Consider the following 1,153,433-nt stretch of genomic DNA (forward strand, 5'->3'; position numbering starts at 1 on the left):
CATACATACAATGGAATATTACTCAGCCATCAAAAAGAATGAAATCTTGCCATTTGCAACGATGTGGATGGAACTAGAGGGTATTATGCTGAGCGAAATAAGTCAGTCAGAGAAAGACAATTATCATATGATTGCACTCATGTGGAATTTAAGAAACAAAACAGAGGATCATAGGGGAAGGGTGGGAAAAATAAAACAAGATGAAATCAGAGAGGGAGACAAACCATAAGAGACTCTTAACTCTAGGAAACACACTGAGGGTTGCTGGAGGGGAGGGGGGTGGGGGGAGGGGGTAACTGGGGGATGGGGTAACTGGGGGATGGGCATGAGGGAGGGCCCGTGATGCAATGAGCACTGGGTGTGATATACAACGGATGAATCACTAAATTCTACCTCTGAAACTAATAATACAGTATTTGTTAATTAATTTAAATAAAAGAAAAAAGACTTTTGGGAAATGGGGGGGTGCAACCTTCCTGTAAAGACACTTCAAAGAAATTACTGTTACTGAGACCTCGAATGAGAAACCTGAAGCCCAACTGATTACTAAAAACATAGAACAGGGAAGTAGGAGTTGACACATTTTGTTTTGTGTGGGAAGAAGGGGAGGCACCATGTATCGGGGCGCTGGGCCCCCTCCGTGAGCAGTCCTGCTCCTCCAAGCTGTACCCCTCTCTCAGGCCACTGTCCCTGCAGGTCCAGAATTGTGGGGGTGCCATCTTCCCATGGATTGGTTCTAGAATTCTCCAACGGCAGAAAGCCACAGGCTCCCTCTGGCCTCCCTCATCCCTTCGGTCTGGAATCTTCTGCGGCACCCTGTGTTTGTCCCACAAACCTGCTCATCCTTTATAGTCACTACACCATGCTCAGCTCCCTCTCAGATCCCAGTTACCACCTCCCTTAGCGCTCTTAATATCACCAACTCAGCATAACTTAGTTATTTGTCCAAAAGCCCTGCTTGTTGATTAAAATCAGCCAGGGAGATTTTTTTTTTTAAACAGAGATTCCCTGGGACCCCTCCCCCTAGCCCAGACGCTGTGATTCTGTTGGTCTAGAGTGGGGTCCCAGCATCAGTGTCTTTTAAAAGCTCCCAGATATGGCAGGTTTGAGACCTGCTAGTCCAAATGCCTGTCTGCCTGGGACGCCTGGGTGGCTCAGTCACTTAAGCATCCAACTCTTGATTTCAGCTCAGGTCATGATCTCGGTGTTGTGAGATCGAGCCCCGCACTGGGCTCCACGCTCAGTGGGGAGTCTGCTTCTCCCCTTCTCCCTCTGCCCCCACCCTGCTTGCCCATACTCCCTAAAATAAATAAATAAATCTTTTAAAAGTAAAAAATAAAAAATGTCTGTCCTCCTGCTTCCTTGGAACTTTGGAGAATGACCTCTATTATCGAGCCCTCTGTACTCCCCAGGGCATAGCATGGTCCCTTATTCATAACAGGTGCTCAATAAATGGTGGAAGAATTAAGTGTAGCTGCACTGCTCTGTGGCAGGGTAAAGGGAGGGCACAAAGTGCGAGCACACTCACAGAAGAAAACCTGTATGGGCAGAGCAGTCAATGCCCGAGGGGATGCTGTGGAGGGCAGAGTCCTGGGTTTGAATGTGACTGAGGTCAGCTCAGCCCGCCAAGCTCTGCCAGTCCACGTCCCCTGGAATGTGGTTCTGACACACTGTCTCCCACGCCTGGGAGGAGCGGGTGGGGCAGAGCATCGTGTTTCACTAGGTCAGTACACAGGTATCCAAAAATGGAATCAGTTACATTTCAGTATCTTCCTTAATCCAAGCTGTGTGAATAGTGTGAGCGCTGAGATCGCAAAGAATCATCAGGATTGAAGCTTCTGGACACTGTTGGTGTGAGCTCTGTGGTGAAAACCTTCAGCAAGCCCTGCGACTCCTGCATGTGCGGGTGTGGTTGGAGGGGGTCCCACGCTTGCCCAGCCTGAGACCACAGCTCCTGAGTCCTGGTCCTTGAGATGTTGTCTCCTCTGTCACTCTGAGCCTTTTTCTTCTTAGAGTTTCTTCCTTTAGATGTTCAGACGCAGGTCAGGAGGGAGTCCCGGAGCACTCTGGCCCGTGTGTCCAGGTCCTTCCCTCCCCGGTGAGGCAGCTGCTCAGGGCGCAGGTGCGGAGGCCCCCCTTCACCCCCGCTGTGAGCCGCCACGCAAGGGCCTTGCTCATCCCATAGTGCGCCTGCTCACCACACTTTTGTTTGTCTGATCCCCATTTTCTCCTAGTTATTTTTCAGTGAGAAAATACATAAAAAGAAAATATGCTACAAATTATTTTCTCTTTCCTTATTTATTTTCTACACTCCCTCCCCCTTGTTTTTTTTCTAAAGAGATCAATTATTTTAATTCCACTTTGATTTCAGGAAAAAAAAAGCTGAGTTCTGTGGTGCTTAAAATTACCAGTAAAGTCATGAAAGCAATGTGTTGTTCTCATTTAGTTGAACAGAAGGTTTGAAATACTGCTCCTTCCCAATAATCTAAATAAAATAAGAGTGTTTGAAATAGGAGTTGGACAATAATTAGGAATGGAGCATCATTCAAAGCCATTTGCACCTTCCTCCAGCAAGGCACTTTTGATGTCACGTGACTGCACTCTACTGCGCGTTCTATTTGTGGGCACATTTTAGAAAACGAGGAAAGTGTTTTCTCTCACCCCGTCTGTACACAGGAAGATTAAAGTATCATCTACCTATCATCATCTGTAAGAATATTTTAACAGTTTTAACTGCAGGTGATCTAATTTTAATCAGAACCAAAATATATATACATAAAGTTTAATAGTTTTGATGACATTATGCTAAGTAAAAGAAGCCTGACACGAAAGGACAAATAGGGTAGGATTCCAGTTACACGAGGTGCCTGGAGGATGCTTGTAAAGGCAGAAAGAGGAAGAGCTGTTCCCGGGCGGGGGGTGGGGGGAAGGAAGCACGGAGATGATGCGGGAGCAAAGGGGCTTGGGCTCTGGCCCCCAGACGTTCCTTCCCCAGCCCTCCACTCCCTGGCTTCCTCGCTCACCCAACAGCAATGACAGGACGGGGCTGGCGCTTTGGAAAGTAAAAGAGACACACGTGTGACCCGTGGTGGGTTCCCCAGCCTTGGGGCTCCATCAAGTGCTCAGGTCAGCGTCAGGGAGCAGAGAGGATGTTGCTAAAGGTCATATTTGTGTAATTTGCCCAGTACTAGAGTCTCTCAGCAAGTGTTCACCTTCTTTCCTCCCTGCTTGGTCCCCTCCAAGGGATGCGTGGTCTCACTCCCCTGCTTGCGGCATCCCATGGAGGAGACTCTAACGTGCCCAGCCATTCCCTCTGACGTCCACGGACTGCCCTGCTGCAGTGTGAACTGGGAGCCCTGCCCTGCCTCACAGTCCTGATACCTGCTCGTTCCCACCACTACTGCCCCAGGCCACTCCATCCGTGACCTCTCCACTGTCCCCCGACCTGGTGGGGCCTCCTTGTGTCCACCTGGGGGGGTCCTTGCTGTGTCCCTGTGTGGGAGAAGCCCAGGCATGTGCATCTCCGAGAGGCTGACTCCCTGGGGAAGAGCCCTCAACAAACCAGCACATCCTAAACAGGTCCAAGAACCCTCCAGTGTTCACGGCTCTTTGGGGAGAGTCCCCAGACCTCCAGCAACAGCTCTCACGCAGACTCTGCCTTAGACCAGAGTCCCTGTGAGGAAAGTACTTGGGCAGTCAGAAACAACCTTCAATTCAGAACAGAAGAGGAAGGGCAAAGAGTGGTTGGTTTTCTTCCGTGTAACCTGACAGAGGTGCATCAAAAGTTTATTTTCTGTGTTACAGTAAAACTTCGTTTACATGAAAAATGTATTTTAATTTTAATCAATGATGTGCATTTGCATGGCTTTAAAATCAAGTAGAACTACCTGCCCCACGACAATGACCAGACGCCCCACAACAACGACCAGACGCCCCACGACAATGACCGGACACCTCACGACAATGACCGGATGCCTCACGACAATGACCGGACGCCCCATGACAATGACCGGACGCCCCACGACAATGAACGGACGCCCCACAACAATGACCAGACGCCCCACGACAATGACCGGACACCTCACGACAATGACCGGACACCTCACGACAATGACCGGATGCCTCACGACAGTGACCGGACGCCCCACGACAATGACCGGACTCCCCACGACAATGACCAGATGCCCCACGACAATGACCGGATGCCCCACGACAATGACCGGACGCCCCACGACAATGACCAGACACCTCATGACAATGACCAGACACCTCAGCTTCAAATCCTTTCCTGATGAGGGAATCACCTATGACCCTTGGCTTTTTCCTCCTTTGTTGCGTCCACATTTCTAAATAATGTGCTTATAACGTATTATTTCTAATTTTGGACAGCATCGACTGACTTCTTCCTAGAGAAGACCAAGTATTTACCTCTTTTCTACTGCTATGAACACCTCCCTCCTCCACTGCCTATCCCCATGTGTGATGACATCCCCATCAGATCAATATTCTGTGTATTGACACTATCACATTCTTATGCATGAGCACACATCACTGCATGCCTCCCTGGCCCCGCTGGACATGGGGCTCCATCCTGCCATCCATGAGATCACAACCTGAGCTGAAGCCAAGAGTTGGATGCTCAACCGCCTGTGCCACCTAGTTGCTTGACATTTTTAAGACAAGTCTTTCCTACCTATGACTGTATATTCAGCCAAATCATCCATCAGGTATTACATCAGAGAAAAAATTGGTTTTAAACATTCACTTTCCATGCACCATTCCCAGGAATTTACTGGAGAATATATTCCGCCCTAACCCTAACCCATCAAGAAAGGAGGTACGGGATCCAGACAATAAGGGATCATGAGCGTGGTAGATGGCATTCCCCAGGCGGGTGGAGTGAGGCCTGAGAACCTGAGGACATGCTTGCAGTGGGCCTGCAGCCACCATCCCATCCCGGTCAGCACAGGACACCACACGGTGGCAGGAGGGCGTCCCAGCCAAGTGCAGACATGTTTGCTCACACCGAGAGTTTTGCCGCTTTGTCAGAGCTGGTTGTGATGCGTGGTGAGTCTGTAGAGATGGAGATGATGCAGGATAGGGGGCAGCGGTCACCCTCGGGGAGGATAGGGGCAGCAGTCACCCTCGGGGAGGACGGGAGCAGCGGTCACCCTCGGGGAGGACGGGAACAGCAGTCACCCTCGGGGAGGACGGGAACAGTGGTCACCCTCGGGGAGGATGGGTGATGCAAGAAAAAACGGGTCATCACAAAGCAGCGCACAGCAGGGCCATGCACCAGCCCCCTGACTGGTAAGATTAGAAACTTAATTAAGACGTCATCCAGCAGGCTCCTGGGTGGTTCAGTCGTTAAGTGTCTGCCTTCGGCTCAGGTCATGATCCCAGGGTCCTGGGATCAAGCCCTGCATTGGGCTCCCTCCTCAGCGGAAAGCCTGCTTCTCCCTCTCCCACTCCCCCTGCTTGTGTTCCTTCTCTTGCTGTGTCTCTCTCTGTCAAATAAATAAATAAAATCTTAAAAAAATAATAAAAAAAGATGTCATCGAGTGCAGTCACAAATTCCACACACTCAGTTTGAAATATTGACAATAGTAACCTATCACTTGCATTCATTTCCACCTTGGAAGCTCTTTATAAACGACTTTCCCAGCTGCGGGAGGGGAACGTTTGCTTGGTGAGGAAGGTCACGTTGTGGAAAATGTCATCTGTGATCGTGGTAAAAACATGACTTTATCTGGCAGTTGGCGCGTGCATCTCCATGGGCACGTCACCCCACGCCCTGTCTTTCACCATCTCAGCAGCAGATTTGGGACCTGCTCTGGGTCTGCAGGGATGCTGAGCACGCTGCTCTCTCACCTGTCTGGGCTCTGATTTTCCATTGTTCAGAATTCCATGTAAAGTAAGAATGGAAAAAGAAAAAAAAAAAGTAACTCCTTGTTGTTTCTATCTTGAGGATTTGGAAACTCTGCAAGGACAGACAAAAGCCAGATGCAGCTGTGGGGACCATGGGTCTGTACTGAAGACAGCTCAGACCCTCTTGATGCCTCTCAGACACCAGCAACCGCAAGTCCTGCGTTCACCCGCGTGTTTTCTCCCCCTGCCCTGCCTCCCCCTGCCTTTCTCCCACCCTCTCTTCCCAGTGCTCCTCATCCCCCCGCAGCGCCTCTGCCCGGGCGTACCAGTGAGCTGGGGAGGACTGCACACACCTCACTCAGCTCAGCAGATGAGCATCTGGGCAGAGAGGGGGCTTCCCTGTGTCCATCGTGATGTCTGCTGCAGAAGGATCAATACCACCAAGACTGGCTAATGGCACATAAAGGGAATGCTAATAGCACTGTGGCTTTCTGGTCCAACTGAGTCTTAAGTGGCTGCCTCGGGTCTATTTTTGAACCTTATTATCTGTTATAATTATGGAGTAACTTTACTTTTGTGAATTTTACTATAAAGAATTTGATCCTATTACCCAACTTATGGTTGCTATATTAACAATTAAATATTAATTCGATCTCATTGCTTTCTATTGACTGAAACCTAACTTCTGCCTCTAATTTCCACTGGCTCTCACCACAATGTGACTGACCCCACATACAGAGTCGTTTTCTTCCTGTTACTGACATTCACCCCCTGGGGCCCTCCTCTTCCTCCTGGGGGCTGCGCAAGCCCCTCCCCCTTTCAGGGCCACGCTGGAATGCCCTCTGCTTAGGCATCTGCTCCTTTCTCTGGGATGGCCCGTGTCAGAGTCCCAGGACACCTGCTAGACTCCCACCCCGATGGATGCACTCTATAATCCTGTAGGCATGCTGGGATCTCTCTCCCTGATTATGTTATATCATACTGCAATGGCAAAGGAATTTTGCAGCTGTAATTAGGGTCCCTAAGCAGTTGAGTTGAAGTTAGTCAAAAGGAGACTTTCCTGGGTGGGACTGGACAGATTCGAAGCCGCAGGGATGCCCCTGTTGGCCTTGAAGGGGCAGACTGCCATGTTGTGGGGAGGTCACATGGCAGGGGATGGCAGGTGGCTCCCATGCCTGACAACAGTCCCCAGCGGGCAGGTGCAACAAACAGGGAGCTCAGTCCCTCAACCACGAGGAACCGAATCCAGCAGCGCCCACAAGCATGGAAGGCAGCCCTGGGCCTCAGCGGAGAGCCCGGCCCCAATGGCGCCCTGACTGTAGGCTCCTGAGCCCTGAGCAGAGGACTCACTAATTGGACTCAGAGCTCCGACCCACAGATAGCCTGGGCTAAGTTTGTGCGGTTTTGGCATCTGAGTTGGTGTTAACGTGTCTCGCCGCCCCGGACGGAGCCTGACGCGGGTGCGTGTCTTCTCCCATAGCTTCCCGGCCGCGGCATCACGGTGACATGGGCATGAGCCACCCTGTCACTTGGCTTCTGTGAGTTCCTTCAGCAGAGCTGTGCCGGCTGGCAGCACCCGGACAGGAGTCAGCTGCGCGCGTGTGAGCCAGAAGACAGGGCTGTGAGAACAGACTGGTCTCCTGGCGTCTTCCAGGCCCGCTGCCCTCTGCCCCGCTCTGCCTCCCCCACCCGGGGAGGCGCAGCCCAGAGGCCTCCCTACAGAGCCCACTGTAGGCCATGTGGCCAGCCCGACACCTGCTTCCTCCCGGGCCCCGTCTCCCCTTGGGGCATCCCGTTGTGTGTGGTCTTGGACAGAGGACAGTTCCCAGCACCTGTCTGGTACAAGGGCACTCCCTACCTCATTTCCCCTGGCTTTTGGTATGGGGGGACCACTTACAGCGCACTGAGCACAATGGGATCTCTGACCACAGGAGATTGGGGGACAGCCTTTCCTTTCTCTGCTCCCCAGGGCAGCCTGTGGGGGGTATTGGACATCTTTGTGACTTTTCTCTTTGAACAAGCAACCCAAAGGAAAGGGAGTGTTTGCAGATGGGATTGCACTTAACCCAGGCCTGCCTGTGGTGGCTCGCCCCCGTCCCCGCTTCCAGTCCCTGCGGCCCTTTCCTGAGCTCATTTTCTTCGCCTGGCCTTGCAGCCTCCTCCAGGTCTGTGAGCTCTGTATCCTTCCAATGGCTTTCCTTTACCCCACAAGATAGCAGGATTCCTACCAAGAGCCCTGGGGCAGGTGCCCTCCCCAGTCTTGCCAGCCGGCACAGAGCACTGCTCCATGACGCAGCGACGGCGTTCAGTGTGCTGGATTCAAATCCGGGTCAGCAGCATGCTAACTCCAAGGCCGTGGAAGGTTGCAGGAGCTCCCTGCCTGGGCCTTGTCTGTGAAACGGGGGATAACGACAGTCCTTACTTCACGGGTCACACATGCGGGGCTCTTGAAACAATGCCACCATGTCTTTGCCCTCATTTCATCCTATTTTGTGGACAATATTACTTTATGTATTCTTCCTATTTCCCAAACTAGATTGTAGGGTCCCTTGGGTAAGAAACTGTTCTTATTTCTATCCCCCAAAGCACCAAGCGTGGAAGGAGTTCATGGTGCAGCCCGGTGTCAGGGACCCCATGACCACAGTTGCTTCTGCCCCTGGATCACAAGGTCTCATGGGGGCAGGGGTGTCTCTAGACGATGCCGCCAACATGGTAGGTGCTCTGTGCACACTACCTTTTATTTCAGAGAGAGGCTCTGGATTCCGATGATTCCAACCTGTGTGTTTACCACGTTCCAGCAGGGAGCTGACAGAAGCGGAGGTACCCCACCCCTCTTCCTGCCTCCCAGCCTCTGCAAAATAGTTTCTGCTCCTCCTCATGACACACGGAGCCTTGGACCCGGTCTTACAGCTTTCCTTCTTGATCTTGAACAAGTAGGACTGCCAATCTATTAAGAATACATTTAGGGGCAACATTTACCAATTAATATAGCTGGAGAGAAATTCAAAATATTTAACAACCAGATAGCTATCAGCACGGACAGAGCTGGAACAGCAGCATCAGATGGGCCAGAGTGTACTAACAGTATCTGCTCTGCATACAGAATGTGCGGCCAGAACAGAAGAAGGAAATTAAAGGATTGTAAAGTAATAAATGAATAAAATGGCTAAATAGGTACACTGGAAAACAAGATTGGCTGACATAGCCAAAAATGGTTTGGGATGGGATGGGATGCAGTGGGATGGGTTGGATTGGGATGGAATGGGTTGGGTTGGGAAGGAATGGGATGGGTTGGATTGGGATGGAATGGGTTGGGTTGGGATGGAATGGAATGGGATGGAATGAAATGGGATGGGTTGTATTGTGATGGAAAGGTTTGGGTTGGGTTGGGATAGAATGGGATGGGTTGGATTGGGATGGAATGGGTTGGGTTGGGATGGAATGAGATGGGATAGAATGAAATGGGATGGGATGGGTTGGGTTGGGTTGGGTTGGGTTGGGTTGGGCTGGGATGGAATGAGATGGGATGGGTTGGGTTGGATTGGGTTGGGATAGAATGGGATGGGATGAGAGAGAAGAGGAGAGGAGAGTGTTATCCACACCTGACATGAAATTCAGATTGCAGAAGGGGGTTAAAATGTTGGTGTCTTTTCCTGTCATACAACTTATTTGGGATACAAACAAACAGTAATGCATTATTAACAAGCCAGCAGACCACATAAAGCACAGATGGCTAGAATGTTAAGAGCTACATGCATTAATCATGAAGTATTTTTAATCTCTTGGTACTCACATAATGACAGGACCAGTTTTTTATTTTTCTGATAAATTTACTGATATACTATAAATGAAGTAAACTTGAGTGAAGAGTTCTGAGACAGAACTCTTAAATTCAGATCAATTTAATAAAATAAATACAACAAATGAAGATGTTTTTATTTTAAGGCTCTATTAAATGCCCCAACAAGCTTCTTTTTATAAGGGACCAATTCAATAAATAAATAAATAAATACAAAAATTATACAATGATATAAAAAGGAACTAATGATAGTTCTAGTTGAATGGAATTCCACTTTGATAAAGACATAAAAAGATCAGAAAAATAAAGCCTATAGAGTATTCCGAATAAAGATGGATCATAAAGCAAAGAAATAAGTTTACATGTCTAGATTTGATGTACTTTATAAAGATACTGAGAAGCTATTGCAAAAATGTAAGATTCCAAGTTTTTATATTATAGAGTCTAAAATAACGATTGACTAGGCATTGGTAACCAGCGGCATTGATGATCTCATCCATCCGTTCATCCGTTCTCACACTTACTGGTTCGACAACCGTGTATGCAGCATCTCAGGGCCCGGGGGCTGGCCCCAGGGGAAGACACAGGCAGGCCTGGTGCTCATCAAGTATGTGGTCCCTTGGGGAGAGAGCAGCCATCACCTAATCCTAAAGGCAAATACGCAGCAAAAGCCTGTGTTAAAGTCTCTGAAGGAAAGTGCAGTGTCTCGTGGGTCCGCTAGGCCTGGAAGGGCCCAGGAAGTCGTCCCTGAGCACAGTGATGTGCTAGCCAAGTCCTAAAGAGTCAACTCTGTTAATTACAGGTTAATTAGATAAGGAGAGGATGGATCTGTGAATCACTCCTAAGATAGAGTGACTTGGGAAAACGTGGAAGTAACACAGATCTTTACAAACGCATTTGTTGTATGAACTACTAAGCTTTCTTTTTTTTTTTTTTTTAAAGATTTTATTTATTTATTCATGAGAGACAGAGAGAGAGAGAGACAGAGGCAGAGGGAGAAGCAGGCTCCCCGCGGAGCAGGGAGCCTGATGCGGGACTCGATCCCAGGACCCTGGGATCACAACCTGAGCCGAAGGCAGACACTTAACCGACTGAGCCACCCAGGCATCCCCTAAGCTTTCTTTTAATAAAACAAAATCAGTAAGTACATCCACAAGATTCCTGGTGACAGACTTGGAGTGCACGGGAAGTAGTGGGTTTTGACTTGTGTAAAGTTATCCAACAGCCTGAGCCCCTAATGATGAGACTCTCAGTTGGGGCTACCTCAAGAAGAACAGGAAAGGTATCCTTTTCCCCTCTGATTTACAAATATCTGAGATTTCTAGGAATATTTATCACTGCTTTAAAAAATCTTTCAATGTTAATGACACTTAAGACTTTTAAAAATCTTTATTATACAAATTTTAAAACATATATAGAATTAGGGAAAAAAACATACCCATTAGCCATCTTCAATAATTATCAACACATGGTCAATCCTGCGTTCCTGTCAACATCTCCCGCATCACCAGCTAGGTCATTCCTCAGAAATTCCAAAGAGAGATAATTTTGTTTCTTCCTTTCCAGTAGGGATACCTTTTATTTCTTTTTTTTTTTTGTGAGCCAACTGCTATAGCTCAAGGATGTGCTACGATGTTGGGTAGAAGTGGCAAGAGTGGGCATCTTTGTCTGGTTCTGATCTCAGAGGGAGAGGAGTCAGACTTTTACCAGCAGGAATGATGTTAGCTGTGGGTTTTCAGAGATGCCCTTGTCAAGTTGAGGGGGTTCCCTTCTATTCCTGGCTTAAGTGTTTTTTTTTTTTCTTTTCTTCCTTCCTTCCTTTTTTTTTTTGGTAGGCTGGGCATGGAGCCCAGTGCAGGGCCCAAATTCAAGAACCTGAGATTAAGACCTGAGCTGAAATCAAGAGTTGAATGCTTAACCGACTGAGCCATCCAGGTGCCCCTTTCTCTTTTTTTTATTTAATCATGAAAGGGTGTTAGATTTTGTCAAATGCCTTTTCTGTGTCGATTGAGATGACCACATGGTTTTTGTCTATTATCCTATTAAAGTGATGTATGAGAGTGATTTCTGAATGCTGAGCCAGTCCTGCATTCTTGGGATATACCCCACTTGGTCATGGTCTATGATCCTTCTTCTATGTTGCTGGATTTGTTTTGTGAGTATTTTGTTGAGGATTCTTGCATTTATCTTCACGAAAGATTGATGTGCTTCCTCTTTGTAGTTCTCATGGGGTCACAGTCTTAGCTGGTTTGGGTCTCAGAGTAATATTGGCTTCATGGAAGGAGTTAGGATGTGTCTCTCGTGCGCTCTCTCTTAGGAAGAGTCTGAAGGATCAGCATTGATTCTTCTTTAAATGTTTTGTTGAACTCACCAGTGAAGCCATGTGAACCTGGGCTTTTCTTTGTAGAAAACGTTTGAATGACTAATTAAATCTCTTTAACCATTATAAGTCTATTCAGATTTTCTATTCCTTCATTTTCAATAGTTTCTGTTTTTCTAGGAATCTGTTCATCTAAGTTATCCAATTTGTTGGCAGAAGGGTCTATCTTCTATTGATTCTGTTGTTTTCACAAAGTGAAAGAAACGCAGGCTTCATGTTTTCTGAGACCGGCGTCTTGGCCTCATCTCCCTTCTCTTGCCAAACGTCTCTTTCCTTTGTCTCGTGTCTCTGTCCTGTTTAATTCACCACAGCATCCGCGCAGAGCTTTGCTCAGGTAGGGCCCCGCTCAGGGCTCGTGGGGCTCAGACCTGGCCTCCAGATTTAGTGACAACTGGAATACGGGGACCCCATCTTGCTTTGGGCTTCTGCCATCTGTCCCGTGGGCCTTTCCATTTGGACCACAGCCACTTTAGGCCTGTTTTTAAGGCCACCAGGTGTCCCGCTTCCTCCCCTCTATTGTTTTTACACAATGATACCAAGTGGGTTTTCTACTTGTTGGGGGTTTATCTCACTTGCTCCCATTTCGAGGGGTGGGGAAAGACCTTGTCACTTGGTTTTCTTAGATGTCCGTGGGTTCAGGGGGTGGGGGGGCAAATTGCTTAACTTTTTTGAGCCACAGCTTCCTTCTAATAAAATGGGGTAATACATACAAAGAAGGTGGCCGTGAGAAATGTCTACATATGCAGGATGTCCTTCATAAGTATTCCTTTACCAGCTTCCCCTTTAATGTGGAGACAGTGCGGCTTAAACATTGCATTGGGATGATCTCCTCTGGGCTTGTATGCCCACTTCAGAGGCCAAAGAGTAACCTCCAGCAAAATTATGGTCAAGGTTGCGGGTGTAACCTTCTCTACTTAATTTAAGTAAAGTTTGTGCTAAAGTATTTTTGAATAAACTGAAAAGATGTATTGGTACAAATTAGTTTAACATTTTAAAGCAGTAATAAAATTAGAAAAATACAAGACCCTAAACATATATCTCACCAGCTGCCCACTGACGTGTGGTTTTCTGGTATAATCCGAGACAACATTAAGCACATCCACTGGCTTAGTCTTAGGGTACAAAAAGTAGAGATCAAATTTTAAATTGAAGGTATAAATATTTAACTCTGACAAATTATCCATTAGCTTTTTAATAATAGAAGTAAATCAATTAAATTTGTATTATGTAAGCAAGTGATTATTTCTCTGCAGCGCATTTTGTTAGTATTGACTACCTGAGCAGCTGTGATGCATTGTTCTAATAGTTTCTTAAGGAACCGAAAATCACATTTTAATCTTCATTATGATGTATTGATCAAACCTAATTTTCAGTGTCCTATAACCCTAAGCTTCAAAAAGGCATATGTATGGTGATATTACAGTTTCAAAGGTGCTCCCGTGTTGGGGGAGGAAATCATATAAAATAGCTAAGCCAATACACTAATAGCTGAACTGATATTAGCTAAACTCATACACAAAACAATGGCCGACCCTAATTGGAATAAAGGAAGAAAAATAGACATTTTTTCCTGGGTCACATTTCTTAAAACAACAAGAAAACATTTGTGTTCTCAATGTAACAGTATCTGGCTCTGTTCTCTGAAGGTAAGTCAAGCTCCTATGTAGCATATTCTATTTTAAAAAAAAATCACTGGATGCATTAAACAGAAACCAAAAGAGGATCTTATATAGCTTATGTAAGTGGTTCTCAACTGGGCTGAGTCTCTCTTCAGGAGACATTTGGCAACACCTGGAGGCATTTCTGACCCCCGTGACTGGGGAGGGGTGCTACTGGCATGCAGTGGGATGCCCTGAAATACCCCACAATGCACAGGACAGCCCCCACAACAAGACATTATCTGGTCCAAAAAGTCACTCGTGTTGAGGATGAGACACCCTGGCTCATGGTGATCTCCCAGGTACGAGTGGCCTCAGGGACCTGATTGAGATGTGGGATGATCTCCTCTGGGCTTGTATGCCCACTTCAGAGGCCAAAGAGTAACCTCCAGCAAAATTATGGTCAAGGTTGCGGGTGTAACGTCACCAAGATTCACGGATACTGGTGACAATTATCACTGCTGTCTGTCCCCCTGACTTAATGGACAGTGTCACTTCTGAACTGACTTTTATTTCATTATTTTAAGATTTTATTTATTGGGGCGCCTGGGTGGCTCAGTCGTTAAGCGTCTGCCTTCGGCTCAGGTCATGGTCCCAGGGTCCTGGGATCGAGCCCCGCGTCGGGCTCCCTGCTCGGCGGGAAGCCTGCTTCTCCCTCTCCCACTCCCCCTGCTTGTGTTCCCTCTCTCGCTGTCTCTCTCTCTCTGTCAAATAAATAAATAAAATCTTTAAAAAAAAAGATTTTATTTATTTATTAGAGAGCGAGTGAGTGGGGGAGGGGCAGAGGAAGAGAGATTCTCAAGCCGACTCGGAGCCGAGCACGGAGTCCAACGCAGGCTTCGACCCCACAACCCCAGGATCTTGACCTGAGCCAAAACCGAGAGCCAGATGCTTAACTGACTGAGCCGCCCAGGTGCCCCTTGTTTTCCCTTTTATAGTTCTTTGAGTGGGAATTTGGGCACTACCTAGATTTCCAAAACGTTGTGTGGGGGGTGGAGCACATCACACGTGAGTCTCATTTCAGGGCAGGTGATGGCGCTGGACTCGGCTGCTGCTCTGGAATGAGGAGAGCGGCTGCCCAAGTACAGTGCCCGCTCCTGAGCTCTGTGCTGCCCCAGCCTGGGGGTCCGGGTGGTGTGGGGGCTGCGGAGGGGTTCTGGGATGGCGGGGGCGGGGTGCAGGACGGCAGGGATAAAGGAGGAGAGAGATGACAAGCACTCTTCAACATGGCCTCCTTCGCTGTCACGTGTAGTTACTTTCAGACAAAATGTCAGTTAAGTACAACTCCTATCATGTTTTCACTTGTTTCCAAGTGTGAAATACATCGTCTCCAACTAGGGCATCGGGTCCCAGGTGGGGTCCGGATCCTTCTGTCCCGGGCCGGCATGTATCCCCGTGAACACATAAGATGTAACAGGAAGCTCCATACACCTCCATCCCTCCCTCTCTTTTTCTTTCTTTCTTTCCAATATGGCAATAAGTTATCAAATTTCCACTTTATTTCCACCAACTCCAAGTAATTCCTGTCAAGCTACTTGAAGGAAAACCATTAATCCAGGGGAGAAGAACGCCTGAAAACTTATTCCTTTTAACTTTATTCTTTCAGACCAAAGTTTCAGAGAAAAAACCTAAAAAGCGAAGCACACTGGCGTTTGCAAATGTAACTTGCGATGTTCCTTGCCAGGGCCCTAGATTATTTAACATGGGGAACGAAACCCTCACACGGAAGCCTGGGAGCTCCCATCACGCAGGCATTGGTGAGTCAGTAGTGAAGCTTCGTCGGTGTTTGAGCCCCGCTAATGCACATTCCAAGAAGCACTTACCGCTATTAATACCCAAACAGCAGCGAGGTTTGGGGCTGGCCCCTCCAGGCTAGTGGGAGGCAGACAGGTGGGGCTGGAAGTTCCCAGTGCCCCCTTGGAGGGACGGTCCTAGAGTGCGCAGGGAGGAGGAGCTGTGGTTGGTGACACTGAGTCAAGTCACCTGGAGTCAGCCCAGGGCCCCCAGGGCTGTGACTGGAGGATCCAGGGTCACAGGGGTTGGAATCCTGGGACTTCCCTGGTTTCGCATGAACTCCATTCCCTGGGAGACCCCTCAGTGTGAGACCAGTGGGGACGTCAGTTGACCTTTGCTGCTAAGTTCCTAGCAAGCAGACTCCCCTCCAAACCTAAGGCCTGTCCCCCTTCCTCTCCGCCACTGTGTCTCCGGCTCAACGTCACGTCTTTGGTGCTAGTGAGGACCCGGGGTCTCAGTGCCAGGACAGGATTTCGGAGCTGTGGTGGGGTGTCAGGGGACAGGACTGTGAGATCGGGAGGGGAGGGGCAGGCCGAGCCGGAGCACAGTCCTGTCACTGAGCAAACACCCAGGGCGCCTTCCTGCTGCGTCTTCTGCAAGGAGGGCAGCTCGCTGCAAGGCCCGGAGGGTTTGTGCAAGGTTCGATGGAACAGTACCTGGAAGCACTTCTCTTAGCGCCTGGCACGTACAGGTCCTCGATGCACGCCGTCCAGAATCATCACGACTCCCTTCTCAGGGGAGCCCCGGGAAGGTCTGTGTCCCGCGCACCTGCCCGCCTAGCGGACACGCGTCGTGTTCCCACCCCTGACCTAAAACGCTTGCGTTTCAATTGCCGGCAGATGGGGCACCTGGATGGCTCAGTCGTTAAGCATCTGACTCTTGACCTCAACTGAGGCCTCCATCTCAGGGTCCTGAGGTCAAGCCCCACGTTGGGCTCCATGTTGGGTGTGGAGCCTACTTAAAAAAAAGGCAAAAAAAGGCTCAGAATTGCTGACGGGGAGGGAGTAATTCCCTGCACTCCCCGATCTGTGAGGACTGGCATTTCTCAGATGTGTAAGGAAGCCCCACTTCCTCCTAATAGCGCAGGACTGCCTGCCCTCCTGTCGGGACGGGAGGTGAGAGTGGGGGGTGAAGGCCATGGCGAAAGTAGGGCCAGAGCCCTCTCCGGGAAGGCTTTCCCTTGGTAGGAACCCCACGACCTCAGGGAAGAGTGGGGGCGGGCGGGAGACCTACGTCCTGTCCCGCGCCTGGTGTGGGTCCCAGGGTCCCAGCACACCCTTCCTGCGACGGGTCTTTCCTCAAGGGCTGACATAAAGCCGGTGTTGGCAGAAGCAGAAAATGTAACTCTGCCTAATTTCAGCCCCAACAGAGAAAGAGTGCCGCTGTTCTCCTGATGAATCAACGAGGACTTCGATTTGCGGACGCAGTGTTGTCCCAAATGCAGCGCCCGGTGCGGGAACAAAGCTATGTCCCTAGACATTGATTCCTGCGTCTTTTGAGAATAATTTACTAGAACCAGTGTAGAATACCTGTGTGATTTCAGGAAAATGTTTAAAATAAATCGGTCTACTGTCCTCTGGGAGTTGACACAATGCGAGAATACTACCCTGTGTTTTCATGGTCAGACCTTGAGAGCAAGAAGCACGCCTCAGGCTTACACGGCGCTTAGCAAGCTCTTTCATGTGCTTGATCTCACACTGCCCTGCAAGCCTGGGCTGGGGACGGTCTCCCTTCGCACGGGGGACAAGTGGGGCTCGGGCGGCTGGGCGCCCACAGCTGCTGGTGGGCCTGGCAGAATCTGGCCTCCGTCGTGCGCGAGGAGCCTGCAGGACTGCCTGCTGTAGCCACAGAGAGGCCAGTCAGATGGCGGCGGCGTGAGGGAGTCTGACGGTTTTGCATCCTCTCCAGGTTGCTAAATTGACTTAGATAAAACCACCTGCACTCTTGAGTTTTCTCACGTCGGCATGAGAATATTGATATCTTTCAGAGGCTTCTTGTGAGGATGGTCCGAGGAGGAAGATTAGAAACCATTTATCTGGCATGTGTGAAGGGCATTAACAATGGTGTCTGAGAGCAGAGTAGTGTTTCCTGCGCCGAGAAAGGTAACACGTCTCTGTAAACAATTCTAGTCCGTAACGTACTGAGATCACGTCAAGTCTGAGCTGCAGTGATCACAAACAATCCTGCTTTGAAAATGAAAACGTGGCAAGTATGGACTCAGGCATTTCCCACTCTGCTACCCAGAACCTCCTGTTTTAACAAACGGACATCCGAGCTTTTCGTTTTTCTCCCCGAAACACAAGATGAAAAACGATTTGGTTGCATTTGGTCATTGTTCACAAAACGCCTGGTTCTGTCTGGCTGTATTCTTCTTTATATTAATGAAAAGATCCTTTTTAAACTTGGAAAACTTGGAAGTAACAGTCTTCTATAGTGTGCGTTCTCAGCTGGCTTGTTGGGGGCACGACCCCAGACACGTCCCATGGCAGACGGGCGTGGGAGAGCCCCCGGGGGTCCATCCTTCGGGCTCAGGAGAGGCAGCTTATCTCTAGGCCTTTTGGGGCTCTTTGTTTCCTTCCTCTTATGACAACACATGAATCTCCCTGAGATTGTGGAAGCCGTCAAAGAGGAAGAAGGTAGGAGGCAACAAGAGCAACCTATCCTGTTGGGTAAAAGGGAAGATGCCCCAACAGAGAACATGCAGAGGCTGAGCTGAGCCTCCCACCCTCAGGGCCCAGCATCGAAGGGAGAGCAGAGGGAAGGCCGTGCTGGCCGGCTGGTCGTAACCCTGGCGGCTTCTCCAAGGGTCCTCCCTGTACCGGTCCCTCAATCTGTCGTCCTCCCGCTCCAAGGGCAGCCTTAGACCTGAGAGGACCTGGCAGATTCGGGGACACGGGCGAGGGGTCCCGAGGGGCTCTCGTCCCTCTGAGAGGCTCTACTGCAGAGTAACCTTCAGATCCACTCCCAGAGCGCCGGCAGGGGGCATCCTGTGGCCGGCTGCCCCGGGACACAGCGTGGTCCCTCCACGTGCGTTCTCCGAGTGTCTGCCATGTGCAGGTGCTGTGGTCAGCGGCTCCGGAGGACAAAACAGACTCTGCCCTCGTGGGGCTCACTCAGAATCTCTTGGACTGGACTCGGGCCAAGCAGAGACCTTGGAAATAAAACTCGTGGGAGCTCCTTCAGAAAGCCTATGTGGGGAGGACCATCGTGAGTCCGGATCTGGCTGGCCCTCGGTGTCCCTGGCAGTCGGCTGGAGCGCACTCCAGCCAGAAGGGTTGTCAAGAGATGGCTGGCCCATCCCTGCCTTCCACAGGGGCGCCCGGACCGGCTCCTGGCAGGGATGGGAGAGCATGCAGGCCTCTCCTTCGCCGAATCCCACTCCCCCTTCTTGTGTGTCTGGGAGAAGGGAGACCGGGGGAAGAGAGAAGGGGAAGGGGGTTGTGCCTCGTGCATCTGGAGAAGCAAAGAGAACAGCGGTTTTGGGACTGAATGAGGGGAACGACGGTGGGGAAATTAGAGGCTACAGAAGGTGGGGGTTCCTTTCTCTTGAATGGGAGACCCTCAGAGAGATGAGTATGGATGCTCTTCGCTTTGAAGGACTTGAGCAGATTTGGAATCCTGTCATGTCTGAAGGAAGCTGTGAAGTCCCTGTTCTCCTCTCTGGGCTTCAGTTACCATCCAAAAATGAAAATAATATAGAAGGGTATAACGTGAGCATTGATAGCGTCTCCCTGCAGAGCTTTCTCCCCCAAAGCCCCGCTCCCCTGATGCGTGTGGGTGCCTGGGTGAGCGTGCACACGTATGTGTGGGTTCCCTCTGTCTCCACGCTGTTCTATAACTTGCTTTTTCACTTAATAAGGCATCTTACCCGATGTTCTATCCACATGTGTAGCTCTACATCATATGTTTCCGAACAGCTGGGTGAAACTTTATTCCACGGCTGTAATGTATTCATCTGTCCAATCTGCTGGTGAGAGATGTTCTTATTACAGAGCATTCATGTTTTATTACAGAAAACTCCAGAGTGAACCTTTGCTCGTGTCTACACCATTCGTCTGAGGGTAACGTCTTAGATGGAATCAAGAGTATGCGTTTGATTCCTACCGCCTGATTGCTCCCCAGAAGACTGCAGTCACATGAGCACCCCGGTCTCCAACCACCCGTCCCAGCTGCCGGAGGTGTGACTTACCATGTAGTCTCCCTCCAACTCCTCCTCCTCCTCCCGCCCAGGCAACAGCCTGTCCCCTGCACAGCCGGGCCCCACGTCCTCTCCGGGACTCCACCGACCCGCTCAGTCCCAGGTTAACTGTGCTGAAGTGCTTGCTCACGGTGTCTTGTAAGTAGCCCATGTAGCAGAAAAAGCAAGTCCAACTGCACCTTTTCACAACCCACATCTCTTGGACAAAGACTCCTGGGGCTGAGATTGAGCAGAGGGTATTTCCCACAAAAGACGTTGCTTTGCTCCGAACCTCGAAGCAGAGCCCCAGGGGGACATTCTTGTCCGGCCATGTCCAGACAGTTCTAGAAAATCATGAAACACTTTTTTTGGGGGGGGGTCAATAATTATTATGTACTACTAAAAGAATAATGTTAACTCCAGCCCTTAAAATATGTTTTAAGTTACAATGAGGTTTAATAAAGCAATGTAGAGTCAAAGATAAGAAATCGCATTGTGACACTTACATCCTCTCTTCCAAGTGTTATGCCCCCGACCATACAAGGCGCGTGTAACCAGGAGACCTGTCCGTACCGTGTCTCTCAGCGCTTAGAAGCTGGCCATGGGTTTAGTTTTCTTTCTTTACTTTCCCCTTTTCATGGTATTTCTTTTTTTCTTTTTTTAATTTAAAATCAATTAATTAACATATAGTATATTATTAATTTCAGAGGTCGAGTTCAGTGATTCATCAGTTGCATGTAACACCCAGTGCTCATTCCATCACCGGCCCTCCTTCATGCCCATCCCCCAGTTACCCCATCCCCCCACCCCCCTCCCCTCCAGCAACCCTCAGTCTGTTTCCTAGAGTTAAGAGTCTCTTATGGTTTGTCTCCCTGTCTGATTTCATCTTATTTCATTTTTCCTTCCCTTTTCCTATGTTCATCTGTTTAGTTTCTTAAATTCCACATATGAATGCAATCATATGGTATTTGTCTTTCTCTGACTGATTTATTTTGCTTAGCATAATACCCTCTAGCTCCATCCATGTTGTTGCAAATGGCAAGATTTCTGTCTTTCTGAGGGCTGAATAGTATTCCATTATATATGTGTATATATACATATATATATATATACACACACACACCACATCTTCTTTATCCATTCATCTGTCGAAGGACATCTGGGCTCTTTCCATAGTTTGGCTCTTGTGGACATTGCTGCTATACACATCGGGGTGCATGTACCCCTTCGGATCACTATGTTTGTAACCTTTGGATAAATACCTACTAGTGCAATTGCTGGGTCGTGGGGTAGCTCTATTTTTAACTCAGGCATGGTATTCATAAACAATGAATAACCATCTTCCGAGTGATTTAACAAAAGCTAGAAGCAAGATGATTCTGTGGAACTTTATTTTCTGCACTTTACATTGTGAAATTACGGGTGCCTTTTTTCCTTCCCCAAATATAAACTTTTGTATTCTGTATCTTCTATAGGCAACATTTTTATTGAAGTGAAATTCATACACTGTAATATGCACTCATTTAAAGTATACAATTCAATATATTCCCAGAGTGTGCAACCACCAGCACAAAGTTTAGAACATTTTTGTCACCCCCAAATGAAGCCCCCTACCCACTAGCCATCACCCCCTCCCAGCCTAGGCAGCCACTAATCTACTTTCTGTCTCTGTGGACTTGCCGATTCTGACCATTTCATGTAAGTGGAGTCACGGACTATGTGGTCTTTTGTGACTGGCTTCTTCCAAGTAGCACAACGTGTGCAAAGATTCATTCTTTTGTAGCCTGTAACCCTCCTTCACTCCTTTCTAGGGCTGACTGATGATCCCTTGCACAAATGGACTACATGCTATTTGCCCATTCGTCAGTGGATGGACATTTGGGTTGCTTCCACCTTTTTGGCTACTACGAGTAATGTGTTTATGAACATTAATGCACAGGTGTTCGGCTCTCTTGGGCATAGACTTGGAGTGGGGTTGTGGGGTCCCCTGGCAGCTCCATGCTGAGCTTCCCGAGGAGCTGCCAGGCTCGTACCACAGCTGCTCCGCGGTACATCCCCACCAGCCAACTGTGAAGGCTCCAGTTTCCCCACATCCTCGCCAACGTTTGTCATCTCTTTGCTCTGTTACATCCTTCCTGGTGGGTGTGAAGTGTTATCTCACTGTGTTTCGATTTCAATTTCACTGATGATGGCCGATGTCAGTCATCTGGGCGTGTGCTTATCGGCCATTTGCGTGTTTCCTTTGAAGAAATGTCTATTCAGATCCATTTCCTTTTACAGAATGGATTGCCTTTTTGTTGTTGAATTGTGAGGGCTCTTTATATATTCCAGATACAATTTTCTCATCAGATATATGATTGCAAATATGTTCTCCCATCTGTGGGCTGTCTTTCTGCTTTCTTGGTGGTATCATTGGCAATACAAAGTTTTCGATGTTCATGAAGTCCAATTTATTTGCTTTTTCATTGGTCGCTTACACTTTTGGTGTCAAATTTGAGAAACCATTGCCTAATTTTAAATTTTAGGTCATGAAAGATCAAAGGGCAGAGATGATATCTGTCTTGTTCACTATTCCCAAACCTGGCAGTGCCGAGCACATCACAGGTTCTCAAGAAATATTTGTTGAGTGAGTACAGTGTCGAAGAAACCTCATGGCCCAGGCTTGTCTCTGGACGAACCGCCTCACCCTGACAGCCTATCCCCTCACTGCTCAGCATTCGAGGTTTGAAGACGTCCCTCCTGGGTGCCCCCCCCATTTATGCCATTGAGCTTCTTGCAAAAATGACATTTTGGTAGCGACCAGCATCCTTTCATGAGGCAAGTAGTAAGTTAAGGCATTAAAGACTGCAGAGCCGTGACCCAGGGGCTGTAACACGTGTGAGCCTGAGCCTGAGCTGACCCCACGTACAATATGTTAGCCTGAACAATGTGAAATTGCCTCTATTTGACCCATTTTACCTATAAAAATGGCAGTGGAGTATGGTTAAACATAATTTGAATTAGGTTCAACATAAGAGAATGAAAATGAATTTAATTAAACATTTTATTTGAAACTCCCCTTCTCTTCCTCCTCCCGTTGTTCCTTGTTATTTTCTCCTTTTCTTGCTTCCCCTCCAGCCAACAGGGCGCATCCTGGGCCCCAGCTCCCAGCAGGCACCGAGGAAAGACGCAGGGTCCCTGCACCGGCTCGGTTCTCCTTTCCCCCGGCAGGCAGAGCGGGCGACTACAGCAGGCAAGCGCTGGGGCCTCCATCTTTGGTTCTAGCCCTCACCCCCTCCCTCCCAAGTGACCAGGGATGGAAGATCTCATGAAAGCAGCCAGACCCGCCTGTGGCCTGACTCCCGGGCCGTCCCACGGCACACAAGCTGGGGCTGAGTGCTCGTGTTTCCCAGTTAAGGCCTGGTTCTTTGCAGCCTGGAGACAGGCTTGCTCATGGGCTCCAAATCCCCTTTTGTTCTAAGACAATAGCAGATCTCTAATGTCTAAAGCAGTTCTGCCAGATTTTTAAAAGTCCCCTGATATTTCTTACAGGAGGATTCTACCAGACGGCTCAAGAGAGCGTGTGGGCCCTGAGCACCTGGCGTCAGGCAGGGACCAAGGATCAGGGGACATGTCGTACACGGCGAACCAGTGTCCCCGAGGGAAGTTCTACATCAGTGCGATGTTTTCACATACACTAATCGACTGGGAAGAGGAATTTCTCTTGGTCAGTTGTTTTTTTTTTTTTAAGTGCTTGTAATATTTTGCTGTTATTGGAGATCTCGAGTACTGGACTGATTTGGAGTTTTTCCTTTCCTTTTATTTGACTAAATTTACCCTCTCATCTTCTAAGTCAGACTTGATACGCATCGCGGATGGTACGTGATGCATTATTCATACAGAGCTGGTTGAAGTAAGAAAATGAAAGTTAGACACTTTCTTGAGAAATTCCCCTTATAGTACAAAATCTGTGATCTAAGTGCTGATGAGGTACATTTATGAGTAAGACGTGACTATCAAGGAGGGCATTTGCAACAGTTCTCATGTCCGTGTCTGCCCCTCTGACTCTCCTTTCGTGACAGCCGTGCCCTTGTGCACCTGATGGGATCCAAGGTCTCGGCTGGGGGCAGTTTCACTGAGGAAGGGCTGCTGACAAGGAGACAGAGGCTGATGTCGTGACATCAGAGGTCGTGTGAGGTTTGGAATGGCAAGATGCCAATCGTCGTTCTAAAGGCTCTCAGGGCTGCTTGACAGGTGTAACGATGAGGATTTGGCCAAAGTACCGTGTGGCGGTCACCCTGAGCCCTGGAGAGTCATGAGAACTTCATGCTGTGGACGTCTCGGGGCCTCGGCAGACCGAGCACAGGGTCGCGGTGAGACTGAGCTTGTGATCCAGCCCCGACTCCAGACCTCTTGTGCACATCACCCCACTGCGCTGGGTTTCCACTTCTCCTGCACAAAATGGGAAAACTAACACACCACTCCTCCTTCAAGGGTGACTCATTCCTTCCGAGTGGTCACCCTGAGGTGCTTTACACGCTGACCGAAGGTAACTCAGGGACTTCTTGTTTTGTCTTTGAGTTCTACCTTGAATTGTTCTTTGAATGTCAAAGCTCTTAGAGAGACCCCTTCTGACTTACCGGCCAAGCTCTGATGGCCGGAGAAGCTCTGTCAGCACGGCGGGCAGCATCACAGGCCTGGCCTTCCCCACTGCCAAGCTCTCAACCAGCCAGTCCTTGCAAATTTCACCCTGAACAAACAAAAAAACAACCACAAAAGCGGGAGCTCCACTGTCTGGCCTGTGACTTAGGTAGAAGGAAAAGGGGAAAAGGCATTCACTGCAAGCGGAGACCAGACTGCTGGCCATGAACTTTCGGAGGATCACCTATGGTGAACAAAGAGTTAGAGCCTTAGTTTGAAAATCAAGGCTCTGCTCTCCACTGAATGGGGGGCAGTGCCTGGCCACCTGCTCAGCTGCCTCTTTTAAGCACCTGCCACGTCCCAGGAGTCAGGCTCTTTCCAGGCGACTTCAGCCAGATGACGGACAGCACGAACTATTCAGCTAATGCGAGTCCTCAGGAGGGCCCCATGGCGCTGTTTGGGGAGATGTGGCCTTTGCATGTCTCTCCGTGTGAGGTGGTGTCTCTCCCATGTCGGACCCTGGCTGCTCCAGATCCAGTTAGAACTAGAGGTTATCAGTCCCACTCTTCTGCTTATAAATGGGGACACTGAGCCTCGGCAGTCCAGTAAGTTTGACCTGACCACATTACGGAGAAAATCTTTTCTGAGTGATCGTGTTCTACCTTGGACATTTTTGTTTGCTTGCTCATTCTTTGTCCCTTGAAATATTCCCCATGATCTCACAATGGGCTGGGGTCTGGGGGCTGAGTTCACTGAAGGATTGTGAAGCACAGTGGATGGCCACAAGGAGTCGGTGGGACTTTGAGTGGCTGAGCAGGGTAGAGAAGATGAGCACAGAGGTCAGTTATTCACCACAAAGGAGAGAGAGCGAGGCACTTGAGGTGGGACTTTGTCAGGGATGAGCAAAGGGAGAGCAGAACTTGGGAGGAGAACACACGTCCAAGAGAAATTATGTCAAATTCCTGCTTCGTGATGAGAAGTGTGAATTCTCACCCCATTGGCCCTGTACGAATGTTTCTCACTGATGAGGCTGACAGCTGGTCTGTTCGTGGGGAGGGATGGTGCAAAGGGTGGGTGTGGCCTGGGGGGGGTCAGGACGACTGGCCCAGGTCGCCAGCTGGATGCAGCCCACCCACGTTTCTCATTTTCCCCTGAGGCACGTGAGGTGGGGGTAATGGCCACCGGGCCTTCTCACTGCCACAGGCAGGGGGCCACGGTGGTGAAGACCTCCCCTCCAGAGGGAAGTGTACATCCCAGAACGTTCCAGAAGCCGAGGCTTGTTGCTCCGAGAGCCCACCTGGCCCCGGTCCACACGAGCCTCTCACGGTGTCGCCAGAATGCAGGAATTCAGAGGTCCTGTGGCCACACAAATACCGTTCTGCTCTTCGACCAGGCGAATCTCTGACGGTGATCCCAAGTCCAGCGCTCGTGTCCTTCTGTTATCCTTCAGGGGCAAACGATGGCGCTGCCACCACAAAAGACCGAAAGAGTCCCCGATGTTTCCGAGGAGCGCTGACCCACAGCGCAGAGCGCCGGGCACGCCCCTCACCACCCCCTCGCCGTGTAAGCGCGAGTCCCTTCACCGTTCCCAGCGCTGGATTAGTCTAATCTCCTGCGAGAAGGTGGGAGCCCCCCAGCCCCCGCACCTTTGTCCAGCGTGCCGAATCCCCGTGAGAGCTGCAGCTGGGAGCCCGCCCGCCCCTCCTGAGGCGGGAGCGGGCTTAGCCTGCTGTGTTTGCCGGGACACCGACAAAGGAAGCGGGAAAGGACGGTCCCTCTCCGCCCGGTGACGGAATGAGGAAGTCCACCATCTCTTAGCAAATGTAATGGAGACAAAGCAAAACACAAAAACACCCAGGGAGTAATCCAGAGCTCTTCCTGTGGGCAAATCCTTTACATAAGACTATTTTTACCAACGGAGCGGGTGAACTGGTAATTTGATCAGGCCCGTGGGAATCAGGTAAGAAAACCCCGAGAAACACCCCGCCTCCGCCGGCCAGAAGCTCAGGGCCAACGAGCGGCTCTCTTGTTGGGTTTGGATTCAAATTCTCAGTGTGATGTTCTGGTTGGATGTCTCCGAAGAGGTAGAAACACAGAAATGAGGCCAGTATTTCTGGTTTTAGCACCTGTGGGGGCCACGTGGACACGCTTTCTCGTCGTAGGAATGCCTCGGAGCTGAGCTCACTGCCCTCGGGTGACGGTCGGAACACCGAGCCGCCGAAGCAAAAGGCCGCAGAGATCAGCCCAGGCTCCCTCGTGTCCTAGGTACTCGTGTGGTGTTCCGAGGATGCTGGAGAGAGCTGAGACTCTAGAACGATCCCGGGACCGTCATCCTGCTGAGAGAAGACCCACTCTGGTCCCTCTCCACCCCAAGAAGACGTGTGCTGAAGGGCTCTCGCCTTGGGGGGCATGAAGGACAGACGAAGGCAGCCGGTCTCTTCATTTTCCTCGCACACCAGATGAAGACGCGTGAGCCCTTTCTCAAGTGCTTGTGGCGCTCAGGGAGAAACAGAATGACATTCAAGCCCGAGGGGAGTGGATGAATTATTAAACAGCCTAACACAATCAATACAATATTGCTGGTGTGTTTCCTTGTAGATATTTCTGGAGCTTGCTTCAATATTTAATTCAACCCAGACCTGGAGGTCATTAGCAAATGTACATTCCAGGTTCCCACAAGCTACCGCTTGCGTCCTACAGCCACACCGCGGAAGGACAGCCGTTCTGGGTGGGACTGTGGGTCTGGTAGCTGACAGTGTAGACGTCTCTCCTTCAAAGAAAGGTTAAAAGACACTTTTCACATGCTCTTTTCTTTTCTGCCTTTTTATTTAAAAAGGATGTAGGGTTATTTCGTTTGCAAATTTTTCTTAAGTTAACAATTTGCCAAAGAGGAAGGTGTGATGAGGTCGTTGTTGAAGGCGGTAAGAAGTGGATAAATTCGTATCAAAGAGCCATGCCGTGAGCCTCCTGGAATGGGCGTACACACGGGGAGGCCCACGCGGGGAAAGCGCCACGTTCCGTGGTACCGGGTGCCTGCAGCGCATGTGACTTTCCTCAGCTGCTTCACGGGAGCGCGTTTTCTACTTGGCCTCAAGAAACAAAATACAGAAAGTCCCACACATTTAGCTTTCCTCCTTTTAAAAGTTATTGAATTATTTTGCTGAGTTATTGAATGGACTTGCCTGCTCCCCAGGCCAAGCCTCCGCCCGGCGAGAGCCCGGGAGGCTTGTCTGAACGTGACTGACTAGGAAATAAGTTACAAGTTCACATTTTGACACGGTTGCTCGGGAGGGGCCATCATTGTCTTCCTGGGCTTCAGGACCAGCCTCCCGAAGGCCCGTCCGCGGGTGCTTCTCCTGCAGGGGAGGGGGGATGCCAGCCCCAGGAAGGCCCTCCTCCCGCATCCCCTCTCCCTGTGCCCAGGGTCTGCGCACTCGCCCTGGAGACGGTTCCTGAGGCTGCAGACCAAGGAGCACAGAAGGGAGCGCTCGCTCAGTCTGGAGGCCAGAAGGCAAAAGTCAAGGGGTCCCTGCGATCTCTGCCTCTGTTCTCACCTGGCTTCACCCCCACCTGTCTGTGTCCAAATTTGCCTCTTCCTCGAGGGACGCCGGTCACACTGGGTTAGGACCCACCCCAGCCCGGCATGGCCTCCTCTTAACTGGATTGTGTCTGCAAAGACCCTATTTCCAAATAAAGTCCCATTCACAGCTTCCGTCAGACATGACTTTTGGGGGACAACACCCAACCCCATGCAGTCCCATAGTCCCTCCAGTCTGATGTCAGAGATCAGAGAGGGGATCCCCAAGGCGGGATGGCTGGTCAGGGCCGTGGACACAGCTTAGGGAGGAAAAGGACCCTGTTCTCAGGGGTGTGGCCCTGGAGCCTGTGGTTTGGGGGACAATGACAAGGTGGCAGGAGCCCCCAAAAGAAACATTATTTGCTTTACTTCTGCCTTGGATGGTGCAGCTGTCTTACAACCCCCGGTTCTGAACGCTGCCCACGCTGCCGACTGCACCAGCGGAGGCTGGGGGCATGTTCCTGTCCCGGGCCGGGGCGTGGAGCCCGCCGCCACCCTCCCGCAGTGCCGTGGCCGAGGCCGCCGCCAGGCTGCCGGTCCAAGCCCACGCGGGCGCTCGGCGAGAGCCTCCCTGGGCAGCCCCGCGGAGGAGTACTCCTGACTCATTCAAATGGGATCACTTATTTATTTCCAAATGAAGAACACGCTTGTATTTTAGCTTCGTGCAAGACTGTGTTAGTGAGATGTAAATTCCAAATTTCGATAAAGTGACATTCAAACAGTGTACTGACTTGCTCGTGAAGGCAGGAAGGTCTGTTTCTAGTTCTGAGACAGGATACACCAAGGAGGCATTAGGGTACTTTTGACAAAATCCAATAAAATTTCAAGGTAAATAAATTACTTGCAGGAGGGATGGAGACCCTGCTGAGAAGGTCGCCCGGGCACAGCCTCCTGATTTCAGTTCACATGAATCGTTCCTTTTCTGGTTGTTTTGAGGGTTTAGAGGCAGAAAAGAACGGGGAAGCAGGTTGCCATATTGTAAAGGAAGCTACAAAACAACAGAGAAAAAATACCTTTACATAAGAGAAATGTTATAGGAATATTCTTTTCTACTTGAAAATAAAATGGGCTGGGGCACGTGGGGGTCTCAGTCGGCTCAGGTCATGATGCTGGGGTCCTGGGATCGAGCCCCACGTTGGGGGGGGGTCCCTGCTCAGCAGGGAGCCTGCTTCTCCCTCTCCCTCTGCCGCTCCCCCTGCTTGTGCTCTCTCTCTCTGACAAATAGATAAATACAATCTTCCAAAAAAGAAAGAAAAGAAAATGGGCATTGAATCTAGTGAGGTTCCTGCTTCCCCTCCAGCTGGGACCGGCCCCTGGTTCGCAGACACCGTGTGGTGGCGAGAGGCTTCGGAGTTGCAACAAAACCAACTTTTAGTGGGATCCTTGAGGTCACACTTGCTGCCACAAGAGGAAAATATGCCCTAAAGAAAACTGCAGGGTTGACCGGGTCCCCAGCACCTGGCATAGGCTGATTCCTCAATAGACCCTGCCTCCATCCACCTGCCGTTTGCCATGCTCGGCTCTTACCCGACTTTCCCCATGAAGAGGAAGGAGAAACATCTTCAATTATTAGAAAATAAAAATGAAAACACACTCATATCCAGCCCTTGGGATTAAAGCAAACAGATTCTTCTGGGTTCACAGGAAATGTAGGAGATGGAGACGAAGCATCGTGGGAACGTGGGGGAGTTTCTACGGGAAGACTGGCCCATCTCCGCAAAAAACCAGTGCTGTGTAAATGAAGGAGGGGAAGGTTTGGGGGGTTGTTCAGACTTAAAGAGGCAAGAGAGATAAGAAAAAAAATATAGCGCACAAATCTTGAGGGTCCTAGAACTGTAAGCATTCGGACCACACGTCACAGGGTATTAAGGAAGTCTGTGCGACCGGTGTCCCCTGGGTGGGGAACTGCCTCCCTTTTCAGAGACACACACTGAGGTTGTTTGGGGTGAGCCCATCAAGCCTGTATGAACAGATCAGGGAAAAAGAGATTATGCACATAGTTATGTCTAGTAATGCGTTCTTTTTTCCCAACTTCCTCTAAGTTTGAAACTATTCATGATGGAAAAAAAAGTGACCAAGCATGGTCTCAGCAGATGACTTGGTCAGGAGGTGAAGGCCCACGCCTCTGCCTGCAGGCCCAGAGTGGTCAGTGTGGGGCCGCCTGGGGCCGAGGGCGACCCCAGGGTGGCCAGAGCAGCGGTGATCCCAGCCCCTAACCGCGACAATGCTCAGGCATGTTGGGCCAGTCTCCTGTGTAGGTTTTCTCCTTAATCTTGCATCCCGTTTGTGAATGGCATCTGTGCGACTCTGGTCCTTCTGGGGAAGCGTTGGTCTAGAGACTGTTGCTTCGGAACAGGGGTCTGAGTCCTGCAGCACCTCGATTTTCCGGTAATGATGGCTAACACTCAATCGGCACTTCCGCACGCTAAGGCCCTAAGTGCTTTGTGTCCATTAACTTCCCCACAAGGTTATTCCGCTTGGTCCACATACAGCCCATCTTACAGGTGAGGGACCGGCAAGGAGACATCGACTCAGCCAAGATCTCGCAACTAAAATGCCGCAGAAACGGGCAGAAGCCGGAGCGCAGTGATGTCCCCGGTTTACTCTGAAATATGTAAATAACACGACGGACTGATGAACAGACGGTCAGACAGATGGACAGATGTGTATAGAGTGTGAATTGCATAGAATCTAGGTGGTGGGTATATGGGTGTTCACAGAACAATTCATTCAGATTTTCTGAGTGTAAAATTTTTAGTAAGATGTTGAGGGAAAATATTTTAAAATAGCAGAACTGAGGTTCAAAGCAAGGCAGCCTTGCTCTGGAGTCTAGGTTCTTGGCCACCACGTGGCCCTGCCTCCTAAGCAGGAGGAGTCAGACCCCAGAAGCTTAAAGGATTTGAGCAGATTGTTCCTGCAAACATGCCATAAGACTCAATGGAACCGAAGAATCATCTGGTCAACCCGTCCTTGGTAAGGTGAGCCTCAGGGAGAGGGTGACTTGCTTGAGGTCTGGGAAGGGTTAGGACCCGCCCCGGCTCGGCGTGGCTCCGTCTGCCCCCCACGGCATGTTGTCATGTCTCCCCGTCGGAGCGGCCGGGCAGCCTGGTGCGTGATCCTGTCCCTGGTCTGCATGTGTTGGCCTCCTTATGGACAGTGGGCGTCTACGTACTGTGCTGTCTTTCCCTCCGATGCCCCCTGGGCAGCCTTGCTTCTCCGAACGCTGTCCTTCCCCGTTGGACCTGCGTTTGCTCCTCTCGGAAGTACAGCTTATTGAGCTGCACAGGAAATTTTTACCCTTGAGTTTAAACACTCTTCTGGTTTCACTTCTATTTTTAATACCTTGGATTCACAGAGCAATTTCCTTCGATGAGCTCAGGCACTTCGCAGACATTACCTAATGAATCTTCCCAGACTGGTGGGTGATGGTATTGTTAACCAGAGGCCAGCCCTCGACGAGCTTCGGTGACCTGTCAGTGATGGCTGGGCGGACGCAGAGGAGAGAGCGAGCTGGTCGTCACACCTGAGATAGGACCACGGCGTCGGACCCCCGCCCCAGGGCCCGGGGAACGAGCCCTGCATTTGCATGAGGGAATGCTGTTGACACACGAGGGGCAGGGCTGTAGCAGTCCTCCACCCGGAGGGCCGTGGGATGGTCCGCTGCAATCTCCTCGCTTTGCTGGCGGGGAGACTAGAAAAGATGAGGGACTTGCCCGAGGTCACTGAGCTTATTACTGCCAAGTCCGCCAGCAACTTTCTGGGCAGCAGGGGTCTTCAAGATTAATCTTGTGTTTCCTTGTAAGGAATATTAAGCCACACACCTGACTCTTTGCTCTGGGACCAGGATCGCACAAGGCTTTCTCGGCCCAGAGCAGTTCTGCCCCTCAGGGAAATTAGCTTGAGAGACTTACCCCAGGCCTGGAGACCTAGAGGGGCCGCACCGCACATCCCCTTCGTGGGTGTGCGGGGACAGGCAGCATGCGCTCGGGGAAGCGTGTCTTTGGCCTCTGCGGTGTGACTTGTTGCTCCCATAGGCGTCTCTTATTAAGAAATCCTGCCACGTGGCTTTGGTTCTCGATCCCTTTAAACCAGTGCTCCCATAACAGTTCCTCATTTCATCTTCCAGGTGTCACCTCAGTAAAGAAGATGTTTGTTTCATCAAGTTTTATTCCATTATTTATTTATTCATCCATCTGTCCATTAATTTATTAACTTAATTATTTTATTATCTAACTATTTCTCTAAGCACACTCAGAGGTACAGACTGGATTAACCACGATCCTCGGCACCGTCATCACTGGCCAGTGGACGGTAGTGAGCTCCTAGTTAGGATTTCTGATAATGTAGAAAGCATCTATAACCCACCACCCCAAACAAAAGCTAGGACTCTGACAGTATGGTCCGTCCTCACCCCATGCCTCCCCTTGTCCTCCCCATCCCAGGGGACGGCCACCCTGAATCTCCAGTTCAGTGGACCCTGAGCTTAGGGAACATGAATCTTTTATAGCAGGCAGGAAGCTTGCCTAGCCTGGCTCCAGAGGATCCACCTTCTCTGTCTCTATCCTGACATTCTGGGGAGGATGGTCAGGGACAGCGGGCCAGACATGCAGAGTCTCCCGATCCACAGTGCAGGCCAGCTAGGCTTCAGGCTTAAGGAGCAGAACAGAGGACTTTGGGTTCCTGAACCCGGCAGTGGGGTGTGGAGGCTGCTGAAGCAGGTGGGCTGTGCTTGGTTTTCGCCCATCGGCGAAACGTGACCACGGCCATGCATCCGATGGGACAGATGCCACTTGCCGACGTGCCCATAACATCAAATAGCAATTAATTGATCTGACTGCATTTTCAGGCTTGGTGCTGAAAAGGCCATCAACAGAGAAGGCCAGACGAAGGGGAACGCAGCCCTCGGGAGCAGAGTGCGGGGTTTGCCCCGAGCTCAGACACTGCACTTTCAGGGCCCCTTTCCCCCCAAAATCTCCCTCCCATTAACAGGGCACAAAATCTTCCACCATTAACAGGGTGGCTGAAGAGCCGGATACACCAGGAACACTCCCACGAAGGGTGTAAGCACAGTGGGTCTCCACCCTGGCCTCGGGGGCATCACGAGGGTGCCAGAAGCCCCGGGCCCGGCTTAGCCACACCAGCACAGCAGTCTCTGGGGTGGGACCAAGCACGGCGTCCTGGGCAAGCTGTCAAAGTTGAGGACCATTGCCCGAGGGCACCCCGGAGTCGGGGTTCCCTGAACCGGTACCTGATTGAATTGCACAGAGGCTTCCAAACTGCGGGGTGCTCTTCAGCCTGGCCTCACCACCCTGACCTGGGTGGCAGTGGGAGGGCGGACTCGAAGACCCTGCGGTGAGTCCTGCAAGTTGGTTTTGGAAGCTCCCGGGCGAGAGCTACAGCCTCAGGGAGAAGAAATGGAGACTCGGACTCTTGTTTGCCACCTGCTCTGAGGGTTGGCCTCAGGATCATGCTGGGTCATCGCACAGCGAAGGTCAGGGGGCAGACGAGCGGATCAGCCGGTCTGCCCGCTCTTCCGGGTCTCTCCCGAGACTGAGCCAGGGACTGAGCTTGAGGGGTGGACTCTCTTTGCCATAACTGAGCTCCTACGGAATCCAGCGGGTTCCTACAGGGAGATGTTCTCCACGGCCGAGCGCCTGCAGCCAAGGCGGGCCCGAGCTGGGCGCTGTGCACTTAGGAAGCCGCTTTTAGCCACACCTCCGGAGACTCCTGTTTGGGGCCCCAGAGGCTCCTCCATGCGGGGTTTCTCTGAGCCAAGGTCCGGGGCGGGGGGGTGGGGGGGGTGAGAGTGGGTCTCTGCGGTGCCTCTCCCCTCCCCTCTCAGGCCCAGCTCTCCCTCAGCATCTCCCCCGTTGCTAGGTGACAGGGCCTGGCTGCACACGCAAGTGCTTACCGATTTGGCTGCTCTCCTTCCGGCCCCTTTCCCGTACTTCAAGCATCTTCCTAAAAGCTGAAGCTCCCACTGGACTAACTGTGGATTGAGAGCAGTGTCCCCAGGCTGAGTTCTGGGAAAGAGCCGCGTCCCAGCTCCAGCCGGCTGCAAACCTGCTCCAAGTGCAGCCTCACCTGGGGAGACGAAAGGCAGTTCTGGGGCTCAGGGAGAATGAGGTCCCCAGGGATGGAGGTCCTGCCTGGACACCTGTCGCCAACAGCTCTGAACCACCTGCCTTGGCCTCCCGGTGCCCCAGGGGAGCACGCTGGGGACAGTGAGCAGAATCTGATAGAGCTCAGCATTCGGGGCAATGACAGTCTAGCCTCTGCCACGAGCTTGCCCTAGGCCACACAGTTACAAGTGGGGCGCTTGAATGACTCCGGGGGCCTGACCACCACCTCCTGAGGGACAGACAGTGGCAGGCTGGGGTGGTCAGGGCTGTGGGGGCTCACACCCCGGCTCTGCGTCCAGTTCTCTCACCTGTAACCTCACCGTTAGAAATAGTTCATGCTCTGCAGGGTTTTCGGAAGCACTAACGCTTTGGGGCACGGGGAGCTAGCTGTTCGTGTCCCCATTCTCCAGTGAGGAAGCCCTGCTCAGCGCACAGCCAGGCAGGCTGCCGTCCACCCACTGCGAAGCGCTGAGCGGGGAGGGGAGGACCTGATCGCACCTCTCCACCGGCCTCCGCCCTGCCACTCCACCTGAGCGCGCACCTCGGCGGGGTCCCCGTTCTGTGCCATTCTGGCTGGGGCGGCGGCGGCTTCATGCTGCATCACAAGCTTAGAACGAAGCGGGAAACGCAGCTCTTCTAGCTCTGGGTTGGCAACTTAGTTGACTCACGTAACTAATGACGACAGCACGGGCTGGACCAGAGGCCAGCAGGGTCACGGCCCCTGGGACGACGGTGCAGCTGTCGGTGAGTGGATGGAACTTAAGGCTGGATTTGGGAAAACGCAAGGTCCAGTCTTTGAGAGATGTGGATTTCCCATCAGAAAGCAGAGGGCAGAGGACAGTGTGGAGCCCGCCCTGCGTGGCTGCTCAGGACCGGCTCGGTCAATCCTCAGGTTAAACATGGCATTTCTTAAACATTTTTTTATTTTAAAAAGTCACTCATGTTCTGTTATCATAATCCAGAATGCTTTCAGGCTTTCAATCTTTCCTTTGAGGATTTCTGAATTCTGAAATAACCGGATTTAGCCCAGAGTTCAGATAGCTTGGAATTACTTAAATATCACCTAAAAACTGGTTTTGGATGCACATGCCCCGCAGTCTGGTCGGGTCGGTTCGGAGAAGGCCAGGAGCAGGGCTCTGGATCCCCTGTGCCTTTGTCAGCGGCCACAGGACACGGGGTGCACAGGCTGGGGCCCGGGCCCTGGACCTTGAGGTCTGACATCGCATGCTTCCTCTGCCCCTGGGGATTGGGTTCTGGTGGTCCTTGATGTGAGAAACAAAGGCAGAAGAAAAATTATTAAATTTCCTTCCTACCCACAGCCCATTGACAAGTCCCTGAAACAGGCAGAGGGACATTCCTCTAGGGACTCAGCTGCTTCGATGTTGACACTTTGCTAAGGGCCAAAGGCAAACTTAGCCCAACCCCCAGGACCCTGTAAGTCTACTTTAACATATAAAAATCCCTTTGGAAACTTCCTTTATCTCTAAACCCCTAAGACACCCACTCCCCGCCAAGCATATGGCCCACTGATATACATTTGAAGGGTCTCATGACTGAGGGTTTACTAAACAGTAATAAATGACGTTTCCCAACAATAGCTACCCCCTCATGGTCCTGGAAACCTTGCTTCCAAAATTCCTTAGAGACTGATGCTCTACCTAACCCCTTCCCAACTTGAAAGTATATAATGGGCCATTCCTCATGACCCCGGTGCAACTCTTTCTGCCCACAGGTCCTGTCCCCGTGCTTCAATAAAATCACCTTTTTGCACCAAAGACATCTCAAGAATTCTTTCTTGGCCGTCGACTTCAAACCCTAACGTTCTTTCCTACGTCATATGGCACCCAATGTGGGCTTTGAGTCCAGAGTCTCAACCGGACTCTGAGCCACGGTGCAAACTTGGTGAGTACTTTCTCTTCTCTTCCTTTACTCTCATTCCAGGGGCTTCAAGGAGTGTGGTGTTATTGGAACACTTTCATGTTGATTGCTCAAGCTGCAATCTTCTAGCCTGTGGCTACTCTACGGGGAGGAGAAAGTCTGCTTTTTGGCTGGAAGTTAGTACCCTGGCTGGGACGGTAATAAGACCCAGAAACTTGATGCCTTCTCTTTACTTCCGTCCTTATACGAAGTTGTCTGTCTTGGGCATGGGACAGCCACCTAAGTCACCAGGATGGCTGCCAATCTTAAGACTCCTGTGTGAGATTTCTTCCTTTTTTTTTTTTAAGATTTTATTTTTTTACGTGACAGAGAGAGACACAGCGAGAAAGGGAACACAAGCAGGGGGAGTGGGAGAGGGAGAAGCAGGCTTCCCGCGGAGCAGGGAGCCTGACGTGGGGCTCGATCCCAGGACCCTGGGATCATGACCTGAGCTGAAGGCAGACGCTCAACGACTGAGCCACCCAGGTGCCCCAGATTTCCTCCTCATTGATCTAATGTGATCCCTTCCACATCCCTGGTCTAGCCGCTTCTGGCCGCGGGAGCTCCACTAGGAGCCGGCCGAAACCAGCACCCGATGGAGTTAAAACCTAACCGGGGACTGTTTCCTAGGGAAGTTGGCTGTAAGGACCACATACGTTGGAATGTCGCTTAGACCATAATGGATTTCAGTCTTTTAATCAATGTCCTCTACTAACTACTTAAACTATAAAATTAGGTAATTTCCCCTCGTAAAACTTTTCTAGTGTTCTCCATTGGTTAAAAATGGCGGGTTCTTCAAGGCAAGGTAAAATAAGGCGTGACCTTCACGGCACGACCTTCAAGGCACCGTATTTCGGTCCATACACCACGCACCCATCTGCAGCCTAGGATGCAATGGGGAAGCGGGGGATCCCTCCTACAGGGGCCTTTATCGGCGGCAGTGGTCATAGCAATTCTGTTCGGGGGACATCTCGGGTCACTTTGACACCAGGAACCTCTGACGTATCCTGCACGTGGGACAGTCAGGGGGGATTTTCTTACATCAGCCCTGACGTCTTCCCAGGACAGAAGAAGTAGGTGGCTGGAGGCCGTTCAGGGCCCGAGATGAGCCCCTTAGGCCTGTAGGCATTTGCCCAGGGGCTTATGGAGGCATAAGACCCTGTTGAAATCTAGGAAAGAGCTCGGAGACCCAACACTGAGGGCTGAGGAAGCCAGAGAGCAGCCGGCCCCGCCTGAGCGCACCACCCCCGAGGCTCTGGGACCCTTGCTGCCCTTGCACGGCAGGTGCCTCCGGGAGGCGTGAAGGTAAACGCAGAAGGGCTGGCGGGCGGAAACCGGGGACGAGAAAACCCAGTGCAGGGGGTGGGCCTAGAACAGATCACGTACTAGAGGGAAAATAGGATGAGGGACGTTCTGGGGTCTGCGGTAAACGTGGAGTACAGGCGGCGATTAGACAAACATACTGTGTCAGGGTCAAATTGACTGGAAGCGGTAGCCGAGCTGTGGTTACGTCAGGGAATATCCTTAGTCTAAAAAAACACATGGAAATATTGAGAGATATATGAAATCCTTTGAGGCTGTGACGTGTGCAATTTGGTCTGAAGTTGGGGAGGAAGGTAGATATTTACTTAGGGAGGATTACACGCAGGAGGAGAGAGAAGACAGACGCCGAAGCAAAGGGGCCACATGTTGACAATGGACCGTGGATGGTCTCTGCTCTGTCCTCCCAAGCTTTCCAAGTGAAAGGCTTCGAATCTCTGGCCTGAGCTGGAAGGTGTCTCCCAGACACGGCCTCCCCGGGCATCAGATCTCCTGGGCGAGAGAGCGTGTGGTTCTTCCCACACCAGCCTCGTCTGCACCTCGGAGGGCACGCGGGCAGATGCACGGGTGGAGACTAGGGCCTTGCTCGCTCAGTCGCGTGACAGCGCAGTCTTTTTTTAGGGGGTCTTTCATAATTTATGGAATCAGATAAGCACTTGTTGGAACAGATGCTTCCTACAATACAGTCGGAGCAAAAGGCCACAGCCCCAGCAGACAGCGTTCTCGGGACAAGGACAACGAACAGGCCGCCAATGTGGCTGGGCATGCTGGGGTCTCAGGGCAGGGCAGAGTGGACACCTGACATCAGACGTGTCCCCCAGAGGCTGTTGTTTCCCGCCATCGTGGGTTCTCGGCCCCCACCTTCCCACCCCAGGGTCTGCAGGGCGCATCGCCCCGTTTCTCAGCACACACCCGTGCAAACCCCATGGCTGGGCCAGCAAATGGATCACTTGCACCCCGAGGCGCAGTTCAGATGATGTGGGCGCTTGGACAAAACACTGGAGCCGAGCAGCTGGGTTCCCAGAACAGCACCCACCCCTGTCATCCCACGATGGAACTTTTCTGCCTGTAGGATGCTCTGCAGAAGGAGGAGCGGGACGCCAAGCCACACGGTGAACCTTGAGCCCAGCGTGCTCCCCCCGCCCCCGGGCCTCAGACCCACCGTCCCCCAGCGGCCTGGGAGCAGCGGCTCTGCCCGCACCAGCTCCCTCTCGCCAGCGCCGGCCGGCGACCGACGTGAACAGCCTCCAGCAGGAATCTCTGCCTTAGCTGCAGAGCCCTGGGAAGTATTCTGGAACACCGTCTACACTTTCTGTGAGCAATTCTCAGCCCGACTGAAGGAAACGTAGATCCCTGCATCACATGCAGACATCGCTCGATGAGTAGCCAACACCTGGTTCCTGGGGGCGGATCTGAGGCTCCTGTTGTTTTCCTGTTTGTTTGCTTCTGGTCTGTTATTCTCTGCCTGGCTCTGCTGCATCGCATCCCGCATCCCGGTTGGTCTTTCTGCCGCCAAAGGCAACTTCCTGAAACCCGGTACTTTGTGAACAAAACAAGTGCTTCCTCCCCTTTAGCCTCAAATGTTTTCTAATTATCTTTCTTCTCCCCCAACACAAGAAAGCAGTACAGGGCATTAAGTTACCACCTTATAATTTTCCTTGCAGCGTCCATGCCCGCCTCGAAGACAGCCTCGGTCTCCAGGCGGGCACCCCTCGTGTCTTTGCAGCTCTGGGCACGGGGGATGATCACCGGGTTTGAATTCCTCATGGTAAATGTTCCATAAGACACTAGGAAATATTTCTTCAAAGGCAGGTTAATGGTAAAGATCCTTCAAACTTGAATTTTTAAATTATGCCCAGAAATCCATAATATGAAAGCAGTTTTTTTTGAGTAAGTTGGTTATGAAAAACTAGTTCAATGGGAAATTTAATGTCAACTTTTATTGCTGTGGGAGCCATGGTGACGTTTCCCTGTAATAGCCTCTTTCATGAGATTATGTCACTCGCACAAATCCACGCTAGCTTGACCACGGAACTGCTGCCTCCAGGAGAGAGGGGGCCGGCTCCATGCAGGAGGCCTAGTGAGAGAAGGGAGAAGGGCGAAGGGAGCGCGGGAGGGGCGTGAGGACAGGGCGCCCCGGGGAGGGAGCAGGCACTAGCCGCCCAGCCTCCTCCTTCCTGGAGCTGGGTCCTCTGAAAACACGAATGTATAAATAAATACGGGCAAAGAGTAGATTGAATGCCATTCTTCCTTTTTTATTGTCTTTGATCTTTTCTTGTTATTTGTTGAAAAAGTTCCTTTGACCTCATAAAAGGTGACACACTTAGATCAAGAAAGAAGAAAGTCCTATCACTGCATTGAGGATTCTGAAAATATGTCATCTGTACAACTTATTTTAGAAATAAGCCCCCCGCCCCATTGGTAGTAACTAGAGATGTCAGTTCTTCACGGAACTCATGGAGCTTAAATTCCTGAATGAAAGGACTTTTCTCCACTAAGCATGTGTCCCTTCATCCCGTGTTTATCAGGTGTGGACCTGCCCCAGACCCCGTTCGAGGCACAGGCCTGCCCTTCCCTGAATGAGGAACAAGGGGTGGTGAGCCACAGAATCATCCGTTTCATGACGCCAGGAGGGTGGTTCCAAGCAAGGCCGTCGTGAATGAACACCATCGATCCTTTGGGGGCGGCAGGAAACAGATAAAAATTTGATTTTCCCAAGGTCGATCCCTGGGAGCAGACTCAGTGTAAGCCCGGACTGGGTTGTTTTACTTTCCGGTCCTGCACTTTGCATTTCCAGCTATCACTTCACAGGGGGATCATGGAAAGACGTGTGTGGGTAGCAGATGGTGCCGCCCTTTGGTGGGTCCCTCGCGGGGTCCTGACGGCAGCACGGCAGTCTGTCGTCACATGTCGGACTCCGTCGGCCCTTCCCCACCGGCCTCGGCCGTTGGTGCTTGCTGAGTCATTAAGGCTCAGTGGAATGTGCTCAACTTCGAATATTCAGGAACTATGATGCCAACCTGCACCGGTTGTGCCCAGAGCCCTCCAGCCCGGGGCGGGCGGGGCTGGACGTCCCCGGCTGTTTCCAGGATGTGCTGCTGAGCCTGCACTGTTCCTTTATCGACACAGGTCTGCGCGGTGATCGTCCCCTAGAACAAGAGAGCCCCTCGCTCCACGGTGCTAACTGTACGTGGAGAATTCTCTAGCATTTTGTTTTCCAGATAAGACCGGAAGCGTGTCCCTTCCCTCCTGCCAAGCTACTAGAGTGCCAATGTCGGGCAGGATGTGTAAACTCAAAACCTGTGGGCCAGGCCTAGCTCACTCCCGAAACCAACGGCACAACCGCGGCCTGAGCTGGGAGCTCACCTGGCCTCTGGGGCCAGTCCTGAAGCAGAGACTTCTTCCTAGCCTGAGTCTTCGTCTGTCCCGCATCGGGGTCAGAACAAATCAGCGCAGGCTCTCCTCTGAACTTCCCAGGGAGAGGGGCCTCTTTGGCAGGGGTCCTCCTGGGAAGAAGGCTTCCTTGAGGGGAGCCTGAGGGCCAACTGCCCCCCCACTCCTGCCCCCGCTCCCCGTCCCTCCCCGGCGGTGTGGCCCTGGTGGAGACCTGGTCGTGCCTCGGTTCATCCGGGACCTGACACTCCGTCACCTGCCACCTGCTCTGGCCTCATTCCTCCCTCCACAACCAGGCTCCCCGCCCTTGTGTCCAGGAAGGCCGCGTGCTGTCCTGGCTCCCGGCCTGCCCTCAGCATGTCGCTGACCGTAGGAGCGGGCCCAGCGCGGTGCGTGCGTGGCTCCCTGGGGAGTGAGCGTGGGGCAGGACGTGCGAGGGTTCTCCCCGCTTCAGGCCTACAGACACGGGAGCAGCCCGCCGGCCCCGCAGAGCGCCCGCTTGGGCTGCAGTCGTCCCGGTGAGGCCGGGGGGTGGGGGGGGGGAGACAAGCGGCTTCAGACAGACCGTGCTCTTGCCGCCACAGATGAGGACGCGGCGTAGGCCTCTGTAGGTCTGTCTGTGTGACCGGCGCTTGCCTCGAGCCTGGAAGTCCAGCCATCGCGACACCTTCCTGCTTTCTTCGTTGCCATTGTGGTTCTGATTCCCTAGGTTTCCTGAAAATCCTGAAGATCCCAGCTGCATGTCCTGAAGCTCAGGTGGGCAGGGGAGTTGCCCAGCCCCGGGCACGGATGTCGGAGGAAGGGCAGGGTCCGCAGCAGGTACGCCAGGAACAGGATGAGGGTGATGCCAGGTCCATCCAGGTGTCTTCTTTCCTGTGCAGCTGATTTTCCTGCAAGCTGCACGCCCCCACCTCCACCCAGACTGGAACTGCAGCCTGGCCCCCAGCGCTCCCCGCTCTGGGCGCATCCTCGCGGCCTCTCTGCCCCGAGACATCCTCCTCTCACCCTCCCCGCCCACCCGTGCAGGCTTTCCCTGTGCTTGCTACTCTTCCCCAGCTGCCTCTTCTACCTTTTTGGAGAGGTTGATCTAATTTCGGGCTGTTCCCAGAGTGGCCTGATCCATTTCTGACTGAGCCGTGGTTCTGTCCTTCCCAAAGGTCACTGCTGGGACCTGTTGATACCAAGTTGCATTTAATAGTCTCATAAATCATCTGGACGAAGGAGCCCACGGTGACACCTACCTGAGCGATTCCAGGAGGAGGCAGGCGGGGGAGGTGTGACCGTCCCACTTGGGTTCTCACCCTGCCGGCGGAGTGGGTCGTGCTCTAGAGGCAGATGGGCGCGGGGTCAAACTTCAACCAGCCCCTTGTCGCCCCGAGCTCTGACTCCTTCATACGCCAGTGGGGACCCGAGTAGCCGCCTCACAGTTGATAAGGAAATTAGGGATATCTGTGTAAAGCATCCAGCCAGGTCTGTGGAGCGCAGCAGGCCTGCCAAGAAATGACAAGCGTGTCGTGTTGCTTCTTGTCGCACACGGATGGAGGAGCAAGAGGAGAACCCACAGGCTGGGTGCTCGTTACACCGTTATCGGCAGACGGCTACAACGTTCTCTCAACCTTGTTGTTGTTGTTTTAAGCAGCTCCACGCCCCGCGTGGAGCCCAACGTGGGGCTTGAACTCATGAGCCTGAGATCAAGACCCGAGCTGAGATCCAGAGCCAGATGCCTAATTGACGGAGCCCCCCAGGCACGCCTTCAATGTTTTTATCTCTGTGGAACCTTTCGTGATTTTAGATCTCCGTTTCCTAAGAAGACTGTGTGCTCTCGGAATAATACGAGCCACTCACAAGCACTGACGTCAAACTCCGTGTGCCCTGCTGAGCGGCCTCCCTGCCAGCCTGGTCAGCTGGGAGCTTTACCGTCCCGGTTTTGAGGATGAGGTGAGTGCGGCAGATCCCCCCGTGTGTGCCTGCTCTGTCCTTTCTACCTTTTCCCTCATCATCGACTCCTCAGTGAGGCATCAGTCTTTGGAGAAACCACGCTGGGGACACTCATCAGCCCAGCTCGGGACACCCTGAGTGCACGTGGTGTACCAGTCATCCTGCACTCTGTGGCTGGACGTCGTCTTGCCTCCCCGAGGGCAGACACTGTGGTTCCCTTCCCTTTGGGTTCCTGGTCCCAGCACAGCATCCGGCCATATCACAGGTACCAAATGCATGTTTGAACGAATGGATGGATGAACTGGAGGTCTAGCGGCGGAAGTGGAAAGGGAAGGGTGGGTTTGGAAGGGGCTCAGAAGGAGAAAGAGGTAAATCCGGTGATAAGAAGTGGGTGAGGAGGGGTCACAGTGGAGCCAGGATTTCCACACTAAGTGATGGGAAGGAGAAGGTGCAAAGGCAGGAAGGCAGGTGTGGAGATGATGAAGCTTATTTGCAGATGGGGGGACTTTGAGGTTAAGCAAAGCATTCAAGTGAAGTATTCTGGCCCAGGCAGATGAAATCGAAACTCAATGTACTGCTGCGGTCAACAAAAATGTCAACAAAATATTGCATCATCACGAAGGATGTTGGAAACAGAGCAGAAAATATCTTCCTACCAATTTCTGTACCTGGAAATCTATATATTCCTTTGGTTGCCAAACCTGAGAAATAAATAATAAGGCTAGGAAAAGCCCAGGAGGCAACTAATATTTTCAAGCATACAGAGAGATTTTTACAAAAAGCCTGATGGAGGAAAAAGTGTTACTTATCAGTTTGAAAATAAAAGAAAAGAGGTATCTTAGGAAAATGTAATGTGATTAGTAGACTAAGCAAATTCTCGTTAACCTAATTCAGGACAGGAAGAGCGCAGAGCATGCCTGGAGGCTGATCGGCATGAAGGGTTCCATAACACGTGCACACTTGTACGCACACTGGAACGCACGGGATGCCACGGCCTGGAGTCCTTCCACACCTGTCGCAAAATCAAGTGCGCGCAAGCTCCCTGGGACGCCAGCACCACTGTCCAGGGTCACCCGCGTGTGGACGGAATCTGGGCCAAATAGGTTGTGCCAGTCACCCCAACCAGCGGCAGGCAGGACTTTTGAAGCAAAATAAGTGTCACTTAATACATTCAGCAATAAAAAATGTGCAAGATTGTTCGTCCCCAAAGGTAGAGCAGCACCAAAACTTCAAACGTTTACATTTAATGTAAAATACAGTACAAATACAGACATTAAACATGTAATACAAGATACAAAATAAATGTAAACTATTTCATATTAATTTTTCTCAAACCTGACAATATATGGACCTCACTGGAAAGAAAAGAACACCGTGACTCCTTGGTTCCCACAAAGCCTCTGTGAAAAACGCTATGGCTTGAGTATGTAAAGGTATAAAATCATGTATGAGCCCCTTTCATGTACAGCAGATTAAATAAGACAAAACCATAGAATCAATAAAATCTGAATTAACATTTCCTCATAACAGAGGAGCTGTTTTGGTTTATCTAAAATACTGATAAATCTGCATGTTTTGTGCTTTGCTGGCCCAACTAAGTCTTCTGATTGTGAGCATAATACACCATCATTTGAGTCATCATGATGATATTTCTCTTTTCCCTAACAAGTCCATTTAACCACTGATACATTATTTAGATGAGCCTAATCTTTTTTTTTTTTTTAAGATTTTATTTATTTATTTGACAGAGAGAGACACAGCGAGAGAGGGAACACAAGCAGGGTGAGTGGGAGAGGGAGAGAAGCAGGCCTCCCGTGGAGTGGGGAGCCCGATGTGGGGCTCGATCCCAGGACCCTGGGATCATGACCTGAGCCGAAGGCAGATGCTTAACGACTGAGCCACCCAGGCGCCCCATAGATGAGCCTAATCTTTTAATAATGTACCATCAAAGCACAATGCTGCAAAATAAAGAAAACTGCTTTTGGGGGGCCTGGGGGGCTCAGTTGGCGGAGCGTCTGCCTTTGGCGTGGGTCATGATCTCAGGGTCCTGGGATCGAGTCCCGCAATGGGTTCCCTGTTCTACCGGGAGTCTGCTTCTCCCTCTCCCTCTGCCCCTCCCCCTGCTTGTGTTCTCTCGCGCTCTCTCTGTCAAATAAATAAATAAAATATTTTTTAAAATAAAATAAAAATAACTGCTTTTATGAATGTCAGTAAAGAAAAAAAATCCACACAAGATGTCTACTTGCAAAATCAATGTTACAAACTCTAAGATGCAGTGTCTTAAACTCTCGCTGTTCCTGTCTATTTGTGACATAACCTGAGCCAATTCTCCATCAAATTCCTGTGACGTTGCGTCTCCTGTCACACACCTTTTGGCCTTTATCGGATTTTCTCTGATTTCCGTGTCTGGTTTTATCTCTATCTGTTCGTGATCCCTCAACATTTAGGGAGGTATTCTGTCCCACGGCCGTGACTTCATGGCGTCCGATCAAAGTCTGCAGTTGTTAACCTAACGTGACAAAGTCTCACTCTAGGAAAGGGTCTTTTAATCATGAAAACAACTTCTGACTTTCTAACTTGATAAAGGTTTCAGCATGAACACGAAGAGAACGGGGTCCTCTTGGCTTTGAGTTTAGGATGTGTCAAGCTCCGGTGGGAAGCCATGCTTGGTGCGTGTGAGCAGGTGCCACCCCCTCGGGGACGCGCCCTGCCACCTGATTGATCAGAAGCACGGTCGCGAGTGCAGGGGGGCAGTGTGAAGGCAGAACTCCCACCTTTGAGATGGTCCTCAGTGCGCTGAATGTTTCCAGAGTCACATGGAAAAGATCATCACATAATAGAACTTGGGCCACGGAAAATAGAACGCAGTCTCTCATGGATCTGAGCTATCTATCTAGAACATTCGTGTTCAGAAAGGATTTAGAGGGGCGCCTGGCTGGCTTGGTCAGTGGAGCATGCGACTCTTGATCTCAGGGTTGTGCGTTCAAGCCCCATGTGGGGTGTAAAGATGACTTAAAAATAAAATCTAAAAAAAAAAAGAGGATTTCGAGAACTTTATTAGGAATGGACCCATAGTTCAAGAAAGATCAGTACTTTCTAAGTAGGAAGGCATTGATTACCACCATGGACGCCGAGCCAGTCTTCCCCAGGTTGGAACGTCCCCAGCTGCCTGATTGTGGGCACTCAGCGTCTCTGTCTTAGCTTCCTCAGCTTCAGGGTAAGGATAATGACCATCCTCACCTTACAGGTCGTCGTGAGAATTAAGTACGGTAGTATCTGTAAAGCATCTGGAGCTGTGCTCGGCACATGAGACGCTCCTAGCTGCTGTGACTGCCCACGCGTCCCCTAGCACGAGGATCTTCATTCTTGTCTTTGTAGCCGTAAAGAACACAGAATCATGGATGCAAAGATATTCCTTACAGTGACTCTCATAAAAATACGGACATGACAGAGAACCATCTTCATTTTAGCCTTGTTATATAATTCCATGAATCTCAGCTATGTTATAAAGCAACCAGTCCAATAACCAAAAACCCCGAAGGTTTAGGAAAATCGGAGGCTGGCAGTGCAGACAAGCCCAGGAGGACAATTCCCAGCCTGAAGTGACCACATCAGGGGGTGCTAAGCAGCATCCAAAGGAATCTTTGGAAGGGATAGCAGTAGAAACCATTATCATTTGTCACAACCTCGTGACATCAAATTCAAGAGCTGAGGACAGTCATGCCAGAAAGATAAATTGCGCAGACTTCAAAGGACCCCAGGCCTGGCTCTGAGCCCCTTGTCGACTCATGACCGTGCTGCCTGGGAGACCACAGACCGAGATGGACCGGCCGTGGGCTTGTCCAGGGACATGCCATTTGGCCTCCTGTCGCTGAGGCCAGTTCTAGCCTCGGGGCCAGCTCTGGGTGTGTCTCCCAGGAGGGGGCACCAGGAAATGCCCGCAGCTCTGAGGGAGTCCTCCCGTGTGCTCAGCGCCTACGTCACTCAGTGATTCCTGGCTAACTGTTCGGTTCTTGGGTTCACGCCTCTGCAGGGGCACGATGGGCAGAGAGTCTGCAACAGGAACAGTGTGTCAAGGCTTGTGTTGGGGATGAACCAGCTGAGTCACGTTTACCAGGGGACTCCCCGATATCTAGCATTGTCCTGCCCTGAGCTGGTCCTTTTGCACTTGTGGTGAGAGAGGGCCTCTCCGTGGCAGGTGTGCAGGGTGGAAGGTGAGGCTGTGGGATGATTGTGTCTAGAGAAGGCAGCTAGAGGGTCCTGAGGGACGTCCGGGGGCTGCAGCCTCACCGAGCAGGTGCGGTGTCTCAGGGATGGAAGCACTCAGCTCCGTGCACCTGCCAACAGAGACAGATGACGGGGTCGGAATCGTCAGGCTGCTGGTCTCGTGCAGCCATCCCGCACAGAGGGCACCTTGACTTAGCGAAGCATAAGGGGAATAAACGCATGGGTTCAGGTGATGGTGGGGAGACGTTTCCTCCAAGACAGGCTTGCTGGATCCAGGTGTCACGAAGGAGCAATTCCAGTAAGAATTGAAAGCCAAGAAAGACGCAGGGTCACCTTCCCCGAAGGACTTCCAAGGCAGGGTTACTTTGTCCTGCCTGGGTCGGGGACGTATTTCCTCTTCCCTTCCTCTGAAGGGAAGAAAATGGGTCAGGGTGATTGTCAAGATCCTTCCTTGCCCTGTGATTCTGTAGTTCCTCCACCACTTGGACTCAGGAAGTTTCGACTCAGAGTGCATTTTGGAAAATTGAGAAGTCCGGGTGGGCTCTGCCAGGTCTTGGATGCGATCGGTTTTTGCATGTGGTTGCAGGTTATTCAGATGACCGAAGACGCACTGGATTTGGTCTCCTATCAAACCCCAGCTTTGGAGCACACTGAGCCCAGCAGAGGACTTCAGGTCATCCAAGAAGGGATTGAAGATACATGCAGCACGTTCGCACACTCGAGGACAAGTCAGGTGGGGTCCCTGGAGAACTTGGGGACACAGTTCTGGGCACGGAGGGAGCACAGACAGAAGACTCATCCATCATAGCCAGCGCTTCTTGAACAAAGTCAACTAGAAAGATAGCGTCATCAGGCTAGACGTAAGAACCTTCAAGGGCAAGACGAGTCCTGTAAAACCACGAAGATCAGAATAGAGTGGACAGACTGTTGACCCAGGATCTCTGAATCAGGGGGACCTTCCTTTCATTTGGAAGAGGCACATTTACTACTTTTTGAAAGAGGCATTCGCTTTCACAGTAAGTAGATTCATGAAACTCCCTATCCTATAATTAGCAAGAGGGGGATTGAAAAGGCTTGAATCAGTGAATTGGTGGCCAAGACACAAAATGCGGTGAAGACAGAGGAGATTTTTAACCATCTGATGTCAGCAGTGAGGCCCAGCGCACCGCCCGCCAGGTGCCCTCAAACCGTCCTCGTGGGAAGGGGCTGTGGGCTGGCGGCCGTCAGGCGCCCGTGACCGGGGAGCTGCCGCAGAGCCGGCCTCCACCAGCAAGGCACTGTGTGTATTTACGGCCCTTGGAGTCCTCGTCTGTTTGAAGCAGCAACCATTTTCCAGTTATTGGTGTTAAGCCAAACAAACAAATATCACTCGTCACTGAGGTTATCTCACAAGGCCAAATTAGGGGTAAAGGTTCCTTTTCTCAGCCCCGTAAAGTGCCCCAGTATGCTTCCTCCTTGGCCCTTCCTCTGAATATTTATGACTCACAAATGGTCTCTCCCCTAAGTGCCTTTTGGATCATATTTAATCAGTACTCATTTACTTTTCATAGCGAACACTTATTGAATGGCAATATATCGAGATCGGGTTATAGGTATTAATAAAACGTGGCCTCTGCCCTCCAGGACTCACAGTCCAAGGATAAATCACGGGAGCCGTGGGCGGGGGTGGGGCGCTGTGTGCGGAGGATGCTCTGCGCCCCTGCGACCCCATTCACAGGCTGACAGAAGAGGGAGACACTGAAGGAGACGAAAACGACAATCAACCCGTTTCACAGAACGGGGGAGATGTTGCTCCTGACACAAGCCAAGAGTGTTTGTCCAGTGCGGGGACAGCTCGGGTCGGCCGAGGAGCGAACACGGGCTTCCGGGGGGGCAGCTGGGAGCCCGCACCGGCCTGGACAGCGCCAGCAGGACGGCTGTCTGGAGGTGGGAGCAGGGTGGGGGCCGCGGAGCCTCGCACACACCCAGACCTCCGCTACGAAGCCTGTGGGTGGCTCGTGCCCTGGAGTGCGTGCCACGGCTCGATGGCCCGGCATCCTCCTGCGCACAGACATTCGGCGTGCACGGTGCCACGTGCTCTTCACGGCCTTACGAGGTAGACAGGGCAGCTTTCTATCCCCGGTTTCCATGGGGGCGGTCCGCCATAAATCAAGAGTGCCAAATAAAAACAAGAAGCTCGCTGGCTATCATTTTAGCTGCATTTTGCATTTGTTTGCCCGGTTTAATATCAATGACCTACCCGAACATGGAAGGACGCCATGGGAAGGTACTTGAGATTCACTTCACGGCCATCACGGGGAGAGGAGTGGGCCTCCGAGGGACCTGAGAGGCACACCTTGGGCCAGGGCCCTGGTGGGAGGTGGGAGGGCTCCAGGGCTCCAGGGGTGACATCTAGGGCCCCTGGACAGCAGGTGGATGAAGACGAGAAGCGTGCAGGTTCCTCTTTAGTGACATCAGTCAGAGGTCAGAGAGTAGAACGGTAACCAAGAGTCAGGTGAGTGCAGGGCCCCATGAAGGAGAGAAGCAGCTGTTCCCCCGAGCCTGAGGTTGGGCTGGGGATGGGGGCACAGAGCATCTCATTGCTCTCCCCAGGGCTGAGGCTCCAATGCAGATTAACGTCAGCTGGGGAGGTTGTGAAATCACCCAGCCTGGGCCCAAACTGTGGAGATCCTGATGGTACTTGAGAGAACTCTTCAAGCCGGGATTTCAAAGCCGGGATTAAGACGCTGGCTGGCACGTTCTCAGCACTGCGGTGAGGATGACTTAAGTACGGGTACTAGGCACACCATCAACTGTGCTTTCCGGCCCGTCGCTTTCACCTCCTTCTATAGCATGTTTTTAAAGATTTTATTTACTTATTTGAGAGAGAGAGCGAGCACAAGCACGGGGAGTGGGAGAGGGAGAAGCAGGCTCCCCATTGAGCAGAGAGCCGGACATGGGGCTCGATCCCAGCACCCTAGGATCATGACCTGAGCCGAAGGCAGACACTCAACCAGCTGAGCCACCGAGGTGCCCCCCGCCTCCCTCTACAGTATTTAAACATATGATGCTGGCTTCTCTTTTCCACCATCTCCCGTATATTCTACAAGAAACATGTCCTCGATTTCAGTGTTGTGACCTATGAGATCATTGCAGAAGAAAAGCATTTTTTTAACCGTCATTTTATTTATTTTGCCAAAATTGCACTTTTGAGTCTATTGTTGGCAGGGAGTGCAGCGTCGTTTTTAAGCATTATCGCATTGTCGACATTGGCATTACGGAAACCTGATATAAAACACTTTCTATCCTGCTTTGATATTGATTTACTATCGGAAGACCATTTTCTGTTCATCTCAACCAGATGGTAAGAGGAACGTGAGGTGGATAGGATGCACATTTCCTGACAAGGTATTTCTCATCTAACCTAAAGTAAAAGACAACGTTTTCTTTTTGCTTGAAATATTTTGTTGTATTTTTTATATATAGAAAAGAGCATGTAACTGTGTTAAGAGATGATAGGATTCTAAAGGATAAAAATAAATCTGAAGGACACATTTTGCCTATTTAATTTATGCATATCCTTTATTTTTTCCAGTTTTATAATTGATAAATAACATTGTGTAAGTTTAAGGTGTACAGTGTGATGATCTGATATACATTGTGAAATGCTTACCACATTAAGGTTAGTTAACACATTCACCACCTCACGTAGTTCCTATACTTTTGTGGATGTATGGCAGAAACACGTAAGATCTCCTGCTTAGCAAAGTTCAAGTACTCGATACAGTATTGTTAACTGTGATCACCTTGTTGTGCATTAGATCTCCAGAACTTACTCATCTTGTAACTGAAAGTTTTTATCCTTTCACCATCTCCCGATTTCCCTGACACCCCCAGCCTCTGATAACCACTAATCTACTCGTTTCTACAAGTTCGACTTTTTTAGATTGCACAAATAAGTGAGATCATGCAATATGCAATATTTATCCTTCTCTGTCTGACTTACTTCACTTAGCATGATGACCTCCATGTTCATTCATGTTGTTGCAAATGACAGGACTTCTTTCTTTCTCGTGGCTGAATAATATTCCATTGTGTATGTGTGTGTGTGTGTATACACACCACATCATTGTGTGTTCATCCATTGGTGAGGACTGAGGCTGTTTCCATTGTGGCCACCGTGAAATGTTGCAATGAACATGGGGTGCGGATATCTCCTTGAGAGAGTGATTTCATTTCCATCGGATATATTCCCAGAAGTGGGATTGCTGGATCATATTGTAGTTTTATTTTGAATTTTTTGAGGAAGCTCCACGCTGTTTTCCACAGTGGCTGCACCAGCTTGCATTCCCACCAACAGTGCACGAGGAATCCCCTTTCTCCACATCCTCGCCAACACCTGTTACCTCTTGTCTTTTTTATAATAGTCATTCAATAGGTGTGAAGTGATATCTCCTTATGGTTTCGATTTGCACTTCCCTGATGATGAGTGATGCTGAGCACCTTCTCATGTACCTGTTGGCCATCTGGATGTCGTCTGTGAAAAAAATGTCTATTCGAGTCCTTTGCCTATTTTTAAATCAGATGATGATGATGATTCCTCGCTATTGAGTTGTACCAGTTCTTTGTATATTTTGAATATTAATTGGTCATACTGGGCTCACAAAATCTTCCCTTCTCTGCTGTTTCTAGAGATAATTTTGTTATTTCCTTTAAATGTTTGGTGAAAATTTTCAGTGAAACCATCTGGGTCTGGATATTTCTTTTTTGAAACTTTAATAGCAAGTGGATTTTTTTAAAAAAGGTTATGTGCCTATTCAAGTTATCTATTTCATTTTGGCTGAATTTTGGTAGTTTGTGGTTTTCAAGGAATTGGGCCTTTTCTTCCAAGTTTTTATATGTAAGAATGGAAGCTGTTCACAGCATTCCTTGGTTATCCCTTAATGACTATAGAATCTGTAGCTATAGTTTTCACCGGTTTCATACCTGATATTGGTGATTGCAGCCTTTCCAGAAGTTTATCAATTTTGTTGATTTTTTTGAAGAACTAACCAGCTTTGCGTTTCACTGATTTTCCCTATGTTTCTTCTGCTTTCAGCTGCATTGATTTCTGTCTATATCATGATTATTTTCTCCATTTTTCTAGCTTTGGATTATTTTGGCCCTATTTGTCTATTTTTTTGAGTTGGGAACTTACAGTGTTGATTTGAAACTTATCTTCTGTTCTGAGGCGGGCACTTGGAGCTCTCCCGTTCCCCACCAGTACTTTTCTATCCGCTCCCACAAGTTTCGATATGCTGCATGTTCATTTTCATACAACTTCTCATATTTTCAAAATTTCTCTTGCACGGCCTCTTTGGCTCATGGGTTATTTACAAGTGTGTTGTCTGGCTTCCACAGGTTGGAGATTATGCAGTGGACTTTCTGTTGTTACTGATTTCCAGTTTGATTCCACTGTGGTAGAGAACATGTTCTGTGATTTCAATCCTGTTGAGCTTGTGACCTGGATTATTGCTTGTGTATCGTGGTGATTGGAAAGCATGTATATTCTACTGTTGCTGAGTGCAGTGGTCTAAAAATATTAGCTCGGTTCTGTTGGTTGATGGTACTGTTTAGTTCCTGCACATCCTTCCTGATTTTCCCTCTACTGGCTCTGTCCACTTCGCTGAGGAGGGTGTTGGAGTCTCCGACTTCAGTTTTGGATTTGGCTACCTATATCTATTTTTAGCTCTGTCAGTTTTTGCTTCATATATCTTGAAACTCTGTTTTTTGGTGTCTGCATATTTAGGATTATATATATTCTTGGTTGATGAATCCTTTGATTCATTATGTAATGTCTCTTCCTACCCTTAGTGATTTCTTTGTTCTGCAGTCTACTCTATCTGATATTAATAGAGCCTCTCCTGCTTTTTTAAAATTAATGTTTTCATGGAATATCATTTTCCATTCTATTCTTTCCATCTACCTCTATAATTACATTTGACTTGAGCTTCTTACCGACGGTGTGTGATTGAACTGTGTTTTTATTTACTCTGATAATCTCTGTATTTAATTTAATTTTAATACTCGGTATTTAGGTCACTTACATTTAAGGTCATTATTGATCGTTAGGGCTTTGGTTTGCCATTTTATTATTTGTGTCTGCTCCTTCTGCTTCTTGTTCCTTTCTTTCTCTTTTCTTATGTTGGGTCACTTGAATATTCTGTAGAAAATAAATTTAATTTATTTTTAACATTTTTTTGGTGTATCACTTTGTATGGTTTTCTTAGTGTTTGCTCTACTATTACAGTATATATATACATACATACGGGCACAGTGTGTGTGCGTGTGTGTGTGTGTGCGTGTGTGTGTGTGTGTGCGTGTGCGTGTGTGTGTACGTGTGTGTGCGTGTGTGTGCGTGTGTGTGCGTGTGTGTGCGTGTGGATACAGTGCATGTGTACTTGGATACATGTATAAATTATCTCAGGCTACTGCCATTATTCTTATTACTTCAAGTCAAGGGCTGGAATCTTGCTTCCATTTAGATTCTTTTACCTTCTCCATTAAAAAATATGATTGTTTTAAGTCTTTCTTTTACATGTGTTGAATACCACATCGGATGATGTTATAATTTTTGCCTTAGCCATCAAATATCATTTAAGACATTTATGAAGTAAAGGATAGTTTATTATATTTACCCCTATTATTACTATTACTCTTACTGTCCTGCTTTTCATACTGAAATTCCCAGTCTTCTTTTATCATTTTCTTTTCATTTGCAGAGTTTCCTTCAGCCATTCCTTAAGCTGGCCCTGCTGCTGATAACTTCCTTTAGTTTTTCTTTGTCTGAGAATGTTTTCATTTCCCTTTCATTCTTGAAAGATAGTTTTGCTGGGTGTGAGGTGTTAAATAACAAATATTCAACCGAGTTAACTTGGAGATCTAATTGGCTTTATTAAACGTTTCATGAATGGAGCAGCATCCCATCTGGCAAGTAGAGGGGAGCTCTGGGAATTCGTACAAATGGAAGGTTTTTATAGAAGGAGGATAGGGCAAGAAAGTTACTAGCAGAAGAAAAGGATTATTCCAGGCAAGGTCTTTTTCTAGGGGGAAAGGCAAGGGGCCCTATTGTGCAGATTACTTCGTCTTCCTTGGAGGGCGATGGAGAGGCCAGGTGGCAGACTCATTGGCACCCACCAGAAAATTCTTGACTAAGACTACATTCTGGGGGGGTAGGGGGTTGCAACTGCAAATCACATTAGATATTAAGCCCTGGTTTGGGGACTTGGCCTAAGTGGTGCCATTTTCAGCCTGTGGTTTCCTCTTTAACAATTGTTGTGGTTGACAGTTTGTTCTCTCTCGGCTCTTCCTTTCTCTGGGCCTCCGTGGTTTCAGACAAGACATCGATTGTCACTCACATTGGTTCTTTTTAATAGGTTATGCGTCATTTCTCCTTTGTCTTTAAGAGGTTTTATTTTTATGTGGCTTGGTGTGGATTTTTTTTTTTTAAGTTTATCCTGATTGGTGTTCACTTAGCTTCTTGAATCTGTAGGTTGATGTCTTTGGCCAAATTTGGGTAGTTTTCAGCTATAAGTGCTTTTTTTAATCCCACGTTCTTTATTCTTCCCTTATGGGACTCTGACAATAGGAATGTCAGATCTTTGTTATTGTCCCACAGACCTTGAGGTTCTGTTTGTTTTCTTCAGTCTATTTTCCCTCTGTTGTTCAGATTGGGTAAAAGTTATTGATCAGTCCTCAAGTTCACTGATACTGTTCCACTTTTGAGCTCATTCAGCCTATGTTCATTTCTGTTATTGTATTTTTCAATCCTATAATTTCTACTTGGTCCTTTTTTTGATATAACTTCTTTTTCTTTTTTGAGATTTTTTATTTTTCTCATTTGTTTAAACCATTTATAATTGTTTCTTGAAGCATTTTTATTGTGGTTGCTTTGAAAACCTTGCCAGACAATTTTACTATCTGATTTATTTTGGTGTTTATGTGAGTTTTTTAGCTAAGATGCACCGGGAAGCTACTCAAATCAGAGGCTGAAAGCTCTCAACAGAAGGAAGGAGCGGGAGGGACAGGAGCAGGGAGGGAATGTGGTTTGTTTTGCAGATTGGACGGCTCCAGCCAAGGAATTGCCTGGCTCCCTGTCTTACCTGATAACCCTCTACGTGAGCCAGTCTGAGCAGGATTGGAACTGAGGACCTGCACAGAAGCCCCCCAAGACATCCTGAAGCTGCCTTTAGCTCACTATAATACCAAGATCTCCTCCTGCGGGTGGAGTTTTCCACCATTTTTTGAACAATGTATGCACCATCCTGTAGACAAGCTCCCTGCCCCCACCCCCTAATACACTAAATAGAAGCCTCCCGAACTAACCCCACCGGGAGACAGTGCTTTAAGAGCCAACTCCCTGTCTCCTTCCTTGTAACAAGTAACAAAAAGTTCTTTGCTCTCGACACTTCCTTGGGTTGTATTCAATTTGATGCACTCCAAGAATTCGATTACAAGTTCATCCTCTCTCTCTTTTCTTAAATCACGTTGTGTTTTTCCTGCTTCTTGTTATGATAGATGATTTGCACTTGTATCATGTGCATTTTGGATAATTTGTTAGAAGATTCTTGATCCCATTCAAGCCTCCTATTTATTGGGTGGTCACTCTGGTTCTGTTCAGTATGCGGGACCTGGCCCCCTTTTGTGAGCCGTAATTCCAATGACAATTTAGTTTTGGGGGCTCTTTCAATGCAATTAAGGTCTGCTTCACATTCAGCAAGGTTCAAAATTTTAATAAGCATGAATTCACTTTTTAATTAGAAAAACGAAAACTCAGTATGGATGTGTATTTCATATCCCATGTGTGAGGACGGAGGGCACCAAGATCCAAGTGAACTCCAGAGTCAAAGCAATGACTAATGTAGCAGTGGTCTGTCCTGTGGCCAGGAAGGGAGGGCACAAGTGAGCGGGTCAGTCTGACCTAATGCCAGGTAGCGCCAATTAGCTGGTGTACAACCTCTGGGTTGTACCCACTGGGTAAGGATGTGCCCGTCTCAGACATGCTCTTCAGCATCTGAGAGGCGTTTGCTCAGCGGCCGGAGCTGGATTCAAAGTTAGGGCTTCAGCCTACGAAGCTGGAATGTCCCTCTCAGGAAAGAAGATACATAGCAACACAATCCTAACTAATTAATTAATGTTGCACATGTAAAACATGGTTATAGAAGGTTTATATATGCAATCTTAGCAGCAACTCACGTTCCAAGTGGACAGTGATGCTCTAGAGGGTGGTTTGTGCATCACGTAGACGAAACTATCTCTGCTTGCTGAGTCATGAATCTCTGCAGACCAGGCCTTTGCTCAGGGATTACTACTATTGAAATAATTTTATATATTTTGACCTTTTGCTACTTTTCAATTTATCTTTGATTAAATTTTAATACATGAAATAATACAATTTTCACACACATGTAATGCTGAATTAGGCTTCATTTTAAAATAGATTTAGCATAATGAAATGAGTCTCTCTGCTGGTCTTTTAGTGTAATCCTGAAAAAATGCAAACACTGAAATCTACTAATAGACTTCCCATAGCCTCTTTCATGGCTGTGATTTTCAAAAGCTCACCAGGTATTTTTAAACATTAGCTTGGTTGAAACCTTTCCAAATCTTGCAAGGGAAAGATGTTTCTTCTACATTAAGGGCTAGAAAGCTGACGGCGGCAGAACTAGCATGCCCGGAGCCACGTGGCCAGTGGTGGGCTTGAGGCCAGGCTTTCCGAAGAATGTTACGGGACCCTTTGCTGCCTCCTGCTTTCTCTTACCCTTGGTGGAGTGGGACAGTCTTGCAAGCATTCTGCAAACAAGACAGACTCTTCCAACAGTACCTTTTCTCAGGAAGGCGAAGACTGTGGGCCAGTATAGAAGAGACTTATCTGTGGAATTATGAGAATTCTATTAATGATGTAATGCTTACTAGATTTATTCTGTAAAACCGGTTGATTCAACTAAACCTGCAGTTCCCCTCTCAGGTAGCAATTCAGCCGTCTGGCCTGCAGAGGGCAGCACGAGGCCGGCTCAAGGAGGATGCTCCGCGCGGTGACCAGCATCCCCAGGCCTTGCTCCCTGGTCACCCGAAGCCCATCTTGGGCCCTGAGGGGCATGGGTGTCCTGGCGCCAGGAAGTCGTGCAGCGCCTAGTGGCAGGAGGCAGTCTGGTCCTCTGTGTGTTTACAGAATGGAGGTGAGAAGATTCTGAACCGAATACACATTTTCTCAACTACTTTTTCCACCTGGAAATCCTGTCCGTAATTGGGAGTGTGTTTTTTCTGCATCAGATGTATTGAACGCTATCTTCAAAAATATTTCTGACTGTATGTCCTGCAACAAGAATCCCAAATCATTTCCTGAGAGCCACACACACACAGAAAAACATACAGAAATAGCAGCTTTGTGACATTGTAAAAGTCAATTGGTAAAGATTTTTTTAAATATACAATTTTATATAATTGTATATTACAATCTTACATTGAGATTTTTAATATACAATTTTATATTGAGTTCTTAATCTCCTAATTTTTTAATAGTGTTAAAGTAAGAAGTATGAATGTATTGCATAGACCATTACTACTCAAATAAGGATTTTAAATTCAAATTCCAAGTTGTACCTTAAATTTCTGTTACAAAGGTATAATTAGGTAGTGAGCTGGTGAGCTGTAAGAGAAAGACCATCAGCTTGGAAGACACATGAATTCTAGCCTCTGTTTGGCCATTTCCTGCTTTGTGAGCTCGGGCAAAGCACACAACTTCTCTGAGCCTCGGTCTCCTTATTTCTAAAACAGGGACCATAGTTCCTGCGTCAGGGAGGTCTGCCGAGGAAACTCGTCTCACTTATAACTCTCCATTATGAGTATAAATATAATGCAAGGCAGATGCACGGTGTTATTTATAAGAGTTTAGTTTGTGTAGCGTTTTATCCAGGGTATTTATCTTCTCCATCCATGGTCTGACCAGGAAGCCACAATTTAGAGCATTTACGTGCCTTTGCAACAATCACACAGACGGTCAATGGCAAAGCCAAGACCTACAGCTCTTCTCTGGCTCCAAACCCCGTTCCCTTTCTACCTCACGGTACTACCCAAATTTGTGACGGGTCATATGGAGACATAGAGACTACAGTCATCCCCAAATCACACTAACTTTTAATAAGATTGGCTGAATGAGAAATTCAGCTTCAAGGAAACGTTTTTGGTAAAGACTTAGGGCAATTGTTCAATCCAAATTCATGGCTTTACAAATGGGCTCTGCCAGTGGTTTGGATCCAAAGCTATTTTAAAATGGCTTTAATGTTTCTTATATGTAATAAAGAAAAATTTGCAAACAAACTGGATGTCCAGGAATATGAAGAGGGAAATTAATAACATAAATTATGATATATCCATCAGGACAGGATATTATGCAGCCATTAGTAGTCTGTATCCTGTTTGATGACATAGAAAGACATGAAGTAGAATACTGAGTGAAGTGGGAAGCCACAGAAGAGTGTGTGTAGGATAATTCCAGGTGCGTGTTCACACGTGCACATGGAGGAGGAGACTGGGTGTAGACACTGAACCACGTGTGGTGACTACACCTATGGGTGGGATTATGTCCCATCGTTATGTGTTGGTGGTTTTTTCTGGTTTCTCAATTTTTCAATGTACATTCTTATCTTGGAAACAGAAAAAAATTAATTATTTTTTATTATTTAAGTATAGTTGATATACAATGTAATGCTAGTTTCAGGGGCACAGCAGTCTTACACATTACGCAACGCTCACCACAGTAAGTGTAGTCACTGTGTTACCATACAACGTTGTTACATATTATTGATTACATTCCCTATGCTGTACTTTTCATCTCCATGACTCACTAGTTTTATATCTGGAAGTTTGTACCCATTAATCCCTTCCACCTGTGTACCCATTCCCCCTTTGCAACAGTCAGTTTGTTCTCTGTACTTATGAGTCTGTTTCTGGTTTTTGTTGGTTCATTTGTTTTGTTTTTGAGATTCCACATATAAGTAAAATCATGATATTTGCCTTTCTCTGGCTTATTTCACTTAGTATAATACTCTCTAGGTCCATCCATGTTGTCACAAATGACAAGATCTCATTCTTTTTTATGGCCAAGTAATATTCCATTATATATATATGCACATACCATATCTTCTTTATCCACTCATCAATCGATGGACACTTGTGCTGCTTCCATATCTTGGCTATTATAAATAATGCTACAATAAACATAGGGGTGCATGTATCTTTTCAAATTAGTCGTTTCATTTTCTTTGGGTAAATGCCCAGTAGTGGAATTACTGGGTCATATGATAATTATATTTTTAATTTTTTGAGGAACCTCCATACTGTTTTCCACGGTGGCTGCAGCAGCTTGCCTTCCCACCAACAGTGCACAATGTTCCTCTTTTTCCCACATCCTCACCAACACCTGTTGTTTCTTTTCTTGATTCTAACCATTCTGACAATTGTGAGGTGATATCTCATTGTGGTTTGTTTTTTTTTTAAAGATTTTATTGATTTGAGAGAGAGAGAGAGCTAGAGAGAGCATGAATGGTGGGAAGGGGCAGAGGGAGAGGGAGAAGCAGACTCCCCGCTCAGCAGGGAGCCCGATTCGGGGCTCCATCCCAGGACCCTGGGATCATGACCTGAGCTGAAGGCAGACGCCCAACCGACTGAGCCACCCAGGTGCCCCCTCACTGTGGTTTTAATTTGCATTTCCCTGATGATCAGTGATGTTGAGCATCTTTTCATATGTCTGTTGGCCATCCAGATGTTCTCTTTGGAGAAATGTCTATTTAGGTCTTCTGCCCATTTTCCATCAGATTATTTGTGGTTTTTGTTCATCTGTTTTTTGATATTGAGTTGTATAGTATCAGTTCTTTATATATTTTGGATACTAACACTTTTTTTAAAAAAAGATTTTATTTGTTTATTTGACAGAGAGAGAGAGAGAGCGTACAAGCAGGGGGAGGGGCAGAGGCAGAGGGAGAAGCAGGCTCCCCACTGAGCAGGGAGCCCGATTCGGGGCTCGATCCCAGGACCCTGGGATCATGACCTGAGCCAAAGGCAGTCGCTTAATCAACTGAGCCACCCAGGTGCCCTTGGATACTAACTCTTTACTGGATAAGTCATTTGCAAATATCTTCTCCCATTCAGTAGGTTGTCTTTTCATTTTGTTGATCGTTTCCTTCAGTGGGCAAAACCTTCTTATTTTGGTGTAGTCCCAATAGTTTATTTTTGCCTTTAATTTAATTAGTTAGCTAATTAATTAAATGAATTTAAGATTAATTTTTAGAGAATTGTGTGTCTATAACATTGCCAATAAAATCAAAACAATTTTGTAGATGAATATATGGAGACAGTTTTTCAGACTAAAAGATGCCAAAGGAAAACCTTAGAAATGTACAAAGACTGTGTGAGCTGAAAACAAGAGGCCTCAGAGCCCAGGGACTCTGGGTGGTGGGAGAGGTGGGGGAGGTGGGGGAGAACCTAAGGAAACCCCGCAAGAATTGAGGCAAAGCATTGGAATTTGACTGGGTTTTCTTCACACAGGAAGGTGGGGAATCCTATTAGTTCATCACTAAAATGCTTTTGGGAATTCTGGAAATAGAGCTTAAGCAGTGGGCTTTTTACTGGGAAGTCTGCTGTAGGTCAGAGAAGGTGCACAGTTGCTCAGCTGACATCACAGAGTTGGGATGTCATCCTGGAGCAGAGTGAGCCAAACAAAATTCCCCGCACGAAGCTGAAGCGGACCAAACAGACTCCTCCCCTCCTTTCCTGCCCTTCCTGTGACCTTTGACCCCACCCTGTATACCAAAGATGAAGTGTGTTAAATTTGTGGATGTTTTTAGCTTTTAAGATTGTTATGTTGACTTCTTAATAGTTTCTGAATTTAAAAACGAAGCAAAACAAACCTACCAAATAGAGAGAATTAGTTATTAAGTAAAACTGTCAGGAGAGAACCAAGACCCAGTTTTAGACGGAGCAAACTGAAACAACCCACTTCCAATACAAAGGGTAACACGGGAGTGCTTGGTGCTTGGGTTTCCCAAACCGGCGACGCGGCAGGATAACGACGAGCCGGGTCAGATTTCACTTGACGTGATCATCGGGTTCTTTCCACGAGAGTCAGAAATTAATAAAATACTGCAGTTCTGGTTTTCGGGTTAGAAAGAGGCTGGGGAGTTAACTGACTTGCCCCTGTCAGCAGCAGACGGGCCACCGCTGTCCGTGGCTCCGTGGCTCCGTGGCTCCGGGCGGTCGTCGCTTTGAAACTGTGCGGGGTGGCTGTGCGGTGACCCCGGCTGGGGGTCCCCACGCGGTTATCTTACATTTACCTACGGGCCAGGCACCGTGACAGGGTCGCTCGTGTAAATTAAAGTGTCGGTGTGTAAAACACAGGAAGGGCGTTTTCTCGGTTTGGCTTCTGTGTCTTGTGTTGTGTGGACTTGCCTTTTCCAGACCAGCTGTGCCTTTAAGGTCACGGCCAAGCTCCCGCTCTGTGCAAGGGCCGGGGGGCCGCGGGTGTGCCCGCCGGCCAGCGCTGCATTGAGCTGTTTTGTGAGGCCCAGCAAATCGGAGAACGTGACCGAGAACAAATGCTCTTCTCCCCTCTGCAGAGATGAACTGAGTTCTGCTGCCGCCAAGGGAATTTATAATAGATATTTATAGAAATAAATGAGCCGTCCAGTGATTCATGTGCTTCAAATCAATCACTGAGCACAAAGCTCCCTGATTCGAAATGCCTGGGAGGCCTCAGGCGGCCGCGGCGGCTCCTTGAAGAGTCTGCAGCTGAAGGTTTTGTGGCCGAGAGAGGCTCATCGCTGCATTATTAACTCGGGCGAAGCGTTTGTTCAAGCAATAGGGGAATAAGCACTCTAATCATCCGGAAAACTAATTAACTTCTTTTTTTCAAAAGCCTTATCAGATTTCTCCTGTGCAGCTTTCCTTGAATTCCTCAGGACTGAAGGGCTGGAGACATTGCCGAGTGGTTATCGAAATAGAGTAAGCAGTCAAAAATGCCTTTGAAGCCGGGCCGCCTTTGTAGGGCTGAAAAGCAGCAGTCCCGGGGCCTTCAATGTGGACTTGAACCCTGGGTCTCCCCTAGCTGTGAACTTGGGCAAGTTATTTGTTACCTTCACGTTGCAGCTTCCCTTCCGCCTCCGTGAAGCCGAGCCCAGGACTGGCTTGTGGGTTGTGGAGGTGAGCGACCGACAGGCCCGGGCTCGCAGAGCTGTACCCGGGCCACCCGAGCGCCCGCGCGGGAGCGAGGATGCACGCACGAGGTGGCTGGGGCGGCCCAACGGAAGCCTGTGACCCCACAACTTCAAGGACGCTGCATTCCCTGTGGACTGGCCCCATGCGGCCTGGGGGTCACAAGTTTGGACAGAGCCTGTCTGGGTCCTAGAAGCTCAGCGCACTCACTGGGCACGTGGAACCCTGCCATGGAGATCAAACCATGTTCTGGGGCGAGCCTGGCTGAGCAAGAGCTTTAGCAAAGGCTAGAAGCCCAGAAAGGAGAAGACACACCCTCCTTGTTTGCCTGCGGACCAGTCAGGCGGGCCAGACCCACTGTCACCTTCAGCCTGAAAGGTGCTGTCCTGTCCTTAATCTCTGAGGTAGGTTTAATCTTCCAAATAGATCAGCCCGGCCCCAGCTGACCTGGGGCCCCGACATTCCAGATGTTACTCATCAGCTGGGAGACGCAGCCTTCTCCCCATCCTTTTCCTCTCGATCGCTCCCCATGAAGCTCATTTTAGAATTGCTCAGTCTTCCACCAAGGTAATTCACCTATCCCCACCACACCCCCGGATGACAGAATTGCAACGTTCAACCAATTTATGAGTAAAAAAGTCCATGGAAAGAGCACCATTACATGGGGAATTGTGAGGAGCAGCAAGAGAATTCTGTGCTCAGATGTTTCATCCGCATTATGAAAAGCCATTTATATTCCCTTTCTTATAGCATTTTAAAATTAATTTAGAGTACGTTTAGAATCAAAGGAGCAACGTTCCAGTTGAACACCATCCTTAGAAATTTAATATGCTTCAAAAACTGTAAATATAGACCCAAGTAACAGGATAAAAGAACACAGGCAAAAACAATTCTAGGAAGGAGGGGAGTAGGGGCTCCTGCTAACGTGGAGAGAGGCAGACACAGTCTTCAATCCTAGTGATATTTACAGCAAAGCCTGTCAAATGTCAACCTTTGAAAATCAATTCCAATCTTTAAAAAGTGTAAGAAGAAACACTATGTGCACATAAAACAAGATAACAAAAGGACAGTGTCTCAAAAGACTTCTTGACTTCTAAAGTAATTTATCCATCTACTTAAAATGGTTAAATGACATTTTCCTGAAATATATGAGTTTTCAAAGCCTAATTGGAGTTTCTTTCTGTTGATCTGATGTCAGAGCAATAAATCATTTTGATCTCAAAAAAGAAATGTGAATATCAGTTTATAAATTAATTGTAATTTGAAAGATCGTCCATGAGTTTCAGTCAATCAGGCATGAGAAGATCTGAGTAGCTGGGTTGGGTGCCGATAACCACATTAATCATAAGGCTTCCAATTTAGACAGCTTGAATGCATTTTTCCTACAATGTCAAATGTGACATGAAAGATAGAATAGAAAAGGACTTCATAGCTAGCCTATATCAGGGCGAAGGGAGACAGACCTGCCCTCCTCTTGCGGGGAGCGGCCTGCTCACAGGGGGCCAAGGGACCGCAGGGAGACAGGCGGAAGCTGTGGGCCGCGGCATCCCATACAGCCCTGCCTTGGACCAGGGCCCATTTTACAGAAAAGATGAGACCGTGGTGCATGACAATGGAATGTATGGTCTCATCACAATCTCCCATCACCCAGGGCCCTGGACCAGTGTGAACTGTGGACTTCAGTTAATAACAGTGTGTCCATACTGTTCATGAATTGTCACAAATACACCACACTGATGCAAGAAGTTAATAGGAGACACTGTGTGCCAGGGATGGGTGCCTATGTGGGCCTTCCTGTACTCCCTACTCAATATTTTTATAAATCTGAAATGGTAGTACAAAACATGAAGTGTGCTTGTTAATTTTTAAAAACTCACAACGATGAGGGCATGTCAAAGGGAGACAGGAGCCAAGGGAAAGCGCTGTGACCGGTCAAGGCTGGAGTGATGTGAGCAAGTAGGGTAGTGTGGGACTGGAACCCAAAGCGTAAAATCCATACCCATGAGCACATGCTGACTGAGTTAAACTGTTAAATAAGTAGGGGAGAACACACAAATCTTGCGTGGAGAACAATTTCATATAGTTCACGTAGATGCATCATGCTGAGGGACGTGGAGCGTAGCTCCCCACACCGTAAGTGTGGGCAGCACAGCGTGGACAGGAAGAGAAAAAGAGGGACTTTGCACCAGAGAAACTGGACCAACACGACTCAGGCTCGCAATCAAGGTCAACACCAACAGTGAGGAGTCAAGTGGACAGAACACATGCACGCAGCTTTGAGACTCAGTAACTCGAATTGTACCTGACATCTGCGGACCCAGGGCACCTACATTCAATGTACTTTGTGAGATATTTTGGCTTAAATATACTACCATCTTAGTATGTTTTCTCTTGTCTCTCCTGTTCTATGTTCATATTTATTTCTTTTTGTGGATGAAAATTTTTTATTCTATATTCTATTCTTTTTCAGTTTGGTAATTGTCAATATATTCTTTATTTAGTGGTTACTAGGTCCTTTATTAAGTCTGATTTATTGAAGTCTGATCTAAATTAGTACTCTTGCCTCTGCAGGACATTTTGAAGACAGGAGAACACTTTAAAGATTTATTTATTAATTTATTTGAGAGAGAGAGAGAGAGGAGGGAGAACAAGTTGGGGAGGGGCAGAGGGAGAGGGAGAAGCAGGCTCCCCACTGAGCAGGGAGCCTGATGCGGGGCTCGATCCCAGGACCCCAAGATCATGACCTGAGCTGAAGGCAGACGCTTAACCCACTGAGCCACCCAGGTGGCCCTGGAGAATGCTTTAATTACGTCTACTGCCTGGTTTATTTGGAAGGTCATTTTTTATTTTTGTTTCTCCGTTGCATCCTTTCATTCCTTCATTTGGATTATTTGAATCCTGTGGAATTCCATTTTAATTTATTTGCTAATGAGAATATCTGTTCTAATTGCTTCAGGCAATCAAGGATTTCAAGGCCATTCTCTGCATACAGAGGGGAGGTTTTATGCTCTGCTTTAGAAGGTCCAACTGACTTGCAGTTTCACGTTTACCCTAATGTCTCTGTCCCAAATCTCAGGGCCCTCTTTTTCTCAATTAATGACCCGCCCTTAATAGAAGACTCTTGGCGGGACTGCGTGTCCAACTTACAGGATAATTTACAACTTGAACAATTAAGTTTGAAGTCTAGTCCTCAGTTCTGACTACTTTTGCAAGTCCAAGAACAAGAGATTCCTTCAGTAGAGCGTGTGACTCTTGATCTCGGGGTTGTGAGTTTGAGCTCTATGTTGGGTGTGGAGATTACTTAAAGATAAATAAAAAAATCTTAAAAAAAAAAAAGAGGGGCGCCTGGGTGGCTCAGTTGATTAGACATCCAACTGTTGGTTTCTGCTCGGGTCATGATCTCAGGGTTGTGAGATCAAGCCCCACTTTGGGCTCTGTGTTCAGAGCAGAGTCTGCTTGAGACTCTCTCCTTCTCCCTCATGCACTCTCCCTCTCTCTTAATAAATAAAATCTTAAAAAAGAAAAGAATAAGAGCTTCCTCTTAGGGCTGCTGTTGGGGCTCCCTGGCTCTCTGACTGCACGTTAAGCTATACTCAGGCGTTCCAGACACGCTCCGGTCCAGGCCGCCCACGCTGCCGTCTTGGTATCACCATGCTGCCAAGTCAGCTGACTGCAGCAGCTCCTTAACTTCCCCGAGTCTTGCTTTCAGCCAGCGCTCTGTCAGGAGCAGCTACATGTACGATATAAACCCATTTTGGTGCTTCAACGCGAATGGATTTCACCTTCAAAAAGATCCCAGCAGGGGCGCCCGGGTGGCTCAGTCAGCTGGGTGTCTGACTCTTGATTTTGGCTCAGGTCGTGATCTTGGGGTCGTGAGATCAAGCCCCGTTGTCTGTGCTCAGCGTGGAGTCTGCTTGAGATTCTCTCTCTCCCTTTCCATCTGCCCCTTCCCCTGCACTCTTTCTCTCTCTCAAATAAATGAAGAAATAAATCTTAAAAAAAATCCCAACATATCTGAGCTCAGACATGTGAGCAACCTAATCCTGGAATCCCAATGGAGGATCTCTTCCCTGGGATCATTCCTAGTAGCAAGAACTATATAGTGAGGACGAGTCTGCAAAACAGAAACCACTCCAGCAATTTCAGCACAGGGGACCCAATACAGGGACTTAGTTATATGGGGTTGGAGGAGGAGGTGAGGCATTCAGAGTAGCAGGTGCAGAAAGTGGCTACTTTTCATAGGGCTAAAGAGACAGTAAGAAGAGCAGATGTTACTGTATCCCCTGTTCTGGAATCTTCCAGCGGGAGTGAGCTCTGTGAGGAGTTGGAACATAAAGGAGGAGTAGGCTGGTAGCTGGTGTTGTTACAGAGGATATTCAGCTGCTGGCGTGGACAAGGCGAGGGCAGAGGCTCTAGGGTGAGACCTTTGGTCGTCTCCTTCTGACCTCCAGTTCCCTAGCAGGGACTCCTTTGGCTGAACCCACCAGGAGGCCAGCTGTCCCGGGAGCTGGCGTGTCCACAGTGTTCTCTAGGATGTAGGGCAGATCCGGGAAGGGCAGGCAGAGGCTCTGAGAACACACAGGGGAGCCTCGGCCTGTCGGGTGTGCAACCACCCTCGAACCCTCCAGGCAAGCAGCCCCAGTTGGTTAGGGAGCTCCCCTCCAGTCTTGTCCTTAGGGACCCCATGGCCTTTTAGTGCTATTCAGTTTTTAAAAAGTTCTGTCCAGGTCAATTCAAAGCTTTCATGTCAGATCCAGTCTGAAGCTCGTGGCTTTTCCCCACCGCTGTGCAGCCAGGCCTCACCAGCCTGAGGCGCCTGATGACGGGAGAAGGTGACGTTTGTCCTTCTCTCTTCCTTCACCTCCCACTGCTCATTCTAACTCCCTGAATTGAAGTCCGGACAGGAGGATCAGGACAGAGGTTACACATCTTTGGTTAACTCTGCACATGGCCACTCTTTCTGTCAGTGGTCCTCACTGTCAGCCCCGAATGGCCATCGATGCCCTCTCTGTGTGGGCATCCCAGGCCAGTCCTCTGGGGGACACACACATGACTTTCCCTGAGGGCTCCACGCAGGGGGTCTGGCCTCTGTAGTTTCCTGGCAGGACAGGTCCTGATGTCCCTGAAATTGCCTCAGGACCTCCAGAACCCCTTCCCCCATTCTCCGTGGTCAACTGCCCAGCTGTGGATGGACCTTCAGGATGGGGGTGCTTGGCTATGTCCTGTTAATCCTGAAGTGGCATCTGCCTCCCATTTTCTGTGGCTTTCTTTAAAATGTAGGGTCCTCAGTTTGGTATCCCAGTTGTCAATTCTTGGGACATCCTGTTATGTGCCCACTGATTGTGTTTCCATTTTCAAATTGGAAAAACAAAGGCACATTCCTGTAAATTTCAGTGACGGGGATGATTGTCAGGACCCCCAGCACATGTCTGCTCTGCTGGGCCGGGAGTTCTCTAGTGTCCTTCCCTCTCTGTGCCTGGCATGGTCTGGGTGTTTGTGGCATCACTGTCAGGACTGTGACTGGGCTCTGATACCTCCGAACCCAGCAGGGGCAGCAGGACCCCGGGGAGGGCGGACAGCTAGCACCTCACGCCGCCCTACGACCCTGCACTTCTGCTCGGGGTGTGGGGCGCTGGCCTTCCAGCGGCCTCACTCACACTCTAGTTTGGCCCTTGCCTTGTGACTCTTCTGGTTTTCCTATTCCTAGAATTCCAACGGTAGCAGATGGTGTTAAATGTGTGGCCAGGCAAATCGGGTTCCTTCAGGGCCTTGGCCCTCCTTTGGTGGACTCGGCTTAAGGTGTCACCTGCAGGTGGTCAGGTTTGTAAGGCCTGCTGTTCTCCTCCGGCCCGGGAGGGGAGGGGCTCGATTCTTCTCTTCTGCTCAGCTCACTAGCTTGTTGGAAGTTGCCCATGTTTCTTGGGGTAGTTCAGGCCATCTGGGGATATAAACTCTTTTAATCTTAATTCGAAATTCTCAGGAAACAAACAGGTTGGTCCAGAGTGGAGTACGTGTTGCCCTTGGGCTGACTGTTGAGAGCTCCTGGCGGCCAGCATCCCGCATCTCTGACCAGGGGATTTGTGGGTTGGGTCCCTGCTCAGAGTGCCCGTGGCTCCTCCCTGCACCTGCTGTGAGCTTCCGTAAGTGGGTTCAAAATGCCTTGGGTGCCTGCCTGCCGATTTACCTTGCTCTCCTCAGGGCTTCCCCTGCCCTCCCGGTCCTCGTCCGCCTGACGGGGTCTTCTGCCGACCAGTTTCCTGGGACTGGGGGAGAAGGGTCTGGGCTTAGGTGGTGGATAGCCACAGAACGCTCTAATGAAAATCAGGAGAGTCTAGCAGGTGTCCGTGTCAGCCACGGGTTGAAATCATACAACCTCGTGCTCCTTTACACAGACTTCTTTCACCAAAAGTGTAACCAATAACGTTAAAAAAAAAAGTGGACTATAAAGGTGCTATTGGCACCAACCAAATCAGGGGCCGTCCTGGCCTCAGGGACACGGGGGGACCTGGTCCGTGCTGACCCTCTGGCGGGGACGTGGGTGGGGGGGGACCTGGTCCGTGCTGACCCTCTGGCGGGGACGAGTGTGTGGGGGGGACCTGGTCCGTGCTGACCCTCTGGCGGGGACGAGTGTGTGGGGGGGACCTGGTCCGTGCTGACCCTCTGGCGGGGACGTGGGTGGGGGGGGACCTGGTCCGTGCTGACCCTCTGGCGGGGACGTGGGTGGGGGGGGACCTGGTCCGTGCTGACCCTCTGGCGGGGACGAGTGTGTGGGGGGGACCTGGTCCGTGCTGACCCTCTGGCGGGGACGTGGGGGGGGGTCTGGTCCGTGCTGACCCTCTGGCGGGGACGTGGGGGGGGGTCTGGTCCGTGCTGACCCTCTGGCGGGGATGTGGGTGGGGGGGACCTGGTCCGTGCTGACCCTCTGACGGGGACGTAGGGGCGGTCTGGTCCGTGCTGACCCTCTGGCGGGGACGAGTGTGTGGGGGGGACCTGGTCCGTGCTGACCCTCTGGCGGGGATGTGGGTGGGGGGGACCTGGTCCGTGCTGACCCTCTGGCGGGGACGTGGGGGGGGTCTGGTCCGTGCTGACCCTCTGGCGGGGACGAGTGTGTGTGGGGGTCTGAGCACCGGGAGCACCGAGAGCCGCTCGAGCAGTGAGCGGCTGGGGCGCCGCTGCCGGAACCCTGCAAGCCTGGCGGCCGACGGAGCCGACGGAGCGGGGAACGCTCAGGCCGGCGCACCAGTGGCCCCAGGCGCCGGAAGAAGCGGAGCACTGTGGGAAGGGCGCGCGGTTTCGGCGGGTTCCGTTAAAATGGCGGCCTCGTCGCCGGCGTTGCCCGCGGGGCCGTAGCCTGTCTGGGCCGTCGGGAACCTGCGGGGCGTGGGGCGGGCGGGCGAGGGCAGGGGCTCTGCAGGACCCCCGGGGCCGTCCCGGGCGAGGATGGCGACCCCGGACCAGAAGTCGCCGAACGTCCTGCTGCAGAACCTGTGCTGCCGGATCCTGGGCAGGAGCGAAGGTAGCGGGGCTGGGCCGGCGGCTCGGGGCACGTCCAGGAGGCCACCAGTCCGCGTGAGGCCCGGAGGCCCCCGGGGGGCCGCGGGGGTCGCGGCCCCGGGGCAGGGCGGCCCCACGCTGCGCCCGCCCGCTGCGGAGTGCTGCAGCCCCCGGGGCGGAGGCCGGGCCCTGGCGGGGCTGAGTCACCGCTGCCGCGCGCCGCGGTCTGGGGGGTGAAGCCGGGGGCAGGCGGCTCGCGAGCGCGTCCACCTGCTCGAGAGTCACCGGGCAGACGGGGCCGGGTCACACGGCTGTGACCAAGCTGAGGGTGACGCGGCGAAGGGGGTAGCCGGGTGGCGGCGGGCCGCATCATTTCCCTGCCCCTTGGGAAGGTCTAGCGGCTTTGAGTGGGGTGCGAGGGGGAGCGTACGACTGTTCCCGGCCCCGGCGTTCTGAGGCCTGAGGCTTGCCCTTTACGTAAAGCTGCTCCTGGAGGGTTCGCCCTGCGCATACTGTTTCCCAGACCCAGCCCTGGACGGTGTGTAAAGACGTTACGGTCGCGGTGCTTCAAAAAATGGCAGTTTGGCCTCTCTTGGTATTTGTTTTGGCGGGAGAGGTGAGTTGGGGATGCACCGTGGAGGAGTTTTCTGGGTAATTGAAGAAACTGGGTTACTGTTCCTTCTGCACCATAATGTGGCAAAGAAATCGTGCAGTTTTTGCTGGAAGACTCTAAACAAAATTACTTTTAAAATATTGAGGCTAAATTTGGATCTTTCATGATTCATGGCAGGTACATAATTTATTTGATGTTCTATGGTAAGGGTAAAGGCATAAAGATGGATTTTTTCTGGCATATTAAGTGACACCAACTTCACACAGTTCTTGCGACATTTTATAAAGTTTAACTGTCACTTTATTCATCCAGCAAATCTTTGGGCTCGCCACCCCTAGGCATTAAGCTGGGCGCTGGTGATGCCCACGTACACAGGTGGTTCCTCGGGGAAATGTGCCTTCTGGCGGAGGAGACAGGACAAGATAGGTGAATGTATGTTAGTGGTAAAAGCGTCATGAACATAGAGTGGGGTAGCGGCGGGGGGAGAGGTGAGGGACGGCCTCTGAGGAGGTGTTTGACCCGAGCTGGGTGGAGTGAGGGGCCCTGGGAGCCTCTGGGAAGGGTTCTGGGGAGAGGGACGAAGAGAGCGAAGCTGGCTAGTTATGACTCACTCGAACATCAGTGTTTTCATTATACCGGCGGGTCCTCAGTTTTCCTCTGGGGACAAACCACACAATCGTCTGTTCCCGTTGTCACAGATGGACTTTGAAGGCCATTTATTGTGAGGTAGCATGATGTTTCTCAATTAAAAAAATGTTTTTTAAAAAAATTGAGGCTCCTTTTGATTGACTGTTTCATCCCTTCCAGGAGATTAAAGCACATTTGGTTAATTCTTTTTTAATGTCATGTCACAACTGGCCTTATACTTTTGTAATATTGCTTTTTCAGTGCTGTGGTATTGAGGAATAATTGACACTTGTTACTTTTTTTTTTTTTTTTTAATGTAAGCTCTCCGCTGATGTGGGGCTTGAACTCATGACCCTGAGATTGAGAGCTGCATGCTCTATGACTGAGCCAGCCAGGCTCCCCGATACTTGTTACTTTTGTTTTTTGAGAGAGAGAGAGAGAGAGAGTGAGTGAGCGAGCTAGGGGGAGCAGGGGAAGGGGTGAGAGAGAGGAAGAGAATCTTAAGCAGGCTCCCTGCTCCTGATGCGGGGCTCCATCCCAGGACCCTGGGACCATGACCTGAGCCGAAGGCAGACACTTAACGACTGAGCCACCCAGGTGCCCTGAATACTCTTTTTTTAATTCTTGGACTGAGCCAGTCATTAAAGAGCTACAGCCTGGAACTCCTCACCTGGGTGTCAACGGAATGACTTTAGCTTTTATGATTTGGATTTTAGGACCCATTGGCATTGGCGTCCTTTGAGAAACAGAGTACGCAGTAGCGCTGTGCATCTCCTCGTGTCCTTTCACGTGGCGGGCTCCTCCCTGTCAGAGGGCAGCTTCCTCAGAGAGGCCTTCCCTAAGCAGCCCATTTCACGAGGTCCTCCCTGTCATTTGCCGTCGTGGCGTCCTGCTCGTTTTCTGAGCAGCTCTGACCACAGACTAATCACCTTGTGCGTTACTGGCCTCATTTTTCGGATTCTCACTAAGACTGACTTGTTAACCACTATGCTCTGTTCTGCTCTTAGGGCCCATGGTGTTTAGCACAGAGTAGGTGCTTAGGAATTATTCTTCCAATTACTGATTGAGCTTAGCTGTACTCTAGAAAGGGAATAGGATTTGGGGAGTATTACACTAGAAATTTGTAGTCAACATTGTTTGATATTTCGCATTTTAATCTTCGATGGTTAGGCTCACTAAACAGAGAAAAATTGCCACTGTGAATTTAATAGTCCGTATTCTATGCAACTACCCCTGCAACTTAGGTATATTTTATTTAAAAATAGCAGATGGATTTTCAAATATTTGATATCAGCAAGAAAGATAGCAAACTTGGTTGGCAAGGAGATGGGGAAATGGAAGGCGGCCGATGAGGCTGAGGTGAGCTGCTGCACGGGACCACAGGTGCCTTGTGCAGAGACCGGGGCGGGTGGGGGGTGGGGGGAGAGGGAGAGCGTGCTTCTGGTGTGGAGGAGGTTTGAGTGTTAGAAAAGTCAAAACTTGATGAAACTTTTGGAGCAGAGATAGTAGTCTGATGTACTTGAATAGGTTGTTAGTAAACTAGTTTTTGTAGAACTCAGGATCATGGGAATCTAAAAGTATTTTTTAAGTAGAATCATTTTACAGGTACCCCTTTGTAAGCAAGTAGTTTCCACTGCCACATTTTTTTTTTCTTTAAGCAGGCTGATGCCCAGTGTGGAGACCAATGTGGGGCTCTAACTCACAACCCAGAGATCAAGAGTTGGACGCATAGCCAACTGAGCCACCCAGGCACCCCAATGCCACTTTTAATATGTATTTATAAAATTAATATTTACCCCTTAGAAAACTTTAAAAGTATGAAAAAATATGAGGAAGAAAATTAAAACTACTCGCTAATGTTAGGATTCCACAGAAACACTGATTATTTCTTTTTGCTTTTGGTTTCTTTTGCTTTTTCCCCCCATTGTATTCACCAAGTCCTGAACACATTCTGTGCTATTTGCTTGCCCTGCATGCGTGTGTGTTTGGGTGTGCTTGAGATAGGAAGGCCGTGTGAGGAGGTGACATTTAATGGAGAACCAAGTGACGTAGTGGAAGGAGTCCTGGGAAGATGTGGGAGAAGACGGTCAAGGTCTGAGCTGGAAGCGGGTGTCGTGTGCTCAAGGATTGGCAAGACCGCAAAGCATGGCCAGTGCGTAGCCCGAGCAGCTGGGAGGTGAGAGGCAGGAGGTGCCTTAGTGAAGTGGCAAGGGACCGGGTCGGGTAGGCTGTCCTGGTGAGTTTGGATTTTATTCTCTGTGTGTTCGGAGGGTTCAAGCAGAGCGATGATATTATTTATGTTTTAAAAAGATCACTCTGACTTGGATAATTTCAGGGGGCAAAAGTGGGAACTGGGTGACCGAGCTAGTGAGGAGACTCCTTGCAGGTGGATGGCAGCTGTGGAGTAAATACCTACAAGTGGTATTGCTAGGCAGCACGGAAAGCGTGTGCTTCGCTTTTAAAGAAACTCTCACTGGCCAGTGTGTGGGAAGAGCTCCCCGCCTGGGCGGGGCCATCTGTTTTTATGGCAGCAGTTCAATAGAGGAATAATGGCGTCTCGTTGTGGTTTTAAATGGTGTTTCCCTGATGAGGAATTTCATTGAGCATCTTGTCATGTGTTTCTTTGCTGTTCATCGTTGGTGAATTGTCTGTTGAAAACTTTTGGATTTTTTTGGGGGGGGGATTTTTTGGATTTTCCCCCCTTTACTGCGTTTTGAGAGTTTTCTCTATTTATCTGGATTCAAGTCCTTTGTTGTGTTTTGCAGATGTTTTCTCAGTATTTTCATTCTCTTAACAGTGTCCTTTGCAGAGCAGAAGTTTAATCTTGGATGGACTCCAGTGTGTCACATTTTTTAATGGTTCAGGATTTTGGTATTTTACGTAAAAACTCTTTGTCTAACTCCAAGTCACAAAGACTTGACTTCTTTGTGAAGACGACTTCTTCTGTTGTTTTTTTTCCCCCCAAGAGCGTTGTAGGCTTATGTTTTATGCTTACTGTGACATATTTGAGTTAATTTTTATATATGTTATACGATGTGGGCTGAGATTCTTTTTTGAATTTACCAAAGAAACTATTTTCCCCCCACGTTTAAGTTGCTTTATTCTTTAAAGTTTTTAAAACAGAGCTTTAAAGATTTTATTTACTTATTTATTTGAGAGAGAGAGAGACAGCATGAGAGGGGGGAGGGTCAGAGGGAGAAGCAGGCTCCCTGCCGAGCCAGGAGCCCGATGTGGGACTCGATCCCAAGACTCCAGGATCATGACCTGAGCCGAAGGCAGTTGCTTAACCAACTGAGCCACCCAGGTGCCCCTAAAACAGAGCTTTAAAAACATAATTTTTAAAAAAGATTTTATATATTTACTTAAGAGTGAGCTGTGGGGGGTGGCAGCGCAGAGGGAGAAGGAGAGAGAGAATCTCAAGCAGACTCTGTGCTGAACGTGAACGCGACTCGGGGCTTGATCTCACGACCCTGAGTTCATGACCTGAGCCGAAGTTAAGAGTCAGCTGCTTAACCGACTGAGCCACCCAGGCACCCCTGAAAATATTGATACCATGGCCCCATTCCAGATCAATAAATCATGATTGGTGAAAGATGGGGTTTAGAATCAGTATGCTTTATTTTAGAATGAGTACAGATTTACAGGAAAATTGCGACTATCATACAGAGTCCCCTTATATTCCACACCTTTCCCTTTATTAGCGTCTTACATTAGTATGGTATGATTCTTCCAGCGAGTGAATCTAAGGATGCATTTGCTACATACTTTCCTCAGATTTTCTCACTTGTTACCTGATGTCCCTTTACTCCTGTACGGTTCTTTCAAGGGTACCATATTACCTTTAGCTGTCATGTCTCCTTGGGCTCCTGTTGGCTCTGATAGTTTCTCAGACTTTAAAAAATTATTATTTTTTTGATGACCTTGACAGTTTTTAGGATTAAAAGTTATTTTATAGAATGTCTCAGTAGGGATTTAGCTGGTGTTTTTTTTCCTCGTGATTAGACTGTGGTTCTCTCTGTTTGGGAGGAAGGCCCCAGAGGCAGAGTGCCCTTCTCATCACCTAGTATCCAGGGTGTATCCTGTTAAGTCACTCATCACAGTGGTCACTGTGGTCTTGACCTTGATCACCTGGCTGAGGTGTGTTTGTCAGATGTCTCCTCTGCCTGGTGCTCTTCCCCATTTCCACGCTCTCCTCTTGAATGGGAAGACACCGAGCAGCCCACACTTATAGGCTGGGTGTTACGGCATACCAGCTCCTTGAAGAGGGGCTATCTACAGAAGTTATTTAGCCTTCATTTTCAAAAATTTCTATGGGGTCAGCGGCAATATCACCTCTTTGATTCCTAAATTTGTGTCTGTCTTTTCTTGGTCACAAATTTATGTTTCTCAATTCCATGGGTTTTTTTGTTTTGTTTTTTTAAGAACCAGCTTTTGGTTTCATTGATTTTGTTTTTTGTATTTTTGTTTTAAGTTTCATTGATTTTTTGCTTTTGTCTTTATTTCCTAATGGTCTGAGTTTAGTTTGCTTTTCTTTTTCTAGATTTTATTCTGTAAGCTGATATTATTGACTTGAGACCCATCTTCCTTTTTTTTTTTTTTTTTTTTAAATTTATTTATTTGACAGAGAGAGACACAGCGAGAGAGGGAACACAAGCAGGGGGAGCAGGAGAGGGAGAAGCAGGCTTCCCGCGGAGCAGGGAGCCCGATGCGGGGCTCGATCCCAGGACCCCGGGATCATGACCTGAGCCAAAGGCAGACGCTTAATGACTGAGCCACCCAGGCACCCCTGTTCAAGATATTTTCTGATTTTCTTTGAGTCTTTCTCTGGCCATTGTGTTATATAGTATTATGTTGATTGCCTTCCAGATGGTTGAGGATTTTTCAGATACCATTTTATTACTGATTTCAGGTTTAATTCTGTTATTGGTAGAGAGCATGCTTCGAATAATTTTAGTTATTTTGTATTTGATAAAGTTTGTTTTGTGACCCCCAGTGTAGTCTGTCCTGGTGAGTGTTCCATGTGTATTTGAAAAAAATGTGCATTCTTTAGTTGGTGAGCAGATGTTCTGTAAGCATCACTTAGGCTTGGCTAGGCTTGGCTTGTTGTTGGGGTGCTCAGGTCTGCATCCTTGCTCATTTTCTCTTCGCTTATTTTTCCGATGACCGGGAAAGGCACTTCTGCCCATGGTGCCTGTGGGACTGTCTGGGGATTTCGTCTTGTTAATGGTTTTTGCCTGGTGTAGGTTGGGGTGCACCCTGCGGGGTGATTGTGCTTCAGTGGGAAGGTAGGGGGTGTTGCTAGTGTTACCGTGTAGGGATATTGAGTCCCAGTGTCTGGGAAGGAGGGCTGGAATCCGTAAGTTCAGTCTGCTGCTTTTACTTCGTGTCCTTTGCTGTCCTAGTGTCCCAGCCAGACCCTCTATGATTTGCCTGGGTGAGGTCCTCCGTGGTTGTCTGGGTTGAATGGGAAGGGGTGGAGGACCCAGGAGTCTGTTTTCCAGCCAGACTTCCCACCAGTCCTCTTCTACCCCAGTTCATTCACGTCTTCTGAGCTGCGGAGTTCCCTCTTCTCCGGAGCCTCCTTGGGCTTCTGCAGAGGGAACTGAGTTTCTTGTTGGCATTTGTGTTGTGTGCCCCTTCCCCCCTCCCAAGCGGACATTGAACTTCAAGTCTCACTGTCCTGAACCAGTTCCCACCAATCCATTTGCCTTCCAGCTTCTCACACTGGTTGACTTCTCTTTGGTGTGGTTTCTGCCTTGTTTTTTTTGCCCTTGTGGGTTTCTGCTTTTGTAAAAACAAACACAAAATTCTTTATTCTCAGTTTAGTGGGGTTGTTGAAGGGAGTGGAGGCAGACATCTGTGTTTAAGCCGTCCTCTCGATCCGAGGTGCAAACACGGTCTGTTAAGTTAGTTGGCTCACTTTGATTCTCAATACCCTCTTTGGTTTTCCATTTTTGTGGACGCCAGTCAGCCTTGGAGCTTCTTGGGAGTTCTCTGGAACGGGTCTACTTCTCACGGACTGTGTTCGGGCTGTGACTTTCCCTGCTCCTTTTTTTATGATTATGAGCCTATCTCATTGTCTGTCTCCTAGGATTCTTCACACTGCAGGCCTGTTGCTGTCTCCCTTTCTTGTTTTATGGAACTGTATTTTATTCATTCATTTGCTTTGGTTTCTTAATAGCTCCTCTGTCCCCTTAGTTGAAACCTTAGGAAGGTGGGAGGTAGGTAGATGTGCCCAGCCCCCTGTCTCCCCTGGAACACGAGGTGATCAGAACTTACCGTGACTGGCAGTAATTTGCATCCTTGTGTTCACCTGCAGCTGATGTAGCCCAGCAGTTCCAGTACGCTGTGCGGGTTATTGGCAGCAACTTCGCCCCAACTGTTGAAAGAGATGAATTCCTCGTAGCTGAAAAAATCAAGAAAGAACGTACGTATTTTTCTTTGATGTTATGGTGTGTAGGATTCTTGAACTTGTGTGCGTGCATATATACACACACGTATGTACACGTGTGGTCCCAGGTACACAGTGTAATTACAGGTGCTGCTACGTGTATATAAAAACATATTAAAAATATGGACAACTTAACTGTGTCTTTTATTAGAATATAGTGCAAGAGGCTTGTTTTATTTTATTTTTTATTTTTTTCAAAGATTTATTTATTTATTTGAGGTAGAGAGCATGAGGGGAGGGCCAGAGGGAGAGGGAGAGAAGCAGACTCCCTGCAGAGCACGGAGCCTGACCTGGGGCTCGATCCCACGACCCTGAAATCATGACCTGAGCAGAAATCAAGAGTCGGACGCCTCACCGACAGAGCCACCCGGGCGCCCCAAGGCTTGTTTTAAATACCGTGTAACAGCATAATGTGAGAGTGAGGGACGTGAAGGGCCTAGGTGAGCTCCTGTGCGCCTTGTGGTTTGCAGTATTTATTATGCACGTTTTTTTTTAAATTTTTTATTGTTATGTTAATCCCCATACATTACATCATTAGTTTTAGATATAGTGTTTATTATGCACGTTTTGACCAGATAGTGTAGACCATTCTCTTGGCAGTAAGCAGCTCAGTATTCTATTGATTGTCAACATCCAGACTTCTAGTACTTTAGCACTTGTGAACATTGTCATTCTCAGCTGATACAGAAAGCTCTTCCCTTCATTAGCCTGGGGTTACCGATGTGTTTGTTCTCTGATGGTGTGAGGTGGGGCTCTGTCACCTCCCTGTACTCGGGACTGTTGGAGGGAGGGAGGCTTTGCACAGAAGGATCCATGTAGGAAAGTTCGTCTCGTGCCAGTCGGAGGGTGGTTTTTCTCCGGAGGCCTGCTCCTCACAGCTCTCCGGGCTGTCCTCGTCCCGCTTCGGCTGCCAGCAGAGCAAGCCTTGCCATGAGGGTCCGCGCGCTCTCCCTGCTAAGGCCTGGCTGTTAACTGCCCAGACAAGATGGGCTTCGGCCTGGCCTGTTGACTGTGTCGGCCAACCCGTGATGACGCCTTCCAGGACTTCCCTTCTTCGCGGCATAGCCTCCAGCCCCGCGCTGGTGCGTCCTTCACTGCGTCTGGCCAGCGGTCTGTGCGCGCCCTGCGGCGAGCCGTGCAGCCCGGCTGGAGGGGAGGCGGCCCAGCTGGCCTGGCGGTGGCGCTCGACTGCCTCACCTGGCGCGGCTCACCTGGGCTCCGTCGGGCCTGTGAGCGGTCAGCCCTGAATGACCCGTCCGTTGGTGTTCCTGAGCGTGGTGTGTTATTTATGGGAAGGCCACGGATGGAGTATTTATCCTGCTATTAACCTCTGACATCTTATTTTTATTTACATTTCTTGTCTATAAAACTGAACGTAATTACGAACACGACTCTTCTTGAACCCTGATGACTGTCACATCTTAGATTATTTTTGTATTTCAGACTTCAGAGTATCTTACATTTTGGATTATTAGTGACAAGTCCAGCTGTGAGGTACTATATTAACAGACCATTCCCTTTGCAAATTTACATCTCGAGGCCGCCTGGTGAGCGTATTACACATACGTGTAGTAGTTAAAAATAGTTTGTCACGGGCATTAAGGAGGACACGTGATGCGATGAGCACTGGGTGTTGTACGCAACCGATGAATATTGAACAGTACGTCCGAGACTAATGTACTACTTGCTGGCTAATTGAATTTAAATAAAGAAAACAGTTTGTCTAAACTCAGAGTCACAGGACTGGCAGTGACCTTGTTGGAGTGGTTATTGCAAGGAAGTCTTGTTAAGAAGAAAGCTTTAGCCATGCGTAGTTGATGTGGGTGTATCTTCTGCGTTTTTAAGGAGGCTCGCTGTGTATTGACACAGCGCGCTCTTCTACCTCTTCCCACCAGGTGTCCATCGCTTCCGTTGGGTGCCCCTCGCTGTCAGCACCCCCTCGTAGTCCCCGGCTCTGCGGTGGCTCAGCTGCTGTCTGTGGAGTGTTACTGATGGTCCTCTCATGTAACGGTCTCCACTGACTTACCGTATTTCATTAATTCTTAGATGCAAGTTTTACATTTTAATATTTTTGATATTTGATTACAGGCTTTGGTAGATTAGTTGTTGAATAACACAAATAATTTTCCATTTTATATGGCTGACTTAAAATATAAAATGCTAGTATGTTTTATACTGAAACAAATTACAAAACTCATCATGTGTGACAAAATTTAACACCTAATGATTTCTTAATTTTTCACATTAGTGAGTGGGGTACAAAGATTTGTTTTGCAATCTGATAGATAAAACATCACTTTTTGGTGAATATTCTGTTTATTTTTATTTCTTTATTTACTGTTTTATTGTCCCATGATTATTTTGCATGTATGAATTAGTGTCGGTCTCATTCTATAGAAAGAACATCTCTTGCTTAACTTGATGATTGTATTTATTTGGAGTATTTTTATATGTTTTAAAAGGAAGTAAGTTATATTAGATTTTAATTGCATTAGTTTGGTTGAATGCATTTTGTAACAATACATTTTTAAAGACTGCTTTACCTTTCTGCATAGGATGACTTGATAGTGCAGATGTGATTGGGATGATGAAACTTCTGGTATGTGGTTCATAAGATCAGAACATGATACCAAGACCCGTTCCTAGCTGATGTATATGGAAAAGTATTGGCCATCAAGCCAGTTACTGTCTTTCTGCAAACCAGTTGGAGCATTTAGAGCTAAGTGAACTTGGCTGATGACATTTTAAGAAAGCAGTCCTGCTGCTGTCAGCTAGATGGTGAAGGTGGTGCCTCTTCTTCCGGGGCAGGGGTGGCTGGGTTCCTGTGAGAGGCACGCGTGCACAGCTGGTGCGTGGGGTCTCCTCCCTCAGGGCCCGGGCCCAGTGTGTAGCCTCATCCCTCATGGAACAGATCAGAGCATGGGCTCCTCGCGTGTTACTGTGGCTTTTGGGAAACTAGTGAGTTATGGAGCAGGCGTCTGAAGACGTTTACTAGTATTTGCTATCCATGTTCACAGAAATGCTTACGTGTGGTTCCAAGTCAGGCTGTCATGAACGATAAAGGTTTTGGTTATTGCCCTTTGAATTTACCATTCCCACGGTATTTTTACTTTACATCTCTCTTTCCAGGCAGTCATTAATGAGTTAAACTGGTTGTAGAGGGCCTCACTGGACTGCTTATTCATATTTGTAGATAGAATCTAAAAGGTCCCATCATTTCTATTGCTTTGGCTAACTTTCTCATAAACTTTGATTCCAGCCTCATATTGTCCATATTTTACAAATGTCAGAGAGATTAAAGGCATTGGCCAAATTCGTAGAGCTGAAGTGTCATTTGTTGGTGAGTTATTTCCATTCTTAAGCTCAGGATTCTTTTCAGACGTCGGTTATCTGTTACCGTGGGTGAAACAGGATCATAAAAGGGATTTCGGTGTACGTGGTTAACACGCCCCTTTCCTCTTCTGACTTTTCAGTCGTACGGCAAAGACGAGAAGCGGACGCCGCCTTGTTTTCGGAACTGCACAGAAAGCTGCGCTCACAGGTACCACGTGTCCCACAGGGCGTGGGACGTCACACCCCTCTGGGGACTTGTGCTGTTACATCTCACTGTTCTGCCTTGGGTAATGGGTCTTAATTGTAGATTGTGTTTGCTTTCTAAGAGCTTGTCAATATTAAAAGTCAGTTTTAGCTGGATTTAATGCCACCTTGCTTATAAAGACGACGGAAGCCACATGGGGAAAGTCATCGGAATTACGGGCAGCTGAGTTTATGGTACAGAAGGCTTCCTGTCCTCACGGGGAGGAAGCACGCTGGTGGGCGTCCTGACTGCACGGAGCAGCGAGAGCTTGTCTTCGAGATACGCGTTAGTGTTCTGGTATCAGGCCCTGATCGGTGCTGTTAAAGTGAATAAATGAAAAAAGATTTTGATTTGGAACATTTTGTGATTGGATGTTGATAACTTGCACACAAGTGGTTTGTGTTTTTTTTTAAACTCTTTTTTTTTTTTTAATAGAAGACTCTGCCCTCCTGTACCCGAATAAACTAACTGAGTCATAGGGTGAGAGTTTTGTGATTCTGACAGGACAGGAGCATAGTTCATCTAGCTGTCTCCCCCTGTCATAGAGAAGAGAGATCCACAGAAGTTTCATGCTTTGTTCATCAAGTACACTGGTTTTTACTGAGTTGTGCCTAAAGCTGTTAGTAATTAAACTCTTTAAGTCTTTCTCTTTATTTCTAATTTAAAATGGTTGTTTTCCAGAATTTTGTTTGGAACACTGAATGCTTATTCCTAAACAGTGTTTTAGACAGCCAGCTTCCTAGCGCTGACCCCCAAAACCAGCTTGGCTCATTGCGTGGCTGAAGCAGGATGAACAATATTAGGACACAATAGCATAACACTAGTAATTAAACTAATTAGAAAAACATGTGCAGAGTAACAGCCATCTTTTTAAAAATTTTTTTTTAAAGATTTTATTTATTTGAGAGAGAATGAGAGAGAGCGAGAGAGAGAGCATGAGAGGGGGGAGGGTTAGAGGGAGAAGCAGACTCCCCGCTGGGTGGGGAGCCCGATGCGGGACTCGATCTCAGGACCCCAGGATCATGACCTGAGCCAAAGGCAGTCGCCCAGCCCACTGAGCCACCCAGGCGCCCCCAGCCATCCCATCTTTTTGCTAAAACACGTGGTTCCTGGTTTTGATGTTTTATCTTCTCACTGAGGGCCCTTCTCGGCTGTGCATCCTGTGAGGCATGGGCAGGACTTGGGAGGTGGAGGGAGTGATGTTGGGGAAGGGGACCTGGAATTCCTGGGCGGCGGTCTGGACTGTGGCTGACAGAGCTGGAGAGAGGAGGATGGTGGGGGGAGGCCAGCAGGGGCATTGTGGTGCGGGCCAGGAGAAAGGGGCAGGTGGTGAGGGGTGGCGCCGGGGTGTGGAGGGTCACAGGGGCCGGTGGGTGGCTGGCCTGCGCAGGAGGCGACCGTGGTCGGGAGGGTTTGAATACTGGAGGAGGCTCTGTGTCGCCGGCACGGGTTAGTAACTGCTTTACGAAGCTGCTTGTTCTGATGGTCCTCCCGCTCTGGTGCCCGGTACGCAGGGCTCTTGAGATTTCAGAATCTAAGATAACAGGGTCTGAAGTGGTTTAGAAGCATCTAAAACACCTGTATGCTGGAGTTGTTTACCCTGGTTGCCCAGCAGACCTCCCCCCACCCTTCTGTGCCCGGCTCTGGGCTGTGGGGGGCCGCCCCTGCTTGGCTTCACCTGAGCTGACAGGGTGCACGGGCAGCGAGGCCGAGCTGCTCCACCCCTTCTGCCAGGCAGCGGCTTGGCGCTGGCTCCACGGTGCCCCTGGGCTGTGCGGACGGCCCCCAGCCCCCCATGCCCTGCTGTCTGGCTCTGGGGAGCCATGTCCTCCCCAGGCCCTCAGGCTCCTTGCTGGTCACCGACCTCTGCAAGGTCCCCACATCGCACGCTCTTTGGGCTGTTCTTCTGTTAACAGAAATGGTGCCTCCTCCTTCACAGATGCCATTTGCTGGGGTTTTGGTGCACAGTTTTATTTGCTTTAACAATTTCCTCTGCTCTCCACCCTGTATGTTGTCATTATTTTTTCAAGCCAGAGCTGTGGGTCTAACCCGGGACTCCCGCTGCGCTGGTAACACTTGCGCTGTCTTCCCGAAGCCCGCGGGCATCCGTACCCGCTCTCCCCCGGGGCCCGGTGGCTCGGTGCCCTCGGACCTGGAAGGAGCACTTCTGTATTTTCTTGTCTCAGACCCCGGTGCTCTTTCCTCTGTGTTTTCCTCTTTGGTGAGTGATGACATCGTCTGTTGCCCAGAGTTAGAAACCTGGGTGTCACATTGAGGCCGCCTCTCTCCCCACGTCCGCTGTGTCCCCAAGTCTTGTTAAATGTTCCTCTCGGGCCTGCCTCTCATCTGTCCCCTTTGGAGTCAGGCAGACCTTGGCTCTGTGATGTAGGTAGGTGATTAAGGTTTTCACCTTTGCTTCTGTCATTTGCGGAGCAAAGAGAATAAAGCCTGTGTCCCCGCGTGGTTGTGCCGATGGCCGGAGGTGACGTGTGGAGGACGTCCCCCGCAGGCCTCCTGTAAGTGGCAGTGCTGTTAGCTGATTGCCCCCGACCCTTCCAGGAGATGGGGTCTGGTGAGGAGTGGCCCTTTGGAGGCGGGCGGGTAGGCCCCAAGGGTCCCTGAGCCCTGGGAGCCCGGGGCCTGCCCGCAGGGGGCTGTGGAGGTTGGGTGCATGCTGGGTCACCGAGTGCCCACCTGCCCTAGGCTGTGTCCTCCCAAATGCAGTTTCCTGTGCATCTCATTTTGTCTCTAGTGCAGCCCAGCCTCCGGGGACTGTTAGCAGGTAGAGTCAGGCCTTCAGAGGCTTCCTGCTGTCCCATTTCTCGGTCCCACACAGGAGACCCCTTTGTCTGATGGTTCATTCCACTTTCAGCGTCCATGTTCCTGCCTGGCTTTAGCCGGGTTTATCTGTCTTCAGTTACCCGAGAAGGCCATGCCTGCTCCCTCTGCATGTGCATCACCCATTCTTCTAGGAGACCCTGTCCTCTCTGGGGGTCCTTTCATAAGGGATGGGCCACTTCCGTGACCCCCCGAGCCCCCATGTCTGAGATGTCAAGTATCCACCAAAGTGTATCTACTCATCTGTCTCTTTGCCACCAGAGTGAGGACTCTGTCAGGGCTGGCGAGTTTATTATTTCTGGAAAATCACGTGTAAATCAGTTTTTTAAGTTAGACCATAAGTTAAATACCTGAGATGAGCTTTTTCTTTAAAAAAAACTTTCAAGGCATATTTTATATAATGAAGAACCTTGTGTAAGGTAAATAACCTTCCCATAGTTTTCTAAATAAAGGTATTTATGTATTCTAGCTTGTGCATCCAAAAGGTAAGGCCATATGAATAGAGTAGAAATGCTTTGTAAATTTGGGAAAAAGTGTATTGAGGGTGGGCTGCTGTTAATGGTTGTGAATCAGGCTGGAGTGATAGACAAATGGAAGTTAATGAAATCCATATGACAACCTTACGTAGAAACCAGGGGGGTTTACTAGTTCTGGCAACTCTTATTTCAGAACTTTGAGTTTAGGTATTTGTGATGCTGAGACTTACGTTGTGTGCTTTAGAATTCCTTTTTTTTTTTCTTTCTATAATGCTCTTTTATGGCCTAAATGGCACTTTGATAAAGGGGGGGAAGAGCATTCACCTGTTTTATGATGGCATTTTTCTTATAATCACTAAGGAGGGCACGTACTGCATGGAGTACGAAAACAATGAATCGTGGATCACTACATCAAAAACTAATGATGTATTGTATGGTGACTAATAACATAATAAAATAAAATTAAAAAAAATTAATCACTGTGTTTAGGAAGTTGGTTATTCTAAGAATTATTTTAAGCGGGAATTGCTGTTATTCCGGAATTTGAAATAGGGTAATTCAAAAACATGTTCTCATTAGGGACTTTGGAGTTAGTTTTCAGGGGGTAATGATCTACTGAGATGTTATTTCCAGACTTCTAATGGGTAGCACTGTTTGCAATACCTGGAAAATGAGCACACTTAGAATTGTTACCATGTGAATTTTAAAAATTGCGTTTCTATTTTGGAAATAAGGATAATTTAGGAGAAAGGTAGATAAAACTGGAGAGTAGTGCAAACTTGTTCTTTTAATGTTTTCTTTTTAAACAGGGAGTTTTGAAAAATAAATGGTCAATTCTCTACCTCTTGCTAAGCCTTAGTGAAGATCCACGCAAGCAGCCGAACAAGGTGAGAGGCTCTGTTTGAGCAGCTTAGTGCCTTTTTCTTTTAAAGATTTATTTATTTATTTTAGAGAGAGCCTGCACTGGGAATGGGGTAGGGGGAGAGGCAGAAGGAGAGGGAGAATCCCAAGAGACTCCCCACTGAGCAGGGAACCCGACATGGGGCTCCATCCCATTGACCATGCGATCATGACCTGAGCTGAAACCAAGAGTTGGATGCTTAACCGACTGAGCCCACGCACGTGTTCAGTGCCTTTTTAAAGCACACTTAGTGTCTTGTTGGATCAACTATACTAAATTTTGATAGGAATTGGCTTCTGTACTTAAAATAATAAGAGAAAAAAATAACTTGTCTGGTGTTCTTGGTAGTCATGGAAGGTCAAGAGATTTTCTTTTCTTTATTTTTTTAAGATTTTATTTATTTATTTGTCAGAGAGAGAGAGAGAGAGAACACACAAGCAGAGGGAGAGGGAGAAGCAGACTCCTCACTGGGCAAGGAGGAGGCCAGTGGGGGACTCGATCCCAGGACCCCGGGGTCATGACCTGAGCTGAAGGCAGACGCTTAACGACTGAGCCACCCAGGCACCCCTCTTTCTTTCTTTAGACAGGGCACTCACTGCTTTTCCTTAAGATGTTTTCCAGAGTGACATTATTACCTCAGATATAACAGCGTCCCATGGAATAGAGCATAAAAACAGTTTTCACAAGTTACTAATAGGAGCACAGCTGCATAATTCTGTATGAGTTAGAGGACCTTTCAGGTTTTCTCGTGTCTTCAGATCTCATTACGAACATTAATTACTGTCATACCAGTGCGAACTTTGTTGTCCCGCAGGCTCAGTCTCTGGCCCATGTGGTGTTGGGAAGAGCTTTCTGGCTGCTGTGAGCCCAGAGTTTCTCGTGTGAGGAGGTGCTCTACACAGAGACTTGCGCGCCTCCAGGGGGCAGGAGTGGGGTGCAGGAGGCCTGTTTATGTTGAAAGTCTCCGTCTGAGTAATGAGCCCTCTTGGATCTTAGAATAATGCCATACCTGCAAAAATACTGGAGTAATTATTTGGGATTTAGTTTGCTTGGATTCTAAAGAATGTGTTTAGTTGTCAGACCATGTGGCAGTTTTGGAGTTTAGAACACTTTCTGAAACTTTATCAGTTCTGCCATATTTCGTAAGTATAACGATTAAATTATTGAGTATAAAATCAATTATAGAAAGAACTAAAATCTGAATATTCATTATCTTTATTGATTTGGGAAGTGTTCTGTAATTTTATATCTCTGTATTCTTTTTTTTTTTAAGATTTTATTATTTTAGAGAGAGTGAGTGCACAGCAGGGGGAGGGAGAGTGACAAGCAGACTCCGCACTGAGTGTGGAGCCCGATGTAGGGCTTAATCTTAGAACCTGAACTGAAACCAAGAGCTGGACGCCTACCCGACCGAGCCGCCCAGGCGCCCCTGTATCTCTGTATTCTTAATGGACTCCATTTTCAGGTTTCTAGCTACGCTGCGTTACTTGCTCACGCGCTACCAAGAGACGCGCACTCGACTCCCTACTACTGCGCCAGGCCCCAGACTCTCTCGCTGAGCTACCAGGACCGCAGCTCCCAGTCGGCCTCGGGCGCTGCCAGCGTGGGGAGCAGTGGTGTCAGCAGCCTAAGTGTGTACGCCGTCAATGGCCTGGCCCCGACGCCACAGTCTCTCCTTCCAGGGTAGGTCCGGCTTGCACACACACGTCGCTTAACCGGTAGCAAGAGCAGAATCCCCAGGCTTCTGATGAGGCATCTGTGCGCTCACTGAAACTCTTCAGAGCCCTGTGTGCACCAGGAATGTTCTAGGCCCTGCGTCCGATACGCTTTCTCTTAGGATTTTATTCTTTCCAAGAACTCGTGTCTCACGTGGGAACTCTTCCTCTTCCAGTCATGGTTGACTATAATGATTTTTGGTCTACTCGTACCCTATTAATGCAAGTACATATGAGTAAAGGCCCTGGTTCAGAAATGTGACAGGATGGGCCTTCCATTTTGAGGTAACTGATTGACATTTCCCTTGCTGTATTCCCGTATTTATCTCTCAGTGAATATTGTCCCCTTCACTGATGTGTGCTATTCTCTTTATTGAATTATTTAAAAAACAAGTAAACTAAAATAAAGCTGTCTTGTCCTCAAGTGCTGATGAGACCTTCTTCAGACTGATAATTATGGTGCCGTGTAGTGCTCGTGAATGAAGCGGAGGCGCTCCAGGAACGCACGGTCAGCGTGCTGGCAGATCGCATCATGTTTGCAGGAGATGCAGTCTGCGGTTGGGAATGAAGCAGCTGCTCATACAGTAGTGGACTCGGAACTTTGCTTTTCTTGTCTTTTTACATATTTCTGTGCGTAATCATGTTAAAGCTGACTGTCATAAAATGGATATTTTTCCAGAAGACCAGTGACTAGAGATTCATGGTCACGTGTGTTCCACACGAGCATAGCATCATGGGAAGTTCTCATGTGACGTAAATACAGTTGCATCACGTCAGTAGAACCTCCAATGTATGCATCATACACGGGTTATAGATGCAGTCTGGTGTTCTAGAAAGATAGCAGAAGAGGTTCTAGAGAATTAATCTCTGACTTGTATTCTGGCTAAAAGAGTCAACAGACTTTATCATTTTTGCCTTAGAATTTGAAGTAATTGTTCTGATATAAAAAAAAACTGTATAGAGAACTTTGAACTGAAGTGGTCCTTTAGAATTTTTCTCTTAAATTTAGAACTGCATTGAAAGTCATAGTTTAATAAGTACTATTGATGACTTTTTTTTCCCCATTGAAGATAGGAGAGAGAAAGGGCTGTTCTCCAGTTTCTGTTTCCCTTCTCACTTTATCGGTGGGTGACAGATGGGTCCCGCCAGTGTGGTGCCGGAGTAAATCAGTCTGCCCTGTGGAGGCTCGTTTGTGGGGCACAGTCCTGGGAAGCGATATTTTTGTTGGAATTGTCAAAACATATATCCTCAGAAATCAGCTGTCGGGTTCTTAGAATTTCAAAGAGCAGCTTTTTTTTTTAGATCTTATTTATTTGTTTGACAGAGAGAGAACACAAGCAGGGGGAGGGGAACGCAGAGGGAGAGGGAGAAGCAGACTCCCCACTGAGCAGGGAGCCCAACATGGGGCTCAATCCCAGCACTCTGGGATCATGACCTGAGCCAGAGGCAGATGCTTCACCGACTGACCCACCCAGGCACCTCTCAAAGAGCAGCTTTGACATATTCTCCAAATCATCAAAAGCTGTCTTGACCTTTGTGCTTTTGCCTTCGACTTTACATTTTTTTGTACATTTGTACATTTTTGAAATTAATTGCAAATTATATTTCTTTTCCTACCGAGCACTGCAAATGCTGGGAGACAAGTGAGCACGCAGAAGAGGGAACAGCACACCAGATTTTTAATTTCTGTGGTCAGCAAATGCTGAGCGGGTGAAAGGTGTTAAGTTTGAAGTTAAAATTAGTTGTGAATTTCAAAGTGGTTTTAGATGAGTAACGTATGTTATGTGTATGTAAAGAAAAGTCAAATAGGTTTTGATTTTTATGCTAAGAAATATGTGGGAGGTGCCAGTAAGAGCCCAAATGCCAGCTTAAAGGTCCCAAAGAGCCCTTGGACTGATCAGTTGATGGATTTGGGTAGGGCGACGTCACTCACCTAGCTCAGATCTCTAACATTACATAATCCAATATAGTAATATGAGCAGAGTTTCCAGCAGTGGTTTGTCTTTCAAGTGAGTAGCCTGGGTGTTTGGAGATATGAAATGCTCTTTCCTTCTTTCAGACAGCCTCATCACGCTCCGGGAGTGGGAGACTGTCTTCGGCAGCAATTGGGGTCACGTCTTGCATGGACTTTAACTGCAAACCAGCCTTCTTCACAAACCACTACCTCAAAAGGTCTCCCAAACACTGTTTCTCGCAACATGACAAGACCAAGGAGGGAAGGGGATGCAGGTGGTGAGTAAAGATAGACTTTAATGTAGCTTTTCTTTGCATATTTAGAATTTATGCTTCCCTTATCTTAAAATACTGATGAGGAGTCCTTGCTTATAATTGTTGAGTGGTGGTGGTTCTCCTGATGAGAGGTTCGGAATCCTCAGTGTGGGCTGACATGCCTCGGGAAGTCTGGCAGTGCCTGGGACATTGGAGAAATGCATTGAAGGTTCCTTTGATGGCTAAGTGGACACGTGGAGAGTTTTAAAGCTCCACTAGATCCCAAAAGGAAGCTTGAGTTTCTTTCAAGAGAGCCCTATGAATAGCAGTGTTTGGAACATAAGCATCTGAGAATAGAGGAGTGGGCTTTATTGTTGGCCCCTCGTCTGCAGGTTCTGAAATCCCTGTGGCTGCTGTCTGCTGACGTGGATGGCGAGGGCCGGGGTGTCTCGTGTGCACCCGGGGACACGGCCCAGAGCGCGGAGCCGGCCTGTGCAGCTGCACTTCCCGCTTTCGTCTGTCCCGTAACATGGGACAGCTTGGGGGCGCTTTGGCTGGGGGGCTGGCATCCAGACAGTAAGGGTGCCCTTCTCCGCTCCTCTCTGTGTGACTCCTGATCTCTAGGCAGTGCCTTCAAGCCTGTGTGATACACAAAGCTAACAGATAAAGAGACGTCACAGTGTGCTTATCAGTCCAAGAGAGCAGGACAGGACGTGCAAAGCTAGAAAGAAGAGCAGGGTGAACAGGAAACGTGCTGCAGTGGTAAATTTAAACCAGTCATGTCCGTAGTCACATGAAATGTATGTGGATTAGACACTTTATTTAAAAGACATTTAAAAAATTCTACTTAAACAATTATGTACTGCTCAAAAGAGATGAATTCTAAATATAGAGACCCAAGTAGGTTGGAAGTAAATGGGTGGAGAAATACATCTTGTAGACACTGACTGCAGGAAGGCGGGGGCCGTGTCTCTGTCGACGGAGACCGTGGTGCGAGTGTTGCCAGGGCCAGAGGGACGTTCCGAACAACGAAGGGGTCAGTTCTTCGGGAAGAGATGATACTCCTGAGTGTATATTCACCTGCTGACAGAGCTTCAGTCGGACAAAGGAAAACTAACAGCCCTACAGGGAACGCAGACAGACCCACAGTTACAGATGGATATTCCCACTTCTCTCTTAGTAATTGATGGGAAAAAGTAGACAGACCGGTCCATAATGACAGGTAGGTAACATTTGAACAGTTCTGCCAGCAGTTTGATGTAATTGCTTTTATGGAATATTCTCTCCACGACTGAAATACAAAGCTGTCCTCACCTCTGACTCACTACCCTGGTTCTGGGAGGGCCGACCTTGCCTGTATACTCATGCATTTTTCCTCCCACTGATAACTTGAATTTCTGAGCGCTGCCTCCTTATCATTGGGTGACACCTAAATTCTGACTTAGTTTGTTCCAAGGTTTATGGAAATCATAACTTTTCCACTCTCTCCACTCCTCTTCATGTGGTTGAGAACGGACCTACACCTGTCTGCGTGCCGTGTAACAACCCAGTTTTCCAAATGCTGTCTTACGACATAATTACCCATCCCTTCTGATTGATTTGTGCTGTTCTTTTTTGTGTGTGTTGCTCCTTGATGGTATATTAAGCCCCCACATACTGCTTTGTTTGTTCATTTATTTATTTTTTAAGATTTTATTTTTAAGTAATCTCCACATCCAATGTGGGGCTCGAACTCACGACCCCGAGATCAAGAGACGCATGCTCCACCAGCCATGCGCTCCACTGCCTTTTTTTTTTTAAGACTTTTTGTATGAGAAATTACATGCTCTCCATATCCTTTTCAGAAAATTCTTGTTTCTTAGAACTTCATACTTTTTCCATCTTAGGCTCATTTTTTTTAGTTTTAAAATTTTGTCATGGTTGCAGATACGTAATGTAAAACTAGCTGTGTCCTAAAATTTATTCCATCTTAAAATGTGTTGTTTGGTAATTGCTCTCTTGTAAAAACCGTCTTTCAGGTGCTGGGGAAGTGACCGAAGCAGCCCTTCTCAGAGACATTCTGTACGTCTTCCAGGGCATAGACGGCAAGAACATCAAGATGAGCAGCACGGAGAACTGTTACAAAGTGGAGGCCAAGGTGCAGTGACTAGCCCCGCCAGACCTGCTCGAGCAGGAGAGACCGACGTCAGCCAGGCCGGCTGGGAGCAGTGACAGGGTGGGACTGGGGCAGCGGGGCCCGGATCTCCAAACCTGGCTGTGCCGGTCAGGTGCGCGGTCAGGGCCCGGTGTCTCTTTCCTGTGTGCTCCTGGCTCGCAGGCTCATGTTTGGGCCCTTCTCCGTCCGCGTCTGCCTCCTGCGTTCTGTGCCGTGGTGTTGAGAGGTGCCCGAGGGGCAGGTACAGCGTGGCATCTTTGCTGTTGACACACAGTTCCAGATAGGGTGCCTCTGCTATCCTGCGTTCACCTTCCAGAACCTCCTTTCCCACAGCCCCTTCTTGTTGCTGTTGCGGCCTTCTGCAACTCCCAGCTGTCGGAAGAGGTGGCTGAGGACATAGGCCCCCTGCCGCGCTGGGGGTGCAACCAGTCACGCCTCAGGGTGCTGCCTCCCGAGCCTCACACACGGAGGGCTTTTATTTCCCTTCCAGCACCTGGTGCCTTTGTTTCCCAGAACCTCGTTTTGTCTTTATTAATAGTGTATTAGTCACTTTTAGGTTCCGTGTTGGAACCTAAGAATTATACTGAAAGTACAAATGATTGACAAAAATAATAATTGAAATTCTAGTGTTAATTCTTAACTCTTAATATATTTATTTTTTAGGCAAACCTAAGTAAATCTTTGAGGGATACGACACTCAGACTTGCAGAGTTGGGATGGTTACATAATAAAATCAGAAAATACACTGACCAGAGGAGTCTAGACCGTTCATTTGGACTTGTGGGTCAGGTACGTTCGTTGTTACCAGGACATTTAGGACACCATTCGTTTTGGGGAGTGCTTAGTCTACTTAAAGTCTTATTATGAAAGTAATTCTTAAATAGAGGGTTCTTTTTAAATAAAGAAATTTTGATAATAGAACATTGTAGCCATCGTGTCCACTTAGGAAAATAGAGACCACAGTGTGTATCGACAGAGATGACCAAATACTGCACATTGTTCATGGTAGCTGTTGGTGGAGTGTGAACACAGAAGAGTACATAAATGCGTTAAAATAAACCTACAGATGACAGCTTGTGTATCGCTTTAAAATATGCAGAAAAGTGTGGAGGCTGATGTTTAAAGAAAACAGGTTTTATCCTTCGTGGGTTCTTCCCATTGAGTATGCCTGGGTTTACATCCTAGAGTTCATTCTAGAAAGTTCTTATCTCAGGACTATGTGAAGGTCTTTGTTACAGCTTGTGATTTGACACCTTTGCAGTATTTAAGATCACAGAGGTACGGTGAAGTTTTTAATAATGTGAGTGTGGAAAATGAACGGTCAAAACAGCAACAGTGAAAAATTGGGAGGAACTTGCGTGGAGTTGCTAGTTCTTAAATTTTGCTAATTAAAAGCATTAGCGAAACTTAGATTTTAACTCTGAAGATTTAGAAGGAATGTAATCTTAAAAAGACTATTGTCTAAAGTAAATACACTTTTAGCTGTAATCTGTTTTGTTTTTTTCCTTCATTTCTTTTCTGCAAAGCTCGCGCTAAGGCATGACCCCTGCCTGATGTTGTGGACTGTAGGTGTGGGGACGGAGCCCGCGGAGGGCCGTTGACGGGATTTAAACCCTGCAGAGCACCCGAAGTGGTGACGCGCTGAGCGCTCCACGTGGGCCGATGTGCGAGGCCGTGTCCGCTGGGAGGCCAGTGTTGCGCTTCCTAATACCTCCTTTTTCCTGCAGAGTTTTTGTGCTGCCTTGCATCAGGAGCTGAAGGAGTACTACCGGTTGCTCTCTGTTTTACATTCCCAGGTAAACTTTGTATTTTAATTTCTTTGTGATTTGCAGTGTTACAAAATTGCAACTACATAGAATTTTTAAGTTTCTTCATAATTACTTTTAAAAGATAAAAATTTGTTTGCTAATAGTGTTTGTAAGGTCTGGATATCCGTGAAGTTTCGGTGTATTCCAGAGGCAAGTACTGCTCACAGCTGGGGTCCTGTCGCCCATGTAAACATATCACTAGTAGCTTGAAGGAGCGGCTTTTCTTTCAGAGGGGGCATTTGCTTCACGTGCACATTACGTGGATTAAGAAACAATGGACCTATTTGGTGACTTGTACTTACACATTACATCTTTATTGTTTCTCAGCTACAGTTAGAGGATGATCAGGGTGTGAATTTGGGCCTTGAGAGTAGCTTGACACTCCGGCGCCTGCTGGTTTGGACGTACGACCCCAAGATAAGACTGAAGACTCTTGCAGCCCTGGTGGACCACTGCCAAGGTTGTTCTGCGTCTCGTGGACCTGTTGTATTTCAGAGAGATTTTAGGGAATGTCATCTGTGTTTATTTTTGCGCCTGCTCTCGTGTGTCCTTTCGAATGACGGCCATAAGTATGCCAGTTACATCCAAGCTAATAGGTAACTTACAGGGGAAATAACCAGTTGCTAACACGGCCCCATCTTTGTATTTGTGGAAGCTTAGTATTTCATTGAAATGAAGAAAGGAAAGGGTCTAGTTTTTCAGGATTTTGTGGTCCTCAGTGCTGTAACTATTCATCTCTATGCCTCTTTTGTTTGTCTCTGACCTAGCAGCCTTTCCTGGGGGTTTCCTCCTCCCAAGATTATGGCCCATGTCTAGGCTCACCAGCTGTGAGTTCCATGCTCTCAAGTGTGCATGTCTGGCTGAGGCCCCTCCTGGGCTCTTGGTCTGCATTTCTACTTGTCTTCTGAACATTTTTTCTCACTGTGCTACCTTGGCCAAGAACCTCTTTGTCTTTTCTCTTTGTCTGTAATGCTTGGCCACTGATAGCCTCCACTTCTTAGGATTGTGAGGGCTGAGTAAGACGTGTGAGATGCCCGTGGTCAGCCCCTAGGTCACGGCCCCGTGTCTGCTGCCATCCTCCAGCTGGGTGATCCCAGGGCCAGAACTCTAGCATGTCTGGATCCGACATCACCATGCCCTCCGTGCCCTGCCTCCCCCACCTCCTGGCACCTCCCCTCAAAAAGAGAAAGCAGTGGAACACCGTGAATAAGCGTGTCTGTTTTTTCAGATGCTGAGCACCCCCATGTGGGTTCCTACCAGACTGCTCCTCTGTCTTCCCCTTTCACGGTTCACTTAACCCCTCCAGTCCTGGGCCTCCTGCTCCTTCGGCTGCTGACCTCTCTGCCCCTCCCTCGGGCACTTTGGAAGCATCTCATTCACATCAGATCACATCAGTCCTTCCCTCAAATCTTTCAGCAGTCTAATAACTTCCCGAATTCTTAACACCAGCTTTTCTTGTGCTTGTGTTTCTGGACCTGCTTTTTGCCACTTCCAGGCCTTGCTGCTGAGCTGTGCCCCCAGGACACAGGGCCCCATTGGGGTAGAGCCGGCTGCCTCACTGTAAGCCTCGGCCAGACTGGAGGGTGCAGCAGTTCCGCACATTGAGATAGCATATCACACCCGCAGGGAACAGGAGGGAGACAGAAAGCAGTAAAGTGCGAGTATTCTTCTGTAGAACTTTTATGGATATTTATTTGTGTCTTGGAGTGCAGTATCAAGTGTGAATCTTTTTTTTTTAAATTTTTTTAAGATTTTATTTATTTATTTGACAGAGAGAGACACAGAGCGAGAGGGAACACAAGCAGGGGGAGTGGGAGAGGGAGAAGCAGGCTCCTGGCCGAGCAGAGAGCCCGATGTGGGACTCGATCCCAGGACCCTGGGATCATGACCTGAGCCGAAGGCAGTCGCTTAACGACTGAGCCACCCAGGTGCCCCTCAAGTGTGAATCTTAATGTGTGTCTCAGTCAGAAAAGGTGAAAGTTCATTTTGTAGGTTGAAGAGCGAGTCAGGGTTTTGCTCTTGAATAGCTCGGGAGTGGCCATGAGGAGGGAGGTGAGTGCCCCGCTCTGACTCGTGCAGCCTGGGCCAGACCCTCGCTCTCCGGGCCCCTAGACATGCTAAGCACTGCTCCGATGTCCAGAGTGATAGTAACGAAACCGACGCACTCTCTCGGTTACTTGGCCATGCTGGTGAGTGTGGTGTTAACTGTGTCCGGGGAGTGTAACTTGGGTGTTTTCCGTGTGTCCCTCAGGAAGGAAAGGGGGTGAGCTGGCGTCCGCTGTGCACGCGTACACGAAGACGGGAGACCCGTACGTGAGGTCGCTGGTGCAGCACATTCTCAGCTTGGTGTCCCATCCTGTGCTGAGCTTCCTTTACCGCTGGATCTACGACGGGGAGCTCGAGGACACTTACCATGAAGTAAGGAATGCCCTTCCAGCCTCACACTTGGCTTCAGGAGGCGTGGGCGCCCGTGCTCTCTTGATCTTGTCTCCGTGACAGCTGTTTTGCCTTCACCGGGAAGGCCGGCACGCTGCCTTGAACGCCGTGCATGGTTTGTGCAGACCTTTGAAAGCCAGTTCCCTCTGAGCAGCAGAGCTGTGTGTGCTCAGTGGAAAATTATTACCCCAGTTTTAACGGTGGGAAACTCGGGAGGTTCCATCCCCTGCCCGGGACTAGGACTAGGTCTCCGTGTGCCTCCCCTCATTCTCGTGGGGAGCGTCACGTGCTCTGTGGCTCTGCGAGATCAGCACAGGAGCTAGACTTGGACTCCTGTGGCACCAGTGGTTTTAGTGGAGTCTCTGTGTGTGCTGTGGGCCCATAGACAGTTCTGCTGGAGGGCAGCGTGTGTGCTCCTGAAGACCCTGCGCTCTGCAGTCACACGGTAAAATCCCCAGGTGCTCTGACACGGAGTAGGGGAGGGGCAGCACACCCACAGCCCTTGTCAGTGACACTCAGAACAGGACAGGAGCCTCACAGAAGGTGTGGTGCCGTCGACACACGTTCAGAGGTTACGCCATCCTTGCGTTCTGAGTGAGTACGGCCTTTACCTCGAAGAAGCGCATGTGGGCCTGTGGCCGTGGGGGGGAGGCTCACCTGCAGCGCAGCGGGGGGCTGCGGCCGCGGGGGCGCAGGACGGATGGATGCGGCTAGCGGGGTGTGGGGTGTCTGCGATCTGTGCATCCCTGTGCTGGGTTCCTGGTCCCCCTGGTTTCTCGTGGATGAACTTGATGGAAGCAGTCATGAAGTGCGCGTTGTGCTCCCGTAGTTTCCTGATAGAGCAGTCGTGCTGGAACCAGTGCTTTTAAAACAAGCACGGCCGCAGAGCCAACCATGGGGGTTGGTTTTGAGGGGTGCTCTCGAAGCACTCCGTGGCATCTCCAGGTGCAGGTGTGGGTCGCTCATCGCGTCTGTGGCTCCTTCCGTGGCGGTGTTATCATTGTCCTTTAGTGCTGCACACACTAACGTGGACGTCCCACTTGCCATGTAGCAGCTCTTCTGGTGGACGTTTGGGTCTTGGTAGTTGTAAACCTTTTGAACGTCCTTGAAAAGAACATCCTTTCTCGTGCGTCCCTGTCTATACTGACCAGTTTCTCTGAGGTCAGCACTGGGAGGTGAGATTGCTCGCTGTTGGGGAAGGCATCCTTTAAATTTTGGTTCTGCCCTTTCCGCTCTGGGGTGGCCCTGCTGGTCCCCCCGCAGTCGGCGCTGTGCGGCTCCCGCTGCCCCAGCCTGGTCAGCACTCACTGCTCCGTCCTCGGAAGGGTCTTTACTGCACTGTGTGATGGGCAGCATCTCCTGTGATGTGTTTTACTGGTTACCAGTGAGATTGGCCAGCTTTTTGTGTTTATTGGTTATTTTTATTCTACTAATTGCCATGCCTGTCCTTTGCCCATTTTCCCAATGGATTTGTCTGTCTTTCTAGACTTGAATCATGGGATGGTTTTATACATTTGGATATCTTGTGTCTGTGATTGCATTTTTAAAATTATTTTTCTTTTAACTGTTTATTTTCACATTATTTCAGACTTAGAGAAAAGTTGTGAGAGTTGTACAGAGAGTCACAGATTCGACTGCTGACCCTCCCCCAACGTTCCTTTTGCCACATCTACCATATATACCACATTCCAGCGTGCAGCACCTAATGGGAAATAGATGCAGTCCCAGATTCTTACTGAAGTTGGACTTTATCTCATTCCCAGATAAAACAGAGTCAAGATTTTCCTGGAATGACATTTAGAAATAAAAGATTTATATAGGAAAAAAAGTTAAGATTATAAAAAGATGCAAATTGCCCCTTTTTATTAATAAAAAATGTGTATCCCACCTCCTTCCCCACCCAATAATTAATATGTAAATTATATGAATTTGGGTGATACTAACTTTGAATAGCTGCCAGTTGACTTGAACCTGATTTTCTTCAGAGGTTGGGGTAGGAATTATTGTCTGGACCCTACTGGCATATATATTGCTACCAATTAAAAGAGCCACAGATTGGCTCATTATCTTTTTTAAATTTAGTACCTAATTTCTAACTTGTAATACTTTTGTCTTTTTTTCTTGAGAATAATTTAGTTTGCATTTTCTAGCAGTGAGGTTTTTCAAGTAGTCCTTAATTATACCACTAATTCATTGTATGCATTTGTGTTTTTAAAATAGTCCTTAAAAGTACCACCAGTTCTTTATTGATGGTCTGCCTTCTGTGTGATTTGGGCTTGTTTATTTATTTTGTTGATACTAATTGTGGGACCGGAGAATTGATGGCAAATGTAGATGGATAGAATCAGGCACAGACTTCCAAATTGATTTTCCTCTAGACTGTTTTCTTTACTATTTTTGAACATGGATTCACTGGGGTAAGACAAAAACAAACTTTACGACTGGGATAGCTTTCATTTGGGATACTCATTTTGAAGAACTCTTGTTGCATAGAATACGTGTAAAACAAACTGTAGGTTTTATTTATTTAAAGAAAAAAATACTAAATAAGCATTCCTGTCTGTTGAATACAATATTAGGATTAGTAAAACTGTCACTTCAACTGATCTCAGATCTTGCCTCATTGGTAAAGTTTTTCTTAAATGTTTTTCTTTTTGTATAACTTCACATTTCTAGAAAAGTCAGAACGACTGTACAAAACACTCCTCAGACTACCTGAATACTAACATTGTACTATAGTAGATTTATCTTTTTTTTTTTTAAAGGTTTTATATTTACTGGTATTCTTACTTGGGGTCTGAGTTTAGAGAAGGGCTTAGGATCTTCAGGATTGGTAAATTTTTTATTTGCTAGTTACTTTGCTCAGCTAGTCGTTTATGCCCCAGAAGAGCTTGTTGGCTTCACTAGTTGTGCTGGTAGGATTTCTCGAAAATGCATTGTGGGGTAGAGCTAAAGGGAATCCTTCTTGATGTAAAGTATATTACATTCTTTGCTTTGGGCCTTCCATGGTTAGTACTGTGATGCCAGGGGGCTCATACCAGTGAGCAGTGGGTCTTGTTATAACTCAGCTGCTTTATCTCTGTTGGGTACAGCTTAGGGGCTCAGGTTCTGGAGTCTGATGACTCAGCTTCAGTTTCTCATGGCTCTGTATCCTGGCAAGTACTTCGGTCTCTCTCAGCCTGCCCTTCCACATCTTTGTGTGCCATAGTGGTGCCAATCTCATGGGGTTGTGCCGATGTGTCGGGGTTGAGTCAGGCACATAGTAAGCATGCTTACGTTATTTGCTCTTAATTAATTAAAGAAGAGCACTAGATAAAATTTGAATACCCACTGGCCCTAAGATATCTGTGGCCCTTCTCTTATTTGTGGTGATCTTCGACTTCTCTGTTTTCTGTTGAACCATGCATTTATAAATGTTCAAGTCTTTGATTAATTTTGGGAAGATTCTCTTTGATTTACTCTAAATAATATATTTACCATAAGAATTTGGTTGTTTAGATAATTGTGTGTTTGATCCTTAGATGACTAAAATTTGGGTATTTTTGTCTCCAGTTCCTACGTTGGTTAATTTCCCCTTAGCTGTGTAATGAGTTATAACTTAGTTGTGAAATCAGATTTCTTCAAGTGTATGGTTAACTGTGAGTAGCTATATGTGAGCCTTATAACCGCTCTTTTAAAAGTAGTTTATTAGGGGTGCCTGGGTGGCTCACATGGTTAAGTGTCTGACTTCAGCTCAGGTCATGATCCCAGGGTCCTGGGATCGAGCCCCACATTGGGCTCCTGGCTCGGCGAGGAGCCTGCTTCTCCCTCTCCCTCTGCCTCTCCCCCTCCTCGTGCTGTCTCTCTCTCTCTCTATCTCTGTGTCTCAAATGAATAAATAAAATCTTAAAAAAAAAAAAAAGTAGTTTATTAAATACCTGTATAAGGAAATGCTCCGTCCGGTAACCAAAGAAAGCACAAAATGTAGATAAACAGAAATTGTAAAAAACGACCCAGGGAAGAAATTCTGGAGCTGAAAAGTACAGTAACTGAAATGAAAAAAAAAAAAAAAAATTGCTGGTATCTCCACAGCAGATTTGAGCAGGAAGAAGAAAATAAGTGCCTTGTGGGTAAGTTAACAGGTTATCTGGTTTGAGGAACTTGAAGTAGGAAACTCAGCGAGGCCCACAAGAGTCCACTCTGTAATCAAGCCGTGGAAACACAGAGAACCTTAGAAGCATCATGTCAGGAGATCTCCTCATGGAGAAGGTCCTTGATTAGGTCAACAGCTGATCTCTCCTCAGAAGCCATGGAAGCCACTAGGCGGTAGGATGACACATTAAAAATGCTGAAAGGAAAAACTGTCATTCAGGAATTCCGTATCCTGTAAACTCCACCTCCCAAAGTGGAGAAAAGAAGTCATTTCCAGATAATAAAACTTGAGAGCTCCTAGAAACACAAATCATCAACACCAGGTCCTGGAGAAATAGGGAATCTGAATAGACCTATAACAAGTAAGAAAATTGAGTCTGTAATCTCAAAAACTTTCCAGTAAAGAGAAGCCCAGGACTAGATGGTTTCACTGGTGAATTCTACCAAATATATAAAAAGTTAGCATTAATTCTTCTCAAAGTCTTCTAGAAATTTGAGGAAAGAATACTTCTTAACTCATTTTGTGAGGCTAGTATTACTCTGATCCCAACACCAGAGAAAGACAACCCAAGAAAACTACAGACCAATATCCCTATGGGTGTAGTTGCAGAAGTCCTCACAAAGTACTAAAATGGACTAGAAGGTAAAAGGATGGTACACCATAACCAAGTGAGACTTCTCCCAGGAATGCAAGAGTAGCCCAACATAATTAAAATCACTGTAACATAACATATGCTAATAAAGGAAAGGAAAAACACACAACCCAGTTGATGCAGAAAAAGCATTTGATGAAATTCAACACTCAAACTAGGAGTAGAAAGGAACTTCTCATCTAATCACGGGCATCTGTAAAACACTAATGGTAACATTGTAATGGTGAAAGGATCCCCAGGATCAGGGACAAGACGGGTTCCACTTCCCGCACTTCTACTCAGCGTCGCACTGGAGGCTCTAGTCAGGGCAGTTAGGCAAGGGAACGTTTAAAAAATAAAGATACTCAGATTGGAAAGGAAGTAAAATAATTTCTGTCATGGATGACGAAATTTTATGTATAGAAGACTAAAGTGTTCATAATATATCGTAATAAACATGTTTGCCAGATTAGCTGGGTACAAGATCCACACACACAAATCACTTTGTTATATACTTGAAATAAGCAATCCAAAAATAAAATTAAGAAAATAATTCTATGTATGATAGTGTCAAAACTAATCTATACCTAGGGAGAAATTAAAGCAAGGAGGTGGAAGCATTGCACACTGAAAATCCTAACACTGTTGAGAGAAATGAAAGCAGACCTAAGGAAATGGAATGGCGCCACATGTTCGTGGATTGGGAGATGTGATGCTGAGATGATGGCCGCACTTCCCGAAATGATTTCTGATCGAATGTAATCTCTGTCAAAATTCCAGTGGCCTTTTTTGCAGAAATGGGAAGGCTGGTCCTCAAGGTCCTATGGAAGTCCATGGTGCCTGGAAAGCCACGCACTCTTGAAAAAAGAACAAAGTTGGAGGACTCACATGTCCTGATTTCACAACGTATCACGAGGCACAGCAACCTGAAGTGTGGTACTGGCATGAGTGTAGACTGGTAGATCGAGAGAGTAGATTGAGAGTCCAGAAATAAATGCATTCATTTTTGTTCACTTGATTTTTAACAAGTGCCCTGAGACCACTCAGTGAAGAAAGAATAGTCCTTTCAACAGGTGGTGTGGGATAGCCGGATATCCACACACAAAAGAATGAGTTTGGACCTCAGTTGCATCCCATATATAAAAAGTAACTCAAAATAGATCTCACACCTAAAGCTGTAATACTTCTAGAAATTAACATAGGTGTAAATCTTTGTGTCTCTGGATTAGGCAGTGGTTTCTTAGATACGTCACCAAAAGCTTAAGCAACAAAAGAAAAAGATAAATTGGATTTCATCAGAATTAAAAACTTACGTACATCGAAGGACATTATTGAGAAAGTAAAAAAAATAACCCACAGAATGGGAGAAAGTATTTGCAAATCATATATGTGGTAAGGGCCTAGCTGCCAGAATATATAAAGAACTATCACGACTTGAGCAAAAAGATAAACACAATTGAGAAACAGGCCAAGTCCGAAGTAGAGATTTTCCCAAAGAAGATCTACAAATGGCCTTTAATAAGCACAGGAAAAGATTCAAAACATTAGTCCTCAGGGAAATGTGAACCGAAACCGCAGTTGGATGCCGGCATATCACACTCCTTGGGGTGGTATTAGAAGGAAGAACAAGCCAGAACATAACGAGTGTTGGTGAAGACTCGGAGAAATTGGAACCTAATGCAGTGCTGGTGGGAACGGAGTAGTGTGGCCGGTGGGGAACAGAGTTGGCGGTTCCTCGGGAAGTTACACGCAGACCCGGCCGTTCCAAGTGTGTCCCCAAGAGAGGCCAGCACACACATTCATTTACAACTTGTGCAGGAGCATCACAGAAGCGTTATCCATTGTCATGATAGTCCAAAGTGGAAGTTGCGCCAGTGTCCGTCAGCTAATGGGTGGTCAAGCAAAATGCAGTCTGTCCATGTCATAGGATACTCAGCCTTAAAAAGGAATGAAATTGTGATGCATGCTAGGACATGGGTGAATCTTGAAACCATTAGGCTGAGTAAAATAAGCCAGACACAGAAGGTCGTGTATTGTATGCTTTCATTTACATGAAATGTGCAGAGTAAGCAAATTCATAGAGACAGAGATTAGTGTTGTCCGGAGTTAGGTGGGGAAGAGAGGGATAGGGGAGATCATTGCCTGATGGGCTTCTCTGCAGGTGGTGAAGATGTTCTAGAATTCGATAGCGATGGTGGTTATATAACCTTGTTGCGGAAAATACTAAAAACCTCTGAATTCACACTTTAAAGTGGTGACTGTAGTATGTGAAGGGGAGCCAGCGGCATCTGGCTTCTAAGACTTAACTCTCCTCCTTTGCTGAGTTGCTTCTGCCTTGTTGCTGGTTTTGGGGATGTCCTTGATACCTACCATGTATTCAGCAGGCCTGAGTAGAGCCCGGTCGTTCTCAATCTCGGTCCCTTTGGCTGCCCTTGGGAACCTCGTAGGGAGGTCTGACGTGGACTGTGACGTGGGCATGAGGAGGTTTGGGAGGCACAGCGAAGCCTGGGCTTCTCGGCAGCACCAGCCGGACTCAAGCAGGACATATGCAGAGTGTGCCGTCAGGGTTGGGGTGAGGAGACGGAGATGAATCCAGAGTGCCTCCGTGGTCCACACCTGCTGTCTTTATAGAATAGCGTCTTGGGAGTTTCTCTGTGGGGGGGGGGGGGAAGTTAATCATCAATGAAGAATAGGAAACACTGCGTACAAGAGAAATTACAAGGTACAGAACTCTGTTTAACTTTATGTAGTGTTTCCAGATTTAGCCTTAAATTAGCGATACAGTAATAGATGTATGTTTCTATTAACGCGTTCAGTAAGAAGGATTAGTGACTTTGAGATCTGTGCACCAATTTTCCAGAGGGGATGTGAGAACGTCTGATTTCTTCTGGTGACAAAGTCACGGGGACTGTAGTCTGTTCTTTGCATTTATAATGGAGGGAAGAGCTAGATTTCAGACAGAAGTTAGTGCCAGTCCAAGTGTGATTCCCTTCCCTTCCACATTTATAGACCTGCCTTCCTGCATTCTGTGCTCCTGGACCCCAGCTCCAGAACCCCCAGTTAGAACAAGACCCCCAAGGAAACTTGGGGACCGGGACTGCTGCCGTGGGTGGGAGCTGGTTTCCTGCAGAGTCAGCACAGGCGTGAGCATGTACAGCACACTCTCCTGCCTCGGGACGGGTGGCGGGCCAGTCAGGTGTGGGACCCGGAACTTTCTCTGCCCTTGCCTGTCCCTGCTGGAGCTCTTGGACCTTCCTTCTCTGACCCAGCGGCCCACTCCTCAGTGACTTTCTTGCACGAGGCTCCTACTGAGAGCAGGAGATCTCAGTCTCTTTGCTGCTGGCTCTTGAGAGCTCGTGTTACGCACAGTCTAGTTCTGTCCTTCCAGGAAGCTCCTTCCCGTGCCAGGATCTACCGCGTCCCCTGGAAAGGCTTCTCTCTCTCCTGCTGCCGGGCAGGGGTCAGTGTCCCGCCTCAGCTGCTCTCGCTTTGGCTGTTCTGCAGCCCGAGAAGGAGTTTCTTTTTTTTACCGGAAATGCCAGGTGGCCTCCGAGCTTCGCTGTTTCTGGTATGGAATCATTAAAAACTGCCTCTGGGTCCACCAGTTGGGATTTTACTGTGAATTGTTACAAAACTACAGGACCCTTTAGCCTGACCAGCAGGACCTGGTACCCGGCTTGCATTTGCTTACCCTCTGTTACGAAATGCAAAGGCGGGTAAAAATGCAGCACTCTAAGAGTTTATAGATACTGTAAATGATTAGAAAGCACTTTCAACATTTGGGAAGAAGTTTCTAATTATTTTTGGCTGTTGCAGAGTAGTACAAATGAAAACATTTGGTTTTCGTTTTGTAACTAGTGCTACCTAGAGAAACTATCTGTTCGGCCTTTAGTGGCTCACGTGGGTTTTCTCCCGAGTGATTGAGGTGAGCAAATTATGCCAGTTTAAGGTAAGAACAAGATAGTTCAGTGTTTTCTTTCTTTCTTTTCCTTTCTTTTCCTTTTTTTTTTTTTTAAGAATTTATTTATTTGAGAGAGAGAGAGCCAGAGAGAGAGCACGAGTGGGAGACGGGGAGAGGGAGAAGCAGACTCCCCGCTGAGCAGGGAGCCCGACGCGGGGCTCGATCCCAGGACCCTGAGACCATGACCTGAGCCGAAGGCAGATGCTTAACGACTGAGCCACCCAGGCGCCCCAAGATAGTTCAGTGTTAATTTATTTTTATTTTTTGCCTTTTGGATAATTCTTGTCAACGGGTGAGGGGCTTCAACTAGGAGCAAGAAAAGAAGGGCAAAGGTAAAAGTAAGGTCTTTTGCTTTCAGAATTCAAAAATTTTCAAATTTGCTTCAGATGTTTACTTAGATGCTCTAAAACTGAAAATCTACATCCTTGGATTGGAAAGTCAGTGAGTGAACCAGAGAGAATGCAGTGACTGCTTTTCGGGGTGTCTGTGGATGCATTCGGTGCTCTTGTTACTCTGTTTCTTTTATACTTTTGCTAAGAATTATTGAATTTAAAAGTTTACCATATAAAATATCTGGCACTTCTGTGCTCCACCCCTGATGCGCTGTGATGCACCCACTTACCTCGCACACTACCTTTCCCCAGCTCGGGTCCTCCCCCGTTGGGGCCCAGAGCCTCTCTCCCTGTGTCAGGGTGGCGGGGGTGGGGGCTCCTGGGAGTTGCCTGCCTGTTGACAGTTGGAGTTGGGGTCTGTGTGTAACAATGGATCTGTTTCTTAGAAACTATGCTGCTTGCTAAGAAAATTACCCTCTTCATTTCTGGTTTTAGTAGGGAGGCCTTGGCATTTGTCCAACAGTTAATGAGAATTCATGGTACAATTATGTTATATTTTTTTTTCAGTTCTTTCTGTGTTTGACACATGGTGAAAATTAAAGAACCTTGAGTGGAAAATGCATCAATGAAATAAAAGCAATTATGTTCTGGCCTTGGTTTTTTTTCCTCTATAACTATATATTTTTCAGAGGATTAATTAAATGCTAGGATGTACCTATTCCTTTCAGTGTTTGCTGGGAGATTGATTGCACGCTACTTTGCCCTCAGATGAAGTGATGCTTTCATAATTTCTAAAGATAACTGAATTGTCTGAGTTTTTTATCTTTTAAAATAAATTGTCTTATTGCTCTTACTGATAAAAACCCGGCTACAGTCCAACTCTCAGGGTAAATTAGTGTGTTGTTTGTAGAAACTAGCTCTTCTCTTTTAAGTGAATAACTGATAAATACAGTTTATATGCAGTTCATCTAATCTGTTGAACGGTAGGCCACAGAGCAATTGGGTGACCTTTTAGATTACTCATGGTGGGCTTATAATGTTTTAAAAAATTTCTGTCAGGAATAATTGACGTGTATCTTCAGGTGATGATAGCTTAATTATAGTGGTACCGATTATCCCTCAAAGCTGTCACTAGTTATGTATTTAAAATTAGAAAGGGGGAATATAAATTTAAAAAAATCTTAAAATATAAAGATCAATAAATACCTTGGTAATTTCAATTTGTATCTAAAGATAAGAAATTTGAGTTGAAAATAAATATAGTGATCTCATCCTCTTGGTCATAAAAATATTGGCCTTTATTCAAGTATCTACTTAATAAGGAGATTGGCTGTGTATAATTGATACCACCTAGCTAGGCCTGACTTAACAGGGATCAAATATAAGACCTTAACATCATTAAAAATCTTGTTTCTTTAAATATTTATCCTTGGGAGTAGATTTCCCTGAACAGAAAAAAAAAAATCTTTTTTGTTTGATTGCCTTGGAAAAGTGATGTTACTGAGAAGTTTGTTTTTGTTTTTGTTTTTGTTTTTTTTTTACTGGCACCCTATGTTCACTCATTGGTATGAATTACTCAGTTCTTTTGGACAATATTTTTTCTGATTTAAAAATATTTACTAATTAAAAATTTTTGAGCATATTAACAGAGAAAGTTTATTAGTAATCCCATCATGAACAGATAACCTGTTAATATTTTTTGTATATTTCTCTATGTGTATCAGATACGTGCATGCATGATATTTTGTAACCCTTTTTACTTTAATTTGAAGTAAATAATGAAAAAAACCTTTACAACCTTCATTGAGTATATTTCTGAAGCATACTATTTTGCATTCCTGCTTAACCAAATAACGTGTTTTTTTTTAATAATGAAAACTTCACGCCATTAAATTTTATTATTCTGTACCAAGACTTCATAAAGCATGATCTCTGAAACTCCTGAATATCAGCACATAAAAGTGTATTTTGTGGAAATATGCACTGTTTTTTTCCTGGGAAGAAGATCTGTGTTTTTTTTCACCTGGTTCTCAGAACGGTTTGTGTTAGTTAAGAATGAACTTTAGTTTTAATGACTACATGATACTATTTTATAATTTGTTATATATTCACTTGTCTTTAGACAAGTAGTAGTATATTGGAAGTGTAATGTACTCTGGCCAAAAATATCTTACTCTAGTAATGCAAGGATGCTATTTTATCATAATTTTTTCATCTGTATTCACAAAGGAAACTGGCCTATACTTTCCATTTTGGGTATTATTTTTTTTTTAAAGATTTATTTATGAGAGAGAGAGAAGGGGCCGAGGGAGAAGGAGAGAATCCTCAAGCAGACTCCGTGCTGAGCCTACAGCCCGACACGGGGCTCGATCTCAGGACCCCAAGATCATGACCTGAGCTGAAATTGAGTCAGCCACTTAACCAGGTGCCCATTTTGGGTATTATTTTTATCAGGTTTTGCTAGTGTTATATGAGACCCATAAAATAAACTGAAGCATTCTGTATATTTTTCTGTGGTCCAGAATACTTCAACATAAGAATGTTGTTTTTTTTTAAGTTAAGTAGGCTCTGTGCCTTAGTGATAACATTTTACATTTCTGGTTTCAAGTTCTCTCTTCTTGGGTTAATTTTGGTTATTTATGTTTTGCTAGGAAATCATTAATTTTATATTGCTATATAATTACTGAAAATATTTTTAAAGTTCTTTAAATACATTTCGTCTCTGTGGACACACTTCCCTTAGTGAGGGTTGTGTGTTGTTCACCTGGTTATTTGGAACTTGTGTCAGAATCACCAAAGAGGCACTTCAGATACGTTACGACTTAACTGGATTTTACAGTCCCGCTAGGGAGCCAAGTCGCCGTGCGTAACATGGCCCATGCTGAGTCTCAAAGCCTCCAGCTCCTAACTTAAGACACTACCAAGTACTGAGATTGTGGTCCAAGTGCCATTTAAAAGGAACTGGGGCTCCTTGGAGGAGGGGCTGAGTCTAGGTCTGGGGGAGAAAGGGAGATGAGCCTAGAGCATCTAGAAGCAAAGAAGACAACTCGGCTCAGGTCTAAAGGACTTCGCAGCCAGCTTGAAGGGGCTCTCGTCATCCCAGAATGGGAACCCTGGAGTGCCAATAAGGATAACAAGTGTATGGGTTGGAACACAGATGCACTTAACTCCAGGTTCATGATGATGAAACACAAAGCCCACTGGTCACCATTGGAGGCTGGGAAATAAAGATGCTATCAAGTACCTCCTCAGCCTCTCTTGATCTAGTCAACTTTCCTCCCTTTTGATCTATTGATATAATTAATGACAGTGAGAGTTTCTGATGAGGTATCCTAGTTCAGAGGAAAAGATGGTGCACCAACTGACTGGCAAAATCTGGATGAGCAAGGATGAGAACATGGAATGTCCTGCTTGTGGGAGTGTCAGTGGCATGGCTATTTGGAAAGGAAGTCTGGCATGTCTGTAAGAATTAAGACTTGCTTTGACTGAGCAGCTCTATTTGAAATCGAGTTTATAGAGATGAAAGCATGATTCTATTAGGACATCTGACTGAAAAATGAGAGTGGCCTCGTGGGAGCAGGTGAGCTGGAATCTAGCAATGTAGCTGTCTCTTAACACCCGTGCCATTTCTGTTGTCAGAGGTCAGGCTGGTCAGTGGGGTAGTGGGGTCAGCGAAGGTGAAGAGCACAGTGGACAGCGGAGAAGCTTCTGAGCAGGGGTGGTTCTCGGGAAGGGCACTCCCTGCAGCGCTCTTGGCAGAGGGGTGCTGCCCACCTGTGTGTCCAGGTCTCTCTGGAGCCCTCAGTCCAGGGGCGGAGTATGTTAGCTTTGGGCCGTCTGAGTTCCAGACTTGGGGGCTCTGCAAGAGAGAGCCTGTGGAGGGCTGCACACGGGCGGGGGGGCAGCTCCCCTCTAGAGGCCTGCACGTTTTTACTGAGGGAGGAGAACTCCACCCTCTCACCCAGACCCTCGAAGTTACACAGCAGAGGGTTACGACTGATGCTCATCGTGAAGACTACATCTTCGGGAATTCTTCCTTTAAAAAGTCTGGGACACATGTGATTCCATTTAGAGAGTGATGTATCCAAAATGCTTTTGAAGGCAAGTTTTGCTGTATAAAGGGCGAGTCTCCTGTATCTCGAGAGCTTTGCTCCCAGGAGGACTCCTTTGGTGTTGCCGTTAGCAGATAGTTTGCCGCGAGGGTCACTGTCTGATGTGGCTGTGTCTCTGCTCTCAGTTTTTTGTAGCCTCCGACCCAGCAGTGAAGACAGACCGTCTGTGGCAGGACAAATATACCTTGCGAAAATCCATGATCCCCTCCTTCATCACAATGGACCAATCCAGAAAGGCAAGGCCGGGAGACAGACTCGGGGCTTTGTAGCTGCCTGCATCGTGTGACAGAACCAGTCTTCTTAAACACAGTGTTACTGCATTTTAGGATTAGGAGTGTATATGAATTGAATACATTGACCTATTAATATGTGTTTGTTAATAATGTCTTTTCAGTTCCTAGAATTCACTTGATACTATGCCAGACATTCTTGTTCTTTAGTTTTTAATTAATAGTTTGTTGCGTATGAATATTTGTAGTAGTTGGATGATTGATCACTTTTATATAAAGGTAACTCTAGGCTATTTTCCTTTTCAGGTCCTTTTGATAGGAAAATCAATAAATTTCTTGCACCAGGTTTGTCACGACCAGACGCCCACTACAAAGATGATAGCAGTGACCAAGTCTGCAGACTCGCCCCAGGACGGTACGAGCGTGATGGGGGGGGGGCTGCCTGTAAACGTACTGCTTGGAGCCTTCTTCGTCCGGGAGGATTGACTGATTTTCTGAATTGTTATCCAAAATACCTTAATACGTAGTGTGATGTGTATGAAATATTACTATGCAAATTTTCAATTCCTTTTTTTTATGTGGAGTTAACAAGTATTGGAAGAGTAGCTGTTTTATACTTAGTAATTCCTCTTAGTAATTTATACTGCTATTTTTTTTAAATGCTATAGTGATGGTTGTTTGCCGAGCTAAGAAAGGACAGATGTTGCTGATGGTGGCCGCAGCTACCCCAGAGGCTTATTCAGGGATCAGCAGGGATTGACAAGTGTATTCGGAGTGCTGTGTTACATTGCCACCTGCTCTAAACGTTGTCTGGTTCCCTCCTTTGCTGCTGTCCTCTTCCGTTTCCCCTATCGGCTGCCCCCCCCCCCACCCCAGTAATTCCACAGCGGTTTGTGCGTGGCCGACTTAACGTGTACAGCTTTCTGGTCTTGGCTGTGTTTGCTGCTCACGTGCTCATTCTTGACTCTGTGTGTGGGACAGCGTGGTAGGTGTAGGCAGGACGGTAGGAATGATTGTTCATGGTGGTGGCTGTGCCTTTCATGGAGAGAAACATGTACAGTGAAATGAAAGCATGAATTATCAGCAGTAAAAGGAAGTGCCAGGTGAGACGGACAGATAAAGCTGTCAGTGTATGGTACTGTAGGGTTGGTTGTAGGCGCTGGGTGTACGCTAGACCCAGACCTTATTCACCTGGCATCACTAGACCTTTGTCCCCTGGGACTGTCCTCTCCTCCCCTCAGCCCTGCAGCCACCAGCTCACTCTCCTGCTCTGAGTTGGATGGCTTTGGATTCCACACAGAAGTGATACCAGCCGGTATTTCCCTTAGCATAATGTTCCCCAGGTCTGTCCGTGTTGCCACAGCGGAATTGCCTTCTTTATAAAGGCTAAGTCATATTCCATTTTGTGCGTATCCCACATTTTCTTTAACCATACGTCTCTCGATGGATGCTTGGGCTGCTTCCGTATCTTGTGTATTATAAGTAATGCTGCAGTGAACATAGGGTGCACGTATCTTTTCAAATTAGTGTTTTCATTTTCTTTGCGTAAATACCCTGTAGTGGAATTACTGGATCATATGGTAGTTTTATTTTTAATTTTTTGAGGGCACTCCAAAGTGTTTTCCACAGTGACTGCACCGGTTTGCATTCTCTCCAGCTGTGCCCAAGGGCTCCCCTTTTCTCTGCATCCTCGCCAACACCTGTTGTTCTTGTGTTTTTGATTCTGGCCATTCTGACAGGTGTGAGGTGCTGCCTCTCTGTGGTTTGCTTTGCATCTCCCTGATGGTGAGTGGTGTTGGGCATCTGCTCATGTACCTTTTGGCCCAATTTGATTTTTAGTGTCTGAGAGGACTCACTGGAGGAGGTCTCCAGAGTGTACTGGAAAGGCTATACTGAAAATCCAGATGGAGGTCAGGGCCAGCTGTAGGGCTTTGGGAAGTGCCTGTGTCACCATGCTGGTTAAGGACAGGGCTCCGTGGCATTGAGGATGCTCCCGCTGTTGGGATCAGAGGCCTCTCCTCCCTGCCCTGTGTGCTTTTAACACACACAATTCAGCCATACCCGTTTTAGGAAGTATAGACCCCAGTTTAGTTCTTAGAGTAAGAGAGAGAGTGGTCCAAGAACAGATTTTTGGGAAGTACCTATGTTTAAGAGGTAGAACAAGGAAGAAGAGCCAGGAGAATTGTATTGACAGATTTTGACCTTTTCCTCGTGCCTAGAGAAGACAGCCAGCTCAGGGCATGGAGCTTGGTGCCCATGCTCACGTGCGGGGGGTGCGGGGGATCGTGGCTGCTGCTGAGGCACATGACTGTCCTCTCGGTTGCAGTGACCACCCTGTGCCCGCGGTCCCCCACGCTGCTGCGGTCTGCAGGACGAGGGTTTCTTTGCTGTTAGGCTAGTAGTAACGGTTGGGAAGCTGAAAGACAGCAAACCTGGAAAGACTGCTAGGAACACAAAAGCAGGGGGAAAAGGTCGATTTTCTATTTCTTATATGTGAAAAATTTTGAATATTTGAAAGCGTGACTAAAGAATAGAGAGTCCAGTTTTACAAACAAGAGCGTGGGAGAGGCCTAACCCATTAGGGAACAAGGAGTGTTGTGGGTATGGTGTCTCATCGGCCACACTGGGCTCGAGCTGGTTAGGGTTCAGCCTTTCCTCTGGAATGTAAATCCTCCGTCACTCACGCTGTGGTTCAGGAAAAATGTTTCTGGGGGGTAATATTTACATTTTTAAAACTACGTAGTTCAACAGAAGTATGCTCCCCACTCTGCACGGCCTCTTAAAATGTGGTCACGGTACCACTCACGTGTCCACGCGTCATGTCCTCACGTTACTGCGTCATCGGACTCCACCTTGGTGGAGAGCAGCGTGCACTTCCTCACTCCGCACACCCACAGTAACCTGTGGTCTCACTCCTCACACCCGCGGTAACCTGTGGTCTCACTCCGCACACCTGTGGTCTCCGCACACCCACAATAACCCGTGGTCTCACTCCACACACCCGCGGTAACGCGTGGTCTCACTCTTAACAGCCGGGCTCGCAGTTGACAAAGCTCATTCTTACACGTGCCGTCCTGTGTCTTCTCCAGTCCGCTTCCCACAGTGTCTCGTGGGCTCAGTGTGACGCACCCTGCACTGCTCACCAGCATGTTGGAGTGTGGTTTTGGGTTCGTCATATTGCAGAGGGTGACCTGACCTTGAGATCAGCAAGTGCCAGACTGCTGTTGGGGCCCCCCTCCCAGGTCGCGGCTGGCCACATGGCTGCACGTCTGCGTTCCGGGGCTGGGGGCTCACTCACCTTCCCGAGCACGCACCTGGCCAGTTGGGTCTGCCACCGAGGCCACTGGGGGGTTTTGGCAATGGCTTTTGTACATGGGAGCCTTTCGTTTTATCCTTATGAAAATACAAATTACGTACGTCTGTGTATTTCTCCTTTTGTTCTTCATAGCTGCAGATGTGTTCACAGACTTGGAGAATGCATTTCGGGGGAAAATCGACGCGGCTTACTTTGAGACCAGTAAGCACCTGCTGGACGTGCTGAACAAGAAGTACAGCTTGCTGGACCACATGCAGGCCGTGAGGCGGTACCTGCTGCTCGGCCAGGGCGACTTCATCCGGCATCTGATGGACTTGCTCAAGTAAGGGCGCCTTCGGGGCCCACGGGCACACGGTCTTAAAGGAAGACTTGCTGAATTCCTGTAGGATGAAATCTGAGGAGATGAAGTTGTCCCTTTGTTTGTGCTCGTTCTGTGCCTCGTTCCCAGAGGAGCCTGTGTGCCTGGGGAATGCCGTGGCACCGACGGTCCGGGGTCCGAGGGGCGTGCAGGGGGATCACACTTAGCTCCAAAAAACCTATTGTTTCAGACTGAACTGTCCCCCATAGTTTTAGTTTAAATTGTTTCTTGGGAAAAAAACTCCCATAAAACAAATATTATCACTCTTTTTGTTTTGTTCTGGGACATTTTTCATGGCATCTTCTCTTCTAGAATTAGCTGTGTGTCTTTCTCCTTCCCTCCCCTCTGTCCCAGAGCCTGTCCTGCTCCGTCTAGACAGACAGACAGACCCTCGGGATGCGGCCCGGGCCCCCAGCTGCCGCTGGCAAGCGAGCGCACCGAGTGTGGGTGGTTTTCACTCAGGCGTGGATGAATGCAGATCGGAGTTGTTCGATATGCCCTTTAGAACACTTAAAAGAGTGCGTTGCCTTCCAGTCTTGGCTGTGCAGTCATGCGGTGGTTTTAGTGGCCCGGCGCTCAGAACTCCTGAGGGAGCTGGTTGGGGCGGATCGCTGGACCCACCCGCGGAGTGGCTCTGTCCCTCTGGGAGGAGCCAGGGATGTGCGTTTCTCCTGAGGCCCCCACTTCAGACATGGGCCCCTGCGTCCCTCTTCTACCCAGAAGTCCCATCTTCAGTGTGAAAAGTAGCTAGTTTGGGGCGCACACAGCGATGACTGACCTACACGCTCGTGCTCATGGGTAACTGTGCGGTCGGCTTGAGCAGGGGTTGGTGATCTGCTTCGCTTCTGCACCCCGAGTAGAGAAGGGGCCTCTGGTGGGCTCAGTCCTGATCGCAAGGTCAGTGTCTGCTGGCAGTGTGGGTGGGGATGAGTGTGTGAAGGGGAGGTGCCATCAGCCTAAATGGGGGTTCACGTGAGCGTGTGGAATGAGTGGTGCTGGGTGCAGGTGGAGGGTGGCCAGGCGGTTCTTTCAGTTCAAGGCAAAATGCAGAGGTCCGTGGTCACATTATGGATCTGATCACTTAGCTGACCTAACATAGTTGCCTTATGCTAGGTTTTTCTGTTTAGAGCATCTCATAAGGCATGTTTCAGGTCTGTGGTTCTAAGAGGGGGGAATGCCACTGATCTCTAGCCTCAGATGTGTGAGTGACGGTGCTGCCGTCCTTCATTTCTCTCTGCCTGTGTTTTACTGCCGTGAGGGCTTGTAGCTGCAGAGCTCCAGTGCACACCTGGGGATGATTGGCAGGGGTTTCCCGTCTTAGTGACAAATAGTTGAATACGTCACTGTGTAAATGTGAGGTGTACGGCGTGATGGCTTGATTTCCATCTGTTGTGTGGTGGAGACCACGGTCGGCTCAGCTGACATCCCTTCTTCTCATATAGACACACAAAATGAAAAGAAAAACAGGAAACAAGGTTTTCTCCTTGTGATGAGAACTCCTAGGATTTGCTCCCTTACGAGCTGCCCTGTGTGTCACACGGGTTGTTGGCCACGTGGTACACCGTCCCTTACAGCGGCAAGTGCATACCGGCTGACCGCCCCCTCCCCCAACACGCACACACGGCCGTGCTCTTCACTTGGCCGGCTCTCAGCCATAGGAACGTTAGCTTCTTATTGAGAAACCCCGACATTAGCAACCCTCAAGAAGTGTTTGCTGATGATGCAGTCATTTTTAGCTGTTAGAATCATGACATCCGTGTATCTGGCTGTTCTGATGTAATGAGGACCTCTCTTCCCATCGGACCTGTGCAGGAGATCACAGTAGTTCATGTCACTGTAGGCCAGACTTAAGTTGAAAACTTTATTTTTAACATGTGTGGCATATGTAAGTATTTTCAAGTTAAGTGGAATCAAAATTAATTTTTTTGAGATTTAAAGAACTGTTTTACTTGCCAAAATACTTGGTGAAATCCTATTGTCAGTTAATTTCATAGAACTTTTTTTTAAAAGATTTTATTTATTTATTAGAGAGGGAGTATGAGCAGGGGGAGGGGCAGATGGAGACGCAGACTCCCTGCTGATCAGAGAGCCCGATGCGGGGCTCGATCCCAGGACCCTGGGATCATGACCTGAGCCAAAGGCAGACGCCTCCCCAACTGAGCCACCCAGGCGTCCCTAATTTTGTGAAACTTTTATTCCCATATTGTAGTGGTTTCTTTTGTCTTTTTAGTTTTTATAATTTGAACCCTTTTTATGATTTTGAGTTTTACAAAGCTCATTAAGGATTCAAGTAACATTTTCTTTAATTTTTAAAAAATCTGTTAAGGCCAGAACTTGTCCGTCCAGCTACGACTTTGTACCAACACAACCTGACTGGGATCCTCGAAACCGCTGTCAGAGCCACCAACGCCCAGTTTGACAGCCCCGAGATCCTCAAGAGACTGGACGTGCGGCTACTGGAGGTATCGTGGCCCTGCTCCCGCGTGGCAGTGAGCTTGCTCGAGGGCACGTCGTCTAGCTGGTGGGAGGGGGGTTGTTGCCTGCATGGCCCGATCGTCGATGAGCGCGCTGGGCGGGACGCTGGGCACAGAACCCGAGTACTCGCCACAGCGCCTGGCAGCGCACTGTGGAGTAAATCTTACTCCTGTTACTGGTAATGTTGTAGGAGCCGCAGGGATGATATATAATAATAATGCTTATCAAAATAATAACATTTGTTGAAAATTGATGTATTTCAGTTTGCTAGAAGATGGATTTTCTTTAGGGAATGAGCATCAGAAACACTGTACACTGTTTGCTTAGCTATGATGAAGGACCATTGGCAGGGTCCGTTGGGTTTTAAAATGTTGAGTTTTAAAGGATTTGGGACATAGAAGACTGAGTTTCTGTTGTAAAAATATAGTGACTAATTTTAAACGGATTTTTTGGTACTCATTCCAAGTCTGCAGAGCGCCTCCTCGGTGGCTGTGGTTCCAATGCCGAAGGTACGGGAGTTGACAAAAAGATGCAGTTCTCATGTAGCTGACACTCAGAACTACTGAGCCTTTCTCTGGGGACTGGACAGGTCCTTTGGCAGTAAGCGGGGAACTGGCCAGAAAGCCTGCAGTGCTTGTGTTTGTCCCCAGGTCTCTCCAGGTGACACCGGGTGGGACGTGTTCAGCCTGGACTACCACGTCGATGGGCCAATCGCAACGGTAAGGCCATGCTGGGTGATGGGACGCTGGCTGCAGCTCCTCACGTTGCTAGCCGTTGTGTTGTTTTAGGACTGGCCATCTTCTCCAGGAGCTTCTAGAGAAAGCCATCACTTGACATCTAGGATAGACCCACCGAATGAATACTGAAGCCAGAATCGTGTGTGTATTTTAGATGATCATTAATGAGTGCTGAAATGATCCATAATTTTAAGAATTCTTAAAAATACCCTTTGTTCCATCATAGGTTTCAGCAAGTACTTAATAAATGAATTGCTGATTGTGCTCTGTTGTTCTTAGACCATAGCAAGTAATTTGGGGTAGTTTGAAAGGAACCACAAAGTGTATTTCAGGAGAGTCACATTTTTGCTACTTCGATCAAATGTGATATTTAGCGTTCATTTAAGCTATCGGGGAATAGCTGTACTGTTGTATGGAGTGCGTTTGCTGCGCTTAACGAACGTGCTGCTTCTTCCCAGCTGTCCCCACTCGGGGGGGAGACTGACCATCGGCGTGTGTCTGCACTTAGCCTGCCCCTTCCCTCGGCGCTCACGCTTTTATTCAGACAGGAGTGAAGCCTCCTTCACCAGGAAGCTTCTTTGGACTTACTCCAGTCGTTCTATATCCGAAATATTGAAGGAGGACGTGCATTTCTTTTAATTACTGGGGAAAATACTCCGTTAAGGAGTGATATAATTCCTCCGGGATGAGTACCACCCCCGCCCGGGTGCTTTCATGGAGCCGCCCTCCCGCTGCGCCCCCTGCAGGGTAATGGCAGCTCCTGGTGCACCTGTTTTTACACGCACGTCCTCACTGTTTAAACCTGACCAGGTCAAAGCCACCGTAGTGTAAATGCATAACTGCTCTCAAATTTAGTTTTTTGTCATATCCAAATTAGTTTTTTCTCCTTTGATTTCTATCCTAAGTGGTTTTAAGTTCTTATTCCTTAAAATACTCTGTTCTCAGGCGCCTGGCTGGCTCAGTCGGTTAAGCGTCCAACTCTTGATTTCGGCTCAGGTCATGATCTCAGGGTCCTGAGTTCAAGCCCTGTGCTGGGCTCCATGCTAGGCATGGAGCTTACTTTAAAAAAAAAAAAAAATTCTGTACATGATTATTTAAATCAGGAACCTTCACATTATTTACTCTGTTACTATTGAGTACACTGATACTATTTTTTCGTAGTGTAAAATATACCATAGTAAAGGCAGTCGTATCTTGTTATTTTGAGGTGTAAGTGCCTTGAGTATTAGGTAAGTCGAGCACGGTCCGTACACGTAGTTACTGAGTTATCTCACGGCACTGCGGACCTTACTGGGCGTGCACGGTAATGCGTGGCACAGCTTGTGTGTGAACATTGGGTTACACAGTGTGTTTTTCAAATTTTAGATTTTTGAAAGCTCTAGTCAAAACAGTCAAGAACTTTATATCACAGATTTAAAGAACAGATTTAGGATTGATCCCTAGCTGTGGCTAGCAAGCGTTGACTTCCATGCCAGCCCCAGCAGGTGGAGGGCACCCCTGGGGGGGCCCCTCTGGGAGGGGGAGCAGGGCCTTGGAACGCATCAGCAGGACGTGCTGGGGACATTGTGCGGGACGCGATGTCCTGCACATCTGGCCTTTGCTGTTCAGTCCTAGGGTTAGCCTGTGTCCCGGCTTGTTATATTTTCAGCTACATGGAATATTTTATTGAAAGATCTACTTTGAGAGTCAAGTTTTGGAAGAAAATGGATTTTCTGCCTTTTCCCCGGTTTAATTTACTGTATTATCTCTATTCTCTTTATGTTCTCATTAATTGAGATTGTCATTTTTGTAGAGAATTTAATTATAATGAGAACATATATTAGTCACATAATTTTATCTTCTATAACGTAGTATAATTTTAGTTTCTTACTAATTCTGTGAAGAAGGACGTGGAGAGATTATCTCTAATCTTCTCACTTGGGTACTGGGTAGGATAAAATCCATGGGTTTCTGTCCTTGATCTCCAGGGTATTAGATGAGGTGTCAGAAGCTTATTTGATATTTTTCTGAACTTTATTCCACACAGGCAGTGAACTGAAAGACCAAATATGTGGCAAAACTAAACGTGAAGGGTGTTTTCCCCTGTATAAATGCAGTGGGGTAGGAGTGTTTTCTCTGAAACAGTTACTGTTTTTAAAGAATTGGATTAAACTGGATGTTTGTAAATTTGGGTCACATTAAATGTGCTCTGGAAGCCTGGCACTGAAGGATCCCTTGAGGTAGCATTTGTGTAGCAGATTTCTTTAACTCACTTGTAAGTGGTTTCATCGTATCACCTTTATTTCTGTGATTGCATAAACAATAGTGTGGGCAGCACAGCGAAATAGATAATCCCCGAAACATTCATAGTTGACTCCAGAGCCCATTCAAAGCAGTTCCTAACCACTCCCATTTAGACGTGCCGTCGTGAATTAGTGATTGGCACCTGCCAAATACTGGCACAGGAAGGCCTGCAGGAGAAGAGACAGGTGGTCCTTCTAACACGTGAGCAGTGCTGAGAGTATACAGAAGAAGAAGACAGGGTACGGCAGGCTACTGCGAAGTGCTCAAATTGCAAGGGTCCAGTGATAAATGTCCTGTCTGCAGAAGGGGCCGGGGAGAGGCGTGTGGCCTTTGTCCTTGAGGGCCAGGCGGGGTCTGGGCCGGAGGAGAGTGTGGGCTAGCTAGGGCATAAGGGGTGCAAGGGGGTGATGTGAGGGAAGGCCCCAGGGTGAGGGGCCATGCTCGTGGAGGCCCAGAGCTGCTGGGCGGGCTGTTTCCAGTTGTTTGTGCTGCAAGGGGAGCGCTGGGCACACAGGAGACGCATCCCTTGCTCAGGGCATCTAGGAAAGGGCAAACGTGTGCCCACATCTGTTCTGCACACACACAGAAGTGTCAGAAACATGTTTGCATGGGACAGACGGACACTAGAAGATTCTCTGTGGTTCACCTGACATGCGTATTTAACTGGCCCCCATAGGAGGGAGGTGGGCGTGGAAGGAAGGCCTCGTCCCACCCCTGCCCACAGGGCTCATCCTCCCAGGACGGGACACTGCTGGCCATTTGCAGTGAAATGGCTTCAAGAGCAAAACATACATATGTGAAAACAACCCGGAGACCTCTTTACAGGCTGGAGATCCTTCCAGGCCCGCCGTCCATGAGATTCACCGCCCTCACATCTCCCTTGAGGGGGGGGTGGTAGAAAAAACTGCTGCATAGCTGGAGCTGGAGTTGAGTCCACATGGTCGACTAAAGTTTAGGCTAGGTTTAAAAGTCCCAGTACACCGCCTGCTAGTGTGTAACCTTAGGCCTCTGTTTCTCAGTCTATGAAATTGGTATAAAAAATCCACCTTTTATTACTGTGAGTTTGCTTGACATGCTGCTTAACACATCATTAATCACTGTAGTTGAATATAATGATACTTTCCTAAAATGTATTAGTTCCTTAATACCACTTAGAATTTATTAGAGTTGATTGTGTGTTCCTAGGCTTTTTTTTGCTTAAAAAAAAATGAGGAGAGGTCGAGACCTGTCCTGGTAAGATCCTTCCATCACAGAGCACTCCCATCCTGTCTCGTGCTGTTCTTCTCAGGTGTTTACTCGAGAGTGCATGAGCCACTACCTGAGGGTATTTAACTTCCTCTGGAGGGCCAAGCGGATGGAGTACATCCTCACCGACATTCGGAAGGGACACATGTGCAATGCGAAGCTCCTGAGGAATATGCCAGGTAAGCTCACCCCCGGCTGCTCACGGGCCTGCGTCGCAGCCTCACCTGTGCTTGCTAGCAGCCTAGCCCATAGGGACACGTGTTAAGGTCACCAACCTGAGAAGTGATGCATTTTTGTGCTTTTGGATTTGGTTTTTGTGAAAAGACTCATTTGTAATATTGCTAATCTTGATTTCTGTGCAAATCCGGAAGAAAATTGAGTCAAGTTAGATTATTTTAGATCATGAGGTTTCTTTCAGAGTTATATTCGTTTGCACTCTAGTGTTCCCATATGGATTTTATTTTTTTAATTAATTTTTAAGGAAAGAAAGCTGTTTAATAAATCACTGGTTCATTTAAAATTCACTTAGTGTTTTGATTAAAGTCTGTTTGGGAATTGCTTTAATGTTTGTTTTGGTTTGTAAACCAGGACATGGAAACATTTTGTAATATTATTTTACAATTACAAGCTGTAATAAAAATTCTCATGTCAGATAGCCAGGTTTATTTTAATGTTTTAAATATTGAATAATTTCAATTATGAATAATTTTGAAATCTTCATATTGAAATTCATTTGTTCAAGACCTTTGAGAAAGTATTTCAACAATGTGTCTTTCAAGAGAAACAGCACTGATAGATTCTTAATACTTTGATGAAAGTGATTATTGAAAAAGGAGCCATTGAGGGGCACCTGGGTGGCTCAGATGGTTAAGCATCTGCCTTTGGCTCGGGTCATGATGCCAGGATCCTGGGATCGAGCCCCATGTTGGGCTCCCTGCTCGGTGGGGAGTCGGCTTCTCCCTTTCCCTCTGCCTCTCCCCTGCTTGTGGTCTCTCTCTCTCTCTCTAATGAATAAATAAAAAATCTTTTAAAAAAAAAAAAAAGGAGCCATTGTTTGAAGACAGGCAGGCGTGATCTTTCCACGTTTATTAGGTCAAGGCTGATCCTTAAGCAGCTCCCAGAGTTCCAGAATAATGACAACCCAGAGGCGGGGGTCGGTGTGTTGACAGACAGGATGGGCAGTTTGTATTGGGCATCCCGTGCTTTCTGTATTCACAGCTATTCTTTTCCTGGGGATCAGGATGCCCTAATTCTCCTGGCCTCGCTTCCTCTGGACTCACTTTGTAGAAAATTAATAATAAGGACCCTCTGACATAGCTGAAAAGTGAGAGCAAACATTTTCTTTTAACTACCATGATGGACATGGACGGGAAGTACTGCCTTTGAGTATCTCTAGTACATGTGGGCCGCCTGGTAGAGGGGCTGCTTTGTGAAGGAAGGCGGGAGGCATCCGTCCCTCAGAGGGCCTCACGGTCTGCTGGCTCTGCACCTGTCCCCCTTCCCCATGGTGTGTCTCAGGGCGACTCGTGCCGTCTGCTGGGTGCGCGCTGCCGAGCTGTCCTGATCGCTGGCCTTGTGCCCTTCCTGGGGGGCGTCCAGCGCCACGGCCTGAGCGGTGCTGCGCCCCCCTTCCTGCCCGATTCGGACCGGCTCCGGGTGGTGCAGATACTCCGTCACCGTGTGTCAGGGATGGTCTGGGGGGTCTGGGCTCGGTAGCAGGTCCAGCTGTTAGCTGGTTGTGACACATTTCTGATTGCAGTATCCCCTCACCGGGTCTGCATGAACTTGCTCTTCTCTTGCACCGCGTGGGCAGCAAGCTCTGTTTTCCCCTCGAAGGTCACAGACATCTGGTCAGTCTCCTGTGTGTGGAAGAAGTAGGCTCTATCCTGCGTGACGTTGATCACGCAAACATAACTAGGTGCCGGCACAGAGAGCTCTGTGTTAGCTTCTTCCACTGACCCTTTCCTTGTCGCTGAAACTTCTAAAATATTTGTGATAGCAGAATATTGCCTCATGCATATATATTTGTACCATGCTGTCCTTTCTCTTTGGTTGCATATGTATTCTTTTTTCCCCATGAATATGACTAATGCCATAAGCTTTTTGGAAGTACATATCTATTTGCGTCTGAATATTTCTTTAGATGGGTTAGGGATGGAGCAGCTGGGCTGACAGGTATGGATTCTAGTTTTACTTTATGTTTGCAAATGCTGTTGCTGATGTTTCAGCTCTGGGTGCCGATGACTTTGGGAATGAGGAGCCGGTTCAGGGCGCGGCCGCACGAACGCAGCCCTCTGCCTGGAGGCGGGCTCTGTTGCTCTTGGTCAGCGAAAGTCGGGTGCTGCCTTCAAACAGATGGTCCATTTGTTTTAATTTTTAATGCTTTTTAAATGTTTAGTATAAACACTTTCTTTTGTCATTTGTGTTTCTCTTTTCTGAAGGAAACTTTTTTTGCTCATGTTTCTGTTGGGGTGTAATGTTTTTATTTTCAGTTATAAGGAATATTTAAAGTTGTTAGTGTTCAGGCAACTTAATGAGCAGAAATCAACCAGCTACTTCGTTAGCTCTTGTTAATACAGCAAATTTAGAAACATCCTGCCAACCATAAATCTGAGGCAAAAACACGAAGATTATATAAAGTGCTCCTGTGAATCACCTTCGGAGTTTTTCACTCATGCACAGTGTGGATAGCTGGCTTGGTCCATGCGTACAGTGTTGTTAATTATTACCCCAAATATCATTGCAATAGTATCTATTGAAATAATTTTTTTTTGGAATAAATAGTTACACTTGAATATTATTTGCTTAGTACAGGAGTTTTTGATAGTGGTCTACCAGGATGTTGATGCCTGTTTTTAAATATTTGTCTTTCAGCCAGACAAAAAAACAATTGTTCTTACAAAAATCGTTTTAAGATTTGGGTTCTAGTGGTATGGAGTTTTTTTTTTGTTGTTGTTGTTGTTGGATTCAATTAATGTAAAAAGTATTAGAATTAGTGGCAACTAAATCTGTATTTCATATGACAGCTAACAAAATGAAATAAATACAGTTAAATGAGCTTGTATTCTTTCTCAACCTTTGTGTACTGGAGGGGAGAGAGGGAATGGAGGCCCCTCTCCCCAGAAGAGTGGTATTAAAATCTCCTTTTTGGTCCTTATTAGGGAATAAAAGTGAGTGTGGTGGAGGTGGGAGAGGCGGTCAGGCCCTTGTAGGAGACCCACCGCCACAGGGCCGCTGCCGCAGTTTGCCCGTGTGACTGGCAGCTGTTTTTCTTTCTTATAATCATAATGTTTATCTTACGAAAGACAGTGTTCTAGACTGCAGAAACAATAACTTAAAAAATGAGTAGACGTTTTTCTCTTTAAAGTTATCTCTTTGTGTATATCACCTTTGTGTGTATGGATGAGTCGGCGCTGCTCGGTAGTTAGACCTTCACAAGGAGTTCCCAGTGCCGGACTGTTTAGCCGTGTGGTGAGCGGGCAGCGCAGACGCCGAGCGGCGCTGCCCGGGTGAGTCTGCAGTCCTCCAGCACTGCGCTGTGGCCACGAGCCCGCTGCCTTGTCTTCTGCCTCAGTTCCCTCATCTGGGGGCGGGGCGGCGACCACAGCCCTTACTTCCTGGGGTCATGGGGCGCCCCGGTCTGTGTAGTGCACTTACCCGTGCGGCCTGGGGCTGGGGGGGCACCTTTGCAGGCACCACTCCTAGCTGCCGGGCCATACGTCGGGCAGCGGATGGCGTTTGCAGGAGGACCTTCGTGGTGGTTAGAGATTCCACAGACAGGAGGTTTGAAACAGTCTGATTCTCACAACTTTGAACCCTTGGCCTTGAGAAATAAATCAGATGGGTGATTTGATCAAGTCGCTTTTAAGTATAGTAGCCTCAGCTATAAATACAGGTTGAAGGAGGTGATTTGCAGTTGGGAAGAAACTGTTTTAGGGTTTTTTGTTTTTTTTTTAAGAAACTTCTTACAATTTCTAACAGTCCTGCATGCTGTTGAAGGTGCATCTCCAGATGAGCAGGTGCTTCCCGCTGGAGATGGCTGCGACGCGCAGTCGGGTCCTCGCAGGGCCTGCCGTCTGTTTCCGTCAGGCTGGACGTTCTCCCAGCGCCCTGGAGAGGGCAGCACAGAGTTACAGACGGGCCTCACGCTTGGCTCCTGAACAGGCTGACGGAGGAGCGGTCGTTCTTGATTTTGTGTGTGAAACTGTCTGCTGTGAAGGTAGCCCGGCAGGAGACGTTTTGTGTTTATGTATTTATTGGACCCCAGTGCAGGTGTTGCTTTGCTTCTGGGATTCTTTCTTTGTAGGTCAACCATAAAAACACAAGCACTTCCATGTTAAGTATGTTGTGATGTATTTTCATGGTGCTGGGTAAAGAGATTCAAGGGGTGTTTCGGGTGTAAGTTAGATTTTTTAGGAATTAAAGGACCAGATTATCCCTTATGAATTCAGTCTGCTTATGAATTGGGTTCCTAGTCATTTGTTCGAGCGTGACCAGGCAGTGAGAAGTTCTGAGTCCAGCGTCTAGCATGTGAATTCTCGTGTGGGGAAGAGTTGCAGCATTATAGGGATTTTAGACTTCCATCGTATGGGTCATCAGGTTCCCTTTCTTTTTTTTTTTAAATTTTTTATTGTTATGTTAATCACCATACATTACATCATCAGTTTTTGATGTAGTGTTCCATGATTCATTGTTTGTGCATAACACCCAGTGCTCCATGCAGAACGTGCCCTCTTTAATACCCATCACCAGGCTAACCCATCCTCCCACCCCCCTCCCCTCTAGAACCTTCAGTTTGTTTTTCAGAGTCCATAGTCTCTCATGGTTTGTCTCCCCAGTCAGGTTCCTTTTCAGTGGGCAGTGGTCACAGGTCCCTTTACTCAGAGGCTTCATTTCGGAAGGATGTCATTGAAGATGCTGTTCTTTATACTCATTTATATAAGAAAAGATGATTTTTCTAGAAGGAAAATAAAGTATTTGGGAGTACTTTAGGCTATTAAAGGGAAGAACACTTATTTTAACACTATTGCTAATTTGCCTTGGTCAGGGAAGGCTTTTGAAAAGGATGTGAATTTAAATCGTCAAGACATAGAGGAGTACACACCGTCCGCTTTAACCTTGAGGACTGAAACCACTCATCCAGTGAGGAGTTGTTGAGGGCCTACTTCGTGCTGCCTGTTCTTGGTATCCGGTGACAGGCATGACAAACAGGGTCCCGGTGGGGCCTATTAGGGCAGGACGGACATTTAAACAAGAACTTAGAATGCACGGCGATGAGTTGTTTGATGTGGACGAGACCAGGTGCTCTAGGAACATAGAAGGGAGACACCTGGCCGACGTGGGTGGCGTACTGGGCTCCACAGTGGTGCCCAAGGCTGCACCTGGACGTGGGTGTGTCTGTGAAGGGAAGAGTGTGGGGGTGGGGAGGATGGGCCAAGGGCCAGGCCTTCAGGGCCTCACAGGCTGGGTCTCGGGTCAGTCTGAATTCAGTGGCAGGGGGAGCCATGGCAGGGCTTGTACCAGGGAGTGGGGCATGCTCGGACTTGTTTGGTTCTGAAAGTCACTCTGGCATCACTGAAGAAAATGGGTCTCAGAGGCAAGACTGGAGGTCGGCAGAGGCGTCGGTTGTGATCCTGTGGGAGGGTGGCCGTGGTGGACATAGCATCCTGGGGTTGGGGAGAGTGCATGGACTTGAGGGAGCTCTGGGGGCCGGGGCTGGGTGATTGGGCTCTGTTTTGAGCTGGGGATGGGGCGGGGGCATTCACCAGGCCCGGAGCGCTGGGGGAGGAGCACTTTGGGGGTAATGCTTCCGTTTCAGATACATTAATTTGAGATGTTTTTAAGAATATTATGGGACGCATCTGTTGGGTTGGTCGGAAGCCCAAGGCAGATCAGACCTAGAGATTAAAGGTGTAGACGCAGTTCGTGTAGATGATCCTGGACGCCATGGAATCGATGAGATTGCCTCAAAATGGGGTGAAAAGAGAAAAGGTCTTGCAGCAAAGAGCAGCAGAACAGGCCCTCCTAATGGAGACAAGGAGAAACAACCAGAAAGGTGGGCAGTGGACCCGGAGAGGGTGGTCTCTCTGAAGCCACGGGAGGAACGCTCCAGTATGGCAACGGTCAGGAAACCAGCTAAGGTAGAGACTGGGGACTGACCCCAGCCGCCCCTCGTCTTCGGCAACAGGCCAGGGCACATGTAACAGTCCGGGGGAGAGGACGAGAGCACGAGCAGAACGGGGGCCCAGAGCGGCCTGGAAGCTGCACAGCGGAGGAGAGCTTCCTGCCGAGGCCACGGCTCTTGGGGAGGGCGGAGGGGAGCTGGTGGATGGAGGACCCCAGGTAGTGGTGGCTGGAAGCCGCTGTCTTGGAGTCAGACAGAGAAAGGAGAGGGCTTCTGGGCAGCATGGAGGACCAGCTAAGGCCAAATGCCGGGAATTTTAGGTTGGTACCAACATGAGTCCAGGATGGTTTCTGTAGATGCTTCTGTTTTGTGTTCATTGAGCTGCATTTTCATCTCCATATCTGGGTGACATGAGAGATTCTGGTAGATTAATAATGGGCAGTGGAGAGATTGTGCTCTGAAATAAATCCAAGATAATAAAGTGGAGTCGGTGACTTAGTCACTGTGTTATCAAACTGTGTGAGTACCGGGCAGAAGTTCCTGGTTTATGAAGGAGCTCAAAGATGAAATGTGAAAAATGTTAGCAAACTCGTATAATGTACAAGTAAAAACACATTGTCCAGGTAGTGCTGGATTGTCTGTCAATGGGACCTCAGTGGAAACACCCGAGAAGACCGCTGGACAGAGAGACCAGAGCAGGAACAGCGCGCATTTTCGTGGGATTGAGCTTTTCCCCTTGTGTACAGAACACTGACTAGGAGCTAGATGCTGAGACGAGCCACACAGATTTCTGTGCTTGTGTGACACACGGGGCCCCGGAGACAGCACCGAGAGGAGCCTGCTTTACCATCCTCACGCGCGTCCGTCAGGCTATGCCATGAGGTCTACAGTTTTGTCAGCGATGTTCGACTCTCTCTGGTAGAAAAATGGGAGGATGGAGAAGTGTCAACTGCGTAGATGCCTCACAAGGCGGAAAATAAACAGCTGATGGCATTCGCCGTGAGTCCGAGCAAAGCAGCACATCTTAGGAAGCAGTCCGCGTGCACTGGAGGGGAGACTCGGAGGCACGGGCTATTGCAGCGAGACCTGGTGTCCTCATGGGTGTGGTTTGTAAAGGGGCAGGATGGATGGCGCCCACCTGCGCGCGTGCTGGAGGCTTTAAATACACGCAGTCTCTCCAGGTAAGACCGCCTGGCCTTCGGGGGAAGGGTAGCACGGTCCCTGTCATTCCAGCTCTGGGCTGAAGCCCAAAATGGAGTTGTAAATGGCAGTCCTGACACCGTGATGTGGATGACTCCCACTTAGAACAGCATTTTATGACTCTCTTTTATGCCGAAAGTAATTTAGGTAAATAGGCTTTGGGTATCAGGTGAGACACGTCAGCCCCCTTTGGTAGTTTTAGTAGGAAAAGTACATTCTTCATTTTGGGCTTACAGATGACAAGGCAGCCCCTAACCTGTTCTTCCCGGGAGTATTTACGCCATCCAGGGATACCGGGTTCCTGACGGTGGGGAAGGCGCCAGGGGGTTTGGAGCGCGTGCTCATCCCCTGGGGTGGACTGCTGCTTCGCGGGCCGGTGGTGCGTGCTGAGCCAGTCCAGCAAAGTCCCCACGGGGCACTTCATCCGTTTTTAAAGTCTATATCCCACTGTTCTGTCACATGTTTCTGTTTCACTTCTTTATTACTCTTAGGAAAGGACAAGAATGATTTCTCAAAGAACTGCACGCAGCAGCGATTATTTACCTAAGGAGCTAATTAAAGGCATTTGGGGTGGCAACAAAAATACGTCCGGTCTGACCCACATTGAAATGTGCTTGTAAGCATTTCTGTGGTGACCCCATCTGCTTGAGCCCTCCTCTACCGTGTTGTCCCCTCACACTCTGGTAGGGTCTTTGAACGAAAAATTAAAAGTATGAGCAGAGAATGCCTGCTCTGTGTGACTTCCAAGCCTTTTGGTGGTTTTATAATCTTGCAAAGAACAGGAGCAGAGTTGGGGCCCAGGCCCATCGCCCTCCTGGTTCCTGTTTCTCTTGGGTGACAAGATCCCTTTCGGGCCCTCAAGGAAATGTCACTTTTGTCTCCAGATCTCTGGAAGTCGTGAAGTCTTGCCCAGCATCAGGCAGACGTGTTGTAAAGAAGCCACAGAACTGAGCGAATATTCATACTTGTACGATGAAATGTGTCTATTTAAGTTTCAGATGCAGTTGTTTTATTTAATGCCGTTCCTTATCAGGTCCTTACATTATATAAAGTAAAATAATGCTACGTGATGAGACAGCTAAACCCTTGTGTAGCTCGAATGGCGTGGAACTTGATAATGGAAGGACTGTTTCCTATTTTAAGGGGTTGACAGTGAAAGCTGGTGGTGGTTTTTGAGAGAGGTTGCAGACATCCGGCAGGGGGGCGTGTGGCCGTGTACGTGTGTCCCTGTGTCCCCGCGGCGTCTCACACCAGCTCCTCGGCTCTCTTGCAGAGTTCTCTGGGGTGCTGCACCACTGTCACATTCTGGCCTCGGAGATGGTCCATTTCATTCACCAGATGCAGTATTACATCACGTTTGAGGTACATTCAGAGCATCCTTTGACGTTAGTTTAAATAAGTCCTGTCTGAGGCTTTTGTGTGGGGTATTTTGTCAAAGATGCAGGAAGACACGCCTTGTACCTGAGTGTCGCGTTGTTGTTTCCTAGGTGCTTGAATGTTCTTGGGATGAACTTTGGAACAAGGTGCAGCAGGCCCAAGACTTGGACCACATCATTGCGGCACACGAGGTCTTCCTGGACACCATCATCTCCCGCTGTCTGCTGGACACCGACTCCAGAGTAAGACCCCTGTGCCATTAGACACAGGAACAATGATAGTCTTCTCCTCTTGGGCTCCTGCCACACGGGGCGTCTTAGAAATCGCCTGATGCCCACGTTACTAGTAACTAGGACCGTTTTACTAATAATTTGAAGTGCTGGGTGGACCATTTCTGAGTGGAATTAGAACAAGAACATGCTCTGAAATGGTTATGAAGGTGGTAAAGTATGTATTCGCACCCATCCACTTCCTCGGTGTAATAGTGGTGGTGTCTCGTGGGGCTCAGAAGACAGAGGTGAACCACCGCGCTGGTTTCGTGTTGTGCCCTGAGTAAACCAGGCAAGTGGTGCGAGGACACAGCAAATGGCCACCCGTCTGTGAGTTCAGGAGGACGGCGTGAGGACGTGCAGAGCGCTCCAGGCTGTCCCTTTGTGCTATTATCTAGGGACAATGGTCTTTTATGTGTTTGCCTTGGTTAAGTGAGTGTCTGGCTGCATGTGTTAGAAAATAAGCGGTTTGGGGCGCCTGGGTGGCTCAGTCGTTAAGCGTCTGCCTTCGGCTCAGGTCATGATCCCAGGGTGCTGGGATCGAGCCCCACATCGGGCTCCCTGCTCAGCGGGAAGCCTGTTTCTCCCTCTCTCACTCCCCCTGCTTGTGTTCCCTCTCTCGCTGTCTCTCTCTCTCTGTCAAGTAAATAAATAAAATCTTAAAAAAAAAAAAAATAGGCGGTTTGTCTAGAAAAACTGTAAGCGTTCCGCAGCCCCAGCTTGTCGCTAGTGTTGCTCCCATGTAGACACCTGTTCTGAACGTTGCTGTTCTGTGTGGCCAAGCCTCGTGGAGTTCTGGTTTTATTCACACATCTGGAGAAGCAAGGAACACGTTGTTTTCAATTGAAACAAAGATATTGTGATGTAAGAGTCTTTAAAATTTCATGTGCATTTTTGACATTAAATGTGACTTCAAGTAAGTTTCTCGCTCACAAAGGGCTGCTTCTGCTTCTACCTGCACCCTCCTCAAGGGAAACGCGCTGCTTCACGGAGGGCGTTCGTTTAGCATATCTGGGTTTCCCAGTCGTGGCTGGGAAACACCTGTCTTGGTATGCCAAATTTTATTACTAAAACTGTTGCTCATATGTGCAAAAAATTGCTCAAAGATGCTTCTATATAGAAAGCTTTTATAAATATATGGAAACAATGGCAGAAAAGTAATTTTTAAAACACTTTGGATATAATTAATAATTTAAGAAATGCGCACCTGCGGCCTTTTGGCCTTGGCCATGGTGAGTGAGCTTCGTGCGCGTCGGCTGAGCCCATAGCTGCGGTCTCTGTGAGCCGTCCGTCTGTCGGCACACGGGTCCCCCGGGAGCAGTAGACGAGCCTCCTGCGCTGTCGGAGACGCTCACGTAGTAACAAGTGGGACGCTGTTCCCTGGGGCTCTGCGGGCACCGCGCTGTCTCGTGTTAAGAGGGTGTGACGCCCGTCTCGTGTAGGTCTGCGAGAGGTGAATGGTGTAATTCACGGAAACCGTTTATCACGGTGCCTGACGCGTAAATGTTCGCTAGCTCCGTTTTTAAATGGTTCAGAGCCACGGTGTGCGTCTTACAGAGATTGAGCGTGGTTGGAGTCTGCTTTGCAGGAGACGGGAACTTGTTAGGATTAGGCCCACAGTGACGTCGGTCTCCATGTGGGGTGTAAGGAGCCGTCAGGGGCTGGCAGCGTTGGGGTTCAGCCACGTCCACGAGTGACAGTTCTGTACAAAACAGTCACACCTTTGCCTCTAGAAGGTTTCCACTGATAGGAACGGAATCCAAGGAGAAACATTTTTGCCTGTAGGACCGTTTTCTCGTGGTCATAGAATGCTTACGTGCGGGTTGCCTGAGTCACTCCTTTGGTGGATTCACAGTGGAGCTAAAGGCTTGGTAATCGTTTTTGAAGTAGCCCCTTTGTTGATGGTTTTACTTTTGTTTTATTTTTTTTGTTAAAGAATTTTTTATTTTTTATTAGGGAACACAAGCAGGGGGAGCGGCAGGCAGAGGGAGAAGCAGACTCCCCGCTGAGCAGGGAGCCCGACGTGGGGCTTGATCCCAGGACCCCGGGATCACGACCCGAGCCGAAGGCAGACACCCAACCGTCTGAGCCACCCAGGCGCCCTGGTTTTACTTTTAATTTGGTGGTTTAAAAGAATCCCTAGAGGCTTTACTTTTTAAGGAACCCAGTATATAGAACAGATTCGGACCGTCTGTTCTTGACAGAAGTGAAGTGCGTTTCGGTATCTCCCTTAGTAAGGAGACAAGGCTGTTGGCTGGGCACATAGTTTTGAAGGGGGCTTGTGGCCGGGCGGCGGCAGCGCACACACGTGTGTGGTCCTTGTCTGGGCGCTGCTGCTGCCCGGCTGCACACCGGGGCCGCCCCGGACGCACGTTCCCGCTTCTCCTGCCCGAGCCGACTGCTGCCGCGGCCCTTCCCGCCTTAGCTTGAAGCCAAAGCAGTCACCTCGTAGATGAATTAACTGCTCCAGAAATAGCAGTTCTCATTTGATTACAATAAAGAAACAGATTGGAAGAAATGAGTCTTTTTTAAAAACAAATTAGACTATCTCCATCTTTTGTTTTGCTTTTTTCTTATCAAGTAAGACCCTCCGAAAGAACAAGCAGCCTTGCAGTGAGCCCGGTGTTTGCCGTGAGTCCTGGGCCGCCTGACCCAGCTGCAGCGGCCGCGAGTTAGTGAGATTGGTGCCTGTGTGTTGCCGACCCTTCGAAGGGACATGTTCAGGCAGGGTGGAGCGCGCCCCCCACACAGGGGTGTGGGGATGGCGTTGCGTGTGTCCTCACTAGCCCTGGCGTCTTCCACCCTCAGTGAGCCGGGGTGCCCGTTCTCGCCAGCTCGGCTTCCTTGCCGCCTCCTGTCCGTGAGCTTGGAGCCCCGCCCGTTTCTTTCTCTCTCTCATGCTTCTCAGTAAAGTCCTGTCATCTTTCTCCCATAACCTCTTGCCAGTCTTTTCTAGGTTATTACTACCATAAATGTGGTGGTTGGCTGGTTTGGAGGAATGCTATTCATTTCATTACTTTGATTTTTTTATCCATTTTTTTTTTTTTCGTCCCAAGGGTTTCTAGATCTGCTTAGATCCTGTTTTTACAAGGAAAATCGGTTTTGTTCCTTTCTTTCCAGAGGGTCTGTTTTCTGCTTTGCCTTGCCTTGGGGTGTTAGCTGGGTCCACCAGGGGCATGGGTAGGACTCCTTATCTCATCCCCGACGTTAAAGGGATGTTTTATTCTTTCACCATTCACTTTGATGTTTGCCAAGAGATCTCATAGAATCTTTTATCAAATTAAGGAGGGTCCTTGTGGTCCTAGTTTGTTTAGGTGCCTCATAGAAGTCATGAGTGGCTGTTAAGTTTTAAGACATGACTTTTTTCCTGTCATTTCGAAATTATCTTTTCTTCTCAAATTGTTAATGGGTTTTTTTTAAATCGAAGCTGGCAGAGGAAAGAGTTGACCCTGCTCTTCAGTCGTGTGCCCTCAGCCGTCCACGGAAGACCGTGCGTGTTGGCTGTGTCCTATCCCCACCCCCGCCGGCGGCACAGTTGTCTTTGTGTTTGCTGTGCCCCCTTGTGTGTATATCTGGCATTTTGCATGGATGTGTTTTTGATTTACATAAAAGATTTTTGCTACAGATCCCTTTCTCTTGCCCTCTCTCCACACCGCAGCACTAGGGAAGGGCAGTGTGTTTGCAGGGTTAAACCATCCTTGCATTCCTGCTTAATGCTGTTTTTTTAAACACTGTGCTGAATTTGTTTTTTTATTATATTAAGAATCTTCTTTCTCATATCCTCCATGTCTGGTCTTGGTGTGTGTGGCACCAAAAAGTGAATCAAATGGACCTGCTTTCCCGGTCCTTTCTGATGCTTGCTGACGGCTCCGTGATGTGGGGCCGCACTGCGGCTCGTGAGGCCGCTGTGAGGGGAGTTCAGTACACAGCAGTGGAGGCAAAGAGCACTTTGAGAATATGAACTGATACCTTGTTTTATGGTCTTTTTTTGTCTCCTGTCCTCAGGCACTTTTAAATCAACTCAGAGCCGTGTTTGATCAAATCATTGAGCTTCAGAACACTCAAGACGCGATATACAGAGCCGCCCTGGAAGAGCTACAGAGACGGCTACAGTTCGAAGAGAAGAAGAAACAGCATGAAGTTGAGGTATGGCTTTTCTGCCAGTGGGCTTATCAGTTCTAATAATGAGCTTATTGCCACCATCGTCACAAATACAAGTAATTTTCCTGCTGAAATGTTCTTGGAGACGGTGCTCACACCTGCATTTGGAATCCTAAGGAGGCGCTGACCTTTCCTCTTGGAGTGGTCACCCTTGCTGTCATCCTGTTGTGAGCATAAGGACAGCGTGCACTGGAATCCCGTGAGTAAGCCCGTGGGCGCTGGTGGCTCTGCAGACTGGTCCCAGCTCTGCATCACCTGGTCACCTCCAGCTGGTGGACACACATGGACACGGGGGAACCAGAGCTCTGAGCTTGGGGCTACTCTCAGTGACCTTCCTAAACCCATGACCTTGGGTAGTGAAGATGTATTGAACAAGTTTGGCAGTTTATGGGATTTCTTGTATTTGACATCATGTCTGTAATTTTTAGTTTTCCAAGGTGTTTATTCTTGGGATGCTGACAAATTATTTAAAGGATTTATTTATTTATTTATTTATTTGGTGGGGGGGCGGGTATGAATCCCAAGCAGACTCCCTGCCAAGCGCGGAGCCCGATGTGGGGCTTGATCCCACCATCCTAAGATCATGACTTGAGCTGAAATCAAGAGTCAGACGCTTAACCCACTGCGCCACCCAGCAAATTTTTTAGATAACACAGTTTGATTAGTTTTATTTTTACATGTTACCTTAAAACTTGTGTTAGGATCCTGTTCCGTTTGGAAAACTCACAACTGCTTAGAGCACATGCTGTCTCCTCAGGGTTTTTTGGAAACAGGAGGAGGGCTTGCTCCATTTGTATCGCTGAGAGTGTGTGTGTGTGTGTGTGTGTGTGTGTGTGTGCGGCACGCCCAGGTGCCAGGCCGGCCGAAGACTCCCCCTGACCGTGCTCACTGGCGTTGTGGGTGGTTTGACTTCTCTAAGGTGTCCCCTCGCTGTACAGTGGGAGCGGTACTAAGTAAGACCCCATAGAGGGGCTCGCTGACGTGTGTAGGGCTTAGCTGTTATTTGGCATTTGGCAAGCGTACAGTAAAAGCTAGTCACTGCTGTGAGTTTTAAAGCTGCCCATAGCCCGAGAATCCGCCCTTCTGGAGAATCACTAAACTACATAAAATCTGTAAGAATCAGCCCTCCAGATTTTCACACTCTTCTAATAGCAGGGCGGCCAGTTGTGGGACTCACTGGCTCTCTCCGACTGTAAACCGTCAGCGCCGGAGTGAGACAGGTCTACTTAATGAGTCCTGATCATTCAGTGTGTTTCATTCCGATGCGCTCAGGGATCCCTTTGGGCAGCTGAAAGCTGGAACTGTATCTGAGAAATTACTTAAATTCTGTGGGCAAAATAATTGGAAAGCAATCACTGAGACCTGGGGTCCATTGCAGTTTTAAAGAGACCATTCGAGAGGACTCATCCCCGAGCTCCAGAGCCCTGCGTGCGCTGTGATGAGCCGGCGCCTTCTTCAGCCCCTGAGTGGACCCAGTCTTCCTGACAGACGCGCTCCGTCCCCCCATGGTTCTCTGCCTCCTTTCTTCTTTCCCTTAGGTTTATAACGATATTTCCAATTCAAGTTTAGGATTAAAGGGACTTTGTTTTCTTTATCTTCTACATTGGAAATCCTGGTGTCTAGTATTAGCAGACTGTTCCTTGCTCTCTGACAGCCCCTCCCCCCCCAGCGCACACAGATGTGCACACCGCGGTCTCCACACGTGTGCCCCAGCAGGGCAGCGACCGTAGTTACCGAGCGGGATGCACACTAGTTGTGCACATCAGAATCCGGGTTGTAATGCACTTGGCATAATCACTCCCTTGAGGTGACGCCCCCAGCTCAGTATGCAAATTAATTGGTTTTGTTTTTTGCTTTTAACTTATAAAACAAAATTGAATTTACTCTTGTAAAATAGTTACCTGGTTCTAAAGTGAAATCTGTGGAACAAAGCATTTAGACAAGCCTGGCCTTTGTTGCCTCCTGCTCTGTGCTGGTCTGCGTCATGAAGCCCGAAGACCGTGTCACTGAGTTGGGATGTATCAGGGGGTAGGACATTACAAACAAGCTTTGGTTCATCCCACAAGTACAAAGTTCGTGTATCGTTCTGATGAAAATGTTGTAATTCACCACATTTACAAACTAAAGGAGAAAATTACATGATCATCTCAATAGATGGATAAGATCATTTGATACTAAGGAATATCTGATAGAAGGTTTGCTTGAAAGGCCTGAGTCAAAACTGCATGCTTAACGGTGCAGTCCTGGGACTGAGACCCAGGGCAGTGAGCACTTCATTCAGTGTGGCGGTGGTGGTCCACCCGCCTTAGAAACCAAGACAAACAAATACAAGTGCAAACACGCAAGCGAGCTGTCTTTTTCTGGGGAGGGTGGGAAGGGGGGGGCACAAGTCATGGTTGTGGACGTAGAAAATCCAAAATAATCTTAGGTAAGTTAACTAGAATTAATAAGTGAATTTATCAAAGTAGTAGGAAATAAGGTCCATATGCAGAAATCACTTCTATTTCTATCAGCCACAAACAATTTGAAATTTTAAAATGCCTTTAAAAGAGCATTAAATGTAATAAAATCTGTGTAAGGCCCTTGTACAGAAAACTATGAAACAGGGCTTGGCAACCGACGGCCTGCAGGCCTGGCCTCCCCTGTGTCTCTGTGGATGGGGCTCCGTTGGAGCAGCCGTGCCAGTGATTTCCATATTGTCTGTGCTGCTCGTGTGCTCTGTGGGAGAGCAGGGTGACGGCGTAGATCAGGTGGCTCACAGACCCCGGAGGACGAGCTCTCTGGCCCCTAACCGCTGCAGCACAGAGATCGCAGAGGGCCCCTCGAAAAGTGGAGGCGTAGACTATATTCATGGATTGGGGAACTGATAGATTCAGTGCAATCCCAGTTTTAATCCCCAACAGTTTTGGGGTTTTTTGTGGGTTTAATTTGGGGGGGGGGATAGAAAATGATAAACTAATTCTAAAATTTATGTGGAAATACACAGGGCGTAGCTTGCAGTGAAAAGAATTTTGAACAAGAATAAATTAGACAATATACATTTTTAGTTGAGTATACATATACCCTCAAGATCTACAAAATTACAGCAGTGAAAAGAATGGTGTTGGCTCAAACAAGGGCAGTCGGGGAGCAGAGTAACGTCCAGAAACAGCCCTTCACTTTCTGGGATCATTTGTTCTCGACTGAGAACAGTGGGGAGTGGAGCGTCGATAAATGGTGTTAGGCGGCTGTATCTCGACCCTGCCTCGAACACACGCAGCCACCACGGGGTGGGCTGTGAATCTGAATGTGAAAGGTAAAATGCTAAAGCTTCCAGAAGGTGACAGAACAGCTGTAAAAGAAATACAGGTTTTAGGATTGTGTCACAACGAGACAACTCTGTTGATAAAAAGGCAAGAACCCAATGCGAATTCCCGTGTAGGCTGGCTGAAAAGGCGTGTAGTCAGACTCACCACTCCTTAAAAACCATCTTTTAAAAACAAAGTTGATATATCTCCGGTACAAAAAGATCCACCGTGTGTGGGAGAAATAATAGCAAGAAGCATTCCCACCAAAGTCAAGGGTCAATGGGCTCCAGTACTTTGAACCATCTGGTTCGGCTTTTACGTAGAAGGTCTGTGTTAGAAATGTGTCCGCAATGATGGGAAGATACAGGCGTTGTTTTTAGTAACGGAAGCCTGGTTAGCTCGTGACAAACGATCGGCAGTGTTACACGCTATGCAGCGTAGTGCCGTAGTCGTTAAAAACGAGGAGGGGGTTCTCTGTGTGCTCATGTGTGCTGACGGAGGGCATTTCTGAGGTATCTTACTAATTGGAGAAAGTAAGCGAGAGCAGCGTTCCGCATCAGCAGAGTATCATCAGAGTGTTTAGCAGCACGAAGGGCATGAAAAGCATACCTCTCCCTGCCCTCCCCTCCAGCCCAGTCCCATCCTGGCAGCTTCTTGTGCCCAGATTTAATTTGATCTGGTCCTTCCGATTCTTCAGGGCCGGTGGGGAGTGACAGCGGCAGAGGAGGAGGACGAGAACAAGAGGATTCAAGAATTTCGAGAATCTATACCGAAAATGTGCTCGCAGCTGCGGATTTTGACACACTTCTACCAGGTGTGTGTTGGGGTGACACCGCGGTGACCGCACCACGCTGCTGGTTTTCTGCAGTTGACTGTTCCTGTCAGTGTGATTTAAAAAGGAGTCCTTTCAGCCCGCCCACCACCCACAGTGGGGCTCTGTGACCTTCCCCTGGACCCTGGGCTGACGGGGGCTGCTCTCCTGGGATGGTTGTGGTGGTGTCAGCCGGGGGTGGGAGCCCTGCGGGGGCCGGGCGGAGCTGTGCAGCCTCAGTCCTGCGGGGGCCCGAGGTGAGGCAGGAGGGTGCGAAGGTGTGCGGGGAGCTGCTGTGGGGGACGCGGAGCACGCGAGGCGGCGGGTGCTTAACTTGGGACCCACAGACCTGGGAGGCTGTGAGAAGAGCAGATACACAGAGTCCGTGTGCTCTGATTTTTATTTCTGTGTTGTGGGTTTGGTTTCTGATTTCGTCTGTTTCTCAGTGTGATTTTAGTGATGGAAATATAGGTGAAAGAATTTTATGAAGAATTTTTACGTTCAGTTGCTGGTTAACTGATTAGAAAGACAAATAAGCATTGACGTTGAAACCTTGAAAAATTACGTTTCTGTGTGCTTTTGTCTCCGTGTGGTTCAAAATTTAAAATGAAACTACCTCCCTGTTCCATAGGTATCTGGTTTCCTTCCCGGGGTCCTCATACTTTCGACGGCTGTCTTCAGCATAACGTGGACGTGGGAGGACTTTGTCCCTTTCGCAGGTGGTCTTCCTCTGACATGAGCTACCCAGCACGTTTGTTAAAAATGCTTCCTAAATGGTGGCAAAGATGGAATTATGTTCAGTGCAAAGATATCCTCACCGGACAGGTGTTTTGATAATGAGATAGCTGCTAGACCCCGTGTTGTAAACCCTGTATGGGTACATTTCTTAAAAATGAGTAGTAACGGTTAGTTTCATTCTCTTGGTGAAGTTAGTAGTGTACCGGCAGCGGAGTAAAAAAGTGTGTGCTCGTGCTCACTTCTGAACGAGACAGGGATGGTTACACATTTTCCTGAGAGACTTAATACATTTGTTTTAAAGATTTTATTTATTTATTTGAGAGAGAGACAGGGAGAGATCACGAGCAGGGGAGTGGCAGAGGGAGAAGCAGGCTTCCCGCAGAGCAGGGAGCCGGACGTGGGACTCGATCCCAGGACCCCGGGATGATGACCTGAGCCGGAGGCGGACGCTCAACCGACTGAGCCACCCAGGCACCCTGAGACTTAGTACATTTTTGAAAAGTAATCTTAATCTGTATAATCCCAGTTTTTCTCAGGTTACAGTCTTAATCTTCTTTCTAAATCATGGCCACTGGGATTTCTTTTTCTTAACAGAAAAAGTCCTTTTCTGTTCTTTTTGAATTATTGGTGCCCGGAGCAGCGGGGGGTTGGCGGCTGCCGTCCCGTACTGCTCACGAGCGGTCTCGCCCGGAGCTGCAGCCTGAGGACAGAAGTGTTGCCCCCAGTTCTGTGTAGTGAGCGCGCACATCGCCACCTGACAAGAAACCACTGCTGTGCGCTTCGCAGTAGAATTCCTTAGCGACTGTCTCGTAAGCCCTTGGGCTCCCAGGACAGAGGGGTGTCCACAGCACCCCAGTGTGTGCTCGGTCACCTGTCAGTTCCCTTGGGTAACATACCTGAGTCTCTGGGAGCTCGGAGAGGGACCGAGATGCTTTTAGGCTTTGGAAGGACTGATGGGATGTGGTGTTCCCGTGGCGACTTCTCTGCAGATGGGACCTTTTCCAGGTCTGCAGGTGTGGAGACGAACATCACCTACTTTGGGCAGCCACACACCTGCTGGCTGTGACTCAGGAACCCGGCAGGAATGGGGTGTGTGCTCAGAAGTGACTCAGCCCTGCAGAGAAGCAGCCAGTGTTTGTTGTATGAAAGTTGGAATAGACTGCTGTCATGTCCCCTCGTCTCCACAAAGCCCCCTGAGAAGGAGGTGACGTGGCCGCACTCTGCCTGGTCTTCAGCAAGGCGACTCAGCCCACATCCGCAAGGACCCGGGGGCCCTGCGGTCATGGTTTAGAGGCGTGTGGTTTCTCACGTGCTCCTTGGTGTTCCTGGGACGGCTCAGTGGTTCAGTACTCCTAACTCAAGTGAGAGACGGAACGTGTAACACTGGGTTTTATATTTAAAAGAAAAAGAATTGGTTTTTTTTTTTTTTTTAACATTAGAAGCTTCGCTGTTTTGCTTATTCTTATAGAACTTAGGGCAAAAAGGAAGTTCTTTTAAGTAAACTGTATTGATTGTGCATTCGTGTTTGTGGACACGGGTAGCTCTTCCTAACGCGGCTGCCCCTGGCTCGCCGACCTCGGGTCCTGGAGCAGCTGTCCTCCCTTTGGGACGCGCCGTGGTGGCCGTTCATGGAGCCCGTTGATCCTGAAGGAGAAACCGCCCAGATGAGGCTGCAGTGGCGAGGCCGTGGTGCGTTTTGTGGAAGGCTCCCTTCTGAAGCGGATGTTCCTTTTTCTTGTTTTTAGGGCATCGTGCAGCAGTTTTTGGTGCTGCTGACGACCAGCTCTGATGACAGTCTTCGGTTTCTTAGCTTCCGCTTGGACTTTAACGAGCATTATGAAGCCAGAGAGCCAAGGCTCCGCGTGTCTCTGGGCTCTCGAGGGCGGCGCGGCTCCCACACGTGAACCTTCCCCGTCCTCACGGGGAGCTGCGCACGCTGGGAACTGCATCACGAGACGAACATTCACCACGAGACGAACATTCACATTTAAGTCCTCAAGGCCACTGGCATGCTGCGGACGTCCACCGTTCCTGCCCACAAGTCCTTCAGTGTTTTCGATGGCATGGCGTCTGGTAGAATCAAAGTCATGTTTTTATACATTGGAGGTGAATATATTTGTAATATCACTAAGTTAAACAGGCTGGTTTGCACTATTCAAATTTATTTTTTAAAGTCTTCATATTTAAGAGATACCACACTTTGTTGAGGCTTCTTAAGCTCTCCATGATATAATTTATATTTGTCACTTTTTAAGAACTCACAGTTGCTTTTAGAGAAAATTAGAGCGAATGGATGTTCATTAGTTAAGATGGTAATGTCATTGCTATTTTTTTAACATCCTCCTTAGAGGCAGTTTTTGTTAGATAATCAAATTAAATTGAAACAGAATGTCCCTACTAAGAAAATATAATATAGAGCATTTTATTTTGGTTTGTAGTGTGTAAAATATTAACCTCTGTAAGAATGTTTATCCTTCTTTCAAAGTTTATCTTCTTTCAAAGTTTACATTTTTATATTTAATTTACTCTTTCAGATAACTTCTAAACTAGTGTAGAACTAGTTTAATGGGGGGGGGGGGACATGAACAGAACACCCACAAGCCTCGATTTCTCCATCTGTCGGCTGAAGTGATATGTAAATACGATGACTAGAAAGTTAATGAACTATTTTATTTTCAAATTCTGATAAGCATTGGAAAGAAACTGACTTGAATAATGAAGATTTCCTTTCTCCTTGCCTATTTTTTCATTGTAAATATTTATATACTACTGACCAGATGTGGGGGGAACTGTTTTTTGTAAAAATGTCATATCAAGTCACATAAATCTGCCTTTATGATGTTGCATAAGTGAAACTTAGAGAATTAAAAGCAGTTATCTTTCAGACGTATCGGTTCTTCCTTGAATGAATACTCTGTGAAGAGACCGAGTTCACCCGCCAGGGTCACGGGCCGGGCTGGCAGTCTGACGTGAGGCGCGTCGGGGCATGAACTGTGCCGTCCGTGAAACCTGGGAAATGGACCGTGTGTGGCCTTAGGGCGGAGCCGGGGGTGGGGGCGGGGTACCCTTCATTCAGCTGTCTGCTGTTCCCGTCCGAGTCCCTGTCCCACCAGAGGGGCGATTAGAAGTCCTGGCTCTGCAGAGATGGATTTGTGGTGAAGGCCAGAACTTTTTAGGATACCAGTTTAGTTTTAGTTTAAAAATTTGTAAAATTGGAAATTGGATGCAGGTTTCTCTACTGGGACGTTTCCCAGAAGTGACAGTGTGTTGCGTACAGGTCCCCCCGCCCAATCCCCAAGTGGGCACACCTGGGCAGACTTTTGCCAGCCCAGACCAAGTAGAGCAAAGCGGCAATCACCATCAACTCCTGCGGGGGCTTGTTTGCGCGCTCCCAGACCCCGAAGTGACCTGTCTTGGGCTTTTTTTAGGACACAGCTTGCCGGCAGGCCCAGCTCAGCCCTGGAGGCTGGGCTCTGAGGGGCGAGCACAGCCCCGGAGGGCGCTGAGCTCGGCCACCCGCTGCAGACTCTACGCTGAGCTCCTCAGAAAGCGCAAATCCGCTCCGAACAGCTGCTGATGGAGCTCTTCTGTAAAGCAGAGTGGCGTAATGTGGACTTCGGAAAAGCAGGGGTTGCCTCTATCTCCCAGAGAAATTTCCCAAAGATTTTTGACCTTGGAGCCTGTTTTTATTATCTTTAAAGCATTTCTCCTTTAGTCCTCAGTAGAGACCACTCTGGAAAATGCTAATCCAGATTTGGGGGCTAAAACTCCATTTGAGCTTAAGAGCCATCACATAATTAGGCACGGTTTGTGGGTTATGGAGCTCTCTCTGAGAGGGGCCTCCCAGTGGGGCCAGGAGGTCCTGGCGGGTCTCAGGACGGAGTTGTGGGTCTGGCAGACGGAGATGGGGCCACAGAAGGGCCCGGGCAGCCCAGAGGGTGGTGTGTCCATCCAAGAGGCCTTGCAAGAGCTCGTTTCAGACCCCACTGGAGACGCCACGTAAACGGGCAGGCCTGTCACAGCAGGGTCCCACTTGGTGGTTGAGGTGGGAGGGCCAGTTGCAGGGGCGAATCATCTCTGGAGACAGATGTTCTGGTGTGGCCCTGGGTAATGATAATCGTGCTAACCTTTCAGGTTGTCGTGAAGATCAGAGATCACTGTATGCACCTGGTTAGGCTCTTAGCAGGTTCTTTATAAACAGAGCTGTCATGTTTCTGGTGGACTGGGCAGCTCCCGCAAGCCCAGCTCACCTTTCATGCCATTGAGGATGCCTCTTACTGCCCAGGAAGGTCCGGGACTGTGGCTGCAGGCACAGATCACCCCTGGTCAGGACTTACCTCCCTCGAGTCCTGTCGGGTTGGCAGGCTTGACTGAAGAGGGGAAGGGGGTCACCTGTCCCTCCTGTGTCGTATGCGTATGTCACCAGCGGAACTCACGGCGTTGTGATTCTCCCAGCCCTATGGAGAATGTGTCCTGGCTTGATAGGACAGAACGTACAGCCAACATGAACCTCCCACTTCCTAGGAAGAAAGCACTTTTATCCAATAACCACGGTCATGCTCAAGGTGGGTCCCAGGGCACAAAGTCTATGTGAAGTGTTGAGTGTTACCAGGGGAGGTCGCGTGGACCATGGGGCGGGCAGGTGGGCTAGTGGCCCATGGTCAGTGTGGCTCCTCCTGCCTGGGATCGCTGGTGTGAACGCTGTGGCCACAAGCAGTGAGGACAAGCCTCCTACCTCAGTATTCCAGAAGGCCGAGCGTAGCTGGCGGGGCCTCGGTGGGCAAGAGGATGCACCGCCCTGCTCGGGTGCCATTTGCATGTGTGGAAATAATCAGGTGAGTGCAGCTCCCATGTGAAAGGCAGAGCCGCTCAGGTCTGTGTCGGTGACTTGGGCGGAGTCGCTCGGGTCTGTGGGACCGTGATGCGGTGGGAAGATCACTGTCCGGAAGGAGTGATGGTCCTTCCCATGACCCTGCTCGGTTTCAACCATGTCCGATCGCTGGACAGTCTTTGGTGGGTAGGTTATAAACAACCGTTTCCTTTTCTACTCTGCTAATGAGACTACTCAGATTTCTGAGTTCCAAGCTCATTTTTGTTTCTAGAAAATCGTGTTTTCATTCAGTGCTTTTAAGTTTGTTGGCATTAATTTTTATATAGATGCCTTTATATTTCATTCCTGATATTGTTTTTGTTTTCCGTTTTCTTCCTGTTCACCTTTACCAGTGTGATTATAGTTTATGCCTTTCAAGAATTATCTTCTGATACTCTCATTTTACTATGTATAGAGGCCATTTTTTGCTTTATAAATTACTGTTCTGTATTTAATACCTTCATTTTTCTCTTTTGGTTTATTTTTTTCCCAAATTGAATGCTTATGGAGTTTCTTTTTCTCGTTGTGTTTCTGACTGAATCATTCTCTGCATCAACTTGAGTTACATCACAGGCCTTCATGGGGAGCTTTTCCTATGTCCTTAATTCCTAACTAATCCGTGATTCTCTTATTTTCTTCTGACTATGAATATAGTTACAGTTCAAAATGTCTAGGAAGTTTGCTTTTTTTCTCCTCTCAATTTTTTTTTTCTGAAAAAGAATAATAGAAAAATGCACAGAAATTTGTCAAACCATATATCAAAAAATATAACGTTACCCATATGAAAGAGTGGGACAAAAGAACAGAAAGAAACCTCAACAGACTGAGCAAAGTACCCAAGAGCCGGTGTTCGTGGGTCTTTAGAGTCTTTGACGGTTCACTTTAGAGGTCCGTGAACTGATGACTCAGCAGATGCTTCGGGGTAAATGGCTTTGGGCAAACCGTTTGGAAAAAAATTTAAGAGCTTTACCTCCCACCACACAAGAAAACACATTTACTTCTGGATGGCCATTCACATTGTTTCTAGTATTTGAGTGTATAAAGAGAGCCGCTGCGAACAGGTGTGTAAGAGTCTATGATAAATGCCTTCATTTCTCCGGTGACCAGGAGAGGGGATGGCTAGACTGTCTACGGTAGGCTTACCACTGACTAGTCTTCAGAGACTGGCTGGCGTGGTTAGCGCGGGTCACTCTCTCGTCCGCGCTTCCCCGAGTGCCCTCTCACTGCTGGAAGTCCTCACGGGGGCGCGGTGGCATCATTTCCCTGATGTCCGAGGACATTGAGCGTGTTTTCATAGGCTTATCTACCATGAAATCGTTTCTGCTAAAATATTTGCCCATGTTTTTTGGGTTGTTTTCTTACAGTTTTGAGAATTCTTTATATATCTGGATATAAGTCTTTTATCATATAGGTGATTTGTAAATGTTTTGTCCCAGTTTAAGTCTTTTTAAAAAATTGGAGCATCCATCAGGCTCTATGCTCGTCAGCACAGAGATTTTTATTTCAGCCCGTGGTGTGGACAGAGTCTCCCACAGGTGCAGTTTGCAGGAAAAAGACTCCAGACAAATGAGTATGCGTAGAGAATCATAGCAAGGCTGATAACTCCTTTTTTGTTGTCATTTTAACCACAAAATGAAACTTGTCAGAAGTGGTATCTATGTATTAGTGTGCAATTAGCCAAGAGTCATCGCCATGATTATAGTAGTTTTCAACTGTTGTCAACTTTAAATCATAGCTATTTGTTTAGAGCTGCCTGTCCGTCACAGGGGGCTGTTGAGCACTTGAAATGTGCCCACTCTGAATTGAGATGCGCTCTAAGTGTAAAACACACTGCAAAGTCCAAATATTTAGTATGAAAAAAGGAATGTAAAATAGCTCAATATTTTTTCATACCGTTACATGTTGAAGTGATATTTTGTATGTTTGCTTAAGTAAAATATATTAAAATTAATTTTGCCTGTTTTTGATTTATTTTTTTTTACTTTTTTAATATTTCTACTAGAAAATTACAAATTACCTGTATTCTAGGATTCTGTTCAGGACACCACATGACATTGGGTTGTTATGTCTCCCTAGGCTCCTTCTGGCTGTGACAGCTTCTCAGGCTTTTTTCTATGATCTGGACAGTTTTGAGGAGTACTGGTCAGATATTTTATAGAATGCCCCTCGGTTGGGTTTTGTCTGATGTTTTTCTCATAATTAGATTGGGATTATAAGCTTTGGGGAGGAAGACCACAGAAGTAAAGTGCCCTTCTCATCACTTGGAATCCAGGGTGCACACTGCCAATGTGGCTTATCACCATGGATGCTGACCCTGATCGCCTGGCTGAGATAGTTTTTCATCCTGTGCTCTTTAGGAGGAGGTCACTGTGTGCAGCCCACATTTAGGGGAAAGGAGTTATGCTCCACCTCCTTGAGGGGGAACATCTACATAAATTATGTGAAATTCTTCTGCATGGGAGATTTGTCTCTTCTCATATTTCTGGCTAGAGATTAATCAGTTTTATTTATCTTCCCAAATGAGCAGCTTTTGTTGTCATTGATTTTCTCTATTGTTTCCTGTTTTATATTTTATTGATTTCTACTCTGATCTTTATTATTTCTTTTCTTCTGCTTACTCTGAAATTCTCTCTCTTTTTTTTTCTTGAGATGGAAGGTAATTGATTTAAGATCTTTCTGTTGCATTTTACAAATTTTAGTATGTTCTTTCATTATTTTCTTTTCAAAATACTTTCCGGTTTCCCTTTTGGTTAATTCTTTGACCTAGGGGTTATTTAGAAGTTTGTCATTTGGTTTCCAAATTTTTATGGAATTTGCAGATACCTTTCTCTTACTGATTTATAGTGTAATCCCACTGTGGTCAGAGAACATACTTTATATGAGGTGAATCAATTTAAATTTATTGAGATTTGTTTTATGACTCTAGGTAGGGTGTATCTTGGTAAATGTTCTGGGTACACATTAAAAAAGTGTTTATTCTACTGTTTTATGGTGTTCTATGAAGTCCTTTAGGATAAGGTTTAAGTCTTCTGCATTCTCACTAATTTTTATCTACTTTTCCTATGGATTGTTGAGAAAGGGTGTAATCTTTCCACTATAATTACGAATTTTTCTCTTTCTCCTCGCATTTCTCTCAGTTTTTGCTTTATGTATTTTGAAGCTCTGTTGTTAGGTTCATAAGTATTTAGGATTGTTATATTTCCTAGATGAATAGACCTCCTTTATCATTGTAAGGTGATCCTCGCAATCTCTAGTAATATTCTTTGCCTTGAAATATACTTTGTCAACATTAGTCACTCCAGCTTTTCTTTTCTTATTTGAGAGAGAGTGCGTGAGCACAAGGGGTGGAGGGAGGCAGAAGGAGAGAGAAGCAGACTCCTTGATGACCAGGGAGCCTGACGCAAGGCTCAATCCCAGGACCCCAGGATCATGACCTGAGCCAAAAGCAGACACTTAACCAACTGAGCCATCCAGGCACTCCCAGCTTTCTTTTCATTTGTGTTAACATGGTATATCTTTTCCATTCCTTTATATTTAACATGTTTGTGGCTTTATATTTAAAGTGGATATCTTGCAGACAGCATATAGTTGGGTCACACTTGAGTTTGTTGTTTTTAATTCCCTCAAACAGTCTCTGTTTTTTAATTGGAATTTCTAGACTATTTACCTTTAATGTGGTTATTCATGTGGTTGGGTTTAAGTCTACCATTTTGCTATTTGTTTTTCCTCACTGCTGAGACAAGACCCTGCTTTGTACTCAGTAGTTTTAAAGTTAGGTACTTCATTCACCAATTAATTACTAAGCATTTATGATGTACCATTATCTGTTTGCACTTTCAGAGTTTTAGAGAGGGAGGGCTTCCATTTCTGGCTAAGATGGAATCATAGAGACCAGACGTATTCTGCCTGATACAAACCACACCAACCAAACACAACCAAAGAAATCAGACACCATGTCCCAGTGGAGACAATATATAGCTGGCAGTGGAGAACCATGATACCTCGGAGATTTGGCAAACAGCTTAGGTGAGCCCTACAGGTAGTCTGCAGTCTGCCGTGCAGGAAGAGGGAACCTAGGCAGAGCATGGAAATTTCTCTAACTTCAGTGCAGGTGGTTGTCCTGGGAAGCCAGAGCAGCTAAAGTTTACAGGATAGAGCGTCAGAGATGTTAACTCTGGATTTATGAGTCTGGGACTCAGTGGAGAGGTCAGGGCTAGAGATAAACATTTGGGGATCATCAACATACAAGGGGCATTTGAAAGCATGGGACTTAGTGAGATTACCAGGAAGAAGGTACAGAGAAGAAGATCCATGGCTCAGTCCAAAGTACTCCCAACATTTAGAGGCTGAGCAGGAGCCTGGCAGTGTCATGGAGGCCAAGAGAACGGTGTTGTAGGAAATCAACGGTCAACTCTTTTGAATGCTGCTGAAAGGCAGACTTGGATTCTGATAAAAGAATTGATAATTGCATTTGGCAAGAAGATGATTTTGACAAGAGCTGTTTCATTGGAGTGCTGCTTTATCAGGTTTTTGTTTTTTGTTTTGAGAGAAGCAGCTTTTAGTGATACAGGTTTTTTTCTATAATTAATTTCTACATATCAAGTTTATTTTTATTTTTTATTTTTCAAAAGATTTTATTTATTTGATAGAAAGAGCACAAGCAGGGGAGCGGCAGAGGGAGAAGGAGAAGCAGACTCCCCATGGAGCAGGGAGCCCGACGTGGGGCTCGATCCCAGGACCCCGGGATCATGATCTGAGCCGAAGGCAGACGCTTAATGACTGAGCCACCCAGGCGCCCCTCTACATACCAAGTTTAAAGATTAATTATAAAGCCAGAAGCCATGTTCCTACCTCCTCCTTTAAAATAATGAGCTTTTCTAGTAACGTGGGAGCCTCCTTTAACTCTTCCTATTTCCTGCCTCCTCTGTGTAGATAAGTCATCCTGACTCGTGTCTGTCACCCCCTTTTCATTGTAATTTTGCCACCTGTGTTTGCATTGCCAACAATGACAGATTGTTGGTGGAATCTGTAATTCAGCATTTTATTCTTATTTTTTTTTAAGATTTATTTATTTGAGAGAGAAAGAGAGTAAGCAGGAGGAGCGGTAGGCAGAGGGAGAGGGAGAAGCAGACTCCCTGTTGAGCAGGGAGCACGATGCGGGGCTCGATCCCAGGACCCTGAGATCATGACCTGAGCTAAAGGCAGACGCTGCACTGGCTGAGCCCCCCAGGCGCCCCACGTGATTCAGCATTTTGTATGTGAGGTCACATTGATACCCGTAACGTCAGTCTCATGTTGAGAACTGACACCTCTAGCTGTAACTGACATTCAGGTATTGCTCTGTATTATTCCAGGTTTTGGACACACCACAATTTATTCAGCCATTTTATTGTTCGTGAGCGTTTGGATTGTCTGCAATTTTTAGCTTTTACAAACGTGGCTGGACCTCAACGCCAGTCTGGATGCCGTGTGCTGGCATCTCATGCTTTAACTCCAGTTCCTTCCATTAATGAGGTTGGGTGTATTTCCATGTGTTTACTCGCTGTTGAGATTTCCCATGTGTGAATTGCTTGTTTCTATCTTTTGTACTTTTTGGAGAGTTTCTTACCATTCTGTTATTGATTTATGGGGGTCTCATATATTTTATACATTAGTCTTCTGTCCTAGATACTTCACACATCTTTTCTCAGCTTCTCGTGTGCTCTCTTGGTGTTGTCTTTTTTATTTTAAATTTCAGTATAGACCCATCTGTCAGTCTTTGTTTTATAAAAATGTTATATTAGCAAATGCTGCATTTTGTTTAAGAAATATTTTCCTAACCCTGGAATCAGGGAAGATAAACACGTAATAGTTGCGTCTTTCACATTTTGTTTTTAATTTTCCTGGAGTGAATTTTTACAGATGTTGTGAGGTGGGAGTCTGATTCATTTATTTTCCACAAATGTATTCAGTTTCAGGGCACCAATAATGAGACGTCGGATCTAAGATATTACTCTGTCATAAGCCAAAAATCTATATATTCATGGTTTTGTTCCATTGGTCAAATTGTCTCTCCTTGCGTCAACACAAGACGTTCTTAATTTCTACAGTTTTATAATAGACATTGATATCTCAAGGAAAATGCTTCAAACTTTTATTCTTCAAAAATCTCCTGGCTGTTTCTTACCTTTTTCCTTTCATATAAATTTCAGAGTCCAGTCCCCCAAAAAGAATAAGGTTTTGATTAGGGTTGTACTGTCTATAAATCAGTTTGGAAAAGGTTGACATATTTATAATATTGATTATTTCAATCCATGAACATAATATATCTCTCCATGTTTACTTTTGTCTTTCTTAATGCCTTTCAACATTCTATAAACTTTTCTGTGATGAATTAGCACAACTTTTGTTAGATTTATTCTTAGGGGACTCATTGTAAAAATGCAATTGTATTTTCTTTTTCTTTCTTTTTTTTAAATTTAAGATAGAATTTTTACCTGTTACTGATACACAGAAATGCATTTAAGTTTTGTATGTTTTGTATCCAGAAGTCTCGCTAAGTTATCGTAGCAATTGTCCACTAATTGTAATAGCTTACCTGTAGCTTCACTGGATTTTCTATGTACTTGTGCTGGTTTCCCCGAGAAGCAGACAGCAAGGTGGAATTAGTTATGTGAGAGCTTTATTGGGAGAAATGCCGGAGAGGGACAATGGTGGGAGGGATTTGGTGGAGCCTGGTAAGGCTGGCTGGGCATGATTCAGGTCAGATCCTCATGGAAAAGGGCTGAGGGGAGGAAGGACTGAGGGGAGGAAGGAAGATTAGGCGGAAGGGTCAGATTGCAGTGCAGTTCTGGGGCAGTTTGATGAAGCATCAGGGAGTTCTTGAGCCAGTTACTCATCATGGGCTCCTGTGTCCAAGGATGAGTCCGTGGTTCCCTGCAAGTCTGCTTGCGGGGAATATGGCTTCCCTGTGAAGGCCGTGATGGATTTCAGAGCGTGTCATCTGGGGCTTCAGATCAATGACATTCCCAGAGATGAAGATCTGAGATGCTCACAGCCCACAGATATGTTTGCTCAGACCTCTTTGGGGGGCAGCTCAAAGGGAGGTGGTGAGTGGGGTGAGCCCACCCCTGTCACCAGGTGCAAGCCAGTGACTGGCCTTCCATTTTGAATTCTTGTCAGGCGTCACTCTGACTGATGCTGGTTTCCTGCCGTGTGGCCCAAAGCTTCGTTCCTGGGTGAGGGCTCTGAATCTCTGCAGCCCGACCCTCGTAGGCCAGAATTGCTGCCTTCCAAGGGGATGGCCGGAGAAGACCCCTTGGCGGCTGCTTTGACTCGCGGGCCTTGAATGACCGCGTTCTGGGATGTGCTTGTGGTTCAGGCATGTCTTCGCAAGCTGTGCCGAAGGGCAAATAAGATGCTTTTCTAGACGTGTTTCCAGCCTGTCGTCTGCCCACTTTCCGGAAACACCTCAAGCTCTTCACGAGCTCGCGCCCTGCGCCCTGCAGTCGCTCGGGGTGCGGGAAGCCCTAGGTGAAGGCTGGCGAGCCTGCTCCGGGAGCGCTCCACGCCGGCAGCGGCTGAGGCTGGGCTCTCCGCTCGGAGCCTTCCCCCCTGTCCGGGAAGCAAGGGCTCTCACCCGGCTGGGGGGTCTAAGAACCGGTCGGATCCGCGGCCGGACGATGGTGCGTCTGCGCGCACCTCAGCATCACCCGGCAGGAGTGGCCGCCGCCCCGGGCCCGTCCCGTCCGCGGCGCTGGCGTGCAGGGTCTTCTCACCCTGGCACCATTTGGCTGCGGCGGCCTCCCGGCGGGAAGGAAGGGTTCCAGCACCTGTCGGCGCGGACTTGCCCTGGACGGAGCCCCGAGGGTGTTCCCAGGCCTCATAGTCGGGCTGAGGCCTAGAGCCCGTGAGCCCCACCCCGGCCTGTGGGGGCCGTCCACGGGGCTGTGACCTGCATGGGGGCCCGGCGGGGACACTGGGGGGCCAGGTCCGCTAGGGCCCCTCCCCTGCTCCCGCCGCACCCTGGCCGTCTGGGAGGGAGCCGCCGGGCGCCGCGGGGCTCCGGGTGGGAGGCAGGAGGTGAAAATGACACACAGATCTCCGAGCTCCGAAAATATACCTCCGCTTTCCAGAAGATTGAGTCAAATGGTATGGAAATTTGGCTAAGTGATTATGGATATTGTTCTGTGGACGTGTTGCCAGGTGTCTCTTCAAGAAGAGAAATAAATTTGTATTTCTCTGCCTTTATTCTGGGTTTAAGGTTTTAATAAAAATGCAGCGAGGGAATTCTGCATAGCAGCTTGTCTGGAGCTGAGATCCATGCTGCTGACAAGAGCCCCAGACTGTCTTGTCTCACACAGGCTCGTGGTGACCACCGACAGCCTTGGCCCACCACCCCAAGGGACACCCAGAGCACAGCAGCCCCCCATCCACCCCAGGGAGTGTGGGCCCAGCCCCTTCCTTCAGGGCACGCCTGCTGCCTGCCCTCCTGGTTCCAAGCCTGGGGCTGTCACTGGAGGGGTCTGAGTTCCCTGCCCACCGGGACTTTGCTGGGGACGCGGAGGCGGGGGTGGCCTGTCTCAGCCTCCCCTCCCGCCTGGCAGCTGTCCTACTGTCTGGAAAGCTAGCTTCCCGCCCCTCCTTGCTGCAGAGTCCAGTCCCTTCCCTTAGATGCACAGGTTGGGAAGGGTGGAGCTGGGAGAAGGGTCCCAGCCTCCTGAGGCCGGGGCTGCAGGCCTGGGGTAGGGCCCCACGCACCAGACCCCTGAGCCCAGGAGCCCCGAGCCGTCTCCTCTCAAACCCAGAGAAGCTGCACGCAAGACTTCAGGGCGGATTCCAGAAGGGGCGGGTGATGTGCTCCAGCCACGGGGACCCTGGTGACCTAGGCTGCCACAGGCGACATCTGAGAGTGCCCTGATAGAGGGCTGAGGGCGCCCCCGTCTCCCAGCCTGGTGGTCCCCAGAGTGGCTGGCGCGCCCCGCGGGTCCAGGAGACGGTCCACGGAGGGCGGGGAGGGCGTGCAGCGAAGAAGACAAGATGCAAACCCTTCAGTGTGAACACTTCAGCCGCAGAAGGACGCCGGTGTCAGGGTGCGGCCCCACCTGGTGGCGCAGGAGGGTGCCGGGGACGGAGACGTGGGCCGGCACTCGCGGGAGGGTGGGGATCTGTCCCTTCCTCTCTGCTGTGGCTGTTTGCGGGACTGACTCCGCATGCAGGACTCACTCCTTGTGCGGAACTGACTCCGGCTGAGGAACTGACTCCGCACGGGGGACTCACTCCGCGTGCGGGACTCACTCCGTGTGGGATTGACTCCGCGTGCGGGACGGACTCCGGGTGCGGGACTCGCTCCACGTGCGGGACTCGCTGCGCATCCCGCTTCCAGCCGTGTCCTTTGTCTCTCTCCCACTTGGCTTCCTGGTTCTCTGGTTTCTTCAGCGTCCTTGCTCGTGACTTCCTCAGATGTCGTCGTGCCTCAGACTCCCCTGGGCTGCAGTCACCCGCGTGCTGGCCGAGAATGCTGCCCGCAGGTGGCGGGCCCTCCACCCTGGTCCTGCCCCATCTTCCTTCTGCTTCGGCCCGGGCCGTTCGTGGGACTGCTCGCTGTGTAGACGGCCCGCGGGCAGACGCGTCCTCCCTGACGCCGTGGGTCCCGTTCCTCGCGTTTCCACCTGCTGTCTTCGCGGATGTCCGCCTCCTCGTTTTCCAGGTCCTCGAACACATTTGTCATAGTTAAAGTTTCTCTCTGAAACTCCAGTGTCTGAGTCATTTCCAGGTTTGCTTCTATCAGCTACTTCTTTTTAATCTTTTTTTTTTTTTACATGATCTCCGCACCCAACGTGGGGCTCAAACTCATGACCCCGCGATCAAGAGGCATGCGCTCCAGCGACTGAGCCAGCGCCGCCCCTATCAACGATTTCTTGTTGTGGGGCACATTTTCTTGGTTTTTTTTTATGTGCCCTGTATTTAATTGACGCCAGAAGTCCATTTGTGTATAAGAATGGCAGAGACTAAGCAGGGTGTCTGTGTGAAGCCGTGGGTGTGCCCTTGAACCAGACTGGGGTCCTTGCCCCACGTCCTCGGGCATCAAACCAGCACCGTGGACCTTATATATATTCCACTGGTGGTCACCCTGCAACAAAGCTGGGGACAGAGCAGCAGACTTGGGAGCAAGTGATACGCCGCACACAGGCGTCTTCTGAGTGTCCAGGGAGCAGGGGGTCGAGTCATCCTGCTCTGTAGTTGAGCTGGGTGGGGGCTTCATGGTCACTGGAGGTCGACTCTGGCCCCAGGGGCTTCAGATGATCAGGCTGGTCAGGGTGTGCTCTCTCTCTCTCGGGTCAAAGTGGCCACGGGTTCATCTCCGTCCTGCTGCCTTGTCCTCAGGTGTCATCCCGCACCCGTCCCTGGGGAGCCCCAGCCCTGCCCCTGGTGAGCGTCTCCCCTTCCCTCAGGGCAGGTGTGCCATGCCTTTGGCTTGCTCTGCAACCGGCCCCCGAGAGCTGGATCCCACTGGGCTCCGCTGCACCCTCAGTCTCAGCAGCCCTGGTTCCCGTGTGTCTGTGGGGGCCTCTCAGCCTTTGCCATTCCCCGTTTCCCCCCACAAAGGATCCGGGGGGCTGGGTCCAGAACTCATTCCACCTGGGTGTGTCCCTGCCTTCTGGGCCCCCAGCGGCCTCATCCGCCCTTGCTCCGTGGAGGCTGCTCTCATTCCTGGGGTGGGAGCCCCATTTGCTGGCCGCCTGCTGCGTCCTGCGTGGAAGCCGTCAGTGTTACTTCGCACAGAGATGGGAAGTGATCCTGAAAGTCCTGTGGCCTGGAGTTGGCCGGTTATCTCGGGGCCAAGCAGTGCGGAGAGGCTGCCACTCACAGTCGGTACATGGACGTTGGCAGCGGTTTGTGGGTCGTGTCTGAGGGGGATACCCCAAAGTCCTGTGCTCCTGAGCAGGTATTTTCGGCAGTATTAAAACACTCAGCCCCTGCGAGGGAGAACCTCGCTAATGATGTTTTGACAATGATTCAGGAAGCAGCTACTTTTCAGAGATGTGTCTGTGGGGAACACACTTGGGAAGGTGTTGAGGATGTTATGTTGTTTGGGGGGTTTGTTGCGAAGAATGATGAGTTTCACTTTTTTTTTAAGTTTAACTTAACACTTTAAACACTCAGAAACATTGTTCTTAAACTTGTTTTAAAATATCCCAAAGGGTTTTCGTAGATTGGACTTATTCATAAGAATCATTAAAATTCAACACCTTCTAATTAACCGGGAGCAGCACCTGACTGTGATCATGGAGTATAGAAATTTGTTGCCTAAATTTTAACAAAATCAGGCCGCATTGGTCCATGGGCTTGAATAATGTGCAATACAGTTTAGAAGTCCAGCCAGTGATGCGCTTTCCAGCTTGACCTGTGTGTCTTGTGAGGAGTCTTTCCTCGGTCGTGATGGAAAAACCAAGAGTCAGAATTAGCTGAACTTAAACATCATCTCAAGCGGTTGGTGCCACGAAGCCTTAAACCCAGTGTTCCGTAAATAAAGAGCCTATGCAAGCAGGGTACTCACTCAAATCATGATTTATACCATATTTTAGTAAAGCAAAAGTTGATACATTTAAAATTGTTTTAGAATAGTTTATTTCATCCTTATGCCATCCTTCTAAAATGTCTTCTTTTGTTCTATAACATGCATAATATGGTAACACTTATTTATACTTTGTAACTAAATGCACATGCTCATTGGGATTCATGCCTGAATTTTAAAATCCCAGTTGTCATTTTAAGAAGTTCAGAGATCACTATTTTAGGTCAGCTCTTAACTGCACTATTGGGAGAACCAGCCGGCATCCCTGGAGGGCTGTGGAATCAGGTGGCTGGGCCTGCTGGCCGGAGTCCGGGGCCGGAAGCGTTCCGAGGCAGACGTGTGGACGGAGGGGCGGTCAGTCATCCTCAGGCCCAGCTGCCCCCCTGCCCTGCGAGGGCAGAGGAGGAGGCGTCCGACTGAGCGAGGTCTCTGCGCCCCTCGCGCTCCCACAGCCTCTGCAGGACAGGTGCTCCCTGCGGCAGACCCGAGCGCGGGCCGGGCGGCCGGGCCGAGAAGTGCCTCCCTTTCTTTTCCTCAGTGTACAGGAAGGGATGCATAGATCCTGCTCTGGGCCTCTGTTGACGTTTGTGTATTTTGTACGTTCCTGGGACTGAAGACCCGGAGGAAGGGCCGTCGGATGGTGCGGGCTGGGGCCCGGGTGGGCAGTTGCCCGTGGCCGGTGTCGGGTCCGCGTGACGAGCAGAGGGCACAGCGGAGTGGCGCTGGCTGGCTCCTCGGGGCTCTTGGAGGGGTGCCCAGACCTGCGGCTGTCGTTAGCACAGTGTGGGTAACGTCAGACTGACACTCTATCTCCAGGAGGGCAGTTTTTGTGTGTTTTAGTATTTACAGGATTAAAACATGAGGTCACGGGATAAGGCAGCTGTAGACCTCCGGTAAGTGCCCCGTGGCTGGCCGCTTGGCTGAGTGTCACGCGGGGAGCTCCCCACTCTGCTGTCCGTCAACGAATGGGGGGCAGCTCCGTCTTCATGTGCTGTGTCGCACAAATAGCCGATTTTAAATTCTCACCCCAGGAGCTAATACATATTTTTTTCATAATAATCTGCAACTGTTTTTATTAACTTCCTCTGAAGAGGGAAGAGAAACCTTGCCTCGTGTCCGGGAGAAGATACAGCCCCGGGCCTTGCCCAAGCTGATGCATTATCAATGGTGCTCTTAGCTTGCCTGCTTTATCTGCATGTCCTTGTTTAATATTTCATGCCCCGGTGGTGGCCTTTTGTGCCAGGATCCATGCGTCTCTGAAATATCCATTCATCATGTCTCATTGTTGATGTTGTTACTCAGCAGTTTATAGACGCGGGTTAACTGGCCGCCCATGTCCAGGGAAGGAGGTCAGCCCGACGAGGGGCTGCTGCCTGGCCACCCCCTTGGGGGCCCGTGCCCCGGGCTTAACCTCGAGTGAGCCCGGCATGCTTGTCCCCTGCCGTGGACTGGATTCTCCGGGAAGCACGCTGCACAGGAGGGCACGCATGCCTTGAGGGGCCAGGCCGGGGCGCAGGGAGGCACAAGTTGGCAGGGGAGCGGCCTCCTGAAGCCTGTCCGGGCCTGCTCGTTGGCGAGTCCTGTGGCCAGGCCCAGAGCCACCAGCTTGCTGATCAGTGCGTTGTTCCAACAGCAGAGGCCGCTCTGCATGCACCGAGAGCCAGTGGCTGTTCCTGGCGGGTCTCAGCGGTGCTCTTGTGGGGCCGCGGCCCCTGGACACCACGGGGAGCACCTGTCTTCCTGAGGGACGGGGACAGAGGGGCAGTGGAAGGGGCCAGCGTATCTCCCTGCATCCCCGCTTGCTGCATCATTCTGCTGGTTTTGGCTGTTTCCCTGGGGATGTGAGCCCAATGCTCATTCCTGAGAGGCTGAGGCCCCGTAAAGCACGCCCTTCCATGGCCACGTTGCTGCCCCGTCTGTTCTGGCCGCCCCGGGGGCACCCGCTGCAGGCCATCTGGGTCCACGCACTCCTGGCCCGCGCCTGCCAGTTGTTGGCCTCCTGCTGCCGCACAGGCCGGTTCCCCTGGTGGACGGCAGTGTCCCCTCTCGTGTGCTCCTCCCTGGAGCCGGGAGGTCAGAGGAGGCAGCCCGCGCTTGCAGCGGGACCGCACGGGCGTCCCCTGGGGATCTGTGTGTCCTGCACGGTGGGGACTGCGCCAGTGGAATGCTGGGCCCTGAAGATCACTGCATCCTCTGCCACCTTATCTGGAAAAAAGGTCTGCAGGTGTAATTAAGGTTCCTGAGAGGAGATCATTCCGGATTATCTGGGTGGGTGTCCTCCTGAGACCCACACGGGCGGAGACGGGAGGAGGTGTCGCCAGGAACCGAGGACCCACATCAGCTGCCGGAAGCTGGAGAAGGTGGGGGAGGATCCTCCCCCGGAGCCTGTGGGGGCAGCGTGGCCCTGCGGCCCCTGGATTTCAAACTCCTGGTCTCCAGGACCGTGAGAGAGTGCGATTCTGTTGTAAACCAGTCGGTTTGTGCTTTGTTGTGGCCGCCCGAGGACACTGACGCAGGGACATACGACTCTTCAAAGGATGGAGCGGATGCCGAGGACTCGGCTCTGCCGGGTACCTTCTCTTTGCCCCCACAGACCCGCCGCCCTCCCTGCTCGCCGGCCCCCGGCCCCTGAGCCGCTGCCCTTCACGGACCACGTGAAGCCTCGCATGTGTCCGGTTTGGCCGGGGGGTCCCAGGTCCTGGAGGCGGCGGGTGGGCGGGTGGGCGGGGGAGGCGGGCCAGCAGGTTGGTGGCACCGTGTTCTCCCCCCGCGGTGCTCACCTGCTTGGGGGGCTCGCAGCTGCTCCCCCCTGCGGTAGGGGCTCCGTGCTCCCGCCAGCGCTCCTGCCCGCCGCTGCACCGGGGCCCACCCCAGGTTCACGGCCGTGGGGCGTCTGTCCCGGGTTGGGGAGCAGGAGAGTTCACAACTGAGGTCGTAGCCCGGGGTCCGAGTGGCCGGCGCGGCCTGCCAGGGCCTGCCCCGTGTCCCCGCCTCGCCCTGGCCCCTCAGCTGCCTTCGAGGGGCAGTTTGGGATCAGCAGGTGCTTGAGGGCGGCTCAGGGCGGTGGCCGTCCGCCCTCTGAGCTGCGCGTCTCCTCCCTTGTCCCCGCGTCAGGATGCCCACCGTCCTGCTGCTCCGCCAGGGGCCCCGCGGCTCCTTCCCGTGGCTTCTTCCTGTGGCCGGTCTTCGTGACATCCTTATGGGGGCAGGTCCTGTCCAGCCTGCTGGGCCGAGGCTTCGCCTGCCTTCTCTCGGGGGCTTCTCTGCCGTTTCCGGGAGTTGGAAGCCACAGAAGCCCTGGGGCTCTGTTGGAATAATTGGGCATCACAGGGTCGCCCTGTCAGCCCAACCTTCTGGGCTTTTCTGTCACAGGCCACGGGCGGCCATGCCCACCCCGCCGTCGTCAGATGTCGCGCTGCGTGGTCTGCCGGCCACCTCGGTCCCCTGCATGCCGTCGCCCGGCCCGCGCAGCCCGGCTCCGACCCCGGTGCACGAGGCTCCCGCCCCCGGGACTGCCCTTCCCGCGCGCCGAGTCCGAGACCCCAAGCAGCACAGCTGGGTAGCGGGTCCCAGTTAGTAAGTGAACAAGCCGTTGTTTTTAGTATTGTCTTTAGGTCTGATTTCTCGTGCCTCCCTTCATTAGAGGTTTTCATTGTAATCTCTCCCGCTCCACAAAGACCGCGGAATCTGCCCTGTTGATGTTGTAATTGAGCCCCTGCAAACACAGTGCTGGAGCCTCGGGAAGTGTTTACTCTCAGCTGAACACACAGCACATGTTTGGTTGAATAAGATCCAACTGAAAGGCATAAATCAAGGGTTTAAAAATAGACCCGAGGATTGCGGAGCTTAGTCAATATACTAGTCAAGTGTCGAGGGACAAGAAAGACTGATGTTGTTGGTAAAACTCAATTTGTCCGTTTAAAGCGTTTCCCAGTGTTTACAGCTCGGGGCTCACGGAAGCCCACGCGGGTCCTCAGGCAGGACGCCCGGGCGTCTGAAGACACGGACGCGCGAAGGAGACGGGACTGGGAAACGGTCCTCTTTGTTCAGAAGCCAGGCTCTGCTGCCATCGGTCCTTCTCACGTCCCTGAAGGGACAGGGCCGTGCTGGTCTCCGTGGTGTGGCCCCCAGCAGAGCCCGAGCATCCGGGGCGGCGCCCCGTCCAGGAGGCCGGGGGAGCGGAGCAGAGCCATCGCTGCCCCGAGCACCGTGATTTGCCTTCGCCCGAGCCTGGGGGACGCCGAATGCGCCCGAGGGAGGGCTCAGTGGGTGCCTGTCCCCAAGGACTAGCTCAGAACCACTCCCCAGGCACCTGCAGTCAACAAACCAACAAGTGTCTGTTCTGATCATTCACGGATTTTTATTTTACGAATGAAAAAATTTAAACTAAGGTTTGCAGACACTGAAGAACTTACCCAAAGGTCACAGAAATACCCAAATTCAAATCCTGGCTCCTGTACTGGGCTTGCGGGGGGAGCAAGGATGACTAAGACCCAGGCCCCTGGGAGGGACGTCAGTCCCACCGAAGGTGCGGGGAGCAGGGGTGGTACTTGTAATAAGAAGGAGCCCGTGGGCACAGCCTGGTGACACAGAGTGGAACGGGGTCGCTGGGATGGCTGGGCCAGACCACGTGGGCGGGGGGGTGGGGCGCGGGAGGGCAGCCGTCGGGGCATGCTCCAGGAGGAGGGGCTGCGGTCCTGTCTGAAAGAAGGACCCACCCCGAGCTCAGTGGCACACGGTTCGTGGGCCAGAGGCCTCCATCGGTGAGTGAGTGGTGCGGGGGGGGGTGACACCACTTTCCATATCCTCCCAGGGAGGAGCCAGGGAATGAGTAGGGGAGGCACGGCCCTGCCCCCCCCGTCCAGCTGTGGCTCAGAGGCGTCCTAGGGAAGGTCTTCTCTCCAGCGGCCTGGGGGGTCCGTCCCCCGTGTCTGCGGGACTCTTTGGACCAGCAAATCAAGGTTGACACTTTCAAGTGAAGACACTTGAAAACAGCGCTGTGTCCTGTGTGGTCTCAGTCCAGACTAAACATCACGAACCCTTCACCTGCTTGAAGACATGACCTTGAGTCCTTGTGCCCTCTTATCACCCTAAAGCATTCCCGGGTCCTCTCAACTCCCAACAACCACCCTGGAGGCAGCCCCCAGGTGTGGTCTGGCAGGTGCCCCTGGAGGTGGTGATCGCCGGGTACAGACAGGACTCTTTTCTTTAGGTCAGAACCGGGGGCTGGATTAGGTGGATGGCGGCCCCACCCACTGCTGACAGCTGAGCGCCCTGCTGACAGACTGCCCAGGCTTGCAATCCTGCATGAAGACACTTCCCCCAACCCGTGGGACACCCCCATGCCCCCCAGCACCCCGTGGGATACCCCATGCCCCCAGCACCCCATGGGACACCCCATGCCCCCCAGCACCCCATGGGACACCCCATGCCCCCCAGCACCCCCACCGTGGGACACCCCCATGCTCCCCAGCACCCCGTGGGATACCCCATGCCCCCAGCACCCCCACCGTGGGACACCCCATGCCCCCCAGCACCCCGTGGGACACGCCATGCCCCCCAGCACCCCGTGGGACACCCCCATGCCCCCCAGCACCCCGTGGGACACCCCCATGCCCCCCAACACCCCATGGGACACGCCATGCCCCCCAGCACCCCATGGGACACCCCATGCCCCCCAGCACCCCGTGGGACACGCCATGCCCCCCAGCACCCCGTGGGACACCCCATGCCCCCCAGCACTCCCACCGTGGGACACCCCCATGCCCCCCAACACCCCCACCGTGGGACACGCCATGCTCCCAGGAGCCGCGTGAGAAGCCCAAGCTCCCCGGGACCCCTTGCAGGACACCCACACATCTCTATTAAATTTTATTATGCAGAACTCAGCCTATCATTCCAGGTTGCTATTTTGTTGATGAAATGGTTGCTTTCCTCAAAAGTAAACATAATCATAGCACCTGGGTGTCAGCAAAGAACTCAGAACAGGTCAGCCCCAGTTAAATGCACTTCTGGCTTGTTGCTGGTTCTTGCTGGCGTGCGGTATGTAAGTAGAGGGCTGGAGAATGTTTTGGCTGGAGCTTGAAGGGAAGCTGGGATGCGGACAAGCAGGGTAGCGTCGCGTGACCAGGTGAGGCCCGAAGCCACGCTCCCGGCTCAGGCGCGCCGACCAGCAGAGCCCGAGGGGACGTGTCACCTCTCAAGTGACCAGTCCCCTTACATCACACACCTCTTGGGGGACTGGAACTCAGTTCAATTTGGCCCCAACAAAAAGTCCCACAGGATGGCGGGTGGCTGGGTGCCGGCGACAGTGGGCGAGAGGCAGTGGGCAGGCCAGGCCGCACCAAGTGCCAGCCCCCAACTCAACCCAGCCGCTCGCGAGAGGACCCGTGTGCTGTCTCCAGGACGGGCCCCCAATTCCAGAGAGAGCAGCTGGTCTCTCAGGTGCTGGTGGCATGCAGCCCTGGGCCCCGCCTGTCCCCGCGGGTGGGGCGGGGAGACCTTCGGGAAGGGGAAGGGAGCAGGGACGGTGGCGCCAACAAAGCGGGGCCTCTGCCTCAGGGCCTCGGAGCCCCTCTGGGGAGGAGCAATCTGGCCGGAGCCGGGGCTTCTGTCTGTGGCCGTGGAGCCCAGTAGGAATGCTGAAGAAGCAACCTCCCACGAAAACACGGAGACTGGCAGGTAGCAGCTGCGGGAGGGGTCAGTCCCCCAGGTCCCCACGGGCTTTGTTGTCAGCATCCGGCTCTGTGATGTCCTCTGAGACACGAGGGAGGGAGACGCGGGGCAGGTAGCACGCTCAGCAGCTGCTCAGACGCGGGCATCCCCGCATTGCCACCCGAGGCCGTCCTGGGGTGCTCTGGCCCCGCACGGGGCTTCTGAGGCCCTTCCCAGCTGACAGCCTTTTTGGTGACGAGGATGATGATGCAGAAAGTCCCCAGAGTTTTGATGCTCTGCATTACAACTGCATCCGGTCCAGAATCATGAATGGCCGAAATTCCCGTCTGCTGAGCCTCTTCTCTGTGCTCCAGTCACAGGCTAAATGCTTTTAACAATCCCAGCCATCCTGCTGTTGGCCCATTTTGCAGATGAGGAGCTCAAGGCCTAGCAGGCTAACCGCCCTCCCTGCAGTCACGTGGACCCTAAGGGCGGGGCAGGGTCTCACAGCTGGTCTGACTCCCAAACCCCACAGTCTCCTAAGACCTTCTCCCCGTTAGCTCTGCCCGGGGCCCTGCCGTTCGGCCTCTGCTACGAGCTTTGGGTCCAGGGCTGTGCTGTCTGGGCCCGCACCCGCCCACAGGCCGTGTCCTCCTCGCGGGCTCCCGGGGAGGGTGTCGCAGTGGTCTGACCCGCTCGCTGGAGGGGCTGGTGCTGGGGCTGAGGACATGCATCCTCTGCAGCGGAGGACGCCTGTCCAGGACAAGCCCCGGCCACTAGTGTCCTCCACACGGCCAGGTCCTAAGCTGGGGCGACTCCTGATGACGGGAGCCTGACAGTGGCAGGGCGGGGTGGTTGTCGTTCTCCGACCAGCCACAGGGAGGCAGTGCAGGACAGAGATTGAGCCCCTGGCGCTGCCCCCGGGCCCTGAGGCGCAGCCCGGCCCCTGCGTTCAGGGTGCTGGCGGCAGTGCAGACGCCGGCCGATTTCATGGGTTAATGGCCGGGCCAGGGGGCGGACGTCTGGTCCAACACCAGTCGGGATGTGGCGGTGAAGACAGCTCCTTATGTGAGAATAACAAGTGACTCAGAAGGATCTGAGGAAAGCAGGTGGCGCTGCGTGGTGCGGGCGGGCCATTCCCTGGAACCCTTCAGGACAACACCGAGTGTCCTAAATGAGAGGGATCCTGCCTCCAGATGGCCTCTGGGGTGGCACGCTCGTCCCCTTCCCAGGCCTCCAGCCCGCGGCCCTGCACACCCGACATGCCTGGATTGGGTGAGACCATCTCCTAAAATAATCTCTAACACACACATCCTACTGATTCTGTTCTTCCGGGGAACCCCGACCCCCACAGGTAATGAAGTGTGGTAGTGTGTGTCCCTCGCAGGGTGACGGGGAGATTGGAGTGGGTGACGGTGATGGTGGGATGGCGGTTGGGGGGACAGCGGGAGGGGTGATAGTAAGGGTGTGTGTGGCGGCAGGGGGTGGGGGCATGATGGTGGGGGGGGTGTGTGTGTGACCGTGGGGGGTGTGACCGCGGCGCCTGTGTGTGACCGTGGGTGGGGCACGACGGTGGAGATGGTGTGTGTCCCTATAGGTCTGTTGGGTGGGCTGTGCTCATGCAAATAGAAACCCTTTGGACGATGCCTGGCACGTGGTTAGCCCTTGATGATGGGGAGGGGGTGTCAATTACCGCTAATTACGGCTATTTCCTCCAACTGGTTGTTTCCATTTCTCATCGTGGCCTCAGCTGATCCTTAGAACCTGTGAGTGGAGTGCCCTCGACCCCTGTTTTGAGTAGGAAACACCTGGGGTGAGGGCAGGACGGGGCATCGCCAAGGACCCGGGCGGCCCGGGGCGGGTGGGGGCAGTCCGGCCGCGGGGCCCCGGGTGCTGCCCACCCTGCTGTCACGAGCGCGGGGCGGGCGGACGTCCCTGCGGGGCCTCTGCCGGGGGCCTCGGAGCTGCCTCCGTAACGCACAGCGGTTCAGACGCACGCAAAGTGCATTCTGAGTTGAGAAACATCATGTGCCATCTTTGCTGGGAAACATTTTCTAACAAATATTTTTCAAGTCTATTTGGCCACTTTAAAAGTAACATCTTCTTTAAAAAGTGTTTTTTGGGCTTGCCACTTCCAGCCTCTTAAAGACTCAAATGGAACTTCTCACTCTTTCCGTAAAATCGTGCAGCAGCTGCATCTGTCACGAGGGGCGAACCGCCCCTGGGCCTTAGGGAGACATTATGGGTACAGGGGAGCAGGGACAGTGGCCCGGGGACCCAGGGACACGGTAAGTGACGCCTCGGAGCCTCCCTCGGGGCGGCCGTTAAATTAACGTAACTTAAACGTAAAATTTAGTTCTTCGGTCACACGGGGCCGCGTTTCCAGGGCTCAGGGCCTGAGCGGCTGGGGTTCCTGTGCCAGGCAGCACCGCGGAGCACGCTTCCCCCCGAGGGTCTTCTCGTGGCTGGTGCGGCTCCAAGCAGGGCCTCTCTGCCCGTGGGCCAGACCTGACCCTTCTGTGAAGCTCTGCTGGGCGCGGCCGCACCCACTCACGAACCGTCTCTGGTGGAGCTGAGCCGCGGGAGGGGCCGAATGACCCGCCAAGCCTAAAGTACCTTCTCTGCTATTTTCCAGGGGATGTTTGCTGAACTTGCTCCAGGGCTCGCTTCCGGGGAAGCTGGGCGTGTCTGCGAGCGCACGGTGTGCGGGCCCACGGGCTCCGGAGCCCTGGCCTCGCGGGGGGACAACCGAGTGGACAGGTCTGAGACGTGCCATCGCAGGGACATGGTGGGGGTTCTGTGCAAGCAGCTCGGGCTCAAGTCCCCGAGTGCGCCGGGAGGGGGTGTGGGGACAGGGGGCCTCACGCGTGCACACACGTGTGCGTGTGCGTGCGCTCCCTGTGGGGTGAGTGTGCGCCGGTGAGCAGGGGCTTCCTGGGGCTGCTTCCTTTTCCAAGGCGGACCGAGAGCTAGGCCCACAGCAGAGCAGAAACGACCTTTTCCACAAGGGAAAGGCCACCAGTTATTTTCCTGATGGCCGTGCTGTGGGAATAGTGGGCCTCCCGGCTTTATTCCCGATCACACCCGGAGGCAGATTCATCTCTGCAGGGCTGTTTCTAGAAAATGCTCCAGAGGAGGGGAGGCTCACGCTTGGAATCAAAGCGATGATGCTGCCCACCGCTGAGAGCCAAGTCCTCGGGAGCTGACGCGAGTGCCATCCCGTCGGGCTCGGGGCCGGCACGGGCTGTGAAGCGTTTGCTCCGTCACTTGCAGGCGGGGCTCTGTCCGCTGGGGAGCGGAGCTGCCAGGCCGGGGAGGCAAAGGGGACCGTGGCACCCCATCACGTCTCCCTGTGCGAAAGCCAGGGCGCGGGGCACACGGGGGACATCCGTGCACGATGACAGCACCTTTTAAAAAAGTGGGTCGGACTGCAGAGCAGGTGCGCGTGTGAACAAATAAAGGTGTGCTGCTGGGTATTGGGTTAAGATGCTGGGAGACCCCGCATCTGAGCGGTGCCTGGGCTCTGCGAGTGACTGCCACAGCTACGTCCTCCCTAAGGTTTCCCTCTGCTTATCCCGAGTTTTAAGTCTCTCACCAAGGCCACTGCAGGGCGAGAGGACACCGCGGGTTCCTGGCCTCTGACATGTGATTCTCGGAAGACGCAGGATTGAAATGTGTCCGTCTAAGCACAGCATAGGCCTGTGCGGCTGACTTTGGGACAGAGGCCCCTTCCCCCAAGCCAGAGTGAGGAGCGGGACAGATCGCGGACACAAGATCCAGCACATGACTGTCAGCATTTGGTCTTGGTTTATGTTTTAGAGGTGTGACAGCCCGAGGCACCTCCTGGGGTGGCACAGCAGGCCGGGGCCCACGCGCTTTTGCTCTGGCAGGTTCCCCAGGATGTGGATGCTGCTCTCCAGGAACCTCCTTTTGAGGAACAGTCTGAGACACAGTGTTAACCAGCTACCTCCTGGCACCTGCATGGAAGATGGGGTTTTGCTGCACTTAGGGGCTGGAGAGGGGAAATATCGGAGCAACCCCCAAAGGAACTATGTTTGCCGAGAGTGTCCCAGGAGCATCAGGAAGAGCACAGGGGGCTCCATGTCATCTGCAGCCATCCCAGCCCTTCTGCAGGGAGTCACACCTCAATGTCTGGCTGTTCACAGGCCCAGCACTGCGTGGATCTGGACACTACCAACCACAAACCAACATAGTGAGAGCAGTGATCAGCCATACCCCAAACTCTGTGTGGTTTAAAGTGTTAGTTCGTTGCCGACAGAGGGACTGAGGGTCCTCTGAGCATCGCACCATCCAGTCAATGCTGAGGGCACCTGCCCCAGAGGCAGAACACCAAGACGAGACGCAAGAACTGAAGGAGCAGGCTCAGGACCAGGGTGAGATTGGTGTCCACACCACCTCGGCAAGGTGCTTTGCAGAAAGAAACTGCTCGATACATTCATGGTGAAGGACTGTGTGCATGAAAGGATTGCTGGCTGAGAGCTCAACCAGGGAGGAGGGATTGCAACTTAGCACTAGAATCACAAATAATTGTACCTGTCCATGATCTGGAGTTTCTCTTCCAGGCTTATGGGTTAGGTTACCTATTCGTAAACTACACATTGTTCATTCTGTAGTTTGGGTTTCTCAATCAAATAGTTTTGTCCTTATTTAGAATCCATGCCCATACTATTCAAAATAGATACCTAAATAAGGGTAAAATTCCTTGAGACTGCATTTTGATCAGATGTACCTGGGGAACCATTTATATTTGTACCAGAAGAGGAGACAAAACTCCTCACCTGCTTCCTCAGAGTTCCTTCCATACTTCTGAGGGGCTACTGCTAGTTAACAACAAATTTCCTGCATGTCGAATTAAATAGATTCTTTACTATCTTTTTCATTTTATTTTGTTCCTCTCTTTTAATTTTCTTCACATCTTTCGGTTGGCACGTAGTAGCAAAGGCAGGAGTCTGCCTTTCCTTCTTTCTTTGGGACACGTACTGAGCAGACACTGAACCACATCCAGCTGGGAGTCTGATAATTATACAACCTTAAGGCCCCGGAGGCATGATGCCAAGTCTGGGGGGGGGCAGTTCTTAGATAGACTGGTCTATGATGAATGGGGGACAGTGAATTATTCAAGGGAACATCCCCGCCCCCTTCCAACTCTGGGAAGTAACTCAAAGTGCTTCTTCATGATAGCCAGTATCACAATTTTCAGATCAGAAAGACCACAAGTTACAAGAGGGAGTACTATTTTGTGCTGTTTTTCTAAATATAAAAATAAACAAGTCTTATAAATCTTTACCCATAATACTTTTTCTTTCATTTTCTCTCTTTACTGCCCAGGACAGTCAATGTTTCTCAGAGGTCCACTTCTGGAAGAGGTAAGCTTGTTGGTAGTGGACCTATTATCCCACTGAAAACAACTGGAAAGCCTGTTTAAAATACAAGTGTGTACATTGGAAACATACTAAGAACTTGAGGGGTCAAGATTCCAGAGAGAAGGACAATTCACTGATGTGAACTTTGTATTCTAAGCCCATCTTCCCTGGGGCTCCTGGGTGGCTCAGTCAGTTAAGCATCTGCCTTCGGCTCAGGTCATGATCTCAGGGTCCTGGGATCGAGCCCTGCTTTGGGCTCCCTGCTCAGTGGGGAGTCTGCTTCTCCCTCTGCCCCTCACCCCATTTGTGCTCGCTCTCTCTCTCAAATAAAAAATAAATAAAATCTTTAAAAAAAGTTACAAGCCCATCTTCCCCATGAGGCATTTGCTAATTCTTACACAATCACAGAGAGGCTGAGAAGCAGATCAGAAATCAAGCTCTAAGAGGCTTTCTGGAATTCCCCAGGGCTACAAATACAAAATGTGAGTTCAAGGCTTCTGAAGCAGCCAGGACTTGGGTCAGAGAGAAGGGATGTGAAGTGTAGTGAGTCTACACATCTGATCTGTTTGCACCTCAAAGCATTCTTTAACTCCTCAGCTGTGCATGCAGACATGAGGTGAGCAGAAAGTGGTAGCCAAGAGGCTGAGCGGCTAAGGAGAGATTTTAAAAGCAGTCTTATTGTATAAAACTAAAAATAAAATTCAAGGCCCTGTAAATTCTCTGACTTAAATCAGAACTCCTGTAGAAATAAAGAATAAGAGAAACTGGAAATAGACCAGATCTCACAAAGACTGATCCCTGATGTTAGAACAACTGAAGATGATCATCTCTTATTCTAACTAGTTGCCAGAACTGAAGGCTCTTCAGAGTCCTTGCAGTATTTCACAACACAATGTCCAGCATTCAGTCAGAAAACACCAATCATACCAAGAGTCCAGGCAACAGAAATAGACTCCCAGATAACAACTTCAGTATTGGAGTTATTGAATACAGATAAAAAATAACTGTGACTAATATAATTCAATAAGATAGACAAGATGGCAAACTTCACAGAGAAGTGGAATCCAGGAAATAGAATCAAATGGAAATTCTGGGATTAAAAACACAGTGATTGAAATTTTGTACAAAGTAGATGATTAGCCACGGCTGAAGAGAGTAAATTATCTAGAAGTAGGTCAGTAGAAAATATCTGGATAAAAGCCAAAGAAAACAAAGAATGGAAAATAAAAAGAATTATAGGAAACATATGGAACACAGTAAAAAGATTTAATATGTAAATTGGGGAAGGAGGAAGAGAGAAATCGTTCAGAATCATTATTGGAAAAAATAGACTAGAATTTTGCAAAACTTACAAAAGAAACCAAGCCATAGATTCAAATATCACTATAAACCCCAGGCATAGCAAATGCAATGGAATTCACCCAGGCATGTCGTTGTAAATCTGCTGAGATTCATAGACAGAAATTCTTTAAAATGCCAGAGGAGAAAAGGAGCAGCAAGAACACGGATGGAGGCAGGAGACTTCTCAGTGGAAACTATGGAAGGCAGAAGACAATGGAAACACTGAAAGACAATAGCTGTGAACCCAGAATTCTATATTTAGTAAAAATATTCCTCAAAAATGAAAATAAGGATATTTTCAGACAAATAAAGGCCTGATAATATACCCAGTAGACTCACACTAAAATGCTAAAAGGAATTCTCTAGTCATAGGAATATCCTGTTAGCTGGAAGCATTAAAAATGCACACCAGAATAGAGTACGAGGAAGGGTAAGTATATAACTGTATAAAACTGTAACCACAATGTCGGTGGCATTTAAAACATCTGTAGGATTAAAATTCATGATGAAAATAATACAAAAGATGATTAGTAAATGGGGTTAAATGTTCTCCTGTCCTTGCATTTCCCAGGAAGTAGTAAAAGTGCTAACTTATTTTCAATTATAATAAGTCTAGGATGCATATTGCAATTTCTAACAAAGCTGTCGAAGTAATATTTTAAAAAATGTATAATTAACAATCCAATAAAGGGAAAAATGGAATGAAAAAAATACTTCATTAACTCAAATAAGGTAATGAAGGAGAAAATTCAGGCATGTGAGTCAAATAGAAAACAAATAGTAAGATAGTAGATATAAACCCAGATGTATCACTAGTTACATTTAATGTACATGGATTAAATAATTAAAAGGCAAAAAGATAGATTGAATTTTAAGAAATACACCCTTCTATATAGTGCCTAAAGGGATATACATGAAATGTAATGCACAAAAAAGTTGGAAGTTACAGGATGGAAGATGACACGCCATGCAAGCATTAACCAAAAGAAAGTTAGTATAGTCATGTTTACTAATATCAAACAGAGTAGATTGTAGGTAAGAAGAAATGCACAGATAAAGAGAAAATGTCACACAATAAAGGCTTCAATCCAACAGAAAGATAGAATAATTTAGTCTTTATGAACTTAATAATATAGCTTTGAAATATATAAAGCAAAATTGACAGAACTATAAAAGAGTGAGTCCCTCACAATCAGAGTGGGGGACTTTAATGCATCACCTGTAGAAATTGACTGACCCAGCAGACAAAGATTAATCAGTAAGGAGAAAATTTAAACCATACAATGACTTTGTAGAACATGGCACCCAACACCTGCAGAATATACATTCCTCCCAAGGTTGAAATGGAAGAGTCACCAAAAATGGCCATGTTTGGCCATAAAGCAGCCCTTAACAAATTTCCAAAATTGAAATCATAGAATAAATCAGTATTTTTAAACTTTTTCCAACCCATAACACGTACCAGGGGATCACTGTGCCCAGAGTGGCTGTGCCCATGCTCACCTACCTATGCTTCTTACCTTTGAAGGCTCCCATCTTCTCCGTGGACTCTGGACCCAGAGGGAGGCTCATTTCCAGCTCAGAGGCCTGTCCTTAACCAATTCACTTGATTTTTGCTAGTAATACTGGTATTTATGTTTTTGTTCATAAATTTAGTTCTCAGCTGTATTTTAAGCTCCTGAAAGGGCACTGTCCTCCCTTGTGGCATGCAGAGGTGGGCCTGGACACTGTGGGGCCCTCAGGAACATTGGGAGCCAGCGTCCGATGCAGCTGGCTTTGAGGCCATCACTGACCGGAAACATTCTGATGGGCTCAAACTGTTAAATCATTTCAGCTTTTGAAAATCACTGTAATCAGGGATCCCATGAGAATGAGGGAGAGGAGTGGTGGGGGGGTCTGGTCAATGATGTTTTTACATTTTGTTTTGTCAAAGCTCCCCTGGGGACAAACACTGTGAGGTCCTGCTTGGGACCAAGGATGCCATCAGCACACCTGGCGGGGAGATCCCTCCAGGGACTGGCTCCACCAGGGGCCATGTGACAGTGAGTGATGAGAAAGCCCCCCAACACCTCTGAGTGGAGACACGTGGAGGGGATGCCTCCCTCCCAAGCCCTGTGCTGAGGGAGAACTGGCATTTCGTGGGTCAAATCACAAAGAACTCTAAGAATGTTTTATGAGATTCAAGCACAAAACAGAAAAATTAAAAGTATATGAACAAAACAAACCAAAAAAAAAAAAAAACAAAACACTTAGACATCCGTTTACTGTTGAGGGGGGCAGAAAGGTGGTTGGTGCTGAAGAGGGAAAAGCTCAGGAATCAGGGGTACCTGCGTCCTGCTCTGCAACCGACCGGGCGACTAGGGAGTCGGGTGTCCTCTCTCTACCTCCGGCTCCTCAGCTGGGATCTCACAGGATTGTGAAAGCCTCAGCCCTCTGAGCCCAATCCCCACGCCTCCATGCTATAGCTGACTTGATGACATCAAAGAGAAGAGAGGACTTTTGTTTCTCTTGAGAAGAGCATGCAGCCAGCAATCACAAATAAAATGACTTAGTTTAAATCAGTTTCCATCTGTGTTCTAGAACAAATACCAATCCATCGCCACAACTGTACCTCAGGAGAGAAGTTCTCTCCCCAGGCCTGTTCTCAGACATGATCCGTGAACTCCACACACCTGCCTTTCTGGGGAAAAGGCCATCTCATCGTGTCTTAAGTCGCTCCTCCCAGCCTCACCTCACGAGTTAAGCAGAGGTATAACCGGTCCACAGTCAGAAGGGGTTTCGATAAGAAAGCTTGCTGCAAGATCTGCTCTGGTGGGTCCCCGGAGAACTGCTCTGGGTCACCTTCCACACCCCAGAGACCCAGCCTGTGTGTCCATGTCCGGTACGCATTGTGATGCAAGGACATCGCGTGTGTGTTTCGTGCACATGCGTGTGCACTCTGCAAGGTGCCCCCACGGGAGGGAGGCGTGCAGGGCTGACTCTGGTTCATCATGACAGAATTCTCAAAAGCTGAGTTGAGCTTCCTCAAACCCTGTCCTGTTCGAAAAGATGAACCTCAAAAGGCTCTTCTTTCTCAGACTTGGTAATTTTTGTTTCTTTAGAAAAAAAAAAAAAAAGACAAAGACAAAAAGAAACCCACATACCCTCTAGCTTAACATTTAAATAGCTGAGCTCTACCTGGAATTGCACGAATAAAACACGCTTCCTTGTGCAGCATGGTTAACAACATGTGTACATATATGCTCTTTATTCCTGAGGGGCTGTGGGGTCTCACGAAGTCTGGATTTCCTATAGAGGGGGGCTCCTTTGGAGCAGATGGCCATGCTGACTGCCCTCTGCACCTCTTCAGAGCCTCCCCGTCCTCTTCCACTTACTGGAGAGAGTTCCCTGCTTGGAGAGAGAAGATTTCCTTGAGAAATTCGATGCACTCTGCTTGTTCCCATGAGCCTGCCTTTCGGACCCTCCCGGGGAGTCCTGCAGCTGCAGGAACTAGAGAAGCGTGAAGCCAGCCTCCAGCGTCCCCGGTCTGTGGGCTGCAGTCTCAGGGGCTGTGGGGGCTGGACAGAGCCGCGGGAGGAGAAGGTCCTGGGCGGGGGGGTGGGGGGGGTGAGGTGCGGGTGGGGATGAGCTTGCACGATGGACATCACCCTGCAGATGCGCAGAGGATGGTAGGGGACAAGATGGAAGCCAGAGAGATCAGGGCTGACGGGGCAGTGTTCCTTGCCGGAGGGAGAAGGGGAAGGTGTGGGCTCAGGTGAGGTTGGCAGTGAGCCAGGTTGGGGAGAGAACTGGCAGGATCTTGGGGAGCATGAGGCCGTGACCCACACAGAGGGAGTCACAGAGAGAGGAGGACAGGGTGGGGGGCCAGACGGCACCCTTTAATGCCTCCCTCCCACTGCTTTCTGCCCACAAACCCAGTGGGGGCTCCTCTGAGCTCTGCTGGCTGGGCTGGGGGGGGCCTCCTCCCCTCGGGGGCAGCCCGCTGTGGACCCACTCCTGTGACATCAGGCCCCCGGAGGGCAAGGACCTTGGTCCTTCCTGTCCACCCACGGCTGGGGCCCCAGCCCTGGACCTCGAGGAGTGTCCGCTGCTCATCCCCCAGACATCCAGGCACAGGGCCAGCCTGCAGGGGCTTCATCAGGTGGAAAGGCCCTGCCTTAGACATTTGAGTCATTGGAGACTTTATTGTTCTCACGACAGAACTCTCCAGTCCCAGGGAACCGGGAGTTTGGCGAAGTCTCTCATGAAATCTGTCTAAAGCAGCAGAAGTTGGCTGGATGTCAGTACCAGTCGGTGAATTTGCCGTGAATGGAGCAACCACTAACCTCCCTTTCTACCTCCGATTACACTGGGGGGAGTCCTGCTGGGGGGAGGTGCAGAGCGGGGAGGGGGGGCTGGGATTTCAAGGCCCCAGGGCTGGCTCCGGCCCCGCAGCATCCAAGTGGCTCCTGGCTGTGCTTGGTGACAACTCTCACAACCGGGAGGTCTCTAGTGATGTGTCTGGGACTCCATCCTGGCTGGCATTTACACAAAGGGCAAGATGGCAGGCTGGCCGCATTGAGCATGATCGGGGCTTGGAGGAACAGGCGACAAAAGAGGAGAGACCCAGACGGGTCCCAACAGGCTGGAGCAGAGAGATGACCTAACAGTCCCCTGGAATGTGGGCTCGGTGAGGGGGGGCTGTCTGTGTCTGCAGTGTGAACTCCCGAGAACTCTGAATGGTGCCCGGCCCATGGGAGGTGCTCAGTAAACACTAGGTGAAGGTGGACGAAGCTGGCCAGGTTTAAATGTTTGGTCCTGCACTTGGATCTACAAGGAGCCAACGCATGTGGCTTAGCGGTCACATTTACAAATCCTTGCAAGTCTTCATGAACACTAGCTTGAAATTAGGGTGTGATGCATCCCCAAAACCAGCCGGTCTTAGGGTGCATCATGGGTGTGGGGTAGGTAGAAGGCTGGAGGTGTTGATTTGAACCACCTATGTGACTACAGAGTCTACGTGGGAGTGGCTGGGAAGACAGGAGAGGACTGGCCTGGAGAAGAGGTTCAGAGGTGTTCTGGAAAGTTCCAGGGAGAAGCATGGGTCCTGAACAGAAGCCACTAGGGGGAAATTTGTGGACCAACTTCAGCAACTAGGAAGTTGTCTGAAAGGGAAGGGGGTCGGGGGATGGAGGTCAGGGATGCCCACTGGTGTGGGGCTCAGCCCCAGGTGAGAGGCTACCCGCAGTGAGGTTTGGGGACTTTCCTGGGCCTGGCCACAGGGTGTATGATGGCAGCCCCACACGCCCAGGACGTGGCCCATGACTCCTCGGATTTGGACTTGGGGGGCCAGGAGTCCTGCACTGACAACACAGGACACCCGTCGGGGGCTCCCTGCCGGTCTGCCCAGGGACTGAGTCACCTGCCCCTCCAGAGAGCGGTTCCCTGGAGCAGATGGTTTACGTCTCTTCACAGCGGGGGACGACCCAGCATAAGGAGCCACTTATCTATTATTCCAGTTTACCTGAAGTTTTTCCAATGTTTTGAAGGATTTTGTCCAGAATTGATAGTTTTTTATATTGCTCATTTTGTGAGTTCTTCTTTTCTGTGGAAAAAATAAGTACAATGATCAAGATTTGGTCAATCATGAAGGCATGACCCCAAACATCTTTCCTTTTCAACTTCAGAGGCCTTCAGGGGCCCAGAACCAAGAGTGTATGGTTTATGCTCAGGCACTCGGTGGAGACTTGCTTTCGTCATACTTTCTCCATTTTCTCCTTACCCTCTGAGGATGTGTTTGCCTGGTTCCCCCTGTGGGTGATGCTCCTGGTCACTTGGATGCTGTCCTTGCATCTGGACACATATTTTGTAAGACATTTCACTCCTCAAAAGCGTGAACTCCTACCCTTGCCCTGTCCAGGCCTTTTTAACAATATTGTGTGGGACTGGTCTTGCCACTGGGGAGAGGGGCAGATTGTGGGTTCATGGGGTGGGTCCAGGGTGGACCGGCAGCACAGAGTCGGGGTGGGAGAGGGCCCATGCAGAGCAGCACCCAGCCTGTGAGGCTCCCTTCCTCGGGATGCAGCCTTAACTGTGGCCCACAGGGTCTTCTTACCCTTCTCCTTCCCAACCTTCCCTACTTTCAAAGTGTATCAAGGAGACCCACCCCCCTGAAGTTCTCCCAAAACTCCATTTGAACACAGTCAGGAACTCTTAAGAAAAACTTTAACTTTAGCACATTTATATTTGTCCAACATATGAATCCGAAGTTGTTGCTGGCTGGTCTGCATCTCCCATTGCTCTGCGGGTGTTTAGAAAAGAACAACCCCTTATTTACCTATAAGCATCTAGCAGGTGCTCCGTAGGTATTTTTTGAGTGAGTGAGTGAATCTTTTGTTGAAGCTAATGCCAATAGGAAATTAATGATTATGGCATAAAATTACATGTGTCCCATGGGACACTTAGATGGCAATAGAACCTGAAGTTCAGGCACACTCTGGATGTCGGGAGTGGTGCTTTGGGTCATGAAGACTTTTCAGACATTCTGGAAATCACACAGGCCATTGGTTATTCTGGCAACAAGAGAGGGAAGCTCTCTGCAGAGCCTTCAAGCTGCTTTAGGCTTTTAAAATATTACTCCCCCAAGTTATTTTAAGGCAACAAATTCATATTTGTAAAAAGTATTATAAGCTCATGGTAGAATTTTAAAATTTGAAAAAAAAGGTCTGTGGAAAGTAAGGCCATTTCCAATACTTGACCCCTCATTTCCAGCTTTCTCCTGGAGGCCATGATTGCCATCTGTTTCTGTGTCTTCCAGTGATAATCTATACCGCAAAGATTGTTGCCAACATCACCCTCTCACTGAACGTTTCAAGCCACATTTACATTTTTTTTAGAGGAAATAGCTCAGGAAATTTTGGCAGACAATTCAGGCTGACTGACTTATGGAAACATAATTCATCAATAAGTATAAAAATTTTGCATCTTAATTTTGCTTATTTATGGAGTATAATCTATAGCCTTTAGGATTCCACATATCATGGTAACATTTACATGGTCCTATGTAGGTGTGGTTCCATTTGAACATCAATGCACCTGATGAGGCTTGTGGGAAATGTTTACTTTCCATTTATAGATGAGATCCCAGTTAGGCAAAGCAGCTTTGCCTGAGGTCACCAAGATGGTGTGAGGTCCGGCTGGGAAAGAATCCTTTCAGGCCGTCCTGAAGCTTCTGTCAGAGTTGAAATGCAGGGCTTTTCATAGCTATAGGATTCCCACATGGGTTCCCATGTGGAACCACATGGGTGAAAGTCCACTATCTGAACTTCCATGCATGGAAAAGATGGAGTAGTGAGGACCAGGTTTATCCTCCCAATTTAATTTAAAAACTAGGAAAAACGATATGAAACAATGATTGCCCATACATCAGACAACGGCAGCAAGGGACATGATCCCTGAGAAGGGCAATTGACAAGGGGTTCCTCATGACTGCTCCCATTCCTGCCTGGAGAGTTTTGTCAGCATAACAAGTGAGGACATAGGCAGAGCCCTGTGGTCTCACCAGGAGGAGATGGAAGTGGGAGAGGCCAAAACAGCTAGAGAGGTCAGAGAACTGGGAGACCTGCAGAGGGTTGTCCTGAGTCTCCAGCTGAGTACAGGTCAGTGAGAAGCCGTAGGAAGGATGACAGAACAATTTCCAGAGCTCACACAGGCCAGAAACAGACGGCGTCCCCACTGGTACACATAAAAAGCCTCATTAGACACAAGGCATTGGGGAGGGTACAGAGTTTTATTGCCTCAGTATTGGAGAATAGTCGCCTGAGAATAAGTACTGCTTGGTCTTAACTAACAAAGCTTAAATGAGAACCTCAAAAGGATCAACTCTTTCAAAGTTATTTAACTGGGTTCAAGATCAAAGCTTTTGTATTTTTTAAAATACAACAATATGCAACACTCAACAAAGTGAAATTTATAATATCTGGCATCCAAACAAAAATGAGCAGGCATGAAAATAAGCAATAAAGTATGATCTATAAAAAAACAACCTATAACGAGAAGAATTAATCAATCAAAAGTGACCCAGAAATGACATAGATAATAGAATTAGAAGGCAGGGCTATTAAAGTTTATCATAGCACCATATCCCATAGTTCAAGAAGCATAAATTCTCAGATTACATAAAAAAGCAAGACTTACTTGTACACTGCCTACAAAATCCTACTTTAAATATAAAGCACAAATAGGTTGAAAATAAAGTGATGGAAAAGATCACCCAGGCAAATGCTAATCAAAAGAAAGCTAGAGTGGCTATTGAAATTTTAGATGAACTGTCTTTAGGAGCAAAGAATATCACTAGGAATAAAGAGGGTCATTTCTTAATATTAAAGCAGTAATTCATCAAGAAGATATAACAATTCCATTTTTTTATGCATGCAGATGAAATGCAATGAAAGAGCTTCAAAGTACATGAAATGAACAGTGGTAAAACCAAAAGATATGGTGAGCAAATCCACAGTTATCATCTGAGGTTTCAATTCTGCTTTCTTAATAGTTGAGTCAACAAGGAGACAGAAATTCAATAAAGATATAGAATGCTTGAACATGGTGGTTCACCTACTTGATCTAATTGACATTTATAAAACACTCCACAAATCAACAACATATACACATTCTTTTCAAGTGCACATGGAATACTTGCTAAAGTACGATATATTCGGGGCCATATGGCAAGTTTTTAAAAATACGTTAAAAACATCCAAGTCATATAATGTGTGTTTTCTGACCAAAATGGAATTGAATCATAAATCAATAACATAGTGGTATTGGAAAAGTCTCCAAATATTAGAAAATGAAATAGCACATATCTAAATGGCCTATGGATCAAAGCACAAATTTAAAAGTAGAGTTATAAAGCATTTTGAACTGAATGAAAATAAAAACATAGCATATTGAAATTTGTAGGATGAGATTAAAGTACAGCTAAGAGGAACCGAACGTTCATAATAAAAAAGAGGAAAAGTCTCAAATCTATGACCTAAGTATTCCTGTTAACAAGTCATTTAAAAAAGGAGAGGAAAAAAACCCTCAAAATAAACAGAGGGAAGAAAATAATAAAATTAAGAGAGGAAATGACTATGATGGAAAATAGAAAAATAATACAGAAAAATGAAACCAAAAGCCTGGTTCTCTGTGCAGTTCAATAAAATTGATAAACTACTAATTAGACCACTAGGGATTTTAAAAAGGGCACAAATTACTGGTATCAAGAATGAGAGAGTTGACATCACTATAGTTCCTGCAAACATTAAAAAGTGTAATAAGAAACTATTATGAACAACTTTTACTCTTTAGATGAAATGAGCAAATTCCTCTAAAGACACGAACTACCAAAGCTCACTAAGGAAGATATAGAGACACTAAATAGCCCTTTATCTACAGAAGAAATAAAATTTGTACTTAAAATCTTTCCACAAAGAAAATATAAGCCCTAATGTCTTCATTGGTAAATTCTATCAGACATTTTATGTAGAGGTAATATCCATTTCATACAGACACATCTAGAAAATTGAAGAAAAGGGGACACTTCCCAACTCCTTCTGTGAAGCCATTACCTTGAAACCAAAACTAGACAAGAGCATCAGAGAAGAAAAAAAACTATAGGCCAACATCACTCATGAATATAGATGCAAAAATTCTTAACTAAATTTTTGCAAATTGAATCCAAAATATATAAAAAGGAAACTGTATCATGGGTTTATCTTGAAAATACAGGTCTGGTTCAACACTCAAAAATCAAGACATGTAATTCACCATATGAACAGAATAAAGAAAAACCAACTGATCATTTCAAAAGATCAGGGGTTGGCAAGCTATGGCTTATAGGCCAAATATGGATCAGCACTGGTTTCAGTAAATAAAGTTTTATTAGAATAGCCATACCCATTCTTTTATGTATTGTCTTTGGTTACTTCTGTGCTACAATGGCAGAGGTAAGCAGTTGCAACAGGGAACCATATTGCCCTTAAGGACTAAAATATTTATTATCTGACTTTACAAAAAAGTTCTCTATGCCCACAATGGATACACCTAAGTTTGAAAGAATGTCCGTTCTTACCATTTGTATTTAACCTTCAACATTGTACTGGAGCTAGTGGAGTAAGGCAAGAAAAAATGAATAGAAGGTGTAAGTATTGGAAAGGAAAAAAAATATCTATTCACAGATGATATGCTTCACTATGTAGTAAATCCCCAAGAATCTACAGGAAAGCTTCCAGAACGGAAGAGTGAGTGGAGCAAGGTGGTAGGGTGCAGAGTCTTGTACAAAACAATCACATTTATATACACTAGAAATGAACAATTGGAAGTCAAAATTTAAAAAAAGCAGGATCATTTATGATAATGCCAAGACTATGAAATATTTGTGTATAAATCTAATAAAATATATACAAGGTCTTCATGCTGAACCCTACAAAACACTGGTGAGAGAAATTGAAAGGGACCTAAATAAATGGCGTCATTCATATTTATTTGAGAGACGGAGAGCGAGCACTAATGGGAGGAGGGACAGAAGGAGAGGGACAAGCAGACTCCCTGCTGAGTGGGGAGCCTGCCACGGAACTCAATCCTAGGACTGCGAGATCATGACCTGAGCTGAAGTCAGACACTTAACGGACTGAGCTACCCAGGCGCCCCTGAATGGCGTCATTCATGAGTTGAATACTGAATACTGAACACTGTTAAGAAGTCAGTGCCACCAAACCGATCTATAGATTTGTAGCAATCCCAACCGAAGTCCCAACAAAATTTTCTGCAGGAATTAACAAGCTGTTTTTAAAAGACAAAGAGACCAGAATAACCTAATTGATTTTGAAAATCAGAACAAAGTGGGAGGATTCACACTACTTGATTTCAAATTTTGGTATCAACATAAAGTGACCAAGACAATGTGCTATCTGAAGAAGAATAGATCCTAGGTCAATGGAACGAAATAGATCCCAGAAATAGGCCCACATGTATAAGATCAACTGATTGTCAATACATGTGCAAAGGCAATTCAACAGGGAAAGATGAGTTTTTTTTTCAACAAATGGTGTTGGGACAACTGGACTTCAATTATGCAAGAAATCAAACCAAAACAAAATAATCCTGACCATACACCGTATATACAAATTAACTCAAAATGGATTATAGCCCTAAATGTAAAATCTACAACTTCAGAATTTCTAGAAAAGAACATAGAAAATGTTTGTGACTTTGAATTAGGCAAAGATTTCTTATATTTGATACCAAAAATGAAAATTGATCCACTGAGTTTGACTAATATTAAGAACTCCTGATCTTTGAAAGACACTGCTATGAAATGAGCCACAGACTGGCGGACGATCTTTCCAGTCACACATCTCACAATATATAAATACCTCTCAAAACTCAACAGTAAGAAAACACTCATGAAAATGGGCAAAATATGTGAAAAGACACTTGACCAAAAAAGATATTTGGATGGCAAATAAACACATGAAAATATGCTCAACAGTATTAGTCATTGGGGAAATGCAGATTAACACGACAGTAAGTGTTGAGGAGGACCCAGGGCAGCTCTCACTCTGCCAACAGTTCCTTACAAAGTAAAACACAGCGGCCACGCCTTTAGCTGCTTACCTAAATGAAAGGAACACTTCATTCACCCAAAACCTTGTATGCAAATGTTCCCAGGGGCTTTATTTGTAATTCCCAAACCTGGAAACAAGCCAGATGTCATTCGGCTGGTGCATGATGTGTAAGCCAGCGGCGGCCACCAGGGAACACTGCTCAGCCATGGAAAGAAAGGGACAGCGATGGGCAAATGTGCATGAGTCTCAAATGTGTTGTGCGAGTTGAGGAAACCAGACTCAAAAGTCTACACGGCATACGTGGTATATGACGTTCTGGAACAGGGAAAATGATAGAAACAGGACACAAGTGAGTATTTGCTAGGGCTGGAGGTGGTGGAAGGAGCGGAGTACAGAGAGCATGGAATTTTTGGGTGATGCACCTCTTCTGTGTCATGTTTGTGGCGAAGGTTATGTGAGTTTGTAATGAGGATGAATTTCACTATGGCGCACTGTATCCTACCAAAACACAGGATGTCTAGTAAGAATGCCTGACACGTCTTACAAATCAGGATCTGCCCCACGTTCCTACCTTTGTCATCTAATTTACTCGTCCCAGCAACCCCACTGCTTTAGGCACTCTGACCCTCGCTTACAGATGATGAACTGTAGGTTCAGAGAGGGGAGGTCACTTAACTTAGCCAAGAAGAGGGGGAGCCAGGGTCTGACGGGCTCCTACCCTCTGCCTGCACTGTGTCTCACGTTCCCATGCCTCACAGAAACTTGTCCATTCGCACCCCCCTTTAGCCCAGAAAGACGTCAGGAGGGTTAGCTAGATTCCCATCGGAAGATGACAAATACCAGTAAGAACCGGGGTTAAGATCAAGCCGAAAATGATCATGCATCAGGGAAAGGTCCTATTATATGATCAGTGGCATCCTGCCACTTAGTAGCCCAGGAGAACTATTCCAGCCCAGGCAGGAGAGCCAGTGAGTTTCCGAGAGGTGCCCTGCTGTGTGGCCAGAATTTCACATTAGAGATTCATTCCTTGGAGCCTACTTTAAACCCTCTTCGCCTCACAATCCCGAGGCGTGGCTCAGGAGGACGGTGCTGTGTTCACTATAGGTTTATGTCTTTGGGGAAGGCAATGGTGGACCTCGGTCTACCCCTGAACAACGGGTCCAAAACACTTGGGGTGGCTCGGCGTGTGGAACAAAGGTGCAAGAGACCCACCGTCTGTGAGCCTGTCCGTGTGTCCATTTGGGGCGGAGGCTGGAGCTCAGGGAAGCCCGTCCGGGGGGAGACGCCCACCTGCGGCAACAGGAGCAGGATGCGTGTCTGCTCCCGGCGGAGCCTGGGTGTCGGGGGCCGAGCACAGAGAGGAGGGAAGCCCGAGGGGCGCCCCAGCTGCGCTGAGCCGCGGGCGCCCCTGACAAGGTAGCAGGGACCGGCGTTGGACCATCTGTGACCTGCACCGTCATTTCTAATGGCTCAGCCTAATCTGTTAGTCCTCAGGGAGGTGTTATAAACTACTCGTTCCTTCCAATTTGGAAGCCCCCACGTCCCCCAAACCACTGCTGGCCAGAGACAAAGATGATGACTGTTTTCCAAGGTGACCATTTGTCTACAAATAATATGGGTTGACTTCTAATGTAGTTTAGACGAAATCACTGCAAACTCTGGGGGTTTTGGACAACGGACAAGCAAAACTCCACTTTGTACTTAAGTCAGGGCTGAAGGGAAGAGAACATCAGGAAGACTGACTGCCCAAGAACTCTTGAGGGGAGATGATTTTATTTCTGTGGGCAGGAGAAAGTTCTAGATAAATCTGCCCACAAAGGCTGGGGAGGGTCATGCCTGCTGGGGGCACCAAGCTCTGCGGGGCTCCAGGGCTCCTGGTCCCCACCCCTGAGGCCCCACAGGGAGGCAGGAAGTGCTCCCTGCTGGCTTCTTAGATGGAAATCATTTCCTGCAGTGAACACCTGAAAGGTAAATCACCACCTCATTGTTCTCCCTGGCAACGTTTCCAGCACATTAACAGAGCAGGTGGGATCTGCCAAGCGAAAGACAGGAAGGGTGGAGGTAGGGGTGCTGGGCCGCCCACAGAGCCAGAAAAACCAAGAGCTAGTCAGCAGAGCTGGTCTTGACTGTTCTGGGCGGCTGTGGGAAACCGGCTGGCACAGGGTTCTCTAGGTGTCCTTGGAACGGGTGTGACTCCCACCCGGCGTCTGGAGCAGGCCCCGGGGCCCACTAGGGCGAGAGCCTCGGTCTGCTGGCCTCACAGGCCCCATCTGGGAAATGGGCCTGATGCAGGGTTGCTGTGAGGGCCGAGGGAGAGCTTCAGAGGTGACAGTGCCAGGCACACCGCGAGCCCTCCCAGGGCAGCAGCATCACCGTTACCACAATGCTCATCACGGTCACCGAGGAACAGTCACCTTCATGACGACGCTCTGTTGACAACTACGTGCACTGTTCATCTGCTCACTCGCCGACTCTGCAAACATGAGTCAGTGGCGACTGGGAGCCAGATACGGGGGCCCAGGGGCACCGCGCACGAGGCTTCCTGGAGGGGCTCACGGTCCGGTGAATGTCACAACCCCCAGTGGGGCCACGGTCTGCCCCATTCCACGGACGCACACAGAGGAGTGTGGGTAAGCACGAGGGGAGTAGACAAGAAAGCCTCCATTAGAACGCGTGCAGCATCCCGGTGGGTTCCTCCAGGTCCTCCCAAGGAAGAGTAGAAGTTCCTGACTTGAAGAAACAGCTTCTCAGGCCAGAAGATCATCTTAGACCGGAAGCTCTCTTTCCCTCAGATGAGGCGTGTGTCCACACACGGGTCTGTGCGTCCGCCCCTACATCATCATCGTCCAGTGACCGCCGCACTGGGCATCTTCCCACTGTCTGCTCATTCTGTGGAGGGGGCTACGTTCGCGTGGCTTCTGGGGAGAAAATAGACCCGGTGGATGCTGGGTTCAGCAGTGACTCCGCTGAATGCCCGCTGTACGCATTACCGTGGGCCCGCACGGCACCTTCCGGAGCCTGCCTGTCCTGGGTCCCCCCGCGGTGCTCTGGGCCTCGGGGGGAGGGGATGGCATTGCAGGGCTGCAGGCAGAGTGCCTGAGTTCTGTGGAGGAGTCGTCCTCTGGGGGACGGCTGCTCTCTCACTGGCTGCAAAATCCGCTTCTCCAGATCGGGGAAGGCAGTGAGAGCGGCTTCCCATGCTGGCGGTCTGGGCTGCCACCCCCGTCCGGGAGCTTAAGATCCACATGCGACAGTGTCAGGCCCGGCCACAAGTCACCTGCCCCCGCCCTCCTCCATGCCTACACCCACACGCGGCCTGTGGGCAGCCGTGGGGACCACTGGCTGGCGGGGCCCTTTCTCCTGCAATGAGGGGCTGAAGGGCCCCTGGAGGTAATGTCATCATGGTTACGGGCAACATGGTGCTGGCTGAATTTCCTCCCGATTTCCCTTCCACAACAATGAAGCTCAGGGCAAAAACAGGTTCAGCCCACGAATGAGACATGGAATGCTCTTGGTATTACAGCAGCTGGACAAAACTGAAGGCCCGTCAGTCTTGGCTCAGGAGTGGGAAGACTCTGGAAGGTCACTTCCCTGCCAGACCACAGCCTCTCACAGAAGAGCTCCCACGGGGGGTTTGAGATTCTAAGGGGCCCAGACACTGGTCACTCAGAAGCAACCTCTTGGCCACCTGCCCCGCCCCGCCCCCGTGGGACCCACATTCCCCTCCCATCCCTGGCCAGCGCCGGGTAACAGGGCCCAGGCGACCATGATGGGAAACAGTGCAGCAAAGAAGACAGGGCTTCTCTGAGCCTCGCACTATTTCTTAATTAAATTAAAATGACAAAGTATTTACTGCTTTTTTAATGCAGTCCACATTCAGTGGGGAAACCCCGTGGCCTGTTTCCCAGGCGCTGGCTTGAAGGTATCTGCTGCCCGGTGGTGTCATGGGTCACCCTAGAGGCCATGTGTTGGTGTCCTTTGGAAATAGGGTGGCCCTAATCCCATATGACTGGTGTCATTATGGACACAGAGACACACGCACAAGGAGGAGGCCGTGTGATAACATGGCAGAGGTCAGGGAGAGGCTTCTACAAGCCAAGGAACCCCAAAGACCTCGGGGAAACTACCAGGAGCTGGGAGAGCATGGGAGACACGCCTCACGGCCTCCAAGGGAACCAGCTGCTGACCTTCATCCGGGACTCCTGCCCCCAGGACGGAGAGACAATCCGTTCCTGCGGTCCCTCGTACCGACCGACGTAAGAATCGAGCCCAGGTGCCCAGATGGATAACGCACCTGGAGCCCGCTTGCCCTGCGGCGCGGCGAGGAGCCCCCGGTGGCGGGGACGGAGCTGTCATGACCTAGGTCTTTCTGTCTCGGGAAACACAAGTGCCATCAGCACGTGCGCTCTGCTTTCATTCCCTTCTTGTGTTTTAAGTGTTGGTGCCAACCCCGAAAGCTGATTTCATGGCCCACTCATGGTCTCAGTTTGAAAACCGCCCGCTTGAGGGAACCTCTTCCTTTGGAAACGTGGTGCCGGCGCCCACGAAGGCGGTGGTTTCTCTCCAGATGTTCCCATTGCCTTGTCTCGTCTTTCCTCTCTGCCAGGCTTGTCTTTGTGGTTTGCCTTCCACAAGCTTCTCTTTTTCTTTTCTTTTTTTTTTTTTTTAAAGATTTTATTTATTTATTTGACAGAGAGAGACACAGCGAGAGAGGGAACACAGCAGGGGGAGTGGGAGAGGGAGAAGCAGGCTCCCCGCAGAGCAGGGAGCCCGATGTGGGACTCGATCCCAGGACCCTGGGACCATGACCTGAGCCGAAGGCAGTCGCTTAACCGACTGAGCCACCCAGGCTCCCAAGCTTCTCTTTTTCCCACCTGCTTTTCCAGCTGGCTTCCTCCGGGCCGCCGTCTTCTGGGCCTGTTTGCCCGCCGAGTCCGTGAGCACCGCGGGGCCAGGTCCTCGGCGCTTCGTCTGTGGGCCCAGAAGCAGCGCCTCGTGCAGCGGGCAGTGACTATGCAACTGCCTTTCAGTTCCTTGTGAAGTTGTGAGAACATTATGGAATTTTGCCTTTTTTCAGTGTTAATGAATCAACATTTTCTTCACATATTCCCCAGCAGCATCTTTGCTGGTCTTGTGCTCAAACGAACCCCAAGGTTTCGGGGTCCCCTTCAGCTGTGACGCTTCGTTAATTCATCCAGAACCCACAGACACCTGCTCCGTACAAAGTGCGGGGTGACAAGGAGGACACGACATCCCCCTCGGGAGGCCACAGTCCACGGGGGAGGGGCCACAAAGGGCTCCTGTGACCAGTGGGTGGGGGCATGGAAGCAAACCAGCCTCGATTTCCCCAGGAAACCAATGATCCCAGCTCCACCTTACATCGTCCCCTCAGTTTTTAGGAGCCAAGTTGAAGTGGGAGCTGCCTTAACCCTTCTGTTTAGCTTTTTCTAAAATATTAGAAGGTCTAACTCAGGCTGTAGCAGGAAGTGAGAGAAGCAAAGAAGTGATGCAGGCTCAGACTCAGTTTTCTTGACCCTTCCCCCAGAGGGAGGCTTTGTACTTCACGATGCAGTTTCCTTTTAATTAAAGGGCTGACACAAGATCCAAGTATATATTGTATACATACAGGGATACAGCTTAGTTATTTAAAAATGAAGAAATGGACAAAAATACAGCAGGTAAATTGAAATAATAAGAAAGCAGATCGTGATGATCCTTATATCAGAGAAAGTAAAATCTAAGCCCCAAAGCATTAAACGTGACAAAGAAGGGCTCTTTTTAATACTGAAAGCTAGAGTTCACAATGAAGAGATAATGCTCATGATAATCCACACACAAAACGTCACAAGAATCATGCTTGTAAAGCAAATACTACAAGAAATGCAAGGATACACACACAAAAACACATTTATAGTGGGGGAATTTGCACACCATCCTAGTAAAAGAATCAGGGGAGAAAATAATAGGGAAGCAGAGAGGGGGCTCAACAACATTGTCGATAAGCAGACATGATAAATACGCACCAAGCACCCTTCCCATCCTAACAGCAGAGGACACACCTTCTCAAGTGCTTGTGTAATATTCACAAAAATTGATAATATATCAGGTGGCAGAGAAAACATAAGTCAGCCACAAAGTGGAACTATTAAAAACACTTTCTGATCATAGTATAATAAAAACTAGAAATTATTAACAAAGAGAAAAGGTCCTACCACCTAAAAATTGGAAAACGTTTTATTAGACAACTTTTGGGTAAAAAGGAAGTGCAAACTAAAATGTATAGAATTTCTGGAAAATAATGATAATTAAGACACTATGTATGAGAATCTATGGGTTATGTTTAAAGGAGCAGAGCACCAACCACTTATTAGTAAAATGAGATAAATGAATTACTCAGCTCTAAAACTGGAAGACAGGCAACAAAGTGCACTATAAAAAAAGCATAAAAAAGGAAATATTAATGACAAAGGTAGAAATTAATAAAATGCAGAATGGAAATACAGTGAAGTTAGTTAATACGTCAATACCCTAGCTTTTGGGAAAAATTAATAGACAAGCTACTAGTTTACCTGATTAGAAAGAAAAAGAAAAAGCATATATTTATAAAATAAGAAATGACAAGGGGGAAATAGCAGTGGGGACAAATGATATCTTTAAAATAATGAGTTAATTTAGGGACCTCCATGCAAATACATTTGAGAACACAGAAGGAATGGGTCGTTCTCTAGGGAAATGGAGTTTGCTAAAATTGACTCCATTTGATTAAGAGAGACTAAATGAATTGCTTTTCCTGGAAGAAACAGAAAAAGTTACTAAGGAACTACCTGAGAAAAAACAGCAGAAGGAGATGGTTTCACAGGGCATTTCTAACAGATCTGAAAAGACCAGATGGTTTCAGTGCTCTAAATCTTCTAAGAGATTCAAACAGGAAGGAAAAACCCTTAAATTCTTTATTGTGAATTAGGTATAGCATTGACATTTCAACCTGATAAAGATAGTACAGAAAGACTACAGACTAATATACACCTATGAACTGTATTTGGGTTCAAAAATACTAAATAAAACATTGAGGAGCAGAATCCAAAATAATCAACACGACCAAGTAAGATTTATTCTAGGAATGCAAGGTTGGTTCAATATTGGAAAATCCATTCATACACCATTCACATTACTAGGCCTAAAGAAAAAAAATTTAGTATTGCCAAAGAATGAAAAAGACTATGACAAAATGTAAAAAAATTGATGGATACTTTCTTCAGTTGTTAAAATACATATGCCTTTGTCCTAAAGCCAGAATCTTATTTATTGGCTAAACACTAGGGGTATTTTAGCTAAGATGGTGAACAAGGCACAGAAACCCACTAACTCTGCTACCTTTGACCATTATTCTCGAAATATGAGCCAATGCAATTAGATAAACCAATGAGATGCAAAAACATTGGTAAAGAAGAAGAAAATTCTATTTGTACATGATAATGCAGTATATTTGGAAAACCTGAAAGAATCAATGATAAACTGAACTGAGGCAATAAAATAATTTAGTAAGACAGTAGAACAAGAAATTAACCTACAGAAATCAATAGCACTCACACCCACAAATAAAACAGGTAAAGCACATGGTGGTAGAGCCGTTCTCATTCATAACCAGCGAGACAGATGACTGGCCCGCCCCGGGTCTCCCCGGCACGTAGGCAAGGTGGTTACCAAGTAGCCGTTACTGCCCTTGAAAAGTCTGTGCTTACCGCCAGGAGAGATCTGTGATTCACCATAACCCTCAGGACCGCCGATTTGGTAACTCTCATCAGTGCTGGGTTCTTTGATGACGAACATGGAAAAAACAGGTGGACATTGTTTTGATTACACACTTAAGAAGGTTTTGTCCCATACTTTATTTTAAAACTTTAAGTTGAAATGCCAATATCATTTTCAAGTTTAATCTAAAAATGTGGTCTGGAAAGTTATCATGCAAGCATCGCGTCAGATGTCATCTGACTATTAAGAATATGTATTTACTCGTTTGCTGACCCAGCCTCCCAGTTATGAGAATTTACGTGTCCAACAATAGGCAAACACATGCACACCGGGCTGTTCCTTGTGACATCGTGTGTAACTGCAGAAACAATGTAAACAGAAGCAAGTAGAAAGACCACACGTGGGCAGGAGCCACGGTTCCTTCTCTGTGACAGGCTGGAGCGACTCTCAGCACAGAGTGGGCAGGGAACAGGGCAGAAGCTGGGAATTTACGGTGAGCACCTTCATCTAACGAGGGACGGAGATATGAGTGTATGCTCATCTCCTCATTTGTGCCAAAGGGAACACAGGACTCTTGGGGTTGGTGCCCTGGGGATGCACATCATGGTGGGCTGCTAGTAGTTTCCGGTATGTACCTTTTTCTATTGTGATGACTTTTAAAACCACGGTAATGCTCACATATTCAAATATAAATATCTAAAATCAACAGCACGAGGAGACCAAAAAAATATGCCCATAGTAGCAACGAGCTAAGAAAGACGTGCAGAGAATGGGCAGGAGGAAAGACCCACTCTAGGTGACTTTGCAAACTACATATTTTTGGAGACAAAGAGCTCCTCACAAACACCATTCTCCTGTTGGCAGATCTGATTTTTCCAGGGGTGCAGGGTAGCAAATTCTAAACCTCTAGGACTAAGCAAGTGCTTAAATTATTGTGGAAAATGGGAGCCATATTTTTAACAAAGAGTTGCAAAGGAGCAGGAAGGAGGCCTGGAGGAATCCTGTGATATTGGGTGGAATCAGATTATCAGCTTGAAGTCGTGGTTTTATGTAGAGAAAGAGGGCGGGCGACAGTTCGATCTAATTCTGTATGTGTGTGCGCGTCTCTGTGCGCACGCCTGTGTGCCTCTGTGTGTGCACACGCCTGTGTGTCTGTGTGTCTTTTTGTGCATCTGCGTGTGTACACGTGTGTTGGTGTGTCTCTGTGTGCATATGCCTGTGTGTCTATGTGTGCGTGCCTCTGTGTGCGTGCCTCTGTGTGCCTGTGTGTGCGTGCCTCTGTGTGCGTCTACATGTGTGTGCCTGTGTGCATCCATGTGTGCACACGTGTGTCTCTGTGTGCACCTCTCTGTGAATCTGCGTGTACACATGTGTGTGACTGTGCATCTGTGTGTGCACAAGTGTGTGTGTCTGTTTCTATGTGTGTATCTGTGTGTGTCTGTCTCTCTGTGTGCATCTGTGTGTGCACACGGGTGTGTGTCTGTGTGTCCCCATGTGTGTGCCTCTCTGTCTGCATGTGCACGTGTCTGTGCGTCTCTGTGTGTGTCCATGTGTGCACACACGTGTGTCTGTGCCTCTCTGTGTGCACATGCGCGTGTGTCTGCGTGTGCGTGTGTCTCCGTGTGTGGTCACACATTTTCCAGCCCTGCCTGCGGAGCGAGGCTGGAAGGATTGGCATTCTCCTCAAGTCCGCCCAGCACCCATGTCCTCGTTTCTAAGTTCTGTCCTCGTTTCTAAGTTCTGTCCTCTGGGAAAAGAAATCAGACTCCAGGGCTGGGGCAGGGAAAGGGCTAGAAGCCTAGAACGCCTCACAGAGCCAGAAATCAGGGAAGTGTTCAAGAGGAGGGCGCATCAACAGACACAAGAACCAAATGGATGGAGCCCCCAAGGCAAATCTGCGGTGAGCCAATGAGGCAGGAACAAAGGAAAGAATGAGTAAATATGGGACAAGCTCTTCCTCAGGGCAAAAATCCCAATACATAAACAGAGGGAGTGAGAGAAGCAGAAAGTTGCCATTTGACAAGGTCCTGCCTCAGGGCCCAGCACCACACCTCGCAGGGCAGGTGTCCCCTGAGCTGCACAGGTGACCTTTCTTCTGTGCAGTCTTCAGGGTAAAGGAAAGATCTGTCACCCCCTGGCACCGCTCGGAGCCTTGGCCGACTGGAATCCATGTCAGCCACTTCGGCTGTTGGAGGGACGCTTCCCCCCACTCCTGGGGGCCTCCCTGGCTGGCGGGGGGCGCTGGCTCTCCCCACCCGCCCCCGGGAGGGGCACTGACCTAGCTGGATTTGGGAGGGGCAGGCAGTGTGGAGGCCCTTCCTCTGGGCGGCCCCCTGCCTGCAGGGACGTTCCTGCCTTCCTCCTCCAGGCCGTGCTTTCCCGGGGTCAGTCATGGGCAGGGGTGGGAGGCTGGCGGTTCCTCGACAGAGCTGGAAATCTGCCCACGTTGGGTGGGGCTGCCTCCCTGTCCAGCCACACTTTTCATCCTCCATGACGGGGCTGTCCCCATCTGCCCCTGCCTGGCTCCTCCGTCCTCCCCTCTGGGTTCTCCACGCAGGTAGGGGATTAGTGGGTTGCATTTACCATTATTGAAAATTTTGTCCTCATTGCCAAGAGAGAACTGTGAATTATCTGGGAGTCCATGATAATTCTGAGGAGCACCAACTTGAAAATTCTCATTCAGGATGGAATCTTTGATGAAGAACATGGAAAAAATAAGGGAACAATTGTTTGATTACACACATACGGACATTTTGGTCCACACTGTATTTTACGGAGTGCTAATGGAGTGTCCAAGTTCTACTGAAAACGTGCTTTGGCAAGTTAATATGTAGGAGAGTCAGGCGTCATCTGACCGCCCTGCACCCAGCCGTGTGGGCCTCGGCAGATGTTGGATGATGCTAATCCTAGGAACTGGAATTTACATCTGGATGCACAATTTCGAGACAAGGCTGAACTTTCTTGCTGCTGAATGTAGTTCATGCACTGCGTGTAGATTTCGGATACCCAGCTCTCCCCTTAGCAGGTGTCACCCAGACACTCGGCCTTGGTTCTCCACGAGCTAGTTTATGGGTCTATGTGCATTCTGAACACCATGAAGCTGCACTTTGGAAAAGCACGTTCTTTATCTTTGCTCACTACCAGCCAGCTGGCCTTGGGTAAGTGCTTCAGACCCTAGTTTTAGCCCCCGTGGAATGGGGTCATGGTCGCCGCCCACTCTCTCCAAAGGCTTAGGTACGCGTCAGTGTCCTGGTAGTTGAAAGTTCCTATTTCCATGTGCCCTGTTTTCCTGCGGTGGCTAAACCCCATTTGCAGCCTGAGCACAAGACCTTGCTTGCATGTGCACCCCAGAGACCACCCCAAAATAGAGGGAACTCGTCTCTGCCCACCCGGGCTTGACCTCCTCGGTCTCGGGAAGGTTCTAGAAATGGTTTGGGACAACTGTTTCTTTCACGTTTCATTTGCTTTTGCCCCAGAAGTAGCTGGCCTTAAAGAAAGCAGAAAGATGGGATTGTGTCTTCCCCACCACAGACCCAGGAATATATGCAATTATAGGTTTAAAAATGTATACTTGCTTTTTTCCGTGAATAATTTTGTTGCTACTGTTGATGCTGTCCTTTGTTTTCCAGCCATTGATGATTTATTTGGATCCAACATCTCTCGGACTAGCATTTCATCTTGGGAAAAGCACACAAGGACATCTTAAAGCCAGTGGTGCAGGACCCATACCCTTCTGCTCTACGCGGACATGAGGCAGTCTGTGAAGCAGGGACTAGAAACAGGGACTCGAGGAGCACCATGCAGATGGGATTTGGCTTCCTAAAGAACCTTGTCTGGGTGGGAGACCTCTGCCTCCCTCAACAGTTTCTGAAACCTGAGACCATCCAGATACCCTGGACGAATAAGCACTGTCCCCCAAAGACACGATGCTAGAAGCCTGGCCCCAGGTGCAGTCACACTTCTCACTGCCCCCCGTCATTCCGTCCCCTCTGAGACTTTCCCCAGGCCGTCCCCGTGTGACCACGGTGTCCTTCCTGATTTCTGCACGATGCAGCATTGCTTTCTCCCTCTGCGTCTTCCTGACCTCTCCCAGGAAGCTTTTAACATAAGAGCACCAGACTTCGTGTCCGACAGAGGGGACCCACGTTCTGGTTTTGCTCTCACTGGACCGTGATCCAGGCAGCTTCCTCCTGGAGCCTCAGTTTTCTCATCTGCAAAATGGGTCTGTGTTTATCTCCTTGGGCTTGTTAGGAAGTTCACATAAAGCAGTGTACAGGGACAGCACTTAGCACAGTTGGGGACCATGATGGAGGCTAAATGCAAAGGAAAAGGGGGCAGCGGCAAGTTGCCCCATCTCTGCAGCCCAGCGGGCACCCTGACTGGCTGGTCCACGCACTAGGACTGGAGCCCCTCCAGCAGGGTGACCACCTGTCCTTGTTTGCCCAGACTTTCCTGGTTCAGCAGGCAAGTGCCACATCCAGAGAGCGCTGAGGTCCTGGGCAAAGCACACGGCTGTCCACCCTGGCTCTGGGTCATGGGAGATACATGAGTTCAGGGGGAGAAGACCTCAAGTGCCACTGGAAACCAAGATTTAGCCGACATGCCCGGGGAAATGCTCTGTGCGGCTCTGCGGCTTTCCTCCTCAACAGCCTCGCTGTCCTCCTTCCTCCCCACAGAACCTGAACTTTGCCCCGGGGCCATGTGTGCATCCCAGCGGAGCAGGGCATGCAAAGGGCTCCGAGAAGAACTTCGCTTCTCCTGGCAAAGACAGCGGGTGCTTCAACCTGCACCCTTCCTTCTTCCCGCCCTGGGAGTGGCCACCATTCTGGAGCTTCGGACACCACCCATGACCACAGGCATGAGCTCAAGGGACGGCCGGGGTGGCCTTAGGGACGTGGCTGGACGTCACTGAGCGGCTGGTAACACAGCAGCGCAGCCCCTCGGTGGTGGAGCCCCCGCGCTCTGGCTCTGCACACGTGGCCAGGGCATTCTTCGCTGCTGCCCTGCTCTGGCTGCCCCTGCTTCCACCTCGGGAAGACCTCGGCCGCTCTTCTGGGCCAGTTCTAATGCAGAAGACTTACAGTGTTAAGTCCCTAAAAATCATGGTGTCTAGTTAGATTTTGGGTCACAGAGAAGTTATTCATGTGAATAACAAACATTTGTTGAGCACTTACTGTGTACCAGAAACTGTCCAGGTGCCCGGAGGCAAGGACGGCCCAGCCCTGGCCTCTAGTCTCTGTCCTGAGCAAACCGGCCATGTGTGAGGGGCAGGACTCTCCACGTGTGACCGTGTACTGCACCTTATGGAGCACCCACCAGGGGCTGAGGACAAGGGGGCCCCAAGGCGGGCAGGCACGGCAGGGGACAGGAGCCCGACTGAAGGGCACAGAGAAGTGGGTGCTCCTGGAACCAGTCCACCTCGGGAAGGAGGCTGCGGTGGCCTCCTGGGGCCACTAAGTACTACCAGCTGTGGACGTCCCGGGAGGTCCTCACAGCAGGCGGTGACAGCCCTGCTGCCACAGGACAAGCTCCCGTGGACAGTGTCCATCCTCAGGGCCAAGGGGAGCCCACAGCCAGCGGACTTTGCTCCACTTCCAGAGCAGGAGGGGAGCAAGCCAAAACCTAACCTTTCAACAGCCTCCAGAAGCACTGTGCATCTGATTGTCGCAAAAACCTTCAGGGAGCCCGACAGTTGTGCAAGTGAGAAAACTGTCTCCAGATCATGCCTAATTTCTTACGGTTACATTTTCTTTTCTGGAAAATGAGATATTGAGTATACAAATGGGCAATGACCAGACCTACATAAAAACAAAACCAGCCACTGTGTCAGCCGCAGCCCAGACAGCCGGGCTGCCGTCGAGAAGTCCCTCCTGCAGGTAGCTGGTTCCAGCAGCAATCCTGGAAACCAGGCACCCCCACCCCCCGGGGCCACCTGCCCCTGATGTCCTGAGTCCTGGGACCAACCAGGGAAAGCCCAGGGTGCTTCGCTGACCCATCCCACGGGACCCGCTTCTGGTTAGCTGCCCCGGTGTCCCGGCCCCTGAGCCGTCCCCGGCCGGCGCCCATGTCAGCACCCCTCACCAGCCGTCCCTGTGCCACCCTGAGGTCTCCCCGCCCCACCTGCCCGGGTCTCTGCCACACGCACGTGACGGTGGCCTGGCCGACGGCCTGCTGCGGGGAGCTCTGAGTCCACAGCCTCTGCTGTTCTCACCTCATGGACCTCGCGTCTCCAGAGACACGGATGTCTCCCTCTCACGGCTTCCCGCTCTCCGCCTGGGAGAGGTGTGTGCGTGCATGTGTGTGTGTGTGTGTGTGTGGTGGGGGCTGGGGGGGCAGGAGCCTCGGTTCCCCTTCTGGGCTTTAGTTGATGAGCCCCACGATGTCATCAGAAATCCCAGTGACTCTATCCTTTCTTTTTCCCAGGTAGTCGGGACCTTGGGTGGCCGGCCCATGGGATGGAGTGGGTGCTGGTGACTAATCCTGCGGGTACCGAGACTGTCAGACCCGCCAGGAAACTTAGGAGTATCGGCCACCACCTCTCCTGACCTGGGGGTGCTTCGTTCCTGCCGGGCCGGTTCCCGGGACTCGCGGTTGCCCTTCCAGGCCGGCCCGGAGCTCAGTCTCCCTAACCCGAACGTAGCGTTTGAAGGGAGTCTAACGCACCCCTGCGCGGGGCGGAGTCCTCCGTGTACCCGAGTTCTCTCCACGCCCTGAACCACACAGAGCTGATGTTACCATTTCATCTCACAGACGGGCTCTGCTGCCGGGACAGGAAGGAACCTGCGGGCAACAGAACCGCGTCTTCTGATTCTGAGACAGGATTGCTTAGATGAGCGGCCGGTGGCCGCCCCACAGTGAACTAGAACATTCATTCATTCATTCACTCGCTCATGTAATCTGCCAATCTACCTGTCTGTCTGTCTGTCTGTCTACCATCTCTCTGGCAGTCAAAGGGGATTTCCTGAGCCTCTGCTACACTGGACTTGGAAATGGGGTGAAGCCCAGGGTCCTGGCAAAGGCGCTCCTAGGAAGGGTCCATGTCACCCGGCAGGCATGCGTCGTCCTCAGAACTCTGCTGTCTGAGTTTCTAGGCCTGGAGGGCAGCCCAGCGTCATGCTCCCAGGCTCCTTCTCAGAGAGAAGGGAACCCCCAATTCCCAGCCCCGAGCCCCCTCTCTCAGCTCAGAGGGCTTCTCTAGGCTTCACTTGTACGAAATATAAGATGAGCGTTGGACCAGAACGGCGGGCTCTGTAGCTCCGGCCACGTGGACACACGTGGATCGTATCTGGTCCAATGGAGATGTCCTCTGGTTGCAAAGTGCACACCAGATTTTGAAGACTCAGTGTGATAAAACGCTGAAAATATCTCATGAGTGTTTTTATGTTGGTTACACATTGAAATGGTAACATCAAATAAAATGTGGTTAAATTAGTTTCACCTGTTTCTTTCTTCTAAAAAGATACAGCTACTAGAAAATTTAAAATATCTGTGGCTTGCCTTGTATTTCTCTTGAACAGCCCTGTGAGCTCCCAGGTTCCCAGCACAGCAGGACTTCGGGCAGGGCTCGATTCCGACTCTGGGCATTGCTAACGAGCTCCCGGTGACTCAGCCCTGCTGGCTCACGACCTAACTTTCAGAAGGGATGTCCCAAGGCCCTTCTTCGGTCCAAAGGCCTAAAATTCTACTTCTTTCTTAACTTCTTGGGAGTTTGACTCTTCGGGTGTAAGCATTAAAGCTAAGGGCCACGGGGAATGTGATTCTAGCCTCAAACTGAATTGCACCCCTCCACCTTGTGCAAGGAGCACCAGGTTATCTGGGAAACACCCGCTGACAAGCACCCACCCTTCCAGATACAGACCGGATGCTGATATGAGGAGGTTCCTTACCAAATACTCCAGGCATATCCTCCTGACTTTTTGAACTGGGTGGCATTTCAGTGGTTGGACCTACGGGGGAAATAAATACCCTAATAGTTTAACAGTTCATTGAATTTGTGCTGACTTCTCCTAAATAGTCTCCGTTTTGGGGCGCCCACCAGCCTGCTGCAGGGGAAGAGCCCTGCCCGGGGTTTCCAGGACCGGGCTCTCATCTGCAAAGTGGCGAGCAGAGTGGCTGTGTTTGGAGTGACGCGCCCTGCGATCGGACTCCTGCCCTCTTGGGCAGCGCTCCCTGGGGCCGTCCCTCACAGGGGAACAGACGTCCTGGCTCCAAGGAAGACGCCCTTGCAGAGCTCCGAGGACAGACAGCCAAGAGGGACACGCATGTCCTTGTGTAAAAAGCACACTGGAGGCTTAGGGATAGGATCTGGGGAACGGGAGTGTGGACTGCTGTTCCCCCTGGGGTTCCCCGGTGGGGAGGGGGTCCCAGACACACCGGCCACCGGCTCTCTCCCCCTCGTCAGCACAGCCATTCCAGGCGGTCTGTCTACAGGTAAGATGCGGGGTCTCACGGGGGAGTGGGCCGGGCCAGACGGCAGACTTCCGTGGGGTCCCTGGACGCCTGAGCTGCAGCCTTCCCGGCCTCGCTGGCCCGAACCCGCCGCGCTGGGGCCCCGGCTGTGTGCGGTGACTGATGCGGGTTCCCCCGGCGGCAGCACCAGCCAGGGGCTCCCTGCCACTCTCCTGGCTCAGAGCGGGGCGGTCCTGGTCCCTGTCCTCGACTCGAGGTCCAGGTCAGCCTCTCGTCCAGCCCCCAGGCGGCCGCAGGCTCCCGGAGGGGAGAGGGCAGCCCCGGGACCGGCGGGCAGGGCCACGGGCTGCAGAGCGAGCCAGGCGTCTGTAGACGCTCGGGTCCCAACAGTAAACCAATGACGACGCTGATTTTCAAATGGGTTTAATGATGGACAATCTGCATACCAATGGACTCATCTGCGCGCCGAGGGCCTGGAACAATGCAGGAAATCTATGTAAGAAGGTCTGCGCTGAGATGACAATCGCTTCCCAGTGTGCTGACCTTCCGTAAACGAAGCAAACAAAAGTACAGTTCTCTTTGGATGAGGCATTAATGAGTCATTAAGAATGGGTACAGCTGCGTCTGCAGGCACTTTGTTAAAAATATTCTTTTCATTTTGTGTCTGTCCCGTAATTATAATGGAAGCATTGTGCGAGTCGGCCAGTAAGCGTGTGCAGAAAAATATTTATGTCTTATAATACGCGCACGGTTTTTAAAGTGCGTCGTCAACTGCGGTTGCCGGGACGTGTTTCGCCTGTTGTCACCCCCGACTGACAGTCTCTGGGCTTCGAACCGCCAGGCGCCGGAGTTACCAGGATCCCCCGGCCCCTCCTCCTCCGTGTTTGCACAGTGCCCAACCTGGCCACCGGGAAGGGCTCCTGCGGACCTCTGCAGTTGTGCTCCGGTTAATTTGGGGCAAACGAGGCAAACCGGGCCCACGGCTGCCGCCCCCGTCTCTCCTCAGGGTCAGGCCCACCCGTGTGGCCGACGGCAGCGCTGTCCGGGGAGGCGGTGAGCCCCCGGAAGCATGACGGGGACTTCAACTACCTCCATTTTGACCTCAAACTTTCTAATTGATGAAGTGCTTCTTTCCGGCTTATCTCTTCACTCAGGCGAGAGACGGGCCAACATCCTCGGATGGGAACCGGCATTGCCCCTCGGGGTAAGGCCTGCCCGGGGCCGGCCAGACCCCGCCCAGACGGACCGAGACACCGACCGACCTGACCTTTCCGCCCACCTGCCCGCACCTGCCGGCCTCTGGCCCCCGTTTCCTCACAGAAGCCTGCGGGTGGTTGCGGCACTTGGGAGGTGCTAGTCCGCCGTCTTCCCGGCTGCGGCCTCACTGAGATAAGCTTTCCTGCGTCCCCACCCCGGTCTCTGCCTGCGCATTCGGTCAGCGCGAGTGGCCACAGCTGGCCTGTGTGGGGCCCCTGCGCCCCGGCTGCGGCCATAGGAACCCCAGTGTTCGCTTTCAGGAAAGGATTTCGGCCCTTAACTGGTCTTCTGAGCCGGGGCAGAGGCCGGCGGTCACCCAGGGCTCCCCGTCTGGACAGGAGAGCCGGTCTGGGAGGGGCAGGCTGGTGCGGCGGCCGCAGGAGCCTCCGTCCATCCGCGCTGGGGGCCGGCCCCGGGGACGCAGGCTCGCGACAGTCGTGAGCAGGAAGGGGCTGGAGGGACGCGCGGTGCCATGGGCGACACTCGGCCCCCACGTGTCACAGACCCTTCGGCTCCCACAGCCGCACAAAGGACACTGTCCTCTGTAGGCGCCTGGGAGCTCCGTTTCCTTGAGACAAGGAAGCTGGGGACGTTCGCGTCTTCCCTGACCGCCTGCCTTCTCACCCCCGCCCCGGCCAGCTGGCCTCCCCCTCGGGTCAGCGCGGGCACGGCGAGGCCGGGAGGGGGAGCGCCGTGCGGGGCTCGGGGCCGAGGCCGTGGGCCTGCTCCCAGGAGAGCCGCACCAACCCCCTGGGGGACCCTCCAGGGCCCGCGCGTCCACCCTGGGGAGCTGGGGCTGGGGCACCGTCCCGGCCCGTTTCCTTCCGTCTTTGGGGACCTCTGAGGAAGGTGGACGAGGGGGGCAGGTGGCCTGAGCACGGAGCTTCCTGGCGGGAAGTGGGGGGTCACGGAGCACCCCCTTCCTGCCACCCTGTGCCCTCACGGCCTGCGAGTCCCCGCCTCCCTGGGCCGCTCTCATCCTCCGCGCCGAAGGGGCCAGGACGAGGACCGGAGCCAGGGGTGCGCGGGGGCCCGCCGGGGGTGACTGGAACTGTCCCCAGCGAGGGCCTCTGGGACCGCGGGGGACTGAATCCGGCCCGTGCCCGCGTGTTAAGGACGCTGCCTGTGGCAGAAAACCGGCTTCCCTTAGCAAGAAGAGGTGTGCGTGGAATGACGGGGCCCGTTGGACGCGGCTACCGCACTCCCAGGAGCAATGAGAACACGTGTCGCGCAAGGTGCGGGACCCCAGCCGGTGTGCAGCTGACACCCAGGGTGCGAGTTCTTTACGCTATATTCCTCGACTCTGGGCGAGTGACACATTTTCCATAATAAAAGCGATTGCGTCCTATGGAGTTTGGGCTTAAAAAGGCTTCAAAGAGGGGCACCCGGGTGGCTCAGTCGTTAAGCGTCTGCCTTCGGCTCAGGTCATGATCTCAGGGTCCTGGGATCGAGCCCCACATCGGGCTCCCTGCTCGGCGGGAAGCCTGCTTCTCCCTCTCCCACTCCCCCTGCTTGTGTTCCCTCTCTCGCTGTCTCTCTCTCTGTCAAATAAATAAATAAAATCTTAAAAAAAAAAAAAAAGGCTTCAAAGATAGAAAACGGTTCAGCGCACTCCATTCTCCCCCAGAAATAAACGATGATTTGGGTAAGGTAGGGAAGGACCCGAGGGAGAAGCCGTGGTGGCTGGATTCAGCCCCGGGGAGGTGAGCGTTTCTACCGCCTCGATAATCCACTTGTGACCGTACCTGAAGTCATATTGATCGGTTGGAGCTTGGCTTCATGCCAGCAAGATAGCAGCAGGACAAACAGGGTCACTCCTCTGTTCCCTGCCATGTTCTCGCCAGCCGAAGGAGGAAGACCTTCCCCTAAGGCCCTCAGCTTCTCCTGCTTTGGTCTCCAGGATACCGTGGAATGTCCAGGGACCTGTGACATCACCGCAGGAAGTGAGCCGGGTCCTGCCCTCTGTGTGGGGAGGGTCGTGTCCGGGGACCTGTGACATCACCGCAGGAAGTGAGCCGGGTCCTGCCCTCTGTGTGGGGAGGGTGGTGTCCAGGGACCTGTGACTGGGAAGAAGCCGGGAGGCTGGCTGGGGCAATAGGGTAACAGAGATCCCCTTAGGGCCCTCAGTGCCTGTTCTGGAGCCTTCCCCTGACTGCAGACCCTGAAGCCTGAAGGGCTGGGATATTAATCAAGACTCTAAGGGCAAGTGGCAGAACCCCCCGAAATCAGCTTATGTGAAAAGAGGTGCCTTGGAAGGACAGCTGGTCAGTTACATGGCACGTGCTGGAGACCCCAGTTCCAGGGGTCTGGGAAGAGCAGGGGTGACGCCCCAGCTCTCTTGTGGCACCCCTGCTGCCTTCCCTCCTTCTCAGACTCAGCCCTGCTCTCTCTCTGTGGGTGGACTTTGATCACAAGACGGGAGCTCATTCCCTTAGAGATTCGAGGCTTTTCTCCATCAGTACCAGGGAGAAAAACCCACAGGAAGCACTCCGGTTGGCTCGCCTCGAGCACATCCCACGCAGGACTGATGCTTGTCCCCACTTCAGAGTGGGGTCGTTGGTCTGCCCGGCCAGTGTGCTCGTGTGGACAGGGGTGAGGTCCCGGGGGTGGTCCTAACATGAGACAACAACCATGCCTCCTAAAACCTGGCAATGGCTGGCCCACCAGGCATGTCCTGGTGTTTTCATGGTTTTATTGGCGGTATGGGGACGTATTCCAGCTGTTTGCTGATGTCTTCCTGATGGCTGTAGGGGAAGCTGTCCTCCTTGAGGAGGGATCAGAGTGGACACTGCGAAGGTCTGCAGTGTCTGTCACATGGCTTATGTGGCAGGTGGCACAGTGTGCTTCCTGTCCCACTTGAGTTCATTAGTGGTTCATGGTCCGATGGCATAGACCAGTGGTCTGGACTTGTGCCATTCAACTGTGGTCCTTGAGCCAGCAGCCTTCGAGCAGGGCAGAGAACACACAAACGGAGAGCAGCAGCATGAATGACGCTAAAACTCTGATCTGCTGTCGGCGGGGCCATCCAGGTAGTTACACAACAACCCCTCCAACCACCGGCCCCGAATGGCCTGGACCTGATCCATGACTTCCTCCACATGACCACCCAGAGAAAGTGGCGGCGCTCATGGAAGGAAGCTCCTGGCATCTCCCTGTAAGTGTGTGGGAAGCAGAGCTGGAGAGACCCACCTTGGACTGGTGTGTCCCCAACACTCACTTAAAACAACTACATACATTTATTGGGGCACCTGGGTGGCTTAGTTGGTCAAGCAGCTGCCTTCGGTTCAGGTCATGATCTCAGGGTCTTGGGATCGAGCCCCACATCGGGCTCCCTGCTCAGTGGGGAGTCTCCTTCTCCCTCTCCCACTCCCCCTGCTTGTGCTCTCTCTTTCTCTCAAATAAATAAATAAAATCTTAAACCATAGATTTATAATCTTACCAGTTCTGGAGGCGAGAAGTCCACACTGGGTCTCACTGGGCTAAAATCGGGGTGCTGGCAGTGATGTGTGCCTTCTGGGGGCTCTCTAGAATCTCTTTCCTTACCTCTTCCAGCTTCCAGAAGGCACCACATCCCTTGACTGTGGTCTCTCTCCTCCATCTTCAAAGCCCTTCCTATCTCTGGTTCTCCCTCTGCCACTTATATGGACATTTGGGATTATACTGGGCTCTGTGATCGTTAATTTTATGTGTCAAATTGGCTGGGCCACATGCCTAGATATATGGTCAAACATTACCCTGGATGTTTCCGTGAGGGTGTTTTTGATGAGATTTACGTTCAGATTGGTGGACTTGGAGTGAAGCAAATTGTTCTCCATAATGTGGGTGGGCCTCATTCAATCAGTTGAAGGCCTGATTAGAACAAAGGCACTGATCTCTCCTAAGCAAGAGGGACCTCTTCCAGCAGACGGCCTTCAGATTTGAACGGCAACACCACTCCGGCCTGGGTCTCCAGCCTGCTCCCTGCTCTGCAGATCTGAGGCGCGTCCGCCTCCACAATCCTGGGAGCCAAGTCCTTAAAATAAATTTCTCCCTCTATGCACCACCTATTGGCTCTGTTTCTCTGGAGAACCCGAATACGGGACCACATGGATAATCCAGGGTAATCTCTCCATCTAAATTCAGATGATTAGCAAGCTTAATTCCATCTACAACCACAGTTACCCTCTGCCATATAACAGAAAATACTTAGGTTATAGGCCTGGGCACACAGATGTATCTCTGGGGGACCATTATTCCGCAGACAACAATTCCTTTTGTGCATTTCTGATTGAATTGCTTGTTTCTTTTACTGTTGAATTTTGAGAGTTCTTTATATATTTATTCTAAATATGAGTACTTTGTTAGATATTCGATTCGCAAAACATTTCTCCTGGTCTGCAGCTTGTGTTTCGTCTTCTCTACGAGGTTTTTTCTAGAGCAACATTTCTTTTTAATTTTGCTGAATCCAGTGTGTAGAGGCTGCTTCTCGGCAACAGGCTTGAGCAGTGGGAATCTGAGTGAGGCAGAAAGGCCCAGAGTGCCCGCCGGGCTGACGCAAGCAGGTCCATTGTGTGACCCACCTGGAAAGAGCCATCAGCCCTAGCTGACAGATGGGCTGCCTACGACCAGGTGCGGTTCCTGAGATTACCAGGAAAGGGGAGATTCCATACGTCCCCATACTTCCTCAGTCCGCCCTATAACCCTATAACCAGGGCACCTGGCCACTGCCTATGGCAGACAGTCCCTCCCTTGCTGCCCTGCCCGCTGCTGTCTTGCCGTGAACTCAGTAAGCCTTCTAGCACGCTGTCCTGCCCCCCGTGAGTCCCACCACCGCCCGCGCCGCCTGCCCCACCTGATCGGACGCCCCACATGGTGCACTGATGTTTTCCCTCATCGATCGTGCTCTTGGCGTCATATCTCCTCACCGAGCCTGAGGTCCTGAAGATTCTCTTATTTCTAAAAATTTTATGATTTATAACCTATAATTATTGTCTATAATCCATATAGATTTTAGGATAATATTGTTTATATCTGAAGAAAAATTTTGCTGGGATTTTGATGGGAATTGTGTTAAACCTATATGTCAGTTTGGGGGGAATTGTCAAACGGTTTTTTCTGCAAGAATTGATGTGATCGTGTGACTCCTTCCTCACCAGCTTGCTAATATGGTCAATACAACGAGGAATTTCTATTGTTCTACCTTTTTTTCCTCCACTGATTCTTTTCTGTCTACTCCATTCTGCTACTGAGCCCACCTTGTGAGTTTTTGAAATCTTCAAATGCAATAATTTTTAGTTCTAACATAGCCGTTTGGTTCTTCATATTTTCTGTTTGCTGAAACGCTTCATGTCTTTGTTGAGACTTTCTATTTTTCATTTGTGTCGATTCTTGTTGAAGCCTGTGTTTGATCACTGCTTTAAAATCCTCATCAGGCAACTCTAAATCTGTGTGACCCTGGTGCTGGCATCTGCTCATGTCTTCTCGTGTTGCTCTTGAGACTTGCCCTGCTCCCCTGTGACGAGTGGTCTTTGACGGCCACCCGGCCAGTGTGTACATCAAGGTGTAAGACTCCGGGTCTCACCCAGACCTTGTCCTTTGTAGGCTGGCCTCGGACCTGCTCCGGCGTCACCATCACATCAGTGGCGGGGCGGGGGGCGCGGTGAGTGGGGTCCGGCTTCCCAGCTCAGCTTCCTGCACTATTGCCTGGGTTGGTAGAGCAGCCCGGTGAGGGCGCAGGGCAAGGCTCTGCACTCACCTTTTGCTGGTAGCTGGGGACAGAGCGACATTTTTTTCTGTGGTGTTTGGCTGGACTAGAGGCGTTCCTGTGTTAATGTCTGTTGTATGAGGCCCCCCGTGTCCCTGTCGTTTGGCTGGAGGGAGCGGGCTTTTCTCATCTCGGTCTGTGGGTGTCTCTAGGTGGAGCCCACTGGGATTCACAAGACAACCTGAGAAGCCAGGGGACTCATTGCCGTGCTGTTCCTCAGTCCTGAGGCCCCTTGTCTTCTGCCTTCTCCACATCTTCTGGAGAATTCTCACGTTTGTTTTACCCATGACATCAACAGGTTTCATTGTGCTTCGTGAGAAGAATAGGGAAGAGGATGTCTGCTCCAGTTTTCCCCAGTAGAAGCCCACGGTGCTCTCCTGGAAAACACTAGGGCTCGTGCCCAGCCTGGCTAAGCTGTGGAGAGGGGGTGTGCACTGGGTTAATAGGCTGACTTACCTGCTAGCTTAGCCACTTGCTAGCTGGCAGCCTCACACAAGTCACTTAAACTGAGCCTCAGCTTCCACAGAATCCCACGAGGACAGGTGTTGCCACGGGTCTGAGTCATTTATTTCCTCCTGCTGCCTCCTAGCCCCTGCTCACTGCGCTGTGCTGGGTCCCGGGGCCCTTTCTGCCCCACCTGGCCATGCCTGCCCTGTCCATCCTTCAGCGGCTTGCTGTTCTCCTCACTGACGTCTTGTCTCGGGCACCCTGCTGTTCACCGCTGCACGGCTTCTGACACGCTTACGTGGTCCCAGGGAAGACTCCACGCCGGCCGGATCTGGGCGGGTGGGCTTGGCAGGATTTGGGGGTTCTGGTAGGGAAGCGGCACCTTCGGCCACAGAAGAAACCCCTGGCATTACCAGCTCACCGTCCGCGCAGTGTGACAGCCTGGACAGGCTGGGGTCTGCGGACAGAAAGCCCAGGGGCCGGGGAGGGAGCTGTTGCAGGCACTGTTTTTCAATCTCTGCTCCCAGAAGAGTTGAGAGAGAAAAATGGGATGTTCGCATCCACTGGGAGGCCCTAGGAACAGCAGGAGTAGGTGACCGTTAGTCCGTCTGCACGTCGCCAGGCGCCCCAATTAAAGGGAGTTTTCGAAGATCCTTTACAGTTGTTTTCACTTATGAAAATGTCCTGTAGACCCATAATTTGGCAATATACATGTAATCAATTGTTTCAAAAACAGAAGTGATGCTGGCTATTATAATGTAAACTGTTTTCTAAATGAAAGAATTAAAGGAACGTAATTGGCGAAGTATACAAACAGTGGTTAATACGCTGCTTCTTGCAAAGACGTATTACAACGTATAATCTTCCTTTATGGGTGTATGCTGTCAGTGCTTAATCAGGCGTGTGAATGTATTCAGGTGTTAAAGCGTTCTCTTAGCCGCGACGTTTGCGGAGCTGTTTGTGTTACATTGTCCTTGGCTCTCTGAGCTTCCTTTCCCTGCTCCTCTTTCTCTGGTCTCTGCAGTCTGTGTAATTGTCTCCTTACTTTTGTCTTCAGAATGCTTTAAATAGAGTCCTGGGGACGATTAGCTGTGTCAGAAGCACAGGGTTCTGGCACTTTGCAGATCAGCTGTAGGGGCTTGTGCTCACATGATGGCACCTACATCTGGCACGGAGGCCACCGTGGGGGGTGCCCGTGGCCCTTCCTCCCAGGGCGGGCAGGCCAGCCCCACCGCCTTGTCCATGCAGGCTCGGGCCCCAGGGGCGCCCACAGGACCTCGATGGGCCGCGACCCGGAGCCTCGAGCCTCAAGCCTCGTCCATGCAGGCTCGGGCCCTGGGAGCGTCCCCAGGACCTTGATGGGCCGCGACCCGGAGCCTCGAGCCTCGAGCCTCGTCCATGCAGGCTCGGGTCCCGGGGGCGCCCACAGGACCTCGATGGGCCACGAGAGCATCCAAGGTGCCTCTACTGGGAATCTCAAGGGTGGGCAACAAAAGTGAAATGTTACCGCTTCTGAGGAAGCCACGGGTAAGGTTTACCCAGGTCAGGGAATCCCTCAGACCACCTCTCTGTTCATTCATTCGTTCATTCATTCATCTTCCTTGTCTCCTTGCAGAGTGTGTTTTCTGCAGGATTGTGCATCTCTCGGCTTTGGCTGCCCAGTTGAAATGCCCGCTGTGAGCAGAGCCTGACCTAGAAAATCCAGCCGATGTGTTTCCTGAGACCAACTCCACGGTTTCAGGTTCTGTTCTGTGGGACTCGGTCAGTCTATTGAATTCAAATAAGGAACACCCGATATTGCTTTAAGACATCGTTTCGTCAAAATCAAGTATGAGAGACAGAATGCACTGTTGTTTGAGGATGGAATCGCCTTATCACTAGAATTGTGCTAGAAAAGCTCATCCAGACCTTTTCCCCACAAAGCATGTTGCCTGAGAGGAGGACCTCTCCTCGCCGAGCTCAGATGCAGGGTTTTAGTTTTTTGTCTTAAAAGAACATCAGCTAGAGGGACGAACAGGGAGACAGGGTAGAGAAACCGTGCAGTCGGGTACCAGCCACACGCTGCATGAGCTCGGGCTTTCTCCGTCGCCGGCACTGGAGACGCGTCTCCGGCTCTCTCCGCGGGGCGAAGGGTGAATGGGAATTGAAACTGGGAATCCTGAATGTCCGATTACATGACTGTCGTTAAGGTTCTAAAATCATGACTTGAAATAAAACCGCTCTGTCCACACCCTTGGCTCTAACAGCTGTGAGTATCGGCTCCTATGTAAAGAATTATTTTCTGATTCTTGATCATTTCGGCTCCTCTTCGCTGCGACTGACAGACCCAGGTAACAGCTTCTTCCCCGCAAACGTGTGAAATTGTGCTGACGGAGATAGAGCTTCGAGAACCCCGAAGGTGCAGAGCCGAGCGGGGCGTGCTCTGGGCACCACACCCCCCAGGGGCCTGCTCCTTGAAAGGGGAGCGTGTTGGCTCCTGACAAAGAAAAGAAAATTGGCGCTACACCCCGTAGTTAATGTGACAACATGCAGCTAATGAGCACTTAATGACCCCCAGTCTGCTCATTTTTGTCACCCATTTGAGAATGTCACTTGTTTTATACTTAGCCCTCTGGTGTAGGATTAGCTTCGCGCTAAAGTGAATTAGTCAAGGTTCTTTAAAAATCAGAACAAAAGTGCGAGAAAATGTGTACAGATATGAAGAGACTGAATCCGTATACACTCGTTCAGATAATATGTAATTAACTTAAAGGAACTTTTGGCTGAACGTGGGAACTGGCAGTAACATTTTACTTACATTTGGTAAGACCTTCACCTGCACATGGAACGTCTCTTTTAACTTGAAATCATTCCTGGAGGAATATCAAAGGTCCTGCTCTTTGTCTGGGCACAGAAAGAACAGTTAAGGGCTTCTCTGTGGAAGCGCGTGGATCCCCGTTTACTTGTGACGTTGTTACATTCACACGCTCACACGCAGCTTTCCTTTTTTCCGTTTTAACTCCATTCTCCATTTGATCTGTTTCCACGCTCTCCTCTTTTCTGTTCTTCACTTGGGTCAGTGCATCCAAGGACTGCAAGAATCCAGAAAAGAGGTAGGATCTGTCAGTTTAAAAAAGTGCAAAGATCTCTTTCTGTCATGTTCTACGGAAGCAATCAACTTAGCAAACAAGTTCACTCTCACGGCTGTTACATTTTGCAGCTAATGGGTGAAAAATATTTTTCTCATTGGCTGACTTTTTAAAGATGACACCAGAGCCTTGAGACAAGACCTGGGTCTGTTTCTTTCCCACCGGCATTCATCTCCCTCGCGGCCACTCACCCAAGTTTATGCTTCTTCGTAAGTAAGAACTCATGTTTCTTCTAACAATGCAGAATAAATAACAGCCAACGTGCTCTAGAACCAGACGAGCAGGTGGAAGTAAAATGGTTCTGGTTGGACTTACAAGTGTTCAGAGGGGAACCGCGCAGTTCCCGATGTGTGGGCTGCCGCTGACCACTGCGGGGGACCAGCCGGGGATCTGCAGTTCACAGAACCAACTATAGATGTCGACACAGTACGCAGCTCCTCAAAACCATAAAGGCACAGATTGTGTTCTTATTGGCTCAGGTGGCTGAATTTTTACCATTAGAGAGTTCTTCCTTTGCTTAAAATATGATGTTATTGGGCGGTACCATTTAAAAATTAAATACTTTTGGAAGGGATAACGTGTTAATAACTTACCAGCCACTGATACCGAAGAGCTAATTGATTTAGGAAATGGCTTCACTGGACGCGATAAAGCATGGTGAGTCTGAAGGCCGGGACCAGAGTGGACTGGTGCCTACCTGCCGCGCTCTGCTGAGGAGGCTCAGGGCTCTGGGAGAGGTTGTCGGGAGGCAGGAAGGACTGGCTCCCCGAAGGTACCCTCCACGCAATTCTAAATGCGCCCGGGGGGCTCTCTTGCATCTCCCCGTTAAACTGAAAGGGGTGCACTGAAAATTCACATGAACGTGGAATTCTGTGGGAATCTGAGCTGGGCGAGAAGAGAGGCGGTGAGGTTGTGGCAAGGGTCCCATCTCTGTCGGTTTGAAATTGAACACTTAGAATTCTGAATTTTCTACTTTTGTTAGCAAGCCGCTCTTGGAGGTGAATGGGCCAGCCTTGTAATTCCATTTGAATAGATCCCGTCAGTAATGTCCGCTCATAAAAGTTCTTCGTTACATTAGTGTACCTGAGACTGGACGAGGGCCGCTCTGGAGGCTCCAGGTGGCCCAGAGTTCAATGCAAAGTTGTTTTGCACAAAGACATCTGCAAAAATAATTGGCCTTTCCGTTTTGATTTCCTTTCTATTGATTTTTGTTAGGAACATTTAATTTCAAACCTCGGAGATGGCTGACATGGTCATTCGATTGCGGCTTTGTAGTGAAGAAACCATTAGGAAAGTGGAGGGGAGGATCGTGCAATTTCCACCGGGCCGAGGAATCGGGGCTAATTTTATTCTGAGATCAAACTCATGCCAAACCTGAGCAGCTCACAGGCCAGTGCTGTGGCTGAAGGTAGAGCCCCTGGTGGCAGGACGCATGCAGAACGCACCCCGAGCCTCCGCTCACCCACCAACCACACAACCCGGGATGTGTCCTGTGTGCTCAGTGGGAGGACGAGTGTGGGCGACTGAGACACTGTCCTTACCTGTTGCAAGGTGAACAACAACCGACGGTTCTATTTGCATGTCTCTTTGAACTTCCATTTGAAATAATTGAGTCCAATTTCTTAAATGAATTTTGAGCTAAAAAAAGATACCATTTCCTGAGCCTAGGAATCCTGGTGGCCTGGCAATTGTCTGATAGATGCTCTGCTTCCCACGAAGCCATTACCGTGTCATTCGGAGGAAGGGCATCCTGGGGAAAGGAGGCCACCCCCGCTTCCCTCCATGCTCACGGCTTCTGTCTTTTCAAATGGCCGATTAAAGCACTCCATGGATAGCCCCGTGAGGGAAAGAAAACCTTGACTTAGCATACGAACAGAATATCTAAATTAATAAAAACCTAAACTATCTTACAATTTTTTTTTAACTTGAAAGTTTTCAAATTTCATTTCACTTTGAAGGGTGTGAAGTCTCATCCAAGTTTGGTCTTGTTATGGTTTTAGATGCATTTCTCTGCTGTGCAACTCTCCCATCAGGACGCTGGGTCGAGGGGGGCGGCTGCTAAGGGCCACCTGCCGTTGACGCCACTCCCTTTGGAGAAGCTCCAAGTCACCGTGCCAGTTTGGGGGATGGCTCCTTATGCACCTGGGACCTGAGGCCTTCCTGTCCTCAGAGGGCCTGCCTCACCTCCAGTGCACCTTGTTCTGGGGTCAGCTCCCCTCGGGCACATGCTAAAGATGGAGAAAGGAAGAGAGGGCGGGAAGGTGGCCAGGAGGCAAAGGAGTGGGGAGTGGGCAGGAGCCAGGAGGAGATGGTGACCTGGGTCCTTGGCTCACAGCAGTGGGCATGGAGGGGTTGGCAGGCCCCAGTGGTGCCGGCGACACCCCACCCAGAGTTTCCTTCCCTCCTTTTCCCCACCTGCACCTGCTGATGGCACCTCTCCCATCACATTAACCTTGACTAACACACCTGAGTAGGTGTTTTCAAGTGAAAACACAGTCAGCTTCTGGAACACCTCCAACCTGACCCCACTGCCCAAGGCAAGCGCCTGCACCCCTGCGCCCTCCTGCCCCCTCCTGCAGAGCCCCGCCCTCCTCCTCCTCTGTATCCTCTGCGCGGCATCCTGCACCCCTGCGCCCTCCTTCCCCTTCCTGCAGAGCCCTGCCCCTCCTGCTCTCCACACACACCCCTCCAGCACTCTGCACCTCTTCTCAACTACTCACGGCCTCTGGGGGTATGGAAGAGGCAGGGGTGTCATGTTTAGGAGCCGGACCGCCAAGTTCAGATCTTCTGTGACCTCAGGCAAGAGTTTGGGCTCCTCATGCCTCAGCGGGGCCGCTGGTGCCTAGAGCCCCGGCCAGTGCGCAGGACTGTGAAGTGTTGCCTTCCTGTTGGCATAGAAATCCTCAGCTTCAGAGAGTATTTCAGATGACTTTGTGATATTTTGTAACCACTCCATCCCACTCAAATCTAACTGAAAACATCTCTACCCTGGTCACCCTGTTCTTTCCCTCTCGTTTTTATTTTATTTTGTGCCCATTGATTTGACTTCTGAAAGCGTTTTAAGATTTTCTCCTCTTCTGACCACCGGCTCCGGGAGCCGCCTCATTGTGCCATTAAATCTTGATCACCGGCAAGGTCCCCCGGCTCCTCGTGAGCGTCTGAGAGTGAGAAAGCCAATGGAAGTTTCCGAGGTGAAGTATCTTCGAGAGGGGAGGCTAATAAGAAATTCTGAAATAACTTTGTTATCCTGTGGCTGAAAACAATGAATGTTTTGGGGGTTAAGCCAGGAGATCGATGCCTCCTTTCAAAGAGCCGGCCGTCCTCCCTGAGCTGTCATCTCAAAAGCCTGATGGGCGCCGTGGTTCCAAGGACGAGAGCCACCGGGGTTGGCCTCCAAGAGCTACTTGTTCTAAAAATGTTGCAGCTTGTACTGAGAGTCAAAGTTCTAGCTATTTGCTGTCTTTGTGTGGTCAGGTCAGAATAAAAACTTTGACGGCTTTATTAAGCTAGCAGCTCCTCTGTGTGGATGTTACCTAACTGTAGATGGCCTTCTTGCTTTATCCAAGGGTGATTTATTTATTTGTCGTAGAAAGCCTGTGAGCTTTCCCACTGAGGGAACGGATTGCTGCCTCACCGGCCACACGGTCCCTCAGCCTTGACCGCCGCGCGTTCCGGGGCGGGGCTCCGGGGCTGCCCTCCGGCCTCCGCCGTGTTTTACAACAAACCTGCCATAGCGCCCTTTCCCCGGAACGGCCGTCGCCCCGACACGGACGACGAACCCGCACACCCGAAAAACAGCATTATGTTTAACATTAATAGAGGAAATTAAACTGTAATAAAAGGAAATTGATTTATACTCGCATATACATGATTCCCAGTGTAAGTCCCTGGGCCCTACGACGTAGACAAACTCGTGCCCTGCTTTAAATGAATCTGTGAGTTTACGGGAAGGAAAGCGTATTCAGCTGGGTGTTAATACCTGATGGCTGACGTCTGAAGTGAGGGTTAGTGAATATATTTGTGTTCACATTACATGCGCGGAGAGAGGGTCCCTAGGGGTGCACACGGATCCACAGGCGCGTCCTGTTGGCGCATCAAACACACCAGCGACAGGGCTGTCAGGTGCCCAGGGCATGATTTTCCAGACTGGTGAACAACTCTTGATAAAGCTCTGAATAAAATGTAGCATCTTCCCCAGATTTACAAAGTAGCTGCATTGGTAGATGCGCCCAGGGCTTCCCCAGGGCTGGGTGTTCCCTGAACGGCTGCCCGGGGCGGGGGGGGGGGGGTAGCTCGCGACCCCTGCCCCGGGGGCCCCGCTGCCCTCCGGTATTGTACTGTACGGTATCGTATTGTGGACAGCACAGCAGCAGCTCCCCCACCCCTGACACTTACCGCTGCAGGTTCCCAAGGTAGTTTGCAAAGGGCCGTGGGTTTTTGAGCTGTTATGACTAATTTTTTAACAATAACACACGAGACCTGAGTAACAACGCATTTCCTGGACGTGAAGGGACAGGCCGAGAGAGACAGTGAAGCCGAAAGTGCCCAGCCCTCCTACAAGCCAAGCTCGAGCCCAGACGAGCCAGAAGGGCGCCTTCCGCCAACTCCAGCATCGGACCCCCTGATGCCAAGTGGGGGATCCTGAGAGCCCCCAGCGGAGCCTGGCAACCCAGGACTACGGAGGTAACAGTACACTGTTGTTTCAAGCCATAAAGTTTGGGGTGGTTTGCTGGCCTGCACTATTAACTGAGTGTAAGGTTTGTGGTGAAGGCGTGGCATAAACATTATGGCCAACGTGAGAAAAGTGTTTGTAGGGGCTCAACCACCTGGAGTAGGTGAGCTAAACTTGCTCGCACCAGAAGAACTGCTAGAACCATCCACAGCCACGCACGACCATCCACATGCACAACCATGTACAGCCATGCACAACCATGCACCAGCCCTGCAACCATGCACAACCACGTGCAACCACATACAGCTATCCACAGCCATGCACAACCGTCCACAGCCATGCACAACCATCCACAACCGTCCACAGCCATGCACAACCATCCACAGCCATGCACAACCATCCACAACCGTCCACAGCCATGCACAACCATCCACAACCATGCACCAGCCCTGCAACCATGCACAACCACGTGCAACCACATACAGCTATCCACAGCCATGCACAACCATGCACAACCATCCACAGCTGTGCACAACCATGCACAACCATCCACAACCATGCAGCAGCCCTGCAACCATGCACAACCACGTGCAACCACATACAGCTATCGACAGCCATGCACAACCATCCACAGCCATGCACAACCATGCACAGCCGTGCACAACCATGCACCAGCACTGCAACCATGCACAACCACGTGCAACCACATACAGCTATCCACAGCCATGCACAACCATGCACAACCATCCACAGCCATGCACCAGCACTGCAACCATGCACAACCACGTGCAACCACATACAGCTATCCACAGCCATGCACAACCATGCACAGCCATCCACAGCCATGCACCAGCACTGCAACCATGCACAACCACGTGCAACCACATACAGCTATCCACAGCCATGCACAACCATCCACAGCCATGCACAACCATCAACAGCCACGCACAACCCACACACAGCCACGCGCAACCATCCATAATCACGTACCAGCATTGCAACCATGCACAACCACGACCAACCAGGGAAAACATCTGAACACAGATTTGGATTGCGTGCTGCTAGCAAGCCAAGTACAAGCATGCCATCCCCTGCTAAATGGGAGACGGTTTCAGACAATAACAGTTTCTAATTACATTCTAGAATGTAAGTGCTGGAAGAGGTTTTCTGGAGCTCCTCATTTGCAAAGGAAAAGACCGAGGCTGTTTCCGCCCTCGAAGCCTATTGCCTCATGGCCCTTCGGCAGCAGAATGGGGGCTGGGGTGCGGCTCCTTCCTCTGGATGGTGAGTGTCTTAGGACGACTGGGGCAAGGTGCTCGCTGCACCCGCTGGTTGAGTGGGCCCGTCCTGTGGCCCAGAGCCATGGTGTGCAGGTGTGGGGAGCCCACACCCAGGTCAGCCCTCTGGGAGAGCCTGGGCCCCACTCTCAGGAGCTCCGTGAAGGTAACAGTACATAGGTACCCACCATTGGTACCCACCCTGGCCAGGGGACAGGGGCTCAGGTGTGGCTCCTTTGGTCATGCAGGACATGGGGGGCAGAGTGAGTCAGTTCATGGGGAAGGTTGTAGGACTCCTGAGCCCTCAGGAGAGGGCATCAGGACCAAGGGAAGCCACAGAGATTTTACTTAAAAAATCCAAACCTTCCTCCAATTTGTCCTCACAAGGGGCCTGAGGAGAACATTGTCTGGTGTTGTCCTGAATTCAGCGATGTTGGAAGACAGAACCAGAACTAGGACACGCATTATAGAGAAAACAACCGAAATCCTACTCTCCCTAGGAGACCAGCTCAGGCATGCACTATCTGGTGAAGACTTTCTCCATCTCTGTAGACAGAAGTGACTGTTCCGTTCCCTGTTCATTAAAAACCATGACGTGTGCGTCATGGCGTGTGTGCGAATGAGGCGAATGGACAGATGTGGCCCCTGACCACCACCAGTGTGCCCAGGCGAGCTAGCTCTAGTCCCCCTTCCCTGCTTCGTGGCCGACCTGCCGGTGCCCCCCCGCCCCGTCTTGGCGGCAGCGGCCGGGGAGCCCACACCACTGGCCAGCTGTTGGGCTCGTGAGGCCCTCGGCCTGCAGGACATTTTCTTTGTCGTTCTTGGGCAGCACACCGCTCCTGGAGGGCAGGCGCCGTCCTAGCCTCTGCGGCTGGCGCCGTTCCCGGGGGCCACGGCTCACGCCAGCCGGTCGTTACACAGCGGGCAGGGCTCACCTTTTTGTTCACTCTGCGTGGGGTTACTTTGTCCAGAGATCAGGCCTGCCGCCTCCGTCTGGCTGCCGTCTGGGCACAGCCGACCGTCATCAGCACCTGCCCGGCGCCCATGGATCCTGCTCGGACGCAGACGGCCCAGCGGGGCCCGAGGCCCCGTTTCCAAGCAGCTGGTGGCCAGAGGTGATGCCCTGGCCCTCAGGCCGCGCTTTGAAGAGAGCTGCTTCGCCAAGTCTGCTCCGCTGAGGCCCACCTGGGCACACGAGACCTGCAAAGACACACGAAGAAGACAGTTGCTGGTGGGGGCAGCTTGGTGGCCCCCACGATCGGTGTCTGGGGACAGGTCAGTGGGGCTGGCGGTGCTCAGCAAGGCGGCTGAGCAGGCGATGCGGGTGGAGTGAGGGGCCGCCGTGCCCCCTGCACACTCAGGGTCCAGGCAAAGGGGCCAGGGCTCCAGGTCGTCAGGCCTGACCTTCGGAGAGAGGCTCCAAGGTGGGATTTTTAGGTAGAATCTGTGATTTGTAAGTACTCAGCAGCGAGAGGAAAACTAGCCCTCGTGGGCTGAGAAGGTTGGCGGTACTTGGGGGTCCCTGGTGAGTTGGTCTCTGCCGGCAGAACCCACGGGAGCAGAAGCAGAGAGCAGGGCAGGGGCGGGAGAGCAGGACGGCCCGGAAGCCGCGTTCACTTCACACCCGTTTCTGCCGCAGCCGCTCACGGGGAGCAGGCTTTTCTCCGTGTCTCCGCTCCACGGGGCTGATGACCTCAGAACGCGCTTGCAAGATGCTATTCTGTCAGAAAGTTGGAATAATGCCTATTTCCGTAACTTAAACTTTTAGGGTCCAATTTAACAAAAGAAGGAGTCCAGCCTCCCCAAAGGAAATTTGAGATTTCAGAGTTTATTTCTTGTTTTCTGCCTGAACGGCCGATGGCAGATACGTAGGTTGTTTTCCTGAATTTCACATTTTAGGCGAGTAATTCAGATTCCTTAATGATCACAGGGTGTAAGTTACTGAAACAGACAATATTCCAACATTTTTTTTCAAGGTCCTTGGAGATCACTAGACTAAAGGTACAATTATAATCCATAAGCTACGACTGCAGTCGGTCCTCCCTTCTCCCCTTAGCGAGGACGCCGTGGCGCAGGTCAGCAGAGGTGCTCCGCGGATGCTCCCGCCAGAGCCACGGAAAATCCGGCCGCGCTTCTGCCCGCTGAACGCCCGGTGGGGGTGCGTGGAATGAGGCAGCCGCCCCGTGACGCAGGGCCAACCACGTCCTCCTTTAACACATCCAGGGAAAGATAATTGTGTTCTGTGGAGAGAAAACACACCAATACAGGGGTCATTTATTTCAAAAATTCGTAGTTTTGTAACATCAGGAACTGAGCGGTACCTGTTACACCATAATTACACCCACTGGCGCTGTTTTGCATTCCTTCCATTTGAGTAAGAACCGAAGAATGCTTTTTACTGTGTCAACACATTTTAAATAATGACATATTACCTTTAATTCCCCATTTGAATTTAGAGTTTTCTTTTTTTTTTTTTTTTAAGATTTTATTTATTCATTTGACAGAGATAGACACAGCGAGAGAGGGAACACAAGCAGGGGGAGTGGGAGAGGGAGAAGCAGGCTTCCTGCAGAGCGAGGAGCCTGATGCGGGGCTCGATCCCAGGACTCTGAGATCATGACCTGAGCCGAAGGCAGATGCTTAACGACTGAGCCACCCAGGCACCCCTGAATTTAGAGTTTTCTTTTGATCAACATTCATTTGTCAGTTATTTCTACATGCAACTTTCACTAAAATATACAGCGGATTCTAAAATAGCTTCACAGCCCCGGCGTGGCTGTCAGGAATGGCCGGAACACGCCGAGGGTTTGTCTCCGCACCTTATTTTTATTTATAAATTCCACTTCATCATTGCAACAAGACACGCAGGTCCTGCATTCGTGTGGAATTCCTGCCTCCCCTTTGGGTTAAAGGCTCTGTGCCTTAAGCCACGGAGTGAGTGGTACCCCCGATGTGTTCAGTAATCACCCAGAAATGCACCGCGTGATGGGGCTCGTGGCTTCCCTATACTTAGTGTGATCGTTTTAGGGGGAAGAAAGACTCTGATGAAGATTATGTATGTGTGGGGGGGAAACGCTCAAGAAAGAATTAACTATGAAATAATGTAATTACCCGTAGGGTCTTGAAGTTTGTTTTTAATATGCAGGGGAACTTAAGCAGGTCTTACATCCTCAGCGTGTGCTCACTCGGGAGATACTCAGCACTAACTTTGAAGATGCATTTTGGCTTGTTGCATGTAGAGACCTGGGGCTAATTTCTTAAAAGGGCTAAACCGGCGTGCCCCGCACTAGATTACCAGCGTCATGCGATTCATCAGAGGGGTTTGTGGAGTTACATCTGTAATTTATAGCTTGCTTACTGACAAAGCTTAACGCTAACGTATGCCTAATTTGCCAGGGTTATCTCAAGTTCCATTCATCTCCCCCGGTGACAATGCGCCTCCGGGTCCGTGCTCCCGGGATGAGGTACATGGGGTTTCGTATTTAGGGCTATCAATCACGAGACTGCTTCTCGCTCCCGCCTCAGTGTTCAAGGTGGTTCCCCTGGAGCCTCTGATGAGTGAGGATAGCGTGGCCCTGCCGGTGGTGGGCGGCGTCCCTCAGTGTCCCCAGAGGGACTGGCCAGCCGGGAGCCCCAGTCGCTCTGAGCCTGTTGCTGCCGGTGTCCCCGGAGCCCCTGGGGTGACTGGGGAGGCCACGTATCACCCAGGGTGACACACTCAGGGCACAGATGGATGCCCTGGCACCACCAGGGCGTTTCCGCCTGCTGGGGCGGCGGCGTCTCACAGACCGTCCGCACAGCAGGTGCCAGAGTCCCAGGTGCCTGTGGGGGGGCGCTTTGCAGAGGGCTCTGCTGGGGACAGTGGCCCGAGTTCAGTGCCACAGCGTCCACCCAGAACGCCGCTCTCCTGGCTGCCGTGTTCTTGTGGAGCAGTGACCTTGCCAAAGACGTCTTGCAAAGCTTGTGGGTTGTGTGAGGACAGCACGACGGACGGGGTTGTTCAGCTCTTGTTGTGCGGAGAACGCAGCGTCAACACCAGGCTAGAAACGAGGCGGCCACGCAGCTTCCAGCACCTGCCGGCACCTTCAGCGTCTCCCAACTGGTCGCGGGCAGGATCCCGGGCACGGGTGCGGGCCTGCGAGCCTGTGTTCGCCAAATGGCAAATGTTCCAAATATCGCCTCAAGCCTGTGAGTAAACAGAGGCAACCCGACAGACAGCGGCAGATAGTTCTAGCAAGTTCCAGAATCACTGGAGGGCAGAGACTTCACTTAAGGGAAGGTGTGATTGTCCACGTATGGCCGCCGTTTGTGCAGGAGACCGGGGCAACCGTCGGAAAGACGGGCCTGCAGGGGAAGGCCCAGGGAAGCAGCTCAGGCTGGGGACGCGCTCCATCCGGGTCCGCGTGGCTTGCGCTCAGACCCAGGCCGGCGAGTGGTCTCCCCAAAGGCCCTTGCTCTTCGGCAGAGCTGTAATTCCTGGGCACAGAGCTTGCTTGCTTTCTGGATTCTTTTATTAAACCCTTCTGGATAATTTCCTGGCGCAGTTGCCGGGGGCTGGGAGGGCACGTGCTTGTGGTTCACGGGGCGCAGAGTTTCCGTCTTGCAGGAGGGAAGCGTTCTCCACATCGGACCCCAGCAGCGAGCGTGTGGTTAGCTCTGCACGGCTGCAAGCTTAGAAATGGCCAAGAGAGTTTTCACCACAATTAAGAGAGGCCCTGGAGCTGGGCTTATGGGCTTCTGGCATTGTGATTGCAATGTCATCACAGTGACCCCAGAAAGCAAGCGGAACCTGCAGATCCCAGGGGATGGCCCCAGGACGCTCCCAGTTTGAAATGGAACTGGTTGCCCATTGTGTTCCTGAGGAGTGAGTGTCGAATTTCCCCACAGGAAAGAAAAGCACATTGTTGGTGGCCTGAGAGAAAAATGTAGGTCTGGAGAGCGAGGGGAGGAGGCTTCCGCCTAACGCTGCATGCAGAAGTTGCAGGTATTTTAGATGAATTTCTGTCACCATTCCTGCTGCTCTTAACATCGCCGATGTGGGCGTGGGGCAGCGGACAGTGCTGGGATCCAAGATCCCGTTTGGGGGAAGAAGCTCTGGTTTCTTACGTGGCTGATCAGGCAAGGTCACTGAGCTCCTTCTAGAGCCAGTCACGTGATGCACCAGTGGTACTTGACCAGATCGGTTTATTATCTTTTGGGGGATTGTAAGGTGAGGCCGACCCACCTGCAGCAGCTTGCTCTGGGTGCCGCGGCCCCGGAAGCTTCTCCTTGTGGTTCACAGAGGACATCAGCACAGTCCAGTCCTTCAAATTAGCAGCTCATCCCCGGGGAACTGAATTAGCATCAGAATCCTGAACACATGCAGACAACGTCCTCCTTTGCCTTCCCAGCATGATCCTGACCAATGGTCTTTCATTTGCATGTTCGTTTGCTTGGGACAGGAGTCCTGAGACCCCGGTTCAGGGGTCTCGTCCCCACAAGGGAAGTGAGTGAAGAGAGAGTGCTTGGGTGTCTCGTCCTGGCCCACAGTTTGGAAGTCTGAGGAGCTAAAAAGGAAAAAGGAAAGGAGAGACAAGAAAAAAAGAATGTTTTGCAGGTGGACTCTATGGCAATAGAGGTCCCACGTCTTCTGGAACTTAAACTAGAGAAATTTTAGTGAAATGTGTAAAATAAAAATGCACATTTAGCCAGAAGAGAAACTATGGCATGTCACATGGGAGAAAGGAATCCTTTAGAAAATTTACTTCTCAACCATGTGCTCGGGTTGGCTCCCCTCTGAGAAACAGGACGAGTGAGCGAGTGAATGGGTTTACAGAGATGCTAGAGGAACAGCCTCCTGGGGTTGTGGAGGCTGAGCCCCAGCACCTGCCGTCCGCAAGCTGCAGGCCTAGGGCTACCGGGGTCGGGGGAGGTCCTGGTCCAAACCCAAGGGCCAGAGAACCAGGGGCGCCGATGTCAGGGGCAAGGAGGATACGGGCTTCCCAGCCAAGGCAGCACCCAGATGCGCTTCCGCAGGCTGTTCATTCCTTCTGGTCTTCCACGGACTGGACAGGGCCGCCTGTGTGGGTGACATCTTCCCCACCCGGCCTGGTACTACGGATGCTCTTCTCTTCCAGAAACTCCCTCGCAGACTCCAGAGATAATGTTTACCAGCCGGCCCCGCACCTCTGAGCCCAGCTGAGTTGACACATAAAATCAGGCATCACAGGTATAGATGATGGTTCCTTGTTTATTTGTGTCTGTTTCCCCTACAACCTGTGCACGTGCACATGTACACACACAACACACATGTACATGCGGGCACATGCACACACGTACACTTATGCGCATAATGCACATGCACACACAATGCAATACTACACACAAGCACACACGTGCACACACTGCACACATAACACACGTGTGCACACAGCATGCATGTACACAGCGCACACACATTCACACACATTACATGCATGTACATGGTGCACACATGCACACACATTACACGCATGTACACGGTGCACGCACATGCACACACGTGCACACAGCACACATGCACACAGTGCACACACATTCACACACATTACACACATGTACACGGTGCACAGACATGCACACACGTGCACACAGCACACATGCACACGCATTCACACACACTACACACATGTACACATTGCACACACGCACACGCATTCACACACATTACACACATGTACACAGTGCACACACATGCACACAGCACACATGCACACACATTACATGCATGTACACAGTGCACACACGTGCACAAGCACACATGCACACACTCACACATAACATGCATGTACACAGTGCACACACGCGCACACAGCACACATGCACACACACACGCATTACATGCATGTACATGGTGCACACACATGCACACACGCACACACATTCACACATTACATGCATGTACACAGTGCACACATGCACATGCGTGCACACACTACATGCATGCACACAGTGCACACACATGCACACACGTGCACACAGCGCACACACATTACACACATTACACATATGTACACAGTGCACACACATGCACACAGCGCACACACATTACACATATTACACACATGTACACAGTGCGCACACATGCACACAGCGCACACACATTCACACACATTACATGCATGTACACGGTGCACACACATGCACACAGCGCACACGCATTCACACACATTACATGCATGCACACAGTGCACACACATGCACACATGTGCACACAGCGCACACACATTACACACATGTACACAGTGCACACACATGCACGCAGTGCACACACATTCACACACATTACACGCAGGTACACAGTGCACACACATGCACACACATACACACACGTGCACACACACAGGTCAGGAGTCTCAGAGGATCCATGGTGCTGGGAACAGTTCGGTCTGCTGACACTATTTCCTGATCACGTTTGGAGAGCAGGGCCTGTGTGAGTTCCTTCACATGCCATGCTTCTGTATGTGCAGCAAGCGCACAGAAGGATCTCGCAGACGAGGATATGGCCGAGCTGCGGAGCCGTGAAGCGACTTGTCCCGGGGCCGTGGTGCTGCCGCAGTGGAGAAGGCCCACCGAGAGGGGTCCCGGGGCTCCCCGCACAGCCGTGGCTGCTGCTGCCTCTCAGCTGGCTCCCCTCACTGCAAAGCCGACGGTGGCAGCGAGGGGTGGCCCTCCGCAGGGCAAGCCCATCTGAGGCTTTGGGCATCTTGGGGTGCGTGGCAGGGGACGCGGGTCCTGCCTCACCAGCCTCCTGCTGGGGCCCGTCAGTGACCAGCCACTGGGATAGAGAGAGGGTTGCTGAGCTCAAAGGTCCCAGACCCCCAGGAGTTCGGGATTTGGCTGGCTGGTGGGGGAGTCAGCGGTCAGGGAGACCCCATCGGCCCCCACATCCTGTTGCAGGCAGATGGTCCTGAGTCCATCACGGTAGCATGGATGGCACTGAGCCAGTGGTGGGGACCAACCTGCAGCCAGAGAGAGGCCACAAGGCCTAGCCAGGGGAGAAGCTGTAAGATCAGGGAGAAATGGTTTAAAAAAGCAGAAGCTATCATGGAAACTAAATCTACACTCGGAAACCGACTGGGTCAGGAGACGGAGAGGAAAGGGCAGGTGCAGCTCTGAGGCTTCGCGGCTGGGGTGGCACTGGTCGGAAGTCGGGCCAGAGGGCGGCTCTCCCTGGAGGGCCCGTGGGCTGGGCGCCCTGGGTAAGCTGTCGTCTGGGGGAACCATATCCTGGCGGGCAGGCAGAGGCTCTGGGATGAGGATTTCTGTCCCCGGCACTGGATATTTCTTTCCCTAGACCCTGGAAGGGTCTGTGTGTGTGCGGTGTGGGGAGGAGGCTGGGTACAGGGTCCCGCTGGAGGTCCCGAGCACGGCCTGGAGGGCCAGGGACCAGCCGCGCAGGTGCAGGTGGGGCCTCGGCCGCTGGCCTCGCGAGGCGGGAGCCCCGACCCCCCCACCGGTGCGGACTCCCAAGCTGATTTAGGCCACGTGCAAAGCTCTTTCCACAGCACAGTGGAGACACACACAGATGAAAACCAGCTTGCTTCCGAGGCCAGAGCCGCGGGGTGTCAGCCCAGCAGCCGATGGCAACGGTGCCTCACAAGCCTGATGGACGGGGCTTGGAGGGCGAGCTGCACCGAGTCGGAGGGCCCAGCACTGAAAATAACAGTAATACCGTAAAACGTCTCATCAGCAACCGTATACTGACTACGTTTTGACTTGGTAATATTTTGGGCGCAGTGAATTAAATAATGTATTATTCTAAAAAAAAAAGCACCTTGGTTCTAATAAAGAGGGAAACATTTTTAGTGATGCTTATCTCCCAGGGCTCGGGTCTCAGAGCTAGAATTTCATGATTGCGGGATCCCCCCTCAGAAGCGGGGCAGTTTCTTTCAGGAATGACCATAGAGACCCTGCGCTCTTTCCTCCGCGTCTGAGCGAGAGCTCCTTACAGAGCTCTGGAATATAATATCAAGTTTGTCAGCCCTGTGGCTCAATGAGGTAGGAAAGTACTCATTCTTTTAAAAATAAAATGTAGTATATTTTTCTACTGCAAAAGTAATACAAGATTTTAAAGTGACATACACTCATTTGGAAAATACCACCAGCATTAAGAGGAGAAAATAAATCACTGTATTTCTACTGTCAGAGCTTAGCGCTCAAATCCCTAGTCGGAGGGAGAAAGGGCATCTTAATCACCTTTTCAGGTGAACGTGGATATTCTTTGATGCCACACACAAATGTGACATGTGGTGCTTTCTGTGGGAAGAAAACAACCTCGATGAACCATTCCTATTCTGTTACGTGAAAATCCATTGCTCTGTCTTGCGCGTTGCCTGATCTTTTGCCCATTTTGCACAGGGTTACAGAGATCTTCCAAGTGTTGACACATTTCATTATGCAATATCAAAAAAGATCATATGCGTTAATAGCACCACCGATCTCACTAGAAAAGCCTTTAGGTATTAAGAATCTGTCAAGCTCAGGGTCATAGATCCATTTTCTTCGATTTTTGCTGGAAAGCTCAAATTTTGTCCCTGACGACAACAAACACCCTCAGCTACTTTCCTGAAAGTGACAGGCTCACACTGTCCCTTTCTTGGGACAATGTCTCTGCCGAACAGCCGTGTCTGAAGGTCCAGCTGATCTTCCAGCCAGTGTTCGAAGAACGAGAGACGGTCCATGAAAAAGTGGCTAGTTTAGCTTGCAACTCACACTGTGGCACCGTCACCTTTTCCTGGTGGTCGTTGTAGCTCTTTGGTGTGCACTGGAGGTGTGGTTCACGCATCTACCGCTAATTTCATCACATTTCTGCTGCTCCCCCTGCTTGTGCTCTCTAATAAATAAATAAAATCTTTAAAAAAAAAAAAAGAATTTCGAGATAGGGACAGCAGAGCATTCAGCCAGCTGCTGGCCATTTTGTGCCCTGAAGCCGAGAGTCTGCACAGGCCTCGCACCCAGGAGGCCAGCCCCATGTCCTCGTGGGTCGAGACTGAATAAAATTATACTTTTGCTGCCTCATCAAGCACATTCTTTTTTTTTTTTTTAGAGATTTTATTTATTTATTTGAGAGAGAGAGAATGAGTGGGGTGAGGGACAGAGGGAGAAGCAGGCTCCCCGCTGAGCAGGGAGCCTGACATGGGGCTCGATCCCAGGACCCTGGGATCATGACCTGAGCCGAAGGCAGATGCTTCACCAACTGAGCCACCCAGGTGCCCTCTCACCAAGCACATTCTTAAGTGAAACTGGCATTTTTCTTGCCTATTCTGAGTGGGTGGTGGCCGGCACCGGGATAGCACTGTTGGGCATCCCTGGTTCACACTGAGGCTCCCCAGGTTGACCTTTGTTTTGGGCATCAGTGCAAATCTCCACAGAGTGAAAAGGCCAGGAGCAGCTTAATGTTGGCGTGACCCCGGTTCTGACCTCGCTGACCCCCTGGGAAGGTGCTGGGACACCCTGGGGTTTGGTGGCCACGCTCTGAGGAGAGCCTGGGGTGGCCCCTGGGTCCCAGGGAGAGGGAGAGACCTGCTAAGAGGCACGTAAGGGGGGGACTGAAACACACAGGGTAAAACATTTGATTTTCTTTATTTTATTTTTATATTTTCTTCAGAATGCATGTTTTAAAATTCATGCTACTTTATTTTACTTTATGTTTTCATAAAGGACCAAAGGGAGGCATGGCCCTGATGTGGCCCTGACTTTCGCGGCACCGCCCTCGGCCGCCACAAAACCCCCTTGCATGGGCCTCCCTGCCAGCAATGGATACTGGGTCCTTTAAATCTCCGCATCGTGCTGACGTTCCGTCCAAAGCTGCTTGGCCACTCAGAGCAGGTGCGTCTCAACCAGGACCATCTCATCCTCAAATGGCAAGATGGAGAGTGCGGAGCGGGTGTAAGCCTGCGGGACGGGGCCTCCACGGGGTCCCTAAACCAGTCGAGGGCCTCTTCCCAGCAGCCGGTCCCAGCCAGTCCGGCCACTTCAACCCAGCCGTGCAAACAAACCCTCCGCCCTCCGCCCTCCTAGAAGGATGGCAGAAAGCCCCACCTCCCTGCAGGATAAAGGGCTACACGACCTCTTTCACTTCTGCTTGAGCGGGGAGAAGATTCATTAAAGAGACGATAAAAAAAATCCCCATCCAGTGCCTTTGACCAAGCAGCCCTTCATGACAAAAGGCCGCGTCGCGTGTCACTCCCCCAGGGCTGGGGCCTGATCTTGGCTGGGAGGCCGGCTGCTAAGTCTGCTAGGAGTACAGGCACTTGATGATTGGTGAATGTCCCTGCCCGGGCTCTCTCTTTGGCAGCCTCGCGCCAGCACCTGTGTGCTCAGACCTGGGCCCCGACGTCCCCGCAGATGTCACGGCTCTTTTGTTGATTTCCTATTAGTGGCACTTAATAGGCAGGAGCTGGGACAGCTTTACTGAGCGCGGGGATGGACAGCAAACATTGTTCCCGCTGTGGGCAAAGGGTCAAACGGTTTCTCTCGCCTCTAAAGCCCTGCCAGATAATTGCTGGTGATTAGCAATTTTAATTACCAGGTGCGAGGGGTCGGGACCCCCCCCGTAATTGGAGAGGTTGTTAACAGTCATATAGATGTGACCAGGGATGGTATTTTACCAATATGCTCTGGGTCTTTTAAAGTTCGTTGAAGTAAAGCGACTTAAATCACTAGAGGCAGCCTGGAATCTGATGAGCCAGATAGAAGGTTCTGGTAAACGTCGTGCCACAAATGGGCCTGAACGTGGCCAAGTGTGGAGCACCGACCACCCTGTGCCCACGGTGGGCCTCTGGCCCGAGGGGCGGCCGGGCCAGCGCATCTTCCTGCTGCATCAGTCCCGATGGAGCGGACTCTGGTTTCCGTGCCGATTCTCGGGGTCTTGGGACCATGGTGAGCAGAGCCCTAGCATCTTCCTGGTTCTGCTGGGGAAGGTGCGACCGCGACCTCACAGCCCCCAGAAGGCCCCTCCCCTTGTTCCTTCTCCTGAGTTTGTCTTGTTAACTCACACAAGCATCTATCAGGAGTTGACGGATGTCCCCTAGGTCCTTCCATGGAGGCCGGAAGCCTGTGCATGAATCTCAGAGTCTCTGAATAAAAGGAACGAGAAGAGCCTCTGGAAGTTTCCCCGGGGTCGCTATGGCCCCAGACACCACTTGCAGCGCACGCCCCTCTCTCTAGGTGACCCCAGCTTCAGAAGCAGGAGGGAGAACCTGCACTCAGCACGGGTGTTCGCGGTGCATGTGCCGGCTGGGAAGGGTTCAGCTAAAACTTAGCTCAGGGCACAAAACCAAGTAGCTGCGAGCACACTTCCCACTCGGGCACCAAGGAGGGAACACGGAGAGAAGGTGAAACCACCTCAGCCATGAAGCAGGAATACTCACCACGACGAGTCCCAATCTCTGACCCCTTTAACAGGGTCGCGAGGCTGGGGTGGGGGTCAGAGGGGGCATGCCCCCACCTCCATCCAGCTCGGTGGCCATCCCTGGCCCCACTCTGCTCGCCCTGCCTGTGTGCAGAAGCCAGGTGTGGTGCGAGCCCCGGCCCCAGTCCTGCTCCAGCCTTGGTTTTCTTGGCACTGTTCTTAGCAGCTTTAATTAAAACTGTTTTCCTTTCATGACACACTTATTATGCTCCTTGGCCACAGGACAGAACCCTTGCTGCAAGTGCTAACAGGGGCAATTCATCACGGCGGCGGGGCTGGAAGTGCCCGCCCCCACTCCCGCAGAAGGCTTTGTGGCTTCCAGAAAGAGAAGCCTGGCGCCCAGCATGTGTGGGAGGGGCTCCTCGGGGTAGGGCGGGCTCTTGGGAAACTGCGAGGCACGGGGACAATGACCAGGGAAGCTTCTCGCCGGTGGGATGCCACTCAGGGCCGTTCGCGTGAGCAGGGCCGGAGGCTGGTCCCCAGCGGTGGTCCCAGCGCTCATACGTGCACGCAGGAAAGCAGAGGCGTGCCCGGAGGTTTCCAGAATGGGAGAGTGTTTCCAAAGTCGATACTGGCAGATCAACCCTTTCGTCACTCACGAGGTGCAGTGATGGTGTGGCACAGGTGTGCGCCAAGTGGGGCTCTGCAGGTGCGCTGATGCCCCGTGTGTCCGTCACACGTGCCGTGGAGGTGCCCGTTACGTGTGCGTGTCATCTGACACGTGCGCGCCCTGCATGTGCCACACCCCGGCGTCACGCACATCGTGTCTGCGCGCACACACGCCCATGCACGCTGCAGCGTGCCGTGTCCTGTTCACACACGTGTGTCACACGCATGTTATATGTGCCGTGTGCAGTGTCCACGCATCACAATACCAACGTGCGCGTGTGCTCTACACGTGTGTACATGCTGCCTGTTATCTCACACGGGTGTATCATGCATACTCCTGTGCACATTACGTGTGTTACGTTCACATGGACCGCTGCCGTCGGCATGGTACACGTAACACGTGCAACGTGAGTGTGCATGTGTGCTCTGCGCACACGCTGCTTCGTACCTGTGATTATATGCTGTGTATGTGCATTACACGTGTTGTGTGTTATGTTCGTGCTGATGTTAACACGAGGCCTGGGTTTACGGTGGCGCCAGGAGCGGGGATTGAAGGGTGAGGGTACCAGGGAGCAGACCGCTCAGCAGGGGCCGAGCCACAAAGCACGAATTCCTACTTGTGTCCCTCATTCCTTTGTGATTTTAAAAGCCCGTGCTCCTAGGCCGATTTCTGCCCCCACAGTCACCACAGTGGTTTTCATGGGGCCTGCCACGGGGGGTGCACAGGCCCCACGTCCCCCGCCTGCACCCCACACTGGCCCGGGGGTCCGGCACTGTGCTGGGCCCGTGGGAACGCCCATGCGACATCTTCACCCCCCAGCTGGAGAGGAGCGCCATCCACCTCCCAGCGTTTTAGCCTTCAAGACCGTGTGTCTCCCCCAGGGGGCAAAGGGCAGCTCTGGGAGCACATCACCCTCATCAACGGAAGTACCAGAGTCCACAGAAAATGCCCCCCTCTTTCCTTAAGCTTGAATCCAGTGATCCTTAAAGCCACACGCGGAACAATAAAAACAAGGCCTGGAAGTGAGGACGTGGAACTCATGTCCAGGGCTGTTGGCAGGAGTTTGTGGGAAGGCGCCGGGCCGGCCCCCACGCACGGAGGGGGTGCTCAGTTAGCAGGGCCCAGGAAGCAGATGCAAAGAGTCTCTCATTGTCTCCCAGGAAGGTCCCCGTCTGCATGGGTGGCATGGTCCTAGTGTCTGAGGCGAGAGCGGGAAGATTTGGGGCAGGTCCTGGATGGCGCTTGGTGAGCCGGGTGACAGAGGCAGAGGGGACCCAGCCGATACCTCCCAGGGTCCTGGTGCGGAGGCTGGGGTCGAGCCGCAGGGACTCAGGTCTCTCCACGCTGGGGCGCCGTGTGGGCAGCGCCCGGGGTCAAAGCCAGTTGTGGGGGAAGATCCTCAGCAACACCCATTCATCAACAGCCTTGCTTTATTTTGTAACTTTCTGTTCTGAAATAATTTCAGATTTACAACATGGTGGCAAAACTAAAGCGTTCCCGCCTACCCTTCACGCAGCTTCCCCAGATGCGAGCTCCTCGCGGAATCCCAGCTCAGTATCAGAGTCAGGCGGTGAGCACCGGCACGGGTGCCGCGGGGGCTGGTGCCCACGTCCTGCAGCCCTGGGGGAGCTCATATTTCAAAGTGCACTTTTGGAGGAGACCTCCCCGACCCCCAACAAAGCAGTGGACGCCACGCAGGGAGGGGTAGGCTGGGGGCGGGAGTGGGGATTTGGGATGGGGAGTCTCTCTTCTGCTCTGAAGTCGTGTTCCGGGGAGAGCAGCCCCTCTGCAGCTGGTGTTCGGCCCCTCCCCTGCAGCACGGCCATTCCGGGCCCCCACTTGCCCTGAATCAGGATACTGTGCTGTCCAGATGGAGAATTTGGGAAAAACAGCACATTAAAGTAACAAAAAGTCCCCGCCTGTCGTGTAAATACAGCCTAAGCCATCTGCTGCCGTGTGCGCACTTCCATGGACGGCGTGCGGTGGAGGCCCGTCTCCAAGGCTTCACCCGGACGCACCTTTCATCTCACTGTTAACAAGTGAAATCATCATGCGTGGGGGACGAGTGTTCTCTTTACGCAGCACGGTGCAGGCCCAGGAGGACCGGAACGGAAGCCTCACGAACAAGGCTGTCCCGTCCCCAGGAGGGAAATGGAACGTGCGGCGGGCACCATGGGGAAATTGCCCACAAGTGGTTAATGCCAATCGGGGTCCGGAACCCTCTAGGAGACCCTAGGAGAGCACCGCAGACCGAGCGCCACGCGCGGAGGGCTGTATGGGGACCCGAGGCCTTGCAGGCGTCACGTGCACGGGGTGGACGCAGGCCCAGCTCAGGGGTGTCAGGCAGTGCATGGAACTGGGGGAGGCCGCCTCGGGCCCAGGCACGGTCCTCAGCCCATCAGTACACGTGGTGGAGCCTGGGCATGCAGAGCCCCAGGCCACACCCAGGTCTCCGCTCCTTGGCCATCTGGCACGTGAATGCAGCTTCCAGCAGCTCAGGGACACGGGTGAGGGCGCCTGGGGGAGGGGCCGGCTCAGGGACACGGGTGAGGGGTCGGCTCAGGGGCAGAGAACCCTAACGTGGGACTTGCCGCTGGACCCGTGTCCAGGGATCTGGAGCAGAAGAGAGCCTGGCACTGTGGCCCCATGTGATCAGTGACCTTCAGGGCTTCAGTGGGTCCCTCGATGAGGGAAGAAGGGCACGGGGGGCCGCAAGCCTCCTGCACCTGTCCAGGGGCCTGACCTGGGGTGTGGTGGCCGCCCGCTGCCCTGCGTGGCCTGGGGAGCGGCTGATGGAGCAGCCTCAGTGGACATTTCCAGAAGAAGTAGCAGACAGTCACTAGGGAGCTCGAAGTCAACCACTAAGTCAGGATGACCTGAGCAAGCCTTTCGTCCCTTCCCCTGGCCTGCCCTGTCCCCCCACCCCGACCCTCCTCAGAAGCCCCTCTACCGTGAGTGTCCCCAGCCTGCTTCGGGCGGACACCCAGGCCGTGTTCTCCATGGTCTGGGAGTCCGGAGTGGAGTTTGTGTGAAGAAAAGGACCGGCGCTCTGCACTGAGCACCTGCGGGTTCAGGGCACTGCTCTCTGGGTGAGCGGCCTCTCTCTGGCCTGGCGCGAGCAGTCAGGAGGTCTGTCCCCAGAATGCACGTCTGATGGCGGAGGGCAGACTCCCTGCGCGGGCCCACGTGGGGACAGGCCAGTGAGCCACCACAGCCCAGCCGGGCTTCCGTGACCCTCTGGAACCCATTTCCTTGTGGCCAGACCCAGGACTGTGGCCCGCTCCAAGTGGCCTCAGGGTTCTGGGGGTGAAGGAAGGGGAGGCCGGCACTGGCCTTGGTGGGGACATGCTTTCCAGGCCTTGCAGGTCCAGCGGAACTATTGGGTGCCAGGGACGCGCACGCGGCCGGGCCTCGTCCTGGGCGCCTGGGGAGCAGTAGGGCGGGTGCTCATGCAGCGGTCACGGCCCCACTCCACGTGGCTGCGTCCAGGCCCAGGGACAAGAGACAGAGGCTGGGCCAGGGCAGACGGGGTGGTCTGCCCGCAGTCTCCCCTGTGGTCAAGGCCCTGGGATGGGGGCCGGGGTGGTCAACACGTTTGAAGGGACCCGAAAACCAGGCCACTGCATTTTGGGGTTTTCAATCACCTAAGAATGATGGAAACAGACATCCTGACCCGTTTCTGGGCCTCCAGCCCTGTCCACCTGTGCCCTGAGGAGGAGGCGGGTCCTCGGAGGGTGTGGGGTCAGAGTGGGGCCCTTGGGGGTGAGGATGGGAAGGCTGCAGGGGAGGGTGGAAACGCGCGCATAGTCGACACCTAGCCGTGCTCTGTATTGGTGGTCATGGAAGCGGTGGCCGTGACCGCCACGTTGGCGAGTCTGACGGCTGTGATGGGCGTGAGGCGCCGGCCTTGTCCCCCCTCCCCCCCCACCTTCATGGGCACCAGGGCTGAGGAGCCAGGCGGGGGTGCAGCCGGCCCCTGGCACATCTGGTTTCCGACGGGAAAGACAAGCTTTCTGCCCTCCTGACAAGGCGGGACGATGCTCGCGCGTCAGCAGCTGCCCCCCTCACGGGCCCACGGCCGCGTCGCCGCGGAGAACGGGTGAATGAGTGCGTGTCTTCCTCACAGGCTGGGTTTGACCCGGCATCTGCTAGGCTGGCAGGCCACGCACGGGTGCTGCCAGCGACCACGTGTCCCTGGCCACGGATGGACGGCAGTGGCCGGGAGCCCCGGGGCGGGCAGAGCCGGGGGGTGGGAGCTGTCTTCCTGCCCTCACGTGCTGAGTGGCTCTTTTCAGGAACTATTGTGATGGTGACTCACAGCCTTGAAAACCGTGCTGTCCTGAAACACACATCTGTCAGCTCCTCCCGTGAGGGGACGTCGGGCTTATGGACTTGTCTTGAGGGCCCGGCCGGCACGCGGAGGGAAAGAGTGTCTGTGTGCGCGTGGACGCGGCGTGGTTTGGGCCTGAGAGTCAGCCACACACACCTGGAGTCTTTAAGTCTTGCTTGGTAGGCAACCAATAAATTGTTCTGTATTTTGGGATCTGCTATTGACTCATTGTAGGAAACTTCGCATGTCATTCAGTTCTGGAGATAGTGTTCTCTGGGAGCCGAAATAGACAGAAAATTTACATTCAGATTCTATGTATATTCAGTACATTCAGAAATGTGCTTAAATACTGTCAAGTGTTGCTGTACTTGTGTGTGATTGAGATCTATTCTATTTTGTTATAAAATCGTCTCTGGAGAAGAGATCGTCAGAATGCTGAGGCCACAGTGCAGAGAGATGTTGGCGCAGGGGAGGAGGAGGAAGGAGGGAGGAAGAAGAGGAGGGGGAAGTCTGGGGGCGTGAGGTGGTAGCAGCAGGGCGCTGAGGAGAAGGGGAGACGTGGGGCTTCAGGACGGTGGCCTGCTGCAGACGGATCTGGTCACCGCTGGTCAGCGTGTCTCTGCCCCGCGTGAACCCGGGTCTCCTGGTGGGGTCACGGGCACCGGGAGGCCGCGTGAGACCAGCCCCCTCTGGCAGGTCCCCCCTCCCCCAGCTGTGAGGTGGGTTTGGGTGGCTTTGACCTTAACTCTGCTTTTCATCAACTTCTGTAGGCTGAAGTTCGACCCCGGCTCTGTTGCTGGAACACGAATCTGGGCTACTTTATTGATATTAGCCACCTGCCGCGCCGCTGAGCACCTGCCGGCTTCCTTGCTGAGCTCGGAAAATGCAGGTATTGTGCACCCGAATCATAATCTAGCTGTGATAATATGCCTATATTGAGTCAACAGAATGAGGTGTCTATTTTGTCTTCACTCCGACATCTTGAAGAAGGAAAGACTGACAATCAGAAACATAAATATTTTGGACTTCACATCTTGTGGCATGAAAAATTTTTTAAAAGTGTAATAATTGCAAAATAAAATTTTACCGGGAAATGCAGTTGTGTTTGAACCTGGAGGATGAACTTCTCACAAAAAGCACTTATTCCAGAGCAGTGTTAAAATGTTACAATCGCCTGAGCACCCAGAAGGCAGAAAATAGCATTTTGTGGAAGGTACAACAATCCAAATATAAATATGCAGAAAGTGCTGCCCGAAGCCGTGATTGTCTTTCTGCTCTGTACGAAATGGATAAAACGTGGTATTTCCACACTGCTTTATTCTGGAGATCACTCTGGGATCCGAGGGTCTCCTCCGACTTGCCTGCACCGTGAGGGCTAATGGCCCCCGGGGGACTGCGGGCGAGTCCAACCCCATGCTCTACACTGGTTCAATGTTGTCCTGTGTGTTCGCGTTCATTTAAATAGTTCGGTTTGGGTTGGATTTCAGTGCTTAAATTATAAGTACTCTGTGTCATGGGATATTTTTTTAAAATAACCCCACTGACCAGGTTTATTTCCATGTTTGAAAAAAATAAGTACTTTTGTAAAAAAAATTAGGAAGATGGTTTTCTTCAAAAAGAGCATGAGTGAATTTTCTTAACTGATCTCACCTCTTTCTGTGATGAGGCCCCATCCCTGCTCTCTGACGTGTTAGAATCGCAGATTTTGGTTAATCCTATGACCGTGCGGGTTGGAATTGTGGGGGTTTTTATTTCTGAGAATCACTGCAACAGCTTCTGCTTAAGCAGACCAGGGAAAGGACAGGAGTGCAGGGCTGCTGGGTAGAGTCTCAGGGGGATGTGTCGTGGGACCCCTGTCTCCTGGCCAGCATCTGCGCCCCTCGTTTTCACAGTTGCACCCAGTTTCCCTCTGGGAAGCTGCCCCCGCTCCTGATCCAGCCATGCCTGATGCCGGCCTTTGCAGGTACATGAGCCAATGCATTCCACTTCTCTCCTAAGCCAGTTTGAACTGGGTCACTGTTGCTTACGTTTGAGGTCCCACAGGGGGCTATCACCGGGGCAGAGTTAGGGGTGCAAGCCCAGGGGGGTGATGTTGAATCCGTGAATGACCTTAACAGAGATCATTTCTCAAAACTACCACTGAGGACAAGCGGTACCCATCACATGCTTCCTGCATCCAGTCTCAAGCAGGAAAGGTGGTCAACAGACACCTGATCCCCTGCTTGTCTACACCACAGGCAGTCCCACGAGGCCCATCCCTGCTCATGTCCTGGTGTGGAAACTTAAGGTGAGGGTTTTCCCCTCCACTTGTGACCAGACTTCTGACAAAACTGGATTCATTTTTGAGACGGTGATCGCGGCTCAGCTGTGGTCCTGTTCCCGGAGTCCTGACTGGCTCGCCTGACAAAACCATCCCGTCAGGAAGACCCTCCCTCCCACACTCTGCTCCCCTCTCATGCCCACAGCCTGAGTGCTGCCTTCTCACAGCAGAGCCCACCGGACACGCCAACGGTGGGCACACAGGGTGGTGGCGGAGGCCAGGCTGTGGTGGGGGCTGAGGGTGGCCGGTCCAGGGGCAGGGCGACGGGCACCGCCTCCAGACACATCTGGCTGTGCTTGGATAGTTCCTAAGAACCGCCTTTTTCCCTGCGTGAGGTAGCGCCCCACTGCGGCTCATCTAAAATACAGGTTGTTTGGGCGCCTGGGTGGCTCAGTCGTTAAGCGTCTGCCTTCAGCTCAGGTCATGATCCCAGGGTCCTGGGATCGAGTCCCACATCGGGCTCCTTGCTCGGCGGGAAGCCTGCTTCTCCCTCTCCCACTCCCTCTGCTTGTGTTCCTGCTCTCGCTGTCTCTCTCTCTCTCTGTCAAATAAATAAATAAAATCTTTAAAAAAATAAAAATAAAAAAAATAAAATACAGGTTGTTTAAGAAGGACAGAAGAGAAAAGACAAGAAGGAAAATGTCTCTGCTCCCAAATGGAAAATACTACATTTCTCTTGGAAACTGAAGATCTGTAAGCTGTGCGGGCTCTTGGGAGGGTGGCCGTCCTGTGGCTTCAGCACGAGTAGCGGCATTTACGACAGCCCAGGTAAGGGATGGAAGTACGCGCGTGGGCCACCTGCAGAGGTGGTGTGGCGGAGATGAAGAAGACATGCAGAGACCACGAGAGAGGGGCTCCCGCTGGCCCCAAATCCTTAGATGGAGATTGATTTGGAATTCACCTTTTCTTTTCTTTGCCTACCTCCCAGCAAGCTGAAAGTCAGGCAGGAACCCTGCAAGAAATCTTATGGAGGAAGATCTCTGCCGCCATTGCTCACTCTGCCGTGGGCTGACCCGTCCCTGATAAGAAGCCAAGACCTGTCACTGACTCCTCGTCTACGCTGCGAAGTGGAGCCTGTCTGCATTTACCCTCTGCGAGCAGCCTTCTTCCCCTTCTACAGCTAAATATAATGCGGCTCATCATGCTCATCCATCTTGGCTCTGTTCGTGATTCCTGCCTTTTCTTTGTGATAAAAGCCCACAGCACAATTAATTCCCAGATCGTATCTAACTCAATGTTTTCAGTGAATTAACATCTACAACACAGACCAGTTCGTTTGTTTGTTTGGAGGAGGGGGGTTATTTGGGGCAAGAACACATTTGCTGGTCCAGTCAATTGAGAGAATAAGTAATGTGAACACTTTGGCTCAAGCACCATCTGTGTGTGAGTGAATGTGTGTATGTGTGAATGTGTGTGAGTTGTGAGAGTGTGAATGTGTGAGCATGTATGAGTGTGCAAATGTGCAAGAATGTGTATGAGTGTGCCGGTGTGAGTGTGAATGTGTGAGTGAGTGGATGTGTGAGGTGAATGTGTGTGAGTTGTGAGAGTGTGGATGCGTGCACGTGTGAGTGTGCAGATGTGTGAGTGTGAATGTGTGAGGTGTATAAGTGTGCAGATGTGCAAGTGGGTTTGGAGTGTGCAATCGTGGGAGAATGTGTACGAGGGTGCAGACGTGTGAATGTGTGAGCGAGCGAATGTGTGAGGTGTGTGAGTGTGCAAATGCATGGGCGTGCAGCTGTGTGAGAGTGTGTGAAGGTGTGTGAGTCATGCGTGCACAGCCTCACCCTCAGGACGCGAAGATGAAGGTGAGGCATGTGGGGGGCACACGGGCCCCGCCCCTCCCTGTCTCCAGCACTAGGAGCATCTGTGAAAGGAGCCCGACTGTTGTGGGGGCTACAGAAATGGAAATGTTGCCAAAATGTATGTGAAGGAGTTTCCTAAAGACTGGCCTGGACTTGTTAAAGGAATAATAAAATTCCTTTAGATATTTTTGTTTCTTGAATTTTAATGAAAAGATTGATTTCTAGTCATTATTTATCTATTGTCAAATTTTAACAAACAGCTGTAGTGATAATTGCTGAATTTCTACTCTCTGTTTAGAGAAAACTGTCAATTCACAAACATGGAATTGTGCTATTATCTGTGTCGAAGGCACTTTTCTGTAAATATACAGATTTAGTGCTGGTTCTCAATAAATATACAAAGATGCTAATTATCACTAGAACTATTTGTTAACACTCAAAAATACATAAAAAATAAATAAAAGAAATGTTATTTTTCCATTAGAAATTCAAAAATATTTGTCTTGAGGCTGCCTCTTCCATAATATTTGGAAATTGCACTATCATTACACTGTGTTAACTTTACCTTTTGTTTTCCGGTCCTTCCCAGCGGCTCCCCTCACCCAGCCTTCCCTGGGTGTGTCTGCTCCCTTTTGGGGCACAACTGTTCTCTGTGCCCGGGGGCTCCCCCGAGTCTACCCACGAGGTCGTGCTGGCCTGCGGGAGGGAGGACCACGGGCGCTCCAGACCCCGCATCCCTGCAGTGCCCCCCGGCCAGCCCTCCTGCAGAGTTCAGCTCCCAGGCCGGGCTGCCTGGGCCACACACCTGTGAGCCGGCCCTGAGGGCACCCGACGAGGGGACGTCCTGGCTCTGATCGAGCGCTGGCCGTGTCTCCGCTCGTGAGGCTGAGCGCGGAGCGGCCTAAGGGAAAAGTCCCGGTTTTTACAGGTTTACGTCTCTCTTTGTCTCTGCCGTGCTAGCAGAGCTGACCAACGTGCGCTGCGTGGGCCACGGGCGCCTTGCACGTTAGCTCCATCCCAAGTGGCCCCTGCTGGCTTGAAGGCTCATCTCTCTGCAGGTTTTCCCCGCGGTCCCTCCGAGCTGCTGACTGAGGCGCTGGTGCCTCGTTGGGGGGCTAGTTGAGGGTATGGCCCTGAGCACGAGAGCTGGAGGTTCTGCTCTCTGCCCTCAGATTCTGGGGAGAGCTCCAGTCCGTGTGTGTTACCTGTAGGCCCCGCCCATGGCTCGAGGCAGGTGGAACGGAGGCTTACGAAGGGCCCCACTCCCACCTCTTCTCCGGGGCCTTCCTGCCCAGTACAGACAAGAAAATAGCCCTCTCACCTCCTGCAGGCTCTCTTGCGGCTCAGGTCCCTGACGTGGCTCCGGTGCCCCCGCCAGATGCCCTGTGTGGGGCCTGACTTTGAAACTCAGGCAGGGAGGAAGAAGGCAGGCTGAGGCTCCCTTTCGCCAGGTCGGTCGCAGGGGAATGTGGCATCGGGGCAGCCCCTTCTGCAGGCTGGTTTTGTGCATCATCCCAAACTCGACCTACAGCCCCCCCATTTCCTCAGTCTCCCACATTCCTTCTTATGTTTGCCGGAGTGGATTCTCTTCTCTGCACATGGGCCTGGACGAAAGCGGGTGTCAAATCTATGGAATTCTGCGTTTTCATTTTGAATAGAAATATTTGTCCAGTTTCCTTCTACAGAATGTGAGAGGTAGGAGAGACCTTACAGATCATGTAGTCTGAGCATCGATTTTATAGACGAGGAAACCGAGGTCATAACAAGTTATCCTAGTTCATGCAACCATTAGGTCACAGAATGAAAAATTCAAATTTAGGTATCCAAATTGTAACTCAGCATTTAAACATTGTCTTTTTACAGTATCCCGTACACTGAAGAACAAACGCAAGAGAAATTATGTCTATCACCTGATTTAACATTATTGGAACTATTGTTACTATCATATATTATTACCAGTGTTGCTGCCTGATATTGATTAGCATGTATTTTTCATATATGTGTATATGTGTGTGCACGTGTGCACTACACAGATATTTGTAGAGATAATCTGACCTCGTTTAATGTTACCTTCCTCCAGAGAGAATTTTGTTTTCTTCCTTCCAGGCACCTGGTGAGGCGAGCTGTCCAAGGTCACCTTGTTATTTTCTGGGTAACCCAGATGACTTAAACCTCACTGAAGTCCCCACGAGAACCATTTAAATAATCCAAAGAAGGCATGAAAGGAGAAGGAGAAACAACAACAAAAACCCAGGAGGGACCGATAAGAAATGATGGCATCCAGACAACCGTGTAGTCACGACCCTGAGTGTGGTGCATTCTACACTCGGAGGAGAGGCAAGGGGTTCTCAGACGGACACAAAGTCCACCTCTAACTACCTGCTCTCCCAGAAAGCCGACTCTCCATGCAAAGTCACGGACAGATGGACGGAAATAGGTAGAAAGATACACTCTGCAGGCATGAAGCCTCAACAGCTCAAGGGGTTATAGCAAGACCAGAAAAATAGATTTCAAGATAAAAAGCATCACCAGAGCTAAAGAAGAAAATGTTGTAATAAAAAGGGTCACTTGAGGAGGAAGACATAATGATCTAAGTGTGAATTGCATAATGATGGAGGTTCAAAATATATGAAGCCAAAGTAGACAGAATTAATGGGGAAAACGGGAAATCCCACAGTCCTAGTTGGCGATTTTAAACCCCCGAATCAGCAACTTATGGAAGAACTAGACAGAAATCAACAACAGAAATAGATCTAAGCAATGCGACAACCTTCTTGAGTTTGCTGGTATTTCTTGAACACCACACCCGGCGGCAGCAGAATATAAATTATTTTCAAGTGCGTGTGCTATTCTATCACATACCCCAACCACGAGATGCCTCAACAGACTGAAGACGATTGAAATCAGACAGAAGTTGCATTTAATTTAAATTCTTGTAAGTAAGATCAATTGTCTGAATGTGGCCTGAAAGAGAATACCACAATAAAATTAAGTTAGATGTCAACTCAGAAATACAATGAGGATATTCCTCAAGTGTTTGGAAATTGTGCAGCACACTAGTAGATAAACCACAGGTTAGATCACAAAGGAAATGAGATAATATTTCTAGCTGAATTGTATGAAAATACAGCATATCAATATTTATGGGATGCAGCTAAAACAGTACTTGGAAGGAAATTTACAGAGTTAAATTCATATATTAGAAAAGAAGAAATATCTACATGCAATGATCAGAGTTGACAACCTGAGATATTAGTAAAAAATAAGCAAGCTTGACTGAAAGTGAATAGAAAGAAATAAATGAAAAAAAAGGAGCAGAAATTGGTGAAATAGAAAATAAATGATAGGGACACCTAGGTGGCTCAGTCGGTGAAGCGTCTGCCTTTGGCTCAGGTCATGATCCCAGGGTCCTTGGATCGAGCCCCGCGTCGGGCTCCCTGCTCAATGGGGAGTCTGTTTCTCCCTCTCCTTCTGCTCCTCCCCCTGCTTGTGTTCCCTCTCTCTCAAATAAATAAATAAAATCTTTAAACAAAGAAAATAAATGATAGAAAACACTGAAGCCAAAAACCAGTTCTTTGGGGAAAAAAATCAGTAAAAGTATGAGCCTGTAGTTAGACTAGTCAGTAATAATGATTTTTTAAAAAATAGAGACTCAAGTGACCAATACCAAGAACAAAAGGAAGAAATCTCTGTAGATCAGCTAATGAGAAGGTAATAAATAAATATGATGAACAACTCTATGCCAATAAATTTGGCAACTAGATGAAATGTGCCATATTTTTCTTTTTTAAAGATTTGATTTATTTATTTGACAGAGAAAGAGAGAGCACGAGCAGGGGGAGCCGCAGATAGAGAGAGGGGAGAAGCAGGCTCCCCACGGAGCAGGAAGCCCGATGCGGGGCTCGATTCCAGGACCCTGGGATCATGACCTGAGCCAAAGGCTGACGCTTCACCGACTGAGCCACTCAGGCGCCCCTGGACCATATTTTTCATAAATACAAATTACTAAAAGTGACCCAAGAAAAACAGAGTACTGAAGTATCCCCATGTCAATTCAACATTTGCCTTTGTGGACAAGCCACCTTCCCGTGGGACCTCTGCGCTAGCCGAGACGGAGCACGCTGCTGTAATCAGCTCTCCCCTGATCACGGCGGAGAACTCTGGACAAAAATCTAGGAAGGGAGTGCTATAGCAGGGAGCTCCCCCTCTCTCCTCCTTCACCTTCCAGCTTTGCCATGAGGGTGTCCGAGTGTGGAACGGTGTCTGGGCATAGCAGCAAAACCTTTGAGAGAAAGTCTGTAGTTCTGGCAGGACGACTATGAAACGGATCCCTGCAAACTGGAGAGTGCACAGGGAACCAACCTTTCCGACTCAAGAAGAACTATTTTGATTGCACCCAAAAAAGAGAGAAATGCTTAGGTATACATCCAGCCAAAGAATGTGCAGGATATGTACGCTTAAAACGACAAAGTCCTAATGAATGAAATCGAAGATAACTAAATGAATGGGGATTCCTGGATTGGAAGGCTCAGTATTGTTAAGATACCAATTCTGCCCAAATCGAGATTGCTAGATTGATAGATGATAGATAGATGATAGATGATAGGTGATAGATCGATAGATCAATAGGTGAATTGATAGATGATAGATAGAGATGGATAGATGCCAATATTGACAAACTGATTCTAAGATTTATATGGAAAGACAAAGGAATGAGAGTATCCCAAACAATTTTGAAAGAGAGCAAGGCCGGAGGCTCAGCCTGGTTTCGCGGTTCGCTGGAGAGCGGCAGTAAGCAAGGCGGTGTGGCCCGGGGAAGCACCACACCGTTCTTGGAGAAAGATGCAAGGACAAGTGCGGGGGGAAACACGGTCTTTTTCACACAGCGGGGTCTAACAGCTTGCAAACAGACACAGAACAAGAATCGGGACAAGGAATCTCGACCCTACCTCCTATCTCGTACAGAGATGACTTCGCGTATCCGGACAGTTTGCTCTGCTGTGCTGTCCGCGTCTCTCGACTTTGCGGGTCTTCGGATGGAGAGGAGCCGTGCGTAAGGACTGCCGCTGACACCCGCCGTCCACACTTGCACCTAGTTCAGTGACGCTGAACCTGCAGTAGGTCTTGGAAGGAGCTGGGTGTGTCCGCATGTAGGAGGCGTGTGGATGGGGGGAGACTGCGATGGCTACTCCCCACAGCGGCCCCAGGAATCCCCCTTCCTCTCTTGGAAACTCCCTGTATTCCTTCCAGCATTGCGAAGCGGTGGTCTGAACCCTGGGAGGCAGCCCAGGTGCCCTTCCGTGGGTCATGGGTGGCTAAGCTGTGGTCCACCAGACAATGGAATCTCACTAGGCACTAAAGAGAAATGAGCCGTCGAGCCCTGAACAGACACGGAGGAAACTTAAATGCACATCGCTAAGCGAAAGAAGCCAGTCAGAAGGGCTACAGCCTGTGACTCCAACTACATGATGTTCTGGAAGAGGAAGACTGTGGAGACGGTAAAGATGGGTGGTTGCCAGGGCTGGGGGTGAACCGGCGGCAGGGCAGGGAGGGTTCCAGGGCAGTGAGCCACTCTGCGTGGCACCGTACTGGTGGACACGTCCTTCCACGCTTGTCCAGACCCACAGAGGGCACGACACCGCGAGTGAGCCCAATGTGAGCTGTGGACTCTGGGCCATCAGTCGTGACAAACATCCCTTTCCTTGATTTTGCCGTGAACTTAAAACTGCTCTAAAAATAAGGCCTATTACAAAGAGTGGGGCTGGGGGCACCTGGGTGGCTCAGTCGGTCAAGCGTCTGACTTCGGCTCAGGTCTTGATCTCAGGGTCCTGGGATCAAGCCCCACATTGGGCTCCCTGCTCGGCGGGAAGTCTGCTTCTCCCTCCTCCCCACCTGTGCTCTCTCTCGCTATCTCTGTCTCTCCCTCTCTCAAATAAGTAAATAAAATCTTAAAAAAAAAAAAAAAGGAAGGGTGGGGCTGGCCTGGGTAACCAATGGATATTGCAGAAACGATGCTGCAACATTTCTGAATGTAGGTCACGCAGACCCTGTGGCGTCCGTCTTGTCTGGCGGCTGCTCATACCGCCCCTAAGAGAGGGCCACGGCGAGGGACAGAGGTTTGCTGCCCACAACACAGCCTTCCGACGACCAGCCTGGCTGCCACGCGGACTGAAATCCCTGGAGGGACACTGAGCCAAACTCCCGACCCTCAGAAATGATGTGACAACAGCAACAACAAAATGTTTTGTTTCAACCACTAACTTTGAGATAATTAGTTTCTGCCCACCAGGTGAGGACTACAGATACCATGTGAAAGTTTAAATCCTTCTGTCTGACCTTTCTTTCTAGGTCAATTTTTAACTTACATTCCTTGGTTATTGATACAAATGAGGGGATGTAAGGATTGTCTCAGATTGTCTCAGAGTTTTGGGCAGGAAAATGCAATATAGAATCCCCGCCCCACTTAGTCACAGGGCAACCTCTGAGGTCCTGTGACGACTTCCTGTGTCTGTCCGTGCGGTGCTTGGGGCGTGTGCGTCCAGTGCTCTGCTGGCCACGTTCCCGGCGATCGGCGGAAGGCCCGGGCTCTACGGAACCAGATCCAGTCGCCTGGAAGTGAGTCATTTCCCTCACGAGTATGTTCTTAGCCCCACTCATCAGGACTTGCACATAGTAGGTGCTCAGGAGATGCTAGTTAAATGGATGGTTCAGGAGCCAAGAACTATACAAGGACACACATTTTGGTTTTTGTTTTTGAGAAATGAAATGTGGGGAAAACTTAGAAGAATTAAGTCACATTTTTCCACCCACGCAAGCAAAACCAGAAGATGGTCCACGCTCATGGCCGGACAGACAGAGGCTGGGTGCGTTCCCTCCCCAGTCCTGGTAGGTGGGGCAGGTGGGGCAGGTGGGGAAGGGACAGTGTCCATGGGCCTTCCACCTGCCTTCCCGGGCATTTCAAAGGCAGGTGAATACAGACTGCTTACCTGGGCACTGCCGGCCCCCTATGCCCGTTTCCCGATAGGGCCATTTCTTTCCTTCCTGGCCCCTTGATTGGGCAGCAAGGCTCCCCGGGAGCCCGGGAGGCGTTCTCCTCGGCGCCCACCTTGTGCTAGGTCTGGGATGGAAGGAGCCAGTCTCCTCTACGTCATGACGCGTGGGTGGCAGACGGGCACCAGCCTTGGCTTTCAGCTTCAGCACGGGCATTGCCTTCTCTGTGGCCTGCCAGGTGATGCCCAAGGAAGTGCCTCTCATCTCATGGAAGGAAGTGGGGACGGGGGGCGGGGTGGGCGGCAATGTTGGTTTAGAATGAGCTCCAGAAGGAAGAAAAGGTGTTCTCAGGCAGGTGCCCGTTTAAGGCCGTGGCTGCCCCACTTGGAGAAAAGCCACTCTCCTGGGGAGTGGCCGTCAGACGCAGGAGGACTGGGGGCCATGGAGGGGCCACGTGGGAGCTCTGGCCCCGGCGATTGGAGCAGGGCAAGGTTGGCGCCCATCTTCCTGGTGCGATTGGCAGGTGAGGGAGGTGAACGTGAGCTTCGGCAGCACAGAGGGCTTGCTCTCCCCTCCCAGATCGCCAACCGCAGGGCGGTTGTCCTGCCTGGGACCCGCGGGCCGCTGAGTGGCAGGCGTTGGTGCTGGGAGGGCCAGGCGGAGGGGCTGGTGCGGACGGCACGGAGGGCGGTCTGTCCTATCGTCCTGCATAGACTGCTCCGTGGACCCCTTGCCAGGGAAACGTTTCTTCTTTCGGTTCTTGCCATGGTGAATGTAAGGTGATTTTCACCACCTGCTACTAAAAATATCTCTAAACACGTATCAAGTTATGAACAGCAACGGTACCAATCCGCAGGGCCTGTGGCCCACCACGGGTCCTTCCTCCAGCGCAGTGATGTCCACCTTCAGCTCCTGTGGTGGGTGGTGGGTACCGACCGCCTGCCCCTCCGGGTGGGCTGCTCCGAGCTGGGCCCTCCCCGCACAGCCCTGCTCCAAGATCTCCCCCAGGGCACCAAGGGACACCAGGCCATGTCCCCCAATTCCAGGCTTCTCTGCGGGGCCACATGCGCCGGAATGCCTGGGAGGAGCCGGCCTCTGGGGTCACCTTGGTCTCGCAGTCCTTCCCGCTGCCCCCTGCTCGTCGTGGCCCGCCTGCCTGGGGCTCCGCTGTGGGAGTGCACGTGGGCCCCACCCCAGCGAGGCCGTTCTCAGGGGATCTAGAAGTGAACTCCCAGATCAAGCCCGCGCCTACGGCCAAGCTCGCGCTTGTCCCCGCGGGGCCCTCCCGGGGGCGCCAGCCGGTCCTGCGGCCTCGCGGTCGCCCTGGCCAGGCGCTCCTCTCCCACCTCCAGCGGCGGTGGGTGTGAAATGGCTCGGAAGGGAGGCCACGTGCGTGCCGGGCAGCAGGAGTGGTGGCGGGGGCTTTGTTCAAGCAAACCGTGTCCTCGGCAAGCTCTGGGGGCTTAGTGTCCTCATCTGTAAAATTAGGTCTCATGAGGCTGTGGAAATGAGCGATTAGGGATATACGGTGCTTAGCGCAGCCTCCAGCACATAATGAGATTAGATAAATGTTAACTTACTGTTATGATCATTATCATCATCACACATCGACCTTTGACCAGGACACGTTAGAGGCCTCAGGAAGAGGAAGCCGCGGGGCTGCCAAACTCACCACCGGTGGTTCTGCTCTGCAGCCCTGATTGGAGGGGAGAAAAGCCTCTTTAGTAATCGATAGAGATGTGTGGTGCTTCATGTGCTCTTTGAGTAATTGCGGAGAGAGGCCAAGAATTTTATGCAGAGAGCGATGAGGTCCCTGACACGGGGAGGCAATATCCTGCACAGAACAGCTTAAGACAAGATTAGTGTGGAGCACGGGAGGATCAAGAGGGCCTGCACAGAGCAGATAAGGAATCTGGACCCGGCCAGAGCAGAGAGGACTCCCTGGACGCCCCACGAGAGACCTGGCGAACCCCTGTCGCCCGGAGCCTCGCTGCGCGGCGTTTACACTTGGCGCATTATGCCTGAGTCAGCCGTAATGAAAGTGTGTGTGACTTTCATTACATGGAGTCCGGGTTCTTCATGGAAAGTTCTACAAGGGAATTAGAACCTCACTTGATTTACTGCAAACAAGTTTGTGGTGCCCAGAGGAGGCAGCCGACGCAGGGCATGCCTGCCTTCTCCCGGCCGGTTTCCCCCCTGCCCCCTGGAGTCCTAGATCCACTCCATCTCCTCTGCTCTTCACCCCGCGGAGGGTCCTGCCACCTCCCCTTGCTTGCAGGGTGCTCATCGGCTGTCTCCTCCCCTGCTGCCCCCCACTTGCGATTCCTTTCTTTTGTGAGTGAGGGATGTACGTGTGTGGCCCATCTGCAAAAGACCTGGCGACATTCATGTGGCGAGGAAAAGGAAAACCTCAAGTTTGAGAGTGGTTTGGCGTTCAAAAATGTGAGTAGAATCAACAAACACTTCAGTGCCTACAGAAAACCAGAATCCCCTGCGAAGCTTACAGGCCGGCTTGCTCACGTGCACCAATCCTAAACCGAAGTGAGCAGGGCGATCACGGCAGACCTGAGACACACGGGGTCAGTTACCGTCCGTGAATCATGGGAGAAAAACCATACCTGCCATCTTCCCAAAACTCTCAGAGAGGCATTTGGTAAGATTCAATATCTATCTTCCGGGAAATCTTGTAAAAGTAAGAATGGAAGAAAATGTCCTTAAGTCAATAAATTTCTAAAACAATAGCAAAAAGAAAAAAAAAATCCCAAACTATAGCAAATCCCACTGTCAATAGTAAAACATTTTAATTTTTTTCTTGTAAAATCAAGACCAAATCTAAAATGCAGACCATCAAGGGGCGCCTGGGTGGCTCTGTAGGTTAAGCATCCAGCTTTTTGTTTCGGCTCAGGTCCTGATCTCAGGGTCATGAGATCGAGCCCCACATGGGGCTCAGCAGGGAGTCTGCTGGAGATTCTCCCTCTATCCCCCGCCCACCTCTAACGCACGCACTCTCTAAAATAAAAATAAATAAATAAATGTTTAAAAAAATAAAATGCAGACCATCATTATTTCAACCCAACATTGAATCAGCATAAAAGACAAGAAAATGTAGAAGGTGTAAGTTATAAAAAGAAAAAAACAGAACTGTCATTTCCGTGACATTGTAGATATACATCACCCCCACCACCAATACCTAGAACGTTTTTTAGAATCTATGACATGTGTGAACGTTTAATAATACATATCAATACAAACAACCACTTCTATCTACCAGTGACACTCAGAAAACTTTATAAGGAGAAGTGGCTGGATTCCACTTGGGGTCAGGGTAGAGACACAGAGGCCAGGTGTCCCTCCAGCTCCCAACAGTTCAAACCTGGAGCAAAAGTACCGAGTGTGCTCACATTGGCCCTGCCCCTGCAGGGAGCTCTACAATGACGTCATCGACAGAGAGTTAGACTTGACTACACGTTGTCCCATGTGTTCAGATGTTTCTGCATATTTTTTTAAAGATTTTATTTATTCATTTGAGAGAGAGAGCGAGAGCACAAACAGAGGGGAGCTGCAGACAGAGGGAGAAGCAGTTTCCCCGCTGAGCTGGGAGCCCGACAAGGGGCTCGATCCCAGGACCCTGAGATCATGACCTGAGCCGAAGGCAGACGCTTAACAACTGAGCCACCCAGGCGCCCCAGATGTTTCTGCATCTTAAGTTCTTTATTCTAATTCACTTTTCCTTTGCCTGGAGTGCCTCCTTGAGTCATCCCTTAGGATGTCACTGTTCTGACACACCTCTTACTCGCCCTTACATTTGATCTGTGATTGAGTAATCCTATTAAAAAAAAAACCCTTTTACCTTAGAACTCTATGCATATTGCTTTATTGCTCTTTTGCATTTAGTGTTGCAGTTGAAAATCAAGTACCAGCCTGAATATCTTTCCTTTATAGATAACACATTTATAAAATTTCTTCCTCTTTGATTGCAGTCTTTATATTTTTCTCTTTATCCTAGGGAATTACAATGTAATCAGGGTATGCAGGGGTGTGACTCCCGGGGAGCTATGTGGATGAGAGGCGGCCGACTCCTTTCCTGAGCCCGGCCTGGGCGACTCCTGGTTCCCGGGGTTCCGGTGCGTTGCAGGCAGCCCTCACACCTGCCTCGAAAATAGGCGGCTTTGGGGTCCGGCGGGCGAGTGTGGAGAAACGTGGCTTCTCGTCCCGCAGCGGGCGGCTCAGCACTTCTCCCCGCATCCCTCCTTCCCGTGTCTGTTTCCCGGACCGTCCAGGCTCCGCGCACGGGGGTGGGTCTTGCAGTGGAGGAACTAGTGTCCATTTGACCACGATGGTCACCCTGGGATATGAGGAGCGATTGCTTCTCTCGGTTGCAGGGGGGAAATGCCTCTATTGCTCGTTACTTTGCACTGTTATACTTTCAAGGAAAACGTCAGAAAAAAACAATTTACCCAAATCAACCTTATACCCCGGACAAGGTGGCGTGTTGGCTAAGGTCCTAGAGCAAACCAGCCAGGTTTACCCAGAGTTTACTCAATGGCAGGTTGTAGACTCAGCTCTTGGTGAGCTTGGGGGTCTGCAGCAGTGGGACCACTGGGCCGGGGCCTGGCTCGGGGCCTGTGCGCCCCTCCTCTGTGGAGCGCCTGAGGTTTCTGGCAGGTGCCAGCCGCGGGCACCTGGTCCGAGGAGGGGGCATAGCTAGCAGGGGCCGGGGATCCAATCCCCAGCGCCCTAGATACACACCTTTAATGGAACCATTGCATCTGGAGGCAACACTGACTTCTGTCCATCTCCAGTTGCCCGGCAAACTGGGACAGCACCACTCTCCAATTTCTCATTTTGGGGCAGAGCTTTTCCGTTTGCATTGGGAAGTTAGAAATGGGTGGGAGAAGCAGATGCATCTAAGTCTCAAGAAAAGAAGCCAAAGAAGCCCTGATTCCATCATATTTGCAAAGATTTAAAGATGAAATGATGCTTCAAATACATATTTGGGTTGGTGTTTGGGGGGGATGTCTTCCTGGGGGAGGTTTTTTAACTTGCTTAAGTTAAACAGATTACTTCCATGTCAAGGTCCCCGCAGGTGCCTCCGAGGGCTGCACCATACAGACAGTTGACGTAAGATGACACCGAAACCAAACAATACCCCTAGGGACAGGCTGTAAACTTTGCACACGTGTGGTTGATTGCCTAGAGTGGACAATCCTCCTTCACCACTCCATTCTTGGCGTTCAGGTGAGACTCTAATTGGAGGTATTCTGGGATGTTGAATTTGGTGAAAATAAACTTAATTTTCAGATAAGGAAATAAGAGATTATTTCTTCTGTATTTTCCTAACCTCTCACCTGAAAGAGCCCCAAATCTTCCTCTTGAAAATCCCAGACTTCAAGTGATTTAAAACCTTTAGCAAGTAGCTAACTGCTTCTAATTTATTACTTATTATTAAAATAAAACAATATATTTAATTAGGAGAACATGGGACGATCAGGGAAATTACAGTGGTTGCTCCTTGGATTCAGCCAAGGGGTCTTTTCCAGTATTCCCACATCTACGGGAAAGAAAATGGCCCTGTCTACGGGACAGAGGTTTGAACAGGTCTTTAGGAAGGTCTTAAAATACAGAGGCTCACGCGTTCTCTCAGAAGCCTCTGTTAAGGACATCATAAAGCACTTTCTGATTTCCGGGCAATCACAGTGTTCTGCTGGTCACCAGCCCGAACCGCGTGATTTCTTCACAGAGAGCACCTCCACTGCGCAGATGAGCAATCACCACACGGTTCCACGGAGCCGGCCAAGGACAGAGGAGTGTGATTCTTGAGGCAGGTGCATATGTCTTCATTTCTGTTTGAGCGGAAGGCCATGGGCTGGGGACCTGGAAGTTCACTCCGGTCCAGGGGATGCAGAGCTCCACAGAAATCGGATCGCTCATCACAGAAGTCCTGGTTTGGAAAGTTTTTGTTTTTCCTTTGCACAGAACATAGAAAGCAGAGCTAATTTTGCAGGTGGCCTTCCGGGGGCAGGTCGCTTCTAGACTGTCCCGGTGAGTGGGCAGGGACAGGTGAATGTGTGAACTGTATGTGTCCTGGAGAACCTACTCATCCAGAGGACCTGGGACTTTGGACCGTACCCTGGGACATCTGAAGCTTCTAGAGCCATGATGTCAACCCCGGGGTAACTTTGCAGGGTTAGATGCTGGAGGCTGCTCAGATTGCCCGTCCTGGGTCTGTCCCCGGGCCCATCCATGCTCTCCCCTCTCCAGCAGCTTTCTCCCACACACGCCTTTCTGCAGCACTCGCTACCTTGATCTGTGAGTCAGGTATGAGCCCGGGAGCCAGGAAAAGAGAAAGCTGGGGTCTGCATCTCTGAACGAGGTCCATGCTGTGCTGGGCAGGAGGGGCTGACTCTGAGAGCTAGCCCGCCATCGGTTTAGGGCAGCGTCACCTTCTGTTCCCGCCATGATCGTCTGCGCCGGTGCGGGGCTGCGGACCAAGCTGCCGCTGGTGGTGCCGTCGGCCGGCAGGGGTCCCTCGGAACCCTGCCCGTGCCCCTGCTCACCTTGTCTGGCCTGCAGGTTGGCTGTGGGGCCGTGGGGCTGGGGATCAATCAAGAAATCCTTAACTTCTTCAGAAGCTGGCCCTGGACGTCCTGTCTCGCACCCTTCTGCCTGATTGGGATGCCCAACAGCGTTGTGCCCACGCGCACACACCCACGAGCGTCTTGCAGATCGACGCCTTCCCTGTGATGCACACCGATGTTGTCATCTCTATTCTATTTCATTTAAACCTTTTTTCCATTATTTTTAAGGGGTATTTTTTCCTAAATTCCTGCTCGCAATCCACCGAATTGGTTTCAAGCTGCTAGGTAAAGTCAGAATAGTGGTGTTCCAGTATTTGTCACTGGGAGGCGCATCGGGCCAGCCCTCGACTTGTGCGGGCTCCACGTGAGTGGGGGGCAGTCAGGTGTGGATCCCTGGGCTCCTGCGCCCCCACCCAGGCCAGCCCTCTACCCACCGGGCTGCTTCATGCTGCAGAGAGCAAGCAGGCAGGAGCTCCATCCCCACGGCCCGGTGAGCCTGGGGGAGGGTGGTGCCTCTGGGTGTCTCAGCCACGAGGCATTTCGCCCCCAGCCCTGGAATGCCCCGAGCAGGGCTGCAGTGTTGATTGCTCTCTGAGGGGTACGGGCTTGCCGGTCCTGACACATGGTTTCCCTTCCTTCTCTGACATCACAGTAGCTCCTTTGGAGCAGGAACAGAGAATGTCGCCTTTTCTGAACATTTTCTCTGTACCTGTTAGATGCCACACAAGCTGTGCTTGCTGGGATGTTGTGTGCAGAGGTATGTAATTGGGGTTTATACTGTATTTTTGCAATATCTAGACATTAGCATGCAGAAACCTAGAGCCTGGAATCATGTGTCAGTGCACAGGGAAAAACGCTCCCGATTTCGACGTGTGAGATGCTCCCCATTACGACGCAAAGTGCATCTCCTGTTAACGCGGTGAAGCTGTCAGGGACAAACCTTTTATTGCTCACACGCTCAGAATTGAAGCAGGAATACTAGACGCCCAAAGGAGCCGTTCCGAAGCCGGCGGTGACCCGGGCTGCACGGCGTCCTTAACCCGCTGAGGCTCAAGAGGTTACGGGTCGTTATTTCTCATGGAAAAGACACAGTTGATGTTCCCAATTTGTCTCTAGTTCAATTTATAAACATCTAGAACTTCCCCCGGCCTTGGTGTAAGCTCACTAAGCACACAGACAGGGGCTGTATTTTCTCCTGGGCGGCTGGTGTGTGGATCGCATGCAGAGACCGGCGCACACGGCCCGCAGGGGGGCACCGGGAGCTGTGGCTGCCAGCGTCTCGGCCCCGCGGCCGTCGTGCGTGGGACAGGTACACTAGGGTGCTGCGCTGGGCCAGGCTTCTCCCCGGGGATGCCTCGGGGGACGTGGGGGGCAGTGTGGGCGTGGGGTGAGGCTGGGAAGGAGTAATAATAAAAACCCCTCTGTGTGAGGCTCACATGTACCTGACCTTCTCTGAGGGGGGCCTGGGGGACCCCCCTTCGTATGGACGAGGAAAGTGAGGCCAGCACCGGGTGAACCTGCCGGGGCGGCTACGAGGGTGGCTGGGGTGAGGAAGCAGGTGAGCGACCCCGCAGCTCACCTATGCCCTGGGGCGGCCACAGAGCCTCCTCGAGGCTGCAGAAAGCCCTGTGCATCCGTCAGCAGGGACTACATCCGGGGGCCGTGCCTGTGCGTGTGGACATGTATGTGCGTGCGCACCGGTGTGCATCTATGAACTCGGAGAGTGCATGCCTGTGCGCACAGATGTGTGTGGTGTGTGTGTGCATCGCATAGCACGTGCGTGTGTGAGCTGTCCACCGTGTGCACGCCTGCACGGTACACTGTGTCATGCACGAGTGTGCAAACCGCCCAGTGTGCACGTGTGAATGGGCATGCGTTGGGCACTGTGCACACACGTGTGTGCGGCCGCCTCCAAGCGGCTTGCAGAGGAGGAAATGGGGTGTCAGGTGGGTAAGGAGGTGCCAAGGTCACACAGGCGGGTGCCGGTGGCCTTGCCCCTCCCGTCCGGGGCCTGGTCTCTGTTCACACTGCTCTCCTGTGCCCTCACAGTGACCTGGGGGGCCTGGCACGCAGCCCCGTGTGCCTACACCCGGACTCCCACTGCATCGTCCCCGCGAGCCCGCGCTCACGCCCGCAGACCCCTCGGGCCCCACCCTCAGCCTCCCGAGTCCTGCGCGTCCCTGAGCGTATTTTCATGCCCCGTGGCTACCGAGCCTCGTGGCTGCAGACTGACCCCACACCTTCATGGGGGGGGTGTACGTGTGTCTCCCCCGCGCGGCCCTGAGCGCCTTGAGGCCCCGAGGCCAGACCCGGAAGCCAGCACTGACCGCAAACTGGCACTAAGTGGGGCTCGGGAGATGCCAGCAGGGTGGGCGAGGGGATGAGGAGGCGGCCGTTCGGTCGGAGTCTTCATTGCTCACACATTTCCACATTTAACTAATTATTCCTGATGCCTCATTTTGCCGATGAAGAAACCGACAGGGCTCAGGTGTGGGGGTTCACATGTGGGCACAGAGATGCCCCCCAACTGATGAACCTGGACGCCCCAAGGGGGGCTGATGTGCAGCCAGCAGCGGCCACGGAATCAGCGGGAACAAAGGGCCCCGTTACCCAGGACTGACATTCTGGGAACATGGACCAAAGCAACAAAAAGTAGCATTTCTTAAAATGAACACTAGCCGCCCCTGACAATCGGCCGGGGGAACAGCCCAGGCGCGGTGAGCCGTGGTGTGCGGGTCCAGATGAGAGATTACAGGGTGAGGGACGGGCAGCCAATCAAGCGATCGGATTGGTCGAGCCGTCCTAAGTGCTTTATAATTGTGTTTCCGAGGACTGTGGTTTAATGGCAGCCAAGGTTCCCTATTTTAAACTGTGTCACACAATTTAAAAGGACTGCCTCACGTCCTCTCCAACCTCGCATTATGTAAATTGTTAAGACTGTTATCCCGGGAGTTTGCCTTAGTTGCTGGCTGTTTTAAAATTCCATTTCTAAAAAAAAAAAGGAGACTAGGGAGAAAGAAAAGAAAACCACCGTCCTCCTCCTCCTCCTCAGGCAGACTGGCAACCGCGGCATGGCAGGGGAACAGAGCCCTGAGGGAGACACCCTGGAACGTTCTACATGGAGGGGCACAGGGAGCCCTCCCGCGACCCGGGCTCAGCGGGCAGGGGAGGGGCTGGGGGCTACCCCTGGCGGGGCCTGGGTTTTTCACTGCATTCAGAAGGGCTCCTGAGAAATCAGTGTTTGTGGTTTGCAGCAAAGCCCCGGTGCCCATTCTGGCCTATTTCTCCGGAGGGGAGATTTGTGGCCAAGTAATTAAAGAACCTGGAGCACGTAACCTGCAGCGGAGGGGAAGAGAGGACTCCTGTCCGGCCCAGCACACGTCCCTCCAGGGGTCTCAGGGGGCTCTGCAGAGACTGCCCCCGTGCTGCTGACCTGCACCCCTGCGGCCACCTGCCCACTGGCGGGTGACAGGCTGGCCTGGCCCATTGACATCCACACTCTGGTCCCAACTCCCTTCCATCTGTCCCTGGTTCTCAAGAGACAGACTCACCTGCAGGTCGGACAAGGGGCATAGCCAGGAGCCATCATCCTCTTGGCCACTCTGACTTGCCAGGCCCCGGTCATGTGACCCCCAGGGACCCACGGAAGCCTGACCTCAAGGCCTCTGCAGCACCTGGGGACCTGGCTCTTCCTGGTCGTCCTAAGCAGCCAGAGCACAAACCCGTGCCGCTGGGAAGGTTTGCAGGAGAATAAAATAGAGAAAAGAGAGAAGCACGGGACTATCCCGGGTCACTGGAGCTCCAGACCCCCCAGCGGCTTCTGAGTGTCTCTTAGATCGGAGACTGCGGGGCAGCCCAGACGCTCCTGCCCGATGGGGCCTGGCCCCGCATCGTGCCTGTGCCCCAAACCCCTGCTTCGGTGCCTTGGAGCTTGGCTGGTGTCAAAACCTCATTTCCTCAATTTCAAGGGAAAGCAAATGCAGAAGAAATAGCACTAACTTTTGCAGAGCCCGTTCTGGGGCTAGAGATGCTCAAAACGTGCAGATGATCCCAATCCTGCCCGCCCCCCCCGCCCCCGACCCCAGGCCCGCCCCCAGGGAACACTCCCATTTTCACGGCTGAGCATAAGGAGTGTTCTGGACACTGTCTTTCAGTTTGACCAACCACAGTCCAGCCCTGAGCTGACCCCAAGGGGATACAAGAGAAACATGAGCAATCATCCTTGTTCTGCATAAACTTAGGTCCCAACGGGAAATAACTGTTCACACAAAGGGAGCACGAAACAGGGGTGTGAGCCCGTCTGGCGCTCACTGGATCGGGTGAGACTGCCAGGCAGCTGTGGGCTCAGGCTGGGAGTCGGCAGAAGGGTCGGCCGTGGGTGATGGGACGTTGGCTACTGCAGAGTGGGGTAGAGCTGAGCCGAGCTGACCGTATGGCTGGGAGGCACATTGGGAGGCTGTGCTAGAGGGAAGAACAGACCCTGGGGAGCAGCAGGAGCAGCCTGCCGGGCCAGAGCCTGCTTGTGGGGTGTGGGGGCCTCTGGCCCGTCTGTACCTGCCTGGGACAGGCCCAGGCCATCTGCCTAGCACAGCCCGAATACTCACTAATGACCTTGGTTACTGGAAACAAGGAAATACTTGTAAGTGGAAACACCATGCACCGTTCCACTCTTCCCGTCTGGTTTCCTTGCAGATCTAGTAAGAGTATGGCGCAGACTTGGCTGAGGGGCTTTGCCGACTGCTTTTCCTCTTCTGCTGTCTTGTAGCATTAGCGTCCCGTGAAATTAAAGAAATAGAAGGAGGATGAGTAAAGACAGACCACTCCTCTTTTCCACGCTGTGCTTCCCTCAGGGTCTGGCGCGAGGCTCACGGGCACCGGCGGTCATCCGTGGTCACGAAGCACAAGGGCTGTGCGACAGCCTGCCCCACGTGCGTGGGTGTGAGCGCGCGGCCTGGCAGCCCCTCCTGGTGCCCAGAGTCTGGAGCCCCCGGGACCCACTTCGGGGGAGCCAGTGCCGGGTCCCTGCAGGGTGGCTGCATGCGGGATGCTGAGCACACCCCCACTCTGTGCAGAGACACGCCCTCGACTACGGTTCTCCGTCACTGGTTACCGTGGAGGCTGGTGGGTGATGACACCACGGGACCTGCCCGGGCAGGAAACAGAATCCGCTCCGATGGTTTAAGAGGAGACTTGGGGGGAAGGACTCCTCACGGCGGCGTGGAGGGTGAGCAGGATCAAAGGGGCGCACGGAGCATCACCATTTCACACTGCTGCCGACCCGAGCCCTGCGCTTCCCGTCGCCGGAGCGCCTGTGTTCACCCCGCGGGGCTGCCGCGCTGGCCGGGACCAGCCAGGAGCAGGCGGGCTGTGATTGCGGGGTGCCGGTGGGAGGGGGCGCCACGGTGGGCACGTGGAGAGCTCAGGCGGCCGGCTGGCTGAGGGGGTGGTCGAGGGCCCGTCCTGGCTCTGCCGCTGCCCCCGGGCTGGAGGGGAGGGCCGGGCGCGTCTGGCGACGGCAGGGCACATGGACAGGAAGCGCTGCCGTAACCACAGGTTCCCAACAGGCGACTTCCTCCTCCTTCGAGAATTACCACCGTATTCCATTTGTTCTTTTTTAGATTTTTTAAACGAGGAACAAACTACTAATCTTGCTCTGGGGTCTTAGGTTGATTTCCAGGGAAGCAGTTAATGACCGTCTTTAAGGAGAAGGCCAGTGGGGATGCCTTCGGTAGCCGGGAGACGAGTCGGCGTGTGGCCCTGCGTAGGTGTGTTTCCCGTGCAGAGAGCAGCAGGGAAGCGGGGGAAGCCGCGGCCGAGGCCCACACACCCGCTCCTGGCCCACGTCCCCGCACACTGCCTCGTGGCCGCAGAGCAAGCAGGAGGGGTGCGCGCACGCGGGGGCTGACGGCTGGCCTGACCTTGGCACTTTGGTGCGCCCGTGACTTTAGCCATAAAGTGTCACTTCCTCGGACTTCTGCGTCGACACTGAGAACAGGAACTTGCTTTATTGTTTTGCTAAACTGGCACGTTGTTTGGTTAATGAAAGTGGCTTTGCAGTAGCATGGGGAAGACAGAGCCGCGAAAGCTGTTATCATCAACAGCCCACGTAATCTGTGCTGTTATTAGGGACAATTTGTGACTTTTTAAAAGTCGAGTGGGTCCAAATGTCAAATGGGGAAAACATTAGTTAAAACATCCAGGAGTAATGAATGATGCAGAGTGGGAAGAAATCCAAAGAGATTTAAACATTTCTATTTTAATTCATTATTTAGAAACGTACACAGGGCGCATCCTGCATTTAGTGCTCATCTCCTCGTGCCCTCGCGGTGGCCTCCCCCCTTCCTCACCGCGTGTGGGCCGGGAGAAACCAGACGCCCTCCACAAAAAGAGATTTCCCAGAAAAGTGCCTCTGTGCCTCCCTCTGGCCCCTTCACGTGGACCTCTCGTTCCCTTCGGGCAAAACAGGGTTTGAAAACCCTGGGGGATGATGTCACCAGGTGAGAAGTTCTCCAGACGCAAGGGCAAGACTCCAAGATGAGGGAGAATTGCCTGAGAATGGTTATGACGCCTTCACGACTTCAACCAAGACTTCAGTGTGCAATGTGGGGAGGTGCCGGATGCCCAACACTTCCCTAAATTCACAAGGTGGAAGGGAAGAGAGTGATTCATCCATTCACATACTCATCGACGTGAGCATCTTCGGTGCACTGAACGGCCTCTCAAAGCGTGGAGTCAGACTGGGAATTGGCACAGGGGCTTGCGTTTTATCACAGTGGCTGCAGAAAAGCCAGCTCTGCAGACATGCCATCGTCAGGGGGAACGGGGCACAATCTCTATGAGGCTACGGGGAGCCTCGGGCTGACGGTGACTTCGCAGGTACGACATGCTGGGCGTTGCTGCCTTTCCCTTGAAAGTGGGTCCCGTGGGGTCACTGTGGCACCCCTGGGCACCCTGGCACACACTTTGGGAACTGCAGCTCTAGGTGATGCTCTGCTGTGGTGTGTGGTTTTCAGCTGGGCTGATTTCCCGAATTGTCAGTCAGTCCACAGTAAGTGCAGAAATTGAGGAAAAGCTGAGAGCACATGATGGCTCCTGATTAGGGCTCGCATTTTGTGTATGTTTGCTTTTTATATTTAATTCTATAAACTAAGGTCTTCAATGGGTTAGAACTAAAGAACAAGCCGGTTCTTTCCCACAGACAGTCTGGGAGGTGCTGTCCTGGGACGTCTGTCGAATGGGGAAGCCATACACAGGAACGGGTGCTCTCCAAAATCTGAAATGAAAAACCACGGAGCACCACAGGTAGATGAAGTGATGGTAGACCCTGAAGAGGTCCGTGAATGAGAAACCGCTCGTTGGGTTTTCAGGGTCCTGGGGTATTTATTGAACCGTAATGTACCTTTGTTGAGTATATTAAAAAGTTTTTTGCACCATAAGATGAAGCTTCAGTTTTATTGCACAAAACACTGGAGGTGGCTGACGTCATGTCCAGCGTCTGATCGGGACGTTCCTGCCCCTTCTCCCGCCCTCGGTCTCACTGTCGGGCCGAAGGGCAGCTTCGTCCCTGAGCGCTGAGACCCCGCGACCACTTCTTAGTGCTAGACGCTTGTCTTTTGGTCACCCGTCCTTAACATCACCTGAGTAGGAAATCACTAGAGTGATGGTGTAATAAGCCTTTTTTGTTTGGGACCCCGGAATGGACCCTTTTGAATGAGCTTCAAAGGAGAAGGGAAACAACACCGTCCAGGGTGTGGCGCAACCACGATTTCTTTCCACGCTTGCTAATTGGAACATTATAGCTGGAGAAACTGTTATAAATTAGGAACATTCACAGGATGTAGAGCCAAAAGGAATTACACAGAAGTATAATTAATTTCTCCTCCGGGTTTCAGCGCCTCTGATCTTGTCCCGTGTGGATCGGTGTGCGGCAGGGCGGACGGACGTGGAGTAAACACGAAGCACGTGGTGCTGCTGCGTGGTCCTTACACGGTGCATGTGCCTGGATTGTTCCAGAGCTGTTCTCTGGAAGTTTAGCGTGTGCTGGGTTGGGGGGGGCAACCAGGAGAACGGGGCCGGAGCCGGGGGTCTCACTCTCAGAAGGGGCTCCTGTTACCTCACGGCTCCTGCTGCTGGGTCTAGAGAGGAGCCGACATTTTAAGGGGAAAAAGTGTATTCTCCTGTGTGCTCTTTCCTCCCTTGACTATTCTGTCTTTTTGTTGGTTTGTGCTTTTGATGTTAAAATAGGATGGATAATAGTTGTAATGCCTAAGAGCAGCCTCTGTCTTCTCTTCACAGAGACAGGGTTTCAACTTTTGGATTTTAAAAGTCGTTTGGTTCGTAAAAGCTTTCCAAGACACAGGAGAGCAAACAGAGCTGCCACTGGATCCGGATGTCCAGATATTTTGCACAACATCTGTCCGCCTCTAAACCTTCCAGCTCCAAGAAGGTCCCAAACGTTTGATCCATTAAAAAAAAAAGATTCCAAGTGTATGTCAAATAAAATTAAATCCAGTGATACAGGGCATTGACTTCACTTAAATTCTGATTTTGTAAGTGCTATTTGATTTTTAGAAAGCTTCTCATCCCTGTTTTATAAACCTCTGAAAATCAGGGCACTGAATCTGGTTGTCAAAAGGAGGAATGACGTGTCAAAGATCAAGTTCATTCAAAACAGATTAAAACAGATTCCGAAGTTGGCACAATGAGTTTTTTGCACATGAGAAAACTGAACTGTTTCTTTTTCTTTTTTTTTAGGTCGGGGATCCTGTTTGGGTGTGTCTTTAAAATGAAATTAAAAAGTTTTTGCTATCACTGCTTAATTTTAGAATTCTTCATACAGAGGGTTCATGTCACAATGTCCACATTTCAGCCCTAAAGTGAATACATTTTTTTTTTTTTAGGTCAGAAGGTGATTAAATAAAGCTATCATACATAATTTTTTCATATGTTAAATAGCAGGAGAATATTCATTCTCTAGTCCAAAATGGAATTATTGTCAATAACGGATATTATTAAACTATTTACACACCAAGAGGTACCTTGACCCTTTTAAAAAAGAAATGTACAAGTAGTTTTGTAAATCAGAAAAGAGGGACGGAGTGGGCCTTCCATCCTTGTCATGGTGAACACGTTCTGACGGCGTGCCCACCAGGTGCCGACTCTCGGGGGTTCTAAGGCCGAACTGTGGCCGGGTGCGGGGCTTGGGCACCAGGGCTGCTCTGCGAGCGGCTGTTTGCATGCAGACCCTGCGATCGGTCCTGTTAGCTCTGGAGCAGCTTCTCTGTTGACTCTTGTCAGGCTCTTGTAAAAGGATTTGTTCGTTCAGCTCCTTTTAAATTGGACAGTTCAGGGCAATGGTCCAGGAAGGGCGTGGGCGGCCTTCCAGGTGCAGGAAGACCTTTGGGGAGACGGTGTAATAGAAGGAGAACTTTTAGAGCAAAGGGCACCTCAGAGATGCTCTGCCCCTCCCTTTACAAAGGAAGAAATTCAGGCTCAGTAGAGCGAGAAGCAACCCCTGCTTCTAAGCCACGCTGAACTATGTGATCTGCTGGGTCTCTTTCCTCGGGGGTTGGAAGAGTTACACGCAGAATGCATCTTACTGATTTTTACGTATATGTGATGTAGCAGGATTTCCTCCCAGAAAATCTGTCATTTAATTGGTGCTGGTCTTGAAATTAATGATGTCTTAGACCATCTGAACCATGAGAATAACGTTCACTTCTGCTTTCTTCACCAAAGGGTATCTGGTCTCTAGCCAATCAACTCATGAGAAAACATACAAAAATTGGGTACAGGATATTAGCAAATGTAATCCAGCTGCAGATGTTAAAATGAGAACCTGCTCCATCAAGTTGGGTTTGACTCAGGAATCCAAGAGTTCTATCACCTTAGGAAAATATATGGGTATAATCCATCCTATTTACAGACCAAAGAAGAAGCACACAATTATTGTAATAGAGCAGGAAACATATTTGACAGTCATGATCTCAGTAATGTTAAACCTTTTACCATACTAGGAATAGAGTATCTTCCTCAACCCAATTCAGGGTCGGTACCAAAAGCCTCCGGTAACTATCATTCTTAATAGTAAAAATTTTGAAGCTGTTACCTTTAAAATCATTTATAAATAAGGATACCAGCTTCAACAATTCTATGCCATGCTGTACCTAAAGTCCTACCTACTAGAGTAGGTCAAGAAATGAAAGAAAAAAATGTAAGGATTGATAAGGAAAATTATATTAAAAAACACTGTCAAAATTTGCAGACAATAGGATTATCCACACACAAAAACCCTAGCAGAATGCACAAATATTTATATTTAACAAGAGGGCTAAGCAGGGTTGAATAATCAGAGTCAAGATCACAGTACAAAACACAATGGCATTTTTATTCACCAGCAAACTATAGGTAGAAAATATGGTTTTCAAAATGAGACCAGTTAAACAGCAGCTATAACCACTGGTAATATTCACCATGTATTTCTAAGTCTTCCCAGGCAGATAGCATTGTCCCTAAATCCCCACTGATGTGGGCGTGGCCACACGAGCAGAAGCGGCATGTGTTAGGACCCAGTGTATGATTCTCACCCATCCGCTACGGTGTCAGTACCACCGGGCACGATGGCTGCCCCGTCTACCTGGGTCCCAGAAGGAACAGAATCACCAGCCAGCCTCTGTAGCCAAGCACCAAGAACAAGAAATAAACATCTGACTTGATTACATCTGCAAAGACCCCATTTCCAAATAAGGTCACGTTCACAAGTTCTGAGGATAAGACCTTTGACATATCTTTTCTGGGGATACAATTCACCCCACAACAGTGGTATAGTCTACATTTGGCAACATATTACAAGAGAGAGCTGAGCTCAGAGAAGGATTGGCTCATTTGTGAGCAGGAATCGAGGGAGGGTGGAAAATCCACAAATTCATTAACTTGTAGGAGGAGAGAAGATAATTGGTTTTCACCCAAATAGTAAAAAATTAACTTGGGAAGCTTTGAACAACTCATACTGTTTGGATTTCAGTCCTTCAGCCAAGATCACCCCAAAAATATGGTCATTATACCCACTGTTAAGCTTCTTAATAGGTTCACCTGTAAGGGGACCACCGGGGTCCCCTGGTCCCCTGATCAGTACCACCTTTAGAGTAGACAAAATGGTTCGCGGGTGAGACCACGAGTGTGGTTTTCCCAGCAGAGCCCAGCACAGTAGCAGGTAGGCTAATAGAGAAGACATGGGGTCAAGGAAGCAAGAAGTAGGGCAAGTCAGAAAGGTGGGTCTAGATAAGAACAGAGATGCAAGTCTTAGCACATGTAGCTTAGTGAAATCAAGTAGAGAAAAAGCTAACCAAGCCTCTGAACATTTTAGTGCCAAAGAACTACCAGCCTAGGCTAAAAGAGGCTGTGATTTGAGGGACTTAAGATGACCTTTGGGCCCTATCATCCATAAACAAGAAGGAGGCTTGGAGCATATAGCTCTGGTGCTCATATCAAATATGGCCAAAGAGGCTGATGGAAAAGGAAGAACCTTCTAGAAGGAAGGGCCAAGTGTCACAGAAAACAGTGAACCAGAAGCCATGCTTGGAGCAGAATCAGGACCTAATCCAAAGACATTAGCCCCCCAACTCAAAGCAGAGAATTATGGCGATGTTACACAGCTTCCTTGTTCTGAACGGGCCTGCAGACTGTGGTCACCTTGCCCCTGCTCCTCCAGCGTGGACTGGGTGTGTGGGAAGCAGATAACTGGGTTTTTCAGATCACGGGTCTCTGGTCCAAGAGGAGCCTGATCTGGGTCTGATGAGAAACAGGGCCTCACTCCATGATCCAGACTTTAGCTCAATGCAGAGACAGGAAGCTACACTGACCGTGGCTAGAAATGTGAATTTTGAGAGTAATTAGTGCTGTCCACCAAAACATTTCCCATCTCCACCTAGGCTGACAGAGGAAGGCTCAGCCATATGACTGACTTCAGCCAAGAAAATGTGAATGGAAATGACATCTCTCTCCTCCAGAGAGAAGGTGCAAGGGACAGTGAGCGAGTCTTCGCTGCCCTCCCGGGTCACAGAGGGAGGAGCGGAGTCCACAGCTAACCTGTGGTGGGCACGTAGCCAAACTGAGAAATAAACTCTATCGCTCAAAGTCGCTGAGGTCTTGGGTATGTTTGTTCGCAGCATGACCGAGCCGACATTAAATAGCGTAATTCCCAGGAATAAATCAACAAATGATGTGAAACCCGCCTCGCTCTTTCATCCTGGGGGTGATGGTGAGACTGTTGGTTGTATGGGTGCCCACGAAGTGCGCGTGGAGTATGGACCAGCCACGGCGGGCTCTGGGGAGCTCAGTGACGAGTGTGCTTTGTGCGGGGGTGTTTTCACGTACTTGGACGGCCGGAGCCACAGAGCGGGTGCATGGCCTGTGGGCGCGTCCGGGCTGGACTTGAGCAGCGAGCCAGGAGAGCAGAGGGTTTGGTCAGAGGCCACCACCGAGCTTCATTCAGAGCGCCCGAGTCGATGTGTGTGCGGATGGATGGCACGAAAGCTTCTGACTTACCGTCTTCCCCCCCGGTAAGGCCCGAGCTGGGCACCTTCCAATTCATATTTCACATTTCTCTCGCCTCCTGTTCCATACAATTTTTGCTTCAGCATTCCGTGTCAGCAGAGGGGCGTGACACGGAATGGGTGTGCGGCCCTGGGTGTGTCAGAGTGTCCCAGTGAGGACGACCCCCAGGCTGTGTGTGCGGACACAGCGCTGACCTGGGACCTAAGGATGCCGGTGACCGGCCCCGCCAAGGCAGGTTTTGCTAAGAGAGCCTACCCTCTCCCGCTGGTCCAGGAGCCCATCCCAATCTTTTCATGTGACACTCAGTTATTTCAGGGGTAACACTTCTAGAAAGCTATGGAGGTTGTCCATGTGCCAGACGGCAGCGAGGATTTGGCTAATCTTGGGGGAAGGGTGTGTGCAGGATCCGAGTCTGTGGGGGAAACATCTGCATAATCGGCAGAAGTGGTCCCTGTGATCGCTCCTGGCGTCCCACGCGCCCACGCCGACCAGGAGACCTCCTCGTGGTGATGGTATGAAGTGACTTCACCTCACCGGGATCTCCCCCAGGCTCTCTTGACACACTGTCAGGACACAGACCCTAGGAATGCCTCATGTGGGCTTGGCTGCAAAACGGCACCCTGGGGGTGCCTCCTGCCCACTCAACAAGGAGCGAGCAAGGCGAGGCCCAGGAAGGTCTCGTGCGCTGAGCGGACCAAGAGTAGCTGCTTCCAGAGAACGGGCACGGTCGGGCTAGCGAGGAGTGTCCACCAAAGCTGTTGACAAAGCTCTGTTTCAGAGAATTATCTCAGGGATGTAAGTTCCCTCCCGAAATGGTTTCGGACCTCCCCTTGAGATCTGATCTCATTAGTGCCTGGGTAACACCGTCTGGCTGAAGCTCATCTGGCTAAGCTCTTCCCCAGGGACCTTATTGTTCTCAGCAAACATTGTTGATTGACTATTTAATTTTTAAAATGTTTTCTAATATGGGAAATCAATTGGTGGAATACATTTTTAAATGCTCAGGTGATTCATAAAGAGAGGGATACCAGCTAGTATTTTTTAAAAGATATTTTATTTATTTATTTGACAAAGAGAGAGAGAGCACAAGCAGGGGGAGCGGCAGGCAGAGGGAGAAGCAGGCTTCCCGCCGAGCAGAGAGCCCGACGCAGGGCTTGATCCCAGGACCCTGGGATCATGACCTGAGCCGAAGGCAGACGCTCAACGACTGAGCCCCCAGGCGCCCCAGCAGCTAGTATTTTTGAGCCATCACCGTGTATCAGGCATGTACGGACCATCTTGTGTGCAGCATCCATTGAATCCTCAGACCACCCCGTGGGGTAGACAGTATTCGGAGCCCCACTTTACAAAGGAGGAATCAGGAACTTAAATAGCATGTCCGTGTCTCACAGCATGCACACATAGCTGGGTCTAGTTTCAGAAATTATGGCTCATCTTCACATTTTTCTGCCATATTTGTCCAAATATGAAAGCACAAATTTTTACGATCTCAAAACTCAATTACAGTAACACGGTTACGGTTGTGAGCACTCGGCATTTTCAGAAGTTCCAAAGCATGTTCTCCCACTTCCTGAAGACCAGAAGTGGTCTTGAGAGGCAGGTGGCGCACCACCCCCCGAAGGGACGAGAGGGAGTCCCTCAAGGTTACATGGTGAGGGGACGGCCCTCTGGTCCTGTGTCTCACGCCTCGTGTCTTGTTAAGACACCGTGTTGCATGTGGGGACTGGAACCCGCGGTGCGGAGTGTGGAGGCCGTGCAGCGTGAGCTCCTGGAAGCGCACGCACATGGTGACCACAGGGACCGTGGACCCAGCAGGGCTCCGTGAGAGCGTCACCTGCTAACACTGGCGTGAAGTCTTTGAATTATGCAGGTGAAACTGATTTGTATGAGAGAACAGCAGAATTATATAGTGCACCGTGTCTAAAACATTCTTTGCATCGGCAAAATTTGGTCACTGTTTTCAACAAGACACACAGAGTTTATATTTACTTGTTTTCCTTCAGTGACCAAAGTGTTTCTGGTGCTAATTGCTCGTGAGACAGAGTGACTTCAAGTCATTACAAAGAAGAACAACATTGTCTCTGTTCTCACCAACGTGAGTGAGGAGGAGGGGGAGGGTTTTAGCCTCATTTAAAGTATTGTCTTTCGGCGTGAAGCTGGGAAGCACTGGGGGGGCAGATCCAGATTGAGCGCTGACACCCCCGTGGTTTGAGGGACCTCCATAGGAAAAAGAATGCAAAGTCAAATATACAAAATTAGGAGCAAACATGAAGATTTGTTTAGAATGACAAGGGAAACTGCAGCAAAATTTTACTATGCCGATAAATACCTCAGGTGTCATCAAATCCGGTGTCATGTGACTGCAGGCCCTCCTCTGTAATGCCTGCCCTTCCGGAGTAGGGCTGCACGCTCTGGAATTTTCCACGGAGAGAAGAGAAATAGGACTCAGCCTTAACTCTTTCAGGTCAATCCAATTTTGTTTTAAATTACTGGCCACTTAGAAAATACTCAGTTTGCAACCAGTGTTTGGTACACCACCTAAATCTTCTAAAGACTGCTAGCAAATCTGGGGGAGACCCTCTATCAAGTTTCCTTCCTGAAGCCATATGATTTGGGGTAATTTTAAGTTTCTTGTCCTGTGAAGAATCCTCGTCATTCCCTGAGTTGACAATTGTCACCACCCTGTCTGTCGGTGCTTTCCTTGCATTAAGGAATGAATTGTGGACCTCACAGCATGTCTCCTCATCGGAACGATGACCCAACGCCGAGGCTGGGTCCCAGGAACATCCCCAGTCCCCGTGTCCCAGCACCCGGTGCGAGGGGGGTTCACGGGCGGCCGGGTGAGGACAGACAGAACCTGACGGGTTACGCCTTCCTCTGCAAACCGTCCAAGCACATCTGACCATGTGAGCCGGCTTGGGTGCCTCCCCAGCCTTGGATGGGACGGACTCGCCCACGTGGGCTTCACCAGCCTCCCGCAAGTCGCCCTGAGCTTCCGTGCAGAGACAGGATGGCTCTGAGCATCACGGTGCCGTCCCTCGTCCCAGCCGCAGACCCGGGCGGGTCCCCGCGACCTGTGCAGCTCACAGTGCCCTGCCTGATCCCCACGTGGCCTCCGGTGCTGTGGCCAACGGCAAGCAGGTTTTGAGGTAAAGCCTCTCTTGTCTGAGGGCTGCGCTGGACTCCCAACCATCCGCCCATCCATCGCTGGGGGCACATGAAATGCCTTAAATCAGGTGCACGCTGACTCCAAAGGTAGGGCTTACCTGTCACCCTCCTGGAGAATGCAAAGCAGTGTCTACACTGTTAACAAGCTGTAAACTCCTAACACCTCAGAGCTGGAAACGAGTCCAGAAATGACCGTCTTGTCAGCGTTGGAAAGCCAGGTTTTTCACGCGTGTAACATTGACAGCAAGCCTTACAGATCCGGTTTCTCCTGTTCCCTAAGATCACACAGGCACCATGCAAAGTCAGAAAGCCGTGGCAGGAGGCACGACTGGCCCAGACCTCTCGCGGGGATGCAGCGTGCACCAGCTCGGGTAAGTTCTGTCCCAGGCAGGCTCTCCGCCTGCATGCACCTGCCCCACGTCTCCTCTCTCTGTTCCGGGAGGTCGGAGGTGGGCCTGCTGTGTGCCCCGGGGTGAGTTTCTCCGATGATTTTCCCTACACATGGGATGTGACCGTGCTGGAGCCCCTCCCCAGGGCTTGGCAGAAACTGGACTTCAAAATCTACCAGGGGAGCATCAGCGGTCACCGGCAGATGGAAACCACACCATAGGAAACAGGGGCCTCAGCGGCCAAGGACTGAAAGTGACAAGGATCGTTGACTTGGATTGGTTTGCTAAGCCCGGGCCTTCTCCCCGAGTTGACAATTGTCTCCAGCCAGCAGGCAGGCTCGGGGCAGCATGGAGGCAGGAGACCAAGAGAACCCGTGTGTCGGCGGCCTTCCCGCCGACCTCCAGTGTAGCTTCGACCAGGGGCAGGTGCAGCGCCCAGCACGCCGGCCCGACGGCCCCCTCTGCACTTCTGCACGGCGAGGCAGAGGGGGGCAGTGAGGAAAGACGGAGCGAGAAGCAGGGGAATGTGAGAGGAATGGTCATTTACATTAATGTGTCTGCAGCAATGGAGTCTTGCAGTAAGAAAAATTGCATCAGAAATTATAATTCTGAGCATGAAACAATGGTTAATATTGCATTCATTGGAGAAGGAGGCATGCAAAAAAAATCATGAGCATTTCAGGGGACTATTTTCCTCTTATAAAGCTTATTCTTATAATATTACTGCATTTCAAAAAATACAATTTTAAGAAAAAAAATGAACTATAGCTCTTTGCAGTGATAGGCGACAGGTCAGAAAAGCATTTCAGAATAATTTTACACCTTTTAACCTTAAAAAATACTTTGCTGACAATTGAGAAAGGGCTTTAAAAGAAGCTCTGATAGGCATCCTCACAGCGGGGTTGCCATGTCCCATCACCGCACGGAGCTTCTGCATAATGCACCCTGTAATAAGGAGCGCGCTGCACTCACAGGCTCAGGAGACTGATCCTCGCCAAGAGCCGCTATTACTCATGACACTGAAAGTTTGTTACAGAAAACTCTCGGGAAGACAGAGGGAAGTAAACTGTTTAAAATTTTGATTTGAGCCAGGAAATAACTACTTTGTCATAGGATTCTGTCTGCATTTGAATATATATTTAGTATTCTCTGTTTGTCCTTTCTGCTCAAGCTTGGACAGTCTTGTGAAATGAAAACCGTACAGTGTTTCGTTAATGAGTGGCACCTTCCCCGATTCTGTTGCTGCCAGGGGTAATTGTTAGCTGCTGTAACAATTACAGGTGATAATTATGAACGCTAATATGATGGTTGGTAGTTCAGCGTTCCTCAGCTATGAATCCTGTGCAAACTTAGGGGAAACTCAACAATATTTCACTGTAACGAAACCAAAAACCATCCATCAGGGAAAGATACACTCTCGGCTCTTTGTCGACGCCTTCATCAGAGGGACATCCCGCGTCAGGGAGGACTCAGCCCCCCGCGGCACGGGAGGGAGGACCCAGGAGACCTTGGGTTTCTCGTGATTTTCAAAAATTAGAGAGAAGTCGAGGGGAAGGAGTGGGGGGAGCCGTGTTTCTGAGCACGTTCTCTGCTGGGCACCCTCGGTGATGTTCAGGTTGTCCTGGGCGTTGCTGTGAGCTGGGCTTTCCCGGAGAATGGTGGTGTTCCCTCCACGCCGGGTCCGCGTCGCTGGAGCAGAACCTCCCTCAGGACCAGGCGTGACGGGCTTCTCCCCACAGAGCCTTGTCGTTGCGGCAAGAAGCGCCCTCACCTCTGGGTCCTCCTCGAACCGCTCTCAGCAGGGCGCACAGAAGAGGTCCAGTCAACGCCCTTTGCTCTTATTTTCCATTGTTTCTTGCGGTCACCCTTTTCCTTCTTCTTGTCTTTCTTTTCCCATTTGGATGGCAAGGTGTCTTTCAGGTCACGCGGGACTTGTTCCAGAATTCCTTATCTTGGCTCCTTGTGTTCAGGTTTGGGGCAGTCCGCCCTTGGGAACGTTGTGCATCCCCTGCTGCCTTTCTGGGAAGGACTGTCCCCTGCCCCCGCCAGATGTCCACAGGGGCTCACGACCGCTGACAGCACCTGGCTGGGCGTGCTCTCAAGAATAAACCCTTGGCTTTTCTTTGGCAACTGACTCAGTTTGCCGGGGTTCTGTAGATGTGAACCAGAGGAAAGGTAGGCAGGCGGGCGGGGTGCCCTCCTGGAGCCGGGAGCCAGAGGCCCCGGGGACAGAACTTGCGTGCAGCGGGACAAGAGGGTTCCCCTCTGTCTCATTTTGCTGCTAAGAGAAGAACATCAAAGATCAGATCCGGGATTCCATAAAATGATAGGAAGTTGTTCTGTTTTTTAGGTTACAATTTATTAGGTCATTTTATGTGCTATTTTCCAGAACCAGGCAGTTTTTTATTCCCTAAATGACTCTATCACACCCCAAACAGATTGTGCAGGATTGCTTTAGAATATTCTCTAAAGCTCAGCTTGCACATGTTTCGGCCAAGCCTGGAGACTCGTCTGCGCGGAGACAATGAAGGGGCCGGCACTGGCACGGTTAGCCGTGTGGGGCTCTGTGTGACCCCGCCCCCGCCACGCGGAGCCCTCACCGACAGGATGCAGGGCGATGACTGCGAGTCGCCGAGCTCCAGGGGCCACGCTCCTGGTGCCGGCCCATGCCTGCTGGAGGTGATGAGGGCTTCTCGGGAATAATCTGTCCATTTCCCTCGTACTGTCCAGGAGTCTGAGAGCACGTGCACCACGCACACGCGCGTGCATGCACACACACGACACACACGCACACCTTGTACACATGTGCACATACGGGCATCGAGTGCGCAACATGCACATGCACACCACGCACACCACGCACACGCGTGTGCGCGCACACACGACACACACGCACACCTTGTACACATGTGCACATACGGGCATCGAGCACACAGCTGCGCAACATGCACATGCACACCACGCACACGCGTGCGCGCACACACATGACACACACATACACCTTGTACACATGTGCATATATGGGCATCGAGCACACACCTGCGCAACATGCACATGCACACCACGCACACCACGCACACGCGTGTGCGCGCACACACGACACACACGCACACCTTGTACACATGTGCACATACGGGCATCGAGCGCACACCTGTGCAACATGCACATGCACACCATGCACACCACGCACACGCGTGTGCACCATGCACACAGGCATGCATACACACCTGGGAACACATGCGTGCACACACTTTAATGCACATACCCGTAAGCACCGCACACGCACGTGCACACCCGCTAACACACGCACACACATGCGTGCACACACGTGCACACACACACACACCATGCACACCTGTGAACACAGCCCTGATAGGAAGCTCTTTCCTGACCTGCCAGGGGCTAAATACTACCTTTCCCTCGCGGGGCCTGTCGAGTGGCAGCCACACCAGTTAGTTCCTTCCCAAGATGTTTATTTTCCAAAGAAGTGAACATGATGGGTTGTGCTCAGTGCCTCTTATCCGAGGATTCCCAAATCCTGGAAAACACCAAAGAGCTCTCACACTTGTCTCATGAACGATGTGCCATGTTACTAATGAAGACGCTGGAGGACGACAGCGTGGGGCCCCTCCTTTCTTCGGGCGAGGCGCTGGGTCACTGGCAAACGCCCAGGAAGGAAGGAGGAACCTCCAGTCACGATTGTCCTTGTGTGGGCCGATACCTGCCCTGACAAAGCTCACGTGTCTGCCCACCCCCTCATGGTGCCGGAAGACACAGCCCGTGACAGAGCCGACTGGACATCTCTGTGCAAAATGCGAGATTTCAGGTGCAGACCCTTCGTAGCTCAGGGCTGCCTGTGAACTGCACGTAGTTCTGGTGGGGTCACGAGGTCACATGGGCCACTTGCTGACCCGAGGCTGTTCCCCAGCACCCCAACCTCCCCGTCTTTCCATCCCCTGCGTCTTGTCTGTTGGGTGCTGAGTTTCTGTACTTTGAAAGTGACGGTATTGTGGGTCACTTTATCTTTTTTGTACTCTTTCACATTTTTCCAAATATATGTTTAAAAACATCAATTACTTTCAGGTCCTAGTATTTTTAACTAATAAAAAAATCATAAGATAATTTTAAAAACCCAGAATTTTTACTAAAATGATTTGTCTTTCATTTGACAACAATGGTTGGTTAAAACTTTTGATGGCTGCCCATTAACTAGGAAATTAGGCATAAACTTCTTCACTTTGCACCTGGAATGCTGAGCAGCCCGACGCTAAGCTACGTTTCTGGTTTTACTTCTCCCTGCTCTGCCCAAAGTACTAGTTCTCTCATGTCTATATCTTTCCCACCGGGGAATCCCTCTTCCCTACCCGACTAGCTCTGCTGGAGCTCGAGTCCCGACCTTTCCTTGGCCACAAGCCATTGCATCCACCAGGGCGAGCTCCCCACGACTCTGAGCACCCTCCAACGCATGCCCGCACTGACCGCAGCACCATCCTGGCCTCACACAGAATGCAACGAGGTTCAACTCTGCAAAGACTGGCACCTCTCTGAGACCAGGAAGTGAACCAGAGCCGAACGGAGCGGCGTTTGTGTCCTTCAAGACGGGTTCTGAGAAGCAGGCCACTTTCTGAGCAGGGGACCCCGTCTGGTCGGGAGCTCAGGTGTGGCGCTTCCCTGATTCCGACCTGCTCCATCTGCCACCCCCAGACCAGGGCAGGTGCAGACCCAGGGGCAGGTGCAGAAGGGCACAGCTCACCTTTACTCGGTTGCCTCCACCCCGAACAGCAGAGCATGAAAACCAAGCCCTTTTCAGAGAAGTGCATGTGGGTTGTGCATCTGCGTGTCATTGTGTGTGAGCTTGGTCGGCTTCCTGCCTGCACACCGGAGGCCGCCGGGGCACCAGAGGGCCTGTTCCATTTCCTGGGATGTTGAAATCTGGGCTATCATTTTTTTCATCCACCAGATAAAAATCCAAGCACTTAGCAATGCGCTCTTTGGCAATGCTGTCCCGTGAAGATGCTCTGCTACGTGGCTCACAAAGGCACAGCCATGACAGAGCAAATCAGGTGCAGTGTAGGAAAATTACATCCTGTTTCTAGAAACCTCTTCACAGACATGTTGGCAACATGCAGAAAGACATCCACGGCTGGTCCACTGCGGCGCCGCTCATAAGAGCAAACCAACCAACCAACCCAAAAGCTGGAAGCACCCTGAGTATCCATCGATCGGGGACGCGTGGAATGAAAGATGTTTGCTCACAGAGACGCGGAGGAGGGCTGTGCGGCCAGGACAGCCGAGCATGTGCACTGCGCGTTACCACTCACCCAAGAAAGGCGCAGAGGGCACGCAGGGATTTCTGTGCACAGAGGGTTAAGGACCGAGGTTGGTGGGCATTTGCTTACACTAAAAGTACAATGACGTATTCATCCCCTCACTGGAAGCCCACTCCTCCCGCTCCCCAGCCCCCACCCCGCCCCTCCCACCACCGTCAGTTTGTTCTCTGCATTTGGGGGTCTGATTCTGCTTTTTGTTTGTTGACTCATTTGTTATTTGTTTTGTTTTTGAGATTCCACATATGAGTGAAATCATATGGTATTTGTCTTTCTCTGTGACTGACTTATCTCACTTGGCGGAATACACTCCAGGTCCACCCATGTTGTCACCCACAGCAGGATTTCCTTCCTTGTTATGGCTGAGGGATATTCCACCGTCCATAGGCACATCTCCATTACCCTGTCGTCCGTCAGGGCACGCTCGGCTTGCCTCTGTACCTTGGCTACTGTAGATGATGCTGCCGTGAACATGAAGATGAACGGATCTTTTCAAATCAGTGTTTTTGTTTTCTTTGGGGAACTTCCTGGTAGTGGAGTTGTGGGATGGTATGTATTTCTTTTTTCAATTTTGGGGGAATAAAAGGCACAGCACAGGGACTGTCGTTGGGGATCCTGCAATAGGGCTGTGTGGGGACAGACGGTGGCTGCATAACGGATGGACTTGTTGAGTCCCCATGTTGTAATCCCAAAGCCAACATAACACTGTGTGTCCACTGCACTCAAATACAAAAATACGGTGGAAGACAAACTATAAAACGCATTTTAAAGTGGTCACTTATGGGGAGAATGCAGCGGGGTCAGAAGCCCCCTTGCCCCAAAGACCAGGCTGGGAAGTGTGGTGTGTAAGGCCCATGCGCGCGGCCCACCCTGTAAATCCCACGCCCTCGGAGCCGTGATCGTCAAGCCCATCACTGGCACTAGGTGTAGATTTGACTTTAAATCTAATGTAACTATTGCCCATAATTATCAAACAGTTAAATTTAAATTTAAAAATTCCTAACAACCAAAAGCTATGTGGCAGAAATGACACGAATGTGTGGGGAGTTGGCAGCATAACCACAGACAGGGTCTCGAGTCCAGGACCTTGGAACTCCGGGGTCAGTGCCATCCCTGTAGGGATACAGTGGACGGACTAAAGGAACTGCAGAAGGAATCGGAAACTGTGTTTTCAAGAATCAAATTGTGGTTCTGTGCTTCTGAGCCTTGTGTGTGTCTCAGTGAGCCCTTCCCTTAGACCACAATATTTATGGATGGAATAATACAATGCGTGAGATTTCCCCCAAACCGTCGGGAGATTTGGAGCAGAATGAGGCAGGCGTGCGGCAAGGACAGAGCTCTGGTAGGTGGCTGCTGTTGAGGTGGGACCATGAGCACAGGGAGATTTACTGGACTTTTCTTCCTGCTTTTCTTCATGTCTGATTTTTTTCCATGATAAACAAATAAAAGGTTTGCTGAGTGACGAGCCGGCTGGCGCTGCCGGCTGAGGAGGAAGGTTTATATTTGACCAACATTTCTATTTCTAGGCATTCACACAAACGCCCTCCGTGTGGTCCTCAGAAAGCCGTTTGTCAGCGCTGCTCCATGACGTCTGCTCACAGGCAGGGTCTGCCGCTGGGGTGAGCTCTGCAGCCCCCGGCCCAGCAGCTCGGCTGCTCCCAGCACCAGGGACCCAGGGGCCCTGCGGCGTGTCCCCCACGACCCTCCCCGACGTTGATGCACGGAGACTGCGTCTTTCCTTCCTTGGCCAAGCAGCTAGGCACACACTGGCTGTGAGGCCACCAGGAATTTCGCACCGGCTCAGGACTAACGGACAGGAGAGAAGGCGAGAGAGCGGGGCTGCACCCCTCCACAGGCACACGAGGACAGCCGCTGGGCGGGGGCCGTCAGCGCGCCCACAGAGTGTGACACGCACATTCACGGCAATAATTCTCCCCAGGATTGGAACGCTTCTTCCAAGACGATCCCACAACACTTAAAATCAGTTTACCCGCCATGGGCCTGGAGGACCTCAAAGTATATTTGCCCATTCAAGATGACTCCCAGCTGAAGCGAACGTAAGCCAGTCCACGCTATGCAGATGGCAACCCAGGGCGGAAGGAGCCAGGGCCTCGAGGCCGCGTCCCCCTCACATCCAGGCTCTCGAGGGGCAGTGGGTTCGGGCTGAGCCGCCTGGTAGGTCCGTCCACTGTCCACTTCCCTGCTGGGTGTAACCTCCGCCGTCACAGGACACCACCGTCCTTGTGCCATTTCAACCACCTTCTGGGGAGGTTGGATGGTGGGTAAAAACTAGAGAGCTTCCGACATGGAAAAAGCCCTTGACATGGCCACTTCAGTTCATTTGAACTTAAAATATAGACAAAACATCAGTGGCTGGTAAGCTCCAGTATCTACCTGAATGCGAGCCTGGGAAGGCCTGCAGGGTGGTGCTTACCCAGTCCGGGGGGCGGCGCTGTGGTGGGTGCTCTTCCCGTGGCATGGTGAGGAGCTGACCTGGTCAGACCAGGCAGCAGGAGAACAGGGACTCAGATGCACCCCTTGGTGCTTCTCGACCCCCTCCATCAAATTCTCACTGGTAGCCACCAGCCTAGAAGCAGCATCATGGAGGGGCTCATCTCTACAGCCGTCTGCTCTCCTGAAGAAGGCAGGTGCCAGTCTGCTTGTCCGGAGGGCCGGCCCCAACGCCCAGCCCTGCGGTTTAGCTGCGCAGAAACCACGGTGGGCATCGGCACCTGCCTCTGAAACAGCCACTCCTTCCGTTTGGCACTGACGCTGAAAAGAAGGAAACATGCATGATTAAGAAAAGCTATATCTGGGTTTTTTAATGTTATTGCCTGCCTTTGTTTTCCTATTTTCCTGTGCAATTTAAAACTTGTTTTCCTATACACAGATAATGGTTGTGAACACTGAAATTTGGATGGATTCTGTTTAGAAAGATAACTGGTTAGAAAACAAGCAAGCAGCTCTCTGGCCTCGCCTGTGAGGCTCGGACGGTGAGGTTTTCTGGTCTTTGCAATAAACAATAAGCCCAAGATCGCCTCCTGCATTGGAAATAACATTGAAAACATAATGACATTTGCAACTTCTCCTGTGTGTGAGGAAGTACAAAAAAATTCAATGTGAATGAATACAATTCCTGAAATTTTTTTTTTAAAAGGAAAAATGTTAATGATGATATATTTACAAAACCTTCCAAAAATGAGTTTGGTGAGAGAATAATACGCTCCTGGAATTTATATTTCAAATTTCGTAAAACAATGCATAAAATGTTAAGGATTATTTTAGAAGTTTTCTGGAAAATATATAAGATAATTGCCTTTCTCCCATGTAAGACTCAGCTCACCACATTTTGCTTTTGTGACAACTTGTAAGTAATGCATGAAGCCCTTAGAACTGTCAGCGGTGATGGAGATCCCTGTACTGGGATGATCTTAGTTTTAGAACTATTTACACACAGACATTTTATTAAAAAGCTCTCCTTTTCTTCATGCACAAAATAAAAGTGTGCAAGGGGGAGCCCACTGGATGCATCCCGCTCCTGCAGAGACATGTGGGAGAAAGCAGTTGTTTCTGTAACTCAGTTTCTCTCTAAATTGTACCTGAACGCAGACTAGCGTTATGCTGCTTATTAGCAAACTAAGTGCCCTCGGCTGAATGAGAACTTGCTGGCCCTTGAGATGAGGGGGCTTTCTGGGAGGGATACCAGGAATTTTTAACGCATGTTAATCCCCATTATCCATCACAGGTGCACCAGGGACGTGATTATCCTGCTCAGGAGTCCTGCACCAGGACTCCCCTTATTTTTAAAGGAAAATTACTTAGGAGTTAATTGTTTACGGGCACCCGGGTGGCTCAGTCATTAAGCGTCTGCCTTCGGCTCAGGTCATGATCTCAGGGTCCTGGGATCGAGCCCCGCATCGGGCTCCCTGCTCCACGGGGAGTCTGCTTCTCCCTCTCCCTCTGTTCCTCCACCCTCATGCTCTCTCTCTCTCTCTCCCTGTCAAGTAAATAAAATCTTAAAAAAAAAAAAGAGTTAATTGTTTAAAATACCTTTTGTTTTCAGGAGGAAAAAGGATATTTTGTGGTCAGAACACAGGGTGGCCTTTGTTGTCTTAATAACCTGCACTACACTGTCTGAAGCCCCTATTAGGTCATTAATGTTGGGCTTTCACGGGTATTATTTGGCCTGGAAAAGGGCTTTTAAAATTAATATCCCAAATAAATGGACACAAACACACAAGCTTGTTACTGGAAGCTTAGAACCTGCCTCGTGTTCTGAAAGCGTAGGAACATCACCCAACACACGGATGCTGTGCTGTAGCTTCTCTTTTCGGAAAACCTCCGATGTGACCACACACCGCTTTCCTTCCTTCCCCTCCGTCTCGGCTCAGACCCCAGCCCCACTGGCCCTGCATGCGGACGGCGGCTGACATGTGAGCCTCGTGGGCCAGAGCTTGGACACCGCTGGTCCCTGAAAATGCATGAGACCCCCCTCCCCGGGAGACGCACTCTCTCAGGCTGGGTGGCCATGTCATGAATGACTTAATATTTTCTTGAAAATGTTTGTTCTGCACCAAACGAGGCCCTGGGCCGTGCTTGGGGCAACAGGCCCCCCTGAACCGCTGTGGGTTTGTGCAGACTTGCTGCCAAGCAGATGCTCCTTTCCCTCCAGAGCCTCAGCCCCGAGCTTCCCATTCGCAGGGGTTCGCCCGTGGCCGCCTCCTTTCCGGACACCCAGGACAGCGCCCTCCGCGGGCTCCCGGTGTGGGCTGGGGCAGAGCGTCCCGTCTGGTCTGTAGAGGCCGGTGGAGGTGCAGACCAGACAAGCGGCCGTGGGCCCAGCCCCAGCAGGCAGGGCTGCAGAGGGAGGACCCCGCCACGCCGTGCCCCCTCCCGCCGCATTCCTTGGGCGGTTCCCACAGGCAGCCAGGCCGAGGGAGGTCAGAGCGGCCCAGACAAAGGAGCCCCCCGCTGCCGGGCCTTGGCTGGGCTGTCAGTCCTGCTGATTCATGACTCCACCTTTCATCTCCCTGAGGCGAGAGAGGGGCCAGAAAGACCCATTTCACAGCTGACAAAATTGAAGGGGCACAGGGCGGTGGGCGGGGCGGGGCGAGGGTGGGGGCAACCCCCTTAAATTTGTGTTGTTGAAACCACCTGCTAAAGATAGACAGGTTGTCTTTTCTTCCTGGGCTTCATTCCTCCCCCACAATGGGACGTGCGTTTCAGATGCAGCCGGACACACAGGCAATTCGTGATCTGGGGACAATTATGCCGTGTGGCCGGAGGGGCGGCGGGGGGGACGGGAAGGCCCCCCAGCCCGCAGCGCCCCGAGCAGAGCCTCTGCCAGTCTGGCTGAGGTTGGCGTTCCTGCGGCAGGTTACATGTGAGCAGAAGCTAGTAACTTTATGAAAACACTGATGTTGAGATAAAATATGGTTTGTGACATCAGACCTGTCAGGGGGTGTGCGTGTGCACACAATGTTGACGGAGGGAGAACAGCATAATAGGAAAGAAGCAATATATGTCTTTTTAAGAGAGTCTATTTGTAACAGGATTTTCCCCAGTGGCTCCTAATTTGTCTGCTCTGAAACCAGCAAATGAATTAATTTAACATACGTTTTAACTGATGATGGACATTATGTCTCCCAAAATAATTCAATCTAATTTTCTTTTAATCAATAGGGCCATCACCTTCTGTAAGAAGGATTTTCTGAGTATTTTTAGGTGATGTTTTAAAGGATGTGGGAGGAAGTGGTGTCCCAGTGGAGAGGCATTTGTAAAAGGGAGGACAGCGTCTGTGCACGTGGGTGAGCGTGGGTGTGCGTGGCCCCAGCGGGAGGAGTCAGCAGGTCGGCAACCCAGGGCGGCGGGCGCCCCCTCAGATCCCCGAGCTGCGCTGGGCGTGGGTCTGCAGCGGGCTTGTGTGTGTCCGGGAGCCGGAGCCCTGGGTCCCTCCTGCAGACGCCGTGTTGTTAGCGGCTCCGGCCTGCGCTTGCCTCTGGGTGTGAACACGATAGTGAGCATTCCCAGGACCCGACGTCTCTATTTCTCATCAAAGGGCTTACTGATTATTGACTCAGAATTTGGTGTCTCTCTTTCAATGACGAGCTTTCAAAGAGCACGTTGCAGGGCCTTGCAGCCCATGCCCTGTCGCCAAGGTTCTGCACCCGGGACTGAGGTCTTCGTTTGTGCAAACCCTTCATTTTCTGCTTGCTGGATCTCCCAGCTGTCTCTGTCCGTCCTACGGAGGTTAACAATTGTGCTTCTTTTTTCTTGGCAGAAAAGGCAAGACAAGAAGAGCCAATAAGAGCAAGCCATTCATTTTTTTTCTGTGAGGCAATGATTTCTTGAAAATAAAAGCACCCTGTTCCTACCCATTTTTCTTTCCTGAGGTTTCTGCTACAAACTCCTCTAATTGCCAACTCTGGCTCGTGCTGTGTTAACTTAGGCGTCTTTTGGAAAGGGCCCACACCATCGGGACGCTGTGGGGGCGTTCCCATGGGCACGCACACGTGTCCGAAGGCTGTGTGGTCAGAAGGGCAGCTAAGGGAAAAGCAGAGAGGGGTGGGACAAAGCGCTGGGATAGATCTGGATGGACCGTCACCCGGGGAGCCTCAGGCCCAGGACCGGTGGCCCTAAACTGGGCAGCATATTCTCGTTCCTTTGTCCCGAAGCTCTCTCTCTCCCCCGCACCGCGGCAGGGATGTCACCTTCCCTCTGCTGCCCCCACCCCTTTGTAATCAATACAATCCTCAGTGGTTGCTTAGAGAAGCATATTTTTAGGGTGAATGGCCAGGGCTCAGATTTGGGGGCTGAGGAATGAGATCAAAGAAGCCCTCCCCCCCCCGCGGCACTCCCCATGTGGAGTCAGCCCAGGCTGCATTGTGAGTGCGGCCCCCTCCCCTCCCTCACCTTCCCCCCTCCCAGGACCCCTGGTGGCCGAGCTGTCACACCAGACCCTCCAGACACGCCCTCCAGGCCACTGTAGGCCCAGACCCAGGGACAGCCTACAGGTCGGGGCTGGGCGGGCACACTGGGCTGGGCAGGGCTGGGAGGCTGCATGGCACTCGCGACAGGGACCCTCGGCCCTACGGCCGCGTCTCGCCGCCAGTAGCTGCTGGCTTGTGGAGGAGAGCGTCATCGTATCGTGTGACCAACTCTTGGAGAAACGACCTAAACACGATTTTGTGTGAAGTCACTGTCATCTGGATGCTGAAGGATCGCACACCGTGAATTCGTCTTCACTTCGGTCAGGGCCTGGACGGTGCTTGGACGCTGGGACGGCCCCGACCCACTTCTGTGTGCCGGCGGCTGGGCGGCTCCGCTTGGGACTCAGCCCCCACTGCTGGGTCCTCAGACGCCTGCACCCCAGCCTCGGTGACAGGTTCCCACCACGTGAGGGGAACGTTGGCCTTCACGGCCCAGGAGTGGAGGGCTCAGGTCCTGCGGGGCTGGTGGGGGAAGGATGTGCAGCAGGGCCTCTTGTGGAAGTGAAGAGCTCGGCGCCAACCTGCCGGGCCATGCACGCACGGCGTGTACACGAGCATGGATCATTCCAGAAGTCCTTGTTTGGGGGGGACCACCTCATTGCTCCACATCCCTCCTTTACGGCTGTAAATCCATCTGCAGCCATTCACGCCGGCTGGCGCGTGGTCAGCTGCCCCAGGCAGGCCTGGTTGCTCCCCTCCTCCATGCTTGTAACAGAGGACAGGCCCCTACTCCAAGGTCGGAGCACAGCCTTAGCATCCCGAGGACTGGAGCCTGAATCCAGAGTCCACCTCCCTTGCTGTGTGACCTTGAACAAGTCCCTGAAATTGGGAGCTGCGGTTTTCCTGATGCACAGCAGGGCCCACTTAACTCCATGCGGTGGTTGCAAGTTAAGTAAGTTGACTCATGGGAAGCCAGGAGCAAAACGCGTGGTGCAGGGCATGGGATCCTTCCATTCATTGCCCTGGGAGAGCTGGTGCAGGGACAGCAGGACGGCAGAGGTGACTTGACAGGCATCAGATTATTTCCTGGCAGACGAGGCTCTGAGGGAGGATGAGCAGGGATATAGCGTGGAGGCCTCCACGCTGGAGACGGTCTTGGAGGGAAACAGCTGTGGCACCTGGTAACTCCGCCTGCGAGTGCCCTAGCCCCCGTCGGAGCAGGCGCCCTTCTCGGACTGCAGAGAGCTTGCAGGACGGCAACAACCCCTCCAGTCTGCGAGGGGCGCACGCCTCTGCTGCCTCACTTTTAAAACCCATCACCATTTTTGAGATATAGCACAGTAGGCAAGCATCTTTACTCCCACTTCCCCGATGGGCAAACTGAGGCTGGGGGGACAGGACTTGCCACTAGTCAGTGGCAGAATGGAGCTAGGACCCGCTTGTACATCTCTCTGTGGTAGCTCACTGTCGGCTTTGAAGCTGGTTGCTCCCATCAACCGTAAGGAAACACATTCCCCGGAATGAAAAGTAGAACAATAAATTTTTATCGCATTAATTTTAAACTGAAATAAAGTTGAAATAACGTTGAAATAAAGTTGAGTGTGAATCAATTCTTTTAATTGAAAGGCATTGAAAACACATTGGATTTGTATAGTACTTTAAAAAGCACGGTGACGAATCTCCCGTAAAGAGGCAAATCTTTTTGACATGTGAATAGTCATCCTTAATGTTTCTACACTAAAGGTTTTTTCTTCTTAAATATCACCTTTTCTGAAAACAGGTCACACCTTCACGAGTGGTCTGAGAGAGAAAGGGTTCGACAGCGCCTCACTTTCACCGATGGGCTTTCGCAACAAGTATAAATAAGACAAATGTTTAAAAAAGAAGAACCTTTGTAGCAATTTCTCCAATTTCTCTCCAATTTCCTTTCTTGCCATTTCCGTGTGTTTGTGGCTTGGCTCATTTGAGCAACAAAACCAGCGGAGAATCCTGGTGGTTAAGATGTCCTCGGGTCCCTTCTACCCGAGTGCCTGACCCACCGCGATGGAACCTGGTCCTGGAGACGGAGACGCGCTTCACTACAACCTCCTCCAAGAGTGGACAGAAGCCGGGTCTGGACTTGGTGCCATCCTGGTCAGGTCAGTGCAGTGCAGAGGAGGGACCGCGGGGGCCCCTGCCGTGGCAGCGCTGGAGACTCAGGCCATTGTCGACCCCGAACTCCAGCAAGCTGTGCACACCTTCTGAGAAACGAAGTGTGGTGCTTCTTCTCCACACCACCTCTTAAAAGGAGATTTGATCCAACTAGCAGAGTTTTATTTGAGGTTTTTTAAGAATTCTTTTTAGTCATTTATTGGCAAAGATGTTACAATAGTCATGAACAATAATCCAGATGACAAGATATTGTCTCATATACCCACAGGTATTTGATTAATAAAAAGTTTTCTTAATTGAAGTATAGTTGACATATAACATATTAGTTTCAAGTGTATAACATAGTGATTTGGTAATTTATACACATTACACAATGCTCACCACAGTTAAGGGTGGTTACCGTCCATCACCAGAGTTATTACCGACTCCGTTGCCCTTTGTAGTAACATCACGGTATTACTGACCGCATTCCCTATGCTGTACTCTCCATCCCCGTGACTTACTCACTGCATCGCTGGAAGCCTGTCCCTCCCGCTCCCTTCACCCACTTTGCCCATCACCCCTCCCACTCCCCTCGGCAACCGACAGTTTGTTCTCTGTATTCACAGATCTGATTCTGCTTTCTGTTTATTCATTTGTTTTGTCTTTTAGATTCTACACATGAGTGAGATCATATGGTATTTGTCTTTCTCTGACTGACTTAGTTCACTTAGCATAATACTCTCTAGCTCCATCCATGTTGTCACAAATGGCAAGATCTCATTCTTCGTTATGGTCGAGTAATACTCCTTTGTATGTGTATACCACATCTTCTTTATCCATTCATCAACAGATGGACACTTGGGCTGTTTCCATAATTTGGTGTTGCAGATAATGCTGCTATAAACATATTGTGCGTATGTCTTTTCAAATTAATGGTTTCATTTTCTTTGGCCAAATACCCAGTAGTGCAATTGCTGGGTCATAGGGTAACTCTACATTTAAGGCTTTGAGGACCCTCCGTACTGTTTTCCACGGTGGCTGCACCAGCTTGCCTTCCCACCAACAGTGCACGAGGTTCCCCTTTCTCCGCATCCTTGCCAACACCTGTTGTTTCTTGTGCTGTTGATTCTAGCCATTCCGACAGGAGTGAGGTGGTATCTCATGGTGGTTTTGATTTGCATTTCCCTGATGATCAGTGGTGCTGAGCATCTTTTCATGTGTCTGTTGGCCATCTGGGTGTCTTCTGAGAACTGTTTTTTCAAACCAACTTAGAATTTTAATTTTGTTGGTTTGATGCCCTCGTTGGAATCTTTTCTGATATCTCAGTGTTATATTAGCCAAAATGTTTGTGACAAACTCATTTAACAATAAAAGGAGCTCTGACAAACTGAGGGAGGGAATGGGAGAAGCGTGCGGGAGATTTTTCTTCTTCTTGTTAAGTTGTGAAGGAATGCAAGGGTCCTGAAGTCCTTGAGTTCTGACCCAGCTCCTTCCTTTTAAACCAGATCCCACCTTGTACTTTGTTTTCTACACTGATGAGAACCATCTCCTTAGCTTGAAAATGAGATTAGTGTGGCTCTGGAATCTTAGAGGCAAAAGGGAACTTGGTTCAAATCCGTCCACTCTACAGGTGGAGAAACCGAGGACTGGGGAGGTGCATGACGTTGGTTTCTGTTGACTGCTTGTTAGAGAGGGAGGGGGGTTGGGTGACACGGGGGAGGGGCTGAGAGACTGGGGGGAGGGCAGGGGCTGGGCGACCCCGGGGGAAGGGGCAGGGTGATGGGGGAGGGGCTGGGTGATGGGGGGAAAGGCTGGGTGATACGGGGGGAGGGGCTGGGTGACACGGGGGGGAGCTGGGTGACCCTGGGGGGAGGGGCCGGGTGACAAGGGGGGCAGCTGGGTGACCCCCGGGGAGGCAGGCTGGGCACAGGCTGTCTGACAACTCTAGATCGTGTCCCGGAGAGCCAGCCCTGCTTTCCGCCCAGCTGAAGAGTTAAGCAGACAGAGACCCGTTACTATCAGAGGGTAGAACCTGGAGCCGTACCCTCCTTGTTGGTCGGGGTTGATCCCACGTTGCTTTATTGTGCTCTCAGGCTTCAATCCGGTCACGTGAACTGTTAAGTTTATTGGCACTGCCTTCATCACCACCCTGACAGGAAAAAGACTCTTTGATTCCCATTTGTTTTCCTTGCCAAAATAATAAAGACTGTGATGAATGTTTGTAGTAGTACCCGCCACCCCCCTCTTCTGGAAGAGAGAGCAAGAAAGAAGCAGGGGGGAGGGAGCAATAATCACCTTAGCAGTAAATGGAAAAAGTACAGGGTGCCAATAACGGATCTGATGGCAACATGAGCTCGGGGTTCTGAGAAAGGAAGGGGAGAGGAAGAAGGAAGAAGGGAGGGAAAGGAAAGGAAGGAAGGAGGAAATGGGGAGGGAGGGAAGGAGGGAAGGAGGGAGGGGAAGGAAAGAAGGAGGAAGGAATGAGGGAAGGAGGGAGGAAGGAGGGGAGGAAGGAAGGAAAAAGGGCGGGAAGGAGAGAGGGAAGGGCAGGAATCCATAGTGCACTTTTGCTGCTGGGCACTTTTCACCTCATGAGTGGAGGACTGAGTCTGTGGAAAGGTAGGGATGAAGGAGGCATCCATCCCTTGGTTCCTGGGAAAGGAAGGAACGGGCTTGGAGAAGAGATAAGACCTGGAATAAAGGGAGGAACTTCAGAGAATCAGGATGGAGCTGAGAACCAAGAGCAAGCCCCCTACCCGTCCCCCCTCAGAACAGAAAAGCACCAGCACAGCCTCCCTGCGGGAACAGCCAAGGAAGCCGCCTCCTCACGGCGCCTGGAGGCCGGGAAGGGAAATCAGCATCACCGTGTCACACCTCATCACGGGTGCTGTGGGGGTGCCATTTTTGTAGGGCTTTTTAAAAGCATGTAGCACACACAGTTCTACAGGCACCTGCTCTGATTCTTGCTGATTCCCACTCAAGTGAGATAATACCCACTTAGGAGGAGGTCCTGATGGAAAGCCAAGGACCCCCTGCTGGCTGCCACGAGCCAGCATGCAGCTTCTTCAGTGTGAACCGGCCCTCCCGGCCGGAACAAGAGGGTCGCCACCATCCTCGGCCGGTGCCCCCAGGGACGGGGTGTCAGTCCCAGTGACTGTGGGGAGACAGGGGCAAGGGAGGACACTGACTCTGGGTTTTGCTCTATCTGTGCTGATCACACAGCTGGGGGCCGGTCACTAAGACGCAGAAATCCCCTGGCTCGCAATCAAGCGGTGCTGGGTGCCGGGGTGGGGGCTGGAAGGGATACCAGTCCCCACATCTGCCTGCACTTGCAGACCACGCTCCTACTTCAGCCAAATCACAAAACAGGATTGATTTAGGCTATGGCCAACTGACATACGCCATCAGAAAAGTCATCCTTTCTTGGGGGATTCCCCAGCTTTCCTGGTTTGGGGGCCACCCGCAGGTGCGCAGAGATCTGACGTCATGTGATGTACACATGCATGTGCTTCCAGGTGTCTCTCCAGGCTTCTGCTTGTGCTGCGCTGGTGATCTTCCCTTCCATTTCACCTGGGACCGGCTTACCAGAACCACTGGGACAGTGCATGGGTCCCCTGGCATGCTCACCTCCACCTGCCCTGCTGGCTCACATGGGGCTCCATTAACAACACAGTCACACAGGTGCACAGAGAGCTGGCAAGAAGCCTGGAGTTGTGGGCTGGGGCCCCTATGCTGTCTCAGCAGGTTGTTTGGTCTTGACCTTTCCATGTCTGAGTCTCTACAAAATGAGGTCATTTATTCCAGATCATTTACTACAAGTTATTATAAAATCATGATTATGCTTATGATTTAAACATTTAAAACTATTTGCTTGGACTTTGTTTCTGGTAACATGATAGAGTAGCTCTACAGAAAAGGATATCCTACTTCTAGGATAGCACACTTAACATTCCAGATAAATTAGAAGAAAACAGCCTCTTTTGATGAGTGGCTGACTTTGAGGACAAAGAAGGCAACTCACCAGCCAGAAACACATGGGTGAGTGGGGGAGATCTACATTCCCCCACCCTGGTACTTGTCCGAGGTATCTACCAGTCCCTGGTGGTTCTGGCCTGACTTTAATGGACCTCCCACTCAGAGGGAGACAGCCTGAAGCTGAGCATGGTGGCTAGAGCCTGAAGCCAGGACCCCCAGGACAATACCTTTATCAGTGAATAGAAACCCCTGCCCACAGAGGGTGACCATAAGGATGCATGCCAGCCCCAGCCTTGGCTCTGAGGGGAGCACGAGAAGTCTTCCTGGGAACTCCTGGCCATAAGCCTGTGCTTATGTGGTTTGAAGCCCAACTGTTTACTAAATGTGTGATTTTTTTGAAAAGATGAAAATGTAGTTTTCCTGGATTGATAGTGTCTAAAAGAAAGTCAAATCCTCTCTTGAGAAACAGGTTATATCAAGATATATATAAGACTTAGAGAATTACTAGAAATGTATTCTGGATATGGAAACTATAGTAACTTAGACAGCTCTTCCCCAAATGAAATACTTAAGTATAGATCTAACAGAATAGGCGTATGATTTATATGCTGAAAACTCCAAGATGCTCCTGAAAGAAATCAAAGTAGACCTAAATAAATGGAGAGGCATACCATGTTCATAAACTGGAAGACTCAATATAGCCACTATACCAATTTTCCCCAAATTGATCTATAGATCTAATGGAATTCCAATAAAAATCCATGATGGACTCTTCACAGATATAAGGAAGTTGATTTTATTTTATTATATTTTTTAAAGATTTATTTATTTATCCCAGAGAGAGAGAGAGAGCGGGGGAGGGGCAGAGGGAGAGAATCTTGAAGCAGAGTCCCCGCTGAGCACAGAGCCTAACAAAGGGCTCAATCTCATGATCCATGAGATCGTGACCTGAGCCGAAACCAAGAGTCGGACACTCAACTGACTGAGCCACCCAGGCGCCCCTAGAGAAATTGACTTTAAAATTTACATGGAAAGTCAAAGGAAATAGAAGAACCAAATCATTTCTAAAAAAGGAGAATAAAGTCGGAAGAATAAACCACTGGTCTTGAAGACTTTGTATAAAGCTGTAGCTATCAAGGCAGCATGATATTGCAGAAGGGATTCAGGTCATAGAGTCCAGAGACAGAGCCACACAATATGACTGGCTGGTTTTTGATGAAGCCTCAAAAATATGTCAATGGAGAAAAGATAGTCTTTTCAGCAAATTATGTTGGAAAAATTGGTATCCATTTAAAAAATATAACTTGATATAACCCTCACACCTTATACAAAAATTAACCAAAATGGATCTCAGAACTAAATGTAAAATATAAAACTATAAAACTTTAAAAAAAAGTATAGGAGAGATTGTTTGTGATCTGAGAACAGGCAGAGTTGATAGCTGTGTCTCCAAAGGCATAATTCATAAAAAGACAAATCAGTAATTGGACTTAATCAAAGGTAAAAACTATTTATCTGTGAGAGACACTCCTGAACAGATTAAAGCTGACCTATGGCAGAAAGCACTTGCCACTCATGTCCAGTAAAGGACTGGTGCCCAGAACATACAGAGAACTACTATAAGTTGACAGTAAGAAACAAACAGCCCAATGAAGAAATGGGCAACAGACATATCACCAAAGAGAACATCTGAGAAGCACTTGGCACACATGGTTAGCCATTGAGGAGTGCCACTTACAACCATGGTGAGACACTCCTACCCACCATTAAAGCACCTTCCGTGAAACATTGTGTCACAGGGGTGCGGGTCAGAATGGCCGTGACTGAATGCTCACATGTTGCTGGCGGGAATGACAGCTGAGCTGTGTGGCCACCCTGGGAGACTCTAAACTGGAGCACACACCTACCATGTGACCAGCCCTCCCACTGCTCCCAAAGACCCTTGAGCAGTGGGCCTCAATCAGGGCAGTTACCCCTGGGGACATTTACCAAAGTCTGGAGGCACTTTGGTTGTCACAACTGGGTTGGGATGCTACTGGCATCTGGTACTTAGAGGCCACGGATGCTGCCAAATATCCTGCAGTGCATAGAGTAGCCCCCAAACGAAGTATCATCTGGCCCCAAATATTAGTCACACCAAGGTTGAAAATCCTGCCCTGTACAAACGGAAACATGCTCACAAAAAAGCCTGCACAGCAATGTTTATAGAAACTCTAGTCTTAAATATTATAAAACCCAGGGAATAACCTAAGTGTGCTTTAGCAACAAGTGAGTAGATAAACAGAGGCACTCCATGCACCACAATGCGGTTCAACAATAAGCAGGTGCAAGCTGCTAATAAAACCAACAGGGTGGATAGATCTCCAAGATGTTATGCTCGGTAGGTAGGTCATGGAAGGCCACCTGGAAGGTCACCTACTGTGTGATTCCTTGCATACTGCATTTCAGATGACAAAACCAATGAGAGAGCAGGTGAGCTGTTTCCTGGGGACAGGTGTGAGGGGAGGGTGTCACTGAAGAGGGGTATGAGCGCAAGCGTGGAGGGTGAAGGATCTATTTGCCAGCAGATTTGTGGTGGTCACATGCATCTTATTGTACTATTCACAGAACTGCACAATCCCCCAATTTTACTGTGCATTAATTTTAAAAATAATATTAAAAAGTAATCATTAAAAATGAAAAGAAAAGCGAAACTAGGAAGAGAAATCCTAAACATGAAGGATTATTGTCCAGAATATATGAAGAGTTCCTGTGCATCCAAAGGAAACACACAACCCCATGGTTGACATGGGCGAAACACTCGAACAGACATTTCATGGGTGACAAGAGCAGGAACATGAACAGCAAAACAAAAAAAAGAGAGAATAAAAAAAGATGTGCAACCTCATTAGTGCCAGAAAAATACACATTAAATTAAAAATGGGGTAATAACTCATATTCCCCTAACTGGCAGAAATCAAATAGTCTGCTAACAGGCAGTGTGAGGATACAGAGTAACTGAAACTCTCAGACACTTGACTCACAAGAATTAAATTGGTAAAATCTCTTTTGAAATCTGGCATTATCTACCCCAGGGGGTTGAGGAGTGTTTCCCCGAAAGACAGGTCCATGTCCTAACCCCTGGAACCTGAACCTGTGAATGTGACCTTATTTGGAAAAAGGGTCTTTGCAGATGGAATAAGTGAAGGATCTTGAGGTGGGATTGCCTCGGCTTACCTGAACGGGCCCCAAATATAATGATGGGTGTCCTTACAGGCAGCAGAGGGAGATTTGAGCCGGAAGAGGAGAGGCCACGTGATGTGGGAGGCAAAGTCTGCAGAGGGAGTGTGGCCGATCACACCTCAGTTTCAGATTCTGGCCTCCGGGACGACAAGAGAATAATCTCCATTGCTGGGCGCCTCCCCGTTTGAGGTCGTTTGTCCGGTGACTGCAGGACACAAACACACCTACAGATTTTGAAAGTGTGCACACTTCCTATGACCCAGCTGATGAACTCTCCGATGAAGTCCCATTTTGTAAACACTTTGCTTTTCCACTGCAGGAGCACATTTCCCACTAGAATTCAGTGCCTAGGTGTGTGTCACTGGAGCAAGAGTACCCAGTGCTTCTTCCAGAAGGCTCTCTGTTGTCTTCTGTCTCATTTTATTCTCTTCTGCTCTATTCTATCCCTTTTTCATTAAAAAATAAAATGCTGGTTGCATCTCACAAAATAAACTTCTTAATCCACGGAGGATCATAACTGACAGTGTGGAACTATGGCCCTAAAGAACTCTTGCCAGTGTTTGCACCAAAGGTTCCTAACTGCGAAGATGACACGAAGTGGGGTAGACACCACGTCCCTCGTTGGGAGAGCAGCTGCACATTGTACATGGCGGGTGGGTGGGAACAGAGGACGGGAACGAACTCCAGTTACTTAAATCAACATGAGTAAATCTCAAAGACATGACAGTGAGTGAAGAAAGGTAAGTTGTGGAATAATATACACATAATGGTCTATTTACATAAAGGTCAGAAACAAGGAAAAGAATGTTTCTCGGTGACACACATATGGGGGATCTCCTTTTAAGAAGAAAGGGAATGGTGAAGACAGAGCTACTCAGCTGCCCCTGGGTATCGGGGAAGAGGTGTGATGGAGGAGGGAGCCGGGAAGTCCCTTGGAGGTCCCCTTCCATTTGTCTGATCTCAGCTCTCCCCGACACAGGGGCTGGGATGCATTTGCATCGTGTGCAGAGGCTTGTATTGTCGTCCTTCTCTTGGCCATGGCTAGCTGCCTAGCTCATATACATTCGCTTCTTTCTTCCAAGGACACGAACTTTTCTTTGGAGCAGCAATGTTCCCAGTTCTAAACACTCCAGTGTGCTTCCTACAGGAACACTGTTGCTGAAGCAAAGTCCGTTCACAGAGCCCCTGAAGGCCATGCTCTGCACTCCCTCATTCTTCCGTTTACTCAACACATACGTAACGACCCACCTGCCGCTTTCCTAGCACCATGCTCCATGCAGGGGGGGCAGGCGGCAATGAACGAAAAGGGGCATCATCACCCTCATGACCTTACTAAGTGATGATACGGTGTCTATGTTCTGTAACACTGTCTGTGTGTAATTTTAATAAGATAAAATTTGTTTTAATTGTGTGGCTGTAATATAGGACATTCTACATTTTCTTAAAAATTGGAAAATTTGAACATATACACAAAAATCTTTGAGAGAAATAGTGTCGGGGTCTCATTTTGCTTTTCTGGCTTTTTTTTTCTGCCCTCATTTGTCTCTGTCTCATCTCGTTCTGACTGTTGTATATTCAACGACAACAACCCGTTGTTCCTTTTACAATGGAATAGAGGTTTTCAAGCAGAATGGCAAGATGGCCTCTATTCTAAGACTGGTCTTCTCTGGCTTTCTCTCTACCCCAGCTAGGAGTATAGTTTTTTATAAACCTACAAACATTGTGCCCTCCACACTGGATTTGTCTATTTCAGCTTGTGATTATTCTAGGTCTTCTGTGGCATTTAAAGGTTGGGGAAGGGACCTCACGCTAACCCCCAGTGCCTTTACCTTTTGAAGGAGCGTAAGATCTACCCGCCATAGATTTCGCTACAGCATCTCTTCAAAGACTGCCCATCAAAGTCGGAACAAAGTCTAACTCTTGGCAGAGCATAAAACGCCTTTCAAGACGGGACGCCTTTCCTCACACCTTCTTCCCCGCATCCGGCACTCCACCTTGGCTGCAGCTTCCTGCAGATCAGCAACTGTGACCCAGCACTCTCGGAATGTAGGTTAAGCCCAAGAGGAAAGTGAATATTTATTGAACTGAGTTCAACTAATACTAATTAAACACTTACTATGGGCTAAGCATCGTGCCACACCCGCTGGTGTACAACAGAAATTCTTAGGTGATATCCCATTAACATTGACCAAAGAAACCAAAGAAATTGTTAGAGAAGAGGTGGCATTAAAAGGAATTCCCTACATCTGTTCAGCATCTCAGAGTACAAAGTATTTCCAAATGTATGTTCTCCTCTGATTCTCACAACACACCGAGAAGTGGAGCTGGTACCTGTTGTCCTGTTTTACAAATGAAGAAATTGAAATCCAGAGATGTAGATTTTCCTAAGCAAAGAGTTTGAAAATGTAGGACTCCAAGTACAGATACCCTGGCTCCAAGTCTCAAGAGCCCCACTCCTCTGTTCTGCTAGTGAGTCCTGACCTGACCAGCCAGCCAGGGACAAATACCCACTGAGTACCTCTCCTGGACAGGGCCCCGTTTTAAGGGCTTGGCGCCCAGCAGAGAAGACACCCCTGGTGTCGTTAACACAAAGTTCCACGTCCGTGGACCGAGCATGGCTCCCTAAGTGGCGTGCCACACACGGCTGCCTGTGGGGGGGCTTTCCTTGGACAAAGATTGCCTTAGGGGATTCCGACCGGCTGTCCCCTCTGGCAGGCTGGTACCCGTGGCCTGCCTGTGTGATCCAGAGGCGTCTTTGCAGTCATGAAAGAGAAAATGGGCTGTGTCTGCCCATCACTCTCCAGCTGTCAGACCTCTCTCTCTCTCTCTCTTGTTCACAGAAAATCAGACGTGTCTGGCAGCCCTTATCATCGTGAAGTCATGCCGGATGCACTGGTATCCTGATTTATTCAAGATGTGTGTACATTACCTGCACGATGCTTCTCCCCTCTTGTTCACTGAGGATTCTCTCAATACAGGTGCCATCAATCTCAAAACCCTTCATTATTTATGTGGTGGAGAACATCGCAGGTCCTGTAGGAGGAAGCCAGACTTGGCACACCTACGTTAAGACTTTGTTTGATTAAATACTGTGTTCTTTGAACTCAAGCAGCATGGGATTGGTCTTTTTAATCTCTGCTTCCCATTAAAAAACAGTGAAATCCTCCTAGTATGATTCTTAGTTATTAGATAGAAGAGTTCCATTGACTGATAGTTACAGAAATCCCTCAAAAAATAGCATTTGGTGTTTTCTATCCCAGATCCTTTAACCAAATGTGATTCTGAACATAAAATTCACTTCGCTATGTCTCTCATTTCAAGTGGGTGAAAGTGTCCAAAAGGAATACTTCACAAATCCAGCTTTTAGATATTAGTAACGTACTAATATGACTATGAATAAATTTCTGTTTAAATGGCCCATTTTGTGTGGATTTATCCACCATCGACCAATGGATGTTCATTAAATTGATCTTTGGATTTCCAATCTCTGCCTCAGACTCAGCCTCAAACAGGCTCAACTGACTTTCAAGCCAGTCAAAAGGCCGCCCAGAAGAAAGATAGAGAAATGTAAAATATGTCCTCTGCGTTGTCCTGATAATATGTTAAGAGTCATCAAACTTGTGAGATACATTTAATGATAGAGAAGGAATCCAGGTCTCTTCAGAAATATGAGTGGTATATCAGTAAGTGTTCAACTGCAAATAACAGAAGATCCAAGAGTGCCAGAAGCAGCAAGGACATTTAATTAGTTCACTAAAAAATACCTGTAGTGGTCTGCTCTGCGAGGCCCATGACTCAGTAGTGTTCTGAGAACCCAGGCCTTGGGGTGCCTGGGTGGCTCAGTCGGTTGAGCGTCCAACTCTGGATTTCTGCTTGGGTCATGATCTCAGGGGTGTGAGATCGAGCCCCTCGCTGGGCTCTGTTCTCAGTGCAGAGTCTGCTTGAAGATTCTCTCTCTCCCTATCCCTCTGCTCCTACCCCCACTCTCGCTCTCTCTCTAAAATAAATAAATAAAATCTTTTTAAAAAGAGTGAGAGAAAACCCAGGCTTCTTCTCTATTTCCACTCTGTCACTTTCAATGTATTGACCCTTCCCTCCCTACTCTCCCTCCAACAAAGTCTGTATTTACAGTATTTGGTCACACATTATACAAATTCATTGAAGAAAAATTAGTAAAAGAGTTACTCACAATTCCATCATCCCAAAGATGACCAGTGTTGACATATTGGTCAATAAACCTCCAATTATTTTATTTTTTATACAAACAGACATTTATATATTTATTAAAACTTGGTTTCTATACTCTTTGTAACCTACTTTGTCCCCTAACAAATTCTCATAAACGTATTCTCTTGCCAATAAATATGTCCATGGTTGTGTAATATTCTATTATATGGATTTGTACATTTCTAATCCCTGTTTTTTAAATTTTTTTAAATTAGTTTCAGGGGTAGAATTTAGTGATTTTTCAGTTGCATACAACACCCAGTGCTCATTATATCACGTGACCTCCTTAATCCCATCCCCCAGTTACCCCATCCCCCCACCCACCTCCCAGCAAACCTCAGTTTGTTTCCTATGATTAAGAGTCTCTTATGGTTTGCCTCCCTCTTTGTTTTTATCTTATTTTTCCCTCCCTTCCCATATGTTCATTTGTTTTGTGTCTTAAATTCCACATAAGAGTGAAATCATATGGTATTTGTCTGTCTCTGACTTATTTTGCTTAGCATAATAATACCTTCTAGTTCCATCCACGTCATTGCAAACAGCAAGATTTCATTTTTTGATGGCTGAGTAATATTCCATTGTATATATATGCCACCTCTTCTTTATCCATTCATCTGTATGGACATCTGGGCTTTTTCCATAGTTTGGCTCTTGTGGACATTGCTGCTATGAACATCGGGGTGCAGGTGTCCCTTCGAATCACTATATTTTTATCCTGTGGGGAAATACCTAGTAGTGCAGTTTTTTTTTTTTTTTTTTTATTAAAGATTTTTATTTATTTGTCAGAGAAAGAGTGAGAGAGAGAGAGCACAAGCAGGTGGAGCAATAGGCAGAGGGAGAAGCAGGCTCCCCGCTGAGCAGGGAGCCCAATGTGGGACTCAAACCCAGGACCCTGGGATCATGGCCTGAGTCGAAGGCAGATGCTTCACTGACTGAGCCACCCAGGCATCCCTGTTTTTTTAATTTTTCCCTAATTTTTGCTCCTACAAATAACTGTGATAAATATTCATGCAAATATATTCTTGAGCTTGTCTTTTTATCCTTATCTTTGTTGACTGAGGGTCACAAGAGAGCTGTCTCAGCTCAAAGCAACTGCGTCTCAAACAGGAAGGTAGGAGGCAATGAATGGGGAAGGGAACTCTTTCCTTGTGAAGATGTACCTTCTCACTGGGAAAAAAAACGTTTCCAAAACATCCCTTGACTGACTTTCCCTAAAACTCATGGCAAGAGCTCGGCCACATACATGTCGAAGACCCTCCCCGCCAGAGTGGAATAGAAGTCCCATGGCTATTTCAGACCAATCATGGCTTGTCCCCTGGACTCGGGGCAGGAGCCTGCCTTCCCCCAACATCAAACGTTTTCACCCCTATCTGACCAAGACAGGGGCCGTGATAGCAGGGAAGACAGGAGGCCATGGCTTCTGGGCAGGCAATACGAGTATCTCCATGGTGGTGGGCTGTACTGAGAGCTCAGAGGCAGCTTCCTTCCTACTCATGGCTTTCGCTCAGAAGAAAACACCTCACCAAGATAGAACTGTATTAGAGATTTCCATCCTCACTCAGTCTAACCAGTAATGACCAGCCCTGAGTCCCTGATGCAACACCTTTCCTCGGGTGATCAGCCAGCTAGCTGGTGGCAGGTGGACGGCATTGGACCACTTCCATCACAGAAAGGGAAGCTTTTTGCTCTCATTGGAATAGACACTTACTTTGGATATGGATTTGCCTTCTCTGCATACAGTACTTCTGCCCAAACTACCATCCACGTACTTTCAGAGTGCCTCATCTCCCACAGGGTATTGCACAGGTATTCCACACAGCATTGCTTCTGATCAAGGAACTCACTTCACAGCAAAAGAAGTGCAGTAATGGGTCCACACTCCTAGAGTTGATTGATCTCACCATGTTCCTGAGAAGCAGCTGGTTTGATAGAATGCTGAAATGGCCTTTTGAAGACTCAGTGATTAATAGCACCAGCTAGGTGGTGATACCCTGTAGGGCTGGGTCAAGGTTCTCCAGGAGGCTGTACGTGCTATAAATCAGTGTCCAAGGGTTGGTGCCGTTTCTCTCCCCAGCCAGGATTCATGGGGCCAGGAATCAAGGGGTGGAAATGCCAGTGGCATCACTGAACATTACCCCGAGGGACCCCCTGGCAAATGTGTGCTTCCTGTCCTACAACTTATGCTTTGCTCTCATGAGGGTTTTAGTTGCAGAGGGGGGAATGCTTCCAGCAGGGGACAAAACAATGATTCCATTGAACTGGAGGTTAAAACTGCCACCTGGCCATGTTGGGCTCCAGTACCTCTGAATTAACAGGCAAAGAAGGGGGTCATTGTGCTGGTGAGGGTGATTGATCCTTATTACCAAGGCGAAACGGGACTGCCATTCACAACGGAAGTAGAGAAGAGTACGTCTGGAATCCCGAAGGGCGTCTCCTGATGTTACCTGCCCTGTAATTAAAGTCAGTGGAAAATACAACAACCCAGTGCAGGCAGGGCTAGTTACGGTCCAGACCCTGCAGGAATGGAGGTTTGGGTCCCTACCAGCTAAAGAATGACAACCAGCTAAGATGCCTGCTGAGGACAAAAAGAGTACAGACTGGGTGGTAGAAGAAGGTAGTTATACATACCAGCTATGGCCATGTGACCAGTTGTAGAAACGAGGACAATAATTTTCAAGAATATTTCTCTTATTTAAGTTATAGGATCTCAAGAAGAAGAGTGAACACCACCCAAAGACTTTTCATCCTCTTCTGGGAAAAGAGCACATGACTAGCTGTATGCAGCATGGTTGTGCTCCGTTAGGCAGGAGTGTGGCTTTGTTCTTGTCTTCATGTGGAGGTACAGCATGGTTTGGGCCATGTGTATGGGTGCCAGGTTGACAAGGGGTGGACTGTGACCGCCAGTTTTATGTGTCAACGTGGCTTGGCCATAGTACCCAGTTATTCAATTAAACACTAATCTCAGTGTTGCTGAGAAGGTATTTTGTAGATGTACTTAATACTTACAATCAGTTGCACTTATGTAAAGGAGACTGTCCTGGATGATCTGGTGGGGTGGGAAGGAGACTCGCAGAGCAGAACTGAAGTTTTCCCTGAGGGTAAAGAACTTCCTTTGTGCGTCAGCTCCTGCCTAAGCAGCCTGGGGGCCATCCTACAGATCTGGACTTGAGAAGCCAGACTTCACAATTGTATAAGCCAGTCCCTTGGAGTCAATCCCTCTCTCTCTCCACTCCCCACCTCTGTTTCTATATATGCTTCTGTTTCCCTAGTGGGACCTGACTGATGCGGACACTAAGGCTTCTAACTCAGGAAGTGGATTCTTCCTGCTTTCTCCAGCTTTCCGTCCAAGGCCAAATGTGCTCACTTCAAGCTTTTGAAATGTTTTCACACAAAAAGAATGCCACGTCAGAATTAATAATTTTATTTATATAAAGTAATAGAACAGAGATAAAATGAGAATTCAGGCTCATATATATTACCCTAAATGTTAGTATTAATTTAGCCCACACGTCACAGTGTTTGTCATGCCCATAGACCATGCACCATACTGGATCCCCAGTACTGATGCATGGAGTTGGCCTTGTCCCTGGTTTTAGAGGAGACAAATTACCCCAACAGCTAAACAGCTTCTGGGGCCCCCTTCAGCCAGAGATCCGAACCCTAGGTAATTAGCCAATTTTAGAATTGTGAGAGCTACCAGTTTGCAGAAAAGAAAAGTCTTGATCCAAGCCAACAGCATCTGGTACATCATGCTCAGTAGATGAATCTAGTCTGCCAAGGTCACAGAGACATTTGATAGAAAAAATAGTATTTGTTAAGAACTCGCAGATCCTGTAAGACTCTCGTTGTTGAATTTCTATGAAAAGTATCAGGGTGTTTAGAAAGAAATATTACAATCTGACCTCAGTACTTAGAAGTCCCAGACATGCCCCATAACTGTTAATGCCATGACAATACCCGACATTTGTATAGCCCACAATGGTCTGCAGAGTGCTTTCCCATAAGCTCAATTAATCTTCACAAACACCTACGATAGAAAAGTTGACTCCTATTTCTTTGTGTTCTGTATCTGTTGAACCCTTTCTCTGGGTCGGGAGTGGGGACAGAGTACAGTGGGGATGGGGCGTCAGCTGGAAGACATGAGGCCCATCTGCTCTCAGGCCTGGTGATTGAAGAAGGTTGTCAGCTAAGACTAGCTATGGCGACCACAGGAGCATTTACACGGGGCCTCCTCATGTGGCCTGGGCTCTCTTACAACATGGTGGCTGGGTTCCTGTGGTGAGCCTTGAGAAGGGGCAGGATAGAGAGATGCAGAGACAGAGGGAGACCGGAGTGAGCCAGCACCAGGCCGCTGGACGTACGTTCCATGACCTGGTTGGAAGCCCTCGCATGGCACCCCACTGGTGGGGCAGTCAGAGGCCCCAAGGGGAGGGAAAGCAGGCCCACCAGCGCTGGAGAAGACAACCAGGAGCTGCAGCCAGACCAGGGTTTTAGTGTCGGGGGTGGTTTAAAGCACAACCCTGGAGCCAGCAGGCCCAGGTTCAAATCCTGCTTCTATCACTTACCGACTGAACTAATAGTATTAACTATAATTTGTGCTTTCATGGCTCCAAGTGAATCATCGAGGACTGGGGGAGATCTCGTGACAGTATTCTGAGAGGTAAGCGAGTTAACCCGTGTGAGGTGCTTACAGCAGTGCGGGTACGGGGTGAATCGCTATTGTTACCGTCACTCCCGTTCCTTCCCAGCCACCCACAAGCTCTGCATCGGACCTCCGGCCAAGTGCGGACCCGACAGCCCAAACCAGCCGTGTCTAATTTAACGTTTCATCTCTTTGGTGAGAGTCGGGGAAGGGCAGTGAGCCAGGGGCATAACACATGGGAGGGAAAAGTCAGCTCCTGTAAGAACAAGGCTGCACCGTGATCCTCTGACTTGGGTCATGTCCACATCAGGATGCGGTCAGAGCGGCGCTGAGCCCCATTTCTGCCTGGGCTGACGCGGGTCCCGGACGCAGAGGCACTTCAGTCTCACTTTGCCCACTGCTCCCTGTTCTGCATCAGAGACGGGGTTTCTGTGACTCTGCTCCAGCCGGCCAGGCAGCCCAGGGGTTTAAGAGCCACCAGAATCAGAAACCAATTGTTGGGAAAGGCTGGGTGCACCGGCAGAGGGGTGGCTCTGTGAGGGGCCGTGCTGACGCCAGGCATCAACGTGTTCTGCGTTGTCGCTTGATTTCCGCTGTTCCTTCTCTAACCTGTGTCTTCATCCAGTCTGAGAAAGTGTACTCCCTCGCTCGGGGTCCAGGGCAGCCCACCGGATGAAAATACCCCCAAGAGGGCTCATCGCCCAACCGCGCTCCAACGCAGATCTGCTGGAAATGGAGAGATCATGTAACCAATAAACACTTTTAGGGGCTCCCCATGTAGAGCGACACCCTGATTCAGCACATGGAGTCCGCCCGATGTGGCATTGGGCTCTGTGGGGTCGTGTTCCACGCTGAATTGGGTCCCTGAATTCCTAAGTCGAAGCCCTAACACCCGGTCGTTACCATAGAATGTGGCTGCATTTGGATGTCGGACCTTCAAAGGGGTCATGAGGTGAAATGAGGTCCCCGGGGCGGCCCTGATCCAACGTGACCAGTCAAGGGACCAGGCAACAGCCACGTGCAGACACCAGCCCTGCTGGACCTCAGACGTCCCGCCTCCAGACGGCGAAGGGCATGCGTCTGCGGGCCAAGCTGCCCAGTGTGCGGTACTTTGTTACAGCCACCGGGAAACGGACATAGCTTGTAACAAAGTCTTTTTAAGAATAAAAACATTTCAAATGAGAGGCTTTTTCACACCATCACACCAGCTACTCAAAGTGTGCAGTTAATTTCTCAACATTTCCTTGAGGTTTGCTTGTGGCAACTAGTCTGCCCTGGGAGTTACCTCTGAACCTGGGATCCTCAGGCGGAGCCTGGCCGCGGCCACTGAGACTCCAGGGTCCTGGACCCTGGGCGCAGGGTAGGAACCAGTGCCCCAAACGCTGCCCTCCCCCCTATTTGTCTGTGTGGGGTGTCCTCACGTGCAGTCCCGAGACTGGACGCCATCATCAAACCAGCCTGAGACTGAGCCCGGGAAGAGAAGCCGGGCAGCAAACCCCCAAGGGGCAGCGGCGGGGCTGGAGGAGCCGAGATAAAGGTGCACGCCCTGGGGGCCCGGGAGAGAGCGTCTCTGGAGGACCGAGCTCTCTGTGGTGTCAAGCGCCATACACCGAGCCACTTAGCATCGTTTGACTTTATTTTGTTTCATTTTAAATTATTATATTTTATTTATACTGCTCCATGGAAAAGCAACCTGTGGATTTTAATGGATCATTAAAAGTCAACATAAGTCGGCCCCTTCCCTCAGGAATATGCACACGCATGCACACACACGTGTTCACACACATGCACACATGCACACACGTGTTCACACACCACATCTCCCACATATACATGTGCACACATATGCACACATACCTTTACATGTTTGCGCACATACCACACACGCATACGCATGCACACACACATTCACACATATACCATACCCCACATATAATTGCACACATATGTGTGCACACATCACACACGTGTTCACACGCCACATACATACTTGCACACACGTGCACACATCACACACGTGTTCTATTACACACCACAGGCCCCCCACATTCACATGTACACCACACCCCACATATACTTGCACACGCACACACGTGTCCACACATATAAACACATGGACACATGTGCACACACGTGTTCACACACCACATCTCCCACATATACATGTGCACACACATGCACACATCACTCACACCACACACCCACACATACACATGCACACACATGTTCACACATACACCACATGCCACATATACTTGCACACACGTGCACACATCACTCACGTGTTCATACCTACCACACACATACTTGTGCATACATGCACACATCACACACACTTGTACATGTTCACACGTACACCATACACCCACATATACTTGCACACACGTGCGTGCACACATCACTCACATGTTCATACATGCACACATCACACACACTTGTACATGTTCACACATACACCATACACCCACATATCCTTGCACACACATGCATGCACACATCACTCACGTGTTCATACATGCACACACCACACACATTTGTACATGTTCACACGTACACCATACACCCACATATACTTGCACACACATCACACACGTGTGTTCACACACACGTCTCCCACATACACATGCACGCACACACACATGCGCACACTTCCAGCACACCCCGACTCTCATATCACTTCACACATTTTCCTTCCTTCCTTCATATCTTCGTACCTATGAGTTTTTCCCTCACCTTTTCACTTTGTGCATACAGTGCTCTCTTCTGAAACAAGCTTTACGGGCGCCCTCGATTACAAGCTGCTGGGTGGGTTTCCACGCTCCCTGTAATCCCTTCCTTCCTGTGCCCATCCCCCCTCCCCGCCCCCTCCCAGCAAGCACAGACCTGACTCCATCTTGATAGTTTGGTTTGCGTTTTATATACTTTTGTATAAATGGAATGTTGAGTGCCTCCCCTTCTTTCAGGCTTTTTCCGCCACACAGAATAGCAGCTATGAGATTCATCCCCATTACTGTGTATCCCTAGTTTTTTCCTTTTTATTGCTGAAAAGTACCCAGTGCATGGATACACCATGGTTTGTGTATCCATTCACTGTTGAGGGACATTTGGGCAGTTTTCAGTTTTTGACTGTTTTAAATAGACTGCCATGAACATTCATGTACAAAACTTTACCTGAAAGCTGAATGCCTTTATTTATTTGGGGTAAATCCTGGGGGAGGGGATGGCTGGGTCATGTGCTAGGTGTATGTCTGATGTGTTCAGAAATTGCCAAACTGTGTTTCCAAAGGGGTTACACCCAACCAGCAGGGCCTAAGAGAGTTTCAGTTGCTCCACGTCCTTGCCAACACTTGGTATAATCAGGTTGGGGTATTTTTTAATTAAAATTTTTTAAATTTTAGCCATTCTTGTTGGTGTGTAATGTATTACGAGCAATTTTTTATTTGGACATAACATGCTGTAGGTTAACTTTAAGTGGGCCTCGAGCTCTTCAGTCTGTACTCACCCTGTGCACCCAGAGACCTTCTGTTAGTGAGCGAGGGTCCCGTATCCAGCCCACATTCCATTGCAACCAGAACCGCCCCTCTGTGTACCTTCTAGAGGATTTCCTGTAGCTTCTATTCAAGGAAAATGCTTTAAAAATGTTTGAAAGCCACTGTCCTAAATGACTTCCCGACTTCTCTCACACGTGGTCTTGGTTGCGATCGCCACCAAGCTGGGAAGTACAGAATTTAGCAGTATAACTCACTCCCCTTGAAGGAGGATTTTGGAGGGGGTGTCACTCCAGTCCTTCTTCAGGATCTGTCCTGTCTCACTCCGACAGGAGTCACCAAGTCACCAGAGATGGAGAAGCAGGCCTCCGGTCTGGACTGGGTGGGGACGTGAGCCAGGTACTTCACATCTGGGGCTGAGTCCCTGCCATGTCCATTCTCCCTGAGCCTGACTCCCCAGTGACCGTGAGTGCCCGCACCCCCGGGGTTGGAGGCCTGCTTCCCTTCCCTCTCAGTGAAGATGCCGCATCCTCCCTTTCTGCCCAAGAGGCTCCTTTGCTGTTTCTCCATCAGTGGGTCACACCTGTGCTTTCTTCCTCATCCTCAGCGAGCTGGGGAGAACACCTGACTCGCTCGGCTCCAGGGGCCAGGCCTCTCTAACTGGCTCTTGGCCTTCCTAAAGTTGATTTTTTAAATGGATTTTCCTAGGCTTGGGATTTGGCAGGCAGCTGCTAGGCCACAGACGTATCTCTAGTGAGTTGACCCGCACGGGTTTGGACACTTGCCATTAAATTAAAAGTTCCAAGTGAAGCTGATAAACACACACCACAGTCAGGTGCACAAAGAGTTAAACTATTCAGCCCTACTCCTCTGGGGATAGCGGAACAGAAGTAGGAAAAGAGCTGAAGAACCAAACCACAGAGGATGAGTGGTTCTGGAATAATGTGGAAATGACGGCCAGCTGTCTGAGAATGGACGGGCTGTCTTCCGTGGTGAGCCCCCACCCCCAGAGCAAGATACACGAGAGGTATGGTGCACCGAGCACCTAAACAGGTGGTGGGGCCAGTCTCGGCAGAGGACAGATGCTGGCCTCATCCACGCTCACTTGCCACCCCATGAGCTGCTTAGAAATCAGACTTTGACTTCAGGAATGGAAAGCACTTTGCATAGGGTCTTCCAACAGCGCTGAGATATTGCTGTTATGTTTTACAATGTGATCCGTGTAAATTACTCAAGCTGAGGACCCTGGCCACTCGGAGCTGACCCTTGCGTGAGGTGGACAAGATGCACGAGCCAACCAATTTGCTGCAACGCTGTTAATCTGGATATCCAGCAATTGTTTGGAGAGCAGGTTGAGAACCATGGCCAGCCAACCCCGGGAGCCACCAAGACCGGGTGGCCCGTGCAGCCCCCTATGTCCTGGCCTGCTTGCAGGCTGCGGGTAGGGGGCTCCCAGCAGAGCGCCCAAGTCTTGAAGTGGGAGCCTTCAAGCGGGAACTGTGACTTTGCTGGGCCCAGTGCCCAGCCCCACGGGCCAACCTCCGCCTCGGATGTCATCTGGCTTTCCTCATCTTCCTCCCTTGCTTCCTCCGGAGCGTCTCCACCTCGAGGCGAGGGAAGCCGTGTAAGCAGGTCACAGGTGGGGATGTGGGACGGGAGCAGCTGTAGTACTGCTGTGTGGACAGACAGCCTCCTCTCCCCGTCTCCTCTCCCACCGGCCACCTTCTGCAGCGTCCTCTGTCTGTACCTTTCATCCTGGGGCCGGATCCTAAATGACGCGCAAAATCACAGCAATGGGTCATGAGGAGACGAGGAGAGCGGAAAGTTGCAGCCGAGGCGAGCGCATCACGTGGCTGGTCGTTGGGCTTTCTCTCCAAGCAGCTTCCCTTTGGCCGTTGGCCCAGAAGTTATTTATAATCCAATAAAAATTAAAAGGACTTATGGGAAGGATTTACTTACAGAGTGGATTGGCTCTGGCATTCAATTCATTGCTAATGGTAATTCCTGCTCATTCTAAAAATTCTGAATATAGAGCCATTCTCTCTGCAGAGAAATTAGCAAGTAAACAGCTGAAATGGGCCTTCTTTCTCCCTCGGCGCTGGACACCTCGGGCCCAGCATAGTGTTAGGACGTAGCAGGTGTCAGCCAGCATTTATCTAGTGAGAATGACGAAAAAATAAGAAGAGAGCTGGACAGGCACGACTAGGTAAGGCAGGATGGTACTCTGCGTAACAGAAGGCACTAAACTCCCAGGCTTCCAGCAGAAGGAAAGCTCAGGAGATGACAGAAGTCCACGGGAGCGCCGACAGTCCTGGATTCGGGGAGGGCAGCCCCCGTGCCGAGTATCCTGTCCTCACTCACTTGTTTAACTTTGTCCGTCCATCCCTACTATTCCTTACATCCTAGAGGGCGTTGAGTGCCGCCTAAAACAAGGCTGAGGAACTGACCACGACGAGGCGAGATGTGCTGCGCATCTGAGCCCCTGGGACATCAGCGCCGACTGGTCATGAGACCCATGCAGAGCGGTCCTGCCTTTCGCACGGACAACACACACTAAAGGGGGGTCTGGGGTGTGTGGCATGCGGGGGCTTGCAGGTGAGCTCACTCGGACACCTCAGTGCTGCAGCCGTCCCCGGGGCCACCCAGAGATGAGGGGGACCCATTCCTGGTGGTCCCACGCTGCCCCCAGAAAAGAGCCCTGTTTGCAGTAGGTACCAACATCTCCCTAAATCCTGGGGGCCCTGGGGGTGTCGAGGAGGACGTCCTCAACCAAATGTCTGCAGTGGCACAGAATGGACCCACTACGGCTCATTTCCCACAACATCCCTCAGTGCCGACTGCGTTAGCCTCTTCGGACGGCGGTAAGAAGTTGCCAAATGGACACAACACAAGAGAAATGTGCTGTCTCCCAGTTCTGGAGTCCACGTGTCCGAAATCAGATGCCGGCAGGGTTGCACTTTCCCTGAAGGCTCTGGGGGTTCCTTCCCTCCTCTTCCAGCTCCGGGTGGCCCCAGCTGCCCCGTGGCTCGTGGCCGTACCCCTCCGCGCCTGCCTCCGTCTGCTCCTGCGCCTGTCTTCTTAGAGGGACACCAGCTGTCGCAAATCCTCACTCGGTGACAGTCTTCACTCTATTTCCAATGAGGTCACATCCCCAGGGGATGCAGGTTAGGGATGCAGTGTGTCTTTGGGGTGGACATGGTTTAACCCATAACACAGACCAGTGAAAAATAACAAATGGGGAAAGATTGGGAAATCAACTCGGGGAAGGCGCAACATCATAGCGCTGGGAGCCGTGGCCTCGAGGGTGAGACGCGTTGGGATGTGTCCACACGCGCACCTGATCGCTGGTCAGAGCCGGTGGCCGAGAACTTGAGGGCGTGCTCTCTGCGGTGCTGCTGACCTCCAGCCCTGCGTGGGGGGCACGGCTGACCAGAAAGCAAGGAGAACATCCCTTAAAGAAAGCAGACCTGCTCAAAACGTCCCGCGCTGGGTCTGCTCTGACTCGTCGACGGATGGACTTCCGAGCTGTGGAGCCAAATGGAAGCGCGGCAACGCCTGGGAATTCGAGCGTTCTCGGCCGGAGCTAGGCCTCCCGGGTAGCGCTGAGCTTCCAGAACAGGCCACAGCAACAACAGGGCACCACAATTCCTTTGTCGGGTCATTTCGCGTGGCACGGTACGCTGGGCTTCCGTACGGCTGGCTATGGGCCTCGCTGCAGACGTTCCCTCCTCCGCCACGAGCGTGGAGCTGCTCCGAGCAGCACACGGGGACCCCCCGCCCCCAGAGCAGGCGCCCCGCTCACCCGCGCCCTCCTCGGGGACCGCGGCCGGAGTCCTCCTCTTAGTGGTGCCGGGAGGACGTGTCCGGAGGCGCGAGCGGGGCCTTCAGAGCCTCGTGGCAAACCGCAGGGCGGCGCCTGGCACGGGAGACCAACCACTTCCCCGAGTCCTCTCTCCTTCGGTTCTCGTCGTTTCTTCACCCTCAAAACCATCATCTTCTCCTGTCTTCAGCTTTTTCTTTGTTTACAGTTTCATTCATTTATTTGTTTGTTTGCAAGAGAGTGTGTGAGCGGGGGGATGCAGAGGGGCAGCAGACCCCCCTGCACCCAGACCCTGAGACACGAGCTCCATCCCCAGACGGGGAAGGCCATGACCTGAGCCCAAACCAAGAGCCAGATGCTTCAGCCTCACGACGGAGCCATCCAGGCGCCCCCCGTCTTAAGCGTTTTAACAGGTTATTCGGGCGCCTGCTTGCGGCTCCTACCGGCTCGACTGTCCCTGAGCGTAGGGTGAGCCCTGTATTTGCAGCGTCTATATTGCCAAGAGCACTTCGCTCAAAGCCTCAGGGGTTGTGCAGTTGCTTGGGGGAGAAACCCTCAACCCAAACCAAAACCTGTTTTGGTGACAATGGTCCTTCGGCACAGTGCGCTGCCCTGGCTTCGGCAGCCAAAACTGGAAGAACCCCTTTCCTCCTGACCGCGTGGATCACAGACACCAGGGAAGACCAACTCTTACATTGTCCCCGATCTGCAGCTCAGTCAGCCTTGCCCTCAGCAGGGAGGCCCTCCACACTCGTAAAACCCCACCGGTATTAGATATCCCTCCCCTCAGAGAACGAGATGTATTTCCATCTTAAAGAAGATGTATTCCTCGAAACATCCGATTGCCGAGAGAGGAGGGTGAGATCCAGCTGTTACCTTCCGTCCTCGCCCCTCTCTTCCTCTGAGCTGGTGGATGCATTTTGTGCAATTATCCTGCTTGTGTTTCTGTGTTTTAACGATTTTCCCGGTAGCTCCTTGGATATTTTTTCTTGGTTAATTGCTTGCTTTGCATCTCACTTCCCCACCAATTCAGGGGGTGGTATGCTTCCCGAAGGGTTTGCCGTGGCCACTCTTCCCTTGATGTCTGATCCTAATGTGACGGAGATGAGGCTCGACCTGTGGGCGACGAGCTGATTGCTGGCTGGGCCTCGGTGAGTCGCGGAGGGGGGAGTTCTCGGCGCTCTCTTCCCCCGACTCCCACCCCCGCGGTCAGCCTTGCACGTCTACACAAGGACACACTGTCTGCCACCATCTACTCAGGCTAAAATACCTCAGCCACTGACGACCTTGAATGAACCCCACGGAGAGGCCTTGAAAATACAGCAAAGCAGGAACCCGGCAGGCAGCTCTTATGTAACCAAATCAGCTGGATCTGGAGCTTTTCATTCGCCCAAATTACAGACTTGCGGCGTGCTTTTTGGGCTCTGTGCCGCCTTGTGCCCGTTCCCCTCACCCCTGGGCTGCGTTGCTGGGGACCGCTTCCTTGGCAGTCCGGGTGGGGAGGCTGAGCGCGGCCTGTCTGTGTGGTCCCTCCATTGTCCATTCGTCCGGGAAGCCATCCAACCTGCAACTTTAACCCCAGATGTCCAGTAAAGTCTAAAACATTGGCTGATTCAGGCTGGCTGAGGAAATAAACATTTTTTTCATAGGGCCTTTCAATGGGCCCTGACAAAAGACTTGGCTTTCTCTGACTGATTTTTGGAGTACGATTTGCAAAATATATCCCCTCCGAGGTCATGGGTGAAGGGGAACTGGAAACTTGGTCTTGCTTTCAAATAATATACATTTTTAGCCCCTAAAAACCAGTGTTATGAGTTGAGTTGTGTCCCCCAAAAATATATGTGGAGGTCCTGACCCCCAGAACCTCAGACGGGACCTTGTCTGGAAATGAGGTTGCTGCAGGTATAACCAGTTAAGATGAGGTCATACTGGGATAAGGTGGGTCCCTAATCCAGTAAGACCAGTGTCCTTACAAGAAGGGGGATTTGGACTCACACAGGCCCCCACGGAGAGCAGCAGGTAGAGAGGAAGGCAGAGCCCGGCTGATGCATCCACAGGCCAGGAAACACCAAGCGTCGCCAGCAACACCCGAAGCCGGGGGAGCCCAGAACTGATCCTGCCTTGGCCTCAGAGGGAGCCAGTCCTGCCCCCCGCTGGGCCTCAGCCTTCCAGCCTCCGGACTGGGAGACCAGCGCCTTCTGCTGTTTGACCCCGCGTCTGTGGTGCTTTGTTACCAGGAACTAATGCAAAAAGTATCCAGCCAAAAAAATACAATGAGACAGGAAATGTTTTCACTGGATTTGGGTAAAAATAAAACGATCATTCACCCATTTTTTTTCTACAAAACTGTGCTTCTTGCATGGATCCTGGATCTTTAATGAATCCTCTCTTCATCCCTCTGCCTGTCCCCCCATCACTGTTACACCGACGTCAAAGGGCACCGAGAAGCCCCAGCCTGCCCATCTCCCACCTTTCCATGGAACCTTCTGGCCCCATGCGCACTCTATACAAGAACTTTTTCCAGAACGAAGTTGGAAGTCCTGAGGGCCCTCTGGCCTCTCCCTGTCGCTGGTGTCCCATGCCCCTGCCCCATGCTCCGTTCCCAGCAGCTTACGCCCACCCCAGGCCACGTGGCTTTGCTCACACTGTTCCTTCAACCTGGCAGAAATGGCCTTCCTGTGGGCTCCACCTGTGACATTCCTTGCGTCCTCCCCGGCTCAGCTCAGATGCCGCTTCTACAGAGACTCCCTGGATCTCCCTGCCAAAGTCAGCACTGACGGCCTGCGGTCGCATCTCTGGCTTAGAACCTCCCAGAAGGAAAGCAGCCCATCTGACGAATCTCTGCCCACAAGAGGAGGCTGTGCACCCCATGGGCAGAGGCCCAGTAAATCGTGGTTCTCTCGACTGAAGTATGATTTACTGCACGTGAGCACACAGTTACTCCAGTGGTTTTGGTGAGCAGCCCTGAGGAGCCGGGAGAGCGTTGTGTCTCTGTCCCTTCCCGCACTGCCGCCCATGTCCCCCTTCCCTGTCCTGACCCTTAACCCGTCCTCACACTCACGGTGTCGCCTTCCGAGGCTGACGTCTGAGCACGGACACACAGCCAGAGGGAGCCGAGCCGCTCAGCGGCAGAAGGAGCTTCATTGCCTCGGGCTGCTGTCGACACTTCGTGGGAAGCCAAGTTTCCCCGAATTCCCTTTCTTTATGCATAAAGTCATGTGAGGTCCAGGATTACAGTCAGGCCTTCTCCTTCTTCTTACTGATGTGCCGTGGGACAGGGAGGAGATCATGATAGGAGCTTCACACTGGAGCTTGGGGCCTGGTGGGGAAGTGGTAACAGAAACACAATGACCGGAGCAGGTGCCGAGTCGCACCTGCTGGCCCACGGGGGGACGCCCCCCCACCTGCCTCGTGGCCCACCCCCCGTGCTCTCAGGCACAGAGTCACTGCACAGAATGGCAGAGAGGCTGAAGAGATGCCTGTTGAACATACGAGAACGAAGATAAAGACGAGGAACAGCACACTACTTCCCAAGGCTGCATGGGCTCATCACGGCAGGAGCTCGCCACTGTGATCCACAGAGACTCGCCCACATCACTGCAGGCCGGGGCTGGGGGTGTTCCCGCTGGGGGTGCGAGGGGTGACGGCCGCTCCCACCGCCGGGGGCCTGCGCGGAGGCTGGGCCATGCCTGGAAGCCCCCCGCACGGGCCCTGTCTTTCTCGGGGCACCCCCGCCTCTCTGCCTGGGTTTCCCTGCTCCGGGCCCTTCTCCTGGTCGGCCTCAGCCCCTGGTCTCACGGCGGGACCGATGCCGCCCACCAGCCTCCTCACTGCCTTCTCACCTGCCTTCTCTGCAAGCAGCTTGATGAGCAAGGTGGGCATTTTTCGGGCACTGCCCAGTCGTTGGGCTCCTGGAGGAGCCGCGGCCGCACGGGCACAGGGAGCTTCCTGGGGCCGCAGGCAGGCTTCCCGATTCCCGGGCCCACGAAACACTGTGACTTCGGCAAACCGGAAAAGTTATATGGAGTCAACTAATGACTTGGGTAAATACTATTCGAGGTGGCACCTACTTTTAAGTTAATACCTTATACATTTGGGATAATAGAATTAAACTGCTTTGCTGGTACAACTTTCCCTGTAAACGTGGGGTCCCAATGGACAGGAGGAAGAAGAATGAGCTTCCACTCAGACCGCTAGCGCTCACCGAGAAACTAATATGTAAACAGGTAACGATGGATCAGACTGGAACTTTGTTTTATTCACTGCAAAGCCTCTAAAATTGGTCGCTCAATACATCTTTGTTCATTGATTAGCTAATTATTAAGGTAAGTCAATTCACGAGGATAGAGTCAGGGTCATTTAAATGAGCAGATGTAGCCCTGACCTCTCGCTATTTACCGAGGGAAGTCAAGTTCTTGGACACGTGAAAACGCAGAGCCGTTTTCAGATGGGTTCTGGCGTGGGCATTTTAACGTTCCGATCTACACGGGGGAGCAGAAAGGAAGAGGTGACATATATTCAAGCCAGAGAAAGCCCGAGATTTAGAGACACTCAGTAAATGTTCTTTCAGTCAATGGATCTTCTTAGAGGGCTAATTTCAAATAATTATACAAACAGTTCCCACTTCACATGGCAACTAAAAGAGATTTTTTTTCTCGATGAACTTTGAATGAACTTTCCACATGTTAGTTATGGAGTAGGATGTACTTCTGTGTTTTCTAGATCGGAGGGGTTCCGAAGAGGACAGTTGTCCTTTAGGTGGATTTTTTTTTTTTTAAATAGCAAGATAGACCTTTTCAAGTCTTACTTATTGTGTCAGTGATCTCCACACCCAACGTGGGACTCAAACTCAAGACCCCGAGATCAAGAGTCACAGGCTCTTCTGACTGAGCCAGCCAGGCGTTCCGGATTTTTTTAAGTATCTTACTTCGTGTGTGGTTCTGATGAGTACAGTTGCACATCCAGTGTTAAAGCAGCGTTGTGGTGGTCTGGACGACGTAAGGCCAGGACCCCAGGGCGGCTGAGATGCACAGCAGTGTGGTCTCCGGCCAGACCCGCCCCTCCACGCACACGGCGGCCTGTGGGGTGAGTTCCCCCGGCCTCAGGCTGGTGGGAAGACGGGCAAGGTCACGGTCCTGGGCTATCTCCTCAGCACCCTGAGGAGGGCCCCCCGCTGAAGTAGATGCGTGAATAAAAACCAAGCTTGACTTCAGCCAACAGCCCGACTTTGGGAACACGGGAAGAAGGGCAACGAGGCCCAGGAAGAGACGCACCCGGGGAGAACGCAGAGGCTTTCCTCGCTCTTCTCAACCCACAGTGGTGTGTGCACGTCCACCAGACTTTGTAGCCACGTTCGCGTCTATGTCCATACTCCTCCAGGACCCTCTTCTGCCAGGTGAGCTAGAGACATGAAACCCAGTCAAAGGACAACTTACAGATTTGCAGCTTTTCACGCTGTATTGAGCAACGGTCATCCTCAAGCTAAATTGTTGAGTGCGGTTAGCGTTCAGTGTCCCCAAGTGGCGCACGCACGTGAGGAATTGTAACCACCCTCCCTGCACATGACCGCCAGCGCTTTGTGTCATGCAGCCCACTGGGGGAGGGAGCAGGGAAAGGACCGACGACCAGGACAAGCAAAGCTGCACGCAGCTTCTCCAGCATAAAACCCTCCACGTTTAATACCATCCTGCGCCGTCTCCCTGAAATCTGCTGTGCTGGGTTCTCCTTAGGAGAGTTTCAGAAGACGGTTGTACCTGAGCATGTTCTATAAATACAGTTCTCAGGTCGGGTGGAGGACGGGCCACCGGCGGACGGAGGTGCTCTGGAAAGCCGGTCCACAGTGAGAACACTGTCCCCCTGGGGGTCCGTGGCTCATCTTCAGCAGCTATTCTACTCTGTGTTTTCTCGTGTGGACAGTTTTCATAATAAACACCATCATTCGCTATCGTGTGCTAAGTTCTACTCAGGCCGTATGTGAGTTAGTCCCTATCTGGGATGAAAACACCATGACTATGTCCATTTTACAAGTAAGAAACTGGGGCTTAGTAACAACACATACAGAAAAGAAAAATCAGGATTTTAATACAGACTGCATCTCTGGTCGTTGGGATTTCTTTGTTTTTAACCCTCATAACTTTTCCTAAAATCGGGTGGAGATTTTTCCAGCCGTGAGAGGAGAAAAGGGTGCACAGTGCTCCCCATCTGCTCTGGGTTTACTTGGCTTGTTTTGATGTTGGAACCCTTGGCTTGTGTCGGAAATCTGGAAGTCATGGGAGGCAAGCCCCACACTCAGTGTCCAGCAACGCTCCCAGGGCCGCTTGGATGAGACAGGTGCCAGGGACCCTGGTGCGGGACCTGCCTCCGTCCTGCTTCCTAAACTCTCCCACAGTCTGAGATGAGGCTCTTGTTTTGCTTTGGTTGAAATGGTGCCCAGTCAGACGTTGGCCAGTTCTGTACTTACCACTAGGCTCTGAAAAACCAGCCCAGAACAAATTTAGAAAAGAAAGAGTTTAGTAAAAACAATGTTGCTTTAAAAGATAAATGGGGGCACCTGGGTGGCTCAGTGGGTTAAGTGTCTGCCTTCTGCTTAGGTTCTGATCTCAGGGTCCTGGGATCGAGCCCCATGTCTGTCTATTGGGTGCTCAGCGGGGAGTCTGCTTCTCCCTCCCCCTCTGTCCCTCCCCCCCAAGCTCTCTCTCTCTCTCTCAAATACATAAATAAAATCTTAAAAAAAAAAAAAAAGATGATCGAATCACCCCAAGACGGAGCTTATTTTTCCCAGTGTGTGTTCAGGACTCACAATCATTCACCAGTCACATATAATTTTTGAAATAATTCCCTAATAAAATATTTAGCATCTCATTTTTTTTAGTGAGTCAAAACCACACACTTTTTGTGTATTCTTAAGTCTCCAAATGGTGGGCACTTCCTTCTTGGTACAAGGTGAGTTCCGTTACACCTACACCATCCTGTGTGGGCCTCCCACCGCCCCCCCCACCAAGAATCTCCTTGTTGGGGCCTCAGGACTCCCTAATTTTCCTCAGCTACACTTCCATTACTCGGCTAACTGGGCCACCCCTGCTAGTGTGGAAAGAAATTGTCCCGGCAGCACGCCGACTGGGATGGTCTTGCGTCCTGGTTTGGTCTGAAAAGTCATTCTGCCTGCGCTATCCATACTTCCACGCTTGGTTCTGTCCTTTCCATCTGGACCAGAACTTCCATCTGGACCAGTAACTCAGGCCATCCCACCTGCCACCCCCGTGGTGCAGGTGAGCTCAGACCTCTGCCGCCCAAACCCGTGGGACCCCGGCCCCGTTGGGCAGGTGAGCCACGTCACCGAGTTTGGAGGAACAAGGCATCCCTTGTCAACAAGACAGACTAACTGGGCTCAGCATCCTCGTTGGTGTCCTTTTTCATCCTTGTATTGACAGGAGAGACTCTGCAATTCACAAAATCATACACTTCAAATTTGTCTTAATAGTGAGACAGTGGGAAGCAGTGAGGAGAGAACGTTCAGGGGTGGGTTCCTGGGGTCCAGCTACGTGACCCATCCTTGCCGCAGGACCGGGGCTTCAGGAGGCTGGCCCCAAACCTTTCATGGCAACCTTTGCGGTGGCCCTCCGCCCTGCCTTTTGGGGAGATCTGTTCTAACAGGTATTTTCTGCAGGGGTGTACCCCCACCGATGTCACCAAGACCAAGGGGGCCAAGCTGGTGAGACACAGACAGGGTGTAAGGGGAGGGTCTTTGGTGCAGCTCAGCCGGCAAGTAGCTGCTGTGCTTAAGTTTTAGCAAAATAATAAGGAGGGCCGTGGTGGAGGGGAAGGAAAAGAAGGGACGAGCAAGGGGACAGGGGTACTCCTGGCGTGGGCTGGGGAAAAGGTGCCTGGCTCTAGCTGAGCTTCTGCTGCTATAGCTCTGTGACCTTGGGTCAGTCACTTAACCTCTCTGAGCTCCAGTTTCTTCAGGTTTGGACTAGGCGAGTTTAGTATTCCTAGCTCTAAAATTCCACTATTTGAACTTCTAAATAGTACCAACAGGTTAAGAAAATGTCAGTGCAATTCTAAAGTGCTTCTCTTTATAACAGCATAAAAAGATTTTTTTTCTCATATATGATGCAAAATTTTAATAAGCTCGTAGTACCCCAGCTCGACGGATGTCTTTTCCTTGAGTGAGTCTGAGTTGACAGGTAGTTTGGTGCTATTGAAACAATCTGAATTTTCTGAATTAAATCCCACTCTAGTTACCTGCAGGATTTTAACAACTTTGCGATTTGGAGACAGCACTCTTGTCTAAAAGTTCACGGTAGAAATCAAATTAGCAATTCACAGTGACTCCCCACTTAGCCAGGGACCTACCGTCTGGGGGTGATGATTGTTGCCGTCTCCGGCTTCAAGGGGCAGAGACTAAAGTGAAGAGTTCAGCCTGGAGCAAGAGGAAAAGGGGGACACAGACTCCAAACTCAGAGCGGTTTCCTGGAGCTTCCACCCCGTCAGAAAGCGGCCCCGCTTCCTGGGGTTGTGTCACTTGCTACGGAGGAACCCGGGGCGGGGGGAACCAGCACTTATTTCCAAACATCTTAGTAAAGACAAACTCCCATTTACCCCTGAAAATCTTCTAGCCTTAAACATGAAAGTGCTGCTGAAGGACAGATTAGGGAAGAGGGTCCAGCGCGACGGCTTGCGGAGCCGAGAGGCGAGGGCTGCACCGAGAACCGAAAGCAACATAATCCTTCAACTGGAGAATGTGGGATTTCCTCCTCCATCTCTGTTCACCCACCTTTTGTTGCAAATAATTCAACATCTCATTTGCCCTAATTTTCCTTCTTTATATCTTTGTAGCTGAGCTTTTTTCCCCATTCATGTCCCTTACTAATTGGAAGGTCTTTTAAAGAAAGTTCTCTTTGACATTTGGTCTCTCAGTTATTTTGTGTTCCTCTTTTTTTTCTTAATAGAGAAGTTTTAGGTTCAAATAAGAATTAAACTTTTCTCAAAGGAAAAAAAAAACCCTGAATGTGTTGATATACAAAACTGAATTTTTTATAATATTTTTGTTATGCAAAGAATAGTTTGCTGAACAAATACCATGACTATTAATATTAAGTGGAAACACCTTGGAGTATAAATGCAAAACTCTTCCAAATCCTTTTTGTGGGAAAAAAAAATCATGAAAGTCTTAAATTAGCAAATGAAAACATCACGTCCAGTGAAATTATTTCCTAAATATGTCTGAAATCTGTCATAATCTGTTTTCCTGGAACAATAAAGAAGTGGTTCCAAGCCCCACATCACTATCATTTTCCAGACAAAGGTTATCTGTGCATTATATTCAATATAGAATTTTCAAATTTTGAAACATTTTATTATTATAGTAATAGCTATTGCTGTTTCTAACAGACACCCTGTCAGAAGGTTTAAAAAATGTATGCCTCGGTTCATGCAAAAAAAAAAAAACAAAGGTCAAAACTTTTAAAATGTCACTTCTTCTGCAGTTTTGCATAGAAAATACATGGGATCAGTGGGAGGGCTCCTTGCCCATAGAAACAGGCTGCAAGGAAAGAATGTTACCCTGCTGCTGAGTTTCCACTTTCCCTGCAGCTGCGGGCTGAGCAGAAAGGCACTGTGGGAGCCCATTGTTACCCCAGCTGGGTAATAGTTTTCTTATTTACAGTCAGCAGACAAGGGGGTTGGGGTGTCTCCGTAAAGTGCCTGAAAAAAATATATAACTCCTGCAAATAGATCACTTTCTCCCTCCTCGGCGAGAAACAGGAATCTATAAATTGTGTCCTTCGCTTGGCCCTACCCGTATAATTAAACAGCACAAACAAAAGCAACCCCCCAAAGGACAGGAGTTTCTGATTCAACAGCGTATTTTCCTACCAAACCGGGCTGTTTTCAGGGTCCGCGGGCTTCGTACCAAGATTGTTTCCCCATCCACCATCAGCCAGGGACTCTGCCCTTCCTACTTCATTTGGAAGTCGCCTACCATAGAGTGGAAAGATGAAGGAATTGAGCTCAAATTTTAACTTCAAGGGTTTTCGGCAAGGCAGAATGGCAGGCACGCAGGTCCTGCCAGCACGCGGGTTCCCCGTTGTTCAGCGTGCAGACTGCCACGTTCGGTGTAAAGGTGTTTGGCGGTGGAGTGAATCTTCGTGGCCCAAGTCCCAGGACTGCCTGGACTTGAGGCTTGTTTTGTTTTTGCTTTGTTTTTAACTGCGAATCATCCACCGTGTTTTTGTTACCATGGAAACTCCTTTTTTAAAGGTGAAAAGTCACCGACCTCTCACCATTTCCGCTGCAGGAGTTAATATTCTAGCAGCTCGGCAGGAAGGAGGCGCCTCGCATGCAGGTGCTGGGCAGTGAACTCTCAAATTTCCAGCCTGAAGTCACAGGGGGACGATGCTTGCTTATCTCATAACGCCAAATCACCTTCAAATTGGATGTTTCAAAAATAAGGAGATTGTTTTGTGCAGAGACAAATGAAGTTATGATGGGTAGAAACCACTTTGATTTTTCAGAGCGACCGAAAGTGTCAGCTCTCTCGTTTCTTAAGAAGTTGCCATTACTGAGTTTTGAAATGTTCACTCTGATTACCTGGATCTCTGGGAATCCAAGAAATGAAATTTTTTTAAAAATAGAAATGGGTAGGGAGCAATCCTAGAATGTGCCGGCAAATTGTAACCCACCTCTGGGGACTCATTGCTGAGGAGAAACCCAATGGGTTTGTCTTTTAAAAAAGCTGAATAAATGAGACCCGGCATTTACTCTCCTGATTGGTCTGAGGAAGATGCACGTGTCGGGTTTTGTTCTTGGAAAGGAAGAGCAAGCCACCTGGAAACGTCGCTGCGAGCAGACACGGCTCTGAGCACACGGTGTTCAGTGAACACTTCCCAGTGGGGTTGCAGGGCTTGCTGTGGAAAGTGTCAGCAAGACCGCCCAACGAATCAGCAGATACAGGGATGTCAGAGTGCACATGCTGTTCACTGCGAGGCGGTGTTTTTATAATGCTCGACACCGTACCCTTGACAGTGAGGGAATGGCAACAGCAACAGGCAAAGAACAAGTGGGATTTTAGTGTTTTGACCGCTGCCATGTGTGAGTAAGGACAAAACCCCCCAAATCCCAGGGTGGGCTGGGAGTGATTGAAGGAGTGGGGGCACATCGGGGCAGGTGAGTTCTTTTAGGAGAGCCTCTCCAAGATGTGCAGCTTTCACGGGAGAACGTGACGTGGGGATGTGGGGACATGTGACCAGCACAGTGCCTGTATTCTCCTCACCTCCCAGGAGGACGGTGGGGATTAAGCCTAACATACTTCTCCTCTATTACTCTTTGACCTGAATTTGCATGCTCTGTTCAAGAACCTTCCTATTAGGCTGGTATGCAAAACAGGCCTAGACAAAGATCCCGAGGCATCAAGACTTCAGCTGCTGAGGCTGGGCTCCAGAGCAGGACAGCGGAGCTGAGCTCAGGCCCTGCCTGACACTGATGTCGGGGGAAGGGGCCTTGTCTGCGTCTCAGGAGGGCTGAAAGGACATGAGCCTGTCTTGGGAGACGGAGCCTGCAAATAGCAGCTCCCGTTGGAAAGAGCACATACTGCATTGTTTAGTGATTTTCATTTTTTTTGTCTGTCTTCCCTAACAGTCTGTGAGCTTCTCAGTGTCAGGGATGGGCTCATGCATCCCAGAATTTCAACTCCCAGCCCGGCCCAGGAATGTCTACTGAGTGAAACGACAGACAGATGGATGAAATCACAGCACATGGCTACATTCTGGGGCCAAATGAAGGACCAAGAAAAAGGAACCCCAACAAACCTCTTCACCATCTGACCACACTCCTCCCCCACTCCACCCTGCCCGCCCCGTCTTGCTGTATCCACTCTCTGGCAATTACCAATGTAAAGATACACCAAGTCCAGATAAAACATCTCTGCTCTAAAGAGACAATAAAAACTGTAATATGAAGAGATAAGGGATTTTGAAGAAAATTAATATTCTATTTGGTCTCTTTTATATAAGTTTCACTAACCTCAATTGCTGCATTTCAATTATCCTATTGGGGCAGTGGCCTCTTTAAAGCTTTTGTTGATTTCCTGGCATTTATCCTTGATATATGAATACTCCCAGAGACTACTTTTGGCAAACAAGAAACTCCTTTTGGCATCTTAGGGAGGCAGAGCATTAGGAAAGTGGGGTGGGGCATATAGCATTAAGACACGATTGTGTATCATTTTTCTCACTAGTAAAAGGGGGATAATAATATCTACTTCCCTAATTCACCAAGTCATGACGATGATAATGGGATAATGCAAATGAGTGCTTTGGAAAGATCCATGTGAATGCATTTTAAAACAAACTTGAGTGTCAACCTTCCACTGGTTGCCAACTTCAGGAAAGGAGAAGGTAAATAAAAGAAATACTGGGTAGCAATGAACTTTGTACCCCTTGGAGTCAGCTCCAATAATAAATAATAATAATAAAGGTTAAACACGTGTAATAAAGGGTGCACAATTGTGTTAAGAGAGAAGAGGCATGCTCCAAGGAAAATAACATTCTTACACTAAAATGCTAAACTATCTTAGCAAAAATGAAGAGTTACAGGAGGGAACAGATTAGAGTACAACTATTTTATCTCATCTGCTTTGTGAAAAGGGGAAAGTGAGGGAATCAAGTACTTTGGTTTCTGGTTGTCATCCAACAGTTGAAAGTGTGTATGAATTATGAGAGTGAGGAATGGATGCATGGTCATTAGCTGAATGAAAAGTGCAGAAATGCCAAATTAACAGAAGGAAAAATGGGAATGAATGTCAACTAAATCAAACCATCCAAAATAAAGAAAAGGAAAAGAAAGTAAAGTTTAACCAATAATGATCATGACATAAGATAAAAGAATAAATATCTGTTTTACACTAAATGTGAATGAGATAAATTGCTCTCTTAAAATCAGAGGTTGTTAGACTGTGGGTTTTTTTTTTTTAACCCAGCTGCTGTATGTTGTTTCCAAAAAATCCTTCTAGCAAAGTGGTAAGGAAAAGTTGACAATAAGGAACATGCAAACAATATAAATACATGCAAACAGAAAGAAAGAAGTGGCAATATTAATAATACATAATGAAGAATTTAGGACTAATGGCTCTAAACCAGACAAAAGCAGGCATTATGTAATAATAAAAGTCACAGTTGATGAAGATGAACCATTAACCTGAATTTCCAAAGACTGTAGTAACTAAATATAAACAAAAACAGTAAAAATAAATAAAATAATAAAGTAACATGATATTGGTTTCCATTACAATGGAACTAATACATCACAAAACAAATGAACATTGACCTCTGTGACTTATTAATGTTAATGAGAAATTTCAATGCATTCATTTTCAATATGCATTCAGTGGCCAATAACTAATGAGAACTTTCAGAAATGCAAATCTCACTTGCATTCTTAATTTAGATCATGACAGTCAATACAAGAACCAATCCCAAGAACTATCTTGGGCTTCTCAGTTACCCCAGACAGTCTCTAACATTAATAGGTGACCCAAACAATGAGGCAGCCCATTCTACAAGTGGTCAATTACTTGGCTGATTTGCTCAAGGTTAAGGACTGGTACGATGTGGGAAACTCTCTAACCGCCTGCCTTATGTTACGGGCATCTAGACCTTACAGAATAATTTTGCTTCCTTAGAAGAATTAGGATCATCACTAATTGTATTCCTAAATATGTGCAGTTTTTCCTCGATAGACGTGACCTTGCTTCCTGCATAGACATGTTTGTGAGTTTTATGTAAATTAAATCCCATTTTCCAGTTGACTAACCTACCATTTCAAATTTGTTTTATTTCTTTCTTGATTGATTCTCAATTGACAGTGGCTCTTACATTTTAGCTGTAAGGTTTTCTTCCCTCAGCTTTTCTACTGAAGCATTAATGATCACTAAACAAGGGATTAGCTGCCTTTGGAGACAACGGCTCAAAGGAAACCTTTAGTGAATCCTTCTGTAAAGTACCCTTTTGTTAAGTGAAGGCTCCTCTGTAGTGTGAATAGTAACCCCATAATTTATCTGTTTGGAAAGTGTAGTGGAGCTCTCTTTTTGTTCTGCAGCCTCATAACCCTCCTCCGGTAACTATACCTTTGGCAGTGAAAGCTCTGTGAAATCACCTGTTCTCAGTCCACGTGGTCCCAAGGCATGATCCTATTCCCACCTCTAGGCCCAGTCCCCACCAGAGAGAGCAATGCACTTTCCACCCCCAGGGGCTCATTCCATGATGGGCCCCTTGCTCAGCCACAGGCAGAGAGGCAGAGACTTCTGAGTGTGACCCCTGGAAGAGAGAACTTGTTTGCCATTTGAGCTGAAACCCACGAGGATGTCGCAGATGGAACCAGTGACTCCATCTTGTTGGCGTATGAAGATTAAGACTGAAGCCAACCTAGCAGAAGTCAGAGCAAAAAGAATTCAACTCCTAATTATATTGTTTGACTCTTGAAATGCTCATGCCAGTCCTACCCCTGAAACGTTCATTTTGGGTGAGCCAACTAATTTTTTTTTTTTTTAATTTAGGCAGGCTTAGGATGGGTTTTCTCTCTCTTACAACCTCTAGCATGCCTTCAGACATTGAAAGTTTGAATTTTTGTGGGCTAAATTTTCTTATAAAAAGCATCCACTTATCTAACAAAGGTAATTGCTAACATTTCTTTAATCAACCTAGTTGTAATATTTGTGCACAGAATAACAATTCTGAAGAGTAAGTTTCTAGGGTCCTTTTCATGGTCTTTCCCAGGGCCAGTGATCCCCAGGGGCTGCAAGTCTATGCCTGGGTACTTTCTCTATCAGAGGAGTGTTTTCTAACGGCACCATTGAAATTTCTAAAAAGTGGACTCTTGAGCTTTCATAAGTCCTAAGTCATGTACCCAGTGCCTTGAAAGCATTTGAAAGAACCCACCTCTGCATGAGAATGTAGAAGCCGGGGAGCTTTGTGCGTGTCTGGACTCTGTTTAGAGTGGAGACACCTCAGCCAACTGCCTTATTGTATTTTCTTTTCTTAAAGATTTTATTTATTTATTTGACAGAGACACAGCGAGAGAGGGAACACAAGCAGGGGGAGTGGGAGAGGGAGAAGCAGGCTTCCCGCGGAGCTTGATCCCAGGACCCTGGGACCATGACCTGAGCCGGAGGCAGAGGCTTAACGCCTGAGCCACCCAGGCGCCCCAGCCTTATTGTATTTTCCATGACAGTGGCAGCCATTGGTCTCAAGACACATTGGAAACAGGCTGTGGCTGTAGCCAGCATCACGGAGACGGACTGGCAGTGTCCCCAAGGGCTCAGGCTCTTGTTGAGGTTTCTGACAGTGCTTTTGCATTCTGTTGGTTAGAATGAATGGCATAAGACCAAAAGTAAAAACGTGTAAGAGACTGAATTCTGTTCCCTGGCAAACAATCAAAAGTGCATTCATCATCCGCTCTTCTCCCTCACTCATTTCTCAAAAAAAGCAAAAGATCTGAATCCTTCAGGAGGGCCTAGATCCCCTTCACGACAGCAACCCTTAATTGTGCATATGTGATTTGACAGGTGCGCGGGAGATTTCCTCATCTCCAAATATTGCCAAAGTCCACGAACTGGCAAGTTTGGTTCTTCGTGAGGGCTTTCTTCCCGGCTTGTAGACTCCCTCCTTGCTGTGTCCTCACAGGGCCTTTCTTGGTGTGAGAGCGGGTGTGTGTGTGGGGGGGTTCTCTGGTCTCTTCTTCTTATGAGGGCACTGCTTCCATCATGGGGCCTCACGTTCTTGAACTTGTCTCAACCTAATCACCAGCCCCACCCCCACTACTGTCACATTGGGGGTTAGGGTTTCAACATGTGAATTTGGGGGGACACAGGCGTTCAGTTCATGCCAGTCCCCGTTGATCCTTCGTCCCAGGCTCCATGCTTCTGCAGCTTCTCTCTTCTCTGCCTGACCTCCAGGACCACCCCCAGGGGCTCATTCCATGATGGGCCCCTTGCTCAGCCACAGGCAGAGAGGCAGAGACTTCTGAGTGTGACCCCTGGAAGAGAGAACTTGTTTGCCATTAGAGCTGAAACCCACGAGGATGTCGCAGATGGAACCAGTGAGTTCTGTCTGCTTAGTCTGCGCTCCTAGCACGACTCTGCACATATTGAGTCCTTAATAAATGTTTGTAGAATCAATAAATAATCAATAAATGCATCACTGATTCATCCCCGAATGTGTACGGTCTCCACAGGAAAAGACTGGAAGGAGCAATCCTGGAGGAAGAGTGAGTGGCTTCCAGACTTGGGGGCCCTTCTTGAGTATTGGCTTTGGAAGGAGCTTTTGGAGACTGGGCACATGGGACTTCTAAAGGGCTGTGTGCCCAAGAAGCCAGGATGGGGCACCGAGGTGTGGGAATAAGGCTCTTGCCCACAGAGTCAGATGAGGTTAAGATTAAGGGGTTTGTATTTTTTTCTTCATAGTTCCAACCCAGCACATCAAAGAGACAGAAACTCGGGGTAGACACTGAGCCTGGCTGAAACACCCCCAGGATCCCATCCATCAGGAGTCTAAACATTGTGGGCAGGGTACAGGAAAGTGAGGGATTTTAACAGCACAGTTCCCCCAAATCCTGCCACCCTTTGGATTCCATTTTCCCCTCTTGCTGATTTTATCACTTAACGTACAACTGCAAATATGTCAGCAGTTACCTAGAGCGTTTCACTCAACTCTTAATTAATAGTTATCTCTGGGAAAAGGCATGCGGGAACATGCACATTCTGCATTCTATAAATGTATATTTCTGGTAAATTTGTGTGGCTTTCATAATCAGAAAATAACAAGATATTTAAAATAATGTTCAAATAAGTTGGGAGGAGGTGGGGCAGTGGTTAGGAGCGCCCCAGGTGGCTGAGGGCATCAGACAGGCGTTCCCATCCAGCCGGGACCCTGGATCTATCCGGGTCCAACACGCCGCGTGTCTAGAAGACCCAGGGAGTATGAGGTGAAGGAGCGCCGGCCCTCAGGGGCAGATTCTGCCAGACTCGCCATGTCGGGTTAGCCTGACTGGTTCCAGGGTGTGTAAACCTCATGCAAGGGGAGACAGCTCTGGCATGCTGGCTTCTGCTTCAGCAGGCTCCGAGAGCAGCCCTCCAGCCCACTCTCCCACCAGCCATGTGATGCTGAAGATCTGAGGTCAGGTGAAAAGACGGCTTTCTGGTTTTCACTCCGCTCTTGAAGACTTACATATCCCACATTCCCCGCGATGCACACGGGTGTTCTTTTGAATAACATGTCTCTCATCCGTATGAAGCTATACTAATACTAATCCCTGAACTTTATAACCCAAATCACTGAACCCCAGTGTATTAGTTTCTAGGGCTACTAGAACAAAGCACCAAACTGGGTGGCTGAAAACACAGAGGTTTATTCTTTCAGGGTCCTAGAGGCCAGTGTGCAAGACCACCGTGTCAGCAGGGCTGTGCTCCGTCCAGAAGCTCCAGGGGAGGATCCTTCCTGCCTCTCCCCGTTCTCCCAGTCCCTGGCCTTCCTTGGCCTGTGGATGCCGTGCTTCCATCTGTTCCTATGTGTCTCCTTTTCTGATAAAGACACCAGCCACGTTGGATTAGTGCCCATCCTACTCCAGTATAACCTTATCTTAATTAATTACGTCTGCAGTGACCACCCCCCCCTTCCAAATGAGGCTGCATTCTGAGCTACTGTGGTTTAGGACTTCTACCTGTCTTTTTGGGAGACACGATTGAACCCAAGAAGTTCAAATTTTCACTCTTGGCAGCATAACTGGACTTACCACTCAAGTGTCATGGTGGAATCTATTTCATTTGCTTTAAAATTTGTTGTTTGCTGGTCACTTTGATCAAAAAGAGGATCCTGAGCATGAAATGCTGGGCGGATTATTTCAACTGCTTGGACCTGGCTGCTACGCTCTGTAAATGGGGGTGCTAAGGCCACCCCCACTGGGGGCGTCGTCAAGGCGAATCAATGCCCCGTGCTCGGCGCCCAGCGCTCTCCATCCCTATTTCTGCCTTCTCTACTTGTGAGGGAGTGTGGATGTGACCCAAAGGAGAGAACAATGTGTGGAAATGGTTCTGAGGAATTTTAGAACCAGCAGCACTTGGAGCAAAATGCTGGAGCTGAAGGACTTCACCTTTGTTCCTTAAGTGCCATCGAGCCAGCTCTCAGAAGGTGGGTGGACAAGGCGGTGTCTGAGACAGGGAGGCAGTCACTTGAGTCTTATTCCCAGCTCTTCCGTGACCTTGACGTGTGACCTTGCAAAAGCTTCTTCTTCTGTTTAATATCTCTGTGGCTGATTTCTTGTTCGTCTTTCAAGTGCAGGTGGTAGTCATGAATATTTGTTTCCTGCAGGTTTGGTTTTGTAAACCTCTTCCTGGATGAAAAGCACCATGCAGCTGTGGAACATTGTTCTTATTAATAACCTCATTTTGGCATAAACTCTCCCACTTCTCATACTTCATGTTAATATTCCACTGCAGAAAATATGCTACAATAACAACTTGTAGGACTTTCTGTCATCTCACGTGGAAACGGGTCTATACAAAAAATAGCTAAATTGTTCCAAAACAGAATACATTTTTTTTGTCTTTTTTGTCTTACATTTTTTTGTCTTTCTATGTCAATATGTAAACACAGCTATGTCTTGTATATAGAAACGTTGATTCGACCCGCCTTGGACCGGCTAGTAGTTGCCGTAACAAAATACCACCTATTGGGTGGCTTAAACAACAGGAATTTATTTATTACAGTCCCAGAGTCTGGGAAGTCCAGGACCAAGGTTTTGGTCCACTCGGGCCCTGATGCAAGCCCACTTCCTTGTTTGCCAACAACTGTGTCCTCATATGGTGGAGAAGGAGAAAAAGAGAGAAGGAGAGAGAGACAGACAGACAAAGGGCAAGCTCTCTGGTCTCTTTTCTTATAAGGACACTAATCCCATTATGAGGGCCCCGTCCTCATGACCTCATCTAACCCGAATTACTGCCCAAATACCCGCATCACTTTGGGAGTTTGGGCTTCAACATATGACCCTGGGGCGAGGGAGCACAATTCAGCCCACGACACCAGTGATAGGTTATTCACAACAGAATTATTTTGTGCCAACCTCCTCAAGATTACTGATAGCTAGCATTGGGGGTTTGTGTGGGTCTTTAGGACTGATCTAGAGATATCAAGATCATTGGCTCATCATGCTAATGTACCTCTGTCACCACCACTGTGCCCCCACTGGGCCGTGGTCTCAGCTGTCCCCAGGACACCCTGCACGGGCACAAGTGAAGAGCTCCCAGACCTTCGGTGCAGGTGCAAAGGGCATACCCCACCCTGTGTGAAGCAAGGATTTGGAAGTCTCCCCCTTGCCTAACTTCCGGGTGAAGGACAGAGTTCTGAACTCACTGGGCAGCACAAGGCATCCTGGCTGGGTGTCTGAGAGGCTGCGAACCTCTGGTTTTGGGCTCCCCAGAGTTAAAGGGCATCTTACCCCCCCTCGGCTGCTAAGACCCCTGAACGTGGTCAAGTGTTGGAGGACACGGGGAGGGCATCACAGAGCAATGTCTGCCTGCCAGCATCATTCCCTCACTCATACCCTTTGTGCAACCTCCTTTCAGCTTTGGGATAAAGTGAAAGCAATCCGGATGAAGTCCAAGGTCAATCGCAGCATCCGAGAGCTCAGACCGTTGCCCTGCTGCATGTCTTTCAGCCGCCATGGTGCTTCCAATGGAAGTATCCTAAGGGCTTCTTTTTGGACATGGTCCTAACTTCAAATACGGCAAAAATGAAAGCCAAGTTTGCTCAGGAAGTTGGTGGTGTTGCTGATGGAGTTTGTTAAGCCATGCACTTTCCAGTGTTTCATTAAGCTTACAATACAAAGAAACACACACAGGAACTCCTCCAAAATGTAAAGAAGTGAAAGTCAGGGGTTAGGTGTTTGTGGGTGTCAAGTTCACTCTGTGTCTCTGGGAAGTTTGCTCACACCCCAGACCGTGAAGAAAGTTTTGGCCATTCTTTCCAAGCCCTTGACGTTCCATCTGCGGAGTCTGACAGCATCTGGTTTACGGAGTCGGACTTTTGGCAAGACCGAGTATGACAGAGCTGTAAGCCAAATCACGAAAACCACGCATCTCAGGAAACCTTTCTGCTTGATGAGTCACATTCCTAATAGATGTGTTTTTCCATAAAGTGCAATTAATAATTCATCCAGCCTTTGTCGAACTTAACTCTATTGTCTTTGCACAGAAGGTGAAATACCCACAAGTGTTTGGTTCCAGATTATGAGAGCAAGCAAAGCAGAACTCCTCGTGAGGCCAGCCTCTGGGTTTGGCGAAAAACACACAGAACCATCCCCAAAAGGCTGGACCCTGAGGGAGAGAGCCAGGAAGCTTGCTTACTAGTGTCTGCCTGTCACCTATGTGACGATGATTGAAAGTAGTAAGCGTGATATTCTCAGAGGGATGGGGCCAAAGGGTTAATGTAATGCTTGACCCATTAAAACTGCTGACGGCAGTGGGCAGCTCGTGGGCTGACCCGGTAATTGTTTCTGCAGGAGAAGCGGTTGGAAACAGCCTCATCGGGCAGGTAATCAGGGGAAATAGGCATCCAGGAGAAGGTGCGCTGGGAGAGTCAGAACGGCTCCCTCAGATTCTGTTACTTGTCGTCTTTCAAGCATAATAATGAGATTATAGTAACCCTAAACTGGCTGAAAACAGAAATCTGGCAGTCTGTCAAGTTCATTGTCTCGAGTTTATAGCGATCCAGGTCTGGTTCCCCTGAACCTGCCCCGGTCACCCCAGGAGGAAGCCCTCCAAGAAGTCCTGGTCAACCTTCTGGCTTGTTTCTGACCGACACACCGTGTGTATGCATAAAAAACTTGCTAATGCTTTTTTCCACCACCGTGTGATTCAAAAACGAATAAGAATATGATATCATCACAAGCGTCTCCTTCCCACACGAGTCTTCCCTTTCAGGATGCAGCGCCATGCATCCTAGGGCCCCCAGCTCCATCCGCACCCACCCCCTCACACGCCCTGGAATTACCCTGTGTTCGCGTTAATCCCGCCTTCAGAGAGGAAGTACGGAAAAATCAGGGCCCATAATAAAGTCAGGAACCTCCCTCATGCTTGAGGAAAATGTTGTCCTTGGGGATGCTGTCTAGTGTCTCTGTTCAACGGGAAACCAGTCAGGTTACCATTCGGGAGCCCGTTATGCACTGTTGAAATGCCGTGAGCCGTCCCCCCATCATGATGATAGCTAACAGTTCTCGTGCCCTCAGCGTGAGCCCGGCACGGTCCGGCCGTTCTGCAAACACCGTCCCACCCAGTCCTGTGGCTCCTGCTGTCGGAGCTGCCGTCAAGGCCGCGGTCCAGAGGGAGGCATATGAGGTTACGTGATCTGCCCAAGTTTCTAGAAGCAGAAGAAACCCTGGGATTTGGCATCTAGCTCCGGGGTCACTGTCTCTTCAGCGGCACCGTAGCTGGACCTTGAAGATTGGTTCTTTAGAGACTGTGAAAAACCCCATGTTCTTTTGTGCAGCATAATAATTTAGAACAACACACAGGAACCATCCACAAACGGCTAGTCTTGCCAACACCTGGCTTCAGAAGAAAGAGTCCATGTGACACATCTCTGTTTCCAGAGGTGCTTCTGGAATAGTGTGCTTGTCTCTGTCATTTTATCCTCTCAGAGACTGTTTATTAATTAATATCCATGACGAATGTCAGCTGGCTCCAGAAGGGATTAGAGGAAGAAGAATGTTGAGGACAAGGACGAACTACATCCCTGGAAGGGAAGGAGGAGTAATGTGCACATACTAACGAGCTTCTCTGTGGCCGACTCAGCCGAACACATTGTGATATGGTAAGCTGAGACGGCCTTGGGATTCTGGATGCTTTTTTCTAGAACTTTCCCTGTGTCACGGATTTGCCCTGCAGTGAACTCTGTTGCTTTGCATTTAGTCTTTCTCATCTGTAAAATGGAAACGGTGGTTCTGGCCTCATCATGTCTCAACCCTGTGGCCACGGCCACCTCCTTGAGGTCACGGATGTGTCAAGTGAGACAATCTGGGTGGAAGAGCCTTCGAAGCCCAGGGCTTGACAAACATGTGGGCTCATGTCTGCACCCACAGTGCTCGATGACCCTGGACCCGGCTGGCCACCCGAGAGGGGCTGGCTGCAGGACCCTGGCCCAGCGCAGCGGCCGGGACATTGGAGGCAGCCTCAGAGCTGGGGGGAAAGTGTCCTCACTGACCCCCTTGGACCCGCCCACTATAAATGGACTGTGTGCAGTCAGTTCAGCAGCTCAAGTCAGAATGGGTGCGTGCGGCTGACGACGACAGGCTCGGAGGCTCTGACGGTGTGACTGGGACACTTACTCCCCCCACCTTGTTGGGTCCTCAGCCAGGGTGGGGGACACGAACATCCCTGTCCTACTCCTGACCCTGTTTTCTGCATCACCTGCTCTGGATCTGCTCCACCCCCTCTCGCCCCTCATCAGCTGCCCCAGCAAGCGTGCCCCTCAGGAGGCCCCCAGGTCCGCAGGAGTCGGTGTCCTCCTTTTGCCGCCAGTGACCTTGGGTCACCCGAGAACGTCCAGTTCTGCTGGACCAGCCGGGGCCCTGGTCAGAGCTCCCCTCCCCACATCAGGGCACAGACATATGAGGAGTGGTCCCCACAACACCAGTCCCGAGCCAACAGGCCTGAGGGCCCTCCTTACTAATGTCCTGTCCGTGGCCCTGTCATGGCTGACGACAGCTGCCGTCCTCCCTCCTCGGGGCTTCTCGTCTCTAGCAGGACTGAGGGGACAGAGTGGTCCCCTGGTGCCCTCCCACAGGGGCACAACACAAACGAGGGGCCAGCTGCCATGACCGTCGCAATGACCCAGCAGTCAGGGGTGTCCCTGGCCATGGAGAGTGCCTGCACCACTGTCCGATTTGACTCCCAGGGCGGGGCTCTCGTACCCCGTTTCACAGACCGATACTGAGCTAAGATGCTGTTGTGGTCACCTCGGCAGTGCGTGTACCGGAATTGGAAGATTCAGAGGAGGTTAGCACGGCCCCTGCCCCAGGACCCCACGCAACTTTGTGAAGCATTCCATTAAAAAAAATTAAAAAAAAAAAAAAAGGCTGCTGGGCTCCTTGTCATCCCAAACTGCCACAGCTGGTCGCAGTTCTCCCCTCGGAGGCTGTCCCCCCGCCCAGGCTCCTCTCCATCACCAGAGGGACTGCCTCCAACCTGCTCAGGGTGGTGGATTCAGCAATGATTTTGGGGAGTTGCCTTGTGACTGTTTTACACGAAAGATTTATCTGGTAAATACCGGAGGAAGCAGATACAGCGAGCTAGGCCTATGTATTCGCATACGTGTATGCACATGACTGCGAGCACCAGCACCGTGCTCTCCAAACACCACTTCTCCGTGAGGAGAGCCGGAGCTCCCTGCAGAAGCCGCTGGCCTGGGAGCTAACAACCGACGGAGCTTCTACTGACCCAAGACGGGACGGTTCGATCATCCAAGTGTAATAACTACAGTAGATTGAAACACAACACATATGTGTAAGTCCATAAATTCCCAATAAAAATTTAAAAAAATTTTAGTGGGTACCACTGGAGGATGCTAATGAATAATTCATTATTTTGAAAACTAGCAAGCAAAGTGGGGAAATCAAATATTTATCCCGCCTTCCCAATATAAGGCGCACAGCTGGGAGCCAGATACAATACAGGGAACACTTTCTTTTCATAGAAGGGCTCCAGCTTATTAATAAGTGGAGAAGAAGCGACAGAATTAGAACAGGACCGTGCTCCAACCCTAGTGTATGAATGTGTCTCGCCGCTGAGCAACAACAGACCCGAGCATCACAAAGAGGGAGTCTCCGCCAGGCATTCGCCACCTCCTGACAGACCCGCCCCTGGACGTGGCCTCGCCCTCACCGCCAGGCGGGAATCTGACCGAAACCCCAGACGGAATTACAGTTTACGGGGATTCAGAGGGGCGTGTCACGCTAAAGCAGCGGGATGCAACGGGGGAGCTCCCCCAGATGGGGAGCACGACAGACCCAGGACTGTCCCCTTCAACAAACAGGATTAAAAGGAAGGAGAAGCAGCAGTGACCTGAATCCATCGCAAACGACTCAGGAAGCGTTTCGACCAATCACAGTGCAGGAGTCCGAGTTTGATCCTGGCTCAGGTGACTCTTAAAAAATTGAAGAAATGTATTTATTTGTGACATATGTAAGTCAGATACATGGCACTAAAGGAGACGACCGGATGGAGAATTGAAACACTGACCAGGTATTTTATGACATTCAGGAATTATTGTTGATGTTTTAGGTGTAACAATGTATGCAATCACGATTTTTAAAAAATGATCCTTTGGTTTTTTTTAATTTTTAATTTTATTTTCTTATATTTTTGAGAGAGAGTGAGAGAGAGAGAAATCATGCGGGGGCGGGGTGTGGACAGAGGGAGAGAAACACAAGCAGGCTCCACACACAGAGCACGGAGCCTGACCTGGGGCTCGATCTCACGACCCTGAGATCATGACCTGAGCCAAAATCAAGGGTCGGATGCTCAACCAGCTGAGCCCCTCAGGAGCCCCAGTTGATGCCTTATTGTTTTTAAAGATCCCCACATAAATATTTACACATGAGAACATATGGCATGCGGGGTTTGCTGGGGTGGGAAGTGAGGATTTAAGGGGCAGAACCAGGTCTGTGAATTGCCAACTGCCCAGATCAGTGATGGGTTTATGGGGGTCATTTTACCCTATTCTCTCCACCTGTGCACATCTGACACAATTTTAAAAACAAAGCCTGTATTCACACATGTATAGTCTCAGATTCTTAGAAACTAGACACATTACTATTGCTGAAAACCCGAAGACTTCCTGCCCCGCCCAGCATAGGCACCAGGTGTGTGTGCTCGCACCTCAGTGTGTATTCCTGCCAATGTCCTTGAGCCCATTTAGTCGAGATAACAAGGCACGGATTCTAATTTGCTTTCCCTGGTGAACGAGATAATGCATTCTGGAGCCATCGATTAAAAACGTGAACTGTAAAATTATGCCGCAAAGTTTGGAAAACTTTCAGAGGTTACATTTTGACACACTGGGATCTTGCCTTTAACAATGACAGAAAGCCCCACAAAAATACTGCGTCTCCTCTGGTGTGGGCCTTTATCTCATCTTGACAGGTTATTGCTGGTTAAATTGTAGTGCTGACTTACAGGCAGGACTCTTCAAGGAAGCCAGAAATTAAGGCTTCACCAAATGGTAATAAAGCTATTAAAAATGCAAACAGCAAACAGCTACACTATGCAGGTTAGACAGCTGATCCAAACTAGCAGTTTAAAAAGCAGAGCAATTACACTTTTATTTAAATGCAAGGAATATGAGCAAGAATAGAATGAGGAGCCTTGTTTAAATGCATTCTTTTGAATATTTATTAGAAATAATACATGTAGTTAAGCCACTTATCTGATTTCAGTGAATAAGTAAAATGCAAAAGATCAATTTTCATAATTATACCAAAGAAGTCTGTCTTTCATAAAAATCTCATTAATAACACCATTATTACTGAAAAAATATCTCAGTATTATTATTGTTATTCTAATTATCAGCAAAATGCTACTGATAATGTTGTCATAAAATTCCTTTTAGTATCCTATTAGAGAGATAGACTAAGTAGTGGTTTAAGTTAAATCTAGACCCTAAGTGGCATTATAAAGATCTTCTTTGTGTATTTGGTTAAAATACATTATGTGTATAATTACATAAATTACCTCGAGTTTGGCAAACAGGACTTTATGTGCACGCACCTCCGTGTCCCGCACATCGCGGTCGGGCGCCGGCGCTCCACGCCCGCACGCCGGCCACGCGGACCGGGCGGACACCGTGAGCTCCCCTGGAGGCCATGCCATTAGCAAACCTGACGTGCGATAGTCTTGCTTGTTGACCAAGACTGGATGCTGCTTCTAAGAGTTTATACACTTATTTCTACGTTCACCCCTGAGTAATAATTTACCTGCGCTTACCGAAGAGCCCCTTTGGAAGGAGCTACTTGCCCAAGTTCGATAATGCACGGCCGCTCCGGCCTGGAGGTTGGGCAGATGACTTCGCTGGGCTGGGTCCCGGTCCACCTCGGAACAGCCGTGTGCAGACAAGGGGAGCCTCAGCCATCCCCTGATTCCCGATTGTTTCGAGTGAAACAATGGGTTGCCTGAATCTTTGGCAATATTGCCGCAACAAAACAAAACAAAACAAAAGGCATTTGAGACTTCTCTTTGTGTAATGAGCTCTATTAAGGAGAAAAGGATCTCAAGCAAAATTAACGATGCAGTTATCGTTGGGACTTTGTTCCTAGTTCCAAGAGAAAAGATCCCACAAACTCAAGTGTGCTTGTTGGTGCAGCAAACAGGTTTCTCTCCTGACCCACACGGGCGCCCGCCCCGCGCAGCCCACGATCGACCGTCTGCGCCCGGGACGCTGGCTGCTCTCCCCAGACCTGCGGGGAGGTGAACGAGCACGTCTTCTACTCCGTGTTTGAAAATGATACAGAGGACTGAATAAGCACGCAAACAAAACCCCCACTTATTTCAATTCCTGTTTGTGAGTGCATCTGAGCATCACTCGCTGGGGGTGAATGAAGACTTACGACACGTACAGCATTTAAATGGTAAGCCCTATTTAGCAAATTGATAAACGGCTCTTTGAATGGGAAGAAGTAATAATTTTTGACAATATAAATGAGTGGAAGTAGCCACAATAAAGCAAAAAGCTTATTTTTACTCTCAGCTCAAAACTGAAAATGTAGAGAAATTTTGGAATAAAAGCATGCGGCCAATTCAGGCACTGACCCTGCCTTTCAGGATCATCCTGAGGAACGAATAATCGGAGGGTCTGCCCTTGGTGGAGGCACTGCCCCGGGGCTCCTCTTTGGGGAAGAAGCTCCCCCGTGGCCACCGGATGGCAGCACCCTCCTCGGGGCAGAGGGAACCCCGGGAGGTGGGGCAGGGGTCCCCTTATTTCAATGTGTCATTAGCATTTCAGATGGAATTCCAGGCCGTGGAGCTCAGCGTCCCTCCCAGACAGCACGTCCCTCCACAGCTTTGGAGGAAGGAGGCCCCTGGCCATGGCGTGAGCACCTCCCAGAACAGCCCTCGAAGTCCATGCCACTGCTGGACAAGAGGGGGACAAAGTTCTACCTTGAACCAAGTGAAATCGCATCCTAACTTGTACCCAGGAATCCTAGCTCAGCCCATCTGGGAACACAAATTCAGCCTTTGTTCCTAGGTGAGGGGTCTCAGCACCTCCGGAGACGTTATGATGCTCTAAGTCATCCATATTTGGTATGACATGGTCTGACGTCCCCACCATAGTCATGGCTCTGCTCTGGCCAAGATCAGCCTGTCCCAGTCCCTGTCAATTTGATTCTATTCAACTGAGCGTCTGCTGTATGCCAGGCCCTGTGTTGGGGGGAGAGAGAACAAAAGCGGGGGGGGGGGCGGAGAGAACTGTCCCTGGTGATAGTTGATGCCACAGAATGGGTTCTATGATGGGGTCATTCAGGGCAGAGAAGGATCTCACCTGGAGGGGAGTGCAAGGGTCAAGAAACTCTGCTTGAGGACCTGAAGGATGAATAGGTGCAATCAGATATAGGGAAGAAGAGGCTGATAATCCAGAGGGAGGAGGGGGGCGGGGGGCCCACACCCTGGGAAGCCCCCCTGCTCTGGCCGGTGGACAGCAGGCGAAGCTGCCAACCAGGCAGGGAGGGGACGCAGCCCTGCTGAAGTCGGGCCACCCGGGAGCCCGTGAAGGCTGAGGTGGGACGGCCACGGCGAGGGACGGCAGCGTGAAGGATAATTCGGCTGAGCAAGTCTGGAGGCAGAGACCATGTAGGAGGTTGAGGCAGAGGATGGGGAGATGTTGTCATGCTTAGGAGAGATTTGGAATATTTTTTTAGAAAGATTATTTTTTTTTTTTAAGCTTTTATTTATTTGAGAGAGAGAGACCACGAGCAGGGTGAGGAGCAGAGGGAGAAGCAAGCTTCCCACGGAGCAGGGAGCCCGATGTGGGGCTCCATCCTAGGACCCTGGGACCATGACTTGAGCTGAAGGCAGATGCTTAACAACTGAGCCACCCAGGAGCCCCTAGAAAGATTTCTTTAAAACCTTAGCTAGATTATGGGTTAAGTGGGCTTTGAGAGGCTCAACCTAATTTCACTTCTAACATTATTTCCATGAAAAGGTACCCTAAGATCCGAACAACTAATGCACAGTTGAACTTGGGGTGTAACCTCCTTGTAAAGTGGACAGTACTCACTGCTAAGTCAGGTGGCGCTCAGAGGGGCAGGGCCCAGCGTGCTGGTGGCTCTGGGCACAAGCTGACACTCTCGGGGACCCTGTTCAGGGTCAGATCGTTTCTCGACGGGCAGAGTCCCCGCTGGGAGCGCCAAGACTGAGGGGCTGGCCGCCAGCAGGCCTGTGCTGGTTCCCATTACTCCCAAGTTTACCAAACAGGAAGAACAGAGAAGCTGACGCCTAGAGATGGTTTCAAAAAAAAGTTTAAAAAGTGAGCCATAAAATTACCCCCCTTGGAAGGTGTGTCTCGGCTAACGGTTGGCGTCCACGCTCCAGGAGGGCCTTGCGGGTGCTGGCCTGTGGCTGACTCTGCCCCCGCCCGCACCAGAGGGCCAGTCTTTCATTTTTAATTTCCAATCGGTCATGGAATGACCCTTGTGCAAAACATAATAAACACTAATTACTAAAAAAGTGAAATAAAAGTAACCGACAAAACAAGCCGATTGCCTACCACGGGGCTCAGGAGACGCCACGTCGCTTTGCGAACCTGCAGCAGACGCGTCTGGGTTGCGGCTCTGCAGCGGGTCCTTCCCCGCCACGGCCAGCTTGTCGGTGTGCGCACCGGGCGCGGGGCCAGCCCCCCGGGCGAGTGGGGGTGCACACCTCCGGCCCGGCCCTCGCTCCGACGGCCCGACGGCCCGGCTTGCGCTCTGCACCCGTCCCAGCAGCGCGTCCGTCTCCATGTTTCATTCTCCCGGGGCATCCAGAAACGGACGGGGGGCTGTGGCGGTTTTAGATCTGAAACCACGCTCCAGTGGCCCTTTTCTTTCAGGGAGTATTGTTATTCCTGCCAAAGTCGTTCCTGGGACACTCAGCAGAAAGGGAGACCATGATTGTTTCCAGAAGAGTGGCCTTCTGGGCGATGAAATCGGACAGAAAGGCAACGGAGAGCCCACCTCGACTCTCCTCGCCACCCTCGGCCAGGGGCGGGAAGCGCTTGCCGATTCAGCTCCTGCCGGCTGGCCGCGAGCCCCTCAAGATCAAGTCATGGTTTCATTAGTCACAGACATGACGTCCTAAGTGTCTTCGCATCAAGCCAGCACATCTCCATCGTATTTCCTAGGGTTTCGATGAAGGAGGCTTCGGGAAGATCTCACCATCCCTGCTGAGCTGGGTTTCGCTTCGTTCCTCTGAGTTTGTCCGCAGACCCCTGCACCTCAACAGAATCCCCCGGACAGGTTCGTTGAGGAAATCATTGACAAGTTACAGGTTTCTAGAATCAAGAGGCCATTGGGGTTCCTTGTGGAATCCTTCTGTTCCCCGCTAACTCAGGCAGCACTCGGACTGATGCCGCGCTGGGGACCCACTCGCCCGTTTCTTTTCTGTGTGTCTTTATTTGTGAAGGCGTGAGCACAGTCCGTCGGATTGTATGTTCAAAGAAAGGACCTACTAAAACAAAGTGACCCTAACGAGTGTCGTCCAGAGGGAAGTGCTATTCCCCCGCCCCCGGCTAGGAGTCAGCCGTACCCAGCCCTGTGTGTCCATGGTAACAAGCAGCTCCGCATCTAACTTTCCGCGTAGAAGGAGGTCACCACTTTCTTCTCCACATCAGTCTGGGTGGTGACGGTGAGGATGCTGCCCCGCCCCCCAGGTTGGCGACTCGCTGATTAATGACCTGCAGGACAGTTTCCTTTACGTTTCTTTCGTGAGGGCCTTTGATCCCTCCCTGTTTTCAGACTCCTCTGGTCACTTGCTAACTGCCAGAAAGTGCCCCTCTCCTGGGTCACGGCGGCCACCACACTCTTGTTTGAAAACAAAGGCAAATCGAGCAGCAGCGTCTCTCGCTGTGTGGCCAGGCTTGCCTGGCAGAGGGACGGCTTTACCCCCTCTGTGTGTATTCCTGCACACGGCTTGTGCAGTTGCGGAGCATGTTTGCTACAGCAAGTAACACACGGGATGGCGGGCCTGTCCTGTTTGAGGCCACGGCTCCAGGATCTGCAGCGGAGCACAATTCCTCCTGTCCCTGTCATCCACACGGACGCGCGGGAGTTCTAGCTTTATTCATGACACGAGAAACATTCATCAGTCACTGGGAGGAGGACGTGGACCAGATGATGCAGGATTAGAGATGCATTTTGTCCTTAATCAGAAATGCGTCAAGCCTTTGCTACGTACAAACCTCTCTGCTAGACGTGGCCTGGGAGCGACATGCTTACACTCCGCTGAAGGAGATGGGGTGGGTGGTAAGTCATGCCGCACACTCACTGAGCATCGGCAAAGCACAGGCATCTTTTTTTCTTTTCTCTTTTTTTTTTAAGTACACTCCATGCCCAGCAATGAAGACCCTGAGATCAAGACTTGAGCTGAGATCCGGAGTCTGACGCTCAACCGACTGAGCACCCCCCCCAGGTGCCCCAAGGCACACGCATCTTGGTCATACGGAGAGACAAGTGTCATCGTTGTCTACACCCACAGCGAGGGCGGCAGGGACCGCACCTGCCCCAGGAACCTCGTGACGGCACAGGACATCCTGCAGATGCTCGTTAAACGTGTCGATGCTCACAGGCAAACCCCCCAGTGGTCGGAGTACACCGCTGGTGTAGACACCCGGGTCGCCGCACAGACGCATGAGGGCGCTCCAGTCCCCCACCGTGAGTGGGCACAGCGTGAGTGTGGCTGGGCGGTGGCGGCAGGGAAGGACCCTAACCCAGGCAGACGTCTGCCGTGGCTCTGAGACACTGGCCCTGGGTCCCCACACGTTGGGCGGCCTGCGTTTGGGGCACGTGGGTGCAGCAACCGCTTGGTGCTGGAGGATCTCCGGCCACTGCTGGCCCACGGTTGGTGCTCGGAGGTCGGGACCCCCACGGACACGCACCAGCACGCTGGCGGGCGTCAGGCAGAGCGTGCGGGCCGCGTTGGCTCTGGGTGACCGTGTGCTGATGTGACCCACATCCTCTCTGTGAACGTGTGGACGACGGGACTGCGTCGGCGGGTCTGCAGGCTCCCTGGACGCCGTGGTCCCTCGCTTCACGTTTACCAAATATCGAGGGTCAAACCAAAGCCCCCCGATCCTCAGGTGCATCCCAAGGGGGTGTTTTGCTGTCGGTCTAATCAGATCCGATGACGCCGATCTGCTGCGGGCGGCAAGAACTCAGGCCGCGGCCCCTCGCCCGCCCCGTCCGGAGCTGCGTCCCTCTCCAGCGTCCCAGCCACGCGATGTCTCTTCTGCCCTCCGTGCTGTGGTGACAGCCACCTGCCCAGGCAGCAGCTGGGGGACGTCTGTCCATCTGTCTGTCTGCCTGTCCTCTCTGGGGCGCCTGCCAGCCTCAGGGATGAGCCACCTACAGAAACACGAGAGCAGTTCAAACAAACCCCGGTGGTCGCTCTTGGCCAGAGACTGGGTTCCTCTGCTTCAGAAGACCCCGTGTTTGCCGTTTCAGCGGACAACCGTGTCCGGACACCGGACCCCCCGGGGCGGGCGGGACAGCACTGTCGTGAACCAGACAAAGGGAAAGGAGGAGGGAATTACGTCCTTGCACACTGAGGCGCGGACGCAGCGGGCTGTCCCCGGCACAGGACGTCAGAGCGGGGGCGGGCGGCACAGCCCCAGGGCCGGCCCCTCGGCGGCCCTCAGAGGGGACACGCAAGCCGAGGCCTGCTAGCCGGAACAGCTCTGTGGGCAGAGGGAACAGCAAACGCAGGTGTCCTGTGGCGGACACAGTTCAGCGGCAGAGGCCCTCGGCTGAGCCGGAGGCGGCTGGCTGACCTGGGCGCGGTGCCGGGGCAGGACCCTGGGGCCCACGGTGGAGGGACTGCGGGAGGCTGTCTAGCGAGGAAGTCTCGCGATCTGAGCGATGACCCAAGAAGTTGTCCCTGACGCCCTGTGGGGAGTGGCCTAGGTCTAGCGGGTTGGGGGGGAGTGCAGGGGAGGGGGCCCGGGGGGTCTGGAGGTGGGGGACGGAGGGGCTGGCACTAGGGCGAGGCTCCTGGGGTCACCGGCCGGGTGTCTGGGCGCGTTGAGATTGGCAGCTCCCAGAGAGATAGGCTGCACTGCGCTCACCTGTGAAGGAACTTCGAGCTTAACTTAATTTCGGTGGATGGCACCTCGCGATTTGCAGTGCGTAGGCCCCTTATTTTGAACATCAGCTATCACTTTACTACAGAGACAACAGAGGGCAGTTAAAATTCACTTCCTTAGACTAGTTCATAAGCTAGTTTTTACGCCAATATTTCTTACCTGCCATTACAGACTTTGAAAATGCATGTTTAGGAAACACTGATGAGATTTGGGGCTGTTATAATTTGAACAAAGAAGACTCACACGCCTGCCCCTCCCCACGCCCCTTCTTCCTGCCTCGGGAAGCATCCTCGCTGAGGGCCTGTTGGCACATTCGCAGGTGTCCCTGTGAGATCCCGACGACCTGGCTTCCAGGCCCTCAACGAGGTCAGTTCCCTGTGATGGGGAATGAACCAAGTAAGAGGAGGAACTTCTCAAGGAGCTTTTATCTCAGCCCAAATTATAGGTGAGCTTTTTAATTAATTGGACAATTTAACAGAAAGAGATTATTTCATTTAATATCATCCAGGAATTTCTGGTGAGCTGTTGTATTATTTTGTGTCATCAGGATTCCACTGGTGTTTTTTATTCAGTTTCTAAACATGACTCACCTTCTCTGAGTCTCTTATTCTGTGTGTTACCCTCTGCAGGGACTCAACGTGACGTTCCTGCCCCGAAGACTCCTCCCTGTATGAACTTTTCTGCTGAGTCCTCCTGCTCTGGAGCCCGGAGCTCCCACCTGGAGCCTGACACCCCAATCCCTCCCTGATCGAAGGGCCTTGTGACCTTTATTATTTACTCAGGGCATTTTTATTTTGATTTTTAAAGTATGATTTTAGGGTTTGTATAGCATGCCTTTTTATTTAAAAGAAAAACTCAGGGAATAACTAGACAGAAAGATTCTGTATCAGGTGACTGTGGTGCAGCGATGTGGGGAAAGGCTCGGAGGGACTGGGGGAGGGGTTGGGAGGGGTTGGAGGATGCAAGCAGGGACGCAGGCCAGAGCCCAGCAGCAGGGAGGCGGAGGGCAGGGCGCTGCACCGTGACCGACCAGGCGCTGCATGGGCAGGCCGCCCAGTGTCCAGGGGAAGGCCCCGACTCCAGGTGCGGGATCAGCCAGAGACCACGTCCCCGGGGGCCGTAGCGTGTCTGCGGGTAGAGCGGCCGGAGCGAAGACCCAGCGCGTGCAGATGGACAGCGAGGCCCGCAGCTCGGAGAGCTCTGCGCCTGTCCTGTCCCCGTGGCCAGCTGGCGTCCACGCCGCCGCCTCCTGCACGCTGCGGGGGCTTCAGAGTCCAGGGAGCCCGCTGCTCAGCCTGGGTCCCGCCCAGCGATCCGGGATCCTTCTCACTGTCAGCTCTCCGGCTGCACAACGGGCATCCAGTCCTGGGGCTTCCTTAGCGTGTCCTCAGGGACCACACGGCTCTGAGTGCTGGGGGCGCGTTCCCACAGGCATCGTGCCTCCCCGGGAGGCTCATGACGGGAGATGGGCAAATAGACGTTGATATAGCCCAAGACTTAGTGTGTTTCTTCAGGGACAAATCAATGAAGGACATGAACAAGATGAGGAGACAGGGCCAACTAGTGGAGCGGAGGATGGCCAGTGTGGTCTGGATTTCTGTAATTTCCCACCCACCATAGAGAGAGGAGGGAAGGAGGGAAGACCACCACGGCCCCAACTGGCAGAGGAGAACGCAGAGTGGGGGTTTTATCGCCATGGGTAAGAAGTCACCCTGGTGTGAGTCAGGCCTGTTGCCAGGATGGGGCAGAGAGCCAGTCGTGTGTGGCCCAGCCCCGGGGGCCTGCCAGCACCCCACAGGCCATATCCCAATGACCCTCCGTGAGCTGACATGAGGGATTTCCAGCGCAGGCTGCTCAGGGAAGGACAAGGTGTCAAAGCGTATGCACATCTGCTACCTTTCCTATGAGAAAGAAGTAGAAACAACACACACACACACGCACACACTTATTTTGTAAAAAGAAACCCAGGCTGGAGAAGCCAACCAAACAAAATTATTTGTCTCTGGGGTGGGTGGAAATCAGTGGAAGAAGAACGGTTGAGATCTCGCAGAGCACCTGGTGTGTGTTCCCTGGTTTTAAACCACGCATGACAGAAAGAACTGCAAAGGAATGCTGACCTTCGCTCTGTGGGTTCCTACTGACGTACTGGTTCTGAATGGATTTGCATCCATTGGCGATTAGAGCAGGTGAGCAGGTCCTTGGAATCTGGGGGCAGGGGTGCGGGGAGGGACGGAGCCGGGTGTGGAGCGGGGAAGCTGAGGGAGGGTCTGCAGGGACTTCACGCTGCAGGGGCCAGTGTGAGCCCAAACCTCGGTCCCTAGCTCCAGCCAGTACACGCTCCCGGCAGCACCGCACGCCAGGAACAGTGAGTGCCCGACCACCCAGATCTGCTCCCATGAACTCGTCAAAGGAGGCAAGACTCCTTGGAGAAAATCTGATTTTAGGTCTTGAACTCAGAATAGCTTTTTGTGTTGGAAAGTGAGAAAAGGCCAAAAAATGAGTGAGCTTCTGCTGGCCACGAGGTGCCGAGGCACTGTTGCCTCAGGTCCCCTGGTGAACTGGACGCTGCAGAACAACATACCAGACGCAGTGACCTGGCCATTGACAGCGACCACGAGAAGGCAGGCTGGGGAAAACCTGCACGCTGCATCGCTATGTCGGTGGTGAGATTTCTGGTGCCTCTTTTCCTCTCCGAATCTGTCAGCTTTGACCCACGGGTGCACTCCCTGGGGACATCCTCACCTGCCAGGCATGTGCAGCAAAACTCAGGAGAAACTCAGGGTTTTTTCCAGAGAACGGGCAGAAGTCAGCCTTGTGAGCCAGAGGCTCTGGGGATGATCCCAATTTTCTATGTATTTTTCCCTTCCGGCCCCACGCTGAGGCCAGCCCCACCTTGGATCTACATGGGGCACAGTAATGGTGTCATCACCTAAGATCCCAAGAGAAAACCCATCTCTGTGGATGCAGGATCCAGGGAAAAGGACTCTGTTCTATGAAGAATAAAAGAAATCCCTGTTATATCTTTCTCTCTCTTTCCTATTGTTCTTTGGCCCCGAAACAGCCAAAATTCTAGAGAAATTCTGAGCAAATCCCATTTATCTGGCCAGAGGCGTTTGGAAAAAGGACCATTAGATGTTGCCAAGTGTGGGAGAAATCCCAGAGGGGAGAAAGGGTTTCCCCGATTCTTTATGAAGTTCACATGCTGGCAACACACCAGAAGCCTAGGAAGGAAGGTCTATGGAAACTGAGCCGTGACATAAAGCACCACTGTGACGCACGGGAGGGCCGGCCCCCCAGCAGCACCGCACAGGCTTTGCAAACCTTTCGGGCGTTGGGATCACCATCCATAAAAGTCAGGAGGAATTTGCATTTGCACCTAACCAGGCTGACTGCCTGCTGAGACAAATCAGCCAGAATTAACGTCCTCAAGAAGATTTCTACAAGATCCAGGGTCTCGGGATGTATCACTCAAAGTGTCCAGGAGAGAATCCAAGCTTGCTTGACATACAAAGAGCAAACTAAATCTGGCCAATTTTCAAAGGGGAAAACAACCTAAGGACATCAGCCCCGAGATGACAGAGCGATTAGCAGACAGCGCAGACAGGACGTTTCCCGAGTGCAAGAGGGCATCACAGAGCAGTGCCACATGGAGCATCCACGGGACAGCTCATGCCACGTGCAAGTAACCACACATTTAACAATTTAAAAGAATTGAAGCCATATAAATTGTAGTGTTTAAACACAATGAAATTAAGAAGGAAGTCAGGGAGCACCTGGGTGGCCCAGCTGGTTAAGTGTCTGACTCTTGATTTCAGCTCAGGTCATGATCTCAGGGTCCTGGGATTGAGCTCCATGCTCATCAGGAAGTCTGCTTATCCCTCCCCCTCTGCCCCTCCCCACACTGGCACGCACACGCGGTTTCTCTCTCTCTCAAATAAATAAATAAATAAATAAATCTTAAAAAAAAAAGAAGGAAGTCAATAACAAAAAGATACCTGGAAATTTCCCGATTATTTGAATATTAGACAACACATTTTTAAATAACCTATAGGTCAAGAAGAAACTATCAAGGAAACTTAGAAAATATTTTTATCTGAATAAACACTGAGACACAACATATCAAAAATAGAGTGAAGCAGCTGGAGCAGTGCTTAGACAAAGAATATAAGATGTAAATGTTCACATCTAAAAATAACAATGTCTCAAACCACGATTCTAGCTACCCACCTTACAAAGCTGGAAAAATAAGAGCAAAGTAAACCAAAACGAACAGAGGAAAGAAAATAATAAAGCAGACATCTGTGGAATGAAAACGGAAAGCCATAGAAGAAACTAATGAAACCAGTAGCTGGTTCTTTGGAGAGATCTGTGAAGTGATAAGATCCTAGCTAGACTGACCAAGAGAAAAAGAGATAAGATACAGTGATGAACATCAGGAGGAAGAGAGAAGCTGTCACCAGAGGCCAAGAGACATCACAAACTAATACGGAAATACTGAGAACAACTCCTTAACCATACCTGATTGCTTAGATGAAATGACCAATTTCCTGAAAGACAACCAAAACTCACTCAAAAAGAAAGAGATAACCTTAATTGCTCCATATCTATTAAAGAAATTGAACTCATACTTGAAAAGTTAAAAAAAAATAACCTTCTAAGTTCAGATAGTTTCACTGGAAAATTCTATCAAACATCTAAGCAAAATATGACACTGATTTACACAATCTCTTTCAGAAAATGGAAGAGGTAGGGGTCTTCCCCAGCTCACTTTATGAGGTCACCATTACCCTGATACAAAACACAGACAAAGGTATTATAAGAAAACTGCAGACCAATATTCTTCATGGACATTAAAAGTCCTCGGCAAACAACAAAGAAAAAAGAAAAAAATAGTAAATAAAATTTGGCAATTTATAATAAGAACAATATATCACGACCAAGTGGGATTATCCCAAGAATGCAAGGCAGGCTCAACATTTAGAAATCAATAAACATGCTGTTATACTAACAAACAAAACAAGAAAACTCACATGATTTTCTCATTAGGTGCAGACAAAGCAACACCCATGCTTAATATAAACCCTCAGCCAACTAAGAATAAAAGGGAACTTCCTTAATCTGATAAAGGTAATCTCTGAAACACCTATAGCCTGCATCATCCCTAAGGGTAAAGACAGAATGCTTTCCCTCATAAAACAGGAACAAGGTAAGATTATTTGTCTCACCACTTGTTTTCTATTCAACATCATACTGGAAATCCTTGCCATTGAAACCAGGCAAAGGAAAGAAATATAACCTGCAGATTGTGAAGGAAGAAATAATCTTTATTTGAGAGGACATGGTCATCTCCAGTACAAATCCTGTGGAATCTACATAAAGGTCCTAGCTGAGTGGAGCAAGGTCACAGGATACACAGTCAAAATACAAAAAAAAAAAAAAAAAAAAAAAAAAAATCAACTGTATATCTACATACTAGAAATAAAACTTTTCATTTTTTTAATTTTTTAAAAAGATTTTATCTATTTATTTGAGAGAGTGAGACAGAGATAGTGAGAGAGAGTATGAGTGGGGAGGGAAAGGGAGAAGCAGGCTCCCCACTGAGCAGGGAGCCTGATGCGGGGCTCGATCCCAGGACACTGAGATCATGACCTGAGCTGAAGGCAGACGCTTAACTGACTGAGCCACCCAGGCATCCCAAAATAAAACTTTTTAAAACTAACAAATATTGTTAAATATCTATGCTACCCAGAGCAATCTACACATTCAAAGCAATCCTTATCAAAATACCATCAGCATTTTTCACAGAGCTGGAACAAACAGTCCTAAAATTTGTACGGAACCGGGAAAAATCCCGAATCGCCAGGGGAATGTTGAAAAAGAAAACCAAAGCTGGTGACATCACAATTCTGGACTTCAAGTTATATTACAAAACAGTAATCATCAAGACAGTATGGTACCGGCACAAAAACAGGCACATAGATCAATGGAACAGAATAGAGAGCCCAGAAATGGACCCTCAACTCTATGGTCAACTAATCTTCGACAAAGCAGGAAAGAATGTCCAATGGAAAAAAGACAGTCTCTTCAACAAATGGTGTTGGGAAAACTGGACAGCCACATGCAGAAGAAAGAAACGGGACCATTTCCTTACACCACACACAAAAATAGACTCCAAATGGATGAAAGACCTAAATGTGAGACAGGAATTCACCAAAATCCTTGAGGAGAACACAGGCAGCAACCTCTGTGACCTCGGCTGCAGCAACTTCTTGCTAGACATGTCTACAAAGGCAAGGGAAACAAAGGCAAAAATGAACTATTGGGACTTCAACAGGATAAAAAGCTTTTGCACAGCAAAGGAAACAGTCGACAAAACTAAAAGACAACTGACAGAATGGGAGAAGATATTTGCAAATGACACAACAAACAAAGGGCTGGTATCCAAGATCTATAAAGAACTTATCAAACTCAATACCCGAAAAACCAAATAATCCAGTCAAGAAATGGGCAGAAGACATGAACAGACATTTCTCCAACGAAGACCTACAAATGGCCAACAGGCACATGAAAAATACTCAACATCACTCGGCATCAGGGAAATCCAAATCAAAACCTCAATGAGATACCACCTCACACCAGTCAGAATGGCTAAAATTAACAAGTCAGGAAACGACAGATGTTGGCGAGGATTTGGAGAAAGGGGAACCCTCCTACACTGTTGGTGGGAATGCAAGCTGGTGCAGCCACTCTGGAAAACAGTATGGATGTTCCTTAAAAAGTTACAAATAGAGCTACCCTATGACCCACTAGTACTAGGTATTTATCTAAAGGATATAAACATAGTGATTCAAAGCGGTACATGAACCCCAATATTTATAACAACAATATCCACAATAGACAAACTATGGAAAAAGCCCAGATGTCCATTGACGGATGAATGGATAAAGAAGATGTGGGATATCTATACACTGGAATATTACTTAGCCATCAAAAAATATGAAATCTTACCATTTGCAATGACGTGGATGGAACAAGAGGTTATTATACTAAGTGAAATAAGTCATCAGAGAAAGACAATTATCATATGATCTCACTCATACATGGAATTTAAGAAATAAAACAGATGAACATAGGGGAAGGGAAGGAAAAAGAAAAGATAAAAACAGAGAGGGAGAATACCATAAGAGACTCTTAAATATAGAGAACAACCTGAGGGTTGCTGGGGGGAGAGGGAAATGGGGGGCGGGGGTAACTGGGTGGTGGACATTGAGGAGGGCGTGTGATGGAATGAGCACTGGGTGTTTGTATTCAAGTGATGAATCACTGAATTCTACTCCTGAAACTAGTAATACAGTATATGTATGTTAACTAAATTGAATTTAAATAAAAAAAATTTTTAATTTTCTTAAAAATTAAAAAAACCCTACCATTTCAATGATAGCATGAAAAATGAAATATTTAGGTATTTGTATCACTAAATATGTGCAGGATCTGTGTGCTGATAACTACAAAACACTGACGAAAGAAATCAAAGACCCAAATAAATGGAGAAAAGTGCACGGGTTGGAAGATTTAATGTGGTTAGCACGTCAATTCTTCCAAAACTGATTTGTGGAGCCAAGGCAATCCCAGTCCAAACCCCAGCAGGATTCTTTTAGAATAGACAAACTGACTTTAAAATTTACATGAGAAGGCAAGGTTACTAGAATTACCAAAACAATTCTGAAAAAGAACAAAATTAAAACTACCTGATTTTGATACCTACTTCAAAGTTCCCAGAACCAAGACAGTGTTGTGCCAAAAGGACAGGTACATAGATCACTAGAAATAGAGGCACACAGATATGGTCAATTGATTTTGGATAAAAGAACTAAGACAACTCAGCAGGGAAATCAGAGTCTTTTCAACAAATGACACTGGAACCATGTGATTTTGTATGAAAAAAAAAAAAAAGAGCCTTTATCTGTTAAGCCAGAATTTATTATAGCCCCGTAAAACATAAACTATAAACATTTTTAAAAATATAGAAAACCTTTGTGAGCTTGAGTTTAGTGAAAAGTTCTTAAATGCAGCATCAAAAGGATAATCTACAAAGGACAAATGAATTATACACTGGCCTTCATCAAAATTAAAAACTTCTGCTCTGCTCCTGTCCTGCTTAAGAGAAGAAAAACACGAGTGCAGATTAGGAAAGATATTTGTAAATCACATGCCTGGCAAAGGACTTGTGTATAGAGTATATAAAGAACCCTCAAAACTCAGCAATAAGAAACCAAACAACCCAATAAGAAAATTGGCAAAGTATTTGAACATAGATGTTACCAAAGTAGATGTATTGATGGCCAACAAGCACATGAGAAAATGCTCAATACCATTACTCAGCAGGGAATTACAGATTAAAGCCATGGCGAGAAGCCTCTATACTTAGTATATTTAGTGTGTCTAGTAAATGGCTAAAAAAAGCAATTACAATACTAAGTGTCAGCGAGGATACGGGGCGACTGGAATTCTCATACAATGCAAAATGGTGCCACCATTCTGAAACACAGTCTGGAAGTTTCTTATAAACACAGTCTTACCATAAGATGGAGCGCTCCTACCCCTATGCATTTGCAATTACCCAGACGAAATGAAAACCAATGTTCATTTAAAAAAATCACGTTCACAAATGCTTTTAGTATCTTTTTTGGCAATGGTCAAAAACTGGGAAGAACTCAGGTGTCCCTCGGTAAGGAACAGGAAAATAAGCTGGTTCCCACAAAGGACAGCAGTGTAGGTAGCCAGCAATCCAGGGGGTGGGGAGGGCAGGCTGCTCAGGTGCACGGGGTGGTCTCGGATGAGGTGGGCAGAGCGCGAGAAGTCAGAAGCAGAAGGCTTCCATTTACGTGACGTCCTGGAAAAGGCAGAGCTAGAGGGACAGAGAACCCATCAGCGTTGCCTGGGCCTCAAGGGGTGGGGGGCAGGGTTTGACCACGAAGGGCGGGATGAGCGAAATCTGAAGGGGGAGGGGCATGGGATTGTTTTGTCTTTCAGGTGTGATGGTGATTACACATTTGCATTTGTCCAAACTCATACAACGGTGCACTAAAACAACTGAATGTGTGTGCATTTTTCAAACGTTATAGCAAAAAGAAGGTAATTCAACCTTGACCCATTCTTCCTATAAAAATTCAAACTTGTAATTTTTTAAACTAAAACTGAAATGAAGGGGAAATTGCCGATGTCCCTATCCAAAGATAATCACAATTGACATTGTGGTGGATTTCTTCTTATTTTTCAATGCAGACATTTCTCTTAGTTTGCTTTTGATTTTTTTGTATGCAGGTAACCATGTATGTAATCCACGGTCAGCCTCCCACAGGCTCCAAGCTCTTCTTCCTTCAGAGCTACTGTCTCCAGAGGATAAAACTGAGGTACCCCCGGCCCCCTCCACCTTTGCACATCCCCCATCTTCCTGTTTCTTCACTTCTCTGGGGATCTTCTAACAGCTGGCCTTTGCCCTGTTCACATTTGCTCCGATGTCCTTGACCATACTTCATCTTCCCCAGCAGCCCGAAGCCAAGAGCCGGCCCCAGCTTGAACTGCTTTCTTTTTTTTAAAAGATTTTATTTATTTATTTGACAGAGAGATAGAGAGAGAACAAGCAGGGGGAGGGACGGGCAGAGGCAGAGGGAGAAGCAGGCTCCCCGCCGAGCAGGGAGCCCAACGTGGGGCTCAATCCCAGGACCCCGGGATCATGACCTGAGCGGAAGGCAGACGCTTAATTGACTGGGCCGCCCGGGTGCCCCTTGAACTGCTTTCCGCAACAGACATTGCCCCATTCCCTCCCACTACCAGCCACGCGAGGCTCTGGGTGCGTCACAGCTCCTGAAGGTTTGGAATCCCAGAGTCACTACTTTAGGGTATTTCCAATGTTTCCTGGTTTATAATAATGTCTCTATAAACATCACGGCTATAAACATTAACTATCACCCTCGGAAGTGTCACCAGCCATTTCTCCTACAAAGAGTCGCCCGGTTCAGCCTGCAGGTGACGGCAGCCCCACCGAGGTCTGGAATGCAAGCCCCCGAGGGACCCTGAGCTGGACACCAAGCCCGGTCACTCCCTAGCTGCTGACTCACAGAGTCTAGGAGATGCTAGGGTTGCTGCTGAGTCTCGGGCTCTGTTTTCCACAGCAGTAGGTAATTATTTCAGTTGCTTGGCAGAAGCAAAAGAGAAAAATGCCTTGGGATCAGAGTGAGCCATCAATTCATTACCTGGAAGTGTGATACTCTGACTTTTTTTTTTTTTTCATTATGTTATGTTAATCACCATCCATTACATCATTAGTTTTTGATGTAGTGTTCCATGATTCATTGTTTGCGTATAACACCCAGTGCTCCATGCAGAACGTGCTCTCTTTAATACCCATCACCAGGCTAATCCATCTTCCCGACTTTTAACGTTATGAAATATAAGCTTGGGGGGGGGAAGACTTTTCTGATATTTTCAGCTCTGCAACACCCGGGAAAACGAAGATAATTAATAAAAGAAAATTTGACTTGTGAAAACAATGTCAAAGCAATTAAGTAAGTCCTAGTTGGGTAGACCACATCGTCCCCACGAGAACACATGTCCTCTGTCCCCTTCCCCGCTGACCCTTGGGGAATGGACGGAGGGTTCGGTTACGAAAGACGAGTGCTCCGAGGCGTCCAGACAAGTGTCTTTATTCTAAGGAACTTCTACAGAATCCATCCTTGGTTTCAAAAGCCACATTTATTGATATCCATTTTAAGCTGTATAATCAGTGAATACAAGGTAAGTGTTGGAAAAGATTCCTAAAGCCACTAACTGGATTGAAAGAAATCAATTATTCTTTACCTTATGAACATTAATATGGAATTCTGAAATGGTAATGTTCCAGGTTAAATAAAGGCACAGAATCGATGGTTCCGTTGTGGGCACATCTGCGTATGGAGAGGGAAGAAAGATGAGCCGTGGCTGGTGTTGAGCCCACAGCTGCAGAAGAAAAGAGCCTCGATCCTTTGCACAGAGTCTTAAAGTTCTGCCTTTGTTTTCGTGGCTCAGCACAGGGTATGTGGACACGGTGCCGCTCTGCTTTGCTGGAGAAAGAGCCTCACGCCTGAGAGCTCACCTTCCCCTGGCTGCCCGGGGTCTCCAGTGCCCCCCCAGATGCCAAGAATCCGAAGACCTGCCGGCACGGGACGGGCCACTCAAGGAGCACATGGTCTTAGGACAGCCTTCTTTCTCCCCTTCCTTCTCCCATAGAATGCTCTCTTCTGAGATTTTAAAAGAAAAAAAATGAAAAAGAGGAAAAAACTCTTGATTTCACTGAACACACACACACACACACACACACACTGATGCCCTATAGCACAGAGCTTGTATTTTGAGAATCTGCACACAAAAAGAAGTCATTCATTATATTAGTCATTTCTTCCTGCTATTTCCCAAAATAGCTGCAAAATGAGTTTGGTACTTCTTAATTCAAGTAACCAAAAACCCACAGTAATTATACTGTATTTGCGTGTACCTTGATAAATTGAGCACGATCACAAAGCAGTTTTATGGCCGTTTCTCTTAAACAACTGTTTTCATGAAATCTAAAAATGACTATAATTAATCTTTGTATTTGGGAATTTCTGGAACATCCCTAAGTAATTGTCTTCAACACTTCTCAGAGAACAGAATGATGGCTCGGTTTCTAAGCACAAACATCTCTTGGAGAAGAAGCCCGACTCCCAGAACAGTGACACGTTACGTGCACGTCTCTGGGGTCACTGGACCCACTGAGACCCACGTGTTTGTCCCACAAATACACCCCCTACCCCCTGCCCAAAGCCTTCATCAAGTTAGAACCGTCTGTGGCAGGGCCTAGGATCTTTTATCAAAAGTAAAATATCACATTTCCCCGGGCCAGAAAATCATTTTGCCCCCACATTTAGAACTTTATAGCTTACGGCTTTGAATTGGAGATGTTACAGCTCTTGGCCTCAGATTCTCCGACTATAAACTAGGTGTTGGGAGGTTTATACCAAGAAAAAAACGAAGACCTCAGTGCTCCGTATTAAGGTCAAGTCAATGTCTTTGCCTCTCTGAGAGTACTGATGAGTCCTGGGCCAGCTGGCAACGTTGACAGGTTTCCCTGGACGTGGTTCTCCTGCTGGCGGATGCGGCCGTGTCTGTCTGAGCACTGGAGTTATTTTCATGTTGAAAACCTGACCGGAGCCTTCCTGAGGGTTGGGCCATCCCATAAGATCGGAGGAACCACTTTATAGTGTTCACGATCTTTTATTAACCAATCCTAACAGAATGTCTTCTTTCTAGGCAAAGAAATTAAGGGATGGTAAAAATAAAACTTCCCACCAGCCATGCGGGCCAATCTGTGGGACAGCCTCCGACCATCATGGAGGGAAGGCCGGCCTTCCCTGGGCCCAGCGGGAAGCAGTGGCACTGGGGGGTGAGGGGTGTGGCGCTCTGTTCCGCCCCAGAAACACCCAGTGCTCTCTCCACGGCCACTTGTAGGAGCCGGCTTTTACTCGGGCTCATGCTCTCCCCGCTTTACTCCCCTCCCTCCTCCGCCCCCCCCCCCCGCCCCCGGCTGTGTCCAGCCCCCACGGCACTGTCCATCGCTCGGGGCAGCAGAGACGAGGCTGACTGCGGCGAGCGGCCCGTCCTGAAGGGGCCAGAGGAACACAGGACAAGCCCACGATGACAGGCCGTGTTGCAGGTTCTCACCGGGAGGCGGCCTCCGAGCGCCACGGGGCTGGGGGACGGAGGCTGGCAGATCAGGGTGTGCGGCGGCCTGACCCCAGCCGGCTGGGCTGCCACGGCTCCCCAGAGCCACTCACAGCATTTGTGCTTTAATATCCAAACTGCCCTCCTCGAAATGTGTGTCCGTGAATCTATGTGAAGTCCTGTCTCCCGCCCGGGGTGCACTTGGTATATGAGGCATTCTGATTTCATTTCTCATTTATTATTCTTCGTGTTTCAATTCAGATCATGCGCTGTCACCCTGAGGGTGACCTCTTCCTCTGAGGAGGCCCGGGAGCGGACCGGACGGGCCCTCACCTCCCGGAGGCCCGGCCATCGGAAGCGGCACGGCGGCCTGACTCTGGAGCCCACTCTGGGCCAGGCCACGAGCTGCTGCTGCCGGTGGCTCAGCTGGTGCCGCCCGGTGGGAGCGGTGGGAGCGGTGGGAGCCCTGTGACACCCCCCCCCACGGCTGTGAGCCAGCGCGCTCCCAGGGCAAGCCCCCGCCGCCCGGCGCATTACGGCCCCTGAGGTCGTCCTGGCTCCCGGGGGTCTCGGGAAGGGGCAGCCTCTGATGGGCCCCTGACAGCCCCCTGACCGGCTCTGGAGACTGGGATGAAAACTCGCCTGAGCCTCTCTGCGGCCCCACAGGCTCCAAGACCCGAGCGGCAGGTGCTAGCCCTGCCTTAGCTTACAGCAATTCCAGGGTGGGCCCCAGCCCCGTGACTGTGGCTCTGAAGCTAATCTCCTGGACCGACTGGCGATTATGCTGCCCTTCAGAGGTGCAATCAGATCCGAAATCGTCCCCCCTCGGCTGCTGCTGGCTCTAGGGTCTCTCCTTCCCACGGCCCCAAGCAACATCGTGCCAGGCGGGGGAAAAGCCCTGAAAACAGGCTGCAGCTCGGTCTGGTTTTCCCCGAGGCGCCTGGGCTGGCCGCAGTCATGGGATGCCCAGGCGGGAGGGTCAGGACCCATGAGGACCCGCTGGCTTCCTTAGCAAATGAAAGAAAAGTAACCGATGACTCCACTTGAGAATCCAAGTAAGATGGAGAGCTGTGAGCGCTCTAGGGGTTACTTCTAATGCAAAAGCCTCCTTGCCATCCCCCTCTGCTGCACAACGGGGGAGATGTCGCTGAGCCTGTGGGACCCCCCCATGCTGATCTGCTGGCACCCCCTCCCCTCAGAGGTGGAGGGGACGCTTTGCCCCTTATGGCTCCACACTCGGAAGCATGATTGGCCATCCAAGCCCCCCCTTCAACAGGGAAGGCGCCCGAGCCAGCCAGCTAGGGCCCATCTCTGTCCCCGGGGGTGCTCTCCCCACCCGCCCAGCTCCAGCTGGGGGCCCGGATTGGGGGGGCACAGAAAGATGGTGGGGTGCGACCCCCTCAGCTGAAAGTCATGGCCCTCTCCACACAAACTCCTTCCCCCTCCACCCCAGCTTGCGGACTGCTGCCCCCCTTTCTGCCTCTGGGAGTGGGAAGGTGGATCCCCGCACCACGCCTTCTGCGTTCCCCACATGCCAGCCCACCTTTGAAAACGGGGCCTCTCCAGGGGCCCCTCGCAGCACCTTGTTCCGAGCCTTCTTTGCCTCCTCCTGGATTCTGGTTTTTGTTGGCTCAGAGATGCACCACTCCAATCTCTGCCTCCCACTTTGTGTGGCCTTCTTGCTTGTGTCTCTGCTTCTTACAGGGGCGCGGTCGTGTTGGAGGAGGGCCCTCTGCACCTCAACTACTTACATCTGCAACAATCCAATTTCCAAACAAGGCCACATCCAAAGGTGCAACATGTCTGTTTTGGGGACACCAGTCATCCCCTCGCCCTGCTGCTGGGCAGGTTGGCACTCCCCAAAGCTCATGCTTCTTGTTCCTTCCTGCTCTGTGCGCGTCAGGCCTCGGGCACCCAACACCCATCCTGGTGGGACTAGAGTCCGGTCTCCTGCCAGTCCTCACGGGAGGCTAGTGACCCACGATCCCACCTTCTCCCACTCCTTTCCCTCCCATGAGGCTATGTGTCATCCCTCAGCCACGTGGGCCTCCTGGTGCTGGAAACAGGCCGGAGGACAGAAGGGAGCCAGGACCGGCTCGGGCACACCTCCCTCCTACCCACTTCAAACTCACTTCTCCACGCCTTTCTCTTTCTGAGGACAATGGCGTTTACTGTTTGTGCAATCTGCTGGCATGGCCAGCCTGCCGGCACCATTTTCAGACCCTCGCTACCAACGGGAAAAAGAAATTCCCATGATTTCTCCACCAAAAAATGTGGAGGGCACCACTGTTTAATTTTTGTCACTGATCAGCATTGATGGATGACGAGCATTTCTCTTCCTTTTTCATGTTTCTCCTCAGAAGTCTGTGAGCGGCCAGGCAGTGTGCCTTGTGTGGCCTCGGGCCGGATTGCTTGGATCCGAAACGCTCAGAGTCCTCCTCAGGCTCTGCTCCCAGCCAGGATGCAAAGCAGCCTCCGTGGTGGCTCTGCAGCTCCTCGGGGGTCCTTCAGCCGAGGGCCGCCCAGGAGGGGCCGGGGCAGGGGCCGAGCTTCTTCACGCCCGCCAGCCCCGCTTCGCCTCTGATCTCCCAGCGGTGAAATCTGAAGCAGAGAAAACCTCATCTCGAATGGAGACACCATTTCCATGTGTACCAATGAAGGATGCAACATAGTTTTCTCCACGTGTGTGTGAACTGTTCAGTCACGGGCGTTTCAAGTGTGGCTTTACAAAGGTTTAAAGTGGAACTATTTTCCAGGCCGAAATACAAAAGGTATTGAGATGTCTCTTTGAAACTCCACAGTTTCATTTGGTTTTCATGTCTTTAATTCTTTGAAAAATCAACAAATGACATCTATAAATATGTAAGTATTAATTATGTATTTGTACCTTTATTACCAACTTTTAATTAAAAGCCCATCATGGTGGGAGCAACATTTTATGCTTTATCACTTTTGTTAATTTGATTTTTTTTATTAAGAAAGCCTGGAAAACTCTTCTTCCCCAACAAGCCTCATGTCCGCGTAGCCCTGTCACTCCTGATCGCGTCCCACCCCGCAGGCCCGGCCCGTGGCAGCCACGCGGGAGGCCGTCGGCCGCTATCCTGAGCCCTCACTCAGCAAACTCCAGCTGCAGCGGCCCCGCACTTGGCTGCATCATGCCGGCCTCCCTGCTGAACAGCTTGAGAAAAACATACCCCTCCTTGTGTCACCATAAGATCCTGACCATCTGCCTCCAGGGTCCCCAGTGCCACGGCTTTAGCACCCCACTCTCCACCTGCAGTCCTTGCGTCTCTCTGTCTCTCTCTGTCTCTCTGTGTATGTGTCTTTCTCTTTGTCTCTCTCACCTATCTCTGTCTCTCTACCAGTCTCTCTCTGTCTCTGTGTCTGGGTTCAGTTGCTCTCAGATTCTTGTCAAGGACAATTCTCAGGGACCAAGGAGCAAGCCATGCTGTTTACAACGGCCCCAGCAGTGAGATATCCTGGACTCGGCGACACACCCAGAACTGGCAATCTCGCGTCTGCTCAGAACCACTCTCCAGGTCCCTGTTGCCCAGAGAACCGTGCAGTTTCATAAACTACACTTACGTAGTTGGGTCAAGGTCCCCTGCTTGACCAGACCTTTCCCCAGCATCATCACCCTCTTCACATGGTCGAAGCCTTCTGTTCCAACCAAACTCAGGGGGGTCCCCACCCCAACTACCCTGCAGCCCCCCTCCCCTCCCATCGTGCTCCCTCTGCCCGAGACGCTACCTTCCACTCAGACTTTCCAGAAGTGGCCCCGAGCAAATGCCATCTCCCTCTGGGAGCTTTCCCTGACTGCTCAGCTCCCAGCCCTCCTTCCCCCAGAATGATTAAGGCACTCCTTCCTGTAAACATCGCCCCCCGCCCGGCCCCATGGCACAGGCGGCTTGCGTTTCCCTCACGGTGACTTTCATTTTTGATCTGCACTTTGTAAATGCTGTTCCCCGCCTGGAAGGCCCTTCCCTTCCCTCCTCTTTCTTCAAGACTGAAGTCTCTGGACGCCATCTGTGACCTCGCCAGAAGCAGATGCCCACTGCCCACGGTGTGGGTGACCGGCCACCGCATCGCCAGACTGCGCAGCGTTCAGGCGTTTGCTCTCATCCCCACGCGGTTCAGAATTTTTCTTTTTTTGAGAATTTCTTGGGAGCGTGGATCATAACCAGGATCTTTTTGAGTTTTGTGTGCCGTACTTTGCAAAGTACCATGAATATAATAGATACCTAACAAATACCCATTAAATTGAACTCTGACCCTATGGTCTTCTACCTTCTTATGGAAAGAAATAAAAGTTACTGTTGCAGTATGTGAATAAACCCCGGTGAAGGGATCTGTTCACAGTTACAGGTTAGAAATGAAAGATGATGCTACAAGTCTGCAGGAAGATGCTCTCACGGGAGAGCTTGGCCAGAGCTTCCTCCGTTTGCTCCATCTTTCCTCCTTGAGAGAGAAGCACATGAAATAGCAGCTTTTAAAAGCCATAAGCCCTGGGCCTGCTCAGATCGGCTCAGGAAGGAGCTGCAAACGGGAGCTTGGCTCCTGAATGGAAAGGGTGCTCCTCCATCCACCTGCTGCTGCAGAACGTGCATTGTCTGGGGCAGCAGAGGGAGGGGACTACCGCTCTCAGCGCAGAAAGGGGCTTCGCCAGAAGAGCTGAGGGGTGTGGAGGAGGGCTCAGGGCTCCGCGCCTGCTCCTCAGGCACAAACCCTGGTGTTGGTGCACATGGGGGTCCAGACGCAGAAGAGCCAGAAAGCTTAGGAAAGGTCAAACCAAATGAAGTGCCAGAGGGCCAGCAAACCCTTCAGCTGGAAGTGTGTCTGTGCTTTGAACACCAGGTGTATTGTGAATCAGCCCTCAAAACTCTCAAGTCAAATCATTACGGGGCAATGCGAGTTTCTGGGACCTGGGGAAGGGGGTGAAGCGTTAGGCACCAGGGGGTGGCCTTGCGGACTCCCATCTGCGCACCCGTGCCCGTGACGTTGGCACCCCTGCCCAAACAGGCGTGGTAGCCGCACGCCGGTGGCCGGAGCACAGCCGCTGCGCTGAGAGCACCCATGGGGGCTGGGGGGGGTCAGCCTGCCCAGACCAGACCCGTGAGCAGAGCTGGGCAGTAATCAGCCCTCGTCCTCATGTAAAATGTAGTATTTTAAATGAAAAAACATTCTTTATTCCAGACCTCAAACTCTGATTTATTTTGCTTTTCTATTTTTGTTTTAGCAGCTGTTTTCCCCGAGTGCATATCCACCCGCAACTCGGCCACGAGTGTCCGGGAGCGGTCAGGGCTCCTCTACGAAGTGCTCGCTGTCCAAGCCAAGCGCGGTCACGAATGTTCAGCTTCGGGCTGTCCGGTTTTCCTCTTGGTTTTATTTCATTACAATTTATTGCCTGCCTGAGCCAGTAGGTTTACATTCGAAATGCAGTTTAAACCTGAAGATAAAGTCTACCATAGTTATTGCCACGCAGAAATATGGTCTAAATAATAGTGATTTTTAAAGGGGATGGCATCCCTAGTTGTCAGACTGGTCTGTGTGTGTTCTTGAAATACATTTACCAATAGCCGTTCTATTAGAGCAAATTATCAACTTCTTAAATCTCTTTTGTGATTGTAAATGAATTATGATGGCAACAGGAGGAACAGTTACATAAGCTTTGGTAAGAGAAGGTTCATGGGGAGGATGGGTAAGGGGGCGGGGCATGCTCTCCCCTCCCCCAGGACTGCGGCTGGGGAGAATCACCTGCAGAGGGTCCTGACTCCAGCAGCGTGGTCTCTGTAGGAGAGGCTCACGGACTTTCTTTCCCAACGCTCATTTCGGTCCTATTTACAAGGAATCTCATCAGTATTATTAGCTTTTTCAGAGAGAAACAGTGCCTGAAGCTAGGTATCAAAAGTAACCAGACAAGCAGGAAGGGCCCTTACACAGCAGTACTCGGCACCACCAGCCTCTTGTCCGTCCTAGAAGGAGTTAAACAGTCCAGACAATGTGCCCCGAATTTGATAATATTTCAGCCTTTCTATGGAACGTATTTTGAAGAAAAGAACAAAGACCCCATGAGCAATGGACGGATATGCAAACTATAGTGATGGGCTTAGAATCACAGAAACTTGAGAAATGCCCGCTTCCCATATAAGTTGTCTAACTTGCAGAAACATGTACAATTTGCTTACCACCATATTAAAATCTAGATAAGCTCCCTCATTTACGAGAGGGCTTCGTTGCTTTCTTATCTGTTTTTGAGACATCTTGTAATAAGACTTTTTTTTTTTTTGGTCGGTAGTGCTTTTTCAATCAATGTAGCTGACACCAGATAATTTGAACACAAGGGCCATATCTCACTGGCCCAGTATGGACATTGACCTAATTTAGCTAATCTTAGATTATTTATCCAGAATATCTTGTCTGCAAATATTTGAAAGTGTATAACCATTATCGTCTTTAGGGGGAAAAGAAAGACAGGAAAGTGAATGAGAGTCCCTCTAGTTTTATAATATGATGGAGCAAATGAGGCCACGCAATTCGCATATTAAGGAAGCAGAAGAACAAGTTAGCCAGGAACTTTGCTAGCATGTAGGATCTTCACACTGCCATGTGCCCGGACTTCGCTCCTCAATGCTTGTCAGTGACGTTTGGTTCTTTTACTCCGAGACGATCCCAAGAAAGTAGAGGTGTGGAGTTGACAGCAAGTGGTTAGATTCTTACAATTTGCTTCTGATAGTTATTCCAGTAAGTTCAGTGACAGCAAACGTGAATCATCCTGGAAATAAACCGCCTGTCACACCAACACATGTGCCAACCTGCGCGTCCCAAGTGAGGTCTCCGTGTCCAGCGGGAGGTCGGGGGCTCCTCAGCAAGACACATGTTACAGTCCTAGTTATTTCCCTGGAAATTCCTTCAAAAACAGGCAGTCAGATTAAGTAATTATTTCTGTTAGTTTCTTATTAATTGAACACAAGCCTCAAATAACAAGAGTGATATTTTCCAAGGAATAAATATCATCATTTTCCAAAGAATAAACCATTTCAATTAGCTTACCCATAAAATCTTGATCATTCTCGGTACTCTACATTTTCCTTTTCCCTTAGTTAAATTTAATTTAGCCAAAAAAATAGAACATTAATGGACATACTAACAATGAGCCACAGGAGAGTTCTTTTTATGATAAAACTAATCTTTAAATTTTACCCAAAATTGTTTATGAGCTACTTCCAATTTATTGGCAAAGTAGACTCACCTCACATTTGTGCTGAATTGATTCTTCATTAATTATATAATACTCCAAAAGTAAATAAGTAAAAATACAATATGTGCGTATCAAGTGTGTATGCATGTAGAATTTTCGTGTTACGGTTATACTGAATTTATTATAAATAACATTCTCGGCACAATGTCTTCTTTCTTGCTATCGTCAAAGGATGAAATATCATTTCTAAGTTTTGTAACTTTACTTCTAAAAATCTTGTCTCTAAAATGTTAATGTAGACCATTTAAAAATATTTTATTTAAAATAAAACATCTTTGCAAATATGTTTTATTGTAATCTTTTTGACCCGGGTGTGACTCCACAGATTTTCAAAGCTGTGAGTCAATCACAGGAATAAATGAATCTGGAAGGAATTGCATTCTTGCTTAGCAGAAAGCATTTTCAGGGGCCGTGAATTCTTGCTCAAGTCTCCTGTTTGTTTGTTTTGTTCAGGCCGCAGTGGCCTGGCGGACCTTGGCGGTAACACCTCGCAAGGGAAGAGGGACAGCAGAAAAGTACCCAAACGCTGACCTGAAATTTGAAAATGACAGGAAAGGGTTGCTTCAGCCCCGGGTGGACATTCCACAGTAACCTGCCGTGATTTACATTTCATCAAGACCAACATTTGTAGCCAGATTCTTCAAAAGTTACTTGTGAGTTCATTTAAGATTGCCGACTGAGATCACAATACAGCAATTAGGCAGAATTAAAGTTAAAATGGAAAGAAAATGAATCAAGCAATACAATACAGTGCGTGCTGCCACCCCACCCCCACCGCGCATTCTCGCAGAAGAAAAGCAGCCTTAATAATATATTATCTTACAAAAGCAGCTGCCGCACGGCAGGTTCTGCTTGCCTCCCGCCAACCACGTGCTCAGCGTTTCCCTCCATGTTTGTTTTTCCTCTTCCTTTTCCTGAAGGTGCGGGGAAGTCGGAGATGCTGCAAGCCACGAGTGGGGGCCGCATGGGTCACTTGAAATGCCCCAACAGCTACATTTTTTAAAAAGTAGAAGAAGCAAGTGAAATTAACTTCAAAGATGTATTTTATTTTACCCCCTACATCCACAATACAATCATTTCAACGTGAAATCGAGATGTTCCAACGACCCGTGAGGTACTGCACGGGCTGTCTTTCCCCCAACACCTTCAAAAGCTGGCGGGTCCGGCCACTCCCTGCACATCTCCGCGTGGCCTGGCCGCTTCCAAATGCTCCAGGGCCACCTGTGGCCAGTGGCCCCCAAACCGGGTCACGGGAGTGTGAGTGGGCAGCCTGGGAGAACATCCTGGGAGAAAGAACACACGGGGAAGCACGGGAAACAAGCTCGGAGGGTCTGCTCGGAAAGCTCAGAAGAACGGGGTCGGGGAACAAGCCCCCCTTGTCCTCACGGGCATCCTTCGCTGCCGTGTTGAGTTCTGTAGGGATCAGCTCGCGCATCCCGTGTGTGTACCTAACAGGAGCCGGGGGTCACCGGCCGCACCGCGCCCCCAGCACGGCAGGAGCCCAGGCGAGCGGCGTGTGTGGGAGTGTGCAGACCTCACGCTTGTGACTCTGCGTAGCACGCGTGTCTGCAGGCAAGACAGCCTCTGGGTGTCGGTGTGAAGGTGAGCGTTCACTGTGCGCTGGGTGGGGCCACGAGTGTGTAAGGTGTGTGTGGCGTGTGTGAGTGTGTTGAGAAGGGGAGGGAGGCAAGGGCGAGTCCAGGCTCACAGCCCGGGGTTCGGCGCCCGGCCACCCTGGAGCGGCCTCTGCCAGGAAGACACCCACGGGGCCACCGCAACCTCCCTGGGCCGTCAGCTCTGCCCATGGCCACGGCCCCTTCAGGCCTTCAGCAAACATAGTTTGACATCCCCAATGACCCAGACGCCGTCTACACCCTGGAGAGACACTGGTGATCCTACCCTGCAAAAACCCGGTCTCCCAGGAACTCACATCATCCTGGGCAGCACGGCACGATCTCCCGACAACGGGCCGTGGCTTCCGGCTCCGCCCGGCCATTGGGGACCTTGTGGGAGAGGTTTTGGGCCCAGGGATGCGGGAAGATGCGGGAAGACACGGGCAGACACGCAGAGACTTTCAAGAGCAACCGCAGGGTCCAGGCCCAAATCCTACAGTTCTCCCGGGAGAAAAAGGAGTGTTCCAGGTCACTTCCCCAAAGGCGTCCACATTGAACCAGAGACTACTACGGCTGGGGGCCCATCTCTCCTGCACCCTGCCCCCCAGCCCCAAACAAACAGGACACACCCAGTGGAGCCTCCTCTCCACTTAGCTCCCCGTTCTCCTTGTGTTTATAAACACATTATTTGGTTGCACCCCTTCCAAATCCTACCCCCTCAGTTTGTCAAGAAACTAGAGTCACCGGGAGAGGTTTCCAGGTGCCCCAGGGAGCCTCTGGGCACCCCGGGAAGACCGTCCGGGGGCGCTGTCAGCCTCCACGTCTGCTTCTCGCTCCGGGGCTGGGGAGCCCCTCCCCGCGTTGACTGCCTTCTGGGATCCACACAGAATCCTGGGTAAAGGGGCAGAGGAAGGACACGCGCACACAGGTCGGGTGTTGGAGGAGGAAAGCTGCCTTCGCTGGCGCCCAGGCCTCCCTGGTCCACCCAGCCTCTGCGTCCCTGGGACCTGGCCGCGGGGAGGCTGGGGATGCGGTGGGCCGCAGCGGCCCGCACATCCTGCCCTCCTGCCCCACGGTTCTGGAAAAATGAGGCCACCCTGGAAGGGGGCGTGGGGGCGCACGGTGGCCATAGCCACGGGGAGTGGCAGTTCCTGCGGCCCGGGGTGCGTGGCTGGGTGGCGCTCAAAGATGGTGAGCGGTCTGCTTGCCTTGCGTTACCAACTTGTTTGTTTGGGGCACAACTGCTCTAACGTGTTGTTCCGAGTTCAGTCTAAAGAAAAAACTTCAAGAACTCACTGCCCTAGCCCGAGAGCAGAAGACTGTGTCTTTGTTAGACGCACTCCACCTGCTACGCTGGCTGCTCTCAGTGATTTAAACTTGCAAACAACACTTTGAAAATGCGAAAACCCTGAAATCTCAGAGTCACTTGAGTCAGACATCCAAGCTCCGGACCCCAAGGACGGTGTTAGAGTTTTCGAATTCACCAGAAAGAGGAAACTATGGATCATCAGTGGTTGTCACTTGCGAGCCCCCTCCTTCCCCTCTGGCCAGGAGGGGATCTGGAGTTTGAAACTTGTCACGGAGAAGAGAGACCTTTGCCGAGAAGGCTGCTAATGAATTCGGATTGAATAGTGTTCAAAATCTGATGTTTTGCAATGATGACATTAGTGTGGCAAGCGAGGGTCCAGGGCGACAAGTCTGCACAGCTGCTCCGCGCTTTGAAATGCCCAAGACAATGGGCGCCAGTGTTCCCGGCGCTTCGCCTCTCCACTCCATCTGCAGTCTGTTCTGCCTGATTGCCCAGCGGGTCTGTCGCGGGGATCAGCATTGTTCACAGAGCACTTCAAGATGGCGGCATGACAAGATTCAGGTGAGAGGTGCCGTGGGGTGATTCCCGAAAGCCGCCACAGAAAGCCGCCCTGGGAAACTCGTAGGGGCCGGGCTCCCCGGCTCGAGGGTGGATTTACTTGTTTGCCTCAGGAGACCTCATCAAGTTGCTGGAGGGGAAAATTGAAGACTTACGGATTGTAACAGGACTTTACAACGCCCTCTTTGGGGGGTAATTTGGGGTCCTCCTTTATTTAAAATTCCAATAATTTTATGGCACTTTATTTCAGTGTATGCCTTTGCTCTTGGAATTCTGAGTCTGCCAAAAGGAAAACAAATAGTTTCCTTCTATGAGGCCAAAAACCATCACAAATCGAGACCGAGTTTCTCTTTTCCAAAAACACCATTTTGGAAAGTGGCAATGGCGCTCCCTTGGCTGGCAAATCTGAGTTGAATAGAATGGGTTCACTTCCAAGTCACCAGACACAGGGCACTCGGCTTCCCAAGCCAGGCTCACACTTCAGGGCACACAGCGAGCCGCACGCACAGAGATCCGCAACCCAGATTTCATTACACACTGATGTTCTGACTTGGGCTCCAAAGACAAAATCTTTGTCATGCAAGCGCCTTTCCCCCAGAGGCCTCCACTCCATCTGCGGAGGTATTTCACCCCAGCACAGGAGCAGGGCGGGCACTGCAGGCCCTGGGACGTGCCTGCACACCCCAGGTCCTCTCCTTGGGGATGTCAATCACGGGAGTGTACATATTGCCAATAATCTACAGATATGGGGATCCTGGAGGAGGGACCTAAGGCGGAAACCAGCGGCTGGGGCAGGACATGAAGCCCAGCGACCCACATGAAGGGAGGGAGAATCTTCTCTGCAGAAAATAAGGATGGCGGCATGCTTTCTCCCACATTAGAAGACTTGATCCTGGCGCTGACAACTCCTTCCCCGCGTGGCCCTGGAGGCCGCGTCATGGGGCGCCGAGCCCGGGGCAGGCCCACCTAGACCCCGGCTGCGCCCCGCCTCGCACCTCCGCGGGACCTCCTCCTCCTCCTCCTCCTCCTCCCTCGCTCCCTCCCTCCGCCTCCTGCACCCCTCCCTGCAACCCACCCGAGTAAAAGCAAGTCCCACAGAAGGCGCTCTGCTGCCCGCCCGTGGGCACCAACCCCGGGCACGCCAAGCTGCGGGCAGTAGCCGGGATGGCCCGCACCCGGCCCCGCCGGCGCGGGGGAGGCCTTTCCCTGTCCCCACCGGCGTTCGCTGCGGATTGCCGCGACGCTCATCTCGGGAATATAACGATTAATCCAGCCGCAGGTTTCCAGATAAGTGATTGTGATGGAGATTGTTGGCGAGAAAATAGACAATTATCCGCTGTTAGCTTTACATAAAGATCGTATTAACTCAAATTAGTTATCAGACAAAAGAGCGTCGGCGCGAGCGCCCTGCCCGGGCCCTGCCCGCGGGGACCCCCGGGCGCAGCCAGGCCCAGCGCGCGGCGGGCAGGGCGCGGGGCGAGGGGGCGCGCACCAGGCGGACCCCGGCCCGGGCCCCACTCAGGAACGCTAGTGCAGCGCTCGCCCGGACTCACTGCCCCGCACCTGACGCGGGCTGGTGGCGGCCCCCGGGGGACGCCCGCGTGCCAGCTCGCCCGCCTCGACCCCGTCCTGGGCCCGCGTCCCCCCTCCCCCCCCCGCCGTCCCGCGCCCTTGGTCCTTGCGCGCGAGCAGGGGACGTCCTTCGTTCTCCCAGAGGGACCAGAGGGGCCAGAGGGGCCGGGCCCTCCTCCCAGCCGCGGAATCAGACTCGCTGCAAAGGCCTCCGCAGCCGAGCCGAGAGCTCTTGGAAGGGGCGACCCTGTGACCTGCCCCTCCCCCGCACTGTCCCTCCCACCGCACTGCGGTGGCCGCCCTCGGCGGGACCCCGTGGCCAGCAGGACTGATGGGAAAGTGGGGCTGGGAGAGAAAGGGCGCAGAGTGACCCTTGCAGCTGAGTGTCAGTGGCCTGGGGGAGGCGGGGACCGCAGCGCCAGGCTGGGGCAGAGACGGGGCGGTGCGCTCTGGACGCGGACGAACAGAAGGTTGCCTCCTGCGCGCTTTTTCCCCCGTGTCCGTCCTGGTGTAGACGCGGGCACGTCGGAGTACAGGTTTTGCTGACGCCGTGCGTGCAAACGCACCCGCCCTCCGCCCAGCGCGCCGGCCCAGCCGCAGGCCCCGACGGGGACCCCACTGCCGCAGGCGGGCTGGCGCTCCCGCGCGGGCCGGCCTCCGGGCCCCCAGGGTCCCTGGGCCCCGCTGAATAGGGCGGATAATGACCCCCGGTTCCCAAGGCAGGCTTTCTGCTGCCTGGTGAGCTTGGATTTGTGTGGTCCAAGCCTTTCCCAGCTTGTCCCATTCTGTCACCGGGATAAGGGGCTCCCTCGGCTCGTTTGCACCTGCGTCGCTTTTGGCTCCTTCAGGAACGCGCTGAAGCTTGTAATCAGCTTTGTGAAGCCATTGAGTGCACGGCTGAGCGAAACTTCCAAAGCTCGAGGAAAACTGGCCTGCTGAATGGGAGCCAGCATGGGGCTGCTCTCCAAGCCTCCGCGCTGCCAAATTCCAGCAGAGCCCCTCACAATCGCCCCGCGCGGGCTCCGCGCTTCCCCGCACTGACAACAGTGAGAAAAGAAAGGCGAAAATTCCAGTCCCCGAGGTTAGCCGTTTGTTCCCAGATTAATGGCAAACGGCTCCTTCTCGCCGCCCTCCCCCCAGCTTAGCTCCCCAGCCCAGGAAACAGGACACAGGGAGGGCAGGCAGTTCCTCTAACTCCGCATCTGACTTCACATTTTCCGCTGAGGTTCCCAGCTCTGCCCGCCCCCCCCCCCCCGGGAGCCCCCCCCCCCCCCCCCGGGAGCCCCCGCCTGGGCCGTGCGCCCTGCTTGAGATGAAGGCACAGCTCAGAGCCTCTGGTGTGCCCACCGTAAGGCCTCCAGACCTTCCCCCAGGAAAGTCCTACCCCTTCTCGGGGTCCTGGCACCCCACTCAGCAGGAGGAGGAAGATCCAGGCAAGGCAGAAGTTCCTGCCGTCTGAGCTGTGTTTGTGTTTCCCTAGACAGCCGGCTCAGGACCTGCGGCGCCCGGTGTGGGAGCCCTGGAGACGGCCTGGGCACGTGCTGATGGCGCTGGCTCTGGAGGCCTTCCTTGCAGGCCTTGCTTCGCTCTCCCTGTCCAGGTAGCTGGAGGCGCCCCCGGTCCAGGCTGGCTCCGTCTCTGAAAAAGGGGCAGTCCTGACAGCCGATAGATGCGCCAGCTCGCAAAAGGCAAACGCACACTCATCAGGTCAAGCCTGAGCAGCACCCTCGGTCACGTGTGCGGGGCCGGCTTTCTTAGAACGGGGCCTGGCACGTAGGAGGTGCCCGGTGCGTGTTCGCTGAGTGCATCTCTGCGCTCAGAGCCTGGAAGCAGGCCTTCCGAAATGTCGAGTCGCTTCTCCGGGTTGTGGGTAAGGTCCTCTCTTCGGTAAATCCTAGCAGACGTGACTTGGAGGAGAAGAGGGAAGGCAACATCATGATCTGTGTGTAAAAGCCGTTTACACTTGCCGTGGATCTCGTCAGCCACTGACCTGGAGGCCTCCCCACTTCGGCAGCACGTCCCTGCGAGGGTGTGATCTGGGCTTCCATCCCCGCCAGTGAGCACCACCAGTCCTGCAGAGGAGCTCCCTGGCCGGCTGGCTTCGCCTGACGGCTGCTTCTGCCTAGAAAGAGTCCCCTGGCCCGTGCAGAAGCTTAATGGGCCTCTTTAAATACCTAACTGATAGTCAACCCCCGGGGGGCAGGGAAGGAGAGGAGGGCCCGCTCTCTGGAGGCCCTGGGCAGCGTCCCCGGTCACACTGTTTTCGGAGACATGGAATGGGCAGGAATTCCACTGATGCACCTAGTCGTGTGTGCGAGTCTGGGCAAGGAGGGGGCGGTACCCCAAGAGTTCTAGGGATGGGCCCACAAGTCCTCGGCCGGATTGTTATCAGCAGTAAGAGGAGGAAAGGAAGCCAAGGCTTTGCTGTCCTAAAGCCCTTCAGACAGCTCTGCTTCACAGCAAGGTAACGGCCTGTTCACACAGCTCCGAGCCCCACCATGGGCACGATGGGAGAATCTGGGGGCTCAAAGAGAAGCTAAACATCTCTCCATGCCAAGGCTCCGTGCACTCATTCCTGGTGGCTAACGTGCTTTAAACGCCCCAAATTCATACAATCCATTTTGACATTTTAAGTTAAATTTTTTTATTGTAAAGTTTGATGTGTTGTTTTCAGCAGTGTTTCTCCTTCCAACCATTCTCAGTAACAAGTCAGGGGGATATGCAGTAATTCAGAAATTAGTGAAATTTTACTCTTGGTGGGGGCGTTGGATTAAGAGGCTGGGAGAGTGTGAAACAAGTCAACGTGTAATTGTATGATAAGGCTCTCACGAGGAATTTATTGGCCAAGTTGCTATTTCTATTCCTTCCTAATCTCGTTTAGCACATTCATTCTCTGCAATCTGTCTCCATAATCTTCTGTGGCAGAATGGCAGCCAATAGAAGCATGCATGTTTGGAGAGAAGAGAAAATATGCAGAAGCGTGATAAACTGATGCTAATTATCCATATTTAGGACACCGAGTGCAGAAGATCAAGGTTTACAAATAACAAACCAGAGCCAATGATGATGGCTTCCTCGTGTGGAATATGTTGGAGGGGACCAGATAAGGGTTTCATGGGCAGGAGAGATTTATTGGTCAAAGGGTTCACCTTCCACTTTCCCACTTTTCCATAGCAGTAAATTATTTAGGCCAAATTCACCAGACCATTACTCTTTTATTTGGCCATGTGCCATGACTTGCTCTTTCTTTGTGTCCTTTCAATGCAAATCCTTGTAGTGTAACCTCGGTCGATAAGGGACAGATAATTGAGGTAATAGGTAATTCCCCTTTAAACGGTGCATATAGGACGATGAGAACACGGACGAGGTGAGGAGCAGAGGGGCTCACAGTGGGGCGGCGGTGACCTCAGCCATTGGACCAGCCCTCTGCCGGAGAAGAGATGGCCTTGCCCAGACAGTCACCCTACGTGCGCACGTGTGTCCTGCGCCCCACCAGCCAGCAAGTGTGGTAAGAAGCAGGTGTGGGAGCATCGCACCAACGTGTCTGTTTCCCTGTATGGAATCCTGATCATTTAAAAATTTGAAGATCTAAACATGTTCTTTCTCTTCTCTCTACTGTCCTCACACCACCTCCAACTGACCTAACGTTTAAAATTGGCTCCCAATCTTCTCCAAGACTTCTGGCTCTGAGAAGAGACGTGGAAAGAATTCAGGCTGGAAATACCGTGTGGCACGGTTGAGGGGTCAGTGGTAGAGATTTTTCTGTATTACAATAATTGCCTTGTAAAGTTTCCAGAAAACAAGCACAAATATAGCTCAGTGTTTTGCTGCACATTTGCATGCTCATCTTGAAATTTAAAATATTAATTAAATCCCATTCAGTGGTCCTAACTTGGTGATTTTTTTTTTTTTTTGGACTCATCATCACATTTGGTACCAGTTGGGTAACTGATCTCCTTGGAGTTCATCCTTGGAGCGTCTTCCAGAGTTTTCATTTGTAACTTTTTCAGTTGGTGATGGACAAGGCAAGAGGAGTTCTCTGTCCAATACCCATGGCAATCCAGTGTGAATAATAAATACAAGACTTTTGAGAATAAAAATAGCCATGCTGAAGTTTGGGGACATAATTTATAATTCCTACGTAACGAAGTATCCGGGAAGAAGAGGTGACCTTTGACACACAATTTCTCCTCACCCTAAACCACATGGACAATAAATTATCTACAGGTTAATACCACACACAAGCACTTGTGCTAACGATGTGGGCAGGTTCCAGAGACGATAACACTAAAATGTGTGTCTTCGAACCGAGGGAATAGTCAAATGATGAGTTTGTAACATTCTGCCCACAATTACCTGCTATTCTGTAGAAATTAACTTTGTTAAAAATTAACAGATGTGTTAAAGTAATATGTAGTCAACACATGCAATGCACACTCTGTAGTTTTATGTAATTTAAAAATGTAGAATTGAGACAATTATCCATTCAATTCACCCCCCCCAAAAAAGAAAAATATTCTTTCATCAGTAATAATCTAACAATTGAGGCTAAAGATATAGGTTGCTGGTGTTTCTAGAAATTGCCTAGGCTACAAAAGACCCAATTCTTTAATTTATCTGATGCATGTACATTCCCCCAAAATCAGTGTGTTACTTCACACATATGTATGTTTGGTGTCAGCCACAGTGAAGTGAATGATTTAGGCTTGGTGTATATGGTTTGGTTTGGTTTTGGTGATCCAGACGTGGGGGGAGGTGTTGCTTTGGATGATTTGGTTCCTAGAGTCAGCTCTTCTCCCAGAGATACAGGATTTTTACCTATGTGCTCTGAATAGTGCCCAAACTCTACCTATAGACGCTGTCTCATCCTCAAACCCCTCTTCCCGGTCACCGACAACCGCCAATCTGTGGAAACTAGCCACTACTGTGAAAATAGGATTCAGTTCAGAAGGACAGCAACAATTATTTTTAAAGGAACCAGTTAAACTACTTACCAGTGGAAATGAATTTTTAAATTTTAACTTCTTTCTAAGATTAAATTTAGTGTGTGTGTGTGTGTTTAAGTAGCTGGTGTTCATATATTCGGGCAGAGGCAAATTTTTACCCCACTGGAAGCGTACCTTGGAAGAACGTGGAAAAGCAAAATGGGGCAAAGCCACCCAGCCAACAGACCACGGATTCTCAATGTGCCTCCTGCCACGTCCTCCCTGGCTGTGTAGCACGTACGTGTGTCGCACGCGTGCGTGAAAGTGTGCACGGGTGCGCGCGCGTTTGTGTGTGTGCACTCACGCCCACACACTCGTGGGTTTGCACACGCGCCCACACTCTCGTGGGTTTGCACTCGCGCCCACACTCTCGTGGGTTTGCACTCGCGCCCGGCCGAGTTAAGCACTGACGGATCTGGCTGGGGGAGAAAACATGGAGGGGAGAGGGTCGCCAGAGAGAAGGTCAAAGGAAGCAGGATACAGCATAACTCTGAGTTACTGTCCTTCTGGAGACCACCTTTCCCCTCCTCGTAGCCTGTGATGCCAGATACTTGACTCCCATTTAGGGGGGCTTTTTCTCACTATTAAGTGAGTGGTTAGTTTGGTGTTCCTATGCTGTCTTCCCAGAACCTTCCTCCCCCCGTATCAGCTAACATCGCATATTTATTCAGTGCATGCAAACTTCATTAAGCATAGATACCTTGTTCCCGTTGAGTCTTCAAATATCGCAGAAGATGGCTTTGTGCGCTCGTCTTCCTGGAGCATTTCAGCGAAGGCATCTCAGCCCCTTTAAAAATGTCTCCGAGCCGGATTGCTTCTCTGTGGGCAGTATACATTGAGGTATCTGAAACAAACACAGAACTCCAATTATTGTTTGCCTGTGAACTGGTTAGCAAGATGATTACAAGATACAGTAAATACACTTGGCATGTTGAAACATACTTTCAGCTCCAATGACTTCAAATAGCTTCTAAGTAAAACAAATAAACAGAATAATGGTGGGATTTATTTGGAATTATTCATTATGAGCCTACCCAAGGCATGACATTTCCAATCACGTCTTAATTTTCTTTTTAGGAGCAGAAAGGGTTTTCATATCTGACATATTCACCACCCTGGGCCTGAGGCAGTTATCTCTCTGGCTCATTCTATGGTTCCAAATGCTGATGGCATGCTGTGGGGTCTTGCGGATCACGCATGGTTTGCTCTGGCTTCTACACATTAAAAGTGAAATAAATACCCAGGCTGACTGTCCTAGATTATGATCTATGAGTTGATGTGTTAAATGAGCCCATTGCTTTAAAGGTTATAAATGACAAGATTTTTACTATTACAAGTAATTTACAGCTATTTCCTGTTTGACGTGACAGATCCTCCTGGAGAAGTCCAAATTTGTCTGCTTGACATACATTTATTTTAACATTCTCTCTTTCTCCAAATTCTAGAACATATTAACTACTGTTTTCCTGGGTGTCAATTTGCACCTGTGGGGTCTACCTCTTGAGGCTTCAATGAGGTCCCCTGGCCTCCACTCCAGATGGCTGCCTGCATTTGAGCAGCTAATGTGGATGATTACTGGCATATTTACTGTAATTTATAAAAATCACAGGAAATGACATTTTTATTAGTCACTGACTCACTATCACCGACCGCAGTGGATGTTATGCATACAAATCCATTTTAAAAATTGTTCTTCCTAAATCAGAAGCTCTTCCTGGTCTTTAATTCTGTGAAATGATCCTGTTTCGCTTTGCTTACCATGGGTGAGGTCACAGAGGAGCTCAGATCGCAGCTTATTTCCTACGGCCTGGAACTTTTCGAGTGAGGCCGGGAATGGGGGTCAGGCAAATGCCCTCCCAGACTGAGGGAAAGCTCCAGAAGTGTGCGGGCCTCAGTAGGGAGGGCAGCGAGGAGCCAGAGCATGGAGCCAGGTGGCAGCCCCCCGACACCGCGGCCCACAGTGAGGATGACGCGCTCGGTTGTCTCGGCCACAGTGGCGTGCGCCAGGATTCATATCCCAGGCCCGGTGACAGAGCTGTTGGCTAGAGAATTCTGTGCAGAGACAAAACCTGAGAAAACTCACGGAGCTTTGCTACCCCTGTTCCGTGCTCCATGCCCGCCAGGAAGGCCTTGCTTATCTCAGAAGGGAGGTCATGGATTGAATCTTACAGCCTGAGTAAGAATTCTCTATGTGAACAAGGGCAGAGGACTGTCTGCCAAGATATCAGGGTTTTGGAGTACATTTGAGGGAACAGCAGAAAATAAGGCTGGAAACAAGGGCAGGAACCATCAGAAGGAGCCTTGAATGACACTCACTAAAAGAGTAATCTTCATTCCATAGGCAACAAGAAACACTGACGAATGTTGAGTCCTTTTGGGTATATTGAGTACAGCCTGGGTGGAGTCACACGATGTCAGAGTCAGAAGCAGCAGTCGAAAATATACAGTTGATGAGAAAGGGGACAATGTCCCAAGAAAAGGAACGAGGGATGAAGATGTCATCTGGGCAACATGGTCTTCCACAGAGGAGATGAAGCAGTGCATGGAGAAGAAAGGGGTCAGGTCAAGAAAGTCAAGAAGGAAGAGCTCCCAGACATCTGCAAGACCGGAAAACCAAGTGGGTGAAAGTCACCCAAATGTTCCACGTTTGTGGGACACTAGGAAGTCACTGTTTCCTGTAAGCCCAAGGTGGAATGGTGGAGCAGAGCACACACTGCAGTAAGGTGAGGAGAAGACAGGAGAGCGGAGGGCTCGCGTCCCAGATGGCTCCACCGCGAGGGGAGGAGGCGTCGGTGTGTTTACATAAAGGAGACTGGTGCACTTCCCGGCTGGAAGCAGAGTAGATGAGCAACGTTTGAGAATAACCGTGGAGCCAGGAGGACCTGGACCCTAGGACACGGTAGGAAGAGCCTTCCCCGTGGATAGGGAAAGTGGCAGGGAGGGAAAGCTGCTAATGCTTATTGACTCTCATTTGTAAATACACCTGTGTACTAGACACAACAAAGCTCAGGCAGAGGCTTTTAATGCCCGTGTTACAATAAGAAAACTGAAGCTCAGGGGAACCCAGCTAATATGCAGGAAAGCCAACATCCAAACTTATACCCGCAAGACTGAAATGTTCCTAACGGCCCACGATGCTACCGTCAATGGGACCTCTGAGGGGTGAGGAGAGACATCAATGAGAGACCTGGACAAGACATGGATTACACATCAATGGGACATTGATAGAAGTCATTGATGAGACATTGATGAGATACTGATAGTCATTAATGAGTCATTGATGAGGCATTACTGAGTCATTGATAAATCATTGATGAGTCACTGATGAGACATTGGTGAGAGACATGGATGAGACATCAGTGAGAGACATTTATAAATGACATTGATGAGCAACATCAATGAAACATTGATGGAGTCATTAGTATGAGACTTTGATGAAACTGGTGAGAAACATTGATGAGATATTGATGAGTCATTGATGAGATATTGATGAGTCATTAATGAGTCATTGATGAGTCACTGGTGAGAGACATTGATGAGACATTGACATTGCTCACATAGGATGTGAATATAGGCACCATCCTGACAGGTGCCTCTGCTTTAGAAGAAGCAGCCAATTCACCTGAAAGAGGAAGAAAATGTATGGCGGGTGAAACTGCTTGAGGTGGCAGAGCTCAGAAATGGAAGAAGATCTGACCAGGGTTGGGGGGTGCAAGAAAGGAATCCTGAGGGGGGCCCAGGACCCAGCTGATTTTTCAAATTAACCAAACGGAAATGTACCATGAGCTTGTAAGGATGGGGTGAAACACAGCACTGATCCTTTCCATTGGCTTGAGGGTTAGAGCAGGATTTGGCCATTTCAAGCCCCAGGTGGGTGAGATGCCAACTTGCTTGCAAGGTCTTTAAGGGGGAAGCCCGGCGAAGGCCCAGGGGAGAGATAAGATGTGCTGTGTTGTGGGCAGAACACGGCGCACTATAAAGCGCATTTCGGTCTCTAGCAGAGCCATCCTGCACCTTCGGGAAGAGGGAAGTTGGAAGGAAGCTGAGAGAGAGAAAGAGAGAGAGACACACAGTCAGAGGGCAAGAGTGAAAGACCCAGAGAGAGAAGAGGGGAGGAGTGAGCGGAAGGGGGAATGGAGAAGGGGGACAGGAAGCTGGGTGGGATGGAGGGGAGCGGGGAGGGGGGAGCTGGAGCGGCTGGTATGTGCCGAGATGGGGGGCCGCAAATCACGGTCCCCCAGGACGGTCAGCAGTGTTCTCCTGCCATGACCAGTACCAAAGATCCAATTAACACGTCCTCCGCTGTGTGGGAAGAAGAACCAGCTCTAACAAATATTTGTTGAGGACCCATAATGTCTCACTGTCTCAGGAATGTTCCCCTCTTTAGTTCTCAAAACAATTCTTCAAGTCAGACGTCACTTTTGCCATTTGAAGAGACCAAAGCTCAGAGAGGTTGAGAACTTGCCTTGGTTTGCACAGCTAGTAAGTAGCATGGTCTGTGTTTCGATCAGACCATTCTCAGTGCTCTTTCTGCACCACACCTCCCACCGTGAGGGGTACAAAACGCATCCAGCACAGCGCACCGTGAGGGGGGTTTCACCAGCCCCGCAGTGCGTGAGATGAAGATGAAGTGCGGCGGGCCCTGAGGAAACGGGCAGTTGCTACGATTGCAAGCCCTCTGCAGGAGAGAGAGCGGGCCTCTGCAAGCCCTCTGCAGGAGAGAGAGCGGGCCTCTGCAAGCCCTCTGCAGGAGAGAGAGCGGGCCTCTGCAAGCCCTCTGCAGGAGAGAGAGCGGGCCTCTGCAAGCCCTCTGCAGGAGAGAGAGCGGGCCTCTGCAAGCCCTCTGCAGGAGAGAGAGCGGGCCTCTGCAAGCCCTCTGCAGGAGAGAGAGCGGGCCTCTGCAAGCCCTCTGCAGGAGAGAGAGCGGGCCTCTGCAAGCCCTCTGCAGGAGAGAGAGCGGGCCTCTGCAAGCCCTCTGCAGGAGAGAGAGAGCGGGCCTCTGCAAGCCCTCTGCAGGAGAGAGAGCGGGCCTCTGCAAGCCCTCTGCAGGAGAGAGAGCGGGCCTCTGCAAGCCCTCTGCAGGAGAGAGAGCGGGCCTCTGCAAGCCCTCTGCAGGAGAGAGAGCGGGCCTCTGCAAGCCCTCTGCAGGAGAGAGAGCGGGCCTCTGCAAGCCCTCTGCAGGAGAGAGAGAGCGGGCCTCTGCAAGCCCTCTGCAGGAGAGAGAGCGGGCCTCTGCAAGCCCTCTGCAGGAGAGAGAGAGCGGGCCTCTGCAAGCCCTCTGCAGGAGAGAGAGCGGGCCTCTGCAAGCCCTCTGCAGGAGAGAGAGCGGGCCTCTGCAAGCCCTCTGCAGGAGAGAGAGAGCGGGCCTCTGCAAGCCCTCTGCAGGAGAGAGAGCGGGCCTCTGCAAGCCCTCTGCAGGAGAGAGAGAGCGGGCCTCTGCAAGCCCTCTGCAGGAGAGAGAGCGGGCCTCTGCAAGCCCTCTGCAGGAGAGAGAGAGCGGGCCTCTGCAAGCCCTCTGCAGGAGAGAGAGCGGGCCTCTGCAAGCCCTCTGCAGGAGAGAGAGCGGGCCTCTGCAAGCCCTCTGCAGGAGAGAGAGCGGGCCTCTGCAAGCCCTCTGCAGGAGAGAGAGCGGGCCTCTGCAAGCCCTCTGCAGGAGAGAGAGCGGGCCTCTGCAAGCCCTCTGCAGGAGAGAGAGCGGGCCTCTGTATCTCTTCAGTTGGTCCAGAGGAGGGGCTCTTAACTGCTTTGGGACATCACCCCATTGACAGGCTGGTGAAGCCCACGAACCCCTTCTCAGGGTAATGCTTCTAAATGTATAAAATGGGACGCATGAGAGGAACCAAGTCATTATTTGGAAAATTGATAGATACAAAGGGAAAGAATCAAGAATGTGTCTTCTGACTTTCTATACTAACTCTACCCCTGGGCAACCAAACAGCTGATGAAGATATGTTTTCCTTGTGGAAATATTACAGATAATACATTGTAAGAAATGATAGAATTAAACCATTTCGTAACCCCTAATTAACTAATGGATCAAAACACTGAAGATCAGTGGTTGCTAACAGAGAGAACCAAAAGTAATCTCGCCCCTTCTTCCGCCCCTAAAACCTACGGCATCAAGTCTCGAGACCCAATTTTCAGTTTACAAGAAACACAGAGGAAAGAGAGACCTGATGAACTACACCATAGGGATGCGACCATATCCTAGCCTGTTGGAAACTCCACAGGGTAAACAACCTATATCGTGTCTCGGAGTTACGAGATAATGCAGCATTGAAAAGGATTTGGGGGTAGAGTTGGATGGTGGATGTGTGGGATTCTACGTATCATTCAGTCTACTTTCATGTATGTTCTGAGTTCTTCACAATAAAAAATTAAAACTACGGTGCTCTGGTAAGCGCTGTGAATTGTGCAAGACTGTTGAATCTCAGATCTGTACCTCTGAAACAAATAATGCAATATATGTTAAGGAAAAAAAAAAAGAAGAAGAAGATAGCAGGAGGGGAAGAATGAAGGGGGGGAATCAGAGGGGGAGACGAACCATGAGAGACGATGGACTCTGAAAAACAAACTGAGGGTTCTAGAGCGGAGAGGGGTGGGAGGATGGGTTAGCCTGGTGATGGGTATTGAGGAGGGCACATTCTGCATGGAGCACTGGGTGTTATGCACAAACAATGAATCATGGAACACTACATGAAAAACTAATGATGTAATGTATGGTGATTAACATAACAATAAAAATTTTAAAAAAGAAAAAAAATTAAAACTACGATGTAAGATTATCAAGGAAACAACTCATATTTTGAAATGCAAATATCAAAATGTTTTAAAAATATTTCCCGAGATAGTAATAATTTCCCTCCATAATGCACTAAGTAATAAAGTCTGTGGCAGTTTTGAAAACCATTGCAATGTCAAAGTGGCTGTGAGAATAAAACCGTAGTATGAGATGAAAATACCGATTATTTCAATGGGTGACAACACCACAGGAAATGCTGATACCCCTGTGGTTTGCCGACTACATTCATAACTGAAAGAAAATGCTAAATTTCAGCTGCAAGTTAATAAAAATAAAGGTGAAGATTTTTCTGTTCAGGTTCAGCGGGCATTCTGAATTCTGTGCATGGATGGGGTCCTTCGACCCCAGGTTAACAGCCCCTGGTCTAAAGGCAGAGAAGATTCTGGAGTGAACGCAGTGTTTTTACCCTGGGCTAGAGCCATCCCATGTCAGTCGTGGGGGTCTGAACTGACTTAAAAATCGTGGTTCTTATCTGCTTGAGGCATTCGCGAACGTGTCTCTGGGTTCCTCTTTTCCCTTTGGAGACTGAGGCGCTCCTCCTTCAGAGACAAGTTGGGAATCAGCGTTTCTTCTTTGCGCCCCTGAAAGAAGTGACCTAATTAGCATACCACGTTCTCTCTACCACGGAAGAACCACTTGCAGCCGCACAGAGCCACAGATTCCTCAAATGTTAGAATAACGAGAAAACTTAATGCAACTCCTGTGTCTTGCAGGTGAGAACAGTGATGCTCAGGCAGATGAGGGCCTACACCTGCTGCGTGCACGGTGCCCTCCACCTCTCACTCGTCGTGTCACAGGGCCTAGTAGTTCTGTGGGAGTAGCTCCAACTTCAAGCATTTTTATGCACTAACAAATCGGTAGCCATTTGGAAAAAATAATACTTGTAAGCTGAAGGAAGAAAGCGATATTGTAATTACATTGGCAGATGATCGCAAGTCCTTACTAGAGGCACATGTTCCTGCCGCCGGAATCAGATTGGGCTGCCACCCTCCCGTCCCGTTCTGCGTTGATTTTTGCGTGGTGCTCACTTTTTATCACAGAAGCTGCTCAAAATCCAGCTTCACACAGATAATGATGCTAATCTGCTGTGAAACGGTGAACCATGTGAGGCTGGTAGTCTGTGTGGTGTCACAGGATGACAAGTATCACCGTGTCCCTGTTGGAAGTGAGAGTACCCCACGGTACCTCTGTGAGTGTGCTGTGATGTCCCCAGGGAGCCAAGGTCTAGCCCAAGGTCATACAGGTCGGGGCACTGGATCCAGAAGAACCAACATCTCTTGCTTCCTAGCCCACTGGGTCATATTCGCGGGAGAACTGTAGCCTTCTTTGGATTTCATTTTATAATTGGGTATCTGTCGAAAACAGAACTTGATGAAATCATGTGGCAAATTATTGTGTTTAATGCTGAAAATCCTCCCTATCCAAGTAAATGTAATTTATCTGGGCTTTGTCCTCTGGGCAAAGTTGTTTGATTCGTAGAAAGTCTACTATTAAATTTTTTTTTTTTTAATTCTAGTGGTTCCTTTAGCTGTATTTGGTGGTTCATTTCCATTTGCACTTATACTTCCGGACATGATGGAAAACTTGTATCAAACTAGACCTCTTACTGTTAGGAAACCTTAAAACTGGACAAAACATATGAAATAACTGTTTTCAGATGTTGGGTAACAAGCAATATAAAACATATATAAAAAATATGTGACCTGGAGAGGGGGAAAGCAGATGAGGCAAGCCCGTGATCACCCAGATTTCTGCCTGGAGGCACTTCTCAAAGCACACTGCAGGAAGGGGGAGCCCAGGCAGGATAAGGCAGTCCTGCTAAGGTGAGGACATGGGGGTTGGAGACTAGGACCAAAGGGGGGCCTGGAGGGCAGGGTACAAGGGATGCACAGAGGAGGATTCCAGAAATCTGCATAGACAGCCCCTTGAGTCCCTGACTGAAGAGCTGGCTCTCTATGCTAAAGGCAGGGCGCTGACAAAGCAGACAGAGATCAACTATCAAGAAGTGAGCAACGTGGAAATTCCAGAACTTACGCAGGGCTGGGAAATAATGAAGCACTGACCAACCAGTCAGAAAAACCACACTGAACACACCGAGCACTCAGCTAATATCCCAGGAGAACAGGGCTCTGAACAGGGTGACCAAGCCCTAGGGGAAAGACTACTCTAGATGTGCCCTATTTAAATTCTATGCTCTTTAAGTGAAGACAATAAAATTGGGACATTCAACAGTGTGGCATCCACTATGCCCAGGATACAATAAAAAATTGCCAGACATGTAAAGAAGCAAAAAAATGTGAGAAAAATGTGAGCAGTAGCAACATCAGTTAAAAGGAACAGACCTGCAATGACAGAAATGTCAGACTTTATTTTTATTTTTTTAAGCAGGCTTCGTACCCGGTGTAGAGCCCAACATGGGGCTTGAGCTCACGACCCTGAGATCAAGACCTGAAGTGAGATCAAGAGCTGGACACTTAACTGACTGAGCCACCAAGGCACCCCAGAAATGACAGACTTCACTACAACTAATATAAATAGTTTGAAATTTTTAAGTGAAAGTATGGACACATTGTGGGAATAGATGGGCAAAATCAACAGAGAAATAAAAATGATTGGAAAAGAACACAGGAAATTCTAGAACTGAAACATACAATCTAAAATGAAATAGTTCCAATAGAAACTAAAACAAAAAAACAAGCGAACAGATCAATGAAACTAGAAGCTGATTCTTTGAAAAGATCAATAAAATTGATAAACCTTTAGCCAGACTCATCCAAAAAAAGAGAGAGAGGGGATGCCTGGATGGCTCAGTCAATAGAGGGTGGGACTCCTGATCTCGGGTTGTGGGTTTGAGCCCCACTTTGAATGTTAAGATTACTTAAAAATAAAATCTTTAAAAAAACAGAACAACAGGCCAATACCTCTGATATACATAGATGAAAAAGTCCCCAACAAAATGCTAGCAAACCAAATCCAACAATACCTTAAAAAAATCATTCACCACAATGAAGTGGTATTTACTCTGGAATGCAAGGGTGGTTCAAAATTCATAAACCAATCAACATGATATATCACATCAATAAGAGAAAGGATAAAAACCGTATAACCATTTCAATAGATGTCAAAAAAGCATTTGATAAAGTACAACATCCATTCATGACAAAAACCCTCAACAAAGTAGGTTTTTTTTTAAAGATTTTATTTATTTATTTGAGAAAGAGAGAGAGCAGGAACACAAGCAGGGGGAGTGGGAGAGGGAGAAGCAGGCTTCCCACTGAGCAGGGAGCCAGATGTGGGGCTCGATCCCACGACCCTGGGATCATGACCTGAGCTGAAGGCAGACACTTAACAACTGAGCCACTCACGCGCCCCAACAAAGTAGGTTTAGAGGGAACATACCTCAACATAATAAAGGCCATATATGAAAAACCCACAGCCAACATCAATACCCAATGGGGAAAAACTGAGAGCTTTCCCCGTAAGGTCAGGAACAAGACAGGGATGACCACTCTTAGCACTTTATTCAACACAGTACTGCAAGTCCCAGCCTCAGCAATCAGACAATATAAAGAAATAACAGGCATCCAAATTGGTAAGGAAGAAGCAAAACTCTATTTGCAGATGACATGATGCTATATGTATAGAAAACCCCAGAGACTCCACCAAAAAAACTACTAGAACTGATAAATAAATTTAGTAAAGTCAAAGGATACAAAATCAATATATAGAAATCTGTTGCATTTCTATACACTAATAATGAAGCAGCAGAAAAAGAAATTAAGAAAGCAATCCCATTTATAATTGCACCAAAAATAATAAAATACCTAGGAATAAACCTAACCAAAGAGGTGAAAGACCTGTACTCTGAAAACTATAAAACATTGATGAAAAAAATTCAAGATGACACAAAGAAATGTAAAGACATTCCATGTTCATGGGTTGGAAGGACAGCTATTGTTAAAATGTCCATACTACCAAATGCAATCTACAGATTTAATGGAATCCCTATCAAAATACCAACAGCATTTTTCACAGAACTAGAACAAACAATCCTACAGTTTGTATGGAACCACAAAAGACCCCAAATAGCCAAAGCAATCCTGAAAAAGAAAAACAAAGCTAGAAGTATCACAATTCTAGACTTTAAGCTATATTACAAAGCTATAGTCATCAAAACAGTATGGTACTGGCACAAAAATAGACACACAGATCAATGGAACAGAACAGAAAGCCCAGAAATAAACCCATAATTATATGGTCAATTAATCTTTGACAAAGCAGGAAAGAATATACAATGGGAAAAGGACAGCCTCTTCAACAAATGGTGTTGGGAAAACTGGAAAGCCACAGGCAAAAGAAGGAAACTGGACCACTTTCTTTCACCATACACAGAAATAAACTCAAAATGGATTAAGGACCTAAATGTGAGACCTGAAACCATAAAAATCCTAGAAGAGAGCACAGGTAGTAACTTCTCTGACATCGGTCATAGCAACATCTTTCTAGATCTGTCTCCTGAGACGAGGGAAACAAAAGCAAAAGTAAACTATTGGGGCTTTATCAAGACAAAAAGCTTCTGCACACTGAAGGAAATAACCAACAAAACCAAAAGGCAACCTACTGAATGGGAGAAGATATTTGTAAATGACATATCTGATAAAGGGTTAGTATCCAAAATATATAAAGAACTTATACAACTTGGGGCACCTGGCTGGGTCGGTTGGAAGAGCATGTGATCTTGGGGTCATGGGTTTAAGCCCATGTCGGGCATACAGTTTTCTAAAAAAAAAAAAAGAAAGAAAGAAAGAAAAAAAAGAAAAGAACTGTTACAACTTAAAACCAAAAAACCAAATAATCTAATTAAAAATGGGCAGAAGACATGAACAGACATTTCTCCAAAGAAGACATACAGATCACCAACAGACATATGAAAAGATGCTCAACATCACTCATCATCAGGGAAATACAAATCAAAATCACAGTGAGGTATCATCTCACAGCTGTCAGAATGGTTAAAATAAAAAACTCAAGAAAATATTGGTAAAGATGTGGACAAAAAGGTAATACATATTGGTAAAGATGTGGACAAAAAGGAATCCTCTTGCACTGTTGTTGGGAATGCAAACTGGTGCAGCCACTGTGGAAAGCAGTATGGAGTTCCTCAAAGAATTAAAAATAGAATTACCATATGATTCAGTAAGCGCACTACTATTTACCTAAAGAATATAAAAACACTAATTTGAAAGGATACATGCACCTTTATGTTTATAGCAGCATTATCAACAATAGCCAAATTATGGAAGCAGTCCAAGTATCCATCAATAGATGAATAAAGAAGATATGGTGTATATATATATATATATGTATATATATATATATATATAATATTCCATTATATATATATACATATTATTATTTCACCATAAAAAGGAATGAAATCTTGCCATTTGCAACAGCATGGATGGAGTTAAACAGTATTATGCTAAGTGAAGTAAGTCAGTCAGAGAAAGACAAATACCAGATGATCTCACTCATATGTAGAATTTTTTTAAAAGATTTTATTTATTTATTTATTTGAGAGAGAGAGAGCATGCGTGCGAGAGCAGGGGGAGGGGCAGAGGGAGAGGGAGAGAGAGAATCCTTAGGCAGACTCTATCCTGAGCGCAGAGCCTGATGCAGGGCTCAATCCCATGACCCTGAGATCATGACCTGAACTGAAACCAAGAGTTGGATGCTTAACTGACTGAGCCAGCCAGGCGCCCCTCACTCATACGTGGAATTTAAGACACAAAACAAACAAGCAAAGGGAAAAAGACAGAGAGAGGCAAACCAAGCAACAGACTTAACTATAGAGAACATACTGATGGTTACCAGAGGGGTAGGGGGTGGGGGGATGGGGGAAATAGGGGATGGGGATGAAAAGTGCATTTATGATAAGCACTGAGGAATATATAGGACTGTTGAATCACAATATTGTACACCTGGAACTAATATAACACTGTGTGTTAACTATACTGGAATTGTAAAACATGGTAATAGAATGAAATGAAATGAAATATTTCCATTCATCTGTGACCTTTCCAATCATAATTTCTGTCTTGTCCCTGCATACAATGCATTATACAAAATATACTGTCTTCATAAATAAAATGCATTATAAGACTAGTAGCACTATGTTTTACTCTAGCCGCTCTCCTGCAAGGAAGCCAGGGGACTTCATGGACACAGGCAGGTACGTTCCAAGTGAATTGGGCAGCACTGGACACTTTACTGCCTAAGACAGTGCTGTTCAGTGGAACTTTCTATGACAATGAAAATGGTCAATATCTGCTCTGTCCAATACAGTAGCCACTAGACCCATGATGCTCTTTAAAGGTATTTTAATTAAAAACTCAATTTCTCAATCACAGTAGTCACATTTCAAATGATCATAGTACAGCCTTGCATGCACTAAGGTCTTAAGGAAGATGTTTACGGCCTTAAAGTCAATTTTGTTAAAATCAAGTGTTTTGTGTGTTAAAAGAATTAATTCAACTTCCGAAGGTTAGAATAACTCAATAACTCCATGAAGAGTAGTTTATGCCCTGGGGAAATCAAGTGGGAAATTTTTTCTCATTTTATTAGCCAATATGTTAACAGAGTAGTGAAGGCCTTGTCTGAACACAGTGGTTTTCAAACTTTCATGGGCAAAGCAGTTCCTTGGAGAGTTTGCTATCAGTGAAGATTTCTGAGAGACATCTATGCTCACATTAAGGAGTGTCTAATCTGGGTGTCTTCCTGGATGGAATTTAGGAATCCATCTTCTTAGGAAGCATCTCAGGTAATTCTGGTATATGATTACCCCTTAAGAAATGCTAAAAAAAAAAAGTACACAAATATCCAAACCAAATATTAACACCTCAATCAGTATGGTTTTCTGTGCATGATGTGGGCAATTATTTAATTTTCCCCTTTGTTACTTATGTTCCCTTTGTTACTTATGTATATTCATCAGCTAAGCTCTTCTTAAATGTAGAACAATATTCTTTTCCCATTTTTACTTTATTCTACTCAAAACAAATTGCATCTTCCAGATGATTCAAAATATCATATTTTTGTACATTAGAACCTTGCATGCAGCAGGTGCTATTCATTTGTTGAGTGAGTGAATCTAGACGATGGGGATACCATCTCTGAAAACACTTGCCCGGCACACACTAATAAGCTAATGATGTGAGAACTGAGATACTGGGTCCCAACTGAGTACTTTCCCTTTTTACGTCAGCAGAATGTACTTCACAAGTAAACTCATCATTAGAGAGTTCTGGATCATTAGTCCCTTTCTCTTTGTAAATAAATTACAATAAAAATTTTGCTCACGGACTCACTAAAACATGTGTTCTCTCTTGGAGGTGATTGAAAATTCTCTCACATGGTAATACAGACTTGGCTTACAGAATTCATTTTATGAACCAAAAGAGAAGAGAGGGGGAGAAGGAGTAGGAACGAAAAATTGTGAAAATCAGAGGATGAGGCAGAAGATGTGGCCTCTAGCTAATAGGAATTCCAGAAAGAGAGAACAGAGAAAAATAGAGGAAGGAAACTTCAAAGAAATAATTGATGTAATTTCACAGAATTGAAGAATATGACTTTTAAGATTGAAAGAGCACACTAAATATCCAGTATAATAAATGAAAGAAAAAAAAAAGACTCACATAATGCACATCACCATGCAATTTCAAAAATTAGGAATAAAGAGAGGGAATAAAAAAATACCCAGAATAACTTACATAGAAAGACTAAAAAACAAGCAAACAAAATAAAAACAAGTCAAATATAAAGGATCAGGAATCCAATACAATAGATTATCTACAACTAATATGATACTTAATGGTGAAAGACTGAAAGCTTTCTCCCTAAGATCGAGAATAGGACAGGAATGTTGCTCTCACTATTTCTCTTCAACACTGTACTGGAGTTTCTAGCCAGTGCAGTAAGGTAAGAAAAAGACATTTAGGTTAGAAAGGTAGAAACAAAAATGTCTTTATTTGCTGATGGTAGAATTGTCTTTGTCAAAAATTTTATAGAAGCTGGAAAAAAAAGCTAGAAGAATTTAAAAGAAACTTACCAAAGTTACAAAATACAAGATCAAAATTCAAAAATCAATTGCACTTCTCTGTATTAGCAATGAACAATCAGAAACTGAAATTCAAATAACAGTACCACTTACAATAGCATAATCAAATATGAAACAGTTTGGGGTACAGATCTGTACACTGAAAACTACAAAACATTGCTAAGAGATATTAGAGAAGATGTAAATAAATGGAGAAATATAACATGTCAATGAATTGGAAGACTCAGTATTGTTAAGATACCAATTCTCCAGAAAGCATCTATAGACTCCATGAAATCCCACTTAAAATTGCCGAAAGCTTTTTGTAGAAATGGACACGCTTAATCTAAATTTTATACCAAAAAAAAGACATAGAAGAGCCAAAACTATTTTTGAAAAAAGATTTTAAAAAGTAGAAGGATTTATACTATCTGTTTCCAAGACTTATAAAAAGGTAGTAAGCAAGACTGTGCGGTATTGGCATGAAGACAGAGCAATAGATCAATGTATCAGGATAAAGAGTCTAAAAGTAGACCCACACATATATGGTGAATTGACTTTCGACAAAGGTGACAAAGCAATTTCATAGGGAAAAAAGAATCTTTTCTAAAGTGATATTAGAACAATTGAGTAACCATATGCCAAAAATATCAACCTTTACCTCATGCCGCATACAAAAGTTAATTCAAAATGCATCATGGACCTGAATGTGAGAACTAAACCTACAGAATGTTAGAGCATGGTTCTCCAGAACTTTCTGTGATAACAAAAATATTCTTTGTTTGTACTGCACAAGATAACAGCTATTAGCCACATGTGACTATTGAGTGCTTGAAATGTGCCTAGTGTGATTGAGGAATGGATTTTTTTAAATTTAATTTTACTTGATTTAATGTGAAATATAAATAGCCATATGTAGGTAGTAGCTATCAGGCATCACAATTCCAGAAGAAATCACAGGAGACAGGCTGAGGGACCTTGACTTTGGCAAAGACTCCTTAAATACAACACAAAGACATGAACAGTTAAAAAAAAAAAAAAAAGAAACCAATAAACCAGACTTTATCAAAACTTAAAGCTTTTATGTTTCAAAAGACATTGTTAAGAAATGAAAAGGCAAGCTGCAGATTGAGAGAATATTTGCCAAACAGTTACCTGACTTATATCCAGTATATGTTAAGAACTGTCAAAACTCAATAATACAAAAAATTATGAAAATTAACAACATGTTTGAACAGACATTTGTCTAGAAATATATATATACGCTTATACAGATAGCTAATAAGCACATGAAAAGATGATCAATATGATTCATCATGAGGAAATGAAAAGTAAAACTATAATGGGAAACTACCAGACACGCAGGTGTATAGCAAAAATTAAAAAGCAAGTGTAACTGGAACTCTCACATATTGCTGGTGTAGTGAAAAACAGTTTTGTCATTTCTTAAACATCTAAACATATACCTATGACACAACCATCCCACACTTAGGCATTTACCCAAACAAAATGAAAGCACACATCCACACAAAAACTTGTACGCAAATTCATGATAGCCAAAAACCAGATACAAAAGTCCATCAGTTTGTTTAGGTGTCTAAAGAAACCCTAGGACATCCAGGCAGTGGGATGTTCCTCAACAGTTATAGGAACGGCCTACTGATAATGTTGTAACATGGATGAATCCCAAAATAATTATGTAAGTGAAAGAGGCTAGATGGGGGTTATATACTATACAATTCCACTTAAATAAAATTCTAGAAAATGCAACCAAATCCATAGTGATAAAAAGCACTTTCATAGTTACCCGCAGGCAAAGATGGAGGGTTTGCAAAGGGGCTAAGGAAACTTTTGAGGGTGACGGATATGTTCATTATCTTGATTGTGGTGATGGTTTCATGAGTACACACATTTGTTGAAAAGAGTCAAATTGTACACTTTACAAATGTATGGCTCATTGCATATCAAGTATCCCTCAGTAAACTGTAAGAAACAGTAGTATGGACTACTGAAAAGCAACATAGCAAGTTAGAGGACAAAATTTCAAGGGAAACGTATTTTTCACCTAGAATCCCATACCTAGCTCAACTACCCTCTAGTGTTGCACAGCCTACTAGAAGATATAACTTACCAAAACAAGGGAGTAAGTCAAGCAGGAGGGAGAACATGGGATCCGGAAGAGGGGAGAGCCACATGGAAGAAAGGTAGAGTGAAGACTGCGGCAATGATAATTCTGTGGCAACACTTGAGAGCAGCCCACCCAGCTGGGAGCAGGCGGACAGAGGGCTCTGGCAGGAATCCCCCAGGGAGAAAGTGAACTCATAAATTCCTAATGTGTTTGATTTTGCAGAAGATGGTATCAAAGATGTTTACGATACTGATACCGAGCATGGAAGGAATTTGTGATAAGAAAAGAGAAAACGAAGTAAATGAACAACAACGTTCACAAACCAAGACCGTTACCAACTCTGGGAAAAACAAAGTTTCACAAGAAAGGAAATATAATCATGGTTCACCATTGGGCTCAGCCATGAACAATACTTCCATTTTCGGACTGAGGTCAACACTGAATATTGATGTAACATAAAACAATGATGTATCTACTTTGGGGAAGAGGGGAGTGGGAAAGAATGTAAAAGAACATGAAAGCTTTATAGTTTATAGATAATGTCTAAAATAAATAAATTAAGAATAATCCTCTGGAGGCAGGATGATCCGGTGGAGCGAGCGCAGGAGACCCCCAGGGCAATGAAAGCACTCTGTGTAGTACTATAATGGTGGACACAGGGCGTTCCATGTTTGTCCAAACCCATAGAATGTACAACACCGAGATCGAATCCTGATGTGCACTGTGGACACTGGGTGATGATGACAAATGTCCCACTCTGCGGGGGATGTTGGTAATGGGGGAGGCTGCGTGTGCAGCGGGCAGGGTACACAGGGATTCTGTACTTTCCACTCAGTGTGGCTGTGAACCTAAAATTGCTCTAAACATACCGTCTGTTAAAAGTGTTCATGAGCAATACACTAATTATACATATTAGAATCTGTCCGTTGTAGATTTTAATCCGAGCTTCCTGTTCATTAAGGATCTGCCCTTTGATATTACTTAAGCTCTCAGTTTCTTCATCTATAAAAAGGGGGAAAATTATAATTTGGAGGTGTAGTGAGGATTAAATGAGATTCTGTGTGTGAACTGTAATAGTGATTAATCTTGCATTCTTCCCGAAGAGATAAAGGTGGCTCACAAAGATGCACTTGACAGCAAGATGAATTCAATTAAAAATAACTAAGAAAAATAGGGCAACTCTGGAATCCAGGACTTGTTCAGTTCTCTTTGTCCTGTGATTGAAGCAGCACCTTTGGGGTAAATTTAATGAGTTCATGTGCCCATTATGTGCTGCCTTAATGTGTCGTCCTGCAGCCCCGTGTTGTCCTGCGATAAGCCCCGTTGTTGTCCTACAACACCCTGTGCTGTTACGTAGATGATTAATTCAACGTAGACCCCAAGCCAGTTTGAGGGGCCGAACCAGTTGTATTAAAAGGGACCCGTATACCAATAGATTTAGGGGATAATTACACACAGATTTTTGAAAGCCCGCTAAGGCCTAAACTTCATTTTTCTAGTAAAACCAGAGCCCTCAGAATGTGAAGCACTTCCTAGGCAAGAAAATGTATTAGTGTCCTAATCAAAAGAGTGAACGTTATGGCTTGACTGGTGTTCCCCAAGAAGATGTGGCAGTCCCGAGCCCCTTCTGAGACCTTCTTTGGAAATAGGGTCTTTGCAGATGATCAAGTTAAGATGAGGGCATCAGGGTGGGCCCTGATTCAGTATGACTGCCGCCCATACAAGAAGGGGAAATTTGGACCCAGAGGCACATGGGGAGATGCCGTATGTGGATGCAGGCAGAGTGGGAGCCGTGTCTACAAGCCAAGGCGTGCTGACGATCTCCAGCACACGCCCCGAAGCTGGGGACAGAGAGAGCTTCCTCTCATGGCTTCCGAGGGAAGCAGCCTGCCCCCACCTTCGCCTCAGACTTCCGGCCTCCAGGCTGTGAGGCGATGAATCTCTGGGGTTGTCAGCCCCTCATTCTGCGGCCCTGTGGTCTGGCGGACATGGGAGACAACACCGGGGGTCAAGAATCGCATACAAGCTCGGGTAGACGGCCTGGCTTTGGCTCCCAGTCCTTGCGCCCGGCCTCCGCCGCCGAGCAGCATGCCCCGACTCCAACCCTGGGCCTCCCTGCCTTTCGGACGCATCAGTGGCTCCAGGGTGACCCAGCTGGCTCCCTCTGCTTTGTGCCCACTTGGGCTCCCGGTAACCCCTCGTTCCTGATCACTCTCTTAACCTTCCCTGTATTTTCTGGCCTGAAGGATGTTCTCTACTGGTTCCCGTGTTCCAGTCATTGTAGCGAATACGTCCGGCCAAAGCGTTTCAGTCACCCCGACTGCAAACACAGTTCTGTGTCTGTCACAGAGTCCCGGCTCCCCTGGGCGAGAGCTTATTTAGAGTATTTTTACAGTGAGCCTCGAATCCGTCTCCTCTACTCCCCGGAGCTGGGTGAGAACCAGCCGCGCCGCGGAGCTGAAGACTTTGATTCTGAGCTCAGACTCCTGGGGCTACGAACTGCTGACCCCAGGGCCTTCCTGCTGCCTGCCCTGCCCCTGCCCCGACCTCTGTGGTCCTCCTCAGCCTCACTCAACAAAACACAAAAATAGGAAGTGACATAAGTTTCGACTGGTAACAAGCTTTTGAGGAAAGTAGTTTAATATACGGAGGGGAGAACTGCCTCTTTCAAAGGAAGCTCTTTCTCCAACTTGGATGTATTGGATGAGCATATAAGATAACTTCAGTTATTCAAGAAAGGGAGGCTGTTGAACGTGTGGGTTTCAGAGTTATGGACATGAGCCATACTGGCCCTCTAGGCTTTGCCTATCACCTTCACACGGTGAATGGACCGCTCAGCTCTCATTCTCACGTGGGATGAACACCCAGCTGCTCCTCCTGGCCCCCGCCCTCGGATCCCTCAGATCCTGCCCTCCACATCCAGAACCGGACGCACTCTGTCACCACATGGCTTACACAGACAAGGGAGAACCCCGTTCTCAGAAAGAGAGCAGGCATGCTCGGGAACAGAACTGGTGGTACTCGAGGCAATGCAATGAAACAGAGAGGCAAAAAAGAGCCAGTGGAGTAAACACCTAGGGGACTCTGAAAGCAGGCTTGCCCCTGGTCAAAGCCATCAGACTGAGCCTCTGCTTAGGAAGTCGGTGGGAATCCTTTTAGCAAGTCCTTAGCCCATCTGGGCTTATGTGCCAGTGTTTGGTCACCAATCACCCTCTCCCAGATGCACAGATTTAAATTCGGTTATGGTAATCTGAGTAACACACTAACGTAAAAAACTTTCTGGCTCATTTAAAAAAAAATTGTTTTAGTCTTTCAAACTGAGAAGACTCCTAGAAATGTATTCTCAGTTTTTAAAAATGTGAAATTTGGATAACAAGCTGTATTATCACTTACTAAGGGAAATTATTAAAAGTTTCTTAAAATATTTAAACCAATACTTTATCATCCAACATGAATACGTCATCTGCAATAAGTACTGGCAGCTTCAGTTAAAACTGCAGGTTCAATTAAATGATGCCATCGTATCGATATAAGAAAAAATAGATAATTTTATATCAATCCATAAGTTACAAATTCATATCAAATTGAATTGTATGCATTTTTACCACCCTCTTAGTATTCCAGTAATTACGGATAATGCCCCAGGCTAGAAGTATCTAAGAGTTCTGTTAGCTAAGTAGTGAAGTCTAAACAAGATAATAAATATTTACGTCCTAATAACTTAGCAACAATTTTTTTAAAATTACATAAATTGAATGAAAAAATATATACTTTCACTTCATTCCCCAACCAGTGACAATTCCTGATTCCTGTTCTGTGTGCACGCCTCTCCAGCCTGGGAACCAGGTTGGACCCTAACCCCTCATTTCCGGGTCTGCTCCGATTTTCCCAGGGAATTACTTTTGACACAGCAACTGACGAAAACCCCGTTTCACAAAGACGTGCTGTCAGCAGAGGGATTTAGCTGTCAGTGAATGTTCAGATGGTGGGCGACCTTGACGTGGAGCTCACGCGGCATCTGATCAAACGTCCGGCGTGGCGGTGCTCCCTCCAAATTCAAACAGCCTGAGCTGTGGGGCCCCCGGGCTGCCTCAGCTCACGGTTAGGGGAAGCACAGGAGTAGGGACAAGTTTGGGGCGGGTCATTTGGCCGTAGCCCGTGTCACGTGCTTCCCTTGCACAGTCCTGACACCCACCGCTCTGACTCCAAGAAATACGGTTGCAGTCTTGTAGTCTTCAAACATAGGAGCGAGTGATGCGGCGAGACTCATCCTGCCACGCGGAGGTTTATGAAGAAGAGTAACGAGTAAGCATCTGGAGATGGTGCTGGCCGGGGCTGACGGCGGCCAGCCTGCTTCCCCGTCAAGGTCACTACCTCAAGATCCATCCCCGTGAGCTCCTCCTCGATTCCTTGCTAGGTCTGCGACTGGAGCAGGGAGAGGTGAGCCCCACTGGAAACTTCTGGTTTCCAGGCTCAGAGGAAGCTGCCTTTTCTCCCTGCCTGCCTCCTTTCCGGCAGGTGCCGGAACCATCCCTGCATGCCAGATGTGACTCTACCCTAATGGTCCTGCGGGGACACGCTACTTTAATAGAGTATGAAACGGCACAGCGTGCTACAACAGAACATAATACCACACAGCACAATACCGCACAACACAGTGCCACCACCGCAACACTCCCCCGACTAACAGACGTTCCTTGCACCCCACTACCTGCCAGGTCGTGTCACAGGTCTTGAGGAATTCAGAGCTGAAAAGAAGGTCCCTGGCCTCAGCGGCCGCTCCGTCCACCTTTATGTGACACGAGGGGACCTCTGCCGTCTCAGTGCCATGCCACAGGAGGGCGTGTCCTGCTCCCCAGACTGGACTTGGCTTTCTGTGTCTCCTGAGGAACCACAGAAACAAGGGCCACAAAAGCACTCCTGCTCCCCGTGTCCTGGGATGTGCGGGCACTGTGCTGAGCCCCTGGGGGGCCTCCTCTCCTTGGTACCATCCCCTGCGGATGCTGGACCCTCAGCTGGGAGCGCAGGGGGCTGGTCTGGCTCTGTCTGGCTCCTGGGTGGCCAGCTCCATCCCAGCAGCCCACAGCCCCACGTCCGCCCCGTGCATCCAGGGACTGCATTCAGTAAGCAGCTGCTGTCCCCCCACAAGGTGCCTGGGAACTCTGCTGATGTTTGCGGGGGGGAATCAAGCCGGACACAGTTTCTGTTCCCCAGGAGGCTTGGTGAAGTTGGGTGCGATCCTTTACCCGCGGTCTCTGCCGGGGGCATACCTGCTCCCTCGGCATGGATTCTAACCCGGGAAAGTCTCCGCCAGGAGGAGGCTGCGAGGGGCCTCAGCTGAGGAAGCATGGTGGGCTGGCCCGTGTCGGTTGTTAAGTTTATATAAACCCCTAATGTGGAGACTTCACCTCAAAATGTTATCGTCAGTGTTCTGATTTTTTCAAGCCTAATTTTTTTTTTTTAAAGATTTTATTTATTTATCTGACAGAGAGACAGCGAGAGAGGGAACACAAGCAGGAGGAGTGGGAGAGGGAGAAGCAGGCTTCCCGCTGAGCAGGGAGCCCGATGCGGGGCTCGATCCCATGACCCTGGGATCATGACCTGAGCCGAAGGCAGACGCTTAATGACTGAGCCACCCAGGCACCCCTTTTCAAGCCTAATTTAACATAACCATAACTGTTTCGAATTCGGTTAAAATTTACCTTGTTCAAATTTATATTGAACTTGTATATAATGGATTGATTTTAAATGATCTATTTTTAATGCAATTATATGATTAAATTTGAGCTGTGACTTTAATTTCAATTTTAGTTTTCTACGAATAGTTACTACAGGTGATATATTTGTTTTTGAGAATAAAATATGGTTTAATTATTCAATACTTTTATATAACTTCCCTTAGTAAATGTATAATTTAGTTGGTTATCCAAATGTCATAGTTTAAAACTGAGAATACCTTTCTAGGAGTCTTCTCACTTTGAAAGACTAAAACAATTTTTTTTTTAAATGAGCCAGAAAGTTTTTTACATTAGTATGTTACTCAGATTACCATAACCGAATTTAAATCTGTGCATCTGGCAGAGGGTGATTGGTGACCAAACACTGGCACATAAGCCCAGATGGGCTAAGGACTTGCTAAAATAGGGTCATTGGGTTTGTGTCCCTGTGGGTTGTAAATGCTCCCTGAGCCCCCGGATTCCCACCGACTTCCTAAGCAGAGGCTCAGTCTGATGGCTTTGACCAGGGGCAAGCCTGCTTTCAGAGCCACCCTAGGTGTTTACTCCACTGGCTCTTTTTTGCCTCTCTGTTTCATTGCATTGCCTCGAGTACCACCAGTTCTGTTCCCGAGCATGCCTGCTCTCTTTCTGAGAACGGGGTTCTCCCTTGTCTGTGTAAGCCATGTGGTGACAGAGTGCGTCCGGTTCTGGATGTGGAGGGCAGGATCCGAGGGACAGGCGGGGGCCAGGAGGAGCAGGTGGGTGTTCATCCCACGTGAGAATATTCAAAACGAGTCAGTTTAGGAAACTCTGCCCTCCCCATTACTCACAGGGGCCTGATGATCTGGACGGACATCCTCATCATTAAAATTATGAATGATTTAGTCAACAAAGGCAATGCCATTTTCTCCAGAAAGCTATACTTAAAATGCATAGATTATCAGACTTCCTGAATGGTGCCTTGTGTCCTGAAATTACCTAAAAGCCATACTGGGATTCTTCTATTACTAACATAGTTTTGATTCTTTTTATAGAGCATTTTCTCTAATTATATTATATTTAACATTTATTTTCTCACATGCTATTCAAATGGGTCGTGATTTCTTCCACGGCCACATCTTCATCTAGATTTGTATCTAGAACTCCATGTGATTGGCCGGAAGCGGGACCTCTGCGACGCAGAGCCGTGGGCTTTGCGGATGCCCCGCTGCCTGTGCGTTCAGGTTTATTCTGTGCACAGGGCAGCCCCCTCATTTGCAGGACCTCTTCCTCTCAAAGACATGTAAAGTACTTAACGTATCGAGGTGTTGTTGTTGTTGTTTTTTATAACAAACTAGTCCCATTTTACAGATGACCATATGGAGAAACTAATGACCCCGTACTTTTTAACAATTACCATTCCTCCAGGTAAACCGACTTACTCCATCCCGTGTGCACCATTATGTGCCCTTCCTTACATTTCATACGTGCCATTCACTACCTGCCACGCGTGTTGGGGCCCACGTGGCATTCACAAGGGCTACACAGACCCAGTGCACGTGAATGCCCATAGGCTTGGTAAGCTTAGAACTTGGTAAACAACATATGACTCTGTTTACCCCTTTTATCTTCCATTCTGCGAAGCAATAGGCGTGTGCGGGGCGTCTGCTCCTGACACTTCACCCCGACTGTGGCTCAGGAGCGGCCACACGCACCCACAGGCCACCAGAGCACTTCATCAGGGAACGGAAAATAAAAGCAATAAATCAGTCAGACTTTCTATTTATGAGATTCTAATAATCCAGCTTAAATTTTTTTTCTTCTCCCACTAATTTAATTTTTTCAAAAGTCCTCTAAATTGAACAATTAAGTGAGAGCACTTTATAAATAATAAATTGCTACTCAGATTTAAGTGATGGAGACATAGTTTCAGCAGCTATTTAGCATACGCATTTTCGGCCCATCTCCGGCACAGGTTTCCCAGGACCCCGCACGACCTCACTGTGTCCTCCGCACGCCTGCGATTGTGCAGACTCTTGACTGATTCAGACTCGGCCTGTCAGGGGCCCTGGTCTGCGAGGCTGGATGGGAAGCAAGTTCTTCTGGTGTCCCCTCCACCCTGAGGACGAGAGGCCATGGCCCCAGCGAACCTCAAATCTCCATCCCTGACAGCTCTGAGCCAATCTGCAGCAGCCACTGGTTGGAAAACAAAGCAGTCACCGTACATGCTCTGCTCAAATCTATGTTGCAGTCTTCACTGGTGCATAAAGACATGCGGCATGGGCGCCTCATGGCCCCAGGGGATGTTGAAGCTGCACCAGGATGTCCAGCTCCCACTTCCTCTGAGAAGCCTTCCCTGATGCCCCCAAACGGGGCACAAATGATCAGGTCGCATCTAGCAGATGTCTCTGTCCCTCATTTGTAGCCCTTGAGAGCATACTCGCTGGTGTGACAAACAGTCTCACCTGCTGGGCAGCGAGCCCCAGCGTCTGGCCACACACCTACATGTGCTCTTATAATAACCTGGACATGGAATGTGCCGTAATCGATCTTTGTTGAACAGGTGAATGGATGAATATGATGCTTGTCACGTAACTCTAAAGAGCGTGTTGGTGCATTGGGGCACATTGGTGCATATAAGTAACACCATTCCCACTCAGGCCAAATTCGGCATCAATGCCACAATTCTCCCACTGTACCCACGCCTGAGCGGACACAGGCTTATATGTCAGATGACCGTTTACTGAGAGTCTTTTCTAGACACAGCATACACCCTAGGTCATTAATTCTGACCATATTCTTATGATGTTGGTTTTATCATTTCTTTTTGCATAGAGGAAATGGACTCAGAGGGAGGACCTTTGACCAAGGGCAGAGAGCTGGATGTGCCAAGCCATGATTCAAGGGCAGTTCTCTCTCAGTCCAAGTCTCGTATTCTTCCCCAGGTTCAACAGAGAACAGAAATACAATAAATACCACAGGGACTAACTTTTCTCCTCCATTCTTCCTTTTCTTTGGGCACACGTGTGTCATTTCTCTGTAGGGTGAAAATGCAAATAGCCAATTTTTACAAGAATAAACTTCGCTCTTCAATTCAATTTTTAGCACAAAGAACGAAGCTCCTGCTTATCCATCTAAGTGGATATTCACGGTAAATTTACTGGTGGAGTTTGGGCTTTTCTGTGTCCTGAAATTTCCCCCTATAGTTGGGATTACTTAAAAGCATGAGGGTTCTAAATCTTTTCCCAGGTTAAAACTCGCTCACCTGGATTCCCTCCTATTCTGTTGCTTAGAAATAAAAAGATAAGTTGGCCTCTGCTTTGAATGTCTTCATGCTGATCCTGAGGCGGCTGTTATTGTGCTTGCAGGTTTTACACACCTGCCGGTACTTTGCCCTATATCCTGGTATTCATCGTAGGAAATCCTGGGTCAGTCCTCTAGATGTCTAAGACTCTTGTTTTCGTGTCTTTCAAGTGCGTAGGACGAACAGAGAGTGCTATTTCTGCCTCTAGATATCATCTCTAGTTAGCATTTCCGGGGTGCTCAGAGAGAAAACAATGTCTGGGTGATAACTCTTGTCAGTTTCCCCATTGTCAAACCCAATCTTGCATTCCTCCACACTCACAATATTTCCCCATTGGGAACATGCCTGACATTGCAATTTCTCAAAACTGCAGCTCTGCAGTGAATGCCTAATTCCTGAAACTGCAAAATCTAACAAAAGCTGATTTTTTCCACTGATTTGACTGGCTGACTATTTCGAGACTTTGCATGTGATGACCTGCTGTTCTTCACAAACAACATCTTCAATGTACCCACATGGTTGTTCCAAAGTGGCTGCCCGCAATTAAATCCTTGGGAGCTGCGGGGCATATTCGGAATTACTCAGTGTCCAGAGTTTCCGCCACAGACAAAATTTCCCCCTCCGTTACATTTAGCAGGTTACCGGGTAGCAATGTGTCACTTGCTTTTGAACCCGGAGCCCGTGGGCCACCTCGGCGCACCAGCCTGACCCAGGGAAGGCTGAGCGCGCCGCTCCCTCACGGTTTTGTGGTGTCTTTAAACCGCGTTCCCTCTCTCAACTGGTGTTGATGTTTTCATGTTTAAAGATGAATAGCCAACCTAGAGTAAAATGTGGCAATCCTGTCTGTTTGTTTTTCATTACCTAAATAGATGACCTTTTTCTGTCTTGCACCAATCACTTGTTTGGGGTATTTTCTCTGTTTTTCATATTTGTTAAAACTCTTGGTGTGATTTAAGCATAAATTCTGGGCCTGACTACTAGGGAAGACAAAGATTTATCTACTTTGTTTTCTCCTCCCCGACCCCTCTCATCCTTCCCCCCAAACTCCAGTTTTTATTACTTTTCAGATCGGCGCCCCCCCCACCCCCCGCCGCCCGCCGCCCGGGGTTTCACTCCCTGAAGAAGTCGGCCTGGTTCATCACCCAAACGGGTGCCCCGCTCTTCCACCCTGATGGGCGGTGGGGCCCAGAGCACATTTCGCCCCCACCCCCCAGTGCTGCTACCCGCAGGTCGGGGTTTGCTGGGGCCTAAGGAGGCGACGACTGCGGGCAGAGCCTGGATAGGGCCCGGCGAAGCACCGCATCCCAGGACCTGCTCTTTCGGTTTTGGTTTCTTATGAGAACTGCATTAATAGGACGGAGCCTCTGCAGCAGGGAGCCCACCAAACGTTCTCCCCGGGCTCCCCTTCGGAGGAGCAGCCTGCGGACGGCCCAGGAAATGGGAGACGCAGGCATTCCGGAGAAGGAGTTCTGATGGACAGCTCATCCCGCCTTGCAAAGCTCCAAACCCGCGCGGTCCTTCGCGCCCCCCACCCCGCACCCCTCCGCGCCGACCCCCTCCAGCGCGGGCTCGGGCGGGAGTGCGAACGCCTCCTCTCGGCCCCCGCCCCCGCCCTGCCCTCTGCAGCCCGGGGTGCCGGTCCCTCACCTGCCCCCTGCTCTCCCCTGCCCTCCACCCCGCAGTCCGGGGGTGCGGGCCTCCCATCTCCCCGCTCCCGCCTCCCACCGGGCAGCCGGGGTGCGGCCCCTCCATCGCCTCCTTCCTCCCACGTGTTGCGGCCGGGCCGGGAGACGTGCTTGTTCCGCTAGCTGATTGTAAAAGGGTTTGACTTGCAGCTGACCCCGGGTCAGGACTTTCTCTCTACTAATCCCGCTCTCTTTAAACACAAAAACACTCTGCCTCTTCCCTCGCATCAGTCACCTTAATCCCCCGCGGCTGACACCGCCGGCCCGCGAGCCCCGGCTGCACCGGGCGGGGGTCGCCCCGGCCGCGGGCTCCGAGTCCGAGCCCGGGTTCCCGCCCCTCCCGTGTAAGCCAGTGGGGACGAGGCCGAGCGATGGGGGGGGGGGGGGCGGGGACGGGCCATGTCGGGGTGCCGGCCGACCCCAACCTGACTCGAAGGCAGCGTCCGGGGCTGCAGCCGCGGCGACGAGGGGCCGGGGCGCGGGGCGGAGAAGGACGCGCGGAGGACAAAGGGAGGCCGGGCGCACAGAGAAAGGAAGGGACTGTGCCGGAGGCGGGAGGGGACGGAGGTAAAGGAAGAGGGAGGCGAGGAGGAAACGCAGGAGCAGCGAGTGGCTAGCGGGACGGGAAGGGGTGCGAAGGGTGGAGAGAGGAGGACGTGAGCCGCGCGCAAAGGCCAGGAAGCCGCCACGACTCCCGCTTCAGGGGAGCAGGGCGGGGGAAGGGCGGCAGGCGAGGCCGGGAGGCCGGCCGCCCCCGCCCGGAGGGGACCCGGGCCGCGCACCGCGCGCACTGGGCGCTGCTGCCCACGCCGCTGGGTTCCCGGGGGCGCGCAGCTGGAGAGGAAGGGCCGGGCGGGGGGCGGAGGAGGGGCGGGGATGAGGGCTCCGCGCCCCCCGCCGGGCCTCGCCCTCGGGCTGGGGGCCTGGGGGCTGGAGGGGGGGGTGAGGGCCAAGGGTCCCTGTGTCCCTCGCCCGGCCCCCGCGCTGCCCAGACCCTGCAGGCCCGGGGGCGGGGACCAGACCCACCTCCCTCGGCTGCTCGCCCGGGGGGCCTGCGCCCCTCTCCCCTCCCCTTCTGGCCCGGCCTTTCAATCCCGCCGAATAGTCGTGCTGGAAAAGGAGCTGCGCCAAGGCCAAGTCTGCTTTTCACTTGAAGTTTCCAAGGAATCAAACCTATTATTACATTCTGCCGCCGACGTTTCTGGAGCCTCTGCCCCGCGGGCCAGGCTGCGGAAGCGGGGAGGGGGGTGAGGGGGACCAGGGAGAGGGCGGGCGAGCGGAGCGGGCGCCGCGGGCGGTGGGTGCAAGAGCCTGGCCGCCCCGGAGCGCGTCTTCCGGGGCCCGGGACGGTTTCTCGAATTAACCGGAATTTTCTGGAGACAGATCTCTGCATGGCCCAGTCTTTGTCGGGAAAATGAAATGCGTGAATATGCGTGTTATTCTTCTCCCACATGCATGATTTTAATAGACCTATCAGTCACGCTACCCGACACCCATCTGCAGATGAGGCGCGCGCCGTACCCGCGACTGGTTTTAAAATTAATTCATTTCATCTAGCTACTAGTGGGTTTCTTTGGCCGGGCGTGGGGGGTTGGTATTACAGTCTTAACAACAAAAAGGGCCCGTTAGTTTAAAAAAAGGGGGGGGGTGGTGGTGAGGAACAAGAGTAAACCCCCTCCAGCAAACCGTGCTACCCACAGCTTGGACAGCGGGGCCGCGGCCAGTGGCCGGTTTATGAGCGATTCTCGCAGTCGCCGCGGCACGAAGTTACGCAAACTTTGTACAAGGCCCCCAAACGAGTCTTGTCCACACGGTTTTCAAACAAAACTGGAATAAGCGATAGAAATGCCACCCTGTGATTTGGGAAGTGAGTGAAGCCATCATATAGAAATCATCATCTACTATTTCAGTTCGTGAATATGATGAGCAGCACCTTGACAAGAACCGGATTCACGGTTGAGTGAGACGTCTGCAGGCCCTAGTGGAATATTTTCTCCACCAATGTAAGTTGGAGAAACGCTGCTGCTGGAGTGATAGGGTCTTCAATCCTGAGATGAATCCTAGCCATGGTCTGCTCCCCCATCCCGGTTATTTCTAAATAGAGTCATTAACGAATTTATATTTGCTTTTTGCCATGTTCCAATCAACAAAACAAATACGCTGCATTGCAGGAATTCCTATTTTAAGGTCTTCCTGGGTTTTTAACAAAGTGGCTCCCAGCACCTGGCATTGAATTTCAGCTATGTATGGGACACATGCGGAAAAATGCCAAACCATAAACCCACCTTCCAAGAAACCAAGGGCCAGCTCTGCCTGGAACTCCTGCATACTGCTAAACTTTTTAGTCTGAAGCACTTCCAGTGTGACCCACATTACTAATAGTGTGATGAGCTAAGACTCGGAGGCCAACAGCTGAGCCCAGATACAAAGCCGGGTGCACACATATGTGAGCATGGCCACACATCTGTCTGCCACCTTAGTAAATGCAGGTGGACGCTGAGATTAGGAGTTAGCAAAAGAACCCAGAGAGTCTATCTAGTTGCACATCTCAGAGTCAATGTGGCCTGCTCCTTAAGCTGGGTGTGGTGAATTAACAGAGCATTACAGAATTTCCCAGAGCATCTCCCAGAGGAGACTGTGTGTGGCATTCATTCATTTATTCCCTGACTATCTCATGATGCTGATCCACTCAGCAATCCATATAGATCCAAATAACTTCAGATTTCTAAAGCTTTAAAAAAAAAAAAAAAGGAAGAAAAAAGAGGGGACTTTATTATCTTGTTAGAAAGAAGCAGTGGACATCATTCTTGAGATTTTTGCAGTCACTTTAAAAAATGCATGGTTTAAGCAAAATTACCAAAATGACTCCAAAAAATTACACATGTCAATTGCCAGGTTAACATTTTACTTAAAGCTATTCTCCAATGCAGGCTGAATGTGGTTCTCATTAACCTGCTAGCATAGGCCCATTTTTGGATAGATAGACTATGCTCATTCCAGGACAAGAAAAGAAAATGAAGGGGAGGCCTAAGGCTGATGAAATCAACATGTTTTGATGTGGCCTAAAGGCTTTTTTTTTTCCCAAAAATATAATTTCATCTCTATGCTGTGACTAATTTCAAAATGTATTTGCTACAGTGTAACTTTTAAATGCAATATTTAATGCTGTCAGATTACTTGAAGACAAAGTTTTACAGAAAACTTTAAATTCCAGAAAAAAAACTGCAATGTACCCATAAACACCTAGAAAAAATATAATTAAAAAATTTAAAGCATCAAACACCCTCCGATCTCATGAGGAATAATAAACATCACATTTTGTGTATCCCAGTTCACGCCGGGGATGGGGGGGTGGTCCAGTGAGTGTGTGTGGGGTAGGGGCGGAGAGAGAGAATTCAAGATCATTGTGCCCTTTCCCAAGGAGAAATAAGCCAGAGGGAGGGGCTGAGGAGGGACGGAGTGGGCTCGGTTGCAGTACATTTTGGTCCAAAGAGTGTTTCCTTGAGTCAAATTCAGATAAATTCCATTTGCAATCTTGCTAATTGCAGGGGAATTGGGGGCATCAGTAACCCCGCGGTGGTCTTTGTCATCCACCCGTAGCTTGGTCCCGCCATTGGGGTCTTCCTCCTCCAGACCAAACTGGGGAAGATCCCAGGCCCGCTGGAGGACGCAGAGCCCGCCAGTGTCCGCCCGCAGTTAGAAACAACACACCAAAGGGCCAGACTATAAAATGAGGGGTGGTTTTTTTTTTTTTATCCTGGTAATTATTTCTTGATCCATATTAACACTGTAAACGCTACAAAATAATCTATCGATTTAAACTTTCTTCCCTTCCACTGAAAGAAGCTCCGTGAAGATCGTACCCTCCCCCCTGAGGATCCCTCACTTTCAGTTTATGCTGATAATTTCTTTCTCCTTCGTCAGATTTACTAATTGTATTTTGAGCTCACAAAACATGCATATAAAATCAGCAAGTTCCACATTGTGGGGGAAAACTGGGCTTTTTTTTCTCTCTCTTAAATTTATTGACTCAAAACTCGATGCATTTTTTTTTTTTTTAAGGAGAGGTCTTTTTTCATTTTTAGAAGAAAGGCTTTTTTAGGAAATTATGTACATAATCTGAATCCCCCTCCCCACACCGCAACGCCTAAAATAAAAATTTCACAATGCATTTACAAGAAATAATACAAAACAAAACAAAAAAATGGAAATGCTCAGATACAGAAAGTTTTACAAAACCCAGAATATAACGCTGCCATTTGAAAGGAGTGGGGAGATCTCTTTGTATAAATTAACAAACCAACCCAAGAAAGCGGTAACAACTACAAAAAACTCGTAAGTGTTTGCTCTGCCTTACTACACCGATAACAAATGAGAACAGCTCCCCGGCACCGGGTCTAGGGTAACCGAAGGCGTCAGGAAGCGATGCAGGGTGCGAGTGGGCGCGCCGGCCGCGCTAGAAAAGTTGGAGTCGCCTCTCACTTGGTTTGGTCTTTGTCCCCTCGAGCAAAGAAAACGCCTTCTGCCTCCTCCGTGAATGATAAATACTGTACAAAAAGTCTCCAGAAAACACCGAAGTCAGTGTAGACCGCAGGCTGCGTGCGCGCCTGGCGGTCCCCAGGAGCTCCCGGAAAGGGGAGGTGGGGGCGCGGGTCACCCGCGTCGGTCGCCAGTGTTTTCCTCTTTACAAGAACGTGGAAACGTCTGTACAAAAGCCAGGCCGCCCGGGCGGGCCGCGCGCTCCCCCTCGCGCGCCGTGGGCGCGGGCCGCAGTGTCCCCGCGTCCCTAAATGTGCGTCAGGGGCACCGTGCCGTTGACGCCCGCGCCCGCGCCCTGGTAGTGCTGCGGCAGCGAGTGCAGCCGGCTCTGCGCCGCCGCCGCCGCGGCTGCCGCGGGGTCGCCGCTCTCGCCGGCGGGCAAGTACATGCTGATCATCTCGCGCAGGTCCCCGGGGCACGGCGCCCGCGAGTGCGCCGGGGCGGGCGGGCTGCCGCTCGGCTCGGACTTGACGAGCGAGCCCAGCGCGCCCAGGGCGCCCGACGACGCGGCCGCCGCCGCCGCCGCCGCCGCCACGGCCGAGTTCTGGTGCGCGCCGCCCGCGGCGGCGGCGGCGGCGGCCGCGGCGCCGTAGGGGAGGCCGCCGTAGCCCGAGGGCGAGGCGCTCATGTAGCCCTGCGAGTTGGAGATGGGGCTGTACTGCAGCGCGCCCATGTCGTAGCGGTGCATGGGCTGCGGGTTGTGCGGGTGCGCGTGCGGGTGGTGCGGGTGCGGGTGCGCCGGGTGCGCGTGCGGGTGCGCGCCCCCCGCGCCCGGGTGCTGCCCGTAGGCCAGCTGCGCCTCCTGCATCATGGCCGCGGCCGCCGCCGCCGCCGCCACCGAGCCGGGGTAGGCGCCGTTGGCCCAGCCGTTGACGTGCGCGTAGCCGCCGCCCGCCGCGCCGCCGGGGCTCTCGAGGCGCTGGCCCACGGCCGCCGCGCCCACACCCACGCCCACGCCCATGGCCACGGCCGCGCCGCCGCCGCCCGCGCCGGCCGCCAGCAGCCCGCCGGCCAGCGAGTACTTGTCCTTCTTGAGCAGCGTCTTGGTCTTGCGGCGCGGCCGGTACTTGTAATCCGGGTGCTCCTTCATGTGCAGCGCGCGCAGCCGCTTGGCCTCGTCGATGAACGGCCGCTTCTCGGCCTCGGACATGACCTTCCACTCGGCGCCCAGGCGCTTGCTGATCTCCGAGTTGTGCATCTTGGGGTTCTCCTGGGCCATCTTGCGCCGCTGCCCGCGGGACCACACCATGAAGGCGTTCATGGGCCGCTTGACCCGGTCCTGGTTGGCCTTGGCGACCCCGCCGCCGCCGCCGCCGCCCCCGCCGCCCCCGCCGCCGCCGCCCGCCCCGGCCGGGCCCGACAGGTTCGTGGGGGCCTGGGCGCCGCCAGGCGAGTGCAGGTCGGTCTCCATCATCATGCTGTACATCGGGGCGGCCCGCGGGTTCACCGGCACCGCGCGGGGAGGGCCGGGAGCATAGACGGCCGGGGGTGGAGGATGGAGAGGGGCTCAGTGGAACAGGGCGAGACGTGGGGAGGGGGTTGAAGTCCTACCGGAGAGAAGGACGGGGCAGGCGGAAGCAACGACGACAGGACAAGAGGCGAAAACACACGCACTCAGCGCAGGTCCGGCTCACAGGTGCAAAGTTTCTCCTCGTGCTCAAACCACTTGCCGGAGAGGGCGATGGCCGGGGTCGCCGCCGCCGCAGCCCTGTCGCCTCGGCGGAGCGGTGCAAACAGGTGCAGTGGCGGCCAAGTTGCAGCTCCACTTGTCGGGACGCGAGCGGTGCGCGGGGCCTGGCCGGGGGCTCTCTGCCTCCTCTTCGCCGGCCGCCGCCGCGCGCTGCCGCCTTCCTCCTGCACTGGGTCCTCGGCGGCCTCCAACTCCGGGGCTGCAACTTCTAGCAGCGCGGCGCGCCGCGTGCGCTGGGCATGTGCCGGTCCCAGGTGCCCGGGGGGAGCGAGGCGCCGAGGGGGGCGCGGAGGGGGGCCGTTGGGGAGGGGGGCAGGGGGCAGCGCTGGGAGCGCAGGCGCGCGGAGAGGGCCTGCGAGCGGGGCCGCCGAGCCCGGGACTGGCTGCCCACTGCCTGCCCGAGGCCGTGCGCTCGGAGCGGAGGCGCACGCGGGGCCGGCGGCGCGCGGGGCCCAGCAGCCATACGCCGGGCCCGGGCTGCCATTAAATGAGCGCACCGCGGCCAATGGGAGCCGGCGGCGGCGGTGATTTGCATGGCGCGCTGGCGACTGACGTGGGGAGGGAGTAGATGCTCGGGGCGCGGGCGGCGGGGCGGGAGGAGGGGAGGAAGGAGGGGGAGCAGGGGCAGGAAGGAGGGGGAAGGAGGCCTGGGAGGGGGCACAGCCACGCTGCTTCCTGAGCGCGCGCGGCGGCGGCAAACCCCGAGCTCGCCCTCCTCGCCTCTCCCGCCCGCGCGCTCCGAACGATTAAGGTTGGGTTTAAAAGCGGAGACGAAGAAAAGAATCGTTCGGGGCGGGAGGAAGAGCGGTAGGAGGGGCGGGGGGGTGGGGTGGGGATACAGCCTGGAGCCTTGTTTAAACGAGTGCAGCGAAGACCCAGCTTCTCTGCACCCCCGCCGGCCAACTCTGCGCTTGCTGGGGAGGGGAAAGTTGGGACCGTGGCGAGAACCTCACCCCCCGCAGGCCCCGAGGCCTGGGAGGGACAGGCGCGCCCTCCGGAGCCGGAGGTAGTGGGGGGCGTCTGAGACCCGCAACTCGAAAGCCCCCCACGGGTTCTTCTATGAGACCCTCCCAGGGATACCTGCTCCGCCGCCGCGTGTGAGAAGTTCTCCAGTGCCCCCTCTCGTAGGAAGGCCTTCCCATCCAGGCCCTAAGAATCCCCCCCGGGGGGGGGGGGCGTTTTGTCCGACTTGGCTCCATTGCTGCTTTTAGCATCAGCCCTGAACTTTTTTTTTTTTTTTTTTGAGGGTCTTCTAATGAGCTTGGGGGTTATAGGCTCGTACTCTTCTCAATTTAGCTTTTTCCTCCTAAAAAGAAATTGCTAGGGAGCTCGGAAACAAGATCTATCTGGAATTTAGTAGCAACTCAACAACAGTTGAAAAAGTTTGTTTAAATCGCAAAAGAATGATGGATCCCACGCTCTTCTGGAGCGAATCTTCCAGCATTTGTTTGCCCAAGAACTGTGAAAACTGTGAACGGAGTAGGGCCCACTGGACACCGAACGGGGAAAATGGGGCCTCACGACTAAGCAGCAAATGCCGTTTTCCTACATTATGCGAACGAAAGGCCTGGTTCTTGGGAGGAGGAAGGCCCCACCTGCGGTTATAATTCCTAAACTTTAAAGTGTCTTCCAGTTGGGGACGCACAAGAGATTTCCAAACCCAATCTCAAAGCCCCCACCATCGCCCTCACGCTACTGTTTCCGTCCGAACGATGAGCAAGTGGCCCAAAGACTTCCTGCAAAGAGTCCGTTGAGCCCCAGCATCCCTCATGCGTACTCCACGCGGGCGCCCGTGTAGCACCGCAGAGGGAGGTGCTTAGGGGACTGCGGGTGGGTAAAGCCGAGCCTAAGCAAAGCGGCGTGACTGACCGTCCCGTAGTGGAAGTAAACGTGTAAGGATGAGGGTGGCCCTGAGCGTGCTAATACGGATGTTTAAGTATGCTGGGTAGTGACTACGTGACACCTTACCCCCCACCCCCCCCATTTAAAAAAAAATTCTGAGGTTGTGAATATCCTGACCCTATTGCTTGTCCATGGTGCAGGGATCCTCCTTTCCCTCTTCTCAATTACTATGATTGTTACTGTAGCCTTTTTGTTACTATTTCAAGGTTGCTACGGTATGCAGTGCAACAGCAAATTGGTCCCTGCAGATTGAACTGCTTCCGTTTCAGGCCATTCAGCGTTTCATAGTGAACTCATCAAATAATACATAATTATATTAGAAAGGAAACGTCATTTTGTATTTAATTTTTCACTAAAGATCTAGGTTATAAACTTGGTTTTCAACTACCTTCTCATTTCATCAATCCAGTTTGTTAAACCTTTTGATTTGTTGTATGCGCTACCTCCAAATATCAGTTACATTGTGAGTGAACAAAAAAAGAACAAGAATATTGTTTAAGAATGCTACAGCCCCGTTTTTCTTTTGATAATTTAGGAGGCGATGGGTGTGCAGTGAAATCCAGTGTGTTATGGAAAGTCAGCAAGACTGAAATAAAGGAAATGGTTTACAAATTATAAACTATATTATCCACTTAGCAATTGAAAGATTTCTTTTCCTCTGCTTTTCAATTTAGATTTTAAACTAAATAGCCTAAGACCCCCTGAAAATGCTTTGTGTGAGTCAGGCTTGGCACATTATTTTCCATATCAATGGAGCAATTTATTTTATAAACACCCTGCACTCCAGTTAGCATTGCAGGAATGCTTTATGCTTTGGGGAACTTGGATAGCCGACTTTGAAACGGTCTGGTTTCTTTCTACCATAGTCCTGAAAATTGTTTCCAAATACGATGTTACCCTTGTTTTCCAGAGCCTCTAAATAGGAGGTAAATGGTTTAGCCTTGTGTGAGATCATGCTAGTGCTCAGCGTTCAGGGCGCTCTCCATAAGCCCTTTTTAGTGACGAGATGTTCCCTGGGCCCAGGCGGGTGCACACTCTCTGGGTGCCCACGTGCAGAAGCATTAAACCAGAGCCGCAGGTGTAACTTGTTGCCAAGCGATAGATGATTGGCAGCAGTCGCCTGTGCCAATTAGGCAGTGGCAGGGCGGTGAGTGCCAGACCTCTCCGTGCCTTCCATCCTGGCATGGAGGCTGAGGAGCGTTGTATCACCTCCTGCCGTAATGGCTTTTGGGAGCCTCAATTGCTTGCTCCTTCTGACCCCTCTCCCCAGTGGCTCTTTAAAAGGAGAGGAAACGGTCCAAAAACCAGTTTGAAGAACACCTCCTCTCCCCAGTTTTGTTACTCCCTCCCACGCCCCACCAGGTTGGCAGGGGCCTCCTTCACACTGAGGGCTTCTCCAAGGTTGGGCACTGAGGGGTTTGAAGACAGACTACACTATTTCCCCGTGATGTCAGGGCCCAGGCCCTGACTGAGGGATTCCTTTGCTGTTGATTGACCACATTGGCTCTTTGGCTTCTCAGAGACTTCATCGTATCTCTCCGCTCAAAATGCCAAAATGAAGATCAACTCGGAAATATGGATAAGTAAAGATACTTCCCGTTCTTTTATTTAACTTGTGGGCATGATCTGAAAGGAAATTCACATCCAAGCCTCCTCAGAGGAAATGATACACACACATATGCTTATGTATGCATATGTGTGTACACACAGAATATATGTGCATACGTGTATATATGTGTGTGTATACATGCTGAGTACATACACATGAATATATGCATACATAAACATACATGTGTTCAGGCAGGATAGATGCATGTGTGTACATAGGTGTATAAACATACCGAATATATGCATATATATGTGTGTGATGTATTTAGGCAATTATACAAAAGCCCTTGACTCTCAAATAAATAGATCTCTGGACTTCTAACACCATTAGCGTAAACTGTTTTTGTGGAGTAACTAAAACTTTTGGCTCTGGCTTTTCCCCCCTCCCTGTGGTTGTGCTTAGGAGAAATCCCGGGAGCAGAGAGGGTCACTGTGCACAGAATCCCCTGTAGATTGCCCCTAGCACTCTTTAAAGGAGAGCTACCTTTCAGGCACCTAGAGGTGACTTTCCGTACCAGCGCCAGTCTAAAGCTCCCAGCAAGTGGAGAGATGGGCAGGTCAGGAGTTGGGGGGTGGGGACGGAAGTTGGTGAAAGGTCACCGTAGGGGAGCCGCGAAGCCTAAAAACGCCTGTCTGAGGCGGCCTTGGCGCAGCCGGCCCGTCCTGGGCACACCCGCCCGGGGGATGCGCGCAGACCGCCGGCCGCTGCCCGCCCACAGCTGAGCTCCCGCGGCTTCCGGGACGCGTGGACAACCGAGGCCCTGCGTAGACGCCTCCGCGCACCGCCCGGGGCGCAGCCTTGCAGGTCTGGTGTCGCCCCAAAGGGCTCAGACCAGAGTCCAGAGAGGCAAATCCTGAGGGAGGGAGCCGCCAATTCAAGGCCGGATTTGGGGAGAGAAAAAAGTGATCGGGGAAGGAGAGCGAGCGGGGAGGAGGAGAATGCGGCAGAGCGAGCGAGCGCGGGCGAGGAGAAGAGGGAAGACCCGGAGGCCGCTCAGGCCCTCGAGGTCGTCTCTGCCGACAGGAGGCGCAGGCCGAGGAGAGGCGGGAGGGACGGCGGCGCCGGCGGGCGCCGCTGGAGGGGGACAGCGCCGGGAGGGCGGCGGCGGAGGCCGCGCTTCCCCCCTGCCCGGAGCCGCGGGAGCGCGGGCCGCGATCGCCGTCTGCTGGCCGCCGCCGCCCTCGCCGCCTCGCGGAGCTGCCGGCCTCCGGCCCCCGCTCTCCGCCGCCGCGCCCGGTTCCCGGCTCCGGCAGCCTGCGCGCCGCTCCAGGGCTCGGCGCGCGCCTTCGGGGCTTTTCGAGCCGGGGTGCGCGGGGGAAGGCTGGGGGGCGCTTGTCTGTCCCGGATCCCCGGGCGCCCTCGGGCCCCCTCCGCGCCCTGACCCTGCTAACTTGGCCCGTTGTTCCCAAACAAAGCCAACCGAGCCAAAGTAGCACAAAAGTTTCTTTGTGGATTTTTTTCTTTCTTTTAAAGGGGAAAAAACTAGTCGTGGAAGAGGGGAAAGAAGAAGGAGAAGAAAAAGAACCGCTCGTAGGGCATCTGTGCCATTTAGGGGGAGCAACAGAGCAGGGGACCCGTGCCGCGGCCCTGGGCGCGCAGGTCCGCCGTCCGCTCCTTCCGCTGGGAGCGCCCGGGTGTGGAGGGCTGCGCCTGCCGCGTCTGCAGGAGAGGGCGAGTGAAGCCCTTCCCCTCGGAAGCGAGCGCGGCTTTCTCCCCAGCCGTCAGTGTGGGGGCCCGTAAATTCACACTGAAGAGCAAGCACCCGTGTGTGTGTGCGTGCGTGTGTGCTGCTTTGTGCCTCCTAGCTCTCCGGGTGAAAGCATTTGGAGAATCTCTGGGAGCTTTCGAGTAGGGGCTCACCCTGTGAGCAGTACTCACACATATAATTCAAATTTCACAGCTGACCTGCTCTGAAAACCTCAATCAGCTTCTAATTGAAGGGAAAACAAAATATTGCTTCCCTACAGCAGAGCTAACGATTTAATCATTATATCAGACATTATAGCTTTTAATTAGGCTAATGCTGATACTGTATGGAAAGAGATAATTCAACACAGTTCTTGATGAATTCTGTAATTGGGTTAACGGCAGAGCTGTTGGGGGAGAGACGTCAATATTCAAGCTGCGTGTGTAGCCACCAGGTTTATGAATGAGAGAGAGAAGACAAGGGGAGGGAAACACTGGGACCCGAGGGGAGCCTCGCGCCCTCGGCCCGGGCGGAGCTGCGGGCGCTCGGGAGGGAGGGCGGCGGGCCGGGCGCGAAGCTGGGCGGCCGCGGGGTGCCAGGCCTCCTGGGCCTCGCCGCCCGCGAGCGCGGGCTCCTCCTGCCGCTCGGCCCGCCCGGCCCTTCTGTGGGAAACTTTCCCCCCAGAATCTCGGCCACCTGCCCCGTACGCTTGGACGCTGGCGTCCCCTCGAGGGGGCCCCCACTCAGCCCCCAGACCAGTGAGGCGGAGAGCCGGGCCGAGCGCAGCTCCGGCGCGCACTGGTGCTGGGCGGCCTTTAAAGCCGCGACGGGCTCTGCCCGGGCTCCCACCCCTCGCCCGCGCGGGCCGCCAGCCGGGAGGGCCCAGCGTCCCCGGCCCAGGGCCGCCGACGCCGGGGGGCACGGCCCGCTGCCCGCATTCTCGTGTCCACACCGATTAACAGCCTGGCGAGCGAGCGGCTCGGGTGAGGACCCGGCCTAGTGCCCCGCGGCCTGGCGGGGTGGGCCTGGGCCAAGCCGGGGCCGCAGGCGGAGCTTGACCAGAGGCCGCCGCCGGCCCCGCGTCCCCGGCCTCGACGGGTCCCTGGAAGCCCTGCGAGGAAGCCGGGAAGGCGACGGCCGCCAGACGCGCGTGCGGAGAGCGAGCTGGGCCGGGGGGGGGCGGGGGGCGTCGGCGCCCCTCCCCTCCGCGCCCGCCTGCCCCGGTGGCCCGCGGTGGCCGCTGCGCCGTCCCGCCTGTCCTCCCGGGGGCGCGTGCGGCCCAGAGCCGAGGCCGGGCTGGAAGAGCCCCCGCCTCGCAGGACCCGCCAAAGTCTGCTCAAGTCCGCGGATCCGCACAGCTGCCCGACGGCGCCGGAGCCTGGGAGTTTGAGGAGAGAATGCCGGCGCCTCTAAAATGCTGATGGGCTTTTCTAGGAGGCCACCTGAGTCGCCTTTTCTGCTGTTTTCATCCGAATGACTTCACAGTGTGTTTTTTATGTACTTTTTATATTTCTGCAACACCCCCCACCCCCCGGCAGATTTTGTCTTACTCCTCGGCTTAACTGCCTCACTCAGCGCAACAGTCTCCTCCAAGATAAATCTACTGCATTGTGATTCATCCTTGTCTTATTTTGTCAGTAATTACCACAAAATTAAATGGGTCACTGGTAAAGTTTCATTTACACAAACCCCCATAATTAACAGTTTGAATACACCTTGTTACATTGTACAAAAGTTGTAATTTTCTAACGCGTGTAGGTTTTTATTGGTAAAGAATGCTTGTGTCCCATGTGATAATAAGAACACAAAGCACCTCCTCTGACAGTAGGTGTGTTTGGTTTTCTAAGCTCCTGTAAAGACTCATCAAAGATCAAACTTTCCGGGATGGGGGGAGCTTCCTAACTATTCAAATTAAAATTTGTAGAATGTAAAGATCTGAGAATACAGGACCTCTGCTTGAGCTAACTTCTAAAGCCAAAGTCCTTGGGAGAGGCAAGCAGCCCCTGCAGGTGAACGCACAGGGCCAGCAGGTCTGGCTGCCGAGGTTCCTTTCTGCAGAGCTGAGAACCGCTCTTTCAAGCCGCGGCAGCGACCCCACCGGGTCCAGGCGAGGCCAGGTGAGCCGGTGACCAGGGGCGTTTGCAGGAAAGAGCTGCGGGGAGCAGGAGAGAGCCCTGTATCACATTCTCTCATTAGCCCCACATAGAAAAGGCATCACTCACAAGAGGAGACAAGTCATAAGGAATTTCTAATGAAAAGAAATAAAGTGAAATCAGAGATGCTTTTTCTTACAGGCCATCCCTGTTATTGCAAATTAGATTAGCTACACAGGCTTCAATATCAACATGACACGGGGTTCACAGGAGTGAAAGGACCATCCACTCCAATCTCTCCTTTCATCGAAGCGTCTCACATAAATTACATCTTGTCCTTTAATACACTTTTCAGTGAGATTAAAACATCACTTTGACACAATTTCAAGCCTTTCAGTTTCGTGTGTTGCTTACTCCAGAAAACTGCAAACACAGAAGTAGGTCCGCTGAGATCTTCCAGCCGTGGAATTGGGCTCCAAAGCTCGCACCACTGCCTTGCGCTCTGACCTAAGAGAGGGCCCGCCGGCTGCACTGGAATGCTGGTTATCTTACCTGGCGGGGACAGACACCAGCTGTCCTCAGAGGGGAAATCCGATTTCCCTCCCGCGGGGTGAAGGCCCGGAGCCGACCTGGCCGTATGGGCCTTTCTGGAGAGCACACTTGTATTATTCATTTGTCATTATTTGGGGTGGCAGCCTTTGGACAGGAGGGATGGGGAAGGACCTGCAGCAACCCCAAAGCATCCCCAGGGATGCCCCTTCCCCACAGGACGCTAACTACCGTGGGGAGCAGGCACCATGAAAATGAGATGGAGGAGGTTTCGCGGATCAGAGAGAGAAACAGCCTTGTTTTAGAGCACCTTTGAACCTTAAATCTTGTGGGCAGTGAGGAAAAAGTGAGTGAACATAGTTTCCTGCAAAACCAGCTAAAGGAAGATCCCCCCTCTCCAACCATCTGCGGGCGCTGTCTCTCCCTTCAGGGACTGCCTGCTCCTGGACTGGCACCCACCGCTCTGGGGAGTGGCCCCAAAAGGACAAAGGGCCCCACCGGGCAGCAGAGGAGGGGTACTCAGGTTGAAGGGTACGAAGTCTATGCTTGCTTTATATTTTGACTAAAATTGTGTCCAACCCTCAGAACACACAGCCACATTTGCTCCTGGAGGAGAGGCTACTCACTGCCCACCTTCCCAGGTAGACTGGGTCCTCTGCCAGTGCGCAGGTAGGCTGCCGCCTGGAGCAGAGCCCCAGCACCTCCTTCTGCTGGCGGGCTGGGAGCCCGTGGGCAGCAAGTCTAGCAGCCCAGGGTTCGCCCAGGGTCCTCGGAGGGAGGCCTCGCCCTTCGAGCCCAATCCTGTCCCCCATCCCCCAGCCCCTGACCTGCCGACTCCCACGCCTGGCTCGGTCTTTTGCTCCATCCTGTCCAGTAATAAAAAGGACCAGAACTCAAGGCCACCTGGACGTTTTCTGTCGCTTTCAGGGAGCATGCTTGGCATTCTCTGTGTTCGAAAATGCTCAGGCCCAGCTACCCGGCCTGCCTCGCCCTTCCGGGAGAGACGCTGCTCCGAGAAGGAACCCTGGGAGTACCGAGGGGAGGTGGGGTGGGGCGGTATTCCTTGCCCTGTGGATCCCGGCCTTAACCGTGGGTCCTCGGCCACAGTAGGGTGTGTCTGGGACAGTGGCCGGCGCAGGGCACTTCTGTGCCCTTGCCACTTCGCTAGCCCCGAGCTGGGTGGGAAAGGGGCCTAGGGAACAAGATCATGGTCCTGGGGTAGATCAGAGCAGGACCCCTCCTTTCCCAACTCCAGCGTAAGGAAAGACCCCGACCTGGCCGCCTGGACAACACCGCTGCGGTGCTCAGGGCTTTGGGGGTCCCTTGCGCTAACTGGGGGTGCCATCAGGGCAGCCCCCTTCCCCCTCGCGCCCTTGCCCTTCACAAAGGGGCTTCCAGGACGCCAGCCCCTCGCGCTCCGGGAAATCAATGCGGTAAAGCGGGCTTTTAATGGGTTAATTGACTGGCGGCCGCTATCGTGCTCAAACACCTGTTTCTTGCAGGCTGAGGCAGCCAGCCCCGTTCTGTTCCCGGTCGATGGCTGCCAGGCCGGCCCCGCCCGGTCCGTCCATTCCAGCACCGGCCCCAGCCGAAAATCCATTTCACCTTTGAAACTTCGCGACCTTTCCTCTCCGCGGGCGGCTCAAACCTGGGAAATAGGGGCGGAAGCGGGCGGCGGACCCGCGCGGGTGGGGAGGCTCCCGGCTGTGCGCTTGGAGGACCCAGGCGAGCGCCGCGTAGTACCGACCGAGATGCCGAGCGGGAGCGATTTCGCAGGAGGAGGGAGGAAGCGCCGAGGGGGCCTGGGCGCCCGCGTCGGGGTCACCTCCACCGCTCAGCAGGCGGGGCTTCGGGGGACCCCGGACCCCACCTCGGGGCGCGCTCCCCTCGCCGGCGGGATCTAGGCGTCGGCCACGCCCGCGGGGTTCGCGGCCAGGCGCCGGGTGGGTCCGGGCGTTCGACGCAGGTCAAGGGCTCTCTGTTCATTGGTGTGTGTGTGTGTGTGTGTATGTGTGTGTGTGTACACGTGTGTATTAACACAGTCAAGACCGCGGTCAGTCAAAGTTAAATTGATTCTTTGCCCAAAACACCTCTCACTAAATGGCACACGCTCTACACGTTCATTTTTAAAACGCACTTTGCACCCGCGGCTTTCGTTCTCGGCCCGCCGGGAGCGCACAACCGAGAGCGCGAGCCCGCAGCGCCAAGGCCGAGGGCGCGGAGCCGCGACAAGGGGGCCGCCGCCGCCGCCAGGTCTCCCGCAGAGAGCTGGCCCCGCCGTCCTCCGCCCTCCCCAAAAAAGGGCGACCCAGAGAGAAAGAAGTCTCGGTCCATTGGGCGGCGGCCAATCCCAAAAGCCGAGAAGGAGGGAGGAGGGAACGTACCGCGTAGAAAATGACAAATGCCCCCCCGCCCGCCCCGGCTCGAGAATAGCCCGCCGCGGTCACCACGGCCACCCACCTGTTCTCTCCCGGGGACGGAAGCCGCGGGGACGCAGTACACGCCTTTCGGGAAGTCGCCGTGGAGACACCGCGCCCCTCCCCGCGCCTTTCACGCCCCCTCCCCAGCCTCGTGCGGCCAGCCGCCCCGCGCAAGTTCAGGCACTTACAGTGAGTTCCTCCTCCCGCGCCGGCGGGTCCCCGCGCTCCGCCCGCCGCACCTGCCGGCCCTGCGCCTCGGGCCCGGGTGGCCCGCCCGCTCCGCGCGCGACGCGCCGCTGCCCGGGGACCCCCGCCGGCCGGCTCCCGGCGGCGCCCGCACCGCAGACGCGGCGCCACGCGCACGCACACTCACACGCGCACACTCGCTGCACACGCACACGCGGCTCGCCCGCCTCGCGCACACCCTCCCAGACACACACGCTGCGGGCGAGAGGGACAAGAAAATGAAATTTATTATTGATAGGGAAGACTTTAAAGACAATTTCAAGTTATTGTTTCTCTCTGGAAAAAGGGGGATCCCTGCACATAATGCAACGTCTTTTGTGTGGCGCCGAACAATACCAAACAAGTATTCTAATAAATAGCCACGTTTTTGTTCCTACTCGACAGTGAATAGAATTGAGCAGTTGGTTCGCGAGCAGCTGCGACGCCGTTTTGAGCGGGAGGTGGAGCCGCCCCCCCGCCCCCCGCGCCCCCGCGCCCCCGTCCCCCCCCGGCCCCCCCGCGCCCCCCCGCGCCCCCCCGCGCCCCTCGTCCTCGGCCCCATCCCTCGGCGCCTCACCCCACCCGGTCCCGGCCTGGCCTCCAAGTCGGGCTCAGCAAAACTGCAGTGACCCGAACCCTCTTCTCCCCGCGCCTCCGCCCCGGGCGCTCGGAAGTCTTTGCCCCCCTCCCCATAAAATAGATGTCACTCCCGTCATCACGCAGGCTTCTGATTTTCGCCTCCAACTGCTCTCCAGCCTCTGAGTGGGAGGATGTCAGGCCCCACCCGCAGTGCGGAGTGCCCTCGGCCGCGTCCTAGGGTTATCAGCGCCGCCCCCTGCTCCCATCCCGCCAAGCCCCAGCCCCAGGCTCGCTCCTCTAGGGGACGGAGCTTCAGCTTTGTTCTCCCGCCCTCCCGGGGGACACCTTGGCCTTGTCCCCCCCTTCCCTCTCCTACGCACTTCTATGCCCTCCGCACCCCCCAGCTGCTGAACGGAAGACAGTGCCTAAGGACTAGTGTTGGGGACACAAAACTCTCCAGGTAAAAAGTGGCCACGGCCAGGCGGCCTGGCGTTTAGGCTCCGCGGCGGCTGGTGGGGAGCCCTCTGCAGGCAGAGTCCCCGGCCACCCCTTTGGAGGACCCAGCCGCCCTCCCAGGGCCCCGCCACCGGCCGGGCAGAGGAGGAGGACATCTGAGAAGGCTCCTGGGCTGGAGCCACAACTCTGCGCACCCCTCCCCCCACTTCCTCCTCTCTTCTCTGTCCTCTCTTTTCTGTGCTCTCTGTCTCTCTCTGTGTGTCTCTGTCTTCCCTCTACCCCATTCCTCTTCTCTCTCTTCTGTGCTCTCTCTCTCTCTCCAACTGTGTAAAGATGTCAGCACTTGGGACTTAAAACCAGCACCCTCTGATCCTCTCTGGAAATGTATCAAAAGCTAACTGTCTTTCTGAAAATGATGACCCCACATTTTGCCCAAAGGACTGATGATCCCCTCCCACCAGAAGGAAAGCTCTCTACCATTTAAAAAATAAAGAGGTACAAATATAGCGCATAGGAACATCTCATGTGCTTGCTGGCCCCCTCGTGTTCCAGGGAGCAGGACGTGTGTACTTATCTATCTATCTTGGACAAGTGCAGGATAATTTTTTTTTCATTGCCTGCAGCTGCAGTTTTCAGGAGATCCTTCTCTGTCTGGCTCTAATTGTGGAGACAAAAACCCCACATGACTTTTACTCAATGGACCTTAATCTAGAGAAACACTATGTTATTTGCAAATTATTTCTTAATCGGACTAAGCTACTGAGAAGTGCAGGGACAGGAGGTAGTGTTTTGGAAATTGAGGAACAGCTCAGATGTTAGCTGGGATACTCTTCCCAGCAGATCGCTTTCCCCAAAAGGCACATTGGTGTAACTGTCAAGTGCAAAATAAAGCAGGTAGGTTGCTTTACTGGGGACTTTTTTTTTTTTTTTTTGAAATCTACTTTTGAGAAACTGTGTTCCCTTGGAGTTTAAGGCAATTTAGTTCTGTCATCTGAGATGTCAGTGACAACAGGGAGAGAGAGTTTGGTCCTTGACATTTTTTTAAAAACCGGGTTTGTGCAGGAATCTGGTGGTGGGAAGCAAGAAGGCACGTTGGAATTGGACCGATTCCAGCAGACACCCTGAAAGCTTTTTCCTTTTGTACGGAAAATGGAAACATTTTGGAATCCAGATTTAAAACTTTGACTTATATTTTACATGTTAAATCACTGAAAGATTGGGTACAACACTGCATAAAGCTTCAAAACCTGCAAATATTTGAATGGTTTTTGTAAGCCGAGCAGCCGCCAGTCAGCTGGCTTTGACAGCCTGCCACAGTTTTGTCACTTAATAGTGGGTGTTAGGCTAAGTGCAAAACACTCTGGCAAACAGATGTCAAACCGTATCTCCTATCAATGGGGGCTGTGAAGTGGAGTTTGAACCTCCATCTCGGTCTGGCGCCTGGGCGCCCCCGTGTACGCGGGCGTGCAGCCTCAGGACCGGGGGCCGGGCGCCGGGGACGCGGCCTCTGAATTCCGCAAGGGGACAGCAGGCCGGCGCTGCGGGCGCGGCCTGGGAAGGACTGGCGCGAGTGCCCGCGCCCGACCCGGGTCTCCCCCGGCCTCCCCCTGCCCGGCCCTCCGCCCAAAACCCTTTGCAGATGCCCTCTGCCCAAAACCCTTTGCGGACGCCCGCGGGCACAGGCGACAGCGCGCGCAGCCCCGCGCTGCCCTCCGCGCGCAGTGCTCTGGAAGCTTCCCCGGCGCCCGGGCCTCTGCCCAGGGACCTGGGCCCCGCCGCAAGCCTGTCGCGGGGCCTCACGAGCGGGGCTGACCCGCTGTGGCTGCGGAGCGGGCGCGGCCAAGGTCAGCCAGCTGTCGGCGGTGCCCGCCGGGCCGCCGCGAGGCCCCGAGCCACAAGCAGAGCCCGGGGGCGCCCGCCGCACCCCCTGCGCACTGCCCCAGTCGGAGCGTCTGGTGGGACAGGCTTCCCGTCCCTGCTGGTGCCGAAAGCTGCCCGAGTCCTCGCTGCTGCGGGAGGAGCGCGGAGACGCGAAGGAACCTCTTCTTTGTTCCGGCGCCCCGGGGCGGGCCTGGGGCTCTCCCCGCGTCTGCCAGGCAGGCTCTCCTCCCCAGAAGTCAGCTGCCCCTCAGCCCGCGGGGACGCGGGCTCCTGAAGAACGACGCCTCCCGCCCCTTTCCTGCGGCTCCCGGAACCCTGTGTAGCTCTGGTCCCCGCGCGCGGTCACCACCTGGGCGTGGTTGCGGGGTCCTGTTCATTCCGCTCTCCCCGCAAGTCCCGCCACGCAGTGAGAACCCTTCCCTTTACTCCCGCAGAGCCTGGGGTCTCCCCCCAGCTTCCCCAAATGTCTTCCCAAATTTTCACCTCTTGGTGATACCTAACTTGTACACAAAATGCGGATGTTTACAAGATCACAACCTAATTCATAAAGTAATGCATGTGTGACAACAGATTAATTGTTGATTTTTATAATATGGATCGCCTTTGACTCACTGCTTGCCCACATTCCTCCTTCCCTTTGTATAACCCTCCTGCCAGTTCTTCAGGTTTAGAGCTTATTCTTGAAGCTGGAAGGTCAAAATGGAAAATTTTGATTATACTACAAGATGTGATAAAAGGCAAATGTGTCAGTATGAAGATTAAAAAAAATTCTCAGGGCTTTCCCTTGAAGAAGGGAAGCTACTTCACTCTGCTTTCATACTCCCTCATGATAGGCATTTTAAAAATGACTAAGAGTCTAGGCTACTATCTACTTTATAATAAATAGAGTTCAAAAACACTAATCTTAATTTGTTTTACTATAAAGTCAGCCTGAGACTCATTCCTATTTTCCACAAATGCATACTCAGTTAATAAGTGCTTGAAATAAGACTCTTACTTGTTTCTCATATTCTCACTGATGGAATGGAATCAAAACGTATCTTGATGCCCTCCCCCCAAAACCCTTTTAAAATGTACGGAACAAATATTCTACTAGCATGGAACTTTTAGGAGAACTAAAGCTTCTCTGTGTCCATTTATTTTAATTATATTGTAATGGAAAGCCAAATATGTTAACTTATTAAAAGCAGTTTTCACAGGCCTCTGGGATTAATTAATTCTAAATGTACAAAAATGAAGATGCGAACATTTCACTTTCTGACCACAGTCCACTGTTTTCACATATAAAAGTATCCAACCTACTGGGAACATAGCTGTAAGCATGAATACTGGAGCCTTCAGAACATTCCAGTGTCCTATCCCAAATCAACTGACTCAATCTCTTGAAAAACCTGTCAACATTCTCAAAAAGGACCCAAAGTGATTCTGATTATAATCCAGAGTTGAGAATCCCTGCTTAAACTAGTATTTCTAAGAAATTACTTAAAAATCCTTCAAGAAACCACATCTTCTTGTAATTATAATAAATGGTTTTCCAATTTTAAGGGAGAATTATAATGTAAAACACTGACTACAGCCCATGGGGACAGGGCTGTCTAGATCCCAACCGGCTGCCGTGGACTATGGATGCATCCATGTTCCCGTTTATATAGGGCGGGCCATGATGGAGCATCTCACTGTTACTCCACAGAGTCCTAGCTGGTCTCCTGAAGTGCTTTCTGGAAAGCCAGGGGCTGGTGGGAGATGTTGAAACAGGTGACGCTTCCACAGGCAGCCCTGCCTCAGCACGGGGGACACCTGACTTTGAGTTGTAAGGTGGCACTAGGCAAGAGGCAGGTCCTTATTGAACAGACTTACTAAGAGATAAAAGGTGTGTGTCTTGCAAGGGAAGGACGAGTTACGTTTGCTGTGACAGGTGGGCGGTGTCTGCTGCAGCCTGGGCCCACCAGAAGGAGTTCATACGGGAGAAAGGGCAGGGGAAGGACACTGCTGAGGAGCCTGGAGGGTGGAGACAGGCAGGCAGGCGGTGGGAGAGGGCGGCTTCCTTCCAAGGGTGGCCCTGGCACTGCGGGGGCGGGGTGGGCTTCCAGAGTCTCTGCAGTGGTCTCCACATTGTTAGAATTCATCCCCTCACAAAAATTATTTAAGTCCTATCTACCCACTCTTGGTTAAAGATAATAATGTCATTCTCATGGTGATATTTTTCTATGCCATGTATCCAAGGAGTTAGACTGAACCACCTTGTGAGCAATAAAAGAATGAATTTTGCTGATTTGCCAAATTTCCATATTCATGTTTACCTGGACATAAGCTTCCCTGTCCCAGTCTCTCCTAACAGGCAACCCTCACAGCAAAGCAGGTGCCATTAGAATGGATTCCACGAGTTGTTGAACAAAAAGAGAACTGGAATATCAAAATACACTCTAAATCAGAGCTGAAAAGGGCCGATATTTCATTTGATGCCAGCCCTTTAACATAGCAGTACAGCTGTATTATTGGAAGACCTCGCCAAAGGGTCAAATATGATCAGCGGAGAACTTGGATAATTGTCCTTAAAAGGAGGAGAAGTATGGTGGACTTACACACGTAAATGAATAAAGAGCTTCCTCTCTAAGAATATATATATGAATATATGTATGAATAAAGGACCTTCTCAGTTATTAATTAATTCATAATTGAAACACATGATCTTCAAAAAGCTAAAATGATTCTGGAAAGTTGCTAGTATTTATGGCCCCTGTCTGCTTCTCAGGTGACGTGCACACGAGTAGTCTAGACAAAGCTTTCTGGCTTTTGCACCGCGGTGCGTGCAGCCGCTGCTTGGGGGGGGCGGTGGGGCACAGGTGGGGCGGAGATGGTCCTTCCTCCATGAAGGGATCCTGACACGAGCATTAGTGCAAGCCCACCTGCGCTGGAGCCTGGCTTTATTCTGCTGTTTTATGGTGTGTGACCTTGAGCAAGTTACTTACCTTCTCCAGTTCTGTCCCCTCGTCTGTAGAGTGGAGATATGAACTCCTACCTTATGGGATTATCGGGCCAACTAAGTGATGTAGTCAATGCAGAGGCACCTGAGACCCAGGGCTCAACACTCAGCATACCATTCCTTCAGAGCCCTCTCGTGTGGTGTTCCTGGCACCGCGGAGCGAGGGTGGAGCGAAGTCAGGCCCAGCCACATCCATCGTCACTCCAGGGAGAGCCCCGCGGTCTGGCCAATGCCACACGCTCGCTCCAGGGGCTGCCCCTTGTCTCCCAGCCAGAGGCTTCTGTTTCAAGAACCCGGGACTCTGTTCACTGCGACATGTCAGTGTTTTCGTCTGAAAACCTAAGGTGAACTCTCCTTTCTCGGAGATGTTTTTGACATAGCGGTCTGTCATAACAACTTAGCACGGCGTCACATGCTGTCTAGTAACCAAATTGGCTTTTTTGGGGAAACAGTGACCGAATCTTAAACTTCATATTCCCTCTGCCATTAAAGGCTTATTTAGTGACTTGACTTAAGATTCAGTTGGAATAGTCACGGTGGCCCCTATTTCATATATTATAGGCTTTGGATCTTACTCCTTCTTTGTTGGGGAATTTTTTTTTTTTTTTAGAACACTGTTCATCCATTTCACAAATATTTACTGATCTCCTGCTGTGTGCCGGGCCCTGCGTGGGCCCCGCGGACCTGACCCTGAACCTGGTCTTTGTCCTCACGGGGTGAGCAGTCCCGCCGTGGAGAGCAGGTGCACAGATGGGACTGAGGGGACTTCCGGTGTTTCCTGGGGACCGGCTGCTCTGTCGGCCTCTGATGCTCCTCCTTTTTCTCTGGTCTGTACTTCCTGGAGCCTTTTTTTGCTTTGGTTTGAGTTTTGTTTCTGGTGATATATTTCTTTTCCTCCTTTCCTTTTAGGTCCATGATCATGCGGTGAAGGTGAGGCTTCCTTGGAAAAACAGTTGATAGGACTTTTCTCTGATTCTGAATCTACATGATGCCAAAACCCCTGAACAATTCAGCCTAAAATAAGGTTGTCACATGGGAGCTCAACCTGTCTGGGACCTCAATTCTCTGAGCTTCCAAGTAAGGCAGCAGGATTCCATAGTGTCTGTATCTCTTTTCTAGAGCTAACGCTTTAGGATTCCAGAATTGAGTAATGGAACAGTTTGTCATGATTGAAACCTCTAGGGTCTAATTTCTTCATCTGGAAAGTGGGTACGAAAGAGTTAGCCTCACAGGAGCATTAGTGTTCAAAGAGGGATTCAGAAGTGTCTAGAGATCAATGCTTATTATCACCGAGAATTTCTGCTCTCACCCGTCCGTGGGGCAGTGCGGGGGCAGATGAGCAGGGGGCACAGTGCTAGCCCTCTCGAGATAAGTACTTCTTGCTATTTGAATTTTGCTGCTCTGGCAGAGTACTGAGTATTAGGAACTCAAAGAGTGATTTCATAAAGAAAAAAAAGTGTAGTTTACACCAAAATGGAATAAACCCCCTTTTGAGTAACAACAATCTGCATAAATGCTTTAAGAAAGCCTATAATTATGATAAAAATGTTGCTCAAAGTTAAAATTATGAAGCAATCAAGATTTATAAACAGTCTCTCATCGACTTTTAATCATTCTTTCTTTTTTATATACAAACTGTACACAATATATGTTTGCAATATATCATACTATACATTTTATTTTCAGTAATTTAGCAGAGTGAAATACATGTGAGGTGACACTGAGAAGCTAGGTTACACATGCACGTGATCACGGGCATATAGCTGCCTACAGCGCACACACACACAGACGTTTACGCATCTTTTTGGCTAGTATCTTAAACAGAAAAGATGCAGGCTTTTACCGTATCAGAATATCTTTTAAATTTTAATTAATCAAGCTCCTTGTACAAATTTGAAAAAGCATCATAGGCATATGAACATTAACTTCTTTTTGCCAAGAAGAAAATATTTAAGTCGCCAGATGACTGAGGTCAAAATTGATCAGACTGACCAATATTTGTCCATATTGTGCAAAAACTGCCTCATTTGAGTTGATGGAAATAACAAGCAATTTGGTAACCCTGTGAAGGGCTGACCTAAAATATGAGTTTGTAGATGCTGTGTTTGATATAAAAATGATATAATGATATAAAAATGTTTAAGCTGAAATTGAGGAGTGACACATTAGGATAACCTTGACAGCAATAGATGTTTATTAATTGGCTTTTTTTTTTTTTTGTCAGGGATCCAAAGAAGATTGTGGAAATGTTTCTGATAATTGTATGAGAGTGATTTTCCTGTGGGCCCTCCTCGTCTCCTCTGACACTTCTTCGTCCCTAATATCTTTGTCTTAGCATTTACGCTCTGGAGTACCAGCCCAATGCATGCAACTCTGCTCCTTCACCCAGGTGGTCCTCGTTACACCAAACTAAACCCGTAAGAGCCCAAAGAACTAGCTTATAAAATCCAGAGGACTTTTAGGCAGGATCTCGTCATCTAGACATTGGAAAGGCAAAGATTAACTACTGAAACTTTATGGTCTCAACAGATACTGACCTATAGCACATTGACTGTTTGAAGGCAAACATCTGTAGCTAGTCTTCACATTCTCTGAAAGCTGTGTTTTTTCTTGCTACTCTTGGAAGACTCAGCCATGGTGGACGTATTAAGCACTAGGGAGGGGTTTGTTACCTACATTTAGGAACACTACTGCTGAACCTGACCCTGCTCAGAACATTTCAGTGCTGCTCCCTTCTTCTGAAGCTAGAATCTCATATTGTTAACAAGGCCCCATTGACCTTTCCAGCATCGTCTCGGACTGCGTCCCCAGACACTGACGCCCAGCCCTTGGACCTCCTCCCGGAATCTTTGCTTGGTTCTCATAAGCTCTTTCATCCCTGACACTCTTCCCTCAAATTTGTGTCTGGCCCACTTATCACTCAAGTCACTTGCTTAAAGAGGCCTTTTCCCCCAGTCTAAATTAGGGCACTCTGTTACATTTTAAACACAGAACATCTATCACAATTTTAACTATGAATTTATTTCTGTGGTTATTTGTTTAATATCCATTTTTTTCCCATAGACTGTAAACTTCATGAGGGCAAAGATCATGTCATTTGTTCAACCGTGTATTTCTAATGCCTAGCACACTGTAGATACTCAATAGATATTTATTGGATAGGCAACCATAAATGATAATGGGCAGCTGCCTATGATGGAGATTGTCCTCCAGCCACAAATAACTGCAAAATATCATAAAATATATGAGGCAAATGCTTTCCAGCAGCAGGTGCCAGGCATCACAAGATCATGATCGTTAATAGAAGGACACTCACAAGGTGAGCTCATGCCCTTGCTCTCTGCCTGGGGACCATTTACTGGACATGGTGTAGAGGGCTGGAAGCCAAAGAGATCATGGTGGTCCCTCTGAGTTGAGGAAGCAGTAATCAGAGCTCTGGGTACCCGAAACAGCTGGACTCTGTGGGGTAAAACACCAGAGAGGAGAGAATCATGCCATGAGAGAGCCCCAAAAGTCCTTGTGGGGGTCTCCCATGAGTGTGTGGCTGAGGGCCTGGCTGTCCATGCACAAGGCAAGACTAGCCAAGGCTTATCAGATGGAAGCTGGTAAGGGATTGAGAGTAAAACAGAAAACTGGAGGATGAGCCATGCAGATGCTGTCAGAGCTCCAGGCCTGCTGGCAGGGGGGTGGGATTGGGAGGGGGGACTCTTATTAACACCATTAACACTGTGGAATTCAGATGAGACACCAGATAGATTCCCTTAGGAGTTAGGAACACCTGCTTGTGTAAGATTTTCTCTGGTCCAGCCCCAACAAAACCGAATACCAAGCTCTGTAAAGATGCACAAGGGAAATAAATATAGGTTGCAGGTTAAGTCTGGCCAAGTTAGAGGGCCTTGGGAAACACTGGACCTCCACAGATATGCACCAACAAAGCATGAAGACTGACAGGGACTCCACGGTGGCTACTTGTAAACCTCTGGTCTTTAACTCCAGCAATCGTTCAACTCTTGGGGTTATCTTCTCTGATCCAGTTTATATTCCATTCAATTGTTATGATCACTGCCTTGAAAATACTCTCAACCTCCTGGCTCCATTCCTACTTCACTAACTCCACTATGGCCAAACCACAAGCTTAGTTAAATGAACCCTCCACATTCCATTCCTCCAAATGCACAGCTGAATGTGGCTGGAGAAAAACAAAAACAATTTAAAAAATTGGTAGATATATTGGGAAACAGGAAAATGAGCTCCACGGTCAAGAGAAAAAGCAGTCAATAGAAACCAACCCTGAGATGGCCCAGATATTGCACTCAGCAAAGATTTTAAAGGAGCTTTTATATGTTCAAAGACTTGAAGGAAAATATGATCTTAATAAGCAAACAGATTGGGAAACTCAGCAAAGAATTGGGAATTATAAGCAAGAAACAAATGAAAGTTATGAATCTTAAAAGTATAGTAACTGCAATGAAAAATCCATTAGGTAAGCTTGACAGCAGGTAGGAAATGTCAGAACGAAGAGTAACTAATTTGAAGACACTAGCAAATAGTGTTCAATCTGAAGAACAGAGAGAAAAACACTGAAGAAACATAAACACAGCCTTGGGGACCTATGGACATTATCAACTAGTCTATCCTACATGTAATTGGAGGCCAGAGGAGAAGCAAGTGATTTTTTTTTTTTTTAAGATTTTATTTATTCATTTGAGAGAGAGAGAGAAGCATGAGCACGGGGAGGGGCAGAGGGAGAAGAAGAAGCAGATTCCCTCTGAGCAGGGAGCCTGACGTGGGACTTGATCCCAGGACCCTGAGATCATGACCTGAGCCGAAGGCAGCTGCTTAACTGACTGAGCCACCCAGGCACCCCGAAGCAAGTGATATTGAGGTATGAACATTTTCTTTGAGGAAATAATGGCCAAATACCTGCTTAATTTGATGAAAAACATGATTTACAGTCCAGGAAGCTCATCAAACTCCAAGCAAGATAAATATAAAAACAACCATACTAAGCACATCATAGTTAAACTGCTACAAAGATAAAGGGAAAATCTTGAAATTAGCTGGAGAAAAAAGACACCTGTACAGGGGTATAAGGTGATCCCCCATGAAATACAATAGAGACCAGAAAACAAAGGAGGGATGTCTCTAAAATTATGAAAGAATCCCCCGCAACCCAAATTACCAATCCATAGCAATTTCATACGAAGCAAACCTATCTTTCAAAAGGAGACTGTAAAAAGACATTTTCACGTCAGTGAAAGCAGAGAGGATTCACAGCTAGCAGACTTACACTTCCACAAATGCTAAAAGATGCTCTTGATGATGAAAGGACATGGTACCAGGTGGAAATCGGCATCAACAGGAAGAAATGAAGAGCAACAAACATGTAAAATAAGATTGCTTTGTTTCTTCCCATAAATTTGCTTCAAAGATAACTAAGTGTTTAAACAGTAAGTCTGCGACTTCAGAATTAGTATGGAGTTAACACATCCATGTAGACAGTGACTCCATATCCTTGGCTTCATTAATTCCAACAAGTTCATGTTTGTTTACAGATAAAGGAAAAAAGGAAACAAAACACAATGTTGAGAATGATAATGTTTGATCACAAAGTGAACCAAAGTGGGGGCACCTGGGTGGCTCCGTTGGTCAAGCGTCTGCCTTCAGCTCAGGCCATGATCTCAGGGTCCTGGGATCAATTCCCGTGTGGGGCTCCCTGCTCAGCGGGAAGTTTGCTTCTCCCTCTCCCTCTGCCCTCCCCCTGCTTGTGCTCTCTCTCTCTCTCTCTGGCAAATAAATAAATAAATAAATAAATAAATAAATAAATCTTTTTTAAGAGAGAGAGCGAGAGAGAGCACAAGCAGGGGGAGTGGCAGGCAGAGGGAGAATCAGGCTCTTCGCTGAGCAGGGAGCCCGATGCGGGACTCTATCCCAGGACCCTGGGATCATGACCTGAGCCGAAGGCAGAAGCTTAACTGACTGAACCACCCAGGCATCCCTAAATAAATAAAATCTTAAAAACAAAAACAAAAAACAAAACAAAGTGAACCAAAGCATTGGGAGTTCATGAACTTTCAGAATATTTTGCCAACAGAGAGTTTTTAACTCAATCTTAAGAAATCTCTTGAAGATGAAATGCCTATTACCTTCCAGTGAGAAACTAGGCTATGTTGAGGAATTATTGTGTTCTTTTAAAATACAACAAATAGCCGACCTCCATTGTATTGTTAGCTTGTTTCTCTGCCTGTTTCTTGCTCTCCTCAAGAGTCCTCGTTTCATGAAAGATAAGGGACAGAATGTTGGGTGAGGAACCTGGTCCATTTTTACAAACTGAGATTTGTTTGCAACATACATTGATTATTATTTTTCATATTGCTGCCCAAGGGCATTTAGAATCATATTTCCTCAGGAGAGGTTCATGGGGAGACTTTAGAACTGAATAGTTACTTGACTCTGGATATCTATACATAATGATAAAATAGATGCGTTTCTTGGGGGAATAAAAAAAGGAAGAGGGGGCGCCAAGGTGGCTCAGTCAGTTAAGCATCTGACTCTTGATTTCGGCTCAGGTCATGATCTCAGGGTCGTAAGATCAAGCCCTGAGTCAGGCTCTGTGCTCAGCAAGGACTCTGCTTGAGATTCTCTCCGTCTGCCTTTCCCCTGCTCTCTCTCTCTCTCTAAAATAAATAAATAAATCTTAAAAAAAGGAAGAGCCAAGCATCCACGTAAGACTTGTTATTTAGTCTTTCTTTCCTCCCCTCTTCTGTCCCTCCTTCTCTCTCTCTCTATCCCTTCTGTCTGTCTGTCCCTTTCTTTCCTTCTTACTTTCTCTGTCACTGGATATTGACCATGTATTATTTTTTAAATAGTAGATGACTTTCTGTTTGGGGTATGAGTCCTCTATTTTAAGTGAATTACACTCTGAAATAAAGAGAGCATGCTGTATCCCATTGAACTTAGTTTTTAGAAAAAAGAAATACTTCCATTCATTAGGATATAAATACAGTATTGCCTGCGAAGACACCTGGTTTCCATTTTTTCCCCATTTTTTCTTGTAACTTGACATAAAAATACATTTTTGTCTTACTGTCTTCATAGGCTTAAAGGTACAATGTTCTGTTTGTCTGTCTGTCTCCCTCTTCTGATAACAGATACACTTACCGAGGTCTTTTCTTTGAAGCTCCATAGGATGTTCTCTCAAAAACTGAAGTTCTGCATATCAATAAAAAAATCTGAAAAAAATGTGTTTCACATGCCAACTTGATAGTCATTTGCAGTGCTAGAAAATACTATTCAAAGAGCAATGCTAAGCTAAGTCTTATCTAACTTTGTAGACAAATTTATTTATATTTAAAAATAACTAGAAGGGACGCCTGGATGGCTCAGTCATTAAGCGTCCGCCTTCGGTTCGGGTCATGATCCCGGGATCCTGGGATCGAGCCCTGCATTGGGCTCCCTGCTTGGCGGGAAGCCTGCTTCTCCCTCTCCCACTCCCCCTCCTTGTGTTCCCTCTCTTGCTGTCTCTCTCTCTCTCAAATAAATAAAATCTTTAAAAAATAAAAATAAAAATAACTAGAATATTATTGAACATTTTTTATTGGTACTATTACTGCATTTTTCTTATATCTCCTATATGTTTTTCAAGGACTATGTTTCTGAACTTTGAGTCCTAAAAAGAAAATAGCCCATGACCAGCAGCATGAGCATAACCTGTGAGTTTGACAGAAATGCAGAATCTCAGGTACCACTGAATCAGGATCTGCATTTTAAAAGGATCCCAAGAAGTGCCCCAGGTTTCAGATTTGCCTTTTAGGTTGATGTTTACTAGAACAGTTTTAGAGAAAAACAAGGTTGTGTACTTGTTTGAGGGAGCCTCATGCAATCAATCCCTAAAGAGAAGGTAATGAGAACTTTTAATTATTGTTTTTGATACTGTACTAAGATTTGTGTTTATACCCAGTATTTTACCAAAAAAAAGTTCATTGTTTTATATTTGGAAATCATGATAAAAGGTGCATTCTAATGTTTCTGAAAGACTGCTCACGAGTTATTTTGGGTTAGACTACTGTAAATCTTAGCTTAGCATCTAAGTACGTGATCACCTAATGTCTGCTTCCTTATCATCATCCCATGCTGCTTCGTGCTTGCTAAAATATAAACTAGTTTCAATGATTTAAAAAGTCGGAGCTTGTTTTTCATCCTATATACTTTCTAAAATAAATGCACACTTGTGTTATAACTCCTCCATCATTTCGACACCGAGAGAGAGTGAAGGAAAATTGAAAGGAAGTGAATATCCATGAAATGCCGTGATGGGTTGAGAAGCAGAGAACTGGGGGTTACAGCTAAAGACTAGGGACAATCAGCCTCTAAATTAATTTTGCCTCTCTTCTCTCTGGATTTCTTAAGCCATTATTTACAAGCTGTCAAATTTTATGGTTGAAGTAATTTGTATAAAATATGCAGTGAAAGCATATTTTATCCATTGATTTCTGGGCTGTTCATGGATGCCACTCATCTCCCGAAGAACTCTTTCCTGCTTGCACAAAACAGATTAAAATATCAGTTTTCTATCCTGTCTTTAATGCAGAGATAAAGAGAATGGGCTATGAAGTTAGGCAGGCCTGGGTTTAAATTGTAGCCCTGACCTTGGTTAATTGTGTGTTCTCGGTCAAGTTATTCTATGTCTCTGGACCACAATTTCTTCATTTAAAAGTGTAGATAATAATGGTGTAACATCCAAGATAGTTGCAGTGACACTGGATGAATTAATACATGTGAAGGTCTATCACTTGGAAAATTTTAAAGGGCTTCGAGAGGATTTTTTTAATGGAAATTTTTATAAGTGCAGCTTTCTCTCTACTTGAGATTTTATTGAGGGACCTGCCACTTCCAGCGATGGCAGACTGGGCAGCTTCCTGCGAGGGCGGCTGTGCGCGTGTGTGTGTGTTCGAATATAATTTGCAAATACTAAAAGCAAATATAATAATATATGTTTATAATATACATAATTATATTCAAATACAATTTGCAAATTATAATGACAAATATAATAATACATACTAACTATATAATTTAGTCTATCCCACAAAGGAAAACCCATAAAGCTGGGCAAAATGTAAAACAAGCAAAATCCTTTTTTTTTTTTTTTACAGCACCAGAGAATTAGTAGGCTAGTGAGAGATTACTGGACCAAATCTGGGAAAGGACTGGAGCCCAGAGACAGACTCTGGCACGTCGGGCCTTTTTGGATCCTCTAGGCATTGACTGGACGGAAAGAGGGACTGAAGACTGAAGTGTGTTTTTGGTGGCCTCACAGAGCCAAGGGCAAGGGTTGGAATTTGGGGCCTACCAGATGGAAGACTTTGCTAGAGCACCCCCACCGTGAGCTGGCATCCCCACAGGACCCACCACCGGACGGAGGACGAGGTCAGCAGCTTGCCACGTATCCACCAGGTGGCCAGGAAGCCTCGGGGCTCCACCTTGGTGTAAGGTGGTCCCAAACCACTGCCCCCCCCAGCGAGCTCCAGGAGCAAATAAAATCTTTCCTAAAGGAAGGTAACATCACCCTAGGCCTCCAGCGATTTCCTCAAAGAGCACTGTGTCCAGTCACAGTCGAGACCAGCAGGCTTGAAGGCACAGCAGGACGTGGGAAGGAGCGGGGCCCAGGACGCCGGGGGCAGAACCAGAGTGACTCCACTTACTGGAAGGGTTAGGTGGGCGTCTATGGTGATTATGTTTACTCTGTTGTCAGAGAGGAAGCCAGGCTGAAAGCAAGGGGCGGGGAATTGGCAGCTATAAAAAGTGAAATAGAAATTTTTAAAAATTGAGAAGAAAAAATGACAAGTCAATTAAGAACTCACTGGATAGATTTAAGACCAAATCAGACAGAGCGCGAGAGAAAACTAGTGATGGGTTTAGAAGGATATCCAAACATGAGCACGGACAGACAGACAGGCAGAAACGCCCAAGTAAAGGGCAGGGACAGAGAGCACCCCGTGTGCGAGTGCGAGACACAGAAGAAAGAAGAGACGGTGGGAGACACAGTGGCGCACATTTTGGCAGAGCTGAAATGTGACATCCACGCGGAGGGTGCAGAGAGCCGGGGAGCTCCGGACAGCGCGAGCTGAGGGCCAGCGTCGCAGGGCCTGTCCCCGGGACACTGCCAAGACCCAAGACAGACAGAACTGAGAAGCAGCCGGGGGAAGACGCACCCGCTGCCTGGACGGTCTTTCTGACGACCCCAGCGGACACCAGGAGATAGTGGGGAGATGCTTTGACGCCCCCAGCTCCGGCTGACGGGGCGGACGGGGCTGCAGGCAGGGCCTTCCCCAGCATTTCCAGAGCGTTCAGGCAATCACGTGGTCAGCGGAATCTGAAAACCCATGTAGCCTGGGAATTTTTTTATTGACCTTCACAAAACCTTAAGTGATCTATCAACATGAGATAAAATTGGAGGATGAGAGAAAAGAAAGTAACTACTTCATTCTACCGCTCTGAATAATAGTCGTTTTCGTATGTTCCCTTCTAACCCCGGTTCATATGTACGGAGTTCCTCACGGTGGTAGGAACGCTGAACCCCCCATCTGGGAGGCGGGGCGGCTTCCTGGTCTCCCCTGCAGGGGGGCTGAGGCCGCAGGCCTGTGAGTGTCCTGGGGCCACCTTCACAAACACCAGCGGACGGCTCAGAACAACAGACATTTATTCATGGTTCTGGGGGCCAGCCAGGCCCTGCTCCTCTGAAGCCCTGGGTGGTGGTGGTGGTGGTGACCCGTGGCAGCTCTCAGCCCGAGGTACACCCCTCAGTCTCTGCCTCCATCATCACACGGTGTCCTTCCCTCTGTGCGCGTCTGTGTCTCTTGTCTTCTTATACGGACCCCGTCATGTTGGGTCAGGGCCCTTCTAAGCCAGTATGACCTCATCTTACCTAATTATAGCTTTAAAGGCCTATTTCCAAATAGGGTCACATTGGGGGTGCTGAGAGCTAGCCATCAACGTGGCTTTTTAGTGGGGATGCAATTCACCCCACAATAGAGGTTAAGCCAGGAAAGGCGGCATCAACCGAGCCCGGGAGGTGAGGACTGTGCTGTGACAGGCCGTGGGCAGGGCCGGGGACGGCTGTGCCCCCGCCTCCCCTCACCCTCCCCTGCAGACTTCAAGGGTGGCCACGCAGGTCGTCCTTTCCCTGCTTCTTGAAGGAGGCTTCTTGTTGGGCTCCAGGACTGCTAAACTGGGGTCTCACGGATCCACTTCTCAGGAAACAATACAGTGTGCTGATTTCCTATGTTTTTGTCCAATCCCACTGTTTGTCCAACAGGAAGTATATTTTCCCCCTGGCATCAGCCTAAATTAACCTCCTCCGTGTTCACGGCGCTAAGGATCCGGTGGGACTTTGGTAGGGGTTTAGCACACTCTGTTGAACCCACAGGCCTTCCTGACGACGCAGCTGGGAAAATCAGCAGTCTCACTGGCCTTCAAAGGACAAGGATTTGGTCTTTCTTAAAAGGTTAAAGGTATGAACACAGCAAAAGATTAAATGTCTTTCCAACCAACAGTTGTGCATTTTAGCCCAAGGCGAGTATGCTGTGTTTCCAGGCACATTCTATAGTTTGTTTGAGATTTACATTTCCTTTCGCATGCAAAAGCGAGCACTTGTCAATTACCCACTGAGGGGGTGCTGTGATAGAGCGGTTATTTCTCAATAATCGCCTGAATAAAAACCACTTATGCAAAACGCCGTTTCTGATGCGTGTGTGCAAAGCAGGTAGCAGGCTTGGCGAGGAGCGCTGGAGGCAGCCTCCCTCCCAGCCTCCAGCTTTTAGTCTTTGCTTAATGGGACTAGGTTTGCATCAGGATAATTTTAGTTGCATATCAAAGTCATTTAGGTGCGGAAGATGAAGTTTCTTTCCAGCAAGCGTAAAGCCTTTGGCATAAATGAACTCAACCAGCTTTCTGGGAGACAAGCTAGGGGGGAGCCTTCCCAGACTGAAGGGTGCCCTGTTCCACGTTCCGAAAACAGTCACGATGGGACCAACCACAGGCATGTTGGCCAAGGCTTGGGAACCCCCTTCCAAGAGGTGAGTATCAGAGAATCGGAGATTCGTACACACTGCAGATTAAAAACCATGGCAGGGAAACAGCACGTATGTCGGGCTCCCTGTGGCAGCCCCGTTCCACACCACCTTGTGACCACAGGGCATCGGGACAAAACCGTGGTCGTGCCGCACCCACGGGAGCTTCTGTGTCTCGGGTGCTGATACGGTTGCGCACGGTCGCCCGCAGTGGGAAAGCGGGAACTGCAGCTCCGGGCGTCGGGGGATGATTTAACACACGTTCCAGTGTCGAGGCTCATCCCCGTCTTACGTGGTCTTACGTGGGTTTATCACTGTTTCTTTTCCAGGCACACAAGCATGTGGCATCTGCGCGGATGGCAAGATGGTTGATTGAAATCGTTTTTTGTGAACGTGCTAATTTTTGTTATTTAAACGGGATAAATTATTTTCTTTCTCTCTACATTAAATAACCCCAATTTATCCCTAAAATAATTGGAGACACAGAATACTTCCAGGGAATCAGGGTTTTAGACTCAAGCTTTTAAAAACCCTTGTGATGAGGGCAGTGCCCTGTAGGCGGGAGGGCCCACGGTCGTGGCCACGAGCCGGCCGTGGCTGGGGGGCTACTCAGCGTGGGGCAGAGGCAGCTGGGCTGCTGAAACGTTAACTGTATTCCCTTTACATCTGAAGACCCACATAGAGCTGTCACACGGAACTTTGCTGGTGTAGACACACCAAGGCTCGTGGGATTGCTCATCTTTATGACAGAGCTCCTTAGCAGGGAAAAGGTGTATTTTCTATTTCCTCCAAAGCAATGTTTGAGACGCTTCTAATAATCGCATTCTCGTGAAGAAAACGTGTGCGTCCGCAGTACTGTTGCTACCGTCGTATCGCTTGTCTTCTACAGCCAGGCAGACGAGGAGGCGGTAAGAGATTGGCTTAGAGTCGAGGAGAATTAGTAGGTGTTTCTTCCCAGTTGATGGTGATGGAGTGAAAGCAACTGAGTTTTTCATCCATTCAGCACACGTCTGATGAGAGCCGCTTGCCCGGCGGTAATCTAGGTCCTGGAGATACCGCCGTGAGCCAGCTCGGGCGTGCGCCTCACCGAGCTCATGCTTCCGCTGGGGAAACTGGCGGTGAGATAACAGGGACGTGCGTTATATGCCCATGTGACATGGTGGACGCACGCTTTGGGGAACAGCAGAGTGAGGGTCAGGGGAGAGGGACCATGGGTGGGTCAGGGCAGGCCTCAGTGATTCGAGCAGAGTTTTCTAGATAGAGTGAGCATCACATACAGAAGCCGGGGGTGGGAGAGAGCTTGGAATATTCCAGAAACCGGAAGCAACTGGTTTTCTGGAGCAGAAGGAGAGGGGGAATGGCCAGTGAGGCGGTGTGGAGGGGGTAACCTCGGAGGACCCCGCGAAGGCTTTTGCTTGAGTTTTGGGTGAGTTGGGAGGCTCTGGAGGATCCTCAGGGGGATAGTGATGAGACTGTGCCATGTTTTCAGAAGTCATGCTAGCCCCTGGGTGCAGGGTGGACGATGGGGACAAGGTGGGGGCCAGCCTCCAGGCAGGAGACCGCTGCACATGGCGTGGGGGGACAGCGTCCACGGTGGCTGACGTGAGACGCTGACATGAGCACGGGGTGGGATGTAGTTGCTCATGGACTGGGTATGAGCTCTGAGAGGTGTCAAGGACCCAGGCTTTGAGGCTGAGAAACACCCCGAGCTGGCTGATAAAACCCGGGGTCCACTGGGATTAAGATTTCAGCTACCACGTGGGCTGAGGGGCTCGGCTCCCTCTGTAAAAGACTGTCTTCAGACAAGGTCACATTCGGGCGTCAGGGGGTCAGGACTTGAGCACATGAACTCTGCAGGGACACAATTCAGCCCATAGCAACCCCACAGCCTGAATAATTTACAAAAATTACTGGGCATGTGGTGGACGATGGGGCAGAGCCCAGGCGTGCCGGTGGGTCTCTCCTGCCTTTCCGGACCTCAGCTCTCATTGGCCCAATTTAAGAGACCTTCCCAGTGTGTCTGCAGTGGTTCGCATCCAGAGGCCGTTTCCAAGACAAGAGAGGCAGGGTGATGTGCAGGGCAGCTCCTCGGGAACGCCCACGACCTTGGGCTCGGCTGGCAGAGGTGACTGGGGGACAGAGCGTCTCAGGTTCGGTTTTCTCGTCTTACTGTGGGAGTCGGTGCAGGCCCTGACGCGCACTAGGCATCGATAAGCAGCACCCGTTTTGTTCTGGTTTTAATAGAAGCCAGTCCATCCTCCAGGAACGGATGCAAAGATTCCAGTGCTGGGTTTGACCACGGACGGCAAACCTGGTGTCACTGCTCTGACCGTGGCCTTGGGAAGCCCTCTCCCTGGCTCGCTGGACTTTCATCAGTGGAAGAAGGTATTTGGACGAGACTAGACAGCTGTAAGGTTGGCTTCAGATACTCTAGGTGGAAAAGATGCGTCCAAGTGTGAAGCCCAAGGAGCAGGATACCTGGAAATGGGGTCAGGGAGGGGAATCGGCGCGTTCACTAGGTGGATAAGGACCAGTTCCCAGTTCTGGTTTGGTGCTGCGAGCAGGTTCTTGTCCTTGCACGCGAATAGGGCTTTTGCAGACATGTGGGTGCCCTGCATGCGGGTAAACACAGGCTGCTTCTGCTCCCCGGGACCCGACGGAGAGGGAAGTGCTGGGTCCCTGTTCAAAACGGGAGCATCCCTGCTTCCTGCCTCCCTAGGCAGCTTCTCTGAGGGTGGATGGAGGCGTTCCTTCAGGCTCCCAGGAAGTGAGGGCTCCTTCCAAGGGAGGACACTTCCATTAGTGGGGGCCGGGGGGATGGCATCGCAGACCCGCAGGCCTGTCCTGTGGCCTTGGGCTGTCCTGGACAGATGGCCACACGTGGCCCTGCTTTATCACCAGTGACCAGACCATCAGAGGCCAGCTGCCAAGGTACAAACAACTCACCAACCCCTAAAAATTCACATAGCCAACGGGCAGTTACTGTTTAGATCCCAAATACAGCACCAAGGCCTGGACTAGAACAGCTCTATCCAGAAGCGCTCAGATTTCTGTGAAGGCCAACAGACTTCTTGAGGTGACAAGTAACGACCAAGAAAAGAAAAGGTGAAAGCTAATATTTGCTTGCAGAGCCTGGGCCCCACGAGGAGACCGTCCAGGGAAACTCCTTGAGGTCGGCTGGAGAAGCCGAGTGTGGGTTTGGACTGTGTGGGACCGTGACACCCCCACTGTGAGCCTGAGGCGGCTTCCAGCCCAATCCCACACCGCGATGTCAACTTCTGATCCCGGGCAAGACTGCAGGATTCCAGCGGCCGCGGGGCGGGCAGGCATGAGGCGGGCGCAGAGGTGCGGCGTCCTGGCCCCGCTGGTCTCCCCCGAGCTTGCGCAAGCTGGCCCTTCTCCACCTGGAAGCGAACGTCCGAGATGATGCCTGGTTTTGCTTTTCTGTATTCTAGAGAGGAGACTCTACAGCAGGAGTCTGAGGGGAGGGGAGGAGGGCCGGCTCCCCGGGGCTCTGGGGCCTGCCCTGGCCGCTTCCGGAAGGAGAGGGAGGCCCATGTGCGTCCAGCGCTGCGTCGGGGTGCTGCGGACACTGCTGTTCTTGCCCATCGGGAATCACTCTCCGCAGGGCTTAGCGCCGCTGTTGGTGACGAATGCTGATGAAGAACACGCAGCTTCAGGAAGCACAGTCTCCCGGCTGTTCGGGGTGTTCGGGATCCAGCTGTGTAAGAACCGTACCGACGTGTTACACACCTGGGAGCAGATGCCGTCCTTCCCGTGCTGAGTGTACTACACTCCCCCACCTGGGCCTCTTATCCGGGGGATGGCTCCAGGGGGAAGCGAGCCCCTCCTCTGGCTATGGGGCCATTTCCCGCCACCTGGAAGGGCTGTGTGGCTGGCCCCCCCAGTGGTGCTCCCATGTCCACAGCCCCGTGGAGCGGCATTTGTGAGCAAGGCCACGGTGGGATCACGCAGCCTGTGGTGGGTCCCAGTTTTGGGGGGGTGGAGCGACATTCTGGGGGGCAGGCCGCTTCCTGACCCTGGCAGGGCGTTCTGGAGCCTTGCAGCCTCAGTGCTCCCTGATTCCCCACTTCTGTGGCTGTGACAAAGTTTACTGGTGGGTCACTTCTTCAGAGGTCCACAGTCCTCCCTGGGACCCAGGCGGGGGCCTTGCCGCTGGAGCCTTCTCAGATCCCTGGGGATGTAAGATAAGTAAGACCTAGTCTTCAAGGAGATGCTGGTCTAGGGGAGACAAACCGTGGACAGACCGCGATAATAAAGCCCGTCATCTCCTGACAATGTGGGCGGGAGGTGGGCAGCCAGGGGAGAAAACCAGAGGAAAACAGCCCCTGGCCTCAAGGAGCTTATAACTGAAAAGAATCCAAGTGGATCCTCATCACGGACACAAAGGCATCACAAAGAGCTCACATCAGTGAAAGCTGTGACAGTGAAGTGGGAATGCGGAAGATGAGGTCGGTTTCCAAAGGCGTCATGGAGCATTGAGAGAAAGAAGGCAGAGTTTTGGAGAGGAAAGAGGTCAAGGCAATGACCCACATTTGGTGTATTCGCCCGCGAGCTCCACCTTTCCCAGCAGCCAGGGCCCCCGCGTCCCCAAGCAAGCATCTCTTCCTCCTGGTCTCATTTGCCGACAGGCAGCAGGAGCGCACACATCCTGTCCCAGATCCCAGGACGGGTGGCGGGGGCAGCCGCTCAGGTTCTTTCTAGATGCGGCTTTTGTGGTTGCTTCCCCACCTCTCTTCTCCTACCCAAATTCAGATCCTCCTTCCCGGGCTGCACGCGTCCCCCTGCTCTCTCTCTGAGTGCTTAGCAGCCATCCCAGGGCAGGAGGCCTCGCTCCTGGCCCGTCCCATGTGTTCTGACCTTGACCGCCATCTCGGCAAGGTCAGGGCCCACCTTTTCCATCATGTTTCCGTCGGAATCCTGCCTGGCGCGTGAGGTCGCGGCTCGCGCCCAGGACTCGGTGCAGCGGTAACCCGGCCTGGGCCACTTGGCTCCTCTGTCACTCCTCAGGCCCGGACCGAGGACCCACCACCACGGACCCAGAGTGAGATAACCAGGAAACCCCAGTTTGTACACAGGAAACACCTGCCTACAGATGAAGGAGAAGTTCCCTCTCTGTGAGGCGTTGGTGGTCTGGTGCAGGGAGCTAGAAGAATCCAGGGTGCCCGGGGCTAGCTTCGGGGCACACAGCAGGGGCAACGGGAGACAAGGGGCCTCTCACGCCAGAAGCGGGGGGCTGACAGCCGACGTGCACACGCTGACTTCGGTGCCGGGCGGGCTTCGTTCCACCCGCTCACTGCAGGGGTGGCCGTCGGGCCTCAGAGCGGATGCAGTGCAGAGCGGGCAGGTCACCAGCTCCCGTGTGCACAGCCTGGGAGCGGAGGGGCAAGGAACGGACCATGGCAGCCTGTGTTCTGAACCGAGTCCTGCAGCCCGAGCGGGAGCTCACGGCGGACGGCGGGAAGGAGAGAGGGGACCGCGGGGCCAAGCCTGGGGGGGCGCAGGACGCACAGAAAGCCTGACTTGATTGACGGCTGAAGCTGGGGGGGCGCGGCCAGAGCAGACCCGGTGGAGGCCCGGGGTGGAGAGACGTGCTCAGGTTGTCGATCCACTGCTGACCCTGCCGAGAACTCAGGCAGAAGCTGACACGGAGCCTCAGCTCCCGAGGCTGCACGTCTGGAGCACAGTATGCACTTGGCATCGATCTGAGTGTGGGAGGCAGTCCACACAGAGCTCCTAGCACAGTGCCTGGCAGACAGCAGGTGCCCAGCAAAGCGCAGGATTAACGTCCCTCGCTCCGTGCACGGCTGACCAGCGTGGGGAAGACAGGACCGGGGCTCTCTCCTTTAGCCACGGGTTCCCTGAGCACCAGGACGGGGAGCCCGGACCTGAGGCCGGCAGCGACGTGGCGAAGCCTGCCTTCTACTGGCTCTCACTCATTTCCTTACCGCTCATGTCCCTGCGAATGCCGGCAGCAGCCCCCCGCGCCCTGAGAGCGCCCGGAGAAGCCCACAGGGGATCTGAGAGCCACACCTGCTGGACCTGTTTACCGCATGGGAGGGCACCTGTCGGGGGCGGGGCACCGTGTTAGATAAACGCCCTGCGCAGCATCGATGTTCGTCCTGGTGCCTTCCATCGTTCTCATCAGTGATAATGTTATTTGTCATAATCGCTGAATATCAGAATTGGCAGCCACTTCAAAAGGTCTTCTAGTGAGGAAACGGCATAAGAACAAAACCTACCAGCCCCCGGCTCTCCGCCTCCCCTGCGGGTTCAGCCGTGCCGCGGAGCCCGGCATGGAATTAAAGATGTGGGATTTCCTGCCGCCCGAGCCCTAGAAATCTGGATGTCGTATGGAGTTGCAGACGCCCAGGCCGGGGCCACATCAGGACAGCAGAGTGACAAATGGTCCCCTCTCTCAAGAACGCCCAAGACTGCCGTGCCTCAGTGGGTCTGCAGTGAGTGCAAAGACTCCTCCCGAAAGCCTGTCATACGTATCCGCTGCTTTCTCTCCACGTTACCGGCCTTCTGTTTCCCTGGTGTTGATTCAGGGCGCTCTCCAGCAGGGCTCAGGCGGAGGAGGAGCACCACCCCCAGGGGACGTGGACGCCAACACCCGCGGGACAGTGGGGCCGCACCTGCCCTCCCAGGAGCAGTAAGAACAAAGCCGGCCCGGTGCATGGCCTTCCACCCGCACGCGGAACTGCGCCGAGGCTCCCACGGAGTTAGCGCGTGTGGTTCGGCAGCCGGGGCATTTTGCTTGGATTTTGACTTCGTTGGAAACTCCGTGGGTGTGAACATATGTCAGTCAGATTGTCTTCCTGAGAACGAGGCCTTTGCTGACAGACATAGAAATCCAACCTGGGTGGAAAAATAAAATGCTTTCTACCAGACGGGTGGGGTGAAGTTTGGACCCGTAGAAACTCTGGGAGAATATCATAGCTCAGGCCGCGAACAGACGGCAGTCAGCTGAGGGGTCCCCTCCGTCCTGTCACCTGTTCCTCGGGGGAAGAGGCTGTGGTTCTGTGCATGACAGAACCTCGGGAGGTGGGAGAACGTGCCCGCCCCGTCACTGTGCCCCGGGTGAGGCTGGCCTCTCGGTCCTTTGGACCGCCCTCTCAGGTCGGAATCAGCCAGAGTCAGACTCGCAGAATCCATCTGCTCTTTAGGGCAACATCCAGCTAAGGCGAGTCTGAGCAGGGCCTCGTCCTTGTGGAGGATGCGCCCAGCCTCTGCGCCCCCGGGGCTCTCTCGACAGGTTCGTCTCAGGACGGTGTCTGGGGCCGCCGTTCCCCGTGCTCGTCCCGTGTTCCGGGGACACGGCCTGGTGGGGGAGGAGCTGAGCACCCGTGCAGGCCTCAGGGAGGAACGTGGAGAAGGACAGAGAACGGACGTGCTGGGTTTGCTGGTGGAAATGCCGTCAGTCGAGGTCTGAAGCCTTCCTTCCACCCCTCCCTCTCTGCCAACAGTTCCGTTCGCACCCGGAGCCATCTTTACCTGAAGTAGCACGGTCAATTTGCTATCTCGTATTTTTCTCCTGAACTGTTTTATCTCTTCAAAAAAGAAGCGAGACTCTCCCTGTCTGTCTGACAAAACACGTGTGTGCTGAGTCGGTGTCTTTGTGCGCGGCGGAGAGAGGTGAGGTCCCGGGCGTGCGGGTGAAGTGACAGAGCAGGTCAGGCCATCGTTAGGCAGCTACCTGTGGTTCATTTGTTGGGGCAGAGGGGGGCTTTCTCGATTAAATGTGTCGGGGACTCGGGCCGGTTCTGCTCCGACCGGGCAGCATCCCCTGCTGGGCGCTGGTCCCGGGTTCCCAGGCCTTTGCCCACCTTCTGGCTTGGGGCCTCTCTTGCTTCCTAAACTCTGACCTCGCTGCCCTGCCCGTTCCTCCTGAATGCTGCCGGCTCTTCTGGCGTTGCTCCTAAACCCTGGAGCCTCCCTTTACCCTGTGGACCCGACTTCCAGGCCGTCCCTGTCTGGGGTGTGGGCCCGCGTTCCGCAGAGCCGAGCTGTGCTTACGTGGGGCCCAAGCACCTGGCCATTAACCAGTTAGTGAAAGTCATGTGGATGCCCCCCTAGAGACGGGAAAAAGTACTTCCGCACACAAAACTAATTAATTTTATCATGTAAGTTTTAGGGGATAATGAGTCTTACATTCAGAATAATTTCCAAGGTCTGTTTTTCTTGGTGTCATTTTCCTCTCCTGAGATGCCTCATTTCTAGAACCTACTGATGCTTCCAAGCCCTTGGGGATCCCTCGCAGCCCGTCAGTGGACAGAGAAGTCTGTGGAAATGGGGCGGGGGCTCCCAACACCTGGCAGTGCAGGGGCGCGAGTGTCCCTAGTGACGGAGCGGCGTGGCTCCTACGCAGGGGTGATGGTGAGGCGCCATCGCAAATGCTCGGGGTGGCCCCTCCTCTGTGGGGTCTAGTCTTCGGCTCCGTCTGCCAGTGTCTCCTCCCCGACCTCTGGGTGCGTCGCAAGCTCTCCCGTCCCTACTGATGGGATCACGTGAGTTTGCTTTCTGCTTTTCCTTGAGCGATTTCCACGCCTCCTCACGGCTCCCAAGCCGCCTCCCTCCCCAGTGTGTCCAGCGAGGCTGCCCTGAGGCCTCCGGAGCCCCTCCTGGGCGTTGCCTCGCCCCACACGCCCCACGCTGCCTGGGCGGTGCACCTGCTGGCCCTCTCTGCCCATCGTCCAGCTGGATGCCCCCCGGCTTCAGGGTCTGCTGTGTGGGTCTCTGATGCCTCCGGGACTCAGCTCCCTCCCAGTCGTCTGGCCTGGAGGACCGTGCCCGCCGTGTGCTTGGGAAGTGGAGCCTTGCCCAGGATGCCTGTCAGAGCAGTCTGGACAGCCGTCCCTGGCCGCCCCCTGGCACCCGACAGCCCTGCAGCCCACTTGCCTTCTGCACCTTTGCCTGCCCTTCTCCCTCTGCCTCCCAGCTCATGAGTTTGAAGTCTTTTTCCTGAAAAGACAGAGCATAAGGCAGATACTCCTCACGTCCACTCACTGTGGTCATGCATCCACTGTCCGTCGCCGTTCCCCGGCTCTTAGGCACCGACTTCCCACCCCAGCCCCTCTGCTGATGCCCGGGGGGAGCATCCGTGCCCGGCGGGATGGAAGGCCCGGGGTGCTTCGCTCAGGCAGCTACAGGCCCGGGCTGGGGGCGCAGTGGAAGGTCGTGGGTCGGCACATGGTAGTGCAGACGTGAACAGTCCTCACGGCGGGGTGTCTAGAGGACTCTGCACTATCGTGAGAACTGAGAGCTACTGCAGCTCCCCAGGCTGCAGCCCCGGGGGCCCGCGGGGCGCAGGGTGGGAGACGCCCCACAGGCGTTGAGAACCCTGTGTTCTCCCTGCAGTTCTGGTCTGTGGGGACGTGAACCGGTTGAAACACATCACTGCAGACGTACGTGCCAAGAGTGTACACAGAGTCTCTGCTGCGCCCCAGTCTTTACTCTGAAACCTCACAAACTTACAGAAAAGCCGAGAGAATGAGGCAGGGGACACTCGATATTCACCCGCTGTTAACATGCTCCGCGTCCGCCCCTCCCTGCGCGGGCGCGCGTCTGTGTGTGAGCTGTTGGTGTGCGGCTCTGTCTTGTTTTCATTTGTTGTGGAACCACCTGGAAGTGAACTGCAGACTGGTGATGCCTCTCCCGCACTGGGCGTGTCTGAGAACAAGGACGTCCTCCTGAAAACCGCAGCCCGAGCCCAGCCCAGCCCAGCAACCTGCCCTTGATTCCGTCGGATGTCTAGTTACACAGCCCAACACAAATGTCCCCAAAGTGTTCTCTGTATGCTGTTCAAAATACAGATCCAAACGAGAGTTTCACATTGCATGAGCTTTGAACAACCCCCCACTGGTTATGTTTTTGCCCTTTTTGTGTGTGTGTGGCTTACGTGGTATTGTCATTTTTGAAGAGCACAGTCCAGTTGTCTTGTACTCATATTTTAAAATCAATATCCATCACAGATGCAAACACACTGGAATGTAAAGTGGACGAGAGACCCCCACGCATCACGGCAAAAGGGGAAGTGGCGGCAGCGTCCACAACAAAACTAGAGGAGACTCAACAAGAGGCGTGGAGACCGTGCATGAGGACACACAGCTCGAGCAGAGGGAAACACCCCGCTTCTCTAAGTAAGAAGTCTCGATCCAGAAAGATAAAAAATCTCTTAAGTTTAAATTTAATATGATCCCACTTAAATTACTACCAGCGATTTTTTTAAAACAAAACAAGCTAATTTCAAAGTTGATAAGGAAAAATAAGGAATAGCCAAGAAATCCTAGAAAGAAGAGCCACAGAAGGAGTCCCAGGGCCACCCGACAGCAGACATGAAGACTCGGTAGTTAAGGGGCCCACGTGGTGCCGAGGCCCTGACGGATGGACGCACGGACGATGGACAGAAAGACAAGGGGAACAGAGGAAGGCTCAGAGCCAACTGGAAACATAAATATTGGTTCACATATCACACCTTATACTAGAATAGACTCCAAGTGGACCAAAGAATTAAATGTTAACAAAAGAAACTATGCAAATACTAGAATGAAGCATGAGCAAATTCCTTTATAACCTGGGTTGGGGAAAACTAAGACTCATAAATTCAACTATAATTAAAATAAAGGTAACTTACATCCTGAAGGACTAATTTCCCTAATACATAAAGTATCTAGCAAATCACTAAGAAAAAGACCAGCGACCAAGAAAAAAATGGACGAAGGAATGAACAAGTTGGTCCACAGAAGAGGGTCGCAGATGACTTCTAAGTTTAGGAGAAGATGCTCCAATTTCTTTTTTTTTTTTTTTAAAGATTTTTTATTTATTTATTTGAGAGAGACAGAATGCGAGAGAGCAAGCACATGAGAGGGGGGAGAGTCAGAGGGAGAAGCAGACTCCCTGCCGAGCAGGGAGCCCGATGCGGGACTCGATCCAGGGACTCCAGGATCATGACCTGAGCCGAAGGCAGTCGCTTAACCAACTGAGCCACCCAGGCGCCCAAAGATGCTCCAATTTCTGAGATACCGTTTTTGACTCATGAGCACAACAAAAATCCAAACTGTGAGCAATCCGCTCTGTGAACCGGGAGACCGCACACACACTGTCGGGGGGTGGGGTGCGAGCCACAGCGTGGCTCTGCAGTGTCCATCCCAACCACAGACGTGACCCCACTTCTGGGGATCCGTCCTGACGACGCACCTGTGTGTGTGTGAAAGGTGACTGGCTAAGCACTGGGAGGCCAGCGCACGACGGGGAGCAACCCCGTGCTCATGAACAAGAAGGTAAGACGCGGTCTTGTCATCGGGGATTCACAGTACTCGCAGGGCGCCGTGTGTTTAAAGGAGGGGGAGGACGCAGGGAACGATGATGGAAGACAGAGGAGAAGGCTCGGGTCAGAGGCTGTGATGACGTGGTGGGAAAGGGGGGACCCTGCCCAGGGGACAGGCCCAGATGCAGGGCTCCCACCTCAAGGGCCCGAGACTCCTCCAGGCTGGGGGGCAGTTGCCCACTGAGGCCCCTGCCAGGCTGTTTGTAGGTCCTTCCTCCACTGAGGGCTCTGGTTGCAGCTGGGGGCGTGGACAGGCCCCTGCCCCTGGGGTGGAGGGCCCGCCCGATGCGAGGCAGGTTTTCGGGGCTCCAGGTCTCTGCGCACCGAGACCCGGGGGGCTGCAGGGCAGTGGGTCCCCGGGGCCTCCGGCAGCAACATGGGCAGGTCTGAGGCGGAAAGATGAGCCATGTGGGGCTGGGCTACTCCGGGGCCCAGGGACTCGGGAGAAGCAGGCTAGGGAAGGCGTGCCTGATGCCAGGCAGGAGGTGGGCGCGGGAGCCGCACCCCTAGTTGGCATCAGATCGCTGTGTTTGGGGTTTTCTTGCATACTCTGCCCATCCCCGGGTCTGATTTGTGTCCTGAGCCCGATGTCCTCTCTGATTTGACCACTGAACTCGTTTCCTGGAGCGGCTGTAACAAGGCCCCACAGACCGGCTTCCACAACAGGTCCTCCCACAGTCTGGGGGCCACAGCCCGAGCCCGAGGTCCCGCCTGCCTCCTGCTGAGGCCTCTGCGCTTGGCCTGTGGGCACGGTCTTCATGTGCCCGTGGCATCCCCCCTGCAGCCCCCGTGTGCCTGTCTGCGTCTAAACGTCCCTTTCCCATAGCAGCTTTCCTGTAAGGGAGGCTAGGGACCAGCCTGACGATACCACTGTCACCTGAAGACCCCAGATACCGTCACATGCTGAGGTACTGGCGGCTGGAACTTCAACACGGGACTTTTGGGGGACACGGTTCAGCCCCTAGTGCCTTGGTCTCTTCCTTCCACCAAGGACACCTGCTGGCGGTCACCCCAAATTCTCACATGCTGACGCCCCCCTTGCTGACATGGAGGTGGTGACTCCTCTGAGGTGTCCCTGCTGTGGCCCGTGTGGACCCCGGGCAGGGGAGTGTTTTCCTTCCACGAGGCCAGCTGAGCTGGTTCCCTGAGACAGCACCTTCTACCTGCTTCTGGAACACCTGCCTTCCACCGAACCACTCCAACGCCTCCTCCACCCGTTCTTACGGGGACGCGGCCCTGACGCACGTGCGGTGTGTGACATTGCCTCCATTTTACAGACTAGGAAGCCAGCACTCGGGACCCAAGGTCACACAGGACAGCGCGCCGTTGGGGTGTGAACCTACGTCCGAGGCGCTGCAAAGCCCGTTGGCCACTCCGCGCGGCCCACGATGGCTGGGGCTCTGCTTGGCCTCCTGAAGCGAGGAGGGTCCTGCTAACCCGCTCTGCGCTCTGCCCCAAGTGTCAGGTCAGCGAGGGGAAGCTCGCGCACCTTCACACGCAGCCCTCGCCTGTTTCCTGACGCGGTGCTCACCGGCGCACGTGCCCGGCGTGGGGCACACGGTGCTGCCCGGGCGCCGTCCCAGCGGTCCAGCGGCCGACCTCGGGGCACGGGGCACTAGCTACGTTTCTCATCACCGCAAGCCCCTCACTTAACACAAAGCAAATGGCTAGAAAAGGAAAGACATCAATCCATTTATACTTCGAGGAGGTGATTTTCTTTCTAACGGAGCAGACAGCTGGCAGCAGTGAAGCCCGTACTGATGTTACTCTCAGGCCGAAAGGGAAAAACGGGTAGCCGTGCTGAGGAGCACAGAAGGGCTATTTTGAGACAGTCCTATATTCCTGGATTTCGGGTCCGTGAGGAGATGACACAAAATGAGGGCGAGACCAGAAGATGACGATGTTGTTGCTGCCACAGACGACGAAGCTTCTGGGAAGGGGCCAGACCAAACCCGGCAGGAAGCAGTGGCTGAGAGTGCGGGTCTGGAGGAGGACACCTGGTCTGATGCGGCCTCCGGGACTCGCCTGGCGAAGCTCTGCCTCTCACCCTGTGAATGGAGAGGATCCCCGGATGCCTGAGGGGCTGTGAGCAGGAGCAGTGCACGCGTGAGGCCCCTAGCACTGTGAGTACTGCAGAGCGAACTCCTACCAACCCCACAGCGGCCCAGGGCACTGGGGCCTGGCCCCACGGCTGTGGTACATCCATGTTCGCCTGAGGAAACAGCCCATCAAAATGCTTCCGGAACAACAAAAAACCCCAAAAAAACAAAAAACAAAAAACTTGAATCTGATCAAGTCTCTAGGACCGTGCTATTCTAGACTTGGGTTTTAAAAAATATTTATAATTGAATTACTTAGAACTAAATTAAATATTCACTCCTCAGTGGCAGAAACCACGTTTCAAAGGCTCAACAGCCACATGTGGCCAGTGGCCGCTGTAGGGGACAGAACACTCCTGTCATTGCAGAAGTTCCCACTGGGCAGCACAGTTCTGGAAAAAATGATCCACTTAGAAAACCTGGGGACACAGAACTGCATGGCTGCAATCAGCAAATGCAAAATATGGGAACCGTTATGGGACAAATGACTTGGTTTCTTCAGTAAACAAGTAGCAAGAGTGTAAAGGAGGAAGAACAGCAGTTACAGGCCAAAAAGGTGTAAGAAGGCTCTCAGGCTCATGCACTGTGTAGACCTCGTGCAGGCCTTGGTTTGAGCAAACCAACAACAAAGGCATTTATGAGACAACTGGCAATATGGAACATTGACTAGGTATCTGATATCATTGACTTCTGTCAATTTCTAAAATTTTAAAAAATTGTGGCAAGATATTCATAAGATAAAATTTTCCATTTGGACCATTTTTAAGTATACAGTTCAGTGGCATTAAGTATGCTCACATTATTGTACTACCATGACCGTCATCCATTGCCAGAATGTTCTCCATCTTGCAAAACTGAAACTCTCTCCCCAGAAAACATTCACTCTCTATCCGTCTGTTCCCTCCACCCTTGGCATCCAGCGCTGTCCTTCCCGTCTCTACGACTCTGACTACTCAAGGTACTTCCTATGAGTGGACTCAGACACTATTTGTCCGTCTGTGACTGGCTTATTCCACTTAGTCTAACGTCTCCAAGGTTCATCCATGCTGCAGCCCGTGTCAGAATTTCCTTGCTTTTATTTTTAAAAAATTTTTAAGACATTTTTAAAATTTATTTCAGAGAGAGAGAGAGAGAGCATGAGCAGGGGGAGGGGCAGAGGGAGAGAGAGAAGCAGACTCCCTGCTGAGCACAAAGCCTGATGACGGGGCTTGATCTCATGACCCTGAGATCATGACTTGAGCAGAAACCGAGTTGGATGCTCAACCGACTGAGCCACCCCAGGGGCCCCAGAATTTGCTTGCTTTTAAAGGCCGAATGGTATTCCATTGTGTGGACGACGGACCACATTTTGTTGATCATTCATTTGTGGATGGACATGGGTTATTTCCACCTTTTGGCTGTTGTAAATAATGTTGCTATGAACATGGGTCTGCAAATATTTTTTCAGGATCCTACTTTCTTTTTTTAAAAATATTTTATTTATTTATTTACTTATTTATTTAGAGCACAAGTAGGGGGAGGAGGGGAAAAGGACAGAGAGAGAGAGAGAATCTCGAGCAGACTCCCTGCTGAGCGCAGAGCCCAACGTGGGGCTTGATTTCACCATCCTGAGATCATGAACTGAGCCAAAATCAAGAGTTGGAGGCTTAAATGACTGAGACACCCAGATGCCCCAGGATCCTACTTTAAATTCTTTTGGGTGTATACCCAGAAGTGGAATTGGTAGGTCACATGGTAATACTATTTTAAGTTTTTTGAGGAACTACCATACCATCTTTCATAGTGGCTGCACCATTTTATAGTCCCACCAACCGTGTACAAGGCTTCCAATTTCTCCATATCCTTACCAAGACTTGTTATTTTCTGTTTATTATTTTTAATAATAGCCATCCTATGAAAAACTGAGGATTTTTCCCCTAAAGTGAGGAACAAAAGAGGGATGTCCACTCTCACCACTTTTATTCAACACAGTACTGGAAGTCCCAGTAACAGAAATCAGACAACATAAAGAAATAACAGGCATCCAAATTGGTAAGGAAGAAGTAAAACTCTCACTAATTGCAGATGACATGGTATTATATATAGAAAACCCCAGAGACTCCACCAAAAAACTACTAGAACTGAAAAATGAACTCAGTAAGGTCACAGGATACAAAATTGATATACAGAAATCCGTTGCATTTCTATACATTAATAATGAAGCAGCAGAAAGAGAAATTAAGAAAGCAATCCCATTTACAATTGCACCAAAAATAATAAAATACCTAGGAATAAACCTAACCAAAGAGGTGAAAGACCTATACTCTGAAAATTATAAAACACTGATGAAAGAAAGGAAAGACAACACAAAGAAATGGAAAAGTATTCCATGCTCATGGATTGGAAGAACAAATATTGTTAAAATGTCTATACTACCCAGAGCAATCTACACGTTTAATGCAATCCCTATCAAAATACCAACAGCATTTTTCACAGAACTAGAACAAACAATTCTACAATTTGTATGGAACCACAAAAGACCCCAAATAGCCAAAGCAACCCTGAAAAAGAAAAACAAAGCTAGAGGTATCACAATTCCAGATTTCAAGTTATATTACAAAGCTGTAGTCATCAAAACGGTATGCTACTGGCACAAAAATAGACACATAGATCCATGGTACAGAACAGAAAACCCAGAAATAAGCCCACAGTTATATGGTCAATTAATCTTTGACGAAGCAGGAAAGAATATACAATGGGAAAAGGACAGTCTCTTCAACAAATGGTGTTGGGAAAACTGGACAGCAACATGCAAAAGAAGGAAACTGGACCACTTTCTTTCACCATACACAGAAATAAACTCAAAATGGATTAAGGACCTGAATGTGAGACTTGAAACCATAAAAGTCCTAGAAGAGAGCACAGGCAGTAACTTCTCTGACATCAGTCATAGCAACATCTTTCTAGATCTGTCTCCTGAGACGAGGGAAACAAAAGCAAAGGTAAACTATTGGGATTTTATCAAAATAGAAACCTCTGCACAGCAAAGGAAATAACCAACAAAACCAAAAGGCAACCTACTGAATGGGAGAAGATATTTGCAAACGACATACTCAACAAAGGATTAGTATCCAAAATATATAAAGAACTGATACAACTCAACCCTTCAAAACAAATAATCCAGTTGAAAATGGGCAGAAGACATGAACAGACATTTCTCCAAAGAAGACATACAAATGGACAACAGACACATGAAAAGATGCTCAACATCACTAGTCATCAGGGAAATGCAAATTAAAACCCCAAAGAGATATCACTTCACACCTGTCATAATGGCTAAAATCAACAACACAAGAAACAGAAGGTGTTGGCGAGGATGCGGAGGAAGGGGAACCCTCGTGCACTGTCAGTGGGAATGCAAACTGGTGCAGCCACTCCGGAAAACAGTATGGAGGGTCCTCAAAACATTAAAAGTAAGACTATCCTACAGTCTAGTAATTGAACTATTGGGTATTTACCCCCAAAATACAAAAACACTAATTCAAAGGGATACATTCATCCTGATGTTTATAGCAGCATTATTTACAATAGCCAAACTATGGACAAATACCATATGAAACAAAACAAATGAGCAAAGGAAAAAAAAGAGACAAACCAAGAAACAGACTCTTAACTACAGAGAACACACTGATGGTCACCAGAGGGAAGGTAGGTGGGGGGATGGGGGAAATAGGCGATGGGGATTAAAGAGTGTACTTATCATGATGAAAATAATAATAATAATAATAAATAGTCATCCTAATGTGTACAAGCTGGTATCTTGTGGTTTTGATTTGCATTATTAGTGATGTTAAACGTTTTTTTCATGTGATTATCCACCATTTGTGTATCTTTAGAGACATGTCCTATTCAAGTCCTTTGCCAATTTTTAAAAATATTTTATTTATTTATTTGAGAGCGAGAGAGAGTGAGAGTGAGAGCATGAAAGGGGAGGGCAATGGGAAGGGGCAATTGAAGAGGGGGAAGCCGACTCGATCCCAGGACCCTGAGTTCATGACCTGAGCGGAAGGCAGATGCTTAACAGACTGAGCCACCCAGGCGCCCCCTTTGCCAATTTTTGCTGTTGTCATAGTTGTAGTTCTGGATACTAAGCCCTTATCAGATATATGATTTACAAATATTTTCTCCCATTCTATAGGTTGCCTTTTCCCTCTGTTGATAGTGTCCTTTGATGCACAAAAATTTTAAATTTTGATGTAGTCCAATGTATATTTTTCCTTGTTTCTTGTGCTTTTGGTGTCATATCCAAGAAATCATAATGATTTTCATTAGTTTTAGGGTGTTATAATGACGGGAAGTGCATGTTCTCTCTACGGCAGAGAGTGTTTCTGCTCACAAGTCACAAGGATGCTCACGATCATGGAGCCAGGTCTCTCTACCCAGGTGGTTGCTGGGGGTCCTCCCGAAAGGTGCCAGCCCCCAAAGACATGGATTATAGAGCAAGGGGGCAACCACATCCCTTCTTTAGCAACCAGTAGGAACGGCCTTCTGAATAAAATATCTTAATTCTTAACGTCTTTCAAAGACCCAAGGGAGAGAGCAAATAGGGTAACTTGAGAAGTGATGTGCTGGATCATATTCCTTTTTTTCTTGCTCTGGGCCACATCATGATGAAGGAATTCTGGAACCCCATTGTCCGATGGTGTTTGTCCAGGCGGCCTAGTGAGTAAGCAATTGAAGTAGAATGAGCCGGTGGATGGACCACCCTACCCTCTCCCTAGCGGGAACCCGGATGTCAGGGCAGCCCGCACGCCTCAGCAGTGTTTTGTCACACGGTGATCACGAAAGGAAAGGTTAGGGTTCATACATCATGCTTTCCAAAGGCAGCAACAAGAATAAGCACCACTGTTTATTATGCACTTACCGTATCCTGGACCTAGTGCTAAGCTCTCTCTGTGCTTCACTGAATTCATCTTTACAACAACACTATGAGGCAGGTGTTGTCATTATGCTCATTTTACAGGAGAGGAAAGAAAAGCTCAGGGAGATTAAGTAATCTCTCCAAGAGCACAGGGCTAGAAAGTACAGTGAGATTAGAACCCAGGTTGCTGTGTCTTCCCAACCAGCCTATGGAATAGATCATCATCTTGCATTTACTTAGTTAAAAAAACTTTTTTATTTGAGTGTAGTTGACCCACAACGTTAGGTTAGCTTCGGGCGTACCCCGTGGTGGTTTGACGTCTGGATGCTCTGCAAGGCCCAGCACCAGTGTGGCCCCCGTGTGTCATGAGCACACAGCGCGTCCCACCATTGACTGTAGGCCCCGTGCTGGGCCTCCCATCCCTGGGGCTTACTCAGGCCTTAACTGGAAGCCTCGATCCCCCGCTCCCTCTCACACATTTTGCCCAACCCCCCCCAACCACCAATTTGTTTTCTGTATTTCTCTGTATTTATGGTTCTGTTCTCTGACTCTGCTTTTTGTTTATTCATTTGTTTTGTTTTTTTAGACTCATCAAAATACAAAGCTTTTGCACAGCAAAGGAAACCATCAATAACACAAAAGGGCTACCTAGTGAATGGAAGAAGATCTTTGCAAGTGATGTATCCAATAAGGGGTTAATATCCAAAATATGTAAAGAACTTACACAATTTAACACCAAAATACCCAAATAATCCAATTAAAAAGAGGGCAGAGGAACTGAATAGACATTTTTTCTAAAGAAGACATCCAGATGGCCACCAGACACATGAAAAGATGCTCAACATCACTCATCATCAGGGAAATGCAAATCAAAACCACACTGAGATACCACCTCACACCAGTCAGAATGGCTAAAAATCAAAATGACAAGAAATAACAAGTGTTGGTGAGGATGTGGAGAAAGGGGAGCCCTCGTGCGCTGTTGGTGAGGATGCCAGCTGGTGCGGCCACCGTGGAGAACAGTTTGGAGGGTCCGCAGAAAGTTAAAAATAGAACTATCCTAAGATCTAGTAATTCCACTATTGGGTATTTACCCAAAGAAAACAAAAACACAAAGTTGAAAAGATACACGCACCCTTATGTTTATCGCAGCATCGTGTACAACAGCCAGCCCGAGTGTCCAATGCTGGACGACTGGATAAAGGAGATGTGGGTGTGCGTGTGAGCGTGTGCGTGTGCATGTGCGCACGGATGTGTGTGCGTAGTGGAATAGTGTGCAGTCACGAAACAGGGGAGATCGTCCCCTTTGTGACAACACGGATGCACTTAGAGTGAAGTAGATCAGACTGAGAAAGACAAATACCGTATGATTTCATGCATTTATTTAGTTTATAAGAATTATTTGAGTATATAAAAAGATACACTCCGTACAGGCCTGTAGTGGGGGGGGCCTTCTTGGTTTCCTCTGTCTGTAATTCCATTTTTCCTCCTGTTTCCGAAGTTATATTGTTGATTCACACCACACACATTATGAAACACACTGATGGTTACATAGAAAAGATCATTTTCGAAACTGTAAAAATCAGCCCCTGGTAGGACCGTCGGACTGTGGGTGCTCGGCTGGCGCCTGGGAGCCCACAAACGTGATAAAGTATTAGCTCCCATGGGAGCGAGTATGTGGATTTTTCTCACCAGTAACTTCTGAGGGGAAAAAACCCCTTTTTTATTCGGGACCTGCCACCCAATCCTGCTAAGTAGACACCGCTCAGTATCTGTTCTGGAGCAAAGGGAATGGGATCAGGCAACGGATGGCCAGGTGGGGGGAGCTTTGTGCTGGTGGCTGGTTTTCTTGGCTACAGATATTCTAATTAGATTTAGCACATTTATAAAATAATCACCCTTATGGATAAAATGTGAAACCACCATACATACAAATTACCATGCCTCAGTGACATAAAAAAACACATGGTAAATACATTATAATTATTGGTTAAGAAACAGCAGAGACAGTTCTCTCTTTCTAAGTGCTCATTTCATTGTAAAAGGTTTAATAAATAATTATATTGCAGTTATGTAGTCTCCTTAATGGCTTATTAAACAGTGACAAAGTGATCAACAAATGGTCCAAACAAGACTTAAAAACACCTTGCTTGCAAATACTTTGCAATGTATTTACAGTATAAACTAGTTATGGAAATACCAATATTCTTAAAATATCGATACACATTAAGCGATGCATTTACTTTCCGTTTTTAGACCTATCCCCTTCTATTCCAAAAAAAGCTTATTAAAAACACTTACAATCAGATGCACAACCTTTAAAACAAATGAGCTGAGAGTTGCTGTCTTTGGCATCAATCTGAGAGTTTTATAATACTGTACATTTTCAGCCTTGTTTTGCTTTTGCCTGAATTGAAGCCAAAAAGCTTTCAAAAACATGCTTTCACCAAAAACAGAGTAAACTGCCAAGGCATAAATTGAATTCTAAAGATTAACTGCAGCTCTAGCCATTGTTAGCTTTTACTGTCTTTGTTTGCTTAAAAAAATGGATTTATGGTCTGAAATGTGGATTGCCTGCACACTAACATTTTACAAATTTTACCTACTTTACTAATATGACATTTTTTTACTTTCTAAAATTTTTATTATTTTGTTTTCTGAAGAATGTAAGTCGCATTCCCATTTTTTTTTTCAAAATGAACACTGGCTTTTATTGAAATTAACTACAATTCCAAATATACTTAGATTCATGCACCCTCCCCACCCCCAGTGGGGCCAAGGGCGCAGAGGTAGCCCTTCTCTCGGAAAGCAGAACACACGTGTTGCTACACCCTAATCAGCACGCAGGTGCCTGTTGAGACGCTGAATTCCTACTCTTCACTTGCCATTTGGTAGATACAGTCTTTCTAACTGCAGATACTATTTAGGTATTTATAGGTTAATATACTAATCTTTTCCAGGCAAGGCTCTCCAAGTACCTCATACATTTGGTTACTTCCGTAGCTAAAGATCTTCCCCCACCACAAGGCCTGCACTTGAGTTATTTTTCTATTTGTTCCATAGATTTCTAGTAAAATGACTGCTTTTTAAAAAAATCCTCTGCCAGCATCTAGTTTAGCAATTTTCTCCCTCCCTCCTTCCCTCCCTCTCTTTCTTTCTAGATTTTATTTTATTTATTTATTTTTTTAAAGATTTTATTTATTTATTCATGAGAGACAGAGAGAGAGAGAGGCAGAGGGAGAAGCAGCCTCCCAAGGAGCAGGGAGCCTGATGCGGGACTCGATCCCAGGACTCTGGGATCATGACCTGAGCTGAAGGCAGACGCTTAACCATCTGAGCCACCCAGGCGCCCTAGATTTTATTTTTAAGTCATCTCTATACCCAACATGGGGCTCGAACTCACGACCCCGCGATCAAGGGTCACACACTCTATCAACTGAGCCTGCCAGGCGCCCCTCATTTAGCAGTTTTCAAAATGTGGTACATAGGCACCTGGGGAGCCCCAAAGTCTTCTTTTTTTTTTTTTTAAAGATTTTATTTATTTATTTGACAGAGAGAGACACAGCGAGAGAGGGAACACAAGCAGGGGGAGTGGGAGAGGGAGAAGCAGGCTTCCCGCGGAGCAGGGAGCCCGATGCGGGGCTCGATCCCAGGACCCTGGGACCATGACCTGAGCCGGAGGCAGACGCTTAACGACTGAGCCACCCAGGCGCCCCAGCCCCAAAGTCTTTATAAAGGTTTCCATGTCCCACAATGTTTTCACGATAACGCAAGATGGCACGTGGCCTTTCCCTGGGCCGACATTGCAACGTGGTACAGAATCAATGGTGGGAAGAGCGCCGGGGTCTGAGCCCAAATCAGGGTAGCGGCAGCTGAGTGCGCTGCTTGTCACGTGACGCATGGCTGCCCTGTGCTCATAGGAAGAAGGAACTTAAGAATGCCCTGGGCACGGTGTGAAAATTGTTGGTCTTGTTAATTCTTGACCCGCGAGCACATGCCTTTCCAGCATTCTGTGGGAGAAGTGGCAGGTGCATGCAGGGGCGCGGGTCGTCTCGGCAGGAGCATAAGACTGTTTGGGCTGCAAGCTAAACGAGCCGTCCCCACCCGCCCCCTGGAGCACCCTCTTTGCCTGGAAGAACCCGACACACACAGCGTGGGTGTGGAGACATGACTATCAGGTGGGAGGGGAGCAAGGTGGCCTGTCACCCCAAGGGAAGTAACTGCCAGCACTTGTGGCCAAGGGTAACATCTGATCTTGCAAAGGAAAATTCACATTTTTGGAAACTTGCTTTTATTGCGATGAGTTGCAGTGTTTCCCATCTTAAAGGCTTTTCTTTTCTGACGAAGTCAGCGATATTAATGATTGCACTTTTCGAATATGGTGGAATGAAATGTGTCAACTGCATGACTCAGTGAGCCAGAATTTTCCGAATGACCAATGCACAACGTCATAAAACCATGAATGGGCTAAAGATCCACTCAAAATGCAAGATTAGCCCATAGATTTACGTGTAACGTGCTGCAGAACGGTCACTGACGCTGCGGCACTGGGCACGCTTTGTAGCAACAAAGAATAGCCACAATTATTTAAAAGAGCTACTAAAACACTCCTCCGCTTTCTAACCGCACATGTGCGGAAGGCCCTATGTTTTTATATACTTCAACCAAAACAGCAGAGAGGACAGACTGGGCACTGGAGCAGACATGGGGGCCCTGCCTTCTGTTCTTGGAAACATAGTAATTTTTCATAAGAACAGCTTAAAAAGTAATATTTACTTATTTATTCATCATTGTTATTTTATGCATTATTATGATTATTTTAACATAAATTATTAAACATTCTACAATGTATCCGCGTTGATCTTCCACACGGTAAGTATCTACAGAGGTAACTCACACAGACGAAAGCCTAACACGGCTGCAGGTGTGTCCCACTCTCCCGATACAGAGGCTGGCGAGGAGTTAAATTCTCGGGGACCCAGCTTCAGTCTCCACATTTCTACCTCAGAAAAGAGTGTTTTAAGTATACTGTCTTTTATTATGTCATAAAATAATCAACAGCGCGATGGCAGCTCAATTTTAATCTTAGGTTAGCTACCAAGATCATTGGCTAGAGGGTCCTCGTTGGATAAAATTAAAGCTAGCTTTAATGAAAGATTACAACAATGTTTTGTTAAAATTAGTTAGAAGAGTGGGAGCTGTTGACAGTAAAAAGTCAAGTTCAGAAGCTGATTGCTGGCAGCGTGGAGAGACGGTCCCCCCTTGGGATTCCTGCCTTCTTGAGCTACAAGCAAGCGAGAAAGGAATGATCTATGGGAAGGGATTGTCCTTCCCCGCTCCTTCTCTGCAGAGGTTCGGGTGGCTGGAACCGGCCACTGCTCCCTGGACCAGCTGCCCGTGCCAGCTGGGCAGACTCTCCGTGAGTCTGACTTACCCACACCCTCGTTCGACTTCATTTACAGGAAAAGCTGAAAGTCACCTCTGGGAGCACGGGCTCATCGAAACAATGAGATCCTTGAAACTCTCAGACCCGACGAAACAACCATCTACAACAAGCAGGGACTATTTGCCGTGGTTAAAAGCACAACTCCTTGGATTAAATTGCTATTCCATCATGCACACGAGCACATGCACGTGTGGGCGTGCATGTCCGTAACAGACGCGCCTGAAAGAACACGGTGGTGTAAGACTATTACAAAAGTGTGCAGTTCTGCAAGACTCCAGAGTTGGAGTAGTAAGTTTTGAAATCAATACTTATTAGCAAGAAACGAAACGGAAATAATCAGAAAAGGTGAGAAAATCTTTTGAGGATGTGAATACCTTCATTCAATTTCAATTCTATTCACCGTACAGGTCCCAAATTCTGCACGTTTTCAGAGTGTGTTTCTGATAGAATGCTCTTAAAAATGAAAATGTTTTAGTGCTCCTGCAGAGTTCATAATTTTTAAATGTTAATAATCTCACTAATTTTAGCTAAAAATTCTTTACACTTCATAGGATTTCCTTTTTCACCAAGGTCTTCCCACGTGCTCTCAGTTAACTCTCTGACGTTTTATAGTGATAAAAATGACTCAATAATTTTATATGGAGACATCTAAGATAAACAAAGGTGAAAATTTATCAGAAAGCAGATCGCCAATAGGCTTCTAACCCTGAGATATGCAAAAATCTAAGCTTTTCGCTCTAGGTAGCCCTGGCCTTGAGTAGGTGGAAAACACGAGGAAACGGTGTCGTTTTTCCAGACGCAGGCCTGACGGAACAGCCTGAGACTTGCGGCAGAAAGGGGGTTTGCACGTGGGCACCCCTCTGCCCATGAACAGAGACGCGTTGGAATGTGTCCGCAAAGCTGGGTCCTTGATGGTGAACGACGGACAAGTATTACAGTCCTTTCTTTTACGGGTAAGATCACGGATGCTGCCAGAGAAAGGTGTGAAAATTTTGCCACGTGCTGAAGACAAAAGTGCACATGGCGGAGTTAATTTCCCCATTTTATTAGGTTAGGTGCTGGTGGGTTGGGGCAGGGATCTTCCACTCTTGTTGCCCGTGGAAAGGCCCTGTGTGTGCGCGTGTAATTATGAACAGTGTCACATTCAGATGAATGTCGCTCTCGAAAGACATTCTGAGAATGGATACACATAGATCTGTGTACCACAAAAGTAAGGAGTGGAGACACTTTAATTTTCATTTATTCAGTTCTGTATATTTTGGTGACAGCTAATTTCAAAATCTAGATTAGCTGGGGTTCATGTTTTTATAAAACTGCCGTCTTTGCTATTTTTTTTTGAAGATTTATTTATGTTACGGGTAGAATTTTGTAAGTCCTCTTTCTCTAAACAAATGTGGGAAGAACAGATTTGAATCGTTAGATTTTCGCTTGAGAATTGGTGCTGGCCTTTAAACAGGATGAGATGTGTAGCTCAAGTGCTCCTGAAGAAAATATGGCATAAAAATGTGACATCAGACGCCCCTCCCCCGCCCCCCTGCTGGCTGGTATACAATTATCTTACGACATAAGTATCCTGAGGCCAGAAAGGCTCTCCTAATGTAAGAATCCCCAAATCTCTCCAATGTCACCACAGCATTCTTCATTCACCAATTCCTTCTTTGCTGTTGACCGTGATTCGGGCTTGGTCCCCAGAGGCTCGCAGGAGGGGGACCTTCACATGGACCCTTGTTTGTCAGCAGAACTGGAGGCTTCACGGTCCCTCCTGTCCTTGAACGAATGGCCCAGCATTGCTGTTTTTGCTCTTGTGCCCACGTAGGACCATCTGTGACAAGAACAGTCTACTAGTAAGAAGCATGATGCAGTGGGATACCTTGGCCATGAGTAACAGAAAACTCCAATTTAACCACCTTCCACAGTAAGAAAAATTCTTGTTTTCATTTTAAATTTAAAAAGCCCCAAAGTCTGGTCTCTGGGTTTCAACTGGATGAACAAGGGCCCGGGTTCTTTCCATCTTTCCTTCCTGCCCTCTTCGCTGTGTCAGGTGGTCCTCAGGCCCGTTCTCACGGCTGCTGTAGAACAGGCGACACTCCAGCGCAACCGGGCTCTCAGGACAGTGTCCAAGCGTGGAAGAGGACATACGTTCCTACGTGTCCCTTTTGATGAGCAAAGACATCCCCTTGTGTCTCCTGGGCTGGAACGGGGCCATTCCTTCTCTGTCAGGAGCAGAGCCCATGACAGGCTGGTGCTCTGTGGGGATGGGGCCCTTTCCCTCGAAGCACGTGGTCACAGGGAAGAGGGTGGAGACTTGTTCCATTAAAAAGGAAACGTGCGTGTGAGAATGGCTTTTGGGGACACAAATCACAGTGTCCACTCCAGAGAGAAACCCCGGGCAGATGCACACGTCAACTCTCCCATTTTTTCAGGCTTGGGATGGAATCAAAGACCTCGTGGAAATTTCCCGTTGGGAACCTTGGGTACCTCACCTTGTGCGTATCACGAGACCTTCGAACGCCAGTGGGTCCCAACCCCCTAATGCAGGCTCTGTTCTCTTTCCTCGCACTCTTTCCTCCTGCTGCTTCCTTCCAGGGGCCGCCCTCCAGCTTTGCTCCACAGTCATTAGTAAGGGGCGTGACCTTAGTAAGCAAGAACAGCGCCCCATGTCTCCCATTCCTTCAGCATGAACTACAAGAAGCCACAAAGTGGGTGCAACACTCCTTTTTTCTTCTGTCTCTCCGCAGATCACTGTAGAGCTGATGTTGTCAACCTGAACTCGTCTGCCCGGCACCAGCCACCCCGAGTGAGCAGAGAGGAATGAAGAGAACCTCAGAGGGGAAGCGGGAGGAGCCCCGGAGGCAGGCCCCCATCCATCCGCACGTGGCGGGGCGAGCTGCCCCCTCTGCGCCTCGACCCTGGGCCGAGCAGCCACAGACGCAACTGGAGCCCGGAAGGCGAGGGCAGGGGAGAGGCGCTGTCACTTCCAGAGGCAGGGACCATCACCCTCGCTGTCATCCAGTGGAGCGCCATAGCGGGGGTGACTGATGTAAATGAGGGCAGTGTCATTTTCAATATTCATACATTGTACCGATCATGAATTAGCTGGTGACTTGCAAATGAAAGATGACTCATGAAACAAAAAAGCAAAGCTCTGAATAAAGGCAAATTGAAATATTGTCATTTCTGGAAGTCTAATTTTTTTAAAAAAACCACCTAATTTTGATCATAGATGGCTTATAATAAATAAGCAAATCTTACTGGGTCTTAAATGAAAAGCAAATTGGATTTCATGATAAATCGCTGTAGAAAACCAAGATACGATAAGTGCAATATAAAACTTATTACTTGTGTGGCAAAAGAAAAAAAATTCAATGGTATATTAATTACTTGAAGATTTTCTTTGTAACTTGATGTCACCAGAACAAACTGACCCTGTAGAAGATAGAAAGGCAGGATGCTTGCCTGTTTACATGCACTAAAAACCAGAATCTGTGTGGTACGTATAAACTGAAGGTACCTCAGTTTATCTTTAACCAGGTTTCGGTGAATATACCATACGTGTGAAGAAACAATTAAGGAAAAGAAAAGACAAAAATATATGTGCATAAAATGCACATAACTAGATCAGGGTCAGGATTTTTTAGCCACACGCTGCACACAGTTCAGTGGAAGGAAAGTCAGGGGCATTGCTGAGGCCGTTCCTGCGGAAATAGTACTCGGGAGTGTTAGCAGCAGTTAGGGTACGTTAATCCCCTCTCCCATCACTTAATTACATCACCCTTTAAGACAGACGTATAATGTAATTAGAGATTTGAACAGTTCACAGCCAGATCACTTAAAGTAACATTGTTAATGGGCTCTAGAAGTTCTCCCTTTAATATTGCCAGTGTTATAACTTCTAATTACCTTAATAATTAGGGCTCTGTCACTCACGACCGAGGTAACAGCTCCTCACACTAATGGGTACTGGAGGTCTGGTGCGAGGCATGTTTTGATGTTCTCATCTAGTTGCTTAGGGTCGGAAGGAGCTATTTGCCCTTGGAAACCTGGCGGTTGCTATGAGGTGGCCTGGGCATCCTTACCAGCCTCCTGAGGCTGCCTCCACCACCGCTGTTTTCATTCAGCAGAGAATGTATAAAGTCTATTCACGGAAGACCACTCACGAAACGCAAATGTGGCACCTATGGATGAAATTCTCTGAATTTCAATTGCCCCTGTTGCTCGTGCTACAAAGTAACAGTATAAACTTGGATGTCAAATCAACTGGGGTTGAAATTAAAAGGCACCGAAATTTCACGTGCAGTTAGGATCAGGTGAGGGATCAGAAGTGGGAGACGGGAAGGGGCTTTCTGCTCTGCGGAGAGCGGCATGTGGACAGGTGGGGGCTGCGCCGAGGCATTTCCATAAATCTACTGGAACGGAATGGAAAGAAAAGGTGAGGAAGAACATTTTGGGGCTAAAAATTGTATTTATAGCACTGACTTAGGAAGTATGGTTCTCATAGCCGTACTCTAAGAAGGTAGGATGCAAGGGAAGGGTCCAAGGTCTCAAACGCTGTCCCAGCCAAGGGTGGGCTTGTCTCTGGTGAAGACAGTCTGTGATCTTGCGCCGTGGCCATTTGTGCAGCCACGTCTTCTCTTCCGACCGTAAGCCCCTGGGAGTAAGTCACAGACTTAGTCATCCGTGCACCTCTGCAGTTTAGCTGGCGTCTTTCGTGGAAACAGATGCAGCATAGTATACAGCTAATTAATACGTGAAGCAACACGTGGATAAACCAGCAAAAAGACACTCCCGAGAGGGACGCAGAGCCAATTCCTTCGCTGAGCGGTGGGTTTGGGATTTAGTCACTCACTTCGTTAGGGTATTTTCTAATACTTGAAAGGTGATCAGCAGAAATAGTTAATTTATCCGAGAACAGTGAATTTGTGTAACTGAGCTTCAGAGCTCACTTCAAAGGTATATGGCTGAGCCCTGAAGACAGCACACAGTAGGGGAAACAGTTTTCCTTTTTTAATTGTTTCCCTCATAAAGATCACAGCCTCCCGCCCAGATAGTCCCAGACTTCGCTCAAAAGGCAGTGCTCTGGGAGGGCAGGCTCCTTCCTCCAGCACAGCCAGGATTTTTTATTAAGTTTTTATTTTAGTTCCAGTATAGTTAACATACAGTGTAATACTAGTTTCAGGTGTACAATAGTGATTCAGCCTTCTTCCATACATCATGCTCATCACGACAGGTGCCCTCCTTCATCCTGGTCCCCTATTTCCCCCATCCCCCACCCCTCTCCCCTCTGGTGACCATCAGTGTGTTCTCTGTAGTTAAGAGTCTATTTCTTGGTTTGCCTCGCTCTCTCTTTTTTCCCTTTGCTTGTTTGTTTTGTTTCTTAAATTCTACGTATGAGTGAAATCATATGGTATTTGTCTTTCTCTGACTGACCTATTTTGCCAAGCATAATACATGCTAGCTCCATCCATTTCATTGCAAATGGCAAGATTTCATTCTTTTTTATGGCTGAGTAATATTCCTTTGTATGTATATAACACATCTTCTTTATCCGTTCATTTATGGATTGACACTTGGGCTGTTCCCATAGTTTGGCTATTGTAAATAATGCTGCAATAAACATCAGGGTGAATGTATCCCTTTGAATTAGTGTTTTTTATACTTTGAGGCAAACACCCAGTAGTGCAATTGCTGGGTTGTAGGGTAGTTCTATTTTTAACTTTCTGAGGAACCTCCATACTGTTTTCCACAGTGGCTGCATCAGCGTGCATTCCCACCAACAGTGTAGGAGGGTTCCCCTTTCTCCGCATCCTCTATAACACCTGTTGTCTCTTGTGTTGTTGATTTTAACCATTCTGACAGCAATGAGGTGATACCTCACTGTGGTTGTGATTTGCATTTCCCTGATGATGAATGGTGTTGACCATCTTTTCATCTGTCTGTTGGCCATCTGGATGTCTTCTTTGGAGAAATGTCTGTTCATGTCTTCTGCCCATTTTCAACTGGATTATTTGTTTTGAAGGGTTGAGTTGTATCAGTTCTTTATATATTTTGGATACTAACCCTTTGTTGAGTATATCATTTGCAAATATCTTCTCCCATTCAGTAGGTTGCCTTTTGGTTTTGTTGGTTATTTCCTTTGCTGTGCAGAGGTTTCTATTTTGATGAAATCCCAATAGTTTACCTTTGCTTTTGTTTCCCTCGTCTCAGGAGACAGATCTAGAAAGATGTTGCTATGACTGATGTCAGAGAAGTTACTGCCTGTGCTCTCTTCTAGGACTTTTATGGTTTCAAGTCTCACATTTAGGTCCTTAATCCATTTTGAGTTTATTTCTGTGTATGGTGAAAGAAAGTGGTCCAGTTTCTTTCTTTTGCATGTTGCTGTCCAGTTTTCCCAACACCATTTGTTGAAGAGACTGTCCTTTTCCCATTGTATATTCTTTCCTGCTTCGTCAAAGATTAATTGACCATATAACTGTGGGCTTATTTCTGGGTTTTCTGTTCTGTACCATGGATCTATGTGTCTATTTTTGTGCCAGTAGCATACCGTTTTGATGACTACAGCTTTGTAATATAGCTTGAAGTCTGGAATTGTGATCCCTCCAGATTTGTTTTTCTTTTTCAGGGTTGCTTTGGCTATTTGGGGTCTTTTGTGGTTCCATACAAATTGTAGGATTGTTTGCTCTAGTTCTGTGAAAAATGCTGTTGGTATTTTGATAGGGATTGCATTAAATGTGTAGATTGCTCTGGGTAGTATAGACATTTTAACAATATTTGTTCTTCCAATCCATGAGCATGGAATACCTTTCCATTTCTTTGTGTTGTCTTTCCTTTCTTTCATCAGTGTTTTATAGTTTTCAGAGTATAGGTCTTTCACCTCTTTGGTTAGGTTTATTCCTAGGTATTTTATTATTTTTGGTGCAATTGTAAATGGGATTGCTTTCTTAATTTCTCTTTCTGCTGCTTCATTATTAATGTATAGAAATGCAATGGATTTCTGTATATCGATTTTGTATCCTGTGACCTCACTGAGTTCATTTATCAGTTCTAGTAGTTTTTTGGTGGAGTCTCTAGAGTTTTCTATATATAATATCATGTCATCTGCAAATAGAGTTTTGCTTCTCCCTTACCAATTTGGATGCCTGTTATTTCTTTATATTGTCTGATTGCTGAGGCTGGGATTTCTAGTACTGTGTTGAATAAAAGTGCTGAAAGTGGACATCCCTGTATTGTTCCTGACGTTATGGGGAGAGCTCTCAGTTTTTCTCCACTAAGTATGATGTTGGCTGTGGGTTTTTAATATAAGGCATCGCAGGCAATGTTGAATTCCATCCTATGAACCTCGAGGACCAAAAAGTGGGTGGGGGACAAGGGCAGTCAGTAGGGAAGAGAGAGCTGGACCAGCCGTGAGCTGCCTGACAGGGTGCGGTAGGGCAGACCTCTCTCCTGCCTCTGATACTGCGTTGTGCACCAGCATTATCTCCACCAGTAAGTGAAACTGAGTCCAGATGTCCTGAGTGCCAGTCACAGCACTGGGCGCTCAGGACAGACCATGCTTTTGTGGGCTGAACTGTGTCCCCCCAAATTCATATGTCCAAGTCCTAACCCCCAGTGCCTCAGACTGTGACCTTTGTGAGGACAGGGTCATTGTGGATGGAATTAGCGCAGGCGAGGCCTCAGGTGGCCCTCATCCAGCAAGACTGCTGTCCTCATAAAAGGGGACGTGCGGACACAGGTTGATGCGCAGACGCAGGCGATGTGGAGACAGAGGGACGAGACGGCCGTCTAGGTGCCAGGGAAGGAGGCTGGAACACACCGTCCCTCACAGCCTCAGAAGGAGCCAACCGTGTCCACAGCTGCGTCTCAGACTCACGGCCTCCGGGCTACGCAGCTCGGACAGCCCCAGGCTGCTTCTGTGGGGGGGAAGCGGACTGACGCCACCCGTTAGGCAGCCCCTCCTCCCCACATTCACAGACACGAGGAAGGACAGTCAGCCAAGGTCAACGGTCAAGGAGAGGCTCTCAGGGCACCCAAAGGCCCGGGGGGAGGAAGCTGGGGGAAGAGAGCCAGCTGCAGCGTCAGCGGTTTGGGGGCCCAGGGGCACACTGGGGAAGGGGCCAGCTGGTGCGGGGGCGTGAGAGGGACCTGGACTGTCCTCCAAGCGTGATGCCCTTAATGTTTGCTGAAGAAGGAGCTGGTGCCAGCATGGTGGGAGTGAGGACAGACAGCTCTTGGATAGACGCCTTTTTCAAATGCTAAGTGACTTCTAGAAGGACAAACCTCAATTCCCTGGGGGCAGACAGAATGTGGGGGAATACATTTTCTGGGGGCAAAGATCCAGGAGACATGAGCTGCTCCGGGTCCCCCATCCTACGCCATTCCTCCTGCCGTGTTTCTGACCTGGGACTGGCTCGTTCCCATTCCTGACCTCTCGCTGGCCCTTCTCCAGCGCCTGGGCCCTCCTCCTGCTCTGGCTGCCCAATGCCATGCTCCAGGGTGGGGCCCTGGGGGTGGCACAACCCCAGATCCACTGTGCCCTAGACTTCACCACCTCCTCAGTTGGCTGCTCTCTGCCAGGTGGACAGCACCCTCACTCTCAGGTCCGAGAGGCCGGCGGGAGGAGATGAGCGGCCACTGCCTGAGAGGTGAGCGCGTCAGCTGGCACTGAGTGGCGGCCTCCAACTGTGCCTCTGGGAGGCGTGCAGACAGTTCCGGCTGGAGATGCTCAGGAACATCTGGGAAACTGGCACCTGCTTCGTGGGCTTGCCACCAGGAGGCCGGACCAGACTGCGGAGCGGGGATGTGGACCCCTCAGCAACCAGGGTGCCTGGCCTCCCCCGCCCTCCGCACGCCCCGCTCCCCAGGGGGTGGAGGGCGGCTGGCAGGGAGTAGGAGCCCACGGGGGCCCATTACCACAGACTACTGAGGTTCGAATACCTGATGGACTTTAGATCTTGGCATTCTTGAAGTACGCCTTTTACCAGTAAGTCCCTGAATCGATGGGCTACGTTGAGGAGGGATCATTTCTGGGGGTTCTTCAGCGGCGCTGGGGCAGGTCAGCAGCTGTGGAAGGAAGGGGGAGGCTGCGGGGCCACCCCAGAGACGCGGCCAGCCGGGAGCTCGACGTGTCCACGGGTTCCACGTCTGGTGGTTTCTGGGCCTGCGTGCGTCACTTCAACGGGTCCTGCAGTTGGCTAAACAGATCACCGTACTGCTTTATGTTTGGGGAGGGGTGTCTGAACTGATTATGGCAGCGTCATACTGGCAGAGAGGACACGAGATTTCTTGACCATCAGTGCATTTCCGTCGGCCTTTTCATGCTCTTCCCAAAATGGTGTCCCGCGTGGCCTCTACTTTCTGGGTCACAGCCTGAACTCAGACCACATCCGTAATGACCCGAGTGGACTCACTGAGGTCACAGGGCCACCTGCCGACTTCTCGCACAAACAAGACTGGCTCTCTTCGCAGACTCGGGAACCTCATGCGGCCGGAGTGTGGGGAGGAGGGACAAGGTGACGGCGTCCTCTGGTCTCTGGGGGCTGGTTCAGAGCCACACAGCCTCGTGTCCCCGCCTCACATGCTTGGTTTTAAAAAGCATGTGTCCATCTCAACCCACTCAGTTCTTTCCTTCGGGGCGGCCACTGTTCTCACTGTTTTCGTCCTCCTGTGCCCGCCGTGCCAGAGCTGCCCACTCAGCCTCTGCTCACTGATTCGTCCCTTTGTATTAAAGGACGAGGCAGAAGGACGGGTCTGGGACATCCCAGATGTACTCTGCCCACCTGTACCCATGTGACCTTCGGGCACACGACATCGAAAGCCACAGGGCAGTCAGTCTTTTGGGTGATTCTGCCACTCAGACTCACAGCTGACCCCAGATTTCACCTCCAAAGAACCCATCTCCCTCCTCCCTGTCACTGTGCTCCTGGCTGGAGCTGTGTCTGCTCCCGTCTCTCAGAACTCTCCAGCTGCCGTGTTAAAAACACCGCAGAGACTGCTTACAACCACACGGCTGCCCCTGGGGCTCCTCCCGGCTGCCCACCACTGTCAGCACATGCCGGCCAAGGCGGCCGTCTGTAATGTCCCTTCAACGCAGGGGTCCCTTCCCACGTGTGACCTCTGGGTGCCGCTTCCCCGCCTCGCCATGTATTCATCATCCAGGGGTTTTTATAGGTGATGAAGGTAAGAAGTGCTTCGGGAGCTGGACGGGATGCTCAGCCGTGGAAGTGACCGCTCTGTGAGCCCTCAGGTGCCGGGTGCTTGCCTCAGGAATGGGTCATCGAGGACCCATGAACTCAGACGCAGCAAGTGTTCAACCCAGAGTTCATCCACGGAAGGCGACCAGCTTTGCTCTCAGCACCTGCCCGAGCCCAGGTTTGCTAATGATTTCACACGTGTTGTAGCTTTGGTGCATCCGGGGTCCTGGAGAGAGACACACGTGTCACGCTGTGTCAGTGTAAAGGAAGGGACGCTGGCAATCCTGTTCCTCAGTCTGAGCTTCCCTTGCTTTGAGATTCCCAACAGGAACACCTAGAACAGGGGCATAAGATGCCAGCATCCTCGGTCACCTGAATGCACAACAGCCAGAAGACCCGAGACAAGTTCCTGGAAACTTGCTCTGATGCGGCTCAGTGTCCACCTGTGCACCAACCTCCTCGCGGGACCCACGGTTCTGTCCCAGCTGACCTCCCAGCCCGGGGACTCCTTCTGGGACCAACAGGTGGTTGTGAGAACCAGCGCAAGGAAGCCCGGGGTGCGGGCCGGCACACGGCGGTGCCTCTCTGGGGGGCTGGCCGGTCCACACAGAGCCGTGGAGGACACCGGGTCAGGGAAGCAAGTTTCCGGTAAACCTACGGCTCAGGGAGCGGGACTGAAGGGCCACCACGGGGAACTTAGCACTGCCATCCACAGTGGGGAAAAAGTAATCGGATTCTTTCAAACTCTTTTCCTAGTTCAATCCCCAGAGCGTCTCCTTCTTTCAAGAGAAAAAGAGAATGCCTCCCGTATGACCCCCAGCGTGCCTCCCTTTCAGCTGGGGCGGGACTGGCCGGGCCCGCACACAGGAGCGTCCCTACAGCCTTGGGCAGCACGCACTGGGTGCTCAGCGCCTCACCCACATCGTCTCGTCTGGGCCACTCAGCCACCCCGGGACACGGGGCTTTATCCCCATCTTACAGATGCCACAAAGGAGGCGCAGAGACCTTCAACAACCTGCCCAAGGTCCCGGGGCCAGGAACCGGCAGAGCTGGAGATGCGGCTTCGCGGCAGGAGAGAGACAGCGAGTGGGTCCTGCGGCACAAAGGGTTCCGCTCCGCTAGAAACACACACGTGGGGCTCTGCTCTTTGATCACATTACAGATCCTACATATGCAGTGTTCACATACCTATTCTGTAGATAGGTGGTTTAATCAATGGATGGGTGGCTGAACCCCCAAATGACCCAGTTTTATTTCCGACTGAATCACTTTCTGTGCCATGTAAATAAGAACATAATTAGAGATGATCGCTGTGTGAGCGGAAGTGGGAGTGTGAGAACCTACGACGGGTGGACTCTGCACAGCCCACTTAGACCTAACTGCCTTATCCTTTCTGATCCAAGATGAAGGAGGCAATTACCCTTTTTACTGAAGTCTGTAAGTTTAAATCAAATGACTAAAATTCAACAAGCTAAGAATAAATCAAAGCCACCCTGGTACTCAGTATTTTTCCTACCAGCTATTTTCAGGACAGGATCCCCCGGAAGCGAGCTTAGGTCCTGGATGGTGATTATAAAATTCCAGCACATTGGCTCACACTTAATTACTCTGGCCGGAAGGACTCTGGGTTCTACCAGATCTGAAAAGACGGGCAGCCAGGCTCTGGCCTCTTGTGCTGAGAATGTCTTGCCTCCAGCCTTCCCGCCTTGGGACATGATTCTGGGAAACACACGGCTATCATAAATGCCAAGAAAGATCATGCTGAAGGATTAATGCTTTCTCTCGTTATTTTTAGCTTCCTCGGATGATGTCCTCAAGTAGCCTACAAAGGACATCCCAGCGAGCCATGACCCTGAGGTGGGGATGTTTTGTCCAACTGGTGGTGCTCACCAAAGACCAGACCGGCAAAGACTGTGAGGCAGTGAGTACCTTTAATAGAAGCATATGAGGCTCAGATGAATGAACTTGTAATATTCCCCGGGGCTTTTGGATTAAATGCAGACTTTAATAATTACTCTAATTACTTCTGTTGTGATTCTACCTTTGAATCCACATCAAACATATAGCAATGATTACACTTCCATTTATCCCACTAGTTCTAGGAACATTGACTACCATTATTTCCTCCTTAGACAGTTTTGCCTGTAAAACAAGGCCAGAGATAAAAATTATTTTTATTTGGTGGTAAACATGTACTCAGCACCTAACGATACAATTTCCTTTTACACAGAATTTCAGTGCACAGACTATTCTGAAAGCCAGTGTGACACCGTCCACCTTGGAGTTAATAATGCAGCCCATGGATCCGCAGGTAGTGGGGTGGGGGTTTCCCCCAGTGCCGCGCTCCCTTTGTCCCCACCCACCAGGCTATTAAAGCCGATACACCCTTTGTGGTCTGGCATACTTGCAGAGCTCTCTTCTGGAAAATGGCTTATTACCGTTATAATCTTTCACCAAGGCCAACAATGAGAGATGCATGTGTGTATGAGTATGAATCAAAAGGTATCCAGTGACAGTTCAGCCCTGCTCCCTGAGCCATAACCTTACTGGAAACCTGCTTCCCAGTACCTCAGAATGGGACCTTATTTGTAAGTTTTTGTTAAGACTTTATTACTTGAGCACACGAGCGCAGCAGGGGTGGGGCAGAGGCAGAGGGAGAAGCAGACTGGCCTGCCGAGCAGGGAGCCCGACGCGGGGCTCGATCCCAGGACCCTGGGATCACCACCTGAGCTGAAGGCAGACGCTTCACCGACTGAGCCGCCCAGGTGTCCCCAGAATGGGACCTTATTTGGATAGAGGGCCTTTGCAGATGTGATTAGTTAAGATGAGGTCACGCTGGGGTAGAGTGAGCCCCTAACCCAATATGACTGGTGTCCTTTATTTATTTATTTATTTTTTACAGATTTTATTTATTTATTTGACGGAGAGAGACACGGCAAGAGAGGGAACACAAGCAGGGGGAGGGGGAGAGGGAGAAGCAGGCTTCCCGCGGAGCAGGGAGCCCAACGCGGGGCTCGATCCCAGGACCCTGGGACCGTGACCTGAGCCGAAGGCAGATGCTTAATGACTGAGCCACCCAGGCGCCCCGACTGGTGTCCTTTAAAGAACAGACCCAGAGAGACGCAGCAGCAGGACGACCACGGGACGACAGAGGCGGAGCGTGGAATGATGCTCCCATGAGCCGAGGAGCCAGCCACCAGAGGCCGGCCGCGGGCGCCTGGAGCACATCCTCCCCACGGCCTCAGAAGGAGGCCGACACCTCATCTCGGCCTCCCAGCCTCCACACTGTGAGACCATCGGAGTCTGGCCGGTGGCGCTCTGTCACTGGCGCCCCAGGAAACCAGCATGCTCTCACCCACCTTATTTTTCTCTTTTTTCAGACTGTTAGTGTTTGGTCGAAACGAAACAGAAGACCTGAGCTGTCCATACAACAGATGGGCGTGGCTGGATTAGGCTCAAGGCAGAACGGTTCCGTAAGGTGATGTTTTGGTGTGGATATGAATATAAATAACTAGTTTGAGGACACGTTTCTTTGCCGTTAGTTATCCTGAGTGAGCGTGGGGATCGCCAGGTGCTAACAGCACACCAAGCACGGGAGAGCAGGCTGAGCGGACGCTGTGCTGGGTGGTGGGGTCAGAGACCGTGCACATGCATGTGTTACATGTCACACGTGTCGTATGTATCATACGTGTCGTATAAATCTGCATGGGGCCTGTGCATCGCTCAGCGCTACTAGTAAACCCTAACATTACTCCTGGAATGAAGCTGTGGTTACGTCCTGTGTTACCAGGGACAGGAGAACACAGAGAAATTTAAAATAGTAATGTGGTCCAGGCTCCAGAGGTGGAAGCTCTCTAAGTGGTGGAAAAATCCAATTAAGAGACTTTGCTTTCGAATCCTCTCTGGCCAGGGGGTCTGCAAGGCCACAGAGCATCAGAACCCGGCGCAGGATGGCCTGTGCAGGCTCAGATTCAGCCCTGGGGTCTGCAGGGAAGGAGCGGAGCGCGAGGGGCTGACCCAGGGGCCGGCTGGGCGGCTCTGCGGCGTGGGCACCTGCTTACCTGGGGCAGCCTCACTTCTGAGACCAGATAACAAAAACAGATGGAGAACACGGATCCATGTGATGGTTAAATGAGAGTGTTCTAGATAAACAGCTGAGCCTTCCGTAGAGAGTGGCTGCGGGTCCCCAGCTCCGTCATTCTACTCTGGGCCCTTCTTCACCCGTGTTTCTGTTGGACCTTCAGTCACGTGAGCCTGCTTATGCTCCTCAGTGGCGATCTCCAGGAACCCCCACGGAGCACTGAAGACCCCGCGGGGCTAGGGCTACAGTCGGGGGCCCAGCATAGCCTACCCCCCGCTCCTCCAGCATGGAGCCCCTCTAGGCCGACACATAGCCCTAGAACAGGGAATCCTAAATAGTTCCCTAGGTCTGGACCTGGAGCCTGGAACATAAGGCAGACACATATTTCCACGTAGGGCCAGGGCCGCTCAGTGGCCTCAGGGTCCTCTTTCCTGCACCAACGACTTCTACCTATAGTGTATCTCCTAGGTTTCTTTAAACTGAAACCATTAAAACCACTACATTCAGCATTCTGAATGCAGGATCCTAGCTTTCCATGATTTTCCCTGGTAGCTGACTCTGAGTCTCACCCATGGGTGATTCTGTATTTTTAAAAATGGCTTGCTCTTATGTAGTCTTTCCAAAATATTCTATTTTGTCTTCATAGAAAAACCAAGTCTTTATTATTATTTTTTTTTGCACTCGTATTTCAGCAACTCACACAATATTTAGTTACATCACAAAATTACAGCAGTGATTGCAAATAGCATGAACGTGGCCCTGGAGCGCTGCACGCATGTCCGTGTGCCTCATGGAGCAAGGGGAGGGCGGGGTATGCTGGTTAAGGGGAGGTGGGTTCACGGGGCGCCTTGGGCTGCCGATGCCTTTGGGGCCAACCCCATCTCTCTCCTCCTGAGCCTACACTCTGCCCTTCGACCGTGCCTCCTCTTCAGCTCCCCCGACTCCGGATGGCAGTGGGGGCGGGGGAGGTTGGCCAGAGGGTGCAGACTTTCAGTGTGAGATGGCTAAGTCAGCATCTAATGCAAAACACGGCGACTCTCGTGGATCACACTGTGATGTGTCGCTGAGGTTGTGCAGAGTAGGACTTGCATATTCTCACACAAAGGAGGTGACAATGGGAGGTCCTGGAGATGGCAGGTCACTAGTGGGGGGGGGGACGACCCTCTCACAATGTATGGAGTATCAAGTCACCGTGAGGTACCCCTTAAATATCTTATGATTTTGTCTAGTCTACCTCAATAAAACTAAAAAAAAAAAAAAGATGGTAGAGGACAGCAGGGCTCTTGGCTCCATTCTCCTCCGTGCCATTGAAAAAATAAAAAGTCGCTGACACATTTTGGATGTCTCTTCATTCCTTGTCCATTCAGTCTCTCCCTGAATTATCAATCCTTGAACAGAGTTGGCCGATTTTAATTCTGGATACAAATTTTGCCACCAGCAATTCTTGCCTAGGCTAAGCGGGATCCTCGGATGGGGAGATCATTTGGGGGGAAAGAACAAATGTCTTCACCAGAGTTTCTTAGACTTTGTTTGGCAGGAAATGATCAAACTGAACTTGCAGGGGTGAGTGCAAAGCTCACGAAATGGGAACTTAAAACTCACTGTCCTGGTAGCTCCACAGGCCAGAGTAGGAAGTCACAGACCAGAGTGCATCCTCAACCTGCGACTCACGCTCACGGTGCTCACGCACACCCGTCCATTGTGTTTCTTTTCCTTTTGTTATGGTAAAATATATATAACATTAAGATCTGCCATTTTAAACGTTTTTATGTGCACAATTCAGTGGCATTAATTACATTCCCAGTGTTGCACAATCGCCACTATTTCCAGAACTTTCCATCCCCCAAACAGAAACTCTGTGCGCATTAAGCAAGGACCTCCCCTTTCTCTCCCCCCACACCCAGAGCCCCATCTCCTTTTAGTTTTCATTTGATGAGACTCCCCAGGTTTTCCTCCTCATGTATCTTGATCTGGCCAGTTATTTAACTAAGCAATATGTGCTCCTTGTTTCATGGAAGTTAACACCAAAGAGCCTTCATTGTATGTGCATGTCTTATGCAATAAATGAATTCACGAAAACTGTCTTCCTGGGTTTATTTCAATCAAATAATGTTATAAATTATCCGGCGAAAACGCAGCGGGCAGGTGATGGGAGGGGCACAGGAGATAACTCAGTTTGAAAACATAGCATGTAGTTGCCAACGTAGATTTTACACCTTGGATTCTCCCAAGACAAAATTCACAGAGATCAGTCCAAAACTTTTATATCTAGGAAAAATCATCATCATTTTCCTCGGGTATAAAGGTACTTTATTTTATATCCAGTAAGAGTATTTGACAAATTTTAGCTCGGTTGAATATATTGCCATCTTGAATTCTTTCTGTTTCAGCAGATTTCCTCAAATGGTCACGAACCCTTCCATGATAATTCCACCCCATTCAGAACTGATTTATGCTGGGTAGGAGAAAGTTCCTGCCAATATTAGAAATTCGATATTATCAAATAAATACCAATGAAAAAAAATAAATGTTTCTGGAATTGTACTAAGCTGTTATCAAAACAATAGCTGCAGTGATAAATGTTTTAGAGATCGAGCACTGGGGATTTTTAAGACATTCATTATATGCCAATCTCCGTAAGCGACATCTAATAAATGCAAACATCTTTAAAAGCAAATAAATACGTTTAAAAGTATAATTTCTTTTAGCCTGCGCACTGATTTTTCAAAACACTTCTCATAAAATCCCATTTGAAGATGTATGTATTCCATCAGACTCTGGGGAGGGAAGTGTCCTTTATCACGAGGAAGATACCAAGCTGGCCATAATCCTAAAACGTATCCAGTGTGACAACAGCGCGTTCCTGGGGGTGCTAGAAAGAGCTCGGATCCTGGGAGCAGAGAGTGCGCTGCCAGAGTATAATCCGACTGATACAGTGTTCTTTGCTAAAGGCTGTGAGGTCTTGGCCTAATAAGCATAATCTCATTACACTGCAAATAAAAGTTTCCTATTTATCTCCAGATTTCAAATGAATGTAATAAGGCTCATGATACAGCACCCAATACCCTAATCATATTTCTGCCTATCTAAAAGCAATCAGTAATTGTGCTACAGCACGGCGTGCTGACAATACGTGTGACACAGAAGGAGGGCGAGAGCCCAGCTGTACTAATTAAATTAAATGCTAGGCTGATGGAATACATTTGCCGAAGCCGGGAGAGCATGGGTGCAGAATTAATAAGCATTACGGCTCGGAGCGGGAGATGATATCATAATGGATGCACGGCTCTGACGCTGAGAGCCTCATTCAGACTCAGTGCACCATGATGCACGGGCCTGACAGTTGCTTACAGAGGTGCAGAGCCTTGAACAAACTGCCCAGGAACCTTCTCGTCTCCACGCTCCTCTCGGAGGGACACAACTTGCCTGGCCCCCGCCGCCTAAAACCCGCCCAGGCCACGCTGCCAGGAGGCGACGGGCTCTCCCAGCGGCCGCCCGGCCTCGGCCCGCTCTGCGCTCTCCCGGCTGGCACGTCTCTGTGTCCGTCCTCCTCGCCCGCTTTTGGATTCAAACTGTGGATGGCACGGCGTCAGCACGGGTGGGAAGGGACCGCGTTAGAATCAGGTTTTCCTCCGGGGCGGCCGTGCCCGGGTCTCCCCAGGGAAAGCCGGGGCCGGGCGCGGTGCGGCCCGAGGGGTCCCGGCCGTGGGGCCCCGGGAGCGCGGCGGGGACAGCGGGCCGGGCGGCCGGCCGGTGCCAGCGCAGCGCAATCTCCTGCTCATAAATCAGCCGCGCTATCTCGCCGGCCGCGGTGCTGGAGCCCTGGTGCCAGGCGGCCGGCCGCGACTCATTATCATGAGGATTTTGACAGGATATTAAATTTACTAATCCTGAACTTTCCGGACTGACCCTAACTGGGAGCAGACAATGCTGGTGTCTGCCGGGAGAACGTTTTCTCTGCTTTCTTCCTTCCTCCGCCTGCCTTCCTCCCGCGTGCCCGCAGACCCCCTCCCCTGCTCCCCATACCCACCACCTCACGAGCCGCCAATTCGGGTTGCAGGCCGCTCGACCCCCGGGCGCGCAGGAAATCCTACCGGGACACCGCACCCCCTCCCTCTGTCGAAGGGGTTTGCGAAACCAAATTCGTCGAGCTCGTCCTTCTGAACACACCGGGTGGAACCCAGGGTAACGGGTGGGTCTGCGGGGCGAATGTGCTGGGAGGCCCGTGATTTCAGACAGTTCAACCTGGAGGCACAGGACGGAGGCACGGAGACAGACCCGCACGCCGGCCACGGCCCGGGCTCCGTCCTGCACACACGCGCGTGCACAGGCGTGCACACGCGCTCTCTTGCCCTGACATCGGCCTGCAGTGCCGCGTCCCCTGTAACGCACCCTGGCAAGACGCAGCCCCACACGGTTCCAGCCGCTGCAGTTCTGGGCAGACCCACACACGCTCCCGCCTGCTCGGAGCTCCCTGCGTCTACGTCTGCACATTCTCACTGCCCCGCGGACCAGACACCATCAGACGCCGCACATATGTTGTGGTAGCAACTGTTACTCTTTGTTTATTCCGCCTATAAATAACCCACCGCAGACCCTATGAATATTTTTAGAAAGTTTCGGGCATCACAGCAGAATCCGGCATCTTGCCCATTCATAAGCTTTCTGCGCTTCAGAAAAACAAAACGCGCCACAGATTTCCACTGACATTCTGCCAGTGTGATCTCTAAATAATTCAGCTTTAAAATCTGGTCAGCTCTCCTACCTCCCCGAAAAACTCCTGCAAATACAGTGCCAATTAAGTTGCTGAAAACAGCAGATTTCCACTGATACTCTACAGATAAAGCTGACCATTAAATCCCCATTTAACGTCCAGGCAGCCGGGGCTGCTGACAGCCTGCAAAGCTTGTAATCTCATTTAACCCCTCCTGTCAGGAGCAGGCCTACCCCGTTAGCATAATGCCACCAAATTAGACCTGGCATGGCAACAAGAGAAAGAAAAACCTCTTTAGCTTAAAAGTCAGGCCACAGTGGGCAACCCTGACCTTCAGCGTGCCCCGCTCACCCACTCCGTTCTCCAGGGACCCCGGAGACATTTACCCTGAGAAAGGAAGAGAGAAGGACAGAGGAGGTGGGGGGCCCGGGCCGCAAGGCACTTGGATTTCCCTGGGGGCAAATTACAGAGAATTTTCCTAGACAATGGAAGGAAATTTCACCTGGGCTTTTTCAAGTCTTTCTTTGGTAATAAAAGATGAACCCCGATGGCTCTGTTCAAACTCTTTTGGCTCAATATTTCTCTTTGCCTGCAGCGGCCTCTGACTCCGAAGCCAGGGGACGCCTCTGTTGGAACACAGAGTTCCCCACTCCATGCCTGAGCCAGCGTGCATTTTAAATGAGGTCATCCTAGCTGGGGGCTGGCGCCTTCAAAGCCGGGGCTGTAACTGGCATTTACTGGAGCTCTGTTTTCATAAGGAAATCGGCGCCTCTGATAGCTAGCGCTCTCGACTCTCTTCTCCACCAGTCCCACTGATTTTGTTGAGTGGGTGGTGGCCGGCCGTGGGGTCCCAGCACAGACGCCGAGGGAAGGCTTTCCAGGTCAAACCAGAGCTACTTTTAGAGAAAGAGCCACCCCACATTTCGCGCCTTCCTGAGCATCGCAAGCCCACGACGACTCCAAAGTGCACTGTTTCAAAGGAAAAATAATCAGCTCCCCATTTAAAAGAGCTTCCTTCCCAAGTATAAAGCAATGCTTTTGCTTTTTCCCCCTGAAAATGTAAAACATGGTTTCAGGCCAAAAGTCCAAGGGGACACCTTCCAAAGTTTGCATTCATGTGTCTAGTGCGTCTTCAGACCGGAAAAGACCAGACACAGCACCACCCTTAGAAATCCTACCCTCTAGTCTTCCTTTGCCTGGATTTCAAACATTTGTGACTGCACTAATCAAAAGCCTCCAGAAGCCATGGTAGAGCGTGAGAGAGAAAGAGAGAGACAGACGGAGAGACAGAGACAGAGAGAGACAGAGAGAGGGGGACAGAGATGGAGGGCGAGCTTCTCCTTCCGTGCCTGAGTGACTCACTCTCTGCAGGAAGCAGCTCAGCAAATGTATGAATAAATTCTGCTCTGCAAAAAGGAGAGAAAAGCCAAGATGCTTACAAGGGGGAAACTTCTGGGCCTCCCCGGCCGTCAGCACTCAGCCCTGCGGTGCCCCCAGCCTGCCCCTGGTCACGGGGTGCGGCAGCCGCCCCAGCACCTCCTGGGACTCACCTGCTCCTGTTCCCAGGGCCCACGCGGCAGGAAGGGACTTTCAGTGCTTCTAGGAACCGCAGCCCTCTCCTCCGCGGACCATCCCCTGCTGCAGGGCCAGCTCTTGGGCGCTGCCGACCGGCTCAAGTTCTGAATCCCACCCCCCCATTTTTTTTTTTTCCTTTTTTTTGCTCCTTGACTAAAGTTAGCTGAAATCGCTAGCAGAAACAGCCTCAATGTTTCTTTCGACTTCCCGGGGCTGCAGTGGATGAAGCCCTGCCTGGCCCAGCCTTTCTGCAATGGAGTGGTTTATTTAATTTGTCAGTATAATGGGAGCGGCTGAATGAGAGACAGAGAATGCAGTGTGGTATAAAAGAAACAAAGGCTAAAAGTACCACTATTTTGATTCCCTTTTTAAAATTACTTCCAAAGTGTGGTATCTATTGTGAAGAATAATGCTGAACAAAGCACAGTGTCTTGGCAATATTCACAGAGCCTATTCAGCCACAGCCAGCTCTGTACATTCAGAGGTGGGATACACTTATAAATGATGTATTGGAAGGACTATGGCTTCTATTGTGTCCCAGTGTAAACAAAAAGGCAGACAGGAGCTGAATGGCATATGGGCAGCGAGGCCACACTGGATGCAACCATTCCCCCGGCTGTGGGGAGGGCATGCTGCAATCAGCTAAAACCCCACCCGAGGATTGCCCCACTTTCTCCTCTTCATCCACCACCCCCGATCGGGACCTGGAGGGATTTCCAGAAGGCTCGCTTGGGAAGCACTGGTTGAGGACTCGCCCTGCCGCCGACACTCCCGGAGGAAGGGGCACCCTAGCTCTGCCGACGATTTCCGGAACCTTCCACGTGAAGGACACCAGTCTCCCCATCGGTAACAGTTTCCACAAGTCTCGGCGCGCTCCATGTGGGCCGCCTGGCGCCGGTGCAGGGGCCGGGGCTGGGGTCTGCGGCCGGCGGCGTGAGCGCGTGTCCGCCAGCAGGTGGGCACGGCCGTTTGGTGTCCTCGGTCACGTTCAGCTGCTACGCACTTCTTCCAGAAAACGACGCCGCTGCGCACATGGGAAAGGGGGCCTGCTGCTCATACACCGGGCACACCTGCCTTCCCCGCAATCTGAGGACGAAGCACTCTTTGAATGTTGGTTTTCTCCTGGTCAAACATTGGTAGACGCTCACGCAGATAGCGACTTCGCTGCGGTTCTCGTGTCTCGATGGGGAGGTGCGGAGGACGGGGGCTCGCCCTGAGGGTGCCGTGCCCACGGGCGTTCTGCAGACGTGCCTCAGACGGCGGCCCTGTCCTCGTTAGAGGTTTGCACTGCACGCTCTCACCCCACACCAGCCGTCCCCGGCCCGGGGGTGAACCACACCTGGACCCCCAACCATGTGCCTGCTTACAAGTGAGCTGAATTTGGAAACGCATCAACGAAGCCATGTGTGTTTGCAAAGTCAGGTGCTGTTCTGCACGGAAGGACTGCCGTGGTCGCGGGAGAGAGGCACGGCCGCCGCATCCGCGTGTCTGCACCACCGCCGTCACGCACCCAGGGGCACGCGGCGGGGCTCCTGTGTCCCTGAGGCTCGCTCATTCTATGAACGAACATGCCAAGGCACCCAGAGGTCAGGCGGCCCGGCCCTTCCCTGGGCACAGAGGGCAATCTCCATTCAGTCTACCTGGCCCCACGGTTTACCTTTTCATTCCAATTCTGCAAATGAATGTGCCTTACCTTAGGCTGAAAAAAAAACAACAGCTCCTACCTCTAGCTGTTTTTCAGTATTTTTTTCCCCATATACAATTTTTTAAAAAAACTTTATCTCGGGGGCGCCTGGGTGGCTCAGTCGGTTAAGCGGCTGCCTTCGGCTCAGGTCATGATCCCAGGGTCCTGGGATCAAGTCCTGCATCGGGCTCCCTGCTCTGCGGGGAGCCTGCTTCTCCCTCTCCCTCTGCCTGCTTCTCTGCCTACTTGTGTTCTCTCTCTATCTCTCTGTCAAATAAATAAATAAAATCTTTAAAAAAAATAAATAAATAAAAATAAAAAAAAAATAAAAAAACTTTATCTCGTAACTGAAAGTTTGTACCCTTTGACCATCCTCGCCATTTCACCTGGCCCCCCTTCCAGGAATCTATTCTGTTTCTATGAGTTCAGTGTTTTTGGATTCCACAAATAAGGCATCAGTCAGTATTTGATTGATCTCATTTAGCATAATGTCCTCAGGCTCTGTCCACGTTGCTGCAAACGGCAGGACTTCCTTCTGAATAGTATCCGGTGTGTGCACACACACCTTTATCCATTCATCTGTCGGCAGCACTCACCTCGTTTCCACGCCTCGGTCACTGTGATAATGCTGCTATCATCGTGGGGGTGCAGATGGCTCTGTGAGATCCCGTTTTCACTTCTTTCAGATAAATACCCAGAAACGGAATTACTGTGTCGTACGGTATTGCTATGTTTAACTTTCTGAGGACCCTCCAGACTGCTGTCCACAGCGGCTGCACCAGTCTGCAGTCCCACCCCAGCGCACGAGGGCTCCCCTTTCTCCACATCCTTGCCAACACCTGTTATCTCTTGTCTTTTGATACTAGCCTGTTTTTCAGTGTTTTAAGGCTGGGCATGCCCTCTGCCTGCCCGGTGTCCCCACCTCCTCGCCAGTATGGCCGTGTGGATGTCCTTAGCTTGGGATACCTGTGTCACATTCATATTCTGGAAGTACTTCCCTGTGTAGCACAAGAAATGGAATTTGCTGATGCAAGCAAACGTGGACAATGAAATACAATCCAAGTGGGTTTCCAGATTCCAGTCCAGCTATGACGGGACCAGTGTCCCGCCTCTGAGCCCCAGCTCCCTCGTCCTTAGAAACGGACACCACGGACACTTGCCATTTGCAATAATGGGAACAGAGTGGTAGATCGGAAACGTTCAGGATTACTGAGTCAGAGCCTGAAAGTTGGGGTCCCATCTGGGGTGCATCTCTTCTTAGCTGTGTGAGCATTGAGGCCACGTTGGTTGCGAAAGACAGAAGTAGAACCTACGTCCGTGAGCCCGACGAGCTTCCAGAGTCCTCGCCCTCCTTCCCTTGTGGCCCCATGTCTGTTCAGGCCTCATCCTTTTGGCCACTGTTGTAGGCACTGGGGGTACAAGAAGCATGAGGCCCCGTCTGGAACGTCACTCTGGAGGCTGCACGCTAGTGCCTGACTCTAGTCTGGACACTCGGGATTCATACGCTCGCGTGTGATGATGTGCGTGTGGCCGCATGACCGCAGGGGCCTCACTGGGAGCCCAGGAGCTCGTGGACCAGCCCGCCTACTGTCTTCCTCCCACAGTGGAGGAAACGGGGCCCCACGAGTGTGGGTCATGGAGGCTCACAGAACAGCACCTGGTGGGAATCACGGAAATCAGCTGGTCTAATAGTCCCATTTTACAGAGGGAGAAATTGAGACCCAAAGGAATTTGACTTACTCTAGAATGGTTAGGAGACAAACTGGGATTAGGTCTCAGATCGTTGAAGACCCCCGGATACTCTGAAATCTTTAACTACAGTGGTCCATGAAAAGCAGTAGTAAAAGATATGAATGTAGTTACTTCTGGTATACGGACACTCCAATAAACACTCGCTGTTGTCTAGAGTTTTCCGTTTTGTACACAAGGTTCTCAGGCCTTGAATGGCTCGATAATAAATTATCAAGGGAGCAGTGACTCAGAGACTCTGTGGTTTGGGGGAGCCTTCCTTTGTCTGAATTCCTTTCTGTTTGATAACGAATTGGTACCACTGATAAGTGGCTCATACTCCTGGCCTCGCGTCTGAGCCCCCTCCCCCTGGGCCCTTGGCTCGGACCCGGGGGGCTGCCCAGACAGGCTAGCGCAGGCGGTGGTCATACCCCCGCGTTACTTCCTGCACAGACTTGTTTTCTAAGTGCTGGGATGTCACCGACAGCCACGGTCCACAAGAGGCACAGTTTCAGGTTTTTTGGCTTCGTTGGGTCAGTCTGAGATTTCGTGGATGGAGCGCTGGCTGGAGGTCAGGAAGTGAGTCCAGATCTCACTTCAGGTTCTGGGGACACTGTTAGGTCCAACTCCAACTCAAAACTGTCTTGACAATTCATGTCTATCAAACCGTCCCCCCCCAACTTCCACGTTTCTAGAGACATGGGGTGGCCCTGTAATGCATGTCAGCAGAAGCACGTTGGGGAAGGTAAGTCAGAACTCCATGTGCATCTCAGGCTCTTAGGAGGAAAGGTACTGTAAATTCTAGGCAGTTGGAGTCTACATTTGCGGGGGCGGCCGGCAAGGGTCTGCATGCTGTCACGACACTGGGCCCTCTTCACCCACTTAATCCGTACTAGCGGAGATCTTTCCGACTCTCTTGTTTGACTGCTTTACATTATAGTCTCAACGAGGCAGAGTGTTAGCAGTCTATCCATTTCACTCTCAAATTTTCATGTACGACATGCAAGAATCTACATTTTTGCAATGAATGCACGAGTGGGAGAATTTAGCTACCATCACTCTGATTTTGAAAGTCTCTTCAAGAGCTTAAATAGCATGATTGCTTCATGATGCATTTCCTGAATTTCATTTCACATTATTGGGCTCTGGGATGTCTAGATTTTCAAACAAGGATTTCTGTTTCCTGAGGAAGAGTCACCAAAGGAGAAATTCACATTATTAGCAGAGCACTGCCTGCTTTGCGGGATTAAACAGCAAACCCATTTAAAAAAATCAATTCTCCAGTCCCCAATTTTTTTTCAGCTCTTCTTTCTCCCTTTTCTTTTTTCATATGCTTTAAAATTCGCAGCGGTCTTCCCTCCCAACCGCACAATATCAAAAGCTCGCTGTTCTAATCCTCTCCCAGGCTGCCTCAATTAATCACTTCTTGATTACAGAGCCTGGCGTCTTGCCCTCCCGCTCACCAACAGGCCTTTCCCTTACTTGGCTTCCTCTTGTTCTGCTCTGCCGTGAGGTCCTCCTCGTTCTCAGGCTCCCATTTTCTTCCCTCATTTTGCCCGCTCCCCATTTCATATTCATTTATTCTCAGCCTCCTGGAAATCGACCCGCTCCCCATGCACCCGGCAAACCCTGCGGCAGGCCTGCTGCACCTCTTCTGCCTACGTGTGGATGGGGTCCTCCTAGCGCAGGGCAGGGCCTGCCATCACCGCGGCTTCCGGGGCGCGCACCGTGGCCACGGGCTGTGTCCGTGCCCGCGAGCGCTCTCTGGGAAGCCGCCGGAACTCTGTGTGGAAAGGTGGCTAGCCCCCCATTTGATGGAGGAAGACGAGCGTCAGTGAGCGTGGCCGGCACGGTGCCCCCACGGGACCCATCCCGCCGCCCGTGCTGTGGGACGTGGTCGCGGCCCGCCGACGCTGGCAGGCAGGGCTCCCGCAGGGCCTGCTGGTCATCGGGGGCGGGCACAGGCCGTGAGGCTTTCTGCCTTGTCTCACGAGGGCCACCGAGCTGCCCGGGGAGGTCATCCTTCTGTCATCCCTCAAATGACTACTGTGGTACTAGATTTCCTCATTAGTAACAAGATTAATTTTCAACTGAGCAGTTCAATTGGTGAAAAAGCTCAACAAAAGGGTTTTAGATGTGAAGTGGTCTGTTCTCACATAAAATAACTGATATTTTACAATTTGTGTTTTCTCTAAAGGTCTATTTTTAAATTTTATTATATGGCAAAGTAAGAACATTTCTGATACCTATTTATATAATTGCCCTAAAACGCAGGCCTGTCCCAAAATAATAGTCATCGGCAAGGCGCCCAGATCCCGGGGGGGATCCATGAAATAAAATGGAGGGAAAACCCCCAAGTACTGTGGACGGTAAGCTGCGAACACCCGAACACGAGCGGCTTCCCTGTTCGAGAAGGAAACGTTAGAATCGGGAAAAGACGCTTGCTTTACCTGCTCGCATGTGCCCGACAGCACGTTGAGCCCTTCACCGTCCATCCGTGACATGCTGTTGCTTACGGGCGAAATGAACGCGGCGCACGGAAGACACGACATCCCTCCCAGGCGGCTGCCGTGATGTTGCCGGCGCTGCTCCCCAAGCCTTGACCCTGGTTTCCTCTCCTGTGCTCCCCCCACCCAGGGCTCCATCCCCAGGTAACTGCCCTGGCGCCCGGCCGCCGCGGAGCGCCTAGCCGGGAGCCACCAGCCCCGCGCGGCCACTGAGACCTGAAATCATGCCGGAGAGGGTGGTGAGTGCAGAACACACATCAGGGTTTGAACACTTATTATGAAGAAAAGTGCTTTAAAAAATGTAATGAGAATACTCTACTTTGGAGCTGTTTAAGGTTTACGGCTACACTGAGAGAAAGAACCAGGGATTTCCCACACCCCCAGGGACTGGGATGTTTGTCACGACTGATGGCCCAGAGTCCACAGCTCACATTGGGCTCACTCGCGGTGTCGTGCCCTCTGTGGGTCTGGACAAGCGTGGAAGGACGTGTCCACCAGTACGGTGCCACGCAGAGTGGCTCACTGCCCTGGAACCCTCCCTGCCCCGCCGCCGGTTCGCCCCCAGCCCTGGCAACCACCCATCTTTACCGTCTCCACAGTCTTCCTCTTCCAGAACATCATGTAGTTGGAGTCACAGGCTGTAGCCCTTCTGACTGGCTTCTTTCGCTTAGCGATGTGCATTTAAGTTTCCTCCGTGTCTTTTTTTAAAAAATTAATTTGAGACAGAGAGAGACAGCAAGCACAAGCAGGGGGAGGGGCAGAGGCAGACGGAGAAGCAGGCCTCCCGCCGAGCAGGGAGCCCGATGCGGGGCTCGATCCCAGGAACCCGGAATCATGACCTGAGCTGAAGGCAGACGCTTAACGACTGAGCCACCCAGGTGCCCCCTCTGTGTCTTTTCAGGGCTTGATGGCTCATTTCTTTCCAGCACTGAATAATATTCCATTGTCTGGACGGACCATGGTCTATATATCATTCATCTGCTGAAGAACCAAATTTTGGGGATTATGAATAAATATAAACATCCATGGGCAGGTTTTTGTGAGGTTTTTGGGCCCAAATCCTCGCTCTGTGAGTTGACCCCTGTGTGGCCTTGGCCAAGCCTCGCCACGTCTCCTGCCTCAGTGTCTCCCTCCATGACGGAAGTAATAATCACGGTCCCCATGGTGCAGGGCTTGGAAGCCTGGAGGGGTAGCCTGCGGAGAGAGTGGGCCATGTCTGGTAGGTGCTACGTGTTGTCTTGACCAGAGCCCAGAGGGCAGGGGGCACGTGTGGGGTCAAGACTCAGGAACCCACGGGCAGCAGGGGCAGTGCATTTGCACGGAACAAGCGCCCAATCGGGACCCCCCTGGGTGTCGCTGGGCAGACCTCGTCAGTGGTTTCAGTTATGTCCTTGACTTCTGAGTGAGGAGCCTGCGTTTCCCATGGGATCCCTGTGCCTGGGCCCCTCTGGGGAGACCCCCAGCTCATGCGGACCAGGGGCCTGGAGGGCATTCAGAGCAATAGGGCTCAAGGGTTCCAAGGTGGGACTTGGAGAGGAAATGACTTTGAGGCCCAGAGGATGCCGAGGAAAGACACTTTGCTGCTTCACCGTTTGTCTGATGGTGTCCTACAGATGCAGCGGGGGGGCATGGCGCTGAACCCCAGGGCTGCTGAGCGCCTAACAGTGCCTCACTCACCTGGCCCCGGGAGCTCCCTTGGAAATCCAAATGCACACACGAGAGCTTTGGGTCTGCAGTTTATCTACAAATCTGCAAATCCCACATGGGATTTAAAATAGTCATTTGGATAACCCCACCAAAATACAATTTTTAAGAGGAAAATATTGTTTTTAACTGATCTTTAAAGATTATGTAAAACATCAAAGCTGGCTTGAAGCCTGCTCTTAAGAAGAGCAGGAGTCAAGAAGCACACATTCCTGCAAGATGGGGGCTCACTACAAAGAGCAGCCCAGCGTACAGAGCATGCCACGCGGGCCCAGCCCTGAGCTGGACGCAGAGGCCAGCAGCACTCCCGGCGGGAGCCTCGGCTGCTGGAAGCATTGGAAGGTGCAGGCAGAAGAGAGAGGACCCTTCCTTCCATCCATGCTGAGACCCTGTCCACGATTTTGGGGGGAAGCAATGAAGCTGTGTCACCTCTGCGGAAGGGACCACACTGAGCTCAGAGCTCATTCGTGTTTTCCCTTGGCTGTGAAGTTAAAGCCGTCCTTCCAGAGACAAGCTGAGAGTAGGGTCTTTTCGAGGGAGTGGTTGGCACTTGGAAAGGTGAAGTTGAAAGTTCCATATTTAGGAGGTAAAAAGCCGGTGATCCCAGAGCCCAGCCTGGAACCGGAGGAGCCCCGGCCAGGTCGTGGGCTGGCCAGAGGACCCGCAGCCCCCAGATGGAGCCGATGCCCTTCACCCTGAGGGGGCCTTCTGCTTCCTGCTCCTAGGCCAGGTATTTTCTGCAGAGGACAGCCGTTTCTGCCCACGTGCCTTGTGCTGTAGCCACACCCCAGCATCTCTGCGCCTACCTGGGGAGAGGTATACTCAGGAGAACACGCCGCCCTGAATCAGGGTGCGGGACGTCTAGGGTCTAGACCAGGCGGCCACTGGCTGGCTCAGGGCATCATGGCCCCGAGTAGGGCCGTAACGACAACACCAAGCCCCTATCTGTCCACAGTGATTCTCGGCCATCCCGCCTCCAAGTTCACAGACCTGCTCCTGCGATGGGTGTGTCTCGGTGTGGGGACGCGGGCTTGAGGTCATCGCAGGAGAGACAGGAAGTGGAGAGGGAGGACTGTGTCCGCATGTCTGCTGGCCCTCGGGCTGGCTCTGAGCCAGGGGACGGAAGGCTGCAGACACCGTTTCCAGGGCTGGGCTGGCCAAGACCCAGGTGACAGCCGTGCTGCCATCGGGCTGAGTGACAAGAGTGGAAATGGACAGTATCTTAGGCTCGGTGAGGTCTGAAGGGAGTCGAAGGGAATTCATAGGGCTTTTTGGCACAAGAAGGCTGTTGAGTTTTGGCGAGCAACCTGAGCCAAGAACTCATGTCCCTCGGTGGCCCAGGCCATTCTGCAGCTTCCTAGCCAGACCAGAAATAATGGGGGACTTGGGGAGGGCAGAGTGCTCCAGTGGAGACCACCAAGATGGGAGCGGAGCTGTGATACTGTCGTCAGTGACATGCACCCACAGTGGGTAAACGGCCCAGGGACGGGGCATCAGCAGCTTTCGTTGTACAGATACACATACCGATGTACAAAGGAAGTGTAACACGGCTTTTTCAAGGGGCTTCTCAGGATGAACCACTGCTCCACGATCCAGACTGGAGGGGCAGCTGCCAAAGGCTGTGGTAAGAAGTGTCTTTCCGACAACGATTTTGTGGAAGAAAAGATCATCTCAGTGGAGGAGAGACCACTTCTAGCTCAGGCTGCTCTAATTCATGAAGAGGAGAAGGAACCCCGGTATTTGCTGAGTCTCAACCTTCCTTCCTTTGGGGGGCACTTGCTGGGCCCTCTCCATGCCTGACTGTGCCCCAGGCCCTGGGGAGAGTGCCTGGCAGGACAAATCGAGGGCAAGGGGACCAGGTTAACAGGGGACAGCTGTTGAGCAGCTGAGTTCTCTGTGGAAATCTCTGTGGCCCCGGGGTGCTCAGGCAGAGGTGCCGCCTGGGGGTACAGGAAGGAAGTATGTTTATTTTGCTTTATTCTGTATACTTACTTGAGGTCCAACAACTTCATTTTATGTATTTCATAGATACTGTTTTCTTTACTGCCTCATTCAGCAAAGGATTTGAGATGGCTTGAAATGATCCACAAATACGAGAAGATTAAGAAGTAACTGAGGGAGTCACTACATTTAGCAAAACTGAGGTAAAATGTGTAAACCATTTCATACAGCAGGAAGCTCCTGGACGGGCTCATCACTCCAAGTGCAGTCATTAAAAAATAGTGAAATATATACGTAAGAAAATAAACAGCCCATTGTTCCACCAACCAGATAACCTCACCCACATAAAAATAATTCACACACAACAAAGAAATGCAAACATTATAGAAAAGTACAGAAAGTGAAATCCCTCAAAGCTACCATAATTTCCCCAAAATTCCTAGTTCTGCCAATGTTAACCATTGACAACAATTTCTTGTGTTCCCTTTTAGGAGAAATAAAATAGAAAAGGCAATCTCTTTATTCTTTTATCTCTCCATCCATCATCCATCCATCAACCATCCATCATCCATCCATCCATCCATCCACCCATCCATCCAATCTCTCCATCCATCCATCCACCCATCCATCTCTCCATCCATCACCCATCCATCCATCTCTTCATCCATCAATCTCTCCATCCATCCATCATCTATCCATCATTCATCCATCCATCATCCATCCAATCTCTCCATCCATCCATCTCTTCATCTATCCATCATCTATCCACCCATCCATCCATCATCCATCACTCTATTCATCCATCCATCCATCTCTCCATCTCTCCATCCATCCAATCTCTCCATCCATCCATCTCTCCATCCATCCATCCACTCCATCCAATCTCTTCATCCATCCATCCATCTCTCCATCCATCCATCATCCATCTCTCCATCCATCCATCATCCATCCATCCACCCATCCATCCAATCTCTCCATCCACCCATCCATCTCTCCAACCCTCCATCATCCATCCATCCATCCAGTCTCTCCATCTCTTCATCCATCCATCACCCATCCATCCATCCATCCATCCACCCGCCCATCTATCCAATCTCTCCACCCATCCAGCTCTCCATCCATCTCTCCATCCAACCATCTATGCCAGGTTTAATTTTAATGAACAATCAAGAAGTCTTTAAGGTTTCAAGAGCGAGTGCACAGTCAGATAGTTGGAGTCATTTTTATATTAGGCCTGCCATCCACCTGATTATTCCTGAGCTGTAACTTCTCCAAGACAGGATTTCAGTAGGAAATACATATACCCAGTCTTCTCAACTGCCTTCCCTCACTATGTATTAAGAGCTAAGAAAATATTGGCAAGGACTGGGATTATTCCTCAAGGAATTTTTAATCTGAAGGCGTTTTTATGAAAAATCACAAGTAGAGCTTTTAGTTGGCAACCTGTATTTGTGTGGAATCCTCAGATGCATGAAAACAGGAGCCTGTGGCTTCCTTGATTGTGGAAGTTTTATCCAAGCACAAGAGGGTAGGGCATGGGGGGCGCCTGGGTGGCTCAGTCGTTAAGCATCTGCCTTCAGCTCGGGTCATGATCCCAGGGTCCTGGGATCGAGTCCCGCATCGGGCTCCCTGCTCGGCGGGAAGCCTGCTTCTCCCTCTCCCACTCCCCCTGCTTGTGTTCCTGCTCTCGCTGTCTCTCTCTGTGTCAAATAAATAAATAAAATCTTTAAAAAAAAAAAGAGGGTAGGGCATGTCAGGGGGGCCTACTCTCTTTTACTCAAAACCTCGTCAGGCTCCACAAGGCCTGGGATGTTGTGTTCAGCATTGGGGGAGTCACACTAACTCAATGTACAAACAAACTGACCAATATGAGAAGTAGGAGGCCATTCTGAACAGATTTGGGTTCTGTAAAGCAGGTTGATTAATATCAACTGGGTTGAGACCTAGGTGAAGGTCCAGATTTTATGGGGCCTACGTTTTTAGAACTTGGGGTGTCCTCTTTAATAAAGACATGAAAAATTGCAAACTTACCATTATAAATATAAAATTATGTACAGAGATTTAGAAGGGCCTGTGGAAGAGAGGGGTCCTGAGCCTTATGTTTTCTTAGCTTCATGGTATGTCGGTCTCTGCTGAGGCCTGAGTATGAGGTTCACATGGCCATGGGTTGTCAGGTTTCAGCAGGGCTTCCCAACTGGGGACTATTTTTCTCTTAGAGGACATGTACCAACATCTGGAGACAATTTGATTGTCCCTCTTGGGGGGCCAAGGAGGTGCTACCAGCAACTGGTGGGTAGAGGCTAGGGATGCTGCTAAACATCCTATAACGCGCAGGATACACGCCATCCCCTGAACAGAGTGATTGGACCTAAGACGTCCATCCAAGACTGAGACTGGGAAGCCCTGAGTTATAACTAGTGATGCACTCCTACAGAATGCCAAGCTGCTGATCAATGAGTTCAAACTGTAGGGCTCAAAACACAGTTTATGGGGTGCATTCACCAACTCAATGCCATCAGGATGGACATAAACATGCGGCTGCGTTGTGTTGGCGCCCGCCACCCACTGGTGCAGGACTCCCAGGGCTCTTAGATTCACGCTCATTCAAGTAGCGCCCCTGAGTGCATTGTTTACACCTCATCCTTTGTGCTCAGCTACCAAGTAACATTTAAATCTGCCTCCATACTAAATTAATATATTTTAATGCTTATACCCATAAATCATTCATTTCAAAATTCTCATCTCTTATGAATAAGTTCATCATTTTCATTCACATTTTGTCACAAAAATTAGGAGTTTAGCTTTTCGAAAATTTCATTTTCCACTTGTCTTTTATTTGCAGCAAGATAGTAAACCAGCAGATTAGCTTTTCTTTCATCACAGCAGAGGGGGGCGAACCAGAACGTAACACAATCAAAACAGATTGCTTGGGAAAATAATTCCTTTATTTAAAGGAATTACCAATAAGCAGGCTGCTTTCAGAGGAAAACAAAACTGTCATGGAGCTAGCCAGGGTCGGGGAACGCACAGACGGAATGATGCTCTCTTCTGCAGACTCTCTTCCAAATTACAGCAACACTCGCTTCCTGTGAATGACTCCTTAGCCTGGAGTGGGTTACACTCCGTGCTAAAACCAATTGCCCCTAACGTCGCTTGACAAGTATCAGCGCGAACCACCGTTGCCTCGTGCCCGACAGAACCGACGGCCCGGCATTGCCCTGGTCGAGGCAGCAGCACGTGGCCGAGGCCGGTCACATGTCACGCACGCCCACTGACAGCCCCAGGCCGTGTGCCCTCGCCTCTGCGAAAGCGGCCGGACTGGCCGGGGAGCTGTTACAGCGAGAGTTTTCGTCACGGGGGTGCGCCTGAAGGAAACACTCCCGTCTCGATTCCACGACCACAGGTAGAGTCCACGGCAAAGTGAGGACACCCCAGGGGCACTTTCATGAATTTAGAATATCTGGATTAAAATAAAAGTGTGATGCGAATTGAGACTTTCTATTTCAAAAACAATTTTAAAACAAATGAAAGCAAAAGCTTGAAACGAATTTATATGTTTGTGGTCTTGGGGTCATTTTCACCGTATGAATAAAGGAAAAAGGTAAATTAAAGTCATCCCAGGATATTACTTGTAAGAGGTTAAAGTATGTGCTAATGGGCAGATTAATTCTGTGGGGAAATAACATTAAATCTTTCTGAAACCTTGAAATTTCTCAAAAGCATTCTTGCTGCTTTCTTGCATTGCAACAAATGCGATCATCTGGCTACATAATCTGGCATCTTAAGTAACTTTGCACTTAAGCCCTGTCAATTTGATCTTCCAAGGTTAATTGATTATTTCAACAAGCATTCTTGCCAGAAAAGATCTGAGTGCTTACATCTTTTCATTAATTCATGCTGTTTGGTGAGAAGGTGGAAATACGAAGGGGCTGCTTGATTTAACTCTTTCATGACCCAGTCTCCTCAGGAACATGGAGACGCAGGTCAGGACACAACCTGGCTTGGCTGAGCCGTGGCTCCGTGGCAGAAGTGAGCGAGTGGACACAGCATCCTCACACACCCACACCCGGGTTTCCAGAAGACAGCTGTGCGACCCCATTTTGTAATAAAACGACGATTTCATTTTGACCGTGTCCCTAAGCCTGGCGCTCAGCCTGCCCTGCGACACCAGACCATTCACGCTGGACAAAGCCCGTTCTGCCAGCAACCACATTTGTTGTTGACATTCTTCTTTCCAGAGGCACAGCGGACCCTGGAGGGCCACGCTCACGCAGACGGTGCCCCGCCCGCCGGCTGGACAGCACAACCCGCTCCAAAGTCAGGGTCTGTTTCATAGGTGTTAATGCTGTGCCGGCATTAACGTGTTTCTTCAAGAGGCAGAAAGCAGCCCCCAGCCTGCATCGATCCGAACCTCCTTTGTGGTGCTGCAACCCTGCTTCCGAACCCAACCACGTCCAATCCCAAATGCCGGGAGGGACGGGGATGACAGACTTCCTCCCAAACAGACCACTGCTGGCTCTTCTTTCCCTAGATGCCATTCCTGTCCCATTCGGGCTTGGAGAGCGCATGGAAGGACGTCCCTTTGGCTGCCAGTCTGGGGCCTGCAGCTCCCCGGCCGCATGCCCGCCCCCCGCCCCCACTGTACCAGCTGGCTTCTGGCCCAACGCCTCATTTTGGGGCGGTGGCTCTCACTTGCCCGTGTGCCTTGGCCCAGCCCGCGCTCCAGGGAGGGGAGTGGGGAGGGAGGCCTGGTGCGGGCAGTGCGGGCAGGGGGGGCCCCGGCAGGCAGAGGCTGGGGGCGCGTGTGTGCTCGGAGCGCATCCTCGGCTGGCAGGGCTCTCCCTGCCCTCCCTCCGCTCGCTTCCAAATGAAAGCAGCCGCACCACCCCGAAATTGGAAGGAGAAGGCCACAGCTTTATTTACATAACACAAGAGATATGACAATAAACAAGCATTAATCATGGTCATTACCCCAAATCATACAAAATAGCGCTGCTGACCGCTTCTGCAGCTCGTGGGTTATTTTTTGTTCTTTTTCTTTCCCTCTTTGTAAAAAGGGGGAAAATGACAAAATCATTGGAGCAATCCAGGGTCCCCCAAATTAAAACATGTGTAAATTAAACACATATGAAGTGCTCGACATGTGGCAAATTAACGCAGAAAATATCATGGCCCGTGCATGGTGGAGGCCGCCCGACCCCGCGACGTGACAGGTATGATTGCCCTCGGCAGAATGATTTCAGCCCGGTAGGAATCCCAGTGTCCGGGAACGTCAGGGGACTGTTATTAGACAAGTTTAATTAGGATCTACCCTGCTGCTCCTAACAAGCATTTAATTAACTTCTAGGCAGGGTAATTAGCTTTAGATTGCGGCTGATTTCCTTCCTCACCTTCTGTTGACACTTGGCCTACACGGAGGCGTCCCGCCCGGCTGACAGCGTAATGGATAGCGGCGGCGGCAGGCCCAATTGCCAGGCAGCCGCGTCTCAGAAGACGCAGCCCAGCCATTAGATAAAAGATGACATAGTGAGGGTCGGCTGGGTCCCGGGGTGTCGCTGAAGGCGTGGAGCCCCCAGGCAGACGCGCGGCTGTCCACCAGGAGGGGAGGGACGCTTTGCTCTTGACTTGGCCGGGTCAGGCGGGATGAAGGCCAAGACTCCCCAGGAGCAAACCCAGTGCTCCCCTCTGCGCTGTGCTTTGCCCTGCCGTCCACCGCCCAGAAGGCGCCTCTTTCCCCAACAAACCAGGCGGCGTGTGGCTGGTTATCTTCTTATCCCCGAAGGACACAGGTGCCTGACAGAGGTTCTGGCCGACCCCTGCCTGTCATGATGGCACAGAGAACGCAGGGCAGGGCCCAGGCCCCCGGCGACCCCAGGAGCCAACACCTCTCCCCAGAGGCTGCTTTCCAAGCACACGCCGTGGAGCCTGCCCTTCAGTGCCCCGGACTCCCCCGCCGAAGGCAGCAGCACCGGCCGGGCCGCGCTGGGCCCGGGGGGTCGGCTGGGGCAGGAGGAAAGGTCGAACAGTCCACACTCAGCCCCGAGAGGACACGTGCGCTCCAGGGACCGGTTCGTATTTGCACACCCACATAAACGGCAGCCCTTTCCCCAATGGCCAGAAGATGGACGCGGCCCCGGTGTCTGTGGACCCAGGAATGCGGTCCGTCCGCACGACGGAGCGTTACTCAGCCTTGAAGCGGCCGGGGGGGGGGGGGGCGGGTACTGCACAAGCTGCCCGTGGATGGGCCCTGAGCACACGCTGCTGAAGGAAAGGAGCCAGACACAGAAGGACGGGGTCCCTAGAGTACTCAGCGCCACAGGCGGGACGTAGGACGCTGGGAGCTGGGGGCGGGCAGTGAGCGTCTAGTGGATGCAAAGACCCAGTCGGGAAGATGAGAAAGTTCTAGGGACGGTAGCGGTGGTTACACAGCGTGAATGTACCTGGTGCCCCTGAATTGTGCGCTTGGAAATGCTGAAGCACACAGAGTTTGTGGTCTGTGTATTTTGCACAGTAAACAAGGGAATTGGTGCTTCATTTTCTGCAGTGTGCGTATCAGGGGCGCTCAGGGGCTCTCTGTTACCTTCCCCTCCAAAAGCCTCCGGCGTCCCACAGACCAAGGCCAGACCTTTCCATCTGGGTTGTAGCACCGCAAGGATGGTCTGAAGCTCTTTCAGTACTTGGTATGCTCATGCTTATAGGTGGCGGGGGGGACAAAGGGCTTGTTTTGAAGTCCTGGAGGTGCGTCTGGGTCGTTAGCCCCTTCAGAGGGGACACACGGGTCGGCTAACGCGGCAGCTGTGGCCACCCTGGGGGAGGTGACAATGCCTCAGTCCTCCAGCCGGTCGGCCAGGGGCACTCAGGCGGGCTGCGCCCACTGCTTGCGGTCCTGGCCGCGCCAGGTGTATCAGTATGGCCCCGGGAGCTCTGGCAAACACACACGCGTGTCCGAGCCCTCACGGGGTCCACACTCTCCCGGATGCCGTGTGTCAGATGGTGAGAAGAGCTAGGCCAGAAAACCAGGCAAGGAAGCCCAAGGTTGGGTTCCCCTCGAGCAGAGGGTCATCAGGGAAGGTGAGAGGACAGTGTTGGGCCCAAGTGGGTGTTGGTGACAGAGCGTCACGGGCAGAGGAAGCAGCAGATGCAAAGGCCCTGAGGTCAGGAGACTTGCCTGAAGCTAAGGAGCAGTGGGGTCAGGGCTCCATCTCTGCTCTAAATGCCATGACGCTGGGGTGGCATGCCATGGACATACCGCCATGACAGGGCAACCGTAAATTCCATTCCCGTCCTCCCTTCTCCCTGTCCGTGGGCAGCCAGGAAGTCCTGGGTCACTAGCGTGCTCTTCTTTAGGCAAGACTTTGATTCCTAGTAATACGCAAAACCACCTGAGGATGCAAATGGCCTTTCTGGTCATTTTCACGTTGGCGAGAGCGATGCGGAAGTCGCAGCACGCGCACTGATCCTCGAGACACGCCACCCTTGCATTGTCTGATCTTCCGTCACGTGTGTTTCCGTGAACACGTTTTTTTCATTGTTTCTGTAACAGCATTATTATTATTTTTTATTTGCCCGAAAACAGAGATTGTGAGCTCCTTCAGGGCCAGGGTTGACTCAGACACAGTAGGGAAACCTGCCTGTGACGTGGACACCAGGGGCCACTTCAGGTGGAAGCCGGGTTGGGGGTACACGCTCATCCGTGGGGAGGAGCCTGCCCCCGCTCCTCTGTGGCCTCCTTCAGTCCTGGGACGACGGCTCCGTGCGGCCACGCGGGCGGCCACATCTCACTCCACGTCTGCGGCCCCGGCCGACTCTCTGAAGCTGCAAAGCCAGACCCACGCCCTTGAACCTCAAACATGAGCTCATGCACTTGAAAATTACAACTAAGTGGGTGTCCTTCCTCCTCTTGGCTTTTGGAGGAGGAGAGAGAACCCCCAAAACAGACAGCACTGAATGAGCCCCGCGAGTGGCTGCCCGGGCCTGGCACGTCCTTCTGCCGGCCTGCTCCGGGACCTGCCCGCTCGCCTCCTTTTCTCCTGCGCCTGTCCCCTCCCCCTGCCTGGGGTTTCTTCATGCTGTTTATCCCCATCTTCCCTGTTGGAGGGTCAGGTGTCTGTTTTGTTTTATCTGCAGTTCCTGACATTGTCCCCCAGATACTTGATCAATATCTATTAAATGAATAGAGAATGAATTAACTCCCCACAGTGACATTAGGGATTTGAAAAAAATAAATCAAAAACAGGAACATCCTAAGTATGTCCTGAGTGCGATATTAATTCAGTCAATCTATGTTTGTTTTTTAAGTAAGCTCTACGCCCAACATGGGGCTTGAACTCATGACCCTGAGATCAGATCGCAGGCTCTCCCGACGGAGCCGGCCGGGCGCCCCAATTCGGGCAATCTATACATTCTTGTCTGCTGAATCTTCCAGTGGGAACTGACGTTCAGAGGAACGATCGTGAATACTGGAAAAAAATTAATTTAACTGATTCATCGAATCAACATGTTTACTGCGTGCTCTTGTGCACCTGGCATCATGTGATCAGAAGCAGGTAAGGTTCCTTCTCTCAAGGGGCTTAGGGCACCTGCCCACCCACTGTTATGGATTCACGTGTAATAACGAGTGGAGGGAGGGTTATGGAGGAGAGGACCCCAGCTCCCGAGCCATCAGGTGACACGCCGTCGTCTTTGAACACTGCGGTGGGGAAGAAGAGAACAGGCTTTGTGGAGCTCGCCGACATGCCCAGCAACCGGAACTAAAGCGTATCTGGAGCTAAGCCTCTGACGGTGAAGCGCACCTGCTCCCCAGGTGGGCGCCCACCCCACCGCGTGAGAAGCCTGCACCACTCGCTGACCCTGCACACTCGGCATCGCAAACCTCCCCTGGACTCAGCCTCCAGAGGCATCTGAGCTGCTCCCCGATGCCCAACCGTACGCCCCCGTTCACCCAGCTTCCCCAGGCGGACCCGGCCTTCCCCGTTCTCGGCGACATCCTAAAACGAACACTTCGGCAGAAAGATGCAAAGTGACCCCCGCGAGAAATGAAACTGTGAAGAAAAGAGCCACATGAAGAAAATTCAGTGTTTGTCCTCCTCTGGGAGGACAGAAATCAGCATTGACGCCTGTCACTCGACGTGCAGAAAGGAAACATCACTGAAAACATTATCATTTGTGTGCATAAAAATGAACTTGGGCAAATAGGAAAAAGTGCTTTCTTCTTGTTTCCTACCCCAGCCTTTTCCCAGTGGATTTCTAGCCCTTACTCAGAGCACATCCGCGAAAGGAAGAGAGATGGGAGAAATTACAGGATTTCCTGCTTTGTAGCATGAGGCCCAGGCGCCTGCACCTGCCGGTGGGGGAGAGCGAGTCGCTCCGTGGTCGCAGGCAGTGCGGACCGCTTTTTCTCAGGGATGCTGCTACTTCCCCCCAGGGGGACACACACGGCAAGTAAGCCCTGGGCAGGGGGCTTCCGGATCCCAGGACGGGCCGGGCATTTCTGCTGACCTGACGTGGGGCAGCGGCTGGATGAAATGGAAACATCAGGGTCGAAGCATCAGCAAACAAAGCCCCGCAGAGGCCTCCAGAACGAGTCAGAGGGGCGCCGGGGTGGTACAGTCGGCTCAGATCGTGATCTCAGGGCCGTGGGATCGAGCCCCGTGTCGGGCTCTGCACTCAGTGCAGTCTCCTTGAGATTCTATCTCCCTCTCCCTCTGCCCGTCCCCCTCATGCTCTCTCTCTCTCTCAAATAAATAAATCTTAAAAAAAAAAGAAGAAGAAGAATGAGTCAGCGATGATGCCCGGGGCCTTTGCAGCTGGGGGACACGACCGCGGGAGCCGCGGCGCCTCCGTCTGCAGGCCCCGTCCTGGCTTCCCAGTGGCTCACGGAGCCCGTCCTGCCTCCTTCTCGGTGAAATGCTGAAAATCTGCTGAGGTTGTGACAGAGGAAGGCGAAGCCCAGGCCGGCCACAGGGCAACTGCGGAGAAGCGCGTCTGCGGCCAGGAGGGTCACGGTCACGAGCGCCGGTGGTGCGGGACGTGTGTCCGGGCGCATCCCACAGCAGCCAGCAAAGCTTTCCCTCTGCGGCCCGGGAGTTCTCAGGGCCGCCACCCCGGTGCCAGCCTGCTCAGGGCGCCTCACCTGCAGCCCGGTGCGCCCGCGCCGCCGTCTCCGTCGTCGCTTCCCTCCGATTCCCAAGTCCGAGCTTCTGGCGGCGGCGGGGACACCCCCACACGCAGACCTCAGTGCCGCCTGCCACCCGGACAGCTCTCGAGGGAGCTCAGCACCTCCCTCCTGCCGCCACACGGAACCGGCTGCCGGAAGGCACGGATCCTACTGGCCCAGCCTCCAAACCCTGGAGACCATGCTGCCTCTGCCGTCCGAGGGATCGAACCCAAGTTGCTGATTTCTATACATGCCTGTCCCGCTCTTCATCCCCACGGCCTCCCTTGGTGACACGGCCTTGACTCGCGGGGATGCGAAGAATAAAGTCCTCGTCTGTTTACAGCTGGGGGTGCACTCAAGGGCGTGCTCTGTCCTTGGGGAAGGAGCCCCACCCCTGGCTGCCTGGGAGCCCCTCATGGCCTGCCCCACGTCATCGGCAGCCCCGGTCTGTCCGTCCCTGCGTGGCTGCCACACTCTGCAGCCGTGTGAATGCTTCATCTCCGCCAGCATGACCCCTCACCTTGCCGTCACACTTTAATTCGGCCTGTCCTCTTCAACTTTTTCCTGGTTTTGTTTTATATAGTCAACACCGGGCTAGCGTTCCTTCTTGCATTTCTGACCTTCCTTCTGGACCTCCTTTCTTCTGCCTAAAGCACACACACATTTGAATGCAGCTGCAACAAAACCAATCCCACGAAGCATTTCATCCTTACTACTGTTTCTGCTCGTCATCTACTGGGGTCACAGGAAGGGGTCCAAGTGCGGGACGCCCAAACTTCACTGGAACCTTCTCTGTCATCTACGCCCCCCCCACCCACCTGTCCTGCCATGTGGTGCATTGTGTGTTCGTGTGTGTTCGTGCCCCATGTTTTGGAACATTAAACATCTCCCCTATTTATTAAGGGGAGAAATTTACCAACATCCTTTCAACCCTTGTGCTCTCCCGTGGTGATGCATCCTCTACCCAGGTGATTGATCAGATCACGCCTTCCAGGGGACACAGCGCTCTTCCCAAGAGGAAGCTGGGGGATACCATGTAAAAATAAATCATCACTGAATGAGCAGGACACTACCTGTCGTATCTTCCAATAGTTACAAAAAAAGGGAAACTTGGGGTGCCGGGTCGCTCAGTCAGTTAAACGTGGGACTCTTGATTTCAGCTCAGGTCATGATCTCAGGGTTGTGAGACTGAACCCTGGGTTGCTGAGCATGGAGAGTCTGCTGGGAATTCGCTCTCTCTCTCTCTCCCTCTGTCCCACCCGCTCACACCTTCTCTCTCTCTAAAATAAATAAATAAATCTTAAAAAAAAAAAAGAAGGAAAACGTAAAACCTGGCTCTTTTTATTCTGAAAAATACTTAAAAACTTGGCATATAACTACCAGGAAATAACCTCCATAAAACTCCTCTAGACATTTACATTTTGAGAAGCATGTTGGTTTGCAGTTTTTATCTCAAAGCTGAAGACCAACAACCGAGATCAATTTCAGATTAACCTGATATTTAATTAAATTGAACATAAGTGGATTGAAAACACACGACATGGAAGGAATTGTGTGCTGTCCGCAGAGACGGTTTATTTTACCGTGTTGTCCTCTACGGAGGGTGTCAGACCTGCCCACTGGAGCCCTCAGCAGTTCCTAAAGCTCTCGGGCCACTTTCCGAGCTCGTGGCCGCAACTCCCCTGCCACCTCGACCCGCGCGCGTGTGTGTGTGCGCACGCGTGTCCATGTGGGGCACCCGTCCCCATCTCCTGGGCCTCCACTGTCCGTGCTCCGGCTCACAGCCATCTATCTCCCCGCCTCTGGGGCGTCGCAAAAACGTGAGGGATCCCTGGACTATGCAGCCCCCCCATCTGTCCGTCCTCAGTTTCCTCCCTCCTATTCCCTGGTCCACACTCCTCCCCCGCTGTGGCAGCCGCTGTCCGGGTCCCCATCTCGTGGCTCGTCCTTCCTCGGCATCGTGGCAGAGGAGGTCACTTCCTGAAGCCTTGACCCAGCCTACCAGCTCCTTGCTCTGTAACCTTCCGTGGCTCCCCTGCCTCCAAAATCAAGTCTACGTCATTTCATGCTGGATTCCTCCAGACGCCAATCCAGAGACGGACTGAGAGCAGGGCGTTATGTGGGGGTGACCCAGGTGGTGCAAGCAAGGCAGCAGGACAGAGACATCGGGAAGGGGAGGAGCCAGGTCAGTGGTCCCAACGAGCAGACTGTCACTGTGGGGCCGTGGGCTCAGTCCCATGTGGGCCCTCCCGGAGCGGGCGGAGCACCCCTGGGAGCTGCCCCACCTGAAGGCTAAGTGGCTGTGTGGTGCTCGTCCACCACGGGGTGGGGGGCTGCGTGGGGTGCTGACCCCGCACAAGAGGCCCGCTCCACGTGGTGGACACCTCTTGCCGTCAGAGGGAGCCCTTGGCAGAGTTCCAGGGGTTTGATGAAGGCCTCTGGCCAGCAAGGAGGACAGTGGGGATGAGGACAGGCAGAGGAACATGCTCCTCTCTATCTCAGCATTGCAGACCCCTCCCAAGGCGCCCCCTGCCCTGGACCACCCTCACCAAGAGTCTTCCTGACACTCTCCGAAGACCGCCAACCTTGGCTCATGACGCCCCCTTTCTTGGAAAGCCCCTTCCCCAGCTGGTGAGCGATCAGCCCTGTGAGGTGTGGCCCCAAGCGGACTTTGGCAGCAACGCTCGGTGCAGTCCTTGAGTTGATTCCTCAGCCCTGCTCGGTGAGCCCCCAGCGCACACCACACCCAGACCTCTCTCCTTGCCTCTCAGGCTGCTCGTCGTGTTCCTGTCCTGCCCAGGGCCACGAGCATGTGCACGGCTCGAGGTCACGGACGAGCTGCTCACCGCATCAGGCTCTTGGTGCCAGCACGTGACATCCGCATGCCGGGGGCGCTCACCTACCTCCTACGGCTAACGGGCCGCATGCACACACACGCAGATGACAACTGAAATGAAAATTTATACACACGTGTTCCTATCAGATTTTTTTTAAATCCTATTTTAAATTCACAGAGAGAAGTTTACTTTTCAGAGAAAAGTGGTAAGAAACATTTATATATTCAAAAATATAATTAACCCCCTCCCCCACTCACCTTTTTTGCAAGTTTAGATTTCTGAATTCCAAGTTATTCTGAAGCAGAAACGTCTGCATATCACCTGAGGAGGGCTGGCGAGTGGCACATGGATACAACGTTTCTCAATAAGATGTGATTATGTTGACTATCACACAGAAAAACAAGAAAAACCCAGGCCTGCGGGGCCCGTCTTCCTTTTGCGCCATGAGAAAGTCTTTAATACGGTGGTGTGACGTAAGTAGGGGTGCAACAGCCCCCGCACTCCGCACTCCGATTCTCTACGATTAAAATGCCAGTGTATCAGAAAGACTTGGCCGTGCAGAATTTGAAAAAGCACGTTCAGCATTCCGATTGCTTGTAATTGATTTCAGATGTGGTGCTTCACTCGTTCAGGTGTTTCAGCTCCTGTCCACGGAGCGCCGGGTCGCTGCGCATGTCGACAGTGAAGAAGCCGCGGTTTACGCGGTGGTACCTGACCGTGGTTCCGCTAACGGCCCTTCACACGGCTTTTCGACAAGAATGCGGGAGGAAGGGACTGGAGACAAGGAACCAGCATGAAATGATTCCAGGAGAGTGTTTTCTGTGAAGTCTTGTCTTGCTGAGGCTGTGGATGGCCAACTAGCCATGGGCCAGGCGGGCTCCCCGTTCCCTCGCTGGCCCCTTTGACCTTATCTTGGGCTTGGTGGAGCGTATGGCTGCAGGCATATTCCTATCTGCCAGGCTTGGGAGGGTGTGTGATTGATTAAAGTAAACCAGAAAGAGGGGCGCCTGGGTGGCTCAGTCGTTAAGCATCTGCCTTCGGCTCAGGTCATGATCCTGGGACTCTGGGATCGAGCCCCGCATCAGGCTCCCTGCTCAGTGGGGAGCCTGCTTCTCCCTCTGCTCCTCCCCCCTCCTCTCTCTCTCTCAAATAAATAAATAAAATCTTTAAAAAAACTGCAAAAGGTGCACACAGTCTCATCCCCCCACACACCCACCCACACACACATGAGCACACACACACTCACACATTCAAATCTTCAAACACAGAACAACCTGCAATCAAGAAAACCTTTTAAAAACCTTTTAAATGACAGTTATTCCTCAAACATGTATTTTACATTATGTTGTGCTGTGATGTACTTGGATAGTGAGTTCATCTTCAGACGACCTCGAGCTTCTAAGTGATCTAAGGTAGGATGGTCAGATGGTTTCCCACCTGGGTTCTCTGAAGATGCTCCAAGGAGAAGGGCTGTGGCGGGTGGTTTCCCTCAGCTTACGCTCTGGCTGGAGCAGACCCCCGGTCACCTGCTTCCATGTTGGGGTTCAAAGTGCTATTTCCCTGATCTGTCCAACTCCTCTTATTTTTAAAGATAATAAAAGCAAGACCAAAGGTGCTGCAGATCTCCCCCAGAGGGTGGGCAGCCGGGGTGTGCTGGTCTGCGCAGACTGCTGAGGTAGGGCACCACGCGTGGACACTTACTGTCGCACAGTGTGGAGGCCACAGGTCAGATCAAGGTGTTGGCAGGGCTGGCTGCTTCTGAAGCCGCGAGGGACAACCTGCCCCGTGCTCTCCCCCAGCTGCTGGTAGTTTCTGGCGATCCCTGGTGTTTTTTGGCTTGTAGAAGCATCACCCCACCTCTGCCTCCATGTTCACCTCACATTCTCCCTGTGTGTGTACCTGTGTCCAAACTTCCATTTTATAAGGAACCACTCATAATGGATTAGGATCAGGATTTACAAGGACACCACATCATAACAGATGACCACATCTTAATTTGATCATCTGCTAGGACTTTTTCAAATAAGGTCAGCCTCATAGGTCCTAGGGCCTTAGGACTTCAACATCTCCACGGGGGCCCATGAGAGCAGGCAGAGTACAGGTCTCCCGCCTCTCTGTAGATCTGTGTCCATTCCTGGAGTGCTGCGGTGGAATGCTTTCTAGAGACTATGGTTTTTCAAATTATTTCAAAGTAAGGACTTAACAACGATTGTGATTTCATTTTTGAGAGTATGAAGTTTCTCTAGATTCTCTACGATTAAAATGCCAAGATACCTAGGATCCTGTAGGTTGATGGAGAGGTGGGTAAGCGGTGGGCACCACTTTGGTCCAAAGAGGCAGCAAAATGAGTGTTTGCTCCCTTCTGCCAGCCTGGGAGGAAGCTTCTGGGTGAGGTGTGGGTAAAGGGTTGGGATAATGGTTGGCGGAAAATGCTCTGGAATTCAGCCAGGGCTGACCCCAGGAGGTGCTGCCCGGAGGGAAGGGGGAGATCTCTGAGTTAGCTTCCACATGCGTCACAGGGACCGGATGGGTGAGAACAGCCTGCGCCCGTCCACACGGAAGATAATCACGGGCGAACACTCACGTCTGCCGTCACCGGGTCAGTAACAAGAAGGTCCATCCTCACTTCTTTCATGCTCTCTCACAGAGAAGCTGAGACTCGGGCAGGCCTGAAAATCGCCCGAACTTTCCGACACTTGCTAAATAAATAGTATGGAAATGTGGCACGTTTGTGTCGTATCTGGCCCTGGTTGAACTTGAGTGTGAACAAAGATCTTGTGACCTGACTCATTCATGTGACCTCCTCTTTGCTCTGCCTTTTGAAATGGCAGCTATTTTATCAGGTTTTTCCTCACATCAAACCATTAGAAAAGGTAAAATATTGTGCCAAGGGAGCTGGGTTAGAAACAGACCCCATGGTCATTACTGTGAGGTTTATGGCACTTGCGACGGAAGATGACACGTTCGGGGCGGGGGGGGGGTGATGTCCAGAAGAAGAAGAGCAGAGAACGGGGGCTCAAGCTGTTCTGGGTCTCGTGGGGGCGGCGAGCGGCCCCTCCGCAGCGAGGGCTGCGCTGGGCTGGCGAGCGGGAAACACGGGGCTGCGAGGCACCAGCCGTTTCCCCTGGGCTCCGGCCAGAGCTCTCGGTCACGCACCCTAGCGTGCAGCACGACTCCCAGCGGTCTGCAGCTCGGCTTGTGTTTCACGCGGCAAGTGCAAACACGCGATGGCACAGGTGCCGTCCGGGTGCGGCGGGGCGAGCCGTCCTTCTCACCCCACAGGGCACAGCGGTGTGTTGGCACAACCAATAAAAACGGAAGGAGCCGATCCCGCAAATGTGCTTCTATCAGATTAGCAAACGGCCGCTCACGCGGGGAGGGTGGCGGGCAGAACACAGGGGACGAGATTCCTTGTCCCTCTAGGAGATCGGGGGCCGCCACGGTGAAGTCGGGCGGACTCCCACGGCCCGTGTCTACGCGCGTACGGCGTGCAACAACCCCCCAGGCACTGCGGGGCTCGCAGGACCTGTAACACAAAGCATGACGTGAGGCCATTCTGGGACTGATTTCCTGAAGCGACCTCTGTGCATTTCTGGGATGGCTCGGTGCAGACACGGGCTGCCCCTGCTGGGGGCTGTGGCCGGGGCCGGTGCGAGGAGACTCCTTCCAGCACACTCTCCGCTGCCCCTCGACTGTGCACCCTGTGCCATCATCACTTTCCGAGAAGAAACAGGTAAGTGGAGACCCAGGCACAGGTCTCTGACGTCTCTGATGGAGCAGGGTGTGCTCACAGTCCAGTTTGTAGTAACTGTGGGATTTCACCTGCTAGGCAATTGTCCTGCGCCTGAGTGCGTCACCCGGGGACAGACTGGCATGGGGTGTCTCCATCCACACCCGATGTGTCCTTCCTGGGACACACTGGTGTCGCCATGTGGTTAAATGTCCCTTTTGGGGACACAGGCAGGTGGCCAGGGGACTGTCCACCCAGCGGCTGCTAGATGATATAGGCACAACGAGCGGCGTTTCTGCTGAACATAAATGGGATTCTGTGTAAGGCCCAAAATTAAGACTCAATGTCATGTGCTACCTTGGTATCTGGTGTCGCCGGGAGGGTCTCAGAAGGCCTCACGGCAGGTCCCCTCCCAACTCTGCATCCGCGGATAAGGTCCCCCAGCCAAACAGCCCTCCTTATCACGGGGACCAGGCGCATGCCTGCTCAATCCTGAGCAGTGGGCTTCCGCTCCCTGCCAGCCCGTGAAATCATTCCAACAAGGCAGCCGCGCGCTCCCAGGGGAACCAGGGCCACCCCCCACGGTGCCTGCCTGTTCACCCTGTCGGACGGAGGGCCCCGAGCGGCCATGTGCGGCACGTGTGGTCCCCTCCCCGGGCTGAGTGTGTGTGACTCCAGCTTGCTGTTCAGCTCCTCTGTCCCGCCTCCGGTCGGGGGTCCGGCCACCCCGGCGACCTTCGGGCAGGAATCCTCATCATCAACGGAGGGCAGAAGAGGTGGGCAGGCACGGCTCGGGGCAGCCCCCTGGGCGTGGTAGCAGGAGCAAAGAATAACCAGATCGCACCACGGGACACGTTTATAACAAAATCTGGTAATGTTCTGGCGAAGGACTGGGTATTTATTACTCCCTTTGTGAGGTGCTCTCCTCCCGGCTCTGGGTCCCTGCTCCCTCCTGGTCACCTTCTCCTCCCAGATTTAACATTTTAAAAATGGGGTGTACCTAAAAACCCATCAGGAAGGGCACAGGGAGGAACTGAGGGCAACGGCCCGGGTCCGGCCGGCTCCCGCGCTCAGGTAAAAGGAGAGGGTGCACTTGCGCGCGGGCACAGAAGCCCTGTGTGCTTAGAGGAAACCTGAACGCGGAGCAATCCCACTTCTCATTACACAGTGGCGTGGGGCGGGAAAGGAGGAAGACACGGCTCTGTGATCAGCGGGGCCACAATTGCACAGTGACCTTTACAAATTTTTGTTAAAACATCAGAAACTCTCTTGCTGTTAGTTATAAATGTAATAGTAATGTTTATTTAGGTCACTGTAATCTAACGCGATAGAAACACTCAGAATATAAAGTGCTGTATTTCTTCCTAACAGATGCACCTGTAGGGGTTGGAACAGCGTGACCTGGGACGCAGAATGGGGTGCTGCCTGCCGGCCGGCGGCCCACCACCCACACCTAGACCACTCGAGGCGCGTCTGTGATTATCACTCTCTGTTCTAGGCACAGCCCCAGGCCACCTGTACTGCCATTTACTTAATACTTTTCCTTAATATGACTTCAAATTGGCTCACTTCCTGTACTTAGCTAGTAACAATACTGCTGAAATCTTGGGTTTGATGTGCTAGTTTTAGCTTTTTCTCTCCAAGTATAGGTTAGAATAAATATATAACCATTAAAATAAAAATGCCTCTTTCGGGATCAGCTCAGAACCCTGCAGCAGTGGGAGAAGCATGCAGAACCAGCGAGAACGGGTCTGTAGGAGACGCGGGGTCTGGTGAGTGGGCCATGGCCTGGCTGAGGATGTGGGGAGCGGGGCATGGGGGGTCCCAGCATGGACCCCAGCATTGAGACCCCATCTGGGTGGGAGACGCTACTGCATAGCAATGCTCAGAGATTGGGGCATTTGGGTTAGAGTTTAGATTTTTTCCTGATTAATACAGTTAACTCAGATATAATTTTTGTTTTTGAGAAATGCTATTAGAAGTCTTTGTAAAATGTGTGGGAATGTTTTTCTGCCTTGGTGAATATAGAAAAGGAACACAAATTGGTGTTTCTTTGCTGATTCTGGATTTTACAGATTTGTGGGTCGTTGTCCAGAATGTTAATCCTCATGATAAAATGGTAAAGGTGTGTATGGATGCACACAGGTCTTCCTCGCCTCGGGGCCAGCCAGGAGCCAGTGACCGTGGACGCGGGCACCACCACCAGAGAGAGCAGAAGGAGCGAGGCCTGGTTCACCCAGGTGAACCCTGTGCACACCCAGCGTAGGGACCTGGAGACGCAATGGACGGCACTAGGAAAGCAAGAATGTAGTTGTCACTCTCCTCCTTGACGTCCCCCGAAAGTGAAGCCGCGCCCCAGAGCCACAGGGCGGGGCACACGCGGCCTTGCATGTCTGTGTGGTCAGGGCCTAAAAGAAATCCTGTTGTCACAGACCGTCCGTTCTCATGAGTGTGGAGATTACGGCCTACAGAACCCGCACACAGAATTTTCAGGACTGGTATCGAGCAACAGCATCGTTTTCAGCCGGGAGGCAGAAGGAAGGTGAGTGGGCACGACGGGCCCCTGGCCACGTTTCTGCCCTGCAGACACGAGGTGCCTCTCTCAGCGACATGGGCACCAGGGCAGCGAGGGACGGGACGTTTGCACACGGACACACGCCCAGGGCGACCTGGCAAGGCCGTACCCAGTTCCAGCGCTCACACTCACCCACGTTTCCAGTCCCGGGACTTCTCGCCACACACGCTCTCGGAGCGTGTGCCCGTGTGAGGCGTGTTCGCTGTCGGGCGGTTTGCACAGCTGGAAGTGACTTCTGCAAAAGGCAGTCAGAAGTAACTCAAATGTCCCGTGGTATTTTTTGGTTTAAAAAATAAACTACAAAACCATCTGCACAAGGAAATACGGTGCATCTATTGAAAAGTGAAAGAATAAAGTGGATATCTGTGTGACTTAGAAAGAGAGCCGCAGTTTATCATTAAGCAAAAATCAAGTTGTGAAACTGTAGGAAGAATGAGAGTCCGTGTTTGTCTAAAAAATGATAAGGTAGGATCGTAAATAAATAGAATAAAAGGCCAAAGGCGCATGCATCAGGCTGTCCACAGTGAGGATCCTAGGGTACCAGGCAGCAGGGAGCATTCGCCGGCGCAGGGAAGAAGGCTTCCTGGGCTTTTAATTCTAGGACTTATCTGAGGGATCTTATAATCCACATTTTCTCTATTTGTGACAAATGTAATGTGTTGGCTTCAGAGAGAGAAGTCAGTGTGTGTGTGACGGACATGTGTGCCCAAAGGGGAAGAGAAACACGCTGCGTTTCCAGCCGTGTCGGCCACCGAGGACCGCAGTGGGCACCAGAAGTGAAAACCGGTGGTGAAGTCGAGAGCGTGCCGGCTAAGTAGTATAACGCACCTGACTTACTTGGTGTGGCCTTTCCTTATTCTTCTCAATTTATCTTAATGACTGAGACAATGAATGAAGAAGAACTTTTCCTCCCCCTCTGTCCGCCCCTCCCTCGATCGCTCTCCCCTTCTTCCCTCTGTCCTTCCTCCCCTCTCCCCTCCTTCTCAATTTCTTTCTTCTTCGGGTCTTTGTAAGACGGAGCCTTCTCTGAAGGAAAGAACGGAACCCTGTGCGGAAGGGTCGACGTCCCGTGACCCAGGCGGGGATCCATCGTGGCCCACAGGGTGGGGGCCATGGGGACCGTTCATCTGAGATTAACCCGAATGAGCTCTGATGGCCCGGGGAGGGGGTGCCAGGCTCACGGCGGCCCGAACGCAGACGCCGTCCTGGCGGGGAGCCCCCCCGGCTTCGGGGGGACGTGCTGGCCTGGGCCCCCCCAATTCACGCCCGGCCAGGATGGCCGCAAGCCCTTCCCGAGACGGCTTCCCCTCTGTCCCGAGGCACGGCCCTGCCACACCTCCGCCGGAAGTCCCCTCCGGGGAGAGCTGCCCCGGCCACAGGCGGGAATGGCCCTGCTCCGTGCCCAGACCCGGGGCTACAGGGGCGAGGCCGTGCTGCCGGCGTCCTCCCCTTGCCTGCGCATGGCGCTGCTTCTCGGCGGAGACGCTGGACGGAGCCTGAAGAAGCGATGAGAGCAGGTGCTGTCATCGAGAAGCATTTTCACTACTTCGTTTACACGGAGGTTTAGTTCAGCAGAAATCAGTAAGAAAGACCGTGAAAACACAACAACCCATTCTGGAAAATCCGAAGCCCCAGAATATGGAAGGTAGGTTCCGAAAAACACAGGCACCCCACACGTGTCCCTCGCATGCTAGAAACGGGAGCAGATAGAGCATTTCCTCCAAAACACGCTTCTCAGGACACCAGGTGAGGTTCCAGAAGAATGAGACTGGAACGTGAGCTTGTCGCCCTGGGTTGGGATTTGGAGAGCGCAGCCTTGGAAAATCATACTACAATCAAACGTAACAAATTCTATAACCGGCAATTTTAAATTGTGCATTCCAAATTGATACATTCTACACAAATAAAAGGACCTGATTTGGGGCTTTGAGCGCAGCCGCCTGCCTCTGTGTGCCATGCAACGCCGTCTGACTTCCTAAAAAGCGTGGAGCCTTTCTCCTGCGTGCACCTGCCTACCTTGGAAAATGCCAGGGGCTCTCGTCAGACAGCTCTGTGCGCTGCCGGGCCTTCGGTCACTGACAGCACTGGGCGGGAGCAGGCGGCGCGGAGGGGGCGGGAGCCAAACGGCCCTGGGCCTCGGCACTTCACCAAGGGAAGGGTCCCCTCGCTGGGCCGCCTCTACGTCATGTGAGAGGCAGAGCCCCGGGATGGATGGGAGGGCCCGGACCCCGGCAGGACTCAGAATTCCTCCTACTTATGCAAATGCTCCCCGGGATGAAGCCCCCCTTGAAGTCGGCATGGGGGGGCGAGCACATTACCCACAGGCAGGTAATTGGACAATGTTGTGGACGTGCCCGTCACATCTCGGTCTACATGAGCTTAGGAAAGTTGCTGGAGTTCTCTGACCCTCAACTGCCCCATCTGGAAAATGGGGGGTTCCTGGCACTTCCCTCCCGGGGCCGTGAGGGTGTGAGTCAGGGGCTCGGGACAGGCTGGCGGCCAGGACCACCGTCCCCGTGGATGCTACGTTCGCACAGACAGCGCATGTCAGTCATTCCGCCGCAGCGGGGGCCCCCCAGACTACGCTCGTGACCGGAGCAGACACAGGGAGCTTCCTCTGAGGGCCGCGGGGCTGCTCACCGGCAACAAGAGCAAACAGCAAACCCACTGTGGCTTTAGTTTCTGTCTCATAAACAGAAGTGTAGAACGATCCAATCACGTACTTTTAAGATAACTGATAAGAAGAAAAGCTACAGCCACTGAACACGAGAAGTAATGATCGTGTCGCTTCAGTTCAAGGTACGAGTTAACCTGGAAAGTTCAGGGGCGCAGTGGGGGCTGTGAAGGAGGGGTGAGCAGGGGCAGCAAAGCATGGAGGGAGGGGGGCCGGGGGAGGGCCCGCACGGGTGCAGGGAGGGGGCAGGGACACACACAGCGCAGGGGGCCCTCCAGGGACCAGGGAAGGGGGGGCGGCTTGAACCCCCCTTTCCGAGGAGTCCTGGGCTTCACACTGGCTATCCCCTCGTCCCGGCACCCCTAAAACCAGCTAGTGCCCAGACAGTTCACGGGGCTCTCCATGCTGGTCTGACCTCAGAGCTGTCACCCTCCCCCCCAACAAGGGCGCAGCTGCCTCAGGGACTCACTGTCCCCGGGCCCTTTCCACTTGCCCTTTCTCCCACTGGGCTCTCCCGTCCCCTTCAGCCTAGAGGATCACAAGGGTGGCCCCCTGTGCTTATTTTCTATCACTCCTGTGCACACCATCCTTCCCTTAAGGCAGGCATGTTGGTGTGTGTCTTTGGGGTTTCTGCCTCCTTCCCCCACTAGCAGAGTGCAGCGCCCACGGACAGATGGGTTAGTTCAGTCCAGAGAAAGAACCAAGTGGGGAATCAAGACGAATTTAGGAATGTTGAGGTGGAGATGGAGAATGCACGTCCTGGGGAATGTTCTAGAAAAGACTGGGGATGAGGGACTAAGGTTTAGGTGTAGGTGTGAAGCCAGGATGCTGGCAGCGGCTAAGATGGGCCTCGGGGCCAGGGGGCAGGCCAGGCCTCCAGGTGGAGCCGGCCCCAAGCTCAGCCCAAGCCCTTCTTCATCTGTCTTTGTGAAAATCTATTTACTATATATTTTATTTTATTAAAGATTTTTATTTATTTATTGGCGAGAGAGAGATCACGTGTGTGTGGTGGGGGGAGGGGCAGAGGGAGAGAGAATCTCAAGCCGACCCTCCACCGAGCGTGGAGCCCGACATGAGGCTCGATCCTACGACCCTGAGATCACGACCTGAGCCAAACCAACCAAAACCATTAGTCGGAGGCCTAATGGACTGAGCCACGCAGGCGCCCCTTCACTAAATGTTTTAAACCACAGTGTCTCAATAAATACTGAAGTGCTGAGTGAAGGAAGGAAGGGAGCGCGACCTACAGATACGGGAAACACGAAGCCCTGGGTAAGTGCTGGCCAAGTTCGCACAGTTTAGTGACCCGGGGAGGTTTAAGCAACTGCCGTTCTGATGGAAAACGGGAAGTCTCGGTCCCCCGGCCCTCTCTGTGGTGGGGAGCGGGCGCTGGAGCTGATGCGGTGGGAGGAGCCACGGGGGGGGGGGGTGTGCACAGCCCCGTGTCCGCAGCCCGCACTTGCCCGCCGCTCGGCACCCCTGCGTGAGTCTGCGTGGGAATGTAGGCACCTGGCGAACTAACGGTTATTTGTGGTGATGCTACTACCATCGGAAGTCGCTTGCTTCCAAAATAATGTGTTTGCTTTACTCTGCACCTCTTCCCAACAACACGGAAAATATAAAATAGTACTTACGATTCCAAAGTAGGGGTTACCTCTGCCTCCTGCCTCCCCGTCTACGTCCAGAAGTACTGCTTATTTCTATGGTGAACACTTGTTGCTCATTCTGACCCCTGACGGGGTGTGTCTGAGCTGAAGAGAACCTCGCCTGTGTGGGCGAGGGGACAGGGCAATTACTTCTGTTCGTGGAACAAAACGCGAGGAAGGGGAACCACCACTCTCCGATTATGCCAGCGATGCCGTCACACGGAAAGACCTGTGTTCTAGAATACCATCCCCCCAGTGTCAATCTTCGCCTGGAGGGGAGTTTCCGGGCTGGAATTGGTCATGAACGTCTTCAGCAGGTGCGTTCCTTGAGGAAAGGTCTTACTTGACTTTACAAATCTTCCCTGTGGAATAGGCCCTGAATGGAGATTCAGCGGGTTGGGTCAACGGAACAAATCCCCTAGTCCAGGGACCTCTGGCAACTGTTTTAGAAGCCGGTTTCCAGGGAGGAACAGGGCTCTGCAAAGATGGCCTCTTCCTTTCCTTCCAGGTGAATGACTGATCTCTCTCTAAATAAGGAGCCATCGATTCGGAGGGGGGGCACAAATAGAAAGGGGGCACCCCCACCCCAGGGCCGACAGGTGGCGGGTTCAGACCTAGATCCTAGTGCTGTTCTCAAAGCCAATGGAGCCCCTAAAACGTCCACATAATATTATTGAGGGGCGAGCCCCCCAAGCCAGCGGCAGCAGCTTCACGGGGGGCGCGCTAGAAATGCACATTCCCAGGCCCCAGCCCAGCCACACTGAGTCAGAACTGCCGGGGGTACAGCCCGCAATCTGTGCTTCCACAAGTCACTGTCCTGCACGCTCAGCTCTGCGCAGCCCAACCGTACCCTCACCTGTCCCCTTACAGATAGCAAGGCTTGCGTTTTGGTCCATTAAATAATCATGCTCTGCGGAGGGGCTCCACCAGCACCCGGGGGCCCCAGAGAGCCTCACATAGAAGCAGCACCCAGGGGAAGCCCTCCGGCTGCCGGACGGTCTGCCTGTCTTGTCTTAGAGCACATGCGGGTTCTGCCTTCCCCTGTCGTTCACATGCAAGACACAGATAGTTCTGGGTTTTCCTGATCTTTCCACGCTACCCACAGGGGAGGACTCAAACAAATATTGAGCATCAAAATGTCAAGGGAAGCCAAGGTACATCAAGAAAACTTACACTGCATATACTTGGCTGCTAAAATGTCACATGAGGCCGAATGTTCACAAGAAGAAAGAAAATTAGGTATTCCAGGCCAAATTGAGGGCTAAGCTCCCCCTCTTAGCTGATCTGATAATGTCCCCAGGCATGCCATAGGATGTGGGTTGCTATGGTGATGGTAGGAGAGGAGACAGAATTTGGAGGAAGACTATAACGTGTTGCGAGTGGAGACAGGCTTCCCAGGAGTTGAGAGCGCTCGGTCAGGGCGTAGGCAGGGGGCTGCCACCCTTCCTGTGACGCTGTTATCCTCATGACACAGCAGAATTCCCTGATTTTTAAGACAGAACAGTATCTTGTTTTGCTACAGCCTCAGGACCCCATCAGACCAAAGCCACGGACACGAGGGTCTTCGTTCCAGCGCCTCCTCCGAGGCGGGCGAGCTCCGTGGCACACGATTCGCCGTCTGCTCTTGCACTCGACAAGCCCCGGTTTCACGGCGGGGTTCACCGTGCCGTCGCGAGCACCCCAGGTCTGGGCTGCACTTGGTTTTGCACACGCTGCAACCGGGTGTGATCGCAGTGTTTCGAAAGGACTGTCATTCACTAAGCATGAAATTACATTTAATCACAAATTTAATGTAAATGAATGTAATCAGGTAATTAGAATGTGTAGTGGTGTGATATTTACAACATGTAGTGATGCACTTATAATGTTGTGTAAAATTATGTTAAAAATTGAACTTTGTAAAAAAAGGCACTGTTCAGCGAAAGCAGATGATTCTAAAGTTCAACATCTTGATCATTTCAACATTTCATTTATGAAATGCTGTGTTTAGCCAATACTTTTAACAATTTGCTAAATATGTTTTGTAAAAATCAAACAATTTCATAGTTAGTGGAGTGCTAAAAAAGCCGTAGGATCTATTCTCTTGGCTGCATATAGCTCCAACAGCTGAAACCATTTTAAAAAGATGCTTCATTACAAATCATTGAAAATAGGAATTCAGAACAGAAATGCTGACACAATCCTTTATTGCAAATGAGGGCCTTAAGCACCACCAGATTCCTGAATGTGACCAAATGACAATATCCGACGTGACTACTTGGGCAGAAAAGACGCAGACCGCGCTGCTTGCGGAGGGCCTGTCTACACAGTCGCAATCCGCTTGCTTCCAAGCAGTGACCCAACAGGCGGTGAGTGTACCTGCTTCTCCAAATGTATCTGCAAACAACCTGATGGTGTGTGGTGGTTTTCAAAAGGTGCTTCCAGGAGCTCCTGCGTGTGCAGAAGGGCCTCAGGGCTGTCCTGAGGGGCCTGGTGGGGAGTCCCTGAGGGGACCTGGGTCTCCCGCATCCCACCTTTCTCAGCCAGAGCACCTTTGCCCTGGTCTGCTTTATCTTGAGCTTCCTGTGAGTTTTCACTTGAAGAAAGATGCTGAACACATTTGGAAATGGCTGGAATATGGAAGGGACTTCACCAGGTCACAGCAGGGTGGGCGCTGATGTTGGCTGATGAGGGCAGGACCGAGGGGGCCCCGGGGGAGGATGGGGCTGAGCATAGTCCCGAAGCCAGAGAGGCCTAGATCGATGCAGGGGGTGAATGAGGACAGCCAAGCAAGAAGCAGTGGGAGCTGCTGATCCAGGAGAGACGTGGTCTGCGCCGTTCCCCGGCACGTGCACAGGGCCTTCCTGCGGTCCACGGGCTGAATTCTGTAGCTCCAACTCACAGCGTGTTAGAACACACATCCACACAACCATTTAAACTTATGCCATGAACATTTAAATGTCATTGTAGAAATGGGCGAGTGAGCACTTGGTTTGTCAAAAGTGTTAGTAGCACGTGAACCAAGTGTAAAGCCCCCGGCGACGATAAGAACCAGGACACAGGCTCTAAGCTGCTGTGGGTTGAACCGTGCCCCACATAGTCTCACTGAAGTCCTCGCTCGCGGGGCCTGGGGTGCGGCCGTACGCGGCAACAGGGTGGCTGCAGGTGCTGCTTGGCTCAGATGAGGTCCTACTGGAGTCGGCTGGCCCCAGTCCAATAGGACAGGTGTCCTTGTGGAGGCGGGCGTGCAACCAGGAAGAAAGCCCTGGGAAGATGAAGGCAGAGGTCAGGGGAGGCTTCTACACTTCAGGGACCACTGGAGGCTGTGGGGAAGCACCGGAAGCTGGCGGAGTGTGGACAGATTCCCTCGTGGCCCCCATGTCAGCGTCCTTCCCAGGTCAGGAGTGCTCCTTGGGGGTGATGCCATTCTGGGCCCAGAGAAGTGGGGAGCCCTTCCTGTCCTTGGAGAGATCATTGTCCCTGGCTCTCCGTCGGGGGTTTGGGATGGCGTGACCGTGTGGCCCAGGGTCTGGTTCTGAAGCCATGGCTCTTGCTACTTGGCCAGGCCCTTTATATGTCCCAGGGAAGCTGGCCCACGTGTGACTGGGACACTTAGGTCTGCCTGCCTAACACTCCTAAACAGAGGAAGAAACGTGACCATATTGATTAAGTATCCCTCAGTCAAGGCAGGAGCCATTTGCCAAACTGTACTTGGGTTCTCTGCGGCATAACGCCGGCAGGCCTTCTAGTATTGACCAAACCTGCTCGCGGCTCCAGCAAGTCTCTGGGTCTTCGAAAGACAAAGCCTCTCTGTCTGATGGGATTTCACATTGGATTCACAACAAAACTAATGAGCTGTTGGCTACAAAGTATTGGGACGTCCTACGTGTTCCAAAATACCAGCGTTTGGAACCCTGGCCTCTATGTGATATCTGGACTCCTCAAGGACAGTAGGGTTTATGAGATCGCTGTTCTGTACCATCCTTTATCTTTTTCATCCCTGCCAAGGGTTTCATGCCCTGGACCTCGGGAATCGGAGAAGCAAAGTGTGTTCCTAACACCATATCCTGGTGGGGGCGGGCAATGGGTGGTCGGGACCCACACTTACGTCCCAAGCCCCCGTTCAGTACCATGCCACACTGTGTCCCACAGAGGCAGGGGACAATCTCTGGGAAAGGGAGAGCCCGTCTGAGGGCTGGCAAGATGGACCGGAGGACACCCGCGAGCTGGTCTCCCAGGCAGGAGGGCCAGTCCGGGTGTTGGCCTCTTGGAGGTGAGTTGTGTGGCTCGTTGGCCCGTCCGCCCGGCGGGGTGAGGCTCTGGAAGCAGACGGCTTTGTTCCCGCTGTCTTTCTCTGGCTGCAGGGCTGTGCCCTCCGCCCAGCTTTGGTTTCAGCAGGGGCCGGGGGCTTCGGTGGGCCAGCACAGAGCGGCGCATTCATCCTGGCGCGGATCCGCTCATCAAAGTGCAGCCAGCCTCCTCCTGCCCCCGCGGGCACAAGGCCCCTGCCGGGCACAATGATTTATTCATGTCTCCTCAAAGATGAGTATCATATGGGGCTCATTATATGATGGATTTCAGCTCATCTGAATGACTGCACTGCCCGCGTGGGACCTCGGGAGGCTCGGGGCCTGGGAACTGGACACCTAACACCAGAGGCTTCGTGGGAACCCCGTCTCTGGACGAGCCCAGAATCTCAGGTGCTCAGAGACATGTCAGCCCCGCCCCGGGACCGGGCCCTGCACTGAGGAGCCGGGGCAGGGTGCTCAGCCTCAGGAACAGCCCACCGTCCGTTTTCCTGGTTACAAAGGCAACCGCAGATGAAGCCTTCGCGGGCTTCTGGGGCTGGCCCCGGGCGCGTGGGCCAGGCTCTCGGCCCCTCCAGGACTCAGGTCTTTGCTGATGGGGCTGAGACGCCTGGGCCCCTGCTCAGATGCGACACATCTTTTGGCCCAGCATGGGCTCTGAGTGGCTCCTGTCCCCAGGATGGAAGGAGGAACGTGCTCGGGATCGAAAGGGTGGGCAAGGGAGAATACGGCCTGCATTACAATGCTCTGGGTCTTTGTGGTCACACATCTCTTAGGGACGGAGAAGGGCCAGGAAATTGTAACTCCTGAGTTTTTAACTTGCTAATAAATAGGACATAGAGCAATTATTTATTTTTTTAACCCTCAAATTCAAATGCACTTTTCTGACCAACTGGCACTCTGGGTGAACAAAAGTGCAGCTCAGGAGGCCTGGGAGGGGAGGCAAGGGAGGCTCAGAGGACCCGGGAGGGGAGGTTTGGGAAGCTCAGAAGGCCTGGACAGCCCATAGAGATTCCCAACACGATGGGGCCCTACCACTGGGCCCTGCGGGACCTGCCCTGGCCACATTCGGAATAGTAACACAGCGCTGCTCACACAACACTGACCCCCATCAATCCCTCGTCACGCACGGGGGTCTGGTTCAGCTCTCTGAACCATCTCATTGTGCCCTCAGAACACCGCAGTGCGGGGCAGGAGGCTCCTTATACCCAACCCGTGGGGGATGCTCAGACGGCAGCGGCTGGGTAACTGACAAGCCAGCGACAGGTTGTTCCCGAGATTTGCAATGAAGGCCCACCTGAATTCCCAGACAGGGAAACTGAGGCCCTGCAGGCACTTTGCAGGGGAATCTCATGGATCGAAAGAAATAGCAGCTCCAAAGCCTGGTAGCCCGGCTCACAGAAACATGTAAGTCATGCTTGCCTGGCCCCAGGTGGAGGGTGCAGGTGGGGTCCTGGGGAGGGCAGCCTCGGAGGCCTCCTCAGACCCGACGTATTTGTTCTGGGGTGGCTCAGACAGGCTGGCCCGGCAGGAAGGCTGGTCAGATGCTGAGGTCCAGCTGGCCGTGGGAGGAGCTGGGCCCCCTTAGGAAAGGCCTGGGGGCAAGAAGGGGGCAGCACTGGTGGTCTGCGAGATGCCCACAGCCGGAGAGCCCCCGTCCCTACGGAGGGAAGACTTGCCCAGAGCTGGAGGCGACCCATTTCCTCACTTCCACACGCTCAGTGGAAATAGCCCTAAAAGTCACAAGGGTACCAATCAGCACCAGGCGTATCTATGTATCTGATGTCTGTCTGCTCCAGAGCCCTGCTTGGGGGAAGCATGAAATAGCTGCTTTCTCCTTGCTGCTCATGCTAGGCAGGGGGTGGCTGCCAAGTGGCATGGAGGGCGAGCCGACACGTGAGCCTAAAGGACCTCTCGAGACCCCACTGGAAACAGGCCCTGAGCCCTCCCAACCCACCTGTGGACTGTGCTGATGATCAGGCAGCTGTCTGTACCAGGCCTGGTGGTGGGGACGGGCGGCAGGAGAAGGCATGTGCATTAGGTCTGCTAATCCCAGGGGTCTCTCTTCAGTTCCCCAGAGGGAGTTCTGGAAAGAGGTTCTTGAAAATGGGCTGAGGAATCTACCTTCAGTGACCCCAGGCCAGCGCAGGGGTCCCCGGGAAACAGCCCCTAGACCCCCTTGTCCATGGCAGGCATCCTTGCCCCCTCACACCCCAGGGCGTGCTGCCGGGCTTCTCACTGGTCACAATCAACCAAGTAGAAAAGAAGGGGAAAGAGAAGCTGTGGGGCAGGAGAAGTAAGAGATGCATTTTTCTTAAATCATAAAAAGAGTCAACATTTATAAGACCATGACAGTTAGGAAAGAGAGTGGTGTCAAGGGGAGAAAATGAGCAAGAATAAAGCAGAGATAAAATTAGCTATAAATACCTCACAGACATCAAGAGGTGGAACAGGCAAGCTGAAGCCCAAAACATACAGAGAACTCACACAACTCAGTAGCAAAACCCCAAACAATCTGATTAAAAAATGGGCAAAGGACGTGAGCAGGCATTTCTCCAAAGAAGACACCCGGATGGCCAACAGACACATGAGAAGATGCTCAACATCACTCATCTTCAGGGAAATGCAAATCAAAACCACTATGAGATACCACCTCACACCGGTCAGAATGGCTAAAATTAACAAGTCAGGAGACAACAGATGTTGGCGAGGATGCAGAGAAAGGGGAACCCTCCTACACTGTTGGTGGGAATGCAAGCTGGAGCAGCCACCCCAGAAAACAGTGTGGAGGTTCGTCAGAAATTAAAAACAGAGTTTCCCTACGACCCAGGAATTGCACTTCTGGGTATTTACCTGAAGGAAACAAAATCCGTATCTCGAAGAGGTATGTGCACCCCCATGTTTACTGCATCACTGTTCACAACAGCCAAGATACGGAAGCAACCTAAGTGTCTGTGAACGGGCTAAAGACGTGGTACATATATACGATGGGATAGTATTTAGCCACAAAAGAAGGAAATCCTGCCAGTTGCTACAACATGGATGGACCTTGAAGGCATTATTCGAAATGAGGTAAGTCATGCAGAGAAAGACATATACTATATGATGCCACTTACATGTGGAATCTTAAAAAAAAAAAAAACCCGAACAATCAAGCCCATAAATACAGAGAAAGGACTGGTGGTTGCCAAAGGCCAGAGCAATGGGTGAACTGGTTTTTTTGTTTTTCTTTTTTTAGTTTAAATAAATTGAATTTTAAAAATCGGTGATGAAGGGCTAAGAGCCAGTTAGTTGGAGAGTACGAATGTAAGCGTATAGACAATAAGAAGAGGTGCAAGCCGGGAGGTGAGATGAGACAGAGCACACACGGGGCCAACGGAGCTGGAGGCGGAGACCAAGATGCTAGAGTGAGTAGTAAGTCGAATTTATAAGATATTTAGAAGAAAACATTTTAAAAAAAGATTTATTTATTTTAGAGAGAAGGAGAGTGCGTGTGTGGTGCGGGGAGGGGCAGAGGGCGAGAATCCTGAAGCGGACTCCATGCTCAGTGTGGAGCCTGAGGTGGGCTTGATCCCACAGCCCTGCGATCACGACCTGAGCCAAAATCAAGAGCCAGACACCCAACTAACTGAGCCACCCAGGCGTCCCTAGAAGAAAACATTTTTAAAAGAAAAGAAAGCAATTAATTTGAAGACGAGAAGGGAGAGAGGACGTGATAGACAAGGAGGCAGAGGGCAGAATATGGGGTAGGTCCTTCCGGATCTGGGGCGTCCGGCGGCCTGGGTGGCTCTCCACGCAGATGGCTGTGTGGGGCCTGAGTCCTCTCCACCTCGTTCCTGGAGGGACGCCCCTGACCTGTGTCGGGGCGTGGCCATTAGCACTCGCTTAAAACTCAGTCAGGGTGGGTCCCAGTCTGTTCTAAAGGAAGGCGCCAGGCAAACCTTCTCCTTGAGCAGACTGAGCAAATGTATGTGACTTGTTGTGTAGCTTTTCCCAAATGCATTCACTCTAATTTCCCAGTCGTACAGATTCCAACATTTCTGACTCAAAGGACTGAAAAACTGGTAAGTAGTGCTAAGCAGATGTTCACTTGTGGCCCAGATTAAGAAGTTCATCCCGAACGCCCAACAAGGTCGGCTAACTCCATGGAAGCTCTGTGAGGTTGAGACAAAAACTTGCTGAGTTAGCTCGCAGGTTACGCTGAGCAGCCCATGAGATGATTTTGTGTCAAAGTCTGCGTTGTGTTACAGGACGCGCCCCAACCACCAGGTACCATCATCATTGTTGAGGCCACGGCCATCGGAATGCTGAGCTGCCTTGAAAGGATTTTATAAGAGGAAGGAGGAAGGAAAATGCCCTGAAACCTTTTATTGAGAAAAGAAGCATTTTATTCTCAAATTACTCTTGTTGGCAGAAGAAGGTTCATATAAATGACGGTTCAATTTCCCAGGTGGTGTTCCCAGCAATTCACTGTGGGTTCACTCACAATCACTGTGCGGGGATGGGGACGGGCAGGTCGGACACACGGCAACAAGCTGACCTCACGCTGGAAGGGAGAGCGCTGGCTGAACCCCAGGCGGGGGGCTCACTGCAAGACTTCACGCCGGGAACCACAGGGAGGAGGGCGGGGATGGATGGGAAGCAGAGCAGGAGGCTGAGACAGGCTGGTCAGCGGGGTCCGTGATGAACCAACCCTGTGAATGGGGAGCCTGAAGCACTGGGTTTCACCCTGAAGTGGCCAACAGAGGCGCTCACCCCGAGCACCCTTCCTTATACCACACCTCCCTGGGGCTTCCTGCCCACCTCCTGAGCAGCCTCTCTTCCCTCCAGCCCTGGGCTCAGCAGGTGTTAGAGGACACAAGCTTCCCCATGCGAGGGGGTGGGGGGGGCGCTAGTGAGCTGAGACGAGGTGCTGGTGAGTGTCCAGGGCTGACGCGGGAATCGGGGATGCAGAATCCCCATCCATGCCTACACACTCTGGGCAGAGTGGATCTGACTGAAGTGTCTCCATTCTCCAGGAGGATGTAGCTCATCATCTTCTCAGGGATCTCATTTTGATCATTCTTTCCCCAAATTCCTCCCCACCTACCATTAGAGATATTGACAAAATGGACTTGCTTGAAGTTAATTTTATTTTACTGCTAATCACTGATTTAACACGTATCTACTGAGTTACGAAGCCTGAGCCACGAAGCTGGGGGCTGGGCTACAGAAAAGACAGACGTGTGCCTGCCGCGAGGTGCTCTACCTCCAGAAGGAGACCCTGAGGCAGGGACGTGAGTGCAAGAGGTCTACCTGGGGAGTGCCCGTGGGGAGGACCCATGGCAGGTGGAGTAGGGGGTACATGAACACGGAGCCCAGGTCATCCCCCGGGCTGCTGGTCCAAGGACCTTACGGTTGGTGAAGGAGGCTGATTTCCAGGCAGGTGGTCCTGTGGGTCCCTGACTACCTTGTACCGAGGATAATGCTGAGGGACGTGTCCTAGTAGAATCTCACGGACGCTCTCCAGAGTGCGGGGAGTTGAGGCTTCCTTCCCTGGCATATAAAGGAAGTCACCTTCAAGGCGGGAGGGAGCAGGACGTCCGTGCTGTCTGTGTGAACATTCCAGGGCAATCCCCCTCCCTGCAGAGAAGGCGGAAGGGACCAGCGCCCAGAGGCACACACCCGTGGCAGTGTCTCCCCATGGCTTCGATTCCTGCTGGATACAGGACCGTCCCCTCTGTTCTTCAGGACACTGATGGGCCAGGATGCTGGGCTCCGGGCGCTTTCTGCGGGGTGGGAGTGAGGTCACGTTTCTGAATAGGATGCTTCTGAAGCCCTTCCTTTGATTGGTCTTGGCATTTCTGGATTCAAGGAGCCTGGTCCTGCAGACTAGGAGTCAGACTCCACACAGCAGCAGCCCAACAGCACCGAGCCTCTTCCTGCGGATGTACGGCAGGATCAGATCCACATGAATGTGGAGGATTTTTACGCAGGGTCAGAGGCGACATCAAATCTTAGAAACATGAACAGAGAGCACTGGGGATCCTGAGGAGGAAGGCCAAGGCGAGGGGGCTGCATCGGAATCAGCCGATGTCGTGTGTCAGTCCTGTGATGGCCGTGCGGGTGACGGGGCGGGTTGGTTCGTGGCGGTTCTGAGGCGGGATCAGCCCCAGCCCAGTGGGTGGAGCCCGGGGAGCCCGGGGCTTGCTCCCACTGAGAGACACACATGGAACGGTTCTGGCTTCCGCAGGGAGAGCACGGGATGACGACAGCCGTCAGATGGCGGGAACACAGGGACACGCGCCACCCGCCACACTCGCACGCCCTGGTTTGGCTTGTTGGTGACGTGCGGGGATGCTGGACACCGACGGAGGATTTTAGGAAACCAGCAGGCCATGTCCACTTGGTCGGGCTGGCTCCATATTGTCCTGTGCTGGAAGCTCTCGCTCAGTCAAGGCTGACTGTGGTCCCGGACCTGGCTCTCACGCTCTCTTCTCCCCCACTAACTTGGGCCACCAACGCTCATTACCTCCACCCGGCGAGCTGTGGTGTCCTTCACTGTCCTACTACAGGGTCTTTGCGTTTCACTGCGGTGGGTGGGCCGGACCTTAGTCCATCGCTGAAATGTCTACGGATGATGACGAGCAGCCAAGCGCGGTCTTTGCTGAGGAGGACGAGCATCGGGAGACAGACAACAGCTGTTGTTGGAGCGCAGCCACGAGAGGGGAGGCCGCCCTGACCTGGCACGCTGGGCCAAGGCAGAGATAACATGCTGACGGCCATGCGGTGCGCACTGACCAGGGCCCGCGGCGAGGGGCCCCCGGAGCAGGCCAGACAGCTCCGCGCAGGTGACGGCGGCATGAGCACGCGGCCTCAGAGGGAGCGCCCTGTCTTAACGCACATCTGGGGCAGAACAGCCTCCCAGGACACAAAAGGCCGGGAGTATGAAGTCTGCAAAACAAAACAAACCCGGAACTCCCTGCTCTACCATTCACCAGAGGAGCGGAGGGAGATGAGAGGAGGGAGGCAAGATGCTGGCTAAACGTCTGGAGGTCAAGGATAGGAGAGAGCTGAGTGCCCAAGAAGTTAGAACGGCCAGCGCGGCAGGGACGAGGGACATTCAACCCGAGATCCCTAGTCATCCATGGTCACGGAGGCCTTGATGATTTTCCCCTTGTCTGGTGTGGTGCCCCTAATCCCGTGACTTCTCAACGTGGCTGGGACCAGTCAAGGCTGGAATACTTCACTGATACGACCCTGCCCGCTTGTGAGTCCAGGATATGCGGCCCCTTGGTTCAGCAGAGCCCCCCGTGGCCAGGCCTGCAAGGCCACGGGACCCTGATAAATGGCTAAAGGAACACGTGGGCGTAGGATCCCAAGTTGGGAGGCCCAGGGCTCTCATCCCCAGGCTCAGGGGACTGAGGCTCTAGCTCAGTTCAGAAATCCTCTTCCTCCGAGTCAGACAACAATGGCAACGGCTTGTGGGCACCAGAGAGAACGTTTACGGGAAGTAGAGAGAGGTCGTGGAGTCAGACACATCACATGACAAGGCCGACGAGCGAATGCAAGTGGCCGCACGCGGCTCCCCGCTCTCTGGGCCGTCACGCTGACTGCCGCGGAGCCAGGGTCCCGAGAACTTTCTCCCATCGGGTGTGCACAGCGGTCACTCGTGTGGCTCCCCACGTGACCGAGCCAGGAGGTACACAGGATTTCTTGGCCATCTACCTTGAGACTAGCTTTCTGTCCATCCGGAAAAAGCTGACCTTGACTGGTGGCTGTGTTTGAATAGGTTTTACTATTGCTTGGGTGTGGTGAGGCCACAGATGTAGAGATGGAGGGACACATTGTGCCTACAGGGTCACCCTGGGGCTGGTCAGGAGGCAGAGCGAGAGGGGAAACCGTGGGCAGGAGCCTTGGCTGGTTTCTGGGAAGGGACGGGTGTGCAGGGTGAGCGGGCTCAGGGCCAGCGAGTGTGGATAACGTCAGCGGGCCTGGGGACAGAGGGGCTGCCCTGGCTGTTGGGCACCTGCCCTCAGGGCAGAAAGACCACGGCCCTGAGTGTGAGAGGACTGAATCCGCTCCAGCCAGGCCTCACAGCTGGGTCAAGACAGCATTTAAAAAACTACGTACATGCTGAGGAATCAGAAGACCCGACAGGCTCATTCCTCAAGGAGAACATGTGTGTACGTTTGCCTATGTGTAGAATATGCAGAATGCACATATCTCATGTTTTTTTGTGTGTATTTGTGTATTTTTGTGTATTTTTATGTGTATTTACACATTTCCCATCTCTGCATCATCACGCATAATATTTACATATATCGAGACTATTTCACATACAACATAAGGTACGGGAAATGTCTACAGCCTTTCCTATCTTGGCACGAGAAGGGAGGAGCGCTCGCTGCTCTGGAAATCCTCTTCCTGAGATGGAAGAAACGAGCTCCGTTAGCTCACAGACGAGCAGCGAGGCTCCGTCCTGGGCCGCCTCTGACACCTGCCCGTGTTCCACAAGCCGGGGGGCCGGGTGCTGTGGGGTTTGTCCCCCGGCCTGAGACAGGGTGGCAGGTCTTCACTCCTCAAAATCTTGAGATGGAAAGAAACCCTGCTGGCAGGAACTGAGAACCACTGTGATAGTCGTTTACTAGTCCATTTCATCTGGGATGGAAGTAACAGGGAAAAAAAACAACCAAACTGATGCTTGGAGTTTAAATCCCCGCCCACCGCCGTCCGAAGAGATCCAGTGACCCGGCACGCCGGCGCTGACAGGGAGGACGATCTGTGACTCCTGGCCAGCTGCCCTCCCCGACGCCGTTCTGTGAGGGGGGCTCACGGGGGCCTCTGGCACCATCTGTGATTGTGTCTTCACAAGAGTCCTCCAACCCGGTCATCAGTCTCAGCGTGAGGGGACGCGTTAGGGATGCGGCAGGCCCCTCAGCTGCTCGGGACAGGAGGTGACCACGGCCATGGCGGTTCCAGGCACAAAGGAGGGATGTCTGGGGGCTCATCGGCTCACAGCCTCGTGAAGGTGGCAGGGGCACCATCGCTGAAGGAGGGTGTCCCCTTGATGAGGCACGGCGGGGCCCCAGGACAAGCCTCTGTGCGGGGCAGGGCAGGAGGCTCCGGGGGCCCCAGGCACTTCTCTCCCCCAGGAGCTCCCAGGTCCCCAGCTCAAGCAAGGCTCAGCCCCCACCCTGACGTCCCCCCGAGGAGGGGCTGTGATGCTGACGGGAGGCCACCGCAGGCTTGGGGGTGAGGGAACTGCCGTGGGCAGACGCCCAGCCCCGACGCCCCAGACGTGAAGCACGTTCCTGCAGGAGCTGGGAGCCAGCTTCCCTCCTCTGTGGGGTCCAGACTTCACGAGGAAGGGCCTGCTCCCTCTAGTTGAGACCCAGTCTGCCTGAACCTGCACTCTCTGTCCCAGGAGACTCCCCGGGGGCTGACATTAGGAAAGTCTTCTCCCTTCAGGAGCCCTCTCTGACTACGGTCCCACAGCACAACAGGAGACACCCCGAATTTGAGGGGCTCTTTCCTTATAATCTCTAGTGGGAAATGGGGTCAAGAACCAAGTGTGTCTACCCAATGCCTTTGTGATAATTTCTCCTCAAAGCCACGCAGCAAGACGCCGTTTACCCCTCCAGCAGCATTCGTATGGGGCTGCATTTGAACCTGTAGATCTGATCAGCTTAAAGAGCATTTATTGGGCACCAACTGTGTGTGCTGGAATCTTCAAAATTTAAATCAGCGGTTCCCATTCCAAGTTGGAATATGGACTCTGAAGCGTTTGCATTTCTTCATAAATCCCAGAAGAGCCAGACACGGGCCTGCTGCTCACCACACGCGCCCGTCTTCCGCCCGGGCCCCGATGGCCACGGAGCAGGAATCCTGCCTCCCCCCTAGGAAAGCACACACACTGGACTGAGCCGCCGCGGTTGTTAGGACAGCTCCTAACCTACCACGACTCGTGCACAGGAGAGAGACAAAGGGCAGAGAGGTGGCAGGCCGTGGTGATGACCGCCTCTCTCCGGCTGGTCCACCGAGCCCGCAAGACTGCAGGGGGCCCGGGACAGGTGCTGAGGCACAGAACAAGGGCCGCCGGACCCACAGAGGTGGCTGCAGGGGTTCGCGGGCTTGCCACGCGGTGAGCGGCTGTTCTAGAAATCAGCCGTGAAGAGCAGGAAGCTTCCTGGAGAAGCGTGCTACCACGCCTGGGTCAGGCTTCCAACAGCCACGGTGCCCACGAGGGAGTGGACACCTCCACCGTACCTGCAGCTGCGAGACTTGACCTGTGACCCTGTGGCCGCCAAGCGTTTCAGCATCCTCAGCTCAAGCCTGCACAAGGGCAGGGCCTTCACACTGCTCCTAACACAACAGCCATCCGCAGGTGCTCCTGGGAGCTGCTGCCTTACTGGGCTGGTCCAGAGGGCAGCGTCCCTGGAGTCCCTGCCATGCCTTTCATCCCGTTGCTTCACGTCGGTTGCTTTTTCTCTGACTTTCACGCAGGGACCGTGAAGAAAGATAGTGAAACCCCATCTGCCGCCCACAGGCCACGTTCTCGCCCTGCTTTCTCCTTACTCCTCGCAGACCGGGGTCTCCGCCCAGCTGGCCCTCCAGCTCTCCGCGCCTGGCGTCCCAGCGGGGGCCCCTTGACTGCTGTCCCTGCCCTGCCTTCCCCGGCAACACGCGGCGCCCTCGGGATGGCACCTTGCACCCCCACACCCCCACATTTCCACTGCACATTCAGCCAACCTGAGCTTCTGCTGTGCACACACTGACAGCAAGCTACACGGCCCACCCTGAACTCGGGATCCAGCACTCGGCCAGTGACGCATGGGGCGTCCCACAGGGCACGCTAAGGGGGCTGCAGAGGACGCGAGCCAAGAGAGACACTCAGGGAGACCAGTGTCAGACGGAAGCGCCGCCGACTGAAAAGCAGCCCAAATATGCCCAGATATGCCTGTATCTTTTCACCGTGTCCTTGCGAGCAGGAGAGTGTGGTTAGGAACGAGTGTGGGCAGTTAGCCTTCTGGGGGCAAGCGAGAGGCGGAGGGCTGAGGTGGATGCGCTGAGGTCGTGGGCATCGGCTCGGGTGCTTTCTCCACCCCCCGGGACAGCCAGCTGTAAGACCCAGGGTGCCGCCGACCAAAGCCTTCTATGTCCTTCTATATCCTCACCGCAAGTGAGGCATTTTACTGCTCTGGACCGCCTCGTTTGCGATCCTCACAGGAGGGCCTGGTAGCTGATACGTGCCCCTTACCTCGCCTTGTCCTGTGGGTGCATAACAACGCGTCCGGCAGCTCCGGGAGACGGAGGGACCCTCCTGTCTCTTCTCTGCCCAGGGACTGCGCTTGATTCTCGGAAGCCAAATACTGCAGCTCGTCCTTAGTCCTCTCACACGACTTCCTGTTGGTTCTCTAGAATGTTCCCTCCCTTACCAGGTTGATGATCCGAGCCTCATCAGAGTAATTACGTATACACTGTGGAGAGGGTTTAACTTCAGATCATTGCTGGGAGGATAGGATTACGTGAGTGTGGAAAAATCCGGCATTTATCGGTTTCCTTGTGGTTTCTAGAGCTAACTATTCAATTTCCCACAAAAAGCATCAGAATGTCACATAAAATGCAAAAGTGAGAGAGAGCATAAGTAAAATACAGTTTAAGATTCTGATAAATAAAGTTTCCTGAAAAACAGTTAGAAATCTGGGCTTTGACAAAGTCTGTTGGTACACGTGCTCACGCGCGGAAAGGATGCACGGGTCCCGGTACAGAGACCGGATCCGATGGCCTGTTGAGAGAGGCTGCCGGCCCCAACCGTAAAGGGACTGGAGGGTCTGGGGCGGCCCCGAGGGAGGGCTGGCGTGACTGTCATGACGGTGCTGGCCACACCAGCTAACACAGACACTCACAGGTAAACCCCGGACCGTGGACACTGCGATTCGTGCTTTACCTGCATTTTCTCCTTCAGCTGCCACAACGCTCCCCACGGAGCTTTCCGTGATTGTTGTAAAACAAGGAATGTGTCTGGTTCGTCCCATGTTCCCGGGAGGTAACTTCCCAGCCTCTGGAATTCCCAAGAGATCGGAGTGTCTGTCATTCGTGGGCCCCTAGAGAGTCCAGGCGACGGGGTGCCTCTGGATGGGAGTGGCCACAGCAGGGAGACCAACCACGGGCCACGGGGTATCAGCCCGACCTCTGACCTCCAGGAGGGGACGGAGCTCAGTCATGAGCCAGTGGTGCGAAGGGTCTCCCAATAAAGTCTCTGCCGGGAGGGCGATGCACCCTGGCTTCCCTGGCAGACCTTGCCAGGACGCCTCTTCCCTCCGCCGTTCCGGAGCCATGTCCGGTACCCTCGGACTGTAACTGTAGGCATGGTGCTTGCCTGACTTAAGTGAGCCGCTTCAGCCGCAGTGACTCAGCCCGAAGAGGTCGCGGGAACCCGGGAGTCACGGCCCTCTGGTCAGAAGTGCAGGAGGCCTGAGCACCCCACTCTGCGGCTGGCATGTGCCTGGAGCTGCGTCTGGATGGTGGGTGGCAGGACGGTGTGGCAGGTACCCAGCGGGTCCCTCACATCCATCAGAAAGCAGAGGCCAGGAGAGGTGACAGCACCCAGACTCATATCGGGTTTGGGACCTGGCTGCAGGCCGAACCCCACCTGTGACCCCTGAGCCCACGTGTTCTGTGCAAACAGCATTTCCTCCAGGCCACACCCAGGGGCGAGCGTACCATGGACAAGCATGAGAAAGCGGGCTTTTCCCATCCCTGGAGAGGGGCGAAGACACACCCCGGCCTGATCAGGGTTTTTTGCACACAAGAAATGAGGCTTCCCACCTCACCCCCCGGGAGTGCACACAGAGCTCCAGGGAACGCAAGCCCATCATGAGCTAACACGGCACCCTTTCTAGCGCACCGGAGCACCTCCCGGCAAAGCACACATGCAGCTTTTAGTTATTTCCCCATGTGCTCCTGCCCGAGGCTCCCTGAGCGGGTGGCAGCCGTGTGTGGGTTTTCCTGCTCCGGGCTGCAGGTAAGACAGTTAGTATCTTACTCATTTTCTGTTGATATAGGCAGATGTGTAAGTTGAGATTTGCTTCAGGAAAGTGCCCATGGATGCAACTGATGCATTTTAACCCGCGGACTGCCGAGTCTATGCTCCTCCCAGACTCACACGGAGCTGAGCAGGAAGGACACGGAGCCTCTGCAAGCGAGCCGAATCCTGCCGACTGCGAGGACGCGGCCCCTTGCTGAAAGGAAAGCGTCGTGTTCAACAGCCGGTCTGCTCTACCCTGTTCCACGTGTCGCTGCTCGGGGCAGCTAAACATTTCTGAGCACCAGGCTGACACAGAGGTCAGAAAAGGTGTGTTTTTAAATAAAGCATCAGTGAGGGATGGATTTAAAAACCAAGCCCTAATGGCAATTCTGGATTTAACCAATTAAGAAAGAAAACCGTATAACAATCATGGCCGACCACTTGGATAGATCAATCAACATGAGCAGAAGAGCCAGGGCGGCCGGCAGACCCTCACTGTGATTAGCACAGACAGGGAGGGCGACGGGGGAGGGCCTGGGTTGCCAGGGTGGGGTGGGAATGGGCTTTATTATCCCTGAGGCATGTGTTCCCCCGGCAATCGTCCTCGACCCCAAACTTAATCTCACGTGTGTCATCTTCTATTCTGTCTTCCTATTTCCCTGTAGAATGAGGCACGAGCTTTTGAATGTTCCTGCCTACGTTCTGTCAAAGGACTTCCACGGAGATGTTTACGCCCGGATAGAAATCCAGCAAGGACGCCGTGGTGTTGGGATTGCAGGGTGACACCTATCGGCTGAGGTGGCTCAAGCCCGGGCCCCTGGATTCCCCCAGAGCTCTCTGAAATCAGCCGGCAGAACGGGATGAGGGCCCTGCCAGGCTCCAGAGCCTTCGGCAAGCCTACGTGAGCACCCTGTGATCGGGGTCAGCGGGGACTGCCCGCCCCACTGCCGCAGCGAGAGCCAGTCCTCCTGCCTGAAACTGCCCAGCTTCCGTGTTCATGTCCAGCAACTAGATCTACAGAAATTACTTTCTTCCGTAGTAATGCCCATCTGGCTTTGGAGATGCATCTTTAATGCCACTGAAAAATTAGGCTTCAGGAAGATAAATCTCAGTATTTTTTTGTTTAGTTTTCCGACAAGAGCTGAAGCAATCACAGGGCTCCCGCCTCCCCCTCGGGCACTGCTGATGTCCCCCGCAACCCCACATACTGGCCTTCCCACCGCCCGGAGGCTGGGGTTCTGCGAAGTGGGGTGTGTGCTAGAGTCCCCGGGAAGGAGCTGTCCAGCCAGACATCTCTCTCTGCCAACATGTGTGGGGGGAGCTGCTGTGGGCCGTTTCTGCCGACGCGGGTCCAGGGGCACTTGCAGAGAAGGGGACTCCCCTTAGGGCACCTGCCAAGCCCCGTGCCGCCCTGACTTCTGTCTCTTCCAGCTCTGAGACCAGGCGCTTCATCCAGCTGCCACGTTCCCTCCCTTTGCTCAGTGTGCCCACCCCTCCAACCCCATACCCCGGGCTTCGTCCCGCCCCACTGCGCTGCTGGCCTCACGGGGAGCCAGCAGGCGTGACGGGTCCCTTGGCCGTGCCCACTGTCCCCATGGCTTCGGGGGCTCTGGCCTCCCCGCCCCCCGGGGGCTCCGCAGCACCCTCTGTGGTCACTTTCCCTCCCTCCCGTCTATTACGCTGGGCGCTTCTTCCTCCACTGACCCCTGCGGATGCCCGTCCATGCTCACCGCACCAGTACGTGATCTGCAGGCTGCCTCCTCCCCAGTCTGCAGCCATGCTCGAGCGACTTGCTGTGCCCCAGCCTCACTGGGTACCCGTGTGCCCTGCGGACACCCCCTCGATGTCAGTGGACAACTGTGTCCCAGCCAGAGACCCCACAAGGCTTTCTCATCCCCCTTACTTCTCACCACCTGCTTCCAATGATTTCCGTGTCATATTCACTTTATCTCCCAAATTGCTCTGGTAGGAGACTCATCTGCATCTCCTCCCTCAGCGGGAGATAGGGAATTGCTGTCTGACCCATGGGCCTCCAGCTGCCTGCCAGGGCCTCAACCCATCCCATTACCGTAGCCCTGGTTACAGGAATCACAGGACATCATCAATGCCGGCACCACAAGCCTGAACACAGTGCAGCCCAGAGAGTGGGCTGTTAAGTGAGTGGAAAGGCAATAGGTACATCAGTCCTGTGAGGTGAGGGGGGCACAGTTATCATCCCTGTTTTCCACTGGAGGAAACAGGTGAAGAGGCTAAGGAGTCTGCCTTGGGAGCTGGGAAGTGCCCTTTGAGCCCCATAACTGGGCTTCACACCACTAGGTTGTGCCAGGACATCCAGTGTGTGGGGTGCACATATGGCCATGCACGGGGTCACTGTCCCTGGGGGACTACCCTCGTCTGTGGCTGTGAGCTGCCTCGGGCGCCCTGGGTTCCGGCACCCGATGAGGGGCTCAGCTTCCCACCCACACTGACTGTTCACTGATTATGTTACCCTCGGCCTCTTCCTGATTCCAAACGCTGAAAGGGGTGGATTTGCAGGAGAAACAGAGCTGCAAGTAGAGAGAGTTCCGCCTTCCACAAAAGGGACGTCCTCTGGCTGTTTCGAGAGTCATGTGAAAACGAGTCCCTGCCCCAAGCAGCACACCCGTGCAGGATTCTGATCCCCCGGCTGACGTGGCTAAAAATAATGAGCCTCGTTAGCACATTCAAAACAGTGGCACGAAATTACATAGGACGAGCTGAAGACCACGTTGGCGGCTCGGCATGGGGTCGCTTTCCTCCCATGCAACTCCATGGGAATTCTTCAACACACTTTCTCCCAGAGGCATGGGGCTGGCCCCTGTGCAGTGAGCAACATGTTCTTACTCTAATTACACTGGTAATTAGAACTCGGCTCTTTGAACCTCAACCAACCACGTTGCCCTCTCCAGGGAGTCACGTGGGATGAGGCTGCATCTGAAGCTTTCCTGCGGGCTTGCTCTGGGGAGGGTTCCTAAAGAATGAACCACCCTCTGTATTGACTTGTTTACTTGCTTATTGTGTCCCGCCTGGCCATAAACTGCTGGGGTCCAATCACTGATGTGTGCGCTGTGTATACTGAAGGGCTAGGAGCCTTCCCCTCTTTCTCAGTGATTTGAGTTTGTGGCACACAAGAGTGACACTTGTTTTCCCCACCGATGTTTGGGATCAGAGGAATGAATGATGCAAAGAAACTGAGCTCAGGGAATACATTGGTTGTGTCTGTTTTGGAAGGGCTGCTTCTACATGTGCATTTGAATAACAGTGTGTCTCAGGTTTGGCAGTAAATTCTTTCATATCAAAATTTTCAAAAATAAACTGAGCCAAATAATCAGGCTGATTTACAAAGTCATTTCTACAAAATGAATTGTAGCCTTAACTAAACACCAGAGTAAATCCTCTCAAACCTTGCATATGTGACAAGAACGAATTAGTCCATGTTGAGGACTGAATCCAAATGAATATTTCAGACTGTGAACAAACTGGGGAGAATCCTGGACATAGAAATCCAATCTCCTACCACCACTGTGGAAACATCCACTGAGAGCATCCTGGAAACACAAATGACAAAGGCATCCACCCTCTACGGGCCCACTACCCAGGGGCACAGATGTGTACATCTGTAACTTGAATATTGGAGCACCTGTCATAACCACTCTAACTAGTATATAACTTGGGCACAAGGAGTGACAAAGGAAGGGGTCTCTTTCAGATTCCAGAAGACCTCCAGTGGCTGCACGTCTATCTTGTTCCCTGACTTCCTCCTTTGTTTTTTAAGAACTTATTCATTGAAAAAAATAATTCTTTTTTTTAAGATTTTATTTTCTTTATTTGACAGAGAGAGAGCACAAGCAGAGGGAGAGGGAGAAGCAGGCTCCCCACTGAGCAGGGAGCCCAATGTGGGACTCAATCCCAGCACCCTGGGATCACGACCCGAGCCAAAGACAGACGCTTAACTGACTGAGCCACCCAGGTGCCCTGAAAAAAAAATCCTTATTTAAGATTACGAAATTATACCCATTTTCTGTTAGATCTATGCTATATAAAGTCCTCTGGCCAAATCTTTTAAAAGAAAAACTTCTAAAATGCTTCTTGACTGAAGGGGTGAAACTGTAGTTGGAAAAATTAACCCCCAAATCAGAAATAGCTCAGAACTGCAACTAACCAAAACTAGGTTTGAAGCTGAGTCTCAATAAGAACAGTGAAGACTGGGCCCTCAGCAAAGACTAGGAGATGTATTGGTTCCAGGTGTTTAAGGAATTTTTTGTTCAATCATTAGCTGACCACCAGACTAACTGAACACAGACTTCAGTGGCCACACACGACAAAAAACAGACTTTACAGAATTAGTTCAGGAAATTTACTAAACAAATAGCAACAACAAATGCCAAGGAGAGGAGAGAATCTGATTTCCGATGTTGACATGTTGTATTATATAAAACATCCAGTTTTCAACAAATAAATCACAAGACTTGCAAAGAAACTAGAAAGTATAGAGAATACATGGCGGGGAGTGGGGGGGCATGGGATGGGAAGCAATCAATAGAACCTGCCCTGTAAAAAACCCAGACATAGGACTTTACAAAGTCCCTCGAGCAGCTATTTAAAATGTGTTCAAAGAATTAATGGAAAGTATGAGAAAAATGTCTCACCATTTTCATGAGAAAATATCACAGAGGGAGAGAAATTATTTAAAAAAAGGACCCAAATAGAAATTCTGAAAAGTACAATAACTGAATTGGAAAGTCCATCACCAGGGCTCAGCAGTAGATTTGAGCCAAAGAGAGAAACAGTGAACTCAAAGATGTATCAATTGAGATTGTCCTTCTCAGAAACAGAAAGAAAACAGAATGAAGGGGCGCCTGTATGGCTCAGATGGTTAAGCGTCTGCCTTCGGCTCAGGTCATGATCCCAGAGTCCTGGGATTGAGTCCCGCATCAGGCTCCCTGCTCAGCAGGGAGCCTGCTTCTCCCTCTGCCTCTCTCTCTCTCTTTGTCTCTTATGAATAAATAAATAAAATCTTTTTAAAAAAGACAAAAGAACGAAGGAAAACAAATAGAGCCTCAGAAACCTATGAGACACCATCAAGCACACTAACATATACATGATGGGAATCTCATGATGAGAGTGGTAAAAAGGGGCAGGAGGAATATTTGGACAAATAATGGCAGAAAACCTTCCCAAATGGGATGGAAAACATTATTCTGTATATCCAAGGAGCTCATCAAACTCCAAGTTAGATAAACTCAAAGAGATTTGCATCTAAATTATAAACTGTGGAAAGACAGACAAGGAGAGCATCTTAAAAGCAGGAAGAGAGAAGGGACCCATCACACATAAGGGATCCTTAGTAAAATTGACAGATGGCTTCTCAGAAACCATGAAGGCCAGAAGGCAGTGGAATGACATTTTCAAAATGCTGATAGGGAAGAAAAACCCCTGCCAACCAAGAATTCTATATCCAGCAAAACTATCCTTTAAGAATGAAGGAAAGATTAAGATATTCCCAGATAAACAAAAACTGAGAGTTTGTCACTAGCAGACCTACAAGAAATACTAGAGACCTTCAGGCTAAAATGAAAGGATACTAGACAGTAACTCAACTCCTTATAAAGACATAAAAACACACCAGTAAAGGTAACTATATAGATAAATATAAAAGACTATAAAAGTATTTTTTGTTTGTAAGTCTTTTTTTCTTTTTTAAAGATTTTATTTATTTATTTATTTGACAGAGAGAGACACAGTGAGAGAGGGAACACAAGCAGGAGGAGTGAGAGAGGGAGAAGCAGACTTCCCTCTGAGCAGAGAGCCCGATGCGGCTTGATCCCAGGGCCCTGGGATCATGACTGAGCCGAAGGCAGATGTTTTACCAACTGAGCCACCCAGGCGCCCCTGTAAGTCTTTTTTCTGATTTAAAAGAAAGTAGCATAACACAATCATTATAAATCTGTTGTGTTGGACATACAATTTGTAAGGAAGCAATTTGTAGGACACTGCACAAAGAGGGGAGGGAAGAAAGCAAGAAGCACACTGCAATTGTGTGCAACTGGAGTTAAGCTGGTATTAATCCAAACCAGATGGTTTTAGGATATTAATGGTAGTCCTTAGGACAGTTCCAAGAAAATAAAAAATATAATAAAAGAAGCAAAGGTATTAAATTGAAAATATACATTTAACAAAGAAGAAAATGGTAAGGAAAGGATAGAGAAACAAAAAAGATGGTACCTAGAAAACAGTTAGCAAAAGGGCGGATGTAAATCCCACCTTATCAGTAATTACATAAAATATGAATGGGCTAACACTTTAGTCAAAGGGCAGAGATAGGCGGAATGGATAAAAATAAAATCATGTAATTAAATCTTGTCTGCCAGAGACGCACTTTATATACAAAGACACAAATAAGTTGAAAGTAAGGATGGAAAAAGGTAGACCACGAAAACAGTGACCAAAACAAACAAACAAACCCCAAAAACAAAAAACCACCACTGGAACAGCTATACTAATATCAGACAGAATAGACTTTAAGATAAGAGGACTACTAGACACAAAGTAGAACATTTTGCCACAACTGTCAATCTATTATGAAAATAGAACAATTATAAATAATATACACCAAAAACAGCCTAAAATAAAGGAAGCAAGAACTGATAGAACTGAAGGGAGAAAAGTTAATTCATCAATAATAGTTGGAGATTTCAAATGCCCAACTCTCAATAACTAAAAGAACAACCAGACAGAAGATCAATAAAGAAATAAAAGACCTGAACGATTCTGTAAACCACCTGGACTTAACCAGAATCTATAGAACATTTCATCCAACAAGAATACACATTCTGCTCAAGTGAACATGGAGTATTCTCCAGTACATACAACATGTTAGATCATAAATTTTAATAAAATCTCAATAAATTTAAAAGGATTAAGATCCTAAAATGTTCTCTGATCACAATGGAATGAAATTAGAAATCAATAACATAAGGAAATTTGGAGATTCACAAATATGTGGAAATTAATCTACACACTCCTCAACAGTCAATTAGTCAAGGAAGAAATCACAAGGGAAATTAGGGAATACTTTGAGATGAATGGAAACAAAAATACGACATACCAAAATTTATGGGATGTTTTTGAGGAACTGCCAAACTGTTTTCCACAGTGGCTGCCATATTTTCCATTCCCACCAGCAAGGTATTGGGGTTCCAGTTGCTTCACATCCTCATCAACACTTGTTACTATCTGTCCTTTGAGGGTAGCCACCTTGCAGGTGTGAAATGGTACCTCACTGTGGATTCGATTTGCGTTTCTCTGATGACAAATGATGTTGAGCATGTCTCCATGTGCTTGTCGGTCATTCGTAAATCTTCTTTGGAGAAATTCTATTCAGATCCTTTGCTCATTCTTTAATTAGGTTATTTGTTTATTTGTTGTTGAGTTGTAAGAGTTCTTTACATATCTGGTCACTAGACCCTCGTCAGATAGATAACTTGAACAACTTTTCCTCTATTCTGTAGGTTATCTTTTCATTTTCCTGGTGTTGTCCTCTGAAGCATGAAAGTTTGTCAGTTAGACATTGACAATATCGAGTGTTGATGGGGTGTGGAACACCTGGGATTTTCCTATGTTGCTGCTGGGAATGTGAGAGGCACAGCCCCACTGGAAAACGGTCTGACAATTTCAATGAAGTGAAACACTCATCAGGTGATCCAGCAAGCCCACTCCTGTGTCTTTATCCACGGGAAACGAAAATGTATGCTTCCATAAAGACCTACACACAATCACTACATCAAAAACTAATGATGTATTGTATGGTGACTAATGTACCATAATAAAATAAAATTAAAAAAAAAAAGACCTATACACAAATGCTTATAGTCGCTCATAATCAGCAAAAAGAAACCACCCGAATGTTCTTTGGCTGGGAAGTGGGTAAGTAAACTGGGATTCTGTGGTACGAGGGGTTACTCAAGAGCACAGATACCTACAATTTGAAGTCCGTCGTGGCAGGACCAAGCAGGCAGTCTCAAAAGGTGACATGGTATTGTTGCGGCTGAGTGGTGTTCTGGAAAAGGGACAACAATAGGGTGGAGCACAGATCACGGGTTGTCAGGAATGAAGGTGGGGAGGTTTGACCTCAGAGTCAGAGCACAAGGCAATGCTGAGGGAGACGGAACTGTTCTCTATCTTCATTGTGGTGGGTACGGGGCCTCTATACATGGGTCAAAACTCACACATGGCTGTGCCAAAAAAGCGTCTTAACATACGTAAATTTAAAATAAAATAAAAATGTAACAGCGATGCAACGAGACAGACGGCAGCTAAGGTTGTGTGGTGAACACAGTATGATGTACAGATAGTCACATCACTGTGTGGTGCACCTGAACTAACGTGACATGAGCCAACTCCGCTCAAAAATAATAATACAAGAAATGAAGGAAGAGAAAGTATTCGGAGATGAACGGTGATTGAGCAATTGGCAGAGTGTTTCCACATTTCATTTTTTTCCTTAGGATATGCCACTCATTACGATGCTATCTCTTCAATGGCAGTAATCAGCTATTATTAATCTCCGTGGGCCTGAATCTCACACAGTGGCCGACCCACAGCTCCCAAGTGTGTGGAATTGATCCTATGGCTCTTTATCCGTTTCGGCCCCCAACGCTCCTCGATGGCTACAGGGATTCCACTTGTTCTCACGATGAACCTATATATGCAAGAAAGTTTCCATGCATTTCAGACCAGAGATAAAAATGTCAGTGTGGTTTATATTCATTCTACTGTGTCATCAAACCTTCTTCCCACTGACTCACGTTGTTACTACGTATCATATCATGAGGTTATTTTTGCAGATGTGATGCTATCTTTAGTGAACCTGCTCTGATTTCAACTGTCGTACTTTTCATCATTGTCTGAGCTATCAGGTGTCTGTGTGCTGTTGTTACTTCTGTTTTGCCAGCACTAATTAGATACTGCACGGTAACAGGGTTCGCGTCTCGGCTGAGCAATATGCCACACTGCAGAAATGTGTGGACTGCTGGGCTCAGAGGTAGGTTTATCTATCAGCATGGACAGCAAAGCAGAAGCGGTTTATTCCATGATGACCTCCAACCTCTCCGGATAGAAGGTATCAGGTGACAAGAAGTCCTCACACAACGGACACCTCGGAGCTCCTGGCGAGGGCAAGGCGGCAGTGAGAGCCCCACCACGCCGGCCTGTGTGCTTGGCCTGCCGGCGGTGGGACGGTGTTGAGGGAACACATCTGTCCCCCTAAAATCCTCTAACACTGTCCAGTGTGATGGGTTCTGGAGGTGGGCCCTCTGGGAGGTGATTCGGCCCCCACCCCTGCACAGGCAGAACCGGCCCAGACCAGGCATGAAGGGCAATGACGCAGGCCAAATCTTGAACCAGAGGAGTCTTGCTTGGCCTTTGCAATGTTAAAATGCACACTTTCCTGGGTGTGAATTCACACGAGCCTCAGCGCTGTCTGCTCCTTGCCTTGGGCCTCCTTCACACGTTGGCTGCCCTTCGGACACGCCTGGAGTGTGCACACACAACGATCTCATGTGCCCCTATGTGCCCGGCCAGACGACGGCGCACCATGGATCACAGAGCGTATGCGGTTTCCACACGTACTCAGATACAGACGCAATGTGCCTCTTAGAACAAATGAGCGGCAATCTGTTGTTGTCTGGGCCCTTGTCACCCTGTCAGCTCATGATCCAGCCTGAGGCCTGCAAATGCTCCGACCCAGGCCCCGGGCGAAGGCTGACCCGCACCGGCTGCACGGTGGGAATGGATGAACACCGTTTAGGGAGTGGAATCCTCTCCGCTCTCATAAATTTCAAGGGGAGAATAGTTGATGGAACTGTTGGTGTGCCCAGAATTCTAAGTTGTGGGAACGTCACCATCCACAAGACCAGGGGTCCTCAAGGGGCAGGTGCGTGTGGGAGGGCACATATCAGAGGCCTTTTCACGGGCTTCCGTGGCTGGACCCGCTGCAGAAGAAGCTGCTGCCCGTCCGTGAGGGGCTGACACCTCCAAGAGACAGATGTGGCAGGCAAGGGGACTGAGCATTCCAAAAGGAGTTTAGTCCAATTTTTAAATAATGATCTTACTGCTAAATCCATAGCCTTTCTCCAGTGATCTCACCTGGCTGGCATGTGGCCCTCTGCCCTTCTGCCCCTGGAGCCGGCTCTTCCTTTAGGTTTGGAGACTCCACTCTTTGCTGGTTCTTCTACTTCTTTGCGTTGCCTCCCACTACCTGTCAATGTTCCACCCACCGCCCCCCCTCCCTGCCCTGTTCCCGGGGGTGTGGAGGGCCCCAGGGATCCAGCTATGTTGGCGATTCCTACTCCCTGTTTTCAAATCCCGTGCCTCTTGTGTGCTTCAGACCTGGGTGGGCAGTTGCCCCCGGGACACAAATAGACTCTGCATGTGCAAACTGCAGCCCTCACCTCCCCCCAGACACCTCTCTTCTGTTCCGAGTCCTCTACCCAAGCAACCAAATCAGAACACTAAGCCATCCTTGATTTTTCCTCTCCTTAATCTCACACGTTCAAATGATCAACTATCCTATAAATCTGAACCCATAAACACCTTTCCAGTCCAGAGACGGACCCACAAACTCCTGGAAACTGTAGGTCCTCTAACTGTAAGCCATGATGCGGAACGCTCGGAAGTGTGTATTGTGTGTGTGCACGAGCACATGCACATGTGTGTGTATGCACATCTTTTTCTGGAGAGAAGAGTCACAGTAGGAGGGAGGAAGCCATGTTAGGGCAGATTTTTTGTGGATTACACAGATAACCAAGGCCATGCTTCAGTATTTGGACCGTGTAACCATTGAGTTAGGCTTAGTTATCCGGAAGTAACTGTCACTCATCACCAATTACCATTTCTCTGATTTTGTAGGCACATTTCCCTTGGCCTGGAAATCTTTTACAGTGCTCATCCATCTTTGCTGGAGAGTCGAGCTCTTCTCTCCAGGGCGTCTTGTCTTGTCTTCTCTGCACCCTTCCCCCATGTCCCTTTGCAGACGTAACTGTCACCTCCTCAGGGCAGGAGCATCAGACACTGTCTGGATAGGTCATCAATGAAGAAAGGAGGGAGGCTGTAGCTCGTGTTAGCTAGCTGTAGCATTTTTTCTAGTTGTAGCTACAAAAAAGGCAAAAGTAAACCCACTGATTAGGCTGGAAAATGAATGCCTAACCCATGTAAAGTTGCCTAAAAAGAAGAAAGCAAATTGAAAGAAAGCAGGCGCTGAGCACAACAAATATTGAGGATTTCCAATGATAATTCTGTGCTCCTTCCCAGTGGGGCCTTGCTGAGGTTCCTGGGGAAGACGGCCTTCAAGGGAGCTTCCAGCCTGTCTTTGACCTGCCGGGTCCTGGTACCATCTGGCCCCGAGTGAGGGAGAGGGTGCAAATGCTGGAAGCATGTGGAGGATGTGTCTCTTATGGGAGCCCTGGATCTCCCGCCTTATTTGTCTTAGAAGAAGGGCTGAATGAATTACTGCTAAAAATTCTTTACCGTCTCCTTTATCCTCACCCTCTGAACATGACTTTGTGGTTTTTCCTACTAAAAGAGACACGACTTCCCCGTCCCGCACTGTGGGCTCCATCATCCTCCAAGGGATGTTAGCAGACCTGAGTTAAGCAGGACTTGAAATGTGCTTGAGTGACGAGCTAGCCCTCTTGCTTCTCCACCACTGCTCAAGAGGAGCATGCCCAGGCTAGCTCGAAGGACATGAGGACAAATACCCTAGCCCACGGCAGTGAGCCCTGCCCCGCTGCACCCACACGAGATCAGCTGGTCCCCACCTAGCCTGCAGACCCATACGGTGGGGCTGGAGAGTCTAGAATCGAAGGGCAGACAGCAGGCTGGATACTTGGGCAGGATTTCTACATCACAGTCTGCAGACAGAATTCCTTCTTCTGTGGGAAACCTCAGTCTTTGGTATTTCGGCATCAGCTGATCAGAAGAGGCCCCCCAATATTATTGAAGGTACTCTCCTTTATATGAAGTCACCTGTGGATTGTGGATGTTAACTGTACCTACAAAATGCCTTCACAGCAGCACCTAGATTCGCGTCTGATGGACTCTCTGGGTACCAGAGCCATGGTGACACATAAAACGTCACAGTTAGTGTCAATGGTTGATGTTTGAAGTTGCTGAAGTCAGGAGTGGTTTGTTACTCAGTATTACAGGACCGGTGGCTGACTGACACAGAAGATAAAAACAAGGAACTGCAGGCTGTAGAATTTCGTCCCTGCCCCATGATGCACTGAAGTGTTGGAATTTGATATTTGATCTGCGCACTTCGTGTACATGACCTGCTCTCAGCACACAAAGCCAGATGAAATAAGCACCACACTATGAAGCAGAACAGATAGCTCAGATCAGTCATTCACCCACGCGGATGATAAACAGCCCTTCGTAACAATTATCTAGTTAAAACACCATTAACAATTAATGACATACATCACAGAACTTATTGAACCCATTAAAGACTAATTTACTGGCTATAAAAATATGGCATTAAGAATTTATGGATCATTACCTTTTATTCTGGAATGAAATATTGCTGATGGAAACTCTTAGAAGCCGTTGAAAATAATTACTCATTAAAGCCACATGAAATTAAATGATACGGCTTAGCAAAAGAAAAAAAAAAGAGAGGGAAAGAAAGAAAGAAAAAGAAAAAAAAAAAGAATCAAGCAAAAGCAAAGTTTGAAAATGTGTTTTTGAGTAGAAGCACTAACTTTGCATGATACTGAATGGATAAAGATTGTATTTTCAAACAAGATTAAGATCTACAATTAAAGAATTCAAACGAAGTAATTTTAAGGTGCAATAAAATCTTCTTTTTGGAAAAATATATTAGATCATGACTGATAAAAATTCTGATCATGATTAATCACTGCTAGGTATCTTGGAACACTATTATGGAGAGTATAACAATGTTAAAATTAATTAATTCCTTTAAAGGGTTTTAAAATATAATACGATATAACAGCTGTTGTAGCTTTAAATATGATTATTTCTTTCCACCCTGCAACCAAAATTTTTCAGTCAGAAATCAACCTAATTTCATTGCAATTTCTAATTTATTACTCTGTCATGAGATCAACTTAATAGTGATGAGCCCCTTGTTTTCTAAGAGACCATATGCACGTTTGCAAATCCTGAAGTCTGTGACATATGGAATGTGTACATGGAAATAGTTCTGGTTAATGCTCACATGGAGCTCCCAGGGCTCCTGGTCAGATGGGCACATGAACACCACATCGTGTCCTCTCTAATTTTTGGATTCTGGTTCTACAAAGTGGCTGGGCAAAATAGCCCAAACCCTTGTCAGAGAAGTATTGAGCTTAGAATAAAAAAAAATTTTTTTTAAGATTTACTTATTTGAAAGAGAGAGAGAGTGAGCGCCAGAGTGCAACAGGTGGAGGGGAAGAGGGAGAGGGAGAATCCTCGAGCAGATTCCCTGCTGAGCACGGAGCCCGAGGACACGGGCTCAATCCCAGGACACTGAGATCATGAGCTGAGTCGAAATCAGGAGTCAGCCACTTAACCCACTGAGCCACCCAGGCGCCCCTAGAATAAATTTTTATATAAATGAAATAGAACTGTAAAACTTAAGAGCTAGAAAAGATCAAGCCCGAACCCGCCGATTCATAAAGAAATGGAGGCCCAGAGGATGGAGGCAGCCCCCCACGGCTGTGCGGCCAATAATGGCAGAAGCGAATGCAAACCCGTGTGAGTCCCCGTCCGGGGTTCCTGCTGAAGCACTGTTTGCGGGTGAATATGGAAATCAACAGGAGCTGTCCCTTCTGCTCATGCAGAGCAGTCGGCATGACCTTGCGATGGTGGCCACACCCCTGGGCTTCTACAGATATGCACGAAGATACCTTTCACGTACTCCCCGAAGAGAAAACCCTGGCAAAGCAAAGCATCTCCTGAGGGCCTTCAGATACCATGTACTTACTGCGCTGGGCATGTCCCATCCCACTACTTAGAAGAGTCTTCTGACTGGCAAGTGACTGAAATGGTTTACTGGGCACAGAAGTGTCAAAAAGGCTCGCGCACCATGCAAACACGATTATCAGCTGCACGCAGCCTCCTGGGAGAGCCCGCAGAGACTCGAGAAGCCACCTCCAGGCTGGCTTTCATCCTGTCCAGGAGGCAAGAGATGGCCAGCGTTTCAGAGGAGTCTTCTTCTGGGCTTCCGACAAGTCGGTCCAGACCATCTCATAATGTGTAAAACGGCCATCTGTCTGCTCCCGATGGCATCCAAGGAAATCTGCCAGACGAGCATCGTTAGCACAATACCGAAAGTCATACAATGACAACGCACCAACTTTGGTTCCTTACAAATTGGCTCTAAAATATCACTTCCTAATATTTTCAGACGCTAGGCACTAAATAAAAACAAATGTTCACATCCCCTTCTAGACCGTGCGGGGGGGCTGCCTCTCATTCTTCTCCTCGTGTATTTCCTCCCACACACACAGAGTGTGCAGAGGGTCGCAAACAATCCGTAATCCTTAATGACTCTATGCTAACCAGACAACAAAGAAGGAAATTTTCTTGTAAAGATGTAGCCATTTGTTTTCACTTGGCTTTAATTTTTCCTAAACCTAATTATAATTATTAATATATATCCTTGCCTATTCTAATTGCCGAACTAAAATAGGTGCCAAATAATAAGAACAACCCAGTAAATAAAAGACTGATAAATAATAGCTGTTCTGAGCAGAATTATTGGTGCACGCATATATGTTACAATACGCTCACAAAGTAACTTACACCCAGAGGATCATTAACTGTATTTTCTGTGAAACAGAGATCCTGATTCTGTATCTAAAACCGTCATCCAGTAACACCTGCTGTGACACACCCCTGGGGCACCTGTCAGCAGGTTCCTCTTTGGGAGCTGGGGGACATGGGGACCTAGGTGTCAGCACGGGGAAGCGAGTATCAGAAGTTCCTCTCTGGGGCTGGAGGACACTCAGTGGGTGGGGTGGAGTTAGGGGATATGATGCAATCTTTCATCCTCGGACTCACAGGCCGGCAGAGAGTTACACGAGCTTGGCCACAGACTACGGTAAATCCACCGACTAGTGTGTTACAACAACGCACGTGGTGGGACTCTTCATCTTTCTGACTTTCTTTCCTTTAGGAAGAGCACAGCAGCAGATGGGACGCTTGCAAGACGCACGTCCCCAGATTCTCACGCACCCCTGTGATCCCAGCGGCACACACTCCAAACACCGAGAGCCTGTCCAAAGTTTAAATGTATGAGCCTGGGACCAAAGTCATTCATGAGACCGTCCTCTGGCCAAGAGCCCTCTCCTCCCTCCACCTCTCGGCCTTCACCAGGACCAGCCGGTGACATTCTCCGCAGGACCGTTTTCCTGAGGCAGCAGTGTGAAGGGTTCCACATGCTGGCTGCCCGAGCAACACTGGTCAGCGGAGCTGCTGGACACGGGGTGTGGGCAGCGGTGGGGGCCACCGACCGGGGGCCGCACCCCCACTTTCCCTCTAGCCTCGAGGTGCCGGAGAGTCAAACTCATGCTGGAATAAAATGCAAACGTGGCTCTTCATGGATACTCTTCATCATTCAGAACCCTTCTGCTTGTCTCCAAGGACCTTCAAAATACAAACTTGCCTACGTTAAGTTTGTTCGTGGCTCATCCCTGGAGTCCCCAGAATTAAGTGAGCTCTCTGGAGGCTTGCATCCACGTGCAAATCATAATGATGGGGGGCTTTTTAGCCCACCTGCCCCTCCTCTGGCCGGTGTGTTCACCCTCCCCTCATATTTCTATACACCGCCCAGCACACCGAGTTACCTAGAGGCTCAGAAACAGAAACATCCCTGGAGCCCCTTTCCTCCACCAGCTCCCTGTCCGTGGTGACTACCAAGGAACTGGGACACACCTTTTCACAAATTTAGAAACCATCAAAAGAGTATAAGCAGGCAAAATGTCAAAGAGATCCATGTAAAGTGCAGGATGTATTGTGGACAGGAACGTGGTGTTTTTAGAGAAAACTCTTTATCGTCGGGACTTGTTCTTCTTTTCTAACCCTGTGCCATTGTCCCAAATTCCAGCAGAGTTTAATCACCGTTGATGCGTTTGCCCAGAAAGGTGTTTACGGGCATTCATCTCTGTCGCCAGGGTTTGAACCGTTACTCATCGTGCGGTTATGGGAAACCTATACAGCCCTTTAATCTCTGCTCAAAAACCATCAATCAGGCAGTTCACCACCCCGATCATTAATCTCGCTCTTCTTACAGCCAGTCCCTCCAGCTCCCCTGCATCTTTCTGACTCTGAGGCTCTCTTAGGAATCTACAAAGGCCCAGGGCCAGAGCCAGGAAGCCAGGCTTCCTGGTGGAGCTGACGGGAAGACAGGGGTTACTCACCAAGCCGCTCCCACTTGGGTTCTCAACGCCCTAGCAGCCTCTTACTGTCATTCATGATCCTGCCTGCATTCTTCAACTTTCAGACCCTTCACAGGGAAGGTTGTCAGAGGGAGCAAATAAAAACACAGGGCACCCAAGCCCTCTTCGGGATATACTTATACTAAACATGTATCAGAAATTCAAACTTAACTGGCAGCCCTCTGGACCTCACATTCTGCTGCACTTCCCATGCACCTGGGGTGTTCTGTTGGGGAAGCCAGAGGAAGCCTTCCTCACCCCAGCCCCACCAACATCCTCCATGTGTTGTGCGACCCACGGAAACAGCCTCTACGCGATTAGTGCTGCTCATCCAAGAGGTAGATGCCATTCACGGGCAAGTAGCCACCGTGGAGCCCCTTTTCAGAGTTCTCTCATCTCCAAGGACGTTAACTATCATGCTCACCATCATCAATATCATCAATCTTTCACGTTGCTCCCTGCATCCAAGATGCCCATGCTGATGACGTTACCGTGCGTGTGGGAAAGACAGATGGACAATTCAAGCTGGTGACCAGCTTCCAGATGAAGCATTGAGGTTGCCCCGTGGATACAACAGGCCGTCCCCGTGCTCCTGGACTTGACCTCCTAGTGCACATGGCCAGCAGCCCTCCTCCCATGGTGCCTGGTCTTATTGGCGAGCAGGGGCTGTTGTGTCTGGAGCCCTGCTCTGTAGCCTCGTGGGTTGCCCACCCTTAAAAACAGGCCTAGTGAAGCCCAGTGCCATTTCAGTCATTTGTCATGAGTGCAGCATTCATGTTCAGTAATTCAAATATCCCCATCCACTCTTCCCAGTGCACCTCCTATCCAAAATCAAGTTACATTTAAAAATCACATCATTAGTCAAAATGTGCTTGGAAATTATGGGATCCACCTAATGGAAGCCGAATGGCCTTGAGCGCTCCTTCCTCCCTGCTCGCCTCCCAGCTCTTGGCCTTCTTGGGCTCAGTTACCTTGGGTCCCTTTTGAGCCACCACACAGTCTTGCTCTCAGGCCCGGATCCTCTGCGGACCAGGCTCCCTCCTCCACCATGAGCTGTTCCCCTGCTCTGCCTGCCAGGAGTTTCTGCCCAACACGACTGATGGTAGTCGATCCCTGCTTCAGCAATCTCTGAATAGACTTTGCTTGCTTTCGTGGGATGGTCTTCGTTCACTTCCGCAAAACCATGGGCTGGCGTGGATTCCTTCCGTACTCTGCTGCTGGGGCAGGCTGTGGGAGGCACGGGACCTGGCGTCCGCGATCAGCATTTCTTGCACTCCATGGACTCTAGGTAAGCGTCTCCAGAGAGAACCAGTTGTAAGGCTCACACCTGCCCCATCTCAATCACATGCCTGGACAGAACTGGATTTATTCACCACTCACAGCGTACAGAAGAGAAACCCCCCAGGGCCCAGGCTATATTCATTCCACATTTTAAATTAGCATAACTTCACCAAATATATAGGCCTGTCCCCAACCTCCTTCCGGCTGATGAAACTTATTGGGGAATTGGAGGGTCAAGGAAACAACAACCGCAGCCCCATGATTTTGACCAACATGACTCCTCAGTCTGCATGACAAGCGGACTCTGGACCCTGCAGGCTCGCAACTGGCATGAACGCGATTTTGACGTTTCTCAGTCCCCTGGGAAAACAGCAGCTAAACATGCAAATTCAAATCTGCAACATCTGGATGTCTTTTATACTCGCAGAACTCCTTCGCGCTCAGCCCGTGTCAGCTTTAATGACCGTGTTACTCCAAGTGCATAGCAATGAACCTCAACGGTGCGGTCATTCTGCTCCAGGCCCACGACTCTCAGTTTCAGAGCCGACTGGAACTCCAGAGATCATCTAATCGAACCCACTCGCTGGAGACAAGAAAGCGGGGCCCTGAGGAAACGGCTCCCCCATGGCAGAAGTGTGGTCAGAGCCCTGCCACGGCCCTCCTGGGCCGCCTGGCTGCCCCCAGTTCACTCCCGGCGCTGACCGGACAGTCCCACCATGTGTGCCGTCCTCTCATTCTCATCGCAAGACTACTGGCCACCAAGAACCGTCAGCCCCTGGAGGAACCCTCTGCTGCTGTCGCCCTCCCAGCCCCAGACCACGCATGGGTGTTCTCCCCGTGCCCTGACACTCTCAGTGAGGCCTGGAGACCAGCAGCAGCTCCTGGAAGCTTGTGAAAAAGGCAGACTCTTGGGGGGCGCCTGCGGGTGCGGTAGGTTCAGCGTCTGACTCTTGGCTTCGGCTCAGGTCATGATCTCGGGGTCATGGGATCCAGCCCCACGTCAGGCTCTGCGCTCAGGGTGGAGTCTGCTTGAGATTCTCTCTCCCCTTCTGCCCCACCGCCCCCTCAAATAAATAAATTTTTTTCAAAAAAGAGAGAGAGTTGGTGCGGTATGTAGGGGATCCGACATGGCAGCAGGGCTGGTCTATAGAGGGAAAAAGGCGGTGAGACTGCTTAAGACTCTCTCTTCCTTTGCCCCTTCCTCCCTTCTCTCTCGCTCTCTCTCTAAAATAAATACTTTTTTTTTTTTTTTTTTTAAAGGCAGAATCTTGGGCATTATCCCAGATCCACTAACCCAGAATCTACGTATCAACAAGATGCCCAGGAATTCCATGCATGTATTAAAGTTGGGAAAGTGCTGATCTATCTGGACAGTGATTTTCTTCTCTTTCATCAGATTGTCACAACTTTACCTGGTCTTCCAAACATCCTACTCTCCAGACAGTCAGCCGTGTCTTTGCTTCTCTTTCATCAGATTGTCACAACCTTACCTGGTCTTCCAAACATCCTACTCTCCAGACAGTCAGCCGTGTCTTTGCTTCTCTTTCATCAGATTGTCACAACCTTACCTGGTCTTCCAAACATCCTACTCTCCAGACAGTCAGCCGTGTCTTTGCTTCTCTTTCATCAGATTGTCACAACCTTACCTGGTCTTCCAAACATCCTCCTCTCCAGACAGTCAGCCGTGTCTCTGCAGTGGGTGAAGACTGAGAGGTAAGGATGCAGTTGTTATCTCCCCTGAAGAACAGACTCGGTTGATCACAAGCCACACCGTGGGGGGATGCGTCTCGCTGGGCCAGTTGGGTCAGAACAGAACACCTGCTCTCCCCTCGTAAGGCCCAGAGACATCACTGCACCGGACTACAGAAACCCGGAAACACACGGAGCAAGACTGGAAGCCCCTCAATACTCGCCCGTTTCAAGCACCTTCCTGTCTGCAGATACAACAATGATTAATCATGTGGTGTTTAAGGAACAATCTCCAGATGCACCGTCTTGCTAGAAGCATGGAGCAACAAGCTGGTGCCGATTCTGAGGTGGTTACGGAGCGAGAGTCTGTGGCCAGGGCCTCAACCCCAGAGCAGCCCTGGTGCAGAAATCCCACTGTGATAGCTGACTGTGTGCGTCAACTTGACCGAGCACGGGGTGCTCAGATGAAACGTTCTTTCTGAGTATGTCTGGAAGTGTGTTTCTAGATGAGGCCGGCATTAGACTCCAGACTCAGTAGGGCACGTCACCCTTCCCGATGTGGGTGGGCATCACCCAATCTGTGCAGGGCTGGGATAGAGCAAAGGCTGAAGGAAGGGAGACCCCAGCCCCTTCCTGTCCACCTCCCTGGGCTGAGACATGGGTCTTCTCCCACCCTTGGACAGGGTATGACGTCCTCAGGTCTCCTGGTTCTCAGGCCTTTGGATTTTGACTGAACTATACCACCAGCTTTCTGGGTCCCCAGCTTGCAGATCATGTCCGTCTGTCTGTCTATCTATCTATCTATCCATCCATCCTCTCTCTCTATCATCTATCTCTATCACCTATCATTTTGCTAGCTAGCTACCTTTCCACCTATTTATCTATGATCTATCAATTATCTATCCACCTTCTATCTATATATCAATCAAGATCTTTACATCTGTTGCTCTGGGCACACATCTGGCTACAGAAAATCATACAATTTACCTATATTGGATGAACTTTTTTTTTTAGATGTATTTTAGAGAGAGAGAGACTGGGGGGGGGAGTTGCAGAGGGAGAGAGAAACCCAAGCAGACTCCATGCTGAGCTCAGAGCCCAACACGAGGCTCCATTCCACGACCCTGAGATCACGACCTGAGCTGAAACCAAGAGTCAGACCCCTAACCGACTGAGCCACCCGGGCGCCCCCACTGGACAAACATCTATTCTTCATCAAGCTCTGCTGGCATTTCCTAGTGCCTCACTTTCCACCTTGTGGGAAATGAGCAGCTGTAGATCTCTCCAGTCTTAGACATCCCCAGCATATATATGTACATAAATAGTTGGGTATTCTATATAAATTGTATTACAGCATGCCTACTTTCTTGAAGGTTTCCTTTTTAACTTAAAAATATATCTAAGCATGTGAACCTTCACCACACTTTTCAGTTGAGTTCATCCAAATTCAAGTATGTGTCTACGATACCCGAACAGCATTCTTTCAATGCAGGACCTATAACAATCAACGAAACAATGAAGGGAAAACCAGCGGTCTCCCCACTGCTATGACAGAGTGCGGCTTCCTCTGCTGATGCACACACCAACAAATCGCTTGTGGGCTTGCTAACGCCCGCCCCCCCTCCCCCCCCGGAGTGATGGAGTGGGCCATACGGCTCAGTAACGCAGGAATGGGCGCTCGCGTCGGATGGAGCTGACTTTGGGTCCCTCCTCGGCTCCTTCTCAGCTTTGTGGCTTTACGCAACTATCTGAGTCTCGATAAGCTTCCTTCCCAGCACTAGTCCCATGTGGGGAACCGTAGGAATTACAGGAGATAATGCAGATCAAGGATTTAGTCCCCTGGTAGGAGCCAATTTATGTGCTCGTAAACTTTACTCCTTGTTAGTATTGGGAAACCGGCGAAACTCACCCAAGTGACTCATCTGTTTGAGTCCCGCCTGGGACCGTGTTGCCCCTCCCTTCCCCAGCCCCCACTTCTCTGCACGCAGGCCCCCTGTCCTGGAAAGGGCAGTGAGGTGTCATATCACATGGCTTTCAAATCACTGCCAGGAATTCTGAATCCCTTTGTGGAAAACTCCTCCAAATTTGCACTGAGTGTCTTTCTAGAGCTTGAGGTCAACTAGCCGGTGATCAGAAGGACCTCATAAAGGCTCGCTTTCAGCAACATTGCGGCGGCTGTCAGCCTCATGCTTATTCTAAGTGAGCTTCACACTGATGACCCTAGGATGCTTTTAGGAAAATCTAATTATTCTGGAAACTATGCTGAACCATCAGGAAGCTACATCTATAATGGCAACAGCAAAGCCCTAAAGTGAGGCAACTTCCGTGGGGTCCCAGGAGCTCAGGTGGCAGCTGAGAAAGTGACCAGGCCGCGCCGGTGGTCGGGGGGGGGCCGAGGGGCAGGACCACCTTCTCACCTGCCCAGACAGCTCCTCGGGTTTATCCTTCAGTCCCACCTACCTTGGGGTCCCCATGCACATGGGGATCCCGTGCAGGAAGCTGACCTGTGTAATCGGTAGTGTGTACCCCGAACTCCAGCATGTCACCCCAACACTGAGACCACCCGCCTTCAGAAGTTCTGTCGGTGCAGACGCCCAACCCCTCGCCTTTCCCAGCTCAGGTTCAGCAGAGGTGCCGGGGTGAAGGGCAGCCCACACATCTAGCTCTTCTTCCTCTGGGCCCTGGCTCCTCCAGCCACAACCACCCTGGGAATCCCAAACTCCGCGTCAGGGCTGATCCTACGGAAGCCCAGGAGCTCTCCCTAGCTCCGCAGCCTCCCAGCCGCTGGTATCTGCTGAGACTTTCCATTTCTTGGCGCATGGTGCTTATAAACCAGGGAAAGCCTTGCAGCCACGGGAGTGCAGAGCGCGGGGCTCAGCCGTCTCCCGGGGTCTCGGCCACCTGTAGGCGCCCTGGGGGCTCTCTGATTCCTTCAAGCATGTTGTAAAGCAACTTCATTATGTTTTTCTAGATGATCTGGGTAAACAGGTCGGTCTGCTACACCGTAACGTGTCATAGGAAGCAAGAGTCCGGAAAACCTTTCACTAGTGACAGTGCAGTTGGTGCTTGATTAAACAATCTTAATTTTCTTAAGAAAAGAGAAATTCAAGCTCATGGAATGGGAGTGGAACAGTGTGAGCTAAATTACACTAGTCTCATAGTTTGAGGGACAGGTCCTGACCTCCCTCTTGCAACTGTTCTCTGCCACAAACCTGCAGGGTCTGAGGGCAGAAGGCCGGCAGCAAGCGCGGCCCCATCAGACAGGAGGTGATGGTGCTGGGCCTGTGCTGTTCTCTCCTCGCCAACACACGGATCTTCCCGGAAAACACAGAGATCCCACCAGACGCAAGTGCCGGGAGCGCTGGTCGTGACCGTGGACTCGGCTGCCTTCTGACGACCACAAGACTGTGCTCAGAAAGAGAGGCCACAGGCACACGGCTCCGCGCCCCCGGCAGCCCGTCTGCCACAGCCGGTAGGTTACCGGACAGACAACAGAGCTTTTACCAGTTTAGCAGCTTGCGAGCAGAGGACAGGCTTCACGAGCACGCAGGGGGCAGCAGAGGCTCTGAGGGTGACTCGGGGTAGACCCCAGCGGGCAAAGCCTCTCTGATGCAAACACGAGTCTACACAAGACAAAGCACAACAAAAGCTTCCTGGGACAGCTACGGAAACAGTTTTCTGTACTAAAGGGAGAAGCCCAACGTGTGAGGGAGAAGACTAGCACAGTTCCGAACAAGATCAAGTGCAGGAAAGGGAGGAAATTTTGTCCCCCCACTTTGCACTCTCCGTGTAACGTGCGCCCCGCGTGGGTGCACGACTTGGAGCTCCAGCTGGCTGACCCTGTGGCTGCACGTTTGTGGAAAGGATACCAGAGCTGAGCGAGCGTCATGGCAAATCTTCAAGCCGCGTCGGAGCAGAAAGAGCAGAGATGCGGTTGTAGAAAGCAGGATTGGTGGTGTGGAGGGCGGAGGCAGAGAAGACGGGAAAAGAAGGGGGACTGTGGGAAGGTGTTGGGCTCAGGGCACACACAACACAGCTGAAAAGTGCAAATAACCGGCATTTCTGAGGAAGAGCATAGAAAAAGGGAAGGAGATGCAAGAGTAAGAACACATCGCTGAGCGAAGACCTGAAGCCGCAGTTTTGAGGGAAATACCCCACTTTCAAGGAAAACCAGCAAGGGAAGACTTACCACTGGACACATCCCGGTAAAACGTCGGATTTCCAAGCACAAACATCTCTACATGCAGCTGTGTAGAGGCGCATAAGACACTGAAAGGGAGGAGCCTCAGGCTGGTTTCACCGCGACGGCGCCCAGAGACCGCAGGGCGCCCAGAGACCGCAGGGCTCTGATGCTGGGTGCTGGGAACGCAGACCTGGTGGTCCAGCATGCCGCTGCTCCTCGGGGTGGGGCCGGGGGGAAGCAGGCCACCACAGATGACTCTTAAGAAGCACTCAGGCACCAGTTAGCTGGAAGAGGGGTCTAAAACATGACTCAAGAATGGGACTGTCCGAGAGTGCGCGGAACGGTGACAAACACGGAACGCGCTTACACGTGGGGTTCAACACCAGCCACCCACGTAACTAGAGTCCTCCTGAGGGTCGTGAGCTCAACGCAGTACTAATCTTAACTTCAGAGGCACTTTTTTTGAGGAAAAGTGATTCTTGATTAAAACATGTTTTTAGGAAATTAGAAAAGATTTCTTCTAATAAAGACTGACCACATCAAACCAATAGCCAAGTGTGCAGTTAATGGTGAGAAGAGGAAAGCGCTCCTGGTAACATCAAGGGGGGACGAGAATGCCTACTCCCTCCAGTATGACTGGGAAGTACAGGGTTGTCCTTATTTGCAGAGAATGTGATTATCTACTTAGAAACCTAGGAAAATCAACTGAAACACATTAGGCAAACACATTGGTTATAAAGTGGGTAAAAAGATGAATATTTCATTCATAGAAAAGAATGCAAATAGCTTTTCTATTGTGGAAAAAATATAGAACATATAATTTACTATTTTAACCATTTTTAAGTGTACAGTTCAGAACGAAAATAGCTTTAATATATGAAAAGCAGCTCAATCTCACTATTGTACGAGAAAAGCAAATTAAAATGACACAGAAACCATTTTTCACTCTTAGGCAGGCGAAGATCAGGAAGTGTGGGGACGCTGCATCGCTGGCGTGAGTGTGAACTCAGGTTTCCCAGAGGGCAACACGGCAGTAAAGACAAACACCACAACCACGTCTCCCCTGTGACCCAACAGGTCCTCTTCCAGGGACCTACTCAGAGATACTCGTGAGTGTGAAGATGATGTCGTTTTGCACAGAGGTGTCTGAAACGGCAGAGGTTTGGGAAAGATGAGAAGGGCATCGGAGGGGACAGGACGGATGTGTGTGCCAGGCGGCTGTGGGATAAAGGAATCTACAAACGTGCCTGTTCTTGCACCCATCGGAGCACTGAGTTTTCGGGTCAGCCGACAGCCTATGGGTAAGGGGAGACTGGTGCCTCCAAGGAGAGATGAAATGTGAGCTTTGGCTCACCAGGGTCAGAGCAGGGAAAGAGGCTGGGGCTCCAGGGGGCGGGGTAATAACCCCCTAAGGCTGAGTGTGGGGGGAATGCAGAGTATAAAGCCCCCTGGAGCCATGGACATAAGGGCAGTCTGCACCCACGTGGGGGCTCTTCTCCATGTCCCTCCGCTGGGTTCTCCTGAGGCAGACCAGGGGCAGGGAAGGAGGCCACTCGGAGCTTCCTCCATGACAGAGGCGGGAGCCGAGAGCCTTCCCTGGATCCCTCTCGACTACAGAATAAGAGCCATGATCCATGGGGCAAAGGGCAGCAGACCTCGTCACTCCCAGGGCACAGAGGAAAACCCGCCGTGGCTGGGGGGGGGGGGTAAAGGAGAAGGCTCACCCCCACCTGAGGGGCAGGAAGGCAGCCTGGTCTGAACCGCTAGAGGTCTTCTGCCACATTACTGAGAAAGCTCTCCTCCCGAGACCCAGGAAGGCAGCCCTTGCCAAGACTGGGTCTGCACCAAACCAGAGAAGTCCCTGACTCCCAACACCAGGCTCGCAGATGCCGGAGGGCAAGTTTGGCAGTCTACCACGGGGGAGGGCAGGTGGGTGCAGAGAGAGCCCCTGGAGGCATGGGTGAAAACAGGAGGCTTAAAACTCAGAATGAAGTGGACATCAAGAAACATTCCCTGGCAAAGCAGCCCACCCCCAGGTAAAGCTAAAGGAATTCGAAGCTGGTGGTTGCAGAGAGAGTAACCATAGCAACAACAAATCCCAAATTCAACTTCTGACTAGACTGACTCAACCCTAGCATTACTGGCCAAGTGGAAGAAGGGTGTGTGTTTTCTCACATAAACATAATTAACTCCGTATTGTGTCCCACACTTACTGTCTCACTTTGAACCCAAGAGTGCAAGACATATAAAAGAAGGAAGGAAGGATGCAGGGAGGGAGAAAAGGGAGAGAAGGAAGGGGGGAAGAAAGGGAGAGAGAGAAAGGGAGAGAAAAAGAAAGGAAGGAAAGAAGGAAGGACAGAAGAAAGGGAGAGAGAGGAAGAGAAAGAGAAAGGGAGAAAAAGAAAAAGAGAGACAGAGGGAGAGAGGGAGGAAGGAAAGGAAGGAAGGAAGGAAGGAAGGAAGGAAGGAAGGAAGGAAGGAAGGAAGGAAGGAAGGAAGGAAGGAAAACTATACTTACTGTTAGGAAAGAAAGTAGTTGACAGAACCAGAGGCACATATGACCCAAGTGTCAAAACTATCAGACACCAAGAATTTAAGGAACTAGGATTAACACCTTCAAGGCATGGATAGAAAAGGTAAACAACATGCATGAACAGATGAGGAATTTCAGCAGACATGAAAATTTTAAAAGAAAATAAGATGAAAAAATATGGTCATGTAAAGATGTTAAAATTATAGACTCAGAAAACAAAGCATTTTTAATATGCTGGAATAAATAAAAATGTTAAAATATGAGTAAAAAATGGATGCCATGAAGACTGGAAAACGAGAACCGGATAGAAACTAATGGAAGATGCCACCGGCGCATTGAAGAACCCCATGATTCACAGCATAATACAGAAAAGAAATTCACATGTAGACTCAGCATGCCAAAGCAACAGCGGGAGGACAAACACAGGAGAAGGTCGGAAGCCCCCAGTGAGAAAGGACAGACAGCCCTCACAGGAGTGACTGACAGCTAACCCATCAGCAAGAGCGCAAACCGGGAAACTGGAATTCTAGCTGGAACGTCCTGAGAGCAGGTAACCGTCAACCTCAGACACTCCGCCCGCCCAGCCAAACCACCTTTTGGGCACAGAGGGAAAGCAGAGGCACTTTCAGGAAAGTGGAAACAGACGGTCTGACGTCACCTAGCAGGAGTGGGATCCCAGTTACCTGGTCTGGGATAGAAAATGGGACAGAGGACACAAAACCGCGTAAATATGCGGGGAAATCCCAGTGAACACTGACTGTATAAAACAGGAATTAACGTGTGAGGAGTTTAAAAGGAAAATAGTCAACGTCTCCAGGTCGTGATGAAATCAGCGACAGCCCCCAAAGCAGGGTGGCAGGGAGGCCGTTAGTTAATGTGCTCTCCGTGGTAAAGGTGTCCACAGAGGGGGCAGCCACTGGCCAGTCCCGACTTCCGTAAGTTAATTATTCCCGTGTTAATAGCCATGACAACTACTTAAACAGAAACAGAACTGGTAACGACCAAATTAGGAGAGGAAGACAAATAAACATCAGAAAAAAATACGATAAATCTAAAGCAATCCAAGTAAGGAAATAAAAAGAAACCTAAGACAGGTGTGTATTCTTATCATATGCCGCCGGACAAATCACCACGAACTTGGTTCCTTAAATCGCACACACACCCCTCCTTCTCACAGGTTCTGTGGGTCAGGAGTCTGGATGTGGGCAAGCGGGGTCCTCCGCTCGGGTCCCAGCAGGCTGAAATCATGAGGCTGGGCCTCTTGCCAGCTGTGGGTCGTGGGGAGAACGAAGGTCAGTGAGGTTCTGGGACTGAAGCCCCACTGTCCGTGGGCCGGGAGCCGCCCTCAGATCCCCTCCGCGGGGGCCTGCAGGCGGCAGCCCCCTCCCCAGGGCCAGTGGAGGACCTCTCTGCTGAGACGGGGCCTCGTATGAGGCAACCTCACCCACTCACACGTCTACAGGGGTGTTCACAGGGGGAGTCTTGGGGGACACTGAGAATTCTGCCTACCACAAGGTGGAACACATAGAAAGTATAAAATAAGAGGCTAAATACAAATCAAAATATATTGAGAATTACAAGAAAATATCATTCCATCGGATTATAAGATGAAGAAAGAGGTTTATTCCTTTTCAGTTTTCCTTTTTGCATAAATTACTTTTTTTTCTTATCTAACTAATCCAAGTGTATAATCCATACCTATATCTTGCATTGGTCATTTTATAGTCATTAGAAATTTCCATATTGTTAAATAGTTTCAAAAAATTCCCAACAGACTTATGTACCATAATTGATAAAATTATTCCCCTATTACTTCTTCTCCCCCCCCCCCATCTTTATCTATTGCAAATGAGTTATCATGTATATTTTCATTATGTTATTTGGCTTTTTTCCTTAGGAGAAAATTCCTAAGGGTGGAATCTGTAGGTCAAAGGTCATTTTGGTGACACATAAAATACATGGCAAATCCCTTTCTAAAAATGTTCACGCCCTCAACAATGTATGAAAGTACCAGTTTTCCTGCAACCTTGCGTGCACTGGGAATCATCACTTTATTGAAAAATAGCTGCTTCATATTTTAAAATATTTCATCAACTGAACAGGAACTCATAGAACGGAAAAATAATGGCCAGTTCTCAGGTCCCCGGGGTTTTCCCTCACCTGTGACTCTGGGCCATTTGCGGGGTGGAAGCTCGTGGAGAGGTGCCTTCCCTGCCACGGGGCCCCCAGCGCTGGGCCCGCCAGAAGATTCCTGAGCAGAGCTGGGCTGCGGGTCCAGCCTGGTCTTCCCACTCCTCAAACCACCGGCGCCAGGAGCCCTGCAGCCCGCCGTGGGGCCGGCCCTTGCCTGCCGTATCCGTCCTTTGCAGGTCAAAGCCGTCAGTCTGGTTTACACACCTCTTTCCCTACCCTCTCAGGAGCGCTGTCGTGCCCGGTGGCCCTGCCCATCCCCCCCGCGGAGCACACAGAGCCTCCTGGCCTCCTCCCCGTGGTATTCCCGGATGCGCTCAAGCTCTTCATTCTCTATTGGACTCGCTGCTGACCTTTTTCTTTTTTAGGACCCAGTCTGTCCTAATTCCAATGGTTCTTTTACTTATTTTCCAGACGCCTCACCCATTTTTTATCATGAAACAAAAATATGAGACGCTATTCGCCTCCACCAGATCGCACACCCCCGCGCAAGTCCGTTGTGAATCTAGGTCTCCTCGTCTGAAAAATTAGGACATTCCAGGGATAGAAAGACGGCGGTGACCTTCTGTGAATTCTGGAGACGACCGCCCCCCCCACACACATGTGAACACATGGGACTGCCCTAGGTAAGCAGCGTGTCACACTGCAGCACCATCGAAAGCCCGTCTCCCAGGGGAGCTAGAGCGTGCGTTCGTACTTACGGACAGACGGACAGATGGACGGAGGTGGCGCTCAGGCGGGGCTCTGGCTTGTCCGTCAGTCCTCAGCTGCAGAGTACCGTCTCCGCTACCAAATGCACGCCTGGTCTCTCAGATGATTGCAATTTGTAATCCAAACCCAAATCGACCTTAATTGATATGTTGATCCAGGGTTAATTGTTCCTGGGGTGGACAGGTTGATAAGGAAGCCAGCAAAACTCAGCTGCGTTAGTCACTGGCCTGGTAGAGACGGTTTTTTTTTCTATTTCTTCTGGATTTTAGCAAGAGGGAAGAGGCACCCTAAAGGATCAGACTGTCTAGGAAGCAATGAAAGGAAGGACCTGGCCTTCTTCAGGGAGTGCACCTGTTCTCACCCCTCAAACCCAAAGAAATTAGCCTGGATAACGCGAGAAGAAATGAATCACAAAATATGCTCAAGGACGCCTCCTTCAGGCACCGAAGGCCCTGTGAAGGTCTGGCAGCAGACTGGGAGCCCGTGCATAAAGGGTGAGTCCAGCTGCTGGTCCCGGTTCTCAGGGGCAGGCGCCGGGTGCGGCTCTGGGCATCCCGTTCGTCACATCCCCCCACCGTGCAGCTGCCCTGGAAATTTCACACCAAGTAGCAGCCAACACATCTAGATGACGTTTGTTTCTTTGAACACCACCCATTTTGTGCAAACAGGTCCTTGATCTTCCAACTCGGTGTGTTTTGGATTCCCTCCCGGTCATTCTCTGTGGACACTCCAGAACCAGAAATAACATGGTGTCCTCGGGGCGTCTTGCCCCCCAAAGCCCTTATGCGTCTGTCTGTCACCGGAGCTTCCTGAGAGCTGCGGGCCTGCGTTCACCTCCCCACAGAACTGCTCTCGCTCTACCAGCATTTTGGGGAGACACTTCCCTCAGCCTCTGTCTCCATGTCCGTTACACAGATGTTGTTCTGCAGACCGGAATCGCACCGGGAGAAGAACACCTTCCTTACAAAAACGGCCACTAGTAACCTGGAGTCTCCTGGTTTATAGTAACCTGGTTATTTATACGTTTGTCATCTTGTTCTAAAATGGTGACTTTCGATCTGCATTCCGTCCTGAAGGAGGCCAGACTGGCTTCAGCAAACGTAACCCTCCGGCGTCGTGAGCTGCTTCCTTATCCCCCTTCCTATTTTCCTTCATGGAAACATGACAGAGGCCGAAGGTGCCTTAGCAGGGATTGGGCGTCTGGGGCAGCGGGTGTGTATGGAGTGCTTCGGGTGCTTTGGGTGCTTCGGCTCCTCCGGGAGGCGTAGGAGAGGCCCCTGCGGGAGGGAGGAGTGTCCTCTCCACTGAAAACAACACCTGGATGAGCTTTTGATTTGGTTTTGCTTTTAACCTATTAATGCTTTAAAGGCAGAGTCTGATCAGTCCGTTCTGCTTCTGCATTCCTGAATAAACAAGGGGAAAGAAAAGGAAAACACCGCCAGAGACTAAAGGCGGAGGGTGGCCAGCTAGCCTGCCCTTGCGGTGCATCCCAGGGACAGGTCTCATGGCGCCCTGCACAATGAAAGGTCTTCTCAGACCGGCGACTCAGTGTGGTGAGCTCGGCGTGGAGAATGAGAGAAAGCAGGGCTCCTGGAGGGCATGGGGCCCACTCAGACAGAAGCAGCCTCATCCCACGATTGGCCTTGAGTCCAAAACAGGCAGGGACCTCGGGTCGGGCGCAGACGTCCCGGATGCTGGTGCACTGATGATGACCCGAGGAAACGCATTTGTTTCTTGATGGCGTTTCTCGACGAAGGTGGTTCTCGGCTCCTCGTGCCTCCAAGACCAGCTTTGAGTGAGGCGGAGGGGCGGCCGGGCTGCAGCCTAGTCGGGTCCACCAGGCTCGACACTGCGCTGGGCGGCACGTGGTGGCGGGCAGGGCCTGCAGAGTGGAGACCAAAGACTGGGTTAAGTGCCACGAAGTCACTTTCAGGAGGCAAATTCCCGTTTCTCCTTTAAAAGGAGATTATGGTGACGCTAGCCCCTTGCCCGCTACGGAGAAGAGGTTCTAAGAGTAGCTGTGCGAGCATCGTTTGTTCAGGCGGCCAGAGGGCGCGGAAGTGGACAGACGGGTGTCGTGGAGCTTTCGGAGCGGGGCAGTGCTTCGTTAGAACCACGACAAAGACGAAAACACTTCAGCTGGGGGGGCAGGGATCTGCAGCCCGAGAGGGAAGGAGTTTGCGTGGGCAACTTCGTCCCTCAAACCCTCAAGAGGTCAGAAAATGCACAAGAGTAAAAGATGGCAGATTTCTCATTGTTTTTAAGGTCTGGGATGACAATCCACCAACTGCCCCCGGCGGGCAGCAGCCTAGAGGCAGAGCCCACAAAGACCGGTTGGAAGAAATATGGAAGAGGCCCCACTTAGAGCAGCAAGAATGCCGAAACCCGCGGGAAGAGGTCACAGGAAAACTTGGAATCTCCTGAAGGCATAACGCAAGCTTGAGCAAATGAAAAGTGAAGTACTTTGTTTTACATGATTCGATGCCCAAGTCACAGAGATGGGCCTTCTTTCTAAGTTAATCTATACATTTAATGCTATTCCAGTAAAAACCCACTAAAGGATTCTCCTCCTCCTCCTTCTTCTTGGATGGGGGGAGAACAAGATATGCTAGATTCATATGTTAAAATAAATACCTAAGAATGGCTAATAATATCATTTTTTAGAAAGGGAATAGGGGTAATCAGTCCTAGCAGACAAGTGCGTCATAAAGACAGTAAGTAAATACTGCAGCATTAGTATCTGAATAGACAGATCCACGATGGTTTTGAAAATCTAGAAATAGACCCAAATATGCACAGAAATTTGGCATCTGATAAAGGTGACATTTCAAATGGGGGAGAGAAAGATGGATTTTAACCAGTGTGGAAACAACTGGGTAGCCCGCAGTCCCACCTTTGACCAGGTTAAATTTTAAGTAGATCAAAAGCTTGGACATAATATATGAAATCATAAAACTAATAGGACATTTTTTAAAGGACAATATCAAAGCAAGAAGGTCTTTGTAACTGACCAAATCTGGTGAAAGAAAAGACTGAGCAACCTCGGTTTACCGTCAACGACACCTGTGAGGGGCATCCCTGACCCGAGAACAGAATGAGAAGACAAAGGAGCAACTCGAAGCCATGTTTGCAACTTCTGTCACAGACCAGTTCATTTCCTTAAAATATAAGACCTCTTCTTATAAATCAATTAGAAAATAAAGATTTCCAGTTCAATGGGTATGTTCAGTGTCCATGGGTCATCAGGTCACAGAAACATAAATTCTCACCATTTGAGAAGATGCTCAGCCTCACTCAGCAAAGGGCTAATTATGGCTAAAATTATGTATCCTTGCCCCCCTTGGGTTGGAAAGATACTGACCAGGGCGTGGAGAGACAAGAACTCTTTACAGTCTGCTGGGAGTATCTCCCCGTACAACCTCTATAGAGGACAATTTTGCAATACACATTACGAGTTAAAAAATGTTTGTAAACTTCTAAAGGCAATTTCACTCTTAGAAATGTGTCCCTCACGAATGCATGGTATTCATTATTTTTATTTCAAAATATTAGAAAACTCAGTCATGAGTAGAGAGTTGGTTAAACAAATTATAGTTCATTCATCCAAGGGAATTAATCTGTCATCATGGAAGAGAATAAAAAGTCTCTCCTGGATCCTGCCCTGTTAGGCTTTGAGATACAGATCCAGGCAAGACACAGTGTGTTACAATGTCCTGCCCCTTGTGTGCCCACGCAGAGGAAAGAATACAAAAGTACTTATTTGCTTGTGTATGTTGCACACTCAGGAGATGCCTCTGACAAGGATGCTTGGATGCTGGAGGCGGTGGGTACAACAGGGAGGAGAGAACCCTCCATCCCCTAAAACAGGAGGGTTGCACAGGAAGGAAGGCAGTATCTGATGTGGAATCCACACTAGGCACTTCTGTGCTCAGCCCCACCCCTTCAGGATTTCTTCCCTCTGTCTCTTTTCCTGCTTTCTTGTATTTCTTGAGTATCTATTTCTCAAAACTATACGTTTTGGAGCACTGGAAACAAGTCTAACTGATCTTCATATCGTCTCTATTTCCCCAGTGCCGGGAATGCTGACGGCAAACAGCCGGCACCTAGTGGAATATTACTGGAGGAAGGGTCTGTCTTCTTCCATTTGCTTGTTTTAAATGGTCGATTGACTCAACGAGCGGCACTTTAAGGAGATGCCATCGCCAGGCCAGTAACTGGCGATTCGCTCTGAGCTAGGCTGCTCCCCACAGACTCAGTCACCAGGCCCGGGTGGCGGGGAAGGGCGTGAGCAGTGGCCATTTCTTCACCCTAATTAACTTTCCACAACCTTGGTGATGATTATGTCCAGATGGGGATTCAAAGAAAATCTGCAAATTTCAGGACAGCAGGTGCAAGGAGTGGGGCACTTTAACAGAGCCCAGATAAACGGTCTTCGGCTTCGGCCACATTTGCTATCTGTCCCTACGTGTCAGCTCTCCTGATCCAGAGTACCCAGTCTTAGAGCTGCTGGGAGCATGGCGTCGGGGTTTATGGCTCAGGGGGTGTGCTTGCCCCTCTCCGGTGCTTGGGTGCCCTACACGCCACCCCCCCTTTTCCTTCATCCTTCCCACTGAGTTTGGACACAGCCCTTCCTGCCAACTCCAGAAAAACACTTTGCTTTCCCAGTGCTCTCCACACCTCGCTCCCGGCTCATCTGTGAAGGCCACAGAGGCGCACAGTGGGCGCGCACCACACCACCCGCACACCCCTCTGCAGGGCAGGCTTGGAGGGCCCACACTCAGAGGACGGGTAGGACGGCCTCTCCGGGCAGCTCACCGATCACTCCTGGTGAGTGATTTTCCTGCCGACAATTTGGTAACAGGCCAGTCTCCTCCCGATGCCGTCCTATCAGCTTGCATGACATTAATTTAACATCCTGTGAGTTTGGCCAATCACCTCACTGTTTCACTGCACCATTTTGGTCTTTGATTTACCTAGATGGCATCACCAAAGAGACCCTTCTGACAGCCACACTCCTGTGTTCCGCCCGCAAAGACTCCTATTCAATGATGCGGGCCATGAAATATGTCACCTGGCTAGGGGTTCTTCTGGGAGAAGAGGCTGAAAGTTATCTCCCAGATCTCCACTTTCCCTCTTAACTGAAAATTAACTGAACCAGGATTTTTGGCTGGGCACAGTGTTGCAGTATTTCCCAGACTCCCTTGCAACTGTGTGGCCACATGACCAAAGTTTTTCCAATGAAACGTAGGCAGAGGTTATGTGTCTCATAAGACTTCTGTGTAGTCTCTTTGAAAGGGAAGGAGTATGCCTTTTTTCTATCCCCCCTCCAACCTGCTGCTTGGAACATGGGTTTGATGGTCGGAGCACCAGCAGCCATTTTGGACTGCGACAGCAAGGCCAAACCCCAGGGATGGTAAAGCAGACATCTGAAGAGTTGGGTTCCTGCAGACCATCATACCAGTCTGCATGGAAATGCATACCAGCTTTGCATTTATTCTCCTTTTTTTTTGTTTTTTGTGTTTTTTTTTTAAGATTTTATTTGATAGAGAGAATGAGAGAGAGAGAGAGAAAGAGAGAGAGAGCATGAGAGGGGGGAGGGTCAGAGGAAGAAGCAGACTCCCCGCTGAGCAGGGAGCCCAACGCGGGACTTGATCCCGGGACTCCAGGATCATGACCTGAGCTGAAGGCAGTCGCTTAACCAACTGAGCCACCCAGGCACCATTTTGTCTTGTTTTTTAAATATTTTATTTATTTATTTGAGAGAGGGTGAGAAAGAGAGAGAGAGAGTGATCAGGGGGAGGGGCAGAGGGAGAGGGAGAGAGAGAATCTCAAGCAGACTCTGTGCTGAGTACAGAGCCCAACGTGAGGTTCGATCCCACGCCCCTGAGATCATGACCTAAGCCAAAATCAAGAGTCAGATGCTCAACCGACTGAGCCACCCAGGCGCCCCTCCTTTTTAAATTATTTTTATTATCGGGGGCGCCTGGGTGGCTCAGTCGTTGAGCGTCTGCCTTCGGCTCAGGTCATGATCCCAGGGTCCTGGGATCGAGCCCCACATCGGGCTCCCTGCTCCGCGGGAGGCCTGCTTCTCCCTCTCCCACTCCCCCTGCTTGTGTTCCCTCTCTCACTGTCTTTCTCTGTCAAATAAATAAATAAAATCTTAAAAAAAAAAAAAATAAATAAATAAATTATTTTTATTATCGTATATATTTATATATATTATCGTATAGATAAGTATTTCTTTTTTTTTTTTTTTTTTTTAAGATTTTATTTATTTATTTGACAGAGAGAGACAGCGAGAGCAGGAACACAAGCAGGGGGAGTGGGAGAGGGAGAAGCGGGCTTCCCGCCGAGCAGGGAGCCCGATGTGGGACTCGATCCCAGGACCCTGGGATCATGACCTGAGCCGAAGGCAGACGCTTAACGACTGAGCCACCCAGGCGCCCTAGATAAGTATTTCTAATGACTGTATTATTAGTCCCCGCCCCCCCCAAGGCTAATGGTTTACCTCGGGGTGTTTATTAAATTATTCTTAATTTCCATTTCTTACCAGAGAGAATCAAAGAGTTTTGCTAGCCTGTGTTGTCTTCCCACCAAATACACACAGTTGTTTTTGGTTCCTTGGTTTGTACTGTTTCCCAGTGTGGTTCACACGTTTCCTCAGAAGAGTAAGCTATCAGGTAAGAGACCCCTCCCTGTCCTGCTCGGCACTCTCTCCCTCTCCTCTTCACAGACGGTGTCCAGGCCTTTTTTCTCCTTCCTGTTCCCAGACTCGAGCCCTGAAAGAGGGCAGTGTATTTCAGCTCACATCAAAGGGTCTGCGCCATTAAACCTCGGTGGGTGACAGCCACAAGACCCAGAGCTGAATAGAGAGATTCATCCTACCAAATTTAGACACGGGCTCTCTATATTTAGTTCAGATCTCAAACAGGAAACATTTCAGCCTGAAAATTTATAGATTAAATAAGAAGTAGAGCAGTTTTCTTTGTGCCTGCACTGAACGGGCAACCCCAGCAACACTATGATGCATGTGGGCACCGGCAGATGCCTACCTCGGCATGGTAGGGTCCTGGGCATGCAGCGGGTGGCTCCCTCCTTCCCGCAGACTTCACGTTTGCAGGGGGGCGACAGTAAGAGCTCAGCAGTGACACCAGCACCTGATTTTACTGAAGTGCCGGCCAGACATGCTTCGTATGCACGACGCACCCGACCTCACCACAACCCCGTGCTGTGGAACCCCATGAACGAGTCCCACTTTACGGACGATGACACTGGTGCACAGACAGGTGAACTTACTTTCCCAACATCACGGAGCCTCGTCCCTTAAACGCTCTGCGCTGCTGCCTGCCAATGCAGAGAACTCCCTCTGCACCCTGGGGATTAGATACAGCGAATCCTCAGTATCCACAGATTCTGTGCGTGCAAATCTGCCACTGGTTAAAATTCACCGTAACCCCAGCGTCATTCGTCACAGTGCTTCTGCGGTCATTCGCTGTCGTGTGCGGAGTGGTGAGCCATCTGAGTCACCTGATGCACACGTTCCCAGCTGAGGTCTAACAGGCAACGCTCTGCCTTCTTGGTTCAGATCCCACACCATAGCGAGCATCCTTTTTGTGGCCTTTAGGGCCACATATTCCAATTTTTGTGCTTTTCGTGGGTCACTTCCCTGTTTTAAGTGGACCCTAACCATAGTACTGAGGTGCTGTCTACTGTCCCCGCGTGGGGGGGGGGGGCGTGCCGTGGCCCCATCGCCGCATGCGGGAGGGACCGGGAGGGACTGGGGGGGTCCTTCCATGGCCCTGTCCCCGTGCGTGGGAGAGCCATGCCGTGGATGAGCCTCCCTCAGGCACAAGTTACGAGGCTGTTGGCCGGGAGTTCCATGTTCAAGAATCAACAATATGCTTAAATACGGTGTCTTTAAATAGAAACATACACAAAGTGACATTATGTGCTGGGCGTTTATGAAAATGTTGTGACCAGGGGCTCGCTGGAACTTGACGCTGTGTCCCCAGGAGCGATGGCTCTGTCTTCAGTAGCTGAGAGTTCACGGTGACTTTACAGAATACCGCTGCTGTGACTAATAAGAACTGGGGTACATGGCAGAGGGTCTGCAGGGAAGCTAAAGCCTTATTTCTTCTACTTTCCAGTTCTGTTGGGTTGCTCATCTGCTCTGGCCGCAGCTGGGAGGAGTCTGAGGGGAGAGCTCTTCTGTTGTGTTTTAGGAATCCCTGAAATAAGCGGGCCCGGTCCTCCCCCTCCGCCCTGGTCTGACCACCACCAGCTGACTTGTGAGTCATGGCCTGGGCCCCTCCACCCTTCCCATGTGCCAGAGAACAAAGAGGGTGAGGACACTGGAAGCCACGGTTCCCAAGGTGACCTTGCGATCTTCCTTTAGGTTTTGGGACTTCCTGGGGCCGGAGGGCATATTTATGTTTGCTTCTAACACAGGAACCATCCTGCCTAAAATAAGATAAGACAAGGAGGTATTCAGGGATACCACATGTTAGATTAATCAAGAGTTAGTCTGGATGCCACACATGAATCATCCACTTCTCAGGATGCAGGGTACAGGGGAGGCAGGACACAGAGGTGACAGCAAATCTCCCGGTGGTAGAGTCAGGGATTTACCGCCCTGAACTCTGACGCAGGGCAGGTAGCGGGTGCAGATGTACCGAAGCATCTTAGCAGAGGGTCCTCATGGGCAGGGGCATGTGCACTTTACAAAGGGTCCAGCTTCTGTACTCTCTTCCAAACTTGCTCTGTCGTGGCTCCCTGGACACATGGAAAAACCGTTACCCTGGGGTGGTGGGAGCTGAAATGAAGACTTTCTGGGGCAAACCTCAATCAACACTGCGGCTTCTTCACAGGGGACACCTGAGGGGGTGACGAGGGACGGAGCTGCAGAGCTGGTGAATGGAGAGCCAGTCCCGCGTCAGGACCACGGCCAGCGCCCCTGGTCTCTGGGTCCCTTCCCCGGCCTGACTTGATGCCCATCTTCATGGGCATCTTCTGTGACAGGTTAATACACTTAGAGCTGTTACGTATGTGGCTAGATTTCCTCTGTTTTACAGGGGTGGATATATTCTCCTCATCCTTTTAATAAACTTTTTTCTCAAATAATGCTCAGTACTTCCATGGACTGAAGTAAGGAATGGTAACTTCCCATTTTTTTCTCTAAAACAGAGTTTGTTAGCTCTTGAGGTCAATTTGGCTCATATTTATCCCATTTGTTTTACAAAGTCCATGAAAAGCTAAGAGAGACCCCAGTATAGCATGAAATGATGAGCGTCTTAGCCCGGAGTGGAAGACCCACCGTCCCTGGGGTTGCTGGAGGAAGCTCCCTGGGGCAGTGGTGCAGAGTCTGGCCTGGTGGACGGCAGGTGGGGGGCGGTGCACAGAGCCCAGAGTGGGCAAAGGCAGGGCTCCTCGTGTGCCAAGAATTTGCCATGGTTCTCTTGGGAAATAGCACAACACACGGCTTTATTCAAAACAAGGTCTGTTTTTCATAGGAGAACAATAAACGAATCCTAGTATGTAACACAAGCAAAATCTAGCTCAGGTGGAGGGAGTGGAGGGAGGGCAAAATCCGGTAAAAAAGTTTTTGTAAAACACAGATAATTAGAGATGTCTGTATGTGGCTGCAACATGAGAAAGACAAGGCCGTATCCCTTGCATGGCCCCAGGCACCAAACAGGGTCGAGGCGACCGGCACCCTCTGCCTTCCCAGGGTCCTCACTGAGGGAGTCAGTCTACTCCCTGGCTTGGGTTAGCCTTTTGCTTTTTCTCAACTTACCTCTCCCTCTTCCTGATTGCTCTCAAGAAGTGGAGAGTCAACTGCTGAAGATGTGGAAATTAATTGCTGGCCATGATCCTCTAGGCCTTTGTAATGATGCCAAGTCTTGGGTCCCAAGAGCCCCGGTACCAGGTGGCACCAGGTGACCCCAAGCCCTGGAAGCACCTGAGGTACCAGAGGGGACACCGACTCACACCCCCCAGCTGGCTCACTTCTGGGGCTTGCAGTCGGCACCGAGAGACAAGACAGGAGACACACACGGAAGCTGGGGACACAGAGGAAGGAAATGAGGAGAAGGGCAAAGGACAGAGGAGAGGGTGTTGTCTGGTGGTGGCAGCGTGCGCGACTGATGCTCTTGCTGCGCTCTGCTTCAGGGAAGAGCCACGTCCTTAAAACACGTTCCCTTTCACTTAAACTGGCTGGAATTGTTGTATTACTTGCAAATAAAGATTCTTAACACAACTAGACCTGCTGCCCGAGCACCTCTGGACAGGCTCTGCTGTGCAGAGACAGAAAGAGGAACAGTGAAGAATGTGTACACCAAGGGGCCCATCTCAGTTAGGAGCACAGAGGGGGTCCCCAGCTGTCCTCAGTCTGGGGTCAGTGGTGCTAACTATGGTCAACCTGTTACCAGGAACGCCCAAAGGGGCCCATCTGTACCCCTGCACATAGCCGACTGCCATGTGACCTGAGGTCCTAGCATCCTTGATTAAAGGGGATACAAGTTATTAAATTCATGATGAAAACAGTTTTATCTGCAGTCATTTTGAGAAGGAAATCAGAGCAGGGCTGGTTTGGGGGAAGCGGCAGGGTGTCAGGCCAAAATTGTTCTCCAAGGGGCTCTTTTCTTATGAGGATGGTCAGTCTTAGCTGGGAGTGAGAGGTAGTCCAAGTGCTGGGGGCCCTGGGGAGCAGGTGGCTCATATGAGAACAAGATGCTAACTCAAAGGGACCCTGTTTTCACTTGGCCTTTTGATCTTCAAAAGCAAGAATGGGACACATTCTCCTGAGCATTCAGGGATCTGTGGTTCAAGCTTGTCAGATACATTTCACGGATGTTTCTTTCTTAGCTGAGGCAAGAGTCTCTTTTCAGAGAATGATGTTCTTCCTCCAGTGACTGAGAAGGAAAACTGGTAGCCCACTGGCTAAAGACAGCCTGCTGCATCCCCCTGTCTGCGGAAGGGGCTAACACAAGCACGGGCTCAAAACCCACGGCTCTTCCCAAAGGACATTGTATCAACTATCCATCGCTGTGTCAGAAATTACCCCACAACATAGTGGCTAAAAACAACCAGGTGTATTATCCTACAGTTTCTGTGGTTCAGCAATGCAGGTTCCCCTAACTGGGCCCTCTGGCTCGGGGTCTGCCCAGATTGCCACCCAAGACCAGCCTCATCTATGAGGCTGCTTGCTGGACACAGCTTAGGGGTCCATGGCACCAGTACAATGTGGGACCTCACCCCATGGAGGCCACTGGAGTGGCCAAGTGACATGGTGTTTTGTATGATGTATGAAATTGCCAGTTCCAAACCTTATCTTCCTCCCCCCTTGGCCACGCTTCTTCCTTCCTGCCTTGAAAATGGATATCATGTAGATGGTGGTGATGCAGCAGCCATTCTATGCCAGGAAGAAGGCTCAAGAGAATTGTAGATAGTGGTCCTCATACTGTTGAGCTGTCAGACCAACATCAGACCGGCAACCTCAGGACTCGTGGTGATGTGATAAGGACAAAGCCTTTCCAAGTCAGCCTTGGTGGCCTCTCCTGCCCCTTTCAGCTCCCAAATTTTAACCAAAGTTGAGCAACCCCACACCTGCCATGCTGGATGCTGGATGTCTACTAGGGATGGAGGAGGAGGTGGCTGGCTCAACAGAGACATCTCCAAACAGCTGTGTGTGGTTTGAGTTATAGTCACAAAACCCAGGAGTGGGTGGTGCTATTACGTGCATGTTCTCGATAAGGAGCCTAAAGCTTTGGAATGATTTATCCAATTGTGCAATCAGTTACTGATACTCTTCTTAGACTTATCAATTTTGTATTTTTTAGGGGGTATGTGTTATTTTGCCTCTCTCACTTATCACATCCCTGGCAAGAGGCAGATATCCCTTGTCTCAGTATTAACCCCCAGTCCCCTTGAGAATCCTCTCCACCGAGAAGCCAAGTTCTTCCCAAGGCTCACCCAGGAGGAAAAGCGAGCCCGTCTCAAGTAGCAGATAATTACCGCCGCAGAAGCTGCTTATCATTTAATCAGGAGGAGGCAGGGAGGACCTTTTCACCCTGTAACTTAGATTCTCTGGGTGCTCTGCATTGTGTGTGTCCCAAATGTCAGGAGGGGGCCCAGCACCTGCTAATTCCCAGAATGCCTCCCACTCGGCAGCCTCCCTGGGCTGAGTGCAGCACCCCCGTGTCTGGGCTCCATCTGCTCTCTGCTAATGGAAAGTGGAGTGTGGGAAGTGAAGATGTTTTTGCAAACATGCTTTCAGGTGGGGCTGCCATTGATGAACGTTGCTTTGTGTCTCGGCCCCTCCCCAGCCCCGCGTGTGACTCATACCTGGCTGCATTGTGCGTGACATTTGCGGGCACTCGAGTGCTGTCTGGGGGCTGGGGCCCAGCAGCCCCGGCTATTTATAAAGAGAATTGCTGTCTGCGAGGGTTCTAGACACCCACTTGTCCACACCCCAGGAGGAGCAGGGCTCTTCATCATGTCTGGACTTAATAAAGGACAGATAGTGCTGCTACATAGCTTGCTACAATGTGTCTCCTCCAGGAATCCTCTGTTTCAATTTTCTGCTTTGTATTGTGTACACAGAAAACAGCCTCACGAATTTAACCAATCCAACCCTGCTCCAGTTTCCCCCTTGTGAAGACGCCAGGGAAGGTGCATAAAGACACCTTTTGGCTTTAATAGGATATAAAATGGCACTGTGTTGTCAGGTCTTCATGGTCCTAGGGTTCAATGCACCTTTGTGAAAAACTGTAATTTAATCAATATGGAAACGATGCTTGGAATGGTTTTCCTTCTAGTGTTTAGACTGCAATGTGCCACACACAGCAAGAAGAACTTTCTCTAGGAAATCCCCAAGGGCTGCTCCGTTCTGGTAGGTGAGATAAACATGGGGAGCATCTCCTCTTGGTGCCACAAGAGGAAACTGAGGCACGGGGGGCCATGTGCCTGCTCGGAGGAGAGGGGGACCATCACACGTCCCCTCACTGCTGTTTCTCTCCAGACATTGCCAGCAGCAGTCTGGGCCAAGCTGGGAGACCACCTGGGCTGATTTGGGGACATTTATAGTCTATGTGGTTCTTAACTGTCACACGTCTGAATAAAAGAACAGCTTGTAAGTCCAAAAGTTGTCTTTTTTCCTGGCATCCTCACATCTTACACATCTAAGGTATAGAGAAACTGTCTAGTTTTTTACCCCACCCCCCCAAAGAGAACACCCTTATATCTTCTGAATTCCCTGGATTCAGCCCAGGTTTCCTGTTCTGGGAGCTTCTCTTCGTTGTGGCCGGGACTCCTTTCCACACCCTCAGGTGTCCCACACCGCGGTGGCCCTTTCTCCCTCCAGCCACCAGCGCCGTGACCATCTCCTCGTCTCCTCGGAGGACACGGGGTGTGTGCACAGGAAAGCCAGAAAGCTGGCACTCGGTGGGGCCACAGCAAAGCCGCCGAGGGCGGTAGGACCCGGCCGCTTCACCGGGGCTCAGCCAGCTCCAGGGAGCACCTTCCCTTCCAGATGCAAAACAAGCTCGCGGTCCTGTTAACCATTTGGGTCACAGCAGCCCCCCCCCAAAGCATGAACTCGTTCCAACTGGCAATGGATCAGGGTCAGTGAGTCAGTGAAGAACAGCATGGGGGCAGGTGCCCCTGGGGACGAGCAGGGGACCCAGTACCAGGACCGGGGTCGAGATGGGCTGCGTTCAATAGCCTGGCCTTGGTCAAGCCGCTGAGAGAGACAGGTCCAGAGGCGGCTGCATGGGATTAAGGAGACGCAGTCAGTTCTTACACCTGCCTTTAAAGGAATTTAGTGGGATTTAACCCTCTAAAAAGCCTTCACTCAAGAGACTGTCTCTCCAGGAAAAAAAGGCCTCTTTAGTAAGGATAGGTTCATGTGCAAAACATCAATTTTCAGATCAAGACACATTCTCTTCACAGATGATGGTTGTGCTTCTGAAGTTGTTAAAAATGTTCAGCAATTTAATCTGGCAATATTCAGCCATGTTTTTAATCTAACTGTTAAATTTCTAGTTTTAAGGAGACACGTGCTAGCAGACCAATGCCGGATAATCAGCAGCCCTCCGTGAGTATCTGGGAAATTGAAGATGGAGTTAAGTTGGCCTCACGGTGATCTGAGACTGTGAAAGCTATTTCTATGACCTTCCTGTGACGCTTTCAACTCTCAGGATGAGGGGGACAGTGTCCTTGGGAGGACAGCTCTGGAGGCCCCTCCGTGCACCTGGAGCGCACGGGCCTCCTGCCTCCTTGGACGGTGCCCCTCACGCGGAGCGCACTCCCCACCGGCCCCTGCAGAGCGCCCGCTCTCCCTCCCAGGTGACTGTCCTCATCCTCTCTCTCCTCTCCAGCTTGCTTCCCGCTGCGCCAAGAAAGCCGAGGCGATCAGAGAAGAATGTGCCATGTTCCCATCGGGGTCTCTACTGGCCTGTTCTTTCAGGCCCTGCTCCTGTGACCGCAGCCCATCCCTGCCCAGGGCGTTCTCCCTGTTCTCCCCAGTTCCCGCCTCAGTTTTCCCCTTGAGCACAGGACCCGCACTAGAACTCCTATTTCGACAACCTTCTCCCCCCCACCACCTCCCGTGACCATTGCTGCACTCCTCCCTGTTAGCAAACCCTTGCAAGCTGTGGATCTCCATTAATTCCTCCCGCTGGGCACCTGTACCCCACTCTGCGCAGACCCCCTCCCCCGCCATCGCTGCTTCCACAGCGCCCAGCGCCGCCTGGCTCCTCCTCCCCTCCTGGCTCGGCTGCCCGCCGGCTACACACCCTCTGTCACCTCTGGCAGCTCTGTAGGCTGCTCCTCCCCTTCTCCGACGGCTGCATGCGGCGTGGCCGCCGGGGCGCTGTCGCCCTCCGCCTCAACTACACACCCCCAGCGTCGTGCCCAGGCTCGCACGTCAACTCACCAGCTCTCGGCTCTCCCCCCAGTGTCGGGTACGTTAAACATTACAACTTGGATATCTGGTAGGTATCTTCAATTTACCATGCATAACGCCAAAGTATTTGCTCCCCAGGACTCCCCAAACCGGGAAGGGAGGGAGGGAGGGAGGGAGGGAGGGAGGGAGGAAGGAAGGAAGGAAGGAAGGAAGGAAGGAAGGAAGGAAGGAAGGAAGGAAGGAACCTTTTCTAGTTGCTCGGGTGAAAGATCCTAGGGTCGACTTTGACTCCCTTTTGCCCCTCACTCCACCCCCTCAGCAAATCCTGTGTGCTGGACCTTTGGACAACACGGAAATCTCTGACATTTCACCCCTTCAAGCATCCAGCCTGGCCTCCCCTCATGCTGGGTTGTTACCAAGGCCCCTCTCTGCTCCCTGCTCCCACCTGTGTCCACAAAGCGGCTGGAGTGAGGCTCTGGAGGGTAAGGTCAGGTCCCTCTGTGAAATCCTCTACTGCCATCTCCCTAGAATGGATCCAGTGTTCCCTGTGACCCAAAGGCATGTCCTCCCACCTTTCCTGCCCAGTCACCCTTGTCCCACTGGCCTCCTGACATCCACTGAGCCTCAGGGCCTTTGCACTCGCTCTACCCTCTGCCAAAGGTCCACTTGGATCACGGGATCCCCCTCGGAGAGAAGCCTTTCCTGACCAACTGACGGACAGTTGTGTGTGTGCCCACTGCCACCCATGCATGCCCCTGCTGACGTGGCCGTTGTCCGTCTCGCCCTGCAACGGCACAGGGCGTGTTCACGGCTGTGTATGCTCTGCCCTGACGCGCGCCCGGGGCAGAGTAACTTCAGCGCTGGGTCCGTAAAGGAGACGCGGGTGCTACCGGACACAGGTTGTGGGCCTTTGGGGCTCAGGAGGGGGTCACTGGAGGAGGCACGTGAGGAACGTACGTAGCGGGCCAGTCTGTACTGAAAGCAGCATTCAGGTTCAGTAGGCGGCAAACGGGGAGCAAAGTCGAAAGCAGGTTATTGTTCAAAGAGCTAATTTTCAGTCGTTTTGGCAAAACATTTCTGGAGCAGAGTAAAGATGAGAAAATATCTCAAATGATCCAAAGTCAGATTTTGAAAATAAACTATTGCCCTTTTCCCCCCAAATACTGTTTTGACACGAAAACACTGAGAACGAGAAAGAACGAGTTGTGACCCCTAGCCCTCGCCTTCGGCTGGGGCGGAGCCCCCCGGGCAGCGGCCTTGGAGCTGGGCTGGGGCCTGGCGCTGCTCCCAAGGGCATCCTGTCTGGGTCCCAGAGGCCCAACCAGTCCCCACGAAGAGTTCAACCCGGGGGCTTATTAAAATGCCCACCACAGACTGAGAAGTGCTAGAACCTTCACCAGCGGTGCTGCAATAAAATGGAAGACAACAGATCCAGGTTCTGTGATCAACGTGAACATCGTGGAACACGAGTCCCGTGTGAAAGCCAGGCTGGGGGTCTAGATCGTGGGAACGGGAGCCTCGTTAGCAACTTGCAAAACACAGAAGCAGCACTGTGAGCAAAATGTAGCAAAGGGAGAAAACGAGGCACAGAACCACGGGCAGCCCCAACGCAGGATGGAGGGTTGGCTATTCTGGGTGCTGGTTGGGGGCTCTGGGGCGCGAAGACAGAGAAAGGCCCCTGGGCAGCCTCGCAGCCTCGTGAAGTTGTTCAGAAAATAAATAGCAGGAGTGAGCTCGGTGCTCGTTTTGATAGGAGTTGCCGAGATATGAGCAACAAAGATCCCTGTTTAAGAAACTAGACAAGCGGGGTTGCCTGCCTCCTCAGCTCCTCCTGCATTCAGGATGGCCCTCCCTGCCCTCGGGGCAGCTCGCCCGCCAGCCTCCTCGCCCCCAGCCAAGGGGAGACAGCTAGCTCACCCCCCCAAAATCAAGCACTTAGGATCCGATTTTCAAATTGCCCTCCCTTTTGCATCTGCCTTGATGTTTTGCATTTGTTTGAGGCTTGCATCTGCTTCCAAACAATGAGCAGTAATTTTAAACCTGTTTAGCACGCATTTAACCCAGATACTTCTTTTGTGACCGTTTCACTTTGCATCTGGAGTTCAGCGCGAAGAGGTTGTGAGGAACAAAGCAAGAGCGAGCTGGTATTTGCCAGCAGCTGTGCGGGAGGCGGCTCAGCCCCGCACACCCACGCACGGGGACACGCTCGCGTTCAGAAGCACCGCCACCAACCCACGGGTTCCACTCTGCAGCGTGAGGGCTGCTCCCCGGGACTGTGGCTTTCAGGACTGGAGGGTTCCTGCAGGGCCCGAACTCCCCCCCCAACCCGGGGCTGGTCCCAACGGGAAGGAAGCCGCCCAGGGCGGCTCTGGGACATCGTGGCGAGTGAAGGAAACGCTCCAGCCCGTGGTTTGGGCCCAAGGCGAGAGCAGGCACTTCTCCCCAGTCCCAAAGAATGAGTCCCCTGGCAGTGTAGACGAATGCCATCTGGGCTGCCAACCAAGGGCGCTGAGGCCTGTGGGGCGACACAAAGGACTCTGAGGGCCGCGGGAGGGCTGGACGGCTGCTGGCTGGGACAGGTCCTCAATGCTCACCCAGCACCCAGAGACACACACACACACACACCTGTGCCCATTCACCCACCGTCGGACACTTAGGTTGTCCCCATGTCTGTCTGGGCTTCTGTGAATAACGCCGCAGTGAACACGGGGGTGCAATAGCTTGTCAAGATCCCGTTTCCCAGACGTGCGCACAAGTGGAATCGCAATCGGCCGTGAGAGAAGGATCAGCTGCTCTCAGGGACAACACGCTGGACCTCGAGGACATTACGCTCAGCGAGCAAAGTCAGAGACAAATCCTATACGATTTCACTTCCCTGTGAACTCTCAGAAACAGAGTTGACCAGCGGCTACTGGCGGCTGCGAGGTGGGGAGATGGAGAGAGGCTGGTCAGAGGGTGCAAACGTACAAGCCGTGAATGGCTAAGTCCCAGAGACACGCGCGCAGCAGGGACATTCGTCAAGGGTGCAACCTTCGAAGCTGCAAGGAGACTAGATCTTGAATGCTCTCACACCAAAAGAAGGATAATTGTGCCATGTGGTGGAGGTGTCAGCTGAGGCCACGGTGGCCGCCATACTGCAGTACGAGCATGTATCCTATCGACGCTCTGCACACCTTAAACGTACACAATGCTATACGGTCTCCCCCGACCTGCGGGGGGGGTCGTTCCGAGACCCCCAGGGGACGCCTGAAGCCGTGGATAGGGCGCAGCCCTGTATACACTAGGTTCTGTCCTATCCACACACACCTACGATGAAGTTTAACTTATAAATCAGGCACAGTAAGAGATTAGCAACAACTGTAATAGGACAATCAGGACGATATAGTAAGTTACACGAATGTGGTCTCTCTCACGATACCCGCTCGGCCTGTGCTCATCCCTCTTGTGGTGGTGACATGATACACGCCCACGGGGATGCGGCGAAGCCAGGTAGTGATGCCGCTGCTGACCTCACGCTGTGTCAGAAGGGGGATCCTCTGCTTCCGGTCCGGGGATGACCCCGCTAACCGAGACCCCAGGGAATGAAACCACGGGTAAGCGGGGGACACACGCACACACTGTCAACTCCAGGTCAACTTGGTTGTTCTGCTGGTGCTGTTCCCTGAAAGAAGGGAACCGGTGGAAAACTTCATAACTGAGAAGAAGGTTCCCCGTCCCACCCTGGATTCTCTGTGCCATCCTGGCCCATCACACACGACCACCTGCCCTGCAGGAGCCACGCGGTGGCCCACGGGGCTTCGACGCGCCCGAACGACCACGGGTTTGGTTCTGCACCAGCTGTCGTGCCAGAGCTGGTGGTGGAGGGAGAGCCTCCCCTCGCGGCTGGGGTCTGCACTGTGTCCCCCCTTGCCCCTAGGACACCGCCGGCGAGCTCCTCTTCACACCGAACAGGGCGGGCGGCCTTACGGACCTCTGAACAGATCATGGGCTCTCAAAGCCAGAGTACTTCTCTCTTTAAGATTTTATTCATTCATTTGAGAGAGAGAGAGTGAGCACGGGGAGGGAGAGGGGCAAGCAGACTCCCTCCTGAGCACAGAGCCCCATGGACCTCACGACCCCAAGATCATGACCTGAGCCGAAATCAAGAGTTGGGCGCTTCACCGACAGAGCCACCCAGGCACCCCAAAGTCAGAGTATTTTTTAAGGCCAAATTTGAAAATGTTTTCATATGAAATCTGACTATTCTCTCTCAAGGCATCAAAAAAGACAAAGTTTTTACAATCGCAAAAATTATGCCACATCATTTGCTACAGCGGCATGCTCCTTACTCACAAAGGCCGACTAAACGAGGAGTTAGAGATCTGTAGCAGACCCGCATCTTGTTGCTGAATGACAATTAGAAAAGCGGGATTTATCCTGGCGCTGTCAACGGGACCTTGTGTGGTGGCGGGAAGCGCATCTGCCCAGCGCCACGCGGTGGCCACTAACCAGCAAGGCTGTGGAGTGTGTGAAATGTGGCTGGTGTGAGTGAAGAACCACATTTTAAATTGTATTTGATTTTAAATATTTAAATTCAAACTTAAATTTTAAAGGCCACATGTGTCGAGTGGCTAGCACGTTGGACAGTGCGCGTTAGATCCTTCTCTGCAGCACCGCACACACACACACACACACACACACTCAGAAGTAAACCTACACACAATTGTAGCGCTGACTCTCAGGGAAATAATCAATTTTTATAACTCGAAAATTTAATTCTTATTCTGCAAGGTTTTTGTTTGTTTGTTTCCATTTTCATTGACATAGCATGAAAACTGTCCCTAGGAATTTGGGGTGAGAGAAACAAAATCTGTCACTATCAATTCATTCCTTTTGCTGATGTCCTCAGGGAAGAATTTTTAATTTAAGTGTTCTTTAATTTAGACGTTTCTTTTAAAATGCTCTCCGGTGGGACAATTACGTTATACATGTTTTTTTTTTTCAGAAACCATGGATCAATACAAAGGCAATTAGAATATTTTTATCCTTTAAAATCAAAAGAATAAGTCAAGCTTTCTGAAAAAATGATTTTTAAAAGACGAACATGAAAAAATAAAATTTATTTGTATTTTGCCATGTAACGTTAAAACAAACAATTGCTGTAGCAAATGATGTTTATTAAAAAGTCCGTGTTCTGCTCGCCACTTGGTCCACAGCCCTTGGCATGGGAAGAGCTCAGGACGTACTTCCCGTGATCCCGCCGGCATGCTGACGCTGGGGCCGGATCCGCCGGACGGCTTGCTGATGTGCTCATTTCTGCAGCTGTACAACGAAAGCCGTCAGAGGACTCGCGCGCGGGGCGTTTGGGACTAGATGATTAACTGATGTGTTGCTGTTGCTGGTATCAGGAGGGTTCTCCGGGGCTCAGGCGGTCTCCTTGTGGCCTCTGTACCTCCGCGAATCCACATGGCAGCTGGGAGAGGTCGTCCGTGGGACCGCCCGGGAGGGCGAGGTGGGCTGGCTTTCTCGGGCTGCACTCCTGAAGATTTGGCCACATGAGGCTTTGCTGTGGGGTGTCCTGTGCGCTGTGGGGTGCTGGCCTCCCTCTGCTGGGTGCCAGCAGCATCCCCATCCTGACAACCACACATATCTCCAGAGGCGGCCAATGAATCCCTGAGACGGGCGGGGGGGGACACTGGATTACATTGTTTTTGTTCAGGCTCTTATTACAAAGTTTCATAGAATTTGAGAGTCTGCGCCAACGCGTTTTGGTTTTAAAGATTTTATTTATTTATTTGACAGAGAGATAGACAGAAGAGCACAAGCAGAGGGAATGGCAGAGGGAGAGGGAGAAGCAGGCTCTGCACTGAGCAGGGAACCCGATGCGGGACTCGATCCCAGGACCCTGGGATCATGACCTGAGCCGAAGGCAGACGCTTAACCATCTGAGCCACCCAGGTGCCCCCTTGCAGAACTGAAGATTCTCAGGAGCTTTATCATGTCTATGGTAGAAATGCCTAAGCGGATGGACCACAGCCATTAACAAAGATTTCTGTCTGCAAAGGAGTTTAGGGATGGTTTTATCTTCTTCTTTTGGGGTTTTACATATATTCCAAATGTCCTCCAAAGAAAAACTCCATAAAGTTTTATTTTACTAACATAAAATGCATATGAAATGTGCTTAATTTATTAAACAAATTCTACTGGGAAACAATTTCCTTCTCCTTCCTGGGAAAATCCCTTAAGATATTTATTCCAGGCAGACCTCGTTCTTGGGGTCCTAAGGCTGGCAGAGTGAAGTGAGAATAATTATGCTGTAGACGCACACATGGAACACAGAAGCCGACGCCAGGCACCCCTGGGCGGCGACACCACGCTCCGCAGACTCTTCGCCCCGCAGGAAATGGCTCTCGCACTAGACTCTGCCTCTGCTCGGCTTCAAGTGCACTTCAGGGTTCGAAGTCTTGTTCCACCGTCCACGATTGCTTCCAACTACTGCTTTTTCACGTGGTGCTGAATTAATGCCTAACTCTGCCCACTGCTAGAGCCAGACGGCGGGGACCAGCTTCGGTGCCGCGAGGCCCTGCGCACGCTGGGACGTGGGCACCCCCTTCCTGGAGCTCTGTCCCAGGCCTGCAGCCTGAGGCACTGGGGCAGCGGCAACACAGGCTCCGTGCTAACCAGTGAACAATGCTCCCTGCCGTGTCCGGGCGATGCCTGGGAGCCGGAGGGCATCTCTGATCTTGACCTTCTTCTTATTTTGTGTGTGGTTCATGAGGACTACCGAAATACACACGGGAGTGGAGCCCACCAAATATTAGGGTCTAACCACGTCGCAGAAATCTAAGAAAGAGCCCAGCAAAAAGTCAGATTGGGCAAGGCTGGAACCAGCTTTTAGGGGACTGCAATCAGATCAATCATCTTAAAACACATGAGATAACTATTTTCCCCCTTGTGCTCTTAGACAACAATTATTCCTTAAGACTGAAGAATAGGTTTCTTACAAACCGCCTAAGAGACAAAGAGGTTCTTCTTGGAAACGCTGCTCAATAATAAGATAATAAAGTGTTTGAATGCTAGTGTCATCCACGGCTGATAATAACACATCTCATGCTTCTCTTATTTTATTTTTTACAGGCCACATAAATTAAATTAAACCAGCTCTTTGCTCAACAGCTTGAGATGTGGTTAATAGGGACCCTGGCTCTCCCGCAGTGGCATGGCTGGCTCCAGGGCACGTGGGTGTAGGGTTCTCCGCTGGGAGAGGGTGTGCACAGCTGGGAGGAAGCTGAGCAGAGGTGGGAGGATCCCAGCGCGCTTGTTGGAAGTAATGGTAGGGATGCTGCCGACGCCTGGACAGTGGCCGGCGAATGAGCTTGCAGTAGGGTCCCCGTGACCGGGGGCGTCCCAGGCCAAGACCTCACAGCCTGAAGGGGGCCTCTGTGCCCAATTTCCACACCAACTAGACAGCATTTATGTGTAGCCTGGCCAAGACTTCAAGTCAACAAACTGTTTAAAAACATCCTCACTTCTCATTGGTAAATGCTGCATCTACTAATATATATTGAGAAAATTAGTGTTTTCATGCAATGTTTTCTGGTACATTACCTAAACTCAATGCGCAACTCACACTTGGCGTTTCATTGCTAGCTCGCACGCATTGCAATGTTTCACCACCAACTATGGGCGTCGTAGCAATAATTTGACAGGCGATAAAAAGGGAATAAGCTCTTTGGTGCAATTTTTATAGTCTATTCTCCACGGTCTCAGCCATTGGAGTGGAAGAAATGAAGACGTACAATTTAACCAGTGTGTTTACATGCATCCAACAGATATTTTTCTTTGGAGATTAATTGAATTACACCTATAAAGTATTTATATTGTATACTTATCAGTCCTGAGATGGTTTTGAACAATTAGGGAATATGTTTTCATTAGTAATGCAAGATGACTGCCACAGCTGAGCAACACTGAATGCTATCCTATAAACAGACCACGCTTAATAATTTTTGCAAATGTACACTTTTGTGACACCCCATAGAAAGCATCACCTCACTGAAGTATGGTAACTCTAAAACCCAAACTCTAAATGTAAGGTGGTCTTATAGCAAAACCTTATACATCACATACTGCCGTGGCAGGACCTACACACAGCGGTAGAGGAAGCGTGGAGTTGGTGGGGCGGGGGCAGGACCTACACGCAGCAGTAGAGGAAGCGTGGAGTTGGTGGGGCGGGGGCAGGACCTACACGCAGCGGTAGAGGAAGCGTGGAGTTGGTGGGGCGGGGGCAGGACCTACACGCAGCGGTAGAGGAAGCGTGGAGTTGGTGGGGCGGGGGATGGCCTGGGTCGGTTCCTTAGTCTTGCTGTTCTAAGTTGTGCTGCGATGTACCAGTCCCTAGACTCTGTGAAGCTCGGTTTTTCCATCTGTCACTGCTGTGTTGGGGTCAGAGGACTGGAACTGGGCAGGGATCCGCACAGAAAGTAACACCGGGATGTGAATTTGATTTAGGTGGACTCGGGCAGTGGTGTGCTGGTAAGTGCACAGTAACTGGCTCTCGAAAGAAAGGCAGGGGAGGGGAGGGGAGGAAAAGAAAAGGAGCGAGCAAGAGAGAGACAGGAAGGAAGGGGAGAAAAGAAAGAGAAAAGCACTGATTTGTAAGGTTTGCCAATTTCCAGTGGAAATACTCCCACAATGGCTTATTTCAAGCATCACCCTGCGGGAATGATGGGCATGGAGGGTCTCCTGCGCCAGCAAAAGCCGATCCAGCGCCCACGGACCCGTGTGGTCTCTCGGTGGAATTACCTCAGTTCATGCCCCTGGTGTCGCTTTTCATGTTGCAGTCAAAGCAGGAACATTAACTGCACATGATAGGATGGTTAACATTGATTTATGTTCTACAATTTTCCAGAAATAACATGTAGCATATTTATAGCTGTTAGTATAATCCTCAGTTTGACGTTTAAATCTACAAGCATTAAATTTACTCTCAAGAGCACTGTAGATTTTTGTGTCCCTTAAGATATTTTTGTGAAAAGTGGAATTTTTGTTTTCATTGTGGTGGGCCCCTGGGTGTGCTGTTACTGCGATGGAATCTCCAGAAGTCAAGGACCTTCCGGACAGGGACCCCTGGGTTCCCGTCCACGACGGACACCTGCAGGTTAAGTTACATGAGTCTTACGCATGAATATGAATGTACAACGTGTGGAACTGGGCATGTGCTACTTTCTCAGTAAACACCCCGCCACCCCTCCCCAGTGACTAGGAGGGACAGTCGTGGCTCGGGGTGCAGGTCGTGCCCCCCTTCCCACTCCAGCAGACATGCCCACCAGGACTAGCAGCGTCTCCCACCTGCCATACCTCACGACGCTCAGTTTTGCCATGACTGCCGTGTCCCTGGCCTGACAACACCGCACAGCGGAGGGTTAGTAAATGTTACGGAACTGCGTACATACACAGATAAGTGCTGAATTTACACTACTGTATAACTGGGAACCGAAGTACCATATCAGCGAAGCAGAGGCAGTTTGCTAAGTCATTCCCCGAACGCCCCTCTGAAGGCCCTCCTGTGCGCAGACATTTTCCCAGGGACTGCTTGTGGTTCGGACGCCTCACACTGCAGTGACGGGACAGCCCAGGGCTGTGTGCAGCACATCGAAGGTGACAGGCGCCCCAGAGAAGCACCTCTTGGCCGTTTATATATTCATTCACCCAACGGATGGTGTTAAGCACCCCCACATGCCGGGGGAGGAGGACAGTGAGCAAAATCAGGCAGTTCCTGCTCCTGGGGGCTCAGGTTAGTGTCCGAGGGCACAGGAAGGCAAGCACAACCCCGGGAGAGACGGAGGTCAGGGCCAAGTGCCTTCTCTGGGAGGAAGCCTGGGCACCAGGAGGCCCCCTTGGAGAATCCCGTGTGGACACCGGATGTGTACAGCGGGTCCTGAAACGGGCCGGGCTGAGGAAGGGTGCTTCAGCCTGGGGCAGGGGGTGCCCCCACCGAGACGGACCTCGCGGGCGGAGACCGCCCAGGGCAAGCAGGCCGTGTGCTGGCCCCACCGCTGCCAGGTGTCTGTGGGCAAAAGGAAGATGCGGCGGGGGTAGCGTGTCCGACAGGTTGTGCCGGGATGCGGTGTTAATCTGTGCCGAGCACCTGCCATGTCCCGGGCGCTGTCGTAGGCCCTGGGAATCCCATCCTGATGGAAGGAGACTCCGGGACACGCGAGCTCCCACACGAGGCAGAAGAAAAGGGCGTGCCCCCCCAGGCTCCCTGCGCTTCCCTGGCGCTGCCCACCGAGCCCGAGTGCGCGACGCTGGCATCCGATGGGGCCGACTCCTCTCAGGGGTGGGTGGAGGGGCTGATAGCGCTCCTCCGGGGGACCTGGGGCAGGAGGAGCCCACAGAAACCCGAGCGTGGGTCTGGGCTTGTCACCAGGACCGCCCCAAACGCGCCTGCTGGCCGCTGTCTCAAACTCATTACACTGCGGGCAGAAAGGTCCTTTAAAAAGTGCAAATTTGCTTTCCTTTATTTCCTTCCTTAAAAGTGTTAAGGCTTCCCATCGGCCTTGGAGAAATTCCAACCCTCCGGCGGCGCAGCAATGCCCCCTCGGCGCCCTGCGGGCTGCTGCGCGCGCCGCTTGTCCCCTGGCACCCCGGGCACGGGCGGCAGGCCCCGCCGCTGCTTCTCCCTCCGGCCCCGGCGCGCCCAGGCCGCGTGCAGAGTGCGGTTACCGTGCGCTACTATCTGTGCGAATGACCCGAGACGCGTGCGGCCCCGAACTGGAGACGCGAGGAGCACGGAAAGGCCCATCGGCTTCGGGGCCGCCCCGCCGAAGCCCAGCCCAGCCAGGGCCGGGAGCCGTGAGCGGACCGCAAGCTGCGTGGGGCACGGCCGTCTGCAGGAGGGAGCGGGACGCGCCCCGGGAGTGGTGGGCTGGGCCACGAGGTCCTGGGCACCCCTGCGGCCCGTGGGGTCGCCGTGGGGTGAGCGGGCCCTGGCTCAGCTGAGCGTCTGGTGTGGGCTCTGCTCAGTACAGCGGGCCCGGAGCCGCCCCCGCGGTGACACGCGTCACCACCCACAGGCCGTGCGGCTCTCTCGCGCCGCCGCACGAACACCCCGGCCACAGGCCTCGCGGCTTTGACCAAAAACCACATTCTTTACAAAGGTCTGGAGGATCCCAGATGCCAGAGCGCTGAGGCCGCTCGTTCGCAGAGGGCGGCAGACGGAGGGCCGAGCGGGGCAAAGATCTGACTTTCTGAGCATCTGGACTGGGGGGTGCGGGGCCCAGGTTCCAATTCTGTTTACCAGGAGGAGAAACATCAAGGCTAAAAGGCCGGCTGAGACCTTCCTGTCCTGCGGTCCCCAGTCCGGGCTAGGCCAGGCAGTGGTCCTCCAGGCACAGGGCTCTCGGTTGCACCCGCTGCTTGCTCGCGGCTCGCCCCGCCCTGCAGGGGGATGTGACGGGCACCCCAGCGTGAGGACTGGGTCTGTGGGGGAAGGGCGCCACAGCCTCCGAAGGAAGAGGGGTGAGAGGCTCCCAAGGGAGGGATGCATTCGCACCAAGGAAAGTCTTGGCCTCAGGGCAGAGGTGACAGGTCCTTGAAGAGCCAGAGACATTGCAACCCATTTGTATACGTCTGTCCTCCCCTCGGTGCCAGACCAAACCCGTCACAGGCTCCCCAAGAACCAGAACACTCACTCAAATCCCGCTGAATGGAGAGCAGGGACAGCACCCGCGCCCTGCCCGGGGTCCGCTCTGGGAGCTGATGGCCCTCACCAGAGAATGTTCCGGGGGCACGGACACGCCTGGAACAGCTCCTCGTCAGTAAGCTCAGGGCGGAGGAGACTCAGGCCTTCTCAGGTGGCCCAGGATCCTGTGATGTCACGTGGGGGGCGGAGCAGGGGCCAGCCCCCACGCTCGCTTAGAGCAGTGTAATCGGCGCACACGGGCACCCAGGCGTCTAGTAGCCTGGGCTTGAACAAAGCACCACCCCGTGAAGAGGCGCATGATTTCAGGGCTCCTTCCACCCACAGCATCTATGACCCCCCAGGCAAGCCTCTCTGCTCTGTCACCCCCGGGGAGGCCTGCTCTGAGGCAGCAGTGGGGGCCCGGGCCCAGGCTGGTGGGGACCCCCCGGGAGAGTCAAACCTCGCAGTGTGGGGTGTGCTGGATCCCGGCCTCCCTGTTGCAGACACTGGGCGCCTGGCTGTTTACTCAAGGCTGGGACCCATGGCCACCGTGAAAGGAGAAGGTGGGCCTTACCTGACAAAGGAGACCAATTCAAGCCCCAGTCAGGCTAACCGAGGCCCCCCACCCATGTTCCTTCAATAGAAGGCTCTGGATGGCTTCCTGGGGTCTCCATTTGATTGTGCATTTCAGACTCTGTCACAGAAGACTAAGGAACACCCTTTCATGTGTAAATGACCTTGGACAATGAGAATGCGCCGTGCCCCTCCCTCTCTCAGCACCTGCTCCACCATCCCAGCCTCCCTCGTTCCCTGGAGCTTCTCCTCAGTGACTTCATGTGGGACTGTGTCCTACAGACATCGCAAACCCCAGCTACACGGAGTCCAAACGTGTCTCCAAATTAAAAAGCAAACACTGAGGAGAAGTAGGTAGCTTAACTACACGAGAAGCGAGAGAGACCTAAGTAGGAGGTGTTCACTGCGTCTTTCTGCGCCCCGCAGTTCTGAGGGCTCCCAGGGCTGGTCCAGGAGAGCCTCACGGCAAGCTAGCACTAGTGCCCCCTGCACACGTGGGGGGCAGGCCAGAGCACTGCCAGGGTCACACGCTGATCCGAGGAGCCAGCGTGGACAAAGCAGCAGCCCTCAGTCGGGAGGACCCGGGCTCCAATCCCCACTCGCCCGTGCATCTGCTGAGCAGCCTGGGGCCAGTTACTGGACCTCTCTGAGCTTTGGGTTCTCATCCTCAAAGTGACAGAGCATGTGAGGACTGGTTCTGAATCCCAGTAGGGGCTGATCCAAGGATGCCCACCCCCCCTGCAAATCGCCGCGTGAGCTGGATGGCCATGGTAAGAGGGAGAGACGGAAAGGGCAGAGCTTATAGCAGAATCTAGAGACTCGGATTGAGGTGCTTTCTGCAGAGCCCCTGCATTTCCCTCTGCTGTGCCAAGGCAGCCCCGGGAGGACACAGGACTCAGATGCCATGGCTGTCTCTTCGGGTGAGAAGAACGAAAGGGAGGCAACTTTCTTTCTGGTTCAATATCTGTCCCAAACAGCTTTAAGCTGAGCATGATGCATGGAAACCATTCCAGTGGAATTTTAGTTAGATGCGCAGGTAGAGAACGCAGCTCCCAGGAGCCAAGTGCCCGAAAGGCACAGTGCCCCTTGTTGCCCAGCTGTAGCCAGAGAGCTCTACAGACCGGGGCAAATACATCTCGACTTTCTCCCTAGGTAATCTTTAACCTTTCTCACAATTATTGCAAAGTCCACACAGATAATTAGGGAATAGGACATAATTAGATAATAAAAATCAGTCACAGTTTTTAGCTAATTGCAAAAAAACAACCATCCTTGGGCCTGAATTATTCACACTAGTCAACTCTCTGAACACCAGAAAATGCTGTAGAGGGCCAGAAACTCAGCCGAGCCATCAGCCTCCATGGCGTGTCCATCCAAACAGGTACTGGAGCCCGAGTGTCCTTCGTTCTCCCTTTAAACTTCAAACAAATATTTTATCAGTGACACATACACAGAGTCTAAAAACTCCAACTGGCTTATGACAAACACAGCTGAGTCCTGCCTCCAACCCCCCGGCACCCGTCCCAGTCCCCAGGGGCACTCTGGGGACAGTCTTTTAGCTGCTGGCTCTCCCAGCCCTCCTCCCACTTCTGAATATTATGTTCATACCTCTATCTTTTGAGGTTTGCGTTCCGGCTTCATCTACTGCCTTCCCGTTATGGAAAGTGGAGGCTGGGCTCTCAGGCCCGCCCTCCGTAGCGCCCCTCTCCCCTGCACCCAGGGCTGTGTGTCCCACTTCGCCGGTCCAGGTCCCCGTAGGGAAATGACATTTTATGACAACGTAGCTTTGTCTGCAGCGAAAGGAATTAAAAAAAAAAAGCCAATGGAAGTGAAGACTTCCATGGCTTATGGGTGCCCTTTGCTGGGTCCCTTCAGGGACACTCACAGTGGGAACTGGGGAGCAGCGCTCGGGCAGGCAGAGACACACCTGCTAACAAGATGCTCCCAGGTGTGTCCAGAAGGAGCGTCTCGGTGGGTCCCAGGGCTGAGAGAGCACGCGGCTCCCTGCAGAGCCCCCGAGGACCCAGAGCACCAGTCTGTAAGAGTGAAAGGCACCGTTCTCGAGTCGGGACCTGGACTCAGGGTGGACTGGGGTAGGGCCTCCGGCCAGCGCTTGTCTGAGGGACGCACCCGTTCCAGCTCATGAGGTTCCTTTCTCTCTTTCCAATTCTTTATGTCACGGATGGGCTTGTGGAATAGCCCCTCTGTGTTACCCAAGTCCTATGCCACCTGAGAAGTCCTTAATTACACAGAGGGCTTGAATGCACATACTGACCTGCTATGCTCTTCTTAAGCCTCTTTGGAATGACAGTCAAGGTACGTTATTTTAAAGGACACAAACCCACAAGGGCAGGAAAAATGAAGAAAAGACGATAGGGACAGAAGTTTGGAAGCCAGAGAGCCAATGTATGAGGGTGACTGACTCAGCCAGTGAGATAGCTGGGCGCGGGGCTGCAGAGGGGGACCTGGGGTGCTGGCGTGCAGTGGGGGGATGGGACGTGGGAGGTGGTGGTCCCCCAGCTCTGGGGCGGATGGCCACCCCCACTCTAGGAGAAGGTGGGACTCCCTGGGCCCAGGCTTGCTGGTGGACCTGGGGCCAGGAGGAATCAGGAGAGGTCTGTGTGGCCATCGCAGCCCCTAGCCCCTTTCCCTGGTGGTCTTTTGGATCTCGGGCAGGGAGCAATTTTGACCTCAGGCAAATTGGAGGGTTCCTCTCTGGGGAAACTGGTGCACCCAAAAGACTCTAAACACTTAGATTTAAAAACAAATAAGTAAAGGGATCACAATCAGAGTGCTTCTCAACAGGAACACTGGAAAGTAGGAGACAACATTCTATGAGAAAAACAATTCCCTCCCTAGAATTTTAGCGCAAACAAACTCTCAAGCCAGACTACATTTTCAGACACATAATTGCTCAATAAACGTATCTCCCACCCACTATATTTAAGGGCTGCTGGGAGACATCCCCCACCAAAATGCAGGAAAAGCCAAGAGAGACAGAGACACTGGATTCAGGAAACTGGGGCCCCAGAGGAGAGAGGCACAGGTGCGGGGTGGGGGTCAGCTGCTGGGCCCTTAGGGGACACTCGCGATTTCTACAGAGTGGAGGGATGAGTTAGGGATGGGTGCACGAAACACCAGGACAGTGAAAAGGCAAAGCAGCAATCCAGGAAGACAAGAGTCCTACGGGAGGAAGGTGACCTGGGTCCTTGGGGGTCTGCAGGGAGCCGCGTGCTCTCTCAGCCCTGGGACCCACCGAGATGCTCCTTCTGGACACACCTGGGAGCATCTTGTTAGCAGGTGTGTCTCTGCCTGCCTGAGCGCTGCTCCCCAGTTCCCACTGCGAGTCTCCCTGAAGGGACCCAGCAAAGGGCACCCATAAGCCATGGAAGTCTTCACTTCCGTTGGCTTTTTTTGAATTCCTTCATTCAACAGAGATTTTTTTTAGCACCTGCCACATGGCAGGTCCTGGGCAGGGCCGTGGGAATCTGGAGCTGAGACGTGGGAGTCCCATCTTCAAGAGCCCAGTCGGTGGGAGATTGATGGGGGATACAGGGTGGCGAAGGAGGGGTGCGGGGAGCAGGGACACCCTGCTTCAGGAGACCCTGCAGTCTCGACTCCTTTCCTAACCGAAGTCAGAATGTATCAGCACTGGCCCCGGCAGGGGCTCCTGGCTCTGCCACCCCTGCCCAGTCTCGTGGGACGAGCTCAGAGCCAAGAAGAAGAAGAAGAAGCTGGGAGATAGAACCACGGCCCCAGGGATGGCTACAGACACTGAGCAGCAAGCCCACACCGGGCGGCAGATGGCTGATAGGGCCAGTGTGACACAGACAGGGGTTTGGGCCCAGAAGGGACATCCAGGGTGTTGGGTCACAGCCTAACCCCTGGAGCAGAGGTGACAAGGGTTCAGGTACCGAGAGCCACTCCAGGAACTGGCTTTAAAATCAAGCAAAGGGCTGCAGATGTGGGAACCAACAGCAGAGAGATGACAGAGACCCCTCAGGAAGCCGGCTGCACCCGGGCCGCGGGGAGGGCATCCATCATCCAAGCAGGTCAGCTTGTCCCTGCATCCGCTCGGCAGGGTGGGGCTGCGTGCTCGACAGGCCGCGTATAACCGGAAGACAAGAGGGCTGATCTGTGCAGCTGTGGCTTCTTGGGGTCCCATCAAGGGGGCCGCCGGCTCATGGCCAGGTGCTAGCTCGGGGCGTGGGGATGGGGCTTCACCGGGGAGAGGTGTGCCGAGCTGGGTGGCTGTCAGATGTCCTTGTTATCCAGACACGTTAGCACCGGCTGCTCGCATGGCGGTGAGTTCCCGCTCCTTGGGGCCGCGCACGTGCAGAGGTTAGAGCAGTGTCCTGGGACGTGTGGAGCGTGCGAGGGCCGTGGGGTTAGAAACGAGGAAAACAAGCCCCAGCCGGAGCCCAGGACGGAATGTGTGTGCATTGACAGGTGGTCCCAGCCAAGCAACATGATGCTTTTTCGAAAAAAAAATATTTTGTAAGCTGATACGCACAGATTTAACAAAATATAGTTGTCAGGGTCACAAAAGGTAGGAAGGACCGGAGGCACTTCCCTGATGTGCCCTGAGCCTCTGACGCCCTGCTTTAATGCAGTGAGCGTCTTTCCATTTAAAACTTCAAGGTTTAATGACCCAAAGAATAGAAATTGATGAGGAAAGACATGCCACCCCTAATTTTAAAATATATTTGTCATCACAATCATTAATCTTTCTAAAATTTTCTCCCTTAGGGAGGAAAAGCGGAATTGAAAAAATAGCTGTTTTTCATCCTGGCCCTTCAGCACTCCAGCACGCATTCATGTGCTAATGGGCTTCTCAGCAGCCCTGCCCGGGAGAGAGCTGGGGGCAGGCAGGCCCGCTCCCTGAGCTCCCAGCTCCGCTGGGTCTGCAGGAAGCCCCAGAGCTCGGCTGATAGAGCGGGAGCAGAGTGTCAGTGCAGAGCAGTGTTGGGGGCAGGGGGTGACCGGAACCCCTGCTCCAGGGAACCCCTGCCCCGGGGAACCCCTGCCCCGGGGAACCCCTGCTCCACCCAGCCCTTTCTCTTCACAAAGAATCCCCAGGGTCTGCCGGCTCCCTCCATGGGGCGGAGACCCCTCTGCCCAGCCCAGCAACCCTGGACTCACTCCCACTCCCGGGCCCTGACTTCCTGCTTGTCCCCTTGCTCTGCTGGGCCACCCGCTGCCTCCTTCCACCACATCAGCCCCGCGGTCCCTTTCTCTTCTGCCCTGGGGCTCTGCTCCGGCCCCTGCCAGAGCCACTCATTTGGGGACTAGCTTTGGCCACCAGGCCAGCTCTCCAAGCCCCAACCTCTCTGGGCTCAGCTCCCTATTTCCTCTGGCCAATCCAGAACCATCTGCAGGGCTGAGCTAATTCCCAAGTCCCCATCCTGCTTTCAGCTTGTCCCGGACTCATGGGCAAAGCCAGCAATTGAGTAGACGTCAGGAAGGAGTGCCTCTTGTCACTGACAGATTGAAGAGAGGGTCTTCTGCTCTCCGGTGGGCACCTGCTGCGGGCACCTGCTGAGAGCGCCCTCTGGGCCGTCCCTGCGGCCGGCGGGGTTTAGGGCCACTGCCGAGAGGGGAAGACGCGAGGTGCCCCTCGCGGGCTCACATCCGGGGCAGACAGACACCAGGCAAACGTGCAGACTAAGAAACCGCAAAGTAGCACAGGTGCCGTGGAAGCATCCGGCTCCGGAGCAGGACGGGTCCGGGTTCAAACACCAACTACGTCGCTTACCTCCTCGGTGTCGTGGGGCGCTGTCACCTCCTGACCCTGCACTGTCTCATCTGAAAAGAGAAAACAAAAATGCTAAGTTCGCCAAGTGTTACGAGGATTAAGGGAGAAAAGTAGCTAAAACCCAGGGCTACTTATGCCACAGCAGCCCGAGTGGCAGGAAGGGCGCCACCACCAGCGGGACGCGCTCCGCGCTCTGTCCGTTCTGTTCGCTAACAGTGGCGTCGGCTGCCCGCAGCAATCACTCATCCTCGAGCGTGGACCTGCCCACACTGCGTCTCCTCACTCAGCAAAGGATGAAGACGCTCAGGGGGGACTCCGAGTGCGACTGCCTGAGAGTCTCCCGCAAACGCCCCAGCGTCCCGGAGCTCAGCAACACCCCGCGCGGGGACGGGGATCCGGAAGACGGGTGCGGCGGGTCTTGGCCCTGCTGGGGAGCCCATGTGGGACTTCCTCGCCAAGACCTCTGGGCCAGACGGGAGTCCCGGAGCCTTGAGGGCATGGAGACCCCTGGGCGAAGACCCGCGCCCCCTGAGCAGCAGGGAGGTAATGCCCCAAGGGGTCTCCGGCCAGCACGGCAGGTGGAAGCCCCTGGAAGGCGCCTCTGAGGAAACGCCATCAGAGTCAAGCTCAACACAGTACTTGTTTCTTACCGCAAACGCCCACAGCCCACTGAACAAGCCATCAGGCAACTGGAGGAGAGAATGGGTCCCTCTGAAAACCAGAAGTGCACCCTACCAGCTGCAGAAGATGAGGGGATTCCGAGCATAGGGAAGGACACGTGGAGAAAGGACCAGAGAGGGGATCCAAAGACCCTCCGGCTGACGAGCTGAAGAGGGACATCAGACCTGCAGCTCTAGGGTGCCCAGACACGGGAGGACCCGCAGCCAGGCATAGTCGGGGAGACCTCGGCCGGCCAGAGGAGAGAGAGAAGTCCTTCCAGCCTCGGGAGCAAGGAGCAAATAAATGACAGAGATGGAAGAGTCAGGAGGGCATCGGCTTCCATCGGGAACCCTGGAAGCAAGAAGGGGACAGGACGGACTCACTCTGGGAGGAAGCACACAGCAGGTGTCACGGGGAAGGCAGGATAGTGTCAAGTATTCACGTCCCCAGAGCCTTCCTGGGGAAGCAGTGGTCATGGGGGAGACCAGCAAACTACAGGTAAACACACGGACAAAAATATAATGACGCCAATAACTTAGCTGGGAATGAGAAACGCAGGTGCTCGATGAGCACTTCGAAAATGGAGAGACGTACCACAGGCAAAGCTTTAGAAGGGTCCAGGAGGAAAAGCATTACGTCTACAAAGTCTGAGAGCTAACATGGCAGTTGGCCCTGCGCCCGTCCCGCTGGGGGCACGAGGTGCGGGAGGCTTCTCAGGCGGGGGGAGGACTTCACAGGATGAACAGAACCATAGGACTGAGTGAGACGCCAGGGAGGGAGGACGCCACCACCATGGGTCCTGGAGTGAAGGAAGGAGCAATAGAGCGGCAAGAGGGAAGAGAAGAACGAGGCCCGGTCAGATCTGCAAAGAGAGAACCAGGAAACACCGAATAACAGAATACGTGAATAATAAACTTCAGAATGGGAGAATAAAACCAAATAATCAGCCATTACATCAGACACAATGGGCCAAACTCCATTAAAAGGCAGAGAGCATCCGTGGATGGACAAACGGTGCCTGGGGTATATTCTGTGCCTGAGAAACACCTAAGATAACCTCACAAAGGAAGGCGGGCAGCGGAGGAGCGCGCAGGGGAGGAGAGGTACGAGGGGAGTGGAAGGCCGAGGGAGGGGCGAAGGGGGCGGGGGTGCCCTGTGGCACCGCGCGCAGCACAGAGTGCACGGCGGCATCGTGTAGGAGAGGACAGACGACCTGTCACAAGGCGCCCTTCTCGAGGAGCGTGGACAGCACCTGAGCGACCTCCGGCGCCCTCAGAGGGCGGGCAGGGCTGGCATCCGGACTCGAGCCCTGTCTGCCTCCCGGGCTGCAAACACCGGACCTCCTCATGCAAGATAAGCGGATGGCAGGGCAGCATCGACCTCCGACGGGGGAGGAGAGTCTGCAGTTTGTCTCATCATTAGGAAATTTCTTGCAGAATCACCAAAACGGCCTCCTTTATGTTTATGTGATGTCAAAGCAGCTGCCAATTCATTTAAGTCGGTGGGAAAAGTTACTTAACCAGGAATTTCTTTGTGTGTGCAGCAACGTTGCTGAAAAGCTGGCTGATTCGGCTCGCACTTTTTCACCAGTATTTCTGGCGAAGCTGCGGCTGGAGCTCTAGGCCGGACTCTGCCCGCTGCCCTGTCTCTGCAGCCCTGGACAGCATGTCACGGGGTACGGCCATGGCGCCTGGACGTGGGGCCCACCGCTATGGGAACGGGGCCAAGCTCCCCACCTCCTAATCTGTGCAATGGGCCTGAGAGCAGATGTACCTGGTAGAATCACAGGCTGTATAACTGGACAGCGAGCACGGTTCCTGGCACGTGGCAGGGAACAACAAACATGGACTGTTACGGACAGCACACTGGCAGGTGAGCGGACATAAAGGAGGCGGCTGCCATGTTTTCCCAGCTGCAGTTCAGCCTTTAGAGACGAACAATTAGCCAGTGGAATTATCTTGTTGACTCACGCCCTCGGGTCAGAATGGCATGCTGTCTACGGGAGCCCAGCCGATCTTCGTTCTAGATGGCTCCATGGTCCACACAGAAAGAACAAAAGAGTTATATTTTAAAGATGAGTTTTCCTAAACCTTCTAATCCACCTGCTCTTTGAATAAGAACATGCAGCATCAAACTGGACGGGAGAAGGTAAATAAACACTAGATCGTGCACCCTCCTTCATGTTGTCACTCACCAACAAAGGGCCTCGTGAGACCAACGGGAAGAGAGAATGGGGTGCATGCAAGAGGGCAGAGGGAGAGAGAGAGGCCGTGGGCAGCGGGGCCTGCTGGACTCCCAGGCGCCCGTCCTCGGGGTCGTCTTCCCAGAGAGGACACCCAGGCCCACCCCTTCCCTGGCCAGGCTGACCCCAGTTTGCGATCGGCTCTAGACACCTATGTGGTCCTAGCAAGTCACTTACAGGTTCTGAGCTGCTGTTTCCTCTAATAAAACAAGGATAACAGTACCTGTTTCCCGTTGTGGCTGAAAACCGGAGGTCACAACAGAGATGGCATGCTTAGCACAGGAGTCCCCCAGTAGATGGTGACGGTGATGGTGGTGGTGACGGTGGTGATGGTGGTGACGGTGGTGGTGACAGTGATGGTGATGGTGGTGATGGTGATGGTGACCATGGTGGTGGTGATGGTGGTGATGGTGGTGACAGTGACCACAGTAGTGATGGTGGTGGTGATGGTGGTGATGGTGGTGACAGTGACCACAGTAGTGATGGTGGTGGTGATGGTGGTGATGGTGGTGATGACAGTGACCACGGTGGTGGTGACAGTGGTGGTGGTGATGGTGATGGTGACAGTGGTGATGACAGTGATGGTGACAATGGTGATGGTTGTGACGGTGACAATGGTGATGGTGACGGTGGTGGTGACAGTGGTGGTGACAGTGATGGTGATGGCGACGGTGGTGACGGTGACCACGGTGGTGGTGACGGTGGTGGTGGTGGTGGTGGTGATGGTGACAGTGGTGATGGTGACGGTGGTGGTTGGTGACGGTGAAGGTGACGGTGGTGGTGACAGTGGTGGTGACAGTGATGGTGATGGTGGTGATGGTGATGGCGACGGTGGTGACAGTGACCACGGTGGTGGTGACAGTGGTGGTGACAGTGACCATGGTGGTGGTGACAGTGGTGGTGACAGTGACCATGGTGGTGGTGATGGTGATGGTGGTGGTGGTGGTGGTGGTGATGGTGACGGTGGTGATGGTGACGGTGGTGGTGACGGTGAAGGTGACGGTGGTGGTGACAGTGGTGGTGACAGTGATGGTGATGGTGGTGATGGTGATGGCGACGGTGGTGACAGTGACCATGGTGGTGGTGACGGTGGTGGTGACAGTGACCATGGTGGTGGTGACGGTGAGGTGACAATGGTGGTGGTGGTGGTGGTGATGGTGACAGTGGTGATGGTGATGGTGGTGGTGACGGTGAGGTGACAATAGTGATGGTGGTGATGGTGACAGTGGTGGTGATGGTGACAGTGGTGACGGTGAAGGTGACGGTGGTGATGGTGACGGTGGTGACAGTGATGGTGACAATGGTGATGTGGTGACGGTGGTGACGGCGGTGGTGATGGTGACCATGGTGGTGGTGATGGTGACAATGGTGACAGTGACAATGGTGACCGTGGTGGTGACAGTGATGGTGATGGTGGTGACAGTGATGGTGACAGTGACCACGGTGGTGGTGACGGTGGTGGTGGTGATGTGGTGACAGTGATGGTGACGGTGATGGTGATGGTGGTGATGGTGACCATGGTGGTGGTGACGGTGGTGATGGTGGTGGTGATAGTGATGGTGATGGTGGTTGTGGTGGTGATGGTGGTGGTGATGGTGGTGGTGATGGTGTTGGTGATGGTGACCACAGTGGTGGTGACGGTGGCCGCCGTGGCTGTGGCCATTACCATCATGAATGCCGCCCTCTGCCCTGGGGAAGGTCTGTCCCTCTGGCGGGGGGGAAGGCCCTGCAGGTGAGGAGCACTCACAGGCTGCTCCCGCCTGGGGTGCACGGGCTCGGAGCCCGGCCCCCTGCTCCCCAGGGGGCTGTGGGCCTGTCCTGGACACTGTGCCCACAGAGGGCCTTGGACTCAAACACCGTGCCTCCCCTCCAAGCACAAAACAGCACAGCGGCGCCTGGGGCTGCACCCCTGGGGTCAAAGGACGGTTCCCTCTCACGGCAGAAAGGGCCTGGCTTCTAGTCAGGAGCATTTGGCTTTGGTGCAGAAATGCCTGTTTCTTTCACAGTAAAGGATGGTGGGCCAAGGCTCTTTCATCCCATGAGAACACTCTTGAATGCCGCATGGGCGTAAAGTGTATAAAAAGCCCATCTCTGCCCCGTTCCCGAGCGCCTCCTTTAGACCTGGATGTCTCTGGAGGCACGGACAGGTCTCCTGCTGCACGCAGACTGCGCGTGCATTCACTTCGCGCTTTCCGAGAGCAGCTTCCCAGAGAACGAGGTGCAATATTTATAAGTTTCCCAGCGTTTGCCTGGTGGGATGGCTGACTCGCCTCCATCTTTCCTGACCTCTGTTTGCTCCTTCTTTCCACATTCATCTTCAAAAAAAACCAAAGCCAAGACCAGAAATCCCGCTCCCCAAACAAAGCAGACAAAAGTATATAAAAAGTCAACCTTCTCTCTGGAGAGCCAAGATACAAGTGTGCCCCTGCCCTCCATTCCGGCGGGCTTTGCCGGGCCCTGAGCGCGAGCGGCCACACGGCTGGTAAGTGGGCATCTGTGACAGCCTGGCGGTGCTAAGGAGGGGGCTCGTGACGGGAATGAGCAGCCCGGCCAGGAGAGTCGGAGCTTCAGGGTGGGCCGGCGGCATTTTCGAGGGAGCCCTCGGGGACCAGTCCCGACACCCAGAGAGAAGAAACACAGCGGCAGGTACCCGCTGAGCTGGTGTGGGTGTGGAGGAGGTGGGAGACCCATCCGTGCTCACAGCTCAGACATCGCCCCTGGGCCTCGAGGCCAGCCTCGACACCACGTGCGGGAGCCATGAAACCACCATGAAGATCACTTTTCACCTGGACTCCCCCTCCCGTTCCCCAATTGTCTGACAAACTAGGGCCCCGTCCCCTTGGCCTCCGCTTCTGTGCCCCCGCCATGGCCATCCAAGCTCCTGGAGCAGGCTCAGTGCCCTCGCACAGCCACCAAGCACCATACTTCAGAGCTCCTGTCTCTGGCTGGGATGGAAGCACTGGGCATACTCTGCACATGAGTGATGTCTTCACCGTCAGGCCGGCAATGCCACGCACGGTCCAAGACCCAGTGACCGGGGCCTCGTGATGCCACGAGAAGGACAGAGTCCTCACAAATGACGGCTAGGAATGCGAATGCTCGCAGGCGTGTGAATGAATGATTCGGGAACATCAGTCAACGTCTCTGAACAGAACTTCACGCACATCTCCGCTGGCAGGTGCAGACCCCAAACGAGGTTAAGGCTTCCTTCCGTCTTCCACAAGTGAGAAGCTGGGCGGGAGGCAGGGCAGCTCACGGCGAGACTGGCTGGATGCCCGTTAGCTGAGGAAGGCGATTCTAGCCCACTCCGAGGTTGGCTTCCCTTCCGGAGCTGGCCCCCGGGGGTTCCCTCTCAGGAGGAGCGCAAGCAGGGACTGATGCGCCGCGTGAGCTGACCGACCCTATTAGGCTCGACCTAGGAAAGCGCAGAAGCTGATGAGGCCAGGACGCACGGTGGGCTGACCTCCCTGTGCTTCCGCCCCAGGCCCACTCACTGTCATGGCTCTGCTGGAGCTCAAGGAACTGCATTGCCCCAGCTCTCTTGTGCCCTGGCTTTCGGGAGGCTTGGCCTGTGGGAAGCCCTGGGGATTGTCTAGGGGCAGGAGGAGGGAGAAGCAGGGGCTTTCTTCCTGTACCCCCCTCACCCTGTGCTCCTGCTTAGGGGGCACCAGGCAGTGGCTGTACCCCAGGACGGGGGATTCTGACTCTGAGAGTCTGGCTTCCGGGCTTCTAGAACACACCAAGCCCCACATGCCCCACGAGTGGGTCGTGTCTCCCAAAAGATCATATTGCAATCCTAACCCTCAGTACCTCAGAATGTGACCTTATTCGGAGACAGAGTCAGTCCTGCACAAGTAGTTAAAGATGAGAGCATTAGGGCGGGGGAGTCCAATGACTGGGGCCCCCACAAGAGAGGAAGAGATGCAGAGACAGACATCCACAGAGGGGAGACACCATGTGACAATGGAGGCAGAGAATGGGGAGCTGCGTCTACAGGCCAAGGAGCACCAAGGATTGCCCCAACGTCTGGAAGCTGGGGGAGCCTGGAACAGACTCCTTCATGGCCTCAGAAAGAGCCGGCCCAGCCAAAATGTTTTTTTTTTTTTTTTAATTCTAGTTAGTTATCAAACGGTGCAATATTGATTTCAGGAGTAGAGTTCAGTGACTCATCACTTACATATAACACCCAGTGCTCATTGCATCATGGGCCCTCCTTAAAGCCCATCCCCCAGTTACCCCATCCCCCCACCTACCTCCGCCCCAGCAACCCTCAGTATGTGTTTCCTAGAGTTAAGAGTCTCTTATGGTTTGTCTCCCTCTCTAATTTCATCTTATTTTATTTTTCCTCTCTTCCCCTATGATCCTCTGTTTTATTTCTTAAATTCCACATGTGTGAGATCATATGATAATTGTTTTTATCTGATTGACTTATTTCACTTAGTATAATACCCTCTAGTTCCAGCCACATCTTTGCAAATGGCAAGATTTCATTCTTTTTGATGGCTGAGTAGTATTCCATTGTATATATATACCACATCTTCTTTATCCCTTAATTTGTTGATGGACATCTTGGCTCTTTCCACAGTTTGGCTATTGTGGACATTGCTGCTATAAACATCGGGGTGCATGTACCCCTTCGGATCACTACATTTGTATCTTTGGGGTAAATACCCAGGAGTGCAATTGCTGGGTCGTATGGCAGCTCTATTTTCAACTTTTTGAGGAACCTCCGTACTGTTTTCCAGAGTGGCTGCACCAGCTTGCATTCCCACCAACAGTGTAGGAGGGTTCCCCTTTCTCCGCATCCCCGCCAACATCTGTCGTTTCCTGACTTGTTAATTTTAGCCCTTCTGACTGGTGTGAGGTGGTATCTCATTGAGGTTTCGATGCCAACACCTTCGTTTCAGGCTCCCGACCTCCCAGCTGTGAGACTTCGAGACCATATGTGCTGTTCCTCAAGCTGCCCTGTGGCGCTCTGTTGGGGGGCCCTGGGGCCCGCCCACAATTATAGTTCTGGCCCGAAGGAAGCCTGACCCACGTGCACACCTGTGCGCACACTCACTGCGCTGGGCAGGGACACGGCCCACGGGCCACATCATGGGTGAGCCCCAGCCTACTCTGTCTCCTTTTTCCTGCTTGTTTTTGTTTTTTAATTTAACTTTAGTTTTTATTAGCATGAAGGGTTAAGAGTAACAACTTCGAGACAGGTTTGCACGAAGCCCAGATGCTTGTCGGGGGGCAGTGCAGTCGCAGGGACCCCAGGCAGCCCGGGAGCCGGTGAGGCTGGAGGCCCGCGGAGTCCAAACCCCGGGAGGGGCACGGCCTGAGGCCGACAGAGCCGGGGATCGGGTGGCATGAGCTCCCAGTGAGCAGGGGCCTCCCATCGGGGCCTCCCATCGGGGCCTCCCATCGGGGCCTCCCACCGGGGCCGGCTGTGCAGCGTGGTCTCCAGATGCCAGAGGAGGAAGTCCCACACGGCCTGCGTGCCGGCACCCCACCTCTTCCAGTCTCTCCCGGCGAGCCAAGGGGTCCCCGCTCGGCTCTGGGGGTCCCCGAGTCCCCTCCCCACCCAGCGGCCTGGGGCTCTGTGCATCCTCCGGGTCTCAGACTGCTCATCTGTGCAACTCGCAGGACAGAGGCAAAGGTCGCCAAGCGGGCGTCCAGATGTCCTCACGCAGACGGACTGAGATGATATTTAGAGGAGTCTTGCCAAGTCCTGCTGCCAGAACCTCAAAACCCAGAGTGGACCGGGGACGTTGCGCGGACACTGGGCAGCACACGGGGATGCTCCGATGTCACGGCCCAGGACCCAGTGCGCGCCGCACGCGCGGTTCAGCTGACAGCATCTGATGTACCAGCCGCGGTGCAATCAGGGCAGGAAGCACTCGTTCTGGATTAGCCATTTTGGGGTATTATCCTAATAGAGCATTATTTTTAAACTACCACAATATTTTAATTACATTCTCAGCATGAATCATTATGTACCTTAGTGAGAAGGCACTTCTGGCTGTAATTGCACACTGGAGGCCCGTGACGCTGTCGTCGAACGTAAGTCCCGAAACGGATTGACGGACAGATGGCTTCCACAGCCGCTCTCCACCCGCTACCTCTGTGAGGTGTGGCCCGGCCGCCTCCCTGTGTTTCCTCCTGCCCCCCGCCCCCTCCCCTCCCCTGTCGCCCTCCCCTCCCCCATCCTTTCCTCCCCCTCCCCCTGCCTTCCCCCTCCCCAACCCTGCCCCTCCTCCCCTCCCCATCCCCCTTCCCCTCCCCCATCCTTTCCTCTCCCCTTCCCCCTGCCCTCCCCCTGCCCTCCCCCTCCCCACCCCTGCCCCTCCTCCCCACCCCTCCCCCCTCCCCTCCCCATCCTTTCCTCTCCCACTCCCCTCCCCACCCCCTCCCCTCCCCACCCCTGCCCCTCCTCCCCACCCCTCCCTCCCCTCCCCCTATCTTTTCCTCTCCCACTCCCCTCCCCCATCCCCCTCCCCTCCCCTCATCCTTTCCTCTCCCCCTCCTCCTGCCCTCTCCCTCTCCACACCTGCCCCTCCTCCCCACCCCTGTGCCTCCTCCTCTCCCCCATCCTTTCCTCTCCCCCTCCCCACTCCTGTTGCCCTTCCCCTCCCCTTGCCCTCCCCTGCCCTCCCCTCCTCTCATCCCTCATTTTCACCAGAAAGTCTCTAGCAAGCACCCAGCGCCAACCAGTGATTCTCCTCAACTCCATGGGCCCCAGCAGAGCTCCCTGCCCACCCGCATGGGGTGTGGGGCTGCGTGGTCCCAGCACTGGGAGCGCTGCACAGTAGCAGGGATCTCTGGAGAGGGCCACCGGCAGGGGCTGCGTCCCCTGAGCTCCCCTCCCCATGCACACCAGCAAGCTCCCCAGGACAGCTCCTCAAAAGGCACCCTGAGTGAGTTCTGAAACATGGGATGGGAGAAGGACAGCTCCCTCCTGCATCATTAACCCATTTCCCCTCCCATCTGGGTGAATACTAAGGCACTCGGGGAAGGGCTGACAGAGGCTACGGGGTCTGTGTGCAGAGTCAGTGGCGGGTCCAAACTCGGAACAGCCCTTGGCCCTCAATGGTCGGTGGTTCCAGCCAAATTACCTGCCATGTCCCACGGTGGGCCCCACCTGACGCCATGGCCTTTCCCACAGCCACGCTGGTCCCCTGGTCCCCGTCCATCCCTGGATCCAGGGGCTGAGAGACTGTGCTCTCCGATGGCTTCAAATGCCACGGCCGAACAAGCAGAAGCCCATGGCCAGTGATGGTGTGCATCCCGACCTGGCCTGTCCACAGCATGGGGCTCCCTCTTCCTGGTGGGTTTTGATCCCGGACAGGCCCAGACCCAGATCTAGCCCCCCAGCCCGACCAGCCCTGTGCTTTCCATCAGACACGGCTCCTCCAGACCCCTCAGGGTCCCACCCCAAACAGCTACAGAGCCCAGGTGCCTCCCTGGGAAGACTGCCCCCACTGGCAGCCCATTGCAAAAACACTGAAAAGGCTCCATGTGGCCTCCTGCAGACCCTCGCTGGACGGTACAGCTGTCCACTGTCCCTGTGCATGTGCGTGTGTGCGTGTGCGTGCGTGTGTGCATGTGCATGTGTTGTGTGTGCTGCAGACCCTCGCTGGATGGTACAGCTGTCCACTGTCCCTGTGCATGTGTGTGTGTGCGTGTGCGTGCGTGTGTGCATGTGTTGTGTGTGCTGCAGACCCTTGCTGGACGGTACAGCTGTCCACTGTCCCTGTGCATGTGCGTGTGTGCGTGTGCGTGCGTGTGTGTGCGTGTGTGCATGTGCATGTGTGTGTGTACACTGCAGACCTGTGCTGGATGGTACAGCTGTCCACTGTCCCTGTGCATGTGCGTGTGTGTGTGCGTGCATGTGTTTGTGCGTGTGTGCATGTGCATGTGTGTGTGTGCACTGCAGACCCTCGCTGGACGGTATAGCTGTCCACTGTCCCTGTGCATGTGCGTGTGTGCGTGTGCGTGCGTGTGTGTGCGTGTGTGCATGTGTGTGTGTACACTGCAGACCTGTGCTGGATGGTACAGCTGTCCACTGTCCCTGTGCACGTGCGTGTGTGCGTGTATGTGTGTGCATGTGCATGTATCTGTGTGCGCTGCAGACCCTCGCTGGACGGTACAGCTGTCCACTGTCCCTGTGCGTGTGCGTGCGTGTGTGCATGTGCATGTATCTGTGTGCGCTGCAGACCCTCGCTGGACGGTACAGCTGTCCACTGTCCCTGTGCATGTGCGTGTGTGTGTGTGTGCATGTGTGTGTGTGCTGCAGACCCTCGCTGGACGGTACAGCTGTCCACTGTCCCTGTGCGTGTGCGTGTGTGTGTGTGTGCGTGTGTGCATGTGCATGTGTGTGTGTGCACTGCAGACCCTCGCTGGACGGTACAGCTGTCCACTGTTCTTGTGCGTGTGTGCGTGTGTGCATGCGTTTGTGTGTGCGTGTGTGCATGTGCATGTGTGTGTGTGCACTGCAGACCCTCGCTGGACGGTACAGCTGTCCACTGTTCTTGTGCGTGTGTGCGTGTGTGTGCGTGTGTGTGTGTACGTGTGTGCATGTGCATGTATCTGTGTGCACTGCAGACCCTCGCTGGACGGTACAGCTGTCCACTGTTCTTGTGCGTGTGTGCGTGTGTGCGTGTGTGTGCGTGTGTGCGTGTGTCAGAGAGACAGAGAAGGGCCGAGGATGGATGCGATGCTGGGCTGGGGGAGCAGAGCCCGTCCCCCCCGCCTTCACAAGGGGTCCAGCGTGGATGGCTCCGCTGGGAGATCCGGAAGGCACTTTCGGCGCTGCTACGAGAAACGAGAGTGGAGAGCGGCTGAAGGAAAGTGAACAGTGCGCCGCACACCGCGGCAGCCTCGCCAGCCACTTCCGAAAACAAGGACGTCAGCAGGGCGAGCACTTTTACCTTCCTGGTCTATGCTCGGAGTGCCTCGGTTTCTAGCTGCTTCTTTCTGCCCTGCTCCAACCCAGTTCTCTCGGACACAGAGAGTGGCCCACACGTCCCCCCGGGGCCCCAACTCCGCACCAGCTGGGGCCTCACCTGCCTCATGACGCGCACACTCTCATTTGCTCTGTGTGGCCCGGCTGGAAAGTGACGGGACCGGGACAAATGCTGTCGGTCCAACGAGCTTATAAACCATCTTGCTCTATGGATGTCTGTCTGTGGCAGGGATTGGACAACCTCAGGCGTCCTTCCATTTTCAACTGTGGGTTCAGCCGTGTCCCCACCACAAACTGTCGCAGGAATCCACTCCCACCCTAAGACTCAGGCATTTACTCCCCGTGCTCCGCAGATAGGAAACTGAACTTGCATCGGCCTTGCCTGGAAGGTTCCGGTTTATGAAGTTTCCCCTCCTGCTCCAGCTGGTGGGAACCTTTCGGAACACTGAGTGGGATGCAGGGCAGGCACGCTCAAGCTTTTCTACAAAAGAACCGCTCACAGAAGTGGAGCAGTGTGCCTGTAATCGTGGTGGCCCGTGACTTCTCCTCGGTTTAGCCCGCGTGGTGAATGACCGCTGACCCAGACGTCGTGAGGCAGACAGAGTAACGGCATCGTCATGGACCTCGGGCTCTGCTGAACCTCTGCTCTGGGAGATGCAAGCCAGGACAAATGATTTCTCTAGGTCTTTCTGTCTTAAAACTTGGTCTCTGTGGTTCTGGTGCATGGAAGAGAACACAGAACCACGACTGAGCAGCTCCCAGGGACAAAGGCCTCACGCACGTGGTCCCCACGCACTGTATTCCTGCAGGTAAGGCCTGGCAGTCATGGCACACCAGTTCTCCTGGGCTGGGGGGCAGAGGGAGGAAGAGGGGAGATGGCCGGGCCATCTAGGAAGCCCCACGTCACCAACCAGGCTGTAGCTTTAAGAGCATACGTGATCCAAGCCTGCAGAAACCGTGCCAGCCGCAGAAATAACCGCACGTTAAGGCCATGATGCTAAGTTTGTGCGGTCTGGGAGGGTAATCTGCAAGCTAAGTGATGATTTTGGGGCACGCACACCCTGTCCTTTTCCTTCTCATCTCCTCCCCTCTCTGCGGGACTCTCTGTAACTGGGGTGAGCTGAGTATATGGGGGCGACCTTAGCGCAGTGGCCGCTAAATAGAAATGATGTGTAATGCCTTATTAATTAGAGCAGAGCCGCGGTGAATTGCCTACGAGGTGTAGGCAGTTCTAAGAACTAGAAATATCTGGTTCTGTTCCTGTCCGGGCCTTTCTCTGTGCCTCTCCTCCGTAGCTACGCTCCACGGTGGGGAGGGCCACCTCTGGGAAGTGCAAATGGGACAGAGCTGAGTGTGCCCCTTGGGCCTTCTGCATATGTGGGCCCCCACCCCTCCTCGTGCTCCCCCCACATTTTCCTCCACCTCTAGTTCCTGGGTTCACCCCGTTCCTGTCTTCTCCACCACGCCCCACTTTGGGGCAAAGGCTGACTCACTTCCCAGCATTGCATTGCTGGCCAGGCTCCCGAGAGCCTCCTCCAGGAGCGTCCAAAAAGTCGGTGGACTCGGAAGCACAGGGGGGATCCCCAGCCAGGGTGGACTATCCCTCTGAATCCTGCCTCTGAGCCCAGGACCCTCCCGCCTCCCTGCTCCCTCAGGCAGGAGCCTCGCATGACCCTGCTTTAAATGCCTGATCATGGATGAACAGCACTTTAAGGTGTAGACCCTGCAGCGAAGACGCCTGGGCTGGAATCCTGCTGCGACCCCTCCCCAGCTGTGTGGCCTCTAAGCAATGCCCTTCCCCTCAGGGTGCCTGACCCAAGCTCTCATGACCCTCGGCTGCGACTACTTCCACAAATAAGCTGGGCATTGGGGGCCCAGCAGAAGCCCTGGGGTCTGACCTTTTAGTCTAGCGTGAGTTAAAATGGCCCTACCAGCCCTTATTGGAGGGTTTTAAGCAGGGAGGGTAACTGGACGGTGGCCCAAGGAGTCAAGAATCAGAAAAAAGCTCAAGTCTGGGGAGGGAGCGTGGCAGGTGCAGCCGGTGGCGGAGGAGGCCGGCCTGCTTCTCGGAGCCCAAGGTGTCCCAGTGCCTGGGCAGGGAGGTGCGGTCAGGCTTCCCAGGACACTGCAGGTCTGTGCGCACCTGCTGGTCACTGTCCCCACAGCCCAGGCCTCCTGCCAGGCTCGTCTTGGCGAGAGTGGCCTGAGCTCTGGGGATGACAGGGTGGCGGGGATTTAGAGAGGTTAACGGGCTCGGTGACCTGGTTAACAAGCAACAGGGCTCGATGTGAAACCATCTTACCTTTAAATTCCCACAAGGCAACTTGGGTCTTAAAATATTTATTTAATTGAAAAGGAAAGCTGTTGTTCTATGGAGAAAATTAAAATACTACTAGAGAGTATTTTAAACCGAGACAGGGAAAGGGAAAGGCTCTAGGACAAGAAGATCCCGTGAGAGGAAAACTCAGGAGCGCAAAGCTGACCCCCAGGAGCTGGTGTGTGCGGCTCAGCCCCCGACGCGGTCCCGCCTTTCAGAGGGGCGCAGGCAGGGAGGAGCTCCTGGGCTAGATCTACTGATTCCCCATCTGATATGGGGAAGTAAATTGGTGACAATAGTCAGGGGTTTTGAAAATTCAAAGTAATAAAGGAATCAGTACATTTTCCGTATTAAATATTAAAACATATTTTGAAAACCGCAGAAACCTAAACGTGATATTGGTAGACAGACAGAGAGATCAAAAAGGGGAGTCAGGAAACAGAGCCGAATACCCTCAGGGCTGACAGGATAAAGACTGCACTTCGGGGGGTGTAGACAGATTAGTTTTTACAGTGAACGATGTTGCCTCATCGGGGGAAAAAGCCGGATTCCTACTGCACACTGTACACCCAGACACACTCCCAGTGGGATCACACACATGTGAAAATAAAACTGTGAAATCTTTGCCTGGCCTTACAAACAACACTAGGAGAAAAACGTGGGATTTGTTTCACGCTCAGAGAAAAAAACGTGCTGAGACCCAGAATCCATACAAGATCACTCCTGTGCACGACTGCCCCTTTCCTGAACAGTCTGTCGGGGTTTATGAGTCAGACCGGAAGCCCACGTCCACGAGGTGTACGTGATGGTTTGCCACGTGGCCGCACGCTTCTGCATTTCCACAGCGACCTGTGGGGATTCTGATTTCTCCGTGTCCCCCGGGCAGTGTGGGGGCTCAAGCTGCTGCTGTCCCCTCGGTGGGCATGGAGGGGTGGCCCCGTGCTTTCCGTTCGCATCTCCCATGACGAATGCGGCCATAGATCTTTGTGCGCTCGCCCGCATGTACAACACTTCTCTGGTGAAATGTCTATTCAGATACTTTGCCCATTTTTTAAATTGGGTTGTCTTTTTATTATTGAGTTCTCAGAGCTCCTTACATATTCTGGATGCAAGTCCTTTATCAGACATACGATTTGCAAATATTTTCTTCCCGGCTGTGACTGGTCTTACCATTGTCTTGATTGCACCCTTCGAAGAGCAGAAGTCCTTAATTTTGATCATGCTCAATTTATCATGTTTTCTTTTACAGATCATGCTTTGGGTGTCATGCCTAAGGACTCTTTGCCTTACCTTACATAAAAAATTTGAAAACAATGTTGAATTACAAAAAGGACTAGGAACAAAGAGACAAGACAAATGACTAACTGGATCAAAATATTCGAATTCATATCATAAAGTGCTAATTTGTCTAGTAGATAAAGAACTTCCCCAAATCAATAAACAAAAGACCGGCCATCTAACAGAATAAATGGCCACGGGAGAGAAGCAGACAGTTCATAGAAAATGAAGTACGAATGCCTCTTACACGTAAAACCACCCACTTTACTCATACCAAGAGAGACACAAATGGGAACGACAGTGAGAGAGCATCGCTTCTGTCTCGGATGGGCCAAAAGCAGGTTGGTAAGGATGCCGGCCGTGGGGAGATGTCACTCTCAGACGGGGTCCGAGGGAGGGCAAGTCAGTACAGAACCTACAGAGGACAATTCGGCCATTTCCCAGAAAATGAAGGTGGGGGGGAATCGGAGGGGGAGACGAACCATGAGAGACGATGGACTCTGAGAAACAAACTGAGGGTTCTAGAGGGGAGGGGGGTGGGAGGATGGGTTAGCCTGGTGATGGGTATTAAAGAGGGCACGTTCTGCATGGAGCACTGGGTGTTATACGCAAACACTGAATCATGGAACACTACATCAGATACTAATGATGTAATGGATGGTGATTAACATAAAATAAAATTAAAAAAACTAATGATGTATTGTATGGTGACTAACATAACATAATAACATTTTTAAAAAACGCATACACTTTTTGACCCAGAAATCGCACTTCAGGAAATTTATCTACTACATATGCTGACTCGCGTGCAGACGCATTGCGCACTGGATGCGATGTAAAATACTGAAAACAATCCGTCAGCAGCAGCCCGGTTGGTACGTCCCGGTACTCGGTACAAACAACAGGACACTGCCAGGGCCGCCTCCTCTTCCCTGGCTTTGTGGCTCAGCGTTGAGTGAGCTCTGTGCCCAGCTCCCACCCCAAAACGTAAACAAGGAAGCGGCTGGGCCTCACACATTGACGAACCCGAGAACTTACTTCTCAGGAGGTACTCTTTGGTATCTTCTGAGCTGTGTGCATGCGTTGCTCATTCAAAAAAAAAAACAAAACAAAACCAGTAAGGAGAGAAAGAAACAAACTGGAAATCAGCATGGAGGCAGTCCTTTCACTGAGGACCCCGAACTGACTCATTCAGCAAGTGTATAATTTACTGAGCACCTACTGATGCCAGGCAACTTCTTTTGAGCCTTATAACAACTCTGAAATGAGCGTTTATTCTTATTTATAGTTCCAGAAGCCCAGGCTCAGAGAGGCAAAGCATTTGTCCAAGGTGGCCCAGGCAGGCCGGGCTGACCGGGCCCGGGCTCAGTTCTGCCCCCACGGACACCCTCCCAGGAAGCTTCGCTTCTAGCATCGGGAAGACACGGAGCAAGGTTTATCGGCAAGCTTTCTATCCTTGAGGCCTCCTGCAGACTCACCCTACGGATGGCTCGCGGCTGATGGGGTCTCCCTATCTACCGATCGTGTAGTCACAACCAGGAGAGGGCTCTTTTTGGTTCCACTCCCCACCCCTGTAAATACACCAGAAGGTGTTGTGAGCACATTCATTCCAAACGGAATCTGCCTGAAATCCTCCCACAGCAAAAGAAATGGAGGCTGAGTCCTTGTGCTGAACGCGTGTGGCCCAACAGGTGAGGAGACTCCCCCGGAAATCTGTGTATTTGCTGGGTGTCACATGGAGCCCTGGTTTCAGGGCCTGTTTATTTTGGGGGATTTGTGACAATGAAATCCTTTGATTTCACTCGTCATGCCCTGGCTCATGCAGAGATTACAAGAAATCTCCTTGCTGTTCGTTATCGAAATTAGCAGGGAGTAGGCGCGTGAAGGAAGATACTGCCCGCCCACAGGCAAAGGACAATGGCACCCAGAGTCTGCCCCCCGCTCCGCCTGGCCCCCCGGCTCTCCCCCAGAAGCGGGTCTGAGAGCAGAGGTGCAGCTCAGGGCGGGCCCATCTTCTGGCTGCTTGGATTCTTCCCTTCCAAGCAGGGATTGGGGGAGCCCAGCAGGGCACGTTTGCCCACAGACCCCTTGTTCTCCGCTTCAGTAAGAACATCTACCGACCGGAAACGTCTGCTCTGCTGGGGAACCCACAGCCGCACTGCGCGGCCGGCCGCTCCTGACCCCCTCGCTGTGGGGATCAGCCCACGCACTGACGTGCAGTTCTAGCCCTCACCCCGCCCTGGCCCCCCACCCAGCAGCACCCCACGCGCCCCTTCCTCCCGCACCCCCACCCGTGTCGCCAGGCCCCGTCCCAAGTAATTATGCCGCACATGAATCATTTTTTAATGTTTGGTTTAATACATACAGATTCTTTAAACAATAAAAAAAAATCAGCAAACAGCATCACAATCTGGAAATCTCTTTCTTAACATAGAAAACGGTTTCTTAATGGCACAGGGGGAGAACTCAACAGCAAGCCTGACAACATAATTAGAAGATTGTTACCGGGGAGGGAGAAGCATTCTTTACACAGCACTCACCGCTCTCAATAAGATTATTCCCCCTGAATAGCTAATCAGCTTTCTCCGGCTTCCCAAATCCGTGTGCTTCAAGTCGCTCTCGCGGTTCTCCCCACCAACTAAATGGCAAACAGTGACACCTCGGAAGGGGAAGTGTAAAGTGTTAACTGGATGTGAGCAAACAGCTCGATGGCAGCTGCGGATCCAGAGATCCCTGGCAGATTAGCGGCAATTTAGGAAGATGGTACTGTCACACCTGGGTTGACAAGGGCTGACACGGTTTGTTGATCTCTGCTCCCGTCTCAAATTTGAGTGTCACATTTCAACAGAAATGAGAGGAATACAAAAAAATAAAAAAATAAAAAACCCTTTCAGGACTCAGCCCTGGCTTCACAGCAAGTGTTTACGGCGCCGGGAACAAAGGACCACGGGGAGCGTGGGCACAGGGGCCGCTGGCCGCTGACGGGCCTCTTGCACCGGCCCGGCCTTGCTGGCCCCCCGGGCCACGTCGGGAGGGGAAGGGGGAGAGTGCAGAACAGAGGGTCGGTCGGCCGAACACTGTGCTGGGGCAACTGTGCTCCCACACGGTGCCTATTCTGGAAGAAAGCACCTGCTCACAGCCATTTCCCTGCTCCGGGGACGCCGCCGTCCCCGGCTTCCTCTAGAGCCCACCCTTCAAGAGGCAGGGCCCGGCACACTGGGCGTCTGCAAAGCTCTGCGGGCGGGAAGGCCATGGCAGGGCGGCGGGGCCGGGGCCGGAGCCCGCCTGGGGCTAGACAGGTAGCCGCAACGGCCGCATGGGCGGTGGCAGGCGGGGACAGGACGTGCTACCAGCACCACGATGTCCTGCCACTGGGGGCCCGTGGAGGGTAAAGGCGGACGGACGCCCTCTCTGCTGTCCACGCTGCTCAGAGCTGTCAGAGTACTGAGAACACAGACTCTAGCTCTTTCCAGCTCAATGAAAACTTGGAAATTCCTCATCCCACGGACCCCCTGATTCATGGCTGAGGAAATGCTGGGAAGGATGTCCTGCGTGCCGCCCCTCGGCCGGGCAGGGTGGGGGTAGAGCCAAGGCCAGGTGTGCCCAGCACCAGCCCTGGGCCACACAGAAGGCCCACGGGAGCCACACTGAGCCGTGATGTTTAAAGTTGGAGAAGCAGAGGAGTGCAGTCCTCGGGCCGGGGCACGGGGACGCGGACAGCCTGCACCCTCTCGCCCCACCCCTCCCCGCCTGATCCGAGCACCTCTGAGTAAATGCACCAGTAAGTTTCCTTTCCTTGGGGAACAGTTGGCCCCCAGCCAGGCTGCTCATGTTCCCGTCTCTGGAAGACTGACCGGCAGCTGGTGTCCTCAGGTTTTCTTTCCCAGAGTGGGGGCCCACTCTCCCTCCAAGTGGCTGTCCCTTCAGGGCCCCATCTTGCCTCGGGTGTCGTTAGGTGCCCAGCCGCCGCTGAGGTGAGGCAGGCTGGAAGAGGAATGCGCATGTCTGTTGGGCTCCCCGTGCTCAGGGCGGCCTCGGGCCACAGGGACGTGTGTGCACTTAGTGCTGTCCACTGGGAGCGCCCGCACTGGTGGACGGGCTGCACTCGGACTTCCTTCCTGAAGGCGCTCAGGGAGGCCCTGAGCCTCAGCCTGCATCTCCCCTGGGGGCTGGGAGCCGTTCTTTGGAGAGCAACCTTCTTTCCAGGAGGTCTTTGTACCCACTCTGACTCCAGTTCCAGGCCTGTCCCAGTGTGGTTCAGGAGGGACCCACAACGGACATGCCTTGACCGAAGGATAATGAGAGGCAGATGCTCGCTTCGGTCAGGCTCGGGATCCTGCGACAGCCAGCATCACAGCCTCACGGTTTAAGATAATTAACCTCATTTCTCAGCATTTCTCGGCTCAAGCTGTGGGTCAAGGATGCCCTGCAGGGCTGTCCTTCATGTGCTGGCTCAGCATTCTGGAAGCTTCTATCTTACACCACCTCCGTATCAGCCAATGCTTCCACAATCACAGGGGAAACGGAGCGTAGAGACGCCACCACTCTTCCACATGTCCACTCAGAAGTGACACGTGTCCACGTTCCTCGTCACCTGGCCAAGCCTCACCTCACAGAGAAATGCAGTTCTCCTGCGTGGCCAGGAGGGAAGGAGCTGGGCTGACATCAATGCCACGTTTAAATGAAACACTTCCTGAGTGTGCACGGGATGGAAGGTCCCAAGTACGGTTGGGAGTGCGATTCATGTGCACATCTCTGCAGGTGTATGTTGATTCCTTCATCCAGCAATTCTTTATGGGGGGTATGCAGGGTGCCTGTGTGTAAACCCCTCCTCTCTTGTCAGCCCTCCCCATGCCCACAGCCCCACAGGCAGAAGAACAGACAGAATCCTTGGCCCCAACGCGAGAGCAGAGAAGAGGCCGGGCTGAATCTTACTAGAACACAGTGGATGGACGCTCACGCAGAATAAACTAACATTCCAGGCCTCTGGACACACAATCGGGCTGTTCCCCACATGCCCCAGGGAAGAAAAGCAGTTTATCTGAAATTGATTTTTCATTTGCTCACTGGTATTAGAACAAGCCATGGGAGCATCTTCTCATTCCATGGTTGTGTGTTGGCCACGGTTTGTCTTCCTGCATTCTCATGTTCAAGTGTAAACACAAATCTCTTGATGTTTTCCATAGTTTCACCTCTCTTTTAAGGAAAGGTCCCCACAGATTGTCATTTTCCCCTACATCTCTAGGGTTTTCCCACCATATTCCTTACAGTTCCCCACTGATCCTCCTTCTTGCATCAAGGTCCTTCTCCCTGTTCTCAGCTGAGCTGGCCATGACGTGTGGAGGGCCACTGTCCCCACAGGAGTCTTGTCTCCTCTCTCTGACCATACACAGCATGTGACAGTCCTACATAATAGCCGCATGCCCGGCCTTCCCAATCCTCCCCTTTGTGGCTTGTCTGAGACTCCTCTGATGGCCAGGCCCACGAGCTTCCTTTGACAAAACTTCTTCTCCCATTCCTGGCCACAGCTTTTTGCTCAATTCCAGCATTTTCTCAGGCTGTTCTCAGTGGTTTGAAAAGCGTCCAATTTCATAGAGAGTAGAATCCTCTGTTCTAATTCAATGCCTACTTCTAATCACATCCTACATGAAGTGCCCTTGGCATAATCAATGCAATTACACATCCTTGCCCATCTGGAAAGTCCAAGAAACATCCTTCCAATTCTTTTTGGAGGTTACCTTCTTTCATGAAATAAAGGCCTTTGCTAGGATCGGATGATCTTCATTTGTTTTGAGTCACAAGGAAGGGAGGACGCCAGGCTGAAGTCTGAAATGACACCCATGGCTCAGGAAATGATTCAGGAAATGACACGGAGGCAGACCCGGTCTCCATCTGAGAGGTGACACTCTCTTTCCCACCATGCCCTCCACACATACCCCTAGGGCATCATTTTCTTCCATGCTAACTAAAGTCAGACTTCTCACTGGAGCGAGAACCTACCAGGTTATCAGATTATACTTGAAAGTACGTAGGAAAAATGTGTCTTAATTTATGTGACAAGGCATGAGCAACATGATGGTCTTCTAATGAGTCTCCCTATATCTGACCCAAATGCAAAGGAATACAAACTTTTTAACTTACAGCCTACAAGCTGAAACCCAAGCACGCACTGGTGAATCAACCACTCAGAGCGTGAGAATTCAAGCTCAGACCCGCAGGCTGAAGGAAAAGGCAATCACACACTCCAGCTGGTGGTAACTACTGGATTTAGATTTTCACAGATTACACGTGGTAAAGTCATCACTGCTCCTCCACACAGGTTGTTGAGAAAATAAAGTGGTGTGACAAGTCTAAGTTTCTGTTTATTTTGACTTTGGCGGTATGAACGTTGACCTCCACAAGAAGAGGTGGCCCACAGGCGAGGGAGGGCCCACACCCTTTTCCCTCCCAATCCACGGGCTGGCGAAAGGCAGCTTGATGGCTGGCTGAAGCATTTTAGCCAGCAGTTGAATCCATCTATGGTGACCTGCTCATGAAGAAACCATCCACTCAGATTACCAACATCCTGGCTCATCCCCAAACTGATCAACTAAGTGGTCCTCTGCAGATTCAGCACCGCGCTTCCTTGGCATGCCTGCCAGGAACGTGTTCCTCAATCAAAGATGAGCACATAAGAGCTCAATGTAGAGCCCATTCCCAATGATGTCACCAGCAAAACTGCAACGGGTGACAGAAGGTGACAGGGAGTCTAAGCATGCAAACTGGAGTACACAGAGATGATCACTGTGTTCCAAAGAAAACATCACAAGATTCCAGACAGAGAAGTCTGCGTTTCATATTCTAGTCCAGAGTGCAGAGAAAGTCCAGCGTCAGCCTCCAAGACCAGAGGACTGTGGTCAGTTCTCAGGGGACAACCTACTAACTGCGTAAACTTGGACAACCAAGCTCATTTCTCTGCCCTCAGACACCAACATGACCAAGCAGACTGCGAAGGGATGACTGGACCCGGCTTTATAAAGGCGCCTTCTCCACAGCACCGGGACAGAGTCTTCTCATTACCTAAAGTGATGTAATGAGGACAGATGAGGAAGCTGGATAATCCACCAACTGGATAATCTGCCCTCTAGATAGCTAAGATGGACTAATCTGCAAGTTAATTGTTAGGTAGGAAATATTTGTCTGCCGTGAGAGTAGCTCGGTTACAACACAAAGGCTGGCTTGATTTTGTGCACTTAACACAAATCACCAGGGAAAATGCATCTCATCAACTGGCTTCTCCAATTTTAATCAATTGCTTATTATTTCCCTCCACACCAACGTATTTCCATGATTTCTGCCGTGTGAAATAACCATGAAATACTCCAGGGAGTGAGGCCTGGCAGGAGAAGGAGGCCGCGTCTTGACCCTGTGCACACAGGCTGCTGGAGGGCCCTGGAGGATTTGCTTTCCTGGCCCCTGCCCCATGACCACCCGGCATGAGGTGTGGGTGACCCGTTTGAGCTCAGTTGAGAGTAGCTTCTCCATCAAATTATATGGAAATTATTAGTCAGGTGGAAGGAGGTTCAACCTCTGAGTTCTTAATCAATTCGTGTGTTGTGCAATAGAAACAGAGTGTTGCAAACCCCCGAGGACGGAATGTGGGAGTGCTCCCTCACCAGGTCGCTGCACCCCCTTTCCCAGCTTCACGGAAGTCCACGGTTAGGCCACTCGCCAGAGAGCCGGGACTCACGCCAGGCAGGGCAACTGTGGCTCTGGGGTTCTGCTTCCCAGGCTAGCCTTCCATCATTCTGTGCCAAAGACCTGAGTCTGGGGCATTAGCTATTTTAGGCTGAGCTATGGAGAGCAGAAGTTGAACGGGAGGAGCTTCCGAGGAAGTGTGTTGGGGAGACTGAGGCACAGAGGGTGCAGCCATGCCTGGGAGAGCGTGCCTTCATCAGCCTGTGTTCCCTGCGTTTCGTGGGGGTGACCACAAGGCCCTTTTTCATAAAAAGTGACCTCTCCCACTCCTTCCAGGCTCCTGATATTCTGGCATCCATAGCTCTGACCATATAAGATTTTGTCCCTGTTAAAACTTCAAACTTCTCTTCCCCTGAGGAGAATCGTTAACGTGTGACCCTGAAAGCTTTTCAGAATCTTCCTGAAAGGTAGACTTCCTTAGGGCAAAAGAAAGAAAAACCAGAAAGTCTAGGTCGCTCAGAGGAGGGAGTGGAGGTGAGGAGGAGGGGACACGCTGGCCCCCGCAGGGTGACGAGGAAGGAAGAGTGAAGAAGAGGAGTGTGGGCTGCCTCCGGGGAACACGCCCCAGGGGTTTGCCCTGTTCCTGAACAGCAGGTACCTGAGGACTCCACGACCACCACCCCTGCTGTTGTCGGGGCGCCGAGCGCGGGGGGCGAGCCACCCCCTGCCATGTGCTGGGCGGCTCTGAGCCCGGGTCAGCTCCCCTCCTCTGTTCCGCCTTTCTAGCTTGTTCTGCTCGGGTCCCGCGCCCACCCAGTCCCCCAGGCACCCAGCCGCGGCCGCTCCGGGCCGCCCTCTCTCCTCCGCGTTTGTCACCCCTGGGCAGGCCTGGTGCCCCCGGCTCTGGCGCACCCCCCCCAGCGCCCTCTACTCTCAGGGGCAGACCGTCAGGGTTTGCTGAACCGCACTCTGCTGCATTCACAGAGAAAACTGACGGCTGGGAACGCCGACTGGATGTTCCGCAGTAAAACATAGTAATTATTAATGATCAGGTATGCGGCCGGTACAATTAAAGAATAATGACCTCATTTGTATGAATCTCACAATTAAAGGATAAATTCTGCATCAGCAAATGGAGTGTTTCTGGCCAAGGTCAGCTTGGGGCCTATAACGCCCTGAGCACACGGACTGCGCTGTCTCGGGAGCGGGCGTGGGTCCGTGCCGGGAGCCACAAAGAGCACGACTCCGACATCCCGACTCCTGCGCACCTGTCCTGACACGGCCCCCGCCCACTGGCCCCGCCGCAGGGATGGGGTGAGGTCCCCCAGTGTCCTGAGGCTGCCCAAGCACAAGCTGATGGCTAAACCACAGAAACGCAGGTCTCACAGCTCTGGAGCCAGAAGTCCAAAATCGGGGTGTCAGCGGGGCTCCGGAGCAGATTTCTTCCCTGCCCCTTCTTGCTCCTGGGGTGACCCGCAATCCTGCTGTCCTAGGCTGGCAGACCTGGCATGCCCGCCAAGTGGCCTCCGTGTGAGTCTGTCTCTGGGTCCAAATGTCACCTTTTATAGAGACACCAGTCAGACTGGTCATACTGATTGATGACTTCCTCCTCGCTTGGTTACTTCTTTTTTTTTTTAAGATTTATTTATTATTTTGACGGTGGGGGAGAACAACCAGCGGGAGGGGCAGAGGGAGAGCGACAAGCAGACTCCCCACTGAGCGCGGAGCCTGACGTGACTCGATCCCAGGACCCTGAGATCATAACCTGAGCCGAAATCAAGAGTCCGATGCTTAACCGACTGAGCCACCCGGGCGCCCCACCCACTTGATTACTTCTGGAATGATCCTATTTCCAAGTAAGGTCCTGTCACTGGTACTGGAGGTCAGGACTTGAACATATCTTTGGGAGGGACCCATTTCAGCCCATGACCGACATTACTGTGCTCTCCCCTCCCGGCCTGGCCTCCCAGGCCTTGTGCCCTCGGCGAGGTCAGAGGAGATCAGGTGTTCTCAGAACCTTTGCTCTCAAGATCCCTTTACACTGTTAAAAATCATGGAAAAACAAAAAGAGTTTTTGTTTCTGTGGGTCATACTTACTGATAATTCTTGTGTTCGAAATTAAAGATATGAAAATGTTTACATATTTAGTTTTTAAAAAATAACTATAACAAAACCATTATACTCTAATACAAGTAACATATTTTTATGAAAATAAGTTTATTTTCTAAAAAAATCAGTGAGAAGAGTGGCATTATTTTAGGTTTCTGCACATTTCTTTGATGTCTTAGGCAATGAAGATAGCCAGATTCTCATCCATCTTCTGCCTTCAGTCTGTTGCTCTGTGTTGTTCTGGTCGAAATATAAGACGAAAATCCAGCCTCACACAGATGTGTGCTTGGGGGCGGGAGGAGTGTCTTACTGGCCTTCTCAGAGAGCTGTGGGCAGCTTCCTCTGCTAGTCCGCCGAACACAGCCAGCGGCAGCGTCTTACGGGTTAGTTGTGGGATCCGGAGCCCTAGAAATACACTCTTACGCTACCACAGTGGGACGCACTGGCCTGTTGTGCCCTTTGAATGCAGGAGTTTTACTGTCAGGCATTGTCATTTGGAAATTATTGGTTTACCAGCTGTGCAGATCTTCCAAAGGCTGATAAACTGTATTAGACGATTTTTAAAAAAATCACATTTGTTAATATCACCACATCTCAGGAGAAACGTCTTCAAGTGCTGGGGCATTCAAGCTCACAGGAGCAGGGGTGAGTTTTCCAGAATTCTAACTTCCGCCTGAACATTCGGACGTCATTATCGACAACCATACCGCCACCGACTGTGTTTGAAGTGATGTATTTGCGAAAACATCTGCCCAGTGCCCGAGTCTGAACCACTACTGACTGTCTGTAAACATCCCTCCAAGCAGAAATGATGCTTTACGAAAGTTCTGGCTGCAAGCTGAGCCATCACGGAGTGCTTTTCCTTGAGAGTCATCACACTTCTGCAGAAACGGGTCCTAAAAAGACAGGTGCTCAAGGTTCCAGATTTAATAAGGTGAAACTTTTTACTGCTCTACCCAAAACGTTTGTCAGCAGAGCTGGCTCTCCCGCTGCGAGTGCGTGGCGGTGAAGAACACGGGGCTCCCGGCGCGGGAGGTTCTGAGAACACGGCTCCAGCCGGCTCACCCCCAGTGCAGACTCCATCATGGAGAGACGGGCACCTGGTCCTGCTCCTTCTCTACGCTGCAGAGCAGATGACCACAACCTTAGCAGCCACGAACAACACACGTTTGCTCTCTCGCGGCTTCTGGAAACAGGGTGTCTGGGCAGAGCTTAGCCACAGCCTCGGCTCAGGTCTCCCAAAGCGGCAGCCCTGCTGTGAGTTGGGCTCTGATTCTTATCAGCTTTCAGGTCCCCTTCCAAACCCACTCAGGCTGTTGGCAGAATTCATTCCTTGTGGCCCTGGGGGCGAAGATCCTTGCCTTCTTGATGGCTCCGGGCATCGGCCCCTCTGCAGGCCACTCTCAGCCTGGCTGTTGGCTTTCTCCCTCTGATGAAAGCTGGAAAAAATCTCTGCTTTCGAAGGGCTCACCTGACGAGGCCAGAGCCATGCAGGACCGTCTCTTTGATGAACTCAAGGTCAGCCTGCTTGGGACCGTGATGGTATCTCCAACAACCTTTTGCCATGGACCAGCACACGGTGGCGGGCGATACCTTGGCCCTGTCCTCTCGCTCTGAGAGACGTGCTCCAGGGTGTGCACGGCAGGGGCAGGGATCCCAGGGGACGTCTTGGAACTCTGCCTACCACGCTTGTCTCAGTACCATCATTAGGACCAGGCATAAACTCGCAGGGCCCCATGCAAAATGAAAATGGGGTCCCTTGTTTAAAAACTGCTAAGAATTTGGAGACTCCAACAGCAGCTCACTGGACCGAGCATAGGACCCTCCTAGTCGCAGGCCTGGGAAGCCAGCCCTGACTCTTATGCAAATGGTTCTGACCTTGTGGGCCCTTGCGAGGTCTCGGAGACCCCAGGGGAGTGCAGACTGTACTCAGAGAACTGCTGAGTAAGAGCATCTCACCTAGTGTCGATGGGGAAATTTGTATGAGCCCAGTCACACCAGAAGTCTAAGAAGCTTCCAGCAGGACTGGGACATCTCTGGTTTTTACCCTTCCCAGAAGTCCTTTCTGGTTTTTCCCTTCAGCTCAGAGAAATTTCCCCCGAGACCACATATGTCCTGGTGATTCGATCACACAGGGAGTCGAGGCCCATCTCTCACTGGGAGATTCCAGAACCCTACCTCTCTTCCAGCATCACCACATCTGGGACACCTTGCAGCGTGGGCCTGCTGCTCCCTATGACCCCGGAGACAGCTGTGCTGGTGGGGATTCAGCGTGGCCCCCAGGAGAGGCAGTTCTGAGAGGAAGCAGCGGTCCCATCTTCTGAGAAAGTCTCCGAGAACTAGGAGCACCTCTTCCCAGGGAATCTGGGACCTCTCTGTTCCCTCCTGGTGGCCAGAGGCCCCGCCCCTTTATGCTGAGCGCAAGTGGGACACCCTTGGGACACCTCATCTGCCCACAGAGGGTCCCGGCCCAGGTTCCGAACCCCATGCATGAGCCTGCCCTCCGTGGTGAAGCCTGGATCCCTTTGTTGATTCCTGTTTGCTCTTAGTGCTGCATTTGGCTCTCCAGCATGGACCCCATTTTCTGAATTTCTGAGCTTTCTCTCTTTTGCCTGCAGCCGGCTGCGGACAGAGCTGGCCCTGGGAGCTGCCTGCTTCCAGCTGCACGGGTACGGTCTATGCACTCATGGAGGGAGTGGGGGTCAGATGTCCAAGTGTGGTGCTGGGGCTTCTTCCTCAGAGGTCACCGAATTTTTAAACAAGGGTTATTTTGTCTGGAAGCCTAAAAGCCGTTTTACAGCCAATGTTCCCAGTACGGCCACATCTACCTCTGCGGCCTCCAGGCATAGTGACCAACAGAATTTTGACCAAACCCTACCTGGTCACCCCGGAGTCCTGGCTCCCCTCCGAAGCAGTCACCTCATTGCAGACAGTAATCTTCTAATAATGTAAATGTTACCATGTCACCTTCCTGTCTAAGATCCCTCAACGGCCCTCCACGGCATTATTTCCACGAATATACACTGAGAGAGCCACACAGTGCCCCAGCCACTCGAGCCACATCTGTGAACGAAACAGAGCAAAGCGCATGCCTTACACAGACCCCATTCCGAGGGGGCGTCGGACACCACACGAAGGAATCAATAGCACGCTAGGAGACAGACACTGGGAAAAGCAGATCAGGATAGGGGCACTAGGACTCCCAGGGGCTCAGCAGGTGGCTGTACGAGCAGGTGGCCTCACTGTGAGGTGGCATGCAGACAAGGACAGAGGAGGTAAGGGGATGAGCCCCACGTGTGTCTGGAGGGATGGCTGGTGCAAAGCAAAGGCGGAGCTCACCTGGGGTCTAGAGGGACATGTGTGGGCGTGTGAGCATGATGCAGTGAGAAGAGAGGAGGTCAAGGGGCCATGAAGAGCTCCCCACTTAGGGCTTTATGCTTGGGGTCTAGGGGTGTGGTGTCAAGGTCAGCTCCTGCCATTTCCTCCTCCTTTCTACGCTGCACCATCCTGGCCTTCCAGTTTTTCTGAAGCGAAATGCCTTTCCACAAGTGAGTCCCCCTTTCTGGAATGTCCTTGCCCTCTGACTCCCATTCAGTGTCACTTCTTCAAGAATCTTTCTTATGTCCATCCTACTTGGGTTGGGCTTCTGCTCTGCACTGTCACAGGCCCCAGGACAGTTCCTTCTCAGCTCTTTGTCCATTTACAATTGCTGAGTGGATGGATGGATGGACCGATGGATGGATGATGGATGATGGATAGATGGATGATGGATGGATAGACAGATAATGGAGGAATGACAGATGGATGATGGATGGATGGATAATGGAGGGATGACAGATGAATAATGGATGGATGTACAGATGGATGATGAATGCATGGATAATGGATGGATGATGGATGGACGGATGGATGAATGGATGGGATGGATGGATGGATGGGGATGGATGGATGGATGGGATGGATTGATGGATGAATGGATGGGATAATTTGTTTAGTATTTTTCTCATTTGCTAGACTCTAACCTCTATGAGGGGAAGGGCTGTCTGGGATTCAGAACCTGGGATTCAGAATTCTGGGATTCAGAACCTGGAAGTCAGGGGGTGCTATTATATGTTGATTGATCAACACATGTTAGTTGACTGTGGGATTCAACAAATGAGGAGTCTCAAGTAGAGAGCTCATCACCTAGATTGGACAAGAGTTGGATGAGTTTGGGTTTTTAAGCTTGCTTCCCTGTTAAGGGCAGCTGTCAGGCCAGGGCCCAACTCCCACCTCTCTGCTTGGCAGTAACGTTGGCTTTGTTTTCAGTTCTGCAGAGGACTGACCAAGGTTTCCACCATAGCCTCTGATGACAATACGCCTTACATATGAGACTCATAGCATTTTCACAGATGGCCTGAATGAAGTCAGATGGCTCTTCAATAACCCAAGCTTTGTAAATGCCAGGAAGTTTGCAGCAGTGAAGTTGGGGAGTCCTAAACATCTAAATTTGGGCCCACTGTACGACTTACTAGCTCAGAGCATTGGACAGGCTACTGAATACCTCTAATCCTAACATACCACAACTGTGAAGTGAAGCTGATGATAAGCCCTCATGCTCCTTACCTATCTCTCCTCCTTGGGATTACTGAAGGAGGAGAGGCAATAAAATATTATAAGGTCTGTGGATGGTTCTGTGAGCCCTAAAAAACTGCATTACTTCTCAGCCTTCTGGCTAAGATCAAGTGTAAAAAACTATTAGTTGTTATATAAGCAGAAAATACCTATAGCATTTCTACCCACAAATTATGTGCCTTTACACAACTGCTGTTATGAAGAAATTATACGTTGATACCTGCTACTGTGACTCAAGAGTGAAATGACGTTGAAATGAATATGGCAGCACAAACATCTCAGAAAGACCCTCCCTTCAGCGGATGTCCTGCCCTCTCCCTGCTTCATTCTGCTTTCTTTACAGCACTTGTTCCTGCTGAAAAGGATCCTTCTCTCTTACTCACGCTACCGGGACTGTGGGTCCACTGGACTGTAACGTGGGCTTCCCCGGGAAACACAGGTTGCCTATTTTGTTCATTCCTTGGTTCCCACATGGAGAACTCATTAAGATAGGCAGGATAAATGAATTGCGAAGTAGAATGGAATAAGTTTTACAGATTTACCTTTAATTTACAGAATTTTAAAGACCCAACACAAGTGATTAAATTATGTATCAGATAAAAGGGGTAAATATCGAGAAAATATCCCTAAGATTAGTTTTAACGGTGTGTGTGAATAAATTACCGGGCGTAGTAAAATGAGATTATAGAAAGGAATATGTAGCTTCACTACATATTAACTATGTATCATTAACTACATATCATTTCATTCTAGAAGGTACTTTATAAAATCAATGAACACTTATATTTAAGAAATATCCCCTAGACTACCGCCATGTTTTAGCAAACAAAAATCATTTCAGAGTGTGTGTTATGTCCCTCATAAATACTATTCATGGGTGCTAGTTCTTTTTTTTTTATGTTTCAATTTTTATTAAATTCCAGTTAGTTAACATATAGTGTAATATTAGTTTTAGGAGCAGAATTTAGTGATCATTACTTACATACAACACCCAGTGCTCATCATGACAAGTGCCCTGTTTAATGCCCATCACCCATCTAGCCCATCCTCCTGCCCATGTCCCTCCATCAACTCATCAGTTTGTTTTCTATCTGTTTTATGTTTTTTCTCTCTCTTTTCCCCTCCACTATGTTCATTTGTTTTGTTTCTTAAATTCCACATATGAGTGAGATATATGGTATTTTTCTTTCTCTGACTGACTTATTTCACTTAGCATAATACACTCTAGCTCCATCCACATCACTGCAAATGGCAAGATTTCATTCTTTTTGATGGCTGAGTAATGTTCCATTGTATATATACCAAACCTTCTTTATCCATCCATCTGTCGATGGATACCTGGGCTCTTTCCATAATTTGGCTATTGCTGATAATGCTGCTATAAACATTGGGGTGCATTTGCCCCTTCGAATCAGTATTTTTGTATCCTTTGGGTAAATACCCAGTAGTGCAATTGCTGGGTCGTATGGTAGCTCTATTTTAACTTTTTGAGGAACCTCCATACTGTTTTCCAGAGTGGCTGCACCAGCTTGCATTTCCACCAACAGTGTAGGAGGGTTCCCCTTTCTCTGCATCCTCGCCAACATCTGTCGTTTCCTGACTTGTTAATTTTAGCCATTCTGACCGGTGTGAGATGGTATCTTATTGTGGTTTTGATTTGTATTTCCCTGGTGATGGGTGATGTTGAGTGTCTTTTCATGTGACTGTTGGCCATCTGGATGTCTTCTTTGGAGAAATGTCTGTTCATGTCTTCTGCCCATTTCTTAACTGGATTATTTGTTTTTTGGGTGTTGTGTTTGATAAGATCTTTACAGATTTTGGATACTAATCCTTTATCAGATACATAATTTGTAAATATTTTCTCCCATTCTGTAGGTTGTCTTTTACTTTTGTTGATTTTCTCCTTCGCTGTACAGAAGCTTTTTATCTTGATGAAGGCCTAATAGTTCATTTTTGCTTTTGTTTCCCTTGCCTTTGAAGATGTGTCTAGTAAGAGGTTGCTATGGCCAGTGTCGAAGAGGTTGTTGCCTGTGTTCTCCTCTAGGATTTTGATGGATTCCTGTCTCACATTTAAGTCTTTCATCCATTTTGAATTTATTTTTGTGCGTGGTGTAAGAAAGTGGTCCAGTTTCATTCCTTTGCATGTAGCTGTCCAGTTTTCCCAACACCATTTATTGAAGAGACTGTTTTTTTCCCATGAATATCCCATGGATATTCTTTCCTGCTTTGTTGAAACCCCAAAAACCCAAAAGACTCCACCAAAAAATTGCTAGAACTGATACATGAATTCAGTAAAGTTGCAGGATACAAAGTCAACATACAGAAATCTGTTGCATTTCTATACACCAATAATGAAGCAGCAGAAAAAGAAATGAAGGAATTGATCCCATTTACAATTGCACCAAAAACCATAAGATACCTAGGAATTAACCTAACTAAAGAGGTAAAAGATCTGTACTCTGAAAATTATAGAACACTTATGAAAGAAATTGAAGATGACACAAAGAAATGGAAAGATATTCCATGCTCATGGTTTGGGGGAAAAATAAACATTGTTAAAATGTCTATGCTGCCCAAAGCAGTCTACACATTTAATGCAATCCCTATCAAAATACCATCAGCATTTTTCACAGAGCTAGAACAAACAAACCTAAAATTTTTATGGAACCACAAAATACCCTGAATCACCAAAGCAATCTTGAAAAAAAAAAAAAAAAAAAGCTGGAGGCATCAGGATTCCGGACTTCCAGCTCTATTACAAAGCTGTCATCATCAAGACAGTATGGTACTGCACAAAAACAGACACATAGATCAATGGAACAGAATAGAGAGCCCAGAAGTGGACCCACAACTATACGCTGTTTCTTTAGAAGGATGAAATCACAAGCAAATGATTCCCATATCCATGGGTCCACACTGATATATACAAATAATTGAATAAATAAATAAACTGGGGAGAAGAGACAGATTTCCCATGCAGAAGAATTCCAAAAAATTTATGAAACTACTTCACCCTCAGGAAGGTGGAACATGAGCCCCCTCCGCTAAGTGTGGGCTGTGCACAGAGGCTCCCTTCCACAGGAAGAGGGAAAAGTATGACCGAACAGTGGGAAACCCTGACAAGCGCACCTCAACCAGGTAACTCAGACCAAGGCAGCAGAGACAATTCAGGTGGACAGTCTCCACCCTACTGTGATGTAATAAGAAGTATATAGAAAATGGGATTTGAGCATTTGAGCACACTATATGCTATATTGAGCATTTGAGCATTCTATATACTGTAAGCAGTATATATTAAATGGGACCTGAGCATTCACTTTGTTTAGGATAAAATACAGAGAATTTGGGGAGCATTTGGATAGGAAAATAGAATAGACCCTGCATGTCTCCAGGCCCCCAGCCCAATTCTGGGGACTCAGGGTTGGCCTTTGGAGCAATCCTTCTCAGCATTCTAACCCTGACCTATTGATTACGCACAAAAATAATCTATTTAAATGAGAAAAAAACATGTTTTCTTACATTCTGGATAATTTACCTTAAAAAAATTACACACAGAGATGATATTAACAGCAAGAGTTGTTTTACATTTCAGATAAAGATGTGCAAAATGATCCGTTATGTATAATTGGTTCCAAATTGTCCCTCTCGTGACAAGTTTTTAAAGACGTCTCATGTAACAGGCTGAACGCACCAGACTCAACAACAATCACGTTTTATTTGAATGTGAGCGGGGTCTTTTCCAGCCTCTTCACTCAAAAGTGGCCTCATAGAAGCCAGATATGAATATGCACCGAAGAACTTACTAACAATGCAGGCTTCGCCCTTCGTGCCTCAGCCAACCTTAAATTAAGAGCTTTCTGGGGAGACTTTAGAATTATTTCGCTATACCCAGATTCGATGTTAAAGGGTTTAAATGCCATTTTTTTTTTCCCCTGTACTGGACCTTACATATTAATATTCAGGCCAGGAACAGTTTAAAATTGCAGAGAACAAGAACACTCACCAATGGCTCAGTGGGAGGCTGAGTGTAAGTAGCTGCCAATCACCCGAAATGGGCCATTGTGAGCCCAGACAGCCCTAACAACGCCCTGATGGAGTCCCCATCACTCTCGTTGTTCTGCTGGGCTTGGAGCAAGTGTGGGTAGAGGGAGGGGGAAGGCAGGACCCAAACACGGAGCAAGCGAAGGTGGGACCCAGAAGCCCCGGGCTGCGGCCAGTGGGAGGGAGGAAGGCCGGGAGGCAGACGGGAGGCGTCTGGGAAACGCGAGCCGCCTTCTGGGGCAGGTGCCGTTCCCTTTATTACCCTCCTGGGCTGCTGGGGAGACTTGGCTTCCTGGGGCCGCAGACAGGGTGGCCCAGGACAGGCAGGTGTGGCCTGGAGAATCAGCACATGGATAGGCCTATTTATCTGGGGGCCCCGCTCTTGTCAGAGCGGCCAGCCGTCTCCCGGACCAAGGCCAGCCATTTGCTTTCCTCGTAGGAGTCTGTTTATTCACGGCTTCATCACAGACAGGCTGCTTGTCCGGCTCCCCTGGCAATTTTCATTTGGATCTCACGGTCGCCCAACTTGGCTTACAAAGGAACTGGCAGGATGGGGAAGCTTGCAGCAGCCGGCCCTTCGGCACTGGCCCTCTTCCACGCGGAGCATTTAACGTGAATCTGTAGCCCCCTCTCCCATTCCCGCGGTGCTGCTGAGACGGGCCGCATCTTCCACTCCAAATCTCTCCTGGGCCATTTGGGCACCGTGGCCGAAATCACCCCCGAACAAACGAGAAGCCTCATCCCAAAGGATACTCACGGTCTCTCCTTTCCCCACGACAACCCTGACAAGGCCTGTGTACATTTTTACCCTAAATGACAGACGTCCCCTTGCTGCCACATCCTAAGCGGATGCCATCAGACCCAAAGCCTGAGGGGTGGCAAGAGCAGGTCTGGGGAGGCTGAAGGAGGTGGGTGGTCCAGAGGGCCCGTGGCCCTGCTCTGGGCTGTGGCGAGGGGGCCGTGGAGGCTGAGGGGTGAGGCAGTGGAGGAGCAGGGAAGGGCCCCAGAGCCCCCCCGGCTCTGAGACGCCCGGACTCTGGCCGTGGGCCGCGGATGGCCCCTGGGTAACCGTGTGGAGGGATTCATCGGCCCCAAGGAGGTATGCTGGAGAGGAAACACATACGGGTTCTGGAAGGCTGTGTGAAAGTTACTCGCGCGAGAGAGGGTCTGGCACCAGAAGCAGCAACAAAGACTACAGCACGCCTCACCGTGGAGCCATCTCTCACGCGGGGTACCGAGGGCTCGGGTGGGAAAGTGTCCTCGGGGGCGCCCGGCCCGCGTCCTCTGATCACCTCCTTCATTCAGCTGACAACGTGTCCTGACACCCCTGTGCGCTGAGCAAAACAAAGTCCAGTCCTCAGGGGGCCTCCATTCCAGAGCCAGGCTGGCCGCTCGGCAGCCGTAAGTTTAAGCTGGACTGAGTGACATTTCAACCAGATTAAAGAGCCATCCTTCATCTTCCCTAGCTCGCTGGAAGCCCTCAGCTGCCAGAGGCTGCACAGTGCCGAGAACGTTTCTGTAACTGCAAGAAGTCCCATCTGACGGTGCCATTCTAGGAGTGTACGTGTGCACACGTGTGTTGGGGCAGGTGCTCAAGGAGAAGCAGAGAGGCAGTTAATAAGTGTATCTGTGCTGTGGGCAGGACAGACAGAAGCAGGGAACACACGCGCTCTTTTGAGGGCTGGAAAAGCAGAAACAGTTCCGCTACAAATGCACGGCACCCCCCTTTCCCCAAACCCTTCATCATTCCTCTCATGATGTGAGCGCCGGAACTGAATCTAGAAGGTGCAGCCTAGCTAATTAAATTGTCTAGACACCTGTGTCATGTCCGGATGACCTATAGGAGCCAACATCATTCCAGATGTTGGGATTCACCCTCCTGCGGGCAGCCCGCTTTGTCCATGCACGCGAGGACCCTTCTCACACGCGATGCTCCCGACACTGCTTGTCATCACCACTCCTGACGAATCCAGCCAGGCCTCTGCAGGGGCTGGGACAAGCTCCCTGGGTTCCCAGACCCTTCCCCTGGCTTGCAGTGACACACAATAATGATGTAGCTCAGTGTCACATGGCTGATTCTGGGATATAGTAACAACTTCACATGATTGTGACACCTCCGAAACAAGAAATACGTCACCTCTCGTTTTATCAGATACTCACTAATTAATCTAGCTCCAGAAGCCGCACAAGTTGCTGAACCAGGAGGCAGGCACAGAGAGATGTCTATTCTATGTACCAGCTGACTGCAGGCCAGCCGGCGCCCAGCGTTTCAGCAACAAGGAAAACAATCAGAAAAATCTGCAAACGTTCCTCATCCCCAGTCCCCAGACGAGCTGACGTGTGTGATCACTCTTTATTAAGTTCCAACCAAACACACCCAGACACGGGCCCCCACGCACACTGCCCCGGGAAGAAGTGCGGTTGAATTTATATGGAGGCATCCACTCATCGCTTCGATGCCTCAGATGTGGCTCTGGGAAAACTCTGCACTGACAGAAGAAATTCTGATTCTAAAATAATAACCCGGGGAAAGTGGCGCAGACGCGCTAGCGCAGCCCCGAGCGGCCTTCCGCTCCCTCCCGCCCTCGGCATACGTAGGTGGCCCCCCGGGCCTGGGCGTGAAATAGCGTTTGTTCTCCCGTGGTCGCATCTGAGCCGTGCGTTTGTCTCATCTTCCCACAGGGACTGCATGTGGTGTAGACGTTTATGTGCTGGTGGGAACTGTGCTGCTTCTGGAGCTGGAGGACCTCGGTTCAAATCCTGACTTTGTTATTTACTCTGTGACTCTGGAAAATTACCTCATCTCTGTGAACCTCAGCTTCCTCATCTGTGGATCGGGGAGGAGGATGAGTATTTCCTAGAGTTGTGATGAGGAATATATGCAAAGCAGTAGATGAGTTCCTGGCATATAATGATCATTCAATAAATTAGGCTTATGACTATTATTTAATACAGAAACTTGATCTTACATTTTTTATACCATTCATGTTGCTTAGCAGTCATACTGAACTGATATCAGATTGCTTTAAAAATAAATTTTATTTAGCTTTGGATATGCTTCCTATTTCTATCTAATTTTGCATGCAACCCAAATACTAAACTACCTCTCTAGCTCCTGCATCCGTGTACGTGCCAGGTTTTAAACATGCCAGACTAGTCTCAAACACTTCCACCTGCTTTTCTAACTGGAAATACTTGCCCACTCTTACCTGCCTTATAGACTCCTCTATAAGCCTTAAAACTCAGTTCCAAGGCACCCCCCTTAGCAAATTACCTCTGATGACCTCATGCAAAAGGGACAGCTCCTTTCCCCATAGTGTTTGCTCACGGGGCTTTTATTTGTTTTTAAGATTTTATTTACTTATTTGACAGAGAGGGGGAGGGAGAGAAAGAGAGAGCACAAGCAGGGGGAATGGCAGGCACAGGGTTAGGGCGAGAGAGAAGCAGGATCCCCGCTGAGCAGGGAGCCCGATGTGGGACTCGATCCCAGGACCCTGGGATCATGACCTGAGCCGAAGGCAGACGCTTAACGACTGAGCCACCCAGGTGCCCCAGTTCACGGTGCTTTTAAACCACAAACCACACTCACATCACACCAATATACATGTCTTTAGCCCCTTCGACTGGGAACCTCCGGGCTAAGAACCATGTGTCTCCCACAGCGGCCAACCAAAAAATGTTTGGACAACTGATACGGAATAACAAAGTTCAGAGCAAGCACAGCAGTACCCAGCTGATGACACTGGAGCTGATCTAGCTCTGAAAGGCCAAAGGTTTCCAGCCGACAGCCACCTAACCTACCAAACCGCAGAACTGTGAGCTAGATAAAGGATTACTATTTGAAGCTACTCAATTTTGGGGACGGCTATTTAGTTTTGGGATATCTTGCATGTGCTGATAATGAGTGGATCTAGGAAAACGGCTGCCAAAGAAAGGAATGAGTCAGAGAATCAGCAGTCTGGGACACCGAGGGCTACGACGACCCTCCCGTCCCAGCCCACTTCTCAACGCACAGAGCTACTCCCTTGTCATAGTCGCGTGACTCCACCGTGATCCACTTCTGTAGTCATTACTGCAGGAGAATTCCTCGAGGTTCCTCTGAGACACAGGAGGCTGGGCTTTTCTCTGTGTATCTGATTACCAGGTTTAATCAGGAAAGGAAAGTGGAATGGCTGTAAATTGCCTCCCAAGAAGACGTTCCCAGGCTGTGAGGCCTCCTGTCGCAGGGGGAAGGCAGATAGGCTTTCCCTTGGAAGAGACACTGCTTTGTTTCTGTTCTGAAGCCTGCCTACAGTCATCTGAAATGCCTGCACCTTTTGGAAACATCTCCTTCCTGTCACATTCAAAGTTGGGGTGCTGCTTCTACGCCAAACACCACAAATTAGCCAGAACAAGCCTGTGTGCCTCCAAGTGCTTATTCTGGACTCTTGGGCAGCAAAATTCCACTTCTAAGATGAAGGCCCTGAAAAAGGCTGGAGGGGAGTTCACTTGTATTTCCTGTGTCCCCCCCATGGGACTCCTGGAGGGATCACTCGCACTTCCTATTCCCCCCCACAGGACCCTGGGCAGTCCACTCCCACTTCCTGTGTCCCCGCCACGGGACCCCTGGGTGGTCCGCTCATACTTCCTGTGTCCCCACCATAGGACGGAGCATGATTTCATCTATTTGTTCACTACTCTAGTCCTTCATCCCAAAGCAGTGCCTGGCACATAGTAGGTGCTCAATAAGTATTTGTTGAATGTAAGCATATTACCTAGCATAATATATATAGGTCATAGTTACTTCACATAGAATATATTAATAAATAGATGGGTATTGGTTGCCTTAGGCATGCGCATGACCTGGCTGTAGGCAGTATTCAGTAAATATTAACTGCTATTACTTCTACTATTACTATTATTAGCCACTTTGCCTCGCAGGGTTGCCCTAAGAGTGTGTAAAACATATGCGTGCTTTCATACTATGTTGAGAAAAATTCTGAGGTCAAAGACGGAATAGTAGTCCACAAATACAAATTACTACTGTCAATCTCAATTCTGTATTTCAAAATCCCATTTCCGAGCACATTATTTACTCAGTAATATAACAAAGCTTTCCTTTTGGACAGAATGCTGCAAATGAGCACCTGACCCGAATAAATGAGCAGGTTATGCACACGCGGTGAATCGTGGCGGCTCCTTGATCTCCCACGGCGTGTGAGGCACATATTTAGTGGGTGTCAGACACGGATTGCACGGTTCTTGCTCCAGCACAGGGGAAAACGTGCTCGACTGATTCCCCGAGTCTGTCTTCAACCGAGAGAGTGTCAAGAGGTTTTTAAACCAGAGGAAGCTAGTGACCTTGGGCGGCCCTCACTGCCTCAGGGCGTCTGACTCGCCAGAGCCCTGCCAGCGCTCTCGCCTCAGTGCTCACCACGCTGCTGGTTTCCACCCCCGTTCAAAGGTCGGCTCCTCAGGAGGCCTCCCCTGCTCAACCCGCTGAGAGAAGCAAGCGGTCCTGCCCCTTGGGCTGCTCTCAGCTGCTCTGCCCTCCTCCCAGCCACCGCTGCACGGTCCCTGTCACTAATCATCTGTGTATATTTCCGTGTCAGTCCCCAGGGGCAGCGGTCTTCAGGGCCTTGGGCCCCCCAGTTTCGTCTGTGTCCAGAGCAGGGCCTGGCCTGTATCGGATCTGGGATAGAGGTTTATGGATGGCTGGGGATCCAATGGGAAGGCCTCACAACACCGTGCAGGGCTTAGATCAGGCCTCAAAGAACCAAACTGGGGAGGATATAGAAAGCTCCCCCATCTCAAAAGGACGCTGACATCCTCTACTCTAGGGGCTCCTTTTGCAGGCCACTGCAGGTGAAGATGACAATGCTTACGTGGCATGCTTGGGTACACAGCTGTGATCTCTGGCTACCACCACAGCTGCGAGATGCCCCGTCTGGCCGTGCCTGGGGCCGGGGGTGGGAGGGGCACTATCTCAGCATCCCTGTGACCCTGACTGGAAAGCTTGGTGCCATTCCTTTCCCTTCCTGGATTATAAAACTGAGGGGCAGAGAGGTGTACTTTCCCACACAGATGGTGACAAAGCTTGTACTACTTGTGTATTTTGATTGATGATTTAGGAGTGACAAGGAATAGTTGATGGCACTCTGGAAAGACCTGGGACTCAGGGACCACAGTGGTGGTGATTTGGGCCCTCTTCTGATGAACTCTGTTCATTTAATGATCCTCTTAGTGACCTCCTTTGACCATCGTGCTAATGACGGATGCAATGTGAAGATACGGGCATATAGCGGGATGGTGCATGAGAAGCACCCCAGGTCCGTGGAAGAAGGAACCCAGGAAGTCAAGCCATGCAAGTGTTCGCGTTTGCCAGAGCAGGTTGCAGACTCTGTGGTGTGGGATAAATCCTGGGGCAGGTCCCCATCTCAACCCACCTGGCTCTGTCACTACGAGCGGCGTAGCCAGGACCACAGCCGGCTCAGGGAGGAGTGTCAAATGCCTGTATTTAGGATTCGGACAGCAACAGGCAGAGAGCGGTACGCAGCTACGGCTCGGTGCCCACAGACCTCGGGGGTCCGGAAGGCACGCGCAATGAAGCCTGCTCTGTAGGGAGGGACCTTGCACGTTTGTTGGCTCTCACATGAGGGTTTCGTGGTCAGAATATTCTAATAAGTCATCTTAAGGCAGCAGCAATCCTGCCCTATTCGGACACAGGCATCCAGTTACCACGGCTCATGGTCCCACAGTGTTTAGGAAGGAAGAAAACGAAGTCTGGACTTCAATTTTAAGCTCTGCCTTTTTATGTTTTCCCAGAGTGTCTCAGTAAAGCGTCCTAGCTCTGGAATCTGGGTGCCCAATTCTAGCAGCTGAAAACCTGAAAGCCAGTCATTGTGGGCTGAAGCGTGTCTCCCAAGACATGCAGAAGTCCCAACCCCCAGTACCTGAGAGCGTGACCTTATTTGGATAGAGGCCCTTTGCCAATGTGATCAGTTAAGATGAGGTCACGCTGGGGTAGAGTGAGCCCCTAACCCGATACGACTGCCGTCCTTTAAAGAAGAGACCCAGAGACAGACGCAGGAGCAGGACGACCGCGGGACGACAGAGGCAGAGTGCGGGATGATGCCCCTAAGGAGCCAAGGGACGCCAAGGACCGCGGTGGCCGTCGGAAGCCGCCGAAGCCGCAGAGCCCGGGGCAGCTCCCCCCGTCGGCCCCCAAGGAGCAGTCAGCCCCGCCGACACCCTGATTTCCCACGTCTGGTCTCCAGACCGTGAGAGAACACAGTCGTGTCGTTTCAAGCTCTCATCCGTGACGGTTTGTGACGGCAGCCAGGAAACACCGCGGGGAGCCTCTGTGAAGTCGGAGGGCGCCGGCAACGGGCGCCCCGGGGAGGTACCCAGGGAGGCCCCCGCCTCGGCCCCGAGGACGCTGCTCTGATGTCGGAGACCATGGCCGCTTCGGCGAGCGGCGCTTCGAGACAGGCCAGTGGGAAGGTTCTAGAAGCACAGGTGCGTGCACCACCAGCAGAAGGAGCAGCGCCCTGGAGCGCGGAGCAGACGTGGCCGGGCCCCGGGGGCCCCGACACCCGCCCTGGCACCGGGCGCGCTCGCTCCTCCGTCACCGGACGGGACGCGCTGGGCGCCGTGTGCAGAGCCTGCACACGGGGGCTCACACTCGCGCTCTGGGAACAGCACCGCCCCGCAGAACACAAGCACTGCGGGCGGCTTTGCTCATGGCTGCGACCTCCGCGCCTGGGCACCGGGCCCTGGGAGCAGACGTCCGCCGGAGGCTAGACTGTGAGGACGTACAAGGGCTCACATTTCCAGAACTAAATCCGTAGGAAAAGCTAATCATATTCCAATCAGGATTAACTGCAAAAGCATGTCTCAACATCATCGCTTGTGTGTCCAACAAGTAATGGGGTCAGTTAGCATCTTGGAGGGAAGTCGCAGCAGATTCATGTCACAGAAGCAAGCCTGCTTGCTTGGATCATGGCCCTGCTGGGAAGAATTATTTAATCCCATTTGAACAGTGGCAAGGTCAAGACATTATTATTTTCAAGGAAATCAATAAACTTTGCCATGCACTTGTAGCCTTTATAAGTGATTTAATTACAGGTCCCAGGCAATGATTCATCTGGCTGTGGATTCCACAAAGTATATGGCTTTCCAGGGCTGCAAAATCACTATGATACCCAGATGTGATTATCTTGATAAGGAGTAACTCCTGAACCCTGTAGATTACCATTTTATCAGTTTCCCCGGAATACTCAAAAGCCTCGTGTAATAGATATTCAAGTTAGAAAAGCATTACTCTATTATTTATTTATTCTAATATATGCAGTGAACACATGTGGCATGCCAGGCATATAAGAAATTTGGTTAATAAAATCGTTATGTATGCATTGTAACTGAACTGTTAATTTCTAAGTTGTTAGAATAAAGATACTGTTTATAAAAAATTACTCTAAACTTAAAATATTTGATTCAGAAGGCTCTTCAGAGTTATCAACATGTTTATCAACATTATTGTGCTCTACATATGAGTAAATACTCCCAATGGACTGAAATTTCAATTAATGGATTACTAAACAAACTGTTCTGGATTTTTTTAATGTGGCTCAAGAGGTATTAGTAAGAGTGGCCACTAGAAGTTGTTTTCTCTGCAGCTTGGTTATATATTTACACTTATTTTCAAGGCTTAAAAATGAAGGTTAGACACAGAGATGAGGAGCACAGGGTCCCGGGGCTGGGGCTGGTGAGACAGGCTTCAGATGGGAACGTCAGGAGACTGTCCCGAGATGACGCGGTGTTTGCTTGACGTGAGGTTCCTCTACAGAAAGGATCACCTGATGGACCCCAAATAACAATCTGTTCTTAATTCTCCATCTCTATGATGCTGCCTCTGCTGCTTTTATCGGAAAAGCGACCGGGTGAGTCCTAGAGCATCTTCCCCTACGACCACCACTCGGGACGATCACAGGTGGTCAGCCGTGGTGCTGCGCTACGTGAGGTCGGTATTAAGGGCACGTCGCGTGGTCACTGTGCAAACGCCTGCCCACGGGTCCTTAGTGCTGAGTACTTCTGGAAGCTCGCTTCCCAATGACCTGATGGTGGACAGTCACCAAACTACATATTTAAGTGGATGGCCCCCTTTTCCATTTCCGCCTGCCTTAAATGTGCCATGTTTCCCGCTAATGGTGCTGTGGTAGGTGTTAGAAATCTATTACAGTTTTCATGGGTGAGCTGTGTAAGCATGCTGTGTGGCCTGCTCTGAAGGACGGGGTTCTCCTCATGCCCCGATGGAGAAGGCCCTGCATGTGGAATTAACTGGGGGGTCAGAGAGAGGCCGGCGGGGTCCATGGGGACCCTGCCCGGACCTCCGAGGCAGCGTCTGGGCCTCTGGCAGCCAAGCCAGCAAGGCCCACAAAGGCAAGACAATTAAGCCTCCATAAGTTTGTGGAGCACTTCGAAGATGTGCACTATGAAAATGCTAAGCATTGTTATTACAGAGACGAAGGCAGGGTAAAAGTGATGAATGCGAAAGCAGAAATCCCTGTAAGATACAAAGGACCAGGGCAGAGCAGAATGCAAAACTTCTCTCATAATGAAGTTTAAAAGTTACCAAAAAAAATAGGTGAGACAGCCATGCTCAGAAATGAAAGGAAGGCTCCATGAAGTATTAAGACAGATTGTGTGATTCAATGCGATTTTACAGAGCCAGAGGTCACCGAGAGACAATAGGGTCTCCGGAACATGGCAATGATAATTAATTCCTAAAAAAAATCAATTAATATTTTCTCTCATCATTCACAAGAGGGGTTGGAGCAGATGACGGCAACGCACACACTTCACAAAGGAGGAGCGGCTGAAGTGAAGAAATCGGAGTCGTGTCAACACGGGGGCGTCAGGAAATGAGCACTGGACAACCGACAGGTCCATGGGGCTCAGGTAACGTCCATCTCCAGATCCCGCAGGGAAAGACGGGGGAAACGGAAACACACCACTCTCAGAAGTAACTGGAAGTAAATGTTACATTTAGGGCTTCATGAGAAGATGAGGATCACGGGTCCATTTATTTCCTAGCAGACCGAAATGAGATGAGATGGCGTACTCCGCAAACACACACACACACACACACAAGCACATCAGAGCAACACACTGCAGCCAAGCCCCGCGGCATCTCCCCGCTGAAATCTCCAGCTGCCGCTAACAGTCATCCGAAGGAAACAGAGTCTTCACCCACTAGGAAGAAGTCGTGGACAACGCAGATAAGCTCCAAGAAAGCCTTTCTGAGTGCTTTATTACACAGAATATTGCTAATACGTGTTTCCTATTGGTTTGTTTGAAGAAAAGAAAGAATAAAGAGGCGACATCGAGGAGGCCCACCAAGAGCATCATAAAACACTCTGCCAGAAGCTCATAAAACACTCTGCCAGTGCTCGCTGGGCACGTGACACGGGTGACACCGGGAAGTCACAGTGTCCAGCCGGAAAGAAAAGCAGACTCTGGAAATGCTCCACTGCTGTTGGAGGTGACAGGAGGGCAGGACGGGGCCAGTTCAGTCCCCAGAGAAAGATGCGTGGCACGGCGAGGCAAGAATGTCTGCTAATGAGCGTCACTTGCCGGGACTCCGACACGGGGGGTGGGCAGGCAGCATCACTCACAGGGAATGGCTCCGCCAAGGATGAGTGGTGAATGCATTAGGGACAGAAAAATGACAGATAACAAGATTAGGGATAAAAACTGTGAAAGGGTGTGTGGCCAGAATAATGACGGGGCCGCGGGGCCGTGAGCGAAGCTCCGAGTGGGAGTCCATGGTCACCGCCACGCACCAGAGCACTGCTCTTGGTGGTTCAAGGACACAAAACCCAGTTGCTGGGGGGTCAGGAACTGAAAATACACGTGAGGAGATGGGCAGCGTCTGGACGTGTGGGGTGGATGGGACCACTCTAGAGATCATGCCCTTAGCTCGAATCTCTCTGTCCTGGAAACGAAGGAAGGAAATCAGAGGGTGTCCGGGCCACAGACCCTCACCAAGGGCTTAATGATTGCAGAAGGTCAGGGTCAGGAGGGGAGCCTGTGTTCTGAGGAAAAGAGATGACTGAGAGAGAACTCATTAGGGAAGTGATGAATCTTTGATCTGTGTTTCATTTGTACACAAATCGTGCCCTTTTGCAGATATTGATACTTACCAGCTGCGGATGTCAGAGAGATGTGGCCACCATTTTTGCCCGATTTATCTTTGGGGCGGTGGCCCATGTGTCCACACCTTCCTCCCACCGGGGGAGGGCTCCAGGCCCCCCGAGAGGAGTGCTCCCCAGGAGGTGAGCGCATGCTGAAGGAGGCACATGGGGTAGGAAGCGAGTCCTGGAAGGGCGGGCAGGGGACGGTCCCCTGCGTGTGGCCTTCCACACCCTTCTGAGCCCCAGTTGGTGGGGCTCCCCCACATCACTGCCCTGCTCCCGGGCCTTGGAAGGGCTCTTGCGGAAAGGAGTGGGGCCTGGCCGGCCTCCTGGATTCCCTGACACTTTCTGACCCAGAAAGTCAGAGCGTAAGACGAAATCTGTCTGTGTTTACCATCCAGCAAAGGAACGTATACCCCACCGAGCACTGTCACCAGCAACACCACGTTGGGGAGCCTGCCCCCTTCTCAAAGGCAGGACCTGACCCAATGTGGGTTCACCGCCACATCTGGGGGGCCGCTCTGTCAGAGTAACAGTGTGGACACCGTCTGTTTCCGCTGCTGGTCACTTGGTATTTGTCATCTTCATGTTCTCATTGCGTTTTCCTCCTTTGTGGCTCTCGCTGTTCTTCCTGCTTACCTACTTTACTTCCTTCTTTCAAGACTTGCACGTGCCGGACTGACTTGCACTTGCCGGACTGAAAATCCACCACACCCACACCCCCGTGTAATCAGTCCACTGAGAAGGGAGGCTGGCGGGCTTCTAGAAAGAAACTTCTTACAAAATAACAATTTGTCCAAAGATCCAGTCCTGTGCTTCTGGCGACATTCAAGGGGTGAGGCAGACAGCACCCTCCCCACAGCCCCCTCCACCTTGACGGACCTGGGAGAGGCCGTGAAACAGGCAAGGGCAGAGCTGAGGGTGCTGGAGGCTTCGGGGTATTTCGGTCTTCCACACTGAAGGGAGCAGACCAAGCCCCCAGACTCCACTTCAGCCGGTGCATGCCTGTGGTCGGGGGACCTGTGGGTCGGGTGGTGGCCGGTCCTTGGTTGCAGGTGATGGGAGTGGGGCTCCGAGGGGGCTGGCAGGGACCACGGGAGGTTGTCAGGGCCCCTCTTGGGAAGGCTGGGACTTAGGGCCTGTGTGAGCCCCTGGGGGAGCCCCCTGGGCTGGGGCCCAGTCACACTGATGGACACCCCAACGCTGGCTGGGAGGAAGTGGCCATGGGCACTATGAGAGAAGGTCCTGGCACTGGGGAGGGCCTAGGGCCTGGAGAACCTACTGAATAATGAACCCAGACCCTCCCTCCAGCCCCCCGGGCTGGGGCTCCCATCCGCAAGTCGAAGGCTGGGGAGAATGGACTCTCCCACTCGTTCCTGGGACGGGAAAGACCAAACTCCAGCAGGATCAGACCTGGGGCCTGCTGCGGGCACATCTGTCTTCTCTGACACATGGGGGACCAGGCTCGGCTGCCACCTTCCGCGTGCCTGCCTTGCTTGCCTCTCTCTCTTCCTCCCCAGTGCCTGTCAGGCGGCTCTGCCTCCGAGGTCCCTGAAGAGCAGCACCCTTCCTGCCGCCGGCCTCGTGGCTCCTGCCTGAAGCTGACGAGGTAACCTGTGGCCGCCGCGCCACCGGAGTTTGCGTGTCTGGCTCTCCCTTCCCACAGCCTGTGGGCACCTGGGAGGCTGCACGGTTTGCTCCCCCAGCCTTGCTGTGAGGAGTGCGAGCATCCGTTCTGGGCCCTCCCCGCACACAGGAGCAGGGCCCTGCCCTCTCCGGGGCTCCGTCTGGATCTCAGCAGCGTCCCTTTTCCTCCTCTCAAAGCTGGGTTCCCTGGACGCCCCCCGGAAGGCATCCAGCCGCATGGCCCCCAGGAGCCAGGCCGGCCTGGGTGGGGTCGAGGGCCCGGGTCTGGGACCGCCAACCGCATTACCAGCGGCTCCGACATCAGGACCTACCGGCCCTTTGTTTCTCAGGGCCTTCCTGCACTCCATCCTGGGACCGGTGACCCTAAGTCTCTGCTTGCCCCTATCTGCGGGGTCCAGCAGCCTCCACATACCGCCCCCTGCTTCCCCCCAGAGCACTGCAGCCCAGCCAGCCTGGTGCTGTAGCCCATCCTATCCCTGGACTGTCACCCAGCACCCCTCCTCACCTGCCGGAACGCTGGCCTCACAGACCCCGTGTCCTGCTTGGGCCTCTATCGACTCACTGAGCCGACACTCTGGAGCTGGGGTGCCGCCCGTCCACTGGACTTGCGGCTGGGTCACCCCTCGAAGCGCCGGCCCACTCTTATCCCCTCCCAAGCCTGTTCCGTCCCACTACAATGACCTCACGATGTTCCAAGAAGATGTTTCGTGCCAAATGTGAAAAGGAATGGTAACATCTGCCGAACGCCACAGCCCAGTGAGCCTCCCCTGCCCGCAGCCCTGCCTGCCCTCCACCTGCAACTTCTCCCGCACGTGCAGACCACCGGCGGTCTGCCCCAGCGTGCAAGGCCAGGGAAAACTGAAGTGTTCCATGCAACAGCAAACATGAGCTGAGAAACATTAACACTGAGTATTAAGTTTGCGAGGCCCCAGGGCCTGCGGCAGAAAACCTTTGGCTTCAACTCACTCAAGATAAGCAGACCTCGTCTGAATGTTTTCTGCAACTCTGGAGGAGATTAGATTAGAGTAATTGGGACACTTGCCTTTGCAATGCGACCCAATTCTATTTATTCTGCCGTCATTCTGAACCTTGAATAGTTAAATTTTGGTGTTAAAACTGTTAGCAATTTCAATTCTCCCGACTATCATTTTCTAGCGTTAGACAAGCAGCTGATTGACATGTGGATATGGGAAAAAAACATATTTGGAGAGGGAGCAACTCCAGCAGAATACCCAAGACAGAAGAGGCATTACCCCTAATGAGGCAGCGCTCACTCACACACGGCGCCAGAGGCAGGAAGCCGGATGCAGGCGTGTGCTGCGCCCGCCACGCTGCCGGAGACACTCAAACTTCACGTGAGCTGGGAAACTTCCAGACCAGGCGGCACAGCCCGGGTGCTCGTCAATATCATTTCAAAGGAGAGGTGCTGAACAGCTGGCGAGAACTCAAATATTTCCTCAAAACGGAGACGAGCGCAGTTGGGTTTGGAGAAGCTGATTGTGTGGGAGTAAATCTCAAGACAGCCGCTGCAGCGGGAAGTGACATTTAAGTTGGTTTTCAGGTGCCTGCGGAAGTTCCCTAGGCCAGAGAGTGTGCGTGTGCGTATGTGCGTGTGCACACGTGTGCCTGTGTATGTGTGAGCACGTGTGTTCATGTGTGTGAGCATGTGTGCAATGTGTGAGTATGTGCATTATGCAGCATACATGCGAGCATGTGTGTATGTGTGCATGTGAGCACGTGTAGGTGTATGTAAGCACATGTGTGAGTGTATACAAGCATTGTATGCATGTATGCAAGCATGTGTGCAATGTGTGCATGTGTGCATATGTGCAAGCATGTATGTGTGAGCATGTATGTAAGCATGTGTGAGTGTATGCAAGTACGTGTGAGCATGTGTGCATGTGTGTGCGCGTATGCAAGCATTGTGTGCATGTATGCAAGCATGTGTGCGATGTGTTTGCATGTGTGCATATGTGCAAGCATGTATGTGAGCATGTGTGCATGTAAGCATGTGTGAGTGTATGCAAGTACGTGTGAGCATGTGTGCATGTGTGTGCGTGTATGGAAGCATGTGTGCGATGCAAGTGTGTGCATATATGCGAGCATACATGTGTGCATGTGTGTTTATGCGAGCATGTGTGCATATGAGCATGTGTAGGTATATGCAAGCACGTGTGAGCATGTGTACATGTGTGTGAGTGCATGTGACCATTGTGTGTGTGTGCATGTATGTGAGCATGTGTGCAATGTGTGCATATATGCGAGTATATGTGTATGAGTAGGTGCACTTGTGAGCATGTGTGGGTGTATGCAAGCACGTGTGAGCGCGATCATGTGTGCATGTGAGTGTATGTGAGCATGTGCACATGTATGCTAGCATGTGTGCATGTGAGCATGTGTGAGGATGTGTGAGTGTATGTGAGCACATGTGAGCATGTGTGCATGAGCTTGCATGTGTGTGTATGCGAGCACGTATGTGTGCAGGCATGCTAGCATGTGTTCATATATGTGAACATGTGTCTGAGCATGTGTGAGCATGTGTGTGTGAGCATGTGAGTGTATGCAAGTATGTGTGAGCATGTGTGCATGTGAGTATGTGTGCATGTATGTGTGCATGTGTGCAGGCATGTGTGCACATATGCATGTATGTGAGCATGTGTGTGAGAACATGTGAGCATGTGAGTGTATGTGAGCATGTGTGTATGTGAGCATGTGTGGGTGTATGCAAGCTTGTGTGTGAGCATGTGTGCATGTGTGTGTGCAAGTATGTGTGCAGGCATGTGAGCATGTGTGTGCAAGCATGTGTGTGAGCATGTGCACATATGCATGTGTGCAAGCATGTGTGTGTTCACACGTGTGTGTCTTCCACGAGGCAGTGTTGCTGAAGAATATATGGAGTAGTGAGCCCCCCAGAGCAACAATCACTGTGTATCTCAGCTGCTGGGTCTCCTTTCTTCCCCTCTGATTTCTGCATGTTGTTTTGTTTAACATGAGCCATCGCAGAAAGCTGTGTGTTTGGTGTCGCTATCCCCGCTTGGCTTTCTGGCTACCAAATATTTGATCATTTCTATTCCAAAATGAGTTGGGCAACATTAATTCACAGATGCTATTTGCAACAGATAATTAAATCTTAACAGAGAGACAGAATGGCATTTCAAAACAATTGCAGTGATGCTTGAAAAGAAATCTTTTTCCATTTTACAGCATGATAAAAAGTGGTTTTGTGGACTATGAATCGATCAGGAGGCAGAACGGGACGAAGTATAACAAACTGAAGTGAAGAGGTGAGCCGAACAGGCCACTTGGCCAACTGCTGCCGATTCCAGAGCACAGCGGACACCCGGGGGGCTCCCTCATCACCCGTCCCGGGGCTCCGGGCACAGCAGGTGTCCAGAGCGGTGGGGACGCCAGTCCGCTCACCCTCGCGAAGCACATGATCACGGGATGGTTATCCCGGGTCTACAAAGTGCACGGCCTGGTGAAGTCAGACCGTCTTCATTAGAGGACGAGAAGAGAATGTATGAAATAGGAACATCAGTGCATCAACACAGGATTACCAGTTTTTTATCTAAAGCAAGAAAAAAAATGACTAAAGTCCCTGCCCATATACTAGTGCAAGTGACCGTCTGAACTTTTTCCTTCTGGTTCAACAGAAAATAGACAACTGAACATAAGCCAACAAAAGGGCTCTGGCAGGGAGACCCTCCCAGGCTGATTCGCTGCTCTAAGGTAACTGCTGATTTTGATGTCGATGCATCAAGTGATCCAGTAGCCAGCTGACGGTCCTCAGGAATGTGCTTAGCTTCTCCAAAAGCAGAGCTGTGCGTCGGGAAATGTGTACCCTATAAATAGGAGCCAAGCAGCAGTATCTGTTTCTTTGATTTTGAACTACAATCTGACAGGATTAGAGCCCAGGCCTCCGCATCTCCGTCTGTCTGGGCACCCCCCCCCCCTCCATGCACTGTCCGTCTGCTGGGCATAAGCTCCATCTCCAGCCACTCACACCACAACACGTATGGGGGCTTGTACTATGAGACGGGCCCTCCTGAGCACTCGGACTCCGTTGCATCCACCCTTCATGGACCCTATGCCTTCATGGGTGGGGGTGGGGGAGAAGTAGAACCAAAAGTACATTCTCTGTATTTTGTCTTCTCTGTTGAGTAAAGAGCGCACATCTGCAAGAGGATGTCTCAGGTAGGGGGATTTAAGGAGGCTGGGGCGCGGGGCGATGAGATTTTACACAATGTGGTCGGGCAGGCCTCGTGCATGGGTGAGCTTTTCACACAGATCCTTCTCTGGCCCTGTTTATGCCCCCGTTCACTTCTGTGAAGGGTCGGGCTGGCCGCAGGGCTGCAGAGCTGACCCGTCTCCCCTCTTCCCTTGGGACCGAGGGGACACGCGGGCGTCGCCTCCTGAGGACAGCAAACCAGAACATGGAAGGGCCAGCTCCCTCTAGTGTCCCCCATGAGCCGACCAGGTGTCTGTCCGCCTGCGCTGGTGCCAGGCCCAGGGGGCTTGGGGGGTGTCTGCTCCCGGCACCCCCGATGCTGGCCGCGCCCTTGCCACCTCACTTCTGAGCCCAATCTCACGCAGTGCCACGTTGTCCTCAGCCATCCCAGAGCGCGGGCGACCCTGGCTTCGGCCAGCAACGCCCCCCACCTGCCTCCTCACAAAGGTTCTAGGTCCTGCTTGGTGCTGCACACACGGTGGCCCGCGCGTGCACCCTCCTTCTTGGCCCCCTGTCCAGAAACCCTCTCCAGGCGCATGCCTCCTCCTGCCTGCTCACCATAACATGGCAGCTGCTGTCCACTCCCCCGGGTGAAGACTGTCTGCTCTGTGGGTCACCTGCCTCCCCTCCCCCACCCCCCGCACCGGCCCAGGGGGCAGGGGTCCCATCTAACCCGAGAGCAGCATGTGTGTGGCCACTGCCGGCTGCCCCCAGGGGCGGGGCCATGCTGGAGACCCTGAGACACCCCCAGGCCCCTGAAAGGTGCTCTCCAGAGAGCTGAGCCCCACGCACGTGCAGTAATAAAAGATGTAGCGGCACACAACGGCTTCTGCACGAGGCATGGGACACATTCGGAGAGCATCCTGGAGAAGGATCATTGTTAGCTGTAATGTGATCCAGCCCTCCTGGGGTCTTCGGCACAGCCCCTGGTGCTTCTTGGGCTCCTTCTCCGCAACCTCCCTGGATCCAACAACAGCAGATCACCTATTATCCAAACAGCTCTGTTTTGTTTCTGCCGAGGGGAAGAATACATTAAGTTGCCTTTGAAATCTTTATCCTGCTACTATCTGCATGCATTAGCATATTTTATGATTTAAATCTAATTATCAGGGTTTTCCAAGCGATGGAACTGAAAGTGATCATAGTCAAGCACTTGAACATAGCCAGAATAAAAGGCAGGAAAACAGCCAAATTTGATGAAAAGCCATCACACAGGATACATCTACACTGATGAGAGATCAGAAATTTAAAGAAGAAATAAAGGCTACCAGCCCGATCATTATTTATGGGAAGCTTCCTGGTTCTGCCTTGTGCTTTCATCGAGCACAGCACCCTGGGTCTCCGCAAACAATCCCAGATACTCCATCCCACGTGCTATACACTCGTCAGACCACGAAGGTAACCCAGTGAGATATGGCCCTTGCTCCCAGAGGCTGCAACGATATACCCAAACACAGGGTGTTTCTTTTTAAACAAGAGATCTCCTAACAGTAAACATTCCGGAGGCGGATCTGTGAAGGGTCCATGAGCTGCGCTTCTAAGTGACCCAAGGAGCCAATGGCCCAGCGCCAATCCAGTCTGTGCCACTGAATTCAATGGTCAGTACATTAGTTTCCTGCCCTAAAAACCTTGCACACGTGGGCCCGGCTTCAACAACCGAAATTTATTGTCTTGCGGTCTGGAGGCCAGAAGGTCAGGATGGAGGCGTCACAGGGCTGGCTCCTTCTGAGGCTGCGGGAGAGCCCGCTTCTACTGGCCTCGGGGGTCCGTAGCTTGTAGAGGATACTCTGTCTGTGTCTCCACATTGTCTCCCTTCCGAGCGTGTCCGTCTCTGTCAGATTTTCCCTCGAGAAGGACACTGGTCCGGATTGCCGTCACCTGCCCTCGGTCCCCCTCCCAAGCCCCACGTCCAGGTCAGCTACACTCACGGGCCAGACAGAGGGGCGGCCCACCTTCAGGGCAGAGCCCTGGAGAGCAGGGCACAGATCGGCCCGGGCCCTGGGGAGTCCTCGAGCCTCCTGACCTTTCTCCACTTGAAGAGGACAGTCTGTTCCTCCACGCGCCCCAGGTTCGCCCCGGATTAGCCTCATTGCGGACTCCTGTCCCTCTCCGGTCACACAGATCCTAGGTCTGCACATCAGGAAGCCGCTGGAGACACCCGGCCGCCAGCCACACAGCTCGGGCTCCGCGAAGCCGCAGGTCAGTGCTGGGAGCTCTGAGACACCCTTCTGCCTGGAGAGAGGCCTTCTCACACGCGAGGACCTCACTGCGAACGTAAACGAGCGCACACGTCACGGAAATGGCATTTAGTGCTGAAATTACCCTCATACGACGGAAAATACCAGCACACATTCAGTTGGTGAGCCCTCTGAGGAAAAGCTGCCTGGTCGCAAACTGCCCTGCTGCGGATCCACACCCGCTGCGGGCGCCGGTGGGCGCCTCCACTCAGCCCTCGGAGGGCGTGTGGCCTGAGATCCTGAAGTGTTTGCCCAGTGGAAGGGCCCGACGGAGTCACCGGCCGCTGCCCACCACGGGTCCCGGTCCCTTCAACCCCCGCTCAGAAGTCCCAGCCACTTCAACTGGCCCAAGTCCTGGCCTGGCTCGTGGCGGGCTCTCCATACAGCCGCGGGCACCCCCAGCACCCCCGAATGTTTCTGTCTGCTGTCGGAGGACTAGCTCCCCCGTGACTCTGCGTTCAGCAGGAGCCCACTCGCTCCCGGAGGACGGCGTGCGCTCCTGACCCGGCACAGGCCTCCAGATGCACGTGGCTGAGCAAGAGTCCCAGGCACCCAAGTCCTGGCAGGCCCAGAATGTCATGGACGTGCACCCCCACCTTGGAGGCTGAGACCCAGCCTGCAGACAATGGCCTACGCCCCAAGGTCTGAAGGTCGCTGCCTTCTCAGGGGAAGGAGGGACCAGTTCTCTGCTTTGAGTATGTTCCCTGAAGAACAGAACTCCAAATGATCCGAAGTCAGGAAGGGCACACTCCCCCCACCCCCGGGTTCTGTTTTTAGCTGCGTGCCTGCCAGGATCTGAGATACCATGGTGATGGGAGTCCTAGAAATAGAGCCGGAAGATCAATTGCCGAGAAGGCCCATGCTCTGTGCTCCCTGCATAACGGGAAACGCCTCGAGCTGGAGGCTTCCAAGTCTTTCCACACTTATTTACCACCTGCTCTCTCAGATGGGTCTGAAACCAGATCAGAACGAGCTGTGACCACAGCGTGTCGAGCCAGCCCAAAGGTCAGACAGGTGTCACTGCTGCCCTCAGGCCACCCGAGGGAGCAGAAAGAACGTCCAGGGTGGTAATTACTGCTGAAGATCCGTCTGTTCCCCGCGCCTCCCAGAAAGCCCTGCGGCACCCTCCCTCAGGAGCCAGCATGAGTTGCAGAATGGTCAGGAACCCCCCGGCAGGGTGGCCCACAGACTCCCAGGAAGGGGAGCGTCTTATTAAAAGGAGTCCTGTCCTACTGGTTGCACTGAAGTAATTTGGGGTAGCTCCAAATACGCCTGCATTCCATAACAAAGTCTCTGAGCAGCCACCATCCCATGACAAGGGCACCCACCTGCCAGCAGGCAAACCGTTCCCCATACGAAGCTGCCTCCCTGACGCTCAAGGCCGGTCCTTGGCAGACAGTGATGCCTACAGACGCAGGGCCACTCGACCACCCCACCAGGTCATGGCAAAGACACGGCCCAGCTCTTCCCACAGAACTCTCTTTTTTTTTTTTGCTGTATTCTATTTTGATAATTGGACTCCCAAGATTTAAAACCTGAGGCGCCTGGGGGCACAGTTGGTTGAGTGTCCAACTCTTGATCTCGGCTCAGGTCATGATCTCAGGGTCGTGGGATGGAGCTTCACGTCGGGTTCCACGCTCAGGGGGAGTCTGCTTGGGATTCTCTCTCCCTACCCACCCCCCACCTCCATGCGCATGCTCTCTCTCAAATAAATAAACCTTAAAAAAATGAAGATTCAAAACCTAAGGAAGAAAGCTGCAATAAACACTAAATATGAATGACTACTCTTGGTATGGTATGGTAGTCTGGAGAGGGGACTGGCCGGTAGGAACTGTCCTGAGCCCACACAGTAGGAAACAACAGCTGCTTCCCACAGAGGGGGGCACAAGGAGACGTGACAAGGACAGACTGAGGGGCTTGGCAGAGAGCTAACTTCTAGATGTGGCAGAGGCGGAACTCAACCCATGCCTGCCTGCCGCTGAAGCCCGGTGTCTTCCACCCGAGGCCAGTCCCCAGTCCCTCTGTTTGGCTGAGCCCCATGTAAGAAGGTCAAGGTGCCATGAGCTGAGGACATGACCCCGGAGCTGGTTGGAGCTGGTCAGAGCAGGACGGCAGGGCCTGGCCCCACCTGGGGCCGGGTCTCCATGGCTGCCCCGTGGAGAACTGGACGGGCTGCACTGTAGACCTTTGCAGCCCAGCCTGGAGCGGCTCTGCTCTGTGATTTGAGGGACTCCTGCCTCACTGTGTTCTGCACGCTGGATTTTTTTCTTTTTAGGTAGGCTCCATGCCCAACTCGGGGCTTGAAGTCACGACCCCGAGATCAAGACCTGCGATCAGGAGTCAGACACTCTACCAACTGAGCCGCCCAGCCGCCCCTAATGAGCACTGTCTTAAGAAGGGAAGGAAGGGGTAAAGGAAGTGGAACATTGTTTTCTTATATACAAGACTCTTCGTTTAAAGCTTTTTTTCAGAACAAATAACTCCAGGGGGCACAGTTGAAACAATCCTGTGCAACAAATGCAGCAATTTAGGGACAAGGGCCTCTGGTTCTACATGGTTACAGGCACCCGGCGGGCTGGGCGACCGTCCTGCCGGTGGGAGGCACTGGCCGTACATCCAAACCTGATCACATTTATTAGCACAATCAACCGCTGCACTTGGACACAACCCACTTTCACCTTTTTTTTAAAAACCCATGAATAGAAATACCAATCTGGTCAATTATCACCCAGGGAGCAACTCCAGCTTTATAGATTGGTAATGCAATTGCTTTCCATCACCGAGCAATGTGACAGATAACAATGGCAGATTAAACAGTTCGACTATAGGCTGCATATTATAATGGCATTTAACTTCATCTTCACGTCAATACCCACCCCTCTGGGTTTCCTTCCAGTAGTCAGAGCCATCAGACCCCAGACCCGTCAGGCCAAGTCACGGAGAAGCATAAGCACCCCATTCAGAAGTCCCAGGGACTGAGCCCTGGCCTATCCTCTCCTGGCCATCCCGGCCTCACCTCGCTCTGTAGGATGCCAGACCGAATCCTGGACCATGGTTTAGACCAGAGATGTTGCTTATCTGGGCTCTATAATGATGTGAGGTCTTTGGAGTCCCAAGACATGAGTTTGAGGCTGGCTTATCTGGGGGATGGTCTTGTAAGCCTGAGTTTGTCTATAGGATAGCGCCTCCATTCTCTGCCTCAAAGGTGTGCTCACGGGAACCCTCCAAACCAGCTGATCAACGGATCGGAGGGAAGAGTATTCCACGGCGCAACGAGTGACAAACTGACATGATGGACTGCGGCATTCCCCCAAACAATCTGGTCTCGTCCCTGCTACAGAACACTTTGACCAGTGACTAGATAACAGAGCAGTGTACACAGATATCAACCCTAGGAGTGACAAACTGCAAGTTGCCAGCAACTTGATTCCCCTAAGGTCTATCGAATAGACTTGTGTTTGCTACATGTCTCAGCGGAAGATGTTTGCCAACTAGAAACAGGTGGTACCGTCATATGGACAGCTGGTTTCCCCTGAAGATTAGGGGACTTCCGGAGTAGAATATGAAATTAGCCAATTTGGTAAATTCTAGAAGTGCCCCAGGGCAGTGGGAAGAAAACAGTATCATTCCATTTTAATAACCGTGTAACATGTGCGTGTATTCCCTTGCTTTGAAAATCCACGAAGCCTTTCTGGATCACATTGGTCACTTAGAAGGAACACAGAAAAAGGGGCCTGTGGGAAATGTCCAGTACCCGCTCGGGAGGGCTCGACAGACTACTGACCAGTCAGAAGGTGAGGCCTGGGAGAGAGGTGAGGGAGGGAATGGGGAGGAAGCGGCAGCGGGGCGCTCTGTGGTCTCTACCTTCTGTCCGGACCCGACTGGAAGGGGGCTCCCGGGAGTGAGGATGCGGGGGGCACGCTGTGCCTGTGCCGCCCCTCCCCCGGCCCGTGAGGCGGGGGGAAACCTGTGTGGCCTCGCTCACCGCTGCCTGCGGGGCCCCACGTGCCAGGCCTGCGCGTGGTCGCCACGCGCGCTCCGCAAACGCTCTTCTGCACAGTGTTCGAGGTCATCTGTCGGGACTGTGCGCGTGTCAGTCAAACGCTTACAGCGAAATGGGATATGAAGAGATCCTTCTCATAAGCACAGACGGCTGCCCACCTGGGTGATTTAAGTGATGCGGCATCTGCACACAGGGAAAGATGTGACAACCTCACAGCCCTCCAACCTGAGACCCTGTCGTCGCTTTCTGTATTTCCCACACCCAAAGCAATGATCTATGTCTCACACAGCCCTCAGGTACCTTAGAACAAAATCTGAGCAAAATAACCTGAGAATCTTCTGTGCTTTCCTCCTGTGCTTCCCTCCCTCCCTCCCTCCCTCCCTCCCTTCCTTCCTCCCTCCCTTTCTTCCTTCCTTCCTTCCTTTTTGGAGAGGGAGAGAGAGAGAATGCGAGTGGGGTTTGGGGAGGGGCAGCAGGAGAGATCTCTATCGGGCTCCTTGGCCAGCGCGGAGCACAACGGGCCTCCATCTCACGACCCCAAGATCATGACCTGAGCCGAAATCAAGAGTCAGAGGTTTAATCAACTGCACCACCCCAGTGCCCCTCCTTTCTTTTTTTTGGCCGGATGAATCAGTCTCCCAAGAGAAAGCCCCGTGTTGGCAGGATGTGGCTGTCACATCCTGAGACGGCGCTCCGACAGTCGGCACCAGCCCCCCCGGCACCATACTCTTGTACTGCAGGAAACTACACACGAGGTGTGCCATCTTCCCCATTTCCAAATATGCAGCTCGGAGGCATGCAGCACATTCCCAGTGCTGTGCGACCATCCCCCCCGTCCGTCTCCAGAACTTCCTCATCTTCCCGACCGGAAGTCTGTCCCCGTTGGACAGTAACTCCCCATCCCCCCCCCCAGCCCCTGATGAGCTCCATTCCACTTTCTGTCTCCGAATTTCTAGTGACTTCATATACACAGAATCAGACGTATCTGTCCTTTAGCGTCTAGCTTATTTCACCCGGCATAATGTCCTCAAGGCTCATCCATGTTGTAGCAGGTGTCAGAATCTCCTTCCTTTTATGGCTGCATAACATCCCACCACATGTGTATCCACACTACTTGTTCATTCGTTCATCTGTTGATGGGCCTCCGGCTTGTTTCTATCTTTTGGCCCTTGTGAACAATGCTGCTGAGATCATGGGTGTTTTAATACCTGGCGGAGTCCCTGCTTTCGATTATTTTCAGCATATACCCAGCGGTGGGATTGCTGGATCATATGGTGAGTCTATGCTTAATTTCTTGAGAAGCTGTCCAAGTATTTCTCACAACTGCACCATTTAGATCCCCACAGCAACGTGCAGTCCTCACTAATGCTCATTGTCTTCTGGGTTTTTGATAGCAGTCATCTTCATGGGTGTGAGGGGGGATCTCACGTGGGTTTAATTTGCACTTCCCTACTGATCAGTGACATCAAGCATCTTTTTCACATGCTCATTGGCCATTTGCATGTATGCAAGTCCCCTGTGCTCCTCACGTAGTCTGCACATCAACCCCTCAGCAGACACATGGTTTGTGCCTATTTTCTCCCATTCTGTGGGCTGCCTTTTCACTCTGTAGAAGTGAGTCCTCTGATGCACAAAGTTTTTCATTTTGGTGAAGGCCAACCTGTTTTTTCTCAAGCCACAGATACTTAAGGACCGTGAGCTACCCAGGCGAGCGCTGGAAAGCATTCACTGCATAGGCACATACCGTACGATAAATGTTTTGTGAGCCAGAAGCCAGACCCCACTTCATCTTGGACCCAGCAGGGCCCCTGAGGAGTCCGCCCCAGGAGTGGGCAGTGGAGACAGGTCAGGTAGAGCCTCGACAGCGTCCGGGCACATGGCGGCCATTCCTGGCTCGTCCTGAGTGTCCGCTCGCCGCTGCTAAGCGCATGACTTCTCCGACAGAGATGCTCCGTAGGTGCCCCACGAACGTGCTCTCGCTGAACCAGTTCACCTCTCCTAACTGAACCTATCGGCCGCTGCAATGGACAGATCACAGTAACTGCCTGTCGAGGGGGTAGCCCAAAGAGATTATTTCTGCCAAACTAAACTATAAGGCACCATCTCCATGTAGGGTTTAAATAATGCAGCCAGCGGAAGAAAGAGCCTGGGCAGCTGCTAGCAGGTGACCTCTTCCCAAACTCTGCACCTCAAGAGATCATGTCTCACACCACATCTCCAAGAGTGAGGACTTCTGAATGGACACAGGAAACGTTACTGTGGGACTGATTTCAGAAAGTCCAGTCTGTCTTTGTCATCATTAGATTCTTTCTTAGCATTTAATGTCAGCTGGTCCCAGGAAAATGTCACATTACTTAGAGCGGGTGCATATTCAGTACATGACCCACGTGCTGCAACGGGTAACTCAGATGATGATAGCAAAGAAGCCGCCACGAGAAGAGCAGAATTCCCGTGCACCGGGGCCACCCCATCACAGCCAAGTAAGCCCACCACACATGGCCCGGGGCAGGCAGACACGAGAACGGCACAGGTGCCAAGAAGGAAGCAGTAAATTGGCACCACTGCTCAGAAAGGCAAAGGGCCTGTGTGTTCTGCGGGACCGAGGGAAAGGAGATTTTTAGATCCTGCATGTGTGGATGGAAAGTTTCCCAACTACACCAGTAATCCGTCATTATCCTGCAGTGAAATCCAATAAAAATATAACAACACTGCGGACATAGACACGACAGCCATCGAGAAAATACCACTGGAGGGGCGCCTGGGTGGCTCAGTTGTTAAGCGTCTGCCTTCGCCTCAGGTCATGATCCCAGGGTCCTGGGATCGAGCCCCGCATCGGGCTCCCTGCTCCGCGGGAAGCCTGCTTCTCCCTCTCCCACTCCCCCTGCTTGTGTTCCCTCTCTCGCTGTGTCTCTCTCTGTCAAATAAATAATTAAAATCTTTAAAAAAAAAAAAAAAGAAAGAAAGACAACACCACTGGATAGAACTGGAGTATGGTGAAGGTGTGAGAGGCCACGGCCGTGCAGGGTTAGCCCCGGTGCACACACGGGGCCGCATGAAGATGCCTGCCGGGGGCACAGTGCACAGGTAGAAGAGCAGAGCCATAATCATCTCAGGACGTGACATTCTCTGCCTGTCCCCAAAGTATTAAAATGGGATGTCCATTCCTAATAAACACAGCCTTCTCTCAGAAAAGGGATGAGATGCCTCAATGGCCTTGACCTCGTTCAAATCTTGCAGCTTTCCCAGCCCATTTGCTCCCTCCCTCCCCTGAGTCCTGAACCACCTCACTCAGACCCTTGTCACAGCTCTTTGGGCACATGTGACTAGTCTCTGTGGAGCCCATTTGATCCCAAGTTCCCAGGAGAAGGGGTCCTGTGGGAACGTCCTCCTCCTGGGACTCTGCCTCACCCTTCCTGAGCACTAGTGGGTGCTGCTGAACAGGTAGGAGAGGAGCTGGCCTGGACTGGTGCACAGAGGGTTCTTTCCACGGCGTTGTCTTGGAGGACTACAGTATTTCCAGACGATGACTTTATGCTCACAGTTTTGAAACCAAGTAAATGACAAACTGCTTTGAAAAAAATTAAGGCAAATACTACAGGTCAGTAAATGGAGGTCTGTTTTCTCTGGACTGTTCTATCAAATACGAGATCAGAACAGCATAATGCATTTTCTCATTGTTGTGAATATCCAGAACTACCCTACTTGGAGGGTGATGAGAGTTAATGAAGCACCCGATGTGGTTCTCTTAGATTCTAGGGATTGTCATGACAGCCACGGGGAAACGGAACAAGGGTCCTGTTGGGCATCACTGTTAGTGTGTGAACGGTCATTAAATTTAGCATGAGCTCCAGAAGCGTCCACGGGTGCTGCCTGGTCCTCCCCAGAGGATGCACCAAGATAGTCCCAAGGTGGGGCCCAGAAATGGGAGTCTGAGCCGAGAACATACAAGGTGGCCAGGGGCACACCCCCTCTGAGGGACCTGCAGGCAGTTGCATGGGGCTTCGGATGAATGCCGAGCCATTCCAGCAAGCTCTCAGGCATTGTCCTAGCGCCTGGGGGCCAGTCTGGACTCTGCAGTTTAGGTGGGTCAGGAGAAAAACGGAAGGAAGGAGAGAGGAGCGGTGAGCGCCTGCTGTCTTCTTGCATCCCATGTAACCAGCGGCCTCACTGGGCACGCCCGCTCAACTGTGCGGAGGCCTGCAACCCAGAGTGATGGTCTCCTGTGACAAAAGAAACTAAGGAAAAGGTGGGGGGTTACTCCTGAGGGGTGACATCCTGCCTACCCCCTCAATGCATCTCAGTCTTTTTCCATCCCAGGGGTTCACTGATTCTTCAACTGATAAACACTGAGTGTCTACACTAGACCTGGGCCTGGGGCCTGGCCTCCTGGCCTCATGGCCCTGCAGAGAGATCTCTAAGATGAGGTCAGGGAAGACTATTATAATATATACTAACTTGAACCTTTAAAACTTGGGTTGGGCTAATTATTGGAAAATTAAGAGGAATAAAAAGTTCTAGGAACTGGTAAAATGTGGTTTTGTACATTTTATTTCGCTCCCTTAGCCCCTTGATGTTCAGGATGCGGTCCGGGGACTGGCAGCCCCAGCACCATCTGGGAACTAATAAAAGATACAGGACCCTGGCCACCGGCAATCCAAGGGACCCCAGCGGAATCAGATGCACATACAAGTGTGAGAAGCACTGTTCTGGAACGTGCATGCGGTGTCACCTACACCATCTGAGTGTGCAAGACTATGAAGCCAGTCTGGAGGACACATGTGATGGCTTTGTTCCTGGTCAGATGTGCACAGAGGACCAAAACAAGAGAAGCCCAGAAACAGCTGCTGATTGGCCTTTATCCCAACACCTAAAACAGAGTGTCGGTTGGAGCAGAAAGAGAGAGTAGATATTGGGGGGGGGGGTCTGAAATATGACTGTGTTTCATGGAATCCATTTCATTCAGAGACAAGAGCTAGTTGAAGCTGTTCCAATGAACCTAACTATGTTTTGGGGGCAATAATGAAATTAAAGCAGTTGGCTCTTAAGATAGGAATAAGGAAACCAAATGCCAAACACAATGCTTTTTTGATAGTGACAGAGTTCAATGCCAAATAGCAACTGCGTGGAAAGAAAAATAATTGTAAGTGGGTAACTGGATTGAGAAATTAGAAAGAATATATATATATACATTTTTTTCCATGAAATTGAGACTATGTGAGGCTGATTTTACTTCTGTCTCCAGAAAACACAGTAATACCAGTTACCAATTAGCAGTCCCTTTTGGCAAACTTAAACAAGCATCTCCAGCCAAAGAGAGAACTCAAAACTGGTTTTCATCTTGTTGGAGCCATTTTTGAGGCACATCATTAGGAAAAGTAATAAAGAGGCTGTTGGTGTTTCTACTTTACTGGACAGATTTTTAAAACTAGCCATGTCAGTTCAGAACAGGCTCTTACAGAAGAAGACACGGTCACTAGTGCCCAGACAGCGGGCTGACTGCAGGCCACAGGCTCCCGAAGGGCCCGCTGGCTGGCTGCAGCCTTGGCTGTACTCAGAACCGCCTGGGGAGCTCCGTGCGGCCCCGAAGGCTGAGCCTCACCCACTGGGTGAGAGCAGCATGCAGCCAAGGCTGAGGGCCCCCGGGACGCAGACACCCCCTGCTTCAGTGCGAGCTGAGCCCACTTGGGGTCCTGGAGGCTTTCTGCTTCTGCCCAGTACGTGTAGCCTTGAAGGAATGCTGCTCCCATCCCAAAATGAGAAAGAGTCAGCCTAACCTCAAATCCACAACTTTGCTTGAACCTGTCAGAGAGCTGAGGTCACAGAGCAAACAACGGGCTCCACGTTTAGGACACAGTGCTGATGGGGAGATGCAAATGCTGGGTCGCCTAAAATAGAGACAACAAAACACAGCTAGTAAGAGGGGTCGGCTAAAATAGCCGAGGGGTTGGTGGAAGCCCAGTGTGAGCCTCCAGCGCTGCAGAAATTCAGGGAGTCCCCACGATGTGGCAGGCTCTTTCTCTACCATCCCTACCAAATGCTCATGGAAAAGATTAGAGCCCAAGACATGGACCTTGTGGGGGAAACCCGGGGAAGAAAGCAGAAGCCAACAGGCAGCAAGGCCAAGAGACCCCGCCTAGCCCTGCCCTCCGTGTCCACCACAGAACACAGCCGTGGTCTGCTGGTCGGTGCCCTGTGACCGCCGCTGTGGCAGGAAGCAGAAGACTGAGGGCCAAGCGGCGGTAAAACCAAACCAAACCCAAACTGCAGCCTGCTCGTGGGCTTTAACTGTAAGCTCTGAGTCCACAACCGCTGCAGAGGAGAGCTGAGAGAGCCACACCCCCGAGACCCAGGGGAACAGCGTGGGCCTGGGAATGAGCCTCAGCCAGAAGGACGGAAACCACACCCCCCACCCACCGCCACTGCCAGGCTATGAAGCTGCGCTAACAAAAGGCAGCAGAATCCCCAGAGAGTCCTGCTGGGAGAGGGACAGGGAGGGGCAAGAGCCGGCAAGACACCTCCCAGAGGCACAGTGTTGAGGGGAGACTGAAAATGCAGAATCAAGCAATGTCTATTGCTCAGCAAACCTCGATCTTCCCACTCTTCCCTCCCCCATGGGGTCTCTGGAGGGATTTGAAGCTGGCATGGAGGGTAGCTACGGCAACGATAAATCCCAAACATACCCAACTCCCAACGAGGCAGATGCAAGCCTCGCATCGCAGGTCCAGGAGAAAGAAAGGCCCGCCCGTGCCCAGGCATGAATACTATGTCTCTCACTCTCTGCTGATCGACACAACATGTGCCGCTTTCAAGAAAACATGACAAGGCATTAAAAAAAAGAAAGCGAGGAACACCAGCACATTCCCAAGAGAGAACAATCCTCAGAACCAGACTCAGATATGAGACAGTTGTTAGAACTATCTGCCAGGGAATTTAAAATAACTATAATTAGTATGTTAAAGGCTTTAACAGAAAAAGTGGGTCACATGAAAGATCAGACAGGAATTCCAGCAGAGAGATGGAAAGTTTAAGAAAAAAAACACGTGGAAATGCTAGAAATTTAAAAACCCACTGTAATAGAGATGAAGAATGTCCTTGAAAGCCTCATCAGCAGATCTGACACAGGCATAAAAAGTCACTAAACTTGAAGGTAGGTCAACAGAAATCCCGTAATTGAAATACAAAGAGAACAAGGGCAGGGAAAAAAGAAAAACCCAAAGCAGAGTATCCAAGAGCTGTGGGACCATGGTGCACAATGGCAATACCAAAGGAGAATAAGACAGAAAGGGTAGAAGAAATACCTGAAGTCATACTGCTCAAGAATTCTCAAAAATTAATGACAGACACCAAACCACAGATCCAATCAGCTCAGAGAATCCCAAGTAGGATAAAAACAAAACAAAACAACCCACTTAGGATATCACATCAAACTGCTAAAAACAAAGAAATGGGAAATCCTGAAGGCAGGCGGAGGGAAAAGTCATGTGACAAACAGGAGGCCCGACAGGCCAAGGAAACCGTGAGACGAGTCACACCTCCAAATTGTAGACAGAAGAAAAACTGCTGACTCTGAATTCCCGAGAAAATATATTTCAAAAGTGAAGGAGAAATAAAGGCTTTCTTAGGAAAAAAACAGAAACTGGGAATTTGATGTCAGTAAACAAATTCTAAAAAAAAAATAATAATAGTAACACTAAAGGAAGTTGTTGAGTCAGAAGGAATGTCGGAGACTAAAATGTGAATCTGCACAAAGTGAAAAAGCACTAGAAACAGTATTATAATGGTAAGTTCAAATTCATTTTTACTGTCGCAGAAAGGTAGATGCCTAAAGCAGGGGTGGAGACATGACACCTTGTTGGGCAAATCTTACCCACCACCTGCTGGTATAAATGAAGTTTCACCAGAAAATAGCCACACCCGCTCATTCACACATCAGCTCTGCCTGCTCTCCCCTGAGTAGCTGCGTAGACGCCACAGGGCCCGTAACACCTACGATACTTAATATCTGGTCATTAATGAAAAATTTAGTTAGTCCCAGGTTTAAAGAAAAAAAATAGTAGCAATGCATTGTATGTTTATAGGATACGTACAAGAAAAGGTTATGCAAACAGCACACAGGAAGGGAGGGGCACTGGTAATATATCGTCAGAAGCATCTTACACTCCACTAAAATGGGTGTAAAATTATTTAAGTGTGGACTAAACCCTCAAATATATGTATGTATGTATATTTTAAACTCCAGAGCGATTACTGAATAGACTCACAAAAAATGCCCAATCAACACAAGAGAAGGAGGACAACAGAAATAAGCACAATGGAAAAAGTAGGAAAGTTAGTAAATAGAACTCAGTGACATATGACAAGGTTAACACAACACAACTAGTTAGGGTTCATTCCAGAAATTGAAGGCCAGTTCAACATTTGACAGTCCATCTATATAATTCCCTGTATAAGTAGACCACAAAATAAAAACCATGTGATTATCTCAATAGAGGCAGAAAAAGCCTTTAACAAAATTCAACATCCATTCATGATCTAAATTCTCGCAAAGAAGCAACAGAAGTAAGCCTCCCTAATCTGATAAACGGCACACGTCTTCAGTGACCCCGCAGCTAACGTCGTCCTGCTGACGAGGCACCGAATTCTTCCCCCGAGTCTGGAACAAGTTAAGTATGCCCATGCTCACCTCTCCTATGTAACAGCACGCTGCAAGTTCTGCACAATAGGATAAGAGAAAGAAATAAAAGACCTACGCATCGGAAAGGACGAAATAAAATTGTTTTTATCTGCAGATGACAGATTGTCTATGTAGGAAAACAAAACAAAACACACCAAAATCTTCAAAACAGCTCCCAGAACCAGTAAGTGGGTTGAAGAAGCTCACAGGCCACAGCGCCAAGCACAAAAGCCGGCCTGCAGACCTCCATGCCCGCCGAGCCCCGTCGATCCCTGAGGCTAACTCTCAGGCCAACCACAGGCAACGACTAAGGCGTGATGCCCCACACTTGGGGCACGGTCATGCATCACAGGCTCTCAGGAGAGTTGCCTCGAGGACTCAGGCCCCCCGGCCAGCTGGGCTCCTACACATGTCTGCATTCCAACCCAGGCACCCTGATTTGGGGGCTCTTCCTCAGGTACCTCTGCCAGGACCTCCTTCCTGAGGGGTTTGTGGGCATCTTGAAGACACTGTTCTCTGTTCTGACTCAGTGAGTGGTCCCAGCCCTCTCCTGCTCCCCCTCAGGCCCCAGGTCTGTAAAACCACAGGACTCTTCTGCTTGGGGCTCCTGCAGCAGTGAGAGCACCCCACATCTGCACTGGTCCATCTAACCCCACCCGGTGCCCTTCAATGGGTGAAAACGGAAGGAGAGAGCCAGTATGTTCTCTGGTTTGGCTTCCTGCTCACACTATTGTAGCAGAGGATGGAAGGCTTGACATTCCTTTACCACGTGGCTTGTTTTCGTAATCAGCTGCCCCGACATCTGGCAGCTCAGCTCTCTCAGCTCAGCTGAGCTCTTGAGCAACGAACAATTAGAATTTGAAACAAACAAAAAAAAATACTTTTTAAAACAACACCCAGAATGAAGTACTTAGGTCTAACTCTAACAAAATATGTGCAGGATCTGTATACTACGAACACTGAAATGTGAATGAAAGGAACCAAGGGAGGTATATATAAATGGAAAGACGTCTTGTGTTAATGGAAAAGAAGCCTCATCATTGTGAAGATGCCAGTCCTCTCCAACTGGATCTATAAATTAAAAATAATCACAATTGAAATCTCAACAAGTGTGTTTGTAGATATTAACTAGTCGATATTAAAATTTATATGAAAAGACAAAGGAACTAGAATAGTCAAGACAATTCTGACAAGGAAGACCTCATACTACCCAAATTAATGGTATAGCAATCATGATAGGATCAAAAGAAGACATACAAACTAGCAGACCAGCATGGAGTTCAGAACAGATCCACAAAAATATAGTCAAATGATTTGGGGCAAGGTGGCAACATTGACTCAATGGAGAAAGCAATAGTTTAAAAACTGCTGCTGGAACTATAGGACACCCCTATGTATGTGAATAAATAGACCTTGACACACACTACACACCCTATCCAAAAAAAATTTTTTAAGATTTTACTTATTTATTTAAGAGAGAGAGAGAGTAGGCACACAGAGGGAGAGAGAGGGAGAGGGAGAAGCAGACTCCCCACCAAGCAGGGAGCCTGATGTGGGGCTCGATCCCAGGACCCTGGGATCATGACCTGAGCCGAAGGCAGACGCTTAACAACTAAGTCACACCTTATCCAAAAATTTAACTCAAAGCAGATCATATGCCTAAGTGTAAAATGTTAACACTGCAACACTTCTCAAAGAAAGCCTGTTTGATCGTGGGTTTGGTGATGTGTTTGTAGATATGACACTAAAAGCACTATCTATTAAAAAAATATAAAGTTGATAAATTGTACATTATCAAGGCAAAAACTTACCTTCTGTGAAAAGCACTGTTAAGAGAATGAAAATACAAGCCACAGACCTGGTGGAAATATTTGTAAATCCCTATCTGATAAAGGTCTTCTATCTAGAATATATAAAGTCAACAATAAAAAAAACCAAACAACCCAATAAAAACTAGACAAAAGATCTGATCAGATACTTCACCAAAGAAGATGTATCGATGGCAGATAAGCACATGAAAAGATGCTCAACATCATTAATCACTAAGGAAATGAAAACTCAAACCACAACGAGATACCAATCACAATACACCAATTAGAATGATTAAAATATAAACAAATGAATAAAAATCTTAAAACCAACAATACCAAATGCTGGTAAGGATGCAGAGAAACAAATTCTCATTCATTGCTGGTAGGAATGTGTCCAGTCACTTTCTAAAACAGCTTAGTAGTTTCTTATGAAGTTAAACATACATGTAGCACATGACCCAGCAGTCCCACTCCTGGGTCATTTACCAAAGTGGATTTAAAACTTATGTTCACACACATGTAACAGGGAAAAACTTAGCATGTCCGACTCCATATTGCTTCTATTTCCCTTGCCGTTGTGACCTGCAGCTTAGAAACCCCTGCTCTGCCCGTAGGCATGTCAGTCACCCAAGGAATTTTGCTTACAGCTAAGATTTGCAAAAACTGCTTTTCCCCTGACAGCTAGCTCACCAGAGAATCGGGAGCGTGTACAGAAGGACTGTGCTGTGTTTAAGATTCACAGGAACAGCACGACCCGTATCCAGAGATAACTGACCGAGGACACAGAAGTTACTCGACCTTCCGCAGATGTCATCAGACGTCAGTCACCTTTTGACTCCCACCTCCCTCCTGCTCCCCCCTTTTGCGAACATAAAAGCAGCTCGGATTTCTTGCCCAGGAGTGATGGGTCTTTAGGACAACCATCCGCCATCTCCTCGGTTTGCTGGCTTTCAGAATAAAGTCGCTGTCCTTACTCCAACATCCTTAATCTGGATGTCCTGGCCCATCACGCGCGGAGCAGAAGGAGCTTGGACTCAGTCTCTCTCCCTCCCTCTCTCACACACAGTATGCGAGTGTTCACAGTAGCCATCGAAAGAAACAAACGTATTGGTTCATGCTACAAATGGATACATCTTTAATTCATTTTGCTAAGTTAAAGAAGTCAGTCTCAAAAAGGCTACAGCACTCTAAGATTCTATTATACAACATTCTGAAGAAAGCAAAACAGCAGGGATGCCCAACGGACCCATGGTTGCCGGAGACCGTGGAGTCGGGGGGGCGGCTGGGGCAGGGGCGCCCCACTGCTCTCCCCATGCTCTTCCCAGCCCTCTGGACCATGGCCGTCGTCTCCGTGTGTACAAACGTGTGGTCCCTTCCATACGGACGGCAGTGCAGGTGGTGCAGGCTGTATGAGGAAGGGGTACCAGGGTCCTTTGTACCCCCTTTCCGACTTCCCTCCTGCTCTCCCTTCCTAGCGTGGGGCATGAGAAGAGCGCACAGAGGCTCGGAGCAAACCCCAGTGCACGAAAGCATCTACCTCTCTGGGAGAGGCGTGTGCGGCCCCCCACGGGTGCGGACGCGGGAGGAGAAGGGAGGGCAGCTCTGAATCACGGAGGGCAGCGCACTAGGCGGGGAGGGAGGAAGGACGGGCTGGGATGGAGCCACAGCAGCCACGGGATGAACCCTCGGAAGCTGTGGCTCCCGTCACTCAGGGCCCTTGCTTCCGCCCTTCTTCTCCGTGCGAGACTCGCCGTGAATTGCCAGGGAGGCAGGCAGGGTCCTGAGAGTCCGGGTCCACTGTCTTGCTGAATTATTTAAGTCTATCTCATGACGACAGGTGCTAGCGACAAACCCGTGCCTCTGGGCGCCGGACAGAAAGGCTCTCTGCGAATGAGGAGTGTGGGGCCCGTCTGCCCTATTACTGACCTCGATGGATCGTCGGCTGTGCGCCACCCCCGCCCCCAGCAAGGGGGACAATGCGTCCACTTCCAGAATATGTACCACTTAATCTGTAGCCATTATTTGCCATTTTCAGACTTACAGACAAATATGGTCTAAAATTACAATTCCCTGTTATATGTATGAATTATATATAAGATATATTATAATGATACTATACATGAATTAGGTGATATTTTATAGTATGCTAAAAATATCGTGTATAAATATTATGCACAAGATACAATAACTATGCAGTAGGGCCAGGACGCGGCTGAACCGGTCCCTGCACAGCGGCGGCCATCCAGAGCGCTCTCGGGCAGTAGCTGTTACTCCCCTTGCCCGGCGCCCTTCCTCTGAGCTCAGAAGCGGGTGGAAAATGAGCACAATAGTGAGCTCAAGGGTAAACATTTTTGTGTCTTCACCCCCACCTGTGACTAGAAGGCTGGTGGTCAGGACAGCACTTCAGGGGACAGGGGGCTGGGGCCGCTGGGAGAGATCACTCATGGAAGGTCCTCATCAGCGAGCGCGCCGCAGGCCCCGACAGCCCACGACGGGGCCCCTGCGATGTCAGTCCCAGGAGCCACTGTGGTTTCAGCGGGTCGTCCAGCTCTGAGATGCGAGGTCACGTCAGTGCGCCCTCCTGGGCCACTCTCGGCCTCTTAGGCCTCCTCTCCTGCAGGAAGGGTCGTGAGCGGGGCCTCTTCTGGGAGCCGCCACTGGCAGAGCCGGGAGCAGGCGAGCGGGGGCAGCACTGACTGGCCTGCCTTCTTCCCTCCCCACGTGAGAACCGGTCCCGACGGCACTTGGGTGGGAGCAGAAATGCGCACCCGGAGGAGAGTGCTGTCCACCCTCACAGCCGTGTCTGCCTTCTCCAGGTTCTCGGCTCGCCGTGCACACGTTCAGTAATACGGATCCCCACCTGCCTACCTATTATCGTTGCTACCCTACTGCCGATTACGGAGACAAGAATGAGCAGGGACGGAATTCGTGACATCCTAGCCACCGCATGGGTGTGCGTGACGCAGCACTCCGTGAGCTCCGTCCTTCCCCACACAGCCTGGAGTTGGTGTGATTCCTGTCACCCGGACCTAACTTCTCACTGGAGTGCCTAATGACCCTCTCCTCTTCAGGAGCGGACTGCGCTTTGCTTCTGCAAGTCGCGTGTTCTTCTCCTTCCATTGGCCTCTTCGGTCTCTGTCGAGCCTGGTGCATAGACAGCGAGCGGCGAAGCACACAGTTGTAGACCGGACTTCAGCTGAGAATAACTGGGGAGCAGAAATCACAATGAGAAGGGTAGGACAGGAGAGGAAGAGGAGAGGTAGCCTCATCGGCTCCATGCTTTTGCAAACCTAGGCAGCTCGCATAGTGTGGCAAAGGGTGCCAGGCGTCAGACGGAGTGAAAGTGCATCCGAGCGGTGTTCTCAGCTCCCAGCATCATTGGCTGCACTGGGTGCAAGCTTTTCCCCCATTTCCCTCCTAAGTCGACCACCAGGGGAAGGCACGCCGTGGGGAAGGAAGAAGGAAGGTCTTGGCCCTCGCAACCTAGCCTCCTTCTGAAGCAGGTCCCCCCCTCAGAGCCCTCCCTGGGGAGAAGGCACATTTTCCAGGGGAGCTCTCCACCCCAGCGTGGTCCTCGGCGGCCCCGTCATGTGGGCAGTGGCCCCAGTGTGATTCCTGGGAGATCTGCTGAGGAAAAGGCCACCGTTTAACTGTTTATCACGACTGCTCTCGGAATCCACATGCGCTCCCAGGCAATCCTGATGCCGGCAAATCCACGCCCTCAGAATGTCAAAGGCATAATTATTAGACCCCTGCCTTCTTGACAGAAAGATCATTGTCAGCATCTGCACAGCTTCCCTCTAACTGTTCACAAGGGTTGTTCTTCAACAAAATGGCACCATTTCAAGAGGAGATCCAGTGCGGCATAAGGTTTTTGTGCTTGTAAATACAGTCCATGTTCTTACAGAATTTTACTGATAATAACAATGGTCTGGGTCTCATGATACAAGCTTATCCACTACCATGAAGATTATTTGATTGGCAGGAATTTTTAACAACTTAGGTTTGGGAAGCTAAATTAGTGAGGGAGATGACTGTTCTCCTGACCCACTCTTACTTCTCATCCAGGACTCGAACCAGCCCTTTCTCGAGGTGGAGGCTCCTCACCTCCCAGGTCGAGCTAGCGGATCTCAGCTGCTGGCCCCTCCAGCCCTCTTCTTGCCCCGGGAGACACTGGCCCGCTCGTATTTATCCATCCGACGATGGCCTTTCCTGTCATGTGGCAAACTCTGTGGGGGCAGCAGCCACATCTGTCTTTATCAGAGCAGACCCCAAGGACCACTCAGGGCCTGGACCCCAGCGAGCCCATCAGAGCAGGTTTAGGTCAAGGGAATCCAAACTCCATCTGCCTTGTGGTTCTGCACAAGGCGGCCTTGGAACAGAGTGGGCCGGACAATGCCACCATGGCGAGGACGGGCAGGCGACCTGGGTCCCACCAGCACAAAGGCAGGGGCGGGCGTGAGCTGGGGGCTGGGCAGAAAGTGCTAGAGTCTGACAGCTCCCAGCCAGGGGACTTCTGATATGCTGGTCCGCATGCCGGCTGGGTGGGTTAGAGAGAGACCTCCCCGCGGCCCTGAAACGGGAATGAGCCACAGAGATGGAGGAGCCGGGCCGGGGCCTGTCCCCCTCCCCCGACGCGGTCAGCCCCCTGCCTCCGCGCCGCCACCCTGCAGCCTGCGCTGGGGCCCCTGCTTTAAGCATTACCAGCGGCTTCCTTCTCATTTAGTGATGCTGCAGCTTCCACGCCCCACATAATAGATGCTCAGGAAACATTTGCAAAATGACAGAATCTGTGAGGGATAAGATGAGAAGAGATTAACGGATGTAAAAATATAAACTCTAACGGGCAAACGCACGTCCCTCCGAGGAAAGCCCACGTCCCGTGGGCTCACTCCTGCTGCCTTCCCACCTCTGACTACCCGCCTGAGGTGCCCAAGCTGCCCGGGCCCGCAGAGTCGGGCGTCCTGAGCGAAAGGGAGAATGTTTAACAAGCAATTTTCATTCAGCAGTAAGTCACTGTGCATTTCTGCTCCCATTCTAATACGCAGGCAAGTTCCGCAGAGACACAGACAAACCAATCCAGAAAAGGACAGATCGTTCCTCCAACATGCTTCTCTACTCTTTCCAGTAGAGCGAGGTGGGGAACATGCGGTGTGCCCGTCGCTGTGTCATCCTGCTCGCCCTCCGAGGTCCAGTGACAGCCTGCCCTTCTGGGACCCCGCCAGGGCTCTCGTTGGGAGGTCACGGGATCATTCCCCCAGATCCCAATCCAATCTTAATGTGTGTATATATATTCTTACAGACACTACCAACAGACTGAGCATTATGTTTTGGGATTTCTTTCAAATGCATCAGGTTGACAGGAATGTTTTCAAGAAAGCGCCAGCCTGGCCCCCAGTATCCCATTTCTCTTCTCTTTATTCAGTTGTAAACGTGTCAGCAGGAAACCTGACCACAGACAACAAGCAGCCATGATAATGTGAATGAATAACATAGATGTTGGGTTATTGTTATCCTTGAGGAAATCTTGTGTTACCCCATTCAAAAGGAAAAAAAATATGTGAAAGTATGAAAGTGATATTAAGCAGATGTTAGACTGGAATTGTCAATCTTGTCTGAGCAGGTGCTAATGTGTTATAATTATCCCTTCTGGCGCTGGGTGTTTAGGATTTTGGTTCCCACCTAGTCAATCACAGCTGCAATTGTTAAGCTACTTACATCGCTAATATGCTGGGTAATAACCAGATAGGATTTAATATTTGACATTTACCGTCAATTACCTTTTTCTGACATGCATCTCCTCTACACCAATATCTGTAGATTGGGCTTTCTCGTGACTTTTGGATAAAATAAATAGAACTGCAGGATAAAAAAAAAAAAAAGGAAATAAAAGTGAAAAAACATCCCTGTGTCTCTCTTAATTGTGTGGCGTCTGGTCCCCTAACAAGAACAATGCCCTGTCTCACTGGAAGCCAGATTTGACGCTGATTTTGCACGTGCCAGAGGACTTACTTTCAAAGATTATGCTCTTCTTCCCCCTCACTGTAGGAGAGGGTTAATCTCTGCTTTGGTCCACAAATGGGGAGGCCAGGGTGCAGAAGGTTTGAAATGGCCTCCCTAAGCCAGGGGGGGTCAGTTACACGGAAATATGCAAAGAGCACCAACCAAGATCCCCTCCAGGATCTTACTTTTCTGCATTTTCAATCACAAAATCAAGCGAGAGCAGAAACGGTCATGGGAAAGATGCAGGGCTCAGATGTCACCGGCCTGGGTGAGAATCCACATTCTGCCACTTTCTGGCAAAGTCAGGGAATTTCCTACCCTGCCTGAGCTCTGGTTTCTTTCTCTGTGAAAGAGCGTTTCTGTGGGATTAAGCGAGGTAACTCTCTCCACGCCAAGCACTGTGGCTGGCGCGGGGCGGGGGGGGGGGGGCACTGCTGTTGGCGGCACGCAGTGTGGCGTTGCCGTGGTTGCTGGAAGCCACCTCTGCACCTGGCACCTCGAGCGCCTGATGACAAAAGAGCCGCGGGGGTCAGGCTCTGCCATCGGCTGGAGCAGCTCCAGGGTGGGGTCCTCGCCCTGGAGCACAGATCTCACGAAGCTAGGCAAGCCAGGACCCCGCACGGGTGCTGGGTGAGGGGAGCAGACTCCAGAGTGTGGGCACCACCCACATGGACCTTTGTCACCAGGATATTGAGGTTACAGGAGAACCCCAGAGCGTGGGCTGCCCCAGGCACTTGAGTCGGTTCTGAATATCACAACTCCATTTAGACTCCCGTTCCCCCAATCAGTGCCATGGAGAATATCAAGAAAGAGTCCTCAGTAATGAAGCTGGGAGTCCATCTCCCTTGGCATTATGGCTAGGGTCCTGCATCACACAGCTCTGCGGAGCGCCAGCCACATGGAGGCAGTGGGAGGCACCCAAGAAGTCCCAGGTCCAAGAAGTGTATAGGGAAATAGAGGCGTTTTCCTTGGTGGCTGTTCTTATCTACAACCCAGCTGGAGACCCCAGGAAGTTTCTCTAAAAGATGTCACCCAGGAGATGGCGCACATTATTGTATCCTAAAGACACACACACACACGCACACACACACACACACATGCACATACACACATATATGCACACACACAAGCATGCACAGAACATACACACATAAGATCTACCCAGTTGAATTTTGGTCTATAATGCAAGGGTTATAATACATGGATTACAGACCAAAATTCCACAAAATTCCATTTCTGCTCACTGTGACCGTGTTTTCCATCTGTAACCTCAAGGGAGGGTTCAGCACTTCTGTGGAAGTTGGGAAGGACTCCCTCCCTCTGGGCAGTGCAGCCCCCTTACATCTGATGCTGGTTTGGTCTTGAGGTTAGTGGCACCCACAGTCCTTCCATTGTCAGCCCATTAACTTTTCTTGATTGCCTTTTGCCCTAAAGGCCTACACATCTCCACAGGCTGAAACCCTGCTTGGAGATAAGCCAACATCTGAACGCGTTGTTTTCTGAGGACGTACTTACTGATTACTCCAAGGATTGTAAAACTTTCCAACATTTTCACTGTGGAGGTTTATATGTCAGAATGGGGGGTGGGCAAGAGAGATTTTCTTTTTAAAAATAATGTAACAGGAAATAATATACATCACCATTCAGTCAGGTACAGTCCCTTAATTAGAAAAGTGTGATGTAAGTCGTTAGTCTCTTTTTCAGACACACTGGTGATAAACCCACTAGGAGATGTATCACACCAGTGACAACGTCATACTATCTCAAAAACAATATTTTTACAAGTTATTAAGTGCTCCTTATTCCCTGCAGATGAAAGGGGCTTGTTTCAAGGGAATCCTGCTTAAAGTTTAAATTGGAAAGGACACGCGTGGATCTGACAGCCAAGTAGCATTAAGACTTCAAAGCAAAGCAAACGAAGCTGGACCTAGTCATTTTACAATAAAATGTGAAGTCGAGTAATAGTGCCCTTTTAAGCCACTTGGGACTTTTAAGACTTCAAATAAAATGCTATTAGCACAGACAGATAAACAATCTAAGCCGCTATTTGCCTGGGGTGATGCCCGTGTGATTTACAATGGGCAAAGAAAATACAGCAACCGAGGTGTTCAGCAGGAGTGATACAAACACTGGTAATCTCTCGTCAATGATGACAGGCCTCTGGACTTCACACCCGCTGAACAGCTCACGCCTACATCAGCAATTTCATGGATGCAGGCTACTCCAAAACTAGCTCCTTCTCCAATTTAACGGCATAAACAAATTACAGGAGAAAACATGGAATGTGAGAAAGTTACTAATTTTTTTGAGTCAAGCGAAAAAAGGTAGTTTTTGTCTTTGTTTTTGCTTTAGTTTTCAAGTGATATCACCAGTGATATTAGCTTAGGGCCATAGAATTCTGCTCTCTTCTTAAGTGCGCCATCTGACCTTGCTGGAAATAAGGAAAGATGCCAGCTCCCGGGGAATTTCCTCTCGACTTACGAGGTGCCCTGCCCCACCACACATTGCTGATCACAGACACAAAAATGTTCAGAGTCAAGAAAATGGGAGTGGTTTGATCTCGGTTTGGCCAATCCACAGAACCCACTACCTCTACTTCTCCTCTGAGGGTATCTGCTCCAGGAAATGCCAGTGCTAAGGGTGGGGTGGCAGCCAACATCTCCACAGCCTGGGAACTCGGCTTTTCAAACATCTCCCTGCTCCCCCTGGCTCACACCTTCCCTGAGGCCATTGCACCAGGCCCTGCAGAAAAAGTGCCAATCCAAATTAGCCTCTGTGGCCGGGAGAGGCCAGGGTGTGAGTCTAAACAGAACCCTGGATGGCAGCTTCTGTTTTAATAACCGCGGTGCATCTTGTCAGTAACCGATGCATGCTCCCTTCTTCCAGCTGGTACAGGCATGCTGGGCACACCGGCACGTTTCCCCGGGCACGCTGTCGGTCTGTCTCCTGTTCCTGCCTGGGATGCCATTGTGCGGCAGCAGCCAGAATGAAGTACACCAAATAATCCTGGCAGAGGTGCCAAAAGCTGATGAATTTAACTTCTCTACACGGGATACGCTGCATGCAGTAAAGCAGCGAGGGCTACTTAGAAGATTCTGTGGTTCTGGCCTGTGAATTCTTCCCAGCTTTCACGTGAGAGGAGGAAGGACCTCAAAACAGATAAGCCATGTCGCCGTGGTCAAAACGTGGGAGGGGTGTGTGTGTGCTATTTCCAAATCTCCTGAACACATTTCTCAAGTCGGAGGAGTAGAATCTGGACTCACTGCTACCATCCAAATAATCAATAGCCAAGTCAAAATAAAATGCAACAACAGCAGCTATTTAGAATTAAGCCAGTAAGGCTATTGTCCCTTTAAATTAAGAAAAAAGGAAGGAAAGAAAGAAAAGAGAAGAAAAGAAAAGAAAAGAAAAGAAAAGAAAGAAAGAAAGAAAGAAAGGGGGGAGAGAGGGAGGGAGGGAGGGGGGAAGGAAGGAAGGAAGGAAGAAATGAAAAAGAAAGAAAGAAAGGAGGAAGGAAGGAAGGAAGGAAGGAAGGAAGGAAGAAAGAAAAAAAGAAAAAGAAAGAAAGAAAGAAAGAAAAGAAAGAAAGAAAAAAAAAGAAATTTTACGAGTTCTACAGGAAAAAAATGTCATATTTGTATAGACCCCAAATCCCCTCTGTTTAAACAGGGTGATTAATATCAGCTCCTGTAGGAAATTAAATTCGGGGAAGAACAGTAATATGCAGATATGCAGATTTCTGGGCAGAATGGCCATCTCTGGGTAGGGAGCTGGCTGATTAATCTGCGTCCTCAGAATACAAAATGAAACACTGAGCTCTCCTGGGCGAGCACGAGAAATGACTTTTCCCTCCCGCATGAGGGAGAAAAAAGGACCCGACACAAACATCAGAGGAGGGTCATGTGCCACATGCCGGGTGAGGCTCCGAGTTAAAACTCCGGGTCACGTTCGCAAGAGCTAACTGCTTCCTGTCAGGCCCGCTCAGCCTGGTGCTTCAAAAGTTGTCCTTCCCTTGTTTCTGAAGATGTGGAGGAACCCCCACCCAGGGTCCCTGTTTATTCCTCCTCGTGCTCCTCCTCCGTCCCTCCGCGGCGGGGGGGGGGGGATGCACCGGGGGGACGCTCTTCCCTGCGGCCTCCACGGACCCCGACCACACACGTGCCGCCTGTCCCCCGACTCACGTGCAGCCCAGCCCACCTCCACATGCCGGGGATTTTCTTTCTGCAAGGCCGGATGCAGTAGGCCGATTTTTTAATTTAAAGCATGATACCGGAAACTTAATTTGCAAATGTAAATTCCTCCCCTCATAATCCAGCCCTCTCTCATCATTTCAAAAATGTCAGTGTGGTCATAGCATCCGGGATGGAGTGAGCCTAAGATTTTTGATCATTGAATAATAATACTATTTATTTTTTTGAAAAAAAATATTTACAGCAAGATGCAAAATGTCATTTTCAGTGGGATATTTCTGTCGTTACTGGAAACTCAAGCCTGTTATTCTGAACCATTCAGGGTCTCTCCAATAATTGTATAGAAGTAGGCATTATGCTATATTATTAAAGCTGTAATTTCCTGCTGAATCTGTCTGGATGTTTCTTTTTATCACTTGGCAATTTCTATCTAGTTATAGCATAATTAAGTTTCCTGACCCCTGCTCACTCTCTTAACAGGACGCTTAGAAATATACTAGAGCTGAAGATCTTCAGGCTGATGTCCTCTCTCCCCACACAGTAATGGAATAAAATTATTAATCCAGTAATTGTACAGAACACATTACTTTGCATTGAATGTTCCTGGTTCTCATTTTCTGTCGGTGACAATCAGCCTGAGGGTACCAATCATTTCTGCAGGAGCACGGCCCTTGAAGAAAGCCTCTCATTTGCGCTCCCGGAGCTACCTGTGCAGCTGTGATTATTCAGGGGCTAATACAGCGCGAGGCTCAAGCCAGCAAAACAAAGTTAATAAAATGGACTAAGGAACAAGATTTTCCTGCCTGCAGATCCTGTGCCAAAATTAGAACCCCCCGCGGGGTGGCAAGGCCACGCCCCCAGGGCAGCGCGCCGAGCACATTTAGAGGGCTCATCGAGCCTGGGTCTATCACGGGCCGGGGGAGCGCCAGGTGCTCTGGGCAGTTAGAAGGCACCGGGAGCTCCGTCTGCAAGTCCACTGACCGGACCCCTTCCTGCAGGACCGGCTGGGAGGGCGGCATCGGGACTGAGGGTGGTGCTCCAACTCCCACTGAACGCGCCGCGCAAGTGAGCAGGGCCCACGTTCCCGAGCCTCTCCCTGCGCCCGCCAGATGTGCCCTTCGTCTGGGAAGAAAGATGCCATCAAACGGAGCACAAGTCTCTTCAACAAAGTAGGTGTAGAGGGAACATACCTCAGCCTAATAAAGGCCATACATGACAAACCCACAGCCAACAGCATACTCCATGGGGAAAAACTGAGAGCTCTCCCCCTGAGGTCAGAACAAGACAGGGATGACCACTCTCACCACTTTTATTCAACACAGTACTGGAAGGCCCAGCATCAGCAATCAGACAACATAAAGAAACAACAGGCTTCCAAACTGGTAAGGAAGAAGCAAAACTCTCACCATTTGCAGATGACATGATGCTATATGTATAGAAAATACTAAAGACTCCACCAAAAAATTACTAGAACTGATAAATGAATTCAGTAAGGGCACAGGATACAAAATCAATGTATGGAAATCTGTTGCATTTCTATGTGCCTATAATGAAGCAGCAGAAAGAGAAATTAAGAAAATAATCCCATTTACAATTGTACTAAAACCAATAAAATATCTAGCAATAAACTTAACCAGAGAGGTAAAAGATCTGTACTCTGAAAACTATGAAACACAGATGAAAGAAACTAAAGATGACACAAAGAAATGGAAAGACGTTCTGTGCTCATGGGTTGGAAGGACCACTATTGTTAAAATGCCTATACTACCCAGAGCAATCTACACATCCAGTGCAGCATTTTTCACAGAACCAGAACAAACAATCCTAAAATTTTTATGGAACCAGAGAAGACCCCAAATAGCCAAAGCAATCTTGAAAAGGAGAAACAAAGCTAGAGGCATCACAATTCCGGACTTCAAGTTATATTACGAAGCTGTAGTCATCAAGACAGTACAGTACTGGCACAAAAACAGATGCACAGGACAAGAGAGCAGAACAGAAAACCCAGAAATAAACCGAATTATATGGTCAATCTTTGACGAGGCAGGAAAGAATATACAATGGGAAAAGGACAGTCTCTTCAACAGATGGTATTGGGAAAACTGGACAGCAACATGCAAAAGAAGGAAACTGGACCACTTTCGCACACTGTACACAAAAACAAACTCAAACTCAAAATGGGTTAAAGACCTAAATGTGAGACCTGAAACCATAAAAATCCTAGAAGAGAGCACAGGCAGTAATCTCTTTAACATTCACCATAGTGAATCTTTCTAGATATGTCTCCTGAAGCAAGGGAAACAAAAATAAACTATTGGGACTTCATTAAAATAAAAAGTATCTGCACAGTGAGGGAAACCCCCAACAAACTAAATGACAACCTACTGAATAGGAGAAGAGATTTGCAAATGACATAGCCAATAAAGGGCTAGCATCCAAAATACATAAAGAACTGATACAACTCAACACCCCAAAAATAACCCAATTAAAAATGGGCAGAAGACGTGACAGATTTCTCCAAAGAAGACATCCAGATGGCCAATGGACACATGAAAAGATGCTCAACATCACTCATCATCAGGGAAATGAAAATCCACAGTGAGGTATCACCTCATACCTGTCAGAATAGCTAAAATCAAAATGCAGGAAACAACAGGTGTTGGCGAGGATGTGGAGAAAAAGGAACCCTGGTGCACTGTTGGTGGGAATGCAAGCTGGTGCAGCCACTCTGGAAAACAGTATGGAGGGTTCTCAGAAAGTTAAAAATAGGCTACCCTATAACCCAGCAATTGCACTACTAGGAATTTACCCAAAGAATACAAAAACACTAATTCAAAAGCATACATGAACCCCAATGTTTATAGCTGCATTATTTATAGCCAAGATATGGAAGCAGCCCAAGTGTCCATTGGCAGATGAATGGATAAAGCGGATGTGGTCTATACATACAATGAAATATTACTCAGCCATAAAAAATTGACATCTTTCCATTTGCAACAACATGGATGGAGCTAGAGAGTATAATGCTAAGTGAAATACGTCAGAGAAAGACAAATACCATATGATTTCACACATGGGAAACATAAGACACAAAACAAATGAGCAAAGGGAAAGAGAGAGGCAAACTAAGAAACGACTCTTAACTACAGAGAACACACTGATGGTCACCAGAGGGGAGGTGGGTGGGGGCGGGGGAACAGGGGATGGGGATTGAGGAGTGCACCTGTCTTGATGAGCACCGGCTGCTGCATGGAAGAAGTCTGAATCACTATATTGTATACTTGAAACTAATATTACACTGTATGTTCACTAACTGGAATAAATAAATAAACAAACAAAATAAAGTCTGCAAGATATGTCAAACTAAAAAGAGAGAGAGAAAGAAGAAAAGCAAAGGGGGCGTGATTCTGGAGGGTCACTGCACTGAGCCTCGACCTGCCGGGGTGAACTCGTGGGCGGCCGGGGGGGCAGGAAGCGGAGCTGCTGCCCTTGGTTGATGAAGATCTCGTGCTAGCCTGACCGCAGGGATGACACATGGTCACCTGCAATCCCCATCTTCGTGGAGAGACTGCACATTCTATTCTGAAGCAGTCATAGCTTTCCAAGCAAAACAGCACATGGTCTTTGAGCACAAACATTTGTTATGTGCAAGGTGTGTGTAACTACAAGAGGAAAAGCTAACAGACACGCTCTGTGAAAACAGGCTTATATGTTACAGTCTGCCACACATCACAAATGTGCTTTGTTTCCTGTCCTTGGTCCTCCCTGCGTCTCCAGCACTGCTTCTCCGGTCCCTGCTGAGGGTAAACTTCTAGGCCAGAGCACGGTACTTACCTAAGCTCTTCCAGAATGGACCAACAGGTTTATAAACTAAGCTTGGGAATATCCTTTCACATCAAGATAAAGGAATGCGTATGATTTTCACTGTGCTGGTAAATGCTAGTAATCAATGAATAAATATGCTGTTTCAAAGCTCATTGGCCAAGCTTCAGTTTACAATCTGAAACGGTTTACAACTGAAGCAGTTGATCCAGTGTGTTGTTTATATGCTAAAAATCACCTCTGACTTACTTCACCGAATCACCCGCTATGGACAGAGGACCACAGAAATCACTGGGAAGACTTCACAGAGCCATAGATCGTGATGCCAGTTTATCCATATGCTAACAGTATTGGTTTAAATCAATACTTCTCAAATGGAGGTAGTTTTGCCCCCAGGGGACATTGGGCAACGTCTGGGGACAATCTGGGCTGTCACTCCGGGGGCGGGGGTGCCCCGAGCAGGTAGTGAGGCCAACATCCCACGGTGCACAGAACGCCCCCCTCAACTAAGAAGGCTTTGTTGCAAATGCCAATAGTACTGAGGCTGAGAAAGCCTGGTTTAAATGGACAAATATTCATTGAAAGAAACCAATCCGCCTGGAGCCTTGTGCGCGCATCGATACCAGATACAGCAGGAGCATTAAACGTTTTACTCTCCCAATTCCTCAGCTTCTGAAATCTAAACACAAAAAGGGCAAAGTTGAAAATATATTTTCAGCTAAATTTTTCTTTCCCAGCTGAAAAATAAACTGTCAAGGGAGGTGGGAGAGAATGAAGGGGTTTCTTTTTCCTTCATCCCTGATTTTACTAGAAAAGTGAAAACAAGTGGATGCAAATTTGTGGGACTAGGAGTCACGTTGTGCGTCAACCCACGTTCTCAGGGATGTGAGGTACACCTGTGTTGTGTGGTGGTGGGACGCGCGGATACCGGGGGGACAGCGGCGGGTGCTCATGTGCTTGGAAACGTGCGAGTCAGCACATGAGTGTGTGGAGGCGACGGGACTCAGGTTTTCATTTTCCTTCGGCTGGAGCTGTCGAACTTTCTTGTAGCTTTCAAGCACCGCGGCCTCTGTAGCCACAGAGATGGCAGTTTAATGACTCGGGTGGTTACCTCGGTCGTTCCATCTCTTAATTTCTGAAAGCAAATCAGTTGAGCCTCACTTCTGTTTTCCCGTAGCCTCTATGAGAAGTCGCACGCGGGAACTCTTTGGCTGACTTCTGCTGTCTTTATTTCAGAATGCAACAGGGAGCGAGGCGCTCCTAGAACCCCCGTGCGGTCTCCAAGCCGGCCTCTAATAAACATGCGTCTGGGGGAGAAGGTCTGACAGGAGCACCATCACTTCACTTCCCATTGTCTCATTGATAAAAATGATCTGGGAAGCAGAAGAATATATTAACCGTTTCCTTTGGTTTTCCATCGAGATGGCTGAAGACATTTCTAAAATAGATCTATTTTCTTTTCATTCTACAGAATAATGCATGAATGATTATAACATATGCTCTATCTCCCATTTTTTTCTCAGCCCGTGGAAAAGTGCCTGACACTGTAATCACAACTTGTTGGGTTTTCAATCTGATGCTGTCCCATTTTATCATGGTAGTTAAACGTCCATTCTTGTTCGGTGTGATAAATGTTATGGCCATTTAACAGTAACGAAAAAGAGAGACATGTTAAACCAAATATTGCTTCAGATTGTGTCTTTTATTCTCCTTTATCATCATATCTTAATTTATAGTATAATCATCATTATCACAACTGTCAGCCTCATTTAACCTCGCCTGATCTCCCGTGATTCTTTGCTGTCAGCTCTGATTGCCTACCTTCTGCTGACTGCCTGATAATAGCTGACAGATTAGCCCTCCCCAAGAGGAAGACAATGATATATAGAACAGTGTGGCTTGCGCTATATATTAATGAGGAGCTGGCAAAGCTTTGATAAGGCTGCGGAATAATCCATCAGTGCAAGAAGGGGCTTGTAAAAACGGGAGGAACATTTCATGGGAAAAGCACCTGGGAAGGATGTAATGACCCAGCAGCTAAATGCCTGTCAGCCGCCCTCCCTCTGTTGTAATTAACATCAGATACCAGGCGTATGGATAACCTAAGAAGTTTATCAGCCCCCCAATCCAGTTACATTCTCTCCACGCTGCGCCCACCGCTCTGTCTTTTACAACATATTTAGCAAGCCGGCAATTAATAGCTCATTTTCTTTGGCATTAGGAACTGTTTATCTTCTGAACTAGCTCTTATCAGAGGCTGTTACGTGTGAAAGGCAAGAGTCATTGGTGCTTTTTGTGTCTAGTTGTTACACTTACTCAGCAAGGCCTGCTTCGCCATTAGATACAATGCTTCAGATGGCTACTTGAGTTTGAATGCACCGTTATTACAGGTATTATATGAAATTGCTTGTGTTATGTGAAGGGGATTATGGAGGTTCTGGATCAATAACTTCAGTGGATGTTGGGAGTGATTACAGTCCTCTGTCAATTTTCCCCATTTGGCTGTCAGTGTTGATTTACACCACACCACCTCTTTTATTCACATCAAATCACTCATTTCATTGGTAAATTCTATATATCTCAATTTACTTTAAGTAGCTGATTTGTGTAAAATAAACCGACTTCCTCTTCTGTGTGTGCAACAGACCTAATCCTATATAGTAATAAAAAGTGTAAACACAAGGAAATTCTTTGTCCCTTTCAAAGCCTTGCGTGGGGTCCTGTGGTTGCCACGACACAAAGTAGCTGTGATTGGAATATCTCGACTCCCCAGGCTTTGTCCGGGCCACACCTAGCCTCCTCATCTGTCTTCAGTCCTCGGTGTGGGGAGGCCCCCCGGGCCTGCCCAGCCTCCTCGGGTGCAGGCGGACGGACTCGTAGGGCAGGTGCGCCTGCCTGCACCCCATACCTCCGTTCCCGCCCTAGTGGGTGGGCTTGTGCCGCTCTGTGGGCACAGACCCTGCCCTCAAAAGTGCGGGGCGACCCCTGCAGCCCCGGGGCCCTCGCTTCAACCTGACTGCGGGCTTGCGCTCAGCGCGAGCTGCCCCAACATTCTTCTCTTTCTTGTTCTCGTGGGCGCGCACACACACACATGCACACGCACACACGCGCGTGGGGCCTGACGAAGCGTGCTCTCAGAACATGGGAGGAAGACATCCAAGAGCATCTGGTAACGGGAAAAGTCAAAGAGACTCGAGAAATACTTTAGGACCAAAGTCCCAATTTTCTATACCAATAGCAATTTTCCGGAAGTATCAGACCAGGTGAGATGCAGGGCAGAATCCATCCCACCTTTCCACACGTCTCAGCACGCCTGGGATAGCGCTCCCTTTGGGAACAGTCTTTTGAACCTTAACTTGACACTCTCATCAATGTTTTCTAGTATGTCTGCCCTAAGAGTGGCTCTTGGAAAACTGTGTACTTTTCCACAGATAAATAAAACTTACATACACAAAGTATTTACAGAATCGTCAAAAGCAATCCCTTCAGAAAGCCTCCCCCAACTATTGTCTATGGCTCAAACACACAAATGAATAAACCACTAGATTCACCAACCTATTAATGTGCACAATTTCTGGTACTGAAGCGATTCAAATAATAGACTAGAGAGGAGGGAAGGACGTGCTTATTGTCTGTCCTGGCATAAAATGTCCTCTGCATAAAAATATACAGGTTAATCCTGCACATCTGCGGCTGTCACATTTGTCCATTCACTTCTGTATATTTTTTATATATTTTGCACAAGTTATAAAGCCAGGAGAAGATATAGGATTCTATTTAAAATGTAATGAGTAAAAAAAAAAAAAAAAACCATAAACTCGTGTCTGTATTTTCGAAAAAACCCTATTGTCCCAGAGAGCGTATTATTATTTAATATGGAACTGAAATCAAGTATCTTCAAGATCTGCCATTTCTTTGCCCATTCTTTGCCAAATCAGCAGCGCCTTCCTGCAAGGTGCCAGGTTTGCAACGTTACGCACGTGTCCGTGATGCGAGGGCAGGTTGGACAGATGTCGTAGAATGTTCTACTCAACATCTGTGTTAGCATGGCAGCGAAATGGCCGAGGGAACAGGGAGGTGGAGCGGGCAACAGCGGCCGAAGGACTGGCCCCACACTCCGGGGTGCGCTCCCCAGCGGTCAGGTCTTGCGCGTCTGCGTTTCTGGGCCCCCTCCAGCACACGGCACCAGCCAGCCCGCCTGCCTGCAGTGTCCCCACGAGGCCCCCGGCTGCTGGGACCACACTGCTCAGAAGCACCGTCCCGATGCCGTCAGGGAACAAAATACAAGTCCACGTGACGGGCTCCGACACGTGCGTGCGGACAGACTTGTGCTCTAAAATCGCAGACGGTTTCAGTTGAGACACACACATCAGCTGGTATGGACGATCCACTTCCACGGAAGGATATTCTGAGCGGGGCAGGACGCCACACACCGGGAGTGGAGGCAGGCTTTGGAGCGGATGAAATCCGTGGGTGTTTAAAATACAATCCTTGCCCTCGAGGAGTTAACGGTCTACCCAGAAAGATGAGATAGAAATGTGCATGAGAAAATGAAATGACAATGAACTTAAGGAGCACCACAGCGGCAGCACAGTGAAGATGCCGCAGGACTCAGTAACCTCAACTGTCAGATCAGCATCAACGCGAGAACTACGGTGACTCAGGTATAAAAAGCTCACTTGTAGCTAGGTTAACCAAGAACAGAATTACAAAGGAAGTGAGATTTTAACAGAACTTGGCACACAAGGATAACCACGACAGCCTCAGAAATCCCTGAGCATACACAGATCCGTGAAATTGCTCGTAAAGGAAAGTTGAATTTGATGGAAAACTAGCATGAATCTGGCATGCGGGTGGATATATGACAAGCTACCGTTTAGAAAACTCCAGTTTCAAAGGAGCAATAACTCACTTGTAAATAGCCATTTATAAAAGACAGCAGCCTTTAATATATAAACCCCTAGAGTTACGTCTGACATCACACAAAGGACACACATACTGCATAATCATTTTCAAACAATGATAAAAAATTCAAATTAAGAATTCATATGCATCTCTGAAGCAGCTACCAAATTCACTTAGGGAAACAATGCACTTTGACAAAGTTACAGAAAATACTAATTTACTAATAGCCAACCAAAATTCACTTACAATTTTAATCACAAGTCCAAACAAAGGGAATATCCAGAAGGTTGGGGTCTGGTAAAACATCAAGGTGAAATGTGTAGAATGAGCCATGAGCCCAAAGCTGCACTTCACCCACTGGTCTATACTAAATACAATATAGACATCATGGGGAAAAACCCCCCAACAGAACTACATAAATATCACAATTTAATGAGTAACTGAAAAAAGGCAGCCCTCACAGTTTATGGGATTTTCCTACTTTGATTGGTCAGAGAGAACTAGAAGCAAAAAGGAATATATAACAAGCCTAATTTTCCTGGGCCAAAACAATTTCCACTATATTATTACGAGTGGCGTGTTGATCAATGAGGGAACTCCTTCCCTTCTCCCTGTCTCTCCCTCAAGATGCAGTGAGAAGGCAGCTCAGTTACCACGCAGCATCTGAAAAGGGCTATCCCAAAAGATGGCCATGCGTTTGCTCCCGAAATTCTTCTCAGCACCAGCAGTAGGACCCAGCACATCGCAAGCAGCTACCAGAGAGGCGTCTCTGGAAGAACTGAACGAATCAATGAATCAATGAATGAACGAACGAACGAACAACAGTATCTAGAAGATACATGACAGTGTAAATTGGTGGGGGGAGGGTCTTTATTAATCCCCTTATACTCATGTTTTTCCAAAACCAAAGCTAATTTCATGATTGTTAGTAAATTATTACTGGTATATCTTTGGCCTCTGAATTCTCCTTATATATGAACTTAATTTTGATTACTAAGCTTTTATCCATTTGCCATGTAATTTTCATTCAGAGAGGGATCAGTGTGATTTAGATTGAAAATACGATAGGACCATTAAAAATGGGAATGGCTCTCTGTGGAGCATTGGTGCCATCTTGAATCCTGTCTTAGACCCCGCTGTGAACCCTGGCCATACCCCACCCCCATGAGAATTCCCGACCCCGGGCGATGGTGGGCTTTGTGACGTGTGCGTGGTGCTGAACGTTCCTTCTATTACTGCTGTTTTCAGTCTACCAGAGCTGGGAAGGGGAAAGCTCCCCCTGCATCTGGGTGTGTGCTCATTCAAATCAGACACCTCCCTTGGTCAACACGGAGGACGTCACATGTGAACCCTTCGTGCGCTGAAGGCGGGCAGGGAGAGGGGAAATGCCACTTACAGTTTGATTTAAAATAACTTCACATTTTGATTTAAAATAACTAAAAACACAGAACAGCACTCAGCAAGTGGATTGATAAAGAAAGCAGTTTGTTTGCTTTTCTTTCCCCCCTTTCTTAAACGCTGCTTCTTATTAACCAGGACTCCTTGTTATTAATTTGTTTGCTACTTTTAAAAGCGAGTGTTTCAGTTTTAACTCGGCTGCCAGGACCTCCTCCTTCGTGATGGACAGGCTGGAGGGAGAATGTAATGGGATTTGGGGCAACACATTTAAGAGTTCAAATGAAAACTACTGGAGCCCACTGAAGGCGGTTTACACGGGGCCGCCTGCCGTGGGCAGCGTTCCGTGGTGTGGCTGCGTTCGGGCCAGCAAGGGCTGCCCCTTGCAGAAGCGTGCTCTTTGTGGCCCTTTCAGGCTGCCGCCAGTAAATCCTGGCAATAATAAACCATCACCGAGGTGAAAACACGCTCCTGCTTGGAGGAAGAGAGAGTAAAGAATAAAAAAGAAAAAGAAAAAAAGGAAGGGGCTCATCTAGCTTGCAAGTAATCCAGGATCCCTGTCGTAATTCCACGTTCCAGGTGGTTCCCTGCTCTGGAAAATATCTGACAACACAGGGTTCTCCTGGCTAGGTTATCACTGGATCTAGTAACATGATGGAGAGAATATTAGTGATTTTTGCTCTGATTTCTTAAAACAAAACCAAACGCACATGGGGGCATCTAAATGTGGATTTGCATCATAAGGCGATCCCGAGTGCTCGGGGACCCTGCACTGCCGCCCCTCGTGCCCAGCACCCCGAGTTCGCACGCACCCCAAGGGGCCTGGGCGACTGGAGGCGAGGTCTCCCACACCTCACTCCGGGCGCAGGCTCCACGTCTGGGGGCAGGCAGGAGGGGAGGAGGCGCGCCGTGGTGTGTGCTTCCAAATTCTAACATGCCAAGGTAGGTTCCCGTGCAGCACGCCACCTCCTTGATAAAAATGTGACGAGCTGAATAGACACGGCTCCCTTCCCCAGCCTGAGCCCTGCTCCTCCGAGGAAGTGTCTGCATACCTCCTGCCTTTTGTCTCAACCAGAGGGTTTAATAGCTAAAGTAACTGAAAAGGACTAACAACAGCAAGGCTCCGGTTTCCAGAGTAACCGTAAAAACAGACCCCAGTCTCCATGGCAAAGAGAAAAGCTATTTGCTGCAGCCTTTTCAGACCTTGAGCAGGCCCTGACAGCTTTCCTATAATCACCCCCGATTATTTGTAGCAACTAACTATATTATAATGTTAACTATAGGAGGTCTTTGAAAATATGCGGGCTTAAAAAAAGGAAGAAAACATGTACTGGGTTTTCCTCTGCTTTAGCTATGAATACATTACCAACTTAAAATTTATAAAATCGTCTGTTCTAATAGTCCAACCCAGAGAGGGTAATGGCCATCCATCTCTGAGCGTGCTCTCATTCTCTGAGGGCACCCCCGTCTCTTGAGAAGTCTGCACACAGCCTAAGTGCCTCCAGTGCGTGCACCGCTAGCGAAGAACAGCGTGAGAACGGACATGCAATATTTATACACTGCATTTCATCTACTGTCGATCGACTGTCCTTCATCCAGCACTCGGTAACTGCGGTTTCTTTCGGTCATTTGCAAGACATGCCCAAATCATGTTACACGCATACGCGTGCGTGCGCACGCGTGTGTGTCCTTCATCGGTGAGGCTGCAGGACCCGCAGTTCCAGAACCGGAATCGTCGGCGCACGTTCCACGTGCAAACCAGCGGTTTGCTTCCCGGGGCCCGAGGTGCAGCCCGGCCCGCGCACACTCCTCCCCGTTCCTCACCGGAGCGCCGCCCGCACCTCAACAACAGTCTCCATCTTGTGTTTTAAAACCAAAATCCACCTACAGGGCCGAGTTAATGCTTAGGCCCATTATGTGTTCGACTCTTGCTGTTACGGTGTTAACACGGTTCCAGAATTAAGTGCATGCAAGTTAACTTCCAGCTGAAAACCAAGCCCAGTGTTCCCACACATCCTGTCCCGGGTCTCTCTTCTCTCTCCCCTTCTCTCGCTCGTTCACACACACACGCGTGCACATGCACGCACGCACACGGCGAGCTAGGGGCGCATGTATTACTTGGCATAGTCAGATATCCTATTATGTCTAAAGAGATGACTATCAAAATGGGAAGGAACATTACACTAATAGAAAAATAACAATTTTTGTTTTCAATTTTGGGGGGATTAATGTAAATATCCTCAAGGAATAGAGCTGGAAAAAATTATAATTAAAGCCCAAATAAAAATCACTTAATTTTTATTCCATATATAAGAGCTCTCATTGAAAGTTCTCAACTTATCTTTGTTAGTAAAAGTCTGGAGGATAAAATTTGGGAAATAAATACGTCATGTCACTTAGAAACTGCCTCATTTTAAAATGGCACAATTTAAAAAAATAAATCTTGCCCGATAATTTAGGTGTTTACATAATTAGGTATTAATCCAGGTCCGAATTTAATTTTCTCAATCATTTATCAGAAACAAATCTACATACATTTTGTCTTAAAATTCAGGGTGCATATATGCAAATCTCCACTTAGCTGCTATTTTTCCTCTCCAGAAAGTATCCAAATGCCTAAGGCAGAAGAGGTGCTTTCAGACACGCCAGGCCGCCACAGAGCCCTCGTCTGACGTGTCACATTCACAGAGCCCCTCGACCCAAGGAGAAATCAGCTCAATGGGTAACAATACCCCTTCTTTTTCAGATTTTGTGTTTCTTCCCCAAGTCTATTTGAAAAAATCCAATGTTCTTCAAGGTGAGGTCCACAAAGTTCAGTGGAGTGTTGAGGTTCCTGGGGAGGGTCCCCCTGGAACGGGGAGCTGAGGGCAGCTGGGGCCGCGAGGATTCTGGACGCGCGTTCCATGTGGGAAGTGGGAGGAAGCGGCAAACATTGTGGGCCCTCCACCAGGCTCACAAGGCAAAACTCCCAAAGTACAGAGCGATTGTCTTGAATCCCAACAATGTCACATCCTCTCTCCCCAAAGCCTCTATTTATCAGATTGATCTGCGCTGTGTGCCTCCCTCCTATTACATGCTGGGTTTTATAAATTGCTTAAAGATAAAAGCTTACCCTGCTGTAAAAAGAAGTAAGATATAATATTGAATTTGCACTAAAATGAAAAGTTTCCTGGTGCCCCTTATATATTTAAAATTGCTGTTTTCTTGCAATGAATATAATTCACTGTCTTTCCTGAAGTATAATCCCGTAAGGGTTTGACCAAACAAAAATGCTCTAATGATTGCAAATGGCTCAAATATTCTGTCCAGTGAGTTAAGTGATAAAAGTTTCTATGTTAAAAGAAATAATAAGTGGAATTTCACACATATTATAGTAATTGTGAAGCATCCAATTTACATAGAAATAATGTGAAAGAATTCTGACCATGGTGTTTTAAGTGAATCATTACGTGCATTGCTGATACATTTAGAAGCTGCAAACGCCAGGTATGTTTCTTTTAGCATAATAAGCCCTGTAATGGAGCCTTTAAAAGCTTAAAATGTATAGTTAGATTAACCTTTATGTTTTAAGGGTTTTTTTTCCCTCAAAAAAAAAAAAAAAAAAAAAAGGCCAGAACTGACAAATAGGGGATCATTAAAATCCAATTAAAGCAAAACCCCCTTTCTTTTCTCCATCCAATGGGTCCTTTGAGGCCCTTCTTCCACTTCCTGCCGTCTTATTCACTACTTTAGATTTTTGGTAAAATTTGGTTATTTTTCTCCTCCTTGTTTAAAATCCAAGAATTCACTCAAATTCTTGGACAAAATAAAGTGATGATTCTGAAAGGAGACCTGTCTTAGAAGCGAATGCAGATCTCTCTACCTAGAAATGCAGGTGACTCAGACAACTTCCAGACTTTAAAAAAAAAAAAAAAAAAATGTAACATCTAAAGCAAAATGATGTGGCTTTCTCCTCCTTAGAAGAGGTTATTGGAAATGCTGTGCTTGCTGTTTCCTTTCCCAAATTAGCCTGTTGCGGACTTCGTCTTTTATTCCAGCAAGAGGGCCTCCCTGCTTTGCCTTACTAGAGCACATGATTTGGCAGATAAACCAGTTGTTAATGAAAATGAGCAAACAAGCCCAGACCCATGTTTTCATTCATTTGGAAGTTACTCCCAAGGAAAGGTGGGTGGGCAAGTTTTCGAATATCCTTACAAGTTAGGTGCTCTCTATGTTAACTTCTCATCAAAATCTTCCTTTCTTTCCAAGACTCATGATCCTTTCGCCCCTTTGTTGTTCCTATCACCCTACACCAGGGTTTCTCAGCTGTGGTCCCACAGGTACTCCGGACCCGACAGCGCTGTGCTGGGGCTGGGTGCTGTCCTCTGGCTGTAAGCTGCTCAGCAGCGTCCCCAGCCCCCACCCACCGGATGCCAGAACTGCCTTCCTACCCTCACCCCAGGAGGGACGGTGAAAGCCTGACCTGCCTATCACCACCTTTCTCCTGATGAGACCCCCCACGCTGGGAGCCACTGAGAACTGCCGTGGGAGGTGGTAAATCACGCCAGCCTCTTCCCCCCCACTAGGGTCTAACTAAGGGTAATTCAGGCCTATTGCTTAAACACTCGAATTGCCTACTTTCTAATGATTTCCTTTTTTTTTAACAAGATGAATTTTCAGACATAGAAAAATTAAGAAAATAGAAATAGTTAATACATGAAGTTCTGATTTTTCTGAAGGCTTCTCTTTCTGACTAAACTTTAGCACTTTAGGATAAAAGAGGATGAGTAAAGCATTTGTCCATTTTCCCATTTCATATCCTTGAGGTCGAGAAGAAACAGACAAGGACAGATGGTGAGTATCAGTAGATGATCTGTCTGCTTCAGCTTGCTGGATCCACAACAATCAAAATCCACTGGTACAAAGACCTTAAAGGCACTTTCTAAGCTGTTTGAGAAGAGGTATAGTATGAAGAACACCAAGTCTAACAATAATGCCTTAAATCGTGCATTTTATTTTAGGGTTTACCAAGTGCTTTCTAGCACATCATGTCATGGAATTCTCATAAAAAGCTGCCCATACTTTGAGATCATTAGTGCAAATTCAAAGGCCATCTGGCCATTAATGCATCAATCACCCACCCACCCGTCCATCCACCCGTCCATCTACCCATCCGCTCATCCATCCATCCATTTATTCAATATTTATTAAGTCTTTGCCATGTGCTGTGCACTCTGAGAAAACAATGTGCTGGGTATTGTGTGGGGAAAAGAGTGAATCAGACATGATTCCTACATGTAGCATACAATTTACTAAACAGAGAAATAACCTTGGCTAAATAAATTTACCTAGCCAGTGTTTCTCTCTGCCTGCCAGATATGGCCAATGGATTAGTGAGCAAATCCATATATATTTCACACACACACACATATTTCAGACTGAAAAAATTCCTCCACATTCAATAGGCTGGAAAATAGGACAATGGAGCAAAGGAGGCCCACATTAGCTCCTTATACTTTGAAAGAAGGATCATTTGTTGTACAAATTTTATTGAGTGCTAGATGTTTTAGTGTGTCCATGTGTATGTATGTATTCACACACATACAAGGCTATATGAATTCTGTGTTTTCATTGTTTCCCCACACCGCCCTGGGACACTGAGGTGAGCCTCTCTACATCATGGGCCACGCCTTATTTATCTTTGTATTGCTAATATTTATATGTCCACAACACACATTCTATGAATGCTTGATATGTGAATGAATGACCGAATGCCAGGCATCGCAGCAGGGACTGGAGATAAATAACCAAGGCCCCATCCCTTCTTTCAGGGAGCATTTTGTCCAAATGGAGATATGGCTAGACAGCGTGATTAAGGTCAAGGGTGACCCAGACAAAGGGGAGAGTGATCAATTTTGCCGGGTGGCTGGGCAGAGATTAGGGAAAATACCAAAGGAGAGGTAAGCTTGTGCTTTGTCCCTGTAAGGATGGCAGACTGAATCATGCTCTGAATCCCCACCAAAAAGATGGCCCAAGATTCCTTTTAAAGGTATAAACCCACAAGGATAGAGAGGAAAGGAGAGGAGGGAGCAGTGACATGATTTGGGGATTTGTACTACTCTACAAAGAAGTAGACGGATGGTTGGCCGCTGATGGGACAGACTCGGGAAAGCCAGCCAAACCGCAGCAGGGGTGGGGAGGGCTGGCCGAGAGTCTCAGTCCTCACCAGCACCCGGGACCTCTGAAAGCTCTGAATCAAATGGGGACAGAAACAGGCAGATTGATTAAAAGTCTCCTTTATAAGTGGTCAGACACCTGGATCACATTCCCAATGCAGGCAAGCCGGGGGATGCTCCCGCATCCCAGCAGAAGACTATGGGTTTAACCTCCAGAGTGAGCAAAGTGGGAGACCGCAGCACAGATGTGTGGGGAAGCACCATGCTAAAAACAAGTAAAACAAAGTAAAACTGTGAACATTACATTTTCAGCTCCTTCCCTTGCTAGGCTCTCAGAATGTGAGGTGTCAGGCCTTCCATGGTCCAGACAAGAGGCTGGGCCATCTGATTAGGCTAAGAAAAAATACCTAGAGATGCTAATATTAAAGTCCCCCAACTTAAAGTAATAGTTACCTCCTTAACGACAGATTCCACAATCATCAAACCCCACCCACAAGCCTGGGGCTTCCGATTGGCCTCTAGAGCCTCCTTCTTAAATATGAGCAAAGAGCCAAGTATCATCAAGCATATGAGCAAAGGCTCTATTATGAAATACAGAGCTTACAAGAATTAAACAAGCAGTAAAACATTTACTTAGATAAATCAAAGACCATACAAGAAAAAGCAAACTTTATAGAGACTATCATTAATATTTTTAAAGAGATAAGACATGATATATTGAAGAAACAAGAACAGGAGACTATAAAAAGGAATCATCTAGAGAATGAAACTGAAATTAAATATATGATGTCAGAAATAAAAGCCCATAAGGAAGATTGAAATACAAGGTGTAGTAGACCTTCCGGAAAGTAGAGTAAAAACACAGAGAGAAAACAGAAATAGAAATTTAGAAATAGAAAATTGGAAGTAAAGACAAGAACATTAGAGTCTTAGTCCAGGAGGTCCAGGGTCCAAACAACAGGAGTTCTGCAAGGAGATAACCGTCACAACAGAGAGGAGGAAATCATCCAGAAAACTTCCAGGACACACGTTTCCAAATTGAAGAAGCCCACCACTGCCCAGAACAATGGATAAAAAAGACCTGTATCAAAGTACAGCATTATGGAGTTCCAAAAGAGAGGAGAAAAGAAACAAGGACACCTACAAAGGATCAGAACACTGGTCTTCTCAAGAGCAACCAAGGAAGCTGGAAGACAGTAGAGAAATGCCTTCAAAATTCTGGTTGAAAACCATTTCAAAACAAAAACAAAGACAAATTAAAGATCATTCTCAGACCTAAGTTGTAAAAAAATTTACCTCCCATGTATACTTTATGAGAAATCTACTGAAGGAAGTGCTCCAACAAAAAGAGGGAATGAATGAGGAAAGAGAAAAACCCAAGGTCCAGGAACAAGGGATCCAATACGAGGGGAAGGCAAAGGGAACCATCCCAGGTTCTGGTAGGGTGGGGTCCCAGCAAGTCAGCTGTGCCACAGAAGGGACTGGAAACGAGTCTAGACCAGAAGAGGTTAGAGGCCCAAAAAGAGATCCTATAAGAAGATGAAATGATAACACATTGGTGTACCTGAAAGTACGGAGAGACTTAGATAATTAGAGAAGAGTTTGGGTTTGATTAGTTATAAACACACAGAAAACAAAGGGGGAAAAGACGGTTGTTAACTCCGAGAAATGTGTGGGAAAGGAAAAGTCATCATGGCAGACAGCATGTCCTGACTGAACAGCATTTACACAGACATGGTAACGTGAGGTAACATAAGAACATCTAAAGTACACGCATACCATACCGCTGGGAGCATGGGGGCATGGGGTGAAAGAAAGCTAATCCACTTTTTCACAGTAGGAACTCAGTAAATGAATACCAAGATTAAAAACTTGGGAAGTAGCAATGCAAGCACTCTTATTTAGAAATGTGGAGATAAATACCAAAAGAGAGAAGGGCTGAAAGCCGTTGTCTCTGAGCAGAGATCAACGCAGACAGGGGACCTTTGTGCTCTGTGCAAATATTGGAGAATGACTTAGCTTTTTAACTATTTACATACTTACCACTTGATAAAAATAAAACTAAAATAAAAGTAAAGAATTCATTGGAGTTCACCAGCAGGTAAGAGGAAGGAACCCTATTTCCTTCAAGGACAGAGATAAGGAACAACGTGCTGTAGCCAGGAGGCTTCAGTGGTTTGGGTGGAGTGGGCGTGGGGCACGGGTCAGAAGCAGAGAGGTGAGGGACAAGTATGGAGAAACTGACAGAGTCCTCATTCCAAAGGATCTTGTATTTTCTATAATGAACTGGGACCTTCCACAGTAAGCCCTGGGAAATAGTCTACCAGGGTCGCTCTGTTGGTAACGTGGCTCCAAGCTTGAAGGCAGTCAGCATTAGAGGCAAGACCGGCAGGGACGCTGCTGTGGCAGTTCTGGGGGCAAGTGGCGAAGAGAAGACAGATTTAGGAGATACTGAGGAAGAATACTCTGAATTTAATGTCCATCTTGATTGAGACTTAGGCTGGAGAAATCCTGCCTGGAAACCAAGTTGAGAGGAAAGTGGGCAGATCCATGGAGTTCTGGCTTGGCAACCGGGTTAGTGGTGATGCTAATCCAACAAGACTAAAGCTCCGTGAGGGCCGGGGCCCACCTGTCTCATCTGACACCGAATGGATCTCCTGGTATCGCACCTGCATATGGCAGGTGCAGGAGGTCATGAAAGAAAGCGACTTGCCAATCCCAAGTGCCATCTCCATGTTCCATCCCCTTGCTGGTGGGCTGGGATGGAGATGACACCCTAGTGCCCTTGGGTACACTGTGTTGAGGAGAATGGAGCACAAATCAGAAAGGGCTGGATCCCTGAATCACCGCCTGGAGAACTGCCCCGTCATGAACACCCAGTGGTCTGTGCGGGAGGTGGGGGTAAATCTATACTGTGTTGAGCCTGATATTTGGGGGTTTGTCTGGTTCATCAACGTAGACACCTCGACCACTGTTTTGCAACTTGCCAGGCAGCTCGTGCCTCTGGAAGATATAATCTTTGGCAGTTAATTTCCCTCCAGTGACGTACTCCCTGCCCTAACCCAGTGATTCATCTCAGTAGACAATACTGGTCAGCCAGAAAATACTGCTTCCAATCAGTGCTTCCACTGGTGGAGACAACAGGCCAGGGGGCAACAGGAGAATGCAGTGAGCAGATTAAGGACTGGGCAATCTGGAAGGAAGCTGTGCAAAGGCAGTTCACAGCAGTGGTCATGGTGCTGGGAAGCAGTGGGGAGAAGGGACAGCAGTGGGTGTGTGCTCAGCACCCCTGCCCTCCCCCACCCCACCGGGCTCAGCCCATATCGCAGTGCTCACCCAGGCACCCGGAAGCACCCAAGCCTGGGAAGAAGTTTAACAATGTCCTGGCTTGGTTAGCATCCCCGCACACCAGGCCTTTCCCATTCCCTGTGAACATAACCTTCTTTGGAAATAGGGCCATTGCAGATGTTACTAGTTATGGTGAGGTCACACTGAAGCAGGGCCAGCCCCTAATCCAGTATGACTGGTGTCCTACAGGAACAGAAGAAACACAGAGACAGACATATAGGGAGAAGACCATGTGAAGACAGAGGCAGAGATTGGAGCCATGCATCTACAGGCCGAGGACACTGAGGATGGGTCGGGAGCACCGGAAGCTGGAAGAAGCCAGGGAGGATCCTCTCCTACAGGTTTTGGAGGGAGCATGACCCTGCCGACACCTTGGTTTTGAATGTAGTGCCTCAGAACTGGGAGAGAATTAGCGTCCTGTTGTTTAAGCGCCCCAGCTAGTGGGACCTTGTTTCAGTAGCCCAGGAAACTGATACAATAAGGAATTAGGAAAAGACCACTCATGTTGGAGCCCGCCAGCTCTAAACCGGAGCCGGTGCCCCAAGGACAGGACTCCCAGAGCGGGGGAGACCAGCCCACTGTCCCTTGGACAACGAGAACAGGTGGGCCACCCTGCTGCCAGGTCACAGCAGCTTCCGGCTGGGAGAGGCACTCTGACCCCGGGCATGGGAAGGGGGCCACCAGGACCGGCACGCGAGGTCCCCTGTCCAGCAAGGCCCCCACACAGCAGACAGCCCCCAGCAGAGGGAGGTCATTCAGGCCCCTACTCCTAGCAGGTTTTCCAGAGTTCACAATCTTTCCCAATCGAGAATCTTCAGGGGTCCAGTAGACAAGGCCCAAGGCAAAGAGCACCTCTCATCCCCCAGCCAGGGGCACCCCCCCGCCGAGGAAATCTGGAAGGGTCTACTCGGGGGCCATGGAATGAACTAGGACACCTCAGCTCATGACCAGATCTGAACAGCAAAGGGGAACAGCGGTCTGTTTAGACCAGCAGATCCTAGATGAACAGCAGGCGACAGGTCAGCTCTGCGTTCTGCAAACACCCACACCCTTCACCAGCCTCGGCCCCGGCCGCCTGGGGCTTGGAGCTCCCTCAGCCCCGAGGCCCAAGTCCCTGTAATTTCCTCTGACCTCTGACTTTCGACCTGTTTGTTCAGCTCACCACCCTGGACTCTTCTCAAGCTTCAGGCTCCACATGGGTCAAAATCTAAAACTATTCCGGAAAAGGCCAACCTAGAAAGGCCTTTCCGTGCCAACGCACGTGTTTAGAGCCATAAACATGATGTAACACTCAGCTTCCAGAGCTGAGCCCGTGCCCGACGAGCAGTAGGCAGTTCCAAGTGTTTGCCGAATGCAAAGTAACTGTCACGTCACCCGAGGCACTGTTCATCCCGTTGGTTCGTTAATTGGCTTTAAAGACATAAACTGCTTGTGAGGGCCGAGCACCAGCGGGCTCCCCGGGGACCTGCCTGAACCCAGCCTGGGGAGGGCATCCTCCGGGATGCACGGATAGACGGACGTGAGGGCTGAAGGTCACGTGCCTTCCGCTTCCCACCCCGCCCGGCGACAGAAGTCACCTGCTCCGCAGCACGTCTCCTGCTCGGAGGATGAGGACGCTCCACGCCGGCGGTGTCGACGCGTCTGGCTGGCGGGCGCCTCCCCTCACCACCTGGTTCTGTGAGGCTCTGCAGTCGAGACCCATTTAGACTGAGGAGTGCTCAGTTAATCACAGGGCTTGCTCTGCTCCCCAGTGATCGTCAGCAATAATCATCATTACCACCCCGCTTAGCGCGTCTCACCTGCAGCCCGCAATCATCCTGAGGACACGTGGCTCCAAACCATATGTTTCTGGTTCAGTTGTGCTGACAGAGCTGAGCATCAGCTGGTGGGGGAGAACCCACGTGAAGTCGAGGGTGTCATCTTTGCTCTGCTCTGAGAGCTCAGATGGTCCATTTCAACTCATTTGCATGGTTCTTCTCTTGCGATTCAAGACAACCGTGTCAGTTAGGTTTTGCTACGTGACAAGCGATCCCCAAAACTTAGTGGCTAAGAACAATTTATTATTTTTTATAATGTGGGTCGGCCATGTGGCCCCTCTGCTGGCCTCATGTGGCTCCCTCAAATGGCTGGTCCCCTGCAGGGCTGGCTGGGCTGTCCATCATCCTCACATCGGCTGGTTGGTGATGGCTGATGGCCAGGCCGCCCAAGTTCTCCTCCACGTGGTGGCTCATCCTCCAGCAGGCCACACAGGCTTCCTTACTTGGGGGTCTTGGGCAGGATGTGAAGGGGTGAAGGCAGAAGCTGCAAGCCCTCTTAGGGCAGAGCCCCAAATGTCACTTCCATTGCATTTAATTGGTCAAAGGAGGTCAGAAACCAGCCAAGAATCTAGGGGGGGCGGAGACAGACCCTGCCTCTTGATGGGGAGATTGGCCAAATGACACTGCAGCAGGGCACGCATACCTGAGTGGAAGGAATGTGTGGCCATATTTTGCAATCTACCACAGGAATAAATTTGGCTCAGGATCGTTATTCTGACTCTTCAATTTGGTTCATCTTTCACTGAGCCCCGACCGTGTGCAACGGGGGCATGAATAAGACTGTGTTCTATCCCTCACAACCTTCCAGTGCAGTTGGGAGTGACAGGAGGTCTGTTTCAGGACAGTGCCACAGAGAGGCCCGAGTGCTATGAAAGCGCCCAGAAATGCCCGTGGTGCGGCAGGTGCCTGTGGAACCCCCTGGGGAAGATGCGGCTGCCTCCATCACCATGTTAGCCCCGACTCGCGCGGGAGAAGGATTCCAGGGAACGGGGCAGCAGGAGCAAACGCAAGCAGGCCGCGAAGAGCGTGAGCAGCAGGGACTGAGCACCTCCCTGCACAGGGCTCCGCAGAGTGACCAGAAGGACCAAAGATGTGGAGACTCCTCACCACGATTCAGCACAGACCCCAGTGGTGCTCCCAGATGGTGAGGGTGTGCAGAGGGGAGAGAGCGGCTTGTCAAGAATAAAAGTCCCCCCCACAGTGGCCAGTGCCGTGCGCGGCCCACCGGGCCCTGCTCTCACGGCTGGCCCAGCGGCCAGACCTCTTTCTCCTCACTCTGCGGATTGGAGTATTTTCCCAAAAGGCCCCCTCCAGCTGCTTCCTTAAAGATGTGGCCCATCAGGGTGCCCACCCCTCACTGTGGCCCTGCATGCTTCTAACCTCAGCAACCCCTGCGAGGTGACACCCAGATGACAAGTCGGGAGGGTGCCGGGGGGTCGCGCCTCGCGTCCAGCTGGCCACCACCCCGGCAAGTCTCCGTGCGGGGCCGGTCACGGTCCGCTCCCCCTTCCCACCTGTCCTTCTGCTGCTCGTCTTCAGCCTTCACCCCTCCCCTCGTGGTCTGCACACTGCAGCCACCCCTCACTCCTGTGCATCTGTCCGTAGGGTCTTCCTAACGAAGAAATCAAATCATGGAGCGCTTTCCCGTTGTCCAAAGGACGAAGAGTGTCCCGTCTGGCGGGGAACAGACACTCTGCGTCCGCACAGTAGTAACGGATGTGGGAACGGGCTTGAGCCTCGTAGATACTGATGGCCAGAGCCACTCGCTTTCCTTCTGGAACTCGGGTATTTCCTGGCGTTCGGAGAAGGCCACCTCCAGGGAAGTCCAGACACACAGCAAGGGGCTTCCAAAAGCTGGGAAGGGCATGACCCCCCACGTGGAGAGCCACAAAGTCCAGGAAGAGAAAGGCCCCAGCATGGAGAGCAAACAGGCTTTGGGGCAGCTGAACGTAGCCATTGCGGCATCTGAAACGCCCCCTGGGAACAACTTCTCAGCGTGTGCCCGGTCGGTGATGGCTCCTTTTTGTTCTTCTCCAGCCTCAGTAAGTTCCGTCTCTGCTTGCGGGGGCCTGAAACGCAGCTCAGGTGCCGAGGCTGCACTGAGTGTGACAGCGGCGGGGCAGGGCTGGGGCCCCGGGGCTGCGGGGCTCCGTCGTGCAGGCCCAGCCAGGGGAGATCGCACAAGAGAAGTCAGGGTCAGCGGCGCAAGGCTGCGCTTGAAGACGTGGCAGAGGCCCGGCCTTGCGGGTGCGGACCCAGCCAGGAGGCAGACGGCCGCGGCAGGTGGCGTGAGCAGACCTGCAGAGATGCACAAACGGGCCCGGCCGATCCTTCTGGAAGGCTCGCAAGTCTGTGGCGGCAGGAGCGCCGGGACAGGGAAGCTGCGTGTGTCCCGCGGGGGCTGGTGACCATCGTCCTAGGACAGAAACCTGCAGGCGCCCCCGGCGGCTCAGCACCCTCCCCGCCCCAAAGAGGCCAGGGTGCCTTCCAGGGAATTTCTCTCTCGCACAAACCAGAAGTCTCTCCCTTCCAAACATGCAGTTAAGGAAGAGGACGGGAAACCAGAGGGCTAAGCACAGAGCGGACGGCGGGCTTTTGTGGGGATGAAGTGAGACGGTGCTGAAGTGTTGAGAACAGCGCCTGGTCAAGGCCAGACCCACGACAGCGCTCACCTCCATCATCCCGTTACTACTACTCACGCCAGAAAGAAGGCGTGTGGGCCGCCACGCCGGCACGGAGAAACGGGGGCTGGGCAGGCGGCGGGCTGCGACAGTGAGCTCGGTCTAACGTGTCCCCTGAGGGCTGCTGCTGTGCGGAGCCCCGTCCTGACCCGAAGACTCGTCGCCTTGAGGCGGTCCGCGAAGGAAAAGCAAGAACGCGCCCACGTTTAGCTCAGACTTGCAACTGAGCGACAGGGAGCCCGGTGCAGCCATCGCCCCATGAACCACGTACTCTGGCGGGACCGTGGCTGTTGTTCACTGTTACGTGGAACCCCCGGCCCTGTGCACTTCGGGGAGGCCTAGCAGCAGGGCCTCATGCGCCATGAAGCTCACGGCCCCGGACAGACGCTCAGGGAAACCGCCTGGCTACGCACAGGCCCTGGTCTCCAGCAGGGAAAGGCAGGCAAAAACCCAGCCTGGCCGACTGCTAGCAGCATGAGAACCACGAGAAGGAAAACAGGGTGAAGACAAAGACCACTGTCAGAGGGACACAGGTAAGAGTTAAGAGGGGTACAAGGTGGGGGATAAGGAAGGATCACAAAGAAATGCCAAGGAAACCACAGAACTAGAATCTTCAGGAGAGCAAAGAGAGTAGCCAATTGCCGGGCGCAATACTCAATTCATTTGGAAAACAAATTTGAGATTCTTCCCTGAGCGCAAATTGAAGATCCAACAGACTTTTTAGAGAGAGAGAAGGGGAGAACATTATGGACACAACGTTTTAAAAATGGAAAGAATACCAACAAAGAACTGAAATCTCACGAAAGTTTACTAAAATAAAGAGACACACTCGTGCATATGGGCCAGTGAGTTAAATTTCAGGTATGCAGAAAATGATCCCGTAAACTTTCAGGTATTAATGGTAAAAACACACACAAATAAAGGAAGTGGGTGCTGTCTCCAGGCTTGGTCACCGTGGCGGTGCGGCCAGGACCCCAAGTTCCCTGAAGGTACACAGCAACGACCAAGAACGCTAACACCACCCAGCCAACTTCACAGGCAAAGGGCAGCGAGACCATATGTGCAGAAACAAAGAATCCAGAAGGAAGGTCGCCATCTCAGTCTTTCTGAACACAGTATCTAAGACAAAGGAACCCAAAGGGACGTGGACACAGAACCCAACAGGCAGACCTTCTGATAGAAACATAGGATTAAATCTATATAATCCAAAATTAAACAAAAATCAAAATATTCTTAGAAAACAAAGTATTATAAATTATCATCTTCATTATCATTTCCATCCGGCTCTAAAGTCCCAGATTATATTTTTAAATGTTTAGAAATTATTTCAGAGGAGGGGAGGAAGCTCACCTCCTAATCTTATATAGCTGAGAGTTCATTTTTGATACTAATAATCAGAGAACAATCAGTTGAACTCAGGTCTCAGGAACAGTAAGGGAGGCCACTAAAGAAACTAAAAATCTAAGTTTATATTTTCCAAGCATGAGAGGTAAAAACATTTAACTTATGTAGAGATAGAGAAAAGTAAATGTTGAGGAACGGTAAGAGATGCTGGTAATATCAGAGGTCAGCTGGGAATCAATGGGAAGGCAATACCCATACTCTGTCCATGGGAGACCAGTGGGCCATACTGCTGAGAGCCGGCCATGCCGTGCACAGGGCAGACCTAGGGCACCTCTCTCACTCTCCCTGTTCATGGTTGTCTGGGAATTATAGGAATTAGGAGGAAGAGGGAAAACTATTGCCATTTACATATGGTAAGATTTTCCCTCCACCTTGCTCTCAAAGACATAAACTGTCAAGTAATAAGAACTGTATCGTAGCCGCGTGGATGGCCAGTAGAAAAACAAACAGGCAAAAATTAGTATAATTCCAATATATCAACAATAATGAGAAACAATTCAGAACAACCATACAATATAAAAAAAAAGCCATTGAAATAAGTATGGAAAGCATACCTTCATCAAGCAAGTACTTACTGAGGGAACCGACATAAAGAACACAAGAAGCATATAATATTCCTAGACAGAAAAGCCATTACGTATACTATAAAGATGTCAATTCACTCAATAAAATTATTTAATGACTTGAACGAAATTCCAATCAAGAGTCTAACAGCATAGCTTTACAAACTTGACTAAGTTATATACACAAGTATAAATGGGTAAAGAAAATATGGATCATTAGAAAGAAAACCGTGGCGGCATGCCCACCGCGGCCAGTGAGAACACCCTGCAGCAGACCACACTGAGTCATCAGCGCATGGCCCCCAGAAGACGGGGTGAGCCGTTCCGTGATACAGACAGAAGATCAGGAGCAATGAACTATGTCTCGTTCTTCAATGTAATAAAAGGACATATTCTAAATCAGTAGAGAAAGCAGATTTTAAATCTGCTAGAATAACTGTTTAACTATTAATAATAAATCTTGACACTTGCACTCATTCTATGCATCTAAATAAACTACCAAAGGACTACTGCACAACAAAGCCATAAAAGAACTAGAGAAGATACATACATGAATATCTGGTGTGAAAACAGATTTTGTAAACATGACATGAAAGCAGAAACACTACAGAAAATTCTGGGAACATAAAACTTTGATATCCTTTTACTGTTAAAAAATATACAAGGTCAAATGACAAACTGGGACAGTATTTAGAACACATACAATACCCAAAAAGCTCTTAGAGACCTCAATATGTAAAGAGCACTTGTAAATCAATAGGGAAAAAAGCATCTCTATAGAAGAAGGAACTACGGATACAAAGAGGTAATTCAGAAAGGCAGCCCAGCAAATAGCCAGTCACCATACAAAAGCTGTTTAACTTCAGCTGTGACCAAAGTTGATGGCCACTTCACTAAGAATGAAGTCGATGTCATTCTTTAAATAGTCAAAATGGCAAAGATTTAAAAAACAACAATACTTAAGTTGTCAAGTGTAGACAAGAATTGGAACTCTCCCATACCTTACTGATGGTCATGTCCGTTTGTGAAACTTCTGGAGTGCGGATTTTCAGTGTGCCTCAGATGCCTTGTGAATGTTCACCTCCTACTGAATCAGCAATTCCATTCTGTGTCTTTTTCCCCCTAAGGGAAATGATAAAAAGTAAATGCTAAGATTTTGTTGAACAAGGATATAAATTGTAATTTTTCATACCCAACACAGGGGAACAAAGAAACCCAAATTGACGTTCATCAAGAGCAGAATAGTTTAAAATAAATAAACTCAAAATAACTATGCATATATACATATAGGGGACCACTCTATATTTTCACAAGTCATTTTTTAAAAAATTTTTTTGTTTATTTATTTGACAGGGAGTGAGCACAAGCAGGGGGAGCAGTAGGCTCCCCACTGAGCAGGGAACCTGACATGGGGCTCGATACCAGGACCCTGAGAGCATGACCTGAGCCGAAGGCAGATGCTTCACCGACTGAGCCACCCAGGCGTCCCCTCACAAATCATCTTAGGCAAGCCCTGAATGATACGGGGAAAGTCTCATGATGCAATGCTAAGTGAAATACACAGGATATAAAATTTCACACACATTATGGTCTCTATTTTATTTTTTTAAAACCAATTTTCCTATAATCAGCAGCATTTATTTTTCCAATTAGAATAATCATATTCCACATAATTTTTAAAAAAAACAAACTATAAGGAATCTTCTCCAAATAATGCATTTTGGGCCAAGGACCCAGCATGTCAAGTCATTCCTTAGGTTGAGAATCTGAACACGAAGAACAAGTTGGAAGCTCTCTCCTCTCTGAGCGTGGTTTCAGGGCGTGCTGGTGGGCGCCTTGGGGGCCCCATCGGGTTTTCTCCATCTCCACCGAACAGCCAGGTTACCGGCGTCCCTGGTGGCAGAGGGACATCTGTGCTCATTCTTAGTGAAGTGGCCCTCGGTAGTGGTCAGTGGAGGCCACCCCAGGACGTGCGAGCCGGAGCCGAGTTATGGGTAAGACGCCCGGGGCGCACGGGAGAAAGAGAACCATGGAAGGCAGAACGCGTGGGGAGTGGGAGGTGGGGCGGGCCCCGGAGGCTCAAGTGGGGACCTCGGCCCCACTCCCCCAAGCCAAGAAACACCTCCTTTGGTCACGGAGCCCTAGGCCTTCCTTTGTCTGGTTCCTGGGGAGGGGTCACCGGAGGGCCTTCTCGGGCTCCCTTCTCAGGGTAGTGGTTTGCTGGGTCCCCGTGCTCACCTCAAACCTGGGCTGTGCACTCACATTTTCCATGGTGGCTAGTTCCATAACAGACAGTACTTCCTCTCCCATGTACCCCAAGTCTAAAAAGGTCTTACTTCTGCTTCCTCTTGTGTAAACATCCTTCCAATTCCTTCCCTGTTTGTTCCAGGGAAATGAGGCATCGCGCCCTAGATCTGAATTTTTAGAGCTCCTATTCTTCCCATCCGTGGAGATATTTTTAATATTTCTGTTTTTGCTGTTGAATAATAGATTGCATTGTATGCTTCCATAATTCAACCACGCTTCCTTACTTCACAGTGTCATTTTTCCTCTTGCTTTATAAAAGGGATACAAATTACTTCAGACACTTTTTAGGATTTTCTACATCTAACTGTGCCCCGTTTGGAATTAGCTGTGGTGGCTGTTCTCCCCAAATTAGGAGCACAATGCTGACTTCTTGCTCACCTGCTCGCCTTCCAGCTTCTAGAGCTGTTCCCGGAACCTCGGTGCCCCCCGTCACGGCACTAGCTCAAAGCTTTCCAGGATGCTGCGTCCTCTTCCTCCCACCTTGGGAAGGTGGTGCTGGGCAGCGGAGGCCCGAGACTCCCACCCAGGAGCCCTCCTGGTGAGGAATTCCCTATCTTCCTCCGACCTCCCTGCTCCAGGAGGAACTTGCTCTCCTTTGGGGGGGACGAGGCTCAGAGGAGCCCTGCACTCTTCTCTCTAACTCCCTCCAGAGGCAGCCCTGCCCCTCCAGAGCCCTGCTCACCATCCGTCCCCATCAGAGTGAGTCCCCTGGGTCAGGTCTGCTCTGCACCCCCACCCACCCTCCAGGAGCCTCCCTTCCAGGGGGGCTGTTGGGCTCTAATGCTTGTTCTGAGGCCACTTGGGACACCACCTCACACTCACAAACCCTGGGAGAGCGAAGCCTGCCTTTGGAGAGGGTCTCTTTCCTGATTCTCACTGACAAGTGGGCTCACGGCTACATGTAGAAAGCAACTGTGTCAGCACAGGGATCTCGCCCGGAATGCTCAGTCGTAAGCCCACTGGATTCTCCCTGCAACGAGATGTCCATTCTTGCAGACTGAGCGGTGCAGGGAGAAGCTGAGGGTTCAGGGCGCATCCACCTCCTTGGGTGAATTTGGTGGGGACCCGCTGTGGGCCACAAGCAATGGACTGGGGACTCCCCATGGCCTAGACAGGAAGAGGCTCAGAGAGCACACAGGTGCCCAAAGCAGCACTGGGGGTCAGGGGTCACAGCTTATCACAGCCGCATCATTGCAAAGCCAACAAAGCTTCAACTCCCACCTCCCTCTTGCACAGCCCTTTCTTCGGACCCGAGAAGGGCCCTTGAATTTCCTATGAATACTTTATGATCACCCTGCTTAACGGGGCTGAACTGTGTAGCTTCAGGCCTCCTCCAAACCAGGATCCACCACTAGTTAGAGATCCAATGAGTAACTGGGTAAACACGCTTTAGGGTTGAGGCAAAACTTGAGCTCCAGCCTCCACAAACATCCTCACCGGCAGCAGAGACGGTGCCTTCAACAGGCTCAGCATTTAGAAAAAGAGGAAATGACTGATCTTTAAATACGTTCACAATGTCTATTATTTGCAGCTGTAAATCACATTTCTCTCGTCAGTAAGATCCTGGAGCCAGTCTCGAGCGTGGGTTCCATTTCCAACCATCTCCTGCCTCCACAAAAGGAGATGAGACTTCTTTGCCGAGTACAGTAAGTGTGCTGACCCCTCTCCTGGCTTTACAGAGTGAAGGCCAAGGGCCCAGGCAGCACGCCCCTGCTCGCACCCCAACGCCCGGTGGGCAGAGATGGAACAGCCCGCAGGAAGGACCGAGGCATCAAGAGCAAACATGAGCCCTGGTCACAGCGGACAGCGCTCCATCAGCCACGTTACAAACTCAGCGATCTTTCATTCACTTTCTCTCTCATTCCTCTTCTTATTCTCAAGAAACAGAAAAAGGGCACATGACGGCAGTGCCCCAAACTTACCTTCCACACCCAATTTCCAGCCACGCTCTCGGGCGGTAGCCCCCACGGCACAGAGAGGAGGCGGGAGGATGAGCTGCAGACTCACACGCCACATGCAGCCTGCTGTTGACCCACAGGAGGGCCACTCCGGGGCCACAGAGATCTCACAGGAAAAGTATCTCCACAAATTAAGATCGGTGCTTCTTCTAGTGTCTCTGCATGACGACACTCACTTCTACCCCTCGAGATTTGACTGGCGGAGTTTATGCATGCCCCAGAGAGAACAGCTCTGCCTCTTGAACACTTGCTCCGTATCAGGCACTTTGTTAAGCTCCCAACATTATATCACTTAGTCCTTACAACAACCAATCAATACAAGTTCTTCATTATCAATGAGGGCACTGAGTTTTGGAGAGGTTAGTACATCGTTCACTACAAGTTCGAGGGAGAACGGGGAGTAAGACTACCCATCCCAACACAACCTGGTCTCTCGGCAGAGATGACGGCAATCTGGCATCGAGGCAGGACGGGCCCACGCAGGGTCCCTTTCCTGGACACTGGGGCCTGATGTTGTCTCTCCGTGGACACTCCCCCGGACCCTCCAAACCAGGGGCTGTGTGGATGCCGTCTCTGTGTGCAGGCTGGCCATCGGGTCACCCGCCAGCCCAGGTCACCGTCCCGTTTCTTGCTCCAACACTTTTCACTGTAGACCTCACACTGTCCACAAATTACTTTTTTCCTATTACTTTTTTGTTAAGAAATCAACTCATTATTATAAAATACAAAAAAAGGAGAAAGGACTAAAAAGCACTTGCAATCCAATTGTCACACACATGAAACGCACACCTTTTCTGGTTCTTTCTTCCAGTGCTGTTCTGTGCACGTACGTATGTCACAGGGTTGAGACCGCACGTCATACGAAATGCCACCTCCGGCTTTGTCACAGAGCATGTGTCACCAGCAGCTCCCATGTCACTAAGAATCATTATTTTCAATGGCTCTGGAATATTCCATACGTGGGAAATATTATGACTTACTTAACCATTCCCCAGTTGATACACATTCACCCCATCTTTCCCTACTACACACTACTTACTACCTGTGAGGGATGTCTTCCTGCTTAGACATGTGTTTTCCATTTCACATCACGTCTTTGAGACTGATTTCCAGAAATGGAGCTCGAAGGTTCAGGTGCTGGCATTCTTTAGAGGGTTGATAAATGCTACCAAGTTGCTTTAGAGTAACAAAGAGCTGTTTTTCAACTCAGCCAAGCAGCCAGCATTTATCTTTAAGAATATTTGCTTTAAATAATCTTGAAAAGTATTTGCTAATTTGATTAAGAAGGAAAGTCCAATAAGCAACAGAAGATAAACAGATATAGTGGATGACATCACAACTGACTTCTGTGCAAAAGGAAGAACAGAAACCATCCCCACCACCTCCTGCCGGAAGCCCAGGAACCCCTGCTCCACCACAAGCGTTTTGCGACACAATCCTCCTGCCTCTTTGGATGGAGTGTGATTTCCTAAGTAGACGCTGCACATCACTGCTTCCTCCCCACCCCACTGAATCACGTAGCTTCAAGCTCTCAGCCCTGCTGGCTCCAACCTATGTCAGCACCTAATGAGTTTCCAGAATGCTCATGCAGCTTGCACTCTGACGTGTGTGAGATGCAAGACAGCACAGCAAGATCCTAGTTCCCCATCATCCTGCCCGGTGTCCCCATGGCCTCTTCAGGAAGTCCGATGATCAGAGCAATTTCTAGAGTGCTGCCATCACAACCAACAGCAGTTACTGTTCATCGTTTACTCTCTATCAAGCAGTACGTGCTTTATTTAGAGCTATCCTTACTGTTTCTAACTCAATGACCTAAGTATTCCAAAGCCACAATCCCTTCTCCCAAAATTCCCAGGGCCAGTTGTTTCTCAGAATTAACAACTTCTAGATTTTAGAAAGGAAATCCTACCAAATACCATATACTATATAATAACCCAAGAGGACCTCAGACAGCAGACCATAACCAAGCATATTAATATTTCTGTAGGAAAGGGTATGAATATTCACACCAAATGGTATGAAGATGATAAGTAGCCCCATATCAGTTGGGGCCTCGCATAAGTGTTCCCATCCTCTCTGTCAAGGAGGCAATCACCTAGCTCATCTGAAACTAGCATCTGGTCATTAACTAATAACCTAAATGAAAAGGGATCTATAATACAGTTTTGTTTTTCCCCACTGGAATTCCTATAAACTGACAAACTGTCCACAGGTTCAAAGTAATATTAATGCACAGGTTTGGTTTACACAGCAATATCTATGGATTTCTGTCAAGCTGATGGGATGGATGCTCTAATCAATTTCTGCCCACAGAGTCAAGGGTCAAGGGAAGGTCAATAACATCAAGCATCCATTTTATTTTTCCTAATATATATTGCACAGGTGACAGTAAAGTTAACAATGAGTGAAGTGGACTGAAAAAAGCTAAAGTCTCTCTTGACAGTATGCACCACAGCAACCTGACAGCAAATTTTTAAAAGCATGAAACATCTAATAACTGAAAATAGAAACTCTAATAGAAAAGTTACACAGGAGACTAGATACAGCTGAAGAGAGAATTATAGGATTGGAAGACAGACCTCAATTCTCCAAAACTTACCCAGCATGGAAGAGACAGAGAAAAGAAAATGCAGAATAAAGTTTAAGTGGTGTAGCACAATATGAGAAAATATATTTCTTATCAGAATTCTAGAAGGAAAAATAGAATGGAAGAGAAATGGTATTTGAAAAGATAATGGCTGAAATTTTTCCAACATTTCCCAAAGACATGAATCTTCATATTTAGGATGCCCATAAACCCCAAGAAGGGTAATTAAAAACAATCCACACCTAGATACATCCTAATGAAACTGATGAGTATAAATGACAAAGGGAGACTTTTTAAAATGGACAGGGAGGAAAAAAATAGATTCCCTAAAATGAAATAAGAATTAGAAAGCTAGCTGTCCTCTCAACAGTAATAGGGGAAGTCATAAGACAATGGAATGATATCTTTAAAGTTCTGGGGGAAAATAGGTGTTTATCTGAAATTCTGTCAGCCAACTGTATTTTTCAAAAATGATGATGAAAATAGGATATTTCAAAAATGCTATGATTGACCCTCATTAGAGGAACTTCTTTAGGGTGAACTCTAGGAAGAGAGAAAGGATCTCAGAAAAAAAATATCTGAGATGCAAGAAGGAATGTTTATCAAAGAAAATAGTAAATATGTGCATAAGTTTAAACAAACATTTGCTGTGGAAAAGAATAACATATAATTTGTGTGGTTAAAAAAAGCAAGATAGAACCAAGAAACAGAGCAACTGCAACATATAATTTATAATAAAAGCACGCTAAGGTTCTTGTATCATTTGTGAAGAGGGTAAATATTAACTGTAGACTCAGTCAAGTCAAATGGTTTATGGCTTATTAATTTTAGAGTAATCAAAAATATCATTGAATATATTACTTCTAAAGTGAGTTGGAAAATAAGACAGGAAGAAAAAAATCAATTTATAAGGAGGTAAGAACAGAAGGAAAAAAGAAACCTAAGAAAGGAAGGACAAACAGCATCAAGTAAAAGAGAAGGGAATTCAAGTGTATCAGTAATCATAGTAAGTATAAATGAATGCACTTCCTAATTAAAAGATTAAGATTACTATGCTGAATTTTAAAAATCGCAGCTATCTGCTATTTATAAGAGATGCATCTAAACTATAAGGGCATAGATAGGTAAAAAGCAAAAAGATGGAAAAAGATGTTCCAAATAAATAACCAAAGAAAGCTGGTATTGATATGTTGTTATCAATTGAGAACAAAAAATTTGAAGGCAAAAGGAATTACCTGAGATATAAAACTTTTTTAAAAAAGATCATGACATATTGATAACGGGTTCAATTCAACAGGAAAATATAATAATTCTAAGAATTTTGTACCTAATAACACAGCTTCAAAACACATTAAGGAAAACCTGGGAAATCTAGAATCACAGAAGATTCCTAAAAACACCTCCTATATAATCAACAGACCAAGTAGACAAAAATCAGCACTGATATAAAATATTTGATTAACAGCATTGAAAAGGTTGATAGCAAAATACACTAGGAATATATAGAAAAGAATTAAATTTTTTTCAAACACTCAAGTAACACTTACACATAGTGACCATATAAGGCAAACTGCACAATATTTTAATTAACATAATATAAACACATAGTTTCTGACTGCAACAAAACCTAAGGCACAATTTTCTTTTTTAGTTTTAGTTTCTCTAAATTCCGATCTGTGTTCCAATCAGTGATTTCTTGTAATTACTGTTGCCATTTTCCCCACATTTTAGCATTTCTGAAATCTGAGCACTTCTTGTGTAGCATTTTAGATTCAATAAATTATGTTAAGTTCAAAATAATAACAAAATGATTTTAAAGCAAATCCATATATTTGTCAAGTAAGAAATGCACATTCAAAAACCTCATGAATCAAAATAGTAACCATAATAAATATCAGAAAATACTTAGAGCTGAACAATAATAAAAATACTAGGTATCAGGAATTGTGGGATGCAGCCAAAGTCATGACAAGGAGCAAATTTATTGTCTTAAATTATATGAGAAAAGAAAAAAAGCCTGGAAATTAATAAACTACTAGAATAGATGAACAAAGCCAACAAAGCAAAAGAAAGGAAATGATGATGAACGGAATTTAATGCAGTGGAAATAAAGGTATGGAAGAGAGGATCAGCAAAGCCAAAATTTGGTTCTTGGAAAAAAACTAATCAAATTAATAAATCTCTGGAGATGATGAAGGTAAAAAGGAGTGAAAAATCAAATATACTAGCATGAATGAAAAAGTGGGTAATAATATATACACAGCAGACAATTAAAATATGAAAGAGTATTAAGAACACATTTAGGCCAACCAATTTGAAAAACATGTGAAAGGAACAAATTCCTACATTAAACAAGTTACCCAAACCGACCCCTGACCTCCACGATGCTCTAACGACATTAACTGTCTCGAATCAGTATTTTTTAAAAAAACTATCTACAAAGAAAATACAGATAGTTTTACAAGTAAATTCTACCAAGCATTGTCTAATTCCATCACACAATCATTTCAGAGAATACAGAAAGAATAAATATTCCTCCAACTTATTAGGCTTGTTATAAAAGTCAGGGGTAGTGTGAGAAACAAAGATGACAGGCCAACCTGACTCGTGAAAAGCAGCATGCAGGAACACAAATGCAAAAATACAGCAAAATCATTAGCAAATGAAATCCAAGTGTAAATGGAGTTTATTACAAGATTTCAGTGTTGCTCTTGCATTAAGCTGTATTAATATAATTATCATATTTGCCATGTAAAATAGGAAAACCACATGCCAATTATTGAGGCGTCCTATATAGTTAAAGTAATGACAACGGTGTGGTATTGGCATGAGGAATGACAGACAAATGGAACAGAGTACGGACAGAAGCAGCAGACCCACACACACTAAAACTCGATTTCTGACAGAACTGGCATTACAGTTAAGAGATAATGGGACAGGGCGCCTGGGTGGCTCAGTTGGTTAAGCGACTGCCTTCGGCTCAGGTCATGATCCTGGAGTCCCGGGATCGAGTCCCGCATCGGGCTCCCTGCTCTGCAGGGAGTCTGCTCCTCCCTCTGACCCTCCCCCCTCTCATGTGCTCTCTCTCTCATTCTCTCTCTCTCAAATAAATAAATAAAATCTTAAAAAAAAAAAAAAAAGAGATAATGGGACAACTGGTAACCCAAAGAAATAAAGAATGGGCTCCCTACCTCACCCCATATACAGAAAGAAGGGATTAGTAGCCTATGTGTGAAATAATTTGTTTTTCATTTGGAAGAAAACATAACATAATCTTTATGAGTTTCACATAGAAAAGATTTTTTTAAAAGACTACAAAAGCACAATGCATAAAGGAAAAGATGGATACGTCCAACTGCACCAGAAGACCCCGTACAGTGGATGAAAATAAGTCAGAAATTGGGAGAAGCTAAGTTCATCCCACCTACCATCAAAGAAATCAAGTCTAGGCTACGTGCAGAGCTCCTGTCAATCAATCAGAAAAAGACCCTCAACTCCACAGAAACACGGGTGACAGGTAACAGCGGGCACTTCACAGGGGCAGCCCGTGATACGGGACGAATTCACTATAACCCAGGACATGCAAAGTGAAGCCCCAACAAAATACCATTTCACAATTACTGGCTGGATTTTGTTTTGTTTTAAGTAAAGCAGTCTGCCAACACTGAGAGTCTGTGAAGGTGCAGAGCAGCTGAGAACGGAGGGGAGCCCGTTGGTCAAACAGTCTGTCGTCAGCTGCTGCCGCTGAAGACGTTGCAAGGCGCCATGACCTAGCCGTGCGCTCCTACAGAGACCAGAGCACAGTGGGCAAGGAGCGTGCGCCAAAAAGCCCAGAGCATCGCTGTTCACGATGGGGAGAAAACAAGAAATGCAGTCATACCAAGCCCCATGTCTGTCATGTCAGAAGGGATCCAGGAACTGTGTTAAAGAGTGAAAAATGGGTGAATCTCAAAAACAGAATGTTGAGTGCAAAAAGCAAAGCATAGAGTATAATTCCACTTACAGTAAGGTCAGAAAACAGCCCAAACTGGTCAACATCCTGTTGGAGAGGACCCGTGGACGTTATGGTAGGGACTTCTGCAGGAGGCGTGGGGCTGTCCTGGGTGAGGAGCCGGGGGTGACCTGGGGACTGACCGTGTCCCATGTTTCCAAGCTCAGCGGTGAACAAACAATTTGGTGGTGTTATTATATTTCATGTGTCATTTATTTTGTACTGTTTTTCTAATTTATGATCTATTTTGTAACTGTATTTTTAATAAGATTAAGCATAGATTAAAATAGGAATGCCATATGCCAGATAGAATAAAAATATATAAAAATAGATTTAAAAATAGGAAAACAAAGAAATTAAAAGCAAAAGAATCAACATCCCAAGATGACGATGATTAAAACCACTAATAATCTCCACCGACTACTGAGAGCTGACCTGGGGCTGGGGGTGAACAGCATGACCCCCGGCCCAGGTAGCGGCCGTGCCCCTCCCTGCCTTCTGCGGGAGCGCAGCCTGATGCGGGGAGCGTGGACTGACGCGGGGAGCACGGCCAGACGTGGGGAGCACGGCCTGACGTGGGGAGCACAGCCAGACGCGGGGAGCACGGCCTGATTCAGGGAGCACGGCCAGACGCGGGGAGCGTGGACTGATGCAGGGAGCACGGCCTGATTCAGGGAGCACGGCCTGACGCGGGGAGCACAGCCAGACGCGGGGAGCACGGCCTGACGCGGGGAGCACGGCCTGACGCGGGGAGCACGGCCTGACGCGGGGAGCAGGGCCTGACGCGGGGAGCAGGCGGCTTCAGGCTTTGCGGTTGACTGGAATGATTCCACAGCCTCCAGCCCCGGGCAGGCTGCGCATCTTTAAAAAGCGGTCAGTATTGAAAATAAGACAAGTTTGATGAGATTTAAATAAAAGCTAAATCCAAAAACCACTGAGATAAAAAAGCTCAAAGAGGGAGAGAGAAGATTAAGATACGATTAAGATACACCAGATGTAAAGTGAGAAATATAAGAATAGACGAGATTAAGATTTAGAAACAGGAAATAAATTTTAAACAACAATAAAAAAATTACAAAGACAAACAGAGTTGAGGAAAAGCTTTTTTAAAGAGCAGGTTGAATGTGCGAGAGCCGACTAGGGCAGGGGGTACGGGGCGAGGTGGGCGGCCAGGAGGGCGGGGCCAGGAGGCGAGAGGGCCCGCCTGCCTGACCCTGCTGCCCTAAGCTTCTCCCCCAGCACCTGACGCTCTCAGCAGAGGCCACAGGCCCTTTCAACAAACATTTATTTATTGCTTATCCATTCTTTCTACAGACATTTCCCGAGCGCCTACTGTTTGCAAGGTGGGGAGCCCACTGTTGGGACCAGGGAGACCAGCTACTCCGTGCAGGGAGGGGGCAGAAGGAGGCACCTTGAAATCGAGGCAGAAACTGGGTGCTTCCAGGGTTTACTGCAAAAGAGCGACCAGAAGGCAGGAAGACAGGACAAAAGCTCACCAAATCCCACGGCCTAGATTCGCCTCCTTCGGGAGCAATGAAGACGCCAACAAGCCTGCCGCGCCCCCTGCTTTAAGGAGAGAAACACGGGGAGTGGCCGAGAGCTGCCCACTGTATGTGTGTGGTCGTCGGCAGTGAGAAGGAGGCAACCTGGGGGGAGGTCAGAGATAGAAATAATCCATCACGGCGTAGGCGTCTAATGGATGCGTCCCTCCCAGAGGCTCCCGCGTATCTGGGGCTCCGGTTAACTCGGCCAAGTTTTCTGTACGCGTTTCTTCTGTGTGGACTCCTTTGTTTACACATCACTTCTGTAGCCCGCCAGTCCTCAGCCCTGGAAGTCTGCTCTCGCTGAAGGCAGAATTTAGAGTTTGTTTTTAAATTGACCCCAGAAGTACAAAAATGTTTCAAAAGACATTTTTCCCACTAGTAACATGTTCCTCTCACTTTGCCGTGACTTGTGCAATTCGCTTTGAACTGCAGTGTGTATATTTAAACCACTTCTCACTTTCACCTCCAAAATCCACATGGAGGAAATGTGAATTTGGGGGAGGATGACTCCTAAGATTTGCTAAAACATGTTTACATGCCGTGATGTCTCTGTCACATACCAAATAATACAAAACACGTGAACAAATACCAATACAGAGACCTGTAAAAATACCGCCCTGCCCAGTAAACATCTCTGAGAAGCCTTGACGTGGACAAGACAGGGGTCACTGCACAAGTGTGCCGTCGGTCGAGTGAACCCGGACAGCAGAAGGGAAGGCGTCAGTGGTTTGGGAGATCAGCTCGCTGGTTCAGGGAGAGCGGGTGACCCACAAAGCTCAGACAGCCCTGCGCAGCTTGCTTTTTCTGTTGAGAGAGCAAACGCTAATGGGAGGCTTTTCTCCTTCAACCTGTGGGCTGTGAATGTCAAATTAAATATTTCAGTGTAATCATTTTTAAAAGCAAACAAGATTCTCTTTATATGGAATACACCACTGGGCCGGACGTGCCGCGGAGGGTGAGCCTCGCCGGTCACGGGAACTCACCGCAGGGGCTACACGCACGACAAGTGCTTCATCCCTGCGGCTCGGGGAAGACAGGCTGAGGGAGCGGCTGGCCCTCTCGCACCGACCGCAGCCTGAAAACGTGGGTCACAGACACGGGTTCCCGACTCGAGGGGAGCCGCACAAACCGCCTTCCATCCCAAGGGAGAGCTGCGGGTGGGTCTCTTCTTCCTCAACCCAGCACCTCTGGAGTGCACACCCCCCCGTGCACACACAGACACACGGACACGCGGACACACGGACACACGGACACGCAGACACACGGACACACGGACACGCAGACACACGGACACGCAGACACGCAGACACACGGACACGCAGACACACGGACACGCAGACACACACGTGCACACGGACGCACACACCTGTGCACACACACGCACTTCCATCACACCGTATCTGGAGACCGACAGCGTTAGACTGTTGTGAGATTCGTGAACACAATCCCCCTCTTCTACTTACGAGCTGTGCAGCCTCGTACAATTTAAGTATCTTCCGACGGCAGAGTATCGCCATCTCTATAATAAAGGCAATTATGTGGGTGACACCGAGCAGTTGAGAGGACGAAATGAAATGACATCTGAGCGGCCTGCCTCGGTGCCTCGGTGCTGTGGCCGTTCAGCTAACGACATTCTGTCACCAGTTGCTGCCGTTACGCTTTACTGTTGTCGGCCCTACGCGAGGGACGATCCCCGAGCAGAGGCCAAGTGACAAGGTTTGAAGAGGTGGGGGGCAAGCACACTGCCTCAGAGGGGCTGCATTTTCAGGAGGCCAGAGACACAGACGAGTGCAGTCCCGTTAGGAGACACACGGGGTCCAGGAGCGGTGGCAGTGAGGTTCGGAGAAGGGGGCTCTGGAGACAGGACTGAGGCCGACGGGAACGAGTTTAGCACACTCCAGAGGCTGCTGGGTGTCATTTGCTGAGCCTGGAGCGGAGGAAGGGGCTCAGGGCCCGCCCCTCCCCATCCTACAACCTGCCCTGGAAGCCTGGGCCCAGCTCAGCTTCTGGAGCAGGATGAGGACCGGAGAGAAACCAAGCAGCACTCACTGCAGCCCCCGGCTTTCCGGTGGAGGCGGCCATGTCCTGAAAGCCTGAGGCCAGAGGACGCGCTCCCCGCGACGGGCTGGCCACTGCAGCCCTGGGAGCCCGTCCCAGGAACCAGGCCGCGTCAGGGGCCCAAGAAGACGGGGTAGCTCAGCCGGCCACAGGCCCAGCAGCGGCTGCAAGGCGGGGAGCCCCCACGCAGCCGGGGTGGCCCGGGCCCACCAGCAGCTCCGCCGGCCAGTGGCCCCGAGTTTGGCTGCTCAGGTCATGGGCCCCAAGCCCGCAGCACCAGCACCTCCCAGGACCCTGTTGGAAATGCTGAGTCTCAGGCCCCAGCAGGACCAAATAAGTCAGAATCTGCACTTTCACAAGATGCCTAGGGACCTCTGTGCACGTCAAGTTCACAAGGGAGTGCCCAGAAATCCTTCAGGCTAGATGAAAGTGCACATTGTAGACAAACTACTTTCACAGGGCCTCTATTAACCCCAAATCAGCGACAGATCAGTATCTATGTGGGGGGGTGTACGACAAGCCCATTCCGAACATTCGCATTGATTCCCACGTCGTGCCCCCCACCGCCGGTGGACCCCCGCTCAAGTGGCTCGTGGCTGTCCTCTGCACGCCTCCCAGCTCCATACTGTTCCCTCTCCCTACACAGGTTTCCATGTCTGAGTTGATGGAGGCCAGGGTTTCTGCTAATTATGCGCATCACCTCCTGGCATCTGATGAGCAACAATGACAAAACAGCCAAGGAAGCTGCAAAGAAAACATAATTTTAAACAGGAAGTGGGCACCATGCGGCTCTGTTTTGTGTGTCTGCTGGAACGCCAAGCCACGGTGAGGAGGAACCAGCCGGTGAGTTGGGGATCCCAGCGCTGACCCCGCCCTCCCTGCCTGGCCCATGCAGTCTCCTGGGTGACGCCGAACAGTTCCCGAGCAGAAGCCCCCCTTTCTCAGAGTGAGCGGCCACGGGAAGCTGGGAGACGGGTTTGCAAGAACAGAACAAGTGCACAAGAACCGCAGTGCTGGGGAAATGCCCGCCAGGCCCCGAACCTGGGCGGGATGCGCACTGCTCTCTGCGGAGGGGAAGGCTACGCAGTAAGGCTGAGTGGGTAACCGATGGTGGGGAAATGGACCCAAAGCTCTGCCGTCATCATACTGAGGGAGAACTGGGGCCGACCACGGGGATGGCTGTCACTCCGGCGGGCCGACTTCATCCCCCCCACATCCTCCCCATCCTGTGCTGCTTGGCCGCGAGCCCCTGGACGCGGGGCCCCCGGCGTGGTGGAAGAGGGGGGTGAGCAAGGTCCTTCCAGTGGGCTGTGCTAAGGCTTGCCGTGTCCCCATGCCACCCGGGCCCCCAGGGCCAGCAGGTCCGGGCAGCACACGATCTAATTAGCCTAAAGACGGCTGCTCACTGTGCCCTGCACCCGAGCGTCCGGCCACTGGGTTGTTGTAACAGCCTCTTTTAAAGCACTTGGACGTGTTGCAGTAAGTTCCAGAAGGCAACAACACTAAAGCTCTGCAGCTGTCACAGCAGATATTTGCCTTCCTCATAAAATCCGACGGATACGGGCTCTGGTTCCCCGCACAATTCCAGGCTGTGTGCGCGACCGCTGCTGGGATCACCGTGCCGACATTTGGAGGAACGAAGTGTACACTAAGCACCGGTATCCAGGCACAGCGTATCACCGGGGCCCCTGGTCGGACTGGTCATCAACGGAGTCAGGACGACTGGGCCCACAGACCCGCACGGGGTGATTTTCCCAGCCTGAATGCGGACCTGGAACAGACCCAGTGGTTCCCTGCACTGAGAGCGCGGGGGCAGTGCTCTCGGAACAGAGGGCTTAGAGGAGCCTCCAAAGTGGCCTCCTGCCCACTCGGGCGCAGAGCCAGGCCGGTGCTGCTCGCCCGCGGGCGGAAGGCTCGTGCCTGGAGGTCTCCGCCACATCTACGCTTACCCGACCGGGGTGTCCCCTCCGAAACCTCGAGGGGGCCTGCACAGCTGCAGCCGCGGCGCCCCGTGTGGAGTCCCCTGCGGGAGAGCTCCCCAGGCCGTCGGGAGCTTGGGATCCAGCCCCTGATCTGGAGAGAGCCTTGTTTCTGTCCCTTGGCAGAAGCAGGACCAGAGTGGCTCACATTTATGCAGGGGGGTTGCAGTGTCCTCGGGGGATTCACTCCATGCGCTCTGGCGTGGGGGGTCCTGTGGGACTGGGACCAGCCCAGCCCCCACAGAACCCAACCACGGGTCACCACAAGAGCAAGGCTGAGGAACACACTGAAGGCCGTGGAAGACACAGGAGCTCCAGCAGTCGGGAGATAAATCCCGAGGATTAGCCGTTTTAGGACTGAGACGTGCTGTCCGAAGTAAAGGGGAGATGATCGCCGCTCACATCCTCCACTGTGCAGAAGCCAGGACCGGGGTGGGCCCCTGTGGCCTCTGGAGGCCGCATACTTCAGACTAGGAAACGTGTCTCCGGTGCTGATCTAGTGACAGAAAGAGCTCCCAGCTACGGTCGCCCAGAGAAGGGAAGGCAGCAGGGCCCGGCGGCCGTGCACACAGCCCTCGTCTGCAACCCCATGGCCAGAAAGACCCTGCAGTTCAGGAGGTATCCATGGTGGGGCGACATCATGCTGAGCTGTAGCGCGCCCAAGGGGGCATCTCATCCTGGACTCAGGGCCTTGGAGCAAGGCCACGCCATCCACAGCAAGGAATCATGGGTCATTTGGAAAAGGCACCTGGCATGCTCTGGGGCTCTGGTGGGAACCGAGCAGTTACAAATGGAAGTCCAGTGGCCACATCTCCAATGGGAAAAGCCAGGTCCACCAAGTCCTAAGGTCCACAGACCGCCCCCAGCAGTCCGTGCAAGCATGCAGGGGCGCATCTGGGGTCAGACATGCCACAGTAGGGGACGAGACCCCACGCCCTCTCCCACTAGGGCACTAGTGTCTCTCCCCGGCCGCCCCACGGGGGCGGGTCCCTGGTGCCAGCGAAGGAGCAGGACGGAGGGGTGATCTCACTCTGTGGGTGGAGTGGGGTGACGCCGTGCAGAGCCCCCCAGGGCTGGCTGGGGCCGGCCAGCCACTTGACCCTCCTCCCACAGATGCTGCTCTCAGGAGATCTCCCCATGAAACTCCTGCAGGTAAATCTGGGTCTCAGATCTGTTTTCGCAGGAGCCAGACCCTGGCAACCCTTTTAAAGAAAAAGTCCCAAGATATCGTCCTTCGGAGAAACAAAGGGTCCAGTCAATACTGCTCCGTGTGTCCGCACACAAAGCCATTTCTGACGCTGGCCTGTTCTTCAGGAAACCCCATGGTAAAGCCCCACCGTGCGGGACCTCCAGCTGGACGTGCGCTCAGTTCCCGGGGAGGGTGCGGGGAAGGACCGCGGTCGTTGCTTCTCCGCTGTCTTCCTGCCGCGTGCGGGAGCCTGTCCGCCCTGGACCTTCGCTCATGCTCGGGGTCCACGAAATCGTGCACGCACGGAGGGCAGCGGCAAGAGGGCACATCCCCGGCGGGGAGGCCCCATGCAGGAGGGCACGCGGTGCGAGCCGGCGTCCGGAGGCGGGCAGGACGCCAGGTGTCGGTCCGCTCTGCACACCAACTGTGAGACAGCTCGGCCAGCGTGGTCTCATTTTATTGGTACTTAACCACCAAAAAGGATCAAAGTCAACAAAGACTCTGCTTCATAAATTACCTTCAGAGCCCTAAGTTGTTACAGGAAACCCATACAAAGCACTGCTCTTAATCCAGCACATTGGAGCAGGCGTTTTCCAGAACGCGTCCTGAGCCTGAGGGTGGGACAGTCTCCGGTGGCAGCATGGGCGAGCGAGCATCTTTCGTGACGATTCCCCGGGTGGGGGGCCCCAGGGCCCGGGCAGCATGAGCCTCATCCTGCAGCAGACAGCTCTGCCTGCCCAACAGGTTTTAGGAAAGAAGAATCCGGACTTAGTTTTGCTTTTATGCTCAGCGTATGACCACCGCAACCAGCTATTTCGAGGCCCTGCGAGTGGCTTGCAAATCAGCTGGCCAGGGCCCGCGGCCGTGCAGCAGGCCCCCAAGAGCAAAGGGCAGCCGAGGACGAGGGGCGGCCCCTCTGCCTGTCTTGCCCAACCTCCACGGGGTCACGTTTCAGCCGGCAGCTCCATCATAGGATCCAGTTTCTGACAAGATTACAAGCAGCAGATTAATCCTCTGGGCACACCTTAATTGTGGGAAAGGTCTCCGTCCCCGAAATCCACCGAAGGTCAATGACAGGTGTGTGTCAGAGGATGGCCACTGCGATCCCATCCCGCGTCCCAGGAACGGGGGAGACCACCTGGGGGGGGTGGCTGCTCAGGGGCACGTGCACATACTTGGGCCAGTACGCTCAGAAAGGCAGATGTTTATTTTAAATGACCAGGGCTCCACGTTTCTCGGTGCAAGTTTCTGAATTTAAAAACATTTGATAATTTTGGTTTCTCACCACGGCTTTAAGTTATGAAAAATACGCGGAAAGCCTAAAAAGAAAAGGATAACAAGGAGTTTGTTTTGAGATTTTAAGTATCTGAAACTGGAAAGTGCATCCTCACTCCTAAGATGTGGCTGACAAGGCCCACCAACATCACAGGGGTGAGCCCTTGGTGTCGCCCCTGCAAATGACTCAGACTGCTGATGGGAGCGACTCCGAGCCGGGCCGCCTCTGCGGCTGACAAAGCATCCCTCTGCCACCACAAGAGCAGGGCAAGGATGAGAGGCTGTGTTACGGGCCGAACTTCAAGCAGAGGTCAGAGTCCTAGCTCCCGGGACTCAGGAGGGGCTGCTTTTGCATTAAGGTAAAACGAGGTCACAAGGGTGGCCCCAACCCAATATGACAGGTGTCCTTGTAAGAGGAGGTGATGAGGCCACAAACAGGCACAGAGGGACGACTGTGTGAGGACACAGGGACCTCTCTGCAAGCCAAGCAGAGGCCCCAGGGAGACCCTGATCTCGGACTTCTTGCCTCCAGAACGGTGGGAAATAGACTTCTGGTCAAGCCCATAGTCCACGGCACTTTGACGTGGCCGCCCGAGCTGACGGAGGCAGAAGTGAGGAGGAAAGAACAGGGCCCGGGGCTGGGAGCACAGGATCTCCCTGGGATCACGGATGGCCGTCCTCCAGCTCGGGGCTCCAGCCCCCCCTTTCCCACGGTTCTGACGACAACGGAGAGTGTGACCAGCTGACAAATGCAGGCCGAGAGCCTGTGACACGTCTCAGGGCCTGGCTCCAGCTCGGAGCCCCTTCCACTCTGGCCCTTCCAGTGGTGGGAACTGAAACAGCCCCTCTTGGGCTTCAGTTGATTTTGGTTGGGTTCCTACCGTCTGGAATCTAAAAGCTCTAATGCGTGTAGAGAGCCAAAGGTATGTGGACGGTGACTTTACAGTCGGCACTCAAGGCCGAGCAGACAGGCGTGATGTGAAGCTGCTGCTCCAGCAGACGTCTAGAAAATGTACCCATGAGCTCACAGTGTATTTATTCTGGTATCATCACACGACATTCTGTGAAACCCATCAGACAGGGTTGCTTTCTTATGTGAATTACGGCACACTCTGACTTCGATTCTGAAGCTCCTTCTGTTGGAGGACAATCCGTGTCTGAATTTAGGTATGTGAATTTCCAGGCTGCCTGTTAATACACCATACTAGTCTTTTCTTGCAGTATTCTGTCTCGCCATCCCGAGAGTGAGGAAGCCGGCTTATCCCATGGAAGCCACCCTGGGGTTCCACATCGGGGGTTTCAAGCGGGGTGCCATCAGCACAGGGACACCCTCCCCCGGAAGAGGCAGTAACACAGGAGCGTGGCCCTGAATGGAGACCAACTGGAGTCCGTGTTCAGCCCCGAAGCGGGTCAGATGCGTGTCTCTGAGCAAGTTACTAAACACCTCGAGTCAGCGCCGCTGAGAGGACAAAATTTCAAAAAACGCACATGAAGCATTTATCACGGTGCTGCACAGCTCGTGATGCTCAACAGAGCCTAAGCTTTAAAATCCGTGGATGGCATCCTGAAACCAAGACAGCACGGATTTGGGTTAATAATCAAGTTCAAATCTCGCTCGCCGACACGGTGGGTGTGCCGGACCAGTGGGGGCGTGAACAGCAGGGACGCCGGCTGGGAGGCGTCTGGGAACCCGGCACCATCTCTGCCACTTTCCTCTGAAGCCGGAGCTAGTCTGAACTTCAGAAGCGCCTCCAAAAACTGACACGTACAATCTCCATCTGATTTTTAAAGTGTGATGCGCTGTCTCCTGGCTCTGCCCAAGCTCTGTGCTGTCCCCTCCCCCGGACACGTGTGTGGCACAGCAGGGACTCGATCCCGTTTCGCATGGAATCTCGCATCCCCTGGGGGAGCGTCTGGAACGCGGCTGCTGACGGGAGGGGTGCAGCTTTCTAACGAGCTGCTGGGCCACAAGCCCAGCCAGCCCTGTGCTTTACCCGCGTCAGCAGCTTTGCTGGGCTGCCTCAGTCCTGGGGCGAAGCTCAGCTTCCCACCCGCGTCCCTCTGGGAGGCGCTGGACAGAGGAAAGGTCCCGCCAGGCCCTGGAGGAAACTACCGGGCTTCAGGTGGTCCTGGCCTCTCCCCAGGTTTTGATTTCTGGACCAGATGAGTCGGAAGGTGCAGACATTGAGTCTCCGTCACAATTCCCCAAGGTGATTCTGGCCCGGTGCAGTTTTTCTCAGCGTGAGTCTGAGATGCATGGTGTCCTCGCCAAACATGCAGATGCCCAGGCCTCGTCTGACCTCAGGAGTCAGAAGCTCCAGAACTGGGGTCAGGCAGGACTGGTCCCACAGCTGGTCCTGATGCAGATGTCCGGCCAGAGGGGAGCCCCGGCTGGAGAGAGGCCCCAGAGGCCCCGCCCCACCATACCTGCCGCTCCGACATCACTGGCCAGAAACGGTTTTCCCGAACTTGAGTGTGCGTGGCATCCGGGGCTGTTTGTGAGGATGCAGATCTGGTGGGTCTGAAGGGAGGTCAGGGGTCTGCTTTATGATAAGCTTTCTGGGGACTTTGACATGGACGGCCACGGAACTGCTGGGTGGACATCCCCCACATGGGGACACTGGTCACGTGTGGCACAGCCCCCTGCACGGAGTGGGTACGCATGACTGGTGCAGGCGTGCACGAGGGAGAACGCTCTCTGTGCCCTTCTGAAAGAAGGAGGCTCTGGCCATCACCCCAACCACAAGGGAATAAATACACGGAAAGTGACATTTACATATGGAAGTCTGCCCTTGTAAATTATTCCATACCTACGCAGCTATGAGTGTTGGCATGACCGTTCACTTGCCGTTTGACCAAGGGTCCGATGACTCTGAGCGGCACCAGTGGGAAGACCGGGGCTACACAGGTGTACTGGGTACTTTCTCAAGGACTGTGGTGGGCAGCAGAGGGACGATACAGCACCCCCAGCTCCCAAGCGCCCGACACACGTTGTCCCCTGGAAACCTCCATCCTGGTCACGTCCAGGCTGTGCAAGCCAGTTCAGCTTTGCCTCTTTGTCCCAAGAAACAAGTTGCCAGGCAGAAGGTGCAAGTCCAACAGGATGACGGGAAAACCTGTTTCCCCACAGCCCCGCAGCCTCGAGGAGAAGGAGGCACGGCCGGAGGTGGCCGTGTTCACGGGGACGCGGCCAGGATGAGGGCTGCCCTCGCTGCTGGAGGACCCACAGTGTAGAAAGGCCCTGGCATTCCCAGGGTGATGGTACGACCCAAAGATGGTACTGGGGCTGGGGTGAGGAGCAGCTGTCGGACTCCGGCAGGTGGTGGGAAAGGACCTTTGGGGCTGGCTGTCCACCCAGTTTCACCAGGAATGTGGACTCTAAAGTAGACACACGAGGGCCACAAACGATGTGCGTCCTCCCACCTGCTGCCACTCTTTGAGAAAACATCCTCCTGAATAAATCCAAGGAGCATGCTAGAAGAATGCTGGGTGGAGGCTGCCCGGAGCCACTCCGTGGGGTGTCCAGGGGAGGCTCAGGGTCTGGGGTGCTGATGCGGGGGTGCAGGGCAGGCCCCAGGTGCTGGCACATGGCAGATGAACCCACTGTCCTCCCAGGAGCACGGGGAGCGCCCGCAGACCGGCAGGCTGCCCTGGTCCCGTCCCTCCCCATTCTTCCTGCCTGGGGCCGAGGCTCATGTCCAGGATGGAGCAGCCGTCCCATGAGGGCCTCGAGGACGGGCAGCAAGCAGGGCCTGGAAGCTGAAGACTTCTCTGACCATCAGCACCGGTCTCCCGGCCCCTCCCTCAAACCCCGTGGGCTGAACGGCTGTGTCTGTCACAGCCAGGAAGCCTGCCCGGCCAGGCAGTGGGGACAAGGACAGGTCCTGCTGGGCCACGCTCCCCCCGTCAGGAGACCCAGGCCGAGTCCCAGGGGCGCCAAGAACGGGGGCCCAGGGCTACGTCTGGGGTGAGCGTGCACCCCGTCTGATGGGGTCAGATTTCACTGGCCAACACCACCTCCGTGCTGTGGCTTCGGCTACTGTCCCCGGTTTGCCACCGCGGGCTCCCACGGTCAATCTGCTGAGCACACACAGGCGCTGGTTGTGCGATGCGGGAAGGGGACGCGCCCCATCGCTTACATGTGTGTGCTGGAATTCTATTTCCTCTTTGATGAAAGATTTGAGATTTTTACCCTGTCACAGAACAAAGGGAACTGTGACTTCTGTTTCCCATTTGCATACCTGATTTTATGCACTTTTGACAGCTGTATCATGCTTCTGACAGTTATGATTTCCCCCCTAAGGGAAGCGGAGCGGGGGAGCCTCTCCCTTGCCCATGTCGGCTCATCCCCAGATGTGACACTCTGCGGAACCTCAGGAATGGGTTCAGCACAAAGTTTAGCCTTCCGTTTGGAAAACCGCCCCACAAATCTCTAATGAGACAATTTCCTTAAAGGTAAGCAAAAACACGCTGCTCAGTCATCTGCTTCAAAATGCTAAGCATCTGGGGCTGGGCTCCCCCGAAGCACGTTCTGGCATCTGACCAGAGGTCTGGAGGTGCCCGTGCTAGGCAGGCGTCTATGTGCCAGGCGCTGCGTCGTCCTGGGGACACTGCCGCAAGGCGGGCACGGCCCCACCAGCATAGAGCTCGCGGTCTAGCGGAGACACGGGTCCCACTTATACAATCACAGACACACGCTCCCGCGGCGCTGAAGATGAGGAGACCCACACAGGGCTTCCCGAAAGAAGCCGTATTTGAATGAATCAAGATGCCGCCACCTTGAGCCCCCACAGACCTGGGAGGTCGACCAGAGTTCTCCAGGAGAGACGCTGATGCTGGAGTTTTTCTCTAGTCTCCGTCTTCCACACTGGCTGGCCCCAGGCACGTCCCTCACGGAGGACTGGTGACGCCAGAGGAAGGCCTTGCCCTCCTGCGGCTCTGGTTTCCACACCAAGAGCCTCACACCCTCCCCAGCTCCCTGCAGGACCAGGCAGGGCGAACCCAAGGGCTAACATCAGAGGGAGCGAGAGATGCAAATACCCTCTTCCCAACCCCGATGAGTTGCACATGATTTCGAACAGTGCACCAAAGGCTACCTCCGATGGGAGCTGCAGGATGCGCGCTCCCCAGGTGGACGGCAGGTGCGGGGTCGGGCCACAATCTGGTTCTAAACTAAAATGAAGTAGAGACGAGACCCCCCCACCAAAGCAGTCTGTCCTGTCCTGAGAGATGTCAACAGGCACACAACGCACTTTTCTCAGATCTCACCCCAAACAAACAGTGCCACAAGGGACTTTTTCAGACGTCACAAGATTCACCCAGGTCCTAACACTCTCTGAGTAGCAGCCCTTGCTGTGACTTCGATGATAACCCAAAGCCAGAGGAATGTGACCTCATGCTGCCTGGTAAGCGTCTGCTTGTGATCTTCCAGACAGAAATGAGCTCATGCCCAGGTGGGCACGTGCGTCCACTGCTGCCCGGTGCCCCAGGCCCCCTGGGGAGGACGGCCTTGCTTGTTTGCCGCTGAGCGGCAGGCCGCAGGGCAGGAGTGCACGTCAGGGGTCCGCTGCACAAGCCGCCCAAATCCAATCCAACGCACCGGCCAGATCCTTTGAGTGGGAGCACAGACACAGCCATTCTACGGAAACTGTCACACTACCGAACTACAAACAGGGTTCGTCGAAGAGTAAAAAACAGTGGTACTTTCTGGAGAAAAATTATGGCTGCCACTTGCAGGTCCTCTGCAGTAATTAACCTAGATGCGCAGAGGTGATGAGAGGCCCCGAGGACTGCATCGCTCAGGAAGGCAGCATTCCCCTCGGATCACCCCCACAGTATCATCAGGGTGTTGTCCCGACAAACAATACCCTCATCTAGCTCCTTTCCAGGTCACCTGATTAACTGGGGGAAACAGAAACCGAGAGAACAGAGCGTGTCCTTGCCCCGAGGCAATAAATGTCACTGAATGTCCAAGGGACCGGCCTGCCTTCGCTCTGCGCTCCGCCGCAGCTCTCCTGGGGCCGCTCAGCCGCTCCTCAGCCGCCCTTCAAGGCCGGACACAAGAGCCACCTCCTCCTGGAAGCCTTGGCCAACCTGCTCCAGGCAGGAAGGGTGCCCGGAGAGGCCCGGACACAGTCCAGTTTCCACAGTGTGGGGGCTCCTGGTCTGCATGTGACGTTGCCGTCTGCCCAACGTGAGCAAATCTGGGATGGCCCAGAGGAAACTGGCCAGTAGCCATCTGGTAGCCTGGAGGCCTCCCTGGCGGTGGAGAGCTTCTCTTTCCTAAGTCCAGCCCGCCCTTCACACTTTGTGCAATGAGGGGCAGACCACCCGGGAGGGAGGCCCTCAGGCCCAGATGCGGCCCTCGAAGGTAGAGAACGTGGAAGTTTCAACGTGCAGCGCAACCAGAGCGGATGCAATGGGGAATCTCACGCCTGTGCCTCAGGAAAACGAAGCCTGAGAGCCGACAGACTGATTTCCCGAAAACGCCGGACTTAGAGAAAACCGCACTTACTTCCTGACCAACACGTGCCCGCCATGGGTCGGTCTCCACCCTCAAGCCAGGGAACTCACTCACTGCTGGGACTCAGGCTGGACGCCCCCTCTTTGCACTCCCGCCCGTGCGTGCAGCCGTCCCGGGCCTTCCACGGGCTCCTGGCCGCTCGCTACAGCGCCCGTCTCCCCAGCTGCAATCCCTCCGCTGTTCCCGAATGAGCTCAGGGTCTGGTCGGTGGAGCTTGCCTCAGTTTACCTCTTTATTCGGGTTGACAGGAAAGTATGTTTCTTAGAAAAGGAAGCCTGGCCCACGGACGTCAGTGCAGGGCACAGAAGATGCTTGTTGGCAAAGCTGTTCATGATACTGTAATAGTGACCCGTCCCTGGGGGGGTGCTGCGTGCCAGAGCCGGGGCTCAGTCCCTCGGCCACGATCTCAGAAGACATGGCTACAGTCTGTCCTCTCTGGGGAGCGGTGGCCGGACAGGGAACGCCAGATTCTCTCGTGAAGGTCTGGAACAATGCTGACTTTTCGATGATCCCAAGGGCATTGCTCTTCTAATAAATGTCGGGGACAAGAGGGGTGTGCGCACGCACGCGTGTGTGTGTGTAGACGTTCTCTGTTTTCCCGGCCCATGCTGCCCCGTGTGGCGGAGGCCTTCAGGAGGGAGGTGTGTGGGCCGCGGCGCCACCCTGGGCTTCCTGGCGGGGAGACGGGCCCTGAGCACCTGCAGGCCGTGTGCCCTCGGTGACCGGGTTTGGGGCTGTAGCTTGACTAGAACCTATTCATCCTAGGTGTGCTGCTGGGCATCGCCAGCCCCGCTCAGGAAACCCCTCATGTGCGCCTGGGCCCCCGACGAGGCCAGGCGCCCCCTCCCTCGCCCCAGGAGCAGACTTGAGCTGGGCATGCAGGCTCTGAAAAGCAAGCGTTCTTCTGAACCCTATGGGCTCATTATTCACCAGAACACTGGCAACATAATGCATTTTCATTTACTTAACCTTAAATATATGTAAATTAAAGGGTTTTCTTTTATTAAAAATAACACGGAACTCACCACTGATGTGTTTTTGTTATTCTAAAAAGAAGCAGTAGTAGAGGAAGGGGGCTCTAATAACATCTCACATTCAGATCTGTGTCTTGCTGGAGAAAGAGGGGCCTCTCCGCCCCAGGGCCCGAGCTCCGCATAAAACCCTGCCCACCGGGGCTGCCATGTGCCTTCCCTGCCTCACACACTCGCATTGTCTTACGTTATGATGGAGGAACGGCTCACCCTGGTTGGAAGCCTAATTGTCGCCAAGAAGGAGGACCAGATTGCAGCTCTCCGTTGGCGCGTGGAATATTGGGGAAGCAGTGGTCGGTGGGGGAGAGCGTGCCGAGCTTCATTAACTCAGGAGGGCAACGGCCCCACCGCGTCTTCCCGAAGAAAGGACTGGCCCATCATGGTGCCGCCTCCCTCGCCAGTCCTGTGCCCTGTACCCAACGGCCACAAAGCCCTCAGCAGCCTCCCTGTCCGTCCCTGCCTCCGTGAGCAGCACTCGCCGAAACTCCATCCGCCAACAGCCCGGCCTTGGGCCCTCCGCCGGCATCCGTCCTCGGGGACCTCCTGACCCTTTTCAACGGGACGCCCCGCCCACTGGCCCCCTAGCACGGGTTCGGCCCTCTGGGTCAGCATCGGGGCGTGGCAGGAACAAACCACACGCTGCATGGCTCAGGGCCACAGAGCTCCATTCCCCCCCCGGCTCTGCAGGCCTGAGTCCACAAGCAAGGTGTCGGTGGCCATGCCCGCTGTCCCAGCCCCAGTGGCTCCAGCAATCCTTAGTGTCCCCGGCTCAGTCCCATCTCTGCTGCTGGTCATGTGGCATCTTCCCGTGTGTGTCTGCATCCTCGCCTGGCCTTCCTTGTATCTCTTCTTCCATAAGGACGCCCGTCACTGGGTCAGGGCCCGCTCTATTCCCATACGATCTCACCTTACCAATGACGTCTGCAACCACCTCTGTCCAAGTAAGTTCACCTTCTGAGGTTCTGGGGAGGACCCAACTCTGGGGGGACTCCTGCGGGAGGGCCTGGACCTGCGGTGGGCCGAGGATGCTGCGATCCCCACTCTGCCGCCGTCCCGTCCACCCTGCTTTGAGCTGTTCTCAGCTGTCACGCCTCCTCCGTCAGCGTGGCCCCCACCAAGCCTGCTCAGTAGCACTGGCTTTCCGGGGCTCCCTCTGCCTGAGCTCTGCTCCCCCCACACGCTCACCGCGCACGGCGCAGGCCCGTCTGCCACCTCAGCGCCCCCAGCCTGGCATCAGTGACCATCTCAGACACCGCCCTCCTGTCTCCCGTTAGATCCTCGGCTCCTGCCTGACGGGGTCACGTCTCACTGTCCTGTCTGCACCCCGGCACTGAGCGAGGTGCAGTGCAGGTAATCGGGAGACATGGGGGGGTGCACGTCCTGTTCCAGTAACATTCCGACCCTGAGATTACCAGACAAACAAGCTCTGGGGACACTGCCTTTTGAGTTCAAAAATAATCTTAGAGGATCAAAAGTGTTTTAGACCACCTACAGCATCTTCCTAAGAAAACAAAGTATGTGTAGAACTAAACAGGCCCAGAGGCAGGGGATTACAGGTGTGGGTGGGTGAGTCGCGGCATGGGAACGGGGTCGTGGGGTGGGCTCGGTTCCCTCACAAGGCTCTCCTCTGCCACCACTGCCCCCTTGCCAGGCCACAGCCCGGAACCCGCAGCTTCGAGCCTTCAGCGGGTGACGGTCCAGCAGCACGTCCCTGAGCGGCCCCAGCTGAGGCCTCACCTTCTCCCAAACCGGCAGAGACTCCCAGTGAGACTCGCAGACGCCCTGCTCATTCTGCGCACACAGCACGTTTCCAGACTCGGGACACATCTGGGGCTACGGCACGGGGGACCCCGCGCATCTCTGCCGCAGCCTGGTGTCAGCCGGGGAGAGCCGCGGAGCGCTGAGCGTGGGTTCCACGGTGGGGAGAGCGCCTTGCTCTGCGCGGCCAGTGCACCCCCAAGTCCTGGCCTTGGGAGCCTCTTCCCAGGGAGCACTAAGGGGGCCGAGAAAGAGGCCTGGGCCCGATCCCGAGGGCCGGGAGTCACACACGGCGCGTCCCTCTGATTCTCCTCCCTCGCTGGCAGAAGCTGCTGCAAATCCAAACCGCCACGGAAAAGCCAAGTCCCACACGATACCCGGTAACTGCAGATGAGGCTGGACCACAACCAGGGCAGAGCGATGTGGGCTGACACAGTCCTGCCCCGTGGCATCGAAATCATTACGGAGCCTGCTATCCGCACGCTTGGTTTGTTCTCACCCAAGACCATCCTGACCTGTGTGAGCACCGACAGAAACAGTAAAACCCACTGCTGGCCGCATGTGTGGCGGGCGGGGCAGCCCGGGGCAGCCCTGGGCAGCAGGAGCTCAGACGAGGACGCAGGGCCAGCCGATGAAGACCTGCCTCCAGGTGGGCAGCGTGGCACCTTCCCCACCGGACCCTCAGCAGGCCAGCTCAGCCCGGCCCTCAGCTCACAGCCGGTTTACGAGAGCCTGACCTCAGGCTCGCTCTGTCTTGTATGTGTCTCTCCTTCCACAGACCTTCAGGGAACGGGGCTGACTTCATGTCCTCACACCCGGGGTCTCAGCTGACGCGTGTGCTCAGGGGTGAACTTTCCAGAAGCACTTCCTCCCAAGACACAGCCTGCACGCAATTCTACTCCTCAGAGCAGATGACGGGACAGAGTGCCGATGGGACGCCCTTTCCTGCTGTGTCCCTTCCATTGCAAGGGGAGAGGGAACCACGGCTGTGAGGACAGGCTGGGCAGACGGCAGGCTGAAGACAGACTTTGAAAGAAAGCAGCAGAAGGAAGTGTGAGGACTGGGATGTGGACCAGCTCGGTGAGCGCAGAGCAAGCGACCGGTGGAGAAAGTGATGGGGTCCAGCTCCCCCGCCCCAAGGACCCAAGGTAAAATTCTGCATTGTCACCCCGTGTGCCAGAACTCTGGGACCACCGCGCTGTCTAACGCTGCCCCTTCTGTGGAGCGCAGGAAAGTGCTCCCACTGGGAGCACACAAGGATGGAGCAAGGCCAGTGTGGGGGACAAATCTCCCCTCGAAGACCACAGCCCTCACCCCCTGGCTCAGGGAGGACCAACGACTCATAGCCGAGACCCCTCCACTACGGCCTTGTCGCTGAACTGATTCCACGAGACACTGTCAGCCAGCCCACCAGGGAAACGTGCACCCGCTGTGGTCGTGTGAACCTGCGGCCTGGCAATGAGCACAGGCGGCTTCTTACCCAGGAGTCACCAGACTTCCAGGACGCGCGAGTGAGCTCGGAAGCAGGAGTGCTGCGCACAGCCCAGGACGCGGGCTCGCTGCTGGGGACACGTGGGGTCGGGCAGAGGCCTGGCTGACGGCCGTCCCACCACAGTGCGCAGGCTGGGGTGTGGACGGGTGTCCAGTTCTGAGGCTAAGCACCCCCGCTCCAGCAAATCCAAGTGAGGACAACTGTGTTCTAGAAATTATTTCCCACAGTTCTGGGCCCCCGAGAGGCAGGGAGACCATATAATCTGACTGAATGCATCAGTGGGCATGTTCTCATGGCCACGTAAGACACCAGGTTTGATACATCACCAGCCCTGAGACACGGGCAGAACCTGTCATCGCTGACCTTCTAGAAGTCGAACCAATTATCTCCCCGATTCCTCCATTGGCTTGAGATGGCGAGGTGACAGAAAGTGGCGCGAGCCCCCACCTATAACTGTCTGCGATCCTCTCTAGGGAGGGGACAAATGCCATCCAGCCACAGACACCTAAGCCGAACCACACACGTCTGCCTTTTTTATACATCAGCTGTTTAGCTCAGGGAGGAGAAAAAAGCCAGCATGAACACCATTCTCCCTTCGTGCGTAACACAGGGGCAGGCCCCAGCCAGCAGTTAGAGCGGCTGTTTCTACCCACGTTTCAGTCGGGAACAGAGGGCAGAGGGAGTGGGATGGGCCCCAGCCCCGCGAAGCAAGTGTGGGGAAGGCACCTGCTCCCCGTGATCACAGCTAAGGAGGCTCACGGCACTTTTGTTCACAAACACGGCCCAGGAAGGCTAAACATCCCCTTCCCGTTCAGGATCACATCAGAACCAGATTTCTTCCCCGAACTTCATCTGATTCTGCCCTCTCTGGATCTACTGCGTTCCAGACTCTTGCCAGGACCACTCGGCCGGCCCCCCTGAGCATCAGACCTGGCAGCGATCTGGGGGCCTCTGGCCGTGGAATGGGCAGTTCTCGAGGAAAAGAGGCCGCCGTCGAGGGAACAGGCCGGGGAGATGCACACGCTTGAGGGTTCTTGTCTCCAGGGCCACAATCGAAAACCACATCCCAGGGTAAGCCTGACGGGTCCTGGCCGGGCAGGAAGTGGCCAACACTCAGGAGAGAAGGCAGGAATAACACCTCGAGGCCGCGTGGTGTGAGTGCTGGGGCGGTCCCAGCCGGGAATGGGGACGTGCTGTCTGGAAGCCATGGCGGGCGCCCTGCGCCTGGTACGGGGGCCGCGCTGGCCTCACCCGCTGAAGGACCGTGGGCAGGGCTCAAATGCCTCAACAGTCACGGCCTGCCCACCCCGCTCCCGCCCGGTGCCCGTGGGTCCTCCTTCAGGCAGAGACCAGGCACCAACGCGTGCTCCCGGGGCAGCAGGGGCTCCGTGCCTGCCACCAAGCCGCTGAGAGCTCGCCGGCTGCCGGTTCAGCTGCACGGCCCTCAGAGGGCCGTGTGGCCGCGCGGGGACCCATCCGCACCTCGGCGACCCTGAGTCGGCAGCACAGGGTTCTCGGTCAGGACAGAAAAGAGAAAGAACCTCCAAGGGGAGGGAAAACAGGAAAAACATGCCCTCTTCCAAACTTGGTCCCTTTCCCTCCAAACCGGCTTGAGATGCCCCAGGACTGCCCAGCTCCCCTTGGAAATTGAAAACATATTTATCCCGTGGTTGCTGGGTGGTGGGTTTTTTTGTTTTTTTTTTTTTTGAATTGATGGGAACTCGTCCACTTTGCCATGAGGAATGCCAAAGAAACGCATGATTAAAAATGGAAAAAGAAAGTCTTGTAAAGGCTGTTTACTTGGGTGATGACAGCGACACAAACGGTCCTTTCTCCTTGCGAGGCCCGCCCACAGAAGGAGCAGAACAATGGCACCGGGGCTCTGGACAGCGGGCCGCCCGGGGAGGCCTCCCGCCCCGCCGCCGCCACCAGCTCCCACGGCCCCCGCCTCCTGCCAGCGCCCGGCCGCTAACTGCACGTCAGCCCGGCCTCCGACCGCCAGCCACCCGCTCAAGTTCGTGTGTTTACACAGTTCGGCGGGTCTCTCTTAATTATCAGAAAAAGTGGAAAATCACCAATATTGAAGCCAAGGGGGCAGGCTGATGGGAGAGAAAGGGCACACGCTGGGCGTGTACCGATCGAAGCACAGAGCTAACGCTGCACCTCGGGGGACCCTCGCCCTGGGCGAGCGCAGACCGGCCACGCCGTGACTTCAGGGCGAACCCCGGGATGCTCTCCTCATCTGCAAATTGACGGATACATGTCAGAAGCAGAGGGTTTAAGTTACCCCAGCAAGTAAATAACAAAAGTTACATCATTTTTATCAACATTCATCATTCTAATTGCCTGAACCTCCAGCAGAACAAAGTCACACCACAGTTTTATGGTATTTGATTAATGAGGGCAGGAAAATTGAAGTTTTTGCAATAAAACTAAAAAAAAAAATCAACAGACTTTTATCGTTTTTTTCCCTTATGATTTTAATTTAATGGCTCGTGTTTTCATTACTGCAGAGCCCGTACACTTCAGCTTGCAATTATGTCCCATCTGTGAAGCACTGTGTTATTACAGTTTATTCTAGTAGCTTTTCAATCACTTTTGAGTTGGGCTTTTACAAGTATTCTTGCAGCAGGTGGGCTTCCTGGCATGAGCCCAGGAACACACAAAGCGCAAAGCTGGAGTTTAATGGCAGCGTATGCGTGTGGCACAGAGCACCAGCCTTCCCCCATATGCTGCTAAGCAGCCTCTTCAGCCTGCCAGTCACTGTCCTTACTGACTACAGTCTCTAAGTAGTTTTCTGCCAGGGAAAAATATACCAAGGCAGCAAATTTCTCCAGTGCACCATCCTTATTACTGAGCCACCCTGTCATTAGCACACGCACAATGAACCTGAACTGGGGATGCATACCAATGAGGTGGCACGGAGCACTTCTGCTTCTTATCGCTATGGAAACGCCCCCGCCCCCCCCCCCCCGGCTGCAGTGGACAAGCAGGAATGTCCCCCACCCATATGTCACCTAGTTAACACTGTACACTGTGATGTGAACCCCAATCCGCTCCAGCCGTCCCAGCGGCGGGGAGAAAGAAAGGAGACACGAGCCTCGGCGCCCGGGAGGGACTGGCCGCCAGGATCCCGGTTCCAGCGCGGCCACCACCATGGCAGCACGGGCAGGGGTCATGTTCTCCCGTGAAATCTAGCGACTGGGTTTAAACAAGCCACAAGAAATTGCTTCATCCCATTCAAAAAATGGAGACCGAACATTTTTGGTTTTGATTTGAAAAAGAGGGCTTCGTGTGTAAGAGGCTGGGACGGCTCCAAAGCGCGGAGCCCCCAGCCCTCCGCAGAAGTGTCACCTGAGCCCCGCACGGACACAAAGACTCACAGTGTCTGTGTGTGAAGGACCTTCCCACCTGCACACTGCGAGCTCTGCAGGGCACGAGGACAAAGTCCTTTGTTTTCCGTGTGTGTGTGTGTGTGTGTGTGTGTGTGCGTGTGTAACAAGGGATTTTCTCTCGCAGCTCAGTCTGCATACGCCTCGGAGGTTCTGACATCCACGTTTCTGCGCTGTGGCTTGGGGCATCTCCCGTGGCCGTGTTGGTCCCCAGTGGATGACACACCGTAGCTCTGCTCTGCTCCCAACGCCCCCGGCAGTTCCAAAATCATGTGCACCCCGAGTGCTGGCACCGAGACTCGGCATCAGCCCTGAACCAGCTGCCCCTCTTCTCCAACGGCCCCTCCGCATCCTTCTCCACGTACTGAGTGCGCTGGGCCGTCTCTCCTCGTGCGGGGACGGTCTCCGTCGTCACTCACCTGGCGGTAGAGACCACCCCCCAGGCGGGCTGCACCAGGAGTGAGCGCAGTGCAGGACCGCATCCCCCCATCACGCACATTCCGGGACCCCTGGTGAAGTGCAGAGATCCTTCAAGTACGACGGGGCAGCAGCCCTGAGCGCACTGGCAATCCAAGTGAAGTACTATTTAAGGCACAAATACAGTGTTATTTTTTGTGGAACAGTCACACTGCTACGTGGTGTGACAAACTGACTTCTGAACACAAAATCAGCTAGACTGATGTCAGCACTGGCGAGATTCCCCAGGTACCATCACTTATAGAACATTTATTTTTTATTATAAAAGCAATTCCAGATATATGTGAAATTCACTGGATTCTAATGGGAATAATTTCCTCCTGCATAATGTGTCCCGATGGGAATCATACAACTCTTTGATTTTTGTTTTTAAGTTAAAGACATCAAGGGAAAGAAAACTCCTTCACGGAGAAGAAAGAGCAGAGCTCAGCCAGAGCACTCCACTCAGCAACTCAGGGAGAGTCAGAGGGAGGGGGCAGCCAGGGAGCCTGCAGCCAGCGCCAGGGGCTGTTGGCCATTCTCCCCAAACACAAGAGGGGCAACCCGAGTACGAGCTGAACCGGGAACAATTCGGTAACTTCCAGCTACTTGGGAGATTTCTGTGGGAGATTTGAATTATCCCAGAGAACACACATTCCCTGGGCCAGGATACTACAATTGAACTTAAGAAACTGGCACTTACATTAAGTACATTTCCTTCCTTCTCAAATCAAGATCCTGAAAGCCATCATAGGTGGGCCTGCCCACTGCTAGGACTCAGATGGGAACAACGCGTGGCCTGGGTTTTCCGTTCATCCCCCTGGGAAGGACAGCTAGCCCCTGTCTGGACGGTATAGGATCGGATGCAGCTGGAGAGCCGGGAGCTCCTTAGCCCAGAATCCGCACCACTAGGCCAGGCTCTTCCATGACCCGAGTGGTGGGGCGGGGTGGGGCTCTTTCTGTTCTCGTGCAGGTGCTCGATCCTCAGCTCCTGGGCCCAGACCTCACGCTTTCCAGGCGGCTGAGCTAGGACACACCTCCCCACAGGACAGACCCAGGCGGGGTGCTGGCACGACACGCAGCCCCCGGGTCCCTCCGTCAGAGCGTGGAGACAGGGTCCAGCCACTGCACCAGCTGAGTCTCACTGGGTTGCCCTTGGGCCTCGCTCGCCTGGCCAGGGGTTGAAGATGCTGCCCACCTGACTAGTGGCCCAGGGTCAGGGGCCCACAGACAGGCATCCGCTCCCTTCGGCAAGTGTCCTGTCCCATCGGATAAGCATCTGGGGGGTCAGAGCCCGTACATCATGGTTATTAAACACTCCAAGCACCAGTCTCTGTCCACACTTTTCCTTCATGGAGGCTGTTCTGAGTTGAACTGTCCCCCAAAAGACAGTGAAAGCCCTAACCCAAACCTCAGAATGGGTCTTATTTGGAAATAGGGTCATTGCAGATGTAACTAGTTAAGATGAGGTCACCCTGGAGTAGCGTGGGCCCTAATCCGATATGACTGGTGTCCCTATAAACACAGGGACATTCGGATGCAGAAAGGAGACGCAGGGAGAGGACAGTGATGTGAGGATGGAGGCAGAGCCCCTGGGGCCCCCGGAGCCAGAGAGACAGGGAGGGCCCTCCCAGGGCGGCCAGAGGGACCGGGGCCCTGCCTGACCGGAGCGGGTACCACAGACAGCCTCTCCTTCGCCTGTCCTCCTTGGAGGCGCCGGTTTACAGAAGAAGAACCATCTCAGAAAGCCAGGCCTGCGCTCAAAATGAACAATACTGACAAAATCGTATACCAAGGCACCAACGCCGTAAGGCCACTATTTACCATCTCTGATGAGTGTTATAATACATGTCAGTGAACAGCTGGCTTCGTCTCTGATGAGCGTGGCTGGGAAGGGACCTGGTCCTTTCCCCTGGGAGCTGTGCACCTCCCCTCCACAGCCCCCCGAGTGCCAGGTGGCTGCCCCCGGCCGGCCCGGCACAGATGAAGTCTCAGCTTGTGTCCCTTGCAATTACGCATGCTGAGAGCCCGCGAGCTGGGAACACACGCCAGCCCGTCTCTCCCTCGCTACTGACTCCACACCAACCGGGAAGGGAGACGGATACAGAAATGCACAGGCAGCTCTGTCTCCCTGTGCAGGTCAGGAGCCGCTAAAGGTTCTCTTTTGTGAATGCCCACGAGTGTGTCTGTGACCTTGCCCACGGGGTGGCAGGCGCCTGCTCTCTCCTTCCGGAAGCTCTCCCGTAGCTTACCCCCAGTGACCCGTCACGACCGCCCTCCGCCCCCCGCGACGCCCTTCCCAGCGCCTTTCACGGCTTCCTTCTGCTCCATCCGTGTCTCCGGCGGTGGTGGTTCTGCCCGCCCCCCCGGGCGACGGCGGCTCCCCGCCTGTGGCCGACTGGCTAGAGGCTCTCCTCACCCGCCCCTCCTGCAAACGCACAGCCCGGCTACCTGCCCCCACCTCCCTCGCAGCTGGGCCGGGACCTGCGACTGTTTGGGTCCAGGAGACCTCCCAGAGAGTTTCCAGACTTCCGCTCTATCTGCTCTTTGGCTGGAAGGGCTCCAGGGGTCCAGAAGAGAGGGCGGCATGAAGGACGGACGGCCCCAGATGGGCTCCGGGCCTCCGTCTGAAGATGTTCAGGGGAGGTGGCTGTCCGGGAAGGCCCCCATCAGACAGGTGCATGTGGGAAGCGAGCTTTCCCGTGTGAAACCTCTGAGATTGGGGTTGGCCTGCTCACCAGGGCCTCATCCTGTGTCCCTCCTGAGCATCCACCTACAACTCCACTGCTGGGTATCCCCGCTAGAATGTTCTAAAGGCACCTTACCTTCTCCCCACTGAGCTCCAACCTGCTCCTGTGTCTTCTCCACCCCTGGGAAGGACGTTACCCTTCACCACATCCAAGCCAGGTGACGAGGCCTCATCCTCCCCTCCACCTCTTGCGTCCATCAGCCCCAAATCCTATCAGGCTTCCTTTCTGGCCGTCCCTTTCATCTGTCCACTCAGGTCTAGCCTGCTGAACCCATGGCCTGGCCCCCAGGAGATGTTCCCTACCCTGGGCATCTTCCCCCTTAGCGGAAAAGGATGCACATTTGATCAAAGCGGCGTTCTCAGGGGACTCCAGGACCACTCAGGATGCGGCTCAGGGCGTGCCTGCCACCCCCTCCGTCCTCCTTCCTCCAGCTCCCTGCCTGGGCCACCTCGGGAGCCTGCTCTACCGTCCTCCCTGGAGAGGCGCTGTGAGCCCCGGAACGCCCACGTGGCTGTCCTCACCAGGCCTGCATTTGCTTCATTCCCTCCCTAACTCCCTGCCAACCGCAGGCTGCTGTCCCTGTGTCTGCAGCTACAAGACGGGGTCCGAAATGGAGGACGGGCCTGATTGATCTCGCTGACAAGGAGCGAATGATGAGCACTGTGTCTGCAAAGCCCATCAGCCTCCAGTCCCATGGCATGCCCGGCTAGGGAGCCGTGGCCCTGGATGACGTGGATGCCCGCCTGTCTCGGCCTCACCCGGCAGGCGTCTGCAGGGGCCGCAGTCCCCGACATTGCAGGTCGCTGGACTGCTCTGTGACTCAGCGCCCCTCCTCACGGACAAAGCCATCGATGCTCTGCTGCTTTAGTCCCTCATGAGGTGGACACAGAAGCCCTTCAAGGTTTGACAGACTGTTTGCCGGAATCATCGTCTTCACTACCAGAGACGGTACGTAAGGCAGACCACCATCTACGATGCACATCCAGCTTACGGTGAAACCGGTTCGTAAAGGTTTCCAACTTCCTCCGACCTCAACTCGAACTTCTCCAATGGGCCTGAGTGGTGACCCCACTTCATGGGGGAAGAGAAGCCTGACGGGCCTGAACAGCGAAAAGCACATTCATCTTCATCAGACTCCTTTTCTTGGTTATCAAGCGTCGAGCTGTGGCACCGTGTCTCACAGGGACCAGAACAAGCAGAAATGCAGGTTTCTGCTTACGGGCTGTGAGCCGCATCTCTGGTGGGAGGACGCTGGGCTGGTTCCCAGTGGGTCTTCCTGCTCCCGCATCACTTACAGTCAAAAGGACCAAAAAGTAGGTGAGCAAGACGCTGGTCCGGCCGCTCGCCCAGGGACGACATTTCGTGTTGGGAGCTTCGCATCTGGGGATCAGTCATAGGACCTGGAGCAGCGTTTGGCCTCCGAGCCTCCTGCTGTCCCTCCAGGCGTCCCTCTCTCCAGGCTCCGTGCCAACGTCCCTGCCAGGGCCAAACCTGGGGCCACAGGGCCCGGGCCTTCAAACAAAGCCTGTCTGCCCAGGAAAGGCTGGCTCTTCCCACACACCGCAGAGGCCTCTCGCGGCCCCATGTGGAGAACACGCCGGTGGCCCCCCAGGGACCCCAGAGTCGCCCCTGCAGCTGCTGCACAAGAGCGAGGGCGGACGGCCCTGCTTCAGGCCCCCCTTGGCTACTCTCACCCTGGGTTCTTGCATTCTTGTGTCAATAAAGCCCAGGGTGTCATTGAAAGTATTCCTCAAGACTAAAATTGGCACCTTTTCTTAGTAGAATTTTAAAATGTAAGAAACAAAAACTATCTCTTTCTCCTCCTTAGCAAAGATATTCAGATTCTGTAAGTTGAAATTGTGAATAAACATCCTAAAACTGGACGCAGCGCTGTTTGTCACAAAGGTCCCACAGCGGCCGAGGACAAGGGGCAGAGGAAACCAGAGAAACGAGGCCAGCATCCCGCCCCAGACCGCTGCGTCTCAGGGTGCTCTGTGACCTCTCAAGGCAGACTTCGTGTCCCACGGAGGGAACGGGGCTGCTTTCCGGCCGCAGCCACGCGGCCTGACCGACCATCCGCCTCCTGCAGGTCCGTGGAGCTGGGGCTCCCTCCTCACACTGCTCTTCCATCTGGTCCAATTTCTACCCTACAGACAACTTAAAAACGAAAGACACCGACTAAGTCTAGGCAAACACAGGTAATTTTTTTATAATTTGGTTTTATGTAACCGAACGTGTGCATTTTCAGTATGTGCACACGTTAATTGTCCACAGGTGGAAATAAACAGATGCTACCTTCTCCAGTTACCCAGCCGCCTAGAACCTCAGCACCAGCTCAGCTCTTTGGGACCCTGTGCCCGACCTCAAGGCTCATTGATGGACAAGTCTCACCATCGGTTCTCCAGAGCAACCCCAAGAATTAGCGCCTTCACTGCGAGGAGACTCTGCGTGAGACCCAGCCCCTCCAGCTGGAGGCAGGGGACTCTGTTACGACCCGCACTGGACGGATGGCCCTTCTGGATGAAGGAACTCATCCCCTCACACATGCCCCCGATGACCACAGGCTTGCGGCAGGGGTCTGGAGCAGAGCAGGCCTGGCTTGAACCCCATCGGGTATGGCTGTGACGCTGGGACAACTACCTGTCCGTGTCGAAAGCCCATCTACAAGCTGAAGGCTGCACGAGCCTCACGGGCTGGAGTAAAATTAGACGGACAAAGACAAACAGCTGCTCCGGCCGTCCCCGGTACACAGCAGGTGCTCAGGGAACGGCCTAGACGACTCCCAGGAGAGACACAGCAGCGTCCAGGGAAGGACTGGCAGCAGAGTGGGCCCCGCACTTGGGTTCCGGCCACAACTTGAGGGTCCGCATCAGCAGCAGGTTTTCTGCCCCGTCTCTACACTGGGTTTCTTTCCCAAAGCAGACGGGAGCAGGAAACGAGAGGCTGGATGTCACATTAATGGGGCGTTTCTATCTAGGGGTAGCCACCTGCGCAGTCCCACCCTGGCCTCCAGGACCGCGAATCAAGCTCCTCCAGAAACCGTGACCCGGAGACGTTGGAAGCTGACTTGATGGGAAACCACAGCCGCGGTGTCCTGTCTCGTGGCCGGCCGTGGCCTCTGTCGTGATGGGTCATCTGCATACTTTTGTGAGGTGGAACGGCCAATTTGTAATATGGGGCTATCAGCCAAATCCCAGCGAAGGGAGAGGTGATGCCAGCCAGACTCCCCAATGTTCGCATGTAGGAAAACGGGGAGTGTTCCTGTTCATCAGGAAGCTTCCCGTTATGAACTGAGAGAATCCACAGCGTCGTCTGAGGGAAAACACCCCCCAACACCACGCCGAGAATCAGCGCCCATGTTGGCAACCGGCGAATACGGGGGCCATGTTGCTTTTTTTCCTAATGCAAGTTCTCGAAAATGTGGAAATGAAAGAAAATATAAACAGTGATGTGGAAACTACAAAAAGGAAATGCTTTCTACCCGTGGAGGAAATAAAAACCCAGGTGCAGGCAGGGTGCACGGGGGGCCACGGCGCACGGGGGGCCATGCGGCCGCTCTGCGCTCCTGAGTCTCCTTCCCCCCGAAGGAGGCAAATTGGGGAGACACTAAATTGTTGTTACAGTTACACTTTTCTTTCAAAAGTAAGGTGCCGATTTATTTTAAATACATATCTTTTCAAATTTTGCTGGTGAAAGATGCTAAGAGATTTTCCCTTGAGGGCAAATAATAGCTTTTTCAATCACTAATATGCTAATACCTAGAAATTCAGAGGAAACCCATCCCTCTGGCAAAGCGGCATGTGTGGTTTTAATATATTGTTAGAAGATGTTAAGAGGATGCTTTATTGTGTAAGAGGTTTTTGTGTCTTCCATAAAATGAAACAAGCAACGTTTTACAAGACAATATATTTTGTAAATAATGAGATTCTTAATATAAATTTTACTGCGTGGCTGTAATAGTGAGCTCACTAAGACCCCTTATTTAATTGTGTTATCAGGTAAAATGACAGAAAATTCTTCTTCTCTAGAGTTACACTGATAGAAGTTCCCTGTTTGCTATTGAGCAGTTTTCAAAATATCAAGCTCTCTCTTCCAGGCTAATAAAAATCATGCCAGGGCACGCACGCGAATGGTCTCTGCTGCCCTTTCGATACAATTTGGAAACTGTCCCGAGACTCTGAACTCAGGAGACGGTCAGGGCGCCTGGGCGGCTCAGTCGGTTAAGCGTCTGACTTGGGCTGAGGTCAGGATCGCGGGGTCCTGGGATCCAGCCCTGCAGATCCCACCGGTATCCAGTGTAAGAATTGACTTGGACATACACAATGTATGAGCACGTTCACCCTCTTGGAAAAAACTGTACCCATCCGAATAGGTATGACAGGTCAGTAATGTTCTCGTGGTGGGACAGGTGCGGTCTGGACTGGATCCAGGACACTGTGGGCAAGTGAGGAGGGCCGTGTGTGTTTGACCTTAACTGCTCCCCCCCGGGGTCAGGCTCCAAGCGAGGCTCTGTGTGGGCCCTCCCCTCTGGGGCCCATCAAGGCAGAGCCAGCCCGGGGGGGCTTCATAGAGCCCTTTCTTCTTCCCCTGAAGGCTGGCCCCTCCCTCAGTAAGAACCACGCGTGGACTGTTGGTGGTGGTCCTGTGTGCAGACATGGAGTGCAGGGCTCCCCCAGGGATGTCCAGTTCGGCAGTGTTTGTATTCTCTGTCAGAACTGCTGCCGCCTTGCCCGCAGGCTGAAGCGGGGGGCACAGAAAGTGGGGACCCCTCTACAGGCGAGGGAGGGAAGGAAGCCACCCCCCCGGAGGGTGCCTCTAGGCATGCTACCCTGTCAGGTGAGTGCCCGCCCCCCGCCAGAGCTGCTGGGCCCAACCCAGAGGGGTGCAGGGCAGGAAAGGGCGGGTGCCCGCCCACCGAGAGGCGCCCGCGATCCGGGGATGGAAGCACACAGGGCGAGCAGCACCGTCAGACGGAACCATGGCGGATTAATCAAGTTGATATTACCCATCCTGATTAAACAATGAGGCGTCCTGGGGTTTCTGCTGTCTGTCCCGATGAGTGCTCATCATACTGATGCGCAAACCCCGCACAGCTCCCTTGGGAGCAAACTACCTTTTAATTTTTCCCTCTAAAGATTAATTCCATTGTTATGGAACCTGTATTATAAGCACCATAAACTAATCATTAGTCATTTTCAAACAATCTGACCTTCCCCGCCACACATCATGGAGTGTTTTCCAAGAGGTCTTTTTTGGGATCTGGAGATTGTCACACAAGTTGAGAAGGAAGAGTTAAAAATAAACACCGTGTTTGTCCTGTAACTTCACAAAAGGAAAACCGACCAAAATGGCTTCTTGTGCGGGACTTTTTGAATTTTAACAGCTGAGAAGGCAAGACCGAGGGAGAGCTATGCTCTGACCTGGCGCCATGACACCTGCCGGGGGTGGGGGGTGGGGGGTGGTGGGCAGGAGAGGCGGCAGGGAACCGGCTGCGCCAGGGTCTCACACTTGCAGCCCATCCAGCTCCAGAATCTCCCCAGGACGGTGTGCATGTCAGTGTCCTGGGGCCGTAACAGAGCCCCAGCCCAGGCGGGCTGCACCACGCACCTGCTCTCTCCCAGTCCTGGAGGCGCAGGCCCAGGATCGGGGTGCAGGCAGGCCTGCGCTCCCTCAGAAGGCGCCAGGGAAGGGGGTCCAGCACACGCCCAAAGTCCCCACGGCATTCCCTGTGGTCTCTGCTGTGTCCTCACCTCCCCTTTTATAAGGACACCGTCATTGGATTAGGACCACCTGACCCCAGTGTGACCTCAACTTAACCAGTCACATCTGCAGCGACCTTGTTTCTGAATAAGGTCACGTCCTGGGCTTCTGGGGGTTAGGGCTTGAACATATGACTTTGGTGGGGCATTTTCAACCCACAGGGCTGATTCGGATTACGTGACCAGTGAAGTGATGAGGTTCAGAGGGACACATGTGATCTCCTGGAGCCTGCTAGGGCTGGGACTGGCTTCTGAAGCAGACCAGGCCGGCCCAAAAAGTTGGAGCCTTTCCAAAGTCCTTTACTCTTCCACAACTGGACTGTGTCTCAGAAGATCACCCAGAGAAGCACCTATCTGCCCTGGGCTATGTCAGAGGCGTGAGGCAGGATGCCGGCTGCATCCAATGCGGGAGAAATGGACAGCTCCAGGGCGGGGCCTCTGCAGACCAAGGTACAGAGGACCCACCGAAGTCTTTCTAGTCTCTTTTGCCTCCAACCCAATGTGACTCCTCTTGTTTCGAGTCGTTGTATCACAGGAGACCTTCTATATTTGGAGCACCAGCATCGCTGCTGTGTGCACGTCTGCTGGATTTCTCTCCCCGCCCTCCCCAGAAGGTGGAAATGTTTCCAGAGCTTAGGATTTCCCTGCAGTGCCAACCACGGTGAAATCTAGGAAGGCATGCTGACCAAGTGATGTCCTTGCCAAATAAAAATTCCTAGCAGTCAGAATTCAGAGTTTGAGAAGTCACATTCTCACTGTGCAGAGTCTCTTCAGTGTCTTGGCATTTCTCAGAATTCTTACACCAAAAACCTCTTTCCCCCATTGATGGAAGAGATTAATATTATATGGAGGGTAGCAGCTTCTTGACATCTGTCAACTACACACGTGCACACACACACACGGGGATACTCAGGGCCTGGCATCCGGGGTGCTCTGTGCTCTGGCCTCCGCCTCTCTCTGTCCGGACTGACTCTGGTCCTCTTACACCCATTTCCAGGTGCTCCTGCACTCACACAAGACTCACCTGCCCATGCAGGTGTCGTCATTCCCACCTCTGAACCACTGCCCCTCTCGCTCCTTCTGCTTGGAAAGCTCTTCTTCCCCTTCCTCCTTGCCAGTCCCTGGGATGCTTCCAGCATTTAAGACAAAGGCTAACGTGCCTCGTTAGCGCAGTAGGCAGCGCATCAGTCTCGTAAGACAAAGGCTAATGTTCTTAATAAATAAAGAGCATCTATAAACCAATAATAAAAACACCAGGAGAAATGGGCCAAAAGTTGGAGAAAGCAATTCAGAGAAGAAGAAAAGCACAGGAGAAGGAAGAGGAAAGGGAGGAGGAAGTGGGGAGGAGAAGAACAGGAAGAAGGTCAGGGAAGAGGGGGAGGGGAGGGGAGGAGGGGGGAGGGGAAGGGGGAGGAGGGCAAAACAGGGAGGTAACAGACAAACTTAACACTCAGTAGTGATCAAATAAATACAAACAGGTGGTGAATTTTCACTGTCAAAGTGGCCAGACACTCTCGCGCAATGCTGTTCTGCTAATAGGAGCACAAATCCATGCATCTGAGGAGACTGTTTAGCGGCACGCTAACGTGTACATCCCCACAATGCGACGGTCCTGAGAACCGAACCAAACGAAGGAAGGAAGAATGTGCAAATGATTAGAACCAAGGTTTCATCACAGTGATTATACCAACAAAAATGGAAACACCCAATACGAAAGAACGTGTAATTGTGATATAGCTTCGTAACAGAATAGTTTGCAGCCACTTAAAATGGTGCTGTAGAAACCGATTCGTTTACGTGGGAAAAGTCAATATGCTGTTAGGAGAAAAAGGCAGATGGTGACACTTTACGAATGCCATGATCCTATTTCTGTCTCTGTATCTACACAAATCCCTCCCCTTAGCATGGCGCCTGGTCCCTACTAAGTAGCTTATCACAGACAACCTACACAGACCACAGGAAGGCAGGGTGCGGGAGGGAGAAGGAGGAAGAGGATGGCAGGGGAGGGAAGGGGATGGGGTGAGGGGTGCTCTGAAAAGATCACGCCAACGTTCCCACAGTTTTCTCTCTTGGTGAGTCATATATGATCATTTTAGTCTGTTCTTTTTCTTTTTTTTTTTTTACTTGTTTGTATATTCTGATTTGGGGATAATAGCTGTGTCTACTTTTGTTACATAAAATAAAAACAGGTATTAAATTAAAATACAGGGTAAATTCCACCCTTCCCTTAAAATCCACCTGAAATTTTAGTCCGTTTGTGGAAACCGTCTCCAATTCCTACAGCCTGCTAGCATTTCCTGCACGTGAATATGCACGTTTACGTCCCCTATGGAATGAGTCTTCTGGAACTCCAGGTAAGAGCCCTCGATGCTGCACCAAGGTCAGGGGTCCTGGGGAGCGAGGGCTGCGCTTTCGTTGTACCCAATGCCTGCGACTTGTCCCTGGAAGGTGTGCAGTCAGTCCCTTGGAAATCACCGACCCCCAGCCGGATCTACCGGGGTGGCTGAGGCAGATGCAGAACCACCACGAGAGACACACACAGTCCAGTCTGGGTCCATGAAGAGCAAGCATTTACGAATCCACCACACAGACCGGGATTGGCCCAGGAGCCCCTGGGGACAGAAATGCAGCTCACGTCACTAAATGAAATCCCTCACTTCCCTTCCTGAGGGAAGGGGTTGCAGCTGATGAAATGTGTCTTGGGACAGAGACATTAAAAAACCTAGTGACCAACCTCCTCTTATTACTTCTTTTAAACCTAGAGAAAACTTGGTAGAGATTTTTTTTTCATCATAAAATAAATTATCAATACATAAGCCCAACTGACTAATCTTCCATAAAGGTTAAATACTGTCCTTGCTCAAACCAAACTTGCACACCAAAGCCACTGTGCAGCATCTGATTTAATCCTTGGTAAGGAGCAAACCCACGGGGGCCTGAAGCCTAGGTCAACACATACACTGAGGTCTGAGCACAGACGCCAATCAGAGCTGCGGCCAAAACCATCATTTGCAGGACTCTACCTGCTAATGGAACACAGACAGAAAGAAGGCCTCTATCTTCCCTCGTACAGTGCCTTTTAACCATTTTCCAGAAATTTTTTATTAAAGTGAAATTCAAATAATGTAACATGAACCATTTTAAAAGGAACAATTCAACAGCATTTCTTGTGTTCACAACGTTGCCCAACTAACACTCCCATCTCATCCCAGAACCCCAAAAAGAAGCCCAGTACCCATAAAAGAGTTTCTCCTCATTCCACACCCCCTGGCCACAGCCATCTGCTTGGTGTCTCTGGGGCTCTGCCTATTCTGGACCTTTCTCACAAATGGGCTCATACGGTGGTGTTTGCGTCCGCACGCCTTCCTACAGTGCGGTGTTTTCAAAGTTCTTCCACGCTGTAACTCGTGTCAGTGCTCCATTCCTCTTTATGGCTGAGTAAATGTCCATCAGTGGATAGACTAGCTATGGCCCGCTGCCCCAGCAGTGACCCCTGGCCTGGCTACCGCCACTGTGGAGCCCCCGCCATGCAGGCCTGAGGTCCCCCTGGGCGGCCTCCTGCTGCCAACTCTTGGCCCAAGGTCCTCATCCTCCACGTTCACCGAACCGACCTGGGGTTTGCAGGGAGCTGGTAACTACATCTCTGAACTGAAGACGCTCACACCTCTGGCCCCCTTGTAGTAACTCATTCCACCGTGTACCTGGGTGCCAAGAGGGTTTGTGCAGCCGTCCATGGCAGCGGAGATGGCCATGTGGTTAGATGATTCTGTCCACGCTGCCCTTCCACAGGTGTGCGGTGGGCCTCAGCGTGTGCTCTCTGGGGCCAGCTCTGTGGCCTGGAGCGCCCACTCCCATTGGCCCGGGGAGACGGGGAGAGCAAGGGCGTGGGGCGGGGTGCCAGACAGGCCTCCGGGATGCACGCCTGGAGCTGCCCAGGGCCAGGGCAGCGTGGAAAGCACTGGAAAACCTTCCACAGGTGCGGGCCTACCAGATTAACCTCTGCTGTGGGTAAGAGGACGCTGAAATAACTGTGCTGATAAGAAATTACCTCCAAGAACAGGATTTGTGAGGTATCTTTAGCTCTAGACACATAGACTTGAACGTGCAAGTTAAAAGCGCCGGCCGTGCGCACACGTAACGCTCACGCCCATGGAGCGGGCACACGGCGCACACAGCCCCACCCGGGAGACCTGTCCGAGCTGCCGGCAGGACAGGCCTTTACGAAACAGAACTACCCTTCCCCGGGTACTTTTTGCACAGGCTGCAGCTTTAATTTTTTAACTGCAAGCACATACTCTTTTCCCAACTTTCCTTCAATTACCAAAAATAAGACAAACCCTCACTGCAAAGATTAGCTGTCTCGTCCGCTCCCTACATCCAACGTTGGGTGCCTCACAGCCGCGGGGCCACCTGCAGAGGCCACCACACTACACCTTCGCGCGGGCTCTGTGCTTCCCTCGTGCTCAGGGACGCAGGCCCACGAGACCCGAGGCCCAGGAGTGGGCCGGCGACCGCGGGGACAGGACAGGCCGCCCAGGGCCCAGGAGTGGCACCCCTTCACCAGGAGGGGTCCTGCAACGGCTCCCGCGCCCGCGCCGCAGAGCGCACCTCACTGGGGCCGCTGCGCCTTCCTCCCCAGCCCACCCTCCTCCCTCTGCCCCGTGGGCCGTCCAGGCTCCAGCAACCTGCACTTAGCGGGGCTCGGCCTCGCCTGCACCCACCCACTCGACACCCCTCAGGGCCGACCCGCCTCCGGGGGAGCGGACCCCCCCCACGCACGCGGAGACCAGAACCACTTCTGGGCGACCCCCCCCATGTGCACGGGGTCCTTGCCCAGGAACGGAGAGCCCCTCCTCCCCCGCTCCTCTGTCTCCCGCAGTTGCACGGCCCTCTCCCCCCGCAGTCAAGGAGTCCATGTGGAGGTCAACACCCTGCTGGACTCTGCAGAATGTTTGCATTTATTCTCCACCCATCCTCTCCTGAGCAGCCCGCCATAGCTAGACCTGCTCATGCAGATAACTAACCACAGAAATTATGGAAACATGGGAAATCCCTCGATGGCCATAATGAAATGGCCAAGAGCCCAGGAGGCTCCATCAGCAGACGTGACCTGCACCTGGATTCCAGCCTGTGTGACGCTTCTTCGGGGGCACAGACGGATGGTTAGACTCTGCTTCTCCCTGGAGGGAGGAAACACGGGAGGGTGGGACTTGAACGTCCCCGTCCTCGGTATTTCACTATCACCGGTGTCCTTCGATGTTGCAGAAAGGACAGTCAAATGTCCGTAAGAAAACCTCAAGACGCCAGGTTTCTGCCTCCACCACAGCGCCCGCCGTTGCTGGAATCTGCCACCGGGAAGGAGACGCAGCCCTCAAGGGGCACGAGACAGGCTGCTTGGCATCCCAGCGGAGACCTTGTATGGATCAGCTGCGTATTCGTGATGTTTACCCCGACAGCGATGTAGTGACAGTCTGATCTAATTACATGTCAATAAACCAAAGTCCGGATGCACCGAGGAGACCAGAAGTGGATTACAAGACTCCATTGGCAATTCTTAAGGAACAAGGGCTCAACCTTCAGATTCAATTACGGGAAAGCTAGCCAACTATGAAGCCATGACTCAGAGGGAATAAGAACACGAGCGTCAACCTCAGTTTCATAACCTGGCATAGACTAGCTCCATTTTTTAAAAAATCAAACTTTCTGCCTTTTGGAAGCTTGTTTTCACTGAGCTGATTGGCTCTTATTACATAATCCATGTAACCGATAGATTCCAGAAACTCTGAACAGCAGAAAAACAAATGTGCCTTCGATTGCAGATTAGCACCAGCCCTGCCTACACTCCCCTGCTGCTGCCTTCGTACCAGGAACTGAAAACCTGCCGCACAAAGGCAGGCACTCCCTGGAAGCTCAGATTCCCCGGAGATGGAACAAAGAGGTGCCGGAGGAGGGGGGCGGAACGCATTCAGTCCTTCCAGGGCCTGCTGCCGGGGCCCTGCGGCCGCTGTGCCTACAGTAAGCAGGGTTCCTAAATCTTTGATGAAACGCATTATATTTAGGGGGAATGATTTGAAATTGGGACTGGTTTGCTTTGCCTGCTGTGCCCGGGTCTTTAATGTCAAACAGTCAACTACTGTGGATTTTTATTTATCTGTCAGTGTTTATGTCTTTGTTGCATTTTGAAGTTCCCCACACTGTGGGTTGAGAGTAGAGTGGAAATATTCAAGAACCACAATGCCATGTACCTAAACAGAACTTAGTAAATATTCAGGGCAGAAAACGTACATGATGGAAAGCCAGCAAAGTGCCAGGGATGACCCTCAGCACAGGCATCACAAAATTCTCCTCCCGAAGGACAAGTAGTAGATACCGTGGGTCTCTGTTGCAGCTACCCTGTCTTTGTAGCCCCAAAGCAGCCGAGTATAAATGGGTAGGTGTGGCTGTGTTCCAGCCAAACTTCGTTTAGGGCCACTGACATTTGAATTTCATATAATTTTCATGTACAAGACACCGTTCTTCCTTTAATTTGCTTTCCATCCACTTAGAAATGTAAATACCATTCTTAGATCACCAGCCACACAAAAATGGGTGTGTCCCCCAGGGTGTGGGTGGCCTAACTCTGCTCTAACACTGAGCTTCAGCCTCCTAGCTGCTTCCAAGGATGCTAGGCCCCACGACCTCAAACCGGGGCCCTATGCTTAGGAAAAAAACAAAAACAGAGGCGGATTTTCTCCTCTCAAAGACTCACCTAACCTAAAGTGTCTTCATGGTTGATGAAAATTGGAGCACAGGTCTCCCAGGGTGTCTGGCTTCCTGGTTCAGCATTTTAAAATAATGTTTTCTAGCACTTAAAGAGACTACCATCCATTTCATGCAACTCGGGCCAAGGATGAAAGCAGAGATGAAGATAAACAGGTTGCTAATCTTTTGGGAAGAGCTTATTTCTGGTAATGTCAATATCCTGCTTTTCTATTTGTATCCCAAGATCCAGAGAACCTCCAGGCTTTTGGGGTCCATGCATACCCCTTCTGAGCATGCCCCTGGACTTCACTAATGCTCTCTCGTGGGCATAACACGGACTAGAAACGAGCCAGATGGCTGCACGTCTCTGACAACACTAACATCCTATAACTCAAGAGAAATACTTTAATGGTGAACAAGAAGAATCTTTCCTGGTGCTTCTGCTGGGCAAAGGTGAAACAATTAGGAAGCAGGAGGCTCAAAAAGACACTTTAGGGGTGCCTGGGTGGCTCAGTCGTTAAGCATCTGCCTTCGGCTCAGGTCATGATCCCAGGGTCCTGGGATGGAGCCCCGCATCGGGCTCCCTGCTCGGCGGGAAGCCTGCTTCTCCCTCTCCCACTCCCCCTGCTTGTGTTCCCTCTCTCGCTGTCTCTCTCCATCAATTAAATAAATGAATAAAATCTTTAAAAAAAAAAAAGACACTTTAATTGAGGACAAGAAATTTTTTTTCTTGGTATTGCTAATGGACAGAGGTCGGACAAGCTATTGATGATGCAAACGAGAAACAGACAAAGCAAATGAAAGTAATGTGTTTGGAGTACCCTTAGCTGGACACAAAATAAGGCAAGCAAGTCCCACTCTTGGGCAGCATTCACAGCTGTGTCCTTGAACTGCTTCCTCGTTGGACAAGGGACAGCGTTTTCTGTATTTTTCTCTGAACTGTTGATGCGGATCAGTGCTTTGCAACTGAAAGTTCAAGTTTGTGCTGCTATTACCACCTCCGTGCTTTATTTTCACGGTATGTGACTGTCAACGAAATGGAATGATAATAAAATGGCCTGCTTGTGGCAGAGTTCTTCCAACAAACAGAAAATACACATACAAATTATTAAGTCAATTTCCTTAGGGTGACTTTCGCGGGCTAGAAAATTGTCCATGCTTGCGTTTGATATTCTTGTAGGAAGCATAAAAGACATCGGACAATTCTCTTGACTCCCCTCCAAAAGAGGTAAGAGCCAACAAAAGTACGGAGTTGAGAAGTAAAGTGGTTTATGAACTCCGCTCCTCAGCGAGCCTCACAGGCGGGGCTGAGCCGCCTCCGCGAAGCCTCCAGAGCATCCTCCCAGGAAGGGGAGTCGCTGAGCAGAGGTTCCGGGGAGAGCACGGAAAGAAGGCAGGGGGCAAGGCTGCTGCTTAGGGGAGAAACTTTCACACCAAGGACACCGAGTGACTTAATTTGTACTTTTTAAGTATATGAAAATGATTTAGAAACAGAGCTAAGCTGCTGTGGGAACCGCCATCGCTGGAACTGGCTGTGACTGGCCCCAGTCCTTTCTCTGACCCTACTCAACCTGCATCGTGGCATCTCCTACACCCGCTCTGCTCTACTCCCTCCAGGCACATATTTGACTTTTTGTCCCAGTGGAGCTGCCTACTTTTATGTAAACCTGGCATGAGCACACTAGGGCCCTCAAGCCCCTCTGGCCCCCCGTCTGTGTTACACATAAAGTTTTATTGTACACCACCATGGCCATTCAGTGGCATATTGTCTGTGGCTGCTCTCGAGCCACACGGGTAGAGAAGAGTAGTTGTGACAGAAACTGTATGACTGGCAAAGCTTAGAATATTTGCATCTAGGCCTCACAAAGTTTGCCAACCCTGATGGAGACGAAACAGTAACGTAGTAGCCAACAGGCGGATCAGGCCCACCGGTTGTGACTCTTACCCCGCCCCCCCACGCCCAGTCACTGTGTGGTGCCCAGAACTGCGCTTGCAGAGACTGGGGCCCCTACCTACCTCACAGGCTTCTTCATTACTCAGCGTAGTAGCTGATACCTGATAAAACCTCAGTAACGGGAAACCGAGAAACCACCCAACTGTCCGGCAGCATCCGCGTTCTTCTGACTCTGATGCTCTCTTGCGCACGGTCTTTCTCCCTGTTCCTTCTTCTCTCTGCCTCACGTTATCTTGTACCCTTCTGTTCTTTGTGCCCTGGTCTCCTGGGAACTTTGTCCTCCTTTCATTTTCTTCCTTCTCTCCATTACCTCCCTTCTCCCCCTGCCCCTCTTCTTGAATTGTCTGGAGCCCTCGTTTTATGGAGGATGCGCTGCATTCTTGGCAGCGTCTCGGTGTTGGGCCCTCAGTACCTTCTTTTTCTGAAGACCTGCTCCCCTTTTTACCATCCTTCCCTCTAAAAGCCACCAGCCCTGAGAAATGGGGGGTGTAGAGCCGCAAATCTGAAACAGACTGGCTCCTGGTGGCTATGCTCAGGTGCACCTGCTGGTCTCTCTTGCGGAATCTGCAGGCATAGAGATAACGAGTTACCAATCCCATTTCAGATATTGGGAAATCAAGGCTCGGCCAAGTCAGGCAGTGCAGTGAAGATGAAGGGAACGCTCGGTCACAAACCACCAGCAAAGTGGGTTTGTAGGTGCCCCCTTGTTTTCGGGAGCTCTGATGGCCCTAGGACAGAACTGTATGTGCTCCAGGCCATGGACACCTCTCAGAGTTGAATGTGGTTCATAACCTCAGGCAAACAGGCACTGGGTTATTAGAGAAACACAGAACTGACTGAATGTTCCAAGTGGCTGGGCTATCCGCTCTGTGCTCACGGAAGAATTTTAATGCAATTAGCCAAGTGCAAGGACGGAGCTGATGAGCCGCACCAATCTTCTGATTAACACCCAGGTTTACTTGAGAAGATGCATAGCTTATTTTGAAAAATACACAAACAAATAGAAGGCAGAGGATTCTCAGCCCGTGTTCTCACTGTCCAGGAGGGAGTGTAACTCCCTTTCAGGGCACGATTATTGTTTCTGATTTAAACCCATCACCCAACTAGTGAGAAAGGGACCGAATTCATCATCGAGTCTCTGAAGTCTTATAATTGCCTAATATTTGACTCCCTGATTACAGTATTTATCTTTTAAAGACCTGAATAAACACACACAGGTGTAACAGCGCCGTTGCTCATGGCTTTCTTATCTCCGTCCTGTAGGAAATACTATAAAAGGACTCCACTGAATGTAGTCGAGGTGTTATGTAGCTGATAAACATTTGTTGCTCTTTTTACCCAGAGGTGGCCATGCTCTAGGAGTGGATTAGTGGCCCCCATGAATCAATGGTGGGTTATCTTTATTTACTAGGTCTGTAAACTCTTGGGGATTCTAGAAGATGAAAGGTGCCTTAGAGGGTATGTGCACAGGATTTCAAAACCCCAAGCCAGACATATGTTAATAGAGAGAACATTTAATAAATTACAGAATGCTTTTCCTTTCCCCCCATAATCACAGGAACAGAAGGGAGTAGTCCCTAAACCCCCATGCTGTGTCCGGGTTTGAACCACGTGACTTATGTATATTTATCCACGTCATTTCATTTAATCCTCACAACCCAAGGTGAAGGTGGCATTATTCCATTTCACAGATACGGAGCCTTCAGCTTTAAAAGATGAAATCCCGGGTTATACTGCCCTGTGTCACGCAGCCCGGAAATGGTAAAGGTGGGTCGTCTCCTGCATGACTTCTTTTATACCATGCCTCCCACTGGACATGTGGCTTCTGAGGATATTAACGTCTTTGGGGAAAAGTGCAAGCCATTTTTGCAAGTAACATACTCCTCCTGTCACACCTTGAATACTGCCTCCTGGAGCTTAATTAGCTCATCAGATACACTTTCTAACTCAGCAATATGGATACTTAATATGACATCTCTCCATGAAGACACTGATTTTTTTTTTTTAACTAGTTTTAACTTTGTGAGAGGTGTTAAAGTTTTGGGCTATTTTTGAAATTTGCTATTAATATACTTTACTTGGAATCCAATCATTTCCTATACTTCCGTTGACTACTTGGAAAGGAGCTTCACTTAATTAGGAAAGATCTGGGTCCACGCTGATACCGGAACCTACGTACAGGGTCCTGACGGAATCCCACCCCATCGTGAGAGACAAAGGTTTCTAAATACTGTTATCACTCCTGAACACATCGAGACTAAGCGAGGGAGGGGGAGACAGCTTTAAAGGACATCCCGAGGGAAAACGCTGGCCAGGTCTAGAAGGACCACGAACTCAGCGAGAGCCAGCCACGTGGCAGGGTGGGGGAGCGCCATCCTCCCGGCGTCTGGGGACAGGCAATACTGGTAACAATGCCCCCTGTGCGGCTACAGATGCCATTCCACAGCAAAGTCCCTCGTATCCCAGGTGTGGGGTCAGGGCTCCTCACTTTGGGCCAGCTTGTGACAGAAAACACCCGGAACTCTTACAACTCTCAAGGTAGGTATTTTGATCCTTGTTTTGCAAACAAAGAACCTGAGGCGCAAAGGCATCGCGAGACCAGCCTGAGATGGTGTCGTGGGTCAGTGTGGATCAGGATTCTACGTCAGATCCGCCTGGCTGCAGACACGCCCGGGGGGCTGCTGTCCGTTCCGCGTGTTCAGTCGTCGGCACCACGAATGTATCAGCAAACCCATGTGAGGCTGTCACTAAATGCACACCTACTGTGTGCTGGGGGGTCACGGCATTCTCTGTGATCCACGTGAAGTTGCCATTGCTGCTCACACTTTATTTTCTGTGGCTTCCATGCTATACTATGTTTAAGTCACAAGATACTACTCTATGAGTGGGATAGTCATTAGAATTTAGAGCAAAAGAAAAAGTCATGGGCTATTCAAACTTAGTCTGTATTTAGTCTATGTGAAAAGAGTTTTCCCAGACACAGGAGGCATGAAATTATTTAGACAAAACTCATATTTGCCGCATTTTAAAATGGAGGAAATGGACTCACAAAGTGAAAGTAAACTCCCCAAAGTAGAGGATCTGAAGTAGGAGAACCAAGTCTGAATCCTGCATCAGTATGTCCACAAATCCGTCATCCTAAACTATAACTTTAGCTTTAACCCCCTGAAAAGACAGTGCAGAATCAGCCCGTAGACACAACGTGCATTTAGACCCCTTTCCACCAGTTTTAGGATCGGTGAGGCATCAGTGAATTTGCCTGCTGGTTGCCCGGAGTGTCGGCCTGCCGACTCCTCCCAGGTGAGGAGCTGGAAAATCCCTCTGCTTGCCTAAAGGCTCCGGCGATCATCACCTTCCAGCCTCCCTAAGAGAAACCTGAGCAGCAAGAAAGTTATACGGAAGCTATCGCCATTAACTGGCTAATGAGGACTATTGTGCTGAACGGGTTTGCTGCTATGGTAAATCCCAAGTTGCGTTTCCACTGAGTGCAAGTCTGGTCATCTGCTTTCCTCCTCTCCAGAAAAGTCACTGAAAGGAGATATTTTATTCTGATAAGCTAATTTAAACAGATAATAGCCTTGTATGTACCATATCGTGAGTTAGTTTTTAATAGGTCTTTAAATCGGAAACTAAAAGTACAAAGCCATAAATCTAATTATTTTCCCCTCCATCCCCCGTACTTTAATATGAGATGCGCTAACGTGCAAACAATACAAAACATCAATGGAAATGATGTCTAATGGGGATAGAGAATATATCAAATAAAAGAATGCTATTTAATAGGCTAATATCACACATTAAGCTTAAAAAACAGAAACCCGATCTGAAGTCTAGGCTGAACACATCCATTTGTCTTATTCTCTTGCTTTAAAAATTAAGCATTATTTAAATGTCTCTTAATGCTGCAATTGTTCATCCTCCAAGAAATAAAAGATCAGCAGCATTTCACACATTTTGAAGGTAAAATAAATAGCAGTCCAAAGATACATCATCGATAGAATCTGAATTTGTTATTTACACAGAGCTGCTTTCAGGGAAACACAACCTGCTTTGGGATGCAAGCAATGAATGCAATATCCTTTTCCCTTAACATTATAAACACCGAGATGAGAGCATTTATTTGCTGACAAAAATGCACTTCTAAATAATAGGAGGTTTTCTTGTGGGATCATTCTAAATGGTGAGGCCAACAGCACCAGCTTTGGCTCTGCTGGGTGGGCGAGTTACCAGGTAGAAAGTGGGTTACTTTCCTCTTCATACAGACAAAACATCCAAGCCAACAGTGGTCCCTCAGTTTATGGTCTTCTCTGTGTGCATCACACCTCCCCCAAGCAGAGATGACTCCCCTATTTCACCGCCATGGGCAATCAGACAAATGTTCCTTTGGGTATGTGTTTTTCATTAAAAAAAAAAAAAAAAAAAAAAAAAAAAACATTTGGAACATTTGCAAGATCTATTTCATAAAGACATATTATTGGGGCCTTGATGGCATAATTTACATCTCCTTCCCAGCTTAATGAAAAAAAAATGTATTTTTGAAATAATGCACTTGAAAGTCCTTTATAAACATTACCTGGTAGCAAGTATTCTAAGTCCCAGAAGGAAACAAACTTGCCAAAGTCCACACTGCAATAGTGGCACTTAGATACGAAGAGCATCTGGGGGTTCTTAGATTTCCACAGATGCGTTCTAACCAGCCATGCAAAGGAGAGGTTGCACCCGCAAAGCACTGATACTACATTGATGAGGATCATAGAGGATCCCACAACTTACTTGCTAGTAGAACATGGAATCTTTTTTTTTTTTTTTTAAAGATTTTATTTACTTATTTGACAGATAGAGAGACAGCGAAAGAGGGAACACAAGCAGGGGGAGTGGGAGAGGGAGAAGCAGGCTCCTGGCCGAGCAGGACGCCCGATGCAGGACTCGATCCCAGGACCCTGGGATCATGACCTGAGCCGAAGGCAGACGCTTAACAACTGAGCCACCCAGGCGCCTGAACATGGAATCTTTTAAAAACTTTACTTCACACAAGTAGGGACCATATGGGGAATAGATTTTCAGCTTCCATTAGTTATCTGGGCAGATGTTTGCTTCTTTTGTAACAAACTCAAGAAAAGAAATTGACTTTGGAAACACACTTCTAAATATAATAGAGAGACAGGGAGAGAAAACTAGGTTAAGACCAGAAGTATTTCTATATTGTAAAGGTCCAAAAGTTTGAAAACAGAAAGGGAAATAGAAATTGGTAACATTTATCAAAATCATGCCATAAATGTCTTTGGAATCTAATGTATAAAAATAAAGATGAACTTTTGCATCGCATGCTGTATCCCAAATGGACCATTTAATAAGTGAAAAATGTCAGGATCATGAAGGTACTGACCCAAATTATCTCCATGTCTTATTCCTTTTCCCCCCATGAGCCCTGTGCTTCTTAAACTGACAAAAAAATTGAATGTGTAATTTAAAAACCTAGAAAAGGAAATCTTCATGCCCAGATGGTTTCACTGGAGAATGCTGTAAAGAATTAACACAAGTTTAAATAATTTCCTCCAAAGATAGCAGAGGAGAAAGTATTTCTCAACTCACTTGATGAAGCCAATATTATTCTGATACACAAACCAAAGACAACAGGAAACTACAGACAAATACTTCTCATGAACTCAAACATAAAATACTAAAAAAAATAAAAAAAATTTAACGAACTGAATCCAGCAATGTACAAAAAGAATAATACACCATGACCAAGTGGGATTTATTCCAAATATGCAAAACTGACTCAATATTCAAAAATAAATCAATGTAATCCACCATATCAACAGTCTAAAGAAAAAAATCATATGCTTATATTAATTGATGCAGAAAAAGCACTTAACAAAATCCAATACCCATTTCTAATAAAAATTTTGAGCAAACTAGGAATAAAGGGAAACTTCCCAAACCTGATAAAGAGCAGCTACAAAAACCCACAGCTGACATCACACTTAGTGGTGAAAAACAGCGTTTACTTCCTAAGGTTGGGGAAAGGCAAGCACGTCTGCTCTCACCGTTTATTCAGCCTAGTGTTAGAAGCTCTAGCCTGTGCAATAAGGCAAGAAAAATAAAAGGAACAGACTGCAAAGGAAGAAAGAAAATGGCCTATATTCACAGGTGACATGATTGTCCACATAGAAATCCTAAAGAATCTGCAAACATTCCAGAATTAATGAGTGAGTTCAGGAAGGTCACAAGACAGAAGGTAAACATACAAAAATCAATTGTATTTCTATAAACACAATAAACAAGGGGAAACCAAAATCGGAAATGTAATATCGTTTGCAACCGTTCTAAAGAAACAAACACGTACAGGATCTGTGTGCTGGAAGTTACAAAAGGACAATGAAATGAATCAAGGAAGACCTAAGTAATTGGAGAGGCATACCAAGTTTGTGGGTTGGAAGACTCAACATAGTAAAGATGTCAGTTCTCCCCAAACAAATCTATAGGTTTAATGCAATTGCTACCTAATCTCAGAAAAGTTTTTTTTTTTTTAATAAACATATATGGGCTTATTCTAGAATGTACATGAAAAAGGAAATGTCCTAGAATAGCCAAACAATTCTGAAAAAGAAGAATAAAGCGGGAGGAATCAGTCTGCCAGATTTTAAGACGTTATGTATCTACAGTAATCAAGATAGTGTGGTATTGGCAGAAGAACAGCAATCAGTGGAACAGAAGAGAGAACACAGAAATAGACACATGCAAATATGCCCAATTGATTTTTCACAAAAGTGTGAATACAATTGAATGGAGGAAGGACAGCCTTTTCAACAAATGGTGCTGGAACAACCAGACTGTCACAGACCCAAAAAAAAAAAAATGAAAAGAAAAAAAAAAAAGGCGAAAATCTTCAGGACCTAGAAATACTCAAAGTATTCTTAGACTGGACACCAAAAGCAAGGAGAAAACAATAAATTAGAACTCATCAAAATTAAAAATGTTGATAGGATGAAAAGAAATTGGCCTGAGAGAAAATATTTGCAAATCACATATCAGGAAAAGGACTTGTATCTAGAATACATCAAGAACTCTCAGAACTCAACAGTAAAAAAATAAAGTTTAATTAGAAAATGGAAAAAAGACTTGAATAGATATATCACCAAAGAGGACATACAGATGGCAAATAAAAGATGTTTAGAACCATTAGCTAGTAGAAAAATACAAATTAAGAACACAATGAGCTAATGCTGTACACCAGTCGGAATGGCAGGAATGGAAGCAGTGACAAGATCCAGGGAAACCGGATCGCTCACACTTTGTTAGTGAGAAGACACAACCAGAGGCCGCTCTGGAATGTCGTGGCCAGTTTCTATTAAACCTATAAAAGAACTTACCACATAACCTCACAATTGCACTCCTGGTCATTTGTTCCAAACAAACTATGTCGACACAAAAGCCTGTCCATTAATGTCCGTGGCAGCTTTATATGTAATAGTCAAAAACTGGAGACAATACGGGTCGTTTAACAGATGGACGGCTAAACAGACTGCGGTCTAGCTACACACAGGTTACAACACAGCAGTAAAAAAGGAACGGGCATTGGTTTGACTCCAGAAAAATTATTCTGAGCGGTAAAGTCTGATCTCCAGGAGCACATGTAGGATAAAGGGAGTCTGTGGTGCTGGGCCAGGCATGTGGCTTGATCGCGGGGTCGTTCACACCACTGCAGAGGATGCTCTGCACCCACAGCAACCAGTCCACGCGGAACCACATGGAACTGTGGAAATCTGAATCGGCCCTGTCCTGGTTTTGATGCCACACTCTAGTTACGAAATGTTAGTGTGGAGGGAGGCTGGCTTTGGGCATGCATCCTCTCTGTACATTACTTTGCAACTTCCTGTAAATCTATAATTACTTGGGAATAAGAGTTTCTGCTTACTAGATTTTTAAAGAAATGCTACTTAACTACAGAGAAGTAGGAGGAGGTGGTATGTTTGGGCACACCATACACTCTAGAAATGTACAACTGAGAGAGAACCAAAGAACAGTCAAATAAGACGGTTTTCCTAAGGTGACATCGACAATGTGCCATCGGTGAGTAAGTGATTCATTCTCAACTTGTCTTCCACATGTAAATTATAGGAGGAAAGAATCCATTTCATTCTGCGTTGCTTCTTCCCCAGAGGCTGCTCCCTTGGGAATAGGAAGCAGGACAGGCAGGTGTCAGAACAAGGAAAGGGGGGCTTGGGGAGCCACTGTCCTTGGCAGAGGGCCTCGCACCTGATGGAGCTGCCAGGTCGAAATCTGCCCTGGGTCCTGGACAAGTAACAACCCGGATGGAAAAGCTCCAATTTCCCAGTTCTGATTTCTCTTCTCTGTTAAGAAAGACAGGACCCCGGCCATTACTGACCACCGTGTGCCGAAGGGGCTCAGCCAAGTCCTCTACAGGAACAACCTCACTTCTGTCTCACAATTACTGGGAGGCAGATTCTATCGCTGTCCCCACTTGGCAGCAACCAAACCATCCGGGGGGTAAATAACTGGCCCTTGGAGCTCAGCAGAGCAGGGATTCGAACCCAGGCAACTGGAGCCAGAGTCTACAACGTCTTAAAGGCGGTGCGGGGCTGGGCATCGAACTGCGTCCTGCCCACAGACCCCACACGGGGTCTCCGGCTCATGACAGCTCCATGCTGTGTCCCCTCCCACCCGAATCTGGCTCTGATGGACCGTCACTGACACTTTTCATAGAGCTAACCCTCCCTGGTAGGTTTTGAACTCGTATTGTGCAAAATCATCATGCAGAATCCCATGTAGAAAACAAAATGTTTTCCCCATATGTGGCACTGTTGCTGTTTGTGTTTTCTGGTTTTGCCGGGGGGTGGGGGGGGGGGAGTGTTGTAAAGAAAAGCAGGATGATTTATTGTGGTCTCTGCTTCAGTGACTTTCGGACAAACTGAAGTCCTAAACGCCTGTACCAGAAAAACAAGAGCTAGCGAGAGAAAGAGGGAGCGAGAGGGGCCTCCGGGGTCCCCGGGTCCTGTGGCTCCTTCCTCTTACACGGCTGCCATCTTGGTCTCCTTCAGCTCTTTCCACAGCAGACACTTGACCCACCGCTGCCAACCTCACACCGGACGGGCCCGAGCTTCGTGCTGGTGCTGAGGCTGGGCACACACACAGGGGTGCTGCCCAGAGGAGCCCCAGCCTGCCGGCCTCTTGCCCCCACCTCCCCATCGGGATGTGCACTGGTCGGGCCCACGCTCAGCCCACAGGCCTTGTCACGTCCTGCGGGTGACCCCCAAGTGGGAGAGGACCAGCAGTCTTTCGAGCGCACACACGGTGCTTCCCGTGTCCCCACGGTGTTCAGACTCATCTGCTGTCTCCTTTCCAAAGGGATCAGCATCAGCTTTGCAGGGCCAGGATGAAGCCCATCAGAGTGAGCCACGCGCTGGCTCAGGAGTTTCCCACCTCTCTCAGTGGCCCCGTCCTGGAACCTCTGCGGTCCTCGACTGTACCTCCCTTGGGGGAGTCGGTGGCCAGGAAAGCAGTGAGTGCCTCATGCCAGGACCGAACACACTTGCCCACCGAGGACCCGGGATAAGAGGTCCCATCGACACCATTCACAAGACAGACGCTCAACCAGGGCCTGGCAGAAAAGCAACCTCTGTCGGGTCAGGCAGGAGTCTCCCTCCCACTGCTACACAGTTCCACAGAAACGTCCTGTTTCCACATCTCACACTGCTCAGAACCCAGCCAGGACGGTGGCCCACAGGCTCGCCGCCTGCCGTGTTGTTCTCTCAAAACCATTTCTGCAAAGACCTGTTTGGGGCCACGTCTGTTTGGGTGTAAGAAAGACGGTGACATGGGGCAGGGAGGGGGAAGAGCGAGTGACATAGCAGTGACCCCAGTGACGAAGGGGGGGCCCTGCTGGGTCCATCCAGGGAGCGGCCTCCGTCAGCTTCAAAGGGAGTCGGGCTGAGCTCTGGGACACAGGGGAGACGAGAGGCCGGCCCACAGAGGGGACCAGCACATCAAGGACGCGGCCGACCTTTGACCGGCCCTCCCCATGCACACCGGGGGGCTAAGGGGCTCCCTCCGGATCGGCGGCGCTGCCCCACGCAGGAGAGCCAGGCGTCTGCACCAAAGGGTCATGCACAGGGCACTCTGATGGCCATGCCCATGGGGCCGTGGAGTTGAAGCACAAAACCAGGAGGAGGAGAAGCCCCAGGCCAGGGGCTGGGGGACCAAGGAGGAAAGTGCCCGCTCACCTCCCCCAGCCTCTCCTGCGCCAGCACCCTCACCCCTTCTCAGGGACTGTGACTTCATACAAAGTTCCCTCGAGCAATGGAAGAGGGAGGTGGGTCCACACCCAGCAGAGCGATAGGTGACAAAGTGAGGATCAGACAGGTCGAAGACCATTTTCTGGCCTAATTAGGCTCTTCCTCCAAGTGCTGGCTTCTCCAGCGTGATGGGAGGCAGACGCGGCCTTACTCACGTGTTGGAACCATGTTCACGTGCTTCCCTCCTCAATACTCTCTGCCTACAGTCGTGTGCCTTTCTTATGGTTCAATATTTACCAGAGAACTGCAAAATTAAAAGAGATCCCATGGTTGCAGAAGACAACATAATTATAAGGGTCAACGTGATAAGACATATAATCTTCAGAGACCTGCAGGTTTGCCTAATAAAATATTTATATCCGTCACTGTTGGACACCCAGAGACGGGATATAAACGATGCTTCAATCTCACTTTTCAGCGTGTACGAAAATGCCCACGTGAGCCACACGCGCGGAACCGCCCCCTGCTTCCGCATACTCTACCCACACCAAATGCCACCAAGAAAGCACGACTGCGCTATCGCTCTTGAACTCCATTTCTTTTGTAAATTCGAAAGAAGCTCTTTATTCCTTCACTTATACTCCATAAGGAACAATCTAATGCCCCTGCTCCTTGACCCCACATTCCGTGCAGACGACGCCGTGGATTTCCCACCAGTTTGTATTCCTGCGTACTTAAGCGTTTTCCACGTAGCACGAGCATCTTCTTTGGAATCCAGTTATAATCAAGCACTTGGCAATAATATTAGTGGCAGAAAGTCCTAGTTTTACCGCTTCACTGTGTTAACAAGATACGTGAGTTTTCCTGTGTTATTTTACTGCAGACCTCCTTTTGGCTCTGGGGATATTGTTATGCAAATTGTGTCTGCCCACGTGCATCCGGCACTTGGAGACAGTGGGGAATTATCTAGCGCACGTTCCCCGTTCTGCCAGGAGAGAACCCGGGCTCTGGTAGTGGCAGTGGGGTGCGGTCCCCACGCTGGGGGCGCACAGCCGGGACGGAGCCCAAGGCCCCAAGAGCACCTCCTCCTGTCCTGGGCCATGGGGTCTGGCCCCAGTCCTACTTCAGCTCGGAGCAACTCACCTCCTTCCCCTGTGGACGGGTTCTCGGTGACCGCTCTCGAAGTCCTACAAAGATGACAGCTGCTGAGGATTAGCAATACAGCCACTTTGTCTCTGACACGAACATCAGACAGGGAGTGAGATCTCAATGTCTTCAACTCTCAACCTAAGATAAATCAGCAATAAAGCAAACAAACTGTATCCCACCCAAAAACAAAATACACTAGGGTTGAATTCGGTTTTTTTGTTTTTTAACTTACATGTTGGGAGTTTTCTCCAGCTGATTAATTCTTTATTTCTTTTATGTGATTTGTCCCCCTATGGAGACCACATTGGCCCTTGGGGGCTGGTTAAAACACATCCTTAACTTTGACTTATGAAATCCGGGGAGCCTCCCCACACACCGAAGTCATAAGCAGCTCACCAAAAACACAGCCTCAGACACCGGCAGTGTTCCTCTAAAGGCAGGCACAGCAAAAACTACACATGCTTTTCAGTTGTCGGTCGTGGCTCAGGATGCTTGTCATCATCACCGCCGGGCTCGCCACCTGCCCACCTGAGCTCGGAGACCAGCAGGTGAGAAGGCGCTGCCTTCCCATCGCTAGCCAGCCAACATTCCTTCCCATGGAAGACGCCCCCGCTTGACAGATTTGTAAAAACACAGGCAGAAACCGTAAGCACCAAACCAGCCCAGAAGCCCACGTCTGGATTAGAAAACAAGTCATCACTTGGTCAGTTTAAAACATTTGCTTCTAGTTGCAAAGGAGCATTTCATTCAAATGAGACCACGAACTGTGTCTCTGTGTCCATTCTGTGTGATTCCATCCGGACCCAAGCTCGTGCATTTGGGGGCTCGGTCTGCACTGGGCATAAAAACTGCTCTGTAAGGTAATGACCGTAAAGAAGACATCACGGTCTGATGGGAAAGGGTCCTGAGCAACCTACATGTGGCTGCGCCCCTCCCCTGAGCGCGGACTGGGGACAGCAGCTCGAGTCGGGACTGGCCGTGTGCCGGAGACCCACAGTCTCCCCGAGCCCTGCTTGTGCCCTGGTCTGTCAGCCCTGGTTCCAGAAAGGGTTGGTCCAGAGGGACCCAGAGGATCTGACTGAGGGCCTAGAAGACGGTCTAACAAGAGGATTTTGTGGAGTTAAGTCCCAAAGTGTTCCTTTTCCCCTTAGCTCACCCCCGTCCCAAGCTGTGCGAGAATATATTAATACATTTAATACATTTGTTAAATTCCGACCATCCTGGGCCCCATGCCGACCGCCGCCTTCAGGGCTGTGACAGCCCGCGTGGGGGGAGGCACATGGCGGGAAGGCCTGGAGGACGCATGCAGTGGCCTCGGGCCACGTGTGGTCTGCGAGAGCCAGAAAAGCAGCCGGTGCGGGCCTCTGTGCAGGGGCTTCTCGCCTCAGCAGGTAGCGAGAAGCTGTAAGGGGAAGCCCGAGCATACGGACCTTTGGTTGTCTTTTAAAGTAGTTTTAGTCTCTGGAATGTGTGCTATATTCGGAAGCCGCCCTGAACGCCAGGAGCGGCCACACTCACCAACGGCTCTACCAAACCAGGGACCAGGTATGGAGAGGCACACGGGGCTACAGACCCTCCCCTGTGCCCCGCGCCGACCAAACACAGGGACAAGCCCCTTGGGAGGCATCTGACACTAGTGTCGCCAAGTAAGAGTTCCTGCGGTTGAACAAAGGACGGCAAGCAGCCCATTATGGGCTGAGAAGCTTGTTTTCCTCTCCCCGTGAACGTGGTGCTCACCATCAGGTAAGGCTGGGCATGGGCCTGCAACCAGCATGATGCAGCATCATGTGCTTGGCAAACACATTTAATAGGAAAAGGCTCCCAAGCCAATTCATGCTCTCGAGCATAAAGCACAGGACTTTACTGTGCCTAAGAAATTCCAGTTTTGTCCACATCACTGCCATTATTTACATGACAGGATAAAGTCATTTTTAGGCTGAAAATCCAGTAGTATGATCTCTAAAGTCAGCCTGAACCGTCTTAGAGTGAATGACTCTGATTATAACGATTACTTTTGCAGTGCCGCTGCATTTGGAGATATGATCAGATGATCATATTGCTAAAATAAAATGTGTTAAATGTAACATTATGGCAATTCTGTCCTGTCATTCAGGTCCCCATAAATGGTCACAGCATTCTGGGCAAACCATTAGCTTACTCCATTTACGTACACGCCTTCTTTCTTCTGTTTTTAATCCCAAAGAAATGGCTGCCATGAGTTGTTAATAAAACCGCAGATAGGAACAATCCCAATTTATTTAAAGATTGCATGTTCAGGAGAGACCCGAGTCCAGTCCGCACGAGCGGAGAGGGCAGCACCAGCAGGCCGCCCCTTCCACTGGCCCCTCCCCCAGCACACGGTCGGCCTTAGGCGGCCTGGGACACAGCCCCAGAGCACACACACAGCGGCGGGTGGGACGCACCCCTCTCTGCCCCACCGGGCCTGCCGTGCAGCAGAGCCTCGCGTCCAGACGCCCCCGCGCTTCCCACGCCTGGCGGTCGGGAGAGCCACAGGAAGGTCCACCAGCTCCAAGCGCTCTTTCAAAGCCCCCCTCCGCCGCCCAGGGCATCCCAAAGATAGAAAAGATACACACGTGTCCGCACACCCCACAATTAACCTAACGTTTGCTTTCAAGTTTTTGAAGAGCGGCACAAATTGTTCCTTTGAGAGATGGCGCGAAACAGCGGTCGAGCGCCGTGGCAAGTCCCCAGCTCTGCGTCATCTAGAAGTTACTTAACATCCCCCGCCGCATTTATGGAATGACAATGGCGCTCATGTCCCAGGTTCCTACGGCCAGTAAGCGAACTAACACCTGCTGGCGGGAGAACCCTGCCTGCCTCGCACAGAATGAGCCCCGGCAAGTGCTCTTCTGGGTTGCCGTTGTCCTGTTTGGCGACAAGTAACACCTGCTGGCGGGAGAACCCTGCCTGCCTCGCACAGAATGAGCCCTGGCAAGTGCTCTTCTGGGTTGCCGTTGTCCTGTTTGGCGACAAGTAACACCTGCTGGCGGGAGAACCCTGCCTGCCTCGCACAGAATGAGCCCCGGCAAGTGCTCTTCTGGGTTGCCGTTGTCCTGTTTGGCGACAAGTAACACCGTTCCATCACAAAGCCTCTGCCACCTTGGCAGCTGATATTTATGCACCCAGGCCTTTTTCATGTAAGAAAAGCCAACTATTTCCAAATGAAAGATGATCTGATGAAAGCTGGATTTAGCCATGAATAAATTTGACATGGTGTTACTTGTTTCAAAACATTTAGTGAAAAAGTTTGAATTTCAGTGTTGTCGTTTCCTTTACCTATTTTGGAGTCCCTCGTTCCCTTTTCCCCCAGATCTCTTCGTGGATTCAGGAGGGGCCACCACTGGTGCGCGCGGGGGGCACAGGCAGGCACGAGGCCGCGGGGTTCGGTGCGGTGCCTTGCGTCTGTAACTCAGTCACACTCACACGTCCTGCGTGTCCGCCGCCTTCATCCCACAGCCTCGTTCCCAAATCTTCCACAGGGCAAGCACTAGGATGGCTGCCACTGCACCCCGAATCCCGCTGGCGGGAGTGTGTCTCCCGATCACGTGAGCGTGAAGAGGGCCCTCAGCTCGTGCAGCTCCTGGGGCTCGGTCTCTGCCGAGCTGTCTAACCCATCGGGACCCAGACGGCTTTCACTCCGCTCACTCTCGGGGAGGCTACAGCCTCCTTATCTTGATGGCCTCTATCTTGTCACCCGATGTATATGCTCTTCTGAGTGCAACCAATCACTTGGCATATATGATTTCTTCCAACTAGTCATAAAACTTTAAAAAAATAACTGAAATCTTACCATATAATTATTGATTTTTATAAAATCTTTTGCCAAATATATTCTATGCCTAATACTTGGTATATAATACTTAACACAAAACCCACAATTATATATACTTATTAGCTAATACTCAATGTAAATCCTAAAACATAATATAATACTAAATATAAATCCTCTTATAAAAAATCCTCCTATAAAAAAAAAATCTCTTTCTCTCACAAGTGATATTGCCTGTCAGCTCATGGCCACGGACACTAAATGTCACTTTCCCTCACGTCCTCCTGTAAATGCTCCTTGCAGTGGTCAGAAGGTACTTAATATCATGTGGCAGTGGATGGTCCAGTGATTGGCGGTTACCAGGAAGAAGTAGTGAGCTGAATTAATTGGCTGCAGACATGTTGACACTGCTAGACAACCATTACTTTATAATGGACACTAATGCACAGAAAAGCGCTGCAGCAAATGGGCCTTCAGCTCCAACTGGCCGCGGAGTATATTAAGTCAGGTCAATGGCGAGATGCTGGGACTCTAACAGAAATGCCAATGGCCTTGATATTAGCTCTTCAAATACATATCCATCCCCCGCATCCAAACTTCACCTCCAGTGGTGCACCACGGGCCTTTCCCCCCACGGCGGATAACAGCCCTTACCTGCCTAATACCTGTGCCCTCCTGAGAAGTTGCACATCAATGTCAAAGATGTGCAGCTCGTAGCAAGGGGAGGATTTCAGGTTCCCTGGAATGAAAGAGCACTTGTGGAGATGAGAATTTTCTCAGCTTGCCCCAGAAGAGCAGCTTCTCATGACTTGATTCCCGCAGTGAAAGACACTCATGCCTCAGCCTCCTTGTCCTGAGATACCTCAGTCCCGAGAGTAAAGCCGTTTCCATGATTCTTCTTCCAGTGTTTTCAAAGGTTGATATGTGAGAGTGTGTGTGTGTGTGTAAGGGAGTGTGGGTGTGAATGCGTAGGTGTGAAAGTGAGCAAGTGTGTATGCTTGGGTGAGTGTGTGGTGTGAACGGGAGTGTGTATGCTTGGGTGCATGAGTGTGGGTGTGAGTGGTGGTGTGATTGGGAGTGTGTATGCCTGGGTGCGTGAGTGTGGGTAAGAGTGTATGGCATGTGAACGAGTGTGTATCCTTGGGTGAATGAGTGTGGGTGTGAGTGTGTAGTGTGAATGGGAGTGAGTGTGTATACTTGGGTGAATGAGTGTGGGTGAGAGTGTGCGGTATGAGTGTGAGCGAGTGTGTATCCTTGGCTGAATGAGTGTGGGTGTGAGTGGTGGTGTGAATGGGAGTGTGTATGCCTGGGTGTGTGAGTGTGGGTAAGTGTGTGGCATGTGAACGAGTGTGTATCCTTGGGTGAATGAGTGTGGATGTGAGTGTGTAGTGTGAATGGGAGTGTGTGTGTATACTTGGGTGAATGAGTGTGGGTGAGAGTGTGCGGTATGAGTGTGAGCGAGTGTGTATCCTTGGGTGAATGAGTGTGGGTGTGAGTCGTGGTGTGAATGGGAGTGGGTATGCCTGGGTGCGTGAGTGTGGGTAAGTGTGTGTGGCATGTGAACGAGTGTGTATCCTTGGGTGAATGAGTGTGGGTGTGAGTGTGTAGTGTGAATGGGAGTGTGTATACTTGGGTGAATGAGTGTGGGTGAGAGTGTGCGGTATGAGTGTGAGCAAGTGTGTATCCTTGGGTGAAAGAGTGTGGGTGTGAGTGTGTGGTGTGAATGGGAGTGTGTATACTTGGTGCGTGAGTGTGGGTGAGGGTGTGTGGTGTGAACGAGTGTGTATCCTTGGGTAAATGAGTGTGGGTGTGAGTGTGTAGTGTGAATGGGAGTGAGTGTGTATACTTGGTGTGTGAGTGTGGGTGAGAGTGTGTGGTGTGAGTGTGAACAAGTGTGTGTCCTTGGGTGAATGAGTGTGGGTGTGTGTGGTGTGAATGGGAGTGTGTATACTTGGTGCGTGAGTGTGCGTGAGGGTGTGTGGTGTGAACGAATGTGTATCCTTGGGTGAATGAGTGTGGGTGTGAGTGTGTGGTGTGAATGGGAGTGAGTGTGTATACTTGGTGCGTGAGTGTGGGTGAGGGTGTGTGGTGTGAACGAGTGTGTATCCTTGGGTGAATGAGTGTGGGTTTGTGTGGTGTGAATGGGAGTGTGTATACTTGGTGCGTGAGTGTGGGTGAGAGTGTGTGGTGTGAGTGTGAACAAGTGTGTGTCCTTGGGTGAATGAGTGTGGGTGTGAGTGTGTAGTGTGAATGGGAGTGTGTCCTTGGGTGAATGAGTGTGGGTGAGAATGTATAGTGTGAATGAGAGTGAGTGTGTATCCTTGGGTGAATGAGTGTGGGTGAGAGTGTGCGGTCTGAGTGTGAGCAAGTGTGCATGCTCATATTCCATCCTCATCTCCTTGCTCTCCTGATATCGAGCTCCTCGATACCGTCACACATCGACAAGAAGGGAAGTGCAGAGTCCCTTTGCAATCACACCTCCTGTGGTGTCCCCTCAGGTCCTGTGGGCCCCGCGGGGACTGAGATGCCGGCAGGCTCTAGCCGCCGCAGGCACCCGAGTAGAGAGCAGGTGGAATCCCAACACCCTGGAAGGCCTCAAGGGCGAAAGTGCGGCCCGCCAGGTGTCCCGCTAACGACGAGCCAGTACGGCTTCGTGTTTGTCTTCGCGTCTGTGCCGTGGGCACCATGGACAGCGACACCATGTCACACGTGAGGAGACACCAGCAGAGGAAATGATTTCCTAAGATGACAAAGTAAGAGGCAGCAGGAAAGATTTCATAATAAACCCTATTTTAGCATGGCTCTAGAGCTACAGAAAAGTTATGAGAACAGCTCAGAATTTCCATACACCCTGCACCCAGTTTCTCCTATTCTTAACATCTCGTGTTAACATGGGACATGTTTTTACAACTAATGAACCAATATCAATATATTATTATTAACTAAAATCTATATTTTATTCAGATTTCTTCATTTTTACCTGATATCCTTATTCTGTTGGAGGATCCCATGCAGGACACCACACCCAGGATGTGGCATCTCCTTGGGCTCCTCTTGGCCATGACGGTTCCTCAGACCTGCCCGGTTTTAGATGATGACCCTGACGGCTTTGAGTTGTCCTGATCAGGTATCTTAAAGGATGCTGCTTGCCTGGGTTTGGTCTGGTGTTCTTCTCTTTGGTTTTCTGGTTAGACTGGGGTGATGGGTTTTGGGAGGAAGACCCCAAAGGGAGGTGCCCTTCTCATCATGTCGTAGCTGGGGTCCCTACCACCAACATGACCACTGGCAGTGGGTCCTGGCCTGGGTCACCTGGCTCAGGTGTGCCTGTCAGGGGCCCCACGGTACCACTGCTCTCTGTCCCCTTCCCACACTGTGCTCTTTGGAAGGCAGTTGCTGTGGGCAGACCACACTTCAGGAGTGGGATTGAGCTGCACCTCCTTGGTGGGGAAGTGTATACATACATCATTTGGGATTCTTCCAGACAGGAGACTTGTCTCATGTCCCCATCGGTTTATTTATTTAATCGGTTACTTATTTATATCCATATGGACACATGAATATGTATTTTACACTTTGAGTTGTGATCCCATATCACGTTATTTCCTATATTTCTTAAATTCTTCCAGCTCTGGCCACTGGGAGCTCTTTCAGGTGGCTCCTGCATCCCTCTGACATGTCATGGTTCCCGGGTGAGCAGCTCCTACTCACTGGCACCACACGGTGCCCCAGGCCCATCGTGTATTGTCCTAGCATCCACCATTTCTCCTAGGAGACCTGATCCCATTATTGGAGAGGCGCTAGTGTGCTTGGCGTTACTGGGGTGTCACTGCTTCTAGATGCTCCTAGCTGACGAGAAGAAACGTGCGTGCTGACTTGTGTCCCTGCCCACGTCTGTAGGTACTTCTGTATCTACGTGAGCTAAACACCGACGTCCCCACTCTGATCCAGCACCACATGGATCATTCTTGTCCCCTCTGCTTGCTGCCCTGTAACCTCCAACTCCAGCAGTGAGGAACTCAGAGACACGACCCATAAGGAGGTTTTTCTGCTGTCCACACCCATAGCCACTCTACCATACTGCCTCCCAGTCAGAGTGAGTAAATGGCCACCATTCGTGTATACAGAATGCAGCTTCTAGAACACCCACAGCACTGCACGAGCAAGCCCACACCCTGCACCCCGCCCTTACAGGCCACCCCGCCTACCGCAGTATCTCCGATATCATCGTCATACCCACACTGCCCATGGCAGCCTGACCAGCCCTTTGCCTTCTGCCCTCTTTCTCCCCACCAGGTCGACTTCCAAAGACGTTCCCTCGCCCAACGCGGAATGTCACCTATGGAATGTATATTCTCCCCCCTCCTCCTTAGCGACACTAACTTCTGTGCGGTGGCGGTGTGCAGGTTCAGAGCTCTGTCCTGCAGCCTCCCGGGGGCTGGGATGTGACAGGGTTCTGGGTTCTGGCCAGGGAGCTGCAGAGAAGCTGCTGGGTGGGTGGTCCAGGAAAGCCTCCTGCGGGGGAGCATCTCGGTGCATCCTCGTGGGCATGTGCGTGCGTTTCTTTTCTCACCAGTGAGGCAGAGTCAATGCTGACAATGGATCTAGGGACCATGGGGCAACGAGATCATGTGAATGACAGCTGAACAGAAATAAAAAAGCAACCAGGTCCCTCAGCAAACCGCTGGCCGCGTTCACCAGCCCATGGTGGAGGATTTCCAGCTTCGGCTGGTTAAGAACAATAAAATCCCTAAATCAGCGTCATTTTCCGCTGGTCTCAGCCCAACCCAAGCCCTCGGCTGACACATCAAATGAAGACTCTCTCTTATTTCGCACATCCCTTGTGTGTAGGGTCCTCTCACTCAATTCCCACTTCCCGTCAAGTCGAAGCCACAGGGACTGATATCTTAAGACTTAATAAATGATTTAGCCCTCTTTGAGCTCTTTGAAGAGCCACTTAAGACTTTTTTCTCACAAATACAGAATACTGTAGTCGCTCAATACTCAATAAATTGTGGTCGAATGAATGAATACAGTTGGAAGACAGTTATTTTCTCAAAGGGGAAATCAGCAGTGCACCTCACAATCCACAAGGTACCTTGATTTTATGGCTGTTTAGACTCACAGAGTCTCACTCCCCCTTTCCATCCTCCCTCCCCTGACCACGGCCACTCTGCACTTTATTTAGCAAAGTCACTTCCATGGGTGTTTAGGGGAGTGTCTGGAACATGGATGGCTCCAGTCACAGACCCAGACCCCAGACCCCCTCCATCCTTCTGCTCCAGGACATCAGAGGCCTCAACGGGGGGAGGTGAAGGGGCCACTTGGAGAGGACCTTCAAGTGAGAGAGTAAGGGAGGTCAATGCTGGTGGGTGGGGGGAAGCATAGAGGAGTGTGACCTGTGTCCCGGCAATCACGACCTGAGCTGAAATCAAGAGTCAGATGTTCAACCCAAGTGCCCCTAAGATACTTTCTTAGGGACTCTTGCACAGTTTTTCTGGAAACTACCAAGTGCTTATTACGGATACTATATTGTATTTTTATCTATCATATATCATTGGATTATATAGTATATACTTATATATCACATATATCCAAATTGTTATTGATTAAAAATTAGAGGGAAGGAAAAGGTGATCTAGTGAGAAGTTTTCAAGGATTTGGGGCTGCTACTCAGGATAAGACTGGTCTAGAGTGGTAAGTGGCTTCTAGAAGGTTCTGTCTCTCCACAGAGACACTAAGTAAAAGGGACCCGTTCCGCCTGACCTCTCAGGTAATCCTGAGCAAGGTGCGCGACCTCTAGGACTCCAGTCACAGGCTACAAAATGCAGGGACTGCCCCTGACAGTGTCTAAGTTTCAGCCAGCCCTACCACCCCGGGAGGGTTCCGAACGGATTCCGGGTAGCCAGAAGATGAACATCTGACTGCCAGGAGGCTGCGAGCACGAATGAGTCCTCCAGGCTGGTGTTGGAGCCTCTGCTCTTACAGATGCACAAAGAACGCACAGATGCTCTCCCTTATGGATTCGGAAGCTCTCGTTTTGTCCTCTTCCTAAATGTAGGTAAACTTAGGTCATTCCTACCACATGATCCTGTGACCGATCAAGTGCTTCTTGATTCCCATTTCCTTGCTAAGGAGAAGGACGAGCGAGAGGAGGAAAACACACTGTGTGGGACTGACAGGCATCACCGTGCAGGTTGCACGCGGCATTCCTCACAGCAGGGCATCCCATACTAAACGCATTATTGCTCCTGGGACCTCAGGGCAGATCGTAACCTAGAGCGTCTCACCTTTACCTCCTCCAGGGGTAGGCAGGAAACCGTGCTGGGTAGAAACCCAAGTGAAGAAGGCCTGGAGCAGTGACCAAGGCAGAAAGCTCTTCCTGACTGAGCCATGCCACCTCATTCAGCTCACCGAGACACGACCACAGCCTCCGGCCCAGCGTGCACTCCCCTGCTTGCAACTTTTCATTCCTGTGGCTCATTCCATTTTCCAGCTACCACCTTCGACTTGCAAAAAATAATGTACATGCTTTATGCATGTTTGGTAATTATCCAGTTAACCTCAGCTGCCCAGCCTATCCCCTCAGCCTGGATGTCTAAGTGCACAAAGACTGTAAGTTGTTTTGTTTCAAGTACTTTATCTGGTGCCCACGACAGAGCTGCAGGCGATAAAAGCTCTTAATAATAATGGAATTATCTTTAGTGGTGGAAGCATCACCTCCAGCCCTAGGGCCCCCTGGCTTCTCACTGCCCCACAGTAAATTCAGTTATGACACCACCTCACCCCCCGTGGGGGCCTGGCATCGCTTTGTTATGCACATCGGGGACTCTCAAAAGTATACAGGGGTTTAAATATAAATTTGCCTTTCTGTATATTCTAATTCCAGAACACCGAGGAAAAACTCAGTGATTGGTGATTGTTATCACATTATTTAAATATAGCATATATTTACGTGATAATACACAAGACACTTTTCTTGGTTGTGTATGTAAGAAATACACTCTCAATCCATAATTCCCTATGATATTTATCTGAGTGATATAAACATTCCTTTGAATAATAATGCTTAGTGTAACCTCCCATGACAGTTTGTCTATTAAAGAGGAAATTAAACACACAAAGGTATGGGAAAAATCACTGCGAGGCAATAATGAACTTAGCAAATTCCAGAAGGAAAATGAAAGAAGACTTATTTGAAGCCCAGATGTCCCTTTCGGGTCTCATGGTGCATCACTTCTGACCAGTGATGCGGCTGGAGGGCCGCGCGCGCTGGGTCTCGCGCTGTATGCCCAGGGAGCTGCCGTAAACAGGCTTCGACTCTGGGATCCAGCAAGAACTGAGTTTCTACACAAGGAGTTTTGTGCCTTTGTGGGAGGCATCCTCTCTGATCTCCCCAAGTTTCCGACTGTTTACTGAAAAGTGCTCTCATTTGGAACCATCCAGCCTAGAGTCCAATGGCCCTATTTTTCTAAAACAGCAAGAATCCTCCTCCCAAGAAGTACCAAGCACCCCCACCAGTCCTTTCCTTTTTAAAAGGCACAAACTACTATAACAAGGAATGATCAGGTATGGATTTAGTCCAATGTATGCTCAGTGCTATGTTCTTGTTTTAAAACCAGCCACGTGCTGACATTCAAACTTACATCTTTGCAGGAGACCTGGGCAGGGCTTTGCCTCAGCGGCAGGAATGATTTTATGAGCGCGGGCAAATTTGCTGATATACACTATCCAGGATAAAAGTTGGGGTTTTAATTATTTATTTGATTTTATTATTTAATTATTTCTGGCAGCAGATCTGCATGAAATTGCCATTTAATTGAAGTCAAATATGTGTGGCCACAATGATTTATTAATCCTTTTTCAAAAAGGAAGAAAAGTTTTAAATTGGGGGAGAAACATCTCAAAGTAAAACTTTGCCATCTTTTTATGGAGGATGAGAAAAGCTAGACTCAGTAGTACAAGCCATGTCCCCAATAAAACTAACATCCTCCCCCCCATGAAAGAGCAACATTCCTGCCTGTTCACTGGTGAGTTTGCACAAACTGTGCGCAGGTGGGTCCGCTGTTCACTTGAAAGCATGGCAACGTACCCATTACAGCTCTACAGTAAAAGTCATCACTGTAAGAGCCCTCCCAGGAATGCCTTTAAAATCAGCAGTCAGAAACCCATTAGACTGATTACCAACCCCCAGAAACCTGGTGCTTAATCATCTCTGGAATCCGGCTGCATCGCCGGCCCCTCCTGCCCATCTCCACCGGCGTGAGGCACCAAGCAAACATGGAGGGACTCTGCTCAACTTGGGTCAAATGAGAGACTGCAGGGAGGCTGAAGCGTGTTTTCTAAGTAGTGGAGGGAGGGCGTCCACGCAAGGACGGGCGGGGTGGGGGTGGGCAGGGGCCACTGTCCGGAGGCCGTGGACCCTGAAGTCTGCCTTTCTGCCCCCAAGGCTCCATCCCTCTCCCACGCCGCCTCCCGCTGGGCTATCAGAATTAGACGACTTGCCCAGGATAACAGCGCTTATGTCACACACTTCACAGTCGAGAAGCCGTGTCACTGATAACATCCAGGAAAATCAGAATTTCATTCCAAAAAAGGTAGCGTGTTCTGCATATGTGCTTATTTTGGATTTGCTTTTTGTTTGTTGTTTTTGTTTTGTTCCGTGGCTCCAGGGTAACAGGAACCAAATTCACAATTCTTGATCATACTTCGTACAAGGGGCTAAGGAGAGGAGATGACAAATCACACTCACACGTGCTGACTGGCTTCATACAAAGACAGGAAGTAGAAAGGTTTGAGGTTCTCCAGTAATCCGTCTCCCTACTTCCTTCGTCTCTCGAAGCCTGAGGCCTCTTCGACAGACACACTGCCTGTGCCCCCCACCCCCACCCAGGGCTCCGACCTTTGTCCTGCAGGAGCGAGCCTGGTGACTGCTTTCCTATTCCGACAATCCAACACTTGGCAAGACGTTACCAGGCAATAACGAGTCACTGTATCTACCGTCCCTGAATGTCTAGACTGAAATGAGAAGGAAATACCATGGAAGGAGGCAGACCAGACTTCAGTGTGTGTAAGTGCACTTCCGGTTGGCACCTGCAATTAACCCCGTATCTACAGCTGGTGGACAGTTTAAAACTTGGATCATGTCAATGTCCACTTTTATTCCACCCTCTGAACTCTCAATTTTATGTACATAACCTCTAAATCTAAGCCACGGTAGCAAACAGATATTCTTCAGAGGCAAAATGTCACCGATAACACTGGGCCTCGCTTTCCTCGTTTACACGGATGAGAAGGCCTCCTTCTCCACCTTCCCGCGCGCACTCCCGTGACCCTCACTTCGGGGGAAGTATCAGGATCCCAGGGTGGCGATGGGCTCACCCTGCAGCGTCCTGAGCAGGCGAGCATGCAGTGGTGACCTGGCCTGTCCAGAGCATTCGAGCTAGGCTGCAGGGTGCTTCCCACCCGGACGCTTACGAGAGCAGGCGGACGGACAGCGGTCCAGGGTGGGGCAGGGCCCTGGGCCTCATGTTAGTGCCTCCACCAGCCTAACCACCCGGGCAGGACAGCCAGCGCTGCCCTCCCTAACCGAGCACCAGCCTGCGACAGGCTGCAGGGGTCCTAGACTGGGAGCCAGCAAGAAGAGCAGAAACAAATGAAGGTTTAAAATACAAGTTTTTATTACCCGTATTTCAAGCCTGACACAAGAACATCTGCCTCCCCCCATCACTACAACTCAATACATAGCAGCGCGATGTAAGTGTCTTCCATTTCCCCCTATTTCACGCTAGATTTACTTGATAGATGAGTGTACTTAAGTAAATAGCACAGATGATTTTAATAGGACAGGTGCTTTGAATGCACAAGGAAGGTCATTCCTATTATTTCAATTAACAACTTAAGGTACAAAAACACATGAGGGTGAATTAATTTAAAGCCTCCATTTAATGCTACCGGTGAGGACATCTTTGGGCCCCCCGGTTGTCTTGGCAACCCCGGCATCCCAGCCCGCAGAAGCAGCCTCCGCCGGGCCCTTCTCGGCACACACACAGTTCAGATAGCACATTAGCTAAGAATATGATGTCCATGTAAATGTTGAAATATTTTTGTTGCCATAGAGATAGGAAGAATGGCAAAAATACAGAAGTACTTGACATACTCCGAGGCAGACTTTTAATTAAAAGGAATCTCAGACGACAATACCAAGATGGCCGAAGGCTCGGCGGGGCTTTCAGGCTCCGCGTCCCAGGACCGTGGGCAGGCTCCCCGGCCAGTGAGGGCGCACAGCCTCCGGCGGGGGCAGGGGCCACCATCGCTATCTCTGCGCTAAGCACAGAAAAAGAAAGGGACGCAAGGCAGTGAAGCCAATTTGCCACGTTCGTTACGTATCTCTTCCGAGATGACAATTTTTTTGTCCTTCCAGTGCCGTGGATCCTGGAGCGCTGGCAAGAATAACCTTGAATATGTCACGATCTGTTTCCTTGTCAGCCTCCCCCTCTGGAAACAGACTACAGTTTCTTAAGAACAGGTATGTAGCGTGCTCTTCTTGAACAGTGACGTGTGCGCTCTGTCAAAGCACAGGTGGCGAGGGCGAGGAGGGGGGGCTTGCCCAGCGTGCTCTGAACAGCGAACGGTTCTAAAACCCCGCCCCTCCAAAGCATTATGGGAGGGGGGAGAAGCCTGTTTTTCTCCAAAATTAGTTATTTAATTTTCATAAAAACTGTAAAAATTTCTGTGAGCCATCACAGAAATCGGCTACTAAATATTTCCTAAACTGGTTATAGCCAAAGACCTGAGAAATGCTTGCAACCACTTTCAATATGGCACCCGCGATGGGACAGTGCGGGAGAGGACATGGCAACATCGTGTGAACGGAAGACGGATGCTTGCCCTCCAGGCAGTACTGGTCACCAGACCCACCCGTTCCTCATTAGGGACTCTCTCTGACCTTGACTGCATAATTATTTCTCCTCTGCCCTTGGTAGTTACTCAACGTCAAAGTTCTCCCAGAGTTCGGTCCTCACCCTGCCTTCCTTCCCTATATAATCTAGTCCATTCCTCACCATCAGCCACCCTCTAACACGATGCCCGATCGCCCTTCTAGCCTGGAACCTTCTCCTGATCTCTAGGCTAACTGCTAACCAGTTTTCCCCACTGGATGCTTCACCCAAATTCCACGTATCCTAGATCAACTTCTCTTCCCCCGTCCCCTAAACTTGCTCCTCTCCTCCATCCCCGGTCTCCACACACATAGCGACCAAAGGCTGAGACCTTAGGTTTTTTCCAGATCCTCCCCTCCGCCATCAGCTCAGAAAGCCACCGAGTCACTGATAATCCAGGTGACACCTCTCCCCAGGGGTACCAGGGGTGCATAATTATCAAGGCCAAATCATCCAGATTCTCTCTGCCACGACTGTGAGCTTTGAACACGGTGTGGCACAAATACACAGCAACAAGAAAGGCCAGGAGCTGCCCACCATAGGAGTGTCCATGTTTCTTCCTACCCAGACTCCAGGAGCTGCTCTGGCTTCTGCCTCTATCAGAACCTGGCTCTTGACTCTTGCCTGTGACTCAGTTCAAACTAAAAATCCTTTTCCGCTTAAATTCGCCAGATTTGGTTTTTGTTACTTGCAATATAAGAACCCTGACTAATCCAGATTTTGGTGTAGGAAGTATTTCAGGGGAAATGTGGTAGCCGGAAGAAAGGATGGGGCCGAGCTGTCAAAAACAGTCATGCAACCTTCTACACTGGAGCCCATCAGTACGTTCATGGGCTGTTTGCCTAAGGAAGCGGTCTGTGCATAACTCCCCCTCTGGATTTATTCATCTTGGTATCTCTACCATTCACAGAGTGGGGGTTTTAATGAATGATTTTGGCTGCCCACAGCCCTGCCATGCCCCCACTGAGCCACCATTTTTCTCTCTGCTCCAAATCCCAAGACCACGCTATATCCCACGTTACCTAAAATGAGAGTTTTATTTCTAAGGTCAAGGACTCTTATGCAGTCACTGCCCAGTTATGGTTTCTGGTTGGTTCCTTTTTGAAAATATGTATTTCTCATGAGATGGACAACCACGTTCTCCCTTGTCAACTGCATGCTGGGAGCCACAGGTAATGTAAGACGGGTGCTGCTGACCCAACGGCCCCCATGCCTTCCCAGTGGCCGGCGACTCCTGTCCACAGCCCTCCGTCCCCACGCTATGGCCTGCGCCAGGCAGCGCTTTCTCCCTGAGCACCCCCACTTGTGCCTGGCACTTGGAAGAAACACCAGCCACAGTCACGGTCTTCCTGCGGTGCGCAGGCCGGCAGCTGGCTGAGGTGAGCCGTGCGGGGGCAGTGCAGAGCATCAGAAGCCACGGAGAGGGGACAGGGATGGGACCATCCTGGCTGACACGGCCTGGGTCTGGAGGTGCAGTTTGAAAGGATGAAGGGGACCACGGGCCCGGGAGGGGGACGGGGTGGGGGAGAGAGTGGCTCGGACTTTCAGTAAAGCATGAGGAAGGGGGCACCCAGCCCTGTTTGGTGGACAGACTCACTTCCAAAGTTTCCTTTGGGAGTCAAAGAGAGGGCTGCAAAAAAGACTGCAGATCATAAAGTGTCCACGTCCCAGGCCACACTTTCTCTGGTGGCCAAAGAAACACGTCAGCAGAAGGACTGTCAGAGAGTGGTTGCTGACAGCAAGTAGGACGGCGTATCCAGAGACCCCTGCACCCAGGGAGCGCCATACGGCTGCCGGCCACGCCTAGCACCCTCACCTGGGCCATCACCCCGCGACAGCCCGGGCCCCCTCCCGTCCACAGGGCCTTTCTCCTGAAGGAGCCAAGCAGCCATTTTCCGCGGATCTTGGCATTTACTACCAACTTCGGCGTGACCCGCTCACCCTTGAAAGCCCCAACCTCGTGCTGGCATTCCCACATCTGTCCTTCCCCTGACGGGATCGAGGCGCAGTCCCCCAGTGCCACCAGACAATGCCAAACTCAGGGTTCAGAACAGTCCGGGAGCCAAGAGAGGCGGCCAAACCCTGCTCACGCTGCCCCAGTGCTTCTGACGGTGACGACCCAAGAATAAACGAGAAGAGAGGCCTGCTCTGTGCGGCGTCTGGGAGGCATGGCAGCAGGCCAGGAAGCGGCAGCGGGCCGGGCGGGCCGGGAGGGGCCCTGGTTCCAGCCCCGTCTTTGTGGAGGCCGCATTGTAAGGCTCCCTGTTCAGGGCATGATTGGATGATGAGGGGAGCGTCGCGCTCAAGTGTGTGGTCCATGCGCGTGAGTGGTGCTGGAGACGTCTCCTTGACAGAAGAGGCTACGGAGGCACCCTCACCTCCCCATGGGGCCCGGGCTCTGCCAAACGCTTTGGCCAGGAAAGAGGACGCAGCGTCCCGGTGGGAGGAACTGCACAGCTGAGCTTCCGCCAAGCCAATCTGTGCCTCTCCTGAGCCCGAGCCTGCCACGCTCTGTGTCCGGAGGAGCCCCTGGGACGGCAAGGCTCCCCGGGAAGCAGGCAGCCTCAGGGACGTGGAGGCCGAGTTGCAGAGGAGATGGGCTTCCAAAGAGCTCCCTACCAGTCCCGTCAAGCTCACTGACCTTCACTTTTGGAAGGGTAGACAAGAAGGCCCAAAATGGAGCTAGGGAAAGCCTCAGAAAGAAATCCGTCCTGCTGCAAAGCAGGAACTGAGCATACTGTAATACTTGTGAGGCTTTAGACAAACTCTACCCTGATTCAGGTAAACCAGTACTGCCCAGGAAACAGGGCAGGTGCCGCCCTTCCTGATCCACTAGGAATCACGAGGAAGGAAGGCACAGATTCAAACCCACCCCAGTTTTCTTCTGGACCCCAGAACTGGGCCACTACTACCTCACAGGTTATTGTGAGAATTAAATAATATATATAAAAAACTCAGCACTTAGTAATTACTAATAAATATTCATAGGACATGTAGGACCATGTATTAGGATCTCCAGAGAAACAGAGCCAATAAGGTGTGTGGGTGAGTGTGTGTGAGCATGTATGTGTGAGAAGGTGTGAGGTGTGGGTGTGTATTTGTGAGTGTGTGAGAGTGTGTGTGTGTGGATGTGAGCGAGTGTGTGTGTGAGTGTGCTGCAGAGCGGGGGGATTCAGAAGCGGGCTTAGGTTCAGGAACGGCCTTGAGGGATCACAGGGGCTGACAAGCCCGACGTCAGCAGGGCAGGCCCACAGGCCGGAGACACAGGGAGTCCAACCCCAAAGGCTGTCTGGAGGCAGAACTGCCTCCTTCTTGGGGTACCGCGGTCCTCTTCCTCGGACTGGGTGAGGCCCACCCACCTCAGGGAAGGCAATCTGCTTTACTCAAAGCTTCTGGATTTAAATGTGAATCACTTCCAGATGACACTTTCTCACCAACATTTAGACTGGTTGTTTGACCAAATATCTGAGAACCGTGGCCTGGCCAAGTCGACACCTAGAGTTACCCATCATGGACCATGACAACACCACCTCTTTCTCCTCTTAGACCCAGAAAACTCTGACCCCCCAACCTTGGGGTCCCAGGCTTAGAGCGACAGGGAAGCACAACACCTCCCACGTGAATCTGCATCCGTTCCGGACAAAACTTGTACCACAACATATTCAGAACATTCGGAACCTGACAAGAGTTTGGGATTTTCTCCCCAGAAAGTATACATACACACCAAAGCCGCATGTAATTTCTGGAATCCCGTGGCCTTCCCTAAGGCCTCAATGATCTGGGGCTGGCTGGATCCTGAATTTAAGAACCTTACATCTGACAGCCCTGGAGCTGCCTCCAGTTAAGACAGAAACTCTGAAGAAGGAAGGGACCTCCCTGGGGCGTGGGGACACCTCCAGTCCTGGGCAGACACAAGCTGAGGAGCCCGGGGGTGGGGGGTGGAGCCGAGGCTCATCCACTGTGGCCCGCGAGGTAGGCGGGCGCATGAGGTCACTAGAAAGAGGTCCCTGGCCCAGGTCATCAGAACTAGGTGCCCAGTTGGGGAAGCCCCCTTCTGCTTCCAGTTCCGGGCAGAGGGCCGACGAGAGGCCCCGTCCTCCCCACGCTCGTGGGTACCTGACGGCGTGCCTTCCCACCCGTGCGCGCGACAGGCGGCTGCAGCGTGTCCCTGCGTGGAGAGCCATCTTCCTGTGTTACTAACGAACTGGGTGAATATTGAACCTTTTCGGGAGGATGTCTGTAACACGCTCTGCTCACCTTACGGCGCATCTGCGGCCATCTTCGCCACGCGAACGCTGTGATTGGCTTTGCCGGGGTCCACTGTGAACACAGACTTCTGCAAGGCTTCACGTGGCTTCTCGGGGCTCTCTGGAGCCAAATTTCACAGCTCTCTGAATGAACTTCCGGGTCAATGGCATTTCTTTTATGGATGTATGTGCAGTGAACTTCACGGGGCCAGGGCGCCGGTGCAGGGATGAGGCTCCAGATCAAGGCCAGTCTGAAGACTGTGCGCAGGGGATGCCCAGGGGGGTCAACACCAACGGAGCTGGTGCACTTTTTAAGCAAAGACAAAGAGCTCAGTACAATAAAGGTTCCCCGACTCTCCAACTAGAAAAGGGATTTCAGCACAGCCTGGGGACACATGTGAGTCTGGGCAGAAAAGACTGGTGGCTCTGGGACCATTCACCGAAATGCCATAGCCACGGGGAACGTGAGCAGAGCTGTAGCCTGCAGTCATGGCTGAGAGGGAACGCGGACCGCAGACAGTCCATGGGGGAGCAGGAGGTGTGTGTGGCCGGGGTCAACGAGCACCGAGACAGGAAGAGACCCAGGACAGACCAGCCCGGCCCCACCCGACTGTACACTCTTCCCATTCGCTCCTCTTCGATGGCCAGAACACCCCGCGCAGGAGGTGGGGCACGGCATCCCCCCACCCCACGTGAAGCACAAGGACGCTGGACGAAGGGTACCCAGGATCGGGGGCCATCATCTGTCAGAGCCACGCAGGTCCCAGCCTTCCGGTGGCGCTGCACGCTCTTCTGCGGCAGAGGCGGGGCCTCTGGTGATGCTGACTGGCAGGGTCTCCCCGCTGCCCTCAGGGTGGGCGCCACGGCCACAGCCCCTTGGCGACGCCGACTCATTTTCCCCAGGAGCGCTGCAGATACTCCTCTCCAGCTGCTGGGAAGCCAGCGCTGTCGAGGGCTCTGCGCTGGGCGCCCGGCGGATGGAGAGTCCTTCTCTGCGGGAGGCAGGGACAGCCTCGCTCCCAAGGGCAGAGCAGCCTCGGCGCCTTAGGGAACAAGTTGTTTCTGGAGCTGCGTTCTGAGCATTGTTTGAAATCAATGGTTTAATTAGACCCAAGTGACATTTGCATCTACAGGAGGGAGACGGCCTTGGGGCTGACATACATCAACATGTCGTCTCAATCCTGCAAGTCTCCACATCACCAAATGTTTCGCAGGAAGAGGAGAGACTCGGTGCGTCCAGGGGCCCCCGTGAGCTGGCCTCTGCAGCCGCCGTCGGTCAGAACGCATGTCTGTCCCAGGGGAGGCGCCCCGCAGAGCACGGGAACACAGGAGGCTGGCGGTCGGCGCCCCAGAGCCCGGCTCGGGCAGAAAGGGAGGGACTTGGGCTGTTGGCCCGGCGCAAGCTCCGGTGAAGATGAGCGTGGGGTTGGCATTCCTGCAGGGACAGTGCATCAGCCTGAGCTCAGGCCTGCACTGGGGCGCGGACAGGCAGCGGGGAGCTCGGGGAGCTGGTGACAGCGGCAGCGGAGGCCCACTGGAGGCCGCCCAGCCCGGGAACTAGGACAGTTGCCTGTCTGCCTCACTGTCCCGTCAGCCAAGCTCTGGGTACACCCCCTTCTCATCATCCGTAAGTGCCATGAACATTTAAATTCACCACCCCGATGCTTCTAGGAGTGTCCCCTAGCAGCTGCAGAAGGCACGGCGTCCAGTCACTTCATAACCCTCCCAAAACGCTTTACACGAAAGGCCCACCGACACTCCCACACCGACTCAGGAGGGAAAAGAACCAAAGCCACAGATGTCACCCAGACACCAGCAGGTGCGTCAGGAGCTCTCGGACGCGTGTCCTCCTAAGAGACCGTCTAAGGCCCCAGGCAGCCAAGCCACCAGGAAAGAAAAGTCAGAGAGCCGGGACGGCGCACCAAGACCACGCCAGGTCCTCTGGCTCCCCTCGGTTTGCAGCTGGGCTTTGCTCACAAGCTTAGCGGGAAACCTGCAGACTCGGGACAGCGCAACCCTGTTTCTGTGTTTGGGACACATGCAGCTGTCATGGCCGTGGCCGGGGACCCAGCGCCGCCCCCCCCCCACCCCATGCAGGGCGCCAGGGCAGAGAAGTGCAGGCCCCTGGCCCTCCTCCGCAGCCCAGCCCTCTCTGCTTCTGGATGAACGCAGACACACAATCGCACACGGTCAGGAAGCAGGAAGCCCAAAGGGGCAACAATAACATGACCGTAAACAGTGTAAAAGCTCACAGTCCCCTCGGGAATCAGGGATGCGTTATTCTCGCCAGGACAGACACAAAGCTAGATACACTTTCTATTTTCAAAGGCTTACACAAAATCTCTGCAAGAGTAATAATAAACAGGAGGCAAAGATGAAAAAGCTGAGAATCACGGGTGAAGACGGCGAGCACTTTTATGCCCAGAGGCACGCGGAGTCAGGGCAGGTTATGTTAAAAAGGGAAGGAAGGGAAATGCACAAGCAAAAGAAAGTCTAGATTTGCTGGCGGTATTCGCAGGACTGTTGAGCATTTCCTACCACATGACTAAGTACACGTTGGTCTAGAATGTTTCTCTGCAGCCTCGGGGTATCTGTGTCCTGGGGCCGTAACAGAGCCCCAGCCCAGGCGGGCTGCACCACACACCTGCTCTCTCCCAGTCCTGGAGGCGAAGGCCTGGGATCGGGGTGCAGGCAGGCCCGCGCTCCCTCGGAAGGCGCCGGGGAAGGGGGTCCAGCACATGCCCAGAGTCCCCACGGCGTTCCCTGTGGTCTCTGTGTCCTCACCTCCCCTTTTATAAGGACACCATCATTGGATTAGGACCACCTGACCCCAGTGTGACCTCAACTTAACCAGTTACATCTGCAGCGACCTTGTTTCTGAATAAGGTCACGTCCTGTGCTTCTGGGGGTTAGGGCTTGAACATATCATTTTGGGGACAGAATTCAGTCCACGACAGTGGGAGAGGAGCATCTCTTCATGGGACGTGGGCAAACTGCAGGTGCCTTGGCACACACCAAACGTCATGACACCACACCCACTGGTCGTCACTGGATGGTTCACCACCCTGGACTCGGAGTTAAAGACAGAGAAAGCTAGTGTCACACAAGCCGGTCCCTGATGACATGGTTAAAGCATTCCCCTTCTGAAAGCACGGCCTGGAGACCCAGGCCTTTCTGCCCTTGGCAGCCACGCCCCGCTCCTTGAGGCTGCGGGAGCTGGGAGCACATCAGCCACTCCTTCGTGGGACACCAGTGTCCCTGAAAGAGCAGCTCCCAGCCCAATAGAGGCTCCTCGGGCTGGGTATTCAGCAGGTGTTAACCCAAACACGTGCAAAGAAGAGGTCCTGTTACTTCAAGGAAAACAATTGGGAGTATTTGTTGCCGAGGATAAAATACGAGTTTTCAAAGAAAAAGTCAAACATCCCGAGCTCCGTTTCAGCCTTGGTGAGACTGACATCTTGGTCCTTGAGACTCTGATGACAGAGTGATGCTGTTTTTAACGACAGTGATCTTCTGATACTGCACGACGAGACCCGTGACCGTCTGGAAGATGTACGTAACCAAGGGAATCGCTTTCTCCAATGACCAACGCGTGACGTTACGGAACCACGTTTGGGTAAAGAAGATCCATTCAGAGAGCGATGGGCTGTCTTCATCTACTTCAACCAGAACAACACTCAGCAACAGACTGAAGGCAGCGGAAGGATGAGAATCCAGGTGTCTTCACTCAGACATCAAAGACATTTGAAAAAATGTCAAACAATGCCACTCTTCTCACTAATGAGTTTTGTTTGAAGAAAGAGTTCTTTTTCAGAAAAAAAAAATGTTAATTATACTACCATAAAATGAGTTTATCATGATAATTTTTAATTGATAAATATTTCAAATGTTTCTGTTTTAACTTCTAATGTGGTCAATATCAATAGCTATAACCCACAGAAACAAAAGCTCTTTGGGGTCGTCAATAATTTTTAGGAGTGTAAAGGGATCCTTAGACTAAAACAGTTGAGAACAACTAACTTATTTCATTGTCTGGCCAGATTCATTCCGGAAATAAACCATTATAAATCCAACAAAATCTTCAGAACAGTTGGACTTGCTCGGTTTAATCTCTCTGCCTTAAATTCTAACGAGACCATGTATTTCCAGCACGGCCGACAACTACATGTACACCCAGAACACCGTGCATACGGTAGATGCTTCATCAGTAACGGATGTATCGTGGATGCTGGGTGCACACGGCCTTGTTCGAACCCCAGATCTGCCCCTTACTAGCTGTGCGATCCTAGCAAGTTACTAACTCGGAGTCTCAGGTGCTCTCGGGGCGCCTCCCTCACAGGGCTGCTGGGAGCACTGGCCAGTAGTCTGCGTAAAGAACTTAGCCAGTGCCTGGCACAGAGGAAAGACTAGGAGAGCACCGGCTGATGTTACTACCACGCAACAGAGCTGATGCCTCTTCACGGCATCGTCTCAAGCCCTGTAATAACAGGAAGTCCCCCGCTAACGACGACTAGCGTTTACTGAGCACTTAGTACGTCCCAGGCAGCGAGTCTGCAGCGCCACATTCAGTGCTGGGTAAGCAAGAGGTGGGTCTTGAGCTCAGCACAGGCCCCCCGCGTGACTTCTCTGAGGCCACAAGGGCTCAGAGAGGAAACCACAGCTTGAATTCAGTGAGGAAAAGAGAGCAGGTTTGGAAAACACACCTACACTACACAGTATATAGTGCGTGCATCTGTCCATTTTATATGTATAGTCAGTTCTCAGTTGGAGTCTAAACTGCCTGGTTAACGGTATTAGTAACCCTTACTGGGTTGATCCATTCATTCACATATTCACGTATTGAACGGATATGTATAGAAAGCTAGGTGCCGGCTGGGCACAAAGGACGGGCAGGCAGAGCGCCTGCTTCCAGGTGCTTGCCGTGCGGGCAGATGAAGTGAATGAAGCCTCCCTGTAACATATATATGCATATGAATATAGTAGTCTAGGAGCCAAGAGGAGAGAGCAATTCACTTGGCCTTGCAGAAATCTAGGAAGGCTCCATGTAAGAAGTGATAGGTGAAATGGGTCTTGAGGGATGTGTAGGAGTTCAGTGGTCTAGGGAGGGAGCAGCTGTGCTCAAGGCGAGCTCCCTGATGACTGGCAGGCAGCACTAACAGGGCTGGAAAGGAGTGATCGCTAGGCTGAAGGTCAGAGGGAGCCTGTCATTTACTTTCCACGTTTCTGCTAGCCTCCCTAGTACCAAAGCTCAAATATACCTTCTCTCGGCTTTGTAGGTGGGTACCTGGTGCTGTCACCACTGGGCGAGAAATAAAGACGGCTGATTTTATTTACATCCATCCTGTCTGCGGGCTCTGCCAGTTTATAAATGTACAAGGCTGGCTTAATTCTCATTCACAGTTGTTCTTTTCTTAGCTTTCGGCCTACAACAAACTAAGTACAAGGTTTTAATGAGCTTTGTCTGGGTCTGGGTCACACAGTGTCTTCAACAACTTTCTCTCATCCTCCCTGCACCCCAAGTGAGCACATCTAGGAGAGGTGCAGCTTTAAGAGGAGTCTTTCCAGATAGCTAATGGTGCCCTACAACTACCATCTAAAGGTCAGGGAGAGCAAAGGGCCTCATTATCTTCCCCAAACCCCACCTCTCTTGGTTCAACATAAATCTGTATTTACATTAATATAGGAGCTGGGGCCAAGGGCAGAAAAGCAAGGTAAGTGAGGAAAGCTTTGGAAAATGCTCTGAATTTTATTTCCACAGTTTTTGCTTTGACCAAAGGTGTCCATGCATAAAGGTATGGACGAGTTACAGAACAATGTAAGGAACAACATATAAGACACGGAACCAGTGTTCCAATATGAGAAGACGTGGAGCAAGTTCTTCGTTCTTGTGAAACAGAAGACTTAGAAAAATAAAACAGAAAGCCTGGGAATGTAAACAACTTCATGTGCTCAGGAGCTTCATCAAAGTACAGCCTCTCACTTTTGGTGGAAAGATGTCTGAACAGAAACATAACGCCTTAACGAATAATTCTTTCCGGGGAAGAAATCATCCGACGTCCAGGTTTCATCTTTCCAGTAACCCGCTATATGACATGTGCAGTAATAGCACTATCAGTCGGATGGCTTTTTTACATATCAAAACATGCAGCATTTTAAAGGCGTGTCCTGTGATTATGCCCAGAAACTGTGATTGCACACTCAACATCGGAATTGGGAAGTGAGGAGTTCAAGAGCCATTTGCCTGCGTCTGCCTCACACACACGAAGTTACGTAGGCTGAGGCGATAGACGGCGTTGCCGCTCTGGTTTTAACACCTTCCTTTGATAAATCTGGTTTGATTGGCATGAGCGTTATTAGGTAAAACAGACTGAAGCTGCAATGCCAATATTTTCGTGACTATTTTGCAATCGCGTTAATCAATGAGATGGGGCTGTAATTGCTGCAATTTCTCTATTCCTGGCTCCAGAATCACAGATATAATAGCACTAAGAGTTCCTGACAATTTGCTATTCACAAATGCTGTATTAAACATGCTACGTGAAATTGCATCCCGACCTTCCTTCTTTAAAAAAAAAAAACAAAAAACCTCTTTCCAGGAATCCATAAAGCCCTTGGGTGCTAGTACATAAAGAACCGTCTTTCCAAATTCTTCCACCAAGCCCCTGGCTGAATCCCCCCTTGGAAGCCACACTGGGATCTGGGCCTCACAGCCTCATAAGATTTCACGAATTCAGCTTCACTTTGGAAATTTTTCAGTCACTTTGGTGACACTGACAATTTTCCATTTCATTATAATGCTACAAAATTGAAGCACCTGCTTGGCTTTTCAAAATGTAAATCTACTGAAAAATCAGAGAAAAAGCAGGTGTTCTACCTTAATTGACAGAATTGAATCTCCTACCCAAAAACAAGCATCCAAATCCCCACACAGACTCCAAAGTCTCAGCCGCCTTCGGAGGATGCCGAGGCTCCAGCCCCAGCACTGAGGCTCACTCGGGGGGGGGATCAGACAGATGCTTCTCTGCTAGGTTGTTTTTAAAGCTCAGTAACAGCTGGATGTTGGACAGATCAGAAATGAAACACGAATCACCCTCCCAAACCGTTCTTCGAGCTCACGGAGACAGCACCTGGTGAACAATGCTGTTGGAAGTAAACTAATTTTGGAATCAGATGCAGAAATTCTATTCCATGAAGGAAAATACTTCCAGGAAAACTTGATTGTGCTTCTATGGTTTCCTCCCTTTAAACTCGCGGAAGACTCTGTTGGATATGAGGAGCGTCTGCCCAGCCCTGCTTCATGCTTCACATGCCCCATCCTGCAGATTCGGATCCCGCACCACCTCCTCCAAGGATGCTCGGCTCTCAAGCTCAAAGACCCTTCTGCTTCGTTACTCCAAATACGAAGTGAAGCTCAAAAGCGCAGTGGTAGACTCTAGGGTAGAGAAACACCGCTCTGCCTCTCAAGCGAGCTCCAGGTTATTTCATTAGGTAGTGAGCTCTGAGGGCACCTGAGCTCAGTTCCCTACGGACGGGCGGGCGGGGCCTGGCTTGGTCCCAATCATCCATTTCTACCCAGTGCACGCTTCCTCGCCAGCCGCCAGATTTATCAGAACTTACAAAATCATGCCACTAACTCCTCTCAGTTTATTTCTACAGCTGCCATTCCTATTGGGCTGAAGCTGGAAACAGAGAAGCGAGAAAAACGGACATGTCAGGAAGAATGGGAGTAAGTGTCAACACACTGAACGTATAATTTCTGCCTGAGCCATTCGGAATTCAGCACAACTTTTTCTGCTACGAAAGCATTTGTGATCCTTAGCTCTGTCAGAGTGACATTTGTGTTTGCTCAGTACAAGAAAGGAGCCAGAAAGCTCTGCGTCCGCAGGTATGTCTCAGAGAGTCAGGCGTTTTTAACCTTGAATTGGTAAATATTTAACTTCTGTGTCTAGTTCCAGCTGGAAAAAAAGGAGGTGACAGTCATACCTTCCTTGCTAGTTTATTATAAAGATCAGAAACCCCACAAATGCGTGTCGTTGGGGGGGGGGCTCTGCACCTGTTGTTGTCGCCATGGAGACGCCGACCCTCCCCCACCCTCCCAGTTCCAGGAGGCCACTCCTCAGCCACCTACCTCAACCGCAGTTGGAGAAGAATGGATATATGTGTGTCTCTACAGCTCCTCTGCATGACTTTCAAGTGCTCAGTGGGACGTTCACATAAATCTCCCTGTCATGGGATCAGGGCCTGCCCTACTCCCATACATCCTAGCTAATCACATCCTAGCTAATCACATATGCAAAGGTCCTATTTCCAAGCAAGGTCACATTCTGAGGCTCTGAGTAGACATAGCGGGGGCACGATTCAACCCAATGCAGGTAGAAAAGGGACATTCCAAACTATTTGCAATGAGATGGGAAGGACTAGGTCCCATGAACCAGTGACCTGAGTGAAGCCCTTTCTAGACTAGGGCTCTGGGCGCCTTCCATGGGCCACAGATGGAGCCACCGGCCCTGTGTCCCTCCCACCTCCCGGGGACCCTCGTCTTTATCACTACTGATTGTAAACGTAAACATGAATATGGCCAACTTCAGAGGGTAGCACACAGGTAACCTTGAAAAAGCAGGTGAAGAAGTGCTGAGCGGGGAGCTCACGAACCACACAGTTTACGGTGTTCCTGGACGGGGCAGTCCACACAAGCTGGGCCACCCTGGACATCTCACTGAATTTCTGCGCCCTGTTCTCTCAGCCGGGCTGGCACGGCATCAGTTACGCCCCAGGGCGCTGTGAGGCGGACTAGGAGATCACCGCGCACTCAGCGAAGCTCTCGGCGCCCGGCTCGAGCCCTGGGAGGTGGCCGTGTGGCGACTGCTGCGGCTGTCCCCCACCTGGTGGTCCTTGCCACCTGGGACGCAGGCACCAAAGCCGGCCTCGGCCAAGTGGAGGCGTGCACACCCCGCGCTGGCATCCCATCCTTCCAGACCCATCCACGGAGCAGACAGGCCAGGGCTCTGGGTTCTCACACCAGCCAAAGCAAGCCCCAATTCTCAACGACACATGCCGCTTACTAAGTGCCAAGTCGCGAGAGCCTTAGAAAACAAACGGCATTATAAACCTTGTTTTTATGCAAAAGAAAAAAAAAAAATCACCTTGAGAAAAATTGAGTAGCACAGGCTGACCATGTTTTGACTTGATAACATAAAGGCACATTTGTTGAGTAGCTCAGATTTCTCCTCTTGTTATGATTCTAATCTGAGTCCTAATTTATGTTTGTAACCAGGAGTTAGAGATTCCAATAATGGGCAATCATACGATCACCCCTTTACCCCTCCCCCCAAAACCCATCCAGACACATCCGGACTGAGACGGACAGGAGGCTCCTTAAGTCTGTTTGGAAGGAGCGCAGTTGCCATCACGAGAAAGCACCAGGTCATCATGCAGAAACATCTGTGAATTCCATCCAGAATTCACTTCTCTAGAGCAAGTGAGATGACAATTCAATCCATGGATTAAAGTCTGCGAGGCTGCTTGTGAGAATCATTTAACGCATTCTGTGTATCATTGTATGTCCCAATCTGGCACCGTGAACCATAAATAATCCTATCATTTATTAATTACATTTCCTAACCTAGTCAAGAAGAATCCTGCAGTGTGGAGCAGTGGGTCATGAATAAATGGTTCATTGAAAAGCAACTCTTATTGCCAAGTAGCTGTAAATTAGGGTATGATAATTACCCACTTTAACCTTCTAAACAGGTTCCTCTAAAAATCTCCAAGATGGATGTTTTATTATAACAACTTTGACCTCCAACACACAACAACACAATTAGTTTTGCAGCCTCACAAAGGGACGCTTTGATGAAAACTCAGGTGTACCACATTATTATGAGGCATCATCAGCATGGGTATTGAATATGGGTGGATACACACGTATGCATCACACACACAACATTCACAGATTATGCCCTACATCAACCTGAAGTATAGATCTAGCTAAGTGAAAATAATGAATAAGCACAGACTGTAATTACACGAGAAGGTGCCGGCTCTGTCATCATAACCACTGTGATGACAGTCCTGCGGGACGTGCCATCCCCAGCATGCTGACCCCATGTCACAGAAACCCCAGAAACACAGCAACCCACCCAACCGACACATCAAAGCTGGGACACGACCCAGCCTCCCCCCAGGGCCTGAAGCCCCATCCTCCTGGTGAGTCCCGTGTGCTCGGACTGGAGGCGTGGCCGCAGCGCCCGGAGCCCTGGATTCCTGGCCCGCTCCCGGGGTGACACCCTGCGGCCAGCAGGTCCCCTGGAGGGCCATGCTGCATGCCGGCCTGGGGACCAACGGTGAGAAGCCCTGGTTCAGCGCACACCTGCGGAAGTGGCCCCTAAGACAACCTGACCCCTATTCTCACGGGATCATGCGGTCTGTCTACCACTTACCATTTCCGGCACCTTCCTCCCTCTCTTCCAGACCTGAGTCTGCACATGTCACCTCCACTTCCACAGAGGGAGCAGAGAGGCTGGGGAGCACCCCAAGGGCAGCGGTGGCCCTCCACACTCATCCCCCTGCACACATGTCCTTGTGAGCCGATGAGGTAGGTGCTCGCCTGAGAGCAGATTTAAATTCTTCAAGGAGACAAACTGGTGCGGCCACTGTGGAAAACACTATGGGGTTTGCTCAAAAAATTAAAAATGGAAATACCATATGATCCAGTAATTCCATATGGGGTGTTCACTCAAAGAAAATGAAACCCCTGATTTGAAAAGATACGCACACCCCTGTGTTTACTGCCACATTATCTACAACAGCCAAGAGACGGAGTGTCCATCCATGGATGAACGGATGAAGAAGGTGTGGTGTACACGCACATGGAATAGTACGCGGCCCTCAGAAAGGATTTGCAACAACATGGATGGATCTAGAGGGTATTATGCTGAGCGAAATAAGTCAGTCAGAGAAGGACAAGTACCATTTGATCTCACTCATGCGGAATTTAACAAAACAAATGAACAAAGGGAAAAAGAGACCAAAAACCAGGCTCTTAAATACAGAGAAGGACTGGTGGCCGCCAGAGGGGAGGTGGGCGGGGGATGGAAGAAAAACAGAGAAGGGATTAAGAGCACACGTGTCATGTGGGGCGCCGAGAGATGTCCGGAACTGTGGAGTCGCCACACTGTGCACCTGAAACTAACAGAACGCTGCAGGTTGCCTACACGGGAATAGAAACAAATTCTTCAAGGAGAGGGACGGCGGAGCGGGCAGAAGAGGCGCTGGCCCCTGCGTATGACCCCCGAGAACCATGACCCGAAGGTCAGCAGGAGCACCAGCTGCTCTGATTTTACTCTAATGGGGGTGAACTAACACACAGCTGCCCAGGAGAAGAGCCCTCGTCCCACAAAGCACCGCGACCCTTTGACATAAAGGCCTGACCTTGTGACCATCTGGGGCAGGTGGAAGGAGGAGGTGCGTGGCAACGCACAGGAATGAGAGGGATCTGCGGGTCAACGAGGGCCCCTGAGGAGACGGGCAAGGGGTGGGACAGAGGGGCAGGACCAGGTGAGGAGCCCCGCCTGATGCCCGTGGGAGGCCTGCCTCGCTTCGGGGCCTCCCCTGCCCGTCCACAGCCCCTCCAGCCCTTCCAGCTGGGCTTCTCTTCCTCAGAACGGCTGGGCTCACGTTTGCTTGCTTTTAGGAAGCCAAGGAAGGGTCAATATGTAATAGAGCCAAGGCTGAATGATGAAAAAAATCCCAAACGGAACAAATTCAGCAAAGCATGAGTTAGGGACCAGAGATGACGATGACAGAGCACCAGAGCAAGCTCGGCTTCCCCAGGGCGGAGAGCGTGGCCGGGGGCGAGGCTGAGAAGAGTCTTCCGGGAGCTCTGGAAGGTTCCGAGCGGTATACCACCCACAAGCTAGCTGCTGAGGAACGCGGAGGCTGCTCTGTGAGGGTAAACGCTGCGGGCGAGGCAGCTGGGAACAGCAGCAGGCTGAAGGGGTGTGAGATGGGGGCCCACGCAGACGGTTCTGGGGGACAAGCAATTGGGCAACACCTCAGGAGCCCTCGATGTGTTCATGCCTCCTGTCACGGCAATGTCACTTCTGAAGATCTGTTCCTAGAAAACTATCCTTAATTCGGAGGTGCTCACTGTGAGACAACCCTACCACCACAAAACATGGAAAGCAAGTACACGCTCAAAAATAGAGCCAGGGATACGTGCATCAGACTGCGGCCATACACCAGAATGTTCTACAACCACTGAAAACCACTGACAAGGGATCTTAATGACGGGGGAAATGCTTACACTATCACACCACTAGAATAAAGCCAGGATACAGAACTGTATCACGTTAGGAGCCCAGGGCCATAAAATAATAACACCGATACCCTGTCTGAATACTGACTACAGCTGCGGTAAGCATCCTCGCAGCTGAACAGCTCCTGCCGATCCTCACTCTGCTGTATTCTCCACATTTTTCTTAACAACCATGAGTTACTTTAAATATAAAAAAAATAGGTTTTATTCTTAAAGAGATGGTGTAAATTTACAAATGAAAAATCCAGAGTGAACCATCACATACGTTTTTACCCTGAATCTTCTGAAGTCACGGGAGAGCAGAACAGAGCCGGGGACAGTGCCAGAGTGTGCCCGACGGTGCACGACCACGGTCTGACACGGATGAGAAAGGGAGTCACTTACGGATCTGGAGAGCTGCGTTCCCACACACACTCCAACCTGTGTCGGACAGCACAAGCCACAACTCACACCAACCTGTCCATCTCCATACGCGGACACGTCTGTGTGCTCACGAACACGTGCGTGCGTGTGGATACGGCTGTTTATACGAACATTCACATGCGTCTGAGTATGTGCATATATGTGAATACCTGTGTATGTGCACATGGATATGAACATGAGTGTTGTTCATGAAAATGTGTGTGTATGAGTCATTTCTGGGAGTACACAGATACACGTGTGCATGAGCATGTATGTGTTCATGCACGTGTATGCGCCTATGAACATGTGCGTGTTTACGTTTACACGCACACATGACACATTCTTCCCTCAGCTCCCAGCTACAGAATTCCAGAAGCTGAGCTTCCTCTCAAGGCAGTGACTTTGATTTGACAATGACATTTACTACTGAATGAAACCGTGTAAGACAAAAGCAAAACTAAAAGCCTCAGATCAGAATAATTCTAGTTCTGCACAAGCAGACATCGTCTGTTTAATTTTTCAACTTTTAAATAAGTGTCACACCAATCTGCTTAGAAAAAAGTTCTCGTGACCTTGAAGTTCACACCGTTAGCCTTTGAAATAAGAGCCATGGGAAGACTTGTGTGTGTCCATGTCCGTCAACAGGGCAGCTCAGGGAGCACTCGGCTGGACAAACCCACTGGGACTTTGATTCAACTTTCTCAGTGTCACTACTTTCAACTCAGTTGAAGCAGCGAACCCCTAGTCTCCAGGAACATTTGAGAAAGGTTAGCACAACAGAAGAGAAGAGTCTACAATGGAACAAATATCTTTTTAGCCTAAACAGCAATAGACATTACAAAAACCACGATTATATCATCAGGAGCTTTCTTCTTTACCCATCGGGGGGTCTGTAATTATGTCATAATTCATATTTAATTGTTTCATCTGAACACTATTATCTCATTTCTTCATGATTGTCTTATTCTAGCTGTTTATATTTTTTCCTATTCAAAATGTCATAATCTTCAGACTAAAACACTGAGCTTAGAAAAATATTAGTTTTGTCATGAATGATATATGTATATGATTTAATTTTTATTTTAACTTTTTAAGAAAATTGAACTGTAATTCAAAGATGTCTTGTGTTCTTAACTATAGGAGTCTCCATTTGAATGTTTTAAAATATCACATTGCAATGGGCATTCACAGCTATAGTTCCCTTTATAACAAATATTAAGCACTTTTTTGCAGAATATGGTGCTAATTACTATTATAAATATTTTCAAATAGAATAAAAAATGCATACCCTACAAAAACTACAGTTTCTTAAATGTACAAAAGAACTGAAACCCAACATTCCCACTGGGAAGTAAAAGCTACATCGGAATGGCCTTGTTCTTTGGAAAGTAGTCATTTCCAAACTGTAATGGGAACATTTTTATAAAATGGTTTTGTGAAATTCAGAAAGACTATTAGCCACAGTTTTAGTCTTTGTTTAGACCTAACATTGGAGGAAGTTGAGTTTTGATGAAGGAAAGAAAGAATGTCTGCCTGTGAGAGAGGGAAGTCTGTTCACAGGGGGCACTTCCTTGAGTCCCAGAGCCCTGGGCTGGGGGTGAGCTCATGGCACTGATCGGAGTAAATCCTTGCTTACGTTTGGAAAGCTACACCAAGTGGCTCTCTTCTGAACAGGTGAGCACCAGGGAGTTTGACTAGGGTCTCCGCATGGTGTGCTGGTGACAGCGTAACAGGCTCTCTGGTGGGGCCAGACACTCCGGGGAGCCGTGCTCTAGCGTTGGACAACTTCCATGGTGGCAATGTTCCCACCATGGCTGATTTCAAGCCGCCATTGTGACGCTACTCCCATCTGGGAGCTGGGAAGACAGGTGTGGTGGCGGGCCATCTTACGGTACATTTACCACACAACGACTGCAAATAACTTCAAGAGTACGGACACTAGTAAAATGTGGTAAATGCAATTAGGGTGATGTTTTAAGTACTTATGACCTGTGTTTCCCACATAATTTACCTAATTGAGTTTGCCCCATTTAATTTTTAATAATGGCTGCATAGAACAACGAGCTCGCAAGAGTCCTGAACGTTAGCAGCTGGTTCTCACGAGGCGTCTCGCTGACTACTGCTCACCGTCACGCCTCCAAACACGCCTGCGGCCACGGGCCACCACATGCCAGAGGAGCCTCCAAGAAAGGCCAGACTGAAACGCACAAACAAACACGGGGAACGCGGGCAGGCATCAGAGAAAAGAGGAGATGTTGCATCTTAGTGTCCCTGACATCCTAGTCACACTTAAGGAAGAAATAACAGTTCTGAGGAACTAAAAATATGATTAAAATTTAAAACTTTATAGAATGAAAAGATTATGAAATTTATTCTGAAATGAGAACAAAAATTAACAAAATGGAAAAGAGGGCCAAAATAAGAAAAATTAAGTGATCCATACTAGACTATTTGAGTGGTATAATTCCAGATAAAGCAAATAAAGAAAATGCAAGGGAAGGAATTATGAAAGAATTAGAGAAAACTTCCCAGATGGAAGAATGTGAGCATCGAGGCTTCAACAACCCATCCACAGAATGATGGGCAAACACCCACAAATCAACGGGAAGGACTATGCTCTTGAAGCTTCAGTATCCTGGGATCAGAAGAAGATCCTTTTTAAACACTTCTAGGGATGGGGCAGAAAGGAGTCCATTCCAAAAATCCAGAACCAGAACGGCCTCGGGGCTCTCAGCACCAGCTGGAAGATGAGCGGACAACAACTTTGGAAGCTGAGGGACAACCCCACGCAGCCTAGATGTCTATCCCCAGCTGACCGCCCCCTAAGGACGGCTGCAGAAAATAAGCCAGAAGGTGAATGGAAGATGGGACCCACCCAAAGGATGACAAAAGTGTCAGTGGTCGATGTGGGATCCAGGAAACAGGATCCGGCCAGTGGAGTGGTTAAACCATCGCGGGGTGGCCAGGGCAGAAGAGCCCAGAAAATCAGCTAGGTGGCAGGTCTAGATGGCAGTCTAACATTTTGTATTTAAATTACAAGCATTTACAGATAAATCCAGGGGGAAGTATGCGGAACATGATGGAAAAAGAACAAAACAACTCCAGGAACAACAAAAAGGGCCAGAAAAAAAGCTCAACCTTCGTGTATTCCACGAGTCAGCACCAATGGTAGGTAGGTCAGCAGGTTCATATAAATACTGGGTATCAGGGTAACCAAGTGTTAAAGTATTCATATACGGAGAGGACGGGGGATGGAAATACGCTTCTGAGAAGCAAAAGGAGGCTAGACCTTCCTTATCCTTAGTAGGTCGATAAATAATACCTAAAACTGAAAAGTCAAGAAAGAGCAGTGTAAGCAGGGTACTTAGAAATACGGAGCAAATACCAGAGAAAAAGCTAGCAGCCTGGAGAGAGGCGGCCCCTGGGTTCTGGGCGCTAGGGGCGAGGAGGAGCAACAGGAGGGTACTCCACACCCTCTGACCTCTGACTGCTGAGGACCCAGGCCACAGGCGAGCAAACCATGACCACCGTCCCTATCCGGGGCTGCACAGACAGGCACAAAATAGTCCTACTGACCGGTTATGAGCTGCCAACAATCACATGGTGTGGTCGAGGGTCCGACATGCTGCAAACGCACACACTGCTCAGACCCGTTGCCCCAACCAGGTCTTAAATGGTGAGTGGTGGTACTTCTGGGGCCTCTTTACAAAGGGCCCAAGGACCTTTATCCCAAGAAATGCATTTCTTTGGGTGACATGTAAGCACCGTAATAGTCCTTTGGGGTATTTCTGAGGTGCGCAGAAGACCCGTCAGCTCCTCGCCCTCTGCCCAGTGAGAGTCCGTCCCCGGGGCTGCCCATACTTAAAGTTATCACCATGCTGGACTCCGCAACTGCGCCTACTCAGGCATCGACAGTCAGAGGGAAGCCCACTCTTGCTTTTTCCGATTTGAAAACAAATGAATGCTACCATCCGACTTCCAAAACAGACCCCAGTGTTGGGGGCTAGTGGGTGACACTTCAACAGCACCCAAAGAAGGAAGGAAAAGGAGCAAGTCTACAGGTGAAATGTTTACTCCAGCGCAGCAAATGTTTTCACTGGGGGGGGGGGGGACACCCCCCGACACAGCTGCCCTTCGTAAACAAAATTTTAAGAAGCTTGCAAAATGACAATGCCCGTCTCTGAACGGACTCCCGGGGAGCCCCAGCCTCGGGGACGATGTCCCAGTCCACGGTGACGTTCCCACTGTGAGGCCCCGTCCCTGCGGTGCGCCATCACACATCAGTATCAGAGTCTATGTCCCCCCTTGCCTCCCTGGGGCCTCCATGCCTGCCCTGCTAGCACACCGGCCGGGGGCTTGCGGAGGGCCGGCTCAGACAGCGGCAGGGGTCAGGGTATTCAGGGGCCTGACACCCACCTGCCGAGCGACCTTGGCCAAGGCCATGTACCCCCTGCCTCACTTCTCAGTTCTACTGACAGTAGCTATATTTGGGGGGAAGTAATAAAAAGCAATATGCTCAAGTCGGTCGTTAAAAAACTGTTTAATTTTAATTTTTCAGCTGTAAAGATAACTCATGAATAAAACCCAGATTTAAAGGGAACGCTGAAGCAGTCTGGGCACTAGAACATTCCTTCTTAGGTTGCAACACTGCTAATGAGGAGAAGGTTCCGGCGGAGGGAGGACTGCTGAGCGTGGGGGGCATTTCTCTACTGCCGGTTGCTCGCTCCCGCACTTGGGTGAGAAAACAAGGCAACTTCCTGAGAAAAGTGAACGTGACTGGCCTCGAGCTTTCTGCAAAACCTTACTGGCAAACGAAGGAAATTATCCCCTGGGTTAATAAGGCAGCTACGTCAGAATTCTTTTGGACTAAGAAGAAAGAGTAATTAATCCCTGATTAATAAACAGAGCCATTATTCAGGTAAGAGAAGAGCAAATCTTTACTGCATTTTTTTTTCCTGAGAGACAGGTGCAAGCATCCCCCAGTCCGGACAGGGGCCGTGGCCACAGGGGCGCAGCCCGTCTACACTTCCAGGACCCTGCCCCACTTTCAGTGGTTTCAGCACCAGCAGAACCAGCGGCGTGCCCACAGCCGACCCTGTGGTCGGTGAGAGGGACCAGGAAAGAGCAGGTCTGCTCAGACCGTGTGTCCCAGGTAACGGCTGAGACCCGGGGACTTTTAAATTTCATTTCGACTTCAGTTTAATTTTATTTGACACCAGTAAGATGTGATTTTGCTATAGAGACAGTGTTGAAGACAGAAATTAGTCCTCCTTCGCAGCCTCTCGAAGTGAGCATACAGAGGTACGGGGGGTCAGGGGACCCAGCAGTTAGTTATCCTTGGTGTATCTGACATTTTGCATTGCTTTTCATTAACACCCCATATGATTTGATCTCCTCAAACTTCCCAAATAGATTTAACTTCAAAAACAAGTCAATACTCAATTACAATAAAAATGACAGAATAATCCTTGTTTACAAATAGTATGCTAACTGTAGTTTTTGAGATGATCAACATTGGAACCAGGTGCGAGTTCAAAGCAGCGTTTCGAACATCCCTGCGAACACAGGAAGCAGGACATCCCCAGAAAGAAGGTGGAAACCCTGAACAAGTAGGTCACCTCTGTGTTTCTCCCCCAAGCTGCTCTCATTTTAGGGACAAAGGGGAAAGGCCATCTATAGTACAAGGGGAAGCATCACGGAAACGGGATGTTTGGGATGTTTACGAGCTTTCTAGATTTCTTTCCCGGAGGGTGTGTGGCTGAGATATGGGACTTAAGGAGCCATTTTCCATTTTAGAGCAGAAAGAAAGGTTTCCGACATAAAACAGGTGTTGCACCACAGTCTGCTGGGGGCGGGGGGGCGGGGGGCAGCCCATCTCCGTCCCCGTCCCCGTCCCCACTGTCCTCGTGTGCGCTGGATCCAGTAACTGCTACTTTGTGATGAGGAAGGCACTTGTGTGTGCAACAGGTAGGATTGCATCTGGCTTGTTCACCAAGACCTAGTGTGCTGAAGGGTTGGGGCTCCCATAAAGCACCAGCAAGGAGTTAAAAATGGGGATCCAGGAGGGACACTTTACAGAAAGACATCAGTCTCTATGTAACAGTCTGGTCACTCATCAATAAAAGGAATCATTAACTCGATACAAAGAGTAAATTAAAAATCGAAATAGAATGACTGAATTTTCACTGGCCATGAACCGTTAGGGTTATCCCCAAGCGTACCGATCCCATTGCCACAAACCTGGACTGTCCCCAGACTTGGGCTGCACCCGGAGAGCCCCCTCTTGCTGCACAAGCCTGTTGACCAGCACTGAGGTCATTGTTAATGGCATCATGTTTTCTCCCAAGCAGGATGCATCTCCTGGGTCCTTACCAGTCCGTCATGTCTTATTCTGGGTACTCCAGTGCGACATTAGCGTTCTAAGATGTTCCACACACAGGTCATGGCCCCTTCCCAGTCCACCCTGGCTTCCCGTTGGGTGGTTCACAAGGCTTCCCACCCCAAGAAGATCAGCAGCACCTAATCTGGTGCTGAGGGCCAAGGAAGCAGGACAAAATGACACGTTACGGGGCCACCCAGTCCTTCTGTTATTTTCTCTTGTCCTTACCTCCTGTCCCAGCCAGTCACAAAGTCCACGTGCCTCTCGTTCCCAGCCTTGCCCTCAGCCCTGAGTCCATCTGCTGATGATCCAGCCATCTAATTGCCATCTAACTGCTTGCAGAACAGGTTCCCCAGCTGCAGCCGCTTCCCCTCCCTGGAAGCCGCCCTCACAGTAGCAATGCTACTAAAACAGAGTTTTCATGCCCATTCTCTGTTCTGAAGTAGACTGGGACACCCTACAGCCTGTGACATTGGCTGGTGTCCTCTGCTTGGCCTTTGACCATCTGCTCCCACCTCTTCTTCGCTGTCTCAGGGCTCCACTGTGCCCTTGGACACATACATTCCTTCCCAACCTCCACAGAAGCCTTCTCTCTGCCTGGGAAGCCCATTCGGCATCAGCCAGGGAAGAGTCCGTGCCCAGGTCCTGCACAGTCCCCCGGGAGTGCCGAGCTGCCTCTGTCTCCTTCGCTCCCAGTCCCACTGCACTGGGACCCTGTCCTTTCTGGCTCTGGCCACAAGCCACCCTGTGTCCCCAGTGCAGATGCATGAGAATCGTGAGACGTCGATCCCCACTGGTGGCCAATGTGGTGCCTGGGACACAGAAGGGGCCCCCTTGCTATGAGTAATGACAAGGACAATGTGCAGGTGGAGACCCGTGTTGAACCTGCTCTGGAGAGGACCCATCCGAGGTGCATGCAGGGAAAGCACTGACACGGGGAGTGGTTTACAAGAAGAGCTCCATCCCCTCCAGCTCACTACTGCTGTTCAGGTGCTCACCGGCCACACCCTGCCGACGGGCAAGGAATCAGAGACAATTCAAGAGCACCTGCCACTGCATGACACCCCTTCCAAAAAAACTAAAGCATGATTCTCCCGCCATCTACTTAAACACTTAATCAGGTATTCGGTAGGCCTGGATGGAAATAAGTTAACAAAATGTTTGGCACTTTTCTAACTTGGGTGTTGGCCTCATAGCCGTAATTTTGACCAAGCCACAGATACACCTTCCTAAAACACAGGTAATACTTAGGTCCAATTAACACACCGTAGACCCACTATGTGGCGATAACATTGTTAGAGCACTTACTTTTCTAAATACGATCGGAGCCTACTTTTGACTGCTCTTAAAGCAGTTCACAGGCTCTCTTCCCTCTGCTATTTCACTTGATCATACAACCTTCACTTTCCAAACAAGGGAACGGAGGCCCAGAGACATAAGGAATCTCCTAGGGGTCACCCAGCTTCTGAGCAGAAAGGCTGGACTATAGGTCGAGCAGTCTCCACCCTGCTCAGCTATCACCAAAAAACAAGCATCGCCCCCAGAAACCTGGTTTCACGTGACCCGCGGCTGACCATGTGTTTTCAAGCCTCTCCTGTTTGCTGATGCCGCCGTCCCACACGATTTCCATTCAGTACAAGGCCAGGCTGAAAGGTTTCAGCTTTAGAGCTTGGGGCTGGGGAGGACATGAGTCTGGGGATAGCAATCGCCAACAGGCCCAGGTAAGCAGTGTCCCCACCAAGCTTGGCAGGGTTGGCAGGTGGAGAACGTGCCCTTAGGCAAAGGCATGTAGCGTATTGACGGATATGAGGTCCTAAGACGGCACACAGGTCAAATCCAAGCCCTCGTCAGCCTCATGCAGCCCACGTGTCCTTTACCAGAGGAACAAGAAGGAACGAAATACCAAACACTTCATCATCCCACTGCCCACGGTCTGAAGGGGGAGAAGCCCAGACAGAGACCATGGGAAAGACCCCAGTGTCTGGGCCCCTCTGCTGCTGCCCCGCCCGCCCAGCTCCTGCGGGGGAGGGAGCATGCTCCTCGGCACCTTCCACGTTAATGGGAAATCTCAATCCATCCGCTTCCAGACTTCTGGCAGCAGTGAACACATACACTGACGACTCCAGTATCTGAGTCTTAGAAGAATTTCACAGGATCATGTCCAGAAACATGTCAGAGACATTCGAAGACCAGGGGTTTACCACTGATGAGAGGACCATATTTTTAGGGTATTTTTTTAGGACATCTGAAGTTAGGGGTTCTGCTCAAGAGTGCACGGACCTCCTGTCGCCATTAACTGCAAACGGGACTGGGTTTCTGTCAACGATCATTCCAGGAGGCTCTGGACATCAGAAGTGTGAGTAAAGCAGAAGGAAATGGAGAAGGAAGTGGGACAGAGAAAAGGAAGGTCGGGGGCTCAAGCCTGCTGTGGAGGCCCCGGAGGGAGCACACCCAGCGGCTGGAGAATCACGAGAACCAGTCCCAAACTGCGGCGGGCTCAGGGGCCACACCCGTCCTCCCACTCCGTGCCCGCCGTGAGTCGAGTGGAGCCCAGGAATGTCGGCATTTAGGGTCACAGTCAGTGTGGGGCTCAGACTGCCTCGTGCAGTTCTCCCACCACTACAGACCAAAAGGTAAGGGCTCGCGAACATGGCCCCATTCTACTGACGAGGACGCCGGGGCCCAAGCCGGGAACTTAAAGGAATGTGCCCAACCTTAGGATCAGCTTAACTTGCTGCACGTGGTCCAAAGGGGCAGCACAGAAAACCCCCAAATCTGAGCATACTGAGACACTGCGGACGAAAGGAATATTCTAGAGCCTCACAAGTCACGTCTCTCACTCTGTCTCTTTCTCTCCTCTGTATTGTTCTTAACACCACCTTCACATGCTATAGGAAAGTAGATTTTTCCAAGTCCACCATAACGAATCGCCCTCGATTATGAGACCAACATGAACCTCTCAGCCTGATCCAGAGATTCTGCTTCTTCCCACAAATGGGAAAGAAACCTCAGGGACGCCCAGCTGTCCTGGTGGGTCTCTCCTCTGGCTACCCAGATTGCACAGCAGCTCCGCAACCAAGAAGGCCCCACCTCATCCCGGCACGTACGCGTTCCTCTTTCCCACCGGAAAACTGGTAAAAACTAATCCTAAAACACTCCTCATGGCCGGGGCTCCTGTGTCGAGGTTAGAAGTGTGGGTTTAGAATCTCATTTCTCCTGGGACAGGGCAGACCGAGAGCAACGGCGGCAGGGGCCCGGCCTGTCCACCTGGTTGAAGTCACTAATTAATTACTAAGACCTCTTGACAGGTCTCTGCAGAGCCAAGCTTCCTTCCCAGATTTGACACAAACCACCCTGGGAACAGGGCATCGGCCAGAGGCCAGTGGACCTGGTTCTGGGCCGCGAGGCTGGTGGAGGGCCGGCCCGGGAGGTGTGTTCCCGCCTGGTCATGAACATCAGCGGGACGACAGATCTGCGATATTGTGGCAAACGTACTGAGCACAGGAAACTGGCAGCAGCTCCAACTAAATTACAGCTTAAAAGACAAGGAAGGTCCCAGGAGAGACGGCCACAGAAAGGAGCCGCTGACCAGGCCCAGGTGACATTGAATTGGAAATGCTCCCTGGCTGATTAGCATAACAAAAGTTCCAGTGTTTAAAGAAAAAATCATTCCATATAAATGAAAGAGGAGGAAAAAGAAGCCCATCTTCCTATAAACATAGTTATCTTTAAAAAACGTCCAGTCCAAGGTAGATCTGAACTGTATCGTAAACAACGCCGTATAGAAATGGGCTCTTAAATAGTTCCTCTTGGTCTGTATTTATTCCTCTGTTATCTGGAGGGAACTGACCGGCTCTTTGAAACCACAACAGCCACGCACGCACGCACATGCACACACACGCACACACACACATCCACACGCACGCACAACCATGCACACACGCATGTGCACATGCACATCCATGCACAGACACATGCACACGTGTGTGCACGCACACACACGCACATCCATACGCACGCAACCCATGCACACACGCACATGCACACACACATGCACACGCACGCACATCCATGCACAGACACATGCACACCTGTGTGCACGCGCACACACGCAATCCATGCACACACACTCATGCACATCCACACGCACGCACACCCATGCACACACGCACATGCACACGCACATGCACACGCACACACATCCATGCAGACACATGCACACGTGTGCGTGCACACTCACGCATATCCATGCACACACATCCACACGCACGCACACCCATGCACACACGCACATGCACACACACATCCATGCACACATGCACATGCACACACACATGCACACGCATGCACATCCATGCATAGACACATGCACACGTGTGTGCGTGCACACTCATGCACATCCATGCACACACGCACGCACACACACATATATTTTCCCCCACTCTACGGAAGACCAAAGGCAGACTTGACATCACTTATGAACCAAAAGTGAAAACCACAGTAATTCAGATAAAGACATACCAGACTTACTCAGGAATTTACTTTATACCAGAGATTCAGAAATTAGCCCCATTTATCAAAAAATGTTGATTATTTTTATTATTATTTAAATTCATTATAAATTGTCAGAATGAGAAGCCACGCAAAAACCAAAACAAAATAAGAATCAGAATTAGATCTTTGTAAAAAACCAGAATGCCTTGTCCTTCACTCAGTTTTATTCCAGAATGTATCTGAAGATCCTTACACTGATGCTTGAAGTGTGACCCCGCGCACGGAGCCTCTTCTGTGTGCCAGGCACTGCGCTAGGCAGTTCTCACAACCAACTTCCAAGGGCTATTACTGCGCCCATTCCACAGATAAGGAAACTGAGTTCACAGAAATTACATCATTTAACAGGTCAGCTGAGCCAAACTTGCCTTATGCAGAGATAAATTCAACAAGAATCTTATACTCAGAGTAAGTTCTGGCTTTTTCCATCCGTCCTACTTGCTCAGTGAGCCTCCAGCCCCCTCCTGACCTATCGTGGAAGCACCACTGTGGCCCTGAGCAGTGGGCGGCCAACGCAAGCAGCTCTGGGCCACGAGGGACTCTCCCGGTAAGAGCGCATCTCTCCCTCGCATGACAGCGCCTAGATCAGGAGGCCCGTGAGCGTCACAGACGCAGCTCCTTCCGTGCAGAATGCCTCCTGTCATGATGTCCGTCAGGGGGAGGGGTGGGGGCAGAGGCCAGGGACGAACAACAGCGCATGGTGCGCCCCTAACGAGCTGTTGGGGAAGTCCCGGGCACACTTCTGTTTGCCCTTCTGAGCTAGAACTCAGGGTGAGCACTTCTCCGACTTCAGTAGATGGCACAGCTGACCACCCAAAGGCCCGTCCCTTCCCTCATGTATGGAGACACGGGACGTTCTGGGTCTGCCCCGCATCCCTGCATCTACTCCCAGCAAGGGCTGGGGCTGGGGGGGGGGGTGACTTCCCACACAGGTGACTGTAGGGCCAGCCCCTATTTCTTCTCATCTCCGCCTCCCTGGGGTGGTGGTGTCCACTCTGACCACCAGCCTCCTGCTGCTCTCTGGCATCTGCCTCTCCCGAAACGCTAACTGCTAACACCAGTGTGAGAGGCTGAATCATGTCCTCAATGACTCCTCTCTGCAAGCCCTAACCCCCAGAAGCCCAGGACGTGACCTTAGTCAGAAACAAGGTCGCTGCAGATGGAACTGGTTAAGTTGAGGTCACACTGGGGTCAGGTGGTCCTAATCCAATGACGGTGTCCTTATAAAAGGGGAGGTGAGGACACAGCAGAGACCACAGGGAACGCCGTGGGGACTCTGGGTGTGTGCTGGACCCCCTTCCCCGGCACCTTCCGAGGCAGCGCGGGCCTGCCCGCACCCCGATCCGGGGCCTGCGCCTCCAGGACTGGGAGAGAGCAGGTGCGTGGTGCAGCCCGCCTGGGCTGGGGCTCTGTTACGGCCCCAGGACACAGACACCCAGCCCGGACCTTTAAATATGTCAACAGTCTACCATGTACATGACATATATCCTGAGAAATAAAGCATGCAGCTTAGTACTGCAGGTGGTTTTCTTCCTGTTGGTTTTCCCGAAGCTGCATCTCCCAGGTGACTAGCCCAGGACGATCAAGTCTGAGTTGCTCACAAACTTTCCATCAGGACACTTCCCCCAGAGAATTCGTCATAAATCTACAGACAGCAAAGCCCTCTCACCACCCACCCCCCCAACACTTTAAAACGTGAGTCGATTCACCAGGATCCATGACCAGGCCCTTCCACCAGGCTGGCTCCCCTGTGCCTCGTTCTGGCGGGAGCGCCTCCTGGGGGCGGGGGCACACCCAGCGGGCATCCAGAAGTGCGAGCGTGCAGACGAGGCTGGCAGGCGCCCGCCTGCTCATCCGCTATTGCAGTGGGAAAATCGCAGCATATCACTGCTGCAATTAATCCGCATTTTTGTAGCTGAAGTCACAATACTCGTTTCAGGATAGAGTTGGAGTGAGGAGAGCCTATCTATATCTGTAAATGAATGATATCATTATTTTGGGAAATGGAAGTTTAAGCCTGTAGAACATACAATCCCACAGAGACCGCGCGTGCAGGTGTTCAATGTGATAAGGCGCGTCACCCTTCATCTGAGTCCTCCCGGGCAAATATTAACATAGCCGTGAATTAAGCTTTTAATCCCTTTTATTATAAATTGAATATCTTTATTTTAACAAACATCAACAATGCGCATTATTGTGGTCCCAACTATTCATTACTATTCCCCACCGCGCACCGTTACATGATACGCCACAATACACGTGCTCTGGAGCGGCGGGCGTCTGCCCGAGCACTCCACACTTTCCCTCCTTCCTCCTTCCTCTGAACAAAGACGTGCTCCACTCCGAGTCGGGAAGGAGGGTCCCGCTCCGTCAGCGTGCGGCACGGCTAAGAACGGGCTTCATGTTGGAAACATTTGCTAGAAATCCAGTTTTCTTCCTCTGAAATACTGAAGGGAGTTTGCCTGAGATCAGAACAGCACACCTGAGGGGTTGGTGGGGACCAGAGGACGGGCGGGGGCATCGGGTCGGGCCCAGTGGGGGCCCAGACTCTGTCCCACGTGCAGGCGACATGCGGTGGCAGTCTAGGCTCATACAGGAGGGGAGACAACTTACTCCTCACGTCAATGCAGCGCGTGTTCCAGAAGCTTCTGTGCACACGCGGCCTGGGCCAGGCCTGCAAGATGCAGGGTGCAGCAGGGGAGGCTCCGACTTCAGCGGAGGCAGCAGCGTGAACACAAACAGGAAAAAGGCAGAACGCGCCTCAGCCCCTCATGGAGGCACGAGAAGTCGAGGGGGAGGGTCACTGATCGTGGGACCGAGGCAGGTTCCGGGGTACAGACAAAGTGTCGCGGATCCGGAAAACACGCCAACGCCATGTGGACGGCACGTCAAAAGGTGAAGCAGCCGCAGCGTGGCCATCCCACATGTGACTGTGTAGGTCGTGACCCCTGACAGGCGAGGAAACCAGGCTGCCACAGTCAGGAACCCTGCAGGGAGCACAGTGGGTCCGCGACGCCTCCCCAGCCTCACAAAGTCATTTCCCAGCAAACCGCGCCGACTCCGCCCCATGCTCTTCACACGCGGTCTTTCAAGCTGGTGTCCAAGCACAGGTCTACCCCCCCACTCGTGTGCACGCCCGTGCGCCCACACACACGCACACGTCCACAGCCCGAGGCGTCACGGAAAGCAAAGTCGTTGGAAATAGCACACGATTCTGTCTCGTGTGGTGTTACGGCTGCTAGTCAGTCCCCGCCCCCGACCACGGAGGTGACCCGGGGCCGGGAAGGGAACCCCGACGAGTGGAGCAGAGGCTCCTACAAGCCCGAGCACTGACGCTGAGGGTGTGCCTGCCACGGAAGCGCGTGGCGCGCTCGGGGTGCGCTGCTGCTGGGGGGGGCCGGGACCGAGGGGAGCAGCTGCTGAGGTGCTCCTCGTGGGCAGCGTGCGGGCTGCGGCTTCACGAACACACCGTGCTCTGCGATTTTAACGAGCCTTGGAAGTACAGTTCCAGATGTCTCCACGTCCCCGACCGTGGAGGACGGACAAGCCGACAGACAGACGCGCGCCAGACACAGAGGCTACAGATCCAGGAACTTGGAAGGAACCACAGGTAGACAAAGACCTCAGACAGCTGCCTGAGAGCACCGGACAAGCCCCATCTCCACCCCGGCCTCTGTTAAATTATATTTTTGTTCTCTGTGTCTTCAGGGCTATTGTTTCTCCAGTGAATATTCTCGATCAGAGGGCTTCACGGTTGCCAGAGGAAACTGAGCGGAGATCCAGAGTCATGTGTAAAAAGACTAATGCTGGGGCGCCTGGGTGGCTCAGTTGGTTAAGCGACTGCCTTCGGCTCAGGTCATGATCCCGGAGTCCTGGGATCGAGTCCCACATCGGGCTCCCGGCTCAGCGGGGAGCCTGCTTCTCCCTCTGACCCTATCCCCTCTCATGCTGTTTCTCTCTCTCTGTCAAATAAATAAATAAACAAACAAAATCTTTAAAAAAAAAAAAAAAAAAAAAAAGACTAATGCTGATGGCGCAAGCGGTGCAGCTAAAGGTGGCCGGGTGATCCCTGTGCCGGAAGCTGTGCGTCTAGTTTAGACAACTCAGAGTAACCCTCATTATCCTCAAAAAGCCTTCTGATTCTTTTCTTCTTCCTTTGCACGTCATTTTTCCAGCTTGACATACGGCCCTGTTAGAGCTCCAAGAAGTGCTTGCCTGACGTCCCGAAGGCGATCCTCGGGGCTCCGCGGTCGCTGAGAGGCGAACACTGTCCCCACGACGGTCTCCTGCGCGCACTGGGGCTGCGGCCGCCACGCCTGGAGAACGGAGCCCACGTCGATGGCGGGCACGGCCACAGGCTTCGGGATGGGAAGGCGAGCTCCACCTGCCCCCGCCCCGCGCGCCTGGGGGCTCAGAGGCGGGGGTCACCCGTAAGCCTCAGGGAGTGACACGTGCCCTCACGTGAGGACGCCTTTTTGGGGAAGCCAGTAGGGCACGGTCCACAGAGCACAGCAATCACTCCTTGCGGCAAACGATGATGCATCCCTAAGGCGGACTAGAGAAACGCATGCTGCCAATCCTACTAAGACCTGTGATTTTATGGTCACTTCATAAGCTTAGGTTTGCAGCGCTCACTTCTCAAAAGGCCCTTATCTTGCAAACTTTGCCTGAATCGGGAGATGCAGGAACAGCAGGGTCTTGAAAATGACTCTTTGCCTGAGCCCCCTGCCTTCAGGCCTGGCAAATCTCTCTGCGCATTAGTCTCCCACCCTGTAGGTTATTTCTTTTTCTTTTTTTTTTTTTTTTTTTTTTTTTTTTTTTTTTAAATGTTATTTCTTTTTCTTGAAAAAAAAAAAAAAGCAAACTTCTGTGTTAAATGTATGCCTTACACTTTACTAATTGGCTCTATCTTAAAATGAACACATATATAAATTTTTAAAATTACAAACCTTAGGTACAACTAGAAAAATTAACTTTCATTCATTAATTAAATTACTAATAATGAATATTTGTTCTTGCCTTGAATTTGTCCTTTGGGTTTATAACAACAAAATCGCTATGTGTTCTTCTCTTGGAATCAGACTATATTGGTCCAAAAAAATTTGGCATCAATTTCTATTTTATTTTTGTATTTCTAATTTAACTTTCTAACTTCATAGATGCAAATGCTACTTTATTTATTTACGTTGCCTATGGCACTTCATATCAAACAACTGTTTCAGGCTCCTACTACTAAAGTAATCTCTCGAAAATGCCGGTATCTTTTCTTACAAAATTTGTTTTTCCCACCTCTATGGGGCAGAAATTGAAAGGAAAAGTGAAAAGTTCTGGATCAGTGGGATGCTGGTGGTCCGTGTAATTCCTTAATGCGTCCACGACTCCGAGCTCCTCCAGTGACCTAAACACCCCAGGTACAGACACTCGCACTGAAAGCTCAGCACAACCCATTCTCGGGTTCGTAAGTGACGCCTCCTACAGCCGCTGAGATGTGGCTCTCCTTCATGACGGGCTGCTCCCTAGTGTCTGCAGCACCTTCAGGACGGACGGGGCTGAGTGCCCAGTCTGCAGAGTGTCCTGTCCATCCGCGCAGATGGATCGGACACTTCAAAAAGAAGCAACTGTAGTGAAGGAAATGTCGTCAGCACTGATGGTCCAATGGCATGTCACAGATTTTGAGAGATGTTGGCCGAATGATACAGCTGGTCAAACTGCACGAAACCTCCGTCCCTGGGTGCCTAGCTGGCCTCTACAGAGAGCAGTTTGCTGCAGCGGGAGCTGGAAAGATTTTGGGCAATCTCCCCTCTGTGCCCCACTCTGCAGGAGCCAAAACTGCAGGTGGGGGGAGGCAGAGGGACTGGCAGGCTCCCCCATGCCTCCCGCCCCCCCCCCAGGTAAACGTGCCCCCACCCAGCGGGCAGGCTGGGGACAAGCCCCACAATCTGGGGGGAGGGGCCATTACCCCAGCAAAGCAGGACTAACAGCTGCAATTGGGGGACCTAACATCTGGGGGTATCCTGCTGCGAGACTGCACGTACCCCCAGCCCGGAGGACTCACCCCAGGACAGAAGGCTCGATGCCTTCAGGGACACCAGGCTCCTGGCCACGGTGGGGACAGTGTCAGTCGGGGAAGAAGCTGTGGACATGGACGATGGTGACGGTCGCAGCACCATGGGAATGTGGTGAATGTCACTGAACTGGACGCTAACAGTGTGGTGAAAATTGTAAATTTTATTCATATGTATTTTACTACAAGTTTTTAAAATGAGTAGAAAAATTAAAGCAGCACTGTACTCTGACATTAGTTTCAAACGTAGCCTTAAGAAGCCACTAACTTCGCTGGGCTCCACATTGTCTTGTGCAAAAGGAGTATCTGAGGTTACTTTGTATGATATATTTTAAAGCAGCAAAACCTATTTTCCGGGAAAATCTGACACACAAACCCAGAATCAGGTTGCTGTTGTCTTTGCTCCGTGCCAAGCATAGTTTCTGTCAATCAGACTAATGCAAACGGGCCGAGTCGGAGCTTCTCTGGTCCAACCGGGCACCTCAACACAACGCCGGAGACCTACTGATACGGTTTACAAACCCCCAAGACGTATCAGTCGGTCTCCTCAACTTCTCAACATCTGTGATTCCTGACCTCCCGCACTCGAGGGATGGAAAACATCCAACAGGAAGTTACCCTCATGACGGACGACAACGCCCGAGAACCACACTGAGGCCCCGGGCTGCTCCAGAGCACGCATCAGGACAGCAGCGGTGACTCCCGTAACCACCTGTCCCACGACCAGCTGCCCAAACCACGTGCTCCACAGATGCGTCCAGGCCACGGACGTGTCCACGCCACGTGCATACCACCAAGGACCCCCAGCCCCTGGCTCTCTGGGCATGTGATGGACGTGCCCTTCCTGACCCCCCATGCTTTAGCCAATGGGCTGTGAGCGGAAATGCTGCCTGTCAGCTCCGACCCAGAGCACTAGGCTGCTGGAGGAAGGCCTCCCACGGCTGCCACTCTCCCTTCTACCACCGCCGACAACCCCCATGAGTGCATCCTGAAGGGAGAGGGATGCGGGGCAGGACCCCAGCTGGACCTTGAGGAGCCTTCGCCGATTCTGGCTGCTGAGTTCTGGGGATGGCTGGTTTCCTTCACAAGACTTAGCTTGCCCTGACTAGCACTTTATGCCCAGTCCCAGTACCTAGGACTCACCCTAAGACTGGCCAAGTGAATACATCACATGCGCACACACACACACATTATAACAAAGTAAGTTCGACAACAAGCTCATCCAAACATACCTGATGAGCATGTTCTCACTGAGCATGCAGCATCTATTAACAACTCTTCGAAGCATCTGCCCCAGAGTCCAGCTATTCTGTCCCACTCTCTGTCCCTGTGGTTAGCCTTCCACCAGGGAAGGCCACCTGACATCCTCACCTTTGTCAAAAGTCTGGGAAGTAAGACCAGAAACTAAGGGCACTTGGGTAGGTCGTAGTTGGGCTCAGAGAAGACGGTGACAGGCATCAGCTTCGCTATAAGGAGTGAGATTAGGAGACCATTCTGGGACCCCAAAGGACAGGAGCAGATCAGGTAGCCTGTAAATATAGTCTTATTCATCAGAGTCTTCCTTGCAGGTGAATCTGTTATTATTTAGTGTTGTGTCCAGACTGGTGAAGGGGAAGGAGGACAGTTGCCAAAGGCAGCTTCTATAGAGTCAGAATACAGCCCCGCAGTTTCTAGAAATTGCTGCCTGCTCAATGAAAGGAATGTTTATCCCAACACCGACTCCTGAGGTAGTCAGCCAAATGTGGCAGAGACCGGATGAAGGTATTTTATGCTGTGCATGTGCGCGGCACGGCTTACTAAAATGAAGATGAACAGCCCTGCGATTACGGGCCCAGGCTGCTCTCTGCAGCATTCCCTCATGGAACAGAATTAATTAGAACTCACAAGCTAAATAAACCACCGCAGGAAGATTATCTCCCTCCATAATTGAATTGTGAACTCTGATGCTTATGAGTTCAACTGTCTTAAATTAATGAGCCCTGTCTGGTGGGATCCCAGGCCTTTCTTAACAGGGAAATCGTACACCCCTCCTCAGCTGTAGGCCTTTCTCGAAACTGGTCCTACTGTTTGCCGCAGTGGCCCATTTACTTTTCTAAGAACTAAAAGTCTGCTTCTCAGGACAACATTGTACATAAAGAACATGCAAGGTTCTATCTATCAGATAGATGACATCGTGTTCTTAATCATCTTGGAGGACCCAGATTGGAATAAAACAAACATAGTTACAGCTTTCATTGATTTATCCTTAACCTTTGCATATATGAGACTAATCCAATCTAGGCTTAAAATATATGTGCAACATTAAAAAATGCTAGTGATTAACACTTATTCAAAACCTGCCCCTTAACACTACCTCAAGCGTCAGCCAGGCAGCAAAATCCCTTTGTTCAATCCCATAGTAATTTCTGGTAGGGTAAACACAAGAATGTTTGTAACTTCATCTATTTGGGGATGAGTTGCCCATATGCTTTCTCCCCACGTGCCCCTGGAAAATTGAAAAAGAAGTATTTCCCATTGCAGATGGCACTGTTTTATCCTCACTAACAAGGACTTGATCTATTCTAAAATTAAGATCCACGTTACTGATACTAATCACCTTTATTCAGCTGGTTTATCATTAAGGACAAACTAAACAATTAAATCATTCTGTTATCACGGAGAGCCCTTCACAACCGGTACCCTGGGAAGTTCCCAAGCGTATGACACTTTTTTAAGTTGCTACAGGTCAGTTTTTCCTAACGGTGGAGGTGAGTACCTGCTGTAAACGTTCTTGGGGTCCCCCCCCCCGGGCTAAAATAATTGCAACCATGCTGAACTGCATTTGAATTTCAAAGCCTTACTCAATGGCCAGTAGGCAAGAGAGCCCGCTGCGAATAGAGACACACCTCATGGGCTGCCTCGGTGGTCAGTGTGTCCTGCTCTGCTGCCCCAAAACCCCCTTTGATCCAGGGACTAGACGGGGGACGGGTGGGTGGACAGGGGTGATGCATGGGGAGAGAACAGACACTGTGTGTGGAGAGGAAAGGGCCCTGACCTTTGGTGGGGCTTCCTGACCCCTCTGGGCTCTTCCCCCAGGTGGTCTGAGAGACTCCTCTGAGAGACGGGGCAGAGACAGTCCCACACACCCCTACTTGGGGGTGTCCAAAATGCTTCCCCGCTCCACCCCTGTGGTTGTGATGGGGACATGGTGGCCAGAATTTTGGACCCCAGACCTGGTGTGGGGGCCCTACTGGGCCTCGAGGGCCAACGCGCCCACATTCTCCATGTTCTAGATGGAAGTTCCGTCATCTGCTAAATGGAGGGTGATAACAATGCCTTCCTCCCAAGCGTGCCGTGAGGACTCATGGCAGTATGTGTAAAGGGCTCATGGCGTATGTAGGAGACAGGAATCAAGCATGCCTGCCTCCCGAGTCGGGCAGATGCTGGGACCCCAGCAGTCCCACCTCTGAGGTGAGGGGCCTGCTCTCCAGACACAGCACGTGCCCCCAGCAGCTGGCCCTCAGCTGCCAGCCCTTCTCGGGAGCTGCCTTGTCCGGAGAGAGCCGCCTGGCCCAGGTTCACCCCTCTGGGTGCAGCCCACATCGAAGGTGGCCCACGCAGGCTGGAAAGGGTCGGCCCGCCTGCCCCAACTCAGGAAAGCTTGAAAGACCACACAGGTTCAGAGCGCCCCATGGGGCCAGCCTTTGTTAGGGCATGGCCCACCCGATTTCTCCTGGGCCCCCCACTTCCTTCCTTCCCATCATCAGCTGAGGGTCCCCAGAACTCTCTCAAACAAATGTCCTGCACACTGCCAGGGAACCCAGCCTCCAACAATCGATCCATACTCTGCCTCGAAGAACACCTGCTCAGTGGGTATTTCTACCCAATCATTCCACATGCATAAATCCTGAACCCACAGTACTTCCCAGCTGCAGGCAGCCGAGAAAACACTCCAAGGAGGACCCCCTAAGTCCATTTCTACTCTACACAACCAGGACCTTAAGACTTTCAGTGAGGTCTCATGGCCGGGTAGGGGACATCTCCCTACAGCTTCTGTGGAGAACCTTCACCCTGATGTGCTCCCTTTAATCCTCTATAGAAGGGATGCTACCTCTGCTTAAACCTACTCCCGCCAGGCCCCTCATCTTCTCTGAAGGACTCAGGTGCCCCATCTACTCTGGGATTATGCAGTCTGCAGGACACATGCAGGTGGTCTCAGCAATGCACGGTGCACAAGTAACAAGACAAGAAAACTGAATAAGTGCATCAAACCCGTGACTTCATTCATAGTACTGCTTACTCAGAAGCTAAAACAGTAATCTAAAAAATAGTAATTTAAGCTTTTAAACAGAAATTAAGTTGAAGAAAATGCTAATTATATACTAGTGACACTGAGCAAAAACACTGGGAAGGTGGCACAGAAATGAAGATGTTTGAGGAAGCGGCTGGGGCCAGCTGTCCATTTGGAAACACTAAGTTGCTTCAAGGCAGGCTCTGCTCAGGCAGGAAAACTCACCCAACCCACCGCCGGGAAATCCATGCTACCAGGTGTTCGTCAACATTTCACGGAGAGAAAGGAAGGCTGAAGGATGAGCTCATCCAGCGCTCTGCTCGGGGTCAGCCAGACCAAAAGCAAGTCTAGGATTATTCCGGGATCCTGTTTATGACTTTTATTTAAAGTACTGGGTTTAGGTTTACCAACGGCCTGTATTAATGGCACCGTAAGAAAAAGCTGATGAAAGCTGTTCTCACAGCTACTGTTAACGAGACATTCAGCACTCTGGACAGCCATCTTTCTGGGAGGACCTACAGGAGAATTTTCTCTTAAGACTTAATACCAGAGACGACAGGGCGCCTGGGTGCTCAGTCGGTTAAGCATCTAACTCTTGGTTTCGGCTCAGGTCATGATGTCAGGGTCATGGGATTGAGCTCCACGTTGCTCCGTGCTGCGCATGGAGTCTGCTTGAGATTCTCTCTCCCCCTCCCTCTCTTAAAAAAAAAAAAAGACTTAATACTAGGGATGAAGTCCTACTGAATGCCATTTACATGCACATTTGTTGTGTGTCTAGATGGTATGTGTCTAGACTCCGTATTTGGATTAAACCCCCTCAGAGTATAGCATGGCATTTTGTACCAATAGGTATGCAATACAAATTTACTGAGTGATAAAAAAAAATTTTTTTAAATAAACTGAGAACTTAATTAAGAATGGGGTAATAAAAACAACTAAGTGCAAGTTAACAAGCATCTTGTGATCTAATGAAGATCCAGAATAGGGAGAAGCAAGAGGATCAGTAAGTGTGGTGACCATTTCCAGAGGGAGGAGGCCCAGGCAGGAAGCAGTGCGGGTGATGCCCACAGCAACTGGATTGGGGAACTGAGTCCTGCACCCGTGAGTTCCATTTGGGACATGTTAGTTACACGTACAAATGACCATCCCAAGCTTTGAATCTCTGCTTGTCACCAAAAGATAATGCCAGTCGAGGTCCTGGTCCTCATCCTACGTAACTGTGTGACACTAAACAAGTCCTAGTCTGTCCGTCTGTCTTAGCTGGGGCTGCTGTGACGAAGGACCACAGACTGGGCAGCTCAAGTAACATTTATTTCCCACAGTTCCGCAGGCTGGAAGTCTGAGAGGAGAGCGCCTGCATGATCGAGCTCTGGGGAGGTCTCTCTTCCTGGTCCTGTCTTCCCAGGTGGCTGCCTTCTCCTTGGTAGTCACTGGGCAGATGGAAGGAGGGAGAGGCTCTCTCTCTCAGAAGGGCACTAATCCCATCATGGGGGCTCCGCCCTCAGGACCTAATCACCCCCCAAAGGCCCCACCTCCTAACGCCACCACCCTGGGGGGGTGCACAATACTCAGTCTACAGCGGACTCATTCTGCCGCTGCAAGCAGCTTCCCGTGAACACCGGCTCTCACTGGGTGGGGGGAGGGCACAGTTGGAGGAATTGTGTTTAGTGAAAAAAGGGCAATATCTGGCTCAGGGGTAGAAATTCTGATTCAAACTCTGACTTCAAAATCAGGTTTCCATGACAAGACCTTCTCAGCCACAAAGGAGACCCCCCAGATAGGGGTGAAGCTTGCTTCCGCACAGTCCAATAGCCCCCAGCCAGGGTGACCTGGCTCAGCAGATAAAACCCAGGACACCTGGGTAATTCTGGATTTCAGATAAACAAATGACAATGTCCCCACGGGACACTCGTGGACTGAAGAATTATTTGTTGTTTATCTGAAATCCAAATCTAACTGGGTATCCTGGAGGTTAACGAGCAACCCTACACCTAACGGCGGATGAGACTCGGTAAATATCACTTTCCAGGGCCCATGCAGCCTGTGTGTGTCATGCACACTTCCCGCTGAGGGCACTTCTCCCCTCCACAGCAGGGCCAAGAAATAAGCCATCCGCAAGGCTTACTCCAAAAAGGGAAGAAAAAAAAAAAAAAATAGGGGCTTCGGGCTATGCTCACGTTAAACCTACAACTGTGCCATCAGCAAATTAAAATCAATTGAAATCAATTTAGCCGAAATAAAGTCTCCCTCCCGGGCTGAGGCTCATCTGCTGTGCTAACAGCTCCCAGCGATGACACAGGTGCTTGTAAATTAATTAGCCTGCTGAAACACACCTTAAATGAATCTCCCAGAACTCCCTGGCAGGGCGCCATCCTGGTCCCCCGAGCTGATCAGCGTCTGTAAATATTGAGATTTGATAAAGTAAGCGCTGCTCTGGCAGCAGATGGCTGGGGATGATCTGTTGACATTGCCAAGGCTGACTCACAGGGAAGACAACTCCGCAGGCCTCCTCTGGGAGCCGCTGGAGGACCCTGGCCCCTCTGCAGCTATTTGCCTCCTAATTGAAAATCCTTATTCCCAGATGGAGCCAAATGCGACGCTCCAGGCATGGCTCTGCGCTGCTTGACTGTTGATACATGGGTAATTGCTTTCAGTAATGCAGGTTAAATGTGACATTTAGTGCTTAATAAAAATTACCAAGGCCAGAGCCGTTTATCATTCTTACACTTTGGGTTGTCACTTCTAAGGGGATTCTCAAAATTCATTTGAATTCTTGAGAAGGAGACGGGCAACTCTGATGCAAAGTCACTGCCAAGATCTCTTGATTGGCTAGGAGTCCGTTCCCTCCTCCTCCCTTCCTTCCCTCCCTCTCTCTCCCTTCCTCCTTCTCTCCTTCCCTCCTTCCTTCCCTCCTGGTACTTTTAAAAGATTCCAGATTTACCTGTCGAGCTCTGTGCCTCTCCTCCTTTGCACTTGGTGCGCTGGGGAATGACGTACAATCCGCTGCTGTTGTGTACACAGCACTTAAAGCGGACGCGCCCCTCTGCACCTTGTGCGCAGGGCGTGGAGCTCAAAGTCCCTGCCTCTGAGCAGCGTAAAGGAGGAGACCTGGAGGGAGAAGACCGTGGTGGCCTCAGTTGATACCAACCACAAACGGTTTTCAGTAGAGAAAGAGAAACCGTTACTTAGATCACCAGCTTGGGATTCCTCGCCATAATTATTTCTCCCTGACAATGGAAACAACTGTGAGCTGGCCTTCGGGAGAAGCCACCTTCCAGAAATAAGGGGCCCCAGAAGAGAACTCCCCTGAGCTCACACAGCCTTTCCCAGCAGACCTGCGTCCAGAACATGCCGGAGATGCTGACAGGCAACAAAAATCACAGAGCCTTGGGCTTCCTATTGGTAGCAATCCTAGAAGAAACGGCTGTGCTGAATCTCCCATTTATCTGGTCATCATGAGTTTCCAATTTCCTCCATTCCTCCCCCCAAACAGTTCATCACATTTAAGTCTGGCACTATGGTCTGAAGGTCTGTGTCCCCCCAAATTCCTATGTTGAAACCCCACCTGCCGTGTGATGCTGTTAGGAGGGCGAGCCTATGGGAGGTGCTTCGGTCACGAGGGTGGGCCCCTGTGATGGGATTAGTGCTCTTATAAAGGAGACCCCCGAGGGCCCCCTCGCCCCTTCCGCCATCACAGCAAGGACATAGCGAGGAGCCGCTGTCTGTAAACCCGGAAGAGCCCCCCCCCCCCCTCAGAACCTGACCACGCTGGCTCCCTGACCTTGAACTGTGAGAAACACATTTCTTTAGTTCAAGCCGCCCAGCCTGTGGCGGGTTGTCACAGTGGCCCCGTGGACGAACACATCAAGGACAGCTAGTTTTGTCCTGATACCTCTGTCATCCCTGCCGTCCCTGGGAAGGATGTGGCAGGAGGCAAAGCAGGTCTGGAAACCACATCTCAGCAAATCTGGGAGTTCGGTATTGCAGTTAACATTTGTCTTTTGTTTTTCAAGCAACATTAATTTTCCACTTGGATTAAAAAGAAAAAGGACAGGGGTCCATTGGAGTAAATGAGGAAAGTTCGAAAAAGCACAAAGAGGAAATAAAAGTACTCAAAATTTCATCGTCCACATATAACGTAAGCTCTTTCCCCAGGTAAGCAGCTGGAGAGAATCACTGTGCGGGGTACAGCACTGATCATTCAGTCTCCAGCTTTGAGTCATCGCTGTTGCTCTTGGCTTCTCCTTGACATTTGTTGGGCACATTCTGCCATGCCTTTTTACGTCCTAAACAATAATTTCTAAATGCTGAAGAGCATAGCACTTCATGGATGTCATAGTTTACATGTTTTTAGTAAACATTTAGGCTGTTAATCATTGTTAACAATGATAAACAACACCATGACTATATTACTACATGAATACTGTGCATACTCTTGATTTTCCTCTTACAATAAATTCCAAGATAAGAAATTGCTAGGTCAAAAGGTAACACATTTATACTTTATAAAAGTCTTAGGTCAGACTACACTCCAAAATATTCATAGCAGGGGCGCCTGGGTGGCTCAGTTGGTTAAGCCGCTGCCTTCGGCTCAGGTCATGATCCCAGGGTCCTGGGATTGAGCCCCATGTCGGGCTCCCTGCTCAGCGGGGAGTCTGCTTCTCCCTCTCCCTCTGCCTGCCGCTCTCCTTGCTTGTGCTCTCTCTGTGTCAAATACATAAATAAAATCTTTAAAAAAAAAAAATATTCATAGCAGCCTTCAGTCCTACCATCATGCTGTGTCTGCCTCCTCTCCTTCCCAGCACTGGGAATGCTCGGGCTCTTTCTTTGCCAGTTTAATAGACAAAATGACATCTCATTGAAACTAGTGTTTCATTAACTGCTAGAGAGGTTGAACACTATAAGGGAGTTACCAGCCATTTGTATTTCTGCTTTTCCACATTGCCTTTGAGTTTTCCACCAGATTATGTGTCTTCACTGTCTTGCCTTGTAATCCCTCTATGCAGTGGATAAAATATGCCATGGCTTCATATTTGTTGCAAATATTTCACCTGGTTTGTCATTTTGTGTTAATTTGTATATATTTTGAGGAGATACAGAAGTATTTCTTCTTTGTTGTTATTGCCAAATCTCTCAAACTTTCTTTGCTCCCTTCAGTGTTTAAAAAGCCTCCGCATCCTAAGATTATATAGTCATTTGTGTTTCCTTTTTCTTACTGAATGATTTAATTTTTTTCATTTAATCATTCAATATCCTGTTTTTTGTATGTATGAAGTTAAGTAATTAACTTTTTCCCTCCAAGTAGTTAACCAATTATTCCAATATTCCATATGGAATAATCCTTTCTTCCTCACTGATTGAAATGTTACATTTATCATGTACTAACTTATATTTGAGTCCATTTGGGAGTTTTCATTTTTGCCTTATTGATTGGCTCTTACAGTAGCAAAACACCATCTTAAGTATTATAGCTTTATAATTTGTGTGAATATCTGATGTTGATATTTCATGGGTTTTTATAAGCTTCTCAGGGTTTTTTTTTAAGATTTTATTTTTTATATAATTTCTACCCCAATGTGGGGCTCAAACTTACAACTCCCAAGATCAAGAGCTGCATGCTGTACCATCTGAGCCAGCCAGACCTCCCTTGGTTTTGTTTTGTTTTGTCTTTAATTACCAGTTTATTACCTATAAAATTTAAAATACTTTTCTCATGTTCTAAGAAAAGGCCCATTGCAGTTTTGTAGGAATTGCCTTAAACCTTTTTTTTAAGATTTTATTTATTTGAGAGAGAGGGAGAGTGCACAAGCACGGGGAGCAGCAGAGGGAGGGAGAAACAGGCTCCCCACTGAGCAGGGAGCCCAACATGGGGCTCGATCCCAGAACCCTGGGACCATGACCTGAGCCGAAGGCAGACACTTAACCGACTGAGCCACCCAGGCATCCCGCCTTAAGCCTCCTATAAATCACTTTGGGGAGGCATGATACCTTTACAGTATGAGGTTTTTCCAACTGGGGCAAGACATGTCCCTTCAATCACTGAAGTCTCTTTCTTTAATTTTGTCTTGCAGTGAGTTAGGTCCTATACAGTTCTCGTCATGTTAAATCTTAGGTAAACTTTTGCAGCTGTTGCTATAGGAGTAGAATGCCTTCCCAGTTATATTATCTGATTATCATTGGTAATAAGAAAGCTCTCCATTCTGAACATTGAGTTTGTGACTAGCCACCTTACCCTACACTCTGTTATTCCAATAGTTTTTCCATTGATTCTCAGGTTTTGTAGATAATCTTAATCTGAAATGACAACATTATTTTCTCTATCCTGAAACTGCTTCTTTCCTCTTTCTGTCCTATTTTATCTGCTGGAACCTCTAGGACAAAGTTAATGGGGGCTGCACGTGCACCCCCATGATTTCAGCAGTGAGGAGATGCTGGCTGGGCTGTGAAAAGACAGACATCTTTCATGTTGATGAATGATCCTTCCATTCCACTTCTGTACGTCTCCAAAACGCCTTCCATATTATCTCCACACCTCGCACCTAAACTGTTTTATAGAAAATCCCAATATTGTATCTCTGACTCTACTGATTCACTTGTTAATTGACTTGTTCACTCACCAAGTATTCCATTTTCTTCATTTGGCTAAATCTTATTTATTGCAAAACAAAAACAAAAACACACACAAAAAAAAACCCACATCAGCTCTAGATTCATAACCTTGCAGAAACTTTCTCTGCCCTGAATCTGGGCTTCTCTGTGTTCCCAGGACAGCCTGTGCACACTCCGAAAACCCACCCATTGCTCTGTGTGCTGGCTCATCTCCAAAGATGGCCCATGGCCATGCCTCCTGGGCTGGACCCTGCCCCCCCACACCCTAAATCTGGACTGGACCTGAGTCCCGCAAACCAGTAGAATGCGCTGGAATGACATTGTGCCAGGCTCAGGCGTAGCTACTAAGAGGACCAGCACCTTCTGTGCCCCCTTCTTGGAACATGGTGTGTGCAAGTTCTGAACCACCATGTAAACAGTCAGTACTCCTACTGAAAAGACCAGAGAGACCATGCGGGCACCACATGGAGAGGGGAGGCCCCCGCATCAATGTTTAGTCTGCAGATGACTCCAGCACTTTCTGTCTGCAACCACATGAACGGCTCCAGAAGGATTCCCGCCCACCCTGCCCACTGAGCCCAGTCCACCTGCAGGACCATGAGAGTGGCTGCTGTTTGGGTTGGTTATACAGCAAGGTCACCAAACACTTTGTATCTCCGAGATTTACTCCCCTGTCCCCCCAAATAAGCTGAAAGCTCCTTGGAAACCTTAGCCAATCTCTATCCTGGATTCAGAGGCATATAGGGCTGGGGCTGACAGAGAGCTCAGCCCAGTCAACCTAGAGCTATTTACTCATGAGAAATGCTAAAATATGAGTTCATTTCACAATCTAGCAAATTAAAACCAGGCTCACAGCTGACATGAATCTTCAGATTTATCAAAGATTCATTAAACCATTGATAATGATTGTTTCCATTCACATCTGCGACTTATTCCTACAACCTGCTTAGATCATTAATTTTACCCAATATATAAACCTCATAACCAACTTGGCTTACAGACTGTTACAGAACTCGAATGAACCCATGAATGTCTGTAGATCCTCTATCATCACCTACAAATGCCAGGAACTGTTATTGACTGTCCTTCCCTCAGTTTCCTGCTATATAAAACATCTTTACGTTGCCAGAGGCACTCCAGAAACATTAAGATCTACACAAGAGTCTTAGGCTCCGAGATCTCATAGCATAGCTGGGAGATAGGTGTGCAGAGAAATAACTGTAATCCATAGTTGGAAGTGATGGATCTGTGAGAAGTGCCAATGAAGAATTCGAAGAGGGAAGGAGATGGAGGAACAGAGGGGGGGAGGGGGGGACGGGACATTTCACTTAAACAATAAGGAGTTTGGGACATTTGCAGGTGGGCAGAGGGGCATTCCATATGGGGAAATGGTCCCAGCAGAGACACAAAATGCACACATAGCAAGCATCCAGGTCCACGGGACAGTCTGCAGGGTCAAGTCACAGGAAGAGCTGCTGAATTTCAGGATTTAGAGTAATAACAAGGGTGTTATTTTATTGGGAAAATGATGTGAAGTTGGCAAGTCTGCAGGGAAGAGGGAAGTTAAAGGAACAGACGACATTTTAGACACTGTCTTTCTGGGGACTGGAAGCGAAAATCCTGGGTTCACATCTGCCTGCAAGTCCTACAGTTGAATAAAAGATGATCACGGAATTCTAAAATTTCAGAGCAGCAGGGAGGGGGAAACAAGCAAGACAGATTCATGAACTACAACCTAATTAAACTGATATTCAGCCCGTAAGCAGTGGAGACAGCTGTGCCAGATGTGAAAGGGCTGGAGTCCTCCCTGCTACCTGACAGATAGCTACAGCTGTGGTCCCGTGTGCCCCCGCCGCACTGACCCCCCGAAAACCCCACAGAAGGTTGGTCCCTGGCTGACAAGGGCTCTTGGGCACGCCCCTGTGTAATGGCCGAGGCTCATTCTGTCTGGTTACATCTCTGTGGCATACCAGCTATTAAATATTTAGAATTTTACTCCTGTGTTATAGACTGTGTGTGATGGTGTTTAAGTCATGTGGCTGGAGCCCTCCCAAGTGGGGTCAGTGCCCTTCAAAGAGGACACATGGAGAGACATGATCTCTCCCTCTCTCTAAGTGTGGACACCACAAGAGGATGGCCATCTAGGACAGGAAGGAGCCCTCGCTCAGCAGACACCAAATGGCCGGCGCCTGGATCTTGGACTTCCAGGCTCCAGAACTGTGAGAAATAAACGTATGCTGTTGCCGAGCCATCCAGTCTGCAGTATTTTGTTATAACAGCCCAAGCGAACACACCCTGGAAAAATCCCATGCTTGACGGGTCCAAGGAAGCACCCCGATAAAACAGCTTGAACTTTGAGAGAGCCAAGCAGGGTGAGAATGGGCACAGCCCGGCCAAGAGGAGGTACCAGGCCCCTGCAGATGGGTCTGGCTAGGATTCACCTTGGTCTGTGATCCTGGACAAAAGGGATTCAAAGCACTCCACCTCACTGACGTCCTCTTTCCAAACCACACACTCCCCCACCATACCCCACAGTGAATCCACACCCAGAAAGGTAAGAGGCCACGGACACACCCAGGTGGCAGGAGACTTCCTCACCAGCCACTTTCAACCCCAAAGGTTGCATGACTCCCAAACATCCTGAAACACGCGCAGGCCCCTTCTGTTTAGAGGACCCTGGGCCTTCCTGGGCCTTCCAGAGCAAACCATCCACGGGCTGTTCAAAGGCCTGGGACACACGTGCATTTTAAATCTCCCTGAGGCTCAATTTCAGATTAGGGGCTGGGAGGGAATTTGCTGGAGGCAGGTACCCCCCTGGGGATGAGCCCAGCCTGCCCTTCCACAGCTCCATGGGAGCAGTAACTGGATTAGGGGTCTAGAGCTATTGTGGCCTTTTACAATGAGAAGCAGCAAGGCCTCCACCGGCAAGCAGCGTGAGCAGCGGGGCTATGAGGATCAGCAGTTCAGAGAGCATTTAGGGTACTTGAAGTGTGTGGACTCAGTCTCCCCAGCCAGGCTGAGCTCACAGGTGCTTTCCAGCTGCGTCTGTGCCTGATACGGGGTCCCGGGCAGACCGTGCGCAGAGCAATGGACTTGGGACTGCTGGCGTCAGAGACAGAAACTACTACCACAAAGCAGCACAACACTCACTGAACGGCACCAAACACAGCCCTGAGCCTACAGCAGGATCTGACGATTTCCTTCTTGACTCCTTGTCAGAAACGTGATGTCTGCATTTTCTCTAAGTTACAAAGTAAATGCAATAAGAGGTTGCTTGCAGGATTCTCTTCTCCAACAATCTCTCCCCTCTCCTCTTGCCACCCTTTGGAAGCAAACTGTGTATCAGCAACCCCTCTGGGGAAAAAAACTTTGGAAAACTGTATAGTGGATGCTAAGTGACTTAATGGATAATAAAATGGCTTGTGCTTCAGAGACTGCTATTTAAAGACCAACTTGACATTTTATGTAAAATGAACACCAGTTTTTATAGAATCATGGGACCTTACCCAGCTTTCCTGCCAAATTTGCTATTTATGGAGGATGTGTTTCTTCCAAGCAAGTTAGACGCCACTTCAGAGACTCACTGAGATGAGGACAGCTGCTCCTTCCAACCGCCCCAAACCACGGGCAGAAAGACAGAAGGGGCATCTCAAACTCCACCAGGTGCGCCCCATAAGCTGGAAGTGGAAAAGACCAACCCTGTGTGTTTGCATGCACTGCAGACTGGGTAGACCTGAACCTGGGCGCCCCTGGGGGTTCCCCGGCATAACTCCAGCACCAGCTAACACCCCCTCCTCCCCGGCGGCGCCATCAAGCCCCAACGCCGCCCCCTGCGCACCCGGCCCATATGTCCTCGCCTCCCCATTTCCGCCCTGCTCCTGATGCCACCCCCTGGCCGGGCTCCCCGACTCCCTCCGCCCCGTCCTGCCCCTCTCCATTCTCCGCCCCACTTGCCACTGGAACCCCTCCTTCTAAGGTACAGCGCTCCCCGGGGCGCCAGGCTGGCTCCGTCAGGGGAGCGGGAGACTCCTGACCTGGGGGTTGGGCGTTCGAGCCCCATGCTGGGTGTCGGGATGACTTAAAAGTAAAATCTTTTTTTAAAAAAAACAGATAAATAATAAAATAAAGCCCAGCTCTCCCCAGCTGAAGTCCTTTGATGGTCCCTGTGCCTTCTACGAGGTCTGACCTCTCAGCGGGACAGCCAAGGCTCCTCCTCGTCTGGCCTCAGTCCACGTGTTCCCTATACTTTCTGCAGCCGCCATGTTCCGGCACGTGAGCGCAGGCACTGTCCCTCTGGCGGGCAGAATGGACCCTCGGGCGTCCTTTGCCATCCCTTGCAGCCCAGCCTGGCCACGGTCCACGCTCCCGCCAGCGAGACAGAAGTGGGAGCGGGCCGGGCTGTCCAGGAAGCGGCTGCTCGTGCGGCTGGCCCCAGCCCCCTCGCTCCCTCTTCCAGTCTGACAGCGGATATGACATCCGAACCCCGGCCTCTCTCACGGCCACGAGGCAGCCAGGCACGGGGACGAAGGCCCACGAGCTGAAGGCGCAGGCTGAGCTCCCCGGGTGGGCCTTCGAGCACCCAAGCCAGCACCAAGAGCCGCCTGCCTTCAGACGCCTCACCCTGTGAGGAAAGTCAGCCCCGGCAGCTCGTCCACGGCTTGCGGCCACAGGGCATCCCAGCTAATAGGCAGACACCTGCGCCCCAGCCCCAGGACCCCCGCACGCCGCGGCGCTCCCTCACGCCTCCGTCTGACCCCCGCCCTGTCCACCCCAGAGCTCCTTCCCCGGCTCCCGGGATCCCTCAAAGCCCACCGCTCCCTCGGGATCCTCCCCTGCCTTTGAGTGTGTGGTCGCCCCTCACGTTCCTCTTCTCGCTCCCTCCTCCGGCGATGAGGGCTCGAGGACAGGAACTCCTCACGCTCAGAGCTCAGTAACTGGACGAGATAACACAACCACCAGTCGACAGAACCAAAGAACACAAGTTCTAGGTGGTTGGAAGATGAGAAGCAGGAACGGTTGCTCACCCCGGACGTGACCAACACTCGGAATCTGGTGCCACGACACCCACACGGTGTGGGAGGGAACAGAGCCGCCGCCTCCCCTGCCCGGGCCGTCCAGGTCTCGACACTGCCCTGTCCCTCTGCTTCTCCAGGCCAGCCGTCTCTGGGGCACCGCAGCTAACCTGCAGGGTCGTCCACCCCTTCGTTCACTGGGGGCACCGAGTGCTGCACAGCCAGCGATGCCCAGAACGGCGGCGGGCTGTGTCCCCGCTCGGCTGGCTGCCAAGCAGCGGCACATGGCGGGGGGCTGGGATGGGGGCAGCAGGCGGCCTTGGGAGGGGACGGAGGGTGAGAGTCTTGTCCAGATGTGGGGAGGACAGCTGAGCTCCAGCCTGAGGCATGCGTAGGGACCAGCCAGAGGGAGAGGGAGTGAAAGGCAGGTCCCGACAGAGGGGGCTGTGGTTTGCCAAGGCCCGGAACGTCAGTCCACTCTGATAACCGACAGCGTGAGTACGGCCAGGGCAGGCATTCCATGGGAGGTGGAGACAGGACCGCGGCAGGACAGAAGCACCCACGGGCACAGCTCACTCCCGGGTGGGTAGTGGTGCCCGGTGTGCTCACCCAGGGTCATGAGGAGAGGCCTTACACCGCGGGGACTCTAAGCCAGGTGCTGCTCTGAGTGTTTGTGGGCCTTGCTCACTTCATCCTCACGCTCGCCTGAGGGAAGTGCTCTTGCGGATGAGAAAGCCTGGAGAGGCTGAGTGACCCCAGCATAGATGTCGGGGTTCTCAACCTCAGCGCTACGGATGTTCTCAGCCGTACCAGTCTCTGTCGGCAGGGCTGGCCTGCGCCCTAGGGGATGACCAGCTTCCCTGGACCCTGCCAACCAGATGCCAGCAGCACCCCGCCCCGCCTGCTGTGGCAACCAAAATGTCTCCTGTCATTGCCAACACCGCAGAGGGCTCAAAATCGCCTGCAAGAACCGCTAGATGGATTAATTGGTGAAGCCAGATTTAACACCAGAACACCCAGTTCTTCCTCCAGACCGGTTCCGTGAAGCACTCACAAAATACAGCTTTAGTAAAACAAGAGAGGGAAGGAGCAGGTGAGACAGCAAAGATAGGACTGCAAGGACATTAGCAAAGCACGCTGGGCAGTGTCCATTTCCCAGTGATGGCGGGGAACCGCTGGACCGGTTTTCACAGAGAGGGGGACGTGTGAGCTGGTTCGAAGGCACATCTGGCCAGTAAGGAGAGACGCCAGGCATGGAGTCTAAAAGGAGAACAGAGTCACGGGTGACAGAGCTGAGGGGCACACCGGGGTTCCGACTCTCCCCGGGGGCTGATGTAAAAGCCCCCTATGCCTGGTCCCCACCTTACTTTTCCACAGCACTTATTTCTCAAAAAAGCAAATGGGATTGCATTTATCCTGCTTAAAACTCTGTAATGTTATATTCATTTCCTAGGTCTTCATAACAAATTGCCAGAAGCTGGGCGTTCTAACCCCACAGAGATTCTTCCCTCATCCCCTCCTGGAGGCTGGAAGACCAGCGCTGAGGCGTCAGCGGGGCTGAGCTCTCTGGCAGCCCTAGTGGGGAGCCTCCCTTGCCTCCTGCTCGCTTCCCAGCTTCCGGTGTTGTCTGCGGCCCCTGGTGCTCCTCGGCCCGCCGACACGTGGCCTTCCGTGGCTCCATTCTGTGGCTCCATTGCCACATGGCTTCTCCTCTCTGAGCCTGTGTCCTAATTTCCTCTTCCTGTGAGGACACCAGTCATATGGGATTTAGGGCCCGCTCTGCTGGGGCCCCACCTTAACCCGACTCTATGTGTGAAGTCGTGTAAAACTTTAGTTTCAGTTTGTGTGTGGCACATACATGTTCACCTCTTACTGAGTTTAGGTCAGAGTGTGAAACCATGGCTCTGGTGGGATGCGAATTAGGGTCTTTAGCCCATGACCCGGAACTCACCCACTAGAGGTCAAACCCTGGAGAAAGAGTTAAGTCTCCGTCACGCTTATACCGTGACATCTAGCCCTGGCCTGCCACGCGGTGCGCACGCGGTGCTGAGTTTGGGGGAAACCAACAACCACCATCGTGCACGTGCCTAGTGCTGTGAGCACTGACCGGTGATCTTGGCTTCCAACCCTACCATGCAGCTGAGGAAAATACAGTCAACACCATGGAAATAACAAAAGAACAAGTACGAGCTGACTATGTTGATGTGGTAAACTCCAGCAGCAGGGAGGTCGGCGGGGGCTTCACTGGTCCGGGGAACGTCACTGTGGAGAAGACTGGGTTGGAGCAGGCCCTGGAGGTGAGTCAGATCTAAGCAAACCCCTCCCCAGAGGCCTGTTCCTTCGCAGACCAAGAGGCTCTCGAGGACGGGGCTAGTGTCCCCCAACAGTTCTGGGTCTCCTGCTCACGGCGCTGTGCACATGGGAGGCGGTCAATCACAACATGATGATGAACATGCAGACAAAAGACATGAAGCTCGGGAAGAGGGTCTGGGTTTGAAGAAGCCAACAGACGGGGACAGCGGGAAACAAGAGGTGCCAAACTGTGCAGACAGCAGAGTGCATACAGGCGAACTAAGTGAGATGCAGCGGAGAGTAAGGCCGAGCCGAGCTCAGGGATCGTGTGAGCCGCCCCTCGCGCCACCGGGAAGCAGTCCTAACTGATAGATGGCAAAGCCATCCGCCCCTCGCCCCCCGGTGTAGAGTTCAGGCTCTCTTAAAGATCAATGCTTTATTTTTTTTTTAATATTTGTATTTTTTGTCAAAGAGAGGGAGAGAGGGAGAGAGAGAGAGAGAGGCAGGCAGGCAGAGGAAGAGGCAGACTCCCCGCTGAGCAGGGAGCCTGATGTGGGGCTCGATCCCAGGATCCTGAGATCATCACCTGAGCCGAAGGCAGATGCTTCACTGACTGAGCCCCCCAGCTGTCCCAAAGATCAATGCTTTAAAAGCATTTTGCATTCCTAAATACGTCCATCTGCAAACCACATACATGCTCTCTCCGTTCTTCTGTAGAGAAAAGTTTGGCAGGAATATACTCTAAGTAGAAAGCGGAGCTGGTACCTTTTTTTTCCTAATGACCAAACTAGGTGTTATTGCAAATATCAGCCTGAAAGTATATAAAAGAGTACTTACCAGATGTTAATAATTACCAGATGAAAAAGGGGGTTCTGTGGTCCATAAATTTGGGAACCACTAAGCTCAACAAAATCAGGCAGATCGTCACTATTCCATTTCCCAGAACCTCAGTATGCTGACGACCATGTAACTCACTGAGAGGAACTGCATCACTTAATAAATGTATTTGTCCTGGAAAGTCCTTTTATATAACACTAATTAACTGTAAGAAAAAAAAAAAAAATGTTCCTCAGAACAGGTTTGAACATGCTGATACCAAGAAACCCCAGAAAAATTCTCTGAAGTTGAATTAGATCCACCAGAAGCAAGAACAACTAGGAGCAGCAAACCAACCTACTTGTCAAGATTTTCTCAAAGTGCTGAAACAAGTGAGACCTGACCAGAAAAGTATCGTTCCCTGCCCTTCTTCCAGATTTTTGAATGCTTCTGAACAAATAAAATAATAATTCTTGAGTTTCAGGCAGGTCTCTGTCTGGCCACAGCACCACGGCAAAGTTGGCCATGGCATCCAAGACCCTCTCTTTTAAGAGAAAGAAAAAGAGAAAAAAGCTTGCTTCAAGCGCTGGACCGTAGTGACCCCACGATCAACTACTGAGTGAAGCTGAGTACAGAATAAGTGGTGATTTGCAGGGGCCAGACGCAGTAGGATTGTTTCCTTGGCAGAAGATGGGGTATTTTCTTTTTGACATGACACTCCCCTGCGGCTAAAACTGCTCCCTGTGAGCACCGTTGTTGGGATTCCCATTACAGAACCCTTTCGAACAGGGCTGGCCAAATAGATCCCAGTACAGACTCCCTCTGAAAGAGCGTAAAGCGGCATCCACTGGGAGAGCACAGACAACGGGACAGGACACCATCACCCTTCTCTACAGGCCACTCTGTCTCCAACTAGCTGGGTGTGTCTTAGCAAAGAGTCCTTCACAGAGGAAACAGAGATGACACAGCTGTCCTACCAACCCCCCCCCCCCAACAAGGGTTCTGTTAGAACACATAGGCTCATGTATGCTAGAACAACCTGAAAAGTGCTAAACATTACAGGAAGTGAGTAAGCCAACCAGGTCAATCTACCACAATGATCAGGCAGATACACAGACATCTATCTATACCTACGTCTGTGTAGCTGTCTGTCCATATATACACAGAGATACCTCTCTATATCTACCTCTCTCTATACACACACGTCTGTGTCTACCATGTACACACACAGATATCCATCCGTATCTACCTACATATACACGTATGGGTATCTATCTTTATCTATATAACCTAGATATGTATAATGTATAATTTAGATATATATAGAGAGAGATTCCAGAAAGAGAGAGAGAGATGTTTTTGTCCCGAGGCCTGTGAGTATAGGTTGCAAACATCATGCATGTTTACCCCGTCATGCCTGAATGTGTACTTCCTAAGAACAAGGATATTCTCTGATACAACCACTATGTTCCCCATAAAGATCTCCTATTGAGGAAATCTACGTGCACTTTAATAACGCATGGGATCATACAAACAGGAACAACAAAGAGGAGTAAACGCGTGTAAACTTAGGGCCAGACAACTTGGGATCGATCTCATTTCTGATCCCTGACTAGCTATGTGGCCCTCACTTAACCTCCTGGGGCCTCCATAGTCTTCGTCATCTAGAAAATGAGTGAACTAGGCTGGAAAGTCCAAAGGCGCGTGCCATTCTAAACGCATCTGCCATTCTCTGTCCCGTTAGTCATGGTGCACTTGGACAATTCAATTGTTCTTCAGCAGGGAGCTTATGTGCCTGCGTATCTGCCCCCGAACATCCAGTTCCCTGCAATGCTTGGCCCCAATGCAGCGGGCTCCACACAGAGAGCCGGTTGTTCCTGGGAGCTCAGGAAGGTCATCCTTGGTAGATAATCTGTTTGCACTGAGTCTGTAGGAAGCACTGATGGACAGACCTGGAAAGCAGCTAACAGAGAACGTTCAGCCTGTCAAGTTCCAGGCTTCCCACCTCATCAGCCAAGCCAGACAGAGGTCTGCACTATGCACATCTCCTGCCTTTGGTCTCCCCCGCCCCCAGCATCTAGTTCTCACCCATGGAGTCCATAAGACAAGTATCTCCGAACCAGCTCTAAAACCACAGCCTTGGTCTGGCCCATTACCCTGCCCCCCCCCCCCCTGCAGCCTCTGAACCACTCTCCTGGCAGCTCAGCGGCCAGAAACCTTCTCCAAGAACACAAGTTGGTCTGAACATGTTCCCATTCTGAGGTCTACACTCCTTATCCTAACACACCAGGGTCTTTCTGACCTGGTCCAGCCCCCCTTCCAGATGTGTGCCCCACTTGCCCTCAGATAACGCCTGGCCCACTCAGGACACGGAGCATCTGCCATTCCCACTGCCCGCCGCATGTTCTGGGCTCCCTCCTCTCTGCCTGCAAAGTCTGGCTTACCTCTAAAAACCAAATCAGAAATTCAGGAGCTACATACACGGCACGTTCCTGAGTTCCCTGCTCCGGTCATTCCTCCTGGGCTCCTGAGCCCCTTTACTCACGCCTCTCACTGAACTTACTGCCTTGTGATACATGACAGCAACTTGGGGAGGCTCGTCTGAGTCTGTTCTGTGGCCTGGCACCTCGCACAGCTCCAGGGATGCCATGGGCGCTTGGCTGTCATCTGCTAAAAAGGAGACCCAGAGTCACAGAACCCCGAGCTTCAGACGTCGAGGGAGGGACTCTAACCACTGCCTTCTTCAGTCTCCGGTGCTCTGGTGCCATCGACAATGATCCCTTCCCAGGAAAGGCAAAGGGCATGGGATCTCTTTGCGGATTAAGGACGCAAGTGCGAGGAGGAGGTGAGTCACCATGCAAGCAGGCAGGCCCGTGGCGCCCATGTGTCTGTGCCCTACTCCCGACCCCGTTCTCTGCACTCTTTACAGGGCCGATTTCTCTCTGTCACCGTGCACAAATGAAAACGTGACAGGAGGCTGAGGACGGCACTGTTTCCCGACAGCCAGATTCACGGGCCCAAAACAAGCACAGGACATACGTGAGAAAGGCCTTATATGCTCTGAAAGAAGAAATGAACCAAAAGAAACATTTCTAAGGTAAAAACATCCACTGCTACAAGTAAGAGCTAAGCCAAAAGCAATTTTATAATGACACAGCCAGCTTATATTTTTGTCACCTTACTATGAAATACGATTAAAAATTCTGATTTAGGTCATAAACTAAATACATGTTTCAAAAAAAAAAAAAATACTTACATGTTTCTTAGAATGTGCATAATTTGAATAAGGTCGATGAGAACAGAGAATAAATGCTCGAAACCACAGACAAAGCCAAGAGGGAAACCATACACGCACGTCATGCAGGACAGTATGTGACCACACGCGGACCTAGGAGGCGGCAGCGTATTGGCGATGAGCCGTCATGACCTATGACATCATAGCAAATATCGTGTCACACATCTGAATGAGAGCGTAAAGGTAAGAATTTGAAGAAAAGAGACACAGGCAAGTGTTAAGCAAAGTTACAAGAAGCCTAAAAATGAACCAAATCCCAGAGGGAGCATCTGGCCCGACTTGCACCCTTGTCAGGCTCTAGGTTCCAGAACAGGGTGGGCAAAGGGCATGACGGCAGGTCGCAGGTGAGAAGTGCCTACAAGCAGGAGAGAGCTGACCCCTCAGCCCACTCAGTGTCAACGCTCTTTCTTGTAACATTTTGTATAATCCCCTGCGCTATCTGGAAAAGAGATAGTAATGATAAAATCTATCCACATACTTAGCTTCAGAAACACAACACGCTGCCCTAACAGAATCAAAGGGAAGTCATCACAATAGAAACACCAAGCATTCCAGCACGTGAGCTCCTAGGGGTAACCACACCCGAGGGCGCACACTGCTGTCGCCCCACGTTTGCACGGACGTGAGCCTTGCTCCGACCCCAGCAGTCACGAGGACTAGACGACACAGACGTGCGTGCCCACAATGACTCAAGGTGAGTGCTGTTCTCGTCCGTGAGGGGCCTTTTGAAAGGGTGACCACTCTTGGTCAAGCTCCAAATAACATCAAGAACAGCCTTCCTTATTTGAAGCATTTCTGAAAATTTCAGCATCTATTGAAACTCCGGGAAATGCTTTGGAAAACGCCATGGAAAAGAAGTTGGTCTAAGGCTCAGGCACTTAGAAACAGGGTCTCCATCTTCCTGACGGAATGTGAAAGCTGTGCGTGACAGGGGATGCTGCATCCTCACGGGGACCGTCCCTCACCCCGCAGAACGGCAACCGTGCCAGCCGCGCCCTCCCCAGCCACGCCACACCTGAAGATGCTGCGCTCCACCGACAGCAGGGCGCTGACCAATCTGACCCCGCGGTGCTGGTAGGACAGTCGGCAGAGACGCAGGAGGGTACCGCTCTGAGGCTGCTGTGCCCCCTTGGAAGCCAGGAATCCAGCTCCAGTGCACGAAGCTGCATCCCCTCTGAAGTGGAGAATCCCAGCTGGGTCTGCGGTCTGCCGTCCAGAGGCGCCCAGCCACGCCGGGCAGCTGGGAAACCAGGAGAAGACAGCACAGCCCCAGGACACTCTGCAGAGCCCACCGGCCCCCTCGGCCTCCCTGGCCCCACCATCTCTGCTCACAGGGCACGTACCCAGTCCATCCCGGCTTCAACCCGTGCCAAAGATACGGCGCTCCAGGCTGCCAACCCGAACGCTAGCGAAAGGCAAATAATTTGGATGTAGTATCAGCTTGAACTTGAAACGACCCACTCGGATATTCATCCTAGAGGCTCTGGGTGAGCTGGCTCCATCCTGGCTCCCCTGGAACCCGGCCCTGTGTTCTTCAAGCAGAAAGTGCCAGGCTTCCCCACAAGGTGACGGCACAGTGCAGTTACCCGGTGCGTGTCACCCAGCCTGGTGCAGGCGGTTCTCCCCACGGGGGCTGGAGAGGAGAGGACGGGCAGGACGGGGATCTCAGCTTCCCTGCCCAGAGGACTGAAGCACAGGGTGGTAACACTCGCCGTGGGGTCCGAAGCACACAAACGATTTCTCGGGGATTGCTGGCAAAGACAGTGGAGATGTGTGTGAGGATACATGTTTCTGCGAGCCACCCAAGCATGTGGTCCTTCAAGGTGAAATGTTGCCCACAGCCTTATGCTGGTCAACATTCTGTTTTCAGATCAATACCTCTGATGGGTGTTCTCGACAAAAGTCAATAATGTCTTGTTACTGGGGGCCCCACTCTATCGCCATGAGCAGTTTGCAACCACGAGCCGCTCACTGGTGCTGTCGCTGACGTCGCCCCGACAGGTTCCTGTGGGGAGCAGGACCCTCAGCCAGTCTGCCAAGGGACTCAGGGGCACAGCTCGGGGGTCATGAGTGCTGCTCAGACAAGGGGGAGGTGAGCAGAGAGAGGCTAAGCACGGGAGAGGTACCATGGCTGCAACACGGGACAGCTACCACGGCCTGACACGGGACAACTACCACGGCCGCGACACGGGACAGCTGCCACGGCCGCAACACGGGAGAGGTACCACGGCCGCGACACGGGAGAGCTACCACGGCCGCGACACGGGACAGCTACCACAGCCATGACACAGGACAGCTACCACGGCCGCGACACGGGAGAGCTGCCACGGCCGCGACACGGGACAGCTACCACGGCCGCGACACGGGACAGCTACCACGGCCGCGACACGGGACAGCTACCACGGCCGCGACACGGGACAGCTACCACGGCCGCGACACGGGAGAGGTACCACGGCCGCGACACGGGAGAGCTGCCACGGCCGCGACACGGGACAGCTACCACGGCCGCGACACGGGAGAGGTACCACGGCCGCGACACGGGACAGCTACCACGGCCGCGACACGGGAGAGCTACCACGGCCGTGACACGGGACAGCTACCACGGCCGCGACACGGGAGAGGTACCACAGCCACGACACGGGACAGCTACCACGGCCGCGACACGGGACAGCTACCACGGCCGCAACACGGGACAGCTGCCACGGCCGCGACACGGGAGAGCTACCATGGCCGTGACACAGGAGAGTTACCATGGCCACGACACGGGAGAGCTGCCACAGCAAACATGCACTCAGGCTCCGCCACATGGGGTGCAGAATGAGTGCTGGGGGATGGAGATGCACATCCCCCTTGGCACAGTGATCTGGAAAGCCAGGCTGTGGCGAAGGGGGTGAGGGAGGGGTCGGCCATGGCACCAGGCCAGAAGAGCACCACAGAGCCAGCCGCCTGGAGCATCGGGGGGCTTCCTCCTGCAGACAGAGGCGTATGGGGCGTGCAGGGGGTCAGGGGAACCCAGGATGTGCCGGGTGCTCCGGGAGCCAGGATGACATTCCAGGCAGGAGAAGTACAGGGACTGGGCCATGTGCCGAGGCCCCGACACACCCAGGAGCTCCAGGTGACCTCCACCTGCACAGAGGGCACAGGTCACGGAGAGTCAAGGGGACACTGGAAGGACAGGACGGAGTTGGCTCAGGCCTCCCCGGCAAGTGGTGAGTGGGCCGCCGGGGCTGAAGGGCCCTGCAGAGGGAGGCCCGGCAAGGAGCAGGAATGCAGACAAGAGGCTGGTGGCCAGCTATGGGTGCAAACCCAGGGGGGATGCAGGACGCCGGGGAGGCAAGGCCGGGACGCAGGCAGGACGAGCACTGGGGGGCATCCCCACAGACAAACGGACTGAGGGGACCCTTCTCACTGCAGAGAACAGAGCATGAAGGGGCACAACAGCAGGTTAGGGGCATGTCTCACCTACTTCTTAATTTTTATATTTTATAAGTGCTCTGGAGTAAGCCCGTGTTACATTCATAATGAGAAAATGGTCCACGATAAACTCTCTGGATTTTATTCTATCTAGAGATCGTGTGGGTTCGTATAAGGAAAAAGCATTTAAGATATCTTGCAGGATCTTTGGGCGCCTGGGTGGTTCAGTCAGTTAAGATCTGCCTTCGGCTCAGGTCATGATCCCAGGGTCCTGGGATCGAGCCCTGTGTCGGGGTCCCTGCTCGGCAGGGAGCCTGCTTCTCCCTCTCCCTCTGCTCCCCCTGCTTCTGTTCCCTCTCTCGCTATGTCTCTCTGTCAAATAAATAAATAAAATCTTTAAAAAAAAAAGAGAGACGTCTTGCAGGATCTCACTAAACTAGAAATGCCATCCAGTGAAATCGAGAATAGAGGAAACAGAGTTTTGCAGTAGAAAGTTAGGAATCAGCCTTGAATTGATTTTAGGATGACAACAAAATGTCACTCCCTCAAAACGTCCAACATTAGGTAACAGAAATGTGAATCTGGAATTCAAGAATAAGGTCTGGAACAAAGACACAAATAAAGTATATCCAGTGGGAAGAGCAGGTGGACTTAGTAGGGTTTCTTTAGGGATTTTGTTTTGATTTCATCAAGGGACTTATTTTGGGGCACAAATGTCACTGTGTCGCGCGCTCAGGTGTAAGCTGCCCGTCCTCACTTGCTGCGCCTCCTTCCTCCCCTCGGAAAGTACTGGAGACGCCCGCGCCTGGGCCTGGCGGCTGAAGGAGGCCGAGCAGGCGGGCGAGGGGAAGAGGCACAGCACAGATGCTCGGGGGACACCGGGGGCGGGGGGGCTGGAGGCTCGGCCCCCTCTGGAGCGCCAGCTGGGAGGCGTTGCCGCAGCACCGCGGGCGGGCCTGCTTGAGCACCGGGCGGCAGGACGACGGCGGCGGACGTGCGGCCTGCAGCCCCTGCAGTGGGGCCCGGGCCGTCCGCTCACTACAGCGGCTCCAGCGCGAGGCTGGGGGGCGGCCTGAGCCGAGGAACGGCGGGCCCAGCATCCCGCAGCCCCGCCAGGCGGCAAGGACCCGGGGGGCAGGCAGGCGGCCTGGCTTCCGGAGCACCCGGCACATCCGGCAGGGGCTCCTCAGAAGGATGATGGACACGGCCCGAAGCCAGGCCGGCCCAAGGGGAGCCACACCGCACCCCACCAGACGGCCAAGATGAGGCCGCCAAAGCAGCACATTTCTTTCCTTAGGGAGGTTTCCCTCGTTAAGATGAAGGAGGTAGAGGCCATTTGGTTTATGGAGCACCGACACCATTTTTTCAGGAGAACTAAGCCCTTGGTCTGCTTCTAACACGTTGCTGCTCCTATTTAACGTGTAAGCCCAGACCTGAGGGTGCGGCACAATGAGGACGCCCCTGGCTGCCCCGGGTTCTACTGCGCTTTAGGCAAGACTTAGACAGGCTAGGGGCTGCCCCCTCAGTAACTGGAGGGAAACAGGACTCGGTATGAGAACTCTACAAAGCCCCTGTATTGACCAAACAGGTCCAGCTGGAGCGGGGGGAGCGCGTCATGTCACGTGGGGCCGACAGCTTCACACTTCCCCGTGCTCAGCAAACTCCGGGAACCTGGTGAACTTGCAGATCCCCATGCAGGGGTGGAGCCTGGGACTCTGCATTTCTAAGGCCTCCCAAGAGATGCTGGCTCTGCTGCAGAGAGGAACACACTGTGTGCAGGAAGAACACTCCGTGCCCAAGTTGACGCCATTCATTCTCTCAGATCCACAAGACCTTGCCTACCCACCCCGGGCCCACATAGGCTGGAGTTGTCCTCCTCTTTCCTCAGGATGCAGTGCGTGCCTGTGTCCGCGCAGTGTCCACGTCACAGTTACCAAGACGCAAACGCCCATCCCACTGAGCCAAGAGAATCGTGAACACAGGAACCATAAGCTTTTCATCTAGGAATTGCCAGTGACAACAGCTGGCACCCAGATGTTCCATAAATGTTTGTTGGATGGAGGAATGGACAGATGGAAAGACAGAAGGATGGATGGAGGAACAGAAGAAGGGAGATTAATGGAAGGATGGAGGGGGATGAATGGAAGGATGGAGGGATGGAGGGAGGAGGGATGGAGGGAGGGATGAAAGAATGTGGATATGAGGATGGATGGATGGAAGGATAAATGGATAGAGTGGGTGCGTAGATGAAGGATGATGGAGGGAGGGATGGAAGGTTGAAGGGAGAAAGGGAGGGAGGGAGGGAGGGACAGAGTGTGGTAGATGAACGGATGAGGGGCGGATGCATGGACACAGTGCTGGCAGGACAACAGGTGGAAAGGAGGAGTCAGAAGCCTGGCTGAGGCTCTGCGGCTAGTCTGTAAACCTCCTCACCTCCTCCTCTGTAAAATGGAGGGACACGGTGGTTTCTAAAGGCTTCTCCAGAGTGCACACTTGGTGGCACTCTGCGAAGTCCTTGGATGGGTTATGTCAACGGCTCTTTACGGAAATGTCCGACGAAGATGCTCTTCCTGACCCCCTTCCACAGACAAGGAAACAGTGACCTGCTTGTTCACACAGTGAATGACGGAGCCAGGGCCCCCCTCCAGGGTCCAGGCAGGCCGGCGTTGGCCCCCATCACCAGGACAGCACAAAGCCCGCTCAACAAACAGAATGCAGCCCGTGGACCCTGGCTCTGGGCTCTCCTGGCCTCCACACTAGGAGGACTCACCACGGGGGCTCGGGGCTCGAGGCCAGACCCTGCCGTGAGGCCGCCCCACACAGCGTGGCCGGGCCGGGCAAGCAGAGCCTCGACAGTAGCTGCTGGGTGAGGCAGGGCCGTGGCCAGTGCCCCCAGTGTGGCCCACCACTCGGCCCAGGGGGGCCCTGCTGAGGCTGTTGAGCCACCAGGAGCCCACACTCTCGAGTCAGAAGGAGGGGTCCGAACCCCAGCCCTGACAAGCACCAGCTGGGACTTCTCTCCACCTGTTTCCTCATTTCTGAGAAGTCAGTAATAAAACGACTCTCCTCACACAGCTGCTCCAAGATGATGCCTGTGAACCACATGAGCTCAGACTGCTGGCTCTGAGCCCCCTCCCCAGTCACTGCCGCCCCTCAGTCTGCACACCCCAGGGCTGGGGACCCACCCCAGAATCGCCTGGACGGCTTGGGAGACACACTGCCGGCCCCACCCCACAGGCTGTTCTGCAGTAGGTCTGGTGGGAACGAGAGTTTGCTTTTCCAGCAAGTCGCGGGGTGATGCTGAGGCTGCTGGTCTGGCGGGGTCTGCAGAGCAGCCCCCAGGGCCCCTGGCCCTCCATGAAGACAACCTGTGTAATCCTCGAGGAGCGAGGGCCGGGCTTGGGAATGACACAGGGGTTCCTGTGACATGGTCAGGGAGAGGTGAAGGTGTTTTGCAGATGAAATGAAGGCCCTGGGGCGCCTGGGTGGCTTAGTCGTTAAGCGTCTGCTTTTGGCTCAGGTCATGGTCCCAGGGTCCTGGGATCGAGCCCCGTGTTGGGCTCCCTGCTCAGCGGGAAGTCTGCTTCTCCCTCTCCCTCTGTGCTCTCTCTCGCTTTCTAGCTCTCAAATAAATAAAACCTTTATAAAAAAAAAAAAAAAAGAACGCCTTTTGTTAATCTGGGGTAGGAGATGGGAATGAGAGGGACACTGTGGCATTGAAGGAGCCCCATAAAATCTGACCAGGTCTTACGGGCTCTTAAACTCTCTGCCCGCTTAGGCATCCTCCAGTCGACGTTGCTGGTAAAATGCGTTTTCAAGATTATCTCCTGAGGCTACATTATTGGAGAGGTGCTTTATGTGACCAGGATGTTGCTCTTACGTCTGATCCCTCAGGATTTCTTTACTCATAGGAAAACGCTATCAAGGGGACGACACTTCTACAGAGCTCTTTTAGCCTGAGTAATTCTAACATTCCCATAGAAAATGTGACTGTATTTAAGAATATTTATAATGAAGATAGCTTTTCACTAGGATGTTTCCAATACATGATTATGAACTTCGAGTGATTGTAATTCTAATTTCCATCTTGCATGCAATTTCTTTTCCACCACGTGAACCATTTTGGAAGAGAGAGAGAAGTGGTATGTCTGGCCCAGGACCTTTCACTATTTTGAAAATCAAGTGTCCTAGTCTGTTTGTTGGTGAGCTGAGTTTCCCACCTCCGGGGCTGACTGGGTGGTTGATGCCCAGACTACTCCTCAGTGACACTGGCTGCTTCATTTAATGGGGTGCAAACTGTCGTCGGTGCAGAAGTTCACTCCACGCCCGAGATCTGTCAATAGTCGGATTCTAAGTCGGAGAGGAGCGTCCTGACGCCCGGCGCGTCCTGTAGTCTAACACCCAGCGAAGCTCCCTCGTACGCGCAGAGCTACGCACTCCCACGCTGTGGGCACCAGCGAAGGGCCAGGAACCCCCCCGTAGTCCCTCAGACGAAGATGAGCACTGGGGCGTGCTCATGCAACAGAGCACAGCTAATGCTATGTCTTTAAAACAGAGTGTGGAGCCCCCACCAGGAAACACAAAACTGGTTAAACAGCGGGCTGCATTTACATAACCTCTCCACACTGCAAACCAATCCTGCTCGTTGGCCTGAAAGGCAACCAACTCAGGGTTGCAGTGGCTTATCCGGGGAGGGAGAGGGGCTCGGAGGGGACTCTGCCGCAGCCCAGGTGTCGGGGCCAGTGGTAAGCACACGGCTCTGTGTCGCAGTGCGTCTCCGGCTTGTACGTCTGCCCAAACGCTCACCATCACACTGCAAGCATGTCGGTTACGAGAGGACCAAATTCACGTCCCGGACAATAAAGAGCAGCAACTCTTCACGGATCTACCACTTTCTGGTCCCCAAACTCACATCTCTCCTCTGATGGAAGCCCGCTCCCAGGCTAACGTCATTTGGGGAAACCTTCCATGGCCAACCCCTGGAGTCTGCCGCCGTCCCCCGTCTGCCTCCAGGCGTGTCTGTCTCCCTGGAGCAGGAGCCAGGTGGTGCAGCGCTTCCCCTGCCGAGCAGCACCCAGGCCAACTGCTGGGTCGGCGTGTCGACGAGCAAGTCTATGAACCTGCCACACGAGCAACGTCACAGAGCCTCGGGCCTCACCCCGCGCAGGTCACATAACCTCACCCAGCCCGGCTCCTCCACCTGCCAGAGTGACGACCAACAGCCTCGTCTGCAATGACATCGGCAGAGCTCTTAGGGCTCCTTGCAAGGGGGATGCTCAGTGACGATCACACTCCCATCGTGTCTTCACCGGTAAGCGCACACTCACGTGCACACCTCTGTGCACGCAGGTTGCACATGTGCACTTGGGCGCACACGCATTTATAAACATGCATGTACACACACATCCCCCTCTCGACCAAATCCTCCCTCTCAAAACATGACTAAAGCACCACGGACGTAATATGACTAATGGATTCTGAACACTGAATACGTGCTCTCCGACGCAGCCAGACTCTCCATTTGATCCTCCGCAGAGTTAATGATGTCGGCTGCGTTAGAAACATTTAGCCGGCAGAGCGCGGGGCAGAGAACTGACCCCTCCGAAACGTCTTACCGAAGCAGAGCCTCTGCTGACTCCAAGGTCTTTCCAACGCACCAGAACCGCGTGCTGTCGTACGTTTGAACGTGACCTGCACGCTGCAAGGTCCCTGCTTCTGACCCACATGGGACACACTGCGGGTCTGCAGCTGGGGGCAAGCAGGCCCCCAGCGAGTTTGTTTTTATCGGTCTATATTTCTATGTTCCCCTAGTGAGTCCAAAGTGCAGCCAAGAACCCCTGGTATAAAACAGTGAGGTTCCAGGGCGTTTGGCAAGAATCAGAACCAATCCCCTCATCCGGCCTCCACAGTGAGGGCTGCCGACCAGCAGTGTAGACATGCCCGAGGGATGGCCGCACAAGCCCCACCCGCACCCAGGGCACTTGACAGGCATTAAAGTTGGGGGCACAGACACACGGCTCTGGGGGCTCACTTGGCTCAGACCAGGGTCCTGAGTGTCTCCTTTGAGCCATAAGCCAAAGGTCGCGGCCAGAAGAAGGAGTAGTGCTCGGCCAGCGAGGGTGGCGCTGGCCTGAAGAAATACAGAGCACCCACCCAGGAGCCAGAAACAAGCCTCCACTTTTGGCCTCCTCCACTTCCGTTTCCACAAACCGGCCAAAGTGATCTCTCCAAAAAACAAAAAGGGCAAGCATACCTCACTGCGTCACCCCCATTCCTAAAATGCGTCAGGAGCCGGCCCTGCTCACAAAGACAGACTCTTCAACAAGACCCAAGGGCCGGTCTGACCTGGCCCAGCATGCCGCTCCTCCCGTCCTGCCTGCTGCCTGCCCCCCAGCCGCCCCCAAGAGCAGACGCACCAAGCTCCCTGTGAGGACGTGGCTGCCCGTCCTGGCCGCTGCAGCCAGGCGTGTGGCCCACACCGTAAGGGCCCCCGCAGGCTGGTGAGCCATCCTCGGTGGGCAGCCTTCTCCGGGCAGGACTGTCTGGACACCACGGACCTGGAGCACCCCGACTGCTGCAGCGGCCCCAGCCACTGTGACCCCGAAAATGCCCCGACCAGGTGCACATGCCCATGAGGGACCTGAGTGGACCTAGGGCAGCAGGTGGAATAGAGACCCCCACCCACCTTTGAGGAGCAAGTCGGTCACCAGCTGGAAGCTGTGATGTCCTGAGGCGACTCAGACGCTGACGGTCAATTAAGCAGCGCTTGATAAAAAGTGAATTTAATTAAAGGGCACTTTAGTCCTTGAATCACTTTGATACAGTCTTTTAAATTGGATGTCGCTTTGGTTATCACTACAAGTTAGAATCAAATGAATAAATATGCTGTTATTTAGAAGTTACATTTTTCAGAGAAAGAGAAATAAACGAGTGGTTTGGATACCTCAAGTCTTAGATGACAAAGGTGATTTATTTTTTCTCAGTTACCCGCATCTGAAAACAAGAGCGCTGGGCTGGAGGGACCCGGTGGGTGAAGATCCGCACCCGCTTCTCCACTGTCTCAGAAACCCACAAGCTGGAACTAATCCTATCGGATGTTCCCGCGCCGAAGTTTTAGCCAAACCAAGGAGGGCTTTGAAAAGATTTGGCTTGGGGCGCCTGGGTGGCTCAGTTGGTTAAGCGACTGCCTTCGGCTCAGGTCACGATCCTGGAGTCCCAGGATCGAGTCCCGCATCGGGCTCCCTGCTCGGCAGGGAGTCTGCTTCTCCCTCTGCCCTCTTCCCTCTCATGCTCTCTGTCTCTCATTCTCTCTCTCTCAAATAAATAAATAAAATCTTTAAAAAAAAAAAAAAGAAAAGATTTGGCTTGTGTTTATCTCCTCCAAATATTTTTCTCTCCCTTTCCAATTTAGTCAACTCTTCCCTACATGTTTATTAATTACCTGTTGTTTCTGTGCATTCCTTGGGTTTAATTATCTTTAAGTGAATTATTTTACCTCCGATCTGGTTCTAAAAGATAAACTGGCTTGTTTTTATTTCCACTGGCCATTTGATGCTTACCCTAAAAACTCAGGGAATCAATTCCATGAAAAGGAGGTGCTCTAAGACATCCCATTTTTTTATGCTACTTTCATTAACTTTTGGCTCATGAGGGAGTTAAGTTTTCCACACAATTAAGAAGCCACTGGGCCACCTTCCACATCCACGGGCTGGCTGCTGAGCAAAGACATTCTGAGAAACACAGAAGACAGCACATTTGCCCAGAAGCCCCAAGTGGCCTCCTGATGCGCACCACCTACCCTGGGCCTCAATGGGACTGACCAGCCAAGGTGCCCTCTGGTTTTCAGAATGTTTGTCTTGCAGTATTCTGTCCATGTTAATTGAATTAAATTAATTTTTGGTTAGAAAGTATAATTACAACAATTTTCAGTTAAGGCTGTAGGCCTCCCACTGCCCTGCCCAGTCCAGGGGAGGCCACACTCCATCATGTCTCCTGGCCTTCCATTTCTAACTACCTTCTCTCCTTTCTCAACGACCCCCCAACAGTGATCCTTCTCTAGCTCTCGCCCCCGGGAGGCCGTCTGCCTTCCCCGCATGCCCACCCTCTGGGCCTGCCCGGCACCGTCCCCGGGAAGCCCCTACCCACCCGGCTCACGGGTCCTTCGAGGCTCCATCCGGTTCCCAGCCCACGTCCCACCCCACTCCATCTTATCAGTTCGCATTTTCACTTTAAACTTTATATTAACCATGTGCCCCTGTAGTGTCACTTTACCGAGAACTCTCTGTCCTTGGACACTGGCACTCCCCCGGGCTGTGGTGGCATCTCGCACACCATGAGAACGGCCGCCAGTGCAGTCTGGTGCAGAGGGCTCTCAGGATGGCAGCCCGGCTAGCGGACGGACGGTGCGAGAGAGGACAAGCCCAGAGCCAGCAGGCCTCCCCGACACAGAGACAGTAGTGCTGAAACCCATCGGGCATCCGTGAGGTCCAGCAGCCTCAGCGGCACGCGGGCAAGCGAGCAGGTGTGTGCCCTGCTGGGCAGCCCGAGATGGCGCAGGGCCACACTGGAGGACGCGAGGTCACACGTGTCCAGGCAGCTTCAGGATCCAGCATCCACAGCGATGTGGACGTGATGTCTTCCACTACCGCTGGGACGTGAAGGCCTAGGACAGGCCACACCCTGCAGGGACCCTGTCCACGCACCTGCTGAATCCCCACAATAGCACCGTGTACACACGGGTCTCCGTCCTCGTGTCAGTGAGAAGCAATGGAAAGAGGGACCAAGGACACATTAGCTCCCTGTGTCCTCATAAAGGGGGACACACGGGTGGGGCTCACAAAATCATTTTCCTTCAAAGCCATGCAGGATTGACCAAGTGAGAGAATCTAGCACTCATGGGAGATCCCTGGGAAAACGGGCCAGAGGACTTCACACGGTTGAGCTGAGCTTCGTCTCAGGCATCACTGACATTTTGGGTGGACAAGTCCCTGTTGTAGGGTCCACCTGTGTACTGTAGGGGTTTAGCAGCACCCCTGGCCTGCCCCCACAAGATGCCAGTAGAACTCTCCAGGCCATGACAACCAAAACTGGCTCCAGACATCACCAAGGGCCCCCTGGGGCCTCAAGCGGAGCACCTTGTGTTTAACGCTCGTGAGAGGAGCGACCACAGAACCCCTATGTTCCCAGTGGAAAGTGAAACGGCACGCCTCTCTGGGAAACCGTTCGCCAAGTGCTTAGACAGTTGAACACAGATTTACCCCATGACCAGCCATCCCACTCATGGAGAGATAAAAACACAGGTATTCAAAAACCTGTACACGAATGTTCATAGCAGCTTTACTTGTGAACACCAAGGCTGGAAACGATCCACATGTCCTTCCACAGGTACATGAATAAGCAGACACGGTCCGTCCACACCACAGAATGCTACCCGGCAGTCAGAGTAGCCCCGCCCCCGATGAGCCCCCCCAGGCAGGCATCCTGCAGAGGCTACCGGATGATCCAAGGTCAGAACAGAAGAGAGCCAGGGGTTCCCAGGGGAGGGGTGATGACATAGGGCGACCACCTGCCCTGGTGACCCTCAGGCTTTCCTGGCTGGAGCCCTGGAAGGCCAGCGTCCTGGGAGAGCCCTCCGGGATGCTTAGTCAGCACTGGTGTAACTTCGGGGCCAGCATGGGAGAGCGTAAGGTGACAGAATAGCTCTCTACCCTGACTGTGCTCGTGGGTACATGAATCTACGCCTCTGCTAAGTTTGCAGACTCTATACCAAAAGGGGAAAAAAACCTTAATTTTGTTACACAAGAATTTTTAAAACAAAACAAAAATGCACGTACAGAATCTCTTCTAAGGGTGGGGTGGGGTCCTGGCTCCAGATTTTGTGGGAAAAGGAACAAGAAGCCCACTTTGTACACGCCAGCCTGCCTCTAAGGCCTGGCTGCACTTCTCAGAGGTCATCCTGACCAAGCAGCCCGCAGGCACAGCCCGGACCCAGACAGCATCCACACGGGCCGCCTGCCTCCCGCTCCCACGCCTGAATCCCTCCACAAATGGCTCCCCTCTGGGTGGGTGGGTTTTGGCCGTGGCCACAAAGCTCTCCGAGGCAGGATCTTCACTGTGTTTTCTTTGACTGGAGAACAGGTGCAGCAAGAGGTCATGTGACAACCCGCTCAAGGTCATACATGCCCCTATTTGGAGGTCATGTGATGGACCCGCTCAAGGTCATACACGTCCATGGCTGCAAAGGTAGCAGAGGCCACCATGGGCCATGGGACGAACGGGAACATGGCCTTTGGGCTCCGTGTCTCAGAACCCCAGCCCCAGGGCATCAGGGTCTTCTCACTTGTCAGCTACTAATTTTGGAGAAAGTCGGGGCTTTCTGACCGTCCAGACTCCAACCTCCCTGGCCTAGAAGGTGAATGTCCACCTGCAGAGCAATCGGGCAGCCGCAGCAGGCCAGGACACGTGTGCGTGTGAGACAGGGCGCTCGGAAGCAGCGGAACACAGAGCCCGGGACGTGCTGGGCAGAGGAATCCTCCACGCCCTTCGGAACTGGGCCTGGACCCAGGCCACGGTGTCAAGGACTGAGTAGCCGCTAGGGCCAGCTGAGACACAGGGGATCGGGGAGAGAAGCAGCAACTTCTCTAGCAGCCAGCTCAGCTAGGCACGGGCTGAGAGCAGGCCACCAGGAAGCATGAGGACACGTCCTGCAGCCCCCTGGGGACCCCTGCCCGTGCCCTCAGTTCACTGATGGGGAGCCTGGCCTCCTCAAAGGGAAAGAACTGTCCACAGCACCCATCCTGAGGTTGCAGGGCTCTCTGGAGGCAGCTCACTCGCCTGCAAGGCGCAGGGGACCCAGCTTCTCCCTGATGTGGGGGTGGAGGCCTCACCCTCTCAGCACCTCAGGGAAACTGTAAGAGGATGGGATTCTCCAGAGAGGTCATGTGGTTCCTTCTGGATGGCTGGCTCAAGCGCATGCATGGCAGGTGTTCAAACACTGTAGTTTCCATACCGCATCCTCTACCAAAATCTGCGGGGAGCCTTCCAGATCCCACCTCCACAAAACAGACTTTCTGTTTGCTAACTGTCACCTGCAAGCAGGAGGCCAAAAGCTGCAAGTGAATGCAGAGGAACTTGGAGGCAGAGCTCCAAGATTCAAGGCTGGTTCAGCCCTGACCTTGGGTGAGGCAGCCCTTCAGCCCCACTGCAAAAATGAGAGTAGGAACACCTCCTAGTCCCCAAGGAGTTGGAGCAAAAATCAGTGAAAGAAAGACTTTCATAACGTTTTCAGAAAGCGCCATCCGAGTGGACAAAGATGATGATGATGATGGGAAGGGAGGAGGAAGGAGAAGGGGAGAGGGGGAGGAGAGGCAGGAAGGGAGAAGGAGGGAGGGGAGGTGCAGGAAGAAGAGGGGGAGGAGGGGGAAGAGGATCAGGAAGAGTTGGAGGAGGGAGAGGTGGGGCAGGAAGAGGGGGAGGAGGGTCAGGAAGAGGAGGGAGGGGAGGAAGACGAGAAGAGGGCAAGAAGAGGAGGGGGAGGGGGAGAAGGATAAGGAAGAGGGGAAAGAGGGTCAGGAAGAGGAGGGAGGGGAGGAGGGGGCAAGAAGAGGAGGGGGAGGGGGAGAAGGATAAGGAAGGCGGGGAAGAGGGTCAGGAAGAGGAGGGGGCAAGAAGAGGAGGAGGAGGGGAAGAGGAGGGGGAGAAGGGGCAGGAGGAGTCCCTGTCTCCTGGAGTCTGAAATGGAAAGGAACAAGTAGGAGTGAGATGAACAGGGCGGGACACAGGCTCTCCTGACAGCGCGTGGCCATTGGAAGGTTCTGTCCTAGGGCTGGTCTGTGGGTGATGCATAACCTTCGCGGGCCCCTGGAACCTGTTTCCCACCATCTAGTATCCAAGCGACAGCGCTCTAGGGAGCCTGGGCCCGAGGCCAGCAGCTCGGCACCAGTGTGCTGGTTCTCCAGGCCGGAGCGGGCTGCCCCACGGCCCCCTGCTCTGTCCAGCATCGGCACTGGCGTTTCTTCTGACGAGAAGAGATCTCTCTACCCTCGGTTTCAGTTTGGAAACACAAACCGTGATTCAACCAAGAAAAAGCACATTTCACAATCTATTCACGGTCACCAGTTCTCCCTTCCTAGGGATTGTGGGGCTGAGGAAAGAGCCGGCGCACCCCGCTCCAGGCACAAAACCTCGCGGAAATATATATAATGCCCAGCTATGCAAATGTGCCCAGCAGTAATTGCTGAGGGAACCGGAACACTGAATTTCATGACTTTTGTGCATTTGAATTTTCTACCGTAATGCTGCATTAACGAAGGGCGTCTTCTTTTGCATTGAATTTATACCTAATGTGATTCCATTTTGCAATTCTTTACATATGCAGATGAGGTAGCTATAACGTTCCTGATGCAAAAACTGTTTTTGCTAAATCATATCAAAATGTTTCATGGATCACACCAAAAAGTGTTGATATATGGAAATTGCTCTTTTTCAAAAACTGTCCTTAAAATCCAAATGGTATGTTTTGAATTTCTTCTCTCTCCACCACACCCTCCCCAGTATTTATGGAGAATTAGAGGCGATGAACAATATACGGAGGCCGTCGCACAGGGGCAGGGCGGCCCGGACCAGGCTTGGGTCACTGCCTTCGAAATACAGGGGCTGCGAAATTCACCCCACTGGACGGAGAGGCCCAAGTTAGCATTTAGAAGGTCAGAAATGTGTCCTTACCTCACTGCCTTGCGGGCAATGGAAGAGCTGAATAGCACCTCTCTCGATTAATTATACAAGATTTATGTTTCTTAGATACAAACGAAGGTCGGCCTAGCTCCGTGTTACGTGATGTCTATTTTAAACGGGATCGAGGCAGAGCTGCCAACTGCCAAGTGCAGGCCTGTGCGGTGCTCCGGCAAAGGGCGCCTTGGCCCAGGCCACACGCGGAGGGAGGGGCCGCCCCGGCCTGGGGAGAGAAGCCGGGACTACTCATCTACCTCCGCATCACACTTCCCAAATTCCTGAAGCAGGCTGAAAAGCGCAACCAAATCAGTCGTGTTGGGAGAAAGAGCTGTTTTAGGTCTTACGCAGGAGGAGAATGAAAATGAATGTGAGCACAATCACAGAGATTAATGTAATTAGAAGGAGGGACAGTGGCCAGATATCAAAGATGCGTCCTGAGCGCGGCCAGAAAGCAAGGTGGAGTGTGGAACAATACTCTCGAAAGGACAGGGTGGCCTGCTGGGCAGTTAATTGAGTTGAGCTGAAGAGGGAGAGCTTGACAAGCCCAGGGAGGGCGCATAAGCAACCGGGGGAGAATGTTCAAACAGACAGGGACAGGGAGCCGGAGCTAGCGCTCTCCAGCTGACAGAACTCTCTCCTTGAGAGCACACGTCAGCCTCAGGCTGGTGAGGCAGAGCCAGAGCGGGTGCGAAGCGAGCGGGCAGATCCGCTGGTTCCACTGGCTCACTCTGCCGCAGTGCTCGCCTGGCCGGGCCGCCGGGTCTTCCGGCCTGGGGCAGTCTGAACCTCCTGGAACGTTCCTGGTGCTCTGTGGCTGGGCACGCTGAGGAAAGCACACCGTGAGGCAGACAGGAGGACATCTCAGCATCCTTCTGAGCGTGACTCGTCGTCATCATGTGAACCGGCTTGGGCTTGCACACATGCGCAAGTTCTGGACCAGGCTGGACAGAGACACAGCCCCGGTGCTGGGCACGGGCGCGTCTCACACTAACGGCCGAAGGACTGTGTCTGTCCGTGGCCTCGGCGTGGGGCAGGAGGGGTGGCTGCAGGGACCAGACTCAGACGAATACCGTGCCCTCACGGAGCAATACACCTTGGTTTTGCATCCACATTCATACATCTAATGGTATCTGGATATCATTTATCTAATAGATTCAAACCCTACTCTGGATATCTGTGCTATTGATTTTGTGCTCCTTGGCGTCCCTGAACGCGCTCCGGGCTGCTCCAGTTCCCCCCCCGCCCCCAGCCTGGGAAGTTCACACAAAGCCAGCCGGCTGAGGCTCCCCTTGTCTCCCAGGGCCAGAGGGAGAAAGCTCGGGAATGCCGGACACTTCTGTCTCCAGTGTGGATCCGGCAGCCACGACCCACATTTATGATCGTCCCCTATGTACTGCTTTCACAGTCTCATTAATAATTTAATGTTCAGAAAAACACAAGCTCTTCAAAGCAGAAAAAAATCCATTCAAAGCTAAATAACCTATTTTTGTGTGTGTCACAGCTAAATGTCTCTGTACTGTGAAATGCCAGGTGTGTGGCTCGGGCCCGGAGCGGCACGCGTTCCGTGGGTGGCTGGCCTCTCCCCGCTCTGCCGATCCCAGCAGACCTGAAACCGCCTGCCAGGGACAGACAGTATGCGTACGCGGTCTCCTGTGTGAGCCCAGCCGCATGTTGCCCTCACCCGGGAGTAGATGAGTAGATTTACAGAGATTTAGCCAACGACAAGGGTCCTCTGCGCAGCTCAAACACACGGAGCACGGGCAAAGCGTTACTGAGCATTTCTGAAGTAACCAGCCAGAGCCTGGACCCCACCGGCGCCCTCAGCTCTCGGAAACTGCCGTGCTGACTTCACGACCAAACCTTTGCTTTCTGAGCGGAATTATGCAGTGTATTGTGAAGAAAGATACAAAACAGTCTGTCCTCTGCCAACAGGCTAGAAACCACCTTCACCACGGTTGGGCCACAGAGGCCAGTGCTGAGACGCACAGGTGAGGTCCACAGGTCAAAGCACCACACCAGCGCCAGGCTTCTGGACCTGCTTTGGGACGGCGGGCACACTTCCCCAGGACAGGCCCTGAGGGGACCAGAGGCTCCGAGCCTCCATGCAGCTCGGCCTGCTCAGGCGGCGGCTGCCTCCCCTCAGCCCCAGCCTCTGCTGGGCTCCCTCTATCATGCTCCCACCTGGGAAGGGGACCTCTGCCCTTCTGACCTGCCCACTGACCTCTGATCTAGATGGCTCACTCAAAATTCAGTTCGGAATGACTCCAATGACTGGGGTGCTCTCAGGCAAAATCTACATAATCTGCTGTCGAAGACGGCCAAACACTTGCTTGACCCCAAGCCCCCCATTTCAGCAGCATGATCAAAACACCGGGGCGGGGTGGGGGGGGAAGAGTGGGGGGGAAGGGAGAAGGAATCTTGCCCAGGCTGCACAGGACGCAGTGCCAAGATGAAGGACTCGGAGGTGGAGAACCCTTTGCAAAGGTGAAAATCAGATCTTGTGATGATGCAGACGGAAAGGCTGAAGATGGTCCCGGAAGTGCACGGTACGCACCGTGTCCAACCGAAGCCTTTCACACCTGCTCTCCCACCCAACACGCACACGCAGGTTCTCACTACGGACTCCGAGCACAATGGGAAAAGTCTGCCCGGTGTTTGGAGAAGGTGTAGGATTAAAGGGGGTGGAGCAGGGCCAGGAGGAAGCCCCACACATTCCTCCAAAATTATCTCTTTGTTTATGCTATTTTTTTAAAAACAATTTTGACTTTTACTCTTAGAAGCATTTATAACCTCCCAGATGAAGATAAATACTACCATTTCTCCTTCAATAGAACCCAATTTTAAACCACTCCATCCTTACAAATTTGACTAACTGAGGATGACAAAGCACGCGGCGCAATATGGCGACGATCTATAGAATTAGTCATTTCTTCTCCGAATAAAACTAGTTCAAAAACGAAACAGCGAATGTATTTGAACCCAAATTATTTTAAATAAGTTCTCATACTGCTTTTTCAAAGCTTATGTAGGAAAAGTTTCTAATGCATTTTTTTTACTTCTAACGACTTAATGTTTAAAAACCGAGTTTTGCCACCAGATTCAAAGATCACTTCATTCCCTTAAAGGTAATGTGCTATTTTGCCTCATTATAATAAACACCACTGTTTTTACCACTGCAACAGTTCCCACTGCATTAGCATATTGTGGCTGAGGTATTGTTTTACTCTGACCTGTATAATAAGTGTCACATTAGCAAGACAACAAATCAAACGTTTGTTAATTTCCCTCGCTTTCCCACACAGCTGGTGGTGTTATCATGTCACCAGATTTTAATTAATATGATAAGTAACACTTGCAAGACAACAGCCGGATTTTTTTCCCCTCTGTGTGCGCGTGAGGGGCTATAAGCCTCGTGTGTGTGCGCGCGCACGCGCCTGCACACACACGTGTGCCGAGGGGAGAAGAGGGGAGGAAACCAAGATGCTCACAAGGGCCTTTTGCAACACATTAGTCACTAAAAACATTCACAGCCCCACACAATGCTATTTCAAATCAAACTTTCATTGTACCATTTTCTTTGGCTCTTCCAGATCAAAGACCGCCACGCACCAATGCATAATTAAAATCATAAAAACAGAGAATAAAATGCGTCAATTTTCATACCTGGGGTAGTTGTGTTTAAGGTTTTAGCATTTAAGAGAGAGGCGATACTGCTGTCTTCCAAGAGGCTTAATTGTAATTTCTCCAGCCTCCACGTGAATAGTAACGAATACATTTCTGACTTCTACAGAGACCATTGTGAGTGTTTTCCACGTGCAAAGGTCTGATCCACACTGTTCTTGGGCAAGTCAAAAGTGCCATCTATTTGCAAAAGCTAGAAATGCAACCAAACCCAGACTGGAAAATCCCTCCACCCACTGCAGCCTCCAGAGACTCTGACTTTGCTAACGACAGACCCAGAAACGTGGGTGGGCTTGGCAGGGGAAGAACACCCCAGTGCTAAAATACTAAAATGAAAATACAGTCCTGTAACACTTGCACGGTAAAATATTTTACAGTGCTGTCCCAAAATTGTATTTAAAACTCTTTCACTACGTTTTTAAATAAAAACAAAGGCAGTATCTAATTCCAAACAATCCGTGTGCTGTGAAACATTACCTGAGAATGAAAGTATCTTACCTTTAGATTTAGGAAAAAATAGATTCGTTTAATATTTTTGTAATGACACGGTAGAAATTAAGTCTCTAACAAAATACTAACAGTAGAAACTCCTAAACCATTTCTGGACAGAAAATGCCAATAAGAGAAGTGGCATTCAAAATCAGGACTCTAATGCTTTCTGATTTTGAATATTGAAAGAGAAAGGAAACCTCTTTCTCTTGGGAATGGAAAGCAGAAGGCCCTTTTAAAAAGCTGAAATTCTTCCAAATCTCCTTATTGTTATTTACCTTAGCACTTTTCCTTCTGTTGCAAAATACAAGATTTCCCCCAATGAATCCAAAACTCTAATATTCCACCCACATAAAATTAAGCCCCAGAAGCAGGATGGCACCTAATTCCCTATAAACCGTTTTCTGAGTGGGATTAAGCACCGTGGCAATTTCCGCACGTGTGGGAGGTCTGTGGAGGCAAGGCCACCGAATCCAAGCAGGGACCGCGCAGGGGCTTACTGCCCCCCCGCCCGCGGGAGCTGCCTGCAGAACCTTGGGCTGCAGGGCAGAGCTCACTGCTTCAGCCCTTGTGTGCACGCAGGCTCCAGGGAGACCTCACTGTGGGTCCCCGGCCGTGGTTCTGTGACTCTGGAAGCGGCGCCCCCTCAGACCCCCTTCCTTCCGCACAGGGCCAGTACCTAGAGTGTGTGTGCGCGCGCCCGTGTGTGTGTGTGCGCGCGCGTTCGGGAACGGCCGAGGGGCCCTCTGGCAGGAGCCACCTCCAGGGCCCCTCACCTGTGCACTCCGAAAGCCAGTAGAGGACTCACTCAGGGGCTCAGTCGATGCCCAAGGCAGGACCTGCCGCCCGCAGGGAGCCAGGGGCCCAGGCCGCCCTCCCATACACACACCGAGGGGTCCTCCCTCCGTGGCCCGTGCCATCTTTGGTGGCAGTGCCGTTCTGGAAGGACGCCACGAGGTCCTCTTCTCTTGTGACAGAGCCCAGGGCAGACAGAGCCCAGCCTGTCCCACCATGGGGAGGCTGCTCCTTAGCAGTCCGGGGGCCACGGGCCCAGAAGGGGTCTCTAGAGGGCCTTTGGTAGCCTCCAACTCTGCCAAGGGAGAGCCGTCTAGACGGCTAACCCGAGGCGCAGGGTAAACCCCAGAACTCCCTGGGGTCCCCAGAACCCTGTCACTGCCTCATCTTACCATCCTGGGCCTCGCGGAAGTAGGACCTGGCCCTTTTCTGCCTTGGCTTTGGACCCAGCTATGGAAGGGCATCAGCAGAGGGCTTCCGGTGGTCAGTGATCGGGGCAGTGCTCACTTTCCCCAGAGGACTCCTGAGCCATCCCCCAAAGAACTGCAACCTCGTTTAGTTTTGTAAGTAGGAGTCCAGTGCCCAGGACGCAAAAGAACTTATGTGGCCAACAACCAGGACCCGCCAGGATCTCCTGCCCCTCTCGGAAGATCAGCAGAGACCAGAGAAGCCACTGGGAGCTTCAGGCAGATTTCCAATAAAAACTCAGGGAAATACATGTTTTATCCTGACCAAAGAGGGGCAGGAGAGAGCTGTAACGTGCAAGGAGCCAAAGAAGAACCAACCCTGCAGCTGAGGTTGGCAAAGGGGAGCAGTGCACACAAACGTCCCAGGGGGCAGCAGCAAGGCTTGAACCCAGAAAGGGGGGGAGGGGAAGGGGGGAGGGGAAGGGGGAGGGGAAGGAAGGAAAAGGAAGAAATGAAAGAAGGAAGGAGGAACAATGGAAGGAGGGAAGGAAGGAGGGAGGGAGGGAAGGAGGGGAGAGGAGGGAGAGAGGGTAAGAAGTGAGAGGCAAGACATCTAATACATTAAAGCCAGAAATTGCCAGAATCTGGTCAAAGTGGCGGAATATAAAATAATAAGATAAACCTGTTTCTCTTTTTAAAAAGGATTTGGAATCTGTAAGGTGAATCGTCCTACCACTCACCAACAACCCCAAAATAATACACACACGCGCACACACACACGCACACGCACACACCTGTACAAGAGTACGGAATCCTAGAAAATCAGGACTGGTGGTGTTCTAACTGTCCTCGACATGGTTACAAATCGGCTGCTCTGTGCCAGTTCTCGGCCTGTCCAGGGAAGGCGGCCACAAACCCACAGCCGGCTCTTGCGTTCCCCAGGAGTGGAGCGACAGGTACCAACCTTGTCTTCAAGGACACAGGTCAGAACGTCCATGGTAATACTTGAAATTAGGTGCAGGACTCCACTGGTTACAAGACACTCCCCTATCTTCTGCGCCACTAAGGAAAACCGTGGCCAGCTGTAATTGTGAGGTGCCCTGGATGGTAAGATGCATCTGATTTTAAAACTGTTAAATGTGAAAAATATCTCAGAATAAATTAAGTATGATAGCAAATATTTAGAAATCAAAGAGAAGATAGCATTGTACCAATGAGATATGTAATTAAGATTGGAGAGAATTCAAAGAAAAGTGTAAAAGCCCCTGTGATATCCTATCCATTTGCTTTCTACACATTTGGAAGGTAATTACAGAAAAAAAAATTTTTTTTTGTTTTTAAAAGTCTCCCATTCTATAAAGCAAATCTCAAGGTTCCTCCTGATCTTTGCATTTATGGTCACACTGGCCCTCGAGAGAGGCTGGGGGGACAGCGGGCACCAGTGGGTCAGGGGCTGTGGACACCGGGCCCCCCACCTGCCCTACCTACATGGTGGGGTGGCGCCGGGGAAGGTGGAAGCTGAAATCCTTCCAAGCCACACAAAGACACTGCCCAGCTGGGGCCTCGGAGGCGGAGGCGCGGATGCTGCCGGAAGGCCCCTCGCCCACCCACCCGCACTGACGGCAGCCTGCGGACGGTGCCCTGCAGCGGAGGGCCGAGGAAGCAGGGCACATAGTAAGTGATGCAGGAAAATCGTGTTCTTGGTTAGGAGTTGCATTTCTCAATCTCTCTCTTTTGGTTAAATTCCTGCAAAAGTGCATTTGTAATGCAAGTGAATAGGGCTCTTTTGTCGTTTGTGAGCTGACCATTTGGCTATTGCAAAAATCAAACAGGAATTGATTTTGACGATCTGACATGCAAGGGAAAGGAGCACAAAGTGCAGAGGAACACAATGCCAGGTCCAGTGCTGGCGTGTGGATCGATTCTGTACCTGCGCCAGGTGTCCGCCGCCATCGCGAGACCAGCCTTCCCGCCCACGCCGGGCCTTCGGCCCGCGATGTGTTCTTCTAGGAGGCACTGCTATTCTTATTTTCTGTTAAGAGTTATGTTGGGTTTTTTTTTTTAAGTCCCCTATTTATAAAACGCCCAGGGAAGAAGCAGAGAGAGGAGAAGGAGGACGAGAAAGCGGGAGGCAGTGAGCAGTTTCTTACGTTTAACCCCAAACTCCATTCACCCGCAAGTAGCGGGTAATAATCAGCAAGGAAGCTGGCGGCCTCCCTACGTAGGCATTCTTGTTCTCAGTAACAGGGTAGCATTACTCATCCCCCGGCCGCTCTGTTTGGCTCAGGAGCACCAGAAAAAAGGACGCTCACCACTTGCATTATGCAACTTGCTTCTGCTAATTTTAGTGATGACCCTGGGACTGGACATATCATTAATCTCACTTCTTATGCCTAGTTTATTTCAAACAAATCGGAAGTATATTATTATCCCAGGGCTCAGGAAACGCACATCCTCGCGGGGCCGCGCTGCTGGGACAGGCTCCGGGAGGAACACGACAGCCCCGACCATGAAGCCACAGTCCCATCAGTTCAAGGTGCTCTGCCCTTGCCCACCGCCAGGACCTCACACGCACACCGTCGGCTTTTTCTCACATCATCTGGGAGTTACGTTTTATAGAGACACTCATAAATTCCTGCTCAGTTCTGGGAAAATGTCATGCAAGTATGCAGAAATATATATGTGGGGGTCTGTGTAAAGATCAGTTCTCGAAACGGTTTGCAAAGAATAAATGGGTCATGAGAGACACTGGAAATAGTCACTGTTCACTATGGGGTCGCAGCCAGGCATAGTGCTGCTCAGCACGCACTGAATCCCCAGAGAGGATTCTAGAACAGTGAGAGAAATCCGTTCTCCCTGGATTTGCCGCAGAGAGTAAGCAAGGGGGACACATCAAAGTGTACAGGACACAGGGGAGAATGCTGGAGTGAGCCAACTGAGCCCTCCAACAGGCCTTCCGCGTCGGGCAGGGAAAGGGAGGGAGGCAGGCATGCAGCTGGCCTCCGACACTGCCCCAGCCCATCCCCCATCTGCTGAGTTAGCCTCAGCACCTGCCACGGTCGGCCACTGTGACAGCAGGTGTGGCCGTGGGTGTGAAGGGCACAGGCAGAATTCCCGATCTGCCTCGGGTAAGTCATGCTCAGCCTCAGTGTCCGTACCTGTAAAATGGAGACAGTACAAAATGTATAGACTTCTGGGAACTGTATGCAAAAGTTGGACAGAATCTTATTCAAGGTCTCGAAGAAAGCCAGTGAGAGCCTGTTATGTTTGAACTGCATGGAAAAGAATTATAATTTAGTGCTATACCAAGAAAATCTCCATAGAATACTATCTTTCATTTGTTTTCAATCATCCATCCACTCACCCTTCAAACTTCCACTCATCAATCCATCCATCTACCCACCCACTCACCCACCCATGCCTCCATCCACCCACCCGCCCACTCACCCATCTGTCCATCCATCCATCCACCTACCATCTACTCACCTACCCATCCACTCATCCATCCATCCACGCACCCATCATCCATCTACCCACATACCTTCCATCTACCCACCCATCTTCCACCCATCCATCCATCCATCCACCCACCCACTCACTCACCCATCCGTCCATCCATCCATCCACCCACCCACTCACCCACCCATCATACCATCCACCCACTCACTCACCCATCCGTCCATCCATCCATCCACCCACCCACTCATCCATCCATCCAACCAACATTTATTGAGTAGCTCATCTAAGTGCCATGCCTTGTACTCAGTACTGGGATATAACAGCAAGCAAAGTAGACAGTCTTTGCCTTCATGGAGTATACCATCCAGTGAGAGGTCCTTCAGAAAATAACCAAAGTCACATGACAAATGCAGGATTATAGCATTTCGCGGGGGGGTGGGGGGAAGAACTAGGCAAAGTGAAGTCACAAATGATGACCTTATCAGGCCAGTCCAAGGAGTCTGAGGAGACTCTTCAGAGGCAGAGGCCAGGCTGAGATGGGATGAAAGCATAGGGCTCACTGGGAGAAGGAGTAGAAGAGAGGAAGGGGGAATCTGAGAAGTGGAAAAGACAGGTGTATGGGCAGCCGTGCCACCTTCCTGTGGTTGTCATAACAAAGTATCACAAATGGGTGGCTTAAAAAAACAGACATTTACCCTCTCGCAGTTTTAGGTACAAATGTCTCAGATCAAGGTGTCTCAGGGTTAGCTCCCTCTGGGGGCTCTAGGGAGGGCCTTCCTGGCCTCTCTCCCAACTTTCGGTGACTGCCAGCAATCCTCAGCATGCTTTGGCTTGGACCACTTAGCTGCATCACTCCAATCTCTGACCCCATCGCCACATGGAGTGTCTCTGTGTCCGAATCTCTCTCCTCCTATGAGGACAACAGTCATTGCATATGGGCCCCCCAATACCCTACTCCAGATAAGGTCACATTCACCAGTTCCCAAGAGTTGGGACTTCAGTATATCTTTTTAGGGAACACAATTCAAACCACAAGAGCTGGATATTGAAGGTGAGAGGAGCCAGGGATGAAGCTGGGGTGGAGGGCAGAAGGAAGATCCTATAAGCCTGGCAGGCCTGGAGATTTGGGAAGAGGTCGGGGGGGTCCGGGATGCTAAGAGTGGCTTCCAAGAACTTGGCGGGGTGCTTCCTCAGCACCCCTGTGTGGAGGCACTGTGCCAACTGCGGGGAATGCAGATAGCAGTCCCTGCAGCAATGGAGGCGTCTGGGGAGCCATGCGCTATGAGGCCGTGAACCAGAAGTGGTCTGGGAGGGGAAGGGCAGGCTGCAGAGGAGAAGCCGGCCTGACGTGGCTGGAATGAAGGAAGAGGCAGGCCATGTCAGGGCCGCCTCCGTGATCTGTCCTAGCACGCGGGTGGACACATGGTAGGTGCTTCACAACATACGTTCCGTAAAAGATTCTAATTCCTCCCTCTTGATTCTTAGCGCTAACTCCGTGGGCTGTCACTTACCTTGCCCCCAAATGGAAGGCAACTAAAGTTCCCAAACATTCTAGAAGGGTTTTGCTTGGTTCCCAATTCCTTCTAATGACTTTTCCTGCCAGGTACTAAATCAGATAGAACTAAAAGCATTTTCCATTTTGGAAAATCCCAATATAATCATTCATACCAACTTTCTTTCAGTTCTCAAACTCTGCATCTTTCCCTCTTCAGGCCCATGAGCTTGTTGTTATTCTGTCTGCCTGGAATATTCTCTCTGCTCCATGCTGACCTGACTCCTTCTATTCTTCTCAGGGACACTGACCACTCAACCCAAGGAAGACTTCCTAGCATTCTTTCTCAGCGCCTCATCCCCCACAGGCCTTAGCACAGTCTGGAACGGCTTCTTTCAGTATTTCTTTCAGGTCTCCCCCTTCCTACAAACACTGCTCAGAGCATAAGCTGCAAGAGAACCAGGACACCATCTCTTTGACCCTGCTGTCCACCACTCACGTGTACTGAGTATGGTCGGGCAGACTGTTTACAGTGTGAGGACAGCCCCTAAGGGAGATGGTGGTGGCTGAAATCCAGCTGGGACTCCGTTTGCCAAGCCACCCACCCTGGCACAAGGGGGCTGGGTCTACGCAGAGAGTATCTGTTCTAATTCCCACCGCAGGTACTCTCTGGGCAGGTGGCAGCCCTGCCCCCTTGACACCCCCCTCATGCAGGATCTCACGCACCAAATCTTGACCACTCTAGGGTATAAAAGTGGTTTGACTAAGGCCAGATCTTTTAGGTCCGAATTTAGATGTGTGTTCTCAAAACGTGGCGGGCATTCAGCCACCTGGGTCAGTGATTAGAAAGGCAGATTTGGGGCCTTCTAGATCTACCCTCTCTGACTCTGCCAGGTGCTCCCATTGATTCCATAATGAAGAGCAGAAACATCTTGGCCACTAAAGAAGAGCTAAGGAGACATCCACCCAGAGCCACACGCCCTCCATTAGGACGAAACCGAGGCTTTTCCCGTAGGCCTTCCTCTGTCCAGGGATGCTCACCATGGGTTTCGTGTGCAAACACAAAACGGAGTTGTTCATACATGCCTCGAGTCACGCGTGCCGTGCAAGAAGCTGAGATACCGCCAGTCCGGACATGGGCAGCGTGGATGGGAGCATGCAGTGGGTTGTGCGGATAACGTATGTGGGGTAAGGGCCAACACCCTGGGGACCGCTGCACACAGGCTGAAACGCGCCACCCATCTTCACTAAACTGCGTTTTAAAAATTACTACACTGCCTCTACCAAATCCCGGTTTATAATGCGGCATCTTTCCCAATCTGCCTAATTACACCGGGCATATTGGTCCAGGCACTCCGCGAAGCCTCTGGGGACACCTGTGCCCAGCCATCTCTAAGCCGCCTAATGACCCGGCTGTGCAGGCACCCAGAACAGCCCCGAAGGAGGCGCTCGCTCGGCCTGGAGACGCATTTGAAGACCGGCTCTGCCAGTGGTTACCGTATTTCTCAGGGAGACCAGACTGGGTGACTCTCATTCCCATCACGTTAGCAGCCCTGAGCTGCCGCTTCCCACAGCCGCCCCGAGTTCCTCCAAGAGCCAGGCCGTGACATGCAGGAGCATTTCGTCAGCAGACCTGCATTAGCACCATCCCCGCCCCATCCTGGGTTTGCACACAGAATCGGGCACTCCCGGCGGGCCCTGCAGCTGGGGCTGCTGCACGGGGCGTGGGGCCGGAGTCACCAGTGGCCGCACCAGACACGGTGAGGAGTGAACAGAGCCACAGGCCACGTGCTGAAGACCTCCCCGTCTCTGGGGCGCTGCCACCCTCCTTCCTTAGTGTCCTTTCTCGGGGTGTCAGATGCCATCAGCCCCAACCATCCGCAAATCTGAGATGGAGCTGAGAAATGGGTGGGGGGGAACGGGGTGAGCTGCCCTCGACCAGGTGACCGCCCCGAGCACAGACCCAGCATCTTCCTGGTACCCGAAGGCCTTGCCAGGACCTGGGCAACTTCCAGGGAGAGTTACTGCTCTCAGCTCCGGAGGCACCGGGCAGCAAAGGGAAGGACGCAGGGCAGATCGCACCCGAGCAGTGCTGCCCACAGCTTTGGGGCTCACGTGAAGCATCTTCCCGGTGATGCCAAAACAGAAGCGGTGATGTTTCATGCACGTATCCGTGTGTAGCGCATCATTACCACAACCTCCTAATCCTTCACTGAACTCCGACAGTTCACCTCCTTGGCTCACAGCCACCCTAGCACGGAGGTCACAACGTGCTTCTCTCAACCTGAAGGAACGCCGGGAACAGGGAAGGCGAGGGCCAGGTGAGGAGGTTTTAACAGAGCACACATTACTTAGGACTTCTTCGCTGAATGGAAAGAAGGTTATAAAATGGCAGATTTCATTTGGCATCCTTTATGGAAATGTATCCACAAAATTATGAGAGTTAATACTTATAAATAATTCCATGCCAGACCCTGCATTTATTATCAGGACAAACTATAACTCCAGCATCATGACAGTACTTGCCTGACAGATGAGTAACGTGGCAAGGTTAAGGAAATGGGCTGACTTAGACCCTTCTAGACCGAGCCTGCAGGTCTGAGACAGTGCCCAGGGAGCTCGAGATTAGAGCCCTCCCCCACCCAGCTGCTGTTTTCCCTTCTCCACACGCACATGATCAAGTTACCATCAGTGTGACAAGATACTGAATGGGAATTGCCAGTGGGAGCCAGTACTCAGGCCATTCCTTCCAGCAGGAGGGCTGGAGAACCCTCACCACTCACTGCCCTCCATCCCTCCAGGTCAACCATAGCCAAAGAGACCATCCTCAAATAGAAAGAAAAGGCAAAGCATACGGGAGAGGGTACTCTGGTGGAGGCCTCTTCCCCCCTCCCCCAGCACCTGGCAGGGAGGACGGATGGAGGGAACCAGGTGCGTGCCATCCCATGGTGCCCCGCGCCCCCTGCAAAAGACAGGCCGTTGGAGAGGAATCCCCCCCAAGGGAGAAAGTGAACATTGGGATGGCTGCCCCACACAAGTCAAGCGTGGCCAGCACTGAACCCGCCTGGTGTGCCCTCAACAGCAGGTTGAAGTCAGACCCCCAGCTACAGAAAAGCTTTGGCCTTTCTGCCTCGTCCTCTCTCTCTGCTCCAGTGTAGAAGGAGCCAAAACCTTCTCCCAGCTCAGTGACACGGGCTGCACAGGGAGGGGCAAAGGAGCAAATGGACTGGAGGTAAGACTGAAGAGTCAAACTGGACGAGGCTAAGGCTGGCCTTCTGACAAGACAAAGGGACCAGGAGCTGTGGGATGTCTTTAAATACGCCTGCCAGGTTATTGTTGAAAGTATTAACTGGAAAAACTACACAAAACTGTACAAATGTAATTCAAATTATCTTAAAATACTGTCCCAAAAGAATGATTCTACCACATATAAATAGCTGATCACAAAGTTCATTGGAAGTGCATTATTTTGTTGTCATTCCAAAATATATAAATATATGCACTTCCTCCAAGAAAAGCAGGAAAAAGTGAAAAAGAAAAAACAGTATTGACCTAAGATTAAAAGTTATACATAAAAAGAACAGCATTATAGCTGCTCATAGGTGCATGAAAAGAATATTTTCTGTTAAGCAGGGGCAAAAAAGGCAGAAATTGGAAAATATCCTTTCTTTTAGTAATAAATGTCTGAAAATGGCCATTCACTGCCTTTCCAAGTTCCAGCTCTGCTGTTAACACTAGAAATTGAACTGTAATCCTTGAGACCATTAGACTCTTCAGACCATCCCCTCAGAGGAAGCAAGCCATTATCCAGAGCGAGTTTAGAGGCATTTTTATGTTCTTCCCACTGTATGAACAACTGCCTCTCAAAATTCACTTAAAAGTAGATGTTAGCGTGAAAAGAGTAGAGGCTCTGGGGCTCGGCCAGGCTTTAGGCCCCCCTCATCATGAAGCTGTTGATGGAGGAACTGCTCATCTTCCCGGCTTCTTCCAGGGGTAAAGCCTGCTCCACTCCCCTCACCAGGGCAGCGCTGAATCTAGCGGACCCCTCAATATGACCAGACCATAGCCAGTCAGGAAGGCTGTCGAGGGACAAGGCGGAGCCCCAAGTCTGTTTTCTCTGAGGGCCTCAAACCCTCGGGAGCTTCCTCTTGAGAACCCTGTTCTCACGCCCCCTGTGGACACAAGCAAGAAGGTGAGCTTGCCAGGGACCCTGAGTTTCGGTCCTCTCTCCAGCTTCCTTCACTGGCACAAAAATCCCTTGCAAGCTAAAATTATCTCTTACCTAGATTTCCATACACTGGACCCTTCATACTAGTAGTACTCCTCATCCACCATTATCCCCTCACACTAGTACTTCCCGCACAGGGACCCCTCACACGAGTACCCCTCACACACTAGTACCTCTCCCACTAGTACCTCCCATGCCGGCACCCCTCACACGAGTACCCCTCACACACTAGTACCTCTCCCACTAGTACCTCCCACGCCGTTACCCCTCACACGAGTACCCCTCACATATTAGTACCTCTCCCACTAGTACCTCCCACGCCGTTACCCCTCACACGAGTACCCCTCACACATTAGTACCTCTCCCACTAGTACCTCCCACGCCGTTACCCCTCACACGAGTACCCCTCACACATTAGTACCTCTCCCACTAGTACCTCCCATGCCGGTACCCCTCACACGAGTACCCCTCACACACTAGTACCTCTCCCACTAGTACCTCCCACGTTGGTACCCCTCACACGAGTACCCCTCACACATTAGTACCTCTCCCACTAGTACCTCCCACGTTGGTACCCCTCACACGAGTACCCCTCACACATTAGTACCTCTCCCACTAGTACCTCCCATGCCGGTACCCCTCACACGAGTACCCCTCACACATTAGTACCTCTCCCACTAGTACCTCCCACGTTGGTACCCCTCACACGAGTACCCCTCACACATTAGTACCTCTCCCACTAGTACCTCCCACGCCGTTACCCCTCACACGAGTACCCCTCACACATTAGTACCTCTCCCACTAGTACCTCCCACGCTGGTACCCCTCACACGAGTACCCCTCACACACTAGTACCTCTCACACTAGTACCTCCCACGCTGGTACCCCTCACACGAGTACCCCTCACACATTAGTACCTCTCCCACTAGTACCTCCCACGCTGGTACCCCTCACACGAGTACCCCTCACACATTAGTACCTCTCCCACTAGGACGTCCCACGCCGGCACCCCTCACACGAGTACCCCTCACACATTAGTACCTCTCACACTAGTACCTCCCACACCGGCACCCCTCACACGAGTACCCCTCACACATTAGTACCTCTCCCACTAGTACCTCCCACGCTGGTACCCCCTCACCTGAGTACCCCTCACACACTACTGCCTCTCCCACTAGTACCTCCCACGCCGGCACCCCTCACACGAGTACCCCTCACACACTAGTACCTCTCACACTAGTACCTCCCACACTGGCACCCCTCAAACACTATTATTTGTCACATGAGTGTCCCTCACACACTAGTATCCCTCATACTAACGCCCCTCACACACCAGTACCCCTCACACCAGTACTCCTCACATATTATTATCCCTCATACTAGTACCTCTCACACTAGTATCCTTCACACCAGTACCTCCCACACTAGTACCCCTCACATTGGTAGCCCTCATACTAGTACCCCTCATACCTTTATACCCTCACACCCTCCTAGTAGCCATGGGAGGGGACAGGAAGCCAAGAGTAGTCAAAAGTACAACTCACAACCTGAAAACCTAAAGTGGGTGGGAGCTTTCAACTTGAAATGCACTGGATGAGGCAGCTTCACTGATCACTTCAACTCAACCCCATGGATGGAGAGCCCAGGCTTGCACAACACCATGCTGATGACCACACGAACAGAGGAGCTCCTCATGTGGTGGCCACCCCGTGAGACACGGAGAGGGTAAATGAAAGCCATTTTGTGTTAGTGATTATCAAGAAGTGATCAAAATGGGCATGAGGAGAGATCAATTAATTTAGCCTTGGAGGGGAAATGACAGTACAGAATCAGGGAGAAGGGAGTTCCAGAGAAGGTAATGGTGTGGAAAAAGTGTGGATGCCTGTTATTGAACAGGATGCCTTCCCACCTTCAAAAATATAGAACATGTCAAATGGAAAATAAATGTCCCCCTCTTTGAGTTAGCTGACAACTAAAAAGAAGAAGGAAGGTTCATTCTCTGAAAAACAGGCTACACATTGCAGGTTCCTGGGTTTCTCTATCAGAATCTAACTTGCTAAAGAGTCTTACTTGAACTTCAGCAAGTTAATTCTCTTAGTGAGCTCGAGGCTAGCACAGCCCTTCCTTGCATGAAATCCTCAGCAAATAATGACATAAGAGATATATTTGGGGCCAGGCAACAGGTCAACATCTTTCGAACATGAAATTTATGGAGACTGTCCTTAGAGGCAATACCTGCGTTTATCACGTGAAGTGCCAACATATACTTTAGGCAGTTGCCATCTAAAAGATCTTTCTAGAAACTCCAGCACAAACCAAAAGGTACACAACTGTGACGTTATTTGGTGATACAAACAGGCATACTCTGGAAAACAGTGATTCTAGAAAAAACCTTTATTGCCGCAGTGCTTACTATCCATGCAGCAGGCAGCGCACTAGGTCCTGGACACACAAGCTCAAACCATGGTCCTCCTCCTTCACGTGCTCGAGGTCCAGCGGGGGTCAATGCAGATTGGCTTTTTTGGCCACACTCTAAAATCTTGGGGGCACACTCAACCTTTTTCCCTGAGGAAAAGGAACTCTGAAATGCTCACAGACATCATGGAGTCTGGCAGAAACATAACTTGACCATGTGTGATGTGGCACGCTTACCTCTCACAGCGTGCTGGGACCAGAGGGCCAAAATCTGCATAGTTGAGTCTTGATGAAAATAAGGACCCATCAACTCAAAGGGGACTGTGGGATCTGTGAGAGGGAGCGCTATGCCTGGAGAGCAGCCGCGCAGGCCTGGGATGAAGAGGAAAGGCAGGAAGCAAACGGCAGACAGAGAGAAGTGAGGGGATGGGAGTGCAGGAGCCGTGGGAAGAGAAGTTTCCAGAAGAGGGCGTGCCCCCGAAGTTTCAGATGAAGAAAGACGTTTGGTCAGATGCCATCATCAGCAGTGGCCACGTTGCAGGGAGCTGAGGAAACGGAGGGTGCGAAGTGGCGACGGCTCTGTGTAGTTCTGGAGGAGAGGGGCCCGGTGCGCTCCCTCACTCTTCCACGGACTCGACACGGATCCACCGAGAATGGTTCCGTGCTGGACACGGTCAAGGTGCTGGGGACACACAGGGGGTTAGTCCCGTGCTGCCACCGTAGCGAACTGCCACAAGTTCGGCGGCTTGAAGCACCACCAGCTTACTCTCTCACAGTCTGGAGGTCAGGCGTCCAACACGGGTCTGTGGGGCTAAAGCCAGGCTGGTTGCCTGTCCCAGCTCGCACACACCTCAGCTCGCGGCCACCTCCTCCAGCTGCACACGCAGCCGCGCTGCATGTGTCTGGCCCATCCTCCACCGCCACATCATTCTCTCTGGCGGAAGCCAGGCGGGTTCTCTGCTTTTAGGGACCCTGTGGTTAGATTGGGTCCTGGGGACAATCTGAGTGATCCATGGTGGTCTCCCACCCCGTCGCCTTGGCCAGGTAGGGGGGGCACATTCCCAGGCTCTGGAGACTGGGCCGGGGACCCCTGAGGGGCCGTCATTCGGCCGACGGCAGAGAGACCGCAAACAGCCAACTGCGAACTCCGGCCGCAAGCGTGGGGAGCCTGGGCCCTCCACGAGCCGAGAGCTGGCGGGTCGGGTCAGCAGGAGTCGCCCTCTGCCAGGAGTGGGCAGCCCGAGGCTTCCTTCTGGGCAGCCGAGAAGCCCACGCTGCGCCGCTGCGGAGGGAAGCGGACTCGGTGGGCGCTGGGGCCGGAGGGCAAAGGCCTGGGCTCGCCTGTGGGGGAAACAAGAGCTGCTCGCCGGGGGTACGAAACGGGCAGACCACGTGGCAAGGCGGGCAAGGCGGGGGCCGCGGGCTGTGCGCACGACGGTGACTTTCTCCAGCAGCTGAGGCACCCCTCGGGCTGCGGAGAGAGTGGATCAGAGGCTGACAGAGTGGGGGGCAGGGCTGACGGGTGGGTGGGAGACAGCGGTGCCGATGGTCAGACCCATCAGTCGGGGCCGGCCGGAGAGGGGCGCGGAGGCAGGAAAGCAGGGTGTCTGGATGGGGCTGAAGTTAGCCGTGGGTGTCACCGGGGTCAGAGGAGAATTAGGGTTTGCTCCTGAGGGTGTTCAACTGGGCCTTGTTCCCGCACCTGCTCTCCTGTTGTCTTAGGTGAGTGTGGGTGCTGGCGTGCACACGGGCAAACGCACGCACGTGTGCGGGTGCACGAGTGTGTACGTGGGTGTGTGCATGAGCGTGTGCACACACGAGCTCGGGGGAGGGCATGCTGTGGGGAGGCCAGGCCTGTCTTCCGCTCGGGCTCAAGGCGAGGAGCGGGCCCGTCTGGCACAGGGAGGGGCAGCCCCCGGGAGAAGCCCGCTTCCTGGGCGAGCACGCCAGGGCCACGCGACGGTGCAGTGTTTACTTCCACCGAAGTGCGCGCACACACGTTTTGCTCTATTCTGGCCAGTGCCTGCTCGGGGGTGGGGGGGGTACCCGTGTACGGACGTGGCTGACCTGATTTATCTTGGCTTCTGGGCAGGGACAAAGATAGTGAGGTGACAGAAGCTGGGATTCTCCCCAAGAGCAGTGCAGACTCCCCAATCTCGCATGCAGTTTTGGGGGTGCATGAGGGGCTCAGGTCCGGCAAGCCGCCCGAGGCTGCTCTCCTCAAGGCAGGTGGGAGAGCGCAGGCCCCCCAGGCTGCCACATAAGCACGTTCGAGTCATCGGTCACGACCCGTGTGCTGACCCTCCATCGGTGAAGGCCATCAGGCCCACGCAGATTCTGCCTGGTCCCCCAGGAGAGGCTGTGAGTCACGGCAAAAGGCGGGACGGATGAGGGTCTGACCTACCACGGCGGACAGGACCCCAGAGCCTGCTATGGGCTCCCCATCGCTAGAGCCCGGACACAACCTTCTGCTTCACAGGCCTAGACAGCATCCGCACCGTCCACTGGCCCTCCTCACTCTTCCAGGGCAGAGGGACGCTGTCACCAGCAGAGACTCCTCAGACGCGTGGCCCATCGCAGCTGAGACCCCACTCCCAAAACAGTGTCTTGCCCAGAGCAGGGCCTGATAAATCCTTGACCGGCTGAAGGAGCAGGCCCGAGAGGAGCTCCGAGGTGTCCACACAGTGTCCTTTGATGTCAAGCATCGGCGGGGGCAGACTGCAGGTGGAAACCACTACTGGGAACTGTTCTCATGCCTCCCAGACCACGGCAGAGCCTTCACGAAAACTCCCGAGTGCCCGCTGCCAGGCCTCGTGTGCCATGACCCCGAGACATGAAGGACGGAAAGACACAGAAACAGCAACTACTTCGGGCTTGAAACCCAAATTTCTTAAATGCCCTCTCAGCATCAGGAGACCTGCTCCTGACATCACTTGATGTGTGTCTCGATGCAGTCCCATCGGTCCGCAGAAAGCCACCCGGCTCCCGGGCCTTCCTCCCTGCCGAGCGGAACAATGAGGTGGGGGGTTTCATCAACATTTCCAGTGTTTTTCACAGGCTTGATTTAAGAAGGGAGGATTCCCCCCGTATTTTCGGTCTGATTATCAGACGGAGGTGGACAATGGATTGAGAAGAGCCACTCAAGGACAGAGCTCTCGTGTGTGACAACTCCTCCAATCATCAGACGCTACTAAACGATTATTGATCCCGCTCACATCGGGTGATAACTGAGCATTTTCCACTTCTTTAAAGTGCTGTTAGCTAGACTCCAGTCAATGAAGAAGCAGTAGATTTCCTTTAAACACAGCTCGATACAATAAACAGCTCACACTGAAAGTTCAGAGTTCTTTAATCTCAGCGAAACAAATAACTACAAACACACAGGCTTGCTCGCAGCTAAATGCTTTATTACAGCACCAGCACCCAGGGAGTGGGTTACATTAATACGTAACCTTAGCTACCACTCAGACCAGCACCCAGGGAGTGGGTTACATTAATACGTAACCTTAGCTACCACTCAGACCAGCACCCAGGGAGTGGGTTACATTAATACGTAACCTTAGCTACCACTCAGACCAGCACCCAGGGAGTGGGTTACATTAATACGTAACCTTAGCTACCACTCAGACCAGCACCCAGGGAGTGGGTTACATTAATACGTAACCTTAGCTACCACTCAGACCAGCACCCAGGGAGTGGGTTACATTAATACGTAACCTTAGCTACCACTCAGACCAGCACCCAGGGAGTGGGTTACATTAATACGTAACCTTAGCTACCACTCAGACCAGCACCCAGGGAGTGGGTTACATTAATACGTAACCTTAGCTACCACTCAGACCAGCACCCAGGGAGTGGGTTACATTAATACGTAACCTTAGCTACCACTCAGACCAGCACCCAGGGAGTGGGTTACATTAATACGTAACCTTAGCTACCACTCAGACCAGCACCCAGGGAGTGGGTTACATTAATACGTAACCTTAGCTACCACTCAGACCAGCACCCAGGGAGTGGGTTACATTAATACGTAACCTTAGCTACCACTCAGACCAGCACCCAGGGAGTGGGTTACATTAATACGTAACCTTAGCTACCACTCAGACCAGCACCCAGGGAGTGGGTTACATTAATACGTAACCTTAGCTACCACTCAGACCAGCACCCAGGGAGTGGGTTACATTAATACGTAACCTTAGCTACCACTCAGACCAGCACCCAGGGAGTGGGTTACATTAATACGTAACCTTAGCTACCACTCAGACCAGCACCCAGGGAGTGGGTTACATTAATACGTAACCTTAGCTACCACTCAGACCAGCACCCAGGGAGTGGGTTACATTAATACGTAACCTTAGCTACCACTCAGACCAGCACCCAGGGAGTGGGTTACATTAATACGTAACCTTAGCTACCACTCAGACCCGCCGACAGAGAAGGACCGTCTCCCCCCGCTGCTTTCAGCGGTTTAAACACAGGGATAGAGAGCCGGGGCTGGGAAGTGGGGGTGGTAACTCAAGGGACAGTTGTCAGCCATCAGAGTGGGTTTCTTACGGCCTCAGGCGACGTCCTCCCGGCCCTGGAGCCGCAGATACTGGTCTGGCGTGGGCCCACTGGGCAGAGCGCTGGTCAAATGAATATCTCCGTGAGGCTCTTGTCACCAAAGACGCTGATCTGTGATTCCTGCTCTCCTGGGTATCCGGTCTGGCCAGTGACAAATGGGTGCTGTTCTCTAGATGCGTCAAGCTTTTGTTGTGGGTCCAGGGCAAACTCCAGAACATAAAACCAGGAAATCGACGCATAAGGAAATCAGCAGTAACTGTGGGACTAATCTCTCTGTGGCATCTGCAGTTAGCCAAAGGGCTGACCACTGAGGCTCGGGGTCAGGGCAAATGACCAGAGAAGTCAATGAAAAGTGGTTTCCGTTATTTATTTTGACATATTTTTTCCCAATGTGAATGGCTTCACGTTTTATTGTACTAAAATAAAAGCACAGCATTTCTTCAGACAAAGGCATTGTCATCACTCTGGGGAAAGTGACCGGCTCTGCAGAGCCCCGTGCCCTTGGCTTGCCCACCCAGCCACTGGGCGTCTGGTAACTAGTGTTCTGTGCGGAGAGGAGCTGTGGTCAGGGAGAAGAGCCCCAACGGTGCCTGGAGGACAAAGGTATCGCAGAAGGAGGGGCTCTGCGGGGAAGGGAGTGTGCGTGCATCCGGCTAGAGGGACGGTGTGGAGCTGGGGCCCAAACGGACTGCGGTTGCCCACGCTGTCTGATTCTGTCCTTGTGAACCCAGACGACACGTATTTATGTGCTGGGGTCCCAAAAGGTTCACAGCTAGTCCTGCAGTTGAGCAGTGAAGCTCCACCAATGAGCAGTGTGGGGAGGAGGGAAGAGGACGAGAGTGTGATACCCGGGCTCAGCTCGGGCACCAGGAGGCCCCTGCAGAGGGGGACACGTGCGCCAAGCCTTCACAGGGCAAGCGGCAGGTGCAGGAGCCGGTGCACAGGGGACGGCGGGGACGGCGGGGCAGCAGCGCCCCGGAATGCACAGAGGAAGTGGCGGCGGCGCCTTCAGGAGCCCCCGGGCAGGGACTCCGACCGTGACCTGCACGCCCTTGTCCAAGCAGTAGTCACAACGGCCAAAAGTGGGGGCAACCCCAGTGTCCGCTGACAGATGGCCGACAAAACGTGGTCCATCCACACCACGAGTGTTCCTCACACATCTCAACATGGACGGACCCTGAAGACATCATGGGCATGAAATAAGCCAGACACAAAAAGACAAAGACTGCGTGATTCCAGACAGAGGAAAGACCTGGAGTCATCAAATCCACAGAAACAGAACTTAGAATGGAGGTCACCCAGGGCTGGGGGCGGGGGTGGGGAGATGCGTGGGGACAGAGCTGCGGTTTGGGGAGATGGGAAAGTTCTGGAGACGGACAGTGGGGCTGCCCAGCAGCAGGAATGTGCTGAATGCCCCTGGCGGTGCGTGGGGAGTGGTTAGGACGGCTAGTGGGATGCCGTGTGGGCTTCCTTTAGCGCAGTGGAAACAAAGGAACCTGCGGGCGCTTTCGGGTGATAGGTGACCGAGCGGGAAGGCAAGAAGAGCTCTTTCATTTTGTCTGGATTGAGCATCTTCTGCAAGACGTCGGTGGGAGGAGGCAGGTCACGGCCAAGCCTGCATTGTTAAAGAATGCCTCTGACTTCCAGTGCAGGAGGGGCAGGGGAGGCCAGCGGGGGAGCAGGGAGCTCGGGCACCTCTGGGCGACACCCTGCACTCGAGCAAGGGCATGGAGTCCTCGAGGAGGCCGCAGGGATGGAGGCTGTCAGTGGAGGGCCCGACACAAACATGACAGACACGCCAAGGGCTTCCTAAGTGCCCGGCTCTGGTCCCCCAGCAGACTGCACGGCAAGAGAGACGGCCGCGCCCCACGGACACAGACGAGGGAGGATGCCGGGAGGATGCTATTGAGGTAACAGTTGCAGGGGCTCGAGAGGGCGGGGCCAGCGGCTCTGTGGGCCCCCAGGAAACACAGGCTTCCAGATTTCCAGCCCTCAACGTGCAAAGACAGGAGGGGGCCACATTCCAGCATCACTTCTCCAGGTGCACGCTTTGCTGTTTGTGTGTTTTGTTTTCACTGTTTTCACTGTAATGTTTCTTAAATCTTTGAATGTGACTGCCTCTAGGTTGGCAATGCATTCTGTACTTGGCCGCAGTCTCAGTAATCCCGCCGGCATTCATTAAATGTAAGAACGCGGGAGGAACAGTGATCTGTTTGAATCGTGGGGGAGGGAGCACACACAAGAGGCTCTAAGTAAAAGCTTTCTGGGTCGTGGGTGGGAGGGCACAGCTGTCAGCGATGGCACCGTCTCCAATTGCTCTTTCCTCTGCAAAAGCGAAGGAGAAACATGGCCAAGTCCTCAGTCACTGCCCAAAGAGGTGCGCAAACGCTCCCATGTGGAAGCCGGAAGGGGCACCAGCCAAGGTAAAGGGCCCCCCTGCTGACACATCCCAGATTTGGGACCATCACCCCGAACGAGCGTGCCTAAGACGAGGGTGCTGGGTGCGGGTGCCGGTGAGCTGGCAGTGCTGATCTGGGGTCACAGAACACTGGGTCCGGAGTCCGGCTTCGCCATTTACCATCTGTACGACCTCAGACAAATCCCTGTCTGAAAAACGGTGCTGGCGGGGGCCGTGCTGCAGGGTGGTTGGAGGACCACATTGACAGGGAGCCTGACTCGTGGTGAGCGGCACACAGGTCAGCTGCTCTTATCATACTGGTGATTTTTATCATCAACCTCTCTTTATCATCAACCACAGCATCCAAATGAGGCACAGGTCTGAAAACACCAGGTGCAGTGCCTGGCACATAGTAGGGAGCTCTCTTCACCTCCACTGGGCAGGTCATAAAACCTGCCTGTTATCACTTTTCACTGCTCATTTCACATCAAAAAACAACAGCAGCTAATAAAGACAGAGTCCTGACTAGGAGGCGGGTGCCGCGGAAAACATGTTCCACTTGTGAACCTTGCTTTCTGCTCACAGCAGCCCTCTGAGGTGGAAAGCACTAATAATCCCCTTTTATCTCGCAGGAAACGGAGTCTTACAGATGAAGGACTGACCTGCTGTCCCTCAGCCAATAGGAGGTGGAGCCCGGCTTTGCCTGGGTGAGCAGCCTAGGAAGGCACAGCCAGGACCCCTGGAGTCGGGGGCTTCCCCCAGGTTAGCGTCCCAGCCCTGAAATAAGGGCACGACTGTCCGAGGGTAGCAGCAGGACACGTGGGCTGGTGCGGGGAGCAGGGCCCAGTCAGTGGAAGCAAGAAAGGACAGACCGTTGGAGTGGCTACTGGTCCTGGCTCGGGCCTCCCTGTGTCTTGTGAGGAAAAGAGAACTTCACTCTAAGTGGGGAGGAGGGAAAGCGACGTGAGCACAGAAAGTCCGTTCCCCAAAGCCAAAGTCTTCTGATCTAACAAAATCTCCATGCCTGTTGGCCCCTCAGTGACACGGATTTCAGAACCATGCCTGCCCATAAAGGCCAGTTCTTGCCTATGCACATGCTATGCTCGCCCCAGCCTTTGCGCTCCCGGAGGGGGGGGGGGTGAGACATGCACGCATCCAGGGAGAGCCAGCAAGCATTACGATTCCCTCCTTTGCCGTTGATGGCCAGACGCCACAGTCCACGCTTTCTGCTGGGGTGAGAGAGACCGGAGAGCGTATAAAGAAGAAAATCTCTCCTCAGAGCCTAAACAGAACATCCCAGGCCCTGTCACCTGTCTGGTCTGGCCTCTACAGAAGGCAGGGACTGCAGGGAGAGCCTCTCTGGAATGTTCCACCACCGCCACAGGAGAGATGCTGGGTGGTACCCAGAGATCTGCCTGGCCTTCCCTCCCCCTCCCAGCCTAGAGAGCCCAGTCCAAATCCCACACCTGCCATGAGCTTGCTCCGGTCAGAACCACAGAAGGCTAGGATGGGAAGGAAACCATCTCACGACCATAAGAGCTGACACTGTTTGCTACATGCAGAAGCTGCGCGAAGTGTCTTACAGAGGGCAGCTTGTGGAACCCTCAGAGCCCCGGAGCCCTACAAGGGTATGACCCCCATCTTCCATTGAGGAAGTGAGCAGACAGAGCGTACTTAGGGTGAGTTAGCCACCATCCACCATCCAGGACACAGAAGAAACAGGATTCCCACCCCAACAGTCGGTTACGGAATCCTCGCTCTCACCCTGTCGTCAACCAGACACCGCCACCCCCACCCCTCCTGGGCTTCATCTACCCAGCACGAGCTTCTCTTTCAAACTCCCACATCCATGACTGCACAACCACACTGCAATTAACCTGTGCTGCCGGTGGTATTTATTTTATTATCTTATGTGTTAGTAAACTCTTCATGGCTGATTGCGTAGACCTCATCTCCCCATTTTTATTAGAAATTCCCTTAAGGGCTAGGAAAGAAAGTCTCTCATGCTTCTAGTTATGGTGGCCCTAGTTCTGGACCAATACTGGGAACAGATAATCCAGCAAAGGGTCCTTACACCACTTCTGGGTCCAAGAGCCAGACTTGAAGATGTGGCTTGCATGGTAAAATAAAGAATTAAGAGAGCATTTCAAAGGTTTAAGAGGTTTCTCTTTATGGAAGTATTCCAGCCAGTCAGTGAGTCAGGACCCATGCACTCAGAACATCACCGTTTCATAACGGTAGATCTAGCCACTGGGAAGTATAACTGCAACTTCACAAACATGAGACAGACGGACAGTGTGTGCCCACTGATGGAAGAATGCATCACCACCTGTGGGACAGTCTTGCCAAAAGCTCCCACCTCACTCTCGTTCAGGCTTTCTCAACCCAGCACGACTGACACTGTGGGCCCCCACTTCTCTGCAGTGGCTGCCCTGCACATCACCAGTGTTCAGTACCACCACGGCCTCCACCCACTAGATGCCACCAGCAGCCCCCCAGCTGTGGCATCCCCCAGTGAGAACCTCTGCATCCAACCACCAATCTGGAGGAAATACAGGGGATAGAAGAACAAGTTAAATACACCATGGGGATGCAATCGATAAAACTCAAACAGTAGAAAACCCTATAGAACAAGCAACTCAATTTCTTCAACTCATAACACAAGAAGTGCAGGGGGAAAAAACACAAAAACACAATGGTGGAGAAAAATCTACAGATTAAAAAAGGCTTAAGTGCAATCTATAGATCTTATTTGGATCTCGATTCAAACAAAAATTGTTAAAAATTATGGTCTGAGACTACTGGAAATTAAACACTGGATATTTGGTGATATTAAAGGAATAGTTGTGACAACATCATTACCATTATATTAAAATTTGTCCTTCTGTTTTAGAAATATATACTGAAATGCTTACAGATGAAATAATATGACATCTTGGATTTGTTTCAAAAATATGAGATGGGGTAAGTGGGAAGAGGTATGTCTGAAATCAGATTGGCCGTACTTGGCTAATGACTGCACCTGGGTGGTACACAAGCACGGGTTCGTTATACTGTCAGCTTCTTTCTTATGTATTTGCAATTATCTTTAAGAAAACATGTCAAAAAATCAGGAGGGCTTTTAACAGGAAGAACTGTCCTATAAAATCTGCTATGAAGGGCACCAGAGCCTTGGTGCCCAGCCCTGTCTACACTCTGCTGATGGCAGGTGTCTGACAGATGGCAAGGCTTGGTTTCTTAATGTGTGGACTCTGTTAGACACTCAAGAATGATTTCCATAACCCACTCCAGGGACGGACTTCCCAAGAGGAAAGAGTGATGCACATGAGCCGATGGGATGTATACGCTTCAGAATGCTAACAAACATACACTTTCAGAACCTGAAAGAAGGATCCAATATTGTATTCTTTTGCTGCTCTGCAAGGCAGTCCTGGAAAAGGCCTTGGAAGGGGAAGCCAGAAGACCCCTGAGGGTTCTCCACTCCGTCTGTCTCAGGCCACCTCAGCTGGCCCTCCAGGCGCATGCCCGCACCGTATACCCGCATCTCTGTCCTGCCTCATGACACCCGGTTACTATTCAACCTCTCTCTTCCCGTGGGACCAAGAAGCTCCCTGGAAGTGGGAACTGTGTTGGTGCTGTTCACCACTTCACCTCTGGGGCTGGGCACAGGGTAGGTGCCCAGTGAGTGCAGCTGAATGAATGAATGAGGGCATGCTCAGCAGCAGTGAGCAGATGAGGCCAGAAACAAAGTAGGCACTGTAGAAAGAGCCCATGGGCATCACATATGTCCACAGAACGCTTCTGATTTCAAGAAAAGACCCAAGGCAGGTGCCCACGCCGATTGAAACATTCAACTATTATTGTTTATGTCTTCAGAAGCATTACACTGGCCAAGAAAATTCTATTAATTTATATGTTGCTATCATTTATACTTCAGAGTTTATTATACCCTATAAAAATCAGATAGTGAATATTTAATTGAAAATTTCTTAGAAGAAAATATCCCTCTCTCCCTTACTGCCCACCTACCCACCAGAATTCCACGCAATGCCATTCATGGGTGGCACCTATCACATTTATAGGCCCCTAACAGGGAGAAGCCAGCCAACTCCAACAACGTCTGAGCAAACCCAATCTTTGAACAAACCCTGAAGCGGTCCACTTGCTGCCTCCAGCATCCGCAGACAAACTGGGGATGGGGACACTGCAGCTAGAAGTCTGAAGGCCTGACGTGGCTCTGCTTGGCCATTTGCTTCAGGCTTTTCTGGGCAAGATGATCATCATGGCTTTTTCCACCCGTGAAAGTGCTAGAATTCTAAGTTTGCCCCAGGCTTCATCGATGCCTCCTGCAGGCTGGGAGGCTAGTCCTGATCGTAATGATGCAGGTCTGAGTGCAGGCTGCCGACCGACATAAGCGCATTTTTATTTTGGGTGACCTGCCACTGTTTCAGGCTCCCGCTTATGGACAAGCTCAGAGAGCCCGCTTCGAAGGGAGTCGAGAGGCCTGAGCAGCTGGAGGCTCAGAAGGACCACACAGGAAGCCGCCTCCTGGGCTGAAGATCACCAGGACAGGAAGAAAGTAGGATTCTGGGTTTAGCCGATCGAGACGCAACCCCACACGTGCCCGGTGGGGATAGCAAAGAGAGCCAGAGGAACGAGATCAGAGTTGGCCTTCTCGAGCAACGGGCCTTGTAACCACCCGCCCGGCTCTGGGAGGCTGCACTGGAGACACCCTTCTCCTCCGAGCATGGCCACACCACACAGCGGCTGCTTCATTCATTAGTACCCCTCTCAGACGACACCATGAAAGAAATGACAAATTAGCCATTCCGCGTCAGCGACATTAATGCTATCGTGGCATCAGAGAGTCAGCAAAACCCGGCCCCCATAACTCAGGTCACCCTTCCCCTCCAGACCGGCCATCAATGCGGCTTTCCGTGCCTTGTACTAATCACTAAAGTCAGATAATATGAAGGTTAATGGTTGCAGACAGTCTGGGGAAACATCCAACATCTGATAAGGACACCCCCCCATTATTGCCCTCCTCTGCGTCGACACCCCAACCGAGAATAAACGAAGGAAGGAAATCGATGGTTAAGGCAGTCGTAATACATCTCCCTGTGTAACATATAAATTGGCCCTTCATTTGCCCATTCACATCTCAGTTAATAAATAGTTCAGACACGGGCCACCCTGATAGTGAAGGAGTGTGACCATTGTGCGCCCGTCACCCCCTTGAGATTTATGGCACCGCAGCACAACGGGCCCCGGGCGAGCCTTTCCAATTACCTCACCCGTCTCTTAAACAGAAACAGTGTGTGCGGAGTTCTGATGAGGACTTTAATATCTACATATATCAAGCCCTCAAAACCGGGAGCTGCACTTTCTTCTGGGAGCAAAGCACTTTTATTGAACAGTAACTAGACAAAGCCCAGCTTGGGGCCCTTTGTCCCCGTATCGACTGCTGGGGTGCACACGGTGCCGGCACGCAGACCGCGTTCCCTCCGCTGCAGACTTGGCCACACTTGGTTACAGCCCTCGGAAGGCCTGGAGGACCTTCTCTGGAGTTTAACTTTCGTTAGCACATGGGGAAGTTCCCCCACCATCCTCTGGATGTTCTGGAGAAACTTCCTATCAACCGTAAGCTGGTTAACGTCAGCATGTTCATCCGGAGAGAGACCACAGGGCTTGCAAATATACCCCCTTCGGTGCAACACACACATGCAAAGTCATCCCTAAATGACAGATTCTAGCTTTGGCAACATGACTTTTCTTCCAATTCAAGTATGCATTTCTGTGTCCCAATATAATTACTACAATTTACCTTCCCAAACCAAAATAAAGCATTCTGGCAACGTGTTTCGTTTGTAACTAAAGTACTAAATGCAAATGCGGAATTGGCAGCCTGGTTGTGGTCGCGTTTTGGAGAGTTTATCTCGTCCATGACAGTGAGAAAGACACTCTCCCAGGACCGTGAATTTTGACAGTCCCTCTGACACATGAAAAATCACCGCACACGGCCATCCTGCTGAGGCTCCTGCTCGTTCCTCGCCGTCCGCTCCAGCACTTGGAGCCAGGCTCTTGCGACAAGATGAGGGTGGCTGAGTCGCCTCCAGCCCTCTGTGGAGAAAGCACGGTGGAAGGGAGCCCAGGCACGCCCCGCTATATTTTATACAGCACCGAGACTTTGGCAAAAGGCATCCTTCTGTTGCCAAGTGCAGGCAGAGGAGTGACTGAATCTGCCATCCCCAGGTCTGGCTCTCCCAGCATGGGGGAAACGCTGCCCATCCGGCCCTGCGTCTCACTCTTTCCATGATCCTGGCTCTGGGCCAGGCAGTGTGCAGCCCAGGTCTCTGGCTGTCCTCCTTCGAGGCACCGACGGTGCTCTGGGAGACGGAGCAGGTGGCACCGCCCAGTGTGAGCCACAGTCTAGCAAATTCCCCAGGGGCGGTGACGAGGGAGAGGTGAACGCTGCCTGGCAGCCAGGGAAAGGAGAAGACAGGGGAAGGAGAGGGGTGGTCTGCTTCCCGACGGAGAGGCGAGGGAAGGCCCCGTGGCCTTGTGGTAGCGCCCAGAGGAGCACGCAGAATGGTCAGCTCAGCCCTGGAGGGTCTCTTCCCGACACAGACCACCCGAACCAGCTCGGAGGGGCCACGTGCTTTGGCAGATGAGAATACAAGGACGTCCCTGAGGAGGCATTCCAGCAGGTGTGTTCACAGGTCCTCAGTGGTCACAGTGTTCCTCCTGTGCATGCGGCTAAGATGGCTCAGCAAGCCGATGCTGTGCCCGCAGGGCAGGTAAGAGTGAAAACCCAAGTGCTTGCTTAAACATCCTCCGATGCATAGAGAGAGACCACTTACCCAATAGGTTCTTCCTCTAAAGACAAGGGGAAGGAAAGGGAAATCGCATCTTCTCCTTCATTACAGACTTGGATTCCCCTATTGATACGGCATTTTGTGGGAATTACCTGTCAAACCTCCATTTGGGGAATCGGCACCACTCGCCACAGCTGCAAGGACATGCAAGTCTCTGCGTGCAACGCCCAGGCCGTACCAGCGACAGGGTGCACGCCAGCTTTGAGCCCGGGCTTGTCACCCTGCCCCAAAACCCTGTACTTTCAAGCTTTCTCCCCTTCATCCGTGCAGGGTGGAAGGCTGGCCTAGACCCTGCAGCTGATTCCACGCAATCTCTGCTTCCTCCAAAAAAAACGAAAATTGTCTTTTTGATGGGAGCTGACCAGTAATTCCCACCTCAGGAAGGAAGGTATCACGGCTCTGGGCCTACGGGTGGCCCTCTGCAGCAGGACGCAAGCCTGGTGGAGCATCCTCTCTGAGATTAACGCCAGAAACGGCCTCCTGGGCAGACGACGCGCGGCTCTCCCCAGGGGCCGGTCCTGCTCCACTTGGTGCCCGACTTTGTCAACGCGCTGCCTCCCCTGGCCCATAGCCCGGACCCGCCCGGGGAGCGGCGCAGCCTTGGCACGCGCCCCTCACTGCTCTGCCAGGCGTGGCCCCCTCGCCACCAGGGGCCCCACGGAGCCGGCCCGTGGCTGCCACGATAGCTCAGAAACAGCAGCAAGAACCGCAGCTACAGAGGTGGGAAACCATACTGCCTCTTCTCCTGACGTGCGGTGGAGGGACAGAGCCACGCTTCTCACGCCACGTGGCCTCTGTGGCAAGAGAAACACAGGCGTGCTCCCCGGTTCTGGAGCCCCAGTGGGTCGGCTGCCGGCAGAGGAGGTGGAGGACCCGCAGGGGTGGAGCCAGCAGAGCCTAGGGCCGACACCCCCCCTGCGCCCCACGCCCCAGGGGGTGCGGGGGAGACTCAGGAATGCCCACCCCACTGGGCAGCTGTCAACAGAAGCCCAGGGGCCCGCAGATGGCCTCCCTCCGCCTGCCGGGCAGCTCAACACCGAGCATGCAGAGGCCACGCTCTTCAGCACCCAGGACAAGAAGACACTGCCGCGGGCCCGAGACAGACCCGACTGCGGACAGACGGCCACAGCACTTGGGCCACGTGTGCGGCATTTGCATCAGACCAGGAGGAAACAAGACCAGTGGTTCTCAAGCTTCAGGAGGCATCAGAATCATCTGGAAAACTTGTTAAAACACAGACCACTGAGGCCACCCCACCCCCTGGTTTCTGATCCAGTAGGTCTAACAGGGGCTAGACCGTTTGCGTTTCTAAGTTGCTCCTGGGTGCGGACACTGCTGGCCGGACAACCTCACTCGGGGACCAGCGCCTTCCAACGGTCACCGCACGTCCCCATTAGACACTGGGGCTGGCAAAGGGGCAGGAGTCCCAACTCAGAGCAGGGGGCCGCCTTCAACCATCGAAGACCACAAATGTGGGGCATCGGCAACAGGTGCGGCCACAGGACGTAGAGTCCTGCCTCATCCAAGGAATCATTTCCTCCCGGTTCAGCTGTGGGAAGGTGGCCTGGGCTCTCTTCAGGGACAGGGAGCACCCCACGGAGACGGTCAACCGGCCATGCACACGCAAAGGGGATGAAGAAGGCAGGCCAGGGGCTGGGAGGACGGCAGATTTGAGCCCAACGTCCTGGAAGATCTTTCCACACTTTTGAGCCCCTGAGCGTGCGACTCCCACCCCCCCTCCTGATGTGTGTTGTCGCGTGAGGCTCCTTGGTAGGTCTCCAGGACTGGCCAACTCCCAGCTCACCAGAGGCTCTGTCCCCAGCACACGTGGGAGGACGCAGGCTCCTCCCTGAAACGCATCCTGCTTTTAGATGCTTGACATTTGAGTTTTGAAATAACAGGATCAGAAGCAGTTATGAATCACCCCCGCTATGGAAAGACGTTACCAGCATTAACTCTAATACGTCTTTAATTGGTGTCGTTCCTAAGGAAGAGAGATTTTTTTCAGAGAGCTTCAAGCAATAAGAAAGCTTTCAAGAAACATCCCAAATTTTTATTCCTCAACTCCTTTCAAATCTAATTTGTGTTAATTCAATTAAGGGCATGTAATTTGGCTGTCACAGAAATTAAATATAAAGAAAAATGTATATTAATGCAAAGTTTGAAGAGTTAGGCACATAGAATCCAAGACGTTAAAAAAAAAGTTGCATTTCTTCCTATAGCAAGAAGGAAGTAAATAACATATATCGACATTTCTTTTAAATTTTTTGTTTTACAAAAGACCTGCGAACAAGGGTTACTGAATCCAAGTAGGCAAGTATGCAGTAAGAATTTGTCCCTAATTTCCTACTTGACTGCATTTCTTTTTTCTCCCAGACATGGAAGAGCTCTATGCCGGCCACCGCATCCCGGGCCCCACCCAGCATTCTATCAGTCGACAGCCATCCTCTTGTTAAGTGCCGCCGTCACTTGGGGCCTGGCTTTCACTGTCACTGAAGACACCCTCCTGCAGGACCCAAACGTGGACGGCCCGCATACACCCCAACCCCCAGCCTCCTGCTCTTGCAGGGGACACGTCTCCAGTACATCAGAGTCCCCCTGGAGCAGGGCTGGTGATGCAGGACGGCTCCTGGAGATGGTGTCTCTACCAAGCAGAATCCTCCTCCCACACTGCCCGGCTGGCCCGGCCGCCCCTGCAACCAGACAGCCTTGGGGGTGCTGGCCCCCAGTCAGGCCTCGTGGGGTGGAGGAGAGGCACCGTGTGGGGACAGGAACGCCAACGAATAGAAGTTAACACCCCTCAGGGAGTTCCATGAAAGTTTCGTTACTGTCTCACGATTCTGCTGCATTTGTTCGGGGCAGCTGCCCAACAGGCTTGGGCTGAGAGATGTATTCTTCATTGCATCCTGGCAAGAGTCCCCTGAGCGCTCTCCCTGATGAAGAACCTCAGGAGCGGTCCAAGGACACACCACAAGGAACAGGCCAACACAGAGTCCAAGCGTCAGCTCTGGGCCCACAGCCACTGTTAGGGTGGGGAAGAAACAGGGAGACGTCTGGGCAGAGCTGGGCTGTGAGCGGAGACACAGGTAAGACGAGCAGAGGTTCTGGTGGGTGGACTCGGCAGGAAGCCAGGCCACAACGTGGCGAGCTCACATGACGGAGCACAGGGGGCAGCTTCTGGAAGCTGACGCGGACCGGGGTCACCCGCCAGGCCACAGGTTTGGACTGGGTCACCGAGCGCAAACCACCGCAGGTGCCCAAGCCAGGAAACACAGGCGGGGACACCACTCGAAGTGACCCCACGGAAGCGGGCAGTTCCAGAATAAGGCCCTCGGGACTTGGATGAGGTGGTCACACCTGGGACAATTTCTCTGTAATGAGGGAAACTCGGGGGCCATGGGCACTTTGCAATTCCACGGCCATGTCCTCCTGTGCTCCCAGCACTCTGCTGTCCTAACATAATCCCCCCAGCCTTGGAGAGGAGGACCTAGGAGCGGGCGCCCCTCTTCTTGCGCGTTCTGCTGCCCACAGTGCCCAGGCCAACCCCCTGGTGCATTATAAGCTCTGCTCCCCTGCACCGCCCCACAGGTGGGTGCTCATGGCCGTGGGGCTCTCCCTCGGGGCCTGAACTCACGTCCCGGTCATCCACACCACCCGGGCCCGGCCATGGCCTCAGGGTAGCAGTCAGACCTCCTCGTGGAGCCCACCAGAGCTACTTCAAAACAGGACTCCTAAGAATGCATCTCCTCTCCATTTGTCACCTGGGCAGAGGGTGTAGAAAAAATGAGCATGAGACTCGCAAAGCCCTTTTTCCTGTGATGGTGCATTTACTAATTTCCACACAAAGAAGTCAGGGAACGCAGTAGTTCAGCATCTCGCTCTCATTATCCCGCCCACATTTCAGGTGGTGCCTATTAAGCCATCATTTTAAATAGTTTAACTTGTAATGAGAAATACCAGGAGCAAAGAAATGAGTTCCCGTTTCTGTGAAAGCCTGCTTCACTTCCTACCGCCATTGTTCACGCGGCTGCAAGTCATCGCGTGATTACGTATTTATGTTTAGAGCCTCAAAATCAGGCCTTTTGTTAGAATGTCCATGGGGCTGGGGGCAGAGCCGACACTGAATGCCCAACCTGTTACAAATGTCAACTCTGAAATCCGATGACTAGGAGAGGAGTATTCATTACACAGAAAGAATTACTACTGGTTCCTTTTGTAAATGATAAATTCTCCAAGTGAATTTTTAATCTGTAAGTATATCCCAGTGCATAGTAGGTCCTCAGAAACACGAAGATGGGAGAGTGACCGTGTGCACGGAACACGCCGTCTCAGCCTGTCTGTCCTTGGGGCCACAGTCACCCCCACAGGTGACAGGCACCCCCAGGAGGAGGTGACCCCTTCCTGTTTGCTGGATATGGATCCTGGAGGCAGAGCCCTGGGAACACTCCCCCAGGCATTTGCCCCGGATTCAAAAGCAGAAGACAAGTGCTGGGTGGTAATATACGTGGTCTGTCCCTCCCAAAATGGGCTCTTGAAAATTTGGATTTAGAAAACGGATTACCTGTCACTCATCACCAGGCCCCGGAAACAGTGGCAGCTCGCTAGGAGGGCAGGCGGTGACCCAGGAGGACAGCAGCTCCCCGGCCCTGCTGGACTCCCCGTGGCAAACAGCCCCATGCACACTCGAGCCCCAGCAGGACACTGCCTGCTCCACGGACGGGGGGGCGCCCTCAGGCCAGCGGACGGCACCGGTGGGTCAGGACAGAGCGGAGTTTCAACACCAGGCATGCCTGGGATGTGAGGACACGTTTAAGAGCTGCAATTCTCGGCATGGGGGGGAAGGGGGAGGAGAAGGGAAAGAAGCGCCTTTGGAAGCCATCGTGAGCAAGTCTCGGATCTGTTCCCGGGTGAAGCTGGCCCTGAGCTAGCCGCGGGGAGCCAGGCCCTCTGCCTGAGCTGCTGGAGGAAAGGGAGGTGGTCACGGCAGGGTCGGAGCCTGAGCCTCCATTCGCACAGAGCAGGTGCGTACGTAAAGCACGTTCATTCGGCAGGTTAGTCTACTGAGCATCTTCTACTCCCAGGCACCGAGGTGAGAGGCCGCGGCAGGCCCGTCTGCAATCACTTCTCCTCCTGGCCTGGAGCTTAGACCAAACAGAGTGTCTCCCCAACCGCTGGCTCCCCCCAACCTGGGCAGCAGCAATGGGCAAGGCCTCTGTTCTTTTTTTTTTTAAGCACCCTTAAATCATTTTTAGGAATAATTTATATCCGGTGAAACAAGCACATCTTAAACATTACAGTAAAATGAATTTTGACATATGCTAACTTCACAACCACAAACATAGCCCTCATTAAGATCTTTTTTAAAGATTTATTTTTAAGTAATCTCTACACCCAACATGGGGCTCGAACTCAACCCCGAGACTGAGTCGCACGCTCTACCAACTGAGCCAGCCAGGCGCCCCAGCCCTCATTTCTTTAAATTTAAATTCAATTTAATTAACATATAGTGTATTATCAGTTTCAGAGGAAGAGTTCAGTGACTCATCACCTACATACGACACCCAGTGCTCATTCCATCACGGGCCCTCCTTAATGCCCATCCCCCAGTTACCCCCTCCCCCCACCCCCCAGCAACCCTCACTTTGTTCCCTAGAATTAAGTTTCTTATAGTTTGCCTCCCCGATTGTATATATGAACCACTTCTTTATCCATTCATCAGTCGATGGACATCTGGGCTCTTTCCACAGTTTGGCTATTGTAGACATGGCTGCTATAAACATCGGGGCGCATGTAACCCTTCGGATCACTACATCTGTGTCTTTGGGGTTAATACCCAGTAGTGAAATTGCTGGGTCATATGGTAGCTCTATTTTCAACTTTTTGAGGAAGCTTCATACCGTTTTCCAGAGTGGCTGCACCAGCTTACATTCCCACCAACAGTGTAGGAGGGTTCCCTTTCTCCGCATCCCCGCCAACATCTGTCGTTTCCTGACTTTAGCCATTCTGACTGGTGTGAGGTGGTATCTCACTGAGGTTTTGATTCGTATTTCCCTGATGCTGAGCGATGTGGAGCACTTTTTCATGTGTCTGTTGAAGCTTGGGCCCCACAGCTGCTGAGCAGGGGACCATGACAAGTGCTGGCCGGATCCTCCAGGTGGGCCCCACAAGACGCTGCCTCTCATCCTTCATCCTCGTCTGCTTTCCCACACCCATCTCCAGATTTGGGGGCAGAAGTGATCCCTTCCTTCTTCAAACCCTATAGTTGTTATCACCTTCTCAACTAAACCCTAAAATCCTGGAGTAGGGACCAGCTTTACTTCTCATAGTGCCTCCCACAGAACCCCACAAGACGTGTGTCACAGGGTCAAGATGTAAGGCACATCCATTGACCTCGGGTGGGGTAGAGAGGACAGCTGTCTGTCCAATTACATAACGCTGATGGGACTGATCGTTTATCTCGTCCTCACGGGGCTTCACGCTCATACACTCACTTCAGACACTCAGCAGTTGGGTCAGGATCTGACTCCAGAGCTGCGCCGTCCAGGATGGCAGCCGCCGGCACCGGGGCTCGTGGATGTGGTAGTAAAACAGGTCAACACGTCAGATTTTGAAGACTTATGGGAGAAAGAACACAAAATAGCTCACTAATAACTTTCTCATCGGTGACACGTTGCCCTCAAGTGGCCAAGTTCTGTGTGAATCTTTGGCACGTTCGAGCTCCTACTGTGTGCCAGACACTGGGCTTCTGGACGTGGGAGGTCCTCCTCAGAAGGCGGCAGAGCTGCAGAGCAAGGCCCCGTCACGCCTCCGACTGACCCTCCCCGTGTGGCGCAGCCCCCCAGCACTCCCCTGGGCCACACCTGTCCGCGCATCAGAGATGAGGCCCCAGAGTAGCGGCAGCAGCACCCGCACGAAGGTATGGGTGTCCCCCGGCTGGGGTCCCAGAGCTGCCGGGACACGGTCCCACGGACTGGGCGGCTTACCCCGTACCAGTTATCTTCCCACAGTTCTGGAGGCCAGAAGTCTGAAATCAGGGTGGGCTGGTTTTCCTGGGGCCACGAGGCAGAATCTGGCCCTGCCGCTCCCCCAGCAACCGGTGGCCGCTGGCGTTCCTCCCCTCTCCTCTGCGCGTGTCTGTCCCTATGCCCAAATTTCCCCATTTTATAAGGACAGCAGTCTGACCGCATCGGGGCTCTCCTGATGCCCTCCTCCTGCCTTGGTCAGCCACAGAGACCCTACTTCCAGGTCGGGTCACTGGTCACCACTCAACTGGGAATGTCACCTGAGCAACAAGCGGCTCTCTCCCACCTCACTGGGCCATCTCTGCCGCACCGCGCTGGGCACAGAGGCCACACTGCCTGGCCCCCAAGCACGCACCTGCTGCCGTGACGCCGAGCGCTGCAGCCCAGTGTGCAGGGGCGGAGCCCGGCCCTCGAGGAGCTGCATGCTCACGCCCGCGTCCACGAGGCCCGCACGTCCACCCCTGTCAGACTCCAGAGGGTGGACGGGCCCGGGTCGCCCGGCCACCAGCTCTAGCACCATGTGCCTGTGGATGAGGCTGCACGTTGGGTTATGGCCAAGTTGATGGGTGTCCCCTAAATCATTACACCAGAGCTCCTAACACTCTTCCTAAGAGAAAGGCCGTGCATCATTCCTGCCCTCGCTGCCGCCCACAGGAGCCTGGGCTGAGGTCCACCCTTGCAGTAGGACAGACCAGCTCGGACGGGCAGGCCCTTGCACCACAATCGGCTGAAAGGAATCCTTTCTGTCTTTGCCAGCAGTAGGGCAAAAGAGCCAAAGAGCCGGAGGGGGGTCTCGCACCCCCACGGACGGCGGCTGGCGCTCTTGCAGGTGGGATGCCGGCCAGAGGAGGGGGTCCGGCCAGCGAGACACACGGCTGGCCCTCATGCCAGGAGGGTGAACAGAGGCTTCCCCAGCAGCCGGGCAGAGGTGTCACCCAGGGAGCATAAGGAGAGCGCCGGCCCACCTCAGCCCGACACCCACACGCACACCCCCTCCAGCCCTCTGGGTTTTGAAGCCCCTTACGTGGCAACAAGAGCCTTCACCCCAGGACAGGGACAGGGGCTGGTTCTTGTGAGATCCCTTGGAAATCAGACCTACTGGAGGCCAATGTCTCTCGTGTTCTAGCCCCTGAGGCCACCATCCCTGCCTCACACCATCAAAGCCCACGACGGCTGCTAAGTTGACTCCGTAAGCCTGGAGCCTGGCGCTGGGGATCCACCGAGCCGCTGTTCCCTTGTGGAGGACAGGGGCTTGTGGTGACAGGGCCAGAGAACGCCACACGAGCCTCTGTCCGTGGTCCCTAAGGGGAGCGTGGGAAGACCACCCGGAGACAGGTGTGCCACAGAGAGAACACGTGGGCAGGGGCCCAGCACGATGTGCACACACTCCCTGAAGTCTGGGGAACTGTGATACCTTCACCACAACTGGCCATTTCCACACCCACCCCCACGCCTGGATGCTGGAGCAGTGTGGGCGGCGGGGCATCTGCCAGGGACTGAGTTCCATCCCCCCGAACCCACTACTAAAGCCCTAACCCCAAGGGGATATGTCTGGCGGTGATGAGGTTCGGATGCGGTCATGACGGGGTTGGCGCCCGTGTAAGAAGAGGGAGAGGGATTGTTGTCCCTGCCACGTGGGGACACGGCAGGAAGCGGCCACCTGCAGGCCAACAAGAGGCCCTCACCGGAAGCTGACCCCACAGCCTCCAGACCGTGAGAAAGAAACTGTGTTCAAGCCGCCCTGTCGGAGATGCTTTGCTGGGGTGTCCTGAGCTGACTAAAATGGGATCCAGCTAAAAGACAAGTGAGTCAGCACTCCACTCTGTCTGGGCTTGACAGGTGTTTTTTTTTTTTTAAAGATTGACTGATTTAGAGAGAGAGCAAGCACTGGTGACCGTGGGGAGGGGGGAGAATCTCAAGAATGACTCCCCAAGAGCCTGAGATGGGGCTCGATCCCACGACCCTGAGATCATGAGCCAAGCAGAAATAGAGAGTCCGACGCTGAACCGACTGCGCCCCCCAGGCGCCCCCGACCGGTGTTCTCGGGAATACCCAGCCCCACCTCCACCCCTCCTTCTGCGCCAGTGTCTTCTCCTCAAAGAGCACCAAGGGGCCCAGGGCCCCCGCAGCTGGAGTGGCCTGCAGGCACCGAGGGCCCGGGAATCGGCGTCAGGCCCTGACTCCGCCATGCTGTGCTGACAGGGACGGATCTGCGGAGCACAGGTGCGCTGTCGGACTCGCTCCTACTGCGCTCGGGGAGGGGTGGTACTGCCCCCTTCACCCCCGCCTGCCAGGAAACAGGTCCGTGCTAGTTACGAGACTTGCCTGAGGCCTCTCCAGGTGGTGGGGTGGCCCTGCCCCTCATGGCCCCTGTGCTGAGGGCCCGGCCCCACTGGGTCAGGCCCCCGCGGCGACCGGTGTGCTCTAAGCAAGCTCTCACAAGCAGCGTGTGAGACGTTACGTTTCTGAGAATGAAAATATTTAATGCCCTACGATAACCGATAACCTTTGCTCGACCCAGCGAGACGACAGAGACGCACTGCGGGAGGTTTCAGGAAGATACTCCACGTCTCTAGAAGGGAAGCCTGGGCTTGCGCATTTTACGGCGCCTGATTCCCGCACCCGCACGAGCAGCGGACACGCAGGACGGAGCCGTGCCAGCACTCCAGCCGCACCCGTACCACGTGGAAGCTGAGGCCCGACACAGGGGAGCACTCCCGCAGGGCGGCGGGGGTCTCCTGGGGGCTCTCCCTCGTCCTCACTACTGTAGCGGGCTTAAGCAGCCACGGCAGCAACGCTTCCCGCTCTCGTGTGTTTACGGGGCTGCCCGGAACCCTCCCCACAAAGGCCGAAAGCAAGCTGACTGCGTCGCTGCCGACAGGCACATTCTGTGTTTCCAGGGACCAGTCGGTCTGCAGAAGACTGATCCTACGTTCCTGGGGGTCCTCGTGTTTAATAGCCGGCCACTGTATTTACCCTGCTTCCTCCTGGGACTGTCAGAGCCAGCAACGTCCTCGGCGATGTTTGCTCAGCTGATCCTGCTTACAGTGGCCCCACCTGGCCCCGTCCTCAGACCCCCGTCACCCAGGCACCCCCAGGAGCGAGTCTCCTGGCCGTGACACGGGCGGCCTCCCACAGGGCCAGTGTGCCCTGTCCCGGCGCGGCCCCAGAGCCCTCCCTTCAACCTCTGTTCTGCAGCTGATCCCCCCGTGGGGCCGTCTGACCCCCAGTGTGCAGAGAAGCCCTCTCCCGCACAGCTGAGCCCCCAGCACTGGCACAGAAGGCGGGCCGGGCCGCGGGAGGCGGGGGAGCGGGTGCGAGCCAGGAGCGAGAGAGATGCAGGATCCGGGACGGGTGCCGTGGCAGAGAACGCGGGAGGCTGGCAGACGTGCCCCGCATTTCTCCACGTCTGAGATGAAGCACAGTCTCTTCTCACACATTACTGGACTGTTCCGCTCGAGCTCTAAAAGTGATGGTCACTTTTCCAAACCCCGGGTAAACCCCTTGGTTTGCCAACGGAGGAGCTCCCTGTCCAGTCCACTCATTTCGGGAGCCTGTGACGAGGAGTAACCGGGGCTGCCCTCGGAGATTCCTCTGCACCTGCTCGGTGACCGCCTCAGTCACCGGAGCCCCGAGGGGCTGCGACGTGCCCGGCACCCGCACCTGGGGCCTCAGCAACGCTCCACCTCCAGCTGGAGTAGACCCTGAGCCCCGGCCCGCGGCCCCCCGCGCTCCCAACGTCTCCTGCACTTGCAGCGCCCCCGTCTCTACCACGCCGTCTTCCCGAGCACTCTCCTCACTAGCAAGTTATCTCTTGAGCTGGATTCAGTCAACCCTTCAAACCATTCGTTCAAACCATTGGAAAAACTGCTTCCACCTCCACAGGTTCAGCTCGGTTCTTCCTCAGATCTTCCTGGTCTGTTTTCATGGTGTCGTCACTTAGCAGTGTTGCCTTTCCTTCTCGTGAAGGGCTGCACGTCTCACTCTATCATCTCTTGGATCCACTATGAGAGGACCCCGGGTCCCCTATACTTGGTGAGTCGGATCCTCCCGGGGTTTGTAATCTGGGGCTGTGCGTGCACCTCCAGCAGGACGCTCTCCGTGGAAACTCCGTGATGCAGAGAAGTCTGGGGCTCACACCTTGGTGCCGCAGAGGTAGATGCCACCCTCCCGGGATGACTGATGACATCACGACCCGGGGCTCCCAGGCTTTGCTGGCCGCTTGGGCTCAAACCAGCGTAGGAGCAGACCCGGGGCTGGACTCTCACCTCCCTCTCCACCGGCGGTCCAGTTTCCTTCCCGTCTACTACCCATGGTTTCGGGGGAGGACAGAGATTTCTAGAATACCCTTTTACCAAGAATGGAGCTCTTGGCAAGGATCCTGGCTTTACACGTACGGGCAAAGTAACATCACATCCGGCATTCCATGTCACACAGGCTGATCTCTGTGGATGCATTAAAATACAGAACTCAGTGAGGCCAGCAACAGCAGCCCATCGGACCCCACTACCTCCCAGGCTCCCAACACAGCCACTTATGCAGACCGCCTCTCATCTCCAGCCCTTGGGGATTTCTCCCACTTTCTTCTGAATGTATGCATTTAAAACATCTCTTCTAGGGGTGCCTGGGTGGCTCAGTCGTTGGGCGTCTGCCTTCGGCTCAGGTCATGATCCCAGGGTCCTGGGATCGAGTCCCGCATCGGGCTCTCTGCTCAGCCGGGAGCCTGCTTCTCCCTCTCCCACTCCCCCTGCTTGTGTTCCCTCTCTAGCTGTCTCTCTCTCTCTCTGTCAAATAAATAAAATCTTTAAAATAAATAAATAAATAAAATCTCTCTTCTATTTGGTGCACCATTTCTGCGTATTTGGTCAGGGGTATTCTTCAGGCTGTCGGTCCATCAACAAGAGGGTGTCGAAGACCCTCCCAGGCTCTCCAGTCTATGCTTCAAGTGTTTCTTTGTAACAGCTTTATTAAGCGGTAGTTCACAGACTGCATAATTCACTCACTCCAACCGTACAACTCAATGGTTTCTAACATATTCACAGATATGAGCAAACATCACCATGGCCTGTTTTAGAATATTTCGTCATCACAAGAAAAACTTCACACTTTAGCTTACCACCTTCTATCCCCGTCTGCCGCTCCTCTCCAAGCCCTAAGCAATCACCAACCTACGCTCCACCTCAACAGCTTTCCCTGTTCTGGAAACTTCATATCAACAGAACCACGTACGTGGTCTTTTGTGACTTGGTTCTTTCCCTTCGTGTAATGTTTTCTTGGTTCATCCACATTGGAGCCTGGGTCAGGGCGTCATCCACGTTCACAGCTGAATAATGCTCCCTTGTGCGGGTATGTCCCATTTGTCCGTCCATTCGTCAGCTGGCAGCCCCTGGACTGTTCTTGCCTTCTGGCAATCACGAATCACGCCTTGTGAACACTCACGCACAAGCATCTGTGTGGATGTGTATTTTCATTCCTCTTGGGTGTCTTCCCAGGAGTGGTAACTCTCCATGTTTAATCATCTCCGAAGCTGCCAGAACGTCTGGTTCCATGTGTTTTTAATCTACTCCCATTTACTTCTTATGGAAAACAAAAAAATACATGTGGAAGTTGCTTCATTTTTCTTACTGTAAATCTTTATCCCTGCAATTTTAAAAGACTGACAAGTACACCATCATGAAAAAACATTATGCACAAAGAAAAAAAGTCTTAAGAGATGGCCACAAAACTGGTTATCACCAGGAGGAGTGCATTTTAATTATTGCAATTTTCCTTATGTAAAATCTGAATTTTCAATAACGAAAATAAGTAGTATTCATCATAAAGTAAATGAAGAAAGAGGAAGACAATCTTTCAGAAAATGACAAGAAGCGCTGCTTTTTTTCATGAGAATCTAGAATAACCCTTCCTGTGAAACAATCGGTACACTGACATACGGGGCATCCCTTTCTGGAATGCAAGTGGCAAACGGTCTTGGCTTGAGGAGACATTCAAGTCCCTGTGGGATCCCACATGGATCATCTCTGCATTAGAAAAATGGGATATTTAAAAGAAAATTCTGGAAACTACTGGTCACTGAGTACGTCTTTCCTTCTCAAGGACAAAGCAGTGGCACAGGATGGGCCCAGAGCCAGCACTCCAGCAGAACCCGCTCACCCAGTTTGAAATGCTCACGTCCTCCCGCACCTGACAGACTGACTTCCGGCTGCTTGCCGCTGTCCTTCCTGGGGACATGATCCCCCTTCTGCTGCATGCAGACAGGGACTCATCGAGAGCAGAAGCTCTTGACCCACTGCACACCGGTCACCCCGAAGCACCTTCAAACACCAGTGCCTGGGCCTCGCCTCCAGACAGAATGTTTGCATGGTGATCCCAGGACACAGTCGTGGCTGGGAAGCCAAAGACCCACCAGCAAGACTCTGAAACATCACCTGGTCTCCTAGGAATGCTTCATCATCACCAAAGGAAAGCAACATGAATAATTCTCCCCACAGGAAGCGGGGCCTAGGAGGTGGACTCACATAAGGACATGGACAGTGGCCCCTACAATGTTCACCTTCTCTCCTGCTGCCGCCTTTCCCAAAGCCTCTGGTTCAGGACTACCCACCTCCTGATGAATCTGCTCTTTATAAATGTACAGCTGCCTCGTCAAAGGGTCTTCACCCAAACAGATTCATCTGCCCACCAAGACCTGGGGCCACGGAGATGCCAGGCCGGCGTGCAAGGCTGGTGGCATGGGATGGGTCTGTAGGAGCCCATCGAGAGCTCCTGGTCAGCTGCCTCCTTTCTTGGGCTCTCACTGCAGGTGCATCCCATCCTCCTCCTCCCCCTTTGGCTCATGCTCAGTTCAACTTTTTGCAGGAATAATTATCTCATTTAGTCCTCAAACTATATGACAGAGGTATTACTCCTACCATGGCAGAGAGGCCGAAGCCATGGGAATAATTAAGACAACCTCCTAGGTGACCAATTAGAGTTTAGGAGTACTAGGATTTACACCGGGTCTGAGCTACTGCCAAGACTGTGGGTTTGACCACCATGCTGCTCCCACCCCAGGACCGACACAGGCCAGCCGACCTTAGCCAATTCGGACACAACCCTACAGTTAAAGCATCGACACCACTCACGTGCTCCTCGTGGAGCAGATGGAACCAGGTGTGCGGAAATGCCTCGTACGTGGTAAAGAATGGTCCAGCGTGGCTCAATACCTTATTTCCAAGGCTCAGCGACAGACACAACATTGCCCTGTGTCTGGGGGTCGGTCTGCCTCCTCCACCGGCCTCAACCCCCTCCTCCTTCCTGGTGAGTGTCCATCCTAGGCAGAGCCACGGTGGCGGCCTGTCCGTGCAGACTGCGTGCGGGTAACCGGCGCCCTACGCAGACCCCCGCTGCCTCTCACCGCACCGGCGCAGGTGGTAGTCGTGTGGGCTCCAGGCTTCCGGAAGCAGGCTCTCGATGCTGGTGGCAGGGTGTCACTGGCCCTCTCCCTTCCACCGCCCGCCACTGTGGCTGGCTGAACAAGCAGGCAGGCCAGCTACGGCAGGGGGGGACACTCAGCCATCAGGCCCCCCCAGGGCCGGGACCAGATGTGCCGCGGACACACACACAGCCCTGGCCTGCTCTGTGCCTGGTCGGAGGATGGACTTGTAGATGTCACCCCTGCCTTCGCGGGAGTCAGCCTGCCCAGCCGCACACTTATTTTAAGAGGAACGTTACTGACATCTGGTGGCAATCTGAGAAAACTCACTTTGTGGAAAAATGGAGCACGGATTTCATCGGCCCCCATCACAGGTCATGACTGTAAAGGGAAGGAAGGGGTAAGAAGATGCAAGGCTGGACCCTGAGCTCCAGCAAGGGCGGCTCCGTTCTCTGACAGTGAGCTACGGATGTGGAATGGAGCCCGACTCGGTCCGTATTCTCCAGGCACCACATCCTGGGGTCCAGACCGGACCTGGAGAGTCAGGAGTCGGTTCTGAACACACACACAACATAGGAACAGCCCAGTAGAGACGACGTTCCCACTGCTGACAGCGGAAGCTGAGACGCGCCGCCCGGACGCACGTCGTGAGCCTCTCCGCTCTCCCAGCGCCCGTCTGCCGCCGTCCCCCCGACTGCTCTGGGGCGGCTGGCGTGCCCAAGCAGGGTCCCGTCTTCACCAGCACACACAGCAAGCATGAGCGACGGGCACCGGGAGACCCCGCAGCGGACGCCGAACCCACTCTCTTTTGTCCCACGCCGAGGTGATGTGAAATGTGAATGTTCCGGTAATTACGCGTCACTCTCACGGACGAGGGGCTCTTCAATGCTCCCCTTTAAAAACACGACCAGGTCTGGGTACCTGGGGCAACTAACTCTCTACTCGCCACCTAGAATTTCCCTGAATAAATTAAGACTAGTTCTTTGTTGGGCAAAGGGTAAAAGTTTTGATTTTCAGCCCGAAGTGACTGACTGTTCAATTGACAAGTGGGGTAGAGGATATGGTACACAGATCCGTCCACACACCGCCGGACACAGACGCTCCCAGAAACACCGCTGCGCCCCACGTCAGCAGGCCTGTCAGGCGACCACGCTCATCTTTCTCAGGCATACTTGTTCCGAATTATCGGCAGTGAGGACCTGCAATTGGTATCAGACCGAAACCCGCCAACAAACCCCCAGAGAGGACAGGCTTCGGCACACTCCCATGCTGCAGGGACCGTCCTCACCAGCCTCTCTCTTCCAACCAGGGCCCCACTCTCCTTGCAACTAGCAGAGCGAGATGCACACCCTGTCACCTCCCTTCCCCGTCTGACCAATGGCAGGGCCAACACTTAGAACTTGGCTTTGGTTCCCCAAACTTACAAAGGGCCTGAAAGCCCCGGCTGCCGTTGCCCCCGTCTACGCCCAGCACCTCGGCACTGCATGTGGACCCTCGTGCGGACACTCATCCAGCCCTGCAGACCTGGGTACAGTGCCAGCCGGCTGGTTGACCTGTCCAGCCTGGGCCCGGCCCAGGCACAGTGGCCGCCAGCAGGGCCCGGCCCGCGTCAGAGGCCGCCCCGCCAGTCTCAGCACCGGAGGGACGCCGGGCGAGCATTCTTCACACGACTGTGTGATGGACGAACGGAGCTCGCACTGGACTCCTGCTGTTCTTAGGGCTGTAAAAGGGGTTTCCCGGCCAGACTGCCCATTGGGGCATGTGCCCCTCCTTCCCACCACCCTACCCGGCCCCTGGGTCCATCCTCGTGCCGGTCCCCAGCCGCCAGGCATCCTGCCCCGCGCTCTGGGTCTTCCTCCCACCACTGCCCCTCCTCCGGGAGGCCCTGGGCCCGCCTTCCGGGAGCTTACTCTCTGCCGGGCCAAGTTCCCTGGAGAGCACACCCGTGGCATGGGGACTTCCCGGTGATCCTTGGGTCCGGGGGTCCGCACCTGAGGCCCACCGGAAGCCACACGTGAGTTTAACAGTGGGAACCCACACGCCCAACTGCCCTGTGAAGGGCCCCTTCTGTTTCCGACAGGGAGTCAGACATGGAGCAGAGGAAAAACTCATGTGCCCAAACTCCTTCGGAAGTGTAGCAGACAGGAGAAATATTACAGCCACAGCCTTGGAGGTGGGTGGAAATGTGCAGACTCCGGTTCTCCACAACACAGAGAACGTATCACACTGACCCGCACCTGCTCTAATAACAGAATACTTAATTTTGCCAATGAAAGATAACCCGGGCCTTCCCAAGCTTCTGTGGTCACTGTAACTTCTCGCCGCCTCCTGGGTGACCTTCGTGTCCTTCCATGCTGAGCTGGCCCGGGTCTCCCGCTGGCCTCTGCTCCCTGGTCCCGGCCCCCGGCCAGACGCCCCCAGGCTGACAGCTCTCTGCCCTCCCCTGCCTGAGGCCAGTGTAAGTTTCCTGGTCCTTCTCAGCCTGACTCCAAATTCTTTGGGTCTGTGGCCTGCGTGGCACTTCCACAACCCCTTGCGGCTCCAGAATTAAGGGAAGGCTGACAGGCTACCCTGCACCCCTCCCTCCCTGCCCCGCAAGGCTGAGCCAGGCGACTTGTCCAGGAGGTGCGTTCTAGCCCCTTCTCCCAGGACAGCGGCCCCGCAGCTCTGCTCACACCGGCCTCAGCTAAGCTCCGGCCAAGCCGTGCAGTCGCCTCTCTCTGTGCAGGGCCTCCCTCCCTCCCCGCTGGGCCCGGCAGCTACCCACTTCTTCCAGAGCCCCATGGTCCCTGGCGTCCTTCGCCCACCCCACCCCCCAGCCTCTCCTCTCCAGCGGGTACAACAGAGTCTTCCCTCTCAACACTCTGGCTCGTGAAGACAGCAGACTTCACACACAGCCTCTGCGGTGAAATTTAACAACGACTGCTTAAAACTTAGCCTTAAACAATCTTGGTTCTGAGCTGGACTCACCCGAGATTCACCGAGACAACAGTGAGAGAGACTGGTCACCAGGGAGCGGAGTTCAGGGAGGGGCCGCTCTCGGGCTCACACGGACGGCCACGCTGCGCCTCACAGGACCCCGAGTGAGTCCTCCTTCCACTCTGGACCCCAGGCACCTCCCTCACCCCGTTCTGGGCCCAGCCCTGCCCCAGAGCCGCGAATAGCCCTGGACAGTAAGAAAGAGTGGGAACGGCAGGGAGTGTGCTTGAGAAATATGCCCTGCCCCCAGCATGCCCAGCACCACGCAGACGTACCCACAGACAGACGGGAACCCAGGCCACGTACAGATGCAAAGGTGCACGCGCGGACCAAGACTTGGTCCACATGTATGTGGTGCTGTGTCTGCAGTCGGGACCCTGGCCCACGCATACGTGTGCAGGTATGTGCACGGACGGGGTCCTGGCCCACGCATACGTGTGCAGGTATGTGCACGGACGGGGTCCTGGCCCACGCATACGTGTGCAGGTATGTGCACGGACGGGGTCCTGGCCCACGCATACGTGTGCAGGTATGTGCACGGACGGGGTCCTGGCCCACGCATACGTGTGCAGGTATGTGCACGGACGGGGTCCTGGCCCACGCATACGTGTGCAGGTATGTGCACGGACGGGGTCCTGGCCCACGCATACGTGTGCAGGTATGTGCACGGACGGGGTCCTGGCCCACGCATACGTGTGCAGGTATGTGCACGGACGGGGTCCTGGCCCACGCATACGTGTGCAGGTATGTGCACGGACGGGGTCCTGGCCCACGCATACGTGTGCAGGTATGTGCACGGACGGGTCCTGGCCCACGCATACGTGTGCAGGTATGTGCACGGACGGGTCCTGGTCCACGCATACGTGTGCAGGTATGTGCACGGACGGGTCCTGGTCCACGCATACGTGTGCAGGTATGTGCACGGACGGGTCCTGGTCTGAGGCCAACATAGGCATGTGAGCCCTCTGTGGCCGGAATTGTTTGTGTGCTGTGGCGCACGCAGGGTAAGGTCGGGAACGCCCAGGCCTGAGAGGGGGAAAAGTCTCCCTCGCCTTGTTGTGTGCCTATGCCTCAGGCATCCGGTCAGCTGAGAAATGGCTCATGATGTTTTGAGTAATCTTGGGCACATTGTTCCTTGTGACGCCCACCGAGGAGAGTGGCTTCGTGTGCGGGGATGTGATGATCAGATAACATCCTGCTTCAAATGTATATGCGGGGTGTTGTCTGATCTCAGCATTCCTGCATAGGGTTTGATTTTATGTAGTTTCGGGGAATGGGTCATAAGGTACCTTTGCATAAGAACTGATCAGAGAATGAGATTTACTTAAGATATGTAATTATTCCGGTGCAACCGAATTTGATTTTGTCCTCTCTTGCGTAAAGAAGTATCGGGATATCTTAATGCTTACATTGTTAATCAGTAACAATATATTTTGATTGTAAAGAGCATAAAAGAAGTCAAGAAATAAACGGCAGCATGCAGTTGCAAGTGCTGCCTTTGCTCTGCATCCCCTGTGTCCCGGTGATTTCGCGACCCTTACCCAGGGACCCCAACGCACTAGACGTTGACACTGGTCCACGCATACGTGTGCAGGTATGTGCACGGATGGGGTCCTGGTCCACGTATACGTGTGGTGGTACATCCCCGAACGGAGTCAGGGTGCACGTACAGACGCAGAGGTACAAACACAGATGAGGATCGAGGACACTTACGGACACACACACACACCCATCTGAACGCCTGGTCGGTGTCCAGGATAGGAAGAAAGGGGAACTTGCCATTGACCAGCACATACCGCCCCCCAGTCGGCCAGAGCACGGGGACCCTCGCACCCCCTTCTCAACAAGCCGTGGGGCCCGTGACAAGCCCACACTGCACCGGGCTTTCTCAGGGCAGAGCGAAGCACGCAGTGCGGGAATGGTGGGCTAGGTGACGGCAAGCTTCTGGTCACCCTTCATAACAAGGCAGCTCATCTGAGCCACAGAACCCAGCAAACAACTGAAGGGACTCGCTTCTCACTTCCCCGGGTGGAGGATACTTCGCTGGTGCCTGCCAGGCGCACACGGAGGCTAATTCACGACCCACATGGGTGACTTGGGTGTCGGGACCTAATTATTCACAGGTCCCCCTTGGGACGGGCATTCTCTGGAGATTCAGGAGCAAGCATACAACACCCCAGCTTCATCCTACAGAACCCACGGACCCCCCGGGGATAAACAGATCCAATCTGCAGATCCAAACCTTTAGCTCTGTAAGATTCAGTGGGTTTCCTTGGGTAGCGGCTTCATGTTTCCCTCCAAACGGTAACAATTAAGAACTTATTTTTTTCAATATTTCAGATGACATATATTCCCAAGAGCAGTGCATTTACTATTTTGCACATGGCCTCCACGAGAAGAGACGGGAAAACGTGCTTTTTAGGGAGTGAACTAAGGGATGTGTGTATAAAGATTGCCATTTTTTTGCCCAAGAACTGACGTTAAACTTACAAGTTTTAAGAAGCGACTTGAACAAACTGCCAGAGTCCAACCTGGTATCACAGCTGGGGCCAACCAGACGCTCGGAGGTCCTGGGAATGAGCGCAAGTTGAAGTCTGGGCACCAAACCGGTGGACCCATGTCTGGCCTCAGGCTAATTACTTGCTCTTTCTGAGCCCGTCTCCGTGCCGGTGACAACAAGAACCCTGACTCCCCGACTTTGGGGAGCACCGCATGTGAGCGAGAAAGGCACTTCACAGCACACCCAGCCCAGAAGGAGCCGAGCTGGCAGGCGAAGCTCCCATCCCCGGTGTTTCTGCCGACGGACCGCAGTGCCCAGGTCACAGACCCCCCCACCCCGAGGCCCCCACTTCTCCCCATGTGGAACCACGGTCAGCACCAGCCCTGAACCACAGACCGCGATGCCACAGGCCCACAGCGGCTCCCCTCCTGCCTCGGCCCCCAGCCACCTCCAGCTCAAAGCCGCTCCAAGGCCTCCACTGTGACCATCCCCAGCTAACAGAGGGGGAAACTGAGGCTCAGTCAGCAGAACTGGGGCGAGAGCTAGTAGCCAGTTCTGGTCAGGCACTGAGTCCTGCCCAGGGGCAGGCTGGAGGCGCCCTGGCTTCCAGACCCTCCAGAAAACCTAGTTCTGCCGCCGCTGACGAGCTGTACGACTCGAGGAAACTTGCTTTACCTCTCTGAGCCTGTCCCGTCCCTGAAATAGCCGCAGTAGACCAGCTGATGTCAGGGCCCTTTGCAGATCAAAACCCTGGGGCTCTTTCCTAGTCTCCTGTCTCTAAGGAAACGGGGAAATGCTCTGTATTTCCTTCAGACAGTCAAGCAGGAGGCTCACACCAGCAGGAAGTGAGGGGCAGGATGTGAACCCAGCCAGCCTGTGTGGAAGTCGAACATGACGGCAGCTCAAAAAGCGGGGAGCCCCTGGGGTACCATCCCCCCAGACGCTCCAGGCAGAAGCCACCTCTGGCGGGATTTCCATCCACACAAACACCAGAAATGGTGATCAGCAGGCTCACCGCCTGGCTTCTGGGGTCTCAGCAAGGCGGCAGAGGGCGAATAACGGACTGAATTATCGGGTCGGGGGGAGGTCTCCCCTCCTCTCCTCTTTTTTTTTTTTTTTTTAAAGATTTTATTTATTTATTTGAGAGAGAGAATGAGAGAGAGTACATGAGAGGGGGAGGGTCAGAGGGAGAAGCAGACTCCCTGCCGAGCAGGGAGCCCGATGCGGGACTCGATCCTGGGACTCCAGGATCATGACCTGAGCTGAAGGCAGTCGCTTAACCAACTGAGCCACCCAGGCGCCCTCCTCTCCTCCTTAGAAGCTCGTCCTGAGAGACGTGATCTGCAATTCCATGCAAATGCACTGTTTAATTTCCAAAAGAGGGAAAAAATGTAAAGCTTCTCAAAGTGGAAAATACACACGCACACACACACAGGACAATAGGAGGAGTTCGGCGAGCCCATTAGGAAGCATTAATGCATTTCCTGGATGCTTGAGGTTGCTCAGCCTTTAGCCTCACATCTTGGCAGCCTGCACTGGGCAGACACCGACGGCCAGAGTCCTATTGTTTAATTACGTGATTAAGTGCTTTACACAAGAATACATCTATCCAGCAGAGACACCACCGCTCCCATACTAACAACACATTAAGCGTGGAGAAGATAAAGGACCCAGGACAGCATAATTGAGTACAATTGGTTTTCTCTGAAATGGAACTTTAATACAAAACTTCTTCTGCAGGAGCAAGAGCAGAAATGATCCAGTGTGGTCATGGGTTTGGAAGGGCCTCTCAGAACCTGGACAAGGCGCCCCACTGGGCACCTAGCTGGGCTCCAGGGTCTGGGCGCACCTGGCCAATAGGTGGCGCCAGAGACTGTTCCTGTGTCCAGAAACCAGCCGGGGAGCATCAGGGACCCAGCCGCTCAACCACAGACCGGATGGGGATCAGCACAGCAGAAAAGAGCCAGAGGGCCAGCACCTCAGCTCTCCAGCCCACCCTCCCCTCCGCACCTGCCCCCGGTCAGGGACGGTGCCCACGGGACTCCAGGGCCTACGCCCACCCTCCTCCAACAGAGCCACCTGATTGAACACCCCCATCACCGTCTCCACCGGCGTGCGGGAAAGCATCCTTCCGTATCCAAGTGCACATGTGTGCAGACACAGACACACACATCATGTGTGTCCGCACACGCATACAAGGGTACAAATCACACGCGTGCACATGCATACACCTGCACTCACACCCTGCTCCCGGGATCAGATCCACACTCCTCACGTGGCCCCAGTGTGGCTCCAGCCCCTCACCACGCTGTGCTTCCCCCACCCTTTCACTCGGCCCCCCTGGGGTTCCTCCCATGATGCGACTGTTCTTCCTGACCTAAAGCCTCCACTGAGCTGTGGTCAAACACTCCCCACGCCCACAGCCGGCAACATCCCCCACTCCCTGCGCAGACCCCCGCGCATCCTGGAGGCCTCCCTGGACCCTCGGGTCTGAGACGCTGCTCCTTCCCCAGCAGACGGCTCCGGGGCCGGCAGGCCAGCACGCTCACACTGCTCACACCAGGTACGGCATGTGTTTACGGGATGGAGGAAGTGGGAAGGACGGGGCTGCAGACGGACCCCCTTCCAGCACATCAAGGGTGATGCGTGGGTGCAGGTCACGCCTGTCTAGTCCCAACTATGGAAAACAGGCGTGCGTGTGCGTGTGTGTGCCCCCTGTATCTCCATCCACAAGTCTCTGCTCCTGTCCTCACTGGGAAGTTCTAGAAGGATTCAAAGCAGTCATTAGGATTTGTTGGCTCTGGGGAGAGGAGAACGTGTGAGGGCTCAAATTGTGGGGAGGACGTAGTCTCATCACAGGCAACTCCTGAGTTTTTAAAACATGATTTCAAAGGAACAAGAGACCAGATAAAAATTCTCTGATAAAGCCTACCTACTCATAAAACACACACACACATCATTATTGGGCCTCAAGTAACAGGAAAATCTGGAGATGACAGAGACAAGATAACCAGTAAGTTCACTAAACATAATCAAAACCACCGTTGTTCCAAGTCGACTGAGCAGTTAATATTTTGCCTCCACACAAGCAGCTAAATTCCTCCACTGTCCCAACCACTCAGAGAAAGACACGGCCTCATTCCAGACCACAAGAACACTGCTGAGAATCATTTTCAAGTCTCCTTCCTCCCAAACAATTCTATTTACAATCTGATGTTCTATATTGCTTTTATGGTAAAGTCTCTACCAAGTTTTAAGTTGTAATAAACCAAAAACTGTAAGAATAAAAAATAGAGTTTATAACTCCTGAAACACCGAGGGTCATGATTTCAAATATGACACAAGCAAGACAACTTCAAGAAACACTACGGCTGAACACAGACCATTCCTAGGGCCCGTGTCCACCTTTCTACCCGAAGAGAACCCATACTTCTCAAAGTATTACAGGCTCCCCCACGGCAGCCTCAGGGCTGGGAAGGAGTTCACGCCACCCAGACTCCATGGGCCTGACTCTGAGGGCCAGTCTGTTTACTCGCTGTTAATGTTGAAGGATGCAGAATAAAATTATGACAATTCTGCATTTGTCTTTGTTTTTAGAATGTGCAAATGAGGCTAATCATCATAGATGCTGATTTATTTTCCTTTCACAGCATCCCCATGTATCAGTGGATACTCTGATGTATGATGTTTTCCATCTTTTGTTTCCCAAAACTAGACTGAAGCTGATGGATATTGTAGTCAGATATGGATGAGTGTAAGGGATATATTCTTCCGTACGCATATCCTCCCAGTGGAAGAGCTTTGCGGAAGTTTTGCAAATGGGGTCTCTTTCTTAGCTGGCTGTTCTTTCTTCTCCACCGCAGGTCACCAGCCTCTGGGAATGTCATACTGCAGAGGCTTTTCTCCCGCAAAGCACTCGAGATTTCTGAAATATTCTCCCCCGGAGTTTTCTTTCTGTCTGCCTATCTTTGAATTTCTCTCTGTTTCCATTCTGTGTCCAGATATGCCCCAAATGATTTGTTTGTTTCCTCACTTTGAGTAGTATACTTTAAATTACTTATAATGATGATTTATGAGAAATTTATTTATATATTTATAACTGTATTGATTGAACTTTATAAGTCATCCTACAAAAGTTTCAAGGGTCGGTCAGAACAAGGCTGATCAGGTTATTCACCTCATTTCAGAACTGCGCATTTCTAAGGGCAGGTGGGCCTCCGGGAACTCAGTGCTGGTGTGGCACGGATCCTCTTTAGGTAGAAAGGTGGAGACGGGCCCCCTCATTGTGGGGGAGCTCAGCCACGGACAGCTTCCAGAGTGTTTCTTTGAAATCAGTAACCCCAGGGATCACCCAGCACTGGTGAGAGATGCATTATGAGGCTCTAGGCAAAACCATTTATTCAAACTACTGCTTAGTTCTCCCAGGGTGCTGAAGGTTTCCTTGATTTGAACTTGCACTGATACCCCCTTTCTCTGGAGTGTGATGCACACATAAGCTCAACTGGAATTGTTTAAATCGGGTTTTTCTGGACTCCGACGTCTGAAAAGAGACCATGTGGTGCCACACTGACCTCCCCAGGTAAGAGAGGAGACAACCATGCTAGAAACCCGCGAGTATACACATTTCCTCAGACGGAAGGTCAGAGAGCACATGACGTCACCAAGCCACACAGCTGAGGTGTGTATATACTGCTCCAAACAGCACATTCTCCCACATCACCCATATCCACGCCAGTGGCTTTGTGTGCACAGGACAGAGCCTTTATACCCATTTTACAGATGAGATAACTGAGACCACGCATGTGAACTGGAACGGTGTCAGAGGCAGTTTTAGTGTCCGAGGCAAGTGGGCCTCCAGATCCCAATGTGGGCTTTTTTTAATTGTACTAAAAATAAAAAAACACAACATAAAATTTACCATCTTAACCATTTCTAAGTACACAGTGCAGTAGTGTTAATTATATTCCCATCGCTGCTCAAGACATCTCTAGAACTTTCCCAACTTGCAAAACCGAATTCTATGCCTAATTGAACGGCGACTCCCCACCTCCCACCCCTGGCCCCCACCAGTCCACCTTCCGTCTCTAGGAGTCTGACTCCTCTAGGACCTCATCTAAGTAGAATCCTGTAGCACTCGCCCTCTTGTGCCTGGCTTATTTCCTTCAGATAATGCCCTCAAGTTCCGTCCACACCGTAGCCTGTCAGGCTCCCCTTCCTCTCTAGGGCGGAAGGCCGTCACCTGGCACTCGTGGACCACATTTATCCATTCATCCGTCGACGGGCACTGGCTTGTTTCCACATCTTGGCTATCGTAAGGAAGACTGCCGCGAACGTGGGGGTGCAGGGAGCACGTGGAGATATGGATTTCAATTCTTTGGGATCTACATCCAGAAGTGGAATTGCTGGATCATGTGGTAGTTTTATTTTTAATTTTTCTATTATTTTTAATTTTTTTGAAGAAACCATGTTGTTTCTACAGTGGCTGCCCATTTTATTCTCCCACCAATGGTGCACAAGGGATCCAATTTCTCCACATCCCTGCCAGCACTTGTGATCCCCGGGTTTCTACACAAGCCAGCCTACTGCGTGGGCACGGACACCCGTGATCCCCGGGCCTCTACACAAGCCGGCCTACTGCGTGGGCACGGACACCCGTGATCCCCAGGCGTCTACACAAGCCGGCCTACTGCGTGGGCACAGACACCCGTGATCCCCGGGCCTCTACACAAGCCGGCCTACTGCGTGGGCACGGACACCCGTGATCCCCGGGCCTCTACACAAGCCGGCCTACTGCGTGGGCACGGACACCCGTGATCCCCAGGCGTCTACACAAGCCGGCCTACTGCGTGTGCACGGACACCCGTGATCCCCGGGCCTCTACACAAGCCGGCCTACTGCGTGTGCATGGACACCCATGATCCCCAGGTTTTTAGAGAAGCCGGCCTACTGCGTGTGCACAGACACCCGTGATCCCCGGGTTTTTAGAGAAGCCAGCCTACTGCGTGTGCAGAAATAAAAACAGTCTTGACTGAAGACATGGAAAACCACAGCCCGTGCTCTTAGGCAATGTTAGGAAATTATTATTTTCTTCAGAGTGACCATAATATTGGGTTTCTGTGCAGATGCTAAAGTATGTAGAGATGAAAGGTCAGAGGGTCTGAAAATTACCATCAAGTGGTTCAGAAAGTCACAGACGGAGAAACAGACAGACAGACAGATAACAGTTGGACAGGTGAGGACGAGGGATTAAACAGACACAGAGAGAACGACAGTGGTTGAGGTGGAGAATATCCTGGGACCCCTCGCCCGACAGCCTGGGAGAAAGGAGGCCAGCGCAGCACGCGCCCACATGCCCGGCCCCCCACCGCCCTGCCCACGCCTGCCCCTGCCTCTCCACTGCCGCGGGGCACGGCCGGGCCCCGGGGGGAACCAGGCCCAGTGGCACGTGCCGCCCACCACCGCCAGGGCTCTGCGCCCAGGGGTGTGAGGGCTCTGCACCGCACGTCCTTTGCTAGGCTTCCCCGACCTCCTTCCGCTGAGGCCCCAGCCCTCTAAGGACGGTGCAGCCTGTGTCTGCGTCTCCTCCCCGCCGCAGCGCCATCCTCAAGGCCCACGGGCGGGGTGCACAGGAGTGCGCCCCGGGACGCTGACAATCACACGCCCATTCCTCTTCGGATATATTCCCAACCTCACCTTATCTGTGGCCAAAGGCAGTTTGCACATTCCTCTCTAAAAAGCCACGGCAAAACTGTCTGCAGAGACGCACCAGTGTCCCAGAGAAACGCATGTTCTCAAGAGGGCGACCCCCGCCCCAGATCTTCGCTTCTGCTGTGCGGCGGGGGCACGAGACGGAATACGGCACGGCAGGGGACTGTGTCCTCGCAGCCATCTGGGGGCACGCACACGGCTGAGAACGAGCACAAGGGCACCCCCTCCGAGGTCCGTCTGTGTCCGAGCAGCCTTCCAGCGTCTCGTCACTAGGTGGCAGTGACCCTCGCAGATTCCCAGCCAGCCGCCACCTCCAAACACGTTTCATGGAGAAAACACGTGGCGGGGTGCGTTTTGTCCTGACTGCTGGGACCCCCCCGTCAGGCTGCAGCTGCGTGGTCACCTTCACGCAGACCCTGAATTCGGAGCAGGAGACGCAGAACAGGAGGTCAGAGTCTCCCTCTGTCTGCCTGACAAAGGAAATGGATTATTCCAAATGACTCTCCAGCTAAGCGCCGTTAAGAAACCAAACCCACGGCTGCAGAGACCTCCGTCACCCTGTCCCATCCCAGCTCACTCAGCAGCAGGCCCCCAGAGGCGGAAAGATCTGGGGCTACATTTAAAGTGATCGGTGTGGCCAACGTGGCAACCGGTTGTCAGCCGTGAGGCAGGACTGAATTTCCCAAGCTTACCCACCATCCATCATTCATCTCCCTCCCTCGCAGAACCCCCCGGCCCCGGAGTTATCTCACGAGGAACACAGAGAGAAGACAGAGAACAAGGCAGGGTGTTTTTCCTTCTGTTGCTGCCTAGAACTCTTTGTCTATCACCTCATGTAGAAACGTAAGTATTTTTTCAATAGAATCATAGATTTTGAAAATCCTAGTTCATGCCACATCTGTGGACAAGCTACACGAAGGCAGACTATGAAGCAGAAATCGGATTTACAGTTGGAAACTTAAACTCCTACGTGAGTAGTACTGACCCTAGAAAACCCCCTGGGCGCCTGCCCCTGGGCCTGGGTTACAGCGGGAGCCGGGCCGCTGGTCCTCCCCGGGACAGGCGGGGGGCGCAGGGCGGGGGGCGCAGGGCGGGGGCAGCAGAGGCCGCTGTGCAGTGCGACTGGGGGCTTTCTCCAGCATCTTCTCATTCCCCTCACCGCCCTGAGCCCGGTTAGCAAGACGCCCGTGTCCCGGCAGAACACCAGAGTGATGGTCGAGATATTTTAAAAACCACAACAACTCTTTTTACCCAGATTTGTAACCAAAGGGGCAGGAGCAGGACAAGCCTGGCTGTGGCCGGCAGTGTCCCCGTGGTGGGCCGTCAGGAGCTCGTGGTGCAGCACGCAGACTCAGGGGGGTGTTGGGGGGCTCCCGGTGCACTGCTCCCCTAACCCTCTCCACGCTCCTGGGGCCTCATCACTGCCCCCCCACTACATACACAGACAGGTCAGAGTGCGTACCCCAGGCATTAAGGGGACCTGGGGTTGGCTTCAGTGAGGTGCGTTGAGACGTGCAGACACGTTAAGTGATGGTCCCGAAGGACGTTTATTTTGCTCACACTTGCAGGCCACACAGGGAGGCACCAGAGCTGGTCAGGAGGTGGGGGGGTGGGGATCACCAGCGAGAGCCTTCACGGTGGTGAAGGAACGTGGGAGGCAGGACACGCAGGCTCAGGACTGGCTCTGGGGTGGAGGGGATGCCCTCGCTGTCGGGTACGTGTCCTGGGGGATCAGGGTAGGGACAACAGAGGAGTGGCTGGGTGTGGGCTCTGGATCTGTCGCTCTGTACCGAAAGGCACGCTCACAGGTGAGCTGGCTGCAGTCTGTAGGAGCCGGCTAACCCTGGGAGGGGCGACGCCTCCCCAGTCAGTGCGGCCTCAAAGCATCTGAAATACAGGACGCACGATAAAAAGGCAGGGTTCACACTGCCCAGGTCACACTGCTGGGGCACGGCAGAGCTGGGACCGCCACCTGCATCTACCCGACACTCCAACTGCCCTGCCATCCGACTTGGAAGCTGGCCAGAGCCTCGCCCCTGCATTCTGAACCACAGAGCTCCGGGGAACCCCTGCATGACCTTTTGAGACCTGCCAACAGTACGAAATGGAAGAAATCCCAAGGTCTTGCTGTGCATCTTGAGATTCAGAAGGGCAGTCGCTACAGGACTCCCTCACTCCCCCAACCAGCACCCACCGCGCGTGAGCTTTACCTGTCAGACGGTCAAGAAGAGTGATGACCTGGCACTAGCTGGGAGCCACGAACCCAAGAGATAAGAGTGTCGTGAACACGGATTCCGTTAGTACTGGGAGGGTTCTTGTAACTCGACTCCGTTAAACCACAGTCTTGACTACATACAAGCCGCCCCGAGGACACCAAGTCCCTCTTGTTCTCTGCGCAGGTGCCACCCCACAGAAGGTAACAGCAGCAGACCTACGCGCTCGCCTGGGAACTACGATCTGTCCTGAAGGCTCACAAGCTCACCCTGTTGCAGACTGACCTCCAGGCATCAGTCCTGAATCAACTTCGATGTGCCATGCCCCTTACTGCTAAAGGTTGCTTGCACGAGCAGAGTCACGAGCTTCCTGGAAGTTACTCACTGTGTTTTCTGGGAAGACACATGCAAGAGTCCCTTCTGCCCCACGGAACCCAGTCCACTGAGGGTAGACAACCTACAAGGCATCAACCAAACCTTAAACTGCTAACATCTCACTCGTGAGCTAAGAGACAGTTTTACTTCATTCATTTTCTGATGAAACCCATTACTGATTTGTGAGTCGCACCCAGACAGCCACACCTCAGCCCTGCACACACAAGCATACAAATCCACAGTACTGGGGCGCCTGGGTGGCTCAGTCGTTAAGCGTCTGCCTTCAGCTCAGGTCATGGTCCCAGGGTCCTGGGATCGAGTCCCGCATCGGGCTCTCTTGCTCAGCAGGGAGCCTGCTTCTCCCTCTCCCGTTCCCCCTGCTTATGCTCTCTCTGACAAATAAACGAAAAAAAATTCACAGCTCCATCACCTACTTGAACACTCTCCTGCCTAGATTATGGTAGGACAGATATTTGCAGAAAGACACCAGCACTTTCACCTGTAAAGATCATACAATACTAAAACTTTCAAATGCTTTCCCATTATTTGGAGAAGCACGATTACCAGATAGACATAAAGTTAAATACTGAAAGTGCTGTGTTTTTCAAATGTATCTAGGGTTTGTTTTTTTTTTTTAAGATTTATTTATTTATTTACAGAAAGAGAGAGTGCCTGCACGAGCAGGGGGAAGGGCAGAGGGAGAGAGAGAATCCCAAGCAGACTCCGCGCTGAGCACAGAGCCCGATGTGGGACTCAATCCCAGGACCCTGAGATCACGACCTGAGCCGAAGTCGCTAGTCAGACGCTTCACCGACTGAGCCATCCAGGTGCGCCCCAAATGTATCGAGGTTCTTAAAGGTGTGATGCTATTTGCGCGACTCTAACAGGGAGGAGGGGAACCCACCGAAAGTGGTACCTTGGCGTTGGACGCGGTCTCAGATGAAACCAGCTTCCACGGGCTGGCGGCTCCGACCAGTGAGCACCGCGGGAGCCCCTCGGCACTGCATGTCTACAAATGCTGCGGATTTCGGAGCGCGCGGGCCTCGCCCAGTAACAGCTGCAAGCATCACAAAGCACTTTGTTCACCCCGCTACGAGGAAGAGAAATTGCCACTGCCTCTTGAGGCCGCAGGTTCGAGGACTGCCGGCTCTTCCCCCAGAACCCCTCGGTACAGCTCACTAAGCAGGGGCTCGGCCTGCCAGCGCGGCAGCAGGAGGAAGACCCTTGGGAAATCGGACGGGAAAGAAGCACATCCTTCAAAATCACACCGCCAGGGGAGAACAAACGAGGAGCCGGCGACTGGAGCCCTGCAAGCGGGCGAGTCCAGGGCCACTGGGAAGGCAAAGGGCAGGGTCTCCACCCACAGCAGAAGCAGAGGCCGGTCGACAGCAGGGGCCACTGCTCTTTCATTTCCTGCCTTTTCTGTACGTCTGGGGTACTTGGGAGTCAGTCTCAATACATACTGAACAGACGAGGATCACCGCCCTGCCCACAGACAAGAGTCAGTGTCATCCTGCAGATATCTGCCCTCTATCATCTCGACGGAAGAAACTTCCAGTAGGTGAGGCGGCTGGTGGTGCAGTAATCTGAATTTCTGGGGTGAGTGGGGCAGGAGAGCAGAGGAAACAAACGTTTACTGAGCGCACATGCTAGAGGTGTGAAACGCACAGCCTCACCTAGCTCCGCCTAATGGCATCTCTCTCCAGAGCTGGGATTCCTTGGAGGGTGAAGGATGTGTTTTTTATTGAAGTACAATCGACATACGATGAATGAACTGCACATATTTGAAGTGACCACCGTCACAAATATACAGCCAGGAAGCCATCACCGCAAGCAGCATGGCCCTTGACAACCCTCCCCCACCTGCCCTGACCCAAGGCGACCACGGCTCAGCTCGGTCACGGCCGAGGAACTTCTGTTCATGGGAATGACATCGTAAGGGACAGACTCTTCACCTGGCTGTTCCCACTCAGTGTGACAATTTGGTGACTCACCCGGTGGCCGCGGGTTTCCTCCGGTCACTGCTGAGTGGCACTCCATCGGACAGGTGGATTAGAATTTGTGCCGCCAGTCACCTGCTGAGGGACGTTTGTGCTGGTTATTACAGATGCTGCGAACGCTCACGCCTAAGTTGTTTGATGGAGGAGTTTTCTCTGTAAACGCCAGTAAGCAGAGGCTAGTCCACACAGCACAGGTGTGTTCAACCTCAGGGGAAACCACCTAACCGTCTTCTGTCTGGCCATCTCCTCAAAGAGTGCTTTTTATGTTCTGGAGCGCTTTATCAGATGTGTGCTTTTCTCCCAGGTTGTGGCTTGACTTTAGTTCCTGAAAGGCATTTACTGAAAAACAGAAATTCTTAATATCGATGAAGCCCAGTTTATCAATTGTTTCCTTTATAATTGTGCTTTTGATGATGTATCTAAGAAATCTTTGTCTAATCCAAGATCAGGAAGCTTCCATCTTCTGTCTTCTTCCTGTAGCTCTGTAATGTCAGGTTTTACACCCAGATGTGCAATCTACTTTGAGCTCATGTTTGGGGGATGCGGTGTGGCTGCAGTTCCCCGTCTGCACGTGGACACCCACGTCCCCCAGCTCTCTCCAACTACCCCTTCTCTACTCCAGTGCCTTTGCACCTCTGCCAGAAACCAGTTCTCCTTGGGGTGAGGGGTCTATTTCTGCACTCTCTGTTCTGTTGGGTTGATGGTCTCCCGGATCCAAAATCACAGTCTTGACCACTGCAGCCGTAAAATCAGTCTCGAAATCAGGTTGTGTTAGTCCTCCAACTTTGTTCCTCTTTCTCAAAGTTGTTCTGGATACTCTAGGTCCCTCTCATTTCCATATAATTTTCAGACTCCCAAACACAGATGCTGGCCACCGGCTGGCCGTGCGACACTCACAGGTGGGACCCCAGCCCCCATCTGACACCTAAGCAAACAGCTACGTAGTGTAAACCGCTGGACTCGGGAAGCGGTAGGGCAGCAGGGCCCAGATTCAAATGTGTCTGGAACCACCGCCCGTGCCCTGTCCCTGGGCATGGACCATGCTTTCGATAGAAGGCTTTGTGAGAGGCCCCGCATGGCACAGGGGATAATGAAGGCAAGCTTGGGTGTGTGCTCCCAGGGGGCAGGGACATTCTGACTCCCCCCTGGATTCCCCGGTACCCATACAGTGTGTGGTACAAAGTAGCTCCTTAAAAATTATCTGCTAGTTCTATGTGTAAGAGGCATTCTTCTGGTACATATGAGAACCATTATTGGCCAGCACACTATGGGGGATGCATGAGAAGGAACAATCCCTTTCCTCTTGGAATTTATAATTGGGAGGGTAAAAATCGGAGAAAGGCCTCTATGACAAGAGAAGGGAAGACAGAGGCGTAAAGGTCCATGATCAATGTCTGAGCCATCCTTCGTGACCTCAGTATGGTAAGAACAGTACTCCTGTCCTGGCACCGCTGTGGTCTGGGGACCGTGTCAGCGCTCCACCCACTTGCTGTATGTCTCTCTCCCGACTTCGGCCTGATGAAATCACCACACAGTGTCCGCGTTACACTAAGAAGCCAACTTGTCCAACCTCCCATCAAAGGAGGACTCTGTCCTCTTCACAGATCACCTGGCAACTGACTGCCCAGCCTCTGCTAAAACCTCTCCAGGATCTGAGCACAATCTTCATGCTGAGAAAGCTGCCACAGCCACCATGCAAAGGCCAGACTGGGTCACAGGACCAAGAGCAGTGCCCAAAAAGCGAGGGGAGGAGAGGGGGCAGCTGTGAGGCTGGACACGCCTGCTTTCCACCACAGGCCTCAGGGGCACCCTCCTACAGGCTCCGCTCCCACCCGGCACCATGCCTCGCTCGTGACAGCTCAAGGACGATTTACTCCATGACACCCCAGCGGTGCCGTCTGCGGGAGGACCCACGGCTGGGGCTGAGACAGGAGACGCTCTTTCAGCATCTGTGCTCGAACGTGTTCCTGGGAAAACCTAGTCCCGAAGCCTTCCAGGTCAGAGCCGTTCAGTTCTCGGCCACTGCACAGGGCAACCAACACCAGGTACCAGCCTTCGGAGAAACCGATGCACGTTTTAAAGATCAAAGAGGGAGGAACAGATTGGCAAATGGTTCCTCAGCTGTTGGATGCACCACGATTGCCGAGACATAAAACATTCTGGAACTGAAGCCCAGAGAGAACAAAGCCTGAGTGTGTGATGCTGGTTTTGATGCCAGGAAATACAGAATCCAAGCGACCTCCGGGTCTCTCACTGGGTGTCTGCTGGCAGAAACCTTTGTTGTTTCTGATACAACAGTAGCAGAGTTCTCTCTGTTTGCACACGGCTAGTTAATGTCTGGGATGGAAGCAGAATGCACAAAAGCAGCCTTCTGTCATTTCTAGACAACTGACTCGGGCATCACCCACGCCCGCGAAGTAGACACAGAGAAATGAAATTAGTTCTTCGGGCCCGTCGAGAGCCACCACATCTCCTTCAGATCCAATCCCAGATTAAAACAGAATAAAAGAGCTAACAGAGGCTTGTGAATGCAGTCCCACTCCGCCGACAAAGAGGCTCCTGCACAAAACCTCCCTGCAGCCCACCTCCCTGCAGCCCACCTCCCTCCAGCTCGGTGCAGACGCCCGGGCCCAGGCTGAGGCACGCCTGGCGGTCTGCTCCCGCCCACCATGAGTGCCAAGTCTGGCTGTGATTCTCCCCAGGCTGGAACGTCTCACGAGTCAACACGAGTTTTGGTTTCTAGAATTCTCAAGACTGCAACATAGCAATCCTGCCCGGGTCTCCAGCCTGCTGGCCTGGCCTACAGATTTGGGACTTGGCAGCCCCACCATCACATGAGCAATGCTTTAAAATAGACCGCTCTCCTTCCTCCCCTCCTCTCCCTTTCCCCCTCTCCATTTATATGTTATCTATAGTCTCAGCATGGTGTTTCAAAGTATAAGTAAGAATTTGGGTTGTTTTTAAATGAATTTCTCATTGGTGAGATGTCTTCCTCTGACCTCAGGCCTCTATGGGACTGGACCACTTGGGTCGCGTTTTAATCGGGTTATAAATTGACACCAATCATCTCCCTCTCCAACCACAGGTGGTGTAACCAAAGGAAACGTGATGTGGTAAGTGGGGGAGGGGACATCTGATACGGGCAGGGAACCAAGATACAATGTTATTCTCTTAATCAGAAAAATGTGGGTTTACAGGAGGAGGCTTAGGGAAACTGAAAGGCAAAACTCATCGCAGATATATGCGTGCAAGATAACAAGATGAACAAAGGATGGTTTAAAGTAACAGTAAGACCGCATAGAAGAAAAAAAGCCTGATAAAACAGGAATTGGAGAGCTTTTTACTTTGACCTATGGTCTGGAATGTTTCATGCAGCATTGTGATCAGATGCTCCTTGAAACAGGTCCTCTCCTGAGCAAACTCCCCGGTGATTATTCACCCAAAAATCCACTCCCCTATCCAATGCCATGGTACCTGACGCTGAAATAAGAGATTTCCCTGTTCAAATATTAATTTCGGATCTTAATATGATTATAGGCTTAGAAAATTCAAGAGGATCAACCACAACAAAATTAACAATAGGAAATTAATGAAGGATCAAACTCAAAATAAACCCACCAAAATTGTGAGATATCCTAAGGCCATGTAGCATCCTACGTTTAATTGCTCAGGGTTCTTGTATTCTCTGATGTCCCCTCTTTCCAGCGTCCTCGTCAGCTGTACGGTACCGTGATCGTGACAGTGGTGACTGCCACTCACTCAGTTCCAGGGACCGAGCTACACGAGGTATATTATTGGTCACAGGTAACCTTAACAATGTCCCGGAAAGCCTTACCTTCAGTTTGTGGCCTAGAATACTCAAGTTTAGCGGGGCTAAATGTCTCACACACTGTTGCGTGTACAGTAAATGGAAAACCTGGATTTCAGCCACGTCTCTCTGGATACAGAGTCCGTGCCCTTCAGAAGGCACCTGTCCTGGGCACATGCCCATGTGAACGTCGGCCACACGATGAGCGGGGGCTTGGGCCCGGCCCCCCCACCCTCTATGGGGAATGATGGCAGGAGGTGTGTTGGTGCGAGGGGTGGCTTGCAGAAATGACGTCAGCTACACAGAAAATGCTAGAACTACTAGCAAGCCACTTCGGACCCTGTGAATCGGAGCGCACAGATCCACCAAGTCCAGCTACGAGTAGGGATGATGTCTTAGCTCCCAGAATAAACGCTCCCAGCACCTGCCCTAGAGTTTCAACGGGTGAAAACGCACACTGCTGCTTCAGCCGCCTAATTCAATGTCTCTCTGATGATGATCAGCAGTATTTACTCAGAATGTTTCTCCATTTTATTTTTGTCCTCACCCAGCTGACATTCTATTTTTCACTCATCTTTATTTAGTTTCTTTCACATTTTGTATTGTTTTATCTGGGTTCTTATTTTTATTCTCACTTTTATACCCATTTTAGCAGGACAGAGATGTTCTACCCTTTGCTCTCTTTAGAACTGGCTCTCCGTCCTCACTGGGGTTGGGTTTAGGATCAGGCTTGGTATCCAGCACACCCCAACTGTGGGCATGTTGGCAAAGGGCTCCGGTTTCCAGGGCTGCACCCCCAGTGGGCTCGCGGCGTTGCCTCATGCAGAGGGATGAGGTGTGGGGCAGGGAAGGACAGGGGGCGGTACCTGGGGACCTTCATTTTTCTCTCAATTTAATGAAGGGAAGGGATGAGCGGGGGGGTAGTAAAAGTCTCCAGCAGGTCACCTCCATAGAGAGCTGTGCATTTTCACAATTACTTTTAAAACAGTGACTGTATACAGGAGAAAACTCCATGTACCCCACCTACCCCCAAAAAAACATAAATTTATATTCTTAAAAATGGGGTCTGCTCATGAAAAGGTCTCACCATCACTAATCATTCAGGGAACACAAATCAAAACCACATGAGACCCCACCTCACACCCATTAGAATGGCCACGATCACATCAAACACACAAAATCTCAAGTGCTGACAAGGATGTGGAAGAACTGGAACCACTGTGCACTGTGGGTGGGAAAGCAAGCTGGTGCAGCCACCGTGGACATCCGTGTGGAGGGTCCTCAGAAAGACAGACACAAAACTACCAAATGATCCGGCAATCCCAATTCTGAGAATATCCCCCAAAGAACTGAAAGCAGGAACGTGAACAGTATTTGCGTGCCTGTGTTCGTAGGAGCCTAAGTCGGAAACAACACAAGGTGCCCGCTGACGAAAGACAAGATCAACAACACGTGGTGTTACTGAGCCTTAGAAAGGAAGGAGGTTCCGACGAGCACTACAACCTGGATGGACGTGAGCACATGATGCGAGATAAGCCAGACACAGAAGAGAACTGTAGGATTCCACTCACGTGAGGTTCTTGGAGCCGTCAAGTTCACAGAGACAGAAAGCAGATGGTGGGTGCCAAGAGCTAGGGAGGGGAACGGGGGTTACCAATTAACAGGGACAGAGTTTCAGTCGGGGAAAGTGACGAAAGTGTCTGGAGATTGATGGTGGTGATGGTTGCCCAGCACTGGGAATGAACTCAATGCCACTGAACTGGACACCTAAATATGGTTTAAAGAGGTAGGATGTTAACCTCTTCGGGTAGCCTCCAAACACAAATCTGATGCAGGCCTAGCGGGGACTGCAATGTGGGCAGGAAGTCAAGATGCAGTCGGTGGGAGAACCGACGCTGGGGGAGGCCCGGCGCGGTCAGCTGGGGGGAAGGGCGGGGGGGGGGGGCGGAGAGGCACCAAAGGCAACACACCTGGGGACGGAAGACGCCAAAGGAGGGGCGGGGAGCACAGCACTGAGTGTCACAGACCGGCTGCTGCCACCTCCCACATCACTAACCTGTTGGACTCTGTGAAACCACTGTCGTTAAGGATTCGGGAGGGAAAGACACACGTGCACACACTCACACACACAGACGTGCACACACACATGCCTGCACACTCATACACACACATACATGGAGTTTCATGCATGCACTGTGCACCTGCACACTTGTACACACTCACAGATTTGTGTACACGTGTGTCTGCAGACACGCACATACACGCAGATTCATGCATGCACTGTGCACCTGCACACTTGTACACACTCAGATTCATGCACACACGTGTGTCTGCACACTCACACGCACATACATGCAGATTCATGCATGCACTGTGCACCTGCACACTTGTACACACTCAGATTCGTGCACACACGTGTGCACATGCACACTCGGACACACTCGTGCACACACACACAGACACAGACACACACAGCCTAACATGTCTGTGTGGCCAGCAACATCCTGCTTTCTATTGGATGTCTCACAGGCAGGATCGAAACAGGCTGACCTGCACTGGGGATGAATCCTAAAATGACACTTTGCAGACACAGCTCAGTGGAAGCCCCGGAAACAGCCTTGCCCTTTGCCCACCTCGGTCTCAGCTGCAGATCGCCTTGTCCCCTGGCCCTACATATTCCGGAACGAAGGGCGACACGGCGGAGGCCATCGGGAGAGAGGGGCTCTCCGGCATCGGACTTGCCAACATCACTGCTTCCCACCAGTGCCAAACGCGGGCCTGAGTCACCTCGCCGTCTGGTGCTCCCTGGGGGGAAGGAGTTACTCCACAGGGAGACCCCTGGCAGGTCCGCCGGGACCGGTCCATCAGGGCCAGCACCCCCACCCCGGGACAAATGGACGTGCCGTGCCTCCTGGGGAGGACACACTGCTCGGTGCCGCTGCCCCACGTGCAGAACTGGGATCCAATCCCGCGGAAACCTCACACCCAAACTGAGGTGTTCTTCAAAAACATCGGGAAAGACGAGGGAAGTCTAAAGCACTATTTCCAGATCTATGGAGAGGATTCTGAGAAGACAGAAGTCCACAGATGGCATGACTGGCACAGCTGACCACTGTGTAACAGCTCATGCTGTGGAATCAAAGCAAAGCGTGTCGATCTCCACGGTCACACCCATCACCCTAACACACGTGGCACACACACAGAGAAAAGGACCCCGTGCGGAGACGGAGGCAGAGACGGGTGTTGCATCCACACCCCACAGAGCGCCAGCGATCGCCAGCAAGCCCCCAGACGTGGGGGGACAGGGACAAACTCTCCGGCACGGCCTCAGAGGGAACCAAGCTGCCCCACGCTGACCGCGGACCTCCAGCTCCAGAGCGACAACGTGAAAGGTAAGTGCCAGGCCATGTGGGCCACCCGGTCCCTGGTTGTTCACGGCGACCTGCGCGGGCTGAGCCAGGGACCATTTGGGGGGGCTTCGGTTTCTGCTCAGAATGAAACGGAGGGCGGGCACGGGGGAGCCGTGAGCAGAGGAAGGCTGTGACCGGAGGGACACGGGATCCAGCTTCGGGATCAATAAAGACCATAGAGGGAGGGGCGAGGAAGAAGACAGAACAGCGGCTCGGGCCAGGGCGGGGGCAATGGTGCGGGTGGGGCGCAGCCGGACTCCGGGTATTTCTTCAAGGCGAGCCAGCAAGAGCTCCTCCTGGGGGAACGTGGGCCTGAGCCTGGGTGGCCGGAGGTCTGGGGAGGAACTCGAGCATCCCGTTCGGACAAGAGGAGTCAAGGTGTCTGCAAACATCCAAGCGGCACTGACAGCCGGACAACGGGTCGCACCAGCTGTGGGTCGTGAAGGCGCTGGGTGTCGTGAGTCACTGGTGGGGAAGTGGGACCCGGCATCCAAGCGCGCCCTGGGCACCCCAGCTCCAGGCACAGCAGAAGGAGGGTGTCCGGGTCCAGGGCCGGCTGCCTGTCGGCGGCTAAATACCATGGAAGTTTCCTTATCTGACAGGGGATATGAGGGCAGCCAGCACCCCTGGTCTGGGGGCTCCCCGGAAACGGGAACTGAGGACTCCCCGCTTCCGTGTCTGGCCGTTCTTCCTGCCCACTCTCCTATGCGCTCATCCTGTGTGCTTCAGCCTCAGGCACGGGGTCCGGAAGACCAGTGGCTCTTCCCACCTCCTGCCTCCTTAACGCCTTCCCCCAGCTCCCTGTGCACTCAAACAAAGAGCCACCGGGCCGCATAGGGCCCCAGTGGCCTACAATTCATGCTCCTGCCCACCTGTGGGGACGGACGAGGGGAGGGAGAAAACAGCCACGGACCCACTCTGACCGCTGCCCAAGAAACGTGCCACCACCGGGCATGTCAAGTCTCAGAGATGGGCTCCAGACACCCGACTGGTCCCTCCTACAGCAGCTGGAGGGCCGGCAGAGCGAGTCCAAGCTGCCCAGAAGATTCACTACGTGTGTCCACACGGTCTGCCCCACGCTGGGTCGCCAGCTGCCGGGCCACGTCAGCACGAAGGGGGAGAACCAGCGTCTCAGGAAACCCAGGCCTCACACCAGTGGAGCCCCACGCCACATGCAGGGGGACCCAGAAAACCCCCTTTGCTAACAGAACGGAAGCCCAAGCTGAGGCGTGCGTCTCTCCTGCGACCTCCTGCTACGTGTAAGAGCTTCACACAGAACCGCGTGATCTCAAAGCCCATGGAAAGAGGCGGAAATCCAGCCAAGTGGCCTCCCCTAGGTGGGAAGGAGACTGAACACTGGAAGAAAGAGGAAAACGAAATGTCTGTGTGGCGAGAACACTCTTCTCAAGAATAACTTATCACCGACAGGATATATAATCTAGAGAAATATGAATAAATGGAGAATTTGTTTATAATTGGCAATTAATACAGGCTCATTATGCTAATCCAAGAGTTAGGAGGAGGCCAGGATTGCCGTTAATGACTTACAATTGGGTTAATTTGAGGCTGCTCACTCCTTCCCCACAGAGCAGGACAGCCGCTGGGGGTGCACATCGCGTAGGTCAGGTTGGGGCAGTGCCACCTGAGGGACAGAGGACAGGAGAGGGGGCCGGTCACAGGAGTCGCGGAGCTGGCGCTCAGCCCAGAACACAGGCGTCCACAACTTGGCCTGTGGCAACAGCCCACAGAACCCACACAGTGATGCCACGTGTCGGGGCGAACGGGCTTGGAATCACAAGACCCTCCCAGACCTCCCTGCAGACAGGCGCCGGGGTCTGCTGGGGAGCTTTGTCATTCTCTGGAAACTGCCTCTCATGGTGGGGGGTTTATTAAAATCATTGGTTCAACCAACTAACATTTGTAGGTCCCCCAAACACAGCAGGTTATAGGTGCCCGCACAGGCCTATCCACACAGAACGCCAACAGCACGCAGCCATCACCCTGACCGCACCAAGCATTCGGGGACCCCTCACACACCCACCATACCATGTCCTCAGCAGCGCGACCGAGGAAGCCGGCAGCTGCTGTGTGTGCAAGATCCAGCCAGTCTCAGAGCTGGTCAGCGTCTGAGCCAGGGTGGCGGACCCCGTGGCCACAGAGCCTCCCCACCTAGAACGTGAATGCCTTCAGCAGGCAGCATCGCGTCCCCCTCTACTCGTGTTCCCAGAGCAGTCTGCGGGCGAACTAGGCCATCAAAGAAATGAAGTTCGGTCACGCTCAGTTCGGACCGCCAGGCTTCAGAAGATTCTGCTCAATGTCCAGTGGGCAGTAGGAATATGGGTCTGAGTGGGGCAAAGAAGCGAGTCTAGAGCTAAAGATTTCAGGGTGAACTAAGGTACAGATTGTAGTTAAAGACAGAAGAATGTAAAGAAAAACTAAAGAAGGCAGAAAACAAAACCTGAATGCTTGTTTAAAAGCTTGCCATAACCCCACCCCGAGGCCACTGGTCCCTAAATAGCCTGACCTGTGCATTCTTTCCTCTAGTAACACAGATCCTTGTGTTTGTGATGACAGAGAAGTGGTATTTTTCCTGCTCAAACCCCAGATTTTGAAAAGAACATTAATGGAAGCAAGGCAAATTATCGTCTTTAAAACAAGAACTTCCAGAATCTAGGATTACATTTAAAAAAGGCAATGGTATGTCATGCTTATAACATCCCCTCTGGAATCCCTGAAAAAGACAAAATAGAGACTTCCAAGCAAAGAGAAGACACAGACAAAGGCCACCAGCACAGCTCACCTGCCCCCGGGGGGCAGTGACACCGAGCTACACACCCGTCTCCACATGGCGGTCGAAGTTATCATGCGCGAGGAGCAGGGGAAGAGGCCCAGCATGGGACAGGAGGTCACACGATGCCTCAGCATTTCAGAAAAAGGGAGAACTCCAACCTGCTAACCCCCTGCCACAAAGATCAGAAGCTGTCTCATAAACGCCGTGGCTAGGGTCACCAACAGTCCCTCTGCAGCTACATCCCGCAGCCTTTGGCCCTGGCCTGGCCCAGCAGCATTTCACACTTCAAATGTGCCCTCGGCGCCGGCTACTCTCCACCCGCCCTCTGCCTCCACACTGGGGTCCACGGAGCTTGTCACTCGCCGTTTTTTTGTGCTCACTCTTCATGCTCTCCCCAGCTGAGGAAGCCGCTCCTGACTCTGCCTCAGTCACTCAGCCCCCCACACTCAGCCAATCCCCACACCCTGTCAATTTTGGTTCCTAAACATTCCCAAATATCACTTTTCCCCATCCCAACTGTTTCCCCATATCAGATCACCAACACGCCTCATCAGATTCTGTAGCAGACTCCTCACTCACCTTCTCCTCCATCCTGGAGGCACTGCTCCTCACCTCCCTGCCCCTCCGTCCAATTATGCATCCACCCACTTACTCACCCACCCACCCACCCATCCATTCATCTACCCATTCATCCACCCACCCACCGGCCTATCCATGCATCCACCTATCCCTCCATCCATCTATTCCCCCATCCACTATCCATCCATCACCCATCCATCAATCCACACACCCATCCATCAATCCCCACACCCATCCATCTATCCACACACCCATCCATCTACTCATCTACCCATTCATCCACCCACCCACCAGCCTATCCATGCACCCACCCATCCCTCCATCCAGCTATTCCCCCATCCATCACCCATCCATCAATCCACACACCCATCCATCTATCCATGACCCATCCACCCATTCATCTACCCGCCTACCAGCCTATCCATCCACCCACCCATCCCTCCATCTATTCCCCCATCCATCCATCATCCATCCATCACCCATCCATCTATCCACACATCCATCCATCTATCCACGACCCATCTACACATCCATCCACCCATCCATTTATCTACCCATCCATCCATCCATACATCCACCCACCCACTCATCTATCCCTCAGGCCATCCACCCACCCATCCTTCCATCCTTCCATCCTTCCATCCTTCCATCTGGTGGTCATAACATAGTCAGTGTGCACCACCTAAAGAGAAGTCTTGTATCTTTTCCTACAATGGCTCCTCACTGATGGTAAAGTACAAACTCCTCAAAGTGATAGACAAGGTCCTTCACTGTCACTTCCTGCCATCTTTCCACCCTTGCTCTCCAAGCTTCACACAACGAGTTCATCTCATTCTCAAGCAGGCTGTGCTCCACGCCTCTTACCTCTGTCCACTGCTCCACACAACCAGTCACCAGGTGCTGTCCTGACACCCTGAGCCCTTCTAAGTCAGCTTTCAGGTCTTAGCCAAGTTGTGACTTTCTCGGGACGAATTCCCCAGACCCCTCACCCACCCTACCCCAAGTCTAGAGCAGTAACAGTGTCAACCTCAGAGCATTTCTGTGGGCATTAAATAAGATTCTGCCTGTCAAACACTTAGCATAGTTCCTGTTACATAAATGTTCAAAACCTGCCAGTTGTCAAATACTCCTGTGAGTTGCTCCATGAAACCAAATATCCCATCGATGAAACCTTTCCCAACCCCACAAGATGGGCTTCCATAGCATCTACACACACCCCTGACACAGACCCTCTCACACTACACATGTTCTATCAGTGTTTAATCTGTACCTCCCTTCCACTAACTCAGGCCCCTCAAGAACAAGGCCTGGCACGACTCCTACCTGGAACGTAGGCATCAGCGTGCACACAATGAATACCCATGTGTGCAACTGTTCTCGCGGTCACCTTCCAGAGGCAGAAACAGGCTTGCAAACGTTAAGAAATGGACCCACACTTACCTTGTGATTAAATAAATCCACCCTCTGACCAACTCCAGTGCACAATGCACTTCCCAGGGATAGGAGTTTGCTAAACCAAGGAAGAGTAAAGGGTATTCCAGCCCCAAGAAAGGCATGTGGAAAGTCCAGAGCCTTGAAAGGGCAAGGTGGGGTGGGGGTCAGAGTGAAAGTCTGCACGGCTGGAGTGGGGGGCACGTGGCAGGGCCGAGGGAGGCAAGACCAGGGATGACACGGCGTCTGCCTGAAGGGCCTTCATCCACAAGATGACGGCTTTCTCCCCCCACACAACTGGGGGCCAGCAGAGCCATGAAGAAGGGGAACTGGAAAGAGGAGGGTGTGGAGGGAGACCAGTGGCTGGCACAGGTGACCGTGGTGAGGAGCCAGGGCAGGGCTGATGCAGCGTCGGATTCAGAGACACAGGTGCAGGGACGTGGGAGGGGAGGGCAGAGTCGGAGGATGCCACTGGGTGGGAGAGGAGATGAAAACTGATGGTCAGATCACACCAGCAGGGCGAGGTGGGAGGGAGAGGATGAGGCCGCTCTCACATGTCGGGTCTGAGGTGCCTAGCAGGTACGGGGCACAGGTTCTGGACCTCAAGAGAGCAGTTGGCTTGGGGTCCATGTCAAGAGCCCCCAGCGCACGGTGGATGAAAAGCCTTCACCAAGACCGTGAACCAGAGGAGGGAAAGAGCAGGGAGGTGGCGCTCACACGGGGCACATACATGCATCAGGAGTCGCTCAGCAAATGGCAAGAAAGGGAGAGGGGGAAAGAAATCTCAAGGTCAGACTGAAGATGTCCTTGAACATTGTATCAGGAAGTTGCAGCTCTTTTAACTGAGTTGCCTAACCCGTTTTTACATAATTCTGTACGTCTAAGCTGCTGCCTCTAGTAAGGGACAGTCTGTGAGCGTGAGCACACACCACCGTCAGCACGCGGGCTCTGTGAGGTGCGTGTTTGCGGAGTGACAGCGCACATCCAGGGAGGAAGCTCGTACGTCTGTCCACACTCATTTCTGACCGGCTCTGGAAGCTTCCCTGGTCGTGGCGCAAGGCGCCGTGTGCAGATGCACACGCAGAGGGGACGGCCCCATCTGGGCCAATCCAACCTCGTCCAGGAACACAATGGCGAGAACACCCGCTGCAGCAAGCTTGCTCTGACATTCCCAAGGCAGAACTCACCTGCTTGCCCTGACCATGGTGTGATGTCACCATTGGCCAAGAGCGAGCACGAATGGTCTGCCTGGTGAGATGCGCGACCTGACACGGGTCGGAATCAAACGGTCATCCACGGCGCGGGCGGTGGGCAGAGAGGGAGGCGACCAGTGACAAGTCACAGAAAGGGGAGACGGGGCCTGGCCCCGAGCGGCTGCGCTGGGCCACAGGCACGCAGAGGCCCAAGGGGAGATGCAGCCTTGGGCAGTGGGGGGTGGGGGGGTTGCCCGGGGAGCAGTAAGGACCACACGGGGCACAGATCATGGGGCATCCCAGAGAACACAGGCGATGGCAGCCGGGAGGGCCGGTGGGGTCTGGGGGCTCAACCCCAATAACCCAGCCTGCGCCAGACGGGAAGACACCGAACAGTTTCCGAGGGAGGAGAGAGTAGGTGGGTCTGTGGTGGCTGCCGTCACGCTGGGGCCGGTGAGGGGACAGGCCAGGCGCAGGGGACGGAGCAGGAGGCCGGCGGACTGGCTGCAGCTTGGGAGGAAGGACAGGCCGTGGGAAGGCGGCGGCTGGGACACATACTAAGAACACAGGGAACGGATGAGATGCAGCTAAGCCTGACTTGGCTTTAACCTGAGTTTTTAAAGTAACGGCACATAAATATTCGCTGGCTTATTCCTCATCTCCCTAACAAGACACAGTGTCTAGCTCGACACCCGTTCTCTCAGAGCAAGGGTTTTCCGTTGTTTCAAACTTCAAATCAGAATTCTACTCTGCAGCCAGCGCGACACTAGAGTCGGGGGCCCGACATCCCGTCCGTAACGTCACACGGGAGCCGAAGGGGAAAGCAGCGGGAGCGGCTCTGGCGTGGGCGGCAGGCCAATGGCCGCGGCACTGACGGAGAGCGCTGGGAACGAGAAACGGTTCGGGTCAGGCGCCCGTGGACGCCGCGGTGCGGGAGGGAGGTAAGCCTCCGTGACAGGCAGCCTGCACCCTGGGACGTGGCGCTTACAAGTCTGGAAGCTGGGGAGCTCGCGGCAGCCACGGACCTCACGGAAGCTAGTGAGGGAGCTGGGGTACTCGGGGGACGGAGAGGGCTCACTTACGCGGCACCGCCACCAGGGGCCAGCTGCTGGAGGGACGCCCGGACCAAGAGCAGGCAAGCAGCGGTCAGAAGGGGCAGCAGACGCGGGGGGACCGCGCAGGCCGAGGGGAGCTCCGAGGACGGGGCGGTCAGCGGGCTGGGCACTCTAGAGAGGCACGAGCACGGCGCCTGGAGAGTCTCCGCCGGACGTGGCGCTTCGGAGGCCATTAGTGACCACAGCAACACACTTACAGTTTAATTCATCAAAATGTCCTTTCCTGATGTAAAGTTCCAGGCTTCTGAGAAGGTGGTCATCAGAACTCGGGAAACAGCAGCTTCTCGTGACCACAAGGTCACACGGCAACATGTGCGCCTCGTGGGCCCCCCTGGCCAAATCTGGGACGTCATCTTGAACATCGAAATAAATAATGACGGTAATGAATGACAACCCACCGGATAAGCAAGAATTAAAGAGTCCGTATAGATGTAAATAAATAATAAAGACACGGGGGGACAGACATCTCTTCCCTACAGTGGAAAGCCCACGTTTGTCTCGGACATATGTTCATTATGCTGTGTCCTATCGTTACATCAACAACACCTCACACCTGAGTGACAGACACAGAAGAAATGAGGGGGTTAGAAAATCACCCAGAGGTGCTGGAACTGAGGGCAGACGGCGAGCGAGGAACGGAGTATGTCCACAGGTGCGATTACTAAGTACACAGAGCACAGTGTAACTTGCCAGTAAGGCAGCCTGGGAGACAGCACCCCAGCCCAGGGCTCACCGCCAGCACGCGCAGGGTCCCAGCAACCAAGCTCAGGCCTCCGCGCGGGAGACACAAGACACTTTAGCCACAGCCCTGCCCCACATGCAGAAGCCCCCGGCAAATCCAAAGAACGTCAAGAAAGCCCAGGAAAAGCTGTGGACTGTTCCAGATTGAAGAGCACGAAAGAAACAAGATGCCGACAGGCACGTCCTGGTCCTGGGTCAGGGCTGGATAGGAAAGGGAACAGCTCTAAATGTCAGCGGGCGTCACCTGGGCTTACACCAGTGCTGCCGAATCCCCCGCCGCATCCAAATCCCAGCACGGTATGTCAGAGCTCGCCGGCCAGCCCCCTCCTGGCATCCCTGGTCCAGCAGGTCTGGGGTGCAGCTGAAAATACACATTTCTAGCAAGTTCCCAGGAGATGCTGCGGCTGCTGACCCAGGGACCTCACTTGGAGAACCACCGGATTAATAATATGACTGGGTCGGGACGCCTGGGTGGCTCAGTCGGGGAAGCGTCTGCCTTCGGCTCAGGTCATGGTCCCGGGGTCCTGGGATCAAGGCCTGCGTCGGGCTCCTTGCTCTGCGGGGAGTCTGCTTCTCCCTCTACTGCTCCCTCTGCTTGTGCGCTCACTCACCCTCTCTCTCTCTTTCTGGCAAGTAAATAAATTCTATAAAAAAATTTTTTTTAGGGGCGCCTGGGTGGCTCAGTCGTTAAGCGTCTGCCTTCGGCTCAGGTCGTGATCCCAGGGTCCTGGGATCGAGTCCCACATCGGGCTCCCTGCTCGGCAGGAAGCCTGCTTCTCCCTCTCCCACTCCCCCTGCTTGTGTTCCTGCTCTCGCTGTCTCTCTCTCTGTCAAATAAAAAAAAAAAAAAAAAAAAAAATCTTAAAAAAAAAAAAAAAAAAAAAAAAAAAAATTTTTTTTAATTAAAAATTAAAAAAAATAATATGACTGGGTCAATGTTAAATGTCCCCATGTTGACAATTACAGCATATGTGTGTGAAAGAAGAGCTTGTTCTTAGTCAGTGCACACAGGGGTAGAGGGGCCTGACTCAATCTCAAACTGTCCGAATAATGCATGCATGCATGTGTGCATATGTGTGTGTGCATGTGCATGCATGTGTGGAAAGAAAATGATAAACAGCACGAACTGTAAATGATGAACCTAGCTAATGGGCATGCAGAAATTTAGTGGATGACTGCGGCTTTTAAGACTGAAATTATATCAAAATTTGCCAAAATTATGTAAAAATAAAATTCCTCCCTTCTGCAGCTCCTACCAGTGGGGAGACCTCACTAACAGGGATTCTAAGTGTGCTTTTGCACACCCAGCACGGCATATCAAGTGCTCCGTGACACGCAGGAACCCCAGCGAGTCTAAGAACCCCTCAATCTGGGGCACCTGGGTGGCTCAGTCATTAAGCGTCTGCCTTCAGCTCAGGTCATGATCCCAGCGTCCTGGGATCGAGCCCCGCATCGGGCTCCCTGCTAGGCGGGAAGCCTGCTTCTCCCTCTCCCTCTCGCCCTACTTGTGTTCCCTCTCTCGCTGTGTCTCTCTCTGTCAAATAAATAAAATCTTTAAAAAAAAAAAAAAAAGAACCCCTCAATCCGTAAGCAATGGGGTGTGTGCATGCCTGTTTCTGCTGAGAGGGTCACTAGCTTTCAAAGGAAGAGCACTGAATTACAGTGTCCACAAAAACAGAATCACAGCATCACATAGGACAGAGACTGTGGACTCTGAGCAGAGAAGCCCTCCATCCCTCTCCACCCGATTTGATTCGGCGAGCCCGGGCTGCAAGGCCGGCCACGCCGTGAGACTGCTGCACATGTGTTCACGGCGCTCACCCTCTCCGGCCAGTGGGGGCCCCGGCCCTACTGGTCGTTAAAAACTTGGAACCACCATCCACCCTATAAGGTGCCCAAGGAAAAGAGCAAAGGGCTTCCTCTCTCTACGGAGAAGTCCACACAGCTCAGCAGAGGTGTGGTGCGTGACAAGTGCATGGACACGGAAGACTCTGCTGTCCCAGCGGACTCAGGCGGCCGCAGGGTCCGCACACAGTCTGGCTCCCAAGTCCGCTCCCTGAGGTTCTCCTGGTTGTGCCTTGGACAGAGCCGGAAAGGGCCAATGTGTCATCAGCGCCCCTGCACTCCATGTCTTCCGGCAGAGGCGAACAGCAGATCCTTCTCTAACTCCTGGGGGCTGCCCCAAAGACCCCGGATCTCCAACACCCCCTCAACACCCCAGCACAGCGTGTTGTAAGATAAGCGCTTCTGTGTAAAGGACCACGCGTCGCCGTGGCGGCCTTCCCGACAGGGCACCTGCAGCCACCGGCGGCAGAGGGGGGCCAGGGGAGCCCGCCTGCACGCGAGGCCACGCGAGGCCGCCATCGCCTGGTGGCTGCACGGCAGGGGGAGCGGACACTCGGGGAGGGCGAGTTCTTAGTCTAGCATCGATCTCCACCTTAACCCCCCATATTTACACACCATTAATTACCTGCCCTGTTATTTTGCTGCGACGAGTGAGAAGAGAAATCCTGCTACTGTTTTATGGACATGCAGCCTGGTCCCCATTCCCCACAGGGCAGTAAATTCTGCCACTTTCCGCTGGGGATGTGACAGGGGCAGCACGCGGGCCGAGACAGCCCTTTCGTTTGCGGCAGGGAGATTTACGGCAGGAGCGGCGGCACGACGACATGGGTAGGAAGGCTGGACAGGAATGAAAGGTGGGGTGGGGGTGCTGCAGGGCCCAGGCTAGAGGCTTCCAAGCATTCCGGTGCTTGGACAACCTGAGGGCCGCTCTAGGCCCTCTCTGCCCTGAGCCGCTTTGCCCTCCAACAACTCAGACATCATTGGACGGGTTATTGGAGCCCCACTCTGTACCCACAGGGACATGTCACAGGCTCCTCCCACATACGCTTGTCTTCAGCTGGTTAGACTGGTAACAGAAAAGAAAGTCTGACATTGAAAACAGTTTTTTTCCAAAATATCTCCTTCCTATAAGGGTGGGGGGGAACATAGGTTTTAGGAAAATATGACTTTAGAGCCCAAAGGGGCGCTGCTGGCTGGAGCACCCCACACTCCCTTCACTCAGAAGACCCTGGGGACCCTGTGTCACACCTGATTCTGGCACTTTCTGATGGTGGGACTGCAGGCAAGGGCCGCCATCCCCTCATCCACGACACAAGGTGACAACAGCATCTTCTTCCCCGGTTACTCTTGCAGATGAAAGGAAAAGGCATTCGGCAAAATGCCAGGTGCACATTAAATGCTCAATAAACGTCAGCGATCTTTCATAAACTGGGCAGGACTGCCCACACGTCTGTCCATCCCTCCCTGACCGTGGCCACCTCTCTAGTTTCTAGAGCTGAGCAGGTGAAGTGCCCCAACCTGCCCCACTGCAACCAGGAGACTGTCTACCGTGCAACACCCACCTCTGACCGTGACCCTACTTCCCTTGGTCAAAAATCCGAAATCTTAACAACCAAGGTTTCATTTGGGGCGAGAAAGCTCTTTTTCCAACGCCACCGTAGAGAGCGAGGTAGCTGTGGGCAGAGGACTTGGACCCAGGGCCCAAAAGAAGATGCCCACCAGTGGGCCCTGTGGACAGCCCCATGCCTGAGCCTCCTCGGGAGCCACAGGAGGCAGTTGTTGGGGGTGGGAAGGGCCGAAGAACAAAGAGGGAGACTCCGCCTCACTCCCCCATCTGTGACGAGCACCTCTGGTTCCAGCGTGCTCCGGGTCCATAACCTGGCCCTCGTGTCGCTCACACCATCTCGCGAGGTTTGGGATGAGCGACCCTGGTCCACAACACACACTCATCACAGAACATCTGCCAAGGACCAGCCCCATCCAATGTGGGAGCCACCAGCCACGTGTGGCAACTCAAGCTTGACTGAGCTAAAATTAAAACTTCCGTTTCTTGGTCACACTGGCCACATTTTAAGTGCTTACCAGCCAGCACTGGACAGCAGTCAGCACCGTCCGAACACCCCCGTCGCCACAGAAAGCTCCACCAGACAGCACTGTTACAGACCCATAAACCCCCCAGAAGCACGTGTGACAGGGTGCCCGGCTGGAGGGACGTGGGTGGGTAAGCAGAACGATGGTTGTTCTGTTACAGGCAACACAATGGCACTAAATTCCTATCTTTCAATAGTTACCCTGAATGTAAATGGGCTAAATGCCCCAATCAAAAGACACAGGCTATCAGACTGGATTAAAAAACAAGACCCATCGATATGCTGTCTGCAAGAGACTCATTTTAGACCCAAAGACACCTCCAGATTGAAAGTGAGGGGGTGGAAAACCATTTACCATGCTAATGGACACCAAAAGAAAGCTGGGGTGGCAATCCTTATATCAGACAAATTAGATTTTAAACCAAAGACTGTAATAAGAGATGATGAAGGACACTATATCCTACTTAAAGGGTCTATCCAACAAGAAGATCTAACAATTGCAAATATCTATGCCCCTAACATGGGAGCAGCCAACTATATAAGCCAATTAATAACAAAAGCAAAGAAACACCTCGACAACAAAACAATAATAGTGGGGGACTTTAACACCCCCCTCACTGAAATGGACAGATCATCTAAGCAAAAGATCTACAAGGAAATAAAGACTTTAAATGACACACTGGACCAAATGGACTTCACAGATCTATTCAGAACATTCTATCCCAAAGCAACAGAATACACATTCTTCTCTAGTGCCCATGGAACATTCTCCAGAATAGATCACATCCGAGGTCACAAATCAGGTCTCAATTGGTACCAAAAGATTGGGATCATTCCCTGCCTATTTTCAGACCACAATGCTTTGAAACTAGAACTCAATCACAAGAGGAAAGTCGGAAAGAACTCAAATACATGGAGGCTAAAGAGCATCCAACTAAAGAATGAATGGGTCAACCAGGAAATTAAAGAAGAGTTAAAAAAAATTCATGGAAACAAATGAAAAGGAAAACACAACTGTTTAATATCTTTGGGATGCAGCAAAGGCAGTCCTAAGAAGAAAGTATATAGCAATACAAGCCTTTCTCAAGAAACAAGACAAGTCTCAAATACACAACCTAACCCTACACCTAAAGGAGCTGGAGAAAGAATAGCAAATAAAGCCTAAACCCAGCAGGAGAAGAGAAATAATAAAGATCAGAGCAGAAATCAATGAAGTAGAAACCAAAACAACAGTAGACCAGATCAACGAAACTAGGAGCTGGTTCTTTGAAAGAATAAGATTGATAAACCCCTGGCCAGACTTATCAAAAAGAAAAGAAAAACGAACCAAATAAATAAAATCATTAATGAAAGAGAAGAGATCACAACCAACACCAAAGAAATACAAACAATTATAAGAACATATTATGGGCAACTATATTCCAGCAAATTAGACAATCTGGAAGAAATGGATGCATTCCTAGAGATGTATCAACTACCAAAACTGAACCAGGAAGAAATAGAAAACCTGAACAGACCCATAACCAGTAAGGAAATTGAATCAGTAATCAAAAATCTCCCAAGAAACAAGAGCCCAGGGCCAGATGGCTTCCCAGGGGAATTCTACCAAACATTTAAAGAAGAATTAATACTTATTTTTCTGAAACTATTCCAAGGAATAGAAATGGAAGGAAAACTTCCAAACTCATTTTACGAGGCCAGCATTACCTTGATCCCAAAACCAGACAAAGACCCCATCAAAAAGGAGAATTACAGACCAATATCCCTGATGAACATGGATGCAAAAATTCTCACCAAAATACTAGCCAATAGGATCCAACAGTACATTAAAAGGATTATTCACCACGACCAAGTGGGATTTATCCCTGGGCTGCAAGGTTGGTTCAACATCTGCAAATCAATCAGTGTGATACAATACATTAATAAAAGAAAGAACAAGAACCATATGATTCTCTCAATAGATGCAGAAAAAGCATTTGACAAAGTATAGCATCCTTTCTTGATTAGAACTCTTCAGAGTGTAGGGATAGAGGGTACATACCTCAATATCATAAAAGCTATCTATGAAAAACCCACAGCAAATATCATTCTCAATGGGGAAAAACTAAGAGCTTCTCCCCCTAAGGTCAGGAACGTGGCAGGGATGTCCACTATCACCACTGCTATTCACATAGTACTAGAAGTCCTAGCCACAGCAATCAGACATCAAAAAGAAAGAAAAGGCATCCGAATCAGCAAAGAAGAAGTCAAACTCTCACTCTTTGCAGATGATATGATACTTTATGTGGAAAACCCAAAAGACTCCACCCCAAAACTGCTAGAACTCATACAGGAATTCAGTCAAGTGGCAGGATATAAAATCAATGCACAGAAATCAGTTGCATTTCTATACACCAACAACAAGACAGAAGAAAGAGAAATTAAGGAGTCGATCCCATTTACAATTGCACCCAAAACCATAAGATACCTAGGAATAAATCTAACCAAAGAGGCAAAGAATCTGTACTCAGAAAACTACATAATATTCATGAAAGAAATTGAGGAAGATACAAAGAAATGGAAAAACGTTCCATGCTCATGGATTAGAAGAACAAATATTGTGAAAATGTCAATGCTACCTAGAGCAATCTACACATTTAATGCAATCCCTATCAAAATGCCATCAATTTTTTTTCAAAGAAATGGAACAAATAATCCTAAAATCTGTGTGGAACCAGAAAAGACCCTGAATAGCCAGAGGAATGTTGAAAAAGAAAAGCAAAGCTGGTGGCATCACAATTCCGGACTTCAAGCTCTATTACAAAGCTGTCATCATCAAGACAGTATGGTATTGGCACAAAAACAGACACATAGATCAATGGAACAGAATAGAGAGCCCAGAAATGGACCCTCAACTCTATGGTCAACTCATCTTCGACAAAGCAGGAAAGAATGTCCAATGGAAAAAAGACAGTCTCTTCAACAAATGGTGTTGGGAAAACTGGACAGTCACATGCAGAAGAATGAAACTGGACCATTTCCTTACACCAAACACAAAAATAGACTCCAAATGGATGAAAGACCTAAATGTGAGACAGGAATCCATCAAAATCCTTGAGGAGAACACAGGCAGCAACCTCTTCGACCTCAGCCACAGCACCTTCTTCCTAGAAACATCGCCAAAGGCAAGGGAAGCAAGGGCAAAAATGAACTATTGGGACTTAAGATAAAAAGCTTTTGCACAGCAAAGGAAACAGCCAACAAAACCAAAAGACAACTGACAGAATGGGAGAAGATATTTGCAAGTGACATATCAGATAAAGGGCTAGTATCCAAAATCTATAAATAACTTATCAAACTCAATACCCAAAGAACAAGTAATCCAATCAAGAAATGGGCAGAAGACACAAACAGACATTTCTGCAAAGAAGACATCCAAATGGCCAACAGACACATGAAAAAGTGCTCAACATCGCTCGGCATCAGGGAAATCCAAATCAAAACCTCAATGAGATACCACCTCACACCAGTCAGAATGGCTAAAATTAACAAGTCAGGAAATGACAGATGTTGGCGGGGATGTGGAGAAAGGGGAACCCTCCTACACTGTTGGTGGGAATGCAAGCTGGTGCAGCCACTCTGGAAAACAGTATGGAGGTTCCTCAAAAAGTTGAAAATAGAGCTACCTTACGACCCAGCAATTGCACTAGTGGGTATTTACCCCAAAGATACAAATGTAGTGATCCGAAGGGGTACATGCACCCCGATGTTTAGAGCAGCAATGTCCACAATAGCCAAACTATGGGAAGAGCCAAGATGTCCATCAACAGATGAATGGATAAAGAAGATGTGGTGTATATAGACAATGGAATACTAGGCAGCCATCAAAAAAAAGACGAAATCTTGCCATTTGCAACGACATGGATGGAACTAGAGGGTATTATGCTAAGCAAAATAAGTCAGAGAAAGACAATTATCATATGATCTCACTGATATGAGGAATTTGAGAAACAAGACAGAAGGTCATAGGGGAAGGGAGGAAAAAATGAAACAAGATGAAACCAGAGAGGGAGACAAACCGTAAGAGACTCTTAATCTCAGGAAACAAACTGAGGGTTGCTGGAGTGGAAGGGGGTGGGAGGGATCGGGTGGCTGGGTGATGGACACTGGGGAGGGTATGTGCTATGGGGAGCACTATGAATTGTGTAAGACTGATGAATCGCAGACCCGTACCTCTGAAACAAATAATATATGTTTAAAAAAAAAAAAAAAGATAGTAGGAAGGGAAAAATGAAGGGGGGGTAGTTGGAGGGGGAGACGAACCATGAGACTATGGACTCCAGGAAACAAACTGAAGGTTCTAGAGGGGCGGGGGGTGGGGGTATGGGTTAGCCTGGTGATGGGTATTAAGAAGGACACGTTCTGCATGGAGCACTGGGTGTTATACGCAAACAATGAATCGTGGATCACTACGTCAAAAACTAATGATGTAATGTATGGTGATTAACAAAACATAATAAAATAAAATTAAAATAAAAAAAGAAAAGAACAATGGTTGTTCTGACTGTCCTTGCCTTCTCCTTCCTCTCACAACTCATCCCATCAGAGTTTAATCAGACTCTACACACCGATTTGTGTGTGGTCACAAAGCCGGTGGAGTGTCCCGGGTCTGGCACAGGTCAGGAGCTGCGGGCAGAGCGGACTCTGGTCATATGTGGTGGCTGTGCCCTGGGCCCTGCTCCTGCCCCAGGGACACCCGGGCTGCGCTCCCAAGAGCCTCATCAAGAGGCCAACGCACGCCCGTGCTTCACGTACAGACGCTGTGACGGCCGGGCCACAGGCACCCCAGTTTGTGTCCGAGATGGCGCCTGTGGGAATTGGGGGGCTGAGTGAGGCAGCTCCCCGTCCCCAGAGTGGGTGGGCCTGGTGTGGTCAGTGGAAGAAAGAGGGAAGCCGTGCCGCCCAACTGCTGGGCTGGGAGGCTGGTCTCTTCCCGCCTTCCAGCAGGGATGGGAATACCGGCTCACCCTGGGTGCCAGCCTGCCGGCTCTGACCGGGGCTTCCGCCATGGGCTCCCGGGGCCCCTCGGCCTCGTCCGCGGCCTCCACCCCTTCCAGCAGATCCCTTCGTACAGACACCCTCCCCGGCAGCTCCGCTCCCCTGGAGACGGCGAACCACTGGCACCGCAGTCAGCGCGTGCTGCCCGATCGCTGGTGTGGGCGCAGGCCAGGGGGAGGCTGACCCTGCAGCTTCCTCCTGGAGGCCTCGGAGCCCTGGGCAGCCCGCAGCAAGGGGCCCGGGGCCACTGTCAGCACCTGGACCCCACGGGAAGCACAAACACGTGTCCGCCAACCTGCTGCCTCCCCTCGGCTGACCCTAGCGCCCTCACCTGCCCTTCCTCAAGACAACAAGCAGCTGGCCACGTCGGGCCAGGGGGAGGGGGAGGCAACAGGGAGGTAAAGGTGGGGTCAAAAGGGGAGACCAGGGTCAAGGGGAGAGGCCGGGGTGAGAGGAAGGAGGCCAGGATGAGCGGGGAGGCTGGGGTGAGGGGGTAAGGCCGGGGTGAACAGGGGAGGCCGGGGTGAGCAGAGGCTGGGGTGAACAGGGGAGGCCAGGGTGAGCAGAGGCCGGGGTGAACAGGGGAGGCCGGGGTGAGCAGAGGCCGGGGTGAGCAGAGGCCGGGGTGAACAGGGAGGCCAGGGTGAACAGAGGAGGCGGGGGTGAATGGGGGAGGCTGGGGTGAACAGGGGAGACCGGGGTGAGCAGAGGCCAGGGTGAACGGGGGAGGCAGGAGTGAACGGGGGAGGCCAGGGTGAGAGGAAGGAGGCCAGGATGAGCGGGGAGGCTGGGGTGAGGGGGTAAGGCTGGGGTGAACGGAGGAGGCCGGGGTGAGCAGAGGCCGGGGTGAACGGGGGAGGCCGGGGTGAACGGGGGAGGCCGGGGTGAACGGGGGAGGCTGGGGTGAGCGGGGGAGGCCGGGGTGAGCAGAGGCCGGGGTGAACGGGGGAGGCCGGGGTGAACGGGGGAGGCTGGGGTGAGCGGGGGAGGCCGGGGTGAGCAGAGGAGGCCGGGGTGAGCAGAGGCCAGGGTGAACAGGGGAGGCCGGGGTGAGCGGGGGAGGCCGGGGTGAGCAGAGGCCAGGGTAAATGGGGGAGGCCGGGGTGAGCAGAGGAGGCCGGGGTGAGCAGAGGCCAGGGTGAACAGGGGAGGCCGGGGTGAACAGGGGAGGCCGGGGTGAGCGGGGGAGGCCGGGGTGAACGGGGGAGGCCGGGGTGAACGGGGGAGGCCGGGGTGAGCAGAGGCCAGGGTAAATGGGGGAGGCCGGGGTGAGCAGAGGAGGCCGGGGTGAGCAGAGGCCAGGGTGAACAGGGGAGGCCGGGGTGAACGGGGGAGGCCGGGGTGAACAGGGGAGGCCGGGGTGAACAGGGGAGGCCGGGGTGAACGGGGGAGGCCGGGGTGAACAGGGGAGGCCGGGGTGAGCGGGGGAGGCCGGGGTGAGCAGAGGCCGGGGTGAGCAGAGGCCGGGGCAGGTGAAGGCCCAGGCCAAGAGCACAGTCCGGGCACACGCATGGCCCGCCCCTCCCGCCGACCCTGCGCCGCCGCCGCGCCCCCAGCCCCGCCGTGGAGCCCGCGTCCCACTCACCGGCCTCGGCCCGCGGCTCCCGGGGCTCTCAGCGGGGCCGTCCCTCCGCAGAGCCTCGCGGCGCCTCGCTCTCGGGGCCAGGTCCTCGAAAACGCCCCCGGGCGGGAGGCTGCGCCTGGGTGAGCTGCCTCCAGGGACGGGCACGGCCCCGCGGGTCAGCCGGGGTCACGACCCCTCCGTGACCTCCGCCCCTGCGGGCGGCCACGCCCCCTACCCCCTGCGCGCGCACGGGACGCAAGCGCACGGGCGCTGGTGAGGGGCTGCGGCTGGTGCGGAAGGAGTAGAGCGCTGAGCGCTCAGCAGAGCGGCGGAGGCCCGCGATCCGCGCGCCCGGGGTTGTCCCGCAGCAGGGGCCGCGCAGGGAAGGGTCCCCGACCCCGGAGCCCGGGGCACCGCCCGCGGCCCGCACCCCGGCACCCGCTGAGGGGGTGAGGGGCAGGTGTCTACGTTCCTCGGGGAAACAGACATTTCGGGCCAAACATCCCCCCCACGCCGCAGCCACGGGGTGGATGACGTGCAGGGAGAAGACTGGAAGGACCACCGGGAGGGCGGCCTGTAAGGGAAACAAGTCCAGCCCGAACAGATGAGAGCCCGGGATCCCCTCAGACGCGCGCCCCAGAACAGACCACAGCTCGAACAGAAGCGGACTCAAATGCCAAGAACATTTGGCGGCCGCCAGAGCGGCGGGTGGGCGACTCGGGTGAGGGACACACTCCCTCCGGGAGGAACAGTGCGCATGCAGAATGCCGTGGGTACCCTGGCGACAGCCTGTCCGGGGACAGGTGGGGACCGCGCTGTGACCACCTCATCACGCGCGTGACTCACGGATCGCTGTGCTGTGCACCTGGAACCAGGATTAGGTCGCTATCCTTCACCCGAAAATTTCTTTAAAAAGCAATTTTTAAAAAGCAAAATAAGCTTGATTTGAATGGCTAGAAATAAAATTAACTATAAAGTGAAAAAAACAGTTGCCTTTGGGTGATTTCTATTTTCTAGTATTTTTAAATTTACTCTAAAGAGTTTATTTTTATAAAGAAAACTAAACTTTTGAAATCTAATGATTTCAAGGTAGATTTTATATGAGCAACAAAAAGTTTTAAGGGCAATTTCAAAGCATGCAGAAACTGTAAGGTAGTGGCCGCCTTAAAGACAGACAAGCCCAACAAAACTGTACTGATCTCACTTTGTTCACTTGGGTTCCAACCCACGTGGTCTTCTTGTTGCCATATTGGTAATCCTATTTGAACAAAAACGCTTTACCGTAGAGATAATCAATTATGTATTTGAGAAGATCTGACGGGAACTTTCAGAACACCATCAGCTCCAGGTGACAGACCCTGTCTACATTTGATCTTGGATAGAATGGCCAGATGGGGGGGTCTTAGAACCTCCCCAGCCCCCACCTTCTATTCACCCCCACGTCTCCCAGAGTCCCCGGAGGTGCAGAGAGAGAACCAGGGCCTGGCCCTTTCTCTGCCTGCGAGGCTGCCATCAGACACGGTTTATTAAGCCCTAAATCTATTCTATTTGACTTCATCTTTTGTGAACTGTTTTGAGGGGTTGTGTTTAGCGAGCCCCATGCTGGGTCTCCTCGGCCTGCCGCTCCATCTGCACGCTGGGCCTCGCCACTCTGGGCCTGGGGAAGCCACTGTCCGTACACTCCACCACCTGCTTCTCTCGTTTCTGCGGCTTCTTGCCCGTGAGAGACATTCGTAGAAAATTAGAGTATTCCAGAAAAGCGAACGGTCTGGCTACTTACTTATTAAGCCAGGCTGTGGCTTAGCAGCAGCTGCATCCACCCCCCCAAGACCACAGTTTCTGGCTCCAAAACAGCTCCCTCCACGCCGTGGCCTGCGGGGAGGGGAGGGGGCGGGCGGGGGGCAGAGGGTCCTCAGTGCCACCAGCCCGGGCTGGGGGGGCTTTCCATCACTCCTCAGGCCCCTCAGCCCTGCCCACCTCTGTCTAGAGAATTCTTCCCCTGAAATGTCTCACCTACCCCTTCTGAATGCGCCACGTGTGTTCTGCTGGGACCCTCTCATCTGCACGGTATGTCAGAACAGCCGCAGCACCGAGCTGTTTACAGGAATAAATGTATGGACGTCGGGAGAGTGTGCAGATCCTTCTCCCGGCCGAGACCACTGCTCCTCCTCAGTCAGTCCTGATGGACATGCCCCTCTGAGGGTCTCTTTCCTGTCCCAGGGACCCCAAAAGCTTCCTAGGTCTGTACAGTAAGCATGAACAGGAGTGCACACCCCGAGAACCTGGGGACCAGTAGACAGCCTCCCCACGCCCCGGTGACCTTCCCAACATCCGAGAGGCCTGGGTGCCCTCAACCTCCACCTCTCACGTGGACCCCCAGACCCCCAGTGAGGAGCGGCCCTGCAGCCTGGCCAGCGTCCCAGGCCATGCAGAGTCTCCCCCGGTATCAATGAGGTAGCATCATCCTCTTTCTCAGGTACTAGAGCATCCATGTGTCATTCTCTGCAGGAACCATTGTTTGGAGCCTTGTCAGTACAGAACCTGGCCGTCTCAGGGAAGGAACCAGGTTCCGGATGGTCCCAGGGTAGGAGCAGACAGGCTTTGTGAAGTGTGACTGTCATTTCTGGTCACACAGGGGAAGAGTACACAGGCCCTGGGAGCACTACTTGGAAGGGGCTAGCACTTGGGGAGTCGGTCAGGGACGCTGGGAGCCCTACGACCAGATGAGGGGCGCGTGCAGGGCTGCCCTGGAGGCGTGGCCTGGGCTGTCGGTGTGTCTGGAAGTGGGGACACAAAGCCTCTTACAAAACCAGTGGGACAGATGATGCTTCTGAGCCTGATCAGAATATGGCTGACCTCCTTCTGAGAGAAGGATGGAAGATGTCAAGTCAATTATCTTCTTTGTGTAAAGTCTGCTAGTGCCCAGGATGTAAGACAAAATGATTTGTTCCTTTCAAAATAGAGCAATTTGTGTCTTTTTGAACACCAAATGTTCTGGTGATGATTATGTGACTAACTGCCTCAAGATGCTGTCTGTTCTGTGCCCCAGCTTTAAAGAGCGACCATCACAAACCTCGGCATTAACTCCATGGTTCCTCTTTGCCTGAGCATTTCAGGGAAACGGATTCCAGAAGACGGACTTCCAACAATAACCAAGTCGGACACCCTTCCCTTCTCAGAGACCCAACACATTTTCAGATGAAGGACATCATTCATTGTTGGGGCGTCCACTGGATTGAGTACCACATTTCACCAAATCTAAGCTATTACAATAGAGATAGCCCAATTTCAGAGATATGAAAATGTAAAAAGAAGTTCCTGCTAGAAGTGATGAGACACAGCCCTAACCATGGCCAGCATTTCCTGAGAGCTTATGGTGGCTGTGATCCAAGTACTTCCCACGTACATGCTCACCCGGGTACAGTCCTGCGAGTCCGAACGTAGCATCTCCCGATTGCACAAAAGCGCAAAGCCAAGCTGGGAGGTGAAGGCGGCGGAGCCAGGAGAGACCCGGGCTGCTGGGCTCCGCTGTGCACCCGTCTATTACTCCTGCTGCTAGCGGAAGGGACCTTAATGCTTGAATTCCAGCATCTAGTTAAGGTTGAACCAAGTCCGATTGTCTGCTAAATGAAACAAACACCATTTTAAAGACAAATAGCCTTTAATGAGAACACTACTTGCCAAGAGTTGAGTAAATGCACCATAATATTAAGACCTCATTGCCCAGAAGAAATGCGGCCCATGGGTTCTATAATCTGACCCATTTTCTGAAAAATTGCACAACCAGAGACCACTGAGGACCATGTCTGCAGCCCAGGGACAGAGCACCCTCTCTGACCCCCATCACAGCCTGTCCTACTGGACAGGAATCAAGGGGGCACGCTCAGTCAGATCGCACCCCCATACCACACTGGGGGTGCCAGGACTTCTGAATCACCCCCCCATGCGAGTGGATGCAAGCCCCCTTCCTGGACCTGCATGGACATTTTCTCAAACTCATCTCCCCAAAGAGGGATTCAGAGGTGGCTGCCTGTGGGTACAGACATGGCTGAGGTTCATGGGGCAGGAATAGGGGGTGGTTGGCATGGCTCTGACGACCCTCCCGGGTTCCTGTGCCAAGTCCCGGAACGTGGAATTCTGCATTCAGGACTTTGCGTTACCGTGAAGGCACTTGAGTCAAGGTAAGAGGCCGAACCTACACTGTTGGCTCGGTTTGCGAATGACATAGCAAGACAAGATGTGGGCCTCCATTTGTTGCTTGGGGCCCACAGATGCGGGGGTGAGATTTCAACCCTGCATGCTTCGGAGTTTGGCTGTTTGTGTGTTGGGTGTGTGTTCCTTGAAAATGGGAACGTAAGAATTTAAACAGACCCCAGGAGCCAGCATAAATAACTCCTTTATTCCCAGCAGAAGGACTCAAGGCCAGGAGAAGTAGCTACTGTCAGGACTGGAAATAAATGGGTGGTTTCAAATAATCGACAGATCCAAAAGAAGAAAAAAATCAGACATTCCTATGCAAAGGTGATTAACCATTTTTGTAGGTTTGCAATGACCCAAGGGGAAGAGATAATCGTGCAGTGAAACACCACATACTGCACCGTATTTTTGTTTTAATACCCAGGGTTGTTTTTTTGGGGCACTGTTAGATTTTCTTTAGTTCATTATTTTTCCTTTAAATTTATGTTCTCAAATCTTTGCTTCAAAATCTAAGGATAACAGCAAAAATGTTTTCTAGCAGAACTCAACTACAATTATTTAACCAAAACCAACTGGATGAGGATTCATGTTATAAATTGTACCTTCATCATACACTTTCTTTAAAATTAAAGATGCTTGCGGTATCAAGCAATGCTGAGAAAAGAATGAAAATTAACTCTAGTAATAATTCCAAACTTGGTCTCCTGAAATAAGCACCCTTGTAAGTCCTTAAACACATTTTCTAAAGGATATCCAAAACCATGATGTAAGAAACAAATATTCTCCATGTTGGAAAGACACACTATTTCTAGAATGATAAAAATCCTGCTACTAAATCCTTTCTCCCAGGGGCCAGGAATTTATCTCCTAAAACATCATTTTAACTTTTCAAAAAGAAAATAAATGGTATTTTGAGAAGGTAACCAATACCTTCCGAAGAGCGCTAGAATAATTTTTTTCACTTTTTGAGCGAAAGCCTCCCAGATACCTGACAGATGGCCTTAGTAATGCACACCAATGCACAGGCAAAACAGGTATAATGTATAATGGCGTGTTTTTAGGTCTGTGTTTCAGTAACCTGCAATTTTTCAGAAACACTTGGAGGAAGATTTGGCCATCAGGTTCCTGCAATGTGCGCCACGTATAAGATGCAACGTAAGGCCAGGTTCGCGGCTCTCCTCGAGTTCTGGCGCGTGCGAGGAGCCGCCCGCTGTACGTGAGCTCTGAACTGCAACAGCCCGTGGCCGCCGGAAGGCGTCAACATCGTGGCCAGCTTGGAACTGGAGCTCTGCACTCTGAGATGCGATTTGCACGCGGCACTAGAAAAGCATTGAATCGGGCCTCCAAAGTTTCAGAGGGGACATGGCCAAGTAGTGCAGGTGAAAACAGACAAAGCCAGGAGCACCGGGACACGACTTCTGGCAGATAATTATCTGCCTAACGTCCTTTGGAACTGTTGGCGTTGGCTGTTAGTATTTCTAAAACTGCCTATTTTGCACCCAATTTTTATATCTAACCTTGTTATATTGATCAAGAGGTCTACAGTTTTAATCTACATTCCAATTCCCTAAAAAGTAGGAAAATATGCAAACATCCCTGTTACCTACTGCATATATTTCCCTGTCTTGTAGAAAAGCTGGGCAGGCCGAGGCAGCCACAGACCACTTGGCAATCAGGATTCAGAGGTTTCAATGACATAATGGGAGGATCAACGTCCTGTAATACGAAATAGTGAAGAGCCCTCGACTTCATTTGCATTCACCTCGGCATAAATTCCTGTCCTCTGCCTTCTCACCTGAAGGGACGGCTGGGTCACCTTGGGTTGGGCAGCCGGGTAAGACCAGACGAGTCACACCGGAACACTTCAGTGTTTTCCTTTGTGGATTTTCACCCCCTTTTCTGTCTCTCTCCCTCCGCCACTTGATAGTCCCATTTCACAGTTAAACAAACTGTTAGAGGACACGAAGCCGCAGGAGCGGGTCCCACGGGGCCAGCCCTCGCACCCCTGGGGCTCCGGCCACCCTACACTGGCGCCCTGCACCTGCCACGCTCACGGGCCGCCGGCCTCCCTGCCTCTGCGGGACCGGGATAGGCAGCCTCCAGCTGCACCGGCTCGAGCAGCCCAGCGGGACAGGCCCCACCACAATGCACAGGGGTCGGCTCTGGAGGAGCCGTCTGCCCGGATCGCCCCTCACTGCTCCCCAGCCCATTTAGTCTGTGTGCCCACCCCGCCAACGCCTGAGGCCGGGAGCCCCTTGTGTCTGCCCTTGCCCGCCCGGCCCCCAGACCCTGCGTCTTCAGAAAGAAAAGAGCAGCTCCTCTTCCAACAGAGGTGGCCGCCCATCATGGGGTTGGGTGGGGAGGACGCCGGGGATGGAAGGGCTCGGCTGGGGAGGGGTCGGTGGAGAGGGGAGGGCGCCTTTGCATTCTCTCCACTGCGGGACGCTGGCCCTCCATGCGACGCCCGTTCTTGGGGTCCAGCCTGCAGGCTGTTTGGGTAGGAGGCCCCCACTCCTGAAAGCCTGCCTCGTGCCCTGCGTGGGGGAGGAGGGCCGCGTGAGACGAGTGGGGCACCGCACGCCCCGCCCGTCACCCCTCAGTCAGTGACCTCCTTCACTGCGGCAGCAGAGAACAGGCCCTCGGGCCGTGCAAAGTGGGGGCAGTAAGTGCAACTTCCTTGCATCTTTTTTAAATAACTGGAGAGAAGAGTCAGGCATGGGACCGGCGTCCCAAGTGCCCATCTTCTGCTCTCCAAACACCGGCCGGCCGGGCTTGCCCTGCTGGGATTGCCCCGCACACACCCCCAACAGAGGCTTTATTCCTCCAGGGCTGGCCATGCGCATCCCAGGCAGAGAAGAGGCAAAGCCACGTTAAGATAGGAATTATTCAAAGGAGAACTTTTCATCAAGACCACCGGCTGCTTAAAGAACATCGCAGTTTTCTGGTCGGACGTGTGCCGTGGTGCCTGGCGATGGTTTGCACAACAAATGAAGTCGATTTCTGCACCATTCCTTCCACAGCGAAAACACTCCAGAACTTTTCTTTACCGTTTCCTTTACGCGCGAAGCCCAAAGCTGATTCTCTGGCAATTAGCAATCTTTTCTTTCACACGGTTCAACCTTAGCATGAGAATAAAGCCACCAGAGGCTTCTCTGCCAGGGGGAGAAAGTAAGCTGGAGCTTGCCCGGGCTTTTCCTGACAAAGTATACAATGAAAGCCAAAAGAATCCTGGCTTCCCCTCCCCCCCCCGCCGGCCCCCCGGAAAATGAAGGTGAAATGGATTTTAAGATCAGAATTTAAGGTGCTCATGATATTGAAAGCACAGACTAACTGCAGCTGAGTAAAATATATACAATTAGAATCCTAGTTGTGAAAGACTTCCTTGGAAGTAATATTTGTTGGAGTTGAAAACGCACAGAGGTGTGTTAAGTAAAGCATAAAAAGGCTCACTCACGTAGACTCACTGGATAATGACATATATTACCACAACTGTCAGCTTCCACTGTGCCTTAAAAGTCCTTTTGTTAAGCACACAATTTCATTGTTAAAACACCAAAACAACACAAAAATACCTGTTCTCCAGCCTTGGCCCAGCACACACCCCTGCCTGCCTGGGTGCGGATGAACACACCTGCAATGCCCTCACTGTCGCTTTCGGCTCGTTTCCAGGGCGGGCGAGCCGGTCACCGACGCAGCATCTCTGAAAGTTCAGCACTTGGCTTTAAAATTGCCCACCAGGGTTTTCAACTCCATTTCTGCATTCTTCCACCCTGAACCGAGGATGGGCTTTGCAAAGCCCTTAACGTAAGCCAGAAAAAACAACAACAACAACACATGATTCCGTGGGACCTTCACAAAAACGGTAGCCCGGAGTGAGACTACCAGTGAATATAAAAGGGCCGAGGCCGCCCCACTATCAAGATCCAGCAAGAAGGACGTTATTCTGACCAGTGCTAACACGGCCTATGTCATCCTGTACATTTCTCAGCAGGCAAACGGTTTTTCCTCTCTCCACCCCCACCTCTCTCTCTCTTCTTTCTCTCCCTTCTTTCTTTTCTTTCTTTCTCTCTTTCTCTTTCCTTGTCCATGGAATGATATTCAGAGCCAAGAAAATGGAACTTAAGCCGCAACCAAAAACAGTCCCCAAACGAACAGCTAGGGCATCTATCAGAAAGCACCTTCTTTCTATGTTTGCAGCCTCAGTAAACAAGGCGTCTTCATGCTGCATTATTCTCACAGCTCTGTGTTCAATGTACCAGAAAAGGACCTTTATCTCCGTGGCCCCGGCCCCTCGGTCTGGGTCCGGGAACACCAGGGCTGTTCTCACAATCCAACATAAAGGTGGGGCTGGCACACATTTTTGCAATCACCAAAACGTAACTTTTTACCAACTTGAGAGAGAGAACAGAAGTCACTGTTGTCCAAGTAGCAACAGCGAGCGACACGTCCGGGGGTGGCGATTCCAGACCCACCTGAGCCCCGACGGCAGGTTCCTCCCACACGGGGGGCTCCCGAGCTAAGTTCAGCAAACACACATCTCACTGGGGGACACGGGCGTGCCGCCTCTGGGTCACGCAGCACCCCGCAGCCAGGTGCCAGGTCCTAAGGGACAGTCCCAGCGGCCGCACACACGCGCCCCCCAGAAGGGTCCCGCGCCGGCTCCAGGGCAGAGCGGCTGTGGGCTCCACCTGCGAACCAGCTGGAAGTCACCGCGGTTCAGACGCTCTCCCCCTGCATGCCCCCCACCACTCGGCAGAAAAAGCACAGTGGTTGTGCCCCCGCCGCATCACCCCTCTCTCCCCCTCGACCAAGGACGCCCCCTCCTCCTGCAGGGGGGACCCAGCCGCCTACCTGCCGTGCCCCGCATGCAGCTGCCGGGCCGGTCCAGGGCTCTGGGACGCTCCAGTCCTCGTGGGCGCCGAGAACCTGCGTGTGCGAATGACGAAGGTCCTGTGGCAGCCGGCTGGGTCTCCGGCAGCCGCAGCGATGAGCACAGCTGGAGACCATCCGCAATTAGCCAAACATTGTGTGGCGGCAACACGTCAACAACCAACACCGGTGCACAAACCAGGCAAAGTCCCATTTCTGAGGGATGCTGGAAGCCCACGTCGCCGAACACCACGTTCCTTCTTCAAGATCATTCCAGCCAGCCCGTTCGAGCTATTTTTACTGTACCATAATGCACTAGGTCTGGCTTTTACCCTATTGAAAGAGCATGAATATATTATTATCCACACAAAAGAGCAGGTTATTGTTTATGAATTACCAGCCTTCCCAGCAACAAAGGCTATTTTCATAAGAAAACTCAATTTCATTTTAGCTCCAATTTGATTACCAGCTGAAGAAAAGAAGCTCTGCCCTAACCCTCAAAGGATTTTTATTCATACCATTGAATGGGCTTTATTGCTTCCTTTTCAAAACTGACGTAGAAAGCTTTTAGAGTAAAACATTGACAAAAAATTATTGCGCTGCTATTTTGTGCAATAACAGAGCAGAAGAGGACAATGATTTCTCCGCCACCCTCACAGTACTTCAGAATAGCAGAGGCTGGGATTAATCACAGGCCGGGGACAGGACGCAAGCTAAGGTCTCACAATGCACGTCAAATCTAAATGATCACTATACATTGAAAAGCCCCCAAAAAAGCCCACAGCTGATTGATTCACGGCTTTCACAAGAAAGACAGGCTTGAAGAGTTTATTGCACCACAATTTACTCGGAATTATCATAAAAATGAATGTAGAGGCTGAATGTCACCCCGGCACGCTCCAGAAACACACACCCGGGGACGAAGTTCATGCAGGAATTAACGCGTCTCATGGCCACAGCTGGGGGCCGCTGGGTGTCCGCTGTCACACGGGGCCAGGCTTGACCCGGGCTCCGAGGAGGAGGATCTTCCCCTGTGCCGGAATATTCTTCCACTGAAAGTGGGAAAATCCACAGCTGCAGACAATGGCCCAGGGTCCCAGACGCTGGACCCACTTGCCTCGCACCTGGACCGGCTGTCCTGGGGCCGCCTGGACGGTATGTGTCTGCCGGCAGGTTTGTTTTCCTTCCCCAAGGAAGCAAGAAGTTTGCAAGGACTCGGTTGCTCACAAAAACAGTTTGGGGGCAAATGTTTAAATGATACAGGGAGCGACCTCTAAAATGGCTTTCTCCACACGCATGGCACTTTTCTTTTCATTAAAATTTGAGCAATAATGGCTAAGCTAGCAGGGTTGCCAAAGAAACCTGCACTTGATATTATGCAAATAGAATCTACGGTGTAATAACGTGGCGTGCCAGGTACCCCCGCCCATGGCCCATTCGCGTCAGCGCCTCAGGCAACACGGGACCAACCAGGATTGGAAGGATGCCCTGAAAAAGCGACCTATCAGCCAGGGGGCAGCCCCTCCTCAGGCCCACCCAAGTGGTACAGCTGGGACTTGAAGTGAGGAGCGTGTCATCTTCTGTGCTGTAGTAGGAAAGTGGGCTTTAGCCAGAACTGTTTACTTCTAAGCTGGGCCAGTAGGCAAAACCCATCAATAACTAAGATGGAAGTTTCATGTTATGGGTATAGCTGATGGGGGTAGAAGTTTGGCCAAGCACATTGGGACGAGGCCCTGATTTTTCCCTGCCCACCAGCTCAGCGGGTACTGATTCAGAGGGTCTCTCCTTTATACACGTGCTGTGCCAACCCCAAGTAGACCGTCTGGACTACTCTTGTCGCGAGCGATGAGGCAGTCCACGTCCGAAATCAAGTAAGACTGTTTAAATGACTGAATGAAAAATAAAAAGCCCGTTCCCCATGGGGAGGAAAAACAAACCAGACAAACCAAAGAAAGGTAGAACTACCCTGGCTGGCCATTCCGTGTTTTAAAGCCTGTCGCAGGCAAACGTCCAACGCTGGAGTTTCCTTCCCCGGCCGCCGGGCGAGCAGAGCCTCGCTGTGCGCTAGGACACGGGAAGATGTCTGGTTGGGGCATGGCGTCTTCAACGATGTCCCCCCGCATCGCTCCGGAGCAGCCACCATGTCCGACAATTGTCACGGCTCACATGCCAACAGCCCGACTTCCCACAAGCGCTCACGGGCTCCTGCGAGCACTCGGCACCGGGCTGGTAACAGTCAGCCGGCGTCCCGGGAAACTGCCGGTTCCGTTCACAAAATACAGGCCAGTCCACATTCGAATATCCTTCACATCTGTACGGCGGTGACGTTTTATAATCCGCCAAGAACCGCGAGCCAGTGCCCCTGGGGGAGATGCAGGCAGGTGCCTGCAGGCCTCTGGTTATGACATGTTCACCACCCGATCAATCCATATTAAAACCCATCAAACCGATCATCCTTTGTGTGATATGTGTTTTGCTTCAAGACACTTTAACAGATGCTGCCATTCGTTGACATCGCGCCTGTGGCCGAAAGCCCGGGACTCGGGCCTGATCGAGGCCTCTCAGACGCGCGCACATTCTCTCCATGAGGCTCATCGCTGCCTCGAGCTTGCACCGTGCGTGGAGACCACTTCAGACACCAAAGCCACACCAGAAACACCGCAAGTTGAAAACGTGGCTCTCAAACCCTAACTAGGATGCATTTTTAAAGCACAAGAACCAAACCAAGAGCGGGGGTATTGTGATGGTCGACCTCGCTGGGAATGGCCGTTTCATGCCCCACTGTGCAAAATCTGGGGTTACCCCTAAATTTTAGTAAGTAGGCGAATTCAGAGACACAAGATGTGTGAGCAATGAGGATCAACTTCATCCGTTTTCTGACTCAAGGCCTTCTGCAGTCATGTCCTCCCACAGGGCACACACAGAGACCCCCGCCCCCAGTGTGACTGTGGACACGGGGACTGCAGGAGTCATTCAGGTTAAATGAGGTCATGAGGGTGGGGTCTCACCTGGCAGGATCGGTGGCCTGATGAGAAGACGAACCGCTCTCCCTTCCTCTCTGCACGCGCGCAACCAGGAAAAGCCGTGTGCGGGCCAGGAGGCATGTGCTCACTAGACACCTGGGTCTTGGACTTCCCACCCTCCAGAACTGTGAGAAGTTCATGTCTGTTCTGGACGCTGCCGGCCTGTGGTATTTAGTTACGGCAGCCCAAGCTGACTAAGACAAAGACGAAGAGTAGAACAGGGATGTGGCCTAATCAATAACCAGTAAACACTAGTGAGCACCTACTGTTTATCCACCGGCATCTGCAGGGAGCAGGACAGGAGCGCACTGGGAGGTCGCAGAGAGAGCAGCGATGCGGGCCACACCTTGGGGATCCCAAGCCTGTGTCCCAGGGAAAGGTGACCCTCGAGGCTGCTGAAGGAGCGACAGAGTTCCCAGGAGGCAGGCAGGCCTGGCTGAGTGGGGAGTGAGGACACCAGGCTGGGAGTTAGCTGGCCAGTGGGGCCTGGGGGCCCACCAAACAGAGGGACAACTGTGCACCTGGTTGACGTCACAATCACCTGGGGAGTTTATGAGAAGTACAAGTTTCTGGGTCCAGTTGGTTGCAAGGCCCTGGAAATCTGCTTTTCTAACTCACTGCCACAGGCGGTCCCTACTCCTCCTTAGGCTAGAAAATCTCTGCTATCAGTTGGGCAGATAAGAGCCAAGTGACCTAGAGAAGTTGACCAGCATTGAACAGAACCACCATGCACAACACCATGTAAATGACAGGGTCTTGAGGTGAGCGTCCCCTGGAGAGCTGTAGCTCCTCCCTCACCTGGCGGTGGAGACCCCGCCCACGGTGGTTACCGACCTCCAGCCAGGTAGCCAGCTCGGCTCAGGAATGCCCTTGTACGCTTGGTGCAGGCTAATTTGTAAGTAAGGGTGTTCGTAGCCTTTGATAAGTCTTAACTTGAGGGGATGAAGGAATGCACAAAATAGATGAGATATGCAACCCCCCATACTGACGTTATGTTCAGAATAAATACCAAGGGACCACTGAAAACGAAAGGAAGCTTCTTCCAAGCTGTTGTGATGTCCACAAAGCCAGAAAGATCAGATAGACATGTGATTTGCTTGTGGGACAACTGGCTAAGTCTCCTGGTCAAACCATGAACTCCAGGAGGACCAGGAGCCCTGCTCACTTGTCTTTGGATTTACAGAGTCTGGTACATAATAGCTGCTCAGTAAAAAACCTAGCAGGACACGCCTTCAGAGAGTATGGATGGATGAGCTATCTAAGAAAGACAAAATCATCCTTGGGGCGCCTGGGTGGCTCTGTCGGTGAAGCGTCTGCCTTCAGCTCAGGTCATGATCTCAGGGTCCTGCATCGAGCTCCCTGCTCCTGGGATCAAGTCCTGCATCGGGCTCCCTGCTCCGCAGGAAGCCTGCTTCTCCCTCTGCCTGCCACTCTCCCTGCTTGTGCTCTCTTTGACAAACAAATAAATCTTAAAAAAAAAAAAAGACAAAATCTTGAATATTGTATCTCATGTCGACTAAGGGCAAACGCCAAAAGTTAATAAAATTAGGGAACACGACCATGAAGTCAAATACTATAAATTTGTTTATGTTAAAAAATAAATAAATAAAGGATCTTTAAAACTATGAGGTCTCACTTACATTTTCAAACAATTTAGATCTTCTTTCAGTCACTCTGATTCAGTTTTCTTCTCCCCACCCCAACTCCACACGTACGTAAACCCAAGCAACTGCGCGCTTTTGCCTGCCTTTCAGTATTTGGAAGAAAAGGAGCAGAAGCACTGATCAATGAGGAAATGTTTTATTCCATAAGTAGTTCTTCAACTATCTGAAATCAATAACCATATAATTTGGGCTCCTAAAAGTCAGATCAGGTCGTCAAAATGTTCAGAATGTCCTGCTCCTTTGTCCTGATGTTTCAGCCCTCCGTGCAAAGTTGAGACCCTCCCCTGGAAAAGCAAACCCCACCACAGAGTGCAAGTAAGGAGGCCAAAGAAACAAAATAATCAGTTTAGCACAAGCAGTAAAGTCCCTGTGAGTCCATCCCCAAGTGGTCCCTTCATCCTTGCTGACAATGACACTCGGTAATGCCATTATTGGAGCATGTAACGTAACACTGCTCACGGTCTCCTCCGAGCAGCCAGGCTGCCTTGGGAAGACAATTTTTCAAAGTCTGATGGTATCATATGAGACTCAAGAGTCACTAGACATTTATGAAGCCTGTGACTCTGTCATTAAACTTGTTCCTCATCTACTGTTCAAGAAGCACATCTAAAAACTACACCAGGATAAAATCACTTCCAATTTTTTATGCATTGTCCAGTCTTTATCTCATTCTACTGTATGTTTCAAAACTATGACCTAGACGCTTGAAATCTGTGATTTGGTTGAGTACCTGCCCCTTCTCTCTTCTCCTCTTTTATTCCCTCCTCTGGTTACCAAGAGAGAGAAGCCGGCTCCTTGCAGCCGGCTCACAAGCTCTTAAAATAAATGCACATCTGAAGACTCCAGTCCAGATAGGATGAGCCACTTCATCCTCTAGTCCCAAATACACAGCAGTAAGAAATGAGCCACACTCAACCCAAAGTATAAAATTACCTCATTTCGGAAATTTCTATTTAAAATCCTTCTGGATTTCGACAGGCAACTTCGGAACTTGCCCAGTGATGTTGCTGCAGGGATGGGCGCTGTTTTTCAAGCCTTCAGGCGGTACGTGGGATGACACGTGGCTATCTGATCAGTACACACACCAGCTGCCCCTGTCTGCAGCCGGAAGGGAGAACCATGCCCCAAACGTGCGCTGAATCTGCTCTCCGCTGAGATCTACCGCTCACCCACAATATGCATCCAGATCACCTGGAGAATGGCACTAAGTGACCCAGCTCCACTCACACCCCCAGGAGCCTTCCTGCTGCAAGATAGCACCTGGCTTGACCTGCGATGGGTTCTGGGACAAGCACTATTTCATCAGGAGGAACACACATGGCTTTGGGGCTGGGAACACATGGTACTCACCAGCCATGGAGCGGTCGGATGCTTCCCAGTACGATCTAATGGTAATTCTCCGACTCTGACTTCATGTCTTTTTATTCTAACCAGTTCTGACACTAATGACCCAGTTGGCCCACCCCCACCAGTGAAAGGCTCAGTCCTACAAGAGGGCCAGCCCCCTCAGAAGCCAGTCCCCCCAGTTCTGGGTCCCCAGATCACCAGCACTTCTGCTCAACCAGGTACAGATTTGGGGGTTCCTTCAGGTTCAGTAATCAGCTAGAACAACTCCTGATCCTTCAGGTTCAGTAATCAGCTAGAACAACTCCTATAACTCAGGAAAACACGTTTTGGATTACTGTGTTTTTATAAAGGATACAAATAAATAGCCAGACGAAAAGGCCCATGGTGGCAAAGTCTGGGGAGAGGGTGGGCACAGAGCTTCCGTGCTCTCTCCAGTCAGGCCACCCTGGAGGAAGCTCTCAGAGCCTCAGGAGTCCAGGGTTTTTATCTGGAGTTTGATTGACCTCCATCTCCAGTCCCCCTCCCCTCCCAGGAGTTCAGGGGGGAAATTGAAGTCCTAACCCTTCTACCTAGTGATTGCTTCCTGGGGCAGGAGTCAGCTCATCAGTTTGTTATGAATAACAAAGGATCTTCCTAGGATTTTATGGTTTTCTAGGGGTTTAGTTTTCCTAGGGTTTTAGGATTTCTGTGCCAGGTCCTGGGGGCAAAGACCTAATGCATTTTCACTACACCCCACTGGTGCAGTGTGTGAGCCCACATCCCTGCACTGTCTACCAGGCACACGGTAGCTCTGCAGCCCTCTCTGGGCATGCCAGCAAGGCTGGCCTAGCTTAGGGCTTTCAGTAACATGAGGCTGAGGGCAGAAAGAGCAGAGGTAGTTCAAGTGAACGAGTCAGTGTAGGAGCCGCTTTGCCTTGGGGGTCCTTCTCCCAGCCTGTCCTCTCCTGCATAAGGCCGGCCCCATCAGCACCTCCAGACCCAGCATGGCTGACCCAGGGCCAGGTGCCCATATCCCCTGTCGTGCACGCCCATCGACCGGGTCACACCATGGGCTGATGACGATGAAGACTGGCCTCTGTGACGGGTACGGGGCCAGAGACTAAATGCAAACACTGGCTAGCACTTCCCTGTGTTAGTGGTCATTCTTGTCCCATATTGGCTGGAATGGAGAGCGGCTGCCCAGGCATGCCAGACGAGCAGAGCTAAGGCCATTCACTTATACAGTGGTAATGCTCACCACTCCCCAAGGTGAGCCCTACCGAGAACGGTCAAGGTTCTTCAGGACCAACGGGACGGAGATACAAAGAGATCTATCAGGTATTAGCTCACATGACTATGGGGGTTGAGGTCCCACCGCCTGCCCTCTGCGGGCTGGAGCCCCAGGAGAGCCCGTGCTAGTGGTCCAAGGCCTGGGACCCAGGAGGGCTGAGGCTCCCCTGTCAGGCAGAGAAGGTCCAACGTGCCCTCCTATTTGCTCCAGGCGGACCCTGTAAGAGCCTGGAGGAGGCTGCCCACGCTGGGAAGGGTAACCCGCCTCACTCGGTCCCCAATTCAAACGCTCATCCGGACGCACCCTCCCAGACACACCCAGAGCACTGTCCCCGGGTATCTGGGCACCCTGTGCTGTAGGAGGTTTACGCATCTGAGCCCACAGAGCCCACAGCCACTCTGCAGAGTAGCTGCTACCATTCCCCCCGGTTTGCAGATGGGGGTCTGGGCGCGGAGGGTTAGCAGGGCTGCTGAGAAGCGGCAGCTGTGGGATTCCCGAGAGCCAACCCACAAGCTGCTGGGGTGTCAAGCTCTTAGAAATCGCCAGCATCGGCCCTGCTCCCCGCCGAGGGCGACAGCCAGCTCACTTGGGACATTTTATTACCTCGCGCCCTCTCTTCCCCCCGGCACCGCCTGCACCTCTGATGCTCGCAGGGACCTCCCTGAGCAAGGTGCTCCTCACGCGCCTGAGGCACCCTTCCACAAACCAGAGGGAGGCGCGGGCAGGCGTGGCGACCACTGCCGGCCTGGAGGCTCAGGGAGGCCCCGGCTCCCCGCCGCTCAGAACTCAGTGTGACGCCCTCACTCCACGCAGACAGGACTACAGTGCAGCTAGGATAAGCTAACCGCCCTGCGAGGCCTCTCCCGCTAAGTGTGGGAACCCAGAGCCATGGACCAGGAGTGTCTCCGAGCCACACACTCCATCCAGACTTGGTGGTACCTAAGTCGCCTTTATAAGTTTACACCTATTTGAATGGCACAGACCAGAACCTAAGTGGTGCTCGTATTATTACGAGGGAAGGGCCTGATGACCTCACACTCCTTCCCCACCATATTCCAGGGGCGTCCCATAAAGTCTCGCCAGGATTCAGATCCTGCACAGTCTGCCTGTGTCCCACCCTGGGCCAATAAAGCCCAAAGGGTGGTGTTCCCGAGAGCTCATCATCAGGGCCAAGTCCGGATGGGAGGGGGCTGCATGAGGTGTTCTGTGGGCCCTGCATGGGGGGGCACTCCTGCCGGGAAGGAGCCAGCCAAACCAGGAGGGAAGGGCCACTGGTCACGATGGAGGACAGGAGCCGCAGGGGCTGAAGGCAAGGGAGCAACCTGGAGCGAGCGCCCACAGGCACGGGGGGTGGAGGGAGACTCAGCCAGTGTATTTGTGGCTTCGTCCAGGCCACGGTCACTTGCCTCAGAGGTGTAAACAGGCGGGGGCTGGCCAGCTGGGCACATCCTTTCCCTGGGGTTGGATGGGGGCGGAGGCACGGGGTCCACATGGAACTGGCCTGGACTGTGGCTGCGCAGACTCTGCAAACCCACAAACCGGGCGTCCTCAACAGTGGACGTACCTGCATGGTTCCCTCATGGCCCGGTGTGTCTCCCTGTCCCGTGGACGCAGCCCCAGCGGGGACACTCAGCTCTCTGTCTCACCGAGTTCAACCAGGACAGTGTGAGTGCAGAACCCGCTCAGCTCGAGCCTCCTGTGCAGAAGCAGCGGTGTGGGGCCCAGATCATCAGTGGAACTTCACCGTCCTCCAGATTGGGGCGCAGGACAGGTGGGCTAATGTGACCTCAGCTCGGATCCACCTGCCCTGAGGGTCACCGGAGTCCAGAGTCTCCTTCACCTGAACACAGTCCACTCTGCGTGATCCGCTAGCACATCCAGAGCGGCACGAGCATTCGGGAGGAGCAGGGCAAAGGGAAATGAAGGTCAGAGCACAGCACACAGGAGGGGGAGCAGGGAAATGCGTGGGAACCAGAGCTTCCCCAAAGGCCAGAGAGAGAGAGAGGGGCTCGCGGACGCTGAGGGCCAAGGAGAGCTGCTGAGGGCAGCCGAGAGCACAGCGTGACGATCCTCTAGAAGAGGTGCGGCAAGATCAGTCCTGAGCGTGGGGGAAGACAGGCTCCAAAACGGAAACATCCTTCCTCTTACAGAAAACAAAATATTACCCCCAAGTCAAAACCACCCTCGTGAGCCAGACTTAGCCTAAGAAAAGCCATGAGTTGATGGTCAGCTGGGCAGAAATCGCTAGAACAATGTGTGGATGCCAAGTTCCTTTTCATCACACACATGCACGCACGGGCACACGCACACACACATGCACGCACGCACGGGCACACGCACATGCACGCACGGGCACACACACATGCACGCACGGGCACACGCACACACACATGCATGCATGCACAGGCATACATACACATGCATGCACACACGGGCACACGTACACACACATGCACGCACGGGCACACGCACATGCACGCACACACGGGCACACGCACACACGCACGCACGGGCACACACATGCACGCACACACGGGCACACGCACATGCACGCACGGGCACATGCACACACATGCACTCACGCACGGGCACACGCACACACATGTGCGCACACACGGGCACACACATGCACGCACACATGGGCACACGCACATGCACGCACGGGCACACGCACACACACATGCACTCACGCACGGGCACACGCACACACACGGGCACATGCACACACACGTGCACACACGGGCACACGCACGCACACACGGGCACACACACATGCACGCACGGGCACACACATGCACGCACACACGGGCACACGCACACACACATGCACGCACGGGCACACGCACACACATGCACGCACGCATGGGCACACGCACACACATGCATGCACACACGGGCACATGCACACACATGCGCGCACACACACACATGCACGCACACATGGGCACACGCACATGCACGCACGGGCACACGCACATGCACGCACACGGGCACACACACATGCACGCACACACGGGCACACGCACAGTTAGGAAGGAAGCGCCAGAACCGCTTCTGTGTGCCCGAATCAAAGCAAGGAAATAAATACTGTTGAAGGGTTTTCAGCGGGAAGGCGGAAGCTGTCGCCTAGAGTACAATGGCACGAAGCCTCTTCATGACGCAGAGAAGAGACGCTGTCAGAGGGCGGAATATTCTAGAGGAAAGAGAAGAAAACAGCAAGTCCAGTTGGCTCGAAGGCAGGCTGCGGTGGGTGAGTGCCTGAAACGGGCGCACTGTGGACAGTGTCTTGGGGACGAAGACAGAAGAGGTCCGGCTTCCCCAGAGTGTGGCCTCAAAGCAGAGGTAGAGAGGACACGGTGGGGCCTGCCCACAGGAGCGGGGCGGACAACAGGGAGAGGACGCTGTCATGGCTGCTGGGACCCAGGGAGAGCTGCAGGAAGGGAGACCCAGCACCTTAAATCTCACCAGCTCCTTCATCACCAAACGAGTCGCCGCTGCGCCGCACGGTCTCGTCCACCCACGGAGACTCAGGGCCTGACCCAGGTCCCAGGCCAGGCTTCCCTGAGTCATTCGGTGGCAGTGGAGCATCTACTGAACCCAGCACCCCATTCACGATGCACTGAACCCTTGTCCCCATTTCACAGGCAAGGAAACCGAGGGCCCCCACACGCAACCCAACAGCATGATTCCAACTGGGACGTCCCAACCCCAGGCCCAACCCAAGAGACCTCCCATGGAGCCCTGCCCTCCACCCTCCTGGCCCCACTAGATTTGGGGGTGTTCTCGGGGCATGGTGACCGTGTCCTTGTCGCCCGAGTAGGAGGCTACTAATAATCCCACCAGGCAACAGGCGTGAGCCGGGACCAGCCCTGGGACTGGACCTGTGGTGACCCCACCCAGCCCCGGTGTCGCAGCCCCAACGGAAACAGACATTTCCCCTGCCAGCCTCTGCAAAGTACCCAGTGTTCCACTGGGTCCGAGAAAGGGGAGGGACGGGACGTCAGGGGACGTTACAGCTGAGGGCCAGGTGCCAGCCCAGCCCAGTGGTCACCACTGGCTGGGGCGACCGTCAGAACAGCTAACAGGGGTGCAGACCATCCAAGAAGGGAGACTAACTGGGGCCTGGGAGCCTGACCTGCCCAGGAGGCCCCAGCTGGGGTGGTGGCAGAGGAGTGGGACTCGGGAGGCCGGAGGGCTGCCCATCACCAACCTCCATGGGGCATTTAGGTATGCCAACCCCCAGCATAACTGTGCCTCAGTCGCCGTTCGGGAGAAACCAGGAAAACAGAGGGCAACCTATAACCGTCAGGTTCAGGCCTAGTGGGAGGACACAGCAGCTGCCCGTTTAGGTCACGGTCCTGTGGGTGCGCACGCCGAGCACGGCCGGGCCGGGCGCTGACACTCCCACAGTCAGCGGCCACCAGCTAGCCCCCTTCTGCAGGTCGGCCGCTCCAGGCAGGGCCCCGCGTCTCAGCCTCCAGCAGGCGGGCCTGGGCGTGCTCCCCGGGGCGGCAGTGTTCCAGGAGGGGAGGAAGACGCGAGGCTTCTGGAGGACCGGGCTCGGGACGGGGACGAGGACCAGCTACCACGCTCTATTAGCCACCGCAAACCACCGGCTCAGCCCCGGCGCACAGCAAGGAGTCGCAGACCCGCTTTGGTTGGAAGGGCTTTGCGGACAGAGGAGAAGAGCCCCCTTTGAATCTGCCACAAATGCTGCAAACAAAGGACCCCCACGGCCTCCAGACTTGGTGGGGCCGCGGAGAGGGTGGAGGGCCCGGCCTGGTTCGGAGCGCCGTTCACACTTCAGTTTAAAATGTTGGAGGGAGAAGAGGTGGTTCTTCTAGATATTCTTGCCTGCAGACCAAGAATGAAAGCTGAGGCCAGTGGAGTCGATTTTTGTTTTATGTATTTATTTTTTCCTTTACTTATTTATGAAATCAACTGAATCCGGGAGTAATTTTCCTCCAGGTTTTCAAATAAGGCTTTAAAAGGTTGGCTTTGCATTTCCTTGGCCGAGCTGCTGAACACAGCTTTGTAGACGATTGAGGGAGGATGTATTTATATTTAATGCAGTCACATTTGATGGGTATTTGGGTGAAGGTTTTTTAAATAGAAAAAAGGGACCGGGTGTACAAAAGATCAGAAAGGACGCATACAGCAAAGGCTGAGCAAGGCACAAAGGAGGCTCAGGACCCCACGTTTACTCTTCAAGTGCATTAAGCCCATTATGGCAAAAGGAGGGGATTTTACTGCTTTCTGTCCAACCTAATGAAACCAGAAACCCTTGACAGTGGACAAAGCTATTTTTTCCCTTAGATAAAACAAAATTCTTCTATTGATCTGTTTTGCATTTAATCTGAACAGATTGGGTATTTTAGAATGCATTTGGTATGAGGAAGGATTCAACTCCTCAATAGAGAAAAGTTGAGGGCAGCTGGGATCCCGTCGGCATTCTGGGGAAGTGGGTTTTTATTAGTGTCTTAACGACCCCAAATTAAAGACCAAGGCACCTCCAAATTGCAAGGCAGAATACGAAACGGCAGAGAAGTCCCCGGAGCCCAGGAAATGCCCTGGATGGTGCAGCGTGCAGGCCCGCCCCAGTCGCGTGCTTCGTGCTTAGTCCGTGGCTCTCTGCCACCTCCCGGGTGACGTCAGACGGAGCGTCCATGCCCAGCACGGAAAACACCACCACGGGTCACTTGGGCAAAATGTCCCAAGCAAGGCTAGGCTTTCCTTTCCGTTTGGCCCCGTGAGGCGGTTATCTCGACTTCCATCTGGGCTGGCTGCAGTCCACAGATGCGTTCTGCCCAGAGATGGACCCTCCGCGCCCAGGGAGTCGGCCACGGGCTGGTGTCTGCGAGGCGCACCGCGGGAACCACACCGCCTCAGGCCCACACCCGGCAGGCGTGACACCGGAGTGACGGAGCTTGGCCAAGGACGAGCTGCGGGTCTAGATTAGAGGAAGTCACGTGAGCCTCCGGGCCCACCTTCCTGACAAGATGAGGAACAGGCCAAGGACTCTCTCCATCCCACTGCTCCGGGATTTTTCTCCCAGGACACCAACGCCCATGGGGACCACCATCCTGCAAAATCGTTAGACAGTCAAACCCTCAGCTCCCAAAGGGCCCGTCTTAGACTCCAGGGCTGAGGGTCGTGGAGATGGTTGTATCCAGTACCCTCTCCCGTCCTGGGTGGATAAACTGAGGCTCACGGAGGTGGCAGACTTAGCAACGTGGCCCCATTCCTCAGACAAAAGCTTGCAAGAGTCTGGCCGGTGGCTGATACTCTACAGCGGACCCCTGCCCCACCCGCATGGTGGCGGGGGCTTCGGTGGTCTCGGTGTTGGTGTCTGTATCCTCCCAGGACAACGGCCATGGAAAGAGCAGAGCTGCCCGTGGGTGTGAAGGAGGACCGGCCAGACCCCGACTTAGGAGACACAGATGCTGGGAGGTGGCCACGGTGGGGCCTGACGCTTACAGAACTTGGGGAACCCCCTCTTACAAAGCCGGGGGAGGCCTCGGAGGGCCTGGAAGCTTTTCAACGCTGCTAGGTCCGTGGTCAGTCCAGCTGCGCAAGTGGCTCAAGGAGAGAGTTGGGCCTGGAGTACTAACCGTGGACGCGAGCCCCCGAACCGGAGAAAGGAGACAGAAGCAGCGCTGACCGCGGCCGGGCGCTCTCCGGCGGGACACACACACACACACACACCACGGCACGAGCCCACGTCAGAGCCCAGTCCACGCATGCACAGCCACGAATGCACGCCCGGCCCCCCTGGTCCACGGGAGCCACACTGCCTCCTGCCCGGCACGTGTCAGCCTGCTCCGAGCTTCCCCCCTTCCAGGTCCGATGCTTCCTGACAGCATCCGATCCAGAGCAAAGCACCTGCTTACACCCCACCCCCAAATCACGAGCCCTGCCCTCTGGCGGGCCCCTCTGACCCCTCCGAGCCAGCCCGCAATTCCCTCGTGCGCTCTCGGGCCCACCACCCGCCTCGGTGTGTGCTGGGGTCTTTGCTGGGTGTGGACAACCCCACAGCCCCTGCTGCCGAAGCCTGGAGGGGCCGCCTCGCCCCTTCCCAGGTGTGCACGCTGGTCCTTAAGGCTTTATCCCACCCACTGGGTGCAGAGAGACAGGGGAGGATGGGGAGGGGGAGGGAAGGAGGGAGGGGACTTCCTAGCGACCGGGCGAGGCTCGGCCCACCCCGCCCGCTGTCTGGGGCCACCCCCTCCCGAGCAGACCTCAGGTGTGCTACCTCGGGCTACCTCAGGCCTGGCACCTCAAGGTTTAACCAATTCCTCCCGCCCAGGGCATGGCTGAAGGGCGCCCGAACCCGGGGGGTTTGGGGGAACTCCCAGGCTAGCCCCGTGCCCCCGACCACGTGCACACAGTCCTCCCACTGACGGGGTGTGCAGGCCCCAGCGCTCCCGGCCCAGCTTCTCTGGGGGGTGGGGGGTCCCCAGCACGTCCCCCCGACAGGACACCATGTCCGCTTGCCCTCGGCTCCCGCTCTTGCACCAGCCCAGCTGCCGATCCCCCGCTGGGCTGGAGCCTGACCCTCTGCTGGCCTGGAGGTGCCTTTCCAGGTAGTGTGGTTGGACGGCTCGTCTCGGGACAGAGCGGCCTAGGGGTGGTCTGGGAGACAGCAGGAGAGGAATCCTGAACTGTGTGGCCCTGGGAAGTCTCCCAGCCTCTCTGTTCCTTACTGTTCACACTGGGAAGTGGGGGGCGGGGGATGCCTGTCCCTGTCGCAGGGGCTCGTCAGGAGGAGTAAATGAAACAGTAAGAGGGGGTCTGGCCCTGAGGACATGCTGGTGGCTGAGGCCATCGAGCGTCCCGTCCTGGCTACTAATGAGGAAGCAGGAGAAGCTCATGCAGAGTCTCTCGGCTCCCCTCCCTCCCCTCCTCCGTGACCTCACTCCTGCGTTCTTCAGGGATCGCCCGCCCTGCCCAGCTTCTTTGGCACTCTAGGGACTGTGGACAGGCCCCATCCACCCAGATTCTGGACGCCTGTGTCCCATCGTGACTCGGCCATAGCGATGAGCAGAATGCATCCTAACGTCATGTCCCAAATTTTCCATCTGTGGAAGAAATGTGCTTCCCGTCAAACACCTGTCCTCTTGGTGGTGGGGCCAGGATGAAACGCGTCTGCACCAGTTTGACATGTGGGAAGGAAAAGAGCCACGGAGGCAGAAAGGACTGTTTTTACATACGATGGGCTTGAGTTTCCACCAGCAGGGATGTGGCCTGCAGAAACCATGAGAATGGCATCTTGTCCCCAAGGGTGAGCCCTGGCCTGACTCTAGAGCCTTCCGTGATGTCGGCAGGGGCGCACCCTCTGTCCTGCAGACCGGACACCGGCCCCGGCCCTGGGCTCCTGGCCATGGACGTGGTCGGAAGCGCCCGTCCTGCCCTCAGCAGCCCTCCCTGTGGTTCACAAGTGCTCACGCAGCACGGGCCCCCCCTGCACATCCGAAATCACAAATACTTTCCCTTATAAATTCAGCACAAAGCATATTGCACATTTCTATTCTAAGAGGTCGAAAATCTCAGGGTGAGTAACCTTGGTTCTCTAGAGATGGAACCTCTGAGGGCGGGGCGCAGACATCTGGGCTCAGCAAGCTCAAGGCAATTTCCAGTTCGAGCACCTCTGCCCTAACCCAAGCACCCTCTCCAAATTCAGGCAAATTCGAGGTGCCCAAGAAGGTCTTTCCAGGGACATCTGCTCTGCTGTCTGCGAACACCTGTCCTTTTCTTTCTCCATTTCCTGCAGAGCCCACAGAAGGCAGCTGCAGGACCACGAGCTTGCAGACCACGAGCAGGATGGGCAAGCCTCCAACAAGCCTCCCTTGCTTACCATCAGCGTGGAGTGCCCCGAGCAGAGCCCCGTCCCCAAGGAAACTGGAGACGCGTCGTTCGCGTTGGCAAAGTGCCCGTGACCGTAGTACTCACCACTGCAACAGCAACACCGTCCTGCGTGAACGAGCACCAGTTCATCAGTGTTTCAGCGGGTCAGCATCGTTGCATAAAGAAAAGGTTGAACTGCTTCCCAGAGACCTTCCCAGGGACAGGCAGAGGGCAGAGAGCAGCACGGCCTGGTCGGCCTCGTCTGCCGGGAACCCCGTGCTTCTGTCAGCTCGTGCAAGCTGTCCACCAGCTAGGGGCCCCTCACTCACATTCCCGCAGGGAATACGAACCTCGGTTCTGCCCTCTCCCCACACACTCATCCTGAATATAACAATCTGAGAAGGAAGCAGATGCAAAAGGCTTCTCCCTGTTCCTGCAGCCGGAGGATCTCAACCTGGGGGCTGGCATGCTTCCATCCCCGTGCAAAGCAGCAGTCCTGTCCCCACGGAGCAGGAGGGACGCCTGGGGGGCTCAGTCGTTGAGCGTCTGCCTTCAGCTCAGGTCATGATCCCGGGGTCCTGGGATCGAGCCCCACATCGGGCTCCCTGCTCTGCGGGAAGCCTGCTTCTCCCTCTCCCCGCCCCGCCCCGCCTGTGTTTACTCTCTCTGTCAAATAAACAAAATCTTAAAAAAAAAAAAAAAAAAAATAAGCATGCTGCCCTCCCTGGGCTGACCCCACGGTGTGGCCACCACAGGGAGCTCACCGCAGGGCTCCCTCCTCTGCTCATCTCCGGGGGCGCTGAAGTGCACTGGAATTGCGTCCTTACAAGGCCGCTGCCCGTCACGCCCCCTCCCGCACCAGCTGGGAGCATCTGGGGGTCCTGAAGTGGCCGTCTGTCCTCTTCCTAGGAGCAGGGCCCCCCCACCCCATCTAAACTGCTCCTGCAAGAGGGCACCGGCCGGGCCCCACCAGGCTCTCCCAGCCCCGCACACCTGCCACTCTGCCAGGCGCACGTCACAGAACTCCGGCTCCACCCTGCTCCGGACGTGACGTCCAGCGACAGGACAGCTGGGACACGAGGGGCCAGCGCCGAGCACGCTCTGGAGGCTCAGGGTGTGCTGAGCATGTAGGCAAACACGGCGTGAACGGTGCCTTCCTCGGTGGGCTTCCTGCTCTCCTCCTGGTGACCGTCCCGTGCCTCCTCTGGAAACAAGGACGGAGCACCGTCTTCACCCGCGGACGCCCCCTCCGCTCTCCTCCAGCTGAGGCCGCCGCGGGCCGGCCCGGGAGAGGGGCCCGGACAGCCGCCGCCGATGCCAGGCCTCCTCTAGCTGAGCCTCGGCTCCCCGGAAGCAAGCCCGGCTCTCTCATGGGGACGACCGTCCCGGAAAGTGGCAAAGCCCTCCTGCACCTGAGCAAGCGGAGAAGGAATCCGGGACCTGGGCAGGGCTCCCTGGGCGCCCCCTCCCCGGCCCCTCTCTCCTCTCCTCTCGACCCCCTGCTCCTCACCGCGCCGTAGACTTCCCTCTGCGGCGGCCCGTCGGTGCGTCCACGCGCCCCTGCTGGGCCAGGTCTGGCCCGACCGTGACTCCTTCGGCCACGCACGCCCCGCTCCCCCGACACTCACGCTCATGCACACACAGAAGCACGCCAGCATCCACGCACACATTCACGCACGTATACACACATTCACAGACACACGTGCACACACCAGCACTCACACTCTCGCACGTGAGCACGTACTCACACTCACACTCACACCCTCAGGCACACACGCATCCTCTCCTCCTCACAAACACCTCAGGGTGACTACGAGGATGGCCTCACACGGAAGAGAACGGATGGGGCCGCTGTCTCTGCCACGTCAGGATAATGCAGGGAGGGGATGGGGACGCAGGAGGGACGGCCCCGCCCAGTGACATTCGTTTGAGCAGGAGAGAGATGGAGTGACCTCGATGCCCCAAGCGAGACGCCCCGCCGGGAAGAGGAACGTGGAGCAGCATTTCCGAGTCCCGAGGCCACCGCTGTCACAGGCGCCCGGCACGCCCCGTGTGCGGGCAGACCTGGGCCGCGTGCGGGACACTAATCAATGGTTACAATCATTCACATGGGGGCGCCTGGGTGGCTCAGTTGGTTAAGCAACTGCCTTCGGCTCAGGTCATGATCCTGGAGTCCCGGGATCGAGTCCCACATCGGGCTCCCTGCTCAGCGGGGAGTCTGCTTTTCCCTCTGACCCTCCCCCCTCTCATGCTTTCTCTATCTCATTCTCTCTCTCAAATAAATAAATAAAATCTTTAAAAAAAAAAAAAAAACAATCATTCACATGGATCCACAGCCTCCGATCCGTGCCAGGAAGGAAAACCAAAAGCAGCCACAATGTCCAACAGGGGACCTGACCCAACCTAGGGGTCAGGACTTGGCGGTCCCTAACCAAACAAGCTGATCTTTCTTGCCCCCGGGACCTGGCCGCCATGTGAGGGGCGCAGCAGTGAAGGCAGAAGTAATGGGGACCCCGTCAAGGGGCTATCTCAACGATCCAGCGAACGATGAGGCGGAGGGAGGAAGGGAGACCCCAGAACCTCCTGGGGACCCTCTCCCTCTTTCTCCGCTACAAATAGGGACAAAGGAACGTCAAAAACACACTGTGTCTAATAAACTGAGGGCAAACATGTAGGTGTTTCCAGATGTTCTAAAACAGAACGGTAGAATCGTGATTTTTACGGAGCACCATCTTGCGGTGGTTCTCCACCAACTGACCCAAGTGGGAGTGGTTCCTGTGCCATCCTAAAGTGAAAGGGATAGACACACATCTTCCTACATCTGAATTTCAAAACATCTATTCCAGTAACCCTAACACCAATAAGTGATGAGAGTGATGCACAGCGAGGTAACAGGTACACCCAGGCCAGGCGCACGGAGGTCGGGAGGAGGAGGGCGTGAGCCCGTGTGGAAGGGCGGCGGGCCCACGCGGCGGGACTTGGGCTCGCGTCCTGCAGTGCGGAGTGGGTCCCGGGAAATCCCACACACCACCAGGTACTACAGCTCCTCAGCTTCCTTGGCAGCTGCGTCCTCAGAGGTAAAAACAAGCGGATGTTAAAAGTGAGCAAAAATGCGTCGTGTGCATATGCAAGATGCCGCTAGCTTTCAAGCTCAGCTAACGGCCATTTTCCCACCTACAGGAACGTCTCGCAGGATATTCAAAAGTGTGTGGGACACAGAGCAAGTCTGGTTTTCAGCACAGCTCCGCACGCTACCAGAGGCCTGGCACCGCGGAACTCAGCCCTCTCAACGCCGGTTCAGTTCACCCCACAATCGTTAGGACCCCCAAGATGCCCCCCTCTTCAAACCTGCACTGATGCATGAGGACGCAGATGCCCAGAAAGTGGGTGATGCATCCAGGGACGGACACACCGTGCTCGGTGGAAGCGCTGGGACAGGGATGCTGACCCCCCTGCCCCCAGACTCCGTGAGCCTCCAGCCGCTCCGTGGTGACGTCTCTGGTAGGCACAGCGGGGAGAGGAGGGGCTTCCCAATGGTGAAAGGGAAAATGTCCCACTGAACATGGTCCTGGGAGCACCAAGAGTCAAGTGGATTTCACACAGTAGATTTGGAACTCAAGATTTTTTTTAAACATGTATTTTGCTGTATTATTTCTCCATTGAAAAATACAGCATGTTCATTGCAAAAACAATTAGAAAATGTAAATGGACACAAAAGAAAAATCACAGAGATAATTGTTGGTAGTGCTTTGATGTATTTTATTTCAATCATATATATATATATGTATATATATATGGTGATAATTTAATATGTTGATTTGGCTAGGCCACAGTGCCCAGATGTTTGGTCAAAATCAGTCTGGGAGTCTCAAAGTTATTTTTTAGATGCAATTAATATTTAAATTGGTAGACTTTGAGTGAAGGAGATGACCCTCCATTGTGTGGGTGGGCCTCATCCAATCAGTTGAAGGCCTTAAAGAAAAAGATGGAAGTCCCCCCAGGGGGAGAGAACTCTGTCCCCGACGGCCTTTGGACGTGAACCAAAGCACCAGCTCTCCCCTGGGTCTCCAGCCTACCCTGTGCATTTGAGATGCACCAGCCCCACAACGCAATGAGCCAATTCCTTAAGATAAACGTCTCTCAAACACCCAGATATATGCATATACGTCTATTCCACTGTAGACACACATACTGTTGGTTCTGTTTCTTCAGAAAACTGGAGAAAGTTAATCTAATCCACATATACACACATTTTTAATAAAAATCAGATTTTGTTTTCATGTTGAAGTAGAAGTCGCCTTATTTGTTGGAGCGTAATGTAGGCCTGTGTGTTCACCATGAGAGGCCCTCCCCAATCTGCTCCTTTCCAAAAGCTGCACAGAACCCGACAGCATGGATATGTTAGCTGTTCACCACGGACTGGCGGATTTTTCGGACGAATCTGCTCTCCCACTCTTGTCCAACGGTCCTTACAAACCCCCTTCCAAAGGCGACAGACGGACAGCCATCCTCAGCGCAGCGTGAATCAGCCTCTGTCGAGGTCTCTGCCATCCCTGACGCCCAGGGCCTCGGGCCCAGGACTCCCTGCCCTTCCTGGGCCCCGGGGTTGCGGGACGTGGGGGTGCTGAGGAGACCAGGCTCCCCTCACGAGGCACCTCCGGCCCCCAGCTTGACGCGGCTTCACAGGTAAGCGGGTGGGCACCCCGACAACCATCTGCACCTGGGCCGCTCCCTCATTGATAATGTAATTACCAGGAGAGTCATATTGCTGCACACACAGCATTTTCAACCATTTATCACAATGTTGATCTTTATTTTAAATATAAATCAGGCAATCATTTATGTCTTTTATGTTCTTTGTATTTATTCAAGAATATTTAACTGTAGACAAAAGGTGACTTATTCATTATTCATCCTGAACAAGGCAAGTATGGTAATTTGAAAAGGCTGACATTTGAGCTTTTTGCCAACACTAGCAAAATTATATCCTTCCCATTGTAAATCAATGAAGTAGAATCATCGCGCACAAAGGAATTAAATTGCCTTGTCACTTTAATAAGGCCACCTTATATACAACCTTCACCCAATGCCATTGTGCAGGGAACGGTTCATCCTCGTCCTCGGCCGCCTCAGATCTCAGCTGGCTTTCCAATTACATGGGCCTCCTCTGCGTCCTTCCCTTTCCTGAGAACAGCGTCAGAATGTCACGGGCCCAACCTGCTATCAGTGACATGCACACATTGGAGCAAATTAGCATCCCAGCTACAGCCTTGCTTCTGGCATCTTGTAAACTTGTGAATCGGGTCTTCAACTGCTCGGACCCCTGCCCTCTCGTCGCGCCCACACTCACGCCAGCCCACACGGTCACGCGTGTGTGTGCAGTCACACACGCCTTCATTCTATTCACTCGTGTTTGCTTTCATTGAGAAGGTTCCAGGGGCGCCTGGGTGGCTCAGTCGTTAAGCGTCTGCCTTCGGCTCAGGTCATGGTCCCAGGGTCCTGGGATCGAGCCCCGCATCGGGCTCCTTGCTCGGCGGGGAGCCTGCTTCTCCCTCTCCCACTCCCCCTGCTTGTGTTCCCTCTCTTGCTGTCTCTCTCTGTCAAATAAATAAATAAAATCTTTAAAAAAAAAAAAAAAAGAAGGTTCCAAATTTTCTGGGCAGGATGCATTTTTGTAACAACAAAGGACAACCTTTCGAATTTAAACATCTTAGGGAGACGCAAAGAAGGGAAAAGGTAGGGCTGGGCAGCAAAGCAAAAAATAAAATGAAGAAAGAGCTTGACAGCAGCCCAGGAAGCAGCTCCCATTGCCTCAGCCGCAGGCGCGCGCTGCAAGGACGGCCGGACCCGGGGGGCGCTGGTGGCAGATCGGGGCGTGCGGGCCGGGAAGGGGCAAGTGGCAAGCAGGCAGGCGGGGGCACCTGACGGAGGACTAGCTGTCGGTGAGATCTGAGCGCTACCGTGGAAGAGGCGACTCCCGCTGGCTGAGCCACCCCCCGGGGCCGCCAGGAGGCTCAGGAACTGGAAGCTCCAGAGTCTCCCAAGGAAGGGGAGGGGTGGGGTGTGGAGGACACGGGTTTGTCGAAGCTCCGAGACGCAGCTAGACCCCCAGGCCCCTTCCCCTAGCTCCACAGCCTGGAAACGGAGCCCCTCCACCCCGCGGAAGGCAGGAAGTTTAGTCTCTGAGGAGGTTGAACGGTAAACTCTAGGCTGAGGGACACGAGGCAAGGCTGGGCATGAAGGGGAGACGCCACCCTGCAGACAGAGCCTGGGGAGCGGTCTTTCCACCCGCAAGACGCCAGCGTCCTTCCCGTCAGTGCTCAGAGCACCAGCGGCCAGGCCTGGGCACCATCGACAAGTAGGGCAGTTGGGAAAATGTACAGAAGGGCGAGAAGCCTGCCCTCTCAGGCATCCCCCCGCAGATGGCCAGGCCAGCCAACCACCTAGCAGCCAACAAGCCCCTCCGTGGAAACAGAGCACCCCGACGGCGACCAATGCTGTAGGGAAGTGCCCACGGGAAGTGGAAACAGAGCACCCCGACGGCGTCCAGGGGCCGCGGGGAAGTGCCCACGGGAAGTGAACACAGAGCACCCCGACGGCGTCCAGGGGCCGCAGGGAAGTGCCCACGGGAAATCCCAGGTGGAAGGATAGGAAAGAACAGCTGACTGAGAAAGCAGCAGCAGAGACTGGCCTCGGAAGTCAGCACGACCAACAACGTGGCGGATGCCGGCTTTGTGAGCGAGAAGAGGACGCCACGGAGGACACGTCATTCATGCAGAAAACACAAAGTAGGAGACTGCTTCCACCTCGGCTGGCGGGACAGAGATAGAGAAGATGATCCAGATAATGGAAACAAAGGACATGGAAATCCAGAGAGAAGGGTTTCAAGGATTAATCCAGAAATTCGAATATCTATTTCCAGTGGGATTTCAGAGCTTGTCCCTTGTCCCAGAGAGCTGTGGCCCCCCGTGTGGGGAGCCCGGGCATCTGCACTTGCCCCTGGGCCGTGACCGTCCGTGCGAGGCTGGGGTCGGCGTGCAGCCCTGGTTCCCTCCGGGGGAGCAGCAGGACCTCTGTGGAGGAAAGCCGGCCCTGGGAGCAGGGCACGGCACAGAGCAGTTTCCTCTGAGAGGAGCAGTCACCTGCGGACCAGCCAGGTGTGGGGTGGAGGTCGAGTCACATCTGCTGGTGAGGTGAGCTTGCTCAGGGACCCAAAATGACTTGCCCACGTGACCCAGTGGGCCACCTGTAGAGACCGGATTCAAACCCAGTCTGCCTGGCTCCAAGCCTAAAGTCTGTCTCTCCTGTGGCTCTAAGACACCTGCTGGCTCTGCGTGCCCACCCCTCCCCCAGCCGCCCAGCCCCAGCCCAGGTGCGTGAGGTTTGCTTCTTGATGGGTCACAAGAGCTCTGACTCTGCATGATGGCTTCACTATTGGAAAGAGGCAGGAGGCCCTGGGAGCCTCCCCATGGCAAGTGCCCCCCATTCCTTCCACTCGGTAAGTCCTCATTGAGCTGATGCCTACTGTGTGCTGGGCCCAGAGGCTCACACACACCCACAGCTGCACCAGCTGGTGAAATCTCCGCGCAAGAGGCCGGGAGCACAGGAGAGCTGTGAGCGGCACCAACCCGAAGTAAATACTATGAAACAAACATGTTTTCTCTTTAACGTTTTAAAAACTTCACATCAAGAATGCAAAAGCTGAAAACAAAACAAGAAGAATTCATATCAAAATACATAAATGAGAATTTGCTGAATTTGGGGAAGACACTGAAGAAAACAAGTAAAAATTAAACTATTAGGTGCCCAAGAGACAACATATTCAACTGAGTATGTGACAGGGACACCGGGACAGGAACAGAAACAGACAAGAGAATGGGGATAACACAGGAAGGTTGTGAAACGGCCAAAGGGAAAACCACACACACAGAAGATGCACAGAGCAGGTCCAATATGCAGCTAATCGGAGTTCCAAAAGGAACACCAGGTAACAATGAGAAGTAGCTAATATTTATAAAGTAGAATCCAATAAAACCATAAAGAAGGCAATTCTGTGGAAATACAAGGTGACTTGAATCTGTATATGAAAAGGGCCCACGTGTAGCTAATAAAATTGACCTGAAATGATCAAAACCAGAACACATCCAATAAAGTGGTTAGAGGTGTTTTTTAAATCCTTTGTTCCTCCAGGTAAACAGAACAAGTGACTCCCAAAGTGAAGAACATGAAACCTGAGTTAGCATCTGATGACCTGAGAGCAAAATGCAAACACGACAGTAGATTCATAGTCGTTTTAAAGAACTCAAGGAAAGAACGAAGGAGTCAAAGATGTTCTGCTCTTTCAAGTTGTCCTTCAAGACTCAGGTTATGGAAAACGCAACATTCACGAGCTTATGAAATATTGTGCCTCGATGCTCCTCTGAAGAGTTTACTAAAGACAAACTTCTTCCAAACAAGTGTTGACCAAAGAAACTACTGACCAAAAGGACAGATAGTGAGCATTGAAAATATTTAATTGTTGATCTAAAACTAACACCAGGGTGGGAATGGGGATAGAAGAATAGTATGTAGATGTTTAATGTCTTGCAAAGTAGAAACAAGACAACAGCAAAAAATAAAAATGGGGAAAATAAATATATAAAAACAGCTGCAGAGGTGACAGGAGTCAGCAGAAGTCACTTACAGACGATAAAAATCAGAGTCCATGTGAGGAAAAAGATTACAGGCAGTAAACGTAACCGTTAATACAGACACACGCTTCCTAATGACCAAAAAAAAAAAAAGACAAGATGTAAAAAAAGAAGGAAATAGAATATGTTATAATACACACTGTAAATATCACATTTAATAATATAACATGGTTGAGATCAAACATCACACTGAAAACTCAAGATTTTCAAACTGGTTCACAGAGTAGAACCCGACCGATGCTAGATCCCAAAGACCCGTCCAGAACAAAGTGCTTTGTGTTGCTGAACGGGTGAACAGCTGGCAGCAAACACAGCCAACAGGAAAGCGGGAGCACAAATGTTCGGCACAAGAGTCAAGCACAGAAAGAGCATTTAAAGAGACAAAACCACCACTTCTGGTGCCTAAAGCAACGATTCATGATGAAGACATACCTGTTACGAGCGTGTATGTAACAACTCACACAGGAACCATCTTCGTGATGTGGGAACTTCAAAGAGGCCATGGGAAGGGAAAACCCACTAACCCATGGGAGAGAAGAGTTACTTTACAGAGATAACATCTCCTCTCAGTCCAGGAAAGGTCAAAAGGACAAAAAACAGAAAGGAAATGGAATCATCAATAAAGTAGATATGATGATAAATTATTAAACTTTGCCTCTGAAAATCGAGAACATGGTTCTTCTCAAATGCCAGGTTCAGAAATTTACCACTTATTAGTCACAAATAAAATTCTAATAATAAAATACAAACATAAATCTCTAATAGAAATTTTAAAAGGTTGGAAATTAATACCGAATCAAAATACCAAGAGGTCTTTTCTCTTGGAAATTAAAAAAAAAAAAAACCTGTAATAAACAATTGACCAAAAAGTACAAATAAAAATTGCAGAATTACCAAAAATTAGTGTGATAAAAACACTACATATCAGAATCTATGGGATACAATTATAACAGTGGTCAGGGGAAATTTTATAACTTTAAATAATTATACCAACAGGATTAATAAAAAAAAAAATTAAGTTCCAGACTCAAAAAGTTGGAAAAATAACTATAAAATAAACAGAGAGAAAGGAGGAGGAATAAAATAATAAGGCTAAAAGCAAATGTGATACAGAACAGAAACTAAATATTTGATGTTTATTAAATACCACTAGATGGAACTACAAATGGAGTATGACAGAAAGTAAATAGAACTATTAAATAAATCAGAATGCTGTTTCTTTTAAAAGAAATGAACAGACAGTTCTATAATTTCCTAATCAGGAAAATAAAGAAGAGAAGTGACAAGAGAGAAATAACCATGGAACAAATGAACATAAAAAACTCATAAGAACTATTTTGTATGAGTCTCTGCAAATTCATTTTAAAACCTAAATGACATGAATAATTTCCTAGGAAAATACAACTTGCTACACTTGACCCAAATAAAGATAGAAAGCTTGAACAGACCCTACTCCCACAGAAAAAATACATGAAGTTATCAAAGAACACCCTCAAAGACAAGACCTGGGTAGTTTCACAGGGAATGTACTTGGCAAATACAAGACGACTCAGCATTATAAAACTGTCCCGGGACACGGAAAGAAGGAAACTTCCAAATTCTTTCCTGAAGCAAGTAGAACACTGACATCAAAAGCAATAAAGATAGCACCAAAAGGAAAGCTATAGACCCACATTTCTTATAAATATCAATGCAAAAAATCCTAAATAAAAGATTAGCACACACAATCCACAACACATTCAAAATTAGTATATCATGTACATGTAGAACTGATTCTGGGAGTGTGAGGCTGATCAATGCCAGAAAATCCATTAATATAATTTGCCATCCTAATAAAAGTAAAGATTACATGGTTTTCTCCATAACACAAAAAAAATCCTGATAAAAAATACCCAGTAAGAATTCATGTACACTTCTCTAAACACACACATGCACACTTGTATGTGTATCTCTATCCATACCTACACACATGCACACACACGTGTGTGCATACTAAGCATGCATGTAGATATACACACATGTGTACATAAAGTCAGCCTTTACGTCATCATCTGTCTTCACAGGAAATGGTAGATGTACTTCCCACTAAGGTCAGAAACAAAGCAAGAATAGCCACTATCTGCACCACTATTTAACAACCAATTAGAAATATAATGAATACAATTAGATAAGAAAAAGGAATTCTAGGATTAGAAATTTGTAAAGAAATAGAACTTCATTTGCAGATGATGAAATTATATGTCATCATAATAAAAGGAACACCGAAGAGGCTCAATACCAAAAATAACAAAAGAATTCAAAAAAATAGAATGTAAACTAAATCTATAAAAATCTACAGTGAGTATGTTGTGTGTGCGCGTGTGTATGTGCATGTCTGTGTGCACACCCAGCCAATGAACAAGAGAAGAAAAGAGAGAACTCACTATTACCAAAACAACAAAAAGGATAAAGTACTTAGGAATTAACTTATCAGAAAAGATGCAAAACCCATATGGAAATAATTTTAAGCCACCTTTAAAAACACAAAAGCGACTTTAGCAAATGTAAAAACATCCCTTGTTCTTGAATGGGATAACTCGATATTATAAAAACACCAGTCCTCCTAGAGATAGTATATAAATTTAACAAAATCGAAATAAAACCCCCAGTACGTTGTTATTCTGGATTTACACAAATTGACTCTAAAGTTTAAGTGAAAAATTAAGCATACAATAACAGCTAGGAAAACTCTAAAAGAAGAGCAAGGAGGGGGATTAGTCCTACCAGATATTATAACACACCCAAAAGCCTCAATAATTACAACTGTGGTTTTGGTCAACAGACGGGCCAGTGGAAAGGTGCGGGCATAGACTCTCACGCACGTGGGGGGACATAGCACAGGAGAAAAGTGACAGCTTGCTGGAAAGACATACTCTGTCGTAACGAAGGATGCCAGCATCGTTGGGCGGCCATGTACAAGGCAGCAGAAATCAGTCCATACCTCACATCATATGCCAGAATAAAGACCAAATGGATCGGTGATCAAAATGGAAAACATAGAGCAAAAAACATGCGTGAGTTCTTTTATAATCTGGACATGAAGGATGAGAAGAAAGCTTTTTAAACTGTAACAATTGGGGCAACTGGGTGGCTCGGTTGGTGAAGCGTCTGCCTTCAGCGCAGGTCATGATCTCAGGGTCCTCAGATTGAGCCCCACATCATCTGGCATGTGCTTGGCATCATGCTCCCTGCTTGGCAGGGAGTCTGCTTCTCCCTTGGCTTGTACTCTCTTTCACACGCTCTCTCTCTCAAATAAATAAATACAATCTTTAAAAAAATAAATAAACTATAACAATTAATATGCGATAAAAGCACAGATGGATTAATTTGGTTATAAAAACTTTTTAAGTTTCCGAAAAACACTGTAAATCAAGTCAAATAGCGAAAGACAAACTGGTGGAAGTCTGCACATCTCTCACAGATAAAGGGTTAATAATCTCCCTCACCTATAAAATGCTCTCAAAAATAGAGGAAAAGAAAGGTCAAATATCCAAAGGGAAAATGGAAAACATACATAAACAGTCTGCAAAAAAACAATATACAAAATGCCCTTAACGTATGAAAAGATGTCCAACTTCACTCATAAATACAGATGAAATCCCGGATACACTGGGATACCGTACCCCACTCATCACATGGACAGAAATTCAGAAGTGTGAGCACACACCCTGGGGGCCAGCAGGCCCTCGTGCACGTGGCCAGTGGGAATGCTGACCGTAGTCCACCTGTGGTAAAACCGAAGAGAACCATGCCTGCAGCCTTTCGCCCAGAGATTCCACCTCCAGGAACCAGCCCTGACAAACATCTTCACCAACACACAAGGCTATTCATTGGGATGTTATTTCTAATTGCAATGTCTAATGATGCAAGTGCCCATCGGTAAGCAACCAATTAGATCATCTATAGGACAGCCACCTGATGTTTTATGCGGCTACCAACAGGAAAACCTTATCAACTAATACAGGGTGAGTTCCAGGATATATTTTAAGTTAAAAAAAGGAAAATACAAGAGTATATATGGTATACCACCTTTTGTATAAAAAAGAAGGTTCAGGGGCACCTGGGTAGCTCAGTCGGTGAAGAATCTGCCTTCGGCTCAGGTCATGATCCCAGGGTCCTGGGATCGAGTCCCGCATCGGGCTCGCTGCTCAGCGGGGAATATGCTTCTGCCTCTCCCTCTGCCCCTCCCCCTGCTCGTTCTCTCTCTCTCTCTCTGTCTCTCAAATAAATAAAATCTTCAAAAAAATTAAAAATAAAAATAAATAAAAAAGAAGGTTCACTAAGAACTGAACTATTGACTACTCACACTTTGTGCAATGTATTCTCAGGACAAAAATCATTGCAAGGAAGTCCTGAATTTTTCTTAAGTTTGTTTTTGGCAGGGCGTTGGTGTAGCGATTGTGAAATGAGCTTGTGCCCGCTGTAGCGGAGAGCTCGGGGCTGACCCACGTGACGCTTCGGGGGACCCAGAGTCTCACCGTAAGAGAGGGAAATATGCACGTGGACAACCTTGTGCCAATGGGCCTGAGTGGGGGTGTAAGTGAGAATATATCACCTCTAGTTCCGTCCACTCCCCGGGCCAGAAGCGACGCCGCCCCAGGAGCAGCGTGCACCTGCCCCCCGGCTCTCTGTCCGTAAAGGCCCCTGCTCACGAACAGAAACCAAGGCTTCTGGGGAGATCCGGTCATTCCAGGCCTTAGGCAGAGAAAGAACCAAGTGGGCTTGGCCCGTCTTTTATGTCAGAAGGCAGAGAGGCTCTGACAGACTAACAAGGTGCGCCGAAAAGACTTGTGCGGGCCGGACATGGGAGAGTTTGATCATCAAAAAGAAGAACGATGGTACTAGATTAGAATACGTTGAATTAAAAGCAATAATTGAATCCATAGTGAATTATTTTTTTAAAGGCCAGAGAGAGAAATTCTTCTTCACAAAAGAAAGCCAGTCACTAAATGTGGCAGGTGCGACACAACGGGAGGGCCCCGTTCTGCAGGCACACTTGACCAAGGTTACTGGGGAACAGAGAGTCGTGCGGCCTCGACTGATCACCCCACGGGTTTCCTACCAACTCCCCAGAGGACAAACTATTCGCACTGGAGAAATCTGGTCGTCATCTTTGGCACATGATTAAACCTGAGGAATTCTTAGTCTTCCGCTGCAGTGACGTAGGGACAACCCACGTCCGTCCCCTCTGCAGCAGCTTCACCAAAATGAGCCACCTGGATCGAGTCACAAGGGAAAACTAGACAATCCGTCCTGTGGACATCACATGAGACGCCTCACCTTGACTCCATAGTGCTGATGTCTTCAACAACAACAAGAAAGGCAGTGAAGACCATTCTGGATTAAGAGAAATTAGAGAGACATTACAAACAACTGCACTGTGTGGTCTTGAATTGTTCCCAGATTGAAGAAAATACGTACAGGACATCTGGGGGACAACTGCGTAAAGGGGAAAATGGATTGGCTGTGATTTCTGGGGGATGAAAGCAGCTCCTGAGGCCGAAGAATACCTGTTCCTAGGAAATACTGACGTACTTTCAACGGTTTCAGCAGTGTGTGCGCACCTGTGCATTCTTCATTGTAAACTACGTAGGGTGACTTGCCTGTTAGACTGTGCTTGGGTGTGACTTTGATGGGGGTAATTCTTAAAGCGGCAGCACGGACACAGACGAGAAACTCACACTGTCTGGACGGAAGTTAGCTTTGCGAGTGAGGCGCCTCGGCACGTCCACTTCTTCCCCTGCAAAACGCAAGGGGTGCAGTTGCCGGGACCCAGAACACAGCCCAGACGGTTTTTGTTCTGTGCATAAAGCCCCACAGCTAACGAAGTATTGTATACACATCTTGAGGTTATGGGGCGCCTGGGTGGCTCAGTCAGTTGAGCATCTGCCTTCAGCTCAGGTCATGATCCCAGGGTCCTGGGATCGAGTCCCAAGTGGGGCTCCCTGCTCAGCAGAGAGTCTGCTTCTCCCTCTCCTTCTGCTGCTCCCCTGCTTGTGCTCTCTCTCTCTCTGACAAATAAAATCTTAAAAAAAAAAATCTTGAGGTTAAGTGGAAAACAACAACAACAACGGTCCCATCGCGTGACCCACCGTGGGCTGTTACAACGCCCAAGCGAGCGGGTCTGCGCGTCCACTGCGGGTGCCTCTCGCCATCCCAACCACACGGGAGCAGGGAGATGGCAGAATGTCACCATCAGGAGCCAGTAAAGCTTGCCCTGCAAGCTCAAGGACCAGAAGGAACGTTTTCAAATTACCTGCATGCACACCGAGCTTTAGAGCTCATGCACTCCCATGTTTAGTCTTGTTTTGAGAGTTTCCTGAAATTACACGACTGAAAACATGCACACGCGGAAGAACATGACAACGTTCTTAGTGCTGCTTACATTGCTGGTTTTAGATGGAAGTGTTAATACTGAATGACCTTTTTCTGAAGGGTATTTTAAGGAGACAAAGCAATTTTCCATAATATGGTTGCCATAGCGATTGGTCCTTAAAAAGGCTGGGAGAGAAATGATGCACGTCTGTAATCACCAGCCACTGCAACAACTAATGGTCTGGTAAAGCAACAGTCGGGGATTAATTTGAAGCAGAATAGATAAGCGGGTTTTTAAAAACTCAACAAAGAAGGAGAAGAAGAAGGAGGACTCTGTGGCTGCACAAGCAGGGCTGTGGTGACAGGCACCGACCCTGCTCGGGAGGATGGGGGGCTGCCTGGGAAGGGCTCGTCAGTGCAGGGCCTGTGGGTGACCGGAGGGGCTGGGGGCAGCGGCCTCCTCCCCCGGCCTCCCAGTGCTCCTGGGACGGTCCGCTGACCCCAAGGCTGGGGCAGGGAAGGCACCAGACAACACAGAAAATCGCACTGTGTCAGAGAGCAGTAAGGTTCTCAAAGAAGGATGGTGACATGCCAGAGACGTGGGAGCCCGCTTGCGGGGGCTTCCCCTGGTCAAACTTGAGAGAATTAAAACACCAAAGTAAATACTGGTAGTAACAGACCACAGCGCACGAAACCACTGGACCGTGAGTCCACACAGACGTGAATGAATGAATAGGAAGTTTAAGGAGGATACTCACCTAATTTCAAAGCACCGATACACAAAACACTAGTTAAGAAGAAAAGTGGATGAGCCTGGGAGATGTCATCTTAACCAAGCGATTAAAATGGCTCCCACAGCAATGGGCCACTTAACGTGACACCTGATACACGCAATGACTAGACACAGTGCCAGTTCTGCGACATCCACACCAAGATGCACAGCCTGAATGTATTCGTGATGACACATCAGACAAACCCCAAATAAGGAACATTCTACCAAGCAGCTGCCCTGTGATCTTTTAAAGTGACTTCTCCATGATAGCCCAGGGAAGCCTGAGGAACGTTCCAGGCTGAGGAAGGCGAAAAGGACCTGACAGCTAAATGGAAGATGAGCTGAACCAGATCCTTTGGATAAAACGGGCATTGGTAGGAGAACTGGCAGAATTTGAGTGGGGTCCAAGGATTCAATGGTAAAGTTGATAGTAATTTCCTGACATTGAGAGTTGGATTATGATTATGTAAGAGAATATTTTTATTCATTGGGAATGCATGTTAGAATATATGGGAGAAGGGCATTATGGCAGCAATCTATTCTGAAATGGTTCAGTGGGGAAAAAACTTTTGTACTATAACTTGCAACTTTTCTGTAAGTTTGAGAGTGTTTCAAAAAATAGATTTTAAAAAAGAAGGCAAATGGGGGTGCCTGGGTGGCTTGGTTGGTTAAACGTCTGACTCTCAGCTTCAGCTCGGGTCATGATCTCAGGGTCATGAGATCGAGACCCATGCCAGGCTTGGTGCTGGGCGTGGAGTCTGCTTGAGATTCTTTCTCTCCCTCTGCCCCGCCCCCACTCACACTCTCTCTCTAAAATAAATAATATCTTTAAAAAAGTAAAAAGAAGGCAAATTACTAATATCAGAAATGAAAGCTGAGATATCACCACAGATCCCACAGACATTAGAAGGGTAATAAGGGAAAACCATGAACAACTTTATGCCCACGGATCTGATAAAATGGATGAAAAGGACCAGTTCCTGGAGAGACACAATTTGCCAGAACTCACACAAGAAGAAACAGACACCAACTTTCCAAAACAGAAGGGACCAGCCCCAGATGGGCTCACTGGTGAATTGAGGAAGAAATTGTGTTAATACCTCCAATCTCTTTCCCAGGACAGAGGCAGAGGGGACAGCCGCTCTCCATCTCCTGTTGGCCTGGGGCAGAGCTTTCAAAGCAAAACCACGTGTTTGGGTGAGGAAAGCCATGACCAAAGGGTAGGGGGTTTCTCCCTTTCTGGACCTGAGAGCCAGTTTATGCGGAAATGGAAGTCAGCACCTCGCTGCACCCACAAAATAGATCCTTGGCCCTGGGTGGGATCCCAAGCTCCACGCGACCTCAGGAGGAGTCTTGTCAGTTGGAGCCGCAGGACTAGATGCCATGGGCCGCACACGTTTAGTGGTGAAATCCCGGGCCGCAGCCACAGGGGGCAGGTTTCTCGGTGCCACCAGGAAGACCCTGCACCGAGGGAAGCCGGGCACCCGGACCTGTTCTTGACCTTGTCACAACCAGTCACCTCCACTTCACACTTGGCCCCAGGTTCCCACCTCTCCCCTTCGAGCTGACCTCTCACCTGTCCCCTGTCCCCACCTGTGTCCTCACATCTCTCCTCACCCAGCTTATTTTCCAAGGTCCTCTGACTAGAACTTCCCTCTCTCTAGACACTCTTAACCCTCTTCCCCTCTCCTATTGGCACGCTCGACTGGCTAAACTATAACCCTGCTCAATCCGGCTCTCCATCTTGTCTATACCCGCACCCACCAGGTTGAAGGACAAGAGGAAACCTGCAACTGTGCTCACTGTTCTCCCTTTGGATTCACGAACACTGGCCTGGTGGGCGTGGCCCCACGTGCCTCTCCGTGGCTCCTGACCTTCCACGGCCCGGGCCAGCAGTCACCCGCACGTCCTGAGTCGGTGTGGTGCGCGCTCCCCACAAGCTCCCAGGGGACGCTGGTGCAGCTGGAACCCCCACACTTGGTACCCGAGGTCCTAGATGGAGACTCCCAGCGGCCCCTCCGCCCTCAGATCTCCGCGGCACCGTCCTCGCTTTCTGTTGCGGCCATAACAAACCGCCACCCACTCTGCGGCGCCACGTGGCACAGATTTGTTAGTTCTGCAGGTCGGGGCTCCAACGCAGGCCTCACAGGGCTGCGGGGAGGGTGCTGGGGAGACTCCGCTCCCCCGTATCCAGCTTCCAGCAGCGCCCGCGCCCGGGCCCACCGTCCCTCCTCCCCCTGCAAGGCCAGCAGCATAGCTCCTCCGCCTTCCCTCCACGGGCACCTCTCCCTCTGACCACCACTGGGAGAGCCTGCTTCTCAGGACCCAGGTGACGCTCCAGGACGGTCTCCCCACCTCGAGGACCCCGAGTGCTTGGCGTCTGCGAAGTGACCCACGCATTCACAGGGAGTCAGGGTGCGGACATCCCTGGGGCTGTTCTGCCTCTTGCCCATCCTCTCTCCCCGCTGAGGATGGGGCTTTGTCCGGGATCCTAGCGGTTTCCCTGCCACCCCCGCAGACCCCGTGGGCGCTGTGTGGCACCGGGCACGTGCAGGGAAGGAAGGATCATGTGCCACTCTGAGACAGGCTAAGACTCTCGCTCAGCGGCCAGAGGAAAGGCTGCTCTCCACCTCCGTCCCCATGTCAGCCGCCCACCCGCGCCACCTATGAGGCCACAAACGTCCGAGGCCACAGTTCCGTGGAGCATCCCAGGGACCCTCCCCAGATCCAGACCTCGGCCAATTTTCTGGAGTCTCTTCCTATTTGCAGAGATGTCCATAGACGTGAAGATGTAAACGTGCTTATTCTACTCCCAGCCGCTGTCCAGAAGGAAGGCCCCCAGAGAGGCTGGCCAGCCCTCACAGCAGAGCGACTCTGGGGGGACTTTATTCCAGGCACCTACATTTAATCTCTAAAATCGCTCTGGGAAGGCAAGAGATTGAGGTTCATTTTTAAAATCTATTTGCTTGCCACCTAGACAGAAGCACAAAGAGGGGATCGTCACGGGAGGGAAGGGACAGCTGTAAGCCAAAGAAAATGCTCTGACTTTATTTTTCTCCTTTGTGAAGCATCAACAGCAGGCTCTGTGTGGACTCAACCCGGGAAGTGCCACGTCCCCACGGGTGACACATCAACACACACGTACACACGGAACGGGGGACGTGCCGCACTGTACCAGGCACTTAAACACACGGGATCCAAATTAAGACTTATCAGCAAGTTCATTATCTAAAAATAAATCAGCTTTTCTTTGCTTCATCAAAGATCAGATTATAGTGTACGCGGCCGGACTTTCAGAATACCGCGTTTTTACTCTCAGACAAGGGAGGACAGTGAGGATTATTACATGATGTCAGGTCCCATAGGCCGGTCGCGGAGGCGGTCTCGTGGCGTGTCCACTGCGGCCGCGCAACAGGCTTCCGTGGTGAAGCACAAAACCATTCGGAAATGCGGCGTGGAGGGCAGAAAACACTGCCAACATTTCAGGCAGGACGCTCCTGGCCCCCCGAGGTCAGACAGGCCTCCCCCACCTTCTGCATGACCCGGCCAGGTCTCTGCCTCCTTCTGGGCATCGACAAGGCCGAGATGAGCACTCCCGGGCTGTGCCCTCACAGGATGAGGCAGGTAAAGAGAACGTGGGTTCTTTTCTTCCCCGGTGCGGGCTGCCAGCCGTGGGGCCGAGGGGCAGATCGCTGCCGTGAGGAAGGGGGCCCGGGGGAGTTTAGCCAGTTTCCACAAGACTGCCTTCACTCAGGTGCCAGCCTCAAGTCTGTGGCCCCCAGGCCACCCAAACTTCAGACCAGTTGGCTCCAAAGTCGGGGGCCTTCACGACCACCCTTGTGTTCCACAAGTTGCTAGAAGAGCTCACAGAACTCAGGGAAGCACTATGCTTACGATTAAAGTTTTATTATGACAAAAGGGTGCAAATCAGAAGCAGCCAAAGGGAGAGATGCATAGGACAAGGTGGAGGGTCCCACAGGATGCATCACCCTCCCACCACATCCAGGAGGGTCAGCGACCAGGGGCGCTCAGCCCAGCCCAGTGTCCCGTGTTTAGCAGGGCTACGTTACATAGACAGGATTGACTGCGTTGTTGCCCATGTGGTTGAACTCAATCTCCAGCCCTCTTCCCTCCCAGAGGGTGGGCTAATGTCCCGTGGTCAGTGTCTCTGGTGCCGCCGACTCCACCCTGAGTCCTCTTGTTAGCATCAACTGCCTGGGGGCCCGCCCTGAATCACAGACACACGTCTAGCCCTCGAGAAACACCAAGGGACAGAGATCACCTCCCAGGCACCAGTGACAAAGACCAGACCTCTCCTCGGGCTAAGGCCAACTTCTTCATTACACTGGGGGTATTTGTCGGGGTTCTCCAGAGAAACAGAGCCAACAGGAGATCGATTGGTTCTAAAGAATTGGCTCATGCAGTCACGGAGGCCAACAGGTCCCCAGATGTGCTGTCAGCAAGCTGGAGGAGAGGAGAGCCAAGGCTGTGAGTGTCAGTCTGAAGTCTGGCAGGCTCAAGGCCAGGAGAACCCATCCTTCAGTTTGGATCAAAGGCAGGAAAAAGCCAGTGTCTCAGTTGAAAAGGCAATCAGAAAGGAAGAATTCCCTCCTAGTCACAGGACGATCAGCCTTATTTTTCTATTCAGGCCTTCGACTGATTGGATGAGGCCCACTGACACTAGGTTGAGCCGTCATGTTAATCTCATCCAGAAACATCTTCCCAGACACACCCAGAATTATGCTTGCATAAATATCTGAACCAGGTTGATACCTAAAATGAACCATCACCAGGACCAAAGACCAGTGTCTACCACTGTCCTGAGGGACAGGCTGGCCTCACCATACTGTGGAGTCAGAGAAGGAGTGAACAGTGTGTGTGATCAAGTACTAACTGTGGTCATTCGCAGTCGTGGGGACACGGGCAACGTATTTCTATCTTCTTTTCTGGATTTTTCACATCTTCTGTAATAGAATTTTGTAAGGAGGAGGTAAGAACGTAAGAAGCCATAGAGTCCCACAAATGGAGTCTATTCTACTCAGTTCGACTGGCTGATGCTCCTTCCCAACCCAGGTGAGGGTTAAACCGGCCGCTCCACAAAGGGTAGGAGGGGGCACCGGGCAGGAGGGTGCCCCACAGAGAAGGGGCTGGGCCAACCCAGCGCCACGCAGCGAGTCTCACGGCCGCCTGCTGCGCCCATGACCGCCCTGGGACTGTGAGCAAGGGGGGTGGGCTGCCCTCGGGTCCCCCAGCCCCTTTCCTGCCTCCAGAGCTGCACCGTCCAACACGCAGCCCCTGGCCACATTAGGCCTTGAAAACGGGGCCCGTCTGGGCTGAGACACTCTCAAAGTGTAAAACACACAGAGATTCATAAAAGGACACGGGAAGTATCGTGTTCCTCGTGTTTCTATCCTGACTGTGGAAGATAGAAGGATAACATTTCGGATACATTGGGTTAAACAGAACATACTACTTCACTTCATTTCATCTATTTTACTTTTCAAAACAATGCAAAATGGCCCATGTGGCTCAGGCCCCTTCTGTTCACGGTGTGCAGATTTGCTCCAGCCCACGGAAGCCATAACACGCTCTTCCTCGGGGCACCGATCCTTCCCTTCCGGTCCCTCCATGACTCTGAGGCTGACGGGAACCGATGAACTTCGACCCACTGGCAGCTCTGACAAGGAAGCCCTGAGAACAGGAAACCAGGGGAGCTGCCCTGGGGACCCCCGGAGCCGGGCCCTGCCCACTTGCCTGCCAGGCTTGACCTGCTGCCCTGACCGTCAGTGTTGCGCGGTCACCCCTTTAAGCAGAGTATGTCTGTTCCACTGGATTGTTTATATGTACACACACACACACACACACACACGTACATGCGTCCATATATGTGCACATGCACTGTATACATACACAGGTGTGTGTACTTACACGTGTGTGTACATGCATGCACGCACATCCATGTGTGCATACAAATATATGTGCATGCGTGCACACCCACAATAAATGCGCGTGCGTACGCACGCACACGCGCACAGGCACACGCTCACAGGCACGTGCGCGCACTCACAGTGAACGTGCGTGCATACACATGCACACGCGCACAGGCACGCGCACGCACGCACACCCACAGTGAACGCGCGTGCATACACATGCACACGCACACAGGCACACGCATGCATGTACATGTGCGCATATGTGTGTGTGCATGTATATGTACACGAGTGAACACCCATATATCTGCATACATGCACACCGATGTATGTGCACACATGCACACCCACATATGTATGTATTAAGCCTGCGACGTATGGATGCCTGAGCCACAGCTGCTCCGGAGAACACAAGTTTTCAAGGTGGAAGGCAGAGATCCTCCAAGACCAAGGGGCTCCCTGGGCTGCACCCCCCCAGTTAGCGCTTGCCCATCACTCTGGAACCTAGGTGTGTTCCGCCCTGGAAGAGGGGCCGTGAGGAAGCTGCAGCGGGTGGCCTGGGCCTCCCAGAGGCGGACGCCGGGCCTCTCCTCGCACAGCTCACTGCTGGGCAGGTCCCCAGCGCCCGCGAGGCGGAGCGACAAGCCCACTCCGTGCAGGTGCAGCCTGTGTTCTGAGAAGTGGCGCGGTGGCTTCGCAGGGCCCCAGCAGCGGTCACAAGCGGCGCGGCTGGCCACCGAGAGCTCCCAGTTAGCGTCCTCGCTCCCCCGGGCTGGGTCTGCCCGAAGATGGAAAGGCCGCAGTGACTACGACAGGAAGCACTGAAAATACCTTTACTGTTTTCTCATTGTGCTCTTTGCATCACACACTTCACGGCGGCTCACCGGCTGGGCCCTTCCGGGTGGGCGTCTCTGCCGATCTTCACTTCGGCTTCATCGTGCCCTCAGTCCTCAGTCTCTTCCTCTTCCATTATTGTCAAGGAAGCTGGATTGAAGATCAAACAAAGAGCGGGTTTTCTGCATGAATGTTCAGCAGTCCCAAGGACATGTCATCAGGTCTGCGAACACATCTACGTGGCCAGGATCTAGTCAAAGACAAGTCTGGTCAACAGTCTGTCTGCCCTGGCTCCCTGTCACCAAAGGAGAAGTGTCTCCACTTCTCGTGGCCTCGCTCTGCAGAAGCCCCCAAGAAGGGGGTGCACATCCTGCCCTGCGGGAAAGTACCGTGGCTCAGACAGCTCGGCAGGGGCAGCCGTCCAGACCCTACAAGATGTCTGGGTAGGCCTTTTCTCTGCCCAGTTGCTCCAGTGAAACCGAGTCTTCGCCACTAATGGGGAACAAGAGGCCCAGAGAGCACGTGTCCACACAGCCTGAGGTAGAGCTGAGGGTTTAGGGTGCTTCCGTCTCCAACCTGGCCAGGTGCTCACCTATGAAGAGCAACAAGCAACCGCCAAAGCCCTCCCATCCGGAGACGGTTAATAAATACACAAAAGCAGAGGTGCCAGGTCCTGAGGGGCTGCTCCCACCCCTTGGGCCACGCGTTCCCGCACCCCCGCCAGGAAGCACCCGATTCGGTCTGCGGGTGCTGACTCGCCCAGCCCCGCGGCCGCCCACACGCCTCCCTGCCCTGCCCGCCACGGGACGGGCCTGTCCCGGACGGGGTCTCTGCAGGAGCCAAGCTGTGCCCTGTGCCTGGACGACCTGCCGTCTTACCGTCCTCCCCCCTGATGATCTCACTCTTGCTCAAGGGCTCCATACTCGCGGGCTGGGAGGCCGCCTGCTCGCCGGATGGGGCTGCCTCCGCTGTCTTGCTGGACTTGGGAGGCAGAGTTATGTCCGTGGGCGCTTCCTTTTCTCTCCTGTTCTCTTGAACGACTCTGATGGCAAGAGAGAAATTGAAGGCGGACAACTCAATGGGCTGTCCAGTCCTTCACCAGGACGTCTCCCTAAAACAGGGGCACACATGCTTTGCCTTAGCCATGCCCACTTCAGCTTCTGATGCGTGCACCATACACGCGGTCGTGCGTGGCGTCCAGATGCCTGAGGGCGAGAACAGACAGGGACAAGGTGAGTGTGCAGGCAGGTCACTCAAGATGTCACCTGGCACCGCTCAGAGCAGGGGAGGGGTTTTCTTTGCTGCTGGACAAAGTGACGTGCTAGTCTCCGTGGTTCCTGTGTCGTAAGGGGGCTTGAGGTGGGGGCACTCGGCCCCGGGTAGCAATGATGAATCCAGGCTCTGACTGTGGGCAGCTGCCAGCTGCCGTGGCCTTGTGTCCCATCACCGAAATGAGAGGGGAGATTCGTGTCTGGAGCACGTCTACACCGTGGCTCACAGCACAGAGCGCCCTGCAGACACACCGGGCAGGGAGCCCCGGGCCCCGCTCGTGGGCAGACGGGGGCGAGCAGGACGCGGACCATGTCGGAGCTCCTTAACTGCTGGGGGCGTCATCAGGAGCTGTGGGGGAGCCGCTGGGCCCCTCTGGCCGCGACAGCCCCACCCGCTCCTCGCCACCCTGCGTCCCACACCTTCTGCAGGTGCGTCAGTGGAGGAGCGACTGACCTGTAAATGATAGTGATGATGAAGGCCCCGGCGATGATCACGATCAAGGCAGAGAACACCTGCACGTAGACTGGAAAACAGTTTCCATTACGGAAGTCAGGCCTCCCGCCCGAGGCAGGTGGCGCCCTGCCCCTGCTGCCCGCGGCCTCTCCTCCACCACCGCCCCCCCCCCCGAGCCACTGCTGAGGGCTCCAAGGCCCCACAGACGTGAGGCTCCACGTGGGCCACGCAGAGGACAGCTGAGGGCTGCCCGCGGGGACGGTGCAGGCAGCGCCCTCGTCTCTTCTCCAGAAAAGCCCCTTGGCCGCCCATGAACGGGGCCCCCCCGCCCCAACTCCCCAGAAACGGTTCCTCAACATTAGGGTGAGCTGTCCCAAGGCTGAAGAGAAGGAGAATGCCTCTTGGCTGATAGCCACATTCCACTGGCTGAGCGTCTCTGTATTAAGGAGGGCCTTCCACTGTCCCCCCGTCTTCTCTAGACTCGCCCCAACAGAAGAACCTGGGCCTCCAGGGTGACTCTTGGGCAGCGGCCCCTATTCCCGTGCTTCCGGCTGTGGGAACGTTCTGGGCCCCTTCCTCCCCCACCCCGGGGAAGCCTTTCCGTGGGAGCCCTCCATCGCAGGCGCCTCTCCCGTTGGGACTGACGTTTGGGGTCCATGGCTCCTGGGCTCAGGGCTCAGGCAGAGCGAGGGGCCGTGTCCCGGGGTCCTGGTGCCCAGGCAGCCCCCATGAGCACGCTCAGTGGAAGCCCTGCGACCAGCACCCTCTCGGTTGGGCGGAGGTCGGGACGGGACGGGACGCAGGCGGAGCTCCCGACACGGCGCCTGCCACGCAGTTCGTGATCAGTGTCCCCATCGTATTATTACCATCATGCCTCGTCTCGCACTGCTTTTCACTCTTTCAAAGGGCAGAGACTGGCTTCTTTGCACACCCCTACCTCGAGCAACAGGGTTTGCTCCAGTTCTCTTACCTCCTCCTCTAAACCGTTTTCACCTGTCCTTAACCAGCAGTAACACCATTAGATGCCACGTCCCTGGAGGTTCATTCACGTGCTGAGGCTGACGTAACAAAATGCCACCAGCGGGTGGCTTCAGACGACAGGGAGATGCGGTCTCACAGCTGTGCAGGCAGAAGTCCACGGTGGCATCCCCAGAAGGCTCCGGGGGCTCCTTTCTGCCTCTCCAGCTCCTGCAGGTCCCAGCGCTCCTTGGTGTCCTCGGCTTGGAGACCCCTCACCCGGCTCTCTGTCATCACGTGGCAGCTTCCCTCTGGGACACCGTCTTCATGGGGCGCTCTCCTCTGTGCGTGCTCTGGGCATCTCTAGGTCTCCTCTTATAAGGGGCCCATGGTCGTCCAGTGTGACCTCATCTTAACTAATCACATCTGTAAAGACCGTGTTTCTAACTAAGGTCACATTCACAGGTACCAGAGGTTTGGCCTTCAAGGCATCGATGGCGGCGGGGGCGGGAGGGGGGACAAAATTCAACCCACAAGAGAAGGTAAGCAGTAGCTGCAGAGAAAGCTGCCTCACAGGCATGGAAGAGCAATTCCAACAGGAACTGCATTCCCTGGACTAACCCAGAGCGTCTCTGAGAACGGACGGGGCCTCCAGGATCCTTAACATGGGGGCTGAAGTCAGAGAACTGAAGGGGGTTGAAGCCAAACCGCTCAGTGATAGCAGCCCAAATGCTTACTTGTCCTCTACTGATCCGAGCTCAGTAAGTGATGCTCAGCCATACATGCGATGGGCACTCCACGGTCAAGGGTCCATCAGGGAGAGGCTGGAGGGGGCGGGGGGACCTGGCCTGTGGGGTGGCCAGCACGCCACAGCAGTGAACCAAGCAGCAAGCTGCTTGTTGAAGGCTCTGTTCTAATCAGCTGCTTTCTTTCTTTCAGTGATGCGTTTCCCGTGGAAATGTGTTCACCTCAGTTCATCTTTCCATCTCTAGGGCTGTAATAACCAGCCCGCAGGATGGCCTGCAGGGATGCTTGCCTCCTGGTATTCGCACCCCAGTGCAGACGCTTCTACATTGCATAGGGCTGACCTCTGAACCAAGGGCACTGGGCAGGGTGTAACTGCCGGGGCTAGGTCAGAGTCGTTGTGTCTTCTACCCGACTTTCTCGGGCCACCTGCTCTGGGAAGAGGCCATCACCATGTCGTAAGGACAGGCAAGCAGGTCTCATGACACGGAAAAAGGCTTCCTGTTAACCCTTAGTACCACTCGCCAGCAAAGCAAGCCGTCTCAGAGCAGGCCCTCCAGCCCCGGTCCAGCCCTCAGATGACTGCCACCTCGTGAGTCGCCAAGCCCACACCACCCAGCTAAGCCTCTAAGCTGTCGCTTTAGGCCACTAAGTTCTGGGTAGTTCGTTAAACAGCATAAGTAACTAATATGAGGGTGTGGCAAAGGGCATGGCACAGAGAAAGTACACTTAAATGACGCTGAATGAACTGAATGGAAATGATCAAACCAGGAGCTTGTAAGGGACAAGAAGAGAGCCCTCAAATTCTCGAATTCCAGGACATGTATGTTCCTTAGTGTGATTTTGTATCCTGGTTCATGGAGTAAATTTAGAATTTATGTGGGTGAAGCCGTGAAAGAGACACACACATGGACAACGTTGGAATATCCGATTGTCAGTATATCTTCCAAATCTTTACACATGTAAGTATTTTCAGTCTTTGGTGTCAAGTTCTTGGAGGCAGAGACTGAGTCTCTGTGATCCTCTCTGCGCAGGATCTGGCCAGCACATGATTTGCTATCAACAATATATATGGTTTATCATAAACCATATATTATGATTGGTCACTGAAAAATAGCAACAACTGAAGAAAGCATTATTATCTTTAAGGAATCTCTTGGTAATTTCGCCCCCAGATACAGTTAAAAGTTTTGAAATCATCTCAGCTAGTCCCATGAAGAAACAGAAGTCAAACACTTAGAAGAAGTGACATGTTAAATAATGTGCCCTAAATCAAGACTGAAGAATGAAGGCAAGTCATTCTCTTTGAATTCCCAATTCTTTCTCAAAGATCTAATGCTAATTCCCCAAGTTCATATTCTTAATAATACAGATTATGCCATAACACAATGTGCACTTCAAACCAGCCAATTTAAGAAGTTGGTGAAAGGTTTTCATAACATGGAATTATGTGCACAAAGAACTCATAATACCCTGTCACTGAATACTACAACTTACACAGCACAAAGGTTCACTTGCCGTCTTGAATAAGAAAGATGTCAAGGAAATGAAAAATAATTTGAGGGCACAGTGAGAACCCAAATGTAGGGCTCACTGCCCAGACTCTTCCCACAGATGGCCCAACCTCTCAAGCTTGAAAGAAGTCAGAAGTTAAAAAAAAGCCTAGCCCACACAACTCATTTATTAAAACTGAAAGGATGGAAAGAGGATTAACATTTGCCTCCATGCAAAAATGATGTAACTGCTTGTACAACAGTGAACCCCCTTCCCAGACAAAAAACTCCTGAGAGTCTGTGTTCTTTTCTGGGTTCCTTACAGACACTAATAAGTAAGGTGCTATAAAGAATAAGGCTCATCTTTCAAATGAGTTACAGACAGGTAATAATATTAATGCACGTTATGTTTGGATTACATACTAACATGTGCAAAATGGCTAACTCTCTCATAAAATTCTCATGAGAAGACATTCAGGGGAGGGACAGATGGGAAAAGCAGTGGCAGCAGCTTGAGTCTGTGTGCCCTCACTAGCCACGATCTGCCTTCCAGGTTCCATCTCACCACCTTATGCTGTTGGGGCCGTTTCACTGGGACATGAGGAAACCGGAGTGACAGCCAAAGACTATGACCACATGTGAGACCTGACTTAGTAACTGAATGTCTTCTGCATCTTCATAAGCAAAGCTCCACGATGTGCTAGTCTGTTGCCCTCCAACAGTGAGATGTGTGTCAAACCACCAATGCCACAAAATGACAAAAAGATGACAAGTGCAAAAAGCAGCAAATTATGGCCAAACCACCACCCAGTGCCATGCCCTCAACTCAGGAATAGCTGTCACGTACCCCGGAGCACAAGCGGCTGGATGATAGGCCATTCCACACTGGAAGACCCGGGCTCTAGAGGATCTTTCAGGTAAGATTCTGGCTACAGGTTGTAGGTTTCACAATGAGCGAAGGAGAGGACAATAAACAAATTTAAAGACAAAGTGCTGTGTCTCATTGCAGCTTTTACTACCCAACTGTGTGCAACTAGACCTGAGGTTCATTAAAGTCTGGAATTTTCAGTGTGACATCAGAAAAAAAAAGGGTAGAAAAGGAGCCCCCTCCCCAATCCCTCCTCCATAAAACCAAGGAGAACACTGGCAACATTTATCAGAATAAACTTTTTCAGAACTCTGAAAATTAACCAATCAAAAGCTTGCAGATGAACAGATAAGTGTCAGTAAGAACAGTGAAATGTGGACATTTTAACTGGCCCTATTCCTGCTTCTGCTCACCTCCAATTCCATGGTAGTCTTAAACCAACAGCCCACAATCATGGTGACCACTAGCAGCCTGGCATCTCTGAAGGGGGCAGAGCATGGCTGGAGCTTCTTCAAAGCCCAGCCCCAAAGAACGGTCATTATTTGATCCATCCAGTGCTTCGCTAGAAGATCTCACTTGCAAGGTTGTCTTTATTTGACCTGACTTGGAGCTAATTTAGTGTGAACAGCTTCTTCTCAGGCATTTGTTGAAAACAATCAGAGGCAATTGTTGAAAATCATGATGGCTAAAGTGGCTGATAGCAGTTGGGGGTAGATAATAGGTTAACCAAAAAGTTTAAAAGGAAAATCTGGGGAAGTATCTGTCTGTAGGGAGGTCTGAAAAGCTGTGACATATTCCTTGGGATCCAGAAGGCAATGGGCATGCCCAAGGCTGTGCACATACTTAGGAAATAGCTGAGAAGGCCCTAAACTCTCACTTCTGGCTGACCTTGAGTCTCTGTGTAAGCATGAAGTAAAGAGTAAGGCACAGTTGGAAACTATCTGGCTGACTGTTGAAGGTGTACCTCAACACACACAGAAAGCCCCTACACGAAGATTGAGACTTTTTGTTTCCAAGAATCTAAGCAGATTTTCCAGTCATTAGCTGACCAGTAAGCTAACCAAGCCGAGTCTTCAATGGTCACAAACCACAAACAATACAGACTTTACAGAGTTAGTTCAGAAAGGTCATTAAACGATGCTAACAACAACTTTGGTGAGGCAGGTGAACATGATTTTCAGAGTTGCCACATATTTTAAATGTCTAGTTTTCAATAAAAAAAATATTAGATATGCAAAGAAACAAGAAAGTATGAACACACACACACATACACACATACAAGCCAGAAACTGTCCCTGAGGATGACCAGATGTTGGCTCACTAGGCAAAGATTTTATTTTATTTTTTTTTTTTTTAAAGATTTTTATTTATTTATTTGAGAGAGAGAGAATGAGAGAGAGCACATGAGAGGGAGGGAGGGTCAGAGGGAGAAGCAGACTCCCTGCCGAGCAGGGAGCCCGATGCAGGACTCGATCCAGGGACTCCAGGATCATGACCTGAGCCGAAGGCAGTTGCTTAACCAACTGAGCCACCCAGGCGCCCCTAGGCAAAGATTTTAAATTAGCTACTTTAAATACGGTCAAAAAACTAAAGGAAACCATGTCAGAAGAGGTAAAGTAGGAGAATGATATCTCACCAAATAGAGAGTACCAATTACAGACACAGAAATTATTTTTTTAAAGAACAAAACAGAAATTCTAGAGCTGAGAGTGTAACAGAAATGAAAATATCACTAGAGGAGTTCAATAGATTTGAGCAGGCAAAAGGAAGAATCTGCAAACTTGAAGATAAATCATTTGAGACTATCTGAGCAACAGAAAATAGAATCAAGAAAAGTTAACAGAGCCTCAGAGACCCGTGAGATACCATGGAGTGGACCAATATGCACAACGGGAGTCCCAGGAGTAGTGGAGAGAAAGGAAAAGAATAGCTGAAGAAATGACAAAAGCTTCCTAAATTTGATGATTAGGATAAACTTAAAGAGATCCACCCCTAGATACATAATAAACAGTCAAAAGACAGAGAATCTTGAAAACAGAAGAGAAGCAACATGATATATATAAAGAAACCTAAAGATTAACAGCAGATTCCCCATCAGAAACCATGGAGGCCAGAAGGCAAGATGATGAAATATTCAAAGTGTTGACAGAAAAAGACTGCTAATCAGGAATTTTATACACTGCGACTCTATCCTCCAAAAATGGACAAATTAAGACATTCCCAAACAGAAACTGAGAGAATTCATCACTAGCAGACCTGCCTTACAAGAAATACTAAAAGGGAGTCCTTCAGGATGAAAGGGTAGGATACTAGACAGTAACTCAAATCCATATGAGTAATAAAGAGCATCACTAAGGTATCCAAAAGATGCCCAAAAAGAATTTGATAAAATCCAACATCCCTTCATAATAAAAACACTCAGGAAACTAGGAAGAGAAGGGAACTTACTCAACCTGACCTTTGGTAAAACCCATAGCTACCATCACACTTATGGATGAAACACTGAAAACATCCCCCTAAGATCAGGAACCAGATGAGGATGTCCATTCTCACTGGTTCTATTCCTCATGTACTAGAGTTTCCAGCCAGGGCAATTAAGCAAGAAAATGAAATCAAACCAACTATATTGGAAAAAAGAAGTAAAAAAATCTCTATTTGCAGATGATACACTCTTGTATCTACAAAATCCTAAGTAATCAACTATAAATGAGTAGAACTAATACACAAGTCCAAGAAGGTGGCAGGATACAAGATCACAATACAAAAATCAGTTGCATTTCTATATTCCAGCAACCTTTCAATTCTCTTGTGTCTATACTTAGGATTCTATATACAATCTGAAAATCAAATTAAGGACATATATCCATTTACAATAACATCAGAGAATAAAATACTTAGGAATAAATTTAACAAAAGAAAGGCAAGATTGGTACATGGAAAACTACAAAATATTGCAGAGAGAAATTAAAGATGACCTAAATAAATGGAAAGACATCCCTTGTTCATGGGTCGGAATACTTAACATTATTAAAATGGCAATATCCCACCCCCAAGTTATCTATAGATTCAACACAATCCCTATCAACATCTCAGAGGGCATTTTTTTCCCCAGAAATTGACAAGCTGGTCCTAAATTAATATGGAAATGCAAAGAACCCATAGTAACCAAAACAATCTTGAAAAAGAACAAAATTGGAGAAGTCATGCTTTTCAATTTCAACATTTATCTTAAAGCTATAGTAATCAAAGTGGTGTGGTACTGGCTTAGTGGAATAAAACTGAGAGCCCAGAAATAAACCCTCACATTTATGGGCAATTGATTTTAGACAAGGATGCCAAAGCAATTCAATGGAGAAAGCATAGTCTTTTCAACAAATGCTGCTAGAATACCTGGATATCTAGATGCAAAAGAATGAAACTGGATCCCTGCCTCACACCGTGGAAAAAAAAATTGAGTCAAAATGGACCAAAGCCATAAATGTATCAGCTAAAACCATAAAACTCTTAGAAAATAACAGAGATGTAAATCTTTGTGACCTCGGATTAGACAATGGTTTCTTAGCTATGACACCAAAAGCCCAAGCAACCACAGAACAAATAGATAAACGAGGCATCATCAAAACTAAGAAATGTTGTGCTTCAAAGAGACACTATCAAGAAAGTGAAAAGATGACCAACAGATTGGGAAAAGTAGTTGCAAATCACATATCTGATAAGGGCCTACTATCCAGAATAGATAGAGCTCTTACAACACCACAATAAAAAGACAATTAATCTAGTTAAAAACTGGGCCAGAAGTGTGAATAGACTTCTTCAGAGGTGACATACAAATGGCCAAATGCACATGCAAAGGTACTCAACATCATTACTCATCAGAGAAATACCACCCAAACCACAGTGAGACACAACTTCATATCCATCATGGCGGCGAACATCAAAAAGACAGACAACTAGTGTTGGTGAGGATCCGGAGAAACTGGAATTTAGGTAATAATGTTGAGACTGTCAAACAGTGCAGCTACTGTCAAAAATAGTTTGGCAGTTCTTTAAACATTTTAAATGTATTTAATAAATGATCCAGAAATTCCACTTCTGGGTAAATACCCAAGAGAAGTGAAAACATATGTTCATGCAAAAACTTATACACACGTGTTCCTAGTAGCTAACAAGTGGGGACAACCCAAATTTCCATCAGCTAACAGAGGGATAAACCAAATGTGGTCTATCCCTACAATGGAGTATTACTCAGCCATAAACAGGAACGCAGTGCTGACACTTGCTCCCACGGGCATGAGTTCTGAAAACATGTGAAAGGAGCCAGACACACAAGGTTACATACTGTATGATTCCATGAATGTGAAATGTCCGGGTCAGTGGTCACCAGGGGCTGGAGATGGGAGGGGATGGGGATTGTCCAGTTGATGAGTACAGGGCTTCTCTGGGGCTAATACAACTGTTCTGGAAGTGATAGTGGTGATGGTTGCCCAATTTTGTGAATACACTAAAAACCACTGAATTGTACACTTTATTTAAAGGGGTAAGTTGTACGGTATGAGAATTTTATCTCAATAAAAATAACCAAAAAAGAGGTAACTTCCAGCTGTTTCTATCTACAGGTACAGGGAAAGGTGTGGGATCCTAGGGTTGCTCGGGTCTCCCAGACGCAGAGAGAAGTAAGGAGAGTCTGGTCCCAAGTCTTCCAACTCAAGATCTGGATGAGAAATTGTCATCAGAAAATCTTCTCAGCTATTAATGGCATTTCTTGTGGCCTCTGCTTTCACCTCCTTCTGAGAAGCCAAACTTCCTCCTCTTTTGCCCTAAGTGCCAAATCTTCACCATAAAGCAAGACAGATGCACCCCCTTGGCGAGCCAGGACCCTGCGGATGCTTTGGGTTCTCCGATCTTTTTGCGCAGAATGTCACTTCCTTCTTGAACAAGGAGCTGGCTTAGGGTGTGGGGTCTGTGGGATCAGGCAGCCCCATGGGTCACTCCTTGGGAACAGTTATGAGTCATGAATGTTTCTGACTTCCTAGGCCTTCCCATGTCTGGGAATGAGAGAGCTCACTCTGCGTCTCACCTCCGAGGGCTCAGCCTACCTGGGGCTCGGAGGAGAGAACAAGAAACCTTTCCAGTCTCCCGGCACAAGCGTGCCTTTATCCATTGGGGAGGTGAGGACAGGGGAGAGTGGCCTGGGACAGGGAGGGCCCGGGACACGTTCTCCCACAGCATGGGAGCTGCTGAGTGTCCATGGCCCATGCCAGCTTCTGTCTGTGGGGCACCTTCCTCCTCTCTGGCAAGACCTTGTGTAGGCCGCCCCGCCGCACACACTCCATTCCTCTCCAAACACTCCTAGAGCCAAGCACCCTCATTTCTAAAAGGGCCGCAAACAGGGCAAGAAAACACATCAATCATCAAGTGAATTTTGTGAGGGTTTGGAAATACTAATTTAGAAAATTCTAGAGGCCGAGAGGCCCAAAGCTCTGAAGTGTGAGCAAAGCCCCAGACAGTGTAACTAGAAGACCCCTTCCCCCAGGGCATCCCGGCTTGTATCCTGCCCCGCACCTAACTCTCCCACTCAACTGTGAATCCCTCAGCCCCGGCGGAAGCAGGCCCTACTGTGGGGGTGGTGGCCTCCCCCCGCTCCCACAGCCTCCCCGTCTCGGGACTCCCTGCTGGCCCCGCCGTCCCAGGCGCATCCCGGACTCCCGGGGTCAGGGCGCACTCAGTGGGGTCTGGTTTTATGCTGACCGTGACGGGGCCGTGGAGAAGCCCCGTGGGGTCTGACCTTGGGCACAGCTGGCAGCCAGCCCCGCCTCGAACCAGCGGCTTCTGCCCCCTCCCCGCATGCCCAGGGTCTTCCCGGGACCCTTCTTGTATCAGCTCAGTTCCATCCAGGAGTGAACTTCCTTTCGCCCCGCTAACTCGCCAGAGTGATGGAACCGGGGTGCAGCGGAGGCCGCGGGGGCACGAAGCCCGTGGGCCTCGGTGGCTGCTCGGCCCGGGGCGGGGGGCGCGGATGCTTACCGGGGACGGCTTTCTCGTAGCACACGCCCTTATAAAAGCAGCAGCCGAGCTCCTTGCAGCGGTCCCTGGTGACGTTGTAGTCACAGATGTCATACAGAGGAATGTCACACACTGCAAAGCAGACACACAGCGCTGCCAGGAGCCCCAGCCCGTGGCCGGGGGCGCTCCAAGGCTGGCGCTGGGGGGGGGGGGGGGACGTGTTTAATTAGGCATCATACAAATCCCTCTCCCAAGATCTAGGATGAATCCGATTTCTGAACAAAATAACGTCGAGTTAACTGCAGGCACTGATGCGGGTCCTCTAACGACTGAGGACGCGGTGCAGCTCAGCGGCACGGGGACCGGCGCTCCACAGAGCAAACGGAAGACGGAGATCGGATACAACGGACATGGGGGCGCAGGCACAAGGTGGGACTAATTCACAGGGGAGCACACGGTGAGTTAAAATCATCAACTCAGGCTGAAGATTATTCCAGAATTTAAAAGGACAGAACGTAAAATGTCAGTTTTGACCGAAAGCAAGCAAGCTGGTATCCGGGCTGTGGGCCCAGCAGCGCAGACGGCGGGGGACGCATCCCAGCGCCGAATGCTGATGCACTTCCAGCCTCGAGGACCCGTGAGTCCCCTCAGGGGCAGGCGGCAGCGTCTGCCCAAACCCTGCTGGGGTCTCCCGGTGCGAGGGCGGGGGCTCCAGAGAAACCCACCGTCCCCCCCGCTCCTTCCCGAGGCGTGCGGCCAGAATGCCACCGCGCACACAGCAGCCAGGCTGGGCGGGCTCAGGGGACAGAGAAGCCCGCGTCACCCTCCTGCACCACTGCCCTCTCCCGGAGCCCGGCTAGCTGGCCAGGTAGGGCCGGCCTCCCCCGCTGCCCGGGGTCACCGAGTGCTCAGTCGCCCTGCAAGGTGGGTCATCCGTTTAAAGGCATGCCAGCCGTGCCCAGCTTCGCCTCCGATGGGGTCCGGGCTGCAGAGAGCCCGCCCAGGCCCTCACGGTGGCGACCTGGGGAGCACGGCCACCACCGCACTCGTGGGCGACTCCCACACAATTCAGAGCGGGGGCCCCACAGGATGACAGCCCGCATGGTGGCAAACACAGGTGTGCTCAGCCCCCTCCACGTTGTCCAGAAAGTTCCAGGAAACCCAAGAGCACACAGCTGACCAGGAGAGCTGGGGTCCCCATCACCCCACTGTCTTCACGGAGCCAGAGGACCTAGGGTTCTCCAAGGCACTCCATGACAGCAGAGGATTATTTCAGCAAAGAGCACAGGCAGAAAACAAGCTGTTGAGGCATAATTTTGTTCATAATGACTGTTCTTTTCAACATCACTCCCCACATGAGAACACGTGGGTCTGATTTCCCAGTCCGGCTGCTTTCACGGAACAGTCTGGAAGAGCAGCTGGTCCCCAGAGCACCCGTGCAGAAGGTCAGTCTCCCAGCACATCTGAGATCTCCGCGCCCACCCCACCTCCTCCCCAGGACTGTTTTATCTGCCTGGACCTCCCCCGTGGTCTTGATGTGTTTCTGGGAAGTTGCCCCCAGAAGACTCTCGTCTACTTCTCCATCCCTGGCGTGACCCCTTCAGAGCTGGGGTCTGGAAAGCGCCCAGCCGACCGTCTGCAGGGTGGAGACAGGAGGGTTCAGACGAGGGGACAGTGGTTGTGGGAGGAGAGGACCGCAGACCACCCCGCTGTTGAGTCCCACGTTTTCCTTCCGGCCACTCCACAGACAAAACACAAACGGCACTTGTAAGGCACTTTACAGTTTACAAGGCACGGTCACGGAACTACTCTCAACGTCATGGCACCTCATGAGGAAAAGGACGCTGGTTTTAGAGGCTACCTAATCCATCCACAAGGGCTAAGGGCACAGGCCACACGCCAGGTCCCTGTGCTCAAGTCCCCTCCCCCGCTGCCGGCCGCGTGACCTGGCAGAGCCCCGTCTTCTCTACAATGGGGACGGGACGGGGACCGGACGGGGACGGTCTCGGCGGTGGGGCTCTGGAAGGACTAAGTGCCGTAGAGCCATGGAGAGAGCTCACTGCCTAGGGCCGGCGCTGGCCCCGGGTTAGTCTGCTGATGAAGGACGGCCGGAGTCCCGAGCTTGGCAAGCACACCCTGGCCATTGCTCCGCGACGAGCCCAGCGCGGGTCTTCCACCCTCGGGGCGGGCAGAGGGCCCGGTGCGCAGAACCACGCGGTAAGGTGTAACTCACCCTGGTGTGGGGTGGGGGACCCGCCGGCTCGCCCTCTGCCCTCAACAGGACACCGTCTGGACGGCGTGCGACTGAGCCCCAGGCCGGCACCCTGCTTGGCTAGGTGGACCTGAGCCCCTAGAGGCTGGGTGCACCCCTCCGTCTCCCCACACCCACCTGGCGAGCACCTGCCAGGCATGGCGAGCTGGGGTATGGTGGGCAGAGATGAAGATGGCCAATCCCGCCCCCCGCCCCGGCCAGGCCCTCTTTAGGAGGCCGCCTGTCATCTCGACACCCTCCCTCGTTCTTTCACCCCGTATGTTCGGTCCCAGGCTGGTGCCCCGAGGCTGTGCAAGCCTTTGGGGGCACACCTGAGCCACGCCATCCCTGCCAGCAGCGGCAGGAGGACAGACGTGGGGGAGCTAAAGCCGCACACCTGAGGACAGAACACCGGGCAGGCAGCGCTTCTGGGGGGGGAGGGCGGGGGGTCCCTGCACAGAGTCAGCACCTGCCCTCGGGGCTTGACGGCACCCTTGGAAGTCTGTAAAGGAGGGTCAGGCACGCCCTCCCAAGGCTGCATCCTGGGGATGGAGGGGGAGCCCCGGCCAGGGCGGGGATGGAGGTCTGAACCAATGGGCACAGCAGGCTCACCTGGGCTCTGCTCTGAACTCCGGTCCACCAGCATCCAGGCTGCCTGTAACGACCCTATGCCCCCCACCTGCCCAGCTTCCTCTACCTGCCCAGTCCCTACCCCCTCCCTCCTCCTCCACCTGGCCGCCTGCCACACCTCCCCTCCACCTCCCCCTGCCAGCCCTCTACCTGCCCACATCCCTCCACCTGCCCAGCCCCCACACCTGCCCTCCCCCTCCCCTTCCCCCTGCCTTCCCCCTCCCCCTCCCCACCCTCTACCTGCCCACCTCCTTCCACCTGCCCAGCCCCCACACCTGCCCTCCCCCTCCCCCTGCCTACCCTCTACCTGCCCACCTCCCCTCCACCTCCCCCTGCCAACCCTCTACCTGCCCACATCCCTCCACCTGCCCAGCCCCCACACCTGCCTTCCCCCTCCCCCTCCCCACCCTCTACCTGCCCACCTCCTTCCACCTGCCCAGCCCCCACACCTGCCTTCCCCCTCCTCCTGCCCACCCTCTACCTGCCCACCTCCTTCCACCTACCCAGCCCCCACACCTGCCCTCCCCCTCCCCTTGCCCACCCTCTATCTGCCCACCTCCTTCTACCTGCCCAGCCCCCACACCTGCCCTCCCCCTCCCCCTGCCCACCCTCTACCTGCCCACCTCCCTCCACCTGCCCAGCCCCCACACCTGCCCTCCCCCTCCCCCTGCCCACCCTGTACCTGCCCACCTCCTTCCACCTGCCCAGCCCCCACACCTGCCCTCCCCCTGCCCACCCTGTACCTGCCCACTTCCTTCCACCTGCCCAGCCCCCACACCTGCCCTCCCCCTCCCCCTGCCAGCCCCCACACCTGCCCTCCCCGCCCCCTGCCCACCCTCCACCTGCCCACCTCCTTCCACCTGCCCAGCCCCCACACCTGCCCTCCCCCTCCCCCTGCCCACCCTCTATCTGCCCTCCCTCTCCCCCTGCCTAGCCCCCACACCTGCCCTCCCCCTCCCCCTGCCCAGTACCCACACCTGCCCTCCCCCGCCCCTTCCCAGCCCCCACACCTGCCCCCTCCACCTGCCCAGCCCCCACACCTGCCCTCCCCCTCCCCCACCCAGCCCCCCACCTGCCCTCCCCCACCCCCTGCCCAGCCCCCACACCTGCCCTCCCCCTCCCCCACCCAGCCCCCACACCTGCCCTCCCCCGCCCCCTGCCCAGGCCACAGTGCCCAGCAGAGGCAGCCTGCAACAAGAGAAGCACCACATCTGGCCCCAGGAAGCCTGCCGGCAGGTGCTGACAAAACCAGCTGTCATCTAACGGTTTAGCAACAAGTCTCAGAGTAAAAACATGTAACAGCCACATGGACGCCTACAGAGGGTGACAGAGATGTACTGTCACATGCTCCCATTCACCCCCCACCGCAAACTTGGAGGAATAGCAGCTTAGGGTCTAAGTGCAGGTGGGTCACTGTGAGCCCGGAGAGCGGGGCCCTCCTGTGGGTCAGTGAGGACAGGGAAGACGACCTCCCGCCCCAAGCAGGTTAGCACAGGTGGGACCCCGGCTTTCCTCGGTACACCTGAGTGACCAACCTGCCCTAACCCACACCTGGAGAAGGGGTGGGCACCGCTCTCCATCGCCACTGCACTGGGGCCACCAGTCCCACAGCCCTGAAGTAGAGAGGCGAGAGAGGCTGTCTACTCCCGGGCCCGAAGAACACACTGTCCCCCATGTGGGTGCTTCCGCCAGGAGACTCGAGGGGCAACTCCAGGCCAGCCCGCTCCTCTGCCCTGGGCCTTGTGGATCAGAAACCACAGCCCCTCCAGCGGGCCCCCCGCGGCCCGGCTTAGAGCCAGACCCACTGACCTCCGTGTCCCGGCTGCCCTGTGTGATGGAGCCCCACAGACTGGCCCCAGGAAGGGCGTCCGAGCGAGTGAGCCCCAGCCCAGTCCTCAGTGGATTCCTGCCGAGCGACAGGGAAACTGTCTCACCGAAGCCTGGCCAGCCCAGAACCCTCCCCCGCCAGTCCAGGCTCCAAGCCAAAGAAAGAAAAAAAAGGAAGAAACCAAATTTCTTTTCCTTCCATTTTCTTATCTTTTATCACACAGCGCACGCAGACAAGCTCCCCCGAGAAGAAAAGTTGAGTCACACGGCAGCGTGCCCGGTGGGAACGGCCCCTCCCTCCTCGCCCGTGCGGGGCACCCCGTGTGGCTCTCCGTGGCCGCACGTGGATGTGTGCACGCTCAGACCAGCAGCCTCACGGGCCCCACTGCCCTGGTTTCCCCCGGTGCCCAGGACGAGTGTCTGACCGCAGACCCCGGGCACCCAGGATGGGGGAGGTAGGCTTTCCTGCTGAGAAACGTGTTCTCTTCAAGAGAAAGTCGCTCTTGCAACAAACGTTTTGAGATGGAAGTGTCCATGTGGCTCGTCACACGGAAACGTCTTTGACCCTGGGGCCCTGTGAGCCAGCTGAACGTGTTTGTGACACTGAACACCTCCAGCTCAGACGTCTCTAAGGACACTTGCAAGAAAACGAAGGCTGCACAGCATTTTCCTGCATCCCATTGCCCCCCGCCCCTGGCTCAGCCTGGTGAGTAACAGCCACCACCGTGGAGTGAAACAGGCCGCGGCGGGCCTTCCCCGTTACCTGCAAATTTCTTCAGGAGGTGCGAGGGGGACTTTTTGAACTCTGGTGCGTATCTCATTGTAGCAGTCGAAGGGCAGACAAGGGGGTCAAGGGAACCTGGGGGATGGAACGGGTTAGCACAGGTGGGACCTCATGGGCGGGGGGCGGGGGGGCAGGGACAGGGGGCCAGGCAGCGCGGGCCCGGGTCTCACCTGGCGACCATGTCCCCAACCAAGCCCCCTCAGCCGCGCAGCCCTGTTACACTCCAAGTGGACAACTTTGGATCAAACAAGAAACCAGCACCTCCTCCCTCCACTGCTCCCACCAGTGGAGTCTGGAGCCGATAGCAGGCCCGCCCTGTCCACTGTGACGTCACACAAGCCCCGTGACATCACACGGGGGGCAGGGCGGCGACGCCGGCAGCTGGAGCATGGACAGGATGCTCACAGGGCCGAGGGCGAGTGGAAGGGGGGCCGTGAACCCCCCGCCCAAGACCCTTTTCTGCAGGACGTCCAGGCCTGGCTTCGCGTCCTGCCCTCACTCCTGGGTCGTCCTTCTTGGGGTGTCCACGTTTGCTGGGATGCAACAGTGAGCAAAACAGACAAACCCCCCACCCTCAGGGACGTGTAGCCCCACAGGAGGAGACAGACCATGTCAGGTCAGGCACGTGCCGCAGGGGAGAAGCAGAGCACGGAGTCGGGACTGATTCTCTGCTTACGTGGGGTAAGTCGGCAGCCTCAGGCTTAGGCGGCATCTGAGCAGTGTGGGGAGGAAGTGAGGGAAGGCATGCAAGCCTGAAGCAGCAGCAAGTGCAAAGGCCCTGGGGTCAGCCAGGCTTGGCCAATCTGAGAAACCAAGAGGCTGCACACTTGGGAGACCTGAGGATCGAGGGGACTGGTCTGGCCAGGGCTGAGGTCCCAAGGGCGTGACAAACAGCCGGTGGGCTGGAAAGCCATCTGTGCACCTTGGGGAAGTAGCCTGCTGGGGCCACAGAACCTGCATGAGGCAGGCCTGGGGGCCGGGAGCTCCAGAAGAGTGGGAGAGGAAGCGGCGTGCCCAGCCCAGAGAAGGGTATGGGAGCAGTGAGGAGGCCCAGGTGCCAGGTGACCGTCCCTCTCCCACGCCTGGGCCGCTGGGGGCAAGGAGCCGGGACCTGTAGGGGAGGGCTGAGTGCTGGCAGGCTGCAGGTGGGAAGGAGGCCACAGGACATGGCAGGAGGGCTGTGGAGGCCATGAACGGCCAGCCCGCGGGGTTCAGGAGCCGCATTGCTGCCAGAGGCTGAGCCGGTGGGGCGGGAGTCAGGGCAGCCTTGTGCTGGGACCCGTGTCATTGCGACCCCAGAGCGGGGCCCCAGGGAGACGTGGGGGAAGGCACACCGTGACAACCAGGCCAGAGGAGCAGAGGGTGCAGGCGAGAGGGGAGAGGGCCGCAAGGGCAGCCAGGGCGGCCCACGGTGGGGTGGGCGGGAGACGGGCCCCCAGCGAGAGCAGCCTGGAAAGCTCGGGGCGCGGTGGTGAGCCCGCGGATCCGGCAGTGCCGTCCCTCCCACGGCTCACGCCACAAGGAAGCGGGCTTCAGTCCCCCTCATCACCAGCCGTAGCTCCTGGCCTCGGCGCCACGGTTTCCTTGTCTGTAACACGAGGGTGACGACACTGTACCCGCTCCGTGGTAGCGCCCACGCCCCGAGGGCTTCCGACAGCCCACACGCTAGCCTGGCGCCCACCGCATGCAGTTCACGGGCCAAACGCTGCACCCATGGGAAGTGCACCGGTCAGTGGGTTCGGGGCACTTGCAGAGTGCAGCATCACAACCCGTTGCAGAACGTCTCCATCGGCCCAGGAAGAAACCCCGCACCCGCGAGCAGGGCCTCGGCCCTGCCCCGTCACGCGTGGCGCACCTCCGGTCGGCGAGGCCCACGGCGCTGGGAGCACGGGTGTGCGGTCTCTGGTGTCCGGCTTCGTCCACGGGGCAGGGGTGTCGGCATCTGGCTCCTCTGGGGGCCGGACACTTGCCTTGCTTCCCCTCCGTGGCTGGGACCACGCTGCTGCCACCAACGGAGCAGCCGGCGTGGCCAGAGTTAGTCTGTGAGCCCCGAGCGCCCGTGAGGACTAGCGGCCGCTCTGAACACGTTTCATTTTCGTTGACAGACATTCGCTCTTGTCAACTGTGAGGCCTTCCTGGGGGAGCAGGTGTCGTCACGGGTTTTCTGGAAGAGTTAAAGTACCACCAGGAGCCGTGACCACCGCCGAGAATTCCAACTCCTAACCGTTTACTAGCACCGTGACGGGATTTCGCCGACCGGGGGGGCGTAGGGCCCGGGGTCGGGGAACCCGCAAGCTCACAGCCCGTCCGCGGACGCCTGGCTGGCTGGGCCCGGGGCGCTGCGGGAACCTCCCCAAGGACGGGGGCAGCGGGGGAGGAAGCCCAGCGGGGAGGAAATGGACAAGTCTCCCGAGAGGTCTATCTGCTCAGGGGCAAGAAACAGGTTGTGGCCGAAGGGGAAGCCGCGGAATCGCAGCTTTGTGAAACCACGTGTGAAAGCTGAAGGACGTGATCTGCTGGGTTTCGAGAGGAAGCCAGGGCTTCCCTGGTAACTGAGGGACCAGAAGTGAGGGGCCCCTAGCCTCTCCTCCCGACCGCTCCCCGGCACGGTGACGGGCGCCGCGATGCCAGGGGCCACGGTGCCGGGAACGGGAACCAGCCTGGGGGACCACGACCATGTACTCTCCTTGCACGGGCTCCACGATCCCCGTACAGAAAAGCCTCAGGGGCACGGCAGCGTCTCACGACTAACAGCACTGAGCCGCGGAGACAGCCAGGCCAGCTAGAAGTCCTCCCGTGGCTACGGGGCACGGAACACACGCAGTCACCCACGGAACCGCGCGTGAGCCCGCCAGCCTGCGGGACCCCCTCACCCCTGGACGCTGGGCCCTGGGAGCACCAGCCAGGTCCGGATCACAGCTGTAGCAACCGTTGTGTCTAGCCGGCGCCGGGCCGGGCACCCGCCAGTAGCACCCAGCCACCAGAGAGGAAGGCCACCTGCCCAACCCGGCCCGGCCGAGCACCCTGTGCCCGGAGGACCTGCAGGGGAGAGGCAGGGCCAGAGAGGAGGTCCTGGGGGGTCGCTGAGACCAGTTTCACTTGCTCTACGGAGGGAGTATCGGGCTGGTGGGTGTACACTGCCTTAGCCTCCCTTCTGAGCAGCGTGCTCCCCGGGGACTGCACGGCACGGAGGCCAACGCACCAGCAGCGAAGAAAAGGCTGTGGGCGGCATTCAGACCTCAGCTCCCTTTAGAAGCGCAAGATCAAGGATGTCATTTCTAAAACGCCTTCTAGGAATCTGGCAAATTTTATCAAAATTAAAAGACACAATGTTTCCAGAACTTAATGCTATCACTGTAATACTCACCTGCTTGCACACAGGACATTCACCACCCCTCCCCAATACCTAAGAGGTCACCGGAATGAACCGGCACATTCCATCAGCGGGGTATTCGTGCGGCTGCCAGACGAGGGGGCAGCCTACACGCCCCTGCCCGGGAACGTACTGAAGTACGGGAAGACTGTATTCTGACCCTTTCAAGTTCCGTTCTTCCTATCCAGGTCTTCGATCCACCACGGACTTGTTATGATGTGGTACGGCGGCCCATTATTCCCACAGGGATTTAAGAGAAGGGCCAGTGACGGAAGAACACGGTCAATGTGCTCTTGTTTGTGGGGAATAAAATCACACAGACACGTGTTTGCATTTGCTTGCAAGAACTGAGGGGAACACGAGCCCCGTCACCCCGGTCGTTACTCTCGTGGAAGCAGGAGAGGCTACTGGGAGAGGGGGTGCGTGCTCCTCACCTGACCCCTGTGCATCTTCCCTACGAGCACATATTACTGTGAAGACTAGCATGAAAAACACAAAGGCCGAAACTGCCCCCATAAGTCAGACAATTGGAAGAGGCCCGACAGAGCGCCCATTCCATTCACAACGCAGATCAACACGAGGGACTTCCCGAAGGACTCTTTCCAGCCGCAAGTCACGGAAACCCTCCCAGCTCCGGTTACCAGCTGCACTGGGGTTCCTGGCGGCCAGGCAGCCGGCATGGCTGCGCGCAGAGCCGGGCCCAGGGGCACTCTGGGCAGCGGCTGTGTCACCCAGTCCTCGTGCCCCTTCCAGAGACAGCCTGCCACCCCGTGTCCAGGGCGCACGGCCGGGCTCCCGGGTGTGTGGCTGCGGCGGTGGCCCGCCCTCGAGGGTCGGGGACAGTACGGGGCCGTGGCCAATGTGAGCCGGGTACACCGGCACCGAGCAACACTGGTCTCTCCGCAGGATCCGTGGGCCGTCGCTGGTCTTCCTAAAATCTCAGAGAAAGGACAAGAGAGCGGTTACCAAGTCACCCGATGAGGTTTTCTTAGACCCTCGTGTCTGCGAGGGGCACCGCTCGGCTCCTCAGCTGAAGGGCCGGAGCTCTGAGCAGGCCGGAGCACACGGGTTGCAACCGCTCAGTGGGACGGGGCAGCCACCGGGAGGGGGTGCCCGCAGCGAAGGGCACACGAGCACTGCCGTCACACCTGTCCTAGGAGGCCCCCAGAAACCCTGGAGGACGCTTCCCTCACTGCACCCGCGAGACGGGCTACCGAGCGTCCTCCAGGATGGAAGTCCTTATTCTACAGCCGGCCGAGGGGCTGTGCCCACGGCCCGGCTACTCCTTCCCCCTCCTTCCCTACAACCCTCCTTTTTCTAATCCGACGTATCTTCAGCTATTCCCAAACCCTAGATTTTAAAGGCAAATGTGATTTTCCCAACATCAAACATCTACACCGGAACTTTTCAAGATTTAAGAAGAAAGCGTGGAGCTAACATGCACCAAACCGCAGCACGTCACAGAAGATACAGCCACGTCGTAACGTAAGGAAAGTCCGTTTAATGACAATGATGGGGCAGGCGCGGTCAAGGCCAGGACAGCCGGTGGCATTCACGTGACAGGCCCCACGACTGTCAACAGGGACCCAGCGCGGGGGCAGCAGGAAGGGACAGAAACCCCGAGGCGCCCCCGTCCCAGGGCCTGGCACGCATGCGACGCACACAGCGGGAGCCCCAAGGACAGTCTCCGCCACCAAATCTCAACATCGTGCAGAAACTCAAGTGCGTTATCTCCTCGCCCTCGGGGTAAACGGGGCCCCTTCCACCCACCGCCGCCAGCCCCCAGCCCCTGTGAAGTTCAGGGAAACGGAAGCGGTCCGCAGGTTTGTAGACAGAACAGCTCTCAGACTCTGCGCCCTAAGCAGCTTAGTGCAACAGTGGATCTGCCAGGCGTCCCAACAGTCCCAACGGTGCCATCAGAGCGGGGACGGGGAGAAACGTGCGTTCCCACTCAATGCTGCAGTCAAGTTAAGGCAGGTTTAGGAGACCCGTCCTGGGAGGCAGCCGGCAACATCCCCCGTCAGAGAAAGGTGGAGAGATCGGGGTGAAGACCGTCCCTGAGTGCAAGACCACCAACTTCGGTACACTCCAAAGTGTTTTCTATGGCAAGGTCTTCTGCGTCACCAAAAAGCACTGTAAAGTAAGGCTTCCCCCAAAAAAGGCTCTTTTCTAGTCCTAGCACTAGCAAACAAAACGCGAAGTGCAGGAAGCTGGGAATTCTACCAGAAAGGCCGCACGAGGGCAGGCGGACGCGGAGCTGCACACACCTGCTGGGCACACAGCCAGGAGGGCCCCGCTCCAGCACCCGCCCGCCAGCCGCAGACGGGGGGCCGAGTGCTCAGCCCGGCCTGGACAGGAACCACCGGCAAGCAGGCCAAGGAGTCCCAGAGCCGCCCCGTTCCAAGGCGTCAGAAGATCCCCATGCAGTTAAAGGGCTGCTTGACCCCACACATCGCAAGGCCCAAGTCCCACCTGGTGCCACACGGCTGTTTCTGGGAAGTCCGTAGTGCTGCTGTTTGTTTTAAAGACAGAACACTCGTTCTAGGGACCAGATCCTCTCCACGGGAAGCCGACCTCTTCGGAAGAGAGCAGCTCCCGGGACGCGGTGTCCTGCCCACGAGGCGGAACGAGCTGGCTCCGTGGCTGAGGCTCCTGCCCGGGGGCTCTGAGGTTCCCACCTCCCCGGCCCAGAGAAGTCAGCGGGGCTGGGCTCGGGCTCAGGCAGGCTTCCTCCCTGTCCGCACTGCCGTTCAGGTATGGGGGGACCGGACCGGCATTTAAACAGTACTTTAGGCAGGACGTCTATTGCTTTATTCTCACTGAAGGAGGGAAACCTTTCTTTTTCCCAGTGAGCACGGAAGGCTTGCTGCACGCTGCTGGTACAGAGATCGGAGTTCACAGAGGCCTGACAAGGACTCCCACCTGGCACTTGCCATGTCCGCTCACGGTATCCTTGGTGTGCCTTCCTCGGCCTCAGTAATACGGAATAAATAATGCAGTTTATTTACAGGTTCTGGTGGAGCTTTCTCGGGGAGGGGGAGGGAGACAAACGGTGCGTTTTGTCACGTTCTTAAACCAGCCTGTCTAGACAAGTCTGCTCTCCCCCGAGCACAGAAGGCACGCCGACAGCCGCCGTTCACACGCAGCAGGCAATCGCGGATGCCGGCAGCTGGACACGGTGGGCACGGGGACCTCCCGGGGTTGGTGGCTGAAGCCCGAGCCTCCCTCACTGAGCCGGGACGCCGACTCGGGGCCACCGCACGCCGGTGACAGCGACGCTGCTTCAACAGAAGGCTTTCAAGGCTCCTGAGGTACCGCTGCAGGCACAAACAGGGCTACGCGGGCCCACCCAAGGGGGGGGTCCTCCCGGGGCACGTGGGTTCCAGCGGAGAAGCAACCAGGCGTCTAGCACCGCGTCCAGGCCCCCTTGCGCCCCTGCTTCCCACGAGCACGTGAGCACAGCTTGCTGTTTGTGGGACCCGAAAGGTTAGTGAGAAGGAAATTCTAGCACGGGGGATCAGCCCAGGTACAACAATCACGGATATGCATTCAAAATGGAGTATTTACAAGAAACGGGTATGTATAATTATTTATATAGATCAATAAAAGCCTGAAACACCAGGATTTGTAGTCACTGCACTTATTGCAAAATGAGGTAATTGAGATGTTAACAGAGTAAAATTAATGAGTTCAGCCCCCAGGGTCTACACCTCATGTTTGGATTCTTCAGGAACAATGTGACCGTTTCTATTTGTGGGATAAACTCCGGCTTTTCCATGCCCAGAAAGCAAGATGACTTTTGTCCAGCCCTGCCCCGCGGCCCTGAAGGTCACCCTGGCTAGGGTCGTGGGGCTCCCGGCTTGGTCTCCCAGCTGGTCTCGGAGGAAGAAGCAACGACACTCCTCAGAGGTTGGTCTCGTCCCAGGCAGGGTCGTTCATGTTCTTGAGAACTTTCCTCACCAGCTTTTCCAGGTCTTTGCGGGCTCTCTGCTCCTCCTCCAGAGATTTCTTCATCTTTTTGTTATCCTGTAAACGAAGCAGACAACAGGAGGCTGAGTGTCTTGGGCACAGAAGAGGACTTGTTTCCCAGGAGTGATCCCGGGCTGGAATCCGCCATATTCACCCAGATGCTCCTACGAGCAGGACCAATCACAGATGGAAGAACAGCCCTATCGAGCGAGAGAATCTCCGCATAACTCACAAGAGGATGGATGAAAGTTACAAAAGGAACTGCGTGCATCTTTCCACATTTGCGAAGATCTTACAATCTTCTTATAGAAAAACGGTGGCAGCGGCTGAAAGGCTACACGAGCCTGCCTTCCCGCACTTCAACCCGATCACCCCCGAGGCGCGCAAAACTGTACCTACCACTGCTGGGGGTCCCTTCAAACTCGGAAAAGAAGCACGTGGAAGCTGCGAGGACGCAGCGAGGTCGGCCAACTGCGCGTCCAGGCCCAGATCGCGCCGCACCCCAACCCCCCGCCTCGCATACAGGGCTCACCACGCACTCCTCGCAGACACAAGCTGGTGTGCAACGTACTTTACCCAAAATACGCAAAATATACTCGGTCACTTAGCCCAGTTCACTTGACTTTATAAGAACAAGAACCGTGCATTCCACCAGCAAGTGGTGGAACATCCCAGTAGGATTTTTGGATGTTTTAAATGATGATTCCAACAGGACCTGAGATGCTTTATGATGCCCACAGTACAGGACGAAGTTTGAACAGGTCACTTTAAGAATTCATTTCCTGGTCTGTCCCATTCACGGGGGACCAAACTGGCCCTGGAGCACAGAGAAAGGCCGTCCCTCGGTGCTAGCGCGCGTAGGGACAGATGGCCTCGCTTTTCCCACGGTGCTTTCCTCTGACCCCATGACAAGATTAAAGAGCTGGCTAGGACTCACCTGTCTCAACTCCTGGACTTCATCCTTCAATGCATAGACCGTGTCAACAAGGCTCCTGGAACAGAAAACGGGACCAACACCTGAACCGGGATGGGAGTGAGCACACCGCACGGAAGCGCTCCACCAGGAGGCACGACGATGCCCTGCCCGCCAACCATCCCGCGCCGCACGCGCTGCAGCAGCCTGGTTAAGGCTCGTGCCCACCCCCACCTCCCCGCCCTAAAATGCTGGGGGGTCGCTTACTTCTCCTCGATCACCGTCTGACCATTACTCTTGGTTTCTTCAACTATCATCTTCTCTTCCTCTGGAAGCAAAACTTGTGGAGCAGACTCTTTGCGTGAACCTATGATATTAAAACAACAGAAACACAAACAAACCCACAGGTGAATGCCGTGGTGGAAATGAAAACCTGACTCAATAACACAACTTAAACATTACTATTAAATCCCGGGGATCGTGTGTTATGAAACTCTCTAGATACAACACGGGAAGGGCAGCTTTTTACCAATTTTCTCCACTTCTGCCTAGCGAACTCAGTCCTTCTCATGCCTAAAGCATCTAGATGCAAGGAAGCACCAGCCTTTTGCTTCGGTTCCTTCATGAATCGGGATCAAATCCTGAAATCTTCCACAGGTAGCAAGGTCCTGACCCCAGTGCCCTGGATGTTTTGGAATAAATACCAAAAAAATTGGGGGGAACATCTGAATCAAACGTTGAGACCAATCATTCCGGGCGTTTTAGAAAGATGGGCCAGATAGTGGCATGCACAGAGTGCTCATAAATGCAAACAGCTGACGAAATGCTTAACTCTAGGACAACAAGTAAAAATAAAGGTTGAGACACGTGGTTTAGAAAAACTGAGATTTATTACTTCTTTCGTAAAAACCTCATTTGACATTCCCTGGAACATACGCATTTTCCCAGCGGAAGGCGGTAAAGCGCTGACGATGCTGGAGGGAGGCGTGCGCCGTTTCTCCGGGGCCCACACTGCAGCCTGCCTGGGCCCCGTCCCAAGGAACACGCGCCATGGGATGGGTACTTTAGAAACCGGGAAACCCAAATATCTCACAGGTAAGAAAGGAGACTCCAATCTTTTTTAAGGACACAAAAAAGAAAATCTGAGGTAGTGCTTTCTTAAAGGTCATACGACACTACAACTTGTATTTTTGAAAAGTATCAGATGCGAATTTGAGGGAAGAATCTACCACAGAATGCAAACGCCTGCAAGTGGTATTTTGATAAACATTTCTCCATCAAACAAATACACTTGGTGTTTGACAGCTGCTAACGGATTACAGAGATGCTGGTACAACTCGCTGTCTCCTGGTTTACCTTTAGTCTGCCTTCCACAAAGTCTGCCAAACTCTACGATGGCTGTGCCTCCTCGCGTCACGGGGACATTCAGCAGGACACCGATTTTCTTAAAGATAGGGTTTCAAGTATAGTTTCACCAGCACTTCAGTGTCAGCTTAATCCCCTCTGAACAGGACTAGCAACTACCATCAAAGCTTGACGGCCACAGGGCTCCACGCCACAGGGCAGAGGGCTGGAGTTTGCCGGCCACGTGGCCTTGGCCTCTCGACTCTCCCTGCTGCCACCTGGACAACTCCACAACCTGCTCCGTTCCCGTCGCACAGCCTGGGAAGGACGTCAGATCCAAGCGCACCGTGACACGTAACAGCAGGAACTGGACAAAGCTAGGATGCGGACCACCTCCTGCCGTGCCGTCCCAAGCACGAGAAGATTAAACTCCGGGCAAGCAAGTGCCGTTCTGTGTCCCGCAGCGCGCGCTTCGGCACGTACATACGTCTCCGGCCCAAGGAAGGAAGGGCCCGTCGGGGCATCAGTAACTTTAGTGCTCCGATCGGATGGGGCACTTGGGTTTCCGTCACAAGCCACAACAGCCGGTGTGGGTGCGCATCAGCGCACTGCCACTCTCCTGTCCGGCCCCGTCGCTGCCAGGGACTGCTGTACCCCCCACTAAGGGGCAGACCCCCACCCCGTCACAGTCACCCATCCCCAAGGGGAATTACTCTTCAGAGGGCAACATCCTTCGAGACACGGCTCCGGAGAGGGACATGTTTCTTAAGACATCACTATGCTGACAGTCGGCCCCCTGGAGTAGCGCCGACTCCAGGCACGTCATCTTCTAGATCCTTCGGGGGCTTCTGGGCCACAGCAGAAAATACTGCTTAGGAAGGAAATTGGTATATGGGACAAATAAGGGAAAGCTCAGCAGTACCAGCCGAGGTGAGAATTCTGAAGGCCGTGGAACATCCCGTGCTTCCAAGACACGCAACGTTACCTCCGTTTTCCTCAGGAGAGTTAGTTAGCTCATGTGCTGTTTTCCCCAGAAAAACAAAGGGATTCATAAAAATTCAAATGTGTATACCACATGTGTAGGAAAAAACGGTTTCAGTGAATTTTCGCCATGGAGAGAGGTCATGAGTCAACTTGGTTGGCTCCTAAGTGCCCCCGCCCCTGCCACCCGCTCGGTGTTACGGTCAGATGAGAACAGGTCCCAGCTGTGTGTCCATCACCCCCAGCTGGAACTACGATGTCTCATTAGCTCATCCACGTGAGGACACGACAGGATGAGAAGTTCACCAGGCAGCGCTGTGGGAAAACGGGCCTCCTCGCATCTCTCCCTGGCTATTTTCACACCTTGTAGCTTCCTGGGCTGCCCGCTGACATGGGGCGCTCCCAGCTTCAAGCAGCAGGACAAACAAGGGACCCCTGTGTCGTAAGGACAAGGGTCAGATGGCAGGCGCTGCCCCGTCCGCACGAGTAGGGAGGCCCAGGGCTCGTAAAGCAGAACGGAGCTAGCCAACTCCGCAGAGCTGCTCTGAGAATTTAAGAATCACATTTAATATCTTTTACCATGTAAAGTCACAAAAACAAAAGCCTTCAAACCCGTTACTGTTACGTAACGGAACATGAGGGGACTGAAAGCCCGTGAGAACTGGTACACGAGCAGCATACACACGATGGTTATTTTTGGAAATACACTGAAAGCATACCAGAATTTATTATACAAGCTTAAATTTGAGAATGTTATAGGCAGAATGTACGGACTTAACGGCTTGATTCCCGAAAGATGCTGGTGTGGAAAATGAAGATTTTTTACTAGCCTGCAGAGAAATCCATACGATGCTAGTAATGCGCCTAGTTTCAGTAGAATAGGTTTCTACGAGGACAGAAAACTTGGTTTTTCAGAAAATTAAATAGAGGAATGTTCTCCAGCCAGGTTTATAAGTAAGTCTGTTCTTACAGAAATAGCCAAGTTTTACAAAGTAGATTTAACAAGTTATCTCAAAGATCACTTGGGTATTTTTAGAGGGATCACAACATGTTTTCCCTGAGTTACTTAGTTTGGCAAAACAACAGAACCCGCCAAGAACGTTCTGTCACTTTATTTAAAATCCTCTAAGAGGGGCTGAGACACAGATGAATGGGTTCATGATGGTCCAGCACACTCAAGGTCTGTGTTTCCAGGAGGTAACGGGTACGAGCGCTGTCGGTAGTCCATCCTGCTGGCGTTCGTGCGGTGACCTCTCGGGGGGGGCTACTGCTCCAGGCCCCCGGGAGGGAGTGTGCGCCCTGACCAGAAGCGCTCGTCTGGAACGTGCCTGAAGTCGTTCATGTAGCGAGCAGAGAGACGTCTCTCCCCTCCCACCCCATGCACACGGACGCTGGCCCCCCACAGCGGCCTCTGCTGCAGCCCTCTCGTCTACACCATCTGGGGACTCAGGTCTGCACTTCCTGGAGAGTAGCCGTGCAGCACCTGGATCATCGCCCACCCAACCCCCCCATCAGTAAGGGGGTCCCCCCCAGAATAACGCTCTGTGTAAACCGTATGGTGTCGCCTGCTTCCTTTTCCAGCCTCAAAGTGCCTTCTCGGTTTGGGGGTATGTTGCTGTCCCTCCACCTTCTAACACAGGGGTTCCGCACCACATCGCTCTGGAAAATGCCGACGGCTACGGCCACTTCTGGAAGGTCCACAGTGCACATGGGGCACGCTGACGGTTTTCACCAGGTGTGTAGTAGAAATACTCACTTACTTTAATTCAGCATTTCCTCAAGTCACCTGAGTGCTGCGCCTTTCAGCAACATCCCACAGTTGTGTGTGTCACGGTTTAAAAGGGGTGTTGGACTAGCCTAGAACCCTGTCTGCATCTAGAAGGACATGCACACAAGTGCTGGCTGGATTTGCTGTTCAGTACGGGGGTGACTACAGTGGAACTGTCATCGACACTTAGCACCCATCCAGCACTTCTCCAATTGGAGGACTCCGGAGAACGTGTCCGCAGAATCTGGCTGTGGAGGCCACGGATGGACACGCTGTGGTAGCTGCACGCTGCCACACGGCGGCAGGCAGGAAGGCGAGCCTGGGCCCTCAGAGGTGTGATCTACCAGCTGGAGACACGTGGATCCCGGCCCCTACAACACCTGCAGCCCTCAGAGCACCGTGGGTCTTTGCGGAACACACATCTAGCGAGGGCCGGCACCGCAGAGGCCTTGCCTGAGCAGCACAGAGCAGGGGACTCAAAGCCCGGGCGCCTCTCCATGGTTGGACTGCCACCTGACCGGACACGCTGACAGAACACACGGCTCAGTCAACTCCGGGCACACAAGGGCTAGCGCGTGGGTGCGTGTGTGCGTGTGTATGCGTGACAGGGTCAGCCCGCATCAGAAGCCTAAACGTGGTGTTTGTCAGAAAAGATCATCTGCTCATCTGGCCAGCAGTCGAGTACATTTGTGGCAGAACTCCATAAATTCTAATTCATCATCTTTCTAAAATCTGCACCTAATTACGCTCAAGCGAAACTGAACTTTCAGAATGAAGGAAAATATTACAACTTTTAAAAGAAATCTATTTAATAAAATCTCTCCCAAAGGTCATTTGTTATTTGTGGCTATCATAGGATTCTAATTTTTTTCTTAGGAAAATGTGAGGAATCTCCTTAGGGAACCATCTGCACCCTTCCCTAGCCCCACGCGGACACTCCTTTTCACTTCTTAGCCAGCTGGGCATGCACTTTATAAAACAAAGATTAAAACTGACCTTAGTCTTAAAAAAATAAAAAATCTATTAAAGTTAGGCTTTTTTTTTTTTTTTCCATTTATGCACAACAAAACCAAGAGTGCTTCTTTCTGAAGACAAGCCTTTCAGTGACCGAAAACTTCTTTAAAAAAAGAGGGAGAAAGGAAATAAAAGCGTGTCAGGAGTGACCCTGTGTTGTCTAGAATGTATTTATTCTAAGGAAGTGCATGTCTCTCTACCAGAGCAGACAGAAGGTGTCCCATCGCCTGGCCTTCCTCTGGAAGACAACATACAGGAGAAGAGCCAAATCATACTCAGTTGCAAAAGCTATGCTACTCCCCCGCCCCCCAGGTAACAAATATTAAAAGCCACAGGCTAGCAAATGCAAAATTTATTTCAACTGTACATAACAGAGGTCTTTTTATAAAACAAACACGTCATGGCCGTATGCACCCACAGACAATATGCGTACAGTACAATGCAACCTTCAGGTGTACATCCAACGGAGTCTTCACATGGCCGTCACCCGCTAAAAATGGCTTTCCCGTTCACAGAGAAAAAACACAATATAGAGATTTTTTTTCAAGGTCTTATACCACTATATACACATTACTGTGTTTTGGCAATTTTACGCAAAACACACACTTAATATAGCTTATATACCGTGGCAAGGGTAAACTCAAGGTCCACACCACGTAGGCCCCCACGGAAGGCCCGGGACGGCTTCTACCCACCTGCGGGTGCAGGGTCCGCGCCCGCACACTACGCACTAACTGCGCACGCGGCCAGGACGGAGCTGCCCCAAGCAGACTCCATTTCACCGTGACTGCAGCCCCACGGACGGAGTGTCCCCGCCCTCCGGTGCCACGTCGCCACGGCCCCCCGGGACCACTTCCAGGCCTGTGGCACTAACACTTCCGACCAGGTCACAAGAGCAAATGGTGCAGACATTCGAAACAAGCCCAAACGACCAGAAGCCAGGGCGGTGTGATGCAGGGATCCCAGCATCAGCAAAACCACCGCGCACGGGGCTTTAACTGGTACCAGAGGACTGAGGGGACAGCGTCAGACCTCGGAGGACGGGACGTGAGAGGTCTCCGGAGGACGACCCACACGACACGTGGTGGTAAGGAAGTACCACAGCGCCCCGCGCTTGCTGAGGCTTCTTGGCTGGGGCGGCTACGCCAACTCACCGACGGCAGCCTCAAAGCAGACAGACAGACATCCTACCATCAGCGTCAGAAGAGTGGCCACTGTACGTACAAAACACAACAACTGCTGCTAAGTTCACTGCATGAACTTCGTAGTCCTACTTCTCCCAAACTTCCACTGACTATTCGGCTGAATACATATAAACCCCATCTCTACCGTGGGTTAATACTGGGCTCTGACTAATTTTAAGATTGCTCCTCAACTTTCTTATTTATACTAAATGATATAAAAGTATGAAATCTCCAGATGGCGTGAGCAGCTCGACAGCTGTGTGGCAACAGAGACCTATCTGGAATTCCTGGCTTTCCTCAGGACCTCACCGCGGGCAGTACTGAAGGCATGTGACCCGCTAAGCAACACGCTGCCGCCAGGGTCCACCGGCGCCCGGCCGACTAGGGCGCTGCAGCCCGGCTGTCCCTGCGCAAACAAGATCACACACTGGCTACGGGGCTTTGCTGGGGGCCGGGGGAGGACAGAGATCACAGCCACCCTGAGGAGAGGAAAACAGGTTATTCCCAACGTATTATGGCATCTTGTTTTCTGAAGCTGGTTTCAATGAATACTTAAAACACAACCCTGAGGTTCCATTTTAACACCAAGTACAGCATGCATGGGAGAGAACAATGACCAGATGTGGATCTGGATGCCACGACTGAATGTAACAGGTCACATTCAGTTCTTTCTGAAGCAGAAATTCGTCTGAGAGAGACCCGTGAAATCTCCTTACAACAAATCCCAGGCAAGTGAGGGAGTTCCCTCCAAATCTGAGATGTTCTTGTAAGTGAGTGACATGGCAACCGAGGTCTTCAATGGACTCAGATGTCCCCGTGACAATCAGGAATGGGGGTCACAGAGGACGGGCTGCTGTAAATGGAGTTTCACGGCAGCTAGCTGCTGAAAACAAAGCCCGTGTCCGTCGCAGGCAGCGTGACAGGGATGTGGGGGGACAGCCAGGCCGGGACTGAAGCCACGCACTCACCTGGCTCTGAACGGAGTCGCATGTACACCTTCAGAGGCCGAGGGCTTCCGAGTTTGGCCTGAATCTTCAGTGGAGTGGCACGGGTGTGCTAAGCGCCAGTTAAGAGCGATTGCTCCAAGTAAGGAGAGTCGGGCGTGAGTTGTGGGGGAGGGTCTGAGCTCTGACAGTAACCCGGCCCTCGGAGACCCCCCGCCCCCCCGCCCCCACCCCGGGCAAACGGGGACGTGGGACGGCCGTCTGAGGCACCCTGATGAGCCACACCCACACACAGCCCTGCCTGGCGGCTAAGCGCCCTGGGGGCTCCTCAGGACACGGCTGTCGGAACTGACCCCACGCTCCCAGCGCGCTCTCCTTGGCCTCTCTCCACAGCTCGTTCACCAGTGGGGCTGCTGCACACAGAACACTGAGACCCCGTGTAAGGCCAGAGTCGCCCCTGTGGTGCTGGCACTTAGATCACAAACCTGTACGGTCTCGTATAAAACAGGAAAGTGCTCACACAGCTGTGTCCACAAAGAAATGAGACAGGTGCTACACTGAGAACAGGAACCCAGACCATTCAGAGCTGGAGAGCCACCACCACCCACGGAGGGGAGGACCCTCGGGCGCGGCCCCGTGAGCGCACCGTCTCCTTCCACCGCGGCAGCTCGAACGGACGGTCGAACTGGCAAGTGGGCCTCCACACAGTACAATGGGAAATACCAGCAATGCTCTCAAAAGTTGTTAAAATATCACATAAAAGACAAGGAACAGCAAGAAAACATCTAAGAAAAGCAGGCTGCGATACAACAAGCATTTGTTAAGAAAAGCTCAGAAGTGCATTAGTTCTGGTGAGAGATATATGAGCAACAGCTCTTACGAGATGTAGAACCCATTCTGTAACTATGGGCTGTCCATATACTGTCATAGTCAGAGTCTTCCGAGAGGTCTGAAGGCTCCAGACGGGAAAGGCTACTGCGACGACCCAAGGAGTCTAGACTTGATTGGTCGTCGTCAGCCAAGACGTGATTATGCATCAGGTCAGTGCCTTGCCATGCTACGACGGGGAGGGATGGAGTGACAGGCAGAGGGGGGAGGGGACGGACAGGAAGAGCCACAACCAAAAACATGAAAACAAAAGCAAAAGGTGATGGGAAGAGAAGGAAGAGAGAAAATATTGTTAAAAACTGGCAACAATGTTCATTTCTCCTTATTTACGGTGGGTTTTAATAGCACAACCCTCAGAGTAAAACTGGATTATTTAAATAAACCTAAGTCACAATATTGTTCCCAAACGGTCCCTCACATAAGCCCATGTCCGCAGATACTTCCACAGACATTTCCCAGGTCAACAATTCTATCCCAGTCTACTAACCGTGAGCCTCGTTCAGGACATTTGTAAGAGGAGCCATTTGCGCATTTCATTAGGAGCTGTGTCTTATTCTGAAGTGGACATACTGAAGCGGGAGCTTCAGAGGGTTTTTGGACTGACTTCTTCAGCTCTCCCTTTGCCAGACTAGAACTCCCCAGAAGTCATCTTAATGATGGGGTCTAAACTTACCTTATCAAACTACCACCACTGTAAAAACTTCAGGGTGGAGAAAAGGGTTACGCAGCGTCCGGGTCCCTCTGGGCCCCCCCTTCCTGCCACTGCACCCCAGAGCTCGGCCAGGGGAAGAGAAAAAGTGGGAGGCCTGTTCAAACATTCTCAGTCCTGATGCAGACCCTTTTACCGGCAGGACAAGAGGCACGATGAGCCGAGAGCCACTGTGTTAACAGGAGGGCGACAGACACAGTGGGCACAAGATGGGAGAACAGAAAGAAGCCCGAGAGCAGTCAGCAGCTGGGAGCGAGGGCACCGGCCAGGCAGCTGTGAGGGAGGCATGCAGGGACACTGCGCGACAGACAGGGCACACCACAGCACCCGCGGGCTCCGTCCTAGTCCTGCTTCTGCTCCAAGGGCGTTCCATTCCCAAACCATAACAAGAACAAGCAGTGGGCCAGTTTGGATTCCTTCAACTAAATCCCTGGAGTCTAATGAAGGTCACTACTTCCTTGAGACAGAAATCGATACCAAAGATGTCTGGCTTTATAATGTCTTCTTGGCATCCAAACATACACTGAAAGGAGGTGAATTTTAGGTAAAGCATATTACCCTGTTTTTACGAAGCAATGTAGTATGAGAAGAGCTGCGTCCACTGTAATCCCACACTACCTTTCCAGCACCAAGGACCCATTCCCCCATCCTATCTGGTCCTAAGAGCATTAGGGTCACAGCCAGCTAGGACTGGACACACGAGGCCCCAGAGTGCTTAGCCCACAGTATCAGCTGAAAATAAAAATCCATGTATCGTGCAAAGCTGCTCTGACATGGGAGAACTGGAGACACGCGACACGGATGACAGATAAGCCGCACGGTCTGCGGGCCGTCCCTTCCAGGCAACCAAAGCAGCGAGGCCATGGGGACATCATGAGGCACCGTCTCCCTGATGAACAGATGAAGCTCTCACCAACACACACACAAAGCTCATGTTACCTGGTCTGTTTACCTGAGACTACCACTTTACAATTTTATTTCAAGTAATTTGAGAGAATTCTTCAAAATTTCAAATTCAAAACCCAAAACACTATGGCCACATTTTATATAACCTAAAACTTAAAACGGTTTCTTACCAAATCTATAAAACCAGTATCAAAAGACAAACTGTATTTACAAATGACCGTTTGCCTTGACGTACACCCCACTTCCAGGCCTTTCCATGTCTCCCCCACTCTGCTGACCAGTTACTATGAGTAAGTGTTCTCACAGGACAAGGACAAACAAGAGTCTCAATGCGCAGACCAGACACTTAAAACACCGGCCACAGGGAAGTTTCTAGGTGATCTGCAGACTGCCCATGGGGTTCAATCCTGCCAGCCCTTTTTAGCTGTCGCCATCTTTAACAAAAGCTAAAGCGGGTGAAAATTCCCTTTCCCCCCTGTCCTTTTTATCAGAACTAGTCTGACACGAGCCAGGATGCAGATCTGAACCACCAAAGTAGAGGTGGTAGGAATGAAGCAGTCATCAGCAATGTGCCCAAAGTCAGGGTAGAAAGGGAATCCAAGACTCACAACCTAACAGAAACCAGTTTCTAAGCCAGAATACATACACCAGTTCTCGCACAAAACCAAAACAAACCCCAAAAAGCCCACCTAGAAAGGACAGTGCAGGACACCCAGTGGTGCCTGTGGTCCTGGCCCCAGGGAGAGGGGAAGGCGACCCTTCCTCCTGAACCACACGCCCCACTGCGTCTGCACCCCGTGCTGCACTCCCCCTTCAACGCTGGGAGGTTAAAGACAAAAAGAGCCCACCTTTTCCTGTCCCGACAGATTAAGGTTCCTCAACTGAGACCTTGTGTGTAAAGATACAGGAAACTCAGTGGTGCTGAAATCCACCACATAAATTAGTTGGGGTCCACTTCCAAAAATGTTTAAATGCATCATTTAGAAAAGCGGGGGGTGGGGGCACTGCTAAAAAAGACTTGCTCTAGACTTATATTTTTGACAATTCTACGAATCTTAAGGAAGAAAGTCCCACTATCAACCAATAGTTTAAAGAGCTTAAAAATAACTGAACCCATCTTCTGTCTTCTAAGCACATCTCCTGACTAAGCAGAAGCTTTCCACACCGTGGCAGCACCTCCTCAGAGTCCCCCAGCAGAACGTTCTGTAGAAATGCGTCCTCTTACTGGCAGCTCAGCCCCTCTGCGGGGCCTTAGGGACGCCGGGCGGGCCAGCCAAGTGGCCCTCACTGACGGCCACACCCAGGGCCCAGCACAGGCCCCTCGATGGGACTCTAACCCCAGCGAGCCGCTGCAGTTCGCAGTCCGAGACGGTGAGACTTACTTGAGTTGAGCGTCTGCCGCGTTTTGGCGCTTGTGCAGTAAGCCTCGATGACTTTCAGAATCTGCGCGTCTTCTTCCAAAGCGGCCGTGCCTGTCAAGACACGAGACGCCACAATCAAGGTAAAAGTGACAAGTAGAACAGGTCACGAACTAAAAAACAATTTCTCTCTTTTATCAGATAACGGTTTTCTAATATTTATAAAACGGTTCTATGTTTTTAAAATATTTTTTATGTGCAACATATCTAGCAAAAGGCTAGTACCCTAAATATGTAAAAGTGGTCTTACTCGTCCGTAGGAAAAACAGCATCCTCCCATGCTGGAATTGAAAAAAGGGCAAGGAACAAGTGACACAAAAACACCTTAAGAAAAGAGGCTTCTTCTTGCTAAGAAGTAACAAAACAAAGCCTCAGGTTTTCACCCACTGGCCTGACAAACATAAGGAAGTCTGGCAATCCCCAGTGCTGATGGGGCAGCGGGGAGCCCACAGCGGGCAGCATGAAGACCCTGGAGAGCTCCAGAAAGAGCATTTCCTCTGATCCCCCGTTCGTATGAGAGATTTCATCCCATCCTCATCCCGGATGGTCACAAAGCACTACCAAGACCTTGTCAGTGTTCTTCCAGCCCTGTCCAACCACAGATCCCTCCAGACACTGGCTTCGTGTACTCAGACCACAGGCATGGAGGAGGAGAGAAGCTTCCAGACTAACAACATCGAGTGCTATCAGTCCTGGACTCAGTGCCTCGCACATACCAGACTTCACATGATCCTATGGGGTGAACTATTCCTCTTCTCTGTTTTACTACGTTTTCTACATTTTTTTGTATTTTCTAAGATATTACACTTGGGTATGTATTTTAAAAGGTTCACCTACTCTAATAAAAATGTGGAAGAATGGAAAGCTTAAGTATTTAGAAGCTATATAAAGCCTCAACATTTTATGAGAGTAAGATATATATACAAGGCAAATCAAATATGCTGTACTAAAAATAAATACCAGTATCTTCTAGAATTTTTAGGGTTTCAGGTCTCACATTTAGGTCTTTATAATCCGCTTTGAGTTTATTTCCATGTATGCTGTAAGCAAGTGGTCCAGTTTTCCCAACACCATTGTTTGAAGAGACTGTTCTTTTTCCCATGATATATTCTTGCCTCTTTTGCCACGGACTGACCATGTAATCATGGGTTTGGGGCTCTAGTCTGTTCCACTGGCATATGTGTTTATTTTTGTACCTACCATACTACTGTGATTAGTACAGCTTCGTAGTATATCTTGAAATCTGGAATTATGATATCTCCAGCTTTGTTTTTCTTAAGATACCATATGATCCAGTAATTCCACTACTGGGTATTTACCCAAAGAAAACAAAAACATTAATGTGAAAGGATACATGCCCCCGTATGTTTATTGCAGCATTGTCTACAACAGCCAAGTTATGGAAGCAGCCAACCCGAGGGTCCACCAACAGATGAATGGATAAGGAAGGTGGTGGACACACACGCACGCACACACAGGAATATTGTGCATCCACAAAGGGATGAGATCGTGCCATCTGTGACAACATGGGCGGACAGAGTATATTACACCAAGTGAAGTAAGTCAGACTAAAAAAGACAAATACCATGATTTCACGCATATGTGGAATCTACAATAAAAACAAATGAATGAACAAACAGCAGCATTAGACTGGTAAACACAGAGAACTGATGGCTCGGGGTTAGGTAAACAGAGCAGATGAGGGGGAGTGGGGCATCGAGGCTTCCAGTTAAGGCCTGAGTAAGCCCCGGGGATGGGAGGCCCAGCACGGGGCCTACAGTCAATGGTGGGACGCGCTGTGTGCTCATGACACACGGGGGCCACACTGGTGCTGGGCCTCGCAGAGCATCCAGACATCAAACCACCACGGGGTACGCCCGAAGCTAACGTTAATGTTGTGGGTCAACTACACTCAAAATAAAATTTACAAAGAAAACACAAATTTCAGCACCCAGAGTTGAAGAGCTATTGAGAAATGGACTTATCGCCCACTGACTGGAGCCCATGATGTACACGACAAGCTCCTCCCTCAGGAGTAACAGAGGGTCTTCCTCACTTCATTTCAGGAGCTGCTGAATACGGCAACTTCACAGGCACGTCGTTCCACCTCTGCCCAGGGGACCGCAATCTGTGCCTGGGCACCTGTCCAGATGACAGGATCAGACAGCTACGCTGGAGGTGAGTCGGTACGCACGCATCACCCGACGCCCAGAGACAGCACGGACCCAGAAAGGACGCTCGCTGGCCTCCCCAGGACGGAGTTCATGGCTATCACCGAGCTTGCTTTCCTCGCAGTCCCGACGTGGCACAGGCCACCCCACAAACAGAAACTTCCAGGACTCTGAATGTCAGCAAGACTAAAAGAACTTGGGAAAGCTCCGTGTGACTTCAGGGAGCACCAGAGAGGTACAGGAATTATGGTACGGCTGACATCTCTCCTCCAACCCACATGGGATCCCTGGTTCCCTTTCAGCCCCCGGTCCCTCCAAGTTTCTTCCGCTGGCTCCTCAGCTCCCCAGACCCAACATCGCATCTCATGGCCTGAGCAGCCGTGTCAGCACGCGAGCGGCTCCGAATCCTCACCACCCGCCTTTCCACCGGCCTCGGGCCTGGGATTCCTCCTGCAGGAACCCTTCCCAGCCTCGGCAAGACTGCGCGGGGGGAGGGGGACAAGTCCCGTGGGCTCTAGGACATGTCGCAGCATCGCTGGCCTCTAGTCACTGTAAGGCAGCAGTGCCCACACGAGCTGTACCAACCAGAAAGGCCTCCAGACGCGAGTGTCTCCAGAGGGGGCAAAGTCACCCCCGGCTGAGAAACCACAGCTGCGGGCTCCCTCTTCAAAGAAATCTGAACTCTGTCCACGTTGGCCCACTACACCGGCATCACCTGGGCCAGCCACCACCCGATCTTCCTCACCTGGATCCGTTCACCTCCTACCTGGCCTCCCTACTCCCACCTCTGCTCGCCTCAACTCAACACAGCAGTCAGCGATCGTGGTCGAAGCAAGGCCCATCACACCCTCTGCTCACCGCAGGACTGCAGCGGCCCATCTGCTCAGGGCGCCTCTGGGAATCAGCTCGCACTACCAACCCCACCACCTCCCACGTGGGCCCACGGGCTCCTTGCTGTCCCATGGACCTACCCTTCAGTAGAAACAGACAGGAGACTAAACAGGCAGGTAGTGTGCTGGTGCAAAGGGTGGGGGAGGGAGGGCCGCTGGGCCACTTCAGAGGGCGCAGTTGGGAGGTGTGGGGAGAGGGCACCGGGTGGAGAAAGCAGCCCAGGCAGCGGCTCCGGAGCCCCCAAGGCAGGGCTCTCTCTTCACCCGTACATTAGTGTCCTGGGAGTGCAACCCTGCTCTGCATGCTCAGGATCTGGGGGAGGACCGCCATGATGGCAAGCGACGCCGTGCCCACTGCAGTGCCGAGCGGTGTGAGCGCTCACGTTCGTGGAGCTGCCTCTAGGCCCCTCCCTGCACCTACCACTTCCAGCTTATCACCCATATCAGGACGAGTGGGGGAGGCGGCCCTTGTGCAGGCCCCCTGGACTCCAGGGATCCTGCAGAGCCCCAGAACCAAGCGGCCCCCTTCCCTGGAGTGACATCAGCCACACTCACGTTCTGACTACAAACACCTCTGCCACGAGTCTTCTTTTATAAATGAATCCCTGAAAGGTCCCAAATAAATACAGCAAAAAAAAAAAAGAGCAATGCTCCACAAAGTCAGGAAGACCCGTGACAGGTCCCGGGCCACAGCGGCAAGGAGGCAGAGCCCACCCCTTCCCTGAGGCTGCCACTGCCTGGGCCGTCCCCCCCTTGAGGTCCTCCTGCAGTGCAGACAGTCCCACAGCCGTCTGCGGCCACGGAGCCCCTCCTGCCTGTGGCACCGGGAAACCAGCTCAGCAGTGGCAAGCAGCGGGTGGGCACATGCACAATCTCTCCAGTCACTTCTCGAAATAGCTCTACTTGCTCACCATCTATCAACGGAGCATCTCCCATGGGAGAGGCTGTTCGGGAGATCAAGTGCCGAATCCAGCGCCACTTCCGGCATTTCCCGAGTTCACAGCCGGGCAGCGAGGGTCAGACACGCATATAGGGAAAAGCGAGACCTCGGGCTGCGGAGCAAAGTGGGGGTGTCCCCGGACATGTGGAGACACCTGGTGCAGCCCAGGCCAAGGAGGGGGCCGGACAGAACAGGTGGTCCCCCTGCACCCCTGGCCTGGGTTCCCAGAACAAATGATCACAGAGGCCAAGAGACCGCAAGCCGTTCCATCGAGGGGAAAACCACGCATGTGCCTCATCACTAGGCAGCTCTCCTGCTCGTGGGCGTCACCGCTGGAAGGGTTCACTGCCCTTGCTCCTCAGTGTCCTTTAGACAAGACATTAAGGCTCAGACCCCGACAGCTGACGCCTCCGGAAAGCCACCAGCCCTCTGTCTACGCCATGCGCGCTGCGCCCGAGACGGGCCCATGTCCTCAGCCACACGTGGCGTGTACTCACTTTTCCGCAGTGCAAACTCTTCGTCGGAAGGCTTCCGCTCAGGCTTGCGCTTAGGTAGCAACTTTTTCATGGTCTTGGGACTCTTACTAAGATCCTAGAGAAAGAAAAAGGGGAAAAAGTGCTGACATATTCCAAAGGCAGGAATTTTTCCTGGCGTGACGGTGAGAGTCACTGACAGCACGAAATAGAAGTTTCTACAGCCGCTCAAGGTAAAGAACTCCCTACTTGACTTGTGCTGGGCTTCCTTGGCCAGCTGCTGAGCATTAATATAAAAGCAAAAGCAAGAGGCACAGGCTCTGATGAAAACCCTCGTGTCCCTCGGACCCGTCGGCACTGTGACGGCACAGTGTGGAGGTGCTGCGGGCAGGCGGGCAGGCGGGCTGACCCAGCCACAGATGCACGCATGCTGCTAATTCTGGAGCAGACCCATCTGCTGCAGCGAACCAGAAAGCGATCAGGAAAACTAAGGCTATTTTTCGGGGAAAGGCAGAAGCCTCCAGAAAGGAGGAAAGGGAAGAAGATCTGCCCGTAGGCTCTGAGTGCAGACGCACGGACCACAGAGCACCGGCCCCAGCCCTGGCATGGGCACACGAGCTCATGGCGGAGGCACGATGCGACGATCCGCCCCTTCCCTCTCAAACACAGCGACTAAAGACCGCAGAGAAGGTCCGCAGGGACAGGCCAGGCTCCGGCGGCCAGGCATGTATGAGATCCTGGTGAGTTCTCACTGCTGCATCACTCAAGTCACACAAACATTTCGTGAGTCTTACGATAGGAAGCCAACGTGACATGGGCTATGGGAGGAATCAGACCAAGAGCACAGAAGGAACACAGCTTGGTTTTGGAAGGTAGCTCTTCAAAATCTCTTCTGCTAAACTGTACAGGCTTTTAAAAATGTGGCAGAAATCAGTGTCCAGAGAAGTAACTAGAGCAAGTGTTCTACAGCCCCGGGCAGCACGCCATGCTCACGCAGGCCACGTCCCCCCACCCGTGGGCCCAGGACTTGCACGAAGGGTCTGGAGGGGCTCAGGGACACGAGGCCACAGTTACCCCAGCACTGGGTCCAGCAAAGCAGGTGCAGCCCAGACAGCAAAACCAGATGCTCAGGTTCACGGCCACACCTCTCCCCTCATGCTCTGTGCTCCATGACTGGACGCTCTCCGCCCACCCTTCCTCAACAGCAGGGAGACCCCCACCGGCACGGCCGGCACCATTGCACAGGCTGAATGGGTCACAGATCCCCACATTCGTCACATAACTGCCCGCAGCAAAACCACCTCGGACTTGGGCACATGATCACCAGCAAGACAGAGGTCACAAATAGCAAAATTCATTAACAAAAACACATCAAGGACGGATCATCACCTATGTAATACTTCTGTGGGTCGTAAAACATGTAGGGCTGCTGGCAAGGATGGGGGGGTCCAGGGCCTCGGGCAAACGCGACCTCAGACGGACGAGGAGAAGTGCCCCAGGACGTGCCACCTCACGCCCTGCGCTCAGACTCGCACTCAGGCTGTGCACGCCTACTCACGCTCATGACCACACCCAGCACTTCCGTCATGAGCTTCCTCAAGTGCAAGTATTTCTCAGGTAGTTAAGGTAGTTTGTGTCCTGAACACAGGTGCAGCGTCAGCAGCCTGGTGTGACCGTGCAAGACGGACATGCCGCAGACGCAGCTCTCCAATACAGAGCTGCAGAGCCGTGTGCTTCCACTTTCATCTGTGCATGTTCTCCTCCTCTCAAATAGCTCCCGGTGACCAACGCAGGGTTCCGGGGCGGCCCTCACTCGCCCCTGGAAAAGGGTCAGAAAGCCTCGGCAAGACCCACCATGGATCAGGTGCACAAAGTGAACTCAGGCTCACCCGAGACGGGTGAGCTCCAGGCTCCCAGCGGCAGGAAGCAAGGCGCATCCGCGAAGGGCACAGAGCATCTAATGCTAGCCGAAGCAGAAGGGAAGGTCAGAAGAACCAAGGCGGACCTTCACGGTTCTGAGGCGAGTTTGTATTTGTCTTACGTCACAGAATCACAGACACAAATACAGAATGAAGCACAGAACAGACAACCTAACACGCCGAGATGTCAAGTTCGCACTCGCCTGCGCCCAGACCTCACCTCCTTGTAGCAGAGCGCAGCCGAGGGCCGCAGGGGGGGTGCGGGTCGCAGGCAGCTCAGGCTCCACGGCTTGGGGGTCTTCGGAGGCTCCAGGGGCCCCCAGTTGATGGTGGTGTGCGGAGTGCCGTGGTGGGAGGGGTGGGGCAGCGTGTGGTAGGCAGGCGTCAGGGGTACCGGCTTGCTGTCCGCGTGCTTGCTGGACGGGGCGATCGGATGGGAGGGGAGCTACAAGGGGAAGAGAGAGTGAAACACCACAGTTGCCATCAGGGTCCCCTCAACCAGACCCACGAGGTTCTGCCCATTTCTAAAACACTCCCAGATTGTCATCATTTCTTTACTCTCCAACCCCAAGCAGTCAGCTTCTGGGGCACCCGTCTACTGTGCGTCAGGGCAGCTTGGGGGAGCAGGCAGCAGGATGTGGAGGCCCAGACCCAAGCACCCCATGCCACCTTTATTTGCCACGGAGTAGCATTTGCAACAAGGTGTTCCACTTAGCATAGATCAGAATTTTGTAAAAGAACAGGCATTTCTTGTACTGAGAATGTGGTTATGGGGGAGGGTAATTCTCCCCAGTCACATATTTACTGCCTGGTGATTTAGGGGTGGGATAAATGCCTGTTTCCATTTAAAAAGTTTTCCCAAGACATAGCCAGGCCCATTCCTGTTGATGGCTATAAAACCAAAGTACGAAACCATATTGCCTGTAAAGCTGAAAGTATTTTACGGTCTCTTTGCAGAAAAATTTTGCCAATCCCTAGGGTAAAACAAGTTATTTTCTCAGAAAAACCAGCTTGAATCAAAATAAAGTTATATAAAATCTAGTTTCTCAGAAAGATAATGGGGTTCATATTCCTAGAAAACCCCAAAATATTCCATTACAGTGACAATTAAATGCAAAAATGTTCAATAAAATAATACTCAAAATCAGCCAATGACCTCAAATTACCCAAAACAGTAAGGCATGCTTAATAAAAGAGCGAAGTGTTCTATGAGCTGGAAATCAGGGTGAGATCATCATTCAAAAGAACTGCCTATTTGAAACACACGCTTAATGAGGAGCCTGGCAGTGGCTCATGCCACAGCACCCCAGGGCAAGAGCAGGAAACTCCCCGCAGTAACCACGGGCCCATCCCGGCCGCGTCCGCGCGTGTATGTGCGTGTGTGTGTGTGCGTGTGTGTGCGTGCGTGTGCGTGTGTGCGTGTGCGTGTCTTGTAACAGGTTATACAACCACTACATAACAGTTTTCTGAAACTACGTAATTCACAAAGCGAAATTATGTAGAACATCTCTTCTAGCAGTAACATCATAGTAAATAATATTGGGATTTATTTCTCCTTAAAAAGTCAAAAGAGGGAATGGTCTATGCTAAAATGAGAATATTCCAGCTGGACACAGCTAGATCACAGGGAGAATACATAACACCTCAAAGAGAAAATTCTCTAGGAAAAATATGTAACATTTCAAATGCCTGTTTGTGAGAAACACCGCCAGTGTTCAGAGAACAAAGTTTTACCTGGTGTGAAATCCCTCTGTTTGGTTTCAAGGTGTTGCTGACACTATGAAGAAGCACTTCCATTTTTCTTTATAAACATTCACATATACATACAATATCTCTGGAACAAATTTAGTTCCATGTAAGCTAAGCCTCTTTAGTATCTTTTTTTTTAAAGTATGGAGAAGTTATAAATGGCAGAGCCAGTCAAAATGAAACGTTAGCTAAAGCAAACAAGTAGTCTCAACCTCCAAACTGTCAAGAGAAACCAAGTAAGGTAGAACTGAGCTGAATGTTACACTACAGGGGCAGCTGGGTGGCTCAACCGGCTGAGCGTCCGACTCCTGATTTGGGTTCAGGTCATGATTTCAGGGTCCTGGGATCAAGCCCCACGACCAGCTCCCTGCTCAGTGGGGAGTCCGCTTGAGGATTCTCTCTCTCCCCCTCTGCCCCTCCCCCCGCTTACACAAGTGCGCTTTCTCTCAAATAAATCAATCATTAAAAAAAAGACGTTCCACTACAGCCACTCTTCCTGAGCAAAAACCTGACAGCTAAGGACAATGAATGTAGAAACAAACCACATGGTAGAAAGTCCAAATAAAGATCACGACCATCTAATAGGGATGCAAGGAAAACCGACCACCTGGAAATACTGTGCATTCACAGGTCACCTGTGAAAAGGTGTGTATGCTTCAATATTGTGGGAGAAAGTTGAGGGAGGTTACAAGGACTTGATACCAGTCTCTTAAGCATAAAATACCAGGAAAGAGAGGTTTTAAACATGGACACTTTGTGCTGAGATACTTTGAAATGTTTAAGTATTTAAAAAGTCAAAGAGCTGGTGAGCTCTTCTAAGTAGAAGATGAATGGATTTCTTAAAATCAAAACAATAATTAAGATTCTCAGAAAAAAAAAAAAAATACAAAATCCATGGACTGCTGGCTCTTGAGGTTTCAGGTGAAAACCCCCATAATCTGGTCTCCCAGGCCCCCCTCGGAGCTGATGCCAGCAAACCACGTGCAGGGAGGCAGAGCCTAGGAGGAAGCAGTGTGAGGCAACCAGCGATGCCACACGGACACGCCAGTACCCTCAGGGAAATCAGGCCCGTATTCGTGCTCTTGGTCCAAATATCGATCACGCTTCGTTGTACTTGCTCACTCGCTGACAACCCACCAAAGGCTGCCCCCCGGTGTGGAGGCAGAAGTACAGGGGTCCTTACGGTGTGAGACGGCACAGAATGCGGCTTGATGGTGGGGTTGCCAACAGAGGTGACCTTCGTCTGCTTCTGCAGGTGGTCCACCCACTCATGGAGATCCTGCTGGTTGTTGCAGGACACTAAGATCCGCTCAATCATGCTCCCTGGAAGCGAGAAGAAACAGGCTGAAATGGGAAAACAGGCAGAAAGCACACACAGGCACACACACACCCAGAGTAGAATTGAACAGCGCTTAACCATCAGCCCTCTGGACAGTCCAGCAAGAATCTGCACACAAATGGAAAGCTGCCTCTCATCACCGTGACAGAGAGTATCCACAAAGTCTGTGCCTATCACCTGATATTTCAAATGCATTTCTATGATTTTCACTGTCCTCAAGCTTTGTGATTGTCATTCCTGTCGTTGGTAGCTTTCCCTAAAAAAGACCCCCCCCACAAAAAAAAAACAATTAGTGCTTTTCTAGTAAAGAAAGTACCATTATCAAAATAAGTATTAAATGATTTTAGAAATGGCAGAGGAACTGTGTAAACCAAAAAAGCTCTTTGTGCCATATGCATTTATATTACAAAATCTCTAGGTCAAATAAGAAATCATAACACTCTAATCAAAAAAAAAAAAAAAAAATGGAGCCAGCAGTAAGGTACAGAGCAACAACCAGAACAAAAACAAATTCCATCTGATGTGTTCCTCTAAACATAAACACCGGGACACAAGAACATGACCTATTAAGACAAAAAACTAGAGTCTACAGGAGTTATTTCAGATGCAATATGCAAAGGAGGCACTGATTTGCCTCACAAAGAAATTCAGAAGAAGTTCTGAGCTGGAAGGCAAAACGGGGAAATTGGAGCAAAAGGAAGTGCAGAGGAGTTACACTTGACTGTCCACCGACGAAGTTGGTAGTTATGCCGAGCGCTGCACAGAACGCAGCAAACGGCTGGGAACCAGAATGGGAACGGTCAGTGGACAGACACCATTAGAACAGGGCTGCAAACGAAGCATCAGCAATGGCTAAAAACAAAACGTATTCCCGCGGCACACGGTGATGGAGACTTAAGGAAAAGTCTGTCGGTGCTTTCTCAGGGGGGCAGGACACTCGGCGGCTCCCAAAGCAGTGGTTGTCCGCAAGGGACGGGGGGCCCGAGAGGGACAGCAGCAGTGCCACGGCCGGCTGGGCACTCCCGACCCGCCGAGGAGCTGCCCCGCACCCCCCGGCACCCACGGTGCTCTCCCCACCCCACCCCTCCCACACGAGCAGAGCCTGCCCGGAAGTTCACCCGGTAGCACGCTGGACTGTGCTTGGCAGTTCCACGGTCGGAGAGACTTGAAAACTGCTCTACGCTGCACGTAGCAGTGTAAGCGCAGCTTGGGGAGGTGCTGCGGGGACCAAGGGGCAGGCCCGTGTGGAACCCGGCACCAACACCAGCAGACGGCACGTGCCTGCCCTGAAAGCTTTTCCCGTCCCTCAGAGCCAGAAGTGGGTACTGACGGCACCCACAGCGTGGGTCACAGCACCAGACACCCTTCCCCGGATACTCTACACAGAACGGGAAAGTGGGGTCCCGTTGGGGGCATGAGGCCTCCAGTGGCACGTCAATGCCAACATCCAGGGCAAATGTGGCGTGGACACCAGCCTCATCGCCAGGGGCCTGAGCCCGCCCCAAACGGCAACCTCTGCCCCCCGGGTCCGAGCAGGGCCCATCCTCAGCCTCGTGGGGTACGAGACATGAAGCGAGAGCAGGCCAGCAGGAAGGACTCGGCTTCACGCTTACTGGGGCTGCCTAACAAGGCGGAGCTGCCCGTGTGGGGGAGCCTGGGTCGGTGGCATCTCATCCACAGACGCCTGCTCCACAGCATGCTGACAAATTCAGAGGAGCTGTCTGTCTGGGTTCCCCTGCACACAGCAGCTTTATCATCTCAAAGTGCTCCTTCTGGAGTAAGTGGGCGACAACTGCCCCTCTTTGGGCGGCAAAGCTTTCTGCAGAGGCAGAAACAAGCCACGGGTGCCCGACTCCGGGTCACCGGTGTTCGTGTCCCGGACAGAGAGCATACTACGTCTGAAGAAACTCAGAAAACAAAGGGCTGACTCCCTCTGAAGCAGGACCTGGGAGGGAGCGGCGGGGAGGACCCGACCTTCTGTGACCACACAGAAAAAAGGCTGTGACGCCAGAAGCACCGACTAGACAGCAAACAGCTACGTAACAGCCCATTGTAAATTTCTGTAGAGAAACAACGCATCCCCCGCCTTGCATTTTCTTCTTAAATCAGCTCACCCCTCTTCTCAGAGAGTGTCAGCAAGACGACTACAAATAAGAAGGTTAAGTGATCACTCGCTGCTCCTCGCATCAGCCGCCCCGGCCGGTCTCCTCCAGCGCCGTGGCTTCTGGGACCTCCCAGCCCGCGCCCTCCCGCTAGCCCAGCCCGCCGCTGCCGCCACCCCACGGTGGCCAGGAAGGCAGCAGCTCCGAGACAGGACTTCAGGTGGTGACACAGCTGGTGGGCACCTCAAGCAGCCCGCGTCCTTAGGAGGCAGCCCGCAAATGTCGCTGGTTTCCTCCTGCTTGTGCTTCGATGAACACGAGACTCTGTCTGCACGGGCCCCCGGAAACGCGGCCAGGAGCTACGTGTCCACACCGAACGAAGGAACGCTGTGCGTACGGCAGTATGGACAGAACGCGAGCACAGACACGAAGTACTTCACCCCAAAATCCAAACTACGCCTGGAACAGACTCTTAGATCCACAGTGAACAATAAAATATAAATTTAAAATGTATTTTACCTGATAGATAAAACCACTCATCCTAGGACTGGCAGACAACATTAGCAAAATATTTGGGAAGAGCAGAAGGTATCTCTCATTCTTTTCCTAATGTAAAAGAACAAACAAATCCAAGTAATTTTGTTTTTAAAACATACAGATGTGAGAACAAGTATCTACATTAGATCTTATGAAACATGTACCATATTTCCTTGTTTCTACCAAATTCTATCAGCTAAAATAAATGGAAACAAAATTATGATAAAGTCTTAGACTTACAAGTAGCCCCTGTAGCATCTTTCAAAAAAAAAAAAAAAAAAGCTGGTTAAGGAGTTCAGCTCTGCCATTAACTCTTTTTAATTAGTCTAAAATTTTTTTTATGTTTGAGAGAAAATAAAGAACTCATAAAGTTTGGGGGTTGTGGTGGAGAACAGGTGGACCTTTCAAGCTGAAGGAGGACAGGATAAAATGTTAAAATCAACTTTAGTCTATTAATAATTCCTGGCACTTCTCTTAAAGCCTGATACATCAATTCAATGTTGTTTTCATCCATGCTACAAATCTTACCTAGTTTACATGAAAGACTTAAAAGCATTTCTATTAAAAACCACTTGCTTCAAAAAGGTTTAAAAAAAAAAAAAAAAAAGCCCCAGAGAAACCACAACGAAAGGACAGATTCCTGGGAATGTAAAGAATGCAGACGGCCCTTTCCACGAGCGGCCATTTCCACACGGCCCGCAAACGCTGAGGGGTCCAGAAGCAGGGTCCTCCGCAGTCCTCCAGTGCCAGTCACATGCCACGGGCCTTGAAAACAGGTTGCGCACTTCAAACTTGTGTGATAGCACTTCCTACGTGCCGTGCACAGAGGTGTGCAACGCGTGACGGGAGTCCTCAGAGCCCAGGCCCTGAGAGGCCCCCTCATCAAGAAACCTGTCCGACCCACCACCATCTTCCCAGTCACGGCTTGGAACCACTGTCTGAGCACACCTATTCATGCTTCATAGAGCTCACATTATAAAAAAAACAAAGTAAAGAAACATTTCCCAACATTTAAAAGTGCATGATTAAAAGACTTTCTGGAAAGATTTGGTGTCTTTCGGTCAATGTAGTAGACTAGAAATCATGATTTCCTACAGTCCCCAAACTGACGTTAGTTTCGGTTTTCTTTTCATGTTTGCAAATGGGTCTTTAGCATATTTTGATCATGTTAATTACTGTTCTTGGTCTGTTTTGTTTTGACACACACAAAGGTAGGACAAAACTCCGGAAGAGACGCTTGCTTGGTGAGCAAGTGAATGGAACTCCCACACAGGGAAACAAATCGTGGTTTCCCCTGGTGGTGATACAAGAGTCTACACTCATCTCTCACTTAAACCAAACCCACCAGGTACTGGATTTCCACAACTGCCAACCAGGAGAGAGGACACAAGAGGCTGAATGATCTAAACCACCGAAGACAGACTTCCTAGAGTGATCGTGTCGGTAGGAAGGCCCGGGCAGGTGGGGACGTACATCCCGCTCCGCAGCAGACACCCGTGACGCAGGTCGTGTCTGGACGCCACCCTTCAGGTGACACAGGCTGATCATCACTCGTCCTGGCTGACTTAACACTGGTCAAGTGGTCCACTGTGAGCTGAGCCTCACTAACAGCAGAACCCACTTTTATGTCACACAAGGACAAAAGGCAGATACCAAATTAGGATACAAGAATCCTATTAAATTTGACATTCCTTTAAAATCGCTTATTATGCGATCATAAAAGCATAACATTCTAAAGTATTTACATTCTTGACTGTCACTGAGGAATCTGAGAAAGCATTTACAAAACAAATTATACTGAATACAAATTATGTTCAGCTCTCAACTCCATTTTTCCCCAAGGCATCTTAAATTGTTTCAAGAAAGACCCTCTGGAGATGGGAACAGGACCGCCACCAGTCCAACAGCCACCTCGTCCCTCCACTCCATTCCCACCGCTCTGCAGAGGGGGGCACGGCGCCACAGCACTCGGGCCCTGCGTACCTCACTCCCGGCGCACTGAACCATGACCTGGGACATGTACACAACGCTGCCCAGGGTCGTAATGTCATCTCCCTCCCAGCTCCGGATGGCCTCTGTCAGAATCTGCAATTCTAGTTCCTTCCTTTTCCGTACTTCCTGACACTGGGCCTGAGACACAGAATACCACTGTTAGAAGACACAGAAGCTTCCAGAACCTCAAGTATTGGCCATATTACTTTGTTTCTTCTTGAGACAGATAGTCCACTGAATGAGGATGCGCTGAATTCACAAGCACGGAATTAAGAGGGACAACACCCATGGCACTCTGGACTGGTTTTAAACTGGAATTTTCTGGTTTTATTGGTCTCTGCTAGTGCAAAGGCTGAGCAAGGGACCAAGAGCAAATGCTGTGAGGCACATTCCAGAAACACAGGGGATGTGGCAGCACGGTGACAGAGCGGGACTGAACTCATCCTCGCCAAAGACACTGCCCGTGGAGGAGGACCTTTACAAGTAACTATAGATCAAACATGCGGTGCCTTTTTAAAGGTTAAACTATTTGTAATTTTCCTGGTGTCCACAGCCCAGTAAAGCATGTGAATTTACCACCATGGTAAATAAACTACCATGTTCATTTTTACTTGAGTACACCCAAATTCTAGCCCTCTGTATCTTTTATCATCGGACATTTTTAGGTGACAAAAAATTTTTCTACATTCCCTTGTCATAATAATACCTGGGGGATAAAGCCATAACATCTGGCTTAATCACTTACCGAGAGATTTTTGAAGGCAGTCATGGATTTCTGAATATCTTGTCTATCTGGATGATAATCCTTTGAATAGAAGAAACACTATTAGTTTTCATAATGTAAAGTTTTTTTTTCTTTAAAAGGCACTCTGCAGACTAGCTTGAAACTTTCCCAACACTTTTCAACCCACAGCAGATCTTATTTTCTCAGCATTAAAGCGCCATTCTTGTTCTCACAGAGCCGCTGGACTCCGGGGAAAGAACGGCGTGAGGAGAGAGAAGCCCGAGGCAGCAGTCTGCACCCACCCCCCTCCACCCGGCCTCCCACGGGGCCTCTGCGGCTCTGGCGTCCCAGAGTGGAGGTGGGCACGGGGCAGGGGCCGCAGGGCCCACCCTTCACGGGGAAAGTGTGCCAACCCTCCCCCAGACGGCAGCTTGGACACGAGTGTCTGCCAGGCCTACAGCCTACTACTCAAAAGACAGACACATCTGGATCAGGACTGATGGACTCTCTTACCGTAACTGCTGTATAAACACTGCCCTGACCACCTGTGGCTCAGTGTCCCTCACAGGGCACCTCAGTGCCACTCAACACCGAGATTAACGTTCTCTAGTTTTTGGAGATTTTTCTAACAGCAGCAGTGGGTGACAGAGGAGATGAAGGACGACATGTTTTTTATGGAGCTGGGATAAGCAGAAAACTTGGTATTTCACAGAACCATTTCTGAAACTCCGTTACGTCAACCCCCTTAAAGCACGCTGGTGGGTCCTGGCCCTGAAGTGCACTGGGAGTTTCTCGGACAGGGTATGGGATCCCGAGCGGCCGGCCCGCGGCACACAGTACCTCCATGTGTCTCTCCAGCTCCTTGAGCAGCGTGGGGTACTTGTCCAGGCGCATGAACGGTCTGCTGAGGCCGGTGGTCAGCACCAGGATCCCCGGGCTGCTTGCGCCTCTGGTCTCCATGAACTCTCCCAGCTGCTCGCTGCGCGGCCGGCGGCCCCGTGGGGAGAGCAGACGGCGCGGCGGTTAGCGTGGGCGCACAGGCAGGGGACCGCACTCCCCACCAGCAGCACCAGCCGGGGAGGTGTAACGGGGTCTCTAACACCTCCCACTTGGCCACACAGGCGCTGGCTACACTGGGACACCGAAGGGGACAACCCCAGGGGGTTCGTGCCGTGACTGCTCTGGACAGGAGCAAGAACAGCCGCGCATGAGCGAACACTGGCGATTCCACTCACGAAGGGCCACCCCCGCAAGTGCACACGGGAGCGTCCAAATTCCAGCAAGCGTTCTCCAAGCTAGAACGGACTTTGATGATCTGGGCACCTCGAGGTGGTTTTAAAAAAAAAGAAGGCAGAAGACGCTTCAGTGCTACCACGCACTGGACCAGGGCACTAGCCAAGGCGCCTACCGGTCCAGCCCACAGCCCCGGAAGCATCCTGTGAGGAACGAGCCCGAGAGAGCACAGTCAAGTAACTGACCCACTTGGGCTTTACAATTTCAAAAGCACTGTTCCATCATCACTTCACTCAGCCCTCACGATATATAAAGAACGTCACCCATGTTTGAGATGAGGACACTGAGCGCATATTCAGAGATTAAAGAAGCTGAAAGCCCGCATACTTCCCGCGCTCCTGTCACCTTCATCCTATTTCTCCTCTAACTTCCACGACCAGCACACTGGGTCTGCCCTGAGTGTTTCAGTTCAACAGCTATACCGTCTGGAACGGGCCAAGCAGGCCAGGAGTGCAGCGGTGGGCATCAGCTCGGTCGGCGACACACACGTCAGGACTCACGCCGGGGACCGGACCTGTCCACCTGTGCCTCTCCTGTTGCCCCTACATCACTCCAGGCGTGGGGACGTGAGGGACAGACAAGCTGGGGGACAGGACACACAGCTCAGGTGCTGAGCCCCCATGTCACCTACGGGGAAGAACACTAAGCAAAGCCAAAAAATATGAAAACCCTGAAGAATAACTGAGCAGTTATAACTCAGTGTGGGTGACCTGATCTGACCCCAGGGACCCCCAGCCACTGCCTCACCTCCTCTGTCCCCCTCAGCCCCAACTCAGCTACACCCGCCTACTGCCCAAGCTCCTTGGGAGCACCAGCCACACTAAGGGCTCCTGGTGAAAATGTATACCCTTTTGGTATCGAAATCCGTTCAAAATGTATACCCTGCTAGTTCAAAAGTACTGACTACGACCGTCTCCTATAGTTCAACTAAAAGGACTTCACTTGGAAATGCGAGGACAAGAATCGGTGTCGGCACAACCTACCTCTTACCCAACCGCGACTGATCTCACGCCTCCACGCGGAAAGCAGTTCACTTAACTAAACCAACTTAGAAATAAAAGGTTTCACATTTCAGGTTGAAAACAAAGGAATCAATCATTATGAAACTAGTCTTACACTTCTTAAGCACGAAGACTTCCTTAGACAGCTACTTCTACCTAAAGTCAGGTTTATGAAAAGGAGGTGGCCTGGTTAAGCAAGGGGCACTCACTGAAGCCAGAGCGCGTGCCTGGGCTGTGTAAACAATACGGGGCTAACGTGGTGAACAGCACCTGCCATCTGCCTGCCTATCCACCCATCTGTCCCGACTGCTCCATTTCTTAAAATCAACCTTTCAAATAAATTTATATACACACATTCTGGAGTATTATCAAAGTCAAGGCAAATCATTAAAAGGGGGAAGGTTTCACATAATCCTAAGCTATAAAAACTTATCACACATGTTTTCTCATTTCTGTAAGATTAAGGCTTCATGATTTTATTCCTGTAAGACAGCCCTACATGGTGATGTGACTTAAATCATCAAAGCTGCTGAGCTTTCTCTCGAGGTATGTGTGGGGGTGTGGGTATCTAACTGGTTTTCTCTGGACAAACCCCTGACGGCAGGAAGCCCGGCACAGCAGGGTTTTGCAACCTTGCCACGCGTTGGTCCAGTGTCTGCCCCTGACACTGTGGGGGTCTAAGGGCCAGGAGCAGCACCCTCGAGCACCTGTTTGCATCCACCACTTTGCCTCCTCCCTTCTTCGACATCGACTCCTCCCCACTAAGATGGGGTGGGTAACTGAGGAGTGCTCCCAGGCCGGCTTTCTCCCAGCCACTCCCTTCTGCTCAACTTGGCTGGAAGGGAGAGCGGTAGCCAGGAGAATGCATCGGGAAGGACAGACGGTAGGGGATGACCCACTTTTGGACAAGCACTCCACTCGGCATCAGAGAGGCTTCTGTACATAATCCCCAGCACGTCACCGAGCTTGCCACACAGGTGTCGTTATCATGCACATTTATAGAGGCACCTGTGAGGACGGAGGCCCCCATCCTCCTTGCTAGCAGGGTGGCTGAACCCGAGGAGGGCCCTGAGGCCCATGCTGGACTCGAGTGGCTGGTGTGGTCCTTCTGACCCTGCTGTACTCTCTTGTGTCTCACACACGGTGCCTGCCCCTCACACCTTCTTCCTCAAATGCCCGTCTCTCCCAGCTACCCTACCCATCCCTACAGCAGTGGAGTGAAAGGACAGACTTAAGAAGGAGAAAGGCGTATATTAGCAGCATTTCTCTAAGTGTTGAACAACTGATCAAGCACAGTCCCATAAAAGCCGAACTCTATGGCACTAAAAGTGTATTTCACAAGTCCTTCAAACACGATCCATGTGGAGCCTTTCCTACTACGAGAAAAACCACAAGAAAGTCCATTCGGAATGGTTTTTTATATATATATATATTTCTGGATATGAAATTTCCTAACTGTAGTTATGGCAGAGAAAAAGTAACAGAACTAAGCAAGTTCTACTCCTCACCCCCTCCAGAAACACCCTAAAACTAAGAATTTAAAATGACATTTCTGCAAACAAAAGTAACTTCTTTTAACATCCATGATCTCAGAATGCCAGAACATGTACACAGTTAAGTCTTTATAGATCATATTTCATTTTAGTTTTTTAAATTGAGTACAAGAGAAAACAGCTGGTTACGGCCATTCTGACAAAACAATGGCTCTTTTAGCTTACTTTCTACTGATGCTAGCAACCTTATACAGACAGAAGATCTCCTCTGAAGTTACTGAAAGGACACAGTGCGCGCCAACAAAAGGACACTCATACAGAGAACCATCATGTAAGCCAAGCAAAAAGCAACAATTACAGTGCTGGGGAAAAAATAAAATTCATTTACAGACTAAATTATGAAACACGTAACTCATTTAAAATAGGCAGCCAGGAGCCTACGTCTACTGTCATGAAAATGCAGAAGGAACCTCTCAGCTCTGGCTCTACACCACAGTCATCCCTGTGTATGCATTCCCAAATTCCCAAGACTCACACTCAGAATTTCAACACAATGAGCAATCACACAATTGCAAATAAAGCCTTTAAAACTTCTCATCAGTACATTGAATCAATCCTTAAAAAGTATATTCAAGCATAAAAATAGGTTAATCAACCCATAAGTGTGGCAGCTTTAAGACTCCCAACAAATGTAAGGGAAGCAGGGAAGAGGTTCAGGTTAAGAGGCCAGAATAAAACGTGGTGAACACGAACAGAAGCTCCCAGCCAACTGCAACCCTGTCTCAATTCACCAACTTACGCCTGCGAAGCAGGGTCCGACTGGCAGGCAGGGCGGGGCCTCTCGCTGCCCAGAGACCTCAGGAGGGCACGCAGGCAGCGCGTCCCGGCAGCCCGAGTTGCGCCCGCCCTCACGGCTCACCCTGCCAGAGCAGGACCGTGACCCTTCCACCCCGAGGACACGCCACATGGAGACAGTACAGAGGTTCCCCACTCAAACTTGTCTGTATTCCTTCCCTGTTATTTTGGGAAAATGCTGCACTTAAGTTTCAGCTAGGACACAAACAATCATTGAAGTAATAGCACAGAAGAGGGAATAAACATCACATACTCGCAAGCATTTCCCTTCAAAGTCTGAACATTTTTGTAAACAATCTGAATCACTTTAAATGCCATCTTCAGGACAGATCCTTACTTCCATGGGGAAAAATATCTAGTTAGAATCAGTCCCCAAAAGTGCCCACCCCACCCTCTCTAGACTTCCAGCCCGACCCTAGAGGATCAACCCCCAACCCCCAAAAAGGAAGGAGAACAAAAATTTTAAAGGACAGTTTTACCCTAACATCCTATTTGCCTTCTGTTTGTCTCCCCTATTGCCACGTCAAGAATTCCTGTGGAATTCTCAGAAATATAAATGTAATCCTTGCACATTCAACTTTCATGGAAATTCTAATGCCCAGGAGGGGATGGCAGAGCACACAGAGGAAGAGTTTAGGGAGAGAGGGCTGGGCTTCTTCGGGTTCCATTTCTGTGGACACCATATATCCTGACCTCCCTTTCCTTCTGTCACCCGGCAGAGGCTGCTGCCTCGTTTCAGGACTGGAGAGGCTTTCCTACTGTGTTCAGCACACTGAGCAGCAGTGAATGCACAGGGTCTCCTGGGGGAGCGGCGCGGGGAAGACCTGCCACGCTCACTCAGTTCCAGTCCGCTCACACACGTTTTGCTTAATGCTTACAATAACCCCATCAGTCGGCACTTTCAGAGAAGGGAATAAAGCGCAGAGAAGCAAGACGACTTACCCAAGGCTCACCAGCTGAGTGGAGTTGGGGCTCAAACCAAGTCAAATGAGCCAGAGGCCCTCCCTCCACGGCCCCACAATCCAGCCCCACTCACAGGGACACTACACTTTGAGCCTCAGCTCAATTTATAAATAGCTCAAACATGCTTGCTTACCAAGAGTTCTTAAGTTGAAATATTTAAATATTTAACTGTAACTTATCCTTAATGCTACTAGAACAATTTTTTCATTCACAGTTTAAAAGATTTTTAAATGGCTCTTTTCAAAAGTAACTGTGACAATCTTCCTAGCACACTTAGTAAAACTTGGTGTCCCTCTGAGAAGCAGAAACGGAGCCCCTGCACCCCACTGAGCAGCGCCCCCCAGCCACAGAGCTGCTCTCTGCCTCCTTCCGCTCCCGGGTCTCACCAAACCAGCGGCAGATCTGTGCCTTCTGCTTCACTTCTTTTAGTTCGGTTTCAGGTTGAGAAACTGAAGCCAATTATCTCCAACTTACACTTTTACCTAGAAAACCCAGCCCCAGTTTTAAAAGTAGCATTTTCTCTTACAGCAAATCTAATTCCATCCCCCGTGCTTCCAGTTCGACAAACTCAGAGAAACAGGATTCCAGCAGCCTGGAGTTAGCTCGCAACTACATTCCAGAATCCTAACACTTCCTCCAACCCACTATCCCAAGGGCTCCAGGCTGAAGGGAGACTTCAAAAAAACATCCTTTTTCTACTCCAAAAATGCTACTCAGCACCTCAGAGACGCCTTACCAGCGCCTCTCGGGCACTCAGCTCAAGAGGAGACTACAAACACCATAACCATTCAACAGACAAGCGGATAGCAGCACTGCATTTCATGTAACGCGTGGCCACATCGAGCTGACGTGGAGGGCACCCCAAGAGGTCCTTTCCCCTCAGGGGAGGGTGTCCGAGGGAGCGTACCTGTGCTCTGTGAGAACATTCACTGCAGATGGGTGGTTGGCACAGTACGCAAGGTACAAGGTTTTCATTTGTGGCATCAGATTTAAAAAGCATCCTCCAACTCTCTGCTGAGCTTCTGGTAACCTAGAGATATGCAACACAAGGGAAATCATCCTAAATTTTACAGAAAGAAGGGAAATTGCCAAGTAATAAACAGAAAATTTGAGTGAGGAAGACCTCCTTGTATACCACCTCTACGAGAGCCAAATATACAAAATCCCAGAACGCGTGTTCATACCAGCAATCTAGCAAGTGCCGGCCCTGAAAGCCCCTGCTATAAAGCAGCAGACTAAGCCCCCGGCTCTGCTCCAGCGTCCGGCTGCCATGAGCCAGCTGGGCGCAGCTACAAGCCCACAGAGCGAGGCTTTGGGCAGTGAGAGAAACAGAGGCCATGAATCCTTCAGCTCTGTGTAAGAGGGGAATTATAAAATCACTTGGCTGGCGAGGTTTGCTGAGGTAGCATCGAGACAGGCGCACACACACACACCACGAACACCACAGCCCTCCTTCCATTTAGGTGAAAGCTGGAGGCCCAGCCCCCCACAGACCCCCTTCTCCCTTCTCAAATCTAGGCTGTGACAGTTGCTGAGCCTCAAACAGGCATAAACTCACAAAAACAAAAAGAACAGAAGGGGAGATGGTCAGCACCAACTGTGGAAGAACAGCAACCGATGATGAGTGGTCCTTACTTGGGAGGCCCATCAGACTCCAAGCTCGAGTCCACACCCTCAGCTGGCTTCTAGCAAGGGGGAGGCTCCCCTTCAGGTTACAGCCACCTTACCCTATCAAATGGACTCTCCTGCAGGTACACAAACTTTGGACAAAAGATAAAACCAACTGTCTGAAAGCAGCAGATGGCCAGAGAGGAAGATTCTGGAGACGACTGGCAGTTGGAGAAGGAAAGGACACAGCTCTCTACGCTCTGGGGCCAATGATGGCCAAGGCTAGGCCATGTGGGACAGCTAAGTCCCGAGAACAAACTGCACAGTTTGGTTCAACCCGAGCCGCTGGGACGTTGGGGGGAAATCCTAGGACTATGCATCTGAGTTCTGCACCAATCTCTGCGAACTTTCAGAATATTCGTGATAAAAGGTAAGAGGAACGGCTGATAAGGAAGCTAGTCTCAAACTCTCCATTCCACCATCGAAACTCCAACAGCTAACACCACGCACCATGCCCTTGAGGAACTTGACCAAAACACTACCTAGGTCACACCGAGGTCCGAGACGACTCCAACGCCTGCAGCCTGACGAGATGTTGGACTCTCGGCCCCTTTGTGCCCTCCCTGAATTTCAGGGTTCAGATCCATACATGTGCAGTGCAGACAAGCCTGAGGGAAGGCCCAAGAGAGGTGCTACAAACGCACTCCACAAATATTTAGTCCACGTTATCCAAGGCCACTGGGAAAAGCAGGGGCAAACACATGGAGGCTGGCTTCTTGCAAAGGCCCCACATTGCTGGCAAATGACCTCCATTCACCAAAAGGAAAGCAAAGCGATTCTCAAACTACTCTTTTCGTGCCCGGTAATTAATGCCACTTTATACAAACTAAAAATGCTACAAAAGGAAACATAATGTGAATTTCTGTTTGAAAGTCAGTACTTCCTGTGTCCTTCAGTTTCCCTGTCACACCTTCCAGGATCAAGAGCCTGGAGGAAACCTGGAACCTACTGTGAGCCTGGCCAACTGTCGGCCTGGGGCACGGAGGGCAGAACATCCCTCACCACTTCCAAGAGGGAGAAAGACAAAACGCTACAGGAAGGAAAAACCAGAGACCAACCAGATTCCAAGAGAAAAAATTTCCTGGTCCTGCTGACACAGAAACAGAACTTAAAAATAAGAAGGATCTCCTTCCTCTACCAAGTCCACAGGTAAATCAACATCGAGACCTACAGCCGAGAAACTGTGTTCATGTGCATTATGACTTCAAGTCTTCCAACGCCCAGCAGGCACTTAGTAAACACCCTTCGATATGTCTGATGTTGACCAAGAACAAAACAGTCACACAGAAAAAAAAAAAGTCAAGCAGATGGCCAATCATTCAGAACATGCCTCCCCACTTCCCACAAAATACCATGGAAAAGGTAAAACCAAGCATGATAATCACATTATAGACATAGTGCTTTACGACCCCTCCGCTTCCAGAGGGCCAGGAACACGTGCAGAAGGAGCCCACCTGCACGGGATCTTCCTCCCCTTAAAAATTCCTACTCCTGGCAAGTCTCTCTCCTTTCTCTACAGTCAGTAGAGACCCCTACTATAAACACTGGACAGTCAAAAACACAACTTTTACTATAAAAGTTGATACACCAAAAAGATTCAAAGTAACAGTTTCCATCATTAGAAATGTGATTTCTAAAATTACATTAAACTCGATTCTTTAAATACCAGGTGTACTATAACCTGAATTTTGCAAATTTTTAGGGTCTTACTTACTTGGTGCATTCTTCTAAAGACTGTACAAGCATTTGCTGGAAAGAACATATTTCTTCTAGATTTCCCATTAAATATGAAGTGTTTGCTGAACTTAACCTAGAACCAAGAAAAATACTAGTGAAAGTACGTACAGTTTCGCTCCCCTCTCCCCTCCCAATGCCCAATCAGAGGCTCCACCTACTAAAAATCCCTACACCTAGAACAAACCGGTACGCCGGATCGCAGCAGCATTCTACCCTCTGTTCTCAGGGAACGTGAGCAAACCCCCTAGGTGTCGACTATGCAGCAGTTAATACAATTTATCATCCAACTTACTTCTCACTGCTCTGCAAAGGCCGTAGATAGGTTGAAAGCACAGTCTGAAGTTCTTTAGAATATTCATTTTCTGTTTCCAAAATATTCTGTAGCACCTACAACAAATGATAAATCGCATTATTCGTCGTTAAGATTTAGCAGCTTTGGGAATTTCATCACTATCCAAACTCACGTGCTGCTTCTACAGAATACCGATGTGTTTGCTACCCCTCCCTGTGACCATTAACTATGAAAACCTGTGTAACAGATTCTTCCCGCAGCAACACAGCTCACTTCCTCGCACTGCCAAGCACACGTGGGACAGGTAACACGTGGGACGGGTAACACGTAGAACGAGGCTGGGATGAATTCCATCATCAGAGAAGTGATGCCCCATCTGCTCACATCACAACAGCACGCACACACAGATCAATCTCCAACACGGTGTCGTGCAGGAAAAGCCAGCCATTCACAAAAGGATGCCATGCCTATCCCATTTACAGTGAGTCCAAGAACAAGCAAACTAATCTGTTGAGGGCAGAAAGAAGAAGGGGGGAGGAGTGACAATGGGGAAGGGGCCTAGGTTTCTAGGGTGATAGATATGTTCTATATCATAATTTGAGTAGTTGTTACAAATAAATACACTTGTCAAAACTCACTGAACTGTACCCTTAAAATCCACGCATTTTAACATATACAAAGTATATTTCAACTAATAATAAAATCAAGTTTACTCTTTAGATTGAGCCTAGCAAATATAAATCAGTTTCACTAGAGAATGATGGTCTCAGATCACGCTATACACATTAAAAATTAAAAGTCCACCAGTATAAAGCCTTTAAATAGCCACTACTTTAAAGAATGATAGATCAACCTTAAAATATTTCCTGATACCCTATGTTAGATAAAAAGTGCAAAACATGGGGCGCCTGGGTGGCTCAGTCGGTTAAGCGTCTGCCTTCAGCTCAGGTCATGATCTCAGGGTCCTGGGATCGAGCCCCACATCGGGCTCCCTGCTCAGTGGGGAGCCTGCTTCTCCCTCTCTCTGCTCATGATTTCTGTTGTCTCTCTCAAATGGGTAAATAAAATCCTAAAAAAAAAAAAAGTGCAAAACAGCTGAACTAAAAAATAAGCCTCTTTCCATCACAATGGCCAAGAGCAGAGGCCCCTCCCAGGGCAGGGCGGGGAGGTGCCAAGGCCAGGTGCAGCTCTCCTCCTCAGGAAAACTATTCCTCTTACCCTCTCTGCTTCAGTCTTGTCCTCTGGAAGGATCCTCCAAAATCAAAGCGCTAGTGAGGAGCAGAGCCCGCATGGGGCGTGTGCACCTGGATCGGACACAGCCCGGCCCCCTCTGTGCCCTCTCTGGCTGCCAGGCTGAGTGCAGGAATCTGGGCTCCCAGGAGACCTGACGTAAGTAAGGAACGCAAATCCCTTCCTCAATCCCCTTTTTCCTTCCCGCTCTGTCAGCAGCCCAGCACCTTCTTCAATATCACGTCCCACGTGCTTCAGAGTGTCCACGAAATGCACTAAGATGTGCTACTTCTCTTCCGAAACCAACCATCCTCAATCACGCACAAAGTTGTATAGAATAAATACAAATACACTCAGTCTTCTTCCCAGTTTGATAATTAAAATATATATGCTTAAACATTAAAAAAGTAATCATTCAGCTAAATTTAGATTTCAACATCAGTAACGTGCATACAACATGGATTCTTAGTCTGTTCACTGTTTTCTGTGTCCTCGGGAGAGCACAGTCCTTCGTAAGTAAATGCAAACCTGATTAAATAACTTACATGCTACGCTATCTAAGATGAAGAGAATCAGTCGCTTTCACTGTGACACTGGGCTCTGGTTTCGCCCCTGAATGGGTCTATTCATGCAAGAATGGGGGAGCGAGACGGAGGGCGGAGGGGCTGCTCTGGGAGTTCATTCCTTTGTGGGAAAATCTGGGTGCTGGTCCCAGGATTACAATGTCTCCCTTCGAAGAAGTGGTCACTGGACACAAATGTCAAAGGAACGGTGGACAGAGAACATACTGTGACACCAGCCACTGCCTCAGAAAATTATACTTTACACCAGACCTTATCCTTTAAAAGTAACATGAATCCAAGTAAATAGTCCTTGAACTGAAAAAAAATAAAAAATTTAATCTGTCACCGATGCAGAAGATGGAGAGTCTTCAATGTTCCAACAAAAATTAAACTGTGATTTCATGTGTTGGTTACAAATATTATAAACTATTAGCAGTGCTGCTTAGAGAGTGCTTGAAAACCCATGCACCTTTTATAAAATGAGAGGCAATAAGTACAAGAAAACATCACTAGGATGACTGTGAGTCGGATAAAATGGCATTTCCTCCATCACAGCATTAAATCATAGTATGCAGATATAAAAGCCTCCCCTAAGAATGTACCAGAAACAATGCCAAAGAATCCTCTACCAAAAAACCATAGTAAGGCAGTTAAGTTGGTTAATGTCAACTAGCAGTCACAAACATGCTTTTCAAGTAAGTGCTAAAGACAAGTTCTATAATCCCCCCACCCAAACAATCCAAGTTACACTCCGCTCTTCCACCAACACTCGACCAGACTTGGCTGAGTCCCGCTGAGGCCAGGAGCCACACGTGCCACCCCCCAGCCCCCCCAGCTCATCAGCACCTGTCTCCCCCTCCTGGACTTCTGCACGCTCTGGCTGCTGCAGGACCCCATGTGACTTCCCCGCCGCGCTGCAGAGCTCCATCACACGCAGGCTGCCCCGGAGAGCGCGGGCAGGGCTCACAGCAGGAATGGCCTGCGTCCCACAGCCCGAGGACGCGGGGCTCCGCCAGCGCCAGCTCTCCCTCGGGCCTGAGGCGTGGAGAGCCCAGCCGTCAGACAATGGGGCCCCACAGGAGGAGGGCACCGGGCGGGCCACACACACAATCCCTGAACTGTCAGCGGCGCAGCAGAGCAAAACAAAGACTGAGCTCACTACCTCACAGACACAGAAACTCACTTTGTTACCACCACCGTTCACGGAGCACTTAGTATCACTGAGTCACCGCAAATTTTGGTAGGTTTCATACTTCAAGTCATTGAGTCCTTTAAAAATAAAGAACTAATTTACCGAAGAAGCGTAACATTTTCTTAGAGATTTGATCAAGATGAAAGATCATCAGGAACTAAAACCTACTTATAGAAACACAACCCTGGTTTGTTCTTATGCATGCCCCTGGGACAGTAACGGATCAGACAGTAGGAAATAACCCCCCCACCTCATCAGCCCCACCACACAAGGAAAACATTATCCCTGCCCATTTCCTCTCAACCCAGTCTATTAAACTGTACTTACATTTTCAAAAAACAGATTGTAAGACAGGACGTGAGCCTCTGGGGAGAGGAGAGGAAGGAACGGGCTGGCCGCGCTGCTGGAGGAAGCAATTCCAAGCCCCCTTCCCCCAGCTCCACACCCTCAGCCCCAAGGACCCACTCGCACTGGAAATTACTGATTGAACAGAGCTTGCTCATGTCTGCATGTTCTTAGTAACCAACTCTCAAAAGAGTCTGGAGGTGCCAGATCAAAGTTTAATGTTATTGTGCCTTTTGAAAGACGTTGTATTACTGTATTTCTAAATTTGGGGATCCATAAGGTCTTAGGATAGATTTCTTCCAGACACTAAAGGTTTACGACACAACAGCTGCAGCAAAAGCTCTGGGTCGACAACGATACAGGTCAGGGCAAGAAGCCAGGCTTAGCGAACAGGGGTGAGTGAAGAGCCAACCTTGGGCGCCCAGCAGACCTGGGTGCAAATCCTGGCTCTGCCACATCCCACCTGGGATGGCACATGTCTATGGGTCTGTTTAAGAAAGGCAGTATGGTGGAGGTGGGGGTGGGGAGTGTGCGGATTTTACAGGGTGTGACACTCAAGAGTATCCTGACTTAAGGCAGAAGAAATCTTACAAACCACGCGCTGTAGCCTCCCAGCCCAAACCCGGACTCCCACGTGGTGCTACTTGTTCCAGGACTCCAGGATCAGGAGGGAAGAACTACAAAGCCATCTCGGTTAAGGTGCTGGTTAATCTCGGGAAGCAAAAGGAAAAGGAGAAGCAGCAAAACGAGGGCCTGGGGTCAGTGCTGGTCTATGGTAGCATAAGATGCTGGGCCAGCGGTCTCCGGTCTCCCCTGGCCCAGGTGCAGAGGCCCCAAGCGACACAAGGCGCCAAGAGCACAGTAAAGGCCCATGGAAGTTGCTACAGCGTTTTATGAAAAATGCACACCTATAACCGTACATTTATTAAAGCTAGTGATTGCCACCTGCCGTAACTGCAATGTTTCAAAAGAAAAATCTACCCTGCCTTTTCACGACCCCTGGCGTGAGAAGTAGTTCTCTACTCGCTGTTCCTGTACATAAAGAATACCGACATAATGCCCTCGATAAAAGCGTTTGACAGAACCTGAAAAATGAGCCAGTACCACTGAACACGTAAGGTCATGAGGACCTGTCTCCACAGATGGACGTATTTAAGAAATCTCCTTCTCTAATGATGACTGAGGAAACTCCTCACCCCCTAAAGGACCAATCTCCAGAGCTTTCCCTCTCTCTGGGAGCTTCTCTCAGCTCTGCTGCAAAGAGGTCTTACGGTCCTGCAGGTGCAGCCCATGTGCTTTCACCGCTAAAATCCACCAAGCTGAGGCAAGCCACAGACACATTTCATTACAGCTTCCTGCCACCCGACTGTAGCCGCCCAGGTAACCCTCAAGGGGAGGCCTGTTTGCAAACACAACAACATGGTGACCCCAGTGATGCCTACATGCTCTCTCTGACAACCCTGAAAACCTCCTCAAGGCCAGCACCTCACCAGGCTCCCTAAAGCCAACACACCAGGCCACGGCCAACGTTACCAAGCTCATCTGACAGTGAAGTCCCTGTGCAGGCAGCGAGGGGGCTTCCCCCAGGCCAGCCCACCTCACTGACGACCCACGGGCCTGCACCCCCAGCTCCGCCACCCACCGCAGGGCTCTCCAGAGCACGCGCTGATCTAGGACACGGAAAACTGCTTTCTGTCTTCCCACCTGACAACAGACTTAACAGTGGTGGCTGGCTTTGTCACAGAAAGTGATCAACTCCGGGTCTCCAGTATCTGGAACGGCCTCCACTGCAGCTCTCAAGCCTGACGCCCTGCTTCTGTCTCCAACAGTCTGGCCTCTGGTGCCGGAGTCGCAAGCCACTGTGGCTGCAGGATCAAGTGACGAAGTCGGCCGCTCCCGAGAAGCCGCGCTCTCCTGCACACTTGTACTTCTACGGTTTTGCCTCATTAAATCCTGTGGCCTTTAGAACTTCTTATACTGCACGTGAACACGTATTTTAGGTATTTTTTTAAAGCTTCATGTGCATTTTTCGTAATTATGAATGTATGTGCCACTGGTTCCTTAATCGTTCTTGAGCTGCTACATACTTAGGTTGCTTGCAATTTATCACTATAATAATCCCATCGAAACACCTCTGCACAGGGGCACCTGGGGGGCTCAGTCAGTCAAACGTCTGACTCTTGATTTCGGCTCAGGTCATGATCTCAGGGTCGTGGGATCCAGCCCCATGCAGGGGCTCCGCACTCAGCAGGGAGTCTGCTCGGAACTCTCTCCCCCTCTGCCCCTCCCCCCTGCTCTCACTCTCTAAAATAAATCCTAAAAAAAATAAATAAAACCACCTTCGCACAAACATCACTGAACACATTTTAGGTAATTCCTCTAGAACTACTACATTACAGGGCTTGACCATCTTCAGAATTCTATACACAGCGGCCACATTACTTTTGAGAAGCACTATGGATTTACATTTCCACCATTATCAGAGTGAAGATTCTCTTTAAATCTTTGCTCACCAGATACGTAAGCGGTTGCTATCAGAATTTTTATGCAAAGCTTAACCATACTGTCAGAGTGCTATAGATAATGTTCGTGTCCTCCCAAAATGCATATGTTTTGGGCATCCCGACATCCCCAGTGTGGTGGCCCTTGGAGATGAGGCCTTCGGGCAGTATACGTAAGGGGATGAAGAGGCTGGCTCTGTCTCTCCGCCACGTGAAGAAGACGTGACCAAAGGCAGCCCTCTGTCAACCAGGAAGAGGGAAGTCAGCCAAACCCCAAGCAGGCTGGCACCCAAATCTCAGACTCCCAGCCTCCAGAACTGGGAGGAGTCCACCCAGTCTGTGGCGCTGTTACGGCAGCCCAAACGATTCCAACATCTCCAGTTTTATACCGCTCACATCCTCTCGTATTTATCCACTAATCCTAATGTATGTGCATTAATGAGCTCCTCAGTCATTAAGGATAATCTTGTGTTGTTATAACTGTTACAAATGTTCCAATTAACTTGTAATTTGGTTTCCATTTTTCGAAGGCAAAGAATTTATTAAACTTTTATGAAGCCTAATCAATTTCGATATTTTCTTTTGTTTTCATTCATTGCTTTTATGTTCTAGAAAGCCTCCTCTCACCCCAATGAATTAACTGACCACATACAGATCCGCTGGCAGAGAATGGAAGCCCGTTTAAGCACAATCTTTGAGCAATCATTGGCTACATACTAAGCTCTGCAGCTCTGAGTATGAATACTAGGAAGCCACGCTTTAACAAAAAGAAGCCCTCAGTGGCTGTGGGGGAGATAAACTGCAGAGTTAGTCAAAGTCAGTCAGTAAACAAAAGTAACAACCAATTCTGGGAGTAGGAGAGTTCAGAATCCAGAATTACTAAATCTAAAGTGTCCAATTTTTAGTGAAAATTTACAAGATACACAAAGAACCCAGAACATGTGACCCATGCACAAACACCAAGCACTCCATGGAAATGGGCTGAGGGGCCCCGGAGCTGGGCTCAGCAGGTAAAAGCTTCATAAGAGCTGCTATCAACATGTTCAAACAGGGCCTTCCCATTCTGCCCGTTTCTGTGTGGAAATCATCACTCCATCCTACCAGGTAAAAAGCTGAACAGACTGAAAAATCAGCATGTCCTGGATCCAGGTGGGAGAGAGGACAGGACACAAGGCAAACCCCCAACCCCAAGACTGGCGAGGCCGACAGGCAAACACTGGGAGTCCTACTCACCAGAGCCCGGGGGCCCCAGCAGAACCAGCATGAGAGCCGGCAACAGGGCTGGAAAACAGGTACTAGAACTGACGGATGGCTGGAGGCTCAGGGCAGACAAGCTGAGAGTTAACAACTCTGGGGGCAGACCCAGTTGTAGAGATGCCCTCACAACACTAGGAAATTTAAGTCCAGGAGTTTGAGGAGGTTCCCAAAGTATCAGAGGAAAATGCCCCTGGGTTTCCAGCAGAGAAACGGAAAAGAACCCTTCTGAAATGTGCTCTGCCCCTGTTCTTAATGAGGACTGCCCTCAGGGGAGGGAGTTAGCCAGAGCCCAAGCTGCTTCAAAGACCTGGGGAAGGGAGACACCCAGCCCCAGCTCACCGCAGCCATCCCATCTTGTGGTGGGGGCAGGGGTGGTATGTAAAAACACCCGTGAAGTCCACAGGCCCCCGCTCCGATAGAGCGGCAATCCCAGGACTAGAGAGCACTTCCCCTCCCCCCAACACCTCATCTCATGGCAGGCTTATTTACAGCACTTCCTTTTACCTGACACAGCATGTCCAGCTATCAAGAAACACTTACAAGGTACACCAAAAGGCAAGACACAATCTGAAGAGACCAAGCATCAGAGCTAGACAGACATGGCAGGAATGCTGGAATGATCCTACCAGAAACTGAAAACAACTATGATTAATGTGCTAAGGGATCTGGCAGATAAAGCAGGCCACATGCAAGAGAAGCTGGCAAGGAGACAGAAATCTTAAGAACTGCAAACTGATAGAGAAACACTAACAGAAGAGAACTCCTGTGACGGTCTTATGAACAGACGGGACACGCTGAAGAAAGAACCACACGCTCCAGCACCTAAAGGAATCCTTGAAGACCGAAAAGACACAAGAAAACACAGGAGAATACCCAAGGACTGTGGGACGGCACCAGGTGTAACACACACGTAATGGGAATCCCGGGAGGAGAAGGAACAGGAGATTGAAAAATGATGACTGAGAACTTCCCCTAATTAATGTCAGACACCAAGCCCCAGACCCCAGGAAGCCCAGAGCACACCAAGCAGGATAAATGCCAGAAAAGCTATATCCATGCATATTATCCTCAAACTACAAAGTTAAAGGGAAAAAGTAACACATCTGGTAAAAGACTTATCCAAAATATACGAAGAACCCTTACAACTCAGTAAGAGAACCCAACTTTAAAAATGGACAGAAGAACTGAACAGATACCTTACAAAAGAAAATACACAAATGGCAAATAAGCATGTGAAAAGATGCTCCACATCCTTCGTCAGCAGGGAGACAGCACCGCACACCTAACACCTCAGGGAAACCCAGACCGCGGACACCGCCAGGCGCGGAGAAGCTGTCCCACAAGAATCCTCCACTGGAAGACAGTGTGGTAGCTTCTTACAGAACTAAACATACTCTTACCACACAACCCAACAACAGCACTCCTTGGCATTTACCCAAAGGAGCTGAAAACATGCCCACACAAAAACCTGCGCGTGCAAGTTTATAGCAGCTTTATTCATAATTTCCAGCACTTGGAAGGAAGGGAGATGTCCTCCAGCAGGTGATGGGTAAACTGGCCCATCCAGACAGTGGGTTACAATCCTGCACTAAAATGAGCGCCATCAAGCCACCAGACGCGCTGATCACAGGGGGAAGCCGTGCACAACTGGAGGCGGGAGGTCCATGGGAAATCTCCATCACCCTCCCCACTTTACTGTGAGCCTAAAACTGCTCTAAAATAGGCAAGTCAAACGTTGACTCAAATACAGTCTGTATTTGACTATAAAAATAACCAAGTGGGGGCACCTGGGTGGCTCAGTCAGTCAAGCGTCCAACTCTTGGTTGGTTTCAGCTCAGGTCGTGATCAAGCCCCGTGTGTCGGGGTCCACACTCAGCAGGGAGGCTGCTTCAGATTCTCCCTCTCCCTCTGCCCCTCCCCTACACACACCTGCGCGCTCGCTCAAATCTTTTTTTAAAAAAATGGAAAATTTGAATGAACTCAAATGGAAATTATGAACTGAAAGGTGTGATAAAGTGAAAAATTCACTAGAGGAGCTCAACATTAGATCTGAAATGCAAAAGAATCTGCCAACAAAAAGGACAATAGAGAGTATTCAGTCTGAAGAACAGAAAGAAACAAAGAAACATTAACAGCACCTCAGAGACCCATGGACACCATCACACTGAACGTGTACACAGTGGGCGTCCCATCAAGAGGAGACAGGATGAATGTCCTGTGATGGTCTTAAGTCACCAAAAATCACGCTGAAACCCCCAGTGTTTTTGGCTTGTCTTGACCACCCTACAGGAGAAACAGGTTACAGATCCAACCCATTCATGCCTGTCTCCTCTCTTAATTTCAATATGCTTGTACCTCCACCTCCAGCCCTCCTCACTGCTCTCCGCTGGGCCCACGCGGAGACCCAGTCTTTCGTGAACAGTCTTTCCTCTTGGAGAACCTTCTCCAATCAGTGGGGTTAAAAATACTTACACTTCCTGTGAAATACCTAGTTTCCTATGAAAATGAAACCACCCAAGGCAGTATGAAAATGCTGAATGCATAATCTATTCTACTTTGCTCTGCATGTGGTATTCTGTTCTATATTTTACTTTATGTCATTTATAAATACAAACTTCAAAGAAGAGGAATTTATTCCTGACTTAGTCACTAATCAGTGTGTGACCTCGGACAAGTCCTTTAACCTCTATAGAGCTTTTGGTGTTCTCCCCTATAAAATGGGAGTGCTATCCTAAAAGGTGATTTCTATGAATTCTAAGTCCATAACAACTGCAATTTTCACATGCACTATTTACTAACACAGCATTATGTAAACAACGATTTCGACGTCATTCTGAGGTCAAGGTGTTTTCCCATATTCTGAATTAAACAGTAGCTGACTCAGAACAGCACGTGTGATATGAAGGCTCTCTACGCCATACAAGCACAGTTAAAAGAAAGAAATCTAAAAAGGCACTGATTATGCTTCAAGCTGAAGAGGATTACAGAAGTTATAATGCAAAGGAAGGGGCGCCTGGGGAGCTCAGTTGGTTAAGCGTCTGACTTGATTTCAGCTCAGTTTATTATCTCAGGGTCGTGAGATCAAGCCTCACACCAGGCTCCGTGCTCAGCGGGGAATCTGCTTGAGATTCTCTCTCCCTCCCTTCCTCTAAAATAAGTAAATAAATCTTTAAGTGTGTCTGTGTGCGTGCATAAAATGCAAAGGAAAACGACCTGCCAGAACTTCTAGAAAAGCACGGTCGCCTACTTTGACAAAATCCCTAACGGGAGCAAGATTACTGGAGAGACAGGAGAAATGCAGCTGGTACCAGTTTACAGGGCGCTAACTTGCTTCCTCTAACCTCTAAGAGAAGCAAGCTCCTTCAGAACATCACTGTGTACTGGTACACAGACAAGCTGACACTCGCCACATGAAGCCTTCCCCTGGAAAGAAACCAACATCCCACACAAGGACACAAGAGGAAAGGCAGCTCCACAAGTTCTCATACTGTGAAACCCTGAAGAACCACAAGACGACTCTTACTGTGGCTCTGTGCACGGAGCCAAGCACACAGCACAATACACACTAAAAACCAACGACCTCAGCAGAGCCCTGTTCCAGGAACAAACCTCCAACAAAGAACCAAACGGGACGTGGAGGGCAGAGCCCAACCAGGAAAGGCGGGTGGCCCACCGAGTCAGGGCACAGGCCGTGCTGGGGAGCCTGGCGCGCTCAGCGCAGGGCTGGCGTGGAAGCCTGCGCTTGGGGGGAGCAGCGGAGACTGGGAAAAGACCAGGAAGTGGGAGAAGCGGAGGCTGGGACTCAAGTGAAGGACCGCGTAGGAAGAGGGGCCTGGCGTGGGGCAACACAGAGAAAACCAATCTGAGACAGCTAGGGCATCGCACGGAAGCCACGGGACAAGAAGTGAGGAAGGGAAAGCAGGCAGAGGCAGCACGGACGTGGGGGGAAGGCAGGGAGAGGAAGCGATGAACCGCATCCACACGTGAGAAGGGGGGCTGGCCGCACTTCTGCGCACGCCTACAACCCACTGCCCCCACCGGGGCCCGCTGCAGAGCGGCACCGAACCGATGCGAGGAGGACAACAAACCCTCCCGAGCTCACACCGCTCCGTAAGATGTGGAGCCGATGGAAAGTGACCGCGCAGCGCGCTGAGAATGCAGACGCAGAGCAGAGGCCGCGGCAACAGGTGAGCATGGCGGAGCGTCACGCGTCCGCACCCTCCCCCACCAGCAGCACGGGGTCAGGGAGACGCTCAGGACTGCTCACGGCAGCACCAGCCCCGAGCCGCTCCACGGCAAAGACGCACAGCCTCACGCGCTCAGATGGACAACCGCCATCAGGAAACTTTCTCGGGAAGACTCGGAGCGGGGAAGACACCCAAAATGCAGATTTTCCACGGAATAAGACCGATCCACATTTACAAGGTTCACTTTGCTGGTTTATCTCACTGATATATGCCAGCAATTTAAAAGGTTATCCAAATGAAGAGTATCATTTCCTATTTCTGCCGTATATATAGCAATGGTTTAGACTAGACTTCACGGGTATTTTTTAAGTTCACAAATTGCTCTTAAGTTTCAAAATGCAGTTTTAGATTCTAAAACACTCATCTTTACTATGTACGTGTAGACACTCTCCTGTGATTCCATGCTTTTTGATATATATGTACATCCATCCCAGGAAAGACTCTGTTAAGATACAAGTACACCAGAAACAGTAACTGATGTAAAGTACTTACGACCTACTCTGAGTACAGGGAAAACGCACCCGATGCCTGACTTCACATCACATCATGCGCCTGTTTACGGTCTCATCTTTGAAGACCTGAGATGGTCTGAGGGGCACTACATTATGTGACAAAAATGGTACACAATGCTGCATAAACACTGGAACAAAAATACAAGATTGAAAAACAGACGAGAAGAAAGTACACCAGAACCCTCCTGGTGGTTACAACTGCGCAGCCAGTAATGGACGGTTTCTGTATCCTTCTCCAGCTTCTATGTGGCTCACCTATCTTCTACACTGCAGGGTTTTAGAGACATCCAAAAAAGCCCACGTTATTCCTAAGACAGGTTGTGCAGTCACTCACCACGTTGTAGTAGCTTTTGTTAATGGCAGTCGTGTCCAATCCTTTGGGGGGGCTCTTCAGCGCTCCTGACTTGGGTGACACAGGCTTCTCTGAAATGGAGACGTAACACAGTTTTACTGACCAGCACTTGAGACCCCCACACACCAGCCCCACATGGCCCAGAGCTGCTGGTCCAGGGGCCTCCAGGGAAACCACCATCCAAAGAGGGAAGCTGCTCAGCTCCCTGAGGTCAGGGAGCCAGCGTCCCCCCGGCCCATACTCCCTGTTCAGGCTCAGTACCTGACAGACTGTGCTCCATCACCGACAGCAGGTCAGAGAACACCAGCAAAGCTACACCCACAGCTCAGGAGTGTAGCAAAGATAAAACAGTAGGGGAGCAGAATCCGATGTCGGCAACCCCCAGTCTGGACTACACCTCAGGAATCCAGAGCACTCAGAACGCACAAATCTCTCTAAACAAGTAGGATCTGGCTCCGAGTGACAAGCAAAGAAGACGGAAAGCCATGCCAAGCAGGGACAGAAAAGAACCTCTGCACCAGAGACGAAGGGAGCGCAACTGTGATGAGTGCAAGGAGGCGAGTGTTTGAACGTGGTCCAGCTTTAATTCAGTGTAACAGGTATCAGAGCAGCGTCTGCTAACTGAGAACACGGCTCTCAGGGGGGATGTGCACGTCGCCCCCAGGTCCTCCTCCACGGCTCCCGGGCTGGTGCGGAGCAAGGGCAAGGAGAAATTCTGAGGAGCGTGTCCTCAGGGATATAGTTCGTATCATCCTCACCCACCTTCCCTGTATAAATTGACATTCTGTCCCTCTGCTGTCCTGTGCTGTGTGCTCAGCATCCTTCCACCTGCCTGTCCACAAACACTTCCGCAAACACTCCCAAAGCCTCAGGCCCCTAATTCCAACTGCCTGCCCAGTACGGCCATTATCTTCCTAGCAAGAGAAACCCCAAATGCCTAAAATATACCCACTGTGGGCCCACCCCTTCCTGTGCAATTGTCCACCTAAACCTTCCTTCAATGCCTCACTGTAAAGCTCTTCCAAATGGTTGAAAATGAAGAACAAAACGGGTGTTATTCCAGTTGAAAGAATTCTGCTCTCTGCCCACAGGATGGAAGAGAGAACTCCGTGAGAAAAGAGTTACTTCTGAACCCCTAAGAAATATCAATCTGGGAAGGAAAGTGTGGTAGCTAGAACAATCTCGCATCTGTAGCTGGGTGTGCAACTATGGAAGAAAAAACTGACATGCTTTCACCCCAACAATGCCTTTTCATCTTTAAAACCTCTAATTTAGGGGACAAATACAAATAAAAGTAAAGGGGAGAGCACTGGAGCCTCAACGGCAGCCATCGAGACCACAAATACCAACGTGCATGCTACTACCTTGAATCTGCTTTAAATTTTAAAAGCAAATAATTTGCCAACTGCCTCATTTCACTTAAGACACACCTCCCAACACCACAGATGACAGTATTCAATTAACTTACTAGGACAACTACAAGGGAAAAGCTTTTTTTTTTTTTTTTTTAATTGTTAATCACCATACATTATTAGTTTTTGACGTAGTGATCCACGATTCATCGTTTGCATATAACACCCAGTGCTCCATGCAGAACGTGCCTCCTTAATACCCATCACCAGGCTAACCCATCCTCCCACCCCCCTCCCCTCTAGAACCCTCAGGGAAAAAGGTTTTTTAAAAGAAGTTTCAGGCCACTAACATTGTATCCAAACAAAGGGTAGGCAGAAGAGAGCCAGACAAAGTAGGCAGAGTCCAAACACTGGGTGGGTCTTTGCTCCCTTCACAAAAGGAGTCCACAGCTTTGCTGGCTGTTGCGTGGAACTTACTGGGATGGGAGGGCTTGTGAACATCTCCCCAAAACTTGTGTGCCGTTCTCGACAGAGGGCCCTAAGGTAAGAAGGGCCAGTCCCGAGCGGCCTCAGAGAGGGGCCAGCCGTGCAGGCTTGCGGTGCCACCAACCGAAGGCTTCCCCGTGTAAGGAAGCCTGTCTGCCACGGACACCTGACACATGGCTTGCAAGAGGCTTCTGCCCCCAGCCGACCAGCTCACACGGCGAGGCTGAGGCAGAAGGCTCGGCAGGCTCCCCGCTAACAGCCACACGAGGGCCCGCCGCACATTCATCCCAGCGCCTGGACAATCAGGACAGTCATGCCCAGAGGTGACACCACCTCAGTGGAACAGCAACGGGGGCCTAGGTTCCCAGGTTTACCGTAGGAACTCCTGTGCAGCCTTAGGGAACCTTCCAGCACTTTCTCCCCTACTGCCCCACCCTCAAAAAAAACAGGAACAACAAAATCTACATACATTAATGTGTAATATTCCAGAAAAATTATGGCCAATCGTAACAAAAAATGCACACAGGAAACATTAGAAAATACTCCACCTTCCCAGTACCCTTAAAAAAAAAAAAAAAACACCAAACAACCCATTTTTTGGCCCACCTGATAGCTAAGAATTGACACAATCCACTGTGACTGAGAGGCAGGGAAATTATGAGAATGTAATTTCATGCTGCCCTTCCAGGGGCCAGAGGATGCATATCTTCCCTTTCTTGCAATAAACTAAAACCGCCAAAAACAAGAAAATTTAAACATAAATGTGCTAAACGAGAAAAGGGGGTGGGGAATCCCTAGTGGCACTGACAATGAGGGTCCTTGGGGGCTGAGGCTGGAGCCAGACAGACTCAAACAGGAGGATCTCTTTGTGACCCTTAGGGCTGACAGAAGCCTAAAGCTCCTGCCCACCAATCCAGAGAAACAGCAAGGACGTGGGCTGGCTACTCAGTGATGGGAGACGCAGCCTGTGAGAAATCAAAACCTGGAGCCTGGCCCTGCTGTGGTATGTGGTCCAAATTCATACCAAGCCCCAAAGGCCCACCAGGATTTGCCTAGAGCAAGAAAAACTCCTGGAGCCCCTCAGAAAGCAAATGTTCCTCCGCTCTGTAGGAATACTTCCGCAAGCCAGGGTACACAGGTACCCCCCCGCACTGAACCCCCAAAGACAGATCTGTAACAAGGAAGTATGAGCTCATGAAGAACTGAGCCAAGAGTGTAAACAGATATGACGTGCAAGGGAAATCAGTACCCAAGACCTGGAAATGGGGCAACCTAGGCAACTACAGAGTAAGGATGTTTAAAATGCCTGGAAAGAAAGAACCATAATGAAGAATAAAGGCACCACGAAAATGAAAAGACACCTGGAAAATAAGGAAACAATTCCTGGAAGTGAACACTGTGGTCACTAAAACGGAACTCAATGGACAGCTACCATCAATGGTGAGGGGAGAGTGGTGAACACAAACATCTGAGGAGTGGACTCCAAATGAACAAAGCCCAGCAAAACAAAACATACGAAAAACAGATTAAAAGCTACAGAGGGCAAAATAAGCTATCTAATAGGATTTTCAGGAGAAAGCAAAAGCAACGAGCAGGAGAAGATGCTTTCCAGAATCAGAACCATGCCTGAATGGAGGGCATGGAGCCTCTAAGCAGCACTGAAGGTAGGGACACTTGGGGAGGCCCATACAGGAGACCCCCCCTTACCAGTGAGACCTAGGTTCCAAGACCCCGGGAAATGCCCGAAACCAAGAATACCGAACCCTACCCATGCCATGGTTTTTCCTCTATGTACAGACCTATGATAAAGTTTAATTGGTATGTTAGGCCCAGTAAGAGATTAACAAAAACCCTAACAATAGTCACCCTGTCCTGTGCTCACCCAGTGAGGTGAGGACGTTGAGGGGATAAAATGCCCACTGAGAAGTGAGTCGAGTGACAGCGTGTCAGGCTACCACTCACCTCCCGACACACGTCCCTGCTTCCGGACCTCAGCTGACCGCAGGGAACAGACCACGAAAGGCGGGCCCGCGAATGAGGGAGCGCTACCGTACACAGCAGTGCTCGCCCCCTCATTCGCGGGCAAAGGCGGCCGGATACAGGCACGGCACGAGACTCGATCACAGGCTTCCTTCTGTGACTACTCTGGGGTAAGAACGCTTACAGAAGAGGGCGATTAGGAATAACCGGCCCGAAAGCTCCACCTCCACGGCTGCCCATCACATTCGTCCGTGATGTAAGTGACCAACAGAGCCTGCAGGCAGCCCTGAGAACGGCTAATTCCCACTTCTCTACCTCTCTTCTGCACGACAGCGGTCACCTCAGCTACGAGTCCCCACGCCGGCTCACGTCACTCACTCTGTGCAGGCTCATTCTCCCGTCAGCAGCCTCCTCGCTGCCGCGCGCCCTCGACCTGGACGGCATCTTGTGCCGAGTCCTCCCCGCTCTTTCGGCGAGAACGCGCTGGGAGTAAACGCTCAGGAGCCTCCGCGGTAGGATTACACTGCCCCTGCTTTTCTGCAACTGACTTAGAGAAACTTACGAGAGAGAGTAAGGTCTACGCTCTGCTGTAGCTTCAACAGTTAACCCTCAGATCGCTCCTCTTCCTTTCTGGAAGCATCATACAGGAGATCCCAGGTACTAGCAACTTACCATCAGTACTTCACAGTGTCCATCAGACTCAGGTTTTAAAACCCAACCACTAGGCCATTATCACAGCGGACAAACCAGTAAGTCCTACCCTCTCACACGCAGTTGTAGTCGGAGTTCCCTAGACTCAAACTCGTCACAACAATGACTTTCTGTAGCTGGCTTACTGGGCCCAGGGAACCCGGTAAGATCTACACAGCGCATGCCCCATTCCGCCTCTAAGTCTTCTATTTAACGCCGGCAGAGTGCCCAGGGGACATTCACCTTCCCGACTGTCTACTCCACCTCATTTTCCATTCAGGGAGCCTCGGGTAAGCTTCATGATTTCTAGAAAGACATTTCGGTTTTTTCACGGTTATTCTCCCAGTTCCCACAACAGAGTTCACTCAAGTATCTGCTGAACGGATGCGGCCTGTGGTTTTGGAACCCAGTGTACTCCTAACAGTCCTGCTGATGGAACGTGGAAAACGCGGCCGACCAAAGGCAGAAAGGTCGAGGTAGGCATTCGTGTTACAGAGCGGGTCACAGCCGAGCACCCCCCAAGTTTACTGTCAAGTATTACCAATGAAGGGAAAGCAACAGGAGAAGAAAACGTAAAGCCCAAGCTTACAAGGAAGAGGGAAGGGAAGACAAGGCGCCTAGGGAGAGCGTCTCGGGGACACACATCCACGCAGAGAAGTCCCGGCATGTGGGCGGGAGCTGGAGGCAGCTGTGGGCTGGACGTGGAGGCGGGCAGAGCAGGACCTCCGCTTGCATCCCCGGGGGTTTCTGTCCTCCTCGCTTGGTCTTTACGGGCTCGTACTACTGACAGTGTTTTATAAGCAAACACAAAACTTTAAAAGAACATCCCTAATACTGGAAGACTATCAACTCTGACCCCCAAACTACTCTATGTCAACTGCCCTAGGGGACACGTCCTTGGAACAGCATGCTCAATCACAGTCACTGGAACACGGCCACACCGTGCCCAGAACGTCCCCTACAGCACCTGCACACAGCTGTATGGGGGAGCGCACACTGCGTTAATCTAGAGGAACACTCACCCCCACACTCCAGGAAAGTTCAATGCCCTCGTATCCCAGACCCCTCCATACGTCATGCCAGGTTCCCCACTTGTGCCTCAGAGGTGGGATAACTCTTCCCGCCTGTTACCGCATCTACACCTGGAAGAAAGAGCAGACAGGCCTACCCTCCAGGGCTGCCTTATCCTGGGCGCCTTCAGAAACCTAACATCGCACACCCACACTCTTACTTCCAGAAATACAAAAACAAACTTGTTACCTCTCCCCCTTTCCTTGCAGATCATATTCATACCGCTGTTCTTCTATAACTAAATTAATCACTGCACCCAAAACCCAGTTTGTGTTTTAGGTCACTTTCCCACGTCAAAAGTAAGCATGACCCCCCAGCCCCAGGGGCACATGACCTGTAGCGAGGCCCACGACTACCAACCGACTCAACAGTAGCAGCAAGCAATGTCCCTCTCCCCCAGGACTACCCGCTTTGTTGCTTCTCTCCTTCGGTCTCCAATTTAAGAAATTCTTTAGAGAATGCGCATTAAACACACACCTTATATGTACAAAAAGCAGAATTCTATGGTTTCTACATATCAAAACAATGTGCATGGAAAATAAATGCTAAATAACGGGGGTACCTGCCATAAGGGGGTACATACTCAGGGAGAAAAGCACACTCGCAGCAAGCTTTGGAAATACCCTCCTGCAGACTCTTGGGGGACACCGGTCTTCAAAGAGGGCTATGGGTTAGCCTGGTGATGGGTATTAAGGAGGGCACGTACTGCATGGAGCACTGGGTGTTACACGCAAACAACGAATCATGGAACACTACATCAAAAACTAATGATGTAACGTATGCTGATTAACATAATAAAATAAAATAAATAAAAAAAAGCAAGCACACACAGGTCAAAGGCACACACCTACGTGGGTGAAGCCCCACAGGAAGGCTGCAGTCTGCAGCTGCGAGGGCAAACGCTCATGGCCACTTACACTTCCAAGAAGTGGGACAGATCGAGTGGACGTTCTTGAGCACTTACCTGGAGACAGGCAGCCCAAAAAAGGTCACTGAGAGGTAGACCTCGGGTGTGTTTATTCAAGAACGAGATTCGTAAATCAGAATTGTAACAAGGAGAAACTCGCAATTTAAAGGACGTCCGTATTTTTGTTTTACAAGGAAATGATCCTAAATGATTGCCAGTTAGATCTGGCACGTTTTGTTTACAGAAAATGAAGAATTACACTGAATTACAATGCTTATCTGAAACACACCCTTCCAGAAAGGAATCCTCATCCAAAATCAGAAAGTCACTGAAATAACTGAGGAATTACAATACTAGCATGTTATTGTGACCCTCAAGTTCTCCACTGTTGTAAAGTGACAGAGTAAAAATAGGATTTCCCGTTTGTCTCAAATGCCCACAACTAAGCTCAGAAAGAGATAAGTTTCCTTAAAATATACTCAGATAATTTGTGAACACAGCACGGGAAGTTATTCCCAAAAGGTTATTCCTTCAGTCCAACTGTCAGCTAAAGAATACTTAGCATGAGAGATCACCAACTGGAGCAAACGTGTTCTTTATACTTTAAAAAATAAATAGAAAAACAGGAAATTTTCCAAAGTTACTTGTCTCCATTCAGTACAAAAACCAGGGATTCCACGTGACCCAATGTGGTTACATACGTGTTTAAAAGGGTCTCTCTCATGCACGTGCACACGGAAACACAGGGTAAGATGTAAAAATTGGTGGAACAGGATGCAGTCACCCCTAAGTCAACACAAACACGTAATGGCTTTCTTTTTTAAAGATTTTATTTTTAAATAATCTCTATACCCAACATGGGGCTCAAATGCACGACCCCAAGATCAAGAGTCGCAGGCTCCACAGACCGAGCCAGCCAGGTGCCCCTTACTTTTCTTTAAGTCAACTCTACCCCCCATGCAATGACTAGCTGTTCTTCAAGCGGCATCTGTCCCAGCAGCTGTCTGGCCCCACACTCCCCAGGGCAAGGCGTGGGTGCGGCACTGCCAGACTTCACGAGGGTGACAGCACACTGTGAACCCACCTGCCGCCAAAAGCAACACTGCGCCCCGGTCCTGTAGGAAACAACTCCCAAAGTCACCTGAGGAGGACTTTGAGACCCACGGACTATCTTTTCCATATAACTGTCAACAGGTAACTCTCAAAACTCCGTGGGGAGAAATACCTGAGAAGTAAAAATTCACTTGCACTCTTCCTGTGGCAACTCAAAGTCAGCCCAAGATTCCCATTAAAATGAGTCACTCCTGGGGCGCCTGGGGGGGGGGGGGGGCTCAGTCAGTGAAGAGTCTGCCTTCGGCTCAGGTCATGATCTTGGGGTCCCGGGATCGATCCCCGCATCGGGCTCCCTGCTCAGCGGGAAGCCTGCTTCTCCCTGTCCCACTGCCACCCACCCCGCTCGTGCTCTCTCTCTCAAATAAATAAAATCTTTAAAAATAAATAAACAGAAAATAAATGAGTCATTCATAGCAGAATTCAAGGCCCAGATTCGAAAGAGATAGGCCCAGTCAGGTTCCACTCTGATGGCGGGCCCCAGCACCAGCTCTGTGACCCCTTGCCCTCACTGGTAAAGGCAAAGACCACCTCCCCCTCCCTTCTCCCTTCCCCAACTCCAGCATTCTGGAGCCCAGCTCCTGGCCCAGGGCAGCACTCTTGGCCCCAGGATGACCAGCAGACTACAGGACTGGCCAGGAGCTGGGCTCAGAGACTAGACTCAGCCCTTCCCAGGGCCTGACCAGGGACAACGGTCCGCCCCAGCAGCTGAGTCTGTAAGATTAAGGCGACATTTCCATCCCTATCAGCCTGATACCAGCGCTGCAGGCTCAGCCAACCCCACACCTGCATGCATTAGGAAGAGGATCTGTGCCCTAGGCCCTGAATATCCGTGTCTTCTGGGGTCGTGGTGGGGACTAAATGAGGCCACGGTAACAGCACTTCATACAGTAACCAAGAAACTTATTTACTGTGACCTTTACTGGAACGAAGATACTGCATTTGTTATCAACTAGAGAAAAACAGCAACAGTGAAGTACCGTTTCACACCCACAACTACTACCAAAAAAGTGTGGTCAAGGACGTGGATAAACTGGGACCGTCGTGCACTGCTGGGGAGGGCAGCATGGCGGCTTCTCAGGAATCCCAGTCAGCCCAGGAACCAGCAACTGCACTCCTAGGCACACAGCCAAGAGAACGGAGAGGACTCAAGCAATCTCACCCAGGTTCACAACACTACTCACAACAGCAAAAGGTGGAAACAACCCAAATGTCCAGCAACAAATGAGTGGATAAGCAAAATGTGGTTTTGAAATAGAAAAAATGTTGGTCTGCCCCCCCCCGGTCCGGGACGCAGGAAATTACCAGGGTTCTGGGAGCTCCGTATCAGGAAATATGATCAAAGACCAAGTATTAGAACAAAAGATGCTCCCAGTGCTCTTATCACTTAGGAAATTACCAGGGTTCTGGGAGCTCTGAGGTCACCGAATTGCTCGGACACCACCCACCTGGTGTCAGAAGGGCTGGGAGGGTGGCACTTAGCGCCAAGTCCACAGAAGCACAAGGGTTTTTATACGGTGGACTCTTGGACAACACAGACTGGAACATTTTCAAGACACTGTAGTACTGCACATGCGCAGTTCCTTCTGCTTTTTTAGCAATGCCTCCTTTAACTTTATCATAAGGATAGAGTACATGACGACATACAAAATATACTTTATTTCATCAGTAAGGTTCTGGTCAATGGTAGGCCACTAGCAGTTAAGTTCTGGGGTGTCAGTTATACAGATTTGGGGCTGCGCAGGGGGGTCGGCACCCCTAAGCCCACCTTGTTCAAGGGGCATCTGTGTGCAGGAGTCTGTGAAGTCCAGAACGACACAGCCGCACTCATAAACCCAGCAGTCTTTGTACACCGCTAACGCTGACTCATGACACGAGCCACGAAGCGACGCATGCCCAGGACAGCCACTGCCCCGGCACTGCCCCAAGCAGACACGTGCAGAGGACAGAACAGTCACACCCACACCCTTCTGACAGAAAGCACAGCCCCGGCCTCAGAACTTCTATTCCTCAAGAATCACACAACACAAATGAAGTAAGTGCCAACTACGACTATTCCCTTTCAAAATAATATAAGCCTCTGAATAACTTTCTAGAAGTCAATAATGTTAATTACAGAAAACATAAGGAAAGTGATGCATTTTAAAATACTATACAAATATAAACACAAAAAAAACAAATTATACATCATTGCCAAAAGCACCCATAGTGATAAAAATTAACAGCCTGTGTGATATGGCAAACCCCAAGTCCTTATTTTAAACGGATATCATGACTGAATGAAATGCTCCTTTTAAGGATGAACCCTTCATGCCAGCACCCCAAGGCGGAGGAAAGCAAGGACAACGTCTCTGGAAGAAGCAGCGGGCAAGAGCAGGACTCCTCTGCCCAGTTCACCCGGAGAGCAGCTCCCCACGTGCAGCGCACGCCCTTCTGTCTGTGCTCCGTGCCAGACAGAGAGCAGCCCCTCCGGCAGGGCCCCACTTACCGCTGGGCTTGATCTCCCGCACGTAGTTGCTGGGAAACCAGCCAGTCCTGCCGTTGTGCGTGCCCTCCCACCAGCCGCCTTCCTCCACCCGCGTGACATGGATGACATCTCCTTTCGTAAAGGAGAGCTCGTCTTCATTGGTCTGCTGGAAGTTGAACTTGGCTCTCACTACCAGTTGGCTGTTGCTATTGTCGGTCATGTCCTAAAAAGGGAAGAAGGGGGAGAAAAATTTCATGGAGTCTACTTCACATAAAATTAGATGATGCTTGACCAGTATGAGCGGAGCATAACCACCCTGTTCCAACAGCAGAACAACCGTTCACATACAGAAACAGGTTTGGGACCTCCTACGGTGTACCCTGACCACCAGCACCCGGTTCCAGCCCCGGAGGAAACCCTCTTCATGGTCTGAAAGGCCTTATTTTGGCCAAAGTTAGGCCTACGTTAACATTACACACTTTCATACATACACTTACATCAAATTATATGGAGCATCTCGACAATTTATCAAAAGTTAACACAGTGTGGTCATTTCTAGCATAATTACTTTAGTCTTAACTAACCATGCAACTGAACTGTATGGCCATGCCACTAACTCATTCTCCATTACTGGATTTAAGGTTATTGCTACTGTTTTTCTACTGCAAAACAAGGTTGCATTAAAACTATCTGCACATCTCTGAACACACCTGTAAATAAGCCTACACATTAAATTCAGGTCAAAAAACATGTATGACACATTCTAAATTTTAGTACCAATTCCTAAACTGCCCTCCAGAGAGGTTCTACTTACAGCCAGCGACACTCCCCCAACAGTATTGAAGAGCTGGCTCTCTGCACACTCCCCAGCACTGAATATTGCCCAGCATTTTCATTTGCGCCCAATGCTGGCAAGAAATGGTATCTCCTTTTCATTTGCTTTTTTTCCTCAGAGATTAAGCATATGTGCCCATCTCTGAAAGGCTGAAAGGAGGGAGGCAGACTGGCTAGTGTTTCTTTTTATTCCCATCTACCCCAGACTGGGTGCTGGAGAGGCTTGCCACTAGAAACTACCAACATGAGTAAACTAAACACATCCCCCCAAGGAAGCCTGATCTCCTGGTGAAAGGAGCCAAAGAGGGTCAGCGGGCAGGCCCACTCATCCACTGGCAGGGGTGCGCCCTCTCAGCCTGCACCAGGGAGTCCACGGGGACAGGAAAGGCAGTCCCATACCCCACGGAGCACCAGCAAAGATCAGGCAGGGAGTCCCCGCCCCCACCCCCAGCAGGTGGCAGCCAATGGCCCCATGTGCCTACACCGGTGTCCCCGTCCTCCAGCCAGCCTCAGGGGAGGGCCCAGGCCCAGCATGTCCCCCTCTCCCATCCAGCAAGGCCATCGGGGACGAGAAGGAACCCCAGCAATACCAGGGGGGTGAGGCTGACCAGACACCCCCGCAAGGACTCTGCAAACTAAGCTACACTGGAAGCACAACGTACCAACACAGGACAGCACCATTACGTCAAGCCCAGTCAGGGCCACGGCCTGCGAACACGCCAGACATAGAAGTAGATGCAGCATCTCCTTGCATTCCTCCCAACTGTCGAGAATACAAGGCAAAGCACCGCTCACTCAGAGAACCAGGACAATCCCAGCCTGAACCAGTGAAGCGGCCGACGGCAGCACGGACATGCAGCAGATGCTGGGATCACAAAGGGCTTTCATCAAAAGGCTCCAAAAACCATTAAAAGTTCTCTCAAAATAGAGGAATGAAACAGAAAATCTCAAAAAAGAAAAAAGAACTTACAAAATTTACTCAAAACAGTGGTGAAAACACGGGGAGCCCCAGGGATGTGTGGAAAATGACAGACCTGAGACTGGCGTCATCGGGATCATGGAGGAGAAAGAGCCGTGCCTGAAGGTGGTTTGAGAAACACAGCTAAACATGTCCCCGACCTGGCAGAAGACACCAACCTACAGAGTCACGAACCCACGTGAACCCCAAGCAGAAGCAGCCCAAAGAAGCCCCAACCAAGTCACGTCGTAACTAAACTATGGAAAACTGAAGCAAAGCTTAGAATTAGTATGAAAAAGGCATGTGGTGCCATGCAAGCTCTCAAACACTTCATGGCCCATGCACCCTCTCAAGTTACTGAAAGATGTGCCCCTCCAAAACAGGGGAATCAGCCAGGGAAAAACAGAAGACTCTACGTCTTCTCTATGGAGGAGGGAGGGATGGGCTTGGGTCAGAGGGAGGGGAGGGTGACGCAGGAGGACAGCTCAGACGGAAGCTGGCAGGAGCCTGGCAACAACCAGGAGACTCTCAAGTGGCCACAAGACTGCAGGGGAGTTCCCGGGGAAGAAGTGAAAAATCCTAAGCAGGTCGGAATGTACAGGAGAGTCTTAGAAACAGGCAGAAGACCAGGGCTGCAGTCTGCAAGGGTGCACAGAGAGCTCAAAGAGGCAACAGTTATTAACTCTAGATAACAAAACGTGGTCAGGAAAGGACGAACAATCACAGCACACGCCCCAGCCGCGCTGTGGGTCTGGGACATGGTGACGTTACACGGACCGGACCCAACAGAAGCCACGGGGGAAACCCAGGCAAGAGGAAAGTACGGGCCCAGGGTGCAGCATGAGACCCGAACACCCCCACTCCATGGCAGGTTTAAGAAATAAAGCTTCACACAGGCATTTACTGAGACAACGGGGAAGATGGGAAGTAGCTGGCTGCCCAGTTCCTCCTGCACCAGGTCCTGCAGGACCTGATTCCAAACTAGGTGCATGTGTCACCAAAGAGAGAACGAGAAAGCACAAACAGTGGGACAGGGCTTCAACAGGGGCAGACAGCTCCTCAAATGTTTAATACTTACTTGTGTATTTTACGTTAATATAAATTCCAAAAATTTACTCATTTAGATACATCCATTAAATGTTTTATCTAGTAAATTAAACATGTCGTACCTACTGCATATTTAATGCTTAGAATGCTCAGTAGGGAAATCTCTTGAGCGTTTGGCAACACTGAAAGACAAAGCTCTGGCCAACCAGTCACCTCACACGTGAGGCTTGCTGGCGTACTTGAACAGGGAGGGGCAGCTGAAGCCCCCCACTAGAAAGGGCACATCTGTCCCCACTCTGGGGAGGGAAGCCAGGTCGGGCTGCCATGCTGGGTCAGCTCATCTCTGCAAACCACGGTCATCCTGCATGGGTCGTCCACCACCATCTTCCTTTCTGTGACCCACCTTGGGCAAGTTGGCTTTGTAGAAAACCTGCACAGAGCCAATCCTGGTGATCAACTTCCACAATGGAACACAACACGTAAGCAAGCACACACACAGAGCAGGCCCCACGAAGCTCAAACTGCCCCCCAAGAATCACCCTACAGCCAGCCCATCCACCTCGGCTCAGCAACCAGGTGCCACAGTGACCGGAACAGGACAAATGAGGTCAACTACACTCCCCCAAGTTGCAAATTCTCTGCACTCAGGCACACGTCAGGCAAACACCACAGACACTTCTTCCACGTCAGAAACTCCACAACAGAAGGACGGGGGCCAGCCTAGGTCGGTCTGCATTTCTACCTCCACAGATGTCCACTGGTCCAGCACCTACTAGAGACGTAAATGTAAGACGCTGTTCTGAGGAATGCTGCTAAGAGAGCAAGATGCAGCAAGGGGGTGCACCAGACAGGAGGCCGCAATGACTCCACACGGCCCGACGCGGACGAGGAGTGCTCAAGTCACTGCCGCTGGGGTCAGGAAACCGCAAGGACGTATTTAACCACCATCTTATTTTGGATTTCTCTCCTTCCCCTTTTTCTAAGTGCTCCTGCCACTAAAGCTCATGAGGTATCTGGGTTCAAGCTGACACGCCACGACAGCCCACAATATAATGGGCTGAGCCCAAGCAGCCGCTCACAGAGCGAGTATACGCTGGGGAATTCCATTTATGTCAAATACAAAACAAGTAAAGGTCATCTTCACGGTCAGAAATCAGGACAGCAGATGCCTTTGGGAAAGGCAAACCTAACAAAGGTGACACTGGTCAGGTTCTGCTTCTCGATCTTACATGGGATTGTGTGACTTGTAAAAACTCATCAAGCTGTTTTCTAGATGTAGGTTTCAGGTCAGTGAGGGGAGGAAATGGTGGAGTACACGTACAGTACCTCCTCTGGGAGCAGGAACCTGTCCCCACCACGTCTGTTCTTAAAAGCCACCTCCTGATGCCTACAAAGGCCTGCTTGTCAATACCATGCACATCCAGATCTTCACCAAGCAATTTTTTTATCCCACATTCTGAAGTTATCCTAATAATCCAAAACCAGGATATCCCAGAGCACTGCCTTCACATGAACTCCATCCTCTGTTTCCTGGAAGTACCCATAATTTCACTGAAAGAAGAAAAGCCTATCAAGGGAAGACCCAATTTCTACTCCAATGGCTAGTATTTCCCAGTCTCGAGACCTCGTGTAAATAGGACTTCTCTAAGTCTTTTTTCCTCAGAACGTATTCCGTCAAAAAGAAGATGCCAGCAACTAGATGATGCCCCCTTTGTATTCCAAATGCTGTCAGGACATACCATCAGCCATTAAGACACTTGCTACTTTCAGATGTGTAAAAAGGTTTTAAAGAGCTCTCAGAATTGATGACACATAATCCATTGAACCAGCCCAGTATTCCCATGCTTGCTGGACAGAGGAACTGGGAAGATTTAAACCATGAGGAACACACAGATATACAGTCTTACATGCCTTAAAGACCCTCTGGGAGCTCAGTGACTAGGGCTGGCCCCAGTCCCAGGAGGTAGTAGGGACCACAGGGACAGAAAATGCTTTAAGGGCTCACATCAGGACTCCCCCAAATGAAGGGTGACAGGAAGCAACCACGTCCCCTCCTCATCTGACTACTCTCCCCATACGTGGCGGGGGGAAACTTCGGGAGCCCACGGTCATACTTACCAGGAGTTAAGGGATGAAAACTCAGGGTAGAGAGGGACAGGAGGAAACCCCAAAGCAGTCAGTACCGGTTTATTCACCAATAAAAGAGGATGAAGTCAGCCTCAGACAGGAGGAAAAACAAGACCCAAGTCACAGCCTGAGGCCCCCACTCTCCAATGCAGTTACGGAGCCCTTCCGTCTGGGGGAGGGGCCCAGCGTGCAGCAGAGGGGCACAGAAAGAGCTCAGCACAGGCTGCTGGTGAGGAGCGGGGAGAACTCACCCCAAGAAAAGAGTAATGAGGAAGCAACAGGGAAGTGCCAAGGTAAGGAAGTTAAAATTTCCAGGTCCGTGCAAACAAAACGTTAGAACTGCTCAAACATGCCAACCTCACAAGCAGGAAAGCTGTCCAGGAACAGACGGATTCAGAGACCCAGAAGCAAGATTCTGAGGACAGCAAGCTCCGAGGTGGTCAGGCGAGACCTGCCCAACCAGAGGTGCAAGCATCGAGTTAGTGTGTGTGCCCAAGGGCTTTGAGAGAGCACCCTGAGAACACCAGTCCTTGCCTTGGGAATGGCGGTGCCGTACACAATCGAGAGATCACAAAACTAATGCTCAGGAAGCCGCAAACTGATTTTAGATTATGGAAAATTTCAAGCAAAATAGAAAGTTATGGGTAGCTGGAGATCCACCTGTCCCCGAGTTGTTGTTCTCCTTCTCCCTCTTGTGCACTTTGCCCATCCCCCAACCCCTCTGGCAATCATGTTTGTTCTCTATGGGTTTGTTTTTGCTTTTTATGTCATTTATCAGATAACACATGCAAGTGGACTAAGGTGGTACTTGTCCTTCTCCGACTTATTTCACTCAGCATTATAGCCTCTAGGTCCATCCATGTTATTGCAAATGGCAAGATTTTATTCTTTATGGCTAAGTAATATTTCATTGTGAATATATACCACCTTTACTCATCTGTCTTGGATACTTGGGTTGCTTCTATATCTTGGCTATTGCAAATAATGCTGCAATAAATACAGAGGTGCGTGTATCTTTTTAAATTAGTGTTTGTTTTCTTCGGGCAAATACTCAGTAGTGGAGTTACTGATTATACGGTATTTCTATTTGCAATCTGAAGAACCATGATATTGTTTCCCACAGTGGCTGCACCAATTTACATTCCCAAAACAGTGCCCGAGGGCTCCCCTTCCTCCACATCCTCGTCAACACCTCCTAATGGTCTTCCCGATACTAGCTATTCCAACGGAGATGAGGGGTTCTCTCACACCGTGGTTCTGAGATGTAAGTCTGTGGTGGTTAGTGATGTTGAGCATCTTTTCATGGGTCTTTGGACCACATGTAGGTCTTTGGGAAAATGTCTATTCGGGTCCTCTGCCCATTTTTAATCGGATTTTTTGATGTCCATTTGTGTAAGTTCTTAATATATTTTTAGATACTAACCCTTTATCAGATAGGTCACTTCCAAATAACTTCTTCCATTCAGCAAGTTGTCTTTTTCATTTGTTGATGGCTCCTTTGCTGTGATAAAGCTTTTTATTTTGGTGTACTCCTAATAGTTTTTTGTTTCCCTTGCCTGAGGAGACATACCAAGAAAAAGGTTTCTATGGCCGTTGTCAAAGAAATTACTGCTTTTGTTTTCTTCTAGGAGTTTTATGATTTCAGGTCTCACATTTAGATCTTTAATCCATTTTGAGTTTATTTTTGTGTGTGGTGTAAGAAAGTGGTCTAGTTTTCCCCAACACCGTTATCTGAAGAGACCCCGTCTTTTCCCATTATATATTCTTGCCTCCTCTGCCACGAATTTCTATAATATTTATTTATATTAGACACACGGCTGTAGGCTCATTTCTGGGCTCGCAGTTCGGCTCCACTGATCTGTGTCGACTCTTCCGCCCGCACTGTACTGGTCGCTACAGCTCTGTAGTGTGCCCTGGAATCGGGGATTAGGATCCCTCCAGTGTCGTTCTTCCTCAAGACTGCCTCGGCTATTTCAAGTCTTCTGTGGCTCCGCACAAACTGTAGTATGTAGTATTACTTGTTCTAGTTCTGGGACCAGTACTACTGTGATTCTGGCAGGCACTGCATCGAATCTGCAGACTGCGTTGGGGACCATGGGCACGTTAACAGCATGGACTCCTCTAATCCAGGGGCATGTTTCCATTTGTTGGTGTCGTCTTCAAGCTCCTTCACTGTTTTGTACTGTTCACAGTACAGGTCTTTCACCTCTGTGATTATGTTTATTCCTTTTTTATTCTTTTTGGCACAATTATAAACGAAATTAAGAAAACAATTTCTCCTTGTCGTGCCCACCACCCAGCTTTGAATATTTTGCCATCCTTATAATTTTTAATCCAAGAAAGTTACCTCAAAGTACTATGAACACCTGCAGAAAAATCTAAAGGCAAAAGTCATCCTCATGCAGCATGGTAAGAGAAGCCCTGCCCCTGCTCCTTGCTCACCGGCAGCTAATGGGGTCTCTTCCAATCCTAAACAGGAGGGATGGCACAGGGCCTTTTATTTCTGGTGTAACTTAAAATTTCTCCAGCTCATTAAAAATTAATCCTATGCTTATTGTGATCCCAGTAACATTCACTATTCAACATTACATTTAACTGCATTTTACTTGAAATTATATATTTGCAATCTAGTCTTCATGTACTCAAAAACAAGTAGTTAAAAATGGACACAGGTAGTGGTGCCTGGGAACATTCGACTCTTGGTTTAGGCTCAGGTCATGATCTCAGGGTCATGGGACTGAGCCCTGCCCAGCACGGAGCCTACTTGGGATTCTCTCTCTGCCCCTCCCCCCCACCTCACATGCATTCATGTTCTAAAATATTAAAAAGTTAGCACAGGTAAATGGGTGAGGCAACAGGTATTTTACCCAGAGTGTGCTTTGTTTTCTTACATTTTCCCCCAGAAATTTTATAAAAGCTAAATTTAAAATGTTTTTCAAGGGGTGCCTGGGTGGCTCAGTTGTTAAGCGTCTGCCTTCGGCTCAGGTCACAATCCCAGAGTCCTGGGATCGAGCCCCACATCGGGCTCCCTGCTCGGCGGGAAGCCTGCTTCTCCCTCTCCCTCTGCCCCTGCTTGTGTTCCCTCTCTCACTCTCTCTGTCAAATAAATAAATAAAACCTTTTAAAAAAATAAATTAAATAAAATGTTCTTCAAGTAGTTTGTGTATTTTTCCTCAATTTGGAATCAAAATACTCCCAATAGTGCTCTGCAAAATTCACCTAGCGTTGAAGCCTGTGCCCCGTGGGGTCACTGGGAGGGTCGTCTGAGCAGTGCAGGGACAGCGCCTGGAACAGTGCGCACAGAACAGTGGGACACAGCACAGCACGCACAAGGGCAGAAGCGGTAATGGCGCCGCTCTAAGGAGAAACCAGTAACAATTTAGCTTGTGTTCAAAAAGTTCAGGAACATGTAAAAAATTACTTTGCCTTCCATAGCTTCTTTTTCAACCCTCCTTCCTTCATGAATTAAAGTCCAATTCCCTCCACAAAATACAACTTTAACCTATTTCTTTCTTTAGGGTCACCATTAGCTTACTTAACTATCTTCCTTTCTGTGTCGAAGCAGACAACGTAGCTGTGGTCCCTAAACACTCAAGAGTTGGGTTCTCTTTAGACTCGTGTGCAAGACCATTTGTCTCTAACACAGGTTTATTAAAGTGGTACATGAAAGTGAAGTCACACGACAAAGGGCAATCACCCAGTAACTCCAAAGAGGGCTCCGCATGTTTGTACAAGGACCGCGGGATGGCCTCTCAGCACACGGTCCCCACTCAGCGCTGTACTTCATCTCTGTCCAGTTTCGTGGTTTCACCCTATGTTCTTTGCTCACAGCCTGTATCCTAACAACTCAGACATGGATTTTTCTTCACTTCCCAGAATAACCATTCACTTCAGTTCCTTTTCCACATCCTCACCAGCCATTAGAAGGAAGTCCCTCCTTCACCAATCACATCCTGACTCAGGAAAGCACTCTAGGTCGTGCTTAGAAAGACCACCTTTTGATTAACACATCTAAGGAGTCTTAAAATATAGCCCCCAAAATATACAAGTTTCTCAAAAGCAGTCAAGTGTAACATGTGGATAATGTGGTGATAAGCAAACGCCATACGCAAGTAAAGGAACCACGGGAACAAAGCCAAAGTGCCCTCCGGCTGGGCAGCACCCAGTCCAGGGGCACACGCACCTTCCTGGACATACCCACACACACTCATCTCCCCGACACACTCCAATCGTTAATTCGAACTTACCAAACTTCGATACTGGCCCTGGAACAATTTTGAAGTCCGACTGTGCGAAGGCTGAGCTCCCAGCGAGTCAAAAGACTTTATCCGATGCGATGAGGGCCGGGCACACACAGAGTCACTTCCCAGGCCAATGTCTGAAAAGGTCGTGCAGAGAGAAGAGCGAGCTGAGACGCTGGCAAGCGCGTACCCTGCAGCCCACCGGACTCTCAACGGGGGCAGCCCCAGGGGACACACGGCAGGGGCAACGAAGCGGGCCACGCATGCAGCAGAGCAGACTGCCCACCGCAGAAACGGCGCGCACGCTCCCCAGAAATGAACTGGACGGAAATATTCATCAGTTCCTTAGTATAACTTTCAAATTTCTTAAAGGTTTTGTAACTTTTTAATATCTTCCCCTTCACATGGAAAACATAAGTCTCTCAAATTCAGAGCATCCCCCCAGTACTGCTTCCCAACACACTGTCCCTGCCCACCCACTTCTCCAGGACTGAGCTTCATGCAATAAGCAGCAGGAATTATTTGCAACAAAAGGAAAAGACTCTTACTTAAAGAGAAAAATCCCCTTAGAGCTTTTAGCTAGAGACCCTTCTGAGGATTACTTCCTCAGAACGAAGGCAGCCACACTTTACTTCACAAAGTTGCTGGAAGGACTGAAGTGAACAGGTATGAAAGTGCTCAGCTCACTCCCTCAGTCTCTTCATGAGCAGAGACACTCCACTTGGGCCAACCAACAAGTAAATGTTAGCAACCCATTTCTCAGAAGGGAATTGACTAAAAAAAACCAATGAAGCCATGAAGAAACTTTCCAGGGAAATCACTATGCCAAGATCCACAAACCTAGCAACTTCCTAAAACTACTACACACATGGGGAGCCTTCTTTAAAAATCTCTTCGGGGCTGTGGGTGGCTCAGTCAGCTAAGCAGCCGACTCCTGATTTCGGCTCTGCACTGAGCACGGAGCCTGCTTGGGGTTCTCTCTCTCCCTCTGCCCCTCCCCACCCTCACCCCCCCCCCACACGCACGCTCTCTAAAAATAAAATATAAATAAATAAATAAACAAAATAATAAAATAAAAATATCCTCAAACCGGTCACCTCCAGTCCCTGTTTCCCGGCAGGGCTGCTGGGGTTGGCTCCCACTGGGTCTCCTACACCCAGTTAGCTGTCGCTGCACGTCTGCAGCGCTCCCAGGGAAGCCCAGACCCGCAGCTGTTCTTGAAGCACACGGGCTGTGGCCCCACTGGGGCTGCATTCCCTGAGAGCCAAGCAGGCCGTGCACGTGGCGAGGGGCCCACTTGCCAGGGCTTCTGTCTGTCCTTCCTGATGCCCAGCCGGCTCTACAGACGCCGGCGTCTGGAAACCCAGTCCTCGGACAGCCGTGCAAGCCCGGTCCTAAGGCCCTAGCAGAGCAGCTCGAACAGGCCGCTGCCATCCTCAGGTCCTGCTTCAGGCTGTAGTAATGGCCAGTGCTTTCTACCGCAGCAAGGCCCAGGCCTCAGGAATCTCGAGTACAAAACCAGCTCCTCGGGGGCATTTCCTGGGGATTCCACCCACAGTGGCGACGCGCCGTACCCCCTGTTCTCGCCTAACTCTACCTTTCAAGGGACCATTTAGTGTAATGGAAGGGTCTCAGGACATCCCTTATTTCCCACGGTCTTCTGTCCAGTTAAAAGGCAAGTGTTCATCGATATACCCGAAGAACACAAGGGTCTTTAAGTGGCAGAAGTAAAGGGAAAACATGAACATGCTTTTCTCAACAAGGCCTACAAACCTGGAACCAACAGCTGCAACCGTGTTATTATTCAGTCATTTAAAAGTGAGATCTAAAAAGACAGAGTCACTTCCATCACGCGGACTTCAGGGACAAAATTTAAGAGCAAATAGCTCAATATAAAAGCAAGAAGTTCTTGGAGCACCTGGGTGGCTCAGTTAGGCATCCAACTCCTGATTTCTGCTCAGGTCGTGATCCCAGGGTCATGGGACGGAGCCCTGCATCAGGCTCCACACTCAGTGCAGAGTCTGCCTGCGATCCTCTCTCCCCCTCTCCCACGGCCCCTCTCCCCTCTTGCTCACAGGCACGCTCTGGCTCTAAAAATAAATAAATAAGGGGAGGGGAGCCCTTTCCAGCTGAGAGGCTTCCAGTGTCAACACTGAAAGGAAGAGTACCAAGTTTATCAGGTTTATTTTGCAGCTTTCCAAACAGGTCTTTGTCAAGAACACCTTACATCTTCTAAGTGTCCACTGCTCTCAAGGGTACAGGAGTAATACTTGTGCACAAGACGGGGTAAAAACAACGGTACCATGCCCAGGAGACGTCAGATCAGGGCCACGTTCGCGATGAGGAGCACCTGCCCAAGGGCATGGACCAAAGCTGCCCCACGGCACGCCCCTCCCCCCCTTCTTCCCGGAGACCAAGCAAGCATCGGCCCTCCTCCCTCCTGAGCAGCCACCAGAGGAGGAGGCCCTGGGGGCAGGCTGCCTCTGTGTCTGCCACGCTCTCCCTGTCCGACGGAGAACCCCAGCAGTCCCAGGACGCACCCGCAAAACTGAGGCACCGGTGGCTATTAAAGCAGCTCGCAGGCAGGACCCACGTGGCAAAGACATGCAACTGTGCCCGCTCTGCCTTGGTTCCTCCGTTCAATTCCAATGATCTGCTCTAAGGTTTCCGTCACTGCATTACGCCCACCGTCACACATGTCTCTTCCTATTCTGGCTGTTCACATCAAAGCTACTTCCATTACAATGTGGGAAAAAGAAGGCAGCTTCAATGCCTAACAACCTTATAAAATGTCCTAAAGTTCTGTCTGCTAAACATCAAGTGGTAGGATGATTCTAACTATGTACACCTTTATACCCCCTTCCCTTCTCCATCCTGGTCTCTCTCCCTCCTCCTGGATTTAGATCGTCACCGACCTCGCACACTTGCTCACGTAAGGTCCTAACCTATCAACTGAGCCAATTCCCCCAGATACTTCCACCTCAACAGCCCTAGGAGATTTTCAGCTTTAAACCACACAGTCAAGCTGGGAAAACACAGCCACATCAAGAGTCCTGCCCAGGGACGGCAGGCAGGGGCTCTGGGTGGTGCTCCCCCCACCCCAGCCCCCCATCCTACACCTCTGGGCAGGCAGGAGACGGCACCCGGACAGCCATCCCAGCAAACAAGTTCTAGGAAGGGGCACCTGAGCCCCTGAGCACCCCAAGCTGGGACTGCAGCCCACAGTGTTCTGACTGTTCCCCCATACCCCATCTGAAGGGCCAGGAAGAAAATGACAAGAGCCCCTCACAAAATACACTTGAGGTTTCTTATCAAGAGACCTCAAGGTCTACTTGTTCCCATAAAGCTGAACCTAAAAATGTATAAAGGTAAATGGAAAAAGAAAAAGGACTTTAAAACGCAAGAGCCACTAAATCCTTTTAGATCCATATAGCTCTCTAAAGATAGAGCTTCTCGGTGCTCAGGGGTCAGGCGGGCCTCCCTCCAAGAAATCTACACAGAAGCTCTCCTGTCCTCACAGTGTCTGGGAGCTCCGCTCCATTCAGCCCCCTGCACTCAGGGATGACCCAGGCTCACAACACTGCAAAGCGCATAGCCTGGGCATCCTCATCACCCTCAAGAGGCCTGGCCCAGGTAGGGTTTATTTCAGGGGCCAATTCACTGGCCACTTCCCTGGTCATGACCACACCTCAAAAACAGTCCTGGATCTGCTCCCGAGACATGAGCTTTGATCAGCATAAACTTAATAAAAACCCAGAGAAAGTGCTTCTAGCTCCAAGACAGCCCATGAGTGTGCCCACATGAAAAACATTTCTCCTCTGCTTACGGTTTCAACTAGACATCTTTCTGCCCACAGAAAGGAAAATACCTGCTATCCACCAGAGGCCCAAAGAGGAAGACTGATCGAGTAAGAAAAAAAAAAAAAATCACAGCAAAAATTACAGCCAAATATGTAATGTGATAGCTTATTTTTACAATTCAGTAATGTTCATTTTTGCCTTGCCAACCGAAAAGCAAATGTTTTTGCCCTTTTATCTTCCCACCCCCTCAAGTTCAATAAAAAATTCTTACCTGCTGTTACTTTGTTTAGAGTCACTAAGGAACTGAGGACCTTGTTAAAATTCTGCCCCTGATACAAATCATTTGCATCAAATGTCTGAAAGGAAAAATTAAACAAGTTAGTAGGGTCTTATACGTTGGGTGCAGGATAAATGAAGTTCTCCCAGCAGTGAGAGGACCACGGCAGGATTCGCTGAGCAAGTCCTAAAGATGCAGACTGACCCGAAGGAGCAGACCAGTGAACACAACTTCCAGCAGAGGGGCAGGGGTCCCACCAGAGTTCCCTCGTTCAGGCACGCTTTGATCCGGGACACAGGGCATGAGACCAGCTTCACAAGCGCCAACTCCCCACATGGCCCCGAACCCCCTTGGCGAGCCGGGGAGGAGCCGTCCCAGCTACAGGGAGCTGCGGCTCCCGGCCCTCAGCGGGGCTGAGCTGGCTTCGCAATCCCGTCCCAGCCACAGTCCATTCCACGGCTAAGCACAGCCAGAGAAACACAGAACTGACCGCACGAGGAAGGGAAAACAGAAGCAGGTTCCAGAAGGGGGACAGCTCGGGGGGGACACCTCCATCCTCCAGGCACAGCACTGAGGCCAGACCAGGACTATGGAAGTGTGCACCTCCTCCAACCCCGGCCGCCTACGGACCGGGCACACGGGAGAGTCGGTCGTGGCGCTCCCGCACACACACGCAGCGCCTGCCTGGACACCTCAGAGCTGCTCTATGGTGTGTGCCACGCGCCAACGCACACAGATCTTGCCCCCAAATACCGCCTGAAGACTACATACAGCTTCTGATCACCAAGGAACCTCCACAAAAAAGTTCTAGTGAAATCACCCACAACTGCGCCAGAAAAATGATGAAAAGATCTCTCTCAGAGAGGTTGGTAACAAACATGTACTTGGATACCTAAACGTAAACCATGTCAACAGCCTTCCAAGTTTCTCGCACTAACATCACCAGTCATCCCAGGAAGGAGTATCAGGAGGAGGAGGGCCCCAACTTCCTCTCCAGGCTGCCTGCCACCTCCTCTTCCTCCACCTCGCACATCCTGCCAGGAACCCCCTCTTCTTCCTGCCTCCCGCCACCCATCCCTCAACTCTTTCTCACAGGACTTCTCCTGGCCACGCTTCCCCACCACACTTGGTGAGGTGCCCTAACCAGGCTCTCCCAGTACACTCATGACAAGGACAACTTTATGTTCCATGAGCGGATGCCGCCCTACACTGTAAAATCTATAAACCAGATTTCGCAACACCTAACATCTAGCAAAACGGCCAGCACACAGTAAAAATTCCAATGCTTGCTGAATGGAAAAATGTACCAATCAATCCACCCGTCCACCCTGTGGTGCTAAATGTCACGAAGGGACATCTACGTCAAGAGTCGCTAAGAGGAGCCATTCCAAATCCAATTGGTGCCTCCCTCAAAAAATCTTCAGTTAATAGTCTTTGCATTTAATTTCTGAAAGGAATAAAAATCGTGAGGTCGAGTTAAACATGGACAACCAGAAGAAAAATCAAAAACTGAAAAACTTCAAGAAAGGAGGCCATCAAATCATGGAGTCAAGGGAGGAGCTGAACACACAGCTTGCCTTTCTAAACGCTGAAAGAAACTGAACAGAGCCCTAGCGTGTCGGTGTGGCCGCACCGACGCATTCCGCACACAGGTCCCGATGCCGTTTCCCTCACAGCGGACATTTACAAGAAGACGGATTTCATGCCAGACCCTTCCTGAACAAGGTATCCCTCAGAACAGAGCGTCTTTAGAATCAGCTCCTACAACACAGAATGTAATTCATCTGTTGTGATATTTAAGAAATTCCAAGTCAAATGAGAGCACGATCTAGGCTGACACGTCCACCTTCATTTTTTAATGTGTTAAATTTTTTTTGGTTTTTTTAGAGAATTAAGAGTATTAAGCTCAATAGGCCCCAACTTCCTTATATGTAGAATATGAATATTCCCTCACTTGTGAAATGCAGGAATAGCTAATCTGCAGGTCTTTCAGCTCTAAAGTTCTCATTTTAGAGATAGAGTAATTAAATGTGTGGCATCCTATGAGAAAAGTTCTACATAAAAAGTCTACTAACCTTCATCATGGTGAGGCAGCAGCAAGTCACAAAACCCAGAAAAACAGGATGCTGAAAACTGAAGTTTCCTGTCACTCCAGAACTATATATCTTTCTTACTTGGATACCAGGAAGCGTCTGGTTGGCTGAAGCTGCCCGCCAATGGGCTTCAATGTGACATCAGAACTTAAGTGAATTCACATATGCACCACATTTCTTAACAGGAAACCACACAATGACAGGAGACAAATGCTTGCCACTGAGGAAAACCACACATTCTGGATCAATGAAATGTTTTGACTAAAACCCTTCTCTAGAAAGAGACAGCAGACTATTCCCTGAATCAGGAATCTATTCAACAAAAACCAAAATCAGGAAAATCTTCGAGTATATAGTTTGTACTATGGGAACAAGAGCAAAGTCTCATGAGGACTCTTACAGAAAGATCTCAGCAAAAGTCAGCCCACTTGTAGAAGGAGCAGCACACTCAGCACACTAAATTATCCAGGGACACTCAGTGCCTGAGCACACCCGCTCCAACCTCATGGCCGAACCATGTTGCCCAAAGAGCAGCCCCCGGCCACCCTGGCTGGGGTCACGAGCCAGCAGGAGGGAAGGAAGCAAACCCTAAGGTCCACCTTTCCTCAAGTGGCACTGGGAACAGTGGTCTCAGGGGAGGCCGCATGGTAGGATCTCCAGGAATTTAGAAAACCAAGATACTCAAGCCAAACCCCAGACCAATTAAATCGGCATCTCCGAGGAGCAACTACCCATCAAAATTTGAACACTCCCCAGGCAATTCCGTGCAGCCAGTGGGAGAAACATGCCCCTGGAGAACAAGGAAGGTGTGAATCTTCTCCCCAGGCAGGTTCACCCCCACGACCATACAGACAGTAAGGAGGGAACACTCAATATCCCAGAGATCTTGGAAAAGCATATTGCCAAAAACTCACCCTCACTTTCATATTTAAGTGAATTAAATGTATAGCAGAATCCAATATCCTCAAAGTAAAATTGTCCTACCAGTTCCCCCCCAAAATAATATATTTTTTTAAAAAATCAGTAAATTTAATGTCAAAAGAAACACAAGAGTGACACAGAGCAAACACAAACCACAGGGAAAGGCAGACAGAAGGGAGCAGAGCTGCAAGTGAGGCCCGGAAGTGCTCTCCACAGCACCTCTGTACGCACTAACCAAGGCGAGCTGCCCGCCCTTCTCAGCTGGAAGGCTGCCCCCTGCCTGTTACAGCCTCAGTTTACGGGAGGCACGGAAGCCCTCAGCACCTCCGGTTCCTCATCCTTCGCATGGGAAGGAAGAACATATACTGGCGATAACAAGGACAGGAAGCAGCAACGTGCAAATGTCTCACATGTTGGAGAATGTACGAGATTTAAAAACTCTGAATCCTGCACACCAAGCCTGTGGTTTCCTGTAAAACTGACGTATCAGTAACTATATTTACCAAGGAAAATTGTTTTCTAAAACACAGCTACCAAGAAAAAAGCATCCTCGATAACTGGGGGTGCTCTGGAGCAGAGACCTCACAGACCAGGCAGAGAATGGAGTGCAGGTGTCCACACCGCATGCTGAACGCGGCGCCCCCACACGCCCTCCGGCCCCACCCTCCACTGCTCTGCACCAGCCGGCTCCCAGCTCCCACTCCCGCTCCCACAGGAGAGGACCCGACCCCATCAAAGTGCTTGGGTTCCCATCCAGAATTCCCACCCCTGAAGCTGCTGCCTAACAAGACTAGCCCTCTTGCTCACATCTTTCCACCTTAACGGTGTGGACACCGTGGCACCCCAAGGCTCCTGGAGGGAAATATACCAGCACGGAAGAGGAAGAGTGGCCCCCCAGCCTGCACTCAGGTCTGCTCACAGCTGGGGCGAGCTGCACCTGCTGCTGGGGGCCCCTCACTGTCACCGAACAGCCACCCCTATTTGCGAATGCTTCCACAAAACGGTCACTCCCTGCGCTGTCTGCCCAACACTCAAATATTCAAAGCCTTTTCACACAATTAACTCTCAGGGTGGGAATCCCGGCGGACCTCATCCCAGCCCATTTTTAACACAGTGGGAAACAATCACAAAATCCAAGCAGCACCGGGGGCAGAGGGGGAGGCGTCAGCAGCGCGAGCCTCAAGGGCAGCTGCGGTGAGTGGGGCTCGTGCAGAGGAGACCGACGCCGCCAGCAGCAGAGGGGGGTGCGGTCCCCGAGGCCGCCACCCTGCTAAAGGTCCTGACTGGGGAGACAGACCTCCTTGCAACAGGAGGGAAAGGATATTGAATCTGAGACTCTCAGGCTGGGGGTCCCACCTCCCCAGGCCAGAAAGGGCTGCTAGGAACCCGCCGACACAGTCTGCAGCCCGAAGACGGCCAGCCGTCCCCGCCCTGGACCCGGCGCAGTGGAGGCGGCAGCTGCAGGCCAGCTACACGCAGTGCTCCCCCACATCATGGTGGGCCCCCAACCCGGGATCTGCTAGACGCCCCAAGGAACATGGAGTTCCCTTACAGCTGTAGCCTCCAGAATGAGCTCTGACAGGACCACAAATCTACCAACAAGTACCCCACCAAGGAACGAAGGCTGTGGCTTTCTCCACCAATACCTCCACCAAAAAAAGCAGAAGATTAAGATAAAATTAAGATAAAATGTTCCAAAATCCAAGTTGATGAAAGTATATTCCACAAGTACAATTACAGGCAGAGAGGTCTGAAGAGAAACATGCACATACAGGCATGACAAAATCATCCCAAAACTAGCGACTTCCTTTATCAGGGGAAAGATGCCAAATACCAGAAAGATCCTAGCCAAGAACATATTCTCTTCAATCAAAGCAGGGCACTGCCATAATCTTCCTAAAAGTATCAGAATACTTTTCCCCCTGGGCTTGCCAAACGCCCCCAGGCGGGCAGGCGGGCGGGCGGGCGGGCAACACGGGACATCAGGGACAGTGGACACCTCCAGGGACACCTCCTGGCCAAGCAGTGAGGGCAGGGCAGAGACAGGCTCTCGGCGTGGATGCGGCTGTGTCCTCCAGCTCCTCTCGCAGACCAAACCCCTACCTCCACTGGGGGAGCCCACAGAGGGGTTCAACTTAGCTTCATCAACAAAAGAGCACATCACTAAGCCAGCTGACGCCAAAAGCCACCAACGAAGGCTCCAAGCTGTTTCTCTACCAACACCGGCTAGTCCTGGATGTCCCCGAACAAGGTACAATTCGGAGAGAACCTTGAAAGAAAGGGGAGACTGATGCAAAGGGCTCTGAACAAAGCAGCACGGACAAGACATGAAGTGGAGCCCAGACAGAGCACAAGCCCACCGGACGTGGCGCTCGCTGCAGCGCACACGGTCGCCGGCCACGCCGCATCGCTCGGAGGTAACAGGGGCTCGATCGGCAGTCAGTCCATGAGAGCAGATGTAAAGCAGGACCGCCACAGAGAAACCAGGCTAGATGGCCCCCCAATCCAAACCAGGACGAAGGGCAAGGCAGGACAGCACATGAGCGCGCCCACACGAGCTGCAGCCCGCCCGCGGAAGAGGCCGGACGCTGCCAGCTCTGGGTCAGCAGCACCTGCCACCAGAGAGCAGAAGGGCCTCAGGAAGAGGGGGACAACCATGTGTGCTCTCAGATGTGGGGACACTCAGCTGTAGGCGGAAGGCCGCAGGGAGAGGGTGTGCCATCTGGGTCAGGAGGATGCCATCTGGCCCGAGAGGCCACCTGCCCAGCGTCCCTCCCAGATCTGCCTGGCAGAGGCCCAGAGAAACCAGCTCCTCAGAGCACCCGCCACCCTGACCCCTCACCCCCAGAAATACTGTCAGTGATCATCACCAGAAGGGTCAACACAGGCCATCAAAGACCTGAATATCTGGCCCAGAATCACCTTCCCAGCCTTAACTTTTGCTAATCCTCTAAAAATATTCTACTTTGACCTGTTCCTTATTTATTTGGTCATACTTAATATTCAGCTAATACTCAGTTTAGCTCCTGAACTAACACCAGAAATCAGGAAGGCTCACCTGTACAGAAGATGGAGTTGTGGCACACAGGTCAACCAAGCGTCACCAGCATCCATGTGGCAGGGCAGTGCCAGGAGGGTGACCCCTGTGTGTACCTGCGAGCGCACCCAAATGCACAAACCTCGACCTAGATACAGGAAGACTGTTTTAGGAGAAGGAGCCACCATGGTTTTCAGGAAAGCCTTAACCAACAGAATATTGTTATAAAATAAATAGGTTTCAAAGGCACAAGTTCTAAGAGCAGATACTGACCTGATCTAGACCTGTCACATTCATCACACTATTTTCCAACTTCTTGTCTAACTCAAGGTCACTGCAGCTCCTGTGTGAATGCGCTCCCCCACTCACTCCCCACCCACCGCTTTGCCTTCCCATGGGCTCCGGCCAACGAGATGCGAGCACATGGACACGCACCAGCTCCGAGCAGGACGATGCACACCAGCCCCAAGCAGAAGCTGGAGGAGCCTTGGGGTGTTCCAACCAACCTCCCTGGTCTTTTCCTTTCAAGGAGAATGGTAGCGGCTCCAGTTTGGGCCTTGCATCAGCCTGGATCCCGGGAGAAAGAGGAGCCTCAGAGCACAGCAACACCCTATCTGCAGCTAACTAACCAGTGGACAAAACCTCTGGTGTCCTAAGCCCTGGACATGTGCGGGCTATTGATTGACGTATCTGGCAAGAACTGGCTCTGCACCCAAAGGCCACATTTTCCCCCAACGGAAGTGATTCTTGAAGGGGAGAGAAACAAACAAAACAACAAAGATATTAAGGGAAGTGGTTAGGTCACTTAGAGTCCGGCCATGTTAACACTAAAGGGTATTCAAAATAGGAACAACTGTTCCCCACATAGCACTACTCATTCCAGAGCAAACACAGTTTCCCTCCCTTCCCAAACTCTGGACACGGTCATCACGTCAGTGCTAAAGGGAGAGGCTTTATAGCAGCCTCCGAGAAGCAACCTGCCCGCCAGCCTGGAAGCTCATTCCTGCTCACCCGCCTGGACAGAGGACAACCTGGGCCAGGTGCCCTACGAGCCACCAGAGGGCATCATCAGCTTAACCTCTAGGTGCCCTACTACTCGTCGTGTCTACACAACAAACAAGTCACTCAGACCCCCAGGCTTAAACCAGCTCCCTTACAGGTTGTGGGCGTCAGGAGTTCCAAGCAGCCCCACTGGGGGAATACGGCTCTGGTCTCTCAGAGAGGCGGCCTGAAGGCGTCCCTGGGACTGCGTCCGAACCATGGCTGTGGAGGGTGGCCCCTCCTCAAGTCTGCACAGCAGTGAGGCCAATGAAGAGGAGGGATGCAAGCACGCAATGGAAAGGACACCACGGTGCCTGCGACTCAGGAACTGCCCAAATGCAGACCCGCACGGCCATACTGTTCGTGAGGAGGCCCGAGTGCGGCCCCACCTTTAGGAAGGAGGACAGTGCTGGAAAACCACCAGCGCATCCACCCACCACGGCGTCCTACCCTTGTGCGCCACCTCTCTCTCTACATCCAGTGACCACACCTTCTAACCAGACGGGTCAGCTCTAACAGCCATCCTGTCAGGGTGAGGACACCCCTGACAAAGAAGGGGGACAGGGTTCCCTTAATAAGGTCACCAATTTGGTAAGACCTGCAAGGCTCTCCCACCCCCACACTGGTGGGCTTCCGAATTCATGGAAGTACTAGTGCTGAAAATCAGAACTATCTTCCACAGAATAAAGAAGCAAATTTTACAGCACAAAATAGATCGTGTTATACAACATAAAGACGTCATCAGTCAAATCTTTCAACTGCCAGTGAAACTCAAACTGGCTTACGACAGCTCCAGTTAGTGTAACTAACAAGTCAATAAAGTAAGAGCCGCAGCTCAGAAACTGGAAGCTTGGGGCCATCTTTTCAGTCTCCTTCCCTCAGTGTGGGCTGCAGATTCGGGAACGTTCTTCCTGGTGAGGCAAAGCAGCCCCAGGCCACAGCCAACAAGCCTGCCATCTGAGCAGCACGTGGCTGGCCTGGAGTCACACGTCCCAAACCCACAGCCGCAGAGGCAGAGTGGCATGGAGAGCCGAGGGCAAACCCGAGGGGTCCGCACAGCACCGGGGCTGCAGAGATGCAGACCAGGGGTGGATGCCAAAAGCCGTGGCAGTGGTGGTCTTTAGGTTACCTCGGCCACTGTCCACACCCTCCCCAGAGGCTCAACAACTGCAGCAACTCAAACTCAGCCTGATCACAGACCACCCACCACAACCACCCCTGGCCCACGATGCCCTCCTGAAGAAGTAGGGCATGCACACCTGAAAGATGCCACTGACTGAGGACACCCCTGGCTAGACCCAAGAAGAAAACACTAGGGAATAGAAAGAAATGCTTTCTACAGTCTCCGGGCTAGCGGAGAGAGCCCCACAGGTGCGGCTGGCCAAGCACGTTCAACACAACGAGTCGGCTCCTCCAGGGCATTTCTGAGAAGGCTATTTTTGATGCAAGAAACTTACTTTTGGCACAGTTCTGGAGTGTGGTTCGCAAAGTTTAAAAATATAGTTTTGTCCTATCACACTGTCAAAAGGAATGTGATTTTGTGATGAGACGAGTAGAGAAGAATCTTTAAGTCATGCTATTTAAGTTTAATGCAAATGGTCCATACTGATGGGGATATGTGAAGAACAGGACGCAGCAGGGATTTTGCCTCCTTGGCTTCTGGAGGTTTTGTTCTTAATTCTGCCTACTCCTACACTCCAGGGATAAAATTAGTTTGACGATGGATTCTATCAATACATACCGCGGTCACCCAACATGCCCCCAAACGATTTTTCATTTTAAAATGAGAATCACAGCATATTTGATTTTGTGGTTTCCACTGTATCAACACCCAACCACGAAAAAGGACCGGGACCACCCATGTAAACAGAAACCCCAGACACATCTTTTAGTGAGTTTCCAGGAAGGGGGGGCGGTTAGAGAGGGGGTGACAAAATCCTAAGGAGGGCGGGAAGATAACCAGCACAATGAAAGCTCTGATCAGTCTTCACCCTCCATGGAGGAGCAATGGTCACAAGCAGAAACCACCAGAGACGCTGAAGCACCTCCAGGCAGGGAGGCCCCTGGGTGCTGTGAAGACCTCATGACAACTTTGTTTTACGAAGGAAGAAAACGAGGCTCCCAGGCTCCAAGAGACTGGGTGACAAAGGTCCCAGGAGAACAAACACGGAAGGCAGATCAGTCACCGCATTTTTCCTCGGCAGCGTGCGTGCATGTGCGCAGGTCCGCAGCAAGCAGGGCAGCGGGAAGGGGCAGCGGTCTCAGACACACTGCACGGATGCGGCACCCCACCAGCCCACGCCAGGCCCCTGGTCTGCCTGCCAGCGCCAAGGAGGCAGGCCTGCAAAGAACAGCCCTCCACCAGTTGCCAAACAGGGGTCTGGGCAGATACACGACCTGCTAGAGCTTAAAATAAGTTAGGTACGAACTTTAGAGCCAGAAAGGTAATGAGTCCATTGCATTAAAAACTTAGAGCCAATAGTTACAAAACTCAAACTTTGAGTAAGGTCTCAGAGATGGTAAAGTGAACACGCATACTGCTCTCATCCATCTTGAGGTTCCACCAAAATGACAGAAGAGGCTTTAAATAATAAAGGAATCCATCACAGTGCTGTCGGCTATATGGCTAAAGGCCATACGCAATCTAGAGAAGGCTTCAGGGAATTCTTGAGAACAGGAAGTAGATGGGCTCCTAAAGGCCAGGTGTTCCGATCAACGCTTGAAAGCAACCCCCCCCCCCCCAGCACCTCAACCAGTGCAGCAGCAGGACAGGAAAGCAGCGCCTTCCTCCAGAAGCTGCTAGAAGGAAAGACCCCAGTAAGGACAGCCAGCTGCCTACCCTGGGTCCCTAACAAGTGACTAGCTCCAGGTGCTACTAGACCCACATGACACAGAAGAGGAAAAAGGAGGCAGTTCTACCCAAAATGAAATACCCTAAGAGCTCCAGCACCAATTTCAAGCCCAGATCACCCCTAGCTGGAGACAGGACACCTGGGGTACACAGAGGCATACCTCTACCTGCTCATGGAGGGCATCCAGACCCTTCCCTCCAGATGTCGCCCACCTGCCCCCAGCCTCAGCCCTGCAGTGAAGCCATCCTGGGCCTGTCTCTCTCTCAGCTACACAGCTGCACATTCAGGTCAGCTACGGGGCCTTTATCCACGGACAGGAATAGGAACCCACATATAGACAACGCTAAGGAGATGAAACCCACTGCCCTACTCCTCCAGCAAGGTACAGCTAAAAGCCCTGGGCACTACATACAAAAGAAATGATAAGATAACTCAGAGCTGGAGGGAAGCAGACTGGCTTTCTTCAGGGCCCACGAAACATGGCAGTGGGTTGTCTGGGTTTTGTGGGATTTTTGTTTTACTTCAAAAAGCCCCGCAGCCCAGATGCACCAAAGAGTATAAAAAACAGCCCCAAGAAAAGCTTGCCTTCTCTGGCCAGAGCACCAGGAAAGGGGCAGTGCAGCAGACAGGAAACTTCCAGACGCTAACCATGCCCACTGAACACCAAGGGGGAACATGGCCAATCCCACCACACATGGCCATAACAAAGTACCCCTCTCTCCATCCTGCCCCTCAGGTCCTGTGGAGTCACGCACAGGAGTGGGCTCTAAGATGACAAACGGAAAAATACAGGTTTCTGGCATGTTATTTACATTTTTAAAAGTACTGAAAAACTAAGAATCACCAGACAACACAATTAGTGAAAACCGGGATATAGAGCTATTGCAAGGAGCCGGGAGGAAGGGCAAGCATACTAAATCCTTCCCTTTTGTGAGGACCCAAAGGAAGGGAGCCCCAGTGGGACAGAGGAGGAACTGGATCAGAAGACGACTTTTAGGTGAAAATCCAAAGGGCTTCGTGACAATCAGCTATTACAACAACAAATGACAAAGTACTCTCTAAACTGCTCAGTGCTAGGGGTGCCTGGATGGCTCAGTCGTTAAGCGTCTGCCTTCGGCTTAGATCATGATCCCAGGGTCCTGGGATGGAGCCCCGCATCGGGCTCCCTGCTCAGCAGGAAGCCTGCTTCTTCCCTCTCTCACTCCCCCTGCTTGCGTTCCTTCTCTCGATGTGTCTCTGTCAAATAAATAAATAAAATCTTTAAAAAAATAAAAAATAAACTGCTCAGTGCTATGTAAACAGAACTTCCACCAGGTAAGAAAAATTCTAAGTGGTCAGCAAAGACAGACAGTAGTTGGTACTTGACATGAGACTTGCACAGACGCCATCAAAACATCCACACAGATGTTCAGATAAGGATAATCTCAAGAGAAGTACCAAGGCAGCTCGCATGAGCACAACGACAAAACAGGACTAAAATGTGCCTGCCAGCGCACTCCCTCCCTGGAACACTCTGTTATTTACTGGTCTCCATTCTCAGTGTGTTCTAGAATGCTTGGGCACCTGTCTAGACTGAGCACCCTTCCCCGCCTATTATAATCTCCAACACTAAAACTTGCCCAAGTTCAAGGTTATCACATACCCCAAGAAAGGAAGATCCAGAATGCCACAATTCAGATCTCTTTTAATTCCTCTTTAGGACAATTCATCAAATCCAGGATGTCTCGCTGGTTCAACTCAACCAAGGCCAGCCAGGAAGCTTCGGCAGGCTTTACCCACCCAGGTCTCTGCCTGCTCACCTTCTCAAGCCTGGCCATCTGAAGGGTCTCTCTCTACATCCCAGCCCTGTGCGGCTGTCCCTCTTGCAGGACTTACAGCCTCTGCCCTGTATCCCAGGTACACATATCCACTTTACTTGCTTCACAAGGTTCCTGAGGCTGCAGAGAAGCATGCTGTGCACATGTGCGCCCGTGAGGGCAAAGCGGAGTTCAAGAACATCCTCATCAACTGTGTACACACGGATTATCACCTGGAGAAACACTTCCCCATTCTCCACTTGCAATGAAATTCAAACCTTCTCTTCAATTTCTATGAACCCATTCTATCCAATAAATGGTCAAAGGATCTCCTTCCACCTAAACAGGATAGCAGTCTCCCTAGGAACACCCCCAGCAACAGGGCTTGCCCTCTCCTCTCTTCAGGGGCTGGTTCTACACTGCGATCCCAACAAGATGCTGAAAGACATCCTGAACACGTTAAGTTTCATCTTAGAAGAACGTAAGTTTCCAGGTCTTCTCTTGGCAGAGATGTCAAAGTTGGGACAATGTGAAACCCACTACACACGTTTCCCATCCCCTAAGTGGCCTTGTCCCAGTCCTTGATGTTTTTTAAACTCCTGACAATGATCAAAAAAAAAAAATTTTACATTATGACCAATTTAATAAACTCACCACTGAGAAACAATTAGCAAATGCCAACAAGAATGGCATTTATTCAAGCATTAAATAAAGTTGCTAATGATCTGTTGGTTCTATGTCTTTTCCAGGTTATAAATCCCTCACTACACTCAGTGAGTTATACATCATACCGAAAATGATGGGAGGATATGCAGAACGCTAAAACTGTGCAATTAAACTTACTAAATCGCACATCAATCCTGCCCCCCAGCTGTGTGGTGCAGCCTGGTCATCTCTAGCTGAAGGCGGTTAAGCAGCAGACTGCCTCGCACATCTCCCTGAAGGGCCCCTCGCCATCCCGTGCATGGAGCACCCACCACCTGCACCCGCGTTGTTCCCTGGTTTCAGCTGACCGGGAATTCTCAACTTAGAAGTTCTGGCCTCTCTCTAAATCTGGATTCAAATACCAACTCCACTACCGAGGAAACATGAGCCGCGGGGCATCTTGCTGACCCTCTCTCCAGCTCAGTGTCCCCTCCACGTGTAAGGGCTATCCGGCTGTGGCTGTCCCGGCACTTAGCAGCCCCTCAGCAAGCAGTCACCATTACCATGGAGCTGCTGGTATGCAGTTTTAAACACTTATTTCTACCTCTCTGCATTTCTATCATTCCTCCTCATACACACCACTGTCTTCTCTATGTGTTTCTCCCTTTTCAATTAACTTTCCTATTCACTCCTGAAGTCCACATGGATAAAATGCAGCTCATGGCGTGAGTAGGAGTCAGGGACTGATTGTGGCTGGCTGGATGGAAAGCCTGCACAAAGGTAATACCAAGCTGAGAAGTGAATGGCTAAGTTCACAAATGATACTGTATCATCTTCAGATTCTTGAAAGCAGAGGTAATCTCTTCCACAGACCAAAATACACACAACTGTCTTAGATGCCAAACACCACCCTCAATGCTCCTGACCAGAACCTGATGTCCCAAAGGCAGCGCATGCCAAAAGGCCCAGGACCACCTGGCTGCCACCACGGTAGTAATTAATTCAGGAGGGATCATCACGGGATGCTAAGAGCATCCGGTGAAAGGCTCTGAGGCACCACCCCACAGATTACATACTAAGTACAAAGGCAAAGGGCGCCTTTAAAGTGCAGAGACCCGGCAGGGGTCCCCTTAGCCAAGTGACAGAACTTAGCCCCAGCAGTATGAAGGGTCCACATTAAGCACTTCCCAATAGGACCCATAGAAATACAGATCACCACTTGTGTAGAATTCTTACCTAAAATGTTTAACCTGAACCAGGTCCCACCCAGACCACAGGGCACTTGACAGGATAACCACCCTGGCCTCCTCAAAAATGTCAAAGTCCTAATAAATGATAAAGGTGGAAGGACTGTTCTGGAAACTAAAGGAGAAGGTTCTCATTTTAAAGATGGACATGCTAGGTATTCAGAGGCAAGTATCTTGAGGTCTACTATACACTTTAAATGACTACCAAAATAAAAGTACCTAAATACTCAGAGCAAAGGGGCAAAGTGTCTAGATGGTAAACTGAGTAAACTCCACACTGTCAGCTTCAGTTTTTCCAAGAAAAGGGCAGGGGGTAGGTTAGGAGGTTCATTTGAGGACTCCCAACTGCCCCCAGAATCTTTTAAGTAAAAATAAAAGCATTCCCTCACCATCCACACAAGGACTCAAAAGGAACAATCCCAACAGGCCCCGCGTCACTGCAGGGTCTCCATGGCTGCCTCCCCCCCACCCCCACCCTGAGCGCTGGGCTGGCCGGGCCCTGCAAGGAGAAGTCCAGAGGAAAGTGCACTTCCCACCCTGCCCGTCCACAGCTGGGCAGGACCCTTGGGTCTCCTGCAAGCACAGGCAAAATCACCACAGTCCCCTCTCCCAGCCAGATCTCTCCCAACCTCACCAAACTCGAATTTGAGGGACTCACAGTAAGTCAAACTCTCCAGGGGGACCCTGGAATCTGTATTTTAAAAGCTCCACACTGTGCACCCCAAGTGGACACTACCCATTCTAACCTGCCAGTCCTCCCTGAACGGGCGGGGATGCACGCCCTCGGCCTCGAGAAGGTGGGAAACGCTAACGCCACAGCAAGTCCTGTCTTGCCACATCAAGGACAGACCAGGGAGTTTCTCTACCCGAGAAACTACCCGAGAAAACACTCAGCACACACTAATATAAAGTAGGTTGGAAATACATATTTGGGCTAGAAAATTATTTTTTAAAAAAACATACTAAAGGCAAATTTCATATCTAAATGTGTTCTGAGAGGCCTCGGGTTTGGTTTTGCTTTGTCATCACTCCCTCTGGGAACTGATCCTCTCACTGGTTCCCAGGACCTAAGGGAGCTCCTCGGGGACGCAACCCGCTTCAGGGCAACTACCTGTCAGGAAGAGGGGGTCCCCCCATCCCAGAAGGCCAACAGGGATTTTGTCTGTTTTTAAAACAGAAGTAGGGCAGTGAGGACTAAGACATTCAGATCAGCCTCAAACAAGGTGGGAGAAAGGAGAAGAGGTCAGAAGGCACCACACTAAGCGACTAGCGTCTTCTCTGGGCAGAGAAATATCTCAGGATTCTTCAGACCATACATGCCTGAGCTCCAGATCCATGTTGCTCCCACTCATCGGTCCTGACTGATGTTTTTTCACAAGGCCTTACTGAAAAATAAGAAACAGACCCTCGATGAAACATTTTCCCGCCAATTGGCCAACACTGGCCATCCTATTCAACCGCAAAGCAAAAAATACACATGTAACCTAGTATTATTCAGGAGAAAGCATGTTTCATACACAGAAACACCTTCCCCAGGGGTCTAGGCCAGTGAGGATGCATCTGAGGCTAGGGAGAAGGCTTCCCAGCGACACCGCGGACAGGTGTGCGGTCAGCCGAGCTAGCCCAGACCAGCCCCAACCCCCCTGAGCAGCAGCCCCGAAAGGGACAGCTGCAAGCACACCGCAGGCCCGCCCTCCTGCTCAGCGAGCACAGCCCTGCCTGCACTCCACACTCGGGCAGAAGGCACATCCAAGTCGTCTCATCTCCACCAGATGCCTCTACCCGACCTGTTTCCAAAACCACCAAAGGACTAGGACCAGTTTGCAACAAGACAAAGAATCTGGACCCCTTCTAGGTTAGGGAACAAGAGAATTTCTTCAACACACACATGCCCACCCTTCCCTAGACGCTCCTAGGGTCTCCACAGCGGGGAGGGGGGCCTGAGGAAACTTCCCATCTCTGTACAGGGAGGCGGAGAACGTTCCGGACACTGCGCGGAGCTTCAGTGCTGCCGTCTGCAGGACACCCTCACAGCTCCTCACGGCAGAGCTACAGACACTCGGCAAATTCGGCTTTCGGACCAGGCCCCAGTCCTGATTCTAAAACTCTCTGGTGGTAAATACACTTACGAGCTTCCTAGGAGAGCAGAAGCTCCAGGCCCCCTGCCAGCTTCCCCCAGCGGGCTCCGCCAGCGGCCAGCGGGCCAAGAAGAGGCAGGACCAGCACCCACTCATCAGGACCAGCGCCACCTTCTTCAGGAGGAAGAAAGGCTACTTGTCCGGCTGCACTTCAGCTACAAGTAGCTCAATGAAGCAAGGCCCTGAGAGGAATGAAACGAACCCTTAAGGACTGACCGGACAGGAAGGTGTGAACAGGGGGGCGGGGGGCGGGGCGCGTCCCGCTGAGGGAGACCAGACAGGCTCCGCGGACAAGCCGCGCCCCTTCCACCGCCGGTCTGGCCGGGGCTCCGCGAGGGGGCTCTTCACCAATGCCGCCAACACCTACTCCGCGCCCCTGAGGCAGGCCCCAGCAGACGCTCCCACACACAGCCAAGCTGCCCTCCCGCTCACCAGCACGGGCGCGGCGGGGACAGGCCGCACGAGGGGCCGCCAGCACACACGGGGCGCGCACCGGGCACGCCACGGCCGTGGTCCCGCGCCTCTCGAGCTCCGGAGTCGTCAGTGTAAAGCACATGCACAGAGCCACCAGCGCAACACCTGACCCCACGCGCCGCTCGCTCGGACGGGCCACTCGGCCCCGCTACCCGGGACATCGTGAGGGCTTCGGCAGACTGGGAGGGGAAGTCCAAGGCGGGGGGAGGGACAGGAGACGCGGGCCAGGCTCAAGTCGTGAGAAGTCCCACCCACCGCGACAGGCTCTGAGTAACAGACATGTGTATGAAACATGAAACGGACACCAGCCTCTGAGTAACGGGGACCTGTCCAGGGGGGTCTTCAGCAGGGCGGTGGCACGAGCAGTGATAAGGACAGGCTGGCTGGACACTGGGCCGGAGGCCACCCGGGCCATCCCACAGACGGCAGCACCACGTGAGAACGAGGAATCAAGAACAAACTAAAGGCCGTGTACAGCTCTTACTTGAGTAAAAGTAGCCAAATGCAACCTGACAACATGGCCCTGGCCGCCTCCGAGCTCACGCCCCCAGACGAGAGAAGGCACTTCCGCCAACGTGCCCACCCCAGGACCACAGCACACCTGGTTGGGTCATCCTGAGGAGAAGGACCGACCTGAGGCGCTGTTCACCGTACGCCGTGGGTTTACCTGACTGGACGATGAGCCAACCATACATAACGCAGCTACACCAGCTCGGTCAGAAGATGGGGGTATCACTGGGAGTGCTCAGGACTAAGCCCCCCACTCTCCTGCCACACCCAACTCTTCTGTCTCTGACGCACGACCAACTCCCTGCCATCTCTACCCATCCTCACGTCCCCCCAGAGCCAGTGCCGTCCCTGTCATGCTCACGTCAGCACTAAGACATCCCCAGAATTGTGGAAGGACCCCAGTTATCTCAGGCACCCTGCTCAATTAATCCCTTAGCGCAGCTGGGGGGTACTAGTCGATTCTCCCCACTCTGTTTCATGAGGCTTGGTTAAAGGTGGAGAAGAGGCTAGGGCCACCAATCTATCGGTGCAGAGCGAGGACGACACCCTGGTCACCAGATACTGCAGCCTTGTTCTCAATACCACCCAAGGCAGAATTCCAACACGTCCTCCAAATCCACCCCAAAGCCCGGGACATCATCGTGGGAGTGCTGTTATATGCCACAGCAAATGGGATTCTGCAGATGTGCCTCAGGATGCTAATCCGTTGACCCTGAGTGAATTCAAAGGGAGACAGGGTAGGTGGGTCCCCGCTAATTATGAGCCCCTTCCAAACAGCCTCCTGCTGCTTGGAGCAGAGAGAAAAGTCAGAGGTGTGCAGCAGGACTGGACACAGGTGCATCGCTGCTGGCAGGAAGACGAAGGGCCTGTGACGAGGACCAGAGCAGCCCCCAGGAGCAAAGAGGGACACCTAGCCAATAGCACCAGGAAACAGGGCCCGGAGTCCTAAGCACTAAGAAGTGAATTCTGCTGACCACCTCGGGAGCGCCCAGCCAGCCACCACCCTGTCTCCGAGACCCTGAGCACAGAGCCCGCCAAGCCCCCCAGACTCCGGGCCTCGCTGCGGCGCTATCGAGCTGCTACATCCGTGCTGATCTGTTAGGCTGCAAGAGAAAGCCAGTACGCTACGCCGGCTATCTCACAAGGAAAATGCAAGGACGGAGATCAATTCTACCAAACAGCTATACACTCACTGAAACCAAAAGTCCTCTAAGAGATCTATACACTCAAGTTGTTTCTCCCTTTGGCAGAAACAGGAATTTCTCACTTCAGTTGATAGATCTGGTTAACACAGGAGACTGTAATGAACAGAAATTAGTTTTATTGATCTTGAAAAAATATAACTTGTCCTTAAAAAGCTTATATAAGCAGCTTTTGCTGTTCTGGAAAAAGTACTTCTAAGATCAATTCTCCCCACTGAGCTTTAGGAAGGTCAGCAGTGGGCTCTTACGCTCTAGGACGGGGCTGGCCACAGCAGTGCTCCCTGGGGTATACAATACAGTGTGGGAGATGCATTTCCAGATGATGCAGGGTAACAAACATTACGGATCAGAACATCTTCAGACTCAACTGAAGTCACCAAATGAAAGGTAACGGAACCTACTGCTACGCCATTATCCTGCAGCTCCTACTCAACTAAGCAGGTCCTCACTTTAAAAGCCCCGTGTCTGAACTGACCTGGCCACATCCCTGGAAAATCTCTGGCCTCCCCTTCTTACATAAGCACCTTTCATGAGGAAGCTCCAAGAGGGAGCTCTGACGAAACCCAACATCTATGAACAGATCAAACAACTAGAATTTCAAAAATAAGTGCCTTTTGAGAGCAAGAAGCTATTATCAACACAGTCAAATGTAAAAATATTGCAGTATCCCACCTTCTGCCTCTGTGACCACATAGATTCCAAGACCTAGGGGGCCACCCTTTCCAAACCCTGTATTTTGCCAAAGAAAACAAGTCCCAAAGGGCCTGAGTGTCTTTCATCGCTGCTGACCCTTTGCACACACTTTCTGGCGGTCCACCGTCATACACACCCAATTCCCTGGCACCCATATTGAGGTCTGGCCCAAGAGGAGAGGAAGTCCACCCTCAAAGCACAACTGAGCTGTCCTAAAGTCATCGGTCCTGCGCGTGGTCACGGTCCTGCACACGGACCCCCCTCCAGCAGCGCTCTGTAGCTGAGAGCACGCTTCCTACAGAAGCACAGCCACCCCGAGCACGTCCGAATGGCCCAGCAGCCACTGCGACGGGAGCTACAGAAGAAGGGACCAGCAGTCGTGCAGGTGCATAAAGCTCAACATGAGTGAATTAAACTTTATCACCACCCGCCATTCTTCCTTGGTCTCACACATTCAGCAGCTGAAACGAGAGCCTTCCACGTGCCAGCCCTGGGGATGTAAGTACACGACGACCCCGTGCACAAGGACTGCCCTCCACGCTCCCTGGCCACACACACCAGCACATGCCGACCTCAGCATTGCCCACCACCACGAGAACACCCCCTAACCTGGCCTCGTCAGAAGGCCCCCCGAAATCGGTCCGAGAAAGGAGGTGCTTCCCGCAGTGAAAGCAGCTGTGCAGAAACCGGACATCCCGGCCCAGACTGTGCCGGAGTGAGACCTCACTGATCTCCACCGACAAGTCACCGACATCTCTACTGCAATAGGTCTGAGGCTAAGCACCACACAGGACTCCAGCAGATTCCCGGTCTCAAAGGCAACGGCTTCTCCTGCTCAGGCCACAGCCTGGTCCTCTCAGACTCTGCATCCACACCCCATGTAGTCCATGTGGAAGTCATCCCTACCTTCTGCATGAAATGAGAATACACACTTCCAGCCACGGATGCTGCCCTCACTGTGGGTCAAGGGTCATCAACTCTTACCTGGATTTCTGCCATCACCTCTTCTGGTCTTCTTGCTTTTGCCCTCGACTCCCTGTAGTCTACACCCCAAACAGCAGCCAAGACGATCCTGGTCAGATCACCCAGCGGGTCTGCTCCAGCAGCCCCACATCACTGAAGACAGGCCAGCATCCTCGGGTGACTGCAAGGACCGCCACATCCTCTGGCCCAACACTGCCCTGGTCTCCTGTACTGCTCCCCTCACTTCCAGGGAGTCTGGGTTTCAGCCTAAGACCCAGAGCAGAATCGGAGTCAAGGGGAAAACGAGAGAAGTCAGATTTGCATTTGAGAGAAACCAGCCTGGGGAAGAACAAGAGGGGGGCTCGATCGCCGCGGGGCCACGGTGGGTGTCGGCGGCCAGAGCAGGCGGCAGGTGTGGAGAAGAGGCCAAGAGCAATAGTGTGGCATTTGGGTAGAGCGGGGTGAGGAGGGGAGGCAGGAGCAGCTCACCTGCTGAGGCTCTCGGGCCAGCCCACCGCTCCCTCCTCAGTCCTGGGCCTTCCCCTCCACCCACCAGCCAGCCAGGCAAACCCGAGGGATGCACAGCCAACTCCCTTCTGGCAGAGTCTCCTGGGAACATATGCATTGTCCCACAAGCAGCTCTGGGTCTCCGTCTGCTCTGCAACAGGAGACTAGACCACAGTGACCTCCGCATGTCCCCTCCTGCTCCAACACCTCACAGGTGCAACCTCACATCCTCCCCCCCCACCCCCCCGCTTTCTGCCTCCACCTGGGCTATAGTGAGTTGGCTCAACAGACTACGGCCAATGAAGGCCAAATCCCATCACCCCCCCCAAGGGGAAGCGGATGGGCGCGTGCACCCGCAGCTGGGGGCGGCAGAGCGTGAGTGGCGCGCTCACGTGAAGTCAAGCAAACTGCCTTCTCGTGGGAGCACGTGTTAAGTAAGACCAGTCCTTGCTGACTGACTAGTTAAGATGCAGTTCTACAACTCAGGTGAGCCTGGCTGACCAGCCACACCATAATGATGTTCAACAGGTGTCCCAGGAGGTGCAGCGGACCTGAGGGACCTCCCTACCCCCCACCCCCACCACCCGGTCAAGGGCGCAAAAAAGGGAGAGGAGCATCTTGGGCTAAGTCCTAGCACTGAACTAGTGGCTAGTTGAGGCAGAATACTACACTGAAAACGTCAATCCTGACTTGGCAGGAACCTCATGAGTATCTGGCCCAATGCCCTGCATCTAGCAAAATCCCCTTTGTGGAGGCACTGAAAATTTACATACAAATCTGAGTCTCTTCCTCCCTCGTCACCCTGATGTCCTCCAAGGGGAAATGCAAGCCAGCTCCCACACCCTCATCCACCCCAACACTGGAGGACTGCCTTCTCCACAGGATCCTTCAGGAAAACGAAACCCTGGGTCCATATTGGGTCCTGCCATGCCCACGGACAGGGATGTGGCACCCTGGACGCCAGGACAGTTAGTGCACCACAGAGGACGCGACCCTGACTTTGCAGCTGAAGCAGCACCTCGCGGCACTTTGCCCACAGTGCAGCAGACACGGGCCAAGGTCCAGGATTGGGCCTCCTCTCACCGGGGTCAGGGATGTAGCGCTCTGGGCTCACCCAGCCTGCCGGGCCCGTGCACGAGACTTTAGTTGGCCTAAGGCCAACAGGACACAGGACAGGAATTCACAGCCTGGGAGTCCCCGTCACCTCTCCCTTGGCTCCAGGTCCCTGCCCCCGCCTCTCTTCGGGGAGGGGCACAAGGATTGTCACGGTTCAGGAGGCCTCTGGCGAGCGAGGACAGTGAGAGGTTCCACCATCACCAGCACTGGACCTTGGGCAGGTGCCTGTCTCCCAGCGCCTTGGGTTTCTAACCACAGTGTGGAAACACTAGAGACACAACTAGTAGAGTTGCCTAAGATCAAGCGGGTCAATACACACTTTACAACAGGGTCCAGAACATAATCGGCACTCAGCAAATACTGCTTATTCCTGTTACCTATCGTATACCTCTAAGAACCATACCACCAGGGTAGACCATCCAATATGTATGGCCCAGCACAAACAAAATGCAGACCTCCTGATTCAAAATTCTTTAGAATTTCAGATGGTAATGAGCAGAACATTAAGACAAGCACAGAGCCCTACGTAACTACATGGGGGGCATACCCACAAGGCCTGCCCTGCCACCAACTAAACTCAGAACGCACCTATGGCCCTTGCCAGGAAGCAGTCCAACAGTGCGGCTTCGCCATTACACAGCTCAGCTTCTTGCACTCCAGGCGGCAGCACACATGTAAGAGCCTGCTCAGTGGAACCACCAGACCAGAGTACAAATCCTGTTGGGCCTCGAGACCCGCCAGCCACCCGGCAACTAACTCCTCCAGTCCTGTGCACACTCGCCTGCTGGGCTGGGCCCCGAGACCCGCCAGCCACCCTGGATCTAGCTCTTCAACTGCAGGATATTTGTGAGTAAACAAAACAGTACATGTGAAATGCATGGGCACGTGGCTTATATTCAACAAATGTCAGTCCACTGAATTTCAAAGACTGCAGCCTCTTAACCGATCTTTAGACTTAGGCCGTCCAACACAGAGACTGCCCCCCCACACACAGGCTGCAGAGCATGTGAAACATGGCTGAACTGGAATGAGAAGAGTTGTGAGTGTGACAAATATAAACCAAATTTCAAAGACTTAACATGAAAAGAAGATCTCAATGCTTTTAGATTAACTATATGTTGAAACACTACGGATAACCTAGGTTAAAGAGATTATTAAAATGAGCTTCACGTTTTTTACTTTGTGCAGTTACCACCAGTGTTAGAACTATGAATGTGGTTCGCACTGTATTTGCTGGACAGCACTACCGAGATGATGAGCTACCCTGCAGAGCTGAAGCGGAGGGGAAAGCCTAGTTATTTACTCTGGAAAAGCAGCCTGGATACCTAGGTGACTCATCGCTCACCCCACAAAATAATTTGGCAAGACACAAAGATTTAAGACAGAGGGTCAACTTTGACACTTTTTGCCCGGAGAAGTTAAATATAACTATAATATGAGTAGAATCTGACTTTCTTTGCTTTTAAGTACCTACAAAATGTTCAGAGAATACTCACCTCCCAAATTTAACTCAACTTCCTTAAATAAAAGGCAAGATCTGACAAAGGCATGGTGAATAAACTTCAAGAGTTTTATCAGTGAAAGTCAAACCCTATGGCATGACCAACCGCTTCCAGCTTACCACTGTGTCAACAGTGAAGAGGACTAGTTAAGGAAAATACTGCCACGCAGCCTTGAATGTACCTTCACACAAAGTTGCAGTAAGCACCTGAACTATCCACCTGTCTCAATCCAAGGCAAAAGTAACACTTGCTGGGGGCACTCCATCCCTAGGAAAAGAACTATAAATGCACTCTGGACTTAGTTTCAATTAATTCTTAAACCTTTGTCAACAAGTTTTAAGTTTCTATGTCAGCACGTTTTAATTTTGATCCTATTTTTAAATATTCTTTTAGACAAAATTTCAATCACAACCTTAGCTAAAAATCTCAAAGAGCATCAAGCATTATACATACTACTATAATAGAAGAATCTGTCCTTCATTGTATTTTTGAAGAATGTTTTTGGAAACACGTAAGACAATGTTTTCCAAAACCTCCCCGCTAACTCCATCAGCCCGGCTGATTCCAATGCTGGAGCGCCTGCCTGAACTCCTTTTTGTTCTCTGGACATCAGAGAAAGTGCCTTCCTCACACAGAGGGAGGTGCTCTTGCAGCCGGGCACCAGCCTGCATAGAGCCGCCCCTCCAGCCCGGACACGGCTGAGCAGAAGAGTGCGAAAAGGCCGGGAGGAAACACGGGCACCATCTGAGGTCTGTAACCTTTGTCCTCCTGGGCCAGCGCACAATGCAGGACATCTGGAGTGTCCCCCATCTGCTTTACCACCTACCCAGAAATGGGGGCACCATGGAGGATATAGGAGAAAAAAAGCCCAAACGTTTATCCCAAGAAGTTTCTTTATCCTCCAGAGGTAAAGAAAACACACAACAGGTACAAGGAATGTCTGCCTACCACTGCCTGCAAGGTGAAGGGAGAAAAACCCTGGGGACAGTTTGGCAAGTGTTCAAAGCATTTAAAAGCCCCTACACCTTTAACCTAGCAGTGCCCTATCTGAAGATTAATGCTGATGCCCCAACAGTGGTTCACGGGGTAAGTGCTGAGAACAGACGCATCGGGCTAGGCTTCCTCACTGCCAGGCCACAGCTGTGCTAAGTCAAGACGGAGGAGAACATGCAACATGTGCAGTCCTTTAGAAAAGGTTACAAATAAAGACACAACTGAGCGCTGAAACCAGAGACCAAATGGAGACTCTGGAAAACTATACAATAGAGCACTTAGTCCCCATGAACAAAATTCGCTTTCACCATGTTGCACGTAGGTCTAGGACAATTCTGTCCTTGCTACGTATACTGGGCAAACTAGGGGCTCTCAAAACAACATTCTCAAAAGTAACTGGAGAACCACAGGGACAGCCCCTTCTGTCAGTAAGTTTAAGTATCAACATTAATTACCCAAACAGTTCTAAACAGGGGCATCTCTCAGTACATCTTACCTTACTACACCAGTAAGAACATGGGGGAAAAAACCTGAATTCTTATCAAATTCCATACTATTTCAAGGAAATGAAAGATTCAAATAAGATGCAAGATGGGTAGCAAAGAGAAAAACAAAAAGGTCACCCAAGCCACATGTGTGGTTTTCCTACAGCTGTTTTTTCCCCCAGTTTAAAAATGTTTTCCAACTTAAAACCTAAATTGCTTCTCAAGGTTTAATAAATGCAAACCGTACCTTTAAAATTAAAACTCCCTCCATAACCAGAACCACCTACTGGGGGAAATACCTGGTTTTCTACAGCTAATTAAGATAACTGATATAGTAATCCTGATGCTCAATTCCTCCTTTCCTTTAAGAAATCTTAGCATAGTTTAAAATGGTGGTAAAATACATACACCAAAAATAGTCTATTACAAACACATTTCACTCTGAACTCTTGGAAAAAGCACCTTGACACATACTAGAACAAAAGCTAATCTGGAATTCAAGCTCAGTTTTAAGGACTGGGGTTGTTCTTTCAAACAGTTTCTCTCATCTTTCAGAATGTCATAAAAACGAAACCTGTAAAGCCTAGAACACACGTCAAAAGTGCAAGGTCCTTCCCTGCCCGTTCCCTTTCTACATAATTTTCTTTAAAGCCCCTGGGGAAACGCTACACAGGGTCCGTGTGCGAGGCCCGGTTTCCAGGAACAGGTCAGCCCCTTCACACCACTGATGAACTGATGAGAACAAGTCTGGAAGCCCAAGCTGGGTTCACACCACACCGAACTTTCTCAGAGTGATTTCTAGCGTGGGGGGGGGGGGGTGACAACAATTTGAGAGTTTTGATGTGCTGTTTTCTCAATTATCTCAGGTAATTATGAGTTTTAAGTGTGACTTTCAACTGAGCTTGGAAGAATACTAACAATGTGCCTATTTATTAGAAGAAATAATTTACTCTTTAAAAACAAGTTACCCAAGTTTCCTTGTAAATAAAAAATTACTATCAACTACAAATTTATTGAAGGCCTACTGTATGCCAAGAACCGTTCTAGGTGCTCAGGATAGGTTAGTGACCTCTCCTAGCACATCTTTATTCTAAAGAATAGTCGGAATATGAAATTTCAACAGCAACCTCTGGAAAACGAAGGACGAGGGATTTTTAAGACTCAGCTTTAATACCTTCTTAAAGAGTCCCACACTGAAGGTGTGAGATTATCATCTTCATGTGCAAACTGAATTTCAAATTTACGGTAACAATAAACAAAACTTGCTTTCAAGAAAATACAACAAAAAGTCAGGGAAAAGCAAACACCGCTACCAGCAGAGCATATTCTCACAGCCCGATAAGGAAGGCAAGGGTAAAATGACAGAGGCTTTCTGGAGCAACGTCGCCCCCTCCTAAACAGCCCTTTGGTCTGTGGAATCTCTAGAAAGCACTGCACTTACCTGTAAGTGACTTCCTCACAGACATCGATCACTACTACTACGATACCTTCACGCTCACAATCATGCGTAAGAACTGTATTTTGATCTCTTAATTCCTAATTTTAATTAGCAGATAAGTTGTCTGTGTAACATTTCCTCATAGATTTGAAGGCCTCTCGGTTTTTTCCTCCAAGAAACTTACACTAAGCCTGTCCTTTTAGGAGGGAAAACCTTTACAGAACCATCCTACATAACAGGTTCTGTCGGAGATGCGTTCGTTCGCTCTTCTCTACAAGCCCGACAGAACGCGCCTCGATTCAGAGAAGGAAACAAAGGCTAAGGGTGGAAAAGCAGCAGGCAGAAAAAGACAGGCACAGAACTGACCACAACCACGCTGACTTGTAATTCCCAAATAAAAACATAGCTAGATTTCTGGATCTAAAGCACTACCCCAAGATCAAGAAAAATCATATAATAACCTAAGTTGAAAAACAGGTTTCCAGAGAGCTGCCACAAAAAAACTGTATTTAGCACAGTGACAAAACGCTACCCAGCATGGAAAAGACACACCGCCCAATACGCTCCCCAAGACAGAGCTTAGCTTGTCTCTACCCTAAACATCAAATGTTTAAATTTTAAAAATTAAAAATTTTAAACTTAATTAAAGTAAAAACCACCTAATTTCTGGCTGGAGAAAGGAGTGAGGCTGGGAGGCCCCCGGGCCCGTTTCATTTCTGCCGGCTTGGCCTGATTACCTGCTGAGAATTCCGAGGGGCTGACGCAGACCTGAGCACGGGTCCCCGGAGAATCCCTAAAAGCAGAGTTCAAGCGCAGGCGGGGACCAAGGAATCAGACTGCACCCCGTTGTCGCCGGTGCGGGACACCTGCCCACGAGCCACTGGGGCTTTTCCTCACAGCAGCGAGGACCAGGCTTGGGGCTGCACACGGCGGCTCCTCCCCGGCCCGGGGGCGCGTTCACACCGTGGGGCGGCCGGCGAGCCAGGCCTCCGAGCGCCGCTGCCGCGGGCCCTTCCCCCAGCCCGCCTGCCGCCTCCCCGAGCCGCGCCCCGCGCCCGCTGCCCACTCACCTCCAGGCGCAGGGAGGCCCCGCAGCCTCGCAGGAACTCGCGGATATTGCTCAGGCACTCGCTCTCGCTCCGGGGCTCCGGGTAAACCTGCAACACACAGCACAGGCGCTGAGCGGCGGCGCGCAGGCCGCGGACGCGACCCACGGCGGCCTCAGCAGTTGGCCCCGGGCGAGAGGACGCGGACGGGCAACCCCGGCCGCCCCAGACGCCCGCCCGCTCGACCGCCGCCTCTCCTCACCCTCTTTCCTTCCCCTGGGCTGCACCAATCTCAGGCCCCTACCCTCTCCAGGAAGTGGGCCGCCGCCGGAAGTGACGTCTTCAGACCGCGCCCCAGCCGCCCGGCGTGCGGCCCATTCCGGCCTCGCCCTCCCCCTGGCAGACGCGGCGCACCTGGCCCCACGCGTGGTAGCAGCCGCCGCCTCCTCTCCCCACCGGGCACCTGGTTCTCGTCCTCGGACACGCTCCACCTGGCCCCACGCGCAGACTCCTCCTCCTGGCACCTGATCCTTGTCCTGGGACCCGGCGCACCTGGCCCCACGCGTGGCCGCCGCCCCTTCCTCCTCCGCCCCCTCCGCCGCCGCCCGCACCCCGGCACCTGGTTCTTGTCCGCAGACGCGGCCCACCTGGCCCAGCGCGCGGTCTCCTCCACCTGGCACCTGGTTCTCGTCCTCGGACACGCTCCACCCGGCCCCATGCGCAGACTCCTAGTCCTGGCACCTGATCCTTGTCCTGGGACGCGGCGCACCTGGCCCCACGCGTGGTAGCAGCCGCCGCCTCCTCTCCCCACCGGGCACCTGGTTCTCGTCCTCGGACACGCTCCACCCGGCCCCACGCGCAGACTCCTCCTCCTGGCACCTGATCCTTGTCCTGGGACCCGGCGCACCTGGCCCCACGCGTGGCCGCCGCCCCTTCCTCCTCCGCCCCCTCCGCCGCCGCCCGCACCCCGGCACCTGGTTCTTGTCCGCAGACGCGGCCCACCTGGCCCAGCGCGCGGTCTCCTCCACCTGGCACCTGGTTCTCGTCCTCGGACACGCTCCACCTGGCCCCACGCGCAGACTCCTAGTCCTGACACCTGATCCTTGTCCTGGGACGCGGCGCACCTGGCCCCACGCGCAGACTCCGCCTCCCGGCACCTGATCCTCGGCCTCGTCCGGTGGACACCGCCCTCCCAGCGGGTCCCGGGAGAGCTCAGCCTCCGCGGTGAGCAAACCCCGAAGGGGCTGGAGGGTACCCTGTGTTTCTTCAGTTCTTCCCTGCCACCCGCTTGGGAGAGTGGAACTAGTATTCTATCACGATGACTTAAAATAATTGGCACATAAATTATGCATGTTGGGATTGAAGTGCAATGTTTTCTTCCCCACCTCATACCTACCATGTGCCTCATTAATGATTAACCAAAACAGCCAGTTACACGTCAGCGAGTAGGTCAGCTGGGGAGAAATTGTATGCGGCCTCCACCACCAGCAGAGAGCTTCGAGGAGGGCTTGGGCAGGCTGCCAGGTGCTTTGATCCAAGCCCGAACTGTGAGGGCCACCTGCCACACGTGTAAGGTGTTATTGACAGCCTCCCCAGGCAAGAAAGGTCAAGAAAACCGAGCGCAATACCCATAATACAGAGCAATCAAGGGAGAAAGAAGCCAGAGACATCACAAGGACCCTTTGTCGTTCTAATGCATATGAAGAAGACTCAGTTTTGGGAGTTACTCTAAAGCACCATCCAGAACTTTAGCATTTGAGGACATTCAAGACACTTTTGTCCTTCTTGGGGGAAATCACAACATTCCATCAGGCCTCACAGGAATACTTTGGTTTCATTTCAAGGAGCTCGGGTCTTTTAAAGTTTGAATCAAAACAAAGAACCAGTGTATTGAGAGGTGCAAAGAGGACAAAAATCAGACTTTTTTTTCCTACAATTTAAAAATTCTTAGAAGAAATTGCCAACATATTTCCTCCAAATTGAACAGATTTTTTTTTCCAGTGAACAAGCTAAACCAAAGCTGCTTCCTAGTCCATCTGCTTTCTCTATAAAAGAATTTTGAAAATGTACCAAATATGTAGTTAAAATCCTTCCTAATTTTAAATAGTTGCAAAGTTTTAATTTCTGATGTCCTGATGACATTCTGAAACTAAGTATCCTTTAAAAAATGTCCAGTAGACTTCAAATACAATAGAAATACCCATTCTCAGTCTTAAAGAATTTTCAACAAGCTCTTGTTTAAGTCAGAAATTTTACATCCTTTTCTCCTTCAACTCATTTCCATTCCACTTCCCCCAACATAACTGTATCCTAAAGTAAAACATTCTTATACTAAAAAATTTTACTGATCACACTTTTGCAAGAGACCCATCCAAATACAGTCCATCCTCATTTGTGGATTCTGTGCAAATTCACCTACTTGATAAAATTTGTTTGTAACCCCAAATCAGTACTTGTGGCTCTTTCTCATTTATAGACATGTGCAGAGCAGTGAAAAATTTGAACAGCCTTTACACACACATTCCTAGCTGAACCTGAACAAGGCCATGCTCTGCCATCTTATCTCAGCTGGTAATGTAAGCACATGTCCTTTTCACAGTCTACTGCCACCGCATTTTTCACATTGTGATTTTTGTTGATTTTGCTGTTTTAAATGGCCCCCAAGCATAGTGCTAAGGTACTATCTAATGCTCCAAAGCGCAAGAAGGCTGTAATGTGCCTACAGAGAAAATACGTGTGTTAGATAAGCTCCGTGCAGGCCTGAGTTACAGTGCTGTTGGCCGTGAATTCAATGTTAATGAATCAACAATACGGTACATCCAGAAAAAGGAAGCGGACATTCGCCGATCTGTACGTGAGGCCGCTCCAGGAAGTGCTAAAGTCACATCGATTGTGCGTGATGCAGCTATGGAAAAGATGGAAAAGCAGCTAAATTTGTGGATTCAGGAGATGACAACCAATAAAAAGAACATAGTGGACAGTGTTGTTGTAAGGCAGAAAGCCAAGGAAATTTACAGTCATGTTACCCAGGGTCAGGAAAAGGTTAAACCCTTCTCAGCGAGTGCAGGCTGGCTTGCACGGTTCAAAAGGCGGTACCACATGAAAAATGTTAAACTTGTAGGCAAGGCAGGTCCTGCGGATCAGGAAGCTGCAGAAGAATTTAAAAAGTATCTGCTAAGCATTATACATGAAAAGGGTTATATGGAAGAGCAGGTTTTCAATGCTGATGAGACAGGCTTGTTTTACAAGAATGTTGGTAAACAAACCTATATAATGCAAATGGCCTCCCAGGCTCCTGGCTTTAAATCATTCAAAGACCGTGCAACCTTGCTACTATGTGCCAATGCCAAGGGTGACTTTAAGTGCAAACCCCTAATGGTACACGGAGCACAAAACCCACGAGCACTTAGAGGGAAAAATCTGAACCGCATGCCAGTCCACTGGAGGTGGAACAAAGAAGCGTGGATGGCGTCCGGAATATTCTGGGACTGGTTCCACAACTGCTTCATCCCAGAAGCTGAACGCTATCTCCATAGCAAAAACCTTGCCTTCAGGATTTTATTAATTTTAGATAATGCCCCAGCTCATTGCCATGAAGAACTTGAAAATGCCCACCCTGACATAGAAGTTCTCTTCATGCCCCCAAACACTGCCTCTCTCATCCAACCCCTCAGTCAGGGCATAATAAAAGCTTTCAAGGCACACTACACCAGGGAGCTTTACAGCAAGGCCTTGGAGGCTCTTGACGCCAATGAGGAGACCACCATGATGGACTACTGGAAGTCCGTCGGTACACGCAACGTTATAGATTATATCAGCACAGTCTGGGACAGCGTCAAGCAGGCTACTATTAATAACTGTTGGGGAAATATTTGGCCGGACTGCATGAAACATTTTGAAGGCTTTGAAGGTGTTACAGAAAATATAAAGAACAGTGTCAAAAACATAATGCATATTGCACAGCAAATAAGTGGAGAAGGCTTCAGAGACATGAGGGAGGGAGATGTGGAAGAAATTTTGGAAGAAATGGCAGTAGAACCCACCAAGAAAGACCTGGATGAGATGGCAAAGCGTGGCACTGGAGTCAGTGATGATGACGATGGTGATGAAAGTCAGCCTAAGACTCCCAAGAATTGTCCCTCTCACAGCAGCCAAAATATCAGAATGGAGTTCTGCCCTGGAAAAAATTTTCAATGACATGGAAGAGTGTGACCCTGTGCTGGAACGCAGCCTCACGTTTAGGCGCCTGACCTCCACTGCATTCGTCCCTTACGCTGAAACACTTAAAGATTTGAGGCGAAAAGCCAAGCAGACAAGGCTGAAGGAATTTTTCAAGCCAGTTTGGGAGGGACCGTTGCTGACACCATCACCAAGTTGTGAAAGCCAGACTCCTGGGGTAGAACCACCAGGTCTCACACGCCAGCCTCACTGACGCCTTCCTCTTCGGTCAAGTCAGTCACACACCCTCCTTTGGTTTTCCGGGGGGCAAGTCAAGGTCACGAGGTTTAACCACTCTGCCCTCTGCCCCATCACAGTGTAAGCACCACAAGTAAGGTTTTCCTTAATGTTTTCACAGGATCCCAAGCGTTTCGTCTTTGTGTGATGCTTTCGTGTGTGACTGTCCTGTGCAGCAGAGCGTGTGTGTGCTGTGTACGCCGTGTGCGCAACCGAGCGGGGGCGGCAGTCCCTGCATGGCGCTGTACTGAGACGCCACACACAACCAGCTGTTTGTGAGGAGCACATGTTAAATGAGCTGTCTTCACACAGAAGTACATCTAAAACCAAGATCATGTGTCCACTGGCGGACAAAGTGCTGTGGTCTGGGCTCCAAGGAAAGCAGCCCTGCACTTGCCCCCGGAACAGTGGCTCAGGAGGGGACAGCTCAGTGTTCACCGTGACTGTAGCACAGACTACCACAAGTCACAGACGTCAGCTCTACCTTTAAGACCATTAACACCGTGACTGTAGCACAGACCACCGCAAGTCACAGACGTCAGCTCTACCTTTAAGACCATTAACACCGTGACTGTAGCACAGACCACCGCAAGTCAGACGTCAGCTCTACCTTTAAGACCATTAACACCGTGACTGTAGCACAGACCACCGCAAGTCACAGACGTCAGCTCTACCTTTAAGACCATTAACACCGTGACTGTAGCACAGACCACCGCAAGTCACAGACGTCAGCTCTACCTTTAAGACCATTAACACCGTGACTGTAGCACAGACCACCGCAAGTCACAGACGTCAGCTCTACCTTTAAGACCATTAACACCGTGACTGTAGCACAGACCACCGCAAGTCACAGACGTCAGCTCTACCTTTAAGACCATTAACACCGTGACTGTAGCACAGACCACCGCAAGTCACAGACGTCAGCTCTACCTTTAAGACCATTAACACCGTGACTGTAGCACAGACCACCGCAAGTCACAGACGTCAGCTCTACCTTTAAGACCATTAACACCGTGACTGTAGCACAGACCACCGCAAGTCACAGACGTCAGCTCTACCTTTAAGACCATTAACACCGTGACTGTAGCACAGACCACCGCAAGTCACAGACGTCAGCTCTACCTTTAAGACCATTAACACCGTGACTGTAGCACAGACCACCGCAAGTCACAGACGTCAGCTCTACCTTTAAGACCATTAACACCGTGACTGTAGCACAGACCACCGCAAGTCACAGACGTCAGCTCTACCTTTAAGACCATTAACACCGTGACTGTAGCACAGACCACCACAAGTCAGACGTCAGCTCTACCTTTAAGACTATTAAGCCATAAAGATCTAATTGTTACAGTTTTTCTTCTAAAGTAACACAACTATTGTGAGTACAAACAATGGGAACAATACACTCCAGTTTTTGAAGAAAATTATCAAATGTAAAACTTTACCTGGAAATGTGTGTCTTAATGAGATGTAGAGGGTTTTTTTAATTAGCTCATTTACTCATGGACAACTATCACTTACTGCTAGAAATAAATACAGTCCAGCATTAATTCTATTCCTGTCTTAGGGGGTTTTATGCAAACACTGAGAAACCTCATTCCTAAAAATAAGTAAATAAAAAATGGAAGTTTTGTTATCTTGTAGCTTGATTCTTTGATGCCTTCTGAATCACATAGCCCAAGTCCAGATATAATCAATCTAATCAATCGTAAGTAAAATTTTGAAAGCATCAGTTAACAGCATGATTAGGGTCTCCTGCAGTCTCTCTGAAAGTGAGCAAGTAGAAACCCTTGAGCTGCAAAATTCCAGGCACTAAAGCCCTTTGCTTCTAGCACCGTGGGTATCTCTGTCTGTTACACGGCTGGGAGGTTTTCCATCTCGCAGCAGTGTGCCTCAGGGAGACAACAAGTGAGTGAATGGTCTGCCTTTTTACGTGAAGTGGGAGAAGGGGGTGTTGGGATAGCTCAGTGAGCTTGTCGCCTTCCCTGATCTCAGGCACCTTCTCCGACAGGTGAGTGCATGTGCAAGCCGAGCAACTGGACATGAACTCTTTTAAAAGTCTCCACCTTCGTGCACAAGGGTGCATGGAGCTAGCTTGTTCCATGAATACTGTACCTCAAACAACACACCTGTTTGGAAACAGTAACGTAAAAGAGTCAAAACTCTATAGTAAGTACTGCCTGACCCTGTAACATACATGCTGACCTTGGACAAGTCACTTGACCCGTCTGGGTTTATACCCTTATCCCCAATTTAAGGCTCAGCCTCTCTCACAGAGCTGTTGGGCAGATAATAAACTAATTCAACAATACTGGACCTTGTCTCTATGCCAGACCATGTGATAAGCACTATGACTGCAAAGAAGACAGACAAGGGCCTTGCCCTCCATGAGGCAGGGAAGAATCGCACACAGCATGGCAAGTGGACCATGGAAGCACAGAGAAAAGAAGCATAAATACTGTGCACATGAGGGAGGGCCGGAGGCCTAACCAACAAAAAGGACATCAGAGTTGGAGCTGAAAGGGTGGAGGCAGATGGAACTGCATTTTCAAAGCTGTGACATTTGAGAAGCCAATGGTGTTTTTTGAGGATGGTGAGTAATCAAGGGCCACTGAGGTCATGGGTGAGACTGCAGGGGAGAACTAAATCAGAGATGATGCAAAAGAAGACAGTCCGCAGTCCCCCTGCACACCTCAGCAAAGAAGCTATATGAGCAATAGTGAGCACATGAACAAGTCATCAGGTGAATGCAAATTAAAACCGCAGGTAATGCTACGCACCCACCAGAATGGATAATATGGGAAAGGCAGACGCTGTCAAGTGTCAACAAGGATGGAAAGCTGTCGGCGCCCAATACTTGACTGGTGGGAGTGTGAAAGCACACACGTGGAAAACTGGCAGTCTCTCGAGAAGTGAAAGTTACCTAAGCCCCAGCAATTCCTCCCCTAGGCATTTACCCGAGAAAGATGAAAACATGTCCACAAAAAGCTGTGTACAAGAATGTGCACAGGGGCACCCGGGTGGCTCAGTCGGTTAGGCATCCAACTCTTGTTTTCGGCTCAAAGCATGATCTCAGGGTTCTGAGATTGAGCCCCATGTTGGGCTCTGCCCTGGGTGTGGAGCCGGCTTAAAATTCTCTCTCTCCCTCTGCCTCCCCCCCAAAAAAGAATGTGCACAGCATCTTTACATAAAATCACCAACGCCTCCACAACCCAAAGGCAAGTGCACCTCTGCTCTCTCCAGTGGCCACTTTCCAGTGACCAACAACAGCCCAGAAATCCTGTCCCAAATTTCCCACAGTAATTAACTCCAGGCTTTTCCATCAAGAACTCTAATCAGTCAAAAGCATGGACACAGTCCCAAAACCACTGTGATTTTCCTTGGGAATAAGCTTTTGTCTCAATTTGATAAAGGATGTGTCAGGAGTTCGGACAATTTGCAATAAACTAAATCCCAGCAATGTTACGGTCATACTTCAGGGACCTCCACAGCTGTCCATTTCCTCCCTCTCAACTCTTCTCTACCACCCACTCCAAGTTAGGAACAACCAGCTAGCCACCCTCGGTCCGAGCAGAGTGCCAACTGAGGCAGCTAGCTGCCTTCGCCAAAAGTGTTTAGAGAGTCTGAGTTTACAAAACTTCGCGGGAAAGAACAGGCACTTCCAGCAACGCAGCTAATTCAAGCAGGTTCCATGCACGCAACAACTGAGACCAAGAGCATGGAAAACTGCCACAGGGCAGGCTATTTGGGAAACACGTAACTGCCCATGGTCGTCGTTGCCAGAGATTCTGACTGAGTAGGTTTGAAGTAAAGTCCAGAATTGGGGGCAGGGGTCTCTGGAATTCCCCATTTGACTGATTTTTCAGCCAAGTCTGGAAAGCGGATATCCTACAACTCAGTGTTTTTCAAACATCACACGAGCACCAGAACACCTAGGGTAACATTACTACGCCCTGCCGGAGTTTCGTCCCTAGGTCTGCAGTGGGACCCACGCCTGTGGACTGGTGACGTCTCAGGAGCTGAAGGTACCAGGACCATGCTCAGAGAACTAGTGGCAGATGCCAGCTGAACTATCAATCGAGAAATGTTGTTTCTCCCCCACTGAGAGATCGAATTCCAAACCACAGAACAGAAGTCTCTGGGTCTCTGCCGTCAACAACCTCATCAGCACAGCTACTAAGAGCTACGCTTCCTCTGAACATCTGGGCTTCGGTACGCAGCCCCTGCCCCGTAGCCAGCCTTGCTTGTGCACACCTTATCTCCCCTGTTAGGAGCTTCCTGAGTGCAGGGCCCCATGGGCATCTTCCATTACCCAGTCGGCATACCGCCCGCTTAGGTCACTGAGCTCACTGATCTGGGACCTTAGCACAGAAAGGCTCCGAGAACACTGGAGGCAGTTCTGTTCTTCACCGACGAAACAGGGACTGCAGAGACGTGACCTGCCCAGATGCCTGCAACCTGCGTACGGCCCCAGCCTGCTCCAGGAGGCAGACCTCTGAGAACTGCAGCTACCATGCTCCCCTGCTCCCCCTTCTCGGGGGTTCAGCCAGTCGGAAGCCCGAGCAGGAACCAGGTGTCACAGTGATGTGCTGGAGCTGCTCCCGAAAACTGACCACGTGCTCCCCACCCCGGCTCTGGGTTCAGAAACACCACCTGGGTAGCTGGAACCGGCCGTGGTGCAAGTACTTACACCACAGAAATGGGCAGACGCTACAAACCAGGGCTCCTGACCACAGGGAGTCCACGGTTCCGCCTTTACCAACAGCCCGCTGGCTGTGCTCGTGACCGCAGACCACAGCTCCTGGCGGGAGCTCCCGTAACCCGCTTCCCCCGCTGTCTCCTCCAGGCCTAGGGGAGCTCCTGGCTGCCTGGCGTGCCCCGCTTCTCTTGCTGGCTGTCCTCGCCCCTGCCCACACCCTGCCAATACCCTCTGCAGTAAACTCTTGAGCCACCTGTGCCCAGTGTGCCGTCTGTTTGCTGCTGGGACCCTAACCCAGTGAACTTCCTGGAGGTACGGTTAAAGATAGGACGCGTGTAGCTGCAGCAGATCGGAAACCGTTGAGAGAAAGGACGGAGTCAATGACAGCGACTGTATTTCCACAAACACAGCCCCACCCACCAGATCCTTTCAAAAGGTGGCCGCTTTGATTACTGACCGCTTACGACCTCCTAGTTCTTCTAAGTAGGGAAAAGGAACACGGGGAACGTACACGTAACATGCTACCTTTAGTGTAAAAAAAAAAAAAAAAAAGAAGGCAAGGAAAAAAATACATGGGTGCTTAGAAAAGCATGAAATTTCTCTGGAAGCACATGCCAGACCCCTTTAACAGGGGTTGCCTCCAGCAAAAGGAATGGGGGCCTGGAGGGCAGGGGAAGAAGGGAAACTTTTCACTTTATACTTTTTTGTGCCCTGTGAATTTTATACCACATAAGTATTATTAATAGATACATTTTCTAAAAGAAGAGGAAGAAAAACACTCCAATCTAGTGTTCTCCTCAGGTCAAGATGCCTTCCCCATTATAAAACAGTCCTCGGAGAGCCCAGCTGCCAGTGGGTTGGGGTCCTTGTAGAAGCCCCCCTCACGCACACCCCATGCGGAGATGCAATGCTATGGTTAAAATCCTAAGGCCACCTTAATTAGCACTTCACGGGTCCTCTAATTCTAATTACCTGGTAGCCTCCATTTTATTATAATTAGACTGCAGCTGTCTCCTGACCAGGGATTACGCTCTTCTGCAGCACTCTGTGCTCATTCTACTGCGAATAATGTTCAGCGGAGTGAAAATATAGGTCGGTAGAGCTCGCTTGGCAGTCTACTGGGCATCTCTTCCTCCAAACCCACTGGAAAACAAAGAACCATCCAGAAGAAATTAAGGACATGGTTGCCAAATACCCAATAAGTAAATTATCTCCCAAAAATGTATAGCCTAGGGTTAGAAGTAGCTTACTGAAAGAAAAAATTAAGCCTTTAATAAAGTATATTTTGCTTTTGCTCTCCTTCTTCAACATATCCCAAAGCCCAATTCTTGTACAGATGCTACAATTATCTGGGAAAAAATAAAATATGCTCCATTAGTATGGAACCAGCCAAAATAAAATGCAAAAACAAATATGAATGTACAAAATCTCCAGTTTGCAAACTAAATTCATATATCCAAGACATGTGGAATGTCAAGGAGAGGACCAGCAAGACTGCAAGGCTTAAATTATACTCATGTGTCCCCTGAGGCTTGCTTCCCACAAACTCCAGAAGCACATTTTTAGACCTCAGAGATGGTGGCAACCATCCAAAATTCATGCCAATGCCAAAAACGGATTTCAAAAAAAATGAACATAAAACGTTCATCAGATAACCTAGAACAAATTTCTCCACTGAAGTTGTATTTTCTTCCCTCGATAATGTTAGATCAAAACAGGCGGGTGTGCACTAATTGTCAAGTGAGAGTAATCTGGGAAGCAGCACGTGCTCGGTCTGGCTGCGATTCGGACACCAGGGAAGCAGGGGTGTATGGGATGGGCCGTGGTTATTTCATGTCTCATTACATTCTGGAAGCAGTTGCCATTTTTTTATGCCTTTGAAGGATCTTGAGACAGGAAAACAGAAAAGGACAAATTCAGAAAACAACTCAAGCTGGGCCTTGTCATCAGAGATTTTTCTTATCTCAAGTTTTCAATGGTTCATATGGAAAAATCTTCTTTTTCTCTCATTCTCATGCTTGTGATCTACTGAAAATAACCCATGAATTACGGCACAGCATTTTGCAAATCCAAGCGACTGCTTGCTTTATTCTTCAGTTTCATTTCTATATTGTTCCTGACCCTTTGGCCTCCATTTCTGCTGAACACATTTCAGAATGGCTGGTGATACCTTTAATTGCTGTCCATCAGTGGAAAAGCCTATGGAGGAGGTTTGTGATCTCTGATGGAAAGGTGCTAAATAAATCCAAAGACTTGCTGTATATCCCTATAATATCAGTGCAGCAAGTAGGGCTGAAAACCTGCTAGGACAGGAGGACTCCCGTCCCCCCCACTCCCCGCCCTGAGAGGCCATGCATTCTGCTCTCCACATGGGGCTGCCTCAACCTCAGCCCTACCTTGGACCAAGACACCTCAGGCTAGAACGTCCTCTCCCATTCCTGCAGCCACCAATGGCATTCCACTGCTTAAATCCGTATTCTCAGATGTCTCAGAGGGTTTTTATGTTTGCCCTGCTCTTCCCCATTTGTTTTACCTTAGCTACTCATCCTGGCCTTTTTTTTTTTTTTAAAGATTTTATTTATTTGACAGAGAGAGACACAGTGAGAGAGGGAACACAAGCAGGGGGAGTGGGAGAGGGAGAAGCAGGCTTCCCACCGAGCAGGGAGCCCGATGCGGGGCTCGATCCCAGGACCCTGGGACCATGACCTGAGCTGAAGGCAGACGCTCAATGACTGAGCCACCCAGGCGCCCCTCATCCTGGCTTCTGAAGTAGCCTTCTGAATGCCCCTACCCACACACAGTGCAATCAAAGGGCCGTGGTGGGAGCTACAGAGCAGTGCACTGACCCTTCCCTCTCAGCTAAGGAATCTTTCATTTTTAAACTGCTTGAGAAGCTGCATTTGAGGCAAGTTAAAGCCTCAGAGTCAGAAGACTGGACACTGACCACCTGAGAACACACTCTATTTTAATCCACATGATAGCGTGTGGGAGGTTTGAGGCATGCAGAGAGAGCCGGATGATTTTGGAAACTGGGAAGCTAAAGGAGGCTTCATCAGAGGAAGAAACCTGATTAAAGGGATAGAAAACAGCTGAGGACGTGCACTGGCAAGCGCTTCTCCATAAATAGCAGCTGAGACCCTCCCTAAAGGGAAAGGCCAGGGGAAGGAGAGGACCACAGCCTGGATGCCTGCAGAACTCTGCAGCCTGTTGAGAGTTTCCTGTTAACTGTGAATAATAAAGAGGTGATAAACAGACCGTTAGCTGTCTCCTGAAACTCTTAAGTATCAGAGTATATGGGCCGCAGCTGTGAATAAGATGAGTTGTGTCTGTAGGTGGGAAATACATTTTCAAAAACTCACTTAGAAAAACTGACCTTCATTAATTAAAGATAAAGCTGCGAATATATACTCAGGAACTCTATTTCTTCCATATTACTATAACTGGAATATCTCCCTGCATATTTATAATCTGCCTGTCACATGACTCCTCTGCTCAGAACCCCCAAAATCTCCCAGTTCCCTCAGAGTAAAAGCCAAAGTCCTGTAGGAGAATGGAAGACAGGGCACAGACCAGAAGAAAGTATTTACATAAGATATATACGATCAAGGACTTGTATCCAAAATATACAAAGCACTCCTAAAACTCAACAATAAGAAAACAGACAACCCAACTTAAAAATGGGCAAAAGACCTGAATAGACTCCTCACCAAAGAAGATATACAGATGGCAAGTAAACATATGAAAAGATGCTTCACACCATGTCATCAGGGAACTGCAAATTAAAACAAGGAGAAGCCACTGCACACCTATTAGAATGGCCAGAACCCAACACTGGCAATGCCATTCGCTGGTGAGGATGTGGAGCGACAGGGACCCTCCTTCACTGCTGGTGGGGATGCAAAATGGTGCAGCCACTTTGGACCACAGTTTGGTGGTTTCTTACCAAATTTAACATCTTCTTACCATAAGATCCAGCAATTTTGCTTTTTGGGTGAATCTGCTTCACCCAAGAGCTGAAAACACATCCATGAGAAAACCTGAACACAAATGTCTGCAGCAGTTTATTTGCCAAAACCTGGACATCATCAAGATGACCTTCAGTGGTGGATGCATAAATAGGCTGTGGTGCATCGGACAGTGGGAAACCATTCAGTGATAAAAAAGAAATGATCTGTTAAGCCATAAAAGACACAGAAGGAACTTAAATGCATATTTCAAAGGGAGAGAAGCAAATCTGAAAAGGCTACATCCTGTATGATTGCAACTCTATGGCATTCTAGAAAAGGCAAAACTGCAGAGTAGTAGCCTACCAACAGTAGATCAGTGGTTGCCAGGGGTCGGCAGAATGAACAGAGAGCACAGAGAATTTTCAAGGCAGTGAAGCTACTCTGTATGACACTGTAATGGTGGACATTTGGCCAAACCCACATAGTGCACAACGAAGTGAACCCTGATGTACACTGTGGACTTCAGTTAATAATGTATCAGTATTGTCTCATCCATTGTAGTAAGTACACCACACAAATGCAAAATGTTAATAGGGGAAAGTGGGAGTACATGGGAATTCTCAGTACTTTCTGCTCGGTTTTCCGGAAACCTAAACTGCTCTAGAAAATAAAGCCTCTTAATTTTTTTTAAGCCAAAGTCCTTACGATGGCTGAGCAGGCCCTGCACAATCTGCTCGCTTGTTCCCCCCGTGAACTCATCAGCCAGCTACTCTCCCCTAGCTCACACGGGCCTCTGCTTTTCCCAGACCTTGCCAGGAAGGCTCTTACCTCAAGACCTTTGCACGGGCTATCTCCCTTGCCTGAAACCCCATCTCCCAGACCTTCACATCACTCCTTTGCTCATATTCGTGGAGCCTTTGTTTAAGTGCCACTTCTCAGCAATGTCTGCCCTAACTGCTGGCACTCCCCACCCCCACATCCTGCTACTTCTCTCCAAAGCACTTATCATGGTCTAACAGGCTATGTGATCTACTTGTGCACTCAGTACTTCCATGGAACATTACCTGCGCTCGGAATGAGACGCTCCATATGCAGAGTATTCCGTCTGTCTGGATAAAATGTCAACACCTGGCAGAGCCAAGCATTCAATATACTATCTGTTCAGTAAAAGTGAGGTTGAGCAACGCTGACTGAGCACTTAGGACACAAAAGTAGTATCATTGGTCAAATGTGAGAATCAAATATCTGAGACAGAAACTATTCTTAAAAAAACACTTGGAAGTATAACCACCGCAGGCAACATGATACAGAGGAATGAAAGCCAGTCTTGGGTTTTACTGTGAGTCTCAACCTTAACCCTTTCTGTCAGGACCGACAGGTGCATCAAACCACCGCCGGCTCAGCCCGGGGCCAGCTGCCGGCCCCCTCTCTCCAGGGCTGCCCACATTCAGCATCCTGTGTGTTATCAGGGCATCAGTTAGCCGGGAGCTGCCGAGAGCCGCTCTCTGGTTTCAGCTCTCCTCTCTATCACTAAGGAAAATCGCCAGCTCTTTGTCGGGTTTCCCCCTACCCAGCTGGCCTGCGCCCTCGGGCCTCGCCAGGCTCCCTCCGCCCAGCACTTCATGCGGCTGGGCACAAGCCCCGCGTGTTGTCTAGGCTGCCTTATATTCGTTTCCTAAGTGTCACAAAGGAGCCAGAACAAGCCAATGAAGACCTCGTGGGAGTCTGACATTTCAGGGAGGTGGGGAAGAGGCGCACACGGAAGGAGGCGGAGGAGAGGGACAGGAATGAAGGCGGGCGGCTGCAGCTGTGACAGTTCTGCCCGTGTGTCTGTGACGCCCCAAGACAGCGGCTCCCTCCGCGGCCCCAGGCACTTTCCCCAGCTCGGGCTCCGCAAACTCCAGGGACAAGGCCTGTTGTCCCCTGCTTCCATCCTCCGTCCTCCACCGAGGAGCCCATCCAGTTAGTTTTTGTTATTCTCGTTTTCATTTCTGTAATTTCCATTTCTTTTTTATAAGTCCTGTTTCTTTGCTGAGATTTCCCATTTTTTCATTTGTTTCAAGAGAATCTGTCATTGCCGTTTGAAGCCTTTTTAGGATGGCTGCTTGAAAACGTTTGTCCACAATTCCAACGTCCTTTGCCGAAGGAGAAATGGCCGCTGAAGGTCACCTCAGCAATGGCTTCCCGTGACCAGCCTTGGGGTGGGGGAGGCTGTCAGAAACTGTCACTGTTTTCTCCATATTCAGTAACAAAATGATTGACTGGCTCCTTAATTGAAAAGCATAAATTGGAACAAAATCAAGGCACGTGTTCTCGGTATCAGCTGAAGGCCAGCGTGAGCAGCACAGATCCCTCCAGACCTTCAGAGAACAAGGGGTCCCAGTTTAAGGACCACAGGCCCACCACCCCTTAGAAGCAGCCTCATGAGTCACATGAAGCCCTCACTGAAGAATGGCGCTGCCCAGCTACGTTTTGATGGGGCATGCCAGACTCCTGCCGGAGGCCATTCCCAAACCCCACAACCCAACAACACGGGGCCTTCCTTTTCCCTTTACAGCCTGTGTTGCAGAGAAGCCCAACCTGAAGTCTCTCCGTAGGCTTCAGTGACTTGCGTCCTGTTTAGCCACAGCTCCTCCCAGCCCTAACTCGAAGATTTCAAGGATGTCTCCCTAAGTGCCTGAATTTAAGCAACGCACTCATCAGATCTCATACAGACCTGCTGAGCTTGCTCTCTTCAGATTGTTTCTCTTGTTTATACAAGAATGTTCTAGATGCACAGAAACAGGTGAGGAATCCCATTTTTGAGATAAATTCCAACTGCCCCTTCCAACGCAAGGCAGAATTTCTTTCCAGCCTCTCTACCCCCACATTTCAAAAGCCCATAGGGAAGCAGCGTGGGGTCTGTTCGGTCTTGAACTAACAGGCACTAGTTAGGAAGCTTTCCAAGCGTGAGGGGGCAGCCACGTAGGCAAGCAGCCAGTGCTCACCTGTGGAAAAGCCCCCAGGTGATCACACCTCGGTCTCCTGCCTTCTTAAAGGGCCGTGCATACAATCTGGCTGGTCCAGGTTACAGTGTTGCTGGCTGATGAGCTCGGGGGGCTGTCAGTGGTTCTCACACGTGGTCCCCTGGACCGGCAGCATCAGCATGACCTGAGAACCTGTCAGAAACGCAAATTCTCAACACCCACCCAGGCCCACGACATCAGGAACTCCGGGGGGGGAGCCCAGCAATCTATTTTTCACAAGCCGTCCAGTGATTCTGATGAGCCTCAAATGTAAGACCCACGTAGCCACCTAAACCCAAGGCACGAACAACGGGATGCCCCTCATGACCTGGAGACAACCCGAAATGCACATGCTAACATTTTGTACGTGACGGACCACCTCCAGCTGTAAGAGAAGAAAACCAGCCCGACCCAGGAACTGTCAGCCCAGAAGCTCCTCAACGAGCGAGGCTGTGTACGTGCGCACCACACCCCTTCCCTCAACACCCCCACCCCTGCTCCCAAAAACACTCTCCCAACAGCCTCTCAGAGATAAAGGATCAAGGAGAAAAAAATAACTGGTGGGCTTGCTTCTCCCACACATGGAGACAGACCTGAAAAGTGCATGTTTTACTGCTTTGAATTGGAAAATTAGTACCCAAAAGCTAGACGTTGCTTACATTTATTGTGGTTTAGGAACAATATTCCCACTACATAGCATTTATTCACTTTGATCTCTCCTCCTGCATTTATTATGACATGTAACAAATTGTGAGCAGTTTCCAAATGAGAAAGAGAAAGCGAATCCCAGGAGACACATGTATATTCATAACCTTATAACCTAATACAGACAATCCTCAACTAGAACATGAGCATTCTCAAAACTACATATTGACATCCCGAAACTGCCTTAACTACGACAGATCTGGACTTTCAAAGGCCAGCTGCAAAGAGACGTGGCACGGAGCAGGTGTCTTCCAGCAGTTCCTTGTCGAACGGACGGAGACCAGACATTGATACATCTCAGGTAAGACGGAAACCTCCGCCTTGCTCAGCGGCAAGTGCTTGGCCTCCGCTCGCTCGCTGGACTTAAACGAACACCTGGTAAAACACATAGAAAATGAAGGGGGAAATGTGACCGTCGTCTGTCCCTAAAGCTGTGGAAAGGAACACGGTTTTCTAGCATCCTTGTTCAGGCAAAACCAGCTCAAGGTCAACTTCCGTTTACCAGACCTGAAGACAGTGATGAGCACCATGAGGTCCTGCTCTGCCCCCTGAACAGTGGCCGTGAATCCACACACCCAGCACACGAGGGGCTCTGGCCCAGCAGCCGCCCTCGCTGAAGCCGCCCTCGCGGGCTCAGCTCTGCCCCCAACCACCTCTGCCCCCCTCTCTGCCCAGAGCCGTCCCCGCCCTCCCCACTCCACACGGGCGCCCTGGCTCAGTGGCCCATGACCAGGTGCGCACTCGCCTGGGACAGTCCGCGCGTGCCTGCTGCCCGGGGACAAGTGCCCGTGCCCCAGTGCCCATGCCCCACCCTCCCAGCACGCCTCCAGAGCCCTCTGGTTCTCCCTCGCACCCACAGCATACTGGTCATGCTCTTGCCCTGGCTTCCAGTCACCAGGCTCTCTCCGGGCCTCCCCACCTGCTGCCAGGTTCCTCCTTAGCAGCACTGCCCGGGCTGTCCCTGTCCAACTCCCCAAGGCTGGTGCTAGGAAGCTCATCACGGCTACACTTCAGTTCACACCTCTCTCTCTCTCTCTCTCTCTCTCTCTCTCTCTCTGTGACTCCCAGATTTACATTCCAGCCCCGTGTCCTCTCTGAGCTCCAACTCCTCCCATTCACCACTGCATCCATTCCGGACCTGGTACCAAGCCTCACGCGCCCCCCAGGCTGCCTCTCACACCAGAGATACCCCATCTCTTCTGTGTGTAGCCAGTACCCCAAGGGCGGTGGGGCTCAGAGCTGCCATGCCCGCCCTGGGTCCCCTGAACCCCGCTGAAATCCAGCTCCCAAAGGCTTCATAACCACCTCCCTCTCCACAATGGGCCGCATCCAGTCTGTTTCCAGACTCTGCCTATTGTTTTCAAAATCCACAACCAACCGTGTCATTCTTCCCTTTAAAACTCTAAAAAACATCAAAATCTTTAAGATCCTCTGCCCCGGCCAGCACTGTGGCCACCCAGGCCTTTCCCCATTCCTCCCTCTTATAGCCCACTCGTCCATCAGCACTCAAGGACCACTTCCAGAGAAGAGCCTTCCCCAGACATCACCTGTCCCACCTGCCAAGTATAAACCAGGTTCCTCAGCTAAAACCTGTTCCTTACCCCCAGCACATGTACCTCAATTTGTAAAACAAATTCATACGACTTCTTTAATGTTATTCTCTGCACTAGACAGTCTGCAAGTCTATGTTGTGTCATCCCTGAATCTCCAGAGCTCAGCATAATCCGTGTAGTAGATGTCCAATAAGGATTTGATGAGAAAACAAACAAATCCAGGAACAAATGAGCTCTCAGGGAGTAAATCCCTTCCCCCCATAAAATGCAAGTACACTATTTACCTTTATACATTAAAATTCTATACATGTCTTCTGGATTCACAGTCAGGCTCAAAAGGAGGGGACTGCCAGTAGAATGAACTGAAGCTCCGTTACACACAACAGAAACTTAATGACACACGGGGTGAATACGGCCACGTACACTTAGTGAGCTCTAACAGACGTGCTATGAGATATAACTTAGTGTAACAGACACACCGTGCTCATCTGAAGTGTACGATTTGACAAGTTTTGACGTGTACATTGTGAAACCATCACCAGAATCAAGACGAATGTCCCCTCATCCCCAAGGTCTCTTTGTGCCCCTGAAGTGTCCCTAAGCGAGCACTGTAGAGCCCACGGCATTTTCTAGAATTTTATGTACACAGACTCATACAGGGTGTACTTTTTGACCCAGCTTCTCTACCCGGTATAATTTTCATCCCTCTTAGAGTATTCACTTTTATTGCTTAGTATTAGATAGTATGGATACACCACACTTTATCCATTCACCAGGTGAGAAACATCTGGGCTGTGTCCAGTTTGTGGCTATTAAAAATAAAATTGCAAAAAATAAATTAAAAAAACAAAGTTGCTATGAACATTGTGCATAAGACTTGGTACAGGCATATTTCCATTTCTTTGAGTCAATACTTAGAAATGGAACGCCTAAGGGGCGCCTGGGTGGCTCAGTCAGTTAAGCCTCCAACTCTTGATTTCAGCTCAGGTCGTGATCTCAGGGTCGTGAGATCGGGCCCCACATGGGGCTCCGTGCTCGGTGGGGAGTCTGCCTGAGATTCTCTCCCTCTCCCTCTCCCCCACCCAACTCACGCTCTCTTTCCCTCTCTCTCAAATAAATAAATAAAATCTTAAAAAAAATAAAAAAGAAAGAAATGGAATGGAATGGAATGGCTAAGCCACTTGGTAGATGTATAATAGTGCAAGAAACTGACAAGCTGCTTTCCAGAGCCGTTATAGGGTTTTCTGTTCCCACCGGCAATGGATGGGGGCTCCAGGTCCTCCACATCCTCATTGACACGGGGTATGATCAGTCTTACACTCTAACCACTCCGGCAGGTGCACAGTGGTGCCCCGCAGCAGTTTCAGGTTGCATTTCCCTCGTGACTAGTGCCGTCCAGCATCTTTCCTGTGCTGGTCACTTGCTCACCTTCTCTGGTGAAGTGTCTGCTCAAGCCATTTGTCCATTCTTTAAATTGGGTTCTTTGTTTCCTTATTATTGAGTGCGGAGAATTCCTTATGTATCCTGGATATAAGTCCTTTTTTTTTTTTTTTAATTTTTATTTATTTATTTGACAGAGAGAGACACAGCAAGAGAAGGAACACAAGCAGGGGGAGCGGGAGAGGGAGAAGCAGGCTTCCCGCCGAGCAGAGAGCCCGATGTGGGGCTCGATCCCAGGATCCTGGAACCACGACCTGAGCCGAAGGCTGACGCTTAACGACTGAGCCACCCAGGCGCCCCTGGATATAAGTCCTTCTTAATTGTTTGGTAAAATTCACCAGTGAGGCCATGTGGCCTGGAATTTTCTTTATGACAAGCTTTTTAACTACTTTAAATTCTTTACTAGATGTCGGGCTACTAAGGTCATCCATTTCCTCTTGAATGTGTTTTCCATGGAAATTGTACATTTTATCTAAGCTGTAGAACTGACTGGCATAAAAGTGTTCATACTATCCCATTATTATCTTTTTAGTATCTGGAGAACTCATAGTGATTCTTCATATTGGTCATTTGTGTCTTCTTTCCTTTTTTCCTGATCATTCTAAGAGGTTTTTCAATTTTATTGATTTCCTCAAAGAACTAGATTTTGGTTTTGTTGATCTTCTCTGGCAGATTTGTTTTCTATTTTACTGATTCCCATTCTGTTCTTTATTATTCTCTTTCATATATTACTTAGAGTTTAATTTGCCCATATTCTTCTAGCTTCTTAAAGTAGACATTGCATTATAGACAACAAAAGCATTATGTGTAAGGTACTCACCTAGCTCACTCCCAGAGTATTTTTTAACAATTCATAAGCAGATGCTTAAGACTCACACAAAATAAAATACAGTTACTATTATTATCCGAAGAACCAACCTTGGATTGCTGACATGGTAGTTACTCGGACCCAATCTAAGCAGATGCACTATTTTTTTTTTTAATTTAAGCTTGTTTTTTTTTTTTAAGATTTTATTTATTTATTCATGAGAGAGAGAGAGAGGCAGAGGGAGAAGCAGGCTCCCAAGGAGCAGATAGCCCGATGCGGGACTCAATCCCAGGACCCCGAGATCATGACCTGAGCCGAAGGCAGACGCTTAACCATCTGAGCCACCCAGGCGCCCTAAGCAGATGCACTTTGTCGGAGATGCGATAAATGAACTCCGATTCTTCTCCATTTGTCACCAGGTGACAGGGTGGAAGACACTCAATTCCAGTCTCTTGTCACTTACAAGTACAGTGGTACTTTCTGGAAGTTTAACCGTCACCACAAGCCTGTCCAGAATTTGACCACATCCTATTTAGAGAGCTTGTTTTCAAAAGAAACAAAAATGCATTAACAAACAGGAAAACTGTGACCAGAAAATGTCATGTTTCCATGAGAAGAAATCTGTGACCAGCACCAGTGTTTATGACTGCCTGAACGAGGCAATTTCTTCAGCCCCACAGAAAAGATGCCAATGAGGTTAGTCCAGAAATAAAGGCCTGGGATCAGATTCTAGGTGTCCTGGCGGTCTCCTGGGGCACCCCAGCAGAGGCCATTCATCCCAGGAAGGCCCTCTAAAACTCCTAATTCTCCGGCAAAACCACTATAACACTCTTCCTTAACATGACAACAAATTCATAACCTTTCGGCATGCAACAGGCTTTTTCAGAAACCCAGTATTTCTGACAAAAGACTTCTGAATGAATTTGCTAGCTGCAGATGGATACTAAAAAGTCTCTCGTAAACAAAGTATTTTACGGACAGGAAATAGGTGGGAATGCATCTTCTTGGCATAGGAGCTCAGCAGTGAGTCACGCAAAAGTGAGGGAGAAAGGCCATCATGGGCCAGAGTATTTACAAATAACCAAGAACTAGAGTGTTTTAAAGAAGGTGTTGCTAACGAATATCATACCGCCACAACCAGACTTCGTTGCAAGAAACTATGCAAATCCAAAGCCAACTTGGAACTGTGGATTCCCATTTTAGGCAAGCAATTTAATAAAACTAGAAGCAGCTTAAATTGCTACACTTTGGTTCTGGATTACATACACCTTGTTTGGAGACTATATTAAGAATATTTCTGACCCAGGGCGCCTGGGTGGCTCAGCTGGTTAAGCTTCTGGCTTCAGCTCAGGTCGTGATCCCAGGGTCCTGGGATCGAGCCCCGCATCGGGCTCCCTGCTCAGTGGGAAGCCTGCTTCTCCCTCTCCCACTCCCCCTGCTTGGGTTCCCTCTCGCTCTGTGTCTCTCTCTGTCAAATAAATAAAATATTTTTAAAAAATAAAAAATTTTAAAAAATATTTTTGACCCCTCTTTAAAAAGCTGCTCCAAGTGTAATAAAAATTAAAGTTCTGTACAAAATAACAACTTCACTCTCCAGCCTTGGACCCAATACCTACTGCCCCAGTGAGGCTGCACAAAAAGTGAGGCTGCCACGAAACCTCAGTGGCAGGCTGAAGTGAGCGTCTCTTTCTGTCCATGGGGCTACGGGTCAGCCGGCAGTCCTTCGGGTCATGGGTGGGCGTGCTGGGCAGCAGCTCCGCCGGTCTCGGCTGGGCTCCCTCCAGGGCGGGCAGGCTGCAGCGGCGGCCGGCGGCCTCAGCGAGGACAGCCGAGCCCTCTGCCAGGTGCCCTCCCATCCCTCGGCATCCAGGGCCGGGGCATCTGCCGGGTGGCGGCAGGTCTGAGAGAGCACAGAAACTCGCCAAGCCTCCTGGAGCCTCGGCTAGGTCCTAGCACCCGTCACGTCAGCCACAGCCCATCGGCCAAAACGAGGCAAGGCCAGCCTGGGACTCGAGAGGGGAGAAGACGGGCTTCATCTGTGGACGTGAGGGGAACTGCCAGGTCACTCTCCACAGGGCGTGGCGACAGCGAAGCCTGAACAAGTGGGGCCACTCCTGTAATCTCCGTGCCCTAGGAGGCTGGCCTCTGCGGAGGCTGGCCTCTGGGCATCGCTGCCCCAGCACGGTCCTCAGACCCCACTCGTGCGCACTACAGTGTGGGTCACCCTCCGCACACGGTGCAGTACACACTTACACAAGCACACGCCACGGACGTCAGCTGACTCATCTGTACAATGATGGGTCTGGGCAGGATAGCGTCCTGAGAACTCCTTCACCCGGAGAATCCACAAGTGCTTTACGCTTGAGACCCACGGTTTCTCTGAGGACCCGCCGGGAAAGGTGACACGGGTGACATGCACGTGTGTCTGTGTGTGTGATGTGTAGGCCAGCACGCACACGGTGGGAAGCCAATCTGTACGTATTTCCACAAATCCCATTTAAATGCCCCCACCTTTCCCCTTGGCCTTCAGAGTCCAGCAGACACAGCACCATCCTGCAAAAACACGGCTGAGAACGACCAGTTTGCGTCATAAAACTTTTAAAATTCAGAGCTAAATTTCGAAATATAAAAACAGCAGGAAATGAATGTTCCTAACCTAACTGGGGAGAACTGATGGCGGGAAAGGCCAGAAGTCACACACGGGGGACACAGGGCCCAGGGCCGGCCCCAACACCCTCCCTCCGCGCACGGTGGCGGTCCAGGCCCTTCCGTGCACGCGGCTCTGTGAGTGTGAAACCCGAGCCGCCGGCTGGGCCCTCTGCCCCCTCGGAGCTACAGCAGCCGTGTGCTCGGCAGCTGCGCGGGGCCTGGCGCTCAACACGGGGTCCCAGAAGCCAAATTCAGGGGTCCCACCAGCCCGACAATGGCGGTCTGTCGGGGGGAGGGGAGGGGCCGTCAGCCCCCTAAAGTTGCAAGAATCTGCCCATTGTGAGAATTAGAAAGTATTCCTGGATTTGAGCGGCCTTGAGGTTCCAATCCTGGCTTACAAGTTTTCCTGGCCACAGCAGGAAATGTTTTCAGGGTCAATTCATAAAATAATCACACCTACTGTGTACTGAGGACCTACTCTGTGCCCAGCACTGCACGAAACCCCTCACGTCCACTCCCTTACCCCCTTAATGACCCTATTGCCCCAGGAGCCCATTCCCTTCAGGCAGGTATCATTAATCCAGTGTTTGGGTGGAAATTAAGACTCAAAGAAATTAGAGAAGTTGCCCCAGGTCACACAGCAAATGGGTGACTCTGGAACACATATGGGGACCACCCCTCTTAAGAGTGGCTCTGGGAGGGCCCAGTGGGTCTTGGGGGCCCCTGGCAGAGTTGAGTGCCCAAGAGACGCTGTGCCTTTGCCACCTTCTACCGACGATGACGCACCCCCGGGCGATTCCAAGCCGGAGGAGCAGGGACGGGCCCTCCGGAGACAGTGCTAGACGTGCCCCTGGTCCGTGCGCATACAGCCCGCTGTTTCACAGCTCCGTAGAGACGCGCACCAGTAAACCCAGGGTCCGCAAGGCCCGGGGGCCCCTGAGGACGACCAGATGCCAGAGCAGGAGCCCACCGGATTTCTCAGGGCTGACCTCCCGTGGGAGACGAGAACGGGCAAAGGAACGTCCCGACCAGGCGGCAGCCTGAGGGCGGTGCTCTCCCGAGCTACCTGTCCTCGTCCCAGGTGTGGCGGAGCTCCCCGCGAACCAGGCAGGAGCGTGGCTCCCATCCCGACAGCCCCAGCAGCAGGCACCCCTGGGTTGGACTCTTCTGCCCCCGAGTGCTGTCTGGGCAACATGGGCACGGCAGGCTGCTGGGCCCCCATGTTCTCGCCTGGGAGACGGGGGTGACACGAGGCGCGACATGAGGTGCCCCGGAGAAGCAGCTCAGCACCCTGTCAGCACCGCGGGGCACACCGTTTCTTTACGAGAGACGTATCCAGAGGTGAGGCGGGCGTGCTCGAGGGAAGGAGGGAGGGAGGCCACTGCGGGCACTATTTCTATTAATAGAATGAGGTCCTGGCACAGCACCAATGCCAGACTCTCCCGGAGGACTGAGAGGCCGCTGCCCGGGACCGCAGGTCCTCTTGCTCCCCCTGCGCTCCCAAACCCAAGTCAGATGTCCCTGAGTGAGCACACCACGGGCCGGGCCAGGCCACGGCGCTAGTGTGGCTCTTGGCGAATCACTCTCCGCGTCCCCCGTCTACACCGAATGCAGGTTTGTCTGCTTTACTGTGGAATGAGCCAACAAATGCAGTGAATTTCCTCCTGCTCTGGGCCTAAAGCCCAAAACAAGAATCGCCCTGGTGCGGGGCTGAGAGAGGACTTTAAAATCATGTGCTTCAAAAGCAGATGTTTATTATTACACTAACTATTCTGGAAGCTTTGTTTCATTAGAAGGAATTTGATAGAACCAATAATTCAGTTTGCAAAGTTTAAAGAAGTCTCCTTAAAAACACAGTCAGGACATACGGTGTTCTGTAAGTTTTCTCTACGAGTGCTTTCCCAGGCGACCAACCGGGACTTACAAACGGTTACAGGGTGTGGGCTTTGGAATCTCGACTCCGGAGCCAGACCCCCGCCAGCACGCCACCCTGCCTGCGCTGACCTCATCCTCAGGGCGAAGGGCCCAGGAAGAGGCAAGCGACCCACAGTGGGCGCTCAGAACTGCTGTCCAGCGGCCGCTGACCTCACTCCCTCCCCGACCCAGCCCCAGAAGTCCCAGCACTGATCAGAATGCAGGCCACACATCAATCAGGAAAAAGCCATTTTTCCTCCTACGTCATATCCGAATTCGCTGATTTTCTGCACACCTGCAGAAGACCACCGAGGTTGCCAGATGACAGTCTGAGGAAATGCAAACCATATTCTAATCCACGTCAGAGAAACCGTCAGAGGCGAGGCCGCTCAAACTCCTTAATTCCTGCTCCTTTGCATGTACAGCTGACTTTCTGACTTCGTTTCCTTCGGCCTCACACCGCTCCTGTTTTCACGGCTTCCTCCTGCTGTCCCCAAAGAACCTGTTGGTCCTTTTATCTCCCACAGACAGCATCTGGCACCCTGCAAGCAGGTACCTAGTGAATAAATTGGGTTCAGATTTATTATGTGACTTACTATGGGTTGGATTGTGTCCCCCCAAATTCCTATGTTCAAGCCCTAACCCCCAGAAGCCCAGGACGTGACCTTATTCAGAAACAAGGTCGCTGCAGATGTAACTGGTTAAGTTGAGGTCACACTGGGGTCAGGTGGTCCTAATCCAATGACGGTGTCCTTATAAAAGAGGAGGTGAGGACACAGCAGAGACCACAGGGAACGCCGTGGGGACTCTGGGCATGTGCTGGACCCCCTTCCCCAGCACCTTCCGAGGGAGCATGGGCCTGCCCGCACCCCGATCCGGGGCCTGCGCCTCCAGGACTGGGAGAGAGCAGGTGCGTGGTGCAGCCCGCCCAGGCTGGGGCTCTGTTACGGCCCCAGGACACTAACACCCAGCCTGACAACTTAACCCAATCTAAATGCTCACATAGACACCCAGGACATCTAGCAAGACAAGAAGGTAGCAGGACTTTCAACTGTGATCCACAGATGTGGATGGAGGGAGCATCTCCCTGGAGCACGTTACCCATCAGTGCGTGTTCTGTGCTCTGGGGCCCAGGGAGAAAGAACCAGGCTCCCTGAGATTCTCGCACTGACTCAAGCAACTCCATGCGCCATGTCCATAAGCAAAACTAAAGCAGTGTGTCATGACTCCCATCACATCAATGCGTTTATTAGTGATGGTCCGCCCTCTAAAACTTGTACATCTTGATTTCACCCTCTGACAAAACGTCTAAAAAATGTTTAAAGTGGGAATTCATGAGCTCCAGGTAGCAGGGCTCCCTGGATTCTGCAGCCTTTGTGTGTTCCCATCCCAGGAGGGATGAGTGTGAGCAGGTCAGCAAAACGTCCCGGCCGTTACTGGAGAAAATCAAAGCGCAAGAGCTTCATACACGGAGATCCGGGAAACCATGTAATCCCACTTTGTCTCCCCTAGAGCAGAGAACGTGTCGGCGGCAATAATGGAGAGTGTCTCTTTTCTGAACTGCTTGGGTAAAGAGTGTATTGACCGCGCGCCCCCACCACCACCCCCCCCACCCCTAACCTTCCGCCTTAAGAAAAGCAGATGCATCAAGGGGAACCCGAACAGAAAACTTTTACAGTCTGAACCGAAATGAATGTCCTCGTGGTTCTCCACCCCTTTTACTGGCTCTGAAGTAGAACAAATGAACATAACGCAAGAAGCACATTAGTAAATGTTTTCTTAATGAAAGGCACATGGGAAACCCGAGCCACCCCAAACTTTCCTTCACTCCCTGCCCTCCCCAGTCTCATGGTCTGTTTCCAACTGTGATGCTGCAAGCTGCTCACACCACATGAACCAGTCGTCAGGGTGTCCATGTGGCAAACTGGGGTCAAGTGAAGGCCCTTTCAACTCCCCATAAATATTCAGTGAGGTTTCCAAACGCTCGCACAGTTGGGTGAAAGCTGCCCCCCGTCTGCTTTGGGGCTCACAGTATTTGGTGTGCAAGCTCAAAGAAATACCTCTGCTTAAGAAATGCAGCAGCTCATGAAACTTCAGAAACCCCAGGTTTTTTAGAGGCAGAGACTGGCTAATATTTTACTCCAAAAACCTACCTTTGAACCAGAGAATCAGGAGCTCTGTCTATAATTTGTGCCTTGACGTGAAACTTGCATTGTGGCAGTGTTAGTCGGAGCCGCGGGGAGGGGGACAGTGGCAGTTGGGCTCCCGCAAGCTAAACCCTGTATTCACTCCTCACTCCTCCCCTCCTTTTAGGAGGGTGGAAGGAGTGCTACAGTTCTGAAAGCAAATCTCAGAATGTACAAGAAAACGATGATTGAAGTCTGCCAATCAAAGTCATGCAGTTATTAAGCCAAATAACATGCATTGATAGTGACATGTTTTTATCCAGACAGCAGACGAAGTTTCTTAAAGCTTCGCTCTCGGTCATGGACAGCATTTTGTAGAAGCCTGTTTGGGTGAACCGAGAGTGCATCCTCGTGCCCTGCAACATCTGTCTTTTATTACCAGACGTCCTGATATCCAGATGGCAGCAAAGTATTCTGAGTGCCCTGAAACGGATTCGGCTCCTTATTCCTGTCTTAAATCATAATTTTATTGTGACATCAGGTTCGCTTACAAGTAACATTTTTATTTCCTGGACAGACAGGCAGCTCTTCACTCTAATACAGATTCTGTTTCCATATATACGTCCCAAGTAAGAAAAATACCTGAAACTAGTATGCATGCAAAATTCATATGAAATAAAACCTTTTCTGACCCTTAAAACGCAGCACCAAAACATGCACAAACTTCTAAGATTAAACGTTTTACTTTTTCAAGTCACCTAATTAACATTTTATTAGCAAAGTGTCCGTGTGCAGTTAGGACCAATACAACCCCATTTAAAAAATTAAAGTTTTTTTTCCCCCTAATTATGCTGTGCTTCAGCTTCTACATTTAACACCTTTTAAGTAACTGTTGATCTTAAGATTCTGCACTGGCAAAAAAAAAAAAAAAAGGATAAAACTGCAGTGTTTCTGAAATACAGGGATACCTCGTTTTTTAAAAGCACTTCTACGCCCCGGCCCCTGCTTTGTCGGTGTGTGTGAGAGGAAAGCAAACTTTAATCACTCACAGAGGCCAGGGTCAAGGTTCACACTCCAGCCCCGGGGAAACCACCAGCCACCGAGAGAGAAGCAGGGTCTGCGGGACTAGGGATTCTGTTCAGAATCAGGTACGGACCCGAAAACGAAATCTAGAATCGTAAGCCAGCCTCGAAGAGTGCCAGGACTTCCGTGGGCTTGCCCTCCTCTGGGCTTGGAGACGTGCGGAATTCCCTCGTGGGGAAGGCAGCAGCTCCCGTCACAGGCCGGCCCTCGGCTATTGATGACTGCATCTTTTAAAAATGCACAGCAATCGCTCGATGAGGCAGAGGTGAAACTCTCCCGCGATGCCACCACCAAGAACTGTTCGAACAAAGCCTGGGAGGAAGCCGCGCGCGGCGCCGGAGCAGGTCCTCTGCGCGGGTCACGGCCAGGGGCGCCTCCACCTCGGGGCGGAGCGGAGCCGCCGCCCCCTTGCCCGCGGCCTCCCCGCGGTCGTCCCCCCGGACGCGGCCGGGCCCCCTCGCCCAGCCGCACCGCACACAATGGCGCCCCGAGCTCCCGCCACCCGGGCCTCGCGCCGCCTGCGCGCCCCCCGCGCGGGCCGCGTTCCCGGGTCCGCGCACAAAGGAGGCGCGTGGGCTCCTCCGCGCCCCGCGACCCCGCGCCCGCGCGTCTCCGCGCACCCCCGGCCGCGGCGGGAAGCAGGCGCGGCGCCCACCGCCCGGGGCCTGTGCGCCGCGGGGGCGCGAGCGCGGGCGCCACTTACTTTGTCGATGGTCCCGGGCAGCAGGCGCTCCAGCAGCCTGCAGAGGACCACCCCGTCCTTCAGAGACGCCTGCAGGAAGCCCTCCGGGTCCGAGATGGTTTTCTTGGGCGACTCCAGCACCCCCAAGGTGATGAGCCACGTAACGGTCTGCTCGGCGGAATTCATAGCGGCGGCGCGCCCGGCCTCCCCGCGCCGCGAGCCCGTCTGGGCGCCGTTCACCTCGGAGCGGCCGCGGCCCGGCCGGCTGCGCCCCCCGCCCCCTCCGGCTCGCCCATGGGGAGGCCGGCCCGGCGATTGGCTCGGGCGGCGCCGCGGTCCGGCCGGCTCGCGCTGCCTCGCGTGCGTCCTGGCCGACTGTCAAGTGCCTTTTCATTAGATGCACATGAACCTGCGGCGGCCGCCCGGCGCCGCCCCCGCCGCCGCCTCCCGGCTCCCAGCCGCCGCCGCCGATGACATCACCGCGAGGAGAAGAAAAGACGCGGCGCTGAAGCGGCCCCGCGCCGGCCGGCGGCACACGCACCCCGCGCTCGGGCCCGCCGTGCGCCCCGCCGCGCGCCCCCGCCCCGGCCCGGCCGTGCGCGCCCACCTGCGCCGCCGTGCCCTCCGGAGGCGCCGGCCGCCTTAACCGTTTGCGCCCCGCGGGCCCCGCGCACGCCCTGCGGACGCCAGAGCGCGCCAGGAGGCCCCCGCGCCGGCCTTGCTCGGGCGACGCGGAACCTTATTGATTTTCTTAATCACCAATGTTTCGAGTATTAAGTGCTTCCCAGAATGCTCTTTTGATTTTTGCCAGTTTTATTTCGGGCGGGGGGGGGCGGTGCTGAAAACGAGACGTTTGCTTCTCCCCGCCACTTTGCAAGCCAGCGATTACAGAGCACAAATGATCATTAAATCTGTGAGCAGATGGGCCTAATTCGGGGAGGAATTGATTTCCCGGGAGCTGCTGCGATCCTTGGGGACAGGGACGCCCCCGGAGAGCGCGGCGCGCCGGTGTTATGGGTGCCGCCTGCCGGGAGGCCTGCTCCCGCGCGCGTGACCTCAGCGCCCGCCAGGCTGTCCCCCTCCGCAGGACCAGCAACCTTGGAGTGACCCCACTGGAAACTGAAGGTGGCGTTTGGAGCACCGTGGGAGGAAGCTCAGGAAAGCAGCAGAGCCTGAACTGTGTATGTGTCTGTGGCCGGGAAGGAAGGACTCAGAACGCCTCCGTCCAAACAGGCCACTTGGCCGGAAGATGCTCGGTTGGCCATGGGGCTGTGAGTGCACGCCCCAGACTGGAAGAACTCGGACATCCAGCTGTCCCACAGTGACTTGGACGCATGCATATGACCAAAGGAGAGAGCCCCTTCTTACAGGAAGGACGGCGTAAAGGAGACTGCCCCGTACACGTGTGTCCCTTTACTCCGTCCACAGTCCCGAGGGCTTTCCCTGCTTGCTTCCCCGAAGGCCTTCGGCAGTTTAAAACAGCATTAGCGGAGCTTACTGTATGCCAGGCACATATTTAGTCCACTTAATGACAAAGGCTAGAAGCCATATAAAAGTTTTTAAAAATAGAGGCTTAACTCCCTCTTTCTTTGCCTTCGGTAGTCCAGAGGACTTCGATGGCAATCATGAATTGCATGGATTTCCAGCTTTGAGCTGAGCAGCTACATTTGCAAACACACAGTCATTGAAAGGGCGGCCACATCCTCGGTGGCCATAGTTACCTCTTGTTGAGCTCACCAGGGCTCTGCCAGAGCTCCTTCCTGGCATCACGTCACACCATCATTAGTACAGTCTTACAAAGTTTGTCTCCTCGTCCCCATTGTACCACACCCGAGTGGTAGAGAGATGGGACGCAACACATCACCTGTTTCTAGACAGCTTCTCTATACGCTTTCCAGCAAACAGAGCAGGTAAGAGTTTTGTTAAGGTCTGTGCCCAAAGACCCTATCAACAAAGGGGTATTGGGGCCCCTGGGTGGCTCAGTCGGTTAAGCGTCTGCCTTCAGCTCAGGTCTTGATCTCAGGGTCCTGGGATCAAGCCCCGCATCAGGCTCCCTGCTCAGTGGGAAGCCTGCTTCTCCCTCTCCCCCTGCTTGTGTTCCCTCTCTCTCTTTCTCTCTCTCTCTCTCTCTGTTAAATAAATAAATAAAATCTTAAAAAAAAACACACACAAAGGGGTATTGACCTAAGCATGGTTGTCCACTGAGATTCCTGTTTACTCTCATTACTGCTGAATTGAAGAAATAATTTAGAATACAGCCATTACAATTTCAAATTACATTAAGTTGGGTCTGGTGCTTATAATCTGATAAACAAGACTAAGATTCAACTTGACTCAACCAAATAATCCTAAAGAAAGGCAGCTCTAGGGAGTGGCATTAGGTGACCAATAACTGGGCAGCCAATTATTGTCAGAAGGGAGACCCACACAGAAGGGAGACCCACTGTAACTGATCTTAGAAGTCCCTGAACATTTCAATGTGGCTACTGGTGGCATTCTTTTACCTTGGATGGACATTTATTTCAAAAAAGTTTACTTGGAAGGGATTCATTCTAGAAAGTAACATTTTTCAAAGCTAGGTGTTTTTAGGTGTTTGAGCTATTTTAGTGTCCAAGGTGTGCATTTGGTTAAACTTACCATTTTTCCAAGTTCCTATTACAGAAGGCACGGGCTGTGGAGAAGAACTCATTGTTCTGTTGGGTTGGAGCCAATTAAGACTGTTGTCGAGAGAGGATTTTGGTCCTGTCTGTGGATGCTCTTTGACTCCCCCCAGAAGAGTGTGGAACAGCTCTCAGCACAGGCATGTCTCCTCTGGTTCCCTCATCTCTCATGAGAGGGTTTAGCTTCACACCCCACGTGGCCCCTGCTATCCCTCAGAGCCCCAGCCCTGGTCAACACTGTGGTAGACCCACCATCAGCTGCCCCCAGTAGCTCAGCTGAACCCCACCCGAGCTCAGCTGAGCGATGCTGATTCCATTGGCTGGCTTGTTGGTACTTAGAGGATGGTCTCTCCCCCAACCTGAAGCCAGACAGGCAGATGGCGATTGGCCTAGCAGTGTGTCACCTTCACTCCGGACTGGGGGGGGGGGGAGGTTATTGAATTAGACCATCATGTAGATGGAAACACGCATTAAGAAGCAGTTCTATGAAGCTCATCTGAGCTACTGTAGGTATGTTATTGAAGGCATTCCTTTTATTAAACAGTGTCCTATTTATTTGGCATAAATATGGTCAAATGCTAAACATGAAAGATGCAAGGCAGGAAAAAAGTTTATAAACATACATGGCTGAAAATTACACAGGATCAGAAGATATCTTACCAATACACTGTTTTATGAAACATCACATCAACCAGAAGCTTATCCTAGTGTGGGCTCCCCCAGAAGCAGATCCTGAGCCAACAACTGGGTGCAAGCAATTTATTTGGGACACAATCCCGGAAAGGACAGATGAAGAAAGGGAGAAAGTGAAACAGGGAAGAGACAGAAGTGAATCAAAGATGTGTAGGGAGTAGCTGGGGCCCAGCTCCCCTGGGGCCTCTGAGAACCAGCATGGGCAGGCCCCAGAGTCCTCTGACCAGGGGACGGGCAGGCTAAGCTTCATCCCTCCACTCCCATCCCCCTGGATTGCGGGTCTCCCCTGGGGCGTGGCCTCCAACTCCGCAGAGCCTCACGTCTTGAGAGCAGGAAGCACAAGGGCCCCGTGTGGACCACTGGCGGTGAGCGGTGGTGGCGGTGGGTGGAGGTGAGCACTGGCGGAGGTGAGCGGCGGTGAGCAGTGGTGGTGAGCAGTGGCGGTGAGCGGAGGTGAGCACTGGGGGAGGTGAGCGGCGGTGAGCGGCGGTGAGCAGTGGTGGTGAGCGGCGGTGAGCGGTGGCGGTGAGCGGAGGTGAGCACTGGTGGCGGTGAGCGGAGGTGAGCGGTGGCGGTGAGCGGAGGTGAGCACTGGCGGTGAGCGGTGAGCGGTGGCGGAGGTGAGTGGCGGTGGCGGTGAGCAGAGGTGAGCACTGGCGGAGGTGAGCGGTGGTGAGCGGCGGCGGTGAGCGGCGGCGAGCAGTGGCGGTGAGCGGAGGTGAGCGGTGGCGGTGAGCGGAGGTGAGCACTGGCGGTGAGCGGTGGCGGAGGTGAGTGGCGGTGGCGGTGAGCGGAGGTGAGCGGTGGCGGTGAGCGGAGGTGAGCACTGGCGGTGAGCGGTGGCGGAGGTGAGTGGCGGTGGCGGTGAGCGGAGGTGAGCACTGGCGGAGGTGAGCGGCAGTGAGCAGCGCCGACGCTGCTTCCACCGCTTGGTGCCGGACACTGCTTCTAGACCCTGGGGCACGACACCTTGTAAAAGCCGTTGGTGCGGCGTATTCGCTGCCTCCTGAGGGCAGGTCTCTAACCTGAAGAAGTCAGCGGCGAGCTAGCTCCCTGCAAACCCCCATCCGGGGAGATGAACTGCTTCTCCCTCCAGGCCTGGGGCTTCCGACGTCACCAGCTCGCCGCCAAGCAGCTGGTGTTACTGAATAGCGGTCAGAATCTGCCTCTACTGCGGGCAGCTAGGTGAGCCTGGGCGAGAGGGATCCCTGCTGGAGGTCTCGCACACCCCCACCCCTGCTGGAGGTCTCGCACACCCCCACCCCTGCTGGAGGTCTCGCACACCCCCACCCCTGCTGGAGGTCTCGCACACCCCCACCCTGCTGGAGGTCTCGCACACCCCCACCCCTGCTGGAGGTCTCGCACACCCCCACCCTGCTGGAGGTCTCGCACACCCCCACCCCTGCTGGAGGTCTCGCACACCCCCACCCCTGCTGGAGGTCTCGCACACCCCCACCCCTGCTGGAGGTCTCGCACACCCCCACCCCTGCTGGAGGTCTCGCACACCCCCACCCCTGCTGGAGGTCTCGCACACCCCCACCCCTGCTGGAGGTCTCGCACACCCCCACCCCTGCTGGAGGTCTCGCACACCCCCGTCCCTGCTGGAGGTCTCGCACACCCCCGTCCCTGCTGGAGGTCTCGCACACCCCCGTCCCTGCTGGAGGTCTCGCACACCCCCACCCTGCTGGAGGTCTCGCACACCCCCACCCCTGACGCCGCGGCCGCAGGGGCCAGGCGAGGCCCGGCGGCTGCCCTAGCTACGGATGTGCGGTTGGCGTGCCTGCCTGCTGGGTGCGCCTTCCTCCCTGACGCTCTCTGGAGACTGAGGCAGGAATCAGGACCCACAGCAGCCCCTCCACCTCCTTGGGAGGCCCACCGTGCCCGTTCCAGGCCCCCAGACGAGGAGCCCTGCCACCCACCCCGTCCACGCATGCGCACCTGCCCCGGAGGACCGGGGAGCCGCTCCAAGCTTCAGTGACCCGAGGGCTTCTCCTCCCCTCGTCCTGTGCCCGCCTGGAGCCGGACGGTAGCGTGGCAGCAGTCCGTATGTCCTTTCGTGGTTCACACCAGATTAGCAAAGTCATAGGCGCAAGCTGAGCGGCTTTGGGAACCCGGCCAGTGGAGGCAGGTGACTCGGAGGTCTGGGCCATTTGTGTCAGCAGCTTACTCGTGGCCTCTGGCCCTGCTCCCGCCCAACCCCAGCCCACCCCGCTCAGCAGGATGCATGGCAGCTGTGCCGGCTCCCGGGGCGTCGGGAGAACGTCTTCTCGGTAGCCCTCGTTCGGGCGCTCTGGCTGCCTCGGAGAGGAGCGAGCTCTCTGAGACCCTCAGTGCAGCCCAGCCGAAGGAGCCACCTCTGCCTGGACCGCGGGCTGGCTCAGCACCAGCGTGCTAGTCCTGAGATAGAAGCGCCATCATAGCCCAGACCCTCGGCCTTATCTGCCTCTCCCACCCCACCCAGCTACCCACCCTCATAGGCAGTGGTAGCTCAGCACATGCCTGCGGCGCCTCTGACGAAAGAGCCTTCCTCCGACAGCTACTGTGGTGTGCCCTCCAGGCCTGCTGATGCTTGCCCAGTTGTTGGTCTAGAGCCTTGAGTGAAGACAGCCCCCATGCCACGCCACAGGGCCTTTGCACATCCCGGGCAATGGAAGGCTGCACTTCCCTAGCAAAGGAAAGGGGCCGTTTCTCTTGGCTTGGAGAGATCAGGGAATCAGGAGTCCATGTTTCTCAGAATCTCCACCCAGAGCCCCCCTTCCAGGTCTCAGGGACTCTTTCCCCCCCAACCCAGCCCTGGACTCAGCCCCGGAGGTCTGCCCAGGTGGGGAGCTCCACTGCTTTGCAGACTGGGCACATCTATGATGAGAGCTGAGCCCTCTTGCTGCAGGGGATGGATGATTTCTCCCACTGCTGGGGGGGAGGGGTTCAACGGGTGAGGTCCCTGAACTGTCACGTCTTTCTCCCAAGACTTCTCAGTGACCACAGCTGACTCTGAGTCCTCACAACTGTCACTGCTCCGTTTCCTCAGGCACTGGGGTGGCTCCACATACTAATGCTTCCTTTGCACCTGCTCCGCACTCCGTCCAGCACAGACAGGAGTGTAGCCATTGAGAGGCACGGAAGAGGGGGAGGGTTAGCACCCCTTCATGCAGCACGAGCAATAGCGTCTGTGACGGTTCATTTCATGTGCCAACTCGACGGGGCCACAGAGCGCCCAAATATTTGGTCAAACATCATTTTGGGTGTGTCTGTGAGGGTGGCTTTGGCTGAGATTAACATTTGAATCAGTAGACTGAGCAAAGCAGACTGCCCTCCCCCAACATGGGTGGGCCTCACCCAATCAGTTGAAGGCCTGAATAGACCACAAACACCAGCCCTCTCCCCTGAGTAGGGGAGACTCCTCCAGCAGATGCCTTTGAAGTGGAACATCGACTCCACCTGGGTCTCCAGCCTGCAGGCCCACCGGCAGATTGGACTTACCAGCTTCCATAATCCTATGAGCCCATTGCTTATAGTAAATCTCTTTACACATGTCTTACTGGTTGTGTTTCTCTGGAGAACCCTGACAGTTAAAGCATCCTGCGGCTGGGCCGTCTGGCTGGTGAGCGATGCGAGTGTGGATTCCCTGCCTGTGTGTCCGCTTCCCAAGTTCACTTTGAAACCACCTGCCTTGGTTTGGGCTCCCCCAAATGCAGACCCTGAGACAGGGCTTCAGTGCAGGAGGCATACTTGGGGGTTGAGCCCAAGAAGCACAAAGGAGGGAGTGGGGGAGATGAGGCAGGGAGGGAGACAGTCTGCAATAGAGGGTGCACTCGGGAGTGGGAGCCGCAGTAAGAACACTCTAGGGGCCCTGTAGTGGTTTGCTGTGCTGACCACAACAAAGCACCATGGCCCGCGAGACTTAGAAGCAGCAGAAGTTGATCTCTCACAGTCTGGAGGCCAGAAGTCCAACCTCGAGGTGTCCAGCAGCATGAGGCAGTGCTCCAGCATCCGTCAAAGAGGACCAGCAGAGTTGGTGAAGCATCACTGTGAGCTCAGAAGCTTCCTAACGTCTCTGTTTCGTGTTTGTTGGGAGACGTTTCTCCACGAGTCTCTCACCTTCCTGAGGAGCTGGGCAGAGGTAATGACAGCTTTTGTTCTGACTGTCCTTTCTAGAGTGTTTTGGAACAAACGTCTTCACACATAGAGACATCACTCTGCCCCCACCCCACCCCACCCCCGGGCAGAGGGCACATTTGCCTGCTGACCTACAGACTGAAAATAATGTCTCCTGGGGGACACAGTTTGGGCCAGCGTACTTGCAGTCCCTTTAAAGGTTGGGGTGGCTAAGCTCTGGCTCTGAGGCGGGGACACAAGCCAGCCATGTGTGTCGCACCACCCCCCACCCCTGGGGCCCACCCCTGCATTGCCTCGGACTTGGGAGCAAAACTGGGTCCCATGCTGCCCACTTGGCCGTGAGTCCCACGGTCCCCGGTGTCCAACCTGGTGGTCACCCACGACCTCCAGCTAATTCTATTAGCCTTCGCACAGGCTCAAACCCCAGACCCACAATGGTCCTCATAATGCCAGGGTTCACTCCCTGGGATGAACGGTCAATGGCTTTCTTCTTTCTGAACGGGGCTTTCACGGGGCCCCTGAGTTTTATTAGGAAGAGCTCCTTCTTCATTGCCTCCACAGGGATTTGTAATCTCCCTTTTGATTTCCTCTCCAATCAAATATTTATCTAAGAATATGTTTCTTAATTACCAGGAAATCGAGACTTCGTTGGCCGTTGAATATGATTAAGCAGCTGAGCCTAGAAATCTCTGCTTTCCGAAGTTGGCTAAAGACATTGACTGATCCATGATCATATATACGAAAGGATGTACATACTCTGTTCAAGAGGTTATATACTTATTATGTGCAGGTTTTGTGCTTTTTTAAGAACTTTTTATTTCAAAATCATTTTAGAAGCACAATGGGTTTCAAAGCTAGTATAGAGAGGTCCCATGTGGACTTCGGCCAGCTCCCTTCAGGGACAATGCCCCACATAACCAGAGCACATCCCTGTGCGGCACGGCTGTGATGTGGTTCACCAAACCGCGGGCACTGTTCGGGTCTCGGCAACGCTTCCGTATACTCCTGTATGTTCCATCACACGTGTGTGTTGGGTCACCAGCACAGGGAGGCTGCAGACCGCTCCGTCCGGGGCCACCCCTCGGCAGCCCCAGCCTGCCCGCCAAGCCTCTGAACCTCATCCCACCTCTGTCAGTTAGACATGCCCAATGCTCCGAGACACAGATGTTAAATGAAGTTTCCCTAAAATTTAAATCCTTTTAACATGTTATATATGATGTTCAATGCACAGGTTAGGTGAAGACTTTTATCTTTTTCACAAATTATGCCTTAAGTTAGTTCATATGGTTCATCTTTCTCCAATGACTTCGTTTATCCTGAGTTTCAGCTTCTCTGAAGGGAAAACGTCCATTTCCATTCCTGTTTTCCTCTTCCTTGTGCCCAGGTCCGCATTTTCAACCTCGCATCATCACCTGGAGTTAGACTGTGTAAAGAACATAAACTGGGGCTTACTTTCTAGGGCTCTTTGCCTGTGTCTGGTTTATTTGTTTGTTTGTTCATTAAAAACATTTTACTTTACTTAAAAAGTACTCATTTTGTTTTAAATAAATTTTTATTCATTTTATATTGATGTTTTCTATTTTTCTTCTCTGTGTTTTCAAATTGCTTTGGTTTGAAGAAGAAAAAAGATTTGTTCAAATCACTCTCCATTCCATTTTTTGTCTCTTTTTTAAATTTAAAAACTGAATCATAATCTTCCATTTAATAAGTGGTTCTCTCTCCTTCCTTAGCTGATTGTCAGACACAAATCCCCATATTGAAAAGTAAGAGTCCACAACACCATGAGCTCCCCCTTCCTCCTGCCACCTGCCCTCTGAGGGCGGCTTCTGGAACATGCTAGCTTCCCCTCATCAGCCCTCAGGCCCACAATTCCCAATGCCCCTTTCTTCCCCCAATTGTACTTTGTGATCAGTTAGTTTCATTTTAAACCATCACTAGTATTTTACTTGTAGAATAGACTTTTCCTGGGAGTTTTTATTTAGCACTAATATTGCACGTATCCTGGCCTGCGCGTGCATGTGTGCGCGTGCATCTCCATATCCTGTTCACCTCCGTTTCCTCTTCTTCTCTGCTTCATGCATCCTCGACTTCATGTGCTCTTGGAGTCAAGTCTCAGGTATGTCCCTCTGGTGGGGCCATGTTTGTAAACACGCGTTTACCCCCTGACCGGTGAATGGTGTTTTGGCCGGGCCGAGAGTTACCGGCCGCAGTCCTCTGTTCTCGGTAGATGGCCGTGCCCCCCACTGTCTCCCAGCCTCAGGTGTGCAAGTAGGGAGTCCTGGGCTACTTTGGGGCTGTTGCTCTCTGTAGATAACTTGTTCTTTTGGTGGAGAAACTTGTAGGATTTTCTCCTTATTGTTAAGAGACCAGCACTTTCATCAGGATATGATCAGGATGCATTTGTGTGTGTGCACATGTGTGCGCACGTGTGGCTGTGTGTGTGCATGTGTGACTATGTGTGGGCATGTGAGTGTGCTGTGTGTGCACATGTGTGTGCACGTGTGACTGTATGTGCGCATGTGTGCGCACGTGTGACTGTGTGTGCATGTGAGTGTGCTTGTGTGCACATGTGTGTGCACATGTGACTGTGTGTGTGCATGTGTGCACACGTGTGACTGTGTGTGGGCATGCGAGTGTGCTGTGTGTGCACATGTGTGCGCACGTGTGACTGTGTGTGCATGTGAGTGTGCTTGTGTGCACATGTGTGTGCACGTGTGACTCCATGTGCACGTGTGCATGTGTGCGCACGTGTGACTGTGTGTGGGCATGTGAGTGTGCTGTGTGTGCACATGTGTGCGCATGTGTGGCTGTGTGTGGGCATGAGTGTGCTGTGTGCGCACGTGTGACCATGTGTGTGCACACGTGTGTGCGTGTGACTGTGTGTGTGACCACGGAGGTGTGTGTGCATGTGTTGTGCTTACATGCACGTGTGCAAATGCATTGTGCATTTGTGTGTGTACATGCATGTGTGTGGCTGTGCATTGTGCAAGTGCACATGTGTGTGAATGTGTGTGCAAGTATGCATGTGTGCCTTGCGTGCATGTATGCATGTGTGTGTGCAAGTGCACATGTTTGCCTGTGCATGCATGCATGTGTGTGTACATGCGTGTGCCTGCACATGGCTTTATCATCATCCTTGCCTGGGACTCGCTGAGCCTCTTCAGACTCCGGCCTCCCATCTCTCTTCAGTTGAGGGAAGGCTTTGACGCCGTGAATGTAATACTTCTCTGTCTCTTAACATCCTGGAGCCTCTGTTAGTTTCCTGTGAATTCTTTCTGCTTCTTCCCGGTCGTGAGTTCTCTCTACTCTGACTCTGCCGCAGGTCTGCCCGTTTAGGTTCTGGGCCAGTTCAGCAATTACATCTTTCTTTCAGCTGCAGGAAGGCTTCTCTCGGGTCGCACTTTAAACTTAAGTGTGTTTTTGTTTTGTGCTTATAATGTTAGGGAGGAAAGTGTATTTTGAGAGGAAAAATAGCCCCTTCACAGTGAAGGGGGCTGTGGTGGTTACAACAGCTGTGCCACTGTTTACGGCTCTCGGAGAGGTGAACAGGGCCCGGGAAGATCCGGCCTCGGCACCTTCCTGTCTCCTGTCACAGCTGCTGAGACCCTTTGCCCTGCAGTCCCTTCTTCCAGAACAGACTCCGCCTGAGTCCCATTTGCTCAGTCTGCCTATCACAGCGCGATCCTGCCCCGTCCTCCGATGGTTTTCTGCTGCCTGCCTTCCCTGTCGGCTCTGTCCTCTTCACGGCGCCCCTCTGCAGACACATCCTCAGGTCCCCCCGCCTACCCCTGCTCACCCCCAGCCCCCATAGCCCCGTCTTCTCCTGGGGTCCCCATCCTGCCACTCCTCACCCCGGCCACTCCTGCACGCAGCCCTATGGAAACACGCCTCCGAACCAGGAGTGAAGCATGCTTTCCGTGGAGCCCTGCGACGGCTACCTGGCCCCACCTGACCCCACCTGGCCACTATCAGACCCTCAGCGGGGCTGCTGGGCCACACTTTTCTGATCTCCAGCAAGGGCATGAACAGGAGGTTCTGAGACAGGCTTTTCACACTGGTCTCACCAGCACTGGGTTTCTTAGCATCACCTTTGAGAATCTGGTGACGCTAAGAAAACTCTCCTGGGAGGCATGGAATTTCAGAGGGCTCTCGGCTCCCCAGAGTGTAACCCTGGGCCCGGGCAGCGTCGGAGTTAGACCTGCCAGCTCAACAGCAAGTGTGAGCAGAAGACACACAAACCTAACATATCCTATGGCCGAGTAGAGCTGCTTTTAAAAAAAAGCAATAGGCGCTTGAAGAGTAAACTATTTCAATGATTTTTGTTTGTGTAAGTCATAATGAGGCAAAATAGGGCTTTTAGAAAACAAAATGTTTTACAAATCTGTGTTCTCCCCCATGTGTTTACCCTGGGGACACCAACGAGTGTTTTTCTCAGTGCCCTTGACTGGATATTATATAAAATAACAGACAGGAATAGAACTCTGTTGATCTTCCATAAAGCCTAAAATAAACATTGGCCTTAGAAGTAGGAGGTGTTTTGCTTTATCTTTAAAAATACCCACTGTATTTTTTTTACCTATACTCTCTGCAAAACTTAAAAATTCTTTCTGTTGGAGAAGTACTTTTTGAAAAAGAACAGAGGCAGATACCAACAAATAAATATTTGTTGATGTAATTAGTTGTCTGCCATATCTTATGTGGGGGCAGCAAAATCAATCTTACATGAAATTTTTGTTTTATAAGCGGCTCTATCCATTTGGATGTAAAGGGATACATTTTTCATTGCCTCATTTCCTGTTCTTTTGATTTACTCCAGAAAACCAGTACATCAAATGAATTATGGAACCCAATCTTTAAAGCCACAAATTACTGAAAACAGAGATGTCCCTAGGGAACAAGGCCATGTGGGTTTGTCCAAGCACTAAATTTCATCACGATTTTGCCTGGACTATGAGCCCATTTGTCAGGGATGAGAAGCCTTACTCCCCACAGAACAATTTCTGGCAGAGGGGGTTCTCTGGGCTCAAGGAAATGGACTAGACATGAAGGCAGTAAAGTAAAATGTGGGTTCAAAGAAGAGTTAAGGAAATAAGCTGGCCTAAGGAGCCCAGTAGAAAAGCAGCCAGTCACAAGGGTTAACAAGGAAGGCAGGAAGCCTAGAGAGACAGAGGTCAGGCTCGCGGGGAATGGCCCATGAAACGTGCACCTGGGAGCTGAGTATTTTCAGTATAAGGCTAAAGGTGATCTAGAAGCAAAGGGTGCGGAGAAGGAAGCACATCGAATGAAGAAAAGTAATATGCATATGTGTTTCCATAGCAACATTATTTATTACTATGGGAAGCTGGGGCATTATCATATGTTTGGTAAATGAGAGCAGCAACTTTGTAGATCATCGTGGCACCAGTGAGCGGGCACACGTGAAGAGTACGAAACACGCATAGATAAAATAAAGCCAGAATCATTTATGCAACGACCATCCCCGAACCCCTGCAGAAGGGCGGAAGGGGCCACGAGGACAGTGCTGAGAATGGTGAGGAATTTGTTCCCTGATGCTGCCCGTTTCCAACGTGGGAGGACAGCGCAGGTGTTTCCCAGGGATGAAGGGTGACCACCCGGACCTGCAGGGCTGAGTTGCACTAATTCTATAAAGGACCACACTTGTTCTGGGGCTAACTTCCGTGCTTCTGCCCCCGCTCACTCGGCCTGTGGGGCCCCGGGCCCTGTGCATCTCAGCTCTCCCCCACCTGCTGCCCCCGCTGTCTCCCGCAGTGGGCGCGCACACACAGGCCCCGGAGGCGGGAGGGGGCTCGCTGTCCCCACCACCCCTCCACCTGGCACGGGCTGCTTGCTCTGCCTTCCGCCTGTCCCCACACTCCCAAAGCAAGCCCTCTGCAGCCGTGCACAGGCCCCAGAGGGCTGAGCCCCAGGTTCGGGACAGCGTCCTCAGAGCCCCTGAGCTGCCCGCAGCCTGGTGCCCCCCCCCCCCCCCGTGGCTGTCTGGGTCCCATTCAGCAAGGCTTTCCCCCACTTCCCATTCTGAGAGCCCAACCTCCCCTTGCTTCTCCCAGGCCTGGCAGCAGAGCCCCCCACAGGGTTGCCCTGAAGCCTCAGCACCCTTTGCCTTGGTGGCCCCCCAACGCCTTGTATTTGACAGTGGTTCCTTGGACTAAATTGCATCTGTTCGAACAACCAGCGCGGCTTCTGTTCTCCTGCTGGGACCCTGGCTGACACCGGAGTCTGGAGAGAGGACCGGCCTGTCAGAGCCGGCGAGAGAGGGCGTAGGAGGGAGGAAAGTCCAGGCCACATGAGGAGGCAAGAATGGGGCGCGGGGATCAGCCCACCGGGAAAGTCATTAAGCAAAAAAGAAACAGGAGAGCAGAAAGGGTGTTAAACAACAAAGTTACTCACACGCTTGTTACAGACAGAAGGAAGACGGTATTCGGGGAACCACTGGGAAGGGTGGAGGAGGGGGGACAGAGATCACACCCAACTCCAAGTGCGGCAAGGGTGGGTGGAGATTCATACCAAGGAGCAGGTGCGGTCAGTGGGTTCAAAGTCCCTAGGAGGACACGTGAGGGCCACGGGGGGCTCTTCTGCCAGTGGTCCCCCCAAGACACGATATGGGAGCGAGGGTCGAGGGATTCAATCCCATATCAAGGCTGGGACTTTCCCTAAGCTGACCTCACAGGATTCTTGTTAAAACTGGACTAAACAGGCCAAGGGCAGAGCCCAAGGTCGGGGACTAATCAGAAAGAGGAGACGGCCTACGTCAGCGTTGGTCAGGGGAGAGCACCCTCATCGAAGGAACGCGGGGTGCGGGGTGCGGGGTGCGGGGTGCAGCCACCAGGAGACACCGCAAACGACGGTCATCCCCTGACCCATTCCCAACGCCACGGGAGCAGAGTGACCGCCTCAACCGCCCCCCGGAGTGTGGTATTAGCGTGTGCAATGCCCCTCGCTCCCCGAGGACCAGCACCACTGGAATGCTGCTTCACTCTGGCACACTTCTGCACACAGGGGTCTGCCCACCCTGCGCCCGATGCTTTAGTCCTGCAAGGGGTTCACCGAGCGACCCCAGACCCCAGACAGCACTCGTGTCTTGAGCGCTGACTGAGCAGGAGGGCCCGGGGGAGGGGCAGCATCAGCACCTGCTCTTCTTACCTGGGAGCACCTGACCCTCAGGCCTTCAGGATCCCGACGGGGATCCCGTGCCTCCGGGGGACGTGCACGGAGAGCACGGACGGCTGTCCCAGGCCCAGAGTTAAGGAACCCCAGCTCTGTAAGTGCGCCCTTCCGAAACTGTGTGCAAGGGGGAATGTTTGGGGCGTGCTTGCCTCTCTGGGTGTCTGTGTCCCCTAAAGACCTGGGGGGGAGGTGTTGGTAAGAGCACACAGGTGCAGGACGGAGTCTGATAGAGCATCTGTGTGAATCAAGTCAAATCTCAACACTTCACAGAGATTGTGCCGATGCCACAAGCTGGGGGCGCTCGGCCCCGCCCTCAGCGAACTGCCAGAAGAGCAACCCCAGGGAGGCAGCGACAGACACTCTGCCGGCCCCCAGCTCTGCTGGTAGAGTAACGGAGCCCACACTGCAAACAGGGCGCTGGGGCACCCCGAAACAAAGGGTCCGCCGGTGCCTCCCCATCACCCCCCTCCAGGCAAAACAAGAGCAGGCCGAGAATCTGCTGGTGGTTGGGGGCTCGTTTGGAAGAGTGCTGAGGACCTTTCTCTTCCCACCACAGAGTGGAAGGTGTGTGCTTCACCCCACCCAAGCAAGAGGGAGCTTAGGGGGACCCCCTCAGAGCTTCCCGCGGCTCCCGGAGCTGCTGGGGTGCAGAGCCAGGCTCCTGAGCGGCCTCCAGCGGCCTTGGGACAAGCTGACGCCGGAGTGTGGCCGGACCAGAGCTGGACAAGGACCCGGAATCCAGACTCGGGTACCCTCACCGGGGCCACCTGGGCCCCGGGCCTCTGGACGGGGGTGTGACACCAAAAGCAGGGTCTGTGGGGGTCCCCTGATGCTCAGGGCAGGGTCACGGCCATGGGAGGCTCTGTGCACAGCAGGGAGCTGCAGGGGGCAGCCTGTGGGGGCGTCTCAGAAGGAAGCCCTGAGCACTGCCCCTGGCCGAGACGCTGACCCTGCCCCCCCATCACCTGCCGTCTCCCTGATGGAGGAGCTGGGGCAGCACAAGCCCGCGGGGCCACGAGAGGGTCCGAGAAGATCCGGGGGCAGGTAACAAGACACCAAACAGCCTCCTCGAGTCCTGGGTGGAGGCAGGGACTGAGCTGGGCACGGGAGGACTGTAAAACCGACGGTAAAATCGACCTTCGAGAAGGCACCAGGACCTTTTCGTACCCCAAATGCGATTCTCTGTTACTACCTGGAAAGGGCCAGAAAAGCTTCGCCTGCCCTAGATCTCCTCCAAAGCGCTTCCCGGGCGCCCGCAAAGAACGCGTGGACAGGTCTGTTCAAAGCGGCCTGCGGAGAGACAGGGTCAAGGCGCTTTCCGTTTCCAGCCTGCGGAGGCCAGCTTATTAGTACACGGCGGCACCCTTCTGCACGAGGAATGTGCTGGCCCCTGGGGACTCGGCGGCCAGAGCATGAGCCGGGGGCGAGAAGCGGCCTGGCGTCCGCGACGGGGAGGGCGCACCCCCGGCCGCCCGGTGGCAGGGCTGGGGGGCTGCAGGGAGGACGGCCATCCTGCGCCCGGGCCGCCCCCGCAGACCCCGGGGGACCGCAGGGCTGGAGCGAGCCTCGGACGCCCACCCCACGACCGCTGCCTTTCTCCGCCTTAGCGCTAGGCTGGCGCTCCGGCTTGCTCACGGGCCCCGCGCAGGCCTCCGCGGTCAGGTTCTCGTTCCCGGTCCCGCAAAGTGTGGGTCCAGATCGCGACAGCATTGCTGCAGACAAGTGGTCACCTCCCTGGAACGCTCTCTGCTCCGCCGCCGGAAACGACCTACCTCCGCGTGCGTCTCCTGCCCGTCAGTCCAGCACCGGCGCGGGCTTTGGGGGACGCCCGCAGGCCAAACCACACGTGGGCCGGCGACCCGGAGGGCGGTGAGGGGCCCGTGGCCGCTGCCCTGCCCACGCCGGCCTCTCGCAGCTGCTGGCCCGAGCCGCGGGGACTGCACGCCCCCCCGGGGCCACCGGCCGCCCTTCACTTGCCCCCGTGGGCTAGTGCTTTGGGAGGGCAGCCTGGCTCGTGGGGAGGAGGCCCCCGGGGCCAGCGGTGGCAACACGCTTCTTAGTTGATTCGTCACAATGGCGGGACTTCTGAACGAGCTGATAGGATGGGTAAAGCTGTCGAGCTAGGGGCTAGCGCACTGATTTTCTTTTTTGGAAGAAACTCAAGCTATGTGAACAATTTCCGAACGAGGATATACCAGAGTTAAGATGTTTGATACCCATTTTTACTAAGGAATTTATTAGTAACCCAGCTGTCCAAAGCCCAGAATAGGATTTTAAATTCACTCTTTTTGGCACATTAAAATTATTATCGTGGTGCCTGTAAGATCTTAGATCTTAATAATTGTTAATGTTCTGTCTTCAAACTAACAATTACTGTTACAAAACAACAGAAGCGTTAGGCGCAGGTGCATGCATCGCCATCCCAAGGCCAGCAGCCATCCGGCTCAGCTCCCCAGGAATGCAATGGACCACTCATACCCCAGACCACGGGGCAGGTGACTGAAGTAATTGATACCCGCCCTGCTCCCCCCGCCCCGGAATGCACCACCATGCTGGTTATGGGCTCGGGTTTAGAACAGGGGCTTTCAAATATTTTCACTCGTGAAAAACTATTATAGCCTTGCATATTTTTAATTTGACATCTAAAAGTTTTATTTGTAAGTTACAATAGTTGCAAAGGATGTAATTTTCAGCGTGCTATCAACACTGACCTAGAAATGAACCCACGTCACCCTTTGAACGGTCTCCAGTGGTATCCGCCCCTCATAACAAATTCGCCCCACCTTTATCCGCTCAAAATACACTGACAAATTCTTCTTTAAAAGCCTGTCATTTTACATTTTACTTCTTTTCCCCTTAAAATTGTATTTTTCATATGGTATCTCCACAGAATTTATCTAAGTGAAATGTTACCTTTATATTAAATGGACTTATTAATCATTCTAGCATACTTCTCTGCAGATAAAATACGTGTGTAAATAGAAATATGTCTGTTTTACGATGTGAGCCTGAAGCTCTAAGCGTCAAGAACGTTCACTCAGTGTGCCGTGAGCATCTGTCACTATGGGCTGCTGTTGGTGTGCCCAGTGTCCAGGGCAGGGGGTCCCCTCCTCACCAGCAAGGTGAGGGGAAGGACGGCAGCACATCCTGGAAACTGTCCCCGAGAGGGGTTACAAGAGAGAGCAGTGCCTATTTAGAACCGGGGCCTTCAAGCGGGGGTGGCCCCACGTCCCTATCTGTGTGAGTCTGGTCTCTTCACGCTTGAACTGTCCCTTGGGGCTCCGGCCACGGTCCCTGAACCTCTGCCTGGACCACGTCCCGTGAAGGAAGTGCCTGCCTGCACCCCGTGGCTGGATGTGCCCCTGCCCGTGTCCGGTGTGTGGCCCTGGCACTCCCAGGAGTCGAAGGATGTAGCTGAGCCTAAGATGACCCCCTAGTGGGCACAACAAGCACCGATTCCATCGCTTTCAAAACTTTATCCATGTAAGTGCTGTGACACCTTGTTCACAGTCAGAAATGGCCGTAGAGGACTTAGGTGCCAGAAAGAACTTCGGTTAAACAGACAAATGACTTGAAAAACTGAAACTCATAAAGCCCATTCAAGAAGAATAGCTTTATATCTATTAAACTGAATTCATAGTTAAAAATCTTCAAACAAAGGAAAAGTCCCTGGCAACACAGTGAGAATTCTTTTTTTAAAAAAGATTTTATTTATTTGACAGCGAGAAGCACAGCGAGAGAGGGAACACAAGCAGGGGGAGTGGGAGAGGGAGAAGCAGGCTTCCCACGGAGCAGGGAGCCCGATGCGGGGCTCGATCCCAGGACCCCGGGATCATGACCTGAGCCGAAGGCAGACGCTTCGCCGACTGAGCCACCCGGGTGCCCCCACAGTGAGAATTCTTAGCATAGGAAGGTGAGACGGTCCCCTCAAGGGGAGCTGTGTGGAGGTGCCGCAAAGGATTAAACACAGAGCGACCGTCTGACCCAGCAATTCCACTACTGAATTCGTACCCCAGAGACTTTAAAGCAGGAATCCCTACAGATATCCGTACACCCAGGTTCATAGCAGGATTACTCGTAATAGCCACAAGTGTCCCTCAGCCAACGTATAAACAAAATGTGGCCCATCCAGACAATGGAATATGGTTCAGCCTTATAAAGGAAGGGAGTTCTGACACCCGCTACAACATGAATGAACCTTGAAGGCATCATGTTGATTGAAGTAGGTCAGACAGAAAAGGGCCAATTCTGTGTGATCCCACTCATATGAGGTCACTGGAGTCATCAAATGCACAGAAACAGAACTTAGAATGGAGGTCATCCGGGGCTGAGGGAAGGATGGGGAGCTGGTGATTTGTGGGACAGAGCTTCCATCTGGGGAGATGAGAAAGTTCTGGAGATGGACGGTGGGGCTGCCCAGCAGCGGGAATGTGATGAACGCCACAGAATTGTACACTTAAAATGGCTAATGTGGTTTTATGTTTTACTACAATAAATAAACACTTCCTTACAACTAACTTTTTTAAAAAATAGGAAAAACCCCTATTTTGGTTCCAAAAAGCGTGCTCTATGACTAGTCTGCTCGTTCGGTAGAACGTGCTCCTAACAGATGGGTCGCTGTGGAGCCGGCGGCTCTGTCCCATGGCCACAATTCACCCCCTCTCATCTGAGCTCGGAATTCTGGCTGTGGACACAAGGCGCGGTGGGGGTGGGAGGAGAGCATGAGGGGCACGACTTATCCTAGAAATCAGCCTCAGGCCCCTGGTGAGTCACAAGTGCGGTTAGCTTATCCACCCAGTTCCAAGTTCCAGAAAGGTAGGGCAGACACAGCTGTGTTCGTTCGGAAGCCCAGGCAGGTGTACTTCCTAAGCCAGAGAACATCCAGAATTCCCAAAGAAAGGTGGTATGTGCAAGAAACTTTTGTCTCCTGAAGTCCAGAAAAGAAGAGTGAATTAACGTGCATTAGAGAAGAGTGTATTTCATGATTCTGGTCACTCTGGAAGTATCTCTAATTTGTCTGTGCTCACGGAGTGAACGGGGCTCAAGCAGAACACAGCCTCCCGTGCTCACACCCTCCGCACAAAGGTCTGAAGAGGCAAAACCAGTCCTACTTCTAGGCTGTGAACCTCCACGCTCTCTCCTTCCCTCCTCTTCATTATCTTCTGACTCCATCCTCAAACAGCATGGAAAAGTTCATGCAGTTGGTAACGCCAGGTCGCCTCTGGGGTGGTCAGGCATGGCGGGAACGTCGCCGAGCTTCGAGAAGGCGCCTCCCTGGTTCTAGGAAGAGCTGCTTCTGTCGTGGGAAGTTCGACTATCTCTGTGGTCCCAACACTGACACTCGGTTACGGCTTGGAGATCAATCACTGCAGCAGTTTTAAGTACTGTGGGCATGGGGCGCCTGGGTGGCTCAGTCGTTAAGCATCTGCCTTCGGCTCAGGTCATGATCCCAGGGTCCTGGGATCGAGCCCCACTTCAGGCTCCCTGCTCCGCGGGAAGCCTGCTTCTCCCTCTCCCACTCCCCCTGCTTGTGTTCCCTCTTTTGCTGTGTCTCTCTCTGTCAAATAAATAAATAAAATCTTTAAAAAATAGTAAAGTACTGTGAGCTTAATATGTGCGAGAATCAAGAGGTCCACCCACAGCACCCTTCATCGATCATGAAGAGACTCCCTCACTTGAGAAACATCTAAAGATTCCGTTAGAACAGCCTGCGTGCTACATCCATATGTGAGCGCCTGTACTGCGCACAGGTCTTAGACCTTCACTCCTCTTCCCCTACTACCCAGCTAACATCATACTGTTCGGCAAAACCCTTGAAAACTGAGGAATAAGTTTATGATATTAAATCACATAAGGGGAGGATGGAAAGCAATGGAAACTCTCCTATTCGGCCAGCCGAGTGTAAATTGCTACAACTTTCCAGAAACCTGTTTGGCAGTATTTCCTAAAGTTTAACATGCGTGCACCCTATGACCCAGCAATTCTGCTTCTGAATACGCATCCATCAGAAATGCATACACCTGTGCGCCGAAAGATACGTACAAGGATGCTCAAAACTGCATCACTCATGACAGATCCGCCCGGGAGCAGCCCAAATGCCTGTGGGCAAGAGTTGGATGAATGAATGCACTACACATTGACAGGGGGACACTTTACTGCAGTGACACACTGCCCATGTGATATTGAGCCTCTCAGAACACGGACCATCTCAGGAACATAGTATCCAGCCATAGAATCCAGACACATCGTATAACTGAATAATAGAAACCGTAAAAACAGCAAAACCAACCTACGATGAAACAGGTCAAGGGAGTACTTACTCTGGAAAGGGGACGAGGGAATCTTCTGGGAATATTCTAGATCTTGCCCCAGACGGTTGTCCCACAGACATGTTACCATTGTAAAAATTCGTCCAGCAGCACATTTATGATTTGTGAACCTAGGCTACTCTTCAATTTAAAAGTTGACTTAAAAATCTATCACTATCGGGGCACCTGGGGGGTTCCGTCCGTTAAACGTCCAGCTCTTGGTTTGGGCTCAGGTCATGATCTCGGGTAGTGAGATGGGGCCCCGAGTCCAGCCGGCTCCAGGCTCAGTGGGGAGTCTGCTTGAGGATTCTCTCCCTCCCCCTCCTTCTCCCTCCCCCCTACTTGTGTGTGCTCTCTCTCAAATAAATAAAAAAAATAAAATCTCTAAATAAATATATATATATATTGGGGCGCCTGCACCTGGGTGGCTCAGTCGTTGAGCGTCTGCCTTTGGCTCAGGTCATAATCCCGGGGTCCTGGGATCGAGCCCCACATCGGGCTCCCTGCCCCGCGAGAAGCCTGCTTCTCCCTCTCCCACTCCCCCTGCTTGTTCCCTCTCTCGCCGTGTCTCTCTCTGTCAAATAAATAAATAAATAATCTTTTTAAAAATAATAAATATATATATATATTGCTATCTTTTAAAGTCTATTTGTAGACATTCAGGAAAATTTGTTTTGAGGCTAAAGGAAACAAGTGAAATTAAACAAAGTGATAAAAGTACTCTACGATTCAAGGAGTACACTAAATATTTATGTTTAATAAATAAGTTGCAATTTGAGATCTGAGCTGTGCAGGTCCCACCGGGCGGAACAGGACAAAGCTGTTGGTTACCGCCCCCTGTTGGCCGTCAGCGGTAAGTGCAGGGTAGAATCCGTGACCTTCGGCCGGGTTGCGGGCTGACGCTCGTGTTTGCTCCCGGGGGGTACACAGGGCAGTCAAGTCCCGCAGAAAACGTGAAAACGAGGTTGTAATAACTGCACCTGGTAAGCGGGCAGACCCCCAGCACCCCCAGCTGTGTTTCAGGGCATCTCTGTACCTCGTTCTCAGTTCAGCCTCCGGGTGCTCAGGGACCGAACCCTGCGTGTCCGTGGCGGGAGCGCGATGCGCACTTCCCCAGGAGGCTGCGCTCCGCTCTGCTCCGGGTCCGCTCCTGCATTAGTCATGCTCAGTCCAAAACAGGGGCTCCCGAGAAGATGCAGCGTGGACTGCCGCAGGCCCGACGGGAGACGCTCTGGGGTAAAGACGGGCCGTCCCGCACCGCCCCTGCCCACGGGCCCTGACACAGGCTTGATGTTCTCCCAACATCTGGATTCTGGCTTTTCCTTCATCCCGGGGCACGACCCAGGGGAGGGGTTGGTGCCTGGGTGTGTGTGCACGTGGGTGCGTAGTGTGTGCTTGCTGTGTGGGAGTACGTGCCTGCATGCGTGCACGTGTGTGTGCGTGTACGTGTGTGTGCACGTATGTGCGTGCGTGTACCTGTGTGAGTGTGTGCTTGCTGTGTGGGAGTACGTGCCTGCATGTGTGCACGTGTGTGTGCGTGTACCTGTGTCAGTGTGTGCATGTGTGTGGGAGTACGTGCCTGCATGTGTGCACGTGTGTGCGTGTGCATGTACCTGTGTGTGTGTGCGTGTGCGTGTACCTGTGTGAGTGTGTGCATGTGTGAGTGCGTGTACCTGTGTGAGTGTGTGCATGCGTGTGTGGGAGTACTGCCTGCATGTGTGCACGTGTGTGTGTGTGTGTACCTGTGTGAGTGTGTGCATGCGTGTGTGTGCGTGTACCTGTGTGTGCATGCATGTGTGGGAGTACGTGCCTGCATGTGTGCACATGTGTGTGCGTGTGCGTGTACCTGTGTGAGTGTGTGCATGCGTGTGTGTGCGTGTACCCGTGTGAGTGTGTGCATGTGTGTGCGTGTACCTGTGTGTGTGCGTGTGCGTGTCTGTGTGCGTGTGCGCACGTGTGTGTGCGTGTGCGTGTACCTGTGTGAGTGTGTGCATGCGTGTGTGGGAGTACGTGCCTGCATGCGTGCACGTGTGTGTGCGTGTGTGTGCGTGCGTGTACCTGTGTGAGTGTGTGCACTGTATGTGCGTGTGCGTGTACCTGTGTGTGTGCATGCGTGTGTGGGAGTACGTGCCTGCATGTGTGCACGTGTGTGTGCGTGTACCTGTGTGTGTGCATGTGTGTGTGCGTGTGTGTACCTGGGTGAGTGTGTGCACATGTGTGTGCACAGGAACCACACAGACATGTGAGGAGGAGTTGGGCCACTGTGAGCCCGTGCCATGGAAACCAAGGCGCCCACTCCTCTGACCCCGGGGGCCAGCCCCCGTGACCTTGTTCATGGCCAGAGTGGACGGGACCAGGGCCTGGTCTTTAAGGGCATCCCTGCAGGCAGGGACAGGGCCATGGTCGCTGGGGACCAGGCTCTCCGGCAGCTGCTGACCGTCGTCCATGGTCCTCTCCAGGAGGCTGGTTTGGGGCTCATCACAGGAGTAGAAACCCTGAGGAGAAGAGTCAGGTGTTTCTAGAACTGAGCGTGGGGGCTCAGGCCACCCTTACTTAAGAGGACAAAGACTGTGGCCTGGTAGGTGACCCATGTGGTCAAGCAGGACCAGCTAGTGAACAGCCTGTGGCGACCCCAGGTCGGGAGGTGCAAGGTGAGCCCCCTGATCCCCGTGTGTCTTCCATCTGCAGGAGGCAGGGTGTGCATAGAGGACGCTCCTCCCGGCCCGGCCGCACCACGCAGGGCGGCCCCTCCAGAGGGCAGGCCTTTTCTCGGGGGGTGAACTCCAAGTCTGGGAGAAAAGGGAAACACCAGAGGGCGCCGGAGAGTAACGAAATTCTCACCCAGTTCTGGAAACAGGTGCCAGGGCCCGCCTCGCGCAGGTATGCCAACCGTGTGCTCAGAACCGGAGGGCGGGGACTCCCGTCCTGCCCCCTCCCTGCCCCAGCTCTGGGCCTCCCCCTCAGCGTCCTTTACTGTTCGCCATGCCTCAGCCTCTCCACGCACACATACACACACCCAGCACCCCTACCCCAACACGTACATGCATGTGCCCACATCCCCAGCCCCTACTACATATGCACGTGTACACCTATTGTCCGTCATGAAGGCTCATGTGCACACACATACATGCTCCAGTGCAGCCTGGCTCCCCTACTCCACACATACACACGTGCACATACACGTGCACACACACCCATGCATGCGCATGCACACACCCCAGCACCCCCATTCCACACATGCTCATGTACACACGCACACACACGTGCACACAGGCACATACACGTGCACACACACCCATGCGTGCACATGCACACACCCCGGCACCCCCATTCCACACATGCTCATGTACACACGCACACACATGTGCACGCACGCTGCACCCCACTTCACACACGTGCACACAGGCACATACACGTGCACACGCACCCATGCATGCACGTGCACACACCCCGGCACCCCTGTTCCACACATGCTCATGTACACACGCACACACATGTGCACGCACACGCCGCACCCTTCACACACGTGCACACGTGCACCCCCAAGCCCCTGAACCCTGTCTTTCCCCTTCAATCCCTAGAGGATCTTGTGTGGAAAATGAGCTCAGATTCCCCCTCCTTCATCTGTATTTTGAGGTTTAAATTCTATTCCCAGCAAAGAGATAAAACAAGACTTTTTAGAAGCTCATATCTTAAATAGCAAAGTAGAGAAGATATATACAAAGAGCTCCAGATTCTTCTTGCTATACTTTGCATTTTCTCACCTCATATTTCTATTTATATAACCAAGTTATGACAATGAATTGACATTTTCTTGTGGACAACATATGATCTTCTATTTTACAGAGTCAACACTTCATGAGCAAAAGCAACCGAGGCAGTGACTGAGCTGTTTCTCTCGTCGGTTCATTAGGAGCACTCTAACAAATTTTTCCTAAGCACCTACTATGTGGCAGGCACCGCGCCAAGAGCTGGGCGTGTCCTGATGGATGAGCCGCGCGCCCTGTGCCCATGCAGAGCTCGCTTTACTCACACTGTATCTGTCTTTATTTCCTATGTAAACTGAGTACTTCAAAAATTAATGGTCTTACATCATGTTTTATGTAATCTTAGACAAGTTACTACTTCTCCAGTTCTCAATTTATCGTAATACAAGAGTTGATCCTACGCTCTATGGTTTTGACACAAGATCGAGAGCGTCTTGGAGATCTGACTCCCAAACATTAACTACATGTTGGATTTCAGACAAACTTACATAACTATTTCCAGATGATTGGGAAAGTGTGCCTAGGATAAGGAAAGAGATAAAATGCGATGGCTTCCATTTTATGGAACAAGAAATATTAAATAAACTATTAAACTTGCTGCCTTTTGGGTAGAACTAGTTTATTCCTTTCAAGGCAAGGAGATGGTGCTTGCGAACGTGATTCGCTCTCAGTCCCGTGCCAGCACAGGAGGAGTTCAGGACGGGGTGAGTCACTGTCACAGAGACGCGACCGAGAATACGAGGTGGCGCCCCACGCGAAGACGGGGGCAGCCAGTAAACAGGGAACGTGGAGTCCAAGCGAGGTCACAGCCTCAGAATCTTTGTCAACAAATAGCAGAGGAAGATCACCAAATGTTCTACAATGACCTGACTTAACCAAGGGCGGATTGGAACTTGGTGACAAATCCTAAAACATGAACAAAGAGTATTGAGCCAAAGCCGTGACAGCAGGGGTAGCAGCTGTGACAGCCAGGGCACTGAGGACAGAGCGGCCTCGCCACGGCCTGGGCCACAGAGCCGCTGAGAGCACCCACTGCATGTGGCCTCGGTGGCTGGCGCCAAGATTAGCAAGACCAGGTGGAACCAAAGCCAGGACAAATGCTCAGAGCTGAACTTCCGGCTGCAAGCCAAACTGAGCGGCAGCAGGTCCCTACGCTTACCCTCCTCACAAACGTTGCAGCCCCAGGACTACCTTCTACCCCTGGCGTGTGCCTGGTGGTCTGCCTGGTGGTGTGCAGGGAACACCCAGCTTCAGGCTCCACGGTGGATGGCTTTGTGGCAGTTACACAGCTGGGACCAGGGCCAGAGTCACACGACAGGGTGGGGGACACCAATGGACCCACTATGAGAGGGAGCTGAGCTGAAACTCTGCTGACCACCGACCTTCCTGAGCCCTTCTCTGATAGGTGGCTTCAGTGAGGTCTGGGATCTCCTGGAACCAGTGTCAGTTCAGAGCCAGGAGACCCCAATACATCTGACTATTTCTTTTCCCCAGCACACAGTGGCCCTGGGGGAAGGCCAGGAGAAAGGGTAACAGTATACATTCTCAGCATATACCAGAAAGGGACCCAGTGTTCCTTCACTCAAGGGGTTCTGTGGACTGGCTCCAGTCTGGGAAGTGATCGAGGGACCATGACTCTGTTTTTATGATTCAAGTTAGACTTTTTGTTCACTCGATCTAGAACTGTTCACATGATCTAATCATTCGATCTAGAACTATTCACTCAATCTAGAACTGTTCACTCGATCTAGAGCTGTTCACTCGATCTACAACTGTTCTGCTCATACAGATCAAGGAGGGGTTTCGTCGGCTTCCCATCTGTTCACTCAATATAGAACTGTTCACTTGATCTAGAACTGTTCACTCGATCTAGAATGGTTCACTCAATCTAGAACTGTTTGCTCAATCTAGAACTGTTCTGCTCATACAGATCAAGGAGGGATTTATTTGGCATCCCATCTGTTCATTCAATGTAGAACTGGTCACTTGATCTAGAACTGTTAGCTCAATCTAGAACCGTTCGCTCAATCTAGAACTATTCTCCTCATACAGATCAAGGAGGGGGTTAGTCAGCTTTCCATCTGTTTCACCTCTGGGAATGCTGTGATCAGCCAACACCATGGGTCTCTGCATGTCAGACTATTCTGATTTCTGCTTTGATTGACTCTGCTATGCATTCTGGTGACGACACCCACCCTGCCTTTGGTGGTTGAGTGCCCCCACCTGACCCTTGCCTCCCAGAATCCAATTATTCCCACTGCATTTTATTTCCCACTATGAGGTCTGGCCTTCAGAGAAGAATGATCACAGGGCTCTCCAGTTGACTGGGCACCCTCCACAGATTAATTTCTGCCAGTCATGGTGAAAGGGGAGCCCTCTGGACCCTTGCAGGTTGAGCAGGTCTTACACGATAAATCCACCCTAACACTCCAGTGTCCCTAAGCCATTAGATACCCTCTGGAGCACACCAAGCCTGTTCTGGCATTTTGATTTCATTAAGTGTGGGCCACCGTTCAAACGGTCCACATCTTAGCCAACCAATCACACAAGCCCTTGCTGACCTGTCAAACTAAAACACACACAATCTCCACTTAGTGGGCCATAGCCACAAATTGAACCTGATCCAGGGTTCTGTTCCTTCCACCATTGTCCCACACCCTTAATAGCCATCCCCACACATAGTCCTGGATTTCTGTCCATATAAATGGGGAAAACCACACAGTTCTTCCCAAGAATGGCATAGCTCCTCTTGGTCACGTGGTCTCTTCAGGTCCCATGGGGACTTGAGCCAAGTTTAGATCGGAAGCCAAGAGGGGTGGTAGAGAGTCAGCAGTGCCCTGCATGGCCTTTCAGGGAACAACGTTTCCAGGACTAAGCTGTTGGTTGGACATGGAGAAGTAGGAAAGGAGATGAGGTATGAATTGGGTGCCCAGGAAATGGAGACGCTAGGATGGAGAGTAGAGAGCATGCTCTGGGCTGGGTTGGGGCGGGGGGGTGCATCTCATGTACGTACTGGAAGATTTAATTGTCTGTCTATATTTATTTATTTGAATAACTCAGTCATATTAAAAACTTTTTCACTTCCTTAATGACATTAGCTAAAAGTATTATAGCTATTGGTTCGTTTTAGTTCCCAAATGTGATAAACACAAGGCTTGTATTCATTCAGACATATACATATTTGGTCAGTTTTACTGGTGTATACTTTGCATACATATACCACAGTTAGGTATGTAATTTGATGAGCAGATGTGCACCTCCACACTCTCTCTGACATTCCCGCCTCGCCCATCCTGAGTCCCAGTACGCCCCTGACCAGGGGTGAAAAACACGTGACAGCGTTACTTCCAAATACATGAAACACACATTGGCAGAATTAAGAGAAGTAGACAAATTCACTTTTGTACTTGTAGATTTTAACATCCCTCTCTCGATAATTGGTGGACCAATTAGACCACTAATCGGCGAGGACACGGAAGATCTGAATGACACTATTAGCTACCTTGATCTAATTGGTATAGAACCCTACACCCAATAACTGCAAAATACACATTTATTTAAAGTACGCATGGAATGTTCTCCAAGATGGACCACACGCTGGGACATAAAGCAATTCTCAATGAATTTCAAAAGATTTAACTCTTACAAGAGTATGTTCTCTGACTACAAAGGAATTAAAGTAGAAATCTAGTTAATGTGTAGATATCCGAAGATTAAACTTTTGTTACACAGGGCTCCTTCCTCTTCTATGCAATTTACTGTAATTCTTCTTTGCATTCACAGTCTTTCAAGTAACTGCCTTTAGGAGATTATACATCAATTAAAAAGCAGGGCCTGTGATTCAATCAACTCTGTCACACCCAGTGTCCCCAAACTGTTTTGCATTAACAAGACCTCAGTAAGTGCCTGATGAGGGGTAGCTGAGCAATGCTTTCCAGGAATATAGGGAGAGTTTAACCCAGGGAAGAAATTACTCTGGGCAAAAATGTCAGGGATTGTCAACAGGCTAGTGAAGAGAAATAGGCAGGGAAGGGTCTTTGTTGGTGACCTTGAATTAAAAGGTCATAGGAATGCGTAAGTGCTCACGCACACGTACCTGCGCATACAGGCTTCCAGGCGGGGCTCAGAACCACCAGCTTAGACCTCCCCCTTCAGGTAAATGCATCTGGGGAGTCAGTCTCCCCTGCACCTTCTCATTTGGAGGCTGGCTCTGTAGCTGCCCTGGGGGGTGTGCAAACAGGTAGGTGTGGGCCCAGGAGGCTGTGCTTCAGGCCGGGCAATGCTCCCAGCTCTTGGCCAAACCAGACACACTTGATCAGCCCTGGAGAACCCAGGCCTCTGGTCTCTCTGCACAGGGATGTCGCTGCCCAGAGCGCTCTGCACCAGGAGCACGGCGCCCTCCAGATCACAGAATCCCAGCGGCTACCCTCGCTCTTCAGACCCCACCTAGAGTTTATTCTTGCTCTAAATGAGACAGAAGCAAACCTCTCCAACGAGAGAGCCTGAAGGAACCCATTTGACCATAATATTCACGTTTGCCTTCTCGTTGAGGGATACAAACCTATTTTGAGGCCAGTGACACGTCGTGGGACTTTATGGTGAGCTGGAGTGTTTCCTATCCCTGGGTACCTGGGGTAAGTGTTGCAAATGCTCTGAAATACAAATAATTTTAATTAGTGTTGAAAGGTCGAACGGCCCTGTTTGAGTGCTTTGTGAAATGTTATGAAATCAAGCAAATAATGGCCAAGTGTCGTCCATCCAAGAACAGCTTGGAGTCACCGACGCGCAGAGCAAGATGGGGTTTCTCTCGGGGGCTGCTCATAGTCACACTGTTGTCCTGAATGAATTGTGTCCCCCAACCTGTAAACTAAAGTCCTGATCCCCAGGACCTGGGAACATGAGCTTATCTGGAAACAGGGGCGGTGCCGATGTAACTAGTTAAGATGAAGGCGTGCTAGATCAGGCTGGGCCTAACCCGCTGTGACCGGGGCCCTAGAAAACAGGGACATTGGACATGGGTACCGCACGGGGAGAACACTGCATGAAGGTGAAGGCAGGGACGGGGTGGCGCAGCAGAAGCCAAGGAACGCGGAGGGAGGCCAGCAGCACCAGAGGCTGGGAGGGAGGCCGTGGACAGAAGCAACGTGACCGGAACCTTGACCTTGGGCTTCGGACCTCCAGACGGTGAGGCAGTACATTTGTGTCGTTGTAAGCCACCCAGCGTGTGGCCCTGTGCTATGGGCACCCCAGGACACTAGTCACTGTCCATTATGGTCACTGCCTATTGAGTGTTTTGTGCATTAACCGCTGAGCGAAGCTGTGGCATGAGTTATCACATGAGTTATAAACCCCTATGGGAAGTGCTAATGTGATCCCTACTTTACAGATGGGATAAGAGGGTCTCCCAGGGGCTCAGGAACTGGCCCGAAGGCCCGCAGCTATGAGCTGTGGAGCGAGACGTGAGCCCGGGGTGCCAGGCCAACACTCTGCTGTCTCTCCTGCACGACCCCCCACATGCCGAGTCTTCACTTTGTTCCAAGACTATTTTAACTTTGGTTCTGAAGCAATTTCAATTATAGAAAAGTTGCACAAACAGTACAAAGAGCTCCTGCTGACCCTTCACCCAAGACCCCCATCCAGATGTCCTCACCGCACCAACCAGCATGATGTGAACACACCCCACTCCCAGCTGAGGTCAGGAATCTGCCCTCCAAGTTGTTGGTTCTTTTATATGCTTTTTCCTCTCTGAAGATGTCAAGGTGCGAGTGTGAATATGATTCATCACTTAATAGTGCCGTCAATACTAGCTAGTAAGTTGTAGTTTTCCTCGAAAAGTGTCCCTAAGGAATTCCAGAAGCAGATAGGCCTGCGGAAAATTCTATCCAGCTGGGTGTTCCCCGGCGTCACGCCGTGTAACAGGGCTGCCCTCGATTTCTCTTCCATTTCCAATCACACCAAGATAAACACTACTAGGCCCTGGCAGGAAACGCGCCCTGACCTCCCCGGGTCGCAGAGAACCCTGGAAACTCCATCTGCTTTGGAGCCAGGTGGACCGTATCAAACTGAAAGCCCTCGAGCCTGCTGGCCTGTCCAGGAGCTGCAAGGAGGAGCCTTGGGAGGCAGCTCGGGGAGGAGCCCCGCCGACTCCGCGGGGGTGCGGTCCAGGTGGGGACCCGCCCGACAGTGACAACAATAAAGTGGGAGCCAGAGGAAATGAGAACGCTGTAAAGGAGCACATTTCCAGGTGGAAACTAAGC

The 1,153,433-nt window shown here is 51.3% G+C and overlaps 4 protein-coding genes, 4 long non-coding RNA genes and 1 other non-coding gene across 26 annotated transcripts; 3 read left to right on the forward strand and 6 right to left on the reverse strand.

Annotated features, from left to right (window-relative positions):
• Positions 1-69,313: 69,313 nt before the first annotated feature.
• Positions 69,314-139,979, forward strand: TUBGCP3 (tubulin gamma complex component 3). Of its 3 annotated transcripts, none has more exons than XM_036068085.2 (22): positions 69,314-69,531; positions 77,069-77,176; positions 80,674-80,741; positions 84,901-84,978; positions 86,458-86,675; positions 88,767-88,939; positions 90,934-91,052; positions 91,734-91,859; positions 92,798-92,866; positions 93,206-93,338; positions 95,130-95,296; positions 108,608-108,718; positions 109,019-109,127; positions 112,161-112,350; positions 114,713-114,848; positions 115,512-115,580; positions 119,170-119,305; positions 127,724-127,812; positions 127,938-128,069; positions 132,102-132,242; positions 136,242-136,358; positions 136,987-138,830. In XM_036068085.2, exons 1-22 carry the CDS (start codon positions 69,456-69,458, stop codon positions 137,092-137,094), a joined length of 2,673 nt encoding a protein of 890 aa, XP_035923978.1. In that variant the 5' UTR covers positions 69,314-69,455; the 3' UTR covers positions 137,095-138,830. The 3 variants fall into 3 exon arrangements, with proteins under 3 accessions (XP_035923978.1, XP_035923991.1, XP_035923971.1); XM_036068078.2 differs by lacking the exon at positions 136,987-138,830 and adding an exon at positions 138,839-139,979 and having other exon boundaries at positions 69,316-69,531; XM_036068098.2 differs by lacking the exons at positions 108,608-108,718; positions 136,987-138,830 and adding an exon at positions 138,839-139,979 and having other exon boundaries at positions 69,315-69,531.
• A 30,155-nt stretch (positions 139,980-170,134) lies between these two features.
• Positions 170,135-197,805, reverse strand: LOC118520193 (uncharacterized). 2 transcript variants are annotated; one of them, XR_013446691.1, is made up of 7 exons: positions 197,651-197,805; positions 194,126-194,185; positions 189,815-189,916; positions 188,823-188,930; positions 186,230-186,301; positions 172,403-172,483; positions 170,135-170,286 (listed from the first exon to the last, which is right to left on the reverse strand). It is a non-coding gene; the product is annotated as an uncharacterized LOC118520193 (transcript). The 2 variants fall into 2 exon arrangements; XR_013446693.1 differs by having other exon boundaries at positions 170,135-170,289.
• Positions 197,806-343,215: 145,410 nt separating this feature from the next.
• Positions 343,216-550,476, reverse strand: LOC118534215 (uncharacterized). 4 transcript variants are annotated; one of them, XR_004916545.2, is made up of 4 exons: positions 548,770-550,476; positions 363,213-363,356; positions 353,299-353,465; positions 343,216-343,758 (listed from the first exon to the last, which is right to left on the reverse strand). It is a non-coding gene; the product is annotated as an uncharacterized LOC118534215 (long non-coding RNA). The 4 variants fall into 4 exon arrangements; XR_013446824.1 differs by lacking the exon at positions 548,770-550,476 and adding an exon at positions 469,234-469,390; XR_013446823.1 differs by lacking the exon at positions 548,770-550,476 and adding an exon at positions 406,900-407,034.
• SOX1 (SRY-box transcription factor 1) lies at positions 394,224-396,700 on the reverse strand. Its single transcript, XM_036089929.2, has one exon. It carries the CDS (start codon positions 396,185-396,187, stop codon positions 395,009-395,011), a length of 1,179 nt encoding a protein of 392 aa, XP_035945822.2. The 5' UTR covers positions 396,188-396,700; the 3' UTR covers positions 394,224-395,008.
• Positions 496,053-498,499, forward strand: LOC118534214 (uncharacterized). Its single transcript, XR_004916543.2, has 3 exons — positions 496,053-496,416; positions 496,917-497,317; positions 497,691-498,499. It is a non-coding gene; the product is annotated as an uncharacterized LOC118534214 (long non-coding RNA).
• A 6-nt stretch (positions 550,477-550,482) lies between the features above and the next one.
• LOC144381549 (uncharacterized) lies at positions 550,483-931,849 on the reverse strand. Of its 2 annotated transcripts, XR_013446826.1 has the most exons (5): positions 931,560-931,849; positions 905,674-905,767; positions 686,621-686,741; positions 581,675-581,724; positions 550,483-550,661 (listed from the first exon to the last, which is right to left on the reverse strand). It is a non-coding gene; the product is annotated as an uncharacterized LOC144381549 (long non-coding RNA). The 2 variants fall into 2 exon arrangements; XR_013446825.1 differs by lacking the exon at positions 905,674-905,767.
• A 38,524-nt stretch (positions 931,850-970,373) lies between these two features.
• On the reverse strand, positions 970,374-987,814 carry TEX29 (testis expressed 29). The gene is made up of 5 exons (XM_078069957.1): positions 987,567-987,814; positions 982,117-982,227; positions 972,031-972,100; positions 971,184-971,347; positions 970,374-970,455 (listed from the first exon to the last, which is right to left on the reverse strand). Exons 1-5 carry the CDS (start codon positions 987,622-987,624, stop codon positions 970,415-970,417), a joined length of 444 nt encoding a protein of 147 aa, XP_077926083.1. The 5' UTR covers positions 987,625-987,814; the 3' UTR covers positions 970,374-970,414.
• Positions 987,815-992,441: 4,627 nt separating this feature from the next.
• ARHGEF7 (Rho guanine nucleotide exchange factor 7) lies at positions 992,442-1,122,866 on the reverse strand. Of its 11 annotated transcripts, XM_036081653.2 has the most exons (22): positions 1,122,469-1,122,735; positions 1,093,406-1,093,492; positions 1,066,677-1,066,761; positions 1,062,612-1,062,742; positions 1,053,420-1,053,621; positions 1,043,318-1,043,406; positions 1,031,137-1,031,231; positions 1,030,822-1,030,917; positions 1,028,347-1,028,469; positions 1,022,675-1,022,813; positions 1,021,856-1,021,915; positions 1,021,102-1,021,248; positions 1,019,101-1,019,187; positions 1,016,657-1,016,735; positions 1,016,324-1,016,463; positions 1,013,612-1,013,836; positions 1,011,497-1,011,590; positions 1,006,963-1,007,052; positions 1,003,958-1,004,134; positions 996,110-996,209; positions 995,867-995,921; positions 992,442-994,986 (listed from the first exon to the last, which is right to left on the reverse strand). In XM_036081653.2, the coding sequence occupies exons 1-22, from the start codon at positions 1,122,631-1,122,633 to the stop codon at positions 994,864-994,866; spliced, it is 2,589 nt and encodes an 862-aa protein (XP_035937546.1). In that variant the 5' UTR covers positions 1,122,634-1,122,735; the 3' UTR covers positions 992,442-994,863. The 11 variants fall into 11 exon arrangements, 9 of the variants coding, with proteins under 9 accessions (XP_035937546.1, XP_035937537.2, XP_035937560.1 ...); XM_036081644.2 differs by lacking the exon at positions 1,066,677-1,066,761 and having other exon boundaries at positions 1,122,469-1,122,861; XM_036081667.2 differs by lacking the exon at positions 1,003,958-1,004,134 and having other exon boundaries at positions 1,122,469-1,122,733.
• LOC118529010 (uncharacterized) lies at positions 1,093,744-1,099,472 on the forward strand. The gene is made up of 2 exons (XR_004913914.2): positions 1,093,744-1,094,605; positions 1,097,958-1,099,472. It is a non-coding gene; the product is annotated as an uncharacterized LOC118529010 (long non-coding RNA).
• Positions 1,122,867-1,153,433: the final 30,567 nt, after the last annotated feature.

This window comes from Halichoerus grypus, chromosome 4, assembly GCF_964656455.1.
Source record: "Halichoerus grypus chromosome 4, mHalGry1.hap1.1, whole genome shotgun sequence".
Taxonomy (NCBI): Eukaryota; Metazoa; Chordata; class Mammalia; order Carnivora; family Phocidae; genus Halichoerus; species Halichoerus grypus.

Bases quoted from the DNA above. Each gene is read 5' to 3' on its own strand.
- TEX29 (XM_078069957.1), bottom strand. From the start codon at position 987,624: ATGAGATACGCACCAGAGTTCAAAAAGTCCCCCTCGCACCTCCTGAAG. The intron at 982,228-987,566 runs GTAACGGGGAAG...TCTGCTTTGCAG, and splicing joins CCTCCTGAAGAAATTTGCAG to TGTGTGACATTCCTCTGTAT. The intron at 971,348-972,030 runs GTCAGTCGCTCC...TCTTGCCATCAG, and splicing joins ATCATCACTATCATTTACAG to AGTCGTTCAAGAGAACAGGA.
- ARHGEF7 (XM_036081644.2), bottom strand. From the start codon at position 1,122,841: ATGAAAAGGCACTTGACAGTCGGCCAGGACGCACGCGAGGCAGCGCGA. The intron at 1,016,736-1,019,100 runs GTAAAATACATT...GGTCTTTTTTAG, and splicing joins TGAGTGGTTTTATCTATCAG to GGAAAGCTACCAACGACAGG. The intron at 1,016,464-1,016,656 runs GTGATAGGCACA...TCTCGCTTCCAG, and splicing joins AAATGCATTTGAAATATCAG to GGAGCATGATTGAGCGGATC.
- TUBGCP3 (XM_036068078.2), top strand. From the start codon at position 69,456: ATGGCGACCCCGGACCAGAAGTCGCCGAACGTCCTGCTGCAGAACCTG. The intron at 69,532-77,068 runs GTAGCGGGGCTG...GTTCACCTGCAG, and splicing joins GATCCTGGGCAGGAGCGAAG to CTGATGTAGCCCAGCAGTTC. The intron at 108,719-109,018 runs GCAAGGCCGGGA...TTTCCTTTTCAG, and splicing joins CAATGGACCAATCCAGAAAG to GTCCTTTTGATAGGAAAATC.
- SOX1 (XM_036089929.2), bottom strand. From the start codon at position 396,187: ATGTACAGCATGATGATGGAGACCGACCTGCACTCGCCTGGCGGCGCC.